This window comes from Lissotriton vulgaris, chromosome 5 (genome assembly GCF_964263255.1).
Source record: "Lissotriton vulgaris chromosome 5, aLisVul1.2, whole genome shotgun sequence".
NCBI lineage: Eukaryota > Metazoa > Chordata > Amphibia > Caudata > Salamandridae > Lissotriton > Lissotriton vulgaris.
Window position 1 is genome coordinate 1,101,890,378 of NC_141693.1, and position 1,153,433 is coordinate 1,103,043,810.

General features: G+C 46.4%; 1 protein-coding gene across 2 annotated transcripts; it reads left to right on the plus strand.

Annotated features, from left to right (window-relative positions):
- Window positions 1–446,048: 446,048 nt before the first annotated feature.
- Window positions 446,049–958,151, plus strand: RBM20 (RNA binding motif protein 20). Of its 2 annotated transcripts, none has more exons than XM_086922775.1 (14): window positions 446,049–446,335; window positions 819,756–820,947; window positions 847,582–847,643; window positions 847,743–847,834; window positions 848,409–848,497; window positions 881,749–881,892; window positions 883,893–884,024; window positions 895,070–895,149; window positions 899,470–900,160; window positions 907,508–907,606; window positions 912,636–913,269; window positions 929,085–929,204; window positions 936,258–936,379; window positions 956,002–958,151. In XM_086922775.1, the coding sequence occupies exons 1-14, from the start codon at window positions 446,157–446,159 to the stop codon at window positions 956,110–956,112; spliced, it is 3,747 nt and encodes a 1,248-aa protein (XP_086778901.1). In that variant the 5' UTR covers window positions 446,049–446,156; the 3' UTR covers window positions 956,113–958,151. The 2 variants fall into 2 exon arrangements, with proteins under 2 accessions (XP_086778901.1, XP_086778902.1); XM_086922776.1 differs by lacking the exon at window positions 446,049–446,335 and adding an exon at window positions 773,093–773,193.
- Window positions 958,152–1,153,433: the final 195,282 nt, after the last annotated feature.

The window sequence follows — 1,153,433 nt, forward strand, 5'->3', positions numbered from 1 at the left end:
CCACGTGACGCACTCAGTAGACAGCCAGCCAAGGTATCTAGCGCGTGGGGCAGAAACTAGCCCGCGCATGTGCATCAGTGTTCCCCATAGGGGGGTGCTTGTTTAAGCAGACCGCAGCCCCCGGCTTTACAAAGGCGACACAGGGAGTGCATTCATGAGCCCCCCTAGCCAATCCAGGATTGGCCGGTCACCGCAGGGCAATCCATTATTGGATGCCGCGCGTGGGTGATGCACACACACTGCATAATGGCCAATCCCTGTGTGTGACTTCATGTAGTCATGCAGTGATTGGCCATTTTGCGGTGCGCGGCGCTGCTGACGTGCCTCTCTTTACTCGCCAGTTACCACCAGTCGCCTCGTGTGTGGACCATTGAGCCAGCCTGTGTGTGCCCTTTCTTGGACTCGAGACTTACTGTTACTTTACTTGATCAGCAGGACAAGTATATTTTCATTTCATTTACTAAAATTACTACTGCACTTAAAATGAATGGAGAAAAAAGACGGTTTATATTGGAGTAAGACTGGTGTGCATGAGGCATCTCTACTCGTACCCTCGGGGTTCCTGTAAGGCGCCAGCTTTTTTTGTTAACTGTCGCCTGGCAGAATTGCTCAGAGGAACGAAGTCTCACGTACTCCCGTTTTCTGCAGCTCTTGCCAGGCAGGTGCAGTGACTAGTGAGTGGGGCCATTGATTTCGCCCATTTCCGCCTTCGTCCTGCCTCGCCTCCTCCCGAGGCGCCAGTTCAACCGCTGACATTACACATTAGGCCCTAAAATCATCCCAGAGCAGACTCCAGATCAGGTTGGCAGGTATAGGCGAGCAGCGCACGTCACCCTGAATGCGGATATATGGCACCACCTCCTTAGACCTGCGGCACCGCATATACACCATGCTAAAAGATGGGACCCATTCTCCACAGCCGCGTCTGAGAGGCTACTCCCAAACTCGGATTTATTAGTGCGTCAGCCGAGGACAGGTATCTCTCAAAAACGTTCGAGTCGACAATCACAGACATGTTTCGCCCTTTACAGAGATCATTGCTCGAGTCTAGCCTTTGACGCATGCTTTAAAAGTTTTGGTTTAAAAACGCGCATATTGTCCTATAAGTCCCTGGCACACTTAAGGAAACCCGACATAATTGCCAGGGCTGGTTTCCTTTCCCAGTCCGGCCCTGCTGCTAGGCATGGTGTGGTAGCTCACTGTCCTATGCAGATAACAAATTATCCGTTGAAATGGCCACACAATTCTCACAGACATGCATTTTTACTGATAAACTGTATGCCACACAAATGATAATGAGTAGAAATAAAGTTTCAGAAAATATAATTTGCACTTCACGATGGAAGGTGTCTTGATTTGATTCTATTAAAATCTTTGTTCCAATCACACTTCGGAATTACAAAATTATGTGCTTCATTTGTGCTTTCCTAACAGCAGATATATTTTGCAATATTTGTATAGTCAATGTATTTGTAATTAAATGTTGGTGCATCTCATTCCTGAACTTTCATGAACATGAATTCTTTCGTCTCACGCGAGATTGCACTCAAGGGTAAATATTAATTCATTGGATTCAAAATAAGGTTTGGCTGTGAAGCTTGATGGGATCTATGTTGGTTCCATTTCTTGCGAGTAATGATGAATGAATGGCATATTATGAGGTTGGAAGCCAAACCTATGCCAGTTGAAATGTGCAGCATCACACATATTTGCTGCTTTAAGTTTGGGTGGACTTTGCGTTTTTTTTTAAATGCACTGTGTGAGCTGTGGCACACCGGTGTGTGTATGTGTGAGTGCGTACGTGTGGTGGTGCTGCACTCGTGTTGAGCCATGCGGCGCGGGTTCTCTCCTCACGATGTGTCTGTATTCGCGGTTTTGAGTGTAGCAAGCCAGGTTGGTTCTGTTGGAGGCCGTCACACAGGACAAATTGCAGGCTTTCGGTTTAGTGAGACCCGCTCAGGGCCTGGGTGCTGCTGACAAGGGCTGGGGGGGGCTAGGAGCCCAGTGACTGTGAAAGACCGGGCAGGAGCACTGTCCTGCCCTGTCGGGGCCCTGGCATTAGGGGGTCAGAATAGCCTGGACGAACTGCAGCTTTGTGTACAGGAGAAATGTGCAATACGTAATGGGGAGCATTCCCCGGCCGTAGCATCTGTGCGCACACCTGGGCGGCGCAGTACGTAAAGTGCCTAGACGACAGTGCAGCCCCTAGATCACCAGCCGCTGCGTGTAGAGCAGAGAGGCAGTGCTCAGAGGGGTGCAGCACCTACAGAGTTGCAGTACATTGTAGGGTTCAGCGAAGAGTTCAGCGCCTGTTTGTTATTGTTTAGTTGCTTTCGTACATTTGTACACACCTGGAAGTGCAGAGTGTACTTTGTGCAGTTCACAGCATTAAACCTCAAGCCTCCACAATCAACAAAACCTTAGTCAATCAAGTGTGTGGTGGGAGGTAATCACCCTTTATTGAGCATCAGCCAAACAGCGGAATTAGCAGTGTGCATCAGTTAGGGGGAACTTGCATGTTATTATACATTTTTAGCTAATTCAAGCCCATCCCTTGTTTACTGGATCCTTCCAAGTCCTGCCTCTCTCTAAACAGGCCTTCAAATCTTATCTGGTCACGTTTGCTGTGCATTGAAGACAGAGCTCAAATGTCACTCTCTGTCTTCCAAGGGAGTTTGGTGTTTAATTTCTTTCTCTGACTTCAAAGTGATAGAAATATTTTTATGTGACAATCCTGCACAGTGCCCATATGAGACTAGAGGGTGCAGGATGTTATTTTTTTCTTGCACCCAACAAACATTATCTGTGCTGATGTTATATCGGAATTAGGAAAGTACAAATGAAGCACATTTTCATTGTAATTCTGAACTGGGATGAAAACAAATATTTGAATATGATCAAAACACATCATTACAGTAGTTGATGACATTTCCACACATTATCGTTTGTGCGCAGTAAAACTGTATGTTGGTGCGTGGTTCCCAATGCTTTGTGAAGGCTGTTTCCCAACTGCTGTGCAACTTCTTCTACTCTTAGAGCTGAGATTTTCATGAAAGTCTTATAGTCTGAATTCAGCACCTGAGCGTAGTAGGACGGAATGTGTGAAGCTCTGTGGTTATACTGAATAAGCAGCTACCTATGTTATGCCATCTAATAATGTAATAACTGATCTTTCACAATTGCTTTATTAACCTTACTGCTTTCTCAAATTTGCTTGAAAATGCACGATTTTTCTTAAAAATTTTCTTGGGGGGTAACCCCCGCAAACCCCACTTTTAGGGTTCGGGCTCCCTCGCTGCGCTCGCTCGCTACGGTGCAGTATGCAAATCACTTTGCGCCCCACCACTTTCAAATGTCACCCACCGTCCCTGCCACTGATCATTGATAATCTTATCATCTCGAGACATACCAAAACTGATTCATTTAACCTAGAATTGCTGTACCCAAATCATTACCCCTGTAGAGCTATGAAGATAATGGGTGGGGAAAAAAAGAAATTCTGACGGCGTGGTGTGAGCCCTGGGGGAGTGTTGCACGTCCTGTCCGAAGTGGTGAGTGGGAAAAAGAAACTCGCTCGCTGCTTTGCGGCCCCTTTTATGGCCAGGGCTTGCCACACACCGCCAGTGAATGATCCGGAAGCACTGCAAGTGTTACTGGTGCCTCTTCCAGCCTGTCCAATCATTCCCTGTTTTCTACAGAAGGCTGCTGCGCACCGCACCGCAACTCCCAGTTCCGGCCCACATCTACCACCATATGGGTGGCTCCCCGAGTTGGGATTGCCTTTGTCATATGGGCAGGTATTGTCGATGCCTCCAGGATAGTTTTGACCCTTACATCCCCCCAAAACACAAACAGCTGTCCCCTGACCAAAGTCACTGGTAAGACATAAAAATAAAACAAATATTTGCGGGTTAGAGGTCGTAAACCCCCAGCCGTATTTATTTCACACACAAAATTAAAAAACACATTTAAAATATTAATGTACAGTAATCCATCACATTTACAGTTCTATTTACAAGGAATAGGTGCCTAACTTTAACAGAGATGCTAATGCGTACATTTTCCTAACAACATCTAAAAAAAAGTGTTCCTGCTCATCCACAAGATTTGCTTTGAGTGAGATTATGACTGTTCCTAGTGTCCTTTGGTTTGAACCTCCCTTGACAAGCTCAAAAATTGCCCTTGCTGGGTCCCTCCCTATGGGAGGATCCAACCAACCTACATCACCTCCCCTACTGAGATATGCCTGTGCAAGGGGTTTGTCAGCACTCTAGGATACCTACCTCAGGCACCCCTACACCCTTCATCTTCTCTCCCAAGGGCCAGTGCCATCTTGCTGCCCATTGTGCCTGTTGGAGTGGTTGGCCGGTAAGGACCTGCCAGCAACTGCTCTCAACTCCGAGCACCCCTGTAACCTCAATCCAACTCACTGCCTGCACCCCTTGGAGGGTCCTGTGACACCGTTATCTTTGTCTATAAGAAAAAGGATGCACTAAATGGACCCACCAATCATGACCTCAACCTCCACAGGCAACTATAGTTCACTTACTACCTGCCCACCCCACCCATACGAACTTGGGCAATGCATCAACCAAGCCAGCAGGTTCTCAAGAAACATCTCCTTGCCAACTTTTGACAAGTGAAACCAATCTTGTAAGAAAAAACGCCCACCCTTTAAGCAGCCGTGAGGGTTGGCTAACAGCCTGGATGACGTGAACAACTTACCATTTTTATTATTTACTTGCTTCATTGTATCGTTGTGAGCCCTGTCTGAATTACCACCCTTCCACTGCAACCTGAGAATGATGTTGGACCATGCTAGCATGGCCTGCGTAGATTTCCTCACAAGCCTGCCAAACTCTGACATCGCCAGTTAAAACACCAAGTCTTTGCCTCTGAGATGTACTACGATGACCTCAGGGGGCGTATACCCCCATGGCAATAGTTTGAGGCTGACTCCAATCCGCATATCTTCCATCTGCATCCACAGGAGAATACAGAAAAGGATAAAAAGGAGTGCATTTGCAGCAGGCCCTACAACATGTGCAGTCTTACATAACGTTTGTAGCAATCCGAGGTCCTTCTGCCTGTAAGCCTCATCACCGCTGCGGCAGTGGCGGACCCTATCCTGAAAGACTGCAACCCATATTAAGTAGAAACAAATCCCGCTGCCCTCTGGGCCTCGTTAAGTATTCTACAGAATTGAAACCTGGTCAGAGGTCTCCCATCTACATGCACTAGGAGGGGACCCCCATTTCCGAGGCCCGAAGTGCTAGGAAACATTGAGGTTGCCTAGTGGACAGCATGCATTAACTGCCATCCTATGAAAAATTATGTGCTCGCCCCTACCAGCCTGATTCATCTTGGAGCGGGGAACAGTAATTGCCAGCAAGCCATTACACCACTGGATGTCATTATACTGCAAGCCCCCCTCAGTGCCCCTTTTGTTTTGGCCACCAATTTGCCTACCCTAAGGGCCCCATAGAAGGTGAGTGCAATAGCTGCCCTAAAGAGGCAGACCTCATCCGGTGACCTGCAAATCTTCCCAAGGATGGACATGATTGCTGCTAGCTTCTCCACATCAATCGGGTGCCAAGAGTCAGGCTTGGCCCTCTCCAGGCCCTGACAACCCCTCAACACCCTCTGCACCGGTAACGTTTTTGTTCCATCTGTTTACCCCTGCATCCTTGCAAAAAAGGACATCGCAGCAGTGGGGCATCTGGTGCACGCAACTGACCGCCCCTTGTCTATTAGAGACCCCAGGAAAGTAATCACTGTTGTAGGTGTGAACCAATCACCCAATACCTTTGTGCTCTAGAAATTTTAAATATATGCAAAATGCCCCCTCATAGGCATGCCTTGTCCTGGGGGCTAGACTGGCTGCCTTGAGGAGTAGTAAGCTTGAGCACTAAGCCACCACAGTTTGTCCGGGAAAGGGGTAGCGTACTCCTCTGCTCCTGGGCAATGGTACATGAAAGCCTGCAACTTGAAACAAGATAAAGCATCAGCTGCACTGTTCAGTACAGCCGGGACATGCTTGGCTTCAAACAGTACATTAAGTTTCAGGCGTAGCAAAAACAATCTGCTTCAAAAGCTTAAGGATAATTTTACATTTTCCTGCGTGCTGGTTGATGCAATCTACCACTGTTATGTTGTCAGACCAGAATACTACTGACTGCTCTGGCCAGATGGACAGGGTAACTAGAATGGGGAAAAGCTCAAGAGAACCAATGTTAGCTACTAGGCCAAACTGCACCCCATCCCTGGGACACCACTTAGCTCACCATGCTGGACCTAAAATAGCACCAAACCCTTTGCTGCCCACTGCATCAAGTGAACAAACCTATCTCCTCATTGGTCCTGGGTAGGCTGGGACACCACCTTTCCATTAAAATCTCACAAGAAGGCCTCCCAGATCCTCATATCCTGGCAGACCTCCCTTGACAACCTGATATGCATTTGTCAAAATAGAAGTCCTACGGATGTACCGGGAGCAAGCGGAAAGCCGACTCTGTCTGAATCGCTAAAAGAGTTCCTGGCCCCAACCACTGCAATATCTGAATCGCCTGGCCCAAAGAAGCATATTTGACCGAGCAATGGCTTCATTCATTGACTGACCCCTAGGTGCTGAAAAGCTGTGTATATATCTGTATTCCCCTTATTTGGGAACTACCCTCAGGGGGGAGCAGACAAAGTTGTCATACAAGACTGACCCAAAGGGGCCTGCCACCCTCCCCAGACTCATTTCCTTGAGAGTCTTAGACCTAGCCACACCTTGATTGGACCTGACCGACTGCTGATTTCTTCAATAGGATATGCAAACACACACCTATGTTGGGATTCTAAAGCCCTCTTTGAAACCTTCATACAATGCCTGAGCTGCCGTGGGATTATTGTACACATTAAGCGAGGGGACCATTGCCAACCAATTGACCGGGGAGGGGCTTTGACCAAGAGGAGGTGATCAGTCCTGTGTCTTGGAACCTCTGTCCTTGGACTTTCTGATACTTGAACTCTGGGTGCGATGGTAGGCCGCAGAATGAGCAACAATACTTGAACTTGCAAGTGCCTGGGGGCCAGGAACAGGATCTTTTGTTATGAACCTTTCTTCCCCCCCTTCCATCACTTGGGGTGCCAGTCAACCCCAAGCGCGCCCCAAAGTGCTGATTGGAAGTAGCATCAAGGCATTGCCGCTTCATGATATTCAGCCAAGTGTTTACATCAATCTGAACCCAAGCTAGCATGCCCCTAGTGGACTTAATCCTCCTGAACTCCTTATCATAGTCTTTCAAATCTGTGCCACCAAACTCATCATATGCCCACAATATTCAATTCTGATAGCAGGCGAGTAGGGCACCCAAATTAGTTAAGAGTTCATAAATAATGGAATGGAAAATTGAAAAGCCTTTCACCCAATTTACCAATGTTTCCTCTACCCTTTTTTGTAAGGCCAATGGCTGGAGGCCCTCAAGTGAGAGCACTCTTTGCGCCACTTTGCCTCTTCCCATTCATGCCTATCCACAATCAGATCAAACATGTCCATGTAACCCCCTTCCAAATGTTATCTTTTACTTCCATTGTGACATGCAGGCCCAACTGATCATGTTCAAACCGCACATCCCCCAAACCAATAGCAGGCAATGATGCCATTTCTGTTACCATGGATTCCTGAGTGGGAGGGGGACCTTCTACCACCACTGTGCCCGCAGGAAGCACACTGCTAGCCAGTGAAGTGACCGGAGCTGAAGTTCCCTAGACAGCTAGACAGCTCTCCACATTATCACTGTCTGACACACACGCAAGCACACTGCCCAAAAGAGGGGTAGACAGGATTCCCACCTTGAAAAGCCAAGCCAAAACACTGGCTAAGTTGGCTATCAAATCCGGCTGCCCAGGGCCTCCCACAAGTGAAACTCCAATCGCCATACAACTGTTATCTGAACAATAATATGATTTGCAGCTGGCACCACAGCAGCAGAGATGCTATCCTGTGATAATCCCTCACGAGAGCTACCTTCCAACAAGGTCTGTGGGCTGCCCACCTCAACCACTGCCAACCACATCCTGGTTCCCTGCCCCACTTCTGCACTGGGGGAAATGCCAACCTAGGCGCAGCCCCAGAACTTGTAGACTTCTCTGCTGGTGCCAAAGATTCACTAGGCTGCCTCACATTTGCCTGCCGCCGCAACACGGCCAAGGTCTCACCCACTGCGTAGGTCTAGACTGATGCTGCTTATTACATCCCACAGGTAAATGCCAACAAAACCATACAATCTACTAGCACATTTGATATTAAGGGGACCACCCCAAACAGTATAAACGAACTTTGGCCCAACAAAATACAGGAAAAACGCCCACAAAAAAAGGATTGCATCAAATACAATTGCCCCCACTGAGCCCCTCTGAGTCACAGACAGGACAGGAGAGAATTAATACCCAGAACAAGATTATGGCAACACAAAAAGAAAAGCGCTCACAATCAAAATTGTCCCAATATGAAACTCCCCCTTGAGCCCCTCTCACCTACAGCCAACAGCGTACTCTAACTGGAGCCTCCACCTGGATCAGACAAGAGAAACTCTCAAGCCCGTGCGGCTCCCAGTAGGCGACCGGCTATGCTGTTCCTGCAGAGCTCTGTGGCTAGTGGAGAGCATACCAATGATGTGCCAGCAGAGATTAAGGAAACGTAAGCAATCTGGCCGGGCGGCGGGGTCCTGGATGAGCAGTGCGCATCCTATCTGAAGCAGCGCACTGCCCCTTTTATGGGCAGAAATTGCCACTCGCCGCGACGGAACTACCCGGAAGCACTCCAGGTGCTTCCAATGTCACTCCTCCAAACTGTTCAATCATTCCCTGCAGGTCACTGCAGCGCAATCCCTCAGTTTTGGCCAGGGTGTATCGCCATGTGGATGGCTCGAACGTGTTAGGAGAGCCTTTGTCAACAGTATGGCTGATCTGAGGCAAATTCTAACTGCTTCTGGGGGAAGTTGTACCTCCTTACGCCTCCTTGGAAACCATCGTCTGCTATCAGATCATATACTTTTGCAGTAGATTTGCACAGTGTACATTTCTGGTGCGAATTCAAGTACAAGCTACACTCATGCAGGTGAAACTTTAAATACAAGTTGAGGCATAACACAATAAATCAAATACATTATAATACCGTGAAGGACATTTAGCCCAGTAATAATGACAGAGAGTGGTAGATTTGCAAACCCTCAAAGTTTATTAATAGGCTAGCAGATTAAAAACTTAACTCATTTAAATTAGTTTGCAAAAAAAAGGACAGAATGTGCATGACCACGGTTCAGCACATCAATTCCCTGGTAGAGATGAACAATTAGAAAGTCTGTGCAAAAACTTCCAGAGCTTGCCGCAGTTCCACTCCACTGGAAACCATATAAGCAAATGTGTGTAAGAGGGAAGGTGCACCAGAACAAAGTCAGTATATCCAAAGTATCTTTATTGTTGTTGAAGTTAAAAATTGGACATAAGTCAACACGTTTCGTTCCACAGCTGGAACTTCATCAGGGCTTCACTATTTTAATCCAGGCCCGATCTGCCTGTATAATTGAGCCAATGTACTCCAAGGTCATATAAATTAAAGACAATCCTCAAACAATAAATATAGTGTGCTTGTAGCGTCTGTAGTTTTGCTTTACCGTCCAAACTCATATATTCGTGGTAGTGGCCCAAGTCCTCCACATCAACTGTAACCCAGTAAGGAATTGTAATATATCTCTCAGCGTCCCATATTTCGGGTGGCCAGTGTAACGACCTATATCCTGGTCAAATTTGACGACAGCGACAGTAATCCCTCATCCGGACTTTCAAACAAATTTAAATTTGTTGTAAATCAGTAATCAGTACATCTATGCGGTAGTCAATATAATTCGAATCAATTCAAAATTGCAAGTATAATGACAAATAGTTTAATGTTGTCTTGAAATCAAAGCAGGTCCAATTTCTGATGAAGGAAAATTGTCTAATTTGCTAAACTAAGAAATTAGGAAGGCTGGAGAGAAGGCAGTTAGAAGTTGTTTGCAGGTAAGGCCTCTATAGGCAGAATCAAATAAAGATTAATTCAAGCAAGTGAGAAAGTGATTTTCCCAGTGTTGGACCCAGCCCATTAGGCAGGTTCACCCCTAGACTTTTTGCGTTTTCCTAGCCTATTTATGGAACCTGGTATTGGTGATTTTAGGCCTCTGCGCACTTTTTCACTGTGGTACAGTGTAAAGTGCTTGAGCTCTCTGTGAATGAATGGTGAGTGACCTGCCCTCCCATAGGAATGAATGGGGAATCTGTATGCCCATGGTAGTTCCTGATGCGTGGGGAGTGCAGGGGCGAGTTTGGTATGAGAGAACTCGTGAGAATGAATGCTGCAAAATGATGTATGCAGCATGGCTGTGTCTAGTCTAGAAGTCCTACTTTTGGAAGTTGGCATATTTGTGCAAGTTGGTGCTAGCGTGTGATTGGCTGGTGAGCCTGGCCCAGAGTGCATGGGCCTGCTTGTGGATTGACTGTCTGGTTTGAGGATGACAGGGGCTGGAGAGCCCAGGAGGTTGTCTGAGTCAGCCCATGGATGAAAGGCAGCATCTGCTGCCAGGGAAGTGGGAGGAGATGGCACCTGATAGTGAAGGGCTGTTCCTGTGTAACTACAAAGCTGGCTCCACCTCCTGCTGGGCGACTGACACCTCTGTCCCTGATACTGAAGGGGACTTCCCTCTAAACCAGTCCAGCTGGTTCTCACACTGCCTGCTTCAAAGGACTTCAAAGAACTTCAAAGGTTTTGCACTGTATAAAAAGGGGTTGTATCCCCTTCCAAATTGTTCTTGTTTTCAACTTGAATCTGCCAGGGGCTGCTGCTGCTTGAGCTCAGGGGAATCCCTGGCTCTGCCCAGCCCTGGGCACCTGATGGACTTTCCTGGACTCCTGGGGGACCCCTCTGCCTTGCTGGGCTGATGGGGGGACTTTGCTTTGCCCCCTGGGACTCTCTGGACCTTTGTGCAGCATGGTGGAGCTGCATTTCTGGAAGGACCCTTTGTACTTTTTGTTCTAGCGCTTTGGGAGCGCTTTATTGCCCATAGCGCTTTCGAGCGCTTTATTTTTGATTCTAGCGCTGAGGAGCGCTTTGCCAGCCTGGCGAGTGCCCACCTCGCTTATTCTTACTTTTTAGCCAACTTCGGCTGCCCACGCCGGTATTGCCGATATTTTAAAATGCCTCCCCGCCTGCCTGCCTAAAGGAGAAGGGCCGCTGCGCTGCCCGCAGCGACCCGGAAGTGGATGGCCGGCCGGCCAATCCCAGCGCGGCCGGCCGGAAGTCCCGCCCCCGCAGCCCGAGAGGAGAGAAGCTGCCCGGGGGAGAGAAGAAGGACGAGTGATGGCGGCTGGTCTGCAGGGCTCCCGTGAGCGGAGGGAGCCCTGCAGCGAGAGGAGCGGCCGAGGAGCGTCTGAGCGGCCTGAGGACGGAAGCGGAGGGGGCGCGAGGCACATTTGTCGGTGCCTGCCCCCACCGCGAGGCTCCCCGGCGAGAGAGAGAGACCGGCAGCAACGAGAGCCCCAGTGAGTCTGGGCTGGAGTGGGGCAGAGCAGGGGAGGGGCGCCGGGACACGTTGTCGGTGTCCGCCCCTCCCCCGCAGTAGCGCGAGCTCGCGCTCGAGAGAGGGAAGCCATGAGGGCTTCATGGGCGGCCCCAGTTGGCAGTGGGTCGCCCCAACGAGAGTGCCAGAAGGAAGCCATGAAGGCTTCATGGGCGGCCCCGGTTGGCAGTGGGTCGCCCCAACGTGCACGGAGCCCGGAGAGGCTCCCCGCCCCATTTGTGTTTGTATTTCGTGCCCTGAGAGGCGCTGGGGGCATTCTATGAAGTGAATGGAGAGTCAGGGCGGCCCCGGATGGCAGTGGGTCGCCCCAACGCTGAGAGAGCCTGTGTGGCTCAGAGGGGCCATATGTGTTTTTAAGAGCCTGTGTGGCTCCAACGTTTGACCAGTGCTGGCCAGAGCCTGTGTGGCTCCAACGTGCACAGTGTATGTGTTCTAGAGCCTGTGTGGCTCCAGCCTAGGCGCAGTTTGCTCCTAAGGGCCAGTGAGGGCCCTGGCGCAGTTCTTTTGTTCTCCAGGTGCCCAGCACTTAGTGGGCACCTGCCACGTTTAGGCTTTTTGAACTTTAAGACTGGCGCTGCATGGCAGCGCAACCCTGACACTGAGACTCAGGGCGTCTGAGCCCCAACAAGGCCCTTGGCCTAGGGACTGCCACAGGTGGTGGCTTATGGGAGTCTGCGCAATGGTATGGTTATTGCACCTCTGAATGTGATCTTTTGCATCATGTGTTATTCCTGCACCTCTGAAGGTTCTTAGGCCTCATGTAATTTTTGCGCTATTGCTTTACTCTTGACACCTCTGAATGTTTGATGCATTATGTGTCTTTCTTTTCATGCGCTGCACCTCTGAATGTTTAGTCATCATGTGTCTTCTTGCGCTGCACCCCTGAATGTATTTTATTGCATCATGTGCCCTATTCTTAACACCTCTGAATGTGTTACTGCATCATGTGTCTTCCTTTCAATGCGCTGCACCTCTGAATGGTTAGTCATCATGTGTCTTCTTGCGCTGCACCCCTGAATGTAGTTTATTGCATCATGTGCTCTATTCTTACTCCTCTGAATGTAGGTTATTGCATCATGGGTAATGTGTCCTTTTCCTAGACCCCTAAATGCTGAGTGATACTTAGGTGGTTGTCTTTTCTACTCCTCTGAATGTAGGTTTATTGCATCATGAGTAATGTATTCTTTCTTAGACCCCTAATGCTGTGTGATACTTAGGTGGTTCTTCTTTCTTAGTACAGGTGGTCCTAGTAAGGTCCTGGTTCCTGTTACCAGTGGTTACTGGTTGTTATCTTTGTGATTACCATTTTATGTTTTACTATTTCATTCTAGAAGTGATTTTATATTCTACATTTTATCTAGAAGTGCTATATCTGAATATGACAGTGGCCCTTGTGGCCCTGTCTTGTGTACATAATCCCTGTGAATATTGCCTGTGCCAGTTGGCACAATGTATATGTGTGATTTTATCTGATGTGTTTTTACAATACAAAAGTTATTTTTATAATAACCTTGTGTGGAGTCTCTTCTGTGGTGTGCCTAGTATGTTGTTGCTGTTGTGCGCTGGCGCAAATGCTTTACACATTGCCTCCGAGTTTAGCCTTACTGCTTGTGCCAAGCTACCAAGGGGGTGAGCAGAGGTTATCTTGGCGTGTGACTTCCTTGCCCTGACTAGAATGGTGGTTTCTGCCTGGCTTTGGCGTCAGCCTTAGCCTACCAGAAATAGCCAGTTCTAACACCCAGGAATCTAACTCTTTTGGCAGAGAGCAAGGAAAGCATTTCCTCAAAGGAGATTGGAGACGACAAATGAACCCACTAACTTAGCAATGCATAGTTTTAATAATTTTAATCTATGGTAAGAGACCATTCCTCATGATTCCCATCAAGGGAACCAATCAGGATCGAACAAGTTGCGATAATGAAAGTTCCAATCTTTTTCCACGACCACACACGATGGAGTCACTGCTGCATGGCCTTCAGTGGGATATCTGTTGCAGGATGATGCAGGTGCGTCCGCAATATTTCACTCACTAAGGAATATACACAGATCAACATTCACGTTGAAACTAAACAAGAAGAAATACATTTTGATTAATGTTGACTAGAACAGCTTAGCTCCGAAAGCGAGAACGAGGTAAAGTGCGCAACACGCAGAGAAAGATGGATGGCAACCAGATGTGAGACATTTTAAATTCTGTTCGACATTATCTATGGTCAACTTAAAGTGAATGTCCCACAGTGAATATGTATGCATGCTGCAGATTAATGTGAATATCTGTGCAAAAGCTTTTAATAGTAAAATAGTCATCAATCGCAGTTATCTGGTGCGTATGTCCAACTGGTTTAATGGAAGCAACACATGACTACAACTCCCAGAACACATTTTGCTGTCAAATGACAGACCCACACTGAGAGCGTGATCTGCTGACCATAGAAAGGTTGGTGGCAAACATTCTTTTCTTGGGGCAGGACTCAAAAGTAAGGTTATGAGAGGACAAAAGTTTGTGGGACTTGGTTGGGCTGCAATCTAAATTTTCTCATACAATCAGGAATAGCAATCTGTGGCTGCAGTGGCCGCTGGCAGGGAACGGGTGTGGCGGGGCACGGAGGGTTGGAAAATAAATTTTTTTTTAAAAGACAATTACGTTTTAAATGGCCATCGTCTCTCCATCGCTTTGTCGCTCATCTTGGCAGGTACTAACCAGGGAGCACCCAGGCTTTTCATAGCCAACCACAACACTCCATTATAACGCTGCAATGCAGGCCTGTGATTGGTCTGAGCACTGTGAATTGGCACACAGTCGGGGACAGGGAGCCTGTACATGTTCCTCAGCAGGCTGTGCATTACAGCCTGGTGGGTAAGATGCAAAGTGCACATGACTGTTTGGCCGGCTCGAGGCGGAGGGTCAAGCAGTCATGGACACAAGGAGTGTGCAAACCACTCCACCCCCTCTCACCCCCGTCCCAACCCAGCCCTTTAGCAAAGAAAAATAAAATGATAATACAAGGTTATTATCATTTAATTGTATAAAAAATTCTGCTCTGCAAGCAGTGGGGCTACACTCCTCCGCCTTAGCGGAAGAGCCGCCCCTGTGTGGCTGGCTAGGAGGGCTGGATTTCTTATAGCTTTTATAAATCTCATACCTTTCATAAATCTCACAGTGTGAGATTTAATAGCCTTGTCCTCTGACAAGGCTATTATGCCAGCCTACTATGACACAGAGGGACCCTGGAGCCACCTAAAGTGACTTCCCTGTAATCTTAGAGAAGGGCTGAACTCTAAGGTGGTCTGTAAAGGTTCATCTAGAATAGATCCAGTTCAGAATAAAGACATCGGACCCATGTATAACATTTTGTACTACATTAGTAAACAGTTTATGTACTGCGCAGCTTAACTTTAATAGGTTTTCAATGTCTAGGCTTAGAACGAGGGATAATGTTGCCTCGCTTTCATGGATTACATGCTCTGCATGCCAGCCAGCCAATAAAACCTTCATTTTGGAAATCTGTATCATTCACGCTGAGCTGAGTGCTTAAATGCAAACCACTCGGCTAACGTGCCTTTTTTTGTTGTTTTTTTCGTTGTTTTTTAACAAACAATAATGCAATTGCCAATAATTTAACGAGGGTTTTGGCACATATAAAACACACAGCGGTACCGGGAGTAATATCCAATCAATCTTTGACTGTGATCTCACTAAAGGATCACATCAGACTAACTTGGTCCGGACAACAGGCTAGTTTGGTCTATTTTGTTTAAAAACATCGAAATATTTCTGAACTTCTAAACAGCACCATGTTCCATGATAATGAACAGTGGTTAATAATAGGTGAAATTACTAAAGAATTATCCTGCATTCTTACCCATGTTGACCAGATCCACCCAAAAAGGCAGAAATGTGTCCCGATAATTGTACACTAAAGTCAGCGTGGACATATCCGAAAATTAGTTAATGTATGTTTCCAAAAGAGCTAATATAGCACTTTAGTGCATTTGGACTGCTTTAATTATAAGTTTTGTTTGGTTTGTTTTGTCTTATGGAGAAAACTATTCCCCTGCACCTCACCAAATTATTCAGGTGCTGCCTCTCCTCTCTGAAAACGGATTTACTCCAGTGCTTGACAGGCACACATCACCATCTATTTTCAGGTTGGGAACACCTGTGAGAGATTTGTTAATGCCCTTAAACGTGCAGGTGTTCCCCTGGCTTGCATTTGTGTTTGTATATTATGTAATTTGTACATATAAACGCTACTTACTCGAGAAAATGGGTTTATGAAAAGATCCATCAGTAAGAATGCAAATGCGCATGAAATACAGCGTTGTCAAGTATTGATATGTCCTTATCTCCAGGCTATGTAGAAGAATTAATTATATCAATGGTATAATAATATGAAATATTCCCAGGCAGCTAGGTTATTTACACAAATGAGAAATGGTCTAAGGTGTGTAAAACTGCATTCATAAATAAATACGATAAGTTTGACCATATATCTATATATTAGTTTTTAATCAATGTTCAGTTGTGCAGATATTGCCTAATGTCTGGCCAAATTACAGACTGGTTTCAAAATATTGGACATATTTCCAATCATTGTATTGCTCATTTTTTCAATTTCTTACTTAGATTGCTGGTGTATGTGGCTTCACATAGTTGCTTGAGGATAACTTCTTACTTTATTTCCAATAGTAATTCCTCCTTATAAATTGACTTTTCATTTTTAAGCGACATCTTTAGCTAGTTTCTTGCGTATTTATATATTACCATTTAGAAAATGCTCATGCGCCTTTCTGGTTTCCCTACCAAGCTCTTTTTATTTGGGAGTATAAAGATCTTTCCAAATAAGCAAACAACATCAGGCATCACTTCGAATGTGGTGAGCAAGAGTTCTGTCCTTTAGTAACAGATATTCCACCCTAACAAACTCAAGATTTCCAGAGGCAAGGGAGCTGCCGGGTTTACGCAGAGGAGACTCAGCTGGCTCTGTCATAGAGACTGATTAAGCCAAATTTGGCCCTTGCCTTACCTTCCAAATTTAGCTATGATGGCCTTTTCTTTGCCTTCTGAAAGTTGTTGAGGGGAAGAAACATGTCAAGATTATACTTACAATGTAATCCTGCTCTAAAGACCACAGACTCCAAATTCTAGTTTATGGGTTTTATCATATGGCCAAAAATAACTGAATGTATACACACCTTAGTATTAGCGAATATAGGTACAGGAAAATTAATACAGAGACAAATCTACGCATATAATTGATTCGGCATAGGAGACACAAATAATAAACTCAAAGATTAGTACACAACCCAAGATGGAGGCAGAATCCAAATCCTTTTTCATTAGGAAGGAAAGCATAAATTGTCTTTCCCTACACTACTCTCATTGATGGTGTCTCTGGCTAGTTTCCCTACCTTATTTCTCAAAGGTGTCAGCACGTGTAGACTTCCTTAGAAGTACTCATGTCAAATGGGTGAAATAGCGTAAAGCTATGGAGCTCGCTCTTAAGATGCTCCTTCTTTTCCAAAAATCTAGAAGTCTCCCTTTTTCCGTCCCTGCGCATAATACAAAAGGATAAAGTCAGCCCCCTCCTAAATGTATCACATGACAAATTTTTTCGCTTCTCCAGGACTGTGGTGATTTTCCATGACTTATTTAACTAAATCTTCCTTGCTTCTTGTGACCTTGGAGTGTAGATAGGCCAGGCACAGAAGATATCCTCCCTTCTCGCTTCTCAGACTGTTCAAAGACATTCCAGTTATCTCCTTAACAACTTGGCTGCTCACGATATTCTTATCTGTGCTGGAGGTCAATGAAGATGGGTGTGGTCATGACGAGCTCAGCTCGTCATGAGCACACAAGCACTGTGCCTCATGACGAGCTGAGCTCGTCATGAGCACAGAAGGGGTTAAACTAAAAATAATGATGGTAAATTCTTTATACTTGCAATGGGAGGAGAGCATCCTGTTCTGGCACATACAAAGATACATTTAACTATTTCTTCAGTAGCTGAGGGTTTCTAAACTGTAGACAACTTCTAACTCTGGGCCTACAGTGCAGGCAACTTTAACACACAATTACATTATTATGAATATAATATAATTCTGCATAAGAGCATACAAAAATGATGGTGTCTCGAATATATATAAATCCTACTTAAAGATATGCATTACGATTCTATGTTTACGATGGTGAATAAATGCATTCGGTAAACATGAAACACTGCACACATTATAATATAGATAAATGTTTTTAAACCATGAGTATAATGCACCCCTACATTTTAGAGTGCTGTGTGCACTCTATCAGTTACCCCCTTATGACTAGTGTCATAGCACCAACATTTTACTCTCTTATTACTTGCTTTGCAGAAGAGAGCGATCTAAACAGAAGTTGTAGCTTTCCGTCTCTGTCTAAATTTCTCTAACCCCTTGAGATGCAGATAATGACTGTCCTGCAGTCGTTCTAACTGCTGCTCTTGTTTCTTCAAGGACTTTTCATTATTACGTGCCTTTTGCCATTTGTAGGCCTTAATGGCTCCCAGTAGCACAATGATACAAATGAATGCTATTATGATGGGTTTCCAGATGTTCTCCATTAAACCTTGTCCGAGGCTTCCAAACCAGCTTCCAATCTTCCCAAATCCCTTGCCAATTTGTTCCCAAAGGCCGTCTGCAGCCAAGACACGCAAATCTTGATGGATTTCTGAAATATTACTGATATATTTGCGTATATCCCAACTATTGTCTGGAATATACGTGCAGCATTGTTGGACTTTCAATAATTTACAGACCCTTCCAGCTGTTGCTAGGAGAATGTCTAAAGCAAGTCAATTTTGAAGAACCACAGCCCTTATCGAAGCCATCTCTCCATCAATGAGTGAAAATATTTGAGCCATATTCACAGAGAGTTTATCAACTATAGTTGCCAACTTTCTTATTTTCACATCATTCGAAATTACACCCACACTGGGTATCATGACTTTAAATATATCTCCAATAATTTCTCCAACGTTTTCCTCTGTGAACGCTTTTTCCCTCTAAGGGCCCTAGGTCTTCTACATGGAAGATTTTGGGAAATATCACTGCTAAATAGCAGGTGCCATACCAGTTCTTAGGCAATTTCACATAAGCACTTTTTCCACAAACGAAAAATATGTTTGGTACTATGGTCAACTTATCCAGTAATGCCTTCCTTATTGCTTCCTCAATCAAGAAAATTTGTTCACAATCACTCTCACCCACAAATAGTTTGTCATAATAAGTTGATGGATGCCTAATGCATAACTTTCCTTTTTGCTGGAAATCCAAAGCTATGAGACCCAAACTTCCCTTTGCCTTATGATCAAGTTCTTCCTGTGTCCATGGGATAACCTTATGCTTTGGATCTGGTCTAAATAGGGTCTGTCTATGTCGATCTTCTATCTGATTTACACTTTTCCTTTGAATATCAGTTAGGATACATATTAAGTTGTGTCTGTGGTTATATGTAGTATCTAATGTAATAGTAGGCACAAAATACTTAGGCATTCTTTGTACTTCTTATAATTATCATGCTTGTTCATGTAGTTTAGAACTGGAACTTCTGAGAAAACCACATCATAATTGGAGAAATAGTACTCAAAATGGGCCTTACTGTAGAACAGGGGTCTTCAAACTGTGGGGCGCGACCCCCAGGGGGGCCGTGGAGCGATGCACAGGGGGTCGCGCCTTCACAGTGTCACTTCGGCCCTGGCCTCCAGGGCTTCAGCCCCCCTCCTCCCCCATCCTGTGTCTCAGCCCGGGCTGCTGCAGTGCAGCTCGCGCTCCTGGGGCCTCGGCTGGGCAGTGTCTGGAGTCTTATCTCCGGCCAGAGTTTTTTCACAGGTCTTTAAAGACCATTAGCTTATTTACATGCCTTTGTTAACAGATTACCTAAGCTTAGTTTTTTTATTGTTCCAGTACCCCCTGGGACCCCCCCCCCGCTCTGCCTATTCCTTACATTTGTACTTTTACACTTACTGCTGTAGTGTGAGAATGCATTTAATGAAAAGAAATCTAAAGTTAGGTTGCCAAAAGAAAAATGCCTGCTATGTGTTGTTTAAAGGTCATGCAGAGACCTGCTCTTGACACTAAATTGAGTTATAAATGAAAAAGTATGTATTAATTAGTTATGTGACTTTCCTTCTTTATTCTCTTTAATTATTAGTCATGGATCATTGAGGCATCCCTAGAATACAATTAAAAGTGCTTTCTATTTAAATTTGCTGTTCTAAGTATTCACAGATAAGTGCAAAAAGTACAGCTGTAGGTGACTGCTGATTTCTGGGCCAACAAAATAATGAGCTGTAACCCTAATCATTAGACTGGAAGTTTGTTGCAGGATCAGCACATTATTTATTTCCTCCACCCTCGAACCCTAATTAATGCCATTATAGCAATACTTTAACTTATATCTGAAACCCTGCGCTTCAAGTTTCTGGGATTGCACACTGCTTTCAGACTACTCACTTCTCATTCTCGCCTTCACTTTCACGTTCACCCTGCACTCCCAGAGATGGCAATGCACTCACACTGATCACCATGCATGCACACTGATCACCATGCATGCACACTGATCACCATGCACTCACACTGATCACCATGCACTCACACTGATCACCATGCACTCACACTGATCACCATGCACTCACACTGATCACCATGCACGCACACTGATCACCATGCACGCACACTGATCACCATGCACGATACAGATCACCATGCACTCACAGCAATCACAATGCACTCACAGCAATCACCATGCACTCACAGTGATCACCATGCACTCACACTGATCACCATGCACTCACACTGATCACCATGCACATCACAGAACTGAGTGTGAGTAAACTATGAGTAGCGCTATAAAAAAATGAAATGTTTGTCAGACAGGTGCTATAGAGAGATGAGGTGTATTGTTGGTGAGTGGTAGTGAGGGAATTCATGGAGAAGGTGGAAAGACTGTTGCACCGTGTGCGACCAGTGCTTGGACAAGCCCTGGCTGGGAGTGTTAACCCCGCCCCCCTCTTCCCCCCGAAGTTCGGGTCTAGTGGATCCCCTGCTACTACCGTTTATTTACATTTGTAGTGCGCTACTGTTACCAAAAGGTGTCCTGGGGCTAATAACCATCTGCCTGCAATGTGAGAGAGGGATCCGGGGTTGGGAGAGGAGAGAAGAGAGGGATGGAAGGAAGGGGGTGAGAGGAAAGGGGCATGGGTAAACTGCTTAACTCTGCACAAGACCGCAACGGTTTGAATGCACCCTTGCTGCTCTCGGCCATGGCCAGGTGAGCTTCTAATGTGGCAGCGCTTATTCCTGCAGATTGGGAGGCCCTTCACAGAGGTTGACTAGACATCTTTCTGATGTTAATTGCTGTATTTTGGTTATAGACTGGCACTGATGGGGTGAAATCTTTCCTCAGTATTACTGTGTTTAAAAAATTTCTAAATAATAAAGCAATGCTACCCCAAAATACGCAGCATCACAGAACATTATTTACATTTTCTACTCACACTATTTAGTCAAGCCTGTCGCATAATTTGGTCCTCACCTTCCTCATAACCTAGAGGTTTAGAAATTTTTGTCAGGAGGGGGTCCTTACGCTTGAAAATGTTGACAGGGGGGTCTCAGCATCCAAAAGTTTGAGGACCTCTGCTGTAGAACATGCTTAGCATCACACTACATGTGATGCCATAAGTTAAAGATAAGTGGTGGTATTGGATGCCCTCTTCTACTGATGCGGGTAATTGCATACACACATAACAATCTTTTGCGTCCATTGTATCCACATACTCATACGACAAATGAGCATATGCATTCAGAGTAAAATCTCCTTTCGATAGATCTACGTGTAACATCCTACTAGTTTCCCTAATCATATCTCTATCCTTAACTGATGCACCCTCTTCTATGTCTGCTGTTGATGAGGTTGGTGTAATTTCATTCTTTTCAGCATCGTGAGACCCCACCAGCAATGTAACAACCACCACAGCCTTATGCGATAGAAAAATCCACCATCACATTTCTAGATGTTCAAGTGTTGCTTCAAACCAATGTGCTTACCACTAAAGTTCACATCAAAAAGACAGATAGAAACTCAAGTCTCTTGTTTCAAAGTTTCCACCCAGAGACCTTAAAAAAACATTTGCCGACATCACAATATACCAGATTAAAACGGATCACCACTCATGATGCGGATCTAAATGAAGCATGGGAAACGCAAACTAATAAATATCTTCTAAGAGGTTACCCAGAAGAAATTTTGAATGTGGCCCTTGAAAAAGTTCGAGCAAAAGCAAGAGAAATGTTGCTCAAAGAAAAGCTTCCCCTCAAATCCAAAAAAACTGTTTGTGTGTTGAAATATTCTACAGAAGCATTAAGAATCAAAAGCATCATTAATAAGCATTGATCATTAATACAAATGGAACCTGATCTCAAGGATCTCTATAATGAAAAGATCACCTTTGCATTCCAAAAATCAAGGAATTTAAAAGAAATACTGAATGTACCTAAGAAAGACAAAATCAAATTTAAGGGCATGTCCAGATGTCAAAATTGTGGACATTGTAGTAATGTCATTGTAGGGAACAGTTTTGCTCACCCCACAAAAGGGCATCAAATTCAACAACATCACTCCAGCACATGTGATACTAAAAACATTATTTATGTTATCAAGTGCCCGTGTGGCAAAGTTTATGTTGGACAAACTGAGCGCAAATTGAAAGTGCGCATTACTGAACATAAAAGTAACATTAGACTTTTCAACAACAAATCTACGGTGGCCAACCACTGGAAAGAAGCGGGTCATCAAATTTCACAATTACGTTGTACGATCTTGGAGGCCATTCCACAACGCCGAGACATGGATCCTGTTAAACAGAGACTACAAGCAGAGTATTTTTGGATCAAAAAACTTTAATCTCTCCAACCCGTGGGGATGAATGACAGGATAGAATATGCTTGTTTTCTCTAAACCACATTGGCAATATGAACTGTTCTGAGTCCAATCATATGAATATGTTGTTTGTTCATTTATCTGTTTCATTGGTTGTCCTAACTTTAAATTGGTGGTTTCTCATAATGTCTTTTGTTATGTGTGTATTCAGCAAGTCTCTGTGACCAGCTTTTCACTTCGAAGCTCTCTATTTTAATTTGACTGGTTTAATTTATTTAATTTGATTCTTATCAGTTTGGCACCACGCGCTGGACTATTTTTTGTTTTTTTTACTTTCATTCTTCACTCAACTATCCCCGTAGTTTCTTTGTCCGTTTTTAGTTTTTCTAATCATCAGTCTCCGATCCCGTGATTGACCTTAGACGTCACACGCTAGAACCGCGGTGTCGATTGGTTTAACTTCACCAACGACCCTGATTCTGTGTATGCTGACACCGAGACGCTCCGCGTCCAGTTTTGATGTAAGTTTCTCGTTTGCTTTCGGCTGCTTTACACCTTGGTGGTGGGTTATATTCTGTAGTTGAGGCATGCAGTAAGTCTGTTCCCTTGTGAGGTTCTATCGATATTCGCTCTACTATCATGTATATTTCTGTTACTTCCTACCACACTCGGTTTCAGCATTTTTTGGTTTGTTGCACGAACACGTTTTCTAGCCCGTCACTTTTTTCAGTCTGTCACTTTTCATGCAATTCGTTTGCAGCACGTTGTTTTCTTAGTTTGTTGGACGAACACGTTTCATTTTCACGCAAGTCACAGGTTGATATTGTTGCTAATAGACTCTATTGAGTGAGTATTTATTGTGGTCCTGTATTATTCTTTTATTCTTTATTCTTTTTTTCACAGACCCCTGACGAAGGGTCCTTGTTATAGACCCGAAATGCATTGGGTATTGGGAAAAACGCAAATTGTTCAAGATCTGAATTGACCCTGATGCAATGTGAATTTAAACATTGGAATACATTTTGAAAGAACTTTCGGATGATTATTGAGTTACATCACAGTAACTTTTCTTTGAACTGTTAAGAAACCGCAGGGTTTTCAGTATACTTGAGTGCACATCCTTGTGAGAAGTATCCCTTCGCACTCCACGTCTACCATTGTTGAAGGCACGGCTTGACTACGTGCGTCGGATGTGGCGCCTATCCTAAACTTTGATCACAATTTGAATATTTGTTAAAGTAATTGAGTGCACCGGGATACCACAGTTTGATTGGGACATAGAATTATCACATCAACCAGTCCCTTACAATAATCCATAACCAAATCATATGTGATGTTTATCAATGCTGTAGCTGGCACCATAGTTAGTCGCATAGCTCTTCCCATCAATATCTCATGAGGAGGGAGCCCTGTTCTCCTGTCAGGTGTACTACTCAGGCTCATTAGTACTATGGGGAGCGCATCAGGTAATTTCAATGAAGTTAATGAACGCACCTTTGACACCCTCATTTTTATTGTGCCATTTATTTGATCCACTAGCCGAGAAGCCTCAGGCATGTGGTTGCAATGTAATATTTGATCGATTTTTAAAGTTGCACAAAATAATTTCATATGTTCGCTATGGAAGTGTGTTCCTCTATCTGTTTCCACTGAGGTTGGAATTCCAAACTGAGGTATCAGTTCCCTTAAGAGCAGTTTTGCCACTGTGAGACTGTCACATCGCCTGGTTGGATACGCCTCAACCCAACGTGAAAAGATACAGACCATCACCAAGACATATCTCAACCTATTTCACCTTGGCATCTCAATAAAATCCAACTGTATTCTATTGAAAGGACCTCCTGATCTTCCAATGTGACTCATTGCAACCACGGTTCTCTTTCCCACATTCATTTGCTGACATGTAACACACCTGTGACAAACTGCTTCAGCATGCACACGGAATCGGGGGTTGAACCATGTTTGCCTAAACACTCGCACCATGGCAACTCTTCCACAATGAAGTGCTCAGTGAATCTGCCTTGCCATTGGGCTCAATAAACAGTTTTGTAATACTGCCCTTTCATCTGTTGATACCCAAATGCCATTCTCTCTCTTTTTACAGCCTGCTCTAACCCATGACACTGCTTCCTCCTCTAAGACCTCATCCTGGTATCATTTAACCTCATCCCATGTATCAGCCACGGCCAAGATCATGCTGAGCTCGGTCTCTTCTGCACTTTCCCCTACATATCCTCCATTGACAATACAAACATGTAGTGCACAAAAACGAGCTACTTCATCAGCGTAGTTATTACCCTTGGTGATAAAATCTTCTCCTTTCCTATGAGCTGTACATTTAACAACTGCTATAGCCTTAGGTTTCTGTAAATATGTACATATTCTCTGTTATGTATAGGAGATCCTGATGACTTTAAGAATCGCCTATGAAACCATAACTGTCCAAAGTCGTGAACCACTCCAAATCCGCATTGGCTGTCCATATATATGGTCACTCGAACCCCATCTGCGATGGTACAGGCACGTGTCAGGGGAACAATTTCGGCCGCCTGAGCAGAATATACTCTGGTTAAACAGGCAGCTTTGACCACTCCCAAAATGGTACATACAGCAAAAGCTGCTCTCAAATACCCTTCATTGTCTCTTACACATGAACCATCAACAAAGAGGATCAAATCAGATTCAAGCAGTGGTTCTTCAACCATGTCAGGTCTGGGTTTGGTAGACAGTTCAGGAACATCCAGACAGCCATGCTTTTCACAATCTTCTCCTTCCTCTTGTGGAAGGGGTAACAGTGTAGCAGGGTTTAGAGTAGTACAGCGCTTTAAAATCACATTTTTGGCAGCCAATATGACTTGTTCATATTTTGTAAGCCTATTGTTTGTGAGGTGTTGCATTTTTGTCCTTGTGATTAGCAATTCTACCGAATGTGGCACATATACCACAAGTGGGTGACCCATTACTATACTTTCACATCTCTCAATGCTGACACCTGTTGCAGCAACAAATTTAAGACATCCGGGCAATGCAGAAGCTACAGGATCTAATGTAGCCAAAAAGTGCGTCAGTGGTCTATGGGCACCTCCATGTGTCTGTACGAGGACTGGTAATGCACAACCTTCTTTTTCACAACAAAAGAGCGAAAACCCTTTATTGTAATCTGGCATTCCCAGAGCTGGGGCGCGACATAGACTCTCTCTCAGCTCATGGAATCCACTCAAGCTGTCATCATCCCATGGTACCGGATCACTAATGTCTTTTTGAGTTAATCTCAAAAGAGGCTTTGCTTGTAAGGAAAAGTTTGGGATCCACTGTCAACAATAGCCGACCATTCCCAAAAAAACATGCAGAGTTCTTTTTGTGTTTTTTCGGAGTTCCCATTTGCAGAATTGTCTGGATACGAACTGCACCCTTCGTTTTCCCTTCTCAATTCGATGTCCCAGAAACTGCACTTCTGTTTGACAATATTGGAGTTTATTTGGAGGCACTTTGTGTCCATTCTCTGCCAAATGATTGAGTAAAGCCACTGTATTAATCCTGCAAGTATCCTCGGTCTCTGACGCGACCAATAGGTCATCGATATATTGGACTAGGACTGAGTTTTGGGGCATTACTAATCCTTCAAGATTCTTTTTCAAACATTGGCTAAAGATAGAGGGGCTTTCAGTGAACCCCTGTGGGATCCTACACCATGTTAACACGATCGTCTATCCTAGCCGCAAATATATACTGGCTATCTTCGTGCAATGGTATGGAGAAAAATGCTTGGCACAAATCGATGACTGTGAACCATTCAGCTTCATATGGTATCTCAAATAGTATGACAGCTGGATTCGGTACCACAGGACAACATGAGATCACAATTTCATTAACCCTGTGCAAATCCTGCACTATTCTGCACTTGCCGCTAGGCTTCTGCAGTCACCTTACAGGTGAATTACAGGGACTTCATCTTATCTCCTTCAGAATGCCCTGTGCAATCATGGACTCAATCACAGGTCGTATTCCAGCCGTAGTTTCTGGAGTCAATTTATACTACGGAATTCGTGGAAATTCAGCATTAGTTTTGACCTGTATCTTCACAGGTTCAACACCTCTAATCAATCCAATGTCCTCACCTGTAAAATCCCACACCTTCGGTGAAACAGAATCTCTCAGGTCATATGGTAAATCTTCTATTGTAAGAACTACAAATAGTTTTGTACACAAACTCATATTGGCCATTTTAAAATCAGCGTCTTCATCATATGTTTGCAACTCCTCACCTCTCGGAGTGCAGGATATGGTACAATTTAGTTTACACAAAAGGTCTCATCCCAATAGACAGACCGGGCTGGAATCACACACTACAAATTGATGTTTGTCCCGGAAAGAGTTAAAATGGTATTGTCTATTTTAATTATTGAGAGAGGATTAAAGTGATCACAGCTGACAGGGGGGGAGGGGTTATTAGGCTTCAAAATTGTCACCATTGGTGCTTCTTGTAGTGCAAGGGGGAGACAGACTGACCATTTCCCTGGATTCCTCAGAGACAGCTAGGAGTTGTGGAGCCAGAATTTCACAATCAAACCATTTGCCCTCGGGGCCTTGCCAGAGGGAAGGCTCCAATTCACCAGTACAATCTCCTCAATCGAAATGGACTTGTCAAGATAATGAAAGTGAACCCCCTCACCAATAGTGTCAAAACGGAAGGTGATGTGTGCCTGCCTGAGGACAGACTTAGATTGGTAAAGGTCAGTATATAGGGGAGAGACCAGTTGAAAATCTCCTCAGCAACATGTGCAGTAGTGTAGTCTTCCTGGGGCATTTCAATAACGTCAGACTTGGTCAATGAGTGGCATAGTAAGCGTGCCAAGGTTCTGCACTGTCTGTACCATCTCTCCATATCATCTGGCTCTAGCCCCCATGCCCAAATAACAGAGCTCTCCTTCCGTTATTTCTCTCTTTCCCCTAAGATTAGCATGGATCGCAGCCAGCACCACTGTGTCTTGCTCCACAAAAAAGGTTTATTCATGTGAAAGGATCTTTTTCTGAAGATAGCACAATGGCCTACACAGTGCTTCATTCTCCAATGAGTCCACCTTAGGAAGCAATATTCATGCCACAAAACCTACCTTGTTGTGTCACGAAGGGCGGAGGAAGCAAAACGGGTGTGAGCCCCGGGGGGTGCAATGATCTTCAAAGACAAACAGTAACAGATCAGTAAACCCTGTTAGCCGGAATCACAAAGGTCACTGCAAGGGCGGTCAGGGGGCCTCTCACCTCATACCAGAGCCCCTGGCCCCACCACAAAGGGGGCACTGACTCTCACTGCCCCGGAGCCTCCCACCACACTACAGATGGAAACTAGAAAATCTGGCTAAACTCGTGGCTTCCATGCTGAAATTGTGTGATCTTAGGCAAAAATTTAATTTCACTAAGATAGGTTCAGGAATACCATTTCCCATGGGATGCTACTAGCCCATCTTTTATGGGCTTCTCAGAACCTATAGTAAAACAAATGGAGGCTTGCATTTCCAAGGGATAACAGCCTTCACCTATGGGGTTCTTCCTCTGTTCCATATCCCAGGTTGCCTATTTCAAGAGGAATACGATGCTAAAACAGTTTCCATTGATTTAGTGCAGAGAATGAATGATTATGAGTAAAATAAAGTGCTGCAAAAATGCCGCTAGATTTCCATATTTGTGCCGCTAAATTTCCACATTTGTGCCGCTAAATTTGCTAATCCATGCACTATATTCTGGGGGGTCCTTACTGTGGAGGGTGCAGCTCCAGTGTCTAACAGAAAGGTAACAGGATGTCCATTCACTTTTGCATCTACAAATGTTCCACTTTGATCCACTTCCAGCGCAGCACACAAAGTGCACTGTCCCTGCTCCCCCCTCTGATACTCATAGGGGTCTTGTATTTGATCTGATCTGTCTTTTATCTCAAAATAGGGCATCTGCTTATATGTCTGATTATTCATGGGTATCCTGGGAGGTTGTGGTATTTGCATTTGGGACTCACAACTACCTCCATACATGGATCTAGGTCTTGTCACAGTATTCACGCCTTCTGATATGTGTCCCTCTCCTTTGTTTTGCAATTCATTTGCTGGATTCAGTCTATACTCGCGCTTCCAATGCCTGATTTTGTGACAATAATGACAAGCTGTCACACATGCTTTTGATTTGCCACCCAATCAGCTTCCATACCACCATCTGTATCACCTCTTCCTCTTCCCTGTCCGGGATGAGTTACTGCTTGTTGAATCATTCCCTACCACTTCCTCTACCTCGACCCATCGCTCCTCCAACTCCTTGCCCCCAATCTGGTCATTCAGCATTCCTCAACTGTATTAACATCAATTTTTCCTTTGTCTTCTTTTGTGTTGCTTCTACCTGTTTGCTGCAATATTTTGCATGTCTCAAAATTTCGTCAACTGACTTATTCTGCTGACATATCAAGTGCTGTTGTATCATTAAACTGATATCGGTTCTTAACCCTAACACAAATTGAGAAACAAATTGTCCCATATCTTTTGGCTCTACGGTGACTAATTCTCTATTTTTGATTAAAGGCCACTAAACGTCTCTCCAAATAGTCGTGCACAGATTATTTGGGATCTTGAACAGTATGATCAATTTTAAGCCAATCGACAGTCTGCGGAGCCACTTTAGACTGCAACCATGTAATTACTTGTTCATATTTCTTCATCACCTCAGCTGAAGGACCATTTGTTAAAGCATCTCTGGTTGGCTCCACAGTAGGTCAATCAACAGCAACTTTACATGCAGTCCATAAATCCCCTGGAACCACTATAGCAAACAAGGTATTCAAAATAAATCCACAACACCTTCCAGATCTTAACAAACTGATAAATTTGTTTATACCAAGCGGCAGGGTTTTCCCTCAGCCGAGGAAAATCGTTAGTAAACGCTGCCAAATCACCCCTACTCCATGGCACATGAACATACCCTCCGTTCTGTACTTCTCTTAGAGGGAACTTTCCTGCTGCTCCATCCCTCCACCTGGAGGCGGATTATCTCCCACCTGTTTCTTGGCACTTTTCTTTTTAGCCCATGTTTCTTCCCATTTATCCAATGCTCTCCATGGTTGCATTGCTATAATTAAATCTCTAATCTGGGGCTTTAATCCTGTGGTTCACTTTTCCTCTAAATCTTGATCAGTATAATTCAATCTGCAGCTCCCTTGCATCAATTTCATTTTGGTTAAATCTACCTCATACCATTTTACCAACTGTACCAATGCTTCATGAGCTCAGCTTGCTTTCTTAGTGACATCCTTGGCTACAAATAACAGCTCACTGAGATCATATGTTTCAATCATTTTCAATGGTAGATTCCCTTCTATCACTTCATCTATTTCCACTTTCAATCTGACCACATGTAACAATGGGGCTTTCATTGCCACTTGTATACTCCTCTGACCTTTATTACTTTCTGTTCCTTCTCTACCACAACTTTGGGCTCTCCTTGGAACTGTACCCTCCTCCATTTCCAATACTGGACGACTTTCTCTTTCACAACTTCAACTTCTCCAATGGTTTCCATCACACAAACCCGGTGATTCAAATTTCACCCTAGCTTTTTCTCGTTTCCTTTCATCCAATTCCTCCTTTGTCATCATTGAGTCTCTCACTGGTTGTGCCCACATTCTAAGATCTGACCTAGAATTTGCCAAAGCTCCTGTTCCTCTTTGTTCCGACCCACTATCCATCCTTGACAGATCAGCAGTAGCTGGTAATGGAGTGAAGCTTCCACTGGCCTCTAAACCATACCCAGCCCACACATGGTAGGACTTCCCCCTGTCATAGTTTCTTCCCTTTCTCTGGTCTGTTGTTGTCTTTCATCTGCCCTCTCGTTTGGATTATAATGCGAAACCACAGGTCCAATTTTAACTGGTACAGTAAGAGAGACTGGTAACTGCCTTGCACACGCACTCCCATTGTTTTCAGTATCTAAGTATCCTGGCCCTCCAGAATTTCCTGGAATTCTGATTCTTACTGCCACTCTCCCTCATATTCCTGCTGTTTGCTCTTCTGAACCTGTCTTTTCTACTCCTTATGCTTCAGTGTCATAAAAGGGACCCCCTGAGTCTAGTGAGTGTTCCTAGGACAGGATAACAATACTTTCAATAGTAATAATTCCTAGGCAACAAAATACCTGTCTAGAATCAGGTTTAAACAAAGCAAGTGTACTAACAACAAAGCAAGTTAAAAAACAATATATTTTTTTATTTAAATATTATACATAAACAATTATATTCCTTTTTATAAAAAAAACAATGAAATATCCTTATACATGGCACAAAAATCATACAAAATGACAAATATTTCGATAATTCATTAAAAACATATGCATCTAAAGGTAAAAAGTGACAAGGGTTTTCAGTAATTGTAGTTGAGAAGATGACAGTCTCTACGAGCGTTTTGGTGAGACACACGCCTTCTTCAGGAGAACCTCTTGAATTTCTAAACATGAACAAAATATGAACATGAGTATACATAATTTATTACTGTACAGTACAATGAGGCAGTTAAAATACACTTATGGTGCAAAAAAGAAGAAAAAGGTGATGGACTACATTGTTATAATTGTTTATGTATAACATTTAAATAAAAAATATATATTTTTGTCATTTGCTTTGTTGTTAGTATACTGAGGCTTTGTTCATCAACTTGCTTTGTTTAAACGTAATTCTAGACAGGTATTTTGTTGCCTAGAAATTATTACTATTGAAACTACTTCATACGCTTCGCCAGGCTGCTGCATTCTTTCTTGCTCCGATCTGGAGTCATAGGGTGAAGGACGTTCCGCTAACAATCTCTCTAAAAAGCTATCATCTGTATCACTGTCTTCTTCTGTCTTACTTTGCCCTCAGACCCTCCTTTTAGCAACCTAAATGAATATAGGCGTTCTCCCTCTATGGTGTCTACTCTCCATTTCTTCATTGTGCATCACACCTTGCATCCTGATAGGCCATCATTGCTTTCTTCATTCTTCCCTGTGTAGCTTCTCTTCTCTTTGCCATTGCTGCTCTCATCCAAGCATCTAATGCCTCAAATTGCGTTGGTCTAGGCGGAGGCTTCAGAGAAGACATCACTCCTCTCAACTGATACAACACCTCCATTCGGAATGACCCATAATGAGGCTCCTTCTCTGTAATTTTATGCCAATTTTGCAGCTACACTATAGTATGGAGTCCTACATTAGTTGCCATATAATGTGCTGGAGTATCCTCTGGTGGAGCTTCTTCTCCCACCTAAGTTACCACTCCTGTGTCACCTCTACACATATCAGGCAACACCTTAAAACATCTCATTGTAAAAGCGGTTAATTGCAAACCAGAATTCAATGTTAAAGCTGCGAACAAACTTCAACCAATCCCAGCGCAGCGTTACACCAACCGACCTATCCCAGCGCAGCTTGTTCTGACGTCACAACTCCCTCCTTGAAGCGGCTCACCCTCCTTTATAATCCTCTTTGCACGTTCTCGCTCACACATTCAAACACAAGTAACTGTATAACCAGTTATTAACCTAGCAGCTGCTTCCTACTACAGCCACAATAACTAACAGTTACATACACAACTAATTGTTTGTCCACTAAAAGATTGATAGAACACTCTTACAAGAAGATCAGCTATGACCCCAGACCTGCGTTGGTCACCCAATTGCTATAGTCCACCCCCGGTACCTGGGGCTTTCCACCGCGACGTTACTCTACATTCACACAAAGTTCCCTATAACAAGTGGATCACCGATAGCGCTTCACGACACCCACCATTGGATCGGACAATTACATATACAACTATCCCGGGATCTTGGACTTCTCTTGAGTACGCTCACTAAAACATCCTGATCTGCACGTGTCCAGACCAGTAAACCGATTAACCCACAATCAATCAACTTACATTCTCACTTTGCAAGACAAAACACAATATAAAACATCACCGTAGTTTAACACATCAGACAGTTTCACACTCACTCTAACACTGCTTCCGACGCACAGTAAGCATCCATCGAACTCCATCGATCGTCGTTCTTCCGCCGTCATCTACGTTAAGTCCAAAGCCAGAGTATTCTCCGCTTCTACTCTAAATCCCTCAATTTCCTCTCACTTTAGAGGCAAACCATCCTCTGCTACAATTTGATTAAGCCAAATTTGGGCCTTGCCTTACCTTCCAAATTTAGCTGTGATGGTCTTTTCTTTGCCTGCTGAAAGTTGTTGAGGGTAAGAAACACGTCAAGATTATACTTATAATGTAGTCATGCTCTAAAGACCACAGATTCCGAATTCTAGTTCATGGGTTTTATTATAAGGTCAAAAATAACTGAATGTATACACACCTTAGTATTAACGAATATAGGTATAGGAAAATTAATACAGAGCCAAATCTACGCATATAATTGATTTGGCATAGGAGACACAGAATAATAAACTACAAGATTAGTAGACAACCCAAGATGGAGGTGGAATCCAAATCCTTTTTCATTAGAAAGGAAAGCATGAATTGTCTTTCCCTACACTACTCTCATTGATGGTGTTTCTGGCTAGTTCCCCTATCTTATTTCTCAAAGGTGTCAGCACTTGTAGACTTCCTTAGAAGTACTCACGTCAAATGGGTCAAAATAGCTATGGAGCATGCTCTTAAGATGCTCCTTCTCCTCCGAAAATCTACAAGTCTCCCTTTTTTCCGTCCGTACGCATAATACAAAAGGATAAACTCAGCCCCCTCCTAAATGTATCACATGACGAATTACTTTGCTTCTCCAGGAATGTGGTGATTTTCCATGACTTCTTTAATGAAATCTTCCTTGCTTCTTGTGACCTTGGAGTGTAGATAGGCCAGGCACAGAAGATATCCTCCCCTCTCGCTTCTCAGACTGTTCAAAGACATACCAGTTATCTCCTTAAACTAAAAATAATGAAGGTAAATCCTTTTTATTTGCAATGGGATGAGAGCATACTGTTCTGGCACATACAAAGATACATTTAATTATTTTTTCAGCAGCTGAGGGTTTTGAAACTGTAAACAACTTCTAATTCTGGGCCTACAGAGCAGGCAACTTTAACACACTATAACATTAATATGAATATAATATCATTCTGCATATATGCATACAAAATGATGGTGCCTCTATTACATATAAATCCTACTTAAAAATATACATTATGATTCTATGTTTACGATGTTGAATAAATGCATTTGGTAAACTTGAAAACTGCACACATTATAATATATATAAATGTGTTTAAACCATGAGTATAATGCATCCCTACATTTTAGAGTGCTGTGTGCACTCTATCAAGACCTTTGACCCAGCCCCCGATCCAACACAGGGACCCCATGTCACAGTTGCAGTATCCCAGTCCTGTATAGAGGGAGGCTGTCTTCATACATGGCAGGCTGGACCCTAGCAGGGAAAACAAACAATGCACCCTCCACAAGCATAGAGAAAAGTCTATGCATGTCAGGGCCATTGTTATTTGGCTTTTAACAACAATCCCTTGATTTAGGGGGTTGTTTAAAACATAACGAATGCAGGGTGACTTGGAACAAAATAAGGGCTACTCTGCACTCAGCGTTGACGAAGTGCTTTTTGCCTCACTGGTGAAAGGACCAGCAGCAATGAAGATGAGTGAAAAACTCATCTTTATCTAGTAAGTGGACCACATTAGGAGTCCACAGAAAACAGCATGAAAACAAATGTAATGAAGGAGAGTAGGTTTAAAGGAACAGGCTGAACTCGAGATCAACAAGCAGCTTCCAGGAATGCAGCTGTTGTCTCCTGATACAATATGGTGATTTCCCAAGAAGCAATCTCTGTTCAGCTCGTGTAAATTGGTTTATATTTAGTCGGAATTCTGCAGCTGTGCCCACCTCTGAAATCTGTGAGGGCTGACGAAAACTTCAGCTGCAGGCAAGAGGACCCAATGGGGGAGGCATTTGGGAGTGAAATAAAAAGCGATCACTTTCAAATAAGGGGTAAAATACAAAGGGGCAGATTTACAAGAAACTGACGCATCTGTAGAGATGCGTCAGTTTCCCTGTGCCAACCTGAGAAACCCTTGCGCCACCATGGATGCGCCGTATTTTCAATATGGTGCACCATGGCGCAAAGATCAGAAATTCTGAAGCATCTGTTGGCACAAAAGTCACGCATTGCTAGAGTCATGTCGAAAGCATGACGCAACTCCAGCAATGCATGTTGAGACCTATTCTCACTACACTACGTCACTCCTTACGCCTGCTTCAAGCAAGCATAAGGTTTTGTCTCAGTGGTGTCCTAGAAGTGGCACTTCACTGCATCACTTTTATGAGGCTTTCCTGCGTGGGAAAGCCCACCCTGCATTCATTATACCTGACGCAGGTATGATGTGATGCAGGGCTTTACAACGTGACGCATCTCGCTTGATGTGTCACGTTGTAAATTGACTGCATTTTTTACACCGCTCAATCAATCAATCAATCAAGACATTTATAGAGCGCACTACTTACCCGGAGGGTCTCAAGGCGCTTAGGGGAGGGGGGGGGGGGTGTTGCTACTGCTCGAACAGCCAGGTCTTGAGCTTCTTCCTGAAGGAGAGGTGGTCTTGGGTCAGGCGCAGGTCGGTCGGGAGGGAGTTCCAGGTCTTGGCGGCCAGGTAGGAGAAGGACCTTCCTCCTGTAGTCGTTCTTCGGATGCGGGGGACGGCGGCGAGGGAGTGGCTGGCTGATCGGAGCTGGCGTTTAGGAGCGTAGAAGTTGATGCGGTTGTTGAGGTAGCTCGGGCCTCGATCGTGTAGGGCTTTGTGTGCGTGGGTGAGGAGACGGAAGGTGATTCTTTTGTTGACGGGGAGCCAATGCAGGTCTCTCAGATTTCCGGAGATGTGGCTGTGTCGTGGGATGTCGAGGATGAGTCTGGCTGAGGTGTTCTGGATCCGCTGGAGTCTCTTCTGGAGCTTGGCGGTGGTTCCGGCGTAGAGGGTTCTTCTTGGAGCTCTTGAGTTCGTCGGTGAACCATGGGGCTTTCTTACTGCCGGGTCTGCTGGGCGGGGTCCTCAGTGGGGCGAGTTCGTCCGCGCAGTTGCTGATCCACTTTGTGAGGTTGTCGGCGGCCTGGCTGGGGTTCGCTGAGCTGGCGGGAGGGTGCTGGCTCAGGGAAGCGGCGAGCTGGTCGGCTGTGATCTTGTTCCAGCTTCTTCGAGCAACCTTTTGCTGGTGGTGGTGGATCGTCGTTCTTCTGAAGGTGAAGTGGACGCAGCTGTGGTCCGTCCAGTGGAGTCCTGTGGCGTGGCTGAAGGCGATGTCTTTGCTGGATGAGAAGACGGCGTCGAGTGTGTGTCCGGCGAGGTGGGTGGGGGTGGACACCAGCTGCTTGAGTCCGAGGTTGGCGAGGTTGTCGAGCAGGGTGATGGTGTTGCCGTCGTTGTTGTTCTCCAGGTGGAAGTTGATGTCCCCCAGGAGGATGTAGTCAGCGGAGGGGAGGGCATGCGGGCTGACGAAGTCGGCGATGTCCTCGTTGAATTGTGTGCGTGGTCCCGGGGGTCGGAGGATCAGGGTGCCTCTGAGGGTGGTCTTCGGGTCGGTGTGGATCTGGAAGTGTAGCTGTTCGGCGGTGGTCAGGGTGTCGTCGGTGTTGGTCGTGATGTGGATGGTGTCCCTGTGGATGATGGCGATGCCTCCTCCCATCTGGTTGGCGGTGCGGTCCCTCCGGGTGATCTTGTAGCCCTCTGGGATGGCGATGGCGATGTCGGGCGCTGAGGAGTCGTTCATCCAGGTTTCCGTGAGGAAGGCAACGTCAGGTGCTGTGGTGTCGAGGAGGTTCCAGAGTTCGATGGCGTGTCTGTGGACGGAGCGGGCGTTGAGCAGGATGCACTTGAGGTGGTTGCTGCTGGTGTTCGGCTTGGCGGGTGCTGGTGCGAGGCAGGTCCGGATGCAGGTGAACTTGCAGGCGTGGCAGCTGAAGGGTCCGTGGGTGCTTCTCGGGGTGGCTCGGTAGCATCCAGTGGTTCGGCCGGTGTTGAGTGCGTTGAGGGTGGCGGCGTCGTACGTCCGGCGGGTGGGCAGGGGTCTGCGAGGGCCAGGGGTCCTGGCGCTGGGCGCGGTCCAGGCGCGGACGGGCGCAGACGGGCTTACCTTTGGTGCACCTTCGGCGCTCATTCGGTGCTCCCGCTGCGCTGCGTCACAAACGTAACGCAGCGGCGGCGCAAAAGTGTTTCAAGTGGCTTACAGATCTCCCCCAAAATGTCTGCATCTGTAAATCAGTCCCAAAATACTTTTATTGGCAGGGAACTGTGAAAAGTGCTGAACACTATTAAAAGTCAATTTGGTGTGACAATGATAAGTACCATTGTTGAAGGATACTTTGATCTGCTGATTCCTCATCTTGCCATATTCGATCCGGAAAGTGTTGCAATACATCCTGCGTGGCGGGACCATCGCTCTCTTTTGCAACACCATCTCATCTCCAGACATGACGACATGGGGTTGCACATAGGAGCCACCCCTTTGTGCTGACATCAGTTTCTTTTTTTCGGTCTTCTTCGACACAAATACAGAGCTTCCCAGCTAACCTTTTTAAATTCTTTTACCAGAGTTTTTTTCTTCCAAAATCTTCTTTGACTATATGCAGGGTTGTTTCCCCTCAAAATGACAAGGTTTAAACCACGCAATAGGGGGTGCAAACAGATGTCAGTACCTGTCACGCACAAGGTCCACCTGTGGTGCCTCAGCAAGGTGACGGCCGGCTGATGCATCTGAAAGACATCAGGAAATGAGAAGCTAAACTCTGCATCACTGAGTGGAAGAAATTAGATTGGTTTTGCTCCAGACCACTGGTCCATTCCCAGTCCTGTTCTTCCTCTTCAAGTAAGTCCAAAGAAATATTGCGAGAAATGTCAAAGACAAAACACATCTGTGATAGGGAGGGAGTTACCCTTTTTTATCAAGAAAAAGGATTGGGTCAGCAATCATAAAAAGCAAAAACTCCTTTTCCTGAACTTTACAACCAATTTCTATTACTTTGTCCCATAAAGAGACATTCCACAGGTAGGAGAAGGGATCTCGTCTATGCGCAGGTTACCAAATTTACAAACATTTTGAGTGTCAGACAGGGATTAACACGCATGTATTTACAAACACAAATCTTAAAAAGTTCTCTTTCATTTATTAAAAATATTTAAAAAAACAACAATACATTGTCTCATTTACATTATACATCTTGTTATCCAAAAATCAATTACAAATATTACTTGAATTAGTTTAAAAACTTGAATAACTAAACTTTGCTAATCAGCATAGTTCAAAAAATCTCACTCTAGTGTTTTTTTCTTTTTTTATATAAAAACAAAGAACAAACAAACTGTCGATGCGGCGTTTCGGTGCCAAAGTCAATCTTGCACCTTCTTCAGGACTTGTTCATTACAATGATATCTAAAAGAGACATGTTACAATAAATTCCATTAGATCCTGTTTCAGTCTGACATTTGCACATTGAGGGGGTCATTAGGATCGCGGACGGACTTGAGTCCGTCCGCGACCCCTGAGTAGGAGGGAACGTCCGCATGGGCTGCGGCGTTCCCTCTGTGCAGATTAGGATGTGACCGCCAGGGTGGCGGTCACATCCTCTATTTTTAACATTGCTGCGGGTGGAGCTTCAAGCTGCACCCGCAGCAATGTTAAAAATGCATGCACAGCATTTGCGTGCACAAAGCGGCAGGCACCGCGCGGTGCCTGCTGCATTGTGCACGCAAATGCAGGGGGGTACCATAGGTACCCCCATGTGCACCCCCCACCCCCCACTACACCTAGGGGGCCCGCAATGGGCCCCTGCAGTGCAGTTACACATGCTTTTCCACGGCGGAAAAGCCACCGCGGAAAAGCATGTTTCCATGCACATCCTAATCTGGCTGAAGGTGTCTAAGAGACACCTTCACCATTTTAGTGCTTTTCCGCCGCGGTTGTAAGCCAGCCACGGCGGAAAAGCTGCGGACCTAAACCATGACCCACCAGCCATCCTAATGTGGCGGTGGGTCCTGGTGGGTCCGCAGAGGATTTTCCGCATCCTCCGGGCCGGCGGTGGCTTCCGCCGGCCCGGAGGATGCGGAAAATCCTCCATCCTAATGACCCCCTGAATGTTTTGCATTTTTATTAACTTTTCCCTACCATTTGGTAACCCCGCTAGTACTTATTAGGAATACTATACATCAATTCCCACGTATACTAAAAGCCTACACTTTAGCATTATTCATAGAAGACATGTCTAGTGACTTTTTCACTTATCACCAGGATGATTAGTCCTCAACTTGCTTGATAGGACACAATTGTAGTGGTCTGCACTTAATTTACAAAGACCTTATTGGGAGTATTTTACATCAATTCCCACTTGTGTTAAAATTCTACACTTTGGCATTACTCATAGAAAACATGCCTAGTAACTTTTTCACTTATCACCAGGATGATTAGTCCTTAACTTTCTTAATAGAACACAATTTTAGTGGGCTGCATTTAATTTACAAAGAGAGGGGCAGTGCAAACTTCTATCCCTCTTTGGTCACAAAGTTCCACCCACAAGGACCACTGTGTTCTTACCCAGGGTTCTATTTCCTTCCTGGCACACCTTTCTCAGTCTTAGGAGCAAGTAGTCTCCAGTTGTATAGACAGAAGATGTTCGTTGTTTACTCTTCTGTATACTAGGAGGAAAAATGGGAGCCCCATTTTTAGATTCCTTGAATTTAAAGTATATTTGCTTAAGCTTTTTCTTCCCCGGTTTTTAATTTTTTTAATTAAATTTACCTTTGACATTTGATTCACTATGTTTCATTCAAAGTTGATTAATGGAAACTATTTTCAATCCTATATGGGAAAGAAATGTAGTACATTTTACAGATTTGAAGTAAGCTATCTCTACCAGTTTATCTTAAAGTTGGGCCTTACCGATCTTTCCTTATGTTGTCACAGGAAGTTTTGGGGGACGCCTCTGGGAGCTACCACTTGCTGCTCTTTAATCGTTCTTCTCTATAAATAAATTTTTACAATTTAGACTTCGAGATTTTTATTATTCTAAGCCTAATATATGCTATTCATGTTCATTTTTTCGGGACAATCTCACCGCATTTATTGAGTAATGGTCTGCTGATGAGTTGATATCCTCTTTTTCTTTTGTTAAATATGAAATCAGGGACCACTGTTTTGGAGTATTATCAATCTACTGCCAACTGTGGAGAGATGTTAAACAATATACGTATCACTAGTGGGGCAGTGTTCTATACCTGTTGCCTCTTTCTCAAAGCCCAAGTACCTACATTTTCCGTACTTGTTTGTGGTAGCTGATCTGCACGGCGTCCTCCCTCTTCATGGATTTTCTGTGAGTGACTCCCTCTTTGAGATCACTGGTTTATATACCCCCTTAATCGGATGATTATTAACACCTGGCCTCATTCTTGGCACCATGAGCCTGAACCTCACCGTTCTTTGCGAACGCGGCGGCCATTTTGTAGTTGTTTTTTAACAATGTTGTTTTTAACTTGTATCTTATTATGTGAATGTTCTTTTCTATTTATCATCCAACTTTTCTTCTATCATAATAAACCTTTTAGAGTATTATTGTACTGACATTTACAATTTATTCGAGGAATTCGATAATATTGGTCATTTATACTAGTCGAACTTGGACCTCGGTGTACGTTGTAAATACGTCGGCCATTTTGTAATGAATATATAACATTGGTTTTTACCATGGGTTGGTCTCAATTTCTACTTTATATGTTGAGATATACTATTTGTATCTTAATCCGATTATTCTATTTATTTGAGTTCTTCTCGGAATGATATTAACCCTGTTTCTATATTTTCTCGAAGGCTCACAAGTATTAGTGCTGAGTGGTAGTCGGACAAACTCCACTTTAGTCATATCTTTCCTACTATTTCCTCCCACTTATATTTGAGGGGTTTTTAACCTAACTTTCTATAGTTCACTTATTTTGATTCTTCCTCGTCACTTTACTACTTATACCGATTGTACCCCTTGGGCTACTCGAGTTTCTTGTGGCCGTCATTTTTAAAAGAAAAAAGAAAAAAAACATTGTCCATAGTTGCAATTAGAATGTATTTAAATGTGTGCAACTACGTGAGTCTCTTATATCAAGGATTCCTTGTTCATGCTCAAACATTTGAGCAAATTTCACCTTCCTGATGTTCGGCCATTATTACCAACATTATATTATCCCGAATCTTGTTGTTTCATACAGTGTGCCTCTCTACTTTTCAATGCTATAGTTCTGTCTCAACTACGTCCTTAAAGTGCTTAATAACCCTAAAACCTGGTTTAAAAGGTTTTCAAAGGTTAAATATTGCAATTGGTATAAAACAGTAACTAAGTGTTACTTCCCATTCAGTCGTGGGCTATAGTAACCTCTCCCACTCCTCTTTATTATTGAGTCTAGATTTGTATGTACTAAATTTAGACATATAGTGTTGTTCCCTTTTTTTGCGTTTGTTAGTAAGGTCGCCCCCTCTTTTGTTCAAACTAACCACTTCTAAGACACACCACCTGAGGTCGTCAACCTGATGACCTTTTTCCATCCAATGTGTGACTAGAGGGGCAGTCAATTTCTTTGTGCGAATGGCTGACTTATGTTCGTTTAACCTGACTCTTATTTCTCGTTGGGTCTCACCTATGTATGCCTTTCCGCAGGGACATTGATTATATAAATGACGTTTTCCGTCCTGCAATTAAAATATTCTTTGTGAGTATGGGTTATATTTTCATATTTTACACTGGGGCCTTTTATTATTAGACTACAATTTTTGCAGGTACCACAAGACAAAACACAAGAAGTCCAAGTGAAGCTCTTCTGCTTCCCAACGCTGCTCCTCCAGGGAGAAGTCTCATACTTGGCACTTTAGAGCGGCAACTTCAGCTTCGACATCCAACTCAGACTGTTTCCAGTTCAAGAGTGGATGTATCCCAAGTTCCCCAGGCCATTGTTCACTCCGTAATAAATTGCACCCTTCAAGGAGACCATGCTGCAAATTTATAAGATAGTTTTGGATACCTTTGATGTGCTGCCGGTCCCCATGGGTCCCTTGGGGCTCTCTGTCGCGTTTTCTAGAGGGAGCAACACTAAACTAACTGAGACCACTGCTCTCCAACGACAGGCAATGAAGTGACTCCTTTGCTACAGACTCTGCTGGCTGTTTCCATGTTGGCACCGTCCCTGGCTCCAAAGGCACTGGTACCAGATCCCTTTCCTACTCCACTTTTGGATCCAAACCAGCATTGGCTAGAGAACACTCCACGTCACGTTAAATTATAAACAAACTCAGTTTGAGGAAGACTCTTTTTCTGTTCTCTTGTCTTAGAGGTGCTCTTTCAAGAGGATAGAGGCACTCTTTGGCTCTGATCCTATGCTTTGCTAGGCCTCGAGCATTTCACCAAAACAACAATGATGACAAGCACGCAGATAACTTGCTCTTTCCTCATGTTATTGATGTTGGCCTGTATCGTGATCTCCAACATGCCTGTGGATTTAACACTTCACCAGAGACAGAATTCCCATTAGAGACCCCGACTGAGGAAAGTATTTCTTTCTACATTGGTGGTTGAAGAGGTGCTAGAAGTATGGCTCCTTCCAGTGGAGTCTAAGGCTAACCTCCTTAAATTTTGCAGCCTTTTGGAAGAGGATGCAGACCTACGCTGGTGATTCAACTTTTCTGACACAGTGTCCTTCTCCTGAGAACCTTCTAGTGCAAACTCTTTTCCTACTGCTCTATCAGGCTAAGAATCCAAACATTAAATTTGGGGGCAAGAGTTAGTTCCCATTTGCTACCTAGTGAGAGGAGAAGCAGGTTGATACTACAGCCTAGGTTATCTGATGTCCTTTTGTTTGTTTGATTTCTAGAAGAGCAATGTGTTGCTGTGGGCAGTGTTAAAAGGGTCAGGTTGGCTCTTTCAGCTTTTCTTCATTAAAAGTGTAATGTGTTTGTTTAAGAATCTTTCACCTCTGATTCACCTTGCCATCTTCATTATGCTGCAGTGGGGCCTGAGTTTGGGCCTCACTTTCCTGATATGGGCTCCTTTTGAGCATATTTGTACCTTGAGGTTTCTAACTCTAAAGACCGTAATTTTCATTGTAATCACTTCTGCATGACACGTCAGTGAGCTATGGGCAATGACAGTCCAACCTCTGTACACTACCTTCTTCCCTGGCAAGTTAGTGCTTAGGAGTCATGTATCCTTTGTTTAGAAGTGGTGTCATCAATGCATGTGGGGTAGCCCTTTATGCTCCCCTCATTCTCTTTGCCACATCCATCTAAGGAGGAAGAGAGTTTACGCTGGTTAGATCCATGGTTGGGCCTTTAGCGTCTTCTTTGAATGGTCTACGGAGTACCGAGTGGATGATCAGCCTGTCCTTGAATTCGCTGATGCAAATAAAGGGAAGGCGATTTCAAAATAAATCTTATAATGATGGATTGGCCTTTGCATCCAGCTATTTAAGCCTTGGCCGACATAAAGACTTTAAGGCAAAGGTCACAATTGCAGCTTTTTATTTATTTATTTATTTTTATTTATAAAGTTTTGTATAGCGCGAACTAGACCAAGATGGGTATTAGAGCGCTTCACAATTTGGAGTGTGGTAATAAGAAAGGGATTCAAACCAATGTCATTTTAGAATGCATGCAAGTAAACAGTGACAAGGGGGTATCAAAGGACATCAAATTTACATAATACACAGCGTACTGGGAGAAGAACACACATAACTTATGAGAGTATAACCAAACAACTATGGACTTCACAAGTGATAGTCCAATATAGTAGTAAGTCTGAGGGCGGTGAGTGAGACAAATAAGCCATGTTCAATTAAGGCAAGAACTGGTTCATAAGGATTATTTACACTTCCTTTTTAAAAGAAGCCGTTGACGAGATTCTGCAGATTTCCACGCCTGAGAAAAACTCTGTGCCTCATTCTTTTTTTGCAGAAAATTTGTGGTTTCAAGAGGAGAGAGTTTGCACTTCGAAATGATCTACCCCCTCCTGATTGTTCTAGCTTTTGCGCCAAGTAACGGGGGTGTTGAAATGGAAGGCTGTGTGAGTCATGCAGGCAATCTTTAGTTGTATTCTTGCTTCAAGTGGCAACCAATTTAGGGATTTTAGGGATGGGGAAATATGAGCATTTCTCTTTGTACCCGTAATCAATCTAGCTGCGGCATTCAGGGAAGTCCTCACGGGAGGCCTCAGTTGCTGGGGGCCCCTGGTTTTAGATTGACACAACGATTGAGGGCTCAATCAGATAGGAGGACTCACATAAGGAGCTTGTCCATTTCATTGGTACCTCAAAGCTGGTAGGAGAAACAGTGGCTGATTGAGGTCTATTAGAACGGTGTGTCCATCTTTGGTGATGTGGCGAAGTGTCTGGCCCTGAAGAATTTGCCTAAAATTCTTTTGGCAAAGAAACATGTTGGCATTCGGTAATGGCATGCATGAATAGCATCCTACCTAATTTTTAATTTGATGGGTTTCACTTAGTGAAGAATAAAGTGAATGCAATATGAGTGTTCCTGTCAATTTTAACCACTTCTGGTCACAACGTGGAGTGTGATTCTCTGTCACTTCACTGCACCTATATTTCCTTTGCTTTACTTTTGCTTTGGACACTTTTTCTTTTTGGATACATGACCGCCGATGATGAGAAAAATGAGTTACCATGTTGGTGGTGCGCCCGTGAGGGGTCATTTTGTCCTTGTACATCTATTCACAATGTGTGTGTTTGGAACTGAATGTATTTGAAATTAGTTGAACATAACTTCAGCCGTTGTTTGATTCTTCTAGACTGTCTTTTGGAAAAGGGATTTTTATGTAAGGCTAGAAAAACGTGTTGCATACTACCCCTTAAAAAATAAAAGATAGGAGTGTTCGTTATGTAGAAAACGACAGTACTTTGCACACATTTTGGAACTATAGAATTACAAAATTGCCTTAGAAACCGGGTCATGTTGCATAGATAAGCCCTTAATGGGGCCAAGATATATATTTGGGAGGCCACAGAGCGTAGCACTGCCATAGTACTGCTTGAAGTCATCTTGTGAGAGGAATGGTGTGAGATCCCTAAGTATCCTCATCTGGTGCTTAGCACCCTTGCAAGCCTTACTATTATGAATCTTCATGATCAGGTGCATGTCCAGGGTGATTTGAGAGATTTGGCTGAGTCAATAATGTGAGGAGAACAGTTGAAGGCTGGAGGAGGTTCATCCAGCGGTCTATCTTGGGAGTGTGATTAGGCGGAGATATGAGAAGGAATTCCATTTTGGAGGTGTTGAACGGGAGGTGATTCTCTATTAGCCAGTTTTGAGTATTCGTCAGGGTGGAATTGAGTGCAGTGAAGTCTTCAGAAGGGACCATTTTCAGGTAAAGTTGCGTGTCATCTGCATACATGTGAAAAAGAGTGTCTGTGGAATTTAGTCCATTTGCTAATGGTTCCATGAATATGTTAAAGAGTATGGGAGATAAGGCAGACCCTTGTGGGACCCCCATGAATACTGTAGAGGGCTGGGATAAGGAATGATTCACCTTGACTCTTTGGAATCTGTTGTGCAGGAAGGACGAGAACCATTGTAATACCATACCGGAAAGGCCCATCCTGTGCTCAAGAATGGATAAGAGGATGTCGTGATTAACAGTGTCAAATGCCAAAGAAAGGTCTAGGAGGATTAAGAGGCAGGATTTGTCTTGATCTAGCAGTTTTAAAATGTCATCCATAATGTGTGTGAGCGCCGATTCCGGCCTGTGGCCACTCCGAAAACCAGATTGATGTTGATGATCCAGGAGTTGGAAATTCTGTAAGTGAGTGCAGAGTTGAGATTGCATGCATTTTTCTAGAAGTTTAGCCAGAGTGGGGATGTTGGAGATAGGGTGGAAATTGTGAAGATCAGTTCTGTCTGCATTCGTTTTTTTAGAATGGGTGTAACCTGAGCTGCTTTTAGGCATTCGGGTATCATACCTTGTGATGATGAAACATTGATAATCCTTGTCCACAGGCGGATGAAGGCATCCTTAATTTCTTTGAATACCTTCGGTGGCAGCAGATCGCTGAAGTGATTAGAAGGGTTGATGATCCAAAGGGTTTTGTAGATGTCCCTTTCATTGAGGGAAGTAAAAGTATCCCATGAGCATTGTTCTTGGTGCTAAGATTGAGTGGTTCGATCCTCACAGAGAGAGCTACAGGAGACGTAATCTTGTCGGCTGACATAAGGGCCTTCTTCGTTTCAAGGTCAGAACTGAAGAGATATGTTTTCCCTTTAAAGAAAGCAGCCAGTTTGTCACATGAAGGCAAGGCCTCTCCAGGACATGGGAGGTGGGTGTTTTCACCGATTGTTGTTTAACAATTTCAAAATGCTTCTTTGGGTGATTTGAAGCTTGGTTAAGTTGGGATCTGAAGTAGTCAGCCTTTAGCACTCTTGATTTTTTTATTATAGGAACTCCTTACCGATCTGAGGACTTTTAAATGATCTGAAGCCGGTTTGGATCTCCAGGATCGTTCCGCTGCCCTTAAATTACAGCGGTCTGAGTTTAGATTGTTGTTGAATCAGGGTTTGGAGATTTGTGTTGGCCTGTCACAGAATTGGGTCATCTCATGATCCAATCAGAATGATTTTAGGCAGGTTACCGCATGGTCATTAGGGTTAGACCAGTGAAGGTTGAAATCTCTGAGGAACATTTGTGACACTGAGGAGTTGTCATTGCATGAGATGATTTCTAGGGGTGGGAGGACAACTCAGTTCCGCGCACGGAATGTGCAGAATTTTGCCTGTTCAGCATTCCGCGAAGTAGGCGGAACAGGCAAATCTTTGCACACTCGGGGCAGAGCAGAGTTGGTCTCCTGCCCGCACTCTTAAAACATTATAAATAAGAATTTAAAACACCTTACCTTATCGGCGACATCCCAAGGCTTCCCTCCTTTTCCATTGCAAATTCTCCTTGAAAACTGCGCAAGCACGGGTGCCCGTGATTTCTTGCAAGGAATTCGCATGCGCGGACGCCCGCGCATGCGCAGTTTTCCAGAATAAGGTGTGGTGGAGAAGAAGGGAAGCCCAGGGATGCCGCCCATAAGGTAAGGTATTTTAAATTCTTATTTTTAATGTTTTAGTAGTGAGGGCGGGAGGCGGGCGGGAAGCGGGTGGCGTGCAGCTGAGCTACGCAGAGTGTGTGGCGATTGGTTCTGTCTCCGTGGCACTCCGCATAGCCCCGCTGCGCCCATTACGCCCATCCCAAATGATTTCCATTATTTGTTCGATGAAGGAGAGATTGTCTCCCGTGGGGTGGTAGAACGTATGTAGTTTGCAAACCGGTAAGTGGTTACTTGAAATATTGAGGCAAAGGTATTCACTGGCGGGTGGTTTGGTAGATTCTGTGTGGGAAACCGAGAGTGTGTGCTGGTGTATACAAGCCAGACCACCGTCCTGCTTCTTAATTCGGTCAAGACGGATTATATCATGACTGGAGGAACTAGGATGTCTAGGATAGGGGTGGAAGTGGGATTCAGCCAGGTTTCTGTGAGGATGATAATATCTAGATCCTTGTTTTGGATGAGGTCAAAGATATTGAAGGCATGTTTACTGGCTGATCTGCAGTGGAGAAGTACATATTTCAGCCGTAACAGCATGTGTGAGGTAAGATACTGCGTGATGTTCACTCAGTTGAGGTTGTCACTATTTACAACTCTGAGGTTGTATGAGGGTTCCCTGTGCCGGTTGGTGTGAATGCTTGAATTTGATCCAGAGGAGTATTGATTGTGTCTTGAGAGAAAGCGTAGGAGAGGAGTAGATCCTCGCTACCACTGGTTGTAAGATCGGCCTTCATTCTTCTAGGGCGGGATGGGGCATTAGGGAGGGGTAAGGTTTTTAAGATACGGTGCAAGGAGTGGTGGAAACGGCAAGGGAATGCGCTAGTGCGTACTATGGGCAGCTTTCCTGAGAAAGTGAGAGAGTGGAGCAGTGGTAGGTGCTCACATGATCTTCTGATTGTTGGTTAACAGGTGTTGGTTGAGTGGTGTGAGCCTGCGGAGGAGGGGGTCTTGAGGAGGGCCTGAATGTTCTAGGGTGGATAAGCAGCGTGCCAGGTGAGAGAGAGAGTTGCTAATGGCTTACGGAGTCCCTGTTTGGTTTAATGAGGTGGCTGGTGAAGGTGAAAGAGTGGAGGGACAGTTGTATTGTGTGTAGGAGGTGATCAATGGGCGGTTGAGTGAATTGGGATGAATAGAGTCCAAAGAGGGCAGTCGCCTGAGAGGATGACGAGGGCCATGGGAACGAGGTAGGGGAATAGCAGTGTAGCTGACTTGATATCGGCAAGGTGGATGTACCAATACGCCCGTAGGCCATCTGAGTCGAAGGTCAATAGGAATGAGAGACTGAGACAGGGGACTGGTTGTCTCCAAAATCTGCTATAGAGTGAGAGGAGTTATGAGACATTGCAGTGTTGCCAGAAGCGTTGGGGGGTGGGCTGGTTAAATCCTGTGAGCTAGGAGGGTGTGAATAGGTAACAGTGGATTTAGCGGTCACCATTTTCTTGATTGAAGGGAAAATATAGTCCATCTTAACTGTATCGGCATTAGAGGCCAAAATTATAGCTTTGAAGAAAGGCACAGGCGAAGCTGTTAATTTGAGACCATGTGGTGTTTTCCTCTTGCCCGTTATTCGGAACATGGAGTAGATGACACTCCGCCACCATGCCCGTTTTCTGGAATAGAAGATAATACCCTTGGATATAATCATATAATACCCTTGTTTGGACAGAAGTAGACGTCTAAAATTAGTGTTTCAGGTCTTGATTTGAGTAGGCGATGTTTGCGCTTTTTGGACGCATTTTTGGAGAGGTTAGGAGGGTAATTGATAGTGAAGGCATTGGATCCCGTGGGGTTAAGGCTTAACTCCATTCTGAGGGAGTCCAAGGAGGGTGCTAAAGCGGAGCGGAGGAGTGCCCAAATACAATTTAAGGGAAAGGTGTAAGTGAAAGGACCAGCATCCGGGGGAGAGACACGTCAGGATGGCCCTTGTGGAGAATGTGCTGGGCGAAACAATCAAGAGGATGTGGCAGGCCTGACATGCCTGTATATGCCTTACTCGTGGATGCCCATCCGTGTTGGAATGCGCTTCGGGGTGGCAAAGGTTTCTACCACCAACACGGTGGCCATCTGCCCGAACCTCAAATGCAGCGACTTCCCGTGAGTAGAATAGCGTGAGTGTAACAGAGGAAAAAGTATGACGACTGCCCAGGAGCGTTCAGCGTCCAGATGACCTCAAATCCCAATCGGTGAAGGGAAGGATGATGGTGCTTTAACGAGACTGTGAAGCAGAAGAATGGTAAACCATAAGTCATAGCAGCAGCAATGTCTTGAGGGTCGTTGAAGTCCTGAAAGTCAAAATAAAAATTCCTTCGTTTGCAGTGGGTACTGGTTCCAGAGCAGCTAGGGGGGGAGAGAGGGACTCAATGGGCTGGACAAAACAGGGATTTAGGCAGATCGCGATCCCTTACCCACAGAGCCCTGTAGATCACTCCTTCTCCGTCAGCCATCTTCCTTCCTGGCTAAAGGAGTCTCTGGTTTGGACATCGACGAGACGGCAACTGAGGATCTGTCTCTACGTTCACCAGGCACTAGTGTATGGCTTCCCATGTACACAGGGAGGGTCCTTTTTGACCACTTGATCATGCAGGAGTTCCTAGTGTAAAATATTCTCTTCGGACCCATGCCCTTGGATGGGACATTGCTTTAGTATCAAATCACAAGGTAAAGAATCTGCAGTTAGAAGTATCCTTCAAAAGAATAAGTTACTTAACTTTGATACCACTCTTTCTGGTGAGTGAATACAGCTCTTTACTACGTGATGCATTACATCGCATGCTATTACAACGCGGTTGTTACAATGACCGCATTGTTAGTAAGCGATGCACTTACATCGCAAGTCTTTACAACAACTTCCAAAAGGGGGTTCGCTGGACTTAAAAATAGTATTACTTACTATTCCTACTCAAGTTTGTGCAACAGTAGGGAAGGTGTTGGCATTCATTTCCAATACCTCAGCGACCCCTAGTGGAATTCGTTGTAAAGACTTGCGATGTAAATGCATCGCGTACTAACAACGCGGTCGTTGTAACAGCCGCGTTATAAAGGTATCGTGGTTTTATGACAGCGCTGTAAAGGTTGTTTCCCCTGGTAGGTATCCTATAGAACATCACATTCCTCACCAACCCCCCTCCTCCCCATTCTATAGAGTGGACTTTCGGGAGTTAATAAGGTTCCGTTTCAGATTTGCACACTCTCAGACTTTCTCAATTATTAAATCACAGTCCATGAGGATGTGGAATAGAACAATTAATGAATGTATAGGGGGGGTGCCTATATGTGGTTTTGTATTGTCTTGTCCAGTTGTGAGAGAGCAAAGCAATGGATGCCGGTGGTGTTACATGTTGAACACAGAAACATCCAGATCAAATCTGATGCCACTAGGTGAGGAATTTCTGGTAGATAAAATATCCAACGGAATGAGCATTATAGCAGGCAAGTAACTTATTCTTGAGAGTGTTTCCGGATTGGGTCTTATATTGAGTCAGATACAGAAGAAGGACTTGAAATCTCCAATTTCCATGATTTTGTCCTCTACAGCAAGTGTAACAAAAGGAGAAAAGAGGAAAGGGGAAAAGAGAGACGCATTGTATGTCATGATTTCTAGAGTGTTCTCTTGAGGTTGTCACTGCTCTTGTGTTACTGTTTGCATGACTGCTATTTAGTAGCAGATTAATCAGGCATTGTTTGTGCGTATTAATATCAGTGTCAGTGTATCTTTTAGTTTTGTTTTTAGGATGGATGAGTGCATGGTAATGCATGTCGCTTTTTGGCTTAAGCTTGTGTTTGTGTAGTAATGCTGGATCTGGCGAAACAATTCTCTTGTTTCTACTGGGCTCTTGTTCTGTATTTATATAAAGTGGTTTGATGGTCCGCTAGTGTTAGAAATTTGGATATTTTCTGGCTTGCATCCGTTTCATATTGGTTTTGTATTGATGGAGCAAGGATTTGCACGTAAGCAACTTCCAGGATAAATCCAATCGTATAATATAGTAATATATTACGAATATTGTTTGTTTTACCAATTTTACACGTTATTCTTACATTTATTAGAAAAGAGGAAGCTTGCCTATGTGTTTACTAACAAGCAACCCGAGTGCGACTCAAAATGGCTGCTAACGCGGGAAACTTTACTGCGCATGCGTCAACTGCATGACGTCATAACGCTTGGAGGGAAAGCTTTGCTTCTGCGCAGTAACACTCAATATGGCCACTTAAGAACTCACATGCTAAGCATCTGCTTTGCTCGAAACTAAATCGAGTTATATTCTAAGTGCTAATGCATAAAACGTTTTTTTTTCAAATTAAATGGGATTAGAGTTGAGATAAGTGGTATGCAGTGAAAAAAATGTTTATGATTCTAACATCTCATCTTTTTGACTTCTCTGTTAGTTCGTATTTGGGCCACAAAGAAAGTTAAGGCTGATAATCACGTGGTCCCCATGCACAGGTGCAATAGAGGCAACTTCGAAGTCATGATCTCAAGTCTTGGAACCCGATCAAGGACACCCCTTTCCCATGTCCTGGGAAACAGCTGAACATCCTGAAGACTCAATGGACAAATGTATAAATGGTATACAATGTTAATAAAGACATTATGAAAACGGGTGGGAAGTAAAGCTTGGGTGAAACAAATTATTTGGCGGGAACATAAGACAATGCTCTTAAGAAAAGTATTAAACTTAGCAAGGTGTGATGATCATCCTTTTGGCTTGTCCAATCAGAATTAGGAGTTCTCACAAGTTTGAAACATTTGGGGGTGGAACATGCCATCAAAAGGTATAATTGGGGTAGTTAGTTAGATGAGGAAGCCCTATTCACCGCCAGAACGCTGAGAGATAGAGATGCTCTCCGAATGCTGATCGAAATACCTGAAAGCAGACTTAGAATTTTTATTAACAAATAGAACTAGGAAGTAGTTTTGCGGAAGAATCGAGGGGGCAATAGAACTAGGAAGGAGATTTGCAGAAGAATTGAGGAGAAAATTAGCAAAATAGAGGGGTTTGACGCTGGTGTTAAATCCAGAAGAGGTTACCTGCCCTGTCCTAACCCTGTCTTGAATCTGTCATCTGAAACTTTCTCCATTGGCCCAAACTCTTGGCCAGAGGAGTCTGATCTTGCACCATCCAAGGTAAACATAATCTGTGTATTTTGTCAATGTGTCTTTTCTTTCTATCCTCTCTTTCCTGAAGTACTCATCACTAACATTTATAGTCTAATTTAGGTAAATTAATCTTACCTCTTCAGAATTTATTTATTTATTTATATCATTTGTAGAGCGCGCTGTAACCCTGCGGGCATCCTGGCGCTGTGGAAAAGGTGCACCTACGAATGAATAGTATTGGGGCAAAAGGATGGGGGGTTTGTTGCTACTGCCCTGGGGTGATTATACTTTTGGAAAAGGCCAGGTCTTGATCTTTTTGCGAAAAGGCAATAATTTGCTGATTTTCCTGATCTCGATTGGAAGGCTATTCCAGAGGTGAGCTGCTGCTACGCTAAAGGCTCTGCCGCCCTGAGTCGCTTTCCTGATCCTGGGTACTCTGATAAGGTTAGTGGACGAGGAGCGGAGGGCCCGTGCAGGCTCGTACCATTGGAATTTGTCTTGGAGTGGTTTAGGACCCTGACCATGTACTGCTTTAAAGACAGTGCATAAGGACTTAAAGATGATCCTCTGATGCACTGGAAGCCAATGCAGGTCGGCCAGTGCAAGGGTTGTGGAGGATCGATGGGCTTGTGAGAGTGCCAGTTTAGCTGCTGCCGCCTGGATACTCTGGAGTCTGGAAATCAAATATCCAGGTGATTCCAGTAGCAGGGCGTTACAGTAATCCAGGCGGCTGAGAATGGTACTCCTAACTACAGTTGTTTTTGCCTGTGCTGGAAGAAGAGGTAGCAGCTTTCGGAGGCCCCGCATTAAGGTGAAGCAACTGCTCACCAGTTTATTGACGTTGGTCTCCAGGTTTAAATTTTCATTGAAGCTGACCCCCAAATTCTGCACCGTTTTTACTGGAGCCAGTGGTCCATCCGAGGCTAAAGGCCAGACGTCTGCAGGCAGGTTTCTGGCAATTCTCCCCACTTTGCATTGCTTGATCTCTGTTTTTCCGCTGTTAAACTGTACCGAGTTTCTTTTTAGCCATGTTGTCATTTCATGCATGCAGATATGGAAACTCTCTAGTGATTCCGCATGAGCACCGTTGAGGGAGATCATAAGCTGTGTGTCGTCAGCGTAATTGCTCACGTTGATGTCGTAAGCCTTAATGATGCATGGTCTTCAAAGCCCTCCACGATACAGGCCCCAGGCACCTGAAATCTCTTTTCTGCTGGCATAAACCAGCAAGAACTCTGAGGTCAGGACAACTGGCCCTGGTCACAGTCCCCAGAACTAAAAAAGCTCGCTGGGGTGGCAGGAGCTTCTCTCTTGGAGCGGCAGAGGCCTGGAATAAACTCCCACTTGCGCTCAGACAAACTCAGGACCTGATGGTCTTCAGAAGAGGACTCAAAACATGGCTCTTCACTCTGTAAGCACGCCCCTTCACACCAGCCTATCCTTCCAGCGCCAGGACACCTCCGGGTAACAGAGCGCTCTACAAATGTGTAAAATAAATAAATAAATCAGGGGTTGCATGTACGCATTAAAAAGGATGGGACTAATAGAGGATCCCTGTGGGACCCCATGTGGAACATTGGCAAATTCAGATTGGTATGGAAGGAGTGCCACCGCCTGCCATCTATCTGACAGGTACGAACGCAGCCAGTTGACCGCCGTTCCCTTTACTCCAAAGGTTTCTAGCCTTGTCAGCAGGATGTCATGCTCACCGTATCGAATGCGGCGGACAGGTCCAGCAGGATTAGAATTGCTGACTCGCCCCTGTCTGCCCTCATTCGCAGGTTGTCCAGAACCATCAACAGTGCTGACTCGGTCCCATGGGCTGGCCTGAACCCGAACTGCTCCTCTTCCAGGATGTTGTTCATCTCCAAGAAGAGGAACAGCGTCAGCGACCTACTGACCAGCCGTTCCGTGATCTTGATTGGATAGGGCAGGAACGAAATGGGTCTGTAGTTCTTGTGGCAGCTGGGGTCAAGATTTGGTTTCTTCAGCAGAGGTGTAATGACCGCATGCTTCCATTCCACTGGTACAATGCCTGAGCAGAGGGATTGACCACATAGCTGACGGAGTAAAGGGAAGAATTCAACCCCGAATTCCTTCACAACTTTGTGGGGTAGAGGATCCAGCGGGGATCCCGAGGAGATACTGAGGACTACTTGAGCAAACTCTTTCTCAGGGGGGATTTAAAAGTTGTCCAAGATGGCCCTTGGTGGTGAGTGCCTATCCATTCCTTCTTTATCATTCCAGCTCGCCCCTGTGCTCTGATGCGGTGTTATAAGTGTAGGAGAGTCCTCCATACTCTCCACAATTTTTTTGATTTTATCCTTGAAGGAGGATGCAAAACCATCACATAGCTCCTGGGAGGGTTTGATGTTGCTGCTGGTACAGTTAGGGTGTGATATTTCCCTCACTATGTTAAAAATGTCTCTTGAGTTATTTGTGCTTTTCAATATAATTGCTGCAAAGTGTTCTGCTTTGGCTGTCGCTATCTCCTTTTTAGGTCTCGGCGTCAACGCGCGGAAGCGCGTCTCCGCCGAGATCTTTTGTCAGCGACTCTCATTCCCAGGAGACAGTCCTGGCCACGCGCATCCTTCCAGGCGATTTGTAACTGGAACGCGCGCTGTGGCCAGGCTCTGTCTCCTGGGAAGCGCATACACACACACACGCATGCGCATACACACACACACGCGCCCATGCACGCACGCACATACATACATACAGAGACACCACCCCTGACTCATACACACACGCGCGCACACACACACAAGTGCACCGAGGCCCCCCCTCCCCCTCCCCCGCCGTCACCGTTGCACACATACATACACACACACACACGAGCATACACACACACACAAGTGCACCAATCGCGCTCCAGAACTTACCTTACCTCAGCACGCGGCGCCCAACCTCCTGCTGGCGCGGCCCCGGGGCTCTACACCGCTCACAGGAGCCCCGGGCCGCGAGACGCTACGACTCCGCCTGCCTCCTCTTCCGGTGTGAACGTGGCCCCGCCCCCGTCACAGGCGACCGTGCCTGACTTCCGGGGCGGCCGCGAAATGAGTAGGCTTGTTTTTTTTTAGCAGTCGCATAATATGTTTCACATTCTGTTCACATACTTTTTACAGAAAATGTTAACGACATTGCTATTTAACTAATGCATGTTACATTGCCAGTATTTACAAGGCAGCTTGCCTAATTTATTTTTTAATACAGCTGTCTATTAATTGTAATGCACCAAATTGTAATAGTAATTGTTTTTTCTACCTTATTTTATTTTGTGACACACCTATTGACATTGTACAATGTACATTAAAGCCTTTTGATTGTGTTTTACTGAAATGCAAGTTTAATAACTGAAACACTTTGCTCTGATCCGTGGGTGTTAGCTGTGTGGGAATGCTTGCTTCGACCACAATGCTGCCTGTTTCAAGCACATAGGTGAGGTGGCTGCTTCTTTACCTCTTCAAATGCTCCCCTTTATTACCAGTATTTATGAACCGCTACACGCACGCCGGAGTCGATGCAGCAGCACTCCTGCTCTCCTGGCCACATACGCTCGCTAAAGCCCTGCAAGGAAGGGACTGAGGGCTTCATGGCTGCTAGCAGCACCCACTGCTATCTACCAGCAAATGTTGTGTGTGGAGTCACAAGTGACAACTTTCACATCCTATCTTCAAGACTTTTGGCCCTTAAAGACTCGCTCAAGCCCTTCTATAGATAAAATCGAACCGCCTTTAGCCTCACGGCTACATGTTGTAATAGCGAACACTATAAAATAAATTAAATTTTTTGAGGAGCATAGTCAAGGACAATTGTGGCACTATTTGTCGGCTGTTTGACATTACCTCGTGTATGGAACCAGGCACGCTCTTACTTTTGTGAAAGAAAGTGTCAGTGAGCAGACAGAGGGCCATAAACAAAAGGAAACAAAGAAATAAACAAGCATTGACAAAACGGGAACAGTTTTTTGTGCAAGCGAAAACTTTTGCTATTATTGGGGTCTTACAGTGTTGCACAGAAGCGCAGAGTAGTGAGTGGAGAGTAGTGAGTAGTGAGTGGAGAGTAGTGAGTAGTGAGTGCAGAGTAGTGAGTGCAGAGTAGTGAGTGCAGAGTAGTGAGTGCAGAGTAGTGAGTGCAGAGCAGTGAGTAGTGAGTGCAGAGCAGTGAGTAGTGAGTGCAGAGCAGTGAGTAGTGAGTGCAGAGCAGTGAGTAGTGAGTGCAGAGTAGTGAGTGCAGAGTAGTGAGTAGTGAGTGCAGAGTAGTGAGTAGTGAGTGCAGAGTAGTGAGTGCAGAGTAGTGAGTGCAGAGTAGTGAGTAGTGAGTGCAGAGTAGTGAGTGCAGAGTAGTGAGTGCAGAGTAGTGAGTGCAGAGTGAGTGTGCAGAGTAGTGAGTGCAGAGTGAGTGTGCAGAGTGAGTGTGCAGAGTGAGTGTGCAGAGTGAGTGTGCAGAGTGAGTGTGCAGAGTGAGTGTGCAGAGTGAGTGTGCAGAGCATTGTGTGCTGTTGAGTGCAGAGTGCTGTGTATTGGCAATGTTAATGACAATGCCGATTATTTGTGATTTAAAGAAAAAAAAATGTAATGAGCAATGCCAATAGCTCTACCTTTAATGATGCCGAGACCATTGCATTGCAAATGCTTGTTGTATTTTGTTATTGACAGCCTCCAAAGTAGTCCATTCTGTTCTGTGTAGTCCCTCCTCCAGTATCTTTCTGCCCATTTACAGGCGATCTTCAGGTTTTTCAGGCTTTCCGTGTACCAGGGCGCGGAAGGGTTGCCTCTTTTCCTGATCGCTTTCAACTGGGCTATTTGGTCCCGTTTCGTGGTCACATGTTCACAGAGCGAACGATAGTTCACTGTGATGTCAATCTCAGGGTTAAAAAGGGCTTCTAGTTGAAACAGGGAGTCCCCTTCTTCCCCTTTTTGATAGTCCTTTCCAGTCACGGCTGATAAAGGTTCTGACCAGTTTGGCCCTGTGCCTTGCATTATCCAAGGTTTGGACATTGAACGTTACTAAGTAGTGATCTGACCATCCTACTGGTAGGGTATCTCCCATGACCACGACGTCCTATTCTGCGAAGACTAGGTCTAAAATGTTGCCTTCCCTGTGTGTGGGTGTGGTTACCCATTGTTTTAGTCCTAGATTGGCGCAGGACTGTGTGATGTTATGAAATGCTGTGTCTAGTTTGCCATTGGTCCATCAGTTAAAATCCCCCAGCACTAAGAGTCTATTGTATGTGAGTGTCATGTTATTAATAACACCAATCAGTTCCTGCTGTTGCGTGGCATTGATGGCTCCTGGTGGTCTGTAGCACACCATGCCAGTGAGGCAGTGACCTGAGTCATATTTTATTGAGAATCCACAAAATTCTGTACAGGACACTTCATCTATGTCCAGCATAGCGATGTTCAGTTCTTCACTGAAGATTATTCTAGTTCCCCCCCTCGTCCCCTGAGCCTGGGGTTGTGGAGGGCCTTGTATCCCACCGGGCATGCTGGACCCAGCTCCGACTCGAGCCCGGCCACCGTCCATGTTTCTGTCAGAAACAGGACATCCAGGTTGCTAGACTCGATCATTAGCTGTATCTCGTTGCATGTTTGGGAAGGGATCTGACATTGAGCAGGCCACCTCTCAGGATGCCCTTACTCCTTACCACTTGTGCTGGATTAAGTGTGTTGTCTGGCGAAGTATGGCTATAGGTAGCTTCCCTAAGTCGTGCCGCAATCTCATTTCCTGATGTTTTGGATCGGTCAACTCTTGGTAGTAAATTAATTGGGAGCGGGTTAATATGTGGCAGGCAGGTAAGGCAGTTAGGACAGAGTTTTCTGTCCGTGGATTTAATGTGTGGTGCAACTCGTGGGCAGGTTGCATTTCCTTTTGTCGGGTCGAGCTGCAGCATTGCCTCTCTGCTATAGAAAAAAAGCAGTTTGACCAGGGTGGATCGGGAAGGGGGGGTGGCCCTGAGCCCGATCCGAGCGCGGACAAGTGCAGACGGGCTTGCCTTTGGCGCGCCTACGGGCCACAGGAAGTGAGGGTACGGTGAGAGCACGTCCGCTAGAACTCCATCCACACAATCAGCACAAGCTGCGGTGGACCGGGAAGATGCGGCGCTCTACTTCAGGTAAGGGGGGGAGTGAGTAAATTTCTAGTAGAGTCAGTGCGTTTTTTTAAAAATAATTTGCTTTTTAAAATCAAGCTTTTACAGTGCCTGTGAGAACTTGTGACTTTTTAAAACTAAAGGTGCTTTTGGAATGATGGAGTTAACACTGTAATTTGTATTTTGCTTCATTTGAAAAACAAAATTTAGATAAAACCTAAAATCTAAACGGAGTCTGTGGTCATTTAATGAATACAACAGGTAAATACATTGTTGTTAAATTCTCAATTCTAATCAACTAAAATAGATCCATGTGTAAGAAAGGGCTTAGTAATTAAATAGGCTTAAATTCGTAGGAAAATCGGACATATAGAAAAGCCCTATAAATTGATCTCCAGCGATGTTTATTTCACCGGATATTGTAAGTGAGTGTTAAGCCAAGTCATTCTGTAGTAACTGTCCTTATCTCCTGTGGGAGTGTGACATAATGTTGTGGGTGGGTGTATGTTCTTGCCCTCTCGAGGGGTGATATTGTTATTCTTCTAGTTAGTTCTACCTGAGATGGCATGAAAGACTCTTTGTTCATGGTACTGAGGGTGATAGTTGACTGAAGGACCAGGGCTACTCTTCCAATAAAGTTAAGCTCCTTTTGGGTCTAATAATGTATTTTTCATTTGTGTACTGTCCAGTGAATTTACAACAAGATATATGTGGTTTATGACGTGACATAAAGCTGCTAATTTATATACACCTCCATTGTCCTCACTTTTCTGACACACTTTATCTTTATTCCTGTTTTTCTCCGCTGCCCTTTCACTACTTTCTCTTTAGGGTTTTAAAAAAAAGAGAAACAGTCAGCTGCCACATAAATCAAGGCAATTTATTTTGTCTATTTTTCTGATGCTTATTTAAAAATGTAGTAAAGTGGGCTCAAATTTTGTATTTGTGGATTTAAAGAATTGTTGGAAGTTTTAGTACTTGTTTTTCAACATCCTGAACAACCATTTTTATGGGGTCCAGGACGTTTTCAAGTTTTTCCAGAAATTTGAAAATTCTCCACATTGACTTTTGCCAAGAAAATCCCTTTGTCAACCTGGTTTGGCAGAGCTGTATGAATCCAAGTTTGTTTTTTATGGTAAGGACTTCAACTACTAATTATTTTGATTGATTCCTGAGGTTATGTAACTATTTCATCAACATATTACAAACATTTCTGAAGCCTGGTTTCTTTTACACCCCCTGCCTCCCTTTTTCTTCCAATATAATGGTATGACTGGCTCTGGAAATATGATGTTACCTTTTACTTCAAAAATATTTCTTTATGCTTTAGATGTAGGGAAATTGCGGCAAATAATTAAAAAGCAAAACAAAAGTAATCTGAAATTATAGAGCAAACGGCATTCTTAGTTTGATCTAATGTGATTAATGTATCTGCATCACCAAGACACAGAATGTTTTTCGACATAGATGGGGCATGAACTGTTTGTTAAGCTCTGTTTAATTACATCATAAATTGAATTTAGTGTTGAGAACAGCAAGAAAGCCTTTAAAGTAAACACATTTCATCTAAAGGCCATTCACAGCAGGGGGTTGGCCTCAGGGTATGGTCTGAGCCTAGTTTCTATGCCCAATCCCCTGCGGGCAGACAACCGACCACGGGCAGACAATCCCCCATAGAACCCTAGCTTTTTTAGAAAACTTTTTTGCTGGTTCTGTGGTACTCCAGTGGGACCACAGTGAAGCCCATTCTGGCTCCTTAGGAACCCTTTCGTATTGGATAGGGGCTCAAGGTATCCAAACCCTGTCTCCTATATTGTTCTTCAATTTTTTTTACTACTTGGGAACTGAGTCCCCGAGCCCTGTAATGGTGGGCACAATATTTCTCTTCATGTTGCGGCAAGCCAGTCACAGCTCTCGGTCCCTTGGGACTCGTCTTCGCCCCACGAGTTCAGCCAAGCAAAATGCTTTAATTTGAATGTCGGTCTTACAGGATTCGAGTAGCAACAGATATCTCTATTTTTTAACTTTTATTTCTCAAAACCGCCTGAACAGATTTACCTCAAATTGCAGAAGGTAACTTTCTGGCAAACAAGATGTAATTCAGTTCAGCTGTTTTTTCTGTATCATTGTCTTAAATTCGCAATGGAAATTGCATGTGAGGGATCACCCTGAATAAAGCTGAGTTGGATGAACATTTTTTTGACAGTTTTGTGAAGATTTGCCAAATGGCACCAAAGTTTTCAGCAAAACAAAAAACACTCTTCATATGGGTACCCTGGCCAGCATATAATTACACAGTGGCAACTCCAATATATATATATATATATATATATATATATATATATATATATATATATATATATATATATATATATATATATATATATATATATATATATATATATATATATATATATATATATATATATATATATATATATATTCACAGAAAAAACCATAGGTTATAGTGGATATATAGTTAGGAATTTGCATTTACAAAACCTTGAAAATTCAATGAAAAAACCATTGGTTTTAGGCCATATATAGTTAGGGATTTGCATTTACAAAACCTTATTTTACTCGCATAAAACCATTGAAATTCCATATATAGTTATAAGCGCTAACTATATATCGCGCACCCGCAATCCACTGCTGATGATGTCACATATTACATCATTCATGACATGGTTAGTGACATCACTGATGACATCACTGATGACATCTCAAATGACATCACTGATGACATCACTGATGACAACATCCAGTGACTGTATGTTTCTGTAAAGTTAAAATATCTCTTACATATTGAAGAATGAGTGGATATATAAGTGTCTGGATGAAGGATTTAGTAGGTGCATGACTGACTGTATGAGTGAGTGATTAAATGTGTCTCACTGAGTGCATGGGTTAGTGACTAAACTGTCTTAATTTGTGCATCATTATGTCTGTTGTTCTGTAAACTGTTGCATGTGTTGATAAGTAGCTATATGAGTAACTATATGGGTTATTGATTGGTTGCCCAAGTATTTGTATGGGATACTGAGTGTGTGTGTGGGTGGCTGGGAGGTGTGTGACTCTGTGCATAGATGTGTGAGCAGTTGATTCACTAGATGTATGGTTTCAAAAGTGCATGTGGAAACAGCTGTATGGGCGGTTGACTGTGTGCATGAGTGTGTTGGTGAGTGAATGGATATCTCAGTGCTACATGTGCAAGTAAGTACATATGTAAAACACAGTACATGTGAGAGTTGACATATATAAATAACTGTGCATAAGAGCCAGTGAATGTGTGAGTGGCTGTATGGATCATTGTGAACTTGTATCAGGGATTGTATAAGAGAGAAAATATGTGTTAGTATATGTTTGAATAAGTAAGGTGTGTATAACTGTATGGTTGAGGAAATGGAGGTGTGATTGATTCTTTGCATGACTGACTAGGTGTGTGAGTAACTCCATGGATGAGTGACAGTCTGTGAGTGTCTGTTTACACTGATTGTATCTAAGGTTATATTAGAGTCTGAAGAGGTTCATCGTATTATCACATGAATGATATCATCAGTGATGTTATCAGTCATGTCAAATGAGATGTTTTCAGTGATGTCATCAGTGATGTCATTTGAGATGTCATCAGTGATGTCATCAGTGATGTCACTAACCATGTCATGAATGATGTAATATGTGACATCATCAGCAGTGGATTGCGGGTGCGCGATATATAGTTAGCGCTTATAACTATATATGGAATTTCAATGGTTTTATGCGAGTAAAATAAGGTTTTGTAAATGCAAATCCCTAACTATATATGGCCTAAAACCAATGGTTTTTTCATTGAATTTTCAAGGTTTTGTAAATGCAAATTCCTAACTATATATCCACTATAACCTATGGTTTTTTCGGTGAATTTCATTGGTTTTTTAATAGCAAATATGAAAAGCTTTAAAATGTCAAGTACGTGATAGATAAAAACATTTTCGTATTTATGCACGCTGATGTGCTTTGAACGCTGCACCCCCCCCCCTCCCCTCTTTTGTCTTAGTAGTACTCTCTCTTTGCAGATACTGAAGGGTAGTTAACGCAGGCCTTTACCCCCGTTGTAATCCGTCGTGCCTGCTTGTCTCTCCATTTGATTGATTGTTGTCCAAGCATTTACTGTTTTAGAATTGGTTCTCTTTGGATCATTCTCTATTTACAAACAAGCACAAAGTCGCAATACTCTGTTTAGTCTTTGCAGATAGTGAAAAATCGTGTAAAAAAATAAAAGTAATCGAGCAAAATCAGTAGGCCACTAATTGGATCTCTTTTTGACCTCGCTAAAATAGAAATATTAGGAACAACCCTTCATGAGAAATACGAAAATAGTGAGATGAACTGAGCTCCACACCATGAGGGCTGCAAGACAGCTCGGCTCCATCACCCATCCCGCACAAAATAACGACAAACCCTATGCAAATATTAAAAATATGGACAACACACCAGCAAAGAAACAGGGTAAAACATTTTATTAAAAAACTATTTACATAACGTTGGTTTATAAGATGATGTCAGTAGTGGACCGATGTGTGAATAGGTCGAAAGCAGCACAAGGCTCCAAGATCCGGATGGCAACCTCCTGGATGTTGGGTGCCATAGTTCAGAGTTCTGAGTTTGAGCCTTTTTCAATGCCTGTGCTTTGTTGAATCAAAATGGCGGCTTGACACAAAGCTGACTCAAGCGTTGCTACTGATGCTATGCAGACCAAAACTGGTTTTCAGTTTGTACATTTTTCTAGATTTTTCAATCCAAGTTTGGTTGACTTTGTAGAACGATGGCTTCAAATTTTCAACATACGGTGTGGTGGCGCTGACTGGGAGGGGGCGCTTCGCTCCTGCCCCCTCCCCAAGTAAGATTTTCATACGTGAAAGTACGTTAATGGCTTTGGTCCCTGAGTTGCTTCGATGTCACTGCCATTCTCAAATGGCATAAGTTCTGGATGTTGGGTGCCATAGTTAAGAGTTCTGAGCAGTGCTTGTAACACTGTCTGAAGCTTATTTCCACCTACTGCAGCTTCACTATTCTCAAAGTAAGTGAGTGTCGTTTGTGGACCTGACTGCATTAGAAAACAATGTGATATGTTACCTTCCTAAACAGCTTGACGGAGGCCCCTTAGGGGCGGTGTGATGGCCATGGACTCGGAGAAGACGCTTGGCTCCGACACCCTCCCCAAGTCTTATAGCACTGGTGTAGCCTGAGATCGCCCCCGACATAGGCGGCCGGCTCCCGGGGTCCGGCAGAACTTTTTGCCTTTTGATGACTCTTCAATTCTGAACCTTGTCCCACAATCCGTTTGACCTGAAGACACGCTGTAGTGGGGCGCCCCTTTACCGTTTCAGTTGCCATTCCGCCCGCTTTTGCTACACTGTGCCTCTTCCGCCATTCAGCTGTTTACCGCCCGCTCTTGCGACTACAGCGTCTCGCTCATCATGTAGTTGAGTTGCTCCCGCTCTTGCGGTGCAGCGATAGGCGGCTGCCACAGGACTCTCAAAATGGCGGCCGGCTCTTCGGTTTTGGGCCTGGTCCACTAAAATGGCCCTGGGACACCTTTGAACTCGGACGCTTCCCTGATAGGGCTTGGGTCCCATTCTCGAAAAGCGTCCCCTCAGCCGTGAAGATTCTACAAAAGTCTTGGGGGCCTCCGACTCCCGCAGGCTTCTGGTGGGGAGCGGCTGCCATGATTGCTCGTGGAATGGCCACGACGGAGCTACGAGATGGTAGTGGTCTCATGCTGACGCCAGCTTTAGTCTGAAACATCCAGAAACACTGTAGACTACCAATTCGATCAGTTCCGGTAGCGCCCCAACATGACCCGGAAGAGAAGAACTTGCCCTCCCCTCTTTGACTGATGGTTCTTGTTGCCTGTCCCCTCTGTTGTCATTTAACAGAACTTTTTGGACTGCTGAAAGGGGTTGTGTTCCGAACGCTGGTTGGTGGAGACATTTTGACTATATTCTTGACCTACGTTGTCGCGTAATGCGTTATATGACACGCCGCGTTAGCGCACCCGGAAGTGATCCGAGGCGCGGCGCGCAGCGCGTAACGTAAGCATAACAGGTCATGTGACTTGTTAATAAAACTTTTCATTGGTTCATTTTACTTTTGTTCATTTAATGATGAAAAGCTTGATCATATGACCTAAAAATTACGCTTTTTATTGTTTTCGAACAATATTTTTTTTTCAAACATATGTTATAATATTCCAGGCTAATGTACTTTCCCGGAAAATTTACAACTGTCTTGCAAGTAAAATATATTTCTTTTTCGAGAAAAAGGGCGTTTCTTCCTTCCATGACGGAGCCGTTGAGTAAAAGAGATTCGGCCTGCTGTCTTAGTCGCCGATACGCCTGATTATCAGATTCTTATCGATCACTTTATGTTGCAGACATGAAAAACACAACTGCCCTTGACCATTTATCTTTACTGCGTTCCTACATATTATACCTTTTATCCGTCATGTAATTGGACTGTTTTATTTCACTTGCCTTTTACTGATTCGAAAACAGTGACTAAAAGTAAAAACTCTACCTATGTAAATACTACTACCGTGTTTTGTTTTAAAAACCTTTATTGTGAAAATGTCAGTATACAAATACGGGCCTATAACCACGTGGGCCGGCCACGGAGCAAACTGAAATCGTATATGATGAGGAGACATTTACACTGTAGAAGAACGTAACGAGCGGGCCATTAGGTTGCAAGAACAAAGGTGTCTAACAGTTGCGGAATCGGTGGACGTACATTTTGTAATTAAAATACGACAGGGCCACTTACAATAACATTTTCTAGATATACATTTGCGGGCAAGGAGTTACGAGTCCCATTTATACCGGCGCCATTTTGGGCGAGGCCGGGCAGGTCCAAGATATAGTCAAAATGTCTCCACCAACCATCGGCCAGACCAGAACCCCTTTCGGCCCTTTATGCTACAAGATGGTGTCTTCCATTCAGAAAATATTGTTGGCAGCATTTTGAAAGGAAACAGAAACAGCCGTTCTCCTAGTGAGTTTCACATTGTTACATTTAGGAAGAATGTTGAAGAGTAGTATGTGGAAAATCTGAAGCCATTTTTCTACAAACTCTCAATCAGACTTGGATGGAAAAAAAAAACATGAAGAATGTACAAACTGAAAACCAATTTTTGTCTGTATAGCATCAACAGTAACGCTTGAGTCAGCTTTGTGTCAAGCCGCCATTTTCATTCATTTAATAGTGTCCCCCTGCACACATTCAGGGACCTGGTCGTGTCTTCAGATGAAACGGATTGTAGGAAAAGAAGCAGAAAGGAAAAGGAAAAAAGTTCCGCCGGACCTCGGGAGCCGGCCGCCTATGTCATGTGCGACCTTTGGCCACACCAGGGCAATAGTGAAGCTGCAGCAGGTGCAAATAAGCTTCAGACAGTCTTACAAGCACTGCTCAGAACTCTCAACTGAGGCACTCAACATCCAGGACTTGCCATTCGGATCTTGGCGCCTTGTGCTGGTTCCGACCTATTCACACATCGGTCCACTACTGACATCACCTCATAAGCCAACGGGGCACCCTACACTGACTTTCGGCGCAGCATTGTAGGATGGCCACACCAGTGCGGCAACTTGCTGGACACGACCTCGGTGCCATCCGGATCTCGGCGCGTTCGAGTCACTGTACCGCAAGAGTGACCGGAACTCAGCTGAACACGCCGTCTTTCGGCGCAGCATTGTAGGATGGCCACACCAGTGCAGCAATTTGCTGAACACCACCTTGGGCAATAGTGAAGCTGCAAAAGGTGCAAATAAGCTTCAGACAGTCTTCAACTTACTCTGATTCTTATAATAAACTTCAGATAGTCTTACAAGCACTGCTCAGAACTCTCAACTATGGCACTCAACATCCAGAACTTGCCATTCGGATCTTGGCGCCTTGTGCTGGTTCCAACCTATTCACACATCGGTCCACTACTGACATCACCTCATAAGCCAACGGGGCACCCCACGCCGACTTTCGGCGCAGCATTGTAGGATGGCCACACCAGTGCGGCAACTTGCTGGACACAACATCGGGGCCATCCAGATCTCTGCGCGTTCGACTCACTGTACCGCAAGAGTGACCGCAACTCAGCTGGACACGCCATCTTTCGGCGCAGCATTGTAGGATGGCCACACCAGTGCGGCAATTTGCTGGACACCACCTCGGTGCCATCCAGATCTCGGCGCGTTCGAGTCACTGTACCGCAACAGTGACCGCAACTCAGCTGGACACGCCGTCTTTCGGCGCAGCATTGTAGGATGGCCACACCAGTGCGGCAATTTGCTGGACACCACCTCGGTGCCATCCGGATCTCGGCGCGTTCGAGTCACTGTACCGCAACAGTGACCGCAACTCAGCTGGACACGCCGTCTTTCGGCGCAGCATTGTAGGATGGCCACACCAGTGCGGCAATTTGCTGGACACCACCTCGGTGCCATCCGGATCTCGGCGCGTTGTGCTGCCTTCGGCCTATTCGCACATCGGTCCGCTACTGACGCCGCCTCACGTGCCAACGGATTTTCTACGCTTTTTGTAGCCCTATGCCGCATAACAGGTCATGTGACTTGTTTATAAAACTTTTCATTGGTTCATTTTACTTTTGGTTTCCTAAAGATGGCAGTCTTGGTCATATGACCTAAAAATAACACTTTTCATTGGTTTAGAACATTTTTTTTCCCAAACGATGAAAGCCCCACCTTGTTTCTGGATCATTCAGACTGAAGCTGGCGTCAGCATGAGAGCACCACCATCTCGTGGCTCCGTCGTGGTCATTCCGCGAGCAATCATGGCAGCCGCTCCCCACCGGAAGCCTGCGGGAGTCGGGGGCCCCCAAGACTTTTGTAGAATCTTCACGGCTGAGGGGACGCTTTTCGAGAATGGAGCCCAAGCCCTAACAGGCAAGCGTCCGAGTTCCAAGGTGTCCCAGGGCCATTTCAGTGGACCAGGCCCAAAACCGAGGAGCCGTCCGCCATTTTAAGAGCCATGTGGCAGCCGCCTATCGCTGCACTGCAAGAGTGGGAGCAACTCAACAACATGGTGAGCGAGACGCTGTAGCCGCAAGAGCGGGCGCAACTCAGCTAGATGGCCGCCACCTGGGGAGGCCCGTTCACGCCGCCTCCCCCACGCCCCCCCCGGGCCGCCGCACGCCTATTTTCGGAGCAGCATTGTAGGATACCAAAACCAGTGCGGCAGTTTACTGGACATCACCTGGGTGGCTGTCGTACATGTTGTGTCAGCCATGGGACACTGGACACAGTCCCATCAACATCTCAACGCGTTCTGCTGCCTTGGGACTATTCGCACAACAGACCGCTACTGACGAGGCCTCCCCCCGCACCACCCGGGACGCCCCACGCTGTTTTTCTGTGCTGCATTGTAGGATCCCAAAACCAGTGCGGCACCCAGGCGACATCACCTGGGTGCCGTCCAGAACTCTGCACGTTGTGCTGCCTTGGGACTATTCGCACAAAAGACAGCTTCTAACCATTGTTGCTTTTTGAGTTGAAAAATGTTTAAATGTTTTTAGTTTTTGTTCCGTTCATTATAGTTAAAAGTTAATAAAGTTTTATAATCTTACTTTGTTGGAGTGTTATCTATTTTTTTTAAAACGGGTGAATAGGGCCTTGAATCGGGTTATTGTCATGTGTGGGCTTTGGAAGTGTGCTGCTGCAGGATCGGACATTTCAAACTCAAATGCACGTTCTTTTTCTTACCTTTCCGAAGCATGGAGCGCAATAGCAGGCAGAGAAAGGGTTATGCACGTGTTGAACACTACCTGACCTGGCAAGTTGCTGGCAGTGCCCCCCCGCCCGCTCCTGAAAGAGGGCACACACACACCGCCGCCCCGAGTACTTCACAAATCTTTAAAAGACCATGCGCTTGTTCATGAGGCTTAAATGGTTTATCACCTCTTCTAGAACCCCTGCATCGACCCTCTGACGTTTCCTGGAAAAATTACCATGTAACACAATACCGAGCCCTGTCAGCTGAAACCCCCAAGGAATCGTGGGGCATATTATCAAGGGGGTTTATCTCCGCTTTTTTGGCTTTAAAAGCCATGAAAGCGGAGATAAAATTATCTCCCTATTACCAAGCTGTCGCTAACACCAGTTAGTGACAGCTAAAAGGAGATAGCGACCATCTTGGGCCCCGCTTTGCATGTCAGTGATACTTATCACTAATAACATGCAAAGTGGCGTGCCAACATGTTAGCAACTGGAAACAGTCCCTAACATCGCTTTCTCCTATTACCAACTTTTGGAGATATTCGCGCTAAGCGCGAATATCTCCAAAATCTAACACCTGCCCTGAGCAGTTCTTAGCCATGTTATCCAATGGGAGGTGGATAACATGGCTAAGAGCATTTGCTCGATAATACATGAATATCGCTGACTTTTCTGCGATAATAGCAAGGTTTATCTGCGATAAAAATCGCCGATGTGCGGCGATAATTTTTGTCTCTAAACAAGTTAGAGACAAAAATTATCGCTAGTTGTTCGTAATATGCCCCCGGGTTTTTGCTTGCAGAAATCGGGAGGCGGGAGACTAGCACTGAAATCAGTAGTCACACGCCTGAATCGGGAGGGTTGGCATGTCTGAATTCTCTACAGCTGGGGCCATAAACTACATCCGCAGGGGTAGGTGATAGCCTGGGACCAGCCTGGCATCTAAAATGGCTGCCGTGCACGACAAAATTGTGGCATTGGAAAAAAGGCAAGATGGCGCAGCCGCTGGAAGAGATGTATCAACATATATCAGCCTCCTCAGCCACCCTCAGGAAACATAGGGGATTAGGATACGTCTCCTGCACCCCCTTATACCTAGTAATTTAATTAACGAAGCACAAAATGGCGAATTCCCGTTTCGCTACCAGTTTGCGGCCCAGTTCGCGGCCCGTGAAGCGCTTCTACCGTGAAAAATCATTTTTTTTTTCTTTTCCCCACGGGACCCTTTAATAACCCCAACAACATTCCTAGGGGGTCAAGAGGGGGATACCTTGCCCCCTTTCATTAAATTCCCCCTTCGTTTTTCACCTCTTCTTCTCTCTCGATCCTACCGAGAGACAAGATGGCGGCCGCTCCGGACTGTCACGCAGCAAAAAAAAAAAAAGCTCACGCACAGCCGCTGGAAGAGATGTATCAACATATATCAGCCTCCTCAGCCACCCTCAGGAAACATAGGGGATTAGGATACGTCTCCTGCACCCCCTTATACCTAGTAATTTAATTAACGAAGCACAAAATGGCGAATTCCCGTTTCGCTACCAGTTTGCGGCCCAGTTCGCGGCCCGTGAAGCGCTTCTACCGTGAAAAATCATTTTTTTTTCTTTTCCCCACGGGACCCTTTAATAACCCCAACAACATTCCTAGGGGGTCAAGAGGGGGATACCTTGCCCCCTTTCATTAAATTCCCCCTTCGTTTTTCACCTCTTCTTCTCTCTCGATCCTACCGAGAGACAAGATGGCGGCCGCTCCGGACTGTTTAGAATGTTGACAGACACCGGAGAGCCAATCAGCTTTCTGCGCGCAAAGTTCCGAAACGCGAAAAGTAAGCGGACCGGATCGCTGCCCGGAGCGCTGTTACAGATATATATCTTGATTTAAACGTTAATTTCTCAAAATCCACTGAAGCACATATATTGAGACCTAGCAAAGGCACATCGGACTAACAGTCCCTACAATTTTGCCAAGTTTCGTGCAAATCCATTCAGCCGTTCGAGCTAAAAGTGAGTCCAACCGCCCTATGGAAAACTCAATGTAAAAAACGTGTTTTGGGACCCCCCTTTTTTCTCAGCCCCCCCTTGACAAAACCCCACCAAATTTTCAGGGGCTGCTCAGAAACAAATTGTGCCATTTTCCTGAAAATTTCAGCCGATTCCGTCCACAAACGCCAAAGTTATTAGACATAGAATTTTCAAAAATCCCATAGGGAATTAATCCTAACTATATATACCTACTGGCGATAGCCAGTAGGTAATATATATATATATATATATATATATTATATATATATATATATATATATATATACATTCACTGGAAAAAACCATAGGTTTCAGGCAGGTTATAGTTAGGAATTAGCATTTAAAAAACCTTAGAAATTCACTGATAAAACCATAGGTTTCAGGGGTGTTATAGTTAGCTGGACATTTCACTCATACAAAATCATTGAAGTTCCTCAGTTATAGGTAGTTGTACTAACTGTAACTCTCATGCCAGTAATCCACTGGTGATGATATCACATATTACATCATTCATGACATGGTCAGTGACATCACTGATAACATCACTGATGACATCTCTAATGACATCACTGTTGACATCACTGATGACATCATCCAGTGAATGTTGTTTGGTTTGTTATATAAATATATATATATATATATATATATATATATATATATATATATATATATATATATATATATATATATATATATATATATATATATATATATATAGCAATCTGCATTTAAGAATCAGTGAATATATACCTAGGAACAGAGCACAGATGAGGGCTCCCGGTCTTGGGCACCGAAGAAGGCTCCACGCCGAAATGCATCTGCCGCAACTGGGACTGCCTAATTGTTAATAAAGTCCGTCTTACCTGTTCTCCTGGGCTCCTGCTTCTTCGGCCAGCGGCACAATACAGGAGCCCTGCCACGCTTGGGATCTGGATAACTGCTGGTTTCCGCCTCACAGCATTTATTTCTTCCCGGTAGGGATAATCCAGTTCCCGCCTTACCAACAGAGGACCCGGCGCAGTGGTGTATCTCACCCCGATTTGGACTTTGTGCTCACAGCATATATGATCCCTGCATATTGGATCTTCTGGGTGCGAGGCTGTGGCGGCATTGGGGAACAGTTGGACGAACTTGTTGGCAGGACGGCAGGGAAAGGCTAAATCATCGTGTCCTGCTGTGTGACCGCGGTGCAGATTATCTACACGGCCTCCCCATTTCACGGACCCGAATTGCCGCTGTTACATGGCCTTTTGGGAGTTGCAGTCCCTGATGGTTAAAACGGACTGCAACAGGTGTGCCTCATGGGTAGGGGGCGGAGCGGACCACGCTTACTTATCAACAGAGGCAGCAGGAACAGAGCACAGATGAGGGCTCCCGGTCTTGGGCACCGAAGAAGGCTCCACCCCGAAATGCATCTGCCGCAACTGGGACTGCCTAATTGTCAATAAAGTCCGTCTTACCTGTTTTCCTGGGCTCCTGCTTCTTTTCTTGTGGAGGAAGGTTTCGTGGATATATATATATGTATATATATATACATTCACCGGAAAAAAACATAGGTTTCAGGCAGGTTATAGTTAGGAATTAGCATTTAGAAAACCTTAGAAATTCCCTGATAAAACCATAGGTTTCAGGGGTGTTATAGTTAGCTGGACATTTCACTCATACAAAATCATTGAAGTTCCTCAGTTATAGGTAGTTGTACAAACTGTAACTCTCATGCCAGTAATCCACTGGTGATGATATTACATATTACATCATTCATGACATGGTCAGTGACATCACTGATAACATCACTGATGACATCTCTAATCCAGTATGAAGGTGGTTACACTACTACATGCATAATGCATAACACTTTGAAACACTCCATGCCCTAAAGCCTGGCTCACTGCATGAGTACATGCTTACTGACTGAATGATTACAGTACTATAAGGTGAGACACTGGGTCAATTCCTAATTGGTTAACTTTTACTTCAGTGAATGGATTACAACATGGTACTGAAATAGTCAATATGGAATTGCAAAAGCAGTCACACTGTATTTCCTGCAGTGTATGGATAGTGCGTGGGGAATTGTAGGCGTGTAAGCACAAACGTGAAGGTGGTTACACCACTACATGCATAATGCATAGCACTTTGAAGCACTCTGTGCCCTAAAGCCTGCCTCACGGCATGAGTACATGCTTACTGACTGAATCATTAAAGTATTATAAGGAGAGACAGTGGGTGAATTATTAATTGGATGACTTTTACTTTACTGAATGGATTACTACATGATACGGAAAGAGTCACTATGGGATTGCAATAGCAGTCACACTATGCTTGCTAGAGTGTATGGATGGTGAGTGGGGAATTGTAGGCCTGAAACACAAGTGTAAAGGTGGTTACACCACTACATACATAATGCATAGCACTTTGAAGCACTCCATGCCCTAACGCCTGGCTCACTTCATGAGTACATGCTTATTGACTGAATAACTAAAGTACTATAAGGAGAGACAGTGGGTGAATTCTTAATTGGTTGACTTTTACTTTAGTGAATTGATTACTACATGGTACTGAAAGAGTCACTATGGGATTGCAACAGAAGTCACACTGTGTTTGCTGGAGTGTATAGATAGTAAGTGGGAAATTTTAGGCCTGAAACACAAGTGTGAAGGTGGTTACACCACTACATGCATAATGCATAACACTTTGAAGCACTCCATGCTCTAAAGCCTGGCTCACTGCATGGCTACATACTTACTGACTGAATGATGACAGTACTATAAGGAGAGACACTGGGTGAATTCTTAATTGGTTGAATTTTACTTTAGTGAATGGATTACTACTGGTACTGAAAGACTCACTATGGAATTTCAACAGCAGTTACACTGTGTTTGCTGGAGTGTATGGATAGTGAGTGGGTAATTGTTGGTCTGAAACACAAGTGTGAAGGTGGTTACACCACTATATGCATAATGCATAACACTTTGAAGCACTCCATGCCCTAAAGCCTGGCTCACTGCATGAGTACATGCTTACTCACTGAATGATTACAGTACTATAAGGAGAGACACTGGATACACTCTTACTTGGTTAACTTTTACTTCAGTGAATGGATTACTGCATGGTACTGAAATCGTCACTATGGAATTGCAAAAGCAGTCACACTGTCTTCCTCCAGTGTATAGATAGTGAGTGGGGAATTGTAGGCCTGAAAACCAAGTGTGAAGGTGGTTACACCACTACATGCAAAATGCATAGCACTTTGAAGCACTCCATGCCCTAAAGCCTGCCTCACGGCAAAAGTACATGCTTACTGACTGAATGATTACAGTACTATAAGGAGAGACACTGGGTAAATTATTAATTGGTTGACTTTTACTTTACTGAAACGATTACTACATGGTACTGAAAGAGTCACTATGGGATTGTAAGAGCACTCACAAAGTGTTTACTAGAGTGTATGGATACTAACTGGGGAATTGTAGGCCTGAAACACAAGTGTGAAGGTGGTTAAACTACTACATGTATAGTGCATAGGAGTTTCAAGACTGCATGCCCTTAAGCCTGGCTCACTGCAAGAGTACATTCTTACTGACTGAATGATTACAGTACTATAAGGAGAGACACTGGGTGAATTTTTTATTAGTTGACTTTTACTTTAGTGAATGGATTACTACATTGTACTGAAAGAGTCATTATGGGATTGCAACATCAGTCACACTGTGTTTGCTGGAGTGTATGGATAGTGAGTGGGGAATTGTAGGCCTGAAGCACAAGTGTGAAACTGGTTACACCACTACATGCATAGTGCATAGCAGTTTGAAGCACTCCATGCCCTAAAGCCTGCCTCACTGCATGAGTACATGCTTACTGACTGAATGGTTACAGTACTATAAGGAGAGACACTGGGTGAATTCTTAATTGGTTGAATTTTACTTTAGTGAATGGATTACTACATGGTACTGAAAGACTCACTATGGGATTGCAACAGAAGTCACACTGTGTTTGCTGGAGTGTATAGATAGTAAGTGGGAAATTTTAGGCCTGAAACACAAGTGTGAAGGTGGTTACACCACTACATGCATAATGCATAACACTTTGAAGCACTCCATGCTCTAAAGCCTGGCTCACTGCATGGCTACATACTTACTGACTGAATGATGACAGTACTATAAGGAGAGACACTGGGTGAATTCTTAATTGGTTGAATTTTACTTTAGTGAATGGATTACTACATGGTACTGAAAGACTCACTATGGAATTTCAACAGCAGATACACTGTGTTTGCTGGAGTGTATGGATAGTGAGTGGGGAATTGTAGGTCTGAAACACAAGTGTGAAGGTGGTTGCACCACTACATGCATAATGCATAGCACTTTGAAGCACTCCATGCCCTAAAGTTTGGCTCACTGCATGAGTACATGCTTACTCACTGAATGATTACAGTACTATAAGGAGAGACACTGGATACACTCTTAATTGGTTAACTTTTACTTCAGTGAATGGATTACTGCATGGTACTGAAATAGTCACTAGGGAATTGCAAAAGCAGTCACACTGTCTTCCTGCAGTGTATAGATAGTAAGTGGGGAATTGTAGGCCTGAAACACAAGTGTGAAGGTGGTTACACCACTACATGCATAATGCATAGCACTTTGAAGCACTCTATGTCCTAAAGCCTGCCTCATGACATAAGTACATGCTTACTGTCTGAATGATTACAGTACTATAAGGAGAGACACTGGGTGAATTCTTAATTGGTTGAATTTTACTTTAGTGAATGGATTACTACATGGTACTGAAAGACTCACTATGGGATTGCAACAACCGTCAAATACCAGAATGCTTCTCTCAGAATCATTCGTAAATACACACAGATTCACATTGTGATTCTGGACAACAAACACTATACCTTGGATAATACCAAAACACATTTACTAGTCTGTTAACTGTTCTCCATATTAGTATAGGAGCCTGAGTCAATTTGCAAATATATAAACAATGACTGGTTTCTAATCCTACCAAAATATGGGAACAGAATAGGTTTATAATCAGTTATATGTCTCCAAACACATGAAATACCAAAAATAATTCTCTTAGAATGATTCCTAAATGCACAAAGACTCACTGTGTGATTCTACACAAGCAACACTTTCCCTTACATTTTATCAAAACACATTTACATGACTACACATTCCACAAAATGTTCTACTACACATTAGTATAGAGTACTTCTCTCAGAATGATTCCTAAATGCACACATACTCACTGTGTGATTCTAGACAAACACACTATTCCTTGCATTTTACCAAAACACATTTCAAAGTCTAGAAGGAGTAATGCATTTTAGTGTAGAAACTTGACTCATTTTGCAAGTACATAAACATGAGAACAACACAGATTGTTAGAGAGTTATCTCTCCGCAAACACATGAAATACACAAATGCTTATCTCAGAATGATTTCTAAATTCACACACACTCGCAATAAGATTGAAGAAAAAAATGTACTTCCTACACTTTAGCAGGAGAAACCCATTAGTCTCATTAAAATCAAAATGCACCACATACATCCCCTCATAAATTAATAACTGACCTTTCGAATTGGTATATAGATGAAGAAGTATGTCAGTCACACACCAGATTTTCTTATACAGAATCTCTGTACAGTGCACCTGTCAGCAAAACCAAAGAATGGCAAAGTCTTCCTCTCATTTTGCACACATATACATGTATAATCATCAAATCACATTGCTTCCCACATTAATTCAAAAGCAAACACACATTTCTATTGGTTACACATTTCAACCCTTTTCAATTGACATACATTTCAACCCTGCCCCCAATCTGCTTTCTGCCTGTTACCATAGAAACAGTTCATGGAACACTTAACTGAGCACACAGGTCAAACGTTCACCACACAATGTTGCTAATCAAAACAGAAAGTGTGCTTGACTTTTCAACATATCAGCTTATCTTATGTAATGTTCCTTTCAATCAGATTTTGTTAACCAAGAACCATGCTTTTAAAAAACAGAACCATGGACCCTAGTTTTCACTGTAGAATGTTCTCAAACAACCAATCATTTATTTGCTTTTTTCAAAACTACATCTTATCCACCATGTTAGTAAAACCTTACCTTTCAAACTGCCATTTCGTTTACAGAGACTATCTGAGTGCATCAAGACCTCCCTTCAAGATGCTTAAAGTGTGAATTGTGGGACACAGCTATATTTTCTGGAGCCAAAGGTATGCAGAAAACGAATGCATTCACAAAGACCTAAGTTTACCCAATGTAGACATTAAATGGATTGGACAAAGAGGGTTAAAGTGGCACAAATTGATGCCATTGGTTAAATCCTTTTTGCATCTCCAACACTCTGACCTCATAATTGTGCAATGTGGTGGCAATGACCTAGGCACTTTCACTGGGGTAGGTATGGAAATGCTTATGAAGGACACCTTTGGAGAATTGAGACACTTTTCCCCCAAACTGCCTTTGTCTATTCTAACATGTGCCAAAGGCAGAAATGGAACTGGTCCAATCAATTTTGTCCACAGATTGAGAAAGCTAGGAAACATGTGAATAAATCTGTTTGTGCTTTTCTCCGAGACTGTAGAATGGGGTCCATTTACCACGACAACCTGCATTTCAATATGCATGGCATCTATAGGATAGATGGTGTACATTTTACAGATGAGGGTAACAGAGTCTTCCTCTTAAACTTTAGACTCTGCATAGGTACTTCTATTGTAGGTACCAAAATCTCTCAATAAACACAAGGGCTCTTTTTAGAACCACCCAAGAACTAAACACAAAAGCTTCATGTATATCTATAAAATAATTTGTAATTTTTTGCTTGGAGTCGTGCACCCAACGCTTTAGACTCGGGCACCAAGCGCTTAGACGTCGTTCACCAAACGTGTTGGAGTCGCGCACCCTACAGATTATGAGTCATGCATCCAACGCGCGAACACCAGGGGGCCGCACTGAGCGCCGCGCTGGGTGCGTAACTCCTAATTTTACCGTAAAAAAAGCCCCTAATAGTAATTTCTAATATCCCCGGGAACACCATTCCCCGGGGCTTATATAAAACATTGGGGACCGTCAGGGTAGCCCCAATGCCCCCACGGCCCCAGCCAGCACCCCGCGACCTTCGGGAGCAGGCATTGCTTTTCCACATAGGGAACTGCTAACATGCAGCTCCCCATGTGGAAAAGCAACATGGTTTGGTTCCCTTCTCTATCTTTCAAAATCCAAACCAAGTGTGCTATAGGATGGGGGAAGCCACGAGACTCCCGCCCTCTCATAGAAAACGTGTTGAGTGTCAACGGGGTGTATCCTGAAAAACTACCAACCTGGGTCTGAAGGTAAGTACGTTAGATACCATTATCTAACGTACTCTCATAGAAAACAGCAGTGTTCCGGGTGTATGCACCGTGGGACACTGCAGGAGCTGGACCTGGGGGGTGGAGGTCCCCAGGGCCCTCAAGGGCTCCAGGTGGGGGCCACGCAGCCCCCTCCCACAATACACAAAGCCCCAGGGAGTGGTAGTCCCTGGGGCTTTGGGGGCCTTGGAACCCCACCAACCATTTTTTTTGTAGCCCCGGGGGGTGACGATCCCTGGGGCCCCTCTGGGCCCCCCAAAAAACATAATGATTTTTTTCCCCCGGGGCTAATTATAAAAAAAACATCAGTTTTCTTTTTTTACTTTTTTCACGGCAGAGTCCGCGCATTCTACGCGCACTTCTCGTTTAAAAAAAAAATTGGGGGCCCTAGGGGTTCTTCTGGCACCCCCTATGCACAGAGGGTCAAAGTATTTTTTCCCTGCCCCCTTTCTACATTTTGCACACTTGTTCCACTGACTTCTTCAGCCTCGCTTCTACCGCGGCACAACATGGCTGCCAACAGTTCCAGGTTTCGAATGTTGACAACCACTTGACAGCCAATTAGCATTCAGTGCGTGATCGGAAGGCTGCGCTTATGCTGCGCTCAGAATCTGTTTTTGTGTGCAGAACGTAGAAAGGGGGCAGGGTAGAAATAATTTTACCCTGTAGACCTGCTTAGGGGGTTCCAGAAGGACCCCCACGGCCCACGCATTTAGTTTATTTTTTTTTAAACTCAGCAGGTGCATGTAGGGTGCGCGGACTCTGCCGTAAAATAAGTAAAATAAAACTGAGCTTTTTTTATAATTAGCTTCCAGGGGGATAGATAACGGGGGCAAAATTATTAAATTTTATGGGGGGCTACAAAAAAAATGGTTGGGGGGCTGCAAGGTCTCCAAAGCCCCGGGGACACCAAAATGTAAATGAGATTGCTTTTCCACATGGGGAGCTGCATGTTAGTAGCTCCCCATGTGGAAAAGCAATGCCGGCTCACAAATGTGTAGAAGTTGTGCACCAAAGGCGCTGGAGTCGGGCACCCTACAGATTATGAGTCATGCATCCAGCGCATGCACACCAGGGGGCTGCACTGAGCGATGTGCTGGGTGCGCGTCTTCTAATTTTATCATAAAAAAATAGCCCCTATCAGTAATTTCTAATATCCCCGGGGACCCCATTCCCCGGGTCTTATAAAAAATGTTGGGGAGCGTGGGGAGAGCCAAAATGCCCCCAGGGTCCCGCCGGCTTCCCGCGTCCTTCAGGAGCCGGCATTGCTTTTCCGCATGGGGAGATGCTAACTTGCATGTGGAAAAGCAACTGGTTTCGATTTTGAAAGTGAGAACAGATTTCACTGCTCTGTCTTTCAAAATGCAAACCAAGTTTGCTATGGGAGGGCGGGAGCCGCGAGACTCCCGCCCTCTGATACCAAACAGCAGTGTTCCGGGGGTAGGCGCCCCTGGACAATGCAGGCCCCTGGGGCGTGGCGGCCCCCAGGGCCCTCGAGGGATCAAGGCGGAGGGCCACGCAGCCTCCCTCCCACAATACACAAAGCCCCAGGGGGTGGTTGTTCCCGGGGCTTGAGGGGGGTCGTTGAGGCCCTTCCACTTCTAATTTTTCAGGGGGGGCCTTGGAGCCCACTCCAAACATTTCTTTTATAGCTCTGGGGGGTGGCTCTCACTGTTGCATAGCAAACAGCAATGTTGAGTAAATCTTTCAGTAAGATAACAAAGGATTTTGATGTCTATTTTCGGCATTTTTGTTGTAGGTTACAGTCGTTAAAGTGGCGACAATTTTAACTCCATCTTTGTAAATATGCCACTAAGTTTTGTAATGTCGACAATCTCGTCTCCCATTTAAATAGGTACGAAGTATTTATTGAAGTGCATTGTGAATCATGAAGCAACACTGTCTAATTTGTGATCAATAAAGAATTGAATAAGTTGTGTACTTCTTTTGCTCGTGATGTGCATAGGGGCAGATTTACAAGTTCATTGCGTTACTGTTGCATAATATTTAAGATGGGAAAAGTGATGCAAAAGTGGCTCAAGGGGCTTGTAAATCTGCTACACAGTGTTCTGTCTTACTTTGATTTCCTTTCTGTCATGTAGAGGATTCTGGATAAATATAACGGTTTCTGTACAGCCAGTACCTTTCAACCCTACCCCCAAACTGCTTACTGCCTGTTACCATAGTAACAGTTCATGGAACACTTAAGTGAGCACAGAGGGTAGAAGTTCACCACACTATGGGGCCCTTTAGGATGGCGGGCGGATTGCCTCCGCCAGGCTGGCGGTAGCCACCGCCAGCCTGGCGGGGGTAATCTGCCCGCCATCCGTACCTTAATTCCCCCCCACCATATGAGGATGGCGGGGGGACCGCAGCGGACAGAAAGACCGTCATCCTAATGGGGACCTATGTTGCTAATCGGAACAGTTACTGTGCTGGAGTTTTAAAAGTGTTCCAAAGGAACCATTAGTCATAGAAGAAGTCAGTGGAAAATATAATAAAAATAATAGCAGTGGTTCGCTGGGGTCCCCACAGTCCTGAGGCATCACTCATGTTGGGAGGGGGTGCAGTAGGCTGTGTAAATTATATCGGGAAAATAACAATGCGGCTTATTGCGGCTTTTCTTTAAAATAATGTGGAATAATGTTTATTTATTAGGCAGTGTTCACTTTTGTTACGGATAGAGTCACTTTGTTACAGGAAATTTATTAATATGTAGGACGGCATGTTCTGTATGAGGGCGTGGAACAAATTTAACGTTTAATTGGCTAATGTGATCCAACAACAAGCTTAATGTTCATTGGGTGCGAACTATTGAAAGTATAAGGGTTTTCTGCAATTGACTTCTGCTCCGGAGAGTAGCAAGGACATCTAATTGGCTTACATGTTGTAAGGAGGACTTTCCTGAGCTTTATGTTGGTTGGTTGGGAACTATTGAAAGTAGAAGTGTTGCCAGCCATTCACTTCCTTTCTGCGGAGTAGGAGGGACATCTGATTTGCTGACGTGCTATAAGGAGGACTTTCCCAAGCTTAATGTTGATTGGCTGTAAAATGTTGAAAGTAGAAGTGTTGTCAGCGATTCCTTCCCTCTTCGAGAGTATTAGGGACATTTCATTGGCTATGAAGCATTAAAAGTAGAAGTTTTGTCAGTCATTCCTTTCTCCTCTGCGGAACAACATGGACATTTTATTGGCTAAAGTGTTTCGAGCATAAGTTTGCTCCTTATTGGGTGGGAACGGTTCACTGTTGTTAGTGATTTTGTGACGCACTTGCAAAGGAGTATGGGAAGAAAGTAGTAGAGGGGAGGTTAGGGACACTATTAACTCTGTACAATGGTCACAAGGTGGTGGACAGGGATTCTGAAGGTAAAAATTGTTTTTATATGTTTTAAGGGCCATTTAAATAATTACGTGCGGTGTACAAATCACAGCGGAAAAATGATAGTGTCTTGCAGTGTTTTTTTATCAAGTTTGGGGGTGGGATACTTTCCAGGAGCACTATTTATTTATAATGTGGTGTTTACTTTTCTGATGGGGAGGTGTGGTTGCACAACAAAAATTTCAGTGTAGGTTTGAAACAGTTTTTATTTAGCAAATACAAATAAACTTTCTTCAGAAACTGACGCTGTATATATGAAAGGGATTACAATTAAAAATGCAATTTCATAAAATATCAGTTAAGCGTGACCATACCCTTCCTTTTTCTGCTATAGTTTGTAAAAGTGTTGCCCCATATTCTTGATAATGTAAGAGGGCCTCAGTTACTTTGAGATAAAGTAGAATAGAAGCGCTACAACAAACACTCCTGCACTACATTATCTGAGGTGAGGAGAACAAGTAAAAAACAGTTAAATACAAGTGACTTCATATTACATAGCAATGTATGCATTATTATTTTTCAAATTTGTATTCTGTAGAATTCAGGAACTTTCTGTCAGAGTGCTTAGAGGTTGCACACTGTTCCGCTAACGAATCACATACTCACTTAAGAATATATAGGATGGTACTATTATAATATAGAGAACTGGTCCTATATATTCTTTAGGGAGAAGGTGAATAGGAACGGCAAATGAGATGAATAGAAATTAGGAAATAACATTAAGAAATGTAGGGTTTATCAAATATTTTAAGTAACAAAGTATGTATGCCAGCTATATTTTTTATTCTGCAATTTCGTAAAATATGCTCCAAGAAAAAAATATCTGATCAAGTACGTTGTAATGTTTTCTAAGCTGTATTACAGATGGCGCCGAAAAACCTCCTATTCCTCTTCTATAACAATAGGACAATCTATTACAATATAACGATTGATACCATTGTTACAGTAAAAAGAAAAGGAAAATAAAGTTATCTATTTAACAGAACATCCATTTCGAAATACTTTCGAGCGGTAATTATTTTCTGAGCTTCTTTTCTCCGGGAGGTCAAAAAGTTTGATCTTCGTGGCGACGGGTTATAAACTCCTCTGAGATCATGAGTGTGAAAATTATAATATATATATTCACAGTATATGATCAAAAGGGGGAACAGACTAAAAACCAGAAGCTGGTGGCGTTGCTTATATATCTTACCTCTTTGTGACGACGGGTCATGAAGTCCACTGAGATTAGCTTAACTGTTAATATTATAATATACATATTAACAGCATATAATCCCTAGGGGAAAACACACTAACAACTGGAAGGTGGTGACGTTGATTGTAAACCCCGATGGGTCACCAACACTTCTGAAGCGAAGTACAGTGTCAATATTATAATATAGAAAATCACAATACATAAGCTGAAAGGAGGCAGAAAAGGAGCAATGTTCGCTGTAATCTATCTGTTTCTGAAACAAGCTGCTGACATTACAGAGAAAAAGGAAAAAACATGCAATACAACTTTTTTTCTAGATATAAATGTTTAAATATTGACAAATAGCCACAATCTACTATGCCATAATGAAACAACTTACAACTCCGGAATATGTTTGTTGACGCAAAGCAAGAATCCGACGCTAGAAAAGGGAACCTGCATCACAGATTGGCAACGCAGAAATAATTTGCGAAAATGAAACTAATCGCACAATAGGTGTGGTTTAAACAGTTTTTAGTTGTTTAGTAGTCTATGGAAGTAAGATTCGGCTCTGCCTATGTAGTTGTCACGTTTATACAGTTTACACGTGCTCACGTTTTAACTGTTTTACTTGTGCACATGTTGGGAAAAGATACAAACTGTGAAGCTGCAAAGGTTTTGATTTCCATAGTAACGTGTATAAGGTCCTTATTATCTACATACGTTGGAGAGTTTAAAAAGTATTACCCGGTAAACTGTGTCCTCTGCATTCTCATGATTAAAAACATCTAAATAGAAGATATAAAAAAATAATATTGTTTACAATAGAAGAAAAAAAGAACGTATTAACATTTGTTATCACTATGCTTTTTAATAAAAAAAATGCCAGCATTTGTAAAGCGTGAAGCTACTCCCGGAAAGGTGTGCCGGCGTTTGGGGCGTTGGGAAGATTAAGCAAGGTGTTACCTACAGTGAGATAGTGGTGGGCTAAGATGCTGATGGAGGTTAGAATCAAACTGTGAACCCTGTTCTTGAAAGTGAGGTATTATAGGTGCTGCGTCATACTTTTACCACACTTATATGTTAATTACTGCTAATTAAGTTGAAAATATTATTAAATTAAGAGTAGGGCTCCTTGATTTATGTTGTTATTGATTTTTACAGATAAATACAGACAGAAAAGTATTTTCCTCTCTGTATTTATTTTAAAGTGTGGATAAATTGGGTTATTTTTTGAGCATGTGTAAATGCTGTCAATGATGAATAGTAGGACAATAGGCCTGTCGTTCTGAAAGTAAAAGGGTAAAAACAATAAAAGACTTTTAGTAAAGAGCCTTAAAGAGCAATATCCTGTATAAGAAAACTTGCACATTTTAATATGAAGGTTGTGTATAGTTTATCATCTAAGAGTGTTTACATGAGTGAAAACGGTCAGTCTTTCAAGCCATGAGTGCATATTTATCAGCAAAATAAATGTTGAAATATACTAATTTCAGATTAAATTTTTTACAAAACTTGAAATATATATTGGCAAATACACATACAATTATTAAGTTATACTAAGGAATTATCTTTTAAAAACCTTTGAAATTCACTGAAAAAATCCATAAGTTTCAGGCAGGTTATAGTTAGGATTTATCATTTAAAAACCCTTAGAAATTCACTGAAAAAAACATAGTTTCAGGGGTGTTATAGTTAGCTGGAAATTTCACTCATACAAAACCACTGAAATTCCTCCGTTATAGTTAGTTGTACTAAGTATAACTCGCGCGCCCGCAATCCACTGCTGATGATGTCACATATTACATCATTCATGACATGGCCAGTGACATCACTGATGACATCACAAATTACATCACTGATTACATCAACGAGTTTGAACCCTGAAGGAGCTCAACCGTGAGCAAGACTCAACCAGATTTGAAACACCCTCAACCCCTAGGGCTCTTGGAGGGGGTCTCACCAGGACCCTTACAAATTCAGCAGGAGATTTGTTGGATCCACAAATCTTATCAAAAATCAAAAAGAAAAAAATGAAGCGCATGCTTCGTTATTAATTGGAATCGGCCCACTTGAAGATGCGCAACCGGCGATGCAACTTATTGTACAGATTCAGACTCATCGATGTCCACTACAGGTCTGTGACACAGGATGATGACATCCACTGCAGACTTGTGACGCAGAATAATGCGCCAATGTCCTCTGCAGGCTCATGACTCAGGGTCCGGTAGATGCCGTTATCATGAATTCCAACGCTTCCGAGTTGCTTTGAAGCTGCAGCCAAGACAGCACAGATTTCCACTTGCCTGGCAACCAAGTATGGGCTGCTAGTGCCTTTATTGCCCCAGCCCAATTAGGACGGTCACTGAGTGGGAGACTCATTTCCTGGTTGTGCATAATCACCAGGCTCATGCCATTACTGCTCTGGGTGACTCATTTCCTGATTGTATAATTATCAGGCCCAGTCTGAGTGACTCATTTCTTGACTGTATAATCATCAGGCCAAGACCATAACGTAATGGTGTCAACACATCAACTACACACAAACTATATGGGGTAGGAGTACACACAATCAGATGCACACGTGGAAAGCACACGGATGCTTATGGGTTAAAACTGTGGGTTTATGCAGAGCGCACCCTCCAAGATCACACAGTTCCTGCCCAGGGATGCACATCACAACAAGCATCACATATGGCAGTGTATGTCTCCATGACAGTTCCTCCCAATAATGACTGCAGTCCCAGCAGTTGCCTAACTACATGAGGACGAACCGGTTTCGTGTGGTGTAAGCATTGAAATTGTTGTATTAATTGAGGAGCATGTAGTCTGTGGACTGGCTCCCATGAACGCTCTTCGGATCCGAACCTCTTCCAGTCCACTAAATGAAAGTCCTCAATGGATCAGTTTGGAATCAAGTATTTTATTTATTTCGTAATCTAGCTCCCCCTCCGAGTCAATAGGTGCGGGGGCCTGGGGTCTACGCAAGTCTCGATGGCAGGGTTTGACAAGTGAGACCTGAAAGACCGGGTGAATTCGTAAGGCCTTTGGTAAGTCTAAAGAGATCGCTATGGACTTAAGAACCTTGTTGATGGTATAAGGTCCAATGCATTTTGGATACATTTTTTGATGACCCCATAAGACCAAGTGTTTTTTATTCATAACTGACACGGTCTCCGACAGCATACTCGGAGTTGGTAAATCTTTTTCTGTCAATTTGGCCCTACTTTTGGCCAGTTCAGTATGTTTCCTGGCATGGATGTGAATGGTTCTAAAGGTTTGGTGGTGTTCTAGTGCTGTTGGATTCATGGATTGAGCAGGCCATTTAAAGGGCAAAATATTTGGGTGATAGCCAAAGGAGACAAAAAAGGGAGAGTAGCTTAACACTGAAAATTCAGTGTTATTGTACATTAACTCTGCTGTCCACAGATGCGTACTCCAGTCTTCCTTTTGTTGTACTGCCAAACAACGCAAGTACAGTTCTAATGTTTGGTTCAGTCTCTCAGTTATGCCGTCCATCTGTGTGTGGTAACTTGTGGACAGTCTGATGTCAATGTTTAACAATGTGCAGAGTTGCTGCCAGAAATGTGCAGTGAACTGTGTCCCTCAATCAATGACCAGAACATTGGGTATACCATGCAGACGTACAATGTGTGGTGTGAATGTACGAGCTAAGGTTTCAGTCAAAGGCAGTTTGGGTAAAGCAATGAAGTGCCCAACTTTAGATAAGGGATCTACCATGACCAAAATTACTGTATTTCCCTGACGGGCAGGTATCTCACCAATGAAATCCATGAACAACCATGGGCTAGAGGGTGCCAGCAGCGGTCGTAACAACGTACTCTATTTTTTGTGTTCTACTTTTACTCTGACACATACCATACAAGTCATGATGTGCCTTCTGACATCTTCTTTTAAGGTGGGCCACCAGAAATGTCCCTGAAATGCTGCAATGTTTTTTTAAATTCCAGGTACCTAGCCAAAGCTGAATCGTGTAAGGACTTCATGTGACACATATATCGCCTCCTGATGAAATAGCAGGCCATGATCTCTCAACCTGTTGTTCTCTGCGGGAATCCAGTCATGCCTATTTATATATTGAGAGGCTTTTTTACAGTGGGTAAGAACTTCTGATCCCCTAACGTAACATTTATGTTCAGGACGTGTTCCTCCACTGGATGGCCTTCATTTAAAATTAATGGTGGTGTTTGAGATTTTTCCACTTGTATGGTAGGTGCTTGATCCTGCATCTGAGGCAAGGCGTATGCTTTCCTATTCTGTGCCCCAGTGAAATATTTGATTAAAAAATCTAAATCTCAAAGAACAGTGACCAATGCAGTTGCAGTGGTGTGAGGGCCCTAGCCCATTTCAGGAACTGTGAAATTCTGATGGTCAGTATGGTCAGTATAAATCTCGACCGTATGGCGAGCCCCCATGAAATAGTGTCTCCACTGTTTAAAGGCTTTTTTGATGGTCAAGATTTCTCTTGCATCTGGCCTATGGCTGGATGTCGCAATGACAGGACTCCTCCCATCTCACGAAAGGACACGTCAGCTTCCAAATGGAAGGTCAAACTCACGTTTGGAGGTTGTAGTATTGGGGCCTGCATGAATTATCTTTTCAATTGACCGAATGCTACCTTGGCGTCTTCTGTCCACTTAAAGGCTACCTTTTTTTGCAGGAGTTATGTCAAAGGCAGTACTATGGTGGAGAAATGCTGTATAAAACTACAGCAAATGTTCGCAAAGCCAAGGAAGCTTTGCATAGACTTTACGATTGTTGGAGTCTTCACTAGGTGATGGCCACTACTATGTTACTCTCCATCTCGATTCCTTTAGGGCTGGTAATGGAACCAGAAAACTCAATTTCAGATGCATGAAACTGACACTTCTCCAACTTTGCAAAGAGATTATTCTCCCTTTGGCGTGTAAGCACAGCGTTGACATGATCAATTTGCGCAGCCGCGGTGCGTCCATTGGGGCGTAGGAGCGTAGCCGCACCAGCCCATGGACCCCGCGGCTGCCAAGTAAAATAATTAAAATAATTGTTCCTGACTCACTGTGTATCTTAAATACATTTCCATGATATTTATCCGAGCGCAGCACCTGAATGAAACGGGAGTGCGCAGGGGGGCGGGCTGGTCTGATTGATAGTCGAGACGAGTCCTCTATATTCTATTCTGTTTGTTGTAGAACGCGCATGTGCTGCTTGGGGCAGAAACTTGCCCGAGCATGCGCATGGAAGTCCCCCCACATTAGCTAGTGACTAGGGGGGTGCAGGTTTATTCGTGCAGCAGCCCCTGTCGTTGAAAGGGCGACAGGGCAAGCAGTTAGTATGCCCTCCAAGCCATTCCTGGCGCTGCATGCAGTGCCAGGATTGGCCGGTAACCGTGCAGCACAGCAGGGCAGTCCACTATTGGATGCCATGCGTGGGTGGCACAGCCGCACTCCACAATGGCCAATCACTGTGTCTGACTTCATGTAGTCATGCAGTGATTGGCCATTGTGCGGCGTGCGGCGCTGCTGTCATTGGATCCAGTTTACTCACCTCGTGGACGGTGTGTGGACTGTGGAGTGGAGACAGTGTGTGCTCGTCACTGGCGGTGGCAGCCTGTGCTTGCCTTTCCAGTTTCTCGACCCGGCGTCGTCATCATCACCCACTACTTAGTACTTCTTCTTTAGTGAGTATCTCAGTTCAGTTGTTTTTTCAGAGGAAATCTGTTACTAGAGGGGGGGCCTGGGTGTAGGTTGTTCGACAGTGGTATCCTAACTTCGGACGGTCGGATAATATACTGCGGTGCCACCGCAGTATATTATCCGACCGTCCGAAGTTAGGATACCACTGTCGAACAACATACACCCAGGCCGCAGCGGTGCTGTAAAGTGTGAAAGTAGGCACCAGCAATCTGAAACCTCGGTTCAAAGTTTTAACCTGCATGCTGAGTAATTCCCAGTGAATGGCAGCATGGATGGTCATGGTTCAGTCTCTTTTCGCCTCAGTCTCAGGCCTTGACAACTTGACCCCCAGAAAGTAGCGGGGCAGCGTGCCGTGAGGTGACCCAATATCTGTCTCCACTCATCGGGATCACGGCGGCCAGGTGGCTGGGGAGCAGATGACAATTGGACAATCCCACCTTTCATTCCTCCCGTCTCTTCTCATTGCCCCTCCAGCTCTCACCAGCGATGCCACGAAAAGCAGAAATGCAAATGTCTGAAGGTCCCTGGAGGTGACATCCAGAGAAAACGTGCATTGTTCCTCTGCCCAGCCTTCGGGAGAGGCCCAGTGTTACAGGCAACCCCTCGCCCCCTGTCCGTAGCACTACCAATGCTTGCCATGCGAGTGGCCCCTTCTTTTCGATACTTGCACGACCGCCTGCTTTGCACAGGGGTCCGAATGACATGTTTCATGGGCATTACCTCATGTCCCAAAAATGTGCCACAGTGAAACCTGCTGAATTTTAGCCAAGGGAAATATCATATACATACCAGTACATTCAGATTTTGGTGCATGATGCACCACAATCATGTACTTGCGAGTTGCAGCAAAGGAGAACTGAATGAAGTAGCAGGGGTGACTAAATAACACCGTGAGAAAAGGGAAAGTATTTGGTATAATACATCAAATCACAGCTGAGTCACTTTTGTTTTTGTTGTTGTAATTTTTGTTCTGTCTGAACACTGAACTACTAAAACATTTTTGTGGTTAAAATCTGTAAAGCATGAATCATAAAGTTTATTGTGTGGAAAGTGAGTAAAACCTAGTGTTATACGAAAAATGTTGTGGCCACAAAATGATATAATTCCAGTAGCCCTGGATATAGTTCACAGCATTCTGTACATTTTCTGCAAGGAAGTCTTTCTGTCGGCCATAGCTCAGTTTGTGCCTTACAGTGACATGCAGTGTTGTGAAATCCTGTTCACTATTGTAATAAAACATATGACCGACTATTTAATGGAGAAAGTCAGCATGGATGAAAATACCATCCTCATCTTGATTCAGTTCGGTCTGTATACCATGCTATAAATCTTTATTTACTCACTCACTTACTCATTCATTTACTCAGCTTAAACTGATGGGGGTGGGGTTTTAGGGTGCATGTCAGAGAGAGCAATAACATATTTTGAGAGGGTTCCAGCACCACTACTATGCAGGCATGGCCCGTGCTGGTATGAGCGGTGAGGCGGGGGCTGGGATGGGGAGAATCGAAAGACAACAATGAGGGATACTTAAATTGAATACAAAGAAAACCACTTACATTGCACTTGCCGCATCGCTGGGCAATGCAGCGAGCGCAAGGTAAGTGATTTTAGTTTTTTATAATTTAAGTTTCATTCGTTGTCATCTGTCGACTCCCCCTCACCATACTCCTCGCCCACCACTCTTACCTGCACGAGCTGCGCCTGCTAGTATGCCATATCAAACTGAGGTCTGCTGACAGAAATAAGTACCCTTGACTTTCATATGCACCAGAAGTCAAGGGTGTAACGTGTACTTCATGCTGATTTCTGCTTCTGAAGCAGAGGCACTCCAATTCTGTAGTTGAGAGACCACAGACCTGACTTTGAGTGTCTGGTGTACCATTTCAGGGATGCCCCTAACCAACTTCCACAATGGAGGAGGTGGTCTGGTGGAGGGTCCTCCATATTGGCTAGTAGTAGTCCTTCAACTGTTAGAGTGGTGGCCAAGCAGTAATGTGGATCTGACATTACTGGGTTCTGCACTGATATTTACCCCCTTCTATATGTGACTGGAGGCAGACGTGAGTTCCAATGTAGCTGAGACCTATTGCAGGGTGTGCCACTAAGCCACCCTGTACCTGTGAGTCAAGGATCTCAGGACAGAGATCTGACTTTGTATTCTGGCAGAGAAGAGCCTCTGTTGGAAGACTGCCAACACTGCGAGCAAATATGGTGGTCCTGCCATGCTGCCAGACCCCTAAAACCACCAGTGGAGTGAAAGGCCAACACACTGCCATATACTTGAAAGCTGACAAGCACAGAAATGATTCCGTCAAATGCCAGCATAGGGGAACTAAAGCAATCTCTGTGGAAGTGGGTATAGACCACCTGCAGCATAGTGCTTGAAGGTGAGATGAGCAATGTGGTAGGGTGTTAGGAATTGTGGTGTCATATCCCTCTCCTGCATTGAGACAGGAGACACATGCAAAGGATGCCTTAGGGCTACCGTTCCTTTGGACTGAATGTAGTCCTGTGGTCTTGTGTTCAGCCATTGATGCATATAGTAGCGTATATAGAACTGCTCTTAGATTGAATTCAACCTTCTAACCTACAGAACTATTCAATTATGCATGCCAGCCTAACCCAGAGATTTTGGACCAGGGGCTATTAAGGATCATACTGAGGATAACACTAGGTTTTTAATGGAGGAATTCATGGAAAGTGCAATTTCAGCATCCATAAGATCCTGAAGTGCACAATAGTATATACTCTGTAGGGCTTGAGAGAGAAGTAGCTGACTAACTTGGGTACATTTGACCATGAGGATTGGGATGTAGTCAGATCCACCTAAGGGAGGTGGTGATACAATCTATTCGGAAGTTGGTGCAACTCAGAATATTGAATACAATTGATTAAAATAGATACGTGCTATGGGAATGGTGTGCATCTGTGGGGACCTTCGCCCAACTTTGCTATTTGGTTTGCTCACGACATCGTGGGGAAATTCTGAAAGATTCTCTGGGAATACATTTCACCTATTGCTTACCATTGTCTTTGTTTGTAACTCACAGTTGCCTGCTTTCTATTATCTGGTTTTAGTTACTTTGGGCTGTCCAGCTTGGGTACATCTCTCTCATGGGCATTCCTTGTTTACTGGATCCTTCTGAGTCCTGCCTCTCTGTAAACAGGCCTTTAAATCTTATCTTGTCACATTTGCTGTGCATTGAAAGACAGAGCTCAAATGTCACTCTCTGTCTTCCAAGGGAGCTTAGTGTTTACTTTTCTTTCTCTGACTTCAAAGTGATAGAAATGTTTTTATGTGACAATCCTGCACAGTGCCCATATGAGACTAGAGGGTGTAGTATGTTATTTTTTCTAGCACCCAACAAACATTAGGACGGACTGTATGAAGCTCTGTGGTTATACTGAATAAGCAGCTACCTATGTTAGGCCATCTATTAATGTAATAACTGCACTTTCACAATTGCTGTATTAACCTTCCTGCTTTCTCAAATTTGCTTGAAAATGCACAATTTTTCTTCTTTTTTTTCAAAATTTTCTTGAGGGGGTTACCCCCCAAACCCTCCTTTTGGGGTTCGGGCTCGCTCGCTGCGCTCGCTCGCTAAGGTGCTTTGCGTCTCACAACTTTCAAATGTCACCCACCGCCCCTGAATTTGCGTCTTCAAGGTGTCAGAGTAGATGAGGATGTTGTCAATGTACATCACACAGAAGACATCAAGGTAGTCTTGTGGGACATCATCCATGAAATACTGCAAGGCAGTAGGGAAGTTGCAAAGTCCGAAGGGCATGACCTGATATTTAAACAGGCAAAACTTGGTCCAGGACATGGTCTTCCTTTCGTCACCCACTCGGACTCACACAAGATGGTATGCTCCACTGAGGTCAAGTTTGGTGAAGACCTTGGCTCCTTTTAGTTGATCCATTAGTGCTGGAATAAGTGGCAATAGGTAAAGGTATTTAATGGTGGTCTTATTCACCGCCCTGTTGTCGATGCAGGAACATAAGTCACCCCCTTCTTTGGGATGAAGAAAAGAGGCACACGTGGAAAGCACACAGATATGCCACACAGATGCATATGGGTTATAAATGTGGTTTATGCAGAGCGCATTTTCCAAGATCACACAGTGTCTGTCCAGGGATGCATATCATGACAAGTGTCTAATATGGTGGTGTATGTCTCCATGCCACATATATTATTTGTTGCGGGAGAGAATGATCTGAACATACACCATGGCTTACCAGTGTCATCACCAAAATCCTTAGTTTTATTCCCCTTTGTTGTCCTCCTGTTTCTAGGTCAACTTAATTTTGCTGTTTGGTCATGTTGACCTGTTAAAAAAAATAACTGGCAGAAAAAAGTTACAAAAAAAGAAGAAATAAAAAGTTGTTCTCAGGACTAAACAAATATCTCAAACATTAAGGAGCTTGTGCTAATATTAACTGTTTTTTTCAGATATCAGAACTGAAACATTGGAATTAATGTAGAGATAAAAGGTAAGCTTATGTAAAGTTAAACATGTGCCTTATGGTGCTCCATACTGCATGTTAAATATATAATACAGCGCTGCAGTGATATCTGATTGTATTTCAAGCAGAGTGCACTGTCGTAGAGTAGAGTGGTATAAAGTGGAGTGGAATTGCGAAGAGTGGAGTGTCTTAAAGTGGAGTGTTGTACAGTGCAGTGCTGAGTGGAGTGTTGTCTAGTGGAGTGTTATTCTGTGTTGTGTCATACAGTAGCATATAGTGAGTAAGGACTTGTAGACTGGAGTTACATAGAGTAAAGTGGAGTGGCGTAGAGTGGAGTGGTTACAGTACAGTGAAGGAGAGTATTGTAGAATTGAGAGTTAAATAGTGGAGTCATGTATAGTGGATTACAATGTCGTACATTAGCATACAGTGGATTATCGTAGAATGAAATTTAGTATTGTATACTGTGTAGAGTGGAGAGCAGTAGAGTGCAGTAAAGTGGACAACAGTACAGTGGAAACTGTTTCACACCTGCAGTGCTTGAAGATAGTTAGTTCATAAGAGACTACTACAGTGATATCTGATTGTACACAATAACCACAACTCAAAGTTAATCCATTATTGTTTTCCTATTTTTGTGTTTCTCAGACATAAATAACATTTCCGTTACACTAGTATGTCATCATTTAGAACATTTACAGTTCAGGATGATCATATGGTAGTAGTCATGAAACACTGGGGCAAAATAAATCACTTGGGTTGCGCAAAAAAACATAGTTGCTGTGCATATCTAACTGTTCAAATATCTTGCTAAGTAATATGATATATGTGAAACTATAGAAGACAGCAATACTTACTTCCGATTTTTACAAAAGTCATCAACCATGCAAAGCACATAATGGCATATCTACTGAATTATAAAACTACAACTCACAAGTACCATTTTGCCTTTCTAATAATGGTAACATTGTAGCCTAGAGCTTTTGGTGTACAATAAGAAGATAGCTGCCTTGTAAATCTTTAGGCATGCTTTGCTTAAACGCAAGAGTAGAATCACCACATTCAGTCCAAACTCTGCTGCTCCTTAAGTAGCTTGTGATGTATCCCAGTGCTGTAGTGTTTCCACAATGAAAAACAATGGCACTAGTAGTATAAGTGTGTCTTGAAATTGATTTTTGTGAAGCAGTACAATTTAAAATACACATATTTGTTTTTCGGTTACTGAGAGTACATCTTTGAATGATGAAAATTACATATATCGTAACCATTGCTAAATTAAATGTGGAGACAAGTTCAGATTTATAGCTTGGAGATAAGTTGTTCTGCACAGCTTCAGATATTAATTTCTGAAATGCAATTGATTAGCAAACAGGAATTGGGAGATATATAAATATTTCAAAGATTGTAACAGTGGAGCTTGAATGTGGACAATTGAAGTGTTCATGTTCCCGAAAGTAGCTTTTACCCATCAGGTCACAACTTGGGTGAGTTTTGTTAGCTATGATTCCTAGAAGAGCCATACAGAATTCATGAGTATCTTGTTGTTGATTGAACGAAAATGAACTGGTGTATGGCATATGTGATTCTGTGGCAAAACCTGTTCATGAAGCGTTATCAAGGTTTTGCAGATGCATTGATCTGCATGCTGAGGGATTATTTATTTCACAGATGGTAGGTAGAAAAGAAGATTAACAATTGCATTGCTGTAGCAATGGAACTGATGTCCTGTCATTTTCGTGTGTTTGGTTCTCTGTTTTATTTTTAGGTACTTCCAATTCTTCTTTGTTTGTTTCACTTTTTCTTTTAATAGACATTTTAGGTTTTAACAAAATGGTATATTGACCAAGATGAGGAGTGTATATGTTTCGCAACTGATTGTATTCTGTGACACAGCTACTGTCTGCATTATTTCTTACCTCATTGAAATTGGTAATGGACAGTCCTCTACATTTTTCAGTGTGAGGAAGAGCAATGTATGCCATTTCCTCTCTGAATACTGTGGCGCTAATGTTAACCACATCGCTGCTGCACATTTTCCCCTCCGGTGCTGAAGACTTCAGATTTACATTGTTTCATGACGAGCTCAGCTCATCATCAGCACAGCTCCACTGTGCCTCACGACGAGCTGAGCTCATCATGAGCATGGAAAGGGTTAATCAGTTGATACTTAGTCCTTGTGGTTTATGTATTGATAAACCATAAACCAAATTAAGAGGAAACTGTTCTCTACAAATATTTAAATCTTTCAGAAGTAGGAATTTTGCTGCACACTGGGAGATCTTTTATTGCAGCTTAATGTGGTCCAATTTGACCACAATAAATTCAATGTCTTCTATTTTTTCCAGGCGTCACAAAATCCACTATAAATCCCATGGCTACATTTACTAATTCTTCTTCTATATGTAAATTTCTACTTAAAATTACATGACAATTTTTTTAAAGTTTTGCTTATTGGTCTGTTTATGCTGTGATTCTCCAATTCATCTTTACAAGGAAGGTGTACAATTGTTTCTTTTTCTAGATGAAGCTTTTCATAGTCTAACTGACTACATTTTTCAACAGCTGGCATTATAAAAACAACATATTGTGATTGTGAAAGGACATAATGCATAACGTCAGCAGGTGAATGAAGGTTAGGAAATAATTTAATTGCATTCATTTCAATAGCATGATCTTTGCTTCATTTGTTACAAAGCTAGACATTCTTCATTGTTAGCTTACCCCATATTTTGTCTATATTCTGTGTATCTAAAATGCAACCAAATGTTGAAATTGCCTATACTTCCTAAACAATCCCGAATTTGTTCCTGCAAACTTTTTTGAAAACCGATTTACTTTTTACTGGTGTTAACTGTAAAAAGTCTCCAAACACAATGCCATGTTTCCCTACTATAGCACATCATAAGACATTCTGAGTACTTCCTGCATTTTCAGATGAACAAACGCCAACATGAAGTTTCAAACCATACTCACGTCATCTATGATTAAAACTTTTAAATTTGTAAGGACTCTACCAAGTTCTTGGCATGTGTCAGTATTTAACTTTAAGTTTGCCAGTTTATCATGTCCCACAGGTAGTAACTGTAGACAATGTAAGGTAATTTCTTTGATGATATGTGCTGCTAAGCAAGTAAAAGCAGTGCCTACAAAAGATAGATTAGAGCTAGTATCTTTTCACAAATAAGCAGTAATTACTTTAATAAGAAAGCTTTTCGCAGTTCCTTCTTGACCGCTCACATATTGTAATGTAGGTTCATAAAACCTACATTCACATATTCCATTTTCATGTTGAAGTGCATGATTTGCTGAGTCACTTATGTATTTGTATATTTGTAGTTGTTCAGTATTTAACTGCGATACAAAGAAATCATTTTATCTAGTATTTTTTCTCTTGGTCCATTGTATGTTGAACCTAATCCATACCAAGCACAGCTTCAGTATCAATATTCGGTTGTCTAAGGGGGTCACCAGTACTGGAAGTGGTTGTATTATTAATAGATTCAGCATTGTATGGACATTTTGCATTAATATTACTTTCTTCTATTTCTTGATCCAACATTTGTAAGTACGACTGAAATTAAGGCAATACAACCTTATTTTTATCAACGTTAAATGAATCTTCATAACATTCAAAGGAACTTAAAAGGAACTTAGAAGTTCTTCTTCTTTATGCCAAGTTGAAGAAGTACTAAACAGTAGAATTCTTTCTTTTCTCCTTAGTCACACATTAGTTTAGGATGATTAACAAGAGTAGGTTTACTATAGCTAATTAAACAACCATCTCTACCTTCAACTCAAAATCTTCCATTGTTGATATCTTCTGCCACATTGTTTCTATATGTGTAGAACTGAGCAACTTCGTAGAAGGATAGATTTTCTAACAGTGTACTTCTCTTTGGGTAGTCTTTGTTCAACATTCTTGTTTTTAGAATATCTTTGTGGAATTAAAATGTGCATGGTGTTTGATTTCAGGTAGGCTTTTCAGAACACTTCGGGCGATTGTCAAATTCTCATCTGGGTCTTTTCGCAGGAGTGAAATGAACGACGACGACGTAAGTTCCCATCTTCCCTTAGTCCATGAGAGACCCAACACAGTCACAGTCAAAATTGGACCTCGGGGAAGAGAGGATGATGGAACCTGGTAGTATAAATGGGTTGTTACTCTGGTTATCTGGCTTCCTCGCACTTTTATTTTCCTCTTTCAAGGACTTGAAAATAACACATTGAAAATCCAGTCTTTAAGTTCATTAGAAGTCTGCAATCTATATTGCTAAGTACTGAATATACTATAAGGTAACCTATGTCCCCTCCTCGATGTCTGTAGAGTGTGTCAGAGATTCAGGTTTCACAATTGCTAGATCTCAAAGAAAGCACAAGTCATGCAACTCTAATTTTATTAACCTGATATGCAAATACTTGGTAGCAATTATTAAGTTAACCCACCGTAAACACTTCTGGTATAAGCGAGGAAGCTAAAATACTTTCTAAACGAAACTTGCAGATATCTTAAATAACTTCTTCTATGCGTCCATATCTTTAAAAAAGAAAAGAAAAATATATATATATATTTATATATATATATATATATATATAACCTACTTAGGACCTAGTTTCCATAGGAAAAGAGTTTTTTGATTTTCCAATATCTTTAGAGCCATTTGACGAATCTTCACGAAATTTTCAAAACTATTGGGGTGCTCCAGTCAGCCCCTGTCTCGGAAGTTTCGGGGTGATTCGTCTAGCGTGGCCAAGAAAAAAGGGGGAATCCCAAAACACGTTTACTCCATGTTCATTTCAATAGGAACTTTATACACGGCCACAGCCCGAATTGCTGAACGGAATTACATAAAATTTGGCAAAAATGTAAATCTTGGTCCAGAAAGCAACCTTATTTTAAATGGTGTAAATCTGTTCAGTAGTTCCTGAGAAATTAAAAAAAGAAAAATTTTGACATCTGACACGGAGGAGGAGTCACGACTGATCCCGTGTACGAGCTGACTTATGATTGGCTGCCAACACGCCATCTTGTAACCCGGTAACAGAGTCACAAGAAAAGAGTGGAAAAAGGTTGAAAAACAAGAAAAGAAGGCAGGGTAGAAACACCCTGACCACCTAGGCCCGCTCAGGGGGCCCTACAAGGACCTTGATGGCCCTGGGGAATGCCCGTTCTGCCACAGCAAACTCTGCTTTCGTTTTTGGAAGCAAGAGCAGTTTTCCTGCTTTTGCTTCCAAAAACCAAAGCAGAATTGCTTTTCCACAAGGGGAGCTGCATGTCAGCAACTCCCCTTGTGCAATGCAATGCTAGCTCCTGTAGGAGGCGGGGAGCCGGTGGGACCGTGAGGGCATAGGGGCTCCCCCCACGGTCCCCAACAGAGAGGTCAGGACCCTGGGGATGGGGTCCCCGGGCCAGAAGTGGCCCCTTCCCAAAAATGAATAAAAAAACGAATGTTGCCAGACCCCGGGGGATGGGGTCCCCGGGGCCAAAGGTGTCCCAGGGAAGGGGGGCCACGTAGCCCCCTCCCATATTATAAACATTTTTTTTTAAGTAACCAGCAACTAGCCGGAGGCCCCGCCCCTCCCTGCATGACTCTGCAAACGCACCCCCTGGCGCATTGTATGGGGGTCATTAGGATGGCAGACGGAAACGTGTTCCGTCCGCCATGGTCGTGGGAAAAATACTCCCGACCGCTCCGTGGATAATCCGCGGTAGCGATTAGGTTATAACTGACAGCAAACACCGACCGCGGCGAACGGATCACATCAAACACCGACCGCGGCGGACGGATCAGATGAAAGACCGTAATAGGCAGACGGTACTACATAAATTCCCTCCACCGCGGACGCAAACACCGCCGAAACTGGGCCAACCGCTGCATGACCTGCGGAGGGTCCGGCTGCATGATTAGGATAACCCCGCAATCCCAACGGAACTCACCAACTCCCACGACCGCCGCGGAATCATCGGAAAACGGAGCATGACTGCGGAAGGACCAAACGAACATCACCCCTGCCGTCAAACCGATTCTAAAATGGCGGACGGAAGTAAATACAAAACACACAAAACAGGACACCCACCCACCTGAAACACCCACAACGAACAACTACATGCCCCAAGCCCCCCCCAACACAAACAAGAGCACCCAAGTCACCACACCCACAGAACACCTGACTGCCAACAACCATTGAGACGCAAGAACCACACAGAGTATAAAAAGAATCCCTCCCATTACCACAATCCTTTACATCATAGCACACCTGGAAGAAAGAGGCAGAATACCACAAACAGCAGAGACACACACACACACATAGAACCTGCACACCAGCGCACCAAGTACACAAACCCCCACAACACCATCCCTACATACCACACACCTGCACACCCCACCCCACACCACCCACACCTTGCACATCACATACCATGGCACCTAAGAAAAACCCCAAGTTCACAGACACTGAGTTGAAGGTTATGGCGGAAGAAATCATCCGTGTCGAACCACATCTATTTGGCAACCTAGTCCAGCAGACCTCCTTGGCAACCAAAACCAACTTGTGGAACAGGATAGTGACCAGAGTGAATGCTTCAGGGACGGTGCCACGCACCAAACACGAGATCCAGAGGCAGTGGCACGACCTCAAGGCAAGGGTGAAAGGCATCAGGGCCAAGAACCACCTACGGGCACACCACACTGGCAGCGGCACTCCCCGGGAGCCCATACCATTTTCAGAATGGGAGGAGAAGGTACTGGGCATACTGCACCCTGAGAGCCTGGAAGGAATAGAAGAGGGACTTGAGGCTGGTAAGTTCAAACCAATGACCACTATCACACAGCACTACAACTTCCAACAGACCCCCATGTTCACAGGGAGGGTGGGGGAGTGTGGTTAGGTCCAGCACTACAACTCCCAACAGGACCCCATGTTCACAGGGAGTGTGGGGGGTTGGCAGGTCCAGCACTACAACTTCCAACAGGCCCCCATGTTCACAGGGAGGGTGGGGGAGGGTGGGGGATTAGCTTCAGCACTCCAGCTCCCAACAGGCCCCCATGTTCACAGGGAGGGTGGGGGGGTGGTAGGTCCAGCACAACAACTCCCAACAGACCCCCCATGTTCACAGGGAGGGCAGTGGTAGGTGCGGGTGTGGGTCCAGCACTACAACTCCGAACAGGCCCCCATGTTCACAGGGCGGGTGGCAGTGGGTGGGGGGGGTTGGTCCAGCACTACAACTCCCAACAGGCCCCCATGTTCACAGGGAGGGTGGCTGAGGGTGGGGGGGTTGGTCCAGCACTACAACTCCCAACAGGCCCCCATGTTCACAGGGAGTGTGGGGGAGGGTGCGGGTCCAGCACTACAACTCCCAACAGGCCCCCATGTTCACAGGGAGGGAAGGGGGGGGTGGTAGGTCCAGCACTACAGCTCCCAACAGGACCCCATGTTCACAGGGAGGGTGGGGGAGGGTGCGGGACCAGCACTACAGCTCCAAACAGGCCCCCATGTTCACAGGGAGTGTGGTGGTGGGTGGGGGGGTTGGTCCAGCACTACGACTCCCAACAGGCCCCCATGTTCACAGGGAGGGTGGGGGGTGGTAGGTCCAGCACTACAACTACCAACAGGCCCCCATGTACATAGGGAGGGTGGGGGAGGGTGTGGGTCCATCACTGCAACTCCCAACAGGCCCCCACATCTACAGGGAGGGTGGGGTTTGGGGGGGGGGTGGTCCAGCACTACAACTCCCAACAGGCCCCCATGTTCACAGGGAGTGTGGTGGTGGGTGGGGGGCTGGTCCAGCACTACAACTCCCAACAGGCCCCCATGTTCACAGGGAGGGTGGGGGGATGGTAGGTCCAGCACTACAACTACCAACAGGCCCCCATGTACACAGGGAGGGTGGGGTCCAGCACTACAACTCCAAACAGGCCCCCACATCTACAGGGAGGTTGGGGTTGGGGGGATTGGTCCAGCACTACAACCCCCAACAGGCCCCCATGTTCACAGGGAGTGTGGTGGAGGGTGGGGGGGGGTGGTCCAACACTACAACTCCCAACAGGCCCCCATGTTAACAGGGAGGGTGGTGGTGGGTAGGGGGTTGGGCCAGCACTACGACTCCCAACAGGCCCCCATGTTCACAGGGAGTGTGGTGGTGGGTGGGGGGTTGGTCCAGCACTACGACTCCCAACAGGCCCCCATGTTCACAGGGAGGGTGGGGGGATGGTAGGTCCAGCACTACAACTCTCAACAGGCCCCCATGTTCACAGGGAGGGTGGGGGAGGGTGTGGGTCCAGCATTATAACTCCCAACAGGCCCCATGTTCACAGGGTGGGTGGTGCTGGGTGGGGGACTGGGTCCAGCACTACAACTCCTAACAGGCCCCCATGTTCACAGGGTGGGTGGTGGTGGGTGGGGGGGTAGGTCCAGCACTAAGAGCCCAACAGACCCCCATGTTCACAGGGAGGGTGGGGGGTGGTAGGTCCAGCACTACAACTCCCAACAGGCCCCCATGTTCACAGGGAGGGTGGGGGAGGGTGCGGGTCCAGCACTACAACTCCCAACAGGCCCCCATGTTCACAGGGAGGGTGGCGGTGGGTGGGGGTGTGGGTCCAGCACTACAACTCCCAACAGGCCCCCATGTTCACAGGGAGGGTGGTGGGTGGGGGGGGGGTTGGGCCAGCACTATGACGCCCAACAGGCCCCCATGTTCACAGGGAGTGTGGTGGTGGGTGGGGGGGTTGGGCCAGCACTTCGACTCCCAACAGGCCCCCATGTTCACAGGGAGGGTGGCGGTGGGTGGCGGTGGGTGGGGGTGTGGGTCCAGCACTACGACTCCCAACAGGCCCCCATGTTCACATGGAGGGTGGCGGTGGGTGAGGGTGTGGGTCCAGCACTACGACTCCCAACAGGCCCCCATGTTCACAGGGAGGGTGGCGGTGGGTGGGGGTGTGGGTCCAGCACTACAACTCCCAACAGGCCCCCATGTCCCGTCCCAGAGCAAGATGGAGTCCGCCTACCATCTGCTGACCACTGCATCTCCCTCTTCAAACTCATATTTAGGTAACCATCTTCACAGGGGCACCATCCAATAGCAGGACAGGCCCACACATATCCAAGTATTGTCTCCCCACCACCATAATGCCCAGTACTGTCTAACACACCAATTTGATGACACCAACAACTATGTTCTCATTCCCCTCAAAATAGACATGTAACAACCACAAATCTGTCATGTCTACAGCATTGATTCCTATATTTTTGTCCCTCAGGTGACCAAGAATTGGCAGGAGAAACCAGCAGCCACCAGCACCAGTCGCCCCCCTCACAGCATGGACTCTCAGGTGATGATCCGGTGGACACCTCGGGTGTGGAGGACGATGCCGGCCCAACTACACTCCCAGGGCCATCAGCTCACAGGACATCAATGCCTCCACCGCCATCAACACTGGACCAACAGCAACTCCTGCCACTGTGACATGTGCAGCTTCCACCACCACCACCACCACCACTCCTGTCACTGCCATCCTGCCTGACCCATCGGACGATGATGGACCATCAACATCACAGGCTAGCAGGGAGAGTGGACGGGTAAGGACACAGGTGACGGCCCAGGTCACAAACAGGAGTGCAGCTGCAAGGCGAGGCCGTGAACAACCCCCAGCCCATCCTGGGACAGAGACACTGGATGCCATCGCCAGAGTGGAAGCCTCCTACAAGCGGTCACAGGCACAGGCCGATCGTGCCCACCAAGACTCCACAGACACCTGCCAGCTGTTGCGGTCCGTGGACACCCGTGGACAAATAGTTGATATCATGGGCAAGCAAACAGCTCTTTGGAGGGAGTGGTTATCCCGCACCACACCACCTCCCCCTCCCCCAAGTGGGCAGCGGGATAGGGCACCAACACCACCTCCCCCTCCCCCAAGTGGCCAGTGGGACAGGCCACCAACACCACCTCCCCCTGCCCCAAGTGGCCAGCGGGACAGGCCACCAACACCACCTCCCCCTACCCCAAGTGGCCAGCGGGACAGGCCACCAACACCACCTCACCCTTCCCCAAGTGGCCAGCGGGACAGGGCACTAACACCACCGCCACCATCACCTGAGGCCACTGACAGGGAGGTTGTCCCAGAACAACCTGCCCCCACAGCTGGCACCGCTCCGGCTCCAAGATGGAGGGCCCCTCCGAGGCTGGATCCAGCTCACAGCAGTGGCATTGCACCATCCACCCGCTCAAAGAGAGGCCGCAACTGACTTCACCCTTCCTTGAGCCTGGCATTCACTCTGCGAACTATCTTGCACCACAATGCCAAGCATTGGCACACGTCTGTTGGACTAGGTGTACATCACACAATGTGGTGTCCCCACGGTGGTTTCATCTGATATGACCTTCAACTCTCACTTCCCCAACACCTATTTGTAAATATGCACAAACAGTAATCCACACCCTGTAAATAAAAACCACGTAAACACTCAATGCTGTGTGACCTCCATGTTTCAATCAAAGGTTCGTCTTAGTACTTGTCATTACCAGGTGCAGGTATCAATGTACTTGACAATCATGTCTCTGTGGGAGTGACCTAGGGATAATGAGAGAACAACAAGCACAGGTCAGGAAACTGAATCACAACCATCACACCACACCATACAGCAACATCCCACAAACCACAGTCATCACAAATTAAGCGGATCACAGGACACACATCAGGGAGCATTGGACGTACACCATCTCCCACACCCATTTGCAAACAGAACATACCAGAACAGGCATCATCCACACACCACATCCACACATCACCAGCGAACATACATCACGCTTTGAACACCAGCACAAGAGGTAGTTACTCACATTTAAGTAAGGTAGCGAGCAATCAGCTGACACCTCTGGTCCACAACTTCTTACTCCCCACTATCCTCATCACTGGACATGGGTGGTATGGGAGACGGAGCAACCTGTTGGTCTGCAGGGTCCATGATCAGTGCAATGTTATTGCGTAAAGCCAGGTTGTGGAGCATGCAGCAGGCAACCACGATTTTGCATACTTTTCCGGGTGAGTATGGCAGGGCCCCTCCGGTTTTTTCAAGGTAGCAAAACCTTACGTTCCACCACCCTACGTGTCCTCCCATGGGCATCATTGTAGCGCATTTCTCCGGGGGTAGTTGGATTCCGTAGGGGGCTCAGCAGCCACGGTCCTTTTGGGTACGCAGAGTCGCCTAGGTGGGGGGATGACAGACACATACATCATTACCAGGATTGGTGGTAATAGCATGGCACACATACAACACAGTAGTCATCACAGCACACTCACCTACAAGCCACGCACGTTCTTGATGCAAAGTAGCCATCAGTTGGGGGATAATGCTGCTCCGCAGGATGTGGGAGTCATGTGCGGACCCTGAAAACCTTGCACACACATGGGAGATGATGTTGTCAGCCAGGCACACCACTTGCACATTTATAGAGTGGTAGTGCTTCCTATTACGATAGACGGCTTCACGTGCCTGGGGTGGAATAGACCAATATGTGTCCCATCAATGGCACCAACTACGTGTGGGATCAGGGCCAGGGCATAGAAGTCACCCTTCACTGCAGCCAGCTCTGACGGACGTGGGAACTGGATGTAATCATCCTTGTAAGACATCATGGCATCCAGCACATCCCGCAGTGCCATGCTGAACATGGATTGGTACATCCCCCCGGCATGTCCAACTGTGTACTGGAAAGTGCCAGTTGCAAAGAAGTGAAGTGCCGCCATCACCTTTGCTGTGGGTGTAATTGCTCCTGGATATGGCCTGCATGGCTGCAGATGAGGTGACAATTGGACTACAAGGTCCTGCAACCTCCGTCTGTCCAACCAGAATTTGCGGATTACCTCCTCTTCAACCATGTCCTCCAGCACAGTGTATGGTCGATGCACATTTGGCGCCCTCCTGTGTGGGAGTACATGGGAGTAGATGTCAATTGACCAACAACGCACATCTGGGCCACACCATCACACCTTGACCAACACAATACAAATTATACATGTAGCAGACACTGATTGTATGTGTGACGTGACCAAAATATAAGGCACTACAGCTGACTACACACACAATGTACATCCACAAACAACATCCGGTGTGCAAAAATGTCGAAGGTCACGTGCAGATATGTTGAAAGGACTGCCAACATAACATGACAGATTACCCAAGTGTGGAGAAGCGTCCCCACAGACACACCTTGACGTGCACACACAACACGAACATGGACCACACCCTCATTGTCATCATGCACCCATGACCCCACCTACAATGCTCTGCATCCTCACATGACAGGCATGGGCATACAACAAGCGACACACAGACGCATACCCAGTATGCATGTATACCAGCATCAATGCGACTTGCACACACAAACCACACACTAACGACAGCTTCTGGATGTGGGTACACAGCCGTGGTGTACTATGTAGATGTGTACCAATAGAAACGTGTGACCTCAAAACCAAGACGTAAAAACATAGCCATGCACATCTGACGCAACTTGGGCTCACATCACTGGCCTATGTTCAACACTGGCAAGGCCAATAGTATGGCCACACATGTCAACAATGGGCATAACTGATACACATGTACACGTGCCATTGACATGACATAATGATTACTGACGATTTCCAGACATGTCCTGACACACATGTACAACTATGAACATAACATGTATGCGGAGACATGCATTGTGTGTACATACGACATCCGGGTACGCCTTCCCCCAACACACAAAATGATCCTTGACACTGCAATAGTGCATTACATTTGCTGAGTTGACAAGGACCATCACAGTCACACCCCGCAAACCGCATGTGTGCACTACCAAGACGGTGCATCATTTGAAAATCATCACTCACTGGCATCGCAATGGCAGAGCACGCATTCCGTGTGGGCGGGGCAGGCTAACACATACATTTGAATGGACAAGTCGAAATGCCAGTTGGTATCCCCCCTTACAGTCACATAGCAGCACCCACCGCAGACTGCCGGGCCTGGCCGCTCACCCACCGCCGGGTGCCGGTGGTGGGTGACCGCCTGGTGAGGGCGGTGGGTGACCGTGGGTTGCGGGCGGTGGTTAACCGCCCTGTGTAGTGATTTCAGCCTGGCATGGTTGCCCCTGGCCGCTCACACACAGACGGGTTCAGGCGGTGGGTGACCGCAGGGTGCGGACGGTCGTTAACCGCCCTGTGTAGTGATATCAGCCTGGCATGGTTGCCCCTGGCCTCTCACACACCACTGGGTGCAGGCGGTGGGTGACTGCCTGGTGCAGGCGGTGGGTGACCGAGGGGTGCGGGTGGTGGTTAACCGCCCTGTGTAGTGATATCAGCCTGGCATGGTTGCCCCTGGCCGATCACACACCGCCGGGTGCAGGCGGCAGGTGACCGCCTGGTGTAGGCGGTGGGTGACCGCGGGGTGTGAGCGGTGGTTAACCGCCCTGTGTAGTGATATCAGCCTGGCATGGTTGCCCCTGGCCGCTCACACACCACCGGGTGCAGGCGGTGGGTGACCGCCGGGTGCGGGCGGTGGGTGACCGTGGGGTGCGGGCAGTGGGTGACCGCCGGGTGCAGACGGTGGGTGACCGCCAGGTGCAGGCGGTGTGTGAGTGGCCAGGGGCAACCATTCCAGGCTGATATCACTACACAGGGCGGTTAACCACCTCCACACCCCGCGGTCACCCACCACCCGCACCCCGCGGTCACCCACCGTCCGCACTCGGCGGTGGGAGAGCAGCCAGGCCCGGCGGTCTGCAGTGGGTGCTGCAATGTGACTGTAAGGGGGGTACCAACTGCTATTCCCACTTGCACATTCAAATGTATGTGTTAGCCTGCCCCGCCCCCGTGGAATACGTGCTCCGCCATTGCGACGCCAGTGAGTGTTGAATTTCAAATGATGCACCATCGCGGTAGCGCGCACATGCGGTTGCCGGTGTGTGACCGTGACGGTCCTTGAACATGTAGCCAATGGAAACAGGTAACGCGGGGAGCGTTAGCGATTTCAAAAAATAGCGAAAGCCGTGTACCGCCACAGCAGGGCCAGTCATTGGCTCTTTTTGAAAGAGGCAGCCTGGGAAAACCAATTGCTGCAGACATGTGCCACCTATATCAGCTCAGGGCCCTATATATGTGTGAATCTCCGCAGCACACATCCACTGCTTCCAGCCACTGCTGCCTGCACCCATCACCTCTACCTGCTGCTGCTGACCAATCCACCAACTGCTGCCTGCACCCATCACCTCTATCTGCTGCTGCTGACCAATCCACCAACTGCTGCCTGCACCCATCACCTCTACCTGTTGCTGCTAACCAATCAACCAACTGCTGCCTGCACCCATCACCTCTACCTGCTGCTGCTGACCAATCCTCCAACTGCTGCTGTTGTGCCACAGTCCGGGACCCTGCCATGTCGAGAGTGCAAGAGATACGGTCTCGTCCCTTCACCGCAGTGGAGCTGGATGTCCTTGTGGACGGTGTGCTCCACCACTATGACCGGCTCTACGGTGCTCCCGGACAGGTGGTAAGTGCAGTGGGGGACATGTTGGTGTGCATGAGGTGGTCACTGATTCCTAGCTTCTGCAATCTTGGCGGTGTGCTGTGGGACCTTCACATGTGCTGTACTGTGCATGGCTGCTGAAGGATACGTGTTGCTCCTATCTGTGTGAATGTCCAAATGTCCACTGACTTTCCCCTTTTGTCTCCGATCATGGTAGGTCAAGCTGCACCTTTGCAAGGCCGTGTGGAGGACCATAGCACGTGATTTAAGGGCAGAGGGGGTGTGCAATAGGCGACACACACACTGCCACAAGCGCTGGGACGACATCTCCAGGCTCAGCAAGAATGTGGCGGAGATGAAACTGGGGCAGATTCCACGTTCATCCCGGCTTGCACGATGCACCATGACCCCTCTGATGCTCTGTATTATTGCAGTGACGCATCCTGACTTGTCGGCCTGGTTGAGAGGGGATCAGCAGCAAACTAGTGGCAAGCACACAGAATGTGTTTGTGACTTGTGAGTGCATGCATGTATTGATGACAGACGCAGTAGTGACATCTGTGGTGTGTATGTTGTGCTGCAATACCATGTTGACGCCATTATCAGAGTGTGCGTTGGCATCCATGTCAGCCAGGTGGACATACCAGTTGCATTGTAGGGCAGAGTCCCAGGACATGCCCTTGAGGTCTGTGTTCTCATGCCAACACATGTGTGGTGGTCTGCATGCCCTTGCCCTGTTTGTTAGAAGTACATGTTTCACAGGCACCCCCGGTTCTTTGACATGAGGATGTCTGGTAGGGGTGGTTCTTGTGCAGGATGGGGGCTACATGTTGGTCAGCAGTCAAGGTGTTTTGTTTTTGCAATTTGCAGTATGTGAGTGTGGCACTTACGTATACCTCTTTTCTCTCTTTCAGCTTTGGCCGAGGGCACTGACCCACAAATGACAGAGGTCAGTGGTGGCAATTCATCAGACTCAGAAATCACACACACGCACACTGAGACTGAAGAGAGCAGCCCCGGAGAGGGGGACAGGACTGTCCCTGAGGACTCACATGTGGAGACACCATTGTCCTGATCTTCAGACGGTGTTGGTGAGTCAGCACTGTTGGTAGACACAGGGAGTGGGCAATCTACACTTTCAGTCGGTACACAGCACACAGGGCCAACACTGCCAACAACTGCAACAAGTACTGCTCGTGCTCACCAGAGTAAGGGGAGCAGAGTGGCCTTCGGTGCAGGCACCGCTCTCCCTGCCCCTGTGACACAAAGTGCCCTTTGTGCTGAGGCGGTTGATCTGCTGCGACAGCTGTGTGTAGGGCAGACCAACATGATCAATGCATTCCTAGACCACGATAGGAAGTTGGGGCAGGTGGTAGCATTCATGGAGGGGATGCATGGGGGTGTGGCTTGGACACCGATGTGAGCTCCTCTGCTGACCGGGGAGACAAGGAGTATGAAGCCCTGAGAGCAGGATATCGAACTTGTGAAGAGCAGCTTGACCGGAGGCTTCTAAGATGGCGGCTGAGGTCGCAGGAGCTGCCGCCTGACCAGTGCTTCCCTCTGCGAGCGGCGCGGATCCTGCTGCACTGTAGGGAGAGCGGACGGTGAGGGGGCCCAGGAGCAGTGCCCAGAGAGAGTGGGAAGTTTGTGCAGTGACCTTGACTGCCGGGTGAGGCGCCTATTGATACCCTGCCTGACTCTAAGATGGCGGCGCCCTCGTGGCGCCAGGACAGTGCAATTGGAGCGTCTGCCTGAAGACTGCAGAGCCTAACAGGGCAGCGGTGCTTGGATTGGGGCTCGGCCTGGGTGAACTAGTCAAGCGTTGGAGAGTGGCGAGTGCTGTGGCTAAGGTGGCTCCCCCTGTGGACGTGAGAGTGCGGATTGTGACTTCCTGACCCTCCATTTGGTCCCTTGCCTCTGCGCGGTGCCCCCGTACCGCCGCACCTGTGGTGCAAGACCCTGGGAAGTGCCCCTCCCCCGGCACGATTTGCGGACCCTGCTGGCTGGGGGACATGAGCTTACAATAGCTGGTCTCATGACTGTCATCGCCTTGCAGGGGCCTATGATTTGAGCGAGGGGCCCTCCCTGGAGTTCTCCCCCTGCTGCGGAAACCTTGTGCAGCAACCCACAAACAGCAGAGCACAACACTGATACCTCCCTTGGCGCTGAGGTGCTAGAGGAGGAGGCCAAGGTACGGTCCTGGGGAGCTGCCTGGAGGAGCAGCTATTCCCCATGCTGGCGCCGGCCTACTGCTGCTGAGGCGCTGTCTGCCTATTGACTGCACATTATTGGGCTCCAGGAGTTCGCATGGTGGTGCCTGGAGTAGGATTGCAGAGAACTGAGCCGCGTGGGGTCGCTGCCTTCTATCTACAGGCCTCGTGGACCCGTGATTAGTGGACATCGAGTGGCATACCTGTGGGTGCGCTCTGGGACGACGTCCTAGGCTGTGACTGCCGATGACTGCTACGCGGACCCATCACAGAGGGTCGCCACCTGTGGGTGCCCAGCGCCTGGTGGGAGATTCGGACTGCTCTGCGCTGTCTACCGCTGGGGCTCCTCTGGTCCCTGAGTTCAGTGACGGAACTGACCACTGGTACACGGACTCACGATGGTCAGGGGGAGCAGGAAGAAGGGCTTTGAGACGCTGCGCCTCGATGATCCGGGACACTCCGTGGAGGAAGACGATGCAGCGTCTGGTCCGGGAAGCTCCTGCAGCCACGGGATCCTTCCCTGAGTGACATTATGCAAGCCATTGTGGCCTCAAGGGAGGCACTGGAGAAAAGAATGGACTCCATAGGCTCTGACCTATCTCTCCTGAAAGATGATCACAGGAAGTTGAAGGACCGGGTGGCGACTTCGGAGACGACCATGAAAGGCATCTCTGATGAGGTTGATGCCCTGAAGAAATCATTGGCTGAAGTGGTGCAGAAAGTCCGTGTGTTGGAGCTCCGGGCCGAGGATAGTGAAGGGCGTTCTCGACGCAATAACCTCTGTATCGTTGGTATTCCGGAGCGAAAAGAGAGCCCAGATGCAGTGACTTTCATGGAAGAGTGGTTGAGGGCGGAGGTGGACCCATAGGGGCTTTCTGCATTCTATGCCCTGGAGCGGGCCCACAGGGTCCCTACGCGCCCACCTAAGCCTGGAGCTGTAAAAAGGGGTCGTAGACAACCAGTAACCAAAGACCCTTTTTGTGTTGCCCGGCGGTATCGCCTCTATGACCCACCAATATTTACTCAATGAAGAAGCAGGCGCTGGAGACTGAAAGGCAGGAAACGAGGGTTTATTCTCTCCGGAGGAGAACACATCAATTCAGACAGCAAGTATCGTCACGAGGTGCTCTACCCGCATCTCTGAGGCCTGGCCTCTTATACTCAGTTTTACGATCTTTATTGCACATAACACATTCTTGCAACACTTTGATATATGAAAGAACATCCTCGTAATCTCCCCCTCAGGCCCGTTCCCACATACATTTACAGTTGAATTCCCCACCCCGGTCACAACAGGTGATGATTATTGCGCAGCAGGACATTCCGCCGATTCATGGAATGTGTGAAGTTTGATCGGATCTCGTAGGGTGGGGGCTTTGATCGGCTCGAGGGTCTTTTGATGGGGAGGGGAGGCTTCCTACTGTACGGGGTAATAAACAGTATCCGCAGGGCCAGGTGGTGGCTTGGGAACAAGGAAGACAGACGGGCACACAGGAAAGGGAGGTTTGCGTCAAAGGGCCTGAAACTATGAAAGGAATGAAGGGAGGTGTCGCGCTGGGAACAGGATGGGATTCTGAGGCAGATCTGCGCTGAAGAGGGGTTTATGGCCCAAGGAGAGCGAGGGGGTTGTCAGCGTGCGGGGGATGCCTGCGAGGTTAGGAGAGAGGGAGAGAGAGAGAGAGAGAGAGAGAGAGAGAGAGAGAGAGAGAGAGAGAGAGAGAGAGAGAGAGACGCGCTGGCTATCAGCGAGGGGCAGAGGGGCCATGGTGCTCAAAATGACTGCCGCTTACGCGCAAGGCATGTGAAAGCGGGAGTGATCAGTGTGTGGGGGTGCTTGTGTAGGTGGAGAGCCGTGCTGGGGGTCAGGGGTGTGCAGAGGGTGGTTCTGGTCAAGGCAGCTAATGTGGTGGGCGTGTGCGGCGAAGAGTGTGGCATCGGGGCAAAAGGGAAGATGGCGCAGATAATGTTCACCAAGCCGTATTAAGTTTCCACAGTCCTCCCTTTAACATTTCTAAGACATCTTGCTGGCCTATTTCCTATCTATGTCTACTGTTGTGGTCATAAGTAAGGAAGTGATAACCCAGGTGAAGGAACTGTACATAAACATCACATTTTTTAAAATCTTTTCATCCAGTGGGCGGGCTCATCGTTAAGCTTTGTTGCAGGAAAGTCATAGTAATGCAGTATCAGACAAAAATTATGCAGTGAGAGCGTTGGGTACAGATCATAGAAGCTGGTAGTCATTCGGAGTAGGAGCCGATAGGTTACCAAGTAAGTAGGTTCTTTTTGTGCTCGGTTGGAGCATAGTCAATTCAATGGTGGTTGGGAGAGAAATGAGACATAGTAAAAACAATAATCAGTGTTCCCAGTGTCTTATGGTCGTGGACCATTGTTAGTCAGTTCTCGGCATTCTTGGTCGTCTTCTGTTGGCACTGTTGAACACCTGTATTACAATTCGTTCGTTAGCAGGAATGTTCATGTGGGTTGAGCCGTTGGAGGTCTGCGGGCAGGAGAGTGCCTTTGTACTGTTTCGCCAGGCCTCATGAGAGAAATGCGTTACGGTTTTGGAGCAGATGCATTTTCTTCCATAATCCAGAGAGTGGTCATTAGAAGGAGACAGAAAAGGATTGTGGTGAGGGATGCAATTGTCTTTGAGTTGTGGAGTCTGTCTGTTCTTGGGTTTCTGTGGTGGGTATTTCCTGTTGCTTCCATCATCTTCAAGGTGCTCGGTACCGGGCAGAACCACATACTTCGTTTAGCTCCTCTTTGGGGTGACCCTTTTTGGTGTTTTAGGTCACCGTTCTGAGATTCAACACAGTTCGTGGTCTACTTAGTCAGGGCTCCCTCCTCTTTGACGCATGAAATGCCCTTCTCCGGATGGCACAGCAGGATTTAGAGGATTTTGGAAGTTCAGGTGGAGGGAGGGTGTGTGGGTGAATAGTCTTTATGGCAAGTCGGAGGAGGAGGGGATGGAGCAGGGCCAGGTCGGGAACAGGCCAGAGAGACGGAAAATTTTAGACAGGCGGGTCCATAATCACGTTCAGAGAGCAGGGACCTTTCGGCACGCGTCGATCATAGAGCAGGGGCCTCAGGTCAGCCCTTTCCTTTAGGTTTGTCGGAAACAGTGCCTTGTCCTGCGACTCCTTACTGTTGTGGTCTCGCCTTGGCCTCCGTCGCTGAGGTTCCACGGTCTGCAGTCAGGCCGCGTGCTCCCACATCCGGTCTCTTTCTCCTCCGACAGTGGTACCCTTAAATGAGTTTGAAAAGACAGTCTTTAGAGATTTTGCAGAGGAAGGTAATTACGTAAATCTACTTCTCTCCCAACACCAAGCAACTGGGGTAAACATCCGCTACATTGAGGTTTGCAGCCAACGTATAAACAATTGATGATGGGTTTGCTGGATTCCCAACAACTTCCTTTTGTGGTTATTTCTTTGGCGTTTTGTCGGTTTATTACATTCATTTTGTCGTGGTACGAGGTCTGATACCCATTCATTGCATTCATTTATTACAGTCATGTCAGTTCTTCTGGTAGAGACCCATTTCCCTAGTACGAGTCTTGCAAGGCTAGGCCGGTCTTCAGGGCTTTGTATTTTACGGAAAAGTGCAACATGTTATTCACCATAGTCTGATAGGCATCCTTCTGAGGAATGAACATAGGCTAAACGATTCTCCATTACATCAATGCGTCCTATCTTTTAGCTAAACATCTTATTTTCAACAAGGTTTACTGCAACAAGTTCTTTCATTTTTCGATCTGATTTTAACTTTGTAAACATCATTCTAATTTCTACATCGTTTCTTACAACCTGGCTACTTCGTCAAAAACTCGGGGGGCTTGCGATAACCATTAAACTCATCTTGGGGGTAAGTGGGGTCTTATGGAAAACAACTAGGAACACAGTGAATTGGAGCAAGGGACATTTTTCAAATTCTCGTCTGGGGCAGCCGATACAAAACTGATGGTGTCCTGGGAAGGCAGGTAAGTCTCGATCGTTTTTTACTGATTTGGGCATTGAGACAATTTGGGACGGGGAAGGTCGCGTTACCAGAGATATTTTATCATAGAAGCCACTGGCAAGTAGCTCCCTTATTACGGGTCAGATTAGGGAACCGTAGTCGTCTTACCTATCCCTTTCTTTTCGGCCAATCTAGTTTTCATCAATATTTAGCAGAAAAGGAGAGGTATTAACATGGCAGCAAATGCAATTTTATTAAAAACGAATTTTGTGCAAATACTTGTGGTATTTGGAGCCAATTGGGTGGCACACCAGGTTCGCCAATTAGGTGCCAGTCGTTAGGGAGAGACAGAGAGAGAGTGAGAGAGAGAAAGATAGAGAGATAGAGAGAGATGTGCAACGATAGGCTAAATGATACACATGTGTCCTGGAGAGTGACTGTGTACCATTTAGGCTATTCAGTGCATTACCCAATATGAGACGTTTCGGGTCTGTGTTAGGATGTAGAAAGCATGCAGTTTTGGGACGGAAGATCATTTGGTCAGGTACAAGAAGGACGTGCATTGAGTTGGGCGCCTTTTGGTGTCATCTTGCAGCGTTAGTCCGTTTCATGTATCGGACGTGACGTGGCTCCAGATCTGTTACGATACCCTAATCGTGATTCCATTGTAACCTGCAGAGGGAGAAAAAGAGGGAAAGGGAGGGGGCACAACATTCGAGCATATCAAATGTACGGGCACGAAAGTCCTTTACTTACCACAGACTCGTCTTATCCCCTCAGGATATAATCCCTGGGGTCTCGGTTTCCGAAGTCAAAGGGGTGGGCAGTGTGGTAAGGGTGGCGAGCGATAGGTTGTTCATGGGGGGGGGGGGGGGGCGGTCCGAGCGTGGTATTTTAGATCGTGTGTAGGAAAACGCTAAGAAGAAACCAGGGGCGCCTGGCGCAAGGTATTTGGTTTTTGGAGGTGTATCTAGCTATCGGGACCCTTAAATCATCCTCAATGCTGTGATGTTTTAAGGCATATCAGTTCTTCGGCTAACCCTGTCCCTTAGTACCTTCGATCATCATACCCTTATGACATTCTAACATTCATACCGTTTTGCTTTTACCCATTCTCCGAAGTCGGGGTCCTTCTTCATGCGTTAGTTCCTGAGCTTAGTCGCATATTTTGGAGGCAGCGTATCATACCTTAGATTCGATCATAAATCCGGGGCCGAACAGCCATTTTTCTAATAACCTTAAAAAGAGAGCAAAATGGTTGTGCAAAAATAGCCCTCCCGCCGATTCCCACATTTACAAAAGTATGTGATACCCATTCATAGTTTGGAAAGCCTTTATTTGCATAATCGTTCAGTACGTAAAATGTGAGAGTGCAATCATATTTTGGCTGGACGTGGCGATGGTGGAAGCACACACAGTAGGGGGTTTGTTGCATAAGAACATGTTAAAAAGGCCTAATTAATTATTTGCAAGTAACTAAAAACGTCTCGTTAAGTGATGAGGGATCAGGGGTATTTTAGTTCATGAATGGGAACACAGTCAAGCTCATTGTAATCACATTTCCTAGATGTATACAGTGGGGGTGCATCATAAGCGACATTATGTACCAGTTACAATAAAAAATAAATCGTTCATTGAAATCAACATTTTGACAGGACCTCTTTCAAATGTTCGCCAAGCGAACCCTCCTCTCCTTTTCGTCAAGTGTGCAAAGGTTCACATATATCTTAGTACTTCAAGTCTCATTAGCTAAAGAACACCACGAGGTGTCCGTTAGTTCCTATTTGATACCGGCGCCATTTTGGACGAGGCCGGTTTAGTCCGGAAGTAGCATCAGGGGCAAAATGTCTCCGACGATTGGCGGTTGGACCAGAGTCCCTTTCGGCAGTTCAAAAACCTGTGCTAACAGAGGGGCTGGTGGTGTGGACCGTCAATCAAAAAGGGGGAGGGTAAAATCTTTCTTACCGGGTCACGTTGATGCTCAGCGGAAACTTACTCAAGTTCGTTAGCCCATAATGTTCCGGGGTGGTTCAGACTGAAACTGGTGCAGACACGAGAGCACCACCATCTTGTTGCTGTGTCGTGGTCGTTCCAGTTGTTCCCTACCGGAAGCCTGTAGGGGCCGAGGGCTTCTGGGACTCTGGTAGAATCTTCAAAGCTGTGGGGATGTTGTCGGAGGTGGAGGCTCGTGCTCAGGTGGGCAAGTGCCCGGGTTGCAATTCCGGACAAAGTTACTCCAGCGGCCTAGACCCGCCATCCAGAGGGCCCAGACGCCATTTTGAGATCCTGCAGCCGCCGCCCTTCGTCGTGTCTTTCAGGAGTGGAAGAAACTTCTCGTGGCGAAAAAGACAGAACACCATGCTGTTGGAGCAGGACATTTGGTTCGGGGCGCCAGGGTGCAGCTGTGGAGCCTTCACCTGGGGAGGTGAGGGAGGCTCGTCCGTGCCGCCTTCCTCTCTCGGCGCATCCCACGCTGTCCCTTTGAATCAGGGGTGCACATGATGACCACCCTACACCCCTGACTCCGACTCTTGGGGGACCACTGTATGTTCGGTGCTCCGCAAATATGCCCGTCGGACATTGTATGTCCTGTGCTACGCAGGTATATCCGTCCAACATTGTACGTTCTGTGCTGCACAAGTATATCCGTGGCCCGGCTGGAGGATTTCGGCGCCGGGCCGGGGCTGGGAAGCCTCCTATCTGTGGAGGTGGGGGAGGCTCGTCCGCGTCGCCTCTCCCTCCCAGTCCCCCTGCACCAGTCCGATGGAGGAATTCGTGATGGCCGGACCAGGAGATACGAGGGAGGGGGTCATCTGGATCCGCCCCCTCCCTACTCGTGGCCCAGGGGACGTCACCCCAGGAAGGAGAGTATGGGAAGACCATTTCATGTCGGCCCATGGAGCCTCCTGTACCCTCTCATCGGCGATTTCTTTTGGTCTATGGCTGATGACTGGCCCCGCCCCACACGTGCTATGTGTTTCACCTTCCGGATGGGCGGGACCGTTGACTCGTTACATTTTGAAGACTTCCGGAGTGAGCGTAATATGTTTTGTATTGTTCCTATTAGTACAGTTTACCTTAAAGAATGTTTTACTAGTTTTTCTGTTTATCGTTGGTTGCGTGTTATCTCTATCGTAATTAAACCCTAAATTATATAACAGACGCTTGGTTTCCTTGAGTCCTTTTTCTAACGGGGGATTGCCTACGCAGGCCTGTAATTGCTTTTGTTTTTCAGAGTGGGGGGGCAACAGGGGGGCGATCAGTCCCAGAACTCTAACATGTCGCTAAAATTGGTCTGACGAAATTTGTGCCATCGAGCATAATCGAACGTGGTGGTTCTATCCGTCCTGTCCGTGTTAGTCTGATTTGTTTTTGTCTCGCGCCTTTTCCCTTTCTGCCGGCCTGTTATTTCTGTCGACCCTCCGCTCTTACTTATGTTCTGTAGAGTCGGGCATTGGGCTTTCCAGTGCCCGAGACATTTACAGAAAGCACATTGGTTTTGCCTTAAATCTGTTCGTCCTGTGCATAGTGTCGGGGGATTACTTTTGGGTCGTTGTGTCTCGGGGTTGTCCCATCGGCACATCCCTTTGCACCGTTCTCTTTTTGTGTCTAATCCTCGGAACTGTGTCGTCCTTGGCCCTTCCTTTTGCCTACCAGACGTTTGGAGGATTGCCTGTCGCGTTTCTTTAACTATTTTGACTTCGTCTCTTTCTTTTCGTTGCGTAGCCTCTTTGCGCCACATACCGAGACTATCGAGCATAATAGGCGTTGTCTTGTTATTCCGAAGGGCTATTTCCACCGTTTCTATTTTGTCTAAATCGAAGGATCCTATCAGTGGCCACTGTTTCTCTTGGTTTGTTTTGGTATACTTGTGCCATAGCTTACTATAGGCTATGGTAATTAGTCCATATTTTGTGAACATTTCTTTATTAGGGGTGCCTTCCAGCGGAGCTAGATGGTCCACCTCTAATAAACGGTCCGGGCTGAACCAGCTATCCATCAGTGGGGAGAAGACAGGCATGACGGATCACAATGGGGATAATAGTCAGCACTACCTATCTTATCACTGCGTGCAAAGACTAGACAGAATATTTCTATTCTACGTTGTTTGCAGGCAGTGAATACCTCAAGAACCAATATCGGGCAATCAATGTTTGGTCAATAAAAAATAAAAAATGGTCAATGGGGAGAATAAGTAGGCCCGCAAAGGTTTGCGTCACCTACCCTTTCACTATCTGCAAAGAGGGGACCTATTCTTTCCTGTTTGCAGACAGAGAGTCTCCAGAAAACAATCCGTAACAGTTAATCAATGGGGAGGGGCAATTGATCAGTGGGGGAGAAAGATAGGCACGACGGGTGCGTTACCTATCCTTCACTGCTTGCAAAGAGAGAGCCGGTTGTTTCTCCGTTTGCCGACAGCGAAACTCCAAATAAATTAACAAAGAACAAATACTAGTATTTTCCATCAATCATCAATCATTCCGCAATTCGTCGTGTTTACACGACCTTACCCGGACCGTATGGACAGTTTCTTGTCTTCCGAATCCAGCGCCCGATCGTCCTCTTTCCTTCGTACTCCTCGTGGCACTCCTGATGGTTCCCAGTCAGGACCGTAGATCACTCGAGAGAGGTCTGTTCGGAACCAGTGAAGTTCGGATGATCGGCTGTCAGACGAGGGTCTATCGGACAGGGTACCTTCCGATCGTTGCAGTCGTTCACTCTGTCGCCAGGACCTCTCCCACTGGATCCACGAGTCGCTGATGGGCCCCACGCTTGGGACGCCAATTGTAAAAAGGGGTCGTAGACAACCAGTAACCAAAGACCCTTTTTGTGTTGCCCGGCGGTATCGCCTCTATGACCCACCAATATTTACTCAATGAAGAAGCAGGCGCTGGAGACTGAAAGGCAGGAAACGAGGGTTTATTCTCTCCGGAGGAGAACACATCAATTCAGACAGCAAGTATCGTCACGAGGTGCTCTACCCGCATCTCTCAATCAATCAATCAATCAGTGACACTTGTAGAGCGCGCTACCTACCCGTAGGGTCTCAAGGCGCTGGGGGGGGGGGGGGGGTGCCGCTACTGCTCGAACAGCCAGGTCTTCAGCTTCTTCCTGAAGGAGAGGTGGTCTTGGGTCAGGCGCAGGTCGGACGGGAGGGAGTTCCAGGTCTTGGCGGCCAGGTAGGAGAAGGACCTTCCTCCTGTAGTTGCTCTTCGGATGCGGGGGACGGCGGCGAGGGCGTGGTTGGCTGATCGGAGGTGGCGTTTGGGAGCGTAGAAGTTGACTCGGCTGTTGAGGTAGCTCGGGCCTTGGTCGTGTAGGGCTTTGTGTGCGTGGGTGAGGAGGCGGAAGGTGATTCTCTTGTTGATGGGGAGCCAGTGAAGGTCTCTCAGATGTCCGGAGATGTGGCTGGATCGTGGGATGTCGAGGATGAGTCTGGCTGAGGCGTTTTGGATCCGCTGGAGTCTCTTCTGGAGCTTGGCGGTGGTCCCGGCGTAGAGGGCGTTGCCGTAGTCCAGTCGGCTGGTGACGAGGGCCTGGGTGACGGTCTTCCTGGTCTCTGTGGGGATCCACCAGAAGATCTTCCGTAGCATGCGTAGGATGTTGAAGCACGCCGAGGAGACGCTGTTGACTTGCCTGGTCATGGAGAGGGAGGAGTCCAGGATGAAGCCCAGGTTACGTGCATGGTCTGTCGGTTTGGGTGCGGTGCCCAGGGCGGGAGGCCACCAGGAGTCGTCCCAGGCGGAGGGAGAGGAGCCCAGGATGAGGACCTCCGTCTTGTCCGAGTTCAGTTTCAGGCGGCTGGTCGTCATCCACTCGGCTACCTCTTTCATCCCTTCGTGTAGGTTGGCTCTGGCGGCGGCGGGGTTGTTGGTCAGGGAGAGGATCAGCTGGGTGTCGTCGGCGTAGGAGATGATGCTGAGGTGGTGTTTGCGTACGATGGCCGCGAGGGGGCTCATGTAGACGTTGAAGAGGGTGGGGCTCAGGGATGATCCTTGGGGGACGCCGCAGATGACTTCGGAGGCCTCTGACTTGTATGGTGGTAGGCGGACTCGCTGTGTTCTTCCGTCGAGGAAGGAGATGATCCATTCCAGCGCCTTGTCCTGGATTCCGATGTTGCTGAGGCGCCGTATTAGGGTGCGGTGGCAGACCGTGTCGAATGCCGCGGAGAGGTCTAGGAGGATGAGGGCCGCTGTTTCTCCATTGTCCATCAGGGCTCGGATGTCATCGGTGGCGGCGATGAGGGCGGTCTCGGTGCTGTGTTTGGCTCGGAAGCCGGACTGTGAGGGGTCGAGGGATCCGTTCGTCTCGAGGAAGGCGGCCATCTGCTTGTTGACGGTCTTCTCGATGACTTTGGCTGGAAACGGGAGAAGCGAGATGGGGCGGTAGTTCTTGAGGTCGGTGGGGTCCGCTGTTGGTTTCTTGAGTAGAGCGCTGAGTTCGGCGTGTTTCCAGCTCTCGGGGAAGATGGCGGTGTCGAAGGATGTGTTGATGATGTCTCGTAGGTGGGGTGCGATGACAGCGTCGGCCTTGTTGAAGATGTGGTGGGGGCAGGGGTCGGTTGGTGATCCGGAGTGGATTGAGTTCATCGTGCGGATGGTGTCTTCTGTGCTGATCGGGGTCCAGGCGTGGAGGGTGGTGGTGGGGGGGGCTGGCTGGTCGGTCGTGGTGTGCGTTGGTTGGTTGTTGAAACTGCTGTGTATGTCCGCGATCTTGTTGTGGAAGTATGAAGCCAGGGAGTTGCAGAGGTCTTGCGATGGGGTGATGTCGTTGTTTCCCGCGTTGGGGTTGGAAAGCTCTTTCACGATGTTGAAGAGTTCCTTGCTGTTGTGTGCGTTGTTGTCCAACCGGTCCTTGAATGCTGTTCTCTTGGCGGCGCGGATCAGCTGGTGGTGTTTCCGGGTGGCAAGTTTGTAGGAGGTCCTGTTGTCCGGTGTCGGATCCCTTTTCCAGACTTTCTCGAGGGCTCGGCAGTTCTTCTTGGAGCTCTTGAGTTCGTCGGTGAACCATGGGGCCTTCTTGCTGCCGGGTCTGCTAGGCGGGGTCCTCAGCGGGGCGAGTTCGTCCGCGCAGTTGCTGATCCACTTCGTGATGTTATCGGCGGCCTGGCTGGGGTTCGCTGAGCTGGCAGGAGGGTGTTGGCTCAGGGAGGTGGCGAGCTGGTCTGCTGTGATCTTGTTCCAGCTTCTGCGGGCGGTGTGTTGCTGGTGTTGGTGGGTCGTTGTTCTCTTGAAGGTGAAGTGGACGCAGCTGTGGTCCGTCCATTGAAGCTCTGTGGCGTGGCTGAAGTCGATGTCTGTGCTGGATGAGAAGACGGCGTCGAGTGTGTGTCCGGCGAGGTGGGTGGGGGTGGACACCAGTTGCTTGAGTCCCAGGTTGGCGAGGTTGTCGAGCAGGGTGCTGGTGTTGTGGTCGTTGTTGTTCTCCAGATGGAAGTTGAGGTCTCCCAGGAGGATGTAGTCAGCGGAGGTGAGGGCATGCGGGCTGACGAAGTCGGCGATGTCGTCGCTGAATTGCGTGCGTGGTCCAGGGGGTCGGTAGATCAGGGTGCCTCTGAGGGTGGTGTTCGGGTTGATGTGGATCTGGAAATGCAGGTGTTCGGCGCTGGTCAGGGTGTTGTCGGTGCTGGTCGTGAGGCGGATGGTGTTCCTGTGGATGATGGCGATGCCTCCTCCCATCTGGTTGGCGTTTCGGTCCCTCCGGACGATCTTGTAGCCCTCTGGGATAGCGATGGCGATGTCGGGAGCTGAAGAGGCGTTCATCCAGGTCTCCGTGAGGAAGGCAACGTCTGGGGCTGTGGTGTCGAGGAGGTTCCAGAGTTCGATGGCGTGTCTGTGGACGGAGCGGGTGTTGAGGAGGATGCACTTGAGGTGGGTGCTGCTGGAGTTCGACTTGGCGGGTGCTGGTGCGGGGCTGGTCCGGCTGCAGGAGAACTTGCAGGCGTGGCAGCTGAATGGTCCGTGGGTGCGTCTTGGAGTGGCTTGGTGGCATTCTGGGTGTCGGCCGGTGTTGAGAGCGGTGAGGGTGGCGGCTGAGTACGTCAGGCGGGTCGGTCGGGCTCTTCGGGGGCCAGGGGTCCTGGCACTGGGCGCGGTCCAGGCGCGGACGGGCGTAGACGGGCTTACCTTTGGCGCGCCTTCGGCGCACAATCGGCGCGCCCGCTGCGCATGACCGCTGCGTGTTCGCACGGTCGCCATTTAAGGCGAAGTGCGCGGGTGGGCGGGGCAGCTGGGAGGCGGGAGCGGGGAGGGTTACAGAAGAAAAAGGGGCGGGGACAAGCGGCTGTGGCGGGAAGGGAGGGCGGGGGGCGGAGCGGTAGGCGGACAACCAGGAAGGAGGGTACACACGTTACAATACTGAACAGGCACAAAATAGCGACAAAAACGGGAAAAAAGCAGAGAAAACAACAGATCAGTGAGACAAGCACAAATACCTGACAAAACAACCAAAACAAGGGGAAAAAGCGCTCGCAGCGGCGGCAGCCGGCGAACGAGGCAAAAACGAGGCAGCAGCGAGGCAAGGGGCACACGCAGCAGCTGGTGGCCGTGCGGCGCGGGGGTGTCCCACAAGTGGGCCTCTTATACTCAGTTTTACGATCTTTATTGCACATAACACATTCTTGCAACACTTTGATATATGAAAGAACATCCTCGTAATCTCCCCCTCAGGCCCGTTCCCACATACATTTACAGTTGAATTCCCCACCCCGGTCACAACAGGTGATGATTATTGCGCAGCAGGACATTCCGCCGATTCATGGAATGTGTGAAGTTTGATCGGATCTCGTAGGGTGGGGGCTTTGATCGGCTCGAGGGTCTTTTGATGGGGAGGGGAGGCTTCCTACTGTACGGGGTAATAAACAGTATCCGCAGGGCCAGGTGGTGGCTTGGGAACAAGGAAGACAGACGGGCACACAGGAAAGGGAGGTTTGCGTCAAAGGGCCTGAAACTATGAAAGGAATGAAGGGAGGTGTCGCGCTGGGAACAGGATGGGATTCTGAGGCAGATCTGCGCTGAAGAGGGGTTTATGGCCCAAGGAGAGCGAGGGGGTTGTCAGCGTGCGGGGGATGCCTGCGAGGTTAGGAGAGAGGGAGAGAGAGAGAGAGAGAGAGAGAGAGAGAGAGAGAGAGAGAGAGAGAGAGAGAGAGAGAGACGCGCTGGCTATCAGCGAGGGGCAGAGGGGCCATGGTGCTCAAAATGACTGCCGCTTACGCGCAAGGCATGTGAAAGCGGGAGTGATCAGTGTGTGGGGGTGCTTGTGTAGGTGGAGAGCCGTGCTGGGGGTCAGGGGTGTGCAGAGGGTGGTTCTGGTCAAGGCAGCTAATGTGGTGGGCGTGTGCGGCGAAGAGTGTGGCATCGGGGCAAAAGGGAAGATGGCGCAGATAATGTTCACCAAGCCGTATTAAGTTTCCACAGAGCCCAACCGCGCCCGATGGTGGGATTGTGATCATATTCTCCAAAAGGCCAGGGAGCGGCAGAACCTACGCGTCGGCAACAGTAAAGTCATGATCTTCCCGGATTTCACCAGGGACGTCCAATGGCAAAGGGCCTCCTTCTTGGCGGTCAAACGGAAATTAAGGTCACTGCAACTGCCCTATGCTATGTTGTTCCAGGCCAGATTGAGAGTTACGGCTGAGGGGGTCACAAATTTTTTCATCACGCCGCAAGCGGCTTGGGATTGGATTGATACCAGGGGGGACTCTGGTGGGGTCGCCTCCCCTGTGACCTCGCCTCCACAATGCTCCCCCGATTTGACACTGATGCAGCGGCCCGGCTCCCCTGCCGGCTGGCAACAAGAACGGGACAAGGCGGTGCTGGCGGTGGTGGCCATCAGTCAAGGAGATATCAGTCCATCCAGTAACATTTCGGAGCGCTCGAAGAATGGAGAACTGAGTTCAGGCTCCAGCAGTGCCCATGGTCTATCGGAGGCAGACTTGCCGATAGTCACTCCACAAACAGAGGATGGACTGTTTGGTTGATGGGTCTGCAAGGACGTTGAGAACACTCCTGTGAGGTACTGGGGATGTGTGCTAAATTTTGACCACTGGTCATACAGGTTGGGGGCAGTTGGTTGCAAATACTCTGCAATGCTACATTGGGGGGGACCTGCTGTGGGGAACTGAACCTTGGGAGAGGGGTGGGGGGACCTTCCGGACCTTTTGATTCAACGTTACAAATAGCCTGACCTGTTCTAGGCGCAATGCGATTTGTTTGCTTGGTTTGGATGGGGATACCATGTTGGATGTCTGTCCTGGGGAGTGGGAGTTGGGTAGGTTTAGACTGCTTTGTTTGTGGGATTAGGTTCAAAGGGGCCTGGGCGTGTCGGAGAGGACTATGGGGGGGATGGTCAAGTTCTATGTTGTCCACAATGGGACCCGCCTTAGGCTACAAATGTCTCACGTGCAATGTTAGGGGTATGCACACCATGCATAGGCGGCACAAGATCCACTCTTATTGAAGAGGTATTCATATCGCCTTCCTACAGGAAACGCACCTCTTGGCGCAGGAAGGGAAAGATCTGCAACGAAGATGGAGGGGGCAAGTTTACCACACTGTCTACTCGGCCTATGCTAGGGGGTACTAATATGGGTGCGGGCAGGGGTTCCCTTCCAATGTACAATGAAGTTAACTGACCATGAGGGTAGATATGTAGTAGTGCGTGGGAAATTAGATGGCAGAGATTTAACGTTGGGATGACTGTATGCCCCAAATGTAGAGCAGTCTACCTTCTTTTCCTCATTGTCCCATAAGCTGGCTTCGGTCCTGGTGAGTCCATTGCTCCTGGGAGGGGATTTTAATTGTGTCACAGATATTGCCTTAGACCGTTTACACCCCCCATTACCAAATGCACCGGCGGGGAAACTGGCGATTGCGCGTTCTGCTTGGCAACGACAGTGGGGTTTGATTGACTCCTGGACGTTTCATCATCCATTAGACAGGGACTATTCCTTCTTCTCCGCCCTCCACGAATTACATGTCCGCATAGATGCTTTCTTGAGTTCCCCCGTCGTGCATGGGGAGGTCTGCAATAGCGAGTATCTCACACGCACGGTCTCTGACCATAACCCCCTGCTAGGTCCAGCTGCTGTGGTCGCAGCTTCGCCCGAGAATCCCCACCTGGAGACTGCGCCCCGAGGCGCTTGAGGATCAGGTCTTTAGGACCGAGATAGCCTCGAGTATAGAAACCTATTTTCAACTTAATGAGGGGTCCGCGGGATCACCCACCATTGAGTGGGATGCCTTTAAGACGGTAATGCGAGGGAGATGCATTGCAACGATATTGGGTGTTCGGAAGACCTTACTACATGATATCCACCGGGAAGATGAGAGGTTACGCACCCTAGAAAAAGACTGACCGGAACGGCCGGATAAACAAGAGGCCTGATTGGAGGCTAGGGAAGCTAAGGCGACAATGGTGGAACGTCTCCGCAGTTTTGATTACAAGTCCTATCTTACACAGGCGCACTCGGATCGTGATAAAACGGGAGCCCTTCGGCCTGGTTGGCCAACCCGGCTCACCGAGGCTCGGTTATTCTAGAGCTCAGGGATCGCTTGGGTATAGCCCAGTTCGATCAACACGGGATTAATGAGCTATTTTTCAATTACTATACAGAACTATACCGCAGTAGGGTACTACCATCGGAGGCCGACTTGCTGAGATTCCTGGACGGAACACACTTGCCGGAGTTGGAAGAGGACGATACGAAATTGCTGAGTGGTAAAATAGAGGTGAGGGAGGTGAGGGTAGCCATTAAGACTATGGCACAGAATAAAACACCAGGCTCAGATGGTTTCCTGATGGAATTTTATCACACTTACATCGACCTCCTGGCACCCCGGCTGGTGTGGCTTTATAATGAGGCTGAAAGGTTGGGTAGCCTGCTGGAGTCGACCGGGGAGGCGATCATTGTTACACTGGTAAAACCGGGCAAGCAGCCCTGGGACAGGTCGGCATATCACCCGTTGTCCATGCTCAATCTGAACTATAAAATCTTGAGTAAAATACTGGCGACGACACTACTCCCTCACATGTCCTCACTGATTCATGTGGATCATTCCGGATTCATCCCGACCCGCAATACCGCGCTTAATATACGAAGGCTCCTGCATATTTTGGAAGCTGACACCTATGATGTGGATGTGGCGGCGGGGTTTGCCATCGACATTGAAAAGGCTTTCGATAGCTTAGAGTGGCCTTATCTTTTTCACGTTATGCGCGCGATGGGATTGGGCCCGGATTTTGTTAGTTGGACGGCTCTCCTGTACCAGAATGCTACGGCTAGGGTCCGAACGGGAGGAGTAATCTCTGAGGCATGCGTCGTGGGTAGGGGCACTAGCCAGGGTTGTCCCCTCTCCCCTTTATTGTTTGCCATAGCGGTGGAGCCTTTGGCGGCGCAGGCTCGTTTGGGCCAGGCCTACCAGGGATTGGATATTTACGGGCAAGTGCATCATATTGCACTGTACGCTGATGACCTTTTGATGTTCTTGGCGGATACTGGTGACTCTCTGCGAGGGGCGAAGTCCCTCCTGAAGTCGTTGAGTGTGGTGGCTGGGCATAAAGTTAATTGGGCGAAGTCGTACCTGCTCCCGACTTGTGAACGCGGGGAGTGTCTGCTTTCTACTGAAGGGGTGACCTGGGAGGGGAGATGTATTCCCTACCTGGGCACGGCAATCTACCATGACAGGGGGGACATTCTATAAGGTAATGTAGGAAAGGCGATACGGAGCACTAAAGCGAACTTTGATTTCTGGGAAAAGCTCCCGTTGTCTTTGGCGGGGAGAGTGGCACTCCTTAAAGTAGTGACCCTGCCGAGATTGCTCTACTTTATTCGGACTCTCCCGATCTGGATTCCGGCGAGTTATTTCTGTTGGCTACGGATGATGGTTAATGGCTTTTTATGGGGATCGGGCAGACACAGGGTGGTGCACAGTACGCTTCTGCGACCCCGAGCGGAGGGAGGGCTGGCAGTACCGTATTATTAGATGTATTACCTGGCGGCTCAGCTGCAGTGGCTTACGCAGTGGATAGCGTGAGCCACGAGAGAAGAGGGCGAGTCCGGTGAACTGGCAGGACCCATTCAGGTCTTGTCTCGGTTCGTCCTCTGCCTCCCGATGGGAGATTTGCATCTCTCTCAGGAATTTTCCATGGCCAGGAAATGTTGGCATAGATACCTGCGAAGGGGAGGAATTAAGGTCCCGTATGCCCCCGAGATACCACTCAAAATGTGTAGGACACATGGAGACACTTGGAAGCCTGGGAACAGCAGGGGTTGGCGACCATAGGTGACCTGTATGAAAACGGCGCGTTGATACCCTTTGACCTTTTGAGAGACCGTGTTGAGTTACCTAGAGGGGACTTCCTACTACGTGCGGCGTTATAGGCGGCGATACGTAAGCATTGGGGGCTGGGTATGATTGAGCCGCCCATGGCTATGAGCTGTCAGTATGTTGTACAAAAGGTCCAGGGAAGAAATGGCTTGGCAGTTTGGGCTGGACTGTTCCTATGAGGCACAGGGTCAGACTGATTTGCATATAGCCATGTCTGAACTGGGGTGGCAGAGTGGGCTAAAGAACGGTAATGGATTCAACCCAGATGTTTTGACTGGGTGTGAGTGTTTGATTGAGTCAGATGCTCCGTCCATCACCACTCCCTTTTGTACCGCTTTTGGCTGCCATAAGTGTGGCAGGGTATGCTCAGACGTGAGATTCTTGCTCACTTTGCCACTGGATTCAAGCAAGCCGGGCTGAAGACGGCTGGAATGCCAGAAACCGGTCCTCGGAAGCTTGTTTCCGGTCCAGGGAAGACATGGCTTGGCAGTTCGGGCTGGACTGTTCCCATGAGGCACAGGGTCAGACTGATCTGCATATAGCCATGTCTGAACTGGGGTGGCAGAGTGGGCTAAAGAACGGTGATGGATTCAACCCAGATCTTTTGACTGGGTGTGAGTGTTTGATTGAGTCAAATGCTCCGTCCATCACCACCCCCTTTTGTACTGCGTCAGTATGTTGTAGTAACCGCGGGGACCGTCAAGGCTATCACATGCCTTTATAAGCGTAAGACCGTGGAGGCCTTGTCCCCTCTACAAGCTCTGAAGGCGAAGTGGGAGGCGGACTTGGCGTCAGAGATCCCTGATGCAGCCTGGTCTGGTATAGTGGAAAGGGCCTGGAAAGGGACGCGCAACGCTAGGTTTCAGCTGTTGCATTTTCACATACTCCACAGGGCATATCTGACCCATGATAAATTGCATAAATATTTCCCGACCCACCCAGCGGCCTGTCTGCGCTGTCCGGCGGAGCTGGCTGATTTCCAACACAATTATTGGTCCTGTCCAGCACTTGGCTCCTTTTGGCAGTGGGTGATGGATCTTTTACGGGAGGTTACTGAACGAGATTAACAGCCCTCAATGGCACACTGCATCCTACATTGGTTTCCGCACATCTCGAAAAACAAAATCACTATCAAATTTCTTGACCTGGGGTTGATCCTAGCGAAACATTCCATAACTTCCCAGTGGAAGGCGAACAGGGGATCCACTATAGAGAAATGGAAGGCGGAGCTCAGTAAATGGGCTCGATGTGAAGGGGAGGTTTGGTTGCAAATGGCACTCAGATCAGGTAATGAGCCAGCTTTGGAGAAGGCTTGGGCCTGAGAAGGTTGGTCCTGGAACTCACACTTGCGGAGGCCGACAACGAAGAATCCCCCGTGCATAGCCCAGTGCCCCTCGGTAGCATAGTATAGGCTACCATTTACTTAGAGTCTACACCCTGGATTGCTACCCCTCTCACGTGACGAGTGATAACAATATCTGCCTATTTCTGATGGTCTGATTCTGGCTAGGACTACGGAGGATGGTTCCAGCTCACACTAGTAGTACTCCGACACGCCTGGGGAGGGTGGGGGATGGGGGGAGGGCTGTGGGACATGGGCTTTGGGTGGTTGGTTTTCTTGTTTCTATGTCTGTTGTTCGGTGTCATGCCTCATGTAGTAGCACTGTGTCAGTTGTACCCTCTCCTGTTTCAGGTACTACCAATGTGTGTGTGCGCCACTCTCATGTCGGGGGTTGAGGGGGGTGGGAAGATGGGGGGAGGGAACTGGGTTTGAGTTTGGGGGAGGAGGGGGGTGATTACAGACGATATAGGTTGCTGCCTCTCAGGAATTATGTAACAGTCAACGGGACATTTGACACCGTTTTGCGTACCTCTTCAGGCAACAGCCATCTCCACCGTATTTGTAATAGACGTGGGATAGTAGTGGTGAGGGGATGGCTTTACTGATATTTTGTGTTATACTGTCACCTTCTCTGTAAATAAAACAATAAAAATTATGTTTAAAAAAAAATGGAGGGGATGCATGGCGATGTTGCTGGTCTACACAGAACAGTTCAGTCGTTATCCAACGCAGTGTCTGCAGCCATTCAAAAGTCGCAGGGACAAGGTTCTACTTCAGTTCCCCCATCCACACCACTTGATTTCTCAGCGGAGAGTGACATTTCTGAGCAGGGCTCATTTCGGAATATTGCACTAGAAGCAGCCACAGGCAGCAAGGCAGGGCACGGAGGGCACAGACACCATCCCCTTGGACAGGGAAATCTTTCACAGACCACGACATCAGCTACCATGGAGTTGACACACATGATACTCAAGGGGTGTTGTGGGACAGGGATTCACATGTAACACATGCATCCCCCTCCAAAGGTACTCCCAAGGCAAGGGCACCTCCTAAGGCCAAGGACACTCCCAAGGACAAGGACAGTGCAAAGAAAAGGGCACCTCCCAAGGCCAGGGACACTGCAAAGGACAAGGACACTGAAAAGGAAAGGGCACCTCCCAAGGCCAGGGACACTGCAAAGGACAAGGACACTGCAAAGGAAAGGGCACCCCCAAGGCCAGGGACACTGCAAAGGACAATGACACAGCAAAGGAAAGGGCACCTCCCAATGCCAGGGACACTGCAAAGGACAAGAACACTGCAAAGGAAAGGGCACCTCCCAAGGCCAGGGACACTCCCAAGGACAAGGACACAGCAAAGGAAAGGGCACCTCCCAAGGCCAGGGACACTCCCAAGGACAAGGACACTGAAAAGGAAAGGGGCACTACAATGGACCGGGACACTACAAAGGACAAGCCAACTCCCAGGGACAGGACACCGCCCACGGATCAGGCACATTCCAGAGACAGGACACATCCTACAGGCAAGGCACCTCCCAGGGCCAAGGGTTCTTCCATGGACACGAGCTCCATCAAGGACAGGCATACATCACCCCTGGATGCCCTGAGGCTGATGTTGGAGAAGGAACGTAAAACACATGTGTCAGCGGTGGAGTCCCCCCATACCTCTTTTCCCATCCACACCCCGTAGAAGCAGAGGAAGGACTACACTGTTGTTGCATCACCCATTACACATGACGCAGAGGGCAGAAGGCAGGGCCACAGCAAACGTCAAGCAGGGTCCAGCACGACCCCAGAGAGCAGACCCACAACAGCACATGATCCACCTTTGATGGGTGATGTTCATGATGAGGCCACACCACTTACCAGTCCAGTCATGTCCAGGGTGCACTTCCATATCCCAAAGAAACGGAGGCACACACCTGTGACACCTGCCCACCCCAATGTCGCTCAAGTACAGCTGTCCCCAGCTCCCAGAGCCACACTGCCTCCTGGCCCATGCAGCCCTGTGGCTCATAATTTCAGTGGTCCTAGTGGGTCAGCTGCAGTTCACTCTCATGTGTCAGATAGTGGCACTGTGTCTGTTGTTCGGTGTCATGCCTCATGTAGTAGCACTGTGTCAGTTGTACCCTCTCCTGTTTCAGGTACTACCAATGTGTGTGTCCGCCACTCTCATGTCTCAGATGCTGGCATGGTATTTGTTGGTCACTGTTCACGGTCATGTCCTGGCAGTGTGTCTGGGTCTATGGCTCATGTGTCAGTCACTAGAACTGTGGCTGAGTCTCACTAGAGCTATGGCTGTGTCGCCCAATCCGGTATCAGAGTGTGCCACTGTGTCCGAGGCTACTAGGTCGAGCAGTCCACCAGTTTCAGTGCTGTGAGGTGTAGTTCACATCACTCACATGTCATTTTACTTGGTGTGTAGATAGTCCATTGTAAACACCCTTGCATTATTTATGTCCATGGGACGGGCCGCTTGACACACGTCCTTGTGCTGCCTCAGATGTACATGTTTGCCATGGAAGGTTGATGCACTTCACCCCTCTCATATGCTGCCTCTGATGTACCTGTGCCTTGCCATGGACTGTTGATGCTCTGTGCCCCTCTCATGTGCTGCCGCAGATGTACCTGCTCTGTTGTGAACACTGTCCTGTTGCTGTTAGGATGCTGCATTTTGGCCCCTCTTATGTGCTGCCTCTGATGTACCTGCTCTTTTACGAACACTGCCCTGTTGCTGTTAGGATGCTGCAATTTGGCCCCTCTCATGTGCTGCCTCTGATGTACCTGCTCTGATACGAACACTGCCCTGTTGCTGTTATGATGCTGCATTTTGGCCCCTCTCATGTGCTGCCTCTGATGTACCTACTCTGTTGCGAACACTGCCCTGTTGCTGTTAGGATGCTGCATTTTGGCCGCTCTCATGTGCTGCCTCAGATGTACCTGCTCTGTTGTGAACACTGGCCTGTTGCTGTTAGCATGCTGCATTGTGCCCTCTCATTTGCTGCCTCAGATGTCCCTGCTGTGTGCCATGGACTGTTGATGCACTTGGCCCCTCTCATGTGCTATCTCAGATGTCCCTGCTGTGTGCCATGGACTGTTGAGGCACTTGGCCCCTCTCATGTGCTGCCTCTGATGTACCTGTTCTTTGCCATGCACTGTTGATGCTCTGTGCCCCTCTCATGTGCTGCATCAGATGTACCTGTTCTTTGCCATGGACTGTTGATGCTCTGTGCCCCTCTCATGTGCTGCCTCAGATGTCCCTGCTGTGTGCCATGGACTGTTGAGGCACTTGGCCCCTCTCATGTGCTGCCTCTTATGTAACTGTTCTTTGCCATGGACTGTTGATGCTCTGTGCCCCTCTCATGTGCTGCCTCAGATGTCCCTGTTGCGTGCCATGTACTGTTGATGCTCTGTTCCCATCTCATGTGCTGCCTCTGATGTATCTGCTCTGTTATGAACACTGCCCTGGTGCTGTTATGATACTGCATTGTGCCCTCTCATGTGCTACCTCAGATGTACCTTTTCTGTTGTATCCAGTGCCCATGCTCCTGCCTACTCTAGGAGTTATTTACTAATATGTGCAATAAACTAATTTATTTGTGTGTAGTGGTTTCTGTGTGTCATTCCTGGTTGTCTACTTGCATTGTTGATATATTGGTGGTATCGTAAATGCTGTTTCCCCTACATGCACCTCCCCCCTCCCCACGTCACAGCCCTGGCAGGTACTCCCCTTCCGGCAGCGATTGTTGTGTTTGCGTACCTGCGTCGTCGTCAGCGACGGTCCATGACTTGCTGGTGGTGGAGCACGAAGAGGATTGGAAATGCGTTCAGAGCTGGGTCCATGACAGAGATCTACCTGTGGTGGGAATCTCTCTGCAATGTTTTGCCTCTCCGCTGTGGTGAATCCGCCGTGTTCAGGCTGGTGGTTTTTCCACTGCGATTTACTGTGTCTTATCCGCTATCGTAATTACGTGGGCGGTTGGAGACGTCATTCCGTACGGCGGTGTCTCTGGTTGGTTACGTCCGCCGTGGGGTCGGGTGTATTTCCGCGGCGGTGCTTGTTCTTCCGCGGCGTACGTAAATTTGACAGTGCTTCCCATCCTAATGTGGCGGACGGACTGACCGCGGCTGGTGGACTGGAAAAAGGCATTTTCCGCCTACTTCATGCCGGCGGACGTCCTTCCGTCCGCCATCCTAATGACCCCATATGTTGGGGAATCAAAACCCCTTGAATACTGAGGGTTCCTGGAGGCCAACTAGCCCACCAGGTACCTTCAGTAAGCACCACACAGCTGGATTACAGAGAGGTTGGCTGAGGCCACACCCCTTTTCACACCACTCTGCAAACGCGCCTCTTGGCGCACTGCTGGTGGGGCGATAAGGTCTTTTTGGGTCCTGATGACCTCAGGACACAAGTGGACTTCATCCTCCGATCATCAGTGCGCCAGGAGCTGCGTTTGCGGAGTGGTGTAAAAGGGGGTGTGGCCTCAGACCACCTCCCTGTAAACCAGCTATGTGGTACTTACTGGAGGTACCGTTTTATACCTTTTTATACAATCACTGATACAAGCACACACTCATCCATACAGCCCCTCTCACAATCACTCACTCTCAGATATAGTCATTTATATACTCCAACACTCACATATACTGCCCTTCACATATGTAGTTACTCACACATGTACCACTGAGACATCCAATCACTCACCAACACACCCATACACACACTCACCCACCGATACAGCCCTTCACAGATGCACTTTTGAACCCATACACCCAGTGAATTACCCACTCCCACATCTATGCACAGAGTCACACCCCCACCCACCCACCCACACAGACACTCAGGCACCAATACAAATACTCAGACAACCACTCAATACAAGGGAAACGGCATCTCAAGACAGCATGATCTCAATTCCAAACGCGTTTCAGGCTTCCTCAGCCCTTGGTCACTGGATAGTTGGGATGGAGACAACTGATTTTCGCGCCGTGTTTGCTGCGCTTTTTGATTACTTCTCGCTGTAATGGGCGTGGCCACAGTTGTACTCTGGATGTTGTGGTTTTAACTCTCGTAGCATGCCTCTGTGTACCCTCTCTTAGTAAAATACCTCTAGTAGGTTTGCTGGCAATGTCAATACCATGTTGCCAACAGAATCGGTCACGTTGCTCCTTCGCATGCCGCGGTTGTTTCTGAAGCGGCATTTATGGCCCTATCCAGTGACCAAGGGCTGAGGAAGCCTGAAACACGTTTGGAATTGCGAGCATGCTGCCTTGAGATGCTGTTTCCCTTGTCATCCAAAGAATAAAAGGTCTCAAAACGCTGCTGTGAGGTGCCTCAATTGCAGGGAAATTGGTTTTGGAATATTTAGCGGCCCACCCGGGTCGTGAGACACCCCACCGCGGAAGAGCGGGCCATGCATGACACTTCAGAAACAACCGCGGCATGAGAAGGAGCAACGTGACCGATTCTGTTGGCAAAATAAATTATGTATACTCTTGAAGCCATTCAACTTAAGGACATCATGCCCAGACATAAACAATAAATGCAGATATAACATTTTGCAAATAATCCATAAATTGTCATACATCTAATTAAGTTTTAAATCAAAGAAAAAGTGATTGCCTTGACTTTCATGGTCCAAACAAATATGAACCTTTAAACATAGAAAAAAGAAGAAGAAATCAGGTAAGTCATTAACAAAAATGTATTGCTGTAGTGCATTACCATACAGTACACTACTAAAACCTTGAATTTTCCTTTGTGTTTACTGCCGGGATAGGAGGAATAAATCTGAAGAATCCGATGTGACCTGATGCTACAGTGGAAGACCACGACAACAGAGACCCAGAAGTCGAGGATGCAGCAACAGGATTCCATAATCCGAGGACACCACTGCAGGACGTTTCTCTAAAGAAACAAGTAAGTTCAACAGGAAGGGAAAATACCAAGCAACTCCCTGTGAATCAGCGCATAGCTTTAAAGGCTTAGCGCTCCACCACCTTAAAGGGACTGCCACTAGCTACGCGAGTTCCGGCAGTCCCGACAGTGATGATGACAAGCCTAAACTAAGCCACATGATTGTCTGTGATTTACCATATAAGCTTGAGGGACTTAATTGGTCACATGTTTCATAGCTACTCTTCTCACGGTAAGATAGCATTTGCAGGCTAAATCTGTATATTCTTTTTCTTAAAGATTGCTCAGCAGATATTTCTTCCCATACTACCTATATATCTGTTTTGCCTGTCTTGGTAATGTAGGAAGTAACATAGGGGCATATTACCAACGTTTAGCGATATTTACCGCTAACGATGCTTAGCAACGAATTTTTTAACGCTAAGCATCGCCGGAAATTATCGCAAAGATAACTTGCTATTAGCAAGGTTTATCTCAGTGGTGATAAAAATCCTCGCGCTAACTGCCATATGAGAGATTATCGCTGGAAAACCAACGATAATCTCTCGAAGTTTGGTGTTAGCTTGATGATAGGGGCTCACAAGCTTAGCCATGATATCCACCTTCCATAGGATATCATGGCTAAGTCAGGAAAATACCAGGTGTAAAAAAAGCAGTGCTAACCGCGGTTAGCGCTGCTTTTTTTTTTATCACTAACAGGGTTAGCGAAATCCTTGATAATAGGAGAAATGTCGCTTAACAACATTTCTCCTATTATTTTTCTCTGGAACGCCCCCTTTGCTTCTCATTAGAGATGCAAGGGGAAGCGTAGAGAAAAAGGGTGCTAATATGCGAATTTGCGTGTTAGTACCCAGTTGCTGAGAGGGAGATAATTTTATCTCCGTTTTCTTGGCTTTTAAAGCCAAAAAAGCAGAGATAAATCCCTTGATAATATGCCCCATAATGTGCAAAGCGTGTTGATTTCTGCAAAAAACTGTACATCCATGTTAGCATCCCACATATGTAGAATTAAAGGATTGTAGCCATTGATCCTTTGTAATGCCACATGCCTTACTGATGACATTCAATTGTTGACTCTTTCTTTCCTAAGAACTGCTGTTGGGAATCTAAAGTGACATTTTGAGTAATATTTAGATCTGCTCCAATATTTTCTTAAGCAATATTTACTGCATATATGTGATTGGAAGTGTAAAACGTGCTCACATAGTTTGTTGTTGTGATCTTTTTTGGGATGCCCCAAGTCACATAACATTCAGTAAAATTTAGAACTGAATCATCAGACTTGTATTCAAACTTAGGTGCATCTTTGTTCCAGAGAAGCATATGAATGTGTAGTGCATCTTTTGCTCTATACTCTCCGCCAAAAATAATCAAGTTCTTCTCCAACTGGCATTTTGGTTTTGTTGGTTAAGTAGTGAAGCATAGTTTGAAATTTGTGCTTTAATATCTGCAAACATTGACAAAATCCAAAAAACATATTTCTGCAGGTGGTTTTCAAATAGTGTCTGGAATGTTATAATTAGCTTTGAGAAGAAATCGATACAAATCATCTAATGCATACTAAGCAGAGCTTAAAGTAATAAACCGAGTAAGTGGTTCTCAATTTCTGAGCATACATTTCAACTTTCCATCAATATTTATTTGTCTCTCATTGACATGTCGTAATGTTATAAAAGATATATTCTATAATGTCATTTTTCTCGTCCACCTTGTCAACAAAATCCGGTGCTGTTATATAAGCAAAGCAAGTTTCAATTCACATATAATGTCCGCCCAAGTTTTCTTACTGTTGACTGATATGTGGATAGCATTTTGATATGATAGAATGTGATGTCACACATGTGATCTCTCAAACAACCTAAAGAATATCCATGTACGTTACTAATGATCCAAAATGGGAATATGTTCAGGTTTTGGGGAACTGTGATTTTTTTACGTAGTAATGACCTTTTATACATCATTAGAAATGTCAATAGCTTCCAAATTAATGTGTCTCTGATATTTCAAAAATAAGTGCAATTTCATGTATATACTGGGTTCATTTTGTTTCTGCAAATATTTATTGGATATTACTTTTTCTTCTATATTTCCATGTAAGATTTTTCCTTCTCTGGGTAATGTTTTTTTGGCATTGTGATCAATTTGGTCAATCTGTTTTTAAAATACATTAAAAAGCAATGTTTAGAGTATCAACTGTCCAAATGGAGGTGTAACTTTTTTCTTATGTATTTGCCTGTTTTATTTTAGGAACAGTATTATTGCGGTAGGGCTATGCTAATTTGCTTATTGTTGGTCCCATTTTTGCAGCACAGACAACAAACATATGATGGATTTAAATCGTTCCCTTATAATATTTCTCTCACACTCATCTTTTTCCATAAATATAGACATTGGGAGTACCACCAGATCACACTTACTCTCATCCTACTCTTGCATCAGTTAGGTAATTCTCGTGTAAACTGCATAGATATTTATGACTTTCTACATATGTCATTCAGTTTTCTGGCATTGTATAGCAGGTGGTAGCTATGCTGTCGTAAGTAATGTGTTTTGCAATTGCATGTCACACTTAATGAGGAACAAGCGCTATGAATCTAGCCCAGTGGGTCTTTCATACATGCTTTCTGTATGGGATTCTCTTCTCTTTGCCGTGCCTGTAGATCATCAGGCTGGCCTGCAGAATGGTCGTTTGTCCTTTCTACACAGAGTGTCAAAAAAGTGCCCCCACTCCCCCACCCTGGACAACTATAATAGTGAGAAGCTGATACGCCGTTCCCATGGTGTGTCGTTTCACATCCCCACGCACAGGCATAGACACTTAGGAGTCACTCAAGCATTGAAGCAAGAGAGACAGCTGCAGGCCTCCCTGACCGACAACTGCCTGGAACAGTCTTTACTAATTAATGGCAGGTCATGGGTCAAGTGATCCCAAGATGACTTCTCGGATCCCCTATAAGGACCAGACTCCTTGTTAACCTACTGGCTAATAAATATCTTTTCATCACTGAGTGCAACTGTCTTGATCTCTGCTTGGTGCTGTTGGCCAGCTCTACATTTTGTCAGAGATCTAAGAGGCTGAGAGAACAAGCATTTACAATGCAATGGTCTAGGCATTATTAAAGGTAGAGCTATTGGTATTGCTCATGACATATTTTTTCATTTTTTTAAAAAAACATAAATAAATGGTATTGTCATTTACAATGGCAATAGGTGAGCATTATAGAGTAGTAGAGAGTATTCGCGGACACAGAGCCACACACACAGACAGAGCCGCGCACACACACACAGAGCCGCGCACACACACACACACAGACAAAGCCGCGCACACACACACACAGACAGAGCCGCGCACACACACCCAGACAGAGCCGCACACACACAAACCCAGACAGAGCCACACACACAGAGACAGAGCCGCACATACACAGACGAGTCGCACACACACAGACGAGCCGCACACACACACACACACAGAGTTCCGCAAAATCGGCGGCGCAGCCAACGGGTTAAACTGAAAGCGTGATATGAGGCGCTTTTACCCAAAAACATATTTGCTTGTCAAGTTGACAAACAAATGCTTTTTTTTGTAAAAGCGCCCCGTGAAAGCACTCATGGCGCGCTAGATGTTGCAGGAATGCATGTAGTGCATGTAGTAGGAGAAACCATTAAAGAAAATAGTGCTTACAGAGTAAATAACGGTACAAAAGGGGGTGGTGATGGACGGAGCATCTGAATCAATCAAACACTCACACCCAGTCAAACGATCTGGGTTTAATCCATCACCGTTCTTTAGCCCACTTTGCCACCCCAGTTCAGACATGGCTATATGCAAATCAGTCTGACCTGTGCCTCATGGGAACAGTCCAGCCCGAACTGCCAAGCCATGTCTTCCCAGGACCGGAAACAAGCTTCCGAGGAAAGTTTCTGGCATTTCAGCCGTCTTCAGCCCGGCTTGCTTGAATCCAGTGGCAAAGTGAGCAAGGGACTCACGTCTGAGCATACCCTGCCACACTTATGGCGGCCAAAAGCGGGTGGTGATGGACGGAGCATCTGAATCAATCAAACACTCACACCCAGTCAAAAGATCTGGATTTAATCCATCACCGTTCTTTAGCCCACTTTGCCACCCCAGTTCAGACATGGCTATATGCAAATCAGTCTGACCCTGTGCCTCATGGGAACAGTCGAGCCCGAACTGCCAAGCCATGTCTTCCCTGGACCGGAAACAAGCTTCCGAGGACCGGTTTCTGGCATTCCAGCCGTCTTCAGCCCGGCTTGCTTGAATCCAGTGGCAAAGTGAGCAAGGGACTCACGTCTGAGCATACCCTGCCTTACTTATGGCGGCCAAAAGCGGTACAAAAGGGGGTGGTGATGGACGGAGCATCTGAATCAATCAAACACTCACACCCAGTCAAAAGATCTGGGTTTAATCCATCACCGTTCTTTAGCCCACTTTGCCACCCCAGTTCAGATATGGCTATATGCAAATCAGTCTGACCCTGTGCCTCATGAGAACAGTCCAGCCCGAACTGCCAAGCCATGTCTTCCCTGGACCGGAAACAAGCTTCCGAGGACCGGTTTCTGGCATTCCAGCCGTCTTCAGCCCGGCTTGCTTGAATCCAGTGGCAAAGGACTCACGGCTGAGCATACCCTGCCACACTTATGGCGGCCAAAAGCGGTACAAATGGGGGTGGTGATGGACTGAGCATCTAAAGCAATCAAACACTCGCACCCAGTCAAAAGATCTGGGTTTAATCCATCACCGTTCTTTAGCCCACTTTGCCACCCCAGTTCAGACATGGCTATATGCAAATCAGTCTGACCCTGTGCCTCATGGGAACAGTCTAGCCCGAACTGCCAAGCCATGTCTTCCCAGGACCGGAAACAAGCTTCCGAGGAAAGTTTCTGGCATTCCAGCCGTCTTCAGCCCGGCTTGCTTGAATCCAGTGGCAAAGTGAGCAAAGGACTCACGTCTGAGCATACCCTGCCACACTTATGGCGGCCAAAAGCGGTACAAAAGGGGGTGGTGATGGACGGAGCATCTGAATCAATCAAACACTCACACCCAGTCAAAAGATCTGGGTTTAATCCATCACCGTTCTTTAGCCCACTTTGCCACCCCAGTTCAGACATGGCTATATGCAAATCAGTCTGACCCTGTGCCTCATGGGAACAGTCCAGCCCGAACTGCCAAGCCATGTCTTCCCTGGACCGGAAACAAGCTTCCGAGGACCGGTTTATGGCATTCCAGCCGTCTTCAGCCCGGCTTGCTTGAATCCAATGGCAAAGTGAGCAAGGGACTCACGTCTGAGCATACTCTGCCTTACTTATGGCGGCCAAAAGCGGTACAAAAGGGGGTGGTGATGGACGGAGCATCTGAATCAATCAAACACTCACACCCAGTCAAAAGATCTGGGTTTAGTCCATCACCGTTCTTTAGCCCACTTTGCCACCCCAGTTCAGACATGGCTATATGCAAATCAGTCTGACCCTGTGCCTCGTGAGAACAGTCCAGCCCGAACTGCCAAGCCATGTCTTCCCTGGACCGGAAACAAGCTTCCGAGGACCGGTTTCTGGCATTCCAGCCGTCTTCAGCCCGGCTTGCTTGAATCCAGTGGCAAAGGACTCACGTCTGAGCATACCCTGCCACACTTATGGCGGCCAAAAGCGGTACAAAAGGGGGTGGTGATGGACTGAGCATCTAAAGCAATCAAACACTCGCACCCAGTCAAAAGATCTGGGTTTAATCCATCACCGTTCTTTAGCCCACTTTGCCACCCCAGTTCAGACATGGCTATATGCAAATCAGTCTGACCCTGTGCCTTATGGGAACAGTCTAGCCCGAACTGCCAAGCCATGTCTTCCCTGGCCCGGAAACAAGATTCCGAGGACCGGTTTCTGGCATTCCAGCTGTCTTCAGCCCGGCTTGCTTGAATCCAGTGGCAAAGTGAGCAAGGGACTCACGTCTGAGCATACCCTACCTTACTTATGGCGGCCAAAAGCGGTACAAAAGGGGGTGGTGATGGTAGGAGCATCTGAATCAATCAAACACTCACACCCAGTCAAAAGATCTGGGTTTAATCCATCACCGTTCTTTAGCCCACTTTGCCACCCCAGTTCAGACATGGCTATATGCAAATCAGTCTGACCCTGTGCCTCATGGGAACAGTCCAGCCCGAACTGCCAAGCCATGTCTTCCCTGGACCGGAAACAAGCTTCCCAGGACCAGTTTCTGGCATTCCAGCCGTCTTCAGCCCGGCTTGCTTGAATCCAGTGGCAAAGTGAGCAAGGGACTCACGTCTGAGCATACCCTGCCACACTTATGGCGGCCAAAAGCGGTACAAAAGGGGGTGGTGAAGGACAGAGCATCTGAATCAATCAAACACTCACACCCAGTCAAAAGATCTGGGTTTAATCCATCACCGTTCTTTAGCCCACTTTGCCACCCCAGTTCAGACATGGCTATATGCAAATCAGTCTGACCCTGTGCCTCATGAGAACAGTCCAGCCCGAACTGCCAAGCCATGTCTTCCCTGGACCGGAAACAAGCTTCCGAGGACCGGTTTCTGGCATTCCAGCCGTCTTCAGCCCGGCTTGCTTGACTCCAGTGGCAAAGGACTCACGTCTGAGCATACCCTGCCACACTTATGGCGGCCAAAAGCGGTAAGGTGGTGATGGACAGAGCATCTGAATCAATCAAACACTCACACCCAGTCAAAAGATCTGGGTTTAATCCATCACCGTTCTTTAGCCCACTTTGCCACCCCAGTTCAGACATGGCTATATGCAAATCAGTCTGACCCTGTGCCTCATGGGAACAGTCCAGCCCGAACTGCCAAGCCATGTCTTCCCTGGCCCGGAAACAAGCTTCCGAGGACCGGTTTCTGGTATTCCAGCCGTCTTCAGCCCGGCTTGCTTGAATCCAGTGGCAAAGTGAGCAAGGGACTCACGTCTGAGCATACCCTGCCACACTTATAGCGGCCAAAAGCGGGTGGTGATGGACGGAGCATCTGAATCAATCAAACACTCACACCCAGTCAAAAGATCTGGATTTAATCCATCACCGTTCTTTAGCCCACTTTGCCACCCCAGTTCAGACATGGCTATATGCAAATCAGTCTGACCCTGTGCCTCATGGGAACAGTCGAGCCCGAACTGCCAAGCCATGTCTTCCCTGGACCGGAAACAAGCTTCCGAGGACCGGTTTCTGGCATTCCAGCCGTCTTCAGCCCGGCTTGCTTGAATCCAGTGGCAAAGTGAGCAAGGGACTCACGTCTGAGCATACCCTGCCTTACTTATGGCGGCCAAAAGCGGTACAAAAGGGGGTGGTGATGGACGGAGCATCTGAATCAATCAAACACTCACACCCAGTCAAAAGATCTGGGTTTAATCCATCACCGTTCTTTAGCCCACTTTGCCACCCCAGTTCAGACATGGCTATATGCAAATCAGTCTGACCCTGTGCCTCATGAGAACAGTCCAGCCAGAAACTGCCAAGCCATATCTTCCCTGGACCGGAAACAAGCTTCCGAGGACCGGTTTCTGGCATTCCAGCCGTCTTCAGCCCGGCTTGCTTGAATCCAGTGGCAAAGTGAGCAAGGGACTCACGTCTGAGCATACCCTGCCTTACTTATGGCGGCCAAAAGCGGTACAAAAGGGGGTGGTGATGGTAGGAGCATCTAAATCAATCAAACACTCACACCCAGTCAAAAGATCTGGGTTTAATCCATCACCGTTCTTTAGCTCACTTTGCCACCCCAGTTCAGACATGGCTATATGCAAATCAGTCTGACCCTGTGCCTCATGGGAACAGTCCAGCCCGAACTGCCAAGCCATGTCTTCCCTGGACCGGAAACAAGCTTCCCAGGACCAGTTTCTGGCATTCCAGCCGTCTTCAGCCCGGCTTGCTTGAATCCAGTGGCAAAGTGAGCAAGGGACTCACGTCTGAGCATACCCTGCCACACTTATGGCGGCCAAAAGCGGTACAAAAGGGGGTGGTGATGGACAGAGCATCTGAATCAATCAAACACTCACACCCAGTCACAAGATCTGGGTTTAATCCATCACCGTTCTTTAGCCCACTTTGCCACCCCAGTTTAGACATGGCTATATGCAAATCAGTCTGACCCTGTGCCTCATGGGAACAGTCCAGCCCGAACTGCCAAGCCATGTCTTCCCAGGACCGGAAACAAGCTTCCGAGGAAAGTTTCTGGCATTCCAGCCATCTTCAGCCCGGCTTGCTTGAATCCAGTGGCAAAGTGAGTAAAGGACTCACGTCTGAGCATACCCTGCCACACTTATGGCGGCCAAAAGCGGTACAAAAGGGGGTGGTGATGGATGGAGCATCTGAATCAATCAAACACTCACACCCTGTCAAAAGATCTGGGTTTAATCCATCACCGTTCTTTAGCCCAGTTTGCCACCCCAGTTCAGACATGGCTATATGCAAATCCGTCTGACCCTGTGCCTCATGGGACCCGAGGGTGACCTTTGCTGCATACACTGGGCCCCAACTCTAATGCAAGTGTCCACTGCATGCACCAGGCACCAACTCTGACACAAGACTTTGCTGCATGCACCAGTCACCAACTCTAACACAAGCCTCCACTGCATGCACCAGTCACCAACTCTAACACAAACCTTTGCTGCTTGCACCAGGCACCAACCCTAACACAAGCCTCTGTCGCATGCACCAGGCACCAACTCTAACACAAGCCTCTGTTGCATTCACAGGGCACAAACTCTACCACAAGCCTCTGCTGCATGCACCAGCGCCAACTCTACCACAAGCCTCCGCTGCATGCACTGGGCACCAAGTCTAACACAAGTCTCTGCTGCGTGAACTGTGAACCAACTCTAACACTAGCCTGCGTGCCTGCAATGGGCACCAACTCTACCACAAGACTCTGTTACATCAACTGGGCACCAACTCTAACACAAGCCTTGGTTGCATGCACTGGGCACCAACTCGAACACAAGCCTTTGCTGTATGCACCAAGCACCAACTCTACAGCAAGCCCCCATTGCATGTACTAAGCACAAACTCTAACACAAGCCTCCTCTGAATGCTCAAGGCACCAACTCTAACACAAGCCTCCATTGCATGCACTGGGCACCAACTCTACCACAAGCCTCCATTGCATGGACTAGGCATCAACTCTAACACAAGCCTCTGCTGCATGCAACAAGCCTCCACTGCAAAGACCAGGCACCAACTCTAACACAAGCCTTAGCTGCTTGCACCAGGCACCAACTCTAACACAAGCCTCTGTTGCATGTACCAGGCACCAACTCTAACACAAGCCTCCGTTGCATGCACAGGGCACCAACTCTACCACAAGCTTCTGCTGCATGCACCAGCACCAACTCTACCACAAGCCTCAGTTGCATACACCGGGCACCAACCCTAACACAAGCCTCCCCTGCATGCACTGGGCACCAACTCTACTACAAACCTCTGCTTCATGCACTGGGTACCAACTCTAACACAAGCCTGTGTTGAATGCACTGGGCACCAACTCTAACACAAGCCTCTGCCGCATGCACTGGGCACCAACTCTAACACAAGTCTCTGCTGCGTGAACTCTGCACCAACTCTAAAACTAGCCTACGCTGTCTGCACTGGGCACCAACTCTACCACAAGCCTCTGCTACATAAACTGGGCACCAACTCTAACACAAGCCTCCGTTGCATGCACTGGGCACCAACTGTAACACAAGCCTTTGCTGCATGCACCAAGCACCAACTCTACCGCAAGCCTCCATTGCGTGCACTAAGCAGCAACTCTAACACAAGCCTCCGTTGAATGCTCCAGGCACCAACTCTAACACAAGCCTCTGCTGCATGCACCAAGCACCAACTCTACCACAAGCCTTCACTGCATGAACTAGACACCAACTCTAATACAAGCCTCCGCTGCATGCACCAGGCACCAACTCTAACACAAGCCTCCGCAGCATGCACTGGGCACCAACTCTAACACAAACCTCCACTGCATGCACCAGACACCAACTCTAACACAAGCCTCCACTGCATGCACCATGCCCCAACTCTTACACAGGCCTCTGCTGCATGTACCTGGCATCAACTCTAACACAAGACTTTGCTGCATGCACTGAGCCCCAACTCTAATGCAAGTGTACACTGCATGCACCAGGCACCAACTCTAACACAAGCCTCCGCTGCATGCACCAGTCACCAACTCTACCACCAGCCTTGCTGCATGCACCAGCACCAACTCTACCACAAGCCTCAGTTGCATGCACCGGGCACCAACTCTAACACAAGCCTCCGCTGCATGCACTGGGCACCAACTCTACTACAAACCTCTGCTGCATGCACTGGGTACCAACTCTAACACAAGCCTCCACTGCATGCACTGGGCACAAACGCTAACACAAGCCTCTGTTGCATGCACCAGGCACCAACTCTAACACAAGCCTCCGCCGCACGCACTGGGCACCAACTCTAACACAAGTCTCTGCTGTGTGAACTGAGAACCAACTCTAACACTAGCCTATGCTGCCTGCACTGGGCACCAACTTTACCACAAGCCTCTGCTACATAAACTGGGAACCAACTCTAACACAAGCCTCCATTGCATGCACTTGGCACCAAGTCTACCACAAACCTCCATTGCATGCACTAGGCATCAACTCTAACACAAGCCTCTGCTGCATGCACCAGGCACCAACTCTAACACATGCCCCTGCTGCATGCACAAGGCATCAACTCTAACACAAGCCTCCGTTGCATGCACAGGGCAGTAACTCTACCACAAGCCTTTGCTGCATGTACCAGCACCAACTCTACCACAAGCCTCAGTTGCATGCACCGGGCACCAACTCTAACACAAGCCTCCGTTGCATGCACTGGGCACCAACTCAAACACAAGCCTCCACTGCATGCACTGTGCACAAACGCTAACACAAGCCTCTGCTGCATGCACTGGGCACCAAGTCTAACACAAGTCTCTGCTGCGTGAACTGTGCACCAACTCTAACACTGGCCTGCGCTGCCTGCACTGGGCACCAACTCTATCACAAGCCTCTGCTACATAAACTGGGCACCAACTCTAACACAAGCCTCCTTTGCATGCACTGGGCACCAACTCTAACACAAACCTTTGTTGTATGCACCAAGCACCAACTCTACCGCAAGCCCCCATTGCATGCACTAAGCAGCAACTCTAACACAAGCCTCCTCTGAATGCTCCAGGCACCAACTCTAACACAAGACTCTGATGCATGCACCAGTCACCAACTTTAACACAAGCCTCCACTGCATGCACCAGTCACAAACTCTAACACAAGCCTTCGCTGCATTCACCAAGCACCAACCTTAACACAAGCATCCATTGCATGCACTGGGCACCAACTCTACCACAAGACTCTGCTACATCGACTGGGCACCAACTATAACACAAGCCTCCGTTGCACGCACTGGGCACCAACTCTAACACTAGCCTTCATTGTATGCACCAAGCACCAACTCTACCGCAAGCCCCCATTGCATGCACTAAGCACCAACTCTAACACAAGCCTCCTTTGAATGCACCAGGCACCAACTCTAACACAAGCCTCTGCTGCATGCATCAGGCACCATCTCTAACACAGGCCTCCATTGCATGCACCGGGCACTAACTCGAAGACAAGCCTCCGCAGCATATACTAGACTCCAACTCTAACACAAGACTCTGCTGCATGCACCAGTCACCAACTCTAACACAGGCCTCCACTGCATGCACCAGTCACGAACTCTAACACAAGCCTTTGCTGCATGCACCAGTCACCAATTCTAACACAAGCCTCCACTGCATGCACTGGGCACTACCTCTACTTCAAGCCTCCATTGCATGCACTAGGCACCAACTTAAATACAAGCATCCATTGCATATGCCTGACTCCAGTGCTAGAAAAGGACTCTTTCACAGACTCTTCTTCAAATCCAGGCAAGACTCCATTACACATTCCAGGCCAGTCCCTAGCACGGCCTCCACTATGCACAGAAAGCCCTTGAGATAGACAGTTCTCCGTTAATCACAACATACCCCAACACGAAGAAGGGTGGTAGTGCACACACCATGTGCCAGTGCACTTATATGAAAGCATCATCCACATCAGGCCCTAACGTGATCCCTTATACTGTATATGCACACTATTTTGCTGCCCCGTGGACACACACGTCATGTGACAGGTTTAGATGGCCTCTAGCGCGAGGGGCCCTTCTTTAGCATTACTCCCAGTAATAGAATTAAGGGGGGTGCTAGGTTTGTAGTACTGGGGCAGGCTTCATCCCAGAATATAAGAGTGAAACATGAGGGTAACAGGTGAACAAGAAAAAACAAGATTCTCTCGTATTATTTGCAGGTGAGGGAACATCAATGTAATCCTTCTATCAACAATAAAGGTATTAGAACATAACACCTAGGCCCCCATTTATGAAAAGTGACGCATGGCTGCGAGAAAACAGCCATGCGTCAATTTTCATTGCGCCATCCTTGAGACACCAATGATGCATCATATTTACAGTATGACACGTCCTGCGGCAAGGAGTTACAGATACGTCAGTAGTTCTGTCGTATCTGTAGGCACAAAAATGATGCATTGTTGGAGTGTGTCACAAAAGTGACGCAACTCCAGTAATGGGTCATTACACATGGGCAAGTCCCATGTTAACTGTGCCTGCATCAGTCTTATGCCTGCCATGAGGCAGGCGTAAGATATTGACACATTTGCGTCACTTCCACGACCCTTTCTTGCTTCGGAATGCCCCCACTGCATACATTATACTTGGCTCACGTATAATGTGGCGCAGGGGTTTACAAACTGACGCATCTACCTACATGCGTCACTTTGTAAATATGACGCAACATGGCGAGGGGCCATAAATAAGCCCCCTAGAGTAACATTTTCTTTTTAGTTTTTTCTCCATAGACAAAAACATTTCCCGGATTCTGTAACTGTGTGTAATATATACTGCTTCCTAATGACTCCCTTGAACATGATGCCATCATCAATTGTGTCGTATACCTTGATGGAGCACAAGCAGCCAACATGTGTTTCTCCCAATTGGGCTGACAGCCTGTGGCTTTGCCAAGATTTGATGAACTGGAGCTCAGTCAGGTGTTGACTGCGTTGAGGTGGTCTTTAGACTGGAGTGCTTCTTGGGCCAGAGAGTATAAGTGTGAATTACAGTTTGCAGAATGTCCAGGTAAGAAGCATAGTGAGTGGTCGTTATGCGGCTCTTGGAGGAGGAGTAGGTTAGGATCTTGAATTTGGAATATGGTGGCCCAGGTTGCCATTCTTGCCTCTGGCACGGATATCGTGTGAATTTGGGCCAATCACTAAATCTCTGTGTGCCTAAAAATGTGTTTAAAATGTGTTTATATAAACCCTCTTGATGTACACTATCTTGTAGATCACCTTAGAATCCCTCATGTAATGCACAGCACTAAGCTCTCCAGTGCTAATTTCCCACTATATAAAATACCAATACATACATATGCATTGTTATCCCACACGCTCCGGTGTGTCCCTGGTTCCTGCCTGCTTCCACTGAAGATTACACACACACTGAACTACTCTATCTTTCAGGCGCTAATCCTCCATCCTCTGCTTGTACAAGCACCATTTTCCATACACGCGGATTATCTGCTCTCTGCACTCATGCGCACTTGTATGAGCTGGTGCTTGCTGCCTTCGCGCTTGGTATCGGCTTGTGTGTTGCATTCGTGACTTGTATTTGCCTGCGTTCTTTGTGGTCGCCCCTTACGTTTCTTTGTGCTTATTTACATCTGACGCTTGTTTCTGCTCGGGCTCGTCTATTTCAGGCCTTGCAGTTGCCTGTGTTTGTTTATTCTTAATCGTTGCCTTGGCTTGGTCCTTCCATTTGCGTGTACTCGTGTCATTTCAATTCTTGCATTTGCTAACGCGTGTTGTGTTTACTGTTGTCCTTGTTTGTGCCTGGTTACTTGTTTCAGCTCTTGCATTTGTTTGTGCTTGTTTACATATTGCACTACTTGCATTTACTCGTGCTTGCTTGTGTTGGCTCTTGTGTTTGCTCGTGCTTGTTTCTTTCGGGACTTGCGATTGCTTGTGTTTGTTCACACGTGAAACTTGCATTTACTTGTGTTTGTTCAGTTCAGTTTTTTGCCTTGCTCTTGCTCGTTTGTATTTACTGCTGCCTTTGTCGATCTCTTTGCATTCACTTGTGCTTGTTTTCTTACTGCACCTCATGTTTGTGCTCGTGCTTGTTCGGTGTCTATCTCTTGCGTTCACTCGTGCTTGTTTTCTTGTTGCACCTCTTGCACTCGCTCGTGTTTGTTTTGTGTCTGTCTCATGCATTCGCTTATGCTTGTTTTCTTACTTCACCTCTTGTCTTTGTCTGTGCTTTATTACTTGTTCAGCCTCTTGTATTGGCTTGTGCTTGTTTTCTGGTTTCCCTTTTACATTTACTTGTGCTTATTTATTGTGAACTCTTGTATTTGCTTGTGTTTGATAGCAAAACTGGAGGTTGCCTGACTTTAAAATGGCCGCTCAGTATCTTTAACATGGGGTGGGAGCAGAGTGCCTGACTCCAAAATGGCCGCTGCTGTGGAAATCTCGTTTTCAACGAGATTTGGCCATTCTTTCTCATTCTTTCACCGGAGACATTACATTCATCGGCGCTCTCGCTCCCACTCACCGTCGGTTGCAGCCAGTGGTCGTTTCCTGATCACCGATCCAGGTAGGGCAGCAATTTTCTTCGTTGTGCCTTTCCTTTCCCTTTCTTTTGGCGCCGGGGTGGGCTCCCGGTGGGCAACAGGCAATGCGCTCTAGCCCCCACACGTGGGGCGAGCCCTGATTGTTCCGCCGCCGGGGTGGGCTCCCGGTCGGCAAGCAGACAACGCGCTCCCAGCCCCACACGCGGGGCGAGCTCGGGTTCTTCCGCCGCCGGGGTGGGCTCCCGGTGGGCGGGCAACAACACGCTCCAACCCCACACGTGGGCGAACTCCGCTCCACGTGGCTTCCCGACCATGGAGCTTCTCTGCGCACGACAGCGCCCTCACAGATCCGCTCCGCGTGGTTCCCCACCACGGAGCTTCTCGGCGCACGACAGCGCCCTCACAGATCCGCTCCATGTGGCTTCCCCACCACGGAGCTTCTCGGCGTACGACAGCGCCCTCACACGCGTGCCTCATTGGACGGGTCACAGCTTCTGGGATGTGCTCAGTCAGGCAGTGTGATCGTCCCACCCTTGTCGCCAGCTGTAGCATCTTGCTACTAATGATGACGCTACACAAGAGTATATATTTAGGAGCTCTTTATTATGCTTCCTCTGGGTTCCCCGTCCCTACTCTAACTGCCTTAGTTCCTGTCCCCCGGCTCCTCCCGTTCCTGTTCCTCCCCTTAGCTCCACCCCAACCACTAGACTGCATCACGTTACTACACCTACCACAGAACCACCCTGGCGCGCTGGCAAAATACACGATTCAAACACGCAAGCACAAGCGAAAAGTAGGTATGGAGGCTTCAAATAAATGATAACAATTCGCAAGATCATTAACCCTCCCTGTCTCCCAGTAGCATGTGGTGGTGGGAGTGCTGCGGGGCGGTGGAGGAGCAGGGTGGGGGATAGTAAACTACGGCATACAGCCGAACAGAGGTAAGTAAACAAATAAAGAAATACAACTAATTTCCAAAACCGATACAGCGCACGCAACGAAATTTGTTATATTTATTTATTTGTTTACTTACCTCCGTTGGGCCATATTCCATAGTTTACTATGCCCACCCTGCTCCACTCCTGCCTGGCCCCACCGCCCGGAGCCCTCCCACCACAGGCCGCTACTGCTGTCTCCCTGAAACCCACATCTAAACCTGCGGTCCCAGAGCCAGATGGTAAGTGAACCTGCGGATCTACACACGGTGGAGGGATCATGACCAGCACGGGTAACCAGGCTATACTTAAACCCTTGATAACACGTTGGTTTTAGGATGGCTTAATGTACGAATCAATAAACCTTTTCAATGCCAAATGATGCATAGTGACGGATTGTTTCATTTCCAATTTATGTCTCCTGGAAAGCGGAAGGCATGGTGGCGTGTGAAGTTAAGCAATGCACGTAATTCATTTAAACAACTGGAGTCGCATTTCCAAGGTCATTGCACTGCCGGAGCGTCACTTTTTTGACGCACCGGCAGCGCAGGGCACCTGCCCATGTTTACAAGGCCACCTAAAGTTACATTGCGTGATTTTTCAAGGCCTTGCAAATATGGGCCCCTTTCACGCATGACTGCGTGAAAGGGGCGTTTCATGGGTGTTGCTGTGGGTGTTCCCACACAACTTCCATGGAACCTGACACATTCCCGGATCAAGGAGAAATACTTTGGTTTCTCCTAATTTTTTCCTCTTTCTATACATGCCATCAAAGATTGTTTTTGTGCAGGAAGATATCCTTTCCTGCAGTAAAACAATCATCCCTGCAATGCAGGCACACTTGCATGATGCAAGAGTGCCTGCACTGGTGCATTGCAGCCAATTGTACGCCAAGACAGGGTAAAGCACACGCATGCGTCGTATTGTTTTTAACAAGAGGTATCCCTGTGCTTTTGAAATGACACAGCTTGGCATGGCAAAATGGCTTGCTGTGCTGCTCTGTGTCATTTGTTTGTAAATTAGGCCCCTGGGTTATAAGTCAGGTGCCTTAAAGCTAGAAGTAATGTGTGTTGAGTGGAACTTCCCAGGGGGATAAAAACAATTAATGCGAATGTTAATTGGCGCGCCTGTAACTGTAGACATGACCCTGGCTCCCTCAGTGCTGCACACATGCTCAGAGCCAGCGGGCTGGGGAATGCCATTCATGCCTGTCTTACAGTGTCAGCAACGGAGGCCAGCAACACCAAGAAGCCTGCTCTTGTGTTAGTAGAGTGGCGTCGTGTACATCTGTACAGCGCTGTACAAGTTTCAAGAGGGGCCTGCAAAGACAGCTGCCACACTTCTCTCAAAAAGACAACCGAGCAGAATACCCTGAAGCTGATTGACAAAAGTAAACCTTCCCCCACTACTTGAGTCTCTGAAGATGAATAATTTACACAGATGTGAAACCTGTCCTTTACAAAACTAACTAGAAGCCCAATTGAAATGAGCTACTCAAGCACATCTAAAGCACACGTAAGCAAAGATAAGCATTGGAAAAGCCAATAGGTCTTGCCTATGTGAAATCTATTGGCTTTGCCAATTTGTTTTAGTTAAGGGGTTATGTATGGCATGGTGTGGTATGGTGTAGCCTTTTATTGTACTGTTTGGTATAGTTAGGTATGGTTTGGCCTGTCATTCTCTAAGTATGGTAGGGTATAGTGTGGTATGATATGATATAATATGATATGGCATGACCTGTAATAGTATGGGATGGTTTGGTATTGTATTGCCTGTCATTGTACAGTATAGTAAATCTTGGTATGGTATGACCTTTCATTATATAGTATGATACGGTATGACCTGGTATTGCATATTATATTATTATTGGAGGAAACACGGTTTTTGTTGCCTCTCCCTCCACTTTTTGCCAGGAATTTGATGCAACTTTGACTGAAGTGTACAGGGTTCCTGCTAACTAAGTCCCCAGTACCAGTGTTCTTTCTCTAAAAAAACAGTACAGCTGTTCCCCCAATTGGCAAAACCTTTAGTACCCTCTGTAAGTCCCTAGTAGATGGTACCCCTGGTACCTATGGCCTGAGGTACTAAAGAGGATACCTAAAGGCTGCAGCACAAATTGTGCCTCCCTAAGGAACCCCTCGCCAAGCACATGCAAGACTGCCACTGCAGGCTGCGTCTCTTAGTGCAGACAAAATTGAAAACACAGCATGTCAAATATCGCTGTGTGCCATTTCTCTAACACTGCATGTATTCATTGTAAGTCACCCCTAGAGCAGGCCTGACAGCCCTAAGGCATGTTGCTGAATATTACATATGAGGGAGTACCTGCTTGAGCAGATATGTCCCTGTCCTGTCAGTCCTATTACTGCTAGTACAATGGCCAGGGAAGCCATCATAGTATGTGCTGGACACTGGTAAAAACGTATTCCTCAGCTACATTATGGCTTCACTAAAAATATGGATGTTATCAAACATCTCATATTGGTAAACCCACACTGATGCTAGTGTTAGATTTATCAATACAAGCACCCAGAGAGCACCTTAGAGGTGCCCCCTAAAAACCAACCAGCCTCTTGTGTTGTTGCTGCCTGGTTTCTGCCAGCGAGCTACCCGAGATGCTGTTCTGGCCTCCTAGGGTGAAAGCCATTTGCTCTCAGAAGACCCAGAACAAACGCCTTCCCGGGAAGAGGGTGTAGCACCCTCTCCCGCAAGATGACCTGCTGCTTAGCCTTCTTGGGCAGGCAAGCTTCAAAGAGTTGCCACCTTTGAAATGTGAATATGGCTCCCCTCACAGGAGAGGAAGCCACCCCACCCCTTTGTCCAGGACCCCCTTGGCACCTGGGCAGTCGGGAACATTAGCTGGTCAGGTAGGCATGCCACCTCCAGGCTAGTACCACCACTAAGGTGGGCTACTGTGAGGAGGACATGGTGACATACGTAGGAAATCTGGGACAGGGTTATGCCCACTTCCCACAGGCAGTGGTCAAAATAGGAGGTGTAGTGACCTCAAGGGTCATTAGCCCATCGGCTACAACCCTACACTCCCCTAAGGGCCCTAAATTTAGTATTAGTATTAATCTTTATTGTTCAATTACTTAAAATCGTTACAATATACTATCATTATAAAAGGAAAAAAAGTTAAAATGCCTCACAAATTGCTACAATCTAGAAGGGAGTAAAACATTAAAAACTGATATCCAAACTAGCAGTAAAGTGCAGATGTATAAGACATAGAGAGGAGTTTTGTCCAAGCCTCTCTTGCTTGCTAACCAGCTAGTTTCTTTTTGTAACTCAATTTTCTGTGTCAGTGCGGCCCTTTTTGATTCTGTAAATTTCCCTAGGTGCTGACTGTTTGAGCTGTTTTAGCAGAGAAACACAAGTCTGAGGCTTCTCTGCGTCGTACAAGACCACAGGACCTGCAGATGGGAAGTACCAGTCAGTGCCACTCGCTAGCTAACTTTGGGCAACAGCACAGCAGATGGAGTCAGGATTCACAATGGTAACTTCAAAGTCAACATGTGGCTGAATTGTCCTGCCGGGCCCAGGCTTGATTAAAGTCCGTGATGGGAAATGCAAGCAGTCTCATGTAGGTGATTTTTTTTCCAGGCCGGGACTGTCAGTGCTTGCTCAAAGTAAGGCTGTGGTTTTCCAACTATGTAGGAGGTGTCCAGTGATGAGAGATTGGGTTGATGGTGTAAGCTTTCCAGGTCTCTTTCATAGGATATTTTCTTGACCTGTGTATTCACTGATCTTTTCCATGCAGCTACAGGAATGTTTAAATTGTGCAAGTTTTGAACGTCTATTTCTAACAATTTTGTGGCTGCTGCCAACTGAACCTGCCATGGAAATCTACCTTCTTCGAAGATTGTTTTAGTTTGCGTTTTCAGAGAAGTTGCTGAAGCACGCAGTGTGGTAATATAGTATTTTAAAAGTTCCCTGAACAGGTAATGTCCGGACGGGTGAGTCCCAGCTCCAACCTTACTATTGCTTTCCTGGCCTGTTGTGGAATGCCTAGGACCTTCTTGTATGCAGAAATTTGGTGGTTCGTAAGGAACTTGGTAAAGGTTCCAGGGAAGTCTATGTGGCCGTAGTTAAGAGAGGGAACTCGTTTTGCTTTTAAGACTTTCAAGATGGGTTCTGCAGTCGGACTGTGTAGTCTTCGATTGAGATTTCTCAAACTGTAGATGATGCCGGCCCCCTTGCTTCTTAGATGTTTCAGATGGGCTATGGGTTTGGCCCCTTCCGATAGCCTGAGACCCAAATAGTTATAACTTGTGCATTTTCTGATTTGCAGGTCACCTAGGCACCATTGTGCAGTCTTCTTTCAGTGATACTTCCCAAAGATAATTATCCTGGTCTTCTCCTGGCTCACCAAGAGATTGTTCTTTTGGTTAAACCTGTGCAGAGTTTCTAGGGCTTTCTGTAGGCCTGTCATAGTGGGATCCATTATAACTATGTTATCGGCGTATTGGAGAATTTAGAGCCGCACATTCCCCAGCCTTGGTGTTAGTAGATCTGCCCCATCAGGGCTTTTCCCAGGTTGGCTATATAGAGATTAAAAAGTAAAGGGCCAAGAATTCACCCGTAGAACCTTAGTTGTTAGAGTTGTTTGCCTGGTTTTGATACAAACGCAAGTCCCCTCATGAAGGGCAATTATTGCCTTTAACAGCTTTTGAGGGACGCCCCAGTAGTCCAGTACCCCAGTAGTCCAGTTTTTCCCACAGCTTCATACGGTCTTTACGGTTAAAGGCTGCACTGTAATCAACAAAGCAGCAGAACAGGGGTTGTTGTGATGGCTGGGTTGCACGGAGTGACAGGTTTCCCACTACTACAATGTTATCTATGGTGGGGCTTTGGGGCCTGAAACCGGATTGAAAGAAGGGAAGGATGTTATGATCTTGATCTTTTGCCCAGGTTTTTAGTTCTGTCAACAGTATGCTGGCATATGCTTTCGCTTCTATGTCCAATGGTGCAACGGGTCTGTAATTTTCATGTTTCGTGCGGTCCCCTTTTTTTTAATGAATGGGGACGAGTATTGAGCCTTTCCACGACGATGGAACGGGAGAAGTGGTGGTAACTGTTCTGACCAGAATCTGTGAGAGGCTTTAAACACTGCTGCAGGGACTCCGTTGGGACCTGGGGCGCCGTCTGTCCTCATTTTTTTTAATCAGGTTGGTTATCTTGACCTTTGTGATGACAGGTGTTTTGACGCCTTTATGTATTGCTGGGGGAGTTTGTTGTGTTTGGGTGTAAGTCATATTCCGATGTGTTATATACAGTTGCTTTGCGTATTTAACCCACTCAGACGCTGCCACCATGTTTTCCTTGCACTGACCGATGTGGCTGTGTTGCTTGATATATCTAAAAAGTTGGATATGTCCCTTTTCTGTGAAAAGGTTAAATATTCTCAGCCACTCTGCCTCAATTTTCTTTAGTTGTGTTCTGTACGAAGCGCTGTTATTGCCAGTGTTTGGGGATTTGTGCCTCCTATTTTTCCTGCTCTCAAGGCCTTTAAGAGACTATGCTTGGTTTGATCTAGGGCCCTTGGCTTTAATTGTGATGGTAGGCATTGGGTATAGGAGTCCTGTGCTTTAGGAATTCCTGTTCATCCCCCAAGAACGGTTTTTATTTCAACAAGGAGTGCTTTCCAGAGCTCCAAGGGGATACGGTATGTATGTCTGTGGAGCTCGCCTGTTTATGTATAATCCACTTCAGGAGTTTGACATAGATTCGTGGGCCATTTTATTCTGCTCATAACTTTGTGGTGCTCTTCTCCAGTTGAAACCCCAATGTTTCCAGTTGTTTTGCAGGTTTCCCGTTTAGCTGAAGAGATATCCGCAGTGGTCTGTGATTGCTCTCGTCCCTATTTCTGATGACGAGCAGCATTTATTATGTTAGAAGTGCCGTCATGGTGGCTGGCCTTCTGGACCAGTCTGAGTGCCATGCGTGAAGATATGCTTTGGCCCCTGATGTGGATGGTCCTGTGGTCAAGCGTACTTGTTATCCTGTAGGCGTTGTAAAGTCTTGGCTCTGCAGATGAGCTTTTCCCTGGTTGATTGCTCGCTGTCCCCCTTAGGACGAGTGAACCTCCTTCGTTGGCAGTGATGCTGCTAGTATGTGTGGGTATTTCTCGGGGATGGGGAAAGTGATGTCAATACCCCAATCAGCCATTTGAGCTATTACTTCTGGTGTTAGCCTCACCTGGGAGTGGCGACTCAGCCCTATCGAGGTTGATTGCCCTTGAGAGTCACTGGAGATACTCAGGAACTTAACCCAGGCTAGGTCGTCTGAGTGTATTTCTTTAAGGGTCGGGATATGCTTAAATAGTTGAAGTACGTTGCCCCTGTTTAGGATGTCATGTTGGCCTTTAATGAAGTATCTAGGGGTGAGGATTACCTCCTGAGTAGTTTTACTGACTTGGTTTGCGTTAGGCTGGATTCTTAGACCCGTCTATACAATACTTAAATTAAGGCTTGGGCCAGAGTCCCATTGGCGTGGTTCTGGACGGTAGATCGGGCTTTGGATTGGCTGAGATGATTGATCGCAGGCCCTCTGTGAGACCAAGGGTAAGAGTCTCTGAGATCTATTGTCCCCAATATCGGGTTCTATTTCCTTGGTTTAGCATAATAGACTTCTCTGCTCTAACTTTATGATGTTTGATGAATGAGGTAGTTGAGTTATTGTTGCTGGGCCTGATGGGCTGTGCGACTCCCCTGGTCGGTGAATTGGCTGTAAAGGTCTGTCAGTCTCTTGTTTGGCATCCAAAGGGATTGGGGCTGTGGATGTTGAGTTGCTTGGGACGTGGTTTTTAGTGAAAATTGAATAGAAAGGTGTTTTGTCTTTTTCAATTTGTGAATTTTGAGGATGGGTTGGTAATAGGAGGGCAATTTTTTTTGATGCCTTAGCCTTTTTCTCTTGTAGGATTGAGACTGGGTGGACTGATGGAGAGTTTAGTGGGTACGAGAAGTCCTTGAGTGTCGGGCTTTATTAAGGGGTTACCCGAATTGTTTATAGCTGAGTTACCATGAGGGTCGATGAGGTTTGAGATTGGTGCAGTACTACTATTTTCCGTCGGGCCCATGGTGCCTCCTGTTTGAGCTTTTAATGAGACTACCAGGCCTGTTAAGATTTTTGGAAGTGTTGCTCATTTATCCATGAGATCTGCACACGAACAGGTGCAAAGCCAGTTATTCTGATTGACACCTGATTTGATTTGATTTGATTGGAGATTTGTAATGCACGACTTTGCCCAGAGGCGTCAAGGCGCAGAGGATGGAAAATTGCCAGGTGCAACTAGTGAGCATAGGAGAACTAGGGATCGGCTTCAACAAAAAGCAGGGTTTTGAGGCCTTTACGGAAGAGGGCGAGGGACTCCTGGTTCTTGAGTTCCAAAGGGAGCTGGTTCCAGAGTTTGGGGGCAAGGGAAAAAAACACCTTACCTCCCCATCTCGCCTTAGCAATTCGGGGGACAGTTAGCAGATTCTTACTGGCCGAGTGCAGGGCCCTACCAGGGGCGTAGGTTGACACCAAGGAACTAATGTCCTTGGCACCAGCACCATGGAGGGCCCGGTGGGTGATGATCAGAGTTTTGAATTTTATCCTGGCATGCACAGGAAGCCAGTGAAGTCTTTTCCTGATCAATGTTCCTGAGGAACGTCTGGGGGCATCAACAGCAAACCTCGCTGCTGCGTTCTGGACAACTTGCAGACGGTGGACCAGTTTATTGCTCATGCCAAGGTATAGGGCATTGCAATAGTCCAGACGCGAGGATAGAAGGGCGAGAGAGACAAGTTTCCGGGCGTCCGGGGAGAGATAGTGGGTAAGTTTTCCCAGCACCCTTAGAACCCTGCAGCAAGTGGAAACCGTTCTATTTACTTGCATGTCGAAGGCAAGTGAGGTGTCAAAAATGACCCCCAGATTGCGGGCGACACGGGAAGGCTGAGGGCAAGCTCCCAGTGCCGGTGGCCACCAGTCGGCTGACCAGACCTCTTTGTTTCTTCCGAAGACAAGATCTCGGTCTTTTCTCCGTTTAGTTTGAGGAAGTTCGACGTCATCCAACCTGCCACTTCCTTCCATACAGTTTTTGAAATTTAGGGCCGTGGTCTCGACGGATTGTGACAGGGAGACCATGATCTGGGTGTCGTCGGCGTACGAGAGCACTTCCAATCCAAAAGACCTGACAAGTCTAGCAAGTGGGGCCACATAAATGTTGAAAAGCGTGGGGCTCAATGAGGAGCCCTGCGGGACCCCACACTGCAAAGGCTTGGCGGTGGAAAGGAAGTCACCCAATTTGATCCCTTGCTCCCGTTGATTAAGGAAAGATGTAAGGAGGCTCAGAGTCAGCCCCCCCACCCCCATCTCACTGAGACCAGGATGGTCGGGGACATGGTGTCAAACGTGTCTGTGAGGTCGAGCAGGATCAGAAGAGTAGTCTGACCTCTGTCGACCTTAGCACGGATGTTATTGACCACCACTGTGAGGGCTGACTCTGTGCTATGCGCCTTCCGAAAACCATGCTGAGAGAAGTCAAGCAGGCAGGTCTTGTCAAGGAAGGCGCCAAGATGGCAGTTCAGATGAGCCTCCAGCATCTTGGCTGGAGCAGGAAGAAGGAATATGGGACAAAAGTTCTTCAAGGTCCCAGGATCCAAGGTGGCCTTTTTCAGGAGGGGCTTGACAATGGCGGTCTTCCAGGGTGCAGGAAAAGTTCCACTGGAGATGGCCCTGTTCACAACTTCCAAAAAAGGGGGAAGTAAAGTTTCCTTACAGTTCTTCAGGGTTTTTAGCGGGCAGGGGTCAAGAGGAGATCCTGATTTGAGCGTGTCGAGGAGCTTGTCAAGGGCCTCAACCGTAAGCAGGGGGAAACTGGAGAGGGTTCCACTGGGAGCTGAGGTATACTCTGACCTAGGAGGGGGAGCATGAGTGAGATTATAAGTCTGAAGTGCTGTATAGATGTCCACTATTTTTGTGTGAAAAAAAGTGGAAATTTGATCACATATTTCTTGAGAGGGAACTATGGGATCAGGGTGTTGAACAAGGGATAGAGTGTCTACGACTTTGAACAGGTCTCTAGGAGAGGTGAGGGAGGAGGTTAGTCTGGAGAAGTATGCCTGCTTTTAGGCCAATACAGCAGCCTTATAGATCTTGATAAGATTTTTATGTTTGGTGCTCCCGTCAGTATCAAGCTGGGCTCTCCAGAGCCTTTCTTGCCTCCTACACTCCTGCCTCTGGAGTCTTAGGGAGTCCGAGTACCAGGGCGCTGACGGGCGTTTCCTGGCCCAATATTGAGACTTAAGCGGAGCAAGGGCATCCACAGCCCTAGAGATGGTATTCGCAAGCTCGCGGGCAGCAGCATCAATGTCCTGATTGAAGGGGGGGCTTAAAGTTAACAATAAGGGGACCAAGAGATTCATTTGACAGGCCCCTATAGCTCCTTCTCAAGACCCAACAGTTCTTATCCGTAGGGAAAGAGACAGGCCGGCCTGACGCGAGCTCAAAGGGAACTGCCTTATGATCCGACCAGTAGAGGGGAAGAGGGGGGGCAATCTCTAACCTGGGATCATTCGTAAACACCCCGTCCAAGGTGTTCCCGGCGGAGTGGGTGGAGGCCGACACTTTTTGAGAGAAACCAAAGGAGGCCAGTGAGTCCACAAGGGACAGGGTATCGGGCGAATTGAGATTTTCTAAGTGGAAGTTAAAATCCCCAAGAATGGTAATGAAAGGCCTATTGATAAAAGGTTCGAGTACTTCAAGTAATTTGGCGGCAAAAGAAGACCTAGGACCTGGAGGTCTATAGAGGAGGATACCTGAAAAGGATTCTTTAGGGGAGGTGCTGAGGGAGAAGAATAGGGCCTGGAAAGAGTTCTGGAGAGATGGAAGGGACTCAATGCGACAGGTAAAAAGAGTTTTTATAAATTATGCCTATTCCCCCCCCCCTTTACGACCCTCTCTGTCCTGCCTCAGAATGGCATAACCATCAGGGAGGGCATTAATCAAGTCCGGGCCAGCTGAATCTGAGCCCCACGTTTCGGTGACATAGACCCACGAGGGCTTTCTTTGTGATATGAAGTCTCTAAAGGCAAAGTTATTTTTGACCAGGGAACAAGCATTAATGAGAAAGCCCAGTTCTTTCGGGGATAGGAGAGGATCCTGTGCCCCAGAGATCCTGGGAGTACTTATAGTGGAAATGAGGTTAGGCGAGCTAGGTTCGCCCAAGCAACTGCATTTCAGGCCATGGCATAATTGCTCGGGGAATAGTTTGTGATGGCAGGCTTTCCGAGTAGATCGGAACGATTTGAGGGTACTGAGGGAGTAGCTATAGGTTTCAGGGGGAAGACTGAGAGACTGAGCACCTTGTTGCTCAGTTCCACTAGCCGCTGTGCATTGGTGGATAAGAGGTTGCTTTGCAACTCCATTTTGTTCGATTGCCAGAGTAATGCCCTGGCTATGGTGTGGACCTTTTCACCAGATGAGGTTGCACCTGTGTCGTTAATGAGACTGCTATAGTAGGAACTATGGCTTTTAGAACTTTGTGTATAGGAGGGGGAGCTGGGTTACATTGCCATTCTGAAGAGCTTTGGGGTGAGATCCAGTGTACTTTGTATCTTTGATTCCAGGTTTTCAAGAAATATCGGTGATAGTTACCCATGGTTTTGTAGACGCTTTGACTCTTCTGCCGTAGTTGGTCCAGGTCCTGTGTTTACCAGGTGAGGTGACTGAACAGGAGACTGCAGGGTGAGTTGTTGCTGAAGGCGTATTTGGGCTGTCATCACCTGCTCATGGTTTCCTCGAGTTAGAGCAGTGGTGTCAACGGTTGGGTCACTTGCGTATCTTTGTTTAATTCCTGGAGGGGCGACATGGCCCAGAGCAAGAATGAGACCAGCATCTTTCGATGTTTATGCTTCCAATGTTTTGTACTTTGTGCTTGTATTACAGGGAACTTGTTGTTGGAAGGGCTCCCTGGCAGGTGGTTCATTCTATCACAGGCCTTGGCCCTTCCTGATCGATCTGTCGGGTGGGGAGCTCTCATCATTAGGAGGACGTTTATATAACAAGCATTTGTAATGCAATAGGTCCCGCATTAGGAAAGTTTGATGTTTTGGTATTGCAAATGATATTTATTTTTATTTATGTTTTTTAATAGTGAAAATATAGGAATTAATAGTTTTGTATTTTACAATGCCAATAGTTTTTTTTTTTTTTAATGTGACACCTTTTGCAATTTTAATACAATATGTGTTGTTTGTATGTGACTTATATGTATTGATATTACAAATAACAATGTCTTCTAATGAAATGTATGAATTAATTTTTAAATAAAAGTTATTGTAATGTATAATGGTAATTGGTCAAACTTTTGCAAATAACTTGGTGGACTTGTATTTGGAGGGTGGAGTTTGATTGTGGTTTTGTTTTTTGAGTCTGTTGTTTGATGAGGGATTTGGAGGGTGGAAGGTGTAGCTGGTGTTGGAGGGTGGATTTGGAGGGTGGATTTGTAGGGTGGAGTTGGGGGTGGAGTGCTGAGTGTTGCTGTGGTGGTGCTCAGTAGTTTTGTGGTGGTTCTGAGTTGTGCTGTGGTGGTGCTGACTGATGCTGTGTGGTGCTTAGTAGTGCTATGGTGGTGCTGAGTGATACTGTGGTGGTTCTGAGTGATAATGTGGTGGTGGTGAGTGGTGCTGTAGTGGTGCTGGGTGGTGTTGATTGAATTTGTGGTGGTTGTGCGCGGTGCTATGGTGGTCCTGAGTGATGCTGTGGTGGTGCTGAGTGGTGCTGTGGTGGTTTTGAGTAAAGCTGAGGTGATTTCGAGTGGTGCTGTGGTGGTCCTGAGTGATGCTGTGCTGGTCCTGAGTGGTGCTGTGTTGGTTTAGAGTGAAGCTGTGGTGGTTATGAGTGATGCAGTGGTGGTGCTGTGGTGGTTCTGGGTGGTGTTGAGTGGTGCTGGACTTGTGCTGAGTGGTGCTGTGGTGTTGCAGAGTGATAATGTGGTGGTGCTGAGTGGCGCTGTGGTGGTGATGAAAGATGCTGTGGTGGTGCAGAGTGGTGCTGTGGTGGTACAGAGTGGTGCTGTGGTGGTGCGGAGTGGTGCTGTGGTGGTACAGAGTGGTGTTGTGGTGGTGCTGAGTGGTGCTGTGGTGGTGATGATTGATAATGTGATGGTGCTGATTGATAATGTGGTGGTGCTGAGTGATGCTTGGGTAGCGCTGAGTTATGATGTGGTGATGCTGAGTGGTGCAGAGTGGTGCTGTGGTGGTGATGAGTGGTGCTGTGGTGGTGATGATTGATAATGTGGTGGTGCTGATTGATAATGTGGTGGTGCTGAGTGATGCTTGGGTAGCGCTGAGTGATGTGGTGATGCTGAGTGGTGCTATGGTGGTGCTGAGTGATGCTGTGGTGGTGCTGAGTGATAATGTGGTGCTGTTGATTGATAATGTGTGGTGCTGATTGATGCTGGGGTTGCGCTGAGTGATGCTGGGGTTGCGCTGAGTGATGCTGGGGTTGCGCTGAGTGATGCTGGGGTTGGGCTGAGTGATGCTGGGGTTGCGCTGAGTGATGCAGGGGTTGCGCTGAGTGATGCTGGGGTTGCAAGGGGAAAACGAGTCTAACAGAGGGCAGAAGGGCACAAAAAGCGAGTCTAACAGAGGGCAGAAGGGCAGAAAAACAAGGAAAAAAACGAGTCTAATAGGGGCAGAACTTGATGAGTCGGTGCCGGTGGACTTTGGATTCCGGTTGTTCATGCAAGTGTGGCTCCATTGGAAGGAGCTGGAGGAGCGTAATTTCTTCGCCCTGCCATATTTTGCCGCACCACGATTTGGATAAAACTATTTCCCCATCCGTGTTGGACCTTTGGACACCACATACCTGTGACTGCCCTGTAGTATCTTGGGCATTAGCTTGAGAGGATTTCTACCTCTTTGCCCTCCCCTTGTGGGAGTGGCGTATCCTTCGAATGGTTGCCTACTAGTACCCATGTCCTGATGAAGCCATAAAGAGACCACTGGCGGAAACGCGACCGCGGCTGCGTCGACATTTCTGTGTTGAAGGAATCCCCTTATTTTGATGTTGTTTGTTTTATACTCGTGCGCTTTACATTAAGCCAGTTTTGTGAGAGAATTTTCTTCTCAGGCGCTAATAGGATCTCCTTGTTGATTTATATCACTCATACGTGGGAGTGTATATATTTTTGAGAAAGGTTTCCTTTGCCTTTCTTAAGGTACGCTGTTCTTCGTATATTGTATATGTTGTATATAGATGTTGTATATATGTATATTTGTGATGGGTTTCCCTTAGATTAATTTCTTGTGCCGCTTTTTCCTGTGATACGCTTGTATGTCCATATCAAAATATGTACAATTATATGTGTTTACATTAAGTTGTAAAGATGGTTCCAAACATTAAATGTAAAATTTATCCCTTAATACCATTTTTTCAACTTTCCTCATCTTTTTGATGACCCCTGCTCCGGTATGGGAGGGTAATGTGGGCAGAACCCCTCTAATATTTTCTAATAGGGGCAGAAAGGCACAAAAAACGAGTCTAACAGGGGCAGAAGGGCACAAAAAATGGGTCTAACAGAGGGCGGAAGGGCACGAAAAACGAGTCTAATAGGGGCAGAAGGGCAAAAATACAAGGGAAAAAACGAGTCAAATAGGGGCAGAAAGGCACAAAAAACTAGCCTAACAGGGGCAGAAGGGCACAAAAAGCGAGTCTAATAGGGGCAGAAGGGCAGAAAAACAAGGGAAAAACTAGTCTAACAGGGGTCAGAAGGGCACAAAAAAGCGAGCCTAACAGAGAGCAGAAGGGCAGAAAAACGGGGAAAAACGAGTCTGATAGGGGCAGAAAGGCACAAAAAATGAGCCTAACAGGGGCAGAAGGGCACAAAAAATCGAGTCTAACAGAGGGCAAAAGGGCAAAAAAACGGGAAAAACGAGTCTAATAGGGGAAGAAAGGCACAAAAAACGGGTCTAACAGGGGCAGAAATGCACAAAAAAGCGAGTCTAACAGAGGGCAGAAGGGCAGAAAAATGGGAGAGCCTAACGGGCAGAAAAAACGCAGCCGCGAAATGAAAGTAAATAAACGCGGCCGCGAAATATAAGCCTTTGATGCAGCAGGGGGCGGAGCGGATCCCTTTGAAGTGAAGCTGCTGGCGACACCACGCTGGGGAAGCAACAGATGGCTGGCTTTGATGTGGTGATGCGAGGCAGGCAGGCAGGCGGATAGAAGCGCTTGCACGGGACACATGCACTTCTGGAAAGCCGCATTTTTGAGAGCTTAGTTTAGCTCTTAGTTTAGCCCCAATAGTTTCGTCGTATTCATTCCTTGCGGAATGGAATAGAACGAGACCTAAAAATTGTGTTATGAGACCAGCTGCTGGGGACTTTAAAAAGGACTTTTTGTCAGGGACTGCTTTTTGTACACTCCTTAGGATTCTAGGTGATACTTTATTTGAGGGGGATGACTTTACCGGGGCATTTTCTTGGCACTGAGAGGCTTTTTCTTTTTTTTGTCATCCTTCAATAGGGGTGCACGGTTGTCAGTGGCTATATGGTGCCACAGTAGAATTAAACTTGCTCCTTGGGGTTTGGAGTATGAGTAAGGCAGTTGTCTATGCCCTGGGTCCTAGCGGGGTGGCTAAATGATCTTTGGGCAGTTGTCTTCGCCTGGTTACTACCCGCTTGAGACACACCACCGCTAGCCACATCACGGCCCAAGGACTTGGATGCCAACTGTTCACTCGGCTTCCCGCACCGGGGTCCAATCCTTGTCCCACGATTTCCTGCCACCTCTGGCCCCCTGCAGCTCACCCAAAATATTATCCCTCCTTGGGTGAGCCAAAACGGGATTTACCTCAAGGGGGGCTCTGAAAGGCATTGGGAGGGCACGACGATTTAGAGAGTCAGCCCTGCTTCCCACGACTTGCGGCGCTCGTTTACCTTGAGCATACCTCTCTACCGGTCACCATCGAAGTGCTGCACCTCTCTGCCATGGTGACAAGGACGGTGGATAATGGACCCAAAAGCCTCCACTCCTGGCTGTGGGTGCCACTGCAGCTCCCCCACCAGGGCAGCTCAAACTAAGATTGCCTCCAAAAGTCCGATGGCGGGGGCATGGGCCACGCCAGGCCTCACCAAGGTCAAAGTTGACCTGGCTTGTACTGCAGCGGTGGCTGCAACAAGACCAGGGATTGATTTCGGCCACTGTTTATAGAGATTGCAGGAAGAGCAACAGTTTATGGCAGCCTGGACATAATGGGGGGAGAGGATAGCGGAAGAACCAGGTGGCAGTGCTCGAGCCTTGTTGCAGCCTAGGTTGCGGCCACTAATCATTCACTGACCACTGGGGGGGCCCTTAAGAGAACCGCCGGATCCGCTGGAGCTGTGGGGCTGTGACGAGGGCTGGGCAGACTCCCACTTTAACTCCTCCACTCTTCAACTACCATCCGCCTCTCCGCCTCGCTGGTTCTGACACCCTCTCGCAGCTCACTCGGGTTAGTACCGTGCAATTCGGTACCCCCACCAACTGCCGCTGCTGCAACTCGCGTCCTGCTGCCGCCGCTGCCACTGCTGCTCCAATGAGTTCAATTTAGTATTCAGGAGAGCCCATGGCACCAGAGAAGCAGATCGTGATGGCCCAAATGAGAGACAGGATACTGAAGAGTCACAAAAGCCGAGATGAAGCACTCACCTGGTACCACCCTTCAGGCCTGTATGCATTCCAAGTCAAAAACTGTGCCAAACTTGACTCGTCCTGTAACTGTTGTCTCCAGAAACTTTTGAGAATTGCCTGCCTTCGATAAAGATGTAAGACATTCCATGAACAGCAGACTTGTTCTCCTGCACTCCACAGGAACTCTGAAGCAAGACTTTGAGGCCTCCGGAACCGCCAAAAGCTGACACTTGAAGCCACCAACTGTTGCCTCCGGCCCAAGATGAAGTGGGACATTGGTGTCAACAAGGTCCCCCAGCCCTCCAGAGCTCAAATCCATCATGGTTTCACCCATCATGGTCTCTTCAACATCGCATGAAGACTCTGCATGCAGATCCCCTCCACCACGACTGCTCCTTGTAAGGCACCTTTGCATCTATCGCCCCTGAGCCATGGAGAAGAGAGGACCCCATGTGCATCTATGTCCCTAAGCATCACAAGCCTTGAACCCCCTGTTGGTTTACCCCAACTTGCCTTCCAGCCTGAGCCTGCAGCCTCTTTCTTTCTTAAAAAGTTAACAAGTACTTTATAAACCATGCCTAAAGAAGCGACTTCCTAGGAACTCAACCTAGCACCCTCAAAGCACCTTAGGGTACCGCATCCTAAGGAGTTTTGCAAGGCATGGAATCTTGCCTGGGACCTAAACCCACAAAAGTTCATCTGCAGCAGTTGCTGGCAGAAAATGACAAGGCCTTGGCAAGTAAAAGCTCCCCCACTGGGGAAGATCATGAGACTCCAGTGGGAGATGATATTGACACTTACTCCATCACCCCTACAGAAGCAATACCACTTGGAGTACTACTGATAGCACCCCGGAAGAGATAGATACTGAAGATTCAGATCTTCATAAACTAGCCAAGAGGATAGCTTTAAAGGCTAAATTCCTGGCTAAAGAAAAGGAAATGAAAGAGCTAAGCTGGGCCTAGGACCAATGTTCCCTCTAATATTTCCCCTCTGTGTGCTGCAGTGTAAGGTGTCTGTGTGCTACACCAAGGCTATGTGCACCAGGAACCTGACTGCACGTGTGGGTGCAGCATCAAATATCAGTGCAAATAACACTCCAAACGTTTCCATGCTTTTCCACACAACCAGGGTCACATGAAGGGTCTTAAGGCAGGTTTGCAATTTAGATAAACATGTTATGACATGAATTGGTGGCACCTGCAAGTACACTTCCAGTTTAGAAAAGCACAAGACTCCAACTGTGGTACCATTATATGATTTTACTAAAGATTCTCAAATGGAGCACTCTTCATAAGGTGGGAAAATGTTGGGAGCCTATACCTATCACATATACCCATTAAGTTACACAATTGCATAACATATTTACAATTTGATGTACAAGCTACTGAGTAATGTATGGATATCCTGTCTGAGAGATAGTTTTTGAAATGTGCGACATCCAGGCAAACACGAACTATGGGAGACGGTTATTCACACAAGTCAAGTGCAATCAGTAGATGAGTGACATGGTTGCTTTTCACGCCGATAATTGCCATTTTTACAGTGCTGATGAGGTCAACTTTCCAATTCAGGAGGTAGGCCACAGTCCTCATCAGCATATTTAAATGCTTCTCCTCTAGTCTATTTCTCAATATACTCTTGATAGTGTTCATGAGGCTGAATTGTCGTTGACAATCTGGACTAGATACATGAAATGTTGTGCAGAAATCAACAAGCTGAGACACCACACTATACTGAGCAGCATTGCGTACAGTAAAATTCACAGTGTCTTGAAAGGTGTAAATAACCCACCCTTTATATGTTCTGTCACCACATATTTATATTCTCTGTATTGTCGAACAACATCTTCTGGTGTTTCACAATCACCCAGGACATAGACATTTTAAAACTTTTCAACAAGTCTTTGTACATTCTCAGTCCAAAAATCAAAATGTGATTGTGTTGCTATTGGCTGGAATTCAAAACTTGCCCATTCTTTCAGTTAATCTTCCGGGAGCCTTTTTTGCATGTGCTGACAAACAAGAGAAACAAAAGACAAAATAATCCCACTGTCAAACTCTTGTCCTTACCTTTACAACACCATCAGATCTCTTACCGTGCTGCTCCAAAAGACAGTATCCCAGAGGTACGGTTCCTTAATTTGGCCAATCTTTGCTCTTGAATACTGTACAGCTACAACAATAGTCAAGGAAAGTTTTGGGAATAATTTGCACAAAGATGCAAATTCACCCAGAGTGTCATTAAATACCTCAAGGGAAATATAGAAGTTTGAGTCCGATAGCTATTTGTAACTATATTTAGCAACTGGATCATTCTCCTCAACTTTCTCATGCTCAATGTTCTTATGACTAAGGCTGGGTGGCAAACTCCGTTCCACCCATGGAGCTCTTGGAGTTTTGCCTACTCCGCGCTCCGGCAGAGTTTAGCAAAAACACTCTGCTGGCCGCGTAGTGCCGGAGTTCGCCACCCAAAATTATTTAATGAGCCCCTGTACTGACTCCTTACTGGTTGGTCTACCTCATCACATCAAAGGGCGTGAAAGCAGGCTTCAATAAAATCTTTTGGGAGTTATAATATACGCAAATGGAATTTGGATGCAAGTAACAATGCTTACCATGAACTGACCAGGATTGAAAAAGATAATGCAGCTCTAGATAAGGGTATTCAGAACTGCAGGGCAGGGACTGTTGTATAAATCCTCTAAGAAGAACCAGAATGTGTTGTAGAGCTCAACTATTTAAGACAGGTAGCTTGTGCAGCTCATAAAAAATACACTTCACTGCTATGCCTTCTTCTAAACTCTTTCAGTTCTAGTAATTGTAAGGTGGCTGAATGGAGAAATGCAGGTTACAAATCTACCATGAAATAGAACAGATGGACAGACGACGCACATACAGCCTAAGGTTATACCTAATAGAACGAAGTAATTGTGATTTATATATAATGCATCATGCCCTAAAACAGAGACTTTTTAAGGCATGAACAAAGTGGGTTCTGCCCCAAGACCCCAACTTTTCACGACTCCCCCTGATAGAGCCATCTATTTTCTGCTGAGAGTCTTGCCCTGATGAGCTAGGATAATTTTTAAACAGACTGTTGTAAATAGCGTTTTTCTATCGTTTATTTTTAATGTGTGTGAGTATATTACAGACATTTTGCAGGCAAAATGTGTTTTTTCATGTAACATCCATATAAAAAGTTTCTTTCAGATCAATACCGGACCTCACATATGAGAAATGGGAGGGTGTCACAGAGATTATTTGCAGTAATATTAGTGAGCTGCTACTGTGTTACAATACTGAAAAAACGCATCACTATCACTGAATTAGACCAAAGAGGGCATGAAAGAGCTGAACTTGGATCTTAAAATCAAAGCTGTTCCAAACAGAGACACCCAAAATACATTTGGTCCAGGACCCCGTCATGCTTCTGGACTTGCTAAATTCATTTTGCTAATAGGAGTGCAGATGCGGGGAGGATTGTGTGTATTTTTTAATGTATTCAAGTTAATCGCAGAACCAGTATGCTTCTACACAGCGCTACAATTAACATGAATACTTTCAAAAAGGCACACAATCTACCTCACAGCTGCGCTTCTATTAACTAAAGGCATGCAGCAAGTCCAGAAGCACGACGTGTGCTTTCTGAATCACTAAGACGTACCCTACCAGCTGCACTGCAAAGTGCTGCTTAGTGTAGCGCAATTGCCTGCTTAAACCTGTAAGTGATCTGGGAAATTGCACATGTCTTGCTTTTACACTTGCTGCATTTTATTTTACTAGAGCTTGGCTGAGGGGCAGATTGGGTGCCTTTTTGAAAGTATTCATAATAATCGCAGCGACCAGTCATGCACTGTAATTAACATGAATACTGGATTCAAGCTAGCCTGGCTGATGAGGGATGAAACCCCAGAACTGGTCCCCGGATGCTGTTTCTGGTCCAGGGAGGACCGGGCCTGGCTGTTCAGGCTAGACTGTCCCATGAGGAACAGGGTCAGGACCGATTTGCATATGGCTGGGTCCAAACTGCGATGGCTTAGTGAGCGGAAGAACGATGATGGATTAAACCTAGATCAGTGATTGGGGGTGAGTGTCTGAAAAGTTTCAGCACTCCGGCTGTCAGTGGACCTTGCTGGGTGATAGCCTTCATGGCTGCACTGTTCTTGGCATCGTGGTCTAACCCCCATGTCAAATAGCAAGATCCAGTAGTAGGTGCAAGTTTCTTTATTTGTTGCAAACTGCCGCCATAACGTTTCGGCTCCTCCGAGCCTTGATCACATGACAATGTGGTTCTGGCTTTCTACAGTTTTTAAAGTGACCGTGCAAGTTTCAAAGTGCATCACATGACGGGTCCCGCCATAGACATAAACAAAATATAGACAGTAAATGTGCTTATTTGTTATTACAACAGCCCATTGCTTACTGAAATTGTCAGAAGCTTAATTTCAAAATTAATTAACTCTTTTTGGCCTAGTTTATAAGCATGTGCAACTTTCCGCAGATAAATAAATAGATTGGGTATGTACAATAATAGCAGTTAAATACTGTGTCACAATAAAACAATTATTAAACTATGTTTATAAAGCATATCTTAAAAGTATATTGCTGTTTGTGCAAAAAATGCAATTGTGCAAATCAGGCATATAAATTTATGACGGGTGACTATATCCTATAATCTGCCAATAGTAACCTGGTCCCCTGACCCTTTCTTTGGGCCCTCAGTTACCGGGGTACCCTATGTCCTCTATTAAGTGCGTGTTACTGCTTGCTCCTAAACTGATCTATTTGGCCTCTTGCTGAAAACAATGTTATCATATTTGACTAACAGTTCTACTGTGATCTAAAATGTTCTGTACATTCGTAATGGATCTGGCGGGACCGTACTTCGAAGTGACCTGTCCAGCCGGACAGGTCAAGCATGCTTCACATAAAATAGTTCTGCTGCATTCGACCATCCCTCATCGTCCAGTGAGGAATATGTGTAAAGCCCTGGGTTACAGAATCATGTAGTTATACCCATATATGATGGCATTGCTGGTTGCATACACAGTGTGCTTAATTATGGACTAAATCCCAAGTTTTGTTCATGTGATAAACATGAACAGTCAATATACAACAATAACTTCTGGTCAACAGATGGGGAAGAAAAATACAAACTAATAATCATCATGTCTCCCTGAGACTAATACAAACTAAACTACATCTCATGTAACATGTCTACTGTCTACTGGATCTGTCTTGTGAATGTGCAAAAAGTGCCTAAAAGTGCAAAGTGTCAACATTTTTAAAACTCTTCTAACATCCGTTAGATTGTAATCATGTTTAGATACCCTGTAGGTTTCTGTACCTAGGACTCTTTCCTGTATTAGTACAAAATGTAATTCATAGTGTTGATTCTATGGGTATCATTACCCCCCTGTTTTAAATCCTGATCAGCACCTGTGAACGGAAACACATGATGATTTACCCTACTTGTCGTGGGATTTTGTTAACAGTATACATTGGCAAAGCGTGTAACTGCCATACTGTAACTCTTACTTTTTGGAAAAGGTGGTCCTTTTAGGACACTACTTCCGGGCTTATAATTTCTCACCTAATTGGGGGAACAGACTGATGTAACACCATGTTGCTCACTGAAAACTAGTAGCTTCATAGATAAAACCACATGGCAAAATAAATATAATAAAGAGTAAAACCAGCTGCCTAAAATTCGTATTGCAGAAATAAAAGATATTATAATTATGACTGCTTATAGTTCATCCAACAGAATATAAAGGTGCTCTCTATTCCTTACTATATATATCATATAGGTCATTATGCTAGACATGTGTGTGAATATTCTGTGATGTTGAATCCTCCAGGGCTTCTGGAGTCCAGCTGTAAAATATATCTGGTTTCCAACGTGCGCAGCTTGGACCACTTGTCCCCACCCCTTCTACTGGCACTGACTGCATCTATCACACAGTATTTTAAACCTGAATTATCCCTGCAGTGTCTTTCTTTAAAATTCCTTGCCACAGGATAGGTGTTGTCATGGTTAGCTATGGCCCGGAGATGTTGCAAAATACGTTTATGTACTGCTAATTTAGTACAGCCCAGGTATTTTAATCCACATGGGGAAATAAGAACGTACACAGCGAATTTGGTTTTGCATGTGAGCACTTTGTTAATCTGGTGTTCCTTCTCACTGAATGCATCCTTATAAGTTTTAGCATTAATGCCATTAATGCAGGATTTGCATCTCTTGCATTTGTAAAACCCACTATTTATATGAAGCCAGGAAGTTTTTTCAATGACTTCGGGACTTGTGTTCACTAAGCGGTGTTTCATGGATGGTGCTCTGCTGTAGGTTAACGATGCTTTGCGGGGTAATGTAGGACCTATCACAGGGTAATTTAAGACTATCGATCAATTGTGATTAATGATTCTGTAGATGTCGGAGTGTTGTTTGTTATAGCCGGTGAGAAACCTAGCTATAGATATATATATATATACATATATATATCCTCGAAAAACTCCTTGCATCCAGACACGAAAAACCAGGAGACAGACCACAGGACCAGATATTAAGTTTCTTCTTTTATTTGCTCAAGTTGTGCGAGAGTGCATAACGCGTTTCGGGCTCCCAGAGCCCTTGTTCACATGCAATTTTTGTTTTGTACATTTTCTATTTTTATAGTGCACTTAACACCCAAACTTTACCACCTCCTCCATGTGTCACATGATCATGGAAATAAAAGACACATTCAAGATGTAACTAAAGTGTCTATATGTCCGTATAAATACATTTGCATAAAAAATAGAATCACTTGAATAAACAAGTTTTCATCTGCAGTCTCTGGATAAATCCATCAAATATTTGTATCTAGAGGGGAACAAGAAAAAAAGGGAGGGGAGTATGTTTCCATCTTTAAATAGTTAGAATTTATAGATTGTTTAATGAGATCAAACTGATGGATGGGTAAGATCTTAAAGTGCTATTTTTAAAGTGCAAACAGTGCATGTCCTAAAAGTGCAAAAGATTAATTATGACCTATGTTTTGTCTAGAGGAAGAGAAAGTGACCATGTGCATGAAATACCAACTTGTAAACAAATTTGCCTTATTTCAATATTGTCAACAATTGGGTTAAAACCACATTTTGCTTCAATTAAAATTCATGATAAAAGCATTTGATAATCCAAGCAAGTATAATCATAAATAGATAACTCTTATTAAAACACCCTGTGTATAAAAATTGTGTAGAAAATCAAAATAAGTACAAGTAATATGTTACATATATTTACAAAATAGCGAATGATTCAAGAGGATTCATTAGTTTCCGCCTAACAGGGAACCTGACTAGACGGAACGGAAATTTGAAGAAATGTTTAGGAATATCGTTGTTATATGTGCAAACAGATAAAGCATACTCCAGGCAACAGGGAACCTGACTGCCTGAGAGCGGAAAATCCAGATTTGTTTAATACCAAATAGACCACTTGTAGATAATTCCAGAATTGCAGAATAGAGTATTGAGGGATATTAGAGGAAGGTATGTAAATCTTCTGTATTATTAAGGCCATTAGGGCTTTTACTGTCGAATTCCATTATCATATTGGATTCCAACTGCCTTAATTTCAAATCCCTATTACCACCTCTTCTTAGTTTTGGTATTGCTCCCACTACATAATAAGATAAACAATTTACATCTCTATTGTGTGTAGACTCAAAGTGGCGTGCCACTGGGTAGTTTGAGTCATTGTGTAAAATTGCCCGTAGATGTTGTAGGATCCTGACATGCACTTGTTTGCTGGTGCTGCCGATGTAATTAAGGCCACAAGTGCACGTCAGGACATATACCGCAAATTCAGTTTTGCATGTATATTGACCTACAATTGGAATTGCGGTCTCACTGAATGGGGTATGGTAGTGGGTTTTATTTACACCAAATTTGCATGCCCTGCAGGTGGAACATTTGCGAAATCCTCCTGCGGTCTGCATCCAATTCCTCTTTTGTTTAAGTTCAGGACTTGGTTGGTCTAAAATAGATCCCATACTCCGTGCCCTACGAAAGGTAATCGTGGGTTTAGGTGGTAACAATGCTCCTAGGACCGAATCTGTCATTATAATGGGCCAATTTTTGGTGATAATTTTCCTGATTGTGTTCTCCTGGTCACTGAATGCTGTGATGAACCTGGGGCATGTATCAATTTCGATGTCAACATTTGAAGAGAAATTCTCTTCCATATTGTCATCGATCGCAAAAAGGCTGTCACGGGTTCTAAGACTAGCTTTTTTCAAAGCCTGGTCAAAGATCTTCTTGGAATAGCCTCGTTCCCTTAATCTAGTTTCCAAGTCCCTCACACAGTTAGTAAAATCCTCATTGGTGCTACAGATTCTTTTCAATCTAAGGATTTCTCCATACGGGATGCTATGGATGGTGTGTTTGGGATGCAGACTTGAGGCGTGTAGGGTGGTATTCCCGGCGGATGGTTTCCTAAAAAGTGTTGTTTGAATCCTGTTATCATTATCTATGTACACTTTAACATCTAGGAACTCAACCTCCTTTTTACTAATGTGGGATGTGAATTTCAGATTTAAGTGATTAATATTGATTTCCTTAACAAAGTTAATCGCTTCATCAATTTCACCTTGCCACACAATGAATACATCGTCAATGTATCTGAGGAATTTAACGATTTTTTCATCCACCCAGGTCTTGTGTGTCCTGTTGAGGACCTGCTCCTCCCACCAGCCAACGTGTAAACACGCGTAGCTGTGTGAGAAGCAGGCCCCCATTGCTACACCTCTCACTTGACGCCAAACATCCCTTTCAAAGGCAAAAAAGTTATTGCATAAACTCCATTCTATTAGGCTTAATATTGCCTTGTTATGTTCGTAGAAATGTGCAGGTCTGAGTCCCAAAAAGTGTTTAACTGCATTGAGACCATCATTATGGGCTATGCTAGTGTATAATGATTCGACATCTAGCGTCATTAGTACCATATCTTCCTGCCATTCTACTGTTTCAAGTTTTTTCAGAAAGTCAGTAGTGTCTCTTACATAACTTGGTAGTTGTTTCACAGGTTCTTGCAAGAAGAAGTCTATATATTGGCCCACTTTCTCACCCACACTATTTATTGCTGAGATAATTGGTCTCCCAGATAACGGCGAGATACCTTTGTGGACCTTTGGGATAAGGTAGAAGACTGGTTGTGTGGGGAATTCATTGTATAGAAATTTGAACTCCTCTCCTGATATTAAGCCTTCTCTCCTCAATTTATTTAACAACTTGTAAAGATTATCCTTCGCCTGACCATATTCTTTGTTGCTCGACTTTAAATAGCATTTGTCATCATGTAATTGTCTATGCGCTTCAGTGATATAGTCAGATTTTGGCCAAAGGACCAAGTTGCCACCTTTATCCGCTGTTTTTATCACAATATTAGGATTGGTACCTAGCTTCTTCATCAAAGTAAAATAGTTTGCCTGTTGTTGACTGAATTCTTGTGTCTTTTTGCTGTTGACTTTCTTATAGAGTGTTTTTACCTCTGAAATCACACAGTCATGAAAAGTATCTATTGCATCCTTTGCCATTAATGGTACAAAATCAGACTTGCCTTTATATGGAGTTAATCCAGCACCTTTCTGTACCATGTCAATTTTACTCAAGCGTCTTTGGGTTGATGCTTCTTCATCTTGAGCTGTTGACTGTGGGACCAGTGAGGTGTTTAAATCGTGCATATCCAGAAATAAGGGGACATCAGCTGCCATTATCTCAGGAGCCCCTGAGACCGTAGCAGCAGTTTTAGTAGGAACTCCGGGTTTCAATTTTTGCAGAGCAAAGAATTTTTTAAGTTTCAGTTTACGTATGTAGCAGAACACATCAACGCGAGTTGGTGCATACTTGAATGATTGTGCTGGGCAGTGATTTAATCCCAGTGCCAAAAGTTGTTCCTCAGCTTTTGTCAGAACAACATCCGAAAGGTTGATGACGGAGTTATTTACTGCTGTTTCTTTTTCCGCCAACCTTGTTGTTTCTTTTGTTGTGCTTTTTTGCTTTTGTCTTCGTCGTCTCTCGCGTCTCCTTGTGTTCCTGCGTTTCCGGCTAAGTTCTTTTGCCGTGGTCGGAGTGTTGAAAGTCTTTCCTGTACTAAAAAATCAAGCTCTTGCTCTATGTTGAAGATTGCCTCCGGTTGTGGAATTAGCAAATCCACACTAGAAACACTTGATGTACTTGAAAGGGTATTTGATTCCATTGACGTTACGCTCAATGTATCATCATTGATTCCACCACTTATACCTGCGCTTACGTTTGTTGTTGTAGCTGTTGTGGTTTGCTGTTTATTATCCTTTCCCATGTATTTCTGTCGGTTTCTACTATTGTACTTCCGTGCAAAAGTAAATATCTGCCCATTGGCATAGTCTGCTTGGTCTCTTGCGAATTTGCTTATTTTCCTTGTTTTGATTTTATCCCCATGTTTTTTTAATCTCTCCAGCATAGCATCCTTTAGTTTTCTTGAATTTTCAGTTTCCGTGATTTTATTAATATCCTCCTGAATTTTTTCAATGTTTAGCAAGATCTCTGCTCGGTCTATGGCTGCGTATTTTATTAAAATCCGAACCAAGTTCATGGATGCAGCTAAATTGTTTTCCCCCCATTCCTTAAGCATTAATGGGTTTGGTTTTTCAAAGCTAGGTGCAAGTAATATTCTTATATATATATATATTTATTCCAGCTCCGAGGTACCCAAAGTACAAAGGAGCACCCGGACCTCAGCTGCACACAAGGAGCCTTGAATGGTAAGCACGCCTCCAGCACAACGATATCCTTTGACTGTTCAAACTGCCCTGGATGCCGGATGCGTTTCGAAGTGTCCCCACTTCTCTTCAGAGGCTTTGGCAGTTATGAAGGAGCGTTTGAGACACCACACCCCTTCTTGCTTAGATGCACGCCCTAGATGGGACTTATGGGACTTGTAGTGCCTCACGTCGCGCTAATGTTCAGTTGGTAACTTTTCAAGCCCCCAGATGGGCCTCGCTGTGTGGAATGCGTGCAGAATCCATAAGCTGCTGTCCCATGTTCTCGGCCCATAATCAAGACCGCATGGCCCCCGGTTCTTTCAGGGTGGTGCTCCTTCCGCGGCATGGGCCGCCGCGTAAATATTCCAGCTCCGAGGTACCCAACGTACAAAGGAGCACCCGGACCTCAGCTGCACACAAGGAGCCTTGACAGGTAAGCACGCCTCCAGCATAACGATATCCTTTAACTGTTCAAACTGCCCTGGATGCCTGACGCGTTTCGAAGTGTCCCCACTTCTCTTCAGAGGCTTTGGCAGTTATGAAGGAGCGCTTGAGGCACAACACCCCTTCTTGCTTAGATGCACGCCCTAGATGGGACTTATGGGACTTGTAGTGCCTCACGTCGCGCTAATGTTCAGTTGGTAACTTTTCAAGCCCCCAGATGGGCCTCGCTGTGTGGAATGCGTGCAGAATCCATATGCTGCTGTCCCATGTTCTCGGCCCGTAATCAAGACCGCATGGCCCCCGGTTCTTTCAGGGTGGTGCTCCTTCCGCGGCATGGGCCGCAGCGTAAATATTCCAGCTCCGAGGTACCCAACGTACAAAGGAGCACCCGGACATCAGCCGCACACAAGGAGTCTTGAATGGTAAGCACGCCTCCAGCACAATGATATCCTTTAACTGTTCAAACTGCCCTGGATGCCTGACGTGTTTGAAGTGTCCCCACTTCTCTTCAGAGGCTTTGGCAGTTATGAAGGAGCGCTTGAGGCACTACACCCCTTCTTGCTTAGATGCACGCCCTAGATGGGACTTATGGGACTTGTAGTGCCTCACGTTGCGCTAATGTTCAGTTGGTAACTTTTCAAGCCCACAGATGGGCCTCGCTGTGTGGAATGCGTGCAGAATCCATATGCTGCTGTCCCATGTTCTCGGCCCGTAATCAAGACCGCATGGCTCCCGGTTCTTTCAGGGTGGTGCTCTTTCCGCGGCATGGGCCGCCTCGTAAATATTCCAGCTCCGAGGTACCCAACGTACAAAGGAGCACCCGGACCTCAGCTGCACACAAGGAGCCTTGAATGGTAAACACGCCTCCAGCACAACGATATCCTTTAACTGTTCAAACTGCAAACTGCAAGTGCAACTGTTCACTTTTCAAGCCCACAGATGGGCCTCGCTGTATGGAATGCATCTAAGCAAGAAGGGGTGTTGTGCCTCAAGCGCTCCTTCATAACTGCCAACGCCTCTGAAGAGAAGTGGGGACACTTCGAAACGCATCAGGCATCCAGGGCAGTTTGAACAGTGAAAGGATATCGTTGTGCTGGAGGCGTGCTTACCATTCAAGGCTCCTTGTGTGCAGCTGAGGTCCGGGTGCTCCTTTGTACGTTGGGTACCTTGGAGCTGGAATATTTACGCGGCGGCCCATGCCGCGGAAGGAGCACCACCCTGAAAGAACCGGGGGCCATGCGGTCTTGATTACGGGCCGAGAACATGGGACAGCAGCATATGGATTCTGCACGCATTCCACACAGCGAGGCCCATCTGTGGGCTTGAAAAGTTACCAACTGAACATTAGCGCGACGTAAGGCACTACAAGTCCCATAAGTCCCATCTAGGGCGTGCATCTAAGCAAGAAGGGGTGTAGTGCCTCAAGCGCTCCTTCATAACTGCCAAAGCCTCTGAAGAGAAATGGGGACACTTCGAAACGCGTCAGGCATCCAGGGCAGTTTGAACAGTTAAAGGATATCATTGTGCTGGAGGCGTGCTTACCATTCAAGACTCCTTGTGTGCGGCTGAGGTCCGGGTGCTCCTTTGTACGTTGGGTACCTCGGAGCTGGAATATTTACGCGGCGGCCCATGCCGCGGAAGGAGCACCACCCTGAAAGAACCGGGGGCCATGCGGTCTTGATTATGAGCCGAGAACATGGGACAGCAGCATATGGATTCTGCACGCATTCCACACAGCGAGGCCCATCTGGGGGCTTGAAAAGTTACCAACTGAACATTAGCGCGACGTGAGGCACTACAAGTCCCATAAGTCCCATCTAGGGCGTGCATCTAAGCAAGAAGGGGTGTTGTGCCTCAAACGCTCCTTCATAACTGCCAAAGCCTCTGAAGAGAAGTGGGGACACTTCGAAATGCGTCAGGCATCCAGGGCAGTTTGAACAGTTAAAGGATATCGTTATGCTGGAGGCGTGCTTACCTGTCAAGGCTCCTTGTGTGCAGCTGAGGTCCGGGTGCTCCTTTGTACGTTGGGTACCTCGGAGCTGGAATATTTACGCGGCGGCCCATGCAGCGGAAGGAGCACCACCCTGAAAGAACCGGGGGCCATGCGGTCTTGATTACGGGCCGAGAACATGGGACAGCAGCATATGGATTCTGCACGCATTCTACACAGCGAGGCCCATCTGTGGGCTAGAAAAGTTACCAACTGAACATTAGCGCGACGTGAGGCACTACAAGTCCCATAAGTCCCATCTAGGGCCTGCATCTAAGTAAGAAGAGTGTGGTGCCTCAAGCGCTCCTTCATAACTGCCAAAGCCTCTGAAGAGAAGTGGGGACACTTCAAAACGCGTCAGGCATCCAGGGCAGTTTGAACAGTGAAAGGATATCGTTGTGCTGGAGGCGTGCTTACCATTCAAGGCTCCTTGTGTGCAGCTGAGGTCCGGGTGCTCCTTTGTACGTTGGGTACCTCGGAGCTGCAATATTTACGCGGCGGCCCATGCCGCGGAAGGAGCACCACCCTGAAAGAACCGGGGGCCATGCGGTCTTGATTACGGGCCGAGAACATGGGACAACAGCATTTGGATTCTGCACGCGTTCCACACAGCGAGGCCCATCTGTGGGCTAGAAAAGTTACCAACTGAACATTAGCGCGACGTGAGGCACTACAAGTCCCATAAGTCCCATCTAGGGCGTGCATCTAAGCAAGAAGGGGTGTTGTGCCTCAAGCGCTCCTTCATAACTGCCAAAGCCTCTGAAGAGAAGTGGGGACACTTCGAAACGCGTCAGGCATCCAGGGCAGTTTGAACAGTTAAAGGATATCGTTATGCTGGAGGCGTGCTTACCTGTCAAGGCTCCTTGTGTGCAGCTGAGGTCCGGTGCTCCTTTGTATGTTGGGTACCTCGGAGCTGGAATATTTACGCGGCGGCCCATGCCGCGGTAGGAGCACCACCCTGAAAGAACCGGGGGCCATGCGGTCTTGATTACGGGCCGAGAACATGGGACAGCAGCATTTGGATTCTGCACGCGTTCCACACAGCGAGGCCCATCTGTGGGCTAGAAAAGTTACCAACTGAACATTAGCGCGACGTGAGGCACTACAAGTCCCATAAGTCCCATCTAGGGCATGCATCTAAGTAAGAAGGGGTGTGGTGCCTCAAGCGCTCCTTCATAACTGCCAAAGCCTCTGAAGAGAAGTGGGGACACTTCAAACCGCATCAGGCATCCAGGGCAGTTTGAACAGTGAAAGGATATCGTTGTGCTGGAGGCGTGCTTACCATTCAAGGCTCCTTGTGTGCAGCTGAGGTCCGGGTGCTCCTTTGTACTTTGGGTACCTCGGAGCTGGAATATTTACGCGGCGGCCCATGCCGCGGAAGGAGCACCACCCTGAAAGAACCGGGGGCCATGCGGTCTTGATTACGGGCCGAGAACATGGGACAGCAGCATATGGATTCTGCACGCATTCCACACAGCGAGGCCCATCTTTGGGCTTGAAAAGTTACCAACTGAACATTAGCGCAACGTGAGGCACTACAAGTCCCATAAGTCCCATCTAGGGCGTGCATCTAAGCAAGAAGGGGTGTAGTGCCTCAAGCGCTCCTTCATAACTGCCAAAGCCTCTGAAGAGAAGTGGGGACACTTCAAACACGTCAGGCATCCAGGGCAGTTTGAACAGTTAAAGGATATCATTGTGCTGGAGGCGTGCTTACCATTCAAGACTCCTTGTGTGCGGCTGATGTCCGGGTGCTCCTTTGTACGTTGGGTACCTCGGAGCTGGAATATTTACGCTGCGGCCCATGCCGCGGAAGGAGCACCACCCTGAAAGAACCGGGGGCCATGCGGTCTTGATTACGGGCCGAGAACATGGGACAGCAGCATATGGATTCTGCACGCATTCCACACAGCGAGGCCCATCTGGGGGCTTGAAAAGTTACCAACTGAACATTAGCGCGACGTGAGGCACTACAAGTCCCATAAGTCCCATCTAGGGCGTGCATCTAAGTAAGAAGGGGTGTTGTGCCTCAAGCGCTCCTTCATAACTGCCAAAGCCTCTGAAGAGAAGTGGGGACACTTCGAAATGCGTCAGGCATCCATGGCAGTTTGAACAGTTAAAGGATATTGTTATGCTGGAGGCGTGCTTACCTGTCAAGGCTCCTTGTGTGCAGCTGAGGTCCGGGTGCTCCTTTGTACGTTGGGTACCTCGGAGCCGGAATATTTACGCGGCGGCCCATGCCGCGGAAGGAGCACCACCCTGAAAGAACCGGGGGTCATGCGGTCTTGATTACGGGCCGAGAACATGGGACAGCAGCATATGGATTCTGCACGCATTCCACACAGCGAGGCCCATCTGTGGGCTAGAAAAGTTACCAACTGAACATTAGCGCAACGTGAGGCACTACAAGTCCCATAAGTCCCATCTAGGGCGTGCATCTAAGTAAGAAGAGTGTGGTGCCTCAAGCGCTCCTTCATAACTGCCAAAGCCTCTGAAGAGAAGTGGGGACACTTCAAAACGCGTCAGGCATCCAGGGCAGTTTGAACAGTGAAAGGATATCGTTGTGCTGGAGGCGTGCTTACCATTCAAGGCTCCTTGTGTGCAGCTGAGGTCCGGGTGCTCCTTTGTACGTTGGGTACCTCGGAGCTGGAATATTTACGCGGCGGCCCATGCCGCGGAAGGAGCACCACCCTGAAAGAACCGGGGGCCATGCGGTCTTGATTACGGGCCGAGAACATGGGACAGCAGCATATGGATTCTGCACGCATTCCACACAGCAAAGCCCATCTGTGGGCTAGAAAAGTGACCAACTGAACATTAGCGCGACGTGAGGCACTACAAGTCCCATAAGTCCCATCTAGAAGTAAGAAGGGGTGTGGTGCCTCAAGCGCTCCTTCATAACTGCCAAAGCCTCTGAAGAGAAGTGGGGACACTTCAAAATGCGTCAGGCATCCAGGGCAGTTTGAACAGTGAAAGGATATCGTTGTGCTGGAGTCGTGCTTATCATTCAAGGCTCCTTGTGTGCAGCTGAGGTCCGGGTGCTCCTTTGTACGTTGGGTACCTCGGAGCTGGAATATTTACGCGGCGGCCCATGCCGCGGAAGGAGCACCACCCTGAAAGAACCGGGGGCCATGCGGTCTTGATTACGGGCCGAGAACATGGGACAGCAGCATATGGATTCTGCACGCATTCCACACAGCGAGGCCCTTCTGTGGGCTTGAAAAGTTACCAACTGAACATTAGCGCGACGTGAGGCACTACAAGTCCCATAAGTCTCATCTAGGGCGTGCATCTAAGCAAGAAGGGGTGTAGTGCCTCAAGCGCTCCTTCATAACTGCCAAAGCCTCTGAAGAGAAGTGGGGACACTTCAAAACGCGTCAGGCATCCAGGGCAGTTTGAACAGTTAAAGGATATCATTGTGCTGGAGGCGTGCTTACCATTCAAGACTCCTTGTGTGCGGCTGAGGTCCGGGTGCTCCTTTGTACGTTGGGTACCTCCGAGCTGGAATATTTACGCGGCGGCCCATGCCGCGGAAGGAGCACCACCCTGAAAGAACCGGGGGCCATGCGGTCTTGATTACGGGCCGAGAACATGGGACAGCAGCATATGGATTCTGCACGCATTCCACACAGCGAGGCCCATCTGTGGGCTTGAAAAGTTACCAACTGAACATTAGCGCGACGTGAGGCACTACAAGTCCCATAAGTCCCATCTAGGGCGTGCATCTAAGCAAGAAGGGGTGTGTTGCCTCAAGCGCTCCTTCATAACTGCCAAAGAATCTGAAGAGAAGTGGGGACACTTCGAAACGCGTCAGGCATCCAGGGCAGTTTGAACAGTTAAAGGATATCGTTGTGCTGGAGGCGTGCTTACCATTCAAGGCTCCTTGTGTGCAGCTGAGATCCGGGTGCTCCTTTGTACGTTGGGTACCTCGGAGCTGGAATATTTACGCGGCGGCCCATGACGCGGAAGGAGCACCACCCTGAAAGAACCGGGGGCCATGCGGTCTTGATTACGGGCCGAGAACATGGGACAGCAGCATATGGATTCTGCACGCATTCCACACAGCGAGGTCCATCTGTGGGCTTGAAAAGTTACCAACTGAACATTAGCACGACGTGAGGCACTACAAGTCCCATAAGTCCCATCTAGGGCGTGCATCTAAGCAAGAAGGGGTGTGGTGCCTCAAGCGCTCCTTCATAACTGCCAAAGCCTCTGAAGAGAAGTGGGGACACTTCGAAACACGTCAGGCATCCAGGGCAGTTTGAACAGTTAAAGGATATCGTTGTGCTGGAGGCGTGTTTACCATTCAAGGCTCCTTGTGTGCAGCTGAGGTCCGGGTGCTCCTTTGTACGTTGGGTACCTCGGAGCTGGAATATTTACGAGGCGGCCCATGCCGCGGAAAGAGCACCACCCTGAAAGAACCGGGAGCCATGCGATCTTGATTACGGGCCGAGAACATGGGACAGCAGCATATGGATTCTGCACGCATTCCACACAGCGAGGCCCATCTGTGGGCTTGAAAAGTTACCAACTGAACATTAGCGCAACGTGAGGCACTACAAGTCCCATAAGTCCCATCTAGGGCGTGCATCTAAGCATGAAGGGGTGTAGTGCCTCAAGCGCTCCTTCATAACTGCCAAAGCCTCTGAAGAGAAGTGGGGACACTTCGAAATGCGTCAGGCATCCAGGGCAGTTTGAACAGTTAAAGGATATCGTTGTGCTGGAGGCGTGTTTACCATTCAAGGCTCCTTGTGTGCAGCTGAGGTCCGGGTGCTCCTTTGTACGTTGGGTACCTCGGAGCTGGAATACTTACGCGGCGGCCCATGCCGCGGAAGGAGCACCACCCTGAAAGAACCGGGGGCCATGCGGTCTTGATTACGGGCCGAGAACATGGGACAGCAGCATATGGATTCTGCACGCATTCCACACAGCGAGGCCCATCTGTGGGCTTCAAAAGTTACCAACTGAACATTAGCGCGACGTGAGGCACTACAAGTCCCAGAAGTCTCATTTAGGGCGTGCATCTAAGCAAGAAGGGGTGTAGTGCCTCAAGCGCTCCTTCATAACTACCAAAGCCTCTGAAGAGAAGTGGGGACACTTCAAAACGCGTCAGGCATCCAGGGCAGTTTGAACAGTTAAAGGATATCATTGTGCTGGAGGCGTGCTTACCATTCAAGACTCCTTGTGTGCGGCTGAGGTCCGGGTGCTCCTTTGTACGTTGGGTACCTCGGAGCTGGAATATTTACGCGGCGGCCCATGCCGTGGAAGGAGCACCACCCTGAAAGAACCGGGGGCCATGCGGTCTTGATTACGGGCCGAGAGCATGGGACAGCAGCATATGGATTCTGCACGCATTCCACACAGCGAGGCCCATCTGAGGGCTAGAAAAGTTACCAACTGAACATTAGTGCGCCATGAGGCACTACAAGTCCCATAAGTCCCATCTAGGGCGTGCATCTAAGTAAGAAGGGGTGTGGTGCCTCAAGCGCTCCTTCATAACTGCCAAAGCCTCTGAAGAGAAGTGGGGACACTTCGAAACGCGTCAGGCATCCAGGGCAGTTTGAACAGTTAAAGGATATCATTGTGCTGGAGGCGTGCTTACCATTCAAGACTCCTTGTGTGCGGCTGAGGTCCGGGTGCTCCTTTGTACGTTGGGTACCTCGGAGCTGGAATATTTACGCGGCGGCCCATGCCGCGGAAGGAGCACCACCCTGAAAGAACCGGGGGCCATGCGGTCTTGATTATGGGCCGAGAACATGGGACAGCAGCATATGGATTCTGCACGCATTCCACACAGCGAGGCCCATCTGGGGGCTTGAAAAGTTACCAACTGAACATTAGCGCGACGTGAGGCACTACAAGTCCCATAAGTCCCATCTAGGGCGTGCATCTAAGCAAGAAGGGGTGTTGTGTCTCAAACGCTCCTTCATAACTGCCAAAGCCTCTGAAGAGAAGTGGGGACACTTCGAAATGCGTCAGGCATCCATGGCAGTTTGAACAGTTAAAGGATATTGTTATGCTGGAGGCGTGCTTACCTGTCAAGGCTCCTTGTGTCCAGCTGAGGTCCGGGTGCTCCTTTGTACGTTGGGTACCTCGGAGCCGGAATATTTACGCGGCGGCCCATGCCGCGGAAGGAGCACCACCCTGAAAGACCCGGGGGCCATGCAGTCTTGATTACGGGCCGAGAACATGGGACAGCAGCATATGGATTCTGCACGCATTCCACACAGCGAGGCCCATCTGTGGGCTAGAAAAGTTACCAACTGAACATTAGCGCGACGTGAGGCACTACAAGTCCCATAAGTCCCATCTAGGGCGTGCATCTAAGTAAGAAGAGTGTGGTGCCTCAAGCGCTCCTTCATAACTGCCAAAGCCTCTGAAGAGAAGTGGGGACACTTCAAAACGCGTCAGGCATCCAGGGCAGTTTGAACAGTGAAAGGATATCGTTGTGCTGGAGGCGTGCTTACCATTCAAGGCTCCTTGTGTGCAGCTGAGGTCCGGGTGCTCCTTTGTACGTTGGGTACCTCGGAGCTGGAATATTTACGCGGCGGCCCATGCCGCGGAAGGAGCACCAACCTGAAAGAACCGGGGGCCATGCGGTCTTGATTACGGGCCGAGAACATGGGACAGCAGCATATGGATTCTGCACGCATTCCACACAGCGAGGCCCTTCTGTGGGCTTGAAAAGTTACCAACTGAACATTAGCGCGACATGAGGCACTACAAGTCCCATAAGTCTCATCTAGGGCGTGCATCTAAGCAAGAAGGGGTGTAGTGCCTCAAGTGCTCCTTCATAACTGCCAAAGCCTCTGAAGAGAAGTGGGGACACTTCAAAACGCGTCAGGCATCCAGGGCAGTTTGAACAGTTAAAGGATATCATTGTGCTGGAGGCGTGCTTACCATTCAAGACTCCTTGTGTGCGGCTGAGGTCCGGGTGCTCCTTTGTACGTTGGGTACCTCCGAGCTGGAATATTTACGCGGCGGCCCATGCCGCGGAAGGAGCACCACCCTGAAAGAACCGGGGGCCATGCGGTCTTGATTACGGGCCGAGAACATGGGACAGCAGCATATGGATTCTGCACGCATTCCACACAGCGAGGCCCATCTGTGGGCTTGAAAAGTTACCAACTGAACATTAGCGCAACGTGAGGCACTACAAGTCCCATAAGTCCCATCTAGGGCGTGCATCTAAGCAAGAAGGGGTGTGGTGCCTCAAGCGCTCCTTCATAACTGCCAAAGCCTCTGAAGAGAATTGGGGACACTTCGAAATGCGTCAGGCATCCAGGGCAGTTTGAACAGTTAAAGGATATCGTTGTGCTGGAGGCGTGCTTACCATTCAAGGCTCCTTGTGTGCAGCTGAGGTCCGGGTGCTCCTTTGTACGTTGGGTACCTCGGAGCTGGAATACTTACGTGGTGGCCCATGCCGCGGAAGGAGCACCACCCTGAAAGAACCGGGGGCCATGCGGTCTTGATTACGGGCCGAGAACATGGGACTGCAGCATATGGATTCTGCACGCATTCCACACAGCGAGGCCCATCTGTGGGCTTGAAAAGTTACCAACTGAACATTAGCGCAACGTGAGGCACTACAAGTCCCATAAGTCCCATCTAGGGCGTGCATCTAAGCAAGAAGGGGTGTAGTGCCTCAAGCGCTCCTTCATAACTGCCAAAGCCTCTGAAGAGAAGTGGGGACACTTCGAAATGCGTCAGGCATCCAGGGCAGTTTGAACAGTTAAAGGATATCGTTGTGCTGGAGGCGTGCTTACCATTCAAGGCTCCTTGTGTGCATCTGAGGTCCGGGTGCTCCTTTGTACGTTGGGTACCTCGGAGCTGGAATACTTACGCGGCGGCCCATGCCGCGGAAGGAGCACCACCCTGAAAGAACCGGGGGCCATGCGGTCTTGATTACGGGCCGAGAACATGGGACAGCAGCATATGGATTCTGCACGCATTCCACACAGCGAGGCCCATCTGTGGGCTTCAAAAGTTACCAACTGAACATTAGCGCGACGTGAGGCACTACAAGTCCCAGAAGTCTCATTTAGGGCGTGCATCTAAGCAAGAAGGGGTGTAGTGCCTCAAGCGCTCCTTCATAACTGCCAAAGCCTCTGAAGAGAAGTGGGGACACTTCAAAACGCGTCAGGCATCCAGGGCAGTTTGAACAGTTAAAGGATATCATTGTGCTGGAGGCGTGCTTACCATTCAAGACTCCTTGTGTGCGGCTGAGGTCCGGGTGCTCCTTTGTACGTTGGGTACCTCGGAGCTGGAATATTTACGCGGCGGCCCATGCCGTGGAAGGAGCACCACCCTGAAAGAACCGGGGGCCATGCGATCTTGATTACGGGCCGAGAGCATGGGACAGCAGCATATGGATTCTGCACGCATTCCACACAGCGAGGCCCATCTGAGGGCTAGAAAAGTTACCAACTGAACATTAGTGCGCCATGAGGCACTACAAGTCCCATAAGTCCCATCTAGGGCGTGCATCTAAGTAAGAAGGGGTGTGGTGCCTCAAGCGCTCCTTCATAACTGCCAAAGCCTCTGAAGAGAAGTGGGGACACTTCGAAACGCGTCAGGCATCCAGGGCAGTTTGAACAGTTAAAGGATATCATTGTGCTGGAGGCGTGCTTACCATTCAAGACTCCTTGTGTGCGGCTGAGGTCCGGGTGCTCCTTTGTACGTTGGGTACCTCGGAGCTGGAATATTTAGGCGGCTGCCCATGCCGCGGAAGGAGCACCACCCTGAAAGAACCGGGGGCCATGCGGTCTTGATTATGGGCAGAGAACATGGGACAGCAGCATATGGATTCTGCACGCATTCCACACAGCGAGGCCCATCTGGGGGCTTGAAAAGTTACCAACTGAACATTAGCGCGACGTGAGGCACTACAAGTCCCATAAGTCCCATCTAGGGCGTGCATCTAAGCAAGAAGGGGTGTGGTGCCTCAAGCGCTCCTTCATAACTGCCAAAGCCTCTGAAGAGAAGTGGGGACACTTCGAAACACGTCAGGCATCCAGGGCAGTTTGAACAGTTAAAGGATATCGTTGTGCTGGAGGCGTGTTTACCATTCAAGGCTCCTTGTGTGCAGCTGAGGTCCGGGTGCTCCTTTGTACGTTGGGTACCTCGGAGCTGGAATATTTACGAGGCGGCCCATGCCGCGGAAAGAGCACCACCCTGAAAGAACCGGGAGCCATGCGGTCTTGATTACGGGCCGAGAACATGGGACAGCAGCATATGGATTCTGCACGCATTCCACACAGCGAGGCCCATCTGTGGGCTTGAAAAGTTACCAACTGAACATTAGCGCAACGTGAGGCACTACAAGTCCCATAAGTCCCATCTAGGGCGTGCATCTAAGCAAGAAGGGGTGTAGTGCCTCAAGCGCTCCTTCATAACTGCCAAAGCCTCTGAAGAGAAGTGGGGACACTTCGAAATGCGTCAGGCATCCAGGGCAGTTTGAACAGTTAAAGGATATCGTTGTGCTGGAGGCGTGCTTACCATTCAAGGCTCCTTGTGTGCAGCTGAGGTCCGGGTGCTCCTTTGTACGTTGGGTACCTCGGAGCTGGAATACTTACGCGGCGGCCCATGCCGCGGAAGGAGCACCACCCTGAAAGAACCGGGGGCCATGCGGTCTTGATTACGGGCCGAGAACATGGGACAGCAGCATATGGATTCTGAACGCATTCCACACAGCAAGGCCCATCTGTGGGCTTCAAAAGTTACCAACTGAACATTAGCTCGACGTGAGGCACTACAAGTCCCAGAAGTCTCATTTAGGGCGTGCATCTAAGCAAGAAGGGGTGTAGTGCCTCAAGCGCTCCTTCATAACTGCCAAAGCCTCTGAAGAGAAGTGGGGACACTTCAAAACGCGTCAGGCATCCAGGGCAGTTTGAACAGTTAAAGGATATCATTGTGCTGGAGGCGTGCTTACCATTCAAGACTCCTTGTGTGCGGCTGAGGTCCGGGTGCTCCTTTGTACGTTGGGTACCTCGGAGCTGGAATATTTACGCGGCGGCCCATGCCGTGGAAGGAGCACCACCCTGAAAGAACCGGGGGCCATGCGATCTTGATTACGGGCCGAGAGCATGGGACAGCAGCATATGGATTCTGCACGCATTCCACACAGCGAGGCCCATCTGAGGGCTAGAAAAGTTACCAACTGAACATTAGTGCGCCATGAGGCACTACAAGTCCCATAAGTCCCATCTAGGGCGTGCATCTAAGTAAGAAGGGGTGTGGTGCCTCAAGCGCTCCTTCATAACTGCCAAAGCCTCTGAAGAGAAGTGGGGACACTTCGAAACGCGTCAGGCATCCAGGGCAGTTTGAACAGTTAAAGGATATCATTGTGCTGGAGGCGTGCTTACCATTCAAGACTCCTTGTGTGCGGCTGAGGTCCGGGTGCTCCTTTGTACGTTGGGTACCTCGGAGCTGGAATATTTACGCGGCGGCCCATGCCGCGGAAGGAGCACCACCCTGAAAGAACCGGGGGCCATGCGGTCTTGATTATGGGCCGAGAACATGGGACAGCAGCATATGGATTCTGCACGCATTCCACACAGCGAGGCCCATCTGGGGGCTTGAAAAGTTACCAACTGAACATTAGCGCGACGTGAGGCACTACAAGTCCCATAAGTCCCATCTAGGGCGTGCATCTAAGCAAGAAGGGGTGTTGTGTCTCAAACGCTCCTTCATAACTGCCAAAGCCTCTGAAGAGAAGTGGGGACACTTCGAAATGCGTCAGGCATCCATGGCAGTTTGAACAGTTAAAGGATATTGTTATGCTGGAGGCGTGCTTACCTGTCAAGGCTCCTTGTGTCCAGCTGAGGTCCGGGTGCTCCTTTGTACGTTGGGTACCTCGGAGCCGGAATATTTACGCGGCGGACCATGCCGCGGAAGGAGCACCACCCTGAAAGAACCGGGGGCCATGCAGTCTTGATTACGGGCTGAGAACATGGGACAGCAGCATATGGATTCTGCACGCATTCCACACAGCGAGGCCCATCTGTGGGCTAGAAAAGTTACCAACTGAACATTAGCGCGACGTGAGGCACTACAAGTCCCATAAGTCCCATCTAGGGCGTGCATCTAAGTAAGAAGAGTGTGGTGCCTCAAGCGCTCCTTCATAACTGCCAAAGCCTCTGAAGAGAAGTGGGGACACTTCAAAACGCGTCAGGCATCCAGGGCAGTTTGAACAGTGAAAGGATATCGTTGTGCTGGAGGCGTGCTTACCATTCAAGGCTCCTTGTGTGCAGCTGAGGTCCGGGTGCTCCTTTGTACGTTGGGTACCTCGGAGCTGGAATATTTACGCGGCGGCCCATGCCGCGGAAGGAGCACCACCCTGAAAGAACCGGGGGCCATGCGGTCTTGATTACGGGCCGAGAACATGGGACAGCAGCATATGGATTCTGCACGCATTCCACACAGCAAAGCCCATCTGTGGGCTAGAAAAGTGACCAACTGAACATTAGCGCGACGTGAGGCACTACAAGTCCCATAAGTCCCATCTAGAAGTAAGAAGGGGTGTGGTGCTTCAAGCGCTCCTTCATAACTGCTAAAGCCTCTGAAGAGAAGTGGGGACACTTCAAAATGCGTCAGGCATCCAGGGCAGTTTGAACAGTGAAAGGATATCGTTGTGCTGCAGTTGTGCTTATCATTCAAGGCTCCTTGTGTGCAGCTGAGGTCCGGGTGCTCCTTTGTACGTTGGGTACCTCGGAGCTGGAATATTTACGCGGCGGCCCATGCCGCGGAAGGAGCACCACCCTGAAATAACCGGGGGCCATGCGGTCTTGATTACGGGCCGAGAACATGGGACAGCAGCATATGGATTCTGCACGCATTCCACACAGCGAGGCCCTTCTGTGGGCTTGAAAAGTTACCAACTGAACATTAGCGCGACGTGAGGCACTACAAGTCCCATAAGTCTCATCTAGGGCGTGCATCTAAGCAAGAAGGGGTGTAGTGCCTCAAGCGCTCCTTCATAACTGCCAAAGCCTCTGAAGAGAAGTGGGGACACTTCAAAACGCGTCAGGCATCCAGGGCAGTTTGAACAGTTAAAGGATATCATTGGGCTGGAGGCGTGCTTACCATTCAAGACTCCTTGTGTGCGGCTGAGGTCCGGGTGCTCCTTTGTACGTTGGGTACCTCCGAGCTGGAATATTTACGCGGCGGCCCATGCCGCGGAAGGAGCACCACCCTGAAAGAACCGGGGGCCATGCGGTCTTGATTACGGCCGAGAACATGGGACAGCAGCATATGGATTCTGCACGCATTCCACACAGCGAGGCCCATCTGTGGGCTTGAAAAGTTACCAACTGAACATTAGCGCGACGTGAGGCACTACAAGTCCCATAAGTCCCATCTAGGGCGTGCATCTAAGCAAGAAGGGGTGTGTTGCCTCAAGCGCTCCTTCATAACTGCCAAAGAATCTGAAGAGAAGTGGGGACACTTCGAAACGCGTCAGGCATCCAGGGCAGTTTGAACAGTTAAAGGATATTGTTGTGCTGGAGGCGTGCTTACCATTCAAGGCTCCTTGTGTGCAGCTGAGGTCCGGGTGCTCCTTTGTACGTTGGGTACCTCGGAGCTGGAATATTTACGCGGCGGCCCATGACGCGGAAGGAGCACCACCCTGAAAGAACCGGGGGCCATGCGGACTTGATTACGGGCCGAGAACATGGGACAGCAGCATATGGATTCTGCACGCATTCCACACAGCGAGGCCCATCTGTGGGCTTCAAAAGTTACCAACTGAACATTAGCGTGACGTGAGGCACTACAAGTCCCAGAAGTCTCATTTAGGGCGTGCATCTAAGCAAGAAGGGGTGTAGTGCCTCAAGCGCTCCTTCATAACTACCAAAGCCTCTGAAGAGAAGTGGGGACACTTCAAAACGCGTCAGGCATCCAGGGCAGTTTGAACAGTTAAAGGATATCATTGTGCTGGAGGCGTGCTTACCATTCAAGACTCCTTGTGTGCGGCTGAGGTCCGGGTGCTCCTTTGTACGTTGGGTACCTCGGAGCTGGAATATTTACGCGGCGGCCCATGCCGTGGAAGGAGCACCACCCTGAAAGAACCGGGGGCCATGCGGTCTTGATTACGGGCCGAGAGCATGGGACAGCACCATATGGATTCTGCACGCATTCCACACAGCGAGGCCCATCTGAGGGCTAGAAAAGTTACCAACTGAACATTAGTGCGCCATGAGGCACTACAAGTCCCATAAGTCCCATCTAGGGCGTGCATCTAAGTAAGAAGGGGTGTGGTGCCTCAAGCGCTCCTTCATAACTGCCAAAGCCTCTGAAGAGAAGTGGGGACACTTCGAAACGCGTCAGGCATCCAGGGCAGTTTGAACAGTTAAAGGATATCATTGTGCTGGAGGCGTGCTTACCATTCAAGACTCCTTGTGTGCGGCTGAGGTCCGGGTGCTCCTTTGTACGTTGGGTACCTCGGAGCTGGAATATTTACGCGGCGGCCCATGCCGCGGAAGGAGCACCACCCTGAAAGAACCGGGGGCCATGCGGTCTTGATTATGGGCCGAGAACATGGGACAGCAGCATATGGATTCTGCACGCATTCCACACAGCGAGGCCCATCTGGGGGCTTGAAAAGTTACCAACTGAACATTAGCGCGACGTGAGGCACTACAAGTCCCATAAGTCCCATCTAGGGCGTGCATCTAAGCAAGAAGGGGTGTTGTGTCTCAAACGCTCCTTCATAACTGCCAAAGCCTCTGAAGAGAAGTGGGGACACTTCGAAATGCGTCAGGCATCCATGGCAGTTTGAACAGTTAAAGGATATTGTTATGCTGGAGGCGTGCTTACCTGTCAAGGCTCCTTGTGTCCAGCTGAGGTCCGGGTGCTCCTTTGTACGTTGGGTACCTCGGAGCCGGAATATTTACGCGGCGGCCCATGCCGCGGAAGGAGCACCACCCTGAAAGACCCGGGGGCCATGCAGTCTTGATTACGGGCCGAGAACATGGGACAGCAGCAAATGGATTCTGCACGCATTCCACACAGCGAGGCCCATCTGTGGGCTAGAAAAGTTACCAACTGAACATTAGCGCGACGTGAGGCACTACAAGTCCCATAAGTCCCATCTAGGGCGTGCATCTAAGCAAGAAGGGGTGTGGTGCCTCAAGTGCTCCTTCATAACTGCCAAAGCCTCTGAAGAGAATTGGGGACACTTCGAAATGCGTCAGGCATCCAGGGCAGTTTGAACAGTTAAAGGATATCGTTGTGCTGGAGGCGTGCTTACCATTCAAGGCTCCTTGTGTGCAGCTGAGGTCCGGGTGCTCCTTTGTACGTTGGGTACCTCGGAGCTGGAATACTTACGTGGTGGCCCATGCCGCGGAGGGAGCACCACCCTGAAAGAACCGGGGGCCATGCGGTCTTGATTACGGGCCGAGAACATGGGACTGCAGCATATGGATTCTGCACGCATTCCACACAGCGAGGCCCATCTGTGGGCTTGAAAAGTTACCAACTGAACATTAGCGCAACGTGAGGCACTACAAGTCCCATAAGTCCCATCTAGGGCGTGCATCTAAGCAAGAAGGGGTGTAGTGCCTCAAGCGCTCCTTCATAACTGCCAAAGCCTCTGAAGAGAAGTGGGGACACTTCGAAATGCGTCAGGCATCCAGGGCAGTTTGAACAGTTAAAGGATATCGTTGTGCTGGAGGCGTGCTTACCATTCAAGGCTCCTTGTGTGCAGCTGAGGTCCGGGTGCTCCTTTGTACGTTGGGTACCTCGGAGCTGGAATACTTACGCGGCGGCCCATGCCGCGGAAGGAGCACCACCCTGAAAGAACCGGGGGCCATGCGGTCTTGATTACGGGCCGAGAACATGGGACAGCAGCATATGGATTCTGCACGCATTCCACACAGCGAGGCCCATCTGTGGGCTTCAAAAGTTACCAACTGAACATTAGCGCGACGTGAGGCACTACAAGTCCCAGAAGTCTCATTTAGGGTGTGCATCTAAGCAAGAAGGGGTGTAGTGCCTCAAGCGCTCCTTCATAACTGCCAAAGCCTCTGAAGAGAAGTGGGGACACTTCAAAACGCGTCAGGCATCCAGGGCAGTTTGAACAGTTAAAGGATATCATTGTGCTGGAGGCGTGCTTACCATTCAAGACTCCTTGTGTGCGGCTGAGGTCCGGGTGCTCCTTTGTACGTTGGGTACCTCGGAGCTGGAATATTTACGCGGCGGCCCATGCCGTGGAAGGAGCACCACCCTGAAAGAACCGGGGGCCATGCGATCTTGATTACGGGCCGAGAGCATGGGACAGCAGCATATGGATTCTGCACGCATTCCACACAGCGAGGCCCATCTGAGGGCTAGAAAAGTTACCAACTGAACATTAGTGCGCCATGAGGCACTACAAGTCCCATAAGTCCCATCTAGGGCGTGCATCTAAGTAAGAAGGGGTGTGGTGCCTCAAGCGCTCCTTCATAACTGCCAAAGCCTCTGAAGAGAAGTGGGGACACTTCGAAACGCGTCAGGCATCCAGGGCAGTTTGAACAGTTAAAGGATATCATTGTGCTGGAGGCGTGCTTACCATTCAAGACTCCTTGTGTGCGGCTGAGGTCCGGGTGCTCCTTTGTACGATGGGTACCTCGGAGCTGGAATATTTACGCGGCTGCCCATGCCGCGGAAGGAGCACCACCCTGAAAGAACCGGGGGCCATGCGGTCTTGATTAGGGGCCGAGAACATGGGACAGCAGCATATGGATTCTGCACGCATTCCACACAGCGAGGCCCATCTGGGGGCTTGAAAAGTTACCAACTGAACATTAGCGCGACGTGAGGCACTACAAGTCCCATAAGTCCCATCTAGGGCGTGCATCTAAGCAAGAAGGGGTGTGGTGCCTCAAGCGCTCCTTCATAACTGCCAAAGCCTCTGAAGAGAAGTGGGGACACTTCGAAACACGTCAGGCATCCAGGGCAGTTTGAACAGTTAAAGGATATCGTTGTGCTGGAGGCGTGTTTACCATTCAAGGCTCCTTGTGTGCAGCTGAGGTCCGGGTGCTCCTTTGTACGTTGGGTACCTCGGAGCTGGAATATTTAAGAGGCGGCCCATGCCGCGGAAAGAGCACCACCCTGAAAGAACCGGGAGCCATGCGGTCTTGATTACGGGCCGAGAACATGGGACAGCAGCATATGGATTCTGCACGCATTCCACACAGCGAGGCCCATCTGTGGGCTTGAAAAGTTACCAACTGAACATTAGCGCAACGTGAGGCACTACAAGTCCCATAAGTCCCATCTAGGGCGTGCATCTAAGCAAGAAGGGGTGTAGTGCCTCAAGCGCTCCTTCATAACTGCCAAAGCCTCTGAAGAGAAGTGGGGACACTTCGAAATGCGTCAGGCATCCAGGGCAGTTTGAACAGTTAAAGGATATCGTTGTGCTGGAGGCGTGCTTACCATTCAAGGCTCCTTGTGTGCAGCTGAGGTCCGGGTGCTCCTTTGTACGTTGGGTACCTCGGAGCTGGAATACTTACGCGGCGGCCCATGCCGCGGAAGGAGCACCACCCTGAAAGAACCGGGGGCCATGCGGTCTTGATTACGGGCCGAGAACATGGGACAGCAGCATATGGATTCTGAACGCATTCCACAAAGCGAGGCCCATCTGTGGGCTTCAAAAGTTACCAACTGAACATTAGCGCGACGTGAGGCACTACAAGTCCCAGAAGTCTCATTTAGGGCGTGCATCTAAGCAAGAAGGGGTGTAGTGCCTCAAGCGCTCCTTCATAACTGCCAAAGCCTCTGAAGAGAAGTGGGGACACTTCAAAACGCGTCAGGCATCCAGGGCAGTTTGAACAGTTAAAGGATATCATTGTGCTGGAGGCGTGCTTACCATTCAAGACTCCTTGTGTGCGGCTGAGGTCCGGGTGCTCCTTTGTACGTTGGGTACCTCGGAGCTGGAATATTTACGCGGCGGCCCATGCCGTGGAAGGAGCACCACCCTGAAAGAACCGGGGGCCATGCGATCTTGATTACGGGCCGAGAGCATGGGACAGCAGCATATGGATTCTGCACGCATTCCACACAGCGAGGCCCATCTGAGGGCTAGAAAAGTTACCAACTGAACATTAGTGCGCCATGAGGCACTACAAGTCCCATAAGTCCCATCTAGGGCGTGCATCTAAGTAAGAAGGGGTGTGGTGCCTCAAGCGCTCCTTCATAACTGCCAAAGCCTCTGAAGAGAAGTGGGGACACTTCGAAACGCGTCAGGCATCCAGGGCAGTTTGAACAGTTAAAGGATATCATTGTGCTGGAGGCGTGCTTACCATTCAAGACTCCTTGTGTGCGGCTGAGGTCCGGGTGCTCCTTTGTACGTTGGGTACCTCGGAGCTGGAATATTTACGCGGCGGCCCATGCCGCGGAAGGAGCACCACCCTGAAAGAACCGGGGGCCATGCGGTCTTGATTATGGGCCGAGAACATGGGACAGCAGCATATGGATTCTGCACGCATTCCACACAGCGAGGCCCATCTGGGGGCTTGAAAAGTTACCAACTGAACATTAGCGCGACGTGAGGCACTACAAGTCCCATAAGTCCCATCTAGGGCGTGCATCTAAGCAAGAAGGGGTGTTGTGTCTCAAACGCTCCTTCATAACTGCCAAAGCCTCTGAAGAGAAGTGGGGACACTTCGAAATGCGTCAGGCATCCATGGCAGTTTGAACAGTTAAAGGATATTGTTATGCTGGAGGCGTGCTTACCTGTCAAGGCTCCTTGTGTCCAGCTGAGGTCCGGGTGCTCCTTTGTACGTTGGGTACCTCGGAGCCGGAATATTTACGCGGCGGACCATGCCGCGGAAGGAGCACCACCCTGAAAGAACCGGGGGCCATGCAGTCTTGATTACGGGCTGAGAACATGGGACAGCAGCATATGGATTCTGCACGCATTCCACACAGCGAGGCCCATCTGTGGGCTAGAAAAGTTACCAACTGAACATTAGTGCGACGTGAGGCACTACAAGTCCCATAAGTCCCATCTAGGGCGTGCATCTAAGTAAGAAGAGTGTGGTGCCTCAAGCGCTCCTTCATAACTGCCAAAGCCTCTGAAGAGAAGTGGGGACACTTCAAAACGCGTCAGGCATCCAGGGCAGTTTGAACAGTGAAAGGATATCGTTGTGCTGGAGGCGTGCTTACCATTCAAGGCTCCTTGTGTGCAGCTGAGGTCCGGGTGCTCCTTTGTACGTTGGGTACCTCGGAGCTGGAATATTTACGCGGCGGCCCATGCCGCGGAAGGAGCACCACCCTGAAAGAACCGGGGGCCATGCGGTCTTGATTACGGGCCGAGAACATGGGACAGCAGCATATGGATTCTGCACGCATTCCACACAGCAAAGCCCATCTGTGGGCTAGAAAAGTGACCAACTGAACATTAGCGCGACGTGAGGCACTACAAGTCCCATAAGTCCCATCTAGAAGTAAGAAGGGGTGTGGTGCTTCAAGCGCTCCTTCATAACTGCTAAAGCCTCTGAAGAGAAGTGGGGACACTTCAAAATGCGTCAGGCATCCAGGGCAGTTTGAACAGTGAAAGGATATCGTTGTGCTGCAGTCGTGCTTATCATTCAAGGCTCCTTGTGTGCAGCTGAGGTCCGGGTGCTCCTTTGTACGTTGGGTACCTCGGAGCTGGAATATTTACGCGGCGGCCCATGCCGCGGAAGGAGCACCACCCTGAAATAACCGGGGGCCATGCGGTCTTGATTACGGGCCGAGAACATGGGACAGCAGCATATGGATTCTGCACGCATTCCACACAGCGAGGCCCTTCTGTGGGCTTGAAAAGTTACCAACTGAACATTAGCGCGACGTGAGGCACTACAAGTCCCATAAGTCTCATCTAGGGCGTGCATCTAAGCAAGAAGGGGTGTAGTGCCTCAAGCGCTCCTTCATAACTGCCAAAGCCTCTGAAGAGAAGTGGGGACACTTCAAAACGCGTCAGGCATCCAGGGCAGTTTGAACAGTTAAAGGATATCATTGGGCTGGAGGCGTGCTTACCATTCAAGACTCCTTGTGTGCGGCTGAGGTCCGGGTGCTCCTTTGTACGTTGGGTACCTCCGAGCTGGAATATTTACGCGGCGGCCCATGCCGCGGAAGGAGCACCACCCTGAAAGAACCGGGGGCCATGCGGTCTTGATTACGGCCGAGAACATGGGACAGCAGCATATGGATTCTGCACGCATTCCACACAGCGAGGCCCATCTGTGGGCTTGAAAAGTTACCAACTGAACATTAGCGCGACGTGAGGCACTACAAGTCCCATAAGTCCCATCTAGGGCGTGCATCTAAGCAAGAAGGGGTGTGTTGCCTCAAGCGCTCCTTCATAACTGCCAAAGAATCTGAAGAGAAGTGGGGACACTTCGAAACGCGTCAGGCATCCAGGGCAGTTTGAACAGTTAAAGGATATTGTTGTGCTGGAGGCGTGCTTACCATTCAAGGCTCCTTGTGTGCAGCTGAGGTCCGGGTGCTCCTTTGTACGTTGGGTACCTCGGAGCTGGAATATTTACGCGGCGGCCCATGACGCGGAAGGAGCACCACCCTGAAAGAACCGGGGGCCATGCGGACTTGATTACGGGCCGAGAACATGGGACAGCAGCATATGGATTCTGCACGCATTCCACACAGCGAGGTCCATCTGTGGGCTTGAAAAGTTACCAACTGAACATTAGCGCGACGTGAGGCACTACAAGTCCCATAAGTCCCATCTAGGGCGTGCATCTAAGCAAGAAGGGGTGTGGTGCCTCAAGCGCTCCTTCATAACTGCCAAAGCCTCTGAAGAGAAGTGGGGACACTTCGAAACACGTCAGGCATCCAGGGCAGTTTGAACAGTTAAAGGATATCGTTGTGCTGGAGGCGTGTTTACCATTCAAGGCTCCTTGTGTGCAGCTGAGGTCCGGGTGCTCCTTTGTACGTTGGGTACCTCGGAGCTGGAATATTTACGAGGCGGCCCATGCCGCGGAAAGAGCACCACCCTGAAAGAACCGGGAGCCATGCGGTCTTGATTACGGGCCGAGAACATGGGACAGCAGCATATGGATTCTGCACGCATTCCACACAGCGAGGCCCATCTGTGGGCTTGAAAAGTTACCAACTGAACATTAGCGCAACGTGAGGCACTACAAGTCCCATAAGTCCCATCTAGGGCGTGCATCTAAGCAAGAAGGGGTGTAGTGCCTCAAGCGCTCCTTCATAACTGCCAAAGCCTCTGAAGAGAAGTGGGGACACTTCGAAATGCGTCAGGCATCCAGGGCAGTTTGAACAGTTAAAGGATATCGTTGTGCTGGAGGCGTGCTTACCATTCAAGGCTCCTTGTGTGCAGCTGAGGTCCGGGTGCTCCTTTGTACGTTGGGTACCTCGGAGCTGGAATACTTACGCGGCGGCCCATGCCGCGGAAGGTGCACCACCCTGAAAGAACCGGGGGCCATGCGGTCTTGATTACGGGCCGAGAACATGGGACAGCAGCATATGGATTCTGCACGCATTCCACACAGCGAGGCCCATCTGTGGGCTTCAAAAGTTACCAACTGAACATTAGCGCGACGTGAGGCACTACCAGTCCTAGAAGTCTCATTTAGGGCGTGCATCTAAGCAAGAAGGGGTGTAGTGCCTCAAGCGCTCCTTCATAACTGCCAAAGCCTCTGAAGAGAAGTGGGGACACTTCGAAATGCGTCAGGCATCCAGGGCAGTTTGAACAGTTAAAGGATATCATTGTGCTGGAGGCGTGCTTACCATTCAAGACTCCTTGTGTGCGGCTGAGGTCCGGGTGCTCCTTTGTACGTTGGGTACCTCGGAGCTGGAATATTTACGCGGCGGCCCATGCCGTGGAAGGAGCACCACCCTGAAAGAACCGGGGGCCATGCGGTCTTGATTACGGGCCGAGAGCATGGGACAGCAGCATATGGATTCTGCACGCATTGCACACAGCGAGGCCAATCTGAGGGCTAGAAAAGTTACCAACTGAACATTAGTGCGCCATGAGGCACTACAAGTCCCATAAGTCCCATCTAGGGCGTGCATCTAAGTAAGAAGGGGTGTGGTGCCTCAAGCGCTCCTTCATAACTGCCAAAGCCTCTGAAGAGAAGTGGGGACACTTCGAAACGCGTCAGGCATCCAGGGCAGTTTGAACAGTTAAAGGATATCATTGTGCTGGAGGCGTGCTTACCATTCAAGACTCCTTGTGTGCGGCTGAGGTCCGGGTGCTCCTTTGTACGTTGGGTACCTCGGAGCTGGAATATTTACGCGGCGGCCCATGCCGCGGAAGGAGCACCACCCTGAAAGAACCGGGGGCCATGCGGTCTTGATTATGGGCCGAGAACATGGGACAGCAGCATATGGATTCTGCACGCATTCCACACAGCGAGGCCCATCTGGGGGCTTGAAAAGTTACCAACTGAACATTAGCGCGACGTGAGGCACTACAAGTCCCATAAGTCCCATCTAGGGCGTGCATCTAAGCAAGAAGGGGTGTTGTGTCTCAAACGCTCCTTCATAACTGCCAAAGCCTCTGAAGAGAAGTGGGGACACTTCGAAATGCGTCAGGCATCCATGGCAGTTTGAACAGTTAAAGGATATTGTTAGGCTGGAGGCGTGCTTACCTGTCAAGGCTCCTTGTGTGCAGCTGAGGTCCGGGTGCTCCTTTGTACGCTGGGTACCTCGGAGCCGGAATATTTACGCGTGCGCCCATGCCGCGGAAGGAGCACCACCCTGAAAGAACCGGGGGCCATGCAGTCTTGATTACGGGCCGAGAACATGGGACAGCAGCATATGGATTCTGCACGCATTCCACACATCGAGGCCCATCTGTGGGCTAGAAAAGTTACCAACTGAACATTAGCGCGACGTGAGGCACTACAAGTCCCATAAGTCCCATCTAGGGCGTGCATCTAAGTAAGAAGAGTGTGGTGCCTCAAGCGCTCCTTCATAACTGCCAAAGCCTCTGAAGAGAAGTGGGGACACTTCAAAACGCGTCAGGCATCCAGGGCAGTTTGAACAGTGAAAGGATATCGTTGTGCTGGAGGCGTGCTTACCATTCAAGGCTCCTTGTGTGCAGCTGAGGTCCGGGTGCTCCTTTGTACGTTGGGTACCTCGGAGCTGGAATATTTACGCGGCGGCCCATGCCGCGGAAGGAGCACCACCCTGAAAGAACCGGGGGCCATGCGGTCTTGATTACGGGCCGAGAACATGGGACAGCAGCATATGGATTCTGCACGCATTCCACACAGCAAAGCCCATCTGTGGGCTAGAAAAGTGACCAACTGAACATTAGCGCGACGTGAGGCACTACAAGTCCCATAAGTCCCATCTAGAAGTAAGAAGGGGTGTGGTGCTTCAAGCGCTCCTTCATAACTGCTAAAGCCTCTGAAGAGAAGTGGGGACACTTCAAAATGCGTCAGGCATCCAGGGCAGTTTGAACAGTGAAAGGATATCGTTGTGCTGGAGTCGTGCTTATCATTCAAGGCTCCTTGTGTGCAGCTGAGGTCCGGGTGCTCCTTTGTACGTTGGGTACCTCGGAGCTGGAATATTTACGCGGCGGCCCATGCCGCGGAAGGAGCACCACCCTGAAAGAACCGGGGGCCATGCGGTCTTGATTACGGGCCGAGAACATGGGACAGCAGCATATGGATTCTGCACGCATTCCACACAGCGAGGCCCTTCTGTGGGCTTGAAAAGTTACCAACTGAACATTAGCGCGACGTGAGGCACTACAAGTCCCATAAGTCTCATCTAGGGCGTGCATCTAAGCAAGAAGGGGTGTAGTGCCTCAAGCGCTCCTTCATAACTGCCAAAGCCTCTGAAGAGAAGTGGGGACACTTCAAAACGCGCCAGGCATCCAGGGCAGTTTGAACAGTTAAAGGATATCATTGTGCTGGAGGCGTGCTTACCATTCAAGACTCCTTGTGTGCGGCTGAGGTTCGGGTGCTCCTTTGTACGTTGGGTACCTCCGAGCTGGAATATTTACGCGGCGGCCCATGCCGCGGAAGGAGCACCACCCTGAAAGAACCGGGGGCCATGCGGTCTTGATTACGGGCCGAGAACATGGGACAGCAGCATATGGATTCTGCACGCATTCCACACAGCGAGGCCCATCTGTGGGCTTGAAAAGTTACCAACTGAACATTAGCGCGACGTGAGGCACTACAAGTCCCATAAGTCCCATCTAGGGCGTGCATCTAAGCAAGAAGGGGTGTGTTGCCTCAAGCGCTCCTTCATAACTGCCAAAGAATCTGAAGAGAAGTGGGGACACTTCGAAACGCGTCAGGCATCCAGGGCAGTTTGAACAGTTAAAGGATATCGTTGTGCTGGAGGCGTGCTTACCATTCAAGGCTCCTTGTGTGCAGCTGAGGTCCGGGTGCTCCTTTGTACGTTGGGTACCTCGGAGCTGGAATATTTACGCGGCGGCCCATGACGCGGAAGGAGCACCACCCTGAAAGAACCGGGGGCCATGCGGTCTTGATTACGGGCCGAGAACATGGGACAGCAGCATATGGATTCTGCACGCATTCCACACAGCGAGGTCCATCTGTGGGCTTGAAAAGTTACCAACTGAACATTAGCGCGACGTGAGGCACTACAAGTCCCATAAGTCCCATCTAGGGCGTGCATCTAAGCAAGAAGGGGTGTGGTGCCTCAAGCGCTCCTTCATAACTGCCAAAGCCTCTGAAGAGAAGTGGGGACACTTCGAAACACGTCAGGCATCCAGGGCAGTTTGAACAGTTAAAGGATATCGTTGTGCTGGAGGCGTGTTTACCATTCAAGGCTCCTTGTGTGCAGCTGAGGTCCGGGTGCTCCTTTGTACGTTGGGTACCTCGGAGCTGGAATATTTACGAGGCGGCCCATGCCGCGGAAAGAGCACCACCCTGAAAGAACCGGGAGCCATGCGGTCTTGATTACGGGCCGAGAACATGGGACAGCAGCATATGGATTCTGCACGCATTCCACACAGCGAGGCCCATCTGTGGGCTTGAAAAGTTACCAACTGAACATTAGCGCAACGTGAGGCACTACAAGTCCCATAAGTCCCATCTAGGGCGTGCATCTAAGCAAGAAGGGGTGTAGTGCCTCAAGCGCTCCTTCATAACTGCCAAAGCCTCTGAAGAGAAGTGGGGACACTTCGAAATGCGTCAGGCATCCAGGGCAGTTTGAACAGTTAAAGGATATTGTTGTGCTGGAGGCGTGCTTACCATTCAAGGCTCCTTGTGTGCAGCTGAGGTCCAGGTGCTCCTTTGTACGTTGGGTACCTCGGAGCTGGAATACTTACGCGGCGGCCCATGCCGCGGAAGGAGCACCACCCTGAAAGAACCGGGGGCCATGCGGTCTTGATTACGGGCCGAGAACATGGGACAGCAGCATATGGATTCTGCACGCATTCCACACAGCGAGGCCCATCTGTGGGCTTCAAAAGTTACCAACTGAACATTAGCGCGACGTGAGGCACTACAAGTCCCAGAAGTCTCATTTAGGGCGTGCATCTAAGCAAGAAGGGGTGTAGTGCCTCAAGCGCTCCTTCATAACTGCCAAAGCCTCTGAAGAGAAGTGGGGACACTTCAAAACGCGTCAGGCATCCAGGGCAGTTTGAACAGTTAAAGGATATCATTGTGCTGGAGGCGTGCTTACCATTCAAGACTCCTTGTGTGCGGCTGAGGTCCGGGTGCTCCTTTGTACGTTGGGTACCTCGGAGCTGGAATATTTACGCGGCGGCCCATGCAGTGGAAGGAGCACCAAACTGAAAGAACCGGGGGCCATGCGGTCTTGATTACGGGCCGAGAGCATGGGACAGCAGCATATGGATTCTGCACGCATTCCACACAGCGAGGCCCATCTGAGGGCTAGAAAAGTTACCAACTGAACATTAGTGCGCCATGAGGCACTACAAGTCCCATAAGTCCCATCTAGGGCGTGCATCTAAGTAAGAAGGGGTGTGGTGCCTCAAGCGCTCCTTCATAACTGCCAAAGCCTCTGAAGAGAAGTGGGGACACTTCGAAACGCGTCAGACATCCAGGGCAGTTTGAACAGTGAAAGGATATCATTGTGCTGGAGGCGTGCTTACCATTCAAGACTCCTTGTGTGCGGCTGAGGTCCGGGTGCTCCTTTGTACGTTGGGTACCTCGGAGCTGGAATATTTACGCGGCGGCCCATGACGCGGAAGGAGCACCACCCTGAAAGAACCGGGGGCCATGCGGTCTTGATTATGGGCCGAGAACATGGGACAGCAGCATATGGATTCTGCACGCATTCCACACAGCGAGGCCCATCTGGGGGCTTGAAAAGTTACCAACTGAACATTAGCGCGACGTGAGGCACTACAAGTCCCATAAGTCCCATCTAGGGCGTGCATCTAAGCAAGAAGGGGTGTTGTGTCTCAAACGCTCCTTCATAACTGCCAAAGCCTCTGAAGAGAAGTGGGGACACTTCGAAATGCGTCAGGCATCCATGGCAGTTTGAACAGTTAAAGGATATTGTTATGCTGGAGGCGTGCTTACCTGTCAAGGCTCCTTGTGTGCAGCTGAGGTCCGGGTGCTCCTTTGTACGTTGGGTACCTCGGAGCCGGAATATTTACGCGGCGGCCCATGCCGCGGAAGGAGCACCACCCTGAAAGAACCGGGGGCCATGCAGTCTTGATTACGGGCCGAGAACATGGGACAGCAGCATATGGATTCTGCACGCATTCCACACAGCGAGGCCCATCTGTGGGCTAGAAAAGTTACCAACTGAACATTAGCGCGACGTGAGGCACTACAAGTCCCATAAGTCCCATCTAGGGCGTGCATCTAAGTAAGAAGAGTGTGGTGCCTCAAGCGCTCCTTCATAACTGCCAAAGCCTCTAAAGAGAAGTGGGGACACTTCAAAACGCGTCAGGCATCCAGGGCAGTTTGAATAGTGAAAGGATATCGTTGTGCTGGAGGCGTGCTTACCATTCAAGGCTCCTTGTGTGCAGCTGAGGTCCGGGTGCTCCTTGGTACGTTGGGTACCTCGGAGCTGGAATATTTACGCGGCCGCGCATGCCGCGGAAGGAGCACCACCCTGAAAGAACCGGGGGCCATGCGGTCTTGATTACGGGCCGAGAACATGGGACAGCAGCATATGGATTCTGCACGCATTCCTCACAGCGAGGCCCATCTGTGGGCTTGAAAAGTTACCAACTGAACATTAGCGCGACGTGAGGCACTACAAGTCCCATAAGTCCCATCTAGGGCGTGCATCTAAGCAAGAAGGGGTGTAGTGCCTCAAGCGCTCCTTCATAACTGCCAAAGCCTCTGAAGAGAAGTGGGGACACTTCGAAACGCGTCAGGCATCCAGGGCAGTTTGAGCAGTTAAAGGATATCATTGTGCTGGAGGCGTGCTTACCATTCAAGACTCCTTGTGTGCGGCTGATGTCCGGGTGCTCCTTTGTACGTTGGGTACCTCGGAGCTGGAATATTTACGCTGCGGCCCATGCCGCGGAAGGAGCACCACCCTGAAAGAACCGGGGGCCATGCGGTCTTGATTACGGGCCGAGAACATGGGACAGCAGCATATGGATTCTGCACGCATTCCACACAGCGAGGCCCATCTGGGGGCTTGAAAAGTTACCAACTGAACATTAGCGCGACGTGAGGCACTACAAGTCCCATAAGTCCCATCTAGAAGTAAGAAGGGGTGTGGTGCCTCAAGCGCTCCTTCATAACTGCCAAAGCCTCTGAAGAGAAGTGGGGACACTTCAAAACGCTTCAGGCATCCAGGGCAGTTTGAACAGTGAAAGGATATTGTTGTGCTGGAGGCGTGCTTACCATTCAAGGCTCCTTGTGTGCAGCTGAGGTCCGGGTGCTCCTTGGTACGTTGGGTACCTCGGAGCTGGAATATTTACGCGGCCGCCCATGCCGCGGAAGGAGCACCACCCTGAAAGAACCGGGGGCCATGCGGTCTTGATTACGGGCCGAGAACATGGGACAGCAGCATATGGATTCTGCACGCATTCCACACAGCGAGGCCCATCTGGGGGCTTGAAAAGTTACCAACTGAACATTAGCGCGACGTGAGGCACTACAAGTCCCATAAGTCCCATCTAGGGTGTGCATCTAAGCAAGAAGGGGTGTTGCGCCTCAAGCGCTCCTTCATAACTGCCAAAGCCTCTGAAGAGAAGTGGGGACACTTCGAAACGCGTCAGGCATCCAGGGCAGTTTGAACAGTTAAAGGATATCGTTATGCTGGAGGCGTGCTTACCTGTCAAGGCTCCTTGTGTGCAGCTGAGGTCCGGGTGCTCCTTTGTACGTTGGGTACCTCGGAGCTGGAATATTTACGCGGCGGCCCATGCCGCGGAAGGAGCACCACCCTGAAAGAACCGGGGGCCATGCGGTCTTGATTATGGGCCGAGAACATGGGACAGCAGCTTATGGATTCTGCACGCATTCCACACAGCGAGGCCCATCTGGGGGCTTGAAAAGTTACCAACTGAACATTAGCGCGACGTGAGGCACTACAAGTCCCATAAGTCCCATCTAGGGCGTGCATCTAAGCAAGAAGGGGTGTTGTGCCTCAAACGCTCCTTCATAACTGCCAAAGCCTCTGAAGAGAAGTGGGGACACTTCGAAATGCGTCAGGCATCCAGGGCAGTTTGAACAGTTAAAGGATATCGTTATGCTGGAGGCGTGCTTATCATTCAAGGCTCCTTGTGTGCAGCTGAGGTCCGGGTGCTCCTTTGTACGTTGGGTACCTCGGAGCTGGAATATTTACGCGGCCGCCCATGCCGCGGAAGGAGCACCACCCTGAAAGAACCGGGGGCCATGCGGTCTTGATTACGGGCCGAGAACATGGGACAGCAGCATATGGATTCTGCACGCATTCCTCACAGCGAGGCCCATCTGTGGGATTGAAAAGTTACCAACTGAACATTAGCGCGACGTGAGGCACTACAAGTCCCATAAGTCCCATCTAGGGCGTGCATCTAAGCAAGAAGGGGTGTAGTGCCTCAAGCGCTCCTTCATAACTGCCAAAGCCTCTGAAGAGAAGTGGGGACACTTCGAAACGCGTCAGGCATCCAGGGCAGTTTGAGCAGTTAAAGGATATCATTGTGCTGGAGGCGTGCTTACCATTCAAGACTCCTTGTGTGCGGCTGATGTCCGGGTGCTCCTTTGTACGTTGGGTACCTCGGAGCTGGAATATTTACGCTGCGGCCCATGCCGCGGAAGGAGCACCACCCTGAAAGAACCGGGGGCCATGCGGTCTTGATTACGGGCCGAGAACATGGGACAGCAGCATATGGATTCTGCACGCATTCCACACAGCGAGGCCCATCTGGGGGCTTGAAAAGTTACCAACTGAACATTAGCGCGACGTGAGGCACTACAAGTCCCATAAGTCCCATCTAGGGCGTGCATCTAAGCAAGAAGGGGTGTGGTGCCTCAAGCGCTCCTTCATAACTGCCAAAGCCTCTGAAGAGAAGTGGGGACACTTCGAAACACGTCAGGCATCCAGGGCAGTTTGAACAGTTAAAGGATATCGTTGTGCTGGAGGCGTGTTTACCATTCAAGGCTCCTTGTGTGCAGCTGAGGTCCGGGTGCTCCTTTGTACGTTGGGTACCTCGGAGCTGGAATATTTACGCGGCCGCCCATGCCGCGGAAGGAGCACCACCCTGAAAGAACCGGGGGCCATGCGGTCTTGATTACGGGCCGAGAACATGGGACAGCAGCATATGGATTCTGCACGCATTCCTCACAGCGAGGCCCATCTGTGGGCTTGAAAAGTTACCAACTGAACATTAGCGCGACGTGAGGCACTACAAGTCCCATAAGTCCCATCTAGGGCGTGCATCTAAGCAAGAAGGGGTGTAGTGCCTCAAGCGCTCCTTCATAACTGCCAAAGCCTCTGAAGAGAAGTGGGGACACTTCGAAACGCGTCAGGCATCCAGGGCAGTTTGAGCAGTTAAAGGATATCATTGTGCTGGAGGCGTGCTTACCATTCAAGACTCCTTGTGTGCGGCTGATGTCCGGGTGCTCCTTTGTACGTTGGGTACCTCGGAGCTGGAATATTTACGCTGCGGCCCATGCCGCGGAAGGAGCACCACCCTGAAAGAACCGGGGGCCATGCGGTCTTGATTACGGGCCGAGAACATGGGACAGCAGCATATGGATTCTGCACGCATTCCACACAGCGAGGCCCATCTGGGGGCTTGAAAAGTTACCAACTGAACATTAGCGCGACGTGAGGCACTACAAGTCCCATAAGTCCCATCTAGAAGTAAGAAGGGGTGTGGTGCCTCAAGCGCTCCTTCATAACTGCCAAAGCCTCTGAAGAGAAGTGGGGACACTTCAAAACGCTTCAGGCATCCAGGGCAGTTTGAACAGTGAAAGGATATTGTTGTGCTGGAGGCGTGCTTACCATTCAAGGCTCCTTGTGTGCAGCTGAGGTCCGGGTGCTCCTTGGTACGTTGGGTACCTCGGAGCTGGAATATTTACGCGGCCGCCCATGCCGCGGAAGGAGCACCACCCTGAAAGAACCGGGGGCCATGCGGTCTTGATTACGGGCCGAGAACATGGGACAGCAGCATATGGATTCTGCACGCATTCCACACAGCGAGGCCCATCTGGGGGCTTGAAAAGTTACCAACTGAACATTAGCGCGACGTGAGGCACTACAAGTCCCATAAGTCCCATCTAGGGTGTGCATCTAAGCAAGAAGGGGTGTTGCGCCTCAAGCGCTCCTTCATAACTGCCAAAGCCTCTGAAGAGAAGTGGGGACACTTCGAAACGCGTCAGGCATCCAGGGCAGTTTGAACAGTTAAAGGATATCGTTATGCTGGAGGCGTGCTTACCTGTCAAGGCTCCTTGTGTGCAGCTGAGGTCCGGGTGCTCCTTTGTACGTTGGGTACCTCGGAGCTGGAATATTTACGCGGCGGCCCATGCCGCGGAAGGAGCACCACCCTGAAAGAACCGGGGGCCATGCGGTCTTGATTATGGGCCGAGAACATGGGACAGCAGCTTATGGATTCTGCACGCATTCCACACAGCGAGGCCCATCTGGGGGCTTGAAAAGTTACCAACTGAACATTAGCGCGACGTGAGGCACTACAAGTCCCATAAGTCCCATCTAGGGCGTGCATCTAAGCAAGAAGGGGTGTTGTGCCTCAAACGCTCCTTCATAACTGCCAAAGCCTCTGAAGAGAAGTGGGGACACTTCGAAATGCGTCAGGCATCCAGGGCAGTTTGAACAGTTAAAGGATATCGTTATGCTGGAGGCGTGCTTATCATTCAAGGCTCCTTGTGTGCAGCTGAGGTCCGGGTGCTCCTTTGTACGTTGGGTACCTCGGAGCTGGAATATTTACGCGGCCGCCCATGCCGCGGAAGGAGCACCACCCTGAAAGAACCGGGGGCCATGCGGTCTTGATTACGGGCCGAGAACATGGGACAGCAGCATATGGATTCTGCACGCATTCCTCACAGCGAGGCCCATCTGTGGGATTGAAAAGTTACCAACTGAACATTAGCGCGACGTGAGGCACTACAAGTCCCATAAGTCCCATCTAGGGCGTGCATCTAAGCAAGAAGGGGTGTAGTGCCTCAAGCGCTCCTTCATAACTGCCAAAGCCTCTGAAGAGAAGTGGGGACACTTCGAAACGCGTCAGGCATCCAGGGCAGTTTGAGCAGTTAAAGGATATCATTGTGCTGGAGGCGTGCTTACCATTCAAGACTCCTTGTGTGCGGCTGATGTCCGGGTGCTCCTTTGTACGTTGGGTACCTCGGAGCTGGAATATTTACGCTGCGGCCCATGCCGCGGAAGGAGCACCACCCTGAAAGAACCGGGGGCCATGCGGTCTTGATTACGGGCCGAGAACATGGGACAGCAGCATATGGATTCTGCACGCATTCCACACAGCGAGGCCCATCTGGGGGCTTGAAAAGTTACCAACTGAACATTAGCGCGACGTGAGGCACTACAAGTCCCATAAGTCCCATCTAGGGCGTGCATCTAAGCAAGAAGGGGTGTGGTGCCTCAAGCGCTCCTTCATAACTGCCAAAGCCTCTGAAGAGAAGTGGGGACACTTCGAAACACGTCAGGCATCCAGGGCAGTTTGAACAGTTAAAGGATATCGTTGTGCTGGAGGCGTGTTTACCATTCAAGGCTCCTTGTGTGCAGCTGAGGTCCGGGTGCTCCTTTGTACGTTGGGTACCTCGGAGCTGGAATATTTACGAGGCGGCCCATGCCACGGAAAGAGCACCACCCTGAAAGAACCGGGAGCCATGCGGTCTTGATTACGGGCCGAGAACATGGGACAGCAGCATATGGATTCTGCACGCATTCCACACAGCGAGGCCCATCTGTGGGCTTGAAAAGTTACCAACTGAACATTAGCGCAACGTGAGGCACTACAAGTCCCATAAGTCCCATCTAGGGCGTGCATCTAAGCAAGAAGGGGTGTAGTGCCTCAAGCGCTCCTTCATAACTGCCAAAGCCTCTGAAGAGAAGTGGGGACACTTCGAAATGCGTCAGGCATCCAGGGCAGTTTGAACAGTTAAAGGATATCGTTGTGCTGGAGGCGTGCTTACCATTCAAGGCTCCTTGTGTGCAGCTGAGGTCCGGGTGCTCCTTTGTACGTTGGGTACCTCGGAGCTGGAATACTTACGCGGCGGCCCATGCCGCGGAAGGAGCACCACCCTGAAAGAACCGGGGGCCATGCGGTCTTGATTACGGGCCGAGAACATGGGACAGCAGCATATGGATTCTGAACGCATTCCACACAGCGAGGCCCATCTGTGGGCTTCAAAAGTTACCAACTGAACATTAGCGCGACGTGAGGCACTACAAGTCCCAGAAGTCTCATTTAGGGCGTGCATCTAAGCAAGAAGGGGTGTAGTGCCTCAAGCGCTCCTTCATAACTGCCAAAGCCTCTGAAGAGAAGTGGGGACACTTCAAAACGCGTCAGGCATCCAGGGCAGTTTGAACAGTTAAAGGATATCATTGTGCTGGAGGCGTGCTTACCATTCAAGACTCCTTGTGTGCGGCTGAGGTCCGGGTGCTCCTTTGTACGTTGGGTACCTCGGAGCTGGAATATTTACGCGGCGGCCCATGCTGTGGAAGGAGCACCACCCTGAAAGAACCGGGGGCCATGCGATCTTGATTACGGGCCGAGAGCATGGGACAGCAGCATATGGATTCTGCACGCATTCCACACAGCGAGGCCCATCTGAGGGCTAGAAAAGTTACCAACTGAACATTAGTGCGCCATGAGGCACTACAAGTCCCATAAGTCCCATCTAGGGCGTGCATCTAAGTAAGAAGGGGTGTGGTGCCTCAAGCGCTCCTTCATAACTGCCAAAGCCTCTGAAGAGAAGTGGGGACACTTCGAAACGCGTCAGGCATCCAGGGCAGTTTGAACAGTTAAAGGATATCATTGTGCTGGAGGCGTGCTTACCATTCAAGACTCCTTGTGTGCGGCTGAGGTCCGGGTGCTCCTTTGTACGTTGGGTACCTCGGAGCTGGAATATTTACGCGGCGGCCCATGCCGCGGAAGGAGCACCACCCTGAAAGAACCGGGGGCCATGCGGTCTTGATTATGGGCCGAGAACATGGGACAGCAGCATATGGATTCTGCACGCATTCCACACAGCGAGGCCCATCTGGGGGCTTGAAAAGTTACCAACTGAACATTAGCGCGACGTGAGGCACTACAAGTCCCATAAGTCCCATCTAGGGCGTGCATCTAAGCAAGAAGGGGTGTTGTGTCTCAAACGCTCCTTCATAACTGCCAAAGCCTCTGAAGAGAAGTGGGGACACTTCGAAATGCGTCAGGCATCCATGGCAGTTTGAACAGTTAAAGGATATTGTTATGCTGGAGGCGTGCTTACCTGTCAAGGCTCCTTGTGTCCAGCTGAGGTCCGGGTGCTCCTTTGTACGTTGGGTACCTCGGAGCCGGAATATTTACGCGGCGGACCATGCCGCGGAAGGAGCACCACCCTGAAAGAACCGGGGGCCATGCAGTCTTGATTACGGGCCGAGAACATGGGACAGCAGCATATGGATTCTGCACGCATTCCACACAGCGAGGCCCATCTGTGGGCTAGAAAAGTTACCAACTGAACATTAGCGCGACGTGAGGCACTACAAGTCCCATAAGTCCCATCTAGGGCGTGCATCTAAGTAAGAAGAGTGTGGTGCCTCAAGCGCTCCTTCATAACTGCCAAAGCCTCTGAAGAGAAGTGGGGACACTTCAAAACGCGTCAGGCATCCAGGGCAGTTTGAACAGTGAAAGGATATCGTTGTGCTGGAGGCGTGCTTACCATTCAAGGCTCCTTGTGTGCAGCTGAGGTCCGGGTGCTCCTTTGTACGTTGGGTACCTCGGAGCTGGAATATTTACGCGGCGGCCCATGCCGCGGAAGGAGCACCACCCTGAAAGAACCGGGGGCCATGCGGTCTTGATTACGGGCCGAGAACATGGGACAGCAGCATATGGATTCTGCACGCATTCCACACAGCAAAGCCCATCTGTGGGCTAGAAAAGTGACCAACTGAACATTAGCGCGACGTGAGGCACTACAAGTCCCATAAGTCCCATCTAGAAGTAAGAAGGGGTGTGGTGCTTCAAGCGCTCCTTCATAACTGCTAAAGCCTCTGAAGAGAAGTGGGGACACTTCAAAATGCGTCAGGCATCCAGGGCAGTTTGAACAGTGAAAGGATATCGTTGTGCTGCAGTCGTGCTTATCATTCAAGGCTCCTTGTGTGCAGCTGAGGTCCGGGTGCTCCTTTGTACGTTGGGTACCTCGGAGCTGGAATATTTACGCGGCGGCCCATGCCGCGGAAGGAGCACCACCCTGAAATAACCGGGGGCCATGCGGTCTTGATTACGGGCCGAGAACATGGGACAGCAGCATATGGATTCTGCACGCATTCCACACAGCGAGGCCCTTCTGTGGGCTTGAAAAGTTACCAACTGAACATTAGCGCGACGTGAGGCACTACAAGTCCCATAAGTCTCATCTAGGGCGTGCATCTAAGCAAGAAGGGGTGTAGTGCCTCAAGCGCTCCTTCATAACTGCCAAAGCCTCTGAAGAGAAGTGGGGACACTTCAAAACGCATCAGGCATCCAGGGCAGTTTGAACAGTTAAAGGATATCATTGGGCTGGAGGCGTGCTTACCATTCAAGACTCCTTGTGTGCGGCTGAGGTCCGGGTGCTCCTTTGTACGTTGGGTACCTCCGAGCTGGAATATTTACGCGGCGGCCCATGCCGCGGAAGGAGCACCACCCTGAAAGAACCGGGGGCCATGCGGTCTTGATTACGGCCGAGAACATGGGACAGCAGCATATGGATTCTGCACGCATTCCACACAGCGAGGCCCATCTGTGGGCTTGAAAAGTTACCAACTGAACATTAGCGCGACGTGAGGCACTACAAGTCCCATAAGTCCCATCTAGGGCGTGCATCTAAGCAAGAAGGGGTGTGTTGCCTCAAGCGCTCCTTCATAACTGCCAAAGAATCTGAAGAGAAGTGGGGACACTTCGAAACGCGTCAGGCATCCAGGGCAGTTTGAACAGTTAAAGGATATTGTTGTGCTGGAGGCGTGCTTACCATTCAAGGCTCCTTGTGTGCAGCTGAGGTCCGGGTGCTCCTTTGTACGTTGGGTACCTCGGAGCTGGAATATTTACGCGGCGGCCCATGACGCGGAAGGAGCACCACCCTGAAAGAACCGGGGGCCATGCGGACTTGATTACGGGCCGAGAACATGGGACAGCAGCATATGGATTCTGCACGCATTCCACACAGCGAGGTCCATCTGTGGGCTTGAAAAGTTACCAACTGAACATTAGCGCGACGTGAGGCACTACAAGTCCCATAAGTCCCATCTAGGGCGTGCATCTAAGCAAGAAGGGGTGTGGTGCCTCAAGCGCTCCTTCATAACTGCCAAAGCCTCTGAAGAGAAGTGGGGACACTTCGAAACACGTCAGGCATCCAGGGCAGTTTGAACAGTTAAAGGATATCGTTGTGCTGGAGGCGTGTTTACCATTCAAGGCTCCTTGTGTGCAGCTGAGGTCCGGGTGCTCCTTTGTACGTTGGGTACCTCGGAGCTGGAATATTTACGAGGCGGCCCATGCCGCGGAAAGAGCACCACCCTGAAAGAACCGGGAGCCATGCGGTCTTGATTACGGGCCGAGAACATGGGACAGCAGCATATGGATTCTGCACGCATTCCACACAGCGAGGCCCATCTGTGGGCTTGAAAAGTTACCAACTGAACATTAGCGCAACGTGAGGCACTACAAGTCCCATAAGTCCCATCTAGGGCGTGCATCTAAGCAAGAAGGGGTGTAGTGCCTCAAGCGCTCCTTCATAACTGCCAAAGCCTCTGAAGAGAAGTGGGGACACTTCGAAATGCGTCAGGCATCCAGGGCAGTTTGAACAGTTAAAGGATATCGTTGTGCTGGAGGCGTGCTTACCATTCAAGGCTCCTTGTGTGCAGCTGAGGTCCGGGTGCTCCTTTGTACGTTGGGTACCTCGGAGCTGGAATACTTACGCGGCGGCCCATGCCGCGGAAGGTGCACCACCCTGAAAGAACCGGGGGCCATGCGGTCTTGATTACGGGCCGAGAACATGGGACAGCAGCATATGGATTCTGCACGCATTCCACACAGCGAGGCCCATCTGTGGGCTTCAAAAGTTACCAACTGAACATTAGCGCGACGTGAGGCACTACCAGTCCTAGAAGTCTCATTTAGGGCGTGCATCTAAGCAAGAAGGGGTGTAGTGCCTCAAGCGCTCCTTCATAACTGCCAAAGCCTCTGAAGAGAAGTGGGGACACTTCAAAACGCGTCAGGCATCCAGGGCAGTTTGAACAGTTAAAGGATATCATTGTGCTGGAGGCGTGCTTACCATTCAAGACTCCTTGTGTGCGGCTGAGGTCCGGGTGCTCCTTTGTACGTTGGGTACCTCGGAGCTGGAATATTTACGCGGCGGCCCATGCCGTGGAAGGAGCACCACCCTGAAAGAACCGGGGGCCATGCGGTCTTGATTACGGGCCGAGAGCATGGGACAGCAGCATATGGATTCTGCACGCATTGCACACAGCGAGGCCCATCTGAGGGCTAGAAAAGTTACCAACTGAACATTAGTGCGCCATGAGGCACTACAAGTCCCATAAGTCCCATCTAGGGCGTGCATCTAAGTAAGAAGGGGTGTGGTGCCTCAAGCGCTCCTTCATAACTGCCAAAGCCTCTGAAGAGAAGTGGGGACACTTCGAAACGCGTCAGGCATCCAGGGCAGTTTGAACAGTTAAAGGATATCATTGTGCTGGAGGCGTGCTTACCATTCAAGACTCCTTGTGTGCGGCTGAGGTCCGGGTGCTCCTTTGTACGTTGGGTACCTCGGAGCTGGAATATTTACGCGGCGGCCCATGCCGCGGAAGGAGCACCACCCTGAAAGAACCGGGGGCCATGCGGTCTTGATTATGGGCCGAGAACATGGGACAGCAGCATATGGATTCTGCACGCATTCCACACAGCGAGGCCCATCTGGGGGCTTGAAAAGTTACCAACTGAACATTAGCGCGACGTGAGGCACTACAAGTCCCATAAGTCCCATCTAGGGCGTGCATCTAAGCAAGAAGGGGTGTTGTGTCTCAAACGCTCCTTCATAACTGCCAAAGCCTCTGAAGAGAAGTGGGGACACTTCGAAATGCATCAGGCATCCATGGCAGTTTGAACAGTTAAAGGATATTGTTAGGCTGGAGGCGTGCTTACCTGTCAAGGCTCCTTGTGTGCAGCTGAGGTCCGGGTGCTCCTTTGTACGTTGGGTACCTCGGAGCCGGAATATTTACGCGGCGGCCCATGCCGCGGAAGGAGCACCACCCTGAAAGAACCGGGGGCCATGCAGTCTTGATTACGGGCCGAGAACATGGGACAGCAGCATATGGATTCTGCACGCATTCCACACATCGAGGCCCATCTGTGGGCTAGAAAAGTTACCAACTGAACATTAGCGCGACGTGAGGCACTACAAGTCCCATAAGTCCCATCTAGGGCGTGCATCTAAGTAAGAAGAGTGTGGTGCCTCAAGCGCTCCTTCATAACTGCCAAAGCCTCTGAAGAGAAGTGGGGACACTTCAAAACGCGTCAGGCATCCAGGGCAGTTTGAACAGTGAAAGGATATCGTTGTGCTGGAGGCGTGCTTACCATTCAAGGCTCCTTGTGTGCAGCTGAGGTCCGGGTGCTCCTTTGTACGTTGGGTACCTCGGAGCTGGAATATTTACGCGGCGGCCCATGCCGCGGAAGGAGCACCACCCTGAAAGAACCGGGGGCCATGCGGTCTTGATTACGGGCCGAGAACATGGGACAGCAGCATATGGATTCTGCACGCATTCCACACAGCAAAGCCCATCTGTGGGCTAGAAAAGTGACCAACTGAACATTAGCGCGACGTGAGGCACTACAAGTCCCATAAGTCCCATCTAGAAGTAAGAAGGGGTGTGGTGCTTCAAGCGCTCCTTCATAACTGCTAAAGCCTCTGAAGAGAAGTGGGGACACTTCAAAATGCGTCAGGCATCCAGGGCAGTTTGAACAGTGAAAGGATATCGTTGTGCTGCAGTCGTGCTTATCATTCAAGGCTCCTTGTGTGCAGCTGAGGTCCGGGTGCTCCTTTGTACGTTGGGTACCTCGGAGCTGGAATATTTACGCGGCGGCCCATGCCGCGGAAGGAGCACCACCCTGAAATAACCGGGGGCCATGCGGTCTTGATTACGGGCCGAGAACATGGGACAGCAGCATATGGATTCTGCACGCATTCCACACAGCGAGGCCCTTCTGTGGGCTTGAAAAGTTACCAACTGAACATTAGCGCGACGTGAGGCACTACAAGTCCCATAAGTCTCATCTAGGGCGTGCATCTAAGCAAGAAGGGGTGTAGTGCCTCAAGCGCTCCTTCATAACTGCCAAAGCCTCTGAAGAGAAGTGGGGACACTTCAAAACGCATCAGGCATCCAGGGCAGTTTGAACAGTTAAAGGATATCATTGGGCTGGAGGCGTGCTTACCATTCAAGACTCCTTGTGTGCGGCTGAGGTCCGGGTGCTCCTTTGTACGTTGGGTACCTCCGAGCTGGAATATTTACGCGGCGGCCCATGCCGCGGAAGGAGCACCACCCTGAAAGAACCGGGGGCCATGCGGTCTTGATTACGGCCGAGAACATGGGACAGCAGCATATGGATTCTGCACGCATTCCACACAGCGAGGCCCATCTGTGGGCTTGAAAAGTTACCAACTGAACATTAGCGCGACGTGAGGCACTACAAGTCCCATAAGTCCCATCTAGGGCGTGCATCTAAGCAAGAAGGGGTGTGTTGCCTCAAGCGCTCCTTCATAACTGCCAAAGAATCTGAAGAGAAGTGGGGACACTTCGAAACGCGTCAGGCATCCAGGGCAGTTTGAACAGTTAAAGGATATTGTTGTGCTGGAGGCGTGCTTACCATTCAAGGCTCCTTGTGTGCAGCTGAGGTCCGGGTGCTCCTTTGTACGTTGGGTACCTCGGAGCTGGAATATTTACGCGGCGGCCCATGACGCGGAAGGAGCACCACCCTGAAAGAACCGGGGGCCATGCGGACTTGATTACGGGCCGAGAACATGGGACAGGAGCATATGGATTCTGCACGCATTCCACACAGCGAGGTCCATCTGTGGGCTTGAAAAGTTACCAACTGAACATTAGCGCGACGTGAGGCACTACAAGTCCCATAAGTCCCATCTAGGGCGTGCATCTAAGCAAGAAGGGGTGTGGTGCCTCAAGCGCTCCTTCATAACTGCCAAAGCCTCTGAAGAGAAGTGGGGACACTTCGAAACACGTCAGGCATCCAGGGCAGTTTGAACAGTTAAAGGATATCGTTGTGCTGGAGGCGTGTTTACCATTCAAGGCTCCTTGTGTGCAGCTGAGGTCCGGGTGCTCCTTTGTACGTTGGGTACCTCGGAGCTGGAATATTTACGAGGCGGCCCATGCCGCGGAAAGAGCACCACCCTGAAAGAACCGGGAGCCATGCGGTCTTGATTACGGGCCGAGAACATGGGACAGCAGCATATGGATTCTGCACGCATTCCACACAGCGAGGCCCATCTGTGGGCTTGAAAAGTTACCAACTGAACATTAGCGCAACGTGAGGCACTACAAGTCCCATAAGTCCCATCTAGGGCGTGCATCTAAGCAAGAAGGGGTGTAGTGCCTCAAGCGCTCCTTCATAACTGCCAAAGCCTCTGAAGAGAAGTGGGGACACTTCGAAATGCGTCAGGCATCCAGGGCAGTTTGAACAGTTAAAGGATATCGTTGTGCTGGAGGCGTGCTTACCATTCAAGGCTCCTTGTGTGCAGCTGAGGTCCGGGTGCTCCTTTGTACGTTGGGTACCTCGGAGCTGGAATACTTACGCGGCGGCCCATGCCGCGGAAGGTGCACCACCCTGAAAGAACCGGGGGCCATGCGGTCTTGATTACGGGCCGAGAACATGGGACAGCAGCATATGGATTCTGCACGCATTCCACACAGCGAGGCCCATCTGTGGGCTTCAAAAGTTACCAACTGAACATTAGCGCGACGTGAGGCACTACCAGTCCTAGAAGTCTCATTTAGGGCGTGCATCTAAGCAAGAAGGGGTGTAGTGCCTCAAGCGCTCCTTCATAACTGCCAAAGCCTCTGAAGAGAAGTGGGGACACTTCAAAACGCGTCAGGCATCCAGGGCAGTTTGAACAGTTAAAGGATATCATTGTGCTGGAGGCGTGCTTACCATTCAAGACTCCTTGTGTGCGGCTGAGGTCCGGGTGCTCCTTTGTACGTTGGGTACCTCGGAGCTGGAATATTTACGCGGCGGCCCATGCCGTGGAAGGAGCACCACCCTGAAAGAACCGGGGGCCATGCGGTCTTGATTACGGGCCGAGAGCATGGGACAGCAGCATATGGATTCTGCACGCATTGCACACAGCGAGGCCCATCTGAGGGCTAGAAAAGTTACCAACTGAACATTAGTGCGCCATGAGGCACTACAAGTCCCATAAGTCCCATCTAGGGCGTGCATCTAAGTAAGAAGGGGTGTGGTGCCTCAAGCGCTCCTTCATAACTGCCAAAGCCTCTGAAGAGAAGTGGGGACACTTCGAAACGCGTCAGGCATCCAGGGCAGTTTGAACAGTTAAAGGATATCATTGTGCTGGAGGCGTGCTTACCATTCAAGACTCCTTGTGTGCGGCTGAGGTCCGGGTGCTCCTTTGTACGTTGGGTACCTCGGAGCTGGAATATTTACGCGGCGGCCCATGCCGCGGAAGGAGCACCACCCTGAAAGAACCGGGGGCCATGCGGTCTTGATTATGGGCCGAGAACATGGGACAGCAGCATATGGATTCTGCACGCATTCCACACAGCGAGGCCCATCTGGGGGCTTGAAAAGTTACCAACTGAACATTAGCGCGACGTGAGGCACTACAAGTCCCATAAGTCCCATCTAGGGCGTGCATCTAAGCAAGAAGGGGTGTTGTGTCTCAAACGCTCCTTCATAACTGCCAAAGCCTCTGAAGAGAAGTGGGGACACTTCGAAATGCATCAGGCATCCATGGCAGTTTGAACAGTTAAAGGATATTGTTAGGCTGGAGGCGTGCTTACCTGTCAAGGCTCCTTGTGTGCAGCTGAGGTCCGGGTGCTCCTTTGTACGTTGGGTACCTCGGAGCCGGAATATTTACGCGGCGGCCCATGCCGCGGAAGGAGCACCACCCTGAAAGAACCGGGGGCCATGCAGTCTTGATTACGGGCCGAGAACATGGGACAGCAGCATATGGATTCTGCACGCATTCCACACATCGAGGCCCATCTGTGGGCTAGAAAAGTTACCAACTGAACATTAGCGCGACGTGAGGCACTACAAGTCCCATAAGTCCCATCTAGGGCGTGCATCTAAGTAAGAAGAGTGTGGTGCCTCAAGCGCTCCTTCATAACTGCCAAAGCCTCTGAAGAGAAGTGGGGACACTTCAAAACGCGTCAGGCATCCAGGGCAGTTTGAACAGTGAAAGGATATCGTTGTGCTGGAGGCGTGCTTACCATTCAAGGCTCCTTGTGTGCAGCTGAGGTCCGGGTGCTCCTTTGTACGTTGGGTACCTCGGAGCTGGAATATTTACGCGGCGGCCCATGCCGCGGAAGGAGCACCACCCTGAAAGAACCGGGGGCCATGCGGTCTTGATTACGGGCCGAGAACATGGGACAGCAGCATATGGATTCTGCACGCATTCCACACAGCAAAGCCCATCTGTGGGCTAGAAAAGTGACCAACTGAACATTAGCGCGACGTGAGGCACTACAAGTCCCATAAGTCCCATCTAGAAGTAAGAAGGGGTGTGGTGCTTCAAGCGCTCCTTCATAACTGCTAAAGCCTCTGAAGAGAAGTGGGGACACTTCAAAATGCGTCAGGCATCTAGGGCAGTTTGAACAGTGAAAGGATATCGTTGTGCTGGAGTCGTGCTTATCATTCAAGGCTCCTTGTGTGCAGCTGAGGTCCGGGTGCTCCTTTGTACGTTGGGTACCTCGGAGCTGGAATATTTACGCGGCGGCCCATGCCGCGGAAGGAGCACCACCCTGAAAGAACCGGGGGCCATGCGGTCTTGATTACGGGCCGAGAACATGGGACAGCAGCATATGGATTCTGCACGCATTCCACACAGCGAGGCCCTTCTGTGGGCTTGAAAAGTTACCAACTGAACATTAGCGCGACGTGAGGCACTACAAGTCCCATAAGTCTCATCTAGGGCGTGCATCTAAGCAAGAAGGGGTGTAGTGCCTCAAGCGCTCCTTCATAACTGCCAAAGCCTCTGAAGAGAAGTGGGGACACTTCAAAACGCGTCAGGCATCCAGGGCAGTTTGAACAGTTAAAGGATATCATTGTGCTGGAGGCGTGCTTACCATTCAAGACTCCTTGTGTGCGGCTGAGGTTCGGGTGCTCCTTTGTACGTTGGGTACCTCCGAGCTGGAATATTTACGCGGCGGCCCATGCCGCGGAAGGAGCACCACCCTGAAAGAACCGGGGGCCATGCGGTCTTGATTACGGGCCGAGAACATGGGACAGCAGCATATGGATTCTGCACGCATTCCACACAGCGAGGCCCATCTGTGGGCTTGAAAAGTTACCAACTGAACATTAGCGCGACGTGAGGCACTACAAGTCCCATAAGTCCCATCTAGGGCGTGCATCTAAGCAAGAAGGGGTGTGTTGCCTCAAGCGCTCCTTCATAACTGCCAAAGAATCTGAAGAGAAGTGGGGACACTTCGAAACGCGTCAGGCATCCAGGGCAGTTTGAACAGTTAAAGGATATCGTTGTGCTGGAGGCGTGCTTACCATTCAAGGCTCCTTGTGTGCAGCTGAGGTCCGGGTGCTCCTTTGTACGTTGGGTACCTCGGAGCTGGAATATTTACGCGGCGGCCCATGACGCGGAAGGAGCACCACCCTGAAAGAACCGGGGGCCATGCGGTCTTGATTACGGGCCGAGAACATGGGACAGCAGCATATGGATTCTGCACGCATTCCACACAGCGAGGTCCATCTGTGGGCTTGAAAAGTTACCAACTGAACATTAGCGCGACGTGAGGCACTACAAGTCCCATAAGTCCCATCTAGGGCGTGCATCTAAGCAAGAAGGGGTGTGGTGCCTCAAGCGCTCCTTCATAACTGCCAAAGCCTCTGAAGAGAAGTGGGGACACTTCGAAACACGTCAGGCATCCAGGGCAGTTTGAACAGTTAAAGGATATCGTTGTGCTGGAGGCGTGTTTACCATTCAAGGCTCCTTGTGTGCAGCTGAGGTCCGGGTGCTCCTTTGTACGTTGGGTACCTCGGAGCTGGAATATTTACGAGGCGGCCCATGCCGCGGAAAGAGCACCACCCTGAAAGAACCGGGAGCCATGCGGTCTTGATTACGGGCCGAGAACATGGGACAGCAGCATATGGATTCTGCACGCATTCCACACAGCGAGGCCCATCTGTGGGCTTGAAAAGTTACCAACTGAACATTAGCGCAACGTGAGGCACTACAAGTCCCATAAGTCCCATCTAGGGCGTGCATCTAAGCAAGAAGGGGTGTAGTGCCTCAAGCGCTCCTTCATAACTGCCAAAGCCTCTGAAGAGAAGTGGGGACACTTCGAAATGCGTCAGGCATCCAGGGCAGTTTGAACAGTTAAAGGATATCGTTGTGCTGGAGGCGTGCTTACCATTCAAGGCTCCTTGTGTGCAGCTGAGGTCCGGGTGCTCCTTTGTACGTTGGGTACCTCGGAGCTGGAATACTTACGCGGCGGCCCATGCCGCGGAAGGAGCACCACCCTGAAAGAACCGGGGGCCATGCGGTCTTGATTACGGGCCGAGAACATGGGACAGCAGCATATGGATTCTGCACGCATTCCACACAGCGAGGCCCATCTGTGGGCTTCAAAAGTTACCAACTGAACATTAGCGCGACGTGAGGCACTACAAGTCCCAGAAGTCTCATTTAGGGCGTGCATCTAAGCAAGAAGGGGTGTAGTGCCTCAAGCGCTCCTTCATAACTGCCAAAGCCTCTGAAGAGAAGTGGGGACACTTCAAAACGCGTCAGGCATCCAGGGCAGTTTGAACAGTTAAAGGATATCATTGTGCTGGAGGCGTGCTTACCATTCAAGACTCCTTGTGTGCGGCTGAGGTCCGGGTGCTCCTTTGTACGTTGGGTACCTCGGAGCTGGAATATTTACGCGGCGGCCCATGCAGTGGAAGGAGCACCACCCTGAAAGAACCGGGGGCCATGCGGTCTTGATTACGGGCCGAGAGCATGGGACAGCAGCATATGGATTCTGCACGCATTCCACACAGCGAGGCCCATCTGAGGGCTAGAAAAGTTACCAACTGAACATTAGTGCGCCATGAGGCACTACAAGTCCCATAAGTCCCATCTAGGGCGTGCATCTAAGTAAGAAGGGGTGTGGTGCCTCAAGCGCTCCTTCATAACTGCCAAAGCCTCTGAAGAGAAGTGGGGACACTTCGAAACGCGTCAGACATCCAGGGCAGTTTGAACAGTGAAAGGATATCATTGTGCTGGAGGCGTGCTTACCATTCAAGACTCCTTGTGTGCGGCTGAGGTCCGGGTGCTCCTTTGTACGTTGGGTACCTCGGAGCTGGAATATTTACGCGGCGGCCCATGCCGCGGAAGGAGCACCACCCTGAAAGAACCGGGGGCCATGCGGTCTTGATTATGGGCCGAGAACATGGGACAGCAGCATATGGATTCTGCACGCATTCCACACAGCGAGGCCCATCTGGGGGCTTGAAAAGTTACCAACTGAACATTAGCGCGACGTGAGGCACTACAAGTCCCATAAGTCCCATCTAGGGCGTGCATCTAAGCAAGAAGGGGTGTTGTGTCTCAAACGCTCCTTCATAACTGCCAAAGCCTCTGAAGAGAAGTGGGGACACTTCGAAATGCGTCAGGCATCCATGGCAGTTTGAACAGTTAAAGGATATTGTTATGCTGGAGGCGTGCTTACCTGTCAAGGCTCCTTGTGTGCAGCTGAGGTCCGGGTGCTCCTTTGTACGTTGGGTACCTCGGAGCCGGAATATTTACGCGGCGGCCCATGCCGCGGAAGGAGCACCACCCTGAAAGAACCGGGGGCCATGCAGTCTTGATTACGGGCCGAGAACATGGGACAGCAGCATATGGATTCTGCACGCATTCCACACAGCGAGGCCCATCTGTGGGCTAGAAAAGTTACCAACTGAACATTAGCGCGACGTGAGGCACTACAAGTCCCATAAGTCCCATCTAGGGCGTGCATCTAAGTAAGAAGAGTGTGGTGCCTCAAGCGCTCCTTCATAACTGCCAAAGCCTCTAAAGAGAAGTGGGGACACTTCAAAACGCGTCAGGCATCCAGGGCAGTTTGAACAGTGAAAGGATATCGTTGTGCTGGAGGCGTGCTTACCATTCAAGGCTCCTTGTGTGCAGCTGAGGTCCGGGTGCTCCTTGGTACGTTGGGTACCTCGGAGCTGGAATATTTACGCGGCCGCGCATGCCGCGGAAGGAGCACCACCCTGAAAGAACCGGGGGCCATGCGGTCTTGATTACGGGCCGAGAACATGGGACAGCAGCATATGGATTCTGCACGCATTCCTCACAGCGAGGCCCATCTGTGGGCTTGAAAAGTTACCAACTGAACATTAGCGCGACGTGAGGCACTACAAGTCCCATAAGTCCCATCTAGGGCGTGCATCTAAGCAAGAAGGGGTGTAGTGCCTCAAGCGCTCCTTCATAACTGCCAAAGCCTCTGAAGAGAAGTGGGGACACTTCGAAACGCGTCAGGCATCCAGGGCAGTTTGAGCAGTTAAAGGATATCATTGTGCTGGAGGCGTGCTTACCATTCAAGACTCCTTGTGTGCGGCTGATGTCCGGGTGCTCCTTTGTACGTTGGGTACCTCGGAGCTGGAATATTTACGCTGCGGCCCATGCCGCGGAAGGAGCACCACCCTGAAAGAACCGGGGGCCATGCGGTCTTGATTACGGGCCGAGAACATGGGACAGCAGCATATGGATTCTGCACGCATTCCACACAGCGAGGCCCATCTGGGGGCTTGAAAAGTTACCAACTGAACATTAGCGCGACGTGAGGCACTACAAGTCCCATAAGTCCCATCTAGAAGTAAGAAGGGGTGTGGTGCCTCAAGCGCTCCTTCATAACTGCCAAAGCCTCTGAAGAGAAGTGGGGACACTTCAAAACGCTTCAGGCATCCAGGGCAGTTTGAACAGTGAAAGGATATTGTTGTGCTGGAGGCGTGCTTACCATTCAAGGCTCCTTGTGTGCAGCTGAGGTCCGGGTGCTCCTTGGTACGTTGGGTACCTCGGAGCTGGAATATTTACGCGGCCGCCCATGCCGCGGAAGGAGCACCACCCTGAAAGAACCGGGGGCCATGCGGTCTTGATTACGGGCCGAGAACATGGGACAGCAGCATATGGATTCTGCACGCATTCCTCACAGCGAGGCCCATCTGTGGGCTTGAAAAGTTACCAACTGAACATTAGCGCGACTTGAGGCACTACAAGTCCCATAAGTCCCATCTAGGGCGTGCATCTAAGCAAGAAGGGGTGTAGTGCCTCAAGCGCTCCTTCATAACTGCCAAAGCCTCTGAAGAGAAGTGGGGACACTTCGAAACGCGTCAGGCATCCAGGGCAGTTTGAGCAGTTAAAGGATATCATTGTGCTGGAGGCGTGCTTACCATTCAAGACTCCTTGTGTGCGGCTGATGTCCGGGTGCTCCTTTGTACGTTGGGTACCTCGGAGCTGGAATATTTACGCTGCGGCCCATGCCGCGGAAGGAGCACCATCCTGAAAGAACCGGGGGCCATGCGGTCTTGATTACGGGCCGAGAACATGGGACAGCAGCATATGGATTCTGCACGCATTCCACACAGCGAGGCCCATCTGGGGGCTTGAAAAGTTACCAACTGAACATTAGCGCGACGTGAGGCACTACAAGTCCCATAAGTCCCATCTAGGGCGTGCATCTAAGCAAGAAGGGGTGTTGCGCCTCAAGCGCTCCTTCATAACTGCCAAAGCCTCTGAAGAGAAGTGGGGACACTTCGAAACGCGTCAGGCATCCAGGGCAGTTTGAACAGTTAAAGGATATCGTTATGCTGGAGGCGTGCTTACCTGTCAAGGCTCCTTGTGTGCAGCTGAGGTCCGGGTGCTCCTTTGTACGTTGGGTACCTCGGAGCTGGAATATTTACGCGGCGGCCCATGCCGCGGAAGGAGCACCACCCTGAAAGAACCGGGGGCCATGCGGTCTTGATTATGGGCCGAGAACATGGGACAGCAGCTTATGGATTCTGCACGCATTCCACACAGCGAGGCCCATCTGGGGGCTTGAAAAGTTACCAACTGAACATTAGCGCGACGTGAGGCACTACAAGTCCCATAAGTCCCATCTAGGGCGTGCATCTAAGCAAGAAGGGGTGTTGTGCCTCAAACGCTCCTTCATAACTGCCAAAGCCTCTGAAGAGAAGTGGGGACACTTCAAAATGCGTCAGGCATCCAGGGCAGTTTGAACAGTTAAAGGATATCGTTATGCTGGAGGCGTGCTTATCATTCAAGGCTCCTTGTGTGCAGCTGAGGTCCGGGTGCTCCTTTGTACGTTGGGTACCTCGGAGCTGGAATATTTACGCGGCCGCCCATGCCGCGGAAGGAGCACCACCCTGAAAGAACCGGGGGCCATGCGGTCTTGATTACGGGCCGAGAACATGGGACAGCAGCATATGGATTCTGCACGCATTCCTCACAGCGAGGCCCATCTGTGGGATTGAAAAGTTACCAACTGAACATTAGCGCGACGTGAGGCACTACAAGTCCCATAAGTCCCATCTAGGGCGTGCATCTAAGCAAGAAGGGGTGTAGTGCCTCAATCGCTCCTTCATAACTGCCAAAGCCTCTGAAGAGAAGTGGGGACACTTCGAAACGCGTCAGGCATCCAGGGCAGTTTGAGCAGTTAAAGGATATCATTGTGCTGGAGGCGTGCTTACCATTCAAGACTCCTTGTGTGCGGCTGAGGTCCGGGTGCTCCTTTGTACGTTGGGTACCTCGGAGCTGGAATATTTACGCTGCGGCCCATGCCGCGGAAGGAGCACCACCCTGAAAGAACCGGGGGCCATGCGGTCTTGATTACGGGCTGAGAACATGGGACAGCAGCAAATGGATTCTGCACGCATTCCACACAGCGAGGCCCATCTGGGGGCTTGAAAAGTTACCAACTGAACATTAGCGCGACGTGAGGCACTACAAGTCCCATAAGTCCCATCTAGGGCGTGCATCTAAGCAAGAAGGGGTGTTGTGCCTCAAGCGCTCCTTCATAACTGCCAAAGCCTCTGAAGAGAAGTGGGGACACTTCGAAACGCGTCAGGCATCCAGGGCAGTTTGAACAGTTAAAGGATATCGTTATGCTGGAGGCGTGCTTACCTGTCAAGGCTCCTTGTGTGCAGCTGAGGTCCGGGTGCTCCTTTGTACGTTGGGTACCTCGGAGCTGGAATATTTACGCGGCGGCCCATGCCGCGGAAGGAGCACCACCCTGAAAGAACCGGGGGCCATGCGGTCTCGATTATGGGCCGAGAACATGGGACAGCAGCTTATGGATTCTGCACGCATTCCACACAGCGAGGCCCATCTGGGGGCTTGAAAAGTTACCAACTGAACATTAGCGCGACGTGAGGCACTACAAGTCCCATAAGTCCCATCTAGGGCGTGCATCTAAGCAAGAAGGGGTGTTGTGCCTCAAACGCTCCTTCATAACTGCCAAAGCCTCTGAAGAGAAGTGGGGACACTTCGAAATGCGTCAGGCATCCAGGGCAGTTTGAACAGTTAAAGGATATCGTTATGCTGGAGGCGTGCTTACCTGTCAAGGCTCCTTGTGTGCAGCTGAGGTCCGGGTGCTCCTTTGTACGTTGGGTACCTCGGAGCTGGAATATTTACGCGGCCGCGCATGCCGCGGAAGGAGCACCACCCTGAAAGAACCGGGGGCCATGCGGTCTTGATTACGGGCCGAGAACATGGGACAGCAGCATATGGATTCTGCACGCATTCCTCACAGCGAGGCCCATCTGTGGGCTTGAAAAGTTACCAACTGAACATTAGCGCGACGTGAGGCACTACAAGTCCCATAAGTCCCATCTAGGGCGTGCATCTAAGCAAGAAGGGGTGTAGTGCCTCAAGCGCTCCTTCATAACTGCCAAAGCCTCTGAAGAGAAGTGGGGACACTTCGAAACGCGTCAGGCATCCAGGGCAGTTTGAGCAGTTAAAGGATATCATTGTGCTGGAGGCGTGCTTACCATTCAAGACTCCTTGTGTGCGGCTGATGTCCGGGTGCTCCTTTGTACGTTGGGTACCTCGGAGCGGGAATATTTACGCTGCGGCCCATGCCGCGGAAGGAGCACCACCCTGAAAGAACCGGGGGCCATGCGGTCTTGATTACGGGCCGAGAACATGGGACAGCAGCATATGGATTCTGCACGCATTCCACACAGCGAGGCCCATCTGGGGGCTTGAAAAGTTACCAACTGAACATTAGCGCGACGTGAGGCACTACAAGTCCCATAAGTCCCATCTAGAAGTAAGAAGGGGTGTGGTGCCTCAAGCGCTCCTTCATAACTGCCAAAGCCTCTGAAGAGAAGTGGGGACACTTCAAAACGCTTCAGGCATCCAGGGCAGTTTGAACAGTGAAAGGATATTGTTGTGCTGGAGGCGTGCTTACCATTCAAGGCTCCTTGTGTGCAGCTGAGGTCCGGGTGCTCCTTGGTACGTTGGGTACCTCGGAGCTGGAATATTTACGCGGCCGCCCATGCCGCGGAAGGAGCACCACCCTGAAAGAACCGGGGGCCATGCGGTCTTGATTACGGGCCGAGAACATGGAACAGCAGCATATGGATTCTGCACGCATTCCTCACAGCGAGGCCCATCTGTGGGCTTGAAAAGTTACCAACTGAACATTAGCGCGACGTGAGGCACTACAAGTCCCATAAGTCCCATCTAGGGCGTGCATCTAAGCAAGAAGGGGTGTAGTGCCTCAAGCGCTCCTTCATAACTGCCAAAGCCTCTGAAGAGAAGTGGGGACACTTCGAAACGCGTCAGGCATCCAGGGCAGTTTGAGCAGTTAAAGGATATCATTGTGCTGGAGGCGTGCTTACCATTCAAGACTCCTTGTGTGCGGCTGATGTCCGGGTGCTCCTTTGTACGTTGGGTACCTCGGAGCTGGAATATTTACGCTGCGGCCCATGCCGCGGAAGGAGCACCACCCTGAAAGAACCGGGGGCCATGCGGTCTTGATTACGGGCCGAGAACATGGGACAGCAGCATATGGATTCTGCACGCATTCCACACAGCGAGGCCCATCTGGGGGCTTGAAAAGTTACCAACTGAACATTAGCGCGACGTGAGGCACTACAAGTCCCATAAGTCCCATCTAGGGCGTGCATCTAAGCAAGAAGGGGTGTTGCGCCTCAAGCGCTCCTTCATAACTGCCAAAGCCTCTGAAGAGAAGTGGGGACACTTCGAAACGCGTCAGGCATCCAGGGCAGTTTGAACAGTTAAAGGATATCGTTATGCTGGAGGCGTGCTTACCTGTCAAGGCTCCTTGTGTGCAGCTGAGGTCCGGGTGCTCCTTTGTACGTTGGGTACCTCGGAGCTGGAATATTTACGCGGCGGCCCATGCCGCGGAAGGAGCACCACCCTGAAAGAACCGGGGGCCATGCGGTCTTGATTATGGGCCGAGAACATGGGACAGCAGCTTATGGATTCTGCACGCATTCCACACAGCGAGGCCCATCTGGGGGCTTGAAAAGTTACCAACTGAACATTAGCGCGACATGAGGCACTACAAGTCCGATAAGTCCCATCTAGGGCGTGCATCTAAGCAAGAAGGGGTGTTGTGCCTCAAACGCTCCTTCATAACTGCCAAAGCCTCTGAAGAGAAGTGGGGACACTTCGAAATGCGTCAGGCATCCAGGGCAGTTTGAACAGTTAAAGGATATCGTTATGCTGGAGGCGTGCTTATCATTCAAGGCTCCTTGTGTGCAGCTGAGGTCCGGGTGCTCCTTTGTACGTTGGGTACCTCGGAGCTGGAATATTTACGCGGCCGCCCATGCCGCGGAAGGAGCACCACCCTGAAAGAACCGGGGGCCATGCGGTCTTGATTACGGGCCGAGAACATGGGACAGCAGCATATGGATTCTGCACGCATTCCTCACAGCGAGGCCCATCTGTGGGATTGAAAAGTTACCAACTGAACATTAGCGCGACGTGAGGCACTACAAGTCCCATAAGTCCCATCTAGGGCGTGCATCTAAGCAAGAAGGGGTGTAGTGCCTCAAGCGCTCCTTCATAACTGCCAAAGCCTCTGAAGAGAAGTGGGGACACTTCGAAACGCGTCAGGCATCCAGGGCAGTTTGAGCAGTTAAAGGATATCATTGTGCTGGAGGCGTGCTTACCATTCAAGACTCCTTGTGTGCGGCTGATGTCCGGGTGCTCCTTTGTACGTTGGGTACCTCGGAGCTGGAATATTTACGCTGCGGCCCATGCCGCGGAAGGAGCACCACCCTGAAAGAACCGGGGGCCATGCGGTCTTGATTACGGGCCGAGAACATGGGACAGCAGCATATGGATTCTGCACGCATTCCACACAGCGAGGCCCATCTGGGGGCTTGAAAAGTTACCAACTGAACATTAGCGCGACGTGAGGCACTACAAGTCCCATAAGTCCCATCTAGGGCGTGCATCTAAGCAAGAAGGGGTGTGGTGCCTCAAGCGCTCCTTCATAACTGCCAAAGCCTCTGAAGAGAAGTGGGGACACTTCGAAACACGTCAGGCATCCAGGGCAGTTTGAACAGTTAAAGGATATCGTTGTGCTGGAGGCGTGTTTACCATTCAAGGCTCCTTGTGTGCAGCTGAGGTCCGGGTGCTCCTTTGTACGTTGGGTACCTCGGAGCTGGAATATTTACGAGGCGGCCCATGCCGCGGAAAGAGCACCATCCTGAAAGAACCGGGAGCCATGCGGTCTTGATTACGGGCCGAGAACATGGGACAGCAGCATATGGATTCTGCACGCATTCCACACAGCGAGGCCCATCTGTGGGCTTGAAAAGTTACCAACTGAACATTAGCGCAACGTGAGGCACTACAAGTCCCATAAGTCCCATCTAGGGCGTGCATCTAAGCAAGAAGGGGTGTAGTGCCTCAAGCGCTCCTTCATAACTGCCAAAGCCTCTGAAGAGAAGTGGGGACACTTCGAAATGCGTCAGGCATCCAGGGCAGTTTGAACAGTTAAAGGATATCGTTGTGCTGGAGGCGTGCTTACCATTCAAGGCTCCTTGTGTGCAGCTGAGGTCCGGGTGCTCCTTTGTACGTTGGGTACCTCGGAGCTGGAATACTTACGCGGCGGCCCATGCCGCGGAAGGAGCACCACCCTGAAAGAACCGGGGGCCATGCGGTCTTGATTACGGGCCGAGAACATGGGACAGCAGCATATGGATTCTGAACGCATTCCACACAGCGAGGCCCATCTGTGGGCTTCAAAAGTTACCAACTGAACATTAGCGCGACGTGAGGCACTACAAGTCCCAGAAGTCTCATTTAGGGCGTGCATCTAAGCAAGAAGGGGTGTAGTGCCTCAAGCGCTCCTTCATAACTGCCAAAGCCTCTGAAGAGAAGTGGGGACACTTCAAAACGCGTCAGGCATCCAGGGCAGTTTGAACAGTTAAAGGATATCATTGTGCTGGAGGCGTGCTTACCATTCAAGACTCCTTGTGTGCGGCTGAGGTCCGGGTGCTCCTTTGTACGTTGGGTACCTCGGAGCTGGAATATTTACGCGGCGGCCCATGCTGTGGAAGGAGCACCACCCTGAAAGAACCGGGGGCCATGCGATCTTGATTACGGGCCGAGAGCATGGGACAGCAGCATATGGATTCTGCACGCATTCCACACAGCGAGGCCCATCTGAGGGCTAGAAAAGTTACCAACTGAACATTAGTGCGCCATGAGGCACTACAAGTCCCATAAGTCCCATCTAGGGCGTGCATCTAAGTAAGAAGGGGTGTGGTGCCTCAAGCGCTCCTTCATAACTGCCAAAGCCTCTGAAGAGAAGTGGGGACACTTCGAAACGCGTCAGGCATCCAGGGCAGTTTGAACAGTTAAAGGATATCATTGTGCTGGAGGCGTGCTTACCATTCAAGACTCCTTGTGTGCGGCTGAGGTCCGGGTGCTCCTTTGTACGTTGGGTACCTCGGAGCTGGAATATTTACGCGGCGGCCCATGCCGCGGAAGGAGCACCACCCTGAAAGAACCGGGGGCCATGCGGTCTTGATTATGGGCCGAGAACATGGGACAGCAGCATATGGATTCTGCACGCATTCCACACAGCGAGGCCCATCTGGGGGCTTGAAAAGTTACCAACTGAACATTAGCGCGACGTGAGGCACTACAAGTCCCATAAGTCCCATCTAGGGCGTGCATCTAAGCAAGAAGGGGTGTTGTGTCTCAAACGCTCCTTCATAACTGCCAAAGCCTCTGAAGAGAAGTGGGGACACTTCGAAATGCGTCAGGCATCCATGGCAGTTTGAACAGTTAAAGGATATTGTTATGCTGGAGGCGTGCTTACCTGTCAAGGCTCCTTGTGTCCAGCTGAGGTCCGGGTGCTCCTTTGTACGTTGGGTACCTCGGAGCCGGAATATTTACGCGGCGGACCATGCCGCGGAAGGAGCACCACCCTGAAAGAACCGGGGGCCATGCAGTCTTGATTACGGGCCGAGAACATGGGACAGCAGCATATGGATTCTGCACGCATTCCACACAGCGAGGCCCATCTGTGGGCTAGAAAAGTTACCAACTGAACATTAGCGCGACGTGAGGCACTACAAGTCCCATAAGTCCCATCTAGGGCGTGCATCTAAGTAAGAAGAGTGTGGTGCCTCAAGCGCTCCTTCATAACTGCCAAAGCCTCTGAAGAGAAGTGGGGACACTTCAAAACGCGTCAGGCATCCAGGGCAGTTTGAACAGTGAAAGGATATCGTTGTGCTGGAGGCGTGCTTACCATTCAAGGCTCCTTGTGTGCAGCTGAGGTCCGGGTGCTCCTTTGTACGTTGGGTACCTCGGAGCTGGAATATTTACGCGGCGGCCCATGCCGCGGAAGGAGCACCACCCTGAAAGAACCGGGGGCCATGCGGTCTTGATTACGGGCCGAGAACATGGGACAGCAGCATATGGATTCTGCACGCATTCCACACAGCAAAGCCCATCTGTGGGCTAGAAAAGTGACCAACTGAACATTAGCGCGACGTGAGGCACTACAAGTCCCATAAGTCCCATCTAGAAGTAAGAAGGGGTGTGGTGCTTCAAGCGCTCCTTCATAACTGCTAAAGCCTCTGAAGAGAAGTGGGGACACTTCAAAATGCGTCAGGCATCCAGGGCAGTTTGAACAGTGAAAGGATATCGTTGTGCTGCAGTCGTGCTTATCATTCAAGGCTCCTTGTGTGCAGCTGAGGTCCGGGTGCTCCTTTGTACGTTGGGTACCTCGGAGCTGGAATATTTACGCGGCGGCCCATGCCGCGGAAGGAGCACCACCCTGAAATAACCGGGGGCCATGCGGTCTTGATTACGGGCCGAGAACATGGGACAGCAGCATATGGATTCTGCACGCATTCCACACAGCGAGGCCCTTCTGTGGGCTTGAAAAGTTACCAACTGAACATTAGCGCGACGTGAGGCACTACAAGTCCCATAAGTCTCATCTAGGGCGTGCATCTAAGCAAGAAGGGGTGTAGTGCCTCAAGCGCTCCTTCATAACTGCCAAAGCCTCTGAAGAGAAGTGGGGACACTTCAAAACGCGTCAGGCATCCAGGGCAGTTTGAACAGTTAAAGGATATCATTGGGCTGGAGGCGTGCTTACCATTCAAGACTCCTTGTGTGCGGCTGAGGTCCGGGTGCTCCTTTGTACGTTGGGTACCTCCGAGCTGGAATATTTACGCGGCGGCCCATGCCGCGGAAGGAGCACCACCCTGAAAGAACCGGGGGCCATGCGGTCTTGATTACGGCCGAGAACATGGGACAGCAGCATATGGATTCTGCACGCATTCCACACAGCGAGGCCCATCTGTGGGCTTGAAAAGTTACCAACTGAACATTAGCGCGACGTGAGGCACTACAAGTCCCATAAGTCCCATCTAGGGCGTGCATCTAAGCAAGAAGGGGTGTGTTGCCTCAAGCGCTCCTTCATAACTGCCAAAGAATCTGAAGAGAAGTGGGGACACTTCGAAACGCGTCAGGCATCCAGGGCAGTTTGAACAGTTAAAGGATATTGTTGTGCTGGAGGCGTGCTTACCATTCAAGGCTCCTTGTGTGCAGCTGAGGTCCGGGTGCTCCTTTGTACGTTGGGTACCTCGGAGCTGGAATATTTACGCGGCGGCCCATGACGCGGAAGGAGCACCACCCTGAAAGAACCGGGGGCCATGCGGACTTGATTACGGGCCGAGAACATGGGACAGCAGCATATGGATTCTGCACGCATTCCACACAGCGAGGTCCATCTGTGGGCTTGAAAAGTTACCAACTGAACATTAGCGCGACGTGAGGCACTACAAGTCCCATAAGTCCCATCTAGGGCGTGCATCTAAGCAAGAAGGGGTGTGGTGCCTCAAGCGCTCCTTCATAACTGCCAAAGCCTCTGAAGAGAAGTGGGGACACTTCGAAACACGTCAGGCATCCAGGGCAGTTTGAACAGTTAAAGGATATCGTTGTGCCGGAGGCGTGTTTACCATTCAAGGCTCCTTGTGTGCAGCTGAGGTCCGGGTGCTCCTTTGTACGTTGGGTACCTCGGAGCTGGAATATTTACGAGACGGCCCATGCCGCGGAAAGAGCACCACCCTGAAAGAACCGGGAGCCATGCGGTCTTGATTACGGGCCGAGAACATGGGACAGCAGCATATGGATTCTGCACGCATTCCACACAGCGAGGCCCATCTGTGGGCTTGAAAAGTTACCAACTGAACATTAGCGCAACGTGAGGCACTACAAGTCCCATAAGTCCCATCTAGGGCGTGCATCTAAGCAAGAAGGGGTGTAGTGCCTCAAGCGCTCCTTCATAACTGCCAAAGCCTCTGAAGAGAAGTGGGGACACTTCGAAATGCGTCAGGCATCCAGGGCAGTTTGAACAGTTAAAGGATATCGTTGTGCTGGAGGCGTGCTTACCATTCAAGGCTCCTTGTGTGCAGCTGAGGTCCGGGTGCTCCTTTGTACGTTGGGTACCTCGGAGCTGGAATACTTACGCGGCGGCCCATGCCGCGGAAGGTGCACCACCCTGAAAGAACCGGGGGCCATGCGGTCTTGATTACGGGCCGAGAACATGGGACAGCAGCATATGGATTCTGCACGCATTCCACACAGCGAGGCCCATCTGTGGGCTTCAAAAGTTACCAACTGAACATTAGCGCGACGTGAGGCACTACCAGTCCTAGAAGTCTCATTTAGGGCGTGCATCTAAGCAAGAAGGGGTGTAGTGCCTCAAGCGCTCCTTCATAACTGCCAAAGCCTCTGAAGAGAAGTGGGGACACTTCAAAACGCGTCAGGCATCCAGGGCAGTTTGAACAGTTAAAGGATATCATTGTGCTGGAGGCGTGCTTACCATTCAAGACTCCTTGTGTGCGGCTGAGGTCCGGGTGCTCCTTTGTACGTTGGGTACCTCGGAGCTGGAATATTTACGCGGCGGCCCATGCCGTGGAAGGAGCACCACCCTGAAAGAACCGGGGGCCATGCGGTCTTGATTACGGGCCGAGAGCATGGGACAGCAGCATATGGATTCTGCACGCATTGCACACAGCGAGGCCCATCTGAGGGCTAGAAAAGTTACCAACTGAACATTAGTGCGCCATGAGGCACTACAAGTCCCATAAGTCCCATCTAGGGCGTGCATCTAAGTAAGAAGGGGTGTGGTGCCTCAAGCGCTCCTTCATAACTGCCAAAGCCTCTGAAGAGAAGTGGGGACACTTCGAAACGCGTCAGGCATCCAGGGCAGTTTGAACAGTTAAAGGATATCATTGTGCTGGAGGCGTGCTTACCATTCAAGACTCCTTGTGTGCGGCTGAGGTCCGGGTGCTCCTTTGTACGTTGGGTACCTCGGAGCTGGAATATTTACGCGGCGGCCCATGCCGCGGAAGGAGCACCACCCTGAAAGAACCGGGGGCCATGCGGTCTTGATTATGGGCCGAGAACATGGGACAGCAGCATATGGATTCTGCACGCATTCCACACAGCGAGGCCCATCTGGGGGCTTGAAAAGTTACCAACTGAACATTAGCGCGGCGTGAGGCACTACAAGTCCCATAAGTCCCATCTAGGGCGTGCATCTAAGCAAGAAGGGGTGTTGTGTCTCAAACGCTCCTTCATAACTGCCAAAGCCTCTGAAGAGAAGTGGGGACACTTCGAAATGCATCAGGCATCCATGGCAGTTTGAACAGTTAAAGGATATTGTTAGGCTGGAGGCGTGCTTACCTGTCAAGGCTCCTTGTGTGCAGCTGAGGTCCGGGTGCTCCTTTGTACGTTGGGTACCTCGGAGCCGGAATATTTACGCGGCGGCCCATGCCGCGGAAGGAGCACCACCCTGAAAGAACCGGGGGCCATGCAGTCTTGATTACGGGCCGAGAACATGGGACAGCAGCATATGGATTCTGCACGCATTCCACACATCGAGGCCCATCTGTGGGCTAGAAAAGTTACCAACTGAACATTAGCGCGACGTGAGGCACTACAAGTCCCATAAGTCCCATCTAGGGCGTGCATCTAAGTAAGAAGAGTGTGGTGCCTCAAGCGCTCCTTCATAACTGCCAAAGCCTCTGAAGAGAAGTGGGGACACTTCAAAACGCGTCAGGCATCCAGGGCAGTTTGAACAGTGAAAGGATATCGTTGTGCTGGAGGCGTGCTTACCATTCAAGGCTCCTTGTGTGCAGCTGAGGTCCGGGTGCTCCTTTGTACGTTGGGTACCTCGGAGCTGGAATATTTACGCGGCGGCCCATGCCGCGGAAGGAGCACCACCCTGAAAGAACCGGGGGCCATGCGGTCTTGATTACGGGCCGAGAACATGGGACAGCAGCATATGGATTCTGCACGCATTCCACACAGCAAAGCCCATCTGTGGGCTAGAAAAGTGACCAACTGAACATTAGCGCGACGTGAGGCACTACAAGTCCCATAAGTCCCATCTAGAAGTAAGAAGGGGTGTGGTGCTTCAAGCGCTCCTTCATAACTGCTAAAGCCTCTGAAGAGAAGTGGGGACACTTCAAAATGCGTCAGGCATCCAGGGCAGTTTGAACAGTGAAAGGATATCGTTGTGCTGGAGTCGTGCTTATCATTCAAGGCTCCTTGTGTGCAGCTGAGGTCCGGGTGCTCCTTTGTACGTTGGGTACCTCGGAGCTGGAATATTTACGCGGCGGCCCATGCCGCGGAAGGAGCACCACCCTGAAAGAACCGGGGGCCATGCGGTCTTGATTACGGGCCGAGAACATGGGACAGCAGCATATGGATTCTGCACGCATTCCACACAGCGAGGCCCTTCTGTGGGCTTGAAAAGTTACCAACTGAACATTAGCGCGACGTGAGGCACTACAAGTCCCATAAGTCTCATCTAGGGCGTGCATCTAAGCAAGAAGGGGTGTAGTGCCTCAAGCGCTCCTTCATAACTGCCAAAGCCTCTGAAGAGAAGTGGGGACACTTCAAAACGCGTCAGGCATCCAGGGCAGTTTGAACAGTTAAAGGATATCATTGTGCTGGAGGCGTGCTTACCATTCAAGACTCCTTGTGTGCGGCTGAGGTTCGGGTGCTCCTTTGTACGTTGGGTACCTCCGAGCTGGAATATTTACGCGGCGGCCCATGCCGCGGAAGGAGCACCACCCTGAAAGAACCGGGGGCCATGCGGTCTTGATTACGGGCCGAGAACATGGGACAGCAGCATATGGATTCTGCACGCATTCCACACAGCGAGGCCCATCTGTGGGCTTGAAAAGTTACCAACTGAACATTAGCGCGACGTGAGGCACTACAAGTCCCATAAGTCCCATCTAGGGCGTGCATCTAAGCAAGAAGGGGTGTGTTGCCTCAAGCGCTCCTTCATAACTGCCAAAGAATCTGAAGAGAAGTGGGGACACTTCGAAACGCGTCAGGCATCCAGGGCAGTTTGAACAGTTAAAGGATATCGTTGTGCTGGAGGCGTGCTTACCATTCAAGGCTCCTTGTGTGCAGCTGAGGTCCGGGTGCTCCTTTGTACGTTGGGTACCTCGGAGCTGGAATATTTACGCGGCGGCCCATGACGCGGAAGGAGCACCACCCTGAAAGAACCGGGGGCCATGCGGTCTTGATTACGGGCCGAGAACATGGGACAGCAGCATATGGATTCTGCACGCATTCCACACAGCGAGGTCCATCTGTGGGCTTGAAAAGTTACCAACTGAACATTAGCGCGACGTGAGGCACTACAAGTCCCATAAGTCCCATCTAGGGCGTGCATCTAAGCAAGAAGGGGTGTGGTGCCTCAAGCGCTCCTTCATAACTGCCAAAGCCTCTGAAGAGAAGTGGGGACACTTCGAAACACGTCAGGCATCCAGGGCAGTTTGAACAGTTAAAGGATATCGTTGTGCTGGAGGCGTGTTTACCATTCAAGGCTCCTTGTGTGCAGCTGAGGTCCGGGTGCTCCTTTGTACGTTGGGTACCTCGGAGCTGGAATATTTACGAGGCGGCCCATGCCGCGGAAAGAGCACCACCCTGAAAGAACCGGGAGCCATGCGGTCTTGATTACGGGCCGAGAACATGGGACAGCAGCATATGGATTCTGCACGCATTCCACACAGCGAGGCCCATCTGTGGGCTTGAAAAGTTACCAACTGAACATTAGCGCAACGTGAGGCACTACAAGTCCCATAAGTCCCATCTAGGGCGTGCATCTAAGCAAGAAGGGGTGTAGTGCCTCAAGCGCTCCTTCATAACTGCCAAAGCCTCTGAAGAGAAGTGGGGACACTTCGAAATGCGTCAGGCATCCAGGGCAGTTTGAACAGTTAAAGGATATCGTTGTGCTGGAGGCGTGCTTACCATTCAAGGCTCCTTGTGTGCAGCTGAGGTCCGGGTGCTCCTTTGTACGTTGGGTACCTCGGAGCTGGAATACTTACGCGGCGGCCCATGCCGCGGAAGGAGCACCACCCTGAAAGAACCGGGGGCCATGCGGTCTTGATTACGGGCCGAGAACATGGGACAGCAGCATATGGATTCTGCACGCATTCCACACAGCGAGGCCCATCTGTGGGCTTCAAAAGTTACCAACTGAACATTAGCGCGACGTGAGGCACTACAAGTCCCAGAAGTCTCATTTAGGGCGTGCATCTAAGCAAGAAGGGGTGTAGTGCCTCAAGCGCTCCTTCATAACTGCCAAAGCCTCTGAAGAGAAGTGGGGACACTTCAAAACGCGTCAGGCATCCAGGGCAGTTTGAACAGTTAAAGGATATCATTGTGCTGGAGGCGTGCTTACCATTCAAGACTCCTTGTGTGCGGCTGAGGTCCGGGTGCTCCTTTGTACGTTGGGTACCTCGGAGCTGGAATATTTACGCGGCGGCCCATGCAGTGGAAGGAGCACCACCCTGAAAGAACCGGGGGCCATGCGGTCTTGATTACGGGCCGAGAGCATGGGACAGCAGCATATGGATTCTGCACGCATTCCACACAGCGAGGCCCATCTGAGGGCTAGAAAAGTTACCAACTGAACATTAGTGCGCCATGAGGCACTACAAGTCCCATAAGTCCCATCTAGGGCGTGCATCTAAGTAAGAAGGGGTGTGGTGCCTCAAGCGCTCCTTCATAACTGCCAAAGCCTCTGAAGAGAAGTGGGGACACTTCGAAACGCGTCAGACATCCAGGGCAGTTTGAACAGTGAAAGGATATCATTGTGCTGGAGGCGTGCTTACCATTCAAGACTCCTTGTGTGCGGCTGAGGTCCGGGTGCTCCTTTGTACGTTGGGTACCTCGGAGCTGGAATATTTACGCGGCGGCCCATGCCGCGGAAGGAGCACCACCCTGAAAGAACCGGGGGCCATGCGGTCTTGATTATGGGCCGAGAACATGGGACAGCAGCATATGGATTCTGCACGCATTCCACACAGCGAGGCCCATCTGGGGGCTTGAAAAGTTACCAACTGAACATTAGCGCGACGTGAGGCACTACAAGTCCCATAAGTCCCATCTAGGGCGTGCATCTAAGCAAGAAGGGGTGTTGTGTCTCAAACGCTCCTTCATAACTGCCAAAGCCTCTGAAGAGAAGTGGGGACACTTCGAAATGCGTCAGGCATCCATGGCAGTTTGAACAGTTAAAGGATATTGTTATGCTGGAGGCGTGCTTACCTGTCAAGGCTCCTTGTGTGCAGCTGAGGTCCGGGTGCTCCTTTGTACGTTGGGTACCTCGGAGCCGGAATATTTACGCGGCGGCCCATGCCGCGGAAGGAGCACCACCCTGAAAGAACCGGGGGCCATGCAGTCTTGATTACGGGCCGAGAACATGGGACAGCAGCATATGGATTCTGCACGCATTCCACACAGCGAGGCCCATCTGTGGGCTAGAAAAGTTACCAACTGAACATTAGCGCGACGTGAGGCACTACAAGTCCCATAAGTCCCATCTAGGGCGTGCATCTAAGTAAGAAGAGTGTGGTGCCTCAAGCGCTCCTTCATAACTGCCAAAGCCTCTAAAGAGAAGTGGGGACACTTCAAAACGCGTCAGGCATCCAGGGCAGTTTGAACAGTGAAAGGATATCGTTGTGCTGGAGGCGTGCTTACCATTCAAGGCTCCTTGTGTGCAGCTGAGGTCCGGGTGCTCCTTGGTACGTTGGGTACCTCGGAGCTGGAATATTTACGCGGCCGCGCATGCCGCGGAAGGAGCACCACCCTGAAAGAACCGGGGGCCATGCGGTCTTGATTACGGGCCGAGAACATGGGACAGCAGCATATGGATTCTGCACGCATTCCTCACTGCGAGGCCCATCTGTGGGCTTGAAAAGTTACCAACTGAACATTAGCGCGACGTGAGGCACTACAAGTCCCATAAGTCCCATCTAGGGCGTGCATCTAAGCAAGAAGGGGTGTAGTGCCTCAAGCGCTCCTTCATAACTGCCAAAGCCTCTGAAGAGAAGTGGGGACACTTCGAAACGCGTCAGGCATCCAGGGCAGTTTGAGCAGTTAAAGGATATCATTGTGCTGGAGGCGTGCTTACCATTCAAGACTCCTTGTGTGCGGCTGATGTCCGGGTGCTCCTTTGTACGTTGGGTACCTCGGAGCTGGAATATTTACGCTGCGGCCCATGCCGCGGAAGGAGCACCACCCTGAAAGAACCGGGGGCCATGCGGTCTTGATTACGGGCCGAGAACATGGGACAGCAGCATATGGATTCTGCACGCATTCCACACAGCGAGGCCCATCTGGGGGCTTGATAAGTTACCAACTGAACATTAGCGCGACGTGAGGCACTACAAGTCCCATAAGTCCCATCTAGAAGTAAGAAGGGGTGTGGTGCCTCAAGCGCTCCTTCATAACTGCCAAAGCCTCTGAAGAGAAGTGGGGACACTTCAAAACGCTTCAGGCATCCAGGGCAGTTTGAACAGTGAAAGGATATTGTTGTGCTGGAGGCGTGCTTACCATTCAAGGCTCCTTGTGTGCAGCTGAGGTCCGGGTGCTCCTTGGTACGTTGGGTACCTCGGAGCTGGAATATTTACGCGGCCGCCCATGCCGCGGAAGGAGCACCACCCTGAAAGAACCGGGGGCCATGCGGTCTTGATTACGGGCCGAGAACATGGGACAGCAGCATATGGATTCTGCACGCATTCCTCACAGCGAGGCCCATCTGTGGGCTTGAAAAGTTACCAACTGAACATTAGCGCGACGTGAGGCACTACAAGTCCCATAAGTCCCATCTAGGGCGTGCATCTAAGCAAGAAGGGGTGTAGTGCCTCAAGCGCTCCTTCATAACTGCCAAAGCCTCTGAAGAGAAGTGGGGACACTTCGAAACGCGTCAGGCATCCAGGGCAGTTTGAGCAGTTAAAGGATATCATTGTGCTGCAGGCGTGCTTACCATTCAAGACTCCTTGTGTGCGGCTGATGTCCGGGTGCTCCTTTGTACGTTGGGTACCTCGGAGCTGGAATATTTACGCTGCGGCCCATGCCGCGGAAGGAGCACCATCCTGAAAGAACCGGGGGCCATGCGGTCTTGATTACGGGCCGAGAACATGGGACAGCAGCATATGGATTCTGCACGCATTCCACACAGCGAGGCCCATCTGGGGGCTTGAAAAGTTACCAACTGAACATTAGCGCGACGTGAGGCACTACAAGTCCCATAAGTCCCATCTAGGGCGTGCATCTAAGCAAGAAGGGGTGTTGCGCCTCAAGCGCTCCTTCATAACTGCCAAAGCCTCTGAAGAGAAGTGGGGACACTTCGAAACGCGTCAGGCATCCAGGGCAGTTTGAACAGTTAAAGGATATCGTTATGCTGGAGGCGTGCTTACCTGTCAAGGCTCCTTGTGTGCAGCTGAGGTCCGGGTGCTCCTTTGTACGTTGGGTACCTCGGAGCTGGAATATTTACGCGGCGGCCCATGCCGCGGAAGGAGCACCACCCTGAAAGAACCGGGGGCCATGCGGTCTTGATTATGGGCCGAGAACATGGGACAGCAGCTTATGGATTCTGCACGCATTCCACACAGCGAGGCCCATCTGGGGGCTTGAAAAGTTACCAACTGAACATTAGCGCGACGTGAGGCACTACAAGTCCCATAAGTCCCATCTAGGGCGTGCATCTAAGCAAGAAGGGGTGTTGTGCCTCAAACGCTCCTTCATAACTGCCAAAGCCTCTGAAGAGAAGTGGGGACACTTCAAAATGCGTCAGGCATCCAGGGCAGTTTGAACAGTTAAAGGATATCGTTATGCTGGAGGCGTGCTTATCATTCAAGGCTCCTTGTGTGCAGCTGAGGTCCGGGTGCTCCTTTGTACGTTGGGTACCTCGGAGCTGGAATATTTACGCGGCCGCCCATGCCGCGGAAGGAGCACCACCCTGAAAGAACCGGGGGCCATGCGGTCTTGATTACGGGCCGAGAACATGGGACAGCAGCATATGGATTCTGCACGCATTCCTCACAGCGAGGCCCATCTGTGGGATTGAAAAGTTACCAACTGAACATTAGCGCGACGTGAGGCACTACAAGTCCCATAAGTCCCATCTAGGGCGTGCATCTAAGCAAGAAGGGGTGTAGTGCCTCAAGCGCTCCTTCATAACTGCCAAAGCCTCTGAAGAGAAGTGGGGACACTTCGAAACGCGTCAGGCATCCAGGGCAGTTTGAGCAGTTAAAGGATATCATTGTGCTGGAGGCGTGCTTACCATTCAAGACTCCTTGTGTGCGGCTGAGGTCCGGGTGCTCCTTTGTACGTTGGGTACCTCGGAGCTGGAATATTTACGCTGCGGCCCATGCCGCGGAAGGAGCACCACCCTGAAAGAACCGGGGGCCATGCGGTCTTGATTACGGGCTGAGAACATGGGACAGCAGCAAATGGATTCTGCACGCATTCCACACAGCGAGGCCCATCTGGGGGCTTGAAAAGTTACCAACTGAACATTAGCGCGACGTGAGGCACTACAAGTCCCATAAGTCCCATCTAGGGCGTGCATCTAAGCAAGAAGGGGTGTTGTGCCTCAAGCGCTCCTTCATAACTGCCAAAGCCTCTGATGAGAAGTGGGGACACTTCGAAACGCGTCAGGCATCCAGGGCAGTTTGAACAGTTAAAGGATATCGTTATGCTGGAGGCGTGCTTACCTGTCAAGGCTCCTTGTGTGCAGCTGAGGTCCGGGTGCTCCTTTGTACGTTGGGTACCTCGGAGCTGGAATATTTACGCGGCGGCCCATGCCGCGGAAGGAGCACCACCCTGAAAGAACCGGGGGCCATGCGGTCTCGATTATGGGCCGAGAACATGGGACAGCAGCTTATGGATTCTGCACGCATTCCACACAGCGAGGCCCATCTGGGGGCTTGAAAAGTTACCAACTGAACATTAGCGCGACGTGAGGCACTACAAGTCCCATAAGTCCCATCTAGGGCGTGCATCTAAGCAAGAAGGGGTGTTGTGCCTCAAACGCTCCTTCATAACTGCCAAAGCCTCTGAAGAGAAGTGGGGACACTTCGAAATGCGTCAGGCATCCAGGGCAGTTTGAACAGTTAAAGGATATCGTTATGCTGGAGGCGTGCTTACCTGTCAAGGCTCCTTGTGTGCAGCTGAGGTCCGGGTGCTCCTTTGTACGTTGGGTACCTCGGAGCTGGAATATTTACGCGGCCGCCCATGCCGCGGAAGGAGCACCACCCTGAAAGAACCGGGGGCCATGCGGTCTTGATTACGGGCCGAGAACATGGGACAGCAGCATATGGATTCTGCACGCATTCCTCACAGCGAGGCCCATCTGTGGGCTTGAAAAGTTACCAACTGAACATTAGCGCGACGTGAGGCACTACAAGTCCCATAAGTCCCATCTAGGGCGTGCATCTAAGCAAGAAGGGGTGTAGTGCCTCAAGCGCTCCTTCATAACTGCCAAAGCCTCTGAAGAGAAGTGGGGACACTTCGAAACGCGTCAGGCATCCAGGGCAGTTTGAGCAGTTAAAGGATATCATTGTGCTGGAGGCGTGCTTACCATTCAAGACTCCTTGTGTGCGGCTGATGTCCGGGTGCTCCTTTGTACGTTGGGTACCTCGGAGCTGGAATATTTACGCTGCGGCCCATGCCGCGGAAGGAGCACCACCCTGAAAGAACCGGGGGCCATGCGGTCTTGATTACGGGCCGAGAACATGGGACAGCAGCATATGGATTCTGCACGCATTCCACACAGCGAGGCCCATCTGGGGGCTTGAAAAGTTACCAACTGAACATTAGCGCGACGTGAGGCACTACAAGTCCCATAAGTCCCATCTAGGGCGTGCATCTAAGCAAGAAGGGGTGTTGTGCCTCAAACGCTCCTTCATAACTGCCAAAGCCTCTGAAGAGAAGTGGGGACACTTCGAAATGCATCAGGCATCCAGGGCAGTTTGAGCAGTTAAAGGATATCGTTATGCTGGAGGCGTGCTTATCATTCAAGGCTCCTTGTGTGCAGCTGAGGTCCGGGTGCTCCTTTGTACGTTGGGTACCTCGGAGCTGGAATATTTACGCGGCCGCCCATGCCGCGGAAGGAGCACCACCCTGAAAGAACCGGGGGCCATGCGGTCTTGATTACGGGCCGAGAACATGGGACAGCAGCATATGGATTCTGCACGCATTCCTCACAGCGAGGCCCATCTGTGGGCTTGAAAAGTTACCAACTGAACATTAGCGCGACGTGAGGCACTACAAGTCCCATAAGTCCCATCTAGGGCGTGCATCTAAGCAAGAAGGGGTGTAGTGCCTCAAGCGCTCCTTCATAACTGCCAAAGCCTCTGAAGAGAAGTGGGGACACTTCGAAACGCGTCAGGCATCCAGGGCAGTTTGAGCAGTTAAAGGATATCATTGTGCTGGAGGCGTGCTTACCATTCAAGACTCCTTGTGTGCGGCTGAGGTCCGGGTGCTCCTTTGTACGTTGGGTACCTCGGAGCTGGAATATTTACGCTGCGGCCCATGCCGCGGAAGGAGCACCACCCTGAAAGAACCGGGGGCCATGCGGTCTTGATTACGGGCTGAGAACATGGGACAGCAGCAAATGGATTCTGCACGCATTCCACACAGCGAGGCCCATCTGGGGGCTTGAAAAGTTACCAACTGAACATTAGCGCGTCGTGAGGCACTACAAGTCCCATAAGTCCCATCTAGGGCGTGCATCTAAGCAAGAAGGGGTGTTGTGCCTCAAGTGCTCCTTCATAACTGCCAAAGCCTCTGAAGAGAAGTGGGGACACTTCGAAACGCGTCAGGCATCCAGGGCAGTTTGAACAGTTAAAGGATATCGTTATGCTGGAGGCGTGCTTACCTGTCAAGGCTCCTTGTGTGCAGCTGAGGTCCGGGTGCTCCTTTGTACGTTGGGTACCTCGGAGCTGGAATATTTACGCGGCGGCCCATGCCGCGGAAGGAGCACCACCCTGAAAGAACCGGGGGCCATGCGGTCTTGATTATGGGCCGAGAACATGGGACAGCAGCTTATGGATTCTGCACGCATTCCACACAGCGAGGCCCATCTGGGGGCTTGAAAAGTTACCAACTGAACATTAGCGCGTTGTGAGGCACTACAAGTCCCATAAGTCCCATCTAGGGCGTGCATCTAAGCAAGAAGGGGTGTTGTGCCTCAAGCGCTCCTTCATAACTGCCAAAGCCTCTGAAGAGAAGTGGGGACACTTCGAAACGCGTCAGGCATCCAGGGCAGTTTGAACAGTTAAAGGATATCGTTATGCTGGAGGCGTGCTTACCTGTCAAGGCTCCTTGTGTGCAGCTGAGGTCCGGGTGCTCCTTTGTACGTTGGGTACCTCGGAGCTGGAATATTTACGCGGCGGCCCATGCCGCGGAAGGAGCACCACCCTGAAAGAACCGGGGGCCATGCGGTCTTGATTATGGGCCGAGAACATGGGACAGCAGCTTATGGATTCTGCACGCATTCCACACAGCGAGGCCCATCTGGGGGCTTGAAAAGTTACCAACTGAACATTAGCGCGACGTGAGGCACTACAAGTCCCATAAGTCCCATCTAGGGCGTGCATCTAAGCAAGAAGGGGTGTTGTGCCTCAAACGCTCCTTCATAACTGCCAAAGCCTCTGAAGAGAAGTGGGGACACTTCGAAATGCGTCAGGCATCCAGGGCAGTTTGAACAGTTAAAGGATATCGTTATGCTGGAGGCGTGCTTACCTGTCAAGGCTCCTTGTGTGCAGCTGAGGTCCGGGTGCTCCTTTGTACGTTGGGTACCTCGGAGCTGGAATATTTACGCGGCCGCCCATGCCGCGGAAGGAGCACCACCCTGAAAGAACCGGGGGCCATGCGGTCTTGATTACGGGCCGAGAACATGGGACAGCAGCATATGGATTCTGCACGCATTCCTCACAGCGAGGCCCATCTGTGGGATTGAAAAGTTACCAACTGAACATTAGCGCGACGTGAGGCACTACAAGTCCCATAAGTCCCATCTAGGGCGTGCATCTAAGCAAGAAGGGGTGTAGTGCCTCAAGCGCTCCTTCATAACTGCCAAAGCCTCTGAAGAGAAGTGGGGACACTTCAAAACGCGTCAGGCATCCAGGGCAGTTTGAACAGTGAAAGGATATCATTGTGCTGGAGGCGTGCTTACCATTCAAGACTCCTTGTGTGCGGCTGATGTCCGGGTGCTCCTTTGTACGTTGGGTACCTCGGAGCTGGAATATTTACGCTGCGGCCCATGACGCGGAAGGAGCACCACCCTGAAAGAACCGGGGGCCATGCGGTCTTGATTACGGGCCGAGAACATGGGACAGCAGCATATGGATTCTGCACGCATTCCACACAGCGAGGCCCATCTGGGGGCTTGAAAAGTTACCAACTGAACATTAGCGCGACGTGAGGCACTACAAGTCCCATAAGTCCCATCTAGGGCGTGCATCTAAGCAAGAAGGGGTGTTGTGCCTCAAGCGCTCCTTCATAACTGCCAAAGCCTCTGAAGAGAAGTGGGGACACTTCGAAACGCGTCAGGCATCCAGGGCAGTTTGAACAGTTAAAGGATATCGTTATGCTGGAGGCGTGCTTACCTGTCAAGGCTCCTTGTGTGCAGCTGAGGTCCGGGTGCTCCTTTGTACGTTGGGTACCTCGGAGCTGGAATATTTACGCGGCGGCCCATGCCGCGGAAGGAGCACCACCCTGAAAGAACCGGGGGCCATGCGGTCTTGATTATGGGCCGAGAACATGGGACAGCAGCTTATGGATTCTGCACGCATTCCACACAGCGAGGCCCATCTGGGGGCTTGAAAAGTTACCAACTGAACATTAGCGCGACGTGAGGCACTACAAGTCCCATAAGTCCCATCTAGGGCGTGCATCTAAGCAAGAAGGGGTGTTGTGCCTCAAACGCTCCTTCATAACTGCCAAAGCCTCTGAAGAGAAGTGGGGACACTTCGAAACGCGTCAGGAATCCAGGGCAGTTTGAGCAGTTAAAGGATATCATTGTGCTGGAGGCGTGCTTACCATTCAAGACTCCTTGTGTGCGGCTGAGGTCCGGGTGCTCCTTTGTACGTTGGGTACCTCGGAGCTGGAATATTTACGCTGCGGCCCATGCCGCGGAAGGAGCACCACCCTGAAAGAACCGGGGGCCATGCGGTCTTGATTACGGGCCGAGAACATGGGACAGCAGCAAATGGATTCTGCACGCATTCCACACAGCGAGGCCCATCTGGGGGCTTGAAAAGTTACCAACTGAACATTAGCGCGACGTGAGGCACTACAAGTCCCATAAGTCCCATCTAGGGCGTGCATCTAAGCAAGAAGGGGTGTTGTGCCTCAAGCGCTCCTTCATAACTGCCAAAGCCTCTGAAGAGAAGTGGGGACACTTCGAAACGCGTCAGGCATCCAGGGCAGTTTGAACAGTTAAAGGATATCGTTATGCTGGAGGCGTGCTTACCTGTCAAGGCTACTTGTGTGCAGCTGAGGTCCGGGTGCTCCTTTGTACGTTGGGTACCTTGGAGCTGGAATATTTACGCGGCGGCCCATGCCGCGGAAGGAGCACCACCCTGAAAGAACCGGGGGCCATGCGGTCTTGATTATGGGCCGAGAACATGGGACAGCAGCTTATGGATTCTGCACGCATTCCACACAGCGAGGCCCATCTGGGGGCTTGAAAAGTTACCAACTGAACATTAGCGCGACGTGAGGCACTACAAGTCCCATAAGTCCCATCTAGGGCGTGCATCTAAGCAAGAAGGGGTGTTGTGCCTCAAACGCTCCTTCATAACTGCCAAAGCCTCTGAAGAGAAGTGGGGACACTTCAAAATGCGTCAGGCATCCAGGGCAGTTTGAACAGTTAAAGGATATCGTTATGCTGGAGGCGTGCTTACCTGTCAAGGCTCCTTGTGTGCAGCTGAGGTCCGGGTGCTCCTTTGTACGTTGGGTACCTCGGAGCTGGAATATTTACGCGGCGGCCCATGCCGCGGAAGGAGCACCACCCTGAAAGAACCGGGGGCCATGCGGTCTTGATTACGGGCCGAGAACATGGGACAGCAGCATATGGATTCTGCACGCATTCCACACAGCGAGGCCCATCTGTGGGCTAGAAAAGTTATCAACTGAACATTAGCGCAACGTGAGGCACTACAAGTCCCATAAGTCCCATCTAGGGCGTGCATCTAAGTAAGAAGAGTGTGGTGCCTCAAGCGCTCCTTCATGACTGCCAAAGCCTCTGAAGAGAAGTGGGGACACTTCAAAACGCGTCAGGCATCCAGGGCAGTTTGAACAGTGAAAGGATATCGTTGTGCTGGAGGCGTGCTTACCATTCAAGGCTCCTTGTGTGCAGCTGAGGTCCGGGTGCTCCTTTGTACGTTGGGTACCTCGGAGCTGGAATATTTACACGGCCGCCCATGCCGCGGAAGGAGCACCACCCTGAAAGAACCGGGGGCCATGCGGTCTTGATTACGGGCCGAGAACATGGGACAGCAGCATATGGATTCTGCACGCATTCCTCACAGCGAGGCCCATCTGTGGGCTTGAAAAGTTACCAACTGAACATTAGCGCGACGTGAGGCACTACAAGTCCCATAAGTCCCATCTAGGGCGTGCATCTAAGCAAGAAGGGGTGTAGTGCCTCAAGCGCTCCTTCATAACTGCCAAAGCCTCTGAAGAGAAGTGGGGACACTTCGAAACGCGTCAGGCATCCAGGGCAGTTTGAGCAGTTAAAGGATATCATTGTGCTGGAGGCGTGCTTACCATTCAAGACTCCTTGTGTGCGGCTGATGTCCGGGTGCTCCTTTGTACGTTGGGTACCTCGGAGCTGGAATATTTACGCTGCGGCCCATGCCGCGGAAGGAGCACCACCCTGAAAGAACCGGGGGCCATGCGGTCTTGATTACGGGCCGAGAACATGGGACAGCAGCATATGGATTCTGCACGCATTCCACACAGCGAGGCCCATCTGGGGGCTTGAAAAGTTACCAACTGAAGATTAGCGCGACGTGAGGCACTACAAGTCCCATAAGTCCCATCTAGGGCGTGCATCTAAGCAAGAAGGGGTGTTGTGCCTCAAGCGCTCCTTCATAACTGACAAAGCCTCTGAAGAGAAGTGGGGACACTTCGAAACGCGTCAGGCATCCAGGGCAGTTTGAACAGTTAAAGGATATTGTTATGCTGGAGGCGTGCTTACCTGTCAAGGCTCCTTGTGTGCAGCTGAGGTCCGGGTGCTCCTTTGTACGTTGGGTACCTCGGAGCTGGAATATTTACGCGGCGGCCCATGCCGCGGAAGGAGCACCACCCTGAAAGAACCGGGGGCCAAGCGGTCTTGATTATGAGCCGAGAACATGGGACAGCAGCTTATGGATTCTGCACGCATTCCACACAGCGAGGCCCATCTGGGGGCTTGAAAAGTTACCAACTGAACATTAGCGTGACGTGAGGCACTACAAGTCCCATAAGTCCCATCTAGGGCGTGCATCTAAGCAAGAAGGGGTGTTGTGCCTCAAACGCTCCTTCATAACTGCCAAAGCCTCTGAAGAGAAGTGGGGACACTTCGAAATGCGTCAGGCATCCAGGGCAGTTTGAACAGTTAAAGGATATCGTTATGCTGGAGGCGTGCTTATCATTCGAGGCTCCTTGTGTGCAGCTGACGTCCGGGTGCTCCTTTGTACGTTGGGTACCTCGGAGCTGGAATATTTACGCGGCCGCCCATGCCGCGGAAGGAGCACCACCCTGAAAGAACCGGGGGCCATGCGGTCTTGATTACGGGCCGAGAACATGGGACAGCAGCATATGGATTCTGCACGCATTCCTCACAGCGAGGCCCATCTGTGGGCTTGAAAAGTTACCAACTGAACATTAGCGCGACGTGAGGCACTACAAGTCCCATAAGTCCCATCTAGGGCGTGCATCTAAGCAAGAAGGGGTGTAGTGCCTCAAGCGCTCCTTCATAACTGCCAAAGCCTCTGAAGAGAAGTGGGGACACTTCGAAACGCGTCAGGCATCCAGGGCAGTTTGAGCAGTTAAAGGATATCATTGTGCTGGAGGCGTGCTTACCATTCAAGACTCCTTGTGTGCGGCTGAGGTCCGGGTGCTCCTTTGTACGTTGGGTACCTCGGAGCTGGAATATTTACGCTGCGGCCCATGCCGCGGAAGGAGCACCACCCTGAAAGAACCGGGGGCCATGCGGTCTTGATTACGGGCCGAGAACATGGGACAGCAGCAAATGGATTCTGCACGCATTCCACACAGCGAGGCCCATCTGGGGGCTTGAAAAGTTACCAACTGAACATTAGCGCGACGTGAGGCACTACAAGTCCCATAAGTCCCATCTAGGGCGTGCATCTAAGCAAGAAGGGGTGTTGTGCCTCAAGCGCTCCTTCATAACTGCCAAAGCCTCTGAAGAGAAGTGGGGACACTTCGAAACGCGTCAGGCATCCAGGGCAGTTTGAACAGTTAAAGGATATCGTTATGCTGGAGGCGTGCTTACCTGCCAAGGCTCCTTGTGTGCAGCTGAGGTCCGGGTGCTCCTTTGTACGTTGGGTACCTCGGAGCTGGAATATTTACGCGGCGGCCCATGCCGCGGAAGGAGCACCACCCTGAAAGAACCGGGGGCCATGCGGTCTTGATTATGGGCCGAGAACATGGGACAGCAGCTTATGGATTCTGCACGCATTCCACACAGCGAGGCCCATCTGGGGGCTTGAAAAGTTACCAACTGAACATTAGCGCGACGTGAGGCACTACAAGTCCCATAAGTCCCATCTAGGGCGTGCATCTAAGCAAGAAGGGGTGTTGTGCCTCAAACGCTCCTTCATAACTGCCAAAGCCTCTGAAGAGAAGTGGGGACACTTCGAAATGCGTCAGGCATCCAGGGCAGTTTGAACAGTTAAAGGATATTGTTATGCTGGAGGCGTGCTTACCTGTCAAGGCTCCTTGTGTGCAGCTGAGGTCCGGGTGCTCCTTTGTACGTTGGGTACCTCGGAGCTGGAATATTTACGCGGCGGCCCATGCCGCGGAAGGAGCACCACCCTGAAAGAACCGGGGGCCATGCGGTCTTGATTACGGGCCGAGAACATGGGACAGCAGCATATGGATTCTGCACGCATTCCACACAGCGAGGCCCATCTGTGGGCTAGAAAAGTTATCAACTGAACATTAGCGCGACGTGAGGCACTACAAGTCCCATAAGTCCCATCTAGGGCGTGCATCTAAGTAAGAAGAGTGTGGTGCCTCAAGCGCTCCTTCATAACTGCCAAAGCCTCTGAAGAGAAGTGGGGACACTTCAAAACGCGTCAGGCATCCAGGGCAGTTTGAACAGTGAAAGGATATCGTTGTGCTGGAGGCGTGCTTACCATTCAAGGCTCCTTGTGTGCAGCTGAGGTCCGGGTGCTCCTTTGTACGTTGGGTACCTCGGAGCTGGAATATTTACGCGGCGGCCCATGCCGCGGAAGGAGCACCACCCTGAAAGAACCGGGGGTCATGCGGTCTTGATTACGGGCCGAGAACATGGGACAGCAGCATATGGATTCTGAACGCATTCCACACAGCGAGGCCCATCTGTGGGCTAGAAAAGTTACCAACTGAACATTAGCGCGACGTGAGGCACTACAAGTCCCATAAGTTCCATCTAGAAGTAAGAAGGGGTGTGGTGCCTCAAGCGCTCCTTCATAACTGCCAAAGCCTCTGAAGAGAAGTGGGGACACTTCAAAACGCGTCAGGCATCCAGGGCAGTTTGAACAGTGAAAGGATATCGTTGTGCTGGAGGCGTGCTTACCATTCAAGGCTCCTTGTGTGCAGCTGAGGTCCGGGTGCTCCTTGGTACGTTGCGTACCTCGGAGCTGGAATATTTACGCGGCGGCCCATGCCGCAGAAGGAGCACCACCCTGAAAGAACCGGGGGCCATGCGGTCTTGATTACGGGCCGAGAACATGGGACAGCAGCATATGGATTCTGCACGCATTCCTCACAGCGAGGCCCATCTGTGGGCTTGAAAAGTTACCAACTGAACATTAGCGCGACGTGAGGCACTACAAGTCCCATAAGTCCCATCTAGGGCATGCATCTAAGCAAGAAGGGGTGTAGAGCGCTCCTTCATAACTGCCAAAGCCTCTGAAGAGAAGGGGGGACACTTCGAAACGTGTCAGGCATCCAGGGCAGTTTGAACAGTTAAAGGATATCATTGTGCTGGAGGCGTGCTTACCATTCAAGACTCCTTGTGTGCGGCTGAGGTCTGGGTGCTCCTTTGTACGTTGGGTACCTCGGAGCTGGAATATTTACGCTGCGGCCCATGCCGCGGAAGGAGCACCACCCTGAAAGAACCGGGGGCCATGCGGTCTTGATTACGGGCCGAGAACATGGGACAGCAGCATATGGATTCTGCACGCATTCCACACAGCGAGGCCCATCTGGGGGCTTGAAAAGTTACCAACTGAACATTAGCGCGACGTGAAGCACTACAAGTCCCATAAGTCCCATCTAGGGCGTGCATCTAAGCAAGAAGGGGTGTTGTGCCTCAAGCGCTCCTTCATGACTGCCAAAGCCTCTGAAGAGAAGTGGGGACACTTCAAAACGCGTCAGGCATCCAGGGCAGTTTGAACAGTTAAAGGATATCGTTATGCTGGAGGCGTGCTTACCTGTCAAGGCTCCTTGTGTGCAGCTGAGGTCCGGGTGCTCCTTTGTACGTTGGGTACCTCGGAGCTGGAATATTTACGCGGCGGCCCATGCCGGGGAAGGAGCACCACCCTGAAAGAACCGGGGGCCATGCGGTCTTGATTACGGGCCGAGAACATGGGACAGCAGCATATGGATTCTGCACGCATTCCACACAGCGAGGCCCATCTGTGGGCTTGAAAAGTTACCAACTGAACATTAGCGCGACGTGAGGCACTACAAGTCCCATAAGTCCCATCTAGGGCGTGCATCTAAGCAAGAAGGGGTGTAGTGCCTCAAGCGCTCCTTCATAACTGCCAAAGCCTCTGAAGAGAAGTGGGGACACTTCGAAACGCGGCAGGCATCCAGGGCAGTTTGAACAGTTAAAGGATATCGTTATGCTGGAGGCGTGCTTACCTGTCAAGGCTCCTTGTGTGCAGCTGAGGTCCGGGTGCTCCTTTGTACGTTGGGTACCTCGGAGCTGGAATATTTACACGGCGGCCCATGCCGCGGAAGGAGCACTACCCCGAAAGAACCGGGGGCCATGCGGTCTTGATTACGGGCCGAGAACATGGGACAGCAGCATATGGATTCTGCACGCATTCCACACAGCGAGGCCCATCTGTGGGCTCGAAAAGTTGCCAACTGAACAGTAGCGCGACGTGAGGCACTACAAGTCCCATAAGTCCCATCTAGGGCGTGCATCTAAGTAAGAAGGGGTGTGGTGCCTCAAGCGCTCCTTCATAACTGCCAAAGCCTCTGAAGAGAAGTGGGGACACTTCAAAATGCGTCAGGCATCCAGGGCAGTTTGAACAGTGAAAGGATATCGTTGTGCTGGAGGCGTGCTTATCATTCAAGGCTCCTTGTGTGCAGCTGAGGTCCGGGTGCTCCTTTGTACGTTGGGTACCTCGGAGCAGGAATATTTACGCGGCGGCCCATGCCGCGGAAGGAGCACCACCCTGAAAGAACCGGGGGCCATGCGGTCTTGATTACGGGCCGAGAACATGGGACAGCAGCAAATGGATTCTGCATGCATTCCACACAGCGAGGCCCTTCTGTGGGCTTGAAAAGTTACCAACTGAACATTAGCGCGACGTGAGGCACTACAAGTCCCATAAGTCTCATCTAGGGCGTGCATCTAAGCAAGAAGGGGTGTAGTGCCTCAAGCGCTCCTTCATAACTGCCAAAGCCTCTGAAGAGAAGTGGGGACACTTCAAAACGCGTCAGGCATCCAGGGCAGTTTGAACAGTTAAAGGATATCATTGTGCTGGAGGCGTGCTTACCATTCAAGACTCCTTGTGTGCGGCTGAGGTCCGGGTGCTCCTTTGTACGTTGGGTACCTCGGAGCTGGAATATTTACGCGGCGGCCCATGCCGCGGAAGGAGCACCACCCTGAAAGAACCGGGGGCCATGCGGTCTTGATTACGGGCCGAGAACATGGGACAGCAGCATATGGATTCTGCACGCATTCCACACAGCGAGGCCCATCTGTGGGCTTGAAAAGTTACCAACTGAACATTAGCGCGACGTGAGGCACTACAAGTCCCATAAGTCCCATCTAGGGCGTGCATCTAAGCAAGAAGGGGTGTGTTGCCTCAAGCGCTCCTTCATAACTGCCAAAGAATCTGAAGAGAAGTGGGGACACTTCGAAACGCGTCAGGCATCCAGGGCAGTTTGAACAGTTAAAGGATATCGTTATGCTGGAGGCGTGCTTACCTGTCAAGGCTACTTGTGTGCAGCTGAGGTCCGGGTGCTCCTTTGTACGTTGGGTACCTTGGAGCTGGAATATTTACGCGGCGGCCCATGCCGCGGAAGGAGCACCACCCTGAAAGAACCGGGGGCCATGCGGTCTTGATTATGGGCCGAGAACATGGGACAGCAGCTTATGGATTCTGCACGCATTCCACACAGCGAGGCCCATCTGGGGGCTTGAAAAGTTACCAACTGAACATTAGCGCGACGTGAGGCACTACAAGTCCCATAAGTCCCATCTAGGGCGTGCATCTAAGCAAGAAGGGGTGTTCTGCCTCAAACGCTCCTTCATAACTGCCAAAGCCTCTGAAGAGAAGTGGGGACACTTCAAAATGCGTCAGGCATCCAGGGCAGTTTGAACAGTTAAAGGATATCGTTATGCTGGAGGCGTGCTTACCTGTCAAGGCTCCTTGTGTGCAGCTGAGGTCCGGGTGCTCCTTTGTACGTTGGGTACCTCGGAGCTGGAATATTTACGCGGCGGCCCATGCCGCGGAAGGAGCACCACCCTGAAAGAACCGGGGGCCATGCGGTCTTGATTACGGGCCGAGAACATGGGACAGCAGCATATGGATTCTGCACGCATTCCACACAGCGAGGCCCATCTGTGGGCTAGAAAAGTTATCAACTGAACATTAGCGCGACGTGAGGCACTACAAGTCCCATAAGTCCCATCTAGGGCGTGCATCTAAGTAAGAAGAGTGTGGTGCCTCAAGCGCTCCTTCATGACTGCCAAAGCCTCTGAAGAGAAGTGGGGACACTTCAAAACGCGTCAGGCATCAAGGGCAGTTTGAACAGTGAAAGGATATCGTTGTGCTGGAGGCGTGCTTACCATTCAAGGCTCCTTGTGTGCAGCTGAGGTCCGGGTGCTCCTTTGTACGTTGGGTACCTCGGAGCTAGAATATTTACACGGCCGCCCATGCCGCGGAAGGAGCACCACCCTGAAAGAACCGGGGGCCATGCGGTCTTGATTACGGGCCGAGAACATGGGACAGCAGCATATGGATTCTGCACGCATTCCTCACAGTGAGGCCCATCTGTGGGCTTGAAAAGTTACCAACTGAACATTAGCGCGACGTGAGGCACTACAAGTCCCATAAGTCCCATCTAGGGCGTGCATCTAAGCAAGAAGGGGTGTAGTGCCTCAAGCGCTCCTTCATAACTGCCAAAGCCTCTGAAGAGAAGTGGGGACACTTCGAAACGCGTCAGGCATCCAGGGCAGTTTGAGCAGTTAAAGGATATCATTGTGCTGGAGGCGTGCTTACCATTCAAGACTCCTTGTGTGCGGCTGATGTCCGGGTGCTCCTTTGTACGTTGGGTACCTCGGAGCTGGAATATTTACGCTGCGGCCCATGCCGCGGAAGGAGCACCACCCTGAAAGAACCGGGGGCCATGCGGTCTTGATTACGGGCCGAGAACATGGGACAGCAGCATATGGATTCTGCACGCATTCCACACAGCGAGGCCCATCTGGGGGCTTGAAAAGTTACCAACTGAAGATTAGCGCGACGTGAGGCACTACAAGTCCCATAAGTCCCATCTAGGGCGTGCATCTAAGCAAGAAGGGGTGTTGTGCCTCAAGCGCTCCTTCATAACTGCCAAAGCCTCTGAAGAGAAGTGGGGACACTTCGAAACGCGTCAGGCATCCAGGGCAGTTTGAACAGTTAAAGGATATTGTTATGCTGGAGGCGTGCTTACCTGTCAAGGCTCCTTGTGTGCAGCTGAGGTCCGGGTGCTCCTTTGTACGTTGGGTACCTCGGAGCTGGAATATTTACGCGGCGGCCCATGCCGCGGAAGGAGCACCACCCTGAAAGAACCGGGGGCCATGCGGTCTTGATTATGGGCCGAGAACATGGGACAGCAGCTTATGGATTCTGCACGCATTCCACACAGCGAGGCCCATCTGGGGGCTTGAAAAGTTACCAACTGAACATTAGCGTGACGTGAGGCACTACAAGTCCCATAAGTCCCATCTAGGGCGTGCATCTAAGCAAGAAGGGGTGTTGTGCCTCAAACGCTCCTTCATAACTGCCAAAGCCTCTGAAGAGAAGTGGGGACACTTCGAAATGCGTCAGGCATCCAGGGCAGTTTGAACAGTTAAAGGATATCGTTATGCTGGAGGCGTGCTTATCATTCGAGGCTCCTTGTGTGCAGCTGAGGTCCGGGTGCTCCTTTGTACGTTGGGTACCTCGGAGCTGGAATATTTACGCGGCCGCCCATGCCGCAGAAGGAGCACCACCCTGAAAGAACCGGGGGCCATGCGGTCTTGATTACGGGCCGAGAACATGGGACAGCAGCATATGGATTCTGCACGCATTCCTCACAGCGAGGCCCATCTGTGGGCTTGAAAAGTTACCAACTGAACATTAGCGCGACGTGAGGCACTACAAGTCCCATAAGTCCCATCTAGGGCGTGCATCTAAGCAAGAAGGGGTGTAGTGCCTCAAGCGCTCCTTCATAACTGCCAAAGCCTCTGAAGAGAAGTGGGGACACTTCGAAACGCGTCAGGCATCCAGGGCAGTTTGAGCAGTTAAAGGATATCATTGTGCTGGAGGCGTGCTTACCATTCAAGACTCCTTGTGTGCGGCTGAGGTCCGGGTGCTCCTTTGTACGTTGGGTACCTCGGAGCTGGAATATTTACGCTGCGGCCCATGCCGCGGAAGGAGCACCACCCTGAAAGAACCGGGGGCCATGCGGTCTTGATTACGGGCCGAGAACATGGGACAGCAGCAAATGGATTCTGCACGCATTCCACACAGCGAGGCCCATCTGGGGGCTTGAAAAGTTACCAACTGAACATTAGCGCGACGTGAGGCACTACAAGTCCCATAAGTCCCATCTAGGGCGTGCATCTAAGCAAGAAGGGGTGTTGTGCCTCAAGCGCTCCTTCATAACTGCCAAAGCCTCTGAAGAGAAGTGGGGACACTTCGAAACGCGTCAGGCATCCAGGGCAGTTTGAACAGTTAAAGGATATCGTTATGCTGGAGGCGTGCTTACCTGCCAAGGCTCCTTGTGTGCAGCTGAGGTCCGGGTGCTCCTTTGTACGTTGGGTACCTCGGAGCTGGAATATTTACGCTGCGGCCCATGCCGCGGAAGGAGCACCACCCTGAAAGAACCGGGGGCCATGCGGTCTTGATTACGGGCCGAGAACATGGGACAGCAGCATATGGATTCTGCACGCATTCCACACAGCGAGGCCCATCTGGGGGCTTGAAAAGTTACCAACTGAAGATTAGCGCGACGTGAGGCACTACAAGTCCCATAAGTCCCATCTAGGGCGTGCATCTAAGCAAGAAGGGGTGTTGTGCCTCAAGCGCTCCTTCATAACTGCCAAAGCCTCTGAAGAGAAGTGGGGACACTTCGAAACGCGTCAGGCATCCAGGGCAGTTTGAACAGTTAAAGGATATTGTTATGCTGGAGGCGTGCTTACCTGTCAAGGCTCCTTGTGTGCAGCTGAGGTCCGGGTGCTCCTTTGTACGTTGGGTACCTCGGAGCTGGAATATTTACGCGGCGGCCCATGCCGCGGAAGGAGCACCACCCTGAAAGAACCGGGGGCCATGCGGTCTTGATTATGGGCCGAGAACATGGGACAGCAGCTTATGGATTCTGCACGCATTCCACACAGCGAGGCCCATCTGGGGGCTTGAAAAGTTACCAACTGAACATTAGCGTGACGTGAGGCACTACAAGTCCCATAAGTCCCATCTAGGGCGTGCATCTAAGCAAGAAGGGGTGTTGTGCCTCAAACGCTCCTTCATAACTGCCAAAGCCTCTGAAGAGAAGTGGGGACACTTCGAAATGCGTCAGGCATCCAGGGCAGTTTGAACAGTTAAAGGATATCGTTATGCTGGAGGCGTGCTTATCATTCGAGGCTCCTTGTGTGCAGCTGAGGTCCGGGTGCTCCTTTGTACGTTGGGTACCTCGGAGCTGGAATATTTACGCGGCCGCCCATGCCGCAGAAGGAGCACCACCCTGAAAGAACCGGGGGCCATGCGGTCTTGATTACGGGCCGAGAACATGGGACAGCAGCATATGGATTCTGCACGCATTCCTCACAGCGAGGCCCATCTGTGGGCTTGAAAAGTTACCAACTGAACATTAGCGCGACGTGAGGCACTACAAGTCCCATAAGTCCCATCTAGGGCGTGCATCTAAGCAAGAAGGGGTGTAGTGCCTCAAGCGCTCCTTCATAACTGCCAAAGCCTCTGAAGAGAAGTGGGGACACTTCGAAACGCGTCAGGCATCCAGGGCAGTTTGAGCAGTTAAAGGATATCATTGTGCTGGAGGCGTGCTTACCATTCAAGACTCCTTGTGTGCGGCTGAGGTCCGGGTGCTCCTTTGTACGTTGGGTACCTCGGAGCTGGAATATTTACGCTGCGGCCCATGCCGCGGAAGGAGCACCACCCTGAAAGAACCGGGGGCCATGCGGTCTTGATTACGGGCCGAGAACATGGGACAGCAGCAAATGGATTCTGCACGCATTCCACACAGCGAGGCCCATCTGGGGGCTTGAAAAGTTACCAACTGAACATTAGCGCGACGTGAGGCACTACAAGTCCCATAAGTCCCATCTAGGGCGTGCATCTAAGCAAGAAGGGGTGTTGTGCCTCAAGCGCTCCTTCATAACTGCCAAAGCCTCTGAAGAGAAGTGGGGACACTTCGAAACGCGTCAGGCATCCAGGGCAGTTTGAACAGTTAAAGGATATCGTTATGCTGGAGGCGTGCTTACCTGCCAAGGCTCCTTGTGTGCAGCTGAGGTCCGGGTGCTCCTTTGTACGTTGGGTACCTCGGAGCTGGAATATTTACGCGGCGGCCCATGCCGCGGAAGGAGCACCACCCTGAAAGAACCGGGGGCCATGCGGTCTTGATTATGGGCCGAGAACATGGGACAGCAGCTTATGGATTCTGCACGCATTCCACACAGCGAGGCCCATCTGGGGGCTTGAAAAGTTACCAACTGAACATTAACGCGACGTGAGGCACTACAAGTCCCATAAGTCCCATCTAGGGCGTGCATCTAAGCAAGAAGGGGTGTTGTGCCTCAAACGCTCCTTCATAACTGCCAAAGCCTCTGAAGAGAAGTGGGGACACTTCGAAATGCGTCAGGCATCCAGGGCAGTTTGAACAGTTAAAGGATATTGTTATGCTGGAGGCGTGCTTACCTGTCAAGGCTCCTTGTGTGCAGCTGAGGTCCGGGTGCTCCTTGGTACGTTGGGTACCTCGGAGCTGGAATATTTACGCGGCCGCCCATGCCGCGGAAGGAGCACCACCCTGAAAGAACCGGGGGCCATGCGGTCTTGATTACGGGCCGAGAACATGGGACAGCAGCATATGGATTCTGCACGCATTCCTCACAGCGAGGCCCATCTGTGGGCTTGAAAAGTTACCAACTGAACATTAGCGCGACGTGAGGCACTACAAGTCCCATAAGTCCCATCTAGGGCGTGCATCTAAGCAAGAAGGGGTGTAGTGCCTCAAGCGCTCCTTCATAACTGCCAAAGCCTCTGAAGAGAAGTGGGGACACTTCGAAACGCGTCAGGCATCCAGGGCAGTTTGAGCAGTTAAAGGATATCATTGTGCTGGAGGCGTGCTTACCATTCAAGACTCCTTGTGTGCGGCTGATGTCCGGGTGCTCCTTTGTACGTTGGGTACCTCGGAGCTGGAATATTTACGCTGCGGCCCATGCCGCGGAAGGAGCACCACCCTGAAAGAACCGGGGGCCATGCGGTCTTGATTACGGGCCGAGAACATGGGACAGCAGCATATGGATTCTGCACGCATTCCACACAGCGAGGCCCATCTGGGGGCTTGAAAAGTTACCAACTGAAGATTAGCGCGACGTGAGGCACTACAAGTCCCATAAGTCCCATCTAGGGCGTGCATCTAAGCAAGAAGGGGTGTTGTGCCTCAAGCGCTCCTTCATAACTGCCAAAGCCTCTGAAGAGAAGTGGGGACACTTCGAAACGCGTCAGGCATCCAGGGCAGTTTGAACAGTTAAAGGATATTGTTATGCTGGAGGCGTGCTTACCTGTCAAGGCTCCTTGTGTGCAGCTGAGGTCCGGGTGCTCCTTTGTACGTTGGGTACCTCGGAGCTGGAATATTTACGCGGCGGCCCATGCCGCGGAAGGAGCACCACCCTGAAAGAACCGGGGGCCATGCGGTCTTGATTATGGGCCGAGAACATGGGACAGCAGCTTATGGATTCTGCACGCATTCCACACAGCGAGGCCCATCTGGGGGCTTGAAAAGTTACCAACTGAACATTAGCGTGACGTGAGGCACTACAAGTCCCATAAGTCCCATCTAGGGCGTGCATCTAAGCAAGAAGGGGTGTTGTGCCTCAAACGCTCCTTCATAACTGCCAAAGCCTCTGAAGAGAAGTGGGGACACTTCGAAATGCGTCAGGCATCCAGGGCAGTTTGAACAGTTAAAGGATATCGTTATGCTGGAGGCGTGCTTATCATTCGAGGCTCCTTGTGTGCAGCTGAGGTCCGGGTGCTCCTTTGTACGTTGGGTACCTCGGAGCTGGAATATTTACGCGGCCGCCCATGCCGCAGAAGGAGCACCACCCTGAAAGAACCGGGGGCCATGCGGTCTTGATTACGGGCCGAGAACATGGGACAGCAGCATATGGATTCTGCACGCATTCCTCACAGCGAGGCCCATCTGTGGGCTTGAAAAGTTACCAACTGAACATTAGCGCGACGTGAGGCACTACAAGTCCCATAAGTCCCATCTAGGGCGTGCATCTAAGCAAGAAGGGGTGTAGTGCCTCAAGCGCTCCTTCATAACTGCCAAAGCCTCTGAAGAGAAGTGGGGACACTTCGAAACGCGTCAGGCATCCAGGGCAGTTTGAGCAGTTAAAGGATATCATTGTGCTGGAGGCGTGCTTACCATTCAAGACTCCTTGTGTGCGGCTGAGGTCCGGGTGCTCCTTTGTACGTTGGGTACCTCGGAGCTGGAATATTTACGCTGCGGCCCATGCCGCGGAAGGAGCACCACCCTGAAAGAACCGGGGGCCATGCGGTCTTGATTACGGGCCGAGAACATGGGACAGCAGCAAATGGATTCTGCACGCATTCCACACAGCGAGGCCCATCTGGGGGCTTGAAAAGTTACCAACTGAACATTAGCGCGACGTGAGGCACTACAAGTCCCATAAGTCCCATCTAGGGCGTGCATCTAAGCAAGAAGGGGTGTTGTGCCTCAAGCGCTCCTTCATAACTGCCAAAGCCTCTGAAGAGAAGTGGGGACACTTCGAAACGCGTCAGGCATCCAGGGCAGTTTGAACAGTTAAAGGATATCGTTATGCTGGAGGCGTGCTTACCTGCCAAGGCTCCTTGTGTGCAGCTGAGGTCCGGGTGCTCCTTTGTACGTTGGGTACCTCGGAGCTGGAATATTTACGCGGCGGCCCATGCCGCGGAAGGAGCACCACCCTGAAAGAACCGGGGGCCATGCGGTCTTGATTATGGGCCGAGAACATGGGACAGCAGCTTATGGATTCTGCACGCATTCCACACAGCGAGGCCCATCTGGGGGCTTGAAAAGTTACCAACTGAACATTAACGCGACGTGAGGCACTACAAGTCCCATAAGTCCCATCTAGGGCGTGCATCTAAGCAAGAAGGGGTGTTGTGCCTCAAACGCTCCTTCATAACTGCCAAAGCCTCTGAAGAGAAGTGGGGACACTTCGAAATGCGTCAGGCATCCAGGGCAGTTTGAACAGTTAAAGGATATTGTTATGCTGGAGGCGTGCTTACCTGTCAAGGCTCCTTGTGTGCAGCTGAGGTCCGGGTGCTCCTTTGTACGTTGGGTACCTCGGAGCTGGAATATTTACGCGGCGGCCCATGCCGCGGAAGGAGCACCACCCTGAAAGAACCGGGGGCCATGCGGTCTTGATTACGGGCCGAGAACATGGGACAGCAGCATATGGATTCTGCACGCATTCCACACAGCGAGGCCCATCTGTGGGCTAGAAAAGTTATCAACTGAACATTAGCGCGACGTGAGGCACTACAAGTCCCATAAGTCCCATCTAGGGCGTGCATCTAAGTAAGAAGAGTGTGGTGCCTCAAGCGCTCCTTCATAACTGCCAAAGCCTCTGAAGAGAAGTGGGGACACTTCAAAACGCGTCAGGCATCCAGGGCAGTTTGAACAGTGAAAGGATATCGTTGTGCTGGAGGCGTGCTTACCATTCAAGGCTCCTTGTGTGCAGCTGAGGTCCGGGTGCTCCTTTGTACGTTGGGTACCTCGGAGCTGGAATATTTACGCGGCGGCCCATGCCGCGGAAGGAGCACCACCCTGAAAGAACCGGGGGTCATGCGGTCTTGATTACGGGCCGAGAACATGGGACAGCAGCATATGGATTCTGCACGCATTCCACACAGCGAGGCCCATCTGTGGGCTAGAAAAGTTACCAACTGAACATTAGCGCGACGTGAGGCACTACAAGTCCCATAAGTCCCATCTAGAAGTAAGAAGGGGTGTGGTGCCTCAAGCGCTCCTTCATAACTGCCAAAGCCTCTGAAGAGAAGTGGGGACACTTCAAAACGCGTCAGGCATCCAGGGCAGTTTGAACAGTGAAAGGATATCGTTGTGCTGGAGGCGTGCTTACCATTCAAGGCTCCTTGTGTGCAGCTGAGGTCCGGGTGCTCCTTGGTACGTTGCGTACCTCGGAGCTGGAATATTTACGCGGCGGCCCATGCCGCAGAAGGAGCACCACCCTGAAAGAACCGGGGGCCATGCGGTCTTGATTACGGGCCGAGAACATGGGACAGCAGCATATGGATTCTGCACGCATTCCTCACAGCGAGGCCCATCTGTGGGCTTGAAAAGTTACCAACTGAACATTAGCGCGACGTGAGGCACTACAAGTCCCATAAGTCCCATCTAGGGCATGCATCTAAGCAAGAAGGGGTGTTGTGCCTCAAGCGCTCCTTCATGACTGCCAAAGCCTCTGAAGAGAAGTGGGGACACTTCAAAACGCGTCAGGCATCCAGGGCAGTTTGAACAGTTAAAGGATATCGTTATGCTGGAGGCGTGCTTACCTGTCAAGGCTCCTTGTGTGCAGCTGAGGTCCGGGTGCTCCTTTGTACGTTGGGTACCTCGGAGCTGGAATATTTACGCGGCGGCCCATGCCGGGGAAGGAGCACCACCCTGAAAGAACCGGGGGCCATGCGGTCTTGATTACGGGCCGAGAACATGGGACAGCAGCATATGGATTCTGCACGCATTCCACACAGCGAGGCCCATCTGTGGGCTTGAAAAGTTACCAACTGAACATTAGCGCGACGTGAGGCACTACAAGTCCCATAAGTCCCATCTAGGGCGTGCATCTAAGCAAGAAGGGGTGTAGTGCCTCAAGCGCTCCTTCATAACTGCCAAAGCCTCTGAAGAGAAGTGGGGACACTTCGAAACGCGTCAGGCATCCAGGGCAGTTTGAACAGTTAAAGGATATCGTTATGCTGGAGGCGTGCTTACCTGTCAAGGCTCCTTGTGTGCAGCTGAGGTCCGGGTGCTCCTTTGTACGTTGGGTACCTCGGAGCTGGAATATTTACACGGCGGCCCATGCCGCGGAAGGAGCACTACCCCGAAAGAACCGGGGGCCATGCGGTCTTGATTACGGGCCGAGAACATGGGACAGCAGCATATGGATTCTGCACGCATTCCACACAGCGAGGCCCATCTGTGGGCTCGAAAAGTTGCCAACTGAACAGTAGCGCGACGTGAGGCACTACAAGTCCCATAAGTCCCATCTAGGGCGTGCATCTAAGTAAGAAGGGGTGTGGTGCCTCAAGCGCTCCTTCATAACTGCCAAAGCCTCTGAAGAGAAGTGGGGACACTTCAAAATGCGTCAGGCATCCAGGGCAGTTTGAACAGTGAAAGGATATCGTTGTGCTGGAGGCGTGCTTATCATTCAAGGCTCCTTGTGTGCAGCTGAGGTCCGGGTGCTCCTTTGTACGTTGGGTACCTCGGAGCAGGAATATTTACGCGGCGGCCCATGCCGCGGAAGGAGCACCACCCTGAAAGAACCGGGGGCCATGCGGTCTTGATTACGGGCCGAGAACATGGGACAGCAGCAAATGGATTCTGCATGCATTCCACACAGCGAGGCCCTTCTGTGGGCTTGAAAAGTTACCAACTGAACATTAGCGCGACGTGAGGCACTACAAGTCCCATAAGTCTCATCTAGGGCGTGCATCTAAGCAAGAAGGGGTGTAGTGCCTCAAGCGCTCCTTCATAACTGCCAAAGCCTCTGAAGAGAAGTGGGGACACTTCAAAACGCGTCAGGCATCCAGGGCAGTTTGAACAGTTAAAGGATATCATTGTGCTGGAGGCGTGCTTACCATTCAAGACTCCTTGTGTGCGGCTGAGGTCCGGGTGCTCCTTTGTACGTTGGGTACCTCGGAGCTGGAATATTTACGCGGCGGCCCATGCCGCGGAAGGAGCACCACCCTGAAAGAACCGGGGGCCATGCGGTCTTGATTACGGGCCGAGAACATGGGACAGCAGCATATGGATTCTGCACGCATTCCACACAGCGAGGCCCATCTGTGGGCTTGAAAAGTTACCAACTGAACATTAGCGCGACGTGAGGCACTACAAGTCCCATAAGTCCCATCTAGGGCGTGCATCTAAGCAAGAAGGGGTGTGTTGCCTCAAGCGCTCCTTCATAACTGCCAAAGAATCTGAAGAGAAGTGGGGACACTTCGAAACGCGTCAGGCATCCAGGGCAGTTTGAACAGTTAAAGGATATCGTTGTGCTGGAGGCGTGCTTACCATTCAAGGCTCCTTGTGTGCAGCTGAGGTCCGGGTGCTCCTTTGTACGTTGGGTACCTCGGAGCTGGAATATTTACGCGGCGGCCCATGACGCGGAAGGAGCACCACCCTGAAAGAACCGGGGGCCATGCGGTCTTGATTACGGGCCGAGAACATGGGACAGCAGCATATGGATTCTGCACGCATTCCACACAGCGAGGTCCATCTGTGGGCTTGAAAAGTTACCAACTGAACATTAGCGCGACGTGAGGCACTACAAGTCCCATAAGTCCCATCTAGGGCGTGCATCTAAGCAAGAAGGGGTGTGGTGCCTCAAGCGCTCCTTCATAACTGCCAAAGCCTCTGAAGAGAAGTGGGGACACTTCGAACCACGTCAGGCATCCAGGGCAGTTTGAACAGTTAAAGGATATCGTTGTGCTGGAGGCGTGCTTACCATTCAAGGCTCCTTGTGTGCAGCTGAGGTCCGGGTGCTCCTTTGTACGTTGGGTACCTCGGAGCTGGAATATTTACGAGGCGGCCCATGCCGCGGAAAGAGCACCACCCTGAAAGAACCGGGAGCCATGCGGTCTTGATTACGGGCCGAGAACATGGGACAGCAGCATATGGATTCTGCACGCATTCCACACAGCGAGGCCCATCTGTGGGCTTGAAAAGTTACCAACTGAACATTAGCGCAACGTGAGGCACTACAAGTCCCATAAGTCCCATCTAGGGCGTGCATCTAAGCAAGAAGGGGTGTGGTGCCTCAAGCGCTCCTTCATAACTGCCAAAGCCTCTGAAGAGAAGTGGGGACACTTCGAAATGCGTCAGGCATCCAGGGCAGTTTGAACAGTTAAAGGATATCGTTGTGCTGGAGGCGTGCTTACCATTCAAGGCTCCTTGTGTGCAGCTGAGGTCCGGGTGCTCCTTTGTACATTGGGTACCTCGGAGCTGGAATACTTACGCGGCGGCCCATGCCGCGGAAGGAGCACCACCCTGAAAGAACCGGGGGCCATGCGGTCTTGATTACGGGCCGAGAACATGGGACAGCAGCATTTGGATTCTGCACGCATTCCACACAGCGAGGCCCATCTGTGGGCTTCAAAAGTTACCAACTGAACATTAGCGCGACGTGAGGCACTACAAGTCCCAGAAGTCTCATTTAGGGCGTGCATCTAAGCAAGAAGGGGTGTAGTGCCTCAAGCGCTCCTTCATAACTGCCAAAGCCTCTGAAGAGAAGTGGGGACACTTCAAAACGCGTCAGGCATCCAGGGCAGTTTGAACAGTTAAAGGATATCATTGTGCTGGAGGCGTGCTTACCATTCAAGACTCCTTGTGTACGGCTGAGGTCCGGGTGCTCCTTTGTACGTTGGGTACCTCGGAGCTGGAATATTTACGCGGCGGCCCATGCCGTGGAAGGAGCACCACCCTGAAAGAACCGGGGGCCATGCGGTCTTGATTACGGGCCGAGAACATGGGACAGCAGCATATGGATTCTGCACGCATTCCACACAGCGAGGCCCATCTGAGGGCTAGAAAAGTTACCAACTGAACATTAGTGCGCCATGAGGCACTACAAGTCCCATAAGTCCCATCTAGGGCGTGCATCTAAGTAAGAAGGGGTGTGGTGCCTCAAGCGCTCCTTCATAACTGCCAAAGCCTCTGAAGAGAAGTGGGGACACTTCAAAACGCGTCAGGCATCTAGGGCAGTTTGAACAGTGAAAGGATATCGTTGTGCTGGAGGCGTGCTTACCATTCAAGGCTCCTTGTGTGCAGCTGAGGTCCGGGTGCTCCTTTGTACGTTGGGTACCTCGGAGCTGGAATATTTACGCGGCGGCCCATGCCGCGGAAGGAGCACCACCCTGAAAGAACCGGGGGCCATGCAGTCTTGATTACGGGCCGAGAACATGGGACAGCAGCATATGGATTCTGCACGCATTCCACACAGTGAGGCCCATCTGTGGGCTTGAAAAGTTACCAACTGAACATTAGCGCGACGTGAGGCACTACAAGTCCCATAAGTCCCATCTAGGGCGTGCATCGAAAAGAAGAAGGGGTGTGGTGCTTCAAGCGCTCCTTCATAACTGCCAAAGCCTCTGAAGAGAAGTGGGGATACTTCGAAACGCGTCAGGCATCCAGGGCAGTTTGAACAGTTAAAGGATATCGTTGTGCTGGAGGCGTGCTTATCATTCAAGGCTCCTTGTGTGCAGCTGAGGTCCGGGTGCTCCTTTGTACGTTGGGTACCTCGGAGCAGGAATATTTACGCGGCGGCCCATGCCGCGGAAGGAGCACCACCCTGAAAGAACCGGGGGCCATGCGGTCTTGATTACGGGCCGAGAACATGGGACAGCAGCAAATGGATTCTGCATGCATTCCACACAGCGAGGCCCTTCTGTGGGCTTGAAAAGTTACCAACTGAACATTAGCGCGACGTGAGGCACTACAAGTCCCATAAGTCTCATCTAGGGCGTGCATCTAAGCAAGAAGGGGTGTAGTGCCTCAAGCGCTCCTTCATAACTGCCAAAGCCTCTGAAGAGAAGTGGGGACACTTCAAAACGCGTCAGGCATCCAGGGCAGTTTGAACAGTTAAAGGATATCATTGTGCTGGAGGCGTGCTTACCATTCAAGACTCCTTGTGTGCGGCTGAGGTCCGGGTGCTCCTTTGTACGTTGGGTACCTCGGAGCTGGAATATTTACGCGGCGGCCCATGCCGCGGAAGGAGCACCACCCTGAAAGAACCGGGGGCCATGCGGTCTTGATTACGGGCCGAGAACATGGGACAGCAGCATATGGATTCTGCACGCATTCCACACAGCGAGGCCCATCTGTGGGCTTGAAAAGTTACCAACTGAACATTAGCGCGACGTGAGGCACTACAAGTCCCATAAGTCCCATCTAGGGCGTGCATCTAAGCAAGAAGGGGTGTGTTGCCTCAAGCGCTCCTTCATAACTGCCAAAGAATCTGAAGAGAAGTGGGGACACTTCGAAACGCGTCAGGCATCCAGGGCAGTTTGAACAGTTAAAGGATATCGTTGTGCTGGAGGCGTGCTTACCATTCAAGGCTCCTTGTGTGCAGCTGAGGTCCGGGTGCTCCTTTGTACGTTGGGTACCTCGGAGCTGGAATATTTACGCGGCGGCCCATGACGCGGAAGGAGCACCACCCTGAAAGAACCGGGGGCCATGCGGTCTTGATTACGGGCCGAGAACATGGGACAGCAGCATATGGATTCTGCACGCATTCCACACAGCGAGGTCCATCTGTGGGCTTGAAAAGTTACCAACTGAACATTAGCGCGACGTGAGGCACTACAAGTCCCATAAGTCCCATCTAGGGCGTGCATCTAAGCAAGAAGGGGTGTGGTGCCTCAAGCGCTCCTTCATAACTGCCAAAGCCTCTGAAGAGAAGTGGGGACACTTCGAACCACGTCAGGCATCCAGGGCAGTTTGAACAGTTAAAGGATATCGTTGTGCTGGAGGCGTGCTTACCATTCAAGGCTCCTTGTGTGCAGCTGAGGTCCGGGTGCTCCTTTGTACGTTGGGTACCTCGGAGCTGGAATATTTACGAGGCGGCCCATGCCGCGGAAAGAGCACCACCCTGAAAGAACCGGGAGCCATGCGGTCTTGATTACGGGCCGAGAACATGGGACAGCAGCATATGGATTCTGCACGCATTCCACACAGCGAGGCCCATCTGTGGGCTTGAAAAGTTACCAACTGAACATTAGCGCAACGTGAGGCACTACAAGTCCCATAAGTCCCATCTAGGGCGTGCATCTAAGCAAGAAGGGGTGTGGTGCCTCAAGCGCTCCTTCATAACTGCCAAAGCCTCTGAAGAGAAGTGGGGACACTTCGAAATGCGTCAGGCATCCAGGGCAGTTTGAACAGTTAAAGGATATCGTTGTGCTGGAGGCGTGCTTACCATTCAAGGCTCCTTGTGTGCAGCTGAGGTCCGGGTGCTCCTTTGTACATTGGGTACCTCGGAGCTGGAATACTTACGCGGCGGCCCATGCCGCGGAAGGAGCACCACCCTGAAAGAACCGGGGGCCATGCGGTCTTGATTACGGGCCGAGAACATGGGACAGCAGCATTTGGATTCTGCACGCATTCCACACAGCGAGGCCCATCTGTGGGCTTCAAAAGTTACCAACTGAACATTAGCGCGACGTGAGGCACTACAAGTCCCAGAAGTCTCATTTAGGGCGTGCATCTAAGCAAGAAGGGGTGTAGTGCCTCAAGCGCTCCTTCATAACTGCCAAAGCCTCTGAAGAGAAGTGGGGACACTTCAAAACGCGTCAGGCATCCAGGGCAGTTTGAACAGTTAAAGGATATCATTGTGCTGGAGGCGTGCTTACCATTCAAGACTCCTTGTGTACGGCTGAGGTCCGGGTGCTCCTTTGTACGTTGGGTACCTCGGAGCTGGAATATTTACGCGGCGGCCCATGCCGTGGAAGGAGCACCACCCTGAAAGAACCGGGGGCCATGCGGTCTTGATTACGGGCCGAGAACATGGGACAGCAGCATATGGATTCTGCACGCATTCCACACAGCGAGGCCCATCTGAGGGCTAGAAAAGTTACCAACTGAACATTAGTGCGCCATGAGGCACTACAAGTCCCATAAGTCCCATCTAGGGCGTGCATCTAAGTAAGAAGGGGTGTGGTGCCTCAAGCGCTCCTTCATAACTGCCAAAGCCTCTGAAGAGAAGTGGGGACACTTCAAAACGCGTCAGGCATCTAGGGCAGTTTGAACAGTGAAAGGATATCGTTGTGCTGGAGGCGTGCTTACCATTCAAGGCTCCTTGTGTGCAGCTGAGGTCCGGGTGCTCCTTTGTACGTTGGGTACCTCGGAGCTGGAATATTTACGCGGCGGCCCATGCCGCGGAAGGAGCACCACCCTGAAAGAACCGGGGGCCATGCAGTCTTGATTACGGGCCGAGAACATGGGACAGCAGCATATGGATTCTGCACGCATTCCACACAGTGAGGCCCATCTGTGGGCTTGAAAAGTTACCAACTGAACATTAGCGCGACGTGAGGCACTACAAGTCCCATAAGTCCCATCTAGGGCGTGCATCGAAAAGAAGAAGGGGTGTGGTGCTTCAAGCGCTCCTTCATAACTGCCAAAGCCTCTGAAGAGAAGTGGGGATACTTCGAAACGCGTCAGGCATCCAGGGCAGTTTGAACAGTTAAAGGATATCGTTTTGCTGGAGGCGTGCTTACCATTCAAGGCTCCTTGTGTGCAGCTGAGGTCCGGGTGCTCCTTTGTACTTTGGGTACCTCGGAGCTGGAATATTTACTCGGCGGCCCATGACGCGGAAGGAGCACCACCCTGAAAGAACCGGGGGCCATGCGGTCTTGATTACGGGCCGAGAACATGGGACAGCAGCATATGGATTCTGCACACATTCCACACAGCGAGGCCCATCTGTGGGCTTGAAAAGTTACCAACTGAACATTAGCGCGTCGTGAGGCACTACAAGTCCCATAAGTCCCATCTAGGGCGTGCATCTAAGCAAGAAGGGGTGTGGTGCCTCAAGCGCTCCTTCATAACTGCCAAAGCCTCTGAAGAGAAGTGGGGACACTTCGAAACGCTTCCGGCATCCAGGGCAGTTTGAACAGTTAAAGGATATCGTTGTGCTGGAGGCGTGCTTACCATTCAAGGCTCCTTGTGTGCAGCTGAGGTCCGGGTGCTCCTTTGTACGTTGGGTACCTCGGAGCTTGAATATTTACGTGGCGGGCCATGCCGCGGAAGGAGCACCACCCTGAAAGAACCGGGGGTAATGCGGTCTTGATTACTGGCCGAGAACATGGGACAGCAGCATATGGATTCTGCACGCATTCCACACAGCGAGGTCCATCTGTGGGCTTGAAAAGTTACCAACTGAACATTAGCGCGACGTGAGGCACTACAAGTCCCATAAGTCCCATCTAGGGCGTGCATCTAAGCACGAAGGGGTGTGGTGCCTCAAGCGCTGCTTCATAACTGCCAAAGCCTCTGAAGAGAAGTGGGGACACTTCAAAACGCGTCAGGCATCCAGGGCAGTTTGAACAGTTAAAGGATATCGTTGTGCTGGAGGCGTGCTTACCATTCAAGGCTCATTGTGTGCAGCTGAGGTGCGGGTGCTCCTTTGTACGTTGGGTACCTCGGAGCTGGAATATTTACGCGGCGGCCCATGCTGCGGAAGGAGCACCACCCTGAAAGAACCGGGGGCCATGCGGTCTTGATTAAGGGCCGAGAACATGGGACAGCAGCATATGGATTCTGCACGCATTCCACACAGCGAGGCCCATCTGTGGGCTTGAAAAGTTTCCAACTGAACATTAGCGCAACGTGAGGCACTACAAGTCCCATAAGTCCCATCTAGGGCGTGCATCTAAGCAAGAAGGGGTGTGGTGCCTCAAGCGCTCCTTCATAACTGCCAAAGCCTCTGAAGAGAAGTGGGGACACTTCGAAACGCGTCAGGCATCCAGGGCAGTTTGAACAGTTAAAGGATATCGTTGTGCTGGAGGCGTGCTTACCATTCAAGGCTCCTTATGTGCAGCTGAGGTCCGGGTGCTCCTTTGTACGTTGGGTACCTCGGAGCTGGAATATTTACGCAGCGGCCCATGCCGCGGAAGGAGCACCACCCTGAAAGAACCGGGGGCCATGCGGTCTTCATTACGGGCCGAGAACATGGGACAGCAGCATATGGATTCTGCACGCATTCCACACAGCGAGGCCCATCTGTGGGCTTGAAAAGTTACCAACTGAACATTAGCGCGACGTGAGGCACTACAAGTCCCATAAGTCCCATCTAGGGTGTGCATCTAAGCAAGAAGGGGTGTGGTGCCTCAAGGGCTCCTTCATAACTGCCATAGCCTCTGAAGAGAAGTGGGGACACTTCGAAACGCGTCAGGCATCCAGGGCAGTTTGAACAGTTAAAGGATATCGTTGTGCTGGAGGCGTGCTTACCATTCAAGGCTCCTTGTGTGCAGCTGAGGTCCGGGTGCTCCTTTGTACGTTGGGTACCTCAGAGCTGGAATATTTACGTGGCGGCCCATGCCGCGGAAGGAGCACCACCCTGAAAGAACCGGGGGCCATGCGGTCTTGATTACGGGCCGATAACATGGGACAGCAGCATATGGATTCTGCACGCATTCCACACAGCGAGGCCCATCTGTGGGCTTGAAAAGTTACCAACTGAACATTAGCGCGACGTGAGGCACTACAAGTCCCATAAGTCCCATCTAGGGTGTGCATCTAAGCAAGAAGGGGTGTGGTGCCTCAAGCGCTCCTTCATAACTGCCAAAGAATCTGAAGAGAAGTGGGGACACTTCGAAACGCGTCAGGCATCCAGGGCAGTTTGAACAGTTAAAGGATATCGTTGTGCTGGAGGCGTGCTTACCATTCAAGGCTCCTTGTGTGCAGCTGAGGTCCGGGTGCTCCTTTGTACGTTGGGTACCTCGGAGCTGGAATATTTACGCGGCGGCCCATGCCGCGGAAGGAGCACCACCCTGAAAGAACCAGGGGCCATGCGGTCTTGATTACGGGGCCGAGAACATGGGACAGCAGCATATGGATTTTGCACGCATTCCACACAGCGAGGTCCAACTGTGGGCTTGAAAAGTTACCAACTGAACATTAGCGCGACGTGAGGCACTACAAGTCCCATAAGTCCCATCTAGGACGTGCATCCAAGCAAGAAGGGGTGTGGTGCCTCAAGCGCTCCTTCATAACTGCCAAAGCCTCTGAAGAGAAGTGGGGACACTTTGAAACGCGTCAGGCATCCAGGGCAGTTTGAACAGTTAAAGGATATTGTTGTGCTGGAGGCGTGCTTACAATTCAAGGCTCCTTGTGTGCAGCTGAGGTCCGGGTGCTCCTTTGTACGTTGGGTACCTCGGAGCTGGAATATTTGCGCGGCGGCCCATGCCGCGGACGGAGCACCACCCTGAAAGAACCGGGGGCCATGCGGTCTTGATTACGGGCCGAGAACATGGGACAGCAGCATATGGATTCTGCACGCATTCCACACAGCGAGGCCCATCTGTGGGCTTGAAAAGTTACCAACTGAACATTAGCGCGACGTGAGGCACTACAAGTCTGATAAGTCCCATCTAGGGCGTGCATCTAAGAAAGAAGGGGTGTGGTGCCTCAAGCGCTGCTTCATAACTGCCAAAGCCTCTGAAGAGAAGTGGGGACACTTCAAAACGCGTCAGGCATCCAGGGCAGTTTGAACAGTTAAAGGATATCGTTGTGCTGGAGGCGTGCTTACCATTCAAGGCTCCTTGTGTGCAGCTGAGGTCCGGGTGCTCCTTTGTACGTTGGGTACCTCCGAGCTGGAATATTTACGCGGCGGCCCATGCCGCGGAAGGAGCACCATCCTGAAAGAACCGGGGGCCATGCGGTCTTGATTACGGGCCGAGAACATGGGACAGCAGCATATGGATTCTGCACGCATTCCACACAGCGAGGCCCATCTGTGGGCTTGAAAAGTTACCAACTGAACATTAGCGCGACGTGAGGCACTACAAGTCCCATAAGTCCCATCTAGGGCGTGCATCTAAGCAAGAAGGGGTGTGGTGCCTCAAGCGCTCCTTCATAACTGCCAAGGCCTCTGAAGAGAAGTGGGGACACTTCGAAACGCGTCAGGCATCCAGGGCAGTTTGAACAGTTAAAGGATATCGTTGTGCTGGAGGCGTGCTTACCATTCAAGGCTCCTTGTGTGCAGCTGAGGTCCGGGTGCTCCTTTGTACGTTGGGTACCTCGGAGCTGGAATATTTACGTGGCGGCCCATGCCGCGGAAGGAGCACCACCCTGAAAGAACCGGGGGCCATGCGGTCTTGATTACAGGCCGAGAACATGGGACAGCAGCATATGGATTCTGCACGCATTCCACACAGCGAGGCCCATCTGTGGGCTAGAAAAGTTACCAACTGAACATTAGCGCGACGTGAGGCACTACAAGTCCCATAAGTCCCATCTAGGACGTGCATCTAAGCAAGACGGGGTGTGTTGCCTCAAGCGCTCCTTCATAACTGCCAAAGAATCTGAAGAGAAGTGGGGACACTTCGAAACGCGTCAGGCATCCAGGGCAGTTTGAACAGTTAAAGGATATCGTTGTGCTGGAGGCGTGCTTACCATTCAAGGCTCCTTGTGTGCAGCTGAGGTCCGGGTGCTCCTTTGTACGTTGGGTACCTCGGAGCTGGAATATTTACGCGGCGGCCCATGACGCGGAAGGAGCACCACCCTGAAAGAACCGGGGGCCATGCGGTCTTGATTATGGGCCGAGAACATGGGACTGCAGCATATGGATTCTGCACGCATTCCACACAGCGAGGTCCATCTGTGGGCTTGAAAAGTTACCAACTGAACATTAGCGCGACGTGAGGCACTACAAGTCCCATAAGTCCCATCTAGGGCGTGCATCTAAGCAAGAAGGGGTGTGGGGCCTCAAGCGCTCCTTCATAACTGCCAAAGCCTCTGAAGAGAAGTGGGGACACTTCGAAACACGTCAGGCATCCAGGGCAGTTTGAACATTTAAAGGATATCGTTGTGCTGGAGGCGTGCTTACCATTCAAGGCTCCTTGTGTGCAGCTGAGGTCCGGGTGCTCCTTTGTACGTTGGGTACCTCGGAGCTGGAATATTTACGTGGCGGCCCATGCCGTGGAAGGAGCACCACCCTGAAAGAACCGGGGGCCATGCGGTCTTGATTACGGGCCGAGAACATGGGACAGCAGCATATGGATTCTGCACGCATTCCACACAGCGAGGCCCATCTGTGGGCTTGAAAAGTTACCAACTGAACATTAGCGCAACGTGAGGCACTACAAGTCCCATAAGTCCCATCTAGGACGTGCATCTAAGCAAGACGGGGTGTGTTGCCTCAAGCGCTCCTTCATAACTGCCAAAGAATCTGAAGAGAAGTGGGGACACTTCGAAACGCGTCAGGCATCCAGGGCAGTTTGAACAGTTAAAGGATATCGTTGTGCTGGAGGCGTGCTTACCATTCAAGGCTCCTTGTGTGCAGCTGAGGTCAGGGTGCTCCTTTGTACGTTGGGTACCTTGGAGCTGGAATATTTACGCGGCGGCCCATGACGCGGAAGGAGCACCACCCTGAAAGAACCGGGGGCCATGCGGTCTTGATTACGGGCCGAGAACATGGGACTGCAGCATATGGATTCTGCACGCATTCCCCACAGCGAGGTCCATCTGTGGGCTTGAAAAGTTACCAACTGAACATTAGCGCGACGTGAGGCACTACAAGTCCCATAAGTCCCATCTAGGGCGTGCATCTAAGCAAGAAGGGGTGTGGTGCCTCAAGCGCTCCTTCATAACTGCCAAAGCCTCTGAAGAGAAGTGGGGACACTTCGAAACACGTCAGGCTTCCAGGGCAGTTTGAACAGTTAAAGGATATCGTTGTGCTGGAGGCGTGCTTACCATTCAAGGCTCCTTGTGTGCAGCTGAGGTCCGGGTGCTCCTTTGTACGTTGGGTACCTCGGAGCTGGAATATTTACGAGGCGGCCCATGCCGCGGAAAGAGCACCACCCTGAAAGAACCGGGGGCCATGCGGTATTGATTACAGGCCGAGAACATGGGACAGCAGCATATGGATTCTGCACGCATTCCACACAGCGAGGCCCATCTGTGGGCTTGAAAAGTTACCAACTGAACATTAGCGCAACGTGAGGCACTACAAGTCCCATAAGTCCCATCTAGGGCGTGCATCTAAGCAAGAAGGGGTGTGGTGCCTCAAGCGCTCCTTCATAACTGCCAAAGCCTCTGAAGAGAATTGGGGACACTTCGAAATGCGTCAGGCATCCAGGGCAGTTTGAACAGTTAAAGTATATCGTTGTGCTGGAGGCGTGCTTACCATTCAAGGCTCCTTGTGTGCAGCTGAGGTCCGGGTGCTCCTTTGTACGTTGGGTACCTCGGAGCTGGAATACTTACGTGGTGGCCCATGCCGCGGAAGGAGCACCACCCTGAAAGAACCGGGGGCCATGCGGTCTTGATTACGGGCCGAGAACATGGGACAGCAGCATATGGATTCTGCACGCATTCCACACAGCGAGGCCCATCTGTGGGCTTGAAAAGTTACCAACTGAACATTAGCGCGACGTGAGGCACTACAAGTCCCATAAGTCCCATCTAGGGCGTGCATCTAAGCAAGAAGGGGTGTGTTGCCTCAAGCGCTCCTTCATAACTGACAAAGAATCTGAAGAGAAGTGGGGACACTTCAAAACGCGTCAGGCATCCAGGGCAGTTTGAACAGTTAAAGGATATTGTTGTGCTGGAGGCGTGCTTACCATTCAAGGCTCCTTGTGTGCAGCTGAGGTCCGGGTGCTCCTTTGTACGTTGGGTACCTCGGAGCTGGAATATTTACGCGGCGGCCCATGCCGCGGAAGGAGCACCACCCTGAAAGAACCAGGGGCCATGCGGTCTTGATTACGGGCCGAGAACATGGGACAGCAGCATATGGATTCTGCACACATTCCACACAGCAAGGTCCATCTGTGGGCTTGAAAAGTTACCAACTGAACATTAGCGCGACGTGAGGCACTACAAGTCCCAAAAGTCCCATCTAGGGCGTGCATCTAAGCAAGAAGGGGTGCGGTGCCTCAAGCGCTCCTTCATAACTGCCAAAGCCTCTGAAGAGAAGTGGGGACACTTCGAAACGCGTCAGGCATCCAGGGCAGTTTGAACAGTTAAAGGATATCGTTGTGTAGGAGGCGTGCTTACCATTCAAGGCTCCTTGTGTGCAGCTGAGGTCCGGGTGCTCCTTTGTACGTTGGGTACCTCGGAGCTGGAATATATATATATATATATATATATATATATATATATATATATATATATATATATATATATATATATATATATATATATATATATATATGCACAAACAGTCTTCACAACCTCCTTGCGGCGAAATGAAGAGATGGACCCAACAGCGTACTCAGGTTAGGCAGTTTTTATTTTGTTAAACCTCTCAGCGGTGGCGCTTTTCAAGCATCAAGTGCTCTTGTTCACACATATGTATATATATATGTATCTAGAAGTTTTTTAACATGTTTCTAACTTTGTATAATTTATTAAAATAAGTATTTATTAATATTATTAAGTAAGTATATATATTATATTTTAGATATATGTATGTTTCATTTATGTTTACATTATATTTATTACTTATAATTTTAAACATTTTCTAATCATTGTAACTATGTTTTTTTTTAATTATATGTATTACTTCATTTTACATTATTTCTTTAACATTTAAAAAAACGATATTTTTAACAACGATATTTTAAACGACAATATATTTTTTTTCCTCTATATTTTGTACTTACCATTATGAAGATAGGAGTTTGATATTGTTGACAACTATATTTTTGTCACAATATTTTTGTAGGTCGACATTTCTGTTGTCGATATTCTGTCAGTGATCCCAGGAAATGCGTGCATGGGCCAATATGCCCCTGTGTTGTCCGTCGTATTACTGGCAGTACAAGTGACCTGGGAAGCCATCTTAAGACAGGTCCTCAGTAAGCATGGGTGGAAAATCCGTTACGCTCACGGATTTTGCGGATTTTCGGTAAATTCGCAATCCGCGAACGCTCGCGAATTTACAGAAAATCCGCAAATTCGCACGCAGCGGATTTTTTTTTCTTGGTGATACAATTTTGCGGCGCGTGGCGTTTACTTACCGTCATTCAGCGTTTGCCGAGTTGTTTTTCTCGATATTTTGCGAGTGCTGCGCCATTTTGGATCTTGCTGCGGGATCCCGCGGGAATTTGGCGAGCGCGATTACGTAATCGCGGCTTGCCAACTTGCACAGCGAGAGTTTGTCAACACGAGTACGCCGTGATCACGTATCGCGGGATTTCGCAATTGCGAGCTTGTAGATGCGGCGAGCAGCAACAATCTCGCACTCGCGAAAATACAAAATTTGCAATTCTGCACAAGAAATCCACCAGCAAGCAGCATAAACCTTCTGGAAATGATGATTTTTATCTGAATAACTCCTCAGGTTGACATTTGCCTGCACTTTTTTTGCGAGGAGTCCATTTTGGGGAGGGGGGGGTCGAGGAAGGAAGTGCCCCACAGTCTTCAACTTCCTGTTCCTGTCCAGCAGGCTCCTCCCAGTGCTTTGTCCATCTCCTGGTCACTTTTCATTTGGATCTGGAGCTGGTAGGATTACTTTTTGTGGATGCTGCTGGATATTTGGATTTGAGGCCTTTTTGACTTTCTTTGGATCACGTTTGGATTAGAAATTTCACAAGTAAGTTTGTTTGGGGCATTACAGTTGCTGCAACTACAATTTTGGAATTTTCGATTTTTGGGCTGTTTTGGGAACCTTTTGTCCAGGGGTGGACAGAGTCTTTCTGTGGGGTGTTTTGAATTTAAACATTATGGAGGGGCTGGATGGCTTGGGATTGTGCTGATTTTTCTGTGATTTTCGGTTTTTTGGCCTGTTGTTGTGGCCTTTTCACCAGGGGTAGTGAGTGTTGCATGGGCCTAGTCTTTCTGTGGGGTGTCTTGAATTTAAACATCATGGAGGGCCTGGATGGTTTGGGATTGTGCTGATTTTTCTGTGTTTTTCGATTTTTTGGGGTGTTCATGGGGACAGGCCATGTGGATGGGGGCCATTTTGAGTGCTGGTACAGGCAGGCCATGTGCTGGGAGGCAAGTGGCCATTTTGAATGCAGGCAGTGTTGTTAGGCCTGCAACCATTTTGCCTAGTTTTCAACCTTTATGCCCAGGGGTAGTGAGTGTTGCATGGGCCTAGTCTTTCTGTGGGGTGTCTTGAATTTAAACATCATGGAGGGCACGGGATTGTGCTGATTTTTCTGTGTTTTTTCGATTTTTTTGGGGTGTATAACTGAACTGATGTTCCTCTGTCTTCCATTGCTTTTAGGTGCACAAGACTCAAGAGAACCACCAGTGCCAAGAAGAAGTCCTGCAGCGGTGTGTGTGTGCAGCATAACGTCACGCGACGTCACGTCTGGCCACAGACAACTCTGCAACTCGTGCAACTGCGGCCTGCTGTTATGACCTGCTCTGAAGAAGATGGCCCCAAAAAAAGTTCCCTGTACCTCCTCTAGCAAGAAAGTTGCCAGTAAGGAGCAGAAGAAGCAAGTTACCAAGGAGGCTGGTGTGCCGCCCGCCACGTTTTTTGGGAGTAAAAAAAAAAGTACGCCTGCAGCAGCAGCGGGATCTGCTGGGGACCAAGCTGGGAGCAGCACCCCCGCTCCATTGGGCTCAGTGCCGCCACCACCACCACCACGCCAACTTAAGTCCAAGCCCTTGAGTGCTGCAGAGGCAGTCATTGTACTTCTTCAATCACCATCGACCAGTGATGTTGGCTCATCGCAAGAAAGTAGCAGCAATGTCCCTGAATCAACACAGGCTGTTGTAACTCATCTGACGAGTGTGCAACAACCACAGCCGCAACAACAACCACATGTGCAAGTACAAGCCCAAGTACATGTGGAAGGAGAGGCAGCGCAAGGAGATGCGCAAGCAGAGGTGCATGGAGGGTCACAAGTGCCCACAATAGTTGTTCCTCCCGATGTAGGGGCACATCAGGAAATCGACAATCAAGCCGAGGAGGTATCATTTGAGGAAGCCACTCCTCCTGATGATCATTCATTGTCTTCCACATCCCTAGCAAGGAAAAGATCAAGGGTGGTGTCTACTACATCTTCTTCAAGCCCACCTCCTTCTGATGATACGGATCTAAATTGGGAACCATCACTGCCGTCTGAGAGTGAGGCACACCATGATCTGACAAAGGTAGTTAAGCGTAAAAGGAAGCGCGTCCCAAGTCTCATACTTATGGAGTGTGATGAGGCTCAACAAGAAGTGGCGGATACTCCTGCTGATGAAGACTCTCACGACGACGACGCAGTCATCATAAAGGTCACTGCAGCCCCAGCGGGCATAAAGCAAAAAGACATTTTGACCCTAGCCCGAGAAGCTGCTGAGCGTGATGATGTTGTCGACGAGGAGGCAATGGAAGAAACACCACAATCATTGGAGTTAACTAGTACACCAATTCCTACCGCTTCCATATTTCTTACTCGCCAGAAGGGACCTCCATCCACCTCAACCTCAATTAGTGGTGGTGAAAGTGCAAAACGTACTGAAGTTCGGCAATCCACATCCTCCACTTCATCTGGCATTAGCAGCAGGACCACCACCACCAGTATCGCCGCCTCCTCCGGCCCCCAAAGACATTTCAAGTCCGCAGTTTGGGACTTCTTTAGTGTTTGCCCAAAAAAGGAAAACCTCGCCATTTGTAGCATTTGTAAGTTGGCAGTTAGTCGTAGTAAGTTTGGTTCCAACTATGGTACCGGAGGCCAGAGAGGTCATCTTGAAAGAAAGCACGCTGTCCAATGGTTTGCGCACCTACAGGCGATCAAGGAAGGCCGAATTGCACGTAATGATGTTTCATCTGATGATGACGAGGAGGAAGAAGACGTGTCAAACACTTCACTTACACCCAGTGCCCCTGTCAGCAGCACACCCAATGTGAGCCACACTAAGAGTGTGGGAGAGAGTGAGACACCAATGCGCAAAAGTTCATCAGCGAGCGTAACTGGGTCGAAGATATCATCATCATCCCGTAAATGCTTGGTCCAGGGCAACATTAAAAAGATGTTGTTTACAGAAGCGCAATATGAACGCAACCACCCACTGACGCGTCTGTATAACACTAAACTGGCTAAAATGCTTGCTCTGGACCTTCTCCCTTTTTCTTTTGTAGAAGGGGTTGGTTTTCTAGAATTAGTGGCAGCCCTCTGCCCTAAATGGAAGGTTCCTAGCCGGTTCTATTTTGCCAGAGTTGCGGTTCCAGCACTACATGAAGATGTGCTGGAGGTGATTGGGGCAGCTTTGCAGGAGAGTGCTGTTCACACTATACATCTGACAACAGACATGTGGACCAGTGGTGAAGGCGCTGATTACATGTGCATCACTGCACACTGGGTCTCTTTTTCAGGGGTTAAAGCAAAGCTAAACGCAGGTGTTAACCCGGACCAAGTTTTTAAAGCTGCTCGGAAACATGCAACACTAGCCATGTTTGGTTTGGAGAAACGTCACACAGCACAAAACATTTTGGATGAGTTTAACACAAAGGTCCTTCACTGGCTGTCCCCAAAAAAATGCCAGATTGGTTATGTGTCCACGGATAATGGCGCCAATGTAGTTAAGGCCATGGAGCTGGGTCGCTATTTCAGAGTGCCGTGTTTGGCGCACTGTATAAACCTTGTTGTCAAAACATTCTTGAGTGATAAAGACAGTCCAGCGTACGAGGTAGTGGACACCTACCGAAAAATGTGCAACCATTTCAGCCATTCTTTTAAGGCCCGGAAGCATCTGAGGAGCCTGCTACATGAACGTCGAATGCCAGTGAAAGCTCTCATCCAGGAGGTGGTAACACGTTGGAACTCAACCTTCTACATGCTTGAGCGTCTGTATAAGCAGTATACGGTACTCGATCACTATTTCTTAAAACAGGGTACAGCTCACAAGGACCTGAGGATGGATGTGGCGCAATGGGAAATAGTTAAAAGCCTGACAGCCATGCTTCGTCCTTTTGAGTTCTTCACGCGTGCAGTCAGCAAGGAGGACTGCAATTTGGGAAAAGCTATCCCATTGTTGTACATGCTGGAGCACCAACTGAAGAAGGTGTCTTCTGTGTTTCAAAAAAATGAAAAAAAACCAAGACCCTTTTTTTTGGCGGAGAAAATATTAGACCGCCTACAAGGTGATGAACGTCTTAAAATGATCCACTCACAACAGCATTACATTTGTGCTACGGTCCTGGATCCACGCTACAAAAAGGCGCTGGCAGGCCAAGCATTCTTTCCTTTTGATGACGAACATGTTACACAGTACAAACGTTGGCTAGTCTTGTCAGCCAAGAGGTTTGAAAGAGAACGGCAGCTCATTGAAGGAAAAGGCAGTACATCAGCATCAGCAGGCCATCCCCAGTCAAAACAATCCACTTCTGCACCTGTGGCTGTGGCACAAGTGACCTCTCAGCCGTTAAAGACACCGGCAACCGGATCATCTGCACCAGACACAACAGTAACATTGGAGGCTGAAGAGGATTGGCTAGCTCCGCTTGGGTTTGGTTCTCAAAAGGTCACAGCAACAGCTAAGCAAAGTGGAGGAACCTTGGAGGAGGACCTTGAGTCGATGGTGCAGGACTATCTGAATGACTCAACAGAGGTCTATGTTAATGCTGACCCATTGGCGTATTGGCATGGGAAAAATAATTGTGGCCACAGCTCTCCAACCTGGCTTTCAACTACTTGTCTTGCCCACTCGCAAGCATGTCTTCTGAACGTGTTTTTAGTGCTGCTGGTGGCATTGTAACTCCCAAACGGAGCCGCCTCTTGCCCAAAAATATGGAGAGGTTAACAATGATCAAGATGAATCAGCACCTCATACCACCAGATTACAAAGTACGAGAAAGCACGCCGGATGAAGACGAGGTGGACAGCAACGTAGATGAGGGAATTTCTTCTCTGTTCGGTGACACTGAGCTTACCCTGCCTGAATTTGCAGAGTATGATGACGAAGCCTTATTCTTATTCCTGGACCCTGACACTGAGCCCTGAATATGAGACAATGAATCAATAAATTTCTTTTTCGTCCTTCTTCACTTTTATTCCTGTGTGTCTGTCTTTCTTTGTTGTGCACAGTTAATATAATTCAAACTTGAATCACATAATCACAAAAACAAGCCCATCAGCAGAACTGTCTTCACTTGTTTGCTTATTGATTTGAAGTTGCCGCAGTCGGCATTCCTCAGGTTCACAAGTTCAGAAGAACATGCTCCTCTATCCTCCTCCTCCAGACTCCTATTTCCATCAAAGCAGAGGGCTGGATTACGCCCAATTAAGGAAGACTCAGCACTTGTGGGGGTGTTCTACTTCTTTGCGGGTGAGTTGACGGCTCTGGGGCCATTGCTGGGAAGCTCTAATACCGGATAAAAGTGGTTTGGACCAAATCGGAGGCGGAATTTTTTTGTGTTTTTGCTGACTTGCTTGCCTTTCAGGTGCTCTTTGGGGGGGGTTCCGGGTGTTTGTGGCTGAGTTTTGGGGTCTGGGAGCACTGCTGGGACACTCTAATCTTGATTGCATTTGCTTTTCAGGAAATCCGTGGTGGAAAACTGGAGTTATGGCCTAGCTGCACAGCGCGTTTGGACCGAAGGCCGAGAAATATTGTAAGTATGAGATTTTCCTTTTGGGCTGTTTGGGGGTGTTGTGCCTTTTGGCGGGTGGGTTGGCGGGTCTTGGGGCATTCCTGGGAAGGTCTAATACCGGATAGAAGTGGTTGGGACAAAATCCACGCCGAATAATTTTTTGCTATTTCTGACATTTTGCTCAATGTAGCGTTTTCGGGGGCCTGTTTGGGGGGCTTCCTGGTGTTTGTGGGTGGGTTTCTGGGTCTGGGAGCACTGCTGGGACACTCTAATCTTGATTGCATTTGCTTTTCAGGAAATCCGTGGTGGAAAACTGGAGTTATGGCAAAGCTGCACAGCGCGTTTGGACCGAAAGCCGAGAAATATTGAAAGTATGAGATTTTCCTTTTGGGCTGTTTGGGGGTGTTGTGCCTTTTGGTGGGTGGGTTGGCGGGTCTTGGGGCATTCCTGGGAAGGTCTAATACCGGATAGAAGTGGTTGGGACAAAATCCACGCCGAATTCTTATTTGCTATTTCTGACATTTTGCTCAATGTAGCATTTTCGGGGGCCTGTTTGGGGGGCTTCCTGGTGTTTGTGGGTGGGTTTCGGGGTCTGGGAGCACTGCTGGCTTTGGATACTTTAGTTTGCAAGAGGTTTGAAGCAAATCCATGGTGGCAGAGGGGAATTAGGGCCTAGCTGCAGAGCGCGCGCGGAGTGATTTGGGAAATTGGCAAAAAAATGACTAAGTCCCCATTTTTGTACTTTTGCTTATTGGCTGTTTAGGGGTATTCTACTAGTTTTCTCCTGGGTTGACGGCTCTGGGGCCATTGCTGGGAAGCTCTAATACCGGATAAAAGTAGTTTGGACCAAATCGGAGGCGGAATTTTTTTTGTGTTTTTGCTGACTTGCTTGCCTTTCAGGTGCTCTTTGGGGGGTTTTGTGGCTGAGTTTTGGGGTCTGGGAGCACTGCTGGGACACTCTAATCTTGATTGCATTTGCTTTTCAGGAAATCCGTGGTGGAAAACTGGAGTTATGGCCTAGCTGCACAGCGCGTTTGGACCGAAAGCCGAGAAATAGAGATTTTTCTTTTGGGCTGTTTGGGTGTGTTGTGCCTTTTGGCGGGTGGGTTGGCGGGTCTTGGGGCATTCCTGGGAAGGTCTAATACCGGATAGAAGTGGTTGGGACAAAATCCACGGCGAATATTTTTTTGCTATTTCTGACATTTTGCTCAATGTAGCGTTTTCGGGGGCCTGTTTGGGGGGCTTCCTGGTGTTTGTCGGTGGGTTTCGGGGTCTGGGAGCACTGCTGGGACACTCTAATCTTGATTGCATTTGCTTTTCAGGAAATCCGTTGTGGTAAACTGGAGTTATGGCCTAGCTACACAGCGCGTTTGGACCGAAGGCCGAGAAATATTGTAAGTATGAGATTTTGCTTTTGGGCTATTTGGGGGTGTTGTGCTTTTTGGCGGGTGGGTTGGCGGGTCTTGGGGCATTCCTGGGAAGGTCTAATACCGGATAGAAGTGGTTGGGACAAAATCCATGCTGGTTTTTTTTGCTATTTCTGACATTTTGCTCAATGTAGCGTTTTCGGGGGCCTGTTTGAGGGGCTTCCTGGTGTTTGTGGGTGGGTTTCGGGGTCTGGGAGCACTGCTGGCTATGGATACTTTAGTTTGCAAGAGGTTTGAAGCAAATCCATTTTGGCAGAGGGAAGTTAGGGCCTAGCTGCAGAGCACGCGCGGAGTGATTTGGGAAATTGGCAAAAAAATGACTAAGTCCCCATTTTTGTACTTTTGCTCTTTGGCTGTTTGGGGGTCTTCTACTCGTTTTCTCCTGGGTTGACGGCTCTGGGGCCATTGCTGGGAAGCTCTAATACCGGATAAAAGTGGTTTGGACCAAATCGGAGGCGGAAATTCTTTTGTGTTTTGCTGACTTGCTTGCCTTTGAGGTGCTCTTTGGGGGGGCTTCCGGCTGTTTGTGGGTGAGTTTCGGGGTCTGAGAGCACTGCTGGGACACTCTAATCTTGATTGCATTTGCTTTTCAGGAAATCCGTGGTGGAAAACTGGAGTTATGGCCTAGCTGCACAGCGCGTTTGGACCGAAGGCCGAGATAAGTATGAGATTTTCCTTTTGGGCTGTTTGGGGGTGTTGTGCCTTTTGGCGGGTGGGTTGGCGGGTCTTGGGGCATTCCTGGGAAGGTCTAATACCGGATAGAAGTGGTTGGGGCAAAATCCACGCCGATTTTTTGTTGTTGCTATTTCTGACATTTTGCTCAATGTAGCGTTTTCGGGGGCCTGTTTGGGGGGCTTCCTGGTGTTTGTGGGTAGGTTTCGGGGTCTGGGAGCACTGCTGGGACACTCTAATCTTGATTGCATTTGCTTTTCAGGAAATCCGTGGTGGAAAACTGGAGTTATGGCCTAGCTGCACAGCGCGTTTGGACCGAAAGCCGAGAAATATTTTAAGTATGACATTTTCCTTTTGGGCTGTTTGGGGGTGTTGTGCCTTTTGGCGGGTGGGTTGGCGGGTCTTGGGGCATTCCTGGGAAGGTCTAATACCAGATAGAAGTGGTTGGGACAAAATCCACGGCAAATTGTTTTTGCTATTTCTGACATTTTGCTCAATGTAGCGTTTTCGGGGGCCTGTTTGGGGGGCTTCCTGGTGTTTGTGGGTGGGTTTCGGGGTCTGGGAGCACTGCTCTGACACTCTAATCTTGATTGCATTAGCTTTTCAGGAAATCCGTGGTGGAAAACTGGAGTTATGGCCTAGCTGCACAGCGCGTTTGGACCGAAAGCCGAGAAATATTGTAAGTATGAGATTTTCCTTTTGGGCTGTTTGGGGGTGTTGTGCCTTTTGGCGGGTGGGTTGGCGGGTCTTGGGCATTCCTGGGAAGGTCTAATACCGGATAGAAGTGGTTGGGACAAAATCCATGCTGAATTTTTTTTTGCTATTTCTGACATTTTGCTCAATGTAGTGTTTTCGGGGGCCTGTTTGGGGGGCTTCCTGGTGTTTGTGGGTGGGTTTCGGGGTCTGGTAACACTGCTGGCTTTGGATACTTTAGTTTGCAAGAGGTTTGAAGCAAATCCATGGTGGCAGAGGGGAGTTAGGGCCTAGCTGCAGAGCGCGCGCGGAGTGATTTGGGAAATTGGCAAAAAAATGACTAAGTCCCCATTTTTGTACTTTTGCTTTTTGGCTGTTTGGGGGTCTTCTACTAGTTTTCTCCTGGGTTGACGGCTCTGGGGCCATTGCTGGGAAGCTCTAATACCGGATAAAAGTGGTTTGGACCAAATCGGAGGCGGAATTTTTTTTGTGTTTTTGCTGACTTGCTTGCCTTTCAGGTGCTCTTTGGGGGGGGTTCCGGGTGTTTGTGGCTGGGTTTTGGGGACTGGGAGCACTGCTGGGACACTCGAATCTTGATTGCATTTGCTTTTCAGGAAATCCGTGGTGGAAAACTGGAGTTATGGCCTAGCTGCACAGCGCGTTTGGACCGAAGGCCGAGAAATATTGTAAGTATGAGATTTTCCTTTTGGGATGTTTGGGGGTGTTATGCCTTTTGGCGGGTGGGTTGGCGGGTCTTGGGGCATTCCTGGGAAGGTCTAATACCGGATAGAAGTGGTTGGGACAAAATCCGCGCTGAATAATGTTTTGCTATTTCTGATATTTTGCTCAATGTAGCGTTTTCGGGGGCCTGTTTGGGGGGCTTCCTGGTGTTTGTGGGTGGGTTTCTGGGTTTGAGAGCACTGCTGGGACACTCTAATCTTGATTGCATTTGCTTTTCAGGAAATCCGTGGTGGAAAACTGGAGTTATGGCCTAGCTGCACAGCGCGTTTGGACCGAAAGCCGAGAAATATTGTAAGTATGAGATTTTCCTTTTGGGCTGTTTGGGGGTGTTGTGCCTTTTGGTGGGTGGGTTGGCGGGTCTTGGGGCATTCCTGGGAAGGTCTAATACCGGATAGAAGTGGTTGGGACAAAATCCACGCTGAATTCTTATTTGCTATTTCTGACATTTTGCTCAATGTAGCATTTTCGGGGGCCTGTTTGGGGGGCTTCCTGGTGTTTGTGGGTGGGTTTCGGGGTCTGGGAGCACTGCTGGCTTTGGATACTTTAGTTTGCAAGAGGTTTGAAGCAAATCCATGGTGGCAGAGGGGAATTAGGGCCTAGCTGCAGAGCGCGCGCGGAGTGATTTGGGAAATTGGCAAAAAAATGACTAAGTCCCCATTTTTGTACTTTTGCTTATTGGCTGTTTAGGGGTATTCTACTAGTTTTCTCCTGGGTTGACGGCTCTGGGGCCATTGCTGGGAAGCTCTAATACCGGATAAAAGTAGTTTGGACCAAATCGGAGGCGGAAATTTTTTTGTGTTTTTGCTGACTTGCTTGCCTTTCAGGTGCTCTTTGGGGGGGTTTGTGGCTGAGTTTTGGGGTCTGGGAGCACTGCTGGGACACTCTAATCTTGATTGCATTTGCTTTTCAGGAAATCCGTGGTGGAAAACTGGAGTTATGGCCTAGCTGCACAGCGCGTTTGGACCGAAAGCCGAGAAATAGAGATTTTCCTTTTGGGCTGTTTGGGTGTGTTGTGCCTTTTGGCGGGTGGGTTGGCGGGTCTTGGGGCATTCCTGGGAAGGTCTAATACCGGATAGAAGTGGTTGGGACAAAATCCACGGCGAATATTTTTTTGCTATTTCTGACATTTTGCTCAATGTAGCGTTTTCGGGGGCCTGTTTGGGGGGCTTCCTGGTGTTTGTGGGTGGGTTTCGGGGTCTGGGAGCACTGCTGGGACACTCTAATCTTGATTGCATTTGCTTTTCAGGAAATCCGTGGTGGTAAACTGGAGTTATGGCCTAGCTACACAGCGCGTTTGGACCGAAGGCCGAGAAATATTGTAAGTATGAGATTTTGCTTTTGGGCTATTTGGGGGTGTTGTGCTTTTTGGCGGGTGGGTTGGCGGGTCTTGGGGCATTCCTGGGAAGGTCTAATACCGGATAGAAGTGGTTGGGACAAAATCCATGCTGTTTTTTTTTGCTATTTCTGACATTTTGCTCAATGTAGCGTTTTCGGGGGCCTGTTTGGGGGGCTTCCTGGTGTTTGTGGGTGGGTTTCGGGGTCTGGGAGCACTGCTGGCTATGGATACTTTAGTTTGCAAGAGGTTTGAAGCAAATCCATTTTGGCAGAGGGAAGTTAGGGCCTAGCTGCAGAGCACGCGCGGAGTGATTTGGGAAATTGGCAAAAAAATGACTAAGTCCCCATTTTTGTACTTTTGCTCTTTGGCTGTTTGGGGGTCTTCTACTCGTTTTCTCCTGGGTTGACGGCTCTGGGGCCATTGCTGGGAAGCTCTAATACCGGATAAAAGTGGTTTGGACCAAATCGGAGGCGGAAATTCTTTTGTGTTTTGCTGACTTGCTTGCCTTTGAGGTGCTCTTTGGGGGGGCTTCCGGCTGTTTGTGGGTGAGTTTCGGGGTCTGGGAGCACTGCTGGGACACTCTAATCTTGATTGCATTTGCTTTTCAGGAAATCCGTGGTGGAAAACTGGAGTTATGGCCTAGCTGCACAGCGCGTTTGGACCGAAAGCCGAGAAATATTGTAAGTATGACATTTTCCTTTTGGGCTGTTTGGGGTTGTTGTGCCTTTTGGCGGGTGGGTTGGCGGGTCTTGGGGCATTCCTGGGAAGGTCTAATACCGGATAGAAGTGGTTGGGACAAAATCCACGGCAATTTTTTTGGCTATTTCTGACATTTTGCTCAATGTAGCGTTTTCGGGGGGCCTGTTTGGGGGGCTTCCTGGTGTCTGTGGGTGGGTTTCGGGGTCTGGGAGCACTGCTGGGACACTCTAATCTTGATTGCATTTGCTTTTCAGGAAATCCGTGGTGGAAAACTGGAGTTATGGCCTAGCTGCACAGCGCGTTTGGACCGAAAGCCGAGAAATATTGTAAGTATGACATTTTCCTTTTGGGCTGTTTGGGGTTGTTGTGCCTTTTGGCGGGTGGGTTGGCGGGTCTTGGGGCATTCCTGGGAAGGTCTAATACCGGATAGAAGTGGTTGGGACAAAATCCACGCTGAATTTTGTTTTGCTATTTCTGACATTTTGCTCAATGTAGTGTTTTCGGGGGCCTGTTTGGGGGGCTTCCTGGTGTTTGTGGGTGGGTTTCGGGGTCTGGGAGCACTGCTGGCTTTGAATACTTTAGTTTGCAAGAGGTTTGAAGCAAATCCATGGTGGCAGAGGGGAGTTAGGGCCTAGCTGCAGAGCGCGCGCGGAGTGAATTGGGAAATTGGCAAAAAAATTACTAAGTCCCCATTTTTGTACTTTTGCTCTTTGGCTGTTTGGGGGTCTTCTACTCGTTTTCTCCTGGGTTGACGGCTCTGGGGCCATTGCTGGGAAGCTCTAATACCGGATAAAAGTGGTATGGACCAAACCGGAGGCGGAAATGTTTTTGTGTTTTTGCTGACTTGCTTGCTTTTCAGGTGCTCTTTGGGGGGGTTCCGGCTATTTGTGGGTGAGTTTCGGGGTCTGGGAGCACTGCTGGGACACTCTAATCTTGATTGCATTTGCTTTTCAGGAAATCCGTGGTGGAAAACGGGAGTTATAGCCTAGCTGCACAGCGCGTTTGGACCGAAGGCCGAGAAATATTGTAAGTATTAGATTTTGCTTTTGGGCTGTTTGGGGGTGTTGTGCTTTTTGGCGGGTGGGTTGGCGGGTCTTGGGGCATTCCTGGGAAGGTCTAATACCGGATAGAAGTGGTTGGGACAAAATCCATAAGGAAAAGCCTTTTGGCACTTTTTGTAACTTAGGGTTCGTTAGGGTTAGCCCTAACAGCAGGATTGCATGTGTTTTGGGGTGTTCTAGATTTTTGCAACTAAGTTCTGGGGTCTTAGAGCACTTGTGAGAATTTGTAATTTTGGTTGCAAGTCATTTGAAGAAAATCCATGGTGGGAAAGGGGGGATTTGGCATAGTTAAAGAAAGCCTCTGCCACTATTCTTAACTTAGGGCTCGTTAGGGTTAGCAGTATTTCTATTGCATGTGTTTGGGTGGGGGGGTTTTCGAGTCTTGGAGCGATGCTGGCTATGGATACTTTGCTTGCTTGCAAGTGGTTTGAATACAATCCACGGTGGGTAAGGGGGTATTTGGGCCTACTTTTACTTTCAAAGTACGTTTTGTCACCAGTTTTCTGCTAGGCCTTGTTTTTTGAGATCTGATTGGGGGTCTTCTACATTTTTGCAACTGGCTTTAGTAAGGGTCTGGGTGGAAGCACTGCTGGGAAGGTCTAATTTTGTTCTAAAACACAGTTTACAGTACACCTAGCTTGAGGGGAAAGATCCGCTAAATTAATTTGCCCATACTTATTTATCCTTGAAAAGGTGACTCAGACAGAGTACGCACTTTCAAAAATGTTGTACTGTCTATTAGGAAAATCAAAGTGTGACTTTTTGCACTACACAGCGTACATACCTTATATTTATTTATCAGTGCTGGTTTTTCGTTCGATAATTACAGGCCGGGTTTCAGTCTGCAATGGGGAAAAAAGGATGGAGTCAGGCTTCACATAAGCGAGCCGCAATTCAGCATCCGCCAGGCAGGCAGTGGACAGGGTGTCTTCTGGTCACCAACATTGATGGACGAAGCGTCAGCTGGAATGGAGGAGTGCCGCTAATAAGAGGAATTGTTTACTGCATGCAACTTACTTACCAAATTCAACAGGACAACTACAACAATACAGATACAGTATCCATTCTTTTATTCAATGAGTGTGCGTGACTGCATTTCTTGGATCTCTCTCTGCTTCTAAATTGATCCCTACAGCCATTCTATAGGTTTTACTTCGGCTATTTTTTAAACCTAATTTAATGTAGCCCTGTACTGTCGCATTCTGTCATTTACGGTTGTCGAAAGTACTACTTACTTTTCTGTAACAATGCATTCAGTAGTGCATGCACTTCCTTTATGTCACGTAAAAGATTTATGGTTAGCTTTGTACCCAAAAATTTCTTTATGTTCAATTATTGTTTGTCCATGCTGTGCTTTTTTTTTCTCTCAACAAAACCTACCCAAAAAGAAACCCCCATTCCTATCCATTTTACAAACCCTAACCCTCTTCCCCCGGGTTGTGTGGTTTTGCTTGATGTGTGACTAAATGACATCAATAATTCACACACTTGCTGGGGAGGATAAGGTCATAGCAACAGGCTGGTGAAGGAATCCGAGGATATATTCTAGACTTACTCAGCTTCAGTGCTATTTCTTGTAGTAGTAGCCAATGTCAAAGAAATCCTACACAAGTACAAGTTATACTATCAATACTTTACCATTTGTTAGGCTACATTGTGGCACTGTTGTAGTCTAGTGTACTGCCACCTGCTATATTCTCTATTGTACTGTTGTAATGCTACAGTAAGGACAAACCAGGTTTCATTTTCTTTTTTTCCATAGCCATGCAACTGCCACTGTGTCACACCACTAGTACCACCGCAATGAGGAGGAAATTTCAGCCACCCTGGATTGCAACCTTAATCGCCATTTCCCGTGGAGCCAGCCCTGGGCCTAGCCCTACTTTCAAACAGAAATTACAGGTAAGATAAGCGTTTGGTTGGAGGTAGTATAATGGAGTATTAGGAGAGACGAGAGATTGACGGTAGTACTACTAAAGTCCTAGGACTATTCAGGAAAACAAACTTACTGTAAAACCCCTACCCACCAGACTCAAAAGCAGTAAAAAACAGGTATGGTCAGATAAAGTTTCAAAAAGTATATTTTTATAGCCCTAACAAAATAATCTCCCGCAAGACCCTCCCTAACCCTAACGATTGTCCTTCAAAAGTCCCCAAAAAACCCAACTCCCAATTCCCACCCCCCAAAAGTCTCTAAAAAAGGGGCAAGGGACACTATGGCAGGGTGCTGTTGACTTTAGCAGCCAGGGCATCATGCTCCTTGCGGAGGGTGGCATGTTCGAAGCGGAGGCCCTCCACCAAGTTCTTATAGTTCAGGACCTCCTGCTCCAGGTAGGACAGTCTGAGGGATAAGCGGCGCCGGCGTGCCTTGCAAATCCTGTGGGGGGCAGCTACTGTCTTTGCTGCTCGGCGGTGGCGTTTGGCTTTGGTAGCCCGGCTCCGTACCGCTGGAGCACTGCGCTGGCTGGCAGCCCGCACGGAGGAGGATGCAGCTGTCCCAGTGACGTTGTTGTAGTACCAGACTGCGTCTCCTCCTCCACCAGGGCCACCAGCCGCCGATATTCAGCGACAGTGGCATCCAGCCTCCGTTGCCGGGCCATTCGAGCCAGCTCCTTCCTCCTTGATGGTCTCTTGGATTTGGAAGGAGTAACTATATGAAGAAAGAAAGACATAGTCTGTAACCAATGCTCCTTAAGATTAACACAAAATGATTGAGCAGAAAGTTGTCACAGTACAAGTAGCAAATTGAAAGCACAGTACAGAACTATTGAGGACAGTATCTATGTAACCTCCGACTTCTTCATCCTTGCTCTAACATTAGTGGGAGTTTAAGGAACAAATTCTACGAGCACTATGGACTTCCATTACAGTCGACTATGACAGTACACCAGTCTTATTCTTATTCTTCTCTCTTGTTTAGGAAAATTGGTACGTTATCTTATGCAAGCCGGCATAATGCCAGCGCAGTGAACTTGCACCCGAGAAAAACAGACGCACACCATGGTGAGTGAGACAGACTTGCGTTACTGTACCGGTCCAGTACATGCAGGTGGTGAAGCTCTTACTTTTCTATTACGGGTGGCACTGAGAATACTCTGTTAAAAGGGCTACTGCTTAATTAATTTAGCTTTCACCCTACAGTGCAAATGAGTATTAGAAAAGGAAAATGAAGAAGCTAAATAATCTGATTATCTATCACTTCACATGGGATGTATTTGATGACATATGGGATGACTTTAGGTGCTTTGCTTATTATTGAGTGAACAGTGATACACCCACACATGAATGACGTACTACTACTAAACTAAAGTTATTAAGAGAGGTAGGGAGTGTCCACCGTAATAACCGGATATATGCTGTGCTTGCAGTTGCAATACAAACTACTGCTACTATTCATGGTAGTATTTGGACAAAATTACAACTTCTTTTCCTTGCCTTTCCTACACTGGAACGGACGTACGGGTGCGGTGTTACATGCTCTTCAAAGTAACACTTAGTTCATCCAGTGACCGTCTACTCTCTCTAGATACACATATGCTATCTAAGAGTCAGATAGTACCATGAATGATCCAGGCATCCATCCATTCAAAGTATATGCACACATACAGTTTCTGTTTCACCCACCCAGGCTGTTCTCCTTCCACCCATCCTTGCTTCATCATTCACCCAGCCATGCACCATACCATATTCTTTCCTTCCCAGCCACCTCGGGGACCAAGCAAACACATATCATTCTTCTTTGCCAGTCATCATTACATTTCTCGTCCTTCCACACTTACTTACACCCTTCTTTCGCTTTTCGTTCATCCCATCCATCATGTTCATCTCAGATCTGATTGGAATTCTTCTCGCCAAAAACTTCACAGCTAAGTCGAAGTACATTTAGAGGAGGCTACTACCTGGTTTATTTATAATACACCCGTGCAGAAAGCACACTCTGCAGTCTTCAATCTCAATGAGTAAGGAATATATAGCTTACCTCTGCCCGCCACCACCGTGTTATCCCTCACAGGCATGTCCTTGTTCGGCACTTGCACCGCCTCCTCCACAGAGTTGTCCTCCTCGTCCAACGCCGCCACCACCTCCGCGCTGGCCCCGCCTCCAGATGTTCCACCTACAAAGTACATTTAATAATGTTAGAATACACCACTCACTACTATATAATATTTTGTCTAGGAGGAAGAAAGAAATGTGAAAAAAACAGTATACAATTTAATAATTTGTGACTGTCTACTCTAAAGTAAAAATGTCCCTTTTTCCAGGGAAGGCTGTTGTCTTGATGCACTTTTTGGCACAACTGATGAATGCTTGCTTTTTATTTTTAACACGCACCACTTTTTCTCCTAACAGACAGAAGCTTGACTTCTAAGAACACGAGCAGGATCAAGTTCAAACCAGGTGAGAGCTCGGCTCGACCACAAGAAATGTGTCCAATTAATCGTCAGCACTAAGCACTTTTCCATTTTCAGTTAAACGTTTACTTTTATGACAAACTTGATTTTAATAAATGTGTTTACTTTTAATAAAGCTTTTAAACTTAAATAGACTCTGTGAGGCGTGGCCAAGATGGCGGGGTGAGCGGACGCTTCTTCCCGCAGCTCCTCCGGCCCGACTAGGCCCGAGCCCTTTTTCGTCAGCTTCTCTCCCCCCGCTGATGCTCAGCGGCTGAGAGACGGGTGGCGGAGACCCTGGAGCACACATTGATGCTACTTTGGCCCCGATCGCTCCGGTAGAAGCACCCTAAAAGACCGATTGCAGGACGGCGGAGCGCCTTGGAGGCGGAGCAGATCGGGGCGCTGTCCGGATGCCTCGGCTGGGCCTGGTGCTGATGGCTAGCGACTTGGTGTGGAGCTCGCCCCGGTGCTCGACGGGGATCGACAGCGGGCTGTCGGCTGTGTGATTTCACTACACGAGTAGCCTGCCGAGTGAGCGTGGTGGTGCTTGGACATGCGGTGGTGGCCTCTCCTGTGGCGCGAGCCCCGGCCCCGTGGCCAGTTGACGACGGGCTTGGGATCGGAGCCAGATCTACTGTTTCTCCTTTCTAGCCGGCCGGCCCTGGTTGGAACTTTCCTCTGTTTGCCTGGCTTCTGGAGTGGCCCCGGTGGCATCGCCGGGCTTGGACGGTCTTCTCGGCCCCGCCCAACCGCCATCTTGTCTTCACGGAGACAGTGTCGCAGCCCTCCTTCAGTGTCGCTTGAAGTCATCTCCTGCACCTCTGCTTCTGCACAGCTCTCCCTTCCTGCGGGACGCGCCAGCCGGGGTTCCCCCAGTGGGGGTCCCTGTTGCTATCTTGGTTGGGCACCGCACGGCTCGCTGTGACTAGACTGGCCCGCCATTTTGTCATCTGTGGCGCAGGTCCCCTGTCTGGCCGGGAGTTCCATCTTGAGGGACTCTGCTGACTGTTGGAAACTCCTCGAGGAGGCCGAAGCCTGTGTCCCTGCTTCAGTTGAGTGCGACAGTGTGCGGGACACGGATGTCTGGAAAAGGAGGATCGAGGAAGGGGGACCGTACCCTGCCGGACATGCTTAGCAGGGCCCAGCAACAGCGGGACAGGGCGCAACCGTCACCGGGATCCTCCCGGGCCACTGCGGACGCGACCGGGGGTGAGCCCCCTGTCACGAGATCCTTCATGGAGGACCTGTTCAGCTCGCTTAAAGCAGACTTCCAGACGCTGAAGCAGGAGGTGGCCAGTGAGGTACGCGAGGTCCGCAGAGAGGTGGAGGGCCTTGGTGAGCGGATAGAGACGGTGGAGACAGCGGCCCAACGTCGGGACGACGAGATTGTCCACTTGCAACAGGACGTTCTCCGTCTCCGGGAGCAATGTGTTGAACTCCAGGCCCACACCGAAGACCTAGAGAACAGGTCGAGGCGGAATAATATACGGGTACGGGGTGTGCCGTCTGCAGACGAGGGGACGGACCTGGTGGGCTATCTGCGAGACTTGTTCCGGGAGATTCTGGGAGAGGTCGCGGACTTTCCTATCCGCATTGATAGGGCCCACAGAGTTGGCCGACAGCGACAGTCGGCGGCGCCTCCGCCAGACCTCTTAGCCTTCCTTCCTGACTTCCCGCTGAAGGAGCGCATCATGTCCGAGGCCCGCAGGAAACAACCACTGACGTTCCGAGAGCGGCTCGTAGCGCTGTATCAGGACCTGTCTGCCATCACATTGCAGAAACGCAGGTCCTTCAAGATTGCGACCGATTTCCTGCGTGAACACGAGACGCCGTACTCCTGGGGGCATCCCTTCTGTCTGATATTTCGTTGGAACGGGGTGCTTCACCAGCTGCGCTCCTTGCAGGATATTTGCGGTGTCTTGGGGCTCACGGCTACGGAGGAGGATGGAGCAACGCCGACTTGGAGGCGCTCGGATAGAGGAGGACGGCGGAGGTCGGCGAGAAGACGATCGGCGGCGAGCGCTGGGCGGCCTGATTCGCCCACCATCAGAGCGGACATGGCCAGTGCCCTGAGAGAAGCGGCCAGGGACTCGGCCGCCTCGAACGGTGTGGCCTTGATGGCCTAAACTCACTCCGGGGCGAGATGGGCACAGCTTCTTCGGAGCCAGGTTCGGGGGTTGGAGGGAGGGTCGGGGGGGAACGGGGGGAAGTGAGTGGCCGGACGTCCACTTTTGCTACTTTCTGCAGACTTGTCCGTTTTGGGACTTGACTGGGACAATGGGTTGTTTGAGTTGGTATTTGGCTAGTTGCCATTGGTTCGTTTGGGGTGGGGTTGGGAGTTGTTCAGGGGTTGGGAAAGAACCGTCCGCTGTAGACTGTGTTCACGCTTGGCCTACTTTTGCCTGTCCTGCGCTGCTGCCCTGCGCCCCTCCCCCTCCAGTTGCCTGCCCGCGACATAGCGTCTCCGGTCTCTGGGAGATATGTCGTCCCTGAAGGTGGTGACCCTTAATGTTAAGGGCCTGAATAACCCTGTTAAGCGTAGGGCGATCTTTTCTTTGCTGGAGGGGACGCAAGCTGATATATGCCTATTGCAAGAAACCCACTTGCTGTCCCGTGACTGCCATAGAATGCGCTCTGCTAGGTTTCCCACCCAGTTTTTCTCCTCTGCGGCGACCAAAACTGCGGGGGTGGCCATTCTGCTAGCGAGCTCCTTTAAGGGGGAGGTGTTGTATAAATTTGCTGAATAGAAGGGGAGGCTTTTGGCATACCGCCTCCGCCTGGGGGGCATATCGTTTACGATTGGCTCCTTATATAGCCCGAATGATCAATAAGAACGCTTTTTGGATCCAGTGCTGGTGGATGTCACTGCCTCCCCCGATCGTCATGTTATTCTAGGGGGTGACTTAAATATAGTCTTCGATTCGGCATTAGACAGGTCGGCGCAGCGGTTCCCGCAGACTGAGGAACTTTCCCAGGCCGGGAAGGCCCGAATCGCCAACATGGATTTGCATGACCTCTGGCGCACACTCCACCCTACAGATAGGGACTACTCCTATTATTCGCATGCGCACCGGACCTACGCACGGTTGGACTATCTTTTGGTTAGTGGACCGATGCGTGCCGCTGCCACGGCGGCGGACATTGGGGTCCTGACACTGTCTGATCATGCGCCGGTCGTGGGTGCGTTTGCGTGGCCGGCGACCTCCCCCTCTCGGGGGGTGTGGCGCCTTAGGGACACCCTTCTGCACAAGAAAACGGTTGTGAAACATATTGAGGAGGCCATACGGGACTACCAGGCACACAACAGTAACTCAGACACTTCATTGGCGACACAGTGGGCGGCGCTGAAGGCAGTTCTCAGGGGGGAGTTCATCTCCGTCTCCTCGGCAGAAAACAGGGAGCGGCAGCGGAAGAGGGAGGAGCTGACTTCCCAGGTCCGGGAGCTCGAACAGGTCCACCGCCGTACGGGTGCTCCAAGGGTTTGGAGGCAGTTGAAGGCTGCTAGGAAGCTCCTGTCGGCGCTGGACATGGATAGGGCGGAATACACAGCGTTACGTCTGAAGCATGCATTTTATACAGGGGGAGATAGGTGTGGCAAGCTCTTGGCGCATAGGCTCTGAGTCGCGCAACAGCGTAATGTAGTGAAGGAACTCTTGGGTGTGGATGGGGCAGCCGTCTCTGGTGATGCGGAGGTGGCGGAAACCTTCTGTAGTTTCTATGAGGCGCTGTACACCGGGGAGCCCTCCTCACCGCGGGAAGCCGTGGAATATCTGGAATCTGTGACCCTTCCGGCGCTAGACCCCGCTCAGGCGGAATATCTTGAGCGTGATATTCACTTTGAGGAGGTGATTTCCGCAATAGCCAGACTTAAGCACGGGAAAGCCCCGGGCCCGGACGGTTACACGTCCCTGTTTTACAAAACCTTTTGCCCGGTTGTGGCCCCTATCCTCGCCCGGCTGTTTAACTCCTTCTCCGAACCGGGAGCCATCCCACCGGATCTCCTAAGAGCGACGGTCTCGGTGATCCCGAAGCCTGGGAAGGACCGGGCCTTATGTGGCTCATATAGGCCCATCTCGCTCCTGAATGTCGACCTCAAGCTGTACACGGGGATTCTGGCGTCCAGGCTGGCCCTGCACCTCCCGGGTCTGGTTGAGGCTGATCAGGCTGGCTTTGTGCCCGGCAGACAAACTGTCGACAACACTAAGCGAGTGACGCACATTTTGGAGAAGGCTTCGCGGATCCCGGGCGAGCGGATGCTGCTGGCGGTGGATGCTGAGAAGGCCTTCGACAGGGTTCACTGGCCGTACCTCGAGCAGGTGCTCAAAAAACTGGGTATCGGTGATAAATTCTGCTCGATGGTTTTCAACTGTTATAGGTACCCTTCAGCGACGGTGAGGGTCAACGGGTGCAGCTCCCGTGCTTTTGCTATCGAGCGCGGCACGAGGCAGGGGTGCCCCCTCTCCCCACTCCTCTTTGCTCTTTACATGGAGCCGTTTGCCCAAAGGATCCGCCACAACCCAGAAGCAATTGGGATCAAGATGGGGCAGTATGTTCACACGGTCAGCCTCTATGCGGATGATGTCCTGCTGACCCTAGATGACCCCAGGAGGTCCCTTCCCGCCTGCATCCACGAGTTGGATGCTTTTTCACGTGTGGCCGGTTTCAAAATGAATATGGGCAAGTCGGTGGCTTTAGATGTGTCTTTGGCTGCGGACACTAGACGGGACCTTCAGCGGCTCTGCCCCATGCAGTGGTCATCGTCCCTGGTGCCATACTTGGGGATTCTGTTGACGCCGACGTTGCCAGCGATGGTGACGGCTAATTACGCCTCTCTCAGTAAGAAGATCAAGGAGGAGCTTGGCCGCTGGGGTAAGGGCCTGTTGTCCTGGCTTGGTAGGATTGCGGCGGTCAAGATGGCGTTTCTGCCCCAGATCCTGTATCTTTTCCGAGCCTTGCCGCTCCAGCCTCCGGTGGGTTGGATCAGGCAGACGCAAGCTGACATCGCACGCTTTGTCTGGCAAGGCCGCAAGCCTTGGATGAAGAGGGTTCTCTCCACGCTTGCCCCGGAAGCAGGGGGCCTTGGTATTCCGGACCTCCGTAAATACGTTCAGGCGGCGCAGCTGCGATACCTTGTGGAGTGGAGCAGGTGGGAATCCGATAAGCACTGGCTCTTTCAGGACCAGGCGGTTGCAGGACGTACCCTCCAGGAAGTTCCATTCTTGCGCCGCGCTCCCCGCCCCCCCAACCTTTATGCTTCCTTTGTTACGAGGGTTCCCTTGAGGGTGTGGGACACGGTCTGCGAGGTCCGGGACCTCACCACGTTCCCCTCGCCATTTACGCCCATTGTGGATAATCCTGACTTCTCCCCTGGGATGGAGCTGGGCGCTTTCTCCCATTGGAGGACGGCGGGCTGTCGAGCGCTCTTTCAGATTTATGGGTCGGAGGGAGTGGTCCCCTTTCAGCAGCTTCAGCAGGAGTTCCGCCTGACGGAGTTGGATAGACTGCGATATATGCAGGTCCGACACTGGGCGCTTCAACCCCAAGTGCGGGACACCGCTGATCGTCAGATAACACCATATGAGCGGTGGCTGGTGACCCGCGCCTCTGATGCTAAACTGATCACTGATCTTTACAAGTTCTTACAACCCCCTCCGTTTCACTATTATAACCCGGGTAGGGAACGATGGCACAGGGAACGGGGTAGGACACTTAGCCACAAGGCGAGACACTCAGCGTATCACACTGGCCTCACGGAAACATTCACTAAGGTGTCCACATACTGGTACTACACCCCAGAGAGACTGCACGAGATGAACAGGCATATTGAGAAGGAGTGCTGGAGAGGTTGTGGTCAGGTGGGGACCCTTTCACATATTCTTTGTGATTGCCCCTTGTTGGCTGCATATTGGAAGGAGGTTCTTGATGAGGTGGACACGCATTTTGAAATAGAGTTACCGCGCTTTCCGGCGTATATATTGCTGGGCCTTCCTAACAGCCTGATGTATCCGCTGAAGTCCCTGAGGGGCAGGCAAATCGCGATTGCGCTGGGCTCAGCGGTTCAGAACATCCTCATCCACTGGCGCACCACCACGGTCCCCTCCATCACTGGCTGGTTGCACAGGCTTTGGCATGTGCTGGGTATGGAGAAATTGTCACTCACGGTAGCGGGGGAGATAGACCAGTTTGATGAGCTGTGGCAACCCTTTCGTGCGCTGTTGACTACCGAATTTAGGGAACTCACCTGTCCGAGGTACCTCAGGCTTCTGAGGTTGACGCCACCGGTGATTCCAGCAGACTAGGAGGGGTAGAGGGGCTGGGTTCCTGAGGGGGGGGGGGGCGGTTGGGGGGCAGGTAGTGTTATTAGCGGAACATTGGACGGGGGTGGTGGGGGGAGTTGGGGTGTTTGGGGGGTTCTAGGGGATGGTGGGTTGGGTTTCTTTGTGTCATTGCTTATTATTTTCTATGCTCAGACTGGTGGTGTTGACTATGCTCAGAATGGAGGTATTGCATATATTTAGCCTTTTTCGTTTGCTTTTGCTTCCTTTTCCATAGCGGACTATTCCACAGCCGCACTCATAATGCCACGCTCATTTTCTTCGCTTTAATGTATGTGACCCTAACCTCCTGTTCCCCTTCCCTATGTTTTTTGTCTTAATAAAATGCTTTAAACCTAAATAGACTCTGTGGTTTTTGGTCCTCCAGACTAGAGTGGATGAGCTAAAGGTTTTGCAATTTTTGCAAGCATGAGTCCGTGCCTCTGACATCATTGGGGAATAATCATAATCATCGGTGACTTTGGGAGCTAAATGACTCTGCCACACTATCTAGTCAGTAAGTTGATTGGGGGTTCAACTACAAAGTCTGTTATCACTGAGGTATGTGGAAAGTCTAACAGCACCTATTATAATTGATAAGCTAAGCAATGCATTATATAGTGTCCATAGTTCTGTTTGTGCAGATTTGTCCCTGCAACAGTAGTAGAATGGATTGTCCTCCTATCCAAACCAAAAGTAAAGTAGTATCTTATTCTATCTTGGTGGTCATTCAACTTTTTATTGTTGGCAATTGTCAAAGCATAAACATTTAGAAGACTTGAAAAGACATTATGGAAAATCCCAGAGGACTGCACTCTGTGCATAGAGCTATTGCTGACTAGAATGGGAGTCCAATGGAATTGCCAAATGTGCAATCTTAGTTAGCTACACAGACAGACTAATAAGAATAATCTAGTAATACCACACGGAGTCATAGTCGAGGCAGGATAAGAATTTAGATCCAGTCTACAAGAATATCAAAGACGATTTAGAAAAAATCGAATGAGGAACGCTGGGAAAAAATAAGTACTCTATATTAAAATTAAAAATTACTGGGGCCAGCAAAGGAGCCCTCGCCTGCCCGATCCTGGCCTGCATCCTCAACAGCACCCTCCTCCTCCTCCTGTGTCCTCCTCTTGCCCCTGGGGGAAGCTGATGTACAACATGAAAGAAAGAAAAACAGAAAACATGGATGATATTTGTCAACCAAATCAAACATTTCAAAAGAACTAACAAAATATTTTGGCGAAATAGCAAATAGACAACTATTCCATGGGATATATTATTGACCAATCTCATGTGGTCTACTACGTTATTAGTATTGCTTGATTTGCGGACCGTCGAATTGGAAACTTCTTATGTAACTCACTACACAAAGTACTAAAAAGGTTTGCCTAGGATTGGCAGGCAGCAGTCCGCAGCACGCGAAGTGACAGCCAAAGTCCATTGTGACTGCAGATCAGCGACAACACTAAAGTTTCCTACTACATTAACCAGTCATTAAAATACTCAAACTATCAATCCACCACCACTATTTCTTCTTATCGCCATGTGTACAAAGGAAGGACTGGACTTGAGTCTGTAGGGGCTGATTTAGAAGCCCCTTGCGGCTCTTTTGCTCCATTGTTGCGTGACTTTTGTGACGCAGCGGCAGCACAAAAGAGGCGCCATGGTGCGGCGTATATTAACAACGTGACGCATATGGGAGATGCATCACGTTGTAAAGCCCTGCGCCATCAGGGGGCGTTCTGGCGCAAGGGAGGGCGTTCCTGCGCAGGAACGCATCCTAAAAGTGGCTGAGGGAAATCTACAAGATTTCAATCACTCACTTTAACGACAATGATGCGTGACTCAAACCCTGCGCCTGCTTGAAGCAGACGTACGGCTTGACGCAGCATTGGGGAGATAGGGCACCCCAGAGCATTGATGGAGCTGCGCCATCATTGCGACGCAACTCCAGCAATGCGCCGCCCTTACGGCACAGATGAGTAACGCTTTGGTGACGTTTTGGGCCCATGGTGCGCCGCATTGTAAATACGGCGCACCATGGGTGATAGTGGCGTGGCGCACAATTACTGGCGCATCCCTGCTACTTTGCAGGGATGCGCCAGTAATTAAACATCTGAACCTTAGTGTGTAGCATTACGCAGTTCTTTAAACTACACTCATACATAATTTCACAGGCCAATGAAATGAACACAAAATCGAAAACAAATAAGCATAGTAGCAACACTACTGAGAAGGAGAGCAGTGCACCTGAAATGCACAGAAGATTTTGAAATATAATTTACCTACAATGTAATGAGCAACATTATTGCTCTTGGTAAAAAAAAAAAATTGCAATATAATAACACAGCAGGAGAAAACAGAGTAGTAAAGAAATAGCTACTACTACTACACACCAAGCCCGGGGATCTCGAGGCCAAGCAGGTCGAGCAGATCTCGTTCACGGGTCAGGAAATCCGTCCAGCGGTGGGTGGCCTGGTTGTAGGTGCGCCGAACCCGAGAGTGGTCTATTTTAGACAACAAGGGGACCCCAATTAGTATCAGCGAGGGACCTCGGGGAACTTAGTCATATAAACACACAACAGTGGTCCCTGGCAGGGAGATGAATGAATGAAAATGAATATAGACTCAGTCAGTTCTATATTAATGAAGACATACCCAGCCGGGCAGAGGTCTTCAAAGTATATATTTCAATCAAAATATACAAAACAAAATAACACCTTCAGCAAATCACGTGCGTGGGGCACAAGCCTGTACCCAACCACGACCATACACAGACAAAAACATACACAAAGGGCTTACAAGGCAAAATTCAACAGTCTCTGTAAAGTTCCAATGTTTGGACAGAGAATTACTTATGGGTACCATTACATAGTTTTCTATTCAGAGTTCCACAAGTATATGGTACACAGTAGGTCGACGACGTTTCGGACCCACTTGCTAAATAATGGGGTTCATCATCAGGACAAAGCAATGGTTGCCTTTTTGGTTATTAGCCTCTTTAGCCTATGGGGAGGAAAGGAGGACAAAAGGGTACAATAAATTCACTCATACGCATAATGAGGGTGACATTGTGCCGTGGTGATAGACCTGGTGGAGACAACAAGTGACTTAATTCGGTGTTGACAGGCATGTGGCTGAGTGCGGTCGCACATGCTGTTGGTGACTTGGTAAGTGCTTAAGTGTGAGTAGTTCACAGAGCTAAAAGTGACATCAAGGCCAAGTAAGGAACGACGCAGTGATACTTGAGAATTACAGGTAAGAAGGGTGCCACAGTGGTTGTTGGTGCTGAGGCGCATTAAATTGCAGAGGATCAAGTGAATAAACGGCGCAGTGGATTGGATTCTGCGGGATTAGCAATAAGGTTAAAAAACCGGCGATATTTATACAGTATTGTAGGAGACAGGTGAAGAACCGGCGCAGTGACGTGAATCGCAGTCAAGGATACATCGATATTTATACAGTAAGGTGAAAAAACGGCGTAGTGATGTGAATTGTGGTCAGTAATGCAGCAATAATTATACCGAAAGTAGGGTTGCTCACCAGGACAGCAGTATGCTGGCTCATATAAGAGCGCGCAAGCGGTTGATTAAATCAGGAACAATTGAGTAAATTAGTCCAGGATATTTCTAAGGGGGAAGGATTGTGAGCGGTTAGGGCAAGGGACAGCCTTTTAATAAGTGTGGGCGGTCATTGAGAGAAGGTAAGCTTACCAGTTAGAATTTTTCGAGGGTCCAGGGGCGGGAGAGGATTAGTCTCTCGTGTCCGCTTGTACCTGTGTACAAAGTAACGTTTAAAAGCAGGAATCTAGGAAAAATAATCGGAGGTGTAGTTCAGTAAAACCCGAGTGGGGCTTACCTTGAAAGCCGGGTAATACCGGGAGCGCCTTGTCGCGCTCGGGTCCTGGAACCAGGGGGGCCTGCCGATAAAAGAAGGGATTATCAAAGGTGGGTGTTTGGGCAGGTTGGAGAACAGAGCTAGCAAGGCGAGCGTGGGGCTTACAGGATCAGTCGGCAAAGCTTGAGTTCCTGGTTCGGGGAATCATGTGAGCACAACAGTTTTATTGTGCTCAGCCATTGGTTGACAAGGGGACATGGGCATAATGGAAGGACAATGCTAGCGGCCATTTTAGGTGAGGGGAGTGATTGACAAGGGGACATGGGCATAAAGGAAGGACAATGCTAGCGGCCATTTTAGGTGAGGGGAGTGAAAATTACAGAAACACCATCGAGGGAAGAGGTGCGGCGCAGTGACATTTGTGAAAATAAAAATGAAAATAAACATTTTTGAATTTTACACAAACAATATTAACATTAGAGTACATTGCTTATACATAAGGGTATTTATGAAGGCCAGAGTGCTTTGAGTTCATTCACTTAGGTCTTTGAATTGGAGTTCATGGTCAGATTAGTGTGGTCCAGTCCTCTTGCTGGTTAAGACCGGAGTTCAAGCTATCTGTCCTTATTATCCATTTCAGTTCCTCTTTATTGAGAAGGAGACTCAAATCACCTCCTCTTGGTGGTAATGTCACTTGGTTAATAATGGTCCAGCGGATATCGTTTTCCGTGTGCTCCTTGGAAATGAAATGTTCAACCAACGGAGCGTTAGGGGTCTTGCAGCGTATTCTGCTCCTGTGCTGGGAAATCCGCAACTTAACCTTTTGTTTGGTTTGACCAACATATAGGAGGTCACATGGACATAAAATCGCATATACAACGTTACAACTATTGCAGTTTGTAAAAGTCTTCAAAAACATTTTTAGATTCCTTATAAACAAATTCTTTACTTTGTATTCACATACCACACATGTTCCACATTTCGCATGACCCCTAAGGGGTGTTGTGGTCCAATGGTCATTGATCGTTCTTTTGAGTGGGGTAGGGGAAGGTAATGCTGCCCTCACTAAATGATCTTTGATATATTTTTTTTTTTAAAGCAAACAATGGGCGTTCCCAGTTCAGTTGGCCTGAATTCAGAATGTGCCAGTTTTGTTTAATGGTTTTCGTGACTTTATTGGACACGCTGGAAAAAGTTGTGACACAAACCAATTTGTTTGTGGTGGGCTTAGGTCTATTTGTCAAAAGGGTCTCACGTGGACAATACCAAGCTCGCTTCATAGAGTTTTTTATGAGGCGACGAGGATAACCTCTTTGTCTCAATTTGGTGGCTAGGAGACCAGCTTCACGGAAGTAATCCTCTTTATGGAAATTGTTCCTTCGCAACCGAAGAAACTGTGAATAGGGTAAGCTATCTTTTAGGGCCCTAGGGTGGCAACTATCATAGCTTAAAAGCGTGTTTTTCTCAGTGGGTTTATGGTATAACGAAGTATAGAGTAGGCCATTCTCATGTTGGATAGTCAGGTCCAGAAAAGGGATAGAAGTTTTGCTGTGAGTCAATGTGAATGTTAGGCCACTGCAGTTGTTGTTGAGCCAATGTAGTAGGGCTGGGAAGGCATTGATGTCAGTACCCCATATCATGAAGACATCATCTATATAGCGTCTCCACGTGAGGATGCCCTGGTGGAATGGGTTACTATCAACAAGAATCGTGTTACACTCCAACCAGTCCATGTAAAGAATAGCCAACGTTGGAGCAAAAATGGCTCCCATGGAGGTTCCGCGAACCTGCTGGAAATATTGATTATCATACACAAAGAAATTTTGTGTGAGGCAGATTTCGAGGAGCTGAATTATGAAAAGCGTGGGGACCCTGTGAGGACGAGTTCTTTGGTCGAGAATGGTTTCCATTACAAACAATGATTCTCTCTGGGGAATGTTTGTAAATAATGATTCGACATCAAGGGTATATAGGGTCTCAGTATCAGGGTTAAATGGAAAATTTTCACCAAGGTTGATCATGTGAGTACTGTCTTTTATATAACATCGGGTTGTTGGGACAAAGTCCTTTAAAAAGAAATTCACATAATGGCCCAAGGGTTCCAGAACCGAGCCACAACCCGATACAATGGGGCGGCCTGGGGGTTGGTCAAGGCTCTTGTGCACTTTGGGCAAGGTGTAAATTACTGGTGTTCTGGGATTTGGAGTGTTCAGGAAGTCATATTCGTGTTTACTCAGGTATCCATTATCCAGAGCCTCAGTAGTGATAGTTCTGATTAGGGCTTGGATTTCTTTAGTGGGGTTCGTGGGAAGTCTACAGTAGTGGTCTGTATTGGATACTTGACGGAATAATTCACTTTTGTAATTGTCAATGTCTTGCAATACAATTCCTCCACCCTTATCAGCTGGCTTAATGATTAGTCTGGGATTATTCTTAAGGGTAGAAATGGCTGATTTCTCATCTGCAGAGATATTATATGGTATAAAAATGTGAGATTTTGCCAAATCGGTAGTTTCTTTCAGAATCACCTTCTCAAATGTTAAGATTTCCTTGGGAATCATGCCCGCCATAGGGGAGAATTTAGAGGGTGGTCTAAAAACCCGAGAGTGGTGGTACATGGCCCGGCACACCTTATCCCACCGCTTCCGGCGCTCCCGCATCCCGTACCCGCCTCCGATCTTGCCGCCTACCATGATGGTCCTGGGGAGGTGGCGCTGTACATAGAATACTAGTGCGCCCACCTCCTCCGCGCTAAAGATCTCCCGTGGCATCACTAGCTCCCCCCTCAAACGCCCACACAGGAGCCGGGCACGGGGTGTGGGACCCTTCCCCTTCTCGGGATGCTTCCCGGCTCCCTTCACCATGGTCTGGGCGGAAAGGAATAAAGAAAATAGAATAGGGAAGAGAAGAAAAGAAAAGAGTTTAAAAAAGTAGTTTAAAATTAACAAAAAGTAGCAGTAAACACAAAAATATAGGGCTACAAAAATAGAGGGATAGATAATAAGTAAAATAGATTAAAAAAAACTTCAAACTAGCAAAGGATGGCAGAGATTTAGAGAGGATACAAGAAGCATGCCCAGAACCATAGAAATGAATGAGAAACAAGATGGCCGTGCCCGTTCACGACCGCGCGGGTAAGTTCGCGCGAGATGTTCCTCACGAACACTCGTGAAATTGTACTGGCGAGCCGCACACTTTGCGAGATTACACTTCGCGCCCGGAAACGGAAATACGTCATGCAAACAAGATGGCCGCGCCCTTGAACGACCGCGAGGGCAACTTCGCGCCTTGCGCTACACGCGGCTCGCGAACTCGCACAAAACCTTGCGAACTAACACGCCGCAAAAAAAGAAATCGCATATTCGCACGAATTCGCGGCTTCCGAATCCGATCTCGCGCGTGTTCGCGCCCCGCGAATCCCGCGAAATTGCAGAAAAACGAGTTTTGCAAAACTGAAAGCACTCGGCAGGTGCAAGAGTTCAAACTCATCATTAGTAACCATTCCCTGTAGTGCTTCCTGACTGGGGCCCCTCCAGAGTTCAGTTGCTAGTTGCAACAATTGTATGACCCTGCTCTGACCCTCGCAGCAGGCTCATAGAATAGCTACAAGTAGGCCACAAAGGTCATGGAAAAAAAAAATTGCACTGCAACAGAAAGCAAATTACTGATAAGGAAGCAGGTGCCAGACCTTTAATTTTAAAACAGTGACACATTAATAAATTAACCCCAAATTAATTCATGTCAGTTGAAGTAGGGCAGGTGTGCTTGCTTTTCCCCCCCCCATAATCTACAGTGATGATGAACCAGAGGGTGGCATTGATGTAACAGAGGGTGGCATGGGTGAAACAGAGGGTGGCAGTGTTGAAACAGAGGGTGCTGGGAGGCTGTGATGATGAACCAGACGTAGAAACAACATAGTCGCGACCGTTGCGAGCCAACAAGTAAGTTCGCAATTGCGAACTAGTACCAAACCCTCGCGAACTGGCAGAAACCCTTGCGAACACAAAAAAAAATCTGCAAATTCGCGAGAATTCGCGGATTTTGCGGATTGCGAGTTCGCAAATTTGCAAAATTTGCGAACGCCAGATTCGCAAAATTCGCCCATGCTTAGTCCTCAGCTACATGATGGCTTTGCGGATAATGGGGATGTTTGGTATCAATCGCCTCATATTGGTGAACCCACACTGATGCCAGTGTTGGAATTACAATCATATGTACCCAGAGTGCACCTTCGAGGTGGCCCCTGAAAATTGACCAGCCTCTGGTATCCTTGCTGACTGGTTTCTGCCAGCCTGCCATTTGAGATGCTGTTCTGACCTACTAGGATGAGAGCCTTTTTCTCTCAGAAGATCTCGAAGAAAAGCCTGACCGGGAAGAGGGTGTAACGCCCCTCCTATAGGATAACCCCTTGGTACAGCAAGCTTCAAAGAGCTGCCGCCTTTGGAATGCCGATCTAGCTCCCCTAATAGGAGAGGAAGCCACCGCCCTTTGTCCAGTACTTCCTTGGCACATAGACGGGTGGGGAAATTAGCTAATCAGGTAGGTGTGCCACCTCCAGACTAATTCCACCCCAAAGGTTGACTACTGTGAGGTGAACACGGTTTTTAAGAAGTAGCCATCTTTGTGATGGCAAATTTAGGAATTCTGGGACAGGGTTATGCCTACCTCCCACCGGAAGTTTGGTATAGTATGACCTCCATTTTAGTTTGCTTCCCCACACTCTCTTTTCCTCCCACCCTCTGTTGGCAGCTGCTACCCCAGAGCCCTCCTGCTAACCCTTAGTTGTCAGCTTGCTGCCCCAGATCTGTTTTCAGATAACAGCCGGAGCCCCTCCGGTCCACCCTCAGTTGCTTTCTGCTGTAGCCCTCCCAGCTGCCCCAACTGACATCTTGCTGCCTCATTACCTCCTGCCCATTATCTATAGTCAGCTTGCCCCCCATTGCCTCCCACCCACCCTCTATTGTCCGTATGCCTCCCCAACCCGTCCCGCCCTCCCACCAATGCCTGTTAGTTTCCACATCCCCTCCCACCTACGACAATAGGCTAGTTTGAGCTGTTACAGCATGTGGTGGCCTTCTCCTGCCATGGTCTAGGGCAGGGCATTCTGTTAGGGTTACATGGACTAAATGTACAAAACAAATGGACAAAGTTAAAAAGAAGAGGTTATAGTTCTCACAATAATTTCAGAGCTGAAGCATTTTTGTTATTATATAGAACGAAGTTATAGTTACTGCTTTTTTAATTTATTTTATGCAACTAACATCCATTGACAAAGCCAATAGTTATGACTTGTTGTAGGTCTAATGTTACTGGATGCAATGATAGAAACAGCAAAATATGCAGGCACATTATTCTCAGCACATATTTTTAGCAGAGGTGTTTTAAGCCACACCCTTAATTACATCAGACACACCTCTTGGAGAGACCCCAAGTTTTTTCATCCCACTTAAAGCCCTGGAAACAACACCATGTCACAGTCACCCCACGTCCTGGCACTGTGTATCATGCATGACTCATGACTTTCAAAGTTTTCAGATTGCCTATGTGCAGGGGCATAGTGAATCCTTCCCCACCCCTTGCTTTAGGAACTACAGTGAGGGTGATGTTCTTGATGGGCCTCTTCTGTCTGTAACTGGGTGGTTGCATGGATGGGTGAAGGGCAGATGGAAGGATGGGTGGCTAAGTGAAAGGGGAATGGAGAGAGAAAGGGAAGATGGAGGGATGGATGGATGGATGAGTGAAAGCATAGATGAATGATTGACAGAATGGATGGACAAATGGGTGCATGGATGAGTGAAAAGAAGAATGTAAAGATGGATAAGTAAAAGAATGCATACATGAGTGAAACAGAGGATGGAGAGCTGGAATAAAGGTTGGATGGATGATTGAAAGGGTAAATGGGTAGACAAATGAGTGACTGGGTGGATGGATGAGTATGTGAAAGGATGGCTGGATGGGTGAAAGGGTAAATGGTTGGATGGATGAGTGAATGGATGGGTGGGTGGAAGAGTAGACGGATGAGTGAAAGGACGGATTGGGTGAAGAGTGGATGGATAAATAGATGAATGAAAGGATGGATGGAGGGATGGATGAGTGAAATGATGGATGAAAGGGTAGGTGATGGATAGGTTTGCAAATGGTTTAAAAAGTTTGGATATGGATGGGCACACAGATGGAAGGACAGAATGAATGATCAAAGGTTGAATGATGGATAAAAGAATTAATAGATGACAGAATGTAAATTTGAAATGGGTGATAGCAGGGGTTTTATGGAAGGATGAATGACTAGATCCTTGGACAAGAGCGCTCTTCTGTTGAGGGTTGTGATGACTTACTTTGCTTTCTTGGTGCCATGAGAGCTTTATTTCAAATTCAAATTTTCTGGCTACTCCCTTGACTATGTGTTACTATTCTGTATTTGATGTGTGCTTATGTGAGGGATCTATACATCATGCATATGACATTTTGAGTGACACTCAACTGCTACTTGAATGTTACACTAGTAATTGTAAATGTTTGCCTGTTTTGTTTTAGGTATAAGGTTTTAGGGAGAGACTCATAGTACCATGAGCTGTACTTGAGATTCATATTGTGTTTGTAGCAATAGGCAAGGCATAAAAAATAAACTATGTAATAGTGCAGAGCTTTTCAAACTCTGTGTCACGACACAGTACTGTGTCGCCTGCCATGTGTCGGTGTGTCACGCGACGACGCGTAGACGCGGTCTACTCATCATGCAGCATGGTTCTGCGCATTTCAGTGACGCAGTACCTGTTCTTGCAGAAGAGGAAAAGAAGGAGCATTGCGCTGCCGTTCTCCCGCAGGCCCGGCGGTGAGTAATATACTGCGGTGTGAATGTCGGGGAATGGGGGATGGAGCTGCTAGCTGCAGCCCTCTCGTGGCCAACATGGGGATTGATAGACTAACATAGGATTTTAAATTATTACTCCCTAGAGGGAGAACCCATGCTTCGGTAGTGTAACAGCACAACATAGTTATAGAGAATATGACCGACTTTACTTGGCTTTCTCTGAAGCACTTTTGCAGCCTTGTGTATTGGAGCCTGTTTTGTAGGTGTTACCACTTGATACATGTGAGCGTGAATTGTAGAAGACTGGTACTTCTAGAAAACCTCTTATTAACCCGGGAGCCCTCTCCCTTGTTGATGAAAAGCAGAGATTAATTTCACGTTGGAACAACAGCTGCAGATGTGTATATATATATATATATATATATATATATATATATATATATATATATATATATATATATATATATATATATATATATATATATACATATTTATTTATTATTATTTTTTAAGTTTTCAAAAACCTTTATTGATTTTGAGAGTTATTGACCACAGCATGGTGCCTACATCCCTGGGCGGGCCGTCAACGCAAAGTAGCATTCTGCAAACTAATATGGACGAGAAAAAAGGTACACAGCAAGCCGCCTACAACTACAACGGGCCGGCCGCGTCTGGTGGGACAGGTTTGGCTAGTAGAGTTAAAGGGTCATAAACATTTTGATCTAGAACCAAATGAGGAAACAACATTATCACTGTAAGCATATTTAATAGAAAAAAGACGCCCATTTATGCTGATTCATACTGAACAGATGATCTAATACGCGATACTATCATATACTCTGTCGCCACTTTGGTCGCTATACCATTGCCTAAGTGAAATCCCACGTGCGTCAGTTCACATCTCTATCATGTGTCCCATCGTCTCTAGTGCAAAGCTCAGCGGCTTTGTCTATGGAGGTGGTGTGCTCCAGGAGGTAGGTTTGAAGGGGAGCCCATATATCGCATGGATGGGAGGAAGGCGGTAGAAGTTCGGCATGAATGTGTAATTAAAGTGATGCCATCGCAAAATGTCGGCTGCAAAGTTTGCAGCTAAACCACCATTTTGGGAAGGTGTATGGCAGAGGATAACAATGTTTGGAAATTAGATTTCAGAGGTTGCCACTGTGTTGTTCGAACTTTGCTGTAAACAATCAATTGTGCCTTTTGTTAAGATGCCACTGTAGTTTAATAGGACAGATTCCGAATTGAGAGCGTTTCGCTGTCACTGGCGCTCGAACACATCAGGGGTCGTAAAATGGCTAGGTAGGGCAGTAATTTACAGCTATCACGCTTCTGTGCACGCTCCTGGAAAATAATGTAATGCTTTAAGACATGTATGAACAGTAGTTATTCCTCGTATGGTCACTAATGTATTTAGAAATGTATGGTTGATCCTTGGGCACCTGTGTGACATTGAGGAAAACGTCCTAGTAATTAACCATGACAAAGTCTCTGTGCTCTCTCGCCAGTGTGTAAAGCTTTTTGACACTCTCAGAATGTGCAGTGGAGCTGTGTACACACAGTAACGTCCACGGGGTATAATTGCCTGCCTGATTCAGTAATGCCAAGGCTTGGAGGTGCTTTAGTGAGCTGAATGTCTGCCTGAAAGGTGTTTTCTGCTGGAAGCTCCCATATGCTGTTTAGTTCTCCTGTCACTTTATTACAGAAATAGATGCTTGTGTAGTCGCTCTGTTGGTTTGCTTCTGTGGCCAAATAAAACCCTACTATCCCAATCATGTATTGTAGTACATGGACAATGAAGGCAAGGAAACAGGCCAAGTATAAGAAAAAGTAATGTTAGCCATTAATTTTGAAAAACAGATTATCTTAGCTAGTTTTTTAAAAATAAAGTTTACTCTACTATGCTTGATATCCGTGCCGTATGAGACAGAACTTTGTTGTTGTTGCAAAACACCAAGGTACCATACAGTTTTTTTAAACAATTTTAAGTAATGTTTTGTGATTCAATCACTATGGGCATTGAGACTACTGAACTAAGGGCCATATTACCAAGGTGAAGTATCGCCGCTTTTTCGGCGAATTGTGCAGAGAAAGCGGCGATACTTCTAGCGCCCTATTAACAAGGGCATGCTAACGCCTGCCTCAAGCCCACTTTGCATGTCAGCGAGAAACATCGCTAATGACATGCAAAGTGGGCGTTCCCACGTCCAATCACATGTAAAATGTGGTTGGAGGTGGTAACACCCTATTACCAAGGCAGGCATTGGGAGGAGACCTGCGATAAACTTGTTTATCGCAGGTCTCCCAACGCCTGCTCTGTTCAGGTGTTAGGCATTGATAACATGGGGGTGTGGATCATAAAGCTGAATCCACCACCCCATAATATCAAGGCACACATTAGCGCGTGACAACAACGTTTGTTGTCACACGCTAATGTTCCCTATCGCCGGCTATCGCCGGATTTAATATTGCCTACGTGTTGCACGTTGATAATGACGACCTAATACGGCGATAAAATCCGGCGATTGCCGGCGATAGGGAAATGTGCGATGTGCGTTTTTTAAACGCACATGTTGGTAATATGGCCCTAAGTATTTTAGGCTTCTTGACTTAGTGCAATAGCATTTTGACTAATGTCCTTGCCACACTTTCTTTCACTTCCAGCTGATGTCCCACTTTGCTTTGTTCACATACTTTCCTCCGGACATTATGCGAAGACCCCATGTGCTATCCCTTGCACACAGTCAGACTGCAGTACTCCAGAGATGTTTTTGATGTGAAACTGAATTACTTTGTCACGAAATGATGCATGTCTAAAAAGTGTGTCATCTACATTCTTAAGAAAGCTGCAGGGAAAAGCACCTTTGTGATTTCCGTCAGCTTTTGCAACTCTCTGCAAAGCCCCCATAAGCAAAGTCAGATTCCATATTTCAAATTTTAATTGCTGAAACACCCGTAATGCGTTCCCACATGGTAGGTCCATCAGAGCAATCCTCCTTTAAGTTCGCCTATGCGTGCCGCTTTACATTTCTCAATGGTACAAAAGGGGGTGGTAATGGACGGAGCATCTGAACCAATCAAACACTCACACCCAGTCAAAAAATCTGGGTTTAAACCATCACCGTTCTTTAGCCCACTCTGCCACTCCCGTTCGGACATGGCTATATGCAAATCAGTCTGACCCTGTGCCTCATGGGAACAGTCCAGACCAAAATGCCAAGCCATGCATTCCCTGGACCGGAAACAAGCTTCCGAGGACCGTTTTCCTGCATTCCAGCCGTCTTCAGCCCGGCTTGCTTGAATCCAGTGGCAAAGTGAGCAAGGGACTCACGTCTGAGCATACCCTGCCACACTTATGGCGGCCAAAAGCGGTACAAAAGGGGGTGGTAATGGACGGAGCATCTGAACCAATCAAACACTCACACCCAGTCAAAAGATCTGGGTTTAATCCATCACCGTTCTTTAGCCCACTCTGCCACCCCAGTTCAGACATGGCTATATGCAAATCAGTCTGACCCTGTGCCTCATGGGAACAGTCCAGCCCGAACTGCCAAGCCATGCCTTCCCTGGACCTGAAACTAGCTTCCGAGGACCGGTTTCTGGCATTCCAGCCGTCTTCAGCCCGGCTTGCTTGAATCCAGTGGCAAAGTGAGCAAGGGACTCACGTCTGAGCATACCCTGCCACACTTATGGCGGCCAAAAGCGGTACAAAAGGGGGTGGTAATGGACGGAGCATCTGAACCAATCAAACACTCACCCCCAGTCAAAAGATCTGGGTTTAATCCATCGGAAGCTTGTTTCCGGTCCAGGAGCATCTGAACCAATCAAACACTCACACCCAGGCAAAAGATCTGGGTTTAATCCATCACCCTTCTTTAGCCCACCCTGCCTCCCCAGTCCAGACATGGCTATATGCAAATCAGTCTGACCCTGTGCCTCATGGGAACAGTCCAGCCCGAACTGCCAAGCCATGCCTTCCCTGGACCGGAAACAAGCTTCCGAGGACCGGTTTCTGGCATTCCAGCCGTCTTCAGCCCGGCTTGCTTGAATCCAGTGGCAAAGTGAGCAAGGGACTCACGTCTGAGCATACGCTGCCACACTTAAACAGTACAAAAGGGGGTGGTAATGGACGAGCATCTGAACCAATCAAACACTCACACCCAGTCAAAAGATCTGGGTTTAATCCATCACCGTTCTTTAGCCCACTCTGCCACCCCAGTTCAGACATGGCTATATGCAAATCAGTCTGACCCTGTGCCTCATGGGAACAGTCCAGCCCAAACTGCCAAGCCATGCCTTCCCTGGAACGGAAACAAGCTTCCGAGGACCGGTTTCTGGCATTCCAGCCGTCTTCAGCCCGACTTGCTTGAATCCAGTGGCAAAGTGAGCAAGGGACTCAAGTCTGAGCATACCCTGCCACACTTATGGCGGCCAAAAGCGGTACAAAAGGGGGGGGGGGGGGGGTGGTAATGGACGGAGCATCTGAACCAATCAAACACTCACACCCAGTCAAAAGATCTGGGTTTAATTCATCACCGTTCTTTAGCCCACTCTGCCATATAACACATGGCATTACATTTTATATGCTTTTACCACGCATACATTTACAACGAAATTCGTTGTAAATGCATGAATGGTAAAAGCATGTTTTTTTTAATGTTTGGATAAGGTAAGTATGGGTATAGGGGTATATGTTTTGGGGTACTGAGGTATATTTTCTGGGGTGTTTGGGTATTTTAAGGGTTCAGATATAGTTTTGGGTTATGGGGTACAGGGGTAGTTTTAGGGTTTAGGGATAGGTATGGGTTTTGGGGTACAGGGGTATTTTTAGGGTTCAGGGCTAGGTTTGGATTTTGGGTTATAGGAGTATTTTTAGGGTTCAGCTGTAGGTTTGTGTTTTCGGGTACAGGGGTATTTTAAGGGTTCAGGGCTAGGTTTGGGTTTTGGGGTACAGGGGTATTTTTAGGGTTCAGGGCTAGGTTTTGGATCTGGGGTACAGGGTTATTTTAGGGTTCAGGGGTAGGGTTGGGTTTTGGGGAACAGGGTTATTTTTATGGTTCAGGGCTCGGTTTGGGTTTTGGGGTACAGGGGTATTTTTAGGGTTCAGAGGTAGGTTTGGGTTTTGGGGTACTGGGGTATTTTAAGGGTTCAGGGCTAGGTTTAGGTTTTGGGGTACGGGGGTATTTTTAGGGTTCAGAGGTAGGTTTGGGATTTGGGGTACAGGGGTATTTTAAGGGTTCAGGGCTAGGTTTGGGGGTGCAGGGGTATTTTAGGGTTTAGGGGTAGGTTTGGTTTTGGGGTACAGGGGTATTTTTAGGGTTCAGGCTAGGTTTGGATTTTGGGGTATAGGAGTATTTTTAGGGTTCAGCGGTAGGTTTGGGTTTTCGGGTACAGGGGTATTTTAAGGGTTCAGGGCTAGGTTTGGGTTTTGGGGTACAGGGGTATTTTTAGGGTTCAGGGCTAGGTTTGGGTTTTGGGGTACAGGGGTATTTTAGGGTTCAGGGGTAGGTTTGGGTTTTGGGGAACAGGGTTATTTTTGTGGTTCAGGGCTAGGTTTGGGTTTTGGGGTACAGGGGTATTTTTAGGGTTCAGGGCTAAGTTTGGGTTATGGGGTACAGTGGTAGTTTTAGGGTTTAGGGATAGGTATGGGTTTTGGGGTACAGGAGTATTTTTAGGGTGCAGGGCTAGGTTTGGATTTTGGGATATAGGAGTATTTTTAGGGTTCAGGCCTAGGTTTGGGTTTTGGGGTACAGGGGTATTTTTAGGGTTCAGGGCTAGGATTGGGTTTTGGGGTATTTTTAGGGTTCAGGGCTAGGTTTGGGCTTTGGGGTACAGGGGTATTTTAGGGTTCAGGGGTAGGTTTGGGTTTTGGGGAACAGAGTTATTTTTATGGTTCAGGGCTAGGTTTGGGTTTTGGGGTACATGCGTATTTTTAGGGCTCAGAGGTAGGTTTCGGTGTTGGGGTACAGGGTTATTTTAAGGGTTCAGGGCTAGGTTTGGGCTTTGGGGTACAGGGGTATTTTAGGGTTCAGGGGTAGGTTTGGGTTTTGGGGTACAGGGGTATTTTTAGGGTTCAGGGGTAGGTTTGGGTTTTGGGGTACAGGGGTATTTTTAGGGTTCAGAGGTAGGTTTGGGTTTTGGGGTACAGGGGTATTTTAAGGGTTCAGGGCTAGGTTTGGGTTTTGGGGTACAGGGGTATTTTAGGGTTCAGGGCTCGGTTTGGGTTTTGAGGTACAGGGGTATTTTTGGGGTTCAGGGCTAGGTTTGGGTTTTGGGATACAGGGGTATTTTAGGGTTCAGGGGTAGGTTTGGATTTGGGGGTACAGGGGTATTTTTAGGGTTCAGGGGTAGGTTTGGGTTGTGGGGTACAGGGGTATTTTTAGGGTTCATGGGTAGGTTTGGGTTTTGGGGTGCAGGGGTATTTTTAGGGTTCAGAGGTAGGTTTGGGTTTTGGGGTACGGGGTATTTTAAGGGTTCAGGGCAAGGTTTGGGTTTTGGGGTACAGGGGTATTTTTAGGGTTCAGGCGTAGGTTTGGGTTTTGAGGTACAGGTGTATTTATATGGTTCAGGGCTAGGTTTGGGTTTTGGGGTACAGGGGTATTTTTAGGGTTTAGGGATAGGTTTGGGTTTTGGGGTACAGGGTATATTTATAGGGTTAAGATGGGCTAGTGTTTAAGGGTGTTGGGGTATTTTAAGGAGTACGGGTGGGTTATGATTATGGGGTGCAGGAGTATTTAAAGGGAGCAGGATGGGATTAGCACACGATAAAAGACATGGCATGAAGGGCGGAACGTACCCCATGCCCCCAGGGTTTGTCACGCCCCCAGCACACGCCCACAGCACAACGCAGACACTCCCACAAGGGACTACTTTGCTGGCACGGTTCTCCTACCTTTTAAATGTATATGGTGGGCGTTTGCATAGCCTATGTCCTTCTGCTGCAACTGCCCTTTCCAACGCTGTATTGGGTGTTGTGATTGGTGCTGTACTTTTTGAGTTTTCCCGCCTCAAAGGTTTAGGCTGTCTCTTTATATTATTAGTATGGATGGAAGAGGTACAGCACACTCAATATTGGTGCTATCATTCCATCATTCCTTATACACAGGCCATGTTCAACACAGTAATTGGAAGCTCTCCTCTCACAAATCTAGCTCCCATCATAGGAATGGGCATCTACGTTAACAGACAGGGATACCTGTTAACTTTTCAAGACACAAATGAGATGATGTTTGTGCAGCGTTGACAACTCTCACAGCAGATCATGAGGATTTTGGTGTTTGAATACCCATGAAGCATTTTTAGGAACACTACTTCCCTGTGAGATACAATAGACCAGTAATGGTGGCAAGAAATAGATATAAAGAGCACTTTACAAGGTAGTTGAGAGAGGTCTTCCCCAAATTTCTGTAACTACTCTTTTTGCTTAGCTCCAAATACACCGTAGTACTAAAACAGGTGAGTGTGATACTTTAAGTTGATAGTTATACAATCATTTTTTCCAGCTGTTTCAGACGATTTATTTGATGCAGGAGGTCTACCTTTAAATAATGCACAGAAAGAGTTTTCTGTAATTGTCACTGTCCTGTCCCACTGTATATAATTACCTATCCATACTGCGGGAAAGTATAGGGATGTCCTCAGCCATATGCACACGATCTAGCTATTCTGTGAACGTTTGAGAGAAATAAGAATAAATAATGTAACTTCAATATCTTATCTATCAAATTCTTTTTTAGTATTAATTCATGCACAGGCCAGAAGTAAATGAGTCATCTCTTGCAAGGACATTGGTAAATACACTGTGCTCCTCAATATGCAAGTGATTCCACGTTCCACGGTATCTGGATGCTGTGTACATAGCTGTGTGATCTAGATTTCAGCAAAACATGAGTGATCTTGATACTGGAGTCATATTAAGTGAAACATGCTTGAAGTTTAATACAACATTACTCTAGTCACCCCTTCCCCCCCCCACTAATTAAGTTTTAGTCAGCCACCATTCTTACCTTCTGTTTACCGGAGCAGCTGACTTTTCTCTGGTTCTGCAGGCCACGATGTGGCATTGAACTTCAGAACACAGAGGCTCCATCCCGGAGCCAAGCGCAAGTGGGTACGAGGTTCTGGCATGCAAGAGCCCAGTCAACACTGCAGTTTTGGCCCAATCTGAGATTATTTCTCCCTTATAATGTTCTCATGTTGAGCCAATGGGCTCAGGGGTAGGTTTGGGTTTTGGGGAACAGGGTTATTTTTATGGTTCAGGGCTAGGTTTGAGTTTTGGGGTACAGGTGTATTTTTAGAGCTCAGCGTTAGGTTTGGGATTGGGGGTACAGGGGTATTTTAAGGGTTCAGGGCTAGGTTTGGGTTTTGGGGTACAGGGGTATTTTTAGGGTTCAGAGGTAGGTTTGGGTTTTGGGGTACAGGGGTATTTTAAGGGTTCAAAGCTAGGTTTGGGTTTTGGGGTACAGGGGTATTTTGGGGTTCAGGGGTAGGTTTGGGTTTTGGGGTACAGGGGTATTTTTAGGGTTCGGGGCTAGGTTTGGGTTTTGGGGTACAGGGGTATTTTTAGGGTTCAGGGGTAGGTTTGGGTTTTGAGGTACAGGGGTATTTATAGGGTTCAGGGCTAGGTTTGGGTTTTGGGGTACATGGGTATTTTTAGGGTTTAAGGACAGGTTTGGGTTTTGGGGTACAGGGTATATTTATAGGGTTAAGATGAGTTAGTGTTTAAGGGTGTTGGGCTATTTTAAGGAGTACGGGTGGGTTATAATTATGGGGTGCAGGAGTATTTAAAGGGAGCAGGGTGGGATTAGCACACAATAAAAGACATGGCATGAAGGGCGGAACGTACCACACGCCCCCAGCGTTTGTCACGCCCCCAGCACACGCCCACAGCACAACGCAGACCCGCCCACAAGGGACTACTTTGCTGGCACGGTTCTTTTACCTTTTAAATGTATATGGTGGGCGTCTGCATAGCCTATATCCTTCTGCTGCAACTGCCCTTTCCAACGCTGTATTGGGTGTTGTGATTGGTGCTGTACTTTTTGAGTTTACCAGCCTCAAAGGTTTAGGCTGTCTCTTTATATTATTAGTACTAGCAGCCCGTCCCGACGTTGTCCGGGTATGAATTGCTGCCGGCCAGTAGTATATTGTTTTGTAGGATTTAGTTTTGATAGCATTTCTTATCTGTGACAGGCCTGTGAAACGCTCCGATTCACAGTGCAAGTCTGATGCACTTAAGAGTGTGCGTTCAGTAGTGTGTGCGAACTCGACAACATTGCATGAGCACAATTTACATTACAGAAGAACACATTCATTTGTGGTAGACACGGGGAGACAAAGCGATTTGCCTGGAATCACAGGATGTTGAGCTGATGCCGAGATTCGAACGTAGCTCCCCAGCTCTAAAGTTCGCAATTCTAGAACTTGTGGCGGGAGGTTTGTCTAAAAGTGTATGTCGGTGCTGGCCATCAATGAGAGAGACCTGTGCATTTTTCAAATCGGTGGTGAAAAAATACGAGTATGTTGCTGGAGATGTGAGCCGCCGTGCCACCAATGTACTTACCGGGGGAGGGTAAACACCCATTATTCCGCAACTTTCTTTCCGCATACCATCACTCCGCATACTTTCATTACGAAAGTACCATGACTCCGCAATGCCATTATAACACAGTGCATTACATTTTATATGCTTTTACCAGGCATACATTTACAACGAAATTCGTGGTAAATGCATGAATGGTAAAAGCATGTTTTTTTTAATGCTTGGATAAGGTAAGTATGGGTATAGGGGTATATGTTTTGGGGTACTGAGGTATATGTTTTGGGATGTTTGGGTATTTTAAGGGTTCAGGGCAAGGTTTGGATTTTGGGGTATAGGAATATTTTTAGGGTTCAGCGGTAGGTTTGAGTTTTCGGGCACAGGAGTATTTTAAGGGTAAGGGGTAGGTTTGTGTTTTGGAGTACAGGGGTATTTTTAGGGTTCAGGGCTAGGTTTGGGTTTTGGGGTACAGGGGTATTTTAGGGTTCAGGGGTAGGTTTGGGTTTTGCGGAACAGGGTTATTTTTATGGTTCAGGGCTAGGTTTGGGTTTTGGGGTACAGGGGTATTTTTAGGGTTCAGGGCTAGGTTTGGGTTATGGGTACAGGGGTAGTTTTAGGGTTTAGGGATAGGCATGGGTTTGGGGTACAGTGGTATTTTTAGGGTTCAGAGGTAGGTTTTGGTGTTGGGGTACAGGGGTATTTTAAGGGTTCAGGGCTAGGTTTGGGTTTTGGGGTACAGGGGTATTTTCAGGGTTCAGGGCTAGGTTTGGGTTTCGGGGTACAGGGGTATTTTAGGATTCAGGGGTAGGTTTGGGTTTTGAGGAACAGGGTTATTTTGAGGGTTCAGGGCTAGGTTTGGGTTTTGGGGTACAGGTGTATTTTTAGGGTTCAGAGGTAGGTTTGGGTTTTGGGGTACAGGGGTATTTTAAGGGTTCAGGGCTAGGTTTGGGTTTTGGGGTACAGGGTTATTTTAGGATTCAGGGGTATGTTTTGGTTTTGGGGTACAGGGGTATTTTTAGGGTTCAGGGCTAGGTTTGGATTTTGGGGTATAGGAGTATTTTTACGGTTCAGCGGTAGGTTTGGGTTTTTGGGTACAGGGGCTTTTTAAGGGTTCAGGGATAGGTTTGGGTTTTGGGGTACAGGGGTATTTTTAGGGTTCAGGGCTAGGTTTTGGTTTTGGGGTACAGGGGTATTTTAGGGTTCAGGGGTAGGTTTGGGTTTTGGGGAACAGGGTTATTTTTATGGTTCAGGGCTAGGTTTGGGTTTTGGGGTACAGGGGTATTTTTAGGGTTCAGGGCTAGGTTTGGGTTATGGGGTAAAGGGGTAGTTTCAGGGTTTAGGGATAGGTATGGGTTTTGGGGTACAGGGGTATGTTTAGGGTTCAGGGCTAGGTTTGGATTTTGGGGTATAGGAGAGTTTTTAGGGTTCAGTGGTAGGTTTGGGGTTTCGGGTACAGGGGTATTTTAAGGGTTCAGGGCTAGGTTTGGGTTTTGGGGTACAGGGGTATTTTAAGGGTTCAGGGCTAGGTTTGGGTTTTGGGGTACAGGGGTATTTTAGGGTTCAGGGGTAGGTTTGGGTTTTGGGGAACAGGGTTATTTTTAGGGTTCAGGGCTAGGTTTGGGTTATGGGGTACAGGCGTATTTTTAGGGTTCAGAGGTAGGTTTGGGTTTTGGGGTACAGGGGTATTTTAAAGGTTCAGGGCTAGGTTTGGGTTTTGGGGTACAGGGGTATTTTTAGGGTTCAGAGGTAGATTTGGGTTTTGGGGTACAGGGGTATTTTAAGGGTTCAGTGCTAGGTTTGGGTTTTGGGGTACAGGGGTATTTTAGGGTTCTGGGGTAGGTTTGGGTTTTGGGGTACAGGGTTTTTTTTAGGGTTCAGGGCTAGGTTTGGGTTTTGGGGTACAGGGGTATTTTTAGGGTTCAGGGGTAGGTTTGGGTTGTGAGGTACAGGGGTATTTATAGGGTTCAGGGCTAGGTTTGGGTTTTGGGGTACAGGGGTATTTTTAGGGTTTAGGGATAGGTTTGGGTTTTGGGGTACAGGGTATATTTATAGGGTTAAGATGGGTTAGTGTTTAAGGGTGTTGGGTTATTTTAAGGAGTACGGGTGGGTTATGATTATGGGGTGCAGGAGTATTTAAAGGGAGCAGGGTGGGATTAGCACACGATAAAAGACATGGCATGAAGGGCGGAACGTACCACACGTCCCCAGCGTTTGTCACGCCCCCAGCACACGCCCACAGCACAACGCAGACACGCCCACAAGGGACTACTTTGCTGGCACGGTTCTATTACCTTTTAAATGTATATGGTGGGCGTTTGCATAGCCTATGTCCTTCTGCAACTGCACTTTCCAAAGCTGTATTGGGTGTTGTGATTGGTGCTTTACTTTTTGAGTTTACCCACCTCAAAGGTTTAGGCTGTCTCTTTATATTATTAGTATGGATTATTATCATATGAAATACCACAAAAAGACCTGCATAGTTGCTCATAGCTGCACCCATACCAAAAAAACGTGAAGTGCACGATTGTCTCAACCTATTATAAAACTTATTTTGACTTGTACTTAAGTGGTTGTCTATTTACTTACTTTTATACTATTGCATAGCTTCCTCTGATGTGTCTGTAAAACTTACCTTTTGTCTCAAAGTTTTGTCCTGAATTTTGACCTTTTGTTCTGAATTTTTGTCCTGAATTTTGACAATCTGTCCTGAATTTTTACACTTACCGTCCTGAATTTGCACCCATGCCAGTTGTTCACCCTATCTGGCCCAGTGGACTTGGCTTAGCTAACCTGCCGATTTTGCAGCAACATTATGACAATGATGACATGGGGGACCTGACACTAATTGCAGTTAGAAAACAGTGGATGTGCGGGGGCCACTGTCAGGGTCACTCCTACTGAACTGCCTACACCGTTGATCTTTGAGCATGCTCTGCTGTATCTACGGCTGTCATGTGACCTATGCACAGATCATGAACCTGGCCTGTGGGGACAGTCGGAGTCCGCAGGATGCCCTGTCACCTGGACAATCAGGATGCAGCTGTAGAAGTAGGGGGCTTATAAAGGGCCGTAGAGGTTGGGGTGTCGGTCACTGCTTAGGGCGGCAGTTACTGACTGTCAGATTCTTCTGTGTACCCTTAAAAATTGTGGGTAACTAGGAGGCGTCATTGCATGATGAAATGGGACAACGCCAACTGAAGAAGGTCTACATGTAAACTGATCTACGTAGATAGGGACTGGTGAGACTGCATGAGGGGATGTGCCCCCTGCCCACCTAAAAGTGTTTCTAGCTATGGAGCATCTTAGGATCCTAGGCATCACCACAGTGCCCGAGAAACAAATAAACTGGTTGCGAGCGGTAGCTCAGACGTAGAATACTGTTTACTGTTTAAAGCTCCTCTACTCCATCGCTCATAGGAAAATACAAGGGGTGAAACCTGCTCTAGCCAATAGAATTGACCAGTATATGGTCTCAAAACCCGAGACGCATCAGACACACTCACCTGGAGCACAATCCACGGACGTGCCAATACAGAGTCTCACTGTTGCAGAACTCCTGGCGGTGATTCAGGACTTCCGTATCGCACTGGAAGGAAAGATGGGCACAATGGCTATGGAGATAAATCATCTACTTCTGGTTCAGAGGGAGGTCACAGAATGAACGATGGCGGTAGAAGATGTAGATGGTCTTAAAAAGGAGGTGATGTTACTGAGAGGTGTGGTGGAGGGGCTGGTGGAGGGCTGGTTGCAGCAAAATAAGCTCCACATGGTGGGCTTTCCAGAATGAGTAGGGGGCCTCTTTCTAGAACAATGGAAAGCTGAATAATTTCTTCACAGTGGAGAGGGTGTTGGCGCCAGCACCAAGCCCCGGAGCACCACGCGAGCCCTGATTGCTCGTCTTTTCAACTACCATGTCTATGAAGCTATCCTGAGACATGTGCGCACATGCAGTCCCCCCAGTTATGAGGACAAGCAAATCTTCATTTCTCCCAACTACACTTGCAAAGTTCAGACAATGTGAAATAACTTTGTCAGTGAAAAGGAGACTGAGAGACCTTAACATCAAGTACAGCCTGCTGTTCCCTGCTAAACTATGCATCCAACACAATGGCCAAGTACACTTGTGAGTCCCCAAGAGAGGTGACAGACGGTTGTACACACTGAGGGAGGATAATCCTGCTGAAACCCAGCGAAGATGTGAAACACAAGTGGGCACAGCTCAGCAGTCAGCCTATACTAGACGGACATCATCGGAGCCCTTTGAAAAGAAGGGGGATGCTGTTATGGAAAGCAAGTTCTTGTTTGTCCAGACCCCATCTTGAGATCGGAGGCCAGAGATCACTGGATCGAGACGCTTTCTCATAGATTCTGCTGGTACCCGATACATTGAGCGAGGGCAGTGATGCTAGCTAGGCTGCCGGTCTTCCGGGGTATGCCTGGTGTGATACCATTGGGAAGATATATACTTTGACCCCTCGTGGGTGATGACATCAAGCCATTGGTTACTCCCCTGTATGGTTTGCTTTTACTTCTGTCCTAGTTACTGAGGTGCTGCACAGGCCAGACGCACCTAACTGCGGATGGAGCCACAAACACGGAACTGTAATGTTGACTTTTTATATTTGATAGTGATGGGTAACACCAGAAATTGGTCAATATAGACTGGGGGGTCGCTGGAGGGTAGTGTGCCTGCCTGATGCTAGTAGCGGGGATTGAATGAGATCTGTTGGGTTTGACAGGTCCATGGCAAGGGACAACAGGGGGGGCCGTCATTTTCTGCCTGCTGAAAGCCTGATTGGTGCTTGCAGTTCAGAGGTGCCACAGCCGCTTGGCCAGAATATATGACGTAATCCCGCATACCATCAGTCCGCATGCCATCAATCCGCAAAAATAATCCCGCATGTACTATTAGGCCGCAAAATAAAAGAACGAAAACTTTTAGAACGAATATGCCTTTAGCACGCATGCCTTTACAACGAAAAGGCATGCATGTTAAAGGTATATTCGTTGTAAAAGTTTTAAAGGTAAGTAAAAGTACACTACCCTACCCTACACTACCATATACTCTAATGTAATACCCAGCACGACCCCCAAACACTACCATAAGGCACTTTACTTCCCTACACAAACACTACAACAGTACCTTAATACACTAACTCCAGCATGACCCTACACAAACACTACAATACTACACTAAACCACTCCACCCCCTAAACCCTAAAGCACTACCCCCAGCATGACCCTACACTACAACACTACCCAAACCCTAAACCACTACACCCCAGCATGACCCTACACTACACAAACACTACAACACTACCCTAAACCCTAAACCACTACACCCCAGCATGACCCTACACTACACAAACACTACAACACTACCCTAAACCCTGAAACACTACCCCTGCATGACCCTACACTACAATACTACCCAAAACCCTAAAACATTACACCCCAGCATGACCCTACACTACGCAAAACACTACAACACTACCCTAAACCCTAAAACACTACCCCCAGCATGACCCTACACTACGCAAACACTACAACACTACCCTAAACCCTAAAACACTACTCCCAGCATTACCCTACACTACGCAAACACTACAACACTACCCTAAACCCTAAAACACTACCCCCAGCATGACCCTACACTACGCAAACACTACAACACTACCCTAAACCCTAAAACACTACCCCCAGCATGATCCTACACTACACAAACACTACAACACTACCCTAAACCCTAAAACACTACCCCTGCATGACCCTACACTACAACACTACCCAAAACCCTAAAACACTACACCCCAGCATGACCCTACACTACGCAAACACTACAACACTACCCTAAATCCTAAAACACTACCCCCAGCATGACCCTACACTACACAAACACTACAACACTACCCTAAACCCTAAAACACTACCCCCAGCATGACCCTACACTACGCAAACATTACAACACTACCCTAAACCCTAAAACACTACCCCCAGCATGACCCTACACTACACAAACACTACAACACTCCCCTAAACCCTAAAACACTACCACCAGCATAACCCTACACTACGCAAACACTACAACACTACCCTAAACCCTAAAACACTACCCCCAGCATGACCCTACACTACACAAACACTACAACACTACCCTAAACCCTAAAACACTACCCCCAGCATGACCCTACACTACGCAAACACTACAACACAACCCTAAACCCTATAACACTTCCCCCAGCACGACCCTACACTAAACAACCACCACAACTCTACACTACACTAACACAACACTACACTACACAACACTACACTACACTACACAATCACTAACCCACTAACCTCTCTCGTCATCGTGGTTTTCACAACGCAAATGCATTTACCATACATGCCTTTAAAACGTAATTAATTGTAAAGGCATGCGTGTTAAATGCACATGCGTTTTGAAAAAATGCGGGATAATGGTATGCGAGGTCAATGACCTTGCGGGATAATGGTATGCGGACTGAGAGTCCGCGGTATAAAAAATGCGGGATAATGGCTGCAAACCGCTTGGCCTATCTAACACTTACTATGCACTACTTGCCTTTGTGGATTAAAGGGTGGGTGGGCGGAGAGGTTGTGGGGCGGTGATCGGCACCCTTCTGGCTGTTAGTTGTTCTGGGGGTAGTACTGTATGGTCTGCCTGTGGTGGGGGTGGTGGAGGGGGACTACTGGGATGTCGTTGAATTCTGTTTTCAATGTTTTTGTTTGTTTGGGGAAGACTGCTCTTGAGGCTCATATACCATTGACACTATTGTTGGTACCTTTGAGGGCCAGTGGGAGGGCCATGGGGACCGGCTCGATATGTCATGCTGGGCATTGGAGGTGACTACAAGTACCTCAGATGCAACGTTAGGTGGAAGAACAGCCCTGCAAAATGGCATAAGATTCTAGCATACCTTAAGCACTATAGGATATCAATTGCCTTCCTGCAGGAGACCCTCCTGTGGAGAGACTGTATCTCTGCACTCTGCCGGAGATGGAAGGGTCAAATATATGCCACCTCATATTTTGGATTTGCCAGAGGGCCCCTTATATGGGTGGCTCCTGGTGTTTCTTTCCAAAAACTTGGTGTGTGTGTCTGTGTGTGTGTGTGTGGACCCCGATAGGCGATACGTCATCCTGCATGGTACCCTGGATGTAAACAACTTCTGCATAGTAAATGTATACACCTCCAATATTGATATTGGGAGCTTTTATGGGGAGGTCGCGACAGCGACACAGGGGTTTCTACTGGCAGAACTAGTGCTTTTAGAGGACTGTAATTGTGTGCTGGACAGGGACATGGATAGATCCCCACGTCAGGGCACTAAGTCTCATCATATCTATACCCTGAAACAAATGATGAGAGGAGTGGGCTTGGGGGACATTTGCAGGTCTCAACGCCCGCAGAAGTGTACATATTCCTGTTTCAAACCTGCAGCAGATACCCGCAGCAGACTAGAATATTTCCTTATACAAGCAGAGGCCATACAGAGGGTATCAAATACAACCTACCTGGTCAGAAATGTTTCAGACCTCTCATCCCTGCTTTTGACTTACTCCCTCGCCAGATTGGGCACCTGAGTCCTTGTGGACAATGTGGGCTGAGTACCTTACTGACCCGGGCAATAGTGGATTGAAAGTAGACGCCCTTACCCGGGAGAGTACGCAATAAAGAGTGACAGAGTGGGACTCTATGAAGGTGGTACTTAGGGGTGAGGGCATGGCAACTTCCATGGGTGTCAGAACCACACTGGAGCGGGACTTAGCACTGCAGGAAGGTAGGCTAGTGTCCTTGGACAGTGCGCTGCCACATGACCCTACGGTGTGCCTGGCATGGGGTGATGCTAAGAAACCGGTGCTTTCCCTATGGGGCACTCTTGATAAACATACACTTCTTAACCAAAGACGACGTTTCCATATAGAAGGAGATAAGGCAGGCATGTTATTAGCTCGATTGGTCCAACAAGAACGCCACACTGACCCCATACTGTGGATCCGGGACCCAGTGGGATGAGAGGTTTACACACAGCAAGCTATCAATGAGGCTCTGTTACATCACTTATAGGTGGTGATGGGTCACCGAGCGCCACCCCAGTCTCCAAGGTGAGGGCCTATCTCGATCTGCTGCTGATGCCACGTCGGGAGGGTCCTGAACGGGTGGTTCTGGAAAGTCCTCTCACCAAACAGGAATATTGCAGTCCATAGACTCCTGAAAACGGTTAATGCCCCGGGTGGGGATGGACTGCCATCAGAACCCTATCAGATACTACCAGAGACAATGGCCAACAGACTGCCCACTGTATATCAGGAGGCCCTGGAACTAGGGGCGCTCCCTGACTCTGCGAGAGCCGCTGATTATGCTTCTACCCACACCGGGGAAGGACCCTTTAGATGCGAGCTCCTACCACCCTCTGTCCCTATTGAACGTAGGTAAATGCAATAAGAAGGGCCCCCACAATCCAAAGGGAAAGACCCCATAAAAGACTTTCGAGTGGCAACTAATTGCCTTTAAAGACCACTGCTCTTACATCAACTCTACATACAGACACCAACACAACTAACACTCATAACCCCAATCTTGAATGAGTGAGATGCCACAAAAATAACCAGATCATTGTATCTCAAAACTTTAATAAAAAATCAATCAGTATATCATATATCATTACAGCGAAGATCTGATGTACAGGTCCTTTAAAGTTGCTTCTGACTGATATTGAATGATGTTGAAATGTTAATTAAAACATATATAAACATTGTCTTGCCTCCCGGTTATGTTGGTGCTGCTCTGAATACAATTTCTTACATGTGGGCCATGTGGGCGCCGTTATACAAAGGCCTTACAGAACTGCAATGTTAGGCAACTGCAGAAAGTGAACACAAGTACTGGAAATGCTTCCAGAAGTATGTTGGAGCAAGTCGTTTACAAGAATGAGATATGTCCCCTAAAGAATGCTGCCCTCTCTGATAACTGGTGTCAAAACCAGATTATATATAATTTTCTCATAAAATATCTGTCTGATAGAGACATTACCCATCTGCTACTGTAACATAATTGCGCAAAATTCCGTATGTACATTAAGATAAACCTGATTCGAAATAGGATTTTATGGGACAATGTAAATACCTAATTTAACATGCCAATATTTTTGAGTAAATAGTGACTTTTAAGTTGTAACAAAAACAACTAACGATTAACGGTTAACGAAGGCCAATGTATGTTGCTTTCTTATGCCTGTCCGTCTATAGCCTGTCTATCCACTGAATGTAGAGCGCGCTCAGATTCCATCAATGACTTTGTGCTTTCTTTCAACTTGGAATGGTGATTAGAAGTGCAGCCCTGGCCAGTGTGACTTTACCCGTGTTTACCCAGACAGCGGGACCACACAACCGCTGCTAAGCTGTCTGGCAGGCTCCAGAGAGTGTTGTCACCTGGGGAAAATGTTAGCAGGGGCTCAAACAGAATAATAAACCCACTGCAGGGCTGGATTGGCCTTTAAGGCACGCTGGCAGTGCCGGAAGGGCTGGTCTGCCGGGTCAGTGTGTGGGCCGGTTTCTTTAGCTGTGTGTGGGCCTGTTTTACGGTCTGGTCGGCCAGTTGTCACTGTTGGTTTTCCTGATATTACCACAAACATTTCCTCCCCGAAAGCACATCATCGTGTAGTCTCCACACCTTGCAGAACACATGTACATCATGTATTTACAAGTTCAAAACTGCCTGATCTGCAAACGTAGGCCGCAGATTTGCTAATGGGGTTACTTTTATTTTGATGGCTGGGCCTGTTGTCTATCCCTGTCCGAATCTGACCTTCTTCTATGGTCCCGGTCTATCCCTCCAAATAGATTACCCCAAAATAACGACAGATGTAAACATGGTCCTTGGCTGCGAAAGGAATGTCTGACACGAGGGTGTCTTTTCACAGAGTTGGCCTGTGGGCTCCTTTCCTTCACAGTCGCAAACACGCACCAAGAAAACAAAGTACTTCCGGTGCCACTAACTCGGCTATAAGAGGTGTGTCAAATCTCATGCAGGCCGAGATTCACAAAGGTTTAGCGTTGGTTAGCGTTACTTTTTTTAACGCACATCAAGCACTTCAATACCTTATCAAGGGTAGTAAGCGCCATATAAAGTCCAAACTTGTTCCCCTCCGCTACCCCACTGTTGTATGCTGCTTGTGTGCGTGTCAGCACACAAGCTTCTAGAATGTAGAATGTCCCAACTCCGTTCTGAGTCAGTTGGAGCTGGACTGTCCTTGTGGGCAGTTGGTGGTTGTCAAAGCTGTTCTCTACCTGTTGAATAAACCTACCTATGAAGACTACGCTTGGTGTGGACCTCCTATCTTTACAACATACTGGCGACAGTGGGAGCAACCCTTAAGGAAAAACGAGTCTTCAGGTTAGAAGGAGAACAGCGTTCACGTGTGATCCAACTGGAAGTAAGACTTTTAATTTGTCATTGTGTGAATGCGCACTGATAGCGCCAGCGGCGGGTTAAAGAAAGCTCAAAGTGCTTTGATAGCACCAGCGGCAGTGTTAGACTAACATAAAATTTAAATATAGAGCGAGCGCAAACAAGCCTCCGTGTCCGTGTTCAGCGGCGGTTTACTGTCAGTGCACTTGATGGCACCCGCGGCTGGAATACTATGTTAAACCACACGGAAAGGGAAAAATTAACGTGAACATTTAAAAATAAAAGGTTGTGGCTTTTCAAGGCTACTCACTTGAAAGGCTCGAGCGCTTCGTAATTCTAACTGCGCAGTAGAACGTTGCTGTTCACCATTCTCTCTCTCTGCTGCACTGACGTAGGATCAGGTCTCCAGATAATCGTCAGTCTCAAAGAGCATTCTGGGAGTGACGCTTCACATCTTCTTTGTTTTTTCGGCCATTTTGGTTTGGGAGAGTTCGAGGAGTTCCTGAGCAGCATATTTATATTGTCAAAACGTGGTTTTTTGACGTTTTCAACAATCTCGAATTACACAACGGTGTAGTCACTAATAAGATATATATTAATCCACTTTAAGGGAAAAGTGAAATTTTTATTTTCCTTGTTTTTTTTTTTAAAAAAAAGGAAACTTATTTAATATCTTTGGTTTCAAAACTCCAACAGCCATGGCAAATATTATGGTTCAACCACATTTCTTACCAGCGGCAGGAGAGCCAAAAATGGATTGGGATTTGTGGTATCCCATGTTTCTGGCCTATGTCAGTGTTTTGGAGGAGGAAGGTTGTTCTGCCAAAAGGAAGTTAGACCTTTTACGTTTGTCTTTAGGTGGCCAAGGGCTTAAGGAGTTATCGGATTTGCCTCCCTTGGAAGACTCTAGCTCTGATACAGATGTTTTTGAAATTGCAGTAAAGCAACTTACCATTAGATTTGGGAAAAAAGTGAACACAGTAATGGAACGTTTTAAATTTTACTCTAGAGCGCAAAAGGAAAACGAATCCATAGAGAACTACATATCTGCTTTACGCGCTCTGGCTGGTTCCTGTGCCTTCGACACAATTAACTATGAACAGGTGCTTAGGGACCAGATCATGATGAAGACTAAGAGCAAGAAGATACAGGAAAGATTGTGGTTGGGAACGGAAACTTCACTTAAAGCTGTGGTTAACATAGCCAAAGGGATTGAACAGTCAGAGAAGTTTGTGTCTGAAATAAGAAGTCAGAGTCAGGGCATTTCTGTCAAGATCCAAGAATCTGTACCTGAAGTTTCTGTTGTCAAAGGTCAAGCATTTCAAAAGAAATCTGTTGTCCCCATTTTCAAAAGAGAAGGTTTCACGAGAGAAAACAGGTTTAATGAAGGTTTCATGAAAGAAAACAGGTTTAATAATAGACGCACTTTCATTATCTGTTATAGATGTGGGAGTTTTGACCATGTGGGGAATTTTAAAAGTTGTCCCGCTTTAAATAAGATTTGCGTAAAATGTAAAAAGACTGGTCATTTTGGAAAAATGTGTCGTTCACCCCAAAAAGTTAATTGTATTTCTGTAGATGAAGAGGATTTTGAAGCAGAATTTAGTGAGTTCAACTGTATTTCTTGTATATCCTCTGACGAATGCAAAAGCTTTCCTTCTGCTTTATTTTACATTGATGGAAAAGAGGTTTCCATGTTAGTAGATTCCTGTGCCTGGTACTCCATAATTGGGAAAGAAGTTTTTGAAGAATTGTGGCCTAATAGAGAATTCACATGTCCCGATATCAAACCTGGCAGCTATACAGGCCACAAGATTGAATTAATTGGTTTTTTTTGGGCAAAGGTTGAATTTAAAGACAGGTTCACTCAAGCTAAAATATATATCGCTAACAAAGGGGAGTCGCTCTTAGGCTGGCCCCATCAGAAAGAGATGGGCATATTATTAGATCCCAATGCCTCACCCCCTGTATATATTGACACGAGTATTCAATGGCCAGTTTGCATGGTGGCCCCGAGTGACAATGAATTTGTAGATAGCATCAAGAAGTAATTCCCTAAAGTATTTAATGAAAAGTTAGGCGAGTATTCCCAATTTAAACATAAAATCATTCTTAAGGACAACGCAGTACCTGTAAGGCATAGGGTAAGGAATGTACCCTTGGCCTATCGTGGCAAAATGAAAGGGATTCTTGATGACTTAGTCAAATCTAATATCATTGAACCTATCGAGTCTTCTCCTTGGGTTTCCCCCATTGTTCTGTCCTTAAAGGCCAATGGCGAGCTCCGCCTGTGTGTGGACCTTCGAAGCCTTAATAAAGAGATATGGTCTGACATGCATCCCTTACCCAAAATCAATGAGCTTATTTCCACCCTCTCTGGTGCAAGCGTTTTCTCTACATTAGATCTTGCAAGTGCATACCACCAGGTTGTCTTGCATGAGGATTCTAGAAATCTTACGGCTTTTGTAACCCCTGAAGGTATGTTTCGCTATTTACGGATGCCGTTTGGCCTGGCTAGTGCCGCATCGGTGTTTCAGCGCTTGATGAAGGAAGTGTTGAATGGATGTGATGGGGCTATCGCATTCCAGGACGACATCTTGGTTTTTGGCAGTGATGTAATAGAACATGATAAGAACCTCAAAGCTGTTTTAGGAGGGATACAATCAAAAGGTTTGACCCTCAAGTTTGCTAAGTGCAAGTTCAGACAGGAAAAGGTAGATTATTTGGGACATGAGATTTCCAAGGAAGGGATAAAACCTAAATTCGATCATATTTCCAGTATCTCAAAGGCCCCCCCTCCTACCAATAAGGACCAATTGTTTTCATTTCTTGGTTTAACTGAATATTTTAGCAAATTTGTAAAGAATTATGCTTCCAAAGTTGCTTCACTTCGACTGTTACTTAAAAAAAGTGAAACATTTGTATGGGGAAACGAACAGCAACTGCAATTTGATGTGTTAAAAAAGGAAATTTGTTCTGCTCCTTTCTTGAAACCGTTTGTTGTGGGTCAAGAATGTATTGTTTCAGTTGATGCATGCAATACTGGGTTGGGGGCAGTTCTGATGCAGAAAGGTTTGGGTGAAGAAAGTATTATCTCGTATGCTTCAAGGACGTTGAAAGGTGCTGAGTGTAACTATTCTACAATTGAGAAAGAGTTATTAGCATGTACCTGGGCAGCACAACATTTCCGACAATTTTTGTGGGGCACTAAATTTGTGCTTAGAACCGACCACAAGCCATTAGTGAGTATGTTGGCTGCAGGAGGTGGAAGGATTCTGACAGCCCGTTTGGCCAGGTTGGCGGCCAAACTACAGGAGTATCGATGCACTGTGGAATATATCCCCGGAAGACTAAATGTGCATGCTGACTGCATGTCCAGGTTAGCTTTACCTCATCAAGAGGTTGAACACTCTGATGAGTGTGACGTAGCCTACACCATGAAAGACATTAATGTGGATGATACAGAAGTCATCAGTGAAAATCTTTGGGAGGAAGCAATGTCAGAGGATAATACTTTGGGCTTGGTTAATTTCTTATCTTAAATGTGGTTGGCCTGAAGAAAGGAAGTTGTCGGGCGAAATAAGTTCCTACTTTAAAATAAGGATGAGCTCATGTGTTATAATAACATTATCACCAGGGGTGACAAAATCATTCCTCCTGTGTCAGTCAGGGAGAAATTAATGAAAATTGCTCACGAGGGTCACATGGGCATGTCCACCACCAAGAGGAGGTTAAGGGAGTACTATTGGTGGCCTTCTTTAGATGCCTTTGTGGATAGATGGGTCAGGAATTGCGTATCTTGTTCCAATAGTGACAAGAGTGTTAAACCTTTGTCCGCCTCGATCACTCCCATTGAGTATGCTGAAGGGCCTTGGAGAAGGCTAGGGATTGATATTATCGGTCCCTTAAACTTGCCTGGTTGCAGGGAGGTCTACGGTTTAGTTTTAATTGACTATTTTTCGAAATGGCCAGAGGTCAAAATTGTTGAAAGAATTACCTCCAGGCAGGTCATTGATTTCCTTAACAATGTTTTTAGTCGGGAGGGTCTTCCTTCTGAGGTTATTTCAGATAATGGAACGCAGTTTACTAGCATTGAGATTGAAACATTTTTTAAAGATCATGGCATATCTCACAAGAGGGTTTCCAATTATAATCCTCAGGCCAATGGCCAGACCGAGCGCTTTAATAGAGTGGTCAAAGAATCCATTCAGTTAGCGGTAAGGAATGATTTGAATTGGAAAAAAGCATTATGTGCCACCTTGCTTACATATCGCACTTCACCTAATTCGGTGACAGGGTGTTCCCCTTTCGAATTATTAAGAGGTCGCAAACCTGGATCTAAGTTGTTACCTTGGTGGTTGAAATCCAATGGCCCCATTGTGTCAGCTTCCAATGCCAAGGAAATGGGAGAACGGGTCAAGATTTATCAAGAGAAGATGGGTAAATGTTCTGTGAAAAGCGTTTCACGCCACAAGGTCAAAGTTGGCGACCTTGTGCGTGTGAAATTTGGAAGTTCGTCTGCCAGGAATTGGGCTAGGTGGTCGGATCCTGTTAGAGTGATTGAAGTGTTTAGTAAGGCTGTACGTGTTGAAGGGGGAAAAATTTGGAATTTCAGACGTGTTTCCGTTGTTAGATCTGACAAGTTGTTGATGAATGCTAGGAAATGTTTTTCTCATTCTTATGCTGAGGATAATGATCAATTGTTTTTAGATGATTTCAATACTATGCAAAATCCACAGGTGTCTCTGCCTATTAATTCTGATGTACCTGTTGTCACCACTCTTGGCCCGCAGGAGATTTTCAATGACTCTGATGGTTTAGTTGATGTCGTTGAATTGGGTCCTGTGGCTCAAGATGAGTCAGTGCAAAGAGCTGTAGACGTGGTACCAAGAAGGAGTGTTCGTACCTCGCGTCCACCTGCAAAAATGAAAGATTATGTTTGTTCTTAGTTTTTTTTTTGTTGTTGTTTTTTTTGTGTGTTTGGGGGGGAGGTGTGTTGTATTCTGCTTGTGTGCGTGTCAGCACGCAAGCTTCTAGAATGTAGAATGTCCCAACTCCGTTCTGAGTCAGTTGGAGCTGGACTGTCCTTGTGGGCAGTTGGTGGTTGTCAAAGCTGTTCTCTACCTGTTGAATAAACCTACCTATGAAGACTACGCTTCGTGTGGACCTCCTATCTTTACAACACCCACCAAAATCCTTCTGAATCCAAAATAACTGACTAACATATCCACCACTCAAATTACTTTCGTATTTTCACTAAACTAACTCGCCACTAATCATTTATAGGTTCCAGAGTAGCGTGCTACTCATCAAAAAAGCGCGACAACGCCTAAGCGCTATATAAATGCAATTACAATACAATACAGTACATCGGTTACATAGGTGGTACATTGGTGTTCCCATGCAACCATCCACGCGTTTAGACAAAAAACCCTATCTACTAACATTACTGGAGAGGGCTTAGCGCCAAAAATGAATGCTGCCGAAAAGCAAGTGTTAAAAGGAGAAATGTCATTCCGCCTTGCTTTTCTGACTTTGTATGTAAGTAGGAAAAGGTTTTAAGCTTGTCTAACCATAGTATTTTCTACAGGAAGCGTACCCTTACTGTAGACTCAGGCATGCACCTTAGCATTATGGCGCTAAGGTGTGTGCCTGGTGCATGGCAGCACAAAGCAGTACCGGCGCTATGGAGAGAGGAGGAGAGAGCCATATCTCTGTGAATATGGTCCTCTCCTCCTGTCTGATGATAGTGCTGGCGCTTTTCGTGCGTCAGTGCTTTCGATATCAAAAAAGAGAATGCTCATCCTGTAATGCAGAAGTACCCGCTTTAGAGATGATCTGAGGTTTATAACCTCTTTTCGAAAACCTGGACTGCATGTCCTTTATGCAGGTTTCAAATTCAAATTGAAAATAAGCAGAGAGTCAACCTTAACACCCAAAAATCCTACAGTGAACAAAAATCAACAACTTGTGAGACTTATCACAGACTTCAATGAACTAAGTCCTGTGGTACGGAAGAGTTTTCATAAACATTGGGGGATCCTTAGTGCTGACAGAACTCTAACAACCGCAATAGGAAGTCATCCCCAAATAACCTTTCGCAGAGGAAGGAATCTAAAAAACAGACTAAGCCCAACTGTGCCTAAAGACACAAAAACTTGTGATTGGCTGACCCAGAAATCAAAAGGTTTTTTCAAATGCGGAATGTGCTCAATGTGCAGATGGGCAAATCATGGAACCAAGACATTTTTGGATCACAGATCTAAAGTATACACAATCAAAACAAACATCAACTGCGACACAAAATTTACAGTGTACATTATTGAATGTGCCTGCAAAAGTAGATATGTGGGAAGCACAATCAGGGCACTCAGAGAGCGCATAAGAGAGCACGCAAGAGCATATGCCACCAAGGATCCAAGATACCCCATGGCTAAACATATGGCCTCATGTCCCTCACAAGGAATTACTAAGTCCTTCACCTTCTATGGCATTGATGTTGTACAAGCTACAGTAAGAGGAGGTAACAGGGAACTATGACTCAGAAGACAAGAGGCACTATGGATCATGCGTTTAGATACAACTAGAACCGGCCAGAACACTGATGATGAACTGCATTTCTTCTTGGGGTCAGACACCTAGGTTGATCCCTCATCGGACATTCTATTGTAAGCTTATTGGGGTCCAACATCTGGGTTGATCCCTTATCAGACACTCTATTCAAAAGAGAATGTACAAATGAACCTTTTAAGAGGATTGAATTTTGTTACCAATGATTCTAATGCACTAGTTATTCTCTACCAATATGTATAATTGCCATGTTAGGTTAAACATGTGAACCAATGTTAAGGGTATGACTATACAGACAGTGACGATCTATCCTTCCACAAGGAATCAATTCCTCAATGGATATCTTAGATTTTGAGGTTTCAAAATCCTTTTCCTCCCAGTTTTTAAACGGAGTTTGTTTTCAATTTTTGCCGATTTCTGCCCATCCCGAATTAAATGTTTTCAAATGTATCTATTGGACCTATATAATGGTCCTTTTCTCATTAAATATTCTAACTCACCTAACCACCTCAATCACGGGCAGCTGTGAATCAATCAAAAATTTTAACATGGTCCTTTTTCAACAGATAAAATAATCTTTTGTCACTAGAATCTTCCGTTTTCACTGGAACTTTCCTTTTACCATCTAAACATAACTTTCCCACTTGGAAATCCTGATGATAATAATTATTTCTGAATTCTGATTGAGGATTTCCTATAATATCACTCCTTTAGAATTTTCACCCGTGACAAACCCTGAATATCCCAACTAGATACTATACCAGTAATCGCTATAACATTGTTTACTGATATGATTCAATTAATCTTATTCTCCACGTTATAAATTGGAAATACCCTAATTAAAAGGATGGTCTTTTTTCATTTATCTCTGCTCTAACCTTACTTCACATAAATAATGGTTATTGGAAAAACCAACCGTAGTTAGAGGCTCGCCGACCACGTTCTGGGCCGTAGTGATAGTAACTCTTCCTTTTTTTGCCATTGATCTCTACCTGAGCAGTCTAGCGTTTCACACGACTGGCGCATTTAAAAGGGGCGGGAACAACTACTTTCGTTGTTCCCGCACTTGGAGACTGAAGCTATACAAGCTGATTCATGGGCTGAACACGGGTAAGAGTTCTGATGATCTCCGCGGAAATAACTTTTCATTGTGTACATATTCACAATGTAAGACCTATTACACAACAAAACCACCCGATAAGGACCGGGTTGGAATTATCACCGGCTCCCCGGTGAGTTCATTTAATTAGAGTACCATGAACTTCTTTTGTGCCCATTTTGCGTGTCGAATCAAGACACCAACAATCCCTTTATTTTCCCTTTTACAGACCACGCGCCTCGATCAATAAGATCAGGTAATTACCCAAATTTCCTCAATTGTAGTCTGTCTTTCGCAGTTGCCTCCACACTTATGATTCATTAGGATGTGTCGAACTGAATGGAATGGTCCGGTTGGAATTTCAGTTACCATTGATAGAATTCACTTTTCGATGCTCTAATTACCCCATGATGACGTGTGAGTTAGCATCATATGACTAACTAATGCATTTACGTAAACGCACTTATGCTGAATTCATATACTCACCTATACTTATATTTGGATGTACGTGTGACCATATTAATTTCTTAGCTTAGCCTGTGTGCCACCATTTTGTGTAACTCTCTGTGCCTGCGGGCTCTGCTCGCTCATGCCCCTCCCGCAGGAATACAGAAATATACTAAGACAGCAGTTTTCGTTTCTCGGCTCACTGTGGCCGAAACTAACAACTCGTGTTATCTGCAATGTTCTCATGCCCAGAGACGCCGAAGGCTGGCTCCCTGGCCTTGAGCAGAGATAATAATGTATCCCTCGCAGGTGCAGATGCCTGCTGTATGAGAGCATTGTTCACTGGTCTGGGGCTCAGTAGTTTTCCATTAGGGGCGTACCCCATTTACTGTGTTGCATTATAATGTATTGCTGTGATGCAGAGAGTCAGTCCTCTCGTTCGCACTCCTAGGAGTGAGGTCGGACAGGGCCCTCTCATATGAGTGTTGTTTGGCCTAATAAAGACTTTTGTTTTTACTTCTCCACTGTCCGGCTGACTTCCTATAAGGTAATTATAGGTGAGTGCTGTAAGTCACTCCAGTGGATTTGAGCCACGCTTATCAGATGGCGCCCGAATAGGGACCCCGCGATAAGGATCTTTCTCACCCGTAAGTGGGTAGCAGAAGACCGGGGACCCGCTGGTCGGCACGGTGGGCCCGGGATCCCATTTGATGCCGAGCTTGGTTCTCGCAGCGCTGCCCCACCCTGCTGATCGGGAGAGGTCCCGGTTCGGATCTTACGCCGGGGTCCAGAAGGCGGAACTTGAAGCTGACCGTGTTGGTCCTGGCAGCCGGAGGTGGAGAACGGTAGAGGTCGGTGCCGCATACGGAAGGTGAGTGGTCCACCTGTGATTGCTGCAGGAACGGGAGTGTTCCGGGAGACTAGAATGTCTCCGATGGTTTGAGGAGCCGGTGTGCTCCTGGGGCTAGTGTGCTCCGGGGAACTCAGAGTACGAGTTGGTGCTCTGACAGACTTGACGGGGGTTGGGGACGTATTTCGAGGTAATTGTTTGTGGCGATCCGACCGCATGGTACTGTGGTGAAGGCGTGGCTCATCGTGGGTAGACTCTGGCGCGCTTACTCTGAACTCCTAGTGTGGTGATTCAGTGGAGGTGTGATCCGGGTTTCCCGCGGTAAAGCGCGCAGCGATCCATAGTGCCGCACGGGTAGCGGATCCGGTCCCCGTCCTCAGAACAGTTAGCGTACTGTTCGGTCTGCGGTAGAGTCCAGGTTCCCCAGGACTTGGTCGACGGGCCTTGTCCAAGTTGGTAACACGTGTTTTGGAGATCTTGTATATGTGTACGTGGTTCGTCTATATGTTTGTATGTGAATGAATTTGAGTTGTGATTCGAGATAAAGTAAAGATGCCGTGTATTAGCAAGTTGCGATGTTTTGGATGCTGTTGTCGACCCTCAGATACTAGATTGGCCGAGAGTCAACCCGCACCTCCTGAAGGGACACCGAGTTTTGATATGTATGTTAAACATGGACTGGTCCCGATTTTGTTTGGTACCTTGTGGCATCGATACACTGCTGATAATGTGGATTTACAATAGCCTTTGACGGGTTCTTTTGATGAAGCTAAATTGGATTATTTGCAAGACAAACTGTTTGCTAGGCGTAGCCGCCAGAGTATGTTCGACTCTTTGCGAATGTGGCAGAAAGAGGTCCGGAAACGTAAGATGCGAGAGGAGAAAGAGGAGTATAAAAAGTCCACCCAGACTATGGCACAGAAAGCGAAGGAACAGGTGGGGAATGAGAATGCATTACGCATGGAGCGCGCAGATAGACTTTGTAGGTTGAAAGAAAATAAAAGTTACGTAGTACGAGAAGACGACCCAGATGAGATGGAGGACATTTTGAATGCCCGACCCCCGCCCCCTTATGCCCCGCAGCCATTGTACCCCTCCTTGCCACTTTCGGGCCCTAGTAGCGCCATTCCAGGTCCTTCAGCGAGTGCCCCCCAACAATCCCTGCCCTCGACACCCCTCGTTTCTCTACTCCAGCCCGCTTCACCTGCCCCCTCGCCATTTTCTTTAGCACTCCCTACTGTTTCAGCTAGCACCACCCCCAGTCAGGAGATGCTAACACCGAGCCGCGGCGCAGGTAGCGGATTGTTCTCACAGGTACGGAAGCTGCTTACACGTTCTACTGTAGGTTTGGATGAAAAAAGTTTGGTGGCTAACCAGGCATGTCAATGGGCTAGGAATAATATTTATTCATTCGAAGATATCTGGTCCACCATGAAAGATTTTGAGCCGTTAATGCAGCAGCACGCTTTGTGGCACATGGCTGGTGTATTGATACCGCTATGGGAGCAGGGATATGGAGGTGTGGCTCCGGCGGTTTTGCGGGATATACAGGCTGGAGCGTACAGAACTAACACGGGGGTCAAAGAAGTGATGAGTAGTCTGCGCGCGCTTTTGCAATACAGGAATGAATTACCCTCTGCCGGTACGCCCCATTTCCCAGGTCTCCACCCAATGCGAGAGGTGCACCCTATTTTTCATCCTGAGGTCCCCGAGTTGTTAGACCCAGTCACGAGGGCCGTTACAAGGAACAGAATTGATGCGCACTTTCAGGAGCAATGGGTGTACACGCCATGGAAGAGAAGTGAGGTGTTGTCATTGAAGGCTCAGCTGCCGGATTCTAGAAAGAATCCGACCGCCTACTACAAAGAGCTTACGGAAGCGGCGTCTTCTACTGTGATGACGTTGGCTGATGTTGAATTGTTTTTCGGGCTTTTGGTCCCGGTTGATGTGTGGCGACAAGTGAAAGGTACGGATCATACGGAGGAGCTGGGTGGTACATGGCAGGAGTTGAAGGATTGGGACAAGGAGCGTAAGCCAGGAGAGAAGCCGAAGGCTGAAATATTAGCTTTACCGGGGCGCATAATAAAGTATATGCACTCCCTCATTCCCCCGAAAAAGGTAGATTGGGACAAGTTGACGGCTTGCAAGCAGAAGAAAGATGAGGCGGTCTCTGATTTCTTTACGAGGTTTGAGGAAACGTTTATGGATTTTAGTGGGCAGGATGTGTCACAGGATGGGGGGTTACGGCTCTTCGTCAACAGGTTTGTCACAAACTTATTGCCTGAAATATCAGCCAGACTGCAAGCGTCGGAGAGCACGTGGACAACGTCCTCTCCTTCGGGAATACTAAGTATGGCACAATATTACGAACACAGGGAAAATGAGAACAAGGATAAGCAGGAGAAGAAGGCTAAAGATTTGAAGACGAGGGTTTTGTTGCAGCAAGTGGCGAGAGGCAGAGGAAGGGGTGCGGGGTTGAGCCGCGGAGGGGGATTTGGCAGAGGTGAGAGCAGGGACAGGCTGGGACCGAATCAGTGCGCGAAATGCAAGCAGGAGGGGCACTGGTGGAGGGATTGCCCGCTGCTTCAGGCGAGCGCTGGTGTAGGGCGCGGACGAGGAAGAGGTGGTGGGGATAATGAAAGACAGGTGGTACGATCGGATGGAGGCAGGAGGCCGGGTGGAAATTATTTTGACAATAATACCAATAGGCAGCAGTTACAGAACGATGGTGCCCAGTACTATAACGATGATTACTCAGTTGATGATTTGACAGGGTTTTCCCACAACTAGGACAGCGTAGGACAGAGCATGGGACCAGTACTTATGGAAGTTGATCAGAGGGGACCTTATGTCGAAGCCGACTTACTAGGGTCTCAACAGAAATTTCTAGTGGATACGGGTGCAATGAAAAGTTCAGTGGCTCGTTCTCGGGTCCCAGGGGCGGCTCTGTCTGGCAAGAATAACATATCCGTGGGTTTCGCGGGAACTCCGGTGATTAGCCCCATTTCTAAACCTCTCACGTTAACGATTGGTCCTTTTACTGTTGATTCGCCGTTTCTATTGACATCAAATTGTGGTGAAAATTTGTTGGGTTTAGATTTATTGAAAAGATTGCATGCCACTATCTATTGTTCTCCGGATGGCGTGTACCTTACTCTAGGCCCCAATGTTGCCCGCCCACTACAGTGCTTTTCAAAAGACGACCCGCTGCCACCTGAGTTTCGAGGCATACCCGACAGCTTGTGGGCTGTCAGTGATAATGATGTGGGGAGAATGGACATTGCCCCGGTGTCAATAAGAGTGAAGGTGGGAGCCAAATTGCCCAGAATTCCACAATACAAAATACCTAGAGAGGGTGAGAAGGCCTTGTTACAAATAATTCAAGATTTAATACAGTCTGGAGTAGTGGAAGAGACTGATTCGAATATATGTAACAGTCCTATTTTGCCTATACTTAAAAGACGATCACCTGATGCCACAGATAATACTCCTGATGTCTATAGATTCGTGATTGATTTGCGCCAAGTAAATAGAGTAGTGGAGCCACAGTACCCGGTGGTCTCGGACATCACTACGATATTGACAATGATTCCACCTTCGGCCAAATATTTCTCTGTCCTAGATTTGAAAAACGCCTTCTTCAGTATCCCAGTACATGAAGACAGCAGGTATCTTTTCGGATTCTCATTGGCTGGCCGTAGCTTCCGCTTCAAGAGAATTCCTCAGGGGTACACTGAGAGTCCTAGTATATATAGTCAGGCCCTGAAGGCACAATTGGATGATTTGGAACTTCCACCGGGCAACGTAATGTTGCAGTACGTGGATGATATCCTAATAGCTTCGGACGACGAGCAGGGTTGTCGGGATGCTACTGTAAAATTGTTACACCACTTGGCTAAGAGGGGGCATAAGGTGTCCCTTCCGAAATTTCAATACTGTCGAACGGAGGTCACCTACCTCGGTCACCTCCTTTCGAAAGTGGGGAGGAGATTGACGCCGGAGCGCATAAAAGCGATCACTAACATGCAGGTACCTAACACGCAGCGAGAGGTGCGCGCGTTCCTAGGCATAACATCGTATTGTCGTCAGTGGATACCTAACTATGCATTACTAACAAAACCCCTATTGTATCTGACTACCAAAGAAGTGCGCGAACCCCTACCCTGGACCCCCGCATGTCAGGAATCTTTTGAGTTACTAAAGACGTCTTTGTGTTCGGCGCCAGTTCTTGGAACACCTGATTACCAGAAGCCTTTTGTTCTTTACGTGCACGAGGCGGAAGGTTGCGCGTTGTCTGTCCTAACTCAGTGTTTCGGGGGGAAGCAGAGACCGTGTGCGTACTTCTCTGCAATGCTTGACAATGTGGCAAGAGCGCTGCCGAGTTGTCTGAGAGCCACGGCGGCTGCTGCGGTCTCTATAAGACAATCGGCAGGGCTCGTGCTGGGATCAGATCTCACAGTAATGGTACCGCATGCTGTGGACATTTTATTGAACAGGACACAGACGCAGCATTTAACAAGCGCTCGTCTGACGGGTTATGAGATGACCCTTTTTGCACCCCATGTGACAATTAAAAGGTGTGCCACATTGAACCCCGCCACCTTGTTACCTATCCCCACAGATACTGACACAAATGATGACGACATACATGACTGCTTGTATAGGACTGAGGAGGAGACAAAGGGGAGGGTGGATCTGACAGACAGACCCATGGAAGAACCAGACGGGGAACTGTATGTTGATGGATCCTGTTTTAAATTACCAGACGGGACATCGACAGCAGCATATGCAATAACGACATTACAGACGGTGGTAGAGACTTCTAGAATACCTTACAATTCTGCCCAGGCTGCCGAGATCATCGCCTTAATGAGAGCATGTGAGTTGAGTGAGGGGTTGGATGTTAACATTTACACCGATAGCCAATACGCCTTTGGCGTGGTTCATAATTATGGGCGACTTTGGGCAGAACGGGGATTCTTGACCTCCCATGGACAACGCATCCAACATGGTCCACTGATATTACGACTACTAACGGCACTGACTTTACCCAAAAGATTGGCTGTGATAAAATGTAGCGCACACAAGACAATAGTGGACGATGTCGGGCGAGGCAACGCTTTTGCCGACGAGACAGCAAAAGAGACTGCTAGAGAAAAATTACCACGAATGTTTGTGGCAGGGCCAGCACGATGGGTCCCAGATATTCACATGTTCGCAGACACGGTACAGAGTGTCAAGAACATACAGGGCAAGGCGACGGATGAGGAATTGAGAGCATGGAAGGATGGGCAGGGACGACTGGATGCGGATGAATGCTGGACAGATGTGACAGATAAGAGACGATGGATGTTACCGAATGCGTATGTCCTTCCAGTAGTGACGATGGCACACGGTCCTGCCCATGTGAGTGCGAAGGGCATTTGCAAGCTATTAGACCCGGTATGGAGCAATAAGAATATCTCTAAGATGGCCACCAATTTGGTTCGTCAGTGTATGGTGTGTTTGAGACACAATCCTGGAAAGGGTACCCCCGTCCCAACTGGAAATTTTGCACCCCCCTCTTTCCCTTTCGAGGTGATTCAGATGGATTACATCGAAATGGAAAGAGTCAACAACTTGAAGTACGTCCTTGTAGTCGTATGCGCCTTTAGTAGGTGGGTGGAGGCGTTCCCAACGAAAGACTGCACGGCTATGTCTACTGCAAAAATGTTGATAAAGGAGTATTTCTCCCGCTTCGGATTACCTAGGGTGATCTGGAGTGATAATGGCACGTCCTTTAATGCTGAATTAGTGAAGAATATATGCAAGGGTCTACACATCACCCAGAAGTTCCACTCAGCCTTGCATCCTCAGGCAGCAGGACTGGTGGAACGGTTTAACGGCACACTCAAGTTAAAAATGGCCAAAATATGTGAAAGTACAGGTCTCCGTTGGCCAGATGCATTTCCCTTAGCTTTGCTTTCCACAAGAGTCACTGTAAATGCAAAAATGGGCGTCTCCCCGCACGAGGTGGTATTTGGCCGCCCGGCCAATATCTGGGGAGTGCCCCGACCCAAATGCTTTTCAGAAGTTCCTTACCCTCTGTTGACAGACTATCTGTATGCTTTGACTAAAGATCTTCGTTCTATTCATCAGCAGGTAGCAGACACTCTGAAGCCGTTGCCGGAGGGGCCTGGACACACCATCCACCCAGGGGATTGGGTCGTGGTGCGACGATACCAGCGGAAGTCCTGTTTGGAGCCGAGATGGTCAGAGCCTCGTCAAGTGCTTCTCACCACGCGCACAGCACTGCGGATTGACGGCAGAAAGGTGTGGACCCATGCCTCTCATGTGAAGAGGGTCCCGCTCCCGTTGCCCTATGATCAATGGGTACAAGATGGCATCGCTGACCAGGAGTGTGAAAGTATTCCAAGATATGTTCCTTTCTCGGATGCTTCACTGATTGGAGAAGAGCACAGCGGAATTGAAAATACAGTGAGCTCTACCACTCCTTTTGTTGCTAGCAAAGAGATATCGGAAAGTTCAGCATCTGCCACTGATACACCTGCTTTGTTTTCTGATCCCGAAGTGCCAGGGAGCACTCGCTACAATTTCCGGCCCCGGAGAAAATAAGTACAGTGCTGGAAAATGATGGACTAAATACTGGAAGAAGGGCTTAGTGGACATTCTGAAAAAGAAGATTTAGTGGTAGGGATGGACTTGTAAGAGCCCTGGTGTTTAGCCGAAGATTGTGTTCTTTGAGACTAAAGAGTGGTGCGGGGCCCGAATTAAGTGCTTCCCTTATTTCAAAGTGCTGACAAACGACGTGGGAATAGGTATGAACGGTAAAAGCCTGCCTGTGAGGCTTTGAAGGACACAGGGAAGAAGATCCCTTTTTAAGGGTTGAAGAACCCCTCCGGCCGGTTGAGGATTGTCTGGGACTATTTTTTATTAGTTATAGTTTGATTTTTTTGATTTTTGTGTTGAAAAAGTATACAGAATGTATCCCTTTGGGCGGCCAATTCCTGATGAGGAGCAGCCCTTTGCAGCTCCCCCGAGACGTGAGCCTGATTCCCCCTGGTTGGCCCTTTCCCGAAGGGGAAAAATTGTGGTGGTCGTCATATTTTTAATTGCCCTTTTGGTGACTCTTGGAATATTGTTCTTCCTAGATAAACATTATCCCGTTCATTCATTTGCACCCACACCTACTGCTGTTCCGGAACACAATATGTTAACAGTTGAATATGGCGAAAGAATGATACGCACCAATTATAAAGATAATGTTTTTATTAAGACTTTGCATCATGCACATGCCACTACCAACATGACAGATTGCTGGGTTTGCGGGCTTTTGCCTTCTGCTGCTTATAAGAAAGATAGATTCCTTGCTCTTCCTTTGACTCCGGTAAATAGTTGTGTGGGATGGTACACCCTTATAGGTCTAGTCAAATATTTCCAACAGCCAGATTCCCTAACACCCCGACTACAGAATAGGGGGTGGACAATGACGATGCGAGTACGCCCTTTGCCTTCAGCTTCCCTTGGACGAATATACACTGACGGACGTTTTGACCAGACTTTTATAGAGACATGTGAGAAAAAGTTGGGCCGATTCTTGACACCTAATGATACTGATAGACTTAGGGATAGTTTTATGAAATTGAATGCCACTTTGTCTTATAGGCACCCACCTAAGAATAACGGCAGCTCCAAGTCTTTGATACCCCTTGCTGTGGTGGGTCCTCCTCCGTTTTTCTGTATAGAGGGAAGGGGTCCCATCAAGGTAGGAAATAGCTCTTGTAATGTGACCGCATTAATACGCCTGCCAGTTAGCCCCTCCTTGATTGCCCCACCCAGTGTCTATTTTGTATGCGGTGAAAATGGATACTTATGGTTGCCAGAGGGTTGGGGTGGGGTGTGCTACCTGGCTTATCTGATTCCTCCTGTATATGTGGCCCCCTCTGATTATCATAGAACTCATCGACGATTTCCCAGTCCTCAAGAGCAGCCTCGAGAGCAGCGTAAAAGGAGGGAACTTCAAGTAGAGGACGTTGATCAGACAGATACCTCGTATCAGCAATGGACTGATTTTTCTAAGGGTCTGCTTCCTTTCTGGGGTCCTATATTCAACAGTAGAGCTATTAGACGACTTTCTAGGGTAATGGAAAAGGTGGTTCTGGTTGAGGCTGACATTACGACTAACATCTCTGTTGAGGTTCAGGCTATGAGATTATTTACGATCCAGAATAGGATGGTCCTTGATGTCATACTAGCAGATAGGGGCGGGGCCTGTCGCGTCATCGGGACATCTTGCTGCGTTTATATCCCCGACTCTGCCCCGACTGTTAACTTGGCAGTGCAAAAATTGCATAGATTAGCGACTGAACTGCACCAAGATAATGGAACATGGTCTCTCCAAGGGTGGCTCTGGGGGGCCTTTTCTTCCTGGGGCTGGAAAATACTGATGGGATTGGTTGGAGTAGTGAGTGTAATTCTGTCATGCTGCCTTTGCATATATTGCCTCCCCCCATGTTGTTCAATGTGTGCTGCAAATATACGTCCGAAAAAGAAGTTGCATGGTCAATATACCACTTCTATGATTACTGAAATTCCTGCTGATGCAAGTTGGTTAATGTTTATTGCAGAAGATGTTCTCGAATGAAGTAATGTAGGCCTGCCCCTAGAATGTATGTCGGCACTACCTTTGGCAATTAAATGAGGCTATAGTTAGCCAATGATGCTAAAAGGAGGGTCTGATAGAATTCACTTTTCGATGCTCTAATTACCCCATGATGACGTGTGAGTTAGCATCATATGACTAACTAATGCATTTACGTAAACGCACTTATGCTGAATTCATATACTCACCTATACTTATATTTGGATGTACGTGTGACCATATTAATTTCTTAGCTTAGCCTGTGTGCCACCATTTTGTGTAACTCTCTGTGCCTGCGGGCTCTGCTCGCTCATGCCCCTCCCGCAGGAATACAGAAATATACTAAGACAGCAGTTTTCGTTTCTCGGCTCACTGTGGCCGAAACTAACAACTCGTGTTATCTGCAATGTTCTCATGCCCAGAGACGCCGAAGGCTGGCTCCCTGGCCTTGAGCAGAGATAATAATGTATCCCTCGCAGGTGCAGATGCCTGCTGTATGAGAGCATTGTTCACTGGTCTGGGGCTCAGTAGTTTTCCATTAGGGGCGTACCCCATTTACTGTGTTGCATTATAATGTATTGCTGTGATGCAGAGAGTCAGTCCTCTCGTTCGCACTCCTAGGAGTGAGGTCGGACAGGGCCCTCTCATATGAGTGTTGTTTGGCCTAATAAAGACTTTTGTTTTTACTTCTCCACTGTCCGGCTGACTTCCTATAAGGTAATTATAGGTGAGTGCTGTAAGTCACTCCAGTGGATTTGAGCCACGCTTATCACCATTAATGATTGTAGTTAATGACACGGCGTTATGTTTCGTTTTCACCATATGGCTAAGCTGAGCGGTACCTCTTTGACGTACATGTGAAGGGAGATGTTGAAAAAGTATGCTTAGAAAAAGGCTTGGAACTGATAATTACTTGGTTAGATTTACACTGTGCACGTTATTATTCAAGGGCTACCTGGGTATTTACGGAAGACAAATTGTGTGTGAGACTAAAGATTTTTTTGACTAAGCTCATTTTAAACCCTCTATAAATCAATGATAGTTATATGTATTCTCAAAAAACAGTTTCCATAGTGATAGTCTCTGTGTTAATAAAAAGCATTGATAGTCCCAATGTAAGTAGAAGTGGCTCAAACAACCTTTGGATTACCTTTAGATTACGTGGAACCATGTTTTTGTAAACTTCTTAAAAAAATGTGCTTTGGCTATTGCTTTGGCTATTTTGAGCGTTATTAGAAACCATTATACAGTATTCTACTAATAATTTTAGTACTAAATTATTTATACTCTGAGTAGCATTCAAGAAGAAATTGTATTTTTTCTAGTAAAGACATTCTATAGTATGACAATCATTTTGGTAATTCACCTCACAGCACACGTTTTGTTTATTGAAGATAGGAGCATATGCGCCGTATGTCACGTCACATTACTCCATTGCACAGATTTAGACTGATTAACAAACATGCGAAAATGTTCTTTTCAATTACAGTGCAAAAGTCACCATTTTTATATATTTTTTTTTATTCCCGCCCCTCCTGTGTTGGTTTCCACTTCACTGGTGTCCTTCTGGTCACACGTAATTTTTGTGTGCTTGTAATATCCGTTTTATGTTTTTCATTATATCTCATTATATCCTTTATATAGCCCTGAAGAGTCACAGCCACATGCTGTGATGAAACACGTGTAGGCTTAAGTGACTGGTACAGTGATTCCCGAGAGGTGGACACTGTTGATGAATAAAATCTTTTGAAAAATTCCCATTTGGTGTGATCTATCCCGAATGAATGAACACTTGATGATGAGAATATCATTTGAATACGTATAGTATACTCTGGTTCCCGGCATTCGAGCCAGTGTTGCTCCCACTCTCTTGAAATGTTAGCAGACCAATGTGGCCCAGCCTGTACACCCTATGTTTTGGTTCTGGCTAATGTACCCCCATTGAAACGAGCTTGTTAGACGGGAAATCTGAGGGTCGGCCGAGCCAGTGGGAAGAGGCCTCCAGACGAGGGCCCTCTCCTAAGATCGTACAGCCGAGCAACCACCCCCTACAGATGGACACCACACAAAGATAGGTTCTTAACACTTTTATCAGTATTCTTTGGCAGGTTATCGTACGATACAGAAGGAACGGGATTCTGGGATCCCCTTAAACTTAGTCTCTGTGGGAAGGGGGTAGCGGGACAGTCTTGGTACCGGTCTGGTACAGGGATATCTGGCGCACAGCTCTCAATCCTCGAGCTGGAGGGTTCTCTGGTATGGGCCGCAGCAGCGCCAGCAGGACTCCAAGGATGGTTCACGAAGATGAGCCGCGGCAGCGCCAGCAGGACTCCAAGGATGGTTCACGAAGATGAGCCGCGGCAGCGCCAGCAGGACTCCAAGGATGGTTCACGAAGATGAGCCGCGGCAGCGCCAGCAGGACTCCAAGGATGGTTCACGAAGATGAGCCGTGGCAGCGCCAGCAGGGCTCCAAGGATGGTTCACGAAGATGAGCCGCGGCAGCGCCAGCAGGACTCCAAAGGTGGTTGCAAGAAGATGAGTTTGTCTCGGTGTCTCTCGACTCCAGGATACAACTGCTGACCTGCTCCGGAGCTGCCCCAGTTATAGGTCTGGTGCCCTTTGATGTCCGGACCCTCGCGCTTGGAGGTCGGAGGGTCCGGGATGTGCGAGTCCAGACACCCAGCAGGGGGATGGAGCCAGCGCCCAGGGAGGCTGGGGGCGATCGAAACCAGGCGGATGGGGGACCGTCGAAACTCCTTCCTCCATTGAATCGTCAAGTGGTCTCTTTACCTCCTGGATGGATCGTGGTGCCCCGATGTCGGGGATTTGTTGGGTCTGTGGCTGGGGTCGGCCCGAGGCCACGAGGCCTGGTCGTGGAGGGTCCAAGATGGCGGCTGGGCCGGAGATGGTGGTCCGGGAATGGGTCCGGCCAGCCGAGGGGGTTGAGGAGAGGAGGTCGAGTTCCCCCGAGGAAGAGCTGGGGGCTGCCCGGAGGGGCGGCACTCGTGGAGGGTGGATGGTGCTGCTCTTGGCCGGGGAACAGGGGTCGAGGTAGTCCGGGGGGAATGGGGCCACGCCACGAGGCCAGGTCCAACACGCGTCCCCCCCAGCTGAAGGCAGGGAGAGTCACCCATCTCCTTGGGTACTCTCCTCGCCGAGGCGTAAGAAGCGGGACAGGCCGTCTGCGTTGGCGTGGTCGTTTCCTGGGCGATGCTCCACAGTGAAGTCCATCCCTTGCAGGGAGATGGACCAACGCAACAGCTTCGGATTCTCCCCTCGCATCTGCATCAGCCATTGCAGAGGTCGGTGGTCACTTTGCACCCGGGAGTGGGTGCCGAAGAGATAGGGCCGGAGCTTCTTGAGGGCCCACACCACGGTGAAGGCCTCCCGCTCGATGGTGCTCCAGCGCTGTTCTCGGGCCAGCAGAAGTCGGCTAATGAAGGCTACTGGCTGATCAATTCCCTCGGTATTGATCTGGGAGAGGACTGCTCCGACGCCGTGATCGGAGGCATCGGTCTGTACTATGAATTCCCGGCTGTAGTCGAGGGCTTGGAGCACGGGGGCGGTGCACATTGCCGTCTTGAGGGTCTCAAAGGCGGCCTGACACTCGGGTGTCCAGTGTACCTTCGGTGGGTGTTTCTTTGACGTGAGTTCTGTGAGAGGGCCCACAATGCTGCCGTAATCTTTCACGAAGCGCCGGTAATATCCCGTGAGCCCCAGGAAGGCTCGGACCTCTGTTTGGGTGATCGGGGGTTCCCAGGCCAGGATGGCGGCGATCTTGGGTTGGAGGGGGGCCACCTGGCCACTTCCCACCTGGTGCCCCAGGTAGGTCACGGACCCTTGGCCGATTTGGCACTTGCTGGCTTTTATTGTTAGTCCTGCCCGGCGGAGGGCGGCCAAGACCTCATGGAGGAGTTGGAGGTGTTCGGCCCAGTGGAGACTGTACACCGCAATATCGTCCAGGTAGGCGGCGCTGAAATCCTCGAGCCCCGCCAGCACCTTATTCACTAGTCTCTGGAACGTGGCGGGGGCGTTTTTCATCCCGAAGGGCATCACCCTGAAGTGGTAGTGGCCATCAGGGGTGGAGAAGGCGGAACGCTCCTGGGCGCCCGGGGTGAGGCCGATCTGCCAGTAGCCCGCTGTTAGGTCGAAGGTGCTCAGGTAGCGGGCGGCCCCCAGGCGGTCGATCAGTTCATCAGCCCGAGGGATGGGGTGAGTGTCTGTTTGGGTGACGGCGTTCAGGCCCAGGTAGTCCACACAAAACCTGAGTTCGGGGGCGATGCCAGGGGCGGCGGCCTTGGGGACCAGCACGACCGGGCTGGCCCATGGGCTGTCGGAGGGCTCGATCACTCCTAGAGCCAGCATCTTCGACACTTCCGACTGGATGCAGGCGCGTACCCGATCGGGAACTCGGTAGGCCCGGTGCCGGATAGGTGGGCTATCCCCGGTGTCGACATCGTGGAGGCACCATGGGGTGACCCCGGGTGTGAGAGAGAATAGATCGGCAAATTGTCGTAATAAGTCTTGGCAGCTTTGGCGTTGTGCTGGGGTCAGGGTGGAAGAGAGGTTGACTCCTTCCACGGAGCCGTCTTTTTCGAGAGTCTTCAGGAGGTCGGGTAGGGGCTCGGAGTCCTCTTCAGCCTCACTGTCGGTAGCCATCAGGAGGCTAAGTTCTGAGCGGACAAAGTGCGGCTTAAGACGGTTGGCATGGAGGACCCGGAGGGGGTTCCTGGGGACTCCATGTCCACCAGGTATGTGACAGGGCCCTTGCGCTCCACCACCTTGAAGGACCCCGTCCATTTGTCCTGGAGGGCGCATGGTTCGACAGGGGACATGACCCAGACCTGCTGTCCCGGCTCGAACTCAATGGACGAGGCGTTTTGATCATATGACCGTTTCATGTCTTCTTTGCTGGCTTCGAGGTTGGCCTTGGCAAGTTCCCTGAACCGCCGAGTTTGGTTCCGGAGGGTGAGGAGGTACCGGTACACATCAGGAGGAGCATTCTGGGTGGTCACCTCCCATCCTTCTTTGACCAGACTTAGGGGACCCCGGACGGGGTGCCCATACAATAGCTCGAAGGGGCTGAATCCCAGGGACTTCTGTGGGACCTCCCGGTAGGCAAATAGGAGGCAGGGCAGCAACATGTCCCATTGGCGTCGTAAGGGCTCTGCTAGGCCCATGATCATACCCTTGAGGGTGCGATTGAAGCGTTCCACCAGTCCGTTTCCTTGCGGGTGGTAGTGGGTCATAAATTTGTATGTGACCCCGCACTGTTGCCATAGGGACTTCATGTAGCGGGAGATGAAGTTCGTGCCTCGATCACTGACGACTTCTCGGGGGAAGCCCACCCGTGAGAAGATTCCCATCAGGGCCCGGCCCACCACGGGCGCTGTCACGGTCCGGAGACGTATGGCTTCGGGATAGCGGGTGGCGTGGTCCACCAGGACAAGTATGAACCGGTGACCTTGCGATGTCCGGGGCTCCAGGGGCCCCACAATGTCAATCCATACCCGCTCAAAGGACGTGTTGACGACGGGAAAGGGTTGCAGGGGGACTTTTAGTTTTCTTCCGCTCTTCCCGCTGGCCTGGCAGGTGGGGCAGGCTCGGCAGTGGTTGATCACATCGTTCCTCATCTTGGGCCAGTAGAAGTGGGTCACCAGGCGGCTGTAAGTTTTGTCCTGCCCCATGTGCCCGGCGAGAGGTACATCATGAGCCAGGTTTAGGAGGAAGTCTCTGAATCGGAGGGGGACTACCAGCACCCGGCTGGCCCCTAGCACGTCAATCTTCTGTTCGCTGTAGAGGAGCTCATTGTCCCAATAGACCCAGTGAGCCCCCGAGGCATCCCCTGCGCTCTGGGCTGCGGCTTGCTGTCGGATCCCCTCGAGGGAGGGACACGTTTTTTGTTCTTGGCGGAACTGTTCTTGAGTGGGGCCACCTTCCTGGCGCCACTGGGCCAGCTCCGGGAGGTCGCGGAGGGGGTCCGGTTCTTTGTCGTTGGGCCCCGGTGGACCGGGTTCAGGGGTGGTGTCTTCAGTGCTGACGGGCGGTGGAGGTTCGGGCCACTCGGGTTCTTCAGTGGAGGGGATGGCGCGGGCGGCCATGGACTGGGTCGTCGCACAGACCCATTCAGGGAGGCCAAGCATCCCCAGGTGCTCCCTCCGTTCAATGGCAGTCCAGGGGGAGCTCTCTAGGTCGTTCCCCAGGAGGCAGTCTACGGGGCATCGTCTCGGACGGTCACTTTCAGCATGCCCGACCCTCCCCCCCATTCAAAGGGGACGCGGGCCATCTGGCACAGGCTTTCAGAGTTATCCGCGGACCGTACTGGGCATAGCACATTGGGCAGGATTTGATCCGGGGTCACCAGATGGCAACGGACGGCCGTTACGCTGGCTCCCGTGTCGCGGAGGGCTTCGACCCGGTGTCCATTAATGGTGACCCACTGGCTGTACTTCTGTGTGTTGGCCGGGATGGGGGCCCGTGGGACCATTTCTCTTTCGCCTAGACATACCAGGGACATGGCTGCGGGTTCCCACTCGGTCTGGTATTGTTCACAGTCTTCGGCTTCTTCTTCGTCTTGTTCATCCCCCAGGGAGACGGCGGTGATCTGGCGGTTTTGCGGACCCGCGGGGTTGGATGGTTAGTTTCTCGGACTGTTGGGGTCATTGGCGTAATGACCGGGTGGCTGGCATTTGTGGCAGATAACGTTGGAGCGGGATCCCGGCCGTGCCGGAGGGCTTCCTCTCCCGGCCAGGGACGGGGGAGTGCTGGGGAGGGGCACCATGGCGGTGTTCCGTCCCCGGCCCTGGCCTCCTCCTCCTCCTCGCGGACGGTGGGATCCCTGGGAGGCTCGGCCTTGGTCTCCCGCCCAGTTCCAGGGGACCCGGGTGCTCTCCCATCGATCCGCTTCAATGGCGAGTTTCCGGGGCTCGGTCAGTTTGCTGTCAAGGAAATGCTGCCTTAGTTCCACGAAACAGTTATTGGAGAGGTGTTCCCATACGATGAGATCGAACAATTGTTCGTAGGTGGTGACCTGGCTGCCCTTGATCCACCCCTCTAAGGCTCTGCTAAAAAAGTTTACATATTCTACCCAGGTGGTACCGCGGATCCTTTTACAGTCTCGGAATCGCCGGTACATCTCGGGGGTGAGCCCATAGCGAGTGAGGAGGGCGGCTTTCATATGCTCGTACGAGGTCATCTCAGCGTCGGGGAGCTGTAGCAGGGCGTCTCTACCTTCGTTGACGAATCTCCCCCACAACCCGGCCCCCCAGTCTTTTTGCGGAACACGGTGGGAGGTCATGGCTACCTCGTAGGCCTTAAACCATTGCTGGATGTCATCGTTCTTATAGTACTCTCGGACGACATCTTTGGGGATGTGGACCTTGGTGTCCGTAGAGGGAGTGGAGCTCTGGTTCCCGGAGACGCCGGTGTCCTTGTTTAGCTTCCTAATTTCTAGTTCTTTCAAACCGCGCTTGTGCTCGTACGCGAGCTTCTTCTCCTCCAGCTCCCTCTGGCTTCTTTTCTCTTCCAGGTCTCCCTGTAATCGTAGTTGCTAAAGGGCTATCTTCTTTTCCGCTAGTTGCAGTTCCCCATCTAAGCGGAGTCTAGCCAGTTCCAACTCGTGGAGCCGGCTCCTCTCTCGTTCTCGGGCATCCTCGTGAGAGAGGCCCGTGTTTCTCTCCTTCTCGGGGGTTGCAATGTTCTCAGTGATTGCGATGCTTCCGGTTTGGGGTGGCGACGCTCCCGTCTCCACCCAAGTCTGCTGGGCCTGCTTGAGGTCGTCTTTGGTGCTTAGTCCCGTGGTAGCGATACCCAAGTCTATGCAGAATTGCTTCAATTCCTTGTGACTGTACTCTTCCAGTCGTTCCATCTGGAATTTTGCGGTTGGTCCGGTTTCTTTAGTCGTCATGGTCGCTGTGTGTTTTTCGTTTGTAGTGGGGCGAGTTACTCTCTGTACGATTTGCGTCGGCTCAAATCGCGCCGCTGGCCACCAATGTTAGACGGGAAATCTGAGGGTCGGCCGAGCCAGGGGGAGAGGCCTCCAGGCGAGGGCCCTCTCCTAAGATCGTACAGCCGAGCAACCACCCCCCTACAGATGGACACCACACAAAGATAGGTTCTTAACACTTTTATCAGTATTCTTTGGCAGGTTATCGTACGATACAGAAGGAACGGGATTCTGGGATCCCCTTAAACTTAGTCTCTGTGGGAAGGGGGTAGCGGGACAGTCTTGGTACCGGTCTGGTACAGGGATATCTGGCGCACAGCTCTCAATCCTCGAGCTGGAGGGTTCTCTGGTATGGGCCGCGGCAGTGCCAGCAGGACTCCAAGGATGGTTCAAGAAGATGAGCCGCGGCAGCGCCAGCAGGACTCCAAGGACGGTTCACGAAGATGAGCCGCGGCAGCGCCAGCAGGACTCCAAGGATGGTTCACGAAGATGAGCCGCGGCAGCGCCAGCAGGACTCCAAGAGTGGTTCACGAAGATGAGCCGCGGCAGCGCCAGCAGGACTCCAAGGATGGTTCACGAAGATGAGCCGCGGCAGTGCCAGCAGGACTCCAAGGATGGTTCACGAAAATGAGCCGCGGCAGCACCAGCAGGACTCCAAAGGGGGTTGCAAGAAGATGAGTTTATCTCGGTGTCTCTCGACTCCAGGATACAACTGCTGACCTGCTCCGGAGCTGCCCCAGTTATAGGTCTGGTGCCCTTTGATGTCCGGACCCTCGCACTTGGAGGTTGGAGGGTCCGGGATGTGCAAGTCCAGACACCCAGCAGGGGGATGGAGCCAGCGCCCAGGGAGGCTGGGGCGATCGAAACCAGGTGGATGGGGGACCGTCGAACTCCTTCCCCCATTGAATTGTCAAGTGGTCTCTTTACCCCCTGGTTGGATCGTGGTGCCTCGATGTCGGGGCTTTGCTGGGTCAGTGGCTGGGGTCGGCCAGAGGCCACGAGGCCTGGTCGTGGAGGGTCCAAGATGGCGGCTGGGCCGGAGACGGTGGTCCGGGAATGGGTCCGGGCCAGCCGAGGGGGTTGAGGAGAGGAGGTCGAGTTCCCCCGGGGAAGAGCTGGGGGCTGCCCGGAGGGGCGGCACTCGTGGAGGGTGGATGGTGCTCCTCTTGGCCGGGGAACAGGGGTCGAGGTAGTCCGGGACCCGCCATGCGGGGGGAATGGGGCCACGCCACAAGGCCAGGTCCAACAGAGCTGAAACCGAATTGTATAGTCAAATTAAAAACAAGGTGACCCAGTTGCGAGCTGGGCAATTTCCTAATCTTCACTACCAGTGGCTATTTGATAAAATAATTATTAGGAGAATAGGTTGAATCGGGAATAGCCCAAAGCCACGGATGGTGACTGCATCATTATCAACCTTGCCAATCCCTTGAGAGTAGGCTCTATTTTGAGAGAACTTTCATCTCTCCCTTTCTCCCCTGGAGCAATCTCTGTGCTTCCCCTTGGCTTCTTCTACAAACCCCGTAGGGGCGAGGGAGGGGCCAGTCATATGGTAAAAAAAATCCAAGGAGAGTGGCAAGCTATAAAATGGTCTAGTTGCAGAGCTGTAGCACCCCCTTGTGCAATCAATTTGAATCACTGAGTGGGCTGAATAAGCAAGATTGACTGGGATCCTGCTGGGCTGAACCTATCCTGGCCGGTGTGAATGACAGCAAAACCTTTAGACCGTTGAAAGTCCTGAGCTGGAATATAGAAGGTATCCAGAGCAAATTGGGGGACCCCGAATTAAATCCCATAACATCACTAACTTACAGGAGACGTGGGACACCAAAGAGGACTTCACTCTAGAAGGCTATGTGTGCTTTAGCATGAAGGGCACCCCATCCCCAAGTGGCTGAGCCAGAGGGGGCCTAGTTACACTAGGGAATTTGGGTTTGGTTTGCAATCCCAAGATTATTTGTACCAATTCCCCTCACTTTTTGGAAATCCTATTGAATTCGGACAATCATTTAACTAGTCTGTGTATTAACATTTATAATCCTATACATGGAAAAGAGAACTCAGAGACTCTGAAGGAAATGAGCAGGTTTTTAGATGTTCTTGTCTTTCTCCTCCCACCGAACAAGTTGAACTGAATGTGTCTGGGGACTTTAATTTACATTTGTGCTGGGATTGCTTCCTACATGACCCCTAAGAACAGGTTCATGTTAAGCATTCCACCCAGGGGAATATTCTAAATTATCTGTCTGCTAATTTTAATTTACTTCACTTTCTTTCTATGTGAGCATTTAAGCAGCTGGGAAGTGTCCCTCGTTTAAGAGTCAAAGAGCGGGGACCATTATTGATTATATTTTTGTATCTAGTGGGCTTTTTTCTCTTTTGTCTAGTTTTTCCCTGAAATGGAATCTGAACAGTGACCAACATCCCCTGATTGCCAGTTTTGCGTGGGAGAAGATGTCCTGGGGCATAAGTGTCCTATACAAAACGTTAGGGAGTTCCAAAGAGAGAGGGCATAGGATTAAATGGGATGATGTTATCCCTGGGTAATATAATTCTTATATGTTGTTGTCTTGCCAGGATGAGTTTAGACTTTACCTTGATAATGGCGCCTAGATATTGACATCCTTAGAGCCTGTAAGCACATCAAACAGACACTTTCCAACTCAAGCAACTCAACTCTCGATCAGCAGGTCCATCCAAGTCCTGTAGGTGGTTTGATAAAACCTGCACCAGGACAAACAAGGAGCTCTTCATATCACTCAAATGTATTCATCAAGATAGGGACGGGTTAACCATTGTAGATCAGCCTATAAAGCAGCTATTGCTTATAGAAAGCTGCAGCTCAAGAATGAGCTGTGGGAAGGGCTGTTAGCAGCCAGCACATCAAATGATAGCATCAAGATTTGCGTGGTTCTGAATCACCACTTTTTTAAGGAAGATCGGATCTGGGGGTCTCTGTCCCAGCTCAGGCTTGGATAAATCATTTAAGCCCTCTACGACTGTGAGGGATCCTAGCCTCTGCCCTACCCTATTAACAACACTGACATACTTACTATCCACTGGTCAGAAGCCAAAGAAGCAGTTTCATGCTTACCCCAAGGCAATGCCCCAGTTGCCAACGGGGTCCCGGGCGACTTGTTAAAATGGCTAGTGTATCCCTGGGTTCCTGTTTTAACTCTTCACATAAATGCGGCTATTAAATGTCCACACCCAGAGGTCTGGAAGAGGTCAGTTATAGTCGCTGTTTTCAAAAAGAGACAGAGCGACCCCCACATGCTATAGGTCAATTTCCCTGATGAACGTCGAAGTGAAGATTATAGGGAAAGTGGTTTAGGAGAGACTCACTACCTGGGCTAATGAGAAGGGAATCCTCTCCAACCTGTAATATGGGTTTAGAATTGGGCAAGGCATAGTCAAACATACCTTACATTTTCACTACCTGATATCTAAATATACCAGTGCGAAAGGGGGCTCTGTCCACTTGGCCTTTATGGACCGCAGATCAACCTTCGACTCTATTAACAGAGGTAGGACTGAGCTGGGGTCCTTTGGGATTGGACCAGGCACTAGTTTCTTTTATGAGAGACCTACATTGTGTCCTAACAGGGCTGGTTAGATATGGACCTGACAAGGAATGCTCCTACGCCTTTGAACTAAAAAAAGGCGTCTGTCGGGCTGCATTCTGGTGCATTTTTTATTTAATATGCACATAAATCGGCTAGAAGAGGTGCTCATCGATATTGGTTTTGATGTCCCCAAAGGTGGTAGAAGAGCGATTCAAGTACTTTTATATTCCAACAATGCGGTTTTAATTGGTTGTATAGCTAGGAGCCTCCTGAGAATTTTAGACACATTTATCAATTTTAATAACTTGGACTTATCCACACATTCTAAGAAATCCCATTTTATGGTAGTAGGCCCCAAGAACAGAAACTCTTGTTATCTCTGAACACAGGGTCAGGTTTGAACCAGAGTGGAACATTTCTCTTATCTGGGTCTGTTACTCAATTTGTGTCTCAGTTGGAAACCTCTACTTATGAAAAATGGAGGCACTCTACAAAGAGCCATCTCAATTTTATACGATTTTGCCAGACACATTAGGCAAAAGCCACCGAAATTTCTATTAGATGTATACAAGGCGAAATGCATCCCGATGACCACCTTTGGATGTGAAATTTGAGGGTATGGTAATATTAACCATGTCCAGATGATAGAAAATAAGTTTTTGAGAAAGCTACTGCCCGTTAGTCAAGAATCTCCGACTAAAATTATTCACAAAGAACTGGGCAAAGAACTGAGCATACCATGCACAAGTATGTCCTGGTCAAATCTGTCAGTGGGATAGAGCCCTATCTCCTTCTAAACATACCTAATAGGCAAAGTCGCTTCCTGACATTTTTTAGGTTGGACATTTTTCACCAGCTCTTTTTTGCGAATGGGGTTTGGTATAAACTATCTAATTTGCCTGTTTGAGGCTATGACAACATCTTGATTTGTGACACCATGCACTTGCATGCCTGACATTACTTGACATAAGTATATCAGGCCTTTCCTGATTGCTAAACACTTCAGTCAAATTAGACCTGCGTATCTCTTCTCACAGCTGCTAGCGACACCCAAATTGTGTTTTTTTTAATCTTAATTTCTTTCTGGTGTCTTTTCTGTAAGGGATTAACAATTGGGAACTAGCTCTTCCAGGATAATGTTGGCACTTTCAGTATTTGTTCAATTTGTATTTATTTGTTTTTATGTACTGATGTGTTTTCCAATTTTTTTGGGGATGTATTTTTGACTGATACATGCTTATTTTGATCAATTACTGTTGCTCAATGAGATGTATGCTTTTATGAATTTATCAAAAATGTAATACGCTTAATGAACCTATCTGAACAATTTGGCAATGTGGCATTTTTACAGCACATACCCCAAAATGCATTGTGTAAAAGGTAATCTGTAGAGTTCATAAAATAAATTCAATACTTCAAAGTCTTAGGAGACACCTGACTCCATACACTTAGGGGAGGCATTCTGTAAATATTTGTGTGGACAGCATTAGAACTGTACCAAGCCAATGGCTGCCTCAATCAAAGCAACAAGCTCCTTCAGAAGAGTCTAACTAACACATTTATTTTAGTCTGTTTAGAGTTGTTTGCACATGATTTGTCAAGATGAACTTGGTTTGCAACCCAGATCCAGTAGGAACGATGTACTCTCCTTAAACCTCATCAATGAAAAACTGAAAAGCAACAGGGGCATTACAGAGTCCGATAGGCATGACTTGATATTAATAGAGGCCATACTTTGTTCAAAATGCAGTCTTCCACTCGTCACCCTCTCTGACTCTGACGGGGCGGTATGCCCCACGCAAATCCAGCTTTGTATATATGGTTGCATTCTTAACTTGATGAAAAAGCCTGGTAATCAAGGATAACAGGTATCAGTTTTTGACTGGTATGTCATTCACTTCACAGTAGTCTATGCATGGGCATAGGTCTCCCTCCATTTTTGCTTCAAGGAAGATGGGAGACGAAACAGGGGACTTGGAATGGCGTATTAAACTATTTTAGGGGTATTTATCCAAGTAGAAATGAAAATGAGCATTTTCCTTATCAGTGAGGAAATAGAACCTACTGCATGGCAGTTTGACTCCTGGACTCAGGTCTACATGACATTCGAAAATGCAATGGGACGGTAAGGTATTGGCTCCCTTCTTGTCAAACAACGCTATCAAATCTGTGTATTCTTCGGGTATAGGTTACTGAATAATTGTACCAGTAACTGCTAATGGAGATGAATGGGCCTGGATAAACCAACTATGAGGTCTGCTTTAGTTGTGATAAAAAGAAAACACACAGTACCTGGAATGTAATACTATTTCTTTGATCACCTACGTGGGTTATGTGTGATAAGTCATGAAGACCCAGGAAGAGCCTGAACTGTGGAGCTTTGATTACACCTGGGAAGTGAAACAGGAATCTGCAGAGAAGATATGGGCCAAACTTTTATATGATGTAAAAACCAACAATAGCGCCAGATTTTGGCACACGGTTAACAACCTAGAGAATCCAAGGGCTCGTAAAATCAACTTGTACATATCAGAGGAATCCTGGGTAAATTACCTGCTGCATCATTTCAACAAAGACACAGGTGGATTTTCTCAAGACACTGAAATTATCAATCATAGTCTACAAGCCCAAAACCATGAAGATATGGCGGCCATTCTTCCGTACACAACCAAACAAATAAAGAACCGAATCATGAAGGGCAGGAAAGAGGGAGCCCCGGGACCCAACGGAATACCTCCAATTTTATACAAACTGGACCCGAATTACTGGGCAGAGCAACTAAGCGCCCTCTTCAAAAACATCTTAAAAGTAGGAAAAATCACAGATGGAAGGGATCAATTATTTCCCCTATCTATAAAAAAAAGGCAGCAGAAATCATGCAAAGAATTACAGGCTTATAGCATTAATCGATATAGACGCCAAACATTTCGCAGGCCTCATGCTGGAGGAACTAAATGAATGGGCCTCAAAGAAAGGCATAATCCTGATAAAACAGTCTGGCTTCCCAAAAAGCTTAGGGACAGAGACTAATATTCTAGCTCTTTCACTGTTAATAGATGCCACAATAAAAATTAAAAAGCCACTATTCGTCTGTTTTATTGACTACTCGTTAGCCTTCGACAATATAGATAGGGGAAACTATGGGACAAACTATCCGGTTGGGACATAGACCCGAAACGTCAGAACTAATTGATTTCACTTCACTCTGAAACATGGGTGCAAATAAAACTAGGATCAGACAACTGTTTGTCGAGGAAAATAAGGACTACATAGGGGGTGAAGCAGGGATGCTTTCTTACCCCGAATCTGTTTAACCTTTTTCTTTCCGACCTTTCGTCTGAGCTGAACACCTGTATCCATCATGACCCAAACCTGGGAGGTTTACCACTGTCAAACCTATTGTATGCGAATTATCTAATACTGATAAGCAGAACCCCAGTGTGGTTGCAACATCTTTATAAGTACCACAAGCAGGTTCTCAGATAAGAACAGGTTATCAATAAACTTAGAAAAATCGAAAGTGATGATACTCAATGGGAAGGACAAAAAACACTATCCTAAATGGGAACCGCAATATCAACAGCTGGAAGTGGTCAAAGAATACAAATACTTGGGAATAACGTTCGACAGAAGGGGATCGTTCGGACAACAAAAAGCATTGATTAAAACAAGAGGGATTACATTGGCAGTGGCATTAAAAAACCTCGAGCAAAAAATAGCAGGACCAAGTCTAACTCCCTTACTAGAAGTGCTCCAAGCAAAACTCCTACCCTCCATCACTTACTGCAGCGAAAGTATGAGAGGGAGAGATGAGTCAATCTTGGACAAAGTGATGTCAAAAACAATACGAATAATATTTATTCTCCCACAGTATACATCGCCAGCACAACTATGGTTAGAGTTTGGCCTCCAAAAACAGCAATTCGCTCAAAAAGGAGCGTACACCAAATGCTGGCACATGATAAAGGGAGCAGAGCAAGGCTCTCTGAAATCATTTTTATGGAAGGAGATAGAAAGGAAAAAAGAAAGTACCACAATGATATAGCTCCAAACGGCAATAAGATCTTTTGTACTACAAGATCTTTGGGAACTCAACTGGCTTCATAAAATCTTTAAGAAACTAGTAAACAAAACTGTTCAGCTATTATCTCTGGAGGAGGATAAGGCCACACTGACTAAGAGGGCCCACGGTTGGTTTGTGATTCCGAGTTATACAAGGTCTTAGCCACAAGCATATTTGGGAATAGGGTTCTCAAGAAAAGTGAAGGAGTCCTATTTAAAACTGAAGATGTGAATTCTACCTGTAAATCAGCATCAGCCGCATTGGGAACGTATAGAAACAAAAATAAACAGCAGAACCTGTGGCAATTTTAAAGAGGACGTCCTGCATATACTGTGCAGTTATTCAGCTTTAAATAATGAGAGAAGAATTTTTATGAAAACCACTGTGGAACCAAAGAAGAATACAAACATGCAGGCAAGCACTAATAGCCAGCTTTCACGAAAACGACACTCAACTAGCATGACGGCTAGTCTGATTTATGAATATAGCAAAAATCAGGTTAAATCTAACAACTAATTGACGATCCAATCAAAGTAGGCTATTATCAAAAGACAGATTAAGCTACACAAGCCAGAATTCCGAAACTCTGCCTAAAGTTTCATACCCGTACTCTATTACCAATGGAGCAAACCAGGGTTACACTTTAAGATATTGAGAGCGGATTTCGACAACAGTTTTACTGGAATGTTCTGGTTCATTTATTGTACTTTTAACCTTGCACAGAAATGAAATGTCATATGTGCTTTATTTAATTTTTATCATGTCTAATTGTAATTTATGAGTATTTTTAACTTAGACTGCTTTGAATGTGTTTTTCCTATTGCAAGAATTTTAACTAATCACACAATCATTTTTTTTTGTGGTTGTATTGAAGCTTTGATTACATCAAATGACATGTATTCCTGGTGACTGTTCATACAGGACTGTTGGACTTGGCCCGTCTGGCAGGTCCGCCCCTGAAGTTTTACGCTTGTTATATGTGACCTGGGAATGGAGATCTCACTTCTGAGTGTGTCTGTGGTGAGAGAGACCTGCCTCCCATAGGAATGCATGGGGAATGTATGTGGCTCTGGTAGTTCCTGATGCGTGGGGCATGTCGGGTCGAGTCTGGTGTGTGTGCGCTCGTGAGGTTGAGTGCTACAAGATGATGTATGCGGCATGTGTGTGACTAGAAGGGAAGTGCCACTTCTAGACCTTGGTGCGTGTGTGCAGTAGGTGTGTTGGCGCATGATTGGCTGAAGCCGGCTGGGCCTCCCCCCACCAGGCTGGCCCCACCCCCTAGGGTGCGTCCAGTGTCCCTGGCCTGGCCAGTAACATGAAATTCCTTATAACCAGTTCTGGCTGGTTCTCTCCCTGCCTGCCCCTTTGGAGACAAAGGAAGCTCCTGTATAAAAGGAGGGTGGGCCCTCTTCTCTCTCTCTTCTTCTTCCTGCTTGGGACCCTGCCTGGGTCGTGCTGCTGCTTGGGCTCAGGGAAGGGCGTGCCTCCCTGGGCCCTGCTCTGCTCCTGAACTACGGACTCCCTGAACTTCCTATGGATTCTGCTTTCCATGCCACTAGCCCTTGAGAGCGCTTCCCTGCGGTCCTAGCGCCCTGGGGCGCTTCATCTATGCTCCTAGCGCTCGGGAGCGCTCTCCTGCTGGCCTAGCGCCTTGGGGGCGCTTCATTCATGCCCTCGCGCTGGGAGCGCTATATTCAACAAGACCGGTGCCCACCCGGCGTCTGCCCCGTGCTACAGAGGCTCTACAACCCCCGCGAGTGCCTACCTCGCTTTATTTCCCTCCTGGCTGCCTTATCGAGGGAGCCGGGCCCTCGTCAATTTCCCCTGTGTTCACCGCCGCAGCCCGGGACCCCGCGTGAAGCCCGCCCCCGGGCCGCGCTCGGATTGGCGGCTGGCCCGATGATGTTTCCCCGGGCCGCGCTCTGATTGGCCGGCGGCCCGGGGAGCTGGAGATACCGAGAGACGAGCATGCAGGGAGCGGTGGGAGTCTACTCTGCGCCCCTGCGTCCCCCAAGACGACTGCCGCTTCCCCCCCCGGGGCCCCCCAGGAGCGAGAGGGCGCCCCGGAGAGCGAGAGAGACCGGCGCGCTCGCCGACCGGTGAGTGATGCAGGAGGGGAGGCGGGGCATCGGGCCACATTGCCGGTGGCCGCCCCTCCCCTCCCGCGTGTGCAGACATGTACGTAGAGGCCCGCGGGCCCCCCAGTAATGCCGGGTCCCCCGAGGGGGACCCCGCCTGGCCATACCTTGCCCCCCTGAGCCCCGAGAGGCTCCCTCTACATTTTTGGTCCCTGAGCCCCGAGGAGGCTCCACCACGTGTCCCTGGCCCTCCGAGCCCGCGAGGCTCCGCCCAGATACTCCCTGAGCCCCGGGAGGCTCCAGCTGCATCTGACCCCCGAGCCTCGAGGAGGCTCCAACGTGTCCTTGCCCCTGAGCCCCGAGGAGGCTCCACCACGTGTCCCTGACCCTGTCTGGGCCCCGAGAGGCCCCACCACGTGTCCCTGACCCTGCCGAGCCTGCGAGAGGCTCCCCCATTGCCCCCTGTCCCCCGAGCCTGCAGGGCTATGTCCAAGCCCCTCAGCGGCCCAGCACTTCGTGGGCTGCTGCCACGTTTTTTGTTTGCCCCGGGCCCCTTGCAGCCCATTCTGGACATCGAGACTCTAAGGCGCCCTTGCCCCAGGAAGGCCATCTGGCCTAGGGGGTGCTACTGACTAACATCAAAGTGATGCTGAGAATTATTACGTGTTGCCCTGCTGATGGGGGCCTCTGTTGTGTTATGTACCTTGCCATCCCTTTTGTATAACCTTGCCTCATGTATGTCTATACTGGTTAGAGTGAGTTCTATTGCTAGTCCTATGAGACCCCGGGCGTGACGTATTCTAATGCTAAGCTCCTGGTGATTATGTGTTCTAGGCCTAGTCCTAGGAAGCTCCCAGTTGTTATATGTTCTAGATGCCAACTCCATCATGTGCACCTTCCTGGCAGTGGCCCCTTGGCCCTGCCCTGTACCTTTTCCCTTGTAACCCCTGCCGTGCCTCGAGCCCATTGTAAAGTGTATGTTCCTATGTGTCCTTCTTGATACAAAGACTATTTTCATATATACTTGGTGTGGAGTTCCTTTTGTGGGAGGCCCGGGATGTTGTTGTTGGTGGGTGCGTGCGCAAATGCTTCACACATGTCCTCCGAGATAGGCCTGGCTGCTCGCTCCGCGTTACCTAGATGGGTGAGCAGGGGGTCGACTTTACATAGGAGTGGCGGTCTCTGACTGGCTGGGGTGCAAGTCCTGGCCGGCTGGGGGTCCCATTTCCTACACTGGTGGCTAGCGGTGGGATCCGGACTTGTGCTTGCGCAGTACCACAACGATAACTGGCCTCCCTACAAAACTCTGCATTGTAAATGGTCGCAAAGAAAGGAGATTATTGTTTTTAAGAGGTTACTTAAATGTCCGTTCTGTGAAAAATGTATTCTGGTACGCTATGAGTTAGGTGGCCCTAGCTCTGGAGGGTAGATCAACTCCCTAGTGCAATGTGTTTGTCTGGATTCACCAGAAGGGTGGGATCCAGTGGTGGCAGCGTAATTGTGTTCAATGTGTATGGTCCCTGTCCCTTCCCTGGAGTAATGATACCTGCGCCACATGGGTCAGGTCAGGTCAGGTTGCTAAAAATGTCTGTTCTGTAGAAATGTTTAATGATTAATAGAAATATCTGTTCTGTGGAAAGTTTTAAAGGTTACTTAAATGTCTATTCTGTGGAAAAAGTGTGCGTGTACACTGTTAGTTAGGTGCCCCTAGCTTGGGAGGGTAAATCATCTCCCTAGTACAATATGGTTTTCTGGATTCACCAGAAGGGTGGGATCCAGTGGTGACTGCGTAGTTGTGTTCAAATGTGTATGGTCCTTGTCCCTTCCCTAGAGTAATGGTACCTGTGCCCCAAGGGTCAGGTTGAGGAATCAGGGGCGGTAGAAAACTGTCCTACCAGTCTAGGGGACAGAGTGTGGATGAATGTTGAGGTGTGCTGAGTAATGGAGTGTAAGTTCTCTGGGATGGGGAGCTTGCGGAATCAACGATAATCCTGTCCTTCCTTACTCCGCTGAATGTGTTTATGCGTCAGGTGTTCCCCCCTTTCCCCGCGAAAATGTGTTTGACGCATCTTGTGCGCAAAATGTGTTTTTGGCGTCAGGTGTCGCCCTGGCTGAATTTATGTTGAGTTGTATCCCGGACAAGGAAGACCTGCTGGCGCTGCCGCGGCTTGCCTTGGGGAGAGCTGAACACTGAGACCTGCTGGCGCTGCCGTGGCTCATCTTGTTGTGTTTTAGGCGTCAGGTGTCGCCCTGGCTGAATTTATGTTGAGTTGTATCCCGGACAAGGAAGACCTGCTGGTGCTGCCGCGGCTTGCCTTAGGGAGAGCTGAACACTGAGACCTGCTGGCGCTGCCGCGGCTCATCTTGTTATGTTTTAGGCGTCAGGTGTCGCCCTGGCTGAATTTATGTTAGGTTGTATCCCGGACAAGGAAGACCTGCTGGCGCTGCCGCGGCTTGCCTTGGGGAGAGCTGAACACTGAGACCTGCTGGCGCTGCCGCGGCTCATCTTGTTGTGTTTTAGGCGTCAGGTGTCGCCCTGGCTGAATTTATGTTAAGTTGTATCCCGGACAAGGAAGACCTGCTGGCGCTGCCGCGGCTTGCCTTGGGGAGAGCTGAACGCTTAGTTCCCAGGTGGAAGACCAGTGGAGGGAGGAAATTCCAAGACTGGTAGGAGAATGTGTTCTGAGGGTGTTTCTCCTGGGAGAGCGCGGAACCTCCGAAGTAGAGGTAGGGTGGGGCATTCTTGCACGTGACCTCTGGCAAACCTGAGGGTGCGGACCCTAGGTGGAAGGAACAGTGGTAGTCGTGGCTACCCTGAGAAAGGGAGTGGAGAATGGCTATCGTGGGCCAGTGGTACCGCCCCCCACTTCGGATTAGCAGGGACCAGTGGTATCTGGATGGCTTAGGGCCTGGTCCTAGTCATGGACAACTAAGGAGTACCAGGTGGGTAGCCTGGTTGGGCCTATGTCTTCATTTTTTTTCATTTTTTTTTCATTTTTATTATTTTTAGTCTGTGTATGTCTAACGGTCCATGGGGCGTAGAACTGGAGGGTGTCCGGCAGTGCGGGCTGCGTCCATGTTCTATCGCCCTGCAGCAGGGAAGTCCATCACGGTAGTGATTGGTCTACCCTGCGTTTGGGCTGGGAGGGGCATGTGTTGGACTTGGCCCGTCTGGCAGGTCCGCCCCTGAAGTTTTGCGCTTGTTATATGTGACCTGGGAATGGAGATCCCACTTCTGAGTGTGTCTGTGGTGAGAGAGACCTGCCTCCCATAGGAATGCATAGGGAATGTATGTGGCTCTGGTAGTTCCTGATGCGTGGGGCATGTCGGGTCGAGTCTGGTATGTGTGCGCTCGTGAGGTTGAGTGCTACAAGATGATGTATGCGGCATGTGTGTGACTAGAAGGGAAGTGCCACTTCTAGACCTTGGTGCGTGTGTGCAGTAGGTGTGTTGGCGCATGAATGGCTGAAGCCGGCTGGGCCTCCCCCCACCAGGCTGGCTCCACCCCCTAGGGTGCGTCCAGTGTCCCTGGCCTGGCCAGTAACATGAAATTCCTTATAACCAGTTCTGGCTGGTTCTCTCCCTGCCTGCCCCTTTGGAGACAAAGGAAGCTCCTGTATAAAAGGAGGGTGGGCCCTCTTCTCTCTCTCTTCTTCTTCCTGCTTGGGACCCTGCCTGGGTCGTGCTGCTGCTTGGGCTCAGGGAAGGGCGTGCCTCCCTGGGCCCTGCTCTGCTCCTGAACTACGGACTCCCTGAACTTCCTATGGATTCTGCTTTCCATGCCACTAGCCCGTGAGAGCGCTTCCCTGCGGTCCTAGCGCCCTGGGGCGCTTCATCTATGCTCCTAGCGCTCGGGAGCGCTCTCCTGCTGGCCTAGCGCCTTGGGGGCGCTTCATTCATGCCCTCGCGCTGGGAGCGCTATATTCAACAAGACCGGTGCCCACCCGGCGTCTGCCCCGTGCTACAGAGGCTCTACAACCCCCGCGAGTGCCTACCTCGCTTTATTTCCCTCCTGGCTGCCTTATCGAGGGAGCCGGGCCCTCATCAATTTCCCCTGTGTTCACCGCCGCAGCCCGGGACCCCGCGTGAAGCCCGCCCCCGGGTCTCGCTCGGATTGGCAGCTGGCCCGATGACGTTTCCCCGGGCCGCACTCTGATTGGCCGGCGGCCCGGGGAGCTGGAGATACCGAGAGACGAGCATGCAGGGAGCGGCGGGAGTCTACTCCGCGCCCCTGCATCCCCCAAGACGACTGCCGCTTCCCCCCCCCCGGGGGCCCCCAGGAGCGAGAGGGCGCCCCGGAGAGCGAGAGAGACCGGCACGCTCGCCGACCGGTGAGTGATGCAGGAGGGGAGGCGGGGCATCGGGCCACATTGCCGGTGGCCGCCCCTCCCCTCCCGCGTGTGCAGACATGTACGTAGAGGCCAGCGGGCCCCCCAGTAATGCCGGGTCCCCCGAGGGGGACCCCGCCTGGCCATACCTTGCCCCCCCTGAGCCCCGAGAGGCACCCTCTACATTTTTGGTCCCTGAGCCCCGAGGAGGCTCCACCACGTGTCCCTGGCCCTCCGAGCCCGCGAGGCTCCGCCCAGATACTCCCTGAGCCCCGGGAGGCTCCAGCTGCATCTGACCCCCGAGCCCCGAGGAGGCTCCAACGTGTCCTTGCCCCTGAGCCCCGAGGAGGCTCCACCACGTGTCCCTGACCCTGCCTGGGCCCCGAGAGGCCCCACCACGTGTCCCTGACCCTGCCGAGCCTGCGAGAGGCTCCCCCATTGCCCCCTGTCCCCCCGAGCCTGCAGGGCTATGTCCAAGCCACTCAGCGGCCCAGCACTTCGTGGGCCGCTGCTACGTTTAGGTTTGCCCCGGGCCCCTTGCAGCCCATTCTGGACATCGAGACTCTAAGGCGCCCTTGCCCCAGGAAGGCCATCTGGCCTAGGGGGTGCTACTGACTAACATCAAAGTGATGCTGAGAATTATTACGTGTTGCCCTGCTGATGGGGGCCTCTGTTGTGTTATGTACCTTGCCATCCCTTTTGTATAACCTTGCCTCATGTATGTCTATACTGGTTAGAGTGAGTTCTATTGCTAGTCCTATGAGACCCCGGGGCGTGACGTATTCTAATGCTAAGCTCATGGTGATTATGTGTTCTAGTCCTAGTCCTAGGAAGCTCCCAGTTGTTATTTGTTCTAGATGCCAACTCCATCATGTGCACCTACCTGGCAGTGGCCCCTTGGCCCTGCCCTGTACCTTTTCCCTCGTAACCCCTGCCGTGCCTCGAGCCCATTGTAAAGTGTATGTTCCTATGTGTCCTTCTTAATACAAAGACTATTTTCATATATACTTGGTGTGGAGTTCCTTTTGTGGGAGGCCCGGGATGTTGTTGTTGGTGGGTGCGTGCGCAAATGCTTCACACATGTCCTCCGAGATAGGCCTGGCTGCTCGCGCCGCGTTACCTAGATGGGTGAGCAGGGGGTTGACTTTACATAGGAGTGGCGGTCTCTGACTGGCTGGGGTGCAAGTCCTGGCCGGCCGGGGGTCCCATTTCCTACAAGGACATATCCACTGGTTCAGTCCTGTTGCGAATAAGCCCCGATGTTATATCCTTCCCATCTAATACGTTCATGGTTTTGGGTTTGCGTTTCTCTATGGTATTGATATCTAGTGATAGCAGGTAATGGGTGTCTATGAAGTTCCTTATTGCCCCTGAGTAAATAAGCGTGTTTACTTGCCATGTCTTACTGGTCATAAAAACCTAGGTCACTGCCATTCTGACATGGTTGTGGAATATGCAGGGCAGAACTTTTGATGTCTGCTTGGATGATAAACCCAATAGGATGACCTCATCTCCTACCGAGCTTGGTCGCTTCCTGCCTGTTCCACACTGACCACAGGAAATGTGTAAGGGCTGTTTGGGCTGGGTTTCGTAGGTTTAACCTGGCCTTTTTTTGCATAGTGTCCATTCCTACCACAATATAAGTACAGGTTCTTCTTCTGCCTTTTTCCTTTTCCTCTTTAGCAGAAGGACCACTACAACCCCCTCCTTTATCTGCATTGGTTCTGCGGCTTCTGGATTTTTACTGGTTTCACTCTTCTAACTATAAGATACCTTGGTTCTCCACCCCTTCCTCTCCCCAATTTCCATTCCATTAAATGGTAGTTCAATTTGACCACTAAGTGTATGAATGCCCCTGTGTCTCCCAGTGGAACTGCCATCTGTGTTATCAGATCCTTTAAGTCCTCGTGTAAGTTGCAATAAAAAACTGATATTTTCTTGGTCTCAGGCCATTCAGCTTCGATTTGTAAGTGATTGAAGGTGGTTACATAATGAAGTAGGTCAGAACTACCCTGCTTAAACTAAGGAGCTCGTTATCTGTAGGCGGTATGAAGTTGAGGTGGGCAAACCTCCTCTGCATAGTGTCTTTACAGTTTACAAAGTTGCATAGAATAGGATCATCATATTCCACCATAGAATGGACCATTGGGGAGCGGCCCCGCCTATATAGAAAAGGATAAAGGCTACCTTGACGGAATTGTCTGTAAAGGCTATGGTGCGAGCCATAAAGTGCAGATGGCATTGATAAAAAATAAAAAAATTAAAAAACGTATTGCTGTCACCATAGAAGTGCTTAGGTGCAGTTAAAGGAATGGGGTGCAGTGTGATAATCTGAGTCGGTGTACCTTGGACTTGGGGACCAGCTCCCAAAAAATAATGCGTCTTACCACCACGTAAAACACTGGTTCCCTCAGCACGTCCTTCTGTTTAGGCTTGGCTGCTGGGTCCAGACCCCATGCACTGGTAGGACCAGCCAGGATCTGGGTTTGTAATGCTGTTATATCTTGTCATAGGCTCTAATTCTCTGCTTGGATGCTCGCCAACATGGTGGCAATATCCTGTAATAATGTCCGGGTTGGTCATATTGTCCGGGTGAGATCATCACCTTGGACTTCGCCTTCTGTCACATCACCGCAAACATTACCTTGAGCTCATGATGTGGCCTCACAGAGACAATGTGAACCAACTCTACAGTCCATTTCCTCTTACTTCAGTCAACCAATCAAGGTTGGTAAAGCACAACTACTCACCCGTGAGGATCTCAAGGCGCTGGGGTCACCCAAAAAGCCAGGTCTTGAGGTCCTTCCTGAACTGAGGCTATATGGGAGACTGCAGGAGGTGGAGGGTGTTCCAGGCTTTGGCTGCGAGGTAGGAGAAGGACTTTCCTCTCATTCTAGTCTTGCTGATATATGGGGCGGTGGCCAGTGAGACCTGGGCTGATCGGAAATATCTTTTCGATGCGTGGAAGGTGAGGAGGCTGTTGAGGTATGCAGGTCCAGTGTTGTGGTGTAACGGGCAGTGTATGATTTGTTGAGGAGTTTGAAGGTTATTCTTTTTTGGACTTGAAGCCAGAGGAGATCACGGAGGTGTTGGGTGATGTGACTATTACCGAAGATGTCGAGGAACAGTCTGGCTGCAGCGCTGTGGACAGTCTGGAGTTTGCAAAGGAGTTTCTTTTAGATTCCGGCTAGAGAGCGTTGCCATAGTCCAGTCTGCAGCTCATGAGTGTGTGCATGACAGTTTTCTTGAAATCGGTTGGGATCCATCTAAAGATCTTTCAAAGCATGCAGAGGGTGTTGAAGCAGGTTGATGAGTCAGCGTTGATCTGGTGGTTCATTGTGAGCGATGAGTCTAGTATGATGCTGAAGTTTCGAGAGTGGTCCGTCAGGGTGTGGGGATTTCAGAGGGTGGTGGGCCACCACGAGTCGTTCCATGCAGAGGAGGTGGAGCCAAGGATGAGGAATTCTGTCTTTTATGAGTTGAGTTTCAGTCAGCTGTTCTTCATCCAGGTGTTGATGGCTTTCATCCCTTCTTGGAAGTTGCGTCTGGTGATGTTGGGTTCATTGGTGAGGGAGAGGATCAGCTGGGTGTCGTTGGCATATGAGACGATGTTGAGCCCATAGTTCCTGACAATAGTTGTGAAGCTGGCCATGTAGACGTTGAAGAGGGTGGGTATAAGAGAGGAGCCCTTGGGCACTCTGCAATTGGTCTCTGTTGGTTACGAGAGGTAGGAAGGGAGTCTAAACCGGTGAGGAAAGTGCGGATCCAGTCGAGGGCCTTGCTGTGGATGCTGGCGTCATGGAGTCCGGTGGCTAGGGTGCAGTGGGAGAGGGTGTTGAATGCAGCCAAGAGGTCCAGGAGGAGGAGGGCCGCAGTTTCACCCTGGTTAAGGTGGGAGCAGATCTCGTCAGTGGCGGCAAGTAGGGCGGTCTTGGGACTGTGATTGTTTCGGAATCCAGATTAGGAGATGTACAGGATGTTCTTAGCTTTGATGACGTTTGCTAGCTCGGTGTTTATGACCTTTTCGATGACCTTGGCTGTGAAGGAAAGCAGTGAGATGGGCCTGAAGTTGATGAGCTCCGTCAGGTCCGCAGAGGGTTTCTTCAGGACGGGATTCACTTCAGGGTGTTACCAGTCATCGGGGAAGGTGGGGGTCTCAAAGGAGCAGTTGATTGTCTGCCATAGATCGGGTGCGATGGCAGAGGCGCATCTATGGAAGATGTGGTGGGGGCAGGGGTCTGAGAGTGCTCCGGAGTGGATGTTTTTCATGGTCTTCAATGTGTTTTTGTCATGAGTGGGATCCATTTCAGCTGGGTCCATTGGGTGGCATTGCATTAGGGGGGAGCTGGAGCAGTGAGGTTGTCTTGGTTGTCGAAGTTGTCGTAGATCATCTTTATCTTGTGGTGGAAGAAGGTGCTGAGTCTGTTGCAAAGATTTTGGGAGGGTGGGACATCTGTTGTTTCACTGCCAATTTCTTGATGAAGAGTTCTTTAGTGTTGTGTGCGTTGGTGAGGATTCTGTCTTGGAAGGATTTCTTCCTTGTGGATTTGATGAGTTGGTGGTGTGCGGTGGTAGCTGCTTTGAAGGCGGCGCTTGTTTCCAGGGTTTTGCTGTTCCTCCATGTCTTTTCGAGTTGTCTGCAGGAACGTCTGGATTCTTGGAGTGCATGGGTGAACCAGCTTTCTTTCCTGATGTATCTTACAGTGGCTTTCTTGAGGGGAACAGTTTGGTACAGTTTGTGATCCAGTGGTGGAGGTTGCGTGCTGCAGTGTTTGGAAGGATAATGTTAGAGACAGGAGAAGGTGAAGAGAAACAAAGATAATAAGAATCTGGTGTTTAAGCGTTAAAGAATGTACTTGGTCCAGGCTTCAACGGCAGACACACTCTGAAGATCCAATGCTGAAGCCCTGAGAGAAAAGCAGGAAGGAGCAGGAGGTGCTGACTAATCAGAATCAAGGAAACAAAAGTGATTGGGGAGCCAATCAATGGTAAGTACTGGGTGGCCTCTAAGCACCTTTTAAAGGTTTTTGGTTTTGTTTACAAGAGATGTTGCAAGCACAGCACAAGCGCCGTGCAGGCGAAACCTAAAATGGAACGGGCAGAGATCAGGTTGAATTTGATATTATTAGATCATTCCTCTTCTTGTTAGATTACATTTAGGACGGACCACTGTCCATAGTAGAACCTGCTCCTCATTTTATAATTCTGGCAGTCCCGGCTTGAGTCTTTTATATACAAAGTACCTCTGCTACAAGACTTCTGGCAAGAGCTCTGGATAATTTTTTCAGGTTGCTCACCAATAGATTGCTAGACCCTTCTAGGGTGATAGGGTGCACCCAAACTGATACTCCTTTTAACATGGCTAGCTACTGCCCCAATGAGCAGGTTATAACACTAATAACAAGTGGAACCAGCTAATTCTCGGTGTGGGGTACAGGTCTTCTTAACTTCATCCCAATGGAGAAGCTACCTACTGCCTCTTCCCATTAAACCCATGTAGTATGTCATGAGTGGGTACCTGATTCCCCTTGATTATATGTGGTGTGTATGAAAGACCTTGAGAACAAAAGAGGTGGGGTACTCATGCTGATATCCCGTAGATGTATGCAGCTCTGGGACATTGGAGAAGTGGTCCAAAGGGTTTATTCCTATGCATTGCTGCTCTACACTTTTTTCCCTCCATTTCCATTCTCCATGTAAAGTTAATTGTAAAACCAAGTGTCCATGGGTTCAGATCTACACCCTTTGAATCCCAAAAAGATCTACTTATCAAATCAGCAATCTCAAACGGCAAAAACTGTTAGACTGCAGAACTCTAGTGTCACCTTAACAACCAGCAGATGGACCTGCTTTGTCCTTAACACACCCAATGACGTAAATGATCTGGTGCCTGATGTATGTTGTTACATCGCATACCTTTACAATGCATTTTTTACACCGCAACATCCATTACAATACATTCAATTACAACGCATGCTATTACATCAAATTCTTTGAAACTACCTTTATAACGCATTCCACTACAATGCATACTGCATTTACAACGCATACCATTACAACGCATACCATTACATTGCATGTGCGGTAAGTATTGGATAGTGTAGGGGTAAAAATTACTATTCTAACTCCAGGGGGTGCAACAGTAGGGTAAGTGTTGGATAGTATAGGGGTAAAAATTACTATTCTAACTCCAGGGGGTGCAACAGTTGGGTAAGTATTGGATAGTGTAGGGGTAAAAATTACTATTCTAACTTCAGGGGGTGCAACAGTAGGGTAAGTATTGGATAGTGTAGGTATGCATTGTAATGGTATGCGTTGTAATGACTGCGTTGTAATGACATGCGTTGTAGTGGTATGCGTTGTAGTGACATGTGTTGTAATGGTTGTGTTGTAATAATAAGCGTTGTAATGGATGTTGCATTGTAAAAGTTTAGTTGCAAAGGTAGTGCGTTGTAAAAGTTGCGTTGTAAGTGTTGCTTCCCTCTGGTGCCGTATTACACTGAAGATGCATTTTCATTGTTTGCACCTGGTGCGTCTTTTAAAAGGTGCACCCAGCGTAAACAATTAAAATGCACCGTATCACTCTAAATGCGCTGCCCCCAGGGCATCTGCGAACTTGCGTGGCCCTGGGGGCAGTGCATTCCTATGAAAAACAGCGGCTGCTTTGAAGCCGCTCTGTGTTTTCACAGTGGAGGGGGCAACTCGGCTGCACTTTGAAGGGGAATTAAGGATCTCATTGGACCCCCTTTACCCTTCCAGAGGGTTGCTCTTTGGGGGCTCACTGACAATGTACCATCTTTTGGGTGGCACACCATCTATGCGCCTCCTGAGAGGTTCTTTGCCTCTGTGCCCACATCTGTAGTACCTTGCATATGCATACCCAATGGGATTCCCTTATTGGCATGGGGCCACGCCACCATGACAAATGAGATATCGCCCACTCAAGATAGTGTTGCCACTTTAAGTACGCATGTGCTATCTGTATTAGAGAAGGGGCCACACAAGCGTCTGCAGTCTGTAATACCAAAGTGCCCCGGTCGCGAGCAAAGTGGGCGCAAACACCTGTTGCACCCCCAGGGCACTTTCATAATACAGCCCCAGGTGCGATTGATCAAATTGGATTCTTCTGTTAATATCTGATCTACCACCATAATAAAGTGTCTCAGACCATCACCATGTAATGAACTTATCCCAAACACCAGGATGTGACAAATGCCTGGAAACAAGGTGTTGTGCTTCCTTTATTAAAGGAGGAAACTCGGCATAGCAATGTATTGGATAACTAATGCTATTGCCCTTCCTGGTCAAGACAGCAGAAAGAATAGTGGCTACCCAACGTTCTACTTTCGTGCGGTACAGTAATCTCCTGGACAACTATCAAATGCAGGTTCACCCAAGTGACTGATCGCCTTCCTGTACCTAATGTACTGACACTTGTAATGGGATCAGGGTGAGTCTGTGATGCGGGTCCTCTTGGTCCTCTCCATAGCCTTTGTTACATGGATAACCGTAGCACGATGGCACATATTGATGAGCTAGGAATCCAAGAAAGGGTGGCCAAATGGCTATGCTCCATTCTAAAAAAAGTGTTATCAATCTCGGAACCTCTTTTCTTTTCTATCGGCTAGTAGTACTGTGGAATTCCTCTAGGGTATGCTAACTCCAATCCTTTTTAACATTGATGTTAAACCCTTGATGAAATTGGCCAGGTCTTTCAGCCTCTATGTGGTATTGTACATAGACAGATGATAGGAAACTATTTGTTCATTTAGATCAAAATGCCTCTCTTTTCATGACTGGCTGCAACCTCTGACAACGCAGTTCAAGCATGGATGAGCACCGATTTCATACAATTTGCCAGGGAAAAAACTGAGGGGTATATTTACAAGGGCATTGCTCCACCAGAGCTTCACTTTGACGCTGTGCCCTGCTCCATAATTACAAGGGAGTGCTAAGCCACTTTGCGTGGCTTAACGCCGCCTTGTAAATATGTGGTACAAAAGGGGGTGGTGATGGACGGAGCATCTGAATCAATCAAACACTCACACCCAGTCAAAAGATCTGGGTTTAATCCATCACCGTTCTTTAGCCCACTCTGCCACCCCAGTTCAGACATGGCCATATGCAAATCAGTCTGACCCTGTGCCTCATGGGAACAGTCCAGCCCGAACTGCTAAGCCATGTCTTTCCTGGACCGGAAACAAGCTTCCGAGACCGGTTTCTGGCATTCCAGCCGTCTTCAGCCTGGCTTGCTTGAATCCAGTGGCAAAGTGAGCAAGGGAGTCACGTCTGAGCATACCCTGCCACACTTATGGCGGCCAAAAGCGGTAAAAAAGGGGGTGGTGATGGACGGAGCATCTGAATCAATCAAACACTCACACCCAGTCAAAAGATCTGGGTTTAATCCATCACCGTTCTTTAGTCCATCACCACCCCCTTTTGTACCGCCTTGTAAATATGGTACTTCTCAATGCAGTTTTCTGCGGCAATGGGGCATGCAATGGGTATTGCTGTGGGCGTTCTTTCCCAACACCCATTCCTTTTTGACACTGCTCCAGATTTACAAGGATCTGTCAATCTGAGGCAGCGCCAAAAATACTTTTATTTCTCCTCGTCTTTTGCTCTACGTGCGCTGCATTTTGCAACACACATAGAAGGAGCAAAACACCATTGATGATTGTTTTTGTGCAGGAAGGTATCACTTCCTGCAAAACAACTTTTATCCTTCCAACGCAGACACACTTGTGCCAAGGTGAAAGGGTGACTGTGCGGGTGTGGGCTTCTTTTTTTGCGCTGGCGCAGTGCTGAGTACAGGAATAGGCCGTATTGTTGTAAATACAGAGCATTCCTTTACTTAGAAAATTGCGCCGCTAGGCACATCAAAATTGCTTGCAGCGCCATGCTCCGCCATTTTCTTGTAAAGAGGCCCCTGAGTTTCTACTCATTGGAGAAATTACTTAAAGGTGTAACACTGCTTGCTAGCCTTATAATATGGGCTCTTCACCAGACAAATCTACACAGGTTAAATATTCAGAAATCCTCATTGCCAAAAACTTATCAATGAGGTTCAAAATCAACACAACCACTTATTCTTGTTTTCATTTTCTGAAACGATTAAGCAAAGTCCTCCCATTCGTATGAACGGATGACTGGCCATGATAAAGATATTTTTGCCTGTTACAGCCAAAAGAGACTACTCTAATGGACTATATTTGGGCCTCCAATTACTCTTTAAAAAGGTTCAAAGGCATCATTACATTGCAGTAAGAAATATTATGTAGTAAAGAAACATGACTATTACTCAGATGTTAGAAACAGTTTGCTATGTCTTCCCATAAAACTGCAGGCCTGATGCACATGGTGGTCTATGAGGTTAACAACTCGTGTTTTGCCGCAAGATTCAACAGCCGCAACAGCCAAAATGTGTTGCGATCGGAAGGGTCTCTTCTAATAAAGGTTGGGAGAATCAAGCAAATGAAAGCTGGTGGAAGGCCCATCTACCACTTCAGTCTTACTATCTGGAATAAATACCTGCTGTATTTTGCCGCATGAAATATCCCATTCAGTGAGGCTTTCAAAGCCTGTTTGTTTGTTTTTAACATTTTTGATGGACTGCATTGGTGTTTCTTCAGTATTTGGATTTGCCACCCAAATTGTCTTTTTTATTGAATGTGGAATATGCACATCTGTCTCAATCTTGCTCCAGTGGGAACAGTCCAGTCCGAAATGCCAGGCTTGGTCCTTCCTGAACGGGAAACACTTATAACCTAAAGTGTTCCTCCCTTTTTAGGGTTCATCGGTTGGGTATATTTTAGTTCCAGTGACACAGGGTACATGGGTCCCAGGTCTGTGCATACTCATTCCACTTAGGGCGCCACACTAAATCATACAAAAAAGACATGGATGGAATGCATGAATTAATCTCAGCTACTGGTAATTACTTGGGACACATCCCAGTCCATAATTATATTGCACACCATGTCACCTCAGATTGGACCCAGGGATATGCAAATCAGTCTGGACGCTGTTCCAATGGGAACCGTCCAGCTCAAACTGCCAGGCCAGGTCCTCCCTGAATTGGGACACAAGCAACTCAAGAACCAGTTTCACTTGTGTGTGGGCTTATCAGTCGGGAATAGATTGGCTCCAATGCCACAGTGACACAGGACCCATAACTGGGCTTATCCGTCCTACTTATGGTGTCATAATGAAGCATATAAAAAAGTATACAAAAAGGTATAGATAAAAGTAATGGATTGAAGGCTTGAATTAATCTGTGCTATAGGTAAATATTCAGGCCTCATTGCAGTCCATTGTTATTATGCACATCACGCCACCTCAGTTTGGACCCGGTCATATGTAAATTAGTCTTGACTCTGCTCCAGTGACAACAGTCCAGCCCGAACTGCCAGGCAACTTCCTCCCTGAACGGGAATACAAGCAACCCAGGACCAGTTTTGCCCTTGTTAGGGTTCATCACTTGGGTATATTTTGGTTCCAGTGGCACACAGTGTGCAAGACGCACATCTGGGCAAACCTGGCACACTTTGGGCGTCACATTGAAGCATACAACAAAGTGATGGATGAAATGCTTGAATTAATCTCAGCCAATGGTAATTACACTGGCAGCATCCCAGTCCTTTGTTATCTTGCACACCATGCCATCTCAGTTTGGACCCAGCCACATGCAAAACAGTCTTGCCCCTGCTCCAATTGGAACAGTTCAGTCCAAACTGCTGTGGTTTCTAGCTCCCATGATCAGTAATGTAGCTGCCAGATGACATCTCTTCAACACTTCAATTCCAGTAGAAGCGAAAACCCCCGGAGAATATCATCCTGTGCTTATAAGAGGTCTCTGATTTTAAAGTGAATTGACCAATCACAGTTCTTAAAAGTGTCAGTGGATATCAGTTGATGACCATATAGCCAGGCATTTAGCTCCACGCCTAAGTATTTATATTCCCTTTAAAGTGACACCTATCCTGGCCCATGCCGGGGTTTATATCATTCTTTATCAAATGAACCAGCATTGAGTGTTGTGGCTGTGTGACAAGCCTTCAGGAGCTCCTGAATTTACATGGGTATTAGTAGCTTTGAGCTCTGTTAAGATGTTATAAGTATTGAAGAAAGAGAACAATCCACATGTATATGTGACATATATGCCAAAGACTGCTGGATGCTGACATGAAAAGTCATTGGGAGTCTTCTCATGCCCAGTAATACTGCAATCTCCTTTTTAATTAATTAATTGTGGGTTTGTAATGCTAGAATCGACTCCCGAAGGAGTATCTCTGCGCAATAGAGCGCTGGGGAACCCGTCCTGGCTTTCCCTGTGAGATGGTCCCTACTGGATATCTCCAAGGTGAAACCAGGCATAGGGGGGAAAGGTCAGAGTGCCCTGGGGTTACATACCTCTTTCCTAAGGATTATCGTTTCATCCATACAGTAAAGACATTGTAAAGGCCGGACAGGCCTTTTATTCCTTTGTGCATGTCCGCAGGGCGCTGGAGCTCGTGGGTTGCACTGGGCCGTTCTGCTGCCCCTGTTACTTCCCCGGCTTTTGAGGTTAACAGCAGCAGGTGCAGGGGGGTTCAAGAGAGAGGGAGAAAGATCAGGAGGGAGGGAGAGAGAAAGCGACCAGAGAGGGGAAAGAAGGAGAGCTAGAAGATGGATGTATTGAAAAAGAGCGATAGCTTGACGAGAGGAAGGGAGCGAGGCTGGGTTGAGCATTTGTGCCAGGCTGCTTTCGGTTCCACAGTCCGGCCCTGGACTTTGTTGTACCCAAACAGTCTAGCTACTTTTAATAAAGGGAGTGTGCCCTTACTAGGAGGCAGTTTAGAAGAGGAGAAACCTGAAACTAAGCTGCCTTTGAGAGTCTACTCTGAACAGCCCCTTCTAAAGGCGCATGGTCCCAACTATGCACCAGCGTGCGAAGCACACAGCTGTTGTTGCTGGTGTGACTCCACAGGAACCAGTGCAAAAGGACTGGGGAAACGCATAAAACGCCACCTGTGTATGTTGTCAAGTTCTCAGATTCGCATGTCTTAGGGACCCTGTTTTAGTAGGATTTATGCCCCTCTCTAAACCCCTACTCTCTGGTACAGAAGGTCACAGCTCCACCCATCTATAATTTCCTAGCTAACCTCCCAATGTTGACCTCCGGTGACTACATAACCCACTTCCTCTGTGTTCAAATGTGATCACTTGTGGGAATCCGCTGGGGATGCCTGTTTAATGTCAGTTGTAAGCTTAGCTGCAGTGATTAAGAAGGGTTAGGATTGTTCGGCCAACTTTACCGCATTTTGTGGTTTTGGAATTGTTGCAACAACTACACTTTATCCAGCGAATTCTAGACATAAACAGTAGAGCATGCACATTTCTTCAATGATATTGTGACTATGGTTATGATTCCAGGATTTCGGTTTTTATTCGGCACTGTTTTATTGGTTGTTCTGGGGTTAATTATAGAATAAGTATTTTAATTTCTAATTATATCTGCTGATGGTGATGTCGGCATCCTCTGTTCTCTCCAAGGATCGCTGCGGTGGCAAACTAGTAGAAATTCTATACACCCGAACATTTCTAATTCATTCTTACAATATGTGAATATTCCTATCATGTGAAAAGCACTTAGATCCAGACCATTCGGAAAGAAAGGGACTTTCGATTAAATGGTGTCATGTCCCCAAAATCACAGTGTTGGGAAAGTAACATCAGGCATCACTTCAGGCCAATGGTGACATCACACGGAGTGACATGGCACTGATTTTTATCTAGGGACCCGCCATTGTATTTTTTTGTTAATGAACCTTGTTGAAAACTCAAAGCTGCGACATGTTACTATGCAGTGATTAGGAGTAGGCACAAATGAACAACTACTAAAACGAGCAAATGTCCATTTGAATTGAATTGAATTGAAAATTCCATTTATATAGCGCATAACCACCCAAAGGCCTCGCAGCGTTAATAGCAGTAGCTAGCCTGAGACACTATAGCTCAAGGCGGTCGCATGCACCAAAATAGGAGTAGGCATTGACACCCTTAGCCATCTTTAAGCGGCACTCCCATGTCAACCCGTTATCTATAATCATCAATTACTTATTTGGATTTTTAATAGTGTGCCATGTGTCAGCTCATGGGCGCTGCAGGATGCTAGCTAGGGTGGTCTCCTACATGGCGAGAACAGCCGACAGAGTCAATGGTACAACTCGGAGTCCAGTTGGATGCAGAGTGCATTACCTCTAAGCAGTATTCCACATCTCAGTTTTCAGAGGTTTCCGGAAATGGATATGACTAGGGCATTTCAGAGTCTGAGAACGTGGTTGCCCTCTGATATTCCTCCAGGTTTTTGTCATCTGAAGTCTTCTTGGTGAATTAGTTGCTAGTTGGCTTCCGTGGGGTTTGTGCACTGACCACATAACTATCCAATTAGCCAAGACCTTTGTTCCATAGGCGGGCTTTAACATTTTGGAACCTTTACAAGTTCGATTTTTTAGGAGCCAATTATAGACTACATTACATTAGTTTCAATTTCCCGCTAATACAGATACGTGTGATGACTTGTATGCAGGACCAGGCACACAGGGAGCTCAATTTTGGGGCATGAATTAATTATCCATATTCAATATAGCACACATATTTCTTACTTTCTGTGATAGGTTCAGAGTTCCCATGCATCCGGTCAATTCAGAGAATATATTTTCTAATTTTATCCTTCCTTTTCCACAAATTCAGATATTTGCCATCGAGATAAGTTTCTTCCATCATAATTCTTTTCTGCAGAAGAGATGGTTCCACAGAAACATACAGGCACATGCATCAAGGTAGGATTTTGCGAGTCCTTAATTACAATAATTAAGGAATCACAATTAAGGACTCGTAAAAACCTATGCATGTGGGAATCGCTATAAAAATAGCGATTCCTACACATTCCTTATTTGCGACTTGCAAATTGTGAGTCGCAAATAAGGAATGGCTTCCCATTCATTCCTACGGGCCTACAGTCCCATAGGAATGAATGGTAAATTGCATGCGCAATTTGCGAGTACCAATAGGTCCTCGCAAATTGCGTGTCAAAAGGACATCCTGTTGCATCCCTGAAATAGATCTGTGCACATATGTTGCGCACAGATATGCCCTAAGGGCATGTGTGTGCCCAACATGAAAATTTGAAAAATGTACAATAGTGCATTTTTCAAAGTTTTTGCAAATTACCATGAAGTTTAACTTCATGTTAATTTGCGCCCCCTATTAGCTATATCACTAATGTTTTTACTTTAATGCATTGCATTTAAGGAATCTCAATTTGAGATTCCTTAAATGCAATTGCAATTTAAGTAATCGCAATTTAGAGATTACTTAAATTGCGATTTTTTAAATTACGATTTTTGCATTTGGGATGATGCATCCCAAATGCAAAAATACCGGTCTCATAGGGGCAGATTCTGAAAATCTGCCCGTTTGCGATCGTTTTTTCTTTTGATGCATGTGCCTGATAGACCGCAGAGATGTGAAGCTTAACCATGTGGTTTGCTTCTTTCATATACAGATAGCAGAAGGTGTTTAGTGATGTTAGCTTGGCAGTATCATGTGGGTCTGAATTGTCCTGCGACAAGGCAGAATTGGCTGTTATTTTGCCATTTCTTTGAGGGCTTTCCATTTGTTTATTCAAGAGGGCAGTATTGATGGAATGTTTCATTGAGCTATGCTTAGAATATAATTGACGAAGCAGGCTGCAGGGCATGGTTCTGCCACTGCATTGGATGTTTTAATATTTGGGCTCAGCACAATAAGTGTGTTGTTCCTATTGGTTAGACAGCCCAGATAGAGGCATGCAAAGATAGTGTGTGGCTTCGTTTTTTTATGGATGATAAATTTTAAATGAAAGCAGAATATGAAAGATTAATCAAGGATATGTGTACATTAATTCTTGTTGAATTGAGGAATTAGGTCGTTTCGCGATGGTTTGTGAATATGATACATATTACTGTGGCACACATGATAATTCCTACACAGATTATTTTGTCAGACGTAGAGGAAAAGGTGATTAGGGGACTTTTAGATTCTGGGGTTTCTGGGTTTTCCAAGAATATCGGCCAAGTCTAACCTTAGTGACTCAGATCTATGTTGTAACTGTGATTTTGAACACACTTTTTTGTTGTTGTAGACTAGTACGAACTTAATGGGAGAGACATCTTTCTAGCATCTTTGAGAAACATATCTCATTAGATTGACCCATTGTCATACTAGGCCCTTCAGCGTCCCTATCCCCTCCCAAACACTGCGATAATGAATATTAACTTCTCGATCTACTACTCAATATTGCAGTCAAACAGATCCTAATAGACTGGATCTCTGCCTACCACAATTCTATTTTTTTTAGAAAACAATTTTATTAACATTTCGTGTATCATAACAGTACTTTTTTAGTACAATAGCCGTTCAAGGTGCATATACAAAGCGGAAACATTTTACATAAATTTCGATGCTTTTTGTAAACAGCGGATGCTGTTCCAACCCGGTTATTGAGATTAATAGGCAAACCATAACATCCTACAATCATTGTATGCAAAAGTATGTTCATTCACTGACGTCTGACCCTGACTCCACATTTCATTTTTATCCATGGAAAGCCTGGGTCCCGTATATTTGTAGCTCACATAACTCACAACGCCCCATGCAATCTTTTAACACGTAAAACACCAATACATGGAGCCCGTTAGATAGATTCAATGCTGAAGCATCTTCCATATAGGATGCTCACCACTTTTTCTTTAAGGTGAGACCTTTAGGGTCGCTTTCTGTGTGCTTGGTTCTCATTGCAATGTCCCCACACTCATCTTTTTCTCCTCAGACTAGATACATTTGCTGGTTTTCCTCTCATCTCATTCATTACGGGGTTATGTATTAGTCTTCACAATCATTATGGGCTATATGGTTGTCCAGTGCTCTTATTGCCAACTAGTCATGTTACGTTTGTCAAACATCAAAGTTCTTACTATATCTTGAAGACAATGACAAGATCTTTATGTATGATAAGGTCTATTATTTTATTTTTGTCATACATTGTAAGCAAGTGCCCCTCTACCACATTCACACGCTGAAACCCCCTTCCTTTACAGCTTTTCTTCATTTCATGATTTACCACTTGCAAATCGTAATAAAAGGCTTTGAAATGAAAACAAAAGTTTGCTAAATCTGACAAGTTCCAATAATCAAGAAAAAGACCCCCTAGGAGACCCAACACCAGACAACATGACCACCCTCAAGCTCGCAACCCGAAAACACCACCAACTGATCCACACCATCAAGAAAACCGCATTCAAGGATCGACTGGGCAACAACACACACAGCAGCAAGGAACTCTTCAACATCGTCAAAGAGCTCTCCAATCCGAACGCCGGAAACAACGACATCACCCCATCACAAGACCTCTGCAACTCCCTTGCCTCCTACTTCCACAGCAAGATCGCTGACATACACAACAGCTTCAGCACACAACCGACGCACCCTATGACCACACCAACGACCCCCCCCACCACCCTCCGCGCCTGGACCCCGATCACCACCGAAGACACCATCCGCACGATGAACTCCATCAACTCCGGATCCCCAACCGACCCCTGCCCTCACCACGTCTATAACAAGGCGCCATCATCGCACCCCACCTGCGGGACATCATCAACACCTCCTTCAACACCGCTACCTTCCCAGAGAGCTGGAAGCACGCCGAACTCAGCGCTCTACTGAAGAAACCATCAGCGGATCCCACCGAACTCAAAAACTACCGCCCCATCTCGCTCCTCCCGTTTCCGGCCAAAGTCATTGAGAAGACCGTCAACAAGCAGCTTGCCACCTTCCTCGAGACAAACGGATCCCTCGACCTCTCGCAGTCCGGCTTCCGGGCCAACCACAGCACCGAGACCGCCCTCATCGCAGCCACCGATGACATCCGAGCCCTGCTCGACAACGGAGAAACTGCGGCCCTCATCCTCCTGGACCTCTCCGCGGCATTCGACACTGTCTGCCACCGCACCCTAGTGCAGCGCCTCAGCAACGTCAGAATCCAAGAGAAGGCACTAGAATGGATCATCTCCTTCCTCGCCGGAAGGACACAGAGAGTCCGCTCCCCCCGTTAAGATCAGAAGCCACCGAAGTCATCTGCGGCGTTCCCCAAGGCTCCTCGCTCAGCCCCACCCTCTTCAACGTCTACATTAGCCCCCTCTCGGCCATCGCACGCCAACACAACCTCAACATCATCTCCTACGCCGACGACACCCAGCTGATCCTCTCCCTCACCAACGACCCCGACACCGCCAGAGCCAACCTACACGAAGGGATGACAGACGTAGCCAAGTGGATGATGAACAGCCGCCTGAAACTGAACTCAGACAAGATGGAAGTCCTCATCCTGGGCTCTTCACCCTCCGCCTGGGACGACTCCTGGTGGCCCACCGCCTTGGGCAGCGCTCCCAAACCCACAGACCACGCACGCAACCTGGGCTTCATCCTGGACTCTTCCCTCTCCATGACCAGACAAGTCAACGCCGTCTCCTCGTCGTGCTTCAACATCCTGTGCATGCTACGTAAGATCTTCCGGTGGATCCCCACCGAAACCAGGAAGGCGGTCACCCAGGCCCTCGTCACCAGCCGACTGGACTACGGCAACTCCCTCTATGCCGGAACGACCGCCAAACTCCAGAGGAGACTCCAGCAGATCCAGAATGCTTCAGCAAGACTCATCCTCGATATCCCCCGACAGAGCCACATCTCCGGTCACCTGAGAGACCTGCACTGGCTCCCGGTCAACAAAAGAATCACCTTCCGTCTCCTCACCCACGCACACAAAGTTCTCCACAACCAAGGCCCAAGATACCTCAACAGCCGCCTCAACTTCTACACTCCGACACGCCAACTCCGATCGACCAGCCACGCCCTCGCGGCCGTCCCCCGCATCCGAAGAGCCACCACAGGAGGAAGGTCCTTCTCCTACCTGGCCGCCAAGACCTGGAACTCCCTCCCGACCCACCTCCGTCTGACCCAAGACCACCTCGCCTTCAGGAAGCAGCTCAAGACCTGGCTGTTCGAGCAGTAGCGGACCCCCCCTCCCCAAGCGCCTTGAGACCCTCCGGGTGAGTAGTGCGCTATACAAAATGCTTGATTGATTGATTGAGGACAGTGGATGTTACGAATTTAACCTCAGGGCTAGGAAAGATTTGTGTGCACGTGGTTTCTTTTGCTTGCTTTAGGAATCATCTCAAGAACATTTTGTTTTGATTTGATAGATGCTCCTCTGGCATCTGTTGACCTTCATAATCCTTCTATTAGGCCAACATGACAGTTCAATTGAATTTCAAATACTGTCAGAAGAATTGTATGTATTAATTTTTTTAACAAATTTTATTGAGTTTAAAACCTGCATCAAACATCAGGCCAGAAAGTGGCATCATACACTGCAGCTCTAGAGTTCGGAATCATCCAACTGCAAAACAAGGGATCCGGGTCCTTCAAACAGTCTACTAATGCCTCCCAGGACCTGACTACGTCTAGTGGGCCATGTGCCCATCTGGCCTCTTGGAGCAGCACTCCACTTTCATGCCCCACCCGCATCTCGAGGTCCCTATGCCAAACCGTGATACAAGGTACCCTGATAACCTTCCAATTTCTTGTAATTTCCCTCTTTGCCAAAATGAAGGCTAAGTCTTGGAACCTGCTAGTGACCTTGGTCTTGCTAGTGTGTGGGAACCAGCTCAATAAGCAATGCCACAGAGAGTGGGGTACCTCCCTCTGTAATCTCAGCAACCGTGTTGGTGACCTCTTCCCAATAGGCCACCTTCCATCAAGTCCGTACGGCATCTAATGGCTGCATCACGCCTTCGCTAATAGCCCTATACAAACAAGTAACAACTTTGAAAGTGCCCGAGGACGTGACTATGTATTGGCAGCTCCTTGAGGTGGTTTCGACATGCCCACACCCCAATGTCTTCTAAGGGCTGCTGTCACCACCCTGTGGAGCCAAAAGTCGAATTCCAAGTGAAAATCTTCAAATGGGAGAAGCTTCTCGGCTTGAAACAAGCCCCCCACCTGCATCACACCTACAACCACCCATTCCGCTAAGCCCTTTCATTCCTCCCCATGTGGCAGTGTTTTCAGAGTACTTAGGGGTATGTCAGGAGAATACTGGATTCATGTTTGTGTCTTTTGTAAGCATCTGGTCCAACAGCCCCGCAACATCCGGAATTCAGGGGTATCCTCAGAAACAGGAGGTCCTATTTTCAGGAGTATTCAGAACCGCTGCTGGAGCTCAGGTATAACCTGTCCCATTTCATGCCCTGGGCTTAGTCTACCCAACAACCACTGAGCGAGGCACTAGAGCTGCGCCGCAATGTGATATGTCCCAAACTCAGGGATTGCCTTGCCTCCCTTCCCTACAGGGCGCTGTAATATTGTCAGTTACTTTCATGCAGCATGTTCCACAGATAAAAGCAATAATGAGCGAGTCTAGCTCCCAGAATAGCACCAGAGGGATCCATACAGGTAGAACTACAAAACAGTACAAAAGATGGGGGGAGTGCCACCATCTTAAGAAGAGCGATGCTAACTGCTAGGGATAGGGGAAGCATCTTCCAGAAGTCAATTGACGCTCTAAGTGCGTGAACTGCCATCAATAATTGTATGTATTCATGTCCATTCAGAGAGAGTTGCCTTGATAAAGTGCTTGCAAGCGTGGGTATTTTGCCAGCTACTGTGTCAGCCATTTCTTTACCCCCTTGTTATGAAGAATTTAATGATGTTTTGATAAGCAAAAGCCAAATTGGTTGCTCCGACACAGAAGTTATGATTGCAAGATAGAATTAGAAACAGGAGCACAAAATTCCTTATAGTTGATTAAATGGATTTACAGAATCTGAGCCAGACCATCTAGTTGACAGCAGCAGACAGATTAGAGATGAACATTTGGCCTGTGTGTTTGTTATACCGCATATTCTCCTGCGTCTTCTTCATTTTTTTGTAAACATAAGGGGTGGTGAGTTGAGAACTTGTATAGATTTCAAAGCAATCAATAAAATTACAGTGATGAATCATTACTCTTTGCCATAATTAGTTGTTCTATCAGATTAGAAATGCTATGATATTTACGAAGTTGAATCCTAAGAGAGCTTATCATCCAATCAGTGTCCGAATAGAAAATGGCAGGCCATATTAAGTTTGTATTTTTTAAATACCAGGTCATGCCTTTTGAACTATATCATGCTCTTGTAGCATTTCATTATGTTATTATTGAGGAACTGAGCTGGTTTATGAATGTGATCTGTATTGTCTTTTTAGATTATATTTTGAATCTACTCTGACATCTTGGAAACTCTAATATCACATGATAAGGCAGGTTTGCCATGGTTAAATGAGCACCACCCATTTGCTAAAATGGATAATTGTTTTTCCTTCCACCTCTATGGTGTCTGTGCAGTACTTCATTACATCAGAGGACATTAAGATGGATGAAAAGGAAGTGGCAGCAGTAGTTCAATGGCCTACATCACCTTCAGTCAAGGCACTTCAGAGTTGTTTCAGCTTTGCCAATTTTAAGAGGAGTTCAAAAATTGTTAAGTTACTATGGAAGGAAGTAGTTTTTGTTCTGTCATAAGAAGCATTTCAAGCAAATTGTTTTTTGAAAGTATGCTTTTCTAGTGCCTCGGATTTGCAATATCCTAATGCAGAACTTTCTTTCAATGTTAAGACGGATGCTGTTTGTCATGCTATGTGAGTATTTTTTTTTATCTCAGATAAATGCAAACACTGGTCAGGTTCACCCATTAGTTTCCTTTACTAAGATATTCTTACCAAAAGAGTTAAATTATACAATCGCTGACAATGAATGTTTGGCCATAAGGAGCTCCTTGAAGAATGCAGACATAATTTTTTAGGAGCCAAACACTCCATAGAAGTGAATCGTGATCACAGAAAATTGCTGTTCCTAGCATTTGCAAGAGCACTTATCCATATGCAATTCAGATGCACTTTGTTTTCTTTTACTCTGATTTTGTAATACGCTACAGACCATGTCTTAAGAATGATATGGCTGATGCTTTATCATGCCAAGATCAATTGGAAGGTGAAAACCAGTTGACAGTAAACCCAAACTCCTGGGTATAGGCCTGCTAAATGTCTGCGCTTTATGTGTGCATGGTCTCTTTTGGACTTGGCCCTTTTGGCAGGTTCACCCCAAATCTTTTTGCATTCTCCTAGCCTTTTTCTGTAACCTGGTGTTGGTGATTTTAGGCCTCTGAGCACTTTATCACTGTGGTCGAGTGTAAAGTGCGTGCGCTCTCTGTGTTACATTGGTAAAGTTGGCCTGCCCTCGCATAGGAATGCATGGGGGATTCTCTGATAAAGTGTGTCCGTGGTAATTCCTGGTATGAGGGAGCGCAGGGTCGAGTTTAGTATGTATGAACTCGTGAGAATAAATGCTGCGCAATGGTGTGCGCAGATTTATTGTGACTATGGGAGAAATGCCACTTTTAGAAATTGGCATTTCTGTGTGCTATGTGTCTGCCTGCCTGATGTAAATTGCATGTCAGGCTTGTGAGTGACACGGGCTGGAGGTGTGGTTGGCTCCAGGAGGGGCAGGGTGAGTCAGCGCTGGGCTGTGTAGGACGCCTGGGCTGAAAGTGGTGGGAGGGATAATCCCCTGACTCTGAATAGGATGGTGCCTGCCCTGTATAATGCTGGCTCCGCCCCCTGTGGTGTGTCTGATGATGAGCCCCCACCTGACAAAGGGGAAGAGAAGCTTGCAAAACAAAGTGCTCCAATTCCCACTGAACCAGTTGCATCTGGTTCCCCCATGCCCTGCACTTTAGACAAAAAAAATGTTAATATAAATATAGGGGCTGTGACCCCATGAGGTTGGTCAGTCTGTACCTGTTCCTACACCTGCGGGGGCGTGCTGCTGCTGGTGCCCAGGAGGACCTGCCAGGAGGGCTGCCTCCCAGGGCACAGTATGGCCCCCTTGATTCCTAAGGACCTGAAGGACTGTCTGTTGCCCTAGTGCCTCATGAGTGCTATATTCCTAATTAGGAGGAGCATGTGGGCTTTTGCAGCACAGCGCGGCATGAGGAGGGAGAGGGAATCTCCGACGTAGGGATTCCCCTGAGTTGCGGAGGAGCGGGTGCTCACTCAGCATATCATATATATGCGGGTGCCCACCCTGCTTATGCATGCAGTAATAAAGCGGATGCCCACCCCGCTTTATAACTTAAATTGCGAGGGAGCCCAACCTCCATTGCTGCCACAAGGAAAGGGAGCCTCCGACGACCGTCGCAGCGGGACACGGGCGGAGCAACGGCCGGAAAAAGGAAGTGCGGGCGGAAGGGAGTACGGGAGCCTACCCCTCCTCCAAGAGCTCCAAAACGAAGTCCGGGTCCAAAGAGGGGGCCAAGTTTAAGTGGAGAGGTGGCGTCTGCTTGAGAAGTGCTCCCGTGTGCCGGTGGGAGCCCTGCATGCGTCCATGAAGCCCCGGGTCCCAGGAGGAGGCCTAGGTGAAGTGAGGAGAGGTGGCTGAGGCTGCCACTGGCAGCACGGGGCTCCCATGAGCGAGGGAAGCCCCGCGTGCAGGAGAAGCTGCGGCCGTGGCAAGAGAAGTCCCGGGTCCCAGGAGGGTCCCAGGAGGGGGCCCGGGTGAAAAGGAGAGCCTGCTCCGCAGCCCGGTGAGTGAGGTAGGCTGGGGGGGAGAGGAGATCGAGGCACAAGTGCTGGTGTCTACCTCCTGAGCGGCCCGCATGACTGATGGATGGACGCTCCATCGTGGGGCATGATTTGTTTTCAGAGCCCATGTGGCTCCAACAAGGGGGGCATCTAGTTGACGAGGGCCCAGAGGGGCCCGTGCCCCCCCAGTATAGCGAGGCACATTGTCGGTGCCTGAGTGGTCCCGTAAGAGAGCGGGCCACTCAACAAGGTGGCATCTTTGTTTTTAGAGCCCGTGTGGGTCCGAGGGCACAGAGGTGCCGGGCCCCCTCTTCACGAGTGATGTAACAGCTGCGCCACCGTAGCGGGCAGCTGCCACGTGGGAGCATTTTGCAGCACAGCGCGGCATGAGGAGGGAGAGGGAATCTCCGACGTAGGGATTCCCCTGAGTTGCGGAGGAGCGGGTGCTCACTCAGCATATCATATATATGCGGGTGCCCACCCTGCTTATGCATGCAGTAATAAAGCGGATGCCCACCCCGCTTTATAACTTAAATTGCGAGGGAGCCCAACCTCCATTGCCGCCACAAGGAAAGGGAGCCTCCGACGACCGTCGCAGCGGGACACGGGCGGAGCAACGGCCGGAAAAAGGAAGTGCGGGCGGAAGGGAGTACGGGAGCCTACCCCTCCTCCAAGAGCTCCAAAACGAAGTCCGGGTCCAAAGAGGGGGCCAAGTTTAAGTGGAGAGGTGGCGTCTGCTTGAGAAGTGCTCCTGTGTGCCGGTGGGAGCCCTGCATGCGTCCATGAAGCCCCGGGTCCCAGGAGGAGGCCTAGGTGAAGTGAGGAGAGGTGGCTGAGGCTGCCACTGGCAGCACGGGGCTCCCATGAGCGAGGGAAGCCCCGCGTGCAGGAGAAGCTGCGGCCGTGGCAAGAGAAGTCCCGGGTCCCAGGAGGGTCCCAGGAGGGGGCCCGGGTGAAAAGGAGAGCCTGCTCCGCAGCCCGGTGAGTGAGGTAGGCTGGGGGGGAGAGGAGATCGAGGCACAAGTGCTGGTGTCTACCTCCTGAGCGGCCCGCATGACAGATGGATGGACGCTCCATCGTCGGGCATGATTTGTTTTCAGAGCCCATGTGGCTCCAACAAGGGGGGCATCTAGTTGACGAGGGCCCAGAGGGGCCCGTGCCCCCCCAGTATAGCGAGGCACATTGTCGGTGCCTGAGTGGTCCCGTAAGAGAGCGGGCCACTCAACAAGGTGGCATCTTTGTTTTTAGAGCCCGTGTGGGTCCGAGGGCACAGAGGTGCCGGGCCCCCTCTTCACGAGTGATGTAACAGCTGCGCCACCGTAGCGGGCAGCTGCCACGTGGGAGCATTTGGTTGTAGGGCCCAGGGAGGGGTCCAGAGGGCCCTGAGGGGCCCATGCCCATTTGGCCACATAGGGGGGGCAGAAGACAATTCTTTACAGATGCGCAGCACTTAGTGCCAGCTGCTACGTTTAGGCCACAGTTCTGTGGTGGCAGGTTTTGAGAGATAGGAGTGAGATACACTCCTTTGCCCCAGTGCGACTGCGCACTTTGGATTCTGCTGCATTGTCAGCGCGCCCTGTCAGTGATTTATGTGATGTTAGGAAATGTGATTCTCTACTGTGATTCATGTCTCTTAATGCTTTCGGGGATGAGATTATGTGCATAATGTGATTATGCCAATGAGGTTATTTCCTACCGAGAGTTTTACCCCGAATGTGGGTTATGCTTAGGAAGTTAGGGTCTAATGCGTTTAGACTTATGAGATGATTGCCTAAGGTGTTTATGCTGGTGAGGTTGCCGCAGAATGTAATTCATGCCTAAATATGATACTGTGCATAATGTGTTTATGCTTGTGATGCCTAATGTCATGTTGTGATGTTTTGGGGTAGTACCTAATTGCGTAATGTGTTTATGCTTACGGGGTTACTGCATAGTGTGTTTATGCTGGTGAGGCCCATTGCGTAATGTGTTTATGCTGATGAGGTTTGGGCCTAGTGTGTTTATGTCTAATGTAATAAAGCTTAGGTCATTATGGTACCAGTAATTTTAATTTGCGATCTGAACATCATCTGCGCCAGCTTGTCACCTATGTACTACATGCACGGCGGCTATTCTAGGTCACCTATTTACTACGAGCACGGCAGCCATTTTAGGTATCATGGTCTCCCTGTCCACGATCGATCGCCAGCACGTCCCTCTGACCCAGCAAGCATCCTCCGCGCACCCTGACTCCCCCTCCCTCCTCCTCCTTATGAGCATGACCCTTCTGCATGACCCTGTCCTTGGGAGTCACGCCAACGCCTGACCAACACCTCCTCTCCTCCCATGAATGCCCCTCTGTTGATAAACCTCCCTCCTGCGCTGGATTGTCCACGCAGCATGAATACCACTCCATTGATGGCCCCTCACCCCGTGTCCGACTGTCCACACAGGTCCGAGGCCATTGCCTAAGCCGGGAGATATCATTTACTGCCCTTTATTGTATGAGGTCGCTCTCCTTCAAAGGACCCTCTATTGATCCAGGCCTCCCCACCCCCCTGTGATATGATCAGGCGCACACATCCTAAGACTCGACGGAACACTCAGCTGCGTGATGGCCCCCTCCTCTTATCAGCAGGTTGAGGACCTCTATTGTGAAGATATATGGGGGTGGGATTGACACTAGGATTACGGGGATGTCTTTTTCTTGCTTTACAAAGATCTGATTGTATTAAAGAAAGGTCACATGCCATAAACCGGTGTATAAGAGGCCAGGCCTCCGAGAGGCTGTTAGAGCACCTCGAGACGATACCTTGTTGTCTGATCTGATGTGTTCTGCTCCGTCGGAATAAACTTCTGTTTCCTGCCTTCTGGTCTCCGGCGCCTGCCTCATTGCTTGGTAAACTTGAATGGTACAAGGGCGGTTAGCGCCGGGCAAATCTTGAGAGAGGTCCTAGCCCTACCTTTTTCCACAATTGGCGCCCATTGTGGGGCCCATCAGCGACACGTGGATCCAGTGGGAGAGGTCCCGATGACAGAGTGAACGACTGCAACGATCGGGAAGAGCTCGTGTCCGATAGACCCTCGTCTGACAGCCGATCATCCGACCTTCACTAGTTCTGAACAGACCTCTCTCGAGTGATCTACGGTCCTGACTGGGAACCATCAGGAGTGCCGCGAACAACACGAAGGAGAGAGGACGATCGGGCGCTGGATCCAGAGGACAGGAAACCGTCCATGCGGTCCGGGTAAGGTCGTGTAAACACGACGAATTGAGGAAAATTGTTTTTGTTTGGATAATACTAGTATTACGCTTTGTTGAAACCCTCTGGAGATTCACTGTCTGCAAACGGGGAAAAACAAACAGGCTCTCTCTTTGCAAGCAGTGAAGGATAGGTAACGCAGACTTTTGTCCCCATTGTAATCCGTCGTGCCTATCTTCCTCCCCCACTGTTTCCCGAACTGTCGTTCGTGGATTATTGTCTGGAGATTCTTTGTCTGCAAACAGGGAAGAACAAGGCCTCTCTTTGCAGGTAGAGAAAGAGTGGGTAACGATAATTTTTCGTGCCCACTTATTCTCCCCACTGGATTGTTTGATTGGCCGATTATTCGGTATTGGTTCTTTTGAGGTATTCACGGCCTCCAAATAACGTAGAATAGAAATATTCTGTCTAGTCTTTGTCCGCCGTGATAAGATAGGTAGTGCAGACTTTTGTCCCCGTTGTAATCCGTCATGCCTGTCTTCTCCCCACTGGTTGGTAGCCTGTTTAGCCCGGACCGCTTATTAGAGATGAACCATCCAGCTCCACTGGAGGGCACCCCTAATAAGGACATGTTCACTAAGTATGGACTAGTCGCTATAGCTTACACTAAACTATGGCATAAATATACGAAAAAGAACCCTGAAAGTCAGTGGCCACTGATAGGTTCCTTTGACGAAAATAAAATAAAAACATTAGAAATAGCGCTCCAGAAGAATAAAACCACGCCCACTATGCTCGACAGTATCGGCATGTGGTGCAAAGAAACGGAACAACGAAAGAAAAGAGAAGAAGCAAAAATAGGGAAAGAATTACGAAAGGCAGCCCACCTAGCCGCGAAGCAACTAGAAGAAGAAATAAAAGAAAGAAAAGATACTATGCAAAACCAAGAATCAGGGTCGACAGGCCAATGTCCTGTTAGGACCCCCTCTGCGCTCTACCCTGAATTGCCCTCCAAACAACGGGCGAACGATGAGTTACTACTAGGTCCCCCAATCATCTACATGCCCCCTCCATATGCCCCCTGCCGACAAAGCTTTCACGCTCCGAGTGTGAGCGAAAGCGATTTCAGTGCTAGTGCACCAGCCCTCACGGCCTTTGCACCAGCCACATTAACAACCTCATCAGACGACCCCGAGCCTAGCAAACAATCACCAGCCAGACTAAATAGGTTGAGCAAAGATGAGCGGGGTGGGATCGACAAAATAGCAAAGACATTAGTAGAACGAAGGGAGAGCGAAGATTACACAATGAGCGTATATAATTCACATGCCGACAGCCACAGACGGCATTTCATCTTGCGATTTAGCTACTATACCCTGAACGCGTATGAAGATAGGTATCAGAGTAAGGGACCCGCTAAACTAACAACACTGTATAGGAAAATTGATGTTGGAGATGGGACTGAACGTGAGGCGACGGAGCTCTTCATGCAAATGCTTGAGGTCTTCCGCCACCTCGCGGAACAGAAACCAGAAGCCAAGGTTACGGTCCCCGAAACAACCTCGGCAGAAGTAGCCAATACTATGATGCCTATCAGAGAAGCGGCTCCTTACTGGATCCCGCCACGGGGCCAGGGAACGAGCGATGATATTAATAACGAAAATGCAAAGGGAAGGGTTGTGTACAATTGGGTTTACCAACCATGGGACCGACAAGATATCCTAACCTTTAAGCAAACCCTGCCCGACTTAAGAAAGAACCCGACAGCATTTTATACCGAATTAGGCACAGCCTTGGGTTCGACAATAATGACTTTAGCAGATATTGACTTGTTCTTTGGGCTATGTCTGCCGGCTGACGTGTGGAAGCAAATCCGGAAGGCTGACCACACGGATCTGTTTGGACATACCTGGGACCAACTCGGTAAACTAGATAGACAGCGAGAGCCGGGGAGTAAACCAGTGAAAGACATACTGGAACTCCCAGATAAAATAGTCCAGAAATTAAAAACACTGGTCCCGGAAAGAAAAGTAGACTGGTCGATAGTCACGGCCTGTCGACAGAAACCCCAGGAAGATGTGTCAGAATACTTCTCCCGATTTGAGACAGTGTTCTCCGACTACAGTGGCCAAGACATGACCACCGCAACCGGACAGCACCTGTTTGTGCAAAATTATGTAAAGGGACTAACACAAGAAGTCTCCCAAAAACTGCAGACGAGTGAGAGTAGTTGGGGGGCCTCCAAACCTGCAGCTATCCTTCAGATGGCTCAGTATTACGAGCACCAAAAGAATGAGAATGATAGGGCGTCCGAGAAAAAGAAGAAAGATTTAAAGGAAAGGGTAATGATAGCCCAGATACAGGGTATAGCGCTAGGACGGGAACATCAAAGGGGGAACTACCAATCAAACACCCCCAGAGATCTACCTCCTAAAGATCACACCCCAACATCCCACACTGGACGGAGAGACATTAGCAATGACCAATGCGCCTTCTGCAAAGGGTTCGGCCATTGGAAAACCCAGTGTCCGGTTCTGCTAGAGATGAATAGAAATAGGGATTCCAGGGATGTGGCAGGTGGTCCGAGGAATAGAGTACAGGGACGAGGGAACTCCAACGACACCAACAATGACAGATCAGGAAGACTGAACACATTTGACCGTCCCCGACAGAACCAATATCAGCTATCCGAAGGTGAAAATGCCCCCGATTTTGCATAGGACTGCCAGGGGCAAGGGAGGGATCCAGTCGAGCTCTGTGTTGACCAGCAAGGTCCTTATGTCACCGCTAAGGTCTTGGGTACAGAGTCTCCATTCTTGGTAGACACTGGGGCGACACGTAGTGTGTTATCAAAACGACTGATTCCAAGGGCACCCTTGTCTGGCTCACACATAACGTCGATAGGTTTCGATGGGACGCCCTCCACTAACCCCCTGTCCGTACCTATTACCTTTGACCTAGAAAACAACACTGCTGACGCAACATTCCTACTCTCCTCCAACTCCCCTGACGCCATTATGGGCATTGACTTACTGAAGCATTTTCGAGCTACCATTAGGTGTTCCCCAGATGGAATACGAGTCATCCTGTACGACAACCCAGACATGCCCAGGTCCCCTCCCCCGCGACACATGTGCTCCATAACTGACGCTGACCTGTCCTTGCTTGACACCCTGCCTCCGTACCTGTGGGCCAAAAATGACTCTGATGTGGGACGAATGATGATTGATCCTATTCACATAACTGTACGACAGGACGCTATGCTCCCGAAACTCCCGCAATATCGGATATCCCCAGAGGGTGAGAAGGCACTGGTAGCGATCATTCAGTCTCTGGTAGATGCAGGAGTGGTTGAAGAGGTGGTTAGTAACGTCTGCAACAGCCCAATCCTACCTATTGTTAAGAAGCAAGGTGAAGGAGATGAGAAAGCGTACCGCTTCATCATCGACTTGCGAGAGATTAACAAGGTAGTTGTACCCCAATATCCCGTAGTCTCTGATATCACCACCATTTTGACCCTCATCCCGTCCACCGCCACCACCTTCACTGTTATCGACCTTAAGAACGCGTTTTTCTCTATCCCCATCCATCCAGACAGCCGTTACCTCTTCGGCTTCACTTTAAAATCCCGCTCGTACCGATTTTGTAGAGCTCCCCAGGGGTACACTGAAAGTCCCAGCATTTACAGCCAGGCCCTCAAAAGACAGCTAGATGCCTTCCAGCTACCAGAGGGAGTGGTGTTGATCCAATATGTCGACGATATCCTTTTGGCGGCCGACACCACCCCGCTTGCAACAACAGCCACTGTCCAACTCCTACACTTCCTTGCAGAAAATGGCCATAAAGTCTCCAAAAAGAGGTTACAGTTCTGTCAGCCACAGGTGACTTACCTAGGCCATCTTCTGTCCAAAGAAGGGAGGAAACTTACCCCTGACCGAATCCAAACCATCCTAGACACCCCCATCCCAAAAACACAAAAACAGGTCCGCTCTTTGGTTGGCCTAACCTCTTTTTGCAGACAGTGGTTGCCTAATTATAGCCTCATTGTGAAACCATTACTTGCCCTGCTGACCAAAGATGTCCCCTCCCCGCTTCCTTGGACCACTGAGTGTCAAGCCTCCTTTAAGGAATTGCGGGATGCACTCTGCTCAGCACCCGTCCTCGGAACGCCGGATTACTCCAAACCCTTCTCCCTCTTCACCCACGAAAGGGAGGGATGCGCATTGTCTGTCCTGACTCAATCAATTGGCCCTAAGCAGCGCCCTTGTGCCTACTTCTCCGCCACTCTTGATCCTGTGGCCAGAGCCTTACCTGCCTGCCTTCGAGCAGTAGCTGCCGCTGCTGTCTCTATCCGTCAGAGCGAGGGAATTGTACTTTCCAACTCCCTCACTGTATTAGTGCCCCATGCAGTAGACACCCTTTTGAACCAGACAAAGACCCAACACCTGACTAGCGCACGACTGACAGGGTACGAGTTGACTCTGCTTGCACCCCACATCACACTAAAGAGATGCACGACTTTGAATCCTACCACATTGTTACCCCTGCCTGAAAACGACCCCGACGTTCCTCCCATACACGACTGTGTGACCCTCACAGACGAACAGACTAGGAGTAGGGTTGACCTCCGAGACACTGCTTTCACTGACCCCGATGGAGAGCTATGGGTGGACGGCTCATGCATCAAACTCCCAGATGGCACCACTTCAGCTGCCTATGCAGTCACGACAGCCCGAACAGTAGTTGAGACAGCCTGCATCACACAACGATCTGCCCAGGCAGCAGAGCTGATAGCCCTCACCCGAGCATGCATCATAGCCGCAGGGACCACCACGAACGTATATACGGACAGCCAGTATGCCTTCGGAGTGGTCCACCATTTTGGGCTCCTGTGGAGGGAGAGGGGATTCCTGACGTCCCACGGTACCCCAATCCTCCACGGAGATTTAGTCTCCGCTCTGATTGAGGCAGTTCCCCTCCCCAAACGATTAGCGGTGATCAAATGTCAGGCACACAAAAGAGTGACAGACTTAGTCGGACAAGGGAATGCATTAGCCGACATCACTGCACGAACCACAGCTGAGAATGGGACGGTGACACGCATATATGTGACCAGGTCACAAGCAGAAAAATGGAGTGACACAAGGGAAATGATCAGAGACATACAGTCGGCCAGCACCCCTCACGAACTAACTAAGTGGGCAAGGGTGGGTTTGAAGGACGAAGAGGGTTGCTGGCGAACGAAGGATGCAAACAAATGGTTGCTGCCCGACTCATACCTGATCCCCATACTGACAATGGCACATTCCCCCGCACACATAGGATCTGCACCCATGATCGAACTCATTTCCAAAGTCTGGCACAATGACAAAATCCCCGACTCAGCCAGACGCCTAGTTCAGCAGTGCCTTATCTGTCTGCAACACAACCCCGGGAAAGGAACTGTAGTACCCCGGGGAGGGTTTGGGACCCCCAATCACCCCTTTGAGGTCCTTCAGATGGACTACATCCAACTAGAGAGATGCCAAAACCTGAAGTATGTACTAGTCATCGTATGTGCCTTCAGCAAATGGGTGGAGGCCTATCCAACCCGTGACAACACTGCCATGACTACTGCCAAAGTACTACTGAAGGAATTCTTCCCTCGCTATGGCCTTTGCCGAATTTTATGGAGCGACAATGGCCCCCACTTCATAGCTGAGGTTATCCAGCTAATCCTAAAGGGGTTGGGGGTGAAGCAGCGGTTTCATGCGGTCTTCCACCCCCAATCCGCCGGTCTAGTGGAACGCCATAATGCCACACTGAAGCTGAAACTGGCAAAAATAGTGGCCACCACTGGACTTAACTGGCCGGATGCCCTCCCACTGGCCTTGTTATCGATGCGCTCCACTCCCACCAAGCACCATCTGACCCCCTACGAGGTCGTGTTTGGGCGACCGATGAATCTCTGGACTGCTCCCAAACCGACCTCCATTCATGACATCCCGGACGTCCTACTGTCTGATTATTTGTGCAAGTTAACTAAAACGTTGTCTGTCATTCATCAACAGGTGCAGCAAGCCATCCCCGATGCTTCCAGGGGCCCCGGCCATGACATCCAACCGGGAGATTTCGTGTTGATACGAAACTTCCAGCGAACCAAGAGTCTGGAACCTCGGTGGACGGGCCCCTGGCAAGTGCTGATCACCACCCGAACGGCACTCCGAGTGGAGGGGAAGAAGCACTGGCTGCACGCGCATCATTGCCGAAAGGTCTCTGCAAACCTGGCCACGACAGAAAACGTCAGCACCCAAGAAGAGCTCCTGAGCAAAGACCGACCGATATTGGACTGTTATCCCGATACTGAGGCACTCGAACTTGCAAAATTCTCTGATCCCACTGTGCCATCCAGAGAAGGGTATTTCCTGCGTCGAAAGGAGGGAGTTTCGGCTAAGTAGGCCACGGACTAAGTTAAATCTCAGAACGGTGACCTAAACACAATCAAGGGTTACCGGGAGAGAAGCTAAACGAAGTCTGTGGTTCTGCCCGCTACCGAGCCCCCTTGAAGGTGATGGAAGCGCCAGATAAGAAGATGATGGAAGCGCCAGATAAGAAGATGATGGAAGCAACAGGAAATACCCAGTATAGAAATCCAAAGACTGACAACTTGCACAAATCAAAGACAATCGCACTCCTCATTGTCTTCCTCTTCTGCCTCCTCCTCATGACCTCCTTCTGGATTCTGGAGGAAAGCACACCGGCTCATGAGGCATTGCTACCTACTGCACAGCCGACCCCCCTGAAAGAGCATCACCTAATCTCTCTGTCGCCTCAGCTCCGAGAAAGGCGCAGGGAATTCTGGAACAATTCCTTCGTGCAACTGTTGCACCAACACAACCTTGCTGCGAATGCTACGAACTGTTGGATCTGCGGGTTGCTCCCGCATGCCACTGGACACTCTATTCCCTTCATCCCTTCACCCTTCTCAGTTCACGGCTCTTGCCTCGCCTGGCTGATCCTCATGCAAGAGAGCCACAAGGACAACGCCACCTCCAGCCGGACAGTGTCACACTTCTACTCTGGGTTCTGGCTGAACAAAACAAGAAAGACTCCTACTGCCCTGTGTCCTGCGCTCGCCGGCGCCACCTTCCTCAAAGACATTCCAGCCAAGGAACGAGTCGAAGTACAGGTGCTCCACAATCCAGCCAGAACCACCTTCTCTCATCTGCAAAAACAAACTACCGCCACTCTGACTGTGGCCCTGTCTGTTATCAATGTCACCGGCCTTGTGTGCCTAGAAGGCCAGGGAACGAAACTGGTGGGTCACAGCGCCTGCCGAATCACCAGAACATTGGACTCAGCTGACCCCCCTTCCTTTGTTGCTTCTCCGAACATGTACTTTGTGTGTGGCACCAAAGCTTACACCTGGCTCCCGAGAGGTTGGAAGGGCGCATGTTACATTGCCTTCGTTCTTCCACCCACATATGTAGCCCCTGCCACCCATCACCGACAGAGGCGTGCAGATGACGTTGGACAAGCCGACTCCACCGGAGCACAGTTCCTAGATGCAGCAAAGGGACTTGTTCCTCTGTGGGGCCCAATGGCAAACAGCCGTGCTATCCGGCACCTGACCCAGGCAGTAGAAACAACGATCAACATCACTGCTGGTATCCTCGCCAACAACACTGCGGAACTTCAGGCGGTCCGCCTTGTGACCCTTCAAAATAGACTTGTCCTAGACGTGGTCCTAGCCGACCGAGGAGGAGCATGCCGCCTTATCGGATCCAGCTGCTGCACATACGTGCCTGACAACTCGCCTTCAGTCTACAAAGCCATTGAACACCTCCACAGACTTTCCTCAGAGGTTCACCAAGAACAAGAAGGATGGTCGCTTGGGAACTGGTTTTGGGACACTTTGAAGAATTGGGGTTGGAGGTTGTTTTCCTTCGTGCTGATACCTGTTGTGATCTTATGTGGGTGTTGTTTAGGTATCCAATGTCTGCCACCTTTGTGCGGCCTTGTTTCTAACTGTATGTGCCCAAAGACTTTGGACTTCCGAAATGAGCACATGAGTCCCCTCTATGAAGTAGAAATACGTGGCCTTATGGGGATAAATCCAAACTGACAAGTTGGCGAGATATGTTAAAAGGGAGGACTGTGGAATTTTAATTTGCGATCTGAACATCATCTGCGCCAGCTTGTCACCTATGTACTACATGCACGGCGGCTATTCTAGGTCACCTATTTACTACGAGCACGGCAGCCATTTTAGGTATCATGGTCTCCCTGTCCACGATCGATCGCCAGCACGTCCCTCTGACCCAGCAAGCATCCTCCGCGCACCCTGGCTCCCCCTCCCTCCTCCTCCTTATGAGCATGACCCTTCTGCATGACCCTGTCCTTGGGAGTCACGCCAACGCCTGACCAACACCTCCTCTCCTCCCATGAATGCCCCTCTGTTGATAAACCTCCCTCCTGCGCTGGATTGTCCACGCAGCATGAATACCACTCCATTGATGGCCCCTCACCCCGTGTCCGACTGTCCACACAGGTCCGAGGCCATTGCCTAAGCCGGGAGATATCATTTACTGCCCTTTATTGTATGAGGTCGCTCTCCTTCAAAGGACCCTCTATTGATCCAGGCCTCCCCACCCCCCTGTGATATGATCAGGCGCACACATCCTAAGACTCGACGGAACACTCAGCTGCGTGATGGCCCCCTCCTCTTATCAGCAGGTTGAGGACCTCTATTGTGAAGATATATGGGGGTGGGATTGACACTAGGATTACGGGGATGTCTTTTTCTTGCTTTACAAAGATCTGATTGTATTAAAGAAAGGTCACATGCCATAAACCGGTGTATAAGAGGCCAGGCCTCCGAGAGGCTGTTAGAGCACCTCGAGACGATACCTTGTTGTCTGATCTGATGTGTTCTGCTCCGTCGGAATAAACTTCTGTTTCCTGCCTTCTGGTCTCCGGCGCCTGCCTCATTGCTTGGTAAACTTGAATGGTACAAGGGCGGTTAGCGCCGGGCAAATCTTGAGAGAGGTCCTAGCCCTACCTTTTTCCACAATGGTTTACATTTTACTGACTTATGACCATGGCCCGATTGGCCTGGTCCTGTGTATAGTCCCCTGTGAATATTGCCTAGTGCCAGTTGGCACAGTGTAAAGGTGTGATTCTGATTCTAATATGTTATGAGAATACAAAGGCTATTTTTGATATAACCTTGTGTGGAGTTCCTTTTGTGGTGAGTCTTTTATGTTGTTGCTGTGTGCGTGCGCAAACGCTTTACACATTGCCTCTGGCGATACAAAAGGGGATGATGGACAGAGCGTTTGAGCAAATCAAACACTCACCCCATGTCAACTGATCTGGGTTTAATTCATCACCAATCTTTAGCTCACTCCACCACCCCAGTTCAGACATGGCCATATGCAAATCAGTCTGGCCCTGTGCCTCATGGGAATAGTCCAGCCGAACTACCAAACCATGTCTTCCCTGGACCGGAAGCAAGCATCCTGGGACCGGTTTCGGATTCATAATCCTCATCAGCCAGGCTATCTTGAATCCAGTGGTAGAGTGAGCAAGGGACCCACGTCTGGGCATACCCTGCCAACATAGTGCGACAAAGCGATACCAAAGGGGATGATGGATGGAGCTTTTGAGCAAATCAAACACTCAACCCCAGTCAACTGATCTGGGTTTAATCCATCACCATTCTTTAGCTCACTCCACCACCCCAGTTCAGACATGGCCATATGCAAATCAGTCTGACCCTGTGCCTCATGGGAACAGTCAAGCCCGAACTGCCAAGCCATGTCTTCCCTGGACCGGAAGCAAGCATCCTGGGACCGGTTTTCGATTCATAATCCTCATCTGCCAGCTATCTTGAATCCAGTGGTAGAGTGAGCAAGGAACCCTTGTCTGGGCACACCCTGTCAACTTAGGGAGAACAAAGAGATACCAAAGGGGATGATGGATGGAGCGTTTGAGCAAATCAAACACTCATCCCCAGTCAACTGATCTGGGTTTAATCCATCACCATTCTTTAGCTCACTCCACCACCCCAGTTCAGACATGGCCATATGAGATAAGCCTGACAGCTCGTGCCAAGCTACCAACGGGAGACCAGTGTTTATCTTCAGCTTGAAACTCCCTTGCCCTGACTAGAGTGGTGGTTTTTGCCTGGCTTTGGCATAAGCCTTATCCAAACATAAATCCCATTTCTAACAGTTTCACTCACAGTCTTGAGCACTGTGAACATAAGTATAACTGGAAAAAGTCTCACTGATAGTATTTGTTGGACTTGGCCCTTTTTCCCAAAGTTTTTCGCTTTTCACCCCCCTGTTTGAGGACGTCTCCCCCATGGTAGACAGTTGTATAGGCCATGTGTGGTGTGCGATGCCCTAAGAAATGTACTGCAATGGTGTGCGCATGTGTTAATCCCTCATTGTAGGAATGTACCCTGGTAACATGCTGCATTTAAAATGGATGCCATGGCTGTGTATGGTGCCACCTGACTGCAGTAGGTTAGCAGTCTAGATGTTCGGTTCCCAGCCATCCCAGCTTTTGGAGGGAAAGCCTGGCACCCAGGGTGCGCTACTCCTCCCCCTGAGCCAGTTAGAACCAGTTCCCCAGAGGCTTCTAGAAGCTTCTGACACTGTCTGGGAGGTGGGGTGAGGGGCGCATAAAAAAGGGGGCTGTGCCACCATGTGCTCAGACAGAGCAGGGACATGAATGTGAGGGGACCTGCTGCCAGGGGGGACCGCCACTTGGGTCTGTGTGCTGGACCCTGCACCCAACTAAAACCCCTCTGCTGTCCACAAGGCTAGTGGAAGCGCCACTGCAGGAGTACAGTCTGCTGTACAGGAGGAGTGCCACGCTACAGTGGAGGATGGAGCACCTGTAACTGCGCCGCGAAGGAGGTGAGGAGTGCTATAAGCCGAGAGATAGTGAAGAAAAGCGCTATCTCCTGTCCCAAGCTTGCCTGCTGACTAGTGCTTGGTGAATGCAGCGCTATATTCCCGGCACCAGAGGTGAGGAGCGGATTTCCGCAGCGCGCTACATTGATTCTGCCCAAGAAGAAGCCTGGACCCAACAGCACTGTGTGGCCCTGAAGTACTGTGTTAGTTAAAAGCGCTGTTGCCATCATCGCAGCTGCAAGAAGCTGCCTTTGTGTCCCAAAACCTGTGCTACAGAAGCACTGCCTGGCCTAGGAGAAACAGAAACAGAAGGCGGGAGGCCACACCGCACTTCTAGAATGCCTGAGTGTAAGCGCGTGTGAAGCACTGCTGAGGTACTCACCACCGCGGCCCCGGGGCCTCCTGAAGAGGCGTATGCCTGTTGGATCACCGCAGCGGGCCCAGTCCAGTCGCTGAGGGAGCGCTGCCCTGAGAGTGCCTGAGGTCCGTCATCACCGCCGCGGCCCAGCGCCAAGTGCATGGAGTTCCCGCTGCGGCCCCCGAAGCCTAGGGAGGGCCGCCGCGGTATTAGGAATGCCCGGTCTGGGCCTGCGAAGGCAGCGCAATCCACTGTCACGTGATGGGGGCGTCGGCCGCGTCACAGGCCACGCCCCCACCAGCCGCGCAGCCATTGGATCTGCGCTGTCATTGGCGGCTGCGGGCGGCCCCCGCGGAGATGCTTCCTGATTGGTCCCCGGCCGGAGAGGATGCCCGGAGGCAGGGGCTGGCTGGGAACACCGGCGAGAGCCCCCTGGCGGTGAATCCACCACGAGGGCCCCTCGAAGGGCCGAAGAATAAGGTAATCACCCATAGGGGGAGGGCGGTGGTCCCAGGAGCAAGCAGGGGCTGCTTTGGAACCTCGAGTGCACGGAGAGGCAGCCCCGCCCCTCCCCTCAGGGAACTGCCGTTGGGCCTGGTTGGCCCGGATCAACCTACCAAGACCCAGAAGAGTAAGTGGGGAACTGCGCTGGATAACGCTGGGCCGGCTCTACTTGTGAACATCCTGCAGTCTGAATTAGCCCTATGTACTGCTTTGGAGTGCACTAGGCATAGGAACTGCACCCGAGGTTACCCCAGATAGGGATTGCCCTACCTCAAGAGTGAACCTGCAGAGGATTGGTTATGGTGACATGTTGGTACTCTATGTATACTGTTGAAATGTTACCCTGAATAATGGCAGTATTGCCTTCTTTTGATCCAACCCATTTGATGGCTTTATTATTTGGATATGTTGTTGCCTAGCTTGCTCATACAGGACAGCAAGGTTTTTACAGTCCTATTGCCTGATGCTTGAGAAATGCTCCCTACTTGCAGTAATGCCTAGGGTGTATGTCCTGCTAAGAGGCTTTATGGCAGGTGTTCCTGCCTGATGCTAACGCTGACGCCTAATGAGTTTTCATGCCAAATGATAATGCTTTATGTTTTTCTATTACAGCCTTGCAACTGATGGACTTATCTTTGTCATTCATCCATTATCCTTTCCCAATGGTTCTGGCAACGGCCCGATTGGCCCTGCCCTGTAAATACTCCCCATTGTAAATATTGCCCTGGCGCCAGTTGGCGCAGTATAGTGATAATTGTGATTACCTGTGTAGGTTTAGTACAATACAAAAGTTATTATTTTTCACCAAAACTGGTGTTGTGTCTCTTTTTGTGGGGTGGCTTGTGTGTCGTCTGTGTGTACTTCGAGGATGCTTCACACATGTCTTCAGGAATTTGGCCTGCCCGCTCTGCACCATGCTACCCCATTTCTAACAGTATTCTTTATCATGAAGGATAACTTTGTGCTGTCTCATTTATGGTTTGGATCACTTTGTAAATAAATATCGCCAAGGAAAGCATCAGGCAAAGGACTTTAATACAACTTTGGCGGTCTTCCAATAGTGCCGCTACCACGCCGTCTAATGGAGGACCACCAAGGTTGTGGTGCTCCCGTCAACCAGATTACAAGTGTAATCCATGGCGGGTGGACAGTGCAGCAGCAGTCTGATGGCGGTGGGCCTTTAGTCTGATGGGAGTGTCTAACATGCAGACCCATGCTGTGAGAGCGCCGACTGCATGTCCCTGCATGATGTGGCATGCATGCCACACCGTGTATGAACTGGGGTGCAAATCCAGGGGGGCACAACAGGTGCCCCCCTGCAAGCAGCCTCAGGCCCAGGAGCACCAGGGGGCCTTAGTAGGGCCCTGTTAGTTGCCTCTATGCCACCCTTTTCATGGCGGGCTCACAGCCATGAAAAAGGGCAGTGGAAAGCCAACTCATAATATGCTCAGCATTGCCGCAGCGGCACCACCAGGATATTGCACCTTCCTGACCACTGCATGACCGCCGCTGGATCCTGGATCCCCAGCGGGCACAGCAGTTCTGTGGCGGCCTGACCTCCACACTTGTAATACTGCAGGAATACCTATAGTGTATGGTACAAAGTATAACCAGGGACTGGAAGTTAAATGCCAGTGATGGACTGCAGCACTTATTGTGCCACCCACTATTGTGTCCATGTAAATATGGCTTCAGGCCTACCACTGTAGCCTGACTGTAATAGTGCAAAACATGCACTGCAAAGTAGACCCCTTTCAATAGGTGAAAACCCTCCTTTTAATTATTAATAAGTCGCCCCTATGTAGATCATGTAGCTATCAAGGCAGGGTGCATTGTTTTAAAGTAGGACATGTAGAAATTTAAAGTTATCATGGCCTCACAGTGTCTAACCCACCATAATCTGTTTTTACTGTAAGAAGCTTGGCTGGCCCAAAGAGAAATTTGAGAAGCAATATTAAATATTAATTCGGTATTTCTGGAAAGGGACCAACTAGAAAAATAATTGAACAACTATTTTTCATTAGTTAATCAAAATCCACTTTGATTGTGAAGTTGGATTTTAATAAATATAAGACAAAGTAACTTTCAGAAAGTTACTCTTTACCTGCCTGAACTGTCAGAAGGCTAATTAACATAAACCTCTGCCAGCTCCCAGACAATAATTAGCCTTGAATAGGTGTGAATAGGTGTGACATGCCTCTTAGAGGCAAACGATAGGCTAACCTAACCTGCCAGGGGTGACTGCTGTGAACTTCCCAGATTATGCAGAATGGAAGCTGTGGACATAATCTTTGACGCTACACAGTCAAAGCCTGTGTGTGTGTCAAACGCTGTTCTACAGTTCTGCTAAGTTCACATATAACACTCATTGCAGCCTTGAAAGGGGAGATAACAGGATGCCAAGATAATTCTTGTGGATCCACTGTCTGATTGCTGAAGAACTCTTCTTTGTCCTACCAGACTTCTGACTCTAGGTTTGCTGTGGGAAACGGACCTGCTCTAACAGGATATAGTGTTAGATGTGGGATGACATGAATTATAGGCTGCTTCCTCTCGGGAGAGAAGAGAAAAGAAAATGGGACCACTCGAGACAGGAGGCAGCATCAATACAGTCTGCACTGCTAGAAGTCGTCAGAATTAAAAGCCAAAATCTGCAGCCACAAGAAAAAACAAAAGAAGGGAATAAACAAACTTTAGTCAAAGCTGACTATGGCATAAACTATCAAGTCAAGCTTTTCTGTTTCCATTTAACGTTCTTTGTGTAAAGTCTTGTACTCGCAAACAATCCATATATCCTCCACTGTAAGAAGTTGAAAGCACTCCTACAAACACGTGCAGATTTAAGCTACAAAGTAGCAAAGCAAAAAAAATATCTTCCTTATATAACGATAAACAATGTAAATATTTCTTCATCAGTGCACTGACCTCTGTTTTTCAGGTCGCGTAGTATAAAATATCTTTGACAAATTCTCTAGCCCTCCATCTGGAATCTGGTCTAAGAACAGGCTTCATTCACGGGCGTAAAGAATATTAGGGAAAAGAACCTGGGCAAAGTTTGTTGCAATTCTGAGTCACTCACCAGCTGGAAGACACACGTTTGTTATCGTGTTCAACGCAGGCACTAGCGTGTAAAAAACCTTCCCTTAACGCTCACGAAATGTAGAGATAATTTCCAAAGCGGCGAAAACAGACAGATTCCAGCACTGAGCAAGTTTTTCCTGTACTAGAAACAAAATTGGAGATACCAACAGAAGACACCGGAAGTGAAGGCGACATAGTCCAGAGGAGGGGGGAAACATCACTTACAACGCAACTTTTACAACGACATACCATTACAACGGAACTTTTACAACGCAAAGCCAGCCATAGATGTGGCACCTCCAGAAACGCACTTCAGAAAACTTTCTAGACCTGTGGAAGATCTAAAGAGCAAAAGACATAACATTGATGGACGGAATGCAGAACAAATCAAAACATTCACCCTCAGTCAAATGATCTGGGCTAAATCCATCATTCTTTTGCTCACCATGCCACCCCAGTTTAGACCTGGTGATATGCAAATCAGTCTTGTCCCTGTGTCTCATGGGAGCAGTTCAGCCCGAACTGCCAAACAATGGATTTAGGCCCGATCTCTGTACTGGGGTGAATGTATGACATTGCTCTGCGTTCTGTCCATCATTGTTCTTTTTGCGTTTGTCACCCCGAGTGGGACAGGTATGCCCAGACGTGGGCCCTGTGCTCTCCATGCCACTGGAGTCAAGTTATCCTGGCTGATGAGGGGTGAAACACTGTTAAAATCTAGTTTGCGACCTCAACATTATAGGCGCCATCTTGTCCCTTTTCAGGCTCATATGTGAGCGTAAGTAGCAGCCATTTTGGATGCCATGGCCTCTCTGCCCACTGCCGATAGCCAGCGCGTCTCTCTCTCTCTCTCCCTCTGACCTCGCAAGCATCCCCCGCATGCTGACAGCCTCCGCTCTCACATGCTTGGGCCATAAACCTCCCCTTCAGCGCGACCCTGCCTCGGAGCCACATCCCGTACCCAGCTAAACACCTCCCTCCCTCCCTTTCATGATCTCGTATCCTTTGATGAACCCCCTTTCCTCTGTGCCCGATTGTCCGGATCGATCCCAGGCCACCACCTGGGCCTGCGGATGCAGTTTATTGCCCCCTACAGTAGGAAGCTGCCCTCTTCAAAGGATCTACAACTGATCAAAGCCCCCACCCCATGAGATCCGATCAGCCGCACACATTCCGGGAACCGGCGGAATGTCCAGCTGCGCGACAGTCATCACCTACTGAGATCGGGGTGGGGACTTCTACTGTAAATGTGTGTGGGAACGGGATTGAAGCGGGGATTCCGAGGATGTCTTTCCGTACATCAAAGTATTTGCAAGAATGTGCCACATGTAATAAACTGCAATAAAGACCATAAACCTGTGTATAAGAGGCCAGGCCTCAGAGATGCGGTTAGAGCACCTCGAGAAGATACCCTGTTGTCTGATTTGACATGTTCTGCTCCGTCGGAATAAACTCCTGTTTCCTGCCTTCCAGTCTCCAGCGCCTGCCTCTTTGTTTGATAATTTCGAGTGGTATGAGAGGCGGCTAACGCCGGGCAATACTTAAAGGTTATCGGTCAAAATCGGCCCTACCTTTCACAACCCCAAAACCGTTCCTAGAATGCTTGTTTCCAGTCCAGGGAGGACCTGGCCTGGCAGTTCGGGCTGGAATGTTCCTATTGGGCACAGGGTCAAGACTGATTTACATATGGCTGGGTTCAAACTGGAATGGCATGGTGAGACAAAAAAAACAATGGATTTAGGCCCAGATCCCTGTACTAGGGTGAATGTATGACATTGTTCTGCATTCTGTCCATCAATTGTTATTTTTGCAAAGATCTAAAAAGGGCTGGACCTGCTATTTGTGACCTTAGAGGACCCCTGAAGGACTGGACCTGCTCTTTCTTTTATCTGGGACAAAAAAGTGGACTCCAAAGGTCAGTTGGCTGACCTCCTATGTGGCTGCAGGAAGAGAACAAGCTGGAAAGACCTTTCCTGGAAGTTCCCAGTTGACTAGTGGCAACTGGACATAGGCTGGATGCGTCTGTTAGCCGCCACCTGACACCCTTAGAATCGCAAAATGCCTCCCTTGAGGTCCTTACTGGATTTTATCATTTTGGTGCCATATTGTTAATAAAATGTTACTCTATTGTTCCAATTTGGCTTGAATTTTTTTTATTGTTCTTGCAATTTGACTTAATTATGTTTTGGTTCTGCATAAATACTTTACACATTGCGTAATGAAAGCCCATCTGCTCCATGCCATAGCTGGCATGGGGGACAATGTTAATTTAGGGACTTGTAGGGTTGACCTTGACTAGGGTTCTGATTGTTCCTTGAGCTAGGGCAGGAGCAGAAGCTAAATATTGTACCAGAAGCTTAGCACAAAAGAGTGTTTGTTGAGGAGAGAGATGAGTCTCTTTGCTGCTGAGGGGGAGATGGGGGTGGGAATGTGTGTGTTTATGTGTGTGTTCTATCTGTCTATTTACCCTTGTCACCTGGATCCAATCACTGCATCTGATGCTTCCTTAGCATAACAGGAGCTATTCTAGGCATAATTTGGAAATAATTGACCTGCTGTTTGTGTAATAATGGCATTGCCATAATGGCACCCTTCCAAGACAGCATTTATGGGCATCCTCAACATTAGTGAGACCATATCATGCTTAATAGTGACATTTTGTGCTTATTGTGGTCATCTGAGGCATGGTGATAGGGCCAACATAATGACGGTTTTCTTTGCATATCATTGACACCTTTGGCATGATGGTGCTACTCCTGGAATGATTTTGACCATCCTGAATATATTTGGCACAATATTATTCATTTTGGACATACTTTGGGTATCCTTGGCATGATGGTGCCCACCCCATTGTATAATCTTTGCTTTTTGTTGGGCATACTGGCACTTTAGTGCGCTTCCTCGGCTTATTACTGGCTGTCCTTGAAATTACAGATCTCACGACCAGTTTAATTATGGTCTTAGCAGAATAATGTTCAGTATTTGCATATTGTTTGCATCCTTAACTTTAGGAACACATTTGTGTAATGCAGTGGTGGCTGCCAGCTATCAGGACTGGTGCAGCAGGCAAACCGCTGTTGGGAACACAAAACATACACTACACACAAAATATACACAACAAAATAAGAAAGAAAAAAGGCACTTACCTCACCTCGCTTCTTACTACGGACCAGATCTTCATCTTTCCTGCAGCATGTGACCAGCAGACTTGCTTAACCAACCACAGCGCTGCTCTGCAGCACCAGGATTCGATTGAGCGTCCTGGCTGGATGCTCCTTCGGGAACTTTAATGCAAAAACAACAGTTGATGGACAGAATTCGGAACAATGTCATACATTCACCCCAGTACAGAGATATAGGCCTAAATCCATCGTTTTTTTGCTCACCACACCACCCCAGTTCAGCCATGGCCATATGCAAATCAGCCTTGACCCTGTGCCTCATGGGAACAGTCCAGCCCGAACTGCCAAGCCATGTCTTCCCTGGACAGGAATCAAGCATCCAAGGACCGGTTTCTGGCTATCAGCCGTCTTCACCCAGGATAGCTTGATTCCAGTGGCATGGAGAGCACGGGACTCACGTCTGAGCATACCCGTCTCACTCGGGGGGACAAATGCAAAAACAGCAATTGATGGACGGAATGTTGCACAATGGCAAAACATTATTTGTGGGCGCACTGCATCATTCAAGCAAAAGAGCGTAACAATATGTACTAGCCAAGCTTTTATAGTGCACTCCCTGTGAACCAACCCCCTTTTGTGCCTTGGTATTGTGGAACCTTTAACAGTACAAAGTCGCTTCCTTTAGGATATTGTACATGTACATTAATGTACTAACCTGCTCTTCTTACCTGTTATTTTGTGTTTGTTTAAACAAGCAGAGAGATAATAGTAGGGGGTGTCCAGGTGGATACAGCCTATGCACTTCAGGCAATTCAACACCTAATTTGGGTAGGTGGGGGTGTTATCTCGTACGTTGTTACTACTAGAACATACATGTACAAGATTCACTGTTATTGTTTTCTCCTCATAGTTTTCGTGTTGGGAAAATTTCAAAATGCCCTCTTCTCTCTCCTGCTATTACCACTTCTCTTTATTTTACAGGTAGAGTGTTATAGCTAGTCCTATTGTTTCAGTATATGTCCTAGTGTTTGATTTGGTTTTATGTATTAGGGGGGAACAGTGTATTTACCATGTTTTATGCTGTGTCTTCCTCAGATCTCCCTCCAAGCTGTCCCTAGCCTTTTCTTCCCTCGGCTGAGTACCCAATAGCCCGTGTGTACATATATTCCAGACTTGAAGCAGTCGAGAGGTGGACCTCATTGTAATTGTAATTGTGGTATACTTATAGAGCGCAGCCTGTCACCACCAAGGGCATCCTGGCGCTTTGAACCCTGATCTAACAGCAGCTTCAGCAACTAGCCTATCCTCGGGAATAGGTGGGTTCTCAACGCCTTTCTAAAGGCTGGGAGAGCCTCAAGGCTCCTGAGGGATAGTGGTAGAGAGTTCCAGAGTTTGGCCGCCGCTACTCTGAACGATCGGCCACCCATCCTCACTCTCTGGAAGCGCGGGACCACTAACAGCTTGGATGACGAGGAGCGTAGTGCTCGAGCTGGAAGATACCAAGCAAACATTCTCTGCAGCGGGATAGGTCCCAAGCCATGAATAGCTCTGAACACTATGCATGCGGCTTTGTAGCGAACACGAAGGTGAATCGGCAGCCAGTGGAGTTCCCGCAGTGCTGCTGTAGCCGAGCTGTAATAGGGGCGGGACAGAGCGAGTTTAGCCGCCAGATTCTGTACCCTTTGGAGCTTGCCCAGTAGTGTTACAGGGGCATCCAATAGTAGTGCGTTGCAGTAGTCGAGTCGACTTAGAATTGTGCTCTGCACTACTTCGGACCTGGCTTGCTCAGGAAGCAGAGGTAGAACCTTGCGCAACATCCGGATAAGCATCATGCACGTAGACGTGATCTTGTTTACGTGCAGGTCCAGCTGTAAATTGGGCCCAAAAGTGACCCCCAGATTACGCGCCGAATGTGTGGCAGACACCGTCTCAGAGAAGGACGGGGGCCAGAAGTCGTCTGGGAGGTTCCTGGGAATTCGATCACCGGAACAATGCAGAACCTCAGTTTTGGTACCGTTGAACTGTAACGAGTTCAAACGGAGCCAATCCGCTGTGGCCTGCATACATCGGTGAAAAGTCTCCAGTGGGACCGCATCCTGTCCCTCCAGCAAAAAGACCAGCTGGGTATCATCTGCATAATTAAATGCAGAGATCCCAAAGGATTTAATAAGCTGGACTAGTGGGCGGAGGTAAATGTTAAAGAGTATAGGGCTGATGGCTGAGCCCTGCGGTACTCCTTGTCCTACTCTCCGCTCCTCTGAGCTGAAGGGAGGGAGCGACACACGTTGTTGACGATTATCCAAGTAGGAAATTAGCCAGTCCCTAGCCTTGTCTTTAACTCCACACTCCTCCAGCCTCGCTATCAAGGTTGGATGGCTGACCGTGTCGAACGCGGCTGACATGTCGAGCAGCACAAGAAAGGCTGCCCGACCACTGTCGACTCGCGCCCGCAGATTGTCAAGCACGGTCACTAACGCGGATTCCGTCCCATGAGCTGGGCGGAAGCCGAATTGCGTCTCATCCAGCCAGGTGTTTTCTTCCAGGAAGCCGGATAGAGTGCGGGTAACCAACTTTTCCAAGATTTTCACTGGAAAAGGCAACAGAGAGATCGGCCGGTAATTGGAGAGACAGGCAGGGTCCAGCGTAGGTTTTTTTAAAAGCGGAGATACCACTGCCTTCTTCCAACAACCCGGTACAATCCCTGTTTCCAATGACTGGCAGCAGATGGAATGTAAAGGCTGGAAAAGTTCCTCCTGGAACAACCTCCAGAGTTTTGGCGGAAGAGGGTCAAGAGGCGAACCAGATGAGATCGTGAGGGCTAGGTTGCTAAACTCCTCCAAGGAAGGCAAAGGAAAGCTACTCAGTTGGGGTCGACTGGCTTCACTTGCCGGAGCTCCCAAACTGAGGGCCTGGTCCAAAAAGGGCAGGGGAGAACTGCTCATCCGGGGTCGACTGGCCTCAAGCGCCGGAGCTTCCAGACTGAGAGTTTGGTCCGCAGGAGGCAGAGAAGAGCTACTCAGCTGGGGTCGACTGGCCTTCGTCGCCGGGGCTCCCAGACTGAGGGCCCGGACCAAGGGGGGTGGGGGAGAGCTACTCAGCTGGGGTCGACTGGCCTCACTTGCCGGAGCTCCCAGACTGAGGACTTGGTCCGGGGAGGGCGAGGAGAAGCTACTCAGCTGGGGTCGACTGGCCTCCCTTGCCGGAGCTCCCAAACTAAGAGCCTGATCCACGGGGAAGAGGGGAGAGCCACTCAACTGGGGTCGACTGGCCTCGATTGCCGGAGCTCCCAAGTTGTATGCCTGGTCCTCTGGTCGGGGTCGACTGGTAGTTGAGGCTGGAGCTTCTAAACAGGGGTGAGAAATCCCCTGCAAGGGTCGACTAGCCATCAGCTCCGGAGCTCCCGAACCAGTAGGAGAATCGACTGGGTCCTGCAGACCCTCCAGGATTCTGCGGATTTTCTCCTCAAAGGCCTCGGCAATAGAATCACAGAGGTCCTGCGATGCAGGGACGGAACTGGCCACACATGTGGGATGGGCAAGGTCTCTGACAATTTTGAAAAGGGCCTGTGCCTTGTTAGGGGCATGAGTCAAGGTGGATTCAAGATAGGACGCTTTAGCCAACTTGATCTGAGCCTTGTAATTTTGTATGGCAGACCGGAACACAGTTTTCTCCGAGTCTAAGTATTGTTTCCTCCACGTCCTTTCGGCACGTTTGCAGTCGAGTTTGAGCTGACGAAGTTCGCTCGTATACCAAGGGCTAGCTCGATTCACCCTACCCCGTGACTTCCGAAGGGGTGCCAGCTTATCCAAGGAGCTCGAAATTGATTGACAGAAGCGAGCATAGCTCTCCTCGGCTGTAGTGCCAAGCTTAAAGTCCTTATCTAAGATGTTCGGCAGGGGGGAGGTTTTAAGAATACGGGACCAAGGTCTCTCTAATTTAGCTTGGGGTAGTCCAGCCTCTCGTGAGGTATGGTCCTCCAGCCAGAGAGAAAACAGGATCAAGAAGTGGTCTGTCCAATACTGGCACTTAATATCCTCTATCGAAACCCATGATGGGTCCGCGAATACCAAGTCCAGAATGTGACCCCTACGATGCGTGGTGGCATTCACCAACTGTTCCATCTTAATATCCATGCAGGCTTGGCTGAGGGAATAAAATACATTGTCCCTTGAGCCACCGGCCCACAGGTTAAAGTCACCAAGAATCAATAACTTGGAGTGAGAACTAGAGAGTTCGTAAATCAAGTCAATGAGGAGTGCCATAGTTGGTGCTGGTCCTGGGGGGCGATAACAAAGAACACCTGAGCACAGTTTCAGCTCCTGCTGTTTAACTGTAAAGCCCATCAGTTCAAAACCTGATACCTCACGAATCTTTAGCTGGGAGAGAGTAAGCGAATCTTTATAGATAAATCCGATTCCTCCTCCTCGGTTAAGCGGGCGAGGAGTATGACTGATTTTATAGCCCGAAGGGCAGGCTAGGCCCAACTCCACCTCACAGTCCTCCCGGGTCCACGTTTCTGTGAGAAAGAGGACGTCGAGATTTTCAGACTCAATAAGAAAGGCGATTTCCATGTGGTGCTTACAGAGAGATCTGACATTAAGCAATCCACAGGAGATTCGCTTGGTAGTTAGTGGTCTGGCCCCATTCTGACAGGGTCTGAGCCTCAGTAGGTCAGGCCGGGAATAGGTGATACGATGGGAGCTAGAGGGGCCAGAGGTAGCGGCCCTAAGCGCGTCCGTTGCGCGAACGGGCGCAAACGGGCTTACCTCTGGCGCACCTCCGGCGCGCCTACGACGCGCCCGCTGCGCGTCGATCCATCCATCCTAAAGTACTATTACGCTGAGCGGAGGACCGCCTACTAGCCTCTTGCCTTACGCAAGATGGCCGCGGAGTGCCTCGCCTCACAGCCCAACCCAAGATGTCGGACCCAGCTAAGCTGTCTGGCCTCGCCGAATGCGAGGAGATGAAGTTTTAAGTGCAGGTGAGCCTCCCAAACTTCCCCGGCCTGCGGACGCCGACAGGATTAAGTTACAGAGGGAATTCTAGCAAAAAGCGCTGATGAAAAGTATTAGGCGCTGACAGGTGAGCGTTAAAGCGCTGCGAAGTAAGCTACAAGCGCCACGAGATAAAACACGGCAAAAACACTTTTAAAAAGATAGGTAAAAGGCGCGGCAGCTAATGCGCTGAAAGCAAGGTTCTAACTGACCTTACCTCGGATTCCTTATGAAGCCCCTCAGAGTGCGGAGGACCGCCTACTAGCCTCTTGCCTTACGCAAGATGGCCGCGGAGTGCCTCGCCTCACAGCCCAACCCAAGATGTCGGACCCAGCTAAGCTGTCTGGCCTCGCCGAATGCGAGGAGATGAAGTTTTAAGTGCAGGTGAGCCTCCCAAACTTCCCCGGCCTGCGGACGCCGACAGGATTAAGTTACAGAGGGAATTCTAGCAAAAAGCGCTGATGAAAAGTATTAGGCGCTGACAGGTGAGCGTTAAAGCGCTGCGAAGTAAGCTACAAGCGCCACGAGATAAAACACGGCAAAAACACTTTTAAAAAGATAGGTAAAAGGCGCGGCAGCTAATGCGCTGAAAGCAAGGTTCTAACTGACCTTACCTCGGATTCCTTATGAAGCCCCTCAGAGTGCGGAGGACCGCCTACTAGCCTCTTGCCTTACGCAAGATGGCCGCGGAGTGCCTCGCCTCACAGCCCAACCCAAGATGTCGGACCCAGCTAAGCTGTCTGGCCTCGCCGAATGCGAGGAGATGAAGTTTTAAGTGCAGGTGAGCCTCCCAAACTTCCCCGGCCTGCGGACGCCGACAGGATTAAGTTACAGAGGGAATTCTAGCAAAAAGCGCTGATGAAAAGTATTAGGCGCTGACAGGTGAGCGTTAAAGCGCTGCGAAGTAAGCTACAAGCGCCACGAGATAAAACACGGCAAAAACACTTTTAAAAAGATAGGTAAAAGGCGCGGCAGCTAATGCGCTGAAAGCAAGGTTCTCATTGAGCATCAGCACAATCCTGAGCACGTCGGAAACATGACAGAAGCATTGGCCCACGAATTGTCAGTCTTCCCGATTGTGCTGATACAATGGATTGCCACTCCAGAGGGAATGATTGCGGCGTTAGCTCTAGTACCGACAGAGCTCACTGCCTTACGTACCAAAACTGCTGTCCTTCAAGCAAAGGTAGGCAGGATGGAAAGAAACCCCTTTGATGCTGGGGAACCATCTTACCTTGCACCACCTTCAGTGGTAGTCGAAGTGCCCTCACAGATACCGTTAGCCCCTGCTGAGCGGTTTTATGGGGACATACAGAAAGTGCAGGTTTTCATGACACAGGTTTTACTCCACTTCACATGTAAACCCAAGATGTTTGCAACCAATCAGGCCTGTGTGGTCTTTCTGATTTCACATTTGGTAGGAGAGGCAGCACAATGGTCAGTACCCATAGTGAAAAGAGACGATCCATTGCTGTACAAATGGGACGCGTTCAAAGAGGAATTTGAGAAAACCTTCGACCGTCAGGCCGACACTTTTTCGGTGGACAAGGAACTGCTAGAGCTCAAACAGAGAAGCTCTGACTTGATCGGATATATCAACAGCTTTCTAAGACTTGTGGCTGAAACAGACTGGCCTGAATCCAAACAAGCTGCTCTTTTTTATCAGGGGCTCAATTAGGAGTTGAAGGATGTGAATGTGAATGTGAATAGGCTTTTATAGAGCGCACTTACACTCCAGGGAGCATCTTGGCGCTAAACATCACTGTCCCGAGAAAGAAGAAGGGGGGATGCTGCTTAAGGTATATGTCATCGCCCAAGTAGACCCCCAACCTCTGACATGCACGGCTCTCATAGAGTTGACTATTCGACTGGAGCATAGGAAGAGGGAAAGAAAAGGAGAACACAAGCGTAAGGACAGATATTCTCCACATTACAACCGTGGAAGAACTTCTGAACCTGGAACATTGAAGCCCGAACCTGTGGAAATGCTTTGTGCAATGATCGATTCTGGAGCTACCGGTTGCTTCATGAATGAAACAGAAGCGCAGAGATTAGGAGTAGATCTCATTCGCAAAGGAACACCGGAACTGGTGTATGTGGTGGATGGCAAAGAGCTGAAAACTGGACCGATTTGTTATCCCACCCCAGAGTACGAGTTGATGCATGAAGAACAGCATCATGAGTGGTTATCGTTTAGCATCATCCAAGCACCTCAATATTGAGTGATTTTAGGCCTCCCATGGTTACAGAAACATGAACCTACCATGTAATAGTCCAACAAGGAATTAATGACGATAAGAAAATGGGGCGGTCACATTCCTCCTTTATTCAACTGTAAACTCGTTGAAATCCGAAATCAATACTGTATGGGTGCTATGGAGCTGTCATTCAAGAACGAACTTGTGAAAAACAGTTCGCGGAAGAATGGAACAAAACCCTTGAAGATATTAATGCTCAATTAGACAAATATACGAAAGAAATACACTAAAGGAAACAACGGAAATTCAAGCGGGATACCATAGATTATAAACTGGGAGAGGTCTACAGTTGGGCCAAGGCGTACGCCACTCGTAGACAGCAAAGACCTTTTGGTAATCGATCCACAGATGAAACATCGTCATCAGATGAATTTCAACTTAGAACACAGCAAAGAGGACCACCACCCAGGGAAAGTGACAATAGACCATCTACTTCAGGTACAGGAAATAGAGTGCATATTCCTTTTTTAGGGAGAAGCCAAGATACACCCGCATGACCAGGAGGGCGAAATTTAACAGGACAGATCTTCCAATAGCCAAATCCACTAGAGAATCTAGGGGCACATTACCAACAACTAGCAATAATTATCGCTATGTTGGTTTAGCGGCGATATTTTTATCGCCCAGCTGCGGCGATTTTTATCGCTTAGGATCCTTGCTATTATCAAGGTTTATCTCCTAAGCGATAAAAATCGTCCGAAATGCATGAATATCGCTGAAAAGTCTGCGATATTCATGCATTACCGAGCTAATGCTCTTAGCCATGTTATCCACCTACCATTGGATAACATGGCTAAGAACTGCTCAGGGGCAGGTGTTAGCTTTTGGAGATATTTGCGCTTAGCGCGAATATCTCTAAAAGTTGGTAATAGGAGATAGCGATGTTAGCGACGGTTTCCAGTCGCTAACATCTTGGCACGCCCACTTTGCATGTCATTAGTCATAAATATCACTGACATGCAAAGCGGGGCCCAAGATGGTCGCTATCTCCTACTAGCTGTCGCAAACTGGTGTTAGCGACAGCTAGCTCCGCTTTTAAAGCCAAAAAAGCGGAGATAAACCCCCTTGATAATATGCCCCCTAGTTATCAATATCTAAAAGACGGAATTGTCAACTTTCCAAACTAACACATTACAAAAGGGTTTATATGTTACCACGTATGAGTCCAACGAGCTAGAAACACAGATTTGTTTCTTTAAATTTATGAGAACTCCCCGTCTGAAACATTTTTTTACAGCCATGATAACACCTATACCAATTGAGGACAAAGGGACATTATTGGACCTTAAACCCAAGAGCACGTTTCAAGCACCTATGAGTCATAAGGGACTTGACTCATTTAAGACGGTAGTACAGAGGGAAATACCAGCCATATTCAAAACCAGTACAACCAGTAAACATAACCTAACATCTAAAGAGCGAAATGCCATCAATGATAACATTATGAGTTGTAAAGCAGACAAGGGTGGAGCATTAGTAATTCTGGACACGGAAATCTATTTAAACAGCGTTCAAAAACATGTCAATGAGACAACCATCTACATGAAGCTGAAATCAAATCCCACTCGAGAAATCACTAGAGTATTAACTATCATCATCAACAAGGCACTTAATATGGGAACCATCAGTGAACGAGACAAGAGATTTAAAAAAAAAAAATTCCAAGACCTTTATTGCGAAATCATGAATTGACACATCATAGAGCCTACAACCCCAAGGGCCGGCTGCGTTACGTACAGTTATCTAGTATCATTGTCAGAGTAACACAGCCCTTCAGCCGACATCCCGGAGGTCCGGCGGCGTGGTAAAGCTAGGTATGCACAGAGCAGTCAAATTCGTATTCCGGATAGTTTATAGGTCTATGGTTTTTCTTTTTTTTAAAACAAACGTTGTGGTTCAAAGCAGAGGAAATATTTATCTAAACAATCACAGTCAATAATCTCGCCATAGATCACATACAGCACAGCAGCAACCACAATCACAATCACTGAGGGGTGGTAGGCCTGGTCATTTCCATATCTGCTGATGGGGAAGTACACAATTCGCCCCTATAGGCATTCCAACGACCCCATTTCTTGTCCCAGACTCCGGGGCACCCCCTAGTCTTGTAAACCGATTTTTCAGACAGCATGCACATGTCCATTGCAGCTACCCATCTAATCAGGAGCGGTTTGTGTGGTGAGCCCCATTGCATGGCTATTTCACGCTTCAATAGGAGGAAGCTTAGGGCCGCCCATCGCTGTTCTATTGCAGTTAAATCTGTAGGGTCCCATATATTAAGAAGACCACATTTGGGGGTCAAAGGGACCGGTTTCCCTAGAGCATCAATCATTTTCTGGATGGCGCAGTTCCAAAGGTCTTGGACCCCAGGGCATTCCCACAGTATATGATAGAAGGTACCTGGTAGGCCACAATGTCAGAGGCAGAGGTCAGATGGGCGTCGGCCTATTCTGGCTAGAAGGGGATCAGACATGTATGTTCTGTGTAATATGTTTAGCTGTATTAATCTGAATCTATGGTTGATGGCTGACTCGCGTGGGGACATCAATGCTGACTGCCAGTCCACATCATCTAGGGTACCAACGTCAGTCTGCCATTTATCTCGCAGAAGGTGAAAAGTGTTTGGCATATTGTTGCACAATTTAGGGTATGTGTAGGATATCGCTTTGGCCTGAAGGGGTTCTGTCCTCGAGGGGTGAGGATTGTGGAAGAGAGGCGAGATCAGGGACGTTGGTGAGTATGGCGTGTTTAAATTGGAGGTATCTGAAAGTCTCGGATTGTGCCAGGTGGTATGTGTTTTGCAGCTCTTTGAATGTCAGTAGTTTGCCCTTGTGGAGCAAGTCGCCAATAGTGGATATGCCTAGTGTGTCCCATTTATCAAAGCCTCTGTAATGACAGAGGGTGCCTAGCTTGTATGAGGTCCAGAGCGGGGTGGACCGTGTGAGGGTGTTGGCCCACCCGAGTTGTTTGTTCGCACGGTGCCATATTGATAATGTGTGGGACATTGGGCCAATATATCGGGTACGGGAACGTTTGCCGTAAAGAGCCTCAAGGTAGCCGCCACGGCCTGTCTGATATTTTTCTAAGTGAAAGGCAGGGTTTGTGGGTGTGCCGTAGATCCACGAGTTAGTGGCGACCAATTGGGTTGCCCAATAGTAGAGACGGATATTGGGGAGGGCGATACCTCCATCATACCACCCTTGCGTGAGAGAGATGAGAGCAATGCGGGTAGAGCCGCCATCCCATAAAAGGAGGCGAAGGTCTCCTTCGATTAGGTTGAAATAAGAGTCAGCTATGGGGAATGGGCAATTTTGTAGGGCATAAAGGAATCGAAGGAGCGCAAGCATCTTAAATAGGGCAGCTCTACCTGGGAGAGAGAGGGGGAGCGTTCTCCAATGTGAGACGTCGGAATGGAGTCTCTGGAGCGGGCCTTTGAGGTTGCGTTCATGGAACAGTTGGGGGTCCGGAGTGACAAAGATTCCCAAATGTTTAAAACAGTCTTGGGCGATTTCGATGGAGTAGCCTCGCGGGAGAGGTGGGGGTGGACCATGGAGAACATAGAGCACTGATTTAGACCAATTAATAGAGAAGCCCGAGTATTTGCCAAAGTTGGTGACCACATGTAGCAGGCTGTTTAGGGAGGTCCTGGGGGAGGAGATATATACTAGGATGTCATCTGCGTATAATGAAATCTTATCGACCGTGTCAGCATTCCCTCGAAGACCTCGGATGGACTTGTCGGTTCTAATCCAGTGAGCTAGAGGTTCAAGAGTGAGGGTGAATAACAGGGGGGACAGAGGGCATCCTTGTCTTGTACCCCTGTGTAAAGGAAAGAGCCTGGACGTATGTCCGTTGACATATACCTGTCCCCAGAGATCAGTGTAAAGTAGTCAAACCCATTGTATAAATTGGGGGCCAAAGCCAAAGCGGATGAGTACCTTGAAGAGGTAAGACCATTCGATAGAATCGAAGGCAAGTGTTGCATCGAGGGAGAGGATAGCTGCGTCTTCTTGGAGGTATGGTATCCTACTCATGACATTGTGGACACGGCGGAGATTGAGCGCAGTGTTGCGGCCTGGCAAGAAGCCCGATTGATCTTCGTGTATTAGGGCGGGGAGAACTGCCATGAGTCTGGTGGCTAGGAGCTTGGCAAGGACTTTTACTTCAGTGTTAATGAGAGAGATAGGTTGGTAGGAGCTGCAGTCAGTAGCTGGTTTGTTGGGCTTACGAATAACCACGATCGAAGCCAATCGTTGATCCTGTGGCAAGCAGCCGACTTCGCGGCTTTCTTCGAACATTGCTTTAAGGTGCGGGAGGATCTCACCCACCATACCCTTCAGGATTTCAATTTGGACGCCGTTGGGGCCCATTGCCTTGCCTGATTGAATGGCGAACAAGGCGTTTCCAGCTTCCTCCGTCGTGAGGTCAGTCTCCAGCTCCTGCATCTCGGGCTCGGAGAGAGTAGGGAGCCTCATTTCAGAGAGGAGCAGTTTGGATTCTGCCGCGTTGTAGTGGGCTCTGACGACATAGACCCCTTCAAGGTGGGTGGCAAAGGCCTCCGCTATATCTCCCGGATCTGTGACAGTAGACTGATCTGGCAGGGTCAATTCTGGGATCCAACGGGAACCCTGCTCGCGTTTTTCAAGCCATGCGAGAATCTTGCCTGCTCTGTCTCCCACCTCGTAGACATGGTGACGGGTTTTCAAGAGCTTGGCTTGCGTCTTTTCAAGAGCCAGTGCTCTATATTCTATTTGTTTCGCCCGAAGGCGGGCCGTTATGTCGTCCATGGGGTTCGTGTTATGGAGGGATTCCAGGTTGATGAGGTCTGTTTCTACTTGTAACAAGTTTTCACTTTGTTTGTGGATATAACCGTTCTTGAGAGATAGCGCTTTGCCCTTGATTACTGCCTTGTATGCCTCCCATATTGTTATGGCCGAAGCCACGGATTCCACATTTTCGGCAAAGTAGTATCCGGTGTGTTCAAGTAAGCAATCTTGTATGTCAGGGATTTTTAAAAGCCAGGGTGTGAATATTATAGGGCCGCGTGTCTTTTGGCGGTGGTGTGTGAATTGCACAGTGAGTGGGGAGTGGTCGGAGATCCCTCTAGGAAGCCCCTCTGGATGGCGAAATAACTCTAAATCAGTTGTAGGTGAGAATAGGTAGTCTATGTGGGAGCTACTATTGTGAGCGTTGGAATAGTGTGTATAATAAGATGTGTGTGGGTGGGATAGGCGCCATAGGTCTTCGAGCCCCATTGTTTGTGTAAAGTCAGATAGGTCTGAGCTCGTCTTATGTGAAGGACGCGGGGGGTGTCGATCTATGGCATCATTCATCGTCATATTAAAATCGCCCCCAATAATCAGGGGTCCCTGCGGGAGATCAAGCATTAGGCGTTGTAGGGTCTGGAGTGCGGCAGTGCCTAGGGTTGGGGAGATGTAAACTGAAATGATATTTAGTGGCTTGCCTTCCCAGGTGGCCTCTACCACAGCAAAGCATCCGAGGGGATCGGCCCACGTTTTTGTGCATGTCAGGACCCCATTTCTTCGCACCAGAATACCGGTGCCCCTAGATCCAGAGGTGAAACCGGCGTGTACGAGTAATTTATAACCACCTCGGTGCAGCGCTTGCCACGCATTACCCATTAGGTGCGTTTCTTGGAGGAGAACCAGGTCTGGAGAATGGCGTTTAATATATTGCATGACCACCCCTCTTTTTATCCTATTGCCAAGACCGTTGACGTTCCACGTCATGATGACAAGTGACGTTGTTCAGGGGGGTGTCATGGCGGCCTAAAGAAGTGAGATTGTGCACGGATTTGTGGTTTGTGGTATATTGAGTGCTGTCTATAGAAAATGGCTCCAAGGGAGAGGGCTACCATGGGGCATTTGCGAAGCTGGGCATGGCCAAAGTCTAGGCAATAGATATACCGTGGTGACATATGGTGACACCTAGCTGGGCTAATAAGTGAGAAGTCGCTAGAGGTAGCGCGTGGGGTCCCGGCATGCTGCATGCCACGTTCCATGATCAAGAATTTTCTGCAAAGAATAAGAATGAACAAGAACAGACACAAAAGGTGTCTCTCCTGTAGCTTCCCAACTTTTCCTGTCCCTCCCAAACCCACCCCCCTTGATGTTTCCCCCTTAACAACCCCCCTCCCTGCGTCCCTGCCTGCGGACTTAAAACTATCCACTCCCCAACTAGGTAGAGTGCCTGTCGCCCCCCCGAACATTGATGATCAGTGTGGAGAGCCGAAGGTGCCCTCGTCAGCCAACAGCAGGATGGTGTCATCTAGTGCAAATAAAACCAACAATAGCATTCACATAGTAGAAGTCATTGATAATACCTAAACGTAGGCTAGTCCTGTACCCGGGGTCACATGGAAATCAGTACAATCGGGGGACATCGTCACAAAGCACCACTCAGCAAAATCATGCGATAATCAGCAATCAAATAGGAGTCAAGGCGTGATTGAGGTAAGAGGGGGACCGTGCTTCAGTCAAATAAGTCTCTGAAGAAGGGGTCCGATATGCACTTACCATCCAAGAGTAGAGTCTGAAGGTCAAAACGGAGAGCATACCAGTCTGAGGAGTAGTGGCTCAACTGTTCGATCCAGTTTTTTTTTTTTTGTAGGTCGTTACTCTTCCTGCACATTGTCCGTGAACAGGTCCTGACTTTCCGGCGGCACCACTTCGTCAGAGCGATCTGCGGATTTCTTGCGCCGATTTTGAGTGGAATTCGACTGACGCCACCCCTAGAGCCAGTCCCAAACATCAGCAGGAGATTCGAAAAACCAGGTCTTACCCTCCGCTTCAATGCGGAGTTTCGCAGGGAATAACATAGAGTATTTGAAGGACTGTGCACGGAGCGCCCTCTTCACTTCCAGGAAGCTGCGTCGATGGGCCTGAACTTTCACGGTGAAGTCCGGGAAGATCGTGATCTGCGCGTTGTCTATTCGTAAAGGTGGTCCCGCTCGTGCCGTTTGGAGGATGACATCACGGTCGCGGAAGTTGCGGAGGTCACGGGCCACGATGGGGCGGGGGGGAGCACCCAACTTCGGTCTGCCCCCCGGAACTCTATGGGCCCTTTCTATGGAAAAATAATTAGAGAGGTGTTTTGGTTGGAGGTGTTGCAAGACCAATTTCTCCACGAAGAGGTCGGTGGTCGGCTCCTCGAGGGGCTCGGGAACACCCAGGATGCGGAGGTTGTTGCGTCGGGTGTGTCCTTCGTAATCGTCAAGGAGCACCTCCATCTGGTGTTGCTGTTTCTGCAGTTAGGTCACCTGTTGCTGCAGCGTGGAGGTGTCATCGACGAGCGCCTGGGTTTTGATTTCAATGTCTTTCACCTTGGAATCCATTTTTCGGAGGTCGGCACATAGCAGTGTCACTTCAATGTTCGCCGAGTCAATGCGGGTTTTGAGTGAAGAGCGGACCCCCGCAATTACTTCCATGACATCGTCCAGTGTGGGAGAAGGCCTCACTTGTGGAGGGGGGGTTGTTGCTTTAAGGGTAGCATCCGGAGACGTATCCTTGGGTTCCCCCTTAGAACCCCATGATAGTTTATTGAGTTGCCTTTGATTTGAAGGCCGGTTGCCTTTATTGAAGGCCATCGCAAAATTGACCCTCGCAGGGGGTTGTAGAGGCGGATGATCGTGAGGCGCACTCGTTGGAGAAGGATTGGAGGGGGTTAGAAGGAGCCTCCCACCGGCGATACCAGGGGAGACAGAGAAGCGCACCTCGCGTTCTCACAATCCCAGTTCCAGAAGGGGTTCGTGATTTCCAAGGCCCAGGAGGAGGTGGCCCGTAGAGCTGGTTGTTGGTAAGGAGCCTGGGGTCAGGAGGAATCTCTCTCTGCAAAGTCGGTAGGTCGGATGTAGGCGATCAGCAAGTGTCTCATTGGGCACTTTGGAGGGCCTCCGAGAGGATCAAGCAACACATAGGCCAATCTCAGCCCCTGCCAGTCGTCCCCTGCAGTGCGCTCAGGCAGTAGTGTTAATGAATTGGGGGGGGCAGCGTCTGTTATGGAGCGTCTTGATAGGCCCCGGGAATTAAATTGCGGCGTCTATGTAGGCCCTTCAAATGCACTGACCTGTCTTGGTCGTGGCCTTCCAAGCCTGGGCAAGAGGCAGGCCGTCAGTTGTGGATCCAGTCCCAGGTGTCTCGATTTAGGGCAGAAAATGGTGAGTGAACCTGTGCTCAGTGAAGGTTTTCCGGTGGTAGGCCCGAGCCGGGGACTCGCCTAGATGTTGGCGCCGGGCGGGTGGGGGAGACCCGAATATGCCGTCTAGCTCCCCACCCGTGGGGGCCACTGGCGCGTTGATGGGCTTCAGCGATGGGGAATCGCCCCCTGCAGAATCGACCGTAGGGTGTGCAGGCGCCAAGGGTCTGATGAAGTCTGTGGCATCCCCGGAGTTTCACTCGGCTGTTCGGCGATGTGCGGCTGTCATCTTGGGCCGACGTGCTCCGGGCGCCGGGATTCAAGCGCGGCGGTTTCACTGCGTTAGCGGGCACCAGGGATCAGCCGGGGGCTCATGGATGGGCAGTGACCTATGCCCTGTCGACCCCGGGCCAGGCAGCAGCACAAGCGGAGATTGGAAGGTCGGTTTTGCTTTACGGGCTGAGGAGCCCCTTCACAGCACGTCCATACTCCTCGGCATCAAGCCACGCCCCCCGAGACAAGAGATTTTTAATCAAAGATAACCCAAGTACACCGTATCTGTATATGATCCCAAAAATACACAAATGTATGGACAAACCCCCCATTATGAGTACTAGAAACTCTATACATGAGCCAATCGTAAAGTACATAGATCGACACCTGCAACCTTGTGAACAAAAAATGTCAACCTATTTGCAAGACACAACTGATTTTCTAGTGAAACTTCAAAAGGTGACGGTGAGCAAGGAAGATGACAATAACATCTTGTGCACTATCGATGTCAAGTCGTTATACACTTCTATCCCAAATGATCTGGGCCTACAAGCCATGGAATTCTTTCTTCTTGAGAGTGAAAAAAATGAAGATTTAAAATTTGTTTTACTGGATTTAATGCATTTCACCTTATATCACAGTTACTTCATTTGACAAGACCAGTACTACACTCAACTGTCTGGTACATCGATGGGAAATTGTATAGCTCCTGTGTATGCCTATCTGTTTATGCAACATTTTGAACTTGACAACATGTTGTCTAAAACCATCTGGATGGAAAATCTTATTACCTATTACCGGTACATAGATGACATATTTCTAATTTGGAAAGCAATCTACTTCAGGCTATTAGTGAAATCAATAACATTGATGAACGCATCCAGTTCACACACACTCTGGACAGACAAAGGATTTTGTTTCTCGACGTAGACATTACTATACAAGACTACAAACTAGTGACATCCGTATTCACCAAGCCTACGGACCGTAATAATTTTTACACTTTCACAGTTTCCATCAGATGAGTTTGAAAAAACATCTACCATACTCTCAACTGCTTAGGGCAAGACAGATATCATCATCTGAAGATCTATATCACGAGAACAAAGATAAGATCTTTTTTTTTTTTGTCCTTATACATGGCATTATTCAAAGGCTGAGACTGGGTGCGTATTAACTGGGATGACCGGCTCTTCACCACTGCCCAGATAGCCAAGGCCTTATTAAACCATATATCTGGAAATATATGCGATCTGCCCCAAACTCCAGCAAAGTTTAATATGCCTTAATCATTGGACTTTACTATGTCACTTATCTTAAACCACGAAATCAGGAGAAAGTGCACTTACTCATCATCGTCTCCTAAAAGCATGTCCCAAATAGGTTTCCACATCTTAATACGTCTAGGTGAGCCTTTTATACAGTCTAGCGGTACAAAAGGGGGTGGTGATGGACGGAGCATCTGAACCAATCAAACACTCACACCCAGTCAACAGATCTGGGTTTAATCCATCACCGTTCTTTAGCCCACTCTGCCACCCCAGACGAACAAGTTACTTACCTTCGGTAACGATATATCTGTAAGAAACATTAGTTAGTATTAGATTCCTTACCTTAGAATATCCCCAGGCGTCAGTCTGGATCCGGAAACTTTTGCGTAGCAGTACCCCTGCGCGTCGGTAGGCGTCGTCTGCAGGCGTCCCCTGCGGCTCCGCGTCCGTCGTCGGCGTCGTGCGCCGTGATGACGTCGCTGGAGTATATAGACGCCGCCTCCGCGCGCTGACGTCAGTTCTTTGTACACAGCTTTTCCGCGCCAGAACACGCAGAGCCATGTGAGAACCAACACTGGTGCCATTTGAAACTAGGGCCCTGAAAGGGATGTCCTTAACCCTAGGTATCAGTTCGCAGAACGGGGAGGATGGGTGGGTTCGGTAAGGAATCTAATACTAACTAATGTTTCTTACAGATATATCGTTACCGAAGGTAAGTAACTTGTTCATCTGAAAGAAACACGTTAGTATTAGATTCCTTACCTTAGAATAGATACCCCAGCAATACCAACCCCGGTGGTGGGTCTGCGAACCAATACATTCCTACACCAGAAAGTCCTGGAGGACAGAACGGCCAAAGAAGCCATCCCTCCGGACTTGACTGTCCAGGCAGTAGTGCCTCGCAAAGGTGTGCAGCGAGGCCCACGTAGCCGCCTGGCAAATGTCCTGCAAGGGGACTCCCCGGCCCAGGGCAGTAGTAGCCGCCGTGGCCCGAGTGGAATGGGCCCTCAGCCCAACAGGAGGCTCCTTCCGAGCCAAAGAGTAGCACGCTTTGATGCACAGAACGACCCACCGAGAGATGGTCCGTTTATGTACCGCCCGTCCCTTTTTCGCACCCACGTAGCCAACAAACAGTTGGTCATCCACCCGGAACTGGCGTGTGCAATCCATATAAAATGAAAGCGCACGTTTTGGGTCCAGACGATGGAGCCGCTCTTCATCCTTTGAAGGATGCGGAGGCGGGAAGAAGGAGGGGAGGGTGATGGACTGCCCGATGTGAAAAGCAGAAACTACTTTGGGCAGGAAAGGTCTAGTCCTTAGAACCACCTTGTCAGGATGAATGGACAGGAAAGGAGGTTGGACAGAAAGAGCCTGGAGCTCACTCACTCTCCTGACAGAGGTGATGGCAACCAGGAAAGCCGTCTTTAAAGTCAGGAGACGGAGAGGACAAGAATGAAGGGGCTCAAAGGGAGCACACATCAAAAAGGTTAGAACCAGGTTCAAGTCCCACTGAGGCATCACAAACGGAACAGGTGGATACATGTGTGTGATGCCCTTCAAGAATCTCGTTACAATTGGGGACTTGAACAAAGAAGGCTGATCAGGAAGCCTTAGAAAGGCTGAAAGGGCTGAAAGGTAGCCCTTGATAGTGCCCAGAGCAGAGCCCTGCTGGGCAAGAGAGAGAAGAAACAGAAGAACCTCGGAAAGAGGGGCAGAAAGAGGATCCACAGCCTTTACTGTGCACCATGCCACAAATCTGTTCCACCGACAGGCGTATACCGACTTTGTGGAGGGACGCCTGGCTGCCAGAATTACATCACAGACTTCAGAAGGCAAGTCAAATGGCCTCAACTGCCGCTGCTCAATCTCCAAGCATGGAGGTGGAGACTGGACAGGTTCGGGTGGAGGACCGTCCCCTGCTGCTGCGACAGAAGGTCCTCCTGAAGGGGCAGGCGGATCGGGGGACCGAATGACATGCTGAGTAGCTCGGGATACCAGTACCTTCGAGCCCAGTCCGGAGCCACAAGGATAACTTGGGCCCGGTCGCGCCTGATCTTCTTCAGCACTCTGGGCAGAAGTGGTATAGGCGGAAAGGCGTATAACAGACCGCAACTCCACTCGCGCCGAAAGGCGTCGCCGTGCGAGTGCCGTCTTGGAAACTCCAACGCGCAGAACTGATGACATTGAGCATTCTCTTCTGTGGCGAATAGATCTAACCAAGGCTCTCCCCATTGCAGAAAGAGGCCTTGCGCCACGTCCGAGTTCAGACGCCATTCGTGATCCATCGAGCACCGACGGCTGAGTTCGTCCGCCCTGGCGTTCAGAGAACCTGCCAGTTGTTGAACCGTCAAAGTCACGCCCTGACGTTCCAGCCACTGCCAGAGGCACAGAGCATCCTGGCAAAGGGTCCACGACCTCACCCCGCCCTGTTTGTTGCAGTACCACATGGCGGTGGTGTTGTCTGTGAACACTTGCACCACACTCCCATTGACAAAGGGGAGGAATGCATTCAGTGCTAGACGAATCACCCGTAGCTCCAACAGGTTGATATGGAGCCGGGACTCCGCCGGAGACCAGATGCCTCTGATCTCCGCCTCTCCCAAGTGGCCTCCCCAGCCCTGGAGGGACGCGTCCGTCACGACAACGTGCTCTGGTTGGGGAAGGGAGAGGGATCTGCCTCTGACCCAATCGCGGTCCGTAAGCCACCACTGCAGTTGTCTCGCAGTGCCCTCCGAGATCAAGACGTGGTCGGACAAGTTGCCCTGATGCTGGGCCCACTGAAACTTCAGATCCCACTGCAGAGCCCGCATCCGCCACCGGGTGTGATGCACCAGAAGGATGCAGGAAGCCATCAGCCCCAGCAGCCGCAGCGTCACCCTGACCGAAACCCGGGATAGCGGCTGAAAGATGGGAATCAAAGCCTGTATATCCCGGACCCGCCGTTCCGGAGGATAAACCCGAAACTGCGCCGAGTCCAGAACCGCTCCGATGAAAAGGAGCTTTTGAGAGGGACACAGGTGTGATTTCGGCACATTGATGGAGAACCCCAGGTCGTGCAAGAGGTCTGCCGTCATCTAAAGATGGTGGACGACTGTCTGGGGCGAGTCCGCCTTCAACAACCAGGTAGGGGAAGACTGAAACCCCTAACCTGCGCAGATGGGCTGCGACCACCGCCAACACCTTTGTGAACACCCGTGGGGCGCTGGTAAGGCCGAAGGGGAGCACGATAAACTGAAAGTGCTCCTGGCCTACCGTGAACCGCAGGTAACGCCGGTGGGCCGGCAGGACGGGGATGTGAAAATACGCATCCTGCAAGTCCAACGCTACCATCCAGTCTTGCGGGTCTAGAGCAGCCAAGACCTGAGCTAATGTCAACATCTTGAACTTCTCCTTCCGGAGGAAGCCGTTGACGTTCCGTAGATCCAAGATAGGACGTAGGCCCCCTTTGTCCTTCTTGGGCACCAGAAAGTAGTGGGAATAGCAACCACGCCCTACTTCTGGCCCAGGAACGCGCTCGATGGCCCCCTTGGCCAAGAGGGCCGTAACTTCCTCCTGCAGAAGTGTCAAGTGGTCCCCCGACACACGGTGGTTCTGTTGTGGCATGGCTGGAGGAGTGGTCTCGAAGGGGAGGGAGTAGCCCCTTCGGACGAGTTGCAGCACCCACCTGTCCGATGTGATTGTGCGCCAGCGGGCGTGGTGATGGCAAACCCTGCCACCCACTGGCGTCACATGGGCCTGAAAGCACGGACTAGGAGGATTTGGAGGCAGATGCTGCGGGGGGAGGTGTGGCCTGACCTCGCCGTTGACCACGACCGCCTCCGCGGCGGTTTTCACGGCCGCCACCGCGTTGAAAAGTTTGTTGTGGCGCGTGGCTGGCAGCACGTGTGGGGACGCCCCTTCCTTGGCCACGAAAGGAGCGAAACGAATCCGTTTGCTGGCGCTGGGTCGAGAGACCCAAGGACTTGGCCGTGACCCTGGAGTCCTTGAAGCGTTCCAGCGCGTGGTCCGCCTTGTCACCAAACAGGCGACAGCCATCAAACGGCATATCCATCAAGGCATTCTGGACATCTGCCAAAAAGTTGGCGGATCTCAGCCAGGCGTGGCGACGAGTCGCCACCATCGTGGACATCGCTCTGCCCAGCGAGTCGGTCGTATCAAGACCACACCGTATGGAATATTTTGCTGCATCTCGGCCCTCAGCCACAGCCTTGCCGAGCTTCGCCCGCACCTCCATGGGGCATTCTGGCAGCAGTTCCGCAACCGTATCCCACACAGAGTGGGTGTAGCGGCCCAAGAGGCAAGCGGTGTTGCAAGACCGCAGTCCCAAACTCAGGGACGAGAAGACCTTCTTGCCATACTGGTCATACCTCTTAGATTCCCGGTTGGGCGGGGCCGACGGGAATGCGGTCTGGGAAGTCGAGGCCTGGATCACCAGACTCTCAGGGGTGGGATGGGTGGACAGGAACTTGGGGTCGTCCGGACAAGGACGGTGGCGTCTGGCCACGTTCCGATCAACAGGCGAACCTGAAGAGGGCCTGGACCACGTGCCCAACAGAACGTCTGACAAGGCTTCGTTAAACGGCAGCAGTGGCTCCTGTGGGCATGACTGCGGTTTGAAGACCTCAGTGAGGATGTTAGGCCTCACGGCAGTGACGGGGAGCTCAAGGTGTAAGGCCTTGGCAGCCCTCATCAACACCACTGAATAAGCAGCTCCCTCCTCCGATGCCACGGAAGGAGGAGAGACAAAGCCAGGGTTAGGAGAGTCGTCCAGACCACTGGCATCACCCAAATCACCTGTCCAGTCCACGTCGTACTGACACTCATGTGACAGAGGGTCCTCAGACCCCTCCCAACCTTCTCCGTACTCTACATCATCTCCATACTCGGAGGCAACAATGTAGACCGGCTCCTCGGGGTTCACAGGCCCCATCGGCGTCGAGCCCGGCGTCGAGCGACGCCGGTCCGACTCCGCGTCCGGATTCGGGGAGGGTATGGGGACGACGCCGCTCGGAGCCGGCACAGGGGAACCGGCGCTGCGCGGGGACGGCGTCGGGGGTAACCCCGATGGAATCGGCGCCGGAGAGGCCGGCAGACCAGCCGACGTCGATCCCGAAGGCCCCTGCGGCGCCGGGGTCGGAGCCGTCAGCGGCACCGGGGCCGGAGCACACGATGGCATCGAGTCAGGGACACCCGAACCGCTAGGGCCCCCAGACGGTAGCACTGGGCCCGAAGGCGCCGGAAGCCCCGTCGGAGAAGTGAGCGCCCTCATGGCCATGAGGAACGCCTCAATCTCCTCAGGCGTCGCACCTTGCCCAGGGACCGGAGGGTATGGAGCAGGCCGCGCCGGCGACTCTCGCGGAGCCGCGGGGTTGGGGTCACCCGAACCCCCGGCCGCATCGCGAGAGCGTCGGGGGGAGTCGGGGGTACGATGACGACGCCCCGACTTCTTGTGTTTCTTACCTGAAGAGCCCGACGAATGGTGACAACTTCCGGAGCGCCCGGCGCGGCTCCGCGACCACTCCCTCGAATGCTCCCTGGACCTCCGGCCGGACCGGGACCGCTCTCGACGCGGGGCCGACACCCGGAGCTCGAGTAGCTTGCGGGACCGCTCCCGTCTAGCCTTATTAGTCAGAGCCTGGCAATCGACGCAGGCGTCCACGTCGTGGTCGGGGCCCAGGCACCGGAGGCAGAGTCGGTGATGGTCCGTGACTGACATCGTGCGGTCACAACCGTCACAATTCTTGAAACCGGGCATCCTACCAGGCACCAAAAAGATATAGAAGTTAACAAACTTGGTCAAAAGACCGGAGTACTGCTCTTCGGATCTGCGCTTACTGGCAAGGAAAAAAGAAGAACTGACGTCAGCGCGCGGAGGCGCCGTCTATATACTCCAGCGACGTCATCACGGCGCACGACGCCAACGACGGACGCGGAGCCGCAGGGGACGCCTGCAGACGACGCCTACCGACGCGCACGGGTACTGCTACGCAAAAGTTTCCGGATCCAGACTGACGCCTGGGGATATTCTAAGGTAAGGAATCTAATACTAACGTGTTTCTTTCAGATTTGGCCATATGCAAATCAGTCTGACCCTGTGCCTCATGGGAACAGTCCAGCCTGAACTGCCAAGCCATGCCTTCCCTGGACCGGAAACAAGCTTCTGAGGACCGGTTTCTGGCATTTAAGCCGTCTTTTGCCCGGCTTGCTTGAATGCAGTGGCAAAGTGAGCAAGGTACTCAATCAAACCCATCTGAACCAATCAAACACTCACACCCAGTCAACCAATCTGAAATGCCAGAAACCAGTCCTCGGAAGCTTGTTTCCGGTCCAAGGAAGGCATGGCTTAGCAGTTCGGGCTGGACTGTTCCCATGAGGCACAGGGTCAGACTGATTTGCATATGACCATGTCTGAACTGGAGTGGCAGAGTGGGCTAAAGAACGGTGATGGATTAAACCCAGATCTGTTGACCTGGTGTGAGTGTTTGATTGGTTCAGATGCTCCATCCATCACCACCCCCTTTTGTACCGCTTTGTTCGCCATTAGTTGGCAGGGTATGCTCAGACGTGAGTCCCTTGCTCACTTTGCCACTAAATTCAAGCAAGTCGGGCTGAAGACGGCTGAAATGCCAGACACCGGTCCTCGGAAGCTTGTTTCCGGTCCAGGGAAGGCATGGCTTGGCAGTTCGGGCTGGACTGTTCCCATGAGGCACAGGGTCAGACTGATTTGCATATGGGACAGGAACAGACTAATTTACATATAGCCAGGTTCTGAGCTGGGATGGTGCAGTGAGCTAAAAAACGGTGATGGATCAAGCCCATCAGGATTCAAGCAAACCGGGCCGACGACGGCTGAAATGCCAGAAACCGGTCCCTGGAAGCTTGTCTCCTTTCTGGTGAAGAATTGGCTTGGTAGTTTGGTCTGCCCTGTTCCCATGATGCACTGGGCCAGGGACAGACTAATTTGCATATAGCCAGGTTCTGAGCTGGGATGGTGCAGTGAGCTAAATAACGGTGATGGATCAAGCCCTGATCTTTGGACTGGGTAAGAGTGGTCTGCTTAATTCAGACACTCTGTTCATCACCACCCCCTTTTCTGAATCATTTTTGGCCACTATAGGTGTGGCAGGGTACACTCAGACATGAGTCCCTTGCTCACTGCACCATCAGGATTCAAGCAAGCCGGGCCGGCGATGGCTGAAATGCCAGAAACCGGTCCCCGGAAGCTTGTCTCCTTTCTGGTGAAGAATTGGCTTGGTAGTTTGGTCTGCCCTGTTCCCATGATGCACTGGGCCAGGGACAGACTAATTTGCATATAGCCAGGTTCTGAGCTGGGATGGTGCAGTGAACTAAATAACGGTGATGGATCAAGCCCTGATCTTTGGACTGGGTAAGAGTGGTCTGCTTAATTCAGACACTCTGTTCATCACCACCCCCTTTTCTGAATCGATTTTGTGTTAGAGCACTGTTTGGGACTTTCCTAAGAATCTTTAGGCAAACATTCACCACGCATTTGTTTCTTAACACACAGCGACTTTTTGCTAGCTTGGACACATGGATATAGGTTCGCCCCTCTCGTGCACACGTACTAACTATTTTGAACGTTGAATTATTCTCTCGAGTTATTCTGAGCGCACGTGTTCCTCTCTAATGCTTCACTGATAAATTTTCACAAGCATAAAATATTTTTTATTTTATTTTTCCTCTGCTCAAATCTTGAATGAGCCACTTGGCATGAGCACTGATTTTTGATTCAGCATTATACTGCACACAAGTGTAAGTTTATTACCACCAGAGTGTCGCAGATGGACCCAGGGTCAATGGGCATTTTACTTTTTTTTGTCACAGGAAGGACCCCTTGAAGAAGGGCTGGACCCAAAATGCATCGGGGAATTACTTTTGTTACTTCTGTGAATTAAACAAAGTTTGTTCTTGAATGACAGAACATGTAAACGTATTCTGAGAAGAATTCATATGAAATTGATGGACATTTCACTATTGGAGTATGAAGATGAATAAACCAAAGTGAAACATACCGAATGGTATGGTTATTGTTATAAGCAGAATTCTCGCAAAGGGAGTGCTTTAAAGAGTACCTTCTTCCAGTGGTGAAGGATTTTACTTTCATACCAACAAGGAATTACACATGTGGTCCGAATATTGCCAAAGTCATTGCAACCTAACGCCTTTGGTTCCGTCCAAAGTGTAAGCCCTCTGTCATCACATTGCAACCGCTGCAGAGAAGGATATCGTCTTACCTACCTGTTACAGGGAATATGCTGATGTATTCAGGTCCGTTCGGGCAGAGGAACTCCCTCCCTACAGGGAATACAATTGTCGGATTGAGCTTCTACCAGGAGCGGTGGTTCCATGAGGAAGAGCCTATGCCCTCATGGAAACGGAAAACAAACACCTGAGACTATACTTGGATAAATATCTTGCCTTAGGATTCATCCGTCCTTTCAGGTCTCAACGGCATCTCCCCTGTTTTTCATACCAAAAGCTAATGGGGAGTTAAGGACTTGCATTGACTTCAGAGGCCTCAATGCGATCACCGTAAAAAATCAATATCCATTGCCCTTGATTTTTGTTCTTTGGAACAAGTAAAGACAGCGGTCATTTATACCAAACTTGACTTCAGGGGAGTGTACCATTTGGTTCGGATGCGTGGCGGCGACGAATGGAAAACAGCCTTCAAGATGCGGCATGGGCTGTTTGAGTCCCTCCTCATTCTGTTTGGGCTTTGCAACGCCCCCGCGGCCTTCAAGTTCTTCATGAACGACGTGCTCATAGACTATGTGGATCAATTTGTCGTTGTTTTCATCGATGATATCTTGGTATAGTCCTCCCGGGAAGAGGAACACATTAAGCATGTGGGTCAAGTCCTTCAAGTTCTACAGAAGCATTGCTTGTTCTGCAAGATAAACAAATGCGAGTTTCACGCAACCACCATAGAATTTCTAGGGGTAATGCTCACCCCTTCAGGGTAAGTAATGGCCAAGAGGAAAATCAAAGCAATCAAAGCCTTGTCCCTGGAACATAAAAGGCATCCAATGCTTTTTATAGGAGGTTAATCCATCAGTTCTCCAACATGGTAGCTCCAATCATGAAACTGTTAAGAAAGAACACGCCCTTCTTAAGGTCTTTAGAAGCACAGACCGCGTTTGAGGCACTCAAAAAAGCTTTCACGTCTGCCCTGATCCTCACGCACGCCAATCCGGAGATTCCATTTATCATGGAAGCAGATGCTTCTGAAGTGGCAGTGGGAGCAGTGTTATCCCAAAGACACAATACGACAGGCCAACTCCACCCGATAGCATTCATGTCCAGGAAATTGAAATCCGCAGAACAGAACTACACCATCGCCTAAAAGGAATTGTTGGCCATCAAGGACGCCTTTTCGGAATGGAGACACTGGCTGATGGGGGCTAAACACCAGGTGACTGTATATACAGATCACAACAATCTTCAGTTCATGAGAGCCGCTCCTCATCTCACTCCACGTCAGCTCCACTAGATGTTGTTCTTTGCTGAGTTCCATTTCATCGTCATCTTTTGCCCTGGCAAAGATAACAAGAAGGCAGACTCACTAACACGGCAAGAAACCCCGTCAATCAACAGACCTCGATCGAGGGAGCAATCATTGAACCCAAGAAAGTACTTTTCACAGTACAGACAGACGACTACCTGCGGAAGGTAAAACAATGTATTCAGACCTTTACTTGGAGGAATTGGCTAAAACATCATCCGAAATGGCAACTGAATCATGGACTGCCCATGAAGAGTCAGCAAGTGCTGGTCCCACCTCAGGAACTGAGAAAACTAGTGTTTCAGCGGTGCCATGATCTTTCCGGTGCAGGACATGCTGGTGGTAAAAAGACCATGGAGAGGGTGCTACGCCAGTTCTGGTGGCCCACCGTATGTCAGGATGTCCTGTTATGGGTGAAACGCTGTTCCACTTGTGCACAGATGAAAAATGATCATCGCAAGACCCAGGGTCTGCTACAACCGTTACCCACACCAAAGACCCTGTGGGAACGGATCTTAGTGGACTTCATAGTGGGTTTACCCCGGGATCAGGGGTGCACTGCAATCATAGTAGTCATTGATTACTTTACCAAAATGGGGCATTTTATAGCATGCACTCAGATGCCGTCTGCAGGGCAGTTAGCACGGTTCTTACTAACGAATGTGGTCCCGTTATACAGCCTTTCGAGAGTGATCATATCCGACAGTGGTACACAATTCACCACTCTCCTCTGGAAAATGTAGTGTTCCGAGTTGTGGATAGAGACCTCCCTTTCCATGAGCCTTCACCCTCAAACGGACGGCCAAACAGAGAGGCCTGAATCAAACACTGAAACTGTTTCTGCGATGTTACGTGGACCAGAACACAGAAGCATGGGTGGAATGGTTGTGGTTAGCGGAGATAGCTTACAATAGTAACACGCATAGTTCCACACAACACGCTTATTTTTTCAGCACCTATGGTTTCCATGCTCGCTTTATTCCTTTTATACTTCCCAGTCACAACACTAAGCTCCCAGAAGTGCACAAAAGAATGCATCAGATAAGGAAGACATTGCTTGCTACACAAAACAACCTGCGAGATGCTAAAGAACAGTACAAGAAACAGGCAGACAAACACCGTAGGCCTTGCCCGACTTATAAAAAGGGAGAGCTAGTCTGGTTATCGACAGGAACATCAGGTTCAAGAGGCATTGTGTATTCAACCCTAAAATACATAGGTCCTTATAAGGTGGTTAAACACATCAACCCGGTAGCTTTGAAACTGAGGTTGCCTACTCATTTCCGTATACACCATGTTTTTCATGTGTCTCTTTTAAAGCCATCTCACTGCCCAGTCAAAAAACTACCCGTTCCCATCTAGGTTCAACAAGATCCGGAATACGAGGTTAAGGGCATTCTGGATTCTAGAATAACCAGACATAAGTTGTGGTATCTAGTTTCTTGGAAGGGATATGGTCCGGAGGACGATTCGTGGGAGCCTGCAGAGGTGGTACATGCTGCATGTTTGGTGAGTGCTTTCCCGAATAAGCTGCGTGTCTGTCAGTGTTCTACGGGAGGGGGATGTATTGTCAGGACGCATCTACCTGGTGCACACTGACAGGCGTATATCGGCGATATCCGAGCAAAGAACTACAGTTCCCGGGTTTCCTTACGTGGGGGACGCCCCACGTGGACTGACGTCATGGCAGAATCCGGATATACTGGAGTGAGGGAGTCCGGTCACTGACGATTATTTTGCTCGATCCTGTTCTGACCACAGAGACATCTTCTCCGAAGACTGATGCGGTAAGGGTGTAGCACTGGTGTCTCCTTTTCCAAGGTTTAGTCTGCAGCATTCCTTTTGGTCCATGACCTGTGGTTACCCCGTTAGCGAGATTGATCGTACGGTCTCATGTGGAGTTGAGCTTGGAGACTCTGTGGGGTTACTTTCCTTGTGGGTAATATCCCCTGTTGGTGAGACCAACGGCTCCCGCGGTTTCATGCTGGGGATATTTCTTGTCACGAGGAACACTCTTTCGTGCCTGTTCTTCTGATCATAGCGCGCACTCTAAACTTCCAACAGAGAGGGAAGCGCATTGACCTATCGTTGATTTCTCCTAAGGAAAGCCTCCCTGATTACTGTATTTTACTGTGACTATTGGTATTCTGCTTCCTGAAAATCCCCGAACGCCTTATTACATTATTTGTGGGCGCACTGCATCATTCAAAGAAAAGAGCGTAAAAATATGTACTAACCAAGCTTTTTATAGTGCATGCCCGGTGATCCAACCCCTTTTGTGCCTTGGTATTGTGGAACCTTTAACAGTACAAAGTTGCTTCCTTTAGAATATAGTACATGTACGTTAATGTACTAACCTGCTCTTCTTACCTGTTATTTTGTGTTTGTTTAAACAAGGAGAGAGAGAATAGTAGGGAGTGTCCAGGTGGATACAGCCTATGCACTTCAAGCCATTCAACACCTAATTCGGGTAGTTGGGGGTGTTATCTCTTATGTTGTTACTACTAGAAGCTTGTTTCACATACATGTACAAGATTCACTGTTATTGTTTTCTCCTCATAGTTTTCGTGTTGGGAAAATTGCAAAACACCCTCTTCTCTCTCCTGGTACTATCACTTCTCTTTCTTTTACAGGTAGAGTGGTATAGCTTGTCCTACTGTTTCAGTATATGGCCGTGGTTCCCAAACTGTGCGCCGCGGCGCCCCTGTGCGCCGAATTGAGGAGCCAGGGGCGCCGTGGCACGATGTGGGAAAGTGAAGCAGCCAAGAAGCTAGAGTGAATGCCTTGGCTTGGCTTATATTTTATGTGTGATTTCTAACGTGCTCCGTTTTTACAGTAAACATAATGCTGGTGATACGAGTGTAAAACAAAGGTTGGGCAGAAGATCGGCATTCTGCCTAACCTTCGTTTTACACCTGTATCACCAGCATTATTTTTACTGTAAAAATGGAGCATGTTAGGAATTACACATAAAATATAAGCCAAGCCAAGGCCTTCTCTCAGAGAGAAGAACGCCTTGGTTTGGCTTATATTTTATGTCTGATTTCTAACGTGCTCCGTTGTTACAGTAAAAATAATACTGGTGAAATGCTAATCACAGTTTGGGAACCACGGCGGCTTAAAGGTGCCAAAAGGGGCATAAAGGTTAAAGTGGCGAGAGGAAAAGGCAAAAGCACAGAAAGGCAAAACTGCAAAAAGGTGAAAGGCAAATAGCAAGAGACAGAAATGAAAAAGAAGGCTAACATAGAGAAGCAGATGTGGGTCTCAGGTTTAGTGCAGCAGCAGCTGGGCTCAAAAGGGCGAGGCCGGGCTAGAGAGCCAAGGCACAGTTGAGGCAGGCAGACAGGGCCAGCAGGGCCAGGCAGCGCCTTTTCAATCAATGTTGAGCAAACAATCTTTGCTGTTTTCGTATATGCTAAACAAACTCACTTTTATAATCAACGTTAGATTGTTTCCAATCCTTGAAACAAAAGAAATGCTTTTTAACATTGCAGCAAGCATAGCTGTCACATCGACAGCCTGTAAAATGTAAGAATCAGTATTATTGTTGTATTTACGCCCCTTTGTGAAGTCAGCACCCGGTGCGGTGGCACCGGTTGCACCGCCCTTGAGCCGGCCCTGAGTGAAGGGTGTTAGAGCACTGTACATAACGCACACATTACACAGAGACTATCAATCATAGGTGTGCAAATCAGCATATAGGACATGTTACATAAGACAAAGGACAAACTCAATAACCCACGGACCTGTTTATGTTACATTCACTTTGTGATCTGCATGGTACATGTTCTGTGCAACAGGCATATCAACCATCTGCACTACCTAACCAAGAATAACAACTTCCTCGAATCAAAACTTCTATTAGACAAAACTCTGATCTTGCCTGCTAGATGCCAGGAACGGGGCAGCAGGTGCTTTTACGCATCATAAAAAAAATGTTTTCACCGGTAAAAAAATGGTGGGGAGCCATGGCAAACTGCCAATAAGGTCAAGGGAGCCACGGGTCAAAAAAGTTTGGGAACCACTGGTATATGGTATAGTGTTTGGTTTGGTTACATGTATTAGGGGGAACAGTGTATTTACCGTGTTTTTTGCTGTGCCTTCCTCAGATCTCCCTCCAAGCTGTCCCTACCCTTTCGTTCCCTCACTTGACTATCCCACTAGTCCGTGTGTACATAAATTCCGGACTTGGGGCAGTCGAGAGGTGGACCCTATTGAGAATCAGCACAATCCTGAGGACATCGGAAACTTTACAGCTTGGTCTCCAACCAGCTGTCTAAGACAGCTAGGTTGAGAGCTTCAAAGTGCACAAGTCACTTTGGGCGGGGCAAGACAGCCGTCCAAAGTGACATGCGCACTTTGGAGCATCCAGCCTGCCACTGCTTCTGTCCTCTGCTGGCAATCGGAAGTAGAGGACATGCCCTGTATGTCTCTGGGCTCGGGTTTTTGGCTTCTACAGCACACTCCACGGTAAAAAATAAAACGGCAATGAAATCTTTTAATTGCCATTTTATTTTTTTCTGTGCAGCTCACAGCGGTGACGAGGCAATGCCTCCCCGCCCAAGTGAAGAAACCGCCACTGCTGTCATATTTTTTACTATCGGCTGCATTTTGTGCACATTTTTATCATATTCAAAAAGGGGGGCAAAAGAGGGAAGAATAAGCCAGGGCGCCCTCCACGCAATATAATAAAAAATTTAAAAAAACTGGTTATGAAACACACAGCTGCATGAAAACTTCTAGAGGAATGTCACGTAACTTCTTCTTTATGTTTGCGACACAGAAATGTACATTTAATCATATTCCCCCCATTTGTGTCTGTTTTGTAAATGTAAAAACATTTAAGGAGGCAGGCCGGTGTACAAATAATGTTTGACAAGTGTTCAAATCAAAGAGGTGTTCAAAAGAGAACCAAAAAGTAAAGAGGGTCGAGGAAGTGCCTCACCTAAGCAACACCACGGGAGCAGTTGGCATGTATTCACCAATCAGCTCACTGTGTGTTCATTGGCACTTCCAAGGCTAAAAGGAAAAACAACTCGCAAAAATATATGTAAAAGAGAAGAAAGCAATGTGTCAAAAAGTGATATTTGCTATGTCCAAGTAATCAATCTCTTCAGGTTAAAACGGTCTAAACATGATACCTTTGTCTTAAATGAGTACAGATACGGCCAAAATTAAAATTATGAGCTGTGTATTTCCGTAACTTCATTTTAACTTTTTGCGAGTACCACACTGGCCCTACTCCTTTTACAGGGGGGTCTTTAGGGGTTGATTGTTTATGCATGCAGTGACCAAACTCAACCTGTTCTTTACTTATTAGTGGTGAGATGGAATTTGTCCCCCAAAAATCCATTCTGGCCAATTTGTGACATGTGGGAGATATGAACTGTCAAAAATCGATTCTGTTCATTGAATTTGAACTAGCACATTCACGTTATTACTCCATACAACTCGATGATAGGACAGAGCTCTGGTTTTCAGGCAAAGCATGTTTTCCAAGGAATGCGAGCTAACTAAAAGACCCGCTGCAACACTTTGCAAAGTTTGGAGGTGTGTTGGGGAGGAAGAGCCCATTTGTTAATGACAGGCACAGCCCTCTTTCACCCCCTCGCTTGCTTCCTACCCTTGGCCATAAACTCTTTGATGCAGGCCTGTGGTGGGCAGCTGCGGCCCTCCAGTGAGCGACGGCCCCTCCCCGGCACACGCAGAGCCGCCTGGCCCGGGACACAGTGGGAGGAGCAGCGCTGAGAGGACCGTGCTTTGCTGCTCGGCTGAAACCTGCGCGCGCGGGAGGGAGGGACTGTGCTGCCGGCTCGTGCGCCCATGGTCCTGGCCGCTGCCATGAAGCCGGCCCGGGAACCCAGCGAGAGCGAGCAGCCCGAGAGGGAGGCCAGGAACACTGGGGCCGTGCCCACCACCAGCTCCAGCGGCACCCTGGCCGCTCCGGCGGCGCCCGCAGGAGGGGCCCCCACCATGTCCCCTCACCACCAGCTCCTGCACAAGTAAGAGGCTGTGTACAGTGTGCGTGTGCGAGGCGAGGGGGCTGAGCCGAGGGAGGGGGGACGCAGCAATACATCTTATCGCAAAATGCCTCTCTGCGTGAAGGGCTATTTATTGTTCCCAAACATATCCCCTGAAGAACGGCATCCTTTCTGCCCAAATAAATATTCTCTCCGTCCAAATTTTGAATACCTCCGCGCTTGTGTGACGCGTATGTGTCGTCTCCCAAATATAATTCCGTAGCATCATGTTACTCTTTCGCCCCGGAATGCAGTAAGTCCTAGAATTTTTTTTTCTGTTTCCCTAGAAATGTCCTCCCCTGCAACGAAATACGTCTTCCTCAACAAAACACCCATTGAAGGGCCCATAATGACATTACTTCTTCTCAAACTTTTGTTCCATCTTTCTAAATTGCTATTCCATCCTCCTAAACATTGCTCTTTCTCATCAATACGTCAGTCATTCGCGAAATATTTTTCCTTCAAAAGTGTTACTTCTTTTTCTTCACAAAGTTCTGCCTTCTTCCCATCATGCCATCCCTCCCGCGTCTTTCACATATCAAACATTCATTGTGTAAATTGTGATCAAGTGCTAAATACTTTGTTAGTGGGAGTGTGGACCCTGTTGGGGGACTAGTGACACTCCACGTGCGCTGTAGAGGTGATGGCCTCGTTATGACACAGAAGGAAATGAAAGGCCTTACTGTCAAGGGTACAGGGAATTGTACTTGATATGAGCAAGGACATGCTTTCTGAAGTGTGTGCCTATGCGAGCATGTATGCGTACATGTGCGTGCATGCCCACGTGTTTCAAGACGAAAACATTCTGAATTACATTATTCCATTTCAAGTAGATGTATCTTGTTGGAAAGAAGGAAAGTCATTTTTGTTGTTTCGCTGTAAATTAGCCCTCCAAAGACACTGGTTTGTTAGATACTGCAAAACAATATAAGATATTATAATGAAAACATGAACACGTTTTAACATTCTGCTTTCGGGACCTTCTACGTAAACTGTGCAACCACTTTCTAGGGGAAGCAAGCACTGCGAAAAAAGAGAATTTGAATTTTATATACTTCTTGCTGCCAGTTCCCACACACTTATGCTCTTTGTGGGACAGTGTTGCTACTTGAAGCACGATCCGCTCCATTTCAGACAGAAAGAAACAGCACCAAAACTTTCAGCAGAAACAGAGCGTGCTCCACTGGTGTGGGTTTCCATACGCCCATACGCCCCCCCCCCCCCCCCCAAAATGTTTTTTTTTCCTCTAGCCAGGGCCTGGAAGAAGTTCCATATTTTAAAATGCAACATCCTCAGAAAACAGCCAATAAAAATTTAATATAGGTAAATAAATCAACATTTAAATGTGCATGTACCTTCTTTAAATCAAGGTGTGCATGTGCGTGTTAGGTGCAGCAATGTGCTGGTGATGTAAAGTGCAAAGTGACGCCGGGCAGCGATGTGATCAATCTGCGGATGCCTACCCGCGTCCATCGTGACGGATGTTTATTTAGCCTTATTTTTGAAGACGGGGGTGAGAGGGTGTTCCACATAGGCACCAACTTCAAAAGGCCACGATGGCAGAGTGGCTCACACCAGCAGGACAAATACTTCAGGGGCATAGAGCTGCTGACAGCAGTATGCAGTAACTATTCCATAGCCCAGCCTATTACTTTATTTTTCTATTTTTTTAAATAAAAATATGTAATGTTTGGGTTCTTGAAAAGCGTGAACGGAACCCATAAACTCAGTACGATTTTACGATTTGACCAGGATCACAGTTTGGTGAAGTAAAAAAATGCACGGTCGGTCGTCAGATCTTCGAGTTCCACTCTTTTTAAAATCAGCGACTAGACAACTTTTCAAATTTCAAAGTGGTTACAATCGTTATTTTTATTACCCATCTTCTCCCTTCTCATGAAACCAGACTATGTTTTCTCCCTATCGGGGCCCCGCAAAGTGGCATGCCCCCTGGTGTGAGTGAATGCAGCCTTTCTTTCCTTGCATTTGCTCCCTGACAACAGTGACATCTTAAAGCAGGTGCTTTTTATTGGGAGCAACAACAATCAAAGATGGAAGGAAGATAACTGTGTGGAGAAAGTGTTCTCAGCTCTTCACAAGTGACATTTAAAAGCCACGTGGCCCTCGGGCCCCGCTTCCCATGTGTACATCTACGGCCAGGCCGGTGCTTGGGGCCTGCAGAGTAGAGAAACCCCAAACTAAATGCACCGGGGACATAATGGCTATAGGGTAAACAACCCATCTGGACAATCCGACCACAATCACGGGTCCAGATTTAAAGAAAAATTAGCGATGGCCTAGAGTTGTAAGCTGATTCGTGATTGGTCAGTTACCTGTCGCTGTCAGGTTTCTCAGACGGTAAGGTAATCTAATGGCCTATTCAAAGTCTTCACGCCCAAATTAAAGAGCTGGTAAACTGCTTCAAACACAAGAAAGAATGTGTTTACAAAAGAGTTTACATATTTTTGGGTGGTTGTATATTTTTGCTTTCATTAGGAATGTAATTTTTATATTAACACAATCTTAAAAAACGTTCATGGGAGCTTAGATTTGAAGTTGCAATATACCCCTTTCAGAGGTGCCTCTTGCCGTCCAATAATGACCAGTGCGGCGCTAGGACACTTAGGGGCAGATTTATGAAGGGCTTGCGCCACGTTTACGCCGCCGTTGCGTGACGCAACGGCGCAGAAACGTGGCGCATCCCTGCGCCCTATTTACAACATGACGCATCTAGGAGATGCGTCACGTTGTACAGCACTGCGCCATGAGGAGGCGTTCCTGCGCAGGGGGGGCGTTCCTGCGCAGGAACGCCTCCTGAAAGTGGCTGAGTGAAATCTATGAGATTTCACTCAGTCACTTTCAGGGCAATGCTGCGTCAAAACCCTGCGCCTGCTTGAAGCAGGCGTAAGGCTTGAGGCAGCATTGAAAGAATAGGCCCCCCCAGAGCATTGCTGGAGCTGCGTCGCGCTTGCGACGCAACTCCAGCAATGCGTCACTTTTACGGCACAGATGCGTGACGCAACTGTGCCGTTTTTGCCCCATGGTGCGCCGCATCATAAATGCGGCGCACCATGGGTGGCGTAGCTGTGGCGCACTGTGGCGCATGTTAACTGGTGCATCCCTGGGGATGCGCCAGTTTACATAAATCTGCCCCTAAACTTTGAAACGAGCCTTTATTGAGAAGGAACGCCCTCTGATTAGTAACGCTCCCCTTCCAGGGTGATTTTATAAGGTGATTTTATTGCAATGCATAACACCGTTTTAACGCCGTGAAGCACCCAGACAGACAGACAGATAAGGAAATACGAGGGCGCTTTTCCATTGTGGAAAGGGCCAAGCAGCTCGAGTCTAACTTTTAATGCTAATTCCTCCCCGTAAGGTACTAAAGCGCCTCGAAAAAAGTGACGTTTCACGGTGTTTCCGATGGGGTTCCCTATTAAGCACACAAAACAGCGCACTCAGACAGTGTTGCTTGCACCTGTTGAGTTTTTCAATATACAAAATTAAAACTGTAAACCTGAGCAAAAATAGCAGACAAGACAAGTGCATTTCATAATAAATGTGTATCTTTAAAATGTTGAGGCTTGGTTTAAATTCGCACCTTAGGGGGAAAAATAAAACGAATTGATTGAGGCAGACTCTCGGTTTAATGAACTGTCAGTTGCTCGGCTGTGAAAAGTCCACCCTGGGTTAGTTTAATTTTCCACCAAGGGTGCGATTGCTCACTTTTTTGGAGTGTTATTGACTATTCGCCATTCCTCAGTGTGAGCTGCAACAGTCGGACATTACCACCCTTTCAACCCACCTTTGAGGATCCAGAATGAAGCCGCTGCGCCGCCTGTGCAGCGGGATGAGTGAATGCTTTGGGAAGAAGTTCACCCCCCATAGTACCCATCTCAGTAAACGAGGTAGGGAAACAAAACTGATATCGCAGAGTTAGAAGGGGCAAACGGGACAGGCGTATGGCTAAAGGTCACTGTGTCATCTAAGAGAGAATGTGAAGTGACGCACATTTTTCAAAGGATACCTAAAGTGATGGGAAATAATGATAGACCAAAGATTAAAAAACCCCAGACTATTTTTTTCTGTCTGTAATGATAAAAGTTGATTAAGTGATTCGGTTTTTGTTCTAAGCCTTTGCACAAGTGCAACATGTTTATGTAATACCACGATCAACATACACGGCATACCCAAACGAGATAGAATGCGCCCTGGTAATGCAAGAGACGGCACCCAGCTTCAAGAATGTCACACTTTGATTCTATGGATTACAAAAAAAAAATGTGACTCAAAATCATGACCCAAACTTAAAGCTGATTCAGTTCAGTTTGCTGTCTCTGCGTTGGACAAAAACACCACAGGTACGAAACCCGTGGCCTCTTATTAATGACAACGGCAGGTCTTTTCGTGTTCGGTTCTCTTGTGATTCCTAGTGTTAGTAATACACTTGAGACATGGGTCACCTGTTACTAGTAGCGTATAGAGTTGCCCTCAAGTTTCTGCTCGATCGATATAGCCCAGACTAGGCCTCCTGTGGAGTCTTCTGCACATCACACCTAATGCAACACAACTAGACACCCACGGGCAGACAGTAAGACGTAAACATACGGCAACACCCTAACAACGAGAACCAGAATGGACTTCACCCACAGAGACAGGTTTGTAGCACCATTCATTTTTATCCAGAGAATTGGAAATACGGACAGAAGGCAGCCAGGCCTCTCCCATTGAGTTGATTTATAGTACATGGCGACACCCCAGCCCTGCCGTCTAATATTATGGCGACGTGGCGTCGAGTGCTAAATGCCCTACATAACCTTCTAGGGTTCTGACTTCTGACCATATTATTTTAAAACTACTCAACATATCGATGTGCACATTCATCTTTTCTGGAACATTTGCATCTTTTGTTTCTTTTGAGTGACACGCATACATATTCCACATTTACAAAATCACGATGTGCTGCAAGTTTGAAAAAAGGTGTAAACACACACACACACACACATACACATATGTCTTATGTTCATGTAAATTAAAATAACTATTAATGAGATGACAATTTTATAGGTAATTGTATCATTTGCATGCTGAAGAAAAAAAAGAGCTGATTTCAGTCGTTAATTATAGTCCCATTTGAGATATATATATATATCTATATATATCTATATATATATATATATATCTATATATATCTATATATATCTATATATATATATATATATATATATATATATATATATATATATATAAAAGGGGAACATAATTAACGAATAAAATCAGCTCATTGGTGTTATATATATTGTAAATATATAAATATATATGTCGTGCTCAAGGCTGCTGTGAGCAGTTGAAACGCGTAGACAGTCAATCTTTACTCTTTTAAATAAAGCATTTGCTGAACAATTTGCTGAGGAGTTCGCCTGTATCCTTTGCTTAGGAATTGGGATACATTGTTGCAAATATATATATATATATATATATATATATATATATATATATATATATATATATATATATATATATATGTATATATATATATATATATATGTATATATGTATGTATGTATATATATATATATATATATCAAAGAGGAGCATAGCTAACTACTCAACACCAGCCACGGCCTTTGGAGGGAGTACCGGTTAGGTAGAAAGGCTGGGCGGGGGAGGGGCAGGGTGTGGGGTTGGGGTGCTAAAAACCGGAATATGGATATTTGGAGGTAAGCAAACAATTTAATAAATATAACGAATTTCGTCATGCGCCCTGCATCGCAAAATGTGATGCACGGCTCACTATGAAAATTGTTTTATTAATTAAATTGTTTACTTACCTCCAATTATCCATATTCCGGTTTTTAGCACCCCCCACCCTACCCCTCCCCTGCCCCGCCTTTCTGCCCCATCGGTACTCCCTCCACGGGCAGCAGCTGCTCAGCACTAATTCTCATTGCTTTTCTTCAGCGTGCAAATTATACAATTACCTATGAATCGTATCCTTATTAATAGCTGTTTTCAATCACATATATATATAGACATTATCTATCTATCTATCTATCTATCTATCTATCTATCTATCTATCTATCTATCTATCTATCTATCTATCTAAATCTTTTCTCACTAGTAGTGGATCTTTTGAGCAGTTATATCACATGATTTACAATCTTTAAGAGTACTCTACAGAAATAACAATCTGCTTCTTCTGGAAGTCATAATAAACATCAGATGTTTTAATAATATAATGTCCCCACCCCACTGTTTACATTCCATCCTCCTTGTCATAGAACTACCAGACTGTCTCTTGCATCACGCACACAAAGTACATAATATCATATAAAGTATCACAAAAATGTAATAAAACATGCAACAATGTAAAATATGTACCATAGTTAAATCTAATCTACTCCAGATCCCTTCAACAGTACCAGAGGTACAACCAGTGAATAACTGATGCACCCGACAAACCAGTCGATCAGATTCAGGTGTGTTAGCACCAATCATAGTATACCGTGCTGCACGACAAACATAAAGAAGTCATATATCTAATTTTCAAAACTCCTGTAGATGGGTGTATGTCAACTCCATCATTAACGTTGTAAGGAGCTTCTGAAAAAATACCAGACAAACTGTGCATAAGATTTACAAAAGTTTGCTTTGAGCATTCGAAATGTACCAATGTGGGTGTTTTCAGAATGTTTCTAACTTTTCAGGAATTTCCAAAAAACATTCAGAAGTATTCCTTGGAAGCTCAGCTGTCACAGATTCACGAGTTGTCCCTTGCATATCCATTTACTGTGATTGTATATTTCCACATGTAAAAATGTGATATTAAATTTAATTTAAACGTTATACCTTTTGTTTCTTTTGGTGCAAATATTTTTCCCTGTGAAGAAACTCCTTCCCCATGCCTCTTTCAATTTTGGAGAGAGTTCCCTTTCCAAACCTTGCAAATGTGTTTACTTTTACCCTGTAAAGGATAACAGTTCTTAAGGTAGGAAACTATCTGCAAAAATTTGAATAACTGCTACATTGCAGGTGTTCACCAAGTTTTACACATATACTCACCCAAGGACGCTCACAAACTTGCTCGTAAAAGCAGAATTAACACCTAAGGACATAAGTTGGAGATTACAGTGGTCCCACACATTCTACTCCTGTATGGCTGATTGAACCTCATATGAGCTGCTTTGCAACTACAGACATGTAGCCAATCAGGCTACTGAGATTTAAAAATATGCATTTAACATTTAACGTTATTTTTTTGTAAGAGTTGTTTGTACTTGCTGTCACTTACTATTCATTAACATACTGCAGCCTGGTGTTTTCAATAAACATTGGGGCATATTTACAAGCACTTGCCCCCTTCCATGCATTACTCTCCGTGAAAGGGACGTTCCATGGGTGTTGCTGTGGGTACAAGTGGTGCAATGAGCAGAAATACTTTTATTTCTCCTCGTTTTTTCCTCATTCTATATGTGCTGCATTCTACCGCGCACATAGAAGGAAGAAAACTGCATCGATAACTGTTTTTGTGCAAGAAGGTGCCCCTTCTGGCACAAAAACAATCTGGCATCGCAGGCACACTTGCACCATGGTGTTGGCGCTAGGCATCCTATTGTGCTCCAGTGCAGTGGAAAGCACGGGGATCTGTTGTATTGTTGTAAATACGACACATCCCTGCATTTTCCTAATGACACAGCTCAGCGCAGCAAGATGGCTTGCAACGCTGCTCTGCGTCATTATCTTGTAAATATGCCCCATTGTTTTCAAACAAGTACTCGCAATTTAAGTGAAGGGAGAGTTTGAGGTCACTTCCTGAAAACTATCTGTGCTATAATTTCTGCTTCCCTATGATTTTAGTGAAATGACTACAATGTTAAGGTAGCAACAGGTGAGAAAGGACACAAGTAAAATTCGTGATTGCCTGGCAGTGATTCCTTTGGGCTTCCTTTAAGTCAGAGGAGGTGTTGCTTTAGAGTTTTTTGAGGCAGCTCTGTCCTTGGCTCAAGTACTGTATACAAGGTTAGATCAATGTTAAATTCACTTTATCAGTTGCACTAGAATAGTGAAGGCAAAGAGGTAGAGAATATACTGGATATAATGGAAATCCATATACTTGTACCAAGTATTTGTTTTGTGTTTTTATTGGCCATGCAAAGATTCGTGTTCACACATTAATGTCAAAGAAAGTCATTAAGAATCAATATTGTCCACAATGTTTGTTGAGTTGCACTTACATTTGCCAAGCCGCTGCTGCTGTAGTCATTCAACTTGTCAGTTTCAGCCTGGTTATTTATTAGAATAATGTGTGGTTCTTGTCCTAGCCAGTCACATTTTATATTTCTATGAACAGAATCGGTTGGTTGTTTAGAAGCCCAAGTCAGTTTGAAATACTTTCCCAAGTTATCTGATTGCAGCAGTGTTCAAGCAAATACTATGAAAACTCTTGAGAGGTGAAGAAAACTAACCTGACAGTGATTGAGCGGGTGTGGAAATTAATGCACGCCATCTTGGCTTTCACATGTGTCATGGGTATCGTTGTACCATCGCAGTTAAAAGGCTTTTCTTGTTTCTGAGATTCGCATACCTCAGAGTGGTCGAGGGATTTGAAGGCACTTCTGATATCGCGGATAAAATATCCACAAAATGAGTACAATTTTTTAAAGAACACTTGTCACACTTCTTAATAGATAAGCCGCTTAGTAGGCTGGGAAATTGAAAGCTTCCTTTCCAGAAAGTGGAAAATGCTTGCTTCAAATTCTGTCGGTGTTGTCAAAATTAGGAAAATTATATTTTTGGTTTGAATTCATTGCATGACATATCCTGTACTGTTATGTGAAAAGGAAAACAGGTTGTGGGTAATTTGAAATGGAGTTTTTTTCATGGTTCAGGAATAAATATAATGGAGTTGGGGATTTGAGCCCGCAGATGTTGCTGAAACTGACACTCATGTTTGTTTGACTGGTGAAGGATTCTTTCTTTTCTCAAATGTGAACGTTTTATCCCAATTTCTATTTTGAATTCAGAGCGCTAAGCATTACAAATCATTTCACTGTACAGGTCTGCTTAGTAAGTTTGGACAGAAAACCTAAAGTGGATGAGAGTGAACTCATCCGATGTCATTTGAACAGAATTTTTGTTTGTACTGAATGTGAAAAAACATGGACGCATCTGTTCCTACAGACAACCCGCTCCTCCTAAATCTGAAATGTTGCTCTTTATTCATGGGGTAGTAAAGTGATCTATGACTTTGAGACCTGATTTTCAAAATGAGGCCAAATCGTGTGACCTTGTGCAAATCAGTTTATTTGGTCTCGTGTTAATAAAAAAACACAAAAAAACTATGCTTTTACAACACATTCTACAAAATAAATAGTTTGAAAGTACTTAAATCTGATGTTATCACCCAACGTTATGGTTACTATCTTATTTACCTCAGAAGTATAAAAAATCTAGGTCACACCATGGGATTCTAACTGGCTCCTTTGTAGTTACACACATATCTTTGCAGTTAATGCCTTAGTCTACAGAGCTGTGGTAAGCGCTTCAACACTGGCTAACTATCGGTATTAACCACAGTATTGAAATTGTACTTTGAATCTTAATTGATGTTTGGGATTTGGAATAAGCCTCCACCAAGAAAAATAAAGATCTGGCTGATTTCTCTACTAGTTGTACACATCTGTAAATATCACCATACCCCATAAACATTTATATTTTAAATCAAGAGTGAAATATATTTTTTAATTGTTTTTTTCCTCTATAGGGAAAGCTGTATAGTAAAATGGACAGGTTTTGTCATGAATATATTTAAACTTAAATAACTTTTTTAAACGGACGCTCTTTTGATACTTGTGCTAGTAATAAAGCAAGCTTGTCTGAGAAGATATGTTAATCAGAATCTTTTCCTTAGCATGTACATTTGTACAATTGTAATTGTATCTGTAATGATATCTAGGTTGCTAAAGATTTCTTTCTGCCAGACTTACAATATTTCATTTGTCAAAGTGTAACAGTGTCATGTGGCTTGTCTTTTAGAAGGCTTACATATACTATTTAGTGTATTTTTAGCAGCTTTTTAATTTTTTTCGTAGGACATTGGCTATTGATACATAATTGCACTGTTGTGTACCTATGGCACAGTTCACAAAGTCGGTTTTATGTGCAATATTACCCACAAAGGTGTACAATTGCACATGGACAAGTCTTACTCCCTGGGAGACAAGTAGGTGTTTTTAGCTTAAAGATGGTCTGAACAGTTTGAAAACACCCAGTAAGTATTCACAAGACTGGGAGAGTTCATAGATTTACTCCTGTTGAGAGCTAGGATAAATGTATTTCCTGGATGGGAAGGTAACACATACAAAATGATTGTGGGGTGTAGGGAGTGGGTTTCTCCACTGGAAAAATATTTTCCCAGTGTAAAAAAATGAAAGTTCTAGTGCACAAATATTCACAACAAATATTAATGACGCACAGTTGTGCACTTTGTAAAACTGCGCAGGAGGAAAGCATTTTGCATAGCGGTTTACTCTTGAACACCTCTATAAATTTCTTAAATTAAAAAATCTGCACCCAAGTGAGATTGTAAAGCAGTGGGCACATGTTTCCACATTGCGTGAATCAGTCCCTGAGAGTGTAACCAGAATAAAAGGAATTTTTTATTTTATTTCAATACTATAGTAGTAGGCGGCAGGATTGGTTGTCGTAAAAATGATGGTAAACGTAAGTTCCAAATTTCTCAGTCATGTAACTTCATCTCAGCGCTTGCCGCATTCTCAGACTCAGGCGATCCAGACATCAGTCTCAAGGTTGAACGTCATTCAGATGACAGTGTTAATTAAGCACTTTTTAAACCCCTCCTACCCATTTATGAATTTGGCAGGAGGAACATGTTCATAAATAGCAGCCAATTAAAAGTGTATCTGTTTTAAATGTTATTGTTGATATCTATGTGGTACTTCAAAACCATCTATAAAATAAAAGTGCTCTTGCCAAACTGTAGAACATATTTACAATCAATTGGTGGTATCCGAGGATGGGGTGAGTACTTTCATTAGTACACAGTACTGCTTTTCCGCGGACACTTTTTTGACTGTGCACACAATATTGTGGAGAAAATGATTAGGGTTCAGGTGTCCACAATTTAGTGGGTGAGCGTTTCCCAGTTTTTTCATGTCTTACACAGAACTGTGCAGGTCATGAGAGGATGTTTCTCATTAACAGAATTATGATTGTAATGTAGAGAGCAATATACGCTTAGCACCATCCAGTAAGGGCCAAAATCAAAGACGGATGGCTGAAATTTAGGAGGTCACTTCTCAATGGTGTTTTATCCTGATAATGTTGTTAATTTTCTCCCTGTATATAGTTTGTAGTCTATTCTACAAGAGCAGTGTAGCTGTGGTTAAGCCACTAGCTAACTAACCAGATGATCTTAGTTTTTATCTAATATTTTTTGTCATTTGATCAAGTTGGTGACTTAGACATATTGGTTGTAGTGACTAGAAAATGGTAGGACGAAATATCTAAATATTGCAGCCAAAATAACGATGTCAAAAATATTTATAGGTAAGTGCCCCTAGGAGGTTTAGATTTACTATTTTAACTCCACATCTACATACCTTGAAGATATATGTGTGTGTGTACAGTCACTCTGAATTTGCTCACCTCAAATGTCTGCTTTTCTATCAACATTTTTAAGCATTGGATTAGCACAGTGTATCCACACCAAGATAGAAAGGAGCAGTCTTTTGCCATTTCTACAGCAAAGTCTTTAAGTGTAGGATTATCACAGTGCTATCCATGCCGAGCAGTAAAATGACAAAAGCTGTTTCCCAAAATATAATGAATTAAATATATATAATCCTACGCTTATTTGGTGTAGAAATGGCAAAAGACTTTACCCCTTTCTATTTTGGCGTGGATGGCACTGTGCTAATGTATATGTAATTTTTTACAGGGTACATATATGTGGCATGAAGTATAGAGAATCTATACATACTTAACTGTCGACGTTTCTATATTTCTGTCCTCAATATTATGGCTATGATATTAAGGTAGCATGAAATTCCATACTCGATATCCGGAACCACACCCTAGAAAAAAAAATAGTAAAATAACACAAAATAAGGCATAAGAATATGTATTTTTGGCTACATTTCTCTTTATATGCAGTAAATGAAATGCACACTACCACTTAAAAAGTCAGCAAAAGGCAACCATCCCTTGATATTGGCAATAGAGGCAAATAGCTGAACATATACTGACTGTGCATAGTCATTATAAATATCTAATGCAATATACTCAACAGTACACCCCAAAACAGATAAGACATGACAATATTTTGAAAAGATACAATTTGGATAATTTGGTAGAATGCAACATACACAAAATAAATGCGATTATTGGAAATGTGTTTCTTTATGAAAAATAAAAGATAAAATACTACCCTAAAACAGCAGAAGAGAAATGATGATCAATAGAAAATATATTTGGATCAAAACATGTTGCAGATGATCTATTGCAGGCATAAGCCAAGTGTTGTGAAAATGTTAAGAGGCTTTTGTCTGAAAGTGAAGCATTATGTTAATCATATATATTGTTATCTGTTTTATTTAATTACATGTGTAAAAGGGGAGTGAACAATCAAAGTATGAACACTTCATTGCACTGTCCGTGATCTCGACAAATTTGGATACCAAACCGAATGTCCTGTCCTGCACATTATAACCTGGGGTGACCACACCACCTTGGGAGGATATTCACTTTCAATTTACAGACTAACAGAAGAAAATAAAGTGGAGCTTTTTGATAATATGATTTAATTATTAAACAAGAAAACAAGACCTAACCGTAGCAACTATTTGAATTCGGATTCGATTAGAGAACATATAAAAGCACAAAAAGCCTTGAAGAAGTCTCGAGGAGATGAAAAGCGCTGCGTCGGCTATGATGGCTATGATTTTGTTCTGTGTTTTTAAATAATCGAATGAGACAGCATCTATCAAGTATAAAATAAAAGAAGAAGACAATTTGTCATAACAGAAGTCTCTAAAAATTCTTTTTTTTGGGGAGTTTATCTTTTTTTGATTATGAATGACAATTATTTTAATTTTGAGAATTACTAACTGTACCACAGTAGTTATGACATTCTAATATATGGGTATGTGCTGAGCTCTTTTGAATCTTGTATTTTTGGTTATCAAAAATTTGAGGGTACTAGAGAGGTCAGGTTCCCAGCTCTTGCACTGCCACTGTCTGCCCATACTCCACATAACTATATATGTACCTGTGCAGGTCTAGGGTGCCTTGACCTTTTTTCTTGTGTGTTTCACTTCATTGCACTTTGTTTATTTGTGGACAATATTTCGAGCACGTTCTATTACTGTATTCATATATGCAGTAGGAAAAACACAAAAACCGGTGACTGGTCGTGGCAGGATGGATAAGCCTCCTCTGATGCAAAGGACATGTCTACAGTGCTTTAGGCGCCTAGAATTTGAATAGGGCCCTTAGGAGTAGGTGGTTTATTTAGTTAAATTATCAAAATGATTGTTACCTTGGGGCAGGACCATGCAGTCCCGCCCCTGCTGCCTTGTGGTGACCAGCAGAACTAGGGACAGCTCCTGTACCTAAAGACTCGGCCAGGAACCTTGGAATCAGATGGGATAAAGACTTATCCCTTTCTGCCCATGTCCAGCACGTATCTGCGGCCTGCTTTGGCAAGATGAAAAATGATTAGAAAATTCATCGACTTCTTGCCAGAACAATCCTGTAAAACTGTAATGCATGCGTTAGTCATCTCGCATCTCGACTACGCCAATGGTCTCTACCTTGGCCTGCCTTGTGGCTTTATCCGCAGGCTACAGATAGTGCAAAACGCGGCCGCTAGATTGGTATGTAAGGTTCCCCTCCGCCAGCATATCTCCCCCACCTCAGACATCTTCATTGGCTCCCAGTGGCTAAGAGAGTGAAATTTAAGGCCCTTACGTTCGCTTTCTGGTCCTACCAGGGCAGAGGCCCATACTATCTGATGAAAGAGACTTCGCCCTTACCAGCATGGTAGATCGCTGAGGTCCAACAGTAAACGCTACCTCGCCATCCTCCGCTTTGCTAAAGCGAGGATGGGGGGCAGAACCTTTGCGGTGGGAACCTCAAAATGCTGGAATGACTTGCCTCTTCAACTACGTGCGACACACTCTGAACAGGAGTTCAAAAAGGCCTTGAAGACCTGTTGGTTTAGGCGCAGGGACACCTCAGTCGAGGTAGCTGTGTGCTCTACAAATGTCTTTGTTATTATTATTTACCACCATGGTTAGTATAATTGGAGAAAGATATATGGATCCGAAATATTAATGAGTTCAAATACATCCCTTTTAGCATAATATCTCGTCTAAGATATTAAAAATAATGTTGAAAATGTTGTTACAGATAAATGATGTTTTGTGTCCTAAATATTCTGAGGAGATCAATCTCTACTCAGCAATAGTTAATATTTCTACAAACATGATGTATATCAATGCTCTTAATAAAACAAGTAAAGCAATTACTAATAAGAGGGGAGCATACCATATAGAATAAGGGTTTTCACTGCAAATAAATCCTTTTGTATGACACTTCTTAAAACTCTTTCTCTTCCAGCCTTTCTTGATAGCCGCACGTTCTTTCAGTTGTACCTCAATCATATTACTACCCATAAAATTCCAAAAGCAAGCAAATTCCCTATTTAAAAAAATCCTATTCCTTGTATATTACCAAAGTCATTATGCTGAGTTAGGCAGGCGGTTAAAGGGATCAGTAGCAAATTAAAATCAATAAATGAGTGAGAACCTGAAGGTTGATGCGGAGAAAGTAAGATTCGTTTACAAAAGAGAGCTACAGCTATTGGCTGAAACACTGAAGCAGTCATTATGAATGGCCCAGTGTTTTGGCCAATAGTTATCAGACCAGGTAAAGTCTGACTTAGCTGGGTCAGCGTTTCTTGGGTCCGATAAATAACTACCAATTAGAAGCATGATTTCCAAAAAGGGGAATAGCATGGAGGTCGTGGGGCTTAATGCTTGATAATTGTCTGGCATTTTTCAACCCATAAATTTTGGCAGGTTTGATCTGCCAAAATGTATCAGGGGAAAACTGAGGGAGTGTGGTGTTAGCCGCCAAATTCCTAATTGTGATATGTGCAGTGGTAAGAGTTATGGTACATATTGCAATTAACAGGGCCACACCAGTGGTCATACCAAATATTGCACCTTACGGTGGTTGAAAGTTGTTCCTTAAACATTGCCATTTGAATCTTTTTTTCTACCAGTTGTTAACCAATTAATAGAATTGATTCTTAATTCCCTTTCACTGTTGTGTACAATGTATACATTACTTAAGTGATAATCATCTTCCTAAATTAACATGGATCCCTCATTGAAACATTTAAAGCAATAGAGGTATTACAAATATATTACCCAAGAAATTATATTTTTATTCACATTTTTCGATACCGCTGATGTGTTAACTTTCAGCCACATCAAAGTGCTCCAGTATATAGCTGCTTCAACAGGCTTCTACAGGTCTTAAATATATATTATTGTTATCTTCGGAGACGAAAGAGATTGTCTCTTATTGTGAAGCCTGAGCGGAAAGGGTGGGTACCTAGCAGGCAAGATTCTGAGGTAATATGGGGAGACTGTGTGTGGAGACTAATTCCTTTATGGAGGGGAGTGTCTACTGTCCCGCCAGGATTATGGGTCTCCCTCCTTTATTGTTTGACTTTTTATCACTGCAGTCATATCATGGATGTAGCCTCCTCACTTCGCCTGTTAATATTGATATCATTTTCAATGAAAAATGCCTCACCTTCCATGCTTTTTCTAGAATGTGTAGTACTGAGATATTGTTCAGTGTTGCATTTCCTACTTTTACACGTTTGAACATTACATGATACTAATGTGTGTGTCTTGTCCACAAACCCAACTTTTCACCTATTTTGGTCTAGAACCCCTTCAGATTGTCTATACCACAATCATGTGTAGAGTGGTCACCAGGGAGTAGATATTGATGTACTGGGATTATATGTGTGAAGAACACAAGAAGCCTCTTTTCAGCTGGACAAACCAAAAACATAAGACAAGCTCAGCTTTTTAAAAACAAAAATCCTAGAAGTTTATGAATGGTGCCAATTAATAGCAAGTTCAGTTTCCCAGCCATTCCATGAAGTACTTTTACTCATCAAACTGAGTAATAGTAGCTCATAGAAATCAATAAAGACCTACCTGATCCTTAAAATGTGATATGCCAGTCTCAACAAGATATACTGATATTGCTATGAAAATAGCAATTCTATTCCTCATACTGTCTTCCGTCTTCCTTTCCACCTTAGGAGCTGCTACCTGCCTGTTGCCACATGTTTGGAGCACACATCTGAACCTTGCGTATGATACCTTACGTTCTTCTCATACGCTACACTATTAGACTCTCCCAACCATTTATAAAAGTCTTAGAAGCTATTTTGTTTATAATCAGGGAGAGGAAATGCTATACAGATGCTTGAATATAATAGAATGTCTATTACAATAAGCACTTAGAAAGGGCAGTAGTGCAGTATGAAGTGCAGGATAAAAACAAGCTATTATATCTGGTAAAAACGTTGGTTTGACTTGTAGCTATTCAGTGCTATGAAGTAAGTGAAACATTTGCTTCAAGATTTTATCGAGGTGAACGATCATAAAATCTCGCTAATTACCGCTATATGATATATCTTTTGAGCTGGAAAAAAATCTTAATATTTTTAAATAGTAAATTGGATTTGGTGAATGACGTGTACATTGAATGAAGTAATTACAGAATTGTAATCATTGAAACAGATAGAGGTTCATGGGTTAACCCTGGGAAGAGCTGTTGGAAAACAAAAATCCCCTCCAGTGAAGGACAAAGAAAGTGCAGGATGAAAGGAATACATATCCGTGCAATCCTTGTAGAAAAACCAAGAAAGAATATATTTTAAGATAAATCACATTTGCATCTTTATAAAACATGTAACAGGAAACTTTGAAAAAATGACATTGCACACATAAACTGGTTCCTGAAAATGGTAAATGCCATTCATCGTGCATTTTTCAATAAAGAGTTTTATGTGAAATGGTTTCTCAGAACTGGTGTTGTATGAAACCGTTTTTCTATTAAATCCCACCCAGCATTAAATGTCTGATTGTTAAATACAGTAGGCAAGTGTCGTGTCTTCCTCGTAATAATGACAGACTACTTCTTTATGTATCTAAGAGCTTTATTCAACATGTGCTCTCAGGACCCCGTCCCTACTCTAACTGACTAGCCCATCCCCTGGATCCTCCTCTTCCCCCAGCCCACTAACTCCGCCCACCCAGCTACTAGAACGTTTACAATACCACAGCAAGGTATTGCAGTTTTCTCCAATCCTGTTGCAGCGCCACTGGGACCTTAGGATAAAAGTATTGGCTGTGAGCAAAGAAGACTTGGCAGCCACTAAAGACAAGTGTTATGCAATTTATGAATCAGGCCCAGACTGCCAAGTACTTTGGCTGTTTGGCTGTATTTAATGGAATGGTCCATTTTACTGCTGGAAAATTAAAATTAATATAATTGTCTGTGTCTGCTCTATTTCTCTTCTATTTCACATTCACAGAGAACGACTGTAAAATATGAATATTGATTTGGCTCGAAAAGACAGAAGAACCACTAACTGGCATAAAACATGAGGAAGCAACCAACAGGAGCCTTTGCAGGAGTGACATCTATACGCTGAAATTATCAATATATAAAAAAAGGGGGACAGGAGAGCACAGCAGTTCGACTTCAAATGCCGTTATTTTGTGAAGGAAACAAGCGTGGGAATGATTTCCATAACAAACAAAGATGTCTTTCACCAATAAGGAGTCAATTCAAAACGAACGCAAAGTTGGCAATGAAAGAACATCTGTGACCAATATATTGGCCAGCCATCTTGGCCAGCATCCCAGTGAGGGGATGCTCCGTTCACTGAGCAATTTAGAACACACTGGCAGGTTGGGCCGTCTGAGTTTTAGAGTGCCCTCACCATATTGTGCGTGTGCACATTTGTAAATTTGGACGTACAATGACATCAAACTATATGCACATTGGGAATTGTGGAATTAATCCATTAACTTTCTAAGGTGCCCACTGAAATTGTGGTGTGAGAGAATATAGATTTTTTTTCTGCTGAGGAAAATCGAACTGACATGGAAAATTATTGTCTTACGCTTATCATAAAATACATTTTTGTGTGTGCCTTAGCTCTGCACAGAAATTAATCAACATTTATGGATAGCAAAAACATAGATAAACACTTAGCCTTTGTTACTCTGTGCGCAGTGGTTTGCTTTGTTTACAGTATTACTATTGATCAATGATATTGCTCACTGTTAGGCTTTTTCTCTGGGACCAGTGCTACAGCGGCCAATCAGACATAATGATCATGACCACTAGAAGATGATGCATTCCAGCATTTTCATGGCTCAGCAAATCGCACAATGCCACCGCCAGTGCGGCCCACCGGGGGATTGCCCGGTGCCCGCAATGGCCAGTCCGTCCCTGACAGTGTAGTTATGGGACGATTTATATGGTTACACAATGTTTGTAAAGAATGGTTGGTCACAATCACACCTTGACCTGTAAATGTCAAATTGAAAGATTTGCGAAATCTCTCATCAGAATACTTTTGTATGAATCATAATAAATAATAAGTACTGTTCACGACTCCAGTGTTCAGGGGCAACTATAATTAAACAAAAGCAGGGGAAAATGTACTACAAACAATTGAGAGCATGCTTAGTAATGTGTAAAGGAAGCGGACAGTCTCTCAAATTTTGAAGTTTACATATAGTGTGGTAAGGTTATTAGTGATAACCTTACCAGCATACATGGGTCTGGAGTTATAGATGTTGATTGTCCAAACTGCACACATTTCGAGACATAGGATCCCTAAAGGGTGCAGGTTAGGTCAGTTGGGGGTGGGGGTGGGGGGGGGGGGGGGAGGTCACAACACTGTCTGTTCCAGAGAATTGGAAGGGGGACCTAAAGGCTCAAAGACATCCTCTTAGGCTGTTTAGGACTCTCTTGATGTTGCTACCTTTCATGCGAATCTGCCAATTACAGTTGAATTAAGAAAGGAATTCTCAAAAGTGATTGGCTAATGAAGGGGATATATTTTGTTCACCTTCTTGGTGGAGAAGTGTGGCTCAATGATTAGAGCGGCAGACCCTGATGCAGAGGTCTAGCCCGGGACCAGGGTTCAATTCCGTGCCTCGGCGGGTCTTGGGCTCAAAATTCTACGGACCTGATAATTCTCGCCTCAGTGCCTATTCCAATCATGGAGTCCCACTCTGCAACTCTGAGCAATAGCTTGCTTAATCTCCACAACGGCCCCCACAACGCTAAGGATGCCTGGCCTCCACCTTGGGGGTGCCCAGGAGTGGACGCCTCACAGGGAAAGCCAGGATGGGTTCCACAGCGGTATTCGTACAAGCGCCTTGAGACCCTTGTGGGTGAGTAGTGCGCTATACAAGTATCAATTTACATTCTTGAAAATCGTGATATTTAACCAAATCACGAGTTTCACACTGAAAAAAATCCACAGCTATGAGATGTGCCCGATCTCAAGAAGTGCTGTGGGGCACTCAAAAACTTGAAAAATTGGCGTAAAAATTTAAAAAAAACAGCAAGCTTACGGAGATTAAATTGCAGTTTTTAAGAAAATTACAAGCACAGGCCATTGTTTTATGAGAAGCAAAACAGGCAACATTTTGTGCAGAAAATCTCTATTTTCATTAATTTTGTAATTTCTCACTAAAAAGAAAAAAAATATAAAAAAACAGTTAAAAATACCGCAAAAAAACACTACACCCAGCCAAAGGATGTGCATAGCAAGGGGCTGCAGCCCGCATTGGCATCTATCAGCAGTTTGTACCATGCCTCTGGTTGGTCGTAGGGCCTATGGTCAGCTCCTGTGATGCACGGCTGGTTGTGTGCCCATGGCAGTTTGGGTGCTGGGCATAGCCAAGTCCAGGCTCTGTGGCCAACCTATGCTGCACACAGCCAAGGATGTGCACAGCAGGAACTGTCAGTCTAACGTGGGCTGGTTGCACGGTCTATTGGCAGGCCATTCCATAAGGGAAACACCTGTTATGCAAGTTGAAAGAGGATTGACAGTGGGGGCAGAACTCCTTGTACATCCTGTGACTATGTGACGGCGAGAGCACAGCCCCACGCAGTCTCGGGTTCAGCAAAATTGTTATGAACTCGTGAATTGGTTCCCTCACAGAAATTTTGGAGAGGTCCAAGGGTATGAGACATTACCTACCTAAACAAAAATAATAAACACCCAATGCGGGTAAGGATTGAAAAGTGGGGACCAACACCCTGATGAATGCCAGCGCCACCCATGAGGGGGTCTAATATTGGCAGAAACATGTTGTTAATGGCAGTGGGGCAATAGGGACCGTTACCTTCCCTTTATACCCCAGACATATATTTGTAACCCTTCCAGAGGTCCACAGACAGAATAAAAGTATTTTTGTTGACTCCTAGGTTGTCTTAACATTCTAGTACTGCATAATTTTGGTCCCGGTCTAGAAGGGATTAGACCCCCTTCTCTTTTCCTTTCTTTTTGTTACATCACGTTTTTTACGTGTTAAATGTGTATTCTCACATTTTTTCCTTTCTCTCTCTACCCTCACCACTAATCTTCGTCTTTTAAAATGACTACTCTCCTTCCAGTGTGTTGATCTGCATCTGGATGTATGATGCGGCCCAATGATGAAGCATGACACTGCAAAGTGTGTGAGGGCAGTATTAAGACATGTGATGTCTTCCCATTCTTTGTCCTAGGTTCAAGTAGATATGTTATTTACTGTGCCTGTATAGATCATTATATGATGGTGGTTCCGTGTCTGTTGTCTGATATTTCTTACAGATGAAAGCGGACCTTGCAGCACTTCTCTGTTGTGTGACTTTAATCCTATAGTAAGGGAGCCAGAGAAGGCTCAGTCCCTTGTCTCTTTTGGTGTGTGTTCCTATGCAAGGTGAAAGGCCATGCACGGAAAGGGTAGGCTGTCCATGACTAGCTGCCATCCTCTTCGGTGGGGTGCAACAGTTGTTGGCAGCCGGGACCAGTGCCCACTGTGCGCAGCGGGGTTGGCTGTTCACTGGGGGCTGGGGGCTGGGCACTGGCCCTGGACAGGTTCTCTGGCCAAGCCTCACTGTGCATGGCCAAAGGTCATGCACAGCAGTAGTTGGCAGCCTAACATCAGTCCCCAGTCCTCACAACCAAAGGCACAGTTTGAAGCTGAAAATAAAGTGAATTATAAATAAATTTAGAAATTAAGTGAAACAACCACAGTTAAAATCAAAACCACAGAAATGTGCATGTTATGCTTCAAAGTACATGCAAAGCAAACTCACACTGCCTGGGTAACCATGTTAGGTGTCATGGATCTGTGAATCCAAAAAGGTAAAGTGAATCCAGGGCAAGTGTCATGACCAGTTACCGCAAACCCAAGACAAGCTTCCTACATTTATGTATCATCTGTTTTGGATTTAGGCATGCAGATCCGGAACTGCAAACCTCCAAAATGGAAGCATGGCTTGGAAAAGATTGCTGAGGGTTAACGGCACCCATGCATAATGCTTGCTCTTGATTTACGTCTCCAAACTAGGATCCTCAAATTCAAAATAAATAAATAAAGGCCAAATGGCAAGCAGCCATAGGCCAATCTAATCTGTGGGGTGTTGGCCCATAGAGCTGCAGACCAGACTTTAAGACCCAGGTGTTGGTCACTCACAATGGATTGGGTGCTGTCCTGACTAAAGGTCAGTGCTCCACATCCAGTACACTCTTTACATGTTCAAAGGCTGTCTGCAGCTGGGGTTGGCTGTACATGCTGGGCTGGGAGCAGAGCCTGGCCTTCTGGGGTTGGCTGCCTGTATGATTTGGCTGCCTGCAGTCAGCTGGCTTGGCGGTGCAAGTTATGGTATGTGTTGTGTATGTTGGGTATCCATAGAAATGTTATTGATGCATTCTAATTTTGGTGAGCTGCCTTTCTGAAGGGTGTTAGATAGCGTGTCTTGTTATAGTGTCCTGTGGCTTGGTGAGATGTCTATGGATGGGAGTTGGGGCAATGTTGATGCACCATCTGGCTTGGTGAGATGCCTTGTCAAAGCTGTGATTTGGGGCGATGGAGAGTCATTCTAAGGTTTGAAGAGATGACTTGACTGAAGATGGGAGGGGGGCCAATGTTTGTTGAGGCGTTTAACTGTTTGGTGAGATGTCCTGCCTAAGGGTGAAAGTTGGGAAATGTTATTGTGGTGTCCTATGGTTTGATGAGATGTCTCAGCAAATGTTGGGAGGTGAGACACTGTTGTTGAGTCATCCTATGCCTTGGTGAAATGTCCTGGTTTAAGGGTGGGAGGTTGTGAGATGTTCCTAAGGTGCCCTAAGCACACCAAAACATTAGTAAAACACACATGTGTAAGGCCTGTTTCCAAAGTTTGTTGTCCTGTTTTGTAGACTGTACCTGCAAGACTCAAACAGCTGGGATACGACTGTCAAACCCTGGATACTAAAATATCAAAATTAAAGTAAATCAATCTCTCTTGGAGATTGCCTACATTGCCGGCGAGTGGGGTAATGGGTCGTTTGCACAGCAGAACACATGGCTGCTTTATGTGACTAACTTGAAGAGATCAAGTTCTTTTTAATTTTTATTTGAAACCCTAGACGGTGGCTACGAAGGGCTAGGCGCTGGGAACAGGTTGCCGGCTTAATTAAGAAGTGCAGCCGCTGGCTGACCATGTAAGCATGCATTTATGAAACCTCTGAGGGATTGCAATGCGCAGATGTGAGCCCTGGGTGGGCAGCACGGGTGAAGCCAGCTTGGCAATTAATTATCAGTCTTTTAGCATTTTTAATGGGAGCTGCAAAAAACAATGTTTAATTGGTTGCATGGGCCATGACAAACCTTGGCATTTCAACTAAATAACTGCAGCTTAGTTCGTTATGAAAACACTACTGGGCAACCCCAGGGGGCTCTTAAAATGCTGCATGCTCATTGTACTTATGGAGATATTCTCCATGGACGCACATTTGTCCTTGTTGGCATTCTGCTCAGTTGGGGTCAATTCTCAGGTATCTTTTTGATGAGAAGAAGTGAAAACATTGCATTCGAAGTTTTTAGACTTTTTGGAAGTTTAAACATTTTCTCAAATTAATATTTTGGAAGTAAATTACCTCTGTGATAATAGATATTGAAGTCAATAGCTCTTAACATTTAAGAGGCCCGGTCTAAGCACTAGGAATGAGTCTGGAGACCTAGGGAGACATTCAAGAAATAAATTGCTGGGGGCCGTTTGAGAATACTTTTGAGGCTATAAAGTTAAAAGTAAAATTTTAACACACAAAGCACTATTCAGGGAATTAATTCAATACCCAAGATGAACTTACTTACGCACATTAATGTATTCGTATCAGAAAAATCCACTTTGCGATTTCCAAGATTTGCTCACATGGAAATCCCACAAGTATGGTCTGCGTTGACAAATATAGTTGCAGGAGTAACTCAAAAATTAACCTTGTGGGCGGCGGGCCCAAAACTTGATTAAAATTAATGTGCCCCCTGGTCCCGCCACTCCCGGGGCTCCCAAGGGGCACTCGTTTTTAGCATGTTTTTGTTCTGCCACCCATGAGGAGACGGCGGCATTATTGTTTACTTGAATCTAGGGCCCGCCGCCCATGGGGCACGCGGCGGACCCAAGAAGAATTTTTTTTAATGCAGTTCTGGGCTACGAGACCCTCTTTCTGTTGGCCCAGTGGCGAGGCGGCCACTGGACCAATACAAGGAAAGTTGCATTCTTCGAACTTCGTGGGCACTTTGGGAAAAAGCGTGACTTTTTACAAAACTGCCAATTTCATGATTTCATGAGGAAATCCAGAAGGGTCTGTAGACTGTGCCTGATGAATACTAAGGAGCAGGGCACAGCAACAGCTTGTTTTGGAAGGCACCCTTCCCTTTTGGCTTTTGTTTGTGTGTATTCACCAACAATTTACTAGCAGTTTGGGAAAGCCTACTCATTTACTCCTGGTACAGGTAGGAGTAAACGTATTTAGGGTGGAAGTGCATATGAAGCACTGACAAAAAAAATCGGTGGGTTTAGGTGGGAAGAGATAAAAAAAAGTTTGAATGTAAAAATGTGTTTTAGCGTCACACGTCCCGTTGGAGTCTCCGTTCCCCCAGCTGCTGCCATGAATCAGTGTTAATGACCCATCAGCGGGAGGCGCCGCTTCCCACAATGTGTACAAACGGAAAGCCTCCCTTTGTGTAGGCGAGTGCCAGGGAGGCAGCTTCACACATACCTGCCAGATGTCATGTCCAGAACCTGCTGGGGGTCGGGCGGTATCAGGTGTGTATGCCTTCACTCTGTTTGTTGTGCAGCTGTTAGCATCACAGGTGGGCCTTGATTGCATCCACGTGCATGGAAGTCCAGAGAGCCCTTGGACGCAGCAGTGAGGAGCGTGCTTCCGGATATTGACGTACCAACGACTATTTTGACTACGCTTAGCGTGTTATTAGACCAGTTATCTAGGCTAAATTACCTCCTACCCAGATGCTACTAATTGGTTTCGCCTCATGAGAATATTGCAGTACCGGTGCTCTGATCTGCCTAGCTTTTGCAACTTTTAGAGTACACAGCTTCGTGGTAGTAGAGTAATATTTGCGTATCTTTCTGAACCTAAAGATATGGGCATTTGTAATTGGCAAAATGCCAGGAGTACATTCTGCCGACATGCAGTGGCACAGATGTTCACCAGGTGCAAAAACAGTAGAGGGTCCCTGAATATAATAACCAGGAGAGGGAGGCAGGGAAAAACACTAGAACAAGAACTAACCTTTCCTCGGTACCAACTCAGTATTTAGGTAATATATCTATCATACAATATCTATATTAACATTGTCCCAACACAACAGTTATTTCGAAAAACATTTTCTTATTTATTCATTGTATGGTCACAAAATTCATAACAAAAGGACATCATCATTATATACAATACATTCAATTCTATACAACACTATCTCCAAAAGCCCCACAAGAACAATAAGAACCGACAAAATATATCATTCATTCAATACATCATACCAGACATCCTAAACATTCATTCAAACCTATCAGTCACAACTCAACTACCATACCATGGAAAAAGCATTACACAAAAAAAATACGTAAAGTTATACACATAACAGAGCAACAAAAGAAAAGAAGCGCCGACGCGCGTTTCGAAAAAGGACCCGTGTCCACAGTTCCTTCGTCAGGGCGCCATTGATACCATTCTTGGTAGAAATAAATTCTTGATAGGCGTATTGATGGTTCTTTTTTCAATTTTTATAAAGTCACATCCAATGTAATTAAACAAAGGGGCTTAATTTTGAAGTGACATCCAGTATCATAATGTCATCATATGGTCCTTGGGTTCCCAGATATCTAAACACGCATAAATCTTCAATCTCAAAGGGTATTGTTCTAGTATACTCCTGTTACATAAGGATAGCAAGCCAGCAGTCATCAAGAAGATCTCAAGAGAGCATACGGAGCTGGACAACAGATTACTGAATGAAGGTACAGCAGTGGATATCCCAAAGACTATTTGTGTAACAGAGCTGGTCGCCTGGATGAAATCTCTCAAGATATAAAAAACTGGGTCCCAGTATACTCCTTCGTGATTTCAAAAAGGGCAACACCCCCGTAGCATACACCAACGCGAAACTAGCTACTGCTATTCTCCAACCGGCACGACGTCCACAGTTTGGCAGAACGGTGACCGACGTGGGCAAGGGTTTTTCAGATTGTGAGATTTGACCAGTCCTTCAATCCATGTAAAGCACGAATCCATCCGAATTCACGGCCCATATTTAGAGAGCCAGAACTCTGCTCTTGGAAGTAAACATTCACTATACGGAACAAAAGCACTCTCCAAAAAATTGTAATGTCCAGTGTGTGTGGACTCTTATTCACCTGATGTAGTTCAGTTTAATTCTCAACATAATCATGGTAGAACATTGATACAGTCCAAAACACAATGGTCATAATCAACAAACGATGGTATGGATCACAATCTTATTTTATGTTGATTTATCCATAAGGAACACAGCCAACGCGTGTTTCGTCAACTTTTGACTTTTTCAAGGCTAAATAGGTGCTAGCGTGGTCGGTATAGTCCTGTATCTTCCAACAAACCGTCGTAATAGAACAGTCAAATAATTCCCTAGTGCCAAAGAAATCCTCTGTCATGAACCCGGGGAACTTCACATGTTATAGGTAACACAGGATCCGCATCCACTAAAAGTTGATGAAACACGTGTTGGCTATGTTCCTTCTGGATAAATCAACATGAAATAAGATTGTGAACCATATCATCGTTTGTGGATTACGACCATTGTGTTTTGGACTGTATCAATGTTCTACCATGATTATGTTGAGAATTAAACGGAACTATATCCAGCGAATACGAGTCCACACCTTCTGGACATTACAATTTTTTGGAGACTACTTTGGTTCCCTATAGTGACTATTCTACGTGTTAATTTTGAATAATGTATATGTCCAACCTTGGGTAGCAGGGTGCTTGAACCATTACAGAACCCCCACTTTCTATTTGTATCAGTTTCATGTTTGACTGTCTTTCCACATAAATATCTCAATCTATTACAGTATAATACGAGGTGTGATAATTCAGGCCACTACTATCCCCATCTTGGTAGCAAACATAGCAAAGTGGCAATGTTTGGATGAAAAGAATAGGCACTGAATTACCTGTGGGGCGCAAGACGGGGCAGTGTTCCAGCATTACCCAGAAAAAGGGCTCTCTTTGTACGTGCTAACTCTTAAAGATAGGTCCCCGGAGAGAGTTCAAAGCAGGGCAGCATGGAGAGGCCCTTCAAAACACGGTTATCTGTGCAGTAGGTCGCGGGTCATTGAGTGCCATTAGGCACCCATCAGGGGCGGCGCCTCCCTTAGGGTGGAGGAGTAGGGCGAGGGCGCAGGGCGAGAAGTAAAAAATAAAATGGTATTTTAAATACCATATTATTTTCTGCTTCTCACGCTGCAAGAAAGCAAGAGGCAGGGGTATGCCTGGTTGGGGGCGGGTGGGAGGATATGCATGGTTGGAGGCAGGCGGGTGGGCGGGTCTGGGTGGAGTGGCTTGCACCACTCTGAGCACGCTGACTGTTTGGTTGTCCCTCTGGGGTCGACCAAAGCAGTCATGCGCACTCTACATTTTCTCTATGTAGGCTGCATGTAGCCTACATAGAGAAAATGGCCTTCCTGCAGGTGCCCGGCTGAGCACTGTCCGGTGCTCCGCACAAATCACAAGGCTGCCATTGCAGCGTTGTGATTGACTTACAGGAGGGGAGGGAGCATGCCTGTTCCTGTTCAGGAGCAGGAAAATGAATACCCGGCCGGCCCAGGAGCAGAGGTGACGCGGGACCGGGATCAGGTAAGTTTTTTTTTTCTTTTTATTTTTCCCGAACCACCCACTCCGCGGTGACACCAGTGCAATAACCCCCACGTGACCCCCTCACCCGCGAGAATTGCGAACCGCGACCGGCACCCATGAGGTAGGTGCAGTTTATGTTATGTTATGTATGTATGCATGTGGTATTTGCATAGCTCAAATCAGGTCAAAAAGCAGCAGAGCGCTGCGCATGATCAAAGATAAGCATAAAGTCAAAAAGTAATAGGAGAGGAAGCTGAGTTTTGGGCAGTTAAAGTATTGTGATGGGCCCTTTTCAGACCCCTCACCCATGGTGCACATGTAGGGACAGCGAGGCTTCTGCCATACTGTCCATGTCTTGCCCGGTGCTTTGCTGGACTGGATACGGAATAAGGAAGATCTTCGACTACACTGCTGCATGAGGTTGCGTGCTGTCAGAGAGTGACCTCGTGGTAGGGGGCATTCAAACAGTGCACCACCTCTTGGATGGCACACAGTTCCTTCCTAAATCAAGAGTTTCTTTGCACGTGCACCTGTGTCTACAATATAGTGCAGCAGTACTCTACAGCCCCCCGAGAATGAGTTAGAAACCACTTTTCATTGTGTGGGCCTTAGCTTCGCACCCACGTAATGTGCATTGGAGAAAGAGAGGTGGGGTCCCACAAGCATCTGTGGCTCCTTCTGAAATATCAAAGAGACCCAGAGTGCAAAAAATGGTGTTTTGTCCCCTTTGATAATGCAGCTCCAGTGCACTCTTGTGAAGAGCTGCCCTCAGCGGCCTAAAAAAGTACAAGTAGATCTAATGCTGTAGAACTAAGAGAGCCCCATGGATCTTGTTCCAGAATCCTGCTATTGTGATTCTGACATGCTTATTATACCTTCAAGATTGTGTTTGAAGCATTGCCATTGGAGCTCCAGGGCACTTCACGGGCTATTCTTGTAGTTACGGGGTCTGATGGCTGGCAGACATACTTGTATCTAATCTGACTTGCCTTTTTCCACTCTTAAACCATAGCCTCTTGGTCTATATTAGCATATCTTACCTTAGATAAGTAATTTGACGTCATTAGTACTCTGCTTCTTGTACTCACCACACATCTTATAATACACCATGCAAAAATGTTTTAGGAGGAAAATTGTTCTGCAAAACATGTTTTTCCCGTGAAACCCCTGCTGAAGTTTGGTCAGTCCACACAGTAGGCTATGTCAGAAAGTGTAAAATTTGAACACTTACCCAGTTCTGATAGCCAGACGAAATCTTCGGCCACCCTGTTTACATTACACCCACAGACTTTCATCCTCGCAACACAGTAAATAAGAAGTATTAACTATTACTCCTCTTGGAAGCAAGTTTTATATTGAACTAAGCATCAGACATATTCTGCTGATTGGGCACAATAAGTTACAGTTTGTTGTCTCACCCAAATCCTTGTCAGACCTTTAACGATTCATCCATGTACAACCACTGGCTTCACTTCCCTGAAGTCAGAGAGGTTGTGAGTTGTGTACGAGTCACATAGTCAGCCCTAGCCGCGAAGGATTGGCGGGAGCTCTCCAGCCACAAGTGCTTTGAACAAGAGGGTCTAATGGAAAAAAACAATTTCCACATTTCTACGTTCAAAGACTATAGAAAAGGTGAGGCTAAAGTGAAAAGGTTTGTGCCCAGAAAAATACTGTAATAAGAAACGGAATGCCCACCACGGTTCCTGTGCCTGTTAGTATGCCATCGAAGTTCATGTGCCAGCAAATAAAATGCAATTAGAAAGGCTCCTATAGTATGGTACGGTGTTGTTACTGTATGTGCAGGGGGTCTCATTGTACATCTTGGTTCTGCACTGATATTCCGGGGGGATGCCAATACAATTGTGTTTCCGCTCAATGTGCCAGTGCTGTGTCTTTCATGTTAGGACACATCTTAAATATTTTAGGGGGCTTCCACATGTACAAGGATGCTGCCAGGTGCTTCAATATATCAAAGTGCTCCTTCGTATGTGAAGCTGCTGCTCAGCATGGCCTACCACTGCTTTATGATGTAATTAAAAAGATGCCGGTACTTCCATGTAGATTAAGTAAGTTACTTTATTTAAGTTAAGATGTTAGATAATAAGATAAAGCGATAACCCCATCAGGAGCAGCTGTCCTGCTGCTCAGCCCTCACCCAACTAACATTCACAAACCACTAACATTCCACCCATGCAACATTCCACAACACAGACATTCTAGCTGAGCAGCAGGAAGACTCAAGATACAACACTTTACATGCCCGCTGTATGAGAACACGGTCCAGCCTGACAGTGTGCCGACAACAACATCAGGGAGGCTAACAATAAGACGCCCATGAATATGCCAAAGCTCTATCAGACATGAAGGTAAAGCGGTTTAACTATGATGCTGCCCAGTTACATTAGGGCACTCTGTTACATTATTGTGTTCATCATAAAAAGATTTAGCTCGGTTTTGTCATAAACAGGACAATTGGTCACATGGTTAAGGGTGCCAGGTGATTCATGTAATCAGGGGAACCTTACACCAGTTTTTTTCCGTAACAAATCATTGTCATTTGGCAACTGAGTTCCGGTGTATGGTGAGCAGTGGGTCGGGAAATGGTGTCCGTGATGAGAAAAAGCCATGTAGTGACCTTACACAAGGGTTTTAGAAATGTTGCAAACCCTGGACAACGTTCAATTACTTTATTTACAGCCTATTTTACGTTTGCATTACATTCCATAGCCAAAAAACCTCCCGAAAAACAGCCTATCCCTACCCGAATTTGGATTGAGCCATTTCCGCTTGATGTCCTGGCTGTCTTGATGGGCATCACTCACAAAGTTCTGCTTTTAAATGAGTAATTTACAACTATTAAAAGGTACACTCGCGCATAGTCCTAATTTGTACATTTATATAAATCCATGTGATTTATCTGCGCATGAAACAAAAGATACATGCATGCATAACATTCACATAGCATAATGAATAGTTCCGTTTTACTAATGGCATAAGGGTAACAAAATTCATCAACTTCCAAAAGTAGGAGGCACTGCATTATGTAATCTCTTATATGCCGACGACCTGGCACTGTTCAGTCTCACCAGAGTGGGGCTACAAAGACTCCTTGATGCCTTAATGCAATACACGGCCAACAACCAGCTAGAAATTAACATTAAAAAAATCCATGGTTGTTCCGTTCGGCAAAAAACGCTACAGCGTCGGAGGCTGGACAATAGATAAAGAAAGCATCTCAATCGGCCAATCTTACAAATACTTAGGGGTCCATTTGGACTCCAGGGGCAGTTTCACCAAACAGAACACTGTGATTGCAGCCAAGGCTACAGCGTTAATGGTATCCTTGGCTAAGCTATCAAGGAGACTCTCAGGCCCCATCGTCTTGCCCTTACTGGAAGTGCTCAGAGCAAAGATCGGGCCCACACTTTCGTATGGCATAGAGATCTTTAAGGGTAAAATGAACAATACCTTAAATAAACTAACAACCAAACTTTACAAGAAATTGCTTCACCTGCCGAGTTCCTCCTCACCAGTACAGGTCAGACTAGAGCTGGGCTTAATTAACTATGAAACTTCCAACTTTGGCTCATATCTTAACCTGATCCACAAACTAAGACAGGCAGAAGCTGGTACCCTGGAATTCCTTGTCTGGAACGAAATCAGTGTGAGCAATCCGGGGGGATCATTCGGCCGCCTCCTAAATGACTACATCCAACAAATGTCTGCTGCGGATCTCTGGGCCCTTAATCCAAGCCAGACAGCTTTCAAAAACACAATTAAAAAAGGTATAAGACTGAAATCCCTGATCATGGACAAAGCTCTTCTTGCGAAATGTAGCCATGCCTGGGCAGTAGCCAACTCTTATAAACAATTATCCCCGGCCAATTACCTTTCGACAACATTTTCTTATCATCTAAAGTGATGCTTGATCGCCCTTAGACTGGGAGACTGGCGCTTCCTTCAAAATCTCCCAGTATGGCGTCAAAAAAGGGTTGATCCAACGTGCAGAGGGTGTGGGGCAGCAAATGAAACTTTTTTGCACGTGCTTTGTACATGCCCTTTCTTTATTCTCCAACGCAGGCGCCTACTTAGGCCAGAATGGAACAGGCTGGGAGTTCGGACTTGTAGGCACGCCATTATTGCTGCTCTGTCCCTAGAGAACATTGTTTTAAATATAAAATTGGCCAAATTTGTTCAGCAAGTTTATAGTCTTTTAGAAAAATTGGATAACTGTGTAGAATAATATGTACTTTAACCTCATCTGCATTGTCCGGGAGTGCTAATTTTTAAATTGACACGTTGCAGTAAGCACTGATAAGAAGGCCAAATTTTATTTTGTTTTTTCTTAATCCTTTTTAATCTGCAAAATTGTACTTAATGTGCTGGAAGAATCTTTTAAAGATATGTTTTTATATATCTAAAATAAAGAAATTATTATATACTTCATCAACTTCCATATTTCTCGGACGACCGGATTTTCCCTCTAAATATTTCTTTTCCACAAGTACTCCATCCAGTCCTCCCAATTGGCTTCCACCAGTTTCCATACAAATTACACTGGGTTAATTCGAGTGTAAATCGAGTTTGTGGATAATTGTGGCAAGGGAATAACTAAATGTTAATGAATGTTTAAAACATGCACCCCTTTCTGAGTGTTAACCTAATTTTCACGACTTTTTTTTCGCCACCCTATTGACACTTCCATTTCGGTACAGAGCTAAAATATCGATGTATAAATATCGACGTACATAAATATTGAGGTAAAAATATTGTGGGATAGAAATATCGATGGAAAAAATATTGTGGTCAAGAATATTGATTGTTAGGTAAATAATATCGATTGCAAAAATATTGAAGTGTTAAATATCATTAAAAATATAGTTATTAAAAATATCTAACTATTATTAATGTTATGTATTTTAGTATTTTGTATGAAAATTTTTTGTAATGTTAGTATATGTGTTAACATTTTAGTAGTTAATATTGTTTTTTTTAATACAATTTTGCGTTTTTAGTTCCGTAGCGGGTTGTGGGTTTAAAGGGGAATAGGGTGGGAAGTAATTTAATTTTATAGATTGTATTTATTATTTATAGTAGTTAATAATTTTTTTTTAATTGAATTTTGTGTTTTTATTTCTGAAGCGGGTTGTGTGTTTACAGGGGAATAGGGTGGAAAGTAATTTAATTATATGAAATGTATTCAGTAATTTATATTTATTTATAATTGTATACTTGTGATGTTATTGATTTAGATGTACATTAATTTATTAATAATTAGTTGTTAATTAATGTAAACTAATTAATTAATTATTAATTAATTATGGTAATTTAATTAATTGTAGGTGTGTTTTGTGGTGTTTATAGGTGTAAATGGTGGAAAGGAATGTATTTTTCATTGATGAATTATTAATTATTTGTTAATTAATTTGTATTCATTAATTAGTAATTATTAATTGTAATTGTGTAATTAATTGTAGGTGTGTGTTGTGGATAATATAGTGTTAAACAATGTGTAATTAATGAATGTTTAATATCTTGTTTAATAATATTATATTTTAATTTAAATATTATTTATGTTAATAATAGAAATGAAATTTTATAAAAATGTTGATTTTTTTTATTGGTGTTGTATCCACCCCTTTCCCCACTGTTGCACTCACTGGAGTGGGAATAGTAAATTTTACCCCTCCGCTATCCAACACTTTCCCTACTGTTGCACTCACTGGTGTGGGAATAGTAATTTTCACCTCTCCGCTATCCAATGTTTTCCCTACTGTTGCACTCACTGGAGTGGGAATAGTCATTTTTACCCCTCCGCTATCCAACACTTTCCCTACTGTTGCACTCACTGGTGTGGGAATAGTAATTTTTACCCCTCCGCCATCAAACGCTTTTCATACTGTTGCACTCACTGGAGTGGGAATAGTAGTTTTTGCCCCTCCGCTATCCAACAATTTCCCTACTGTTGCACTCACTGGAGTGGGAATGGAAATTTGTACCCCTCCGCTATCCAACACTTTCCTTACTGTTGCACTCACTGGAGTGGGAATAGTAATTTTTACCTCTCCGCTATCCAACACTTTCCCTACTGTTGCACTCACTGGAGTGGGAATAGAAATTTGTACCCCCTGCTATCCAGCACTTTCCCTACTGTTGCACTCACTGGAGTGGTAATAGTAATTTTTACCCCTCCGCTATCCAACACTTTCCCTACTGTTGCACTCACTGGAGTGGGAATAGTAATTTTTACACCTCCGCTATCCAACACTTTCCCTGCTGTTGCACTCACTGCAGTGGTAATAGTAATTTTTACCCCTCCGCTAACAGCACTTTCCCTGCTGTTGCACTCACTGGAGTGGGAATAGTAATTTTTACCCCTCCGCTATCCACATTTTTCCTGCTATTGTAATTATTGTGTTGTGAAATGTATGTTTTTTTTAAAATAGTTTAATGTGTTAATTAATTATAGGATGTTTTATTTTATTTAAAATTATTAATATATTTTATTTTTATATAATGTGAAAAGTTTATAAATTAAATAAAGATAATAGTTAATAAAAGTTATTTAGGTCAATATATGTATTTGTACACATTTTTATGTTTATATTTTTTTAACTTAAGTTTATTTGCTATATTTAGTTAAAATATATAACTAATGTAATTTATTTTGTTAAAAATATTAATATTATTTAATATATTTTGTTTAATTGATAAATATTTTTTAAGTCAATATTTTTTACATCTATATTTTTTACTTTGATATGTTTGATTCAATATTATAGTACTTACTTGTTTAAGTATGGGGAGACTATATTTTTGTATTCAATATTTTTCCATCAATATTTTTGTAAACTATATTTTTTCCATCGATATTTAAACATGGAACCTTCCATTTCTCCTTATAGTACGGCAAATGGGGATTTTAACAACTGTGTGCATCCCACACATCTGTACATTGTGCATATGCTGCATACATTTATGCATGCAAAGGATATGCATAGAATAATAATAACAATAAAAGAAGGGATAGTATTAATTAAAATAATGTCAATAATAATCATAATTGTTTTTATAGAGCGACTCAACAGGTGTTATTAATGCATATTTTAATGTTAGTTACCCTCACCTGAAAGATGGGGACTGCCTTATTATGTCTTTTCACCTTCGTTGTTTATCTGATGCCATTGTAGGATACCACTTTTTCCCGGTGTAAGTCTGTTTAACGGCCCAGCAGAATTGTGAATCAGGCTCATCCTCTCATTGAGTGAAGTTGGATAGGACCCCAGGGATCCTCTTCTTCTGGTTTCTAAGATACCAAGGCGGAGGGTTACTTTAACAGAGGCTTTCCCCTCCCAGGGAGAGCTGACGATATGGCGGGGACCAGGGCGTGACCGGCCCTTCCTACACTTCCGGGCAGGGTCAGCAGCAAATGGGCCGGGGCCGGCGCTGCCTCAGAAGTATTAGAGTGCTTCCAGGGCAGCATGGCTAAATCCCGCCTCTACTAAGGAGGGCTACATAGCTGCGAGCTGGTCTCTTGTTTCCTGCTCGCTGCTGGAGAGGACCTGGTCACATGCTCCTGGACGCCACAGGCCCCAGCAAGAACCATGCGCTGCCCGCAGCAAGTGGACCCCATCCTCACAGCTTTGCCCTGCCTGCAGTAATAAAGGCTTGGGAGCTTATGTATGTAATATCATGTTTATCTCCCTTTTTTCTATTCTCAGAAGTCATTGTTTTGCAGTCTATTGAATTGTCGCATTTATGCTGGGCGGGTGAGGTCAAGATTGGGGGCAAGGACACTTCGCCTCCTTTACGGCATCATTTTTTTATACCAAACTTAACATCTATGTCCCTGGACCCTCCAAGGGGTGCTGCCACTAAGTCGAAATGAGGTGGCAGGGGCGCAGGTCTTCTGGGCGGTCACTGACATGCAGTCCTTACCTATCAACCACCTGCGCAGGCGCATTTGGGCACAACCTAGCACTGGCCCTTGGGGGACATGAAACCTAGGTGCAGGGGGTGCCTGAGGTACGTTTCCTAAGGGCAGCAACCAGATATGGATGGGAGAGGGAAGGTGGAGCCCCCTCATAAGGAGGGCCCACATTCTATGTGACGGAGGAAGGGTCAAACGAAGGGACATATTGCCAGTCTTCATCTCACTCGAAATGGTTATGGAATATTTTGTTGGTTATACAGGAACAGACTAGTTACGGGTGGGTCACTTCCATGAACTAGAGTCTCTGTTAAGGCGAGGTATCACTTATAAACAAGATGTAAATTATGTGGTACCTTTTGATAAAATGTGATAAAAATGCTTTTTATTGTGTGAAAATAATAAATATGGCCCTAACCCAAATAAATAAGAACGGGCTCATTGGATTATTGTGATATCGGGGTGGTTAGGTAATGGTAAATACTCATGGGACATCTACAACCCCCTGGCCATACGGTGAGAGGGAGTGGGAAACACTAGTAGAGGGCTGATGGGGGTGAAATGAATCCAGTGGGAGAAGGCGAGGAATGAATTAAGCATTCCTCGCAGAGACTGGAGATTTCAAGGGAGGAATTGAAATATATTTATTTCGTTTGTGTTTTGTATAACCCCAGTCAGTTGAATACAGTTGACACTTCGTTGAATACCACTGACCTCTCCATTAATTAGATCACAAACAAACTGGCACAAAGAGGCAAATCTGTACAGAGAGACCCCCAGTCGGAGATTATCAGATACATTCATATAGAGAGAGAATAGAGACAAACAGGGGGGAAGAAGCAGAGGAAAAGGAGATGTAATTATAGAGAAGGAAATAAGTATGGATAGACAGCGAAAGAGTGATATATGTTTGTAGAGAGTAAGGATAGAGAGAGAGGGAGAAAGAGCATCTGCAGGTGAAAGTATGCTGGACACTGTCACCCTGCTGTCAACCAGGCTGACAGCTCAAAAGGACAGAAAGCAAAACAGTTGGCTGTGGCCAGATGTCCAGGGGACCTTCAGGCTTCAGTGAATATGACACAGCTGATGTGATGTGGGAGAAGGAGCGTCCTCCACTTCTGCTTCGGTAGATGCGGGGAGTATGGGCAAGTGAAAGAGAGATGGAGCGTGGTGTTCTCAATGAGTACCACGCCAAAACTCTTCACACTTGGACTCAGAACAATGTACAACACACACACTGTACAGCGAAGTGTGGTGCTGGGGCGGGTAAGCCCTTCGGAACCCAGGATAGCACTATATAAATCTACCAGTAGAATGCAAATGCTATTTTGCACAGGGCAGGTGGTAAATTGCCCGGGTGCCAGTGTAAAATTGCTTAGTCACTGGTCCAATGATGTAACCAGGCCACAACAGGTGAATTCTCAAATTACTCACAGGACCATGTACCATATTCTCTTACTTGCATATCTGGCTGCGTTTAACTGCACACGAAGCGTCAAGAATCCATTTATGCTATTATTATACATGCTGTGTTGTCAGTTTTGTCGCCTTCGCGTATACCGTCTATTTATTTATTTTATTTGTTTACATTTGTAATGCGCACAGCTACCCAACAAAGGGTTTCCCGGCGCGGCAGATCCCAATAGCAATGCGGTTACAGAAACTAGATGTTAAAGAGCCATGTTTTTAAGGCTTTTCTGAATTTGATGTAATTCGACTCAGACCGCAATGTATGTGGCATTGAATTCCAGAGCGAAGGTCCTAGGAATGAGAAGGACTTGCCACCCATGCGTGACAGCCTGGTCCTTGGAATTTCAAAATGATTTGCAGTGGAAGACCGAAGAGATCTGGAAGGACGGTAGGGGCGCACCAGGTTTTGCAGATATTTAGGAGCGGTGTTGGTGGAAATCCTGTGCATAAAACATAGAGATTTGAATTTAACTCGGTTTTCAATTTTTAGCCAGTGTAACTTCCTGATGTATTTAGTGGTTGGAGTAGAGATGGGAATTTTACAGAGAAGTCTGGCTGCTGCATTTTGCACTGATTGCAACCTGCGGACAGTAGCTTTGTTCGCCCCCAGGTACAAAACGTTGCCATAATCTAGCCTAGATGTTATTAGGGCATTGACAACTGTTTTCTTGGTGTTTTCAGGCAGCATCCAACAGATCTTTTTTAGCCATTTTAATATGGCAAAGCAGGTGGCTGAAGTCTTTACCGCTTGCTGATGTAAACTGAGTGAGTCGTCAATAATGACGCCCAGGTTGCGAGCATGAGTAACCGGGGTAGGGGGGGTGCCCATTTCAGTTGGCCAATGTTGGGGTCCCCAAAGTTCTTTATTTTTGCCCAACACGATTAACTCGGTTTTTTCGCCGTTAAGTTTTAGGAAGTTTTTTTGCATCCAGTCGGCGATTTTACAGAGTCCGAGTTGTAGGGTGGAGGAATTATCAGAATCTGCAGCTGATAAAGAAAAAAGCAGCTGGGAATCATCAGCGTAGGAAAACATTAAAAGCCCTGTTTCCTCCACTATTTTGGCCAGGGGGCTCATATACACGTTGAAAAGCAACGGGCTAAGAATAGAGCCCTGTGGAACTCCGTGTTTGAATGTCATGGTATCGGCGCAGGCAGTTTGTGAGAAGACCTGGAACGTGCGCTTTTCCAATAATGATCTAATCCAGTTGAGAGCTGCCCCACGGATGCCCAGGGAGTGGAGTGTTTGGGCGAGGACCGCATGCGACACGGTGTCGAATGCCGCGCTGAGGTCGAGCAGCACAAGTGCCACTGTTTCGCCCTTGTCCACCATGCGGCGGATATTTTCGGTTACCCCCAGCAAGGTAGTTTCTGTGGAAAAGCCTGCACGAAATCCCGACTGGTGGGATGGTAATAGGTCATGAGTGGTAATGAAATCAGTGAGGCAACGATGTACATGTTTCTCCAATATTTTTGCAAAGGTGGGCAGCAAGGATATTGGGCGGAAGTTAGCTGGCAAATTGGGGTCTGCTCCAGCTTTCTTCAAGAGCGGATGAATCATTGCATGCTTCCATTCACTGGGTACAAATTGTTCCAGTAACGAAGCATTGAGAAGATCAGTGATGGTAACCAAGACGTTGCTGTTAAGTTGCTTTAAGACTGAGCATGGCAATGGGTCTTTAGGTGAGCCAGATTTAATAGTTTTTAGCAGCCTTTGAACCATATCAGGGTTCAGCAAGGGCCAACTATCAAGTGTGACAGAAGATGCATTAACCGGAGTAGAGCAATCCGGAATGCCTGGAGCATTACCCGAGGTAGGTGATGCACAGTTTGGGGTAGCTTCAGTGGTTAACTTATATTTATTAGAAGCTTGATTAATGTCTTGGTGAATTTGGTCGACTTTATTTGTGAAGAAGGCAGCTAGTAGGTCACATTGAGTTTTATTAAGTTCAGGTGGGAGTTGAGACGTATTAGAGCCAGCCAGCTCTTTTACTAGTTTAAAAAGTGTTTTGGAGTGGTCTAAGGCATTTGTGATTTTTGTGCAGATGAATTCTGCTTTAGCCTTGCTACACTGCTTTTGATACGCTATTAACTGAATTTTGTATTTTTCCTTGATTACAGGTGAGTAACTCCTCCTCCATTGACGTTCAAGATTTTTACATCTAGTTTTTTCATTTTGTAAGATATCGTTGAACCAGGGTGCAGGAGAGCGGTGGGTGTTAGGTTTAAGCTTTGTTTTGGGCAGGGTGGAGTCAATGGCTGCAAGAAGCCAGTTTTGTACTGTGGAGGAAAGCTGTTGAACAGTGGTCTTAGTGCAAGGCCTATGTTCTTCCAGGAGGGTATTGAGACTGTCAATGTCAAGTTGTTTCCACTTTCTTATAAACTGGGTGGGTAGGGGAGTATTATCTTTATTTATTGGGTCGACCTGAAGGGCAAATTTAACCAAATAGTGGTCGGACCAGGGCAGAGGCTGGGCAGAATGCGTCACAATATTGTTAAGATTGGAAAAGCCCCATGTCTAGCCCCATGTCATCAGGACTACCTTTATCCAGTCTTGCCTTTTTATCCAAAAACAGGCTGAAACTTAATACTTTTAGTTTTGGTCTGCAATTTCAACTGTGCCCCTGCTTTCTCTAGCAGTTTATATGCAATGAGAGAGTGTAGGTGATGTCCCTTCGGCCATAGAGCATGTCAATTGTCCCCGAAATTCGGCATGCTTTGCATTTCTTTCTTAAGGTTATGAAAAACAACAGTTTACAACAGTGCATCATTGAAAATTCGCATGAAACTTTTGATAGAGAATCAATATTTTCCAATACTCAAAAATGTGGTAACACCAAAAGACATGTCAAAAACACCTTGTAACCAATGAATTAACAAAGAGCATGATTCATGTATTTGTGTATATGTGTATGCTAATATTAGATAATAAATACAATGTTTTCCAGACATTTTCGTATGTTCTAATGCCATGTTCTTCTCATATACAAGGGAGCTTGGATCTGAGAAGGATGCTTCGTAAAACTTTTGATTGATCTATATTTTTGCCACGGTCATTTCCCACCTGGTCTACGCCTTACCCACGATTTGTGCCCTTTTTCTGCAGCTTTTTTCCTGGTTGATTATTTATCCTTAAGATTATGCTAAACTCTTTCTCTGCTCTTTTGATGTCTTACTTCCCACCTCGTGTAAAACTCATGATTTCAAGAACTATCCATTGAGCCTTTCTTTCTGCCCTTTGTGGCTTTTTGCTCCTGCTGTAACTCGGTAAAAGCGACACATGACACCTTTCAAATGCACCTTCAGGCACGGCGGTAAAGTAGCTACGCAGAGGAGTCTCCTTTCCTTCGGGTTATCATGAAGGAAACCAAAAATCTTCACTGTGTCAATTCTTGACAGTCTCTCCTCATCTTTCTATAGTTTCTTACAAGTGTCTACCCGGGCCACTGTATTATGTTCTGTGTGTGAGTGAATAGCATCCCTGATCAATGCATGGATTTAAAAGACATTGACTGAGAAAGAATTAAAAAAAACACATGGAAGTGGCCTCACTGGTTCAGCAAAGGTACACTGGATAATGTTAAATAAATAAAACAAGCACTGAAAACCCATCGGACCGTTATCAATTGAATCTGGTTCACATATATTTCCTGTGAATATTGGTCACCATTTCCTTTATACTCTTTTTTTTATAACACCACACTACTTTATAATCCTAATGCTTTCAATTGTGAGACAGCCTTGGTAAAAGATTGCAAGCTTTCTAGGCAAATATCGAACCATGGCAGCTGATTAGAAGACGATACATGCTAAAGACGTGCACGACCAATCTAAAACCGTTAAAAAAACATGAGCTGATGAAATAGTGACGATAAGTACTTCAGAGTGCCTACCAAATGCCCCCAGATCTGACCTACTTCATAATATTTACTTGGAAATAGGGTCAGACCGAGGCTTCCATAGCAGAAGACCCTCAAACACTAAAGATGAGTGGAGACTCATTCAGTATACCAATGAATGACTCTGGATTGTTTTCAGTGATCCCTTTAATCTACATGAGGCCATCCATTGACTGCGAGTGGAACAAAATGGCATAGTAAGTTAAACCCCCACCGCTGAAATCTGATCTGATCAATATGTGACATATTTTAACCCTGACAAGGCTAACTTGGCCTTTCATCCTTCTGTGGACCATAAATTGAGTGCCATCAAATTGACTAAAAGTCATTCCTGTTATTTAATGTATTTTGTTACGCAACACTTGTGGTATTGTTTACGAGATGAAAACAAGTTATTGATAATGAATGCACGTGTTGACAAACGTTTGCTGCCACATCACTGCTCCCTCCTAATGAGGTTCCATGACATTGAACCGAGACATTAAAAATATGCTAGTAATCGTTTAACAAGGGAATTTTCCTGGAATTTTTGCCCTGTGCTGCACCTCTCAGATCATCAGACTGATATGTAGATTAGATTCCCTTAGCTATGATAAAAAGGCACAACGCTACTTCATAAGGTTCCATGTTAATCTGATTAACTCATTTGACAATTCTCTTTTTAGTTTGTATTCATAGCATAACTAACTTTCATGGGGTCCTCGAACACTGCTTGCTTCCATTAGTATGAGGAGTACGTGAAGACACTGATATTTCAGCATATCCTTACTCTGGGGGTACTTGTACATTTGTATGTATTTGCACTTGCATGGCGTGAACATATCTAGGGAGCCACAGATTGCTATACATTAGGGGGTGTTGCGCGATGATTCAGCATCATGTACTTCTGGTGGGGATTTAGATATCTGAATGAAACTATTACATTTCACATACTGACAATTACTTTTCACATATATATGTTTCGGCAAAGGGAGACTCCCAATTTTCATATTCCCATTGTAGACAAAGGAATACTTATTAATTTAAACCAATTGCTCGATTTTTGGGAAAATGCAAAGGCCGAGGCCACAATTCAAACCCATGTCTCCAGGTTCTGAAGTCGAAAGCTTTGTCCATTGAGAAAGACATGAAGGATCAGCGGGTTGGTTGTTATTTTTAAGCAGAAAACTTGCTCCTAGAAGTTTGCACCGATCTGCATCTCATGGATTTACTATACAGCTGACCAAATCTTAGTTTCCAGTGTGAAACATATAGATGATTGTGGTCCTATGTTTCGTGCATCAGCGTAGGTGATTGATCTCATTTTGGTTAAATTACATGTCTTCGTGGTGAAGTGGAAACAATACAAACAACATATTTGCTGGCACTCTGAGCTCTCTCCATGTGTTTTTCTTCCTATCAATATTCCATCCATATCACTTTACAGCACTACCGTTACTGCAGTCTTCCTGTCATGCCTGCCTCATCCATTCTCTCAGTGCACACATTTTTACTATTACGCACACTTGTCATCACCATCTGTATAGCATTTGGACATCCCTTCCCTTCATCGCTTTAGGTTCTGCTCAGCTTTTGGAGTGCTCTATCATATTTCCTCAAGTCGACCACTGCTGTTTTCGCCTGCGGGATGCCCAGCTTACCCATGTGCAACTTGGTGAAGCATACTGGGCCCAGCTGCCTTGTCTGTCTCTAATACGCCCAGCTCTTCTCACACTTCCACACTTCTAAGGCAACTATATTGGCTCAGAATTCTTCTCGTTTTGAATTTCGGCTTCTTGTCTGCAGAGCTATTTGTGGCCTTGCTCCTCATTAGCCCTTCTCTTGTCTCACTGCACTATTCTTCCTCTTTTCTTCACTAGCCAGTTATTGGTGTTTTTCTCCCTGCTTCTTTGTCTTTGCAGTGGTGCACGCTTTCTCCAGAACCAACTGCTGTTTCTCTGTGAGGAGAACTTGTTACAAGGACATTTCTGATACGCGCGGGGAGGAATCTGATCTAATCTACAGCACCATCATTTCTACTCCTCGACCTGAATCTGCATCCATCATGCAAAGCATCTTTAATGACATGGATTAAGGATTCCAGATTGTTCCATGCCATCAAGGGCAGAATTCATAAAGGCAGCTTTTTTTCTAAAACCCTGAGAAATGTAGTCTTTTTGCACAATTCTTTCAGTAATGATGAAGGACTATAACTTTCCGCATACAATACTTTAACAAATTAATCCCCGGGAAGGAACATGGTGTCTCTGTAATCTGGTTAACTAACGACCTGCCGCAGCTCTTCCTTCCATATGCTACTGGGCACGGTACGCCTTCTACTGCATGGTGCTGAAGTCCCACTCCCACTGACAACACCCATGTTTCTGCCTACATAGAGTCTTTAGGAGGACAAGGACATCAGCACATAGAGGGCCATGGCTGCTGGCTTATAGCAAGGTTCTCCACAGTACTTCCTTAGTGCACATTGCCTTCAATCAATCCATGAGGATTTGTAAAGCGCGGCATATCACTCAATAGGGTAGCCAGGTGCTTGCATGCCCAGGAGACTTATTCGAACAGCCAGGTCTTGAGGGCTATTTGGAGTTCCGGAAGTGAGGTGATGGTCCAGACGTGCGTGGGGAAGCTATTCCAGGTCTTTCCTGCGATGTGGGAGAAGGAGTGTCCTCCACTTCTGTTTCGGTAGATGCAGGGAGTATGGGCAAGTGAAAGGGAGGCAGAGCATAGTCTTCTTGGTGGTTTTGTGGAAGTTCAGGCGGTGGATAAAGTAGGCAGGACCTTGGTTGTGTAAAGCCTTGTGTGCGTGGGTCAGCAGCTTGAATTGGCATTTCTTCTGTATGGGGAGCCAGTGGAGTTGCCTGAGGTGGGGTGTGATGTGGGTTCTTCGGGGAAGGGCAAGGATGAGTCTGGCTGCAGTGTTCTGTATGGTCTAAAGTCTCTGTCAAAGGTCTGTGACGATTCCTATATAGAGGGTTTTGCCATAGTCCAGTCGGCTGGTGATGAAGGTTTGTGTCACAGTGTGTCTTGTGTAGGGGTGGCCACCTGAAGAGCTTATGTAGCATGCACAGAGTGAGTAAGCAGGTGTAGGGGATGATGTTGATCTGTGATTTCATGGTGAGCTTGTTAATGATGATTCTGAGATTTCTGGCATGGGTGAATGGAGTGGGTGCAGGACCTAGATCTGATGGCCACTAGGAGTCATTCCATGTGTTGCTGTGTAGCTGCCGTTGCCAAAGATCAGTATTTCCATCATGTCTGTGTTCAGCTGCAGGCAGTTGTTCAGTTGAGGCCTTAGGCCCCTTTGTAACCCCTTTTGTCATCACCTGTTTCTTAGCTGTAAATCAAGAAGTGTCCATGACGCAGGTGTTGGAAGCCGCAGATACGGAGGCATTTTTGGGGCGATGGATTGACCGTGTTATAGTAATTGTGCATTTGTTCAAAAAAGAGGACAGTCCATTAGGCGCTTTTTTTGCTGGTGTGTTCGATAGAGCAAACACATTTACCCCAGTCCCTACTGCTGCAAAGATTTTGCCAAAGGGCAAATATAAAAAAATGGATTTCAAAATATTTGGAGCATGTACCTAGCATATGTAGCACATAAACTTGCTAATAAATCAGTTCACTTGTGTATTAGAGATTCTGACATATACACGTTAATTTATGAACTGTAAAGAAAAAACAAAAATTGATATCCCACACATGCACACTAACACACACACACACACTCGACACTACATTGTTCGTCAACATTTCATCATACACCTGCCCATTACCACGCACACTGCCTATGAGGCAACATACTTCTCATTTTCCCCCATTATGGGCCCTTTCACCAGCCAAATATATTCACCTGTTTTTGCAGGCTGAGCTCTGTCTGGTTTTACTGTCAGTCCCTGGTGCAGTAAAGCTACACCACTTGGAACCCCGCCTACTGCTTTCAGCCGGTATGAGATTGCTATTCTACTCATAACCAGCTCCGAAAAGGTGATTCCTGGTATTCAGTGGCTCCTAATGGTAGCTAATGGAGTGGAGCATGAAAGTGATACACCGATTAGTCACGGTGAGCATGTAGCAGTGCCAAATATTCCCATCTGCCAGCTGCCGGGAGACCGATGCGTAGGATAAATTGAATCCATCATCATCTTATGTACGCCCTTTGAAGCGGCTTTACACTTCATTTTCAGCTCCACCAAGCCCAGTAGAACTCATCACTTCGAACAGCAGCCGACAAAACCAATTATTTCAGGCAGTAAAATAAGATAAATGAAGCAAAAAGGTCAGCGGGAATGCGGTTTTCTTCACGCTGTGTTCGAACTATAATCAGTACACAGAAGTACAAAACAAGCATTAGCAAAGCCAATAGGTCTCGCCAAAGCTAACACTATTGACATTGCCAATATATTTTAGCCATGGTGAACACCGGCGTGGCTTCTGCCATGCCTGTCTAAAAGGTAGTGTGGTAAAAGAGAGTGGCGTGTCATAAAGTACAGTGGAGTGTTAAGAAGTGGCTTGTCATAAAGTAGAGGGGAGTGTTAAGAAGTGGTATAGAGAGTTGCGAAGTGGTATAGAGTGGCGTAGAGAAGAGTTAAGTGGCGTGGAGTATCATGGAGTGGAGTGTTCTAGAGTGTTTTGGGGTGTTGTGGAGGGAGTAGAGTGAAGGGGTGCGGAGTGGAGTAGATTTGAGTAGTGTAGAGTGGAGTTGAGTGTCAGAGTGGAGTGATGTGTTGTAGAGTCGAGTGAGATAGCAATTCGTTGAGAGGTGTATAGTAGAGTGAAGTGGTATAAAGAGTGTTGCATAGAGTGGAGTAGAAGTTTGTGGAGTAGACTGACCTTGAGTGGAGAAGATTGTCATAGAATGGAGTGGCATTAAGTGTAGTAGTGTAGGAGAGTGGAATGGCATAGAGTGTAGTAGAGTAGAGTGGAGTGGCATAGAGTGTCAGAGTGAAGTGCCATTGAGTGGAGTAGAGTGGAGCACTGGAGTGAAGTAGAGTGGAGTAGTGTGTTGTGAAATGAAGTTGAGTAAAGTGGCAAGCAGTGGCATAGAGGGAGTTGCGTAGATTGTTGTAAAATTGAGTAGTGTCGTAGAGTGGAGTAGAGTGAGTGGAGTAGTGTTTAATGAAGTAGAGCGTCATAGAATGGAGTATTGTGGATTGGAGTGTCGTAGGGTGAAGTGGCCTAAAGTACGGTGGTGCAGAATAGATTGGCATAGAGTGCATTGGGTTTGAGAAAAGTAGTGTAGACTCCATTGGCAGTGCAGTGAACATGGTGCAGAGTAGATGGCAGTGGTTTTGAGTGCAATGGCATACAGAAGATTGTTTCAGAGTAGAGTTAAGTGGTGGGGAGTGGTGCAGGATAAAGTGGTGTGGTGAAGAGTAGAGTGCAGCGGTGTAGAGTAGAGTGGTGTAGGTTGACTGGTGTGGAGTGCAGTATTGCTGAATAGATTAGAATGGCATAGAGTAGAGTGATGAAGCAGAATAAAGTGGCGTAGAGTTCAGTGGCATAGAGTGCAGTGCATAGAGAGTAGTGGTGCAAAGTAGAGTGACATTGAGTCCATTGGCAGAGAGTGCAGTCTTGCAGAGTAGAGTGTCAGCATGCAGTGTCATAGAGTGCTCTGGCATAGAGTACAGTGGCATAGAGTGAAGTGGTACAGAGTACAGTGGTGCAGTGACGGAGAGTGCAGTGGTGCACAGTAGGGTGGGGTAGAGGGCACTGGTATACAGTAGAGTTGTGCAGAGTAGAATAGAGAGGCACATGGTGAAGAGAGGGAGAGTGCAGTGCCACAGAGTGCAGTGATGCACAGTAGATTAGAGTGGCGTAGGGTGCATTTGCGTGGTGTGCAGTAGCATGAGGTAGAGTTGTGCAGAGTAGAGTGTAGTGGCAAAAAGTGCAGTGACAGTAGAGTGGCGTAGAGTTCAGTGTTGCAAAGTAAGAGTGTTGTAGAGTGCAGTGTGTAGAGGAATGTAGAGTGCATTTGTGTAGAGGGCAATGGCGTAGAGGGGTGCAGATTAAAGTGACATAGGGTGCAATGCTGTAAAGTTGACTGGTGTAGAGTCCAGGGGCGTAGAGTGTATTGGGAGAAAAGTGGCGTATAGTGCAGCAGTAGTGTGGAGTGGCGTGACGTAGGGTAGGTTGCAGTGGAGTAGAGTGGAGTGGCACAGAGTGGAATGGTGCAGAGTGGAAGAGAGTGCCGTAGAGTGCAGAGACATAGAGTAGATTGTTTCAGAGTAAAGTAGTTTAGAGTGCAGTGGTATAGAGTAGAGTGTCATATAGTGCAGTGGTGCAGAGTTGATTAGAATGGAGTGGCGTAGAGAAGAGTGGTCAAGAGTGCAGTGGTGCATTGTAGAGTAGTGTGGGGTAGATTGCATTGGCATAAAATTGAGTAGTCTAAAGTAGAAAGGCATCGAGTGAAATGGCGTAGAGTGGAGTGGTGCAGAGTAGACACTGACGTAACGATACTTGAGGGGGCCTCCCTGCTAGTAGGTGGGGGGGCCCATCCGGGCAAAATCAGGAGCTCTGCAACCAGAGTGCTATGCTAAGGGGGCTCCCTGGAGATTGGGAGCCCCCCCGAACTGCCGGGGCTGCGGGACCTGTGTTACGCCCCTGAGGGTAGAGTGCAGCAGTGATGCACTGTGGAGTGGCGTAGTGTGGAATGGTGCAGAGTAGTGTGCAATGCTGTGGAGTTCTGCAGAGTAGAGTGGAGGGCGGTGAAGTGAAGTATGCATAGTGTGGTAGCGCATTACAACGATATACAACACTTCTTCAATTTAAATGATGATTACATTTGCACAGGCTTGCCGTTTTTCTGATTAAAGTATACAGCACACAAATGACAATGTGTGGAAATGTCATCACCTAGTGAATTGATTTGTTTCAAAAGTATTAAACTATTTGGTTCAACCCCACTTCAGAATTACATAAAAATGTGCTTCATTTGGGCTTTCCATATTCTGAAATATCTGCCCAGTTCATTTACATATATATATGTTTTGTGCTAGAATAAAAAGCACATGGTGCAGCACAGTCCCAACAGCCAGCATGATGAAGATGGAGCCTGACATCTGACCTCTGTCTTTGAATGCACAGCAAACGTGACAAGATAAGAACAAGATGTAAAGGCTTGTTTATGGAAACACACAAAATGTGATGAGAGGAATCCTTGCAATTTGTCTAACCATTGGCAATCACAGGGGTTAGCCATACCAGGTTTTAGGTCGCGCCTAGGCAGCCATGCTCTGTCTCTTTAGGCTTACAGCTCGCCCATCGCTTTAGATTTGTTACTTTGCGTGTTCCTCTAAAAGGCTTGCTTCCATGTGCTTAATCTGTGGCCTTTGTCCTTCGTTTTTAGGTCTCGCGACCTATCAATGCGCATTGAGCGGAGCGAGAATTCATGTCGGCAAAATCCTCTTCAAACCAAGGGCTTTCAGCCCCGCGGTTTTCTTGCAGTTCACGTGAATCACGTGAGCAAACATGCACGCGCATTCACGGCCAGGGCTTCTCCTCCCCTAATTATTCATGGCCGGCCGCAGGCCGGCCGTACTTTCAGTTTCCCGCTTCTCCTCCCCTAATCATTCATGGCCGGCCGCAGGCCGGCCGCTCACAGCACATCAAAGGGCTTCGCCCAGCAGGCGCTCTGCGGCTTCTCCTCCCCTATGCCCCCAGGCCGTGTTCCCTCCCCTGCTACCCCATCCTCACTCATCCCTCGCACCCCCTCCTCCTTCAGGCCCCCACCATTTGCTTTTGCTTTAAATTTCCCTTTCATAACCCTTTATGAATAATGAAAATTATAGTTCTTTTGCACCTGGTGACTTTCACTTTTGCAACGAAACCGAACGGCAGAATTCATATTGATTGGCAGCCGTGAACCTGCACAACTCACAGCATGCACGATTAATGTGGTAAAGCAATAATCGTGAAAAACAAAGCACACGGGATTCTGGACACAAATTCATATTGATTGGCAGCCGGGAACCTGCACAACTCACAGCATGCACGATTAATGTGGTAAAGTAATAATCGTGAAAAACAAAGCACACGGGATTCTGGACACAGCTTGTGTGACAAGGCTCCGACCTCGAGCACCAGCAGAGTTAGGAATAATAAATGATCACCCGCCAGCGGCCTCACTTCATGTGTAACGCTTATCACTGCTCCCTTCTCACTGCTCCCTCCCCCCTAATTGCTTTTTTTTTCACGGGCGCCAGGCCGTGAACTACTTCAAAGGGTTCGGCTTCTCCGCCCCCCTGGTGTTTCTGGCTTTTCTTCTCGCTCGCTAATCACCACCCCCTCCCTCTCCATATGGTCGCTCGATGCCTCGGCTCCTTTCATGCCTCAGACTTGTCTTTTTAAACTGCGCAACTGGTTTGTTGAAACTTTAGTGAGACCTTTCATTACCCGAACTAACCTGGATTTTCACAAACAGAATTAAAAGCATCCGGAAGGCATACACATTACCAGGTGAGTCCACATCATTAGAGACACCATGTTCTGATAAAAAGTTTGTTTTTATTAACAGTGCATACTGGTAGTGGAGGTTACGTGCACCTCAACTGGACTAATTTGATTGACGTTTCAGATCACAACTGTGTTGTAAAAGGAAAAGTGGGTTGCAGGGAGTGCTCGGGTAATCCCACATAATTCATGCTTACAGAACTTGTTGTGTCTTGCTCCCTCTCGCAGAGCATGGCCCTATTACTGGTAGCTTTCACTTTCATGTATTTCTGTTTGTTTCGGTGCACTATTTCTTTTCATTGGTTTCTGCCCATCATTACGGAAGGTTCCCTGTTCTTCCTTTGCAGTGATGTTGGTAAAGTTTTTCGTTTGTTTTTCTTTTTTGTTTATTTTATTTGAGTAGGGAATACGGCAGTGTCAAAACAACTTTTTGATTGTTTTGTGACTAAAAAGCGTTCACCCGAGAGGAACTTTGAAAATTGTTTTCTTTTTGCTGAGGCTCCATGCTCACTTCAGGTATGCGTTTTCGGTCTGAATTGCTTTCTGGCTAAAAGCACTCGCTCGCTGTGAGCTTGCCTTCCTAAATTGTTTATTTTTTTCTGACTGTTACAGCAAAATCTAAAGCTTGACGGTTTACATTGAATTTTTTCTGCAATACAGCATTTTCAAAACAACATTTTTATTGTTAAGTGACCAAAAAGCGCCCTTTGACTTGTGCTTTGAAATTTTTTTCTTTTTGCTAAGACTCCATGCTCAAGTTGGGTGTGCCTTTTTTAAATCAAATTTCTTTTTGTGTTAAAAGCACTCACTCGCTGTGAGCTTGTGTTCCTAAATTTTTTTTTCTGACTCCGTTACAGCAAGATTTAAACCTTGTTGAAAAAGCACGTTTACAATTGTAAATATTGAAAATATTATGTGCATGCTTCACCGTTGGTGGACAAACCAAGGAATATATGAAAGTTTGGTGTTGGTGAAGGTTTTTACATTTCGTTTGAAGGATCATACATCCACGTAGTTTAGTTGCATTTCGAACAAAAACAAATGTTTTAGATTGGAAACACATATTTACTGCAGTGATGACTATATTGGTTGCTTTCAACTTTTTCAACCTTTCAATGGACAAAAGCCTAAGCACTGGTTCCTTGAGAAAACCAACCTGCTAACCAAAGACTGCCTCTGAATACTCTGCCACGTCACAGCAGGGCTATCTCCATCCTGTAGCACCCCCAAAATATTTCCAAATAGGTGGGAACGCATTACAGTAAAGTGTGCTTAATCACTTGCCATGCGCTGCAAATTTTCGTGCTGTGGGGGCGATTTACATAGTGGGCAGGGTTTGGATTGTCCCCGGCCGTCGTCAGCACACGCCCACTGTGACGCATGATGGCCGGGGGCTGTTATGAGCATGCAAGGGGTTAACATAGACAAAAGGTTTGTTACCACACTTTAGTCACCTGCAACCTCCTGCTCCACCCCTCTCTATCAATTGCAATAACAAAAGGCCTGTCCCTTACGAAGTGTGACCTGCATCTTTTTCCCCTATGTGCGGTTACAGCACTGTTTTCATTTTTCATTGATTAATACATTTAAAGGAGCCATTTTTGTTTCTTAGGCTTTGTGAATTAACCTAGTATGTGAAGATGGCCACTACGTGTGTGTATGCATTGTGTCCACTTTTTGGGACCTGCGACCCAGGGTAAAGAAAAAGAAGTCGGAATAAAGACTTGTTATGATGTGACTTTGGAGGTGGAAGAGGTGCAGAGCCAACACAGGGATCTTTCTTTTGTTTTCATTATAAACATATATTATTCAAATGTAAGAAATTTCTCTCTTGAAAACACAAAAGTGTTCCTGTTTTAACTCCCCATTTGCTGTTACCTCTTTCACCACGAGGGTGCTGCTCCTTCCGTAGCGCTTTGATTTTCTTGTTTTCTAAAGAAACTAGTGCATTGTGTTGTTGTACTTTTAAAAAAATCATAACAAGATGTTCTGGGCAAATTACATAGAAATAATAAACACATAACATAACCAAAGGCATATGTTTTGAAACTATTGTCAAATATATGTGCACACAAGCATTTAATACACTATATCGCATATTGAAAGAAGACTTCATTTACCTTTCACGTCCCCTGTAGTTTGTCAAAATGGCCACTACTCAGGAGAACGCATTGTGTCCATTGTTGGGGACCTACGGTAAAGAAATTAAATAAAGCATTGGTTCAATGTCTTTGGAGGTGGAAGACGTGCAAAGCCAACTAAGGGATCTTTTGTTTCTTTTCATTATAAACATTTTTTATTTGAGCGTGAGAAGGTTCTCTCTTGTAAACACACGAGCGCTCGTGTTTTCATTCTCCTTTTCAGTTGCCTCTTCCCCCCCAAGGTTCCTGCTTCCGCCGTCACAGTAAAAATTAAGATCTTAGTAAAGCATACAATTACGTTATCCTATGGGATCATTTTGTATGAATAACAGGCTCTTTGTTTGTCGCCTCGTTATGGTAACAGTTTATCCTGTTTTGGGAATAAAGAAGCTGTGGACTAACAGACAGGCAGAAAGGCGACAATATTTCCACAAGCAGTCTCGTTTTAGATATACTTCCCCATTTGAAGATCTGTGGTTAGAGTTTTGCACCCCCACTGTGTTACCTTACCCTCATTGTGTCAGTAAAATAATCATTACTTTGAAGTCAAACAGTGTTCAAAAGACAGAATACTTTAACAGCATTCCGCTGTCAACCAAGGATTGCTCTGCTATGGGGATTTAATGCACCCACCATTCCATTTAGATGGATATGGTCACGTCTTCCTGGGAGGAGTGCACCTCCCTGAATCAGAGCCTACTAACTACAGAAAACCATCACATTCACAATAATAGACACATCCCACTCCATTCCAGACAACTGCACTCCTCACTACTCCACTAATACACCACTCTAAAATAATCAACCTCAACCCAATAACCCACTCACTTGTACAAACTACCATACACCACGCAAATCTGCAACACTCATAACAACTCACACAACATTCGCTTATCCACTTAATCTACACTACTCTTCTAAACTAAAAACTAAACCAAACCAGTCGGACTCACTCAAACCCACTTAACAAAATACAGAAAACACTATATCATAGTGCTTTTTAGATACATAGGTTATTATAAATACAACAGACATTCAAGTTCACATTTTATTTACAAACTTATAGCATCCATCATACATCACTTAATCATCAAGCCATTAAAGGTTATTTTATTGCCAAAAAAACACATACAATCTACACTTAGTATTCACCCACACTACTGTAAAATAAAGAAAAAAATCAAGCAAAGGCGAGACCTATTGGTTTTGCCAGTGGTTGTTTCTATCCTCTACCCCTTCATCCCCCTCCAAAAACATTAAATAAAAACCTAATTGAGACATTTTACTCCTAGGATTCATGTGCTCCGGCTGGGGAACTGAAGAGTAACAGCTCCTGTGTCCCACTGGAAATGAGGGACGAACACATGCCACCAGAAATTTATGAATTCTTATAAAGCATGCCCACAAATTCTGCTCTCCTCTCTGGTACTGATTAGTAAGTACTCACTCCCCCAACAACCACTGACTATTCCTCTATGCAATCTCAATCATGAGGGTCACAGAAAAGAGCTAGAGAAGTTAGTGAACTGATGGCAGAATGACGGCCGCGGCCTCCTCGCTCTTCTAATATTCTGATTTACTTGCATTCTTTAACTCCACCCTGGATGCTTCCATGCTACAATTAAGCACACCTCTTCGTAATCTTGTACAAGAATAGCCAGTTCTTGTATCTAAATTTGTAAAATAAAAAAGTCCTGTTGAAGGTAGATTATATATGTTTGCTGCTGTAATTTGTCTGGATTTTTTGTCAATCCCTTCTTAGGCACTGCCTTATTTCGACATCCATACTGTGAATTACATTAGCTAACGCAGTACAGTGTTTTTGATATTGTATTTTGTTTCTCATGTAAAGTAGTTCAGCTGAGCTCCTTGCCGCAGTCCCTGCTATAAGGCCTGTACTTCCTGCAGAATGTGTATTGAACAGTTGAGTGGTGTGTTAGCCTTCTTCTGACAAACTGAGTTCAGACAGTTGCTTTGTGGGCTTTAAAAAAACAAACACTACTCAAAAGTAGCAGATGTAATTAGGCACGCAGCATTTTGAAATATTGTATTATCATTAGCTTGACCCTATAACGAAGCTATGGTTTATTATTTTGGAAGCCTGAAGACAGCTGGATTAGGGAACCAGGACAAGAATGTTGCACCTTCTTTAAGCACAGCTACCATGTCACCCACGTTTATTTATTTAGCTGCATCGCTCATGCACGCAAGCCTGAGGCGACCTTCGTTAGAGCCCTCTGGGCAAAGGAGCACAGAAAATATACTCAGCGTCACTATCGATGGGAGACACAAAGAAGAGACGTGTGTAGGAGAGTAGAAACACGCGCCCTTTCTGTTCTTCCCATACTCTGGTCTAACCGATCTCTATGAGCAATACCAAAATGCGTGATTGAGAACATTCCAGAGAGCTTCTTGCCGCTGTTCGTTCTCACCAACCGACGCCGTTTGATTGGTTGTCGGTCGTCAGGGTCTCGTGCCAGCCTCTGGAGAGCGGTTCTCCCAGTCACCTTCCCACCGTCGCTTATAACATTGACGCATCCACGCAAGGTTGAAGTTTACGTTGCAGCCGGCGGTGGTGGCGTTGTTCCTCAGCCCTGGTGTAAGGACATGCCTCAGCATAGCAGTAGGTTTATTTTTACGTGCAAGTGGTGTCTTGCGGGGTGTAAATCACTAGCTCGCACGCGGTACACACTGCTCGGACTTATCTGGGGCCTGCAAGCCGTTGTATTAATAGAACTTGCTGCATTTTCTTTTTATAAAAACATGAAGAGCAGTTTGGTGTTAAAATGTCCAGTGCCTTTCTCTCTTGTCAGTCGGGCAGCCTCATCATGGGGCTAAAATTAGGGCTGAAGTCATTCACTTCTTACTCCTCTATTTTTAAACTTTTAGCACATGCATGTGCGCGTGAAGTATGCATCTGGGCTCCTGTTTACTTACCCATTTAAACATGCCTTTATTAAATAAATGGGGGGGTTCTTTTATATGTCCATACCAAGACGACACAACAAGCCTTCTCTTGCTTAGTCTCGAGACTACTGAACTAGAGCAGCCAGTGCTTAATTTGTAAAATAATAAGTACCAGGGCCCTCATCAGGAGGCCACAGCATCTTGCATCACTGATTGCCCCAGCCAGCACTTCACATAACAGTACACAACCATTAACCATCACACTGCTTACAAGTGTGACAATTCGGACTATTTAAGGGCTCCAAAGCTATACGAATGGTCTGGGCAGCAGGTTTGAGTTGTTTTAATGTATATTGAATTAATACACAACTGTTATTCTGCTCATCTCTAAATTACATAATGTGGCAGACTGTAATAAGTGCTGGTGCCGAGCACCCAAAACCACCGGCTCAAATTAAACACTGGAGAGCACCGAATACATAAGTACCAGCCCATCTTTCCTGGCATTCTGAAAAAATCTAGAAGCACAACTTTTCAGGTTCTTTCTGTTTCTAGGGTGTGTCCCTATCAGAAGCCAAGTATTAATTAGGCAAGTGGCACAGATATACAGTTTGGAAAGTTAATGTTAAGTGTTCTATATAACACACATGGTTCCCCAGTGGCTAGGGCTACATTCAATAAATAAAGAAAATTGTGTTGGACCTTAATCTAGAACTTAAATAATGCTCGTTTCTATAATCTGTGGTTATCGTGAAAAAAATGAGCACGCATCCTGACTGGAGTTGTGTTTGCAAAGTGCTGTGCACCAGGAGGAGCAGGCCCGACTTCAATGCTGGTGGCACCCAGTATAACAATCTTTTTGCCGCCCCACCCGACCCCATGACCTCCTTCTCAACTGATTCCCTCACTACCACCCTCCAACAGTGCCTCTCATCTCTTCTTAGCCCCCCTCTCCCATTCATTTATTTTTTAGCGCTACTCTTAATAGTATAGGTTGCCAGAGCACATTAAATCACACACATTATACAGAGACAATTAATCATACATGTTTAATTTAGTCTATGGGAAATATTACATAAAACAATTCATAACGTTCTAACCTATACCTTACAGTTTGAATTCAGCTCTTTGAAGACATTTCATAGGTCACTGTGCTTTATTAGGATTGTAATTTATGTACTGAAAGTAACAAAAAGATCTCTGTGACAAAAGCAGTAGCCCACTGAGCTATCCACATAAAATACAGCCTTGTGATCTGCATGGTACACGATCTTTGCAGCAGGTATATTAACCGTTTTCGCTACTTTATGATGTCAAACTGCCACTAGACAAAACTCAATCTCTCTCCAGGAATAAAGTTATTCACCAGAGGTATCTCGAAATTTGTACTGTTTCTTGAATATTGCTGGCACAGGAAGAACTCAGCAGCAGTTTATTTGAGCAACAATTAACTTGAGAGGACAAGAGATAAACAACTGTGAAAAAAGATATATATATATATATAAATATATCGAGTTCCAGTTCGAAAAATCTTTATTTCGATCACATGATCATAAAAGATATTCATAAAATCACAGAATAATTCAATTACAATTTAAAAACGCATTAAATAACAATAGTGATCAAAGTTAATTGAGGTGTGCCGAGAATCAAATCTATACTAAATCGCCAAGTCTCTTAATGTAGCGGTTTCGGGTATACCACATTGAAGTTAAAAATTTGGATAGTGCAAATACGGTAGTTGGGGCCAAATCTGACTTTAAAACTCTATAAGCGGGTAAAAAGGTTCTGAATCCCATGTTTTTGAGTAAAGGAACGAGCAAGTATTTCCTGCTCCTCTCATAGGCTCGGCAGAAAAAGATCACATGAACATCATTCTCCTTTGTGTGGGCACATGCGGGGCAATTTTCTGTGGTGGAGCAGGAAGACCATGTTGCTGTGAAAGATGCCAAGGAGAGGGTCCCATATCTTCATTGGAGGAATAGTTTCCTAGTTATTACCGGAGTCATAGCATCTAGGACACTTTCCAGTTGATAGGAGTCTTTGATTTTTATGAACTGGTTGGTCAGAGATCCATCACGGGTGCCATCAACAGTTTGTGAGAGCATTTGGTCGTAGTAGGCTCTCGATAGCACCTTTCTAGGGGTTCTATTACTTGTGTTGACTGGATCTAACCATAGTTCAGGGAGTCCAATTGCCTCAGAGGTTCTCTTAATGTAGTTTAGCCAAGGTGTTCTTATGGCATTCGGCAACATTAGGAATTCCTGTAGCTCAGCTCTGTAAGTGGAGAGATCTGGGCTGCTCCATAAGCGTCTCCAAAATGCTAGCGGTTTAAGCCCCAGCTCCTCCGTTATGGGCCGGAGGCTCATATCCAGCCTTAGAGGGAGAATTGGAGTGCTCAACGGAAGAGCTGTAATCTGCCTCAGGAACTTATTCTCAGTTGTCAATAGTTTTGGTGATGGAATGTGACCCCATAACTTGCCCCCATAGGTGACACCCCCCCCCCCGGGCCTGTGCCTTGTAAATTTGAATAACGGGAGTGAGTGACCGGTAGGGTGATTTGTTCGCTACTCTCATAATACCACCCGCCAACTGTGCCAGTTTGAAATTTGCTTTTAACTGGTGGGCCGACCACGTTAGGTTTTCGTTAAGGGTAATCCCTAGGTATTCAATTGTGTGTACCTGTTCCAGTTGGACTGTACCTAACATGGGGCTGGACGGTTGAGGGGTTTAGGGTTGAGAATCATGTATTTAGTTTTCTGAGGGTTGATTTCGAGTCCCCTTTCTGTGCAGAACTCCAGAAAGCCGTTCAAGGCACGTTGTATGCCCATCGGGGATTAAGACAGCAGCAGGGTGTCGTCTGCAAACATAATTGCAGGCACCCTGCTGCCAGTCAGTTTTGGGGCATCAGTGTTAGGAATCCTGTCCAGGTGAGCGATTACCCCGTTCACAAAGAGGCAGAACAGGGTCGGTGCAAGCACGCAACCCTGTCTTACTCCTCTGCGAACGGGGAACCTTCCGGTTAATTTACCACCTCGACCGCACCTAATGCGCGCGTAGTTGTTATGGTGTAGTCTCATCAGGATTGCCAAAATATCTCCCGGGACATTCATCTCCTCCATAACCTGCCATAATTTTGCTCTTGGCACCAAATCAAAGGTGACACGCAAGTCCACAAAAACTGTGTACAAGCTGCCGCCCTCGATTAATGCTGTCTTCCAGTACAATAGGTTCAGCCTAAAGATTTGGTCAATTGTGGACACCCCTTGCCTAAATCCCGCCTGGTAGGGAGTCAAGATATCCATCTCCTCCATCCAGTTCTGTAACCTATCCAAGATCAGTCTTCCAAAAAGCTTTTGGGATACGTCAATCAGACTGATCAGGCGATAATTGGCTAGGAGCAGAGGTGATCTCCTTTTAAAGATGGGAACCACCTCTGCTCCCAGCCAAGTATCTGGGACCTCCATCCCCCCAAGACAGCATTAAATATTAGCATGAGATATATATATATATATCCGCTCCAGAATGCATTCAAACCGGATCACTCGCAGACGGGTGCCTTTCGTGGTGATGCACCACTTAAATATCCAGCTCCGTTTCTTCCCAATTCTGAAAAGATTAACCCCTTCCCTGCTCATGACGAGCTCAGCTTGTCATGCAGTACACTGGTCGTGTGCTTATGACGAGCTGAGCTCGTCATGAACAATGGGAAAAAAGTAGACTCAACAGATAAGGAAAATCTCCCTAGCAGCGATGGTGTTAAGGCACTCGCGGGAAGAGTATAAAGCTGTTTATTTTCAACAGCAGACAAGCGCGTTTCGATATTCCTTCTTCAGTGTCTACTCCTAGCACTGACGGAGGCCATTTTAAACCTTGTCACATTGTCTGGCATGGACATAGAAAGCGGTTTAATCGCAACATAGTGAGTTAAATTCATTCTTTCAAATATTTACATATCGTTTAAGTTAATAAATTCATTATCTTGCCACTGTATGGACTGCGCTCATTTTGCAACTGATATCGCCATTACTGCATTTCATTGCGAACAATTCATTGTTGTCATTCACATCCTAAATTATATACCTTTAAATTCATGCATGTGACGATAATCTCTTTCTTTCTATTACCATTGATTTATTTCGTTTGTAAGCCCATTTTACGGTTGTTTTTCTGTGCAAGCGTAGTCTTGCGAGACCTCCCATATAGTTCATGATTTAGCTGTGGATCGGCAATTCTCACTATGTTACACTCATAATATTACATCCTTTAGCAAAAAGTTTTTGAGCAAAAGATTTTTCTTAATTTTCTAGCAAACCCTGATTTCTAACCTATAGTTACTTTTGTCTATTTGCCCAAGTGTACAGATACCTCCTCACTTCTATTAAGCCCTTTTGGGACTTTGGTATCGAGATCAATTATGTATCGAGACTCCAGTCTCCGCAGCTTTCGTGTCCTGTTCCCTCCACTGTGGCCTATCGGGACATGATCTATGGCAAAATATGGTAGTTGTTCCCTATTGCTATTGTGCTTTATTGCGAAGTGTTTGGCCACTGGGTAATTAAAATCTTTCTTTACTATAGCACGCTGGTGCTCTAGAATCCGCATTTTTACATTATTCACTGTACTGTCTATATATCTTAATCCACATGGACATGTAAGGCAATTCTAGGCGTAAGTTGTGTGACGTGAGAAATGTATTGATTTTCTTCTTCTCTTTTAGTCCAGGTATTATATAAGATGTTACCCTTTTGCTTTTACTACAAGCCTTGCATTTCCCGCAAGAATAAAAACCTAACATATCCTTAATCTTTCCAGTTTTTTCGGGGATATTCTGCAAAGGGCTATGTACAAGTTTGTCACGTTTTGATCTCGCTTTTCTAAAGGTGATTAGAGGGGCTTTAGGAACATCCTTTCCAATGATATTACCTGTTTTTAGAATGTGCCAACTTTTTTTCAATATGTTTCTTAAATGATTGGCATCATCTGAGAAGGTGGTATTTAAACTAAACTTCCCTCCTTCTTTCTCTTCCAATCTCCCGCTTTTCACCTTATCTAGCAAGAGCTTCTCTCTGGGGATTTTCTTTACTTTTGCAACAGTATTGTCTAGTATCTTTCTTCCATACCCTCTTTCTGAAAATCTACTTATGCAATCATTTGCTGCCTTTATAAAATCACATTCCCTGGAACAGTTTCTTTTTATTCTTAACAACTCTCCATATGGTATACTTTTTACCAGATTGGGGGGATGATTACTGTCAGCATGTAAAATAGAGTTACCAGCTGTAAGTTTTTTATACAGTTCGGTTTCTATATTTCCATGATTACCAAACACTCTTAAATCCAAATAGTTTACTGTTTGTGGACTGATGTCTGCAGTAAATTTCAAATTAGTGTGATTTAGTTGTTCGACAAATTCTTTAGCAGAAGTTGGCGACCCCCTCCAAACAAGGAAGAGGTCGTCAACATATCTGTACCAGACTATGATGTTGTCAGTCCATTTTGCATGCTCCCGGCTTCGGGATACCTGCTTCTCCCACCAGCCTACGAACAAGTTTGCATAGCTAGGGGCGAAGCAGGTACCCATAGCCGTCCCGGAGATTTGGCTGTACAGTTGCCACTCAAATAACAAGACGTTGTTAACTAGACAATATTCGATGAATTCTAATAGCATGTTGTTATGTTCAGCGAATTTCATCGGTCTTTTGTCCAGGAAGTGTTTGATAGCCTTAAATCCTTGCTGATGATTTATGCACGTGTAAAGGCTTGTAATGTCCAGTGCTATCAGTAGGTAAGTAGGTTCCCAAGTGACATCCTTGATCTTCTTGATGAAATCTTTTGTGTCCTTAATGTAAGATCTTAGTTGTAGGACTATTTGGAAAAGAAAATGGTCAATATAAATAGGAAGATTTTCCGCCAAACTCCCTATCGAGGAGACAATTGGTCTCCCCGGCGGGTTTTTGTCGTCCTTATGAATCTTGGGGAGTTGGTAGAATATTGGGATTGTCGTGTTGTTGTTGTTCAGGAAGAAGTATTCGTCAGTATCCAACATTGTTATAGTGTGCTATTTGTTGATCAGAGCTTGATATTCAAATATGCTCTCATCGTACTATCAAACATGGATGAACTTGATGATTGCCCACTAGGGCAGGGAACCTTAAAAAACATCTGAGTAGAAAATGACAGAAATTTGAATTCATTTCAAGGTTCGCTACCTACCCACGAACCGCCATCGCTAAGAGGCCAGAGCATAGTACGACACGGCAGCTGCTGAGTCAAAAAGAATTTTCATAATTGAATTTGCCCTGGCCCCTGGAAGGCAACGAGAGAGTAACATCGGTGTTCGCGAGGGAGCCAACTCCGGAGTTGAGCTGATAATGAAGCAGACGCGGAGTATGAAGAACCCTGAAGCAGCCCGATGTAAAGCAGTTTGTCTATAATAACTGGAGACGGAGTCGTATCGGAATACAAACTAAGAACAATATTTTGAGATGCAGCGATAAAAGGCGGCACAAGTTAGTGCCTTAATGTTTCGTAAATAGAAAATGGCAACAGTGAGAAGAGACAAGAGAGCACAAATGGCAAATTAAATTTTCGATCAATGCCAAGGAACCAATGTAACTACTACCAGCACAAATGAGGTGCAAACAACAGGGAAATCAGCAAAGAGACCTCTATGGGACAAGCTGTGGAAAGCTTTGAAGACAGAACAAAATGAATGGTGGGAAGCCTCCACCCTGCAAAAATATATTGATGTGTCCCGAGTCCCGAGAGGGCTGAGAACTTTTCCAAGCCAGCCTTTCATAACCCAGATCCGAAACTTGTAACAGGCTGGGCCGAGAATAACCACCAATGCTCCACCAACATGCTTAAGATGTTGGTGAAATTCGCGTCAAAGGATGTGGAAAGGCTGAACAAAGAAATTGACGATTATACTGAAGAACTGAAAGGTTTGATCAGCGATGACGAATTCAAGAAAGAGATGGAAAGAATGGAAACGAGCCTGAATAAAATAGAAAATGATATAAAAGTAAAAAAACAAAGAAAATTTCAAAGGGACTTGGTTGACTATCAAAGAGGCCAAATAATAACATTCGCAAGGAAATATGATAAAATCAGAGGTGCAATGCAAACGGTAGCAGTAGGAAATGCTGGCACAGCATGACAAACAGAAGAAATAGACAAACAAGGAATTAATGAAACATCAACTGAAGGCAGCGTAACAAGTGGGAGTGAGGTGTCCAGTATCCGATAATATTCTGGAGCAAAAACCAGTGTTTTAACAGAGTTCGACATAATCATGAAAGGAAAACAAACCAACAACAAAGAAACATTTCGAAATCAAGGAAGAGAAAACAGAGGAGGCAGAAACAAGAATGCATCAAGTTTGGGAGGATTAGGAAGCCCTGTGGGAACCAGAACAAGGGGCCAACTGAAGGCGAAATAATGGATACATTAACAGTCATCAACCTCTAACACAGAGAACTCAGCACCTCTGAGGTAGAACTTTTATCTATGGGTTTAAGTTTTTGTCCATCCAATGTTTTTAATTACACTTAAAGTCGAGTAGACTTGTTTTTCTTTACCAGAAAGTTGCGGATCAAAAAATGGTTCGCGACTAAAGTATCGGATAAAAGTGTGACATTGAAAGAAAAATCATGTGACATCAGTATAGCCGAGGCAGAGTTAGAATACTCCCTTAAAGTCTTAGCGGACGAAATAGATGAGACCAATTGTCCATTTGAAAATTCTGTGTCAGACAGAGTACCACTTGATATGAGTGCAAACAGCGGGTTTAAACCCAAGTCAACATTCCTCCCTCAAATTAAAAGCGATGTAATTGATGTTTTTGAGAAGGGCATGAATAAAGAACTCCAACACATCACGAAGAACAGAAAATATAAAGGTTGGGATAATACAACAGCTTCCCAGAGAAAGGTACTTCTAAATCTGAAAAAAGACAGCACGATAATAATAAAAAAATCCGACAAAGGAGGGAATGTAGTCGTGCAGTCGAAAACAAAATATATCAAGGAAGGCCTAAGACAGCTATCTGATACATCTAGATATAATAGAAGTAATCATATGGAATACGAACTTTCAGTCCAATCATTCCACACACAACTTTCGAAATGGAGGGAAAAGGGTCTCATTGAGAAAGAAGAATTTCAATTTTTAGAGTGTACATCGCCCAAAATCCCGGCTTTATATCTTTTACCGAAGATTCATAAAGACCACGAAAATCCACCAGGCAGACCAATTGTCTCCTCGATAGGCAGCTGCCTTGAAAACGCATCCAGGTATGCTGACTTTTTTCTGCAAACTCCAGTACAAAAGCTGCCGTCATATCTAAAAGACTCAGGAGACTTTTTGAAATTTCTAAAAACACTGGAATGGAAAGAAAATTATTCCCTCCTTTCCCTAGATGTAGTCGGACTTTACACCTGCATCCCTCACAAATTAGGTTTAGATGCATGTAAACATTTTTTATCCAAGATATCCATCTCATATTTTCACCACACACAGATGTTACTAGAAATAATGGAAATCTGCCTCACACAGAACTACTTCCTCTTTGATAGTAAGATCTATCGACAAGCCCTCGGTACTTCCATGTTCCATGACCTGTTTTGTCCAGTGCTTTGCGGGTCTCTTCTTGGGGTACTGGGAAGAGGAAATAGTATTTAGATCATCAATGTACAGGGAGAAAGTAGTGAAGTGAGTAAGGTACATTGATGATATTTTTGTAGTGTGGGATGGAACAGAACTCGAAGCACTGAATTTTGTAGAAACCTTAAATGCAAATGATTATTATCTGCAATTTACAAGTCACTGGGCAAATGACAGTTTGGAATTTCTTGACTTAAAATTGAGAATTGAAAATAACCATCTAGAAAGTACCCTGTTCAGGAAATCCACTGCAGGGAACGGTCTCTTGCATGCTCGTAGTTGCCATCAAAGCTCATTGATTGAAAGTATTCCGGTGAGAGAATTTCTCAGAGCCAAAAGAAACTGCAGTACTGCCCTATGTTCTGAAGCAGAAGAAAAGAGAATGACAGAAAGATTTCTAGCAAGGGGCTACTCACAGAAAATCTTAAATAGAGCAAAATTAACTGTCTCTAAAAGAACTAGGGAATCACTCTTAGCAGAGAGACCAAAGGACACTGGACTAAGAACTGAAAAAACTCGCTTCATCACCACCTATAGCAGTCAAGCTTTTATGGTAAAACAGAGCTTGAAAAAGTTATGGCCAGTATTAAAAACTGATCCCGAGATTGCAGATTACGTAGAAGCATTCCCACAAATAACTTTCAAAAGATCGAAATCACTGAAAGACCAGCTATGCAGTGCAGTAGAACCAGTAAAGGACAGAATAGCGGGAATACAAGGCTTTTATATCTGTAGAAATTGCAAAGCCTGCAAAAATAGTAGGAACTGCAAGGAAGTCAAGCTGTCGCCCAAAACACAACCTTTCAAAATACAAGAGCATACATCATGCAATACAGAATTTGCGGTGTATGCTCTTTTTTGCCCATGTGATAAAGCTTACATAGGTAGCACAATCCACAAAGCTAAAATCAGGATACTAGAACACCTAAGGGCAATAAAGAATGGAGATAAGGCATACCCCATTGCTAGACATTTCCAGAGCCATCACAATCAAAACACCAGTCTCCTTAGGTTCTGTGTGCTTGACATGGCCAGACATGATGAAAGAGGAGGGAACATAATTCAGAGATTGCGAAGATTAGAATCAAGATTTATTATAAGGTATCAAACAGTAGCTCCCATTGGTCACAACTGTGATGAGGAACTTGAAGTTTATCTGGGTTGAGATGCAGTAAAATATGAAAGTATGTATTGATGTAACCAACTGTATGTTTTTCGCTGTTTCATGAATTTTCATTGATTTGTCAAGGTCTTTTGAAATATATAATACTGTCGAAAGTTATATAAGCTAACGTGATTTGACCATTGAAAGTCTCTCCCAGAAATCGTTCAGAAATGAAGACACTTTGTCTCAAGTTTTTTAGTAAGATTTTAATCACTAGTGGTGTATGAAATACTTATGGGTTTTTGCATTTGTATATTTCTTTTAGAACACATCAGAAATTGCGGAAATGGAGTGATCATGATAATAATACAGTCCCCACCAGGATAGTTACTTGTCAATAATAACCCACAGTGATGACTAACTGCTGTTTGTTTATTGATTTAAGTTGAAGAAAAAGCTTAGAAAATGTATGTGAAGGCTATGAAACTGTGCGCCCACTAGGGCAGGATAACTCAAGGCAGTATAAATCAGTGCCTTTGAAAATGATCATTACTATCAAAAATGGATGAACTTGATGATTGCCAGACTAGGGCAGGAAACCTTAAAAAAACATCTGAGTAGATGTTTGTAATTACGATCACCAAGTAATGATGATGTACAAATAAGTGAAAAGTTGCAATGGTCATTAAAAATAGCTGTTCACGACAAAGATTTGTCAATAACATGCAAAGTGAAAATGCTCAATAAAGCTTTTGTATTGAAAGGTCATAGGCAAAAAAGATTACTGAGTGGTATACGGATGAATTACCAAATGAACTGTTTCAAATTATAATCCTGGGAAATATAAGAACTGTTAAGAGAAATGCCTCAGAAAACCGCAATTACAACCCTTTTTGTGTTTCTTTTGATTCACTTTTCACGTTATTATGGTTTTAGCAGCATAAGTCTGCTTTCTATTTTGTTTGTAACAACAAGTCACATGTTAATTTATAAACCTATCAGTGTCTAAACACTATTACTCGTGAACAAGGGAGTAGAATCCCCGAAACGTGTTGAGTTTCTAAAACGAATTAAAGGCCTTTTTTTGCAAAGAGGAGTTTGTGTGGTTTCTGCTGCTGAAAATGACAGAAATGTGAATTCATTTCAAGGTTCGCTACCTACCCACAAACCACCGTCGCTAAGAGGCTAGAGCATAGCGCGACCAGGCAGCTGCTGAGTCAAAAAGAATTTATATATATATATGACGATTCTTTGTGAAATTTTCAAAAATAGTGGGGCGCTCTTGTCTGCTCCTATCCTGAAAGTCTCGTGGTGATTTGTGAAGCGGGGCAGAGAAAAAAGGGGGGTCTCAAAACGTGTTTTCCCCATGCAATTTTCCATAGGAACCGTTCATTGCAGCTACAGCCCGAACTGCTGAACGGAATTAAACCAAATTTGGCAAAGAGGTAGTCCTTGGTTTAGACTCGTGCCTTTTGCTTAAATGGTGTAAATCAGTCAGTAGTTCCTGAAAAAATCACAATTAAAAGTACATATATATCTATGGCCGCTGTGGATCCGTTCATCCTGAGCGCACCCTAAGCGCACCGTCCCGATCATACGCTGAATGCTAATTGGCTGTCAAGTGGTTGTCAACATTCGAAACCAGGAAGTGTTTGCAGCCATTTTGTGCCTCGATAGAAGCGAGGGTCTAGAAATAAGTGGAACAAGTGTTCAAAACATATAAAGGGGGCAGGTTAGAAATATTTTGACCCTCTAGACCTGCTTCAGGGGTCCCACAAGGACCCCTAGGGCCCCCCCAATTTGTTTTTGTTTGTTGAAAAAACAGAGAAATATGCACAGGTTGCATGGATCCGCCGTAAAAAAAATTCAACGAAGCGCAGCCTTCTGTGCTTGTTTAAAAATTAGCTACCTGGGGGGGGGCCAAATCCCGGGGTCTAAAATATTAAATTTGATGGGGGTCCAGAGAGGCCCTGTAGCCTGTAGACCACCATTCCTCGGTGCTACAAAATAAACGGGTGGGGGGCTCAAAGGTACTCCCCCAGTAAAATTCTTCGGTAGGGAGGGCTAAAGGCCCTCTCCAGCCCCGGGGACCGCTACTCTTTGGGGCTTTCAAAAAAATGGGTGGGGGGCTCAAAGGTCCCTCTAAGCTCCGGGGATCATCACCCTCTGGGGCTTTTTAAATTGTGGGAGGGGGGTCATGTGGCCCCCATTCTGGAGTAGTGTAGGGCTTGGGGAACACCACTCCCCCGGATCGGTTCCTGCTGTATCTCGGGGTGCCTACCCCCGGGACACTGCTGTTTGGTATGGCAGGGCGGGAGTCGAGGTTCTGTAGAGGACTTTAGGTAAATATGACTATTTCTGTACAGCCAGCCCCTTTGAAACCTACCCCCAAACTGCTTACTGCCTGTTACCATAGTAACAGTTCGTGGAACACTGAATTGACCACACAGGTCACAAGTTCAGCACAAAATGTTGCTAATCCAAACAGCAAGTGTGCTTGACTTTTAAAATGTTTCCATAGGAACCGTTAATCCCAGCTACAGCCTCCAGTAAAGAGTTGGTAAAGATTTAGCCTCGATATTACACTTCTAGTTATAAACATCACTCTTTTCTTAGTAAAACTTTGAGCCCCGTCAGTTATTCTTTTACAAATTAAGGAGTATAATTTTATAGGCGTCTTTGTAAATATGCTCCCAAGTACTGTGTTAATGTCGCATGTGAATTAGGCGCGGAATTGTACAGATAAGTTTTGTAGTCTAGGAGACGGCCACCTTCCCGAGAATTATTCACTAATTGTTTGTGAAGTTCGAGGCAACTTAAGTACGGGAATTGTCATACTCAGGATCTTTATTTTAGTATGCAGGGTGTGCCTCGGCAGTCTCTGAAGCCTCGGTGGTGCTAGCCAGTGCCTTATTTGTTTTGTAATCAGATAGGCAGTACTTATGCTGTTATAAAGTGATACACTCATAGAACTCTTGTAGTTGTATAATTACTCAGAATTTATGTGCCTAAGAGTTACTTACATTATTTTTTGTAGGTGCACTTTAATGTTAAATAGTTTTGATTTTAAAATCTTCTCTAGGTAGATGATTATCACTGTAAATAATAGTCAAATGTTGTCAGAAAAATAAGACGTATACACTCAGTTAGTATTATTATTATTTTTTAATGATCCTTTATTAAAACAGAAATAAATAAATAGAGATGTAACTTTAATATAAAGGTATAATAAACTAAACGTGAGATGGACTCCAGTGTTAGCACCGTATGTAACCTGGAAAACCAAAATGAAACATAAGTCCTTAAAATTAGATCGATGTGATTGAATGAGGTGAGAGATTACATTATTATGGAATGCAAGATCGTTTATTCTCACATGCACACTCAGGGTAGTGCACCCCACCCCTCCTGCAGAATCACCCTCAACAGGAGTCTGTAGGGCAGCGCTGGTCATAGGCTTAGGCCTATCTTATGGTATAGATGGTATTTAAAATAAGACAGAGATGTGACTGAATGAGGTTAAAGATCATAAATTAACATAACACTTGGCAATATTGCTTATTCGCACGTGTGCAGCGTGCCTGATGCATCCCACCCCTCTCATAGGCTCGCGCTGAAGAGGTATCTGTAGGGAAGTGCCTGCTGGCTCAGATCTACAGTATGGCCCAGCAGGTCTTTAAAATGATTCAGACATGAGACAGAATGAGGTGAGAGATCACGTCATTATGCAGGAAAATATCATTTGTTTGCACCGCGTTCAATTGGAGGCCTTGTGCACCTAGGCCGCTCTACTTACCTTTTGCAAACACTGCATCTAGCAGAGGTTACATCTTGATTTCTGGTTTGGATCTACACTGCAGACAGTGTTAAATTCAGCCTTGAATTATTTATCTGCAGTGTGGACAGCAGGGTTCATAACTTGAAAAGAGAAAGAGAAACAGTGTGAGAGAGAGAAAGTAATACATGGAGCAGGAGAAGGAGTGTTGATACTGGAGAAAATCCACGCAGCTCACCTTTTTGCCACTGGTGTGTGTCCAACCGCCTGCCAGGTTATAGTGCACCCTCAAGTTTAGTGATCTGAAAGATAGTATACAATTAGTAATTGCAGAGTACATACAACTGCACATGTATATTTCTGCGTTACGCCTTTGCACACCCAGACTACTGCATTACATTAAATCACACTGCAAGGAGGTGTCTGTGCGCTCTTTTCCTCCCAGGGTGCTGTACCCTAGGCATTCCCACTGCATAGTGGTGAGTTCTCATTACTGCGCACCCAGACTGCTGCACCCCATTCACTCCCAGTGTCCGGAGGTGGTTGTACATTCCTACGCACTCAAGTTGCTGCACACTATCCAGTGACTTCTCGTTGCTTCTGAAACAAGCTTCTCTGCTCACCTGGTGCCATTGGCGTGTTTTAAAGAGGATCCACCACGTGTCGAAGCAACCTTCTTGCGCGTTGTTACAATGGCCAAGCATCATCACAGATTCCTTAAACGTTGAGCTTTGGAGGTTTTGGGGGGAGGAAGGCCAATTTGTGAAACAAAACCTGTTAGATAAAAAGGATGATAAGATTGTGCGTCATTTGCTCATCAAAGGAGACAGGAAGTGACTCTGAAAAGAATATTCGCAGCTCACCTTTCTGTCACCGGTGTGTCTTCCACCACGTACCGGGACATAGTGCACCCTGAAGCTTCACATCTAAAAGATAGTAAAAGAAAGATGTTATGATTGGTAATTGCCGCTATCTTAATGTGGAGTAGAATAACATCACCCTTTCACACACCTTCCCTCCCCCATTAAAAATACAACCATTTGTACGGTTCCAACTTGTTTAATGGACTTCGATTTAGGAACAATTAGTAGAGTAGTAATGTTTTCCATCTGGTTATAGAAAACAAGTGGTGCGCAGTCATACACGTGGTTTCAATCATCACGCCCGTGTCTGGGCACGATAATTGAAACCTCACGTGCTAATGGAGTCTATTACGCGCAGCAAGCACGTAATGGATACAAAATAGGCTATGGACAGGGCAATATGCCCCCCTCTGGCCAATTTAGAATAAGTCGCACTCAAGGAAGGAAACAGACACGCATAAGCATGTGCGATTCGTAGGTTAGGTTCATATCCCTGTTTTTTTAGATAGAAAATGCCTTGCGCTGCGTGAGCAGTGCTGTGCACTCCAACGAAGGCACAACCTATACTGCACACAGCAACTGAGGCACAAGTGTTAAGTGAATTGAAAAAGGAAAAGTTGTCAACATAAGATGGTAAAATTTAACTGTAGATAGTATAAAAATAAATACTCATCTACTTCTCTACGCATGTTGGAGCGACGGACATTTGACCGACTATAAAAACGTTCCTGCTATTGAAAAAAAAATACAAATGCAATAAGACAGGGTATATAGGACTGTGTACGCCTAAATTGCTGCGTCGCCTTTTTGTATCAAGTCTGCTGCATCCCATCTACTCCCTCCAGTACGCACCCAGGCCTCACTGCTCACCTTTTCGAGGACAGGGCACCTTCTACTTCATGCAGTCCCGTTCTGCCACCAAGAAGTCTCTCATTTGGTGCGGAGTCTTGATATCACTATGGCAAAGGACATACTCGTGTATCCATCATCATCGCAGGCTGCTAACCCGCTCAGTCCTTACGGTACCACTAACTCAGTAACCAAAGAGGCCACGCACGTAGTGGTGGGCACCCCTGTTCGGTGGTTCAGGCCTTCATAAGGCATCCGAACCACCAGGATGGGCAATCACAGCGCTTGCGATGGGAGCAACTCTAAAATGGCGTTGAGCATGTGCGCCTGGTCTTTTTTATTGGTAGGGCCACGTATTTTGTGACGCTGTGCTGGATGGGTGTGGTTTGGGTGTATACCAGCCATGAGGGAGTGTGTGTGCCGTTCTAACAACTAGACCTGTAACTAGCAGATCACTACAATGAAAATCGGGGCCATGTAGGGTTGTTGTGTTTTCCTGTAAGCGTAAATGGAGTGGGCTGGCCTGATGTATGCCAGTGCTGCGCAAGGCTGTAAACAATGACTCCGGAGCTATGGCGTGGCTCCGTTGTGAGCTATTTGAGAAATCAACTGATAAGGGTGTCCGTGTTGTATTGCTGCTGTCACCCGGGTCTTAACGCAAATGTGTCATTATGTCTGTGAAGTCCCACAACATGGCCAACATGGAAAGTACGGGGAATCACTGACCGTACATTCATCCATAGTTCCACAAATAAAAGATGGTGGACATGACGCATTTCTGCGAATATGAATGTTTGTTGTACATTCAGTGGAGTTTTGTAGATGTAGTAATACAGCACTATGAAAGCTTTAGGTTGCAGTTTTTCGCAAGTAAAGGGCAGCTAATATATATACGTATGTGGTCATTTGGATTTACTGTCGAACTTGGTGCTGGAAATCAGTGTTCGAGCCTCGGAGTCGCGTCCACATCCTGTTATTGTAGACAAATCACGTAATCTACGCGTGCCTGAAAATGTACTGTAAATACGGTGCCATGTAAATCGCTGACATACACACATGTATAAATTTACTATACACTTTGCTTGCAGTTTTGTAATGATGCAGTTTCTACGATCGTATTTGTAGAATGGCGAGAGAAAGTTATATAACCAAAGTTTTTGTTACTGCCAGAGGTAAGATGGTTGCATACGCTGTTTATAGTACAATATTATGTGGTAGGGCCCAGGGGTAGCATTTTACAAACATAATGAATACACAGACACAGATAGATAGTTCAAGTGGGTATGGGCACATGCGCTTGACTTTTTTATTACGTTGCTGTTGGTAACAAGTACAATAGTTATCATCATATGAAACACAGATATTCCATCATAAACGGTTTATGACTTCTGCTATACAAAGGTAGGAGCACTACATGTGAAATAATACACAGAAGATACTATCGTTAAGGGTTCATGAGTTGTGGTGCACTGAGGTGGAGCGGTTTGTGTGGAGCCTGCAATGATGCGTGGTCCAGGCAGACCGCACTGGTAAGAATGTCTTTTGACTACTGAATTTTGCCTTAATAAGGCCACATGGCGATTATTTATGGTGTACTAAGTTAGTGGCACGTCTGGTGCTCAGCGTGAGCTCACCCTGTGATGATGCATGGTCCGAACGGCTGCACTGGAAGCATTGTCTGTTGCCTACTGGACTGCATCATCTGTAATCCTGATTCAAATAAAAGACTAAACATATATGGAATACGTTGTAGAAATATGTAGGTTTCAGGGACATTATAGATCAAATTATGACCTGTGCTGTCTGCAGTGTAGACTGCCATTCAGTGTTCCTTTGGTCTTGCAGGGTGAATTTTGTTATTCAACTAAACCTATAACTGATATAGAAGAAGTTCTTGAAGGAAGGAAGGATACTAAAGGGATATTGTGTAGGTTTGAGGGACGTTATACTTAGTTTGGTACTGCACTCTGCAAATATTGAATCAAGAGTCTATTTAATTGTGAGCTCTGATGACCGCAGTGTAGGCAGGAGAAAGCGGTTAGCAAGAGCCCACGGCCAGGTGGCGTTGAGTAGAGCTGCACAGTATTGGTAAGTTAGCGTGTCTGCAACTAGCGATGATAAGTGGTGCACTGAGTTAGTGGCACCTGAAGCATCAATGTTCTGTGGAGCCTGCGATGATGCATGCTCCGGCCAAGTCGCACTGGTAGCAGTGCCTTTTGCCTACTGAATTCTGCCTTAATAAGGCTGCGTGGCGATGATTTATGGTGCACTGAGTTAGTAGTACCTTTGGCGCTCAGCGTGTACGTACCCTACGATGATTCGTGGTCGAGGCACAGTAATTGGACTAATGTCTTTTGTCTATTGAATCCTGCATAAATTCGATTTAAAAGTGATAGTATGCCTCATTGCTGACATAAAACTGTTCACTCATCTTAGCGATGATTTATGGTGCACTGACTTAGCAGTATCTTTGGCGCTGAGCTTGTACGTACCCTGCGATAATGCGTGGTCCAGGGGGGGCGCATTCGGACCAATGTCTTTTGTCTGTTGAACTCTGCCTGAATACGGCCATGTGGCGATGACTTATGGTGCACTGAGTTAGTAGTACCTTTGGCACTGAACGCGTGCATACCCTGCGATGATTCGTTGTTCGGGTGGGTCGCACTGGTACAATGTCTCTTGCCTACTGGAATGTGTCATGTGCAATCGCCATTCCACCTGAATCGTGAGCCCTCACAATGTAGATCAAAGGCAGTAGTCAGTACAGACATTGAGGAATGTTTTTTGTCACATCCTTTAACAAAATCTGAGGACATAGATTTCAATTGTCTCTGCCTTAAATAAAGCAAAGCAGTACAAAAGGGGGTGGTGATGGACGGAGCATCTGAACCAATCAAACACTCACACCCAGTCAACAGATCTGGGTTTAATCCATCACTGTTCTTTAGCCCACTCTGAATTTCTCTGAAGGCTGAATTTCATGCTGTCCGTAGTGTAGATCCAAAGCTGAATTCAAGTTGTGAACCCTGCAGACCACAGTGTAGATCGAAGGCAGTAGTCGACACAGAAATAGAGGAATGCTTTTTGTCACATCCTTTAACAAAATCTGAAGACATATAGTACAATTGTCTCTGCATTAAATAAAGCAAGGCTTGATTCAATGTTGTCCGTAGTGTAGATCCAAAGTTGAATTCAAGTTGTGAACCCTGCTGTCCGCAGTGTAGATCGAAGGCAGTAGTCAGCACAGACATCGAGGAATACTTTTTGTCACATCCTTTAACAAAATCTGAAGACATATAGCACAATTGTCTCTGCATTAAATAAAGCAAGGCTGAATCCCCTACTCTCCGTAGTGTATATGCAAAGATGAATTCAAGTTGTAAACCCTGCTGTCCGCAGTGTAGATGGAAGGCAGTAGTCGATACAGACATCGAGGAATGCTTTTTGTCACTTATTTTATCAAAATCTGAAGACATATAGTACAATTGTCTCTGCCTTAAAAAAAGAAAGGCTAAATTCAATGCTGTCCATAGTGTAGATCCAAAGCTGAATTCAAGTTGTGAACCCTGCTGTCCGCAGTGTCGATCGAAGGCAGAAGTCGATACAGACATAAGTCTGCGGTGCTGTGGTGCTGAGTTCACAATGGGACTGTATCGAGGAGGCACGTGATTATGGTGGCAGCCACGTGGCAGGGTGAGGACCTTCGCTGTGGCAGAGTCTTTTGTCTTTGCCAAGTGAACAACGCCCAAGGCGTAGCCTAATTATTTATACTCTTACGCTGGAGTTGTGTACGTTAGAACAGCCCACTCCGCTTCTGCTTCAAGGGGGGGGAACAACACAGCTACATCACCGAGATATTCCCCAGTGTCTGAGATAATATGGTTGCGTCCACTGTGCAGTACACTACAGGTATCAATACTATATCTACATACGGAAAAGTTTTTGGTTTGTATAGTGAGTTGTGTATAGCATATCACCGGTAGTCTTGGCACTGTGTAAATTATTGTTGATGTGCGAGTTCCCTCCCTAATACATAGTTGGTTGCCACATCTGTTACCACTCAGCTAGGGTGCTGTTGAGGGGATATATTATTTTGGTAAGGTCCGTTGTCCTGTTTTGCACTGCCTCTGAGGTAGTAGATGGGGAAAGGTCAGGAGGGGTGGCTGTAGTGGTGGTGGCGCTGGGTGTTGTGATTTTGTTGGGTGTCACAAGTGCATAATTAGTACCTCTATCACATATTCGTCTTTAAATATGGGTGTGAGTTGGATGTAATTCACACAGTACATAGTTGACGTCCTTACACTAGTTAAATATTGATTTTAATTTGTGGTAAGTGGAACTATCGCCTGTTTTTTTAGGTAGCATTGCAGATTTGGCTTGTTGTTGAAAATATTGGGAAGTGGTGTTTTTTTGTTTTTTTTTCTACGGGAATGCCTAGTTTGTATATTATTAACATTAGTTGTGGTTCTGGTTTGTGGCGATTTTGTTGGAGGAAGGAATCAATTGAAGAGTGGTAATATTTGCAGTTTTCACTAGGTTGAGAATGAGATGATAATTAAAAAAGATAGAAAAAGACAGATATTGTTAATGAACATTATAATTAGGAATAATCATTTAAAAAACCTTTGAAATTCACTGAAAAACATAGGTTTCAGGTGTGTTATAGTTAGGAATTATCATTTAAAAAAACCTTAGAAAGTCATTGAAAAAAACATAGGTTTCAGGGGTGTTATAGTTAGCTGGACATTTGACTCATACAAAACCATTGATATTCCTCCGTAATAGTTAGTTGCACTAGGTAGATAGTTATAGTTGTGACCTATTTTCCATAGAAAAAGCGTTTTTTTTTTCCAATAACTTTAGCGCCGGTTGACTAATGTCCGTGAAATTTTCAAAACTTGTGATCAGCTCAGGTCAGCTCCTGTCTTGAAAGTTTTGAGGTGATTCGCCAAGCGGGGGCTGAGAAAAAAGGGGGTCTCAAAACGTGTTGTCCCCATGTTACTTTCCATTGGAAACTTTAGACACAGCTACAGCCCAAACTGCTGAACGGAATTACACCAAATTTGGCAACAAGGTAGCCCTTGATTCAGAAAGAGTCCTTTTTAGGTCCCGGCTGCTGGACTGCGCACATGCGCAGTCTCGGTGGCGAGATTTTATGTTTTTGAGGAGCTTTGAGCATTGGGATTTAAGCCCGGCCCCTCTTTCCCATTGGCCGGAGTCACAGTTTATGCTAAACGGTGGCCAGCCATTGGGAAAGAGCTTTCGGTGACGTGGACTTTTCTCTTTCTCAGACGGCCCTCTTGGACGGGCTCGTCTGCCTTCCTTCTGCTGCAAAAGGTTTCTTATCTTTATGGGGCCATATGTTTCAAACACATGGCACCATAAAGACAAGAAATCGTTTTGTGACTCACGGAAGTGAAAGCGGACCGTGCTTGTTATTGTGTAGCATTTGTGTAGCGCACACTCTTCCATGAGTAGAGCTATGTCAGGGGTGTGCCGGCCCTTCCCCAAAGTTCTCATTCCAGATCAGAATCAGTAGGGGGAGCAGGAGCACGGCATGAAAGTCCGGATTTCATGCCATAAAGAGGCCGTGCCATGTCTGATGTTTAATCCACGGCCTCTGTAGGTAATCCTCCCCCATCTTCCACTCATTACCCGAATCCCGGCTTTTGGCCCCATCTCTTCACCCCCAACCCCCTCTCCCCCGTCGCCCCCACCTCTCCGCCCTGGGCTCCATGTGTGGTGGGCAGGTGAGGACTACTGCCTCCTTCACGGGGAGTGAGGACCTAACGGGTCAGAGTGGGGGCTGAGGCCGGGCATATAGCCGCTGCGAGAGGAGGGACCGTATGTGACGTGAATGAATGAGTCAATGGTGAATGATGGTAATGGTATGTATTGTTTAGCATTTGTGTAGTGCACACTCTGCCTTGAGTAGCACTAAATTGCTAAAAGCCCCATCGCCCACTGAAAAGATCAAACAATAAATGTAATGTTTTCCCCTATAGCGCAGCCTTCTCTCAACTTCTTTCCATATTTTTCTGCAATGTTTCTTCAATGGATGAAGTTTTTCAGCATAAAAGGTAGGTGTGAGCGTTAGTAACATATTAAAAATCAGTTGTCATTATCATCCGACTCTCAAAAGGCAATTTTTGCAAGAAAAAAAAGTTTCATCAGCACTAAGTAGATTTCAGTAGGTGGGGGGAGGTTCATCGAGAACGCTGCTAAACAGATCTTCACTTCAGGCGTCTAAATGAATTATAGAACACAGGAACACGAAGGGCACAACATTATGATGTACACATTTGTATAGTGTTAATGCAGGATGCCTGGTAGTTAGTCAATTAAATCCTGGCTTCACATGAACTTTGTGTGATCTTGGGCATTTTGATTGACAGCCGCTTCACTTAAACACGCTCAAAGCAGATCAGCACTTAGTGACTGCTGGTTGAGAGGCCAACACTCTCTCTGCTCCTAAAACGCGGAGAACTGGGCACAAGAGTGTTCTGGGGGCACTTGCTGCTGTGCCACGGCAGGCCTGGCACAGAGCTGCTGTGCCCGCTGCACCTCAAAGGAAGGCCAGGGGTTAACCCACAATTCTACCTCTTGCTACCATTCAGGGTATCAGGTGTGAGCCCCACTCCTCGCCCCAGCCAGCCTACAAGCAGGGATCACTGGGAGAGCTGAGGGAGCCTTGTGTACCTGGGAACATGAGCTGAGCAGACGTCCCTCTGAGGAGCCGGGGTGAGGAGGGAGGAACTCTGGTGCAGAAGGAACACCTTTTACCTTCAAAAGTGTGACTACGGAGGACTTTCAACAACCCCAGCAAAACGGCTCTGAACCAGCAGGGGTCCGAAGAAATCAGCCAGGCTGGGGTCCTCGCCTGCTCCCAGGAGCCCAAGCTGGGCCCCTCTTTGCCCACAGCAGTGCACACATTAGAAGCATCTGAAGGTATACCATTTCACCTCTTGCTAACCACAGTTAAAATTCAATGATAGATCAGCAGTACGGAAATGGGCTGAAGCTCTGGCAAACTTAGGGAGCCCTATCTATCGGTCGTTCCAGAACAGATTGAAATCTAGACCGCAACAAAGGAGAAAAGCACAAAAGGCTGGACAGACCATCCGATACTCTACGCAAGCCGAGAGGGCTGGCGCAGCAGATGAGACACCCCATGAATCTTTGGGCTTGATTGTCACCCCAAAGCACTCTTGCTGCTCATCCAAACTCATGCATTCAACCCCAAAGCACTCTTGCTGCTCACCCAGACTCATGCATTCAACCTCAAAGCACTCTTGCTGCTCATCCAAACTCATGCATTCAACTGAAAGCACTCTTGCTGCTCATCCAAACTCATGCATTCAACTCATAGCACTCTTGCTGCTCATCCAAACTCATGCATTAAACTCAAAGCATTCTTGCTACTCATCCAGTCATGCATTCAACTCATAGCACTCTTGCTGCTCATCCAAACTCATGCATTCAACTCAAAGCACTAATTGCTGCTCATCCAAACTCATGCATTCAACTCTGAAGCGCTCTTGCTGCTCACCCAAACTCATGGGTTCAACCCCAAAGCACTCTTGCTGCTCATCCAAACTCAAGCATTCAACTCAAAGCACTCTTGCTGCTCGCCCAAACTCATGCGTTCAACCCCAAAGCACTCTTGCTGCTCATCCAAACTCATGCATTCAACTGAAAGCACTCTTGTTGCTCATCCAAACTCATGCATTCAACTCATAGCACTCTTGCTGCTCATCCAAACTCATGCATTCAATTCAAAGCATTCTTGCTACTCACCCAGTCATGCATTCAACTCAAAGCACTCTTGCTGCTCATCCAAACTCATGCATTCAACTCATAGCACTCTTGCTGCTCATCCAAACTCATGCATTCAACTCAAAGCACTCTTGCTACTCATCCAAACTCATGCATTCAACTCCGAAGCACTCTTGCTGCTCACCCAAATTCATGGGTTCAACCCCAAAGCACTCTTGCTGCTCATCCAAACTCAAGCATTCAACTCAAAGCACTCTTGCTGCTCGTCCAAACTCATGCGTTCAACCCCAAAGCACTCTTGCTGCTCGCCCAAACTCTTTCGTTCAACCCCATTAAAAATGCAAAAGGTCTCGCCTTTGATTAAGTTAAAGCCATTTGCTTAGCTATACAATATCATTAGCAAAGCAAATGGATTTAACTTAATCAAAGGCGAGACCTAATGCATTTTCAATGCTTGTTGTTAAATTGTGTAAATTCGTTCAGTAGTTCCTGAGAAATTCAAAAAATAAAAGTTGGAAAATCAATTTCCCATAGGAAATTTTAGCCAAGGCTACAGCCCAAACTGCTGAACGGAATTACACCAAATTTGGCAAAAAGGTAGTACTTGGTTCAGAAAGCAACCTTTTTTTTAAATGATGTAAATCCGTTCAGTAGTTGCTGAGAAATTTAAAAAAAAAAGTTTTGATATCTAGGGACGCGTTAGGTTTGTAAACCCTCCCGACCACAAGCTTAACTGTGAATGGCTGCCAACACTCCAAACCAGGAAGTGTTGGCAGCCATCTTGTGACTCAATAGAACCGAGTCACAAGAAAACAGTAAAACAAAGTTAAAGTGAAGAAAAGGGGGCAGGGGTGGGCATAGTTCGAGAAGTAGCGCTACGCGAAGCTACGCGAAGTGCACTTTGCACTACGTGAACTTCACGTAGCACTACGCGAGCTGCGTAGTAGCATGTTCGCACTGTGCAAGATGCATTTTCAATGATTGCACAGTGCGAACAAGCATCCGGCACTGTGCAATCATTGAAAACGGCATCTTGCACAGTGCGAGCTGTAGTTTTCTGCTGCTCAAGGAAATTTTTACTCAAGCGGCAGCTTTCTCACCGCGAACTGGTAGTTTCTCATCGTGAGCGGTTGCGAGCATGCGCAACCACTCGCAATGAGAAACCTGACCTCCCCGCGTTGAGAATCTCGCCGGGATGTAATTTTGCTAGCTCGCGGTCGCGAACATGACGTTGAGGACTGCGAACAAGCAAAAAATGGCCGCTGCACTACGCGTGTTCGCACTGTGCTACGTGCAGCTCGCGTAGTGCGAAGTTGCACAAACTTCGCAAACTAGGTGAGCATAGCGTAGTGCTTCGCCCAGGGTTAGTAGAAACAACCTGACCACCTAGGCCTGCTCAGGGGGTCCCACATGGACCCCCAAAATTTTTTTTTAAATTTTAAAAAATGTCCCAAAGAGCTGTGGGTGCCCGAAACCAAACAAAATTTGTTTTTTAAAGTAAGTGGGGGCTCCCCCACTTCATTTAAATGAGCCCCCAGGTGGGCCAGGATCCGGGGGTAATCGTATAATTATAGCGCCTCCTCTGGGCTATGTAAATTAGGTGTGGGAGGGCACATGCCCGCCCGCTGCCCTGGTGACCACCACCACCTTGAGGTTTTGAAAATAGAGGAGCGCTTGATGGCCCTGGGGATCGCCACCCCCAGGACCGGCTTCTGCAATGTCCCAGGGTGTCTACCCCCGGGATATTTGCTATGTTTGCTATGACAGGGCAGGAGCATGGCTTCCACCCTGTGATAGTAAACCCTGGTTTGCTTTGTTGAAGCAGGAGAAAGAACCTCCTCTTGCTTCAATAAAGGAAAGGAGAATTGCTTTTGGGCAAGGGAAGCTGCATGTTAGCAGCTCCCGTTGCCGAAAAGCAATGCCGGCAGCTGCAGGAGGCGGGGAGCCGGCGGGATCGTGGGGGCATTGGGGCTCCTCCCACGGTCCCCAATGAAGAGGCAAGGCCCCGGGGGATGGGGACCCCGGGGCCAGAAGTGGTCTGGGAGGGGGGCCATGCAGCCCTCCCCCCTTTAAAAAAAATAAAAATATGTAGATGTGGGCATGCCTCGGGGGATGGTGTCCCCAGTGCAAATATAAATTAATGAAAGTGAATGTTTTTTTTCCAAAAATGTTTTGAATTGCGACCCTAGAGCAGCTTTCAGCGCGGCGCCCTAGTATGAACATGAAGGGTGCACGGCTCTCAGCGTGTCCCCCTAGTGTGAACTATCAGCTCTCAGCACGACATTCGACTACTTCTCATGTGTTTAAAACACTGAGGGGCATATTGTCAAGGACATATCGCCAAATTAACTGCACTTTATCACAGCCAAAATGGTGATAAATTTAACACACTATCCACAAGCTGGTGCAAACAGCTCATATGACCAGTTTACCAACCATAGCAGCCTCAAAAAACATTGTCAGTGACCCCGGCAATATATCGCTAATGAGATGCAGAGAAGGCGTTCCCGTGCGAAAAGCAGCGAACACACCACTTTGCAACATTCTCAACGACCAGCAAGATCGGCGAAGAGAACACTAAACAGGCGATAAGATGCGTTAGCGCCAGGAAGTTTACACCTGCTCTGACCTCGTGTACAGTCGGACTAAAACCTGCAACATGAAAGGGAGCCCAACCACCCCCCACCACCATCCCCTTGTCCAATATCCCCCCTAACCCGACAAATAAATGTGACAGCTTCTGAGATCTGGAACGTAACAAATCGGCTAATGTTGCACAATTATAAGAATGAAGATGCATGTGAGGTTGGACAAATGAGAATCACAGTCATCTATTGATTTTTGTATAAAACATTTTATTTACACAAAACAACAAAATAAAAGTCCTCGACAATCTATGAATCACAGCCTGCAAGACAGAAAGCAAGATAAGATTGTGCGTCATGCGCCCATCAAAGCAGAGAGAGAGAGAGAAAGAGTGTGAGAGAGAGGAAGAGTGAGAGAGAGAAAGGAAGAGATGGAGAGATAGAGTGAGTGCAGACACTGCGGACAAAACCCTCACAGCTCACCTTTCCGCCACTGGTGTGTCTCCAACCACGGTCCATGACATACTGCAGCCCTCAAGCTCACTCATCTGAAACATAGTATGGAATCAGTAATGGCAGAGTACATACAACTGCACACGCCTTCATCGCTGTGCCGCCCCTGCGCACCCAGGCTGCTGCACCCCATCCACTTCCGCCGCCCAAAAGTGTCTGCCCGCCCCTGCGCACCAAGGCTGCTGCACCCCATCCACTCCCGCCGCCCAGAGGTGACTGCCTGCCGCTGCCAAACAAGCCTCTCTGCTCACCTTCTGCCACCGGCGTGTGTCCAAGAGGACCCACAACGTGCTCAAGCAACCTCCAAGGCCAGGACTCACGTCCTTGGCAGCCAGAAGGTAGCACATATGGTTCTGCTAACCCGCTCAGCTCTGGTGGCCACGTGGCGGTAGGCTAGGCCCGTATCGGGCAAAGTGCTTCCGCTGCCACCAACTCTGTGCACTTCAAGTCATGGGAGAGAATGGAAATGGCGTTGATCAGTGAGTGCGTATGTAGTAACTGGTATTGATGTATCTATGGTTTCGAAAATCGTAGTCTGTATTTTACAGTGGGTGTATCAAAGGTTATATTAGGGTGTGAGGAGGTGCATCAGATTATCACATGGATTATGTCATCAGTGATGTCATTTGAGATGTCATCAGTGATGCCATCAGTGATGTCACTGACCATGTCATGAGTGATGTAATATGTGACATCATCAGCAGTGCTTTGCAGGAGCACGAGTTATAGTTAGCTCTACTAACTATAACAGTCGAATTTCTCTGGTTCTGTATGAATAACTTGTCCAACTAACTATAACGTCCCTGTGGGCTGTATAGTGGAGCCGCTTTATCTCAAGTAAGGGGTTGTGCGAGGGGTAACCCAGACTACCACCATGTGTGCTCAGTGTGGAAAGAAAAGGTGCCCACCCTCACAAAACTACCCGTTCCCTCCCCGTGTAAAAGAAAGTCCCCGACGTACCTGCTCCAGCCACACTCCTCCTGGAGCGTGAAGGGGCAATGTGTGGTGTCGTTGGCCTCCTCGCGTAGGACCCTTCTCCTACGTATTCTCCTGGACCTTAGGACCTCCGGTTGCTTCGGAACCCAGCAGCAGCTCCTCCAGTCTTCTTCCTCGATCGGCTTCTCCAGTTTGGTTTCCGGCTTGCGCGCTTCATGGTTCTCGTTCCACCTCTTTAGCCTTGCTGATGGCTCCTGATAGGTGCAGAGGGTCTGACCTCCCGTCTCCTGACACGCCCACCAGCTGGTCCCAAGCAGAATTAAAAGGGCCAGGCCATTCCTGTATACGGAGGAGGGTTAAAGCGTCAATGTCTGGCTTGGCTTGTGGGATTCACTCTCCAGGGACACCGTGACAAAGTGACAGAGCAATCCAAGGCCAGAGGTTTTGTGGGGGGTATGGCTAGTGCAGTGCAATACAGTTGTCAAAGGCGCAACAAAGCAAAAATGTCCAATCAAGGTTTGTGTGTATAGGATGCCGTTATTAAAAAAAACTCATATCTAAAATATATTTACAATATATACAGAATTGAATCAAATGTAAAGTATCCACGACACAGTACTACACAATACCAAACACAATAACAAATGAAACACAATATGGTACAATGAGCCAGTGGGCCACTTCTAGGGAAATGCTACTCTCAAGTGGGGGCAGCGGACACCATCTTAAGTACGACACAATGCAGTACTGAAACCAGTCCCAATGGCTAAATAATATATAATGCTTACAAACAGTTCTAATGATTGCATAGCTCTATTATTTGGGAAGTTCTGATATACCTAGAACAGAAAAAAACACCAAAGTCAATCCAGGAAGTATGGATAAAATGTCATAAAGTTTGTAAATAGCTAATGTTTTGGAAACTTGATGAGTATGATCACTGTTACTCAAAGTGGGGGATCATACATCTGCTTAAACAGGATACTTTATATCTCTTTGAATATATACTTATGTTCAAAACCCTACATGTTCACAAACACTCAAATAGAACAGTAAAATGTAGCCCTACAACTATCTGCAGCCTGAAAGGAAGCTGAAAAGTAAGGAGACAACAGGGGCGGCTCCTCCACTAGGGCGGAGGAGCGCCGCCCCAATGCTTTCTCGCAGTGTGCTAAAGCTAAACCATGTTAATAACTTTTGGTTATTACCATTTTATGGTTCTTTGTGCATTGTCGGGCGGGTGGGTGGGTAGGGCAGGAGTGGTTTGCCCACTTCTGAGTGTGCAAAGACTGTTTGGTCGGTCCTCTTAGTCATGCGTTCTCTGCCCTCTGCCATTCTCCATGCATGCTGCATGGCAGGCTGCATGGAGAACATGCCATCCCCTACAGCCCCTAGTTAGGCGGCGGCCCAAACAATCAAAACGCTCCACTGGAGCGTTGTGATTGGCTATGGGGAGGGAGCGTGGCTGCCTGCTTCCTGTTCCTGTCCCTGTCGGAGGCAGGAGAGCAGGAGCAGTGCAGACACGGGACCCCGGGCGGCGGAAAGGTAGGTTTAAATCTTTTTATTTTTTTATTATTGACCCCGCCCTTCCCGCGCGACTCCGTGCCCGCCACTCCCCCCCCCCCCACCCACGATCCATGCCGGCTGCTTCTGGGACACAATGGGTCCGAGTTTTTTTCTTCGCACAACATTGCATCTGTGGAGGTATGCTAATCTCAGGCAGGAAAGGGTCACTGTCATGGGGCACACATTTTTCAGGGTGGCCTGTAAATATCTTTAAGCCCAGCTACCTTGTTTAGCAAAGATGTGCTGGACCAATACACATGACAGTTCAAAGGGAGCAATCGTAAAATGTATAAAATATTATAATGGCGGCAATCGGAAAATGTATAAAATATTAAACAGTGGGGCAAAGAAAGGCGTGCTTTCCAAATACGAGGGGCTCAGCAGGTGATCGAGAACATTGAGACACAAAATTTGTCAGGCTGCCTTCATCTTGTGATGAGGAATACAATGGGTGAAAGAAATTGGGAATACTAGTTGAGAGGGGTGGAAACCCCTCTTAAATAATAAACACAGACCTTGTCAGAGTGAACCACAAATGTCACTAAATAAACCTGTGCTTAATCATCTGGCAGCTCTGCAAAAACACACTCAGGCTTAACTTAGAGGCAATGTGTAATGTATTTATGCAACTCTCAAAACAGAAATAAATTGAAAATAAAACACAAGAACAACCCCAAACCAATCTAGAAAAATAAAATGTTTCTAAATTGTAAATTATAATAAATGATATGACATCATAATGGCGAAAGTCCAACGGGTAGAGTCAGGGTTATGAATTTTTTAAGTGTAATTTAAAATTAACACCAAAAACCACAAAGTCACAGTCTAATTTACTCATGCCTTAATATATATCCGCAGTCATATTTTTGTACCAAACCCTGCCAGACTCGTTCAATGCCTCCCTGATCTATTTGCATCATAGAAGCTTTACTACTTTTTTTGTGTATACTTTAATGACTGATAGACATAGAGTGCCTACTTCCTTCAAAGTTTTCAGTGATGTTTTGAGCACCAGTGTCCCACGTGTTTACGGTAGCAGATCATCTGTCAAGAGAACTTGACACTTCAGCTGTCCAACTTGCAGTACATGCCGGCGAGCAGCAATGTGTGCTTGAGGTGCTCTAGTGCACAATTCAGCGAGTCACTATTCCATAAATATATACGTACAAGAGCCTCACTTGCAATGCATGCTAGTGCAGCAATGAGCGCTCCAGGTGGAATAGTGCACCTTTCATCGAGCCAGTATTTCATAAACATAAACGTAAAAGTGCCACAAGTGATAGTGATACTTCTCTTGCAAGCAGAAGACTAAAACAACACTTCTGCACTGTGTGAGACGAAATTTGTTTCTAAAGGTTCTCTGGGAAGGTGAGTATGAGCAAGGGAAGGAGATTAAGTCTTACAGAGGACAATTGGACTCGATAGTCTTCGTTGATTGGATCTTGACAATGAGTTAAAAAAGGGTTGTTCTACTCAGCTGTGATTACAGATCCACAGGCTGCGTCCCCTGCCAGACGGGGACCTCAAAGCAGCCATGACAAAGGTTTTCATATCAGCCCACATTGCATCGTGTCTGCATGGTAAATGCCTGTTGCTCTGCAGGTGGTTTGAGGTCATTTGTGGATGAAGCAGAGAATTTTTTTACTGGCTATTCACTTTCAAAGCATCCAGTGGCAACTGGTGACATTTGAAAGTCGTGAGGCGTAAAATAATTGGTGTATGGCACTGCAGCGAGCAAGCCCGGACAAATTACAAGGGGTTTGGGGGGTTTCCCCCGAGAAAAGCCCGATTTATGAATCGGGCTGATCAATTTTTAACCATCTGAAGTGCAGGACAAAATAATTCTGCATGTTGTTTACTGAGATCTGTCGTAGTCTGGCCTGCAGATATAGTGAGTGTCAACATACCATAACTTTAATATTTTTATACTTTTTAGGAACCCTGTATTGATAAATGATACTAATGATAGCTTGCAAAGTTGTTACATTTACAGGAATCAGTGGCGGTCCATGTCATGGCGTTGAGTGTTTGTGAAACAAATGTCATTTATTGTCAGGCTTCTTTCCCATTCTACTAAGGTAATCTTTGAAACTTTTAGAGTGAATTCTGGACAGCCCTTCAGGATGACTTATTGACCACATTTAATATAGCCCTGAACTTCACTTATAATGAGGGTAAGGGCCTTTAACCACCGATACAGCATGCAGCATATGGGCTATAAGGCTATTAGAACATTCCACCCAGTAAGGGTGGAATGTTGTAAATGAAAGAGGGAGAAACAGAAATGCAAACATTAGAAGGCCTTATACCAGCCTTTATAAGCTCGGAGCCATTCCGTTGTCTTCAATGGAGCTTTCAACATTCAAATGTTCTAATATGATTTGAATAATTTATCATAAATTTTCTACGAGGTGTATGTTTTACCAAAGGAAAATTATGTGATCCCAAATGGCCACTTTAAACCACAATGTACAGCTGCAAGGCAAAACAGGGCCACTCGGCAATGACTCAGCTTCGATTTCTTCTAGTGGCCTACTTTCACATCATTTTCCTGACCCAGACGTTAACAGGTCTTTAGGAACCCCAAGAGATGAGAGACAAAAGTCAGGACTCCATCCCCCGAAGAGCTATGTTGACGATCGAAACACAAGGTTACCACTTGAGACTGATGTACGCATTAGGAAGGCAGGTAAAATGAGGAATTGTGGGATTGTATGGAGCTCTTGGAACCCCATTGGGTCAATTAAAATGTCAGGATAAAGCATGTATCATGAGATTCACCATTCTAGAGCAAGGGTCAGAAGCATTGCATATATGGATCACAAGAAATACATTTTGAGCATTTATCTGAAAGATCCTGAACAGAAATCTAAGTGAACGCAACATAGAATCAATTTTTTTCCCTAGAAATAATATGCACATCTGGCACAATAAGCCACTTAATCCTCCTAAGCACACATTCTCCATTGTTTCTTTTTGGAAATGCACAGGCTTTACTCCTATTCCAAGGGTTGCCCCTTAACAGACTACAATTCCATCTCATCTTCCGCCATGACATTCTATAACAAGCATTTACAATGCAATGGTTTCGCCTTTGGAAAAGTTAGAGCTATTGGCATTGTAAATGACAAATTTTGTATTTATGTGTTGGTTTTGAAAACAGATAAATTAGTGGCATTGTCATTTACATTGCCATTAGCTTAATCTGTCGCAAATGTGAGACCTATTGTACCCTACTGACGAGCTCAGCAGACAGCAATTACTACCACACACACACACACCCAGAGCCAGCCACACACACACACACACACACACCCAGAGCCACACACACACACACCCAGAGCCACACACACACACACCCAGAGCCACACACACCCAGAGCCACACACACCCAGAGCCACACGCACACACCGAGCCACACCCAGAGCCACACACACACACACACACACACACCGAGCCACACCCAGAGCTACACATACCCAGGGCCACACACACACACACACACACACACACACCCAGAGCCACACACACACCCACCCAGAGCCACACACACACACCCAGAGCCACACACACACACCCAGAGCCACACACACACACACACCCAGAGCTACACACACACACACCCAGAGACACACACACACACACACCCAGAGCCACACACACACCCAGAGCCACACACACACCCAGAGCCACACACACACACACACACACAGAGCCACACACACACACCCAGAGCCACACACACACACCCAGAGCCACACACACACACCCAGAGCCACACACACACAGAGCCACACACACACAGAGCCACACACACAGAGCCACACACACAGAGCCACACACACAGAGCAACACACAGCAGGGCTTGTCCTACCTTATACTTACAATGCACCCTGCCCTTGGGCCTACCATATGGGTGACTGATATGAAGAAAAGGGAAGGTTTAGGGACTGGCAAGTGGGTGCACTTGCCCAGTCAGCATGACAGTACCAGCCTGCACGAAGGCTCTGCAATGGCAGACCTCAGACACATTTTACAAGGCTGCTTCCGTGGGTGGCACAACCAGTGCTGCAAGCCCACCAGCAGCATTTGGATTTACACACCCTGGGCACTCCGTGCACTAGACTGGGGTCTTACAAGTAAACCAAATAGCCAAACATGGAACCACCGATTAGTACATCAACTTACAATAGGGAGCACTTTCACTGTGGCACTGAATAGCAGTGGCACAGTGCCCAAAGCATCTAATACCAGCAAAAATACATGGGGCAACAACAAAAATGGAAGGAAGACCCAGGCCAATGGTGCCAGGTCTAACAGGGCCTACGTGAAGATTCATGTTTTCAGTTTCTTCCTGAATTCAAGGACTGAGCTAGCAGCCCTAATATGAAGGTGGGAGTTTGTTCCAGGCTTTAGGAGCCAGGTACCAGAAGGGCGGACCGCCGATTCTAGCTCGTCGGATGCGAGACAGCAACAAGTAGAAGGTTGTCTGAGCAGATGTGTCTAGAGGCGGTGTGGAAGCTGCTGTGGCTATTCAGGTAAGAGGAGTCTAGATTATGCAGTGCTTTATATGTGTGTGTAATTTGAACAGTGCACTAGTGTGCATGGAAAGCCAGCTGAGGTCATTGAGGCGAGTGGAGTGTGGTTGAGTGAGCCTGGCTGCTGCATTCTGAATGATCTGGAGCAGTTTGGTCAGCTGGGTGGAGAATCTGACATACAGCGTGTTTCTTTAGACTAGATTGCTGTTGAGCGCCTGGATGGTAATCTGGTTGGGTGCCTGGGTGTAGAAGGAAAGCATCTGAAGATTTGGATACGGGTGTTGAGGGAAGTCTTGTGGAAGTAGGAAGAGGTAATCAGGTGACTGGACATTGGTTTGTTGACTACAATGATTCCCAGGTTCCTGGCCTAGCAGCACGGGATGGGTCCAAGTTCAGATAAGCAGGCTGGGGACAGAGTGGAGAATCCTTTCCGAAGAGCACTACCACTGTCTTATTGAGGGTGTTCACAGACAAGCTTGCAGGAAAATGAGTTTAGTAAAAAGCATGTAAACATGGGGAATAAATATAATTGCTACGTCAAAACAAAAAAGTGGATGCCCAGACTGAACATGTAACTCCACAGGTACATACCCTGGCACCACAACAACTCATGGCGTCACTAACGTGTGCATACATGTACATGTACAAAAGCATGAACGCAAACACTTCCTCCACTCATACTACTACAAACCATGGTGTTCTAGTAATGATTTTTTTTATGCTCATAGCACCGAAGCTTGGTGCTCACCAAGCCACAAATATGCAGTAAAATCTATTACCATTCACACAAGATCTATAATGTTGTGGTACGATGACATTTACCAGTCTGCTGTGTAAAGAAGAAAAAAGTGACACAGAGCAGGGAGAAATCAACGACAAAACAGCAAATAAGGTATACCAAACAGCTTGCTATGCCAAAAGCGCAAATGCTAAAACATAAGAGTGGGTTCAAGCGGTTTACAAAGATGAAGTCTGTATGAAGAACTACAGTATGTACATCAGAACTCACTCAGAGAAGGTAAACCCTCGCAAACAGAACAGCATACTCCAGCAGTATACAGAACAGAAACACATGGTGGTTATACAGCAGCCCAAAACAAGAACTGCATAGAAATACACCCATTCAAGTAACCCCAATAAAGGCCCGGAGTCACCTGGTCATGTGTAAAGATAAATGTGTGCATGCCCTGAACATGGGCGCCAACTTCTGTGGGGCCCAATCAATATTTCAGCTGATTAGCTCCACTTTGCAGCAGTTGAAAGCACATTAAAGGCTTGGGAACTGCTAAGGAACGAAACTTCATACATGATTGCTGTATTCTGCTCGGAGTCGGTCAGTTGCTGCTTCTCTGCAGCGTAAGTACATGAGCGGAGAATTTGCAGGATGCGCTATATAACATTAGTCAGAACCCAAGAGGGTCTCAGTGTATTAGGAAGTAATGTTTTATCAAGACTTACACTAGAATTTTAATCTATGCCTGTTTCCCACTTCGATAATTGATTGCTTTCAAGAATAAAGGCCTAAAGTCACAAACTGAAACGTGTTTCTAATACTTTGTAACAAAGTTATCACATGGCCTATTGTGAGATTCCCTGCCTTCAGGCAGTGCTGGCTTTTCATGTAGCAGCATTTCGTATTGCGGAACTTGTGTTTTTAACATTGTAAATGTGGACTGAAAAGTACAGCAATCAATACCTTAAGTAGTCACCTGTGCCATACAATCACTGTGTTGCTCTGTTTTTAAATGTTACAAAATGGTCCACTCCATTACCAATTTGGTTACTGCTTGAGCCACATGTAATACTAAATTAAAACCTTGTCCATCAGTTTCACTGGAGTACATTATTTCATTCTCATCAGGCATTTGACTTTAGTATACTGAAAATGTTTCAACGAGCTTCAGTAACAGGCAAAGCATGAACAGCAAGGGCAGGAGCACAGCAATATTTATTGACACTATACAAAGAATAGGAAAAGTGGTTAAGGCCAGACATTTTTTCCGGATCACACCGTGCTGATATTTGTATGCCTGCCATAGGTACAAATTAAGGTCTGAGACTGCAAACAAGTGCCTATTCTGTGGGCAGTTTGTAAAAGATGTGCTGTTTGCGTGAGTCTCCATGATCCTGCTGCCAGGAAGACCCACAATAAAATACATGAGCTGCCCAAAACACCTGAATTCTGCCTGCTTCTCAAGGTTTACTTGCAGTCAATTTATGCATTTTTTATACCGTAATTTTGCTTTGCATGTCAGTGATTTGAAAAATGGTCAGCTTTCACCCATATGGCAAATTAGTGGATTATTTCTCCCACCACAAATTCCGTAAATCGCTCCATAAAATCCATCATAGATTTCTTTAAAGCTCAAACCTGCACAACTCACTCGTGCAGACTTTCCAGGAGGTGGAAAACAAGAGAATATCATGTGAAATTGTAAATGTAACAATTGTTCTTTTTCCATAGAAAGAATATGGTTCCCCAGGGAAAAGCGCTTCACCTACGCCTCTGTTAGAGACAAGCGTCTTCCATTCACCCAAGAAAGTCACCTGTATCTGTCACTAGAGTAACCCTGTGTTAATGCACTGTGTGCAAGCCCACATGCTGAAGAAATCTAAAAATATACAAGCCTACATGTTTGCAAGTATTCGTCTATTTGTGGGGGGTAGGTAGATCATGCTAAAATTATCCAAACCTAGGCTATAACTAATATTCACAACATTGGAAAATCTGTCACCCTAGCTGAATAGTGGTGTGATATATATGAATGGAAAATACTTTTCCCACATCTAAATGCCATGCTGGTTTTAATGTTTTTGAAATATAGCCTGGAGCTAAGGAAGCGAGGGGCAGGGCAGTGTGTGAACTAAAGGGTCAAGAAGCTGCGAGGGCAGTGATTGATCAGAGACAAAAAGGAGCACAGGAGAAGGGGTAGTGTGTGAGGAGAAGGGACAGGGAGCTGTGAGGGCAGTGTGTGAGTGGTTGCGAGTGGAGACAGCATTAAGTCTTCAGATGGGGCCCAGAAGAGAGGCAGTGTATGAACGGGGGCAGTTTGTGAACAGAAATGGCAGAGAGGGCAACGAGTGTTCAGCGATGGCATGCAGCAGAGAAGGCACATAGCGCGAGCTCGACCCGCAGGTATCGGAGAGCATAAGTTACATAACACAAGGTCACACCCCCCCCTCCCCCTCCCCCTCTAATTCGATCCTGGCTCCCGCGGCGATAGCTCGGGCCACAACGCCACGTCCTGTACCATACTTCCCGTTTCCTACTGTTAAGTGCCAGAGATGCTCTCTCATTCAAAGTTGCAAGGGCATCAGCGCGTGCCGCACAAGAGGCATAAGGACAACACAGACACGGCAAGTGTGCTGTTTGTCCGGCCAAACGTCCGTATACAGCAGCACAGAAAGTACACAACACAATTAACAATTCAGAGGAAAGAAATGTCAAATATCATGATAAAATCGATAAACGTGCGTGGGAGTTACACCGCTGGCATTATTCTAAACCAAATAACAAAAAAAGTGTCGCTAAGAAACCAGCAACACTTTAGCGCGGGGAGCGATGTGTGAAATAAACAGTTGTGCGCACAACACAAATCATACTTTACTAACTTCATTAAAGCAGCAAACACGCACCGCTGAGCGTAGTGCAAGTTGTGCGTTGTGTGTAGTGAATGATGAGAGGCTGAGTCGCTGCAGCATGTAAGCAGGTGTGTATGAATGATGAGAGGCTGAGTCGCTGCAGCTTGTAAGCAGGCGTGTAGTGAATGATGAGAGGCTGAGTCGCTGCAGCTTGTAAGCAGGCGTGTAGTGAATGATGAGAGGCGGAGTCAGTGAGACAGAATTATTAATATCAGGGACCAGGGAGGGTTTTAGCAGAGAGGAGGGTGGACGGGACACACACGCACACATACACTCATTCACACCCATACATTTACACACGTGCACACACACACATCATTCACAACACTCCTTCCCAAAAATTCAAATATACACGCATGCACCAAACATAAAAAGAATCGATTCGCACTTACCTGCATCTCTCTGCCTCGGAAGTCCCAGGAGGGGGAGTCACAGCACGAAGGCCCAGTGTGTTGCCGTCAATCAACCCAGAAACTCGTACAATTTGATAGTAAGACGCTAGTGAAGCTACTGCAGGCACGTCTTTCATGGATATAACAAGCACCACGAGCACAGGGAGGGAGGGTGGCGGGAACGGGCACAGGACAGGGGGAGGGGGGGGGAGGGGGGCGGGAATGGACCCGAGCCGAGCTCCAGAAACAAATCCCTTTCACACGGGGAGGGGGGCGGAACGGACACATCCTGATGACGCGGCGAGGCTCGCAGGTATCGGAGAGCATAAGTTACATAACACAAGGTCACCCCCCCCCCCTCCCCCTCTAATTTGATCCTGGCTCCCGCGGCGATAGCTCGGGCCACAACGCCACGTCCTGTACCATACTTCCCGTTTCCTACTGTTAAGTGCCAGAGATGCTGAGCGTAGTGCAAGTTGTGCGTTGTGTGTAGTGAATGATGAGAGGCTGAGTCGCTGCAGCATGTAAGCAGCAGGGACCAGGGAGGGTTTTAGCAGAGAGGAGGGTGGACGGGACACACACGCACACATACACTCATTCACACCCATACATTTACACACGTGCACACACACACATCATTCACAACACTCCTTCCCAAAAATTCAAATATACACGCATGCACCAAACATAAAAAGAATCGATTCGCACTTACCTGCATCTCTCTGCCTCGGAAGTCCCAGGAGGGGGAGTCACAGCACGAAGGCCCAGTGTGTTGCCGTCAATCAACCCAGAAACTCGTACAATTTGATAGTAAGACGCTAGTGAAGCTACTGCAGGCACGTCTTTCATGGATATAACAAGCACCACGAGCACAGGGAGGGAGGGTGGCGGGAACGGGCACAGGACAGGGGGGGGGGGGAGGGGGGCGGGAATGGACCCGAGCCGAGCTCCAGAAACAAATCCCTTTCACACGGGGAGGGGGGCGGAACGGACACATCCTGATGACGCGGCGAGGCTCGCAGGTATCGGAGAGCATAAGTTACATAACACAAGGTCACCCCCCCCCCCCTCTAATTTGATCCTGGCTCCCGCGGCGATAGCTCGGGCCACAACGCCACGTCCTGTACCATACTTCCCGTTTCCTACTGTTAAGTGCCAGAGATGCTGAGCGTAGTGCAAGTTGTGCGTTGTGTGTAGTGAATGATGAGAGGCTGAGTCGCTGCAGCATGTAAGCAGGTGTGTATGAATGATGAGAGGCTGAGTCGCTGCAGCTTGTAAGCAGGCGTGTAGTGAATGATGAGAGGCTGAGTCGCTGCAGCTTGTAAGCAGGCGTGTAGTGAATGATGAGAGGCGGAGTCAGTGAGACAGAATTATTCATGTAAATTCCTATCCCAATAGACAGGCGCCGTCCTGAATTCCGCTCGAAGGCGTGCAGCTATGGACTAGTGCCTTGAAGTGTCAAGCACACCGCTTGCTTTCAGGTCCAAATAGGATTCTACAACAGCCTAGGGCAACAGTCTTCCCTACTACACTCCCTAGCCAGTATTTAGATCAGGGACCAGGGAGGGTTTTAGCAGAGAGGAGGGTGGACGGGACACACACGCACACATACACTCATTCACACCCATACATTTACACACGTGCACACACACACATCATTCACAACACTCCTTCCCAAAAATTCAAATATACACGCATGCACCAAACATAAAAAGAATCGATTCGCACTTACCTGCATCTCTGCCTCGGAAGTCCCAGGAGGGGGAGTCACAGCACGAAGGCCCAGTGTGTTGCCGTCAATCAACCCAGAAACTCGTACAATTTGATAGTAAGACGCTAGTGAAGCTACTGCAGGCACGTCTTTCATGGATATAACAAGCACCACGAGCACAGGGAGGGAGGGTGGCGGGAACGGGCACAGGACAGGGGGGGGGGGGGGGAGGGGGGCGGGAATGGACCCGAGCCGAGCTACAGAAACAAATCCCTTTCACACGGGGAGGGGGGCGGAACGGACACATCCTGATGACGCGGCGAGGCTCCAACCAACGGCGGCGCAGCTCACGGGGACAGGCCCACTGCAGCGGCCAATCAGAGCGCGCCTCTGCCGAAGAGCCTCCGAAAAGCCACCAATGCGGTCGCAGCCCCTTCGTGCCTCGGCCAAGGTGCCGAGCAGCTGCGGGATACCACAATTTGTGAGGACAGGGGGGGGGGGCGGGCGGGAGAGGACGAGGGGGGCGGGAAAGGACACGGACGTCGGGAGGGAGGAGGGAAACGTGGGGACGGCGGGAGGAGGCAGGACAGCAGCAAGCACGGCCGGCCGGACCAGACACGGGGGCGTTCCCGGCGTCCCGTGACGTCGGCAAAAGCCAAAGAATGTCGGGAACGCCCCCGTGTCTGGTCCGGCATTGACGGACAGGCCCCTCGTCCAATGGCTAGGCTCCGTTTACACGGGGAGGGGGGCGGAACGGACACATCCTGATGACGCGGCGAGGCTCCAACCAACGGCGGCGCAGCTCACGGGGACAGGCCCACTGCAGCGGCCAATCAGAGCGCGCCTCTGCCGAAGAGCCTCCGAAAAGCCACCAATGCGGTCGCAGCCCCTTCGTGCCTCGGCCAAGGTGCCGAGCAGCTGCGGGATACCACAATTTGTGAGGACAGGGGGGGGGGGCGGGCGGGAGAGGACGAGGGGGGCGGGAAAGGACACGGACGTCGGGAGGGAGGAGGGAAACGTGGGGACGGCGGGAGGAGGCAGGACAGCAGCAAGCACGGCCGGCCGGACCAGACACGGGGGCGTTCCCGGCGTCCCGTGACGTCGGCAAAAGCCAAAGAATGTCGGGAACGCCCCCGTGTCTGGTCCGGCATTGACGGACAGGCCCCTCGTCCAATGGCTAGGCTCCGTTTATGGAGCTAGCCAATCGGACGGGGGGGCGTCTTCCATAGTGCTTACTATACTCATTAGATTTCTCTGGAGGCGGAGCCTAATCGGCTCCGCTCACCAGCGAAACCTAAAAAGCATCATGTCTTCTTCCTGTGTCTACTCACTTTCTGCCACCATTTCCTTCTCTTCTTTCCACCGATGCTTCACTGTAGGGATAATTCTGCCAGCAGGGCTGCACTGAGGCCTTTTACATATTCACTCATTCATGGTTACAGATGTTCTACTTTCACTCAAACAGCACAGACACCTTTGTTGATTTCTGGCACTAGCATGTTGGTTTCCTCTAACGTCCTTCTATCTCTTCACCCGAATGGAGACACTCTTACACCTCACACGCCTGAGTCTCTCCTTGTGTGAGATGCGTTGTTTGTGGCCCTGAAGCTGGTGGAAGTTAACCTTTGTAGCCAGGTGGTGGAGGGAAATGCGGACCGCGTGTCACAATGGACATAAGACAATTACAGCATAACATGGTGTACCCAGTGTGTCGTGAGAACATTACAAAAAACAGAGGCACAACATGGCGTCAGACATTGGCCTAATACATTGATTCCCCTAAACACTGCAAACGCACACCGAGAAGAAAGCCAGCCCGCCACAGCTGGGGGACGCGGTGTTGGTTTTCACGATGTGTGTTTTTCTACAGAACAATGTTAAGTGCTGTGACCAAACCTTGGAATGCTCTGTTGTTTCACAGACCCATGTAGGCCTCTGCTGACAGTGGCAAGAGTAAAAAAAAAAACGGAAATACATAACATTGTCCAAAACAGCTCGTGTGCAACGTAATAAAAATTAGTTTCCCTGAAAAGCTGTTCTCCTGAAGAATGCTGGTTTTGCTATGTAATTGGACTGGTACAACAGAAACTTTACTGTAAAAACCAACTACAGCAGAGTGTGTGATGGTCGTCTGTGTTACACAGAGCTAGATATGTGCACATGGTTGTAGGGGGTGGACATGCCTGGGACTTAATATTTGTTATCAGACTTTAACTCCTAGTTAGAGAGAGAAAGGGAGAAGACGGAGGAAGAGAAAGGGATACAATGAAAAAAGACAGAAAGCAGGGATGAAAAAGATCTCTGAAGAGTGACATAAACGGATGGACTGTAGGGCGACAACCTTGGAATTTGGCAGCCCCAAAAGCAGGCTCCTAAGAAAGGTTTGGGCCTGACACCTATCATTTTTTAGATTGAGCCTGAGCAGCACATGCGCTGCTCTGCGAGGCACCATTTTTTTGTCAATTTAAAAAAATGCTTTATTTTGGAAAAGCGCCCCATACCGCACATTCACTTCAATGGCACCACACACCTCTCTTTAGACGTTTGAAATGCAATAGGTTTTGCATTTGCGAGAGTTTAAGCTATTGGGATTGTAAATGACAATGCCTTTTATTTATGTTTTAAAAACCAAAACACCTAAACGCAATCACTCTCACATAAATGCGAGACCTATTACATTGCAAATGCTTGTTATGAATTAAGCACTGGTGTTGCAGTGTTTGTCGTTGAGGCAGCAATATAAGTCCAATGTTAGAGTACGTCAGGTCAGATACATATTGCCACAAGGTATGAGGCCATAAGTGCATTTTATACTTGTCAGGAGCGAGAGACATCTTGGGAAATCATGTATATAACCTATTGCTGTAGTCAGAATAGTAACCGAATTGTAGTCAGGGTCTTCACTAGCTCACTTCCCAAGCCTGCGATTTTGGATTAAATTGATAACATCTGATGACCCCAAAATTGCCTGTCTTAACAAAGATGAAATTATTACAAGTAAGCTTATTTGGGCTAAAGAGCTACAAAAAAACGAATTTCTTACGCAATCCTGTCAATGTCAGTAGGTTCAATATACTCCTCCCTATCGCAGAATCTAAAAGGGAGTAGCACTTCACCCTTTAAACGCAAATCCGTTGTACATCAAATCCTTAGGGAAATGAATAGGGTAAAAAAAAATTGTAAATTGATACTTGTATAGCGCACTACTCACCCGCAAGGGTCTCAAGACGCTTGTACGAATACCGCTGTGGAACCCATCCTGGCTTTCCCTGTGAGGCGCCCACTCCTGGGCACCCCCAAGGTGGAGGTCAGGCATCCTTAGCGTTGTGGGGGCCGTTGTGGAGATTAAGCAAGCTATTGCCCAGAGTTGCAGAGTGGGACCCCATGATTGGAATAGGCACCGAGGCGAGAATTATCAGGTCCATGGAATTTTTTGAGCCCAAGTCCCGCCGAGGTGGGGAATCGAACCCTGGCCCCGGGCCAGAACTCTGCATCAGGGTCTGTAGCTGGTTTGCAAGAGCAATACACTAATAAGCACATTGTTATATAGTGCTTTCATTTTTTATCTTTAGTATGCTTGCTTATAAAGCCAATCCTTTACAAAATGTACATAATATCAAGTATGTCGCTGTAAATGGTTATTTTCTATGAAATGTATGGATCTTACCTGTCCTTTGGCAAGATTTTTTAGGGTTTAAAATGATGCAAAATTTTGATGTGTATTCAGCTGAAAGTATTTTTAAATGTTGTATATATTATTTAAGAGACTTTTGTCATAAACAGAATAACCTATGCACTGAAACAAAAATGATTTGAAGTGCAGAGGACAATATTTCATAAAAATGTACTGTAGTTAACACTGATCAGAGTGGGGTAGCACTACATTTAGATGGTGCCCCAAACTATAGCCAATTTGTCCCATTTGAAAAAGAAGTCAAAAATCTTTTGCTACCTTCATTATCCTCGGTAAGCAAACATGATGCCAAATTTATTGTATCCTGTGTTTTTGACCGATGCTGACATTTCTGGCGTATGATCTTTACAGGTATCTGTGCTTTATTGTTTTCGGTAGAATCTCTTTGTATCAGCGCACAAGAGAACACGTAGGCCATTTTCCTAATGTCTCACATAGTATTGGTTAATGGAATAAAGTAATTTAGCTCCAGGAGTATTTTGAGTCATTTGGTATTTGGAACAAGCTGTAAGAGTAGGAGAAGTGATGGGTGGAGAAGCATCAAGAGATGAACTAAGGAAGTTGGGGCTTTTGTGTGAGCTGTGCTGTGAGAAGTTGGCCTGATATGCAGTGCTCACTATTCTAGTGATCACTATGTATCAGTCCAAATAACCCTTATTGATGATTGGTTGTAAGTCAACCGATAGACCAGCTATCCTAGTAGCATGGACAAGAGCAGTCTTCGGGCTAAACTCTAGAGGGCGTGTTAAGCCAGCTGTTATACCATCACATATACCCCTTGAACACCAAGTGAAAGGACACCACACAAGTGTTATGAAAATAAACAGTGTAATTATTTAGATCACAACAGCCCTGTCCTCTTTATGAGGACAGGGTACTAAGCACACACCAAAACTCTTACGAAAATACTTTAAGTTGCACAATTTACACAAATGCCCGAGGGGCACGGAAAACCATATACTATGGAAGTGGAATGCGAAATTACTAGCAGGTAAGTACTGTACTAATAGGCTTTGGAATCGCTAGGACTATGTTACTGAACCTTCAGATTACTAGTAGGAGGCCTAGGGGACTCGGGTGCAGAGTGTGCACTCTCACGCAGGATGCGGGACAAACTCTATGGGAGCTAGCAAAAGCAAAGTTAGGGTTCTCGGGCGAACCCGATAAGGTAGGTCGAAAACGACAGTGGATCTGGACCCTTGGATAGTGAGGCTATGCTGGGGCACCGAAATGCCGAAGTTACCTAGCCCAGGGGCTGCGGCTGCGTAGGTCTGCAAAGACGTCGGGAATCCTCGTTGACGAACCAGGAGCCTGAAGAAAGAGTTGCTGGCAGGCGACCAGTGAAGATTGTTCGAAGTGATCCAAGCCTGGATCGAAGATGGATAACACCTGAAAGCAGAGGGGACCAAGTTCTTGACCACTAGCCAGTGATCAGTTGGCACCAGGAGGGCACCGGATGGTAGTCACCTCGACCAGGTGAGTGGGCGACGCTGGGCTCTGCAGTCTCACGGACCAGGAGGCGTTGTCGGCGACCAGGATGGAGGTGCGAGCTGTCCCACGATGGTTGATGCTGTCGACGTCGCTGGACCCAGGATTGGGGCAACAAGTCTTGGCAAATTCAAGCCCACGCGGTGGACCTAAAATGGCATCTGGAGTGGACCAGGAGGGTCCGAGGTGCTCCTCTTTTGGAAGGGAGCAAGGGCCAGTCTGGAGCAACCAGACCAGCAGTGTTGTCATCGTTGATCGTCGTTGGGAAGGCCACAAGCCAGCGGGCTAGTAGCCAGACAACGCGGTGAGCAGCCAAAAAGCAGAAGGGCCCCACGCAGATCGTGGACCTGCTGGGGGGCTGGACTTCGGTGCTGGAGCTGCTCAGGGTCGGGGCTTCTCGGACCCAAAAGCACTCACCAGAGGATCCCTCGGCATCGTGCTGGATAGAAGTCGTGCAGTTCTGATGATGGCTGGTCCCTTGAGGTCTCGTCGCACCTACGGTTCTCAGCTTAGCTGGCAGAGGTAGGTAGAGGTCAGAGGTGCCGGGGAAGCCGGGTCTCGTCAAGCTGGTCAGTCGGATTCCGGAGGAAGGACGTGCAGCAAACCGCAGAGTTCTTTAGATGGTGCCTGCGGATGCAGGGTGACTACTCCTTAGCCACAAGGGAGAAATCTTGAGAAGAGTCGAGAGTTCCTTTCGTAGAAAGTAGTTTCTTGATTCAAAGATTATCTAATTTGGAAGGGTCCCCGCTCCTGCCTTTATCCTAAAGAAAGGGGTGGGTACGCGACTAGGTCCTGCCCTAGGGATGGGACCAGGAAGGGGGGTGGTTACACCCCTCTCCCATGCCGGACTTTCCCCAGGTCAGGGGCTGGTGTGCCCCTGGAACTGGTTCTAGCCGGCAGATGCGTAGTGAGCACCGGGGTGCCACTTGCAGTCACCTTCCTGTAAAGCCCTGCCTACCCAGGATACACAAAACCCTGTCTGGGATGGTGCTAGCACCGCCCCGACAGGAAACCCTTTGTCCAAGCTCCCCTCGCTGGAAGGACTCCCAGCTGCAGGGGGTCAGACTCGTGTCTGTGGTGGCAGCATCCATTTTGTGATGCTGAGGCTTGAGTTAACTTTAACCGGGGTTCACAGTTACATACATGTCGTGTCCCTCTAGAAGGGTGGAACGCTAACCCCGTCGCCAGAATTGGTGAGGGGTTAGTATTCCAATTCGTATGACACCTTACTCAACATGTTTTGATAAAGCGATACCAGAGATAGCATTTAACCGCGAGGATTATAATGCACTTAAGAGTATATGGTATGCGTTATCATAGAACAGCTATTAGGACTTGGTTCCGCAAGCTGCAAACGGGCTCAGCTCATGCCAGAGCACCATCTCACACGATTCCAAGCACTCTGCCTTCAGGATTGTCAAGGCCTGCCATAGGAGTGACTGATAGGAATCTGTGTGTCCATTTTTAGGGTTAGATATAGGTATACTATATCTAAAGCAAAGGGTAATTACACCACCTTGCCCCAGCTGTCGTGCAGCCAGTTGTGTCAGATTTAGATGGCCACCCAGGGGTGGCATAATACATGCTTCAGCCCCTGGTAGGCCCTGGGTACACCTATGCCCTGAGTTACAGGGTCTGATAAGGTGGCCCAGTACCAATTGGATAATGCACCTAAGGTACACATGTCAATTTAGTGAGAGAACAGCTAGGCTGTGGGTCTGATTAGCAGGCCCACAGCCAGAGAAAGTCGTAAACCAGTGAAACAAAAGCAAAACATCTGGGTGATCATAGGATTGCAGACCCTACTCTCCTACATGTGCCTCCAGTGCTTAATTTTGTGTGCGCTGTGCCCTCAGTGCTGAACTTTGTGTGAGCTGTGCCTCCAGTGCTTAACTTTGTGTGAGCTGTGCTTACAGTGTTTAACTTGTGAGCATAATAAGTGCCAGGGCTCAAGATAATTGTCCCTGTCAGTGCTGCCAAATACTTGTACCAGTGCAACCTATTGACCCTCATACTCCTATGTATGTGTCCGTTTGGACCATCTCATGTCACACAAAGCTGTAACAAGGGCCTGGTCGCACGCGAGGCACTGATTAAAGTAGATTTACATTGTTAACATTCTGTTGACGTGCTTTGTTGGAAGAATGTAAGGCCAGCACCACTATGTGGTAAACTGATAATTATGTGGCAGTGTTACAAAATGGCAACTGCACCTGCAAACACCAGTACAAATGAGGCACTGTGTACCTCCACAATGAAGCGCAAGGTGATCTCGTGAGCAGCAAGACATTTGGTGATGTTAGCAGAATGTTGATGGGATAACGACACACTGATGAGCTTAAGTGAGAGTTTGTATGGGAAAGGTGAATTGATAAGGGAAGAGTGGAGATGTTGAACAGGGTGAGAGTGAAGTAGTGTGGCTCACTGGTTAGAGGCGGCAGACCCTAGAGCAGAGGACGGCCCGGGACCAGGGTTCGATTCCCAGCGCGGCAGGTTTCTGGACCAGGGTCAGCGGACTCGATAATTCTCTCGCCTCGGTGCCCACTCTGATCAGCGATCACACTCGGCAACTCTGGGCATTAGCTTGCCTCATCTTCACTAACGGCCCCACCAGACCGCCGGGGATGCCTGGTCTCACCCTGGAGATACCCATTAAGGGACCATCTCTCAGGGAAGCCAGGAAGGGTTTCGCAGCGGTCGAAGCGCCTTGGGACCCTATGGGTAAGTAGTGCGCTATATAAATGCCAATACATACATACATACAGGGTAGAAGGTGACTATTTGCAGGTGGGGAATGTTAGTGATTGAGTTTGTGTAGGGTGGAGTGAATGGGGATGAAGCAACATGCTGAGAGCGCAGATGTGGAGCAGAAGCATTGATAAGTGCAATTAGCCAGCTTCTTTCAGTTCTGTTGATATGGTAGCCCAGTAACAGGTCCAGTACTATATACAACGAGTCCAGATAAAAACCCAGGTAGTCCCAAAGGGCAGTGACAGTCCTGGATCTGTCTGTATTATTCCATGTGGTCCATGGAATGTCCAAAAGAGAAGCTTAACTACCAAAGTAGGTCAGGACCTTACAGATTGGCAGCTTACAGGTGACATATAGTTAGCTTTCGGGAAGGTAGCTTACAGTCATTGATCAGGTTATAGGACACCGAAGTGCAACAGCATCATATTTGTTGTTTTTTATGAATCTATGGGTGTGGCCTTTAGACTGCAAAGTTCAAACATTTAAATCAATTTACACATGAAACAGTGGCAGAAATAAGCAGAGTCAGAGGGGGTAAGGCATCATTTCTTTAGAAGCTGAATATAGCAGAGATTTAATTCATCCTGAAAAGTGTGTGAGTGGTAAGTGGTGTGAAGTAATTAGAGTGGTTACATATTATGCAATTGATCATGTATTATGTTTCACTGGTGAGATTCTAATCCAAGTTGGATGCATGAGTCAGTTGGAGTGTGAAGCAGAAAGAGTAAAAGTGATTAACGGTCTAGTGTTGTAGCCGGAGGAAAGATTGTTAGGTGGCAACATTTTAAAATTTGGCCGCTTGTGTGATCTAGTGTTTTAGGGCCCAGGGTGAACAGAGAAGACAGATGGTAAATAGAGAGGTAGGGGCCCCATCTGAAAGGGACTTCAAAAGGTGACCCCTGGTTACAAGTTGGAATATCTCAGTATTTCCATATCTTTGATACAGAAATACAGCACAGTTGTTTCTGCACTCCTTGTAATGAGGGCCTAAGATAGTCAAATACTTTATTCAGCCTCCTAAAACCATAAAAGTTACAAGAATCATAACAACAGATAATTTTGCAAAAATAAAATTTCATCAATTGCTTTAAAATATTAAAAATAGTCTAAAATCCAGTAATTTCATAATAATATTGTTTTAAGGGGGTACAAAATCTCTTTTTTTGCGTGGTCACACCAGATTTTTCACCTCTTGCTGGACCCTATAATTTTGCTGGTTTTAAAACTCTGTGTATTTTACCTCTGCTAACCAGTAGTAAAGTTCCCATGTTCCCACTTTAAACATGTTTGAATTGGTATATTCCTACCTAGAAGTCCTTAGTATATGGTGCGAGGTGCACCCAGGAACTGGAAGTTAAATGCCACTTGTGGACTGCAGCACCTATTGCGCTATCCACTACAATGGCGCTGCAAACATGGCTTCAGGCCTCCCCTTGAAGCCTGACTGTAGCAGTGTGAAAACTGTAAATCAACCTATAAAAATAAACCCTTTTGACAGGTGAAAAACTTCAGTTAAAATAATAATATATCACTCCTATGTGGGCATTGCACAAGGTACAGTGTGTGGTATTTAAAGGTAGAACATGCAGAAATTACATGTTAATATGTCCTTACAGTGATTAGCACCTAAAAGCTATTTTCAATGTGGAAAGGCTGACTGGTCCGTAGCAAATTCCAGAGTGCAGATTAAAATCCTAATACTGTATCTTGCGATGGGACTAGCTAGAAAAACAATTAAACAACCATTTTTAGCAGTCATTAAAAATACAATTCAATGATGAAGTCAGATTTAAATAAATATTAAGGAAAAGTAACTTTTAGAAGACTAACTTTTCCTGGAGGATAATTTACATTTTCTCTCCCACCTCTGCAAGCCAGCAATTAATTAAATAGGTGTGAATAGTTGTGAAATGCCTTCCTGGAGCACATAATAGGCTAACCTGAATGGCCATAGATGACTCCCCTGAACTTTGATGTAGCGACAAGGAGACAAAAAGCTACAAGAGGTCTTTCCTGCAACTGCCCAGCTGACCAGTGGCAACTGGACCTGGACTGGACCCTGCTGTTGCCTTTGCCTGACACCTTGTGAGTCCTAAGTGCCTCAGCTGAGGTTCGAGTGGGGGGGGGGGGGAGTTGTTAGAAGTGTACTCCTGTGGTGGGTTTGACCAGCACGAACCTGATTGGTGTATCCAATCAATGCTTCATCACTGTCAGTCTCAAATTGTGCCTTGGACACGTCTACTGCGACCAGTGACTGTCGTTGGTGCTTTGTGCTTTTTGGTGATATTTCTACTTAAAACTTTAAAAAATCATATCTCCAGTTAGGTTCTTAGATGTTGGTGTTATTTAGTTTATTACATTTTACTGTATTTTTCTAATTTGGTTTGGGATTTTCATTGTATTTTATTTATCACTGTTGTGGTACTGCCTAAATACTTAATGCATTGCCCTAAGTTAAGCCAGTCTTCTCAGTGCCTTGGCTACCAGTGAGTTAAACTCAATGTCACACAAAGGGCCTAAGCCATTTTATCTGTAATGAAACATTTTTCTTGCATGGTACGTAAAGCTCCAGCAAGTGCATTATCCACCTAAGCCTTTGTGCTAGTAGTATACCCTTACAGTTGCTTGCTATGAATAGACAATTGCAGAGTATATTCACAGCCCTTAAAATATTTTAATATGCATTCGGTTTGGGACTAATTGAATGTTACGAAATTCTTCCCGATGTAATTTTCATTGGAATCATAATTTGATTAAAAAACAGAATGCTTATGTACCAGCAGATCTCGGCGGATTATAGATAGACCAGCGGCCGTCTCGTATTCTGCTTGACTGCAAATATGTTGTAAGCAGGGTTTTAAATCACCTTTAAGAGGGCTGCAAAAGACAAGTGTTATAAAATAAACCAGAACACTTTACAGAATCTGGGAATCCCAGGAATCTAAAGTGCTTTTCGTTTACACAAGCAGAGCGGCCTATCGTGGTTCTTGACTATGAATTTTAAAGTGGCTTCCAAGCTGTGCCAAGTCAAGTCGGCGCATTGTGTCTATTTTAACTCATGACCAGACAGAATATGCAGACGGTGCCTAAAAATACCAAATGGTCCCTGAGTCGGAATTAAAGCAAAATGATCTGTATGAGCACCTCTGGGATAATCTACATTTCTAAATTCTCCACAGCGCTAATGTAACACTTCCTGGCTTTATGGCATGACGCCATTTCAGTAGAGCCCTGCCTTACTGTGACCAGGCACAGTGTCATTGGTGGCTGACTACATGCACAGGTGTCCTGATTTGGAGAAATACTTTCTACCTAATGCAGTGTAATAAGGGAGTAGAACGTGCTTCTGTTTCTGAATTAGACTCACTGTCCCCTTTCCACTGTGAAATGTTTATAAGCTGGAGCGGCTCCTCCACTTGACTGGAGGAGCGCCACCACACTTAAATCCCCCCAAAGCCCCAAAGATGAAAAATAAAATGGTAATTTATTACCATTTTATTTTTTATCCCCTCACCCCGAGCCAATCATCAGGACGGGGGCAGGATCGCTGCTAAGTTACAGCACCATTTGGTATTGTATTGTTTAAAGCATGCATGTCTTTATGGCCGGCCGTCTTGAGACAACCAGCCACGCATTTGCACTTTAAATATCTCCCTGGGTTAGACAAAGCCACAGGCTCCAGAGCGCCGAGTGAAGCTGCTCCCACCAATCCTAGCACTGCTCTCTTGCTGGTGAGAGCAGTGCTTGGATTTATGAAGGGAGTTCCAGCATCCGGTTCCTGTGGGTGTTGGCGAAAGAAGAGTTCCAGAGCGAAGGACATTGCGTTTGGTAAGTTTTTTAATTTTTAATTTAAGTTTACACACGTGTGCCGCCCCCTTCATCCCCATAGATTCCAGCCACCACTGTGTATACGTATGTAATACAACCCTCAAGAGCTTTGCTGACTTCTTGTGGTGCAAAGAATACAGTTTAAAATTCTGTGCATTTTTGGAATAAACAGAATTGATCCATAAAATTATTTGCTCTTTGTAAAAAACTAAGTCACACACACACACACACCCACACAGTCAACAAACATACACAGATACAGTCACAATTAACACACAAACAAAGTCACATACAAGACACAGACAGTCATGTATGGGTGGACATTCAAATGGGGTGGATGTAATGGCAGTGAGATAACACACTTGTTAACACGCACATGTACCCACATGCAGACACACACACATTTAGGGTGCAGGTTTTTTTTTCTTCTTTTGAACAGATGATTTGCTCAGTTTCAAGGCCTACCTCCTTGTTGTGTAAACTGACGGCTGAGAAATAAAGTCACAGCTGTACTAACAATGGCTTATTCCAAAACTAAGTTCCTGGCCCACAGCACTGGGTGTGGGATAAGTATCCAGTTTGGGTCCATTTTAAGGTTTCGCCTAGGCAGCACTTGCGCTGTCTCTTCGAGACATGCTGTATTGAGGTATGGAACAGAAGCTCCCCCCATTTTTTCACTTGGCTCACGTTACGTCCTTTCTAAATGGTTGCTTTTGATTCGTGAATAGACTTAGTACTCCCTCCTTAGTACCGCCTTGTCTTCATTTGTAACCTCCCATGAGGACTGGACCTTTTACTGTGCTGTTACTTGGTGTGACTATTTACAATCTGTGAGCACTATTTCACTAATGAGTTAATCCTAGCTACTGTTGCAGGCAGCGAGGTACACCTTCATCTTAAACAATGGGGCTGTGCCTTTCTTTTCTCTGGCGCGGGTCGCCAAACTCTATTTTTCCAATTTTATATACTTTTAGTAGGCAGTGCAGCACAGGCGGCGTGCTGCACTGCTTACAAAAAATGTACAATATTTAAAAAAATAGAGGTCGAAGTTTGCGCCTTTCTTTGCATTGGCGAAGCTCACCAAACTTTTAACATTGTAAATTTTTTGTAAGCAGTGCAGCACGCCGCCTGTGCTGCACTGGTTACTAAAACATACAATATAGACAAAATAGAGCAATCTGTCTCGCCTTACTAAAAGGTTGAACTATTGGGGTTGCAATATTACCCCAACTTTCTCGTCGAAACCATACTCCACAAAAGCAGGGGTCCCTCAAGGTTCTATCATCTCGCCCATGCTTTTCAACATCTACATGAAGTCATTACCAGTACTGATCAATGAATTTCACCTCACGTGCTATAACTATGCAGATGACAGGCAAATACTTCTTCAACTGGAATGCCCCAAAGACATTGGAAAATCACCAATTTTCAGCTGTCTCAGAGCCGTGGATCAGTGGATGACTTGGAGCCATCTCAAATTGAATGCTTCAAAAACTGAAATGCTCACGTGTGGCGATTGGAAACATTACAACCCGCTTGCCGCATGGCCTAATGAACTAGGATCACTGCCTAAAGTATCAAAAGAAGAAAGAAACCTCAGAATGACCTTGGACTCCAAGCTGTCGATGAATGCCCACATGGATAAACTAGCAAGATCAAGCTTTGTCACTATAAAAACGCTGCAACAAATTTTCCCTCATTTGGGAATTCCACACAAGGTCCAATGTACCATCTCCCTTGTTCTGTCCAAACTCGATTACGCCAATAGCCTCTACCACAGATCACCTTTAACGACCATGAAAAGACTACAACGGATTCAGAACTCGGCTGCCAGACTACTCTTGCATATCAAACTGTGAGACCACATCTCCCCTGACTTGAAAGCCCTGCATTGGTTACCGGTCCTTCTTTGTTCAAGCAGCCAAACTATGGAACTCTTTACCCCCCAACACAAGGTCCACCGACAATCACCTTATCTTCAGAAAACTTCTCAAGATTTGGCTCTTCCCCACATAAGCACCATACGCAAACAGAAATTTACAGCACATCCCTCTGTATATAAGCATTTGTTTTCACTGTATATATGTACCTATCTTTGTGCATTACTTTGTATAAACATGTAAAATAATTATGTTGTTGAGAGAAAAAATAATAATAATAAATAAATAAATAAAAATCATCTTTGGTCTACATTTACATACACCCATTGTGCATCTATGTACCTTCCATGTACTTGGATCTGTGTCTGTTACTTTTCTTCTGAAAAAGCATATCCAATGTACTAACCTATTTCTCATGCCTCTATCAATATCTTTAATCTACATATACTTACCTCCTATATGTATTTATATACTTTCAATGTACTTATGGATCTATATATTCATCACTTTTTTCTAATTTAGCATTTCCAATACTTTACCCTATTTCTCAGCCAATACTTCGCTCAATATATTTTCTAGCCCAACCTTCTGACTCATCTCAAACTTCTTTCTACTACTCTTTCCAATGCACTACCCTATCTCTCATCCTATACATCTATCAATATATCCTCTATATCCACTCTCTCATTGATCCCTAACCCCCAGCCACTACTATGATTGCCAAAATAACCCTTTCTAGACTCTCTTCTACTCTACCCATCCTTGCATCATCTGAAACCTCTTTTTACTATACCGATCCCCTATACCGAACCTTTCTAAACTCTTCCCTCTGACTCTTCCCCTCCACAACTGCTTTTTACTCATCCAAAAGCCTCCTCCTACTGCTAAGTCCTAAAAAAAACCAACCAAAAAAACCTTCACTCTTTTATCCCTCCACTATCATTTACAATCAAAATTAACAGACTAACATGTTCACTTCTCAAATTCAACATTCAACTATACTAATTCACCACTAATCCTTTATTGGGTTCCAGAGTAGCGTGCTACTCGCCAACAAAGAGTCTCAACACCCCATCAGGGTTACAAATGCTATATAAATGCAAGCCATTTTCCTTTTCTACCCCTCCCCAACCGTTCTCAATCCAAATAAATGACTAACATATCCACCACTAAAATTACTCTCATGTTTCACCATAATAATTCAACACTAATCCTGATGGGATCCAGAGTAGCGTGCTACTTGCGCTTCAAACCCCCATCAGGGGTAGCACGCGCTATATAAATACAAACCTCTTTCCCTCTTCTATCCACCTACCTTTCTCTACCCAAATAACTGAATAACATATCCACTACTCAAATTACTTCATATTTTACTATACTAATTTTCAACACTAATCCTTTATGGGTTCCAAAGTGGCGTGCTACTCGCCAGGAAAGTGCTTCAACACCTATCAGGGGTAACAAGTGCTATATGAATGCAAACCATTCTTCCCCTTTTATCCCTCAGATATCCTTCTCACTCCAACTAACTGACTAATATCCATCACTGCAATTACTTCATATTTCACCATATTAATTCACCACTAATCCTTTATGGGCCTCCTGAATAGTGTGCGTCAACAAGCGCTATATAAATACAAACCTTTTCCTCCTCTATCCTTCTGCTATCATTCCAAATCAAAATAACTGACTAACCTATCCACCACTTAACATGTACTTGCATGTTTCACTATACTAATTCAACACTAATCCTCTATGGGTCCCGGAGTAGCGTGTTACTCGCCGAAAAAGTGCTTTGACGCATCGTCCGGGGTAGTAAGCGCTATATAAATGCAATTACAATACAATACAATACAATATGAATCCTATTACATTGCAAATGCTTGCTAGTTTTTTAGGTCTCGGCTAGCGTAGGCTGCGCATGCGCAGTCCCACTCGCGAGATCTTATGTCTCAGAGTAGCGAGTCTTGAACCCACCCCTCTTCTCCATTGCATGGCTGCCTAAACGGCGGCCAGCCATTGGAGAAGAGGGTTCTGTGACGTCATTTTTGGTAGCTAAGCCCAGTCTGTTTCGGATTGAGGGGCGTGTTTTTTTCGTTTCTTTCTCTCCTCGAAAAACACGCCCCCCAGTCTGCAAAGGACGGGGCTTAGCTTCCAAAAATGACGTTTAAAAATCACCATTGAAGTTGCGACTCCTGTGTGCAGTGTAGGCATGAGTGTGTGTGTACGGGACAATGGACCTTGCAGAACTAGGTACTGAACTGATTTGAGATTTTTTTCAACTTGTTTGCCATTGTTTTGATTCACCTTACCTGTTGTCCATCGTCTGTGTTAGTTGCTCACAATGTCTTATAAAGCATGATAACGAATAATAATGGCGGGATCACGCCTCATTTGCCCTAGTTCTTTTCCATATCTATAATTTTGTTACCCTTCTCCACTGCTTTTCCCAGAGAGCATATGCGGATGACTTTGTTTAACCACATGCGCGCTGCTCTGATTCCGCTAGAATGCTGACTTTTTAAAAAACGCACTTTACATGACGAGCTGGGCTCGTCATCAGTGTGCGAGGAGGCTACACCATGACGAGCCCAGCTCGTCATCAGCCTCGAAGGGGTTAACAGCTTGTCTTGCTGGGGGCTGGTGGGGGGGGGGGACAGGGGCTTGCTGGAAGAGTTTTGTTGACACTCTATTCACGTTTCTCATAGTTATTTATTTCAGAGTTGGGCTTTAACAACTGTCATGAATGGCTAAGAAGATGCGTTTTTTTAATGAGACCCAATCTGCTTTTTTGAGTTTATCCCGGAACTTCAGACTGTAGTACTGACGTTGTGTGAGCTCTTGCAAAGCTTTTCATTTCATGGCAGTCGATGCATTCGTTTGGTGATCTTTGTTTACGGCGAACAGGAGATAGGTCGGTTCTGTTAAGCAAGGAGCAGTTGTAAAGTCTTTTAACCTTTGCAGTGAAGCTTCCTCGTGTAAGGGAGCTTTGTGAAGCACTGATGGATGCCCGGGGAATATACGATTCCGTAAAATGCATCCTGGAGATGGAAGACAACCAGATACTCCCAGGAGATGGATTCCGGGGCATTAATATTCCAGCCCATTCAGACATTCACGCGGGGAGCCAATAACTCAGCTGGGCTCTAGCAGGCCTCGGATTTCACTATCCGCCGAGTAGCAGTTTCCAAGACGCGCCATTCCGCCTCTGCATCGATAGTTTGGGGGTCACCAATAAACGACAGGCCCGACCTAAGGGTGTGTTCCTTTGTTTCCAAAGTACCTTATTTAAAGGGTGGATATTTCAGGTCGGGGATGCTACGTTTCGACGGAGGCTCTTTATTGTAAATCTGGGGTCGGATAATCAGAATGTGTTTGATGTCACTCAGAGTGGTACCGAGTCATTTGCTAGAAACAGAACTTAAAGTAGTGGGTAGGAAGCCGTCTTTACTCCTATGAGGCCTATTGCGTGCGGACATGGTCATTACAAAGGTTTTAAAAGAGCGCCGACTCAGAAGATGTGATGCAGAAGGCATTATTTCGCTCCGGAGAGTTCTTGCAAATAATTTGAGGGTGGGAACTAACAATTTATACCCTTTCAGAGGGTCTCTCTGTGAAATGGCATCATTATTCAAATTGACCGCTTTGTGTGACCTTGGGCCGCTGTCTGAATGAGCTGGGGAGAAAGTTGCCTTCCAAGTTTTGTTTATTTTAGAAAATGGATGGTGCGCAATAGTGGTCAAATTTAAAGCTCGAAATGATCCTAATTTCGGGGTTCGCTAAAACAAACTGGAATATTGTGCCATTGAGCGGGCCCAATCCCCATGCTAGAGGGAGAGATTGCAAACTGCCCTTTTTCAGAACAAAAAAGACTTTGAAACCGTCCAGCACCGAGAGTTTGATAAATGACACCGCGGGGCAGCCATGCAAATGAGGGAGACATTGAGGACGCAACATTTTATGGATTACAATTCTACAGAGCTGTTGTAGTTTTATAATTTAGAAGATTACAAGTCACTTAGTCAGTTGTAGAAGAGCCATTCCAAAATTTGAAATAATTTGCAAAGTTGCAGGTACGGAAAGCAAGTGATAAAAGTGGCACTTTTTGCTAGCTCCTAGGAAAGAAATACACTTGCAAACTTGATTGCAAAACATTGCCAATATGTTCCTAAAAAGGCTTTCTTCCAGGAGCCGGGTTTCTCAGTAAGTGCATGAAATTAAAAAATAGAAGTGCAGGTAGCCTGTACCAGGGCCGCGCAGGAAAGCAGAGCTGGAAGGCAAGAGTGCCCGGGCCGCATTCAACAGCGTACTCCCGGAACACACACCCTCTGGAGCTCTGTGTGTGTGTGTGGGGCTCTGTCTGTGTGTGTGGGGCTCTGTGTGTGTGTGTGTGTGCAGTGCTTTAAATGGGTGGAAAAAGTGCAGGTACTCACTAAATTGAGCTATGACCAAAGGGGCGGGCAAGGAGGCGGGCTTAGGGGTGGAGCCAGGGGCGGGGCTACATGCCAAAATTTACGGAATCGGCGTGGTATGTAACTGTTGTTGCATAGTGTGGTAGTGCACTGTAATTCAGAGACTGCAAATTCTCCATTGTCATTACTACTAACTTTTCACAGACATAGTTTTACTTATACAAACTGTACAGTGCAGTGCACCAAGAATAATGTGTGGCATTAGGTACCAGCCAGTGACATATCCAATGTACCATGGGCCTGAGTGCAAGGAAGGAAATGGATCACTAACCCCTGTTTGATCTGTGAAATATAGCAATTTGTCCGATAGTATCGCCTGACATTCAACCTCCGTGGCAAGAGAAAACACAAAATTTAAAGGCATCTAATTGCTCTTTCATCTTAACTCGAGTGCGGGTATTTTAATAGATAGAAACAAATGTAAAATAAAAACAAATCTGCCTGACAGTAACAGATTGTAGCAATGGCATCGCTGAAAGTGGCGAGTCTTACTTACCTTTTTCTTTCCCCCTTTGTAGCAGGCAGAGTCAATAGGGATCAGAATGCCCCACGTCCTGAGAACTCTCAGTAGAAGAGCAAGTGAGCGATGCCGGGTCCCGAGCATATGCAGTCTCCACCAGGGCAGAGGCTTCCTCCAATCTAACCAGGGCTCCAGGGAGGGTTCTCAGGCCGTCTCCCCTCCTCCTCGCCCATTATGAGCTCATTGTCGTAGCTCAGCAAGGGGCAAATGAATCAGGTGAAAGACCCTAGTGGCAGGCAGGCTAAGGTGTTAAAATGCCCCACCTGGTGTCCTGCGTCCTCAGCGACGCTGTACGGAACGGGGTCCAAACTGCAGGAATCTGATTGCTGCTTCCTGGGTCCCGGATGGGGCTGGGTGCAGGAATACAGTCCTGGGCCCCCTGAGGATATCTGATACTCAGGCTCTGCACCTCACGTGCTCCTTGTCCGTGATCCCCACTGCTGTATGGCAAAGAAGGAAGGGAAAGCCATTGCAAACTGCATATATAAGGGCTTCCATTCCTTTCTGCCACACAGCTACGGGGTGGTGACTTCACACTGTTGCTAATAGAAAGATGATTGCCACTGCCAGTGTGAAATGCTAATCATGTGAGCATACACTGCAGGGTAGAAATGCTGTGCATGCTCTCATGATGACCATTTCTTTGGGATGATTGGAAAATCCCAGCATTCTGTAGTGAGTACCGGTACTCTCCCTGGGCATGTGGAAAGTTCCGGTACTCAGAGGGGGGAAAAAAAGAAGTGCCGGTACTCAGTACCGGCCGATTTAAAGCACTGTATGTGTGGGGCTCTGTGTGTGTGTGTGGGGCTCTGTGTGTGTGGGGGGGGGGATCTGTGTGTGTGTGTGGCTCTGTGTGTGTGGCTCTGTGTCTGTGTGGCTCTGTGTGTGTTTAATGTAAGGAGGTTTTTATATAGCACATCTATCACTTCAAGGAGCATCTTGGCGCTGAGAGAAAGCCAGGCAGAAGGAAACGGCGCTGGACTCAACTGCTCGTCAGGGAGGGCCTATCATTTCAGATTAGACCTTTGCATAGTGTGTCTGGCAGGCTATAGACCCAGGTTTTTAGCGACTTCCTAAAGACTGATTCGGAGGTAATTTGGCGAAGAGGCAGGGGTAGTCTGTTCCAGGCCTTTGAGCCAAAGACCGCCAGTGCCTTTCCACCCCTAGTTTTTAGCCTAAAGGTGGGGATGGTAAGCAGATTAGCGTTTGAGGATCTCAGATTACATGAGGGTAGATATCGCTCAAACATCCTCTGAAGGTATATGGGCCCTCTTGAGTGATAGGCCCTAAACGTGATCAGTAGGACTTTGAACAGCTCCCTCTTATGGATCGGTACCCAGTGGAGGGCATCCATGGCAGCTGTGGCCGATGTTCCCCTATGCCATCTCAACACCATTCTGGCTGCTGCATGCTGGACCATCTGCAGCTTGTTTAAAACCGCCATATTGGTCCCTGCATGTAGGCTGTTACAATAGTCTAGCCGAGATGTTATGAGTGCTACCGCCACCATTTTTTGAGCTGGGAGTGGTAATAGATCAAAAAAAATTCTCAGGCCCTTTATGATGCTAAAACAGGTTCCAGCCACGGCAAGGGCCTGTTGTTTAAAGGATAAGGTGGCATCGAACTTGAACCCTAAGTTTCTAGCTGCCTTAATAGTATTTGGGGGGACGGTGGCATCTTCGGGCCATCATTGTTTGGGACTGAAATGATTGTGTTGGCCATAGGGCAGAATTTCCGTTTTCTCTGATTTGCACCTCAGATGGTTATTGCTCATCCATTCAAAGGTTTGCTGTGAGGGAGCTTTTTAGGTTTTCTTCAGCCTCTGTTGTATCGTCATCCAGCACCAGGAAGCGCTGCGTATCATCCGCATACGAGATGGTGTTGATCTTGAAGGATGTTATCAGTGCAATCAGGGGGGCCATATATACATAAACAAGCATTGGAAATGCAATAGGTCTCGCAGTAGTAAAGTTTGAGCTATAGGTGTTATTTATTTTTTTGTTTTTTATTTATGTGTTGTTTTTTCTAAATAGCTAAATTAATAGCTTTCTTCTTTACAAAGCCAATAGTTATAATTTTTGTAAATGTGACACCTCTAGCATTTGTAAAGCAACATGTTTTGTATTAACGGGACTTATATGTGACTTATATGTATTGATATAAAAAAAAATCAATGGCTTTAAAAAAAAAAAAAAAAAATGCGTAAATAAAATGGATTTTATTTTATATTGCCAATAGCTTGAAGTTTATTAAATATATTTAGTGAAGATGCTGTGGTTGCGCTGAGTGAGGGTGAGTGAGGGTGAGTGAGGGTGAGGTGTTGAGGGTGAGTGAGGGTGAGGGTGAGTGAGGGTGAGGGTGAGTGAGGGTGAGGGTGAGTGAGGGTGAGGGTGAGTGAGGGGTTGAGCATGAGGGGTTGAGGGTGAGTGAGGGTGAGGGTGAGTGAGGGTGAGGGTGGGTGAGGGGTTGAGGGTGAGTGAGGGTGAGGGGTTGAGGGTGAGTGAGGATGAGTGAGAGTGAGGGGTTGAGGGTGAGGGGTTGAGGGTGAGTGAGGGTGAGGGTGAGGGTGAGGGGTTGAGGGTGAGTGAGGGTGAGGGTGAGTGAGGGTGAGGGTGAGTGAGGGTGGGGGTTGAGGGTGAGTGAGGGTGAGTGAGGGTGAGTGAGGGTGAGTGAGGGTGAGGGGTTGAGGGTGAGTGAGGGTGAGTGAGGGTGAGTGAGGGTGAGGGGTTGAGGGTGAGTGAGGGTGAGGGGTTGAGGGTGAGTGAGAGTGAGGGTGAGTGAGGGTGAGTGGTTGAGGGTGAGGGGTTGAGGGTGAGTGAGGGTGAGTGAGGGTGAGGGGTTGAGGGTGAGTGAGGGTGAGGGGTTGAGGGTGAGTGAGGGTGAAGACACACAAAGTAGTTCCTTCAGTGCCAGGGACTGCTATGGCAATGTGTGCTTTTTGTAACAAAAAAAATATGTATTGCTTTTACCCACTGTTTTCATGTATTCTTGAGGGTCCTGCAGCTCCCCAACAATAACGCTGTATAAAACCTGTGACAAAACAAAACAAGCATTGGCAAAGGCAGAAAGCTGGTGGCCAACGCCAGACCTGTTTTCTTTTCCAATGCTTGTTCGCGTTTCTTTCTGCAGTTTTCACTCCCTCCTCTCACGCTGGGCTCTTAGCACAAAATAGGAGAAGTTTGAGGGAGAAAGTGTTAGGTATTGGCTGGGAGGGTGGGATGGAATGTGAACCAATCAATCAATAAAAAAGGGCGACTTGGGAAGTGAACAGGAAGAGGAGGCACGAATGTGGACAAGAGATGGACAGTGACATGCAGAAGGGAGCTTCATTTGTGCCGGTGTTTGCCGGTGCTTTAGGACGGAAGAGAGAGAGATATAAAGTAAAGCACGTGGATGGCTCAAACATTGAGTGGTGGGATTAGACTGATAATGGGCAGGGGGGACACGGATAGGAGAGAAGGAGACATTTCAAGGCTTAGAAGGGCGAGAAACACAAATGTCGGTAACTGGGATGGACAGAAGGGAGAGCTGCGGTGAGTGAAAGCAGGGTCTGGCGCTCGCTCGTGGAACCGAAGAGTTCCCGGCCCCTGACACACCTCTTGGCGCGCCCTGGTTTGTAGCATTAAATCCAGGCATATTGTATTCTAGCCCCGCTTTCCTCGATCTTAACGGAGGCGTCGAAATCACAGCGCACGCAGCTCACTGAAGTGCCTCGGCTGGCTGTGGGCACTATGCGCGTGAGAGATGAAGCACCAGTCCAGCTCGGCCGTGCCGCGGGCCCCTATCTTAACTAAATCAACGGGGTCGGAGTTCGGATGACACAAACAGGAAGTAGCAGAGGAAGCCGTATTCTGTAACCTTTTATTTTAAACGACTGGGCCTATTTTTGGAAATCCAAGGAACAATCCCCAGAAGTACGGCAGCAGCGCGTCTTTAACAATACAAAGCGCTTTTTTACGGAGGGGGCACCTGGGGCGCTGAGGGGACTCGAGCTGAGTGGACCCTGGGGGGCGGGGGGCTGAGTGGAGGGCTTACAGGAGGAATGGAGGAAGGGGCCATGACAGGAAAGGACGGGCATGCGTCACAGTAAACAAAGGTTGTGATGCTTCTGTTGCTGTATTGTTTTGCAACTGCACGATGCGCGGAGCGAAATCTCCGGAAAACTCAATTTGGTGGGTGAATTGTACATGTTGGTGCTGAAAAATTCCTTTCTTAATCTTAGATGTAAGATATTTTTTCCGCGGGTGAAGTTTTGTGACTCAAACCAATGCAATAACAAGAGAAACACCGAGCACGGCGTCAGTGTTGGCATTGCTGGGGGGTAGTGGGTAAGTGGTGATTTAAAAAAAAATGCGACACGGCGGGCAGGGGAGGGGGCGGAGCGGGGAGAGGGAACAGACGGAGGGAAGGCCAGATAAGGGGAGGGGGGAGGAGAAATGTGACACGGCGGGCAGGGGAGGGGGCGGAGCGGGGAGAGGGAACAGACAGGGAAGGCAGATAAGGGGAGGGGGGAGGAGAAATGCGACACAGCGGGCAGGGGAGGGGGCGAGGGGGGAGGAGAAATGCGACGTGCGGATGAGGGAACTGATGTGCACGCGCTTTTAAGCTCAATGCGCATGCGCATTGAGCTTAAAAGTCACGGGCACTGCAAGGAATCACCACGATTCCTTGCAAGTTGGATAAAGAGTGGATAAGCCCCCATAGTCTCGCTTGCTCGATGCGCATGCGCATCGACAGGCGAGACCTAAAAAGCGTAGGGCTCAGGCAGGAGCCCTGCGGTACCCCTGAGGTAAGATGTTTTTCCTCTGAAATGAAATGGCCTAATGTGATCACTTTCCGCCTGTTTACCAGGAAGTTTTTAATCCAGCCCAGTACATTTCCTGCTATACCAGCAGTGGCTAGACGGTCTACAAGGATGGTATGCGAGACCGTATCGAAAGCCGCGGACAGGTCCAATAGCACCAGGATGGCTTTCTTTCCCTGGTCCATTGCGGCGCGCAGTGTTTCTGTGGTAAAAAGGAGAGCTGATTCTGTGGAATGTTGGGCCCTAAAACCTGCCTGATTTGGGTGCCAGGCGTTGTTTTCCTCCAGAAAGGTGGTTAACTGTTGGTTTACAAATTTCTCTGTTAATTTACAGAGAGTTGGAAGCAGCGATATAGGTCGTAAGTTCGAAAGAGTTGTAGGGTCCGCTAGCTGCTTTTTTGTAGGGGTTTTACCGCCGCTAATTTCCATTCTACCGGAATTGATGCCTGGTCAAGTGAGGAATTAATTATATTGTTTATGATGGGGTTGACAATATCCACCATGGACTGTAGGACCAGGGGCGGGCCTGATTTGATGGCCAGTATGGCTTCCAGTGTTTCCTCTAAATTAATCGGAGAGAACATATTCATGCTGGCAGAAACTGTCCCTGTCCCAGTGTCCCCTTTTTCATTCAGTAACATCGGGGGGGGGGTCTTTGATGAGGGTATGGATTTTTTCTTCGAAGAAGTCGGCTATGTTATTACAGAGCCTTTGGGAAAGGGGAATTTCTTTCTGCAGGGTTTTGGGGTTCATAAAAGTATTTACTAGCTTAAAAAATTCTTTTAGTTTGTTATTATTATTGTTTATGGCTTCCGTTTAATAATTCGTTTTTGCGGTTTTTATCAGGGTATGATACTGTCGCAGTGCGGTTTTATACATATTCAGGTCATTCCTCTCATAATTTCGGCGCCATCGTCGCTCTAGAGCCCTCACTTCCCCTTGCTTTTCTTTTAAGATCAAAGAGAACCAAGGTGTGGATGTCGTCTTATTCGGTGCTTCTATTCTTGGGGCTTTTCTGGGGGCAGTGGGACCTGTCTCCATGCAAGTTCGATTATCCAATCCCCAAACAACTGATTGTCTCTGATCGGGTCTCCTGTCAAGGAAGGCCTCTTTTCTAGGGCTTTATTCATAAAGTCAGGGTGTCCTATGATGTTCTTCCAGCAGGGTTCCCCTGTGGAGGCGCTATCGCCTTTACTGTACTCTTGCCCACTGGGCAGCCCTTAACTAGGAGTTCGAAAGGGATGAAATTATGGTCTGACCATGTTTGTATCAGGGGTAGTTTTACATTAAAAGTTTCTAGGTTAGAGCAGATGCAGTCAAGGATATGACCTGCCCTATGTGTAATATCTGTTGTGAGATGGGATAAGCCTAGGGCACTCATTATGTCCTTAAAACAAGTTGCTGCTGGGTCTGTGGGGGAGTCCAGGTGCAAGTTTATATCCCCCAAAAGCATAAAATTTGCCGACCTGAGAGCTAGGTAACTGAGTACTTCCCCAATACTCTCCAAAAACTCATTTTGCTGCCCTGGGGGTCGGTACATTAATGCTCCTGAAAAGGTGAACGAATCATGGACCTTTATCGAAAAGCCCATACTCTCTGCTGCTTTGAGGTCCGGAAGGTCGTATGTTAGACACTTCAGGGTGTCCCGATAAAGTATTGCAAGGCCTCCTCCACGTTGTTTTGGTCTGTTTTCCCTTAAGATAAGGTACCCAGGGGGGAGAGCGTTTGCAATATCCGGATTACACCAGGATTTCAACCATGTTTCCGTTATAAAGAGGCAGTCTAAATCCTCTCCCGTTAGAAGATCAAAGATGTGCAGAGCATGTTTGCTCATTGATATTGCATTAATGAGCCCGCCCCGTAAGACTTTCAAATGACTCTGTGTGTGTGTGTGTGGCTCTGTGTGTGTGTGTGGCTCTTTGTGTGTGGCTCTGTGTGTGGCTCTGTGTGTGTGTGTGTGTGTGTGTGTGTGTGTGGCTCTGTGTGTGGCTCTGTGTGTGTGTGTGTGTGGGGCTCTATTAATCAACTAGTCACTAAATAGAGAAAGGCTTCTGCAGGTACAAGTGAATTATCCAAAACGGCTGACAACTAGTATGACAGAGGAATTATCGAAAAGTTAAAGCTAACCCAGCAGGCTATTCCTGTAGAAGAGTTCGAATTTAGAGATGAAATTACCTGGTTTGAATCCACCATTGGAAAGCTGGTGGATACCTTAAAGAAAAAATGTAGGTCACGAATTTCAGGTTCTGGGAGCCATAGTACTAATAAAAATAGGAAAACCTGGTTTGACTATGAATGTCGGGTAGCTAAGGCCCAGATTAGACAGAAGGAAAGAAGACTACGGGTAAGGTTTAATGTGGAATTATATCAGTCGCTCCAGTATTTAAGGTTAAAATATAAAACCCTAATTCAGAATAAAAAAAGAACATTTAAAAATAAGTGTTGGGTAGAAATGTTGGAGGTAATTGAAACTAGAGATGCTAAAGGATTTTGGAAATTAGTGCAAGAAAGTGTGGGCAGGGAAGTAGGTTCCCTAGAATGTATGGTCCCGGAAGATCACTGGGCGGGCTACCTGGGAGAAATCTATGGGAAATGGCCAACGCAAGAAGAGCCCAGGATTCCAGTTTGGCCGCAGGTGAGGGATGACATAAAGGAATACTTCACCACAAGCTATATAAAGAAAATTATAACAAGTATGAATCTTACCTGTGCTGCAGGCCCAGATAACCTTCCGGCAGTGATAATAAAAACTAGGCCAGATTGGTGGGCTGAGTTCTTTGCAAAGATGTTTCAGGTAGTCTTGCGAACTGGAATTATACCAGAAAGTTGGAAGGGTGCAATCATAAGACCTATACATAAGAAGGGCGACTACAAAATACCGAAAAATTATAGGTTGATAAATCTCCTAGATGTAGGGGAAAAGGTCTTTGCCAAAGCCATATTGGGTTTATTAAAAGACTGGGCAGAGGAAAATCAGATTATACCCCCGGAACAGGGAGGGTTTAAAGCAGGGCACTCAACAATCGACCATTGTCTTGCTCTCTGGGCAATAGCGCGGAAGTCGACGGAAGTACGGGGAAGTTTGTTCTGCTGCTTCGTAGACTTCCAAGCAGCTTTCGATCTGGTGGATCGGGAACTGTTGTGGGAGGCCCTAACTAGTTTTGGTATTCCTAAAGATCTGCTATGTCTGATTCAATTGCTCAACTCTAAGAACTGGGCCCAGATAATTTTAGATATAGACGGTAGATTAACTGGGAGAATTGAGATTGGAAACGGGCTGCGGCAGGGGGGTGTATTGGAACCTCCGCTGTTTTACTTGTTCTTAGCAGATCTGCCAAAAAATTTGGGGAATATGATTGGAGCAAGCCCGAAACAAGATGGTAGGCACATTGCATGTTTGCTTTATGCCGACAATCTTGTGATCATGGATCAGACAGAAGTTGGCCTGCAAAGGAAACTGAATATATTTAATGATTACTGCTCCAGGAAAAAACTTTTAATCAAGATGGATAACTAAAACCCTGAGCTTTGGTAGAAGGAAAGCCGGGTTCACATGGGGGCTGGGGACAGAGAAAGTAGAATCAGTTACTGAATACAGGTACCTGGGGCTATGGTTTGAAAAAAGTATGAAATGGTCCACCCATCTAGAGGCATCAAAAGTAAGAACTTCTGCATCAATAAGTGGCTTGAAATTGTTTAGCAAAGCCTATGGTGAGATGTCAGACAGACCAGTTCTAAAAGCTTATTCGGCCATGGTACCTCGCAATTTCTGTACGGCGCCTTATTGCTATACCTGAGCGGCAAAGAGAGCTGGGATGTTGAGGAAGGTAAAAACCTAAAAAAATCTATTTATACTGCCTTTGTCAGCCATGGTCCAAGCAGTAAGACTAGAATTAGGACTTACTTCATGGGGCATTCTAGCTGGTATGGCCCTACTTTGATTCTGGCAACGTCTAGGAGTAGACGAAGACACCAAAATTTCACAATGGTGTAAAAACGAAATACGTAATAGCGAATTAAAATGGGCAAGAGAGACTAGGGCGATTATGATGAAGCTATGTCACACGATGGAGGTTAAATTGTGCCCTACGACCCTTATGATTAATATTGACCAGAAGATACTTAAGACTTTGGGGAAGGAATTATCCCATGCACAGGACCAAAATTACCTTGCAAATAAAATCTCAGTGCATTTTATGTTAGATGCATGGAAAAATGAGCAAAGCTTTCCCTAGATTGATAGGCTACCGGACTGCCGATTACGAAGTGAGGTTCTCAGGGTAAGAATTGGGGTGAATCCGTGTTATATGAATAATGTGGCAAAAAACGTAATGATCGATAAGACAGGAAGATGCACTTGTACCTTGGGCACCTCTTGTGACTTGTTACATATTTTACTAGATTGTCAGAAGTTTCTTGACTTACGAATTATGTTTTTAAAACCGATTGTTAGAAATATCAAAATAAATCTAGGGCCCAGTCTGTAACTTTAATGACTGAAATGATCCATCTAGATATTGCTGTTGCTATTGGGAAATTTATGCAAAGAGTGAAGGCATTCCTTCTTACCTTTTTTAAGGAGTTTTAGTAATAATTTAGCTCCAATCAGAGTTACTGGAGGGTTTTATATTGAATATGTTTTATGATATGTTTTAGTGTGTTAATGAAGTGTCATTTTTAAGAGAAAATGTTAATAGTATATGTTTTGTTTGTGGACCAACGGTCCAAATAAACGTGATTTTAAAACTGAAACTGAACTAGTCAATCTCTACTAACTATTAATCACTGCTAATACTCTCTACTACTCTCTAATGCTTACCTATTGCCATTGTAAATGACAATACCATATATTTATCGGTTTAAAAAAAAAATACATGAAAAAAATGACATTTGCAATGCCAATAGCTCTAACTTTAACAAAGACGAGACCATTGCATGGTAAATGCTTGTTCTCACTTGAAGCCAGCTGCCGCCGGCAAGCCTGCTTTCCCAGGGCTGCCATGCTTGTCTCCTTTGTGAGGCTAGTCTCGCCTTCCCTCCCTCCCACTCTCCAGTGGTGGGAGGGGACTGGACAGTTTTCGTGCTCTTTGTCAGCGATTTCAGCTGCAAAGCGCCGATTTGCCACTGGCGCAGCTTGCTGGTTAATAGCAGAAGATGGCCGTAGAGAACCTGGAGGGCAGTGAGGTGAGCCTAGACATCACGCTCCAATATGCACGTTATGCTCGGCAGTGCAGCTTTGAAAGAGGTGGTGCCCCGTGCCGTGTGTTGCTCTACTTGGGCACAACTTTCTCAATGTGTCTGCTATTTTATTGAATTTAAATTGTTACATTGTGTAACAACAACACCCCACTCAGCCTCGAGGAGCAGTGGCATGTGAACTGTCTGCTTTTGATTTGCTTCACGTCAGGGCCGGCCCTAGGCATGTGCAAAGTGTGCACCTGCACAGGGCCGCCAAACCCCAGGGGCCGCCACGATGACGAGGATCGGATCGGAAGGATCTGATAATCGTGGCAGTGGCGGCCCCTGGCAGGATTTGTGACGTGACTTCAAGCAGCCGGCAGCTGCAGCCAGGACTGGAGGAAAACAAAGAAAGCAACCTGCAGATTGTTTGTTTGACCCATGCCGCCAACGCCGTGGGTGTGTGCATTGCTGTGCAACTAAGTGCAATCTAACATTTCGGGACTCAGAAGGTGGTGCCTCCTGTACGCAGTGCGCACTGTCTCCTCCTCCGGCCAAGTCTGCGCCGCGCGCCTCTCTAGGCCCGGGTGCAGGAGCTGATTCATTCCCCCGCATGCGCATTTGGGCCTTCCAGTGCGCGTCACTGGCCTGCAGCAGCATTAAAAGTGACGACGACGAGCAGTGGCACGGTGTTGACCACCGGAGTTTGAGCCACAATCATTTAATTGTATTCCTAGGCAAGCCGCTGACGTAGCCCACCCTGTCTGCCGCCAACACAGCAGGTGAGTTTAATTGATTCCCCTAGTTGACTTTTATTTTTAATATTGTGTAAGTAGAGAGAGGTTAGTTACAGAATAGCAACTGGGACACGGACATTCACTTAATCCGATGCAATCCTTTCCCAGTCCTGCTGAAATGGTCTGAATGTTACCCCAGCAAATGGCGGGCCGGGCCGGGTGTAACTAACTGCCCTTAAAGAGCAAAGTTAAAGGGGTGGCGGATCACCTCCAAACTTGGAGTGGGTACGAGGGAGGGGGCGTACCACCATAAGAACATTTATTTTCCACTGTTCCAGCCTCATGAACTGAGGTGAGCCCGGAAAACATGTCACAGGCAGCACATTCCTAGTACAGCGCCTGGAAACCTCCACCTCGTGCATTTTGTTAAACATGCCACTAGGAACGTTTGCAGACTAGTTAAAGATTTGCATCTGTGTAGGTACTGGGGCGGTATTACTATTTTGTTAGCATTTGGACTAGTAATCGCAAGGTATTACTGCGTCTCACTTTCATACTTAAGAAGCCAGTTCATAGTTGGCAGGTGGTAATAAACTACAAGCTACAGAATGCAATGCGCTAGTGTCTGAAAGGTCAAGACTGACTGAAAATGATGCAGAGTAAAGTGGGTTCTTGGCAGCTACAAATTATTTCCTTCCTTCAGCATCAACAGTAGCACTAGTTTTAGGAAATGTTTTTTTTTTAAGGATGCTTTGCAGCGACCTCATTTTACTGCAGTAGAAATTATTTGGCCGTGTGGAAAACTATGTTGAGCACACAAGGAATGAAGAATATTCAGATTTGTATTTATTTATGTGTTCTACTCGGTGCAATGCTTTGCCTTGAATCATCTATTAATGCGGCGGCTGTAAAATAACTTTTACAGTCCTGGACTTTCATTCAGAAAACCACTGCATTGTCAGTGTTGTTATCTTCGTTTGATTCAAGTGAACAACTGGACTTACAAACTTCATAAGAATGATTTGTAAAAAAAAAGCTTTGGAGTGGAAACATGCTACCTTGTTAACAAGGAGGTATCTCATAACCCTACATAGCGCTTAGAGGCTGCATTGAGTTTGGCCATTGAAATGGGTCCATTCAGGGCCCTGTAGTCATGTCCTTAACTTTTCAGGAAAAAGTACTCACTGATTTCAGGAAAAAGTACTCACTGATTTCTGAACAGTGAGTGTAAAAGCGTTAAGGTAGCCATATTGTTCCTGCTTACATATTGCTCTTGCCTAGTGCGTAATTTAAATTGAGCTGCATCCAGGTGTTTATAGCTGGCAACAATTGGGTTGTAGTTAAAGTGGGGCAGTGTGGTGTTCAGTGTGGGAGAGGATGTGGCACTATGGCCAGAGCTGCTGAATTTGGAACTTGGGGACCAGGTTCAGCCTTAATAACCAGTCTGCCAAACCACTCTCCTAAGAGAGCACTATCTCATGCTAGACCATAGAAGGCTTCGCAAGGCATTAGAAGCCCCGGTGTCATAGCAACAGCAGGTGGACCCTACCATGGCATGTGTAGGTTAACTTTCAAGGCCTGTCCACCACAATCCATACTGAAGTTCACTTCCAGTCTTGTGGGTAGGCCTATGAAGCAGCAGACAATAGAACAACAGTAACCCTGTCACTGAGATCACAGGACCCTTGAGAACGGCCAGCTCTAGGGCGGGGTACGCGCTGGACGGGGGCTGGTCTGGCAAAATTTGCCAGGGCTGCTTTCAGTTCCCAGTCCGGCCCTGGGTGGGTCACGCTCCCGCGCCACTGCCAGGGAGAGTGCGTGAGAGGTGGTGCCACTGACTGTCGTCATCGTGTCTGGAGTGTGACTATGAGAATAAAGAACAATTACGCGGCCACCGACGATCATCAGAGAACACCTGTCCCGTGTCCGACTCCGAGTCTCCGGATTGCCAGGTAACTCAGTTTCATTGTTGAACATTAAAAGAAGGCGACTTCAGGCAGGATAGAATTGGTGCTCACTAGGCAGGTCTTACTTTCGTTCTTGGATCTGACTATGTTGGCAGGACAAACTTCATATCTACAGATGTTGGATTTGACTTTGTGGATCCTGGCTTGTTTGGCTCATTTATTGTTAAAATTATTTTCCCCTCATGAATTGTCCCTCAATGGACATAAAAGATTAACCATTGGTGTTGGCAGCAAGGTAAGCAGGGCCAGCCCTAGGCTGGGGACTGCGTGGTAATGGCATTTTGTTTGCTTTGATACTTGCACAAGTGCCACCAATGCACCATTGCCTTTGCCTACGCACGTAACGTTTGTTCTTGTGCTCGAGTGTCTACCATATATTGCTGTATTATACCTCCTCTAATTATACTTTGTTTTCTCTCGAGCAGGCTTCACTTTAAAATAGTTTATTGCAGGGGATTAGACTGTAGAAACCTAGATCTTGGTTTACCCAACAAATTCCAAAGCATTGTAGCTGTAAGATAACTTTGGGTGGTGAATACACTTGCTGGCGACTGGCGAGATCTGTGTGCAGTCTAGTTACAGGCCGGCCTCAGTCACTCATACAAAGTATAAAGAGACAGAGTTAAATGTGATGTCCCAGCTGCAAAGTGAAGCAAGCACCATGTTGGTCACAGATTTGTATTTTACGTAGGAAGCTCAGCGAGTTACTGCTTTCATCATTGCAGACATTCTTTAGTGAGATAGGCCTCAGGTTAAATACCACCTTGTAATATACCTGCTTAATGAATTATGAACCATCTTTAAGGAATGGCATGGATGGTAACTGCAAGGTATAAGTTTAGAAACAGTGCTTTTTGCTCAGTATTTCATTTTTCAAATTTTTCCCAAAAGTGTTCCTTTAGTAATAAAGAAGCATTAGTAGTAATTGCTTTTATACACTGTTATTAGTTTAATTGCTCGTGTAGATAATTCATCTAGCATTCAGACAGTGGATGTGAAGCTCTTACATTCAGGGATTGGAAAATTCAAAACCTGCCTTCAGTCATCTTTTAAGGACTTGTGTAACCTGCACACATGTCACTTTTTCCTCCTGTAATGCACCGTGTGCAACCTCATGTATTTTGTTTGCTCACAATTGTCACTTTTGCCAATTGTAACTTAACGTTTGCTTTTGTAATTTATTCACTTGTAATTTTCTCCTCATGTTTCATTACTTTCCTAGCAGCGCGCGTGCCATCATTTTCGCTTTTTTTTTCTAAACAGGAAGGTTTTTTTTTCAAGGGCCAACAACAATTAAAAGAATGATTTGAGCGGAAAGCTAGGGCTTATGGCAAGTGTAACAATGTGTGTGAATTATATGAGTGCACAAACCATAGATTGCTTAAAAACAACAAGAAAATGGCGCCTTGTTAGAACACCGCTGCTGGCATAGTTCCTTCGCCAAAACACATAACATTTCAGAGCCAACTGGATTAGGTCCTTTTTTGGGGGGGGAAGGCAGAGCAGATTTTTTGTAAGGACGAAAGGCTTCCTATCTTGGATCTCACTGGACGTGCTCCTTGTTGTTTTTGAAGCCCGCTGGGGTATTGGTACAGTGCCCTCTCACCAGTCTAAGGGAGACAGGCAGCTAGCTCTCCTCCTCCTAAATTGTATCATTCTGAGACGAATTCGGAAGGGTAGGAGCAGCCGCAGGTACTGGTCAATCATCTAACGACTTTTCTGGACATATTATTAAAACACCTTCCTGAGCTCCGCCCTGTCCGAACCCCCTCTTCCGGGGCCCCCACCTACGCTGCCTGCACAGGGCCACCATGAGCCTACGTGCCACTGAAAGGGAAGCACTTTAAGTGTCATACTGCCCTCTTAAGCAATATGTCCTGCATTCGCGCAATTTTCAATGAAACTGTCAGCGTTCTTTCTATAAACACTTACCGGTGTGAAAGTTACATTTGGATCTGCTTTTCAGTGTCTGGGCTACTACCCATTATAGGATACACTGCTGGTTATGTCACTCAGGAGTTTACCTAAGCAGTGTACAACTTAAGGGAGCATTTATAGAGGGGTACTTGCAATGTGTTTTGTCATTTTTGCTCCCCAAACGCAAAGACAGCAATTTTAAATTTGAATAAATCCAGCTTAGAGTAAAACAATTTGTGAAGACTGCTTGGACATAAGGCTGGGTGGATAGACAGGATCACACTATCGTAATGAAACCGTACTCATGCATGCACCCCGGGCAGTCAAGGGTGAAACGTCTGAGCCGTCCCACATAACAACCCTTCCTTATAGCTCTAAAGTGGTCATTGCGTGAGGTATTTTAATCTGGTATGCTGACTAGGCTTCGAATTCCCTAACATGGCTTCTGGTGTTAATTTTGTAGGTCAGCACAGACAGCATTGTAAAATGATTTTTATCTTACTTTGGCTAATTTAGCTGCCAATAGTGTTAAAAATCTCAAAAGTTTTTCATTTTTGACATATAATTACCCTATCCTGAGCGAATAGGGACTATTATACTGTTTTATTTTCAATTCATAAGAATAGAGCCTCTGTACACCCTTTGCAAGTGGCTTCTTCAGAGACAAGATGGACAACATTTGCACAGCGCAAGGATTTCTTGTTTGTGAATAAAATGGTGATTCAGTCATAGCTCAAAGAGAAGTTCACACTAATGACTCTTATGGGAACACATTCTAAAATTGTGATTGATTTGTCTTTTTATCCAGTGAATAAACAGACATGTCTAAAATGGGGTACCTTATACACATACCGCCATGTGTATAAAGAGCTCTGACATCAACAATGGTGTATTCCGCACTACATAAAACGTATAAAATAGATATAATTGTCCACCGCGCTTTTCACTTTCACTCCATATCAGTGGATGGTCCCAGTGGTAACTCCTCAGTCTTAGTTCTCTAGCCAGTGCTGCTAGCTGCTTCTCTGGTTCCAGTGGCAATTCCTCATTCTAAGTCCTCTAGACAGTGCTGCAGCTGTGTCTCTGGTCACAGTTGTAATTCTCCATTCCTAGTCCTCTAGCCAGTGCTGCTAGTTGCTTCTCTAGCCCCAGTGGTAATTCCTTAGTCTCAGTACTCTAGTCAGTGCTGTTAGCTGCTTCTCTGGTCCCAGTGATAATTCCTGATTTTTAGTCCTCCAAGCTAGTGCTGCTACCTGCTTCTCTGATCCCAGTGTTAATTCCTCTCCCCAGGTCCTCTTGACAGTGCTGCATTGGTGTCTCTTGTTACAGTGGTAATTCCCCATTCTTAGTCCTCTAGGTAGTGCTTCTTGCTGCTTCTCTGGTTCCAGTGGTATTTCCTCAGTCTAAGTCCTCTAGATAATGCTGCAGCTGTGTCTCTGGTCACAGTGGTAATTCCCCATTCTTAATACTCCAGCCAGTGCTGCTAGCTGCTTCTCTGGTCCCAGTGGTAAATCCTGAGTCTTAGTCCTCTAGCCAGTGCTGCTAGCTGCTTTTCTGGTCCCAGTGGTAATTCCTCATTCTTAGTCCTTTAGGCAGTGCTGCAGCTATGTCTCTGGTCACAGTGATAATTCCTCATTCTAACTCCTGTAGGCAGTGCTGCTAGCTACTTGTCTGGTCCTGTTGGTAATTCCTCATTCTAAGTCCTCTAGACAGGGCTGGTAGCTGCTTCTCTAAAATCAGTGGTAATTCCTCATTCTGAGTCCTCCAGACAGTGCTACAGCTATGTCTCTGGTCACAGTGGTAATTCCTAATTCTTACTCCTGTAGGCAGTGCTGCTAGCTACTTGTCTGGTCCTGTTGGTAATTCCTCATTTTAAGTCCTCTAGACAGTGCTGTTAGCTGCTTCTCTGGGCCCATCAGTAACTCCCCTATTCTAAATCCTCTAGGCAGTGCCGAGGCTGTCTCTCTGGTCCTAGTGGTAATTCCTCATTCTAAGTTCTCTAGACAGTTCTGCCACTGCTTCTCTGGTACCGCTGCTTCACTGGTAGCAGTGGTAATTTCTCATTCTAGGTCCTCTAGGCCAGGGGTCCCTAAACCGGTCCTGGAGGGCCGGATCCATGCAGTGCTTCAGCTCTGTCTCTGTTCATGCATTTACTACACCAAACCAAAAAAACATAGGTAAAACACATTGTCATTTACAATGCCAGTATCTCTGAACTCTAAAAAATGTGAGACCTATTGCATTGCAAATGCGTTTTAACTGTAAGTGCATTTTAGATAGATAAGTTGGTTTGTTGATCCCAAACCTCAAGAAACCAGTAAAATGGATATGTTACTTCATTTACAATGTGCCATAGAGAGTAGCTCTGAGGGCAGGCTGGACGAAGTAGCCTGCCCCATCGAGCTGTCTCAAAAGGCAGAGACGCTGCCCTTGCCAAGCAGACATCCTAACAGAACTCCACGTCAGGCAGACAGTGTGCAGAAAGGTCATGAAAGTGTTGGCAGCCTGTGAGACTCTGCTGGCTGCATGTGCTGCCTTAGGCTTGGGCGTCGTGAAATCCTAGTGTCCTGTAATAAGCACGCACAGCCATTTTTATTGGCTTTGGTATGCTATTCATTAGTTCACAGCCTCATGAGTCTCCTGCGCACTTAGACAGAATCATGAGGAGAGAATGCTGAGCATAGTGCAAAGCACTTGGATTTTGTAATCGATGCATGTTAGGAGAGGGACTGGCCAATCAGGAAAGCAAGAATTGTGTTTTAGTAGCTTCTAGTCTTAAATTATGCAAGCTCCCTCTTTGTTGAGCTTTTATAGGTAAAGCACACATTTCTTGGTTCTAGAATTTTTATAAAGTGATAAAAAAAGTCATTTAAAACGTTTTTATCAGGTGCAGGGTGCCATAATCGTCCACTGGTACAGAGGTCTTCCAACTATGGAAATACACTCTTATACATTATGAAATTTCATTTGGTGAATGTGATCATAGCAGATGTGGGGATCAGTGACTTGTGTATTTATAGTGCTACAAGGTCCCTGCCTGGAACAGAAAGCACCATGAACCTGCAAGTCATTATTTTGAAATTGTCTTATACACAAAGTAGATTGCTGCAAAATGATTTAGCATTTCCAGATAAAAACAAGTACGTTCAAGGTATATATTTTAGCAATAGGTAAACTGTACCTAGTGTGAACATTTTTATAACTGCCTACTAAAGGTGCACTTTCTAGAATTCAGCTTATAACACATTGACATTATCTACTTGTCACCATGAAGCTTCAAGTGACTCATTAACTGTTTCAGGATTATTGCTTTTCTAGCAAAAAATGATGGGAACTTCTTTTGTAAAATTAAAAAACCATGTGGGTTCCCATAGATCCCGTCCACTTCAACCGCTTTTTACAAGCAGCTATCCTTCAAGGTGAGTTGACAGGCTGAGAGGGTGGAGGCCAGTAGGGTCATGTTCAGACCTAGAGCTCCGATCTTTCGGGTACCTTAGGCCTCACAGTATTGGTCCAGGAGAAAGAGTAAAGTTGTGAGATCCCTGGATAGCATCAAAGAGATGGCCCAGAAAAAGGGATACTATATGGGGGGATAATAGTTTAGTTTACAAATGACAGATACAGTTTCCTTAGAGAGATGCCTTGAGGAAGGTAGGGAGTTGCTGGGGCTCTTGTGTTTCTTAAAGGGCCATTAGTGCAGCTGGTGCAGTGGCACTGGGGCCTGAGTAGTGAGCAAAAACGGGGTGGGAGACATCATCCTTGCTAGCATTAGGGGCATGGTCACCTTGGTGCACAGGGACATGGCCCAAGCAACACAGGGTGAGATACAGGACGTCCCCCCTTGTTTCTTTTAATTGAAAGGTTAGGCAGCTTGCTTTGGGCCTCAGGCCTTGGAGTGAATGCCCAGTGGATACGGCAGAGGACACAGCCTGCTTCAAAGGGCTGAAGGTCTCATTAGTCCTGCAGGAGTAGTGATACCAGGGCCCAGGCATTTGAAGGTCCAACTAAACCCCAGTTGTGGCTATTGTACTATGCTTCCTAGTTTGTATTAGAGCTCAGTCTTAATTTTGCTTTGGACCTTGGACCCATGGCCTAAAGGAGGTGAAAAGTGAAGCAGAGGAGATATCATAGCTGGGTTCCATAGAGATGATCGAAAGGAGGTGGGGCAATATGGGGACCCATGTTTTTAGCAAAGGACAAAGGAGGCTGCCTGCTTTGCAAGGTGGGAGTAGCTATCATTAGTGAAGCAGGAGCAGTGGCACTGGGACCCAGGACTGTCAGTGTCCACTGCATCATAATTATTACTGTCTGCCTTTAAAAAAGGGACACTTGGCGGCTTGTTTTCCTTACTATTGCAGGGCACCCTTGCTGGAAAGAGGTGACAACATATGGGAGCTAATTTTTATTGAAAGAGACAGAGGGGATATTTACAAGCCCTAACGCCATTAGAGCGTCACTTTTTCTGATGCTCTGGTGGCGCTGTGCCATTCCCCATATTTACAAGGTGGCGCTAAGCCACTTAACATGGTTTAATGCCACCTTGAAATTAAGCCTCTTTCCGCCACAGTCTGCTTCGGCAAAGTGGCAGGCAATGGGTGTTGCTGTGGGTGTCCCACCGAAACACCCATTGACAGCAACACCCATTGCGTTTTGATGCTACCCCAGATTTACAAGGCTGGGGCAGCACCAGAAACTAAGGCTAAGTAATACCTGGTCTTAAATTTGTGATACAAGGAGAAGAAGAAATTATTAATTTCTCCTAGTTTTTTGCTCTTCCTATGTGTGCTGCATTCTGCAAGAGCAAATTGCCATTATAAATTGTTTATGTGCAGGAAATGTCCATGCTTTTCTACTAATCCCCTCTAGAAAAAATAATTGGAGCAGGACTACAGAGTGTGAGGTGATGTCTAATAGCTGGTTACACCCTTTCCTGCATAACAAATCTTTTTGTATGCAACATTACAGGGGAACCAACAACAAACAGGTTCCTTTCTTAAAGGGTTTAATAAGTGCATGTGTTCCCTTTATCAATTTTCTGGCTGTGATCATCTAACTTGCTGTGATTGGGCTAATGGAGGCTGGAATAAATGTACTGCGGTGTTTGTTTTATATAGAACCTATTTCTACAGTAACTATTTTGGAGAGGATGTGGCTTACAGGCTAGAGCTGCCGTCTACGACGTTGGGGAACCAGGTTCCAGTCTGGCGGGAGGCTCAACCATCCTGTGGTTCTGGGCAAATCATTTAATCTCCCCATACCTAAAAAAAAAGAATGTGTCTGTCTGCAATGCAACTGGTGCTCATATATACCTTTGAGTTTGTGCTACATAAAACTGCAAATTTAAAAAAAAGTACATCTGTAGAAAAAAGATGTGCTTTCTATAGATTTCTTCCAGTTTTGGAGTACTTTCAGATATGTGCAGTTGGCAACCTGCAACAGACAAAGGTTTCCAAGAGAAATCCTACAAATCATTTGTGAATTTCTATATTTACTCACATGCAAAGCCACCTCTCCAAGGTTAAATATAACATAATGTACATTTATGTGCAGGTAAATGCTTTGGATGAGTACAAGTGTACTTTGCAGCTGTTTTCTCTAGTAGGAAAATATTATTTTCCTTGAAAAAAACTTCACCCTTGCTCTCTGACCAATTTTGGGATGTCACCTTCTCATTTCCAGCCTGAAAATCTATTTACTCCTGCCTTGAGAGGAGTACATTTTCGAATTGCTTCAGGTTGGCATTTAGGCTGTCAAATAGATTGTTTACACCAAGAATAATGAATGTTCCCGAATGTTCATCCCGCACTGAAACACGTACTCTCTGCCTCCAGGAGAACATTTACTCACTTGAAAAGACTTGTGTGAGGAGAAGTTGTTTGCAAGTTTAAAACCACGAGTCACAAACATAGGTTTACACTTGTAAAAAAAAAACTATAAGTTGGACCTACAGATGTAAATAGCTTGAAATTTGGGTCTATAATTCTTTCAAAGGGCACCACTTTTGCGAATCTTGAGCCTTAGCAAGTATACCCGTATGTTAAGCAGAAGATGCTCTTGGCTACCAATGATTTATCTGTCACTCGAGATATTCTTTTGTGTGCCCTTTCTGTTCTCTTTGTTGTTGATCGAAAGCCACCCTAGTAAATACATGTGCTAAAGATTTTGGGCCACTCTAAGATAAGGGCATCTTAAATAGCACGACCAAACTAAAATGAAGCGCATCATTGCTACTTTGCTTAGAGAAATAATTCTCAAACATGATTTAAAAGGAGGAATACCTTAGACTTCTTGGGAGCAGGAACAGTGTTCCAGTAAGAAAAATGCTCTAAAAATATTGTGCCGCATTCATTAGAAGACCCAAAATCCTATGGGACTGATTTAACATTTGGAGGATGGAGTGATGTCCATCAGGATGGAGGAGGACATTATCCCTGCCTTTGCTAGAGTACTCTATCTGACAAATCTAGAGAATGCCGCCGACCCTGCTGTCATGTCTGTACAATGAAAGGAACCTCTGTTATCACGGTTGCAGTGTGGTGTACAGCCGCCATCAGTTTTGTTTGACAGCTACACAGCAAACTACTGACTTTTTTTGTTTTTCAAAAACAACAAAAACCGAAAGTCTCCCACACCCTTGGACCTTTCTCCCAGTGTATGGTGGTCATTATTGCATTTTTCATGTGCTTTACCGCCAGATGTTGCCTAGCGGGCAGGGTACTCCGTTGTGTTTGTGACAGAGTATACTGTCCAACAAACTCTAAATCTGGCCCAATCGAATGAATAGACAAAAGCACACTGTTCCATGAATAACAATACCCAAATGCTTTCATAATGCAATGTCAGGAGGAGTAATGCCGCCGTAGTGGTATTATAGGATGAATACCCCTCGAACAATGAAGTGTCATAGTACTATGATAAAAAAAGTTACTCCTCTTAAATTTATCCTTATCTGACTGACTGTTTGACCCTGCAAATGGCATCCCTTGTTTGTTGTCTTCCCTCGGAATTGGGATGTTATGCTAGCTGCCAATTTGTGAGATGAAGAGTAGGCAATAGGGGCTAATAGGAAGTTTTAGGCTTAGAACCCAATAACCTGCAAACACTTGACTCTAATTTCTAAGAGTAGAGGCTTAGTATGGAGACTCCATATGAGGTCAGTAGAAGTTCAACTCTTCTTTTTGGTAGAATTTAAGAAGGCGATTCAGTGTTAAGGTCCTTCTTTCTAATGGACCGGGAGTCAACATGAAGCTCCCTATGGCTCTTAAAGGACATGGTTCAGGGTAGAAAATAAAATAAATGGCAGCTATTGAGCTTCTGATTGGTATCTGTTCACTAGATGACTTGGAGAGATCTAGGGTCGGGAGGAGGACATGGTTAAGATCTACGCATTTATAGACCCTAGAACATTGGGTGGAAAACCATGCTTTAAATTATTTTGTTTGTAATTTTAGGACCAGCAGGCCACTTCAGAGTATGCATTGACGTTGTAAGCATGCAGAAGCAGAAATACAATAGCAGAATTCAAGAAATACTGACAGCCAGCGATGACAGAGTGTACATGTTGAATCAATGGTGTATTTAGGGCTATGAGTTACTCCAAGACAACATGCTCCAAAACAGTCCTAATTACATACTGGAGCTTCACAGTAAGTCTTTTCCTGGCAGCTATTTTTGCAGTGGGTGGACATTTTAGGTGATTAAGTACAAAGTTTTTTAAATTTAATTTAAATATTTTTTGTTGGTATTTAAAAGTAAAACGTAAATATGCAATAACAATAGCTATACAACCTATATACAGAACATTATAAGATGTGTAATCCGATAGAAATCTATTTCTGAAAAATATAAACTTAGTTATACGAATTCTAATAATCAAGATTTTAAAACAGACAAATAAAGGGCAAGAGAAAAGATAGAAAGAAAAGGTATATAAAGAAAGGGAAACATGATATTGTGTTCATAGGCTCCAATTAACAATGTATATATGATAGTAATACAATCAATATACATGAGTAAAATTACAGCACATTTCTAGTTATTGAAATAATTACTGAATGGTAACCAGGAAACATCTTTCTTAATCTTCTCTTGAACAATATATGACCAGAATTATCAAATCTATGATTATCACATACTTTGTTACACTATGACATATGTGATGTCATAGATAAATACTTGTAACAAGACATAATCTGTTTACATTCTATCACAATAAATAAATTAACAATATGTTTGTTTTGATATCTAGTACAGTCATAAAAATGTAAAGAATCAAGCACAACGTTCTCTGGAGAAAACAGTACATTAGGCTAAAGGATTTCATTGCATTTAGACAATATTTTTTCCCAAACAGAACAGAAACATTTACATTTGAATAACATACAAAACAAAGTAGCTTTAACTTCTTTACACGACCAGCAGAATTCATGAACTTACATATAGAAGCAGTATATAAAGTTGTCTGCTTTAAATAAAAGACAAAGTCTGAGTACGGAGTGCAGATTTAGAGGTTTTAAAAATCTTTGTGCAAAGATGATTGCTCAGATGACTATCCCAAGAGACCTGCAAATCTTGGTCCTTAGGTTTCAGATTAGATTTTAATAATGTACTTTGTTTACATTTTTCATAAATGTTTGCTGCTTTGGGAATTTATTCACTCCAAATGTGATCAGACAATTGAGATTAGATTGTAAGGGTGTGACAAATATTTTTTAATAATACTACATTTAATCAAGAAAAAGCATTCCAAATAAGCCGATAGTCCTTATGAAATGTGGGGGAATAGAACATGTATATCGAATCATTTAAAAAGGTAAGCTTTCTTACTCCCTTCAGAAATTGTTTGAACCAAAGTAACCCTTAACTCACCACTTTGCCCAGCAAAATGGCTATTTTTCATTTTAAAATACTTATTATGCAAAATGAAGCAAATATCAATATTATTCTGTCAAGAGTAATCAGGGAATAATATTAGCTGCAATAATTTTGGGGATAATTTTAATGAGAGAATTTTTTTTTTATCAATTAGACATATGCAGTATTTCAGTAAATAAAACCCCATCCATAATTTTGTTTCTAATGTAACACAGGTTGGGGAAGGAACTTTCAAATATTTATGGTGTGAAGAATGCACTTGTCTAATAAAGAGCAGTGATACAATTTACAAGCTGTAACACGCACGCCACCATTAGTTTTATGGTTTTTAAGTTTAGATAGTGCCAGTCTTGGAGGTGTATTACTCAACAAAATTCTAGTACTTACAGAGTCAAGCTGCTTAAAATATAAAGTGGAATTTTAAAAGGGAGCATGGATAATGTGTAACAAATATTCAAAACGATAATCATTTTGATTGTATCTAATCAAGCTCACCATGATAAAAATAATGGGGACCAAGAAGTAAGATGAGAATTAATCTTCTCCTTCAAAGATGTAAAAGTATAATCATGTGTGTTTTTAACATTAGAAAGAAACCAAATACCCAGACATTTATTTTTTGTATGGACCTTCTAAAATGTGTATCTTCAAAAACATATTGAATTCAAGGTCTACTTAAAGTAAAAACTTTGGTTTTGATCAAATTAAGCTAATACCCTAAAAATTAAAATGAAAGCATCCTTTTTTAATTGAAATATCGAAGATATTTAAGTGAATTATCTGCATAGGTGGACACTTCAATTTCTAAAGAATCACATCTAAATATTTTAATAAAACGATTATGATGTAGCCTTTTTTAAAACGGTTTTAGATGTAGAAGCAATAACATGTTGAAAACTGAAGTAATATGGGGAAGAACCATTTGTTAAATAACATGCTTTATGGTGAATATATAGGATTTTGACAAAATGAATGCATTTTCTCCTAAAGCAAGCCATTTAAGGGTACTGAACATATCATTTCTGTTGATGTGTGAATAAAAGCCTCTAACACGCCTGGTAAAAAAGCAATGGAAGGAGAAGTGATTGTCAAGGCTAGAACAGTTATATTGGAGAATATTTTAGCATTATCTGTAGCTAGACTATCTTTAACAAAACCAGAATGATTTTACTATTCAAAATAAGGAAAAAATGATTCCAAACAAGTGATTTAGATTTTAGCATCCATTTTGCGTTCACTGTTAATCAAGGATATCTGGCTATAATTTTTGCAGTATCATTGATTTTTAACTGGTTCAGGTATAACTGAAATAGCAACCTCTAAGAAAGTCCCTTGCACTTGAAGTCAAATAAAAAAGAATGATATAATATCAAAAGATCTGAGGCAAAAAAGAGAAACAAATGATAAAATTACTAGAAAGACCACCAGGGACTACTAGTTTATATTTCTATAAAGAATGTATGACATGTAAAATACCTTCAGTTGAAATATAATTTTCAAACTCCAGGAACTTAACCTTGGATTTATCAACTGTAAGAATGGATGAAAAGAAATTATTAAAATCTTTCTGAGAAAGATCACAATCACTAGAATAAAAATGTGTATAATACTTTTTTAAGATGTAATGTCAATATTGGAAACAGCAACTGATTTATCATCCTCATTAATAATACAACTGTATAGTTTCCATTCTTTTTTAATTTTTTTGTAATTATCAACCAGTTTGCCTACTTTATTTTGATCACAATAAAACTTAGATTTAATATGCAATAAAGTATTACAAGCACTCTGAGTAACAATTTTACAGTGTGAATTTGGTTGCAATGAGATCATTAGGCAAATAATGTTTCCTAGTGGTGTAAAATATACGTTCTTACAATTTTATGTGCTGGATTAAGGTGAGATATTGATTATTAGATAGTGTTTTCATTTTAGTTACAAAGCAGTAGTAAAATATTGAAAAGCTACTTTAAAGGTATAACAATTTTTAACTATAGATGTGTCAGATGGGATATAAAATGTAAAACTTCATCACAAAAATACCAACATCATTAATGAATTTTGATTAGAAAGGAGATAGTTATTAATCACTTCCTGCCTATTTTGAACGAATTTCAGAAATTTCTAATTCATCAAAATCAGGAACATGGTGAGAAAGAAAAATAAAACCCATTTGAGCAGGGCTTTACTAACATAAAATAGTCAATGCAGGATAGGATTCAATGAACTGGGCCGTACTGCCATAATATATCCCGTGTGGGATAGGGTTCCATGAACACGAGAATAAAAAGAAAATTCAACCATATCTGAATTTTACAATCTCCAAATATCTGTCAAGGTTCTAGGATTCATATTAGATTTGTCAGGAATAAATCTGGATTTTCCATCTCTAAATGGATCAAAAAATATTATAACAAATTCCACCAAGTATTATCATTAGAAATAGTAACTAATTTCATTTTTATATTTGACTGAAACAAATAAGCAGAATCAGAAATGTTAAATAGCAAAAACCGAATGTTGGCAATATTAACATTAACTGAAACGTATCTTCACTCTGTATCATATTTCTAGGATACCATTTCTAGTGTAAGATCCGTATGTTTATAATTACAACACTAGCTTTGCACCATTTTGTAGAAGAATATAACACATCTCCCACCCGTTGGCGTTTGAGTTGCAAGGATTCCACATCTTTACAATGTGTTTCTTGCAAAAACACAATAACGGTATTCAACTTAATAGGCAATCATTTTTTGTCTTAAGAGGAATACCAGACCACAAAATTAACCATGGGCAATTAAACTAATCAGAATAGAGACACTGTATACAAAACCCTGTAGAAATAGCATAAAGATAAGGAATGATTAAGAGTATCAGTAGTAAAGAGAAGCAAGAGACAACATAACATTTGCAATATAAGAACCTGAGAAACAAATAGATAAGTAGATTTGAGAAGAATCAGTAAAGAGAAAAAAGATAGAGAATTGAATAAGAAGATAGAATAAGAATAGCAGTTCAAGTGAAAAGATTCCTAACTGGTAAAAAGAATGATAACAAATATAACTTCAGAACAAGCAAGGCCAATGGGGAAACAGAAAACAATATGCTAACAATATTTCACCCCCAAGATCGAATGTTAATAAGCAAATAGTACAAATTAAGAATGTTTTAAAGATTATATTCCCATTGTAGAAGAACAGTTCATACTGCTATATTCTCTGAGCTCTGAATCTTCAAATGACTGAGTAACCCCATTATCATGATCTTGAAAAAGCAAGGCTTACCAATGCCATCTTAGATTGCCCTAGCATAAGCCAGATACCATATAAAGAAACTCTTTCTCCCTGACATTAGCAGCATTAGAGAGAACCTGGGAAATGAAGAGCTGATGAACAGACCAATTAACTTTTTCTTCTCCTTAGCAGCTTTCACAACTTGAAGAAGATCTATTTTATAAGAAGTGCATAATCGTTTGTGCTCAGTCTATGGGCTCTTTGCATATTGAGTGAGGTGGAGGTTAGTAGCCCAATACATTCGGGGAGAAATATTTCCAAATAGTCATAAAGATTTGGACCCCCAACTGCTTTTGGCAATCCTTATAACAATAAGTTGTTATTTTGATTGTGATTTTCTAGATCTTCTGTCCCTATAAAATCATGTGGTTACTACTTTCCCTTATTTAATGATCCCAGATTGAGTAGAAATAACAAAAAGGGAAATGAAGTAGCACAAAAGTGCTTTTTTTAAGTGTAGGGCTAGCAAGAATGTGCTGCCTGACCCTCCCCAAAATATAAAATTATGACAAAAAATTGCGAGGCTGGTGGAGGGCGTGGCTTGGGCGCCGATGGCGATGGTCGCCTGAGAGCTCGGCTCCGGGGCTGAGCCCGTGATTATCCTGTAAATCGGAGGCTGCGGGGCACCCCAACCCCCGCATTTTGTTGATCGGCCCGACGGGGACCTGCCGGGGCCCTTGGCGCAGTCCGAACGTGTGGTGACCCGGCGGAAAATCGAAGTATGTGGAACTGCGGAGTGCGACCCAACATGGCGCCCGGACTTCATTGTCCCCTTGGCCGGGTCCATTAGACTGGAGAAGCATCACTAGCAGCGGCGCACCCTCTGCTCTTCCGTCTCCCAGTGATATGAGGGTCTGGATATCGGTCTGATTGGACTCTTTCAACGGGGATCGCTTAGATGGGCAGATGCCCTCGCTATAGTGGATCCCGGCACGCGGACGCCTGGAGGCCCCGACAGTAGCCCCACTCCCCACACCGCACTTGGCTGCTTTTTCCTGGCCGACCCACTTCCATGGGATGCGCAAACCTTTGGCGCCACAAATCATCCGGTGGAGTTGGTGACCCTCATTCCGGGACTTTATCAGCTACACGGGCCTGCCCGACCTGGCGCCGATTGTCTCCGCCTCCTCCTCGATGCCCTCAGACGACGTGGTGGTGGCGCGAGCCGAAGCTGAGAAGGTCCAACAGGCCCTGGAGACGGGGATCTCCGGCACTCGACCCGAGGACCAGCAACCGGGAGAGTCATAGCCGGCGCCCACACTCGGGGGCGCCTGCTCCTGGATCCGCACTGTGTGCTCCCGGCGACATGGGGAAACCTAGGGGAGCCAAGGGGACTACCCCAGCCGCCTCAGACTCGGAGTCCCAGGACAAAGAGGAACGTGTGGACCCGGAGAGTTCCGGTGGTGAACCAATGCAGCAGCAATTTGACCGCGTCTTGGAGGCGATTGCGACCACGCGCTCGGCCCTCCAGCAGGACATTGCCCAGGTGGCGACGAGCCTAGGCCTCCTTAGAGTGGATCACGGCAAACTTTCGGACAGGGTCAAGGAAGTGGAGAGCTCGGTGAAAACCTTGGAGCCGGCGCAGCGAACCTTGGCCGCAACTATGAAGGATGCCCTGTCCCGGATTACTGCCCTGGAGCAGCGAGCGGAGGATGCGGAAGGCCGTAACAGGCGAAACAACATTCGTATGGTGGGCCTGCCGGAGAAGATCGAGGATGGTGACATGGTGTCATACTTGGAAGCCTGGCTCCGAGACACGGTGGCCCCTGAGGGTCTATCCTCCTTTTACACCCTGGAGCGGGCTCATAGAGTCCCCGCGAGGCCACCACAACAGGGGCGTGCCCCGCGACCGGTGGTGGCACGGTTGTTGCACTTTCGAGACAGAGACCTCATCCTCAATGCCGCCAGACATAATGGTCCATTCAAAGTGGCGAACAGCCAGGTGAACATCTTCCCGGATTACACCTATGAAACCCAACGCAGACGGTTTTCCTTCTTGGCGGTCAAGCGCGAGCTCCGGAGTGAGGGCATCCAATACTCGCTCCTATTTCCTGCAAGGCTCCGCATAATTGTCGATGAAAAGACTCAATTCTTTGATACCCCGGAGGATGTCTGTAACTGGCTTGAACTCTATAGAGCAGGGAAAGATGGCTTCGGCTCCTCATCTCAGATGGCGGCGGAGCCGGAGCAGAGACGGCGGTCCAAAAGGATTCGGAGTCGCCGTGGCCGCTCAGGCGGACCCTCAACTGCGGAGACATCGACGGAGCGGAGGGGAGTGCTGGAGGTGTTATCTGCGCTGTCTGGCTCAAGGGACGGTGCCATTGAAGAGGAAGCGGACCCTGGTGACGAGGGGGTACCGAGGGACTCCGAGGAATCGGTGACTGATAGCGTCCACATGCTGGTGATCACACCGAAATCGGTGGAGGACCTTCTGGATGGACAGGGTTAACGGGGTGAGCTACTTCACTTTGGGTGGGGGCCCGACACGGGGGTGGCGGGTGCCGACGATTGATGCTGACTCCCGGGGAAGGGGGGGTGGGGTGCCTTGCTTTTGCCCCGAGGGTTTCTAGCACTGTTTTGGGCTTGCCTTAGTCCTGGTGGCCTGGGCATCGAGGGCCCACTGCCAACGCCCGGCCCGCACCTGGCCCTTAAGGCCTTCCTACGGTGGCGACCGCAGGATTAGTCGGGGACAGTGGGTTGTTGGAGGGTATGGTTTGGATGGGAACTAGATGGTGCTATTTGGGTCCTGTTCTGGGGAGGGTGGATGGGTGTTTGGTTCGAACTGGGGTTGTTAAGTTTTGGTTGGGGAAAATGGCCGCCATCAGTGCTGGGTTGATTGATGCTCTTTCTTTGTTGGGACCCAGATGGGGAGACTTTGCGCGAACGCTATGGGACAATGGCTGATGTTGCTAATCTGAAATGTATTACTTGGAACGTGCGGGGGCTTCACACCATGTCTAGGCGTCACAAAGTCCACGCTTATTTAGTGCGTAGGGGGGTACAAATGGCGCTGCTACAGGAGACCCATCTGAACAAGGTGGAAGGGGCGGCGCTACAGCGTAGGTGGAGGGGGCAGGTCTTTTGCACTTCGTACTAGAGCTGGGGTTCCCTTCCAGGTCACGAAAACAGTGATAGATCCAGAGGGGCGCTATGTGGCCATTTCGGGCACTTTGGGAGGAAGGGACCTAAACGTTTGCTGCGTGTACGCTCCCAATATAGACCAGACTGCCTTCCTTTCCAGGTTATCGGGCTCGTTGGCCCACTTCTTCTCCGGGCCCCTCCTGCTCGGAGGAGATTTCAACTCAGTAGTGGACGTGGACACTGACCGCTCGCATCCGCCCCTCCCTGATTCTCCCGTTCGCCGTGTGGCTAAGGGTCGTAGGGACTGGCAGACACACTGGGGTCTAACGGATATTTGGAGGGCGCAACACCCGACAACTAGGGACTATTCCTATTTCTCGGGCCTCCATGAGTTGCACGTTAGATTGGACTGATTTCTTGGCTCGCCTGAACTGGTTTCGGCAGCGGTCCGGTCTGAATATTTGGCCAGGACCATATCAGATCATAATCCCCTCCTGTTGGACCTTCGTTGGTTTCCCGGGGTGCCTGCAGTACCCACTTGGAAGTTACGGCCCGAGATCCTTGAGGACAGTGTTTTCAAAGCGGATTTAGGCGATAGGATCTCGGAGTACTTTGCGTCCAACTGAGGCACCGCGAGCTCGAGAGCGCTAGAGTGGGACGCTTTTAAGGTGGTGGTGAGGGGATACTGTATTTCTAAAAAGGTCGGCATGAGGCGAATTATCCTTGCTGACCTGGATACAGCGGACCGGAAACTCCGCGAGTTGGAACTCCGCCGCCCCGGGCGCCCTGAATTACAGGAACGCACAGCGGAGGCGAAGGAGGCGGTAGCGGCGGAGGTCGAACGGCTGCGATGTTTTGACTACAAGGCCTATACGGTTAGGTCCCTCGCAGAGGGGGATAGGTCGAGCGCGTTGCTGGCATGGCTAGCCAACCCTACGCGCCAGTCCTCATTGACGACGTCCATGCGCATGGCGGACGGGACTGCAGTACACACTCAACCTGAGATTCTGAGCTGCTACCTGCACTACTACGAACGTCTGTACCGCAGTCGCTCTGTCCGAGACCCTGACCTGCTTGCTAATTATCTACGGCCTCTGGAGCTCCAAACAGTGGAGCAGGACGTGGCGAAAGCCCTGGGGTCCGACATAGAACTGGGAGAGATCCGCAGCGCCATTAAAAAGATGGCGAGGAATAAGACCCCGGGCCTGGACGGCCTTCCTGTGGAGTTTTATGCAGCCTATGCTGATCTCCTAGCCCCAAGATTATTAATAGTATACAGAGAGGCGAAGAGGCTTGGGCGGCTCCCAGGCTCGATGTGCGAGGCCTTAGTGGTTCCCCTCCTCAAGCCCGGAAGGGACTCATCCGATCCGGGGTCTTACCGTCCCTTGTCAATGTTGACGGTTGACTATAAAATACTGAGCAGCATCTTGGCTTCGAGGCTGCTGGGGCACATGAGCTCTCTGGTACATGAGGACCAAGCTGGATTCATCCCCAGGCGTAACACGACCATGAACATTCGCAGGTTGTTCCGCTTGCTGGGAGAACCGCTCGTGGACGCCCCGTGCCCGGTAGTCTTATCGGTAGACTTAGAGAAGGCTTTTGACAGCCTGGAATGGGACTACCTATGCACTGTGTTACGGAGGTTCGGCCTCGGTGAGGGCTTCATCAGATGGACCACGGTCCTGTATGCCTCTGCATCGGCCAGGGTTCGGGCGGGCCCGCTAATTTCCTCACAATACCCGGTGGAGAGGGGCACGAGGCAGGGATGTTCGTTATCCCCGCTTCTCTTTGCGCTGGCGGTGGAGCCACTCGCGCTGCATCTCCGGTCGGGAACCCATTATACTGGCCTGTGGACTCCTTCGGGCCCACACTACATTTCGCTGTATGCAGACGACCTGCTGCTCTTCCTTGAAGACCCGTTTGCTGCCTTGCATGGAGCTGCGACGGCACTCACGGCGTTTGGGGAGGTCTCAGGCCTCCGGGTGAATTGGGCTAAGACCTGTCTTTTCCCGGTTCGCAAAGGCACCCCTAGCCCTACTCTCAGTAGGGAGATTAGATGGGAACCCGACTGCTTTAAGTACCTGGGGGTGTACGTCTATCATGAACCATCTGACCTCCTGGATGGGAACATTGCCCGCGGCACTCGAGCACTTCGGGGCAGTATGGACTTCTGGGCTACACTACCGCTCTCGGTGGCAGGGCGGATCGCTTTGCTCAAAATGGTGGCGCTTCCCCGGTTGCTGTATTATTTCCGGACGCTACCGATCTGGGTCCCACCGGCCACGTTTCGACTATTACGATCAATGATAGTCGGATTCCTCTGGGGCTCGGGCCGCCGAAGGGTGGCCCTCAAGACCCTGATGAGGCCGAAAGCCGAGGGTGGGCTTGCGGTGCCGGACTTTGAAAAGTATTATTTAGCGGCGCAGCTCCAGACCTTCACCCAGGAGATCGCCCGGGAATTCCGGAGCCCAGTAGACAGGATGGGTACGGGTATGGCCAGGCATGTTCTCTCTTTCATAGCGCTGCGACAACGTTTGGCCTTACAGGACTTGTCGCTTGAGGAGAGGACCGTCCGCCTGTGTTGGAACCGAGCTCACGCCCGGGGCCACCTGAGAATACCGTATGCGCCCGAAATACCTTTGGGGATGCTGACGGCTTTGCCCCATGGCGGTGATTGGTCACGGTTGGCGAACTGGGAGGACGCAGGCTTACAGTTGATAGGTGACCTCTACGAAGACGGGCGCTCTTGCCCTTTCAGGAGCTCATTGATCGCTTCGAGGTTCCTCGCGGCGACTTTCTGTTGCACTCGGCCCTAGTCCGAGCGATCCAGGCGCACTGGAAACGCGGGCAGGAGGAACCCCCTATATCTCCGGTGTGCCAATATGTCATGATGTCTGCGGGCACGGTGAAGGCGGTCACATGCCTCTACGGCAGACTGATCAATGAGGGGCTGGCTCCCCTCACTACTCTGAGAACCCGTTGGGAGGAGGACATTGGCAAGGAGATCCCGGAGACGACCTGGTCCCAACTGGTGCGGCGAGCCTGGAAGGGCACACGCCACGCCCGCTTTCAATTGGTCCACTACTACGTGCTCCATAGAGCATATCTGACCCCGGTAAAAATCAGGCGATATTTTGCTACGAGCTCGGCGGACTGCCCCAGATGCCCGGCGCAGGAGGCGGACCTTCTCCACATGTTGTGGTCCTGCCCGGGATTGTCCTCCTATTGGGTAGAAGTGGGGAAGACCCTGGAGGAGGTGACGGGGAGATCCTTATCGGTTGACGCGGCAGTGGGACTCCTGCACTGGTTCCCTCATACCCCCAAGAACAAAATTACTAGCAAGTTCATCGATCTGGGGCTTCTCCTTGCTAAACGAGAGGTGACCAGGAACTGGAAGGCACGGGCTGGTCCGTCAGGGAGCCGGTGGCACAGCGAACTTTTGAAGTGGGCGGCGGGAGAGAGCACACTGAGATACCAGCTAGCTAGGAGGCAGTGTAATGAGAAGGCACAGGAGGCAGCGCTAGAGTGGGAGACGTTAGTGCAGGCCCTCAGGGATTATTGCGCCCCCAGCGACTCTGAAAGTGAGGAAGCAGCTCGCCCCAAGTCCCGATAGACGATTGCACTTCTCAGTTCTGTTGCTTTCCCCATGGGTCCTATAGCAGATCCTGCTGCGGTTGTTACCGTGCACTGATGGCGGGGTTGGGTAGGGATTACTTTGGTTCATAGTGTTTTGAGGGTGGGGTTTTCTTTTTGGGTTTTATAGGCTTGTTTGGAAAAGCAGATGACGGACAGTAGATCATCCGGACGAGCTTCGCCTTCCTGCTGAGCCCCCATTGACTTTCGCCGCCCGACCGCAGGGTTGTGGGCTGAATGGCTGTGTACGAGAACTACTGCTGGGGGATGGAGGGTTGTGTTTCATTGATTTTGATTGTTCTATAATGCTGGTCGATTATGTAACGACTTACTGATTCCTGCAATAAAAACATATTTAAAAAAAAAATAATAATAATTGCGAGGCTGGGGAGCATGGGGGGGGGGGGACAAAAGAGGAGTGGATGGGGTTAAAGTAAAAAATAAAGATGGCCGGGAGGAGGAGGAAAAAAAGCAGCATTTGAGGAAGGGAGCAACATGGCGGGCGGAGTTAGAAATCCATGGGTGCGTGTAAAACATAGGTATGAGGAAAGAAGGACATGAAGGTGAGTTCAGCATGGAGCACAAGGTGTCAAAGAAAAAGCACACAAGGAAGACAGCTGGAAAACACATGCACTATGATAGAGTGCTTAAGGGAAAATAAAACAGTATTTCCCTAAAAGTGAGCAGTAGAAGGACACAAGCCTGCCATTAAGAGGATGACGAAGAGTTTATGCTCTGGGATGAGCAAACACGAGATGGAACAAGATGGAAACATAATCAATCAATCAGTAGACTTGCAGAGCACTATTTGTCACCCATGAGGGTATCCAGGTGCTGGCAGGATCTAGTGACTAGCCAAATAGCCAGGTTTTCAGGGACTTTCGGAACTCACGAAGAGATGGGGAGGTCCGTAGATAAGAAGGTAGCTTGTTCCATATCTTTGTTGCTAGGTAGGAGAAAGAGCAACCTCTACATGTGCTACATCGGATGTAGGGGTGGTGAAGGTTAGAGAAAGGGGTGCAGAGCGAGGTGTCTGGTGGGCTGATGGAAGTTCAGGCAGTGGTTCAAGTAGGCTGGTCTACAGCTGTCACTAGCTTTAATTGGCATCTTTCCTGTACAGGGAGCCAGTGGAATTTCCTTAGGTAGGGCATGATTTGTATTCATCTAGAGAGATACAGGGTGAATCTGGCTGCAGCATTCTGTATAGTCTGTAGACGGAGAGGTGAGCTGTGTTTCCTCCGTAGACAGCATTGTTTTAGTCCAGTCCGCTGAAGATGAGGGCCTGGGTGATGGTGTTACTTGAGCTGCTTTGGGGGCAGCCATTTGAATATCTTATGAAGTATGTAGAGGATGAAGAAGCAGGAGGAGACAGAGTTGACCTGAATCATCTTGGTTAGTACATTGTCCAGATGATGCCTAGTTCCTAGTGTGGTCTGTGGGATAGGAGTAGGGCCAAGTTCTGAAGGCACCAGGATGCGTTCCATGGGAACCTTTTGCTTCTGAAAATCAGTACCTCTGTTTTGTCCATGTTGAGCTTCAGGCAGTTGTCCTTCATCAAGTTGGTGACGTCTGTTATGCAGTTGTGGAAGTTGGTCTTGGTGGTGTCTTCAGAGAGGGAGAGGCTAAGTTGTACGTTGTCAGCATAGGATATGATGTTGAGTCCATGGATTTGGCATGCTGGCCAGAGATAGCATTGAAGTGTTGAAGCAGGAGGGGTGGAGCAAGGATCCTTCGGGTACTCCACAGATAACTTCCTTAGGTTCAGAGGTAAAGGCAGACTTTTTGTGTTCTTCCGGGGTGGAAAGATGTGATCCATTTGAGAGCGGGTTCTCAGATGCCTATGTTGTGCAGCCTTGTGACGAGTGTGTGGTGGGAGACCATATTGACGGCTGCTAAGAAGTCTATGAGGATCAGTGCGTGGTCTCTCCTCTGTTGAGTAGGGCTTGAATGCCGTTATTAACCGCAATGAGAGCTGTCTCTGTGCTGTTGTTACTGCAAAATCTGGATTGGGAGGAGTCGAGTAGGAGTTTTTATTCCAGGTGTAAGAGTTGTTGGTTGATGGCTTTTTCTAATACTTTGGCCAGGAACGGGAGCAGGGAGAATGTTCGGCAGTTATTGAGTTTGCTGGGCCAATAGTTTCTTTATTTGGGAGTTGACTTCTGTCTGTTTCCAGCCCTCGGGGAAAGTGGCAATGGAAATTGAGGTGTTGAACAAGGTATGCAGCTGATTCTGGCTTCGCCTAGGTTGACAATATGGTGAGGGCATGGATCGGTTGGAGCTCCTGAGTGGACTGAGTTCATGATGGAGGCGGTGTCCTGTGGGGCAAGCTGACTCCATTCAGTTGGTCAGACTGTGATGGTAGTGCAATGGCTATGTTGCTTGAAGAAGTCGTGGTGTTGGGCTGTGGTTTGAAGTTTTTGTAGATGTTGGTGATCTTGTCATGGAAAACTTTTGCAAGCTTGTCTTAGAGTTCCTGTGAGAGGCTAATGCTATTTGTTGCAGCTGAGGGGTTGGAGAATTTTTTGATGGTGTTGAAGAGTCCTTTGCTATTATTGAAGCTTGATTCGATGTGTGAGACTAATGCCTTTTTCTTCGATTCTCTCAACTGTCTGCAGTAGAGGTTGAGGGCAGTGTTGAAAGAGGTTTTGTCGGTCGTGTTCTTGCTGGTGAGCATCTCCTTTTCAGTTGCTTATAGACCCGTTTGGCGGTTCTGATGGCTTAATTTTACCAGCTAGCTTGCTTAGTGGGCCTTATGTAGGTGTTGTTGCCGATGGGAGAGACACTGTTGGCACAGTTGTTGATCCAATTGTTTGGAGGTGAAAATGGGGTCTATAGTGTGGGCTGCTGTGACATGAGGTTGTGGACGAGTTGGGTGAGTAAGATGTTGTTCATGCTGTAGAGGAGGGTGGTTGTGTTAATGTCATTGTGGTCATCGAAATGGAAGTTGAGGTTGCATAGGAACATTTTGTTGTTGGATTCCTTGGCGTGGGGGCAATAAAGTTGGCAATGAAGTTGCAGAAGGGTGGACACAGTCCTGGAAGACTGTAGGCGAGGGTGTCCTTGATGGTGGTTTTGCTGTTTTTTTGGAGTCGGAAGTTCAGGTGTTCCATGGTTGGGGTAATGTCATTTGTGGTGGTGCGTTAGATGGATTACCTGTGTATGATAGCGATCCCTCTGCCAGGCTTGTTAATGTGGGGGGGGGAGGTGATTTTGTATCCTGCGGGTATGTTATGTTATGTCAACAATTTCTGGAGTGCACAAATACCCATGGCTGTCTCGGCGCTATGGGCTTTAAAGGAAAGTGAAGAGAGGCCCCTTATTGCTCGAATAGCCAGGTTTTTACTTGTTTTCTGAAGGATAGTAGCATGGGGCTGGTCTTAATTTGTAGGGGTAGAGGGGTTCTATAGTTTATCCGTTGGCACTACAAATCTTCAGTCCCCCCCAGTTGACTTTGTTTGTTCAGGGAACGATCAGAAGGTTGGCATCTGCCGATCGCGCAGTGCTCTGCTGGGTGAGTATGCCCGAAAAGCTTTTTTCAGGTATTCAGGTCCTGTACTGTGAACTGCTTTGTAAGCAATGCATAGCACTTTAAATTTGGTTCTGCTTTTTATGGGCAGTGTAACTGGTGCACCACATTAGGAAATTGACTTGAACTTTGGAGTTCCTGTCAGTATCCTGGGGCTGCATTTTGTATCAGTTGCAGCCTGTTCAGAACATTTTCTTGAGCATTGATTAAAAGGCCATTGCAGTAATCGACTTTTGACATAACTAGGTAACTGGTGAGTGTTTTTCCAGTGCTAGTCAGGAGGAAAGGTAGCAATTTCTTTATCATCCTTAAGGTATAAAAGGACGAGGCGGCCACTGCTTTGACATGCTGTTTGAAGGATAGGCTCTCACCAAATATAACGCCCACGTTTCTGGCCTTCTTGACAGGGGTGGAGAGTGATTCCAGTTCAGCTGGTCACCAGATAGTAGACCATCCAGTGGCAAGGTTACCGAAGACCATTACATCGGTCTTGTCTGAATTTAATTTGAGGCAGTTGTTTGCCATCCCTGAGCTAATGGCCAGCATGCCATCATGAAAGCTAGCTGCCACTGCCTCCCCGTCTTTATGAACCACTAGCACCATTTGCGCGTCGTCGGCATAAGGGGTGAGGCACATTCGAAAGGTTTTAATTACTCGTGCTAAGTCCGTCACATATATGTTGAACAAAGTTGGACTTAGCGATGATCCCTGCGGTACTCCACAGGGGACAGAGAAGACGGATGAGTCATAATCACCCATACTGATTGACTGGGTCTGATTAAAGAGAAAGGAGGACAGAAGGGCCTTGGCCTTTCGTCCGACGCCTATAGCTGAGACACAGTTGATCAGGGTGGCTTGATCAACCGTGTCAAAAGCTACTGATAGATCTGGAAGCACAAGGACTGCAGCACCCCCTCTATCCAGCACCATTCTGATTTCATCTGATGCTTTGATGAGTGCAGTCTCCTTGCCATGTTCTTTCCTAAAGCCAAATTGGGTGCCATCTAACAGCTTGTTCTCTTCTATAAACTGCCCTAGCTGGATGTTCATGACTTTTTCAAAAATGTTCGCGTGCGATTGGCCTATCATTTTTGGTTGCTCCTGGGTTGAATGATGGCCTTTTTCCATATGAAAGGGTAGGTGCCTGAGCAAAGCATAGCATTACAAATGTTTGTTAAATTAGTACCCATCAGGTCCGGAATCATTTTTAAAACTGATGGGGGGAATGGGTAGGACGGGGATCCTGATTTGACTGTCTTAACCAGATCAATGACCTGTTCCACAGGCACTGGCCTGAATTCCTTGAAGCTAGGGGAATCTCTACTCCTATTGTTGTCATCTAGTTGGTTCAAGTCCCCCATATGCGTGTTAAAGTTTGAATAGATTTGGCCTACCTTGTCTTGAAAAAAGCTAGCTAAGAAGTCACAAAGTGATTGAGACGCCTCGTTAGTGGTATTTATCACTGGCCCTGCCAGGTTGGAAACTACCTGAAACAGTTGCTTAGTGGAATTTTGTGCTGTTTCTATTTTTATGGTATAATAATTACTTTTTTCTATGATTATAAGACGTTTATACTTTGTCAGTGCCGCTTTATAGTGTGTTTTTCCAAGTTTTCATGTTCTTGGCGCCAACGTCTTTCTTGATTTCTGTAGTGTTGTTTCTCCAATCTGGGCGCCTCGGTAAACCATGGTGCTGAAGGAGTCTTACTGCTTTTGGAGACTGCCTTGTAGGGTACTAATTTGATAAATGCATTTTGGAGCCATTCTGTGTAATTAGTGGAGGCTAGTTCAGGGTCTGGCACAGCCCCTGGTTGGGAATCTATTAGATATTGTCTAAGATGGGTTTGATTAATGCTACTCCAGGCCCTGAATTGTTTAGAGGAGGTGAAGCTGGTATGCATAGAGATGGGCTGTAGTATCCTGATGTCAAATAGTACTGAGCAATGGTCAGACCAGGTCAAGGGAAGAACCGTCCTTATGGAAATGTGATCACTGTTTGAGAACAGACCATCTAATGTATTGTATTGTATTGTAATTGCATTTATATAGAGCTTACTACCCCTGACGAGGCGTTGAAGCGCTTTTTCGGCAAGTAGCACGCTACTCCAGGACCCATAGAGGATTAGTGTTGAATTAGTATAGTGAAACATGCAAGTACATTTTAAGTGGGGGATAGGTTAGTCAGTTATTTGGATTTGGAATGATAGCAGAAGGATAGAGGAGGACAAAGGTTTGTATTTATTTAGCGCTTGACGCACGCTATTCAGGAAACCTACAAAGGATTAGTGGGGAATTAATATAGTGAAATATGAAGTAATTTCAGTGGTGGATATTAATCAGTTACTTGGAGTGAGAAGGATAGCAGAGGGATAAAAGGGGAAGAAAGATTTGCATTCATATAGCACTTGTTACCCCTGATGGGTGTTGAATCGCTTTTCTGGCGAGTAGCACGCAACTCCACAACCCATAAAGGATTACTGTTGAAAATTAGTATAGTAAAATTAAAAATTAAAAAATGAAGTATTTTGAGTAGTGGATATGTTATTCAGTTATTTGGGTAGTATATTAGTATAGTTTAATATGGAATTTGAGAAGTGAACATGTTAGTCTGTTAATTTCGATTGAAAAGGATAGTGGAGGGATAAAAGAGTGAATTTTTAAAAATATTTTAGGTCTTAGCAATAGGAGGAGGCTTTTGGATGAGTAAAAAAGAGTTTTGGAGGGGAGGACTCAGAGGAAAGAGTTTAGAAAGGTTTGTTTTAGGGGATTGGTATAGTAAAAGAGGTGTCAGATGATGCAAGGAGGGGTAGAGTAGGAGAGAGTCTAGAAAGGGTTATTTTGGCAATCATAGTAGTGGTATGGGATTTGGGATACATGAGTGAGTGGCTGTAGAGGATATATTGATAGATGTATAGGATGAGAGATAGAGTTGTGCATTGGAAGGAGTAGCAGAAGAAGATTGAGATGAGTCAGAAGGTTGGGCTAGAAGATATATTGAGCGAAGTATATAGGCTGAGAAATAGGGTAGTGCATTGGATATGCTTTTTCAGGAGAAAAGTAACAGACACACAGATCCAAGTACATGGAAGATACATAGATGCACAAAAGCCTAAAGCCTCTAATTCTGAGATGAGAGCTGTCGAATCTCTATCTATGAGGGCCTCCAGATGAAAGTTAAAATCCCCCAAAATTGTGAAATTGGATTCACCTGCCACAGATTCTAATAGGTTACCTATTACTGATGGAAAATCTCCCCTGGGGCTGGTGGACGATATAATAGGCTCCCCTTGAAAGACTGGTGTATAGAGGGCAATATATTAAAATTCAATGCCTCACAGACCGCAGTGGTAATCACCTCTGTCCTGACTGAAAACTCGTCTCGATAGATGAGTGCCAATCCTCCTCCTTTCTTCAGGATTCCATCAATATCTATATGCTGAGAAGCCATCAGGAGTGGCAATACAGAAATCTAGGCCAGCTAAGGTCAGCCCATGTTTCGGTAATAAATAGAAGATCCAAGTCATATTTATCAAATAAATCTGCTAGCTCATCTTTATGTTTAGGGAGAGAGCGTGCATTGATCAGGGCAGAGTAAATCTTGTCCTTCTTCTTGGGATTTTTGGAATTATCATATTGTTTCTCTGATCAATGGGATTTGTTGGTGTCCTGTCATAGGCCTCTAACCTGAACCCACAAGTAGGGCACCAATCTGTGTCTTTACTGAGAGAGATCTCCAGATTGAAATGAGGACAGACCATTTTACCGTAATTCCTATTACAGTGAATGGTCATTAATTGTTTGCTGGAGTATGATCTTACCCTCATCTGATTGAGCTGGACCAGGTCCAGGCAAGGACAGGCACAGATGGGCTTGCCTTTGGCGCGCCGACAGCACGCACCTGCTGCACGACTGCGCCATAGTGCTTATATGTGGTGTGAGAGGCGGGAAAGCCCATCCGATCAAGAAGGGCCTGACCACTAGGGCGCCCACCTCTCTAGACTACCGGAAGTGAGGATGTAGAAAGGTCGTCTCCGCTCCTCTCCCTCCACTCAGTCAGCCACTAAAAGCTGCGGTGGACCAGGGAGAGAGTGAGAGTGAAAGTGCAGGTACGTGGCAGTGATCAAATAAAATGTTTCAGAATGCCAGATAAAAAGTTAAAAAATCAATTATAAAGATGCAATTCCAAAGTACAAAGGCAGTAGCAGCAATTTACATTAAAACTTCATACAAGCGAAAGCATAAAAATGCTAAAGTAGCGCGAAGCCAACAGCACTAACCTTGCAGTGATGATGGCGTGCAAAGAAGTGGGGTTGAGCCAGGTCTCAGTGAAGAAGAGGGTGTCGAGTTGAGGCTGAAAATGAGTCTCAGATCTCGGTGGTGTGTAGTGAGCATATGTTGACAAGGGCACATGCAAGTTGGTGTTTTCTGTTCAGGTGGTGTCTTTGGTGTGTCAGGGTGGGGCTGATGGTGGGCTGGTTTTTGTGCAGTGGCTGGTGAAGGGGCAGTGGGTGCAGGTGAAAGGTCTTCGAGGGGCAGGAGGGCCAGGGGTCATGGTGCTGGACACGGTTGGACCAGTGGCGTAACGATAATTGAGGGGGGTCCCCTGCCAGGTACCTGGAATGGCCCCCTCCGGACTCTATTTGGAGATCTTAGGCCAAAGTGCAGTGCTGAGGGGGCCCCCTTGAGCTTGAGGGCCCCCCCGCACTGCGGGGGATGCGTGGTCCTGTGTTACGCCCCTGGGTTGGACGCAGACGGGCTTGGCAGCAACAAGAAATGACTGCTGTTTGGTAGGTGAGTCCTTAAAGCCATTGTCCCCAAAACAATCTTTTTAAAAAAAATGTTTTTGACTCCTCCTCTTCCTGTTGCCTTGAGACGGCCAAGGGCTTACTGGGCAGTCTCTTCAGCATCACACATGATCTCTTCCAGGACAGGCTGAAACTAGTCATTGGGGAGGAAGGAGAGGAGAAAATTCTAGGGCTGGGACAAGGAAGATTTGGACTCAGAGTAATTTAGATTTGCGTTAAGTCATGGGACATTATCACATTCTCTATCTTCGTCGCCAGGGGCGGCCTTAGGCATATGCAAGCTGTGCACCTTCACAGGGCTGCCAAACACCAGGGGCAACCAAGCCAATATATATCTTTAATATAATAATCCTCTGAGGATGGATACATATTTGCGTGGCAGCCACTGGCAGGGATTTGGCGGCCTTTGGCTCTGTTCCACTTCCAAACACCCTGCCCCCCCCCCTCTTCACTGGCCTCCGCACCTGCGTTTCCCCTGGGGCCCCCTACCTACGCTCCCTGCCCAGGGCCGCCATGAGCCTAGAGCTGCCCCTGTTCCTCCCTATAGTCTGTACTTAGTAGCAAATTTGACAGCACATCCCCTTTGACTCAAGATGGCCGCACATAACCCTTGTGGGCAGCTCGAGGCTGGAGGCAGCACGTCTATGAGCAGTCATGAGAAAAGGTGCAAACAGCCAGTTATGAAATTAGCAAAAGAAAGTTTGAATAATTTAAAAATCCGTAGTGAGACAGTAACATTGCAGTGGTTGGAGAGGAGCCTAGTTGCTTTGCAAACATCAGCATAAGGGTAGTCATTGCTGCCTCTAGACTCCCCATGACATGCCACAGTGTAATTTAGCTTTGGCCCCTGCCCATGAAACAGCATCTAAACTCTGCCTTTGTATTCCTCTTTGATAGCACTCTATCGTCATGTGCTCTTCCCCGATATCATGCTGTCACTCCGACTATAAACACTGCCCGGTCCGGTCGCCCGCAGCTGAGGACCACAGACAAAAATAGTAAAGAATGCGCGATGCCCCAGCCGGCTCCTCGGACGCCGGTTATCCAACCTCCCGTGTGACCTGTCAGGAGCGATACGGCCTGTCATCAACAACAACAAGAGGGGGAAAGAAAGCGGACTGACTGCATGCACTGTCGACCTGATAAAAGCCAGGCTGGAGGTCTGGCTGGGTGTCAGGACCTGCTGCATTTCTCGGAGAGCGTCGGCTGGGCATCAGTCCCACAGTTATCTCAGTCCAAGCGAGCGGCATCCCGAAGTCCATTAGCCCCTTGAATCAAAGGGAATCTGAAGAGGGACCCGGTTGAAATAGATGCTCCTTCCCTAAAGTGAGATACCGTAGTTTGTTTCATCATGTGGTCGGTTGCCTGCCTTTGCGCAAGAAAACACCACACTTGAAAGGCATGGTGATTTGAGCAGTGGCTGGGTGCTCCCACCCCTCACCACTGGAACTTGTGCTGCTTGTCGCCTTGGAAAAGCAGCTCCTAGCATTTGCCTGGACAGGGCTCCATCTTCAGTGCTTTTGAGGAGCAGAGTTCGAACTTTGTCTAGCCTAGTCAAGCTTCAGTGCCCGGTTGTTTTTACTGTTACAGTGTCTGATTCGTTATTTGCTGGTGCCCTGTCAGGCTATAGTTTCACAGCTGTTTTCAGGGTGCATGGCAAATGATTGGGTTTGGGTTCTTATCCGTGGTATCACTTAAGGCACGGAGAGCCCTTTTTGGGACTTGAAACTCTTTGTGGCATCATGTTTCTATTTAGAAGTCAACTGTGGAAGCTAAGGTCATCGCAATGCTTGGTACCTCTAATGAAAACATTATGCAATTACAGGGCTATTCAGACTTGCATGGCCCACACATTACATCTTTTCATCTCCTGCCTCTCACACACCGCAGGTATCCTGGTCTGAGCTGCTGCTTAGTCCTTGACGTTTGCCTGTGCACTGACACTATCATTCACATGTGAAGAAGCCTCGTGTGAGCCTCTGACTAACATGCAAATGATCCTTTCCCATCGTCAAAGACTTCTTGTTAACAGCCCTAATTCTCCTTTCCCCACGAGGGCTCCACAGGTCAGTAAGCCTCTGAGAGAGGAGACAGGAGAGAGCTAAGAGTTGAGAAGAGGAAAGGAAATGAGAGGAGGCAAACAGGGGTAGAGAGCAGCGATACTGTGAAAAAAGATGGAGGGTAGCGGGAGATCTAGATGGAAAAAAACTGAGGTCAGGAAGAGGAGAAAAGGAACCGAGAATAGGGAAAGAGTGTGCTGAGTATAACAAAGAAACAGGTGAGATGGGGTGATGGGTAGGTGGGGAAGAGAGAAAGACAAGAAGGAAAGAAAGGACAAAAGGAAAGAGCACGGCCAGTAGAGATAGACAAAAGGAGGCAAAACTAGGGCAAACAACAAGAATAAGAAGAAAGGGGTGAATGTGGGGATAGAGAGTAGAAGAAGGGAAATATGAGAGCAGTGAGGAGAGAAGACAGATAGAGAAGAGGCAGAGGAAAGAAGTACAGCGAAATAAGAAAAGAAGGGAAAAGAAGGAAAAACAAAGACCTGAAGGAAAGGGATGGTTAGGAGGCGAGGCAAAACGAGAGGGTGAAGAAAGAACTGATATTAGATTATCAAATGATGAAAAGGAGTAGAACGAGAAGGAAAATTCAAGTGGAGAGGCAGTGAGAGAAGTTCAAGTGATTTGCTAGGTGAGGGTAGATTCGTATCCCTAAAAACGTTCAGTGGGTCTGGGGAAGATTTAGTCACATGCCAGGTTCTGCCTGCCACACGTTTATTGACAGTAGGATGGCTCATTGAACAAAATGTCCCTTGATGACAAAATGGAGGGCTCTACAGGTTACGAGTTTGAATCCTCTGGTGAATCCTCCGGGCAGTCCATAAATTGGTTAATAGGGACATCTGTTAACAACCGTGTTTAGCCATGGCAGAAGTATGGTAGGCTGGGCTATATAAAAGAAGTTAGTATTACTCTTTGCTAGCTCACCCTCTTTTAGAAAATGGCCTTACAGGTGACTGACTTTTTTCTAGCTTTAAATGGCCTGCCAGAAAAAAGGACTGTTAGTTAAATTTCTATTTAGTGAGATTAAAGCAACGTATATCCACTGTCTTGATGTGTAGGCTATAGGTTTTTATTTTAAGGACCTTTTGATTTATTTATGTTGTTGGACATATGATGTTGAGGAATACAACTCCTTGTAAAGTTGCCTCAAGAGGATAAAAAAACCACATGATGTCACTTCCTTTAACGTCAGGTTGTATGAACCCCGGCTCTCGAACTTTCCTCTTTTTGCCCAGTATAGGATCTGATTCCTGCAGCCCAACATTGCTATGGGGACTGTGCCCAATGTAGACTGACTGTGTTTAAGTGCTAGGCAAAAATGTCCACTGCCTGATATCTACACATAATAGCTGCCATGTTACCTTTAAAGTGCACAGATGGCATTGCTATTGCCTCTTGGTTCTAAATACAGTCAAAAGATCTAGAAAGGGCTGCCCCAGCTAAAAGTGGGTCTAATGCTGGACATATCAGGTTATTGGGGCCTTCTGAAGAATCAGTACTCCTCTTAAACTTTAGGAATCAAAGATACTATGTTGGATTGGACCAAAAGGATACACCGCTTAAGTACCCCTTTCAATGGCAGAAGACAGAGAACAATAAGTTTTGGGTAAGTTGAAGCCTGCTAAATAGAGGTGTGCAAAATTATAATTTCACCAGCAGATTGAGAAGGCGATGAACCTCTCAAAATGTTTCCTGCTCCTGAAATGCACAACATAAAATATTTTGCGGTGATTTTTCCTGTAAAAAAGTTTTTGATGTTATGTTTTTTTAATCTGTTCTTACAAAGGAAGTAAGATGAACCAGGTGTTTTCCTCTGAGTATACGAGGGTGAATAAGAGACTACATATTTTTTTCTGGGATGACTAGGGTAGAACATTATTCTGCAAATAAGGTTAGGCAGAAGACACTGGATATTTTTAGAATGGGAATCTGTGAGACAGGTGGGGCTGGAGTTCCTTTCTATTATGTCGGGGGATATTTTGTAGGAGGCGAGTCACACCAGGTATTTTTGCTTTCCATATTGGAGGGAGCAGCCTAGGCTAAGTAGTTTTCTCTGGAATGGAGAAGACTAGGAGTGAATGGTATTTTTGCCTGGAAGTGGACCAGGCAAAAATGTTTATGGGCCTGATTCAGAAACTTTTTTTTACAAGCATTGGCAATGCTAATAGGTCTGGCTTTAAAGGAATATTGTATGGTAATGTGGAGCGTTACAAGTGGAAAGCATGGGGATAGATATGTACGTGCAGAAGCAAAGAACTGTAAAATAATATTGAGGTACATTAAAAAATCAAGTTGACAGTTGAACTGTCAAGCCAAACCTAAAAATCCATGTAGGTTAGTGACATCTGTGCTGCTTCCAAAGAAAAACACCAAAAATTATCTAGTCATCTAAGAGACTTTAATATCATTACAATAACACATTCGCACACACGCCCGCCTTGTATATGGAGCTCAACATAGGGAGAGTAGTGGAGGGTATTTAAGGATCTGTGTGGTTCTGGAGGGAATTGCCTCTGTCCCTTATGGGCAGCATCGCTATCACAAAAATGATCATCCTCTATGTGCTACAACATTCACTGTTTAAAATTCCCTGTCATTTAAAAAAAAATCCTGAATGGGTTTCTAATTGACCTTCTGGGAGGCACAAAGTGTAAACGTGTTCATCTCACTACATTGCAGAGAGTGTGGAATCGTGGGGGTCTGGATGCACCTTATCTGGAATTCTATTACATGGACACTCAGCTGTAGCATGCAATCTATTGGTTGAATGAGCATGATAATTGGTAAAAGCAGCTTCTTGCAGGTTCGCACAGGGAAAGGTCTCTACCGGAACTTCTGATGCTAGGCGCTAGGTTCCCCTCCACTTACCCATCTATAATACAACATGTGGCGGCAGTATGGGAGACCACAATTAGAAAGGTAATAAGGGGTGCGCCTTATACTCCATACATGCCGCTATGGGCAGTACAGCCCTTCTGTGAAATTGAGAACTCAATGTTGGTACGGAGATGGAAGAAAGGAGGCTTCCAAACAGTGGAGGACCTATATGTCAGTGGTCAATTTATTACTCAGGAAACCGCAGAAACTGCTTTTGAATTGACTAGAAGGCAATTTTTGCAGTATGAAAAGATTGCTTGAGTGGCTCGGGAGGTATGGCTATCTTTTCCAGAGGAACCCCCCTACCACAAAAGTATTGCAAGTAATGAAGTATATGGCCCAGGGAGGGCAATTTATTTCTGACTTATACCGCGCAATCTGGCCACCTTCCCAAGTGAGGTCCTTCCTGTGCAGGCAAGGTGGAAAGAAATGGTGGGAGATCCCCTGATGGAGTAGGAAATGGTAAGAATACACGAGGGGGGTAGGAAAGTGAGTTTGAATGAGCGGTTTAAATTGATTTAATATAACTATGTACATCAGACCTACTTCACCCCAAAAACACTTAGCAAAATATACACAGACCGCTCCAGTGAAAGCCCCCGCTGTAAAGAACTGGAAGCAGAATTTATACACATGGTGTGGATGTGCCCAGATGTAACTGCATATTGGGAGGAAATAATATGGAAAATAAAAGATGCCATAGGGTCAGAGGTGCCCAGGGAATTCCGCACAGTGTTGCTAGGGTTGTTACCTACTCCCAAAAACAAGAACCGTAGCCAAAAAGTTCATACTTTCGGGGCTAGTGTTAGCAAAATGACGAATTGCCATAGCATGGTTGATGCCCACATCCCCCAGAGCTGAGGTATGGACGAAAGATGTATGTGAGTGGGCAACCGTGGAGAAGGGCTGCATGAAGCAGATCCCAAGAGATAATAAATTTGAAGATGACCATAGAGCATGGACAGCTTAACCCTTGGCCGTGGCGGTAATTCCGCCTCAGCGCTGGGGGGCAGGGGGATCGAGCGGCGCCGCCATGCTTGTGACGGAGCCACTCCGTCACGAGCCACGGGCGTGCTGTATTTATGCCGGAGTGGTTCCGTCATGGCTCCGCCCACTCACTAATTCGCCCGCACAGGCGGGGAATCAGTGCCGCGTGGGCGGAGCGGCTGCGGCGTGACGGAACCACTCCTTCATGAGCACCGCGCATCCGTGGCTCTTGATGGAGTGGTCCCATCACAAGCATGGCGGCGCCGTTCGACCCCCTTGCCCCCCAGCGCTGAGGCGGAATTACCGCCACGGCCAAGGGTTAAGCTGTCTATGCTCTATGGTCATCTTCAAATTTATTATCTCTTCGTCACTAGCACGGAACGAGTTAATAACAGATCTGAGAGGCCCCCAGATGCTTGAAACAACTGGAAAGGTGTAATTTGAGGAGGATAGTGGTGCTCTATTGTTTATATAGAAAAATGAGATGGACAAATGAGAATCAAAATCAACAAAGGAATAATAGTCACCCCCTAGATATAATAGGACTTGACTAATTTCCACTCAAGTACATGGAGAGAGGGAAGGGCAAGGATCGGGGAGTTTTGAAGGTTACAATGGCATATAATGTCAAAGACAGTTATTGGTGGAACAATGTAGAAATTTAATAATTCGGATGTCAAGGAAGGTGGGACTTTATCACATTGTCTCTTGTTTTCTGGAAGATATCAAAAGTGCGCTATGACTTATAAATGCCAATAAAATTATTAAAAAGAAAAAATGTGTGTGCTCCTGAAAGTTCAAACTCAGGCAGCCGAATAAATACACAAAAATGATCCCAGTTGTGTGGTGGGCAAGCACTTTTTTGTGGAAGCACACCACTTCTGCACAATCAAAACATGTACTCCTGGCTCCCAACATGGACTGAGCCAAAGCCCCTCTGCTGGTGATTCTCACATAATTTTCTGGCAACAGCTGCACTATCAAGCCAGACTATTCTGAGAAAGCAATTCATAGAGTGAGGCAAGGGTGAGAAGGTATTGCAAAGTAAGGCACCCAGCAGAAGTTGGTGAATACCCACTAACCTGTAAGCATGTGGGAATTCATATACTTCTCACAGGTACTTCTCATCATGGAGCCTCCCACAAATAAGTTTGGAGTAAGGGTATTGTGGGCAATGACTTGCTATAATGAAAAATAGAGTGAATACCCCTACATTCTTTTTGGTTTAGAAGGAAGAAAAGGTTTCTTAACGTGAAAAAAGGCTCTTGTGCAATTACACATATTTTAATCATTTAAATATTCTAGTTAGTGGAAATTCTCAATGTTTATATTTTAGAGTATTTCTGGGAACCTCTGACTATCGTATATTTGTAAGACTACTAAGATTGTTTTTAAATTCCTTATAAATCAGAAATATACACAAATGAAATAGTAAAGCATTGACTTTCACTTCAGAGCTTAGTGAATTGGAACCTGTGTGTGGGTAAAATATTTTGTTGTAGCCCATATGAAAGAATGATTTTGCACAATGGCAAACATGTAGGAAAAGTTTTGTGAAACAACATATAACACATTATGCTTATAAATCATTTTGAGGTTGTCACAAATATCTTGTCTGCCATGAATCCCACTTTAAAAAAGATGCGAACCAATTCCACACTGGTTTAGCTACTTGCATAATAAAAATTGGGAACATTATTTTGCCTCAAACGTAATCCCATTTTCTTATCATCGCTAAAGTAAAAACAACAAAAATAATGTGAAATCACTTTGTTTAATTTATTAACTTTTTACCGACACTGTTTGCCCAATTCCTTAGTATACAAGCAGTAAAAAGAATGTAAATTGATTTTCTCAGTTGCTCTAGTGCAAAGTTTCTATACTATAGCATTAATTTCCCTCCTGCTCAGAGGCGGCAGATAATCAGAAGATATCTTCAAGTAGATAGTTAGGGGCTCAGTCAGCACTCGTGCACTCTTTTTTATGATGGTTTTTAATCATTTCCCTAAACTTTTATCAATGTCAATTTCTTTAACCCCTTCCATGCTGGCACGTTTCCGCCCCTGTGCGGTAAACAAACGAACAGGGGCGGGCCATGACGAACCCCAGCCGTCATCAGCACACGAGCACTTTAGTGCATGACGGCTGGGGTTCGTCACCAGCATGGAAGGGGTTAAACATTTGTATGGTATCAGGTTAGTAACATTAGATGTTTTCCTCGAGGACAATATTGAGTGTCTTGGGTAACCTTTAAATTATTAATTTTGGGGGCAATTCATGATGCTTTCAAATTTATTTTTGAAAAAAAAAATTCGATGTAGTTAATTAATTATATGGATTCATATACCATGGATTTTGAGCCACGATTCATCAAATGTCATAAAGCATGGTGCAGTAATGGAATCAAGCGTTAGTGTGAGAGGGAAGATGAGTGTACAAGTAAGGGCAATGTGAGGGTAAAGGTGAGTCTAGGGATCAAGATAGTTTTCAGGAACATTCAAGGAGTAACAGTAAGAATTAAGGGTTATGATTAGCTTTAGATTCAGAGTTAGTGGTTCTGGTAACAGAAAGGCATTGCTAATTCCCCTGATGGAATAAAGGCAATGATGATGCAATGGAGTCGAGGTAATTTACTCATTAACAATATTTTTTAAACTAAAAATTCATCATTATCTTTCATATTTTACTAATTATGAGTTTTTTTTAGATGTGGGGTTATGTGTGGTCTGTTCTGAAGTATGCTGCAGTAAAACATAGTAAGTTATCAAGACAACTGGTATCAAAAGGCGTTCATCTGCCCGCCTCAAAAATGATTTGCATTTTTTGATACAATATTAATATACAATATCCAATTGATTTTAGGTATGAAAACAAACTGAATAGTTATACAATATGAATTAATATACTTTGAATGATGGCAACGAAACGACAATAAAAAAAATCATATTCAAATTTAGAGGACGAATGTTAAAGGGAAGTTCAAGATAAAGTGGAGCATTAGGAAAATACTTTAAAGCACAATATCATACAACCAATCCCAGATATTTTGAAATTCAATAACACGCCTCCTACTACTATATGAAATTAAGCATACGTGGGTCATATGTGCATTTCAGATATCAGGGAGTAGATTACTGAAATTGTGTAGTGTGGCATAAACTGAATGTGAGAACTGTCCTCTTTTATGTATGGTGCACAACTGTATGCTGAAGTAGGACTCCTGTAAAGAATCACAAAGTAAGAGTTGTATGTGGTAAAGCAAAAATCTTTTAAAATTGTTTTTAACAATTGGTGCAGCTCGAATTAGCAGCGCAAAAAGAACATCTTTCAATACAAAGAAAATAAGAAACCATTTTGCGCCTACAAAGACGGGTTATGTAGTCCCATTCATAGACTCCACAAACAGTTCTAATAATTTGTTTTTCTGATTCTTAAGAATAATCATATTGAGAGTCAGGAGCCGACCTCCCTAGCAGTTAATAAAAAAAAAGATTTTGCTGCTTTAAAAAGCAATCTAAAATTCCAGCATAGAATGCCAACTTTATACGAATTTCTGGACGGACCTCTTTGACCATGGCCCAGTGGGACAAAAACAGTGTTAAGCCGTGGTCCCCCTGTTCAGGATCTGCTGCTGATGTGGGAGCGAGTTGGGTAGGGATAGTTGGTAACCTGCTGAGCCAGGGAACTGCCTGGTGGTGGCAAAGGGTTATTGAGGGGAAATTCCATCCTTGAACGTGACATTGACTTTCACACTACAGCTCTGTATTGCCCAAAGATGTGCATTCACATACAAAGTAGACATTTTACAAATCGGTTTTTCTACTTTTATGTGATTCACAGAGTCTTAACCGTCGCGTTTTGCAGCCTGCAGAGTAATCAGGCTTAACTTCTTTCCCCACCTGAAAAATATTTTTCGATTTGGAGAAACCCTTTTATCTGCCCCTCTAGAAAATATTTAGTAGATAGAGATTACTTCACTACCATTTTGCACATTTGCGCACGACATTAACGGTGTGATTGCTATTTGTGTAAATTAGACCTGAAAGACATTGAACATGGTGATGAAAGCCTTAAAGTTACACATTTTAGGGTTTAACCAACAGTCTTAAAAAGCTGCCTCCTCCTCTTTTTTGACGCTGTAAATTAATACTTGTATAGCGCACTACTCACCCGCAAGGGTATCATGGCGCTTGTACGAATACCGCTGTGGAACCCATCCTGGCTTTCCCTGTGAGGCGTCCAATCCTGGGCACACCCAAGGTGGAGGCCAGGCATCCTTAGCGTTGTGGGGGCCGTTGTGGAGATTAAGAAAGCTATTGCCCAGAGTTGCAGAGTGGGACTCCATGATTGGAATAGGCACCGAGGCGAGAATTATCAGGTCCGTGGAATTTTGAGCCCAAGACCCACCGAGGCAGGGAATTGAACCCTGGTCCCGGGCTAGACCTCTGCATCAGGGTCTGCCTCTCTAATCATTGAGCCACACTTCTCCACTAAACGCTACCTCTGATCCTAACATTCCTGCCATTTGCGCCCATAAATATCTAAGTTGTACTTATCTGTACTAAATGTGTTGTGAATTGGTCCCTAATTCTCAGTGAGTAGGGAATATTATCATATCATTGCTACTTTTCACCTATTTTAATTGCCTGTTTAGAAAGTAAATGATAGCATGTTATTGATATCCTGCTATTTCAGATGACTGCAAAAGAGGAGAGGATTAGCATCCACTTCTGAAGGCTTTAAAGGGGAACAACTCTCACTTGACATAAGCTTGAAAATTTGAAACTCAGAAAACACATGTGCTTGGAGCAATAATATCCCTAGCGGATAGCACGCATCCATCAAATAGAACATGAATTGGTTAACTGTACTACCAGTCGGTCTGAAATTGAATATTATTCCACTGGACTCCTGCCTGCTCTCAGAGGCGGGTGATATCTTGCCTGGGGAACCTTAATGGGTTTGCCATGTCACCCGCCTGACTGCCTCTTCCAAAACTGCTTCCCACTTCGACTGCTGGGGCGATCCACAGACTTTCCAACGGCTCAATGACAGATAAGTGCAGTTTGCTACTAAGTGTCCTTGGATCCTGGCAGAAGGAGCTATTGCGAAAAGTTGCGATGCATTCTCATTTAGGCTCCTGGTTTTATAGTAGTGATGTTTTTGGACATTTCCACCTGTGTTTATCCATCTTTTGTTTTTGATAATATATTTATACATATTTATTTAGATTTGTTGTGGGAAAAAAATAAGCTGAAACTAGTATTTTTCCACATTTATTTAACCAATAGATGTACCTGACAGGTTCCAATGACATGAAGACCCAGTAATGATAAATAAATACAATGGTATGAAAACATATACATTTTATGATCAACCTTTTAAACATCTACAACTGTTTAAGCCTCATTAGGAATCTTTCTGTCATTTTTTTCTCCTTAACCTGCCAATTTGAACAGCTATTGGCATGTCAGTTATGTCTGTCAGCATTTAGAATCACTCACAAAAGAGCAAATTACTGTTTTTTTTCCATATTTAAAAATAAATACAGACAGGAAATTTAATCGTTTTCTGTCTGTATTTATCCTTAAAGATTAGTAAAAACAATGAACTCAGAGCCTTAATTATCATCCACATTGTATGCTTCAGCAACAGATAGGTGGCAAGATGAGTTGGAAAGAACACATCATGCTATTTTTTCTGTTTTGTTTCACCTCCAAACTTGAAAAACTACTCTAGAAATACCCCAATTTGTTTTTGGTAATGTATTACCATATTTTCTTTTACTGTGCTTTACTTTTCCCTACTAGAATATCCATTTTTAAGACAAGTGTATACATGAAAATATTCCTTGTTCTGCTTCCAATGTATCCTCTCACGTGTTTTCAAATTGTGATATGTAGTTTACCCACCAAAAAAGATAACAATTGGGTTTCAATATTTCGGAATCAGTGGAGTTAACTAGTCCAATAAACGTGAAAGCACATAAAGTTTTTCAGTTCAGATTATTTAACAGCTATCCTAGCTATCTAATTGTTTATAAAAAGGATATAAAGTTTCCAATATATCATTAACAGCTGTACCACTGCTCGTACTCTATGTGACTCATTGTAGTGAACTCAAACAGTGAATAGCCGAATTTAATACACAAGGAATTGAACCTTTTGCAGGAGAATGAGCACCACTTTATACAATAGATGCATGAAACCACTCAATTGATTTGCTCTTTAGGTTGTGATGTGCACCATGTGGTATGGAGTACTATTTAGAAGAAAACATGTTTAACTGCAATTTAGATTCTTCTACTCTCCAGAAATGGTGTTATTAATGTATGCCTGTCATTACTCTAGAAGGGACTCAATAAAAATAAATAATTGTGACGTTATTTCTGTGGCAGTGATTAGTTTCCACCAGGATGCTTTTTTCCCTCACAGAAACTATTTCAAGCTGCTTACACTTAGTTTACAAAATTCACAGCATCTTGAAATGTAACTTCTTTTGTCAGAATTATACATTTACATCTCCTTAATGAAACTTGCTTTTTTAGGAAGACTTGCAATGTTCTCTCCTAATATAGCCTTATAGCCCGCTGTAGGAGGCTACACCGGCTGTTAAAGGCCTTCTCCGGTGTTCGGCGAGGGCCTTTAACAAGGGAGTGGGACTTTAATGGCCAGTATAGCCCAGCTACGAAGGGCTATAAGGCTATTAGAACATTCTGACACCAGAGGGTAGAATGTTCTAACAAATAAAAGAAAGCCTTAAGGGAGCGCGAGGGGATTGGAATCCTCTCAGGCTCCATGAAGCCTTTGTTCACAGCCAGAGCTGTGAACAAAGAAACATTGGAATGTTGGAGCTCCAGGCTTATATAAGCCCGGAGCACTCCATTGTTTTCAATGGAGCTCCCAACATTCCAATAGAGGGTTTGATTGGTTCAGATGCTCCGCCCATCACCACCCCCTTTTGTACCGCTTTGTTCGCCATAAGTTGGCAGGGTATGCTCAGACGTGAGTCCCTTGCTCACTTTAGCACTGGATTCAAGCAAGCCTGGCTGAAGACGGCTGGAATGCCAGAAACCGGTCATAGGAAGCTTGTTTCCGGTCCAGGGAAGGCATGGCTTGGCAGTTCGGGCTGGACTGTTCCCATGAGGTACAGGGTCAGACTGATTTGCACATGGCCATGTCTGAACTGGGGTGGCAGAGTGGGCTAAAGAACGGTGATGGATTAAACCCAGATCTGTTGACTGGGTGTGAGTGTTTGATTGGTTCAGATGCTCCGTCCATCACCACCCTCTTTTGTACTGTTTTGTTCACCATAAGTTGGCAGGGTATGCTCAGACGTGAGTCCCTTGCTCACTTTGTCACTGGATTCAAGCAAGCCTGGCTGAAGACGGCTGGAATGTCAGAAACCTGTCCTAGGAAGCTTGTTTCCGGTCCAGAGAAGGCATGGCTTGGCAGTTCGGGCTGGACAGTTCCCATGAGGTACAGGGTCAGACTGATTTGCATATGCCATGTCTGAACTGGGGTGGCAGAGTGGGCTAAAGAACGGTGATGGATTAAATCCAGATCTGTTGACTGGGTGTGAGTGTTTGATTGGTTCAAATGCTCTGTCCAAGACCACCCTCTTTTGTACCACAGAGATAGGGGAGCACACGGACTCACCGGGATGGGGCGTACGGACAGGACACATCCTAAACTGTCTTTTGACCCAAAGAGACCTAAACCTGGCAGCCCTACTGCAGAGGGGGTGCAGGAGGAGCCGGAGCCTCTAGAAGAGTCGACGCAGCAAGATATCCACAGTCTGTTACTGACCATGGAAAAGCGCCTGCAGGGTGGGATTGCCTCACTTGGAACCAAGATCGACGCTCTCACCTATAGGATGGACTGTATGGTGGAGAGACTTGACAAACAGGCGGAACGGATAGACATGTCCCAACGCCGCATAACAGAGGTGGAGGAGGCACAGACTTCCCTGGATTCAGAACATAAGCTGCTGGGCAGAATGATACAGATGTTGCAGGACAAGACGGAGGACTTGGAGGCACGTTCCCAAAGATGTAATCTTCGCATTACGTGTCTCCCGAAAAACACACAGACCGGGAATATGGAGGTGTTCATCGAAAACCTACTAAATAAACTACTTTGGTATACGGCCTTCTCCGGAATGTTTGTAGTCGAGAGAGCTCACCGATCCCTGGGCCCACGGCCAAAACTGGGGGCGCCACCAAGACTGGTGATCGCTAAGCTGCTTAATTACAGGGATCGCAACGTGGCGTTGAAGCTAGCAAGAGAGAATCAGCCGTTGTGATACGAGGGATCAGTGCTATCTTTATTCCCGGATTTTACAGCCAAAGTACAGGAAACTCGGAGGCAATTTGCGCTGATGAAAAGTCAACATTGGGAGATGGGCACTGATTATGCAATGCTGTACCCCGCAAAGCTGAGGGTAAACAGGCAAGGGAAGTCTATGATCTTCACGAACCCCCAGGCCCTTCAGAAGGCCCTCAGAGAATGGCGTAGAGAAGGGCAGCGCTCACCGGACAGAGAGCAGCAGGATGGAGCGACGGGGGGCCCTATGGACGAGCTGGATTGACTGTGATGCTTGCCTAGGGGATGCCCGTTATGCCCCCCCCCCCTTTTTGTTTTTTTTCGGAGGGGGGTCAAGAGCAGTGAATGGAAAGATATGCTCTGTGTTTGATTTTCTGGTTTAACAGGATTGCTTATAATAAGTTCTGTGTTGCGGGGTGGGTGAGGGTGGAAGGGTTGGGAGTAGCACGAGACGATGATTTGATCACTACTGGGTCTTGGTTCTGAAGCCCCTTCCGGTATTATTCAGATGTATAGAAACTGAGAAAAGTACATTGCATGTGGACTCCTGTGGACGGAGGGGCCCGGATGCTAAAGCTGCTGCTTACCCTGTCGACAAAGGGATCCTGTGGGGGTAGACTTGGCTGTACCATGGGGTATGGGTCCTTGGGTGTGAGTGGTGGTTACACGCTTGACATCTTCGATCTGGGCGGGGAGGGGTGGGCGGCCACGAGACATCGCTTTGCATAGTGATTTTACTGCTGGTTACCTATGCCCCGCGTGAATTCCACTTATCTCGAAGGGGGTTTGTTCTTTCTATTGGTTTGAGCGTTGGTGGGATGGGTAGGGTAGCGAGGGAGACTTTGCAGGGGTGAGGGGCCTAGTTGGGGTTGGGCAGGCGTGGTAGGGTGCTGGGCGGGGGGAGGGGCGGCCTTTCGGGGTGCTGCTTGGGCTGGGGGGACAGTTTGTTGTTTTCGGGTTGGTTTATTGGGTTGTTTAGCACAGAACCGACAAGGTGTGACGAGCAGACTACTGTACAGGCCACACTGCTGAGACCTATACACCAATTGTATCGACCCGGATGACACCACCAGGGGAACCATTAGATACACTAACGCTGATAACTTGGAATGTCCGGGGTCTTAATGACCATAGGAAGGTTAGACGGGTCCTACAATATCTTTTAAGACATTGAGTCGACGTTGCACTCTTACATGAGATGCACCTCCACCCAAATAGCCCAGTTTTGCGATATAGGGGTTTTATGGGTAATGTACACGCGGCAGGATTTACATCGCATGCTAGGGGAGTTCTCACTTGGGATAACCCCAAAGCACTGCTGAAGGTTACCCCAATTGAGACAGACAGGGAGGGGCGATACACAATCACAAAATGCTGTGGGAATGGTATGGAGCTCTGTATCGTGAATACCTATGGCCCTAACTACAATCATCCAGCCTTTTACTTGGATTTAGCGGACAGAGTACTGGAGCACTCTGGGGACAGTGTTCTTTGGGGGGGGTGATTTTAATATGACAAGGCAACCCAACATAGACAGATCGGACGGCCCTGACCGCCGCCCCTCGGCTTCTGCTAGGGCGCCGGAAGCGGCAATGACACGACTGGACTTATGGGACGTGTGGAGACACCAACACCCTACTTTGGGGGGATACACGCATTACTCAGCACCACATAACATACATACCAGGATTGATTATTGGTTAGCCACTACTCATTTAATACATAAAGTTCAGGCTTTCACGATACTACCGCGCACATACTCATACCATTCTCCCTTGCTGTTGGCGATGTCGGCACCGGCGAAACGCATTCCACCATTCGCTTGGCATTTTCCTCCTTATTCTCTCCTAGACGGCTCCTTTAAGGAGGAACTGGCTGCGGCCATTGATATGTATTTTGATACCAACGTGGGCACTGTAGACTCGTTCCAGACAGTCTGGGAAGCCTTTAGGGTGTATATTAGGGGGGTTACTATCTTTAAACATGCGGGGGTCCTCAAATCGATCCGGGGCCAACTAGAGTCCCTGGAGAAAAAAACTTAAGGAGCTGGAGACTCTACGCCTGCGTGACGGTAGCGAGGTCCTTGCTCAGGACTTTGCCCACACTCTGCGAGAATATCTCGAGGAGGCCGACGCTGAAGTTAAACACTTAGGAAAGTACGCCACTGCTAGATCCTATGTTGAAGGGGACCGCCCCGGGTCGGTCCTTGCGCAGTTGGCTAAACAGCGAAGAAGCAGGTTGACGATACCGGATATGAGGCCCTCCCCGACAGACGAACCTCTATCCGAAGAGTAGGTTGCGGAACGCTTTTGCGAGTATTACGCAGTCCTCTATTCCTCCAGAGGTCCTGGAGGAACGTATACTTGATTATCTCTCCCATATTGAGCTGCCCTGGCTGTCTAACTTGCATCACAAATTTCCGGTACGTCTGATTGAGCGAGAGGAAATTGCATGGGCTCTATCTGCCATGAAGGCCGGGAGTGCACCGGGAAGTTACTCACCCTATCCGAAGACATGGTGGACTCTGGCACAATGCCGCCCACCATGCGCTAGGCAATATTGGTAGCTATTTTAAAACCGGGGAAGCCACAGGGGAACTGCGCCTCGTATCATCCTCTGTCGTTATTGAACGTGGATGCGAAGATATTTGCTAAATTGATCGCAAACCGTCTCAGTCCCATGGTAACCTCAGAGCAGCCACTCGCAATCTCACCTATAATCTTAGGACGGTGTTCGCGGCGTTTCAGCACACGCGCCCGGAAGTCCCAGCGGTCGCGGTCTTTCTCGACATGGAAAAGGCCTTTGACTCTGTCGAATGGCCTTTCCTGAGACATGTCCTAAGTCGAATGGGCCGTTTCTCCAGCTTTTAGATACACTGTACACCTCCTCTATAGCCCGCATATGGATTGGGTCGCTGACTACTGACCCCATACATATCAGCCGGGGCAAGAGGCAGGGATGCCCTCTTTCCCCGATCCTTTACGCACTTGTTGCAGAGCTGCTGGCATGTGCCCTACGTGAATATTTCGGACACAGGGGTATACGTTTTCCCACACACAATTTGATAGTGTCCACGTTCGCGGATGATACCCTCTTATATGTTCGGGATCCAGAGGTGCATCTAGTGGCGGTGCTCCGGGAGGTGGTCTTGTTCGGCTCGCTTTCGGGCAGCCACGTGGACTGGAGCAAATCACTTATGTCCCCTCACACCGGCTACGAGACGGTTTGGCCCTGAATACCCAATTCAGTAGACTACTGAAGCAGTGAGCTATCTAGGGATCCACCTGCATACGGACTCGGAGGTGGTTCTTCGAGAAAATTATGGTGTTGCCATCTCCAAACTGGAGGACGATATTGAAAAGTGGATCACCTTGCCATTGATGGGACGTATCTCACTTATGAAAATGATTGTTTTGCTGCACTTTTTATTTTTGTTTAGCAATATTCCCGTTTAGCTTGGGCTGGAAAATAGCCAAGAGTGGCGTGGAAAATTCTCATACGGCCGTATGCGGCAGGCTGCCTGAATGCCCCAGATCTTGAACTTTATTATCGGGCTGCGAAAAGTGCACACGTCTACCATTGGATACAAGACCCAGCGGACACCCCGCACATACGCATAGAGTCCATAGTTGCAGATCCTGTCCCCTTACCAGCATTGTTGGCTCATTCGTGGGACCACTAGACGGGTATACTGGACTCACTAAATACGGTCATTCATGCCTGGCACCATATGATGGATGTGCAGGCTAGCAGCCTGCTGCATGCTGCGGGGGATCCACTGGCCTGGTGTTCCTGGCTGACCCCGTGCAGGGACAGGGGGGTGCTGGCAGCTTTGGGCACATTGAATATATTCAACATGGGAGACCTATTCTCGGATGGTACCGCACGCACCTGGGGAGACATAGAGACAGAGGATGTTTCTCATACGCTGCTATCGTGCTTTCAGTTTCACAGGGTGAGACATGCGCTTAAGGATCTTCTGGGGGAGGACATGGCGGAACCTCCGGTGGTTACGGCATTTGCTTACCTCATTAACGCCAAAACCCCTGCTAAATTGATAACTAATTTGTACCGTATTGCCCTCTCAGAAAGGACGGCAGACTATACTAAACCTCGCCTGGCACGGCAGAATGACCTGACCATTGACTTGCCGGACGAAACATGGCAATACTGCTGCACTACTAGCACGAGAAGAATTTCACTTAACGGCTGTCACAGGCTGATACATTTTAAATTTCTAAACAGGGTTTATTATACCTCGGAACGGCTCAACAGATATGGTCTCCGGGTGAGTCCTAATTGCAAGAGATGCAGGGCACAGGTGGCAGATTTTTTGCATTTGGCATGGTCTTGCCTGGGCATTTCTTCCTTTTGGCGCAAAGTTTATGAGGAGATGAACAGGATCGCGGAACTAACCCTTTCACCGGATCCTTTGTTAGCAATCCTGCGCTACTCTAGGCATCTACAGAAGGAGCATAGAAGGATAGTTGACATGGCCTTTCTCATGGGCAGGAGATGCGTAGCGCACTCTTGGATGAGGGGACCGGTGCTGACACTGTCTCAATGGAACAATGAGATGGTATATTGCAGCACGCAAACTGAACTATACAGTAATGTATTACCACCACGTAATAGACCAAAGAACTTCTGGTCAATATTTCTAGACAAGAAGCCCACACGGGAGGTTTCGGACGAAGAGGATGCTGATACACATACACAGGGGATATGACTGGGGATACTTAAGCTATTGAGTGGGGCAGACGCCCTACATGCAACACACGACAGAAGGACAGATCATAACTGCAGAAACTGTCTGTTTTCGACTTGGACTGAGACTAATATTTGGGCCATTCTGACCACAGCGTGGCTTTTGATATCGTGCAATGTGAGCCTGTATTATTAGTGTGTACATGTAATGTTTTTACTTCATAGTCTACTTGCTTTGACTCTTGACGGATGTTTGTATTTCCCAATGTCGTCATTTGATGCCAATGTCTTTTGTGGTTGTTTCTTTTTGAAATGCCAATAAAAAAAATTAAAAAAGAAATATCAAAAAGTGCAAGGAATTTATCATTATGCCAACTGCTCAGAAATACATTAATTTCACTGTCTAGTCGATTACCACCACAATCCATTGATCATGTGCCAAGTTAGAGAAAACAGTAGTTCTTTTTTTCTGTTCCATATACAAATTAATTTTAACCAATGAGCTCCTATTTCATGTATCAAACTACGTTGTCAACATACCAAAATAGATAGTTTTCAATATAGGGCAACTTTGTGGTTACAGGCAGGTAATATGATGCAGATCCCCACGCCCCCCCAAAAGTCACCAGATGGAGCAACTGTTAAGTGCTTGTGGTTGGTTTTAACCCCCCACGGTTGCTCTGTGCTCATGACGAGCTGAGCTTGTCATGACCGCCGTGGCGCTCACACGCAGGGATAATTCCCCTGCTGTGCTGAACGTTCCATGAAAACGGGTGTGGTCATGACGAGCTCACCTCGCATGAGCACAGCGCCACTGTGCTGCATGACAAGCGGAGCTCGTCATGAGCATGGGGCGCTGCGCGCACCCACCCTCCCCCCAGCACAGCGGGGGAATTACCCCCGCGGCGAAGGGGTTAAGATCTGAGGCATTGGGAGAGAGTAATTAGGGGAGGTAATGTACAGCGAGGAGAAGGCAAGGGCAAGAGGGGAATGGAAAGGGAAGGAGCTAGACATCTGTGGGTGTGCTGACAGCGAAAGAAATTAAGACAAGACAGAGTTAGCAGCCATGACATATTGCTTGGGAGATACTATGGAGATACCATGGCAGTCCAGAGAGAAACAATGTGTGGAAGGGCAGGGCTTCCACTTCCCCACAGTGAGACTAAACTGAGTTAGACCCAAAACCTGTAGGATATGATTATATACGGTGTACTAATGTAATGTTCCAAATAAGATTCAGTTGCACTATTTCATATTTTTCTTTTGAGAGTTTGGAAAACAATGTATTGAGATTTTAAAACATGGAAAACACGTTGTTCTCCATATTTTCTTTGTCAAGTGTATATAATTTAACAGGTGTAATTTTACTAGAAAACGCTCTTCTGATTTTGTCATGAGCATCAGTAGAGTTCCTTCTTGTACTATTGTGCCCATAGTGGCACTAACGTGAAGTTATCGACTAAGCAGTAGAGGTGGAAGTGGCAGGAAGAGTCTTGCGCATGCGCTACTCCCCTTTTCTACTTGTTAGAAATATTGCTATGATTCAAAGTAATCACACACAGTTTGCCGTCCCAGCTCCACGTCTGCAGCCCGAACTAATCCACTATATTAGGCACTCCAGCTAGCAAAAGAGACAATACATATGTTATTTTCATCATGGAAACATGTCTTAGTATCAGGTACGTTTTTTTCTTAATAACAGGGAAATCAGCAGTAAAAACTGGCCCAGAAGACGTAAAATAGGCCCACAAACCGTCAACAAAAGCAGCAAACACACTGACCTTTCAGACCAGCTTCCAGGCACTACCTGATTGACCGATAGGCCAGTCCGACACTGCCCTTCCTGGGCAAACGGGTAACAGTTATTTGATAATTGTTTAACAATTTCCCATCATAATTCACTAACAAGAAATGTATAATTGATGGAAGCGTGTTATACGTTTCAGTTCCATGAGTGTATACTAAATCTAAGCCAAGAAGTCTGAAGACATAAACTTACATATATATATATTTAAAGTATTTGATAACATTGTTAAATATTTTGTGTGTTCTTTTAACGTCTGGCCACTGTCAGCTTTAAATGCCAAAGCCCATGCATGGTGGGGGTACAGGGCATCACTTCTAAATACATCCTGTTGCCGCAGCTGACATCACGTTGTCAGAACCTGCTTAATTCACATGGCCGACCCCAGGCTCAGTGGGTTCAGACGGAATGGTCAGTGGGTGTAAGATGTTGATGAACCCCATGCGCCCTGCCCAGTGCATACCGCACACAGCCTTAAGCCTTCGATCTTTGGTTATGGTAAAAGGTATAGCATTTAAATTCACAACCAAAAAAATGTCAGTTAATATTGAGTTTTGGTTGTGTTGATGTCAGTAGGTTGGCATAATCAAACAAAAGCAAAGTTGCCTCGAGGTGCTGTTTGTGACCAGTGGTTGATGTGCATTTAAAAATGTATGAGAACTGGGTTGCTGTGTGCAAAAGGGGTGGGGTGAGTGAGCTTGGGAGTGAGGTCAAAGGCATGGCTAACAAAACATAATATTCTTGAACTTTTTTTGGCTTTCACCTTCAGGAAACTATATATAAAATAAGGCACAGCTTAAATGAAAAAGAAATGCAAATTAAGTTAATCAGTGTGAAATGCACCATCGTACATTATGAAACCTCTATTTGGTAATGCACTGCAAAAGTCTGTGCCTGTAGCCAGATAGAAGCAGAACTGAATCCTGGTTGGTGCACTGGAGGAAAGTGAGTTGTGTATGTTTAGTGTTACCAGGTCCCAGTCAGAGACAGAAAGCACTATGAATACATAAGTCATTATTTTAAACTTACATTACACACAGTATAATATAGGCCACTTCAAAATGTGCAAAAAGGTTTAAAATAAAAGTGTTTCCAAAATATAGATTTTAGTAATACCCAGACTGTACATAGTGTGATTTGTTTTAGAACTGTCCTTTAAAAGCACACACTTCACAACTCATATGGTAGCTCTCTTGATATCCCACTCAAAAATAAGAAATCTTTCATTATGAAGCTGCAAGTGATTCCACCAATTAAAGCCCATCAAAACACCCTCTTTACATTTGTACATTAACCAGTTGTACACATTTACATTTCTTTCAGGCAAGCAGGCATCCTGGCAAGAAGGCAGGGGTGGCTCCTTCGTTTTGGCGGATGAGCATCGCATCACTGCTGGAAGCAGCAGATCAGAACATAAAATAAAATCATAATACAGCAATTAATAAAACTGCTATATTAACATTTTATTTTACCTGTAGGAGCTGGAGCTGTCAGCTGAGTTTTGGGGGGGTGACCATCAGCAGTAGGAGTAGTGGGCAGCGGGCACTGCTGTCAGTGCACATGGCGGTTTGGCTGGCCATCTCAGGACGGCCAAACCGACATGCACACTGACATCTCCCCAACCTGAGCTGCACTGCCGGGTTCGAGAACAGCAGGCCCAGGCTTCCAGTCCCCATTTGAAGCGGAAAACAAGCCTACTAAAGCCAATCCCAGCACTTCTTGAGAAGTGCTGGGATTAGCCGTAGGGGTGTCTGGGAGCCTGTGCTCATGGGGACTGCAGTTTCTGGAGCAGAGGAACACCAAGGCGAGGCGCTGAAGCAAAGCATCACAGAGGCGGTGGCCGGTAGCAGGAAGGTAAATGTACTTTTATTAATTTTTTTGTTGATTTTCCCCCACGCTGCCCTCCCTTCGATTTCGTATAGGCAGCAGCCGCCACTGCATAAAGGCTTGTTTGACTGTCTACCCCTCCCTCGGTCTTAACTGTCCTAGAATGGTTGTCTTTTCACAAAAAACAGGGGAACATTTTTTCTTAATTTGAAAAAGTATCGGCATGTCGGCCCCTCAGATCCTGTCCACTTGAGCCACGGTTCTTGACACAAAATCTAAAAACCTTGACTTTCCTCAGTTTTGGTAGCAACTCCAACCCATCACTGTTGTGACTGTAGTGTTCTCCGATTTCCGACGCGAGGTAGCTGTGCAGTCTACCCACGTCGGCAATGTTACACTAGCGCTGGCACGTATCGTCACGCGCCAGCTATAAATAAAAGGGGCGTGTCCCAGAAGAGTCAGTGGGGACTACGCAGCAATTGAATCCAGGTGTCCTGAGGATTAATTGCAGCCGCAGCGCTTATAGCACGCGCACTAGTGGCACCTCCCCACCACACTGGCGACGAGGGGCAGAAACGACCGCATGTAGTGCAGTTCACTTAACACCATTAGTGGCTGATTGGGGCAATCAGTGGGCCTTTGATCACGGCCCTGGGCCCGTGGTGTACAGCCCGAGTGTTCCTGGCCTTCTGTGTGAAAGTCTGTGGCAGTCAAGGCAGGCCCTGCAGCTCCTGAATGTGCTTTGGTGAGACAGAGGCCCCTGCACACGCAGTGGAAACATCATTTGGGTGTACCCCAGCATCAGGGAACAGGAGGAAGAACCCACGGGGAGGCCTTGAACATATAGGCCACAGGAGAGGACCCCGACGGCATCAACTTCACCCTCGGCCGGGCGGCTGCTGGTGTTCCCAGGAGGTAAGCGGTGCACGTGCACTGGCCTATAGGTCAATCAGGCGGTAGCTGAAGAGCGAGACAGCGAGGACATGGATGATGACACGGGAGACTACCCGGTTCACTATGTGTTCGCAGTTGATCAGCCACGAAAGACGAGACGATGACTTCCAAGGTGCAGAATTTTGATCCACCACCAGGAAGTGAGAGCCACTATTGACACTGGAGCATTGATCAAACTAATGGCTGCCAATATATACAATCAGCTAAGTCCACGCCCTCTCATTACGTGAGGCCAGGATCAGAGTATTTGCAAAGGGCCAGAAGACACCCATCCCGCTCCTGGGATGTTTCAAAACTGAACTGTAACACAAGGACCTCAAGACCCCCACCACAGTATACGTGACCAAAGAAGGAAGCGGCATGCTGATAAGTGGTCAATCACGGTACAAAAGGGGCTGGTGATGGACGGAGCATCTGAATCAATCAAGCACTCTCACCCATTCAAAAGATCTGGGTTTAATCCATCACCGTTCTTTAGCCCACTCTGCCTCCCCAGTTCAGACATGGCTATATGCAAATCAGTCTGACCCTGTGCCTCATGGGAACAGTCCAGCCCGAACTGCCAAGCCATGTCTTCCCTGGACCGGAAACAAGCTTCCGAGGACCGGTTTCTGGCATTCCAGCCGTCTTCAGCCCGGCTTGCTTGAATCCAGTGGCAAAGTGAGCAAGGGACTTGTCACGGTTAGCAGCAGACAAGTAATCCCAATGAAGAATACACAAGCCACTAACCTGAGGTGTCCAGCTAGCGGGGACCACGGCGAGATGATAGTCTTCCCTATACCCGATAGCACTGACCCTCCCCGTGTGACATACACACCGGAGACAGGTAGTCCTCCAGGTAAGGGGAAGGATAGTTGATCGGGGAAGGTTGTTGTGAAGACACCCCTCAAGGTCTGGTCTAAGACTTCGGATGACTTCAAGGCACAACAATTTCTGGAGACACAAGAACACTTGTTTAGCACTACAATCGGGCAAATACCATAAGTGTTACATATAGACATATAACCAAGTATTCACTCTCGGATAACCACCGCTTGTAATATCCTGAAGTCTGGGAAAAGATGAAGACTCAAGTTCAAGCGGATGGGTGGCTGTTAACTCACAGCTAGATCCACAGGAAGAAATAAGTTTCCGTAAATATCACCGAGTAGTTTGATTCACTACTGGTGGGAAGATGTGTTTAGTATCTGAATAGTACAACTATCCTCAGGGATGAACCGAAGGAAAAGTAGAAAACTACACTCTGATAGCACGGCCGTGCTAATTGTATGTATCTGAATTCTACTTACGGGAAATAACCAAAGTATCTTGGCGTCCTCAGCGGGAAGGCAAGCGTCCGCGCACTCTCGGCTCTCGGCGTCCTCAGCGGGAAGGCAAGCGTCCGCGCACTCTCGGCTCTCGGCGTCCTCAGCGGGAAGGCAAGCGTCCGCGCACCCTCGGCTCTCGAAATAGCTAGTTCCAAACACGATCATAAAACCGGAAGGTTTGACAAGCATCCGGTGATGGGACAAGAGTATTTTTATACACTCCCAGAGGGCGTGGACAGTTTCGCCAGGCCCCAGGGCTTTCTGGGAGATGTAGTGCTGCAGCGGTATTTCCTTACACTAGCTCTCCAGCTATGGGTAATCGCTACAGAACCCCCTCTCGAGGATCGCCGACCCGGCGGTCGACCTGGCTTCCCTGGATTCTGCAGATGAAATTGTGTCACCAATTCGGGGCAGTGGAGATTCTGCTCTGGTTCCCAAGTTCTCTCCTCAACCCCAAATCCCTTCCAACCAACCAAATACTGCACTCTGCCCCGATGGATACGTGAATCCAACAACTCCTCTACCTCGTATTCCTCCAATCCCTCTACCAACACAGGGGCAGGATGAACGGGTAATCTAGTGTCCAAAGGACAAGGCAGGAGCAGGGAGACGTGAAAAACAGGATGGATCCTCCAGTTCTGGGGAATCGACAATTTCAATGCCTCAGGGTTGATGACTTCCTCAACACTATAGGGACCAATGTATCTAGGTTTGAGTTTGTTAATACTCCGGAGATGAATGTTTTTAGTAGAAAGCCATACCTTGTCCCCCACCTGGTAGACCGGTTCTGGAGTGCGTTTCTTGTCGGCGTAGCGTTTCTGCGAGGCCTGAGCTTCCGCCAGGTGGCGTTTCGCATCTATCCTTACAGCCTGTAAAAGCGCATGATGTTCTTGAATACTGGGCAGGTTGGTTGATACTGGCCAATCGAATGGAAGTATGTTTGGATGATATCCAAGCAGGCAAAAGAAAGGGGAACAACCAAGGGTGGAATGGTCAGAGTTATTGTACGTGAATTCCGCTAGCCATAAGAGGGTGACCCAATCCGTCGAGTTTTGCAAAGTGAAGCAACGCAGATATTGCTCAATAGTTTGGTTGAGCCTCTCCGTTTTGCCATCTGTCTGCGGGTGGTAACTGGTAGAGAGCCTGACATCTATAGCTAACGATTCACAAAGGGCTTTCCAAAAACGGGATGTGAATTGAGCCCCTCTGTCGGTAATGAAGACTCTTGGAATGCCATGTGCCCTGATGAGATGCTGCAATATTAACATGGCTAGTTCCGCAGATGTGGGTAGACACTCCAAAGGTACAAAATGACCCATTTTGGTCAAGTGATCCACAATCACCAGTACGGTCGTTTTTCCTTGACATACAGGCATTTCCACGATGAAGTCCATTGAGACCGTATGCCACGGTTTAGGGGGTACTGGAATTGGACGTAGCAGACCTGTAGGTCGAATGTCTGACATAATATCGACAGACAGAATATCTACATACAAAAATATCGAAATCAAAAATATCGGAGTCATATCTTCATAAAGGTAAGTACAAAAATATCGAAAAATTAATATCGTAGTACAAAAATATCGAAATTAAAAATATCGTTTTTTTAAATGTATTAATAATAATGTAAAAATAATTTTAAAATACGTATAATTTTACAAATATAAAATAAAAATATTAAAACATAATTAAAAAATTAAAACTAATACATATACATTTAAAATAAATTAAAAACTTAATAATTTAATGTAATTTTTTTTTTTATTTCATTTAATTGATTTAATTTAAATTTATTATATTTTTACCCTGTACGACTGTACCCCAAAAACCCAAAACTGACCCTGAACCCTAAAAATACCCCTTTACCCAAAAACCCAAAACTGACCCTGAACCCTAAAAATACCCCTTTACCCAAAAACTGAAAACTGACCCTGAACCCTAAAAATACCCCTTTACCCAAAAACCCAAAACTGACCCTGAACCCTAAAAATACTCCTTTACCCAAAAACTGAAAACTGACCCTGAACCCAAAAAATACCCCTTTACCCAAAAACTGAAAACTGACCCTGAACCCTAAAAATACCCCTTTACCCAAAAACTGAAAACTGACCCTGAACCCTAAAAATACCCCTTTACCCAAAAACTGAAAACTGACCCTGAACCCTAAAAATACTCCTTTACCCAAAATTAATTAATATTATTTAATTACCAATTAATTATTAATTAACAATAACAATAAAGTAAATATATTAGCACATTAGCTGTAATTAATTAAATGTTATAATTAATATTATTTTTTCCCAATTAATTAATTAACAATAACAAAAAATTATATATATAAAAAAATTACTCTAATTAATGTAATTAACTAATTAATATTAATTAATTACCAATTAATTATTAATTAAAATATGTACAAAATTATATTAATTATTTAACTAATTAATATTAATTAATTACCAATTAATTATTAATTAAAAATATTTACAAACATATATTAATTAATTAATTATTATTAAATTACTTCCCACCCTATTCCCCTATAAACCCACAACCCGCTCTGATACTAAAATGCAAAATGTAAACAAATGTACAAATTTTCAAACATACATTACAAAACATGTTTAACAAACATATAAACAACATAATAAAATACATAACACTAAATTTTTTTTCGATATTAGTAAAATTCGATATTAGTAACATACATACCTTAAAAAAACGATATTCTGTCTGTCGATATTTTGGACATCGATATTCTGTACTGTCGAAATTAAAACATCGATATTATTGTATATCGATATTTTAATTTCGATATTTTGTCTGCCTACCCCGTAGGTCGGGTGTGTTTTGCTTTACCTTGGGTACACACTGAACAGTTCCTTACGTATTTCTTGACATCATTTCGTAAGGAAGGCCACCAGAATGATCGCTCTATGGTAGCGATAGTCTTGTACACCCCCCAATGTCCACCTAACACAGAGTCATGTGCCCAATTGAGCACCTGCATTTGTAACCCAGGGTCCGGCACAAACAAGGCCTGACAGTAATATAGGAGTTTGTCTGTTTGTGACCGCCATTGGGGTTCTTCTTGCAGCCATGTTTGGACATCGACATCCGTTAAAGCCACTCTTATATCCTCGATAAAGTCTGTGGAGGTGAGCAAAGCAATGGTGTTTTCTGGAAAGGATTTTTCAGGCAGGATGGATGATGGTTCCACGGGGACTTCTGACTGGGTCTCTTGAGTGTCTTGATTCCTGGAGAGGGCATCGGCTTTCCCATTTTGAGGGCCGGGACGATATTTGATAACAAAATCGTAATCAGAGAAAAAGAGAGTCCATCTCAATTGCCTAGGAGTGAGAGCCTTTGCTGTTTTTAAGAACAGCAAGTTCCGATGGTCCGTATAGATTTCTATGGTATGTCGAGCTCCTAGCAGGTAATGTCTCCATTCCTCACAACCCCTCTTGATGGCAAGCAGCTCTTTGTCAGTAATAGAATAATTGACTTCACTGGGACTGAGTTTCTTTGAGTAGAATGCCACCGGGTGGATTTGTCCTGTTTCAGGGTGGCGTTGCGAGAGCACCCCTCTCAAGGCATACTGTGAGGCATCGGTTTCCAAAATGAATGGAAGTTGGGAATCGGGATGTCGCAATATGGGGGCCTGGATGAATCTGTCTTTAAGAATACGGAAAGACTGTTCAGCTTCCTCACCCCACTTGAAAAGAACGTTTTTCCTTAACAGATTGGAAATGGGGTGGATGATTTTAGAGAAGTCCTTAATGAAACGTCTATAATAGTTCGCAAAGCCGAGGAAACTCTGTACCGATTTCACGTCTTTTGGGGTCTTCCAATTCGTGATGGCCTCAACCTTCCCACTTTCCATCTGAAAGCCATTGGCGTTGATCACGTACCCCAGGAAGGAGACTTCTGTTGCATGGAAGAGGCACTTTTCCAGTTTGGCGATCAGCTGGTGTTGTTGCAGACGACTCAGAACTTCCTTGACATGCTGTTCGTGTTCCTGGAGAGTACTGGAGTACACAAGGATGTCGTCGATGTACACCATACAGATGATATCCAGAAGGCCCCTGAGCACTTCGTCCATAAAAAATTGGAATGCCGCAGGGGCGTTGCATAAGCCAAAGGGCATGACATTATACTCGAATAAGCCGAACTTTGTTCGGAACGCGGTCTTCCACTCGTCGCCCTTCTTTACTCGGACCAGATGATAAGCCCCCTGAGATCTAACTTGGTGAAGTAACGAGCGCCCTTTATCTGGTCCATCATGACTGGAATCAATGGAAGGGAGTATCTATTCTTCACCGTGATGTTATTCAAGGCCCTGTAGTCGATGCAGGGTCTTAACTCTGCACAGTCCTTCTTCGGGATGAAGAATAGGGGCGAAGAAGCAGGTGACGTGGAATGGCTGATGAATCCAGTAGCTAGGTTCTCCTCAATGTAGTTCTGTAGATATGTGTTTTCATGTTCTGTCAAGGCATACACTCGACTACACGGAATAGCCGCACCAGGGAGGAGTTCGATGCAGCAATCGTAGACCCTGTGTGGGGGCAAACCGGTAGACTTCTGTTTGTCGAACCGGGAACGGAATTCATTATAAATCTCTGGTAGACTGGAAGTACTGCATAGGTGTTTCTCTGCACATGCTACAGCCAGGTGGCGAATACTAGGACGCTCTTCTTCTCCAGTTGACAAAGAAAAAGGGTGGTAACAATGTTCCATACAATAGGAAGAGGTTAATGCGACTGAGCGAGCAGACCAACTCACCACAGGATCGTGTAGCGTGAGCCATGGCATGCCTAATATCAGGCGAAACTGAGGAGCAGCAATCAAATCAAACTGGATATACTCCGTGTGTTCTCCGTGCTGCATTCGCAAAGGGATTGTGTGTTTGATAACAGGCCCAGAAGACAAGGTGGACCCATCCACAGCCTTCACATGTTCTGGTTCCTCCTTCTGTTCCCCCGATATCCCAAGGGAATCTGCGTAGTCAATGTCCATGTAATTTCCCGTGGCTCCTGAATCTAACAGCTCATCCATCTGCGTAACGTTATCTCTCGTTGTCCACAGGGACACCGGCAAGTTCATATGAGCAACAGCGGGCATCATCGTATTGGCAAGTAAGGTGGAGTTCATTGTTTGTTGTCGGTCCATCCCAGCGATCTCAACCTGGTTTGGACATTCTAGTTTTCCGACGTCTCTCTTGTTCCAAGAGCAGCCGATTTTCGTGGGGCGGAATTCCTCTCCGATTGTGGGGCTCTTGCTCTGCACTCTCGTATGAAGTGTCCCCCTTTGCCACAATACAGGCATAGTTTCATTTTCCGCCGTCGCTCTCATTCCTCAGGAGTCAAGGGACCTCGAATACCCCCGATCTGCATGGGCTCAGTACCATCAGAACTTTTGGCACTGTCTTCCTGTGGGATTTTGAATTTAGGATACCATCCACGTCCATCACCCCTGCTCCGATCTCATCTTCTCTCCAACAGCCTATGATCCAATTATACCGTTAGGTCGATGAGTTCTTCACAAGTCGCAGGCAGTTGGACTACCTGGGACAAGACGTCCTTCAATTCACTCCTCAGGCCTTGATAGAACAACGAGGTCCTTTTTTCTTGTGGCCAATCAGTTTCGGCTAAGAGCCGATTAAAAGAGGTGATGTACGACAATAAATCCTGTGACCCCTGTCTCAGTGTCAAGAGCTCCTTATCCAAGGATAACATGTGGGTCTTTCGATCAAATAGTTTCCTTAAGGCAGAACAGAAATCGGGGAACTGATGCAAAACGGGATCGTTCCTTTCCATTAAAGGGATAGTCCAGCTTGCAGCGTTTCCACTCATATACGACATCATGAATGCGGTTTTGGCCGCATCATCCTGAAACACAGAAGGTTTACACAAAAGGTGGAGGCGGCACTGGTTCAGGAATGTCTCAAATTTCTTGGGATCTCCGTAGAACCTCTCAGGGGGAGCCAAAGGAATCCCAGTGTTCTGAATGACGTGCACCGTCGGAGAATGGTCCGTGGAGGACGAAGGTATGGCGGAAGGAGAAAAGAACCCACCCCCGGCTGCCATAGGGGTCGTAGGCTGTGATATGGTTTGTACTGGAGGGGGAAGCGTGGCTTCTCTAATATAAGACCCTGCCCCGGGATTCTTTCGTGACATGCCAGCGACTTCTCTACGCATGGTGTTCATATCCTTTCTGAGCTCTTGGTTCTCAACTCGGGAAGCATGCACTTCTTGCTGTAGTAAGCTAAAATCCTCAAGCAACAAGGCCAAAGTCGCACTCGTATCCATGGCCCAGGCTAGTCTTCTTCCTTTGGCTTGTCAATCTGTCATGGTTAGCAGCGGACAAGTAATCCCAATGAAGAATACACAAGCCACTAACCTGAGGTGTCCAGCTAGCGGGGACCACGGCGAGATGATAGTCTTCCCTATACCCGATAGCACTGTCCCTCCCCGTGTGACATACACACCGGAGACAGGTGGTCCTCCAGGTAAGGGGAAGGATAGTTGATCGGGGAAGGTTGTTGTGAAGACACCTCTCAAGGTCTGGTCTAAGACTTCGGATGACTTCAAGACACAACAATTTCTGGAGACACAAGAACACTTGTTTAGCACTACAATCGGGCAAATACCATAAGTGTTACATATAGACATATAACCAAGTATTCACTTACGGATAACCACCGCTTGTAATATCCTGAAGTCTGGGAAAAGATGAAGACTCAAGCGGATGGGTGGCTGTTAACTCACAGCTAGATCCACAGGAAGAAATAAGTTTCCGTAAATATCACCGAGTAGTTTGATTCACTACTGGTGGGAAGATGTGTTTAGTATCTGAATAGTACAACTACCTCAGGGATGATCCGAAGGAAAAGTAGAAAACTACACTCTGATAGCACGGCCGTGCTAATTGTATGTATCTGAATTCTACTTACGGGAAATAACCAAAGTATCTTGGCGTCCTCAGCGGGAAGGCAAGCGTCCGCGCACTCTCGGCTCTCGGCGTCCTCAGCGGGAAGGCAAGCGTCCGCGCACCCTCGGCTCTCGGCGTCCTCAGCGGGAAGGCAAGCGTCCGCGCACTCTCGGCTCTCGGCGTCCTCAGCGGGAAGGCAAGCGTCCGCGCACCCTCGGCTCTCGAAATAGCTAGTTCCAAACACGATCATAAAACCAGAAGGATTGACAAGCATCCGGTGATGGGACAAGAGTGTTTTTATACACTCCCAGTGGGCGTGGACAGTTTCGCCAGGCCCCAGGGCTTTCTGGGAGATGTAGTGCTGCAGCGGTATTTCCTTACACTAGCTCTCCAGCTATGGGTAATCGCTACAGGACTCACGTCTGAGCATACCCTGCCACACTTATGGCGGCCAAAAGCGGTACAAAAGGGGGTGGTGATGGACGGAGCATCTGAATCAATCAAACACTCACACCCAGTCAAAACATAAGTGGTCAATCAGCCGAAGAACTGAAGCTATTATCATTTGCCATGGCGGTGGAAGAGGAAGAACTAGAGGCCATCATGGAGGAGTTTTCAGACGTCTTCAAAGGTATTTGATGCTTGAAAGGAAAAGAGGTCTCCCTCCATATTGATCCTTCAGTCCAACCGATGGCGCTGAGGCACAGGTGCATTGCGTTCCACCTGAGACAGAAGGTGGAAGAAGAGCTGGAGGCAAGGTATTATCGAGAAGTTCAGTGGGCCCACACTGTGGGTGTCCCCGATCGTAGTGGCAAGGAAACCGAAACAGTCAGGGCAAGTCTGCATCTGTGTTGACATGTGACTCCCAAACGATGCGATAAAAAGGGAACGTCACCTAACCCCCACCATTGACGACATATTGGGAGAACTGAACAGCGCAAGGTGGTTCTCGAAGATGGACCTCCGGTCCGGCTATCACCAACTACGACTACATCTGGACTCCCGATACATCACCACCTTCTCTACGCACGTAGGTCTCAGGAGATACCGACACCTCAATTTCGGGATTTCGAGTGCTGCGGAGGTGTTTTAAAACACTATCCGCGAAATCCTCAGCGGGCTCCCAGGGGTCCTAAACGTAAGTGATGTCTTACTCATCTATGCTTCCTCAATAGAAGACCCCCATCAGAGACTTCGTGGGGTTCTCCAGAGGATCAAAGAATCCGGACTAACTCTACATAAAGAAAAGTGCCAATTCCTAAAGAACAAGATCAGTTTTTTTGGCTAAACATTCTCGGACCATGGAGTGGCCCCAGACCCAGACAAGGTACGAGACATACAAGAAGCCCCAGCACCAACTAACATCTCAGAGATAAGAAGTTTCCTGGGAATGGTGAACTTTTGCGGGCACACTAAGTCAGCACTGTCGGCAGATACGACGCTGTCCGATCCACCAACGTCACGGTGGACGCCAGCCCACATGGGCTTGGAGCGGTACTCACTCAATTGCAAGGGAACGGAGAGTGGGCCCCAATAGCATACGCAAGTCGGTCCCTGACGGACACAGAACAGAGATACTCGCAAATCGAACGAGAAGCGATCGCCATCCACTGGGCCTGTCGAGATTTCCACATCTACGTCTATGGCCATCCCTTCACAATGTCCACAGACCACAAGCTCCTTATCCCCCTGTTTCAAGGATCAGCGTCCAAACCTCCGCCGAGGATTGAAAAGTGGATACTTCAACTGCAGGGATACGATTACCGATTGGAATACAAACCGGGCTCGTCCAACCCAGCGGATTACCTCTCGAGACACCCCAGGGCGACCACCAAAGCAGAAAAGGAGGATGCCGAAGACACTGAAGAATATGTCCGTTTTGTATCGGAAAGATCCCGACCACTGCCTATAAGTCTCGAGACCATTGTAGAAGCTACCCGGAGTGATGAATGCCTGCAACTGGCCGTAAGCACGGTCCAATCGAATAACTGGCACCCCATTCAATCCACCATGACCCGATGGACGCCACAAGCAAAGAGCGTTCTGGAATCAATTGTGCGAGTCAAAGATAAACTTTCGGTCGATAGCAGCGGTTGTCTGCTCCGAGGCCCACGGCTAGTGATTCCATCAAGTCTGGCTCAACAGGCAGTAGACCTTGCACACAGGGGACATCAAGGCATGGTAAAAACCAAGAGCCGACTGAGAGCCAAGGTGTGGTTCCCAGGAATGGACCCATTGGTGGAACAAACAGTCAGGGCATGCGCATGGTGCCAGGCAGCGGGCCAACCAGATCGCTCTCACCCAGTTATCACGGAAGAGAACCCTCAACGACCATGGGAGCGTGTGAGTGTAGATTTTGGACACCTTCCATATGGACGCTATGCTTTGGTAATCATCGATGATTACATAAAATACCCTGAGGTTAAGATCGTGGGAAGTCAGACAGCCACAGAGGTCCTCACCAAGTTTGAGAAGACCATCGCTACCCACGGAATATTCGAAGTGGTGAAGACAGACTACGGTCCACCTTTCCAGGGGCAAGAGTTTGCGGACTATCTCAAGGCCTGGGGGATCAAACACAGGAAAGTGACCCCGCACTGGTCTCAGGCAAAAGGGGAAGTAGAGAGGTTCATGCGTACTCTCAACAAAGTAATAAACATTGCGCATGCAGATGGATCATCGCTCGAGAGGGCCATTTGCAGCTTCCTGACGGAATACCGGTTGATGCCCCATCTCACAACGGAGGCAGCTCTGGGACCAGCAAGCATGGGCCGAATAGTGAGATGCACCATCCCACATCACCCAAGCTGGACTCCATCTCAGATTGACGCAGAAAAGACCCTAGCCAACAGCGCCAGCTCCAATGACCAGGCCAGTGCCAACCAACGGGCCCGGATGTCTGTCATTCAAGTACGAGACAGAGTCTATGTCAAGGACAGGTATCCAGGAAGCAAGTTTCGTCTTCCATTCGAACATAGGCTTTGGAAAATTGTCCGCTGGACCGGCACCATGATAACCGCCAGAAGAGGAGCGGAGAAGGTCACCCGCAACATCTCTTTCTTCAAAAAGGTGAATGCCGGGACTCCTGACCTGCAAGCATCAGAAAACATGGACGCCCGCCCACGTCAACCGGCTGAGGAGGAGGACCCAGACGGTGGTCACGAGCCGACTACCCCTGGAGATGAGATCCGATCAGACCTGGGCACCCCTTCCCTGCCGGGAACACCAGTTGCGAGTCCACCAAGCTTTCCTGCAAGATCCCAGGTGATCCAGGTTTATTTGAATTATTTTTCCTGTTAAAAGGCTCTGTTTCTCTAAAGTTAAGCCAAATCATATTAAATCGAAAAGCCTCGTGTCACACGATTACTATACTCTATTTATTGGTGTATGTAGCATACAATGCACCACCAGACCTAGGGAAATTCACTAAACCCGCACGTGGAATGTGTATTCACCTTTGAATAAAATAATCTCAAAGGTATTGTTCCTCGTCGTCACTTTCTCTGTTACCTTCTCCCGTACCCAGGGCATGATATTACAGTTTCACATAAAATATAACTTTCGACGGATTACATTTAATTAAAGGCTTGTTTAATCAGTTTTCCCTTTTTACACGTTTTGCTTTGGCGTTCTCGTGTTTTAGCGGTGGGAAGAAAGACCGGTAATGAATGTGTTATGTCTTTCACTTGTTATGAAAATTGAATACGACTAAATGCATCCTCTTTGCTGTTTACTTACTCAGCTGGAGAGTGACATGTGCCAGGCTGCCTGCAGGCTGACTGCAGCCACATGCACGGTGTGTATGTCATCACAGTAACACCCGCGCTCTGCTGTCTTCTCCATGTACTACACTGGGCGCACTGTGTAAGTCACAGAGGAGGCCTCTAGTTTAGAAAGCGAAAGGGCTCATTGTTTTCCTTATTGGCGAGTTTAAATTTCCATTCTTTATGAAAGGAGATCTTTAAAATCAATTGGAGAAAAAAGTCTGAAGAGGGATAAGTGCGCCCTTTTTAGCAGCAAAAACAGCCAAGTCTTAATGGATTAATTCTGAAAATGTAAAGCCCCTCGGATCAAAGCTGAAGAAAATGTAAATAAAGTACAATTTTAACTAGAGCAAATGAACTTCAGTCCCAAAAACTGCTAGAATAATTTGTGATTTCTGAAATAAAAATGCCCGTAATAATATATTTTACGTTTATTATTAATAAACGGTGTATTAGGCACTTTGCACCTGCAAGTGTGTGCTAAATTCGAACCGTGAGAGAGAATCCTTATAACAAGGGCTGGTGAGTATGGTCCAGGCGCTTTCCTCTCTAACCAGACTCGATGAATCTGAGACAGAATAAGCTTTGCCTTTTGATGTCAGTTAAGTAACTCTTCATGTGTGAGGCTGTGTTTACTAGTGCACATGTTCCAAGTAGCGTGGTGTTAGGCCACATTTATTTTTCACAAGCATTTTAAATTGCAGCGGTTCAAAAACCCATATTTTACAGGGACGGGTGAAATATGGAAAATATTTCAAGGTGCCCTGTAAATCCTTGTGAAGGACAGCCCTCAAAACCCTCTGCTAATTTTCAGTTATATAACACATACATGTTTACACTCACGTGTATGAAATCCAACACTCTGAAATGTAGGGTGGTTTAGTGCAAATGGTATGCAAAAATAAAACAAGGCCAATAGGAAGTGCAAATAAACTACACTTTTTCCAGAGAGCCTTTCAGGGGAAGCACAAGAGTCTATCAGCAATTTTCTATTGTCTTACCTTCTGAAATACATTTTTTGTGGCGAAATCCCTAAACATAGGAACTTATATATTATGTGCCAATAATTACATTCAAGGGATGTGGTAACATAATATTAAACTGCTCAGTTGAACGGTAAATGAATCGTGGATGGTAGCAAAACTCATTATTGGACATAATATACATGCATTTTACTCGTTATGTATATTTCATCTTAAATGTAATGAAGATTTTTTGGAGGGTTGCTCTTCGGTTGCAATCCGCAAATAGGAGGAATAATAATTATATATCCTGAAGGCGTGACAGAGTTTGTTTAAGGAATTGACAGAGGTAAATTCACGGTTTCGTTTTGGAATATGTAGCACCTGGGTGAGAAAGCTATGCTTACTTGTGGAATATTCACAGGTTAAACATTTTGATCTCGTTTTGGTGGCTTTGTGTGTGATGTAATTTGTATTAGAACAAAGAATGCTGCGAGCCCCATTTAATAAACGGCTGTGGCTCAGTGAAAATAACGTCTGTTTCTCTGCGTTTTATTAATTTAGAACATTTTGCCCCCAATGGGCAGAGTGTTATAATAGCTTATGGACCTGCTTGTTAAAGGACCTCTCTCTCAGTGTAGGCTTTTTCATGATTCTTAGGGCTATAACTTAGGTTCCGAGCCTTTACAACTGGTAAAACTGTTGGCAATTTGCTATAGTGTTATATGAATGTAGGGAGAATACCTAATGTGCGTGGAAAACCATTCATCTGTACTTAGAAAGCGTATAAGCTGTAAATAAGCCAGTGCTAAATAAAAAATAAAACTATAAACAATGTAATTTTAAATATTTTGCAGACATTGAGGCATATAGAACCAAGTTGTAGATATGCACTCTGTCTGCTTTCATGGGTCCGACAGACATTTTCAAAGGTCACAGTCAATATGCGTATGAATTTTGTGACGGGCTGGTGGGAGAAGAATTGCGTTGGTGTACTGTTCCCTTGTTTGCATTTTGTGTTGCTGCAGAACTGAAGAATTTGTTTCCTTGTGCACTTACAAGACATTTTTTGTTCTCGGATTCTTATGTAGGGTGTGTGTGCCACAAAATCTGACAAAAAGGTTTTTCACATTCAGACTTAGCTTAGTGTTTCATTTCTGCATTCCTATTATTCATATAACCGTTCAGCGTTTAGCAAACTGCACAGTTTGATTAATTTTTTAAAAGATTTTACTATGTCTTCGTTGCATACATTACATCAAACTAAAGTTAAAATGTATTTTATCGTTTGCTTCTTTTCGGCTCTTTGCAGACCATGTGGTGAAGTCATGGCCCACATATGCTGACATTCTGGGAAACAAATGTAGAGAAACCTCCATAAGAAAACATCCCCCTTTAGCAATTTATTCATATGAAAATATCCCTTTATATAAATGTATTTTACCATTAACAAATGTTATGGTATTTTAATGGACTTTGTCTGTCTTTAAGCTTTAAGGCGACAACAACCTGAACGTTAGAGTGCTATTACCTCACCACATACACACATCACTAAATCCATGCTGCTGTCTAGCAAATGCATGTGCACCCTCGACTGCTAATTCAGACATAGAGACAGCAACATGCAAGTTTATGAAGAAATGTTACAAGACCACGGACAGAGGTGTATCTTAACCAGCTTGTAGAATTCATTGTGTATTCAGTTAAGATAGTCCTAAATTGATGAACTTTTCAAGTGGGGAACTGTCAATGACACATCCTCCTCCCACCTCTGAACCTGAGTTTGGGAAAGGCAGTAAGTTCTATAAGGAGAGAGTGTAGCACCCTGCAAGGGCATCTACACTACACCAAGTTCTGCAGATATTTTGGTCCTTTGCATCAGATTGCTAAGGGTCAAAGATAAGTGCCCCCCAGTAGTCCTATAAGTGCTGGCAAACAGAGCTTATCACAAGTGCTGTTTCTCCTGGAGATTTCTGCCACTAAAAGCAGGTGAAATGCCGGGTAAAACACTGAGGAAATACTGTGGGAATGAGTGCGACAACACCGATATCTGCATGTTGTTTCCTAAAATCATATAACTGAGAGTATCTCTTCCCCCAGTGATACAAATGTCATCGGTGATGGTATTTCCGTGGAAGGGCAGAGGCGAAATAATGGGCTAAATTCTGCTGGACTAGAAATCCCGTTTTAGTGTGCAATGGTGAGGAATTTAAATGTCTTTCTATTTGCTAAACATATTGTTGCAGAAAGGACTGAGCTAGATCTCAGAGTTTCAACTTGAACATTGTTCCAGCTTCTCAAGCTAGCATTACTTCTGGGATTCAGTTATGCATAGACCTCTCGATTCCAGCTCGGAACAGTAAGGGACCACTGCTAGGAAGTTAGGGCCTAATTCACAAAGGGCCTGCTCACTCATGGAGGAGGCCCGCTGTCATGGGGGAGTCTCCACTCTCGGGTTGAATCTTCAACATGAGAATACTCATTGCTAAGTTTCCGCTCCAAGTGCAGACACTCCCCATGACTGCGGGGCCTTCCCTACAAGTGCAGAGGCCCTTTGTGAATGAGGTCCAAAGTGTTTATTTCTACACTCCCAATCAATAAGTCTTAATGTTCTTCATTTGATAATCCGAGGTTTATCTCTTCCCAGCTGGTGGCTCGCACCTTAATCCACTCACTGGATTTGTGTCACATTTTGCAGTTTTTACTTTTATTTAAAAGTTGTTTTATAGCGTGATTCAGAGCTTGGGGCACGCCCTCTTACCAAATAAAGATTTTCAACATTGAATTGATCTGAATAAAATCACATATGAAGAAAAATCACACTGAGAAACTAGGGAAAGAGCACATATTGATTATGTTGTAGTGTGGCGTTTGATGTGATAACATACCAAAACAGTGCTACCAAACATGAATAGTGTTGATGCTAACAGGTTAATGGAGCAAAATATAATCAGAAAATTAATGCTAAGACACAATGATCTAAGGATATAGTCAATACATTGCTAAGTAGTGTATTGGACGTATAGTGATAACTGAGAAATAGTGAGTTAGGCATCATGAGCATCTCTGGAGAAAGGCTTTACAACATGCAATGAGTCATAATATTAGTAGTATGTTGAAGGAGGTGAATCTAGTAGCATCTAGAAGGATTAAAAAAAGTAATAAAGAACCGAGGAGGAAAAGGATATACGTTCAAACGGAATCTTTAATACTTATTGTACAGGTACTTCATGTTAGCATGGTCGTATATCTGGGAGACAGGAGGTCAAATTTAAGAAGGTAAAGTTCACATAGGAAACAGAGGTATTTGATATAGATAAAATCAAAAAGAAGTTAGGGGATGTGAAGGCATTTTTAAGGAATATGTTATTAGACGTTCTTAAACATGATGAAAGAGTGGGTGTTTCTGACAACGTCAAGAATATAATTCCAAACTCTAGGTGCAATTTTCTTGAGATTCATGGGGTGTGATCTTATTGCTTGAAAAGTAGATTGTGAAGTGTAGTTGTTACATCTAGTTGTTATTTCATACGCTTTTGCATGTACTCCCGATAAACGCACAATTGTGGACTCTGCAGACTATATTACCTGGAGAGTATTAGTAAATATCACTATAGTGAAAGCACTAAACATTGTTTTAGTGAAGCAGAGCAAGAATAATCAGGTGGCCTTTAAGGGAACGAAGAGGAAATCTGCGTGTGAGTCCAAAAATATATTTGGTAGGCAAGAACCATATTTCTGCTAATCCCACTAACATAAATAGATGATTCCAATAAATGTGTTATCTTGGTAGTGTGCCAATGAAGAACTCTTCCTTTTTCTGCTCACGAAGCTGCCTAGGTATTAAAAAGTTCTGATGTTATTATCCATTAGCTAAATGAACCTTCCAGATAGTAATATTTTCAAATTAACTTTCAACAACAGACAGTTAATGTTGTGTACTCCCTTCACCCTTTGCTGAAAAACCTACCACTCTTGTAATAAAACTATTATTCTTCAAGTCCATTTTCACATACAATTAATGTTTTGGGGCCTTATTTAAAGTTTGGTGGATGGGATACTGCATCACAAAAGTGGAGGATACCTGTCTGTCGCATTACAAGTGCATAATAGCGAGTGGTACTCGTAGTACGGCAGATGGGATAACCATCACATTTTCACTGAGTATCCCGTCAGGCAAACTCTAGATATGGCTCGAAGTGTCTGATTCACCTTTGACCCCTTACAGTATTTCCAGCACGTTTCTGGCTGTCTCTTAACAGGAACCATTCCGTTGTAAAAATGATGTCATTCATCAAAGCATCAGTACTTGAATTAAAACAAATACTGTAAGATTTTGGGAAAAAATATCTATTGAAAAAAAATTGGGCTTTCTGTTAATTAATTCTATATTTTGCTTTATGGTAAATTGTCATAGGTCAGATTTACCCAGGTGACTTCTTGACACAGGGAGTAAAGAGACATACAGGGTCCTATTCCAGTGAATCCTACAAATTCAAGTCTTCAGCTCATTTTTGAGCTCCTCCATCGAAGCGCGCAAGAAAGACATAGCTAGCCGACATTCCAATTTTTGCACTTCTTCGCAGTTTAGTATTCTCAAGACTGTCATCGCTCACTGGGACTTTTTAGCGAGAAAATGGTTAACTTGAAATGGAGGGAGTGTTTTGACTTCTGAATCATAGGAAGGATAGTAAATTGGCTTTGATCTGAAATTGCTGTGCACAGCACTGAGATCAGTCAGTTTACTTTTAAATCACCTAGTGCTGTACGTCATACTACTGCAATCCAGGAATATGATCAGCGGCATGAAAATATGATCCAGCGAAATCCATCTTTAGCACTTTCAGGTGTCAAACGTCTCCTTATTTACAGTCTGGTTATTAAATGTCATTAATGTTACCTTGCCTTTAGTCCACTAACTCTGGCAATGTGTCTATTACCATACACATAAAAGATCTTGTCCAGCTGACTAGCAAGGGCATAAACCATGCTTACTCTTCCTTGGCTTTTAGGATGGTTTTAAACTTACATTATGTGATCTCTTCAACGTTACCATAGTTTTAAAACTAGGTTATTGTTACAGATTCCGCCATTTTCAAGGCCAGTGCCCTAAATGTCCTATTACTTACGGTAATCTTTATTACTCCGGGTCCCGTAGTCCTCGACACCTTCCATACAATTTGAGATGTTTACTATCTCTGATAGAAAAAAGAAAAAGAAGGAATGCTGGACCTACCCTCCCCCTCCCGCCGGGAGTACATGTCCCAGCATTCCCCTGAAATACCAAGCCAAAGGATGAAGGCCGGCAAACAGGGCGGGAGGGAGGGAAGTCATGAAGGTGTCGAGGACTACGGGACCCGGAGTAATGAAGATTACCGTAAGTAATAGGACATTACCCCCAGGTCCCTACGTCCTCGACACCTTCCATACAATTTGAGACATACCAAAGCAAACCCCGGCATTCAGCCCACAAAACACAACAAACAACCTGTACAGCAAAAACCAGGCATTTATTGAGCACAGAACAGAAATCATGGGCGAACACAACCCAACACCCCCAAAGCAAAACCGCCCTCATCACTCAGCAAATTGAGGAGACGGTAATGCCTGATGAAAGTATTGGACGATGCCCAAGTGGCCGCCCTACAAATCTCGGAAAGAGGGACACCCCGGATCTCAGCCCAGGAAGCCGCCACCCCCCTCGTAGATCGACCTTGAACACCCACAGGAGGAGGGGACCCAGAAAGAGAATAGGCCAAGGAAATGACCTGCTTCAGCCAGCGACCAATGGACACAGACGAAGCCTTACGCCCACGGCAAGCAGCCCCAAAAGAGACAAACAGGGAGTCAGTCAACCTGATAGCCGCCGTGCGCTCAAGATAAACACGCAAAGCCCGGCACACATCCAACAAGGACCAACAGGGCCCACCCGGGGAATCCAGAACAGAACCCAACTCAGGCAAGACCAACTCCTGGGACATGTGAAATTGAGAAGCGACCTTAGGTACGAAGGAGGAATCAAGGCGGAGCACCACCCTGCCCTCCGAAAAGGACAGGAAAGGCTCCCGAGACATCAAGGCCCCCAACTCGCCAAGGCGCCTGGCAGACGTGATGGCCACCAAGAATACAACCTTCAAGGTCACAAACTTCAAATCCACCTCCGACAAAGGTTCAAACGGAGGACCAATCAAGGCCCGAAGGACCAAGGGTAAATCCCACAGGGGAAAGGAAGGCCGGGAAACCGGACGAGAAAGAGAAAAACCGCGGAGCAGCCTGGAGACCAAGTCCTCATCATCAGAAAGATTACCCCACGGGGAACGAAAAGCCCGGACAGCCGCCCACTGGGCACGCAAGGTAGACACAGCCCAACCCTTCTCAAAACCTTCCCACAAAAACTGAAGCACCGCCTGCAAAGAACAGTGCAAAGGGGAAGGTCCAAGGCCGAACACCAACGACTGAAGTTACCCCAGTGGCGATCAAAGGACAGGAGAGTGGAAGGCCTACGGGAACCCTGGATGGCAGCAGCTAAATGCTCCGGGAACCCGCGCCGCCGCCACCCCTGCCTCTCAACCTCCACACCGACAGCCGCAAGCGGAGAAGAGACAGTGGCGGGGAGGACCGCAGGGGAGACGGGGACAGAGGGAGGAACCAAGGGCCCCGCACTGCCAGAAGACGAACCGTCGGAAACCAAGACCTCCGAGGCCAAAAGGGCAGAACCACAACCACCTCCCGATCCTCCAGACACAGACGGGACAGAAACCTGGGGATCAGCGCCAGGGGGGGAAAGGCATAGAGCAGGCGGGATGGCCAGGGAACCGACAGGGCATCCACCCCCCAACAACCCTCCTGCCGAAACCTGGAGCAGAAGCGTGAAAGCTGCGCATTCAGCCGGGAGGCAAAGAGGTCCAGAAAGGGACGCCCAAACTTCCCGCACACAAGCCGAAACGCAACCCGGGTGAGAGACAACTCCAGAGGAGCCGGAAAGCAGCAACTCAGGACATCCGCTGCACAGTTGTCCACTCCCTTGATATGAATCGCAGTCAGAGACAGCAGATGACCCTCCGCCCAACAAAACAAAGGAACCACCACTGCGTTCAAGGAAGCCGAACGAATCCCCCCTTGATGGTTGAGATAGGCCACCGACACCATATTGTCCGACCTCACCAGGACGTTCCTGCCCAGCAAACACACCCGAAAACCCATCACGGCACGGGACACAGCAGTCAACTCCCGCCAGTTGGAAGACCTGCGACTCTCCAGCCAGGACCAGCGACCCTGAAGGGACTGAGAACCCAAGGTCGCCCCCCACCCCAAAGCGCTGGCATCCGTCGTTAAAACCAGCGACGGAGACGGCTGCAAGGGGAGCCCCTGAGACAGATGGACCGGATCCGACCACCAAAGCAGTGCAGGCAGAACTACAGGAGACACTGGCACCAGACACTCCCAATCGCGGGACAACGGATCCCAGAGAGACAGAAGGTAACACCACATGGGGCGGAGGTGAAACCGAGCCCAAGCCACCGTAAAGACAGTCGCCGCCATCAGACCCATAAGACGCAACCAGAGGCGCACTCGAAAGGAACCCCCCCGCCTGGAATCTTCGAGCAAGGGACAACAGGGTCACAACCCGAGGATCCGGCAGGAACACACGGTTGAGGTCCGTGCGAAACCGAGCCCCAATGAACACCAGATCCTGCGAAGGAGTCAGGCGGCACTTCGGCAGATTGATCAGAAACCCGTGCCGCCTCAACTCTGAGCACACCAACTCCCTCGCCTCCAACAACAGGTCCCGAGAGGGAGCATGGATTAACCAATCGTCTAAATAGGGATACACCATCACCCCCCGGAGATGAAGCCAGGCAACCAAGGGGGCGACAACCTTCGTAAAAACCCTCTGGGCAGAGCGAAGGCCGAAGGGCAGAACCTGGAACTGAAAGTGGCACCCCTGAACACAAAATCTCAGGAACCGACGGGACCTGGGATGCACCGGGACATGGTAATAGGCGTCCTGCAGATCCAGGGTACACATGAAGTGACCCAGCAGAACCAAAGGAATGATCCGCTGCAAGGTCTCCATGCGGAAGGGAATCCGCAACACCCACCGGTTCATGACCCTCAAATCCAGGACCAGTCGGAAACCCCCGGTATTCTTGGGCACCAGAAAAATCAGGGAATAAAACCCGACCCCACCTCCGAAGGAGGAACGGCCTGAATGGCGCCCTTCCGAAGAAGATCCTCCACCCCTTGAACCAGGTGGGCCCTTCTGGACCGGCAAGCAGGCCAGGGAGTCGGGCGGAGGCCGGAATCTGGAGGGGGAACAGAAAACTCCACCTCGTAACCCTCCCGCAGAACATCCAAAATCCAAGCGTCTGAACATGACTGAACCCAGGCATCTAGGAAGAAGCGCAGCCGCCCTCCTACCAACAACCCGGGAACCACAGCCAAAGAGTCAGGAGCGAGGTTTCGGGGGAGGAGGAGACCTAGCCTTACGGTCCCGACCCCCGCCAGAAGAAAACCTCCCACGGCCCTTCCCAAACTTCCCACGAAAGGAAGGCCGAAAGAAAGATTTAGACTTAGTGGGGGCAGAAGAAGCAGAACCCTTAAAAGAAGAAGAATGTTTCTTTTCCTTAAACAGTTTGTGCAGTTTGGTCTCCAACTCCCCCACAAACAGCATAGAACCCTGAAAAGGCAAACGCAAGGCACAAGCCTTCTGCGCAGAGTCTGTCTTCCAGTCCTTAAGAACAAGACTGCGACGAGCCGCCACACAGGCCCCACCAGAAAGCGCAGCAGCTCGTACCACATCAAAAGACACATCGGACAGAAGTTCAACCTGCCGCTCAATGTGTTCAAGAAGACCTGAACAGTCCGTGGCATCGTCCATTGACTGGTACAGAGACTTAATGTCTGATAGCAGAGACTGCGACAAATAAGTACCATAAACACCGGCCCTCACGGCCAGATGAGAGCCAGAATAAACCTTCCTCAGAGCCCCGTCAGCCTTCTTATCCACAGGGTCCTTCAGCACAGCGTCCTCAGAAAAGGAAGTGCGAACCACCAAACTCGCAACAAACGAGTCAATGGGGATCGAATCAGGAAGATCCGTAGCAATATCCCGGAGGGGGTAAAGACGGGCCATAAATCGTGGAACCATAATGCGATCCGGATCCGCCCACTCCCTCTTCAGGACATCCCTAATAAAGGGATGAACAGGAACATCCACCGCTGCAGAACTCTGGAATTGGCGGAGCAAAGAACCCCCCGAAGTACTGGGAACAGCGTCATCAGCAAAGCCCATATTCTGCTTCACGTGCATCAGGATACCCGGAAGAGCGTCCTTTTCAATATACTTCCCCTTCAGCTCAGAGTCTCCAGCCCCAGCCGACTCGTCACCAGAAGAAGCAGAAGCACCCGAAGCCGCAGCAGGCACCTTGCGTCCGGCACCACCAGAACCCATTTCTGAAAGGGTCTCCCTGATCAAGCGCTTCAAGCGCGCATCCCCACCCCCACCACGGCGTCTGGACCGGGCAGGAGAAGGAGAACGTGAGACACTGGAAGAAGAAGAAGAAGAGGACCTCTCCCTGTGACGCCTCTTCCTCGAACTCTTCCCCATCCTGTACAGCAAGGAACAACACAGGAGGCAGTAGCAACCAGCAAAAAGCACAGGAAAGATACACCGCTACGCGGTACTCACCAGCTGCCCTCGTTTTATAATCGGGAAAAAAACGATCGGGCAGAAGCGCCTGACCATGTCCCAAACCGGAAGTCAGGCAGCGTCATCACAGGAAGGCATCTCCCAACCAGCCAGCCCAAGACGCGAAGGCGGCCGCGCCCCCTAACAAGCCCGGCAGGTAGGAGGGGCGGCCATCGGGCAGACGCGAGGCCCACGCGGTCCAACATCTCAGCGCGGCCCCGAGGAGCGTCAGAAGAAGCCCGCGCCACTCCCCCCAAGCCCGGCAGGGAGGGAGAGGCCATCCACGCCGCCGAGGACAACGAAGCCCCAGCGGAGGTAAGTTCGGCGCAGGAGCCGATTCCAAGCTCCACGCGCCACAGCAATCCCTGTCAGAATGACAGAAAAAAGAAACAGAGGGAATGCTGGGACATGTACCCTTATGTACTCCCTGCGGGAGGGGGAGGGTAGGTCCAGAATTCCTTCTTTTTCTTTTTTCTGTCAGAGATAGTAAACATCTCAAATTGTATGGAAGGTGTCGAGGACTACGGGACCTGGGGGTAATGATGAATTACTAGCAACCTCCCATAAGTGGGCATTAAGAAAACTGAAATATAGGTTGTGTTATAAAGTATGCACATCCCGAATTTAGTGCAGGTTCAAATCTGCACAAATTGAGTTGGTCTTTTTTCTTGAAAAGTTAAAAAGACCCCAAAATTACAATATGCCTGTAATATGTTTATTTTGTAATAGTTGTGTAATGCGAGTGGGTTGTCTCGCCAAACTGAAACTACAGAGTAGAATTTTATCAGACTCATAAGGCTTAAAGAAAGACACATTTCAGCTACTTTTGAGTGCTATCAAGAGGAGTGAAACCCAAATGTAAATTTGGGAGCTGATTTGAGTGAATCTGTCATGAACACATCACAGATAACTTACTGAATTTGGACTTCTATGCACACTGACATGAGCGCACAATAACCTTATAAATAACCACACACTGATTATAGCATTAGCGACTTATCAGTGGTATGGGTGTGTGATCCTGTATTTTCTAACTGTTCAACTAACCTACACCAAGCATACCACGCCTTCCAAGCATAGATTTCAGGGTCGAATTAAAAAAATTTTGTAAAGCATCAAATACTTTAAATCGACTTCACACGGGGGCCTGCTTTTTGGGTTTGAATATTTTACTCACATTTTAGAGTTGAAATGTAACAATGTGCATTGCCAGCTTTATATCTACAGGCTGCGAAATCTCACACCCAGTTCTCCTTTATAGTGGAGGCTATACACTAGTATGCTGAAACAAGCACTGGCGTTGCCAATAGGTCTCGCAGTAGGAAAGTTGGAGCTATTACAATTGCAAATAACAATGCCTAACCAATAGCTCCAACTTTCCTACTGCGAGACCTATTGTGCACTGCACAGTGTGGGTGAAAGTGGCACTGCGTGTGTGTGAGTGGCTTTGAGTGAGTTGCGTTGCGTGGGTGAGTGGCGTTGCATGTGTGAGTGTGTTGCGTGGGTAAGTGGTATTGCGTGTGTGAGTTGCGTTGCGTGGGTGAGAGTGGCGTTGCGTGTGTGAGAGTGGGCTTGTGTGGGTGTGAGTGGCGTTGTGTGTCTGAAAGTGGCACTGCGTGGGTGTGAGTGGATTTGCGTGTGTGAGTGGCGTTGCGTGTGTGAGTGGCGTTGCGTGTGTGAGTGGCGTTGCGGGTGTGAGTGGCGTTGCGGGTGAGAGTGGCATTGCGGGTGAGAGTGGTGTTGCGGGTGAGAGTGGCGTTGCGGGTGAGAGTGGCGTTGCGTGTGTGAGAGTGGGCTTGCGTGGGTGTGAGTGTCGTTGTGTGTCTGAAAGTGGTGCTGTGTGGGTGAGTGGCGCTGCGTGGGTGAGTGGCGCTGCGTGGGTGAGTGGCGCTGCGTAGGTGAGTGGCGTTGCGTGGGTGAGTGGCGTTGCGTGGGTGAGTGGCATTGCGTGGGTGAGTGGCGTTGCGTGGGCGAGTGGCGTTGCGTGGGCGAGTGGCGTTGCGTGGGTGAGTGGCGTTGCGTGGGTGAGTGGCGTTGCGTGGGTCAGTGGCGTTGCGTGGGCGAGTGGCATTACGTGTGCGAGTGGCGTTGCGTGTGTGAGTGGCGTTGCGTGTGTGAGTGGCGTTGCGTGGGTGAGTGGCATTGCGTGGGTGAGTGGCCGCAAAAGAGCCGAGACTATAAGACTATTGTGTAAACCTAAATATCGTGCCTTTAATCATTGCCCGATTTTTCTGTAACACCTCAAATAACGTGCTATGATTATGGAACCTCTTGAGTGCCAGAGACTGGCAGCATCGCAGTAGTACTTCTGTCTCAAGGAAACAGAAGTCTGGCCTTTTGGAGCGCACTGAGCCTCGCACGTGAAGGAGCGTTACATCTTTACAATCAGGTGAGACTTTAAGAGCACCTGAAGTGAGCAGCCGAAAGTGCGCGTGCACTGATCACTTCGAATGCGCCCCTAATTTCGATTCAAATACCTTGCCACGATTACACTTGCAGACGGCTTTCTTATGACTATCGAATTCCAGATGCCGTTTAAAAAGAACAGCTGGCAAATGAAAATGCATGTGCATTTAGGAGTTTAAGAAATTCCGCTCCTGCTCAAAAGCCGCGGCAGTGGCAGCCTCCTGTCGACGGTGCAGGCGGCTGGATCTCCCTCGGAGCCTTCCCATCATTTTGGTTACGTTTGTCCGCTCCGATTCAGCGCCTTCGGGTCTTTTTACGAGTAACTGACCCTGCCTAATCCATCTTTCAGGTAGGCAGGCGGAAAAGATATGTAATTAGTGGTCTGCGGGGAGGGGGAGAGAAGGGAAAAACAGAGCGAGAGGGGAGAACATGGAAATTGGTGGAGAGCTTAGTACAGAAACCGAGAAAAGAGTACGGAGAAGACAGACAACGAAACAAAGATGTGAAGAGGAGAGAACAAGAGGCAATCTAGACTACGTTGGAAGGAAAAATAAGTAAAGTGATGGAACAGCAGATGCAGACAAAGTGAGTGGAATCACAGGGGAGGAAAACAAAAAGGAGTGGGAAATAAACAGTCACGAGGATAAAAGGAACTGGCAAGAAGTCAAAGGAGGGGAAATTAGAGGCAAATAGAAGGAAAAAGATGCATGGGAGTAGAGACAAAGAGAAGGAAAACGATGCATGGGAGTGAAGAAAAGAATGAAGTGGTGAGAAGAGATTGAAGTGGTGAGAAGAGAGGGAAGTGATGAGAAGAGAGAAATGAGATACACAGATAAAAGTCGAGATAGGGAGATGCAAGAGAAAGCAGAGACGCAGAGGTGAAGAGATTGGGGTCAAAGGCGAGACGTGGAGGGGGAAAGAACTGGAGAGGGGAAACAGGCGTGGAGCTGGAGAGAGGCAACGGCAACAAGCATTGAATAAAAAAAATTAATAAAAACAAGCGTTGGCAAAGCAGGCAAGTCTTCCGTGCTGAAAGTGAAACCAGCCCTCGGCATTGCTGTGGTGGGGGAGGGTGGGGGGCGGGGGAGAGGCAAGCAGGGAACAAGTTAAACGAGGTCTGGCAGGGAACAGATGGCCTGGGCGTGAAGCGGTGGGCGGGGCAGCACTGGGGAAGTCTGTGGGAGGGTGATTGATGACTTTGATGTGGGGAGGGAGGAGAGCCTTTTGCGAGCCTGCAGGAGAAATGCTGCCGATGCGCGTGCATGTTTAATCACGTGGTTCACGTGAACTGCATGAAAACCGCGGGGCTGAAAGCCCGTGGTTTGAAGAAGATTTTCGCCACTTAACTTCTCGCTCCGCTCGATGCGCTTGCGCACATCGATAGGTCGCGAGACCTAAAAACGACATTTATAACATCCACAAAAGTAAAGAATTATAAAACCTCAAATTGCGAACTTGGTTAATTGATCTAAAAAACATTTTACCTGGAAATGGCCAGAATGCAGAAACAAGTCGCCATCCAGTGCCCGAGTTCAGAAGTTCATTCTTTTTAAATGTACAAAAAAATCGATTAGAATTCAAAACTGACATTTATTTTATTTACTTGTTTTATACACAAACCACCCTGCTTGACAAATGATGTGCACCAAAATAACACCCATTCTTTTATTTACTGATACATTCTCACTTTTCAATCAAACATTCCCCACTTTTGAAATAGGAACCCCTTTACTTGTATAAAACTGTCCTCTGCGTTTACGTATGAGTTGTTAGAGGCGATATAACAGTGTAGAAAATTCTGGAGCAAGGGTTTGGTATGTAGTTTTACTGTTATATTTATATACTTGACCTCTGCAGCAGAGCAGTAGCTCCAACGTTGTTTTAGGTACATAAGAATGCACTGAAGGATACTGCTTGTCACCCTCAGGCCGTGGTACCAGACATTTGTTACTAATTCGTTAACTTTTATTTCATCTAGCACTGTTTGCCCACGGCCTAGTTGTCCATTCCTTTGGTTTATCTAAATGAAACAAGGAGAGTAATACTTTTATTTGATTTATAATAAAATCATAAAAGGGTGGAGCTTACCACCATTTGGTCAATATTTACATCTTTAAAACAACACAAAATCAGCTTCAGGTCAAGATAAAACAAAAAGGATAGGAAAAGCAAAGAGAATATAAAATTACACAAGCTTTTCAGGAAGGTGGTCTAAGGTGAAAATTAAAACTTAGAAAGGTGTTATGAGTTGGATCAGGGGACACTTTTGTGACATGAAATTACACAGACTTTTCAAAAAGTGGTGTAAGGGGGAAAGTAAAACTTGGGGAAGCAAAGTGGGTTGGATCAGGGTACACTTTTATGACATGAAATGAAGTGCTATGGGATGGAAACAAGAGAGTCCGTTGGGAAAATAAAAGTGAGTCTATGGCCGGCTGTGTCCAGGCCTGTTATCCTGAGTTCTCTTTGGTTGCTGCCTTGTTTCCCAGCTCTTGAGCAGCATGCTCCAGAAATGTTATAGTGTTGCAAGATAGTTTTATCCAAGTCCCACTGAGGCATATGATGACAGCCGCCCTGCAGGTTCTCACCTGGGCGACTCTTAAGAGTGGTAGCAGAAGCACTTTCCTTAGTTTCTGAAGTGCAGGGCATATACATATTAGATGCAGTAATGACTCTGCGCCGTTGTTACAAAGGCGGCAGTCGGAAGTTGACCACTTTCCAGAATACGGGACATTATGGATGGCAAAGCTATGAAATTATTCATACAAAATAGATATAATTATGATATAGCTAACACACCATCTCCTGTGCTCCAATTTACAATTAGAGTATTCAAGAGGTCTAGTGCTTTTATGGTGCGTTAATGGATTATATATGGCTGAGGTAAAGCAGATTATTTCTTTATCAGTCGTAATGCTTTTTCGATAGTACGCACGTTGATATGGTTGATTTTGCAGGTCATGGCCACAGATCGAAGGTTGTTACAGTCCAGTCTGTACTTGATGTGAGTAATCCTACACACGTTGTCTTGCTCACTGAAACAGTTGTTTTGATTGTGTACTGCTCCTTGACTGTAGTAATAGTTTGCCGGGGTTATTATGATATTGGCCTTCTCCTTGCCTTCTACTCACTCCTCAGAGTCTGACTGCTTTACTAACATTGTGGACAGTTGGAAAACACTTAGGGAGATTGCGGTCGGCAGGGATTGCTCATAAAGCGAGCAGACAACACCAAAAAAGAATCCTTGACTTCCCGCACTGTCACTGAAGAGTATTTGGTGAACGTAAAATACTGCTATACAAATATTGATACTTTCTGCCGGGACTTTCTTTTTGGCTACAGACATAGGCGCAACTGCCCGCTCCGAGTCAGTATGCTACTTATGAAAATATTTGAGCTAATGATGTATGTGGTGAAACCCTCCTATAAACTAACTCCATGTCGTTCAAGCAATATTCATGTTAAAAAATGTGTCTTCAACCCAAAGATTATTAGTATAAAAATATATAGCACCGTCACAACATCCAAAAATGGACTGTTGAGAAAGTCACTTGAATGAGAAGGTGTGTTTATTGTATAACAGTGCCGCCTCATCGCCACAGTGGTAGTACACTGCATGAGCAATGTTGTGTTGTTCATTTGTAAAATATGATTCTGCAAACATTTTTCAAAACATAAGAGGAAAAGAGACTGTAAAATATTCACCCAGGAAGCTTACTGTTGAACATTGTGCAGAGCTAATATGGCTTCAGCTAACGCCAAATGCGAACGGCATAGTAGTCAGGAGCTAATATATTAATTATTGTTTGTCGCAATAGTTTTGTAAAAAGTGCCATCAACAGTAAGTCACTTACTCAATATGCATGCTGATATTTTTAAGGTTGTATAAATTTAATAAGCACATTTGTCCTTGACTTAGATAACTGTAGCATTCACTTTATTAAAAAAGTTTCAGTAACTAAAGTGCACATTTAATGAGGTTTCAAAATACTGGTGTATCCTCTGCAGGTGAAAATGTAAAAATTCACATGCAGCTTTTGTGTTAAATTATTTGTTGAGAAATGGGTTATTACTGTCCAATGATTTGAATTTAATATAGGGCAAAGTTTAATTTGAGCTCCTATTGTACTCAAAAACAACGTTAACTGTTTCAGAAAACTGCATGAAAAATGATTGAAACTTTGAAGTTGTAAAAAGAGAGGCAAGCTCTGAAACACTTTCAGGACACAGGCAGCTGAACAAGAACAGTGGAGTTTAAAAAAGGTCTGAAGAGGTTGTAACTAAAAAAAGAGATTTAGTTACTACTAATAAAATAAACAAAAGTTAAACATACTAAGGACAAACTAGGTTTCTTTTTCTGGAACCAAAGTGAACATGGGAGTATTTCCTGTGTTTCCATGCAGTCTTTACCATGGTAATTAGGTCGCAGCCCCTTTCTTAGCAAATCGAAGAACAGTAGATGTGGCAAGACAAGTTAGTATTCTGGTGCAATATTTGGCAGCAATTTTTATTATTCTGTTGTTGCATCCCGAGAGCTGGTCATGGGGAAAGGCTTTTTTAGAAAATCTAAGATTTTTTTTTTGATAATCAAATTGATTGGTTTTCTTAAACAAAAACGCATCGGTAGCAAATCAAGCACATTATTAAGGTGAAATACATTCGGAAAAAAGCCGACAAAAGCCGACAAAAACACATGAGGCTTTTTTTGGGTTTTGCCATACTAATATTTGATGAACCATTCAGCAACACTGATGTATATTTTTGCACTGTCACTTTAGAATTAGATTTTTTTTTATATAGGATGTTTCTGTACTTGAATTAATAGGGCTATAGGAACTAGAGTAGAAATTCGAATGTCCTTTTCTTAGCCCTCTATGTAATCTGTCAATTGTGCGGGTTCGAGCACTAGCACTTTAATATTGCTATAGCACTTTTGAAATTACAAATTAGCAGCTCATTGCAGTTTTCTTCTGCTCTTAATACGGAATTTGACGTATTAAATTAATTGCTTTCCTTTTACCACTTTGCACTAGCACTTTAAGATTGAATTAATTTATTTGATAGAAGCAATGTATAGGTCTGGTTTGTCTCATGTTTATTGTATAAAAAATTGTATCAAAAATCGAAAAATCAAATGTACCTATAACACCCTACTGTCTTGTTTAATAAAAAAAAACAAAACAAAAAAAAAACACATGAGGCTTAAGTGGAGTGAGTATGACATTTGCCCTGGTCCATCGAGGCCATCAAACACCCCCAAAAGCAAGCGTATTGGGTCGTGGGGAACCTCCCACCCAAGGGCCCTCTCCAGAACGGTGCCGAAGCGGGGCACTGCCAAACCACATGGTAAAAATCTGCTGGAGCATGACTGCAGCGCACACAGGCCAGAGAGGGTCGCATGTGGGCGCTGAAGAGGCGCGCCAGAGTGAGATATGCCATATGGAGGTAGTAGAGTTGGACGAGGCATAACTTGGAGGAGGTTGTCAAGGTCTTGGGGGCCATTAGGGCGTCTCTCCAATCTGCCTCCTCCTGGGGACCCAGCCACCCTTCCCAGCGGGCCCGGAGCCCATCCAGGAGCGCAGGGCCATTGTTCACCAGGGATCGGTAAATTCGCAACACCCATCCCCCTGCCCAGGTTCCCCATCATCACCTGGGTTTCCAAGGGGCTGAATTCCGGGAAAGCGGTGGGAGACGGAATGTGTGTGTGGAGGGCATACCTGAGTTGTAGGTATTTATAAAATTGGGAGGGGAGGAGGGAGTGGCATTGTTGTAGGTCTGCAAAAGATCTGATATGGTCCCCCGCCCAAACGTCTCCAAGTAACGAGATCCCATCGAGATCCCAGCGATGGAAGTCTTGGAGGGAAGAGACCTCCCTCAGCCAGGCTCCACTCCACAGGGGCGTCTGTTTGGTGGGTTTCCGTTCCCACTTTACCAGGTGGAGGGCTGTACACCATGCCATAAGCACTGTCCTAGTGACAAGGGACAGAGCCTGCGGCACAGGCCTAATATACAGGTATGCTTGGATCTGCGCAAAGTCCATTACCCTGAGTTCCACCTGGTATCCCGGGTGGGACCAACCACACGCAAACCAATCGTGGATCACGATGAGCCTCGTGGCCAGGTAGTAGAGGTCGAGATTAGTCACCCCCATGCCCCCGTCAAAAGGGGGGAATGCAGCAATGTGCTAGGGACAGTCACAGCCTCCCGCTTCCCCCTAAAAACCGGGTGAAGATGCCATCCAATTTTCGGAACCAGCTGCCTAGGAGGTGAGTGGTGGTATTTTGTAAGATGTAAAGGAAGCCGGGAGGACCATCATTTTAAAGAGGGCACTTCTGCCCAGGGGGTTGAGAGGGAGGAGTTGCCATTTCTTGAGGTCCGTCTTGGCCCTAGCGACCAAGGGGGCAATATTCAGAGCCCACTCGAGTTCCGGTAAGAGAATGACCCACACACCCAAATACTTGAAGGATTGCCTGCGGAGGGGAATAGTCGTTTGCCAGTCAAATACGCCCGGAGTGAATGCAGAGGGACCAGGGTGGATTTTGCCGGGTTGACGCGGAGGCCAGAGACCCGTTCAAAGGCAGAAAGGGCGTCCAGGCATCTGGGACCGGAGCTCTCTGTGTCCGCCAGAAAAAGGAGGACATCGTCTGCGTATAGGGCTATCTTATCAAGCGAGTACGATCCCAGGCCCAACCACGAATGAGGGGGTCCTGGCGGATAAGGGCAGCCAGGGGTTCCATCGCCAACACAAATAGAAGCAGCGAGAGCGTGCAGCCCTGACAGGTGCACCTCCAGATGGGGAACATCTCAGATAGCCCGCTGTTAATGAGGACATGTGCCCTAGGGTTACAGTAAAGGACCCGGATAAGGCATCGGAAAGGGAGGCCGAAACCCATCCTCTCCAACAAGTCCTCGAGATAGCTCCAGTCCACCATATCAAATGCTTTTTCAAAATCTATGAAAAGCAGCACCAAGTATGGGGTCAGGTGATGATGGTGGGCAAGGGCCAGGTGGAGGCGGCGTATGCAATGTTGGGTACCCCTGGCAGGCATGAAGCCGCATTGGTCGGGATGGACCAAGTCTTGCAGGTGTGGACGGAGCCGTTGGGCCACTGCAGTGGCGAAAATCTTTACCTCTGTATTAGTAAGAGAGATCGGGCGGTAGTCCGCACAGTCAAGGGAGGGCGGCTGTGTCTTTGGGAGGACCACAATAGTGGCCACATCAGTTTCGGGTGCGAAGGACCCTTCGTCTACTTCGTACTTAAACAGCTCCGTCAAATGGGGAACCAATTTGTCACGGTAGGTCGCGTAATACTCCTGGGGGTATCGGTCGGGTCCAGGTGTTTTGCCGGAGTGCAACAGTGAAATTGCCCCATGTATCTCTTCTGGGGTAAAGGGGTGGTCCAGAGTTTCCGAGATCGTCTGGGGAAGGCAGGGCAACCGGGTTCTGGTCTTGGCCAACTAATCCGCCAGGGAAGTCCGAAGAGGGCGGGCAGCATAGTGGGCTGCGTAGTATCCAACGAAAGTTTGGGCAATGGCATGGGACGTCAAGTGGTGGATCCCGGTTTCCGTCCGAATCTCAGGAATAATGCGGTTAACTTTGGGATAGGGTACTAGGTTATGAAGTAACTTGCCATTATCGCCCCAACCATAGATGCGTGCCATCGAAAATCGCCAGAGCATTTTAGCGGACTCCAGTGAGATCCGGAGAATCTCTTTGCGAACCAGTGTAATCTGCTGAGAGGAGTCGTCGCTGTCATCGGTCGTTTGGGCTTCCTCCAGCTGCACGAGCTGGGCATACTGCTCCACGAATTTCACGAGGACCAGGCCTCTGGCCACACCCCTGACCATGGCCTTGCCGGCCTCCCACAGTGTCCCCGGCGAGGGACCCGAACCTGCATTGGTTGAGAAATAGAGCCGCAGCTCCTGCCATGGATTCAACAAATGTGGCATCCTGCAGGAACCAGGCGTTCAGCCGCCAAGCCGCACGGGAGCCAGTAGTGGAGGTCCCGAGGCGGAGGGAGATGGGGGAATGGTCAGAGATACCCCTGGGCAATATAGCGGCCCCGGACATCAATTGACAATCCGTCGTGGGCAGCAGGAACAGGTCGATACGGGAGTGGGTGTGGTGGGCCGCCAAGGTGTGGATGTACTGTTCTTTACGGGGGTTCCATACCCTCCATACATCATAGAGACCTAGTGCAGAGGACCAATCAGACAGGCGTTTCCCAGAGGCAAGTCGGGGGGCCGATGGAATGCCTGACGCATCGCACAAATGTTGCAGGATGGCGTTAAAGTCGCCCCAAACAACCGTCAGCCCTGTGGGAAGGAGAAAATCTCCGGTGTGAGGCGGCGTAGGGTAACAGTCATGGTGGCGGGGGGAATGTATGTACACAGGAGGCTAAGAGGGTGACCTTTGATCGTACCCGTCATGACCACATAAAGGCCTTGCGTGTCCGTCTCAGCTCTGGTCAGGGTAAAGGGAAGCCCTCTCCAAATTAGTATGGCTACCCCCCTGGGGCCCTCCCTGTCAAACCCATAGTGGTCGAGGAAGTTGCATTGGGAACCCAAGAGGTGTGTTGCCTGTAGAGACAGGTTGTCAGGCGCCTGTTGGTGGGCACTACGAAGGACGGCAGTGCGTTTGATACGGTCAAGAAGGCCGTTAACATTCCATGAGAGGATGTGGAGGGTCCTATTGAAGGTGGAGGCCATCAAGATGGGTGGTGTGTAGAGGAACGGATGCACAAGCGAAGGTGTCTGGGTCCCAAGGGAGACAACCTCCAGAGGCCCGAGATAGTGGGTGGAAGGTGTGTGAACTGGTGATCTTCATGTCATCGGCGAAGGCATACATGTGAGTGCGGCTACCGATAAGATCAGGAAGCAGCAGCCGTAAGTGGTTAAACAACAAACGGTTGACAGACAATGGTCATTCCCCCCCCTCCCTCACCCCCCAACTCCCCCCACCCTACACTTCTGAAGAGGAAGCATCTGTCACCCTGAAAGAGAAAACAGATCAAACCAACAACCCCACAGTGAGGCTAACTGCTAAGCTAAAACGGTTAGTGAAACAGGAACATGGCAGAGATGGACCCCCCCCTCCATGTAGCCAGATAAGGTATGTCAACAGCTGTATTCATGGTAAGATAACATTGCAACCAGTACTGTAGACAAGTCCTGGGATTGAATTAGAAATTAGTTCACCAAACTCAGTGGAACAATAAAGCTGGATCTCCCCCGACGCAGGGATTTCAATGGCGGTCGCACTGCAGGAACTCCCGGAAAGTGAAATTCAGAGTTCACGTTGTGTGGCGCAGTTCAGGTGTTCTCTTCCTCACCAGATTCAAGGATCGCAGGGCTCCTAGACAGGTCAGAATCCGACACAGCCCGTCGCAGGGTTTCAGAGGGGCCTGGACACTGCCCAGGTCGATCAGCGAAGTAGTCGAGCTGGGGGAGGCGGACCTCCGAGTCAGAGCCCGGGAGGGTGAGTGCTGAGCCAGTGCAGCCGGCGAGCTGGACTCCCCTCCCCGACGGTCGTTCCTCCTGCGGGACCTGATCCGGCGCCGCTGGGGCTTAGGCATGAATGGGTGTGGCTGCAGGGGGACCCTCCGGATGGGAGAGAGAGCCGGCCCAGGCAGGAGGGGTCGCTCCTCCATGAGCCAGGCCGCTTGGGGAGTGTCAAAGAAGAATGTCTTGTCCTGGAAGATGACCTTGAGCCGGGCCAGGAAGAGGAGACCATAGCGAAGGCCCATGGCTCAGAGCTTTTGTTTGACTTCATCGTAGGAGCGGTGCTGAGTCTGCACTTCCATGGAGTAGTCCAGAAAAACCATAATTCTTGACTTCTGGAACTGCAGTGGACCATGCGCCCTGGTCGCCCCCAAGATAGCGTCCCTGTCCCGGAAATTGAAGACTCTCAGGATAATGGGTCGAGCAGGAGCTCCAGGCGGAGGCTTGGGAGCCAGAGAGCGGTGAGCCTGTTCCACAGCAAACCATGCCGAAAGTTTCTACTTGAGCATCCAGGAGAGCACCCAGGTTTCTATAAACGTGTCAGCATGGCCCTGCTCCACTCACTCAGGAAAACCTAGAGGGCGCAGGTTGTTCCTCCGCGCCCTATTTTTGGCATCTTTGGCCCTTCGATGGAGCTCCGAGGTCTGGGTCTGGAGGCGGGCCACCTGGATTTTAAGTTGGCCAATGTCGTCTTCTGCTGTGGAGATATGGGATTCCTACACCTTGATGCGCACCGTAGCTTTGCGCAGGTCCTGGCGGATAAGAGCCACGTCCACCCTCACCTCACCAATTTTGGTTTCCACAGAAGCCTGCGACGTGCTTAATCGCCTGGTGGTGGCGAGATTGCCCCAAGTGGCTCCAGATGTGACAGGTGTCCCCCCACCAGGATCCTGGTCCGATGTGGTAAATTGGTCCATTTTTGTTTGGGTTGGAGGAACAGGATTTTGTGGGGTGCAAGTTCTGCCCATCGTCCCCAAGGCAGAAGTCAGTCTAGCCCAGGCGGACTCGGATGCCGGTCCCGCAGAGGAGTGAAGGGGAGGGGCCCCCGACACCCAGACCGTCAATGCTCAGATCCGGACACCTAGGTCCACCCCCCCCCAATCCCCATCTGAAGCAGGAGGATGAAAGTGTCCCGGGCTTGCCCCTGGGGCCAGATGGAGCGGAACCCCCAGGGGGTGATCAGGCCAACCCGGGCGCCCGGTGCTGCGACAGTCCCCCAACCCCAATCCCACCAAGGAAGAAGAAGAGAGAGGGAGTAGGGTGGAGGTGTTAGAGTTGTTCCACCGCTTTGCCACACGACACGGTGGCCAATCCGCCTTCCGAACCCCACTCACCAGAGCAGGTTCTGAGTAGGCGGGAAGGAGGTCACACCCGACCCAGGCTCCCGGTGACCTGGCAGGGGCAGATGGACTGCCACGCCCACACGAGACCACAGAAATGGTCAGAGTCCAGTCCAGGGCAGCACAGTCAATTGTGCCAGGGAAAGCACAGCAGGGGGCACTAATCAGCTCAGAGGACGGGCCTGCGGTCAGCCGCGATGTAAAGTAACCAGTCCAGGGTCCCCAGAGGAGGGAGAGTACAGAGAAGCAGTGGAAGAGAGGGAGGGGGAGGGCGGGCCCTAGGTCACTTCCTCACCTCCCGCCACCCGATACAGTGGCCTGTCCCCAGCCCCCAAATCCCGCTCACCAACACTAGATAGAGCAAAGGGCACGTCCACATTTTTAAAGGCTGCGCCCTTATTCATGTGGATAGCCTCCACACCAGGCAATAATTTGTGGAAATTGTGCACAAAGGAATAGGTACAGCATACTTCTTATGCAATATATAAAAGCCCTAGTCCTGATGAGGCCCGCAAGTTAATGGGCTGAAACGCGTCGACAATCTTGGATATTGACACCCTATGAATTTATATTCATTGACCAATAATAATCAGCAGTGGCTAAAGAATAAGGATCAAATAAGGATCTCTCAAATACTGCGGTGATAAGGTGTATCTGTGTAATTAGGAATGCTCTTTAGATAATAGGAGATAGAGCATCCATCTAAACAGTAGGGGCTATAAGAAATAATGAGTGAATGTTTAACCTATTATTTCCGATGCTTTATAGATATTTGTGTATGTTGACTATATTTGTTTGTAAATAGTGTAATATATATGTTTATAATATATAAAAGAAAGTGAAGTAAAAAATGAATATACAAAATATTTGAAAATAAAATAAAGTTTCAAAAAAGGAAGACATATCCGGTGAATACAATTGACTTATTGAGGTAATGGCTGGTAACTGACATACTAGAATTGTACAGATTTATTCTAGAATAAGAAACAGGGTCAGATAGGTAATTTATAAACCTGCTTGAGCATTTTTTTGAGTGAATTGGTCCCATAGCATCATATTTTTGCTTGTGCATGTTTTTCCCAGATGCGTTTTGGATTATATAGGGAAATCCCCCCTGTTTTTCTATGATATTTAGGGCGGAGGCCCAACTCGGGGCAGCAGACCACACCCATCCGGCAGGTCCAATCACTCACCGGGAGAGCGGAGAAGCTCAGGCCGCAGGAAACTCTCAGGCTCGGCTTGGGCCCAGGCTGACTGCAGGACCCCTCCGCCACCATACGCCGCTGCCCGATCTCGGCGGCCGAGCCAGCCAGGTATGAGCGCCACCGGCCCTCAGGCCCAAGGGACAAAGCAGGCCGCAGGCCCAGGGGCGGTGCAGACCAGGTTCCTCGCCAGGCCTGACCCTAAAGCAACGACGGCCGAGCCCGGCCGCACCCCCGCTGGCTCCCTTGCGTAGGCCAGCACCCGGGCTCAGCAATCAGGAGGAGCCTCCGTCTCCGGCGTCTAGGGCAGAGGGCGGGCCGCGCTCCGCAGCCCCAAGCCACCTCGAACCGTCACCCCTCTTCACAATCAGCAGTATTGGCCAGCTGGTGGGCACCACCTTTCCGGCGCCGCAACCGGGTTCCCTGCAGGTTTCCAGCAGCTCCCAGATTACACAGTCCAGGGGAGAGCTGTGGGCGGGTCCACCATTTTCCGCGTGTGACAGCAGGTGAGGGGGCAGAATCGGGCTGGCAAGGCTTCAGTCCACCCGACAAGGGGCCCAAAGCACAGCAACGGTGACAGCAGGTCACTGAAAATGCTAATCCCGGTCAGATGGCAGCTGTCGGCGGCGGATGCCAGGCGGATAACGGAGGGGGAATAACGGAGGGGGTCCGGAGCACTCTCAGAGTACGACCGCCATCTTGACGCCTCAGGACGTGCCTCAAAAAATCTAATAATTTACAGACTAACGTAAATATGTACGTTTTGATGACTCAATGATTAACTGCTGGCTAATATATCATATACTGCCCTAGTTACATATTCACTGTCAGATGGCATGAATGCACAAATCGAGAGTCAAAGCCCTTGAGCAGTGTTAAAATAGTTTTGGGCCTATTTTAGCAAAAACTTCTATTTGGAGATTATCTCAAATCATGGCCATTCTCGTTTTGCCCAGGGTATTACTAACATTTTAGCTGGTAGCAAGTGTCTGTGCAAACAATGTGCAAAACAGAATTAATACATGTAAAAAAGTGCAAATCTGTGCAATTTAACCCTCAAGTTTTACAGTCTTGCTGTGACAGCATATGTGCTGCATGCGCTATCACTTGTGAGAGATATGACATTCAAGGGGCTTGCAGCCCTCCCACTGCTTACAAATTGTTGGTTTCATTGTCACTAATTTTTGCTGCAATGTAATTTCCCAGCGTGTGCTGACTTCACTTCCTCTACTTTCAGCTGAAGAATGAACCAAGTAGTGATTGATTCAGCTTAATTGCTGTCCTTCCACTGATCGCGATGTGACTGAGAACTACTTTATTTTTTCTTCTTCCCTGTCTACCTTGTTGAACTTTGCCATTTACAGCTAAGTTTTACTATACCACGTGTACTTCAAAGAAGCCCCTTTCTCTTTTGAAATGGATGCGTATTATGACGACAGATGTTAGCTGCCTTTATTGTGGTACAGATGTTATCTGCTTCCAAATATATTTTCAAAGTTCGCATTTACTGTTTTTATGTCATAGGACTTTTTGCAAAATGTCACATTTTATTTATTTTTCATGCATGGAGAGATTGACTGATTTCCTCTGAATCGCAGGAATGTTGTGCTGATACCTGAAAAGCATTGGCATAAGGCTTCAGGTATCATTCTTGAGACTATTAGCTCTGCCGTTGGCTTTTTTTCCATGCTATACAACATGGGTATTGCTGACTTTGGTAATGATGTGTAGCCATGCTGTATACCAGTGTTGCTGTTGTGCAGAATGGCTAAAAATAATAATAGGAAAACTGCACTATTTAAATTAGTTTGAGACACACTGCAAAGCATCTCATTGTGTAAAGCATGGCTACAAAACATTATGTAAGCCAATAGCTCTTATAGGTGAGAGCTTTCGGCTTGCCAATGCGTGTTGGTTATTTTAATACCAAGTCACACCCAAGGAGTTATTTTTTATTTTTAGGTACAACACACATGACATTACATAGCAAAATTAAGAAGTACAGTGCTTCAAGGGTGCATTATACAGTAAATAATTGATCACCTCGTCGACAGAACAAATTGGCTGTAATCTTAATTTGCGTTGCTGATACTACTTGCATTTCCTGGCTTCAACGAGTAATATGTGTTGTTGCTATTGCTATCACATTGCCTCATTACAGATCAGTTTGCATTTCTAAGTAGAACTTAAGTGCACAGAAATCTAATTCAGGTCTGCAAGTGACAGATCCTGGTTCAAGAATCTGAGACTGCTGTCAGGCACGGACAGGTAGTACCAGGCAGTGGGCATCTTCCCAGTGGGATGGGGTGGGGGGTGTTTTTACTGATGGGCCAGTTTTGTTGCTGGTGGCTGGCTGGGCATGTTTCCTGCCAGCAGTGCTTCAGCGCTGTACAAAGCAAAAAATACAAAACAAATGGATTTAAGACATGCTGGTTAGACCATGCTCGCATCAAACCCAATTGGCTTTTAATTTGATTAATTTCCGTCTCCTGAGGGTCTCCAGGAGCAGCGCTGACGTTCAGGTGGAGGGATGTTAGGTATTTGCTGTTGCTTGCATCAGAGAGTCCAGAAACAGTCATGCCCTTCTGCCACTGCCCTGATGATGATGCATTTAGTGAGGCTAGAGAGGGATCACCGACAGAATATCGACCTACAAAATATCGACCTACAGGAATATCGAGTCTAAAATATTGAGGGCAAGAATATCGACATCCTATCTACAACATGGTAAGTACAAAAAAATCGAAAAAATAATATAGATGTTAAAAATATCGATGTTAAAAATATCGTTTTTTTTTCTTTTAAAATATAAATGTAAAATAAAGTAAATAACATTAATAAATACTATTTACATACTTAAAAGTATCTAATAATGTTTAAAATAATAAATATTATATATATAATAATAATACATTAATTAAATATATACAGTAAATATATAATATATATGTACTGAACAATAAGTAGTAATAATTATTTTACTAATTTTTAAATTATCAAAATATATTCTAATTTACTAATACATTTACAAACATAATACAATAATGTAAAATGTAAAAAATAGTATTCATTAAATATATTTATAATATTTTTAACATTAATTATTTAAAACATTGGATAGCGTAAGGGTAATAATTACTATTCCCACTCCAGAGAGTGCAACAGTAGGGAAAGCGTTGGATAGTGTAGGAGTAAAAATTACTATTCCCACTCCAGAGAGTGCAACAGTAGGGAAAGCGTTGGTTAGCGTAGGGGTAAAAATTACTATTCCCACTCCAGAGTGTGCAACAGTAGGGAAAGGGTTGGATAGCGTAGAGGTAAAAATGACTATTCCCACTCCAGAGAGTGCAACAATAGGGAAAGCGTTGGATAGCGTAAGGGTAAAAATTACTATTCCCACTCCAGAGAGTGCAACAGTAGGGAAAGCGTTGGATAGCTTAGGAGTAAAAATTACCATTCCCACTCCAGAGAGTGCAACAGTAGGGAAAACGTTGGATAGCGTAGGGGTAAAAATTACTATTCCCACTCCAGAGAGTGCAACAGTAGGGAAAGCGTTGGATAGCGTAGAGGTAAAAATTACTATTCCCACTCCAGAGAGTGCAACAGTAGGGAAAGTGCTGGATAGCGTAAGGGTAAACATTACTATTCCCACTCCAGAGAGTGCAACAGTAGGGAAAGCGTTGGATAGCGTAGGGGTTAAATTAACATACTTATAAATAAAAGCTTTTTTTTGTAATAAGAATAAAAACTATTCAATAAATATAAACCATACACAATACCTATACATAATTCTTAACCCCTCCCCTGCTAATGACGGAACGGCTCCGTCATCAGCTACAGTTGGGCTGTGCTGATGACGGAGCGGTTCCGTCATGGCCCGGCCGCCGCGCCTGCGCGGCGCTGATTTCGCGCCTGCGCAGCAGTTTTAATGAGCGGGGCGGGTCATGACGGAACCGCTCCGTCACCAGCACAGCTCAACCGCGGCTGGTGACGGAGCGGTTCTGTCACCAGCATGCGGCCGCCGCGCGGCCGCCCCGCCCCTTTAGCGCTGCGGTGGAATAGCCGCCGCAGCGAAGGGGTTAAAGACATGATTATCAAAATATATTTAACCAAAAATATTTATTTTAAAATACCTTTTTATAATATTTCATTACCAATTAATAATTAATTATCAAATATATTATTAAAAAAACAAATAAATTAAAACCATTATTACTTAATTACATTTAAATTACTTCCCACCATATTCCCCTACAAACCCACCACCCGCTACAGAACACATTTATCTATTTATGAATTAATTCAAATTAATTACCAATTAATTAAAATTAATTACAAATTAATTGAAATTAATTAGCAATTATTTACAAATAATTTATAAGTCCTACTAATTATTAATTAATTAAACATAATTAAATTACTTCCCACCCTATTCCCCTATAAACCCACAACCCGCTACAGAACATATATATCAATTAATCAATTAATTAAATTAAATTACCAATTAAAAACATTTTTACCAATTAATAAAAATTCTTTCATAATATGTACTAATTATTAATTAATTTTACATAATTAAATTACTTCCCACCCTATTCCCCTATGAACTCACAACCCGCTACAGAACATATTTATCAATTAATCAATTAATTAAAATTAATGTCCATTTAAATTAAATTAATTAGCAATTAATTAAAAATAATTTATAATTCCTACTAATTATTAATTAATTAAACATAATTAAATTACTTCCCACCCTATTCCCCTATAAACCCATAACCCGCTACAGAACATCTTTATCAATTAATCAATTAATTAAAATTAATTTCCATTTAATTTAAATTAATTAGAAATTAATTATAATTAATTTATAATTCCTACTAATAAATAAATAATTAAACATAATTAAATTACATCCCACCCTATTCCCCTATAAACCCACAACCCGCTCCGGTACTAAAACATATCATTTGCTTATAAATAAATGTTTTAATATATTAAATAATACACATATAATATTATTTATTTTAAATACTTAAGTAAAACATATAACACATGCATAATAAAAAACAAAAATATTATACAAATATCGATATTAGTGTCATCGAAATTAGTGACATCGATATATATGCTATCGATATTACTAACTTCGATATTACTTACATCGATATAAATAATTTCGATATTACCTACCTTAGGGTCGATATTCTGTCCATCGATATTCTTGACATCGATATTCTACACCTTCGAAATTTCAAACACGATATTATGGTAGGTCGATATTTCAAAATCGATATTTTGACTGTGTACCGCTAGAGAGAAGTCAGTTGGTGTTTGCTCCCTATATGTGGTCTAGGGTGTTATTATAGATGGAGTAGTATTTCATTCTTTGTTTTAGTTCAGTGCACACCCTAACTGTGTGTATTTAAGGGTGCTTTCATGTGATGATGAAGGAAAAAGAGGCACTGTGGAAAAAGTTATTGCCTAGGATCCTGAATGTGGGAAATTGGAAGCCGGATTGATGCAAGGTTTCCTGGCTTCACATTGTTTACTTTGCTCACTACATGGTTGTTTCTTTGGTTATCTCTTAAACTCTCCCATCTTAGATCAAAGTCTAATGCTTTATGCTTAAATCTCGAAGGCGCTAAATCAGTACACTGTGTTAAATATATCCGGGATATGCTTGTTTCACAAGTACTGCTTGTGATAGTGTTTGGGGTATAATGATCTTTTATTGCAGAAGCCAAAATGAAAACCAGAACACCACCATTAGTCAGTGCAATGAGACCATTTGACCCATGTAGTACGTAATTGTGATGAAATGTCATTCGTTCTTGAATTTATTAATAATGTTTAGTCATTTGCACTTCTTTTCCATATGATTTTGTGTGAGCCACTTTGAATACCACACACATTTATTTCCTTTATTCACTTGAGTAGATCTATTTCCATATACATTAATAGTTGTGCTTACTTCTTGTACCATGCATTGTCTGTCTAATACTGATTGTCTAACTACATGCGTTGATTTAAAGTGTGTGGAAGAATTTAGTGCAGTTTAACATTAAAAGTTCTTTAACAATTCCAGAAACCACTTCTGATATTTTGATTAATACTGATCGAAATTTGTATTTTAATACACTGTTCACATCTGGCAACTATCATGGTTGAGCATGGGGTGATTTAATTCGAATAGAAAGTAGTATAAATATATAAAACAAACATTGACATTTCTTGTAGTAGCAAAATTGCACTCACACTTGCATTCATTAAGCCACTAATGCATTTTTGCATTTATCCACACATCCACCAACAAAAAACACACACACAAACTCAGCAAGTATAAACATGAAACATTAAAATAATAAATGCAGAAATGTGGCAGGCATATGATTGCAATAAAAAATAAGTTGAGAATTAATCATGGTACGCTGATGATATTGGAATTGTATAGTACTTAGTCTGTTTACAGTGTAATAACAATCTACTATGAAAGACGAGAAAGACTGGCCTGTAGCCTTTATCACAGGCTTATCAATTTAAACAACTCAGGCCTACCATAGTGGGCAAAGCATTCCTACAAGGCAGCCATTGATCAGACAGTCATAAAACTAAAACATGTACTAGATTACATTTTGCAAAATAATATATAGCTACCCAAAAAGTTCCTAACAGGTAATTAGCACAGAGCAAATCTCCAAACTCCAAGGTTTGCCAGAGGGGAAATCAGCACCAAACCTCTAACCTACTACAGTAATCTGTGAGTTTTCACGTAATAGACTAACAACGTTTAATAATAATCTACAGTTAAGACATATTTTCTTTAACATCGTTTTCATAATAAATGAGTAGGGCCAACTGCCTTTGTCTTTATACTTGATAATAAACAGATAAGTTCGGCCCTCAGCATTGTCAAAAAATTACAAATATCTATATATATAATTACATTTGACAAAGCAATGTAGAACTTTAACAAGAATTATCACAAGGGAAACCCTCTACCTCCTAGAATTACTAAAGGGATTAAACAACACCCAGACACTTACCCAAAACAATCATCTGTGAGATTCCCTGTAATGAAATATCCGTCTACATGCTCTACAGCAGTGTGATAACAACACCTTTCACGTTAAAATGTCAGGGCATCTGCCTTTGTTGTGACGTTTCATAAAAAGAGAGCAGTCTTGATAACTGCCTTTGTACCATAACTAAGGCAAACACCTCAGCACATAAGTGCTCTTTTTCAAAGGAGGCGCGTGACGTCTGTCCAATCACACCTTATACAGAGGAAGATCTACATGAGGATGGAGAGTAACTACTCACTCAGTACTGCTTTGTAAAACTCCTTTTCTGAAGCTTGCATAAGGTCTGGCGATAGCTATGTTGTCAAGCCAGACTTAAAAGCGCCATTCATTCAACAATGTCTCGCTGCTGACACTACCACATTGTATTATTTCATCAATCCGATGCAGTTTGTTCCCCAGGATGTCAATCAAGTGGTTGACTTTTAAAAATATTGTTTAGCTTAAAAAATGACAATTCCAAACCACAGCACCGCAATGGCCTCTTGACATAAGTAGAGAAACAACTCGTGCAGTACTGCAGTTGCTTAACACAAAGGCAGTGTTATGCCTAACGCATTCACCCTCAGCAAGCCAGATTTATAGTAGCAAGTGTTGGACTCACAGATAGGGAAAGACAATAGAGAAACCGAGCAGCAAAACTAAATGGGTCACGAGGCTATTTCTGCACAGCTGTTACTCTTTTGGGGTCAAGTAGCTGACAGGTATGGCTTGCTACGTCTGTCATGATTGACAGTTTAAGCTTTACTCATCGGCATGCGCAGTTTCAACAGAGCAATCTCAGTGACTTCATCAACTTTAATGGAATCTGAGTGGGCAGGTGCAACAGATGTCCCCAGAGCCTGCCACGCGGGTCGGATTCGCAGTAGCATGGCCGCTGATAAGGTATCCTGGCCGTGTAATCCAGGGACGTGCCGTGGTATGATAGATGTGATATACGAGAGACCATGTAGCTGCTAAATTGATCCCAAGGGAGGATTTAATACAACCGATCAAGAAAGAAGGTCTAATGTTCTCTTTCATTTCCTAAACTTTCTAATAAGAGCAGTCCGTGGATGGGTTTGCAATATAATACTGGCGTGTTTCTCATCTTGTTTAAAAGGGAAATTATATAAAACACAACTTGCCTTTGAACTGATGGAATGTTCAAATTGTTGCTGCTATTTTAATGTAGATGGAATTATTTCACTTTGAAAGCAGAGCGTTTTTTAGCCTACTTGGTCTCATTTCTTGGGCAATGCTCCCGGGCTGCTCCACCGGGCTCTTTGACAACTATTTAAAATGGTTCCTTGAATGATTTTAGTGTCTGCAGCACAGCTCTTCTGACCACGAGAAGATGGGGCGAAGAGAGTATCGTAGCACCCTTACCAACTCCCCCGCCAGATGATGAGGCCCGGCCTGTCACTTGGTGGATCAAAAGCAGCCGGTCTAGTGGCATGAAGCTCCTACTGCTTTAACACAACACGGATGTGGCAGCATTTTGATGTAGTTGGAAACCACAAGAGCTAGATATGGAGGCTGGCCCCAATCAGACCTCCTGGCCCTTCCACCCTCCTATCTTTTTAGAATTTTGTACACATATTGTGCTGACATCTCAAAGGTCTGCCTGTGGCAAATAGTTTTAGGATACAAATGTGTCCTCTACATAGGCCAGTCATGGAGAGTAGAAGTGATCATGGTGACCTTTTCAACTTTCCTTCCTCTTCTTGCTGGGTTGGGGCAATCTTCTTGAAATCCTCCGACTCAATAGCTGCAATGCATCTGTGCCCCTTCCGCCACCACCTTGTCTCTGTGGGTGAATCTTCGTACTTCTTGGGGGGAGGGGTTGAATTCTTATGGAAAGGTTGGACTAACCTCGTGAGAATAAACAGTGGACAATAAAGCATGATTGAAGCAAAGAATTAAGAGCTAATAAGGAAAACCTCAACAACACCCCGACTTCTTCATCCAGGACACAGGTTAACTCCACATAGTGATATTTCTGCAAGCAACAGACATACAGCACTCAAATTATTGTTTTCATTGAATAAATATTTGTATAATGGTCTCTACCACTCGCAGATGCGTGGTCGACCCTCAATAAAGCTGGACATGTAAGTGAAGCAGGTGTTAATCTTCACTGAGGCCCTGTGCCCAAACCTCCCAGGCTGTCACATTCAGCTGCAGAAGTCTGTGTCGACCATGTCGTGTGCATGCAATTAAAGTGCAAAGAAGAGATCAGTGATCACCTCAAGAAAATATCAAATAGGACTGAGACAGGAACCACGTTCTCATTCTAGAGGGGTTCACATTCGGAAGAATGCATGAGTAAAGAAAATATCTTTAAAGGAGAAACCCTGTTCAGAACTGGCCTTTCTTAGGCAAGCTGCAAATGCTCTATTACTTACCGGTAATCTTCATTCGTCCGGGTCCAGTTGTCCTTGTCCCATTCATTACAAATTGGAGATAACCATCTCCCGACAGAAAAAAAGGCAAGAGGAATGCTGGGACCCAAATACTGCCCCTCGCACCGGGAGTACATAAGCAGTACTTACCCAGCATCCCACCTGTACAACCAAGCGCATACAGGAAGGCCGGCCACCCGGGTGGGAGGGAGGGGTGTATGAATGGGACGAGGACAACGGGACCCGGAGTAATGAAGATTACCGGTAAGTAATAGAGCATTACCCCCAGGTCCCTTATGTCCTCGTCCCATTCATTACAAAATCGAGAATACCAAAGCAGAAATCCAGCCTTCCGAATCCGCAAGCACACCCAGGAAACCACAACAAAGGCAGCCACCCAAGGGAGCACCGAGAAGGAGGAAAAGGGGGACCGCAGGAAGCAACGGGCCCGCAACCCAAAACAGGACAGCAGGGACCAAACCAGGACCGGAGACAACCAAGAAAAAAACAGAAGGCCAGGGCCCCAACAAGGATGCCGCCAACCAGAGAAACTGGAAACAGGGCAACCAGGGCCAAGACGCAAAGGACACAGTAAAGGAACCCACGGGACAAGGCCGCCAAGCCCAGAACCACCATGAAGGCTGACCGGACCCAGCAGCCACCCAGACACAGATCAACCCCGCCAAGGGGGCCCAGGAACCAGGAAAGAAAAAAACAGCACCCCCAGGGCCACCAAACGACAACCACCAAGCACCCAGCCCAGAGGGAAGAGCCGAAGGAAGAGCACAGGGGCCGAACAGGAGCGAGACCCCAACCAAACCAAAAGGACAGGAAAGGAGACAGAGACCCGAGACCCCAGGAGGCCAAAATCCCCACAGAGAAGGAGGCCGCAACCCAAACCAGGAAGGCCACAAACCCCAGAACAGAAAGGGCAGAGGAGGGCAACCCAAAAACCACAGGCCAGAGAAGCCCCCAGAAAGAACCAGCCGAAAGGCAACCAACAACGGGGAGGCCAACAAGGACCGGAAACCAAAAACAAGCAAACCAGCAAGGGAGGGGACAGGGCCACCAGCTACAGCACCCCAAAAACCCCCAACCCCAAAAAGGGAGGGAAAAGCTAGGCAAGGTTGGAGTCCAGGGCAACCGGGAATCCCCGGCAGCCCCCAAACCAGGAAACAACCAGGCACGAACCCACCGAACCACAGAGCCAGGAAGCCAGGACCAGAGCCAAGCAACCAGCCAAAGCAGGAGGACCCGCAGCCCAACCAACTCCCGGAATGAGCCCAAGCATCGCCCAGGCCGAAGCAAAAAAAGACCGGGAGGGACAGACACCCCCAGCACACCACCGCCAGACAACACAGAAGGCCGGAAAAAGAAACAGAGGAAACTGCCAAAGCGGAAACCGGAGGAAGCAGAGAAGGCAGAGGGCCAAGCAGCAGCAAAACCCCAGACAGCCCGCAGCCAGGAGGGAGGACCCCACAGAGGCAAGAGGAACACCACAGAACCGCTCCCCAACCAGAGAAGGGCAGGGGTGTGGAATTTAATAAAATATCTACTTGTCCATGGGATATTTAGCTTCATAAATCTACTTGTCATGTACAAAATCCACTTGTCCCTTTGGTGCCATGTAGTGCACCATCAAATAATGGCAGCATTCATTATAGAAGAGCTCTGATAATGGCCTCTCTGGTTATGTCATGCTCATAGTATAGAAGGATTTGAATACTAGTGATTTCCTTATTTTGCTTCTTTCCTGCAGATCTACCATTCATCCTTTCCTTCACCCACTGATATCTAGCATTTCACCTATACATTGGTTTCCATTCATTCTTTCATCAGCCTTTCACCATCCATCTGTCCATTCATATCCAAATCTACCCATCCATCCCCAAACATATCCAGCCATCCATCTCAGCCATCTGTCCATCCTTTCGCTCACCCATTCTTCTGCTCATCTATCAATTTTCCCTTTCACTCATCCATCCTTTCGCTTACTTATCCTTCCACCCTGCAACCCATCTATCTTTTCACCCTTTCCTTCATCAACACATCCATCCACCATCCCTGCCACTCATCCATCCTGTCACTCATTCAACCATCTATCAAGCAACTCATGCACTCACTCATCTATCCACCCTTTCACCCACACATCCATCCTTTCACTCACTCACTCTTACTCGTTAATTATGGGTCTTTGTCTGCTGAGCTGCAGGCAGAAGAGGCTCATCAAGAGCTCCACCCCCACTGTAGCTGCTAAAGCGAGTGGTTCACAATGCACTTGGGGCCAAACCTATCCTTCCAACTTTAAATCTATCATTCAAACTCATCCATCCCTCCTTCCTTCCTTTCACTCATCCCTCCATCCATCCTTTCGCTCATCCATCCATCCAATTTCACCCCCTCCATCCACCCTTTCACTCATTTCCGTCCACTCTTTCACTCATCGCTCCATCGAGCCATCCTTTTGCTCTTCCATCTTTCACCCCTCCATCCTCCTTTCTATTCATATCCACCCACCCTTTCACTCATTCCTCCATCCATCCTTTTGCTTGTCCGTCTTTCACCCCATCCATCTTCCTTTTCACTCATATCCATCCACCCTTTCACTCATCCCTCCATCCGCCATTTCACTTCAACTATCCACCCATCCATCTATCCATCCTTCCACCCATCAATCTATCCTTCCACCCATCAATCTATCCATCCTTCCACCGAGCCACCCACCATCAACCATTCATCCACTCTCTCTCATCTATCAATCCACCCTTTTATTCAACCATCCATCCTTTCACCCATCCATCCACTTTCATCCCAACCATTCATTCATCCTTTCACTCATCCATCCATTCTTTCACTCATCCATCCTTACATCCATCCTTTCACTCATCCTTCCTTACATCCATCCTGTCACTCATTCATCCATGAATATATCCATCCACCCTTTCATGTCAATTATGAACCTGTGTCTGGACCGGCAGAAAGAAGAGGCCCATTAAGAACTCCACAGCTGCTGTAGCTGCTACAGCAGCATGTTCAGATGACCCTGGTGCACGCACAAAGTGAAACGAGAGGCTCAGTGCAAGGAGAGAAATGAGGGTGCGCCTAAGAATTTCATGAATTCTCCATGGGGAAACTAATGAACTTTAATGTAAGCCCTGGATAAGGTAAAATATGAGAGGCCAAGGGGAGCGGGTCAGGGCAGTCAGAGGGGGCAGCAGAGGGGGGTGGGGCTGCATGACAAGGGAAAGCATGGGCTTTACTGTAGGCCCCGGAGGCAGGGCGAGGAGGGATCTTGGGCCGATTTGAGGCTCAAGGGTGAAGCACAGAATAAAAGGCAGGGGAGCACAAAGTTACAGTCAGAGCAGGAGCCGAGAGGCCCCTAAGGCAGCCTCTTACATTCCAGTGATGTGACTGTTCTGAAACTGTGTCTCGTGCTAGAGGAAAATGAAAGGAACAGAGGAGGGCCTGGAAGCCACACCGGAGCCTCGGGGAGAAAGCAAAAAGACTATTACTGGACAGTGACAGTGCTGTGGATGTTTTATATGGAGCTGCAACTTTGAGCTCAGCCCCATCATGTTGTTGTTCTGCTCTGGGGAAATTAAAGTGCAGGCCCCAGCTTTTGCAATGACCCTTTCACTGACAAACTGCTCAGAGCTCCTTATTATCGGTCTGTGACCAAAAGGGTTGAACAGCTGTGTGTTAGATTACCATAAAACTGTCTACTTGTCCTTCGGACAAGTTAGAAATTAGAACCTCTTGTCCTTGTAAGAAATCTAGATGTCTCAGGTGTAGGGAGATAGGAATTCCCCACCCCTGGAAGGGGGGTGGGGCACCCAAACAGACACACAACGGGAAGAGAGCCCGGGGAAGCGAGGGAATACAAGAGGGAGCCAGGACACCTGAACCAGGAAAAAACCCTGAACTTCCAGCAAAACACACCCCAAATCCGGCCGAAAAGCGACAGCACAGCCAGCCAGTCAAGGAGGCACAACCAGAGGCCACCCTGAACCGGCAGGAGGCCAGCAGAACCAGAGCAACAGGAGGCAACCCAGGACACGCCAACCCAGAAGCACCGAACACCAGGACCCCGCACAGGCCCAAACAGGGGAACCGCAACCCAGCAGGAAGCCAACGAAGAAGGAACATCAGGGCAAGAGGTAAACCCAAAGCCCACAGCATCCAACGGAAACCCCAGAACCAGGCAGAAAAACAGAAACCCAACGACAGGCGAACCAAGCCCGGGAAGAGAAGCACCTCCAGGAGCAGGCCCAGAAGGACCCACCAGGACACGGGCACAAACCGCAGAGCGCCCAGCCAGGACACACATAGAGAGCACAGGCAAGAACGTAGAGCCGAAAAAGGCGACCAACAGGCACCCAAAACCCGCAGGAGCGGGAAAGCCCCAGCAGACACCCAGCCTGGCACCCACGACAGGAACCACATGAGACCAGGACTCCTCTGGGAACAAACGCACCCAGAGCCTAAACGGACTCCCAACCGGGAGAACCGCAGAACAGAAGAGGGGAAACCGGAGCCACGCCAAGGACACAGCAGCAGCGAATGGCAGCCAGGCTCAAACAGCAGCAGCATGAAATCCAGGAACCAAAGGTGAACCGCCACCGGAATAATACCCCGGGGAGGGGGCAAAGGAAGGAAGAGCAGGCGCCCAACCACACCAGCCGTAGAAGCCCACACTAGGCACCCCCAGGCAGCCCCAACCAAGAACAAACCAGGCCCGACCAAACGGAACCCCAGAGACCAGAAGAGAGAAGGAACAGCTGCAGAACCAGGAGGGGCGGCCAGGAACACCGAAGCAAGCCCAATTCAAGCACAGTGAGAGCCAGGGCAGGAGCAACCAAAGACAGAAGCACCCAGTAAGGATGAGGCAAACAGCCGGAGACAGCACCAACCAGTCAGACCCCTGGAGCAACCATGCACACAGAAGGCCCCGGGACAAACACCTATAAACCCCAGGCCGGAGCAAAGGAGAACATAACTGCGCACAGGAGGCAGCACGAGCAACCCCGGAACACAGATACGCCAACCCACAGAATGGGGCGGAAGCTGGAAAAAACAAAAACACAAACCAGACCCACAGGCAGATCCATGCACCAACCCCGAACAACCCAGCAGAAGCCAGGAAGCTGAGGTGAACACCCAGCACACCCAAGCGGAGCAGAAGCCACAACCAAACAGGCCGCCCGCAGCGGAGGCAATGCCCCAGAGTAATGGCTGGCAGACAGAGGCAGCAAACAAAAAAGCGGGGGGGGGCAAAGAAGAGCAGGGCAGACCCCGGCAGGTCAACAGGAACACAGGGGAGCCAACAGAACAGCCAAATGAGCAGGAACAACGTCCCACCACCAGCCCGGGGGAAGGGAGCCAAGGAGGAGCCCGGAGCAGGGAGGGCCAGAAGCGTACCCCGACAGGCCCCATCAAAGGAAGCGAGAGGTGACCCCAGCCCGCAGAGCAAGCAGAGGCAGGAAGAATGCAAGCAAGCAGGCTTTAGGCCCTGGGACAAAACTAGCACCCCCACGAGCCAAAGCTGCCAAAGGGAGCAGCAGAGCCCACCACACCAGGACCCCTGCACAGCGCACAGCCCCCGGAGCACCTCAAAAGGAAGCACCCACAAAGCCAAAGAGCCCAGCGTGACAAGTCTGTGCCATGAGACGGTGACACTATCCCCCCCCTGCATACAAGGGAGGACAGGACAGCCGAGCAAGACCCCAACAGCAGAGAAAACGGGGCGCCCAGCCCCGCCACGGAGGGCCACAACCAGGGCAATCCCACGTCGCTGAAAAAAAAGCGATGGAAGGAACCAAAGCCTGCACACCAAAGGTCAAAACCTCACGGCAGGCAGGAATAGAGCCCGACCACTCGCACCATCAGGGGTCCGCCGAAGTGCATAGGAACCCCAAGCAACACCACCAGAGGGCACGCACGGGTAGTGCACCAACTCTGAGCCACGGCACTGAGGCATATGAGACACGACTCGGGCACACCAGCACCAAAGACAGACGCCCTTTCCTCCTGCAGCATAATCAAGCATCAAGCGGAAAGAGGCAGCAACGGCCACCACAGGCCGGGGAAGGAAGCACCCAAGAGGGTGCCACCAGACAACAAGGCCCCCACTGCCAGCGTGGAGGAAAGAAACAGGCATGATAAACTGCATTCCACTGTGGACAAAACACCAAGTGAGTTATGCAAGTGCGAGAACCACATGTGCAGTTTTTAGGATTCAGAAGCAGTGAAGGGAAGAAAAAACGACAAGTGGCACTCACCCGGAGCGGGGGGCGAACCTCAGGAACAAGGCCCCCACTCCAAACGCCAGCACACCAGGAGACCGGCAGGAGCCCATCAAACACGGCACGTCTCACTCGGCCAAGCTAGGGAAGACAAACCTGTGGCCCGGAAGAAACCGGGAAATCCAGCCCCAGCCGCGAAGGGCCGGGAGGCCATGCACAGCAAGCAGGACACCGGCTCCAACAGGGACTGACTCCCAGCAAGCCCGGCAGGCCAGGAGTCAGTCCAGGAAACCCCGCGCCCGCACAGCCAGGCGGGGGGAGAAGAGAAGCACTGCCACTCCAGCCCAGCAGGAGCAGCACCAGCACAGTCAAGTCCATTCTGTCGACAGACAGAAAAAAGAGAACAGGCAGGATGCTGGGTTAGTACTGCTTATGTACTCCCGGTGGAAGGGAAAGTAATAGGGTCCCAGCATTCCTTTTGTCTTTTTTTCTGTCAGGAGATGGTTATCTCCAGTTTGTAATGAATGGGACAAGGACATAAGGGACCTGGAGGCAATAGCCAATTCAAATTGTTCAGTTAAAGCAAGCTGTGGCGACCCAGAAAACAGAATTAAAGAAACCCAATGACTCTGAAAGATCGAGAAGAGGTGGAGTGGGCATCTGATAAGACGATGTGAATTGATTCTACAGTAGGGCAGTAATCGGGCTGCTGTAAAGCTGGAATAGGTGAAACATAGGCAGAACTGCTAGGCCACGTGAGATTTAGTTATTCTTTACTATGAGTTTAAGAAACTATCGGCCAGATTCATGAAACAAAAATTGTCTCGCAAAGGGCCAGATTCTGAGATTCTGGCCCTTTGCAAGCGCAATTTTTGTATTTGGGATTCATCATCCCAAATGCAAAAATCGCTATTATAGAATTCGCAAATTTGCGAGCAATTGCATTTAAGGAATCTCTATTTGAGATTCCATAAATGCAATTCATGATACATTTAAAAAATGCGAATTCGCAATTTTGGGCCGCTATTTAACGCGAAGTCAAACCTCGTGGTAAATAGCGGAAACTTAGAAAAATGCACTTAAGTGCATTTTTCTAAGTAGTATGTTACACATTTATGGGGTACAACAGGGTGTCCTTTGGACGAATGAATGGGGAGTTATTCCTTATTTGTGATTAGCAATTAGCTAATCGCAAATAAGGAAGCTGTAGGAATCGCAAAATAAATTGCGATTTGTACATGAATCCCGTTTTGCGAGTCTGTAATAGCGATTCCTTAATAATCGCTATTACTGACTCGCAAAACGGGACTTTGATGAATCTAGCTGTATATCTGTTTACTTTTAATAATACTAGAGACAGTACCTTTCTGGTTTTGCATATTGGAAAGATCTTTATACGATTTTCGTGGTCCCATTAAAACGTTTACTTTCCTCCTCGAATATGTATTGTACTAGAAAAATATCCTGTCGATATAAAATCTCTTCTACTGCATCCTTTGTCTTCTCTAAGTCTGAAAATAAACAATAAGATTACCTTACAGCAAGCACTGCGCAAAGACAATAGGTATGGGTTTCATGTGCTAACATATGCCGTTTTTTGCCGTTTGAGCAAGACACATGAGAGGTAGCCAGCAGGAGCAGGTACAGAGGACTACAATTGTAAAGCAGTACCTCATGCGCTTCAATGTAAGCCCTGTAATGGAGTTGGAATGAATCAATAGCATAAGGTGAGCGATAAATACTCCAACTGTCTGAGCAAAGAAATAATTGACAACGTTTCAGGCCAGTGGCTGAAAGAGGCTATTGGAAGAAAGCCAGTGGCTGAAAGGGTTGGACTCAAAAGTCTGAGCATTTTTCTTAGAAAAAGGTCTCTGGTTGTAGCGCTATCAAAACCCATACCTAAACAGCCATATGCCTTTCATTTCTTGATGTAAAGATTGTGCTGCATACCCTAGAAAAAATATATAATTTACAGTATACCATGTACAAATAGCCCGGTGTGATATTATTAGAGGAGGGTACAACATGATTAACCAAATTTTATGTGCCCTTTGCCTCACTACATCCAAACTCTTAAATCATCAAAGATCAGGTATAAGAAGTTCATCCTATCCTGGTATTTTCTTTGTTTTCAGGTACTTGTTTTAATTTCCCCTTACCGTAAAATGTGAGCAGAGCTAGCTCTTCAATAAGGTGTGGTATGGCAGCAGCCTTAGGGTTGCGCCTACTGGTGGTGCCAGATTATTGTGGAAGTCCAAGCAAATTGCCTTTTTAAGTGTGGGGGGGAGTTACTGAACAGCTAAATTTCAACTTCGCCTTTACTGCTGAAAATTCTCCCTTTGCAGCATGGCGGAAATAGTAGTTTTGCTCTTTCTTTGTCATTGTTTTGTTTTTCCTGTCACGCATTTGGTTTCAGGAAAAAAGTACGGGATGAACTCCTGACAATAGACATAAGGAGATATCTGCTGTGTCATGCAAGATAGGGTTAAAATAAACATAGAGGTTTAATATTTTTAGTGGAATGCATACAGTGTATTTTACCATCAATGGTAGTGGCGGCTTTATACTTATAGCTCTAGATGTGTAAATCAGCCTCCGTTATGGATTATTGCGATTCAAAAGGGCAATCATTACAGCTTGCAGAGTGGGAATCAACATGGCTGTTACATATATTACACGGTGACAGTTGTGTAAACTCTGTCTAAGGAGGGTAGTGTATCTTGCCAAAGACTACCCAGTCAGTTCCTGGAATCCTCACAGTGAACCTTTGACCGCTAGACCATACCTCTTTCCTTGAATTGTCCAATCTTGGATCCCGCGAGCGCTATTGGAGATCCTCCTTTGCCTTAGCTCCCCTATGCGCTGATGCTACAGGCATCTGTGGATCTTAGCCGCGAGCCAACATGGCAACACTCCTCTTCTGAATTAAACAATTATATCCACATGTCCATACACTTGGAAAAGGAGATCCTGAACCCGTGACAGCTGCTTTGATAAATGTCCCTACATAGAGCAGTGGAGTATGGCATTCCTCAAGCCCTGATAATCTGAAAATTATTCAAGCCAGATTGTCATGCCACAGGCCTCTGACACTGGAATGCCACATGGGGTCTGTACGCCGTTCCACTCAGCACACAAACGTCAGCAGTTTTGCAGCCACCTTGTGGGGGCCAACAATGTCAAACTAGACTTGGCGGTGTACTCTGCACGACACAGTAATGCTGTCTTTGCAGTAAAAAAACGTGCATGCCTTGGAGCAGAAAAGTGTTGCTAAATTCGCCCTCATGATATACTTACTCTCTGAGCAGATGCAGGAGCAGTTTACGTACTTTGACCTAAGACGAAAAGGAAATAGGCACAAAGAGTGTTCGCAAGTGTTTGATAAGTCCCAAGTCACTTTAAAGAGAGTCATTATCCCAAGAAGCTAATCACCTTAGAATCCAGTGCACGGCCAATCACCATTTAGACATGTTTAGTTGGCATGAATGCTTTAGTTCATTTTGTTGTAACTCGGTAATGGGAGACATTGAGCGTATTAACCCAGGATAGCAAAAGCTCTGAACTTCTCATCCCTGGCAAAGCTTCTTCTGAGCCAACAACACGGGGCAACCTAAACTAGCTCCCTGCTGTCTCAATGAGTGTCAGGTCTGACACCTATAGTAATCAGCATGTTGCTCTGGCCCGCCTCAAGATTATCAACAACCAACACTTCCTGGTTCAGTGTATGCAGGCAGCCCTCACTTTTACCAATTTACCACAGATGTGAAAGATCTGTATGAAGCCCTGAAAGAATTCTTATCCTCTACTGAATCGTGGCTGGCTCGACGCTCCATACACTGAATAGATTCAAAACGTCTCATCCTCAAGGGTAAACGGAAACGACCATCCTCCTCATCACTTATACTACTCCCGTCCTTGGGCAGTTTATCATTCTAAGTTTCAAAGTTAAAAAAACTCTCAATTCAGCCAAAGTCTCCCAAATCCGATCAGTGGTCAACGTGTCACACTACTATCTCGTCCTCTTCCAATGCTTGAGCCTTAAAATAGTCATGTGAAAAAAGCACTTGTAGTGTCAGCCAAAACTCCCAACTCTAAATGATCATCCAAATGGCACAGGCACATTGAAAAGCAGATGAGACAGACCAAGTCACTCACACTTTGAGGACACTCCGCTGTCCTCAGATGGAGTCCAACTGAGTTAAAAGCCCCTACACCTCCACACATTTGCATCCATGAACACTACCCTATGCAGTAACTTAAAGCTGATGACCCTGGACACTTGTGTATCTACAATAATCCGTGACATTTCACCATTCTGGGAACTGACGATGAAATGTCCTGCCAGTTAACATCTGTACCAGTGAAACTCAACTGGACTCGGGAAAGACAGCAATGAGATGCTTCCTTTCCAAAACCCCCTCACCACTACTCCACCCACTAGAACCTGCTTGTTTCTTCATTCAACCATATTCCCATCCCTTCATTCATGTCCCTAATCATCCATTCATACTTTAATCCATATATCAATTGTCTATTAAGGTATTCATTCACCCATCCCTTCAAGCAGTTATTTAGCCTGTGATCATTAAAGTGATCATATATCATATGTTGTATACTTTATTTCTCTGTTCGAGGAATATAATCTGAAGAGAGGGTTGAAGAGCTGATCACCCACCATCATGGAAAGTTTGGCAATGAAGAATCATAGGGTTGTTGAGGGACTCCTGGTCCCACAGATACTAAAACAGCAATTGTTAAGAGTGGTAGAAATAATAATATCATTTTTTCTAACATTCACACCGCTAAACGTAGGACTTCAACCTCTTCTTTTTTGATCAGCATGATTGAATTATTAATGAGCTTTAGAAATCATGGTTGCCATTAGCCAAGCTCTCTTGTTATTTTACGGAGCATGGAGTAATGGTTTGTCCGTAGTAAATAAAAGCAAACTAGTTAGTTCTAGCAGCTTTTTCACCCTTTTACAATTAAAGATTTTAAAAGGTATATTTTTAATATCCAGATTTTATTTCGTGATTAAAACTTGATGCAGCCTATAAATAGGCACTCCCAGTATCAGCAGATATGTGAACTGTGGTATAGAGAGATATCAAGCCCGGGATAACGTAAATTACTCAAACAGGTAGTACCACGAACCCTAAGGACTAGCTAATAAAACAGAGAATGCCAAGAGATAGTGAGGTGGATGGGACTTTTTCTATGCTCAAAATATAATGCCCACTCCTGGGGTCGGACTGGCACAAACCTTCTGTGACATCATCCAGGCATTTAAAGTTTGGGTTTTTAAGCACTTTCTAATGATATAATCTAGTTATTATAGAAGTGGACTCGTAATGGCATTAGTTATACTTAGAGATCTAAATGCATAGTAGCACGGGGATGCTGAAAGGGGAACTTATGACAGAATTAATTGTATTCCTCTGCCTTTTTGAATGTTGCACAAATGGTCTTTGTATGCAGTGAGTGGCCGACATCTATCGCTAAAAGTGAGAACTTGACCCAAGGTTACTTCAATTTTTTGCCATTATTAAAAGCGGATCAGTAATTTTTGGAACCTATCCTATTTTAGGCTCACCTGTTTGCAACAATAATTCAGTTCCTACTGAGGGCTGCAGACAATGTGTGTACCCCCCAATTAACTTGTGCATATATTTTTCAAGAAATTGGAAAAGCTCGTATTTCAACTATGTACACATGTCCCATTGTACCTTGGACCAAAGGGGGTCATGCAGTATCGTATAAGCAGATATCCCTACCTGCGTGCTCTCGGACCTTTATGCTTAAGGTGAAGAAGGGAGGACCACATCATTTCAGCCACCAGCCTCTAACCTTAATAAATACTCATAAATTGGGTATCACATGCATTATGCATTTGCAACAAAGGTAGAAATATAAGTGAGAATAATTGCTGGCGGTTCTTAAAAGGCCAGCACTATACATCGCAACAACACCACAGTGACATACATAAACTTTTCCAAAAACATCATAAGACATAAGAATAAGCTCAGATGAAGTTACAGCATCTCCAGATGAGGACAACAAACCACTTAAAGGATATGAAAAACTCCTTATCCCACACAGGGAAAATATTCATCAAGGTGCTCTGCGAGTTTGTTGCAGGTTGCATATGAAACATCTCATCAAGTCAGCAAGGAATTTTATTTTCTATTTTAAAAACTTTATTTCTCAGTTTATGTAACATATACAAAAACACCCAATTGGCATCGCTACAACACATGTATACAGTTCGACAACCTCATTATGGCACTTAAGGACGTAGGCATCATCCAGAGAGGTACGGACACATGAGGAACAACAGACTAGCAGGCAAATAAATAACATCGTGAGGAAGCAGCGAAGCACAGCACAACTCCTGGTGATAGATAACTCTAGTGTTCCCCCCTCCCTCACCCTCAGATCCCGACCCCACTGGCGAACACATCTCGCAACTTGCACCATCAGACTCGCTCTGGGAGGACCGCCCCCTCTCCGTCAGTCCCGAGGAAGTCAGCAAGGAATTTGATAGGGGTTTTGGAAAGCAGACATATGTGGGTGTGATCTTTTTTAATAATAGTTTGATCAGTGTAGTAAATGGTGACCGGTTAATTAAAGCATTACTTTAAATTATCCCAACAGTGTGAAGAGGGAGAGCCTCTCACCAACACATGTATCGCTGCCGAGTACTGCCATCAGCATGTTGAAAAAATGCATCAGAGTGGGCAGATGGTATTGATACTTTGAATTAGGGAGCAGTATTTGAGAAATAAGATTCAAAAGGTGGTATTTTACCTTTCAGGGGTTATAATAGTAGTATTTCTCATCTGGAAAGACACAAAAGTTGAAAAGCGAAATAGGTTTAATTAGTTCCTGAGTAAAAGAGAGTTGATGAACCACCTGGTGTTGTGTTATTGAATGTTCTCGGAAAACCATTAAGTGCATTGACGGTGTGGTATACAAAGAGCCAAATTTTTTACCTCTCAGAAACAGCTAACTAAAGTCTATTCCCTTCCAGTTCCCTGAGATGACTTCCTAAGCTGCCTAGGGTGTCTTTTCCTTGCAAAACTGGTGTTGATTTACAAGCGACAGCTGATTCTACGCACTTAGCGTGCAGAGTTATTGAATTTTTCTGACACATTTAATGTTGATGAATCTGATATGCCATGGAAGAACAATCCGTGTAAAGATGCAAATATCCTCTTCCTGTGCACTCAAATCGTGTAAAGCATGCTGATGTAAAATCAGGATGGACATGGTGCTCAAATGTGTGGGAAAATACTCAGTGACCACAGTTAGCATACGCAGGGTGTCTGCTTTCCTTGACCAATCAAATTGGTTGCTTCATGATGTGTTGTCATCAACACTTTCAAATCATCCACAGGAAGGTGAATAGTCCACTTACAAGATGGTTTCTGGTCATGCAGCGCCCCAAACTCCCTTGGACTTGTTAAGACATGAATCAGTAACATGGTTCAGAGGATTGTTGTACTTGCTGCGTGTGCTTTTCCCTTGGATCATTGCATTGTGTTTTTGTCTCCTCTGAGGAAGGGAGAAGTGTTGTACCTGCTGCTCAGCCAGTGTGAGTGTGGTGTGGATTTTTGGTGTGTGATGATGCTGTGGAATGTTGGATGAGTGAGGCTATCAATTGCAGTGTGGGCTGAGCTGCAGGAAGGCTGTTCCTGGTGGGACTCTTTGTACCTTTTACCTTGAACCTGCTACTTGAATAAATTCCTTCTTAAGTTACCCTGCAACTGGATCTTCGTTTCATTTACAACAAGGATCTTGGGACACAGCATAAAAGAAAACCTGAAATAACACCAAAGCTGTTCATCCTCACTTTATTCACACAGTCTGGCTGAACACAAACCACTGTGGAGCTCTTCTTTTCTTTCAAGTTGGTGAACCTTCTATTTTATGTTGCTGATTCTGTTGATTGCCCTGCTTCAAATACAAATGCTCCTTTATGCCAATATGAAGTTTCCAAGGAACCCACTGGTGACGCAGTGTGACAAGAACAGGAACACCTTGGGTGAGTTGTGTGATGCCAGCATTTGTGGTTTGAGGCAGGGGTGGCCCAGTGCAGTTGAGAGCCATGGGGTGGTGGGGATTTGACAGTCAACTACAAGGGAAAATTAAATAAATAATAATGTATCCCTCTTCATCTGTCAAAATCTCCCCCCAACCCGGCCCCACCTCCCCACCGCTCAACCTGCCCGGCCTGTGGCTGGATTGAGGTCTGGTCCTGGCGCAGCCGCTTTGTACTCTCGCTGGTTGTTGACAGATCCATCACTGGTCACTTATGCATCAGTGAAATCCTTTTTAAGAGTGCCAGAATGACACCTCAGTAAGATATTGGCTGTAACCTGCTGTGGCCACCAACTCTGGGTGAACCAAGCATGGTGAATGTCCTTCTTGCAGCCAGGTCAGTGTTCCTGCCCCTGAACAAAACTTCTGATCTTTTCTGGATCTGTGTAACAGACAAAGCACATCGCAATGTCATGCTTAACTCTTTGTTCACCAGGAAAGTGTTGTACACTCGTTGGTTGTTGACAGATCCAGCATTGATCACTTATGCATCAGTGAAATCCTTTTTAAGAGTGGCAGAATGACACCTTTGTAAGACATTGGCTGTAACCTGCTGTGGCCACCAACTCTGCGTGAATGTCCTTCTTTCAGCCAGGCCAGTGTTCCTGCCCCTGAACAAAACTTATGATCTTTTCTGTATCTGTGTAACAGACAAAGCACATCACAACGTCATGCTTAACTTTTTGTTCACCATGGAAGTGTGCGTGCTATATTCCAAGTGTGATTGAATTTTGACCACTATTCTCTGTCTTGTGGTCTTGCAGTTATTCTGCAACTCTTCCCGCTCGGTGAAGATCTGAGAGTCTTAGGGAGGTTTGATATTGACAGATTCAGTGTAGCCTCCCCTGGGATAATCCCTGGTTCACACAGAGGAGACCAATGAAGGTGACATAGTATCCCATGACACCAGGCTGTTCTGCACACCAATAATGACTGAAGAATGGCATCTGTGTATGTTTGTTCACTGGAAGCCCTCAATAACAGTCAACCAAAAATTATTTGGCACTGTTATGAATGTGTAAGGATTACTCTGTTACTATAAGTTGCAGAGATCATAATGAAGAGACATACATTGTACAGTGATGACTAGCTTGCCTTTGAAGGCAGGGAATCTGCTCACCCTCATCACAACATGCATATTCCAAGTGTTGGTTGATTTTAGTTGCGTTTCAATGCTATGGCCTAGTTTTTGACTTCCACAGTTCATTTCCACTTAACTGTTAGACATAGAATACTTATTTATGCAAACAGCAAAGCATATAACTGAAAATATTCTTCACCAATCCATACCTCTTTTCATTTCCATTACAGCTTTTCCCCAGGGAAGCTATGCTGGCATTTCGTGTAGTTTAATCAAGAATGAATATTCAAAGCAAATGTTTAAAAACACTGGGTCGGCTTAAGACTCTACAGTCCTACTGTAATCGTCTGTCCTCCCACATTGAGAATTTAATAAGCAATTATCAAATCTACGAAAATTATTCATAAATGTGGCTTGTATGAGCTGAAGAAGGCTTAGGAGAATCAAACGTGTGGTGCTCGAAACAAATATGAGGGGATGACAACTACTTTCAAATTCTGCCTGCAAATAAAAAATGCTGTCGTCCTTCTTTAAAAATGCAATCATTCACAGCAATGTTCTCTCAAGCCTAGTGAGAGAAAAAAATCATTTATAATAATCAGCCCAATTCACAAAGAAATATAGGAATCTTCTTATATAGAGTGACTCTTGCATTCAGGGCAAAATCCTGGCGTTCTTGGTATTAACAATCTATGCGACCAAGGTATCAAGTCTTAAATATTGTGTTACAAAAATACCCTACTAAGAATACTGACAACAAAATACTGTGATAGTAAATTTATGCAGGAAACTGTAGATTTACTATGCTTAGCTCCACATATGTGTACCTTTAATCTCTCTATCTATCTATCTATCTATCTATCTATCTATCTATCTATCTATCTATCTATCTATCTATCTATCTATCTATCTATCTATCTATCTATCTATATATCACTTAAAAAACCAGAGGTTTCAGGCCTTATATAGTTAGGAATTAGCATTTAAAAACCCATTGAAATTGCTCCTATATAGTTAGTTGTACTAACTATATTTCGCGCACCCGCAATCCACTTCTGATGATGTCACATATTACATCATTCATGACATCACTGATGACATCACTGATGACATCTCAAATGACATCACTGATGACATCACTGATGACATCTCATTTGACATCACTGATGACATCACTGATGACATCATCCAGTGACTGTGTGTTTCTGTAAAGTTTAAATATGTTTTACATATTGAAGAATGAGTGGATGTATAAGTGTCTGGATGAAGGATTTAGTAGGTGTGTGACTGACTGTATGAGTGAGTGATTAAATGTGTCTTACTAAATGCATGGGTTAGTGACTAAACTGTCTGAATGTGTGCATCAGTATGTCTGTTGTTGTGTAAGCTGCTGCATGTGTTGATCAGTAGCTATATGAGGGGCTATATGGGTTATTGATTGGTTGCCCAAGTATTTGAATGGGAGACTGAGTGTGTGTGCGGGTGGCTGGGAGGTGTGTGACTCTGTGCATAGATGTGTGAGCAGTTGATTCACTAGGTGTATGAGTTCAAGATTGCACGTGGAAACAGCTATATGGGCGGTTGACTGTGTGCATGGGTGTGTTGGTGAGTGAATGGATATCTCAGTGCTACATGTGCACGTAAGTACATATGTAAAACACAGTGCATGTGAGAGTTGGCATATATAAATGACTATACATGAGAGCCAGTGAATGTGCGAGTGGCTATATGGTCATTGTGTACTTGTATCAGTGATTGTATAAGAGAGTAAATATGTGTTAGTATATGTTTGAATAAGTAAGGTGTTGTGTGTATAACTGTATATTTGAGGAAATGGAATTGTGATTGATTCTTTGCATGACTGACTAGGTGTGTGAGTAACTCCATGGATGAGTGGCAGTGTGTGAGTGTCTGTATAGGTGTATGAGTGCATATGATAATGTTGTATTGATGAGTGACTCTATGTATGAGTGATTCTATGGGTGAATGAGTGAATGTGTGTGTAGACCTAGGAATCAGTGCGTATGTAGTAACTGGTATTGGTGTGTCAATGGTTTCAAGAATGGTAGTCTGTATTTAACACTGGGTGTATCAAAGGTTATATTAGAGTGTGAGGAGGTGCATCATATTATCACATGAATGATATCATCAGTGATGTGATCAGTGATGTCAAATGAGATGTCATCAGTGATGTCATCAGTGATGTCATTTGAGATGTCATCAGTGATGTCATCAGTGATGTCACTGACCATGTCATGAATGATGTACTATGTGACATCATCAGCAGTGGATTGCGGGTGCGCGAAATATAGTTAGAACAACTAACTATATAGGAGCAATTTCAATGGGTTTTTAAATGGTAATTCCTAACTATATAAGGCCTGAAACCTATGGTTTTTTAAGTGAATTTGCAAGGTTTTTTAAATGCTAATTGCTAACTATATAAGTCCTGAAACCTATGGTTTTTTAAGTGAATTCGCAAGGTTTTTTAAATGCTAATTCCTAACTATATAAAGCTGAAAACCTATGTTTTTTTCAGTGAATTTGCAAGGTTTTTTAAATGCTAATTCCTAACTATATCAGGCGTGAAACCTATATTTTTTTCCAATAAATTTCAAAGGTTTGGTAAATGCTAATTATATTAGCGGATAACGTTTATATATGTTATTATCCTTCTGGGACCACCTGAGCAGCCATCTTGTTTCTCAGGAGAAGTGAGGCACAGGAGAGCACAAAACAAGAGTGGAAAACGCGAAAAGGGGGCAGGAAGAGACCCCCTGACCCCCTAGCCCTTCTCAGGGGGTCCCAGAAGGACCAGCAAGTGCAAAAAAAAATGTTGTTTTTTTTTAAATCGCGGCGTGCGGTGCGCGTACCCCGCAATATTCTTTTTTTGTTTTTTGCCCTTGGGGGTCCTTTTGGGACCCCCTGGGAAGGGCTAGAGGGTTGTGGGGTCTCTACCCTGCCCCCTTTTTGTGTTTTCCACTCTTGTTTTGGGCTCTCTTGTGCCTCAGTTCTCCTGAAAAACAAGATGGTGGCCAACAGTTCCTGGTTTGGACAGTTTGGAATGCTTGCAGTCGACTGCCAGCCAATCAGAAACTCGCTCACGCACGTAAGGGTATGCGCACTTACGCGTACGGTACGCGTACACGTACGGTGCACGTATGATGAGCGCATATAGATATATAATTTGATCAAATTCAATTTTCTCAACAACTACTGGAGGGATTTTCACCAAACATAGAAAAGGCACTACTGCATACCTGTCCCTACCATTTTGCCAAGTTTGGTGTAATTCCGTTCAGCCGTTCGGGCTGTAGCCGTGTCTAAAGGTCCCATGGAAAATGCTATTTGAAAAATTTCAAATTCAATTTTCTCAAGAACTACTGGAGGGATTTTCACCAAACTTGGCAAAGGCACATCTGCATACCAGGCCCTACCATTTTGCCAAGTTTGGTGTAATTCCATTCAGCCGTTCGGGCTGTAGTCGTGTCTAAAGGTCCCTATGGAAATTAACATGGGGAAAACACGTTTTGGGACCCCCTTTCAGCCTCCGCTTGACGAATCCCCCCGGAACTTTCAGGGAAGGAGCGGAGCGGAGCTGGCCAAAATTCTGGAAAATTACACACAGATTCCTCAATCGGCGCCAAAGTTATTCCCAATAGAATGTTGAGCGCATATAGATATATAATTTGCTCAAATTCATTTTCTCAACAACTACTGGAGGGATTTTCACCAAATATAGAAAAGGCACTACTGCATACCTGTCCCTACCATTTTGCCAAGTTTGGTGTAATTCCGCTCAGCCGTTCGGGCTGTAGCCGTGTCTAAAGGGCCCATATTAAATGCCATTTGAAAAATTTCAAATTCAATTTTCTAAAGAACTACTGGAGGGATTTACACCAAACATACAAAAGGCACTGCTGCATACCAGTTCCTACCATTTTGCCAAATCTGGTATAAATCCGTTCAGCCGTTCGAGCCGTAGCCTTGTCAGAATGTCCCTATGGAAATTAACATGGGGAAAACACGTTTTGGGACCCCCCTTTTTTTCTCGGCCCCCGCTTGACGAATCCTCCCGAAACTTTCAGGGAGAGAGCGGAGCACAGCGAGGCAACTTTAAGGAAAATTACAGGCAGATCCCTCAATCGGCACCAAAGTTATTCCCAATAGAATGTTCGGAATATCCTATGGTAACTAGGTCCTAACTATATATACCTACTGGCGACTGCCAGTAGGTAATATATATATATATATATATATAACAACAAGCTTCCTGCACACCATCCAGGTTCAGAAAGGGTCGGGACACTCCGGGATGCTTCAAATTAATTTATTAATTTATTAAGCAACAAGGGTTACAAAAGCCTTCCTTTTGAACATTTTCTGCAGTCTCTGTGGCTTGTGTGTTCAACACATCAAGTGATTAAAGGTATCTACTAGCCCCTACAAGATGGCGGTAAAATCCAGGATGCACAGGACGCCAGTCCTATTTTGATTGTTACCACTGGGTGTATGTAAAGGGAAGTGTGCATTGCAAAAGTTACCGTGACCAAGCCTTACGGCGAAACGCGTCGGCTTTTGTAACCCTTGTTGCTTAATAAATTAATTTGAAGCATCCCGGAGTGTCCCGACCCTTTCTGAACCTGGATGGTGTGCAGGAAGCTTGTTGTTTTATTTCAAAAAACGCCGTGTTTTTTGGGAGTTAAAAACCATCATTGTTAAAAAACACTAGGACCGGCTGGTCCAGTATTAAAAAAACTCATAAGTCATTGAGTTGCTTATATTTTTCCTCCCAACTCTAGTTTCTCTCATTTGTTGTTTGTAATAACTGTTGTTTGTGATGAAACCATTATCATTTTTTTGTAATTTTGTTGTAAATGCTTGATGTCAAAATGTTTTCTAATGTGTAAATAATGTTTGTCTTTTAATGTTCGTAGAAAGTTTAATTAGCCTTGTAAATATTTGAATTCATTGTCTTTTTCTGCTATGAATTTTTTGAAAATTTGAAAAAGGTATAAAATAATCAACACAAAGTAATGTGGTCTAGGAAAGCAACAATAAATTGGTTTCTTACCCTTCAAAATACGTATTGAGTAATTGTGGTGCAGGCACTGTGTCCTGCTTGTTACAAGTCCTGTCTTTAGCATTGAGGGGAAGCAACCCATGACCCTACCAGGTAGGTCGTTCCCTCCCCCCAGGCTAGCACCGCCTGCATGTCCCTGCCCTAGTTGCCGCTGCTGAGGAAGTTCGAGGCCCTCCACCACCCGCAGGCTACCAACTGCGCCTCATCCCTGGTGGCCAGTGGTAGGCCGTAGGTAGGTTTGTTCATCCTCCGCTTTATTGCTTTCATTGTATTGCCTGTATTTTCATTGTTGTGTATGTGACTGATGTTGTCTGTCTTCCCTCGCTGCCCGTATGTGGTCTGTGCCCCTTTTTCTTCCCTCTGTTCCCCTTGCTGTCCCCGTGCTCTCTCTGCCCGGTCTTTCCTTCTGTACCCCTCCCTGCCCCCGTGTCCCTGCCCGGTTTTCCCTTCTGTTCCCCTCGCTGCCCCGTGCCTCTTTGCCCATTTTGCCTTCTGTTCTTAGCTGCCCCTGTATTTCTGTATTCTGTATTTTGCCCTTTTTGCCTTCTGTGCCACTCGTTTTTCCGTTTTGTGCCTCTTTTGCCTTCTGTGCCACTCGTTTTCCCCTCGGTTTTGTGCATCTTTTGCCTTCTGTTCCACGCGTTTTTGTGCCCTTCTGCCCTCTGTTCCACTCGTTTTTTTATGCCCGTCTGCCCTCTGTTCCACTCGTTTTTTTGTGCCCTTCTACCCTCTGTGCCACTTGTTTTTCCCTTGTTTTTTGTGCCCTTTCTGCCTTCTGGTCCACTAGTTTCTTGTGCAATTCTGCCCTCTGTTCCACTCGTTTTTTATGTCTTTCTGCCCTCTGTGCCACTTGTTTTTTCCCCCTTATTTTTGTGCCCCTTTTTCCTTCTGTTACCTTTGTTGTCCCTCACCGCCCTCCCTGCTGCGACTCCGCCCCCTGACTGCCCATTCGCTGCCCCCGCCTCCCAGCTGCTCCTCCCTCCCATCTCCCCATATATGCCGACCGCTGCGTGGCCGCGCAGCGGGTGTGCCACTGGTGCGCCGAAGGCGCGCCTAAGGCAAGTCTGTCTGCGTCCGTTCGCGCCTGGACCGAACCCAGCGCCAGAACCCCTCGCACCGGCACCCGCCACGACGCCAGCAATCTGCACGTTCTCAACTCCGGACGGAGCCACACCTGCTTCAAGGCCGCCCCGAAACGCACACACTGCCCCTTCACCTGCCGGAACTGCAGCTACACAAGCCTCAGAGCCAATGAACCACCCGCAAAGAAAGACCCCAACCACCTCCGATGCATACTACTGAACACCCACTCCACACGCAAGCATGCCGTCGAGCTCTGGGACCTGCTCAACACAACATCCCCGGACGTCGCCTTACTGACAGAGACCTGGTTTAACGACTCCTCCGCACCCGACATCGCCATAGCCATCCCAGACGGCTACAAGATCACCCGCAGAGACCACACCAACGGAGTCGGAGGAGGAATTGCCATTGTCCACAGTAACAGCATCAGGGTCTCTACTAGCACTGACGCTGCGCGCAGCACCGCTGAACACATGCATTTTCAGATCCACATAGACCCTAACTCCACCCTCAGAGGCAATCTCGTCTACCGACCCCGCCCCCAGTTCAGCGACTCTATCGCCGACTTGATCAGCACGCACGCCCTGACCTCCACCGACTACATCCTCCTCGGAGACCTTAACTTTCACCATGAGAACAACGACAACAACTCGACAACCCTGATCGATAACCACGCCAACCTCGGACTGAAGCAACTCGTCACAACACCCACCCACTCCGCTGGCCACACGCTCGACCCCGTCTTCTCCTCAAGCCTGCACGTCTCCGTCAGCCATACCACCAAACTCCTCTGGACCGACCACCGCTGCATCCACTTCGCCTTCCAGAAACACAGCACCGCACTCAACAGATCCCAGGCGGCTGCTGGAGCAAAATCGCCGAAGAGCAACTACACGCAAACCTCGCTCTCAGCCCACCCACCAAACCCTCCAACACTGACAACGCTGCCCACAGCCTCACACCCTCACCCCGTTGAAGAAACCCCCACAGAGACACCAGCAAGAGGGACAGCTGGTTCACCCCAGAACTCCTAGACTCCAAGCAAGCCTGCCGGAAACTAGAGAAGAAAGGGCACAGTAAACAAACTCCGGACAGCCCTGCAGCACACAAGGATGCCATCCCCAACCACCACCACCTCATCAGGGCGGCCAAGAGGACCTCCTTCAAAGACTGCCTCGACAACAACGGACACAATAGCAAGGAGCTCTTCAACATCGTCAAGGAACTCTCCAACCCCAGCTATAACACCGTCATCCCGCCGTCGCAAGTCCTGTGCGACTCCCTCGCCACCTTCTTCCACCGCAAGATAGCAGACATCAACGACAGCTTCAACACCCAGACAGTCCCAACAGACAGCAACACAACAGACCCTCCGCACACCATCAACCACAACCCACTGCTACCCTGGGCCAGCGTGAGCATCAATGACACCATCAAGACCATGCGCACAATCCACTCTGACTCTCCGTCAGACCCATTCCGGCACCACGTCTTCAACAGAGCAAGCAGCTCCATCGCACCCCATCTGTGCAACGTCATCAATCTCTCCCTCGAGACCGCGACCTTCCCAGAGATCTGGAAACACGCCGAGATCAACACCCTACTCAAAAAACCTAAGACAGACCCAAAGAGCTCGAGAACTTCCGGCCCATCTCTCTGCTTCCCTTCCCGGCCAAAAAAAACCGCCAACAGACAGCTAACCCGATACCTCGAAGAAAACAGAATCCTGGACCCTTCCTAGTCAGGGTTCCGCAGCAACCACATCACCGAGACTGCCCGCATTGCAGCCACCGACGACATCAGGACCCTGCTGGACCCTGCACACTACGCGCATGCCTCCACGCCGCAGGGATCCGAGACAAGGTTCTGGATTGGACCACCTCCTTCCTCTCCGGCAGAACCCAGAGCGACCGCCTTCCCCCATTCCGTTCCAAAGCCTCTGAGATCATCTGCGGCGTATCCCAGGGATCCTCCCTCAGCCCGACACTGTTCAACATTTACATGGCCCCGCTCGCACACGTAGCCCAACAGCACGAGCTCAACATAATCTCCTACGCCGACGACACTCAGCTGATCCTTTCCCTCACCAAGCCAACCTCTACGAGGGAATGAAGGGCGTCGCCGACTGGATGAGGACCAGCCGTCCGAAGCTGAACTCGGACAAGACGGAGGTCCTCATCCTCGGCTCCAACCCTTAAGCCTGGGACGACTCCTAATGGCCGACAGCATTGGAGGCCCGGCACTCACCGACCATGCACGCAGCCTGGGAATCATCCTCGACTCAACGCTCTCAATGACAAAGCAAGTCCACGCCGTCTCCTCCTCCTGCTACAACACCCTCCGCATGCTCCGCAAGATCTACAGATGGATCCTGACAGATACAAGAAAGACAGTCACCCAGGCCCTCGTCTGCAGCAGACTCGACTACAGAAACGCCCTCTACGCAGGAGCCCCGACCAAGCTCATCAAACGACTACAACGTATCCCGTACCACGCCACGGCCACATCACCCCCCACCTCAGAAACCTGCACTGGCTCCCCGTCGACAAGAGGATATGCTTCAAGCTCCTCACACAAGGCACTCCACAAGACCAGACCAGCCTACCTCAACAGACGGCTCTCCTTCTACATCCCCAACCGCCAGCTACCCTCCGCCGACCTCTCACTCGCCACCGTCCCGCGTATCTGAAGAACAACCACCAGTGGGAGATCCTTCTCCCACCTCGCCGCCAAGACATGGAACACCCTCCCACTGAGCCTACAACAGACCCAAGACCTGCTGACCTTCAGGAAGATACTCAAGACCAGGCTGTTCGATCAGTAGCACCCCCCCCTTTCCCACCCCCCTCCAGCGCCTTGAGACCCTCGCAGGTATGTAGTGCGCTTTACAAATGATTGATTGATTGATTTAATGACCCATGTCATGTGTCCTTTCTTAGTGTCGATGTATTTGGGGGTTAAATTCCAAACAAATGACCACTCCCTTAATTGCATATGATTAAGACTCATTGAGAGTTGAAACGCGATATGCTGATGTTGTATGCATTGCCATAATTAAAAAAGAACTGGCACTAAGGACTTGTTGGTGGGCCTGTTTTTCCCATTACCGAAGGGTAAAGTACATGTTTTCTTTTGGAAATATATATTTAAAAAAAACTCTGCCCTTCCCACTGCAAAAAAGGTTAAAGTGATATGAATTTACTTTACATTACAAATAAGCCCTAGAAATTCACAAAAAAAAGACAGGTTAATATAACGACCTAGTTGGATCGGGTAAAGATTTTAGCTTACTCTTAAAAAACCTAGAAATTCACTTAAAAACAAAGGTTAAAGTAATGTTAATGTTAGATGTTGTAATAATATAAAAAACTAACATTCAAAAACTGGAATAACACAAATGTACCAGTTATATTTACTGAGCTAACTATAACTTGTGCCTCTGTCACGCACTGCCTATGACCTCACAAATTGTATCACACATGAAATGTAAAAGACAGGACTAGGATCCATGCCTCCAAGTTCGATGGGCAGTAATTTGGCTGCTAGGCCATATGTCTCAAAAGTGACAATTTATGCAATATTGAATTTTTCAGAAGTCAATGCTTGTGTTTCAGAGTCATCAGCTGTCTTCCACGCAATTATTGTAAGGGCTCCTGTGGCGTATAAACTGGTGGCTTAGCTTTTGGTGATAGTGTTTCTGCTTCCTACATTAATGGGGGGAATCCAGTCTCGCATTCTCTACATAAGCTGAAAGCTTGGAACTGCCACAGTTGGTTGAGGGCGCTATGCCTTGCCATGCTGCCACAGAAACTGTTTTCAGCATAAGATTCTGCCCTTCAAACTCCTGCAGGCCGTCTGACCATAGCCTGACGTAGTATGGTGGAATATGTGAAAGTCAAAGCATCATTTTACGCTGAAGCTATTTCTCTCTTTGATTAGAATATGTAATTAAAATGATTTCAAGGTCCACTGCTATCAACATTCTCAAAGTGTTTCTATTTACATCAAATTATATGAATATTACAAACCACTGTTTGTTTCCATGACCAAGTTTCTGGGAGGGATAAGTTGGGGATGACACGATGGGTACAAGAATCCTGCGTAATGAAGTGGCATATCTAAGTAATTTTCTTTCTCTAGATATGTAGTGTATGTAACAGTATGATGACAAACAGAGTTAAATTAAATCTGCAAATGGTGGTGCAGATATTTTGGAAAAGTACTGTACTTGCACAACATGTAGGTGATTTCCATTCTTGGGTTTAAAAAGTTAACTGCAAAAAAAACATGGCCTACACATTTCATAAAATAAAAGTTTCACCTGTTAGCTGCTCAAAATTCCCTCTCATCCCTGCCTCTTTATGGTGCTTTCCCACGAGCGACCCTCTTTTCTGGACTGTGTACCTCAAAATAATTATCATCAACATTTGTAAATTTACGGGCACTTTACACATATTTTAGTTTCAGTGCTCCTTGTTTAACTTAATGTCCCCACTATTCATTAATTGCACACAATTTCGATATATATTGGCTTTTATTATTTGACCAAATAGTATGATTCCAGCTACTTCTTTTGACTAAGCAAAAATAGAGCAAATATAGTTTTATTTATTTATTCCCTATCGAAATCATCCTTACGGTACCGCAACCTCACTTGGGAAGGACAATCCCTGCGGGGTGACAGTACCTTCTCTCCCATGCCACTCTCTCATCCAGTTCCGCACATCCCAGGGTAGAACCCACCTTCCGCCTTTGGCTTTCCCTCCCAATCTAGGAGCAGACATGCAGAAGAGTAAGACTTTACTTAAGAGCCACATCCCGAGTCAGAAAGAGGAGTTTCCACAACTGCATCAGGAACGACATTTAACGCGTGATTACAGTAGCAGACTTACTTTATTTTTCCCTGATGAACTGACAACACATTCACAGTTCCCCTGAGTTTGTGCGTAACATATTTATCGGTTTACATATTATTTTGAAAATACAGAGGGAGGTAACACTTGAACTACCAGAGTCACTTCTATGTCTATGACCGGTATTTTCTTTACATGAAATTTACTCCAGATGTAAGGACGTAGGTAGTTTAAATATATCTCTTCTGTACTACAAAGAGTGATTATTTCAACTGTTTCTGTATTATGAGGAGAACACAAATATCGTGTATATTATTTCAGGGTCCGTTTATCTTTTCCTCACTGTGTTTTAATGTGTATGCACTGTCATGGTTCATATTAATTGAGGAGCTTCTATGTCTATGAAATGTTTTGGTTGCCAGGGTAACCAAGGGATAATGGTGGTCGTGTATTTAAACATTTCACTCACAGAACTTTTTATGCAGTGAACAAGGAGGTCCTGCACCCGAAATGCGTCTGACCTTGTTTGAATAAATTGCGTTCTGTGCCAGAGTTATTCACGGAGTTGGTGCCTGTTTGTGGAAAGACTGTCAGGATGGAAATATATATATATATATATATATATATATATATATATATATATATATATATATATATATATATATATATATATATATATATATATATATATATACACACACACACACACAGACACGCACACACATTCTCATTGTAATGTATGTACGACACCCTCACGGTGATTAAGTAGGACACCTTGGCATGAAGTAAAGAAAATAAAATATACTTTTTTCCCTTAATAATTGTATTACTTTTCATGCATTGCAAATAAAGGCTTATATTACCTTTAATTAATTACAAATAAAGATAAATAAGCATTTATGCTGCAGACCTATTAATATCACTATTCCAATCTCAGTATAACCTTTGGTACGTACCTATATACTTGTAAGTAAAACTTTTTCAGCCACAATGTAACTTTGAACTAAATGCAGATGGAGCTCGTAACCGATGTTATTGGTCATTTTATGGAATAAAGCCTTTTGTCCTGAGTCCTGCTGAAGCTCTCAAGCGAGGCTATTTGAGGCAGCTCCTTTTAGGACACGCAGGTAATCCTATTAGTGGTCTGCCCTTGTGAGGTGAAACCTTTTGAGGTCAATCTGTTGAAGAGTGTCCATAAAAGTCCGTTTAAGGCGCCTCCCTGTGCCATCATTCCCATCAGCCCCAGCGTTCTAGGAACATTCCCACGAGCCCCTCACGTCCTCACGAGCCGTTGGATGCGTCGTCGCGTAGAGCGTCGATGCCGTCGAAGACGTGGGCAGAAAAATGTTTCGAGTTTGGAGCCAACGTTCCACGCCTCCCTTGGCGGTTGGATGTTCCGCAGGGATTATGCCCCATGCATTAGTAACATGAGACCAGGGACTTTTTTTTAACGATTTTCCCACTAACGTATGGTCTGCAGGGAGAGGGCCGAGTGTACTTCTTTAACCTCTTTACCGGCTGCTTGTTGACATGTGCTCGGTGAAGCCCCGCGCTGCTTCTCCTAGCAGGGTCCTGTAAAGGAGGCGGAAGAGGAGAGGAGGCTCCAAGAGACAGCCTGGAACGTAGTTAAAGGCCGTCAGGGTTCTGGAGATGGAAAGGAGACCTGCGAAACGTGCCCCTCTAGATAACAACGGTACTTCTAAAACATACATCACGACCTGTAGGTGCTTCTACACTGAGTCAGCCCACCGGAATTTGAGCTTGTGACATGCAGGATGCTCACAGAAGGTTTATTAGTCAATTCAGCAGTTGGATAAATAATATACTTTAAATTTGTAGAGAAGCCTTGTAGTCGTGAAAATTATGGACAAGAGGGTACATCTGGTTTCCTGAAAAGATCAAAACAACGTTTTGCAAGGAGAAGATTCTACTGATTTTTATGTTGTCCATTTTAGCTTTGCAACAGTCAGGAACATTGTCAGTCTGTTAGCTCTGCAGCAGATTGAGTTTGACAGCGGAACAGCTATCATGTGAAGGAGCCGTCTGTGACAAGTGGTGTCTGACAGCAGTGCCAAGGAGACTACATATGCCATGGGCTGCTTGCCAGCAGCAGGTTTACTTGAGCTGTGCCCACATGGGTCCTGTTACTTAGAGGGCACCTAACCTCACCAGACTTCATTTTACTCCTCAGGTCAGCCACTGAGGGCTGGAGCTAGGGATAAGCATGCCAGGTGCCACAGGGGCAGCAAACCCATTAGAGACCAGATGCGGCTCACGCCACCAGATTATGCGTCAGTGCACATAAAGGTGGTATGAACCTCTAAAATAGCCTACTTTGAGACTCACAGAAAGACAGCTCTAGAGCTAAGAAGGCAGAGGCTGGACAAACAGAGATGCATGTGACAGCTAGAACGCTCTATCAAGACACTGTAAATAAGTCGAAATGACAGAGAGAAATAGAGACTAATACATAGGTCCTCATAAAAATGTATTTACCAACTATTGAACAGTGTAGGTTGTTGATATCGTTGCACCAAATTTCTATCATACGCAAATGTAATTATTGTTTCCATCCTCTTGGATATTTAAGAGTCCTGTGTCATCTTCCACAGTCACATCAGTGAATCACTTTTGTTTAGTTGCCCTCAGTCATGTAGACTATTGCAACAGAGACAGAGATCATGTAGGTTCCCGCCTAAATGGTAAGCAAGCTCCATGGTGTGTGAAACTTTGCGGCCTGCCTCAACTATTGCTTGAGATAGGCCAGTATCTCCCTCTACTGGCTACCAGTCAAGCACAGAGTGAACTTCAAAAGCATCTCCCTCGAGCACTGGCCTAGCGTCTTTCAAAACTATGCTTCCTAAAATCTGGCCAAACAACCAAGGTTGGCTTCTTAGAATGGCTCATTCTCCTTCCATTGAGGTACAAGCCGCTGCATTCATTAAGCTACACCTTTGGAATCCCCTCCACAAGTGGGCAAGGTACTTCCCAATTGAATGCCAGTGGCCAGAAGGAAGAGGGAGGACAGTCAGTTGGGCTTGAGAGAGAAACAGAGTAGTATAGTCCAACCTTTCTTTCTTATATTGTTAGATGTTTTTCCTCTTCCATCCAGTATAAGCATCTCAGAATGTACGAGAAGGAAGAGGAGGCAGCATTTCAGTGGGTTGTGAGGGAGAAAGATGTTTATTTCATACCAGCCCCCTCGGTTGAGATCACTGGTAGTCAGTCCCTGTCTCTTTTGCGTTGGCACAATTAGTTGTCTATGTCTTTATTTATTTAGTGTTTTAAAGAGCGCAAACATGACCCGTTAGTGTATCGGAACTCTTTACAGAGATAACAAGTTGTTTACAAAGTGCAGGATAGGTGATAAAGCAAGCAATTACTATCATGCAAGGTGGTGGGGCAAAGTAAGGCTCTCTTAGCCAATTAACCATCAAGTAAAAGAACTGTCCGCCTGGTGACATTGGCTGTTGAAGGATCGAAGTAAATGAGGGGCACTACCAAGTTGTCGAAGAGCTTGATGTGTTTGTCATACGTAATTCAGCTCTAGCCCTCTCTAATAGACCCTAGACTCTGTATTCTGTCATAATTGTATTGGCTATTGTGAGGGTATAGAAATTGGCTGCTCTTAGCTGATAATAGATCAGGTGGGAGAGGGCAGGGTGGTCCAGCCAAACCTCAACCTCTTCCAGCCGGATAAAATTCTTTAGACTTGCTTACCTCCGAATTTCCTTTTAATAGGCGAGGAGGAGCACTGTGCCATTAGTGACTAGATAGTGAAACCCATCCCAGCCATATTGCTTCTAGGAAGCAAACAAAGCATCCTTATAGTGAGGCTACCTTGCTTGCCTTTGGGTCCAAAATTGGGAGGCTATAAGTTAATGCAATTGCAAGTATGTATGCATTTCATAAGCATAGTTGTGTGTTATTATTCCAAGAATTATCTTTATAAATGATTTTTATGCAAAAATGGTACTGAACTTAAAAATTCCCACAACCTTACCACCAGATAATTGATGGGTTATGGAGTTATTGTTGTGACTCCATGATGATCATTACAATGCACTACTTGCATTTATTTTATATCCCCATAAATGTACCCTGATTTTACCAAAGAACAACATGATGTTTGACAGTCTTAAATGTATTCTTATTGGCTTGCAATGCACCAAAGTACATGGACATTACAGAAAGCAACAAGGTTATATGAGGTGGGCCTAAGGTAGCATTCCCAATGCAGCAGTTCAGAGATTTTGTTCAGTATAAACTCAAAAATGGGCAAATCAATTTCTATCAAATTTATCAAATCTATATTTTAAGTGTGAATGTGTGGGCTAACAGCCTAGACCGCACAGGACATTGTAATTATCTGCCGTGCATTTCTTATCAAGTGCGAGACATCGTTTTATCACTCTAGACTTCCCTTATGGGGCAATCCAGGTCTTCCAGAAATCATTAATGATAAAGTTGGTAAACATCTATCTAGCCTGGGATTAAAAATTCTTGGGGACCTATAGGACCATAACGGATTCATGACATTCAAGCATTGAAGGTTGTATATAATCTTACAGAAGGGGTGCGGTTTAAGTACTATCAGATACGTGATTACTTTATACGCAGGCTGAACCTTAGAGCTATTTCAGATTCTGACATTTGGAACTGCTTATACGAGGTAAAGGATAAATCATTAATTAGTACTGGATATAAAAGTTTAAATTGCTATAGGATTGATGACTGTGTGAAACTAGCGGAGAAATGGAGTAAAGAATTGGGCACTGTTGTCACAGCCAATACTATCTCCACAGCTTTTAATAGCATTAGCAGATCAGTACATTCTTCTAATTTAAGGCTGTAACAATATAAAACAATATGTCAGCTATACAACACCCCGGAAAGAATAACAAAATGGTCCTCAAATTATACTAACAGTGATCGCACAAAGTGCCCAAAATTTGACCTAAGGGCAGCCGACTTGAAACATATGTTTTTTCCCTGTCCTGAACTAACAGAATTTTGGGAAGGAGTTACTAAAGTTCTCTCTCAGAAATGTGGGCGACCCTTCTCACTTACAGCTCTAGAAGTATTTGTGGGTAGGCAGAATTGGAACAACTGTCAGAAAGACTTGATAATTATTTTAATTGCTTGTGCTAGACTGACAAAAGCCGTGGTCTGGATATCGCGGAGCCCACCGACAGTTCTGGAGTGGTGGAGTCTGGTCAAGGACACATATGATATGTAATATGCATTGGCAAAAACAAGGGGGATTCAATCACTACGGAAACTGGAGAAATTCTGAGGATCGCTAATTTAATTTTTTCATTATTAGTATTTGGTGTCATAATTACTATGAATTGCTAAACTTATTTTTCTATTTCTATGAATTCTTTCTGCTTTTTAGGTCTCGCCTGTCGATGCGCATGCGCATCGAGCAAGCAAGACTATGGGGGCTTATCCACTCTTTATCCAACTTGCAAGGAATCGTGGCGATTCCTTGCAGTGCCCGTGACTTTTAAGCTCAATGCGCATGCGCATTGAGCTTAAAAGCGCGTGCACATGCCCCCAGCCGCCTGCCTTGCCTACTCTCCCGCCCCCTCACTTCTTGATTGCACGGCCGCTAGGCCGTGCCTCCCCTTCTCTCCTCCTCCTACTCTCCTCCCCTCGCCGTCTGTTCCCGCACTCCTCCCACACCCCCGCTCCGCCCCCTCCCCTGCCTGCCATGTCGCGTCGCATTTCTCCTCCCCCCTCCCCCCAGCCGCCTGCCTTGCCTTGCTCTTCATTCAATGCTATTTGTAAGGAAGACTGATTCCTATTACCCACATGCTAAAATGTTCCCATTTAAGCAGATCGGGGTGGATAGGTGTGGCTATGGGTCAGAAATGTGTTTTTGTCGAGCTCAGGGTGATTCTTTGATGACTCCTCGTTATTAGGATCCGTTGACAGTTCAAGTTACCAAGCTGTCATCCTCCCACTGTTTTCCTAGGTAAACATAGTGCATCTTACAAAATTAACTTTACACGTTAAGGAGTTCTTATTATACTGTTTCATTGTTTTAGTACTTCTGATTTCTGTTCCGATTTGCTTTTGCCGATTACAGCCACATAGTATCTTATCTGTAAGTGAAGTCGACGCCGCAATCTTCCAGCTGTCGTGTAGAACCCAAATTCATGCACAGCCCCCCTGTAGAGCTGAAAATGAATCGGCATAATGTAGTAACAGCTTGCACATTAGAGACTGGAGGAGATTTGTAGAACCTCGACAGTTTCACTGCAATATACTATTGGTCAGCTGCAATTGTCAAGTGTCCAATGCAGGAGTTCCGAGTAAGCGCAATTGCCGCCAGTCTCTAGTCCTATTAGGTAGACACATAGAACAGAGTTCTGTTTACAACTGAGTGTTTCTCTGTTTTCGAACATACATACACACCATTGAAACAGCTACACACTTAGACATGTATTTCTTGTTCGGCAATTCCTATTAAAGTAAGGGAGGGCCAAACCACTCCAAATCTGCGCGTTAATATTACACCCGTTTTTCTCGATATGAGTTTCAATGAAGTGAAACCGAGGTACGTCGAAAGGGGCACTGTGCTGCGCGACATTTATTTGAGAGTCCAGTTATTTGTATTGTCGGTGCCAGTCATACCTCTGTTTAGCCCATGTTCACGCTCTGCTAATTTTAGATGGATAGGGCAATAGAGACATAATTGAAAAGTCGTATTTTGCCCCAGATCACGCACTAGAATCAATTGGGCTCAACTGTCTGGTTCGCATCATGACGCACAGAAGGGTTTTTAGGCAAACTTTAGAGCCCACCGTTATCAAACTGGGGCCTTTACCAAATAATAGCAGGTAAATGCCATGAGGTTTGTCAGTGTGCCATATTTAATAATGAACGCGTAAGTATATTTACATTAAAAAAAAATTAAAAAAAGAATGTTTAAGCTCTTTGCTCCACAGCTGCCAATCTGCTTGTCTAGCCATCTTCCTATCGCTATGGCTGCCGCCTTCTGCCGTATATCCTATCTGCAGTGTACAATACGGGGACATCTTGCTGCTCACAACAATATATTGCATGGGTTCGTGTGCTAACAGTAACTAGTTAAAAATATATTGATCAGTGTTTTCTGCTTTCATTGATTTGTTAACTGAGTCCGCGAGTTCATCGCCCCACGCCCATGTTATTAGCAAAGTGCTGGAAAAGTTTGAATCCACTAGACCAACCGTTTTTCCGAGATGGGTCACTTTGGGTCACATAATACCCACTTTCTAGAGCGCTTAGAAACTATAGAAGTGCGTGTGCAGCAATTAGAAAAGGCAAGTAACATCTAAAACCAACTTATTTTGCATTGGCTTACTGGGGCATCAAAACGATTTGAGCCACACGTTTCAGCTGAAGATGAAATTCGAAATTCGAGCATTTTTCATATTTCATAGTTGAAAGCGAGGTATTGTGGCGCTGTTTGCTACTACAGGCAACTCAGGTCTCCTTTCAGGAAAAGTTCCATTATTACTTGGCACAAATTTTAGATGATTGATGCCTCTGACGTTGACCAATCATGTGCGACGAGAAAAGAGATTGGTTATGGACAGCATGACGCGATTGATAAGGCTGGGTCGATTGCTGACCAATGGTAGCATGGCATGCAAATATTTGGGCGGGGTTGGCCTGGGAAAATTGTTAGTATTCATCGCTGCCACTTGGTGGCCATTGTGGAGTACTGCACGCAGTATAGTATTTTTATTGTCTTCCTCGTTCGTGCAGATGTTTAACCCAAATGTGTATGTCGATGTATTTTTTTACTATGTGTGAATGGGAGAGCTAAGATGTGAACTGTGTGAAACCTAAAAATCATTTTTTTTAAGTAAACCACCCTCACCCTCACTCACCCTCAACCCCTCACCCTCACTCACCCTCAACCCCTCACCCTCAACCCCTCACCCTCACCCTCACTCACCCTCAACCCCTCACCCTCACTCACCCTCAACCCCTCACCCTCACTCACCCTCACTCACCCTCAACCCCTCACTCACCCTCACCCTCACTCACCCTCACTCACACTCACTCACCCTCACTCACCCTCCCTCACTCACCCTCAACCCCTCACCCTCACTCACCCTCACTCACCCTCACCCACCCTCACCCTCACTCACCCTCAACCCCTCACCCTCACTCACCCTCAACCCCTCACCCTCACTCACCCTCAACCCCTCACTCTCACTCATCCTCACTCACCCTCAACCCCTCACCCTCACTCACCCTCACCCACCCTCAACCCCTCACCCTCACTCACCCTCAACCCCTCACCCTCACTCACCCTCAACCCCTCACCCTCACTCACCCTCACTCACCCTCACTCACCCTCACTCACCCTCACTTACCCTCACTCACCCTCAACCCCTCACCCTCACTCACCCTCAACCCCTCACTCACCCTCACCCTCACTCACCCTCAACCCCTCACCCTCACTCACCCTCACTCACCCTCAACCCCTCACCCTCACTCACCCTCAACCCCTCACCCCTCACTCACCCTCAACCCCTCACCCTCACTCACCCTCAACCCCTCACCCTCACTCACCCTCACTCACCCTCAACCCCTCACCCTCACTCACCCTCACTCACTCTCACCCTCACTCACCCTCACTCACCCTCACCCTCACTCACCCTCAACCCCTCACCCTCACTCACCCTCAACCCCTCACCCACCCTCAACACCTCACCCTCAACCCCTCACTCTCACTCATCCTCACTCACCCTCAACCCCTCACCCTCACTCACCCTCACCCACCCTCAACCCCTCACCCTCACCCTCACTCACCCCCTCATCCTCACTCACCCTCACTCACCCTCAACCCCTCACCCTCACTCACTCACCCTCACTCACACTCACCCTCACTCACCCTCACTCACCCTCACCCTCACTCACCCTCACTCACCCTCACCTACCCTCAACACCTCATCCCCACTCACCCTCACTCACCCTCAACCCCTCACCCTCACTCACCCTGACCTTCACTCACCCTCACTCACCCTCAACCCCTCACCCTCAATCCCTCACTCACCCTCACCCTCACTCACCCTCAACCCCTCACCCTCACTCACCCTCAACCCCTCACCCACCCTCACCCACCCTCACCCTCACCCACCCTCACCCTCACTCACCCTCAACCCCTCACCCTCACTCACCCTCACTCACCCTCACTCACCCTCACTCACCCTCACCCACCCTCACTCACCCTCACTCACCCTCAACCCCTCACTCACCCTCAACCCCTCACCCTCACTCACCCTCAACCCCTCACTCACCCTCACCCTCACTCACCCTCACTCACCCTCACTCAGCGCAACCACAGCATCTTCACTAAATATATTTAATAAACTTTAAGCTATTGGCAATATAAAATAAAATCCATTTTATTTACGTATTAATTGTTTTTTAAAGCCATTGATTTTTTTTATATCAATACATATAAGTCACATATAAGTCCCGTTAATACAAAACATGTTGCTTTACAAATGCTAGAGGTGTCACATTTACAAAAATTATAACTATTGGCTTTGTAAAGAAGAAAGCTATTAATTTAGCTATTTAGAAAAAACAACACATAAATAAAAAACAAAAAAATAAATAACACCTATAGCTCAAACTTTACTACTGCGAGACCTATTGCATTTCCAATGCTTGTTCTTTCTCCTTCGATGCTTATGTGTATGTAACTTGTTATCTCTCATGTTGTCAATAAAAAAAGTAAAAAATAAAAAAATAACAGCCTAGAGCCTGTTAAAAGTGCAAACTAGTATTGGCTAATGCCTCAAACTACTGAATAAAAGAAACATGTATTAATAATAGCCAGTAAAAGGGCTGGGCTTTCTTCAGACTTTCTCCAGTTGGGGGTGCACAATGCAGCTACAGGTTTGTAAAGCTTTGCCAGCATTCTTAGAATTTCCCATTTAATTTAGTCCACAACATTGAAGAAGATGAAGGGTCCTAAATCAACTTTGAGTAGTGGGCCCCCAGTCTTGTAAGCAGCCTGGTAGGTTTGTGCGAGTACGTGGGAGGGTGTAAAGGCAGGATGGGTTTAATTAAAATAATAAAAAACTTACCTTCCCGGGTCCCGCTCCGCCTCAGCTCCTGGCCGGGTCTCGTGTTTGTCTGATCCTCTCCTGAACAGAAAGCGGCCACAGGCAGCCTTCCTCCCCTCCCCTAAGCTGATCACAACGCAGCAATGGCAGCGTTGTGATTGTTAGGGACGGCGCCCAGCCGGGGGCCTATGGGGAGGCCAATTCTCTATGTAGGCTGCATGCAGCCTACATAGAGAAAAGGCAGAGTGCGCATGACTTGTTTGGTCAGCCCCAGAGGGCCGACAGCAATGGGCAAGTCACTCCTCCCCGACCCAACCACCAGCCCGCCCCCAACCTTGCAGTGCAGTGCGAGAAGAAGAAACATAAAATGGTATTTAAAATACCATTTTATGTTTTGGCTTCTCGCACTGCATGAAAGCAGTAGGGCAAAGCTCCTCCGCCCTAATGGAGGAGCCACCCCTGGCTGCACATGCTTGTTACACAACACTAGGATTTCACAAAGCTCATGAGTCTAAGGGAGCACATGCAGACAGCCAAGTCTCACATGCTGCCAACACGCTTGTGACCTTTCTGCACACTATCTGCCTGACGTAAAATACCATTTTATGTGTCTGCTTCTTGCACTGCGAGAAAGCAGTGGGGCGACACGCCTCTGCCCTCATGGAGGAGTTTTATGTTGGGTTGTTCCTAGCTCTTTTCAATGAGTCTCTGACTTGTCTCTCAGGGTAGCTTCTAGCCTTGAGGTTAGACACCAAGGTGTCTAACCTCAGCAATTGATGTGCAATTGTGCCTAATTCGTAAAAACTGGCCGACTGGTAGATTGTCCCTTAGTGCTGTCACTGATCAGACATATAACATAACAGTTAGTGTTTATCAGGAACAATATCTCCACTACAGACTAATCCCTGTGGAGACACTATGCACTTACGGTTCCTAAAACTATCTACGATCCGTATTAACACACCCCTCTACAAGATGATCGCCAACGCGGCGTTACTCCCACCATGCCTAGTGGTACTACCACTCTTCTATGTTTCGTTTCACCACACACGTGACCAGTCACACGACTGGTTCTCAACACTACATCAAGACCCGCCGCCGACGTAGCTTCCTCATCCCGGTGTCGGCGGCAGGGTAGGTCGAACGCCTGAGAGCGTTACACATGCTGGTGAGTGATTGATTTTTTCTTCTCTCGAGTTAAGTGACCGAAGCTCTGGGCTCCCTCTGTGTGGGGTTTATCTACGGGGGATACCACTCTTGGTGTGCTGGGTTGGTGGTAGCGGCGTTCTGCCCTGCTCTGGGGTACTGACGGGACGTGTTCTGGCTTGCCGCGGCTGTGCACTCGGGGCGGGGGGGGGGGTTCGACGTCACCCGTGGCCCAGGTCACTTGGTTGGATCCTCGGTGGGGTGAGGCCACTTATTGGTTGACCTCACCTATGTGCATTTACCACCATCGTGGTTACACTTTGGCTATCACCTACTACTCACTCTGGCTCATTATGGTGGCTTGTTAACTGGAGCTCGACCCCTACTCCCTTTTCCTTTTTCTCCCATTAGGACCCAATCGGAGTCCTTTAAACCGCCGGCTACTGTAGCAAAAAATGTTTGCGGGCAGTATAGGTGAGTCCTACCATGTCCGGATTACCATTTCCACTGTTTTTAACTATTTTAGTGTTTCAACCTTGCGAATTGGTGACATGAACAGAGTATGTTTTGAATATTGAGTATACTCCACTTTTGATTCACACTTATTTCTCACTACGATTCTATGTGTGACATAGCATTTAAGTTAAGATCCTTTCACGAGCACTAACTTTGCTGGATAGTAAGGTTTGAATTGAAGACAATATGCTTATTAATGTATGATTTTAACATGTTCCCCCTACCTATTTTTGTCCCACCTTCAGGTCTACTATGAAAGTACGGGGTATGTAGATTTTACTTACCTTGTAGTGTAGAAAGTGTGAGGTTGATCCTGAAGAAGTGTCCCGATCAGTTTGACATTTGAGACACAAAACATGTCGATCACTTGAGAGCTGGGCACATACCACTAGACACTTTACGACTAGTTTTTGGCCCCTCTCCACCTTTTAATTAGGCAGTTTACCTTCAGAATAAAGTTTGGTTAGGACTAACTGACCTATTTTAACTCACATTTCCTTACATCTACACACACTAGGCCCTTTATCCCCACTGCACCCACCGGCAGGAACAGAAGATCCCTCGATAAAAGAGCCCCGGTTCCGGGTGCCCATCAGGTATTGTAGCGCCGACCTGACGAGGGGCAGGCTCAAATGATGGAGCATGACACCTAGCTTGCTGGGTGTGTGAGAGCCCTAGTTTCAACAAGGAGAATTCCCTCTCCTTCCCTCACACATTAGTGGTCCTCCAGTGACCCTACTACCTTTTCATGCTCCAACCTCTCTAACATACTATCACAGAGGAACTTCGTACCCATCTTCTAAACAGCCTCCTGGGGCATGTACGCTGGACCTCGGTAAACTAGCCCCCAGTCCCTCCTTTTGTTTAACACAACTGTTTAATTGGTTGCAATGTCTATATTTTAAAATATCTTATGGGGTTAAGGCACCTTCTTCAGGTATCTTTGTGTGCCAGCTAAATCTCAGGGGATAATAGTAATGTTAAGATAACTCTGGAGGATAGTGCATATGCTGGAGAGATCTGGGTTTTGCCTAGTCCTAGTTATGAATGATAGTAGAATTGAGGGTTAATCTGTCTCCTGCAAAGCACATTGTGTAGCACGCAGATGACAGATTTGTATTTTGGGTAAATGGGTTACTATTGAAGACCGAGATCAATTTGTTACTTGCTTTTCATTAACTGTAATCCTTCTAATATAGCACAGTGAGTTATGAAGGACATGTGGCTCCTACACCTTGTAACCCTTACTGTCTTATGCCATACATCCGTTCTATTGATGTACACACATGATTTATTGTCGATGTATAATCTGTATGTATGATGTAAAGCGCTCTGACATCCCACATTGGGATGAGTAGTGTTAAAGCGCTATAAAAGGTAAAAAAAATAATGGTATTTAACCCCTTCCATGCGGCCGCGATTTTCCCCGTGTGCGGCCGCCGGCAAAACACGGGCGGGCCATGACGAACCCCAGCCGTCATCAGCACACGAGCACCGTAGTGCATGACGGCTGGGGTCCGTCACCAGCATGGAAGGGGTTAAGTTATTTGTGGAAATACTGGGGTGACCAAAACAGCTGACATTCTTACAGTGTATGTATATCTCTTATATACAGGGACTGAACAAAGTCAAAATCATTTATTTCTTAAGTGCCTGTGAAGTGATAAGTTGTGTTTCCACGTTTCCCCTTCATTGCATCTAGGTATGAGACTCCTGATAGCTCCCAGCCAGGATACTCCAACAAAAAGAGGCCTTATGGCCGCTTAACTTGTTATTGGTGAAGCTGGAATCTGATATGCCTCCTCCCCACCTGCACATTGCTGCTCGGAACACAGCAGAAAACGTGCAGGCGCACCTGAAAGTGTCCTGTGTCAGAAAATACACCACAACGAGTTCAGCATATTTATGTGAACTCCGGGAGAAGTCAGGAAAGAATGTGGCACTACGCTAAAAGTGGCCAGCTTTGCAGCAGGGGTACAGGACATATACCCTCTGAAGATAGTGGGTAGGCGGAGTCTACCGGTGTCTACCCTCGACTCAAGCCCTGCAGACTGGCGACCTGAACGGAAGAAACAACGAGCAAATCAAAGTATTTTTTGTGCCAGGCTGTACTGGCAGGCCAGAACATGGCGTTGAAAAGTACGTGACATGGCTTATGTGGGGAAACTGCTTCACATCCACTCCTGAGCGCATCTCTGCCTTGCCACGACACCACAGTTTACTTCCAAGCGAGGCTTATGAACTTTATGGGTTGTGAGACGAACAGATTAAGCCAGTCAGTCAGTTGTAACGAATACATTCTTAATATCCATAGAACTATAAATCTGCTAATTTAAGGAAACGCTGTGTCTCACGGACATCAATCGTGTTAGTGGCAAGGCCATGTGGTGGATGTTCCACTCCACCGGGCCAAATAACCAAACGCTACAATACAAATGCTCAGAGCAAGTCTTGGCTCTAGATTAGCAATAATAAATATAATTTGTACGGGAATGCGAATGTAGTGTGAAAATGAAGAATGTCTGCTCGTTTCAGTTCCAGTTCATGCCATAGTTCATGATATCAGGGGCATAGCTTCGTCAGTAAGATTTTAGGGGTGTGTGTTTCAGATTTTCCCACAATGTCGCTGCCATATAATGCCGAAATACATTCTACGACAAGCAGAGCACATGAGAGGGAATAAAGGGGCAGTGGAAAGGGAGACAAATGTGAATTGGTAGGGGTACTAGCTGAGAGAAAACACAATATTTTGTAAAATAACCAACATTTTTGAAGACTTTCAAAGTTGAGAGGGAGAGAGTATGTGTGAGTTTTTGTCTGTGTTTATGTAAAAATGCTTGTGAAATACGACAGACACCTCACCATACCCGACTGAAAGCACCTGTACCCAACTATTTTCTAGAAAATATATGTATTAGGGGGTTTGTAACACCCCAAACACCCCCTCCACCAAAGCTAAGCCCCTGCAAGAGATAGCTATGAAAATAACGCAAACTTTACTGTTTCCAGTAAATTGAACACGTGCAAGCCAATGGGATCTGGAGAAGAACTCAACGCATAACTTCCCCAAAGCTGTGCTTCAAAAAAATGCTATTTTCACTGAACCCGATAGGTGTTAGTGGCACCTCCATGAAAGCTGCGGGAAAGCAGGAAAATAAAATTTACATGAAACGCACAGTAAACAATGAAGTGCAGGCCATAAGCAGAGGGGTGGGCATAAAAAAATCTTGAGAAGATGATAAGAAATGTATTTTTTATCATTATTGTGTTGTGTCTTCGCATTTTTTATGTAATGCCACTTTCTTGAAGAGCCTCACTAACTCCAACATAGCAGCTTTCTCTAATTCGCTCTGTGTTACTTTGCGCTATATGAGCAGAACAAGAGCCCGTTTTTAATCAATCCACCAGTATCCCACTCCAGGGCATTGAATTTCATAGCTATGCAGCTTTGTGGGTGCTTTTTAATCTGTGTCACGTGCCAACCCATGTGCCACACCAGCGAGGTTTGCACATACAACTCACAATGGCTTGGATCATATGTATCTGCATTAACATACCCTTCAAAGTGCATTTTAAAAGATATGCTCTCATCAAGTTTTCCTTACAGAATAGTGTAATTTCCAAAGGTAGAGGTGACTACCACTATGTTGCTGGCAGTAAGAGAGCCCCAAGCACGGCTGCTTGGGAAACCCTAACAACAGTCAACCAGAAGAATGTATCCTATAAGTTGGCTTGAGCGGTCGGCCTCGAAGCTAGGGAAATGGGTTTGAGTCTCGGCAGGGACGCTCAAAATCCTGTGATTCTGGGCAAACTACTTAATCTCCCCGTACCTAAGAAAATGTCCGTCTGTAACGCAACTGGTGCTCATGTAAAGTGCTCCGATACCTTCGGTAGAGTTTTCGCTATATAAAACAAAAACAAACAAACTAGATCTACTCAATGCTGCAGGCACAGGAAAGTCACCCATAGCATCAGCCCTCTTAGTGAGGTTGTAGATCACAAATTTCATTTTAGCTATTATATTAACTAGCATGGCCATCAGAGAGGCCTCTTGCTTCTTGAACCAATGAGCAAGTCTGAGAACTATACTGATGCTCAAATCTAACACTGTATGAAGCAGTAGAGGAAAAGCACTGGATTGCCCATAACATTTCTGGTAGCCAAAGTGTATGTATGTATGAGGTATTTGCATTGTGCTAACCTAGCCAGAAGACAATGGAGCACACTATACAGGGTCAAAGGGAAGCATAGAGTCAACAAGTGATAGGAGGGGTAGCTGGGTTCCGGGTGCAGAAGTGTTATTACTCTATGTATGTATTGGTAGAAATGTGTTACACGGTTCTGCTACTAACACTGAAAAGGCCCATTCTCCTTGAGGAATTCGTCATGAAGCTAACAGAGAAGTTCATGTTTCGCTGGGGGCAGATTTCGAAGTATGTGCTAGCAAGTACCAATTACATCTGTACTTCAGAAAGGTGGTGGGGCTCCTACATGGACTTCTCTATGCAAAATACCAAGGCGCTAGAATATGAGCATCCGAGTGATCAAAAGGGCTACAGTACTGTACATCTAAATGCCTAGCAAGAAAGGAAGTGTGTGGCCAAGGTTCAGTACTCAATGCAAGATAACAGCTCTGAGTACTGTTACCCTGCTGGGAAAGGCCAGGAAAGCTACATTTTTTTCTCCAGATTTCTCGAGAGAAAGAAGTAAAAATTCAGGACTGGTTCGGTGTGTGGCCTGAAAATAAATTACAAACAACAAACAAATTCTGGTTGGAGGCATGCAGCACTAGAAATACAAGCATTTGGAATGCAATAGGTCTCGCATTAGGAAAGTTTGAGCTATTGGTATTGTAAATGACAAATTTTGTATTTATTTTGTATTATTGTGTTGGTTTTGAAAATAGCTAAATTAATAGCTTTGTCATTTACAATGCCAATAGTTTTAACTTTCGCAAATGTGACACTTGTAATGCAATATGTGTTGTATTTACGTGACTTAGATGTATTGATATTACAAATAACAATGTCTTATTTTTTTAAATAATTAATACTTAACCCCTTAAGCGCTGCCGTCGGCCAACGGTCGTCACGAGCGCTACCTCTCCTGTGCTGCGTAGGACCGTTGGCCGACGGGCCAGCGCTCGTTATTCGAACGTTCAGCGCTGGGTGCTGAACATTCGAAGCAGCTAAGGTGTTAAATAAAAGTTATTGTAATTTAAAATGGCAATAGCTTACACTTTTGTAAATACATTTTGTGAAGATTATGTTCAGTGTATTTTATTGTGACGAAAATCCAAGAACAGAAGGGGTGTAGAGAGAGGGGTGTGTAGAGAGAGAGGGGTGTAGAGAGAGAGGGTTGTGTAGAGAGAGAGAGAGAGGGGTGTGTAGAGAGAGAGAGGGGTGTGTAGAGAGAGAGAGGGGTGTAGAGAGAGAGGGGTGTAGAGAGAGAGAGGGGTGTAGAGAGAGAGAGGGGTGTGTAAAGAGAGAGGGGTGTGTAGAGAGAGAGGTGTAGAGAGAGAGGTGTAGAGAGAGAGGGGTGTAAAGAGAGAGGGGTGTGTAGAGAGAGGGTGCGTAGAGAGAGAGAGAGAGAGGGATGTAGAGAGAGAGGTTTTTTTAAAATTCAAATCAAGTTTTCTTATTGCTATGATTTATGCTCGTGTTCTTATTTCCTGCTGGTTCCCTGGTGTTTGTTTGATTCTTACAGATACAGTATGGATTCCTTATCCATATGTAGGTGCGCTGCTCTAGGCAGGTAACATTGTGAGCTCTGCAGCACCCAACTAGAAGTCAAGCAAGTGCGGATGGGTCCGATAACTTAAGGATGTAGTTAGTCAAAATGAATCAACACACACAACCAACCACTTTAGGTGCAGTGTAGCCTACAATGCTTGTTGCACTTGACGTAAGGCGTTGTTAACAAGGAAGAAGTTAAGCACCCTCTTTTAACAGTATCTACAGAGTATGTACATATTTCCCGATTCCAAGGAAAAAAAACAGCTATAGGGATGAAAATCATTAAGGCAAAGGTGGGAGTGAGTTTTTAAGGACAGTAGTGTTGCACCAAAATGTACAGCAGTGGCAGGAGCCAGCGTGAAAATGATTTGTTTTTGTTGGAGGGTGGGTGGGGGGTGATCAGAAGGTGAACCCCACTGCCAGGCACTGCTCAGCACCTTTACAGGGCAGTAGTTTAACGCCACCAACCCACTGTTGCGACTTGCAGGACAAACGTGTCCACCTAGAACAATTTAGCACCTGAGTGGTTTTAAATCTGCAACTGACAGATATGTCCCAGCTGTGGGCGCAAGTTTGGGGGACCCACAAAAGGTTAAGTGGTCAAACAACCCTCGTGGGTGAGTTTCAGTAGGCTTGTGGTACCCCCTCCACACACTGCAGTGTATGCACATTCCAATGCCCCACTCCATCCACCACGTGCACTGAAAGCTGGTACAGTCTACATGGTATGGGAGCGAAACTAGTGTTTCACTAGTGCCTCCAGCCAAAGATCATATGAAAAATATGCCCCCAGAAGTCCGCTCTCAAATTAACGCAGTGTATTAAAAAAAAAGGCATGGTCATTTACAATGCCAATAGCTTAATGTCGCGTAAATGTGAGACCTTTTGGATTGCAAATGCTTGGTTTTTTTTGCAGAGGGCTAATTAATATGGACATGGCCTGCAAATTATACGTCATTCGAAAATATCATTTTGCAGAATTTGATCTGGATATTTCAGAACAACCAGATGGATCAAAAGCGCCTCGGTTCAGGGATGTGGGATCAGTGAGCTTTGCGACACAACCAACTGCACGAGCACGAAGACAACAGCAAAGCAAATCTGGCAGACTGGCCTTGGAGGTCTTTCCCAGGAGGTCACTGACTCTGCCCCAACCCTCCTGGCTCCTCCCCTTCCGGTTTTAAGTGTGAGCTCCACTTTCCTCCGGCAGCGCCCTGTCGGTCCCAGGGAGCTTGCTTGTGTTTGCTATGTGTGAGCCGCCGGAACAAACACTACTTTTTTCATCCCCGTCTTCATCTGTTCCTGCTCGATCAGTAATAAATCAGCAACATCACACTTTTATTAGTGCTTCTCACTTTCAAAGTCCAGCTCGCGCAGGAGGCTCATCATCATTCTGGGAATTCTGATTGGCAGGTATCCAGTTGTGATCTGCTGCTGGTGGCTGGAGCAGGGATCGGCCCGCTGGCGCTGCCTGCTGCTCTCTGCCCCGCTGTACCACTCATTAACTCCAGCACATCACAGATGCCTATATGGCACTGATTTCACCCACACGTACTAGCAGCCCTGCAGATATATCTGCATATATGGTATAGAACGAGAGCTGCAACATGTTCCCATATTGACAGGAAACAAGTAAATAGCCTTTCTACTCTTCAGTTTAACATATTGGGGCATTCTGGGAGTTGTAGTCTTCGATGAAGAATTAGTCCAATATCATGGCTGAAAGTAGTCACTTGTATAAGGGAAGCAGAGGCTGGGAGCATGCTGTCCACCCTTCAAGGCTACAAACCCAGGTATGGTTATCCCCGAATTTTGTAACTTTAGTACTTAAGTGCCATGATCCACCCCGCATTTCAATCCACAGCACGCTTAGTGGTCTATCCGTACTCCCTCCAAATAAAAAAAAATCTGCCGATCATAGGTCCCTTTTAATAACCTAGCAGACTCTTTAACATTGTGACTTTTGTTTGAACTATGGCATGTTGTCTTAACTTAGTACTATGGGTGTGGTTTTATACAGGTATTTGTAGACTATCACTACCGTCGCAAAAGGGAATAGTTGGGCAGCAAACATGCCAAGGGCGGGCATTTGTGACAATATCGCTCTATCCCGACAAGTTGTTGGCCATTAGCTACTTGCATGTTGTGACTTATAAATCCACATTTGGAAAATGTTTTAAAAAATCCACATTTGAATAAGAAAACTACAAAATGGGTACAAGGATACAAAACTGGGGTTCAGCTTGAAGTGTGTTGGAAGATAAACACTCTTGATATAAAGACTGTGCTTTCAAAGTAATCACAATGTAGATTCTTCAAATTTGTTTTAATTTATTGTTAAAACAAGTGATAATATTAACTACGTCTCATTTAAGGCTGGGGTGCAAGGATTTGAATCCAATGTTATCCCCTTGTTCAGCACTCTGCACGCACATTTTGTGTTGATACATTAATGGATGCACCTAGCATGGTTCTCCCGGTGCCAAAGTACACCCACAGTGCAGAGACAGATGGCAAACGACAGCAGTAAGACCTGCTGGTCGTTACCGTGAGGGAACCGGACGTTATTCCCAGGGAAACCGAAAGTGCCTGTATGTGTTTATTTTGTTATTTCAGAAACCCTTACAATGGAAGGTGATATCCAGGAGGTGACCTGTGTGTGCCGGAGTCTGTGTGAACGAGCCTCCCGTGCTGACTGAGACTTTTAGCTTCAATATTTGTGCCAGACAGGTGTATTAGCCACAATTTGGAGTTTAAAACCTGGCAGTCGTAGTACCAGCAACAGGCGCGCTCCGTTGTCCAAAGAATGGAGAAAGCCAGTGGTGTATATGACATACTGAGATAAATCCAGCGCTTGTATATTTCATTAAAATGCCTTTAAATTTGCCGGATTGTAAATAACGCGCTAGGCTTCCAGCTTCTGCCAGCCTCATGACATATCCGGAGCTTCGTTCGAAAGAGCAGTTTAATTAACTTACTTGTAGACATAATGTAAATGAGTGTCTGGTGATTTAAGGGGGCGGGGTGGCAAACAAACCAGAGGTTGCTGCTTCATGAAACAAGAAACAGAGAAGAATGAACAATAGAACAAGCCGTGAGCGTGCACATCCCGAAACCGAAAGTTCGGGAGCGTCACGCCTGTCGTGGGGCGGGACTTCCGTCTTCTGCGGGAAGCCCGCGCCCACGGAGTGGTTGGCCCAGAGGAGCAGTGGTGATGCGGGGCTCCCATGCCTGAGGGAGAGCCCGCGGTGGCTGCAGAAGTCAGGAGTGGCGGCTGAGGCCGCCGATGCGGTGAGTGGGGCTTGGTGGGGATGTGTGTGTGTGCACGCGTGTGTGTGTGTGTGCGTCTGTGCATGTGCAGGGGGGGCTGGCTGTGTGTGTGCGAGCCAAGCGAAAGCAGGGGCTGTGTGTGCGTGTGCATGTAAGCGCGTCTGCGCAGGCGCATCTCAGAAGCGCGTCCACAGACCCCAATCGGCGCGTGCCCCGGTCTGTACCACTTGGCTGGCAAGTCCATAACAATAGATCTAGCTGGTGACAGCGCTTTCGCGCTGCATCACCAGCGAGACCTAAAAAAACACTCTACAACATCAGGCAGTAAACCATTCGGCTGTCCTTGAGTCGCCTTCCGTGAAGCAGGGACAACACAAAGGCTTCATAAATATGGAATACGGAATGCAAAATTGAAGGAGGACGTGGGACGCCTGTATCATGGATGCCTAAAAACACCATAATTTATGGAAATGTGATAGGTGTGGTTTCAGGTACCGTGAAAGATTTGGAGGGCTGTTTAGTCCCCATTCCCACGTTCCGAAGTTTGGAGCTTGAATCATTGATATAGTATAGTGCAAGAGTGAAGGCCAATTTGCCCGGGCAATATTAACGTAAATATCACATGAATTCTAGCAGTATTGGCTTATAGAATTACAGACCCCCGATATTTATGGGAGCAACTGAATATAAAAAAATTGATCTTTTTTGCTGCTACATTCATAAATATGGGCCTAGTTTTCACCTGTCTCGGTGGACTCAAAGACTCAAGTGGAAGACAAAGACATTCTGGGGATCTAGAAGCAATGTGTCTAATAATTGTTTTTGTTTCCCTGTTGCCCTCCTCTTGTGTTATTCATGAAGAGTGAAGGGGAGGAATGTAGAATCTCATCTCTGCCCACATGACCTGGCCCTCTGCGGTCATGCGCATCTCAGCTTAATGTTAATGCAGTTTTAGGGAGATTATGAAGGAGGATTATTTGATTTGGTAAGCATGAAGGCGGTATACTTTTCCAATGGGAGTGCCATTTGTGCTTTCAACACCTGTCAATCTGAAATGTTTTACATACTAAGCTATTTATATATATTGGAACCTGCATCCCTAAAATGATCTCATTTACTAACCGGGGCTTTGGTGAGTAGCTGCTGACGTTGTTTTATTTTGGTAATACCCACGCAGTACAGACACAAAATATACACGTACCCGCACACTACCCTCACACAAACGCATGGACACTCACATGCACACGTGACTCCACAATGGCGCAAGACAAGGTAGCCTGCTTCGGCGAAGTACAGAGCCACTGTTTACTTTTTTTACCCAGATATTGTTATTGCCAACAACCGATATTTTTATGTGTGCAGTAAAAAACAGAATCCCAGATGATATCGCTGGCAGGCTCAGAACATTCATTCCTCTTGTGCCACAGGGAAAGGCAGCACATTTCACTATAGTGCATGTTTTTCTGTTTAACCACCCGAAAGTAGTCGAAGCGAATTCCGAATTATTAATCCTTTTCCCTTGTAAAGGCAGACATTTTATGGCTGCTGGCTGCGCGGCGTGCGCACAGTAGGCCAAACGGATTGGTAACACTGCGAGTGACAGCCTAGCCTGATGGCTGCGACAGGTGGGGTTCTGCTGTGTCTGCACCGTGCATGCAAGCATACGCACGAGGCTGCGGTGCTGCTGCTGTTAGGGGTAGGGCCCCCTGTTTGAAGCCAAGGCAGATTAGCAGAGGAAACAGGTCATCCAAAGCTGTCTGAGGTCCTAGGATGCGGCACTGACCACTCTACCCACGCTGACATCACCATGCAGACTACAGGAGGGGGCTCTCTAGGCGGTAATTATGTACACAGGAAAGTGAGTGCCAACAAGACGCCTCTACATGCGCGCGAATTTCTGCTTTTACTGTGATATATTGTACTTTAAGCACTCTAGTACAAGGTAGGAAACAAAGACTACTTCCTTTGTAAACTTAAACCCAACAGTTTTGTTTTAACGTCACCTTATAATCATAACTTAACCGTTAAGCAACAATCACATGATAAGGCAATTCACTCCTACATTAATTAAATTTATGTCACAACATTTTTCGGTCTGTCTACGGGTAGTGTAAGTCTAACAGAGCTGAAGTCAACACAATGAACAGTAGAACAAGCAACAATGTACACAGGGGCTCTTTGTGAAAGTCCCCTTCAGCAATTGGCTTGCACGGTGAAAACCTTTTACCAATTGATTGTCTGATATGTCCTTCTTAATTTGAATCCATTCACGGCCTTTTGCGGATGTTTCAATTTTCTGCCATGACATTTTGCCTTGGAAACTGAAGCTAAAGTAGTGACTCTCAAGACATTTCAGCATCTAGGGTCAGATGTACAACCAGTTCTTGTGTACGCAAACGGGTTTGTGACCCGTCTGCGCACTCAAAAACCTACATGGCCATGTACTAACACTATTTTGCAAGTCGTAAATGCGACTTGCAAAATAGTGTTTTGTGACTCGCTATTAGGAAGGGGCGTTCCCTTCTTAATAGCGACTCTCTAGCCATTTATGAATGTTTTGCAACCATAATTTCGGCCGCAAAACACCCGCAATTTACCGCCCTCTTCAAGAGGGTGGTAACGGAGTTGCAAATGGGAAGGTGTCCCCATGGGACCCCTTTCCCTATGTGACTGGTTCTAAAAATATTTTTTAAGGGCAGGCAGTGGTCCCAGGGACCACAACTTGCCCTTAAAAAATGAAACGAAAAAGTTTCATTTAAAAAAAAAAAATGCATCCCATTTTCCTTTAAGGAAAACGGGCTGCATTTAAAAAAAAAACCAACTGCTTTATTGACAAGCATGGGGTCGCAAATTGCGAGTGACTCAATATTCATGAGCCTCATATTTTGCGAAGCCATTGGGAATCGCAATCAGTGTATCTGACACTGTTGTACATTTTAAATAGCAACTCGATTTGCGACTCCCAATTGAGCGCAAATTCAAATTGGAATGGTCGTACATCTGGCCCTAACTGTCTGCAGTCACCAGGGACTCCAAAGGGGCCTGTGCAGAGTCACGTAGAGGCTAGCTGCTGCCTCTTAAAGAAGAAGTCCTTAAGTTGGCCTTGCATTTCTCTTTTTATGTGGTTTAGGCGGAAAACATCAACATCATGACACAGACGACATAGTTGAGGAGCTTCCCCTTTTTACCTTTATACTTCACCTACACATCACCATTCCTGTAAATACATGTTCCAGTCCACCAAAACATGTTTTGAAGTGCTTGTAAGGATGCTACACATGGTTTCACAATGCGGTGCTAAGTGGGCAACAAACTGCATCGGATTCCTCTTATTCCCTTTCTGCTTCATATACTATGCCACAAAGTCTTGGTTTGTTGTACAGTATTGCACTGCCTGCAAATTAGATTTGATTTTAAGAGAAATCCTCTAATCCATTTGCCATTTCGACATCATGATGGAGATGATGTCAACATAGATGCGGGAGCTCCTCTTTGCCCTATATAGCATCGCTACAGTGGCACTGCACCGTCCCTTTGTGCTTTCAGGGACTCATAGTCATCCAGTGGTGTTAGTCAACAATTCTTTTGGCGGTAAAACCATCATGACCCTACATCTAGAGCCCCTGGTTCTCAAAGATCGGTCACAGACCAGGTAAGCGATCCTAAGAGGTTTGGAAGCTGGTGCTCAAAGTGTCACCTCATCCTTGTGTCAGTGACCGCTGGCAGATTGAAGTACGTTGTCCAGGCAAAGCACTGGTTATATAATTGTTTTAGATAGCCTTGAAGTTATTGAACATAATGCCCTCTCATTGGGCAGTGCAAGACAACTAAGTCACTGTATACGAGTACCCCGCATCGCCATCCATCGTGGGTCACCATGCACCCATAAGCTGACTGTTGGCCTCCACGTGTAGTCCTTCAAAGTGGAAAGATGTTGCCCACTTAAAGGCACAAATACTGCAATTGTATGCTTTGTTTAAAAATGATGAGTAAGCAATCTAATAGTGATATCCTCATCAGAAAATACTTTTTTGCCCACAAAAGGTATTTCTTCATTTTATGTGACTTCTTCACTGTTCCATCAATCTTTATTGAGTGACATGCCCAATGCAAGTTTAGTTGAAAAGTAATTCAACTTTATATTATTCTCGAAACAAGCAGCCAGACCGATAAAATTCGGATCAAAAAGTAAATGCACAATATACTTCAGAGCAACTACTTCTTATGTTTCAGTGTTATGTTATCCAAGTTTAAAAAATGAAAGAGTAGTGTGTCTAAAATAGAAATGAGAAAGAAACACTTGGATAACTCCTGAAAGTTTTCACAACACAGACACATCATGGGCTGGAGCAGTGCAAGCTTCCTTGACACACAGCCTGCAGCAGTGAGGCAGTGCCGTAGGAATGGGGGTGCGGTCGGTGCAGGCCGACCCGGGTGTCATCACTGAGGGGGGTGACAAAATGGTGGAGAGCGTATGGATAAGGAAGGGGAGGGGGTGTTTCATTCCACCGGAGTCTGTCTCTGCAGTTTGTACTCGGAGGGTGGGGCGCAAACACTAAAAGTTTTCTGCGCCGGCCGGGTACCCCCTGACCTTGCTGCGCCGCTGCAGTGAGGGTGATGTGGAGAGAGGAAAGTGATCTGGAGACAGGAGAGTGAGGGAAAGAGAAACTGGAGGGTGAGAAGGAGGGATGAGGGTAAAGAGGGTGAGGCAGAAAAAGAAGGTGAAGTGGAGAGAGAGGAGGGTGAGTCAGAGAGAGAAGAGTGAGGCAGAGTGAAAAGAGGACGAGGTAGAGTGACAGAGGAAGGTGAGGCGCAGAGAAAAGGAGTGTGAGGCAGGGAGAATGGAGCTGGCACAACTCCCACAGTTGGTAGAGTAGGAAGCGGATTCCCCTGTGAGACCATGCAGCCTGCTCAGGGCTAGGTCTCAGACATCTGGGTGACACTGTACATCACTGCGGAAAAAGGTAGGTGAGTAGTCTCCATCAGTTCTAATTATATGGACATCTAGATAACCATCCCCACACACCCAAATAAAAACCAAAAAGCAAATGTCTTGCTCCTGTCCCACAGGCCCCAAGACTGCCTACTCTTTCACCGAACGCTAGGAGCCAGATCATCCTATATTCCTGGATCCCGCCCTTTAGTGAATTTAGGATATGCTTATAGGAAGCCTTTGTGGCTTCAGATACTTAATTCAGGTCATGCCGAAACTTTCATCCATCTGCTGTGCTTGCGCGACAATTTGCAGAGATGCTCGCCTTTGAAGCAACAGGATAGGATGCATCAAGCCGTGCTCTCCAGGCCTATACCAATATGTTATCTTAATGAACAGTCTTCCTTTATCTCTTGACTATTTCCTTGTACTGGTCCAGGTCCTTCTTACTAATAAGAATCCTTGTATCTATCTAATGAATAAATTGATACTTGTATAGCGCACTACTCACCCGTAAGGGTCTCAAGGCGCTTGAATGAGGTATCGACGACCATGGTCCTTTAGTGACATAAACACAGAACCAGAGAGCTGGTAAGTCTGATCATGGATTTGATGGGCTTCCTTCAGACTGCCTTCTTATTGCATAGATCTTGAGATGAGTCTTATCTGCTTCCAAGTAGGTTTCTTCTTTTGCACCTGACGTTCTAGATAAAAGGCCATATAGAAATCAGGCAATAGGGCTGGTTACTAGTCTAGATGATTCCAGCAAAAACGAGACACCCATGATTCAATGTGGAATGACTTTTAGCCTACCAACTAAACTTTATGTATGTCACAGGCAAATCAAGTAAGGCCTCCAGCGGAGAAAATGCCCTACTGAAATCAACATAAATTTAAGGGGTACGCCAAAACTAAGTTGTTTAACCTGACCTTTCATAAAATATCTTGACTCACCACTTTCCAAAATCTGGTCACACCTATTTTGAAACGTGATACCTATGGGGTTCAGCGTTTTAGTGGATATTTAAAACCAAGGGGTAGTAAAGGTATATTGACCTATGTGTAAATCCTTTCATAAAACAGTTTGGGAAATATGTATATTTTGTTGACACAAACAATTTCAAGAGAAATGTTGGGGCTGATTTATAAGCCTCTTGCGCTGCTGGTGAGTCACTTTTTGTGGTGCTCTGTTGGCGCAGGAGCCTGCTCCATGTTTACCAAGCAGCACTATTCCACTTATTTCGGCTTAATGCTGCCTTGCATATATTGTTCTCTGTTATGCAGTTTTCTGTGTTAAAGGGTCGTGCAAAGGCTGTTTCTAGGGGCGTTCCTAGCAACATCCTTGGCTTTTTGACACTGCCTCAGATTTACATGAAATCGTAACTCTGTGCAGCTCCAAAAATGAATGCCTTACTTAGGGAGGAGTAAGGGACACACAATCGGAAGAAATTTCTTCTAGTTTTTCCTTGTTCTATGTGTGCTGCATTCTGCAGCATACGTACAAAGAGGAAAACGCCTCTTGTGATTGTTTTTGTGTAGGAAGGTTTCCCTTCCTGCACAAAAATGATCATACCCGAAATGCATGCATCCTTGCACCATAGTGCAAATTTGCCTGCATTGGTGCACTGCAGCCTATTGGGTGCCAGTGCAGGGGGAAAGGACATGAATGCGCCATATCTGATGGATACAGCACATTCATGCCCTTTTCTTTTGCCGTAGGGCAGCGCAGTAGGAAGGCCTGCGGCCCTGCCCCAGGGCAAAAACTCATAAATGAGGCCTGTCATTTTCAGATAATTTGTAAGTGTATGGCCATAAAGGTGAAAATCATTGTTTCACGAGCAAGGGTCGGTTTTCAACTACCATGGGCGCATGAGCTTCGTCCCAGCCAAAAACCCCACTACTGCAATTTGAAATGTGATGGCGGCGTGGCGCTCCTTCTGTCGGTGGAGAGGGTATCTTATAACTACTTATACTGAATCTACTAAATCCTATTTGTCACAGCGCTGGTTTTCAAAATATGAAGGAGCTTAGAATTTCGATTCTATTTTTTATACTTTTAAAATGCAACACTGGCACTTTTAAGTGGGGTTGGTATTCTTTTAACGGACGGTACAGGAACATTTGGGTAACTCTCCTATTTTTGCCATAGTGCAATAACTATTTTTGTTGACAGAATGAACAAAGAAGGCAAGGACTGATTAGGCATGTATCCTGAACATCTCTTACCACCAGGAGCACTCATTTTGCCTCCTGATATTGCTCGCATAGATTTACATGCAATCTTAATCCATATAAACATACAGAGTGGCCTGTGGTTCTGTGCTCTTACCACCGCAGTGTGCTACTCACCAGCACCCTTTTAGAGGTGTGCACATCTTAAATCCCAGTTTCATCTGGTAAAATAGTGTGTAATCCTGTGTAGATAGTTTACAAAAGCAGTGGCAATTGCACTTGTAAACACAGGCACCATGTTGTAATGGTCTTTCTCCTTAGCTCTTGCAACAGAGGGCTAAGGTTTTTCTCAGACAGATTGAGAAAGGTAAGAAAGGCACCTGTACCTATTAGAGGATAGGAACCATTAATTATGTGCAGTATAAGTGCACTATCTTCTAAGTTAAATGCCACATATGTGTTTTGGTGTGTGTGCTTCAGTAGAGCTGCCAATGTCTTTAATTATGAAAAGGGGGTGGTGATGGACAGAGTATCTGAATTAAACAAGACACTCCTACCCAGTCTACAGATCAGGGCTTGATCCATCACCGTTTTTTAGCTCACTGCACCATCCCAGCTCAGAACCTGGCTACATGCAAATTAGCCTGTCCCTGGCCCAGTGTATCATGGGAACAGGGCAGACCAAACTACCAAGCCAATAATTTTACTGGAAAGGAAACAAGCTTCCAGGGACCGGTTTCTGGCATTACAGCCGTCTTCGGCCCGGCTTGCTTGAATCCTGATGGTACAGTGAGCAAGGGACTCATGTCTGAGCATACCCTTCCACGCTTATGGTGGACAAAATAATTATGAAAAGGGGGTGGTGATGGACAGAGTATCTGAATTAAACAAGACACTCCTACCCAGTCAACAGATCAGGGCTTGATCCATCACCGTTTTTTAGCTAACTGCACCATCCCAGCTCAGAACCTGGCTACATGCAAATTAGTCTGTCCCTGGCCCAGTGTATCATGGGAACAGGGCAGACCAAACTACCAAGCCAATTCTTTTACTGGAAAGGAAACAAGCTTCCGGGGTAAGAAAGGCACCTGTGCCTATTAGAGGATAGGAACCAATAATGATGTGCAGTATAAGTGCACTATCTTCTAAGTTAAATGGCACATATGTGTTTTGGTGTGTGTGCTTCAGTAGAGCTGCCAATGTCTTTAATTATGAAAAGGGGGTGGTGATGGACAGAGTATCTGAATTAAACAAGACACTCCTACCCAGTCAACAGATCAGGGCTTGATCCATCACCGTTTTTTAGCTCACTGCACCATCCCAGCTCAGACCTGGCTACATGCAAATTAGTCTGTCCCTGGCCCAGTGTATCATGGGAACAGGGCAGACCAAACTACCAAGCCAATTCATTTACTGGAAAGGAAACAAGCTTCCAGGGACCGGTTTCTGGCATTACAGCCGTCTTCGGCCCGGCTTGCTTGAATCCTGATGGTACAGTGAGCAAGGGACTCATGTCTGAGCATACCCTTCCACGCTTATGGTGGACAAAATAATTATGAAAAGGGGGTGGTGATGGACAGAGTATCTGAATTAAACAAGACACTCCTACCCAGTCAACAGATCAGGGCTTGATCCATCACCGTTTTTTAGCTAACTGCACCATCCCAGCTCAGAACCTGGCTACATGCAAATTAGTCTGTCCCTGGCCCAGTGTATCATGGGAACAGGGCAGACCAAACTACCAAGCCAATTCTTTTACTGGAAAGGAAACAAGCTTCCGGGGTAAGAAAGGCACCTGTGCCTATTAGAGGATAGGAACCAATAATGATGTGCAGTATAAGTGCACTATCTTTTAAGTTAAATGCCACATATGTGTTTTGGTGCGTGTGCTTCAGTAGAGCTGCCAATGTCTTTAGTCACACCTGAAACATCCAGGATAAGTGCAGTAATGGAGGTATAAACAGGGCCTGTGTCTTCATAGTCTTTGACAGTAGAGAAGGGTAAGCCACCAATGAAAATGCATCTTACATTCGCTGACAGCGTATGAGCTGTTTTCTGATTGGTCGGAGCAGCTGGTGACAAATGAGCAGTTAAACTGCAGCTCAAAATGTTAGCTAGTTTATGTTATGCTTTGATTTACAACACGTATGGCATGCAGGTGAGCTGTGGGTTTTCCTTAGGAAACAGTTCATAATTGATCAAAAAAGCAAAAATTACTTTTGGTTGATTTTGGAAAGCGACAAAATGTGCTTCTTGTGGTGATATGAACATTGACAATAACAGCCTAACCTGCCAGTATGAAAACTGTTTATATCTGTTTACACAGGCTTTGCTGAAACTGTTAATGTCTGCTTGCAGGATCGTTAAGAAAAGAGACAATATCTGGTTTCATGGGCTGAACTGCGAAGTCCGTCAATATTTACATTAATGTCTACATTCGCTACGTTCAAAAAGGCAATATCTGCTTTTCTGATCACTGGAAACCTAGCAATTTTTGTTTACCGGCATTGCAGATGTTGGCAATATTGATGTGGAAAATGATTACACATTTTCTGGACTATAAAAAAACTGTCTGCGCCTGCCTAGAGGGATGTTGTAGAAACTATCAACATCGGCCTTTATTGGCAAAGAGAAAATATATGGCAATGTGGTACGTGTAGTACCAGAGTCTGGCCAATGTGGGACTCGTCAATATCCACCTTTCTGTGAAATGAGGAAATTTCCTATATCTGGTTACAACGTTATCGTGTTACTTGGCACAGTCTGCTTACTGGAGCATTGAGAAATATCAATCTAAAGAGGTAATGTGAACACCAATATGTTATAACATGTTGTCACTTAACGTAATGGTTTGCCTTTTAACAACATGCAAATGATTGGAACTTGTGGCATGCGGATTAAATAGCGGTATGTGAAGCAGATGGTTGAAGCAGACTACTTACCTCACTGATATTACCCCCAGCTGCCTGTAGCTGCTCATAGTTCTCCTCAGCAAACACAATAATATTCAGAGGTGTCCCAGTGGTATTGCTACCTGTATATTGGTGAGAGTGTGTAGTCTTACGGCTAAAGCGGTCAACCACGAAGCTAGGGAACCGGGTTCAAGTCTCGGCAACGACGTTCAACACCCTGTGATTCTGGGCAAATCACTTCATCTCCCCCTGCCTAACCAAAATGAATGCATCCATGTGTAACGAAATTGGTGCTCATGTACCTGATATCTCCGGGTATAGTTCGTGCTATATAAAACTCTAAAACAAATATATATCCCTCGACTCTTTGATTGCCGAATAAACACTATTTTGGAAGAACTACGGGCTCGTCTGACTTCTCTGACCTGAATTCTGCTTTCGAATATATATATATATACATATATATATATATATATATATATATATATATATATATATATATATATATATTATTTTTTTTAAGTAAGAAGAAAAACACAAAGAGAGGGTTTGAAAGCCCATTCAGGGCACAATTGTGGGGATGCAGTACTGCCTAGATGTACTAACAACAGAGTTTCAAATGGAAAAGAATTGAACTAAACACTAGGCAGTAATCGACAGTTTTGCCATTTAACATATACCTGCATGCACTTTTGACAATGTAATTCATTGAACACCTTATGGTTTTTTAACATTTAGCACTGAGCACTTTACTGAATATTTACGCCATGAAATGTCATACTGTTACGCATTTGCACACTATAAGATGGCCGCCACACAATGTAAGAAATAACAACATACCGTCATTTGTGTTTATGAAATGTGGGCTTTAAATGGCGTTTGGTAACGAAACACGGGTGAACACTGACGAAGCCTCCGGGCGAAACGCGTCTGTTGTGGGGGTAGGGGCTTGAATAAACCTTTTTTTGATATTGAAGGCATGGTGTGCTGGTCGTTTGTCTAGCCGCAATTGGAGTGGACTGTTCGGAATATATATATATATATATATATATATATATATATATATATTGGATCACAGGCCTTTTTAGAACAATACACAAAACAGTTCTTTATGAACACATAACATGTGCCAATATTTGCTGACCTGTCATTGAGGTACTGTTCTCTTACTCACTCTGACATATTCTGTGCCTAGCACCCAAGAGCGAGATGTCACCTGTGGTCTGCTCTAGGTACCTCTCAGGGCATATTTATCAGAATAGTGGCGCACGACGGCACAACAGGTTACCTTGCTGTGCTGCCCTATGTCACAGCGAAAGGGTAGCAATGCACTTTATGTATCCACTACTGTGCATTTCTGTCCTCTCCCCCTGTGCTGGTGCAGTTTCAGCAGTCTAGCGCCAATGCAGGCACTCTTGTACCATGGTGCAAGGGTCCTGTGTTGTAGGCAGGATTTTTGTTTGTGCAGGAAGGGATACCTTCCTGCACAAAAACAAGTCCTCTAGGTGTCTGCTGCAGAATGTCCCTCACCTAGGGAAACATTCTCAGGTTTACTAGCTTTGGTAACTCTGGGAATGCATACAAAACCATAGGAACACCCACAGCAACACCCATGGAATGCCTCTCTTGTGCAGAGTTAGGCAACACAGCGATTTGCCCTGGATTTCCTTACTCCATATTTATGAAGCCATTCAATGTGGCTTCATAAATCTAACTTAGAGGTGTGTGTCACACAAGTACCACTGTGTGTGGTGCAAACATGGCGCAAGCCTCTCATAAATATGCCCCCTCATTTTTATCAAGCAGGGCAGCCACATGCAAATGGTGTACAGGGTAATTGCACACCCGCTACTTGTAACTTACCTGTTTCAGTAAAAAAGTCTTTCTTACATGAATTCTCAATAAACACACCCTCCCTCCAGGAAGCAGTTTTAGACAGTTCAGTTTACAGAGCTGTGCTACACAAATATATTCATTCATGCACTCATTTGTAGCACCTGATCTCAAGCTATACCACCTAAGGACACTGCAAGGTATGACAGTAAGAGGCAGGGTTGAAGGAAAGGTTTTTGTTGCAACCCTTTGAATGCTTATGTCATCTCACAACATTCATGTTGACATGTAAGCTCCAGGCTCATGGGGTGAAGACGGAGTTATTGCTTGCAACTATAAATAGACCAACCCTGCCCAGCAGCTCACACCCTGGCATAGTTTGTTAATATAAAGGTCAGATAGTATGGGGATAACAACATTCCCAGACCTGACTTCTGCCAGCAAGTACTCAACATCACTCCTTTAGAACTAAAAACCAATGCGTTGCCCAGGTCCACACGGAAGATGGTACCTTGGGAATCCAGTAGGCCCAATTGACGACTCTTCGACACCAGCAGGGATCACCTTCCTTCTGCTGTATCCATCTGGTTACAACCATTCTGGTGCTCTTCATGGAAACTGAGAATCACAAACAAGTTAGGAGACAATTTTGACCGCCTCAGAGAAAGTAACTGAGTGTGCGTATAAGCATTCATTTTTTAGGAGTCTGAAGAACAAAATGTCAACAAGAATGGACTGTTCCTCAAAATCTGAAGTAGCTAAACACATTCTATATCTAACACCTGATAGAAATGCAGCATTGTCCTTGGAATTTGGGAGAAGCAGGCATTAGGATGTAAAGTATATGTATTAGAGGTAAATAGAAGAGATTTCACTCTTTCAGTTGCCAATGGCCTACAGGCATTCACATGTCTAGGTTTGTGCACATCAGCACCATCCACATCCTTATGAGGACCGTATGCTGATGGCAACGGCAATGACATTGTAGACAGCGTTCTGTTAACATTCTTGCTGGCGTCCCTTCCATGCAGGACCTCAATTGAAAGCAACGACAGTCCAGGGCAAAACAGCTTTAAAAATGTCTCACACAAGTTGTGTCAGCACTCTCAGAGCACTGGAAACATTTCTTATGGAAATCCAATCCTTTATGCCAACCTTGACTTTTGGGGTCGTTATTCAAGACTTACAGATATGATAGCAGTTCCTCCATTTCACTATGTTATGTTATTTGGATTTTTTTAAGCGCACATAACATAACATGGCAGACCCGCTTCCACTGTCGATTTGATTCAATAAACATTATTCGGTTTGTACCATGTTAAAACCATAAAAGTCATGACAGATGTACGATATTAAGGTGTTAACACATATAAAATGTCATATAAGATAGGCTAGTTACTAAATTATAACTATATACAATGAATATTCATATTAAAAGCAACAACAGTCCTGTTTAAATGGAGCCTCCCATATTCAGGACGATGACACAAAGCTATTAGAATATGAACAAATAAAAAGCAAAATAGGGTAAAATCATATTACACATTGCACAATCAGAAATCATCCTCCATGGGGGACCATAGTCTAATAAGCCAAGACATTTTGCTTTCTATACTAGATAGTGTGTCCCTATTACGCAGCACCTTAGTGAGAAACATGGCTACCCGATGACAAACTAAACCATCCTTGAGCCCATACAAAAATGTAAAGGCTTCCTGATAGTAAAACATTGTTTCATTAATAAAAAACTGTTTTAGATATTGTTTTCTATATGACTGATAACATTTACAAACAAGCATTTGCAATGCAATGGTCTCGGCATCATTAAAGGTAGAGCTATTGGCATTGCTCATGACATTTTTTTTCTTTAAATCAAAAATAAAACTCTGCCCTCACCACTCTGCACTCACCACTCTGCACTCACCACCACTCTGCACTCACCACTCACCACTCACCACCACTCTGCACTCACCACCACTCTGCACTCACCACCACTCTGCACTCACCACTCTGCACTCACCACTCTGCACTCACCACTCTGCCCTCACCACTCTGCCCTCACCACTCTGCCCTCACCACTCTGCCCTCACCGCTCTGCACTCACCACCACTCTGCACTCACCACCACTCTGCACTCACCACCACTCTGCACTCACCACCACTCTGCACTCACCACTCTGCACTCACCACTCTGCATTCACCACTCTGCACTCACCACCACTCTGCCCTCACCACCACTCTGCATTCACCACCACTCTGCACTCACCACCACTCTGCACTCACCACCACTCTGCACTCACCACCACTCTGCACTCACCACCACTCTGCACCTCTGCACTCACCACCACTCTGCACTCACCACCACTCTGCACTCACCACCACTCTGCACTCACCACCACTCTGCACTCACCACCACTCTGCCCTCACCACTCTGCACTCACCACTCTGCACTCACCACTCTGCACTCACCACTCTGCACTCACCACTCTGCTGCACTCACCACTCTGCACCACTCACCACTCTGCACCACTCACCACTCTGCACCACTCACCACTCTGCACCACTCACCACTCTGCACTCACCACTCTGCTTGGTCTCTGTGGAAGTTTGTACTCCCTCTCAGACAGCACACAGCGTAAACTTATAGACACTGTTGGCTGATAAATCGGCATGGTGTGTATCACTTTCACCTACCGAATTAAGTGATTTCTATGGTCTTTTCTCTTTCTGTTGCACGAACCGGTGATACTAAGTGTCATCTTTCAACCTTCCGTGAAGTGAGGGGCGCTAGGTGATGGCCGCACTGTAGTGAGGCTCCCGCTGTACTCCGAGAAACACGCATCATAAACCCCATCCCGGCAGCAAAACTTGGACCCCCGACATCACCGATCGAAGCAGGATACTGGGCTGCATCTGTCCCCCGACATTGACGCCGATCAAAGATAGCGGAGGGAAGCGACGAGCAGCGGAGTCTGGTGGCGAGGTGAGGGGAGGATTGACTGGAGCGCCCGCCTGGGAACATCACGCGAGCCCGAGGAGGTGTAGGCCGTGCCACGAGGCAACCTGCGGCCTGGTGTGCCCATCGGGTGAAGTCGGAGCTGCTCGCTGAGGTTGGTGTTTCTCCCCCCCACCCCCCGTGGGGCACAGAGACCTACCCGCAAGCCCTGAAAGAACTGCCCAGGGTGCCGATTGCAAATTCGGCCCGAACTGGTAGATGGAGCACGAAGCTAGCTGAGGCCTACTCTGCAAAGGAAATGAGAAGTGGCGGCCGCTAGGCGTGTGGAGAGAGCCATAAAGCGAGGCAAGCTACCGCGAGTGGGTTGGGCATGGCGAGTGGTGGCACGAAATAAGGACCTGCTACAGGCCCCTGGGACCGGACATCAGCAGCGCAGCTTTGAACTCGCGGCCGCCCCGGAAGTCAGGCACGGTCGCCTGTGATGGGGGCGGGGCCACGTTCACACCGGAAGAGGAGGCAGGCGGAGTCGTAGCGTCTCGCGGCCCCGGGGCTCTACACTGCTCACAGGAGCCCCGGGGCCGCGCCAGCAGGAGGTTGGGCTCCGCGTGCTGAGGTAAGGTAAGTTCTGGAGCGCGATTGGTGCACTTGTGTGTGTGTATGCTCGTGTGTGTGTGTGTATGTATGTGTGCGACGGTGACGGCGGGGGAGGGGGAGGGGGGCCTCGGTGCACTTGTGTGTGTGCGCGCGTGTGTGTATGAGTCAGGGGTGGTGTCTCTGTATGTATGTATGTGCGTGCGTGCATGGGCGCGTGTGTGTGTGTATGCGCATGCGTGTGTGGTGCTTGCGCTTCCCAGGAGACAGCGCCTGGCCACAGCGCGCGTTCCAGTTACAAATCGCCTGGAAGGATGCGCGTGGCCAGGACTGTCTCCTGGGAATGATAGTCGCTGACAAAAGATCTCGGCGGAGACACGCTTCCGCGCGTTGACGCCGAGACCTAAAAAGTGCGATGTGCTAGGTCGATTGTTTCAATCTATTGTCACTGTGGCATTTTTGGTTTAAAGAGCCCCACCCTTCATTCTTTAGAAAAGAGACCCTTAGGTGAAAGATAAGGAGTCGAAATCGAGTTAAAAGAAATCTGTGCTGAGTATTATAGAATAGTGTAATATACTTTTTGCTCCCGGACTGAACATTCATTGCCAAGTATCTTATCACAGAGGCATTTGAATAATCCAACAGAACCCTTTCCTCGTGGCAAATTGTAAGGATGTGTCCCTTAAAGCATTCTTTATGGTAGCCAGAAATATCCTCTGTGTCGGCCCTAATGTCCCCATCTGTCTGACCAAGCCCTCCCAGAATGTGCCTTATATGCTTCAGCCAGGGGATTTTACTTGCCTTATCGAGACCCATACAGACTTTAATAATAGATCTAGTGAAGTGCGTCTCTGCTTTAAATAAAACCGAATGCCATAATAGTAGCAGTTTGGTTTTTAATAAGTCTAAAACAAACCCAACACCCAATGCGCAATGAAGGATAGCTTCTGATGTGGATTAGGGTACTGATTGGAATCTTCTTAGGAACTTTTTTTTCATGTATTTGTATCATTCCATTGTCCCCCACCCCTCAGACTCCTGCTCCATATGCTTCAGCTGAAATTGATTTGACATTATATACAATAAGCAGGTCTCTAATACTTATGCAACCTAGTTTAGAGACAAACCTTAAAAGGCCTTCATTGTCTCTTGCCATATTGGATATGCAGCTTTCCATATGAGGTTTCCATTCCCTTTAGAGGAGAACTGGATTCCTAGGTAATTAAACGTTTTTGTATTTAGCTCCCCTTAATAAAAAAAGGTGTTACCCTTTTCCCTTGTTTGCCACGACTAATGGAGAAGGTTTATTATATGTTTATTCCCCACCGGCTCTAGGCTTTTAAACTCAGGCAAGCACTGAATGTCCTGGTGATGATCCATTATTTATAACTGGATCGAAACGCCGTCGACATAATATGTGGTCTAAGCACTAGTTCACTATTATGTGCCTAAAAATCATGTGTTTCCCACATATGTGAAGCAATCAGATTGTAAAATCACCCCTTTTTGCTCCCGTTCCTTCCAAATGCCTGAAAATCCCTAGTTTAAATGTACTTTGTATTGTTTGTCTAGTACTGTGGATACAGGACTGTGTCCCACTGCTCTATTGTTGTTCTGTTTTATTTGTCCTATTTAATTATTGAATACATTTTGAAGTCCGGCTGGACTTCCTGTTCATTATAGTGCATATTGTGGCCTATAATTATTGCAAATTGTTATTTTCTTGTCAAGGACCGCTGTTTTTTGCTATGTTGATACCCTAGGTCCTTGCTTACCTAGAGGGTTCCCTTGTTCCTTAATAAGTGCAGTACTAGTGCTTGGCCATGTGCACTGCTGGATTTACTACAGAAGTGTAAAGGTGTAAGTTGCCAAAAAAGTGCAACTTGTGAATATCAAAAAGTAGTAAACGTACTCAAAAGTATAAATTTACTCAAAAGTTATCCACTTTTTAACTGTGAAAATGGAGGACTTGGGTAAAACCAGTGTGTCAGTGTGCTTAATTTCTTATTATGTTAGAAACAAATTCAACTGGCTTAGTTTGTGTAATAAGCCTTAATTATTCACGGTCCAGGTTTTCTCTGGTGAAATTCTATTACACATAAAATTAACCAGGTAACATCATACCGCACTATTGTTGCACCGAACAAGTGGTAATCACATGACATTTGGACAGACCAACAGATGCAAACACAACATAGTTTATGCATTGTTGGTCGATGCAAATGCCTTTGAATCGGTCATTCAAGTAAGTCATTACTGCACTAGTCTCTTAAAATTGCCCTGCAGTGGTTCAAGATTATGCAATCTGGCAATGCAGCAAATGTGTTTCCTTCATTTTTATCCTGGCTAAAAAAATCCTCAAGGAAGATAAACCAAAGGAAAAAAAGAATTCGCCCATTCCTTATTATCCAAGCAAAAACATTTCAAAAGTATTTATTTCCTAATATTTTCACAATATACAATGTATAAAAATAGATCTATTTTACACTTAATGGGTCTTGTGTACGTTTTGTTCTGGAACTCTGATTTAATAGTACATTTACGGCTGTGGAGGTATGTCATTTCTTTGTATATGTTCCCTTTCCCGACTGTGGGGGTCTCTGTAGTCATAAATGTAAGTTTGTGAATTCCAAAACAAACGTAAACTTACACAAAAGTGTAAGTTTATCTTTGTGAATCAGGCCCAATGCTACTATTATTGCAATAAAGACCTAGCTGTGTTTACACGAGAGGGCCATAAACACAGGTTAGTGCTCATATCTCAAGGCGCTCGCCAAGTCACATACAAGTGCAACTTGCCTCCACATCTTGTCACACCCCTTGACAGCCACTGTCACCATTGGGTCACATTTTTCGTGTCTCACTGTGTCAACACTTTTACAGCTGCGATGAAGAATCCTCACATTTGAATCTCATGCATTACTGTATTGCATTACAGTCAGAAAGGCTGTCTGCGCGCTTAAAGCAAATGTGTGGGGTAGGTCGCGCCTGCAGTGGTTAAAAACAGGCTAGCGTGGGGCAGCTGGTGTTCAAATAAGGGTAGGAGTAAATTAGTGGTAGCAGGCCCCCGTATCCACAGAGTCAAGGGAAAAGAGAGACCGGGGCTGCAGAAAGAGACAACAGCGGGTTTGCGCAAGGCGGTAAGTGGAAATAGGGTGTAGGTTAGTAGTAAATATGTACCCAGGCAGTGAGCATTAGGAAGCAGCAGAAAGGCGCTCCGTTCACTAAAAAAGCCATGAAGGAGCAGATATCAAGGGCCAGGAGTCCACATGAAGGACATTAGACTTACCCTGGCCGGAAGTGCTAAAGGTACAAGATTTCTGTATTGTGGGGTCCAGTGAAGCCGATGGGGCACCGGGGTGGCAAGAGTGAGTTTGTGCTCAGATGTGAAAACTTTAAACCCAATGATTGATGCCTATTAAGTCAGCAAACATGCCAAAGAGCGTAAGAGGCAAGTTGTTGCCAAATGCAGCATTAAGTAGTATTGTGGAAGTATACTGAGGTCTCTGGCAAAAAGCCATCAAAGACAACAGCTAAATTAAGGCTTCCAGGCAAGCAAAGGCGTCGGTGGAAGGATGAAAATAAAAGGCAGACGGGGGGAGGAGGCCACAAGGATGTGGCGCAGTGCTTCAGTGAGAAGCAATAGAGATGAGGGAAATAGACAAGCAACACAGAAGATGGAATAAAAGAGAGGAAGACGTACAGCGTAAGCAGGGCAACTGAGAGACAGCATAATGACAGAAACAAGGAAACTGATGTCAGAAACTTCAAATGCAACAGAAATGACCAAAACATCACCTAAGCAAGCAATGGGCAGTCTAAGAATTAAAGAGAAACATAACGGAACAAATCGCATCACCTGGCCGTCGGGAGGTAGGAAACAAGCCAACATACAGAATGGAACATGCAGGATGCAATAGACACAGACGGAACGACTTCCGCCCTGTCTGGTGTCAGCCGACGCTAGCCACATAACCAAAGAAAGTATTGACGTTACACTGCCGATGTGGGGCTCGGAGCAGAAAATGTCACTTGCTAATGTTAACTTCTAGGATGCCGTTTAGAAACACATACCGTAAAGCAGGTGGGTTTGCTCCTTCTGAGCTACGACATATTGCTTGCTCACATGTGTGCACACGAACATACTAAATTAAAACTTGCATCGTGCTGCACGTTGCAAATGTCATGTCAAATGTTTCTTCCCTTTTCTGATTTGCCTTTTCTCCATACCCTAGTATCCCTCCCACCCTCCCTTGGTGCTGTGACTGCGTCCCCCCTCCGGCCCCACTTAATGGAACTCTGCTCTTTTTTCTCCTTCTTTTTTGTTTCTTCACCAAGAGAAAATCTACTATGTGTATATATGTATATAGAGATAACTCTAATCACTAGTATATGCAGTAAACAATTGTACTCTCTACTATTCCTATGTGATTCTTAGAGTATATCCATTTGTATCTCTTCCTTGAGTGACTTCACTATTTGTAAATTTGCTAATTTTCTTTCTGTTTGTATCTCTTCCTTGTGTGACTTTACATGTTGTACATTTGCAATTTGTTCTGTTTGTATCTTTTATGTAACGCATGTAATCCTAAATCCTTATGTTTTGCAACTGGTTCTTATGCAAAGCGCTCTGACACCTTCGGGTAAAGTTCGCGCGATATAAAATCGCATTAAATAAATAAATAAAAGTGTGCTTGCTTCGTTAGGTCTTGTGCTCAGCATCCTAAGAGTACTGCAAACCAGGTCATTCATGTCCGTTTGTGATGGCTTACTGCCACTCAGTGACGAGTTGTGATATTAGCAGGCGATGGCTTTGACCATTTATTCATCAGATGAAAACGGGATGTCACCAAATCCAGAGCGTCCGCCTCGGTTCTCAAGGGAAGTTGGACCAGCCCGTCCTTTCGACCTGCCTGGCGAGGCCATCTCCTGAAGGGAGTATAAGCAACCTCAGACCAGTTTCGGCCATATTGTGTCTCCTCAGTTTGGGAGGGACAGTTCCCATGAAGGACAGGGTCAGAACTCATTTCTATAAGGCGGGCCTCTGTATAGAGAGGGACTTCTGGTTGCCAGGGGTTAGACTATTTGCAAGCATTTCTCATATCCCCGTTGTGTGTTGCATTCTTTCAGTGCTATTTCATTGTCTATATTGAAAGCTTTGTACATCATTATCATGACTACTGCTGGCGAGACCTTGCCCTCTCTTAAGTGTAACCTAAAAGCATCTCTGCTATCTAAGCCTACAGCGTCTCTATAAACTCAATGTCTGCCTGAGCCTGCAAGAAAGGGATAGCCAAGCCATGCTGTTATGAATGCATATGCTTGGATTTATAAACAAATGGTAGAGCCTGATTAATAAATGTAGTCGAATGTTGCCCTCTTATGGTCATATGTTATAACTGCAACAAAGTTTATGCTTGAGTTTTGTTTTCAATCACTCATGCGGAATAGGAATGTATTTAATTCTGTTGAATAATCCAGTTATTGGAGAGTTTGTGTCAATCACAGCCAAGCCTCATTTAAATGAAATACTTGCATGATCGCAGATGATGAATGAGTGATGCATTTCTGTGGTTGAAAGAAGCTTGTTTAAACGAGCCTTCAAAATGTCCAGATTGAAGTTTTGGTCTTGGACCCAGAAAAGTGCAAAACTTTGTCTTTGAAAAAGATGCACAGCATGCTCTCGGAAACGTAACACTTTTCATTTACGTTCCGTGCTCTCCAAATATCCTAGATCTCAGTGCTACACCCAGGGCTTAATTTGTAAAAAATAAAAAAAAATAAGCGCTAGGGCTCTGGTTAGGAGGTTACTGCAGCTTACTGATAGTAACACCACAACTACTAACCATTACACTTCTAGAGTGGGCCAATTCAGACTATTTCAGGCCCCTAAAGCTATAATAATGGCTAGAGTTATAAGTAATAGTAATTCTTAATATATATTGAATTCATAATTAACTGTTGTTGTGGTCATCTGAAATTAGCCTGACAGCGCAACCTTGTGGCAGGCTCACAGTCGCCGGTGTTAACAATTAACTGCCAGTGCCGGTCACCGGAAACTACCAGCTCAAATTTAGCACTGGCTGCAACAAATAATAAATTAAGTGAAGACAAATATATAATCTTTACACAATGTCAAGAGGTGCTAACTAGAGATTTACCTCTGCTTAGTTCCAGTAAGGCTATCCCTTATGAGACAGAGTAGAACAGAGATCTCATCCACGGACACTGATGTGAGGAGCAGTATAGTTCCATCGATTGGTGACTGATATATCATAGTTTAGCCTTGCTTCTACTAATGCTTTATAACTATAGGAGCTTGTTTTCTGAGGAGCATGTTCCTTTTAGGGCAAATTACGTATAGGGAGGCCCGCCACAGATGTCCATCAAGTGGTATATCCTGTTTTACATATGCTGTTTTTGAAACTTCTTTTTGTATTGCACAGAGACACAATGCAGAGCTTGCAATGCCATCACAGTGTGTGCGGATGAGGGCTTTTTAGGTCTCACCTGGACAGCCCATGCTTTGTCTCTTCAAGACATTTTGTTTACTATCAGTGGGCTTGGAGACTGTACATTAACCCCTCCCCTGCTGGAGACGGAACCGCTCCGTCATCAGCCGCGGTCGTGCAGTTCTGATGACAGAGCGGTTCCGTCACGGCACACTCGGCACACCTGCGCGGCGCAGATTCCGCGTCTGCGCGGCGCGGATTCCGCGCCTGCGCTGAGCGTTCTATTAAGCGGGCGGGGCCGTGACGGAACCACTCCATCATGAGCACAGCGCGACCGCGGCTGGTGACAGAGCGGTCCCGTCACCAGCATGGGCGCGCCGCGCGGCCCCCTTAGCGCTGCGGCAGAATAGCCGCCGCAGCAAAGGGGTTAATTACCATGGGTTGGCTTCATTGTCACTCTTATTTGCTTGCTGCTTATAGATCAGTTGCCATAGGCTCCCTTCCTCTTCATGTCAGTGGCGTAACGAAACTTGAGGGGGCCCACCTGCAAGGTCCATGGAGGGGCACCCCTCCGGATTCAACGTGCTCACAGGCCAGGGTACTGTGCTGTGTCGATCTCCTGGCGCTCGGGCCCCTATCCACTATGGTGGTTGAGGGAGTCTATGTTACACCACTGCTTCGTGTGTTTGTCTCTCCCCTGGAGCCTGGGCGCATTACTTGTGTCCTTCCACTGCTCATTCTTTTCGGTGCTACCTTTTCCTTTAAGTTTAAGCTCCTTGGTAGGGTGTGTTTTTTTAGTTTGCCCCCTCATGTACTTCTTCTCTCTTTGTGTTCCAGCCTCCTCTGTGTTGCTTGCCCCTTCTCTTTCACCTTTGATGTCTGTGATGTTGTTTTCCTCACCTGCCCACCCTCTTTTAATTGATATCCATGTTGTTGCTTGCTCCTAGCCAGTCCCTCCCTTCCTATGTTGCCCGCAGCCCCACCCTACCATCTTCCATTGTTTTGTTGCGTGCTACCTCTTGAGGATCATACCAAACCATGCAGTGTTTTTTTTGCCAGCACATTGCTTACAATTACTCTCATTTGCTTGCTTATTATTCAGTGGCTTCCCTTTCTCTTTTTTTGTTTGACCCTCCCATGGAGCATAACTTTTTTACCATCCTTTTGACTGGAGGATTTATATCCTTCAACTTCACAATCCACTACTGTTTTCTTTTTTCATTTAGCATTCTGTGGGAGTGCATGTTTTCTTACTCCTTCCCCCATCACATTCCCACCCCTCCTGCTGTCCGTGGTGCTCTCCAGACCCTTAGCCAATCTGTAAAATCACACCAACAGGTATATCTTTGAGTAAAGAACAGAACTTATTGAGTCCGTTTTATCGCCTGCAAAAAATCCAGGGCCTTGGAACATAAAGCCAGCACTTATGGTGCTGGGTGAGGGACAGCCTAATGCTCTCACTTAGCAGACTTTTGAGGCAGAAGGTGTACTTAACATGACTGAAAAGGAGTGTCTCTTTTTCTGGAGGCCAATACATCCGGTCCGGGGGCTGCTGCTTATCATCAGCTGACTCTATTTGTTTGATTTGTGAGTATTTTAAAGTCAAATTAGGCTTTCATGTGCATTTTCCTTTACATTCTGAAACTTCTCTATTCTTTCTAAATTCTGATCTGAGATTTATGCGTAAAAGTATTGGGGAAAAAAATTATGCTGTTTATAATATTATATATTTTTAGATATTTTGAGATACCTTAAAATTAGTGTTTGCTTTCCACCAGTCCTTTGGAATGTTTTTTCTTTTATTTTTTGCTGTAAAAACAAGCATTGTCAAAGCCAATAGCTTGCCATTCACAATATAAAGGTAGGACCAAATTACTTTACCAATGATTGTTCTTTGTTGGGAGAAGATCTATCACATTTGGAGCTAGGCTGGCTGGTGCTGTTTGTATGGGTGAGCGTGGCTATGAAAATCAAAGTATCCTTATTCTTCTACGTCTCAAGGTAGCTTTCTGTCTTAGTCCTAAATCTATGCCTTTGATTAAGGACTTTTGTGAAAGAATGTATCTAAATATTCAGCATTCACTTGTTGAGCCTAGGTTCAGTATATGATTATATTTGTATATCTTTGTGTTTCCTTGTAATTTATTTCACTTCTTTGAGCAAGCTTCTGATTTAATGCTCATCATGTGCCTGTTTTGTTGTTTCTCTGTCTTTGTACCCGCATATCACTGAAAACATCTGAAATGTATTGACTTAGGGTACATTTACAAATTCATAAACTTAGAACACAAGTGTCGGGTTCAGGTCATCCCAACACATGTAATGATATTAGTATGTTTTTGTTTGCTATTAGTAATTTGGAATGGTGCGCCCTCCTGGGGCTGTTGATGGTCGGCCCTGGTTTTGTACTCTATTGGTTAATTCTACTCCCTAAAGCACTTTTTTTAAATTTTACTTCCTTTATCAGCATTCCCAAGCATTACACTGTGCTGTCATTTCCCCATCTACAGCAGTGATCATGGTAGGTTCCTGCTTCTGATACCTACTAAGATGTGTTTTGAGCTGGGATCAGTGGATTTTTTAGGTCACGCCAGTTTGAGCATATGCATGCACTCTCCCTTACAAGAATTTTAAGTTGAGCAATGGGCATGGAGCCTGCCATTGCTTACCATATGTCGGCATCATTGTCACTCTTCTTTGTTTTCTTCTTATTGGGCAGCGCCTAGCTGGCGTCACTTCTTTTTTTCTGTGGTACATGGATCAAGCACAGATTGATTTTGTTTCATTAGTGTCCTTCCGCTGTCCATCCACTGCTTGTCCTGTCATTCAGGTACTATTTGTTTTAAACCTCCAACTCTCAATCTGTTTGATTGTATGCCTCCCTCCCCCATCTGTCTGTGTCCTACGTTCTATATTTTTGCTTTTAGCCCTTACACGAAACCTCTGTCTGTTTTGCTGTTAAAACAGTACGTTTTGCTTTTATTCCTGCCTCCCATTTTCCGTCTGTTTTGCTTTTAGGTCCTCCCTCTCACCCTCCATCCATTTAGCTTTATGCCCTTCACAAACGTCTCTAAAAATAGTTGAAGGTGCTCTGCAAGTTGGTTCAGGCGTGCCTCCAGCCTCATTTGTGTGGCAGTGGCTTCACAGCTTTCAAGGCGCTCTTAAAGGCGCTCTTAAAGGCACATTCACCTGCAATTCCAGAAGCCTAATGGAGGCAACTAACCCTGGAGACTGCTTTTAGTCCTCTGATCGTGGAGCCACTGGCAACTGATTATGAGTTTTTTAAAGGTGGACGCAAGCTGGTTCTTTGCCAAATGTTTACAGCCATTTCCTCCCCTTTGCTTTTTGGAAGCAGCAGGAAATAAATTATTTCTTTGTACTGTTTAGTTTATTTCCCTAATCACTTGCTGCTCTCCACTAACCACCCGCACTCCCTTCAACACCCTCACCTGACTGCCGAAGCCAATAGCTTGCTCATAGGCAGCACCGATTGGCTTTGCCAATGCTTTTTTAAATTTACAAACACAAATAAACAGGCAGACGATGCTCTGTCTAAGAAGTTTTTATAAAAATAAATGGCCAAGTGGTACATTTTATGAAACAGCTTCCATAGAAGTGGGTAAAGCCACATATTTTACAAGCAGTTCTGAAGGTGTGTTTCTGAAATAACACAATACTTCATGCTCTGTCACCAGAACCACTCTCACTTTGTTTAATAAATCGGTCTAAATTATCAACTTTACAGCAGTATTTTTCAAAGGAAATGGTAATATGCCACAGTTTTTTAAGACAATTCTAGTAATCATGGTATGTAATTTGTGATGGAATCCTATCATTTTTAGGTCGCAAGCCTACCAGACTGCACAGCTGTCTGGTTTGCAAATGCATCTTGGGGACATTCAGAAAATTGACCTAGGAATGCATTCTGCCTGCTGCTTACCATCATTGGCTTTGTGGTTTGTAATTCACATTTTCTGGCCTTCTGTTTGCTAGCTTTATTTGCTTTAGGTTGTCTAGCTCGGGTTCATACCTCCTGTTGCCCAAACCTTGTTGTATTCTTCCGCATACTCACTTTCTGTAAATAGTCCTTTAAATCTTGATATTATCTTGTCGCATTTGCTGTGCATTCAAAGACAAACGTCAAATATCATGCTGTGCTTTCCAGGGAGTTTGGTGTTAATTGTTCTTTCTTTGACTTCAAAGTGAGAGGATTTATGTGACAATCATGCTGGCTAGTGGAGGCTGCCTGAGTGAGGCTGTACATATGTTATTATTTTTAGCACAAAACAAAATGTCAATGTCTGTAAATGAACTGTGCTGAAGATCAGGTCAATACATTGGGTGATGACATTTCCACTCATTATTGTTTGTGCGCTGTATACTTTTATCAGTAAAACTGTATTTGACTGGAAATGTAATTGTAATTTCAATTGAAGATGTGTGGTCTATAATGGTATTACGCTAACATACCATGTGTCCTCCAGGTTACACCACTCCACTCTACTTTGCACTCCTCCACCCCACTGCACTCTACTCTGCACCACTCCACCCTACACCACTCCACTCCACACAGCGTCACTGCAATCTTCTCTGCACTACTCCACTCTATGCCTCTCTACACCACTTCACTCTAATGTATGCCAATGTAATTTACCACTTCACTTTACTCTGAAATAATCTACTCTGCCACCGCAGTTTACACCACTCTATTTCACTCTGCAACACTCCACACCACTGCTCTCTACGCCAATGTACTCTACACCGCTTTACTCAAAAACAAGATACTCTAATCCACTGCATACTAAGGTCAATCTACTCTATGCCACTTCATTTTGTGCCACTCTACTCCACTCTGCGCCACTCCACTCTACACCACTGCAATCAATGCTGCACAAGTCGACTCGCTGTCACTGTAGGCCACTGTGTTTTACGCCACTACGCTATGCCACTGCACTCTACCCTGCCCCACTGTACTCTACCCTGCACCACTCCTCTTCACTCTACTCTGAAACAATCTACTCTATGCCACTGCACTCTACTCCACTCTGTGCCACCCCACACTACTGCCACTTCACTCTATGCTATGCCACTCTACTCCAAAACCACTGCCCTCTATGCCAATTCACTACTCAAAACCAATGCACCGTTCACCACTGTACCCATGCCAACTACTTTGCACATGGCACTTTACTGCACTATACTCTATAACATTCTACTCAATGCCACTGCCCGCTACGTCAATCTACACGATTGCGCTCTATGTTACTGCACTCTACGCCACTCTATTCTACTCTGCGCCACTCTACTCTATGTCACTGCTCTCTCCACCACTCTACGACCCTACTCTGCATGACTGCACTCTACACCACTGCACACTATGCCACTCTACGCCACTGCACCATCCTACTCTATGCCAATGCACTCTACACCACTCTACTCTGCATCACTGTACTCTACCCTGCACCACTCCACTCTATTCTTCACCACTCCACTGTATGCCACATCATTCAATGACACTCTACTCTGCAACACAGCTCTCTGCGGCACTGAACTCTATGCCACTCCATTCCACATGGCTCCAGTCTGCGCAACTGTACTCTACACCAGTGCACTCAAAGCCACTCTAATCTACTCTGCACCACTGCACTCAATAACTCTCTACTCTATACCACAGCATTCTATGCTACTTCACTCTACTCTGGAACAATCAATTGTATGCTACTGCAGTCTATGCCACTCTATTCCACTATGCGCCAAACCACTCTACTTCACTCCACACTACGCCCCTCAGTTTTATGCATTTGCACTCTATGCCACTGCGCTCCACACCAATGCTATCTACACCACTTTACTCAAAACCAGTACACTCTGTGCTACTGCACTCTATGCTCTGCACCAAAGCACTGTTCGCCACTATACTCTGCTCTACAACACTGCACTCAATACCACTCTACATTACTGCAGTCTGTCCCTTTACTCTGCACCACTCTATGCCACTGCACTCTACAAGCATGCACTCTATGACACTATACTCTGCACTCTCTACCACTGAACTCTGTCACACTACTCTATGCCACTGTACTCTGCACCACTCTATGCCACTGTACTGCACTCTAACCCAATGCACTCCACGCCACTCTAATCTACTGTGCACAAAGGCACTCTATGATACTGCACTCTACACCAATCCAGTCTAGGCCACTCCACTCTGCAACACTGCACTGTGCACAACTACTCTATTTCACTCCTCTGTACCTTGCACAACTCCACACTACCCTCCACCACTCCACTGTACATTACATTACTCTTCTCTGAAACAATCTACTCTGGGCTATTGCACTCTACTCAACTCTGCTCCACTCCACAGTATACCACTACAATCAATGTTGTGCCCCTCTACTCAACACCACTCTACTCTATGCCACTGCGCATGACTCTGCACCACTATACTCTATCCTGTATAATTCCACTCTACTCTGAAACAATCTACTCTACGCCACTGCACTCTATGCCACTGCACTCAACTCCACCTTATTAAGCTCTACCCACTGCAGTCTATGCTATGCTACTGTACTCTAAACAACTGCACTCTACACCACTTTACTCAAAACCGACTCCGCTGCACCCACACCAACTACTTTGCACCACAGCACTTTACGCCACTATAATCTACAACATTTCACTCTATGCTGCTGCATGCTACATCACTCTACACCACTGCACTCTACGCCACTCTAATCTACTCTGCACCACTGTATTCTGTGTCACTGCTCCCTGCACCACTCTACTCTGCAATACTCTGCTATGCACCAGTCTATTCTGCAACACTCTACGTCCCTGCACTCTGAAATGCTACTCTGTATGACTGCATTCTGTGCACTGCACTCAATGTCACTGCACTTTACTATGCACCACTCAGCTCTATACCACTCTACTGCTCTCTACGCCACTGCACTTTACTCTGCACCACTCCACTCTATGCCACTTCACTCTACACCACTCCACTCTGCCCCACTCTACTCTGCCCCACTCTACTTCACTCTGCACCAATCCACTCTATGTCATTGTGCTCTTTACCACTGCAATCTACTCAGCTCCGCTCTACGCTACTGCACTCTACACTAGACTACGTCACTGCACTCTATGCTAATCTACTCTACACCACTATACTTTACATCACTTCACTCTAGGCCACTCTATTGCACTCCACTCTATGACACTCCACTCCACGATACTCTTCTCTATGGTGCTCTACCCCATTGAATTCTACTCCACTCCACTCTACAGCACTCCACAGCACTCCACTCCACACTATGCTATTCTATGACACTGCCCCTCTCTACAAATCTCTATGCAACTCTCTCTATACCACTTCATGCCACGTTACTCCACTATATTCTATGACACACTACTCCACTTTACATACTTCTGCTCTATGAAAGTCTACTCTGTTGTATGTCACTCTACTCTACAATAATCTATGCAACACCCTCTACACCACTTCACTCTTTTGTACACCACTCCACTACACTCTATGCCATGCCACTCTATAACACTCTACTCAACTCTGAATCTGTGCTCCACCCTACACCACTCAACTCTACGCTCTTCCACTCTACAACACTCTATTCCAATCACAAAACTCTACAACACTGTATGCTACTCCATGACACTCCACTTCACTCCTCTCCTCGCAACGCCACTAAACTCTACTGTACACCACTCGACACCACTCAATAACACTCTACTCTACTCCACTTTATGACACTCCACTCCACGACACTCTCCTTTACCCTACTAACTTTAAGCCATGCTGACCAGTAGCCACTCTCGTCTACAACATTGCTAAAACATATTGACAAAACCAATGGTTCTTGAATAGGCAAGACCTATTGGCTTTGTCAATGCTTGTTTCAAATGAATACACCTTCTCCCCTTACTTCAACCTTTCATTTTACTACCCCATCCTGCCCCTTCCATAAGGGCTCTCATCAGGCTGAGGTGACAGAGATGCTACTTGTAAGGGACTTGAAATGGCTAGACAGATCTTACATCCTCCCGTCTTTAACAGCACCCCCCCCTACACCCCAAGCCACCACCACCACCCAGATAGACCGGTCTTTCAGTAGGTTTGACCAATATAGGTTAAGGACAGTCTTATCTACATCATATTTTCAGGATATCCACTTAAGATAATTTTACATAACTTAAATGCAAATGGTATTCATTTACATATTCAGTCATTATGATTTTCAGGTATTGATTCTACTCCGCTGGACCTACATCTAACATCCCTGTTTTACTGATTGGGACATCCGGGCTACCGCTTACATTGAGGAGACCTTACAGTTTAATGTAATAGGTATATCCGTCAGGTCACACTGGCACTACAGGGTCAGGCTGCAAATAGTGAAAACATAAAATGCTGCCTGGTGTTTAAAAAATACCAACATAGAAGTCAGAACACACATTCTAAATCCTCGGAATGGCCTCTTAGCATTAAAAATAAGTGTCTCAAAATCAGCCTAATGTATCATTCGAATAACAACGTAAATATTTTGGAAATTCACTTATTTTTATCTCAAACTAAATTCAGTAAATACTCAAATACAACTATTTTGTATCCAAACTCTCCTTATTTATTTTTTTATTTATTTTTGGTAAATAAATGCATTCCTGTCATACCTTTCTACTTCCCAGGTATCAGGTATCACTCTATATGGCAGACAATGTTATTACATTCCTAAGTACCCATGTTATACGGCAGTCGTTGTTACCGTATGATCAGGTTATTCTTCATATGGTAGACAACGGCATTTTGTGCTGTGCTCTCCAATTATTTGGGAATCTTACTCCTCACGTGCCTGACCATCATATCCTGGTCACAATCAGCATGAGTCTGTCCAGGTACCTACCTCATCACAGTATTTTCCATCAGTCTCCTCACGTACACCTTCAAGTAAACGCCATTGATACCGATATGTTGTGGTGCAATGACATATACAAATCTTAGCCGTGATGTGCCCAGGTACCCTAAATATGGGGCATTCGGTGCTATCATATGATCAGGTTTTTCCCATCAGGCTCAAAAGCATGCTCCTGTGCACAGAGACACAGATGCACATATACAGAATCACACAAACACACACTCGCAGAGGTACACACTTTCATGTACTTACACAGGCAACTACGCAGGCATAGGATCACACGTCACACGTTTACATCCCTTTTGCCCCTCTCATTTACCTCACTGGTGGTACCCTTTTCACTCCAGGTGCTCAATGACCTTGCGTCATTTAGCTGGAGGTCAAGGGAGAGGGCCCAGCACCAAAGCTAATATTAGTTGCTGTGGCAAGCCAGAGGTTGTAGGGGGCAATGACGGACAGACAGCAGTGACAACCATTGTGTAAATAACAGCTTCCATTTTGTCCTACTAAAATGTCCACCTTCTCTGTCCTTGGTTGAGCCTGAGCCAAGGAGGACGTAGGCAGGCCTGGGGCTAGCTCTTTCATTTTGTATTATGAGAACTTTCACCATCCTCATTCGAGAGGAAGTGCCTGTCCTCATTTTTCCCATTCCAGTGCATGCACACTAGGGGTGCGGACGAAGGGCGACAGCTAAAAGTGCTATTGTTACACACACACGGTGTTCGTGCAGGTTCCACTAACTATGCTAATGCTTTCTACAGTTCATGGCTTGAGTTTCCTTAGTAAAGTGGCAGCTGGTCAGAATGTGTGGGTCTCTTCCTAAAAGGCCCTAATTTTTGTCCAGCTGCTATTGGCTAGAGCCTGGAGATGTCCGGGCCTCAAATTGTAAAGGTGAGCGGAGTGCTTCTATTCCATTTTTTTAAAGGAACAGAAGACTGTGGAGCAGTGGTCTCTTTTCTGTCATAAGAGCTCCTTATGTTAAATGTAAGTCATCAGGAGCTGCTAATATTATTAGTGTTGCTATAGTGACCACATTTGATATAATTACATTAGTGTCCACCATAGTCGAGATTACTACCAGCGATCCCCTCAGTTCATCTGGTATGCTTGCCAGCAGTAATGTATAAGACGTTTTGTAAATATGTAATGCCTCTATATAGGTAATACATAACAGCAATAACTCAATGCCTCTGGCACTAATTTAATAACACTTGTAAAACGTTTTCCCTATGCTACCTGATTTACTTCTCAAATATCAGCCTTAAGTATATGTTGTAAACTCACCCGTTTTTCTCCAAATATCAGCTTATGAGTTCTGAAAATAAGAACATTTTTGTCTCAAGTAAAACTACTCTTTTGGTATACATATATTAATTCAGCTAATTAAAAGCTCCTAATTGAGTAGTCTGGGCTGCACACAGGTGAGCTACTTGCAGATACCTGGAGAGCGGCCAGTAGGTTGCAAGGTACTCAATGGAATGGAGAAGGCCGCTCTAGAGCCATTTCATTAGATTTGGGGTTTATGCCTTCACCTCTTGGCAAATACCCAGCCAAACTGTTGCCAAAATGCATGACACATCACACACCAGTTTTGAGCATGTTGTGCCTTTAAGGTATTTTGACTAATCTGATTGGCTAAAGTAGTCCGTGAGGCACACACGAATTCTGCTAATCAGGTTGACTTGGACGCTGACCCATGAACCATAATGACAGCTTTGGCCTGTCCATTATACAAGCTTGTAATGCACCTGGTGCAATTAACCAACGGAAAGGGATACATTCCCTTTACAGAGAGCTGAGCATCACCATTTGGGTGCACCACTAATTCCACCTATAGAGGTTATGTTTCGCTCGCCCCTTCTCACATGAGTAGTGGTGACCTGAGCTTCGCTGGTGGCTGTTGACCGATGCTGCTACTGCGAAAAAGGAGGACTCTTCCCTTGGGTCATATTAAGAAGAAAACACACCTCATTTTCTGTCTGTATTTCTTTGTCATGGGGGCTTGTAGAGCACATTCCTAGCTTCAAAGCAAAGGAGCGCTGTTCCATGAAGATATTGATCAAGGCTTTCACTGAAAGCCTTGATCAAACCTCCAGGACCGGTCTCCAAACCGGTCCTGGAGGGCCGGATCCATGCCAGATTTTTTGGATATCCCCCTTGAGATACATGTAGTTATTTTAAAAATCTGGCATGGATCCGGCCCTCCAGGACCGGTTTGGAGACCCCTGCAAGTGGTCTAGGTCCCTCTGGGTCGCAGAACCCCCAGTAATTAAAAAATGACAGGATCTTATTGGACAATGTATTCATGTCCTTAACTAAACAGGTAAAAACACGAATCGATTTCTGAACAATGACTGTAAACAAACCACAAGGAAGTGGCACAGTCCTTATTTACGTTTCACATGGTAAACTTAATCTTGCATTTTTCAGGAGTGTGCAGGTTTTTCCTGTAGGTTTTTATTTTCACAGCATATTACTCTTGTATTGTACAGACTTTGAAATGAGTCGCTTTATGTGTCTGTGTGAGTGCAGGTTGTAGGTGGTGATTAAAAGCTCTGGGGTAAAGACTGAAGGAAGTGCCAGTTTCTCACAGTGCCTATCAGTGGGTCATCAAGGTGTTTAGAATACACCCTCATCCAATCCTTGACCTGATTGCGTAGAGCAATGGTCACGCGCCAGTATTAATGGTGATTCTATGTAAAAGTATTTGAGAGAGGTACTCAGATGTCAAAATATTGACGGTGAGACAGTGAAAGAAATTATAATTTTAGTCTACATCTTTCAAACAACACTCTTAATTACAAAGACCACTCCTCTCTGAAAGGGTTCCTAGTTACACTTCTAAGGCCTTGCTCTTTTTAGGGACCACACACTTTTTTTCATCCAACTTAAAGCCCTGGGAGCAATACATCCTATGGCGAACCACAGATGCTAGTGAGCAGAAGTGATGCAAAACAATAACAATGTTGTTTTTACTCACCTGAAGTGAGGAAGGGATGTATGACGTTACCACGCATACCATTACCACGCATACCATTACAACGCGGTATTTACAACGCATACCGTTACAACGCATAGCGCTTTGAGGTGCTGGATAGTGGTAAGTATAATTTTATATTCCAACTCCAGTCCCCGTGGATACTAGGGAAGGTGTTGGATATAAAATTAAACTTATTCCCTATCCTAGAGCGCCCCCCAGCGCAATGCGTTGTAATGGTATGCGTGGTAATGCCTGCGTTGTAAGTGTAGTGCGTGGTAAAAAATGCGTGGTAAACGTTGTATACCGTGAGGAAGTCATTAGGTCACTAAGATTGTCTATTCTTTTCCACAATTACAGGCTGTGATAATTACGGTGCTCCTGCATTGAATACTTAATTGAGGATTTTGTGTAGTACTCTTAAGGGGCGCACTGTCTCCACTCTGTCACCTAATGTGGGTCTCCCATGAATGCACCAAGACTGCACAACTTTGTGCCACTGAGGGAGACTCCTCACTTTTCGTACCTCTCCACTTCTTTATTCCGGTCTTATGTTTCACACAGACATAGTTTTTTTAATCCTTTTTTAATGACCCTTGCACAGGGATGATGAATGTAATGAGAAACTCGAATCTGATATTATGGGGCCTTTCACGACTAAGAAGCCACTACACTAGGATATTCAAGGAAGAAACCCTGCCTAATATTACTTCCATGTAGCGAGAGCAACAAAAGCGATTTTCGTGGCAATTTTCTTGTCACATTTTGCACTATTCTTCTTCACACATAGAAAAGAATGCGGCAGACAGTTTTATACTAAACCATGTCACATCCTTGGGATGAATGTGAATCGGGCCGGACTGGCCGTAGCGGGCCCTGGGCACCGGGCAATTCCCCGGTGCGCTGCACGGGTGGGGGGCTGGTTTGGGGCCCCTGGGGCCGTTTTTGTTACAGGGACGTTTTTGCAGCATAGCTGCAAAATCGGCCCTGTAACAAATCGGCCGAAAAGCGGCCCTGGCAAAGAGCTCGGCGGCACCCGCAAACCCCCTGGGGAGGGGCAGCCGAGCACTTTGCCAGGGCCGGTTTTGGTTCCCAGTCCGGCCCTGATGTGAATTCAGCAGCTAGATTAATTCTACTTTTGCAATTTTCATAAGGAATGGCACTAAACCTTTCCCCAATTATTAAACATGAAAGCTCCCCATGAGATTAAGGCCAAATTAGTCTGCCCTGTGCTTTACTAGTCCATCATCTACAATTATGTTAAATTGCTTTCTTTCATTCCTGCCCAATGCAGAACTTGATGCCATAGGATGGCCTACTGGCATCTGGCTGAACTGTTGAAGATGGCTTTTAGAACGTAGGCAATGGGAACGCGGGATTTTCTTGTGTTGACAGATATTTCAAACTGGCCACGAGGGGGAGGTGTTGCATATGTCTTGGGACTGACAGTTTCTGAAGGATTTCTCTCGCAACATGTCTGCTCTAACCAGAGCATACTTGTGAAAGAGTGAGTGCTGATGCCCAAAGCTCTGCTCAGAAACCAGCAGTCGGTAGGTGCGCTGAATACCAAGGTTGGTTGTCTTTATTCCACTATCAAACACTCCCTACCCCATTATCTCTCTCATGCTTCCTGGTTTCTTCCTTTCTGATTGTTGTGCCATCCTTCTCTTTAATTCGTCTTTCCGAATTGTGTGGCATAGTCACAACAGTATGGCCGAGCGCTGTGTTACGGTACAATTGGTAACACCGTGCTTCAACATTCTGAAAACGCAGGGATGCACCGTATTTACAATAATACGGCACACTCCTGGATTTTCCCTGTTACTGGTGTTATATTTAACTGCCTAGCGCCAATGCAGACATCCTTGCACCATAGTGTGAGGGTGCCTGCGTTGCAAGGAATGATTGTTTATGTGCAGGAAGGTGTACCTTCCTACTCATAAACAATCACTAACAGCAATTTATAACTTGCATCTCTTCATTATCTAATGATTGTTTATGTGCAGGAAGGGACAACTTCCTGCACATAAACAATCATTAATGGCGATTTGCTCTTTCTATGTGTGCTGCATCAAACGCCAAAAACAAGGAGAAATTAATCATTTCTCCTCATTGAGCAAGTTTAAGACCAGGTTTTCCCTGGTCTTAATTTTGGCTCTGCCCCTTATTTACGCCAGCCTTGTAAATAGGTGGCAGCGTCAAAAAGCAATGGGTGTTGCGGTGGAACACCCACTGCAACACCCAGTGCCTGCCCCTTTCTCGCTAAGTGTTGCATGAATGTGGCATTATTTACAAGGCAGCGTTAAGCCATGTTAAGCCGCTTAATGCCGCCTTAAAGGGGTTATTGCCACCAGAACATTAAAAAAAAGGCGTTCTTGTGGCGATAACCCCTTGTAAATATGCCCCTGTGTGTTTTCCTTCGCCCTCAGCAAATATCTGGTGTGGGAAAATTAATGCTGGTCACCAAAAAATAAGTGCTGTTGGCCCCACCAGCTCAGACTAAGCACTAGCGTAACCTTCATTGCTATTGGGCACTATTCCCAAACATTGTGCCAATTGTATAATTATGTGTGAAAAAATTAATTTCCAAAGGTGATGCTTGATATTTCAGGCGTACATAAGCGAAGCGCTTGGTGTAAAAAGTGTTATCTTGCCCCTATAAGGCAGGTTTCCTGGCTGACAGAAAAACTACACATTTGCAAGTGGTTGTTTTTCCACCCAAGCCATAAGTAGTGTTGGTGGGTGTTGGGGAGGGGTGGGGGGGGGGCATAATGGTGTTATAATTTGAGTGTCATGGAGGTGACATTGGCAATGTGATGAACGCCTACAATGTAGGTAGACCGAACTTTGAGGAATTCTGACAAACACCAGGAATGGAGGCTTCTTGTGTATAGTGTGTAGCCAGGCCCTTTTCCTGCCCCCCTTTCTATTGTTACCACAGAGCCTCAGTGTTGACTCTTTCACAGGATTGAGTCGTCTGTGTGCCATGCTGCGGAGGGCAGCATCTTTAGAATGTGTAATTGTGTCTGTCCTCTCTGTACTTTGTTGTGAGTAGTGGGGAGGGTGAGAGCTTCCCCTGCTCAGGCCTAGGCTACTCATGTTTAGTGGTTGTGAAACAATCGTGCACTCCTGCTCTTCAAGCTGCATCTGTTCTGTGTGTGTTGGCGTGGGAAAGGAAGGGAGTGCCCTGCCTGTGCTGGGGTAGGGAAGGTTGCAGAGCTGTTTGACATGCTGTGCCGCGCCTGTGTTAGTGAGGCTTAGTAAAGCCAAATGCCTTGCATCATCCACTTCACAACAATGACTGAGTAGTTCATTTATTTTCTGACTATTCTAAATGAAGTAGTGCCTGAAGAGCCCATACCAGTTATGGAAATTATACTGGCATCTCTGTGGGGCAGAAGGGGCTCCATTTGTCTCCCCCCATTCCAGCCCCCCTCCCCCCCCCGCAATCTCCGGGCCCCACCACCACAGTTGTTGAGTGCTGCCCCTTGCTCATTCGCAATAGCACAAACCTTAATATATCCGAGAACCTCTCGGTCCAAAAATGTAAACAGCAGTTGTTTGAGGCAATGCATGAGCCTGCGCTGGGAAACAAATAGCCTGTCTCTGAAGGGCAGCATGGGGTACTGGGCTGTTTGGGGATAATAGAAGTGTGGAGAAGGGTTAATGTAGCCTTGAACAGAACTTTGCTCTTGTTGGTTTAAGTTGTCGTTCTTAGACAAACGTCTGATTTGGATTTGGTGGTGTATGGACAGTTTTCAGAGTGGTGAACTATTCGAAAGACTGGAATTTTCACCATCATTTGTCCAGTTTGTGAATTTCTCTGTTGTTTGTGTGCAGCTTCTGTGTTCACCATGAGGCTTGGGGTGTGTGAATGATGTTTTCAGGGATGTGGGCGCATGAAGATGTGCTGAATGGCCATTTAAAGGATTGACAGATTCTAATAGCGAATTAGTGCCTTGTCCCGAAGGAATTGAGATGATTGCTGTAGATGGTTGATTGGTGTATTGCTATCCTTATTGGTATCGGCTATGGCTGGACCTTGTTAGATGATGTATGGTTTGAGATGGAGAAGGGGGATGCATGATGATTGGGTCAGTTCATGGGTCCATGTTCTAGTAGAGGATGATGGGTAGGGATGGGTGAGATGAGTATATCTATTGTGTTTACCCTTGGATGATGAATATGGTGGGATCTTGGGAGGAAATAAAGTCAACAAGGGCTTACAGTGCCCTTTGAAGGGCAACATCACCGAAGGAGCTAGAACCTTTGGGTAGATTTTGTTTAAATATCCCTGTTTAGCGAAATCATTTCTGAAATCTTTTTTTTTCTAACCATGGAGCCTGTAGAAGAGGTAGCAGGCGACTGAATTTCATGGAAAGAGTGTGGAAAGCCTTTTCAGGTTTTTGAAATAGGTGGTGCCTGGTTCGGTCAGGTGGTATCACGGGGTGGGGAAGCAACAGGATGGCAGGGGGAAGAAACATAGCAGGAGGGTGGAAGCAACACCGGGTGCACCTGGGAAGCAACATGGAGAGCGAGGGCGTGGGAGGTAACACGGAGGATGGAGGACACAGGGGAAGAAAATACAGGCAGAGCAACAGGTAGGGTGATTGAAGCAAATAAACAGGAGAGAGTGTAACATGGGGTTCAACTGCAGGGGAGATCGGCTCCAAGGCTGAAACTGCATAAAAGTAAAAGCATAAGTAAGAGCAGCTCGAAGAACATAATATTATGAAAATAAATGTGCTGGGGAAAAACAGCGAATATGAGGAACATGTACTCTCATTGAGCCGTTGTAGAAAAGCAAAAAAGTACCCAAACAGCAGGTGCTTGTGGAAGGATAAAAGGAGCCAATCAGAGGAAGATGGTAGAGAGGCTGCGCACCATGGGAGGGGCAAAAACTTGATGGATGAGCTAAAACAAATAAACCATTGAATAGAAAGGAAGAATGACAAAACAAAAAGTCAATTGAAAGACAATTGGCGAGTTGGTCTCGAGGTCAGTTAGCGACATGTGTCTTGCAACCAGAGAGGCAAGCTCCGACCTAAAAAAAAAATACAAGTCCCACAATGCAGCACGCTGGTGCCTGAAAAATCAGTAGTAGCTGAAAGTGTTATAAATGACAATGGGGCACTGTGTTGATGTTGGAATCTCCGTGCTAATAGGCAAACATACACACTCCTCTGAAACGAGTCTGGCTGAGAACTTTACTTCCCCCTCAGTGTGATAGTGCCTTTAAGGCTGGTGCCAAGATTTGCGAACGCGCTATGGTTTCGTTATTTGGGAAATGGTGCTGTGTTCAATTTCTGTAGCATAAAACCTATTAGGGCATCTGTTGTAGATTTATTATTGTACACGCCAGTACCACCCACAAACTGGCTTAACAGGGTCACAAGATTTACATGCACAGGGCGCACGAGCAGGCAGAGGCACAAGTGTTGATAATCACTCAAACTGAGAGGGCGAAGGACACCTTCGCCTGGACACAAATAGATGGGCACGTGATTCACGTACGCACGCAGGAAACAGACGCATGGGTTGAGACCCTGTGCCTGACCCCTGTGTGAAGTGTTATGTCTTCCTAAAGAAGAGAGAGGGGAAAGGCAGTCAAGAGAGCAGACATGGGCACTTACATTAGGTAGGGGATGTGCTCCCACTTCTGTGAACTGGGACTCCAAGTGTGCTGACGTTTATGCATTCTTCTGCTGCACAGAAGGCTCCTCACCTCTTCTAAGTGGCCCCCATGTCAAGGGGAAATGAATGAATAGACCATGGTCGCAACATCATCAGCAGACCCCCTGGTATGTCTGAAGGCAGTGGTATGATGGCAGGAACCCGCCCACTAACACCAAACATGTTTATGTGCGTGTTTTCCTCCTGCAGAAACAGTAGGTAAATGTGTATGTGAATGGTGCTGGTATTGTGGACCACATGCCGAATTGAACCAGGTTATTCCAAGTCCCCCATGAGTTCCCTCATTGCTGGTCCAGTAAGTGACGAAGCCTGCTAATTGTGCCATGGGAGAGATACCTCCTGGAATCTGGATCCAAGCCTGGTACCTCCTCATCTAGTTGACTGGCATCCGGTAATACACGCTCAATAAATGGTAACCTAGCAGGGTTGGATTGGGGTCACATTTCAGCACGGGGCTGCCAAAAGAAAAGTGGCCCACATTTGCAGATAGCAACCTTAAGTTAGGATAATGGAGCTAAATTATGACAAACATTTGTGGTAATAAAAGTAATTTGAAGCTTATAGGGCCAGTAATTAAATAGGAAATTAATATTCTAATGAGAAAAAATATACTTTAGAAACACAGAATTATCAAAAATACTAGGAACTCAACTGTAATTGAGTTTTTTTGTCCATACGTTTGCTGGGGATGTTTTGATTAATGTTTACTGGGGAACATGATATTGCACAGACCTAAATTGTCTGTTACATTCACAATGGGTTTTTATGATATTCATTTTTTTTCCAGTACTTAAGAGAGGCCCTCCAATGTTCAGAGACTGGTGACAGCTGCATCTGTCTTTTTTCTTTTACTTGTTGCTAGTATCATGAGAGCTTTGTGAGAAAGGGAATAATGCTAGTGTGTAATGCAAAAAGAAACAAAAAATAGTGCTTTCCTTCCATGCAGTTTTATATAGCATGAATCAGGCCCAGATTCATTGGAGCGCTTTAGATAGCATTACAGAGGGTCATATGTTTTTTGTTGGTTCATGTAGATTAAGTGATTTGCCCAGAATCACAGGATGTCGAACTGATGCTGTGACTTGAGTCTGGCTTTCCAGTTTCAATGTCAACTAAGGCCACAACCTGTCCCTGTTGACTGTAGCAATTGTTATCTGGCAGACAAAGGAGATTTATCTCCGCTGCTTGCATGGAGTGGAGGACAAAAATAAACTAAGGCCCTCCCTCACTTGCCCTCACCAACTCCCACCACCCGATGCTTCAGTCCACTCCCCTGTTGCAGGCCCCTGAAAAGTAGGTGCTAAAGGCTTCCTATCAACAGCTCCTTGCAGACTCTGTCACATCTGGAGGGAGGCATGCACTCTTCATGCTGGGACAGTCGAAGAGCAGCCCATTGTTATTCTACCTCTGACTAGGCCGCTGGCCTGACGTCACATGCATGGGGTCATGTTTGTTAAGGCTGTAACAACAACCTTTCACACCACCAGGGGTGGAGTCCTTAATGAAAAAAAAACGGCCCAACAACTGGCCTGAGCAAGAGGACCATAGGCTGTAACCTAGTTTGCATTGCATTTCTTTGTCCACTTCTCTGGCACTACTGGAATTATGCATTTTTTAAAAACCGCGGGGGAGATTTACTAAGATTTTGCGCCATGTCTGCGTCACAAAAATTATGCAAAACGGCGCAAAATCTTTTTTTTCTAATTTTCTTTCCAACGTTAAACTTGTTTAGCGCTGGAAATAACTTAAAAGTAATGCGAAGCAGTGCTGTGCGCTGCTTCGCATTGCTTTGTGCCATGGGGGCCTACCAAGGGTGATGCATGGGCACTGGGTAGAGCAGGCAGACCCTGAAGCAGAGGTCAGACCCGGGACCAGGGTTCGATTCCCGACGCGGCAGGGTCTTGAGCTCAAATGTCCACGGACTCGATAATTCTCGCTTCGGTGCCTGCTCTAGTCATGGGTTCACACTCTGCAACTCTGGGCATTAAGCTTGCTTAATCTCCACAACGGCCCCCCCCCCCCCGCGGCGGGATGCCTGGCTTTCACCTTGGGGATGCCCTGTAGGGGCTATCTCACAGGGAAAAGCCAGGACGTGTTCCCAAGGCAAGCGCGGAGATACCCCTTCGGGGGTCGATTCTGGCGCTATATAAGAAATGTAATAATAATAATAATAATAACCACCCAAGGTTTCTCACCCTAAACCCAATTTACCAAATACAGTAGATTGAGTTTAGCATGAGAAAACTGCGCCCTTTTAAACTAGGCGCAAAGAAGGAGAAATGCTTTCATTTCTCCTTCCTTTTCCGACTTTGCATGTGAGCTTCACTGTGCAGCATGTATGCAAAGTGGGAAAAGCATTGCATCGTGCCTAGCATAGTATTTTGTACAGGAAGGGTAGCCTTCCTGTACAAAACCTATGCTACACTCATGGAGACACTCTAGCGCTACCGCGCTAAGGTGTGCGCATGGTGCATGTCAGCTAAAATCAGCACCCGGGAAAGGGGAGGTGTGAGCTACATCTTTGAAAATGTGGCGCTCTCCTGCTCCCTCCCTGTCACGCAACGCAGCGCAGCCTCACCGGGGAATGCACCGTCTGGGTATTTTGTAAATCTCTCCCAATGTTGTTTGCAATGTATCTGTCAATGTATTATGCACATGACTGATACACATAAACTGTGTCTACTTCTGGATCTGTGAATTGCTCTCAATATATCTATGTGTACATTATCACTGTTCCCAGGAGCAAGCTTGGCATAAGGCAGGGAATTTTGCTTGCCACAAAGAAAGGCCGTCTTTCAATAATAGCCAGGGTTTAATAAGTATCTAATAAACTTCCTTTCAGTTGCTTTTTAAAATTGACGTTAAACTATTTTCAAGTTCAGTTCATGAAGCATTCACCTTTCGTTATGCAAATCGCACTTTTTGTGCCAAAGTACTACCCTTTTTACAAGTCCCATTTTAGCTTGAGAATTACAATTTACATGTATGAGAAGCTTTTTTATTTTAAATCTCCTATGAATATGTATTTTTTTCACCCGGGCATGGTGCTTTACCTCGTAAAGATGGGGCTAGCAACAAAAAAAGAGGGAATCATAATTTCTTTAATAAAATCCCGATCTTCCTAATATTTACAAAAATCCTACAACATTTAGATTTTGTGGGAAAATCAGAGGCTTACTTTATGCATTTTAACAGCCCTCGCAACATTCTATTCTGTGCTTGCTCCACAGGTTTAAAACGGAAATTTACAAATGTAGAGATCAGACCAATACACGGATATCAAAATATCCTCCAACCTAACTCCCACATTTAAAACTCTGGAAGTCAGTGCACCTCTGGGAAAGTGCACTCAATTAATCGAGACATCAATGTTGGCATTTCCATACCTCATTTGACTCCTCTAGAAAAAGCGTGTGATGGAACAGGTTGAAATGAATACACTAAACAAATCATTTATTGGTCTGCACCATGTGGGTGAACATCTCTTGCACTGTTTACGACACCTTACAACAAGTTCTCACTTAGTTAAATTAGATACTGTTTTAGTCATCTTGCAACATAAAAATTAGATTGTTTTTAAAATATAAGAATAAGACATCACTTTTTATAAAGTTTTGTCACAATAAAGGAAACTCCTCCAACCTCAATTTCTTATTGGAACAGTCCAAAATCCTGATGACTGCAACTCTTTAAAAAAAAATAGCAAACACTAAACAAGCATTGCAAAGCCAATAGGTCTGGCACGTGCAGGAGCTATTGGCTATGCCGATATGTTTTAGCCAAGTTGTACACCAGCTTGGCTGCTGTTCAGCATGGCTAAAATTTTGTGGGCTAAAGGACAGTGGAGTGGAGTGTCATAAAGTGGAGTGTTATGGAGTGATGTAGAGTTGAGTTGAGTGCTGTGGAGTTCCATAATGTACAGTGGTGTAGAGTGTTGTGGAGTGTCATGGAGGGAGTAGAGTATCATAGAGTGGAAGCGCATGGAGTGGAGTAGAGTTGAGTGGCGTGGAATAGAGTGGAGTGGTGTAGAGCAGACTGGAGTGGCGTGGAGGATATTGCGTAGAGTGGAGCAGAGGGTTTTAGAGTAGAGCGGAGTAGATAGTTGTAGAGTAGTGTCAGAAAGTGAAATTGAATAGAGTGGAGTAGAGTGTTGTAGAGTGGAGTGGCATAGAGTAAAGCAGTAGAGTGAAGTAGTGTGTCGTAGAATTGATGGGAGTATAGTGGCATCGAGTGGTGTAGACGGAGTTTGGTATGGTGTTGTAGAGTGGAGTAGAGTTTAATGGAGTAGAACGTCAAAGTGTAATATCATGGAGTGTCACAGAGTGTAATGTCATAGAGTGGACTAGAGTGAAGTGGTGTAAAATACAGTGGTGTTGATTAGATTGGAATACAGGGTTTTGGTTTTGAATAAAGTGGTGTAGAGTCCAGTGGCATAGAGTGCAGTAACATAGAGTGGTGCAGAGTAGATTGCAGTGGCGAAGACTGCAATGGTGTGGAGTGGAGTGGCATAGACTGGAGTAGACTGACGTAGAGTGCAGTGGCCTAGAGTAGATTGTTTCAGAGTAGAGTGAAGTAGCATGGAGTGGAGTGGTGTAGGGTAGAGTGGAGGGGTGGAGGTAGACTGCAGAAGTGTGGAGTGCAGTGGCATAGAGTAGAGTGCAGTTAAGTACAGTGGCGGAGAGTGCAGTCATGCAGAATAGACTGTTGTAGGGTGCAGTGTCATAGAGTGCAGTGTCTTATAGCAGATCAGTGCAGTGGCGAAGAGTACAGTTGTGCCTAGTAGAGTGACCTAGAGTGCACTGGATTTGAGTAGAGTGGTGTAGAGTAGAGAGGCGTAGAGTGAAGTGGCGTAGAGTGCAGTGTCATATAGTGCAGTGGTGCAGAGCACATTGGAGTGGCGTTGAGTGGACTGGAGTAGAGAGTAGTTGCGTTGAGTGCACTGGCATAGGGTGCAACAGAGTGGTGCAGAGTAGAGTGCAATGGCATAGAGTGCAGTGGCACAGAGTAGAGTGGCGTAGAGTTCAGTGGCAGAGAGTGTAGTGTTGCAGAGTAGAGTGTTGTAGACTGCGGTGGTGTAGAGTGGCATAGAGTGTATTAGTGTAGAGCAGTGGCGTAGTATGGTGCAAAGTAGACTATAGTGGCGTACGTGCAGTGTTGTAGAGTGTATTGGTTTTGAGTGAAATGGTGTAGAGTGCTTTGGCGTAAAGTGCAGTGGTGTAGAATAGAGTGCATAAACAATAATATGTGAAAATGTCATCACCTAGTGTATGAGTTTGTTTTGATCGTATAAAAATATGTTTCCAGCACACTTCAGAATTACCGAAAAATGTTCTTAATTTGTGTTTTCCATATTCTGGAATATATGCACAGTTCATTTACAGATATTTTGTTTAGGGTTAGGAAAGAAATACGATTGTACAGCTTTCAGTCTCGCATACCTCAAGTAGTCAGCATAATTGTCACAATCCTCTCACTTTGGAGTCAGAGAAAGAAAAGTAAACACTAAGGTCCCGCTAAAGATGGAGCCTGACATTTTACCTTTGTCTTTGAATGCACAGCAAATGTGACATGATAAGAACAAGATTTAAAGGCCTGTTTACATAAAACCTGTACTGGTGGAAGAATACAGTAAATAGGGTTTGTGCAAGGGAAGGGACGAACTCAAACTGGACAGCTTAAAACAAGTGGAGCCAGCAAAGACAAAGCAAGCAATTTGAGTTACAAACCACAAAGCCAATGGTAAGCAATAGCCGGAATGCATTCTCAGGGAAGCTTTCCGAATGGCCCCAAGATGTTGTTATCTGTGCTGTCCGGTAGGGTTTGACTTAAGCATAGCCCTCTTCAAAGAAATTTGTTTTTTCCATTAAGAAATTTAGTCTAGCCAATCTTTAAAAAAACATTAAACCTTATCAACAAACCTAAAAAACGACAAATTACTTTTGGGTGGTTTTTTCAGCCTAATATTCCCCATTCTTCCTCCACATAGTAGCGGATTGGAACATTATTTACTAACACGCTAGAGCTGACTGATAAACATTAATTGTTTTATAACATAAACCTTTCTCATATAAATGAGCTAAGAACTTAATTGAAAAAGCCTCCAAAGATCCATCTTTCAGTCCATGCACCCACCAATCCATGTTTTCTATATAATTCTTGGACCCAGAGCACTAGTTTCTGAGCAGCCCTGAAGTGCCCTCCAAAAGCCTGCAGGACTGCCAAGATCCCGAAACCTTACATTACCATGAGCTGAAGTTGACCTGAAAGAACCATCTTGTGTAGCTTTCCATGTACATCCATTAGCAATCCTGGAAACGAAGGAAAACAAAAATGGAATTTCCACCACATCTCTCCTGATCTGCATCAAAACTCTTACTATTTTTGCAAAAGGCTGGAGCATATAATATGTGTAACTGACAATACCACAAAATTGAGTCCACCCCAAATCCTCTGGATTTGATCTCTAATTGAAAAAAATCTCTCTCCTGAGCTATCAAATGTGAAGCGAAATCCACAGCTATTTGTCCCTGTCTGCTTTTCTCCCCTGTCAATTGCCCAACTTCCACTTACTTGAAACCCTAAGAAACTTGGAATTTAAATCCACCACTGTGTTGTATAAATTTGACAGAAGCTTTTACCTCTTGGAAACCTGATGCACAATGCAAACATTCAAAAACTCTTGTCCATTCTTCTGAATTCCTCAATGTCATCCCACCTAGCCAATTGATATACGGTACTGCATGTTGCCCATTCTCAGCGACAATGACCAGTTACTTTTCGGTATTACTACACTATTGACAGCTAAACTTCCAGCTATAATTTCTAAACAATTGATGTCTGTCTTTTTCTGATTGGTCCAAGAAAAAAGCCTGAATGTAAGCGGATAGCAAAGTTATCGCCCTTCTCAAAAAGTCAAACTGCCCTTCTTCAGCACCATTCTCAATTGTTCTTTAACTTACCTCACCTTCTCAACTGATAAGTGAAGAAGCCACACCACCATATGTATCATAAAAATAAAATCTAGAAAGTTTACCAGTTTTGTTGGCTACAATACCCATTTCTCCCGTTCACCCAAAAACCTAAAGCCTCTAACAACTGGATTGCCAAAACCAAATGTTACTCCAAATCCACTTTGTCCTGAGTTGTCAGAAGGCTGTTGCCTAAATAAATCCTTCTACTCCTAAAACCTACAGCAGAACTTGTGAGCTTGTTACGTACCTAGCAGCAGGTGTCAACCCAACCTGTAGGCAAATTCTCACATCATGTTTTCCAACTGAAATTACAGAAATCTTGCTGTGAAGAGTCATTCAAATCTAGACCAGCCATTTATTTATTTATTTATAGAGCGCAACATTCATCCATTAGGATATCCCGGCACTAGATAGCAGAACTCATGGTATGGGTGATATAAGGGTGTTGCTGGGTTGTCCAGTATTAAGTCTTAGGGAACAGATGAGTTTTGAGTTTCTTTCTGAATGCTGGGTAGTCAGCCATGAGGCGAATGAAGATCTTGTGGTAATTCATTCCAATGCTTAGCTGCCAGGTATGAGAAGGTATTGCCTCCTGCCTTTACTTTCTTTATGGGTCTTATCCTGGCTTGCGTTTGATAGCGTGGCCTTAAGCACCTCGTCTGTGCGTAAAATTCTATTTTGTTCTGTAGGATTAAAAGCCCGCGTTGGTGCAGGGCCTTGTGTGTGTGACTGAGCAGCTTAAATCTTGCTCTTTGGCGCATAGGTAACCAATGGTGCTGTTTCATACACTCAGACACTGAGCTGAATCTGCTTTTGTTGCACACCAGCTTGGCAGCAGCATTTTGTACCACCTGCAGGCGGGTGAAGAGGTAATCTGCCATGCCTACAAACGGAGCATAGCCATAATCCAATAATACGCAGAGCTTGTATGATTGTTCTTCTGCATTCCAGTGGGATCCAGGAAAATAGCCTTTTTAGGAGCTTCAAAATTGTCAAGCTTCTTCCACATAGGTCCCGCGCATGGTCCTGCATGGAAGAGTGTTATCAGTAAGGACGCCCAGATTCTTTGCACATTGCTTGGTTACTAGGGCATCTCCCAGTGTCTGGGGCCACCAAGTAGCATCCCAGATTAGGTTGGCTCCTCCAAAAAGCAGAATTTTTTGATTTTTCTGCATTTAATTTAAGGCAGTGTTCTGCCATCCAGATTGCCATCTCCGGGAGGCAGTTGTTCAATGTTAACCTAGTGTCCTCATACCTTTCTTCAATGGCTATCAACAACTGTGTGTCATCCGCATAGGAGCAGATGCTGAAACCCCATTTCTTACTGAGCTTTGCCAAAGATGACACATAGGCATTAAAGAGTGTGGGGCTCAGGGATTTTCCCTGTGGGACACCATAGCTGATGGATCTTGGTTTAGATGAGAACGTGCCCATTTGTACACTTTGTATTCTGTTACTTAAAAAAGATCTGAGCCACTGAAGGGCTTTGGCATGAATTCCTTTCTTACGAAGAATCTCCAGCAGAAGGTTATATGAGACCGTGTCAAACGCTGCCAACAGGTCCAGCAAGATCAGGGCGGCATCCTTCCCTTGATCAATTAGAGATCTTATGTTATCTAGTACGGCTAGGAGAGTTGCCTCTGTACTGTTGGTGGCTCTAAAGCCATTTTGAGAGGAGTCTAATAGTTTGTTAGACTCAAGATAGTTGGATAATTGTCTGTTGACCAACTTCTCCCTGACCTTAGAGAAATACGGGAGTTGAGAGATAGGCCGATAAGTTGCTGGATTTTGAACATCTGTTTCTGCTTTCTTTAACAAGGGAATCAGTATGGCCTGTTTCCATGTTTCTGGGAATAATTCAGTATCTAGTGATTTATAGCGTAGCTGAGTGACGTCTGGACATATTATGGACGTGATCCGAGCAAAAATAAAATTAGGGCAAGGGTCAAGGAGGGACCCAGACTTTAACTGCCCCCATTGCTTTTGTGACCTCTTCCTCTGTGAAGGAGGAGAAACTGCACATACAGGCTGATGCATCTAGATGGGAGGTTGGAAATTCCCAGTTGGTTTAGACTAACAGGGAGTTAGTACTAAATGAGGAATACGTTTTCCTAATTTTAGCAGAGAAGAACTTGCTGATCTTTTCGCAGCATTCGTCTGAGGGGGCAAGGTTTGGGACATGCTAGCTGGTTTGCAGAGCTCCCTTACTATTTTATACAGCTCTTTTGCTGAGTTACAACTCTCATTGATTCTCATTGCAAAATAGGTCTTCTTAGCCTTCTTAATAGCATTTTGTAAGTCCTCATTTCTGTCTTATATCTCAGTCTATCTATTTCTTTTATTTTTATCGGTTAGTGTATTAGGTTAGGTGCACACGGATCCAGTGTGTTAATGATCTCATTTTCGAGGCTAACTGCTCCCATATTAGCCAGAACGGCTCTTAGAGTCTCTAGATTCCTGAGGAGAATCTCCTCAAATCAACATCTCTTAGGGCAAGCATATATCTGCCTGTTTGAAATCATGCCAGACAACCCACTGGTTCACAAATCGCTCATATTCATAATTCTTGTTCTTCCTCCGTTGGTTTGGCTCCCTGGTTTTCTTTGGACTTGGCATTCGTAACTTTTGGACTGGAAACACGTGTGCGCCCCGCCATTTTGGGACCATCTCCTGTTGTCGCTCTTGTTCTTGGTCCACCATCTTGCAAAACTGCAGACATTCTACTGCCCTTCCTTGGTGCTGTGACTGCGTCCCCCCTTCGACCCCACTTAATGGAACTCTGCTCTCCTGGTTTTTTGGGTCTTGACATGAGAAAATCTACTATTTGTATATATATGTATATAGAGATAACTCTAACCACTAGTATATGTAGTAGACCTTTGTACTCTCTACCATTCCAATGTGACTCTTAGAGTTTATCCATTTGTATATCTTCCTTGAGTGACTTTACAACTTTTACATTTGCAAATTTTTTTTCTGTTTGTATCTCTTCCTTGTGTGACTCTACAACTTGTACATTTGCAATTCTTTTTCTGTTTCTATCTCTTCCTTGTGTGACTCTACAACTTGTACATTTGCAATTCTTTTTCTGTTTCTATCTCTTCCTTGTGTGACTTTACAACTTGTACATTTGCAATTTTTTCTGTTTGCATCTTTTATGTAACTCATATAATCCTAAATCCTAATGTATCGCAACTGGTTCTTATGTAAAGCGCTCTGACATCTTCAGGTAATGTTCACGCTATATAAAATCGCATTACATAAAATAAAAATAAAATAAAATAAAAAAAAGGGGAAGGGCTCCAAATCGCTCTTTCATTCAGTACTGCTGCAAGACACACTGGTTTTCCTTTCATGGTCACTTGTCTATTCCTTTTTAAACAGGGACATTCAGGTTATTGCATTGTTTAATAGTTGCCTTTATAGTGCTCCTTGCGGGTGAGGAGCTAGAGTGCTTGGCAGAGCATGTAGCTTGCAACTCTGTGGGAGTGCTGTGGATGGAACAGTGTGTGTTTTGTATTAACTTTATCGGTATTGTAGGTGCACTGTTCGAGGAATAGAGTTGTGGTCCCATCCTGTTGTTGTTGATGTATGAGTTAGAAGCGAAAAGGAGTGTAGGACATGACGCTTAAGCATAACAGACTCTGTCGCTGAAGCGGTCATGCAAGCATACACCCACTAATGATATCACAAACCCGAAATAGTGGTTCAGATCTGTACAGCATAGTCAAGTAGTACAGTAAGTTAAAGGTTTTTGCACAATTGTAAGAGAAGTCCAGTAATTTCACACATTTTCTGGACGGCTAGTTAATGCAAAAAGTATATTTAGGTTTCATTTTTAGTGAGCCTTAGCAGCTTAGGCATAGCAGTACCATAATTATAACAGACTGTCTGGGCAGGTCAGAGAAGACATGGATGTTTAATTGCATTTAAAGAAGTATAGGCTTACTAGAGTAAAACATAAAGTGTAGTACAGTGAGTTACAACTTTCCCAGTGGCCAGCGGTTCGTGAAAGCACAGTTACATTTCAAGTTTAGCAAGTCATAGCAGAGAAGAGTGGTAAGAGTAATGCAGTGTTTTAGAACTTTCCTCTGGTGCTTTCAGATAAATAATCCTGCCCACCCACCTGACATTTTGAGACCCATCTGTAAATGTCTGTTTTCAGGTGAGGGGACAAAATTAATTTAATTACTACAGTCAACTGTCCAGCATCTCAACCTACTCCAGGAAGTACTTACTGGAGGAGGTAACATTGAACCTGGTGGGCAGAGCTAAACACCCCCAGAAGCTGTGGGGCCGCCCTCATGGAAGAATCTTAAAGGGCCCGATTCACAAAGGTAAATTTAGACAAAAGAAGTAAATGCCCTTTGTGAAAACCGAAAGTCATAAGTCAGACTTTCGTCTAACTTTACCTTTGTGAATCGGGCCCAAAGTCTGTTTCTTCTCTTTCGGTCCTCAGGCTTTTAAACAACAACCCACAGAGATGTTGGGCGAGTGAGGCTAGTTTTTGTCATTGTGCGGATCAGATACCTTTAACATGTTATTGTAAATTCTGCTGATGTGCCCTTACCTAACGAAATGTGTTTATGTGAAATATAAATATTCATTAAGAAACTCGTAGAGTCTCCCCCATGGTCTTATGCTTGCTGTACAGTGCAGATACCTGGGAATGGTTGTAAGCTGAGTGTTCTTTAGATATCCAATAAGGGGCACTGAAATAAAATGCCTTGTCGCGGGTGATATTTCAACACCGATAAATCATTAGAGGAACCAGAAAACACAGGGCTTAACGGAAGATCCACAGGTCATTAGGGATAAAACACCCTTTGATTTTGAACTTCCACCTAAGGTAATCAAATCCCAGCAGCTTTAAAATGCAAAGCATGTTGTGAAAGTTTTATGGGCTGACAAGAGCTGTTACTAAATAAGGAAGGAACAAGACCTGCTGGGTCTCGAGGGAGCCAGCCAGTTGGACAGCCGTAAATTAGTTATCAAGGCAATCTGATGGGCTTCAGCATACACTTTTCAACACTTCTGAAAGAAAACAGGTCCCATGGTCTCACTCTGATCTTCTCACCGAGCGGAAACTGCTCCAATATTTCAGTATCAAAGCGGAGAAGGCATTCCTCCATGATAATGGTTCCCCATTTCTATCAACACACACGTATGCGCGTCAGTCGTGGTGATATCCGCGTATTAATAGAAATACTTTTTGGGTTCCTCTCCGTCAGTGCACCTACTCTGTCCTACACTGGTCAGGGCTCTCGATTTGCCTTCTGTAATGCAACATTACCCATTTTACGAGCTATGTGGCAGGTTGTAAACCAGATCCTGGAAGAGACGGTTGGTCATAATATTTGGTAAAAGACAGTGTGTGTTGCTTGGCATGACCTTCACATGAACTAGTCCTACGGATGTTCCCATCTATAAATTCCATTGCTTTTCATTGTGCTGCTGCTGTACCACAAACATGAGAACACAAAATGTTCACACACTCACCACAGTTTCTGTTGCTCGAGATACCTGTAAATTGGCTATTTTGCACCAGAATTTACTCCAATTGAACATTCTCTGATCTTTCTAGCACAGTCTAATTTGGATTGTTATTTCATAACTATTTTAATAATGTTAGGTTTGGGAACAGAGCAGGGTGGCACCTTGAAAGATGTGTGACGGCTATACCCACCAACATTCCATTTCCCTACCTTATTTCATTTGCAAAAGAGAAAAACTTTGGAAGCGCTGTTATCTCGATGTACGATTGGCCATAAATGTGCGCACTATAATTTTGTAAAACTTGCATCAAATGACATTATGTGGGCTCCATACAGGTCATCCTGCATCCTGCACTTTCAGTGGTAAAAGGAAATATGTCGATGTCCTGTGAACCGGGGTCATGAAGTTGTCTAGGTTCCATGGGCCTCATTTATGAAAAGTGACGCATCGCTGCGTGAAAACAACGATGCGTCACTTTTCACTGCGCACTCCTTGCGACACCAATGATGCGTCATATTTAATGTATGACTCATCATGTCGCAAGGACTTACAGATACGTCAGTATTTCTGACGTATCTGTAAGCGCAAAAGTGACGCATTGCTGGAGTGTGTCACAAAAGTGACGCAATTCCAGCAATGCGTCCTTTCACATGGGGAAAGCCCCATGTGAAAGGGCTTGCGTCAGTCTTATGCCTGCTGTGAGGCAGGCGCAAGATTTTGACGCAACAGCATCCTAAAAGTGACGCAGTGAAATCTCATAGATTGCACTGCGTCACTATTACGAGGCTTTTTGCGGGGGAACGCCCCCTCTGCATACATTATACCTGACGCAGGTATAATGTGGCGCAGGGGTTTAAAAAGTGACGCATCTACCTAGATGCGTCACTTTTTAAATATGGCGCAACAAGGCGCATTTTTTACGCCGCTGGTGCGTCACAAAAAGTGACGCACCAGCGGCGCAAAACTGACGCAAGGCCTCATAAATAAGGGCCCATGTACTTAATTTGTAAATCTGACGCAACTCAACAAATGCTACACAAGAATCCAACAGAGTAACATGAGCATATTAACTGCACATCATATCATAGTATACACACATAGTATCACATTAACCACACATCATAATAAGAGTACATCATAGTTAGCCATAACAATAATTTAACACAATATATAATAGTAATACTATAGTACCACATAGTAACACAACATTATGGTATCATAACATAAAACGTGAAGTTCGGTAATGATAAGTTAGTGTCGCATTTTTTTTGTTATGCACAAATGTTCCCTGCATATGCTTTCTTGGTGCTGCAAAGTACAGAAGACCCAAACTGATTTAGTTTAATTTCAAGTCTTTTGGGCAAAATATGTCTTGTGAAGATGTATAAAGCTTAGATCGTTATAGTTAGAAGTTGGGTGGAATGGAATAGGAGTTGAGTTCTGAACCACTTGCAGTCATTGAAGATATTTTGAAAAACCCAGATAAAGGAAATTGCAGTAGTCCAACCTTCTCCATAGCAGATCAGTAATGAGAATGAACCTCTTTTAAGGTATTAGATAGGAAGCGTATGAGCGCTTAAAACAGGAAGGGTGACTACTGAACCCTGTGTAATAATAGACCAATCAGATTCCAAATTGATTTACCTTTTCCTCCAGTCAGCACCAACGAGTGACAATTCCCACACTCAAGAAACTAAAAAGTAGGACCCTACCGGTCCCCATACCAATAACACGGTATACCATTACATCAAACAAAAAAGAGCAAAATACCAAAATATAACGTAATAAAAAGACCCAGTAATGTAGCATTGTGTCGTACTGCATTGTAATTGGATTTGTATAGCGCTTGCTATCCCTGTTCATGCAAAAGATTAGTTGAGGGGAAGAAAAGATAAGCTGGAGGTGATTAGAAATTGTTAGATGGCGAGGATATGGCTTCAAAGAAGGAAAGGCTGTGATCTAGGTGTAATTCAAAGAGATGTAATAATAGAGAATAAGGCAGACAGACATGCAACCGTATGTAGGCTGCATTCAGAGAGAGTAAGGCTTGCAGAGGATGGAAGCTAAGGAGGGTGTCTTTTTTGCAAAACACAGAAGAGAGGACATCAATAGCTTTAAGTCAAGGTAAATTTTTCATTCAGGGTTTGGGAGCATAGGGGCATATGTATGAAAGTCCCTGCTTGCGATTCTCAAATAGCGTTTTTTTGAGAATCACTATTTGAGAATGGCAAAAAGGGATGTATGTAAAAAAAAGCGTTTTTTTTCTGATTTCTTAGTATTCCATAATTGCGATTAGCAAATTGCGGAATCGCAATTCAGGAATACTTTCCCATTCATTTCTATGGGCCAGGAGGCTCATAGGAATGAATGGGAAGTAATTCTCTACAAGTCCCAGAATTCAAAGAGGTTAAAAAGCAGGACTGGCTAAGGGTGACCATCAGGGCATGTAGAAGCTACAAAGGAACCATGTAACTCGACGGGATGGTGACAGGGACTGTAAGTGTGGTTATAGACACTCTGAGTCAGCGAAAGGCAACACATTTTTGCCTGCTTTTTTTCCCAAAAAATATAAATAATTTAGATTTGGAATTTGCAAATTTGGAATGGGAATACACATTTTTGTCATTAGTCTACTAGCAGCTACAACAACTGTCCTAAGGCAGAACATGCCATACTGTCTTTTAGAGTTAAGCATATATGTGGTTCAATAGTTCGTTGTCAACACGTCTGTACTTAACTGGCGAACCTAACAGATGATGTTTAAGACGGTCAAGCCCATGCTTCTGGTGGTGTGGAGTGACTCAACACGTTCCTAACATATAGGATTGCAAGCTCCCCACTGGTGCCCACAGTCAAGCAGCTGTATGAAGAGGGTTAGGTTTGTGAGAATAAAGCAAATTCCAACTGTCCGGGTAAATTAAGAAAGCCTAGAAAATCTAGTGATATTCCAAATGTATGGCAGATATATCGTTTTATTGTCGTAAATAAAATTAATCAGAGCTATCAAGGCTACTCGAGCACATGTATATGGTTGTTGGACTGAATAGATGAGCTACAGGAAATGTGGTACTTGTAGGCTGCAGGGATTTGGGTTCATAGGAGGTGAGGTTGTGATCCATGAAATGAGGTGTGGGCAATATGCAAAGTTACAATAATACGGAGAAAGGCGGGTGTGCGCCGTAGAGCGAGCTTCACTCGGACAGAGCAAGGCATGCAGAGAATGGAAGGTAACTGTTTTTGTTGTAATAAACCCTAAACGCAACTTTCTTCTATCATGAACAATGCATCAAACACAAAATAGAAACCGTTCGGGGCAAGTCAACAATCAGAGCCCAGTCGGTGTAGCTGGCAGGCCCTGACACTACTATGTTCCAGAAAGACGTAAAAGAAAGCATAGCTGGTTGTATGGAAAAGGCACTGAGCCTACATATTTGCCCCTGACCTCCAGCGCCTCTTTAAGGCCTCCCTGATTGACACCCACATGCCTTCGACGCATTCCTCGTAGCTTGCACTGCCCCTCCATGGTGGCAGCCACAGACAGGGCGAAGCATATGGCGTAAACATCAACTGAGATTGTCTTCCACTTTCTCTCGGCGTGTGCAACGCGTCCAGAACTGGTCCCTGGGGGACCTCCGTGACATTTGGGTGTCTGAACAGGGCGAGCTCGCCAGTAGTGGGGCGGCGTGCTGTGCTGTGCGAGGGGCCGCTTGATAATAGCCCATTTGCGGATAGCCTGGTACCCGGCTGTGGACATTTGCGTGCATCTATCCTACGTGTCTGGCCCGGATCCCGTTGGTCGCGTTGCCGTAGGGTCAGGGTGGTCATAATGCATACGGTGGCCTGGGAGTTTCGAAAAATAGGTAAGGCCACGTCTAATTTCTGAAAATGTGCAACGACTGCAGGCTGGATGGGATTTTTGAAACACGAGCAACTGAAAAGGAGGTAAGAATTGAAGTTCACGTGTTGAATCTTGAAGTGCTCCATGCACGCCGCGCGGTTTGTGGTGATGGTTAGGCGCAGGGGCAGGCGCTTCCTGTGCGCAGTGTGATCTCGGCACTTTCACCATTCTCAACTGAAGCAGCCCTCGGCAGCCGTGCAGGCTCCCGTACCCCGGCCCTTCTTACATTAGCGTAGTGAAGTCTGTTGGTTTATCCTGAATTTATTTGTAGTTTATTCTCCCGCATCATTTAGTTTGGTTCCATCTTTCCCTACTTCTGAAGTGTGCGTCACTCGCTCTCTTCTTTTATGCAATTGTCGTTCTCTTTATCTTGCGTGTTCCTATTAATGCGTTGTTGCCTTCGCTTTTCTTATTTCCAAGGTATTTATCGTTTCGGAATTATGCAGATAACGCTAGTCCTTTACATTCCCACGCATAGAGGCGCCACCAGCACTTAGTGTCGCACTGGCCGCATTCTTAGCTATCTGATTAAATAATGGAGGCGACGTTTATTTTGCTGCCCGGGTGTATTTCCTGTCCCAGTGTGACCTTGGGAGCAGATACAGAGGCCGGCAGGGATTTGCACGCGATTAACACTGATGACGTAACATCCCAAATGATACACCATTTTGGCAGCAACCTGGAAATGATGTTGCAATAGACACCGTTTGTGTTCTAAAAGGAAGCACAGCAGTGCAAGCAGATGGAGGGGAATATGCCTATTCCGGGGTTGTTTCTTAATTGACGGCAATCATTTGTTTTTTATAAAGATAGCAGGACCACTGGAATTATTCAATAAGCGGAACTGGCGTTTTGTACATGATTATGAAATTCACGTATAATTCATCATCTGCTGCATGCGTTGCAGTTGTCAACAATAACAAAAGTTTCATGCTCAAAATGATGCAAAAGTCGCTAAAAGCAAGGCAGCACAGGTAGTGCAGTGTTCTGCATGACGCCGTGCAGAAGTTGACTGGCCACCTTTCAGTTGATTGCTGTAGTGAGGTGTAAAACTGGTGGGAACAATGTAAAACTGCTGAACAAACAGCAATGGACTCAGAGGCATTGTGTCTGCTTAAAAGCTTAATTAAACACATCCTTACATGTTTAAATGTAATTTAAGCAGTTTGTAAATAACTATTTTTTCTTTCTCATAATTGTTTTTTTTATTATGCTATTCATGCATATCTCTGTTCCACTCTTGACGTTGTTCTCTGAGCACCAGTTATTTCGAGAGGCCACCGAGAGTATGGTAAAAATCACATGCGTTTTACTACTGACTTTTAGACTGACGCCTTCAATATCTTAGAATTCCACCTAAAAAGAGTTACATTGTTCAAATGTAATGGACAGTACTGAATTTCATTGGTTTTCTTTAATGGAAAGACATTCTTCTAAATGTACGATTATGGAGTAAAACCCAAAACTCAAGACCAGTTCTATAACGTAACTGGAATATGCAGAATAAAAAAAGGGCACCTTTTATCATGAAAAGTGTGAACACGCAGCCTTGTTTTCTGCTAAATTCATTAACAATGCTCAACATAAAAGCTGCCAACGTTGGTCGGATTCAGAAAGTTTCTAAAGACATGGCTATTCTCAAACTAAGCTACACCATCTCCATCCGAATCCCTTGGACAGTCCCCCGCACAGCGCATAGACGCCCTTGGGCATTTGTGCACTATATAAATCCCATAATCAAATCAAATCATAAAACAAGGCTACAGGTGCACACTTCGTGTGACACGCTGGGGCATATTCACAAGGAGCGAACGTCGCCACAGCATCATTTTTTTAATGCTTCTGCAGCTTTTTTTTTGTCGCCATGTTTGCAAAGTGACTCTAGAGCCATTTAGCGTCACTTTTTCACTGCTAGCGCCTAATTTTTTTTTTGCACAGATCCGCTAGCCGCAGTTTTAGTGTTTGACATTCAAGGTAGCCCATCTGGGGCTCTTCATGAATGTCCTTACAAAGTACCCTGGCAGTGCTCATGACGCCTTCATCTTCTGGCATTCCACCATCAATGAGCGCTTCCAGAATGGGAACTATAGGAATGGCTTACTGGTTGGTAAGTATTTCTCAAGCACATGACAGATCACATGGCTGTCAATTGGGGAGAGAAGTTGGCCTAACGGCTAGGGCGGTCGTCCTCGAATCTGGGGAACTGGGTTCGAGTTTCGGGAACGACGCAGAACATCCTGTGATTCTGGCCAAATCACTTAATCTCCCCTCGCCTAACAAAAAAACAAAAAGAATGTGTCCTCATGTAACGTAACTGGTGCTATGTAAAACGCCCTGATACCCGATTCGGGTCAAGTTTGCGCTATATAAAACTCCGTAAAATACAAAAAATACAAATAAATGATGTAGGAATACATTGACATATTAGTCTTGGGTTGATTGAGACAACGAATATGTAGTTGGTGTGGGCCTACATACTTGTGCCATACTACATGGCATATGCAAAACACAATCCTACAAGTCACACATGGCCAGACTACCTACACCACTATGGGCCACATGTACAAGGGAACTGTGCTGATGGAGCATCACTTTTCATGATGCTCTGGTGAAGCCGCTCCTCAAATCATATCAATGTTGTAATGTAAAATCTGTGTCTATGACATTGCATTACCTCATAGGTATGCAGCAAGGCAAGCTACAGCAAAGAGCTGCATGCATTCACCCGATGTTCGGGATGTGTACCATGGGCCTTGCGTTGGCCTTTCCCATACAACACCAATGAAGAATTCACTCACTTCCACACATCCCATGTTCAGGGACCCTGGGACAATGTGCAACTAGTGTGCCTCCCAAGGGGAGGTGACATGAGGATACATAATTACATGTCTCTTTGTCAGGTCCAATTTCTTTGTGTCCTGAATTCCGCAGGACACATAGAAGGAGGGAATTGCATACATTGTGTGTTTTTGGTGCTAGAATGTGTCCCTTAAAGCATGACGTCATGTGAGGACACTAAGCTGACACATGTGCACCATGGTGGTAAGGGATAGGGTGATGGCACTAGTCACTACCATGTGATTGTGTGTATGCTTTCAAACCGTGGATGTGCTGTATGTTAGGAAAAAGGCACATTCCACCCCTTCACTTTGGATGCATGCCAGTGCAGCCATATTGAATCCTTTGCTGCCCAGTGGCATCAGCTGCTAAATTAGGCCCTGTGTGTGCATTCAATACTGTCAAAGACCCTCACAAATGCATCACCTTGTAAAATGGTACCTCCAAACACCCTGTTGAAGCAAGGCAATCCCTGTCTCTAGTCTGTGTGTCCACATGTAAATCCATTGGTCATGGGGCTTAAATATATCCCAGACATGTGAAACCGAGAACTATGATCATATATGAACCTCACAAGATCATGTCTACCATGCTCGTAGATACAGCGCATTCCTGACCTTTCCCTTTGACATATGGTAGCACAGCTAGAAGGCTTGCGGCCTGCCCTTCCCCAACATATTATGAAAATTGCCCATGAGCATTCCCTTGATGTCATGTTTAACCATAGATGAGCCAGCATCCTACCCTTTGGCCTGCAGATAGTGCAGCAGAGCGCTGGGACATAGCTGCCTGAACTGCATGACATTACTTCAGTAAAATGTGGCAAAACGGAGGAGCACCAGTTCTTGTAAAGATACCCCACACTATTGTGTTCTTGGAGTTAGAAGTGACAGTATTAATAAAACAGTTTTATTCAGCATCTATGCAAGATAAAAGCATTTGTTGGTCAATACCATTTTTACCAGCATCGGGTGAATGTGTATACTGTTCTTTCTTCAGAAATGTTGGTATTATGCACAGCATTTGGAATCCGTTTTATAGTAATATGTGTTCAAATGACTAAATAGCTAGATAACACTGTTACAGAACATGATGCATAATGCCACATTATTTGTTTTCTCTTTCTGCATAAATTTACTCAGCAATGCCACATAATTTGTTCTCCAATTCCAGATGCCCATTATATAGTGTTTGCTACTTTGTAGTGTAATCAAGAACCATTGGCACTACCATTGACACCAGTAGTAATAATTTTGTCGACCATTAGGAAGGATTTGTGGCTGTGCAGCATACAAGTTGCAAAGAGACTTCTAGAGCACTTGCTCTAAGGCACAACTATCTCACATATTTTATATCTGGAAAACTGGTGAAGACAGTTCATAAATGTTCTTGGCTTGAAACGTCGTAAGCAGAAGACGCTCCTATGACATCTTGTGATGAAACGTTATTGCAATACTTCCTGTAGCACTACTTCCTGAGATAGAAATTCTTGCAGAACTATGCCATGTAGTGCTAATGCTATGCTTCATACTGCAATTGTTTTAGTGCTGAAACATGTCTGCAATGCCTGTGCAAAATGGTCTTCGATATTGTAGCTTGATCTTTAAACACGCTAGCTGCTAACCAAATTAGTTAATTTATTTTGAAGTTTGATGAAGCACTGCTTGTTTCATTTCAATTACACCAAAGTGCTTAGGAAATAACATACATTTTTTTTTTAAAAAAATGCACAGTGCCTGTATTGTAAAATACTGCCATTAAGATTTAAATGTGGTACGTAATTATAGCATGTTAAGTGCAAAGTCCATGCAATAACTACTGAGATTTAAACCGCAGGTATCATTGTTATAATTATTAACTGTTATAACATTTTTTGTGAATACTTGTAGAATGACTTAAAAAATGTAAATTTCAGAAAGTATATTGAAATCTAGCACTTCGGCTTTGTTTTCACATACTTTACCCTGAAACTACAGAGCTTCCCCTTTGTAAGACTCTGCTTTAGAAGGATGCAGGTTAAGCTGGCACTGCCCTAGGAAGGAAGTCATGAAAGAAAACCCTCCCCATGCGTTCGGGGAATAAAAGTGTAGCCTAAACATACCCTTCTGGAGGGCACCTGTTCTGTGGAATGGGCTGCACACAATGATCCCTTCATGGGCATGATGTGGTGTCAGGTGCCCGTGTCTTATCAAACAGCACACATGTTAAATAGACAAATGGTGGCCTCGAGGAGACATACACAGTAACAAATTAATGTTTTCAGTTTGATCGTCTAGGTCATTTGTGAACTGCTAAAACTGGCATGTAGACGGTGCAATAACCAATCCGAATTTAAAGAAGAGGGAAACACTAATATTAGTTTTAATCCTTTAAGAAGAAGTTATCAATTACACTAGAGGTTAATTACAGAGCTTAGAAAATGAAATCCTGGGTTCTAAGTGCTCCGTAAACAAACAGTATGTGTATTTTTTTGGACTTTTTCAGCAAACACAGCGAAGCTGTGGAACGCCCTACCGCCTGCCATTCAGTCGGCAACATCAGAGATTGGGTTCAGGAAGCAATTAAAAACTTGGCTCTCTACTCAAAAGATCTGATCGCCCGGCATTACTTACTGTTCGCTCTGAGCGGCTCACATAGCGCCGGGACACCTCCTGGCGAGGTAGCTGTTCGCGCTCTAGAAATTTCGGTATTATTATTATTATTATTATTATTATTATTATTATTATTATTATTATTATTATTAACATTCAGTATAATAATGTGTAGTATTGATTGAGGACTGATCAACATCTAAAACAACACAGTGTGCGAAGATAGCAAAGAAGAAGCCTTTATTATTGCAAAATTATTTCAACAGTAATAAGAAACAGTTCGAAATATTAATTAGTGTTTAAATGTAGAGTTACTAGCAATATTTGTATTGCTAATGTTAGACAGCTTTTGAATGCAGTTCACATTTAAGTTGCAATGTCATGCAATTTTTTGCTTTTTACTTTGGGGTTTGTTGAACCAGCCTGACTGAGATAGTGCGCCACATGCCACATTGAAGAAACCCTACACTTGATTGGCGATCATTTTTCAGTCTCTTTTTGTGATCCAAGGCATGCTGTGGGTTAAGTAAAGAGCACCTACTGCTGTGAGGTTCCAAATACAATACATCCAGTGAATATGTGCCAACACCCTTACTTGTCATGGCCATGTCTGCTGTAAGACCTAGCGCGCTTAACAATATGAGGCAAAATGTTAGGTTGTTATATTTTTTTGTTGTTCAAAAGGTTTTTATTGTATGTTTGAAAACAAAGCAAAGGAAAAAAAGCAATTGCGATAAGGGATTATAACAAGATACATAATGTTCCATACAACATGTGCATAGTTCGATGACCATCTGTAGATTCTTACATGAGAAAGAAACAAAATACATAGTACTGCAATAGTAATACAAAATATAAACGTATAAAAGAAACAGGAAGGAAGTTATAGAGTGGTTCACTGACGGCCTACCCCCTTTCTCATGCTCTTGGCGGGTCTCGTCTCCTGGTCTTGGACATTAGGTTAATATATATTACGATGTGTTTTTGTTTGAGGTTTTAGTCGTCTCTTTTTCTTACTTGCAACCAGAAAGGAGAACCACTCATAGAACGAAGCCGCAGAAACAATTCAATAGTATTTGTGAAATAATTGAATCTGCATACGCATGTATTATTTTAATGCCCATAAACAGAAATTGTAAAAACAAAAAAAAATACAAGACAACATTAGTAAAGAGGTTACATTTCCAGTCATATTGATAGTAGAATGTATTTGGCCTAAGATATTTAAGTATGGTACTAAACTGCCGTAAATAGTGCATTTCTAATTCTGGAAGTTATTCCCTTAAGGCTGTATGGTCGTTAGACAACTCACAACATACCCTCCTTTGTTCTTTCGTTCTTGTAAGGGGAAAATCAGTGTTCATATTTTATTTTGTTGGTTGCTTCAGTTATTCCCTATCCCAACTGCTTCTCCTACTGCAAAGTCAGAGCCTTTTGGAGAACCGACTAGGCATTAATATTAGACAAGCACTGGCGTTGCCAATAGGTCTCGCAGTAGGAAAGTTTGAGCTATTGGTTTTCTAAATGACATTTTATTTTTTTGTTTTGTGATTTACAATGCCCATACTTTTAACTTTTCGCATTAGGAAAGTTTGAGCGATTGATATTGTAAATGACACTTTTTTAATTTATGTGTTAATTTTGAAAATAGCAAAATTAATAGCTTTGTTAGTTACAATGTCAGTAGTTTTAACTTTCGCAAATGTGACACCTATAGCATTTGTAATGCAATGTGTGTTGTATTTACGTGACTTAGATGTATTGATATTACAAATAACAATGGCTTTTAATTTTGTAAATAATTAATACTTAAATAAAAGTTATTGTAATTTAAAATGGCAATAGCTTAAACGTTTGTAAATAAATTTTGTGAAGATTATGTTCAGTGTATTTTATTGTGACGGAAATCCAAGAACATTGCATTTGGAGAGTGGAGGTCCTGGGCAATTGCCCACTTCGCCCATGCCTTAAAACGTCTCAGTTATTATGATAAATCACTTCACTTCACTTCACTGCCCTGGTAATTCGCCTCCCAATCTAGAACCACAGATTTCTGAACGCAGTCTTCCTTCATGCAACTTAATCGTTCGACGGGAGGACCATTTTTGTTAGCAATTTTTGCGCCGTTGTATACTAAATAACCCCCACCGTCATTAGAAAGCCGACATGTAAATTAATAAGGGGGTTCTCACCACTCGCCAACACCATGGAAATACACTTTCTTCTCCTGCCTTTGCATGAGTAGGTTTATGTGCCTCGTCCAGGAAGGAAGGAAACAACCTGCAAAACGTGTGTGAATACCCACACACTGCACTTCATATGCCCACCCATGCCAACCGTAACCCTGAAATGAGCATGCAGATGACCCACAGTGATACCGCCTGGCTGCTGTACTGAGATATAGATGCGGGTACAAATGTTCGCAGTACCAGAGTCTGCCAATCAGAAGCCTGGCATCTGTGTGTTGAAAATATGTTTTTGTGCACACAAGCTGTTGGTTGTGCGTAAGCCTTGCCAGTCAACCAATATACAACCAAGTGGACAGCAATTGGGGCGGGGGAACAAACTTAACTCAAACAAGTCGAAGCAACTATGCGAGACCTATTGCATTTCCAATGCTTGTTTTATTGTTATTGCTCTGCCTTCCTCTTTCTTTCCCAGGCTCTTCATCTTTACCCGTTTCTTTTCATGGCCTTCTTCCCAGTCTCTCTCGTCCCATCTTTCCCTGTATTTCACAGACTGTCTCTTTCTCCTGCATTCCTCTAAATCTCAACCTCTGGCTTAGATTTTGCCGTTCTGTAGGTTTAAAATCACGTCAGTGTTGCTCAATTAACGATGTGTGTGGCACAGAAGACTCCGTTCGTGTTAGATATTAGCTACAGTGACGTCGAATGCACCAAGCCATTTCTCAAGTTTACAGCAACACTCTCTACAAGGTTCAACTGGAACTTAAAAGCGGCGTAGGGGGTGGCGTTTCAGCGCTGTGATGCTGTGACGAGGGGGGCGGGGGGCGGTGGGGGGTGTGAACATGTACAGCCTCGGGGGAAACAGAGGGGTACGATCTGAGGACAAAACTTCGTTGAATTTACCCTTTGAGGGAGAGAACAAGTGATATATATATACCAACGTGCCTAAAAATGCATTTATTTTTAGTTTTCCCTAGCGCCGACCGGGCCATTTCAAGCGTCTGAGCGCTTTACAAGTTTAAAACACGTTCTTGAGCATATCATCATAAGCATAGTGCTTCATTGTATTAAAAAAAACACTCTGGCGAATGTACATTCCAGCAATCCTATACCGATCAAGTGTGTGTTTTACGTTATAAACAATTTATTCGTAGGTTACATCGAATAACTGAATCCGAACGTTCTTAGTGTTTTATATAGAAATGATGGTCAGTGTTTCAGCTCATAGCTGTACCTGAATGAGTGGTCCATGTCCGTGTTATTGTTGAAAAGCTTTTACATGTTACATTTCTTTTTAAAAGCGGCGTAGGGGGTGGCGTTTCAGCGCTCCGACAGGCTGTACTTCCACGTTTGGATGCAGCGCTTAAGAAAGATTGTTATTTTTAAAATTTTAGTCAAATACAATAACAGATTAAGGCATACAAGCACATGAGTTATAATGGGCTGAACTCAGTGTGAGGAGGCATGAATTCAATAGAAAATAAGGAGATGCGACAATCGGAATAGGCAATTTGTAGAAATACAATAACAGATTAAGGCATACAAGCACATGAGTTATAATGGGCTGAACTCAGTGTGAGGAGGCATGAATTCAAAAGAAAATAAGGAGACGCGACAATCGGAAATCAAGTTCAATATTTTCATGCAGGATTTTAGGAACACCAAGTAGACTTTTGAGGTAGTATGCACTCTCAGGATGCACAACTGTTTGAAACAAGAGCGGCCGGGAAACTGAAAGTACGGCCGGCCAGCCATGATTAATTAGGGCAGGAGAAGCCGCAGAGCGCACGCTGGGCGAAGCCCTTTGATGTGCTGTGCGGCCGTGAAAAAATGCAATTAGGAGGGAGGGAGGGAGGCTGATGCGTGTGCTTGTTTGGTCACGTGATTCACGTGAACTCAAAGAAAACCGCACCAAAAAGCCCTTGGTTTGACGAGCATTTTGAGCACTTGAATTCTCGCTCCGCTCAATGCGCAGGCGCGCATTGATAGGTCGTGAGACCTAAATGTGTGTTTGCCGCCCCCTTGCGGCAAACGCATCGAGGAGCGGGGGGGTGCTACCTCCCTCCACCCCCCTTAGCTACACCACTGAGGGTTACAGAGTAGTTTAAAGGGGTTACGAGAAACCAGTGGCAGAAAATTAGGGCCCGTCGACAGATGCTGCAGTTTGATTCTATTGCTACACATATCAGAGGGAGTCATGGAGAATGTTTTTGTAAATGATTCACTCTCAGTTAGGTAACAACTAAAAAGACATTTTTGATCTGAAGATATATTTTCAAGGTCCTACCACTAGAATGGAATAACACTTCAATTGGATCACCCCAAATCCATTTCTCCTTCAAAAACTCTACGGCTCTCATCTACCACTGCACAGGATCACTCATGTTACAAAGCTGCCTCACTCTGTGGTGGTGTGCGTGCCTTACAAAGTAACATCTGCAGAGTTAAGCATTAAGTTGAACACACTGCTCACACATTTTCTTATGATATTGGGTGTCACGGTTGAGTAGAATACAGAATTCTGTAAAGGTAAACAGGAAGCAGGAAGTGGCGGGATTGTGTAGGTCTTTCCAAATTCAAAATAATCCCTTTATGATATTAAACACTGTCATATTTTCCCAGACAATAGGAAAATGCTCCACAAAACTCAGAATTAGGGATGGCTTGCTCCATTTGTATGGTGGCTTCAGATGGCAATTATGTGTTTGGGATGTGCATTACTTGCTCTGTCACCTATTTAAACACAACATATGTTCCCGTCAGGTCTGCCAATCCCATCTGTGCCATTTTAGAAGCAAACTCAGCAGTGAGATGAAGAACACCCTCTCATGTCTCCGGTTTTCAAAAATTTGTGTTTCTATTTTTTTTGTTGCCTTGAAATGTGTACATGTACTTGTTCAGGAGCATTACTTGAGCTGGCAGCCAATCTAAAACGCAGCATGGCATTTAAATAAAACAAGCATTTACAATGCAACAGTCTCGCCTTTGCAACAGTTAGAGCTATTGGCATTGTAAATGACAACATTTTTATTTATGTGCTGGTTTTGAAAACAGATAAATCAATGGCTTTGTCATTTACAATGCCAATAGCTTAATCTCTCGCAAATGCCACGCACAAACACGCAGACCCACCCACACACACACACAGAGCCCCACACACACACACAGAGCCCCCTCACACACACAGAGCCCCCTCACACACACAGAGCCCCCCACACACAGTCACACACACACAGAGCCCCATACACACAGAGCCCCCCCACACACATACAGAGCCCCACACACACACACAGATCCCCACACACACAGAGCCCCACGCACATACTGAGACCCACACACACACTGAGCCCCACACACACTCACAGAGAGCCCCCCCTCCACACACACAGAGCCCCCCACACACAAAGCCCCACACACAGAGCCCCTACACACACAGAGCCCCACACATACAGAGCCCCACACACCCAGAGCCACACACAGAGCCACACACACACACACGCACAGAGCCACACACACACAAATCGGTTGAAGCATGCGAAGGAGTAACAGATACTGAAGGGCAAATGAAAAACCTGCGTTAACCTAGCTGGTATTTAACAGCGATGCTTTAAATCTAGAGTTGTCAACTGGCGGACCATAGACCTTTCGTTAGATGGGTTACTACACTAGAAGCCGTGGGGAAAGGGGGGGGGCTGCTGTAGTGCCGTTTTTTAGGCGCAAATTAAAGTCCCCATGTGGCAAAATTTGAGCGGTCTGGAAAGTGCCAATGCGAGCCTGAGGGTTTGGCATGAGTAGGCTGGGCAAGCCCAGGTGCACAGTTAACAAGGAGAAAGTAATAAAACACGGTGCTCTCTAATCCTTAACTTTTACCCGCCCCAAAACAACACACTTCTATCTTAGAGTTCCCACGATCACTCACGTGTTACTTCTGAAAAATCGCCGCACCTCACGGCAAGGAGAGGGCGCACCCTCTGCGGCTTGTAGGGTTGACTCCTCTATCAAAGACGTTACCATTGCCTGGTAAAAAATCAGCGCTGTGCATTCCTCGGGGCAGCGTGCTTCGGCCTATCACCGAAAGGGTCCTACCTCAACCCCGGGCTGTTTAATACACGCGAAAACGGCTGCTGCACTGAGAACGAAAGAGAAAGCGAGCGTCTCTCTAAAATGACCATAGAGGAAGCAGATTCAGGTTTCATTTCCGGAGCCGTACATTTACTTCGATAACTTTGCCAAAGAGGTAAAGTAGAGCAATTCGGGCAACGATTGTTGCCCTCCGCTTGGATTACCTGTCAAGAGCATCAGAAGCCAATGTGCAATGTTGACGCCTCTGATGTCCGACGTTAATAAGATAAAACAGACCGATAATGGAGCTGGTCAAGGTTTCATTAGGAGTCTATTTACATGTATGCTTTCCATTCAAATACACTGGAAAGGCGCAGATCAGTGATTTCTCGACAATGAGCCCCATGGGTATGTCTGGTGCTTCAGGCAGCTAGCTAACCCGGGTAAATACCCAGTTTCAGGCACTGAACAAAAAAAAATGTTCACACACGACACACCCTGAAGTCCTGAGTGCAAAATGTGGTGCAAACCAGCTTCGAACGTGCAGTGCGTTCTCTGAAGCCAAACTGTGCTCGTGATCCGGTTTCTTGGGACTGCAGAACACAAACCCCTCTCTGCAGAAGGAACACTGACCACAGGTCAGCCCCGCCGTTTACAAGCAGGTGAGCATACAAAGCTCAATGTCTGAATTAACACCCATAAAAAGTCAACAAAACACCAGTTCATCTGAAAGTGCTTTTCAAGGAACTCGTACGGCCGGGTTTTGTCCTGTTCATTGTGGAGAAATTGAGAGGTTTCAGACACATTTAAGTTAAGCAGTGTCAGTCACGATGCGTCTGCAGAGGCTCAGTGTTTTGCACCAGGGTCACCATTTCTAGGTTTCATTCTTATTTATTCAAGGAGTTTCATATAGCACTAAAACATGGGACTTTGCAGCCTATTTGGAGCGCTATGAGGTGGACTCCGTGTAAGACTCAGTTAATTCCAAGCTCTGGTGACAGGGGCAGCGCCGACATTTTTTCCGACCTGGGGAATCTTGGAGATGTCTTGGGGGGGGCGCTATGCACCAGGAAGGAGGGTCTTCTTGATCCGTCACTGGTGGGCAAAAGGCATTGGTGGTTTTTTGGGTGCTTTATATAGCTCAAACTCGACCAAAGTTATCAGGGCACTTTACATGAGCACCAGTTGCGTTGGAGACTGACACATTCATTTTTGTTGGGCATGGGCAGAGCATCAGAAGCCAATGTGCAATGTTGACGCCTCTGATGTCCGACGTTAACAAGATGAAACAGACCGATAATAGAGCTGGTCAAGGTTTCATTAGGAGTCTATTTACATGTATGCTTTCCATTCAAATACACTGCATTGTGGGTGTTTTTGAAACACCAGCTGTCTGTTGAAGCAGGAAAGTTTTTTTTTAGAATATATGATATAACGAGGGCAGAGGCTTCACATTAAAACCGCAAATCTGGTGACAAGGCAAGCGGAGTAAAGGAATAATAAATTACTTTAATGACTTCCTAGCCAGCAAAGAAGTACGGGATTTTCCAACAAGCATTCGCCATGGCACAGCACACAGCCCTTTGTCTTTGAGCCCCGTCCCTTTCAGACTGGGTGCCGAGACTTCCTGCTGGGGTAAAAGGTTCCTTATCTTCTTTATGGGGCCATCTGGACCCATAAAGAAGATAAGAAACCTTTTACTTCAGCAGTAAGTCAAGGAACCCAATCTGAAAAGGACAGGGCTTAAAGAGAAAGAAGAACGTCACTAGGACTTCTTCTCCAATGGCTGGCCACCATTTAGGAGGCCAGCCAATGGAGAAGAGGGGCGGGGCTTAACCTCACTAGTGATGTTCTCTCTCATTAAATCTCACCAGCGAGACTGCGCAAGCGCAGCCATCGCAGGCTGAGACCTAAACAAAGTCAGTGTACGTCTGTAGCCCTTAAACGAAGTACAACCCTTGTTGCTCGACATGCAGAATGTGGTACCAAGGCACACATAAGGGTACATTCTTAGGTAGTTCAATTTCATTATTTTTCCTCCCCCTCCCCCTCCTTCCCCATATGTGTTAGTAGTCCACAGACTAATTTTCTAGGCTCAGGCCTCAGCACAGCCAAAATGGCACAAGCAGTCTGCTGCCTTGTAAACAATACTGCAGAATTTGATTCACTTATCATGGCTCTAATAATCAAGGCCATGGACTGTTGACACCATCTTATCTGCATTAAGTCCATGGCCTAGTTGTCAAGGACACTGACTGCTGGTGCAAATTTTTAGGTGTACCGAGTTCACTCCTAAGAAAACTAGCCCACATGCTAATGGCACAGTTTTTAAAGTGTTTTAATCCTAATTGTGGGGACGCTTGAACAATATCCCTTCACTAAGGTCTGTGAGTCAGGGTGTATTCATCTTGCCTGCTTTAGGGCCTTTAATATACCAAATCCATGAACAATTATTTCTGAGTAAAGTTCTACTTTCTTGCCAAGTTTGGCATAAATCCATTCAGCTGTTTTAGCAGTAGACACAAGCAACATTTCCTATAGGAGCTAATCTGAAAAAAAACCATCTTGTTTTGCCCCCCCCCACTCCACCCCCCATCCCCTCCCCCCCCCACCAGTTTTTTCCTGCTGCACAGAGCTGCACGAAAATTGGCATGCTGGACCTTAGCTGGCTATGTCAAGTGATTCCGAAATGTGGTGCATCCATGGGGTCAAACGTCATAGGCAAATTAAAAAAAAGTACATTTTCAATGGAAAGTGCAACTATACCACTACTACACAGCAGTGTTAAGTATGTGGCATAACATATAGAGCACAGAACTAGAGTAGACATATGAAGGAGAAAATATTGTGTATGCTACCAACAGCCTTATTTTTCAGCACCAAGGGCCTGATTACAAGTTTGGCAGTGCTGGACCGCCCTGCACCGCCAAACCCATGGTGAACCGCCCGCCATATTAAGTTTTGTCCTGGTCTGGCAGGCAGTTCTTTGGCATTTCCATGGCGGTGCCTATGAAATAGCACCTGAATGGGAACGTCAAAATTAGTACCTACACGGCATGGACTGCAGCAGTCCATGCCGTGCAGGTACTGCGGTGCATGCACACAGGGGTACCCAACATGTGCCCCCTGAGACAACAGGGGTCCCTGTAGGACCCCCTTTGTTTCCTCTCCATCATGGTTTTGATCTAGGTGGAACCTGATATGGAAACCGCGGCAGAGAGAAAACTCGTAATATGCTTGGCAGGACCGCTGCATATTACAACCTGAAGACCACTGCGCCACTACAATACATTTCTGATCCCTGGGGGTTGCGACGGTCCCAAAGCGTAATAGAGCGGTCAGAAGGCGACCTCACCCCAGAAAGTCTTGCGGTCCATAGACCGCCAGATTAGTAATTAGCCTCTAAGAAGTCTCTATCACTTTGACTTCTTAAAGAAAAAGTATTAGAATGAGAGTGATTTATTAATAATGTTTTTTATGCAATTTCATCTGTAAACATGTCAATGGTAGCCATTAAATGTATAAATACCCTGCAACATACACACTTCGATTTCCCCATAAAGATTTTGCAACAATACCGCAACATACTAGAAACTCAAAAAAAAATCAGAAGGAAATGTGTTTTTCTGTACCTAGTCATTACTTGCCTCCCTTTCATATCTCATTAGACAGGTCACTCGATGGGAGTCATGCATTCTGCAATGGCGTGCTCGGAATTCTTTCCCATAGATCTTCACTGGAGTAAGCCTACTAATAACTTGACCCTTGTTAGGGGGATTACATTAATGTCTGGGTTCACCATGTGTCCATATATATAGTAAATATCATGTGGTGTATGTTGACCATCTCTGGGCAAGCAGATGGCACCTGCTGTGTGATTCCCTTATTTTAGTCATGTGGTGCGTCTGGTATAGTCTTGAATTTTCATTTATGCCCATGTATTTGAACAAATGGAGATTATATTAAATTCATTAAATAACGAGCATTTGCAAAGTCAATTGGTCTGGGTTAATGTGCTATTGCATGCAGCATTAGCGAATGTGAGCGAGACACATGGGATAAAGCCAGAAGGAATGGACAGGGCCGGCAATTGTTGTTAAGTAGTTTCTCATGCAGTTCAATATAAGCACTCAAGAGGAGGTGGAAAGATACACACAAACAGCCAGTAGCATTAGGTGACTGATGAATACTTCACTGGGCTGAGCCAAGACTTGATTGACAGTGTTTCAAGCCAATGGCTGAAAGAGGCTGATGGAAAAAAGCCAATGTTTGAAAGGGAAGCACCCAAAGCAATATGCCTAGCTGCACTGTCAAGATCCAGACCTAAAAAATGAACTTCACTGTGAACGTTCAGATCAGACCATTGTGTCGGAGAGAGGCTACTGAGTAGGACAGTCAGTTACTTATGGAGCATTTCATAGCCAGGAACCTATTACCTTTCCACCCTTTTGAGGTTTGAATACAGTTAGATTAATCTACAACAAGGAGTAAATGGTAGTTTATTATTGTGGAGAAGTGTGGCTCACTGGTTAGAAGCGGCAGACCGTGAAGCAGAGGTCGGCCCGGGACCAGGGTTCAATTCCCGACGCGGCAGGGTCTTGGGTCAATGTCCGCGGACTCGATAATTCTCGCCTAGATGCCTACGCTAACCATGGGTCCCACTCTGCAACTCTGGGCAATAGCTTGCTTAATCTCCACAACGGCCCTAGCAGCGCCGGGGATGCCTGGCTTCACTTTGTGGGTGCCCTCTCACAGGGAAAAGCCAGGATGGGTTCCCCAGTGGTATACAACGCCAGGATGCCCCGAGTGATGGGGTAACAGTGCGCTTTACAAGTATACATACATTTACATTCAGTTAGTTAATACACAGTAGTCCACGTATCAGCTAGTCCTATATTAATTGGGACCGTCAATTTGGGGTAGGAGGTCTCAGGGATCAAAATAAGTGGTTAGGTGGCCAGAGATCCACATTACCAGTAGTCATAGACGAGGCTACTCTAAATGTGAGGTGGGTCTTTACTATAAAGTAGCACTTAAAATGCCTTTTTTTGTATTCCTAAAACGATGTGAGGCTGAAGCCGAGCCCTCTCGATTCTTCACTGTGCCCCAGGGCATGAGTGGATGTCAAGGTGTGTGGCTTTTGATCCTGCCTTGTTGTGGGTGATTAGTGGTATGAGGTCTAGCCAGCTTTATTACTTTGGTATGGCTTGTGCATAGTGCATAAAAAAGGGAGGTTTTGTATGATAATTTGTTTAGGCCTGACCTTATAACAGGTTTAGCTGTTTCACCAGCCTCTTGTAATCATAATAAAAATAAATAAATGGTGTCAGCCCTCTTCAAGCATTTTTCTTTTCAGCTGTTTTGCTTTTACCCACTGTAGCACACAGCAAGAGGCAATAGGTCAGCCCATTTCAACCACTGGGTCTCTTACTCTGTGACTGTCAGCATTTTGCCTAGTCACAGGGACTCATCTGTCTAAAAAGATTTCTTCAAAGCCTGATCTGGTGGGTGAATGCTATTCAATGTGATTATTCTTTTTTTATTATTTATCCTTTTGTAGGCCTCTCTGTGTGTTTAAATTATGTCGTCATGCAGCAATAATTCAAAAACAATAGTTCAAATAATGTGTTTTTTGCACTGGCGGGAATCATATTTTCTTGTGACGTGCGTTAAAACAAAAATGCATTTCTATACCTACTTCAAGTCACCTGCCTGCTAGAAAGCACCTAAACTCTTTTATTAAAAGCACACATAATTCTTCTTCCTTTTTACAACTGTACATTTGTATTGCTAGCATGTGAATGCAACACTTAGATGGTGACATGCTTATATTTTTTCATTTTTGTGGCATATGCTTGCAGTTGGCCTGATCTATTTATTGGCGTTCCAAAGCTTGATTTTCAGCATTTGGCTGGCTGACCCTCAGTCTGCCTGACTTTGTAGTTATTTCTGGCACTGGGTAATGCTCCCATTAGTTTCACTTAGTAGAAAAATATTTCTGAGCCTGGTTATTTGATAATTAGTTTTCCCAACTACTTTGTTTATTTGGGCCATTAAAGTGATGAAAAATTCTGGCTCACTTTTTATCTTTCTCTGTTGTACTTGGGTCGTGAAAGGGATGGCTGAGACATGAATGATAGTTCACTTTTCATCTTTGTGTGCTGTATACGAGGCCGCGAGGGCAATGGGCGAGTTAAAAACAATGAGAGCTCACTTTGTATCTTTTTGTGTTGTACGTTGGCCTGACCTCTATACCGATGGCCATTGAAAAGTGTTGGGACCACTGTCTACTCTTCCCACTTCCATGACCTCCATTGACACATTGCAAGAACTTCAGATTAGGTATTACATCCAGCAGAATGATCGTGAGGCCCTCTGTGGAGTTAGTGATGATGTGCTATCCCTGTTTTAAAGAAGTGGCGTTTGAGTTCTATTTTGGAAATGTTAGATTGTGGGAGTCTGATCTAGATAAGGGGTGCCAGGAAAAAAGCACCCCTTGTAAGGAGGAGTGGGGGATTTAAAGCAGGTCAGGTGGTGTGATGTTTGTGATGGAAATGGAGGACCAGGGTGGTAACATGATATGGCTGTCACAAGACAAAGTCAGGGTGGAGTTCCTGGACAGAGAAGGCTGTGTAAAGAAAGCTATGTGGTGATTTTAGAAGATATTGAGGGTGGGATGGCAAAGTTGAGTATTTTTCCAGAGGTTGAGAGGAGTACAGTGGACCCCTAGGAGGAGACTGTTGCCAAAAGACCAGCTGTTGAAGACTGTGCCAGTGCACCAACCCTGGTCTGCTAGAGTTGAAGTGAGACAGATTAAGCACATTTTGCTGATTGGTAGTGGGCAAAGGCAGTGGTCTGTATGATGGGATTGGAAATCTGCATTTCTCCATAAAAAAACAAGCATTTGCAATGCAATAGGTCTCGCATTTAAGCAAGTTTGAGCTATTGGCATTGTAAATGACAATGCCTTTTTTTATGTTTTGGTTTAAAAAAAATAAAATAAAAGGCTTTGCCATTTACAATGCCAATAGCTTAAACTCGCGTACATGTGAGACCTATTGCATTGCAAATGCTTGTTTTTAAAGTGATCAGGGACTTGGCTAAGTCAGCCAGTGACGTCAGGAAACGTGCAAGAGCTCCCGTTCCACAGGTACCTGCAATTGGTTTCCTAGGTGACCTTCACTTTTTTTACACAGGTCCTCAATTATTTTTGTTGTGTTAAACCGCCCACAAAATGTAACAATCACTGGAGATGTGACGTAGCGCTTAACTCTAGCGTCTGTTCTGCTTCTAAGCATTGCAATTTTGTCAGCTCGGGGAACGAAAGCAGATTGTGACAACTTGATAGGCTCTGGATCATAAAATGTGACCAAGGATGAAGCCTGAACTGGGGCCTCCTACATCCACGGCGTGCATTTTAAACACACTGGGTTCAATTTACACAGTCAATCTGGAGTGAGTAAACATGCTCCTGTTCTATCCTTTTACGTACTCTTACGTGCATTTCTTAATTAGCCCAAAGGTACGACTCCTTATCAGTAAAAGTGCACAGGGCACTGTTAAAATAATGAAAGATCTGTAGTCCATAGATGTATCCAGGAACATAGCGTTATTGTTCACTTAAGATCCTTAGAATAAGATGTTCTGTAGTTACAGGAAACAGACCCCACCAGGAGCAGTTCCACTGCTCAGCCCCTCATACCAACTGACATCTCCTTACTGTTCAACCCTCCCAACATTCCAATGACATCATCAAGGGCCAAGCAGTAGAGCAGGGGTAAGCATAGGGAGGATGCACAAGACAAGCTACATTACAACACATCCCCCTTTCATCAAAATCAACAAATGAATCATAAGCACACAAGCAATATAATTCACAAAAAGTAAATGTGCAAAGATGAAATAGCACAAGAGGAATGTCAAGAAGATTCAGAATAAAAGGTCAAATGACACAGCAATTCAACCTCCAAACCCTAAACCCTCTAACACTCGAAATACATTTATAAATAATTCCATAACCTAAGACCCACACAAAAGTCCTAAGGCAACTCGGGTATACCATACACAGAAACATATTGTATAGGGCAAATCACCTCCCTATTGGGGAAAACACCTCATAAAACACAGAAACATATTGTATAGGGGAAAACACCTCCCTATTGGGGAAAACACCTCCCAAAACACTGAAAACCTTGTATAGGGCAAATCACCTCCCTATTGGGGAAAAACACCACCCAAAAACCTTGAAAGAAACAATAGAGGCAGCATAGCTTATGTGGCAGGACTAGGGATACAACATACTCCCCCTACTACACACTAACCAAAAACTTATGTGGCCGGACTAGGGATACAACATACCCCCCTACTACACACCAACCAAAACCAATAACGATAAAGGCAGACATTGCCTATGGGGTGACAGACCTATGTCACCCACAACCAAAAGAAGCGGCAGGACTAGGGATTCACATATTCCCCCTACTGCGCACCAACCAAAACCAAAAGTGCAACATGTACAGCACATAATGCAGGACACACTTCCCCTTTTCCATATATAAACAACACTGTCCAATAAGCGTAAAAGCACAACAACTCCCAATACACTTCCAATATGAACTCAAATACACACAATAATGCCAAAACATGCGCACTCTCAAACAGGACAAGACAAGAGCATACAGTGAATGCTAAGCACAAACACACACTTAAAACATGCACTGATATGCTAAGTAAATCCTCGTCGCCAGTGTTAAAATAATGAAAGATCTGTAGTCCATAGATGTATCCAGGAACATAGCTTTATTGTTCACTTAAGATCCTTAGAATAAGATGTTCTGTAGTTACAGGAAACAGACCCCACCAGGAGCAGTTCCACTGCTCAGCCCCTCATACCAACTGACATCTCCTTACTGTTCAACCCTCCCAACATTCCAATGACATCATCAAGGGCCAAGCAGTAGAGCAGGGGTAAGCATAGGGAGGATGCACAAGACAAGCTACATTACAACACATCCCCCTTTCATCAAAATCAACAAATGAATCATAAGCACACAAGCAATATAATTCACAAAAAGTAAATGTGCAAAGATGAAATAGCACAAGAGGAATGTCAAGAAGATTCAGAATAAAAGGTCAAATGACACAGCAATTCAACCTCCAAACCCTAAACCCTCTAACACTCGAAATACATTTATAAATAATTCCATAACCTAAGACCCACACAAAAGTCCTAAGGCAACTCGGGTATACCATACACAGAAACATATTGTATAGGGCAAATCACCTCCCTATTGGGGAAAACACCTCATAAAACACGGAAACATATTGTATAGGGGAAAACACCTCCCTATTGGGGAAAACACCTCCCAAAACACTGAAAACCTTGTATAGGGCAAATCACCTCCCTATTGGGGAAAAACACCACCCAAAAACATTGAAAGAAACAATAGAGGCAGCATAGCTTATGTGGCAGGACTAGGGATACAACATACTCCCCCTACTACACACTAACCAAAAACTTATGTGGCAGGACTAGGGATACAACATACCCCCCTACTACACACCAACCAAAACCAATAACGATAAAGGCAGACATTGCCTATGGGGTGACAGACCTATGTCACCCACAACCAAAAGAAGCGGCAGGACTAGGGATTCACATATTCCCCCTACTGCGCACCAACCAAAACCAAAAGTGCAACATGTACAGCACATAATGCAGGACACACTTCCCCTTTTCCATATATAAACAACACTGTCCAATAAGAGTAAAAGCACAACAACTCCCAATACACTTCCAATATGACCCCAAATACACACAATAATGCCCAAACATGCGCACTCTCAAACAGGACAAGACAAGAGCATACAGTGAATGCTAAGCACAAACACACACTTAAAACATGCACTGATATGTTAAGCAGTGGCGTCACTAGGGGGGTGCGGGGGGTGCGGACCGCACCGGGTGACACCATCGACATGGGGTGACACCTGGCTAAAATGTAAAAGGTGGCTAATATATCTGGATATTTAATCGGTGGTTTTGTAGCAAAAGAAAGTATAGGAAATAATTCACAAAGTGGTTAAACGGCAAACGCATTTGCAACAGAGGACGCATGCAAGGGAAAGTGAGAGTGACACAGAAGGAGGAGAGTAAGCTAGAGAGCGCGCGCGAGAGAGATTGAGAGTGAGAGAGAGACAACAAGGGAAAGTCAGAGAGTGTCATAGAATAGCCAACAAAAAATAGGGGAAAGGCGAGAAAGGGGGCTTGAGGGAAGCAAAGCGAGTCATGGTTTAAAACCATGCGAGGTTCCTGTTATGTAACTGCTAGGGCGCACCACACCTCTTCCTATATCACCCCTAGCTCATGACCTTGGACTCTCTGGCTTGATTCAGACCTGTTTGGAAACCACCACGCTGCAGACCTTCAGTCATAGATCGAGGGGTGGGCGTGCAATGAAGTTCACCCCAAAAAGGGCTTCCTCTTCACTGCGCATTGTTAATTCACACGATTTGAATCCCAGCAAATCATGTTGAGGCTCAAGTTTACTGAAATGTTTTGCAACGCTGGGCAGCTGAGGTGCTTTTAGGAAAAGTAACTTGCCATCCTGTGGGAATCCAGATTCAGACACCATCAGAAGTGTGTTCACAAAAACGGATTTCCGGTTTGCGCTAAAAACTCAAACAGCTAATTGGTGCCGTGAGGGGGAGACACAATGAGTTACCGCACTGAATGGCGCTTCTTCCACATCTGTGCAAAAAATCGTTTTACCCATGTCCATCTGTTAGCTGCTCCCGCTTCTGTGGATACCAAATAAGGAGGCAGCCCCCTCGCCACCACCCCCCCCCCCTTCAAGATTGTTTTGTTGTGTTAAGGAGTTGAAGGGTGAACGTGTTCATTTGCCCTTAAAGAAGACATTTGCTTCTTGTGGGTGTACTGTCCTCTCGCAGACTGCATTGCAATTTACCGTCAGTTGTAATGCTAACCCAGTTTCCATTTGTGTTAATTTTTGTCTGGCTACTGGGAATGTGGGCTAGAGTAAAGGTACAGTAGTTACTTGCATATGGCACGTTGACTGAAGTGCGCATCACCTGGCAACACTTGTATTTGTTTCCCAAAATTACATTACATTTCATTTTATCAGTCTCGAATGTGCCAAAATTATATTTAAAATGCGACACCAAAAACAGCACCAATCAACATTATATGGACGTCCTATTAGGTTATGTTTTATTCAAATGTTAAAAATACCTTTGGTAAAATACAAAAAACACGTGCCTGAAGCAATGTCCCTGTATTTCCAGAGTTACATAAGGAGAGTATTGAAAAATCAGGCTAGTATTTTCACAATGCTTACCCTGGACGGACCTGTAAGATGCTGGGGTAGGATTCAGAAGATGTCATCTTGTAACTGTGAAGGAAAGGGGATGGTGTGGAGAGCTGAACAAGCCATGAAAGCTACAGTGATTAGCAAATTTTAAGGCTGAGGGTGGGTGGGAGTGGGAGGTGGGGGGGATTAGTCAGGAGATATGACAAGGCCTGTGTTGTAACTCAAAATGATGGCAGAAGAAGATGAAGGACCCCCTCCGTGGGTACTGCACAGATTAATTCATCTCCTCGAGGAGGTTGATCATGGATTCATGGGGTAAGTCGTGAGGGGGTGACACCATGAGTTACCCGCACTGGGTGACACCAATCCTAGTGACGCCTACATCCTCGTCGCCAGTGTTAAAATAATGAAAGATCTGTAGTCCATAGATGTAACCAGGAACATAGCTTTATTGTTCACTTAAGATCCTTAGAATAAGATGTTATGTAGTTACAGGAAACAGACCCCACCAGGAGCAGTTCCACTGCTCAGCCCCTCATACCAACTGACATCTCCTTACTGTTCAACCCTCCCAACATTCCAATGACATCATCAAGGGCCAAGCAGTGGAGCAGGGGTAAGCATAGGGAGGATGCACAACACAAGCTACATTACAACAGGCACATTGCCCTTTCCATTTGGACTAATTGTGCATTAATATCTCCTGACTATTGCTTGTGTAGAAGTTTTGGCGTCAATTCAGAAATACATATAAGAGTTAGTAAAAGAGTACTACAGAAGTGTGTTTTACCTACTCCTGCATGCCTTTGAGAATGGGTCCAGTATTATATCCCTCCAACAATATTTCAGGAGAGTGGAAGTAATGCTTTGCTATTATCCATCTGGTACGGATGGCTGGGATCCGCCAGGGGGCGAGGTGGAACAGTGTACCCCTATGGACATCTCACTTGTGTAGGGGCAAGTAGTTCTACATGGTCCAAATTGAGGCATGAGGGCTTCAGGTATCGGACTATACGTATGGTTTTTATCTAAACCCACGTGAGGCATATAGGTTCCAACTTTAAAGTAACCAAGGGAGATGTAAATGGCAAGTACAAAATATAAACAGATCCAACACACAAGATTTGACAAAAATAACTGACACCAAAATATAATAACAATATGTAACTAGACTTTTTTCGTATAATTTCTTGATATTTCCAGTAGTCCATTTAAAAGCAACTGGATGCTGCAGAAACCGTTTGTAGGTGATCAGCTGAAAGTTCCACAAAGGAATTGCCAGACCCAATCAATGCAGGTCACTGAGCCAAAGGGCCAGCTACCACTTCATCTGACACAGGTCTTCACTCGCGCCTGACAGGGTGGACCAGGGACTGGGGCCCACAGAAGTGGGGGCCTCTACAAATGCGGGAGTGCTTTGAACAAGTCTGCAGGCGAGCAGCCGTCAAAGCCCCTCCCCACGCCGAGCGTGTTGCGTCATGCGGAAAATGAATGGCACTGCACGTGCGGGCACGCCTCGCAACGTGTGCCCCAGTAAAAACTTAATATCAACAGAAAGATGGGGAACCGCTGCGCGTGACACATGTGAGCAAGCACTTTCATCAGCTCTAAAGGAATCCTCAGTCGCAGGGCCGGACCCTTATGTAACACCTTTTTACTGCACCTATAGTTCAATACAATTTTATGATCTCCTGAAACCAATGAACGCTTGATAATTTGAAATGTTGAAGACGAGTTACTTAGAGCTCCACACTAATCTGACATACGCACAAAACACACCGCACAAACACTTGACTCGCAAATAGGTTGCACAAACACGTACAACGGCATACAAACACAACAGGCATTCAAATAAACACATGCATGTGCACGCACGCAAATACACACACATAAAAATCCATGCAAGCACACATATGCTCATGAACAAACAAATTAGCATAACAATGCGCAAATAAACACAAACAGCCATATGTAAAAACAGCAGGCACCGCAATGGGCACCCATGCCTGCAAATACACACAGAGAAAGTAGCACAAAACTACACACGCGCACCTACATATAAAGTAGCATTACACTTAATACGCAAGCACAGAGGCACAAAATACAAACAACCACACAAAAATATGTACCTACTCACGCAAGTATCCAAAAATGCAGAAATATACACAAAAGCACATAAACATACAATCCATTATAAAAATGTGCAGACACAGAGCCATAAAACACAAACAACTACATATAAACAATGAAGTTACAGATAAACCACACATAGATTGTCCGCAAATACATCAATAAAACAAGCATTTGCAATGCAATAGGTCTCGCAGCATTAAATTTTGAGTTACTGGCATTGTCTCTGACAATGCTTTGCATAACTTTTTTGTTAATTTACAATTGGTATATAAACATTGTTTATGAGTGGTTAGCTGTTGCTAACAGACACCCTCACAGACCTAGAGCACTGCACGGCTCATATACTCGAATTTGCACTGAAATCGGAAGGCTGCAATGCTGATTGAATGCATAGGGCCCAGGGCCCATGCACTCCTGATGTGCAGTTGAGGCCTACATTACAGAGGGCCCCACAGTTCAGCACACGACTGCTTACTACGCCGTACTTAAATAGTCCCATCAAAGTATTCAATGCAGCGTTCATCTCTGCTGAGATCGTGTTTGGGTTACATTTCTGACCTCTTATTAAAGTCTATACACCCCCAAGGCCGCCTCGGTCAGGAGAACTCTAAGTAGAAACCTGATGTCCTTCTGTTGAAAGATTTTGCTCCCTGATATTTTGTTCTTCGTTTGTACACGATATATCTGCATCTGTGCAGAGCGCCCTGTCGTGAAAATGTGGCCTGCACTACAAATAAAAATACAAAATAAACTCAAAAGTAAATTGTCCTCATGTGAGCCTACCAGCCAACCCACCAAAGGAGGTCTGAAGGAAACAGGAGCAGAGAAATCTGGTTGGTGTGTAGGTTTACTGAGGATAGCAGACATCATAAAATCGTGCAACTAATACGTCAAAGACCATTTTTTAATATAAATGTATACACTTTTCCCACATGCTAAATTCTCACCTATCCTGCTTGCGTTGCCCTATTTCACCGGTAAAAAAGAGAAGAAAATTCCTAAATCACAAACCATTCCTTTTGCTCGGGGACCATGGTTGAAACAAGTTTGACCCTTTCGCCCTGAGTCGCCACCTTACACAACTCACCAAATTAAAACAAAGTGCCTGTTGCGTTCTACCTCACCACATACACAGGTTCCACACAAATATGTCTCCTCATACCTCCAGTCACAAATGAGTCTATGTGTCGATGTATATCACGTATTAATGAGTAGTATTGCCTGTACAACATGCTTGGTATTTAGAAAACACCGATAAGGTGATAAAGCCATCCGCGGATCACGGCAGGAATGAACCGGTTTATCAGCTTTTTATTAGAGAGCACCCCAAACATAATAAAAAAACACACACACAAAGGGTTTAACTCAACGTCAGTTCATGCAAGTCAATTCAATTTAACTTGACACCCCTCTTTATCTTGTCTGGACCCTACCTCCAAAGCGCTCCGAGGCAGCGCTTTACATACACCGTAAATAATTTAGAATTATATAAGACAATTCTGTACAGCAATGTGCATTCCTGCTTCGATCTGCATACCGAGTGTGTTGACTATAAACAACTTAGGACAGCAAGCCTCTTTCTTGTTTTTGGAAAATGTAGATGTTATTTAAAGTGTGAACAGATAACATGGAAAGCTACCTACGAGGCAGACAAGTGGGGGTGGAATAATGGTACTACGGCTCACGCATTCCCACAACACAGGCTTTTGTTTTTTACTAAATGAAACCAAGTTTGTATAAAATAAATTGGCGTTCCAGGGCAGTGGAAGAGGGTCTGTGCTGTCCGTTTCTTAATACTAGGCCCGATTCACTTATGTATATACGCATAAGTATGACTAAGTCTTGTAACGCTCCTAGCTTCAGAAGTTAAGTAGACACCGACTTTAGAAAATTAGCGAGTCGGTCTTCTTGTGCTTATGTTTTTGGCAGGGCTCCTGTTTCTACATGAATGTGTTGCAGAGAGGGGCCTGGATCTGGGAGCACTGGGTGAAATGCTCCTCCGAACCAGTAACCTGGTAACTGAAAGTGACACGGACGGGCAGGCACCTCTAATCCAGTAACCAGATTCAACTAGGCCTCAGCCAAGAGGAGGCCTAGTGCTTCTTGCGGGCCTGTCATCAACACACGCGCGAGCCCGGCAACCACCCACTTCCCCACGAATGACGGTTCCAACAAAGATTTAACCCACAGAAGTGCAACTAGTCACTTCGATGAATTATTTCATACAAACTGTGGGCTAAAAATATATATATATAAATATATATATATTTCCAATATTTGCACACAGGAAACAATTCTGAAGCAGTGTGTAGTCAGTATACTAAAGATGCATGCTATACACATGACTCCAAATTGAAAAAAAAAAACACAAAGGGATTCAATTACTCTTGCTGGAGGAGGAAATGCCATCACAACCCGTTCTTTGAGACACACAAAATGATCTTGTGACGTTTTGAGTGCCTGGCAATATATGGGGGGTAAAACATAATTAAATTACAAAGATATTGCAAATGTACTCAGGCTGGTACTTAACATCCAGCACTAATCTTATTTCCTCACATACGTTCACAGCGGAAAACAAAATTAAATGAATGTATTTAATAACAGGGCAGAACTACGACGTTATTGGATAGAAACTAAATAATGTTACCAGCTGCAGCGCGGGCTGCACAACTCTTACTGCGTTCACTCGTGGTGCCTTGGCGGGGCTTGCTGGGCTTGCTTGTGTGCTTCCCAGAGAGACAGGAGATTGGGAAACATGCGCGCGCGGCCGGCGCCGATCGCTGTCCAGAGCGTGCGCGTGACATCTCCTGTCTCCTGGGAAGCAGACCCGGCAACAATAGTATCGCGCTTGCGCGATGGCATATGGCTTCGCCATATGCATCCCAGGCGCGAGACCTAAACACAGCCACACAAATGCACATAAACATGCGAACTATCAGAACACGTGGTGTGCAAAAAGAGGCACAAACACAACACAAATAAACACAGCAGGCTAAGAAATAAGTATACGCATGCATGCAAGCATCCACACATATACCCTAGAACTCATGTGCAAGCACATGTACGCCCAGATACGCCCACTCATGCACACAGTCACAGGCAGTAGCACTCCTTGTGTAATCGCCTCTCCAGATGAACCGGGCAGTGAGAGGGGGCACCTGTTGTTGAAGTTTCAGACAGAGTCGGTGAACAGAGGGAAACCCGTGAGAAAGGGGAGCGAGGCTCCTGCTAAGACACGGAGCTTTAAGCGAAGGAGGAGGGACAGGGAAGTGTCCGCAGCTAGCACGTGGTGTGGGCGCAAGGCACACGGTACCTCCCTCCGTAGACTACATGCTGACAAGGCGCGAGTAGAGGGTGGGGACAGGAGATGTGCACGTGTACGGAGTGCACATCTCCTGTCCGTACGCATGCACATCTCCTGTCCCCCTTCTGCAGAGAAATCGACGACAATAGATCTTGCCAAGGTGATCAGCGCATGCGCTGCATTGCTAGGCGAGACCTAACAATTTGAAAGTTTTGGTCTTCGGGGGATTTTATATGTGTTTTTATGGTTCCATTTTCTTAAACCAGAAGAAAAGGGCATTTCTTTTGAAAAACCTTAGTTTCAACTGGCACATAATAGTATCTCTGAAAGGTCAAGTATTTCAATAAAGGATCACAAACAGAAGGAAAAGCCCACAAAGGGAAAACACCTATATGGACGTCTTATGAATCTTGTTTGAAGATTAGCACTGAAAAAAATTGCAAAGCACCAAACGACCCTTCAAAAATACAAAGGAGTAAAGAGTCAGGCTAAATTCAAGAAGTAGAATCCAACTGAAAGTTTCAGTTGCAAAAAACGTGGGACAAATTTGCAAGCAAGGGAACGGAAAACAAGATGATAAATAAGTGAAGAAAGGGGTTGGTGATACATCCTTCACATTTAGGTGGTTCTAACCGGTACTGAAAACACAGAAAAAATACCTTATTTCACCTTGGACTGGGACACTCAGACAGCATCCTATGGATAGACCTCCATCTTGAGAAGAGCATATTGTAATGTTTGACCATGCCCACATTTTGGAAATGATTGAGTTTCCTTGACATGCGAAGAAAATACCTAGGTTTGACATCTTTCGCTCAGCACTGTTTTTTCTCGATCCTGTCGCCACCATTCTTGCCATGTACTCTAGATAGCTCACGGAACGTCCCCCTGGACAGCCAGTGGAGACAATGGGGTGATTTCGGCTGCACAGGCACTAAGCCATGCGCTGAGTGAGGCATCTCAGAATGTGCTACACGAAATACGAACAATGCTTCTCCATCTTCACCTCGCAAGGGCTTCCAGTAACCTTTCTTCTCCATTCTTGGCAAAAATGCAACTGATTTTATGATGGGCTTGATTAAGGCATCTTGCTTCTGTTTCTTTTTCACCTTGTGGTTCTTTACTTTCTTCCCCTTTCTATTGTTCAGTGCTCATCCTAGTATTTGGCTTACTTGTTAGCACTGACAAACTTGAAAGAATAGAGTACTGCTGTGTAGGGAAAAAGCTTCATTTTCCCAGTGTCAGAGAACAAGTACAAGCATTGGCAAAGTCCAATACGTCTCTCTTACCGTTACATACAAACTAGAACATTTGGCATTTCCAATGCTTATTTATCGTAGTATGTAAGGTTTTTTTTGTGACAACTAGGTGGCACTGAAAGGCAGGAAACTGGTGTTTTAAACATGGACCAGTTTACAAAGCTGCGTTTGTAGACGGAAGAATGATAAATAGACTCATGGCATAACCAAACTCTCCTGTGGATGGATCAAACACAGAAATGGAGGAATGCAACTAATGGAAGCATGGCAACTGAGACTGAGACAAACACCATCCAATCTTGAGAAAGGATTGGCTCTGTGGAGTATGGTATACCATGTTATCTCCCGACGACAGCTGGATCTGGCTGTAGTGCGACCACAATAAAAAGTAAGATTAGGTTTAGAATCTATTTCTTTTTGCTTAACAGTAAATAACTTCATGAATAGATTACATTTTACTGAACTATTTTTAGTACATACATTACTTTTATTATCTGACATAATGGTGTTCTACCTGAATACTGTGTTTTACATTTTTCCTTCAAATATTTTGTAGCCAGAAAATTAACTACCACAACATTGTGAAGGAAAGTACATATAGTTAATATACTATGCTTCACTTCACTTTAATGTACCTTGAAGATATATATATCGTCGTGATATGTTGATGTGCATTAACAATAGTAAATCTACACTTTACATTTGTATTGCTAGCTTGTGAATGCCATTTTTAGGTGGTGACATGCTTTTTATGTTTTATAACACCTTATACATACACTTAACTTGGTACAGTGGAAGTCGACATTGTGGATTCACTATTTTAGTAGGACAATATTTTTGTACTCGATATTCTGACATACAACTATTGTAACTCTTATAAAGTTGTACAAGAGTTTGCATACGTAATTACTTAAATCAAAAGAAAATAGATACACAAAATATTTGATTTCACCACAAATGCTGTTAGGTTACAAAAACATCATATCTTAGGCGATCAGGCTGTGGTTTTCAACAGCAGGCTTAATTTGGAAGCACGTAGCACTTCCTGTTTATGTGTCTGCTGTTGTCTGTATGGCTAATGGATCCAATTTAGACTTCTCATCGCTCTCATAGCAGACATCTTTCTGCTAATCCACCGCACAGATCCTTCACCACGACAGACATCTGAACAACTACAAAGCTCACGTGGAAGGCATTCACAAAGCTCACAGCCGTGGACCTGGGCCAGAAGAGTTCAATACAACCGTCTACACTTAAAAAAGCACAACAGAGGTCTGTTGCATTCGATGTGCACAGAAATGCAACTCTGGAACCAGACGCTGTCATAACATTAATATTAGCAGTGGGAGGAGTCTCAGGTCCGAGGGAGTCATTCTGCTGTTCAGGGAGTCTGGAGTGAAAGCTGGACGGTCACAGGAGCAAAATATTTTAACCATGTGGGAGTCAGCACACAATTAGGTCGGTGCAGATTTAAGCTATTCTTTACAGTTTCCAAAAATGTGAACAGTTTAAAAATAACGTGCGGAGTTTAAAGTGTTTTAGGAACCACAAATAATCACCCTCCAAGCATGGTGAATACATTGGACATTTCTAATTTGCCAAAAAATATCTGTGGAAGTGTTTTAAGCAAAAATGTTTGTGCTAAGATTTACAAACATTGTTTGCGTTCAGAAATATGTAGTTTGCTAAGTGCAGAAGTAGTACATTTAGGAGACTGATCTGCTCCCCTCTGTCACAACGCTGAGATGGGCAATTTGCACATTAGCTGGTTTGTGAGTGGGTATGCCGTTTGTGGGGCGACCTATGTGTTAATAGTCGTATTGCAAATTATACGTTTGCAGGTGACAGGAAAAACAATCGGCCATAATGAATATTAAGTAGGCAGGTTGCAATTTGTAATCACCTAGAGATTGGCCGCAAATGTGGGCATAGTGGCTTGCAGGGGACAACAGACCTCCATCCCTGCATTTGTATTCCAAAATGCGAAGTTTCTTGATGCAGCCTGTGTACTTTAAAGGAACAGGCGCTGGTTATTAAAAAATGATTTACATTTGTTGCCCCCCTCGTGTCGTCTCCGTTGCCCACAAAGCCACCTGACACTGTTCCTGAAGCGTATCGTATTAGATACTTATCCTCTGAAGTGTTAGTATATGGTTGATGGTTTGTGACCGCAGTCATGGTTGCAAACCAATCACGTAGCTAGGCCTTATGCCTAATGGCGGCATCTGCGTTTGCGAGCAGAGCAAATGGAAGACCAGGGGGGCGCGGGGGGGGGGGGGGGGGGGGGGGGGGTTCGTGGGGGGGTGTTGATGATTCCTCCAGCCGCCGCCCCCAAAACTTGTGCTGCCCCACCTTGATTCGCCACTGTTGCAATACATACCATTGTGAATTATAAATAGGAGAGGATGGACCTGCCATGCCAATGAAGGGGCGGAGCGTGTCGTTAGCCTCCTGGGCTTAACAACACGCTCCGCCATTTTGCAAATGCAAGGCTGCACCATATTTACAAGAATGTGGTGCAGCCTTGCGTTTCCCCCTGCGATGCGCTAAGTACTCAGGCACCCTTGCACCAGAGTGCAAGGGTGTCTGTGTGCAGGGGAGGATTGGTTATGTATAGGAAGGTGTCCCTTCCTGCACATAAACAATCCTAAAATGTCATTTTGTAACTTTCATGTGTGCTGCTTCATACAGGATCCATGAAAGTTACAAAAAGTTACAAAATGGCATTTTTAAAAAAGGTTTGTGTATGTACAGGAACGGGTACCTCCCTGTACATAAACAAAACATGGCATTTTGCTTTTTCCATGTGTACTGCACAAGGCAGCACACATGGAAAAAGCCAAAATTAGGAGAATTAATGCATTTCTCCTCGTTTCGACAAATTAAGACCAGGATTTCCCTGGTCTTAATTTTGGCGCTGCCTCCTATGTACGCCACCCTTGTACATAGGGGGCAGCGTCGAATACAACAGGTGTTGCAGTGGAACGCCCACCACAACACCCACTGCACCCCCCTTTCACGCTAAACACAGCGTGAAAGGGTACCTTATGTACAAGGCAGCGTTAAGCCATGTTAAGTGGCGTAATGCTGCCTTGTACATAAGGCAAGGCCCCTTAATCTCCTCATGCCCATGGACAGTGCCTGGATACCCTCATGGATGATAAGCAGCGCAATTTAAATCTGCAAACTAAACTTAACTTCACTTCTAATTGCCAGTTGTTATAAACCACGAAACCCCATTTGCGAGGCTATTACGATTTGCAGAAGGGGTTATGTACATTTCAAAACACTCTTTTGCAGGTTGTGAATTAGAAAGATTGGAACTGCAAAATTGTTTGTATACTGGGTAGTTAGTTACTTATATTTTAACTTTGCTCTGGCATGCTATTTCTGATAATCTTTATGTTCAGAAGCAAGTACAGACTAGATGGGGGAAGAGCACATTCTTTGCCATGGACCACGTGAACGTTTCTGTAGACCTAAAACCTTAATTCTTTGAATTCCCAATAAATGTTGCCCTTAACATGCTAGTGTGGTATCGACATTTTTGGCAGCTTTTTCTGTGTCACTAAACCAATTAAACAATTATATTCAAGCCCCACCAAAAGTCCTGTGTGTTGAGTAGTGCTTATGGAAATGCTGGGGTGAAGTGTGAGGAACAGTAAAAACTTATGTTTTAAAAACTATATGGAGCCAAATGGTGAATTTGGTATTGCCTCATAGTACCTAAAGTATGCATGATTTAGACATGCACCTAATTTAGACATGGGTGCATATCTCCACATGTTGGTGCTTTTCAATTGAACATCAGTTTATTCACTGTGGGGACGAGTTGTGCCACTGAGCTCCAAGGTTTCCAGGGAGGTGTTGGCTGTGAGGTGGTGTGGACCAGGCCAAATGAACACTGGGAAGCCTGGTCTGGAATGGGGAGGGGGGGGGGGGTGCTGTGGCTTCCTGGAAGGGCCACTGTTCTGTCATCCCTTGTGCCTGTGGGGTTTGTCCCTGAGGTGAGTGGGCAGGGATGGAATTGGGCAGTAGTGTCAGTGGTAAGAGTGGGCAGCTGTATCATTGGTTTGGATGTTGCTGAGATTTCCTGTGGACACAGCAGCTCACTTCTGCCTGCTGCCCTGCTCCAGGTCCCCTTTATATCCTTTTCGGTGTCCATGTCTTTGATCTAAGCCCTGCACTCCCTGGTGCTGCTCAGGCCACACAAAGGTTGCCAGGCTGTAGGAAGACCTTAGAGGTCACCCCCACAAACCTTGAGTTATTGTGAGTGAGTGGGAAGGGACTGTAAACGCAGATAAAGTGTGGGCAGAGAGTTGGTATCAGTGGAGTAAGTGAGGAGGACCCGTTGAGAGGAACAGAGAGAAGGTGTAGAGCTTAGGAGTGGTAGATAGATCAGTGGCAGAAGTGCCAATAGAAGGTGTGAATGTATTGGTTATTCGAGAGCATGAGTGGGTTCCTGATGGCACTGTTAGATCAGGTATAGTTCTTTCTCCTAAATGTACTCATTTTTGGGGATGATTCGTGTGTGCCTTTCCCTGTATGATCAATTCACTCGCTTTAAACACTGACTGCGCTGTGATTATAAAGCTTTAAGATAGTACTTTAAGATGATTGATGCTTTCTATAGCAGGATAACGCATCATGTTTACATTCATCATGCTCCATTATCCTATTAAAACGCATCACAGACATTTTCTCTATTGATAAATTGATGGAGCATTATCAGTTTTTTTTAAACAATTACAATATTTTGATTCATTTGTTTTAAGTAAGGACTAACTCAAGTTATCCCCTTTCCTTGTCAAATGTTCTTGACGTAATGTTATAATCTGTAAACGTGTTTGGGAGGAGTGTCCTTCCATTCGATCACTCAGAGCTGATGTCTCTTATCCTCCTGTGCGTCAGAACACCTAAGAGTCATATCCTATAAATATAAATATTCCTCCTAGTACCTGTTCTATGTCAGTGCTACAGTAAGATTTAATCTCTTAAAATAACCAACGAGCATGTATTCTATTTTTAGGAAGAATTGTTGAATAAAACTGGGGGAACCCTTTCTCTCTAAGATGTAAACAGTTAGATTTGGTTGTTGGAATCCTTGGGTTCTGGTCGTGTTTCCAGACCTTTTCACGTGGTCCCTGCTCGGTCACTATCTCTCTCAATGCAGGCGTTAAATAAGATGTGACGTGTCTGTACTTAGCACCCGGCTCTGCAGTCATATGGTTTACTTCAAGAACGAAAGGTCAGCATCCATATAGAATCCACCCCTCGTCTCCTCCCCCGCTCATGTGGCAATAATTGTCAGAGCTCAGAGCCCCGCGCACAACCCACAGACTTCTATAGGTTAACATATTCTAGGATAGTTTAAATAGTTTTACAGAAACATTAACAACATTGACACATTGGTCCTCCATATAGAAACGTCTATCATGTACATGTTACTGCTGCCTTTTTGAAACAATGTCACCCATAATCTTTTCTTTTTCATTTTGCTTTTACACATAGAGATGAGGCCTGGTTTTTCAAAGAGTAAGTCTGCGTTTTTATAAAAAAAAACCTCAAAGAAAATATTTATCAGTGAAGGAACTACAACTTGAAATATATGAGGCTACCTAGCTAGCCATGACTAACAAATATGAGCAGAATGCATGGGCGAAGCACGGGACCCTGCAGCCCATGCAGCGCGGGGGCAACCCTTCAGGGGCTCCCAAACCCTTCAAAGGGACCTCATTCCGCCTAGGGTCAATGAATATCTGTAAGATATGGGAGACCCAGGAACCCCCTGTACATTGTACAAGGTCGCCCCATCATTTTACTCTATGCCACTGGCAGAGTGCTTGCCGAATGCCGGTAGGGTGAGTAAAGCGCTATGAGTCAAGGAGACTAGTATGAACCAGGGTCACTGCAGGAGGTGAGGTCACCAATAAGGCAGAATTACCAGAATGGCAAAACTACCTGCTTGAAGCAGTGTGGCAAGAATATGGTACGGCGACCAACACAAACTAGAATGAACAGTAGGAGTCGCTAGACCAGTATCACGCGGAGTAACCAGTAAGAAGCAGGATGACCATTCAGAGGATAACCTACCCACTAGGGATGCCAGTATGAAACAAGGTGGTCTTTATGGGCACAGCCGTGACAAAGCGGACGTGAAAAATTCTCTGGCATTGCCTGACATATATAACCTCAGGGTCATAACGTCACTGACCTCTGTGGAAACATGATCCCCAAGTCTATTTCAAAACATTCGCCTTCCATGTAAGCGTGTCCTTGAGCTACTTACAAGTGTCAATCACTTGAAATAATTCTTCTCAAGTGGCAACTTCTCTTCGCCACTTCACGTATTGACAACAACACACAGACCCACAGTTTGATGGAATAAAGAGCTTGGAAGACCCCTGAAGAGTGGTTTAAACTCTTTACTGTGCCAAAAAGGTCCTTCAAGTTACAGGCAATTTTAAAAATTACAGCATTAGTGCAGTGACATATGGTGTTAACAACTATGCAAATCATGAGAATGTTGATCAATTTCATATCTGCTCATGAAATTTAAAAAAATACCTTGCTCTCTGAGGAAAAGTTGCCATGGAAGTAAGAAAGCAAACGTGTATTGTTTCCTTTGTGGTCTTGCTTGACCATAGCTCATTTTCTAAGTTTACGTCCGCCCTGGGAACCTATCCCTAGCTCTGCACGTATTCCTCACTCCCCTGTGCACAACTAGATTGTCCAGACAAACTTCCTTACTTCTTCAGCTCAAAGGTTCAAATCATCAGGTTCTCCATCTCTTCCCTGTATGCCCAAACTACCCCTCTCTTACTATTCACCCTTCCCTGCCACACCTTTCCTGACGCCTCTCAGAAAGAAATCATGTCCTTTTCCTCCCCATCAACCGAAGCAGCTTAACTACTTCACACCTTACATTATCATAACTTTATTTAAAAGCTTATTATTAAAGGATCCTTTTCATATGTGTCAATAGCATTTGGGTACGTTCAAAACCTAAATGTAACTCAGTAACTTGTTACGGAATCGCGAAACAGGTTTGCTGACACATACAGAATTGCAAATTAGAGATCACAAATCATTGATAGGTTGCCAGTACCTTAAGGAGGTGGTAACCCACTTGCAGTTGTGAAGAGATCCCCTTCCTCTTTGCCAATGTTGTAAAAAACATTTTTTAGGAGTAACAGTGGACCTTGGGACCACTGCTTATTCGTAAATAAGGTTTTAGAAACTTTTCTTTGTCATTTTTTAAACGCAGCCCAGTTTCTTTTAAGGCGCCTAGGCTGCGTTAAAAAAAGATTGCCTTATTTAAAATAAATTTACAAAAGGGGGTGGTGATGAACAGAGTGTCTGAATTGAGCAGACCACTCTTACCCAGTCCAAGGATCAGGGCTTGATCCATCACCGTTATTTATCTCACTGCCCCATCCCAGCTCAGAACCTGGCTATATGCAAATCAGTCTGTCCCTGGCCCAGTGCATCATGGGAACAGGGCAGACTAAACTACCAAGCCAATTCTTTACCAGAAAGGAGACAAGCTACCGGGGACCGGTTTCTGGCATTTCAGCCTCTTCGGCCCGGCTTGCTTGAATCCTGATGGAGCAGTGAGAAAGGGACTCATGTCTGAGTATACCCTGCCACACCTATAGTGGCCAAAATCGATTTACAAAAGGGGGTGGTGATGAACAGAGTGTCTGAATTGAGCAGACCACTCTTACCCAGTCCAAGGATCAGGGCTTGATCCATCACCGTTATTTATCTCACTGCCCCATCCCAGCTCAGAACCTGGCTATATGCAAATCAGTCTGTCCCTGGCCCAGTGCATCATGGGAACAGGGCAGACTAAACTACCAAGCCAATTCTTTACCAGAAAGGAGACAAGCTACCGGGGACCGGTTTCTGGCATTTCAGCCTCTTCGGCCCGGCTTGCTTGAATCCTGATGGAGCAGTGAGAAAGGGACTCATGTCTGAGTATACCCTGCCACACCTATAGTGGCCAAAATCGATTTACAAAAGGGGGTGGTGATGAACAGAGTGTCTGAATTGAGCAGACCACTCTTACCCAGTCCAAGGATCAGGGCTTGATCCATCACCGTTATTTATCTCACTGCCCCATCCCAGCTCAGAACCTGGCTATATGCAAATCAGTCTGTCCCTGGCCCAGTGCATCATGGGAACAGGGCAGACTAAACTACCAAGCCAATTCTTTACCAGAAAGGAGACAAGCTACCGGGGACCGGTTTCTGGCATTTCAGCCTCTTCGGCCCGGCTTGCTTGAATCCTGATGGAGCAGTGAGAAAGGGACTCATGTCTGAGTATACCCTGCCACACCTATAGTGGCCAAAATCGATTTACAAAAGGGGGTGGTGATGAACAGAGTGTCTGAATTGAGCAGACCACTCTTACCCAGTCCAAGGATCAGGGCTTGATCCATCACCGTTATTTATCTCACTGCCCCATCCCAGCTCAGAACCTGGCTATATGCAAATCAGTCTGTCCCTGGCCCAGTGCATCATGGGAACAGGGCAGACTAAACTACCAAGCCAATTCTTTACCAGAAAGGAGACAAGCTACCGGGGACCGGTTTCTGGCATTTCAGCCTCTTCGGCCCGGCTTGCTTGAATCCTGATGGAGCAGTGAGAAAGGGACTCATGTCTGAGTATACCCTGCCACACCTATAGTGGCCAAAATCGATTTACAAAAGGGGGTGGTGATGAACAGAGTGTCTGAATTGAGCAGACCACTCTTACCCAGTCCAAGGATCAGGGCTTGATCCATCACCGTTATTTATCTCACTGCCCCATCCCAGCTCAGAACCTGGCTATATGCAAATCAGTCTGTCCCTGGCCCAGTGCATCATGGGAACAGGGCAGACTAAACTACCAAGCCAATTCTTTACCAGAAAGGAGACAAGCTACCGGGGACCGGTTTCTGGCATTTCAGCCTCTTCGGCCCGGAGCTTGTTTCCTTCCCAGTGTAAGAATTGGCTTTTGTAGTTTGGTTTGCCCTGTTCCCATCATGCACTGGGACAGGAACAGACTAATTTGCATACAGTCAGGTTCTGAAACTGGAATGGTGCAGTGAGCTAAAAAACGGTGTTGGATCTAGCCCTGATCTATTGACAGGGTGAGAGCTTTCTGTTTTATTCAGAGACTCTGTCCCTCACCACCCCTTGTTGTAATTATTTTTGTCCACCCTAAGCGTGGAAGGGTATTCTCAGATGTGAGACCCTTGCTCATTGCACCATCAGGATTCAAGCAAACCGGGCCGAAGACGGCTGTAATGCCAGAAACCGGTCCCCGGGAGCTTGTTTCCTTCCCAGTGTAAGAATTGGCTTTTGTAGTTTGGTTTGCCCTGTTCCCATCATGCACTGGGACAGGAACAGACTAATTTGCATACAGTCAGGTTCTGAAACTGGGATGGTGCAGTGAGCTAAAAAACGGTGTTGGATCTAGCCCTGATCTATTGACAGGGTGAGAGCTTTCTGTTTTATTCAGAGACTCTGTCCCTCACCACCCCTTGTTGTAATTATTTTTGTCCACCCTAAGCGTGGAAGGGTATTCTCAGATGTGAGACCCTTGCTCATTGCACCATCAGGATTCAAGCAAACCGGGCCGAAGACGGCTGTAATGCCAGAAACCGGTCCCCGGGAGCTTGTTTCCTTCCCAGTGTAAGAATTGGCTTTTGTAGTTTGGTTTGCCCTGTTCCCATCATGCACTGGGACAGGAACAGACTAATTTGCATACAGTCAGGTTCTGAAACTGGGATGGTGCAGTGAGCTAAAAAACGGTGTTGGATCTAGCCCTGATCTATTGACAGGGTGAGAGCTTTCTGTTTTATTCAGAGACTCTGTCCCTCACCACCCCTTGTTGCAATTATTTTTGTCCACCCTAAGCGTGGAAGGGTATTCTCAGATGTGAGACCCTTGCTCATTGCACCATCAGGATTCAAGCAAACCGGGCCGAAGACGGCTGTAATGCCAGAAACCGGTCCCCGGGAGCTTGTTTCCTTCCCAGTGTAAGAATTGGCTTTTGTAGTTTGGTTTGCCCTGTTCCCATCATGCACTGGGACAGGAACAGACTAATTTGCATACAGTCAGGTTCTGAAACTGGGATGGTGCAGTGAGCTAAAAAACGGTGTTGGATCTAGCCCTGATCTATTGACAGGGTGAGAGCTTTCTGTTTTATTCAGAGACTCTGTCCCTCACCACCCCTTGTTGTAATTATTTTTGTCCACCCTAAGCGTGGAAGGGTATTCTCAGATGTGAGACCCTTGCTCATTGCACCATCAGGATTCAAGCAAACCGGGCCGAAGACGGCTGTAATGCCAGAAACCGGTCCCCGGGAGCTTGTTTCCTTCCCAGTGTAAGAATTGGCTTTTGTAGTTTGGTTTGCCCTGTTCCCATCATGCACTGGGACAGGAACAGACTAATTTGCATACAGTCAGGTTCTGAAACTGGGATGGTGCAGTGAGCTAAAAAACGGTGTTGGATCTAGCCCTGATCTATTGACAGGGTGAGAGCTTTCTGTTTTATTCAGAGACTCTGTCCCTCACCACCCCTTGTTGTAATTATTTTTGTCCACCCTAAGCGTGGAAGGGTATTCTCAGATGTGAGACCCTTGCTCATTGCACCATCAGGATTCAAGCAAACCGGGCCGAAGACGGCTGTAATGCCAGAAACCGGTCCCCGGGAGCTTGTTTCCTTCCCAGTGTAAGAATTGGCTTTTGTAGTTTGGTTTGCCCTGTTCCCATCATGCACTGGGACAGGAACAGACTAATTTGCATACAGTCAGGTTCTGAAACTGGGATGGTGCAGTGAGCTAAAAAACGGTGTTGGATCTAGCCCTGATCTATTGACAGGGTGAGAGCTTTCTGTTTTATTCAGAGACTCTGTCCCTCACCACCCCTTGTTGTAATTATTTTTGTCCACCCTAAGCGTGGAAGGGTATTCTCAGATGTGAGACCCTTGCTCATTGCACCATCAGGATTCAAGCAAACCGGGCCGAAGACGGCTGTAATGCCAGAAACCGGTCCCCGGGAGCTTGTTTCCTTCCCAGTGTAAGAATTGGCTTTTGTAGTTTGGTTTGCCCTGTTCCCATCATGCACTGGGACAGGAACAGACTAATTTGCATACAGTCAGGTTCTGAAACTGGGATGGTGCAGTGAGCTAAAAAACGGTGTTGGATCTAGCCCTGATCTATTGACAGGGTGAGAGCTTTCTGTTTTATTCAGAGACTCTGTCCCTCACCACCCCTTGTTGTAATTATTTTTGTCCACCCTAAGCGTGGAAGGGTATTCTCAGATGTGAGACCCTTGCTCATTGCACCATCAGGATTCAAGCAAACCGGGCCGAAGACGGCTGTAATGCCAGAAACCGGTCCCCGGGAGCTTGTTTCCTTCCCAGTGTAAGAATTGGCTTTTGTAGTTTGGTTTGCCCTGTTCCCATCATGCACTGGGACAGGAACAGACTAATTTGCATACAGTCAGGTTCTGAAACTGGGATGGTGCAGTGAGCTAAAAAACGGTGTTGGATCTAGCCCTGATCTATTGACAGGGTGAGAGCTTTCTGTTTTATTCAGAGACTCTGTCCCTCACCACCCCTTGTTGTAATTATTTTTGTCCACCCTAAGCGTGGAAGGGTATTCTCAGATGTGAGACCCTTGCTCATTGCACCATCAGGATTCAAGCAAACCGGGCCGAAGACGGCTGTAATGCCAGAAACCGGTCCCCGGGAGCTTGTTTCCTTCCCAGTGTAAGAATTGGCTTTTGTAGTTTGGTTTGCCCTGTTCCCATCATGCACTGGGACAGGAACAGACTAATTTGCATACAGTCAGGTTCTGAAACTGGGATGGTGCAGTGAGCTAAAAAACGGTGTTGGATCTAGCCCTGATCTATTGACAGGGTGAGAGCTTTCTGTTTTATTCAGAGACTCTGTCCCTCACCACCCCTTGTTGTAATTATTTTTGTCCACCCTAAGCGTGGAAGGGTATTCTCAGATGTGAGACCCTTGCTCATTGCACCATCAGGATTCAAGCAAACCGGGCCGAAGACGGCTGTAATGCCAGAAACCGGTCCCCGGGAGCTTGTTTCCTTCCCAGTGTAAGAATTGGCTTTTGTAGTTTGGTTTGCCCTGTTCCCATCATGCACTGGGACAGGAACAGACTAATTTGCATACAGTCAGGTTCTGAAACTGGGATGGTGCAGTGAGCTAAAAAACGGTGTTGGATCTAGCCCTGATCTATTGACAGGGTGAGAGCTTTCTGTTTTATTCAGAGACTCTGTCCCTCACCACCCCTTGTTGTAATTATTTTTGTCCACCCTAAGCGTGGAAGGGTATTCTCAGATGTGAGACCCTTGCTCATTGCACCATCAGGATTCAAGCAAACCGGGCCGAAGACGGCTGTAATGCCAGAAACCGGTCCCCGGGAGCTTGTTTCCTTCCCAGTGTAAGAATTGGCTTTTGTAGTTTGGTTTGCCCTGTTCCCATCATGCACTGGGACAGGAACAGACTAATTTGCATACAGTCAGGTTCTGAAACTGGGATGGTGCAGTGAGCTAAAAAACGGTGTTGGATCTAGCCCTGATCTATTGACAGGGTGAGAGCTTTCTGTTTTATTCAGAGACTCTGTCCCTCACCACCCCTTGTTGTAATTATTTTTGTCCACCCTAAGCGTGGAAGGGTATTCTCAGATGTGAGACCCTTGCTCATTGCACCATCAGGATTCAAGCAAACCGGGCCGAAGACGGCTGTAATGCCAGAAACCGGTCCCCGGGAGCTTGTTTCCTTCCCAGTGTAAGAATTGGCTTTTGTAGTTTGGTTTGCCCTGTTCCCATCATGCACTGGGACAGGAACAGACTAATTTGCATACAGTCAGGTTCTGAAACTGGGATGGTGCAGTGAGCTAAAAAACGGTGTTGGATCTAGCCCTGATCTATTGACAGGGTGAGAGCTTTCTGTTTTATTCAGAGACTCTGTCCCTCACCACCCCTTGTTGTAATTATTTTTGTCCACCCTAAGCGTGGAAGGGTATTCTCAGATGTGAGACCCTTGCTCATTGCACCATCAGGATTCAAGCAAACCGGGCCGAAGACGGCTGTAATGCCAGAAACCGGTCCCCGGGAGCTTGTTTCCTTCCCAGTGTAAGAATTGGCTTTTGTAGTTTGGTTTGCCCTGTTCCCATCATGCACTGGGACAGGAACAGACTAATTTGCATACAGTCAGGTTCTGAAACTGGGATGGTGCAGTGAGCTAAAAAACGGTGTTGGATCTAGCCCTGATCTATTGACAGGGTGAGAGCTTTCTGTTTTATTCAGAGACTCTGTCCCTCACCACCCCTTGTTGTAATTATTTAAAATAAGGCACAGGCATGGTGGTCTGCTGCCCCAGCAGGCCACCACCCCTGTGATGGCAGTGATTCATAATGGGTTGCAATTTACGACCTTCTTCATAGCAATGAGGTAGGTCAAATTTCGACCCCTAACAAACCAGAATTTTGCTAACCAACATGTTTGAACATATGTTGGTGTGCAAAAAACAATTAGGGCCAGATGTACGAATCTTTTTAGCATGCGCAAATGTGTCTTAGACCCGTTTGCGCACGCTAAAAAGTATGGGCCCATGTACAAACAGTATTTTGCGACTCGCAAATAAATTGCAACTCGCAAAATACTGTTTTGCGACTAGTTATTAGGAAGGGGCATTCCCTTCCTAATAGTGACCGCAAAGCTATGTACCAATGTTCTACGACCGCAATTGTGGTTGCAAAACACTCGCAAATTACCTCCTACTTCAAGTAGGTGGTAATGCATTTGCAAATGGGAAGGGGTCCCTAGGGGGCCCCTTCCCCTTTGCAAATGCATGCAATACGATTTTTTAAGGGCAGGCAGTGGTCTCAGGGACCACTGCCTGCCCTTAAAAAATGAAACTAAAACGTTTCATTTTTTGTTTTTTAAATGCATTCTGTTTTCCTTTAAGGAAAACGGGCTGCATTTTTTTAAAAAAGCTGCTTTATTTAAAAGCAGTCCCAGACATGGTGGTCTGCTGAGCCCAGCAGGCCAACATCCTTGGGAGAGCCTGTCATTCCAAATGGGCTCGCAAATTGCGAGAGGCTCATTAATATTCATGAGCCTCACAATTTGCAACCCCTATTGGGAATTGCAAACAGTGTTAAACACACTGTTGTACATGCCAAATAGCGCCTCCCAAATGCGATGCAATTTGCGAGGCGCTATTTGCCAGTTTGTACATTTGGCCCTTAATTTGCGAAAAGTCGGTGCGCAAATTGCGACCACTTTTATGAATGCTTTGTACAAACATAAGGCCCTTGGTCCCAGTGCAATGACTTTTCCAAATGCAACATCTTCGAACTCTCGGACATCTACAGAACTAAACAGTAGGTGCTATATACTTGCTCATCTCGAGATAGTTTTCTCATAATATGTAACTCTAAACATCAGGGGTCTCATTTATGAGGCCTTGCGTCAGTTTTGCGCTGCTGATGCGTCACTTTTTGTGACGCATCGGTGGCATAAAACATGCGCCTTGTTGCGCCATATTTAAAAAGTGACGCATCTAGGTAGATGCGTCACTTTTTAAACCCCTGCGCCACATTATACCTGCGTCAGGTATAATGTATGCAGAGGGGGCGTTCCCCCGCAAAAAGCCTCGTAATAGTGACGCAGTGAAATCTATGAGATTTCACTGCGTCACTTTTAGGACGCTGTTGCGTCAAAATCTTGCGCCTGCCTCACAGCAGGCGTAAGACTGACGCAAGCCCTTTCACATGGGGCTTTCCCCATGTGAAAGGACGCATTGCTGGAGTTGCGTCACTTTTGTGACACACTCCAGCAATGCGTCACTTTTGCGCTTACAGATACGTCAGAAATACGTCAATACTGACGTATCTGTAACTCCTTGCGACATGATGCGTCATACATTAAATATGACGCATCATTGGTGTCGCAAGGAGTGCGCAGTGAAAAGTGACGCATCGCTGTTTTCATGCAGCGAAGCGTCACTTTTCATAAATGAGGCCCCAGGAGCTCACCCTCACTCACTCATTCCCGTACATCATGCTAAGCCAGCAGCCCTTCCACCTCCCTGCAAGTGAGCTCACCAACAAGACCATACGTCATTGTGCCTTTACCACATGAACCTTGGAAGCAGAACCGTATCCTTCAGCTTCTTCTATGACCACTTTGGAGAAAATGCTCAGAATACAACACATTACAAAAAACATTATTGACAAGCACAGCTTAATGGTGAATAAATGTCTGCCTGGGATACCTGCATTTGTGCATAGGCTACAGTTTCGTATGTTGCCTTTCCAGGCATTTACTGTGAAATGCTGTTTTTCTAATCGCACTGTCTCTCCCAAAGATACCCTCGACTACCCTCTCCCAGCCTAGCTCCCCAACCTGCAATCCATATACACAGACAGCATTAGAGTCTCAAACTGAGGCATCGCCTCACCTCTGCTCACTCTGTCCTTTTTTTGAATGCTGAGAATCCTTCTGATACTTTCTTCAGAGCCTTGTGGCTTAGTCTGAGGGTCTGTCAAAAACAGAAACAAGTTCCCAGTGATTCGCCAAAATCTCAGACAGTGGTAGGTTGCTGGTTTTCCAGGGGCATTGACACAATATGATGCGCTTTGTGGAGTTGGAGAAGATGTAGCTGCAGGCCTAGTGATTTCATAATGAAAATCCATGTTTGGATTCCAGTATTCCTGCTTAAGTGCCATGGCGAATAGAGCCATTTCCGTACATGAGGAGTGTTTGAGATTCTAGGATGGCCGGCGCAGAAACACACATGTAGACCCATTATGGAATGGAGAGTTATCAGGGCTTGATGTTCTTCTGGGGTTTTATTGCATAAAGTGGTCCAAAGCAGAAGCAGGTATTCATGCCTGTTTTTTAGGCCCTAGAGCATTTTGATATTACAGAAAGGGCCAGCGGATGTTTGCATGACCCCTTTGCAGTATAGATGATGCAGGTACACCGTCAGCTCCAGTGCAGTGTCAAGGGAGCATACCCCCAAATGCCTGAGTCCACAGACCTATCTACACGAGAGGATGCCTTGTACCTGTGATGCTGTATTACAGATGTGGGCACAAGGACAAACAAGCCATTGGGATGCCCGCTGAGTGTGCCCACCCAGGAAGTGGCTCATAGTCGGTGTATCCTGTAGGAACTTGAGATGTGGTCCTTGGGGCGGCCCAGACATCTTTCCACAACTTAGTGCAGTTACACGCTGGAGTCACTGCTTGAGCATACGTAGCCCTGTGATGTGCTAAAGGGTAAAAATGCAAAACTCGTGGCTACAACTAGTCACAACGTTATTGTGCAAAAAAACAGTTTTTGTGTGACACTGTGTTGCTGCCCGGCAAACAGCATCTTTCATTAAATTTGAACTTGGGGCCTTCCTCCTGTACACATTCCTTCACCGAGACCATTGCACCATTTTTGCATCAGTGCAAAATTCATGTAATAGGACCTCAAAAGGGGGGCAGCTGGCTGCACATTTCAAGGCATCTCCATCTGTTCCCAAGAGCAGCCGGGCGAGGGAATGCGTGGGAGGAAGGAGACTGCCATAAGGTTTCCCCTAAACAATCACATATTGCTGAAAAACATGGTGCAGATTAAAGTGCGACATTGAAGACGTTGTAAAATGGCGGGTAGGTACTCTCGGGCGAGGTTTGTCTTGCTTTGTGAATCTAAAAATCTATCTGAAACAGCTGTCTTAATGCAAAATATCCTGAAGTGAGTGATGCAAGTGGGGTCGTGTATGTGAGGGCTTAAATTGCAGTAGATGAAGTTGAGGCTTTTGCTTGAAGTGTTTAGCATCCAGGTGTTCAGCATTGTGTTAATTAAGCACGCTTCTGTTTCATTGCAGCGCTGCCAAGTTTCTGGAGGCCAACCCGTTCGCTGTCAGCACCCATTTAGGCGGAGGGACGTCGAACCCGCTGCTGCCTTCCCCGGCCAGCGTGCAGCTCGCTCAGTTACAAGCACAGCTTACGCTGCACAGGCTAAAATTGGCTCAGAACGCAGTCAATAGCAACACAGCAGCTGCCACCGTCCTGAATCAAGTTCTCTCCAAAGTGGCCATGTCTCAGCCTCTCTTTAATCCCTTGCGGAACGCGGCCATGATCAGCCCGCCACATGGGCACAGCGGAGCGCACCAGCTTGGACCCGGGCTGCCCAACCCTCGGTTCGCGTCAGGCGGAATACCCTTCCCTCCTCCGAGTGCGGGGATGGCTCCAATAGCCGCAGCGAGCATGGGGCAGGTTGGAAGCATGGCGAACAGCCAGACCTCTGTCGGAGTACACTCTTTTGGGAATGCCATGCCTCCTGCTCCCAACCAGCAGGCGGTAGTGATGGGTTTGCATAAGCCTGGACCCATGCCTCCTGTGGGGGGTTTCTATGACTACAAGCCCAACCTACCTGGCGCACCAGTGTATATAGTGGACACAGACCACCAGTGCGACTTCATGAATAACATTTCCCACTCAGGCTCTGTCGCAGGAGCGACTGCTGAAGGCCACTATGTGATGTCTGGACAACCTAAAGCTGACGGTCATCCTGGGTTTCAAAAGGACTTCTATCTGTCCAATTCCCATGGGCAGAATGCAGCCGTGGTGCATTCTTCAGGCTTCACCAGTGAATCGGGCATGAATGCGCATCAGCACGGGAGCCAGAAGCAACACCCAGCTTCAACGCTACATGGTACCGCAGCAACCAACCAGTGGGACAATGCACTCAACTTCTCGGGCCAAAACAAGCCGGATCACAGCTCTGTCATGTGGCCACCAACAAGCCAGCCATATGAAGTGAGGAATGATTTGTACAACCCGGAAGAGCCAACATCAGACACCAAATACAGCCCATCACCTTTCAATCAGTTCAACAACAACAAGCAGGGCTTCAGCAATTCCCAAGGGATGCAAAAGCAGGATCCAAACCAGCCAGGATCCATGGCGCAGCGCAGGCATCTACAGCCTCATGAGTTAAACGACTTCCACGGGATACCACCCCTGCACCTCCCTCATGTCTGCACCATCTGCGATAAGAAGGTCTTCAATCTAAAGGTAAGTGATGGATTCATTTAAAGTCATAAGGCATGTATATCTTAGTCTAAATATACCAAAGAAAGCAGATTGGTGCACTTTGCATAGATAGCCGCTGAATGTTAGTGCTACTGTGGAGTTTATGTTGCATTTAGCGAAAATAAATGGTGGTGTACGACTTCGATTTTATCTGAGGAAAGAAGTTCAAATAACAACAACAACTTTGTGTGCAATATTTAGACTATCTACCCAAAAATACTCAACTAGCAGCTATTTTTTTTTTAATTCTCGAGCTAATCATCTTTTCAGTCTGTTACAAACCCACCATAATGATTCACTCTCAACGAAAATGTTAAAATGAATGTATTAATTGTTGTTTAGTAAGTCGTGGCACACCACAGCAAATATTTACCTACTCCACACAGAACAGTAGTTATTTGTTTTTTGATAACATCTGTAAAGCATGAATCTACCCCAAAATGGCCAAAGAGAACTTTATTGCAAGAGGATTTGTAGCCACCATGTGAAGATTCATTGCCATGCAGGTATGTTGCGACCTGAGGAGGAACCGTGTGCGCCATTACATATGAGAGCGACAAACCTACGAAAGAAATGTCTCTTATTAGGGATGGGTCTCTGAAAAAGATTGTATTTAAGATGACGTCAGCCCAGTGAGTGTCTAGGAGGCTGACCTCTTATTAAGGAGCAGGTTTTTCACAGGAACGGTGTCATAATGGAATGCATTTGGTGAATGTATCTGTTATGATTGTAAAGCGGTCCCTCTCGTCATAATGTATGCCGATCACTTTGCAACAAAAAAAGCAACTGAGCATTTCAAAGAGAACATTTTTATTGTTGCAGAAACATCTCGACCATGGGGTGTTGTCCATAGGTCAGCGTGGCGAGTGGAATCTAGTTGAGAACAGATGACAAGCCCTGTTGTGACTGGGGGCGGGGAGGGGGAGGGGTGCAACATGCAAACAGGACAGTAGGAGGCAATACTGCTGCTTTTTCGCGCTCTGTTTCCACTTTGTTTATTTACATTACACAATGCACACATTTGCAGTTTCGAGCACAGGGAGATGTGCCCCGCGTCAGGGCATTTCAGACCTTATAAATGAAAGGGACTCGGCGTCCTGACCCCGATGATGTGCTCGGTACGCGGCTCTGGGCGCAGCTGTCCGCAGCCTGAGGATGGACGCAGCCCCGGGGCCTGCTGAGGCAGGGTTGGAGGGCGGCCATAGACATGAAGAGATCTAGGCTCAGGAAGTACTTGTTCTTGCCCTATTATGGCCTTGCACTGTGCCTGGCGTTACATTTTCTTTTTTCGTGTTTGTTGTGTGCCTCTTTTTTTGCTTCAGGGGGAGTGTAACTGTACTTAGCCACTGTTGTGGGTGGTGTTTAAGCACAAAAAACAGAGTAAGGGGGTGTCAAGATTCCATGGTGGATTGTTAGACTAGCCCCTCTGTGGGCAGCTTACCCTTCTGGGTACTGGACATCCCTAGAAAATGTGGCCCCAGGAATACTGCAGCAGGTGCTGTGAGGGCCTGCTGCAGAACGATAATGTTTGTATTTTACCACCAAAACGAGAGCTACCGTGGCCCCTTTCCCTGCTTGCACTGGAGCCCATGGCACCTCGCCTAGGCCACCGGTTAGCCCATTAGCAGTGGAAAACGAACATCTCACCAGACTTAACTCATCAGTCTGGGATTGTTTCCTAAGAAAAGGCAGCACTAGGAAACATATAGATTGAAATTGTTTTTGCCTTTTATATCTTTGAAGTCATCTAGTCCATTTTGAACCAAAGGCTTACTTCTGTGACTGACACAGTCTCTATTCATGTATTTTGTAGGAGTGAACACTTTAATTGACATCCTGCATAGATACCGGTGTTGTGGACAAATCTCAAACAGTGTCTTAACATCGGCAAGATGTGAGTTTGTGTTTCAGCGCATCACCTCTCAAAGTGCATGAAGATCTCACTTTGTGCTCTGTCAGCTATGAGATTGTGACTTCACTTTTTACTGCTCGTAGTTGTGCACTTGTGATAAAAAGGCAAACCTACAAGTACACATATGAGGAAGAAAAAGGATGGCAGGACCTATTCTTTAGGACCATGTAGCGGAGTGTTCCTCAACTGCAGAACGAATACCGGAACCACAACAAACCTTTTGGATTCTTGCCTCATGGTTGCATTTTTGGTTGAGATATTTGTAACAACAAAAGTGTTACATTTGGTGATAATAGTTCATCAAGGGATTTCAGCTTTGCTAGACCCCACTTCCCCAGGAGTTCCATCACATGCGATTTGTACTATGGAACAGAAGAGAAAGACTTTTCTCTTCAGCTAGGATGTTTGCGCGTTACCTGGGACACAAAATGCCTCGAAGAACAGAAGTATTGGGAATCAAGCAAGAAGAGATGTTAGAAAAGATAGTGATAGGGATATAGTGAGAAGCTCACGTGGATTGAGTGAGTATGTTAATGTGAGGGATCTAATTAGAGTTTGGCATAGCCACTTCCTCCATCCAGACCAAAACCTCTCTAGGCTTCTGTCTCCTCAGTCGGAGTGGATCCTGAGCCAAAGCTGGATAAGATGGGTTAGTCGGGATCATCAGTAATGGAATGCAGGTGGTGCCGTGCTGATGTTCCTAATATGCCAGGGGGCCCTTGAGCGCCACCTAGAAAGCATCCATTGCTTGTGGACACCACATCTGCTCCACCACTTCACCAGGGCTTTAGGGAATTTCTATGATTCTTCTGCACTTCTGATAAGACTGCATTTCTAATGCAAATAGCTAATCTTTAAGTATGTACAACAGAGAATTTGGGAAGCCCATAAGGATCACAGTAATCATTAGGATTACATTCCTTTGCATGTGCAAGCTCCACCTACAAGCGTGCAAGCTCCACCTACAAGCGTGCAAGCACCACCTATAAGTGTGCACATGGTTGAAAAGGCTTCCAACCTACAATGTCATCGAGTCAAAGAGTGAGTGATGTCACTTCTGCTACCAATGAGTTTTGGTGATTTAAAGTGTGGGTGATAGGGCAACAAAGTAGGAAGAGGCAATGAATCCAGAAGAGTAGCAGAATGATAGTTATGGCCAGATGCACAAAACCTAAAATATACATTATATCTGGGGGTTTCAAACTGGGGGGCGGGCCCCCCAGGGGGGCCTCAAGTGATCCCAGGGGGGATCTCAGTGTAAAAGTATAGCTGCTGTAAAATACAGAACAGCCTTTCAAACAGCCCGACTGCAAAAAAGCAAACAAAAACACTAGTGACTCCTTTGGTTGTGTACTTGAGAGGGCTAAGTAGGAACACGCTTTGGCATAGCCAATAGGTCTCGCCTTTTGGACCTTATAAGTGTGTAGCTTTGCAACACGGTATCCTGGGTGCTGTGCCACCAAGAACTGTAGAGCTGTACAAATAGTACACTGTTTATTATAGCGTGTGTGTGTTAGGGTGCGCAATTCCAGGGTGTGTGGCCAATTCCTGAAATCACCAAGAGCAACCCAATGAATAATGCATTGTTTACAGTCTGTGTATGGGTGCACCGAGCTCACAATACACTATTTACAGAATGTGTTTTGTGTATTCGGTGAGCACATGATGCTAATTGTGCAGGATTAGGCCAATAAACTTCCCGCAGGCTTAGAGTCTGCTAAATCTAATGGTAGCAGCAATATGACTTATCATCTAAGATACCAACAATCCTACTGAAAATACAAGTCACATAAGGCCATATGTGTGAAGGCAATTTTGTGATCGCAATCGCCGAAATTCGCTGAATTTTGGCATTTGCAATCACAAAATAGCTAAGTGATATGTATGTAAGCAAAACAGCCTAGCAAAATAAAAAATCGCAAATTTGCGTTTCCTTATTTTGCGATTGCATTAAGGAATCGCACATTGCATGTGTGCCACATGGCACTTTGAAAAAGCAAGGGGGAATTGGCCAGTAATGCAAGATTTCTTAGATAGTTCTGTGGACCACATGAGTTGATCTCATCGCAGAGTCTTAAAAGCTGGTCTAAAAGGTTCTAAAGTAGACGTTTCAACCCTGGAAAATCACTCTTAAAGTGTCAAAGCGGGTCTTCATCAGGACTGGGTAAAGGGGGGGGGGTGGTTTTGGTTTCGCCTGCACAGTGCTTGAGCTGTGCTTGCGATACCTGTCTCTATCTATCTATCTATCTATCTATCTATCTATCTATCTATCTATCTATCTATCTATCTATCTATCTATCTATCTATCTATCTATCTATCTATCTATCTATCTATCTATCTATCTATCTATTTATCTAAATCTTAAAAAGGGCTTACCTCCCGCCCTTGCTTTCCATTGGTTCCTGTGCTAGCCACTTACTTTTCCTCCATTTCTATTGGCTGTAGCATACTGTTTCCTGTTCTTCCTCATGTGTTTGTCTTTTTAGTCTCCCGTCACCTATTTACTGTTTTCATCCGCTTTTGAAGCAGAACTTTTTTGATGTTTTGCATGCACAGCGCTTGTGTGCATAGCTGAGAGCTCTCAACGCAGCCCCCCTCTCATGCGACTCAATGTCGTGCATTTATTCCGACGCATCATTTTCATGCCGGCTCTTCTTTTTGTCATGCTCACAGGTCCGGGGCAGCAATATCAGTCATCAAAGCTCCATTACACAATGCACGTACCACGTTACGTAGATTCAGAGTCTGCATATTAACAAACTAAAGTTATACATCTAGCTACTGTTATAGTTGCATGGTTAAGCAAAGTCACAAAATCCACTTTTTTCTGAAAGCCACGAGAACGGATGCAAATAACATCAAAATAAATACCTGAAAACATAAAGGGACTCAGCAAACCAAAAAGTAACCAGCCAGGACACTGAATGAAGTGTACCGAATAGTGGGAAGAACCTGTCCACACACTAAAGACACACATTGATGGTCAAATGAGAAACATCAAATGGCAGGCATTCAGTGCACCTTCAATCACAATATTTATACAGTCAGTGCTTGTGACAATAATATCCTCCATTCAGGAAAAATACCAGTTTTCAAGTCTGCGTTTGAAACATAAACTTTAAGATTACAACATTTGGAACCAAGTCCGAGATTACTGCAGTAATCAAGTGGAAAGCGCCACCTGAGAAACGTGTCATATCACTGCAACGGTCAGCACAGGGTTGCCATCATTTCCACCTATCTTGCAAGGCCTGCTCACAGTTGATGGTACTAAATTGTGACACATTAACACTCGAAGACATTGTGGAATGGAATGCAGTCAGTGAATCACAGCGAGTAACTGAACAACATTCGCTACACTCCTGTAAAAACAGGGTTAAGAAAGCATGCTGCTAGATTATAATCCGGATCAATGCACCAGCAAATGCATAAATAACATAGCATTCATTTATGTCCCTTTACTGTTCCCGAAAACTTGAAACCACCTGGTTTCTCCTAAAAATCAGTACCTATGCCCGATCGCTAAGCAAGAATGTTCCCCCTTGGAACAAGCTCTGATTGACTTCTCTAATTGTATGTCTTACATTCTTTACTCTTTTTTACAATTCTCTTCTAGAGGCAGGGTGAGAGCATTTCACAGCGCTTTGCAAGTTTAGTTCATGAGCTTGCTTGAGTATGGCATGCATATCAAAGGTGCTTGCCTGCTGCATGTTTTTTTTCTCTGTCTTCCGCCATTTACCTTATCTCCCGCATTATATTACCACCAGTTACTGCACAGTATATTGACTTTCTCAATGAACAAGTCAAAACACTTTTATTGAGTTACAGTAATATATATAGTACAACTGTTCACCAAGCTAAATCTTACAACAAAAAATTAATATAAATCCCAATGTTTGTTTGTTATTATTTTTAGTAGGCTTTTAACATGTCTTACATGTCTTAATTCTAGACATATACATTTCAAATATTAAGTCAACTTGAACGGACATTTATATTCTTCATCCTATCTTACATAGTAAACACAGCTGCTATATCATAATTATGTATTCCTGATCCACATCTCAACCTACAGTGCTCCTCAATTCTCAATTTGTCATATGTTCTACTTTCATTCTAAGTCTTCCAAGATTTAATACATGGTGGTCTAGTACTAGGGGTATCTGTTAACAACCTCAGAATTTCTGTCCATTCCACAATATCTTCTGCCACTTTCTCATTTCTCTGAGTGGCTGTAATTCACAGTTTCTCCTCCAATGCCCACTCTAACATATCCTCTTTTCATAGTTTCTGTTCTGGTGCTTTTTTGTTTTTTCAAAATATTGCAATCTGGTGTTTTGCCAGCATAGTTCCACGAGACACAAGTTTACATTTCAGCTTGTCATGTTTGTTCATAGGACACACACATAACACACAACTCTTAATTAATTGTTTTTTCTGGCAGTGACCCAGTTGATCTAAACAAACATTCCATCACATTCCTCTATCCTAGGGCATTACCATGCCTTATGCAAAAATCTAGCTACTAGTACTCACATGATGTTTATCTATCTTGATATATTCCAACATATTTTTGGGGTCAGGTATGTGCTTTGTCAATAATAGAAATTAGTTAATATAAACCTGCCATTTACCATTACCCGGCTACAGCCTTTTTTATCGATTCTACACCAGCTAATCTGTCCAGGCATGCCGACGAAAATAGTGTAGCGCAAGATTATACTCCCTGTCTGTCTTGTTTTAAGGCTTCATATATGTTTGTATTCGACCCCCAAAAGGTTTTAGTATTATTACCATTGTGTGAGTTATAGGTGGGGCTTCTGGAAAGGGATTCCATATTTCGCTTCCAATTCATGCTATATTGACATGTTGTAAAAACTGTCCCGTCCTTGCTCTGTACATGTCCTGTGCCTCTGTGAAAGTCATTAATCTGTTATTAATATATTTCATCCACAGTTTCACATCCTCTCTGCTTCCATTCAGTAACCAACATAACCTTTGCCATGTTATTGATTTGACTGGTAGCCAATAAAAAAATTTCTGGTGCAAATAGCGCTTGTCTTAAAACTATCCCCCCACTTTTTCTCTGTTAATTGTTTTTTGCTGAACTATATATGGGTATTCTTTTGTGGCATTATTTACCATCATAATATCTTCTTGCAGTGTGCCCTGAGGAGATGTCTCCCCCAGAAAGGATGTCTCCCAGTTTACCTGGTTATCAAACCAATTAGTTGCAGCTAGGGTGGCAGCATAATATAAGGATACGTCCCAGGGAACCTTTAGTGCATCGTGATTCACCCTGTTGCACCCTCCTCCCCAGACAGGTAATCCCATTAGGGAGCCTAGGGCCAGATGTACAAAGCTTTTTTGCATTTGCAAGTGGGGCAGATTCACAGAATGGGCCTGTTTGCAAACGCAAAAAGGCTTTTTAAAATGTACAAAGCCCTATTTGTGATTCAGTAACCTATTACTGAATTGCAAATTGGGTTTGCGATTCGGTATTAGTAAGGGGTGTGTTTAGGGAGTCCCTTCCTAATTCCAAATCGGAGTGGTATGTGTGAATGTTTTAGGACCAAAATGTTGTCGCAAAATATTCACATTTTACCACCTAACCCATAACCTATTCGCAAATTGGGAAGTTTCGGGACCACTTCCCCTTTGAGAATGTTTGTTAAAACATGTTTTTAGGTGCATCCCGTTTACCTTTAAGGAAAACAAGCTGCATTAAAAAAAAAAAGATTGCTTTATTGAAAAAGCAATCACAGACATGGTCATCTGCTGACCCCAGCAGCCCACCATCCCTGTGATTTTTGCGATTCCCAATGGGTCGGAAACCAAGGCCCACCTCATTAACATAAGGTCTATTTGCGACCCACTGAGAATCGCAAAATGTGTAAAACACACTTTTGTACATTGGTGTTTGCAATTACCAGATAGCGAATCACAAAAATTTGCCATTTGGTAATTACGATTACCTATGTACATGTGGCCCTTGGTTCATAAATGTTTTCATTGGTGTAGGCCGAGCATGGAACATTTAAAGACAGCAGTGTGGGAACACGATCTATGCTAGGAAAATTCTTCTCATAGCTGACAGTGGTAGGGTATTCTAAAAACTGACCAAACTACATAAATTGGTATAATACTCATACTTTCTTTATGTTGCTTATGTACATCATGAGTGATCCGAACACCTAAATATTAACACTATCAAATTCTTGTAGTATGCCCAGAGCCTGGAGTCTTTCAATGCCTTTTCCTCTAAGAGTCCCCAGTGCAAAACCAGAATTGCTTGCTAAGGATTGTTTATGTATAACGTTTGTCGTCTGTATACATGGACACAATGTTTCCCTTCCTGATACAAAAAGAATCATCCCAGCAACGCAGGCACCCTTGCACCATGGTGCAAATGTACCTGCATTGGTGCATGGCAGCCCATTGTGCCCCAGCTCAGGGGGAAGGACAGGAATGAGCCATATCTCATAGATACAGAGCAAACAAAAGGAGATGATGGACGGAGCACTGAATCTTTTTAGACACTCACCCCAGTCACAGATCTGGGTTGAATCCATCATCGTTCTTTAGCTCTATTTGCCACCCAAGTTTAGACACAGCTATATGCAAATCAGTCTTGACCCTGTGCCTCATGGGAACAGTCCAGTCCGAACTGCCAAGCCAGGTATTTCCTGATCCGGAAACAAGCATCCTGGGACCGGTTTCAGGGTAACACCCCTCATCAGCCAGGCTAGCTTGAATCCAGTGGCAAAGTGAGCAAGGGACCCACGTCTGGACATACCCTGCCAACTTAGGGCGAACAAAGCAAACACAAAGAGATGAGGGATGGCGCACTGAAACTTTTCAGACACTCACCCCCAGTTACAGATCTGGGTGGAATCCATCATCCTTCTTTAGCTCACTTCGCCACCCTAGTTCAGACCCAGATATAGGCAAATCAGTCTTGACCCTGAGCCTCATGGGAACTGTCCAGCCTGAACTGCCAAGCCAGGTCTTCCCTAAACCGAAAACAAGCATCCTGGGACCGGTTTGGGGTAACACCCCTCATCGGCCAGGCTAGCTTGAATTCAGTGGCAAAGTGAGCAAGGGACCATGTGTTGGGCATACCCTGCCAACTTAGGGCGAACAAAGCAAACACGAGATGATGGACGGGGCAAAACCTCCTAACTTAGTCCCTCTGTTTTTTGTCTAGCTTACCCATTGTTCAAAAACTATACAGTTACTGTTCCCTCATCTGTCTCCCCATGTGTTGTTGGTCTAAATTCTGTTTTTATTTATTTGTTTTCAGATGTGGTCACCACTTTCTTGCTTTCTTTTCTTCCTTTTTCTCTTCCATGTACACTTCGCTCACTCTCCCACATGTTTCTAGAACCAGTCCACTACATTCAATACAATTTCTAAAGCTTTGCATCTCATTCCCCACTCATAACATAGCTTTATCGCGCAGAAGTCAAATCTGTCAAATGAAACATTTGTCCATTGGCTGAACCAACTCAAGCACACATTTTTATATTTTACCACAACATACTTACTAATACCGTTTTACTTATTAGTGTTTGCTGCTTTTGGGTCGAGGGCTAACAAAGTAAAATACATAAGAAAAGAGGGGGCATATTATCAAGAAAGGTCATTACATTATCGCCGCTTTTATCGGCAGGAAACTGCTGATAAAGCAGCGATAATGGGCTTGATAATATGCTCTATGGAATTCCAATCGAAGCCCATGTTAGATGTGAAGACATCTAACATGGGCATCGATTGGAATTCCATAGAGCATATTATCAAGCCCATTATCGCTGCTTTATCAGCAGTTTCCTGCCGATAAAAGCGGCGATAATGTAACAACCTTTCTTGATAATATGCCCCTATATCCTTTGACTTTTCTGTAATAAAACATACATGCTCAATTCAATTAGAAATTTCGATGCGGTAGGTGGGTGTACTTCAAGTTACAGCTTTGAATGCTGAGTTTCCACCCTTTCGAGGCTTATACAATGAGTAACATTGTGTTTGATCATTGTAATAACTGCAATGCGCTGCATTTAAGTCATCTTAAAAACATTTATAGCTAGCCATATAAGAACATGTTTCTATTGACTAATTTTGTATTTTCTTTGTGCTTTATGAGAAGACAGCATTCCTTGATTTGAGCCGACCTTGTCCACGAACAGCTTCAGTTAGGATGGATGGATTCAGTGTCCATCTGCTGTGAATATGGTTCGGCCATGGTTTTCTGCTTTCCGTCTCCATGCTTGTTATTCGAGTCAAGGTCCATGACATGAAATGAAACCCTCCCTGCCTGCCACGTGCGGCTGGCAAGTCAGATGCCCCCGCACCTGTGCTTCGGCATCACAGCGGGGGTGTTGATTCATCCTGACTTATATTTGCAATTAACAGAGCCGCAAAGCTGGCATCCCCATTACTGAGTGACCTTGTAATGAATTAGTAGTGACATTATCACATTTTAGAGCGGAAGACTCGCCAAACACAATTGATGAATACACGAATGTATTGAAATGTGGGCTGGGCACGAGGAGGGTTCCATTTTGAAGTGCAATGCCGACCTGCTCTGCAGCAGAAATTAAACAAACAGTCAAGGCAGTGCTGACGGTGACCACAATTTAAAAGGCTGTTCACACAGCTTTATTTAATTGAGATTTGAGAATGTAGTATTCAGAAGTATCTTTCAAATTATGCATCCCACCAAAATATTACCAGGAGAATATCGTGAGATTCACTGTGCAGTAAACTACAATAGAAGTGTGCAAATTAACTTGGAGCTCCAGCAAAATCTTTTAAGAAATAAGAAATGCTTGCCTAAACAAGGGCCTCCATAACGTATGTAATCAAATAAATTGACGTCACTGTTAATGAACTTCAGTGCTTTCTGTGCATCAATATTTACCCAAAATGCACTCAATTATATTATCGACAAAAGGCACGCACACAACTATCTATGAACTGGTGTAATTTTCAGCTCAGATGTGTTACGAACAGTCCTTTAAGAAACAGAGTTAGCTTTTCCAAGTAGCAAAGCCTTTAAAAATCAACTTTGGGCAAAACAATGCCTTCATAGCCCATTTTTGACAAATATATTCCAAAAGGTTATGTACATATAAAGTTTGACGCTTAGGGGGTCATTAGGATGACAGGCGGACTTTGTCTGCCCGCCATCCTGTCGGTATGCGGGACTGCACGCCATAGGGGCGGGGGTCCCGTGAGGGGTACTAGGATGTGCCCGCCACAGTGGCGGGCACCTCCTGTATTTTTAGCATTGTGGCGGGCGGTGCTCTCTGCACCGCCCGCCACAATGCTAAAAATGCATTTCAGCATTTGCATTTACAAAGCGGCAGGCACCACGCAGTGCCTGACGATTTGTAAATGCAAATGAAGGGGGGTACCACAGGTACCCCCGTGTGCATCCCCCACCTCTCCTTTACTCTGGGGGCCCGCAGGGGGCCCCCAGAGTGAAGACCGCATGCCTTTCGGTGGCAGCATCGCCGCCGCGGAAAGGCACCTGTAAACAACCATCATAATATGGCTGGCGGTGTCTAATAGACACCGCCATCATATTATTCCTTTTCCGCCCTGGCCGCAAGGCAACCGGAGCGGAAAAGCGGCGGACGGTCTTTCCGTCCGCCGAGGTCCCCCCTGCCATACTAACATGGCGGGGGGGGAAACGAGTATGGATGTCGGGCGGATTGCCCCGGCCAGGCTGGCGGTGGCTACCGTCAGCCTGGCGGGGGCAATCCGCCCGACATCCTAATGGGCCCCCTGGTCTGGTACTTAGGGTCATATTTACTAACATTTCACGCAACTCAGCACATTAAGGGAAGTTGCTGTGCTGAGTTGACTGAAAGAGATACAACAGAACTGCACCATATTTACTAAAATATGGTCACTTCTGCTCTCTCTTTCATCATGTTGAAAGGATGCCTGCATTTGGGTCAGGATTGTTTTTGTTCTCGGTGTTTTACCTGCCTGGGGGGTAGGTGCACCATTTTGGAGCAAATCTATGTTTACAGATCTTTGTAAATATGAGTTTGTGTCAGAAAACATGGATGGATGAAAGGGAATGCCACACCAACCATGTTATGCCTACCTGATGCAAGTGATGCAAGGCACTGCAAGGCCGCGCAGTGGGCTGCCTTACACTACAGTTTCGTTTTTACAAAGTCAGGCAAATCATTCTTTGAATGACTTTATAAATCCCGAAGTGGATTTTTCATGGGGCTTGCCCAAAACATGGGATGTAACCCTAAAGCATAATTTTAGTAAAGCTGGGCCTTAGTCTGGAAGGTAATTGAGGCTGTAATGAAGAATCTATGGTCATCTGGACTGCATTTGCATTTGGCAACATCCTCTTAACAACTAACTAAGGCCACTGTGTTTCTTGTTATTAAATCCGATGTGAAATGTAAATCTTTTTGGCTGATACACAGATATTTGTCGCTGTAAAATGTTAATAGAATCATGAGACATACGACAAAGTCAACTGTTAGGGGGGCTCCATAAATGAAAACTCACGGCTGTATAATATCAAGATAAGTGATATTTCCCACTTCCTCCCTACTCCATCAGCTAATAAATACTGATGGCTGCTTTCCAATTTTTCCCTGCCTTTTTTGACATCCACATTGTTTCCAGTTCAACTTTGTGAAGTCAATCGGTAAGTTTTTAATGTCCCTCAATATAGTACATCTGTGTCATAGCTCAAGCATATATGTACAAATCTTCAAACATTTTGAGATTCTGTACCATATCTTTCATGAAAACAAAGGAGTAGTCAGATATCAATTGTAGGTTAAACTACATCAAAATACTGTACATACATAGAAAGTCAAACAGAGGTACACAGGTTGTCTGTATCAAGTTCAATAACAAATGAATTCAAGTGTGAAGAGGACTACTCATTTGAAATCCCACTTTATAATTTAAGTTATTTTCAATTACAATGAAGTAAACAAAACAAGGGATCAGTGGGGTGCTTGAATTAATCTCAGCCCCTGCTGATTACTCGGGCCGCATTCCAGTCCATTGGTTGTTTTGTCCAGAATGCCACTTCAGATTGAGGGTGCTAAGGCCAATCCTGAAGCTACTGTCATGCATGAGAGCAGCTTCAGGATTGGCTTCAGGGGAGGGGAGCCTCTGCCTCCAGTGGAGCCACGAGAAGAGAAGACCGTTGATGCGGTGGACTGCAGGCAGCAGATGAGTTCTTTTTTTTTTTTTCTTCTTCTTTCTCGTCCCACCTACCCCCGCCCCTTTGTCCCCACCGCCAACCTGCCCTAACACCGGCCGCTACTGAACCTAAGTCCAGTATCGCCCAAGGTAGGGCTTTATGGTTGGATTCACTTTTGTTCCAGAGGGAACTGAGCACCGGGCCCACATCTTGGCATACCCAGCACACCTTAGGCGTTGCACTGAAGTAAACAAAAAGTGATGGGTGGGAAGATGGCATTATTTTAAGCCACTGGTATTTACTCTGGCTTGCATCTCAGTCCATACATTTGTTTGCCCACAATGCAAACTCAAATTAGACCCAGCCATATGGAAATCAGCCTGACTCCTGCTCCAATAGGAGCAGTGTGGCTCACTGGTTAGAGCAGGCAGACCCTGAAGCAGAGGTCAGACCCGGGACCAGGGTTCAATTCCCGACGCGGCAGGGTCTTGAGCTCAAATGTCCATGGACTCGATAATTCTCGCTTCGGTGCCTGACCTAATCATGGGTTCACACTCTGCAACTCTGGGCATTAAGCTTGCTTAATCTCCACAACGGCCCCCCCCGCGGCGGGATGCCTGGCTTTCACCTTGGGGATGCCCTGTAGGGGCTATCTCACAGGGAAAAGCCAGGATGGGTTCCCAAGGCAAGCACGGAGATACCCCTTCGGGGGTCGAATCTGGCGCTACATAAGAATATAATAATAATAATAATAATAAATCCAAACTGCCAAGCCAAAACCAGGTCCTCTCTAAACCAGAACACAAGCAACCCATGTTTGGTTTCACCCAAGTTGAAGCTCTTCAGCTGTGTGCGTCTGTTGCACCTAGTTTGTGACACTGAAGTAAACAAAAAAGTGATGGATGGGATATTTGTATTAATCTCAGCAACTGGTAATTACTTGGGGCCGCATTGAAGCTGATTGTTTTTTTGTCCATAGGGCCATTTTAGATTAGACGAAGTGTGATAGGTATGTGTAGACATGGCTCCAGTGCTCACTGTGCCATAGAACTCAAGCTACTCCCTGCTGATGAGCTCCGAATTAGATGAACCAAGTCTTGGGTTGCTTGCTTCAGTTCAGGATCAACTGTTGCCATGAGGAGCAGGGTCTATACTGATTTGCATAAGGTAGGCCTTTGTCTAGAATGGCATAGTTGGTGAAAAATGAGGGGCACGAATGTGGCCCAAGCAATTGCGAATGGCTCAGATTAATTCGAGCAATCCTTCTGTCACCTTGTTGTTGCTGATTTTGATAGCATGACAAGCTTAAATTGTTTTTTACAAGTAACCCACATCCTTAATAGTATCATTGATTACATTATTTGTAAATTATATAAATGAATGCTATAGTACTCAGAAATCAACATTTACTTGGCTTCAAGCTGTTTCTCAATAGACAATAGCTGTAAACAATCTGTTAAAGTGAAATCCTGTACGCAGGCATGGGCCAACATTGCAACATGTAATCTCATGGCTATCAAGACATCATTCTGGCATTATAGAAGATAACAGAATGGACCAAATAATTAAATATATATCTCATGAAGTCATGAATGAAACATGTGCAGTATTTTGAGGTGCAATTATTTCAACAATTTAGAATAAAAATGTCCCGGAGCAAAAGGTGACCAATAAAGGGAAAATAACATGTCTCTGCAAAGTAACAACATGACAAATGTAACTGGAATAGAAGAAGTAGTATTAAAATTAGTTTATTGTCATTTTGTAGTGTACAAAAATGCAATGTGAAATCATTTTAGAGTAGATACAATACAATCAGTATGTTAAACCATACGTCACACCTATGGCAAAAATTATGTATGTCCATGACAAACAAACTAACATTTCGAACTTCAGATCTTTTGGTTTCTGTGGTTTTTAGCACAAAGAGGCCACAGCAGTGGTGAATCCAGTACTTTATATATGGCATAAAGTATCCTCTGCACTACATTGTAAGAATATTGCAAAACTCCGAACTGTCACCAGAGAAACATGCAATGCCAAAGGCTGAGTTTGTTTATAGAACATAGAACTTTGATATAATTTGAAATTCACTTTTAAAGTAAGTCAAGGGTTTTTATTTCTTTGATGGCAACTCTATCCGTTTCCACAAATAACTTATGGCCTGATTACAATAGCGGTGAACCCGCCACTGGGAGCCTGCTGGTGGTGGGTTCACCGCCATTGTGCAGCCATTCGCTGCCCGCTAGATATAAATGGCGGGCGGAGGGCTGGCAGACGGGAAGCCCGTCGGTCACAGGTCCAACACAGGCAATCATTACGATTGCCTGGCGGACCTGTCCAGCATACCTAGAATGGTGGCGGGGCCTAGCAGGCACCGTCCACCACATTAAGATGCTGCATTCCGCCAGCCTTTGAATGGCGGTTGCTCCGCCATTCAAAGGTTGGCGGAGATTGACTTTGGGGGCCATTGCGGGCCCCCCTTGTGCAGGGGCAATGCAATTGTGCACTTGCAGCTCCTTGCACCAGGTGGCGGGCACCGCCTGGTACCTTCCAGGTAGTGCAGGGAAATGCACAACATGCATTTTTGTCATTGCGGCGGGTAAACATACACAATGCGACAGCCACAGTGGCGGTCGCATTATAATTGCATGTGTGGGACTGCCGCCATATGGCTGGGCGGTCCCAATTCCTGTGAAACTGGCGGACAGAGTCAAGTCCGTCCACCATCGTGATCACCCCCTTAGTTCTTGGCGCTTAATTCACAAAAACATAGGGCATAATTACGATGTCAGTAGAAAGTCTCCGTCTCCGTCCAGCATTCAGAAGCTTTCCGCCCTACATAGTAGGTTTCAGTCTGACTGCCGTATTAGGATGCCAGAAGTCGGAGTGAATTCTGCGGGAGGGATTTTGATGCACTTCTGACAGGCTCAAGGAGCCCATTGGTGCATTGGGAGGCACCATAATCCCCTAATGACGGCGGAGCCTGGCTCGGCTCCGCCGTTGGAGTTGTAATGCCACTTTCTGCCTAACCTTTCATGGCGGTCCACTCGCCATGAAAAGGCAGGCAGAAAGTGACGTTGGGGGCCCTCTAGCAGGGCATCATTCCCCATTGGCCTTCCCCTATGGGGCCTGGGAGGCACCTATGGGGCCTGGGACACATCTATGGCGCCCCTCAAAATCCCAAAAGACATACAATTGATGGACGGAACGCAGAACAAATCAAAACATTCACCCCCGGTCAAGAGATCTGAGTTAAATCCATCATTCATTTGCTCACCATGCCACCCCAGTTTAGACCTGGCCATATGCAAATCAATCTTGACCCTGTGCCTCATGGGAAGAGTCCTGCCTGAACTGCTAAACCAGGCCCTCCCTGGACCAGAAACAAGCATCCTAGGCCCCCCTAAATCCCTGCACCGTTGTTTCCAAGCATCCGTTTTGCTATGGCAGCTTGTGCTACATGCATTTTCCACCCGCCACGCACAAGCTGCCATTGAAAACTGGACGTTTCTGACCGCCCTATGAACAGTCACCTCCAAATTGTGAGATCAGAACCACCGACCTATGGTCAGGCAGATCCATACCGCTAAAGTCAAGCGTAACTAGGCCCATAGGTGCCTGTAAATGTATGTTTATGGCCGAAAAAAATCCATTTATGCAAGTCAATAATTCACAAGCGGGAAGAAATCTGCAGCAGTACATCCTGCAATAAGGGGTGGGAAGTGAGCGTTGCAAAGGTGTAGGTAATCTTGCAAGTATGCAGTCTCCCACAAAAATGTTCGTTTGTGGGCATTCACACTCCAATCCGACTCTTTCTCCTCTTGAAGCAGTCGGGACTGCCATTGACTGCAGAAACTTCTCTTCGTGGATGGGAAGGGAATGGATTCCCAGGCCTAGAGGACTCTGCCATGACAAATTATTTCTGACAATAGTACAGGTAGGTTTGATAAATATTACAGACATATACTCTAAAATATTAATTTGCAGTAATCAATAGTAACTAGCATTCATTGTGTGCCTTCTAAAAGCTTGATGTCTTTATTTAAAGAGCTATTTGTTGTTTATGCACTGCACTGTGCATTTACTTCCGAACCTACTTGGGGAAATATCGTCCTGAGTGAAGATTTGTATATAAATAGGTGTCGTGAAAACATATACAATAATGTGTCCAAAATATCTTTAAAGTTGGCTTGACAAGTAGAGTCCACACCTTTAGGGCAGTGATTCTTAACCTGTGGTCCAGGGACCCCTGGAGGTCTACAAAGTCAACTCAGGGGGTGTGTGATAATAGGGTATACAAATAAAGAAGCAAAATATAATTTAGAAAATTTAAAAACGTTCTGTAAATGCTAAGGTATTTGAAATAAAAGGCTAAAAAGTAAGTTAGTATCCTCAGATTGAATCTTGGGAGCAGTGTAAGTGCATCAAATATATTATAATATGGATGATGAGTGGCTTAAATTTAATTTAGAGAAGCTCCATTCTTCCCATTAAAATACAATTTGTGATTCTTCTTGCATATTTGTTAGTAAAGTTAATAAAATATTCCATCATTTGTACACTCTGTATTTTTTGTGTATTGTTTTGCACTTCAAATCATTTATAATGCTTAGGCCGAGGTCCCTGGCTACCAACAATAACTTAGTAGGGGGTCCCCGGATTCCAAAAATGATTCATTGCGGGTGCCCAGGTTCCGTTAAATGACTAAGTGGGGGTCCACATAAGTCTAAAGGTTAAGAACCACTGCTCTAGAGACTTCAAGATTACCCTTGGCTTCAAGTGCAGGATGGTCAGAATCAAATTTAAAACCTCATGAATGATTCCCAGGTTCTTCCAGGGCTGGCCCCATAACTTATTAAAGCCAAAATTAAGAAATATTAGCCAGCCAAAATCCCGTAGGTGCTCAGGGTATATCAGTGGCAGCCAGCGGCAAACAAACCTGGTGGGACGAATATTTAACCCACTTACACGCATTGGTAAAAAAACAGCAGTGCCCTTAGGCTCAGCGCCAAAGTTCTCAACTGTGGTCCGTTTTAAAGAGTTTTTATAACGGGGCCACGATTGTGAGCTCTGGAGTTGAGGTTGAAGGCACTGAGCATTTTTCCCATTGCCTGTTATTGAGTTTATTTAAGTTAAAATAAAGAAATAAAGATTTACTTACCCATCTCTGCACTGGGTGGCTCCTCCAGGACAGGCCGCAAGCTCCTAGAGCCTCGTCCAAATTCCCTCTATCAATCCTGGCGCTGCTTCTATTCTGCTCAGGCAGCATGAGAGCAGCACAAGGATTGACTGGAGTACCCCGTTCCAACTCACCTTCAGGCTCTGGAGGCCTGTGCTTGCTCTAAGACTGCTGGGGTTGGAGTGTTTAAAGTACGCATGTCAGGTTGGTCGTCGCACGACAGGCGGCCAAAGTGACATACGCGCTTTAAACTGATATGCACTGTGCCCCTGTTCCTCTCTCTGCTGCTGCTCCTGCCCTCTCAGACTCCGCTGCTTGCCACCATGAAAAATAAAATGGTGATACATTTGTTTTATTACCATTTTATTTTTCATATTTCCCTTCACTTTCAGCGGCAGTGCAATGCTCCTGTGCCCTCATGGAGGCACAGCCCCTGGGGATTAGTATTCCCGTGGAATGCAGTGTTTAAGGCTTTCCAATAAAGATGCCTTCTATTAAAAGCCTTTGTCTGTAAAAGGCTTCCCAGAAGAAATCTTTCTGGGTGGTATTACTTCAAATTTAAGGCAGCTTTGAAAACCTTACTATTTATTTTACCACCACTTAGTTCCTCTCCTCACTAGAAGAATTGTGCTGTGGATCAATAGGGATGAAATCAAACAAAAGAGAGGGGGGACCAGGAGCTAATTAAGGTCCTGTGCCCGTGCTCCGAATTCTAATGTCTAAAGTCATGCTTACACTCAGATAAGGTAAAGGATAAAGTGAGAGATCCCAAAGAAGGAAGAAAAAGCTAGGTCTGTTCTTGGACCCTTCCAAAGTCAAACAAAAGGGGGGGAGACACTTATTGTCTCTTGTTGCACTCACACACCCCGGAGGATGTCATGCTTCATCATCGGGTGGTGCTCCTCGTCGGGCCGGCGCTGCAATGCCCTACGGGTCCCCGAAGGATCGCTTCATCAGGGATCTTTTCAAAGAACAGCCGTATGATGAGTGCGGGTATGTAGAGAGGGTTCTTCTCTCAGTGATGGTGCTGGTTGGGTAGTGGCTAAAAATGGCTAGGGGATACCTAAGGGCAGTAATTTTATTAGTGATAGATGGTTTCCCCTGTCATATTAAAAAACTAAAAGGTTATGTGTTACCATACCGGTAATAATGTACCCTGGGTAACATAGAGTGTGGTCAGGTCGACATGTTTCGCTCTAGTGTGGTCAGGTAGATCCAGAGCGCTTCATCAGGACCAGTGTAGAGATAAATAATAATGATTGTGTAATGTAGAGAGTTCAAATGTGTGTCTAGGGGGTGACTGGCCCCCAATGCTATGCTGGAGGTGCACGCGGTTCATTACTCCTACTCAAGCTACCACAGTAACTAGACTATTAGTCTACTCTCCCAGTGAGACCTAAAGGCTGATGGAGCATTACTCCATGGGTGGCGGCGTAGGTATCACCATAGATTGACGGTGGTTTTGTGGAAGAAGAGGCGCTGCTCAGCACCTAGCCCCCATTCGCCGACCCGGATCTTAACAAGAACAGACCTAGCATTTGCTTCCTTCTTTAGGATCACTCACTTTACCCTTTACCTTAATTGAGTGTAAGCATGACTTCATAGCGCGCACTCCGATGGTTCAAGAGGGATGTGCATAGAGATGATTGAATCTATGTACAGGGCTGTATGCAATAACATTTGGTGGTATCCAAGTGCCATTGAAACAGATATATCAAACGTATCCCATCTACTAATTGCAAACCCTAAGAGGGTTACTATGGTGGAGTGGTCATTGTAGAATGGGCTTGGGTTTAAACAGGTCTCTCCTAAACCAGCTGGGGATCAGGGTGAGGAACAAATCAAACACAGGATTGACAGTGGGTAGTGATACTGGATGCAGGGAGAATGGTATTTGCAAAGATGGGTTCACTGTGTTCATGACCTGTTCTACCAGCAATGAACCATATGACTAATTCTTGTCCCCAGTTATTCTTGGACAGCATGTAGAAAAGATATTTAAGTTGTACTCAGGATAGTATTGAACAAGGAACTTGGAAGTTATCATTAGGTGGCTTGGCACACATCGCGTAACTAGTAGATGGGTAGCCATTACAGTTCTGTAAATAACACCGATCTCTTTATGAGTCATCCATACATTCATCCATCCATCCGGGATACATCGAATACAGCAGTCTTTGTAAGTACAAGACAAAATGCCACCAGAAAGCCAACTCCAAACCTATCAAACGTATCGACTGAAAAATATTTTCATATGTGTAGTTTAGTGTACCTTAGAATTAGGGGATGGCCATATATTTGTGATGGCTTTTTGTTGATTCTTAGGATTTAAGTTTCTTTTTTTTGTTTGATATGTTCATTAAGTTTTGTATATAATTAATAGTAGAACACTGTAAAACACATTATAAGCATAATCCATTGAGATTGTAATTGACCATGGTGGTATTACAGTGTGATCAGTACATGGGGTATGTCTCTCAGGAATCACTGACAGAATATTGACGTCAAAAATATTGGAGGCGAAATATTGATGTCAAGAATATTGAAGTCCTATCTACATTATGGTAAGTACAAAAATATCGAGAAAAAATATCGCAAAAAAAATGTTAAAAATATTGTTTTTTTAAAATGTTTACAAATAATGTAAAATAAAGTAAATAATACATATATTTAAATAAACATAGTTAAAAACCTGTTTAAAATGATAAGTTATACATAAGATATAAAAAATTTAACATATTTACAAATATTTATTGTAATAACTTGTAAATTGTTAAAAAAAATGTTTATAAATTATAAATCCATACACTTACAACAATAAAATATATAAAAATAGAAAAAATATATATATCATAAATATAAAAATGTTTTTAAATAAATTATACACGGCTTTAACTAAAACTGTAAATATTGGATAGCGTAGGGGTACAAATTAGTATTCCCACTCCAGAGAGTGCAAAAGTAGGGAAAGCATAGGATAGCATAGGGGTAAAAATTACGGTTGCAACTCCAGAGAGTGCAACAGCAGGAAAAGTGTTGGATAGCGTAGGAGTAAAAATTACTATTGCCACTCCAGAGAGTGCAACAGCAGGAAAAGTGTTGGATAGCGTAGGAGTAAAAATTACTATTGCCACTCCAGAGACTGCAACAGTAAGGAAAGTGTTGAATAGCGTAGTGGTAAAAATTACTATTCCCACTCCAGAAAGTGCAGCAGTAGGGAAAGTGTTGCTAGCGTGGGGGTAAAAAAAATTACTATTCCCACTCCAGAGTGCAACAGTAGGGAATATGTTGGATAGCGTAGGGGTTAAAATAACATATAAATAATTACAGTCATTTTTAAAAATAAATAATTATTTATTTATTAAATAACAATACATTAATTAACAATACCAATAAATAATAATAAAAAATAATTACCAATTAATAACTAATTAACAATTACACTATTGATAAATACAAACAAATAATAAGTATAAAAAATGAATGCCCGTATAATAATTTCATAACACATAATTAATTTCCAAAACTAAAAAATAATTATTCAAAACATATTTAGCAATTAATAATGTATTAATAATACATCATTGATAAATATCAATAAATAATAAGTAGTAAACATTAATTGCCAATTATTAATTAATGAAGAATACATCAGTTTTCAAAACAAAAAATATTAATTATAAAAAATGTATTACAAATTAATAATGAATTAATAATACATTAATTATCAATACTCAACAATAAAATAAATAATTACTTATTTAAAATTAAATTACTTCCCACCCTATTCCCCTATAAACTCACAACACACTTCAATAATTAATTAATACACTTAGGGGTCGATTCCGATTCGGGAAACAAATCCGTCCGACGATTCGTATTCGTAGCCGTTTCTGAACGAATCGTACAAATCCGTCCGAATCGCGTAGTATGATCCGTAGGTTAGAAATACGTCCAAATCCTTGCGAACCGTATGAAAAACAATGCTAAATCCGTACGACTTAGACTCGCACAGTGAACTGTGCGATTCGTAAACATGCCATCCATTACGATCCGAATCGGGTAATGAATACGTGATTCGTACGGAACACGTTGTGTATAGGCAAATCGTACAGAGAGCGGCACTATCACATACGCACTGTACCCCTAAACTCAAGGGGTATACGCACGGGGTGTATGCACCATACACCTACGACCTTGAGGTGTACGAACCTTACCCCTACGGTCCCTACACCGACGATCATGGGGTGTATGCACCGTACCCCTGAAATCCAGGGGTGAATGCACTGTACCCCTGCTATCATGGGGTGTACGCACCATACCCGGGGGGGGTCCGTATCGTACGCATTTCGAGGTGAAATCAGCTTTCACGGACGTTTTAAGCTCCTGTAGAAAAAGAGCCGTACGGAGTGTCGTCGATACGAATCGTACTTGCTGGGTTGTACAAAGCTGCTTCGATCCTTACGGATATTGCGTACTACGTGTTCTGAGTGCGAACCGTACGGATTATTGAGTCGTACCGTCCTTGATATGATTTGTACGGAGAACTGCATTGGGTGCACATCGTACTACATCGTACGTACGGGGACGATTTGGGATATGATTCGTATGGGAAAAATGATCCGTACGGTGATTCCGACTGGATTTTCCCAAATCGGAATCAACCCCTTAATATAATTACCAATTAATCAATTAATACAAATTAATTTCCAATTATTAAAAAAATAATTACCAATTAATAATCATTTAAAATACAATTAATTATCAAAACCAATAAATAAAAAATACTTAATTACAATTAAAATACTTCCCAACCTATTCCCCCATAAACCCACAACCCACTGGTGCTCTGCAAACTTTTGATCTTTTTTGATAGGCGCCTTGACACCTTCGGGTTTAGTTTGCGCGATACAAATTGCATAATAGTTGGGAGCGGACTAGGGAGGTTTGGAGTCGGGGCACATTCCTTTTTTAATGCATTTTACTATTTGCTGGTTATTATAAGTTGATAATCGATAAACAAGTTGGATGCCTTTGATATTTTGCATGCGCAAACACGTCACAATCCCGATTGCGCATGCAAAATAGGGTTGTACATCTGGCCCCAAGTTTTTAGTGAGCATCTGAACAAGCTGAAACTATTCATAGTCACAGTTCATTTGGTAGCGTTTCAGTATTTTCAAAGCAAATTGTAAAGTTTCTGCCACCTTGTTCTTGGTGGATTCTTTTTTAAATTTGTTTTGTGCTTAAAGCCGGGGAGATGCCATGAATTTCACAGAGAGCCATACACACTGGGCCATATGTAGGTAAATTCAATTTAGCGAGTCCTTAATAGCGATTTTTACCAAATCGGTATTAAGGACTTGCTAAATTGAATGTAGTTTGGAATCGCTGAAATATTAGCGATTCCTTAATATTCCTTAATAACGAATCGGTAATTGGGGTTCGTTATTAAGGCATACCTAGGCATTCATTCCTATAGGCTAGGAGGCCCATAGGAATGAATGGGAAGATATTCACTATTTGCGATTCGATATTACAGAATCGCAAATAGCGGGAGCTATTTCAAGGGTGCCAGGGTGTCCAAAGGACACCCTGTTGCATCCCTGAAATGTGCATGTGTGCACATGTGGCGCACATCCATGCCCTAAGGGCATGGATGTGTGCCACATGGCACTTTTAAAAAAGCAAAAAAGTGCTTTTTTAAAGGAAATCGCTACTTACCACCAACTTGAAGTTGGTGGTAATTAGCGATTCCTTAAGGCCGAAGTGCACTTTTTTTAGTGCTACTTACATTGCATTTAAGGAATCGGTATTTCTGATTCCTTAAATGCAAGAGCAAAATAAGGAATCCCAATTTTGCGATTCCTTATTTTGCAAGTAGGTTTAAACTCACCTACATTACTCTCAGCCAAATACCGGTCGGTAACGCAGAAATTCTGTGAATTTCTGCGTTACCGCTCAGTATTTGGCCACCTACATCTAGCCCACTATCTTTAATTGGAACCTTCATGGGAATCTAGTGTAATTGAAAAAGAAGAGGTACGGGTTTCGAAAATTTATGGGATATAAGTTTTAACTAAGCAGCATTATTTTTGGATAACCTGTAGCTTTTGTAGAACCGGATTGGGACGCCTACATAGAGTAAGTTACCATAGTTTAACCCTGATCTGATTAAAGTTGTAATTGCCCACATCTTCCTATTACGCGGCGGTGGCGATCCGCCAGACATTCTCCTTCACCCACATGCCATTTCCCCTCGCCATATTAGTATGGCGGGGGGACCCCGGCGGACGGAAAGACCGTCCTCCGGTTTGCCGCCAGTCACACAGGTGACCGGGCTGAAAAAGGGGTGCTAGACAACATCCATATTATGATGGTAGCTGGAAGCAGCCTTCCGACATGGAAATGCATGTGGTTTCCTCAGTTGGGGGCCCATTGCGGCCCACCAGGATGTTAAGGGGGTGGGGGGGCACATGGGGGTACCTATTGTACGCCCCCTGCACTGCATTTACATGGATGACGTTGCAGGCACAGCGTGGTGCCTGCCACATTGTGCATGCAAATGCGCACATGCCTTTTTTGTATTGCGGCAGGTGCTGGTAACCAGTGTGGCTGGGGCATCCTAATTGCCCATGCGGGACTGCCGCACCCTTATCGGGTGGTCCCATTTCCCGGGGCGATGGTAGGCGGAAAAAGTCCGCCCGCCATCATAATAGACCCCTTAGTTTTCACCAATTACTGTCAATCCAGTTCTAAATAAACTTTATTGAGTGATGAAGAGATTCACTGTGAGTTAAGGCACTGTGTACGTGGAAAAATATTGCTTCTCATCAGCATGCATATATAGGTTGAGACCCATTGGAAGAAACGATTTTTCATCGGGGCGGACATAGATATCATAAACAGATGGGGTGATAGCAGCAATACATTAGATATTCCATATTTTAATTGGAGTTTGCCATCAGTGTATTAACTTAACTTTACTGAGTGTAACTTCTCTGTCAAAAATTAGCCAAACCATTTTACGGCAGTACTTCATAATCCAGCTGTTCTGAGCCAATCGTGTATGATACTGTGGTATACTGTATTGAACACTGCTGACTTGTCCAGCAGTATCAGGGCATTCATTTTTCTCATTTCAGATTCTAATCTAAGATCGTCTTGTACAATCTTCCATATCGATTCAGTACTATGAGCTGATCTAAAAGCTATTTGATTATTTCCTAGTGTTGTCCTAGACTCTAAGGGGCCCATTAGGATGGCGGGCAGACTTTGTCCACCCGCCATCCTATTTTGAAATGGGACCGCCCGCCATAAGGGCGGGGGTCCTATGTCTGCCATTAAGATGCACCTGCCACAGTGGCGGGCGCATTCAGCATTCCTGTCATTGTGCACCGCCCGCCACAATGCCAGGAAGGCATGTTGTGCACTTCCATGCACAACATGGCAGGCACCGCTCAGTGCCTGTGCTGCTGTGCATGGAACTGCAGGGGGGTACCATAGGTACCCCCCATGTGAACCCCCCACCCCACAGAGTCCCTGGGGGCCCGCAACGGTCAACCACAAGCAATCCCCGACTGCCTTTCCATGGCGGCAATGCCGCCACAGAAAGGCATGTTTCCGCCCCATCCTAATATGGCTGGCGGTGTCTAACAGACACCGCCACCATATTAAACTCATTTCCGCCCGGTCAACTTGTTGACAGGGCAGAAAAGCTGCGGTTGGTCTTTCCGTCTGCCACGGTCCCTCCGCCATAGTAACATGGCGGGGGAAATGGGTGGCGGGTGGATCGCCAGAGATCCTAATGGGCCCCTAAGTTTGAAAAATCTAAATTTAGATACAATAACATCTATGGAGGTCTTTGACTTCATAGCTACCAGGCCTGATTTAGAGTTTGACGAATGTGTTAGTCTGTCAGAAAGGTGACGGATATCTGCCCGCCTTATTACAAGCTCATTCTATGCAGTGACACTTGCAGTAAGGCGGATGGGATATCTGTCATATTTGTGATGGAGTCCCCGTCTGCCAAACTCTAAATGCAGTCTTAAATTAGGTGTATTTTTGGCTTAAACCTACCCAAAAAAGGATTAACTCAAACACTGTTTAGCAGGCTGAATTTAAGCCAGACGTGCAGGGCACTGGGTTTACTATGATAGTGTAGAAATTCAGTCTCATCCACACAACACTGTGATCCATTTGGTCTAGAACAAAGTAGTTTTTCGTCACTGTGTTGATCATAGTAGAGCTACATTAATCTGCTCGGGCATTTTTCTGTGCATTTGCAAGGAAACTGATATATATGTCTTCTGCTTACTCCTACACAGGACTGGGAGCTTCACATTAAAGGCAAAATGCACATCCAAAATTGTATGCTTTACTCAGAAAAGTAAGTATTGACCTACATAGTTTCTACTACAATGTGCTAATGATTTGTCAAGTTGTGTTTTCCTGTGTTTTGATAATTGTTTCTTTCCTCTATTTTCAGCACAGGAATTAGGTGTATCGGAAACTCGTCTGAGGGAACATTGTGCTCCTCTCCAAATAACACTGCACCATATATTCCCCCAAATAATCAAGGTAAATTTGGTTCCTGGATTTATCTGAGCCTATCGTTTTTCAATGATCATTTGCTTTTTCCTGGGGTTCCTGGTACAATACACATATCCCAGGAGCCTTTCAAGTATTGAGCTGCATAAAGATCCCTTTGCCACATTCAACATGTTCTTCTTGATTTTATCGCCCGACATCTCTTGGTAGCCCAAAAAAAATCCAGAAGGTAATGGACTGGTCAATGATTCTGGAAAACTAGTGGGCAACGGTTTCTCTGCTATGGAACTTTTGAGTCTCCAGCCAGTCCCTGAATCCCGACATTCTCCTCTTGTCCACTAGTTCTCTTATGATCAGGAGACTATAGGCCTCATTTAGACATGGGCCGTAGTGCAGCTCTAATAAGTCACAACTCAATTGCACACAAACCTCAAGTGACCTCTGGATATCATGTTTATTGTCTTTTCTACACAGCAGAACTCTAAATGAAATGCAAAGCAAAATATATTGATTGATAAATTTGGTTTGGGAGTACTTGTATCACAAGCAGTCCATACAAAATATATGTGCTCACATATTCTTTTCTGTACAATTATTCCTTTAGATTATACATCAGCAATTGGTCCAGTCTACGTATCATCTGCCCCGCTCAATTCAGGTCCTGCTTTTTCATCTCCACTCCCAGGAGCAAAGGTAATCATGAAAAGACTTCACTCTAAAAGGCAGAGAAATTACATCTGAAATGGCTGAAAAAGGAGACATTGCCATTGTTTGTTTCCAAAGAAGTAATTTTGCCATCTTCTGCAGGGAATGTGATATGCCTGCTTGGACTTGGAGATGTACACAAACAAGCTATGGTAAAACCAATAGTTCTCAGCTACCAGAGCAATTGACTTTGTCAGTACTGCCGCATCATAACTTATTGTTGTGTTAAGTATATTTGTAAAGTACATTATCACCTGGAAGGTTATCTTGGTGCTGAGCAGGAATGGGTCTAGCCTCGCTTAGGGCAAAAGGGGCTAATCAAAGAGCCAGGTCTTCAGCTTCTTGAGGAACTCAAGAAGTGAGGAGGAGGATGCGATGTGTAGTGGTAGGTCGTTTCACGCTTTAGGAGCAATATAGGAGAAGGCCCGGACACCGGATCTGGCTCTCCGTTGCGAGAGATGTGTGCAAGTAGAAGTCAGCCAAGCTGAGATTTCTGGCTGGTTTGTGGAAGGAGATATGGCAATTGAAGTAGGCTGGGCCGGAGTTGTGTAGCACTCTGAAAGTGTGAGTGAGAAGTTTGAACTGTGCACGCTTGGATATGAGAGCCAGTGGAATTCGTTGAGGTGCGATTTAATGTGTATGCTGTCTAGAAGGTTGAGAGTGATTATGGTCTCCAAGTTCTGGATGGTTTGCAATTATCTAGTGAGTTGTTTGCTGGTTCCTGTGTAGAAAGTGTTCCCGTAGTCCAGCTTGCAATTGGCAAGTGAATCGGTGACAGTTTTGTTGGAGCTATTTGAAGATTCTCCTCAGCATATGGTAGCAGCAAGCTGTAACAGTGTTGACTTGGGCGATTATGTCTAAATTGCTGTCCATGACGATATGAGGTTCTTGGCGTGAGTGCGGGGGGTAGGTGTGGGTCCTAGTTCAGCCGTCACCAGAGGGCATCCCATGGTGATGTGTTCTTCCCAAAGATCATGACTTCTGTCTCGTCCGTGTTGAGTTTGAGACAGTTCGTCTTCATCCTGTCTGTGACTTTGGTCATGCAGGCGATAAATTTGCTCCAGGTATTAGGAGTCTTGTCTTAGTGGGAGAGTATGAGTTAAGTCCCGTCAGCGTAGAAAAGGACGTCAATGTTGTAGGTGCAGATGATAGTAGTAAGGGAAATCATGTATGCATTTAAGAGGTTTGGACTGAGTGAGAATTCTTGCGGTAAGTCACAGATATGTTTGTTGGTCTCCAAGGAACAGGGGTCAGGATGGCTGACTGTGTCCTATCAGTTAGGAAGAAGGAAATTCATCAAGTGCCAGGTCTTGGATTCAAAGCTTGTGTAGACGGTTGATGAGGATAGCGTAGGAGCACTGGTGTAACAAAACTTGAGGGGGCCTCCCTGCAAGGTCCATGAGGGGCCCGCTCCGGGCTCAATCAGGAGCTCTTTGGCCGGAGTGCTGTGCTGAGGGGGGCCCCTGGAGGTTGAGACCCCCCACACTGCGGGGGCTGCGGAGGCCTATGTTATGCCCCAGCGTGGGAGACTGTTCAAAGGCTGTCAAGAGGTCCAGGAGGATAAGGGCTGCTATTTCTCCTCTCTCCAGGATCATCTGGATGTTTTTTGAGGTGACGATGAGGGGTATCCAGTGCTGTGGCTCAGTCTGAAGCTGGGCTGTGTGTTGTTGAGGAGTTGGTCTTCACTGAGATGGTGGCTGAGATCTCTATTGATGAGATTCTCTATGACTTTGGCCGGGTATGGTAAAAAGGACATTGGTCTGTTTTTGATGAGCAAGAAGGGTCAGTGGAGGGATTCTTGAGCAGGAGAGGACTATGGCATGTTTTCAGGTGCCCAGGAAGTCATTGTTGAACCCCTCGTTGAGATGGCGAGTCAAGTAGGCAGGTCTGCTAGCTTTGGTTGAGGGACACATTTGCTGTTTATTTAGTGGGTCTTGCTGCAAAAGAATAGTGAGAGCTTGTTGCATAAGTCCTGTGAGGGGATGATGCTGTTGGACGAGGTCACTGGTAAGGTGAATTCTTTCACAATGATATAGTCTTCTATTCTGCTGTTGTTGCCCCATTAATATGGCCTGCTAGTGTGGCAAGTTTGGTGTTTCAGATTTCTTAGTGGTAACATCCCATGGTGGACTTGAAGTTGTGCGTGTCCGTGATGTCTTGGTTCATTCTGCTTCTGGGCTCCAGTTGTTTCAATGGTGCTTTGTCATTCTGAGTGTCTGCATGTTACACCTGTGTTGAGGTCTGGATCTAGGGCTTTGTTTTGCCTGAAAGTGGCAACGGTGTCCACGCAAGCGGGGATCCAGTTGTTGAATTTATTGATGGAGTAATGTCGGCTGATGTTGTTTTGTTGTTGGGCCAGTGGGTGGTGAGAGCTGTAGTCCAGTCATCCCTTGGGATATTCTTCCAGTTTCATCAGGCAGGACTGGCGGTGTTCAGTCTGTGTTGGTGTGAGACGGGAATGCTTAACTTGACATGGGCATGATCATTCCAGGTGATGGGTGTGGGCTTGTTGACTGAAATGTTGTAGAAAGAGGTGAAAATTGGGTCCAAGAGGTGACCGGTGGAATGTGTGGGTCATTTACGCATTTGGTGAGTCTAAGGTTTCAGAGATCATCTATTAGTTCTGTAGAGTTTGGGTCATTGTGGTCTTCCAGGTGGAAGTTGAAGTCTCCAAGAAGGATGAAGGCTCTGGAGTTGAGGAATATTGTAGAGATGTAGTCCGCAACAATGTTGGTGAAGTTGGTGCTTAATCCTGGTGGTCTGTAGATGAGGGTACCATGAAGGGTGAAGGTGAGTGGGATGTGAAGTGCGAATGTCAAGTGTGGATGGTGGAGCTTGGTGTCTGAGAAAGATGGTGGCGTTTTAAAAGATCTCCCAATGAGGCCATGACATCGGGTCGTCTCCCTGCCTGCAGAAGGGGTGCTATGAGTTCTGAAGGTGCGAGAGCTAGCCTGGAACTCTCCTGCTTTCCGGGGTATCACCTTGACCCAGATGTCAGTGGTAATCAACAACAAAACAGACTGCGTAACATATGGGTGGCAGCCGCACGGGAAGATCCCCACTATGCTACATTGAAGGCAGTGCCCCACACACCATCCCTGGCTAACAGCACAGGCAGAGACTGTGGGGCGCATGCTTAAGAATAATGCTGTGCCCTGAGTGGATACACAATATATAGTACCATAGCTTCTGCTTTTTGAGTCGGGGACACGGACACGGATGACACCACTGTGACACACCCAGCAGAGATTACCTCTCAGCAGAAGGACCCTGCAGGCCAGAGCTCTTGGGAGCAAGGCCTCACACGGAGAGCACCTGTGTGAGAAGGGACATGCTTTCCCCTCCTGCCCTAAGAAAAACTGCCTATTATCCCAAAAGATTACCTGGAGGCGGACTCGTTGGCGCCGGCACTAGACATTTGCCCTTTCCCCTCATATTGGCAGACAATAAAATTCCATGGGGCTCTATAAGACTTTGGATTTTGCACATCAAGGTGCATCAAGCAATGCTGTCTGCAACACCCCTACATGTACGGCAGTGAATACATATAGGGAAGCTCCAGCTTCTGCCCAGGGCACAGAAGGCTGCATAAGCCTTCATACTCAGGACTGACTTGCGACTAGGCAAATTAGTCAGATGATGATGGATGGTAGGGAACACATTAGAAGGACACTGGCCTACAGTCTGACAAAGTAAATATGAACAGATAAAACTTTCTTCAAGGACACACTCACTTTTCACCAATCTGTGACTTACCTATCTGCACCTGAAGGCTTTGGCACTAGAATGAACCTAAATACTGTCATACTCAGGGCCCTTACGAGCCCTCCAAACAGATAGCCTGGAGGTGAAAGCCACTGGACAAACAGCCTTCTCTAGTGATCATTGTATGGTGCACCACTGTTGACGCTGCCACAACTCCCGATTTCCATTGTACACCACCCATCACCAACCTTTATGGGAACACACTCTCCCAATGGTCTCTCACAATCTATAAGCCACCCAGACAACTCTTTTTTACAGAGACGGTGGCCAGAAAATAAGGCAAGGATGTTAGGGTCACAGAGACCCAACAAGACACAGCCTTTGAGGTCATTCTGAAAGATCTGGTGGTGCTTAGAACAACGCTCTCAGAGGTGGCAGATGACATCTCCAAAACCTCTGCAGATATCCAATCTGCCCATCAAGATATCACCTCCTTTCATAGCAAGCTGTCAGGAGTAGAGACCAGACTTTAACATATTGACCAGAGACTGGCCTCTACTATAGACTGGGAGAAAGACCACAGGTACCTCCAAAAGAAGATTGTGGAACTGGAGGAACACAACTGCGGAGACAATCTTCCATAAGAAACTGGAAGGGGACAATATGATGTGATTTCTTGCCTGCTTCATTCTCACCAAGATCCCCTTTGATCCTCCTCTGGAGTTTCAACGGGCCCCCAGAATTAAACCTTTATGCCAAACAAGTAAAGATGACCTCAGGCAAATTATAGCCTCCTTCCTACATCACTAACAAGCTTGGGCGGTGATTATGGAGTCCAGAAAGAGAGGCCTGTTTCTCTTTGAAGGCCACAAGATCTTCATTTTGCCATATTTCTCCCGTGAAACTATGGCCACCCGGAAAGAATTTCTACAATTGCGTCTCCTTCTCAAACACTTGGGCATTAGATATGACCTCCTAGATCCAGCGATAATACTTATAACTCATGATAATAAGACAGCAGAATTTTATGACCCTGGACATCTGAAGGGACAATTGGAGGTGCTGTCGGTTACAAGGATGAGCATTAGGAAAGAAACTGACACTCAAGACTCGAGACCTAAACTCTGCTAAAAGGACCCACCTCACATCTCTGCTGAGGAATGCCTTCCACTTGAAGAAGATCATCAAACAATGGATATATGACGGTACAACGCGTACCGTCACAACGCATACCTTTACAACGCGGCCGTGACAACGCAAGTCGTTACCACGACTTGCGTTGGGGGGGCGCGGATTTCGAATAGTTTAATTTACTATTCTAACACCAGTCCCCGTGGACCCTAGGGAAGGTGTTAGGATAGTAAATTAACTATTTTTAGACCTTGAGCGCCCTCCAGCGCAAGTCGTGGTAACGACTTGCGTTGTCACAGCCGCGGTGTAAAGGTACCGCGTTGTGAAAACATCGTTGTAAACGATGTTTACCTCAAACAATGGTCAGGGGGCCGCAATCTAGACATAATCTCAAAGATCCACATGTGTGGGAAAAAGCCCAATCCCGCTTGAAGCCTAGCTACTCTACATGCACCACTTACATTACTGAGGGCATCAGCACAGTCCTTTAATGGTAGGAGCACCTCTACACAAGCTCTTCATTTTGGTCCTCCCTGCTTTCACCTCTCCTCCTTTTCTCACTTTTACCATAGCTTATCCTGATTCCTGCATAGACCTCCAGCCAATGGAGATCCTCGGTGGACATGCCTTCACACCTTGCTGCACATCCCACCCTGACCTTAGTAGTCCTCACTAGTCCTCACTGTCCTTCACTTCTTGACCGATGGCTGTGAACACGACCTCCTCTTCAACCTTCACCGCCAGGACATCATAAATAGGGCTCCCGGTTTTCCGTTTAAACTGATTTTTACATATAAATACAGACGGAATTTTTTTTTTTTCCTTTGTCTGTATTTATATGTAAAAACTGGAAAATACTAACACAATTTGCACGCTGCTGTGCTCCAGCAGAGTTGCCTCGCACGCCCTCTTGCTGATTCTAGGGCTGTGGGGTCTTTTTAGGTTTCGACTGGGGAACGGAGCGTAAACTCCGCCCCCAGAGAAATCTCTAGTCTTCAGTAGGGACTCTTGGAATACGCCCTCTGTCCCATTGGCTAGCTCCATAAATGGAGGCTAGCCATTGGAACAGAGAGGCGTCCGTCATGGCCGGACCAGATTCGGGGGCGTTCCCGAGAATTTTTGGCTTTTGGCTACGTCAGCCAAAAGCCGGGAACGCCCCCGAATCTGCACGGCCTCCGCTCTCCCCCTTCCCTCCCACAGCAGATCCCCGCCTCCCGAGCCGCAGCTGATCCCGATGCAACACGGCCTCCGCTCTCCCCGCCTCCCTCTCCCCTCCCACTGCAGATCCCCGCCTCCCTCTCCCCTCCCACAGCAGATCCCCGCCTCCCGAGCCGCAGCCGGTCCCGATGCCGTTGTAACACGGCCTCCGCTCTCCCCCTTCCCTCCCACAGCAGATCCCCGCCTCCCCCTCCCCTCCCACAGCAGATCCCCGCCTCCCGAGCCGCAGCTGATCCCGATGCAACACGGCCTCCGCTCTCCCTGCCTCCCTCTCCCCTCCCACTGCAGATCCCCGCCTCCCTCTCCCCTCCCACAGCAGATCCCCGCCTCCCTCGTCTCCGGCCGGCCAGGCTCCCGGCTGTTGCTCTGGAGGCCTCCCTGGACATGGCAGCCCACATGGCCGCTCAGGAGGAGGCGATCCGCCTGCTGACCGGGGAGATCGGCCGTCTGACACAGCAAGAAGAAGCGGCCAGCAGCCCGGGACGGGAGCTGCAACACACAGGCAGCCACTGAGTACAGTCAGCCACTGCGAGGTAACACACAGGCAGCCACACACTTCTGGGGGGAAATGCTGTGCAAAGATTTGTGTATTTCACAACTCTACTGCTACCTTAGCACAACTGCAGGTCACTACAAATTGCATAGACAATTCTGCTGAGAGGGTCGAAGGGTGCTATTTCGTTCCCTTCTTGTAGAAGGGCCATTTATTGATGAGGGTAGGGGCTATAACAGGGCTCAAATTTGCTTTAAGCAAATGAAAGGCAGACAACCCTGGTCTTAAGAGGTCATTAAACGTGTCTTTAAGGCTGCCTTCATAATTAAGAAATATATTAATCCAATGCATCCCTTAAAAGTTGACAGGGCAAGCTCGTGCAGAAAGTCTGCTGGTGGCAGCAGATTGTAGGTTCGAATCCCGGAATCAGCTCTCCATGCTCCTTAGCTTGAGGTCTACACATTATTTACCGTTAATTGGGGTTATTTACGGCGTTTAGAATGAAGAACGGCGGTAGTAAGCGCTAAACACATTGTTATTATTATGCGTATCTCCAAGTTGCAGTTACAAAGTAACGTGTCATGTTTTTCGCCTGAATTAGTGTGAAGCTATGTAGCAGAATTGCCAATGGCGGCAATGTACTTTGATTTCTCCAGGCATTTTCTAAACGAATCCCTTGTTGCTGGTAAAATACCGTTCTAACGGTTCCACGGTTATGAGTTTGTCAAACGCGGTGTGCGAGCGCAGTTTGACAGAACTTGGATTACGTTTACGTACGATGCGTCATTTTGAGGCCTGGAGTCGAGGTTGAAGGGGCAGACACGGGTCTCCGCAGAGCTGCTGACAGAGCTCAGCGTGACTCGCCAGCCCCATAGCGCAGACTGCGTGTGTCGTCTGTGCAACCACACACGTACACCGGGACCTGCGTTTTATTTAGAGGTAAACAGGGAGTGTCCGCCCAAGAGGGCCGGGGAGCCCTGTTTAGGGCTTTGGGGTGAGGGGAGGCCCTGCTGTAGGCGGTCCCTAGCCCCAGTTGCACGCTTGCCTTATTCACACACTCCTGGAATGCTTTGTTCTCAGAGGAGGCCGCGGCGCAGGGCCCTGTGTTCATGTGTCCCCCCACCTCGCCATGATAACACATTGTAGTTGAGCCACTTGTCTTGCAGCGTGCCTGTTGTCACTGGCTATTGTTTGCGTGTGTGCCTGGCCTGGAATGCCAAAAATGCTCCTTTGTCCTCCGTGTCCTGTCATTACCTGGCAAGTCCCAACAGAGCAGGCTCGACCTGGGCTCGTCGTGTCTTCCAGGTTGGCACACTGCAAATTTGTGGCACCTGTAAAGTGGATAGACGCTGTAAAGCCACACCAGAGATGCCCAAAGACTTCAGGTCGGGCCCAGTTTCCGGTAAAATCGCGCCATTTTTGTCCAGTGGATGCACGTTACTGAAACGCAATTTCATTTAGTGCAAGCTGTGACACGAACTGCCGATAGGGATAGGCACGCTCAGTTTAGGCAATGTAGGATTTGAGTCATAGGTGAATAGAGTGACTTACCTTGGATTACCTAGTTTTATCACTTGGGAAAAGAGATGGGCGAGTCAGTGAAAGCTAGAGAGAGCCTGGAACCTAGAGCCCATAATGTGCCTTCTGCCTGCCTGCCTTCCTCTCTTTACCTAGGATGCGGCGTTGCAGCGAGAGCTGCCGACGTTAGAACTGGGGAGTCCGGTTCGAGTATTGGGTCCACTCACATTCCTGTGTTCTGAGCAAATCAGTAACATCCCCGTGCCTATAAACAAGGAATATGACCTTTCTAATGTAACTGGTGTTCATGTTCAACACTCAAAAGTGAGAAGAAACTCAAGACAAAACATAGCCTTAACTGTCATAAGGAAGGACAACAGCTGCTACTCATTTACTAGTTGATTTGTATAAAGTAAAACTAGAAAACATGCTTAAATTGCGGTTTCCCCGCTGTTAAATTGCAGGACTCTGGTACCAAAACTCCTTTTTTAGGTTTCGCCTGGCCAAAGGCTGCGCCCTTGTGCGGAGCTTTTCGGCGCAGGTGAAATCTTTTGTTTACCATATGTGCTTTAGGAACGTCCCCCGGCTCCCATTGGCTAGCTCCATAAATGGAGGCTAGCCATTGGGAGCCGGATCTGTCCGTCAAGGCCGGACCAGATTCGGGGGTGTTCCCGAGAATTTTTCGCTTTTGGCCCACGTCATGCGGCTGTGGGCGGTGCTTTTTTTTTGGTGGGGGGAGGTTTGTTTTGTTCATTTCTCCTGGAAGGCACGCAACGAGGGACGTCTGCCTGACATCGGCTATCAGGTAAGCGGCATATTTTACTCGTATTTCCCGTCCCCCCTCCCGCTGTCCGTGAGCCCGCCCCCCCTCCCGCTGTCCTTCCTTTCCCACCCTTCCCTCCCGCTGTCCGTTCCTTTCCCGCCCGCCCTCCCGCTGTCCGTGTTTTCCTTTTCTCTGCTCCTTTGTTCCTCTTTGTTTCGAAAACGAATGGCCTCTAGTGACCGTTCGAACTAACGAAAGCTACTAACCTTTATCTCTGTTGTCACGAGTGTTTTTCACTGCCTGTCTCCCCTTTCCCCCCACCCACCCCCGTTCTCTTCCTCTTGCTGTTCATTACACTTTTCCTCCCACGTCTTTTTCTACGCCCTTTCCCTCCATCTGTCTCTCTTTGCTCTCCCTTTCTCTTCGGGAATCCCCTCGCTTCGCTCCGGACAGGAGGATTGGGAGCATTCCTCGTATTAGCTTTCTGTTATATTACTTAGTGTGTGCTGTGTGATGTTAGGCTCTCTCACTGTGCCGTCTGCACGCCTCCACGCTAGCAGCGCACTTCCTAATAAGCCTTGTGCCACACACACACAGGCCCCTGTCCGGCCACCACTAGAGGCGGGAATGGGGTCTCATCCACTCTTCCATCTGCCCTGGGTCTGCCCCGAAAGGCTAGCAGCAGCCCTACACTACAAACCCTCTCTCTTGTCCTAGAGACTCGGGGCAGGGTTTTATTTTGGTCAGATTCCTTTTATTCTGTCAAAATGACAAAAGGGTATGAAAATGGAAAGGAAGCTCTGATATTTAGGATGGAAAGTAACTAATCATTTGAAAAATTACATTTTCAGCCCAAAAGAGATGGTGTCACATTTTTCTGTAGAAGTATTTTGGAGGATAGGAACACTTGTAGATAACTACTTTTATATGTACTTTTTTTTAGATTGGTACTAGTGTGTAAGATACTCGAATGAAGCAAAATTACCCCAAATGGGAGCCCCCAGGCCTCTGAGTTGGTCAATACTTCCTACCGGAGGCACCTCAGAGCAGGGACTGGCCCTGCCTGGCCTGGGCTCACCGAGGGTGCTGTTATTTTGCCTGTTGCTAGGGTGTGGACTGCACTTTTAAGAGCACATTCCTGGATCCTAATTGAGAATAAGTTGAAGAGAGGAGGTGGGGACAGGGGCGAGGAACTGTACAGTCAAACCTGGGTGCAAGAAGGGATCTTCGTGCTGTGACGGGAGGGGCTGGGGCAGTCCGGTGTATGAAGCAAATATTTTTTGGCCAGAGCATGGACCACCGGCTGGCTACAGTGCTGGGTAAGTGCAAGTGAGGAGAGGGGATTCTTATGTGTAAGGGAGGCACGTTGTCTGCGAGCTGATTCTTTCGCAATATGTGTGGTTGTAATAATGCAGGGTGGGTGGGAAAGAGCGGTGCCCCGAGAATCACACTGCTTGCCTGCCGCAGGCATTCTGAGCTCGAGGTGTCATTGTGGGTAAAATAAGGGTGTTATGGGAATTACTGGGCTTAGCTACCTATCGGGTATTGACAGGCAGGATGCAAACAATGTCTGAAAGTGCAGTGCAGCAAAGTGAGCTCTGGTGATTGTAGCACTGGCAGAGTGCATCCTGGGTCTGAGACGGTATTTGGGTTAACAAAGGACGTGTTGGGCATCTCGTGACGTTTTTGGGTTAGGAAGAGTGCATTTTGGGCCTGAAATGGAATACTGGGGTATGCCGATGAACATTGGGTGTGTGTAGTACATTTTAGGCATGAGGTCTAATTCTTAGTTACGAAAATCTCTCTATAATATGACATTCCTGGGACTTGTTGGGGTCCTTCCTTGTGGCAGTTGTGGTTTGTATGTGTAACAGAGCAGGGTTTGGACCGTATTCCTGCTGTGACAAATCACGTTTTGGGTATAATAGTGTGCATTTTCAAGTTGGCATCGGACATTCTAAGGCTAAACGGGAAGCATTTTAGTGGCAATGGAGCAGATTGTTGGCCTCTAACAAGGAGACACTGTGTTTGCACCAGGCATTGTGTGGAAGTGGATATTTTTTGTGTGAAAACAGCATTGAGGTTGTGACGTACACTCATTACTGGTGGCATTATGTGTCTAAAACAAAGAGATGGCGCTCCTGAAAGAGTGCCATGGATCGAAAGTAGAACATTGTTTCTGAGGGAGAGTCGCTGTGGGCCGAATGCGGAGCACATTGGCTCTAAAAGGGATGCCTTTTGTGTGTAAAGGAGAGACATTTTAGGTTAAAAAGATAGGGATGCCGGCACTTCTCAAGAGAAATGCAATACCTTTAATTGGAAAGTACCAGCACTTCTCAGAATTCAATCAATCAATCAATCAATCATAGCATTTGTAAAGCGCACTACATAACCGTGAGGGTCTCAAGGCGCTAAGGGGGGGTATGCTGCTACTGTTCGAAGGGCCAGGTCTTGAGAAGTGTTCTGAAGGTCAGAAGGTCTTGGGTCTGCCGTAGGCAGATGGGAGGGTGTTCCATGTCTTGGCGGTGAGGTGGGAGAATGATCTGCCGGTGGTCACTCTTCAGATGTGGGGGACAGTGGCGAGGGCGTGGTTTGCGGAGCTGGCGGGTGGGGGTGTAGAAGCTGAGTGACTAGGGAGTGCAGAGTGCAAGGGAGCGACTAGGGAGTGCAGAGTGACTAGGGAGTGCAGAGTGACTGCAGAGATTAAGCTAATGGCAATGTAAATAACAATGCCATTTATTTATCTGTTTTCAAAACCAACACATAAATACAAATTTTGTCATTTACAATGCCAATAGCTCTAACTTTTCCAAAGGCGAAACCATTGCATTGTAAATGCTTGTTTGCGCTTCTGTCCGCCTTTTGTAGCTGCCCCAGCTATGTCTGGGGCTCTGCTTCCCCCCAGGAGTGCGTCTGGCCAGCCATTTAAAAAAAAAGGCAAGTACGTGCTAATCCTGTTAATTGTTTTAGCGCTCAGTAAGTACCTGCACAATGGGGGTCGTAGCAGGAGGCACTGTGCCATGACCTCCCAGATGATCCAAGGCTGCCAGTGCCAGGAGGCCCTCATTGTTCTCAGTGCCCCACCTCGAGGTGAATCACTGTCTCACTGTCACACACACTGAATTCAGCCCCCCTCCCTTCCCTTGTCTCGGGCTGCGATCTCACTCTTTTACAGACATGCCTGGGGTGGACAGGGGGGAGTGGGCAACAAAGAGAAGAAACACAATCCTTGTATTTTCAGCCCGGGCTGCGCTGGAAGGCAGGGCTCAGTTGACTGACACACAGGGAAGCAGTGCTTAATTTGTAAAGTGATAAGTACCTGTGCCCAAAGTCTTCTTTAGCAGCCTGCCGCCCTCGATCTCGTATTGATTCAGTGATCTTGTATTGATTCAGTTCCTTGCCTCGCTAATTCATTAGCATCCTCTCCTTACTGTTTTAATTCACTTTGGCACGTTCATTTTCATCCTTGCTTTCCTCCTTTTGCACCGTTTCTCCCTCTCTTCCTCCTTCTTTCCTATATTGATGCTTTTCTCTATATTTCTTTATTCTTTTCTCTCTCGTTTGTGTAAATGTCTTATTATAATTAAAGTCCCTGTAAATGAGTGCTGGTGGGCCCACCTACAGCCGCCCGGCTCAAACTAAGCATTGAATCCAGCAGGTTCTAATGGTAAAGTGCCTTGCTGTCAAAACGCTCCTCCTGAGTTGTAAATCTGCATGCCCGTTATGTCCAGATTGTGTGATCCTGGGCAACCAGTCTTAACTTAAAGTGCCTCAGCTCTGTTCTCTTCCCACGCCAGCTCTTATAAGCAGATTAAGCCCCAGTATGAACACCTGACACTTGTCTTACAAAAGTCTCTTTCTGACATCTTTCTATTCCAAAACACGGCTTCAGGGGAGAGAAAAAAGGTTTAAAACGACAAATAATAAATACATAACTAAATAAAACAAGACAGAGTAGTTGCAAAGTTGCTAGATTGGTTTTATTCAAACCCAAACACATTAGCGCCACCTTACAGAGTTAGCCAGTCAAGCGCTACTTTTCTTTTCATGTCCTTAGCTTTCTGAATAATGAGTGTAAAAGCTTTAAGTTGTATTCCCTATGAGTGTTTAATTTTGCCAGAATATTGTTACTTTTTTCAGGCAGCAAATTACTCTTGTCTAGTGCATAGTTTGAATTGAGTTGCTTTAGGTGTTTATAGCGGGGCACAATTGGGTTGTACCTGAAGGGAGTATGAGTTTCTCTCAGTGGGGCAGGATGGTGTTCAGTGGGGGAGAGGATGTAGCACTCTGTACTGATGACAGAAACTGCAAGGCTCTGAGACAAATGGCTTGTGATAGCACTTTTAGGCGTATTTGGGACATTCTGCGAATGGCAAAGTTTTCCGATGAATGTATTGTGTTGGCCAATAACAACCGAATGCATGTGTGCATTGTTAATTTAAATAAATGTGGAAAAATACTAGCTGCAGCATTGCCTTCTGCTTGTGGCAAAAATAAATGTGGATAAATACAGATAAAATGCCCAAAAAATAAATATGGATAAATACAGACGGAAATGGCAATAAAATAAATACCATAAAACCGGGAGCCCTAATCATAAACATCTTACCAGTGTCCTTGGGACAACCACTTCCCATGGTCGGACCGCATCTCACATCCTTGGAGATGGTAGATCTTTTTCTTAAAAACGTTGTCGCCATTCCCTCAACTATCCTATATTGAGGATAACCCACTTGTTGCTCAGAACGGACCACACACGTAGAGCACACACACTCAAGGGCAAACTTGGTATGTGACCTACCATGTGTTGCAAAAATGTGTGCTCTGAACATCAGAACACATCACCAAGCTAGCATTCGATTGACTGTTTTCAAAATTGTTCCAAAAAGTTATTCAAAGATTGTATATTTTTCCGATATCCTGATCCACGTCGGTGGAACCTCATTGCTGGTGGTCTACTGAGGCGGGGACTGCCTTCAGCTTCCAAATCGGTGGTTCCTGTGCAGAGATACGTCGAGCTGAACTCCGCGCCGAGACTGCGCCATTGTCCCTCCTGATTTCGCCACTTCGCATGACTGGGATGCGTAGGGGCTGCCTGCTGTCCCTACTAGCGGAGTGATAGTGTCTCCAGCCTGAGCCTTCTGCACCCTGGGTTCTGCCCCCTCGGCCCTGCCTGTCCGTCGCTGCGGACCCGGGCTTGAGTGGCGCCTTGCCTTTGTTCCTCGGACCCATCATGGCGGGCAGAGGCGACTTGGACAGGACAGCGACCAAAGGTGGTCGAGGCAAGTCGCAAACACAACTGAATCGCATTGAGCGTTATGTGAACCTCAAATCGCCGCCTACATCGGGAGCCGTGTCTAAGGGCCCCCCTCCGACTAGCTCGCCGGATGGGTCAGACCCTACCCTTGGGGACATCATGGGTGCCATCACGAGTCACCGGGCTGATATGCAACAACGACTCGATACTCTGGATCACAAGGTCGATTCAATGGCCGTTGATATTACTCTTATAAGGGCCGACTTGGGCAAGACCAACGAGCGTGTGAAGGCGCTGGATATTAAGACCTCCAGCCTCACCTCTGATGTGACCGAGCTACAGACCGAGGTCCGCAACCTGCGGATGACTGCAGACCTATTCTCGAGGCGGCTGGAGGACTTTGAAGGGCGAGCCAGGCGGCAGAACGTCCGCATAGTCGGCGTACCGGAGGGGTCCGAGGAGGCTGCTACGGATCTGTTTGTCGAGGAATTGATCAAAACCCACCTAGCGCCCACTGGACTGAGTAACTTTTTCTCGGTGGAACGGGCCCATCGAGTGCCTGGTGGCCCGCCAAAGTCAGGATTGGCACCGCGACCGATTGTGGCGCGCCTCCTTAACTTCAGAGACCGGGACATGATCCTGCAAGCTTCTAGATCGCAGGGGCCACTCCACTACCAGAATGCGGAGGTGCACTTCTACCCCGATTTCACTAGGATGGTACAGCGCCAACGTCAGAGCTATGCGGGAGTGAAGAGGCGACTCAGGGAAATGGGTTACAAGTACTCTATGATGTTCCCCGCTAAACTTCGTGTTGAGCATAAGGGCCGTGCCCTCTTCTTTGACTTTCCCGATAACGTCAGTGAATGGTTGGACACAGTTTCTCTTCGGCGAGATGAACAGTATGATCAAGATGGAGGTGCCTCTGGTGGTGCGGAGCGGCAAGACTGAGCGTTGGGCTTAGGACATCCACGCCTTACATGACTGCCTAAGTTGGTATCTGCCACTTAACTTGACTCTCCTGTTGCTTACAATGGTGGGTGGCGGGACGTGTTCATGGTGCCTCCTTACTCCTCTGGGGTCTTTTCGTAGATAGTTAATGGGGCGACAGGCACACTGCTGGTTGGGAGGGCTTTTTAGTCTGATGCAGGGGTGCAGGGTGGGGGGTATGTTGGGACGAGTTACCTTGTTTGTTGGTTTTTTCTATCTTTCTATCTGGCAATGGGTCGATTATGCTCCTGAACTTTGTATGTTATCGGTGTCTTCTGGGACTGGGTGGGGCGGGCTGCGGGGTGATGGGGGGTAAAAAGCTAAGAATTCTCAGTTGGAATGTTAACGGGTTGGGTGACCGCGTTAAAAGAGGGGTGGTAATACAATTGATTAAACGTCACATGCCTGATGTCGTCCTCCTTCAAGAAACACACTTGGTGGGACATTCATGTAAAGCTTTGAATCGTAAAGGTTACAAAATGGTGGCCCATTCGGGGTTCTCTTCCGGCTCCCGGGGGGCGGGTATCCTTGTGCGCGCGTCTCTTCCCCTAGAGATAGATGTCACCTTGATTGATGACAGGGGACGTTACGCCGCCGTGGCGGGCAGATGGGAAGGGCGTTCCCTTTCGTTGCTTTCTGTATATGTCCCCCCGGGGTTGCAATCCAGTACTTTTCAGGACCTTGGTGGTGCCATTTTGTCTATGCCGGTTGGCCTGCTAATAGTGGGGGGTGACCTCAATTCGGTTTGCTCTGGTTCCCTCGACCGCCAGCCACCCCGTGACCTCCGCAGCTCGCAGATGTGGCTGCCCTCCTTTCTCGAGTCCATGGGCCTTGTTGATGGCTGGCGTCTTCTCCACCCGACGGACCGCCATTTTTCCTTTCTTTCGGGCGTGCATGGGAGCCTCTCCCGCATTAACTATGTTCTTACACTGGCATCGCACGCGTCGGCCGTCTCTGAGGCCCGCTATCTAGCGCGAGGCATCTCTGACCACTCACCCCTGTGGGTCTCCTTCGACTTTGGCGTAGCCTTGTCGGAGCGGCCGGCGGCGATTAACCCGTGGTACTTCCGCAACAAGAAGACGCGCTCCCTGTTGGCCAAGGCCATTGATCTCTATTTTGCCGAGAACGTGGGCTCGGTCGGGTCGGCCGTTACCCTGTGGGAGGCCTTTAAAACGGTGCTCAGAGGCGAGGCCCAAGCGCTCATTGCGGAGGCCCGACTGGCTAGGGATGCCGACTTGCTGAGTGTTGAGGAAGAGGTCTTGCGACTTGAGTCCCAACTGGGTCCCGAGCCGGACCCCTCGGTCTTGCATTCCCTCTCATTGAAGCAAGCGGAGTACCACGACCTGGCCACTAATGCCGCACTCACTCTGGCTAAAGAACAGCAGGGCCGTATTTATGATGTGGGAGACAAGGCCGGGAAATTACTGGCTTGGTTGGACAGAAAGGAGATGGCCAGGCAAGTGGTGCCCGAATTGCTAGGGGACGATGGTGTAGTCCTCACGGACCCGAGCGCCATTGTCGAGTCCTTTGCTGGCTACTTTCGTGAGGTCTATGACTCTAAGTCGGACTTCTCTGAGGCGGACTCGTCGGCCTTCCTTTCTGGCATAGAACTTCCCCGCCTTTCCGATGAAGAAAGCGCGGATTTAGATAGGGAGATTACCGCTGACGAGATTGCCTTGACGATCCGGTCACTGCGCGCTGGTAAGGCCTCGGGACCTAACGGCATCCCGGTCGAACTGTACAAAATTCGGCCGGAGGCGGTGTCCCCGCATCTGCGGAAAATGTTTTTGGAGTCCTTTGAAAAGGGCTGTCTCCCCCTGGATCAAAGGCTGGCCACCATCGTGGTCATCCACAAGGAGGGTAAGCCACGGGACGCTTGCCGATCGTACCGTCCCATCTCTCTCCTTAACGTGGAACCCAAGGTCCTTGCCAAACTACTCACCAATCGACTGATAGGTGTCATTGGCGACCTCATGCATCCCGACCAGTCGGGCTTCATCCCCCATCGTAATACCGCCCTCAACCTGCGTCGCCTTCACGGCGTTATGGCTAGAGCCCACACCCTTACGGAGCCAGCTATCCTTGCGTCTCTTGACGCCACAATGGCCTTCGACTCCCTCGAATGGCCGTATCTCTGGGCAGTGTTGTCCAAACTCGGGTTTGGGCCGGTCTTTGTAAGCTGGGTGAAGCTGCTATACGCTGAGCCGCTGGCTAACGTCACGGTCAATGGCCGCCTATCGGCGTCATTCCCCCTACATCGGGGTACCAGGCAGGGCTGCCCCCTGTATCCCCTACTTTTCGCCCTGGCCCTTGAGCCGCTCGCGGCCCTGCTGCGTTCGCATCCGGACTTACACGGTATTACTTGGGCCCCTGGCTTTGAGGACAGGGTTTCCTTGTACGCTGATGACATCCTGCTTTATTAAACCTCCCCTTGTAAGTCCCTCATTGTGGCCTGTGACGTACTTAGGCTTTTCGGACGCTACTCTGGCCTGATTATAAATTGGGCCAAGTCGTCCCTGTACGTCCTTCAGGGGGATACCCCACGTCTTCCCAGGGGCTGTAATATCCAGATTGCCGGCCACGGCTTCAAATACCTGGGCATTTACATTTCGGGCAACCCAAGGAAGCGGTACGACCATAATTTGCTCCCTCCTCTCCAGCGTCTACGGCGTGATGTGGACAGCTGGCGTAAGCTCCCGCTCTCTCTTCTTGGCCGTGCGGCGTTGTTTAAGATGGTGGCCCTGCCCAGGTTCTTATATGCCTTACAGAATGCCCAGGATCCGGTTCCGGCGCGCTATTTCCGCGAGCTTGAAGGTCTCCTGCGGACCCTTCTATGGGACGGGCGACCTCGTGTTGCTATTCACAAACTCACACTCCCATGGTATGACGGCGGCATCGCTCTTCCGGATGTACGCCGCTACTATTGGTCCTCGCAACTTGCCGCCCTTAACCATGGGTTCTACGGTCCTGCAGATAGCCCCGGCTATGCCATGGATAGATGGCTTTTGGGCGATGGCAACTATTATCGGGCCCTGTACTCGAGGTCCTTTGATCGACGGATGTCGGGTCCTACGCGGACGGCGGTTCACATTTGGCGGACGGTTACCAAGGCACAGGGCTGGCAGGGCAAGCTGACCAGATTCACCCCTCTGTTTGATTCGGATATTCTGGGTAGACTGTGGCACACCAAGGGTTTTGACAAGTGGGACCTCATTGGCATCAGCAGAGTCGAGGACATGCTTTCCAGAGGCACTATTAAGACCTTCCCCCAGCTGCAAACCGAATATCAGCTGGGCACGGTGGAGTTTTTCCGCTACGCCCAGCTGAGGCACGCGCTACTCTCGGCCACACCGCCGGACGGCGTCATTCCTGAGAGCTCCCCCCTGGAGGATAGAATATTGGATGGGCACATGCCTGACAGTGCGATCTCCCTTTCATACAAGAAACTGATAAATGTGCGCACCGATCTTCTCCTTGGTTTGCAGGATCAGTGGGTGGCGGATGGTCTAGAACTTGATGACGAGGACTGGCAGTGCGCAGTTTCCTCCCCTAAGGAGGTTGCAATCTCCTCTCGCCTCCGCCTGGTGCAGTTCAAGATCTTGCACCGGGTGTATGTGACAGGTCCCCGATTGGTGCGCATGGGATATTCGCCTGACGGACTCTGCCGCAGAGGCTGCGGAGCCCCCGCCACATTCCTCCACATCCTCTGGGAATGCCCAGCAATAGCCTCCTACTGGAGGAGGGTGCACCGTATTATGGGGGAAGTCACTGGTGTGATCGCCCATGCGGAAGCTCGGAGGTGTCTCCTTAACGTGTGGGAGCCTTCCGACCACAATGTGGCACAGACTAGGTGGGTGACCCTGGGGAACATGGTGGCCAAACGTGACATTGCGCAGAAATGGGGTGCGTCCACGGCCCCCCTGGTGGTACAATGGAAAGCCAATATGGATTGGTGTATGTTCAGGGAGAAAACGGTCTACGTGGCAAGAGGGAGACCTCGCACCTGGAATAAAGTATGGGGGGCCTGGAACGCATATAGAGGAGACGTGTGTTTGCCACCTGAACCTGTCTCACTGGATGAACACTTGTCGCCTTGACCTGTAACTCCAACTGAGCTTTAATATACGGTACACTCCTGTTGTCTCCCCTCCTCCTCCCCATTCTACATCCTCTCCTTGATGGTTGTTCCCCTACCTTCCTCCCATGCCCGTCCCTGACACCCTGACTCTCTCTGGACTCTATTGCCGTCTTTTCGCGCCCTCGGGCGCTCTTTATGTTCAGTTCTCAGTTAAATATAAAATTGACCTTCAATGATTATGCGCTGATCTTCTTGCACTAAATGCTCTCCTGTTACTCATGCTGCCTTGCCTCCGGGATGTCAGGCTAAATAGCTGTGTGCTCTGTTTTAATAAAGGTTTTCAAAAATAAAAATAAAAAAAAAAGATTGTATATTTTTTCATCATCACTTGTTTATTATAAGTTCATTGACTATTTATGTCATAGTCTTTTCATTATTTTTCTTCATTCATTTGTAGTTCAAATTTGAGCCCAATGCATTTCGGGCACACTGCCCTTCATCGGGGGACTTTATTGCATCTCCAAAGTACATGGTACATATGATCACTAATACATTAATTAAACAGATTGATGCCACTATACCACATGTGTATATGTGTGCCGTGTATAAACATTTAAAAATACAGTGACTTGTGACCAAAACGGTTGTGTTTATATCCGAGTGAAGACATGCGCCGCCTATGTGATCTAGTGTGCTTGTATTTATAATACTCTGTGCCATCGTTGTGATAAAACAGGAGAGTACTAATCAAAATGCTGAGCTGCGTTGGACGCTGAGTGTGCTTGTTCTAAAAGTAAATGAACGCAAAAAATAAACTTAGTACAAGCACAGATCTACTACGTGCGCAGATCGACTAAATGTAACGGGTGCCAGAGCTCGCTGCAGAGTCTTACCGATAATGTGAACTGGTCGCGGCTGTATTCGTGCGTGTCTTCCGGTATTCGCCACCGAAAGGCATGCGGTCTTCACTCTTTGGGCCCCCTGCGGACCCCCAGAGTGAAGGAGGGGTGGCGGGTGCACACATTTGCATACATGAAGCAGCAGGCACCGCGCGGTGCCTGCCACTTTGTGTATGCAAATACATGCATGCATTTCTGACATTGATATTGGTGTTTTCAGATTTGAGTAGTCTACCTTTCTTTTCTGGGTGTTCTTCTAGTTTGTGATTGCCTCTTTCTTTGGTTCCTATCCCACACCACTACTCTGCCTTGATACAATTAGGTATGTTGTGGCCTTACAATTGCTGATACATGTACCATTTATTGTATTCATGATTACTTCTACAGCCTTGAGGAAGTCACGGTGGTGACGAAATGTGTGTTGGCTGTTTTCGATGTTCTACATGACAAGGACTGAATTTCTAAGCACATCATAAAATAATTTTTCGTGAATGCTTTGATACTTGATGTAGTGCCAATGATTACGTTTTTTGATATTTATCAGCAAATAAATCATTTCAATGAATGATCAATTTTTGCTCTCTTAGATGATTCCTGTAGCAGGCGATATCTCCCCCCGTCATGGTGTTTCCTTGTTTTAGAGACTCGTATACAAAATTGTACATATAAATGATTAGAATGCCGGGGTTCCCATTTTTGTATACATTGTACAAGTCACTTGGTGCGTTGTGTTACTGATGCTCTGGGTAGTAGGGTATCTTACTCTGAGGGGCACCTACTATACGTTTGCTGATTAGTATGACTATGTTAAACCGATCACAGGGATTGTGTTCAGCTTCAGGGGTATTGGAAGCAGGTCCTGGACGAGGTTGATGCACATTTTGACACTGAGATCCCACGGTTCCCTTCTTATGTATTACTAGGTTTGCCGAATCCTATCACATATACGGTGCGCTCCCGCAGGGGCCGACTAATAGCTATTGCCCTGGGTTCAGCTATTCAGAATATTCTCTTAAATTAGTGCACTGCACATGTTCCCACATTTCAAGGCTGGCTCCATCGTATGTGGCATGTGTTGGGCATGGAGAAGCTTTCTTCAACGTTGGCGGGGAGGACGCTAAATACTCTGAGCTGTGGCAGCCCTTCCTGTCCTTGCTAGCCTCGGAGTTCCGGGAGGTTACCTGTCCTCGCTATCTGCGCTTACTGCGTTTGTCTGATGTGGAACAGCCAGGGAAGGGTTAATGGGTCAGGGCCCTTGATAGAGGGGGGTAGTGGACTTGGAACTTGGGTGGTGGGTGGGAGTTGGGGGGAGTGGGTGGGCGTTGGGGGGTTTTGGTTGCTTTTGGTTTTCCTTATACTTGATATAGATTGTTCGCATCTACAGTGCGCTCATTCCTGGAATTTGCTCTATAGCGTGATATGGATCTGCTTGCTTATTACCTGAGCTTTCTACCTTACAATGTAATGAGGGTTTGGGGCCATATGGTCATGTGTTGTTTATGCATGCGTCATAATCTGCCAATAAAGAGATGTAACACCTTCAGTGCGGCGCAAATTTTTGCGCTGTGCTGAAGGTTCTATTGAGCGGGCGGGGCCATGATGGAACGGTTCCGTCATAAGCACTGCGGAACCGGCGCTCATGACGGAACCGCTCCGTCATGAGCACCGAAGGGGTTAATACTAAACCGATCACAATATACCAGTGTCTGATAATGTTTTTTTGAAGTGCAACAGTATATCCACCGCTACCTTGTGCGGCCCTCCCTCTACAACAAGCATTTACAATGCAATTGGTCTTGGCTTTGGGACTTTATATGTATTTAGTTATGTTGCACATTAGCCTGGGTGCTGAAACATTTACTGTTCTTTAAAATGGAGGGAAAGTAAGCCCCAAACTGCGTGACACACTAGGAATGGGAACACATGGAGAGAAATATTGCATTTCAGCGGGAAATGGTATACTCAAAAACTCTGTTTTTAATTCAAAATCAGGGCCTTCGGTGGTCATATCACTGAAAATACAAGATTTGAAAAAATTATTTTTGTCTATGGGTGCTCGTTTAAGACTATTTCTATGGACTGGAATCTAGAGATTGCTAAAGTGATTCTGGTATTTTACTGACCTCTACTGGTCGTTTTCTATCAAGAAAGTTAAATTGGGCAGTAGAACAGAAAGAAAAGTCCCTAAGCGGAAGCAGACAAGTCCTAGAGCTGATTACGGAGCCCACAAAATACATACACATATAAGTATATACTAAAGTATATATAAGAGGTCTCAAATGCTCGACCTAAAAATTGAGAGAGTGAAAGTGGATGAACTAGAAAACGGCACATATGAGCAGAAAACGATTGATAGTGAGGATACACAAACAGCACAAATGAGCAACTCCACCTTAACGGAGGAGGCGCAGCTGCAGAATGTAAAATATGGTATTAACATTTCTGGCTGGCATTTGCACCCCTATACCGTGACATTATATAGGGAATAAAATGTGCATCCTTGAATTACAGGCTCACTACGATTCTGGGACTGTTTCTACACAAATATTGCAGGTGGAATTTTGAGTGAAAGCACATGCGTAGTTACTGGATGGAAATCCACCCCAGGTCAGCTTGTGATCGTGCAGTTTGGTATGGCCAATCTGCATGGCTCGTAATCGGGCCCTGAGAGTTCTGTTTGCACACTTAGAACCCGGAGTGACCTCTGCAGGCTTAGTGGCCGCAGCAACTGAACCAACACACTGATCCAGTGAGCTGTTGTGCTGCTTCGCAAGTATATAATTCAAACGGTAGTTACTCTTTCCACAGCAGTGCTCTGGGACTGGTTAAATTACTATTCTGAACCCTAGTTAGACACAAACCCAGCTTCAATCCTGAAATATTAAATCTAGAGTGTTTATCACAAATCTTTGATATACTGTAATGCACAATAACATATTATGTTTAATCATTTGTTACGTGATTGGTTTCACAAAAAAGTGCTTTCGCTAAACAAAAACTTTTAAACTGAATGATTTTGACCGCATGTTTTAATCCGTTATATTTTCGCCAATACTATTCTACCAAGGCAGGTTTTATGCATTTATTTACCTCTGTCACGAGGAGCGTCGTAATATTTTCTGTGAACAGTAGCACTCTGCGTTCTAGTCCGCCCAGCTTTCCTCACTTACTAAAGCTGTCCACAGTGAGAGAAACGCCTGAGAATGATCTGCCCTGCCATATCCACAATAATCCATGGATTAGAATTCCGTCGCTCCTGGTCGCCATAACAGTGGAGGGCCGGCGGAGGGGGCGGGGCAGTATTCAGCATTCGAGAAGAGGGATTTGTCTTCTCTAGTTTAATTTTCGCCAACCCCTCCTGGCAGTGGCACCCTTAAATTGCCATATCTTTTAACGGTAGTGTTCACTTTCCAGTAAGCCGCGGTCATTTCTCTGAGCAGCGGGGAGCGGCGCTTGGCACCTCGTGGGACCATAAACACAGTAATCAGGTTTCTGGAACAGTCTGGGCACGCTGTGTCAGTGCTGTAAATAGGCCCGAGCGTCTGGGACAAGGCACATAGAAATGTAACGTACTACCCGGCCATGCTCGATTCCATTCAACTCTAGTGTATCCTGCTCACAGATAGAAGATAGTGCTTCACCCGTGCGTGTCACTGATATGCTCACTTCCTATCCTCAGGGGACCTGCTGCGTCCAGCTTGGAAAACCAAGAAAGGGAATGGAACAAAAACACTGACAAAGTAGGGAAAGCTGTGTGTATTTATGCTCTCTGGCACATCAGAGACTGTCCTTCGAATATATTTGGGGATCCAAATGCCACTGGGCTGAGAGGTTCAGCCAATAGACCAAAGGGAGGCATTCTGTAACTTAGGCCTAACAATTTCTCACCCAGGGCATCACGAATCATGGTGAGGGATGGAATGCTTCAATTAATCTCAGCTACTGTCAGTCCCTCCAGCTGCATCCTAATCCATTGTTTTTTCACCCACTGTGCTACATCAGTTTGGACCCAGCCATATGGAAATCAGTCTTGACCCTGCTCCCGTGGGAACAGACCAGCCGGAGCTGCCAGGCCAGGTCCACCCTGGATCGGAACACAAGCACCAAGGACCCGTTTCTCCCTTATTAGGGCTCGTCTGCCAGATATAGTTTGTTTCCACAGTTGGCACAGTGAGCACGGGACCCATGACCAACCATAACCACCACACTTAAGACAACAAAATGAAAGTGATGGATTGGGAGTTTGAATTGATTTCAGCCACTTTGCCTATGCAGATGAACTGCACTTGCTCTCTCACACACTCCTGCATATGCAAGAAAAGATGTTTCACTTCAGCATGTCACTCATGGCTGCTATCATTGTCCTCTGAAATTATGACGACTTGTTTTAAAGTTCTTCATGAACATTTAATTAAATTGATATTATAATTTAAATATTTTCTGTTGAAAGCATTTGCTTAAATATTTTAGACTCTTCCCTTTATAGTCGAAAGTTGGTCCCTAATGCCACAGGAGAATTTAATACAATGCTAACACAAAGGGGCTTATATGATGTGGTTTGACTGACATTGGCGGCACCTTGGTGGCGGTCCCACCTACATCTGACTGCCGCATTACAATAGGGTCGGTCCAACCGCATGTGTGAGGGCCCAACCTCTGAGGCTCAGACGGGATCAAGGATCCCATCGACCCTGCGGTCAGAATCTAATCACTACAATGAGCTTGGTGCCTGCTGAGGCACCGCCATAGGGATTAGAATGGCCCTTTCTGAAAGCCTTCCAATGGCGGACGGACTTTGGGGGCCCCTAGCAGGGTCCTCGTCCCTCCACGGCCTCCACTGTGAGGTCAGGGGGCATCGCAGGTGCCCCCACAAAGATCCATGACCCATGTAGCAGGAACCATCAGGTGTCTGCCACAGGGTGCAGGGATGTTTAAAAACATGCCTTTTGGCATTGGGGCTTGTGCTGCAACCCTTTTCTGGGCTGCAGCACATGCCTCAATGCCAAAAGGCATGTTTCCGAGCTCCTCCAAGGCAGTCGTATCCTTATTAGTCAGTAGAGACTACCGACTACCTGCCGGCAAGTCCGTTTACCACAACTATGGCGGTTGGACGCTCATCCGAGCGGCATCCTAATTAGGGCCATAGTTCTCACTACTGATCTGTGCCCATCATAATTGATCTTTCCAGTACGAGGAATGCAGCACCCTGCTCAAAGACAGCAGAGTGAATGCCCTTATTCAGTATGGGCAACTTCAACATTCAGGCGTTTGTGTCCTCACAGCAGTGCTTTCTTTTAATCGGGCAAAATTTACTTGGAATTTGTTTCAGTACCAAAACACAGGTTTATTTTATTTTTAAGGACAGGTTTTTCTAGATTTTCCCAGGATGGACTCAATCAACCATTCTTTTCAGCCTCATTAACCCTTTCGATGCTGATGACGAGCTCAGCTCGTCATGATGCACAGTTGAGCTGTGCTGATGACGAGCTGAGCTCGTCATGAATACATACTAAGAGCAATTTCCAGCACAGGGGGGGAAAACACCTAGCAGCCAAGGTGTTAAGATTCCCTTGCTCTTTTTATGCTTATTGGCACTTGCACCTAATAATATTATGAATACCTATAGCCGTTCTCCTTATGCAAAAGAAACAATTGATGGACGGAATCCTGGACAATGCAAACATTCACTCCCAGTCACAAGCATCTGGGTTTAATCCATCATTCTTTTGCTCACTACACCACACCAGTTTGAATCTAGCCATATACAAATCAGCCTTGACCCTGTTCCTTATGGGAACAGTCCAGCCAAACTGCCAAGCCAGGTCCTCCCTGGACCGGAAATAAGCATCCTGGGACCGGTTTCAGTGCATCACCCTTCATCAGCCAGGCTAGCTTGAATCAAGTGGTGTAGTGAGCAGGGGACCCACGTCTGGGCATACCCTTCCCACTTAGGGCGACTATGCAAAAGCATAGCCTTCCTACTTATGCTCATATGGAGGTTCGAAGGGGAAGCTAAGGGTAGCAACTGCTACTCATTGATAGACTGCTTGAAATGTAAAAACAGAAGTGCAGGTACTTTGTACCAGAGTACCTGCTTGTTTTTGAGAAGTGCTGGTACTGTCCAATTAAAAGTATTGCAGTTCTCTTGAGAAGTGCCGTACTCTCCCTCTCAAAATAAAAAAGTGCAGGTACTGCGTAGTGCTAGGCATAAAAATGATGGACGGAACCCTTCATCAACCAGGCTAGCTTGAATCCAGTGGCACAGAGAGCAAGGGACCCAAGTCTGGGCATACCGATCCCAATTAGGGTGAAAAGTGCTACGCAAGCAAATGATGGACGGAATGCTGAATGAATCAAACATTCACCCCCACTCAAGCGATCTGGGTTACATCCATCTTTCTTTTATTCACCATGCCACCCCAGTTTAGACCCAGACATATGCAAATCAGTTTTAACCCTGTCCCTCATGGGAACAGTCCAGACCGAACTGCCTAGCCAGGTCCTCCCTGGACCGGAAACAAGCATCCTGGGACCGGTTTCTGGGTATTACCCTTCATCAGCCAGACTAGCTTGAATCCAGTGGCACAGTGAGCAAGGGACATTGCAGCACACACAATGTAATTTGTTTTATTTATTTAGTTATGTACTTACCTCTGTTTGTCCGTATGCCGGAGTTTACTACCTACCACCCTGCCCCCTTCCCCCTCCCCCTAACACCACAGCACTCAATCCAGGAGCCGCTACTGCTAGGAACTGAAATAGTTGCCATACTTGGTTGTTTGTCAGTTATATCACTGACATGTGTGCAGCTTCAGCTGCAACTGGTTGGTGCTAAAATCTGCTTTCATATATTTTGTGCACCCGTATTTGGGCATTGAATGTTGGATTTTCCAGTTTTGGTGTTCTATTGTCCTTCATCTATTTTTAGACATGTTTTCTTGCATGCACATAATTTCCTTTCTTATATTTCTTTTCAGCCCTTGGCATTGCATTATAACACACAGGCTAGGTTTTTTTCACGTTTCTTCCTAGGCTTCTTCACAGCCAGTGAGCAATGATTATCTGTGCCTAATGTAGTCTTTTATCATATAGTCTTCTCTTTCTACACAACAATAACATTAGATACCAGTATTTCTCTTGTTGTCATTTCTTTGGGTTCATGTGAATCTCAGTTTCTAATCACAGACTTATTTTCTGTCATCATTCAGATATCAAACGTTGTGTTTTTGATTTTAATATTGAGTTTCATTTCCTCTATTTTACATGCCTAGTCATTTAGTACCTGGTTATATACAATGACTTCCAAATAATTACTGATGAATTAGGGACAAAGTCTTTCTTCATGTGTCACCTATGATTTTGGTAATTCCAAATTTCCAGAAATGGTTTGATATTTTGATGAAAGGTGCTAGTAGTTACATTCTTATTGAAGTGCCATATTTATCATACTGTAATGTCATACTTAGAAGAATGAATCATGGACATAGCAATCCAACTCCTGACACACATGATGTGGTATTGTGTGTATTCTATGCATTTGTTAAAGAAACTAATGATTACATTCTTTTGGTTGAAAGAAATTAATTTTGTATGTCCTTCAAATGGATAATTTCCAATTTACGATTTAATCCTTTTGGTTGAGGGGTACCTAGACATTTGATCCAAAGTGTTCACATTGTAATAAGACTTTGGATCAGTTGCTGCCTTCCTTCATCAGCAGTACCATTTCCAGATCTGAGGTGTACATCCTGCTCTTACTTTCATACTGTGTAATCCCTAGTTTAATTTGTCTTTCTGTTTTAATCACACAGCCTAATCTGCACAGGCTCTTTAGATAGTAAAAACAAAACCTTGGATTATACATTGTTCTGTCTTTCAGTATTATTTAATCAGCAGTTTGTGGATGTAAAACGTTAATACCTTTTAGGATATTTTTTAAATGTCCATAGTTAAGACAAAGAAATCAAACACTACATCTTTTGTCTGTATCTTTTTTTTATTGTTACAGGTATTTATTATCATGCTTTTTAGGTCGAACACTCAAGACCTTTTGTATATACTTTAGTATATACTTATATATTAGTATATACTTATAAGTGTATGTACTTTGTGGGCTCTGGAGATCAGCCCTTGGATTTGTCTGCTTCTGCTTAGGTTTTTTTTTTCTGTTCAACTGCCTCTATTTAACAGTCCTAATAAAAAAAGCCCAGTAGAGGACAGTAAAATACCAGAATTGCTTTCTGCTGAAGACTTTCTTTTTTTAATTTTTCTGGCAGCCGCCCCTATTTAACTTTCCTGATAGAAAATGACCAGCAGAGGTGAGTAAAATACCCGAATCACATTAGCATTCTGTAGATTCCAGTCCATAGAAATTGTCTTCAGCGAGCACCCGTAGACTATAGTATTCTTTTCAAATCTTGTATTTTCAGTGATATGACCACTGAAGGCCCTGATTTCCTGCTGAAAGGCAATATTTCTCTCCATGTGTTCCCATACCTGGTGTGTCATGCAGTTCAGTGCTTACTTTCCACCATGTTAAAGAACAGTAGATGTTTCAGCACCCAGGGTAATGTGCTGCATAGCTAAATACCTATAAGGTCCTAAAGGAGACACCAATTGCATTGCAAATGTGTGTTATATTTCGGCTATGACAATAAGCAAATAATGGATTTAGTTGAAACAGTTCTGTGAGTCTATCATTGGCCTCTACTATTTTTCAATTTTAGTTAATATCCTGTTAGATTCTTTGACTTTATCTCAAATATTTTGTAAGAATCATTGCTGTTTTATTTGTGACTTTTGTTTTTTTTTCCTCAACAGAGTGTTTTTATCTAGTTAGTTAGTCAATCCATGCTTCTACTGTTTTAATTCCTTCCATACTATACCCCTTTCTAGAAATTTGTCTTTGTGTTTGACGTTTTCTTCTGCAAACTCATTGTCACTTGTCGTTATTCTTTTTAGTCTAATCAGTTGCCATTAAGGTAAATTTGTTCTCAAAGACTAGTTGTGTAATAAAGTTCAGAATTATTTCGTACATTGGGCATGGAAGGGAGTATGCTTAGCAATATAATTGTGTTTGTTTTACAATAAGGAGCAAGTTAAAAGAAATGTGAAAGATAATGGATGGCAAATGCATAATCCTGGTAATTGTTAAATGGTTATTTTAAAACTCATGAGATTACATTGTGATAAATGTCCTGACAACTAAGAAGCCTCCTACAAGGTAAGCATGGCAAGTTTAATAAGTATGGGACAGTATAATATTTATATCGAGAGTGGGTGACCACCAATAATAGGCTTTTAAAAAGATGCACAATGTGTTGTATTTTGCATTGACAAAAATAACATTAATATTCATAATTACAGAAAATATTGTGCCTTGTTTGTTTGTGTTACAAGTTAATTGTTCGGCCCCCTCAGTAAAAGCCATATAATATGGAAATTCACTGGGGCTTATAGCAAAAATTCAATGGCCAACTTTAGGCTCTAAGACAAAATATAAAGCACAGGGTCAAGACTGATTTGCATATGGCCGGGTCCTAACTGGGGTGGAATGGTGAGCAAAAGAATAATGGATTTAACCCAGATCTCTTGAATATATGATTTATTCAGCATTTCGTCTATCATTTGTTTGTGTAGCACTTTTCACCCTAAGTGGGATGGCTATGGCCAGACGTGGGTCCCTTGCTCACTGTGCCACTGGATTCAAGCTAGCCTGGTAATACCTAGAAACTGGTCCTAGGATGCTTGTTTCCGGTCCAGGGAGGACCTAGCTTGGCAGTTCGATCTGGCCTGTTCCCATGAGGCACAGGATCAAGACTGATGCGTATTTGTAATATTTCACCTTGCCGGTTATTAGGCCAGTAAGCCCTTGTAGGTTCTTGCAGTATTAATGAGCAATTCTCTATGATCCAAAGCAGTTCTAATGCAAGGCTATGCAGTTCGTAATGTAAGAATCAGGCACTTCGTAATGTCAAAATAATGCAGTTTGTTATTCAACTATCAGGCAGTTTGTAATGCAAGAATAATGCAATGCATAATGCAACAATCAGGCAGTTCGTAATGGAACAATAATGCAATACGTAATGCAACAATCAGGCAGTTCGTATTGCAAAAATAATGCAATGCGTAATGCAACAATAATGTACTCCGGCACCAACCCCGGTGCTCTCGACGGTCGATACGCTACTCTTACTGAATCGCGATCACCTTCTGCCAAAATGTGCCCCCAACACGGGTATGGTGGAAAACAAAGTGCAGCTCCACACTCCAGCCTTGGTGCTGCCACTCCTCGGCAAGTACGGGCCACGATACGAGCTTAAGCGGGGGCTCGCGCTGCGAGAATGGGAAAGGCCAAAGGCGTTTCTCCACGAGCCTGCCCCCCGCCCCAGGCAGCAACACATGCACGCTCGCTGAGTGTTGCCTGGGGGGGGTGCGACTTGCTCTCCTGTCCTCTCCTCGCGACTTGGGCCTCCAATGCGACTACATAGATTTTGGCAGTGGAACTCGGTCCCCCGACGGGGATGATTCAAGGACCCTCCATGGCAAAGGCAAGCTCGGGCCTGGCGGCACAGCTCCTCTGGGGATGCCGGTCCGGGCGAGGGCAATGGCGAAGATCCCAGGGCTGCAACAGGGCACACGCACACAGCGTCGCTGGGACTCACTTGAGCTCCGGGTGTGCCCGGTCACATGGCAATCCTTACAAAGGTCTCAGGCTTCATGAAGCACACACACCCAGCATGGCTGAGACTCCCTTGAGTTCCAGGTGCACACGATCACGGGCAATCCTCACCAAGGTCTCTGTCTGCACAAAGCACATGCACACAGCGTCGCTGAGACTCACTTGGACTCCTGGCGCCCACAATCACAGGGCAATTCATACATGGGGTCTCAGGCTGCAAAAAGCACACACACCCAGCGTCGCTGAGACTCACTTGAGTTCCGGGTGCACACGATCACAGGGCAATCCTTACGAGGGTCTAAGGCTGAAAAAAGCACACAACACAGCATCGCTGAGACACAACTGGAAACTTTTGTGTTCCTGAGTTTCCACAACAGGGAGCCAGCTCTCCTCGGGCCCTTGGGGATAAGTTACTTCAGGACACAGCACACAGTAAAGTCCTTTCAAGCAGGAGGACACAGCACACAGCAAAGTCGCTTAAGCCTCTCCTTGGTTAAATCAGCAAACTGCAGGTCAGCCCCAGAACACACAGCAAGGGTCAGTCCTTTCCTTCAGTCTCTTTAGCTGTTTCGTTCTTGGCAGAGTTTCCTCTTGACCATGAAGTAGTTTCAATCCTTAACAGTCTTGATTAGTTCCATTCCAAAGTCCAGGGGTTTCAGCTCTCCTAGTTATACCCCTAAACGTCTTTAAAGTCTTTGTGTTCAGGGGGGCACTGACCCCTGTCCAAACCAGTTCTGGGTGTCTCCCTGGCAGTGACACCTTTTCCTTTGATAGTGGGGTCTGGATCCTTAATCACTCCGCGGGAGATGAAGCCATTGTTTTATGGCAGCAGCCCAGGCCTCTTCACCACCAGGGTCTACTCCTCTCCCCTACACTTCAGATGCAGGTCAGCCTGTTGATGTCTCACCTCCTCCCCTGGCTCAAGACATTCCCCAGAGCCTATCACATTCAAATCCAGGCAGTCAATTCACAATCAGGCAGAGACACACAGAAATGTTAAAACACAAAAACCCAGCCACTTCTAAAAGAGTGGTTTCTAAATACACAATGCAAAAACCACCTTCACAAAAAGATGTGCTATTAAACTGTGAGTTCAGGCACACTAAACTTCACATCTCCATCTTAAGCCTATGGGAAGATAGGCTGGAAACATATTACATAGGCAATATGGCCTTGCAACAGTGAAGAAACGAAATGGAGAGTATTTCTCTGTCAGGACATGTTACACACCTTAGTACGTGTCTTACCTTTCACATACACTGCACCCTGCCAAGTGGGGTACCTTGGTCCTACCATAGGGGTGTCTGATGTGCATAAAAAGGAAAGGGTAAGGCCTGGCAAGTGGGTTGTCAGGACAACATGGCAGTTTAACAAACTGCACGCAGGCACTGCACTTGTGTGGGTAGCACAATTAGTGCTGAAGGACCCTAGTAGCATTTGCATTACCAGCCCTGGCACACACAGTGCACTTTACAAGGGGTTTTACTAGTAAGGCAAACATACCAATCATGGACAACCAATTACCATAACACTTTATACAGGGAGCACTTGCACTTTGACACTGATCAGCAGTGGCAAAGTGCCCAAAGCATCTACGTTGGCAACACCATGTCAGAAAAAAGGTCGAGGGGGAAGGCAAACAGTTTAGGGAACTTTAGCCAAAAAGGATCTAGTCACACAAATAGAATATATGTTTACCTACTGTTTACACTTATATTTACCCAAATGTTTACACTTTTTACACCCACCTTGTCATTGTTCTTTGAAGAAGATCATACAAACAACAAAATGAAAAATATAGAAAATCTCTATTCTCATGAATAAAATATAGATTTACCCATCAACCCGGCTCTGCTTTTTGCAGCACTTAATCAACCAATTTTTGTAGCCTCATAGTTCAGGTGATGTGCAATAGTGGAAGGCACCTACAGGCACAGTGTGGGCAACTACCAGGTCATTTTGCCCTTGGCCCAGGGGTCAGCCATTGAATTCGGGTTTTTGTGGGGAGTTTTATTTAGCGCAAACTCGACCCAAAGGTATCAGAGAGCTTTTCATGAGTACCAGTTGCATCACAGTTGGATACATTTAGGTGATTTGCCCAGAATAACAGGATGTTGAGTGTCCTTGCCGATCCTCAAGCCCGGTTCCCCAGCTTTGAGGCCGATCGCTCTAGTGCGGTTCTGAAATCAGTTGGCAAACATACAGAAATAACATAATGAATAATCATTGACGGATCATGTAAGGGGTATGTCACTTTGACATGACCTCAACATGGATCAATTATTGGTGTGTACACTTGCTGTACTAGTTGGCGTGGACTTTAATTACACAAGATAAATGTATTATGGTAAAAAGAAGTAGTGCAGAAATATAGTAGGTGGTTTGTTTGCGTAGCTTTCTTCATGACTGAGTGTGGCTACTTCAAAGGGCTGTTACAACGAGCGGATCCTTCAAAAAGCTCCTTTATTGGCGCTAATAAAATGCTGATTGATTTTCATTCCCTTTTTAGTTTCCACAAAGAAAGCCTGTTCCAAGTCGAGTTGTTCACATCTGCAATCTTCCAGAGGGAAGCTGTACAGAAACTGATGTCATCAACCTAGGAATTCCTTTTGGAAAAGTCACCAACTACATCCTCATGAAGTCTACAAATCAGGTACTTTATTTTTTCCTTTTGAGACTGTTTGAGTAACCTTATGTACACATTTTGAGAGAATATATTCTAAGGGCCTCATTATGAGTTTGGCGGTCCTTCAGCGCCACACCTGTGCAGTCCGAAGGAGGACTGCCAAATCCGTGGTGCGCCCGACGGATTAGGATTATAATCCATGGCAGGCGGGCAGTACCGCAGTGGTCTCAACAGTGGGCTGTTAATCTCATAGGAGAGCCTAACATGCAGCCCACCACTGTGACAGCACCTGCAGCACATTCCTGAAAGGTATGACAAGCATGCCAAAGTGTGCAGGAGCAGGATTGCAATTCCAGGGGGGCACAACATGTACACCCCTGCATGCACCCCCAGGCCCAGCAAGTACCTTTAACCCACACAACTATATTAGCATTATTCTCATTACCCTTACACTCGGTGCAGACGGAGCTTAACCCGCTGTGCTAACTTCTCAGGATCTGAACCTGGTAGACGCAACTTACTCAAAGAACTCTACAGGAGCCCCATTAATCCAATGACATTTCTGACCAGGATTTCAGAATATACCCTCGTATTACACCAATGTATCTACTGCAAACACTCAACACAAGACAAGAGGCTCAAGGGCTGGCTCGCCAGTTGTCTTCAGGTCTGCATCGGAAGCACTGTGTAAGCATACCCAGTTCTGTCACGCATGATGGCCCCCCATGGCTCTGGGCAAGAGGCATTAACTCCCTCCTCTGCTCCCTGCACACGACACCCTGATGTCCCCTGCGACACCACATGACTCGGGCTGGTAGCCTGCTGCAGGCCACAGTCCAGGCATAGGGACATCAAGAATAGGCACAGGCAGACAGCAGCTAGAACACTTGCTTGGCACTTCAGACAACAAACTCTTGATGCCTGAGGGTCTTGGTCTGCCACTGAAAACTTCACCTCTCATGTCCTCCTTTAGTAAGGGGGTCCTTACCTATATGCAAAACCCCTCCTCGCTGACCATTTTAAGCCCCAGGCAGACCTTTGAATCCTTTCATCTTTGGCAAATTATTAAGTCTGGCTAGAGACAGCTTTTTTGTGAGTCAATTTATGTAAATGGTGCATTTTTAAAAAGCAAACTAACAAAAAGCTCACTTCCCCAAAAAAAGCAAATCGAAACGTATGCTCAGCTGCATATTTTCTATATATAATTGCATTAAGGGTTCAGTACCTTATGTGCCTAATAGAGGTCCCTGTACAACTCTACAGGGGCACTTAATAGCCCGCGGTACTGCGCCCTTTCCTTGCCTAGTGGAATTATTTTTAATTACTTATGCTACTGCTGGGATATTTTTTAACAAAATAGCATTTGCAATGCCAATAGGTCAAAGTTTAATTAATGTGAGGCCTATTGCATTGCAAATGCTTGTTTTCTTTTCTTTCTCTATCCTCTTTTTATTTTATTTAGCCTACCTTGTGTGTTAAAACTGCGGGCCTGATTTAAAGCTGGGTGGATAGGTACTCTGTCACAAACAAGCCAGATAGCCCGTCTGCCACCTTATTACCAGGGCTATAGGATTTAATGCACTTGTAATAAGACTGATGAGATAGCTGTCATATTTATGATGGAGTAATCTGTCTGTCAAATCCTAAATCAGGCTCTCTGCCATCAGGTTACAGTAATTCATATCCAATAGTACATTTGTTTTGTGGCAATACAAATCACATGGTCATATCAGGTGCATTAACTATAAAAAAAAGGTTGTCTATATCTAATGTAAATACACCCATGAGTTAGGAAACACCTGAATTGATCTATTACATTTATATGTAACAACTATTTTTTTAATTTTAAAATGTTATTTTTGGTGTTTGCCTTGTAAAATGGAACCACTGCACCAGTTTGCCAAGGCCAGAAAAGTTGTATGTTTCAATGATTGTTCTGTATGAAGCCCAGTCTTTTACCCTCCCTTCACGCCACCCTGCCCAATCCTCTTTCAATTGCGGTCTGAAATTCTGTTTTCTTGTTACAGGCTTTTCTTGAGATGGCGTATTCTGAGGCAGCGCAGGCCATGGTGCAGTTCTACAAGGAGACACCTGCTATGATAAATGATGAAAAACTACTTATTCGCATTTCGAAAAGATACAGGGAGCTTCAGCTAAAGGTAACTTCTTGGTTAATAAGTTCGTGCCATTTTCATTTGTTCTACATTATCCTGTGCTACTACAGGAGTTTGCTGCTTTGTTACGCATCCTTCTAAATCAGTATTAAGTGGCAAAGACACATATAGCTATTCCTGTCTGTCTTCAAAGAGGGTAAAGGACGTTCAGAAACCCTTTGGCATTTTATATTTCTGCGTTGGTTTGGTTGTATTTTTTACGCTCACCTTGGGTGTGTCTTTTGGCTTTATTTTTTATGCTAACTATCTTGAGTTTTGTGGCACCAAAACAAAGGCCCTTATTTTGGCTTTTGAAGGAGGCCTGCCATCTTGTCAAGTCATGGCCTTCGCCGGCCTGGTGGGTGACTGCCTGCCTGCTGGGGATATCTCTCTGCAGAGTAATGACGTTGTAGAGTGGGTGTATGGTTAAATTAGCAAACGTTTCTGAGAAAACAAACTCTCAAAGCAAGAGTTTGTTTTCTGTGGACACGTTGCACAGGGAGCCTTTCCCCTGCATGTAGGCGCCATTTCACATTGCCCCTTCCCTTTTCCACTATGTTTTGAATTGCATCCACCGGCAGGAATTAATAATGCCGCCCATCCCTACCTCACTAATATGCAGTGACCATCACTGTTGCCCAGCATCCTGTAGCAAATGGACCACTGAGTCGGCGATTACTGCTGATAGAGCCAGCATAGGCTCCACTAGTGGTATCCCAGCAGTCCCCCACTCTAAGTAGAGTTGGTGAATTCTAGGTTTGGTAAGGTGGGAGAACTGATGGCCCCTTACCTCACCAATCTGTAAATAAGGTCACCATTCTGGTTTGTGGGGAATACCTCACTTTTTGAACCTTAAGTGTTAGCCAGATGTGTTAGGTTCTTACCCCATGATAATGGTCAGGTCAATGTGCAGCTGGATGAAGACTAACACTGCTCCATCAAACATGTTCAGGTTTTAAATCCTTCATTCAAAAACCCAGGGCCTTCCTAAAATACAGCTGTGCTCCTGGCCAGCATCATTATAATCTCAAGGGTGTCCCTGTGCTTAGAATAAAGTAATGGTTTGTTTTTGGATTTCTCCAGTATTTGATTAATTTCCCGCAGCTGCTCCTATGTGTCACAGGTCAGTCAGTGATGGTGGATTGTGGCTAATCACCAGCAAAACATGTTTTGCAGCTGCATGGCATCCAGTCAGCCAAAACATTCACGATAAAGCTTTGTGCATAGTTCACAACCACCTTTGCTTGTGAACTATTTTGTCTTGTGTATTTCAGTGCTGTAATTGCCAAAGCCTTTCGTACATACGGTTTTGCAGCATAAATCTTTACTAAATTCACATGCTGTGCATTATTCTGCCATCTAGCGGTTGAGCCTGGAATTCTTCTCTATTTGGTAGTCCTTCATCTATTTTTGTTGTTGCTCCGGGTCGACGGACCCCCCCATTTGCTGTATCATGGGATAAGAATTTCCTCTACCATTTCGAGAATGCCCATACAGGGGGATCCCAGTGCGGCTTATTGGAGAAACTCCATTCCAGTTCTGCTGGAATTGCCACCACAAATACTCGGAGAAGGATAACCACATGTTCTGCACAAAGACCATTGAAGCAACAGCTGTAACATCTGCTCTGTGTCACGTCGAAGACGCTGAGGGTGAGAGAGAGGCTGAACCAAGCACGTCATACCATGTAGGGACAGCAGATGACTCCATCCCTAAGAGACATGGATCTGTCGAGCGATAAAGAGGAAAAGGCGGCAGAAAGTGCCATGGGTGAAACACGCCAACTTGAGGAATGTCATTGTCGAAGCCATGGTGTAAAACTTTATTGTTTAGTTAATTAAAACCATAACATTGTCGAAGCCCAGGCAACTAAGAAGATCAAGAGACTGGAGGTAAGAGAGTCATCGACCCTGAAGAAATTGCCTTAGTCCTCAAAATCAGACACAACGGCGTCACAGGGAGCCTCAGCGTCAAAACACTCCCCAACAGCAGGCATGCCCCAGAACAGAGAACCCCTCAGATTCCTCAAAAGGGACACCACAGGAGGAAGATCTCCTGAAAAAAACCAGTCATCAAAAGATCGATTGGGGAAAGATGCTTTGACGTCGAAAAAGGAGAGGTCGGGAGAAGAACACAAAAGCTCAACTGAGACTTCTTTAAAGGAATCTTTGACATCGAAGAGAAAGATGACAATGGTCCTCGATACCGAACAAAGCGCAGCAGAAATCAAGAAAGAAGAAGAGGCGTCTCAAGGCCAAAATGGTTACCCTTCTCAAAAAGAAAAAGGAATTTGAAGAGTCTCTAAAAGGATTTTGAATTCCGCCGAAGATTTTAATACCAAAGGGTTAGGGCAAAAAAGAGTTAGAACAGATCGAGCCTCCTTTAACTCCAGAGCCACAGGAGGAGGAAGAGGAGCTCTTCTACTAAGAGGAAGATGAAAAAATGGGAGGAATGTTCCAAGGTGCTGAGGAATCAGAGTATACAGAATCTCAGTGGCAAGACCTTGAGATAGACTCCTCAGAACAGGGGGTAGATATTATCCGTCGAGGCCTTCATCTCCGGATGACATTGGCATGTAAAATTAGGTGATTAAGAAGGCTGTGGACAAGCTTTGAGTGGAGCTGGAACAGGAAAGGCCATAGTCTTGTTTCCTGCTGGAAACACTTTTACCAACACAAGCCAGGAACCAATTCCTACCAATGCTCCCTCACGTCCAGGACCAGGGAAGAGAATCTTTCAAAGAACCTGCCCCTTTTAGAGGTGTGACTCCAAAGGCAGAGAAAAAATGCAAGTATTCATCCACAGACTCAGCATACATCAAGTGTACTGTGCCGGCGGATTTGATCATCACCTCTGCAGCATGGATGTGGGCCAACATCCCATCTAGATCAGTCCCACCTCCAGACAAGGAGAGCCAGAGGATGAACCTCATTGTTCGAAAATTTGAGTGCAGTACTGCAAACCAGTGAGGCATCACAAATTCCAATACCCTCCTACATCACCATGCCTACCAGCACTGGAAGTAGATGGCAGAACTAATGAAGCACCTGCCTGAACAGTACGGAAAGAGAGCTGCACGCCTACCAGAAGAAGGCAAAAACATCACCAACACATGCCTCAGACACATCCAGCCTCCAGATGATGATGGGCATCACCCTACGCCATCACTAATGGCTGCGAATTTGGAGGTTCAATCTTGCGGTACAGGTGAACATACTAAATACCTCATTCAATGGTGAACAGTTGTTTGGGAGCATGGTCGATGACACCTTGAATCAGCTCAAGAAAGACAATTAAACTATTCGGTGGGTATATGTCATGGAGGGGGGGTTATGGGAGGCGGGTGGGAATGGGGGAGGGTGTTTGGGCGCGGGAGTAACCATCTGTACCACATTGGTTGTTTGGTTGAAATGCAAATAAAACATTTTTTTTAAAAAGAAAGACAATAAAACTACGACATCAATGGGAACATTGCAGTTTCGAGGAGGTATGCAAAGGGGATGAGTACCATTGCGTAGGCCTACGGGGAGAGACAGGTTCCAGTCAGGAACATCCCACCTGACTTTCCAGGAAAACAATCATACATCTACACCCCAGCAGAGTTGACAATACCAGCAACAATAAAGGCAGTCCTTTTGTGGAAGAACACGGGGAAGGGGACAATCGCATAGGGGAAGCACAACCCCCACCAGCAAGTGACTTCACAAGAGTCTGCAACCGCTCACAAACAACACCAGTGAGAAGCATATATAGAGAGCTCGACCTCTTAAACACAACACCAGTGGGAGGCAGAATAAAAGCTTCCTTCAAGAGTGGAGGAAGATAATGAATCCTGAATGTAATACAGAATGGATATTGCTTTGAATTAGAAAAAATGCTTTAAAACAAAGGAACCCAAAAAGAAGGTGCATTTGAAAAAAAAATATTGCCTTCTCAAGGATACAGAAAAATTGCTGCAGAAAAGAGCAATACAAAGAGTGCTAAAAGCAGAAATAAAAAAAGGGAAATTACTCAACTTATTCCCAATTCCAAAGGTAGATGGATCTCTACAACCAATTCTAGAACTCAGGTTCATAAACAAGTTTATAAAGACTCAAAGATTCAAGATGACAACTTTGCAGGAGGTCATACCACAATTTCAAAAAGGGGATTACATGGCAACTATAGACTTAAAAGATACCTGCTTGCACATCCCAATGAATTTGAAACACAAAAAATATCTCAGGTTTGTGGTGAACAAAACACACTCCCAGCTCACAGTACTGGCATGTGCACAAAGAGTATTTACAAAGTGTTGTGCTGCAGTAGCAGCACACTTAAGAAGACAAGGCATACATGTCTATCCTTACCTAGACGGCTGGCTAGTAAGAGCAAACTCCCACAATAAGTACTAGGAACATATTGAGCAAGTAATGAGAATTGTATTCACTGTGGGATTCTTAATAAACAAAGAAAAGTCATCACCAGTACTAGAGCAGGAAAAATTGTTTCTTGGATGAAGAATCCACTCAATCCAAGGGAAGGTGTACCCCAATGAAAGGAGAATATAATCATTACTGCTGAAAACTCCCCTGTACCAGAAGGGTCAACCTCTGACAATGGCTTTAAAGCCACACAACAGGGAGTTGGGAATACCTAGTGGTTGTCACTCAAAAAGTACAAGAGGAGATGGTGTGGTGGATCAGATCACATATAACACAGGGAAAGAACTTTGCACAACCAACTTTAGCAGTGACAATTACAGCAAATGCCTATCAAATGGGTTGCGGAGCTCATATGGGCTTGCTCAAAGTGTGAGGAGTCTTGAGGGGAAAAGATGCAGTAAAACACATCAATATCTTGGAACTAAAATCAGTGTTCTTAGCCTTAAAAGCTTATTAGAATGAGCTTTTAGGAAAATCAATATTGAGCCAAACAGATAACAAAAACCACAAAGTTTTACATCAACAAGCAAGTAGGAACACAATCCCTTGTATTATCAAGACTAGCCCAAGACCTGTGGAAGTGGGCCATACAGAGGAAGATGGAAATAATTGCTGTTCATCTCCCAGGAAAGGACAATATAGAAGCAGTCAGGCTGAGCAGACAAGTGTCAAGCTCACACGAATGGCAACTGAATCAGAAAGTACTCAAAATGATCTTTTGGAGGTGGAGAACTCCAACAATAGATCTACTTACCAATGAATGCAAAAAATGCCAAAATGTTGCTTTCAGATAGCCACATCACCAATCCCTGGTTGAATGGACTGTTGATAAACTGGTCAGGGACCTTTGCTTACTCTTTTCATCTGATGCCACTTTTTCACAAAGTGATCAGCAAATGCAGGGAAAGCAAAATGGCACTCATACTAATTGTCCTACAGTGAGCGAGGCAAACAGGGTTCTCAGAACTGATAAAAATATCACAAGGAAACATTCATGGATTACCAATAAAACAAGACCTACTGTCAATATAAGAAGAAAAGGTACTTCACCCAGAACCAGAGTCTATGAGCCTGGCTCCTGAAGACTTAGAATTCGATCATTTAAAGCTGTCAGAAAACAAAATGGCTGTTTTAAGAGAAGTAGGAAAGCCAACAACAAGAAACTTTTGTAGAGCAAAATTGAAAAAATACTTTATGGTGTGTTAAAAATGTATTATTAAGAAAAAACACAAATGACGCAACAGTCTTGAGATACCTAACACACCTCATAGACTGAAAGTTTACATATGCATCGTTGAAGGTACGCTTAGCAGCAATAGTGGCCCTCAAAAAGGGTCACATGGGAAGAAGCTTTTTACAGCCCCAATAATAAAAAAGATTCTCAGAAGGGGCAAAGAAGATTGCACCACCAAGAAAGGTACCAGCTACCACTTGGAATTTAAATATAGTACTCACACAATTAATGAAGGCACCCTTTGAACCGTTGCACAAGGCCACATTACAAGTGCTCACCTTCAAGGCAGCATTTCTGGTGGCCATAACGTCTTTGCGCAGGGTAGTGAAATACAAACATTCAAACTTCAAGAACCATACTTTTAGGTTCACAAGGACAGGATCATCATGAGGACAGACCCACAGATCTTACCAAAGATATTTCACATTTCTGCATTAATCAAGCAATACAAATTCCATGTTTCTTTCCAAAAAAACAAAGACGCACGCATAGGGAACACTACACACGTTGGACGCAAGACGTATCAAAATGTACTACATTGAAAAGTCGAAAATAAACAGCAAGCCAATGCAACTATTTGTCTAATTTGTGAAGAAGTATCTTGGAAACCCAGTAACTAAGGGCATAATTGTAAAATGGAACACGTACACACTTCAGCTGTGCCACAGAAATGCGGGGGAGAAAATCAACTGATCCCCAAAAGCACATTCAACAAAGAAGAAAGGAGCAATCATTGTGTTTGTAGAAAATGCCCCCTTACAGAAAATATGTATGGCAGCAATGTGGTGATTGCTTAATGTTCACAAAACACTACTGTATAGACATTCAACTGAACAAGAAAGCTCAAGAGGTCTTACACCTTCTGTTTACAAATCAAAAATCATCATCAGCCCAACCACCACAACACCACTACAAAATCCATGCACAGCATTTGAATCCAGAAAAGAATCACGCTACAAAACATGTAGTGGGAGAGTTACTAATATTTTGCACCGTGTTTGCATCACATAAGTGATACAAATTTGTGCAAAATAATTTTTTCCCAATTTACTGTCCACCAAGAAACTAGCGCTGGAAAAAATGGTAAAAATAAGGCAAAGCAATGCATAGCACTGCTTTACACCACTTTGCGCCATGGTGGCGTACCAAGGGCGGTGCATGTGTGTCCCATGCAATCACCCAAGGCTTCTCACGCTAAACCCAATTTACTAAATTACATGGATTGGGTTTAGCTTAAGAAAACTGTGCCCTTTTCAAGAAGGCACAAGAAAGGAGAAATGCCTTCATTTCTCCTTCCTTTTCCCACTTTGTATGTGGTCTGTAAAGTGCAGCACACATGCAAAGTAGGAACATGATTACAGTTAAGTCTGTGCATAGTATTTTATGTTGGAAGGGTTCCTTCCAGTACAAAAGCTATACTAGAGTCACAGAGACACCCTTGCACCACGGCGCAAATGTGTCTCTGTGGCGTACAGCAGCTGATTTCAGTGGCGCTAGTGAGGGGGAAGGCTTGTGCCTTATTTTAGTAAATAGGGCACTCTACTCCTCTCTCCTTTTCATGTAGTGCACCACAGCATTTCCGGCTGCTGCAGTGCCTAATGTGAAAAAATAGTAAATGTGCCCCGTAGTTTCTTACCTGTAGGTGTAGTTCTGCAGCTTGGATTCACAAGCAACCCATCCACCTGCACCAAGAAGATGGTAGTAGAGAACAACCAGGGGGGGGATGAAGATAGTGTCCAAAGGTGGGAGCTTCCGGAAGAAGGCGTATGATGTCACAGGATACATCATTGACGCTCAGCAACAACAAAATCAAAAAATGGAAGAAGGACTACAAAATATTGGAAAATTCCGGGCAAAACCACTAGATGATGTAACAATGCACAGCATGTGAATCCAGAAAATTCTTCAAGGTGTAAAACTACACACACAGGTCAGCAACTATAGATTTTTTAGGTCTTCTAAGAACCTTGAGGTTCTCACATATCAATAGAAGTGGCCTTGACTTATGGTTACAAATCTGTCATGGCTGATTTTACTTTTGTCAGAATCCCATCACAAATTTTGAGAAAGAGAAGCATAGCTGATCATAAAGGGAAATAACCTTTTCAACACAATCTTTATCACCCATGATTTTTACCATGTGCTCTTTACCACACAGGTAAGTACCACACAGGTAAGCACATGGTATAGGTTTTTCCTTTACCATGCAGGTAACATATTTTTTAATAACATCCTTTTGTACTTTATTTTAAAAGCAAAATTGGTCAAAGGTTGCAGGTAAAGGTAAAGTGAGGTAAGGATGATTTTGGGGTAAAGGGGCGAGTAGAGGTAAAGGGAGATAAGGGTGCTTTTAAGGTTTAGGGATGGGTAGAGGTAATGATCGGTGAAGGTAATTTTTGGGGTTTAGTGGTGGGTGGAGGTAAATGGAGGTAAATGTAATTATAGTGTTTGGATGATCAGAGGTAAAGGGAAGTATGCTAGTTTTAGGATTAAGGGGTGAGTAGAGGTAAAGAGTGGAAAAAGGAATTTTAGGGTTTGGGGATGGGTAGAGATAAGGCTAATGTTAAGGTTTGGGGTCAGTGCAGGTAAAGAGAGGTAAAGATAATTTTAGGGCTAAGGGAAGGGTAAAGTTGAAGGGAGGAAACGTTTTTTAAACTATTTTTTATTTGAAACAACAAAAAAAACTGAAATTCATGAAATTCACCAATGATAGTTTTCTGTGCTAACTAAAATTGCACCCCCACCATACACTGTTGTGACCTCACATATTACATCTTTCATGACGTGTTAAATGACATCATTGATGAAATCACTGATGACATCTCAAATGACATAGTCACTAATATTGACAAATCGCTAAAGTTTGGGATCCACTTATCCTTGTTAAACAGGATAAAGGCTGAGCACACTTAATATGGGTTGCAGAGGTATGTTTGGAAGTGAGTAGAGGCTTAAAGCCAAAGCCTGTTCCAAAAATCTGAAAGAAAGGCCAAACCTCCTGTTCAGAATAGATAATCCACCAGTGGGTATGTGGGCATGTATCCATATTAAAAAGTTGTAATGCAGTGCTATAGACAAATTCTATATCTTGCTGCCCATATAGGCTAGCGCTTCAGTGCCCCATATTAGGCTAGTAAGCCGTATACAAATACTTCTAAACAATACAATACAATACAACACAATTCTGTGGTACTCAGTTTCTAAGGCTATCTTTTGGAGTCATGATTCATTATAATTCTTACAGTCTTTCCTGTTACCATCGTCATCGGTGTCTTTGGCAAAAAGCTATCATTCTCAGTTAAGCAGCATCACTTAGGGGGGCACTAGTTAGATATTTACACCAAGAATGCCATGAGTTTAACGTGAAAGTGGAACCTGCTTGCGATATGATGAATTAGCTTCTTTTTCCTAGTTCTAATCAACTGCCTCTTGCATCTGTTTTTCTAGGGAAACCAGCTCAACCTTTCATATTGACATTACAGACTCGCAGCTGCCATTGCTGACTAGACCTAGAATGTGCCCACCCGAAAATATTCATAGTATTAATACATTTTTTTTCAGCAGATCCAGATTGACATGATTACATTAGGGACACATGAATCAGATACCTAACCTGAAAAAAATGCAAAAACCATAGCAAAAATATATCCCTTTGTACTTTTCAGACTCACTTTTGTAAAGTGAGTTCCAAAAATGAATATCTGAAATATTCATGCACCTCCTCGTTCATACCAGTATAATTTCTTCCCATTGTTATGTTATGTGTATTTGTAAGGCACACTATCACCCACAAGGGTATCCTGGCATTGAGTATGTGTGTGTGTGCCTAGCCCAAAGCCAGGTCTTCAGCTTCTTGGAGAATTCAAGAAGAGAGGAGGAGGTTCTGATGTGGACAGGGCTGGCTTTAGGGTGGTGTGATCTTTGCCCCCGAACCAGGGCTGACTTCTGGGGGCGCTGTGTTGTCGAATATATAGTGGATTTAAAAGCACCTGCTTCAGCATTCCTTTCCAACAGCAATTTTTAAGCAACAATCAAAATGTCGAGATAACTCTAGTGATTAATGAACCTGCTGAGGAGCAATCGAGTTTTGTCTAGTGACAGTTTTGACTCATCATAAAGTAGCCAGAGGGTCAATATGCCCGCTGCAAAGCACGTGTACTGTGCAAACCACAGACGTGCATATAATAAAAACATTTCAGTGGGTTACTGCTATTGTTGGAGAGATCATTTTGTTATTAGCAGTTTATAAATTAAAATCCTAATATAGACCAGTGAGGTATTAACTGTCATCTAAGAGCTTTGTGGAAACTGTACGGTATAGGTTAGAGCGTTATGATTTTTTCCCCAGTGTTTCATTATCCTAATGTAGCAAAAAGGGTTCATTTGATTAAAAATCAATTCATATTAGTAAAGACAACCCCCTAGTGGTACGGTTTAAATTCTGAGTTTGTGCTTCTCCAGATCAAGCACTCTTAAAATAAACTGCCTACAAGTGTGGATGGCATGTGATTACTAGACGTTGTAGTCCTCTTTCTTATGTAACATTTTCTATAGACTGATTTGCAAATGTGTGATTTCTTGTCTCTGGGTAACATGTCTGTGATGAAAACTGCTCTGACGCCCTACACTGGCATGAGTAGCTCTATGAAACAGAAGAAAAGCATGATTGAGAAAGTGGTTATGGAGAGTTAAGGGTCACTGTTAAAGGGTGGTATTAGGGAATCCCGGGAAAAGGAGGTCATTGGGCACACCAACAAATATATTTGCACTGGGCACCACTAACGCTAAAGCTGGCCCTGGATGTGCAGAGGAGGTCGTTCGAAGCTTTAGGAGCGATGTAAGAGAACACTCGTTTCCTGATCTGGTTCTATGTATGTGTGGGATGTTGGCAAGTAGGAGTCCTGCAGATGTCTGATTCATTGATAAGCATAAACACGTCCACTAGCTGACACTCGTTTTATTGATCTAATTTTCTGCGGCATGTAAATTGCTGAAATGAAAGTGTGATGTATCAACATGGTGGCACTCAAGCCTATTTCAGGGATCTGAGAACATGTATCTTCTTGCTTTTGCATTGTTGAATTCTCAGACTAAGAATGTATTCCTGCATGTGAAATTCTAGGTGACAACTTGCAGTACAAGTGAGTACCGTATTTCATATCAAGCTTAATTTAGTATCATTAAGCTTTTTATATTTCCTTCTGACACTTTCTGAGAATGCGAGCTACACGTTTTTCGTTCTGGTTCAATACAGTGGAAGGATGATCGTGAAAATGTATAGTAGTTACAAATGATAATGGAAATAACTTGACGTAAATGCCAATCCTTTCACTGTAGTTTGCATGCAAAAAGACAGATTACAACAATAAAGCAGAATTTTCTCTTCCATTTAGAAACCAGGGAAGGCTGTTGATGCGATTATCTATGGCATGCACTCGCAGAGGGAGAGAGATATTTTCAAGGACTCAGACAAGTGAGTAATTTGTAAAATGTAATACCATTGCCTCAAAAAAACACCACAATAAATTAAAGAGCAATGTAAGCACATTGGACAAACGTAAAATTACTTAAAAACGAGTCAGAATTTGCTTTCCAGGTAGTTTCTGCTACGTTGAGGTCTTAAAGATGAATTTCACATCAGTGGCAGCGTGCACATTTTATGAATGGTACTAATGATGGAATAATATGGTGTCCCAGAGTGTAATAAACAAATCTGTGACAATTTGTAGAAAGGGACTTTGCAAAATCTACATCTGAACACCTGAAACAAGAGAGTGGGTACATGTGTCTATTGGATGCATTGAGGTGTGAGTAATATTTTAATTCCCCCATGCAACTAAGCTGAATTTAACACAATATTAAAACGTAATGATAGGTTCTTGTAAACTTGAAAAAAAAGATTAATCTTCAGCGCATTTAAAGAGTCTACTCAGGGAACATCCTTTATGACACAACTATTACCCCGCACTACCATTACAACGCGGGGATTACAACGAAAGTCGTTACGACGAATTTCGCTGGAGGGCGCTGTTGGATATGGAATAGTTTAATTTGCTTTCCAACACCTTCCTTACTATCCAAGGGGACTGGAGTTGGAATAGAAAATTAAACTATTCCACTATCCAGTGCCCCCCAACGCAAGTTGTTGTAACGACTTGCATTGTAATCCCAGCGTTGTAATGGCATGCGGGGTAAAAGCATGCATTGTACTGACATACAACGTCTACTCATTACATCACACAGCATATGCCAAGTAAAATCACACATTACTACATTACTAGACATTTGTTTTATCGCGAGCATTTACATGAGTGGTTTTTAAAGAAATAAATATGCTTTTAATTTAATTCCTGCACAGATTGATGTGTTTAAGTGTAAATATCTAAGAAAGACAGGCATTAGATTAAAACCAAACACGCATACTTTGATCTTTGATAATGTTACACTATTTCCGAGTTCTATCTCTGGATAACGAGAATGAGTTGTAAATTGCCAGATTTGATAATTTCTAATAAATTCCTCTAATCGCGCCCCAGTTATTTCTCGCCCTTGGCAGCCCTCCTCCGTCTGGTTGTCTTGAACAAGCAGACTACCCCTGCTGCCACATCTACTACAGATTGATGGAGCCCCGATTTGCACTTCAATGCCTCTCACCCCTCTCCCGAGATCTCCTGGCTGCCACAGCTGACATCATTGGCGCATAACGGCGTAAATGTTTTATTATTTTCCCGTTTTGATGAGTGAAACTGATATACGATCAGACTGAGCAGAGTCTGACACTGGAAACAACAAATTTCTGGCAGAAACATCATCTATTTGTTATTTCACCTCTATTGCACAGACATGTCGCACTAAAATAATACATCTCTGTACCTTTATATCCTTTAAATTTAGATTGAAATCGGGACCGGGATACTCGGAAATGTGCACAGAATCAAAACAAGCCCGCGAAATCTCTTCGAGGAGCGGGCGCCGCCAGAAACCAGGGTCCCGCGAGTGGTGCGAGCGGGCAAGGCTGGGAGGAGCATGCGCTATTGCAAAGCGTGCAATGGGAGCGTGTAAGGAGACGCCATGTGCGCGCACATCTCCTGTCCGTGCGTGCCACCTCCTGTCTCCCTTCGGGACAGAAAGCGGCAGCAATAGAAGCTCGCTAGGCGAAGCAGCGCAAGCGCTGCGTTTGCTAGCGAGACCTAAAAATGGCACTCTAATGTAGGGGAATTATGGACCTGAAGTACAAAGGCATTTTGTAGTTACACTTCATGTGATTCGTAAAATCACAGGGTTTGCAACAGAAAAATACCTTTTGACTTTTTACAAGAGCCCTTTTCCAAGTTGGAAAAGTCGAATTGCAAATATGAGGGGGCGTGAAAGGTAAGTACCATACCTATCCGCAACTCACGAAGGAATGCATTTGTGGTTTGTGATCACACCTCAAAGGCAGTAGTATCTCATTTGAAAAGGGAAAGCTGTCCCATGGAATTACTTCTCCTTTTGTAGTCGTGAGTGTGACCTTGGGGGGGGGGCAGGCAGTGACCCAGAAGACAGCTGCCTGTTCTCCCCATTGTCTTCCCAAACAGGGAAATCTTTTTTTTAAAACAGCTGCAGTCCCATTAATGGACAAAGGGTGCTTACAAAAATGTTTCTGGTTGGGAATGCAAGTGGAGGAATGGAGGTCTGCTGTAACTTCTAGACCTCCATCACTGCAGTTGGAGGCAATAACAGGGTGTCTCAACCTTCAATTAGCCCAATTGTTACTCATCCGGCAGGTGTGAACATACAAATTGCTATGTGACCGGTTAGTGCATACGTTGCATATTTTTCATCACAAATTGCATTCCGATTCGCAAACTAGTTGGTGTGCAGAGTGGAAATCGCACTCTGGTGTTTTTCTATGTATGTTATTTTCTTTTAGGTAGGTGGTGCCATATAGGTTAACCCTCCAGGGCAGAGGGTGTAAAGATAATGAAATGTGTTGTTTCCCACTCTATTAATAGATTCCACTTTGTTTTCAAAATAAAAGTTCATTGAATCTTCATGTAAGAGTTGATTTCTTTATTTTTCATATACGTTTATCTTTATATTATTGTATTCATAATATGGCAATCTTATTTATATGGTCAGCCCAATGCATTTCGGGCGGGTGCCCGAAATGGCTTAAGGGGACTTAATTTCTGAAAGCAATCAAGTAAAGCATAATTTAGCAATGGATTCGCTTGACTTCCATTAGCATGAATAGAACATGCATTCTTGTTAACACAAAAGTGAATGGGTGGCAGTGACTGGTGCTCACAGGTACAAGTGATTCTTAACTGTGCATTTAAAAACATGAGACTAGAAACTTAATGTGATCATGCAAAACCGGACAGTGAATTTGAGAATATGAAGATAAATTTATATGAAAAATAAAGAAATCAACTCTTACATGAATATTCAATGACTTTAGTATTGAAAACAAAGTGGAATCTATTAATAGAGTGCCTATTGGAGACGTTATTCCTACGGGAAACAACGCATTTCGAAGGGAATAGTAAATCAGGCCCCTAATACCTGGGCGCATGTGGGTGAGCATTGGTTGAACTGTTCCGATTTTATGAAAGTCATGATTTCCTGAGAAAGAGCAAGGGAGTAGATTGCATGAGGACTTCATCCGGAAGAACACGCCAGGTCTTGTTATGCTTTTCGCTTGAGTCTTCAATCATTTATCCACAGTTCTGTGATAGCCTTTTAGGACTGCTGAAAGGGCTTTTAGGTTACACACATGCCCTTTCTCATTAGTGATATCAGGTAGTCATCTCAGGGAGTCCAACAGAACAAGATACTCTGAGGTGCAATGCAAGAAGTACTGAACTATAACCATAATCTTAATCAAGATAATTGAGCATTCTGGATACTGAAGTCTTAAAATACTGGGACCTTGGTGTGTAGGCCAGTGGTAAATCCAGATTGTTTCCTTTTAGCTCTGTCTATATTTCATCCTGAGCTATGAGTTTAATAACACAATCAGCATTAGCATTCACCTTCCCACGGTATTGTTTATTGCATGTTCATTTAACAATTACATTTAATCTATTGTATGTGCTATGCATTATAATGTATGAAAGATGGATGGAGTTACGTACATAAACTGACCATGGAGTTTCAACATTATGGGCCTGATTATGACGCGGTTAGGTAAGCATTCCCACCTAGGGCCTGATTACGATGTAGTTAGGAAGGCCTCCTAAAGGCATTTGCTCCTTCCGAATCAGATCGAGAACGTGTCTTCCAGACCGAGGGCTCAATTACGATGCGGTTAGGAACATATGCTCCTATTGAAGTCAATGGGAGTCCAACCAAATCATATCTGAAAGAATCCGGATGCATCGTACTCGGTCGGCCGAACTCTCCCGATCCGAGTGGGTTGGAAACCATTTCCAAACCATTTCAGTCGGGAAGCTTTCCAAACTGCATCAGAATAGGGCCCTAAATATCATTATGTCAGAGCCTGTACTGACCTCTTTTTCTTATCAGCTATTAAATATCAATGCTTAAGACAGTCATTACCTGTTTAAAGTTGGGATATAGGAGGGGTGGAGACATTAATTGTGCATCAGGTTCAAAGGTACAGATGCTCAAATGCATCAGGGTGCCCATGAACCCTGAAAATTCCTGTGTTTTGCTACCCAACCACAGTCGGTAGATCAATTTCCTTCTTGCACTAGGGCTAATGTCGCCCCACTTACTTAGCCTTTCTTTGTGTATGTTCAATAGTGCTTTTACACGAGCACAGTGTTTACATTTGTGTTTTTTGTAGCATATACAGGACTGAAAGGACAAGGTCTCGGAGCCCGGTCAGCCGTTCCCTGTCTCCACCATCCCACAACACAAGCTTCACTTCCTGCAGTTCATCACACAGTCCTCTAGTCACGTCGAGAGCAGAATGGGGAAATGGACGAGAGCCAAGGGATCAGCCAATGTACTCTAGGCGAGAGGAGGAGAGAGAAGCTGGTCCTCGAAGGGACAACGGGGATGTGAGACGGGATAGGACAGACTTATGGGTCCATGAGAGGAAACATTACCCACGTCAGCTGGACAAGCAGGAGGTGGATGACCGAATGGAAGGATCCAGAGGGTATCGGGAAAAACACTCAAAGCACTGCTCTCCAGGAGGTCTACACTCGTCTTCTGGACATAAAAACAGGGACGATGAATATCACAGGAAGGAACCCAGGCCGAAATCTGACAAGTATTCAAAGCAACATCCCCATGATGCCTTGATAAAGGCAAAAAGGAAAGAAGAGGGGCGGTTGAGAGAAGGGAAGGGTTCTCATAGTGAGGATCCAGGCAAGGATAGCTCCTCTGATCACAGGTCTAGTAAAATATCTGAAAGTTCACGACAAAAACACAGCAGTGAGAAAACCAAGAGCAAGAAAGAAGATAAAGACCAAGATGGGAAAGAGGATTCAAATGAAGAAGGAGCAGCGGAAGAAAAAGAGATCAGTGAGGTAATTTTTGAACATAAACTTTTGACCATAAAAAAGCACCATATTCATAAAGCTAAAATAAAACTTCTATGAGTTTTTATTGAATGTTAGAAAAGTAAGAGTCAGAAAAACTGTATGTGCACGGCAGGAATCAGTAATATTCATGTGATGACCAGCTCTGTTACTAGACATGAACTTGGCAGGCTTGCTGAATCACTATTGAAGTGGTGTGATATAGGATTTCATATAAAAGACATGATGACATAAGGTAAACCAATCGAGAATATTGAGAAAAGCAGCGTTCATAGATGAGCAGCATGAAGCATACATGAGGAACAGTGATATGCAAAGCTGATGAATATGCCTTTTTCTTCTAGGCGTTTTACTGTTCAACACAAAGTGGTCTAAGGCTCCATCCATGACCTCTCGGACCTGAAAACTGTATTTTTGAAAATGAGGCAAACACTTTTAAAAAGTTAATCTCTTTCAAATGGTGTTTGCGTTGTCAAGGACACATTTTAGACCCTTTTTTCCAGGTATATTGCCAGCCCTGAGTGACCCAGGAGACATGAATATATAGAATCTCCGGAATGCATTTGCATCTTCCACACTTGAGATGTCGGTATCTGATCAAATGCGATCACAAACCACTGATACTTTACTCTGAATTGCAGAGTAACTCCCTTTCACTGCCCCTCCTATTTGCAAATCGCTGAACAGACTAAACTAATTTTGGAGCATTCGTAAATACATCAGTGTGCCATGGACACAAACTTGCATTGATGGCCCCCATAGCACACGAAAAGATGCACCTCTTCTCCCCCACTACACTAAGGGCCTAATTAAGAATCTGGAGGTCCACTGACCGCCAGACTTGTGGTGAGGTGCTGGTGACTTCCTACTGCCACAGTACGATACTGGCGGTTGTGTCACCCTGGGACCGCCAACGCTGCCAGGGAACTGCCATTCCCAGGCGGTGGCGCAGTGGTCTTGAGGCAGTAATATGCTTGGCAGTACCGCCACAGTTCCGCCAAGCATATTACGACTTTCCTCACTGCCACTGATTTCCTGGAGGTCTTTTCTCCATGAAAAGAGTGGCATTGAGGAAAGAAAGGGGGCCCTACAGAGCCCCCTTGTGCTTTATTCCATGTGGATGTAAACAGGAGGGCACAACTTGTGCCTGCCTGTGTGCATGCACCCACAATTCCAGCATGGATAGAACTTCACAGTCCACCCCGTACTGGAACTTCCTTTGATGTTTCCATTGCAGTGCCTATTTTATAGGCATCACTATGGGAATGCCAAAAAATCTGCCGCCAATGATTAAAAAAAGTCATATTACGGTGGGTGGTTCTCACATAGGTAAGGCAGTGCAGCTGCAGGGTGGTCCCACTGCTGCAGCACCAAACTCGTACTCAGTCCCTAAGGCCCTGATTACATGACTGCAGAGCATGTGGAATTCCACCTTGCACAATTTTATGTTGGCCATGGTGCCCGCACCTGAATTTCTTTGGATACAGGAAGACTAGACCCGAATTTACAAACCAGCAATTTCAGTTGATAAAATTGCTTTGGGAAAGGGCTGCACCTCCATCCTCTCAGGCATGGCTCCCCGCTGCCAAGCAGCATCTTTCCATTCCTCCACACACCCATTTGTGCCCCACCCCAGACTGGAGCGTTTGCAGGCATTTACCCCCTGCTCAGAGGAAAATGTCTGTGTCGTACCTCATGGAAATGCACATTCTACACAAATACTGACCAAGAAAGACAGTTCTGCACTACTATTACCCATTCATTGGGGTCTGACTGGGGTCTGACTACAAACTGCAGAAATTCCTTTCAGATTTTACCAGCAGCCATCGAAATTCCTGCTGCACATAATCTCCATGGAATTCCATGTGACTTGTAATTGTGCCCTAGGTATTTTTATTACATTACTCAGGTAGGCTTTGCCTATGATTTTCATGGCATGGCCAAGGCAGAAGAGCTCACTGCCGATTGATCATGATTTGGACAGACACTTGTGATATGTTCCTATGACATGCACATCAACAACTTGATTAAGAGTCTGGCGGTCCTCCGACTGTCAGAATCATGGTGGGGTGGCAGTGGAAGTCTTCTGTCCGCCAAAGTGTGACCCTGGCGGTCATGCCGCCCTGGGACTGCTGACACCGCCAGGGAACCATTGTTCCCTGGCAAGGGCGCAGCAGTAAATAAGCATCAATATGCTTTGCTAAACATATTACGACTTTCCTCACCGCACTGATTTCATGGAGGTCTTTCCTCCTTCAAAACAGTGGCGCTGAGGAAAGAAATGGGTCCCTGCAGGGCCCTCTTGTGTCTTACTCCTGGTGGATGCACACAGGAGGGCACAACACATGCTCCCCTGTGTGCATGCACCCCCAGTTCACAGTCCACTTCACAGTCCATGCCAATCAATCAATCGGGGTACTTGTAAAGCGAGCTACATACCCGTGAGGGTCTCAAGGGGCTGAGGGGAGGGTGGGGGGGTGGGGTGCTGCTACTGTTCGAAGAGCCAGGTCTTAAGGAGTCTTCTGAAGGCGAGTAGGTCTTGGGTCTGGCGTAGGTGGGTTGGGAGGGTGTTCCAGGTTTTGGCAGCGAGGTAAGAGAAGGATCTGCCGCCGGCGGTCGTACGTTGGATGCGGGGGACATCTGCGAGGGCGAGGCTGGCGGAGCGGAGCTGGCGGGTGGGGGTGTAGAAGCTGAGTCTGCTGTTCAGGTAGGCTGGTCCGGCGTTGTGGAGTGCTTTGTGTGCGTGAGTGAGGAGCTTGAAGGTGATCCTCTTGTTGATGGGGAGCCAGTGCAGGTCTCTCAGGAGGGGGGTGATGTGGCTGCGGCGGGGGGCGTTGACGATCAGTCGGGCGGAGGCGTTTTGGATGCGTTGTAGCCACAATTGGTGTTTGGCTGGGATTCCTGCGTAGAGTGCGTTGCCGTAGTCCAGTCTGCTGCTGACGAGGGCCTGTGTCACTATTCTTCTTGTTTCGGTCTGGATCCATTTGTAGATCCGGCGGAGCAAGCGTAGGGTGTTGTAGCAGGAGGAGGAGACGGCGTTGACTTGTTTAGACATGGAGAGGGAGGAGTCGAGGATGAATCCTAGGTTGCGTGCGTGGTCGGTTGGTGTCTGTGCCGTCCCTAGAGCGGTCGGCCACCAGGAGTCATCCAAGGCTGAGGGGGTGGGTCCGAGGACCTCCGTCTTGTCCGAGTTCAGTTTCAGACGGCTGCTCGTCATCCAGTCGGCGATGGCCTTCATGCCCTCGTGAATGTTGGTTTTGGCGGTGTGGGGGTCCTTGGTGAGGGAGAGGATGAGCTGGGTGTCGTCGGCGTAGGAGATGATGTTGAGGTTGTGGTGGCGGGCCACTTGTGCGAGGGGGGCCAGGTAGATGTTGAACAGTGTCGGGCTGAGGGATGAGCCCTGTGGGACGCCGCAGATGATGTCGGTGGCTTCTGACCGGAAACGTGGGAGGCGGACACTCTTGGTTCTGCCGGAGAGGAAGGACGTGGTCCAGTCAAGGGCCTTCTCTTGGATTCCGGCTTCTTGGAGGCATGTCTTTAGGGTGTGGTGGCAGACCATGTCAAATGCGGCTGACAAGTCCAGGAGGATGAGGGCTGATGTTTCGCCGTTGTCCAGTTGGCGTATGATGTCATCTGTGCCGTAACTTTCTTTGTCGTTCCCATTGCGGTGCCTATTTTTTAGGCACTGCCTTGGGAATACCAAAGAATTGCCCTCCAAAGACTAAAACATTCATTGTACGGCAGGAGGTCCTCACGCGGGTTTAGCGGTCCCGCCGCTGAACTGTCAAACTTGTAATCGTGCTCTAAGTGTTCAAGTTGAATAACATTAGTGCTCAATTATAAATGTTTATTATCATAATGCCAATGAGGCTCTCTATTTGATATTGCATGCGGTTGTCTAACACACCCACCAGAACTTGTGTAAATATTTTAGCAAATCCTAAATTATTTTCCACTTTTGCATACATTTTGAATTACTCTCTGTATATGGATATCATTCTCTTGCATATATATGTTGCCATTGCGAAAATTCAGTTTACAACTGCACATTCGTTATTTATGTATGGAAGCAGAAAGGAGAAGAGAGAATGGAAGAAATGTTGAGGACACTCATGTCAGATAAATATATAGGAGGTTTGATCTGCTAGAATTCAATAGGTAGAAGTAGATGAGACTTGGAAGACATGATGGGTATGCTGAGAATTGCACTCATAACTTCAAATGGATGGTCCTGGAGACTGCTCATACCTTTTCACCCCACACATGTTACAGTGAATCTCACAGAGAGTTAATTGGCAGCAAGGTGACCGCTACTTCTACAAATATACATTTCTTGCAGTGGCTGAACACTCTTTTTATCAGAACATTCTGTGAAGAATTCTTCCCCCTGTTGATGGATGTGAAGTAGTGCTTTATTTTGGAAAAGTAAAAAATGCAATGAAAGACATTGAAGAAGAGCTTGATCTCATGACAATAAACATCGTAAGTGTTTCATGCCTCGATATGAAATGGGCAGAGCAAATAGACTATGCGCTATTCAGTAACCACTACCACCAATAAAATAATGTTTGTTACAGAAGTGGAAAATACCTGGCAGCCAGTTTAACCTCTGTTAAAGATGCTGCTGGCCGTAAATGCTTTGCCTACAAAGTTAATCAGTATTATTGCCGCATTCCACATGTTTTAGAAAAACTATTGCATGAACTTAATAAACACCCAAAATAAGAACAGTCCTGAGTTGTTATTAAAAAGTGAAAACACTGAAACATTTTTACTGTATTGTAGAAAACGTAACAAGATTTTGCAACAGGTCTCATTCTATCACAGTTTACTGACATAATATCGAAACCATAAATACCGCAATGCAAAAATATGTGTCGAAAATATTGATCATAAAAAGATCATTTTTCTATACGTATAAAGGTTTTTACACTAATAAAGGAAAAATATATACAAAATATTATTTTTAAAAATAAATATATATATATATATATATATATATATATATATATATATATATATATATATAGTTAAAAAAGCTAAATATTTTAACATGACACATTATTATAATGTAAATTTAATGTGTTTAAATAATATTTAATAACATATATAAACATATAATTATTTAAACACATACACATATATATGTATGTGTGCATGTTTATGTACACATATATATAATGTAAAACTATTCCTAAAAGTGTTCATTTTCATTTATATTATGATTTTCAATTTTTTATATATAATATATTGTTAATGTTTTCTCCAGTTTATTTGTGATAGTATATATATATATATATATATATATATATATATATATATATATATATATATATATATATATATTAAAAACTATAACAAATAAACTGGAGAAAACTAAAAACTATGAAAATGTAATTATACATAAAAAAGTAAACATAGAAAAAAATAAGTTTTACTAAAAATATCGTAAAAATAACATACATTTCTATATATAAGTTTTTTGTATTAAATGCACAAACAGATATTAATATATATTTAAACAATATTAACAAAACTATTAAATGTTAGTAATAATTAAACTATTCCCATTCCAATTTGTGCAACAGTAGGAAAAACATTAGGCTCAGAAGGGATAAAATCTACTATGCCCTCTCTAGTCAGTGAAGTAGTAGGGGAAGTACTTAACTTCAAACAACTACCATCTTTTAATACATGTATTAATTAAACAAAAATATAAACTATTAATATAAATATTATATATATATTCATATATACATATATACTTATATATATACATTTAAAACAATTACATAATTATAATTGGTTTGATCAGTAATATCAAATAAAAGTGGCATTAATTGAATATTTTATTAAATTCCCACACTATAATCGCACATACATAACAGCTCAAATTTCAAATATAAGTAAAATAAAAAATGAAAACACAATTAACAATTAATAAAATAATAAATAAATAGTGGTTAATTATTATTTGAATATCTTCCCACCCTATCCCCTAAAACCACTATATTTATTAAATAATTTACATAATAATATATAAATTACATATCTTAATTAAACCTAATAATTAATTGAAATGTAATATTTATCTTATTAACTTCCCACCCTATACTCCTACAAATCTGCACCTTAAATATTACTTAAAAAATATAATAATTACGAAATGTACATAAATAGCAATTCAATAATGAATAATGAATTAATAATTAATCAATTATTACATAATGAACTTCCCAATCTATACTTCTACAAACCCAACAACTCACACCTAAAATATAACTTCAAAAATATAATAATTACTTTACATAATATTTATCTTTTAAATAATTATTAAAACATAATTAATTACCATAGTTTACTTTTCCCACTATACCCCTAAAAACCAACAACCCGCACCTAAAATATAACTTTAGAAAACAATAATTACACAATTTACATATTTAAATATCGATTAAATAATGAATAATAAACGAATAAATAATTACTAATACATTATTACTTAATTAACTTCCCACCCTACACCTCAAAAAACAACCTATACCTAAAATATAACTTGCTAAAATAATATTTACCTAATGAATTAATAAATCAATAATTAATATTGATTAAAAAGGTATTATTTATTAATTATACCTAAATAGCTTCCCAATCTGTACCTCTACACACCTCACAACCCGCTGCAACACTATAAATTGCTATAAATTGCTATTAACAGTTAAATGAAAATGATAAATAACTCAAAATTACAAACTATATTTAAAAACGTTAACAACAATTATACAAACAGTATGTAACATATACAAAAATATATATTATTTATTACACATGAAGATAATTAAAAAACGCTATCTATATATTTTTGTAAACAATATTAACAAGAATCATATTCTTGAAAACAATATTACTTATCTTAAAAAATCTATTTTTCTGCATCACCATATTTCTGTGCTACGATATTAAAAACTCGATTTTTGTATCGCTCTACATTTATGACTCAATACTTAGTCTATCACTGCCCCTCCAATAGACAAAGAGTTTCTGACCAAACGATTTTTTTAATTTTTATTGACTGACATAAGTCTTTATTCTTATCACCATTCATGTAGCTGCTGGAAGCAACGCCAGTCACATGAAATGAGTACCTTGCATTCAAGTTTGTGTACTGCCCTGTAGACAATAGTAAATAGAAACAATTTTTCCCAAAAGTCCATAAGGTGTATGTTTTGGGTAAATATCATAAATGTAGGTCCGCCGTTTTGAAAACGTTGTAAGAAATGCAATGTTGCTGGAATCTTGAGATAAATGTACTACATTTCTTGACATTCATTTCAGGTTGAAAAACAAGAGCAAAGCATTCAGAAGCGTGCTACGTCAAACCGGAAGCGGAAAGAATCGGAAGGGCCTGAAATGAAAACCTCAAGTAAAATTCAGGTCAGTCACTGGAGACATAGCACCCTTCTTAGGGCCTTATTATGACTATGGTGGTGTGGCAGAGGGTCGCCATGCCAGCGCCTCGCTGCCACAACACCAAAGCCATAATGAGACCGCACGCCGGATTCTAACTGGAATCCAGGTCGGGATGTCGTGCAGCAGCTGGCCCACGGAGGTGCAGTGCTAAGGCTCATACATGAGCCTAAGCAAGGCATCGCAATGTGAACGCCATTGCACGTTCCTGCAGGGCATAGACTGTCAAGTCCATGCCCTGCAGGAAGTGAGGGTGCATGCATACAAGGGGCCAAACAGTGTGCCCCCCTACATGCATCCCCTGGCGCAGAGGCAACATGGAGCCCTGTACGACCCCCTTTGTTTCCTCATTGCCACACTTTTCCTGGTAGACTCACCGGCATGAAAACTGTGGTGAAACCCCTAGTAAGAAGATGGTTTGACCAAAGAATATAATAGTGATTGGCCCCCTCTTGTATCAGCATTGTGGCTGCAAGTGGCCTGGACTGAACACCTTACATTTGGACAAGTCTGTGATATTCCACAGTTATGTATCCTTTCCCAGTAGAATAAACATCATCAAGAATCAAAAATATCTACCTGAGGAGCCAGCAGCACAGTGGTGAAGTCTGTAAATGTTTGGAATACGAATGCATCAAGCAATTATGAAATCAACAGCCCATTATTCTAACGCCATCTCTTGATTGCTTGCCATTCACAACTCATGTTAGATGTCCTTTGCTCGTGACTCTTGCTGGCATGGAATGTTGTGATGTAGTTATATCCATTAGGGAATTTTAAAGAAAGAACGCACAGCTGTGGACGAGTGTTTCAATGTGGCTAATGGTACTACATTGCTCAAGGGTGAGTGATTTTATGGAGGAGTTGGAGACCCAGATTAATTTTTAAGGAATAAACTAAAGAACCTCATACTCTTCACTAATGTGAGAGCAGTGTTTAGTCTTTGACAACTTGACACAGAGACTTAAAGTACAGTCACCTTTTATTTACAGGCCCTGGGTAAAGCCAATACGTTTTTACTAGGAGCTTACAAGTAAATTAAATTTGCCTAGTGGGTGGTTGTAAGCCAGTGTTACCATGTTTTAGGGCGAAAGCACTATAACATTTGTAAGCAGTGTGCATAGTCCCACGGCCAGCAAAAACAAAGTCAGCAAAAACAGTACGATTGAAGGCAAAAAGTTAGGGAAACCTCGCCAAAGATGTCAGGTCCAACAAACTGAAAGTAAGAACATTTTCTCAGTGTCAGAGGTGGTGGCCCACTTTAATTATTTAGATAGAGGACAAATCTGTGATCCGTATCTGTATGTATACATTATTTTCATTTTGCTATCTTAAAAAAACTTCCTTTCCTTCCTTCCCATCCTTCCTCCCTCTTGCTCATTCCAAAGCCTTCTGACAACTATGAACTCCCAAACCCTCCATCTCAAACTTTCACCCCTCCTTTTTTTAGCCATGCCACCCAACTAATAGATCGATAAACCAAAACTGGGTATGGGTTCCCAGACAGTAAGGCCAAACCCTGCCTTAACTATGGATCCAACACAAAATGCCAATACTGTCAGATATTTTAAATACACTTGCTTTTTGCCTGCATATGGACAAGACTATATGCAAGAAGGAATTTATCACATCAGAATAAATCAATTCAAATCTGCATTTTATTTGCACAAATTATTAGTTTTCTTGTTTTTTTCAGAATCTTTTTCTTTTTAAGAAGGCTTTATGAAGCACATTACAAATACACAATACAAAACATCATCATGTCAAAGAGTCACCTGTATATATCATTCACACCAGAAAAAACCTTACAGTCATACTATGAACTCATTCACACACCTAACACTCTAAAAGGTAAAGGAACACAATTTATGTACAATTATCAGCAGTATATGGAAAAGAAACCATAGATGTACAATTTCATATGAATCACTTTGATGTACAAATTAGTTTAATCCTCTTATGGTTTCCACGAGATAAACGTGTTATCAAGAACAAAGGGGGGGGGGTCTACGCGTTTCGAACTCCAAGTTTGAGGAGTTCTCGTCAGGACCAATAGCTCTCTAAATGTTGCAACATGTGCCTCATATATTCCCCAGTATTCGCGGAGCGGGACCACTCGGTAAGGAATGTTGTTTGTCCTTAGTTCGGGTGAATCAATGTAGACACCGGAAAAAGTTGGCTTTGTTTTAATCAAATGGCCACGGGGCGTCGGTTTTGTCCAATGCGGGGAGCCGACCTCTATGTTAGTTCGAGCGCCGAATTAGTTGCGTCTTATAGATCGCTGGGTTCTCCGGTCGAGTCCCGTCCTCCGGTCTGTCAACTAATAAGCACACACGACCACTATTTACAAAACTTCACTACTTTCTCTTTTAAATCCATGCCTATCATTCTATCTCCACTCCAAACTCCTCTTTTCAAATCCATCCCTATACTTCTATTCCTACTCCAAACTCTCCTAAACACACAAGAAACCAAGAGCAAAAACCTAGTACAACTAATGCTCAAGAAAAATAAATGAATCATACTAACCTACTAAGTAGTGATCTTGGGTTTCCAGAGAAGCATGCGCCTCACTGAAAAAGTGGTTCAATGCCTTGTCAGGGGTTGGAAGTGCCATATAAATACATTTACAATTAATGTGGTTGCCATCTTGAAACCACATATGTCCTGTATTTTTGAGTAATGGCTGTTCTATTATGCATACAAAATGAATAATGATCTAAATGCCTCCTCAATTTCAAACAGAGGTCATATGTTGGTTTCAAGTAAGCCTTTGGAAGAAGATTTCAACATTACAATACAGTCCCTGCTCAATAGTATTATTCAATACTTTTCAAAGATGGCTCCTAGAATTGAACAAATAAAGCACTGCCGCTGTATTACAGTCAGTGTGGCATAGGCATGTCTCTGCTGGTAGAATTGATTTCTCATTTTGATTGGAACATCCACAGGCCTCGAGTTAGGCATTGACAGTTATGTGTTATATTTGGCGATGTATCTCACAGATTGAGTGGTTATTTTTTTTGAGGCACGTGGGCATCTTGAGATGTTCAAACAGATTGTTGAAGCACTGAATTCAAATCCAAATAAAAAAAATATCTTTAATTATTAGCGCTATTAAATTAAATCCCTCCCCGGTTCTTTGTTGGTATGGAACAGGGTCTGGGTTTTTCAGATACTTAGCTGTTTAGCAAATGTGATTACTTTGATACACGCACCTCTGAAAAATGTGAAAGTTGAAAGAAGGCGTAATGGGATAAACTTCTAATTTTTGAAGGAGCCATACATTGCTATGTTTACATATATTTGTTGTCTATATCCATATGTGGCTAGTTGACTATGGTGCTCATTTACACTACTGCCACTAGAAAAGGACCAGGTCTCAAAAGAGGCAGATCATTGATTGGGTGATGATATCCCTCCACTCAAAAGCAATGATAATAAATAGCATATTACTCAAATCTGATCTTCTTGTATGATTTATTACATGCTATTTGTTCTTGGGTTGAGGTTATTAACAACAGCATCTAACCAAAAGCAAAACACAAGGGATCCTTGCAGTATGATATGATATAGTCAAATATGACTGCTCAGGACCATGACATTTAAACACAATGTCCCAGAATGGACATTCCAGTGCAGTAATCTGCTAAGTGGTCTATGAACATGGGAACTACCATAAAGGGACCTGCAGAGCTGTTCAAAGCTGCCATCCAAATGAAAACCATAAACTGTGTGCCACTCTTTCTCACACTTCTTGATATATTACTCTTAAAAGCACTGTAACCCATAACAAGATAACTGCAACTGAGTGAGTGGTCTTCACATCTGACATGGAATATCCCATACAGGATGAAAACAAACACACACTTGCAACCACACTCCCTAACAGTGAAGTATGCTACCCATAGAGGCAAGCACTTCAGAACCCCACATAGGTTTAGTAATCACAATATAAATGTTGGAATATAATGTAAAACAATCAATTCCCATTAAATGATCCACATGTTGCCCTTTGTAAAGTGACTATAATATAGGATCTGTGAGGCAGTAAGCATGACTTACTCACTTATCCATATAAAAACATGCAGCTTGTCATTAAACTTTGATAAATATGTGACTCCATTGCTTTTAGTCTAGTTAATTCCAAAAATATGTTTTATTGTGCCAAAATGAGCTCTATTCCTTGTTGATTTCAATGCTATTACACTAATCCTAACTAAAGCAGTGTGCCTGGAGTGATAAAATGCCTCTGTCACTTTTCAACTCTGTAGCTCTTTATTTAGCACCTTGCTTCTCTAATTGAATTATTAGCGTGCATTACATTTGAATTCTAAGTAAGTCTAATCAATTGAAAACAGGCTTTATAACTTCCAAACTGGGTCAAATTATCAGACAATTCATTCTACAGAATGAATTTCATCATCCCTCTACATAAACAACTTAACAATTGAGCCAAAATGTAAATTCATTTTGTGATATTCCTTGCCCTTTTTAGAAGTATCCCTTGAACCCCTCGAGCTTCACACCTTTCAGGACAAGAGCTAGTGATATGATGAGGAAGCTATCAATATCTGTTGAGGTCGAAAGCTGATCTCATAAGCTAGTACTGTAATGCCTCATAACCTTGATGTTCTGCATAACGTTTGAAGGGATGACATAACTCATACAAATTTGAGAATATTAAAATGTGTAGGAGTTGCATATTAAACAAAAAAAAATTGGCCTTATAGTACTATCTCTCTAACTCCTGGTAACATCATTCAACCCAGATATTGTCAAACCCTTTCAATATATTACTTTAAGGCTTTGCAGACAAGTGAATATTTTAGGAGTTACCTGATAGTGTGTACATGGCAGAGGGCGACTGGACATTCTGAAGAGCTGAAATCATCATTTCAATTCAGTGTAGTTGGCATATGTAAAGACTTCCACTGGCCTTTGAGCAAATGCTTATTCATATGTTCTTTTGCTATCCCTTTTCTACTTTCAACAGGAAGAAAGCTGTGAAAGTGAGGCTGAGGGTGAAACGTGGTATCCATCTAACATGGAAGAACTCGTAACAGTAGATGAAGTTGGTGAAGAAGATTTTATAATAGAGCCTGATATCACTGAGTTTGAAGAAATAGTGTCGGTAGAATCAAAGGACAACAATGGATGTTTAGCAAGTTCTCCCCTTAGAACATGTAAGGAAGAAACTGAGAATACATGCATTCAGTTCAAAAATACAGACTGCAACTCTGCCTGTGATGAAACCACAATGGAAACGAGTTTGAGAGCAACTAAAGAAACTGAGAGACTTTCGAGCAGCTGTTTTGATAAAGTCAGAGACGAAATGAATGTAAAGGAAAACGATAAGCAGAAGCCAACTGAAGGCCTAGAAGAGGCAAGTCAAGGTGAAGCCGGTCCCTGTGATGAACAGTCCAAGTTAGAAGAAAGTTGCCCAGAAGAACAATTCCACCCAGAGGATCAGTGCACTTCATCCGATGATCCTGCTGAAGATGTAATTGATGTTCCTGACAAGAGCACAAGTGAGATAAATCAGATGGAATCACAGGAAGACTGTAGTATGAACACCAGTGAAGATGAGAGTCCCGAAAACAAAGATGGTCAGGAAAATCAAGTGCCAGGTAAATATTTACAAATTTGCTCTCTGGAATAGTAAAACTGTGGGATCAATTGTGGGTAAATTTGAATAAGATTTGAATTCATGACATTTGAGAGTACGTTACAAAAATAGATATATTCCTGCTAGTCGGTACCTTGGTATTTGTAACTCTTCCAAAATACTTGAACTAGTTTTGCAGAAAAAGGATGGCTAGGGACGAAAATGTTAAAGAAATAGGTTAAACAGATGCTGAGGTATCTCAGCACGCTTTAATGTGTGTGTCACTGTTCTACAGGTATGTAATAGAATGAGAGGGCGTACCAAGGAAACTGAGACATGCTAAGAACATTAAAAAGTCACTTTGATGATTCTACAACACATTTAGTCATATCAATGAATACATTCAGTTACAATAGATGGCAGCCCTTTGCCCACCAGGGCTCTAAGCTATAGAACGACCTTCCGCTAACCCTGAGAACCTGTATTTCGCGGACTTTTTTTTTTTTTTTTTTAAATTAAATTTGTACTTTATTACACCTTCAAATTGTGCACACAGCCTTCATCGCCTACAACCCGGAGGCCGGCGGCAACAGTAGTTCACACCCAGGTCATTAAGTAGAGGTCACACACATAGCCACGACGCCAACCACCCGGAGGCCTGTTGGCGCAACAGTAGGAGAGGAAGAAATGTGAGACAATATCGAGTTATTAAAGCAATTGATGACTGACCACAATATAACAGAACAAAATCAGACCAGCAGCGTTGGTGATGTCACTCCATATCGCAGTTCTGTGTGCACAGGAAATACAGTCTGTATATACATAATAAGCCAACCACCTGATGACCGGAGGATAAAGTCCCCCTGGTAGGGGGAGATGAGAAGGTGTAGTAAACCACTAAAAACCCACCCAAGAACAAGACCCCCACCCTGCAAACTAGCCAGACTACCTATACCGTGACCACTCGCCCACCCCCACCCATTACCACGTCTACGGTCGAACTCAGGACCCATAGCTACTGACTCAAGGACCCAATGGAGCGGAGCAAAGTACTAGAGGGACTATGCGAACCACCACCCAGAACAGCCGTCATAAGTATCCACCCAGCACACTGCACAGACAAGACGTAGGTGGGATCCCCCACCCACCTTCGGGAAGTGAACATTCAACCATCATTCTCATCAGAGTCAACCATCGACACCCCACCTTCCTGCAGCTCATCCAACACCTCCCCCTCAGAATCCTACTCACTGCCCCCTTGCGCGCTCTGGAATTCCTTAAATAACCCCCAGAAGTTCTTGGGGCGACTTTTCGGGGGAAGCAGTTCACTGTACACCTCTGACTGCGTACAACAGTAAAGCAAATCGGCCTCCCAGCACTTCTTAGTAGGAACTGGCCCCCTCATCCAGCACAACGCAACCAAGCGCTTGGCCGTCAGCAACGCTGCATCAGCAAGCCGCCTCAATGCCACGGGCAGCGGTTTAGAGAAACCCAGCAATGCCAGCGCCGGGCAGGGTAACACCTCTGCGCCCAGGAAAGAGCTAAGTTCCGCGAAGACCTCTCCCCAAAACTTATGGATGCTAGGACAAGTCCAGGCCATATGTAGAAAATCAGCCACAGGGAAATGGCAGCGCTCACATTCCGCTGAATCCCGCAGCCCATACCGATGTAGCCTATCCGGCGTGTAATATACCCGCTGCAGGTACTTAAAGTGAATCAGGCGGTGCCTACTGTTGAGTGAAATTTTCCGAGTGTTAGCGCAGCAATAACGCCACATCTCGTCTGTGATCGGGGATTGAAGGTCAGCCTGCCAGGCCAATCGGGCCCTGGAGGGGGGGCACCGCCGATGCCCATCACCAAGTTTCTTAAGAGCAGTGATCAACTTACGGGAAGAGGGGGTCTTAATCACATACGTGAGCTCAGGCACTTCCTGCGGTTCCGCCAGCTCCGGGCCCAATGAAACCAGTGCCGCTCTACGAACCCTGTGGTACTGGAAGCTATGTAATAGCGTCGCCCCAGGGCAGGACTGGAGGGCCTGCTGCGACGTCTTCATAGTGCCATTTAGGAAGAGATCTCCCATCTTGTCCATGCCCAACTCCCGCAACGCTTTCAGGACGCCTTTCTCCGTCAGCGGGGCTAACCATGCTGCCCACTCCACTTGCAGTAAGGGTGAGTACAACAGTGCACTCTCGCGAGAGCGAACCATTGCATGCCAAGCGTGATTTGTGGCAGCAATCGAATCCAAGTTACCGACCCTCCGATCGGCTGGATAGCAGATCGTGGCCGGGAGAGGGATGGGGTCCGCAAAGAGGTGTTCCAATTTCACATGCGGGATGCCAGGATCCCCGTGAATCCATGTATGAAGATGTGCCCCCTGTGCTATCCTGTAGTACCGTTCCAGGTCCGGAGCCCCCAGACCACCTTGCTCATAAGGAAGAAGGAGCGTCTACCATTGAACCCTTGGCTGTTTACCCCCCCATGCGAGTCGGATTAGCGTTTGGGTAAGCTGTCGAAAAAAGGCCTTAGAGAGGACCACAGGTATATTTGTGAAGAGAAAGAGGAATCTGGGGAGCACCACCATTTTCATGAGCGCTATCCTACCCATAAGGGACAACGGGAGCCTGCACCACACCTCCACATCATCCACCAGTTTGGAATAGGCAACCCCGTAATTTTCCCGTATCAGGACCTCAGGGTCAGTGTGAACGCGGATCCCTAAATAACGTATGGAGTCCGTGGTCCATTGCAATGGGTACTCCGAGTCGAATGGGAGCGTTACCGGAGTCAAAGGCAGCGCCACCGATTTATTCCAATTGACTCGAAGGCCCGACAGGGCCCCGAACCTCACTACTTCCCGCAATACCGCCGAGAGATTCACTTCCGGGTCACGGACATACAGCAGACTGTCATCCACGTAAGTCGAGATACCAATCTGGTACGATGGAAAGTTGATTCCCTCGAACCTGTGATATTCTCTTATAGCACAGGCCAGGGGCTCCGCCACCATGGCGTACAGCAGCGGGGAGAGGGGACAGCCCTGCCGAGTGCCCCTACTGATCTCGATCGGGGCAGTGACCAAATTCCCTATCTTTAGACGCGCAGTGGGTTTGTAGTACAGTGCCCCCAGCATCTGCAGAAATGTTTCTCCGAGCCCATACTTACGGAGGACTCTGAGCATGAACGACCACTCGACAGAGTCAAAGGCCTTCTCCATGTCCAGGAAAATGGCCACAGCCTTATTCTCCTGTCGGACATGCTGAATAGTGCCCAACACCGTGCGGATGTTATAAGTCAGGTTACGCGTCGGGACAAACCCGGATTGTCGCCAGCACCTTCGCATATAGTTTCGCGTCCACGTTGATCAACGATAGCGGCCTGTAAGAGCCACATTCGTTGGGGGGTTTGCCTGGCTTCGGGATGGTTATGAGCAGCGCCTCCCTCATAGATTTCATCATGCTGCCTTGCTGACAGATATCGTCAAAAAGGAGCATCAGGTACGGGACCAGTTTATCCTGAAAGGCCTTGTAAAAAGCCACCGTGAGGCCATCCGACCCAGGAGCGCTACCTGACCTCATGCCCTCAAGCACCTCCGTTATTTCCTCTTTCTGGAACGGAGCCATTAGGAACTCTCTTTGCCAGTCGGCCAAGAAGGGCATTCGTATGTAACTCAAGTAGTCATCGATTTCCGCCTCAAGGTTGCCAGGTTTCGACGAGTACAGTACCGTATAATAAGTATGGAATTCCGCCAGGACATCCTTCTCCTCCGTCACCACGCCACCAGTAGCCGTCACCAACTCCTCGATCACTAAAGGCGGTCTGCTGTTGCGCATCAGTTTGGCAAGTAGAGAGCCGGGGCGGTCTCGTTCCCCATACGCACGCGCTGTGGCGTATTTACCCATATGTTTTATTTCCCTGTCTGCTTTCTCATGGAATTCTTCTAACAGGGGTTTAAGTTTGTCCGTGACTTCAGCAGAACCCGTATCTCCGGCCTGCCGTTCCAGATCAGCCAGCTGTGTTTCAAGCAGTTTCAGCCGTTGCCTAATAGCCTTGAGCACCCCCGAGTGTTTAGCCATCGTCATCCCTCTGATATATACTTTAAATGCATCCCAGAGCACCTGGACACTATCTACCGACCCCACATTTGTCGAGAAAAACACCTCTATGTCCTCAGCTAGTTCCCCTCTGAAGGCGTCATCTAGGAGGGAATATGGGGGGAATCTCCAGGTAAACGGGGGAATCCTCCTAGCCGGGGCAACCAGGAGCAAAAGCAGAGGCGAATGATCAGACAGTGTGCGAGGGAACACAGTGCACCCCTTCACCGAGTCAAGCAAGGACCGGGAAACAAACCAATAATCAATCCTCGTATGGAGGTTATGGTAGGCTGAGTAATGGGTGAACCCGCCCTGCCCTGAGTGCCTATGGCGCCATACATCCAGCAGGTCAAGCTTCACTAATTCCGTCAACAGGAGCAGTGCCGAGGCAGCCGGGGACCTGGGGGGACCCGCCGACCTGTCTAATTCTGGGTTCAAAACTAAATTGAAGCCCCCCCCCCCCACATCATCCTAGAGCCCACATACAGCCTACAGCTATCTGCCAGCGAGGCAAAGAAAACAGGAGAATCATAGTTGGGGCCATACACATTCACTAGCAGCAGATCATGTCCTTTCCCCACACAACGAGCAATAGCATACCGACCCTCCGGATCTACCGCTACCTGCTGAAGCGACAACTGAGACTTAGGGTTAGCCCAGGTGATCACACCCCTCGCATGCGTGGTGAACCCTGCAGCAACACATGTAGTCCCAAGACCCCTCATCTGCAACATAGGACTGGACAAAGGCAGGTGGGTTTCCTGCAGTAAGGTGATATCAATCTGGTGTCTCTGCAAGTAGGCCAGAACCTTCCTGAATTTGTGAAAGTCATTGAGCCCTCTCACATTCCATGATAGTAATCGCAGAGTGCCTGGGCCGCATTCCGACCCTAGTGATTCAACATTCGCCAGTGTAAGACAGAGAACTGATCAGAGTAGAGCAGATGGTACAGTGGACACACCTCAGTAGTTGGCTTAAACAGACCCCCCCCCCCCAACAGTCCCCGAACTTCCCACAATACATACGCAGCAATAAAAAAACAGTACAAACGTCTAACCACCCACAGCCGACCAACCCCAACCCGGTCAGACAGAGCACGACTCTACCCGCCCTGCACCCCCCCCAACACAACACACTACAAACCCAAAGACCCTCAAGAGAGTCAGGAGCCGAAAGCGTAGAGGCAGAGGTTCCCAGCCAGACAGCGATGCAATTAAGCAAGAACCAGATACTTCAGTAGCCCCCCCACCCAACCCCCTAGTGTCCTTCGGCACCTCCCCCCAGCCCCAGCAAATGCAGAGTGACAAATGACAAGCCCCCAGACATGGGGCAGCACCCCCCAAAAACGAGAGTCAAGCAGTCAACCATAGCAACATCATATCTCCGCCGCAGAACCTAAGCAGCAAGAACCACACCCCACAAAGTCAAATAAGTAGGTTCATAGGACCTGCCGTTGTAGCGCGACATGCACTGGAGACCTAGGCAAGCCGAGTATAGGGACGTAGGGCGGATCACCCCTGGCCGTCCATAGAGGCGGCTTCCTCCTCATCTTCACGTTGACCCCTCGGGCTGTTGCGTTGTTCCTTGGCCCATTCCTTGAGAGACTTTTTCAGGTCCGCCGGGTCCGTGAAAAAATGCGAATGCCCCTGCTTATTGATCCTAAGTCTCGCCGGGTACAACATGGCGTAGTCCAACCTCAAGTCTCTCATCTGTTTTTTGTAAGGGGCAAAGCGCTTTCTTTCCTCCTGCACTCTCGCCGTGAAGTCAGGGTAAAGGGAGATGTTCATGCCCTCAAACTGTAGCTCCCCTTTCTCCCTTGCCAGCCGAAGTGCCAAGTCGCGGTCCCTGTAGTTTAAGAGTTTTGCGATGATCGGCCGCGGTGGAAGGCCAGTTGCGGCTTCGGTCCCAGAGTGTGATGGGCCCTTTCGACGATAAACATAGGGGAGAAGACGTCCTCCCCTAGCAGCGTGCGGAGTAACTTCTCGACAAACAACTCCATCTTGCCAGTATTGGTGGACTCCGCCACTCCCGTGATGCAGACGTTGGAGCGCCGCGAACGCGCTTCCAGGTCCTCCGTCTTGTCTTGTATGACTTGGAGCGGGCGGCTGAACTGCTTTCGATCTTTATCCCATTCCGTCTGGGCCTCCTCCGCCTCCGTCAGCCGTCGCTCCGCCATATCCAGCCGCTCAGCATGTTTGTCCACCCTCTCAGACATGCGGTCCATCCGGAAGGAGAGAGCGTCTATTTTCGTGCCGATCGCCGCCATACTATCTTGTAAGCCCTTCTCCATGGTGCAGAGCATTTCGCGGATGTCCGCACACAGTGAGCTATCAGCAGTTGCAGGCTGCGTTGAGGTCTCCGGAGGCGCCCCTTCAGCTCCCTTCGGTTTCCGCTGGTCGAACGATAGTTTCGGCTGGTTCCTATCTCCTTTTCCCATAGTGTCGCTTCTGGGTCGAAGGCAAGGCAGCCCAGTCAGTGCCGGCGTGGCGTAATGGGGGTGCCTGGGGAGCGTACTCCGTCGGGCAGGTTGTTGCGTAGTAGAAAATGAAGCCAAAATGGCGGCTCCAGGCAGCTAGTTCCGGGCGGGCCCAGTGGTTAACGAAGCCCGCCACCAGGCGCGCACAGCTGTGCGGATCACACTGACGCCAAGGGAATAGTACCAACACACTCCAGCACACTTCCCGGCCACTGTGCCCCGTCTGCCCCCGAGGCGTCCCAGCCGGAGATGTCCTCCGCCAAATGTCTTCGGGAGGATATAGTTTCCCGCCGCAGAGGTCCCGGGCCTCGCCGGCGCGCTTCCAAGCCACAGCTGTCGGGCCACAGTTTTCGCACCTCCGTTAGCAGTGCGACCACGTCCACTCTCCAAAGCACAGGCGAAAGTCACTCAGCAGAAACCACAGGATAGTCGCCGATCCGGTAGACCGAGTCCACACCAGCACCTCACGCCGCACGTAGCGTGACGCAGGCGGGGCAGCCCCTCAGGATAGTCCGTGGATTGCGGCCTGGTCCGCCACTCCGACCTCCGCCAGCCAGCGGAGCGAAACCACGACCGATTTCGACCGGGGAAGGTGCTCCCACTAGCACCGGGGGCAGTTGAAGCGATACCCACAAATTCCAGGGCCAGTCAGGTGCCAAAAGGATGGTTTTGTCGAATATTAAAGGGGCTCAGGTGAGGAGCTCAGCGCTCACACGTCTTTCATGGACGCCGGCAAGCTCCGCCCCCCTTCGCTGACTGTTTTATTGAAATAACTGAAGACTTGGTTGTTCTGAGTTAGTGGCATGTGACTGCACCCTTTCCATCTCCAAGTGCCAGGAAACCCAGCGTGGGTAGCTGTTTGTGCTATACAAGCCTAATTAATAATAATAATAATAAGAAGAAGAATGATAATAATAATAAGAATACAATTCTAGATATAAGCCCAACATATTTTACTTGTTAAGAAAAACAAATGACTGGTTTGTATATCTTCAGTATCTTCACGGTCCCCTTCCACTTTCCTGTGAGCCACTGCTAGTGCGGTGTCTGCTCCAGGTCATGTATTCGATAGGCACTTTTGTAAATGCCAACTAAGTAGTTGCAGTCGCTCCCCCAGCTGCCTGCACACGACAGCCCTAGTTACAGGTTGAATAATAAAAGAGACATCATGAGGGAAGAAAGTTTGAGTAAATTCAATTAGAGGTTAGGGTGTGTGTGTGTGTGTGTGTGTATGTATATATATATATATATATATATATATATATATAGAGAGAGAGAGAGAGAGAGAGAGACATAGACAGACAGATAGATAGATAGATAGATAGATAGATAGATAGATAGATAGATAGATAGATAGATAGATAGATAGATAGATAGATAGATAGATAGATAGATAGATCGACAGATAGCTAAATAGACAGACAGATAGATTGTTTTAATGTAGAAAGCCATGGACTGCTAGCAATTCAGTCTGTGTATTTCGGTCTCCAAGTCGTCATCTTGTTGAGTCAGGATAACTCGGTAACATGAGTCCAGCACATGTTCTGGCTTCCAGACAGCGTTGGCAGACGAGGCAAAGTCTGGGACACACACACAGCCAGTTTAATAGTGAGACTGAGTGTGTAAGCAAGTCTGCTCGGCTCTCTAAAACATTCCTACCCAGTACCCAGAGCGCGCACATCTAAGCTACGTTTTCTTTTTGTTTTAGTACCGCGTTATGAAGTGAATAAAAGTTCACATGAACTTATGGCTTTGGAATACGTTTATGTCTATTAACGTCCGTGCACATTTTTAGAAGCTTATTTCAACTGCAATTCAACGTGAATGAATTTAGCTGGCTGTCTATAATGGAATAAAAGTGCCATTATTATGAGCGTAAGAGCAAAATAATAGTACGCACATAGCTTATACATTACTGCTAAAGCTGGTTACCTCTGGTTCTGACCTCAGCTAGCTAAAATTCAAAGTTGCCAATGAAGGTTCTAAAATGATTGGTCACGATTAATCCAGCTAGTGGTTAGGCAGGCATTCCCTAGACTTAAAAGCTTGACTCGAATTAAAATATATTTTTAAATTGTGGTTGGAATCGGTCGGCCAATGGGCAGTTATCTTTGATAACTGCAAGAACTACTTTTTTCACCACTAACAAGTTGTGATATTCTCTCCCAGCAGCCTCTGTTGATGTTTTTTTAAACAAAATTGTCTTCTTGAATCTTGGTGGAATTCCATATTACCCGCACAGTAATTTACTCCTGGTGAATTGCATTCCCTAAATCATAGATTATTTCAACACTTTGTTTTATTTCCTCTATTTTCTTACCATCTTTTAGACTTGAATCGGCCCTAACAGAGTGACACCAGCTGCTACCCATATTGAACTTTCTACTTTCACCCACTTGCTGAGACAGAGGCATTGGTATTTATTTAAAGGATTCATCACCTTCGCACCCTCTCTGCTGTAAACTCTTGTCCGCCCACCATTCAACATATCACCGTCACTATACTTGTTCCACATAGTTTTAATCTATGGCTAACCTGTCTCACCGGAGCAGTGGAAACCTGCTTCTAGGGCCCTGCTTCAAAATTCTACTCTACACTTCCTTCTTCATTCCTACGATTCCCAGCGGCATTATTCTCGATCTAAATCATAAATTAATCAAATACCACTTACTCTTTACACTCTTTAGAGCTCATCCTTATTTCATATTTACTGTTACACCCCCATACAATTAACTCATCTCTCTCGCACCATTCTCTGACCCACATTGACATTCGCCAATGCTTTACCCATTGTCAAAAGCAATACCCCCATGCCCAAAGGCTAAATTTCTCAAACATCTACAAAATAGGTAATAAACTTTTACCTCTCTTTCATTTCACCACTTTGACAACAAGCATCCTCCAGCTTGCTATGAACTTTCTCTACTCCATTCAAACCTTACTAACACTGGGATTTTATTGATTTCACTGTAATGTTAAAATGTCTTCCATGTTCATTTTTGTTATGGTTTTAATTAACTAAACAATAAAGTTTTACACTGGGATACACCCCAACCCAATTTACACATTTCAACGACACCTTCAAAACAAAGATGCACACGTTTCTCTGCACGTGAAGGAAGTAGTGCACCTCTGAAAACCTACATGTCTTTCAAAGGACCCTTTTTACCTTAGTAATGGCACTCAATTTAATCCAATCGGTATACTAAATGAATCTCATTTCCTCACTCCACACCATACAGCACCTGTCCCACACAATCGGCTTTCACATCTCCCTTTTGCCTCACTACTACCTACTCCAGTGACTTTAGATCTTATGTTTCCTCAAGCATCCCCACCATAATGCTCACCTACACTCACTCACCCATCCTAAACCCTCAACTAAATATATTCAAATTTATTTTCTCTACCTTGCCCGCAGAAATGGCCATCAGATCTGTATCATTTTTTTTAACTGCGACAATCTTATTGGTAATCATTTGTAATATTGAGTAGTGTACAAACAAAGAGAAAATAAAAGTTATGTAGACACTGAGTAGTTGTACCCGATTTTCTTACATATGGTGGGACCAGATTCCACGTCCTAGATTTACTTAGGACCCCCTGGCCGATGGTATTTATTGTCTGCTAAAGAAGTGTAGCAGGGAGCACGATAAAGCCAATTATACATTTTCCCTCCCCATCTGACTAAAGGACCATAGACTCTGGATTCAGGATTTGCTAAAATATTACAAGTCTAAAAATAACAGAATATAGAAACACCTCAGTATCAGGATATAAAGGTACATGAATACTAATACAGCGCCAAGCCTACCAAATATAGTTCATTCGGCACAATAAGTACAAAATAATGAACTCCAAAATCAGAACACAACTAAGTATATACACTGTGTCCAAATCCCTTTTCATTTGTATTTCAGGTATTAAAGAATAATCTGTCCCTACCCTACTTCTAGAGAGACATCCCTACCTAGCTTCCCAGTTGAATTCCCCTCAAAGGTGTCAGCACGTGTTGACTTCCTAAAAAGTACACTTATGTTATATGGGTCAAGTAGCGTAAAGCCACTGAGCTTGTTCTAAGATGCTCCCTTATCTCAGTCCAAAGCAGAAGTCTGTTGTAACCTGTACTATATTTATCTGGTTGCTTTCTTACTTTCTACACCACAACTTTACTCAACTGTGTGAAATGCAGGAATGAAAGTACGCTGAGATGAAGTTGTATCCTAAAGGTAGATTTATTCTTGGATACAATCACGACAGGAAAATTAGATATTAAGATGGTTGTAGTAGTATCAGCAGTATCTGCCCCACCAGGAGCAGCATCCCTGCTACCTACTCAGCCCACATACAGCAACTGACTATTCCACTCAAGCATACACACAGGGAACATTCTGTGACATCACTTAGACTGGCAGAGCAGCAGAGTACAGAAAACAGAGAGGACTAGACAAATGAGAGCAGGATATCATACACCTCCCTCCCTAATGAAGACATTAACAAATAAAAAGGCAAGAGTTATGGAAGTGAGAACAAATAAGTAAAGAGGAAGGAAAAACAGGTCGAAAGACACAGCACACACACACACCCTTTCAACAGTAGAGATATGTGTGCAATAAAGAAAGAAACACATTAAACATAAAAGGAAATGGGTTTGAGCCCTCAGAAGTGTCCCAACACCCAGAACAACAAAATGCATTGCGCACAACTGTAAATGCAAACATGGAGCCAAAAAACACACATAATGTGGATTGAGTATCAGTATAAGAAGAACCCGTCACCACTCAGAATAGTGCTTCAAACAGCACAAAGTAAATGCTAGCATGGAGAGAAAATGCACACTAAATGTGGTTTGAGTAACATAAATGTAGTACAGGTTACAACAAAGTCCTACAACTCTGTCCCTGTGCCTAAGACAAAAAGACAAAGTTACACCCCTAAGAGATCACATGGTAAGCTATTCCGGGAACACCTTCTTTGAGTAAATTTCCACAGACTCCAATTAATTTGAGTTCTCTCCGACAACCTTGGTTCCTAGGTTTCACCAGGCACAAAAGGTGTCCTCCCTTCTCTCAATTCTCTCAGTTCAAGTTCTTCAAAGACATTCCTCTCCTCCCATGTTTCTTCCTAAATCTAAAATAACGAGGTTGGATTCCTGCACCTGCAGTAGGGGCGAAAGGAAACTTTCTACACATACATGAATTCTAATTAACTTATAACTTGAGAGCAAACAAGGAGAAACAAAACTTAAGAAAAACAAAAGTTAGGCCAACAATTGGTTAACCTAAGAACATTCCTTAATGTGCACCTGTTACACAAGCCTATATGAATCATTTATAAACAGTGAATACATTTGTATTGCCCAATATTCATAATGCACATGCATGATTACATGATTTCTCTAAACACATGCGAAACCCTAATCATTCCTGTAAATACCATTACAATTTAATTCTACTGTCTTAATATGAAGATTTAAGCTTCATTTTAATAACACAAATTACAGCAAAACAACAGAATATATGCAAGTACAGTTCGCACATGAATATAATGCACACTTGCAATTTTAAGAGCGTCAAACGCTCTATCACATCTGGCTACCAAAACCACCTTGCTTCTAATATAATCACTGTACAGCTTGTGACACAGCTGATCATCAAACTAGACTTGCAACCCATGCCTCCTTACGCATCTGGAGCAAAGGACTGAGTCTGAATCTTGTACAGCCCTCTCTCTACGCCAGTTCTCTACTACATCTATGCCAGTCAGTGTCCCTTAGAGCTTTGTTCTGGGAACTGCTCTAGTTATCCTTTACATCCATTTTGCTCAGCTAATCAATAACATGTATAATTTACTTTCCTGCACAATCAATCAATCAAACAGAGTACTTGTAAAGCGCGCTACTTACCCGTGAGGGTATCAGGGCGCTATGGGGAGAGGGGGGTGCTGCTACTGCTCGAAGAGCCAGGTCTTGAGGAGTCTTCTGAAGGCGAGTAGGTCTTGGGTCTGCCGTATGTGGGTAGGGAGGGTGTTCCAGGTCTTGGCAGCGAGGTAGGAGAAGGATCTGCTGCCGGAGGTCGTTCGTTGGATGCGGGGGACAGCGGCGAGGGCGAGGCTGGCGGAGCGGAGCTGGCTGGTGGGGGTGTGGAAGCTGAGTCTGCTGTTCAGATAGGCTGCTCCGACGTTGTGAAGTGCTTTGTGTGCGTGGGTGAGGAGCTTGAAGGTGATCCTCCTGTCGATGAGGAGCCAGTGTATGTCTCTCAGGTGGTGGGTGATGTGGCTACGGCGGGGGACGTTGGCGATCAGTCGGACAGAGGCGTTTTGGATGCGTTGTAGTCGTCGTAGGTGTTTGGCTGGGATTCCTGCATAGAGTGTGTTGCCATAGTCCAGTCTGCCGCTGACGAGGGCCTGTGTCACCGTTCTTCTTGTTTCGGTCGGGATCCACTTCTAGATCCTGCGGAGCATGCGGAGGGTGTTGTAGCAGGAGTAGACGGCGTTGACCTGCTTAGACATGGAGAGGGAGGAGTCGAGGATGAATCCTAGATTGCGTACATGGTCGGTGGGTGTTGGTGCTGTTTCCAGTGTGGTCGGACACCAGGAGTCGTCCCAGGCTGGGGGGGTGGGTCTGAGGATGAGGACCTCCGTCTTGTCCGAGTTCAGCTTCAGATGGCTGCTCCTCATCCACTCGGCGACGGCCTTCATTCCCTCTTGGAGGTTGGTTTTGGTGGTGTGTGGGTCCTTGGTGAGGGAGAGGAGGACCTGGGTGTCATCAGCGTAGGAGATGATGTTGAGGTTGTGATGGCGGGCCACTTGTGCGAGGGGGGCCATGTAGAAATTGAACAGCGTTAGACTGAGGGATGAACCCCTGTTACTTTCACACAAATCCACTGACAACCTTCCCCTCATTAAGGAATCTTGGTGTACAGTGGAATTGTATAATATTATTTATACTGCGCATTAATAACTAAAGTGTTGTCCCAAAGCACTGTCTAATAGTTGTACGTTTGGGGGACTGTATAATTGTAATTTAGCCAATTAATCAAATGATAAGTGTCTAATTTAAGGCCAATGGGGTGCTCAAGCCGTGACTCTGTGGATCTGGTGCTGCACATTGGCAAGTCATGATGACATGTTTATGATTGATCAGTAACAGTTAAGGGGTACCATGCCTTGTATGCCCCTTTGTTAGAGTGTCTCTTTACATTCAGACCTATGGTGGAATTATTGGGTGTCGGTGATGCATGCATACACGTGCTCTAGTCATGCCACTGCAGACCTGTTGTGTTTTCCCGTTCTTCACATCTTCTAGGTCGGTGCATTGGATTTTGGCCTATTGGTAGAGCCTTTGTTGTAACGTTTTTTTGTATCAATGGTTGGGAGCAAGAGGGCATGTAAGCTAGGAACAGCCAAAACTTCAAATGTCTTAATAATTCTAGGTGATTAGCAAGGTTTCCATTACAAGCTGGGAAAATTGCAGAGCATGGCCATCTGTTTTGCAAAGGTGGTCTCACTGATCCAGGACTTTCTGAACCTGGGACTGTTAAGAAGTGGAGCCAGCCTTGATCTGAAGGCTATTCTTGGTTGGTAGGGCATTGTTTGTGTTACATTCAAATGAGGCCAGAACCTGTGTTTTCTTGAAGTGCTGTGCACAAGACCTTAAATGGTATGTGCTTGGCTACTGGGATCCAGAGAAGAGCTTCAAGGGTGAGGGCATGTGACGGTGGCTACAGACGTGAAGTCTTGATGGTAGCATTTTGAAAAAAACACTGTGGTCTGCATAGGATAATGCCTTACGTCTTATTTTATAGTGCATTAACATAGTTATTGCATGCGAGAACTAAAGCAATACTAGCTCATACTCTGTGGAAAAACCAAAGGAAAGGAAAGGCCTTCACAGAGAAAAGAAGGTTTAAGTAGCCTGGTGTACCTGAGATACAAGAGAGAGGTCCCTTTCCATGATAGCTAAAGTAGGATACTAAACATGTTTGTCTCTTCCACTGACTCAGGTACCAGTCACCAGTTAGTTTACATTAGAAGGCTACATCCATTTCTTACACTCTAGGCTGCCAAACAAAAATCAATACTCTAGCAGTGACTGAAGTTGGACTTTCCATTCTGTCACTTTCTCTACAAAATAATCTGACTGGATTATGAAAGCTGTTTACTTTACTATCAGGATTCATATGTGAAAGATCAAGAGGCTCTCTCAGGGGTGTGAAGAAAAGTGCACCCACACCCTAGAGGTGTCATTCTTCCCCTGACTGGACATGGGTACAGATGAGATGCTGTCAATGTGATAGAGATGCAAAACAAAATAGAGGGGAGTATTTCTATTGACTGCGGGGAAGAACCAAAAGGAACAAGAAAACACAAAGTACAAAGGGAATTAAAAGCAACAGGTACCCTGGGAAATAGGCAAATTGTTACAACCTCCAGTAACAATGTGGACCCCAACATTCCCATCCCTTGAGGTCTCATTGCCCTCCGTATAACATGTCCAAAAGAGTAGGATCACTTCGGGCAGTGTCAAGAAACTATGGCATTAACAAAAATGCATACCATTCAGAAATTGGGTGCATGAAATAATGTCAAGTTACTTCTCTGGATTAAAGGACTGGTCAACCAAGTTAAATTTTATAACTGAAGTAACTATCTAGTTCAGACCAGTCAGACTCTGGTTATTGTCGAAGGGCGCACAGAAATAAAAGTTTAGGGATAATTAGGTTGAATTGGGAATCCAGGCTATTAAGCTGTGGTATCGAACAGCCGCTTGAAAGACCTCGGACTCTAGTGTGAATGAGTTTTTATAAGCTTCCCTTAGTGTGCATAGGTAAGAAAATATCGCATAGTAAGCACAGATATCATGGACATGGGGCAGCTTGCATAGAACCTAAAAAAATAACAAAGTGACAGAAGAAATGCTTGAATTAGTATCAACCAATGATGATTACTTGAACTATATTGCAGTGGGTCACTTTTACCCGCTGTGCCATTCCGGACAGAGATCAGCTATATGCATATCAGTCTAGTACCTACAAAAAGGTGTCACGGTAGACGTACAACTCTGCTGTTATAGTGTATCCATTGCAATAACTACAGTTGTACATTTCAGGGTAACATTATCAACACCAATAAATTAATGTAGCCAGCGTCCCAAGTTATACACATGATGAGATCTCAGCTGCTATTCAATATCAACATCAGTTTCAACAGATTCTGTAAATCTCTTTGAGTGTTTAATTTCTGTTGTGCTGTTTTTTGTCTTTCACAAAGCAAATTCAGGATACCAGGAAATACAATCGCCCAAATATCGAGAAGTGGAATCCAAACAAGAGCATTCTCTACCTTCATGGGAGCAAGAAGATGTGTTCAGTGAACTTAGTATCCCCTTAGGTATGTATGGTTCAATTTCCTCCATAGTTCCAACATCTGCTCTGTACCTCTCCCTTCTTCCTTTTATCTTGTTCTGATTTCAAATACCTATGTTTTAAAAGTAAGTTCTGCAGGACTGAGCAGATCCCAGATTCTTAAAGCGATTTTCCCTTCTTTGCTTCAGTATGAATCAACTTTTCCCATCTCATCAAGACAGTAGTAAAAATCGGTAGCATTAAGGACACATGCTAATCCAGCAGGTCATCAGTCTAACCTGGGCATCTGCATCACAGAACAACAGTCTCTCACAGAGCCAACTAGGGTGTGTGGTATTTGTTGATGCACATTCTTTCCTTACACAATTTCCCTGAGTCTCTCCCTCTCTTCCTTGTGCTCAGATTAAGACGTGAAATCCCATTGGCGGCTCTGCCTTTCATTTTATTCTCCGTTATGACAAATGGTAATTCCGCCTAATCAAATGTGGGATTATTTTTTGAGAACTGGACACTTTTGATAGCTGTGGTTTTTGTATCTCAGTCCCTATTTGTTCTGGGGTTTTCCTTGTTGTATGGGACTGGGTAATGTTTTGTCCCTTAAATCCTACCCCAACCTCCCTGGTATCCATATTTAAGCTACCAGGAGTGAATTTATTGATATGTCTGTGGAATCTAGTGTATGTGGTTGAAGGGAGCACTGAGGTGGGGTATGCAGGTGTCTCCATTTTAGTACTTTACCTGTATGCTTGAGTATGAAGCAGGCCTGCATGGGGCCTTCTGCTTTCAGTGGGTGTGCTCGGAAATGAAAGATTACCTCATGTTTCAGAAACCCAGTGGTTCAATCCGTGATGAACCTAGTCATATTATGCACCATTTTGTTTTTTCTGTTTCCTGGTAGTCAGGTTTTGTGGGGTGCTGCCAGCCATGCCTTTAAGAAGTAGGTGCTTGAGGACAGCGGGGAACTGTGAATGGTTGCAGTATCAGGAAGAGGTCCTGTATTGTGTTTGGATGGGTGTGTATAATCACCAAGTACAATACCATCTTTCTACATTTGTGGCACAACACTACGGGCATCCAAGATTCTGGATCATGCCAAGAAATCGAGATGCATGTGGAACATAGGTTGAAGCATTGTTGTGGATCGCATAGAATCTGCATGACGAGTCTAGAATATCTTTTGTAATTGCAGTAGATGAAAACACATCTGTGTGGTTTTTGACAGCTGTGTGGTGATAAGAAATTGTCCCTATGGCAAGGGGGACAGCAAATGCTGTAGAAGTCCCTCTACAAATGTCATATGGTCTGCCTGGGCTGAATGTTTGATTCATTCAGCAGCCTGTCCATCATTTGTTGGGTAGCACTTTGTGCCCCAAGTGTGCCACTGGATTCAGGCTAGCCTGGCGGATGAGGGGGGATACCCCAAAACCGGTCCTAGGATGCTTGTTTCTGATCCGGGGGGGGGGCTGGCGCGGCTGGACTGTTCCCATGAGAAGCAGGGTCAAGACTGATTTGCATATGTCTGGGTCTGGGATTTGACCCACGTCTCTTAACTGGGGGTGAATGTTTGATTTGAATATGCCTCCTTTTCACGCATGCCATCACCTCGCAGGCAATGTATAATTTACTATTCCAACTCCAGTCTGTCCGGACAGTAGGGAAGGTGTTGGTTTTTAAATCCAACATCTTCTCCCCCCTCATTGGTACAACTTGCGGGGTAACGGTATGCGTTTTTACAACGCAGTCATTGTAACGACCTCATCGTAATTGCATGCGGGGTGATGGCTTTGTTGTGAGGGCTGTTTACCATTTGATTCATTCAGCATTCCGTTCATCATTTGTTTGCATAGTCCCTGGGGTGTCACATGTTGCTTTGCCCATGGGCAGTTTTGTTACACCGCTGGATTGTCTGCTGAGTCTCTGGATGAACCGAGTGGTCTGGTATCGTAGGCTGTTGATATTGCCATTTATGAGTTTAAATCTCAGTAGACATTCTTGGTAGATTCAGTCATGGTTTCTTAGCCTTTATATTAATCTTTTTTTCCTGATAGACTCTCCTCCTTCTCACGGGGTTTCAATTTAGTGTGTGCACCAGTCATAGTTACATGGCAATGAGATAAGGCACTTCTTGGCTACAGGTATTTTCACCGCAGCTATCCTGCCCAGCCACGAAAGAGCATCTCTCTTCCTTATTTGTAAGTCATGATGTGCTGTTGCTAGTAGGTCAGCATAGTTGGATGCAGCTATCTTTTGCTAAGTGGGGCACATTTAAGTTAATATAGAGCATCCAATGCTTTGCACAAAGAAAGGGGAACTGAAACTCTAAGTGGGGCCTGTCCTGGTGCGGTACCATGAGGTTTAGGATATGGGATATCTGGCTATTAATCTTAAAGCATAGAGCATTATTTTATGTTCCTGATGGCTGATAAGTATCTGGCCATTTCTCCATATTCGTTTTGCAAAGGGCTCCATATATAGGGTGAACAGGAAGGGAGAGAGGGGGAAGCTTTATTGGGTGCTGCTGGGTGCCTGTGAGGTTAGCCCAATAACTTGCACCCGAGCGATGGGCTTGGAGTACCTACATCACACCCATTTCCAAAAGCATTCCCCAAAACCCCCTGCATCCTGGACATGCCATAGGGCCAATGCACTCTATCAAACGCCTTTTGTGCATCGATAGATAGAAGGACTGAGGATATGCGGGAATGAGATGCCTTATTCAGGAGGCATAGGAGTTTAGTGTTGTCCCTGCATCCTCGCTCCGGTATAAAGCACGCTTTGTCCAGATTTATAAGGCTTTGCATATACCGGCCAAGGCGTACAACCAGGGTGCCTTTGAATGGTTTGGCATCTACATTGAGGTGAGAGATCAGGCGGTATGAGGAACATTTCACAGTGTCTTTCCCCCGAGTGAGTATCACAGTGATTACCTCCTCTTTCATAGGATCAGTAAGGGTGTCCGGGTCACCAAGGTAGTTGTAGAGGCAGGTAAGAATGGGAGCCAGGTGGGTCCCAAAGATCTTGTAGCTGCTAAGTGTAAAGCCATCTGGAGCAGAAGCCTTACCAGTGTTGGGACGGTGTATGGCCATGAGGACTTCGCCTGAAGGGATGTCCGCTTCCAGCAAAAGTGACTCTAGTGGTAGCAGGGGTTGAATGGGTGCATCAGAAAGGTACCCTGCAATGTCAGGTGCAGAAGGCGATTCAGCCAAAAAGAGAATTACTTAAAAGCGCTCAAAGGCACTTGCAGTGTCTCTATCTGTGGAAGCTATACCCCCTCCTCTGGGTAAATCTCTGCTATTCGGGTCTTATGTGTCTGGCCCGCAGCTTGTGGGAAAGAAGTCTGCCAGCCTTATTACCCCAGTGTACAATTTTTGTTTTGTGTGGAGAAAGGCATATTCAGCTTGTCCATGTATAGCGCTTTGAGCTGTTTCTTGGCCAGGGTCAGCTGTCGTCGCACTCTATGGGCACCAGATTACCTTTGGGACCTCTCGATGTCCCGTAAGCTATCCTTTAGGGAGGTGCGCTTCTCTCCCCTTAATTGATTGAGGCGCAATTAAAAAGCTAAAAACGTGCCATGCAGGTACACTTTTAATGTCTCCCACAATAGGGAAATAGAAATCTCCGTGGAGTCGTTATCACTGAGGAAGTTTTGCTGTACCTTTCCAACTTCAGTCACTGTAGCATAGCATAGCATAGCATAGTATGTTAGGTGTCGGTTATTAAGGTACCACAGGCGGTGTGGGGTGTTCAATCCCGGAACCTGGAAGGAGAACGTAATGGGAGAGTGATCGGAAAGCCTGAGACACCAATCCGCACCTGCACATCGGCTGCAATAGCTATGTGGGAGACCAGGAAGTAATCAATAGGGGAATATGTTTGATTGGGGCAGTGTAGAAGGTAAAGTCCCTGTCAGTTGGCTGCTGCAAAAGCCAGGCGTCGATTAACTTTGATTCAGATTCAGTTAGCCAATGCAGCCCCTCTTGTGTAAAGGCCCCAGTTTGTCCCACTCTTTTGGGGATCTGTCTACATCAGTAAGGGTCACAAGATGATAGTCTTCCCTTACTACCAACTCAAAGTCTGGGTATGAGGCCACAAGGCCCAGGCCCTTGAGTATAAATTGCTCCTGCCGTTCGTTTGGTACATAGAGAGTGACCAGTATGAAAATGTAGAAGGGTAGGGAGATGTGTACTGAGAGAAGTCTCCCTGATATCTCTGCTTGTGTGCTGTCTTACTTGGACTAAAGATAAGTACTGATGGACAAACCAAAGGGATTTGCACTTTCTCCAGTCGTCTTCAGAAGGTGTGACCCCGGGCGGAGCCAAATGTATCGAGAGCATGAGCAGCAACAAGTCTTGGTACAACCAGATCTTGTTCCTTAAAATAGTTTTGGGGAGTGGTAGCGAGCCGCCACCATGATCACCTCCTTCTGCCTGTAGTGGTGGATACAGTTGAGAATATCCTGCGTGGAGTCAAATGCAGCGGGCCACCTCCCCACTTTGTCAGTGCAGTCTAGAACTACCTCTCCAGGTCCGGGAGGATATGGCGAAAGAGTTGAGTAATGTATCCTTCCAGGTCCCTTGAGTCTAAATCAGGATGGGGACACCTCTGATCCTGATACTGGAATGGCATGAGCATTTCTCCAAACCTTCAAGATGTACATGTAGTTTGTTTTTTTAATCCTAATATTCCAGAAGCTTGCATCAATAGGTGTCCAGTTCCTCTTCCCTGGTGCTGCTGCTGGTTTCCAGGGTGGCCACCCTGTGCCCTATCTCTGGCATATCCCATTTGACGTCCTTAATTTCTGACGCAACATGTAGGGCCCCTATATCGTCCCTTATTGAGACAAACAAGGATTCCATGAATGCGCGGGTGGTAGGGGCATCAACATCCTCTAGTTCTGGGGGTGCGTGTCTCCCATGGATGGCGTTTCTCGGGGAGCGGGTCCGGTGTTTAGGAAGCATCATTAGAAAGTATGCCTTTCAGGGTTGAGTCTTTCCGGGACCGCTGGGGTGCGATTGTGGCCAGAGAGTCGTGGCCTAAGGTGGTGTCCAGGTGGTGGTTTTAACAGCACTTGTCATTTAAAAGAGCACTCTTTGTGGAGGCCGGTCGCTCCTATTTCAGGATTATGTTGCTGTCAGTCTTGGGGTTGAGCTCAGAGAAGTCTGTGGTGCAACAGGTGGACAGCACCAGTCTCCGTGTCACAGCCGTGACTGAATGAGATGCGAGCAGTCAATCCAGTGCAGTTTACATAGGCCCAGAACAGTGATTGCTGTCCCCCAACTCTCAAGGGGGGTGCGGTGTGCTTTGGTCCGCAAGCTGCTCTCTTCCCAGAGGTTGCATGGGAAGAACCCAGTTGTTTCCCAGTGGGTGCCCCGCACCGGCAGGCAATGTGTGTTGTGGGTAGCTGTTGTGTTTCCGTGCAGCCAGCAGCCATCTGGCCATCTTCCACTAAAGGGGTGGGTTGCACCCCACAATCTTCTTTCAGCGCCCCCATTTCGCTGGTGTCATACCCTCCACAGTGGGCTTGATGGAGGCAACCTGTGCTGTGTCTCTGGACCGGGAAGCTAAACACAGGGGCCATGCCTCAATGGTATCATGTGGAAGTGCAGCTCCCCTATCCACGGGGACTCATAAATGTCAGTCTCTACCCAGGTCGGCAACCAGGTGGTGGTGAGAGCAGGTGCTTTGCACTGACCTAAATGTCTCCGCAGCAGGCGCCATCTTGAGGTTCACCGCGGGCCTGCAATTCCCGGCTCTCCTAATCAGTGTATGCAGTCCAGGAAATGGATGTGCCTCCTTGTTCTTTGCACACCTTCCTCCACGAGCAGCCAGACGCTGGGCATTCGCTGGTCGTGCTGGAGCACAGACGACCGAGCTTGGCACAGATTCTCCTATTCAGCTTCCATCTTGACAACACCTCTTTCTGTGTTTTAAACTTCACTCTGTAGCCGTATCATCGCTAAGCCCGCCCCCCTTCCCCTCCTGTCATCATGAGTCTGGTGGAGAGGCCCAGAGGGCTGACCTGCGCACTGGAGTGTTCATGTAAACACGAAAAACGTGTTTACATGATCACTGCTAAATTAAATTATTACAACTTTAAAAATGTAATTTAGCAATGGGACCATGACAGTTGACAGGTGTCAGTGATACACCATCAAGCCACTAAGGAGGAATTGCCGCTGTCTATGAGAGTACTTGTGTTTTCCAGCTGTCTCCTTCTTCCCCCAGCACTTTTCTTCCAAGCGCCCATCTCCCTGCATTCCAAGTTTTTACCTTGTGTACTTCTCCTCTCCCTCTCACTACAGTTTGTTCTCACCCTTGTGTGCTTCTCTCTGCTCCACATGTTGCTGTCATTTTCGTGTGCTACTTACTCTATTGTGTGATTGTTGCCCACACCCTCCAACAGGTGTTCTTCTATCCCCCACATGTCTGCGCTCTGTGTTTTTTTCCTCCATGTGTGCTTTTTTCTGTACCACCTCTGTTGCTCTCTCCCTCGTCCAATCTTTCCTCTCCTCACCTCCACCTGCCCCCATTCGTTCCTCCATTACCAACAACACTCTTGCAGTTCTTTTCTAAAAAAAAGTGTGCTTTCACCCTACATAAATGCTAATTTTTTTATTTACAGATCTAATTGGTGTCTACCATCTTGGAATGGTAAATAATAAGTGGAAGCAAATGGCGCCCACTTCATTCCGCTGGCACACACACATATATGCTGATGCATGCAAGTGCATATGCCATTGCACAGGTAGACAGCTCAAGGAATGATGCGACTGGCAGTTGCGTCGCTGCCCCTTTTTTGTTTTCTAATGATGCTCCACACAATCAGGAAAAAGCAGGCACTGTAGAGCATTACCAAAAGACATTGACAAAGACAATAGATCTCAAAGGCAAGACTTATTGGTTTTTCCAGTGCTTGTTTTAAAGTTGACTCTAATGTCATGATCGTGTCGAAAATGAACATCTGCAAGTGGCCTCATGGAGCTTGGATGAATTTATGTCAAAATCTCTGAACAGCCAATGTTTTACAGCATGCACTCAATAACTAATGTTTTATTAATAAGTGTAATTATTTTAACAGGTGTGGAATTTGTAGTGCCCAGGACCGGATTTTACTGCAAGCTATGCGGTCTCTTCTACACAAGCGAAGAGACAGCCAAGACAACTCACTGCCGAAGTACGGTTCATTACAAGAATCTTCAGGTAAGACGCCTGCTCTCTTTCATGGACATTATGTGGTATGAATCCATCACTAATTTGGCAGCATGTGTTGATACATAGATGTTTGTGTTAATGTTGTGTTTAGAAGGCAGAGCACTCATGACTTTGGAAACACTAACTCATCTTTTTCCATTATGCTTTCTTTGCGCGTCTCAAAGCGACAATTATGCACAAAAGTTAACTCTTCCGGAATATCTACCAACTATCTGCTTGCAGCCGAAGGCTCAACTTCTAAGTTATATTTTTCATTAAGAAATGGAAGGTCAGTGGTATGTTTTAGGTGGCAGTCTACCAGACAGCACAAATGTCTGGTTTCCTAGAAACGTCTTGGAGACTTTCAGAAAGTTGACCTAGGAATGCATTCCGCCTGTTGATTACTATTCACTTTGTGTTTTATAACTTACATTTTCTTGCTTTCTATTTGCTTGCTTTATTTGCTTTAGGCTCTCCAGGTTCAGTTTGTCCCTCCTGTTGCCGAAACTGTGTTACGGTATTCTTCCATAAACTCCCTTTCTGTAAACAGACCTTTAAATCTTCTTCTTATCTTGTCTCTTGTGCTGTGCAATCAAAGACCGAGGTCAAATGTCAGGAGTTGTCTTTAGGGGATGCTTGTTTACTTTTCTTTCTCTGACTTCAAAGTGAGAGAATTTATGTGACAATCTTGCTGGATACTTTCGTTAGGAAAGAGGTTTTTTCTAGTACACAACAACATTTAAATGAACTGTGTAAGTATTTCAGAATTAGGAACACAAATGATGCACATCCTTCGTTATTTCTGAAGTGTGTTTAAAACAAATACTTTAAGGTGATAAAAAAAATGTTTACACTAGATGATGCAATTTCCACTTACTTTTGATTGTGCACTGTATAATTTTATTAGTAAAAGTGTATGTTTGAGCAAATTTTATGTGTTGTCTGTAATTGCAGTGCGCTACCATACCTTGCATACTCCACTCTACGTTACTCATAGGTATTCTCTTAGAAGCGGACAGGGACTTCCTCTAGCAATTCCAAGGTGCTCCTCTAGGGGCTAGTGTTGTCAAGCAGCCTTAGGCTTATCAGAGAGGAGTGTTGGACAACTGCAAAATACACACTCTGTCAATGAGGCACACAACTTAATAAGGAGCCACACCAATTTAGAAAAATAACACATATCTTTATATATATTTAGGCCACAGAATCAATACGATCAGGTAAGTATGTTTCGAGAGAGAATTGGAACTTTGCAAGAGAAATACTTAGCGCATTTTTCATAAATGGCAATGTTAACATATATAGGGTAAGCAAGTACTGCATTCAGGTATAGTATGGCTACTTACGAGACCAATCACCTGGTCTTAAGGTGAGTATAGGGCAAGGTCCAGGGCATCACCGGCAGGTCACCTCCTGCCGCACTAGGGTGGCCGGGTGCAGTGGTGCAATACAGCGTTGGATGCCCAATGTTAGTTGATGGAGATTGGTCTATGTGAAAAGAGGATGCAGGTCTGGACTGGAAGGCCAGTCGGGCTGACCCAACCAGAGGGTTCAAGTCTTGCGATGCTAGGGGATGTGGGGACACCTGTGGTCTTCTTCTCCTCCGGCTGGTTGCAGAGGATATTTGAGGTGTCGGGTTTCTTCATCCGGGAGCACTTGCAGTTGAGGGGTCTTGTAGGAAAGTGCCCTTTCTGCATGGTTGCCCCCTAACGTCTTATCAGATATCTGATGCAATTTGACTGAGTGCCCTGGGTCCCTGCCAAACAGGATCACAGGGCCTGTGTTCTTTCCCTAACCTGTACCTGTTTCCACAATTGGCACAACTCTGGTCTATCTGTAGGTCCCTTGTAAGGGGTACCTATGGTTCTAAGGGCATGGTAGCCAGGGAAAGGCCTCTGAAGTCTACAGGATGTATTATGTCAACCTCAGAGACCACTCACCACAAACATGCACCACTGCTATTGTAGCCTGCGTGTGGTGGTGCAGCTAAAAGTGAAAAGTCGACATGGCACACATCCCTTGGTGCCATGCCTGCCCAGCACTCCATGAGGCATAGGTAAGTCACACTTAAGGCAAGGATGCCCTATACCTCATGTGAGGATCTATGTGCCTGGGCAGACAGGTCCCTATAATATCTAAGGCCATTATTAGATATTATATATCCCCAGTAAATCCATCCTGAGTATATGATCTAGAAACTGGTCATTATGAGTTTCCTCACACCATAATGGCTTTACTGAATCCTTGGTATCAAACATTTCAGAATAATAAACCTACACCGATTCCAGTGTCAGATGTATTATTCTATGCACTCAGGGGTCCCTTCTCGAGGGGAACCCTGAACCAAACCAACCACTGGTGGGTTCCTGACTGGTCAACACCAGCCTCCCACCACGAGACAGGTTTCTGAACCCCTGGGGTGGGAGCCTTTGCTCCCTGGACACAGGAACAAAACCTTCCCTGAGCCGAGGTGTTCACACCTCCCCGAGGTCAGGAACAGCCATCTGTGGCAGGGAAGCGTCAAAAGCCTTGCCACCTTTGCAACACGACCCCCAGCCTTTCCTGCTATCAGGAGCAGGCCCCCCTCCTGTCTCACCCCCCTTTTCACCGGGAAGACAGGTGGGAAAAGTCAGGACAGCCCAGAATGTGTGTCCACCTCTGCCAACCCCACCCCTCAGGTGAGGGAGGTGAGGTGAAGCCACTCTTCAGTGCCCGCCATCTTGCAGATAGGAAGCACCCTCAATTCAGGTCTAGGGATTGTATCCACTCACCCACGTGGGGTGAGCACACTAAGGCCGTATTCACCCTAAGGACAGTAGCCCATTGGTTACTACCTCGAGATCTCTAACAAAACCAGCCATGTACCCATAATTCAGAATCGATGACCTAAGAAGACTGGAACTCGAAGACATTGCAGCACTGAAGACTCCAGGCCCAAATGGCTTGGCCGGCCTGCCTACTGCTCCGGATTCCCCTGCAAAGAAAAAGATGGCTCCAAAAAGAATCAGCAACCTCCAGACTAGGTGAGGACTGATCCCCTGCCTCAACAAAGGCTCGAGACTCCCGAGGACAGCGGCCATGGCCATAAAAGAAGATCAAGCCCCTGCGGAACAAAGAAATCCTGCTCTGGGACTTACCTATGCACCCACCTTTCATGACCCATTTCCAGAGGGTCCACTGGTCCTGAAGTTGTCCCCCATCAGTCCTGACCTCCAATCCATTGAGGGGTGTAACACCCAAGGTCCAGTGTCGACGCCTGCACCCTTTTTACGATGAACCCCTCGACTGTGACCTTCTCGGTCAGGAGAAACCCGACGTCCAAAGACACCCTTGCAACCTCCGGCCCGGCATCTTGGTAACCTGAACCAACAGTTCCCTGATGTTGCCTGGCATCTCAACTTCCTCCCCTGGCTGTTGGCTCCATAGAAGTGACCACCTGGTTTGAGTCTGCAGCCTGAAACCGGGTAACCTGGGTAACATTAGCCGCACGACGCTGTGAGCACCCTGAACCTGGCTGCCTCTGTGCTGCTGGTGGTGTGGTTTTGGTGCTGCCTTGGGCCCCCTTTGTACTTACCTTGGTTCTACACCCTCCCCCGCAAACTCAGGTAACAAAACTGTTTACTCACCTGCAAACTCAACACTGATTTTTCCTGCATAGGATTGCATGGTTGGTTTTCTCTGAAAAAATGTTTTAAGTGCTGACCCTGTCTTGAACTGCAACAAAGTAGCTTAGTGTAATCAAATTAGTTAACCTGCTTACTGATGTACGACTATGCCCAAACTGTGTGATTGGTTTGTTTAACACAAAGTTTGAAAAACAACTAAAAAGTAATCTAAAATAATTGCAACTATGTTAAAGAGTGTCCAACCCATTTTCTCTACGACAAAGAAACTTGTATGCTTCTACAAAACCAGTACACACTGCATCTTGAAAAATATAATTGTATTGAAAGTATCACTTACTTGCTACAAAGTAAATCTTAGTTCTATCAATGAAAATACAAAGTAACAACTTTATATTCAAGCAGTTGGTCTGAATTCAGTCTTTGAGTGTGTGACATCATTTCTTGCCTGAGTGTGAACAACACATTCTTAACACTACCCTCTGATTAGCCTGACTGCTCAACCACACTACCACAAAAGAAAGTAAGGTATTATCTACTTTAGCCTCTGCTATACCTCTGGGGATCAACTGGACTCTGTGCATACTGTGCACGCTATACCTTACTTTGGTATAGTATATTCAGAGCCAGCTTCCTCCAGGGCTTGCACACAGAGGCTGCAGGCAATTTTGGGGAGTTCACAAGGGGTAAAACCGAAGTGGACTGTATCTCCTGAGGGCTTGGGTACCACGCTCACACCATTGGCCCACTTCGACTCGGGCTGAGGGGCTCTGGTGTACTGGTGCTTGCCGGTGTCAGGTTTTGGTGAGTCTGGAGTCCTTGCAGGTTCTTCTAGGGGTGCCTACAGGTTGCAGCACCAGAGTCCCTGGTTCTTTGTTGAAAGCAAGCAGTCCTCCCAGGCTTTGGAAGGCACAATTGCTTGCAGGACGAGATGGCTCTGGCACAATTCAATGGGAACAGCAGACAGGCCAGCAGGACTGGGGCCAAATCAGTTGCTCCTTATTCTGTCTTTTCTTTCCTAGCTCTACAGTGTCCTTTTTTGTAGGTCTGCAAGATCTCCTTTTCTGGTTCCAGGGGCTACCCTAAATACTGGATTTAGGGGAGTTAGGGGAGACCACTGGGGTCACTGAGCAGCCTATTTGACCACTTCCTATGGGTCGCTGGACACTTTGAAGCTCCCCTGTGTTGGAACACTTTGAAGCTTCCCTGACTGCATGTCATCCTGTGGGAGCAGGTGTAAACACCCTCTGTCAAAGCAGGCTTTGTTTCTCACGTCCTGAGAGCTAAGACCTTCACCCTTTGGGGTCAGAAATACATCTCTGGTGGCATACTGGCAAATACCAGTCAGTCGGCACACCAGCAGCTGGTCGGTTTTCAGGAGGTATCTCTAAGTTGCCCTCTGGGTGTATATATTAATGAATCCAACATTGGAATCAGTGTGCGCTGTTTATTAATGCAAGATGTTTGATACCAAACATCTCTGTTTTCAGTGAAGCCATCATGTGGCTAGGAAACTAATGTTAACCGGTGTCCAGTACATGCACTTAGAATGGCTTCCCTGGTCACTTGTACTGGCAGCAATTGAACTGACCAGTACAGGGACATATCTGCTCATGCTGGTATGCTCACACACACATGTTGTATAGTGCACCCCGCCTTAGGGCTGTAAGATCTGCAGTAGGTGTGACTTACCTGCACTGCATGCAGTTTCTGCAGGCATGGCACACAGGGATGTGTGTCATGTCATACTTTCACTTTTGTCTGCACCAAGACACACAGCCTGCAGTGGCAGTTTGCAGGAGCTTAGTGAGGGGTCCACTAGAGTCACACAATGTGTGATACAGCCCTTAGGGACCCTCTTTAGTACTTCAGGCCCTAGATTCCGGAGTACCATTTACTAGGGACTTACAGAGGGTACTAAAAGCATTACTAATTGGGGTACAATTGCACAGTTTTGGGAAAGAGATCTGTTGACCTGGTAAACAGGAACCCAGAGCTCTTCCAGTCAAAATCATATCAAATTCCAGGCAAAACATGGGGGTGACCATTTCAAAAAGACACTTTCCTACAATTACACTCTATGCCACCCTTGCGCAAATGCACTCTACCCTGCACTACTCCACTCTATGCCACTTCACTCTACTCGGAAACAATCTACTCTATGCCACTGCACTCTACGCCACTCTATTCCACTCTGCACCACTCCACTCTATGCCACTGAACTCTATACCACTCTACTCCTAACCACTGTACTCTACACCAATGCACACTTCACAACTGCATTCTACTATCACTGCACTCAATGCTACTGCACTCTGCTCTGCATCACTGTACTCTACGCCACTGCTCTCTAAGCCACTCTATTCCACTGCACTCTGACACTAATCTGCAACACTGCACTCTACGCCACTAAACGCTATGCCACTATACTCTGCACTAATCCACGTTATGCTACTCCACCATACGCCATTGCACTCTATGCCACTGCACTGAACGGCACTATACTCTTTTTACACCACTCAGTGATATCCTACTCTGCACCACTCTACTCTACTGAACTCTATGCCACTCAACTCTACTCTGCGCCACTGCCCTCTACATCTCTGTGCTACTTCACCATCCACCACTCTACGCCACTGTACTCTACTTTGCACCACTGTACTCTGCACTCCACTGTGCCATTCCCTTCTGCACCACTGCACTCTATGATGCACCACTCTAATCTACACCACTTCATTCTACAACACTGTATTATATGCCATGGAATTCAATGCCACTGCACGCTTCGCCACTATACTCTACGCCATTCTACGCCAATGCACTCTACACCAGTCCACTCCACCATGTGCTATTCCCAGAGCACAAGTCCTATAAAAAGAAGTGGGGGGACTAACTAAGTTAGGCAGTCACCAAGTGTGCCATCATAGTGCACGACGTCTCTCTGCGTGACTTTGTACGTGACCTCACCGGAAGTGACATCACAAGAAGTGACATCAGATAGCAAGACCTCACACATATGTTCATGAGATCTATCATGAGTGCTTTTTAAGTGCGTTATGAGATTTAACAAATGAGATTTGGCGTTCAGGTTGTGTTGCAATCCTGACGCAAAATCTGGACCTCAACTTATATATTTTTTTTTAACAAGCCCTGCCACAAAGAAACTGGCAACAGGGAGAATCCTGGTAGTAGATCTGTTCTGCTTAATTGGTTGCAAAGTCTACATTTTAAAATATTTTATGGGGTTAAGGCATCTGCTGCAGAGGTGACCAGTAAATCTCAAGGAATAATAATGGTGAGATTTAACCTATTTGTTGGAGAGATCTGTGTTCTGTGTAGTCCCAGATACGAATAAAAGTAGTTTAGAAGATTAATGTGTGTCCTGTAAAGCACATCATGTAACATGTAGATGAAATGTTTTCATTTTATGTAGATAGGTAAGTGGGTTACTGCTTTGAACACAAATATCCTTTTGTTACTGCAGTTCATAAATTGTAATCCTTCTAATATAGCACAGCGAGCTATGAAGGACATGAGACTCCTACACCATGTAATGCATCTTATACATTGATATGCACACTTACATGAGTTATTGTTAATGGATAATATTTATGTTATGTAAAGTGCTTTAACACCCTACACAGTGATGAACAGTGCTATAAAAGAAATAAAATATTGCTCTTTAAATTATTAAGTGTGTGAATACTGGGACAGACCAACACATGTGACATTCTTACAGTGCATGGACTTGTGTACAGGGACTGAACAAAGTAAAAAGCGACACCACATGCCTCTTTTAAGTACTTGTGAAGAGATAGTAAGCTATGTGCTCTTGTTCCCCCTCTATTGTATTTGAGGTTCCACAGCGCCTCCAATCGGGATACTCAATCAAAAGGAGGCCTGATGGCCTCTTAACCTTGGCCCAGCTGGAGGTGACAAAAAGGCCGAACGTCGCCTGCATGTTGCTGCTGAGAATGGAAAGCAGACTGTGTGTGCAGGCACTGCTGAACATGTCCCGGTGTCTGAAAATTAAACCGGGACAAGTTCAGTATATTTGTGAGTGGCCAATCTTCTTGGCAGGGTGGACCTTTGAAAATAGTGGGTGGGCGCTGTGTATCCGCGTGTACCCCCGACTTGTGCCCTGGCTATTCCAGTGTATGGCACTCTATGCAACTCCACACTATGCTACTCCAATACATGACACTCCACTCTTCAACACTCTACTCCACTTTTTGCCATTCGACTCTATTACACTCCACACAACTCTCCTTTATGCCACTAACTTTTAGCCATGCAAAACAGGAGCCATGCTGGTGTACAACACTGCTAAAACATATTGGCAAAGCTAAAAGCTCTTGCATAGGCAAGACCTATTGACTTTGTCAATGCTAGCTTGGCTCTGGGAACATATCCTCTTACACACACATTGCGGCCCTGTTTGATGACTGATATTGACATGGTCAACTCATTTACCAATGCTTTTTTAATTTTGTAAAGCAAATGCAAACCTCGAGCATAAGAAACATAAGAAGGGCGAGTGGCCAGTCTAGCAGATGGACCTCAGGCAAAGCACAAGGTTGGTGAACCTTGACATGCATGGCTTGAGGAAGAGGAACTCAGCCAGGGTAGGGGATTCAGTGGTACTCCCTTAAGGCCGTGACCATCGTGATGGTCACGCGTGGCCCTTTCTGACCCTGCAACCCTTCTCGCTACTATAGCAGGACAAGTATGCAGTTACTCATTACGGCTGTAGGGAGACAGCTAATGTTACTGAGCCCAGTGGACAGATGGATCCATTTAAAGGTTTGAAGTAGCTGACGTTTACTTGGCCAGGGGCCATGGCCGAAGCAAGATGGCCGGTGCATAAGTCACCCGGGAAACCTGCACGATCGCTCCATTCTTTAATTGACACTTGTACAGCTGTCTAGAACCGAATGCCGCCTCCACAGCCCGTAAGTCAACTCCCAGTGTGCAGCGGGCTTCCTTAGGGATAAAAAGAATAAAATGCTGCAGAGACTGAGTGCAGAAGTATCAAAGTCTACCTAAACAGCGCCAATCTAATGACACTGCTTAGTTAGATTCATGTAAAAGGTGTGATTATGCATGTGTGTGAGACTTGGGAGTACCTAGCGAGCACAGATGTCTTTCTGAAGGATTCACTCTGTATTTGACTGGATGCCGTCTTATGGGATTCTGTGTTCATGTGCCCTGAAGTGATCCCGTGACTGTCCTGTGTTATCAGAGGGCCCTATAAACAAGAACGTCTAATCTGTTGACAAACTGTGCTGTCTTACATCGCCCAAAATAATGGTGATCGAGAAGCAGGACCTTGGCATTACTGGGAATTCAGGCTCACGTGGGTTGCAGAGGTCAGACGCGTGTGCACTACGACAAGATAGCAGGTAGTCACTTGAGGAGTGAGTCACTCTGGCACTGAGCCAATTTGTCTCAGAAGAGGAAACTATTCCTGTTAACGTTAGTAATGTAAGTGGAAGGTCATATAACCAGAGTGTATATAGAGGTGAAGGGGATAGGATCATATGGCCATGGGGATATCATGACACCATCCAGCAACTTCCTCAATGGGTCTTTAAACCCAAGCAGCCATCACCAACAAAGGGAAATTCTGGAGTGACTGTTGTTGGTTATTGTTGGCTGTGCAGACAGGCTAAAGAACTGTTATGTTCTCTTTGCTGGATGCCTTTTAACAGATATCCTTTTCCGGACAATAGCCGTCACTGCCAGGTAGGCAGATGTTTTTTGAGTGACGTCACCCTGGCTGTGCCTGCCTCTAACGCTAGCCGGGATGAACTCACAGAGAGGAAACACTGCTCTGGATTTAATAGGGGCGGCTGCCTAGAAGCATAACCACTGGAGGGCCAGGCTAACTGAAGGTCCAGTTCTCAAAAAAGTGAATACATTTCAGATTTGTTTTTTAATTCAGAGCGGATTCAATTAGAACTTACGGGATGCAGTGACAATCACAAGTTCCTATGAGTCCTCTCAGACTTATTTAGTAAGTTCCTAATTATGCCCATGCGGATACTTTTTTGCCGGTGTAACTGGGCATAGTATAGAAGTAGGCATGCATAAAATGTAATGCATTAGATAAACTGTCCTCAAGACTTTTTATTACCACTGAAAATATATTTTTGTCTATGGAGAAATGTAGTTTCAAGTACTTCCAATAATGTTGTAAGTATCCACACCATTACCTACTAGACCTTTCAAAGTTTGTAAATGCCCTTTAACACCCAACTTTGTTGGTAAATGGTCTTAATATCGATTCCAAAATATCAAGTAACCTAAATATCGAGTCCAAAATATAGAATGGACAAAATATCGACTGGACAGAATATAGACATCCAAAATATCGTTTTGAAGGTAAGTACTGTAATATCGAAATTAAAAATATAGACAGTCAAACTATCATAGTACATAATATAGGTGATTAAAAATTTCAACTTTTAAATAATATCTAATTTTTTTAAGTGTTTTATATGTTAGTTTATGTGTGAAAAGTGTATATTTATTTGTAATTTATTGTAAGTAATTAATTTTATGTTATTTAATTTTTGCGTATTTTAATTCTGTAGCGGGTTGTGGGTTTATATGGGAATAGGGTGGGAAGTAATTTAATTATAATTAATTAAATATGTTAATTAATTAATTGGTATTTATTTTGAAGAAATTGTTAATTAATTTTTAATTGTTAATTAATTAATTGTAAATTGATAATTAATTTTTATTAATTGATTATTGATAATTATGTGAATAATATTATTTTATTTTCTGTAGCGGGTTGTGGGTTTATAGGGGAATAGGGTGGGAAGTAATTTAATTAAATATGTTAATTAATTAACTAATTGGTATTTATTTTGAATATATTGTCAATTAATTTTTAATTGGTAATTATTTAATTGTTAATTGATTATTATTTTTTATTAATTGATTAATTGGTAATTATGTGAATAATATTTTATTTTTAGTAGTGGGTTGTGGGTTTATAGGGGAATAGGGTGGGAAGTAATTTAATTATAATTAATTAAACATGTTCATTAATTAATTGGTATTTTTTTTAATTAATTGTCAATTAATTTTTATTTGGTAATTAATTAATTGTTAATTGATAATTAATTTTCATTAATTAATTGATAATTATGTGAATAATACTGTATTCTTAGTAGCGGGTTGTGGGTTTATAGGGGAATAGGGTGGGAAGTAATTTAATATAATTAATTAAACATGTTCATTAATTAATTGGTATTTATTTGGAATAAATTGTTAATTAATTTTTAATTGGTAATTAAATAATTCTTAATTGGTCATTAAAATGTATTAATTGATTAATTTATAATTATGTGATTTATATTGATTTATTTTCACTAGAGTGGGGATATCAAAATTTACCCCTATGCTATCTAACACTTTCCCTACTGTTGCACTCTCTGGAGTGGGAATAGTAATTTTTACCCCTACGCTATCCAATACTTTCCCTACTGTTTCACTCACTGGAGTGGGAATAGTAATTTTTACCCCTACGCTATCCAACGCCTTCCCTACTGTTGCACTCTCTGGAGTGGGAATAGTAATTTTTACCCCTATGCTATCCAATGCGTTCCCTACTGTTGCACTCGCTGGAGTGGGAATAGTCATTTTTACCCCTACGCTATCCAACACTTTCCATACTGTTGCACTCACTGGATTTGGAATAGTAATTTTTACCCCTACGCTATCCAACGCTTTCCCTCTTGTTGCACTCTCTGGAGTGGGAATAGTAATTTTTACCCCTACGCTATCCAAAGCTTTCCCTACTGTTGCACTCGATGGACAGGGAATAGTAATTTTTACCCCTACGCTATCCAACGCTTTCCCTAATGTTGCACTCACTGGAGTGGTTATAGTAATTTTTACCCCTACGCTATCCAACGCTTTATCTACTGTTGCACTCTCTGGAGTGGGAATAGTAATTTTTACCCTTATGCTATCCAACGCTTTCCCTACTGTTGCAGTCTCTGGAGTGGGAATAGTAATTTTTACCCCTACGCTATCCTACAGTAATAATATTGTGTATTTTTAATGAATGTTATGTTTATTTATTTATATATGTTTTAACAGATATGATTGTATTTTTTTTTATAAGTTACATTAATTTTTTAATAATTTAAGGTAATTTAAGTATTTTTAAGTATATTTTAGCTATTGATTTTTAATATTTTTTTAATTTTACATTATTTTTAACAAATTCGATATTTTTACAATGTAAATATATATAAACGATATTTTGGACTCGATATTTTGGTACTTACCTGTTTGTAGATAGGACTTCGATATTTTGTCCGTCGATATTTTGGCGTCGATATTTTGGGTAGTCTATATTGTGTCCGTCGATATTTAGTCAGTGATCTAACTTTGTTTGTGTGCACAAACGTCCTGTTGAGTTGCTATCCTGAAATATAGAAGGATGGAATACAATGCCATTGTAGAGTCTTTTTGTTGATAATACACAGAATATGATAGGTTACAAGTAGACCCAACTAGAAGCATATAATATTGCATGCTCAGTCCAGGCGTTTCTCATAACTAACACCAAAAGAACACTGTATCATCAGTATTATGCATCCAAGTAGGACCCCACATACCACCCGTCTTTTCCATATATCTCCTACTCCACAAAAACACACATAACAAAATTGTGGAACCAATGCCCACCCAACATAGAAGCAAAAAAACTAAAAGACATTCTACTGACCTATAATAAAAATAGACAACACAGATGACCATAAGACTCTACACCTCTACTTCTCTCAAACGGTTAAACAGTGAACAGAGATGATCACACTCACACACCCAAAACTGCAAACATCCTACTGCCACCCCCACAATCAAATAACACTTGTACGCCAGATGAGTATGAATGGATAGTAGAGAAAATTATACTAATAATTCATTACCATAGCACACCACCAAACTATAATGTTACCAGTCACACACCAAACAATCAACAGGAATAGGAATCTTTCATTATTCATATGCAAGATGTTTCTTTCATTTCTCTTACTCATCCTTTTCGAGGTCTTCATGTGCTTTTGCTGCAGATGTTTTTAACTCCCAAACTCATCTGCATCAGATTTCTTTCCATTCTAACATACTCAATATAGGGTCTATTGTGAGTAAGGCAATGGTTTCCTTCATCCCTTGTATCGGAGTTCTCTTTCTATCACCCCCACCATAAAATTCACAAACTTCTAACACACTTGCGTGAGCGACACGCCTTGAAATCTACAAACCTCTATACTTCTGGTGAGATTCTGTGCCTGTTACACCATGCGTTCTGTGCAGACTCCATTTTAGCATTTCAAAAACTCCCACAGCAGTAGTGGGATCCAGTGCCCGGTGTACTACGCATTCTGAGCACATAAAGTCTTGCCTAGAACATGGAATACTTGCAAATATTGGATCCCTACTGCACACCTTTCTGTGTGTTTGATCAAATGATCAAAATATCAACGATTGCTTGCGTGCGGATGAGCCCTATGTCCTTTGGACTTCCCAATAAATAGTGTGAATGTCTTATGTGTTCTCAATCCAATCCATGTAGCCCCCTGTACACACTGTTGTATGCTGTAGTTTTTCTACATTCAGATTATGAAATTGTGTGATGAATAAACTCAGGTTCTAGAACGACCAGGAATTCTAGTCTACAAGTATGTATTTGAGATTGAATGAATTTGCAAGCTGTTGCAACATATACAGTGCACACTGGGGACTATACTGTTAGAGGACATGTAGCTCATACACACTAGTATATGGAAACACGCATCTACATAAAGACCTTCTTTATGTTAGCAAAAAGTAATACACTTTCTATAAATGACAGCCAGCATCCTAAGTTATACTGTATGGCTATTATGTCTGCAACTCCATCGAAATGAAAAATGACTCTGAAAGTATGAGCAAATATAAATATTATTTCATAGCTTTCTTATATTCTCCACATTGTTAAAAATAAAGAGCCAGCTAGATGATGCATGTTAGTAGACTAGTAAAGCCCAGGGCACTATGTGTACTTGAGAAGTAGGTTTTTTATGCAGAATGCAAGTTTTTCTTCCAGTAGTCTCTTTCAATACATTAAACGCATGAAGTTAGAAGAGAAAGAGAACAATGTAGCAATGATCCTAGCTGTTGGTTGCTAAAACAATCTGTGATCTGGTCCTTCCACTGAAGCAGCAATCCACATTTGTATCACGTAGACTGCTCTTCCAAGGTCTTCTTACTGAGTCAATCCAACATCCAGATAGGCACTCTCAAGTCACCTGTGGCCATAGACGCAGAGCAGGCTATTCAGCATGAACCACAGAGAGACACTCATCTGAACAGGTAAGCCCACTGTCCATCCAGGGACCCACAAAGAGAGACTCCGCACCACGTCAATGTGAAACAGTGGCGGTTGTACCAGATGGGGATGGGCGCAAGAATGCACTTGCTGTGCTTACGCTGTGACACACGGAGCACCAGTGAGCCATCACAGCCCATGCCAAGTATAGAACTCCCTTATATGAGTGCCCGAGAAGGACCCACAATACAGCACAAGCATTCTTTTCAGCCAGCACCTCCTCGCAGAGCATGAGCGACCAGCACTTCAAATTTAAACATGGTGACTGGTACTATAGTTGGGTTTGCAAGTTGACCAATAACTTGTCAATCCCACAACAAGTGTCACAAGCATTAAAAAAATAGTCGGATAGCCCCAAAACAGTAACTTAAGGCATAAGTGCAGAGAAAACCGTCAGAAAGCCACAACATTCTTCGTCTCCTCTTATAAGAAATATTTTTTTTATTATGGGGTCAATCAGAGCTGATGTCAGCTTTTCAAACCTATGAGAAGTAGATAGTCTCCAGTACCGCTTCCTGACCTATTGTACTCCAGTCATTTCATCAGTAGGAGGCGTTCTGCAAACCTCAGCTGCAAAAGCTCTCACACTTCACGTTTTTTGGTTGAATGCAGGCTAATGATCATCCCTCTCGTGCACTTCTAGGACGAGACCAGGAATTCTTTTTTCAGCACTATTTTGCCGGCAGGTCACACATGTTCACCGTCAGCCACCTTTCTTGCATTAATGTTTCTTTCTACTCTTCCTTTTTTTTCTTTGTTTTGTCATCTTGGCCTTTTCTTCTTATTGTTACATATCTTCTCTCAATGTTCTCTTCTTTTACACATCAATTCTTTAAATGTGTTACCCTTGTTGAGTTGGTAACCTGTAACATATTCAGACTGGCTACAATGTTATAACTTGGTGTATTCATAGAGAATGCACAGAAAAAGATAAGTTTCAAGTATATGATGAAAGACCCCAGCAGGAGCACATGATGTTGCATGCTAAACCCTGGTCTATCAGCTGACACTCAAAGAACAGCAGGCTATGCTCCTCGGCATCTTCAGTATGATGCACACCAGAAGGACACCACATTTGCCACAGTATTCCCACCATGAAATCTCCACTCCCTGACACCGGCAGAAGATTTATTCAAACATACATGTACGTGTATGTCATTTACAAGCATATGTGCTGGAGGCAAGGGTGCTGCAGCACCGCCAAAATACCAAGCTGGAGTTTAGAAGATTAATGAACAATACAGGTGCCTTTAATTTTGTTTCATTTTAACACATTCGCTGTATGTTTAAAGACAGTTAAATGTCAGGCTATGTCTACTGACATATTGCTGCTTATTCTTTTAACATGGAGCTTGGTGTTTACTTTACTTATTCTTACTGCAAAGTTAGAGGATTTTGGAAAAGTAACAACCTCACAATCTCTTGTGAGGTTACAAGGAGTGGGAAAGAAAAAAATGTAGGATATCCAGTTTTTTTCTAACACACAAGAACATTTACATTTCTGTAGATGAACTATTCAAATATTTCAAAATATATCAGCAGGTCAGAAAGTATAAAATAAGCAAGTTTTTCTTTTAATTCGAAATTGTGATGAAAACAAAGATTTTAATAGGATCTAAACAAGAAACTTGGTGATGTGCTAATGATAAATATTTGCTGACATCCTATTTCTACACATTATCGTTTGTGTGTTATATAGTTTTATCTTTAAACCTGCATGTAAGTTTGAATGTTGTCATAATTTCAGTGGAAAATGGTATTTCTGTAAATGACAGTGTGCTACTAGGCCTTTTTTGTAATGTATTTGTGACAATCTGCTTTAAAATGCACCACCGGCCACTTACCACACCCTTACCACTCTCCTGCTGCATGGACATGGTTCATTTGCATTTGTTCTTTTTTTTCACAACCACTATAACTTCAGTGATGTTACATTGATGGCAGCGCCCCCACTCTGAAAATTGTTACAGCACCATTGTTTACAAATGCAAACGCACAATTTGAAGTACAGACTCACAAAAATTATTCAATGCATTTTACTTCCCTATGATTCTGTGTAATTCAAAAGGTCCTGAGGTAGAAAAAAATATGGGGAGACATTGACTGCTCTTTACAGGGTTTATTGGCCTCCTGCTTTACCTATCTGATGAGGAGAAGAGGCCAGGTGGTAAAAAAAAGTGAACTCATATATAATTATTGTACCTCAATCATACAGAATAAATCAGTTATTTACATGGAGTCAAAATAATGATGTGCAGCCTATGTTTTTCCTGTATTTTGCTGGAAAAGCGCAACAATGCTTTGCAACTTTTGATCATCGCTGAGTAGTTGAGCATGTCTTAAAAAAATATAGCTCATACTATTTCTTATTCCGGGGTTAGAGTGTCAGGTGCTTTCGGTTGACTAATGTGACTTACAAAAGGAAAACAGACCTATTACCAATGCTTTTTGTCTACCAGATCCTTGCCCGCCTGCAGCTCAACTCAAGAAAACACACTATATGGGGGAGGAGAAAGTAAAAAATGGCAGAAAAGAGAAGCAGGGATGATGGGGGCACCCTGATAAAAAAATGCAAAGAAGGGCACAGAGTGGACCCCCCTCACCCTTGTTCGCTCCCGAATAGCACACAAAACAGAAAGTGTCCCCATTGCAATAGAAGAGAAAATGGGGAAAGAGGTAACAATGGGAGGAAACAAAAAAAAAGCACATTTGAGTGAGGAGAACAATATGTAAAGCCCCTTGTCGTTTTATAAAATAACTGCTTATGATATTGTCTTGGGGAACTTACACATCAGGAGAAATCTTATAAATCATGCTATCCTAATATTTAAGGTTTCAGAAATGTTATTGTTCCACAGATGTAGAAGATGCTGCAACTTACCAATTATCCACCCAGAGAGAGGAAGACTGATAAATAGTATATTAATTATAAGTATTCTTCTTAAGCTCATTGCTTGCCTATAGGATATTTTTGCCAGTGCATTTCATTTGGGAGTTTTCTTTTGCAGACCTTGCTTAGATTGGTAGTTCATTCCATTAAAACAAGCATTTGCAATGCAATTTGGGACCGTATATGTATTTAGCTATGCAGCACATTAGCCTGGGTGCTGAAACATCTACTGTTCTTTAACATGGAGGGAAAGTAAGCACCAAACTGCGTGACACGCCAGATATGGGAACGCATGGAGAGAAATATTGCCTTTCAGCGGGAAATGGTATAGTCCAAAGCTCTGTTTTTAATATAAAATCAGGGCCTTTGGTTGTCATATCTCTGAAAATACAAGATTTAAAAAAAAATATTGTCCACGGGTGCTCGTGGAAGACAATTTCTATGGACTGGAATCTTGAGAATGCTAAATTGATTATGGTATTTTACTAACATCTGCTGGTCTTTTTCTATCAAGAAGTTAAATAGAGGCAGATGAACAGAACAAAAAAAGTCCCTAAGCGGAAGCAGACAAGTCTAGGGCTGTTATCCAGAGCCCACATAGTATATACACATATTAGTATATAATATGTATATACTCGAATGCTCAACCTAAAAACTATGGGTCTGTTTAGAGCCAATAAAAAACATAAAGACTGTCTCAAAGTTGCATAAATATCAGTCGAGTAATATATTCGATATTATATGGCAATGTGTCTTTTCCCTTTCCTCAGCTCCATATCACTTCGATGCTGATGACGAGCTCAGCTCGTCATCAGCCACGGGGGCGTGTGCGGATGACTAGCTGAGCTCGTCATGTAACGCAGCTTTTGTAAAAAAAGCCGGCCAGCGCAAAAATGACCGCCGCAACGATGCGGTTAAAGGACGGGCAGAACCGCCCTATTCCATTTCCCAGAGCCATGCATCGGGAAGAGGAGACATTTTGTGAACTCTAAAAAATCATCCAGATGGAATTACCCTCCTACCATTCCCCAAAACCTACACAAGGCTAATTCACTGAAACATACCACACATATTTTGTGATTTAGTGTAAAGGCAAATCAAATTGGCCAAAATGTTGAAGCATCAAACATCCATGGAACATTCTGTCCTGGGTCAGGGGTGGAAAGCTTACCTCTTTTCCGCTCACTGTAGGAGTGGAGTCCCTTGTGGGTTCCATCTGATCTGCTAATGGGACGAATATTTGCCCTAACCAAGATCAGTATCGAAGGATGAGGGAGCTAGCATCTAGCACGCCAGATTAAAGATTCCATTGCAGATAATGATAAAAGCTCAGATGAGTGCCCAACATTTGTGTCACAACACCAAGGCTAGGAAAATCTCAATTATAATGACACAATCTTAATCTACATTAAATAGTATTAGCAGAAAGGTGGAATTTGTTCTTTTGTACGTTAAGATGGTGAAGCTGGTACTCTGTTTTTGGCACGTTGGGGGCAGTGGCATGAAAGCAGAATCAGCGACGTAACGCAAAATGATGAGCCCCGCAGAATGGGCTCAAGGGGGGCACCCTACACTGCAGAGGCATGCTTGGTAAGGCAGAGTGGATTTTCCGAGCGTTTAATTATTTCATAATCTATGCCATTGCACACATACTACAACGCATGCAGTAGTGTGGCTTAGAGGGTGAGTGAGCCCCCTTCAAAACAAGAGAACCTGGGGGTCACCTGCACTTACGCCCCTGAGGGGAACTGGGTCTTTGGCCTCTTGCGAGCTTGAAGGTTGAACTGCGTCTTTGGCATGCATGGGGGTGAAGAGAAGTTGCAGTTTTGGACAGTTGGTCATAACAGGAATTGAAGCATTTATCTCTAAATGCTCCCATGTGCCTTTCGATTGTATTTGAATATTGCGCTGTAACCTAGTTTTAAATGCAATCCGTAGGTATCGACGCAATGTGGTTGACTTTTTTTTGGCTTCTGCTTATCATTGCCAATTACTTCAAATGAAATTCTTTCTCTGATAATGCTTTCACAGGTCCTTCTCTTTTCTACCAGGAAATTCCATGTGTATATTTCTTTTGCATGCTCTTCAGTTGGATGTCTTTCAACTCATTTTAAAAGAATTCCCTCTGTTGTTCCCTCTCATTGTAATTTATGGTTTCTGAACTGAAAAGTCTATAGGTGCTTCGAGCTTGTTTTTAGCAAGTAATGAACTGAAATAGAATCAAATTAAGTGACTTCCCTATAACCACACAATGTGTAGCATAAAGGTTGCAAATATGGAGGTTGCCTCTTGGTTCCAAAAACTGCATGCAGGAGGACCCTAGGTTTCATGAGATACATATTTTATGTCACATTGTTGTTATCTTTCTTGTTATAATATGTCAACTGTGAATCCTTCTATCAATGCTATGTATTGTAAAGTGCTTTGATACTCTTGGGTCTAGCCAGCGCTACATAAAGCTCTCAAATAAATAAATTAAACTGAATACCAGTTCATTTGATGCATGTTTTTTAAAATATATGGGCTGCTGGTATTAGTTCACCATTATCTGACATCAGGTTAGTATATGCAAGAACCTAGTACTGTGTTTTGAGGAGAATCAAAAGCCCCCTCCTACCCGGAATAGAAACCACCAGACACAGAAAAATCAAGAGAGAGTTGTCTACTGGAGCATTCTTCCATCTTGGACGGTACCTTAACATGTATTTCTTGTTTGTTGCAGAAATATCTATCCCAGCTGGCAGAGGAAACACTTAAACTTAGTGAAAACGACAGCAGTGTGACACAGGAAGATGCTGGGATTGTTCCGCAGTTTGAGAAGAAAAAGCTTTGACAACAATGAACATTGGTAGGGAGGAAGAACCCGCGAATGGCCAGGAACAGAGCGGAGACGTGCTGGCTCCCCCATACGATGCAACTGATGTCAGCCTTCACCACCCCATCAGGATGGAAATAATTCAAGCGCTAGTATAGCGCAATGAAGTAGCCACTATTCCTTCACCTCTCGAACTGCTTCAAAGACCACATTATAAACTGAATATGAGCTTCACAAATTTGAAGGACTGCAGGAAGCACAGGATTCCTCTCTTTTTTGTCATCACGCAAAATCGCTCTTAAATTATATGTTTTTTAAATCTCAGGGACTTTCAAATTTATTATTTATATACAATGTATGTTGTAAACCTCTTTGATATATCACATAAAGCCATTGTGTATTGAGAAAAAGCAGCCAGATTGGGCCTTCCCTTTGGCCAAAATCAGCCACTGAGCATCTATCAAAGCCAAGGAAGATATCCTACCATTTCAAAAGATGGACTTGGGTCCTCCGTTATCAGTGCCTTACTCTGAAGTACCTCAACACATCCAACAGAACACAATACATCAACAACCTTCACAGTGTTTTCAAAAGAAAGGTTCAGAAAAGTGAATATCTAAAGTTTTAAGGCTGAACATCTTGCATCTTCAGTTGGGTGGATCATTGATGCCAGCAGACCAAGAGTCAATGGGCCAACACTATCTTTAGCGGCTCTTCAAGTCAGTTCTCAGCTCCCACCAAATAAGAAGCAGAAGTAGCCTGACTTAGCTCTTAAAACCATCTTCAATCTTCTGTGGCCTGTGTTTTAATTTATAAAAGTGTGAAGAAATTGACTTTCAAATCTTGGAAACCACGTTGTATGTTTATAAATGGAATTTAGGCATGGTTGGAAACTACAACTTTTCTTTACACATATTACCTCTGATACCAAACACGAAGTTTTCCTTCAGTGTGATGCTCCAGGCTAGGAACATCAACAGACCTCAACCGGTCCACTGTGTTTTCTGTAACCAAATTTGAGTTGTCTTTAGTTGAAAAAGAAGAGAGATCCTCACAAAATATTTTATATTATTTATTTTCTGGAAACGATTACTGACATTCAATATGATATTAATGGAAATAGATTTCCTCTCTTAGACTACAATTAGTCCTGCCGAGTGATGGACATAGCCATCTATAGGGTGTTTGTTGTACACTTATCTCTTTATCATTTTTGGTACAAATGTTAGGTCAAGGAAAATGCAAACCGAAATGTGCCATTTGAATTCTGTACAAATGCCGCAAAACTGTAAATTCTGGTTTTTACATATCTTGCTCTTCAGCAGCAGGTGAGGTGCTTGGTGGGAAGATCCGTTGGAAAATGGTAGAATGAGGACTGCGATTATGTCAGAAGCGTTGCCAATGTCCACATTAGACTGTAGGGTAAGATTACCTGTAGCAGCAAGCACAAAGGCACTCTTTGCTTTCACAGCATGTATTTAGATCTTTACAGAATCTGAAATTGTTGTGGTATGTGTGGAAGACATCCAAGAAATGGTATTACATCTACAATGATCAAAGCACCCAAATCTGCATTATCATTATACAAAAATAATAATAAAATCCATAGTTGTATAACAGAATTTTTCATATGCTGCTTTTTGACAGGACAATTTATGTAGTGCTGTACAATGTATCCTAATATAAATGTATTCAGAATTATGACACTTAAAAATATATAAATCTTATCAAAACTTCACTCACATGACTTTCTAGGTTTGCGGTAGGCTTGAACACTCGCTATCTGTCAAGCCAGCGATATTCAGGGATTTTGTATTCTCTTTATACAATTATTGAGGCTGTGATTTGTGGAATTATACTTGAACTGGACCAGATATTCTATTTATTAATCTTATTAAACCAAGCTAATTTAAGTTTTAGCTTTTAAAGAAGACATGAATTGTTAGAACATGTTAAATTATGTCACCACTGTGATACAAGGTTCTGTAACTCATCGCAAAGTATTTAACATTTTTGTTTCATAAAATATTGATTTTAATAAAGAGGATTTGAAAGTGCACTGTTCCTTTCTCTGTGATTGCTGAGGCTGTTGCCTGTGGCTCCCAGTCATACCTCTTTGTCATGGAGTGTAGGTTTTCGCTTGAGCTCTCTAGTTCTCTTCTTTGTTTGGCCTAATGTTACTTGTCCTTTATTTTTGTTTCTTCTCATTTATACTTTGATGCGCCTGGAAACTTGATCATAATCAGTGCATAAATTGCCTCCAACGACAAAACAATTGAAGCCAAAAGTCAGTTATTCTTTATTTTCATGGAGGTGCATAGAAATAGGCGGAGAACACACCATTCACTGTATTGGCAACCTGTCTTCTATTTCAATAAACAACAGTGAAAAAATACAAGAATTGAATATATATTTATTCATGCCTCTAAATATAATGCAGAAAGTGCTAAGACAGCAGCAGTGACTACAGTTGGTGTTGCAGATGGTAGGATATTGGATTCAAAAGGTCGGCTTTGAAATGAAATGTATATGTTCTTAGCATGTGAAGCAGGATATTCGCATGCTCTGCATAGTCTTACCATGTAGTGTTGGGTGCGGCTGAATGCAACTTGTTTTTCTTCAAAGAAGTTGACGTCACAAGAACTCGTGTGACTCCGTCCTTGGTCCACAATGCACCAGTACACTTGCTCCACCTCAGATTGTTTTTTCTTCCCAACATCAGGCTTGACCGGTGGGGAATTCTACTCCAAGGTCGATGTATTAACAATCCAGTTCTTATTCTGGCAACAGCTCTTCCCTTCAACTGTGACAAAAAGAATGCTACTCTGGCATAGAATCTATCTGCCTGCAATACCTGGATTTCTGATCTGACAGTCGCTGAAGGGTACATTTTGACACATCTTGGCCTCCAGTTACCATTCTCAATAAGTCTTGTTAGCTCATCGACGCTTCTTGGAGAACGCACCTAGAGCAAGTGTATGGAAAATACACCCTCCTTCCAGTTGAAGTGCTGTGCTGGTTAGAACATGAAATACCCCTAGATTAACCATCATAAACTCTGGGCCATATTATCAAGAAAGGGTGATACATTATCGCCGCTTTTATCGGCAGGAAACTGCCGCTAAAGTGGCGAAAATGGGCTTGATAATATGCCCTTGTGAATTCCCATAGAAGCCCTGGTTAACACCAGAACCTGGGCTTCTATGGAAATTCAAGGAAGGGGCACTGCAGAACCGGTGGGTTCAAGTCAGAAGCCACCATACCAACAGCACCCACAGTCCTTTCAGGTCCACCAGCAACTTAAGACCTTAAACCCTCCCATGCTCATGACGAGCTCAGCTCGTCATGAGCCACGGTTCTCGTGTGCTCATGACGAGCTGAGCTCGCCATGACCTTTAGAACGCTTGCACGCTGGACAAATTCCCCTGCTGTGCGAGCGTCCTAAAGAAACAGGTGTGGTCATGACGAGCTCAGCTCATCATGAGCACACGAGCACTGTGCTGCATGACGAGCTGAGCTCGTCATGAGCACGGGGGCGCTGTGCGCGTCCTCCCTCCCCCCAGCACAGCGGGGGAATGTGCCCAGCATAGAAGGGGTTAAAGAGAGGCCTCTACAGGGGGAATGGATGTAGAAAGGGCAGTGGTGGTTACAAGAGAGACTTCTCTGGTACAAAACAGAGACACCTCTTTGCTTCACCCTGACCTTATCACATGTGCTGGGGTGTCACATGTCCTAGCTTAGCGGGAAAGACTAAGACTAATGGGTACTCTCCCTTGTGTGGGAAAGACTACTGACTCAAATTCCACACAACCCCTTCCAACATCCTGCCATGCCATGACATACTGAGTTCACACCACCTTCATTTTCTGAAGAAACACATTCATGCACTCTAAACAAAGGGTGCAATAGAATGATTACTTGCATTTCAACATGGCAGAGGGGTGTACTCACTTTACTTTTGGATACCCAAAAAGGGCAATTCTCTATGGCTAATCCTCAAACTCCAGCTATTGAACAGTTTCATCTTCTCTAAACACTTTCACATGGTCACTTTATAAGACATCATTCCACTGCCACCACAAGGTGATTTCATACTAGATCTGAAAGAATTCAGATACCTCAGTCTTCCAGAAGAATGCATGGTTATTCTAGGGGAAGCACGAAAGCCCACTACTTGCACCTGTTATGCTTCTAAGTATAACATCTTAATGTATTACTGCATCTCTAAACAGTTAGATCTCTTTAAGGTTTCTGTGCTTGAGACTGTTTCTTTAATCCTACAATCACACAAGGCAGGTCTTGCCTGCACTTATTTATGATTACACTTAACCGCAGTTGCACATACCTTCAAAACAGACAACACTCCTCTTTGTTTAAAATCCCAGTCAATAAGGCCTTTATGGGCGGTCTAGCAGAGCGTAATGATTCAAAAGACACCTCCTAAACCTTGGTGGAACTTCAAGGTGGTCCACAAATGACTCTCTAGACTTTACACTCATGTGAACTACACTTTGTGTCTTGAAGGTTGGCTTGTCAAATTGCTATCTAATCCTAATTGCAATCACCTCCCTCAGATGCTTTAGTGCTCTCCAAGTTCATACCATCCCGGTTCACAAAGATATGGTAGTTTCAACCACAAACTTCTTCTCTAAATTGTTATACCCTTCCCCGTAAACAAGACCTTTGAGCTGCATGTCTACTTCCCACAACCAAACAGGGTAGCAAAAAGGGCAGCAAAAAGGGCTTTTCACACTACGGATGTTAAAAGATCTCTTATGTACAACATTGATAGACCCAAGGCTTAAATAAAGTCTACCAAACTTTTTGTAGCCTTCACTAAATTTTCATATTGCGAAGTAGATAGTTGAGTGTATCCAGGCTTGATGTGCCAAGGCCATGTGTGCACTCCCAGTGCACACTTGGTAACCTTTAGGGTACTGCCTCAGTGACTGGATGATGTCGGCAGTGATGTCATTTGCTATGTCAATTATGTCATCAATTATGTCATTTAGCATGTCATGAGGGATATAATATGTCAGGTTAAAAGCAGCATAGAATGGAGACACACTCTATACTTAGTTCACTAAACTTAACTGGTGAATTTCAGTGGTTTTTCAATTATAAAATGTTAGTGTTTTTTTCATTTGAAACACCTAAATATGTCTTCTTATTGAATTTTCTCCAGTGGTTGCAAAGCTTGTGTTTCACAAAAAGAGGTCTGTGAATTGTTTCCCATAATTCACAATGATGAATTTGCAGGATATTTATCTTCCTGAAACAAAAAAGTTAAACACAGCAATTCGTTTTTTTCTTCTAGTGCTGGTAAAAAAAAACACTTTCACAATGACAGTTCTGCTCTTAGACAAACAATCAGCACACCAAACAAGCTCAGCCTTGCAGGGCAGGCTCATCCTTAATTGCAAAGAAAGATGACCAGAGTAATACATTTACAGAAAAACTATGACAGAGAACATTTTCCACAAGTATTTTAGGTGCGGCCAATAAAAGAACTCATAACATGTTATTTCAAGATTAGAGGGTTCAAAATAAAGAGATTAAAACACCAAGAGCGGATTGGGAGGACGTACTACAAGGAAAAGTTGAAGGTTATGTTTCAGAGTACGAGTCAGGTTTATAGTAGGGGTTAAGTTCAAGGTACAGTATAGGGCTAGGCTGAGGGAAATGGATAGGGCAGGATTTAGACTAACGGGTCAATTACTATCCCGTTCGGACGGTCTCTGATTCGGATTCGGGTTTTCCAAATCCGATTTGGAACCCTTGTTGCCGACCAAATTGTACAGAGTTCCCAACAGCTGACTACGATGCACGTAAACCCAGTAGGGCTCTCCGAATCGGTACCGAAAGGCATTCGGATAGGTTAAATCTTTCATATGCGAATCATACAGCTCTATGGACTCATTTTTCAAGCGAGCGATTACGATGGCCTCTTCATCCGGGGCCCTCTGAATCGGGCCCGAGGGGGTACCCAATGGACCTTCCTTTACAACCAAGCACAGTGTGGCAGGAACCATGGGGTGCCTGCCACAGGGTGCAAGGTTATCCCCAGCCACCCCATACTTCAATTGGAGCCTATGTTCTCCTCCAGAATATAGGCTCCCATTGAAGTCAATGGGAGTCCGACTTAATCTTATCCATATGCTCGCTCGTTCGGACTCACCCGATCCGAGTTGTCCGGAAAGCATTCTGGGACCGATTCAGTAGAAATGCTTTCTGGACAAGATTGTAATCGGCCCCTCAGGTGGTAAAGGGAAATCCTATGATTTGTAGAGGAAACTGGCAATATCTTGTGACGGGCAAGGAAGAGTATGTAACAGGAAGATTTGGAATTCCACATTTTTCCCTGACCCCAAAACTGAGGGGCATATTATCAAGGGGGTTTATCTCCGCTTTTTTGGCTTTAAAAGCCAAGAAAGCGGAGATAAAATGATCTCCCTATTACCTAGCTGTCGCTAACACCAGTTAGCGACAGCTAGTAGGAGATAGGGACCATCTTGGGCCCCACTTTGCATGTCAGTGATATTTATCACTAATGACATGCAAAGTGGGCGTGCCAAGATGTTAGCGACTGAAAACAGTCACTAACATCGCTATCTCCTATTACCAACTTTTGGAGATATTCGCGCTAAGCGCAAATATCTCCAAAAGCTAACACCTGCCCTGAGCAGTTCTTAGCCATGTTATCCAATGGGAGGTGGATAACATGGCTGTCCTTCACATCTAACAGGGGCTTCAATTGGAATTCCATAGAGCATATTATCAAGCCCATTATCGACGTTTTAGCTGCAGGTTTCTGCCGCTAAAGCGGCAAATATTTTATCGCCTGCCTTGATAATGTGCCCCTAAGTTTCTACTCGCTTTCCTCTGAATTCATAAACGCACATTAATTTACAGTACATGGAATCTTGGGAATACTCCGAGGGATAGGTCAGGATGTCTCCGGGAAATAAACGCTCACCGCTGACACATGCGGTCATCTGGAGGAGACATTTTTACATCTTGGCAAAGCAGCCCCAGCCTTCTGAGCCCAGTAAACTGAGCAGTGTTAAATCGGATAATAGTTAACACCTTTCATTTCCAAAAATCTGGTTATATTAAAAGATGAGATACAAAAACATCAGCTCTATCTCAAAGAGAAAAAGTTACAAAAAATACGAAGAGATGAGAGGGACTATCAGAACGGCAGGGTCTATACCTTTGCTCGAAAATTTGATAATGTTAAGACGACAGGACATATGAATAAAGATGCAAGGTCAATGACCACCAAGACCCCGAGTATATCAGAGGCATCAAGTATCAATAGCATTACAAGTGCAGAGTCTTTGGGTCTATCAGAACCAACTCCAAGTACTAGTATGGATCCATTTTTTTTAGAGCTACAGAGGTTCCACAAAGGAACAAGCAAGCTCTACAAAAAGAGCGATTCATAAAAAAACAAGGAGGGGCAAATGCAGAAAGGGACCCAAATACAAAGGTGGGAATGACAACAAGATCAGCAGCACGCAACCAGCAACCATAGATTGTACTGATGTTGACAATGACCAAGATAATATCAATGTGATCAATTTGTCTGACTATGATTTGTCTAGAACTGAAATAAATCTTCTAAGCAGAGGTCTTGGGTTTTGTCCATATGCTTATCCCGATTTTACATCATTTCATGTGAGTTGTTTTAAATTTACAAAAAAATTAAAATTGCATACATTTTTTTCGGGAAAATAAACATATATGTCTGAACATCACAGAATTAGACACATTAGGACAAACCCACTCAATCAAAGACATTAAAGCTGTACACTTACTGATGACAATGGGGGATCAGGACACATCTCTGTCATTGGAAAGTCTGGCATCTGAACTCAATCTTGATACATTTGATGGCTCAGATAGTGGGCTAAAGTCCAAGTCCAGATTTACACCACAATTACCCAGTAACAACTCTATAGATCTTTTTCAGGAATTAGTACATGAAGACTTATATCATTTGAAGACAAATTTAAAATCACATACCATAGAGACAAGTACAACCTTTCCCATGATGAGTGCGGTGCCTTGAAAAAATTAGTCAGTAATACCTCCCTTGTCATACGTGAGGCTGACAAGGGAGGTAATATAGTTCTCATAAATAAGGTGGACTATATCCAAGAGATAGATAGGCAACTAGCTGATCAAACCAGATACACACCATTACCCGGGAATCCAATGAGACCAACAATCACATTAATTGAGACACGACTAAAACATTGGAAAGGTAAAGGACTCATCTCGGAAACAGAATTTAGATACCTATTCAATGACACTCCCACCAATCCATGTATATATGTGCTTCCCAAAGTACACAAACAGGGTAGGTTCCCTCCCGGAAGGCCAATAATTTCTGGGATAAATTCACCAACAGAACAAATATCGGAATACATAGATATGTATTTGCAGCCATATGAAGTGAATCTACCCTCATATATAAAGGACACTCGTGATGTCTTAAGTAAGATATCTGATGTGGAATGGACAGAAGGCAATCTATTGGTTACAATGGATGTGTGTTCTTTATATACTTGCATACCAGGGGAAATGGGTCTCAATGCAATTGAACACTTTCTGGACAGTCGTCCAATTGAATGTTATGAGCACACAGTCATGCTACTCGACTTGATAAATCTGGTCCTAGATAATAACATCTTTCTACATAATGGTCAGTGGTATCGCCAAAAAAGGGGCGTGGCGATGGGGGCTACATTTTCCCCATCCTACGCCAATCTGTACATGGGGTTATTTGAACTGATACACATTTGGCGTAACTGCCCGGAACATCTACTGGAACACATCCTTTATTTTGGGAGATATATTGACGACATTCTTCTCTTTTGGGCAGGATCTAAACAGGAACTAGACCTATTCCATATATTTGTCAATACTAATAGTTATAACCTAGCCTTTACCATGGAGTCAAGCACCAAAATGGTCAACTTTTTAGATCTCACAATCATGGTGGATAAGAACAGGTTGATGACTTTACCATATAGGAAACAAACAGCATGCAATGCCGCATTGCACGCAAAGAGTGCACATCCACCATCACAAATAAATGCCATACCATTCGGCGAGATGCTACGCATCAAGCGAAACTGTAGTGTGGAGTCAGCTCTGGAGAGAGAACTTGATAATGTGGAACACAGATTTATGAAGAGAGGCTACCCTCCTGCCAGTATTAAATTAGCCAGACAAAAAGTGAATCAGATCAAAAGATCTACTCTACTGACCAGCCAAAACGGTAGAACAAAAAGAAAAAAAATCAGGAAATTGAATTTCCTTGCACCGTATTCCTGTGCCAGTACGGATGTATTCAAAATATTGAAGAAGCATTGGCATCTTCTGACCCATGACTCAGATCTCAATACTGTAGTTGGCAAAAAAACAATGATTACACATGCGTGGGGTAAAACACTCAGACAACATCTGTGCCCGAGTTTTGTGCCACCTTTAAGAAAAGAGAATTGGCTACGGAGAACACAAAATAGTTTTTACCGCTGTGGAAATTGCAACATATGTTGCTTTTGGCTACACAAAAAAACTGAGTTCAAGTACAACACAGAAAAGACATACTATATCAATAGTTTTATAAATTGCAACACGAAGTTTGTGATTTACTGTATTGTGTGTATGTGCGGAAAGATATATATAGGGAGCACCATCAGACCCCTTAAAGATAGAATTCAGGAACACATACGCGCTATCAGAAATAACAATGCACGATACCCACTGGCAGCACATTTCAACAACATGCAAAATCCTAATGATTTACACAAGCTTGGAATGCATGGCATAGAAAGTATTAATATGGGGCCAAGAGGTGGGGATCTAGTATCATGTCTACGTAAGACAGAAATCCTTTGGATTATCAGGTTACGTGCAGTAGAACATGGCATTAACATCACAAAGGACCTTCATGAATTCTTATAACTGGCACAGACCTGTAATGATAAGTTAGCAAATGAGAGTCGTCATTGGTTAAATGTGGATGTAAAGTTGTAAAAGATAAGACCTCCTTGCACTTAGTGGCATGGGCAAGAATTTATAACTCACTGTAATATCATGTGATCTCAATTGTATAAATGAAGCGTTGATAAGAATCTAAATTATGTACAAAAGTGAATTTGACACTGCCTGTAAAGATTTGTTCTCTCAATCTTTGTAATTTGGAGAATAATCCTCTCCTATTTAGACTGTATCAGTGGACAAGGGATCCTATGGATCCGCGAACTATGCTGGTGGAATAGATGCAAAATCGAATGCATTTAGACTTAGTCGGTCCTATTATGAACATACTGTATAAAGAAATATTTTTCTTTTCCTTTTTCTTCATATATGAATATAGATAACATAGTGTAGGGACGTTTCGTTTTTATCTTGATAAGGGACATGACTCCTGGCATTTTTATGGCAACTTAGATAGTACTATGTAGTGAAATGAATTTTTATTGCTAATTACGTTTCCGACTGGTTTTAAAATGACTCACTCGAACTGTGTCTAATCCCTCGCATAAAGTAGGGAATTTGTGAATACTAAGCAGTATATGACATCCATACCTTAGGCGTAATGATCAACAACATATTTACAAATGGCCACTGTGTTTTATGGCACACAGACAAGTAGTGAATAAACATACACTGCAAGTCCGCTCTTTATTTTTAAAAACAAACAAGGGTGTCGCGATTTTAAAATAAACCGCCGGGAAACGCGAGGCTCGATTGAAATACGCGAACGAACTCACCGAGGACAGACCATGGGCAACAACTCATAAATATAAGGTGAGATTGTTACGAAGCAATGAAATCACGAGTTTACCGAAGGGTGACTCAACACTGCGTTTCCACAATATGCGAGACAGCACGTATACGCTGTAACCCCATCCAACTTACACGGATGGATTTTGGGGCAAATAAGCATTAATTGGGCTAACGCGTTTATCTACACTTTTTTTGTCTCCCTTTTCCATGACCAAAAAATGATGGTTGCCTTCTGAACACCGGTCGGCAGACTCTGGGATCTATCACAATCCTATTGAATTTGTTGCCATCATGATGAGGTTCGGCCAACAAGCCTGAATGGACTTCACTATTTGACACCATTACTAATGTTTTTCCGGTAAGGCCCTTCTTAAACTAAATAGGGCAATATTGCCAACACGTTGGCAAGCATAAAGAGCAGTTTTTTTATGGTAATTTTATTAATGTTTTGAAATTAACTATCTAATCTAAAAACATGTCTCATTATATACATTAAAAGTCATCACTCGGCAACTCCATTGTGGATATTCCATAGACTACTAATATATGAACAGTGGTTCATGGCTTAAAATACGAAATATCCTCAGTGACCTGTGGGCTAGCACTCAATGAATACAGAGACAGCTTAATGGATAAACGAGATTGAACATATCCATGATTATTATTGATTCAAAAGGACAAACATTATGGTATTACCATTTCTTACAGAATATTATTTGAAGCCTGAACAGTTAATACTGACCTACGAATGTGCCCCATCATTTGCGCAAAATTGGATTATTCTATATTACTAAGGGACACAATAACCAAGGGAACTATTTCCACTACTTCCAGGTCATAAGAGACAAGACTAAGGTGAGAAATATCACTAGATTGTGCGCATGTGAACTGCACTAGGTGATGGATATGGTGTATATATTTATACGCAGGTCACAAAACATAAACAACGAGACTTAGAACACTTTTTTTGAAAATGTATTAGGCTCTTCTTCTTTCACCTTTATTCTTTCCACCAACATAAACAGCCGGTCTCTGGGAGACACTATCCACAAGGGTGTCTTGCATATATATAAACAAAAAATATTTTGTCTTATGAGTAACAACTTAGCTGATTTGTTACTATCACAAGAGATTTTGCATGCCAATAAGTGGTTAAATGTTTCAATATGATTGAAACTTATACAGTGTCTGATGGACATGTATGAACATCTTCCTTGCAGCCTTGAGAAAGCCCTGTGGGCGAAACGCGCGTCGGCTGTTACTTGGATTATCGTGAAATTGTGGAAATTAAAAAACAGACTTCAAGACAGAAGCTTTGACTGGACTATTTAATTGGTTCTATTGAGATTCTTATGGACTTTTTGGATACAGGGCGTTGAAAAATCATTGATCTGTGTGTAACAATATCTATGCGCCCTCCCATGTGAAAATATTGATGTTGGTGTAGCTTGGGTATTCTGTATTCTCTTATATGACCTGGATTCGGCTGAATCCAAGGACTAATTGACACTTTGGTGGGTAGGTGTCACATACCCTTTAAACACCCTGGCCTTGGTTGCCGTGGATACTATTAGACTATCTTATCATAACTGGCATCACTCTGAAGAAGTGCGGTTTAATTCAAGCAAACCCATAATCTTTGTGTATACCTTTCATTCCCAGCGCTTAGAAACAGCAGAGGTGCAGTGGAAAGCACTACATGAAAACAAGCTGTTATTCATATTGAGTTCAGAGGAAAGGCATAGGCGTCGAAGCACAGCACCTTGTATGTAAAACCGATATAATGCTGGATTCAGTGGAAAACAAACTTTAAAGGACAAACCTTACAAGAAAAAGTGTCTCTCTTTTATTCGGTGAATTGCAGCTGTGCCCGGCGAAGGTCAGGTGAAGAACAGTGAAAGGGTCTATTCTGGGCGGATGCTGTGGGGCGCATCACATTACTGATAATAAGAACATGGGGCGAGGTACAGAAGATGTGCACGCGGGGACTGCCTTTACTGGCAGCGAAAAAAGAAGTCCACAGAGTATCACGCCGCCAGTAAAGGGGTTAAATACGCGCATGCACATCTTCTGTCTCGTTTGTCTCCCCAAGTGCACGCTGGAATCGTATCGATTCCAAAAGACCTCTCATGGCAGAGCAGCGCATGCGCTACTTTTCGCTAGGCCGAGACCTAAAAAAGGTGAAGGGAATTGGTCATGAAAGGGATTTATTTATTTCACATATTTATATAGGATAATAAAAAGGTCATGCACTCGTCTTGAGGAAACATCAACATTGTTTTCCTGGCGATACAATCACTGGCCATTAACCCGTAAGCACCATCTTATTGACTGAATATGTAGAATATACTTGATTTTTCGTTTTAGGGTTCACAAGCAAGACATTTTTAATTTACGATTTTACTGCTCACTGGCTGTATTTATTTATAGCGGTTCACTGTCACACTGTTGTTTGATTAAATACGCATGATATTGCGTAGGCTTGAATCATTGGAGACACGCTTGAGAGATAGACTTTCACTGTTGCTAAGACTAGTTGTTTTAGTTTTTTGTTATATATGATGTCTGAGTGTGGGTCCTCATCATATACATTGATTTACAGATTCCCCTGATGAAGTGCCTGATGGCACGAAATGCATTGGGACCTTGTGAAATATTAAATAATGGATATGAATTGAATGTGATGTACAACATAACAATTTGAAATCTAAGAAGATGGAATAAATATACCATTTGCAATACAGACCGGATGGTGTTATTTGATTGAATACAAAGATTGGATTAGATTTATCACATTGTAAATATCGAAGCTGCGATCTCAACCCTTAGTTGCGCCCAGAGGGTCGCCCCTTAATTTGAAGGGACGCAGTGGTGACTACATATTTATATAGCACATGGTCACCAAAGGCATAGTTGTGCTTTACATGGCAACAATAAATAGGACTCAAGATCTTGCATAAAACTAGAATCAGAAAGCAGGGAGTAGGAAGGCAAATACGAGGGGTAAAGAGATGCAATATAAGAGAGTGAGTGAACAATGAGATGTAATCTGGGCCAGGGCTGATCGTAGGAATAGGAGGTGTTATAGTGGGGAGAGGATGGATACAGGAAGGAGGAAGGGGGAGAATTGAGCCAGGGAACGATAGAAGAGGAAGGAAGAAATAAACAGAAAAAAGTGAAGAAGAGAGGATATGGGTGGAAAGAATGGATGAATATGGACAAATAGCGCATGTCAGAAAGGTCAGGTCCAACAGTGGAAACCGGAACAAGACTGTTCATTGCAGAATTATTGATTCAGGTACTGTCTAAACAGAAAGGATAGAAGGGTTGGGGCAATCTTGATTTCATTAGGCAGGACGTTTCAGAAGGCTGAGGCTGCTCCTGAGAAAGACTGCTGTGAAGTTCAGAATAAGGGCATTTCTAGAGGTAGGACTAAGGGGCATATTTGCCAGGGAAGTAGCTGAGTGAGGAATTCGCCTTCCTGGCTTAATGCCTCACTCCACCACTTTAGAAACGCAGGGCTGTGCCATATTTACAAGAATATGGTGCAGTCCTGCATTTCCCCCTGCGCTGGCACTACACTTAGCAGCCTAACGCCAATGCAGGCACACTTGTACCATAGTGGAAGGGTGTCTGCGTTTAGAGGACGACTGTTTATGTGCAAGGTGTCCCTTCCTGCACATAAACAATCTTTAAATGCTGTTTTGTAACTTCTATGTGTGCTGCTTAATGCATAGAGGTTGTTAACAGCATTTAAAAAAAATAATTGTTTATGTACAGGAAGGGGGACCTTCCTGTACAAAAACAATCATTGGACTTTTGCTGTATCCATGTGTGCTGCCCAATGCAGCACAAATTAAAACAGCAAAAACGAGGAGAAATCGAACATTTCTCCTCGTTGCACCTGGGTTAGTACAAGTTTTCCCTGGTCGTAATTTATGTAAATAGAAGGAAGCGTAAAAATCAATTGGTGTTGCGGTGGAACGCCCACAGCAACACCCATTAACCTCAACTTTCAAGCAAAACAGAGTGTGAAAGGGAGCGTTATTTACAAGGCAGCGTTAAGCCGCATTAAGTGGCTTAACTCTGCCTTGTAAATAAAGCTAAGCCCTATCACCACAAGAACGTCGTAAAAAAAGACGTTAATTTGGCCACAGGAGCTTGTAAATATTCCTGTAAATTTCCTAGTTCCACCTAAGGTTTTGAGTAGGTTGGTCAGGGTGCATTTCGAATCATTTGCTTTGAAGGCCAAGAAACCTAGCTTGCAACAACAGGAAGACAGTGCTCTCTTATGAGTACTGAGGAGATGTGGTTGAATTTCTTGGCAGAGGTTTTAGCTGCAGCGTAACAGACAGCTTTCCTACTATAAGCATCTGCAACAGTTTTAACATCTAAAGATGGAAATTTGAGCTTTCTATTTATGCATGGAGGCCATGATTGGAGATGTGTCTAATGTTTTCCCAGGAGAGGATACCTATATTGCAAAAGTAGGGATGAAATCCAGAAATTTGGGTTGAATGTTTTTATTTTATTTATTTTAGGGAGATTAGAATGACGTCAGTCTTTTTTGGCGTAAAAGTGTGAACATTCTTTTTCATCCAGGTTTGGATTCGAGTTGGACAGCAGTGTTTGGACAAAATTTGAGTTGTAAATATCGGGAGTCAGAAATATCGGAAATAAAATATTGTGATACAAAAATATTGTAACGCAAAGATATTGTTTTTTAGGCAAATGATATAATTGTGGGTTTTTTTTTTGGTTTTTTTTTAGGGGCATTGCAAGCGGCCAAGATGGCAGCCACATAGATTTGAGCTCTGGCACTGGCCCCGGTATAATCCAACACCACCTGATGCTGTGAACCCGCCCATAATGGTAGTGACAGAGGTGCATTTACCTGTTACTCCTTGGGCTGTGCAAATCTATACGCGTCCCCGCGGAGCCCTTTCCTGGAGAACTTGCTAGTCTAGCATCCAGGCCTCGTTGACTCAGTCATGAGGGCTGAGCCAGAGAGGGACAGGAGAACATGGGCAAGTGCCAGACAGCGGCCAACTCAGCAATTCAGAGGCTGTGAGAGGAGGTGTCGCACTGTTGACGAAGTGCCATCATGGAGGAGAGGGTCAAGAGACGGCAACAGCCAAGCACTATAGCAGCAGGGAGCAGTTGTCTGCGTGAGCGCCCCATGCATGGTCTGGCCTGGCCAGACATGAGGGAGATCCTCCCAGATTGAGACAACTGAGCTGTTGAGGTCAGGGCGGCGGAGTCAGCGGCATTGACAAGGCTGTGTGAAACACAGCAGCCACAGTCATGCTGGGGGCAGGCATCGGTTCGTCACTGAGCCCAAAGCCCAAGTGCAGAGGATCTACGTAGCAGCACAATGGGGCTGTCCCCGTGAGTGGGGCTTAGAGGCGAAGCAGGAGCAGGTCGGCAGAGTCAGCGGCATTGACAAGGCTGTGTGAAGCGCAGCAGCCACAGTCATGCTGGGGGCAGGCATTGGTTCGTCCCTGAGCCCAAGGCCCAAGTGCAGAGGATCTACGTAGCAGCACAATTGTGCTGTCTCCCGAGAGTGGGGCTGAGAAGTGGAGCAGGTGTGAGGGCCATAATTCAGGGGCCCAGAGTGGCTAAGAGGGGCACCTAGGTACAATGGTGAAGAGTGGTACTCCTTGAGGGTGTCAGCCCTGGAGATGAGGACCAAGCGGTGATCCCCCGGAGGTGGCGAAATTGGCTCAGAAGCCTGGTGCAGGTGAAACAGTGGAGACTTTAGAGGCAGAGGGGAGGCTATCTAATGTGGAGGACACTATCAAGACTTCCCAGGCCTCAATAACAGCCCTTCAGCACAGAGTAGGCCTCATGGAGACCAGAGCTGGGGACGATGAAGACAGGTCTTGGCGTAACAATGTCCGTGTGGTGGGAATCCCAGTGGGGGCTGAGGGCCCTCAACCCATCACCTTTATCGCAGACTGGCTCTGCTCTTGGATCTTAACAGATATGTTACCAAACTGTTTTGTGGTGGAGCATGCACATAGGTCCCTGGCTGCCAGGCTGCCCCCGGGGGTCCCCCAGAAAAATGTAATTGCTCGGATACTAAACTTTGTGAACAAGGATGTTGTGCTCCAGGAAGCCTGGAGGCTGGGCGAGTTGCACTATGGAAGGGCCAAGGTCATGCCTGACCATACTCTTAAGGTCCAGCAGCAGTGCTGCACTTTCCTGACTGTGAAGGATAAACTTCGGGCTATGCAGATCACGTATATGCTGCGATTCGGACGAGCCTCAAGGTGATCCACAACAACTGCACACTGTTCTATTGCACCCTAGAGAGTGCCTGGGCCTGGGTTGAGGCGTGCCCGGTCCTCCTGCCAACAGAGCATGGGTCGCCCTCTAACCCCCAGTAGGGACTCGGTTGACAGCCCCGGGAGGCAATTGCCTATGCGCAGAAGGAAGAACAGATGGTGGAATAGGTCGGTGGAGGTGACTCCCTACTATCCAAAGCACATGAGATTGGCATCCGTGGAGTGCTCCAAAGGACCTGACAGAGACAGAGAACAGTACGACTACTCGAAGCACACTTATGGCAGATATGGCGAACACAGTGTGCTGAAAACTCGTAAGCAACTGGGGACTATAGGAGACTCACCCCCTATGTGTGTTTGGTTTGTTTGGGGAGCTTTAGTTATGCGTTTACAAAGGCGAAAGATGCTTCCCAGAAAGGAAGTGTAAGGTGGGTGTTTAGCTCTTGCTGGTTGCTGGGACCAAAAAGAGTTGTTGTTTGATTCACAAATGTGTAATCTTGTTTCACATGTCAAAAAGGTCAAAAAGTTTTATTGCATAATTAATTAAAATTATTACAATTTCACATGTTCGAGATGCTGGGCCTCACCTAGGGCTCGGTGTCAACCACGATTGTTGTAGAGACAGTGGCAGGTCCATTAGTCGACTTTACGATCATCAACTGGAATGTAAATGGCTTTAACAACAAAAATAAGAGGGGGCAGTGATGGCATATGTCATGGGGATACCGCCCTGCGGTTCTCATGCTTCAACAAATACACCTTCTGGGGGCAAACTACTCCTTTCTGGTGCAGTTCGCTATACAAGGATCTATCATTCAGATTACACAAGGGGGTCTAGGGTAGTGTCCATTTTGCTGAAAAAATAAATTTCTACTAATAGTGCAAGAGGTGCATATTGATCGACTGGGGACTCTGGAGGGGCTTGCTTGGATGTTGGATAATGGACCCGGAGCTGTACATGACCTCTGCCCTGGGTATAGTTCGTTCTATGCATCTTCCATCTTGGGTTGAGGCGCTGGGGTTGGCGGATGCTTGGCAGCTGCAGCACAGGGCCGAGCGACAATTCACATAATAATTCCATCCCCATGGCTCCTCCTCCCACCTAGATTGTTTTCTTCTCCCATCCTCAGACTTTGGGTGGTCCTGTATCCTCACATGGAGTTTCTTGGATCACTCCCCGATGTTGCTGGCAGTTGCGGTAGATGTCAGGATGAGTGGAGTTTTGTTGTGAATAAAAGCCTGGTAATTCCAGGATGGAGGTTTCACAGATGAAATCCGGGAAACCATCACTAACTATTTTGACCTTAATAAAGAAACTTCCTACTTCCCCACTTTTCCCTGGGAAGTGTTCAATGCGGGTCTTTAATTCATAGGTGGGCGCACTGAGTGCAGGAAGGGGGAGGAGGGGCTGCTCCTCCCAGAGCCAAGGTCGAGGGCCTCGAGCGGATAATGCAGGTCTCCCTCGTCCCCTTCTATGCAGCACCGTATGGACCAGGCTTGCCTGTCATTTTGTCACAAGCGCTTGGATTCTGTGAAGTTGAACTGGCTCTGCTATCATTTAGTGTTTCACATCCTACTAAGGAAAATGAAAAGTGGTAATATTATTAATGGACATCGCACCTACCAAAGGAAATAATATTTACTCAAGTCAGCAAACTACACATCCCATAATGCATCCTAAAGAAACTGCACTGAGTCAAGCTTCTGGGAGGGATGAGTAGAAATAAAAGATGCCAAAAATTAAAGCAAAGTGAGTTTGTGATGCCATTTGTTCAAGCAAGCCCCATGAGGAAGAGGCGTGTCAACCTCGAAACGCATCGGGGAAATCTACAATTAATGGCTGAAACGCGAGGAGAGCAGCAATAGAAGGCCGGCTGGTGCGAGCGACGTCGAGTGATCCTTCAAATGCTTGGGGCACTTTGGTGATTCATGTACATGTATATATATATATATATATATATATATATATATATATATATATATATATATATATATATATATATATATATATATATATATATATCCAAAAAAGGTTGCCCTTAATAAGGAAAGCCAACACAGTTGAAGGTAACTTCCTTACTTTATTGCAGGTCGAGACACAGCGCATTTACTCCTCCACATTGCGCCAAACGTTTCGGGCCAACACGCCCTTGTTCACTGGCATTGAACACAGCCACTGCAGGTGAGCCAAACTTTATCCTCCTGCCCCGCCCTGGTGGGATTTCGAATTGTCTTATGGGAGAGGTTGGCGCAATGTGGAGGAGTAAATGCGCTGTGTCTCGACCTGCAATAAAGTAAGGAAGTTACCTTCAACTGTGTTGGCTTTCCTTATTAAGGGCAACCTTTTTTGGAAATTGAGTGCGGCGATGCCTTCGCCGTTGGAAAGCCCCGCCGTGTAATGTACGGACTGTGGCTCTCGAACCCCGGGAGTCATGTGGAGTTGAAGGACTGGTGTTGCAGGGGTGCAATTGGAGGGACATCGCTGCTTTCCTCCATGTTACCCACTTGGGGAAAGGATTTTATTGCACACAACACGACTGCAGGAACTATTCCAGGACGTGCACAAACTACCTCTCCCATAAGACAATTCGAAATCCCACCAGGGCGGGGCAGGAGGATAAAGTTTGGCTCACCTGCAGTGGCTGTGTTCAATGCCAGTGAACAAGGGCGTGTTGGCCCGAAACGTTTGGCGCAATGTGGAGGAGTAAATGCGCTGTGTCTCGACCTGCAATAAAGTAAGGAAGTTACCTTCAACTGTGTTGGCTTTCCTTATTAAGGGCAACCTTTTTTGGAAATTGAGTGCGGCGATGCCTTCGCCGTTGGAAAGCCCCGCCGTGTAATGTACGGACTGTGGCTCTCGAACCCCGGGAGTCATGTGGAGTTGAAGGACTGGTGTTGCAGGGGTGCAATTGGAGGGACATCGCTGCTTTCCTCCATGTTACCCACTTGGGGAAAGGATTTTATTGCACACAACACGACTGCAGGAACTATTCCAGGACGTGCACAAACTACCTCTCCCATAAGACAATTCGAAATCCCACCAGGGCGGGGCAGGAGGATAAAGTTTGGCTCACCTGCAGTGGCTGTGTTCAATGCCAGTGAACAAGGGCGTGTTGGCCCGAAACGTTTGGCGCAATGTGGAGGAGTAAATGCGCTGTGTCTCGACCTGCAATAAAGTAAGGAAGTTACCTTCAACTGTGTTGGCTTTCCTTATTAAGGGCAACCTTTTTTGGAAATTGAGTGCGGCGATGCCTTCGCCGTTGGAAAGCCCCGCCGTGTAATGTACGGACTGTGGCTCTCGAACCCCGGGAGTCATGTGGAGTTGAAGGACTGGTGTTGCAGGGGTGCAATTGGAGGGACATCGCTACTTTCCTCCATGTTACCCACTTGGGGAAAGGATTTTATTGCACACAACACGACTGCAGGAACTATTCCAGGACGTGCACAAACTACCTCTCCCATAAGACAATTCGAAATCCCACCAGGGCGGGGCAGGAGGATAAAGTTTGGCTCACCTGCAGTGGCTGTGTTCAATGCCAGTGAACAAGGGCGTGTTGGCCCGAAACGTTTGGCGCAATGTGGAGGAGTAAATGCGCTGTGTCTCGACCTGCAATAAAGTAAGGAAGTTACCTTCAACTGTGTTGGCTTTCCTTATTAAGGGCAACCTTTTTTGGAAATTGAGTGCGGCGATGCCTTCGCCGTTGGAAAGCCCCGCCGTGTAATGTACGGACTGTGGCTCTCGAACCCCGGGAGTCATGTGGAGTTGAAGGACTGGTGTTGCAGGGGTGCAATTGGAGGGACATCGCTGCTTTCCTCCATGTTACCCACTTGGGGAAAGGATTTTATTGCACACAACACGACTGCAGGAACTATTCCAGGACGTGCACAAACTACCTCTCCCATAAGACAATTCGAAATCCCACCAGGGCGGGGCAGGAGGATAAAGTTTGGCTCACCTGCAGTGGCTGTGTTCAATGCCAGTGAACAAGGGCGTGTTGGCCCGAAACGTTTGGCGCAATGTGGAGGAGTAAATGCGCTGTGTCTCGACCTGCAATAAAGTAAGGAAGTTACCTTCAACTGTGTTGGCTTTCCTTATTAAGGGCAACCTTTTTTGGATATATATATATATATATACATATACATATATGTAGATAGGTATGTATGTATATCTTTATATAGGATAAATATTACCTACTGGCGGTCACCAGTAGGTAGTTATAATTACGCTGTAGTTCCCAAAGGGACAGGGTTTCTTCATTTGCCAATAACTTTAGCATTGTTTGATGAATCCTCACGAAATATTCAAAACTAATGTGCCAGTTGCTTCAACTGATTTCTTGAAAATTTCTTGGTGATCCGTCAAGCGGGGGCCAAGAAAAAAGACAGGTCCCAAAATGCTTTTTCTTTATGTTAATTTCCTTAAGAAACTTTAGACCCAGCTACAGCCCGAACTGCTGAACCGAATTACACCAAATTTGGCAGAAAGGTAGCTGTTGGTCCAGAACGCACCTTTTTTGCTAAATGGTGTAAATCCGTTAGGTAGTTGTGGAGTTATTTAAAGATTTTTCAGATATACAACAGCGGAGTCGATCCGTGACCCCTCCCGATTCCGTGCCTGAGATTTGATTGGCTGCCAACACTTCAAATCAGGTGTTGGTTGAACCAAGTCACAAGAAAACACTTTTTAAAAAAAGAAAAGGGGACAGGGTAGAAACACCTGGACTCCCTAGGCCTCTGGTGGGGGGGTCCCACTGCCAAAAAAGCATTTGAAAAATATAATTTAGCTGGAGTCACGCTGGATCCACGACCCCCCTGTGAGAAGTTGGCCTGATATGTGATGTCCACTATTCTAGTGGGCACCCTCTATCAGTCCAAGCAACCCTTATGGTGATGGTTGTAAAGTCAACCTTATAGACCAGCTATCCTAGTGGTATCATGGACAAAGCAGTCTTAGGCTAATACTTCAGATAGCATGTGAAGCCAATTGTTTTACCAATAATAACCCCTTGAATACCAAATGAAAGGGCACCACACAGGGTATATATCAAATATATATGTATTTATTACTAACACAACCCCTCTGCACTCTTTATGAGGTCAGAGTTCGAGATACAGCACAAGTGACTCAATAAGCATACTGTTAGACGGAGACCCGGAGGGTCGGCCGAGTACAGGGGGAGAGGCCTCCGGTGAAGGCCGTCTCCGGCGATCGTACAGACAAGTAACTTCCCCCCCACAGATGGACACCACACAAGGATGAGTTCTGCACACTTTATATAAGAATCTTGAGGCAAGGTGATAAACGATACAGCGGAATCAGGACACGAGGATCCTGCCAATTCTAGTCTCTGTAGGGAAAAGGGGTAGCGGGACAGTCTTAGTACCGGTCCGGTACGGGAGCAGCAAGAGGTGAAGCTCCCAATCCTCGAGCTTGGGGGGTCCGCAAATATGGGCCGCGGCAGCGCCAGCAGGCTACGAAGATGGTTCGAGGTGATGAGGGTCGCCACAGCGCCAGCAGGCTACGAAGATGGTTTGAGGTGATGAGGGCCGCGGCAGCGCCAGCAGGCTAGGAAGATGGTTCACAACGAGGAGGGCCGCGGCAGCGCCAGCAGGCTACGAAGATGGTTCACGACGAGGAAGGCCGCGGCAGCGCCAGCAGGCCACGACGATGGTTCACGTTGAAGAGGGCCGCGGCAGCGCCAGCAGGCTTCGAGGATGGTTCACAAGAAAGGGCCGCGGCAGCGCCAGCAGGCCTCCAAGGATGAGTTTGTCTCAGTGTCTCTCGACTCCAGGATACAACTGCCTTCCTGCTCTGGAGCTGCCCCAGTTATAGGTCTGGTCTCCTTTGATGTCCGGACCCTCGCACTTGGAGGTCGGGAGGTCCGGGATGAGGGAGTCCAGACACCCAGCAGGGGGGTGGAGCCAGCGCCCGGGGAGGCCTGGGGCGATCGACACCTGGCGGAGGGGAGCCATTGACACTCCTTCTCCCATTGACCTGCCAAGTGGCCTCTCCACCTCCTGGGTGGAGGGTGGTGCCTCGATGTCGGGACCTGGCCAGGCCCAGGGTTGGGGTTGAGCCGAGGCCACGCGGCCTTGTCGTGTAGTGTCCAATGATGGCGGCCGGGCCGGGGCAGTGGTGCTGACGGGGGCCCAGGCCAGCCGATACTGGGGTGTTCGGGAGCTGGAGTTCCGTTGTGGACGGGTCGTGGGTTGCCCCAGTGGGTTGCTGGGATGGTTCTTGTCTTGGATACAGGGAGAGCAGGGGTCCGGGCCCCGTCATGCGGGGAGGGAGCGGGCCTTCCACGAGGCCTGTCCAACATGCGTCCCCCCCAGCTGAAGGCAGGGAGAGTCACCCATCCTCTTGGGTACTCTCCTCGCCGAGGCGGAAGAAGCGTGACAGGCCGTCTGCGTTGGTGTGGTCCTGGCCTGGACGATGCTCCACAGTGAAGTCCATCCCCTGCAGGGAGATGGACCAGCGCAACAGTTTTGGGTTCTCTCCCCGCATCTGCATCAGCCATTGCAGGGGTCGGTGATCTGTTTGTACCCTGAAGTGGGTACCGAAGAGATAGGGCCGGAGCTTCTTGAGGGCCCATACTACGGCGAAGGCCTCCCGCTCGATGGTGCTCCAGCGCTGTTCTCGGGCCAGCAGGCGTCGGCTGATGAAGGCCACTGGCTGATCGACTCCCTCGGTGTTGAGTTGAGAGAGGACAGCCCCAATGCCATGATCTGAGGCGTCCGTCTGCACTATGAATTCCCGGCTGTAGTCGGGGGCCTGGAGCACGGGGGCGGTGCACATGGCGGCCTTCAATTTCTCAAAGGCCGCTTGACAGTCCGGAGTCCAGTTGACTGTTTTGGGGTTTTTCTTGGATGTGAGTTCTGTGAGGGGCCCCACAATGCTGCCATAGTCTTTTACAAACCGCCGGTAGTACCCGGTGAGCCCCAAGAAGGCTCGGACCTCGGTTTGGGTGACAGGGGGTTGCCAGGCCTGGATGGCAGCGATCTTCAGCTGGAGGGGGGCCACCAGACCGCTCCCCACTTGGTGTCCCAGGTAGGTCACGGACCCTTGGCCAATCTGGCATTTGCTGGCTTTGATGGTGAGCCCGGCCTGCCGGAGGGCATGCAGGACCTCCTGGAGGTGGTGGAGGTGGTCTGCCCAGTGGCGACTGTACACAGCAATGTCGTCCAGATAGGCGGCGCTGAATTCTTCGAGGCCCGCCAGTACCTGGTTCACGAGTCTCTGGAAGGTAGCTGGGGCGTTTTTCATGCCGAATGGCATCACCTTGAAGTGGTAGTGGCCATCCGGGGTAGAGAAGGCGGATCGCTCTTGGGCCCCTGGGGTGAGGCCGATCTGCCAGTAGCCCGCTGTTAGATCAAAGATGCTCAGGTAGCGGGCGGCCCCCATGCGATCAATCAGCTCATCCGCCCGGGGGATGGGGTGAGCGTCGGTTCTGGTAACGGCGTTCAGGCCCCGATAGTCCACACAGAACCGGAGCTCGGGGGCAACGCCCGGGGCGGCAGCCTTGGGGACCAGCACGACTGGGCTGGCCCAGGGGCTGTCAGAGGGCTCAATCACTCCCAGAGCCAGCATTTTGGAGACTTCTGTCTGGATGCAGGCGCGCACTCGATCCGGCACTTGGTACGCCCTGTGTCGAATAGGGGGGCTATCCCCGGTGTGTACGTCGTGAAGGCACCATGGGGTGACCCCGGGGATGAGGGAGAACAGGTCGGCGAATTGGAGCAGGAGGTCTCGACAGTCTTGACGTTGCTCTGGGGATAAGGCATCGGAGAGTCTGACCCCTTCCACGGAGCTGTCCGTCTCGAGCGTTATCAGCAGGTCAGGAAGGGGCTCGGAGTCTTCTTCAGTCCCACTATCGGTAGCCATCAGGAGGCTGAGTTCCGAGCGTACGAAGTGGGGTTTGAGTCTGTTGCCGTGGAGGACCCGTAGGGGGTTCCGGGGAGACTCCATGTTGATCAGGTAGATGGCTGGACCCTTGCGCTCTACCACCTTGAAGGGCCCCGTCCATTTGTCCTGTAGGGCGCAGGGTTCAACCGGGGACATCACCCAGACCTGTTGTCCCGGCTCGAACTCGATGGAGGAGGCATGCTGATCATACCATCTCTTCATGTCCTCCTGACTGGCTTCAAGGTTAGCCTTGGCGAGTTCCCTGAATCGTCGGGTCTGGTTGCGGAGGGTCAGGAGATACTTGTATACATCCGGAGGAGTCTTCTGGGGGGCCACCTCCCACCCTTCTTTCATCAGGCTGAGGGGACCCCGGACGGGGTGTCCATACAGGAGTTCGAATGGGCTGAAACCCAGGGATTTCTGGGGGACTTCTCGGTATGCGAACAGGAGGCACGGGAGCAGCACATCCCATTGGCGACGTAGGTGTTCTTCCAGGCCCATGATCATCCCCTTGAGGGTGCGGTTAAACCGCTCGACCAGCCCATTTCCTTGCGGGTGATAGGGGGTCGTGAATATGTAGGTGACCCCGCACTGTTGCCAGAGGGACTTCATGTATTTAGAGATGAAGTTCGTGCCCCTGTCGCTGACGACTTCCCGGGGGAAGCCCACCCGAGAGAAGATCCCCATCAGGGCTCGGCCTACCACGGGCGCTGTCACGGTCCGAAGAGGAATGGCCTCGGGATAGCGGGTGGCGTGGTCCACCAGGACCAGGATGAACCGGTGTCCTTGTGCTGTTCGGGGCTCCAGGGGCCCCACAATGTCTATTCCCACCCGTTCAAACGGGGTGGTGACAATGGGGAAAGGCTGCAAGGGTGCTTTGATCTTTCGGCCGCTCTTCCCGCTGGCCTGGCAGGTTGGGCAGGCCCGGCAGTGGTTTGTTACATCATTCCGCATTTTGGGCCAGTAGAAGTGGGTCACCAGGCGGCTGTACGTTTTGTCTTGCCCCAGGTGTCCGGCAAGAGGCACATCGTGTGCTAGGTTCAAGAGGAAGTCTCTGAAGCGGAGGGGGACCACCAGCACCCGGCTGGCCCCCAGCTCAGCAATCTTTTGCTCACTGTAGAGCAGGTCATTGTCCCAATAAATCCAGTGGGCCCCCGAGGTGTCTTCTGTGCTCTGGGCGAGGGCTTGCTGCTGGAGTCCCTCGAGAGAGGGACAGGTTCTCTGCCCCTGTCGGAATTGTTCCTGAGTGGGGCCACCCTCTTGACGCCACTGGGCCAGCTCGGGAAGGTCCCGGAGCCGATCAAGTCCTTCTTCGCTGTGCTCCGGAGAACTGGCTTCCAGGGTTGCTCCCTCTTGGACGATCGGGGGAGGGGGCTCTGGCCATTCTGGTTCTTCAGGACTGGGGATGGTGCGGGCAGCCATGGACCGGGTCGTTACGCAGACCCATTCAGGGAGGCCCAGCATCCCCAGGTGCTCTCTTCGCTCGACGGCCGACCAGGGAGTACTTTCGAGGTCGTTCCCCAGGAGGCAGTCCATGGGGGCATTGTCGCGGACAGTCACTTTTAGCATTCCGGATACCCCTCCCCACTCGAAGGGGACGCAGGCCATCCGACACAGGCTTTCGGAGTTATCGGCCGACCGTACTGGGCAAAGGATATTTGGTAAGATCTGGTCCGGGGTCACCAGATGGCAGCGGACTGCGGTCACACTGGCCCCGGTGTCACGGAGGGCTTCAGCCCGGTGCCCATTAATGTTGACCCACTGGCTGTACTTCTGCGTGTTGGCGGGAAGGGGTGCTCGCGGGATCAGGTCTCTTTCCCCTAGGCAGACCAGGGACATGGCGGCTGGCTCCCACTCGGGCTGGTCTGGCTCGTACTCTTCGGTGTCTTCTTGTGTTTGCTCTTCTCCCAGGGCGGCGGCAGCGACCTGGCGGGGCATGGGGCTCTGGTTTTTCGGGCAGTTGGGATCATTGGCGTAGTGGCCGGGTCGCTGGCATCGATGGCAGGTAACTTTGGCGCGGAACCCTGGTCGCGTCGGAGGGCTTCCTCTTCCGGCCGGGGGCGGGGTGTTGCTGGTGGGAGCCACCGGGACGGTGTCTCTGCCCCGACCCTGGCCTCCTCCTCCCCCTCGGGGGCGATGGGGCCCTTGGGAGGCTCGGTTCTGTTCGCTGGGCCAGTTTCGGGGAACTCGGGTGCTCTCCCATCGGTCTGCCTCGATGGCGAGTTGCCGGGGTTCAGTCAGTTTACTGTCAAGGAGGTGCTGCCTGAGCTCGATGAAGCAGTTATTAGAGAGGTGTTCCCACACAATAAGGTCAAAGAGCTTCTCGTAAGTGGTCACCTTGCTGCCCTTGATCCACCCCTCGAAGGCTCGGCTAAAGAAGTTCACGTACTCCACCCAAGTCGTACCCGGGATCCGTTTGCAGTCGCGGAACCTCTGGCGGTACATCTCGGGCGTGAGTCTGTATCGAGTGAGGAGGGCGGCTTTCATGTGGTCGTAGGACGTCATCTGATGGTCCGGGAGTTGCAGCAGGGCATCTCGCCCTTCGTTGACAAACCTCCCCCATAACCCGGCTCCCCAGTCGCTCTGGGGGATCCGGTGGGAGGTCATGGCTACTTCGTAGGCTTTGAACCATTGCTGGATATCATCGTTCCGGTAATATTCTCTGACGACATCCTTGGGGATGTGGACCTTGGGGTCCGTAGTGACAGGGGGGCTCGGGTGCCCGGGGACCCCGAGATCTTTGTTCTACCTCCGAATCTCTAGTTCCTTCAAGTTGCGCTCATGCTCGTTGGCTAGTTTTTTCTCTTCCAGCTCTCTCTGCCTCTGTTTCTCTTCTCGCTCCTCTCGGAGCCGTAAGTGTTCTAAAGTTATTTTTTGTTCCGCCAACTTGAGTTCTCCATCTAAGCGAAGTCGAGCCAGTGCCAATTCGTAGAGCCGGCTCTTCTCCCGTTCTCGGGCCTCCTCTGGTGAGAGACCCGGTCTTCTTTCTTCTGTCAGAGCGGTGCTTGTTTCGGTGGTCTCGAGGCTTTGGTCTTGGGGTACGGCCGTACCCATCTCCGCCCAAGAATCCAAGGCGTGTTTGAAGTCATCTTTCGTGCTCAGTCCTGTGGTAGCAATGCCCAGTTCTATGCAGAATTGTTTTAGTTCTCTGTGGCTGTATTCTTCTAGTTTTTCCATCAGGAATTTTTCCGTTGTTCCACTCTCTTTTGTCGTCATGGTGGCTGTGTGTCGTGGGGTGAGTTACTTTCTGTACGATTATGCATAGGCTCGGATCGCGCCGCTGGCCACCAATGTTAGACGGAGACCCGGAGGGTCGGCCGAGTACAGGGGGAGAGGCCTCCGGTGATGCCGTCTCCGGCGATCATACAGACAAGTAACTTCCCCCCCACAGATGGACACCACACAAGGATGAGTTCTGCACACTTTATATAAGAATCTTGAGGCAAGGTGATAGACGATACAGCGGAATCAGGACACGAGGATCCTGCCAATTCTAGTCTCTGTAGGGAAAAGGGGTAGCGGGACAGTCTTAGTACCGGTCCGGTACGGGAGCAGCAAGAGGTGAAGCTCCCAATCCTCGAGCTTGGGGGGTCCGCAAAGATGGGCCGCGGCAGCGCCAGCAGGCTACGAAGATGGTTCGAGGTGATGAGGGCCACGGCAGCGCCAGCAGGCTACGAAGATGGTTCGAGGTGATGAGGGCCGCGGCAGCGCCAGCAGGCTAGGAAGATGGTTCACAACGAGGAGGGCCGCGGCAGCGCCAGCAGGCTACGAAGATGGTTCACGACGAGGAAGGCCGCGGCAGCGCCAGCAGGCCACGACGATGGTTCACGTTGAAGAGGGCCGCGGCAGCGCCAGCAGGCTTCGAGGATGGTTCACAAGAAAGGGCCGCGGCAGCGCCAGCAGGCCTCCAAGGATGAGTTCGTCTCGGTGTCTCTCGACTCCAGGATACAACTGCCTTCCTGCTCTGGAGCTGCCCCAGTTATAGGTCTGGTCTCCTTTGATGTCCGGACCCTCGCACTTGGAGGTCGGGAGGTCCAGGATGAGGGAGTCCAGACACCCAGCAGGGGGGTGGAGCCAGCGCCCGGGGAGGCCGGGGGCGATCGACACCTGGCGGAGGGGAGCCATTGACACTCCTTCTCCCATTGACCTGCCAAGTGGCCTCTTCACCTCCTGGGTGGAGGGTGGTGCCTCGATGTCGGGACCTGGCCAGGCCCAGGGTTGGGGTCGAGCCGAGGCCACGCGGCCTTGTCGTGTAGTGTCCAAAGATGGCGGCCGGGCCGGGGCAGTGGTGCTGACTGGGGCCCGGGCCAGCCGATACTGGGGTGTTCGGCAGCTGGAGTTCCGTTGTGGACGGGTCGTGGGTTGCCCCGGTGGGTTGCCGGGATGGTTCTTGTCTTGGATACAGGGAGAGCAGGGGTCCGGGCCCCGCATTGCGGGGAGGGAGCGGGCCTTCCACGAGGCCTGTCCAACACATACTATAAGTTGCACAAATACAATTCTGCCCTTGGGGCCTCACGAACCATATACTAAGTAAGTGGTATATGAACTACTTCAGAACAGGTGAATAGGCCTAGGGCCTAGGGATTCCCTGGACTACACTGAACAACCACAGATTAGGAAGTAGGAGTCTCACAGGATGCGTGTGCAGGATCACTGAAATATTATCGACGGGCACATTATCGACTTACCAAAATATCGTTGACAAATTATCGACGACAAAAATATCGACTTACTATACTTATTACACAAACTACAAAAATATCGAGTAAAAAATATCGAGTACTAACTATATCGAATACATAAATATCGCTTTAAAAAATATCGACTACAATTATATCGTTGGACATGAAATTAGCCCTAACACTACAAAAATATCGACTACAAAAATATAGACTACCACAATATCGTTAAAAAAAAAATATCGAGTTCATGTTTGCACACTTTTCTTTCTAAAATACCATCTTTATCATCAATAAAAGTCATTTCTCACTAAAAAAAACTTTTCACATATAATACCTGTTTCTTACATAAAATTACTATTAATCCACATTTGCTATACATTCTATTACATGCATTTTATCATTTTCTATTATTCTTTGCATTTAACTAACATTTTCATTACTTATTTTCACATATAAATATATTTCATTTAAACACGAACCTGCTTTAATGCGGGAATAACCACATACCACCATTCTCACATCAACAAACACTCCAATTAACTTAAAAAAATTCAAACTAGCCTATACTATGCTTCCTTACATCCTACAACCAATCAAATCAAAGCACACATAACACATATACTATAAAAGGGATACATGCATTCTACCATTTGTTGCTGCTACCTCTCTGGAAAGTAGATGCCAACACTTTGAAGATTTTGTTGCAGAATAAACATCTTTAAAGATCCAGCTCACTAGCTAATTAATCAAGTAAGTAACACAGCATTTTTGTAGAAAACTAAATTAGAAGTGCACTATTTTCCTTACATCTCCTAAGTCTTACACTTATTTTATTTTCATGTCTTCCTACTTTTCTGATAGAAACTACTCCAACACAATTCCTATTACATGGTCATATTTCTTCACGTGCAAAATCAGATAGTAAGTATATAATAATTCTCTGTTACACACCAACTGCTGTTTTTAAACACTAATTTACAAGAGTATTTATTTTTCATTAACATTATATTTACAGATATACTGAAATTGTGCTATTTCTACAGCAAAAACGATAAAACTACCCTAATTACACATGTAAGTATAGATGTGTTTGTTATAAAACGGCCAATTTCATTAATGCACATTTTTAAACAACATATCTTGCTTTTTACATCTTCCCTATAGATCATTTGAAAGATCCAAGATCAACTATAGCAAAACACAAGAATACCCTTCAGAAAAATGTAAGTATAATTGTTATTTGCTAAAATGTGGGCACAAAAAACGCTAACTATATTCTTAACACCATTTTATTTATTTTGAATTGCCTCTACAGATATTCAGAAAACATCATACATCTATTCTACATATCATATGAAAACATCCTACACAAAATATACCAATATAGAAGAATAGCCTTGTAAAAAATGTAAGTATATTTGTCATTTCTCTAAAACTGCCGAAAATAATACAGACTATGTTCTTAACAACATCTTATCTATTTTATATTTCCTCTACAGATATTCTGAATACATCATACAGCTATTCTACCTACAACAAAGAAAACGACATATTTAGAAGTTAGTATACGTTTAAATCTGTTACATTTCCAAACGGTTCAGTATTAAAATTATAATATTTTGCTTTTATTTCTTCTATCTACTCTACAGATCATACCTGTACTAAATTGATGAACTCCAGCAATTACTACTATTCTACTATTTAAACAAGTAAGTTTATGTAATGTGTACATCAAATGCACTAGTAGACAAAAATGACAACTGCTTTTGAGTAGGAAATACGTTTGTTATATATAAACATTAACGTTGCTTTTCTATATTTTCATACCAACAGCAAATAAAGACATACATACAAGAACATCATTCGAAAGACATTTCTGCTTCTGTGACTACTACTTTGATTAACTGTAAGTATAAATGCATCACTAATGATGTTAGCACCACATAAGTAAAAAAATGTGTACTGATTTTGTTTCTTTCTACTCTTTCCTAGAACAAGTAAATCAAAATGACTGAAGGTGCAGAATTTGTCATGTCTCAGAAAAATAAATTACTATTATGCTACATGGGTTATGTGTATAATCAGGAGAGACAAAGTGGTAGAAAGGTTTTTTGGAAGTGTACAAAATATTACTCCAACAAATGTTATGGGAGGGCCACTACCGAGGAAAGTAATGTGCTATTTACTAGAGAACATAATCATCCCCCAAATGTCACAGAAATTGAAATTAGAGATGCTTTAGAAAGTATTAAAAGTGCTAGCACACAAAGTGACAAACCCACCACACAAATACTTAAAGAAGAACTGGTAAAAATCCCTGCCCATGCTTCAGGGCAACTACCCTCTATTGACTCCCTGAAACGCACAATTGCACGCACCAAACGACTCACTAGCACAACCCAACCCAACCCAACTTGTTTTGAAGAAATTATTATTTCACCCGAAATGGCCATCACACACAATAAAGATAAATTTATTCTTTTTGATAATGAAAGCAGTACAAACAGAATAATTATGTTTGCAACTGCAAGTAATTTACGCAAAATCCAACAGTGTCCCCAATGGATGATGGATGGAACATTTAAACCCTGCCCAAAACCTTTTTACCAACTGTATTCCATCCACGGTTTATACCATCATTCTAACATACCTTTCATTTACGGTTTGCTACCCAACAAACAGCAAACAACTTACACCGAAATTTTAAATGTTCTCAAAACGGAAATCAATAATTATTTTCCCGAAAAAATAATTATTGATTTCGAATTAGCTATGATAAATAGCATTTTGAGAACATTTCCCCACACAGCAATCCAGGGTTGCTATTATCATTTTAATCAGAGTATATGGAGGCATCTCCAAAAGTCTACTTTAAGTGTACTATACTCTACAGATAGCACCTTTGCCTATCAAGTTAAAAAGTTAATAGCCCTGGCCTACGTCCCTGTTACAGATGTTGCTGAACATTACAATTTATTAATTGACAGCGCATATTATAAGAGGAATGAGGATAAACTAACACCATTGCTAGACTATTTTGAAGACACTTGGGTGGGAAGGTTGCACAGATCAGGACATCGACGCCAGCCCAAATTCCAAATCCCTTGGTGGAATGTCTATCTCAGTACTTTAAACCAAGAGGCTAAAACCAACAACAGTGTTGAAGGGTGGCATAATGCTTTCCAAGCAACTACAAACAGAGGCAAACCCACATTCCACAACCTTCTAGAAGCTTTGAAAAAAGAACAAAGCTATCAGGAACTAAGAATGGAACAATCAGTGTCACAAATAGGGCCCAAACTCACTAAACAAACACAACAAATGTTCCGACTACTTCAAAGTCAAGTCACATTATACCCTACAACTAGAGGTTTAGAATACCTGGCAATAATAGCAAAAAGTCTACTATAAAAATGTCAAGTAAATATACGAATGTCTTCTTACAATACTAATAAAATTCACATGTCATAAACATATATAATGAATTATAAATAAAACATATTTGTTTGACAAACTTTTAAAATTTATGTAAAAAAATTCGTAACAAATATGCAATGTTTATAATTTTTTATAACATACACATAACATTAGAAATCGACATTTCCCACCCGATCAAAATTTTAAAATAAATACTTACAATTTGTGGCCTTGAGAGACGCAATCAAGGAAAAATCAATCCATACAATCCAATCCAATATCTTACTATTCCAATATGGGAAACCCTCAAAAACCCGAAAATAAATTGTAAAACGTAAAAAAACGCTCCAGGAAATCCCGAAAACAGTAGTGTGTACACGTTAGGATTTAAAGTTATATACACACTATTTTAAAAAAACGGTCACGCATATCAATGTATCAATCCGATTCGAAACCCTCCAAAAAACCCGAAAAAGGTTTAAAAAGTGAAAAAAACGCTCCTGGCAAACACGAAAAATAGGAGATAAAAGTCAAAATATAAGCATAATAACTTAAACATTTGTTTCTCCGTTAAAAAACACGCTTCCTTCCATGTAGTTTTCATGCGAGGAACCGAAACCTGTAAAATAACATACATAACGAAAGCCACCCACAAATACCCCCTTCACATTTGTAAATATACTAACAATTAACATTAACCATGTAAGAAGACATTTCCGAACACTTAAAATTAGACTTGAAGGAAAAAAAGCACGACACATCTATAACGGAGACTTTTCACCCAAACGCTACTTAAACTATTAATACATACACCAAAAACACACTACAGAGTTCGATTATACCCTCAAACATGACCACTTACTTATAATTTGTAGTTAAAAATAACCTTACCTCTCTCCACGCGAAGCAACTCCCAACCGCGAGCTTCTCCAGTCCTGAATGGAGCGCAATAACCTTACGCGGTAAAAAAGTAGTCCCCTTAACCCATTTGTGTAAAAGGATAATAGAATAAACAATGTCAAATGTAAAATATATAATACATACACATGTATAATGTAACAAATTAATACACTATACTCATGACATTTTTCCTTTATTAACAAAAAATAATATATTTAATATAAATTAATATATAATATGTATTATATATTAATAATATTAAATAATTATGTAAAACTTTGAATAAAAGATGTAAATATTTAGTTATTCAGTATATTTATATGAATAATTTTGTGTATAATTTTAATAAAACATTATAAATGTTTATGGGAATAATTAATAATGATAAATAATATAACTTATTTATTGTTATTAATATAACAAGTAGAACCATTTAGTATATAAAGAATGGCCTGAAAAAAGTATCTATTTTATCTGTGAATGTATATATTTTTGTTAATAATAAATGAATGTTTATGTTTATTAATTAATAATAATAATAATAATTAATAAAATAATTATTATTTTTATTAATTATTAAAAAAAGTTATATAATTATTTCTAACTATAACAAAATTATATAATTGCTTTACTAATATTTGATAAATACCAGATATTATAATTAAACATATTGTTTCCCTATACAATTATAAACTTTACAACCAAATCGATTTATATGTTTTATGTAAAAACAACATTGTGTAAAATATACACCAAGAAAATTTTTTTTTGTATTTCAATTTATCCTAACAAATGTAATAATAGTTATGTTACTTGTTAAAAAGAAATATGTATTATATATTTTATTATATAAATATTTAATATTAACATTATTAAATATTAATGTAAGAAATATATAACAAATCATTGTTTAATGTATTTCTATATAAATACTTTAAATTGTAAGTGACTGATGGGAATATGTTAAATTTACTGAAAGAATCTAGTAATCCAAATTATTTTTTACATTTACCACATGTATATAAATGTAAAGATGTTATTGTGTGAATAATAAAAGTCAAAAAAATGTGATGTTATATTTGTTTGTGATTTTATTGTAGTACACAATAAAAAAATTAAAAATTGTTTAATAAACTTATTTGAAAACATCTATGTTGCATTAATTTTTATTATTAAAATACAGTAATGAACAAATGTATACAAATGTGCTGCACACTGACCAATTTTATATGTATTGTTACTACTCCAGTCAATCTAAAATCATAGAAGCTGCAGGACACTAGCAAAAATTATTTTACTATTCCTACTACACTCAAGGTAATACCATAAAATGTGGTGGAGACTAACCAATGTATTTTTATTAATCCTACTCCAGTGTAGGTAATATTACTGATGGTGCTGGACACCAACCAATTAATAATTAGAATTCCAACTCCACTCTAGCTACTGTCTGGAAACATGCTAATACATAAATTGTTTTGATCTAAATAAAGGGCACTAATGAAAAGTTATAATAATAGCTATTTTCGTGTAATAAATTTAATTTATCACTGTTAAGTTAAACTATACATCAGCACTCTAAAATACCCAAAACTGTCCCAAAACACTAAAAAGACCCCTTCACCCTAAAGGCCAAAACTGACCCAGAACACTACAAATACCCCTTTATCAACAAACTGAAAACTGACCCTGAACCCTACAAATACCCCTTACCCACAAACTGAAAACTGACCCTGAACCCTACAAATACCCCTTTACCCACAAACTGAAAACTGACCCTGAACCCTACAAATACCCCTTTACCCACAAACTGAAAACTGACCCTGAACCCTATAAATACCCCTTTACCCACAAACTAAAAACTGACCCAGAACCCTACAAATACTCCTTTATCCACAAACTGAAAACTGACCCTGAACCCTACAAATACCCCTTTACCCACAAACTGAAAACTGACCCTGAACCCTACAAATACCCCTACACCCACAAACTGAAAACTGACCCTGAACCCTACAAATATTCCTTTCCCAACAAACTGAAAACTGACCCTGAACCCTACAAATACCCCTTTACCCACAAACTGAAAACTGACCCTGAACCCTACAAATACCCCTACACCCACAAACTGAAAACTGACCCTGAACCCTACAAATACTCCTTTCCCAACAAACTGAAAACTGACCCTGAACCCTACAAATACCCCTTTACCCACAAACTGAAAACTGACCCTGAACCCTACAAATACCCCTTTACCCACAAACTGAAAACTGACCCTGAACCCTACAAATAGCCCTTCACCCACAAACTGAAAACTGACCCTGAACCCTACAAATACTCCTTTTCCCACAAACTGAAAACTGACCCTGAACCCTACAAATACCCCTTTACCCACAAACTGAAAACTGACCCTGAACCCTACAAATACCCCTACACCCACAAACTGTAAACTGACCCTGAACCTCCAAAAAACTCCTTTACCCACAAACTGAAAACTGACCCTGAACCCTACAAATACCCCTTTACCCACAAACTGAAAACTGACCCTGAACTCTACAAATAGCCCTTTACACAAGAACTGAAAACTGACCCTCAACCTCAAAAATACCCATTTACCCACAAACGTAAAAATTTCCCAAATCCCACTAAATACACCTTTACTCACGACTAGAAAAATGACCCAGAACCCTAAAAAATTAACCTATGACAAAAACTATGAAACTGAGCCAGAACACTATAAATAATAATGAACACAACATTAAACATAAATATATAAAAAAAAACAAATTATTTTAAAAAAACTATTATAAAATATATTATCACATTAGCTATAATAATAATTTAGATTAATTAATATTGTTTAATTCCAATTAATTAATTAACATCAACATAAATTAACACTTTACATTAAAATGTATCCAATTAATGTAATTAAGTCATTATTATAAATTAATTACCAATTAATTTATTTAAATGATATGCAATATATTAATTACATCATTAACTAATTATAATTAATGTGTTAGCAATTAATAAATGTAAATAATATACTAATTCTTAATACAATAAATCACTAATTATTATTAATTAATAACCAATGTATCAATTAAAATCATATACAAATTAATTATTAAAAATAATAATTATTAATAATCAATTACTCAATTAATCAATTAAATTATATGCTAATTAATCAATTAAACAATTAACTAATTAATATTAATTAATTACCAATTAAAATCTAATTAAAACAATTACCAAACATATATTGACTAATTAATTATTATTAAATTACTTCCCACCCTATTCCCCTATAAACCCACAACCCGCTCCTAAACATTAGGTACTATTTATTTATATATTATATATATATTATTTTATAAAATCAATATTTTCTAACATTTTCTCGATATTTTTTACTTTCACTATATTTCGATATTTTGTCTAGTCGATATTTTTGAGTCGATATTTTTGTATTCGATATTTTTGGGTCATTTTTGCAGTCGATATTTTTTTCAACGATATTCCTATAGTCGATATTTTGTTAATGTCGATATTTTTCCGTCGATATTTTGTCAATTCGATATTATGTAGTCGATATTATGTCCAGTTACCGCGTGTGCAGTGTCTAAACACACACGCAGGTTCTCATAGACTTTCAATGGGAACGTAACGTTAACAAAGTAGTTGATTTCGGACACTTCTGGGTGGACTACGGGAAAACCCAGTTAAAGTAGGACACTTGGATTGTTATTACCCACAGGAGCACTGGAGTACTTGAGTTACCTCACCCAGGGAAGCCGGGTGCATAGAAGCCGGGTGCATAGGTGTTCTTTCGTGTCGGGTTTCGTCGTCAAATCCTATGGAGAACTGCACAAAGATGCTGCAGGCAACCAAGAGGAAGATGTCCGGTTGGATCCAAGGGTGGATCGAAGCAGTGAAGAACCTGAAAGCAGAGGGGACAGAGTCTGGGTCACTAGCCAGTGACCAGGAAGGAACCAGGCGATGTCGAGCTGCGAACAGGTGAAGAAGTGAAGCTTGTCTCTGCAGCCACGTGGACCAAGAAGCGTCGACGACAACCAGGAGCTGGATACGGACTGTGCCACAAAGGATCTCGCTGTTGGCGGTGTCGGCTTCCGGATTGGAGTCAACAAGCCTTGGCAAAGGCAACCCACGCAGGAAGGGAAGATCAGCTTCTGTTCAGACCAGCAAGGTTTGGGGAGCTTCCCCTTTACAATAAAGCAGGAGCAAGCCCGGAGCAACCAGGCAAGCAGTGTGGTTTTGTAAAGATTTCTTCAGGAGGGCCACTAGCCAGCGGGCTAGCAACCACGAAGACGCGTCGAGGAGAAATGCAAGAGCAGGCCCCACGCGGTACTCGTGGAGTGTGGAGGGCTGAGCTTCGGTGCACTTACGGCTTGGGGTTGGGGTTTCTCAAGTCCCAATGCACAACTTCGAGGATGCCTCAGAAGCTGCACCGTTAGCAAAAAGCAGGTACTGCAGGTAGTCCGGTCCCACGTCTCTCCTGTCCGCCACGGGTCTCAGCTCTGCTGTGGATGTGAGTCGGGTCAGAGAAGTCTGGAAGTCCAGAGGCTGCGTCACTAAGTCTTCGGGCTCCGGCGGGAGCGTCGACAAAGCAAACTGGCAAGTCACTGATGGTGCCTGTTTACACAGAGTGGTCACTCCTTGACCACAAGGGAGATTCTTCAGTTTTCTAGTTGCAGTAGAATGTTGAAGGTCCAGAGTTTTGTTTCAGAGTTTCAGTTCAGGATAATCTAAAGTCTCTAGACTCAGCTCCTAGCTTTATACCAATCTAAGGTCCCTCCTATGGGTGGAACCTGGGAAGGGGGTGGTTACACCCCTTTCCCATTTATCCAGTTTCACGCCTGAGCTGGGGCTGGAGTGCCCCAGCAACTGGTTTGACCCGGGCTATGCATGGAGCACCTTGTGTGCCACAGGCAGTGTCTCATTTAATTCAACCAACCCTGCCCCAATACACTATAGCCTGTCTGGGGAGGTGCTAGCACCTCCCAAGGCAGGAAATCTATTGTCCAGGCCTCCCTCGCTGGAAGGGCTCCCAGCTGCAGGAGGTCAGACTTGTGTCTGTGGCAGCAGCATCCATTTTGTGATTCTGAGGCTCTGTTTAACTTTAACCGGGTAAAGCTACAACTACATTTCTTTCTCCCTCTAGAAGGGTGGAATGCTACCCCAGTCACGAGAACTGGCGAGGGGGTAGTATTCCAAAGTGTATGACACCTTACACAACTTGTTTCGATAAAGCCAAACCAAAGTTAGCATTAACCGCGAGGATTATAATGCACTTAAGAGTGCATGGTATGGCTATATCATAGAACAGCTATAAGGACATGGTTCCAAAAGCTGCAGACAGGCTCAGCTCATGCTAGAGCACCATCTCACATAAAACTAAGCACTCTGCCTTCAGGATTATCAAGGCCTGCCATAGGAATGACCTATAGGCATATGTGTCTATATGTAATGGTAGGTATAGGGATACTATACCTAAGCAAGGGGTGTTTACACGACCTTGCCCCAGCTGAGTGATCAGCTAGTTGTGTCAATTTGGATGGCCAGCCAGGGGTGGCATAATTCATCCTGCAGACCCTGGTAGGCCTTGGATGCACCTATGCCCTGGGTACCTATGGTCTCACAAGGTGACCCAATATCCAATTGGAGATGTACCTATAGTTCATGGAGTCCATTTTACAGTGAGAGCAGATTGCCTGGGGCCCTGATTAGCAGGATCCCAGGCCAACTAAGTCAAAAACCAGCTAAACACTAGGCAAAAAGTTGGGCTAACCATTTAGTCAGATATCCACCTTCCTGCACCCACAACTCCTGCTGACATTTAAAAAAAATGAAGTGCAGTCTCCCACACTTAAATATAAGCTCCCGGGTGGGCCCGGTCCCGGGTACAAGTTTATATAGTAATGCGGTGGTTGCCGGGGACCACCACCTCCCTGAAACTAATTATTAAAGAAGGGCGGGAAGGCCCTATGGCCTCCCCCGCAGTCCTGGGGGCAGCCACCTTCCCAGAGCTAATTGAGAAAAATGCAGGGGCCATGCACCCCTGCAGCTTCGGGTACTGCCATTTCCCATGGGCTAAATTAAATAATAATGCATGGGGGCTCCAGTCCCCCCACGCAGCCTTGGCCGCCGCCACCTCCCCAGGGCACATTTTTCAAATTAAATATGGGTGCCACATGTCCCCCGCAGCCCCGGGGACCAACACCTGCATGGGGAGCCCTAGATGTCCCTGGGGGCCACTAACCCTCAGAGCTGGCTCCAGCAATGTCCTTGGGTGCACACCCCGGGACATTGCAGTTTGCTATGGTTTGGAAGGAGGCCCGCTCTCACCAAGCCATAGGAAACACTCTGCTTTCAGCAAGTGACAGAAGAAAATGCTCTAGCTTGCTGAAAGCAGAGACCGTATGTTTCCCTGCCCCCAGTCAAGTGAGTAGGGAAACAGACAAATTGCTTTGGTATCCAGGGAGCTGCATGTCAGCAGCTCACTTGGCCTCAAAGCAATGCTGTCTCCTACAGGAGGCGGGGAGCGGGCAGCGACCGTGGGAGCCTTCAGGCTCCCCCCATGGTCCCCAACATTGAAAATGCAGAGTGGTGGAGAAAGGGGGCGTGGCCACCAAATACTTCTTAGCAAACCTACTTTGTGGGACTTGCTGGGGGTAACAGGAGGGGTAGTTGGCCCCAAGCACCCTCGATAGCCAAGGGACTTCATCCCCCTACTAGTAGTGCACCAGGGGGTGTTTTTGTAGAGTAGCAGAGAAAGGGGGTGTGGCCTCCTACCAGGTCTCAACAATCCTGCTGTGTGGGACTTACCGGAGGTAACAGGAGGGGTAGTTGGCCCCCAATTACATCCTTGGGGGGCAACTACCCCTCCTGTTACCTCAAGTAGGTCCCACACAGCAGGATTGCTAAGAGGTCTTTGTAGGCCAAGTCCCCTTTCACCACCACTCTGCAAACACGGCTCTTAGTGCACTACTGGTTGGGACATTGGGGGCCAAGAAGCAGGCACGGCCCATGCCGGGCGTCATACTGGGCGTCAGGCAGGGGAGGGTCAGGGTGGGGGGTTGTAAAATGCAGGATATGGACCATTAGAGGTAAATACCGAAAAGAAAAAAAACAAATTTCGTTGCCCACGATTCATCGCCAAATGTGATGCAGCATGGGCAACGAAATTCATTTTTTTTTTCCGATACTTACCTCTAATGGTCCATATCCCGCATTTTACAACCCCCCACCCTGACCCTCCCCTGCCTGACGTCACCGCCCCAGTTTAACGCCCGGCACGGGCCGTGCCTGCCAAGAAGCCCTCTTGGTACCTCCTGTAAGCCATACACAGCGAGATTCCTGAGAGCTGGTCAGAGGCTACTAAGTAAAAACAACATAAAAATTCACTTGAAAAAACCAAAGGGTACAAGGACGTTATAGTTAGGAATTAGCATTTAAAAAAACTCACAAATTCACTGAAAAAAACAGAGGTTACAGGGATGTTATAGGTAGAAAATGGAATTACAAAAATCTCAGAAATTCACAGAAAAAACTAAAGTTACAAGGATGCATGGGCACACACGCATTACTATATAAACTAGCCCTGTGACCTGGCCCACCCAGGGCCTATAGTTAACACAGCGCAGGAGACCGTGCTTCGTTTTTTTTTATTTCGCCGAGAGTTGTGAAACCAGCGCAACTCCCGACAGACTTCTTTTTTTATGTGTTTTCGGCCCTGAGGATCCCTGTGGGATACTCACCCTAAGAGTCCTAGGGGGTCAGGGTGTGTCTACCCTGCCCCCTTTTCTTTTTTTTAAAAACTTTTTTCTTGTGACTCTGTTTAACCAAGTTGCAAGACGTCTGCCAACACTTCCTGGTGTAAAGTGTTGGCAACCAATCAGATCTCAGGCACAAGATCCGGAGGGGTCGGGGATCCACTGGGCCCCCAGTTGTATATCTGAAAAGCATTTACATATCTCCACAACTACTGAATGGATTTACACCTTCTAACAAAAAGGGCGCTTTCTGGACAAACATCTACCTTTCTGCCAATTTTGGTGTAATTCCGGGCAGTAGCTGTGTCTAAATTTTCCTATGAAATCAACGTGGAGAAAAAGCATTTTGGGACCCCAGCTTTTTCTCGGCCAGGCTTGATGGATCACTACGAAATTTTCAAGACAGCAGCTGACATGACTGGCAAATTCGTTTTGAAAATTTTGAGAGGATTCGTCAAACGACGCCAAAGTTATTGGCAAATGAAAAAACGCTCTTCCTATGGAAACTGCATTCTAACTTGTGACCACCAGTAGGTATATATATATATATATATATATATATATATATATATATATATATATATATATATATTGGCAAATGAAAAAACGCTCTTCCTATGGAAACTGCATTCTAACTTGTGACCACCAGTAGGTTTTATATATATATATATATATATATATATATATATATATATCTTCACCAGACTCCCACCAACGCAGGAAATGGAGTCGCACACACACGGCTTGACAAACAGGTACTTTATTTTCTTTTGGGTGCAATACCTGACGCGTTTCGTCCACCATTGGACTTTTTCAAAGGTCACCCCTTACACCATCGCTGCTATCAGTTCCACAAGCATTTGCCAAAATTTCTTTGATTGACCCCCAGTGGTCAAGACCTCCAATGGTCATTCCGTAGTTCAAGGCATGCTGGATTTTGTAGTCCTTTTAACAGCTGTAGTTTCTGCCCTCCATTAGGCGGTGTTTTCAATGTTTGTTCCGTTTAAAAGTGTCTGTCTGTTTCGTGTGCTGTGGCAAACCACTTTAAAGTTCACCTTCAGAGTCATACCGGTGCCGGTCACCGGTGGCAACCGCTTTCCCTATGCGTGCGTCACGACCAGAAAAAAAGGGTTCAAGTCGGGAAAGCCTCTGGCGCGCTTGCTGACTGTGCGTCCTCCCGCGGCAGAACCACGCCGCCGAATATCTTCACCAGACTCCCACCAACGCAGGAAATGGAGTCGCACACACACGGCTTGACAAACAGGTACTTTATTTTCTTTTGGGTGCAATACCTGACGCGTTTCGTCCACCATTGGACTTTTTCAAAGGTCACCCCTTACACCATCGCTGCTATCAGTTCCACAAGCATTTGCCAAAATTTCTTTGATTGACCCCCAGTGGTCAAGACCTCCAATGGTCATTCCGTAGTTCAAGGCATGCTGGATTTTGTAGTCCTTTTAACAGCTGTAGTTTCTGCCCTCCATTAGGCGGTGTTTTCAATGTTTGTTCCTTTTAAAAGTGTCTGTCTGTTTCGTGTGCTGTGGCAAACCACTTTAAAGTTCACCTTCAGAGTCATACCGGTGCCGGTCACCGGTGGCAACCGCTTTCCCTATGCGTGCGTCACGACCAGAAAAAAAGGGTTCAAGTCGGGAAAGCCTCTGGCGCGCTTGCTGACTGTGCGTCCTCCCGCGGCAGAACCACGCCGCCGAATATCTTCACCAGACTCCCACCAACGCAGGAAATGGAGTCGCACACACATGGCTTGACAAACAGGTACTTTATTTTCTTTTGGGTGCAATACCTGACGCGTTTCGTCCACCATTGGACTTTTTCAAAGGTCACCCCTTACATCATCGCTGCTATCAGTTCCACAAGCATTTGCCAAAATTTCTTTGATTGACCCCCAGTGGTCAAGACCTCCAATGGTCATTCCGTAGTTCAAGGCATGCTGGATTTTGTAGTCCTTTTAACAGCTGTAGTTTCTGCCCTCCATTAGGCGGTGTTTTCAATGTTTGTTCCGTTTAAAAGTGTCTGTCTGTTTCGTGTGCTGTGGCAAACCACTTTAAAGTTCACCTTCAGAGTCATACCGGTGCCGGTCACCGGTGGCAACCGCTTTCCCTATGCGTGCGTCACGACCAGAAAAAAAGGGTTCAAGTCGGGAAAGCCTCTGGCGCGCTTGCTGACTGTGCGTCCTCCCGCGGCAGAACCACGCCGCCGAATATCTTCACCAGACTCCCACCAACGCAGGAAATGGAGTCGCACACACACGGCTTGACAAACAGGTACTTTATTTTCTTTTGGGTGCAATACCTGACGATATACATATATGCACAACTGTCCTTGCGCTGGCGTGCAAGAAGACCCCTGCACTCCAAAAGATTTTTCAATGAAGTTTATTAGGCTAACGGGTGTAGACCTGCACCATCTTTGTCTAAGCCATAGTACCAGTAGTTAAAGTGCCCTATTTTCTGTAAAAGACAAGTCAGTGACATGGGTAAACATGGAAAACAGACTTGTGGGAACTCAAACAATAAAAGGGCTTTACACAAAGGAAAAAAGACTGATTTTAGGTATGTTCATTATAACGGTTTGATTTGCAATACACAAATTATATTTAAAGACATTGTGTCATTTCGACATTTTATCATTTCCTTTATGTACCAAACATATTAGTACATTTAAAAAATAACACAAGTATGTATTATTTACATCAGGTCAAATACCCCCTGCTCAGTGCCGTGGGGGAATCGTATCCACACATTTCTGCGGAAATAACGCAGTTACTGTCAAGGCCAATTCGCATTCATTTACTTCTAGTCCCAATGCCAACTGAAGTAAGCCTCCAAACACGACCAATCTGTTTATTTCTTAAATGTCTAAATGTCAAATTAGATACGCTCAATTGGTAATCAAAACTCTCACTGCATGTACATGTATATGTATATTACAACACCCCTAAGACGATGTCATGTGGCATGACCCAAATGGTAACACCACCACGCCTGTAACTGATACAATCCAGTGCATTCTAAAAGGGTATTTTTGTATCCCACGATATTGTCCCAAGAATACACATTAAGAAAACACCCTTGAATAATAGTGAAATGCTGAAATAGTAATGAATAAGAAAAAAAGAAGAAACAAAACACTACTTTAAATGTGCCATTCTTCAAGATACAGTTTGCCTTAATATATACAACTCCGAATTCCGTTATTAGTATAACGGAAGAATTGAGTCACACTGACAAATAGAAGTGGTAACAGCAACTGGTGCTCATGTAAAGTGCTCTGATACCTTCGGTTGAAGTTCGCACTATATGAAACTCCAGACAAAACGCACCCAATGTGTTTCAGTCCCCTGGACCTTGATCAGGGGTCACTGCCGGCAAGTCCTACAAAACTTTTTACAAGGCATCATTAGCACCAGCACTAGGGGAAACACAGGGGTGCACCGTGTTTTAGTAAATACCGCGCATAACTGCATTTTAAAGATGTCAGAGCGCTGCGCTACCAATTTTGTCGTAACACCGCACTTTGACATTTTGTTGTTAATATCTCTAATGACTTTTATAGCACTGGCCATGATCTTCAGCATTCAAAGCCTAGATCCTATTGCAACGAAACAGAAAAACACTTTATGAATGAACCATTGAATATAGACCTTCGCACGCAGCTTGGGAAAAAACAGACATACTCCTGCAAACATTTGAAGGAATCCATTTCCACTACTTGCGTAATAGTCAACAATTTTACATCAGGGCAAAAACTGTCCCAACTGATATTACCCTGTTTATCTTGCGTTTGGATAAAAAAAGGAGCAAATGCTTCCTGCACCACTCTTGATATTTGAAAAAAGTGACACAGACTAAGAAAAAAATGGTTTGTTTAATTAAAACAACAAAAAGTGCAAAGCAAGTTTGCTCTATTTTACGCAAGAAATGTTTTTCATTGGCCAGGGTTTCATTATTAAAACCGCGAAATTACACATGACAATGTTTTAGATGCTATTAACGATCAAATACTTTTGAATTAGTCCAAAACATTTTGCAAACTGGAATGGGGAGATATATGGTTGCTACAATTATCCTATTGTAAAAGGAGCATAAATGTTGCAAAATGAGTTCCTCTGTTTCTTGCATCAGTGCAAAGCTTACAGCTTAATATATTCCTGATAGGTTCATTGGGAAAGTTATATTCGATGTCATTGGGAAAAGTATATGTAAAGGCAATAGACCTAAAAGGGTGAGTTTTATGACTGTATGCCAGATGGTTGCCTTGTGGGAGTTGTTAATGGTGATAACAGTATGATGGCAGATCAGATCTGTTTGTTATGAAAGGTTATGCTAGAGGCAGTAGGGCTGACATATTTATTGTGAAATAAATATGTTCAACCCAATAGGCTTTATAGGGTAGGTTGTTATTACACTGTGTATACACTATCCACAATACCACTCCAAGATAGCCGGCAGCTGCTATGTTTAATTCTTCACTTTTTTTTTAACAGAGTTTTATATAGCGCGAACTTGAGCCGAATCGGGTATCAGAGCGCATTACATAGCACCAGTTGCATTACATGAGAATTGTAACTTCTTTCTATAAATTACAAGCACCTGCTTGCCATCATCAGACAGCTGCATTTTTGTGTGTTTTATTCAGCTTTTAGGCGAAGTGGGCAAAAGGTTTATGACGCTTTATCAGGGCCTTAATCAATAATACAGACCTATTACGGAATTACAGTAATCCAACTGAAACCTCACTCAATATGTTACGATTGGTGTAGTTCACGTATATATACAGTAGAGGGTGCCCATTACATGTTTAAATATTACTTTCAGCACGCAGCGCAAACAGGCAGAGTCACAGTGCTGCCATGAAACGGTGTCATTGAGTGAGTGAATTAGTAGTACAACGCTGTCTGGTGCTTTTTACACACCAAAAATGTGAAACGTATGGATGTTTTCTGCAGGCTACTTAAAGTTTATGCCGTAGATTGTTCGTGATATCAATATCTTATTCTCTGGTAGCTTCCAGCTCAGTGGTACTGTACAATCCGGTACTGTACAATCCGATACATCTACAGCTGGGAAAGACGTTCAACAAAAACAGCGGCGCCCGTCAGAAAGTCTCTTACTAGCAGAGAAGAAGTTTCATTTAAAAAAAAAACAATCCGACTTCGAGAAAATGCTAATTTACACCGCAAGCCCCAGCATAAAAGTTTAATTTTTTGTAAATGTAATAAGTTTCTGAATTTCTTTTTGACCGGAGTGGCTCAATGCAGAGCTCTCTTCTTTCAATGGTAGTGTTACATTTCCATTGCTTAATTTGTGGCAGTGGCAGTGGCTACTGGCAGCATCGGAGTGGGACAAAAAATTGGCCCAGGCACCACAATAAAAGAGGCCACCATTAGCAGGTCATATAAAGAAAAATGCGGGCAACATTTGGAAATCAAGCTCCTTTTGGTCTTGTAAACATAGGTTACATGGCTATTTTACAAGATATGTGTGAAAACATGCATATGCTTTTGCTGCTGCCAATGTTTGTGGTAATATCTGGGAAATCAACAGAAAAAGCGTCCCACCTGACCATAGAATAGGCCCACAAACTAGTAAAAAAAAACAGCCCTCACGCTTATACATCAGACCAGGCACCGCCTGATCGCCATATAGGCCAGTACAACAATGGTTACAGGGGATGAGTACTAACACTCCATTTTGGAAAGGAAACTAGGGGCATATTATCAAGGGGGTTTATCTCCGCTTTTTTGGCTTTAAAAGCCAAGAAAGCGGAGATAAAATTATCTCCCTATTACCTAGCTGTCGCTAACACCAGTTAGCGACAGCTAGTAGGAGATAGCGACCATCTTGGGCCCCGCTTTGCATGTCAGTGAAATTTATCACTAATGACATGCAAAGTGGGTGTGCCAAGATGTTAGCGACTGGAAACAGTCGCTAACATCGCTATCTCCTATTACCAACTTTTGGAGATATTTGCGCTAAGTGCAAATATCTCCAAAAGCTAACACCTGCCCTGAGCAGTTCTTAGCCATGTTATCCAATGGGAGGTGGATAACATGGCTAAGAGCATTAGCTCGGTAATGCATGAATATTGCTGACTTTTCAGCGATATTCATGCATTTCGGACGATTTTTATCGCTTAGGAGATAAACCTTGATAATAGCAAGGTTCCTAAGCGATAAAAATCGCCGCAGCACGGTGATAAAAATATTGCCGCTAAGCCAACATAGCGATAATTATCGCTAGTTGTTGGTAATATGCCCCTAAGTTTTTGAATGATCAATCAGTCTGAAGGGTAGCTCCTTTGTAAGGCTTGCCTCTTTTAAAATAAATAGATCTTTACAGGTCTTTTTGGACAATTCCCAGTCAGAGATTCATACCCTCCATTCAGGAGTTCCGCACTAAACCCCTTATTATTCAACCTTTATGTGCGTCCATTGTCAGACGGACCGGGAGGGTCGGCCGAGGACAAGGGGAGAGGTCTCCGGGGAGAGCCGTCTCCAGCGATCGTACAGACGAGTAACTTCCCCCCCACAGATGGGCACCACACAAAGATAAGGTTTAACGTTCTTTATATGCAATCTTTAAGTACGGTAGAATGGTACAAGGAGGTCTGGACTCAGGGGTCCCCTCGAGTTTAGTCTCTTGGATGGGAAGGGGGTAGCGGGACAGTCTTGTTACCAATCTGGTAGATGTGATGGTACGATGGATAGCTCACAATCCTCGAGCTCAGCGTTCTAGATGGTCGGGCCGCGGCAGAGCCAGCAGGTCCCGAGATGATCGAAGGAGACGACGGTCCGCGGCGGTGCCAGCAGGTCCCGGTGAAGATGGTAGTTACAACGGTCCGCGGCAGTGCCAGCAGGTCCCGGCGAGGTTGAAGGATTCAGAAGGTTGCGGCAGCGCCAGCAGGCAGGACAATAGTTCGCAAGGCAGGACTACGGCAGCACCAGTAGTCCGTCAAGGATGAGTTCGTCGCGGTGTCTCTCGACTCCAGGATACAACTGCCTTCCTGCTCTGGAGCTGCCCCAGTTATAGGTCTGGCGCCCTTTGATGTCCGGACCCTCGCACTTGGAGGTCGGGAGGTCCGGGATGAGGGAGTCCAGACACCCAGCAGGGGGGTGGAGCCAGCGCCCGGGGGAGCTGGGTGCGATCGGCACCTGGCGGGGGAGAGCTATCGACACTTCTTTCTCCCATTGACCTGCCAAGTGGGCCGTTCACCTCCTGGGTGGATGGTGGTGCCGGGATGTCGGGGCCTGGCCAGGCCCAGGGTTAGGGTCGATCTGAGGCCACGCGGCCTCTTGGTGCAGTGTCCAAGATGGCGGCCGGGCCGGCCGAGGGAGCTGGAGGGGATTCGGCCCCATGATATAGAGATGTCCGGGGGCAGGAGTCCCGCATGAGACGGGGTGCGGGTTGCTTCTGTGGGTAACATCTGGAGGACCGGGGCTCGGGCCCTGTCATGTGGGGAGGAGGCAAGCCCTTCACGTGGCCAGTCCAACATGCGTCCCCCCCAGCTGAAGGCGGGGAGAGTCACCCATCCTCTTGGGGACTCTCCTCGTCGAGGCGGAAAAAGCGTGACAGGCCATCTGCGTTGGCGTGGTCTTGGCCAGGTCGATGTTCCACAGTGAAGTCCATCCCCTGCAGGGAGATGGACCAACGCAATAGTTTTGGGTTTTCCCCCCGCATCTGCATTAGCCACTGCAGGGGCCGATGATCTGTCTGCACCCGGAAGTGGGTACTGAAGAGATAAGGCCGGAGCTTTTTGAGGGCCCACACCACTGCGAAGGCCTCCCTCTCGATGGTGCTCCAGCGTTGTTCTCGGGCCAGGAGACGTCTGCTGATGAAGGCCACTGGTTGGTCAAGTCCTTCGGGGTTCAACTGGGAGAGGACTGCCCCAATGCCATGGTCGGAGGCATCCGTTTGGACGATGAATTCCCGACTGTAGTCGGGGGCCTAGAGCACAGGGGCAGTGCACATGGCGGCCTTCAGTTTCTCGAAGGCCACTTGACAGTCTGGGGTCCAGTTGACCTTCTTTGGGTGGTTTTTGGAGGTGAGTTCCGTGAGGGGCCCCACAATGCTGCCATAGTCCCTCACGAACCGCCGGTAGTAGCCTGTGAGCCCCAAGAAGGCGCGGACCTCGGTCTGCGTGATGGGGGGCTGCCAGGACTGGATGGCAGCGATCTTGAGTTGAAGAGGGGCTACCAGGCCGCTTCCCACCTGGTGTCCGAGATAAGTCACGGACCCCTGACCAATTTGGCATTTGCTGGCCTTGATCCTGAGGCCAGCCCGTTGGAGAGCCTGCAGGACCTCTCGGAGGTGGTGGAGGTGGTCGGACCAGTGGCGGCTGTACACAGCGATATCGTCCAGGTAGGCGGCGCTGAATTCCTCGAGTCCCGCCAAGACCTGGTTCACCAGTCGCTGAAACGTAGCTGGGGCATTCTTCATGCCGAATGGCATGACCTTGAAGTGGTAGTGGCCATCAGGGGTGGAAAAGGCGGATCGTTCTTGAGCCCGGGGTGTGAGGCCGATCTGCCAGTAGCCCGCTGTCAGGTCGAAGATGCTGAGGTAGCGGGCAGCTCCCATGCGGTCGATCAGTTCATCCGCTCGGGGGATGGGATGAGCGTCGGTTCTGGTGACAGCGTTCAGGCCCCGGTAGTCGACGCAGAACCGGAGCTCAGGAGTGGTGCCGGGGGCGGCAGCTTTGGGGACCAGTACCACTGGGCTGGCCCAGGGGCTGTCTGAGGGCTCGATGACCCCGAGCGTGAGCATCTTGGACACCTCCTCTTGGATGCAGGCCCATACCCGATCTGGTACGCGGTATGCCCGATGTCGGATAGGGGGACTGTCCCCAGTGTCCACGTCGTGCAAGCACCAGGGGGTGACCCCTGGGGTGAGGGAAAACAGGGCCGCAAACTGCAGCAGGAGGTCCCGGCAGCCTTGGCGCTGTTCCGGGGTGAGGGCTTCTGAGAGTCGGACCCCGTCTACGGAACCATCTTTCTCTCGGGTCTTTAGGAGATCAGGGAGGGGCTCGGAGTCTTCTTCTGTTCCGCTGTCTGTAGCCATCAGGAGGCTGAGCTCCGAGCGCACAAAGTGGGGTTTGAGTCTATTGGCGTGGAGGACCCGGAGGGGGTTCCGTGCAGATTCCATATCGATGAGATAGGTGACGGGGCTCTTGCGCTCGACCACTTTGAAGGGCCCCGTCCACTTGTCCTGTAAGGCACATGGTTCAGTGGGGGACATCACCCACACTTGTTGGCCAGGTTCGAATTCGATGGAGGAGGCATTTTGATCGTACCACTTCTTCATGTCCTCCTGACTGGCCTCAAGGTTCGCTTTCGCCATTTCTCTGAGTCGCCTGGTCTGATTGCGTAGGGTCAGGAGGTACTTGAAGACATCTGGAGGGGTCTTTAGGGGGGGCATCTCCCAACCTTCTTTGACTAGGCTGAGGGGCCCCCGCACAGGGTGTCCGTGTAAGAGCTCGAACGGGCTGAAGCCGAGGGACTTCTGGGGGACTTCTCGATATGCGAAGAGGAGGCACGGCAGGAGCACGTCCCACTGGCGACGGAGGGGCTCTTCCAACCCCCCAATCATCCCTTTGAGCGTGCGGTTGAACCGCTCGACTAGTCCGTTTCCTTGAGGGTGATAGGGGGTCGTGAATCGGTAGGTGACCCCGCACTGTTGCCAGAGGGATTTCATATATTTTGAAATAAAGTTTGTGCCTCGGTCGCTGACGACTTCTCGGGGGAAGCCCACCCGGGAGAAAATCCCCATCAAGGCCCGGCCGACCACCGGGGCTGTCACAGTTCGCAGGGGAACAGCCTCGGGGTAGCGGGTGGTGTGGTCCACCAGTACCAAGATGAACCGATGTCCTTGGGCTGTACGGGGGTCCAGGGGCCCCACAATGTCTATTCCCACCCTCTCGAATGGGGTGGTGACAACTGGGAAGGGTTGCAGAGGTGCTTTAAGTTTGCGGCCGCTCTTCCCGCTGGCCTGGCACGTGGGGCAGGAACGGCAGTGGTTAAGGACGTCGTTTCTCATCTTGGGCCAGAAAAAGTGGGTCACCAGGCGACTGTAGGTTTTGTCTTGACCCAGGTGTCCAGCCAGGGGGACATCGTGGGCCAAGTTTAGCAAGAAGTCTCTAAAGCGGATGGGCACCACTAGCACTCGCCTGGCCCCTAACTCCACGATTCTCTGTTCACTGTACAACAGGTCGTTGTCCCAATAGATCCAATGGGCCCCAGAGGTGTCCCCTGCGCTCTGGGCGAGGGCTTGCTGGCGGAGTCCCTCGAGGGAGGGACAGGTCTTCTGCTCTTGACGGAACTGTTCCTGGGTGGGCCCCCCTTCCTGCCGCCACTGAGCCAGGCCGGGAAGGTCCTGGGGCTGAGCGAGCCCTTCGGGAGTTTGCCCTGGGGGGTCGGTCTGGTCGGTGTCTTCTACTGGAGCGACCGGGGGAGGAGGTGCTGGCCATTCGGGTTCTTCGGGTCGGGGGATGGTACGGGCAGCCATGGCCCGGGTGGTTACGCACGCCCAGTCCGGGAGGCCCAACATCCCCAGGTGCTCTCTTCTCTCTACGGCGGCCCACGGGGAACTCTCAAGATCATTCCCCAGGAGACAGTCCACGGGGGCATCATCTCGGACCATCACCTTCAACATGCCGGAGACTCCTCCCCATTCAAAGGGGACGCAGGCCATCCGACAGAGACTCTCCGAATTGTCGGCTGAACGGACGGGGCAGAGAATGTTCGGCAGGATCTGTTCTGGGGTCACCAGGTGACAGCGGACTGCCGTCACACTGGCCCCTGTGTCACGTAGGGCTTCGGCCCTGCGCCCATTAATGTTCACCCATTGACTATATTTTCTGGTGTTGGCGGGTAGGGGAGCCCGCGGAGCCATGTCTCTTCCCCCTAGGCACGCTAGAACCATGGCGGCCGGTTCCCATTCTTGTTGTTCTTGCTCGCATTCCTCCTGTTCTTCGGAGATTTGTTCTCCCCCCAGGGCGGCGGCAGCTACCTGGCAGGGTCTCGGAGTCTGGTTCTGTGGACAGTTCGGGTCATTTGCGTAGTGGCCGACTCGCTGGCATCGGTGACACGTGACATTGGCTCGGTACCCCAGGCGCACTGGGGGGTTGCCCCGGTTGGCCGGGGGCGGTGTGTTGGCAGCGGGGGCGGCCGGGGCGGTGTCTCTTCCTCGTCCCTGGCCTCCTCCTCCTCCTCGGGGACGGTGCTGACCGTGGTTGTTCCAGTGCTGTTCGTGCGGCCCGCTCCGGCCTACTCGGGTGATCTCCCACCGGTCAGCCTCGGAGGCGAGCTGCCGTGGGTCCGTCAATTTACTGTCGAGGAGGTGCTGCCTGAGCTCTACGAAGCAGTTGTTAGAGAGGTGTTCCCACACCATGAGATTAAAAAGTTGCTCGTAGGTCGTTACCTGGCTTCCCTTGATCCAACCCTCGAAGGCTCGGCTGAAATAGTTTACATATTCCACCCAAGTTGTACCCGGGATCCGGGTGCAGTCTCGGAACCGCTGGCGGTACATTTCGGGTGTGAGCCCATATCGGGTGAGGAGGGCAGCCTTCATGTGGTCATAGGAGGTCATCAGATGGTCTGGGAGCTGTAACAGGGCATCGCGGCCTTCATTGACGAACCTCCCCCATAGACCGGCTCCCCAGTCACTTCGATCGATCCGGTGGGAGGTCATGGCGATCTCGTAGGCCTTGAACCACTGTTGTATGTCGTCATCTCGGAAATACTCTCGAACGACATCCTTGGGGATGTGTACTTTCTTTTCTGTCGCTCCTGGGGTGCGCGGTTGCTCGGGCACCCCCAATGCTTTGTTCTGCTTCTATTTCTGCTAGTTTGCGCTTGTGGTCATACGCTAGTCTCTTTTCTTCGAGTTCTCTTTGTCTCTGTTTTTCTTCCCGTTCTTCTCGGAGCCGCAGATGTTCTAGGTTCAGTTTTTGTTCGGCTAATTTGAGTTCACCTTCCATTTTGAGCCGGGCCATTTCTAACTCATGTAGTCTGTTTTTTTCTCTGTCTTGGATCTCTTCCTGCGAGAGACCCGTTCTTCGCTCCTCGGGAGCCGTGGTGTTCCTCTCTGATGCTGCAACATTTTGGTCCGGGGGTCTGACGGCCCCGGTTTCTGCCCACGACTCAATGGCGTGTTTAAAATCGTCATTAGTACTCAGACTGGTGGTAGCAATGCCTAGTTCAATGCAGAATTGTTTCAGCTCACGATGGCTGTATTCTTCCAATTTCTCCATCTGGAATTTCTCGGTGGATCCGCTTTCTTTGGTTGTCATTGTGGTTTCGTCGTGGGGTGAGCTACTCTCTGTACGATTACGCCTTGATTCGGATCGCGCCGCTGGCCACCAATGTTAGACGGACCGGGAGGGTCGGCCGAGGACAAGGGGAGAGGTCTCCGGGGAGAGCCGTCTCCAGCGATCGTACAGACGAGTAACTTCCCCCCCACAGATGGGCACCACACAAAGATAAGGTTTAACGTTCTTTATATGCAATCTTTAAGTACGGTAGAATGGTACAAGGAGGTCTGGACTCAGGGGTCCCCTCGAGTTTAGTCTCTTGGATGGGAAGGGGGTAGCGGGACAGTCTTGTTACCAATTTGGTAGATGTGATGGTACGATGGATAGCTCACAATCCTCGAGCTCGGCGTTCTAGATGGTCGGGCCGCGGCAGAGCCAGCAGGTCCCGAGATGATCGAAGGAGACGACGGTCCGCGGCGGTGCCAGCAGGTCCCGGTGAAGATGGTAGTTACAACGGTCCGCGGCAGTGCCAGCAGGTCCCGGCGAGGTTGAAGGATTCAGAAGGTTGCGGCAGCGCCAGCAGGCAGGACAATAGTTCGCAAGGCAGGACTACGGCAGCGCCAGTAGTCCGTCAAGGATGAGTTCGTCGCGGTGTCTCTCGACTCCAGGATACAACTGCCTTCCTGCTCTGGAGCTGCCCCAGTTATAGGTCTGGCGCCCTTTGATGTCCGGACGTCCGGACCCTCGCACTTGGAGGTCGGGAGGTCCGGGATGAGGGAGTCCAGACACCCAGCAGGGGGGTGGAGCCAGCGCCCGGGGGAGCTGGGTGCGATCGGCACCTGGCGGGGGAGAGCCATCGACACTTCTTTCTCCCATTGACCTGCCAAGTGGGCCGTTCACCTCCTGGGTGGATGGTGGGGCCGGGATGTCGGGGCCTGGCCAGGCCCAGGGTTAGGGTCGATCTGAGGCCACGCGGCCTCGTGGTGCAGTGTCCAAGATGGCGGCCGGGCCGGCCGAGGGAGCTGGAAGGGATTCGGCCCCATGATATAGAGATGTCCGGGGGCAGGAGTCCCGCATGAGACGGGGTGCGGGTTGCTTCTGTGGGTAACATCTGGAGGACCGGGGCTCGGGCCCTGTCATGTGGGGAGGAGGCAAGCCCTTCACGTGGCCTGTCCAACACAGACGTTGTGAAGACTTGTGGTCTTACACTCTACTCGGATGCTGATGACACTCAAATTACTTTCTAACTGACCTCCCATCCGTTGACACCGCTAAATCAATCAAATATGGTCTCTAGCGGATCCCCACTTGGATGGATGGTGTAGTGGCCCAGAGGCAGTTAGCATTCCAGTGCGGCAAGCTGCTTAAACTGAACATAGACAAAACGGAGGTCCTGATCATGGGGAAAAATCCACATCTTTGGGGGCATGGAGCACTCGCCGCCCTCCTTAAGCTCTGTCCCCTCATCCTTCTACAAAAGTAAAAAGGCTAGGCTTCTGGCTAGATGAATACTTGTCTATGCGTGCCCAAGCAGCTGCAGTTGCTTCATCCTGCTTTGCATTTATGAAGTGGATGAAAACAATCAGCTGGATCATTCCTCTTTAACAATGAGGGCGCTTATTCAGACGCTCATTCTTTCCAGACTGGACTATGGTAACGTCTTGTACCTGGCTGCGGATAAGGAAGCTATCCTCCGCCTTCAAGTTTTTACAAAACAGGAGGAGGAGCTACGCCGCGAACCAAGATGGCCGCATAAGCTCCCGGCTCCGCCGACCTCCGCCGGCGGCTCGTCTATCCTGATGTTCATCCTCTACCCACGCCCTATGCCTGGATGTATGAAGGTTACCTGATGCCAACGGTGCTGTCCCGGACTTCCTACCTTATTCAGCGACGGAGTTATGTCGTGTCCCATTTTCGGCCTACTCCTGGGCTGCCGCCGGGACCTCGATTTCTGAACTGTCCGAGCGGGAACTGATCAACATCGGCTGTGGGACCGAGATTGTGGCCGGTCTACCGGATTTGAATAATTCTTTCCACTTTCGACTTGTGACCTCGTTGATGGATGGTGCCGGAGAAGAGACATCGTGACGTGCCGCGATCCTCCTGCGCTGTGGCTGGGGGCTGTGTGCCTGACCCTCGTTTCCCGGTCCGGGGGCTGACGGGCTGCACCCACGGCCGGTGACTTTGTTGAGCGTGTCAGTTCGGGGCGCCCCTTTTGTTGAGATCGCTAAATGTGTGCCTGGAGCCCGGCGAGGTGGGCTGGAGATTGTGTCCCCCTCCGTCCTTTGGGCCCCGGGATGGAGGGGATGGATAGCGCACATTCCTTGAGTTCTGTAATGGCAGCGATTGGGGCGCTCCGCTCACAATTCACCGCCACACACTGACGCTGCAACACCTGAACAGCAGTTTGTGGTCCAGTCGAGCGATTTGACCCGCCATCTTAAGGTGCCCGAGCGGCAGCCCGACTTCGCTCCTTTGGGAGTCGGCCTCACTTCTCCTCTACCCGCTACAGTGCCTGGTCTTTCCTTCACGTTTCCTATCCGATGGAGTATTGTCGCTGGAGGTTCTGATCGTCCATGCCGAGTCTCAGGGTCCTGTCGAAGGGGACTGCCATTTTTCTTCGTCCCGGCCCGTCTGCATAACGGAGGCCGCCATTTTGTGTCCGGACTTTGTTCCATCTTCAGTGCCTCGGACTGCCATGTACGCTTTGTCTGCCTCTGGTTGGCTGTGGCTTGGTTGGCGCGTGCTCCGGAACGGATTCGCACTGGTCAGGGCTGATTCCGACTTTGAGTTGTTCTTGCTCCTTGCCATTGCTTTGGACCACCTGAGACGCTCCTTCTGATCGCATTTGTTGTGACTTTGGCGATAGATCTCCCTGTGATACTTGCAGGGTTGACTTCTACTTTCCTGGGATTGCTCAGTTCACTTTTGCCGGGATTGCACCGAGTATCTCACCGGACCTGGGGTGGGGTTTTTTTTTATTGGTGACTGTCCTCCCCGTGATAATGCCGAATGTTTGCTTTGATTGATGATGATTGCGCCTCGGGGAGGTCACTGCCGGCGGGGGGTACCGGGTGTCCGGGAGTGTGTCTGTTTCTCTCCTCCTCCACTTCTTGTACTTTTTCCCTTCTGTGGGGCAGTTTCGGGGCGACAGTTAGTGGGTTAGGCCGTAGCCATTACAGGGGTGCAGGGTGGCGGGTGCGGGGGGGGTTTGTTACTTTAGTTTGTTTTGTTCTATGGTCCCTATCGCTCTTTTCCAGCTTTGGGAGGGTACTTTCCTCTTTAGTAGGGTTGGCTGTCTCTTGGTCTTGCACCTTTTTTCTTTTTCTGGCATCTTCACAAGTCTCTGTTTCTCTGTTCTTGGGGGGTGGGCTCTCTGGGGTGATACTTAGAAATGTTGCTTTCTGTAATATTGCTTACTGTCCAGTCTTACCGCCGCGGCTGCCTAGATTGCATAGTTGCTGTAGTCATCGCCTATCTCCGAATGTAAATGGGGTACGTCCCCCTCGTCTCTTTTGTGTATTTCTCATGTAAGGTGTGATGTCCTTGTTGTCGCAGCCCCTACTCTTCTTCTAAAATTTAAAAATGAAAACCTCATATCCTGTGTTGCGAGCCCCACAGCCACGTCTGGTGTACCTTGCGATGTCCTGATTGCTGATTGGCCTAAGTTTCTCCTGCTCCTATTGATTGTCTTTGCGGCCGGCCATGGTGGTTGTGGGCCTGCGCATGTATCTCCTTATTTTTTGAATAAAGGTTTTCAAAAAAAAAGAAATTTTACAAAACACTGCGGCTAGGTTCCTTACTTGCTCCTCAAGAAGGACCACGGCCTCCTCCATTCTGTGGCAGCTACAAACCCATAGAAAAAAGAATACAATTCAAAGCCCTGTGCTTCATGTTTAAAACCAAGGCAGGGTTTGCCCCTAAATATATACACTATCGGGTTTCCATGTAGATATTTCCCGAAACTTGAGTTCCGCTAGCCAGGGATAATTCTGGACACCTAGAATACACAGGGCACGGGCGGGGCCACTCATTCGCATATCTAGGTCCTAAACTGTAGAATGCCTTGCCTCAGCACATGAGAGGGTGCACATCACTGATGTAGTTCCGCAAATTCCTAAAAACCTGGCTTTTTTAATGCAGGGTCGTTTAGCTTGCCTCTGTTGTGCTTAGTGCCAGGAAACCCGATGGGCAACTGTGCGCTTTACAAATGGCAAATAATAATAATAATAATGATCAGACTGTGACACAGAGCAAGAGGGAGAATGGAAGAAGAAGAGAAACAAAGGTAAAAAATTGGCAAAGGTAAGAAAGCAGGAGTGAAGATGACCTGCAAGAGTGAGATAAGCAGGTTGTGTGACAAGTTCGAAGACAGCCAAAAGGTGGAATCAGTACTGAGCAGCCTTGGTATTCTGCAGGATCTACGTTCCTCAGCGGCGGTGCGGGTACCTAATTAAAACTGCGGGCCCCGTGCACTATTTTTAGATCGCAGCCTACCAAACAACTGTCTGGTTTGCTAAAGACTTCTTGTGGACTTTCAGGAAGTTGACCTAGGAAGGTATTCCACCCGTTGATTCCCATTGGCTTTGTGATTTGTAACTCCCATGTTCTTCCTTTCTATTTGATGGCTTTATTTGCTTTAGGCTCTCCAGGTTCAGTTTGTCCCTCTCATTGCCTAAACTGTGTTTACTGTATTCTTTCACAAACTCCCTTTCTGTAAACAGGCCTTTGAGCCCTGTTCTTATCTTCTCACATGTGCTGTGAATTCAGACTGAGGTCAAATGTCAGGTGCTGTCTTCGGAGGGCACTTGTTTACTTTTTTTTCTCTGACTTCAAAGAGATATGATTTATGTGACAGTCTTGCTGTATACTGGGAGTAGGAAAGGGGGTTTTCCTAGCACACAACATTTAAATGAGCTGTGTAAGTATTTCAGATTATATAAGAATTAAGAACGCAAATGAAACACATTTTTGTTATTCCTGAAGTGTATCGGAAACAAATACTTTATTATCATCAAAACAAATCATTGCACTATGTGATGCAATTCCCACATACTTTGGTTTGTGCACTGTACAGTTTTATTAGTAAAACTGTATGTCTGTGCAATTTAAATGGTCATTTCAATTGAAAATGTGTTGTCCGTAATGGCAGTGCACTACCATTCGATGTTTACTCTGCTCTACTCCACTCCACTCTAGTTAGCATCACTCCACTTTACACCACTCCACACCACTGCACTCTCCACCACTCCACTCTATGCCACTTCACTCTATGCCACTCCATGCTACACCTCTCTTCTCTACCTTGTACCATTCTACTCAACACCATTGCACTCTTTGTCGCTGCACTCGACACCACTGCAGTGTAGGCTGCACCAATCTAATCTGCACAACTCCACTCAATGGCACTGTACTCTGTGCCACTCTGCAACACTGCACTCTACACCACTGAACTCTATGCAAATACACTCTAAGCCAATGCACTTTACTCTGCACTACACAATTCTATGCCCCTGCACTCTACGCCAATCCACTATTGACGACTCAAATCTACCCGGCACCACTCCTCTCTACGCATTATTCCAGATAAGATGTGCATGTCCCAGGTTAGTCCAACTTTCTTTAAATCTCTACTTTCAGCTTATTTATAGCCTTCAGCTTACTCTAAATCTTTAAATGGGTCCCATAGAGTGGCTCCATCTTAACAGGAGCCAGACATATTTTAAAAAATCCTCATACCACAGTATCAAGCAGAGTATAACTCACATAGCGAACTAGAGTGTATTCTTCAAGAATGTGAGACGCGTGAGATTTAAATTTTTTTCGCCAGTCACATCAATCACTTAGAGGAGTTTGACAAGAAGGACAGGACTGGAAAAGGCAGAAATGAGGAAAAAAAGCAGAGCACTCCCCACTAGCGTCCTGAAGAGTCTTTACAGCTCAGGACATCCCATGTGTGAGAAGGGAGGGCTGCAATTAAGAAGTCATTAAACCTCAAAGGATAGAATGCTCAACAATCTTGTGTGGCTATCCATTCTGCGAAGCAATCCGAGAATGCTGAGGGGGTTACAGATGGAATAGTTCTGCTTTAAATGGGCAGTGAAGATGTACTTTTAATTCCCCTCTCACCTACGTTCTCACGCCAATCCACATATGAGGACTTGGTGAATCCCCCAAAAAGTGATAGCAGCACTTCAGTATGATTTCGGAGAAAAATGAAGAAACCAGTTCTCCCTTTAGCAAGTAGGAGAGGATAAGTCATCCATACTTCAAAGATATTAATCCGGTCACACACACCAAGAACTGTAAAGCTAATACCACAAGCTGAAGATACTTCACCTGTGACTCTGACCACAAGCCCCCAATAGGCCAGTCATACAACCTGGGTCCATCATTTCAAAATCCTCTGTGGCAACAACTGCAACAATCACAAACAATTCTCAAACTATGATAACAGCATTTCTACCAGAACATCAGCCAATGTTGAAAAGTTGAAAAAAATGTGCAGGCGAAAAACACTCTGAAGCACTCATCAAGATGTAGTCTTTCCCTCAGAACAATAAATCCAGCTGAATTTCTGCATCTCAAAATTCTGGGTGTCTCTAGACTCAAAAACGCCAAACCCGGAGACTCCTACCCTGTCTGCACTGCTGCAGGCGAACGGGCTATGGGCAGCATCATAGCATAGCCTCTGTCTAACCCCTGCAGCAGTATAGGCAGAGCTAATAATGCTGTCCCAAGACATGCACATGCCTGCTGCCCGGTTCCAGTGCCCCGCTGCTGCAACCCCCACTGGCCCTCCCACCGACACTTTAGCAGAAAATGTTTGAATTTTCCCTCAAAATCGGGGAAAACTGCAGATAAAAGGATCTGATATTACAGAGTCGTAGCAATTATTCCCCTTTTCTTGGAGAGAAACTCATACCTGCCAGAATGTGGTGTGGGGACACCTGCTGGAATTACAAATGCGGCCTCTCCTGTATCCAAACACCAAATTCTACAATACTCATAATAATTCCCTGGGTGTGGTGTCTCCAGTGTAAGAAATTGGATTATTATTTGAGGTGGGTGGGTGGCTGTCCACCTGAAGGAACAATCACACCCCTTGTCAGAGTGAACACGTCACTAAATTAACCTGAGCTCAACCCCCTAGAAGCTATAGCACAGAGCATACAGGCTTAACTTAGGGCAATGTGTAGATATCTTATGCAGTATCAAAATAGTAATAATGTCAAAATGTGACACAATAAAAATCTCAACCGGAAATTGAAAAATAGAATAAAATGCAATAAAGTAAACTACACCGAAATAACCAAAAAATAATAAATGGAACTGGAAATATGCATGTTTAAAGTTTTAAGTAAGAATAGCGCCAAGAAGCATGAAGTGGCAATGATAGTCAATATTCACGGTAGACCAGGACCTACGCACAATTGGACGCTAATCAATATGGAGAGCGGGTCAGATATACCAACCAGGACCTATGGGAAGGCACCTACAGTCTCACATGGTGTCAGGCAGAGACCAAAGAGCCGAGTCCAATTCAGATCCATTTCCCACTGATCAGCTGACTGGGTAGTTGCAGGAAAAAGCTCTTGTAGCTTTTTTTGCATCCCTGTAGCTTAAACAGGAAGTCAGCCTTATGACACTTGGAGCCCACTTTTTGTCCTAGGCATAAAAGAGAGCAGTTCCAGACCTTCAGGACCCTTCTTAGGACACAGACAGCAGGGCGAGTCCTCATCAGTTCTTCCTCAGGTCCAGAAAGTGTTCTGAATTAGAAGCTAGCAATGGTTTATGATTCCTAGGCATGCCCTCACTAATAGGTAACATTTCTTGGGGCCCACCCTTCCCACTTTGGGCATTTTCCAGCCAGCAAAAGTCTTCTGTCAAACTAAACGTGGGCTCTGATGGATGTGTGTGTTTGTGTGTGGGGGGGTTTACTAGGGTAATTCTAGTCTCCTCCCACATATAACACTGAAATCAAGTTTGGGACAGTCACTATACCCACAAAAAAACAACAGACAGTCTGGTAAAACAAAAGTTGGGGTTTCCGGCAACCAGACAGTAGATACACAAGAATTGATTTGGCATTCTGTTTCTCTATCTTTCAAGTGCTCCCCCAGTGTTATATGTAAAACCCAGCAGAACTGTCAAGTATGATTTGATACTGTAATGTCAAAACATATGGTCCCTACCTCCCCCCTGTATATTCTGGGAGGCTCAAAGCATTCATCTCTGCCCATTTAGATCAACCCATTGTTTGCACCTGGGAGGCACTTTGCACCTTTTTCACACCTATTCAAATGTTACTTATTGACAGATAGAAGTGGAAGAGTACATGCAAATTTATCTTCGAGGAACTTCAGGCAGCGAAACGGTAATGTTCTAAATATTACGTTTCTTTAATATATATTAAAGATCTGATGTCACCATTGAAAGTTGTTTGATTCGTTTTCTAGCTAGTCCCATTTCTGAAATACAATGTTAGAATGTATCTATACTGTAGGTTTCTACATAGGAGAGGCAGGCCTGCCATAGGGAAAAATTGCTTTTGGGTGCCAGTCATTGTAAGGACATGTTAACAATACATTTCTGCATGCCCTACTTTTAAATACCATGCACCCTGCCTTGTGGTGACAAGGCCTACATAGAGGTAAATTATTCATATTTAAAATGGAGGGTTTGTTCATGTAGGAATCTAATATGAAAAGCTATGTAAATATAAGTTGGGGTGACAAGAAGTATAAGCCAGGATAATTGTGAGAGTATGTTGCATTGTATTATGAATAAGCATTTATGTAATTTGACTAATTGGATGAGTTTAATATTTCTTGCAATGTAAACATGTTTATTATTGTAATGGATTTAATTAACCGAACAATAATCTTCCTTTGAACCTATCAAAAGGCTTTATTTTGACAAGTCAAATTGCAGTTATTATACTGCTACAGTGATAGGCCTGAAGCCATGTTTTACACTGCAACTGTAGTGGATGGCATATTAGGTGCTGCAGTCCACTAGTGACATTTAAGTTACAGGGCCTGGCTACATTTTGTATCATATACTAGGGACTTATATGTCAGTTAATTATGCCAATTAGAAATATGCCTATTCCACCATGTTTAAAGGTGGAACACATGCCTTTTACTACTAGCTAGCAGGGGTAAAGGGCACAGATTTCGAAATCAGCAATAATATTGAGTTGAGCAAAAGATGAAAAATCTGGAGTTGGCCACGTGGAACAGGTGAATTTCCTAAATACAGTCTTTCATTCACATCTATGGAAAGATGGGGAAATTTGGTTGAAATAAAAAGAAATGACAAAAATTTCAGACCCAAAATTAGAGGCCAAAATTGGAAGTGAAGATCAATGGAAAGCACTACGAAACAAGGTTTAAAAATTGTTTAAGGACATTGTTGGGCCGGGAGATGGTGTGGTCTCAGGATTTAAGAAGATTACCACCCACTCCTAGTTTATCTGGCATTTGCTCTATTATTGGCTTTTAGTTGAGTAATCTATATGAATGTTTGTGGTGTAGAAGAGCTAGGGAATGAAGTACGTCTAGGATGAAACTAATCACCAGCCCAGCTTGAACTTAGGAAGTTCGGTCATATGTCCCGTACAACATCGCCACCTAAATCTCCATCTGCCAATGAGGTGCCAGCCAACAATCCAGGTGACCAGGGGCGTAACGTATATCATTGCTGCCCCTGCTATGCAGGGGGGCCCTTGGCCCTTCAAAGGGGCCCCATTTTGCCCAAGACCAATGGAAATATGTCACTTATGAGAGACTAAAGGGCCCCTCTTAACATTCTGCAGGAGGGCCCCATCATTTTGTGTTACACCACTGCAGGCGACCCTTTCAATGTGACCGCATGTGTGTTCCGGCGAATATTCACAGCACCGTCAGTTGACTTCTAAACAAAACTTTAAGCCCTGGTACTTATTATATTACAAATTCAGGACTGGTTTGTTCCTTAAGTAGGGTGGGGTCTGATGAGACCCTAGGACACGCCCATAATCTTCTTATTTCGCTTACATCAACAATATCTTACCCAACCTACTAATGCCATATCATCTCTTCCTCACTTACCTGTTGCTCTCTCCTGCCTGTCAGCTCTTATTTTCATCAAAGGTTTCAGGAATCTGAAAAGCCCTTGCTCTACTCCTCTGTATTTCACCTTCTCTCTGCGACACTCCAGCTGCACCACTTACCCTCCCTGTCAAACATTTTTCTAACCCCTCTAATAAAACTGCTCTGCTAACCCTGTATGTTATCCAGTCCAGAGTGCCAATTGTGTTTGTCTTGCTTGGCTTTGCTCTTAGAGCACTCTCTTTCCAGCTGTATCTATCCACAGTGCTTTATATCAGCGATGGTCTTGCCTTCAATTAAGAATTTACTGTTGAACCTTCACTTCCTGTCAGTTATCACCTAGTCTCCCATTTCTCCATTGTTCTTACTGGTCTTGAACTGCCTGGCTTCTTTCTCGCCACTCAAAATGTGCTTCTTCCCCTTCATTAAGTCTTCCAGCGTTTGTACTCTTTTTATTCTAGCCTTTTTCACATGGTCTATTTCATCGCATCTACCCAACATAAGCCTCCAACATACATCATTATATTTCCAGGAGTGTTTGATACTGCAGGATTTGATACCATTGGCCACTTCCTACCACTGTTGACACTTTTAGTTCTTGGCAAAATAAGAGCTGTATGCGAATGGTTCCCTTATTATCTCTCTTGTCGTTTTCCTTACTCTCCATCTCAGCATCCCTTAATGGTCAGTGTCCCACAATAAGCAGCCTTTGCCAGTTCTTGTATTATCTTTATACTAATGGTACTTAGGGCCAGATGCACAAAGCTTTTTTCAGCTCGCAAATGACCCGATTCGGGCCACTTGCGACCCGAAAAAAAAGGATTTTTAAATGTACAAAACCCTATTTGCGACTTGGTAAACTAGTACCGAATTGCAAAAATGCACATTTGTGAATGTGAGCACCAACAATTTTTAAGAGCAGGCAGTGGTCGCATTTACCACTGCCTACTCTCAAAAAATTAAAAGGAACCTTTTCATTTTTCTTTGTAAATGCACGGGCTGCATTTCAAAATAAAAAACTGCTTTATTTAAAAAGCAGTCACATACATGGTGGTCTGCTGATCCCAGCAGGCCACCATCCCTGTGAGTGCTGGCAGGGCCAGACTAGGAATCCAAAGCAGCCCTGGCAATTTGGTAGGACCAGCTCCCCCCAGTGGGGTGAGGCAGTGTGGGTGCAAGTGTGAAGCACTGCTACTTTTGCTGCTATGGACCGATATTGCAGCAGTAACAAGAAACATCCCCCACTGCTGCAGAGCCAGACCCCACCCTTGCAGGCTCCCGGAAAATGGCCTAATGCCCACAACGGCCAGTCCGGAACTGAGTACCGACCAGTTCCAATGGGTCGCAAATTGTGACCTGCCTCATAAATTTAAATGAGGTAGGCCCCTTGCGACTCATTAGAAATTCCAAACGGTGTAAAACACACTTTTGTACATGCCGTTTATGATTTCCTAATGGCAAATCGGAATAAGTCACTATTAGGAAATCGCAAACAGAAGTCTATTTACTTCTGGCCCTTAATTCTGACCACTGGATATCTCTCCACTCACACTTGAACTCGTGCAACACAGGAATCATTTATTCTGTGCCATCTTTGCACCTGTCTCTCTTCTCTGTCCCATCTATCCTCCACCAGCCAGAAGTATCAGTGTATACTTTTACTTCTCTAAGCACAAGGACTCCTTCATGACATCTGCAACTACAGCTGCCAGGTACCAATTACTAAAAATATGTAAAATGTTTTCATGCACACACAACCAATTCACTCATGGTTGTATTAGTCCTACACAAAGTTGATTTATTCTCCATCTTTCAAGAGGAACGTCCCCTAAAATACTATATCCCAGTTGATTTAACAACAAGGACCTCTCCAGGCTTGTCTACTACCTCACAATATGGCATTTGGTGATCTGGCTCCCATCATAAATATGGAGCAATACAGAATTTTGATCATATTCTTCAAAGAATCAATGGTTCCTCTTTAAACTACCTCTATGAAGCCCTCAGTCATTATGCTCCTACTAGAAACCTAGCTTGGCCAGTCAAGACCTCCTAGCACCCACAGCTGCATCCAAAGCACAGAATTAATATCCCACCTTTCTTCCCGCACATGTGCACTGGAACCTTGTACCTTCTGCCTTGCAGTCAATCTCCCTATTCGAGAATCCTCCTATGAGTTGTTTATGTGAATATATATAAATATAAACACTGTCTTGTTATTGGAATCACACAGCAGCCTTCATACCTGTCAACGCCCGTGTATGTTCTCACTAGAACCAGTACCGATACTGACCGGTGCACCGCCATCTTGTCGCTATGAAGTGTCTCTTGTCGAAATGCTCAGTAAATAAATAAATACATAAATAGCTGCCACAGAAGGAAATTAGAAATGTTCAAGTGAATGTCTGAAGCGAAAGAAAGTCTTCATCTCTCACCCACTAAATGTAAATGACAGTCTGTCCGGACTCTGGGGCATATTACCAAGACACTCGAAATGAAATTATCGCCGCTTTTGCGGCCTTTTTCGCCCGCAAAACGGAGATAATTTCATCGCCCTATTAGCAAGCTGTCGATAACATCAGGTAGCGACAGCTTTTAAGTGATAGCGAGTGGTTTAGGGCCGGCTTTGCATGTCAGCGATATTTATCGCTAATGACAAGCAAAGTGGGCGTACCCAACCTGTTAGCGACTGAAAGCAGTCGCTAACATCGCTATCGCCTATTATCAACGCAGGCGTAGCGATTAAAATATTTGCGTTAAGCACGAATATCGCCAAATCCTAACACCTGCTGAGACCACTTCTTAGCCTGTATATCCAATGGGAGGTGGATATTCGGTTTAAGTCCCTATTAGCGATAATGCTTGAATATCGCTGAATTTCCAGCGATATTCACGCATTTCACCGCTATCTCCGGATAATTTATCGCTTTGGAGATAAACGTTGCTAATAGCACGTTATCTCTGAGATAAAATCCGGCGATGCGCGCCGATAAAAAAAATGTCGCTAAGCTTATTTAGCGATAAATATTTCTAGTTGTTGATAATATGCCCCCCTCTTTCTATGTCTGCCTCGCCTGTCCCCTTGTTGACCCCTCCTTCTTGCTGAGCTCTTTCAGGTGTGTGTGTGTTTGAAGGTTGAACTGCTTCTGTAATGCTCTATCTACCCATCCTGTTTGAAGGGAGTCGGTAGTGGTGTACAAGTCGAGCGTGAAGGGTGCTGGCACTGTTGCGGGCCTTGCTCTACTTTTTCTGTGTGCTTGTCGATTTGTTTAGGCGTCTAACGAAAAGCTTACATATCACTTTGCTATTGCTTCAGAGCACTCACTTTAAGAATACAGAAACACCAATATTATGTGTTGCAAGTATGCACTTGGATGGTGTACTGTGTCACTAAAGTGAGGATGAGGGGGCTTATTTATGAAACCTGTTGCATCATTGCGACAAAACAGTGATGCACCAGTTTTCACTGCGCCCTCCTTGCGACACGATGAAGGCACCATATTTTTTGTACGGTGCTCCATGTCGCAAGATAAGATACGTCAGGAATCCTGACGTATCTGTCAGCGTAAAAATCACGCATTGCTGGAGTTGTCGCAAGCATGACGCAACTTCATCAACGCGTGGGGGAGACCTATCTTTAATGCACTGCGTCACCCTTACGCCTGCCATGAGGCAGACGTAAGGTTTTGACGCAATGGAGTCCTAGAAGTGGGGCACTGAAATCTTATAGATTTCAATCCGCCACTTCTACTAGGCTTTGATGCGGGGGAACGCCCACCCTGCATACATTATACCTGACACAGGTATAATGCGGCACAGGGGTTTACAAAGTGACGCATCTGCCTCGGTGCGTCACCTTCTAAATAAGGCGCAACGTGGTGCATTGTTTACGCCGTGGCTGCCTCACAAAAAGTGAACCAACGGTGGCCCAAAAGTGTCGCCAGGGCACATAAATAAGGCCCAAGCTTTTTTGCACTGGGGTTAGGGGAGGTGCGTGTGTATATAGCCTGCAATGCTGATTTCTGGCCTTCTCGGCCTGTCTGTGAAGGAAGCTTGACCTCCTGCCACCCAGGCAGTGCTTGCTCTGGGAAGGCTGAAACATGATTAACTAATGCACAGGTTGTATCAATTTTCTGCTTGGAATAGATACCTCTGGGGCTCGATCCTGGCCTGTGTTGTGTAACACACACCTTTTACTACAACAGCCTGAGCTGGAATCCCATGAGGATCCTGGCACTGCTGTTAACTGTGCTGCCTCTGCTTTGTGTGACTGAGGGCACCTGCTGCTGGCGGTATTTCCGCAGCCTGTCTGTGAATGACAAAGTGCACAGCTACCTCCAACAGAGGTGTCCCAGTGCTGGGGGCCGTCGGTCAGAAAGATTAAGCAAGCTATTGCCCAGAGTCACATGGTGCTGAACTAACCTGCCGCCGGAGCCGGTGATCGAACAGTGAACCCTGTGGTCCAGAATCAGGTACCCTGGCCGCTGCGCCACACCTCTTCCACTTACTCTTCTTTTGTACAAAGCTAGCATGCATCTCTCTGTCTCCAAGGGCTGCTTGTACTTTTGCTGCCCAGTGTGCACCGCTTCTGTTTGTTAATGCAAACATGCACTACCACTGGCTAGAATTGACATTTTTTTTGTTTTTTGGCATTTTTTGTAATGGATGAGGAGGGGATGAGACATTGGTGAAATATCTGATGCCAGGTGTTGATGGTGTGATTTGAAATCCACAAACTGAGCCAGACTTATGCCCATATGGCACTGCCTTGTGAAGGATTACTTTAAAATGTTTAGCAGTAGTTTTCTTCTGTGGCCTAAGAAGCAAGAGGAGTGTCTCAGGTCTTAACCTCCTGATTTGCTATATATTTTATTTCGACTTCACTGGTATTTATGGATGGCTTTCAATTATTTATTGAGGAGGCTAAAAATAACTTTCTTATATTTCTAGTTATTTGTAGACACATCAACAGAAACCTACAAGCCTCACGCACAATTACAACCTATGCCATAGCATGAAAAAATACATTATAATATGATGGAATTCCTGAAACTACCTTACCTAACTAAAGTAAATTTAGCAACAAAGCTAAACTTCATTTCCCAGCTTTCTGTAGTGTCTGCTCAAAAAAATGCTTATTTTCAGTGGGTCTGGCATCGTACATAATTTAGGAATAGCGGGCAAAATGTATCCCTACATGAAAGACATTTTCAAATTGTAAACAAAATGGGTGCTTTGTCAAGATAAAAACAAATACAGTGCTCTGTAGAGACTGCCCATATCTTGAACACTGATGAACCATTTGGCTTAATACTGATAAAATACTAAATTTACATAAATATTTTCGTTACAAAAGAAATACAAACCCATGTTTTAACAACATCTCCTTACTCGCATTATTTACCATAACCAAATTTGTAACTGAGGCTAAACCACTGTGAAACACCCTGACTTACCAAAGGTTCTCACACATATTACCATAAATTTATGTATGAAGAGGGTTGAGCAGCAGGCTTCCTACAGATCTTGAATCTGCCTTCTCTTTCATTGGAAAGTTTAGAGCTGGGCCTATCAGAAGCATGCAACACACTAGACACATGCCAATACCAAGAGTAACAAACGTGCCAACATAACACAAAACGACACAGGTCTTTAACACCACCTCACTCTCTACACAAGAGCGCCCCAATTAGGCCTTTTCCTGTCATAGATCCTTGTACCTATCAAATTTACATTTCATTTGTAGCCAATCTCAAACACAGTAATATATAGAAATTGTCCACATGTGAACTCCGGATTCTGGGTATAATTCTGTTCACAGCAGGTGTAAATGGGAGCTGGGATCTATGTGAGGCATAAGTGGGGGCAGGCAATGAGCAGAGTGACTGGGGTCAGCGTAGGCTGTCCCCACCATGCTCCCATGCCCCCCCTGTGCCCCAGGAGAAGGGCAGAAAGCGCTTATCCTCCTAGTTTCTGCCTGGTCCACATGGGATTGTACCTGAGGGATTTTATGGTCAGTAAAATCATGTCAGACATTCCCACAACCAGTAACCCCACCTGTAGCCTTGGCTTATATAGACACACTAAGAACAGCCTGAAGAATATTTCCCTACCATGCAATTATCTCTGTTCTTTCCTCATCTAATATATGCCTTAATCAATTCAGGGCCAAACCCTGAGGCCTCAACCTCTGCGGGCACTCATGCGGCTACTGGCATGAAACTGCCACGAGTCGGTGGTTTGACCGCAGCAACTGGACATTAGACTGCAGCAAACCAAGGTACAGTCATCGGTCATAGGAGAGAAACATAGCGAGATTACACATAGGAATTTAGCGTATAATTTTGTTAAATATATGGATATTTTTAATTGTTAACATTTTCATTTCCTCTGAATTATATTTCAAATAGTTAAAGAGATAGGCAGCCTACCACTTAAATCTCACAGGAAGTTCACAAGGAGTGGTATGTCTGATTTCAACATATAGGAATTCTATTATTATTGTAGTTGATGTTACGTTTAAATTGCAGAAATACACTTTTGTAATATTTTGTGGCACCAAAAACGTTAACCGCTCTGCTGACATTGCAGTTTCACTTCCTCCCTTTACAAGAGAGAAGCTCTGAAAAGAATAAAAACAATGTTGGTGTGAATAAACATTTGGGAATATCACGCCTCACAGCTAAGATTTGGGCTCCCATGTTATTTACAAATCTCAGTTGAGAGTGAAAATATCAATCTTTGCTAAATTAAGAGCCAACTTCAAAAACCATAAATAAAGTGAAAGTACATAGCAGAGCGGGGATTATTATCCTATCTGCGTTTGGCAATGCCTGTGAAATTGTGATTTTTACAATAGGAGTCAGGGTACCATTCAGATAGCAGTAACCAAATCTCTCTCCTGGGTATCTATGAAATCCCAGTATGGTTATCGCGGTCCCCCTAGGACACATTTTTGTAATTTTGGGTTAAATAAACGCAATTTCACCCTCAAGATAACTAATGTAGGAAAGTGCGCCTTTTTGCATGGTTACCCCCTAACATACCTGATGCTAGCTTGACTGAGTGTGTGCTGGGTCCCTGCCAATCAGGTTCCCAGGGCCTGTGTTCTTTCCCAAAATGGTACCTTTGTTTCCACAATTAGCATACCTTTGGGTCACATGTAAGTCCCTTGAAAAAGGTAACCCTGGTGCCAAAAGGCCTTGCGACCAGAGAAGGCGTCTAAGGGCTGCAGCAATTATTATGCATCCTGAGAGACACATCACCTTAGTACACACACATACTGCCATTGCTGACTGCGTGTTTTGGTGCAGACCAAAGTGAAGAGTCGACATGGCACACATCCCGGTGAGCCATGTCCACAAACGCTCCCTGTGGCATGGGAAAGTCATCCCTCTAGCAGGCCTCATACCCATAAGGCAGGGTGAACCATATCACAGGTGAGGGCATAGCTGCATGAGCAATATGCCCCTACAGTGTCTGTGCCATTCACAGACATTGTAAGTGCATTGAAGCCATTTTGAGTACACCAGCAGCCTCCCCACCTAGGAGTGCCAAAGCAACAGTGTCCCAGCATCCCCCCACTATTCAATTTACCTCTCCAGTCATGGGATTGATTCAGCCAAACTTCAGAATCAAGCCTGCAGTCCTTTTGCCCAACCGAGGAACTCCATTGGTTTCAAGGGGGCTCCTGACACCTCCTTTGCACTCTGCACCGGCCGCCTCTGTGCTGCTGGTGGTGTAGTTCCTGTGCTGTTTGGTGGCTTCACCAGTGCTGATCTTAACCCCCAGAGCCTGAGTCCCTGAACCGCAGGTACTTACCTGTAACCGGTGCCTCTTCAAGGTGCCCCCAACCTCAATAGGTTAACTTTGGGACTAATGACTGATGCACTCAGCCGCTTTAGTGTCGCTGGTGGTGCAGACCCTGGCCCACGTGTTGACCAAAACCCCCGTAGACTGAACTCCAGAGCCGCTGAGTGTGTGTTCCTGCCTTGTATGAGTATGTATTTAATACCAAAAAAGGGAGTGGCTCTAATCAGTAAGGCTGAGCCCAATATAACCTCATAACAAAAGAAAATGCCAATACTGATAATTATTCAAATTTGACTTATCTCAAAAATGTATACCTCATACACATTTGAAAGCTCATTAGTAGCTTTTATTCAAAAGTGTTTTCAATTATCTTGTAACCAAAATATTTTTTACACAATTAAGTTCCAGGAAAAACACCACAAAAACTTGCATATAAATAATTTGGGGGACAAAGGAATTAATAAATACTCACACAATCACTCTCACATACAATCCTCATTTCACATACTTCACACACTCCACCCACAAATTCCATACATACATCACAAAACTAGGAGTGAACCTATGGGGTAGCACACGGTCTGCCAATCAAAGAATCAAAAAATAAGATTTTCTGTTCGATAGATAATGAATATCTTCCAATATACAATTTCAAACATATAATTCTCTTTTACATATATACATATATATTCAATGTAGCAAAAACCAATTATTTAGCAATATAAAACATTTTGGCAGCACCGACAGTCTACGCGTTTCGAATCCCTGTAGTCGTTGGGACTCTCATCAGGACCATAGATATCTGAAAAAATAAAAAGAACACAAATGGTATCCTATTCTCTAAAAAGGATCATATTCTCTAAAAAGAACCAAGTGCAAACCACTATTCTACAACTCCAGTTTACCAGTCTCATGTATATCATAAGATGTAGTTTTTTGTGTCTTCAATCCCCTGAAAGTTCTGTAAATGAAAGGAGGGAGAAATAGAAAGAAAATATATAGTACCAGAACTATCAATAATCCGTTCATTAATCTCATCACAAATGACATCCACAACAACATGTAGAAATCTTACCTACAATGACCTTGTCAACTGTATGCCCCACGAGAGGGTTTTGGATTATATGAACCGCTTAATCACCACCTGATAAGTCAAAACAAAATGTGGTTTATGAACCCCTGTTAACGATTATACAATCTCAAAAGGCAGCACAACCAACACTGGTGAAATGGGCGGTCCGCCCCTTACCTCCTTTCGCCCGTCGGCAAGGAGTCTTTGGAACAAGACCCTTCAGTTGAAATTTTTTTTTGATGGTCACCGTTCTGGAAAAAAGAATATACGCCATGTATCAACGCCTAATCCCATTTCTAGTCATAATGTCTAGGATATAGAAATCCATGTTACCGAGTGTAATCATAATCCAAATGAGTCCTTACCAGATATGAATCAAATCACGAAGTGGAGATCCATCGTATTTCTGCGTTCTTCGGTGTACCGAGTGCGCTCAGGAAGTGATGTTGTACGAGCCATCTGCCGCTGGGATTTGTAGTTTAGTCAGTAGTTTTGCCCCTGCGCATAGAAGTCCATCGTGAGGGGCTTCCTTTTGTTTATATTTCTAATCCACAAATAACTTTAGGGTGTTCTGATTTGCAAGAGACCCATTTGTTATAAATAAAAAGGTGATCATAAGAATTTCTTCGTCCAGAGGCCGGCACTTCTTATCGGTGTCCTCATTACGTGCCTTATGGACGTTGAAGTTTGGCACGCTTATTGGTCCGCGCGTATGAAAATCTGCGATATTGGGAGAGTTTATGTTGTACTTAAATACGTTTGGTTGGTTATTCTTACAACATGGGCATACTTTTAATGGGGCACTTTGCGGAAGGCTTGTTTTTTCATTTCTAATCGGAGCCTCCGTTTTCAGTGGTAATATACGGATGGATCCAGATCCTACCTGTCATGAGTGCAGTCTTAAATTCTTATTCATGAAAAAACTGGTAATCGTTAGCGGTGTCCTTGTCAAAAGGCCTCATGGGGGTTGGAATTTACCCCACATGTTGGACCGCCGATATGAAGTATAAAGATGCTTTTAATGGAAGTGGTGGGAACATAAGCAGCAGTTTATCATGGAGTGGTATGGAGAGCAATACCCCATAAGTCTGTCTCTGGTTGATTTCTCCTCTTATAATGTCGGGATATATTCCCCTTTTCCGATGCAGGTTGATAATTTATAAATCTCAGAAATCTCATTTAGACCTGACACGGGCGTGTCAAATTTTACAATTAGAAATGCCTCCCTTTTTGCCAGTTTTTGATCCAAGTCGCTACCCCTTGGCTCCCTTTCAACTTTCAAGATGACTGTCCATTTCAAATCATTTATTTTATGTGGCTTATTTTTCCAATGATTTACAAGAGGGGCAGTTTCGACATTTGTTTTTATTCGCGATTTATGCTGGGAAATTCTCTGTCTAATTTCTTGATTGGTTTTCCCAATACACAGTAGCCCGCAGGGGCATGTAACCCCATAGACTACGTATTTGGATTTACAGTTACTGAATGAATCGTGTTTCCAGGAGATTCCATGGTGTTGAAATAAAGAACCTTCAACTGTCAGGTCGCAGAAGACACATGTCCAACATTTATGGTGACCTACTATGGGCGACAATCCCATCAATTGCCTATAAGTCGGTTTTGGAGTAGGTTGAATTGCTAATCTCACAACATGGTTTGCGACGCTGCTATCCTTTTTAAACGCAAAAAGTGGTTGCGATGGAAACCGTACATCCAGATTTTTTATTAGATGCCAATTTTGGGTGACAACCTTTTTTAACTTATTCGAATTAGGGCAGAAAGTTGTTCTTCACACTTGACGTTCATTCGTAGTTTTTTTTCGACGTTCCAAGAGAGATTCTCTTGGTGTCCAGCGTGCCCGCTTCATTGCATTCTTGACCAGTTTCCTTGGGTATCCACGATCTAGTAATTTTCAGAAAGTTTATTAGCTTGGAACCGAAAATCATCATTGTGGAAACAGTTTCTTCGAATTCTTAGAAACTGCCCATATGGGAGATTATCGCGCAAACTTCTGAGATGGTTGCTGGCATGTAGTAAAGCTTTATTTCTGTCCGTAGATTTGACATATAAGGTTGTTCTTAAACCACTTTCCATTGGATATACTTCCAAATCTAGAAAAGAAATCTTATTAGCAGAATGTTGAATGCTGAATTTTATGTCCGCAGTTCTCGTGTTTAACCATTCGTGGAAGAGCAGCAGTTGTTCTTCTCCACCCGTCCACACCATAAAAACATTGTCAATAAACCGCAGCCATGTAGTGATGTACTGCGAAAATGGATTGTTGTTGTAAACAAATGACTCCTCGTACATTGACATTAAAAGTACTGCCAATTCTGGGGCGAAAGGACACCCCATGGCGACTCCCTTTATTTGATAAAAGAAGTCGCTGCCAAATGTAAAGGAATTCTTTTTAAGGACGAAGGCTGCCAAATCGATAATGAATTGGGTTGGCACTTGGACTGGCCTTGATCTTGTATCCATGAAATATGTAAGCACTGCCACTGCTTCATCCTGCGGAATTTGGGTGTATAAAGATGTTACATCTAATGTGACCAACAGGTCTTTCCTTTGATCAAATCCCACTGTTTCCAATTTGTTTATAAAATCTGTAGTATCTTGTAGATATGAAGCAACATCCTTCATAAACTCCTTCAAAAAATGGTCCACGTACTTAGAAATTGGCTCCAGTAAGGATTCACCACCGGAGACTATTGGTCTCCCCAATGGATTTTTCTCACATTTGTGTACCTTCGGCAATATATAAAATATTGGTGTTCTCGGGTGCTTATTTTGCAGAAAATTAAACTCCTTGGGCCCAAGGAAACCTAATTCAAATCTGTCTTGTATCATCAAGAACAATTGGTTTTGTAATTCAAGTGTAGGATCTTTAGTAATCTTTCTATGACAGATTGGGTCATTGAGATGTTTCATTATTTCTGCTGTATAGTCGCTGGTTCCCCACACGACTATCGAGCCCCCTTTATCTGCTTGTTTGATTACCACTGTAGGGTCATTTTTCAGTGTGGTCAGAGCTTCTCTCTGTTCTTTCGTAATATTACGTTTAACAGAATAATTCTTTTTTTCCATCTCAGCAATGACAGATACAACTGTTTTCTCAAATGTGATTACCTCCTTTGGTATTTTATTTCCTGGTGGGCAGAAAGATGATTTATTCCGTAGACCTGTAATCTCAAGTGGTGGATCACTTTGACTAGTCATAAAGAACGTTGCAAGTCTGATTTTGTGGCAGAATTCAATAAATTCAGTCTTTAATTTGACAAAATCTGTTCTTTTCGATGGAACGAATGATAATCCTTTTGCCAGGATGCTTTCTGCTGCCGCGGTTAACGTTCTATTGGATAAATAAAAAATGGGAGACACCTCTAGTTTTTGTAATGATGTTTCCTCGTGGTCATTTCCCATGGTTGATTGTATCTCACTCTGCTCCTTGTTCTGGGTTGGCCTCTTCCTAAAAAAGAATTGGAAGAGGAACCCCGTTGTTGCTGTTGATACCACTTTCGATTTCGGTTCCCACGATTGTCGCTATTATCTGTTTCTCCTCCATATGATGAAGAGGTATCCGAGAAGGAAATAAATTGATTGCGTGACCTCCCTTGGTTGTCTTGTAGGAATCTACGTGAATCAGTCCTTGTGTAAAAATCCTCCTGGAAGAATGGATATACACTATGCAAGGAAAAGTTTTTTTTATCCTTATCAAATTGATTTGTTTTTTGCCTGATCGTATAATCTTTGAATTCCTGGATTTCTTTTTCCACTTTATCCAATAAGGATTTTAAGTCTGTGATTGTTTTATTATTCTTAATGTCAAGTTCCAATGCCTCAATTTCATCTAATTCCTTTTGTGAGATTCTCAAAGTTGTCTCAACAGTAAGGACCATGCGGTCCCTACTGCATTTTGTTTCTAATAAACTGAAGCCTTTTTTGAAAATAGGGTCATCTGTGAATCTTACCGGGATGTTACGTATCTGAAGGCCCCCTGGAATAGTGCCTTCTCTCAGTTGTTGCAAAAGAAAGTGGCCGTGTAGGTCTGTCCTTATTTGTTTTTTCTTTAGACGTATGAGTTTATCGTATTCATTCTGAGTTGTTGCTGACGTGCTCAGTGAAGCTGAAGCGAAAATCGGTGGTGCACTCAGTAATTTTTTTATATGCTCTTCACTATAGGCAAATGTATCCTTCTCTGACATTCTATGCCTTGTCCTCAAAAAGCGTTACACACCAAATCACTTAACAAACTATGTTCCAAGCAAGCAAAAAGAAAAGAAAAAAAGAAAAAAGAGTGATAGAGAAGGAGTGAAAAATCAAGTCCCTCACACCAATAAAACCTTGAGTTAGTCCAAGGTTCCCCACTAATCCGGGTCCAAACCCAACCTCGCGGGAACAGCGCCCGCTACAATAACTAATACCAAACAAGCATTTACAATGCAATGGTTTTGCCTTTGTTAAAGTTAGAGCTATTGGCATTGCTCTTGACATTATTTTTATTTATGTTTTTTTTAACATAAATAAATGGCATTGTCATTTACAATGCCACTAGATTTATCTCTCGCAAATGACACACACAAACACACACAGAGCCCCCCCACACAGAGCCCCCCACACACACAGCAACACAGAGCCCCCCACACACACAGCCACACAAAGCCCCACACACACACAGCCACACAAAGCCCCCCACACACACAGCCACTGTAGCATTCTTAGTAACACAATCACTGTCTCTGTAACTATCTACTGTAGACACAGTCACTGACACAGTATCAATCGAACATAGTAACACTGCCACAGACAGTAAAACAATCTTAGTAACACAGTCACTGATTAACATTTAACCCAGACACACTGACTCAGTAACAACCGTAGTTATGTACAATGTCTAGCAATGTTACACTGTGACAGTCACTGAAGCAATATCAATTGTTTATGGTAAAACGTCCTCAGATACTAAAACAATCTTAGTAACACAGTCACTGACTCTAACATTTAACCCAGACACACTTACTCAGTAACAACCGTAGAACCGTAGTTATATAAAATTATCTAACAATGCTTCACAGTGACAGTTACTGACACAATACCAATTGTGCACAGTAACACTGCCACAGGCACTGTAACAATCTTGAAACTGTAAATGTACAGGCACCATACGAAGGGGACAACGTCACGGACATTAAAAGATAGCAGAGGTGGTCTTGTGCACAGACCCCGTGAGACACCTCACTGAGACACAGGCTCACCACAGGGACGCACACTCACTACAGGATAGACACACACTCACTGCAGGATAGATGCACACTCACTGCAGGATAGATGCACACTCACTGCAGGATAGACGCACACTCACTGCAGGACAGATACACACTCACTGCAGGACAGGCACACACTCACTGCAGGATAGGCACACACTCACTGCAGGATATACACACCCTCACTGCAGAATAGACACACATTCACTGCAGGATAGGCACGCACTCACCCGCTCACCAGGACACACACACACTCTGGGTGCAGTGACACACACCCGCTCACCAGAACACACACACACACACTGTCGGTGCAGTGACACACACCCGCTCACCAGGACACACTCTCGGTGCAGTGACACACACCCGCTCACCAGGACACACACACCACACACACACTCTGGGTGCAGTGACATACACCCCCTCTCAGCAGGACACGCATGCCCTCGGTGCAGGGACACACACCCACTCACCAGGGCGCACACTCTCAGTGCAGTGACAAACACCCGCTCACCAGGACACACTCTCGGTGCAGTGACAGACACCCGCTCACCAGGACACACACTCTCGGTGCAGTGACAGACACCCGCTCACCAGGACACACACGCTCATAAAAGTGCAAAGGGTTCTTACGAAGTTGGCCGTCAGTCGGGGGGCGTCGGTGATGTACTCCAAGGCGTGGGCTCCTCCGAGGCTGAGGCAGAGCAAGGTCAGGAGGGCGCCGAGGGCTCGCCCCATGGGCAGGGTCAGAGGTCAGCCCCCCTGGAGCATGGCTGGAGCCGGGCATCCGCTCCAGGGGCTGCGCACAGCCTCACCTGTCAGGGGCAAGAGGGGGCATCGGGCAGCCCAGGGCGTCCAGGTCTAACAATGCTTCACAGTGACAGTTACTGACACAATACCAATTGTGCACAGTAACACTGCCTCAGGCACTGTAACAATCTTGAAACTGTAAATGTACAGGCACCATACGAAGGGGACAACGTCACGGACATTAAAAGATAGCAGAGGTGGTCTTGTGCACAGACCCCGTGAGACACCTCACTGAGACACAGGCTCACCACAGGGACGCACACTCACTACAGGATAGACACACACTCACTGCAGGATAGATGCACACTCACTGCAGGATAGACACACACTCACTGCAGGGCAGACACACACTCACTGCAGGACAGGCACACACTCACTGCAGGATAGGCACACACTCACTGCAGGATATACACACCCTCACTGCAGAATAGACACACATTCACTGCAGGATAGGCACGCACTCACCCGCTCACCAGGACACACACACACTCTGGGTGCAGTGACACACACCCGCTCACCAGAACACACACACACTGTCGGTGCAGTGACACACACCCGCTCACCAGGACACACTCTCGGTGCAGTGACACACACCCGCTCACCAGGACACACACACACTCTGGGTGCAGTGACATACACCCCCTCTCAGCAGGACACGCATGCCCTCGGTGCAGTGACACACACCCACTCACCAGGGCACACACTCTCAGTGCAGTGACACACACCCGCTCACCAGGACACACACTCTCGGTGCAGTGACAGACACCCGCTCACCAGGACACACACTCTCGGTGCAGTGACAGACACCCGCTCACCAGGACACACACGCTCGTAAAAGTGCAAAGGGTTCTTACGAAGTTGGCCTTCAGTCGGGGGCGTCGGTGATGTACTCCAAGGCGTGGGCTCCACCGAGGCTGAGGCAGAGCAGGGTCAGGAGGGCGCCGAGGGCTCGCCCCATGGGCAGGGTCAGAGGTCAGCCCCCCTGACGCATGGCTGGAGCCGGGCATCCGCTCCAGGGGCTGCGCACAGCCTCACCTGTCAGGGGCAAGAGGGGGCATCGGGCAGCCCAGGGCGTCCAGGTAGGGCAGAGAGGGCTGCCGCTCCCGGGGCTGGCACCGGTGGGCACAGCGCGGCTGTTGCTCCTGGGTGCTGCTGGCACCGGTGGGCACAGGGCGGGTGCTTCTGGCACAGGTGGGCGGGTGTTTGTTCCTCCGGTTAGCTCATGTGGTTTCTGTGGCTCCTGCTTGGGACGACGCTGGCTGCGGCTCGGTGCCCCTCCCTCGGCTCTCACCTGCTGGCAGAGCACCCTCCGTGGGTCCCTCCCTCCCGGACAGACTCCTCCCTCGCCAGCCTACATTCAGACTCGGACTGCGGCGTCCCAAACACCCCGGGCCGCCTCGGAGCGGAGCTCACTTCTGGCTGACATGCACAAGAGGCTCCCCCCAGAGGACGCCGGTGTACATTTGTAATATAGAAAGTAATGCTTAGCCGCACATGTGGCACAAACCTGCCCCTTATAAAGTCCACTCGGCCAAATGGGACTCTTCCCACAAGCATAAAAAAAACAAATTCCAAAATAAAACCAACAAGCAATTGAAACACATAGTTCACCCTTGGAAAGGAGACGTCAGCATTCTCCCTGGGACAATACCTTATTTTCTGAGAACAGAGTTGTTTTGCTTTGTGCAAATACGCAGGGGAAAAAAAACGAAATTAATGAGGCCGGATGGTAAATAGCAGAGAGCAGGGGTGAGTGGTAAATGGTGACAGCTCTTAAAACATTGCTGAAATTCCCACAAACAGCTGTTAGATACAGAAACCACTTATTCTCCTCCCGGCTCATACATCACATGGCTTTCCTTGTGCTGTCATAAAAATGCAGGAGGATGTAAATGCCTGAGCGGGTCATTCATCTTGCACGTAGTAAACACGCAAACGTTACTAACCCCGCCGCTCGGCCTGCCGCCATGCTTCACTCTGAATGAAAGGTTTGTCACGAACAGGAAGACGCGGCCCGTCTAGTGCCGAGCGAAATAAATAAGGGCAAATTAATACCGCAGCGATGAAAGATGTGGCGGGCTATTGATTGCAGGAAGCGGCCAAACAGCGTTCTAGTCTCCTTGCATTGCACAAAGTCATATTTATAAAGGAAACGTCGACAGTTTTAAAACGTATGTCCCTTAGAGTGAAAAAAAAAACAGTCGACAAGGCATTTATTCAGTTTATTTATGTACGTGGTTTGTCACGCCACGCTACAGAGTTGATTGTCTTGTCTAGAGATGCGAAGTTATCCTTCGTCGGAGCGGGCTGAGGAGAAACGATGGCGTGCGTCACGTGTGCGCATTCACAGTTCTGTCTGGTGGAAGAGTAGCCTACACATTTGTTATTACGCATTTGTGGAAGAAATGATTAGTGCTCCTCTGTGGTTTGGAATGAGAACAGGGGCGCCAGAGTATGGGTATGTATAGAGCGGAATCGAAAAAATGCTACAAGCTGCTTTTTGTTGTCTCATCTTTTCGATGGTGGGTACCTTTCACTCTAGTTGGCTGGTTTGATTGAGTGTGGGGCAAAAGTTAATGACAACTGCACACTGACAGCGGAGAGGGGGGGGAGCGGGAACAGACACACACGGACACACTGACAGCGGAGGGGAAGGGAGCGGGAACAGACACACACGGACACACTGACAGCGGAGGGGGGGGGAGCGGGAACAGACACACACGGACACACTGACAGCGGAGGGGGGGGGAGCGGGAACAGACACACACGGACACACTGACAGCGGAGGGGGGGAGCGGGAACAGACACACACGGACATAAGGCAAAAAAAAACAAAGCACTCACGCAAGCAGGAAGGCGGGTGCCGGCTGATGCCGGACCAGATTTGGGGGCGTTCCCGAGAAGAGGCTTTCGGCTGACGTAGCCAAAAGCCAAAAATTCTCAGGAAAGCCCCCGAATCTGGTCCGAGATTGACGGACGGAGCCCTCTCCCAATGGCTAGCCTCCATTTATGGAGCTAGCCAATGGGAGGAGAGGGCGTATACCCGACCCACACACACAACTCAAAAGGTTTTTTGGCGCATGCGTACTTCGTACGCATCGCCAGTCAAAACCTAAAAAGGGAGTTGCTCTAATCAGTAAGGCTGAGCCCAATATAATCTCATAACAAAAGAAAATGACAATACTGATAATTATTCAAACTTGACTTATCTCAAAAATGTATACCTCATACACATTTGAAAGCTCATTAGTAGCTTTTATTCAAACGTTTTTTCAATTATCTCGTAACCAAAAGATTTTTTACACAATTAAGTGCCAGGAAAAAACACCACAAAAACTTGCATAGAAATAATTTGGGGGACAAGGGAATTGATAAATACTCACACAATCACTCTCACATACAATCCTCATTTCACATACTTCACACACTCCACCCACAAATTCCATACATACACCACAAAAATATGAGTGAACCTATGGGGTAGCACACGGTCTGCCAATCAAAGAATCAAAAAATGTCAAGTCAAGTCAAGTCATGGAATTTGTATAGCGCACTACATACCCATAGGGTTTCAAGGCGCTTAGGAAGGGGAGGAGGATTACTTGTCAAATATCCATGTTTTAAGATTTTCTGTTCGATAGATAATGAATATCTTCCAATATACAATTTCAAACATATAATTCTCTTTTACATATATATTCAATGAGGCAAAGACCAATTCTTTAGCAACATAAAATATTTTGGCAGCACCGACAGTCTATGCGTTTCGAATCCCTGTAGTCGTTGCGACTCTCATCAGGGCCATAGATATCTGAAAAAATGAAAAGAACACAAATGGTATCCTATTCTCTAAAAAGGATCCTATTCTCTAAAAAGAACCAAGTGCAAACCACTATTCTACAACTCCAGCTTACCAGTCTCATGTATATCATAAGATGTAGTTATTTGTGTCTTCAATCCCCTGAAAGAACTATCAATAATCCGTTCATTAATCTTAACTACAATGACCTTGTCAACTGTTTGCCCCACGAGAGGGTTTTGGATTATATGAACGGCTTAATCACCACCTGATAAGTCAAAACAAAATGTTGTTTATGAACCCTTGTTAACGGTTATACAATCTCAAAAGGCAGCACGACCAACACTGGTGAAATGGTGACATGGGTGGGCACTACTAATGAGCTTTCAAATGTGGAGGAGGTATTTATTTCCTTCTCGGATACCTCTTCATCATCTGGTGGAGAAACAGATAATAGCGACAATTGTGCGAACCGAAATCGAAAGTGGAATCAACCGCAACAACGGGGTTCCGCTTCCAATTCTTTTTTAGGAAGAGGCCAACCCAGAACAAGGAGCAGAGTGAGATACAATCAACCGTGGGAAATAACCAAGAGGAAACATCATTACAAAAACTAGAGGTGTCTCCCATTTTTAATTTATCCAATAGAACGTTAACCGCGGCAGAAGAAAGAAAACAGTCAGTTTGTCAATAGAAAAGGTAATGGTTCAGTAAGTATAAACTGTGCATATGTTCAGTTGATCACTGCTCAGCCCTCACTTTGTAGAATGCATTACCTTGTTAATCGTGACAAGGGCCCCACTAAAATCAGGTCAAAAGGTGTGACCAGTTGTTATAACTGATTTTCACTTGGTATCCTTTTCTTGAAACTTTGAATCAACAAGACTAATAAACTTGATAAATCTGGTGGTTTAAATATTGGGTGTTCACAGTTCAAGCAATGAATAAGGGCTTGCCGACATGTGCACATTTTTAGTTGTTTAAGGGTTCCAGAATCATCTGTTTGCATTCATCAATAAGCACAGGGCAAATGCATAATATGTGTGAGGTGGATTCTCATCGATAGTCACAAGGCCTACATTCAGTGGTATCCTGTAGTCCAATCCAAGATGGTGCTAGATCTGTAGCTGGAAACATACTAAACCAAAGTCACTTCATTTGAATTTTATGTGCATACAGTAATGTTTTCAAAGTTAAATTTGTTTGAAACCAATATCATATGCATTGATGACCATCCAGGTATGAGACTACATGCTAACTAGTTACGCGACACCCAGCGTTTAGGAAATCGGTTAATCCTGGTTCTTCCCTTCCAACTAAGTTGCAGGATTTAACGGAGCAGCCCCCGCTCACACTTTATAAACGTATTTTATCTTATCTTATCTTTACACAAGGCAGATTCGTCATCTATATGTAAAATTATTTATCATAATTTGTTGGTGATTTTGTTTTAACAAAACGATACTTGTTGTCAAATCCCACTATTCCTTTGTAAACAATGTTTTCAGAGCATATATAAAATACTCTCACAATGGGTTTGTATTGGCAGGTCTCATTTTTTCAAATTCCGTTCAGAAGTGGTGATTTAATGACAGAGCTGGTGTGTTCTTCAATCTGAGACACAGCGTAAGAAACCATGCTTGATATTTCAGGAATTGCCTCAACAGACCATATTCGAAATGTAACTCTTGGTATGTTATAATCATGTCTGATAGTGGTGGCAATAGTTTCCAGGGCTAAAACAAAAAGTAAAGATAATAGGGAACAGCCTTGCTGAGTACTTCTTTCAATGTGGATTGGTGCTGATGTGACTCAGTTAGCATCAATTAGTGAGGTTGTCTCCTGATATAAGACACTAAGGGGTATATTCACAAGAACTCGTGATAACTACCGCAAGAGTAGCGTAACGCAACTTTCAACATCGTAGCCTATCACAGGAAAACAACTCAGTGACAACGTGAAATTCACAACATGGCGGTAGCATGCGATAGTCTTCCGAAACCGCGGCCAATGTCCGCCATACAACCACCTCGATGGAGACAAAAACACAAACCACAACACCTAAAAACCTGTGATGGGCCAAAGCACGATGAGGAAATCAGCGATAAGGAGCACCAGGCCCGCAACACACTCCTGGCAGGTGGGAAAATCACCATAATAGTAGAAAAAACACCCAAACACAAACTGACCAACACCCTAGCACCATGGAGGGAGCAGGGGCAGTGGATGAGCGCAACCCCACAAGCACCCCGGACGACCAGCCCGGGACCTCGGAGACAGGGAAGGGCAAGAACAAGAGGAAGAGGAAGATGAAGTTCAGTCCGCAGGCAAACAGGATCATAGTCACGTAGGTGATGGAACACTGAGGGATAGAAAATAGATTTCCCATGCATTAGGAGTATCTGACCTATATTATGTTAGTATGATGCATCTATACGTACCCTCTTTCGCTTACAAATATATATATATATATATGTATCTATATGCGCTTGCAAGGGGCAAAACGTTTATTCGCTCCTTGCGTATATATTGCTTACAGAGTAGACCGAGAACCATACATATGCCATTTTCCGAGCCTATGCTCGAACACGGGCTGTGATCATGTGTTAGTCTCCGGCAGTTGTCAGGCCCCAGTTCATCTGAATTACTGGGAGCAGCTGAACATAGGCTGTCTACTCGACTGTCCTGAGACTCAAGGTCGCATCTGGCTTTGGGTGTGATAAGCGCATTCCTGGAGGCTCCGTGCCTTCACTCCCGGGCAACAAAACAAAAGGGAGTCTCCCCTCCTGACCTTCACAGTAATAAATAGTTACGTTTTGAACTAATCATGTGTGCTATATATGGTCCTTTCCTGGCGCTTGAGGGCCAACTGGTGTTTTTCCTTTTACAGTGATTATATGTGTTGAACTGAAAAGTATATAACCTCATGTTTGAATGCAAGCCAACAGTCTTCTCCGCGCACCTGATGGGTGAGGGTTGGAGAGGCTCCTCTATAGAGTTTTTGTTGCTTAATAAATGATTGAACTTTCTTCACTGCCAACTGACTGATTATTTGGTAATGGGATTGAGGCTATTGGTAGGTATAGCCCTTTATGTTATTTTTATGGTACTTCAACACCATCAACAACTGTTTGTCACCTCCAACGTGTCATTGGGTACCAAAACTGGGATATGGCAGGACATTGTGACAAGGTGAATGCTGTCGGTGAGCACAAGAGGATAATGTACGAGGTCAAGAGTCGATGGAATGACATGAAGCGGCGGACCAAGGAGAAACTCTCCGCCAACCAGAAGGCAGCAACGCAGACTGGAGGTGGGGGCCCAGCGCCACAACTCGTGCTGGATAGCATGGAGGAGCTGGTGTCGACAATCATCAGTGTGGAGACTGTGGCCGGAGTCGGGGGAGCGGAAATTTGGAGATGGGCACAATGGCACACATGCACAATCAAGCAGACCCACAATGACTCTGGGTCCTCGCCCAGATCAACAGACTGTCACAATGTACAACGCCATGCTGTTTGAATGTCAACATGTACCATGCGGCTACATACATGTGGACACATTGTAATACACCATCTCCCCTTCCCATCGCAGGGGCACCATCAACACCTCATGCAGAGCAGTCCCAGTCACTCTTCACTGATGAAGAGGAGGATAATACCAGCATCAACACCCAAACCATCCAAGACACCATTGACCTCATCCGCCATTCAGCTCCAGGATCAGGGCAGCCCAGCTACATCGAGGAGACCCCACCTACTACCCAAAGCACCCAGCAGGAGGCACCCACAGCCCCAGCACTCTCCCAAGACCCTCATGAACAACACATGGCCTTCCAACACTGTGTGCTGGAGTGCAAGAGGGACACTGCAGAGCAGGTGCGGTTGGGCTTCAGCATTATGGCAACCGAACTTGATGCCATCCTTGGGTGTTTAGGCCCGATCCATGGTCTCCAACAAGCCCTGACTGCCATCGCTGGAGTCATGACGCAAAGAGAAGAACACATGTCTGCTCAGAGTGGCTATAGTGATACCAGCCGTGAGCTGGCACACATGCGGAGGCTCATGGAGGACATGGTGCGGATGGAGGTGGGAAGGATGGCAGCCACCGCTGCACATCAGCGGAATGTAGCTGGGATCTACCATGCCTTGCAGATCCTCATCATGGCATTGCTGCCACAAGGCATGTCAATGATGAATGCTGCTGCTCCCACACCATCCACATCTCCGCCCCCTGGTGTGTCTCTGCCTCCCAGTGTGGCAGGCCTAACCACTCCAGCACCTGATGTGTCAGTGGCACACAGTGCGGCCGAAAATCCACCTCCAACCTTGATGTGTCAGTGGCACACAGTGCCGCAGCCGGTACAGCAACACCCACAGGTGGGCCAGAGAACACATCCGGGGACGAGGATGTGGATGTGCCTGTGATCAGAAGGACTCAGTAGCATTCATTTCCGCCACCTGGCCTGTTTCTGCTTGGTCCCGCACATGGCCTCATGACCTTCCACTGACCACAGATTCACTCAGATGCACTCACATTGGACAGCGACATGGACTGCCACATCCTGTTTGATGACCAATGACACGGTGACCAGACTGCGGTCTGTACCCTTCCTCTTCCGCATGACTTGTCATCCCAGGATGGACTCTGGCTGGTCCTCCACGGGCCCATGTTGTGTAGTGTGCTCGGCATTGCCCTGTACCGCTCCAGCTGCAGAACTGCGCTGGATGTGCAATAAACATCCAGTGACGCACTGCTGTGTCATGTCTTTCATCATTCAAGTATGTATGTGTGGATGAATGTAGGGACAGTGATTTCCCTAGCGTCAATGATGCTCAGCCTGTGGGATGTCAGTCAGAGAGTGCTGTATAGCATTTGTGTAACGGTTCCTGTGGACACCACAACAGGGACACACACATTAGCCACTTCCTTGTCCGGGCATGGGCTGAACAATGCCCAGTGCCCGCACATCATTTCTGTAAGCCCTGTGCTGTTCCAGCGCATGGCAGGAGAGACCATTCCGCTCACGCTCCGAGGGGGGGCTTCATTGCTACCCGTCGCAGGTGTACTCGCTGGTTGTGTGCAGGTCACTGGTCTAGTAGTCAGCATATCACAGCCACTCCCTAAGGGTAGGTTTGCAAGCACACCACACTCATCCAGCACAGGTGTCACAGGCCATGTGACCCCGCAAATATAAGGGCCGATGACATCACATACCCCTCTGCCAGTGGGGACTGGATGATGGACCTGAGGCCTTGAGGCTGGCACAGGCACCCCATCACGGGACGGTGACTTTGGGTGCACTGAGTCATTGGCACCTTAAGCTGCTGAGCGGATGTGCAGTCTGCGATGATGCCCCGTCCCGGCGGTCCGGACTGCTCAGGATTTGTGTGCCTTGCTGGACCGCAGTGTAGGCCAAGCTAGCGGACTGCATTGGCCTACCGCCACGTGGCCTCGATTCCGGGTTCACAGAGTTAGAGGTACCCATTGGGCTGAGCGGGTTTGCAGCCTGCGATGGTGCCTGGTGCCCTGGTATGTCCTATGCCATGGAGTAATCAAGACCCAGCACCAGATGTGAGACCTAGTGGCCTGCGCAGGGTGGCTGCATAGTGGAGGGTGCCATGTCCGCGGGCACCAGGCTTGGGGCTTGCAGCAGCACGTGGTGGGACATCCTGTCTACATGCCGGTGGCTGAAGGTGAGCAGTGAGGCCTGGGTGTGCATGGGTGGGCATGCTCCGATGTGCGGCGGGAGTGGCTAGGGTGCCTCTGCCTGGGTGTGCATGTGCAGGCGGGTGATGTTGTCTTGTACATGTGTGTGTACTGTGCCAGTCATGTATCTGGACTCTGATTCAGATGATGGCTCTAGTGTACTGCTATGCATACCGGCAAATAGTTAAAGACACAGCGGTGGCAGCAGGTGAGCAGTGTGGCCTGGGTGCGCTGGGTGCACTCTCTCTCTCTCTCTCATCCTCTCTCTTCTTCTCTCTCTCTCTCTCTCTCTCTCTCCCCCTCTCTTCTTCTCTCTCTCTCGCTCCTCCTCTCTTCTCTCTCTCTCCTTTGCTCTCTCTATCTCCTTTGATGTACGTAGGACACACCTTCTCATCTTTTTTTTTGTCTTGCAGGCTGTGACCTACAGATTGTGTCGAGGGGAGCCGCCATGTGTCTTCATTTCATTTCTGTGTTAATTTCAATAAAGTTTCATTGTTTGCTTCAAACGTGAATGTATGATACTCATTTCTGTGACGACACATGCATGTCACCAGTTGTGATTGTGCGACATCAGGTGGATTATTTCGTACATGGTTAGGTGTAGCTGATGTGGAATGTCTTTGGTCGGGGGTGCCAGGGAGGAGTTGTTCGGGGGTGGTGTCGGTTGGTGTTGTGGCCCTCTTGGGTGTCTGTGCTGCATGTTCAGTTGCTCCATGGCATCTGTTTGTCTTCAGGTGTGGCTGTGGGCTGGGCTCTCTTTTGTGGTGCAGGCTGTGGTCCGACTTTTCACCAGGTCAGAGCAGGTGCTGATTTCCTGCTGCTAGCGCGCCTTATCATGTGTTTTGTGTTTTTATCGCAGATCTGGCTGGTCATTGTGATTGTTGAGGTGTGGTGTTTTTGCGGCTTTTTGCACGGGAATGCCTTTTATGCATCTCATTAGCGATAGTTGCGGTGGTCCTCTGTGGTGATTTGTTTTGCGGCTGCTATCGCGGGTTAACTGGTAATGTGTGCTATTAACACCAGCTTGTGAATGAGGAGGTACATTTATTTGGCTGCAATAAAGTGCTGTTAATTCTCCTTGTGAATATACCCCTAAGTGTGTCAAAAAAGTGTCACCAAGATTATACATTTTCAAAAGCATGAAAAGGTAGTTCTAAATAATACTATAAAATATGTTTTCGGTGCCTAAACTAAGGAGTACGTTCAATAATTGACTTGTTGCATTGCTGAATATAGGCTGCTGTCAAAGAATGGTGCTTTAGCCATGTCTGCATTTGAAGAAACAAAGTTTACTTTATCAATTAGCTTTATAACTAGATATTGCAATCTTTTCCCCTAAATTGTAGTTAACATTTTATAGCCAGGATTTATTAGTGAGATATGCTGGTAGTCTGATACAGCATTCAGATCTTTGTCATCTTTGTCATCTTTGTGGACGACGATTATTTATGACTGATCCATAGTGGAAAAGGCTTATTTGTGATGCTGTCATTCTGCAATTGCATACAAGGGGAGTGATTTCAGAATGAAAAAAATGAATTCATTAAGTGTACCATTCATATCAGCTTTTGTTTACTAGCTGTTATCTCTTAATGACATTTTCATCAAAAACGCTCTTTTCGCTCGATGGAGCTGATTATTTCCAGAACCAGTTAAACTTAGCAGTGGTATGAGTTTTAAAAATGATGATCCATTCTCTTTTCTAGTGTGCTATAAGAAATTGTGGAACAGAATTTGTGAAATGATATGGTTACAGATCCATTCTCTTGAAGAGTTCATCAATGAACGGATTTGGAGCCCTGACATGACCATCATTAAAAAAAAAAAAGGATTGAGAAATTGTTTAGAAAACATAAACACAAATGCTACTTGAAATATAAATGAAACAATACTGTTGAAGAAAATAGGGGGGAAAGGGGTGTCCTGCTATCCTTGAACTACATGAAGGGGTACTAGAGAATATGGTAATATATTATTGACTTAAAAAATAATATATTTGCCACATACTGGTCTTCTGTTGAACTCTGGTAGTTGGCTTTTTACCTGTTGAAATTGCCGGCTGCCTGCTAATTCCACCTCTGGAAAACGTCAGACCTCAGAGGCAAAAATGCCAACAAGCAAATAAAAACATTTAAGATTTTTCACTGAGAGTAAAACAAACAACTAGAACTTACCAGATGGTGGCAGGAGAAAATAATAACAGAAGAAAACAAGGGTCACATGAAACCTGCAGGAGCAAGCATCTCCTTTAATACACTTCAAAGATAGCTCATCTAGAGCAGGAAGTAGTTAGTAACCAGAAGTAGTATTTATCCATGATGGATAGGGAATTACTAAACAACTTAAATTTCTCAGAAAAAAAACGTTTTCCCAAAGAAATACCCAGCAAAGATTACTAAAATATAAATAGCAAGGATCAGGATTATATATTCATTCATATCTCTAACAAAACCAAGAGAAACTGGAGTGAGGCCAAAATCTGTGACATATTCAGTCCAGTTCCTATGCAGGAAGCTGTCTCAAGGCATTAGAGAAATGTGGCCAGTCAAAGTCAAGCACAACCCACATGATACCAAATCTGCCCCGTAGAAGGAATCGGTACTTCCTTGTGAAAACATCACTCCAGAGCTGGCAAAACCAAGGAACAAAACACCTGACTGAGCAGTATTGAAGAATGTCGAGAACACAGCTTGTGAGCAAAGTAATGACGAATGGGGCCAATTACGATGTCGATGGGACAGACACCAACGTTCTGTGTCAGTTTCACCGACATCTACAATGGTGGTCAGACCGCCTCATTACGATGCAGTCAGTCAGACTGTGTTACCCCAGGGACCGACTGACAGCTTCTGAAGTCGGTCAGAACGCATTCCCCACAATGGAGGCAGTGATTTCCCAGGCACCGCTGTGGGGATTATGATCCACCTTTCTGCCAGCCATTTCACATCAGTTCTTCCGGCGTGAAAAGGCAGGCAGAAAGGGTTTTTGGGGCTCCTAGTGGGACCCCTGTCCCCCCCTGTGGTGGCCCCCTAAACATCCCTGCATGATGTGGAAGGCACCGCATGGTGCCTGTCATAGAGTGCAGGAATGTTTACAAACATGGCTTTTGGCAGTGGGGCGTATACTGTGGCCCAACCGGCTCCACAGCGGTCAGATCAAAATTTGGCGGGCAGGACTGCCAAATATCTGTCGCCGGTCCCATTCCCAGAATGTTGGTAGTCGGACGCTAGCCCGACCTCCATCATAATCAGCCCCCATGTTTCTCCCAACCACATTTCTTCTAGGAACAGTGGCAGTAATAGATTGTCATTCTGAACAGGTAATTTCAGGCTTGATATAGCAGCTCAACTTCAAAACATGTGTCTGATGTGGAAGTTTAAACAACCAAATAATGCTAAATGTGCTGAAGTAAGTCAAAAGGAATGTTTACTACATTAAAATGGATGTCTCAAAGAAGGATTGAAAATACTTTTTCTGTCTGTAAAATAATTTTGATGGCCTTTTAGTGTGTCTACAGAGTGTAGTGTGTTTTTGTAATACTATATTGCAACAGCAATGGATATCTGATGTAGAAAGTAACATCCAGAAGTATCAGCCAGTCTATTACTCACTATCCATTATTGTAAAAATAAAATATCTTTATGCAGACAAAAAATAACATGCAGTGGATGGATTCAACTTTCCAGAGTCTCCTAAATTAAGAGGACATTTTCTTAAAACATATGGTAATACCATTCGATAATTCGCACTCAAAAATATGACTATAAAAATCACAATTTTGACTAATAATTTTAAAACACATTTACTTTCTTAAATGCAGTTATGACAGGCAGGAGACCTTACAGAATAAAAAAAAACACAAGCATTTTGAAATCTGCAACCATGAATTTGACACTGTCTGGAACAACCCAGATAGCAAAATTTGGATGAAGGAAATTCTCTGGAAAAACTGATTTAGTCAAGGAGTCATGTATGTAACCAGATTACGTAATCATTCCCCTAAAAAAGCTAACCAAACACATAACCAATGATGTCGAAAAATTCCTGAATCTCAAAACCGCTTGTAGCAAGATTGCCAGCCTTGACTGTCGTTGCTTCAGAACCTTCTGCTCTTTTCAAGGCTGTGATTTCCTCCGCTAATTAATGTCTAGACCTGCAATTATAAAATATTCGAGGCATGGGAAAAGGAGTCCGATGTAAACTTACAGTCTGAAATGTGCACAATTTTTCTAAGAATTCGTGAAGAGTTAGCCCTAGTCTTCAAATTCCTCTTCTATTCCCAACAATGGTCATAAGGTATTACCTGACTCCACTCAAATTTCATGATCTCTATCTTAAATACAATTGGATTGTTGGAGATATTGTCGATACAATACTGGCTATATTCTTTTGTCTAATGCCCCTTGCCCAGATTGTTGGGTAGAAATAAATCTAGACTAGATTTGATCACAAATTCCCTCTTAATTTGCAAATGGTGGCCATCATCCTCAATAATTTTCCCCACCTCACCATATCCCCCCAACAATTTACCAGCCGTCAAGCTCTCAAACATTCTCACCATTGCAAACATTAGCAATCAGAAAATCTGAAAATACAGGGGCATATTATCAAGGGGGTTTATCTCTGCTTTTTTGGCTTTAAAAGCCAAGAAAGCGGAGATAAAATTATCTCCCTATTACCTAGCTGTCGCTTACACCAGTTAGCGACAGCTAGTAGGAGATAGCGACCATCTTGGGCACCGCTTTGCATGTCAGTGAAATTTATCACTAATGACATGCAAAGTGGGCGTGCCAAGATGTTAGCGACTGGAAACAGTCGCTAACATCGCTGTTTCCTATTACCAACTTTTGGAGATATTCGCGCTCAGCGCGAATATCTCCAAAAGCTAACACCTGCCCCATAGCAGTTCTTAGCCATGTAATCCAATGGTAGGTGGATAACATGGCTAAGAGCATTAGCTCGGTAATGCATGAATATCGCTGACTTTTCAGCGATATTCATGCATTTCGGCCAATTTGTATCCCTTAGGAGATAAACCTTGATAATAGCAAGGTTTCTAAGCGATAAAAATCGCCGCAGCACGGCGATAAAAATATTGCCGCTAAGCCAACATAGCGATAATTATCACTAGTTGTTGGTAATATGCCCCACAGAGACCAGCTGTCCATAGAAAGCTTGCTTTCAGACATCATAATCCATGCCTTCTTAAAAAGATTGACTTACAACCTACAATGTAAGACCAATAATTCCACAAAGTTTAAAACAACCTTTTGGATGTAAATGAATTATTTCACCATTTTATACTTTGCTATTGATATCTTCCACTTTTCATTTTTCTCACTGTCTACTACCCCTTCATTAGATTACTCTTACTGCAGATACTCAAAATGTTCCTACTCATTGTATTAATGTTGAGCTGTAGATCAGGCTGAAGGTAACTTAATGTAACATTTGCATATGCCTTGTTGTTCTTTATATTTATACCTAAAAAAGAACAAAAAAAGAAAACGGACAGGGTTGTTCATGGCCCCTACTGTAAGAGTGGTGAACACTGCAAATGCCCACTACTATCCCTCAGCTGGCCAATATGACAACTGCATGTTTAACCATTTCCTCGGGCAGGCGTGGCAACAGCACTTCTTTTTCTTTATCAGACTTTGACCCACAAAAGGGGGAAGAGAATATTGGGAAAACAGTGACAAAGAAAGAAACCAGACATGAAGAAAAAAAACTGAAAGTGTGATATAAGGGACAGGGAGTGCCAGGTGGTAGGTGGAAGAGGAATGAGTTGGAATCCAGGCTACACAGTCTTGGTATTTGCCACCCCTCCACATTCAATAGCCCCGGCTTCGTAGCAAACCTTTGGGTGCTGGCACTTACTCTTTTACAAATTAAACACTGGGGGGAAGCATGAAAGCCAGCTAATCTAGCTCTGGTGTCCTACCAGAGTCTTTGTGTGAACGTTGGTTGTGAGAAAGTCACCAAAGACCATTTATTATGATATTTTACTGATTACTAGAATGACGCAACTACTAATACTTTGTATTTTTGCTCAGTGGCATGAAAACTATGGTCTGTGGTAAAAGTGGTTCCCACTGGATGTTGCTCCAAGGGTAGCCCATGGCATTCTCCTGACTCCTGTTATTGTGGAGGATGTAGTCTGAAGGGCTCAGGTTCCCCACACATTGATGCTCCATAGGGATTGCACCCTTCCAGGGCAAATGTACATTGTTGAGTGCCACTGCTGGGTTATTGGAATAGAAATCTGGGTTGTGCACTCTCAACCTGACACAGGACATCTATACATTCATGCCTTATAGCTAGACAGTCACATGGGCTCTTTAGGAGTGCTGCTCTGGCAGGCACTCCTGCTCTTCTACTGTCATTGTTGAGTGAGAGGCATTCTGGTCACGTGGTTAGAATTTCTTATCCAGGGTCTGGATGTTAGGACCAGCCACGAGAATTCCTACGAGATCTTAGTGCTTGGTTTGGTGTGTCCGGTTTGCAGTGTTGTAGTCTATGGTGTGAGTCTTAGTCACTCTGAGCGCACCCATCCTGCACTCATAGAGGACCCCCCTATGTCCTTTGTACCCAGTTACAGGGCATCCTTTCCCAGTTCTCTCGATTCCTGCAATGTGTGCCACCCACTAGATATCAGGTTTCAGGTATCTAGTTCATCAGTTACTTATCACTTAGGCCACCTAGCTCACAGCAGGGTTGATTAGCCCTCTTATTTCTTGCTTGGGACTCCTTTCTGAACACATAGGGAGGCAATGTTGGACATACTTTGAGATACTTAGGTAAGGAGTGGTGGCAATTATTGCCACTGTTAATCACTGACTTCCTGGGAGGTTACGACAGGGGATGGCAAGAGCAAGCTAGGTAATAATAAGGTGTCCTGGTACATCCGAGCCATAGACTGGGCTATGATGGCCTTGGCCATTTTGTATGGGTGGGCAGGCCAGCATTAAATATAGCCATCCGTCCCTGCTCCCTAAGAGGAGTAGGGTTACGTTACATCCTCCACATCTCTCGACCCACTGACAGCAAGTCTACTCCTTACAAGCTGGATGGGTCCCACACTTCCATTACCATGTGGAGATAGTATAGTCACTGGATGAGCCAAAACCAGCTCAAATTGAACCCTGGAAAGACGGAGCTCCTTCTTCCAGGCAAGAGCTCCATCCATTGGGGTCCACATTTCTGGCCCACAGGGCTTGGCCCTCCCCCCGCCCCTGTGGCATCCGTAAAGAGTCTGGGAGTCATCATCGACTCCCAACTCTCACTCAAGGCCCAGGTGGGGGCGGTGGTCTCCTCCTGTATGCACCAGCTCCGCAGGATCAGGAAGGTCGCTTATCTCCTGTCCCCCGAAGTTTTGCTCCAAGTCATCCTGGCCTTGGTCCTCTCCCGCTTGGACTTCTCAAATTCCTTATATTATGGTCTGCCCAAAACCTTGCTCTATAGGCTGCAGATCGCTCAGAACCAAGCGGCGCGACTGGTCTTCAGGATTCCAAAATGGCAGTCGGCCAAGCCTCTCCTTGCCAAACTGCACTGGCTCCCAGTCAATCTTAGGGCAGCCTTTAAGATCGGCTGCTTAGTATTCAAGTCCCTGACTGGTCCCTCCCCTAGGTTTCTGAAATCTCTTATCACTCCGTACTGCCCCCGCGTAATCTCAGATCCTCCCATCTTCATCTCCTGGCCACCCCCTCCTTCAAACTCGCGAGGGTTGGAGGTCGGAGCTTCTCACATCTTGCTCCTACTCTTTGGAACTCTTTTCCCCTTTCTCTCAAATCTGTCAACTCACTCATCCTTTTCCGCAAATCTCTCAAAACTTGGCTTTTCTCCCAATCTGGTTAATCTTTAATCTGCTACCTCACTGAATGCCAATCAGCGCCAGGAAACTCACGGTGACAGTGCGCTTTAGAAGAACCTCCTAACATAACATAACATATAGTGCATACCTTATACTGCAGTACTAAAATGTTGCATCCACCACTTCAACCTAACCACTACGTCACAGGGTAAGACTAGATAATCAGATGAAGCGTTATGAATAATAAATATATGTTTACCATCTTAAATTAGTGGTAGGCGATGTAGGTTATGCTCATTTTTATAGGTCGATATTATCAGCCTCAATAAAGTGTCATGCAACAACTGAGCTGAATGGCTGCCATTTAGCAGAAAGATAATTCAGTGCCATGCATAGATTGACTAAGATGGGCCTAGCTGCAGGCAAATGAGGCTGCATAGGCTATATCTAGGTTGGGAATATATGTTGTTGGGCATTGTAAATTGCATTACATGATTAGGCAAGTGTTAACTCTCAGTGCCAATTAATGGACACATCAAAGATGCAATATCCATAAATTTTATTTAATAAATTCGCCTACAATGATTCAAGCATCATTACAAGTAATAGCTCAATAACCTTTAATGCTATCATGTTTCATATCCTTTTAGACCTTCCTATGCACACAATCAAATCAAAAGCGTTTGTGTGTCATTATCACGCCTTTTATATAAAATATATTTAATTATTATGTTATAAAATGACTTACAAAAATGTATATGTTTACTAGATAATCATGCCAAATTGTCAAATACTATTCAAAGTATTTTTTTAATTAACTCATAGATATTAATATTCTCTTTAAAAGTTAAATGTTTTATTTACTCATGTGTTCTATGAAGTAGAATTTGAGGTGTGTCCAAAATTCATAAAAGATGCCTAAAACCTATGTCATGAGTTGTGAAAATGTCCAAGGCTTAACAAATGTTGGTAGGTGGTACAGATAATGGTCCTGAGTCACAAAAATGATGTAAAAGTACTTTTACATTACATTTTGAACTCACCCACATTCCCATCAGTACACATGGAAAGCCGTGCCAGATGCAGGTTTACAGGTGTACTTCATGGAATGTCCTGTACCAACACATCTCATAAATTCCTAATCCCCATATCTGGAAATTTACAAAGTGTAGGTTTAAGCAAGGAGAATTGAGTCTGTAAATCCAATTCTATTATATTTAATCTGTACACGGAAAACATTTCCTCTTAGAGAAATAAGGGGGCGATCTCTTCTCCTTTCCATTGTGAAGGGAAGTTACTCCAGCCCTTGGTTGCACTACATTTACGATCATTTCCAGGCAGATCAGAACAGATAAGCGAATGACTATAAATATAAATGTCTGCGTATTGCTGAACTTGCAAGACTAACTAAGTCTTGTGAAGCCCCCTAGCCACCCCTTAAAGGTGACTTACTACTGCAGATTCTCTTCTCTTACATGGTGGAAAAGGCTGGAGTACTGAATCAATGTATGCCTGACAGGAATCCTTTTGTGAATTTCCGGCAGGCGGGAATAGAGATATTTTTAGCCATAATCATAAACTTTCCAGTGAAAATAGTTTTTTGAATCAGGCACATTATGTAATATACATTTATAGCGAAAAGATCTACATATGATTCCATTTTCTTTACATGATTAGACAAGAATAGACATGACCAAAAAAGTGTTGCCTCAAGCATTGATAACCACATTAAAGCAGGTACTAAAAACGGATTGACACAGCAGTGTTGATATTCTCCTAAATCGTCTTTACATGTGGACTACTAACAACCAATCATTTGGTTGGAGTTGGGCAGTTAACATCTGAGGGGGTGGCGGTTGCACACGACTGTGACCGCAGTTGGAAAGTAGGCAGGTTTGGGTCCAACCAGTCCTCAATACTGTTTTACTCAACACCTTGCTGCTGCCTCCCAACAGTGGCCAAATGGGCCAACTCTGGTCAGCACTGGTCTCCTGTCATAAGAGCGACTGTTCCATCAGCTGCAATTTCCAACGCCTGGAGGATGCTGACTCGGGTGCTAACAGTGGGGTTTCAGTGAAGCATAGGGTTTAGCATGGTGGGGCATCTTTGCATCACTGCCACACAATGCTTACTTGCCCTATTGTCAGGGGACACCAATTAGTGTAATGATGTACTCGCGTTGATCAGAAGTATTCGTCTAATTTTTCCCTGCCAGGGCCGGTGGCCTCAACATTACACTCCTTTAAGGAGGAACAGAAGACAAGACAACGGACTCAAGAAGCTGTCAGAGGGAGGGACTCTGAATCAATCCCAGGAAAGTAGGGTAGTTAAAGAAAGATGATGGTCCATGAATATTATCCCCCAGGATTTAATGTGTAGAGTGAGAATTGCAAAAATCACCATTTAAAACAGCACTAAAAATAACAGAGCAATGAGATCCAATCAGAGTAGGCAGGGGATAGAAAGTGGCAGGTCCCAGCAGACAATATACACAGCTCAGAACGATTGTAGGGAGTTGGGAAAAAGAAATTAGATAGGGTAGACTCATCGGCAATTGTCTTTTGCAGCAACACAAGAGCAGTTGTGAAAAGCAAGAGAGAGGTTGTACACTGCCTACTGTGCATGTGCTGCATCTAAAATGGCCATATTATAGCCCTGGAAAGTGGAAGAAAAAGTGATGAAAAAAGGCCTTCAAGAAGAAAGGGAAAAAGACCAACTTTGACCAGGTGGGCCCAAAAAAGATCCCTTTAAGAACATCTTAGTTATAAAGGAAAAGAACCACTGACAGTCGAAGAAGATTGCTCATTCCCACCTTGGCATTTGGTCCAATAAAGAGTTGCAGAGAATTTGTTCCATTCTTTTGAGACCTAGATCACACCTACAATACATCTCCTCCATGTTAAAACACTTTGAAAGATGGAAACTCGCGCATCGGCCCATCACACCTTTTGCAGGGTACTGCTGTCATGTTGTGTTACACTGTTGCTTCTTCATTTAATACATTAGTTCATTGAGCTGCAATATCTTAGCAGCAGCCAATGCTCACGCTGAGATCCTGCTGTCAAAATTGGATGTAAACTTTGACTGTGAAACAAGAAACGGAAAAGCACAGCTTATTGTTTACTTGTATATAAAGTAATTAATCCTTTGCTACTGACAATCCAAAAAAGGATTACGTGTTACTGTAGAAAAGTAACGCTTGTGGCTCAATGTGTTCAAACATGGCGGGTTTCCCCAGACAGGCAATCTGTCGGACTTCTACTGTGTCAGATCTCATTCTTTGAGAACCGGCAGAACAGGATATGCGGGTGATAATTATGCACTGCAAGATTAATTAATGCCTGGGCTTGACTGCACCTTAAAAACAGAGCTGACATGTAGGGAGCTCTTGGTAACAAGACCAGCTAACTACTTATGACAACATATGAAAAGAGAGCAACCTGCTTCATGGGTGCAAGGCCATATTTTTCTCTCTGACACAAACTTTGATGTTTGCACAACAGGAAATTGATAAACAACTCACATCTGTTTCTCACTACATTCAAAAGAATGGATTGGTGCAGTTCCAAAATCAAAATCACTATATAGTTTGATCCCTAGGGACAATTGAAGATCACCAATGCGTTGGTGTAAGTGTACAACTATACACTGTGCGATGACTGCACAATATGCACAAATCATCTGTACATAATGTTTTTTCTCATTTTTTACAGGCACATTTGCTAACTAGCTTCTTGCCAGAAAAACGTACATGCAAGCCCCATAGAGGTCCCATGGCACCACATCAGCTCCCCGTCCTTGACTAAGCCTTTGGAAAAACAAAGACGATGGGAGTGACACAGGAGTAATGAGTCCTAGGTTTCAAGGTAAGGATGGACAGAGTATAGGACAAAGAAAGAGAAAAGGCTATAAAAGCAGAGAAACCGTTCCAAACAATGGTGGACACGGTGACCCCACTACCCTGTGGAGTTCCCTTGTTGTGTGTTACTATAGTCAATCTGGTTGAGTGTGCACAGGCTACTCCAGCACTTGCCGTTGTTGGGTGCCAACTTCTGAACAGATAAATCAAGAAGCCAAATTTGTGATGTGATGCACCACCCGATATTGGGATGAATGATATTCAATCAATCAATGAGTCATATGGTGTTAAGGTCTTGAATAATCCTTTATTTTCACAAAATTGCCAGCCAACGCATTTCGTTCATGAGAATGAACTTCTTCAGGGAATGAGTCCAAATTCCCAAGTGAGGAAATGGCGGTGGAAATTGTATTCCGAGCTGCACAGGCAATTTTGTGAAAATAAAGGATTATTCAAGATCTTAACACCATATAACTCATCGATTGATTGAATACCATTCATCCCAATATCGAGTGGTGCACCACTCCACAAATGTGGCTTAAGGCTATAAAAGCACTACTGCGATTACGCTCCAGCAGACACTGAATCAAGGCCCAGAGAGCCACCCATTAGAGGGACTTGCAGACAAACGGCAAGTACCACCCACCACAGCGGACCTGAGGCTAGAAGAGCACCTGAAGTGTCCACTTGCCACGAGAAGGGCACGAGGGAAGAAGCATTTGTACAGGAGGGCTGTGGCCTACCATGTGTGTACCCAGGTAGACCCCGGCCGGACAGCATAGGGGAAGAATTAAATGGGGTGAGGGGAACAGCTACATCCTATAAGTAACATTTTGCATGGCATGTAGCTGTTATATCCTTATTTAACATCTGCTAGGGAGGATAACAGGGAGCATCTAATCCCAGGTATAAGGTAAACAAGCATTGGCACACCCAATAGGTCTCGCCTTTGGAACCTTATAAGTGTTTAGCAATGCAGTACATTATCCCCCACTGGCATGCCACACACTCTTAACATCTTATCACTACTCTATTTGCATCACATGTTAGAAGAAGTCACTTGTGTGAGCACACAAACACACACACAAGCCTGTGTACAAAGAAATGACAATTTCTGAAAGACTTGGTGGACTCAGCCAAAGTAAAGGGCTGCGAATTCAGCACTATTGGAACCGTGTTGTCAGTGCAGGCACAAAAAAAAGCTGTGAAAATAGCACTATTTGCATCATGTGTTTAGGGCACTCACACATGCAGGCTGTAAACATTACATTTTCAAAAATAGAGAGAGGTAGAGAGAGAGAGAGAGGTGGAGAGAGAGGTAGAGAGTGAGAGGTAGAGAGAGCTAGAGAGAGAGGTAGAGAGAGAGAGAGGTAGAGAGATGTAGAGAGAGGTAGAGCGAGTTAGAGAAAGGTAGAGAGAGGTAGAGAGGTGTAGAGAGAGAGAGGTAGAGAGAGGTAGAGAGGTAGAGAGGTAGCGAGGTAGGGAGGTAGAGAGAGTGGTAGAGAGAGAGGAAGAGAGAGAGGTAGAGACCAAGAGAGAGGTATAGAGAGACAGGTATAGAGAGAGAGAGAGAGAGAGAGAGAGAGAGAGAGAGAATGGTAGAGAGAGGTAGTGAGGTGTAGAGAGGTAGCGAGGTAGAGAGAGAGGTAGAGAGAAAGGTAGAGAGAGGGAGGTGGAGAGAGAGGTAATATATATATATATATATATATATATATATATATATATATATATATATATATATATATATATATATATATATGTGTGTATATATATATAAGCACCGGAGTCCATGGCAATTGCCCAAACTCCAAGTCATCTCTGAGTAACGAGCACACCCGGGTACTATACCTGCACTAGAAGTAACAATTTCAAGTCACGTTAGCACTCCCGCACTTAGCACTCCCGCACTGAAACTTTTACCCAGAGAACCTGTGTTGCACCTTAGACTTGTGTTAAACTTTTACAATGCATTGTTCGACATGTCTTAACCTTGTAACCCATGTAACCCATGCTGCCCGACCGTGATTGTATACCCCGGTATTGTATACGGTGGATCCCCACCGAGACCAGGAAGACGGTCACCCAGGCCCTCGTCACCAGCCGACTGGACTACGGCAACGCCCTCTACGCCGGAACCACCGCCAAGCTCCAGAAGAGACTTCAGCGGATCCAGAACACCTCAGCCAGACTCATCCTCGACATCCCACGACACAGCCACATCTCTGGACATCTGAGAGACCTGCATTGGCTCCCCGTCAACAAAAGAATCACCTTCCGTCTCCTCACCCACGCACACAAAGCCCTACACGATCAAGGCCCGAGCTACCTCAACAACCGCATCAACTTCTATGCTCCCAAACGCCATCTCCGATCAGCCAGTCACGCTCTCGCCGCCGTCCCCCGCATCCGAAGAACGACAACAGGAGGAAGGTCCTTCTCCTACCTGGCCGCCAAGACCTGGAACTCCCTCCCTCCCGACCTGCGCCTGACCCAAGACCACCTCTCTTCAGGAAGAAGCTCAAGACCTGGCTGTTCAAGCAGTAGCAGCATCCCCCCCCCCCCCACCAAGCGCCTTGAGACCCTCCGGGTAAGTAGTGCGCTCTACAAATGTCTTTGATTGATTGATTGAATGTACTCTAAACATTATCCTTCCCAATCTTGGAAGTAGTCATTGCAGGAGGGGATTGCAAAACAGCTACTCCTCTGTTCAATTGCCGTAGTTTTTACAAAACGAGTCAAATTAACAAAGGTGGTCTACTATACAGGTACTAACCTTTATGTGTTAATTTGATTGCGGAAATAAGGGGGGGTCCCCGTCCCGTCCTCGTCCGTACTCGAACGGGCTCAAACGGGCCTGCCCTTGGCCCGGGCTTCGTCTGGCGCGTGCCGACGCGTGTCCCGAGAAGCGGGGGCCGCGAGCATTGATGTAGGCGCAGGCAGGCACAGGTGCGGGTAATTACGGGGCTCCTGGTCCTTGGAGTCCCGTGTCCCATGTAGGCAGACAGTCAGTGCGAGCAAAATCCAACCTCGAGCGGCTCCCGCGAGCAGTGATGTAGGAGCAGGCAGGCACAGGTGCGGGTAATTACGGGGCTCCTGGTCCTTGGAGTCCCGTGTCCCCTGTAGGCAGACAGTCAGTGCGAGCAAAATCCAACCTCGAGCGGCTCCCGCGAGCAGTGATGTAGGCGCAGGCAGGCACAAGTGCAGGTAATTACGGGGCTCCTGGTCCTTGGAGTCCCGTGTCCCGTGTAGGCAGACAGTCAGTAAATGTAAATGTATTGCGACTTATATAGCGCACATATCACCTGAAGGCATCAAGGCGCTTGCCTTGGGAACCCGTCTTGGCTTTTTCCCTGTGAGATAACCCCTACTGGGCATCCCCAAGGTGAAAGCCAGGCATCCCGCAGCGGGTGGTCCGCCGTAGTGGAGATTAAGCAAGCTATTGCCCAGAGTTGCAGCGTGGGACCCCATGATTAGAGTAGGCACTGAGGTGAGAATTATCGAGTCCGTGGACATTTTTGGGCTCAGGACCCTGCCGCGTCGGGAATTGAACCCTGGTCCCGGGCCAGACCTCTGCATCAGGGTCTGCCGCTCTAATCAGTGAGCCACACTCCTCCACCTCAGTGCAAGCAAAATCCAACCTCGAAGACACAGGACCCGGCTTCGAGGTAAGACTTCCTTTTTTTAAATATTTACAACACCCGCTCACACACACATCCCCGCATCCACGCCACATTCAATTCTCTTTCCAATATATACCACCTCACAGCTGTCCAGCCACCCCCCAGCACTTCTTAATGGCAGATGCTGTGCGCCCATGCACAGCTGGCGTACCACTCGTGTGCCAAAGCCACATATGTGGTTGCGATGCATGCCATAACATTGCATTCCATTCCAATGAAAACTAATACTAGGCACATTGCAACAGTAGAGTAGCTGTTGCATAGGGGAGTCATTAATATTACTATTCCCGCTTCAGTGAGTGCAACCCAAAACTAACCTTTGCACCCCAAACCCAACATGAACACTGGAATTCCCTTTTGAGCCTCCATAACACACCCAAAAATCAAATTTGATCTAAATGCACACCCCAATTTTCCTATTTTACCCCAAAACACACCCAAATTTTCATATTTTACATCCAAAACCCACCCCCACTCGAAAAACTTTCAATTACCCCATTACTAATCACACAATGCTTTGTAATCAAATGCGATGTAAAGGCACCTGCGCTGTCGAAGTTACGTTGTTAATGATGTACTGCCTGCGTTGTAATGGCCATCTCCAGTGCCAAAGGCAACCCATAGGCTACTCAGTTTGCATCCGTCTGCCCCTGGGCCACGCTCCGCACCAAGGAGCCTTCCTCTTTGACACTCCACCACTACGATGCCTGCACCCTCCTCGCCATCAATCCTGGACGCCACCTCGCCCGCCAGGACCAACCTCTGCTCCAGACCGGATATCGCCATTGCCATCACTGATGGTTGCAGTATCACCCGCAAATCCCCCGACCATCAAGGAGGATGCATTGCCATCACCTACAGAAGCACACTACGACTGACCACGCACTCTAATGACCCAAGTGTGCCCATGGACCACCTCCACTCCCAGATCCGGACCGGGCCCAAGCACATCCTCTGTGGCAGCCTTATGTGCAGGCCCCCAGGGCCATGGCCCCGTTCTCCAATACCATTGTAGACCTCATTGCACCCCAAGGTCTCTCATCCACCGACGACATCCTACTCGTTGAACTCAAGTTCCACCTGGACAACCCCAGTGACCAGGACACCAGCCGCTCCTGGGGAAGGTCCCCTACATCAGACGCACGCAGCACGTCACCTCAACAAGCCACATTGGACACACTGTTCGAGCACGTCACCTCCGCCAGCGGGAGCTTCAACTACAGCCACAAAACCAGACTCTCCTGGACAGACCATCATTGGTAAGATCACCTCTTCACCTTGCGCACTGGACATCACCGCCATCATCGCACCCCCTCGCAGCTAGATCAAGGCCACCGAAGAACGTCTCGTCAACTGCCTCCGCACCAACACTCCACCAATGCTTCCAAACGATGACACCGTAGCGCGCATACACCTCCGATGGGTCTCCAACAGCGCTGACATTCGGGCACCCCTCATGAACGGCACTGCGTCAGTACCTTCCGCCTGCCTGATGGCAGGTGTGACGGTGACGCAGTGCCACAGGGATAGGCTGGCCCCATGCATTGATGGAGTTGCGTCATGGTTGTGACACAACTATAGCATCTAAAATGTAACGTTTTGATTGGTCTGAACACCATGGTTCAGCCCTCAGATAGGGAATAGGACTTTGGACATGTTCTCCACCCAGGCTTTTATGCAGCCTGGGTGGAGAGCACGCAAAGTGCTCATTACATTTTGGCCGGCTCGAGACGGCTGGCCAAAATCTCATGTACACTAAGAAGTGCCTACCACTCCTCCCTAGCATCTAAAAAGCTCAAAACACCTCACCCCCAAACAACTGAGCCAGTATGTTTAAATAAAATGAATATGATGTTGAGTTGTTATCATTTTATTTTTCCCTTTTTAATTGCTCACTCATTGAGTAGAGGGGCAACACTCCTCTGCCTTAGCGGTGGAGACGACACTGGTCTGTTGCCTGGTTTGGGATTTTTTTAAGTTTTCTCTTACTAGTACTTTTGGCTTCCCAAGTCTGCATCGTAGCTATGATACGTACTCTATTAATGTAATATTTTCATCTTGCTGTTCGTCCCAGGTTACTTTAATCATTTATGGCAAAGCTCCAGGTTTCCGACCAAAGAGTAATTTGAAGGAAGAAAACCCCAAGCTAGTTTGCATTTGGCAGTTAATTGCAAATAGTGTCAAGGATGCCTTTTTCTTCCCCTAATTTCACATACTTTTTAGTGTCCTCTTCAGAGTGGAGTCATATTGGTCCACAAAGCCGTCCGTCCTCAAATGATAAGCGAAGGGACATTACAGTTTAATCCCTAGTTCTTGACAAACCTTTTACATCAACCTAGAAGCAAAGGGGGTGCCTTGAGTGGTAAGTATTTCATTAGGAAATCCTATTCTGGAAAAGACCTCAATATCGGCAGTAGCTATTTACTTGGTTCCTGTTTGATTAAGCGGGACAGCCTCAAGAAACTGTGGGGCACAACCAACGATAACTAAAATATATGTATAGCTTTTACTGATAGGCACTAAAGGTCCACGATGTCCATTGCAACTCTCATATATGGAATGTCAATGTAAGACATTTGTTGTCAGGGAACTTTCAGAGGCGGATAAGGATCTACCATTTGAGAGGTGGGACATTTCAGGCACCTAATAGGTTTGTATTTTAAGAGGAAGAGAACTTGTTCCTGAAAGGTCATGGGAACAAATAATTGTCGATATGCCTTAGAACCAATTTTAAGATATAACAGCCCAACCATTATTAATAAAATATGGTCCTACTTCTGCACCTATTTCGTCTACTTTAGTTTGTTCAAAGGCAGCTCACAACCAAGGCCCTGCTTACTTCAACAGAAGCATCCAGCTCTAGTCACTGGCCAAACACCTCCTCTCTGCCATTCTGCTGAGCCTTTTCCTACCTTGCTCCCAGAACCCAAAATGAACTCCCCCATCACACCAGAGCCTCCAGCCCCATCTTTGAATTCAGGAAGAAACTAAATACCAGGCTCTTCCACTAGGCCCCAGAAAGGCCAGTACCCCCGCTCACAGGCACTAAAATAACCTTTTGGGTGATATGTGCACCCGACAAATAGCAAAACGTAAAGTAACAAAACATATCATAAAAGCCGATTTGTAGATTCAAATCATTCCTTGGAGCCAGCTTAAACTCCTTACATTTTCACTACATATCTTAAGTTAGACAATTAAGAAACTCTTGTAGTCATTCCTACTTTCGGGGCATATTATCGAGGAAGAGCGATAAACATTGCTAAGCGCATTTATCGAGTTTCTGTCTATCGCCGTCTATCGCTGAATGACATTGCCGTGTTAATGGCGTATTATCAATGTTTTGTGAACAGGCGATATAATTCCAGCGATAGACAACGAAAAACAGAAACATCACCTGAAATCCAGCGATGATTATGGAGATGCTTGCTGATAGGGGAGTGTGGTCGAAACATTGCACTCCACCTCCCATTATCAGCATAGCTAAGTAAAAGAAAAAGCAGGCGTTAACTTCATGAAATAACCGCCGTTAGCACGTTTTTCTACATCGCTGGGGCCACATTGTTAATAATGCGAAGGTCTGTCTGCCACGTAAATCATGCAAAACCAACAGTTGATGGACAGAATGCAGAACAATGTCATACATTCACCCCAGTACAGAGATCTGGGCCTAAATCCATCGTTTTTTTGCTCACCCCATGCCATTCCAGTTTGAACCCAGCCATATGCAAATCAGTTTTGACCCTGTGCCCCATGGGAACAGTCCAGCCCAAACTGCCAAGCCAGGTCCTCTCTGGACTGAAAACAAGCATCCTAGGACCGGTTTATGGCTTTCAGCCCTCATCAGCCAGTCAAGCTTGATTCCAGTGGCATGGAGAGCCGTCCATCACTTGTAAATGTAAATGTAGTATACTTGTAAAGCGCACAGCTGCCCCAGCAATGGGGCGTCCCGGCGCTGTATAACGCTGTGGAACCCTTCCTGGCTCTCCCTGTGAGATACCCCTCCTGGGCACCCCCAAGGTGAAGCCAGGCATCCCGGTGTTGTTGGGGCTGTTGTGGAGATTAAGCAAGCTATTGCCCAGAGTTGCAGCGTGGGACCCATGATTAGAGTAGGCGCCGAGGCGAGAATTATCGAGTCCGCGGACATTGAGCCCAAGACCCTGCCGCATCGGGACTTGAACCCTGGTCCCGGGCCTGATCTCTGCTTCAGAGTCTGCCGCTCTAACCAGAGTGTGGCTCACTCTAACTAGTGAGCCACACTTCACACTTGTGCATCTTTTGCTTTCTCGCCCTAAATGCGCCAGGTATGCCCAGTTGTGGGTCCTGGGCTCACTGTGCCACTAGAATCAAGCTATCCTGGCTGAAGGGGGGTGAAACCCCAAAACCGGTCCTAGGATGCCTGTGTCCTGTCCAGGAAGGACCTGGCTTGGCAGTTCGGACTGGACTGTTCCCATGAGGTACAGGGTCAACACTGATTTGCATATGGCCAGGTCTAAACCGGGGTGGCATGGTGAGCAAAAGAATGATGGATTTAACCCAGATCTCTTGACTGGGGGTGAATGTTTTAATTTGTTCTGCATTCCGTCCATCACTTGTGTGTCTTTTGCTTTCTCGCCCTAAGCGTGCCAGGTATGCCCTGACATGGGTCCTGAGCTCACTGTGCCACTGGAATCAAGCTATCCTGGCTGAAGAGGGGTGAAACCCCGAAACCGGTCCTAGGATGCTTGTTTCCTGTCCAGGGAGGACCTGACTTGGCAATTCCGGCTGGACTGTTTCCATGAGGCACAGGGTGAAGACTGATTTGCATATGGCCAGGTCTACACTGGGGTGGCATGGTGCGCAAAAGAATGATGTATTTAACCCAGATCTCTTGACTGGAGGTGAATGTTTTGATTTGTTCTGCATTCAGTCCATCACTTGTGTGTCTTTTGCTTTCTCGACATAAATCATGCAGACATTGGGAGGAATGCCCATTTTGCCTGTTATTAGCGATAATAATCGTTATCATGCAAAATGGAGAGAAAACGGCTACTGAATCAAGGAAACACGCGTGTCCTTGAAAACAGTGACATGTTTATTTCGTGCGCTTTTCGGCCGAAATCGGCTGCTAAAGCAGCGAAAATGGGCCTTAGTTCTTTCCCACTCAACTCATCTTGAGCATATGGGCCACTTTCATACAATCACAGATCATCATCGGTTAACTGTCTAGTAAGAAAAGAACTGAATTGATGAGTATCAGTACCAATAATAATTTCTTCTCACAAGTCAGAAACAGCTGCCAATTCTGATAGCACCTGTATGTTAACTTATCTGTTTGTTTTTAAGCCTATGCTGGGCTAATAGGTATTCTTTTGACCAGGAAGCAGAGGGAAAGACAGCCACAGGACATCCAGAGATCCACCCACCGGAGGAATGCAGAAAAACGCCAAGCACCACTCACGAGAGCAGAAACTAGGACAGAAGAGTGTCTGGAAGCCCCCACTTTCCAACGAGACAGGCACGAGGGATAAAGAATGATCCCGCCTCAAAGCATACCGATCCAGCCATGGTCTCTGAGCCTGACAGTAGAGGGGTAGACCAAAAAGGGGTGGGTAGGGCAATCACATCCCACAAGTAATATTTTCTTTGGCATAGAACTGTTGTCATCCTATGTAACCTCAGATGGGGAGGATAACAGGGAGCCTCAAACACCGGGTATAAAAAAAACTATCCTCTGAGAGGAAAGGGGCGAGGTAGGTGGGAGAACTATGAAGGTAACCATGAAAGAAGAAAGAAAATAAATGTGACAGAAAGAAACAGGGGAATATTTAAGGAATGGGTTGAGTAAATAAAGAAAACCACAAAGAGACAAGAAAGCCTAGAGAGGGAGTATTTTATTTCCACGGAAACCAAGAGTTACACAGAAAAGACATTTAGGGCACATTATAGAGAAAAGGGAAAACCAAGAAGATTGGCAGGAATAAAAAACAAAAATACATTTCTTTTTTATTATTTTTATTGACACCTACTTTTTCTGAGAGTCTTGGTAGACGAGGTTTAATCTATTGTGCCACAACAACAAAAAAAGGTTCAATAAATGTTCTCTACCTTTGGTCTACTGGGCCAGTTTAATGTGAGCTAACCCAATCCTGCCCTCCTGTGAATATTTAGGTGAGACTTCTACTTTGTAGGTGTAAAGTTTCCTCCTTCAGATTATTGGTTCAAGAAGTACTAGCCGCTAATTTGAACCACTGTGGGGGTGGTGACTCAGTGAAAATGATAGGCTGCTCCTCATATTCGATGATCATAATTTGTATACCCTGCACCATGTGGCGGGACTCTAAAATGGAATGCTTATAACTAGAGTACAAAAATAAGTTAATTGAAAGGAATACAACTAGAACTACTATGACTCTAGTTGATTCAGGTTGAACAGTAAGAGATATGCCTTCATCTTTGATAAATTACATTATGAAATTAACGAGCTGTCCCCTACTCCACAAAGCCCATATTGATCAATTTCAGAGTACTACAAATGCAAGATGTCACAATTTTTCCACTATCTACCATGAGTTGAGCTGAAGGGTGAACCTCAAAAGATTCAACAGAGTGTGATCAGTGGCAAATCTTGATGTAGGTATTTAAATTATGGGGACAAGTACTAGTGAATATATATTTTAGGTACTCATTCTTTGTGCGTATATAGTTTTCAGAATGTACAAGTTCAATATAAAAGTATAGAGAGACTGTTATACAGAAATGTTGCTAAGGAATATCCGTTCCCAAACACTGTTAAGGACAGAAAATACTATGGCAAGTTACTTAAGGTATCTTGTTGCCTTGTAGATCTCAACTGAATCCTGAAAACAACCTTGATCAACAGGAGTGACGAGTCAGAGGAATGATCGCGGAAGTCTGTGTTTTCTCTCTACATTCCGTTACTATTTGTCTGTTTGTGCGATTGGTCCTTTTATACCTGTGTGTGTGTGTGTGTGTGTGGTCACTGGTGGAGAGGGTGAGAGATGGAAGAGATGGATTCTGTGCATAAGGTAAGGACAATTGCCTTTAAGGTTAACCTGGAAGATGGAGAAAGGAGGTAATGATGCATATACAAATGAGAAAACAAAGTTTCAAAGCCTATGAAAGACAAGTCGGGAAACATTATGTATTCATGTGTATAAAGGTACCTTGTTGAGGACACATGTCCTGGTCAAGTTCTCTTTCCAACTCATAACCACTAGTTATTCCAAGTAGGATGGGCCTTCTGATGGTCTCAAGTCAGTTGTCCTGTGGTAGGCTACCAACCAGAAGAGGCTTTCTCATGGTAGAGCTGGCTGAAACTCTACCATAGAAATTTGGGTGATTTCCCCAACTTTAAATAAGCTGGGGAAACAGCAAGTTTGGTATGGCATGAAAACCACTGATTTACAGAAGTTCTCAAAACCTAACAGATTCTAAGCAAAGCCCAGTACCAGTTATTAGTGTTATTTGGCATGCAGTTGGGGGAGCTTTTATGCATTAACCAAGAATGTGAATTATTAACAATGGGTAGAATAATATTTTGCACCTGAATTCACATTCATATATTAAAATGATATTATTTTTGTTGAAACAATTTGCTATGACTTGTTAAAGTATGTTTTACTAATTAGGACTCAATGCTATCTTGTTCAGAATGGATGTCTCATCATGTTGATGGGTTATTTATGTTTCTGCTGTATGTAGCCAAAGAAGAAGACTCTCTAGCACCGGTTCACTATTGTAACATGTTTTCAAGGATCTTCAGCTTGTATGCAATATTACATCATTTACAATGGTTCACTGTTGTTTATGTAACTAGATTGTTCTAACACCTCCATATAGTATTAGGTCATTAGAGCGGAATCAATATTCAAAGTAGTGGGTTAGTGTATTGGAAGTGACACCATGTATAGAAATAGTTACAACTGTACCCCAATAACCATGACACCCCAAAATTTCAGATCACCATGATTTACCTCAGATGGTTCCAGTCTGAGTTGGGGGTGTGGCTAATGAGCCAATGGCGACGGACACGTGAGCTCGGAGTTCTGCGCCGGCCCAGCTCAGTATCCTGTTTCGAACGCTGCTGCCTCGGATACGGGGGCATGTACTTGGCCCCACCGAGACTGGGGGAGCCTGGACCTGATTTGACACTGGACAGCGCACCTGGGGAGAGACGCTGTCCGTGTGAAGCGGCTGGGGAAGCGCCGGTGTAGAATCCGCAAGATGGCTCCGATCATTGCCCAGGAGTGATTGTTGTGTCGACTGCAGAGAGAGCCCACACTGTCTCGGCACCTGTTGGCCTGGCCTCTCGAGCGCTGGGAGGGGCTCTGCTGGCTGGAAGCTGCCTGCAGGGGGCAATTGAGAGGAGCGCTACCTGCTGAGATTTCCCGGTGTGTGGATTTGAGTGATGCGACGGGACCTGCCAGTGCATCGTAGCGTCTCTGGGAGCTGAATTGGGGCAGCTCCCTGTGCCGGCACCAGAGCCGTGCTCCTTTGCAAGGCATCGGGGGGGCCCTCGCCTTGACCCACGGCCAGCAAGATATCAGTTGCCTGTTGGACCGGCTGGCATTGAGGCCGCCCCCATTTTCCAGCTGTTGCAACGGGTGGCGGTCTACCGGTGGGGCGCTACTGGAGCGTCTGGCCTCATCCCTGTGGAGTTGTGGGGTAGGCTCCCGCTGGCTGGCACAGACTGGAGACGCGGCGAAGCTCAGTGCCCTGATTCGAGTGAGTACAGCTGTGCCTGCTGGGGGTGAGAGACCTATGCCTGGGATTGCTTGCCCCAGGGCCTGCACCCTGTCCTGTTGTTGGAGGACCCGTCAGCGGGGCTCCCACGTCCTGTGACCCCGTGGTCTGAAGCGGAGTGTGACTGGACTCTGTTTGCTGCTGCCGAGACCCTGGACCGATTGGGAGAGCACTGCGTGGGACACAGGGAGGCCCGGGCTCTGGTCTTCCCGGTGTTGGTACGCTTCGATCCTCATCGAGTGAGCACTGGGACACGCGCCCTCGTAGTGAATTGTGACTCTGCTCTTGGCCTTGCATGTGTCAGCGGGACACCGGGATCGGGACCCGCAGACCTCATAGTCATTCGGCAGAGGCGAACGATGAGTGCTGTTTTCCCCCTGATGTATGACACGACCACTTGCATTCGTTTCATGGACTACATAGGTGGTCACTACTGTCCCTCAGTGACTGGCTGGTGGCTCAGTACCCCTGGGGACATGGGGAAACTGAGAGGCAAGCAGACGGGAGTTTCCCAGGACCCTGATGACTCGGCATCAGATCGCAGATGACAAGATTCCCTTGAACCCCCGGCGGACACTCTAGTCCAGCAACAGTTGGCCCAGATTTTGCAGGCAATAGTGGACACTAAAGATACCCTACACCAGGACATTGCTAATGTTGTGGTGGGGCTCGTACTCTTCAGGGCGGAGCATACTAAGCTGGCTGACCGGGTTAAACAAACGGATGCCTCCTTGGAGGCATGGCGCCGGTGCAGCAATCCCTCACGGCTCAGCTAGGGGATATCACCCACAGGGTTCACTCCTGGAGAAGAGAGCTGAGGATGCTGAAGGGCGCAATTGAAGAAATAATATACGGGTGCTGGGCCTGCCGGCAGGAGTGGAGGGTACTAGCATGATTGACTACCTGGAGGACTGGCTTTGTGACGCAGTGGCACCTGCTGGATTTACTCAGTTTTACACCCTGGTGAGGGCCCACAGGGTACCTGCCCGTCCTCTGGCACCGAGGTGCCTCCTCGGCCGGTGGTCGCCCGTCTGCTCCATTAGAAGGACAAGGATTTCCTACTGCAGAAAGCACGCTCTTCAGGGCCCCATCCAGTAGACAATTGTAAAGTGTACATTTTCCCATATTATATGCTGAAAGTCCAGTGCCGCTGTACGTCTTTCTTGGCGATCAGGAGGGCTTTGCAGTACTCCTTGATGTTTCCGGCACGACTATGGATAGTCTTAGATGGCAAGACTCACTTTTGTGATGATCCCAAGGAGGCGTAGGACTGGATTGAATCCTACATAACTGGCTGTGGATCAGCGGAGCAACAGAGCAACAAAACGAACCTGATATGGGGGATCTGCGTCCGCGAAGGTCGCGGCGAACAATGCGTCGACGCACTGTCCTGCAGGGGCCTAGCGGACCCCAGACAGAAAAAGAGAGGTCGGACACACTGTGGGCTGTGTTGGAGCTCTTACAGGATTGCCAACTGTCGTCTGGAGCGGACACTGGATCGGAGAAGGTGTCGGATGGCTCTGCATCTGATGAGTCCAATGCTGACAGTGTCAAATTACCACATGTAACCCCAGGAACAGCTGATGGAATTATTTGAATGATCTATTGCTTTGTTTTAATTTTGCCTCGCTCTTTCTCTTCCTCTTTTTCTGTGGCTTGACCGCTTCTTTGACCTGCTGATACTGCAATGACATTTCTTGAGCTGATGTGCTGTTGAGGGGGTGGGGGGATTTGTGTCAGTTGTGGTTCGCCCTCAGATGCGGGGCATTCTGTATTGTTTGGGGCATGGTGCTGCCCTGTTAGTGGTACCATAGCATGATAACGCCGGTTCACAGCTGCCACCCACCTTGATCCACTGTAGTCACTAGAAGGTATTGTGTGTTTAGATAGTTTGGATGGGGACTAGTGTTTTAGTGCCTGTTCTAGTGTGAGGGAGTTGAGGGTTTTCTTTTTCTTTGTCTTGGGATGTTCGAGGGCCCCTACGTGCCACATTTGGCTCTCCACCTGGGTTCTGTACAATGTTAAATCATGGGGTAACTACTTGAACTGAAATGTTTATCATGGAAAATTCAGGGGCATGCATACAATGGTGCAGCAGTACAAGATAAATGCTTGCTTAGTGCGTACAAGGGTTCAAATTGCTTTCCTCCAGGAGACGCATATTACACACCATGAGGGCCTCGCCCCGCAGCGTAAATGGAGGGGTCATATTTTCTACACAAAGTATTTTGCTTTTGCATAGGGAGTGTTGATCTGGGTTAGGGCGGGGGTGCCTTTCCAGCCGGTGCAACAGCTAGCAGACATGGAGGGGAGATATGTGGTCGTTGCGGGTCGCCTCAATGGCAGGGATATGGTGCTGAGTAGTATTTATGCACCCAACATGGAATAACCGGCCTTTTTTACTCAACTGTACGGGAAATTGGCGTCTTATGTGACTGGCTCAGTGATTATGGGTGGGGATTTCAACTCTATCCATGATATTTCCTTGGATAGATTGCATCCGCCTCTCCCAGACGCACCTATCCATAAGGTCTTTAAGGCCAGAAAGGATTGGCAACTTCGGTGGGGATTGGTTGGCAGCTGGCGGGCACTCCACCTGGGGGAGCACGATTATTCTTACTTCTCAGCGCTACACGAGCTCCATGTTAGGCTAGATGCGATACTGTGTTCCCCAGACATACATGCTGTAGTTCAACATAGTGAATACCTCACCAGAACATTGTCAGATCATAATCCGCTACTTCTACGGTTCCAGTGGTCCCAGGCGCGCCTCACAATCCCAACTTGGTGCTTAAACCCAGAGCTCCTAGAAGATCAGACCTTTCGGGAAGTGGCGGGTGCTGGTATTACCCAATATTTCCACGAGAATGTGGGCATGGCATCTTCGACTGCCGTGGAGTGGGGTACCTTTAAGGCTGTGTTAAGGGGTCACTTTATTGCTAACATGACGGGGGTGCGTAAGACACTACTGCAAGATATAGAGATTGCGGATCAGCGCTTGCGCTAAGCGGAACATGCCTGGCCCGAGCAACCTAGCGGGCAGCAGGACTTACTGGAGGCGAGGGAGGAGGTCGCTGTGCAGGTTGAACGGCTGCACTGTTTTGCTTATAAAACATATATAGCGCACGCACGCACAGAACATGATAAATCCGGTGTGTTGTTGGTTTGGTTAGTCAACCCCGCCCAACGGGGGACGGTTATTTTGGAACTGTGTAGCCCGACATGGGAACTTTGCTACACCCAGCAGGGGATTAATGATCAGTTCCTTGCTTATTATACAGATCGGTATCGGAGTAGGGTGACGCTGACTTATGAAGCCCTTGGGGAGTTTTTATCTATGGCTGACCTTTCACGCCTTGATAGGGCGTCTGATTTCGGATGCTTTTACTATGAGCCGCAGGACGCGGCAGGGATGTCCACTCTCCCCTCTACTGTTTGCCCTGGCCATAAAACCGCTTTGGCCCAGGCCCGGACGGGCAGTGCTACCCGAGGCTCAGTGTGTGTGGCTGTATTCATTACATTTTGCTATATGCCGATGACCTGCTCATGTTTTTAGCAAATGCGACTGACGCCCTCATTGGAGCTAAGCGTTTCTCCAGGATCTTGAGGCTGTTGCGGGACTTAAGGTGAATTGGACGAAGTCTTGCCTGTTCTCCACTGCCCCATCGGATGGGGACTCTTTATTTACTGACGTGTGCAATGGGAGTATTATTGTTTGACATAACTTGGGACCCGCATTTATCATACGCAGGCCGACTTACTGGAAGGCAATGTGGGTCGGTCCCTCCGGAGCCTTAAATGTACCCTGGGATTTTGGGGGGCCTTACCCCTCTTGGTAGCAGGCCATGTGGCCTGTCATAAAATGGTGGCTCTCCCCCGGTTGCTGTATTATTTTCAAACCCTGCCACTCTGGTTACCCGCATCGCTTTTTAAAGAACTTCAATCAATGACCAAAGGTTTTCTCTGGGCGACTGTCAGGCGACGGATGGTGCTGAAAACTCTAATGATGCCAAAGGCTGATGATGGCCTGGAGGTGCTTGACTTTGAGACATACTATCTGGCAGCCCTGTTATAGTGGCTTACTCAGGCAGTGGCGCTGGAATTTCGGGGACCGGCCGAGTGGGATGGAGGACAGGTGCCAGGTCAGGTGCTGTCTTGTATTCTTTTATGGCTGCCACTACAGCTCCAGATGCTAACTGATGAGTTGTGAACCTTTCGGCATTGCTGGAATAGAAGGGTGCAGATTGTGCGTACCTATGCTCCAGAGATCGTGTTAGCCATGTGTACTGCACTCCTGCATGGGGGCAATTGCGCCGCGTTGACTGACTGGGGGAGAAGGGTCTCCATACGTTAGGGGAATTATATGAGGATGGTGCCCTCCTTTTTTTCGATACATTGCAGAACAGATATGACCTCCCTCAGGGGGATTTTCTGCTTCACTCAGCTCTGGTCTCGGCCATCCAACGGCACTGGAGGGAGGGGCTGTCTGAACCATGGCCTAGCAGTACTTTGGAACGGCGGCAGGGACCTTTAAAGCCGTTTCCTGCCTATATAGGCGTATGACCAGCGAGGCGCTGACATCGTTGCGGGAACTGCAGCAGAAATGGGAGGAGGATGTAGGCAAAGAAATCCCTGAGAAGGTGTGGGCAGAATTGGTTGAGAGGACGTGGAAAAGTACTAGAAATGTTTGTTTCCAACTAGTGCACTTTTTTATACTGCATAGGGCGTACCTCACCCCGGCCAAAATTAACATATACTTCAACACGGACACAGCGCTATGGCCACGATGTAACACAGAGGGTGCGGATTTCCGCCATATGATGTGGGACTTCCCCCAGCTTGGGACGTATTGGGGGGAAGTGGTTTCGCTATTGTGTGACATAACTGAGAGGGAGATAGAACCTGCTATAGGCCCTTGCTTGCTACACTGGTTTCCCCACACATACAAGACCAAGGTCACTATCAGACTTTTGAATTTGCGTCTTCTTCTGGCCAAAAGAGATATTACGGCACACTGGAAGTCTAGGTGGGGCCCCAGCGTTGGAAAGCTGACCTCCTTAAATGGGCAGGATGTGAGGGCCCAGTGGGATTGCAGCTAGCTAGCTGAGCGAAAGGCGACAAAGCTTTGGAAGCTGCGAGGGCCAGGGAAGCAATAGTGATCTTACTGAAAGCCCCGGGCGCTGATCTTGATGCGGACTCTGCGGCTGGCGACCCGGCAGTTTCACCCAGACCAATGTTTCATACCTGGCTGTCTGTACCTATCATATCCCTAATTGTACCTGCCTGTGTTGTTGCAGGGTTCCTTGGTATACATCCCATGTTACCTTTTTTATGAACATTTGTGCCCTATCTTGATGCTCTTACAACGATTGCTTTGTGAACACACCCGGGGAGGGGGGAGGGGTAAGAGGGTGGGGGGGTTTAGGATTGTTTACTTTTTGCCTGTTCTGCGGCTACAGTATTGCTCTTATGTCTCACGTCTAGGTATGCCCAGACGTGGGTCCCTTGCTCACTTTGCCACTGGATTCAAGCTAGCCTAGCTGATGACTGCTGATTAGCCAGAAACCGGTCCCAGGATGCTTGTTTCCGGTCCAGGGAAGACATGGCTTGGCAGTTCGGGCTGGACTGTTCCCATGAGGCACAGGATCAGACTGATTTGCATATGGCCATGTGGGGTGGGGGAGTGAGCTAAAGAATGATGATGGATTAAACCCAGATCAGTTGACTGGGGGTGGGTGCTTGCAATGTTTAACACTCCATCTGTCATCCCCTTTGGTTTTGCTTATCTGGGTGAATGACACACAAATCTGTTATCTGCGAATATGTAACTTGCATTTGGTTGCGAACAGAGACTGTCATTGACTAGGGGGCTCCTGTTAGCCTTTGTAACCTGAGTATGTTTAGATGCGTCTGTTTGGAAATAATAAAAATATATTTAAAATAAGTAAATGGTTCCAGTCTGAGTTTATCTTTTGCTAAAGGCACCCTCCTCAACGTCAATTTAGCAATGTAGCATAATAAATTATAAATACCATATAATACCTGAGTTTGAGACCCAGGGAAAAGTTAAAGGGTTTTATTACAGAAAATTCCCAAAAATCAATCGGTACAGAATAAACGCCATGAAGGCTGGAATATAGAGCTAGACAGGGTAGTCAATATCAGAAAATTCTAAGTGCTAAATAACTAGAAAATCATAAGAAAATTGAGCAACATCCCCAGAAGGTAATTGTAAAATTCTGGCTCCCCTCCAAAATAAAGGGGTTCTTATACGCAATTCTTGCTTAACAAAGCAGAATTGTGCATTTATCATGGCAGGATCAGAAGTACCCACTTCCCTGACAAATCAAAAGGTTCTACCTCACCTTCTAAGTTTTTTAAGCACTATCTCTCTCTGAGATAATTTCCAGGTCATCCATGTTTATTTCCACCCGTATATGTTCAAACTCATATGTAACATTTGAACAATGACTATTCATAATATACCCAGCAACGAAACTACAGCAGAAAGGCCTTGATAACTTAGAACAATAGGAACACTAGAAAGATAATTCAGAGCATGGTCGTAAAACTCAATGATATCAGCTTGTCTTCATTCTGCAGAGCTTGCAAAGAGAGAAGATAGGCAGGGAGACCAGACGGGAGGGGGTGCATAGAGGTGTGAGTAAATGACAGAGCAGGATCCATTTTATCCGAAAGGGAGTTTTCATAAAAATGTGGCTTTACTAAATTATTTTAATAAACACACTTCTATTTGTCACAATAAACTTGGTTTAACTGCAAACATATTATATCAGCATTTGCATATTTTATCCAACATAAAAATCTTCATTAATCAATATACATTTTCTATTAAAACTATAACACCATAAAAATGCTACCACAGTGCTTAGGTGGTAGGGATGTATGACAATTTTAAAGTCTGTATTCACATTTTTTGAAAATGTATTTCTGTGCTTACCCCATAGTAACTTTACAGTTTAATACTTCTCTATGGACAAATATGCAATATAAACCCTTTGGGGTGAGTCGGATCTTTTGGGTGTCTCCTCGGTATGCTGTCCAATTTCTTACCGATTTTGCTGCACATTTTGGATTTAGCATTGCTCTGATATTGTCCATCTTCTGTATATCTCTGAATTGATGGCCTTTATGGTGGCTAAATTATATTTTGCATTCTATTATTTTTATTGTACCTTATCAGGGCCGGTCCTAGGCATGGGCGGTATGGGCAGAGGATGTATGTCGTTACAACGCATACTTTTACTCCGCATACCATTACAACGCGGTATTTACAACGCATACCGCTACAACGCATAGCGCTTTGGGGTGCTGGATAGTGGTAAGTATAATTTACTATTCTAACTCCAGAGTCCGTGGACCCTAGGGAAGGTGTTGGATAGTAAATTAAACTTACCTCTTATCCTAGAGCGCCCCCCCAGCGCCATGCGTTGTAACGGTATGCGTTGTAATGCCTGCGTTGTAGTGGTAGTGCGGAGTAAAAAATGCGTTGTAACAGGTGCATACCATGGGCAGATGCCCAGGGCCTCGCGCTCAGGGGGCCCCGCCGCCGGCCCCGCAGAGTAGACCACAGAGCAGGGGGCCCGATATGAAATGCGGGAAAAGCGCTGCGCGCACTCGCGCAGGCTGTAAGGCACTTAGAGGGGCCTCACATCTTCTCTTTCGCCCGGGGCCTCAGATGGCCTAGGACCGGCTCTGTACCTTATGGATTTTTGTAACACACTTTAATGGTTTTCTAAACGCCACCCTAGAACTCATTGAGTCAGTTTTTTTCTTGATTGACTGTATTTTGATATTATGATTTGTACCTTGTCTCTGGGACACATTGGGTCATGAAACTGAGGTTAACATCATCGCCGATCCACCCAGCTGTTAGCTGTACTTTTGAGGTATAGGATTTTAGGGATACAGTGCACCTACACAGATGATACAACAATACCCCTTCCCCTATTCACTATGGAGGTTTTTTGGAAGATCTGGCAGCTACGGAGATGGATACTGCATTGCCAAAGACTCCTCATAAAGAATCACCCACATAGAAGCATGGCCAGTGGAGAGGGCTCATCCCTCATTAGGCTGAGCACACAGGTGCTTTCACTTGCCTCATAAAATGCTTCTGAACCTGGAGTCAGTGCTTAAGAGAAATTTTCAAAGTTTGTTTACTCTGTATATTAAGGCAGGTGCTGTTCTCTTGCTGGAGTTGTGTTTTCAAAACTATTTTCAAGTAGTTGCCTTTCCTCTTTGTTAGTGGCTTCAGAATAACTGCTTCTGCCAAAGCAAAATCTAAGAAAGAGGGTGCTTAATTCTTGTATATGATGACACTGAACGGCTTTCACGCAGTGTTCACTTCTTTGACCTCTACTGTCTGGTCACTACAACAGAATCAGAAGTGAAGTAATCAACTTCAAATACATCAATGTGGGCCTCCTATTAAATAAACAGCAGAAGCAATATTCATTGGCGGTATGCCTGCTTGATTCCGGTAGGATTATTTTCTCTACTATATAGTATCATGTTCCTTGATGGATGCTACTTGTTCCATCTTCTGCTCTGTATTTCACCTCACACAGTTCCTTTCAATCATTGCACACATACAGTGTCAAAACACAGGGGCACATTATAAAAATACATTTTGTAGTATGTTTCCTAGTGCAAAAACACTACAAACACTACAAACTTATATTCAGAATCCTTCAAGCTGAGGTCTTTGTCTCTTCTGTCTTTTATGTGCGAGGATCTCCACCTTGACTACAGAGATATTCGCACATGTACACTTGTGCTTTAGTTGAAAATGTAGGAGAGACAGGGGGAGTAGTAGAAAAATGGGGAATACATACTAATACCTGGGAGAGGCTTAGAGAGCGGTAAGGAGGGGCTACAGCGTGATATGCACCCACCCACAAAATAAAAACATTTCTTTTCACAAACTGTACATCTAAAGTTACTACAGCCAAAAATACCAAAAACAGTAGTAAACGTGCTCCAGCCCTTACCTGGAGTAAGTCCATTACCACATATGCCAACCTCTGGTACTCCAATACCCTACAATGGAAAATAATGGCGGCATGGACTTAAACTAGCAAACAATGCTAAAACAAAATGCCATATATAAATATATATAATTGTATTATGACATATTTTAATAAACTCTTTCATTAAAAATTATTAATTTCAATCTAAAAACGGATTCAATTAGCAATCTATACATATTTTATAATTATTATTGTTTTTTAGTGTTTTATAGAGCGCAAACTTGACCCGTTAGGGTATCAGAGCGCTTTACAGAGTCAAAGAGTCATACAACAGGCATGATAAAACAAGAGTATACTGTACATTGGGCAGGAGGGGTGCTGCTTACAAGAGGCATGGGAGTATACAAGGATAGTCAATATTACAGTTGCTGAGGACAGGCCCCCGGTTTCTTGGTGGGGCGAGGTCGAAGGAGGATGGCAATAGTCTCTGAGGTGGTTGTGGGACGGGGTTAGCCAAGTAATTTACCCATGAGGAAGGACTTAGCCTCCTTTTTGAAGCGTTCCAGAGAGGGGATTCTTCTGATGGCAGGTGGGAAAGAGTTCCATATCCTTGGTGTAGCCCCAGTGAAAGCCCGATTATAGGTTTTTTTCCCCCGAAAGCGTGCAGGCTGGAGAAGGAGGGCATTGGCCGATCGTGAGTTTCTGCTACCTCCGGATATCACAGGTTTCTGTGTAAGATACGCAGGGGAGTTTGAGTGTAGGGCCTTGTGCGTGATGCATGCCAGCTTGAGTTGAATTCTGGCCTCGAGAGGAAGCCAGTTCAACGCTTTCAGATGAGGAGTGATGTGATCAAATTTCCAAGTGCTGGTGAGTAGCCTGGCGGCTGCATTGCGGCAGGCTTTTAAGGGTGTTAGGGAGATCTTGGGTGCACCAGAGAGGGTGGAGGAGCCATATTCCAGCCTAGAGATGACTAGTGCTTGGACTGCAAGTTTTAGGTCGGGAGCATCAAGAAAGAGTTTCAGTTTCCATAGGTAGCTCAGGTGGAATCTGGCAGATTTGGCCATTGAGTTGATGTGGTCTCGCATGTTTAGGTTGTAATCCAAGGTTATTCCCAGAGATTTGGAAGAGTCCACAATGGCCGGGGAACAATTTAGGGCTGAGTTTTCTTTGCATTGAGTTTAAGTTGGTTGGAGGAGAGCCATTGGACGGTCAGCTTCAGGGCCTCATTCAGGGAGAGAATCTCCTTGAGAGATGATATTTTTATGTAGATCTGAGTGTCGTCGGCGTACATATGGTAGGAGATAGTTGTGGTGCGAAGGACTTTGCTAAGGGGTTCTAAATAAAGGTTGAAAAGGGTGGGGGATAACGTTGATCCTTGAGGGACTCTGACTGTGACCAAGGAGGGAGCGAACAGGTTACCATTGATTAGGAATCTCTGAGACCGGTTTTGGAGGAAGGATCTAAACCAGTCAAGGACAGGGCCATCTAATTCCATCCTAAATTTGAGGCGTTCAAGTAACTTCACGTGGTGGACCGTGTCGAAGGCCGAGGATAGATCTAGGAGGATTAAGAGACATGTTTTGTCTTGGTAAATGGCTTGTAGGGCATCATCGACGATGTGGAGCATGGTGGTTTCAGTGCTGTGCCCAGGACGGGAACCAGGTTGGCAGTCATCGAGTAGGTGGAAGTTGTTGATGTGGTGACTTAGCTGCAGCTGCACACACTTCTCCAGCACTTTAGCTAAGAGAGGAATGTTGGAAATCGGTCTGAAATTGTCTGGGGAGGCTGCATCCAGCGACGGCCTTTTCAGAATGGGAAAGACCTGGCCCGCTTTCAGAGAGTCAGGGATTGATCCCTGCCGGAGAGAGGCGTTAATTATCGCAGTCCAGCTAGGAATAATGGATTGGGTGGCAGTAGTCAGACAGTTTGAGGGCAGCAGGTTGTTGAAATGGAAATTAAATGGTATGCCACCACGGAAAGGCATGCAGAGTCTGCTTGAGGGGCCCGTTGCGGGCCCCCATGGACTCCGGGGGGGTGGGGTGCCCATGGAGTTACCTATGGTACACCCCTGCCTTTCAACGCACAACGTTGCAGGCACTCTGCGGTGTCTGTCACTTTGTGCTTTGAAAAGCACAACATGTGTTTTTAGCATTGCGGCGGACGGTGCTTTCAGCACCGCCCGATGCAATGTTAAAAATACGGGATGCGCCTGCCACTGTGGCGGGCGCATCCTATTGCCCCCACGGGACTCCCACTCTTATGGCGGGCGGTCCATTTTAGCGTGAGAATGGCGGGCGGACAAAGTCCGTCTGCCATCCTAAGGATGCCCTAAGTATTTTCTATTACATAATAAATCAATACAAACATTTTACTTTAGCTGGGTTTTTAAAAAAACCTTAAAAATACTTTTTGATTAAATTAATATATTTAAATTAATAAAATATTTAATTCAAGACTAAGTTTTTGTTCTACATTTCAGGTAAATAGATACAATTACTTTGCATTCATTTTTAACATAAAATTATTCTTAGTTACTTTAATAAGCTTCTTGCAATTTCCCTATACTTTTGCATAAGGAAATCTGTGCCCCAATGGTGGAGCTCTCCACCTACGTGTGAAAAGTTTAAAGTACTAATTTATATTCATACTTTTGACTCCACCTCCTGGGACTAGGGATGTAGAAAGATATACCTACACGTTCTAGTAAATGTACACTCATAAATGGTGAATAGCCCAAAGCAGTAAATTTACTACAAAGTGTAAGAGAAAATGTATATGTATATATTTACCCACATGTGAATTTCCTTTTGTTAGCAGCCCCCATTGCTGTCTTAGCATTTACACCCCCATAAGTAAATATGAACATATATTTACGTAAGAATTTGGTACATTAAAAGATAGTAAGCACTTGTTTCATTTGTATAGGTTTCTTACAGCTTTCAATGAAATAAGATCAATAGATTTGTCTAACGTGGGACATACATAATTGGCTATATGACAGCAAGATGTGGATACTATTTATTTTCCATGCTGTACAAGTGTTTATGAGTTTTTGTCCAAAAACCAGTGATTGAATTCACCATTCCTTAGGAAAGATGTGCGATAGCCATGGAGTGTTTAAAAGCAGTGTAAATCTGGAAACCATCAGCTAGACACCGGCTGTGTGCCGTTTGTGCGGAGGGTCGAATCCAGTGAGCGCCATTGCCCGCCTTCTTCCTTGATCCACTTCCGCCCTGACGCATTCAGCGCAGGTCAGCGGTCTAGCGGTTTTGGACCTCGAGTATTTAATGGGGCCAAACGCGGGACACAGTTGACAGACGCGGCGTTTTCAGGCTGCCAATGTGTTGCTAATTACTCCTAGCTGACTACTAGCTTTTAACGCGGCTCCTCCGCAATTATTATTGTGTCTTGTGTTTTTTAACGTTGTGTGATTTTATCATTGCTAATTGCACTTTCTTGGCTCCTTTGAGCAACCTACCTGTAAATTCCGCTCCAGACCCCGTTCCGCCCCGGCTGTGTGCCGTTTGTGCGGAGGGTCGAATCCAGTGAGCGCCATTGCCCGCCTTCTTCCTTGATCCACTTCCGCCCTGACGCATTCAGCGCAGGTCAGCGGTCTAGCGGTTTTACGTCCCTTATTCATATTATGACTGTGTGGCGGAAGCGCAGCGGACGAGCGCAGCGGGAGCGCCGACGTCGCGCCGAAGTCAAGCCAAAGTCCTGCCCGTCTGCGCCCGTCCGCGCACGATTGCGCCCTGCGGCCTTCCGCCCTGCCGAAAAAGTCTCATACTCTTCACAGGACCTCCATACCCTCAATCACAATGTCCCCTTGCCGCCTGACGCCATCAGAAGGGCCCAGGCGTGTGGCATTGCCCGGGCTTCAGCTCTTCCCCAGCCCCGTTGTACCTCCCCTTCTGTACCTCTTATAACTCCTCCTTTAACACCTGTGTCTCACACTTTATCCATTCATTATTTAAATACGCGCTCCCTGGCGAGACACCAACTGGAGATCTATCGTCTACTAGACGACACTGAGACAGATATTCTGTTCCTATCTGAGACTTGGCTGACCGAGGACTCAGCACCCGATATTTTAGCTGCTATCCCTAACGGGTACTATATACTACATGTTGACCGCCCCAGGGGGCAAACTGGTGGCGGAGTCGCCGCTATCATTCGCAAGGAATTTGTTTTTTCTACCCTGGACTGTACTCCTATTCCTGATACCCAGACTCTGGTGATACAGCTTCGCTCTGTCACCACTTCCCTCACCTGTGTGCTCATGTACAGACCTCCCTCCTACATGCCTTCTTTCTCCCAGTCAGTTGGGGACATGGTCTCCCAGCTTCTTATTAATCACTCTAGGGTTCTTATCCTGGGCGATTTTAATTACTGGCCTAATGATCCCCAAGAAAGCAGACTGTCTGAACGTTTCACTGAAACCCTCAGCAGTCTGAATTGCCAGCAACTGATCTCCAGTCCTACCCACTGTAAGGGACACATACTCGATCAAGTCTGGTCGGCCAATCTTGATATCGACCCTCCTTTGATTGTTCCATGTACCTGGTCAGATCATTATATTATTTCTTTCTCAGTTGATCTGCCCAGTTTTCACCGTCCTCCTCGTCCTACGAACATTAGGGCTCGCAACTGGAAAAATGCCAACCTGCCAAAACTTCTTTCCCTCTTGGCAGCCTCAGCCCCTGTAGACCCTGATTCAGTAACCCACCAAGCCTCCTCCCTCGAACACTGGCTGAAGGAAGCAGCCGATTCAATAGCCCCCCTAAAGACCATAAAAGTCCAACGCCCCCACGATGCCCAGCGCTGGTTTAATGACCAGCTTAAATCTGATAAACTTGCCCTTCGCCAAGCTGAACGTCGATGGCGCCACAAGTATGACCCTTTACTCAAGACAGAGTTTATCTCCTTATTGAGTAAATATAAATCATCGATACTTGAGGCAAAGACTCACTATTTCTCTACAAAAATCCTGGAGTCGGCCTCCAAAACAAAAGACATTTTCTCAATCGTCAATGAGCTCTCCCTCCCTGACCGCATCACTCTTCCACTGGCACCTACTCAGGCTTTGTGTGATGAGCTCAATGCCTTCTTCCTAGAAAAAATTTCCATCATTAAAACTAACATCTCTCCTCCCTCCCCCTCCAAATCGTTCCCTCTCCCTCCTGCTAACCCTCAGGTATTCTCTTCTTTTCCTCCTATCTCTACTTCTGACCTTCATAACCTTCTTCATAAGGTCTGTTCCGGATCTCCCAGGGACTGTTGCCCCCCTCATATCCTGAAGGAAATTTTCGTGGCCTGTCCCGGTCCTGCTTTGGCCCTCCTCAACACCTCTTTATCATCTGGAGTTGTTCCAGAGGCCTTTAAGCAGGCCGTGGTATTACCCATTTTAAAGAAACCCGGCGCTGATCCACTAGTGCTCAGTAATTACAGGCCCATATCTCTCCTCCCTTTTTTGGGCAAGATATTAGAGACCTATGTTACCGGGTGCCTGAGTTCGTTCGTGGAGACTTCTCTATTCCTGGATCCCCAGCAGGCTGGCTTTCGCCCTCTCCACTCCACCGAGATGGTGATTGCGGCTGTCTTGGACACCCTCAGAGCGGGCGCTGATGACAACCTCTCCCAAGCCCTGATTTTGTTAGACCTTTCGGCGGCGTTTGACACGGTCGATCATGCTATCCTGGTCGACCGTGTCAGAAACGCCGGCATCCAGGGTATTGCGTTGGACTGGGTGCGGTCTTTCTTGCAAGGCCGCTCGCAGGCAGTCCATCTGTCTACTTTCACTGCTCCCTTTCTCTCTCTCACATGTGGTGTCCCCCAAGGTTCTGCTCTCTCTCCCCTTCTTTTTAATTTATACATGCAACCACTTATGGTCTCCCTTCGTCACTCCCCAGCAACTATTTTCAATTATGCTGATGACCTTCAGTTGGTCTTTCCCTTGGACACTTTACCCTCTTCCCGATATAAGTTTCAAACCACCATGTTGTTGATCTCAGATTGGATGGCTCACAGCCAGCTCAAGCTGAATCCATCAAAAACGGAACTCGTCCTGCTGGGTGGCCCTTCTAATCCTTGGAACGACACTTATTGGCCTCCTTCCCTTGGCATCCCTCCCAGCCCGGTCAAGACCGTGAAAAGCCTTGGAGTGGTTATCTCTGAGGATTTATCCATGAAACCCCAGATCTCGGCTGTGACATCATCCTGTTTTTTTCAACTGCGCAGGATCCGTAAGATCTGTCGTTTTCTCACCAGAGAGGCACTCATTCTAGTCTTACTGGCTCTGGTTATCTCCAGGATTGATTTTGCTAATCTCCTGTACGTGGGGATTCCTGCTTATCAGCTCCACAAACTTCAGCTGATCCAGAATCAGGCGGCCCGCTTGGTGTATCACCAACCTAAACACCAGCATGTTTCTCCTCTTCTGAGGAATCTTCACTGGCTCCCAGTGGCCCAACGGTGCTCCTTTAAACTTGGTTGCACCGTCTTTAAATCTCTCCACGATCGCGCCCCTGAATTTGTGTCTTCTAAACTGAAAAGATATCTTCCCACCCGTAATCTAAGATCATCTGCTGATAATCTTCTCTGCATTCCATCTTCCCGCCGGAAGCGGCATGGCGGCCCGCGCCTTTCTTCTCTCGGCCCCATCTTTTGGAATTCCCTTCCTTCTTCCTTTCGTCATTGCCCTACCTACGAGTCATTTAGGAGAACCTTAAAAACTTTTCTTTTCAAAGCTGGAACAGTGTGATCTCCTGGCCCTGGTTTGTTATGTCTGTCATGAGCGCCAAGAAACCGTTTCGGTGTACGTGCGCGTTATAAGTTATTTAACATAACATAACATAACATAGATTCATCATAGTCCCGTTTTGCGAGTCTTTAATAGAGATTATTATGGAATCGCTATTAAGGACTTGCAAAACGGGATTCATGTAGGAAAGGCTAAATAAATTGCGATTCCTACACATTCATTATTTGCGAATAGCAAATTGCTAATCGCAAATAAGGAATAACCCCCCATTCATTCCTATGGGCCTAAAGGCCCATAGGAATGAATGGGGAGTTATTCCTTATTTGCTATTAGCTATTTGCTAATCGCAAATAAGGATGCGATTTCAAGGGTGCCAGGGGTGTCCAAAGGACACCCTGTAGCACCCCTGAAATGTAATCTACATTGGTGTTGCCCACACACATGTCCAAAGTTTTCGCTATTTACCACGAGGTTTGACCTCATGGTAAATAGCGGCCAGAAATAGCGAATTCGCAAATTAAAATTTTTTAATGAATTGCCTTTAAGGAATCTCAAATAGAGATTCCTTAAATGTAATTCCTCGCAAATATGCGATTTCGCAATTACCGATTTTTGCATTTGGGATGATGAATCCCAAATGCAAAAATTGCGCTCGCAAAGGGCCAGATTCGCAGAATCTGGCCCTTTGCGAGCCGATTTTTCTTTCATGAAACTACCTGCAGGTTGTTTCTCTGGGTCAACAAGAGTAGTTTCCATGGATGTGCCAGTCTCTTGTTGGGATGAATTCAATGAAACATTCAGTGTGTCCATGAATCTGCTGTTCTCTGTGAGGTCACTAGCTCCTGAACCCGACGCCCCTTATTCAATGTTTAAATAAAGCTATGTATGTTACATAGATTAATCATGCGCCTGACTTCCATTCTTTTTATGTTATTTATGGATGGAATGCTGGCTACGTTTTAAAAAGTCTTCTTTGCCAGGCCAAGTGCCCAATTAGCCCGCAGAGATGAGATTTCTGGAGATTGAACACACTTTGAACTCTGAAACTGGAGAACACATTTCTTTCACCAGTTGCACCAGTTAATGACAGCTATCAAATAACTGATGACTGAAGCTGCACGTGTCTGAATGCAGTGCCAAATATCCAATTAGAGTGTTCTGCATAACTTGAACCTGAGTAATTGCTGCGCGTGGTCAGCTGATGCTGCTCTCTGTGTGGTGTGTCAGTCATAGGGGAGCAGAGCTGTGTGCGCTGGCAGATTGAGTACGCATGCGCAGTCATACCTGCGATTAGGACAGCAGAGTCAGACCTCAGTTATATTCGAAGAGCTTCTGTCAGGAATATAATAGCCATACAGAGAAGAACTGTCTGCCATATTGCGCTATCCTACTTGTGTGTGGGCACTGCAGCCAGCAGCAATGTGTGGTTTATGGACTGTAGTTTCTATTTTCCTATTTTAAGTATGTGCTCCTAAGTCCAAACATGGCTGGTGGCACCGTTGACCAAAAGGTCATGATTAGGCCCAGGTAAACTTTTAATTATACCTAAGTTTTTCTCGTAATTTTGGGAATTTCACATTACACTTGTTACATGAAGTTTTCGAAATCAAACCATTACTCCAAGTCATTAAATAATTATGAACAGGAGCACGGGAACAACCCCAACGACCAGAACACAAGCTGCTGTAGTTTGGAGCACTTGTGTTTTTAGCACTATTTTGTAGCACAAAATAGTTCCTTGCTTCGCTAAAATATAGCGCAAAATGCCAAATTTGTATTTCTCGCAATTTCATGCCAATTTTCTGAAATGTAACAAATTTACGCAAGAGAAAATGACGAGAATTTCGCATACCCCTAGTCAGAATTTGTTGAGGGTGTTACAGCTCAAATTGGGCTACATGACAGCTGTGAAGACGTACCACAGAGTACTTCATAAGTGCATTATTTGCAAATTCGAAGTACGAGTCCAAACTCTGTTTAACTGAATGATTGATCCCAAAGTGACCACTTCAGCGTTAGAACGTCAAGTGCTATGAAATAATTTTGGAAATGTGTAACAGTCAATCACAGGGAAAGAGGTGTGGCAAAAGCTGCATTGAAGGGAAAAAACAGTGCACAAAGGAGTGTCGTAGAAGCAAGTGGTAGGGCGGTGATCCCCTACACCCACACAATTTTATACAGTGCATAACAGCACATGATGATTGCATCTGGTACAGTATCAAAAACAATTGCGTTGGATTTTAAGAAGACTCACCCATAAATACTTTTTTGCCCCGTTTACAATAAGTAAGCTCTATACACAATAACTACCACAAAAGCTGGCTTCATGACACTGTGTACTCGTTCATCATATGATTGTTCTATATATTTGCATAGCTCACAAGACGGCTCCTGTAGGATGGCATATGCAATAGAGCACTATGCCACCCACTCAAGGAGCACAGAGAAGTTCTAGGATGGCATAGCAGCCTTCTGTGCTTTTCACTGTTGCGGGGGTTCCAGGACTCAAAGACCCACCTTGCAAAGCGGCTCGCACACACGCCGCCATCGTCAGCTTCATGCGCCAGGAGGCACTTAGAAGTCAATCAGGGTTCCTGCAGCGTGGGAACCCATTTCTGCAGCCTTCTGTGATTTTCACCACTGCAGAGGTCCAGGACTCAAAGACCAACCTTGCAAAGCGGCTCGCATGCGCACCGCCATCGTCAGCCAATCAGGGCTTTCGCGGCCGGACTTGGTTGGGCTTGGCCACCCCCTTTGGCTCCCACTTGCAATCTGGAGCTCTTTAATGCTGCCAGTACAACACACTTACTTGGGGCCACAGGCATTGTGGTTGGATTCGTCCACGATCTTGGCCCGCGCACAGTGGAGCTCAAATGCGGTTCAGGCCTCGGAGTAGGCTGGGCTGGGTCACCCCCTTAACATCTTTGACCTATGGATGCTAGCTGTTGAACCATAAGGGGCAAGAAAATGTCTTCAGCAAATGAAGAGGTAACTGGGTCTACTTTAGATACCTTTTTGGCCAGAGAAACCTCAGTTTTAGAGAAAGAAATTGCCCTTACAGAAAAGAGCCTCTCGTTTGGTTTAGGTGTTGCGCAATCAAACTAACCAGGGGGATGCAACCACCACAGTTGGGGGTGCCCCTATAGAACCTTCTGCGGCTGCAAGATTTCCCCACGGAACACACAGAGCTTGCTACTACACATACGGGGAAACTAATAGTCCCGAACTCTGTTAATGGGAAACGAAAAAGAGGCAACGCAACATTACCTCCTAAATGTCCTGCTAAAAAGATCAGATAGGTCGCCACACCTTTGAATTCATCCTGCTTGAACAGTCAGCAACCCACAGTCTATGCTCTTCCCCCAAACTGGAATGCACTTCTGAAAAACTTTAAACAACTCTTTCAACATATTTATGCGCGTTTAGATTCCATAGATTGTATTTTACAAGGTTTATCTCAAACTAAGCTGGTACAACAACTGGAGGTAGACCATGGGGTTATTTCAGCCACCTCTAGCGCTTTGCCCCAACCCATTGTTACTTCTGAAGTTTGTACAACTCCTAATATTAATAACCGTGAAATCAATAGTCTGAGTTCTAATTGTTATAATACTATTCAAGGTTGTGCGTAAGAAAATTTTATGCCTATCCCAATCTCGACGGGTCACCTTGGTGTAGTCAATGAGATGTCATCTAGCAGGGCTACACATGTAAGTCTTGATCCCAGGTGTAGTTTACCCCAGGCGACCTTACAAGACTCAAGGAATAAAGGGCAATTGCAACACTTGGGTGCACATGGATCAAAATTCAGGAAAGCAAGTCCTTATTAGCCGGGACCAGGGGCCACTACCCCTGCTCGTCCCAACTCTCAGCCCATCAAATACAGCTCCAGTTCACTTTTCGAACTTAGAGGAAAGGTTCTCACACCTTGCCTCTCCAGTTGGAACCCGGCTGGGAAACGTTTCTCCTGCACTCACTGCGCATATCAGTCCCACCCGGACACCCCCCCTCCTGAAACTCAACGCCACATATTCCTGATAAATTGTAGGTAACTCCCTAAACACTCCGTAGAGATCGCGCTACTTTTAGAGGATCTCAAACCTGACGCGCTGTTTCTCACTGAAACTTGGCTCCATCCCGAGTCTGACCCCGATGTCATTCAAGCATTACCCGGAGAATACCTTATCCTCCGCGAAGATCGCTCAACCGGAAGAGGCGGAGGATTCGCAGTCATATATAAAGAATGCTACAACTGCCGCAGCTTCCCCAACCCTATAGCCAACTGTGAAAGCCTCTCCTTCTCCCTAGACCTCTCACACACCTTCACTTTTTCTGGTACTCTTATATACCGCCCTCCGGGGAACATGGGATAATTCCTTGACAGTCTGCCACCCTTCATAGCCAATAGAGCCTGTAGCCTCCCTCACTACACCATCTTAGGGGATCTCAATATTCATCTTGACAACCCCTTGGATCATGCAGCTACAGAACTAACTGCTAGTCTTGAGGCACTTCAACTCGTATTAAAACCAACCCACTCCAGGGGCCATCTCCTTGATCCCATCTTTAGCAACTGTAAGAACCTCACAGCTGGCACACCTTCACCCCTTCCAAGGACAGATCACTTCTTGATACCCATCTCCCTGACCATCCCTAATCTGTCTCCCCCTCCACCTACAGCACCTCGGAGAGACCGTACCTGGTCGAAATTTAGCCACACACAATGGACAACTACCCTAGAAACCACCGTTCCTCCGTGCAACCCCGACCCCATCTCTAGTAATGAGAATTATAATAGATGGATCACACAGTCTTTGGATTCAATACTACTGTTAAATCACATTGAACCCAAACACAGGTCCAGGACTGCACCCTGGTACTCTGTGGAACTACGACAAATGAAACGCCAATGCAAAAAACTTGAAAAGAAATGGCGCTTAGACTACTCACCGTCAGGGAAAACTGCTTATCGAACGGCCTTATTATCATACAAAAATGAAATAAGAAGCACGCAATCCACTTTCTTCGAAAACAAAATAAATGCATCAGCCTCAAAACCCAAAGAAATATACCAAATCGCTAAAACCCTGCTTAAAATCCCAGAAAAACCCTTAGATCCCCACAATGCCCAATTGCACTGTAATAACTTAGCCGAGTACTTTAACACAAAAATTCATACCATCTATTCCTCCTTCCCCCTCGCCACCAACCCTCAATCCTTTTGGAAACCCTTCCTCCTATGGACCCCACCACTCTCCTATCCTTCATGTCGCAGATCAAATCAGGCTCTCCTAATGACCCAGCACCCGCTCACGTCCTGCAGATTCCTTCTCCTCAAATTCTCCCCATTATTCTGGATGTGATCAATGCCTCCCTCACCACAGGCATTGTCCCCCCCAGCTGGAAACAAGCTATGGTCAAAGCCCTCCTAAAAAAAGCAAACCTCAATCAGGAAAACCAAGGAAACTTTCGTCCCATCTCCCTACCACCCAGGATAAGCAAAATCGCAGAAAAACACGTTAATAACACTCTGACAGAGTTCCTCGAAACGAATAACTTATTAGACCTCTCACAGACTGGGTTCCGTCCCATGCACGGACTGAGACCGCTCTCCTCTCCGTGACAGAGGAAGCAAGGATGATTACGGATCAAGGGGGCACTGCGGCCATCATACTCCTGGACCTCAGTGCCGCCTTTGATACTGTGAACCACAACACCCTTCTACGGAGGCTCTCTGACCTGGGGCTAGCGACTAAAGCTAGGACATGCAAAACAGATATGTGGTGGTAGTGTTTCTCAAGAATGAGAAAACGTCCGCACATATGTATGATACAATACTCTAAACACGTATACGTGTATTGTCACTTGTAAACAGTTTCTAATGTGAGGTGCACTATTGTCCTGTCAAACACCCACCACCAGGAGTGTTAAATTAGCAAAAAAATGAATTTTTCACTAATATTGAATATCAAAAAGAAAACAGGCATTGATCATGCACCCTCACAGAATATATAATGATCCGAGTACTAATCACAAATTTATAAAGTACAGTTCATTGATAGGAGAAAGGTTTCCAAAATACGGATCCAGAGTCAAGCGTTAGACTTCAAATCTTTTATTTTATATTCATTAAAATTATTTCCAGCTTGTCCTGCCGACACGTGTTTCGTCTCTTTGGAGACTTTTTCAAGGCCAAGAAGACGGAAATAGTGCACTGGTATTAAGCATCACGAGTCTTGTTATAAGGAAATGTGGATGAATCCAAGTTCTACGGTCACATCAGAAAGAACAATCCTAGAGTCAATGTATAATGAGCACACAATCTTCATGATCCGGTTCACCGGTGTATAATCTTAAAGGGTATGTACTGACATCCAGAACAGTGGTCAAAAGTTAGGAAGAATAAACTTAGTTAATAACACGTCATACTTCGTGAAGGTGGATTCAATATTCTTAACTTTATATGTTGACCATGATAAGTCACTCATATGTCGTGGCGTCACCCTGGCACCTTCACCGCTGCCAGCTAGGACATGGCTTGAGTCCTTTCTATCAGACCGTTCTTTTCAAGTATTCGAGGGCAATGTCACCTCCCCCAGCAAACCACTTAACTGCGGTGTCCCACAGAGCTCCTCCCTGAGCCCTACGCTTTTTAACGTGTACATGAGCCCCCTAGCTGAGGTCATTCGCCCCTTCGAAGTAAAAATCATCTCTTACGCAGACGATACTCAGTTAGTGGTGGCTCTGAATCACCCCCAGTCCCAGGCTAGTGACCTGAGGGGCTGCTTAGAGGCCGTCTTCTCTTGGATGATCTCGTCCTGTCTCAAGTTAAATAGAGACAAGACGGAGTTGATGGTGTTAGGCAATTCCCCTGAAAACCCCGTTGACTCCATATGGCCAATCTCTCTCGGACCGGCACCCATAGCAAAGGATACTATCAAGAGCCTTGGAATCTGGCTGGACAAGGGGCATACCCTCCACCCCCAGGCAGTCAAACTCTCAGCTGCCTGCTTTGGCTTACTCAGACTCATCCGAAAAATCCTTCCCCTCCTCGCATTCAAGGCAAGTCAGATTATGATTCAGGGCCTAATCCTTTCCCGGCTGGACTTCGGAAATGCTCTCTACTTGGGAGCCCCCCAATCCACTCTAAACAAGCTACAGGTGATCCAGAATTGTGCTGCACGCACCCTTCTCCGGATCCCCCGCCGCCTCCCCGTAAGATCTGAACTAAGAGACCTCCACTGGCTACCCATAAGGAAGAGAATCGAATTTAAGAGCATGTGCATTGTCCACCGTGCATTCTGGCGAAGGGGGGCCACCATCAATCACTCGCTTGTCACCCCCTACATCCCAAACAGGCAGCTTAGGTCCGCCCATGCCTTCCAAGTCTTAACACCTAGGATTCGGAGGGCGAGGTACGGGGGTCGAGCGTTCTCTTTTAACTCGGCAGGACTCTGGAACTCCCTACCCCTTCCTCTTCGGTCAGAGCCTAATCATCTATCCTTTCGTAAAAAGTTAAAAACCCTACTATTCAGCAAATAAGTCAGCTCACGTCCCTCATTCACACACGTTAGTCCACAGTGCTAGGATGCCTCAGGGTAGCTATCGCGCTCTATAAAAACTAATTCCATTCCATAAATAAGGAATCGCAAATAAGGAATTGTTTTTCGGGATGCATGTACAGATTCGATAATTTTTAGCAATTCAGTAAAAATCGCTAAAAAAGTCAGAATAAACGATAGCGAATCCTTAAAATAAAAATTAGCTATTACCGAAATCAGTATTAGCGATTTCAGTAATAGCTAATTCGGAAATAGCGAATTCGGAAAAAAACGTGTCGCTCCCGAAGCAGGCTGATGACATCACAACCAGGAAGTCATCCAGCCCATGCTTCATTCAGTGTCCTGAGGAGCGCAGAGGAGGAGGCAGAGGACAGAAGCTGGCCTGAGAGACTTCACCCTTTCAACCCAGCTACACAAGACCTAGCCAGGATGGACAACAATGCTGCAAAGACAACTGCCACACCCAGGAAGAGGAAGAGAAAGTTCTCTGATAGGGAACTGGAACATCTGATAGAGGGGGTGAGCAGCAACCATGACAAACTTTTTGGAAAGTTGTCCCTGAAGGTGCCAGAAGCTGAGAGGCGCAAAATATGGCTGCGCATCAAGGAGAAGGCAAATGCTGTGGGAGTCACGCACCACAGCATTGACGACCTGAAGAAAAGGTGGAACAATCTCAGGAAACGTGCCAAAGAGCACATAGCGGAAAGGGTGAAGGAAGCAGCAGGCACAGGAGGGGAGCCATCCAAAGTACACGCCAACACAGCCCTGAAGGACCTCGTTGAGGGGACTATTGAGCCTGAGGCAGTCATGGGAGTCATCCAAATGGACACTACCGGCGCAGCAACCACACAACAAGGTAAGATGCATGCCTGCGCTAATACACTGCGTATTGTATACCCATGCACATCCCCCCAGGCTAATCCCAGTGTGCAGGAAGAAGTTCATTACACATATACCCTCACGTACAAATAGCATCATGAGAGTTGTAGTCATGTTAGCCAAGTGTACATGGATAATCACCAATGCGCAAGAAATTACACCAGCAGTAGGGGTCCGACAGTGTGTCTAAATATGTAATTTATTATGTGAAAAGTAGGCTAATTGATAAACAGATAGAGTAAAAAAATAAAATAACAATGCACTGTTTCACACACAGATGCATCTCCGGTGGACTCAGATGACAGTGAGCGCCTCATCCTTTCGGAGACACCGGCAGAGACAGATGGAGAGACTATGCAGGACCGTCAATCCACACCACCACCACCACCAACAACACCACCACTACCACCAAAACGTAGGGCACATGTCCCCGCACTGCAGGTAATGGAAACAGAGTCTAGCCCAGCACCCACAAGAGTTCCCAGCCAGACATGTGTTACTCCGCCAGCTCCAACACCAGCACGTGGCCAAGTCAGACAGCGGCGCAGGTCCATGGGCAGTATTGTGGTGAAATCCGAACAGGCTCCAAATGTCTATGATGGGGTAGAGTCCCAAATGCTACTTGTTCAGCGCCTTCAGGGGAGACATATGGTACAATAAACCTGCGGATCTCCAAACTGGGCAAACACATGAGCACGATGACAGAATGTGTGCGTGACTTAACCACAGTTGTAGCAGAGGGGAATCAAGAAATTAACAAGACACTACAGGAGCTCACCCGTGCCGTCCTAGCATGACAACGCAGTGAGCGCAGGAGGCATCGGCAGAGCTTGCTTCGTTCTTCTGCATAAACTAGGGCCATCACCAAGCTCTGCAACATTACTGGTGTCTTGTCACGCCGCTCCGTGTCACTGCAGATAGATCTAGGACATTACTGTGGAGATGTTGCGAAGGCCTTAGGCCAAGTGACCACTGCTGTGGAACATCTGCAGTCTGGTACATTGAGTGCCAGCAACTTGGAAGGGGAGGAGGGTAGTGAGGCGGCATGGAGAATGAATAGCGTGTCACCCCGAGTGGGATGGGTATGCTCAGACGTGAGTCCCATGCACTCCACACCACTGGATTCAAGCAAGCCGGGCTGAAGTCGGCTGGAATGCCAGAAACCGGTCCTCGGAAGATTGTTTCCGGTCCAGGGAAGGAATGGCTTGGCAGTTCGGGCTGGACTGTTCTCATGAGGCACAGGGTCAGACTGATTTGCATATGGCCATGTCTGAACTGGGGTGGTGTGGAGTGCAAAAAAACGATGGATTTAGGCCCAGATCTCTGTACTGGGGTGAATGTATGACATTGTTCTGCATTCTGTCCATCACCTGTGGTTTTTGCGTTTGTCACCCCGAGTGGGATGGGTATGCTCAGACGTGAGTCCCATGCACTCCACACCACTGGATTCAAGCAAGCCGGGCTGAAGATGGCTGGAATGCCAGAAACTGGTCCTTGGAAGCTTGTTTCCGGTATAGGGAAGGCATGGCTTGGCAGTTCGGGCTGGACTGTTCCCATGAGGCACAGGGTCAGACTGATTTGCATATGGTGATGTCTGAACTGGGGTGGTGTGGAGTGCAAAACAACTATGGATTTAGGCCCAGATCTCTGTACTGGGGTGAATGTATGACATTGTTCTGCATTCTGTCCATCACCTGTGGTTTTTGCACAAGTCAGACAGCGGTGCATGTCCTTGGGCAGTATTGTGGTGAAATCCGAACAGGCTTCAAATGTCTATGATGGGGTAGAGTCCCAAATGCCACATGTTCAGCGCCTTCAGGGGAGACATATGGTACAATAAACCTGCGGATCTCCAAACTGGGCAAACACATGAGCACGATGACAGACTGTGTGCGTGACTTAACCACAGTTGTAGCAGAGGGGAATCAAGAAATTAACAAGACACTACAGGAGCTCACCCGTGCCGTCCTAGCATGACAACGCAGTGAGCGCAGGAGGCATCGGCAGAGCTTGCTTCGTTCGTCTGCATATACTAGGGCAATCACTAAGCTCTGCAACAGCACTGGTGTCTTGTCACGCCGCTCCGTGTCACTGCAGATAGATCTAGGACATTACTGCGGAGATTTTGCGAAGGCCTTATGCCAAGTGACCACTGCTGTGGAACATCTACAGTCTGGTACATTGAGTGCCAGCAACTTGGAAGGGGAGGAGGGTAGTGAGGCGGCATGGAGCATGAGTAGCGTGTCCGTGCGGGAGACCAGTAGCAGGAGGCGCAGTTCGCGCAGCTCAACAGCCATAGGCACACATCCTGGTGATGTAGAGGAGCCATGCGACAGGAGGCTGGGGGTACGTAACAAGAGGCGCTAGATATGCAGTTCCACCTATTTGTCCATGGTGGTGTAACCATGGGCCACTTAAATATTGTGATTGCACTTACGTGCTGTTAACGGTTTTATTTCATTTGACAAAGTATTCAATCACCGTCATGTTTCCTAAATCTGAATTTATTTTTCACATGTGCTCATGTGAATAAAACATTTGCACTCAACAATATTTTGTGATGGCTCATTCTTACTTGGCTCTGAAGTGATGTTGTGTAATGTATGTCCGCCTCCTCTGACCTTCAGCTGTGTTTGGCACTTGTGACTGTCGGTGTTGTGCGGGTGGTTGGTCATCCCGATCGTTGTCATTTCCGTCCATCACAATTGGTATCCTCTTTCTGCTTGCAATGTTGTGCAGCATGGCACATACTGTTACACTCCTGCAGCAGGTCTCAGGGTGATATTGCAATGCACCACCAGTCTTATGTAAGATCCTGAAGCGACTTTTCAGGATCCCGAATGTTCTCTCAACCACATTTCCGGTGCTAATATGTGCCGCTTGGAACCGTTGCTCCTGTGGTGTTGCTGAGTTGAGGTAGGGGGTGAGGATATATTCCTGCAAGTCGTAAGCACTGTCACCTACAGGGGGGAAGCAAAGGCTTGGCGGCAGTAATGCAATTACATATGTGATAATGATGTAATGAATAGGTATATGTATGTACCAAGTAGGTGTCCCTCTCCAAATTCACAGTTGAGCAGATGTCTGTGGATGCCACCGTGTCGGAATATATATGAGTCGTGTGTGCTCCCTGGAAATTGTGCCACTATGTCCATAATTATGTGCTTGGCATTGCACACGACCTGCACGTTAATCGAGTGAATGGACTTCCTGTTACGGAAGATGTACTTGTTGGCTGAGGGGGGACAGATAGGGACATGCGTGCAGTCAATGCATCCTATGACATGGGGGAATTGGGCCACCTGGTAGAAGTCCTGTTTGGTCTGGTTCAACTGCTGCGGGGTTCTGAGGAAGGTGATGTGGGTATGTATCAATGTCAGCATGGCATCAATAAATGTACGGAAGAAGCGTGAAAGTGTGCTTTGTTAGACACCTCACGCTACTGCTATGACCCCCTGGAAACTTCCAGATGCCAGTAGGTGCAGGCTGCATAGGACCTGGTCGTGCACAGGAATGGCATTGGTCCTACGGGTTTGGTGCTGCAGTAGTGGTTCCAGGTCAGCAATTAGGCGCATTATCATGGCACGATTCAGACGGTACTTGTCATATACTTCATCCTCATTTTGGCCCAGCAATGTAATGCGCACTCTGAATACCCTCTCCTGGATCCTCCTCCTGTGCTGTGCTGCTGCATTTATTCTCATCCTCCTTGCAAGCACGTAGAGGGCTGCCATTTTGAAAATGTACAGGGTCTCCTGTATCATTTTTGAAGGGTTTCAGATTCATTACACCTGTGACAGAAGATCTTTTTTTTTGTGTGTTTCATCAACTTTACCTCCTGGTTGAGATTCCCCTTATTCTGCTCATGCTAAATAGCGATTTTGATGATTTTCGGTATTAGCAAATTGTGATGCATTCATTTGCGATTCTTTATTTGCTAATCGCTATTGGCAAGCACAATTGTTATTTTTGCTAAATTCGATTATTTAATTTGCGATTCGGTAATTTACCAGGGGTTTTTTTGCGATTATTTTTTTTTTAGCTATTGGGGTTGATGCATTGAAACATGTTTTTGGGCGCTCGCTAACGGCCTATTTTACTGATTCGCAAATTTTGCGAGGACAATTTTGCTTGATGCAAAGGGCAGATACTTAGTTCACAGGTCAAGACAAATGAACCATCTGCGCAGGTACATAACAGGCCAAACCAACAACAAATGAATCTTCCTCCTTCTGCTTGCCCTTTTGTTGTAATTTTAGTGAATGTGCCTTTATTGCGCCCACATTTAAATGAATCTCCCATCCAACTGATGGACAAGGCCCAACATTGGCTGAACCAAAACTCAGAAATGGGGTATTTGATACAAAATCATTTGCTAATGGCCAGAAGAACACAATGGTTAGGCACTGATATAAAATCAATAAACTACGACTGTGTAATTAAAAATGTTGATAACGAACGCCTGGTGAGAGTTTTACTTGGAAGCCTACCGGTCGTCCCCTCTCTCCATTCTCAGATCTATGCAGTTTCTCTTGGTTTCTTTTACAGACCTGCCCTAGCATGTGCAAATAACAGTTTTCAATCTGCAAGACCCAGTCTTAGGCACTCAAATGTGGCTCCCGCTCTGCTTGCCTTATCTAACAGGTACTCAACGTTGGAAGATATGGAGGCCTGTATTTAACTGCCCCCTAAACAAATGGTCTCTGGACAGGTTTCTGTAGAACGGGCTTACTTTGCTGGTCCTGATATAGTAAATAGCACCGCCCCAAACCAACCTAATGATATTCTATCTATCTCTCCAGTAATGACGGCCCACCTTTCACATGACTCCAGCAGTTTCTATTGTGGAATATAGCGGGATACAAATCCAAAAAAGATCATCCAAACTGGCATAAAGTGTTCCTAACTTCAGATATAATTTGTTTTTAGGAAACTTGGGCAGAACAGCCTGTGTTTGTAGATGGTTATCGTTCGTATGTTACCCCAGCAGTCCTGTCAATTGCTGGCAGATCTAAGGGGGGGTTTACTTACCCTTATTGCAAACACGCTCAAATTAGGTAAAGTGAAGGTCATTAACAAATCACCTCACTTTCACGTAATCTTGGCTAAAGCCCCTGGGAAAGTTGATCTGTAAATGATTAATTTTTGTAATAACAATTTTAAGAATTCTGCATTTGATAGATGGGTTAGGTGAAATATTGGAAGCGCTATTAACACATCACCCACAAACCCCTTTTTAGGTCTCGCACGTGCGAACGGGATCGCGAAAGCGATCCGTCGCTGCAAGACTTATTGTGATCATTTCAGTTTTCAAGGACTCAAGGGGAACAGACAAGAGACAAGAGATGTGAACGCGCAGATCTTCGACTTGGATTAGGTCGCGCGCGTCAACTGTGAAGAGCATGTCAGTTTCAGTTTTACACGAGCAGTTCTACATTTTGTTAATTTGTTGCAGTTTTAAAGGCTGGTTTGTGAAGAACATGTCAGTTTCAGTTTCCCCTTGCCAACTGCGTGCAAACAGCTTCTGCATACAATTTTTTTTAATGGTTTTTTAAAATATAATGTGCGTGTTTTAATACAAGTGTGTTGAAAAGTGGGTGTTTTCGATAATTAGTCCGTAAAAAAGTGTTTGTGTTTAACTACAATAATAATGTGTGTGTTTTCAATACAATGAGCATGTTAGGAAGTGTTTGTGCTGTACAGTGGAGTGCTGCGTTGTAGAGTGCAGCGCTGTATAGTGGGGTGGTGTGTTGTAGAGTGGACTAGTGTGCTTTGTGGAGTAGTGCATTGTAGAGTGGAGCACTGCGCTGTAGAGTAGAGCGCTGCACTGTAGAGTGGAGCGCTGCGCTGTAGAGTGGAGCGCTGTAGAGTGGAGCGCTGCGCTGTAGAGTGAATCCGGCACTGTAGAGTGGATGCTGCGCTGTAGAGTGAATGCTGCGCTGTAGAGTGGAGCGCTGCGCTGTAGAGCAGAATGCTGCGTTGTGTAGTGTTGCGCTGTAGAGTGGAGCGCTGCGCTGTAGAGTGGAGTGTTGCGCTGTAGAGGGGAGTGTTGCGCTGGAGAGTGGCGCGCTGCGCTGGAGAGTGGCGCGCTGCGCTGCAGACTGGACCGCTGTGCTGTAGAGTGAGTGCTGCTTTGTAGAGTGGAATGCTGCGCTGTACAGTGGTGTGCTAAATTGGGAAGGTCTGCTCTGTAAAGTGGAGTGTTGTGTTGTGCTGCGCTGTAGAGTGGAGTGTTGCGCTGTAGAGTGGAGTGTTGCGCTGTAGAGTGGAGTGTTGCGCTGTAGAGTGGACTGTTGCGCTGTAGAGTGGCGTGTTGCGCTGTAGAGTGGTGTGTTGCGCTGTAGAGTGGCGTGTTGCGCTGTGGAGTGGCGTGCTGCACTGAAGAGTGGCGTGCTGCGCTGTAGAGTGGTGTGCTGCGCTGTAGAGTGGAGCACTGCGCTGTGGAGTGGAGCGCTGTAGAGTGGAGCACTGCACTGTAGAGTGGAGCGCTGCACTGTAGAGTGGAGCGCTCAGCTGTAGAGTGGAGCGCTGCGCTGTAGAGTGGAGCGCTGCACTGTAGAGTGGAGCGCTGCGCTGCGCTGCAGAGTGGAGCGCTGCGCTGCAGAGTGGAGCGCTGCGCTGCAGAGTGGAGCGCTGCGCTGTAGAGTGGAGCGCTGCGCTGTAGAGTGGAGCTCTGTAGAGTGGAGCACTGCGCTGTAGAGTGGAGCGCTGCGCTGTAGAGTGGAGCGCTGTAGAGTGGAGCACTGCGCTGTAGAGTGAATGCTGTACTGTAGAGTGAATGCTGCACTGTAGAGTGTAGCTCTGCGCTGTACAGCAGTATTCTGCGTTGTCTAGTGTTGCGCTATAGAGTGGAGCGCTGCGCTGTAGAGTGGAGCGCTGCGCTGTAGAGTGGAGCGCTGCGCTGTAGAGTGGAGTGCTATTCTGGGGAGTTCTGTGCTGTAGAGTGGAGTGCTGCGTTGTATAGTGCTGCACTGTAGAGTGGAGCGCTGCGCTGTAGAGTGGAGCGCTGCGCTGTAGAGTGCTGCGCTGTTGAGTGGAGCGCTGCGCTGTAGAGTGGAGCGCTGCGCTGTAGAGTGGAGTGCTATACTGGGAAGTTCTGTGCTGTAGAGTGGACTGCTGCGTTGTAGAGTGGACTGCTGCGTTGTAGAGTGGACTGCTGCATTGTAGAGTGGAGTGTTGTGTTGTAGAGTGGAGTGTTGCGCTGTAGAGTGGAGTGTTGCGCTGTAGAGTGGAGTGTTGTGCTGTAGAGTGGAGTGTTGCGCTGTAGAGTGGAGTGTTGCGCTGTAGAGTGGAGCGCTGCGCTGTAGAGTAGAGCGCTGTAGAGTGGAGCGCTGCGCTGTAGAGTGGAGCGCTGCGCTGTAGAGTGGAGCGCTGCGCTGTAGAGTGGAGCGCTGCGCTGTAGAGTGGAGCGCTGCGCTGTAGAGTGGAGCGCTGCGCTGTAGAGTGGAGCGCTGCACTGTAGAGTGAATGCTGCGCTGTAGAGTGAATGCTGCGCTGTAGAGTGGAGCGCTGCGCTGTAGAGCAGAATGCTGCTTTGTGTAGTGTTGTGCTGTAGAGTGGAGTGCTGAGCTGTAGAGTGGAGCGCTGCACTGTAGAGTGAAGCGCTGCGCTGTAGAGTGGAGCGTTGCGCTGTAGAGTGGAGCGTTGCGCTGTAGAGTGGAGTGTTGCGCTGTAGAGTGGCGCGCTGCGCTGTAGAGTGAGTGCTGCTCTGTAGAGTGGAATGCTGCGCTGTACAGTGGTGTGCTAAATTGGGAAGGTCTGCGCTGTAAAGTGTAGTGTTGTGTTGTGTAGTGCTGCGCTGTAGAGTGGAGCACTGCGCTGTGGCGCGCTGCGCTGTAGAGTGACGCGCTGTGCTGCAGACTGGAACGCTGCGCTGTAGAGTGGAGTGTTGCGCTGTAGAGTGGAGTGTTGCGCTGTAGAGTGGAGTGTTCGCTGTAGAGTGGAGTGTTGCGCTGTAGAGTGGAGTGTTGCGCTGTAGAGTGGCGTGCTGCGCTGTAGAGGAGCGCTGCGCTGTGGAGTGGAGCGCTATAGAGTGGAGCACTGCACTGTAGAGTGGAGCGCTGCGCTGTAGAGTGGAGCGCTGCGCTGTAAAGTGAATGCTGCACTGTAGAGTGAATGCTGCGCTGTAGAGTGGAGCGCTGCGCTGTAAAGCAGAATGCTGCGTTGTGTAGTGTTGCGCTGTAGAGTGGAGCGCTGCGCTGTAGAGTGGAGCACTGCGCAGTAGAGTGGAGCGCTGCGCTGTAGAGTGGAGCGCTGCGCTGTAGAGTGGAGCGCTGCGCAGTAGAGTGGAGCGTTGCGCTGTAGAGTGGAGCGTTGCGCTGTAGAGTGGAGCGTTGCGCTGTAGAGTGGAGCGTTGCGCTGTAGAGTGGAGTGCTGCTCTGTAGAGTGGAATGCTGCGCTGTACAGTGGTGTGCTAAATTGGGAAGGTCTGCGCTGTAAAGTGGAGTGTTGTGTTGTGTAGTGCTGTGCTGTCGAGTGGAGCACTGCGCTGTGGCGCGATGCGCTGTAGAGTGGCGCGCTGTGCTGCAGACTGGAACGCTGCGCTGTAGAGTGGAGTGTTGCGCTGTAGAGTGGAGTGTTGCGCAGTAGAGTGGAGTGGTGCGCTGTAAAGTGGAGTGTTGCGCTGTAGAGCAGCGTGCTGCGCTGTAGAGTGGAGCGCTGCGCTGTGGAGTGGAGCGCTATAGAGTGGAGCGCTGCGCTATAGAGTGGAGCGCTGCGCTGTAGAGTGGAGCGCTGCGCTGTGGAGCGCTGCGCTGTAGAGTGGAGCGCTGCGCTGTAGAGTGGAGCGCTGTAGAGTGGAGCGCTGCGCTGTAGAGTGAATGCTGCACTGTAGAGTGAATGCTGCGCTGCAGAGTGGAGCGCTGCGCTGTAGAGCAGAATGCTGCGTTGTGTAGTGTTGCGCTGTAGAGTGGAGCGCTGCGCTGTAGAGTGGAGCGCTGCGCTGTAGAGTGGAGCGCTGCTCTGTAGAGTGGAGCGCTGCGCTGTAGAGTGGAGTGTTGCACTGGAGAGTGGCGCGCTGCGCTGTAGAGTGGCGCGCTGCGCTGCAGACTGGACCACTGCGCTGTAGAGTGGAGGGCTGCGCTATATAGTGAGTGCTGCTCTGTAGAGTGGAATGCTGCGCTGTACAGTGGTGTGCTAAATTGGGAAGGTCTGCGCTGTAAAGTGGAGTGTTGTGTTGTGTAGTGCTGCGCTGTAGAATGGCAAACAAAACAGGTGATGGACCGAATGTGGATCAATGTCACACATTCACCCCAGTCCAAAGATCTGGGCCCAAATCCATCGTTTTTTTGCACTCCACACCACCCTGGGTTAGACAATGGCGATATGCAAATCAGCTCTGCCCCTGTGCCCCATGGGTACAGTCCAGTCCGAACTACAAAAGCCATGTCCTTCCCAGAACGGAATCAAGCATCCGAGGACCGGACCGGTTTCGAGGTAACACCTCTCATCAGCCCGGCTAGCTTGACTCCAGTGGTGTGGAGTGCCTGGGACCCACGTCTGAGCATCCCCAGCGCACTTATGGCGGCAATTGCAAACAAAACAGGTGATGGACCGAATGTGGATCAATGTCACACATTCACCCCAGTCCAAAGATCTGGGCCCAAATCCATGGTTTTTTTGCACTCCACACCACCCTGGGTTAGACAATGGCGATATGCAAATCAGCTCTGACCCTGTGCCCCATGGGTACAGTCCAGTCCGAACTACAAAAGCCATGTCCTTCCCAGAACGGAATCAAGCATCCGAGGACCGGACCGGTTTCGAGGTAACACCTCTCATCATCCCGGCTAGCTTGACTCCAGTGGTGTGGAGTGCCTGGGACCCACGTCTGAGCATCCCCAGCGCACTTATGGCGGCAATTGCAAACAAAACCGGTGATGGACCGAATGTGGATCAATGTCACACATTCACCCCATTCCAAAGATCTGGGCCCAAATCCATTGTTTTTTTGCACTCCACACCACCCTGGGTTAGACAATGGCGATATGCAAATCAGCTCTGACCCTGTGCCCCATGGGTACAGTCCAGTCCGAACTACAAAAGCCATGTCCTTCCCAGAACGGAATCAAGCATCCGAGGACCGGACCGGTTTTGAGGTAACACCTCTCCTCAGCCCGGCTAGCTTGACTCCAGTGGTGTGGAGTGCCTGGGACCCACGTCTGAGCATCCCCAGCGCACTTATGGCGGCAATTGCAAACAAAACAGGTGATGGACCGAATGTGGATCAATGTCACACATTCACCCCAGTCCAAAGATCTGGGCCCAAATCCATCGTTTTTTTGCACTCCACACCACCCTGGGTTAGACAATGGCGATATGCAAATCAGCTCTGACCCTGTGCCCCATGGGTACAGTCCAGTCCGAACTACAAAAGCCATGTCCTTCCCAGAATGGAATCAAGCATCCGAGGACCGGACCGGTTTCGAGGTAACACCTCTCATCAGCCCGGCTAGCTTGACTCCAGTGGTGTGGAGTGCCTGGGACCCACGTCTGAGCATCCCCAGCGCACTTATGGCGGCAATTGCAAACAAAACAGGTGATGGACCGAATGTGGATCAATGTCACACATTCACCCCAGTCCAAAGATCTGGGCCCAAATCCATCGTTTTTTTGCACTCCACACCACCCTGGGTTAGACAATGGCGATATGCAAATCAGCTCTGACCCTGTGCCCCATGGGTACAGTCCAGTCCGAACTACAAAAGCCATGTCCTTCCCAGAAGGGAATCAAGCATCCGAGGACCGGACTGGTTTCGAGGTAACACCTCTCATCAGCCCGGCTAGCTTAACTCCAGTGGTGTGGAGTGCCTGGGACCCACGTCTGAGCATCCCCAGCGCACTTATGGCGGCAATTGCAAACAAAACAGGTGATGGACCGAATGTGGATCAATGTCACACATTCACCCCAGTCCAAAGATCTGGGCCCAAATCCATCGTTTTTTTGCACTCCACACCACCCTGGGTTAGACAATGGCGATATGCAAATCAGCTCTGACCCTGTGCCCCATGGGTACAGTCCAGTCCGAACTACAAAAGCCATGTCCTTCCCAGAACGGAATCAAGCATCCGAGGACCGGACCGGTTTTGAGGTAACACCTCTCCTCAGCCCGGCTAGCTTGACTCCAGTGGTGTGGAGTGCCTGGGACCCACGTCTGAGCATCCCCAGCGCACTTATGGCGGCAATTGCAAACAAAACAGGTGATGGACCGAATGTGGATCAATGTCACACATTCACCCCAGTCCAAAGATCTGGGCCCAAATCCATCGTTTTTTTGCACTCCACACCACCCTGGGTTAGACAATGGCGATATGCAAATCAGCTCTGACCCTGTGCCCCATGGGTACAGTCCAGTCCGAACTACAAAAGCCATGTCCTTCCCAGAATGGAATCAAGCATCCGAGGACCGGACCGGTTTCGAGGTAACACCTCTCATCAGCCCGGCTAGCTTGACTCCAGTGGTGTGGAGTGCCTGGGACCCACGTCTGAGCATCCCCAGCGCACTTATGGTGGCAATTGCAAACAAAACAGGTGATGGACCGAATGTGGATCAATGTCACACATTCACCCCAGTCCAAAGATCTGGGCCCAAATCCATCGTTTTTTTGCACTCCACACCACCCTGGGTTAGACAATGGCGATATGCAAATCAGCTCTGACCCTGTGCCCCATGGGTACAGTCCAGTCCGAACTACAAAAGCCATGTCCTTCCCAGAAGGGAATCAAGCATCCGAGGACCGGACTGGTTTCGAGGTAACACCTCTCATCAGCCCGGCAAGCTTAACTCCAGTGGTGTGGAGTGCCTGGGACCCACGTCTGAGCATCCCCAGCGCACTTATGGCGGCAATTGCAAACAAAACAGGTGATGGACCGAATGTGGATCAATGTCACACATTCACCCCAGTCCAAAGATCTGGGCCCAAATCCATCGTTTTTTTGCACTCCACACCACCCTGGGTTAGACAATGGCGATATGCAAATCAGCTCTGACCCTGTGCCCCATGGGTACAGTCCAGTCCGAACTACAAAAGCCATGTCCTTCCCAGAACGGAATCAAGCATCCGAGGACCGGACCGGTTTCGAGGTAACACCTCTCATCAGCCCGGCTAGCTTGACTCTAGTGGTGTGGAGTGCCTGGGACCCACGTCTGAGCATCCCCAGCGCACTTATGGCGGCAATTGCAAACAAAACAGGTGATGGACCGAATGTGGATCAATGTCGCACATTCACCCCAGTCCAAAGATCTGGGCCCAAATCCATCGTTTTTTTGCACTCCACACCACCCTGGGTTAGACAATGGCGATATGCAAATCAGCTCTGACCCTGTGCCCCATGGGTACAGTCCAGTCCGAACTACAAAAGTCATGTCCTTCCCAGAACGGAATCAAGCATCCGAGGACCGGACCGGTTTCGAGGTAACACCTCTCATCAGCCCGGCTAGCTTGACTCCAGTGGTGTGGAGTGCCTGGGACCCACGTCTGAGCATCCCCAGCGCACTTATGGCGGCAATTGCAAACAAAACAGGTGATGGACCGAATGTGGATCAATGTCACACATTCACCCCAGTCCAAAGATCTGGGCCCAAATCCATCGTTTTTTTGCACTCCACACCACCCTGGGTTAGACAATGGCGATATGCAAATCAGCTCTGACCCTGTGCCCCAGGGGTACAGTCCAGTCCGAACTACAAAAGCCATGTCCTTCCCAGAACGGAATCAAGCATCCGAGGACCGGACAGGTTTCGAGGTAACACCTCTCATCAGCCCGGCTAGCTTGACTCCAGTGGTGTGGAGTGCCTGGGACCCACGTCTGAGCATCCCCAGCGCACTTATGGCGGCAATTGCAAACAAAACAGGTGATGGACCGAATGTGGATCAATGTCACACATTCACCCCAGTCCAAAGATCTGGGCCCAAATCCATCATTTTTTTGTCCTCCACACCACCCTGGGTTAGACAATGGCGATATGCAAATCAGCTCTGACCCTGTGCCCACTGTAGAGTGGAGCGCTGCGCTGTAGAGTGGAGCGCTGCGCTGTAGAGTGGAGCGCTGCGCTGTAGAGTGGAGTGTTGCGCTGTAGAGTGGAGCGTTGTGCTGTAGAGTGGAGTGTTGCGCTGTAGAGTGGAGCGTTGCGCTGTAGAGTGGAGCGCTGCGCTGTAGAGTGGAGCGCTGTAGAGTGGAGCGCTGCGCTGTAGAGTGGAGCGCTGCAGAGTGAATGCTGCACTGTAGAGTGAATGCTGCACTGTAGAGTGGAGCGCTGCACTGTACAGCAGAATGCTGCGTTGTCTAGTGTTGCGCTGTAGAGTGGAGCACTGCGCTGTAAAGTGGAGCGCTGCGCTGTAGAGTGGAGCGCTGCGCTGTAGAGTGGAGCGCTGCGCTGTAGAGTGGAGTGCTGCGCTGTAGAGTGGAGTGCTATACTGGGGAGTTCTGTGCTGTAGAGTGGAGTGATGCGTTGTGTATTGCTGCGCTGTAGAGTGGAGCGCTGCACTGTAGAGTGGAGCGCTGTGCTATAGAGTGGTGCGCTGCGCTGCGCTGTAGAGTGGAGCGCTGCGCTGTAGAGTGGAGTGCTATACTGGGAAGTTCTGTGCTGTAGAGTGGACTGCTGCGTTGTAGAGTGGAGTGTTGCGCTGTAGAGTGGAGTGTTGCACTGTAGAGTGGAGTGTTGCATTGTAGAGTGGAGCGCTGCGCTGTGGCGCGCTGCGCCGTAGAGTGGCGCGCTGTGCTGCGGACTGGAACGCTGCGCTGTACAGTGGTGTGCTAAATTGGGAAGGTCTGCGCTGTAAAGTGGAGTGTTGTGTTGTGTAGTGCTGCGCTGTAGAGTGGAGCACTGCGCTGTGGCGCGCTGCGCCGTAGAGTGGCGCGCTGTGCTGCGGACTGGAACGCTGCGCTGTACAGTGGTGTGCTAAATTTGGAATGTCTGCGCTGTAAAGTGGAGTGTTGTGTAGTGCTGCGCTGTAGAGTGGAGCACTGTGCTGTAGAATGGAGCACTGCGCTGTACAGTGGAGCACTGCAATGTAGAGTGGAGCAGTTCGCTGTAGAGTGGAGCACTGTACTGTAGAGTGGAGTGCTGCATTGTATAGTGCTGCGCTGTAGAGTGGAGTGCTGGGCTATGAAGTGCTACACTGTAGACTGGGGTGCTGCGTTTTGTAATGCTGCGCTGCAGAGTGGAGCGTTGCGCTGTAGAGTGAATGCTGCGCTGTAGAGTGAATGCTGCACTGTAGAGTGAATGCTGCGCTGTAGAGTGGAGCACTGCGCTGTACAGCAGAATGCTGCGTTGTGTCGTGTTGCGTTGTAGAGTGCGATGGGTAAAATTGCCTCCAAAGGAGTTTGTTATCTTTGGTTGAGTTGACTTAATTATGGAACTGAGTTGAATGCAGGTAACTTAATTATCCTGAACAAAATTAATTCCAGTTAAAAAAACACATTCATACACTTATAACTGATTAAACATGACAATCTTTGGGCGCATTCAGAGTAGCTATCAAGGCTTTCTTCTTTAGGCTCGCTCCTCGCAAAAGTGTCAGAGGGGGCCACAGTCAATGATGCGTTCGACAAGGACAAATCTGTTCAAAGCATCCGCGTATAAGGAATGTATCCGCCGTAACTCTGCAAGCAACTTTTTCTGCTTGCAGAGTTACGGCGGATACATTCCTTATACGCGGATGCTTTGAACAGATTTGTCCTTGTCGAACGCATCATTGACTGTGGCCCCCTCTGACACTTTTGAGAGGAGCGAGCCTAAAGAAGAAAGCCTTGATAGCTACTCTGAATGCGCCCAAAGATTGTTCCATTGATTCATTTATACGTTCCGAAATTTTCCCTGCGTCCCCCGTGCAAGCGAGTACAAGATTCGACCTAAGAAGTTTTAAAGCAAACCTTTATGTCTTGAAATAGATACAATGCTTCTGCTCTACATAGCGCTTCTCTCCTAATACACGGAACTAAACTATCGTTTGAAGGGAGTTACAATATTTACTATCTACTGTCCTGATGATGGTCTTGAAGAGTTGCCCATAAAGACCGAAACGTCGACTCTCAGCTTTATCCAAAAGGAATTTCTTTTAATCTGCATTTTGGATAGGCGGCTAACAGGCCTTACAGAGATCTTGATTTATTTTCAGACATATATCCTGTATTCCTGTTTTGCATATTTTCTTTTGCATTGTATATTTCCCTTTGTGACCTAATTTTGATAAAATTCACTTTTTTGCCTATACACATGTCTATTTGTCTTTGTCTCACTGTAAAGCATTGTCATGTTTAATCAGTTATAAGTGTATGAATGTGTTTTTTTAAATCAACTGGAATTAATTTTGTCCAGGATAATTAAGTTACCTGCATTCAACTCAGTTCCATAATTAAGTCAACTCAACCAAAGATAACAAACTCCTTTGGAGGCAATTTTACCCATCCCATTATATTTTTACCCAAGCCCCCAAAGGTTTACTGGGTTGCTCACTCTATTTACCATAGCGTTGTAGAGTGGAGCGCTGCGCTGTAGAGTGGTGCGCTGCTCTGTAGAGTGGAGCGTTGCGCTGTAGAGTGGAGTGCTATACTGGGAAGTTCTGCGCTGTAGAGTGGACTGCTGCGTTGTAGAGTGGAGCGCTGCGCTGTGAAGTGGAGCGCTGTAGAGTGGAGCACTGTGCTGTAGAGTGGAGCGCTGTGCTGTAAAGTGGAGCGCTGCGCTGTAGAGTGGAGCGCTGCGCTGTAGAGTGAATGCTGCACTGTAGAGTGAATGCTGCGCTGTAGAGTGGAGCGCTGCGCTGTAGAGCAGAATGCTGCGTTGTGTAGTGTTGCGCTGTAGAGTGGAGCGCTGCGCTGTAGAGTGGAGCGCTGCGCTGTAGAGTGGAGCGTTGCGCTGTAGCACTCTGCACTCAGCAACAATCTGCACTTTGTGTTCAGTGGCAATTTGCACCTTGCATTCAGTAACAATCTGCTGTCTGCGCTTAACAACAATATGCACTGTGCATTTAACATTGTACACTTAATAGCGATCTGCACCCTGCACTCATTAACAATTTGCACTTTGCACTCAGAAACAATCTGTGCCCTGCACTTAGCAGCAAACTGCTCTCTGCACTTAACAATAGGCACTCTGCACTTAACAACAATGTGCATTTTGCATTCAATACCAGTCTGCAGTTTACACTACTATGTACTTTGCCCTTAACAATACATATCGCTCTATTACATACAACTCAACAGCAGACATCCACTACAACACATACCATTCTATTACAGCATACACCATACTACAAGCTAATTCTTGAGACAATAAAAAAGCTTTCTAAAACAACAATACGTTTGTTAAGTAAGGCACATATAGCTTCAATGAAGGGCAAATGCTTAAACAATTGTAAGGCATACAGCTATTTACATCGAGATGGCACTTCCCTGTTGTTGCAAAATATGTTTTTGCTTAGACATTTAGTTTCGTTCTTAGCCGTGCTTACACATTCAGTTTCATTTTCAGTCATGCATGGACAGCTGGCTTCAATTTGGACACACGAAACTGTTTCAAACGACAACATTTGCCCATTTAGATGCTATATATTCGTAGAAACTTTCTTATAACATAAAAGCCATTTTAGCACAAACAAAGCGTTTTTAAACTGCGTACATGTAACTCAGACATTATTAATTTTTCTTTAAAAGGACTTAGAACATTAGGTCTGTTTTAAATAGCCTTTAAAAATAACTACAATTCTTCTGAACAAAAAATGTTAAGTTATCATTCTCTTTATGTGTTGCAGTTTACGCTTTCACGGCTGCAAAATACATAAAGAAACACAAAATAAAAGCTCAAACAACTGAAAGGTATATTAGCAATTCCATCCTATTCATTAAGTGCTTTTGCAATCTCACTTAAACAAAATAACTTCACATTCTCATTATTATTCTGTATTGCAGTCTATGACCACACAGTTTTTAAATCACAAACAGTCTTACAAACCAACTAATGCTCAAATTAATATGCCATATTGTTAGAAAAGTACAATTCATTTACACGTTATTAATACTTATTACGTATACACTGTTCTATAACTAATCTACATTGCACATTCCTTTACAGTGTGCGCGCATCTTACTACAGCATGCGCCCTCACAGCGTGCACCTCTAGACAGTGTGCACCACTTTATAGTGCAAATTTCCTACAATGCCCACCCCTCTACAATGCGCACCTTACTACAAGACTTATTCCTCTACAGCGTACATCCTGTCACAGTGCACAGCCTTGTACAGTGCGCAACATTATAGCACGTACCCCTTTGCAGTGTGCACCTCTCTACAGCTTAGGCGCTTCTACAGCATGCACTACTCTACAGCGCATGCCCTTCTACACTGCATGCCTTTTGAAGCGTATGGTGTTTTACAGCGTGTACTACTGTACAGTGCACAACGCCTGCAACACCTACTCCTCTACAGCAGGCACCTTACTACATTGCGCATCTCTCTACACCATACATCCCATTACAGCGCACATCCCGGTACAATGCACATTCCTGTACAGCGTGTAACACTATAGCGTGCATCACTGTACAGCGCACAGCCCTTTACAGCACAGACGCCTCTACTACCACTGTAAAATGCACACTCCTGTACAGCATGACACACTTCAGCATGTACCCCTCTATAGCACAGACGTCTCTACAGGGCGCATTTCTTTGCAGCATGCACCCTTCTACAGGGTGCACTTGGGTACTGCATGCATCTTTATACTGCATGCGCCTCTATACTGCGCGCGCCCCTTTACAGTGTACATTGCTCTAAAGCACACGCCATTGTACAGTGCACACCACTCTACAACGCATAGTATTGTACATCGCACATTTTCTACAGTGCACAGCATTCTACAATGGACACCACTCTAGAACGCGCACCACTCTACAAAATGCGCACCTGTAGAATGCATAGCACTCTACAACGCACAGCACTCTACAATGCACACTTTAAAGCGCACATTGTTCTACGACGCACCTAATTGTACAATGAGCACTACTCTACAACATACACTACTCTACAACACACACCTATTTACAGCGCACACCACTCTAGCATGCACACTAATCTACAGCACATATCACTTTACAATGCATACCAATCTAAAGCACATATTATTTTACAGCGCATATCGCTCTGCAACATGCAGTCCTCTACAACACATAGCCCTTTACAGCGCACAATGCTGTACAGTGCACATCCCTGTATAGTGCATAAACTTCTACAGCATATAGCCTTTTACAGCGCATACCATTGTACAATGCATGTTGTACTACAGTACACGTCGTTTTACAGCGCACGCTCCTCTACAACGCATGCTCCTTTACAGCGCATGCCCCTTGACAGCGCATGCCTAATTACAGCACATGCCCGTTTACAAAACATGCCCTTCTACAGCACACATTGTTTTGCAGTGCATACTACTATACAGTACATACAATTCAATAGCACATACTGCTCTACAGTATGCAACACTACAGTGCAAAACATTCTACAGTGTGCAACATTTTACGCACATATCAATCTACAAAGCACTACTCTACAACGTACACCGCTCTACAGCACATTCTACTGTACAGCATACATCACTCTATAATACACATCACTCTATAACATACAGTACTTTACAGTACATATTACTGTACAATGCACCACAGCTCATGGTACAAAGAGCCAAAGGTTTGGGTGCCGGTCAGGTATTGCAGCGCCGACCTGACAAGGGGCAGGCTCATATGATGAAGCATGACACCTAGCTTTGGGTGTGTAAGAGCCCTAGTTACGATAAGGGAATCCCCCCTCCCTTGTCCCTGCAAACACGAAGTGGTCCAGTTGGACTCACTATGCTTTGGCCCCTCTTGGTCCTCTACCAACCACACACAGAGGAACTTCTTACTCTCTTTGCTTACTAGTCATTTTGGGGCTTGTACATGGACGTCGTTAAACACGCCCCCCAGTCCCTCCTTTTGTTGAATAAATTATTAAAGAGATATCCCTCAACAACATAGGTAGCTGCTTATTCAGTATACCCAAAGACATGCCGCGCACTGCTCCAAGCATACGTGCCCGTGTTTCTAAAACTAAAATGCTGTAAAATATGTGTGTGACGTGCAGCCTCACATACAGACAGTTGCACACTGTACTATCTATGTAATGTGCTTAGTGCAGCAATACAGATATAAATACATAAGGAAGTCAGCCACACAAACTGAAAATCGTTCCCTTATTAGTTATATGTATCATGTGTTAGATTCAGAGCTAACAGTGCACTATTAATGCATTTTTTTTAACATAACTGTCCCTTCCATACCTGGTCAGGGGTAGTAACGGCTATGTGTGTGTGTGTGTATATATATATATATATATATATATATATATATATATATATATATATATATATATATACTTACAATTAAAAGCACACACTTACTTTACAGCTCAGTTGTTAACTCTTTGCACTGATGCTCAAAAACAATAAATATTTGCCACAAACCTTGGAGTGATTTGATCAATAAATGCCAATTTCCCAATACCCAGCTCCCACCCACCCTTTACACTTGCAGATTAGCCTTAACAATTGCAGATTAACTTGTTGTAGTGTACATTTGAATTTCTTTCAGTGTTCCCATACAACAGCACTCAACCTCTACACAGCACATTCAAAGCACGGCAGCGAGAACATTACTTAAGTTGCAAAAGTGTATAAGTGTTAGGAGTTGCAGCTCGCCTCAGTTCTGCAGTAAAACCGGTTAGCTGAGCTTGAATCTGGAATTATTCTCAGGGTCTGAAGATATCATGGAGGTGATTTATCTCAGCCTTTCATCATTTTGTGTTCCACACATTCCGCTCAGTATAGTGTCAGAAAAATGGGTTCATTTCAGATCCCTGTGTGCAAGCAGCTGTTAGGAGCGCACTTGTGCGTGCTCGGAGTTCACTAGTCTATTCTGAACAATCTGCATCTGTTCACGCCAGAAGTGCGTGAGTGTTTTCGGCATTACCCCCTGGCTGATAACTGAATCCATGTGAGTCTGTCATGACTAGGAAAAGTGGACGGCAGTCAGACATGTTTGAACTGGAAACAAACCACCAGTCTCTGTGCCCTTTCATCATTCAGAACTCTTGTTCCGCACACCCTTTGTTCCATTGTCCTTACCCTTCTGCCCTCTTTCGTACTGTTTCCTCCCTGTGTTTTTCTCTGCGCTATTCGCTTCTCTTAGCCCTTTATGCTTCAGTTCTCTGTGCCCCTCTACACCCTTGGATTCTCCTGACCTCTGTAACCTTCTATTCTGAGCGTCCTTGTACCTCTTCCTGCACCATGCGATGCTCTGGGTCTCTGGGCCCTTCAGTTCTCCTAGCCCCTGCAGCTTCCGTCTTGGGACCCTTTGGGCCTCTCTCCCTGGGGCCTCCAGTTCTGTCTCCCCCCTGTACTCTCTGTTTCTCTGTGCCCACGACCCATTCGTCTCACTCTCTCTCTTTCCTTGCATCCTCTGGTACGCTAGGCCCCTCCTCCACCCTTGGCCTTGGGTTCTCTCACCCCCTCCCTCTGGTTCCTCTGCATCTTGCAGTTCTCTTACTTGAGCCTTCGGATCTTCAGTCCCTCTCTTTCTCTGTGGCCCCACTCCCTTCAGTACAGTGGGCCTATGCAGCTTTCGCCCCCCCCCCCCCTACCCCTACAACTTTTGGTTCCATTTGCTCTCTTTCAAGTTTTCTAAACACCTCCACCCTTCGGTTCTCTGCTTCTTGCACCCTTCGGTTCTCTGGCCCCTCCACCCTTCGGTTCTCTGCTCCTTGCACCCTTCGGTTCTCTGGCCCCTCCACCCTTCGGTTCTCTGCTCCTTGCACCCTTCGGTTCTCTGGCCCCTCCACCCTTCGGTTTTCCTCACCACTGGGCCCTTCAGTTCTCTTGGACCCTGCACTCTTTAGATCTCGGGGCCCTTGCGGCTTTCGGTTCTCTCTCTCTCCCAGCACCATGCGCTTCTTTGGGCCTCTGAACCTTTCAGCTCTCTTCTCCTGCACCCATCGGTCCTGGGACCTGTTATGGCTGTCTGTCTATCTCTGCTCCCGCCGGCCCTGGGGTCCCTTCTTGCACCCTATGGTTCTGTGGCCCTCCTGTACCCTACGGTTCACTCTCTCTTCGCCTCTCTCAGCGCATCCACTCTTCCGTTCTATCGCTCTCCTTGCAACCTTTGGTTCTCACCCCCTGCATCTTTTGCTTATCTTGCTACATATTTCGGTTCTCACGTCCATTTGGGTCTATAATAATAAGAAATAAATGGGGTCTCTCTTTTTCTCTCTTTACATCCTTCGGTTCTCTGGGACTCGGAGTCCCTCCGTTCCAGGAGTCCCGTCGCAGCCGGCAAGAGGGGGTAAAGGGGGGGAGGGAGCTTGGCGTGAGTGTTAAGGGAGCAACAGTAATGTAAATAAAATTTCAACTAAACTTACCTTAACACCTTCCTCCCACTGCGTCCTTCAGATCACGTGCCACCGCTCCTGCTGCTCCTGGCTGGGTCTGCCTTAACCTAGGCAGCCTCCCTCCCGCCCCCCTAAGTCACACTCACTGCATGTGGGGGGCGTGGGGCCCCTCAAGAGATTCATTCCCGGTCTGATCTGGGCGGCCCGAGGAGGGGCCCAGTCCTGAGTTAGAAATGGCATCTGTTACGCCAGGGCCCGGGCGTGCGCATGCGCACCAACCATTTCATTAATGAAGAGGCCATGGCATGAGCGCACTGAAGAGGCTTGGTTGCTACCTTTGCTGAGTGAGGGGCACCCTGAAGCGCGAGGCCCCTGGGGGCCCCCCGCACTGCGGGGGCCTGTGTTACGCCCCTGTGGAGAAGGGGCAAAGTCAGCCACTGTCCGATGGCAGAACACCGAGGGACATATTCAGAAAGGCATATTGGAATATATGAAGCAGGTACTTACTTTTACATGCCATTGTAAACTGAAAAGATTAAAAAAAATAATAATGATACACACTTGGTGCACATAAAAAGCTCTGCACTCTGTGTGTGCACTTTCACTAATATGGAATTGGACGTTTGGGGCCGTTTCACAAAAGTGCAATAGCATGTGAAAGAGCATTCGTGCATTACTACTTCCTGGCCTCATAAATGCCTTTGTAAACAGACTTCTCTATCCTGTAGTATGGGCCTCCCAACAGCCTACACCGAAAATCAATTGGTGCTGGGGTGCGTGCAGGGCGGCTGGGGCCTCTCAAAGTATAAAGTCCACTCTGTCGAGCAACTGTTGGATGAAAAGTCCCATGCACAACCAGAAAGAAGCATCTCTTATTAGGGCTCCAAAAGTTAACGTTAAAAATCTTTATTCATGCCATTTTCACTTCATTCTTTTTCTTGAAATTATCAATATCAGGATTTCCGTCCTTTTACCGCATTCTTTCCATTTAACAATAATTTCAGCTCTAGCTCCTCCCCAGACTCTTGACAGGCATCCCTTCCACAGAAGTTTAAGTGAGTCATGCATTAAACTGAGGCAACGCCCTCCACAGACTTTTACATCACTCATATTAAAGAAGCATTTGCAATGCAATAGATCTCGCGTTTACGCAAGTTTAAGCCATTGGCATTGTAAATGACAATGCCTTTTATGTTTTAAAACCAAAACATAAATAAAAAGCATTGTCATTTATAATGCCAATAGCATAAACTAGTGTAAATACGAGACCTATCCTATCCATCCATCCATCCCCTCCACTCCACTCCATCCATCCATCCATCCATCCCCCCACTCCATCCATCCATCCATCCCCTCCACTCCATCCATCCATCAATCCACCCATCCATCCATCCCCACTCCATCGCTATCATCTTGCAAATCCTCTTTATACACCAATACAGACTTTGTTAAAAATGTAATGCAACACATTGTCATATACAATGCCAATAACTCAAACTTTAATGCTGCGAGACCTATTGCATTGCAAATGCTTGTTAGGTCTCGGAACTGCGAACAGATTGCGAAGCAATCTGTCGTTCCGATACTCTATTGCAATCATTCTGGCTTTCAAGGAGTCAAGGGAGACAGACAAGTGAGGTGCACGCGCAACCTTGGAACTGGGATCAGGTCGCGCGCGCTTCCTGTCTCCCATGGCTCCTTGGAAGCAGACTCACACGCACGCACACACATACAGCCCCCCCCCCTCGCCGCACATACACATACACACACTCACACACACACATACAGAACATCCCCCCCTCGCCGCAGCGCATGCGCACGCACACACAGAGACACCCCCCCCCTTCCTACCTCGTCTCGGCGTGTCTTTGCGCTCCATGGTGACGTTCGCCAAATGAGGGTGAGCACTGGACAGACTGTCTTGCACAAGGACGGGCAGGTGCACAGTCGTCAACAGGCCCCCAACAAGTCACCGAGCGCCTAAGGAGGGGCACCCTCTTTCAACAGGACACACCTGCTTGCCCCAGTCGCGTGCCGTCCCTGCCTCTCAGATTGCGTGCCAGTGCTCGCGCGCAGCCGCCGTTCACGGCTGCGCGCGCCCCCCGCAGCTGAAGCAGCAGGCCTAAGGTCGCCGGTACGTAGGGAGAAGCGGGTTGCTTTGCTAAATAGTATGGGGACCCGGGCAGTGGTTATGTGTGTCGTGGCTGTGACCTCGCATCCTCCTCTGGAAGGAAGTGAGGTCGGATATTCAAAAAGTTGCTGGACCCGACTCAAGTGAGTGGTGTGCTCTTCACGTCCTAGCATCGGGCAGCATTACCGGCAGCAGTAACAAGGCATTCTGGTGACAACCAACACGTCTGATTGCAAGTAGGTTCCATGCACACGTACACCACCACTGCCATGCACACACAGACACCACCACTGCCATGCACACACGCACACCACCACTGCCATGCACACACAGACACCACCACTGCCATGCACACACGCACACCACCACTGCCATGCACACACGGACACCACCACTGCCATGCACACACGGACACCACCACTGCCATGCACACGTACACCACCACTGCCATGCACACGCAGACACCACCACTGCCATGCACACAGACACCACCACTGCCATGCACACAGACACCACCACTGCCATGCACACACGCACACCACCACTGCCATGCACACACGCACACCACCACTGCCATGCACACACAGACACCACCACTGCCATGCACACACGGACACCACCACTGCCATGCACACACGCACACCACCACTGCCATGCACACACGGACACCACCACTGCCATGCACACACGGACACCACCACTGCCATGCACACACAGACACCACCACTGCCATGCACACACGCACACCACCACTGCCATGCACACACGCACACCACCACTGCCATGCACACACAGACACCACCAGCTGAGTGCAGAGTGCTGAGTAGTGAGTAGTGAGTTTCCAGAGTGCAGAGTAGTGAGTGCAGAGTAGTGAGTGCAGAGTAGTGAGTGCAGAGTAGTGAGTGCAGAGTAGTGAGTAGTGAGTGCAGAGTAGTGAGTGCAGAGTAGTGAGTGCAGAGTAGTGAGTGCAGAGTAGTGAGTAGTGAGTGCAGAGTAGTGAGTAGTGAGTGCACAGTAGTGAGTAGTGAGTGCAGAGTAGTGAGTAGTGAGTGCAGAGTAGTGAGTAGTGAGTGCAGAGTAGTGAGTGCAAAGTAGTGAGTGCAGAGTAGTGAGTGGTGAGTGCACAGTAGTGAGTGCAGAGTAGTGAGTGCACAGCAGTGAGTGCAGAGTAGTGAGTGGTGAGTGCAGAGTAGTGAGTGGTGAGTAGTGAGTGCACAGTAGTGAGTAGTGAGTGCACAGTAGTGAGTAGTGAGTGCAGAGTAGTGAGTAGTGAGTGCAGAGTAGTGAGTGCAGAGTAGTGAGTGCAGAGTAGTGAGTAGTGAGTGCAGAGTAGTGAGTAGTGAGTGCACAGTAGTGAGTGCACCGTAGTGAGTAGTGAGTGCACAGTAGTGAGTGCAGAGTAGTGAGTAGTGAGTGCAGAGTAGTGAGTAGTGAGTGCAGAGTAGTGAGTGCAGAGTAGTGAGTGCAGAGTAGTGAGTGCAGAGTAGTGAGTAGTGAGTCCAGAGTATTGAGTGCAGAGTAGTGAGTGCAGAGTAGTGAGTGCAGAGTAGTGAGTAGTGAGTGCACAGTAGTGAGTGCAGAGTAGTGAGTAGTGAGTGCACAGTAGTGAGTAGTGAGTGCAGAGTAGTGAGTGCAGAGTAGTGAGTAGTGAGTGCAGAGTAGTGAGTAGTGAGTGCAGAGTAGTGAGTAGTGAGTGCAGAGTAGTGAGTGCAGAGTAGTGAGTGCAGCGTAGTGAGTGCAGCGTAGTGAGTGCAGAGTAGTGAGTAGTGAGTGCACAGTAGTGAGTGCAGAGTAGTGAGTAGTGAGTGCACAGTAGTGAGTGCAGAGTAGTGAGTAGTGAGTGCATAGTAGTGAGTAGTGAGTGCAGAGTAGTGAGTGCACAGTAGTGAGTATTGAGTGCACAGTAGTGAGTAGTGAGTACAGAGTAGTGAGTAGTGAGTGCAGAGTAGTGAGTGCAGAGTAGTGAGTGCACAGTAGTGAGTGCAGACTAGTGAGTAGTGAGTGCAGAGTAGTGAGTAGTGAGTGCAGAGTAGTGAGTGCAGAGTAGTGAGTAGTGAGTGCAGAGTAGTGAGTAGTGAGTGCAGAGTAGTGAGTGCAGAGTAGTGAGTGCAGAGTAGTGAGTGAGTGCAGAGTAGTGAGTGAGTGCAGAGTAGTGAGTAGTGAGTGCAGTGAGTAGTGACTGCAGAGTAGTGAGTAGTGAGTGCACAGTAGTGAGTGAGTGCACAGTAGTGAGTAGTGAGTGTACAGTAGTGAGTAGTGAGTGCACAGTAGTGAGTAATGAGTGCAGAGTAGTGAGTAGTGAGTGCACAGTAGTGAGTGAGTGCAGAGGAGTGAGTGCACAGTAGTGAGTGAGTGCAGAGTAGTGAGTGAGTGCAGAGTAGTGAGTAGTGAGTGCACAGTAGGGAGTGAGTGTACAGTAGTGAGTGAGTGCACAGTAGTGAGTGAGTGCACAGTAGTGAGTGCACAGTAGTGAGTGAGTGCGCAGTAGTGAGTAGTGAGTGCACAGTAGTGAGTGAGTGCACAGTAGTGAGTGAGTGCACAGTAGTGAGTGAGTGCACAGTAGTGAGTAGTGAGTGCACAGTAGTGAGTAGTGAGTGCACAGTAGTGAGTGAGTGCACAGTAGTGAGTAGTGAGTGCACAGTAGTGAGTGAGTGCACAGTAGTGAGTAGTGAGTGCACCGTAGTGAGTAGTGAGTGCACAGTAGTGAGTGCACAGTAGTGAGTAGTGAGTGCACAGTAGTCGGTGCACAGTAGTGAGTGCACAGTAGTGAGTATTGAGTGCACAGTAGTGAGTAGTGAGTGCAGAGTAGTGAGTAGTGAGTGCAGAGTAGTGAGTAGTGAGTGCAGAGTAGTGAGTAGTGAGTGCAAAGTAGTGAGTGCACAGTAGTGAGTAGTGAGTGCAGAGCAGTGAGTGCAGAGTAGTGAGTAGTGAGTGCAGAGCAGTGAGTGCAGAGCAGTGAGTGCAGAGCAGTGAGTGCAGAGCAGTGAGTGCAGAGTAGTGAGTGTGCAGGGTGAACAATTCCAATCCATACCACATAATTCCATTACACACCACATGCATACACTCCATAACACATGGCTAAAAGACATTGCCATTTACAATGCCATTAGCTCTAACTCAAATAAATCCGAGACCTATTGCATTTCCAATGCTTGTTTTAAAACTGGGCTGGGGATTGTAATACGCACTGTTGTCTCAAATTGGATCAGCGTATTTGCGGTGTTACTGTCTAAAATGATTTGCTGCTTACCCACTTTTTTGTATCATAATTATGGTAATATTTTAAACAATTTTTTACAGAGCTGGGACTGAAAAATAACAAATCCATGTCAGCAAACAACAGGCCAACTCCTCCCTACTTTCTAACGCAATGGGGCTGCTTCGACAATTGACTTTATATTCACTCAGTCCAACAATATGAGTAGTATTAAGTCTGCTACGGTAGAGACAACAGAGTTTAGTGACCATGCTTTCCTTACCTTTAATTTGTATGGTTTTCTCATGCTAAAATAAGACCTCTATGTACCCCAAAACCGAGATTGAGCAAGAAAATGGATTTGCACTTAAATGGAACAAAATTGATACAACCCACTTCCTCCCGAAGGTCGTAAAGAAGGTTTTAGTTGAGATTGAAGCATGTTTAGACCCTAACACTGATAATGAACAGGTAGTAATATCATTTAGCAAAATGTTAACAACTACAAAATCTAATCTTACATGTTCACCGAAGAGCACTACTCCATCTACGAAAAGGTTGTTGTTTGAAATCCTCTAGAGCCCTTCGTACAGCCCTAATATCAAATCCTAGAAATAAAGATTTAATAAGGTAACTCCAAGCTGACTATAAGATAGCTAGATCGGTGAGGAAAAGGGAGTTATGGGATCAAGCTTGGGAAAAACTGGGAGAGGCATTGAGAAGTAAAGATAGTAAGGCATTCTGGCGGGTAGTAAATACCCACTTCCTACAGGAAGAGGGGGGCCCTCTGTTGACACCCATATAGATGAATCCTCCTAGCTCTCTCACTTTCGGTGTATCTTTAATGTAGATAAGGACACAGCTACAATCCTTTCGGAAGAAAGTCCTCTGAGGGATGGAATTCTCCATAGAGGAAATTGATCTTGCACTCCCCCAATCGCCAGCCCTAAAGGCTGCAGGGCCGAATGGGGTCGCTCTGGATATTTTTTTTACACATAAAGATTTATGGATCCCGCTTTTGACACAAGTTTCTAATGCAGTTTCTAAAATGGGACCTCCAGTATCCTGGAAACAATCGGTGATCATTCCTATATATAAAAAAAGGAGACCTCATAAATCCAGCATATTATTGCCCAATTTCTCTGCTGGTTAGCATTGCCCAAATTAATGGGCAAATTGCTCCTAAATAGGTTGGAGGAATAGGCATTCTCCAACAATATCTTAGCAGAGACACAATACGGTTTTAGAAAGGTGAGGGGGACGATTGACCAAGGGCTCAATTTGGCCTTACTCGCAGCAAAGTATGTCCGTACAAAGAAGGGCCAGTTCTATATGGCTTTTGTGGATTTGTCTGCGCCCTTTGACTGCATGGGCTCTTTTGGAGTCGATGGGCATGGATAAATCCATAATACTTTTTTTCAGGGACTATACAGAGAGGCCGGGGAGTAGTTAGATTTGGGAAACAGGGGGGAATGTACAGAGACTTTCAAAATTGAAAAGGGGCTGCGACAGGTCTGCAGCACCCTTTCTGTTCTCCCTAAAAATGCAAATCCAGTACTTGTATAGCGCACAAATCACCCCCAAAGGGGTATCTCTGCGCTGGGGGCCATTGGAAAGATTAAGCAAGCTATTGCCCAGAGTCGCATGGTGCTGGGCAGACACCCTGCCGCCGGAGCCGGGGATCGAACCGTGATCCCCAGCGTCAGTCGCCCTGGCCGCGGCGCCACAACTCTTCCCTTCCCTATATACCAACAAATGCAACAAATTCTTGACTGCAGGGTGCTTGGAGGCGGTACTTTGCTGCCAGCTTTATTCTAAGCAGAGATGCGGTCTTGATGGCCAGGACACCTATGGCACTACAGCACCTGATTAATTCCTTTTCATCTTTTATGGCCGAATTGGGTCTGTTGGTCAAAAGATCAAAAACTTTTATATTATCAGCAGGAATGGAAAGGAAAACGTCTATTTTATTCAACTTAGATGGAGATTCTCAGGAATGCGTAGAGTCCTTTATGTATTTAGGGATCTTCTTTGACTCTAAACTTGACTTGTCCACCATGGTTGCTAATAGAATAAATATGCTGCAAAAAACCATAGTAGCACAGTGAAAATTTGCCTCCAAATAAGGTAAAAAATCGATTAGGGAAATGACAGAAATATCCAGGTAAATTCTGTCGCCATAGCTACTTATGGCGCAGAAATCTGGGGCACAGCTGACGAGGGCACTTTGCCGTAAGTGGAGGATAAGTTTGTTAAAAAGCTTCTTTCAGTTAACCCAGGCTGCTCAAATAAGATTGCTCACAATAAACTAGGTCTCCCTTTTTTCACTGATGTAGTTAAACTGGCCCGCTGCTTTTATGGTTGGGCATATGGAAAAGGTACTCAATTGGGTTGAATCAAGCTATAATTAGAGATATTACCAACCTTGACCGAGACAATAGTATTCCCTGGCTTGTATATGTTAGGAAGTCCTTTAAAGATCTGGGTTTGGCTCACCTAGTGAGTGTATGTTCTCTGCTAAGAATAAGTTAAAAGAGGCTTTTTTGACCAAATGTGAGTCCGAAAGATGGTTATGAAACCAAAGAAAAATTACAGTTCTACATTACCATACGATGCCCAGAGTAGGCACGGCCCACGATTCATATCTCTCTTTTGTGACCAACAATATGCATCGATATAGGATGAGGCTAAACTTTTTCTCCCTCATGGTAGGATACCCAGCAATGGAACATTCACTAAGAAACCTAACACTTTGTCCCTGTGAAGGCCTGTCCACCCAATCAATGCCACACATTCTATTCTTTTGTGGCTTTTATAAGATGGAAAGGAAACAGTGCATCCTCCCTCTGTTAAAAAACTGACCCTACACTCTTATTTCTTAGCTCTTACAGTTATGTATTCCTTTGAAACACCCTATATGTGTTTCAAGATAGCAAATCTCTTATATTTAGTCCTTTGGACTATGAGAAGATCTACAGATAGGGGTGTTGTTTTATGTGATTATTTTTATCAATCGTCCTAAATTTTTAATACTTCTTTTAATTAAACTGCTGAAATATGTCATATATGCTAAAAAGAAACTGTTCAAGAGAATGAAATGCATATACCAGGGCGAATTACTTATACATTGATTGTTGTAAATATTCCTTTTATAACATATAGCTGCTAGCTCCCGAAATGCGGATGCACTTAAAATAAGTTATTTTTAAAAGGAAAATGTATAATATTAATTAGTACCTGTCTCGAATTATCCTTTGATACATTTGTATTGTGCTATTTATTTGTACTTTTATGCATTTACTAAATGTAAAATAAAGCTATTTGATTGATTGATTGCATAGCCATGATAATCTATGAGTTTAACAATGATTTAGTTTGGCAACCTATCTGTTATGTGCACATAATTGGCTTGTCCTTCACATTACTGACATGTTGTTTTTGCCTCCCTAATGCAATTTGCCACAAAACTAGTAGCATTCAGCTATGGTATATTGAATTTGCAGCAGGAGTACTTTACAATCCGTACACACCACATATGAGTTTGCAATGGCAACCAAAGACGGTTAGCTCTGCTGATCAATAAAGTTATTAATTTGTTAATTTTATATGAGCCTTGTCTCTAAACATAAAACTGTATTATAATGTAGGTACACATAAAGATGCATCCTGTGTGAGAGTCTATTTTAATGATATTTCAATGGCCAATCCATACAGGACTATTACCGACAGGAGTAGCCCCTTGAACCTGGTAACAGCTTGACTCCCCCTTATTTTTCTGTCACTATCCCACATTCAATACACCTACAAGGAAGACATAAAGTAAGTGAGAATTGGGTCCCCTGGGTCCTGAGGAATGCCCCCTGACTGTCTGACACCTACTTGTGAGGCAGAAACATGTTGAGCACAACATTAGGATGAGAGAGGTTTCCTAAATTACTGCAGCCACATCCCTCTTTAGTTGTTAATCTTGTACTAGTGGAGTGAAGATAAGCCCTCGCACACCAATTGGTGTCATGCTTTATCATAGGGCTGTTCCTCACGCCAATTACATCAGTCACCGGAGTAGACTATAATCCTGTATGACAGTGGAGTTCCTAAAGATATTCGGAAAATTGAGGGCCTATAATGAATCAGTGTGGTGGGTATTACCAAACAAGTTGATGGAGGAGAAAGTCTCTATACTACCTCAAATATAGAGAAAGGAAGAAGTTAAAAATACTTTATTCTGAACAAAAAAACGTGTTATACACATCCTCATATGGTATAATTCAAAATAAAGGAGGGTGATTCAACCCTTTGAAGCAGCTAACACACTTAAACCCCTACCTTACCTTACTAAGAGGTTCTGTGGGCTTTCTGTGGTTCCATGTTATAAGTTAATATGTACTCAGTTACATATTGATAAAGTCAGAACAGAACAGTGGTAGAATCTTGACACAACTTCAGAATGCCACACATGTTTCTGATGTTGTCAGAGAGAACAAAACGCCACTGCACAGTTCTCGGTTTACTGTGAACTTGCAGACATCATTTTATAGGTTTCAATTTATATCCTTAGATTTCACGCAGCAGCTGCCACACATCATCCTGTGAGATCTTCTGCCTCCACCTTCATAATTTGCTCTAACCACACCTCCCGTGAACATATCACTTGTCTCTTCATACAACTGTTCACCATTTCAAAAACCATTATATGTATATATATAAAATTTGATATTTTGTACAACTATATTTTTACATCGATATGTTTTACTTCTATATTTTTAACTTCAATATTTTGTCAGTGAACCAGCACGTTTTGCCCTAAGTGGGATGGGTATGCCCAGACATGAGTCCCTTGCTCGCTGAGCCACTGGATTCAAGCTAGCCTGACTGATGAGGCATAATATCCTGAATCCAGTCCCAGGATGCTTGTTTCCAGTCCAGGAAGGACTTTGCCTCGCTGTTAGGCTGGACTGTTCCCATGAGGAGTAGGGTCAAGACGGATTTGTATATGGCTGGGTCCAAAGTGGGGTGGTGTAGTGAGCAAAAGAACAATAGACTTAACCCAGATCTCTTGACTGGGGGCTGAATGTTTGATTGATTCAGAATTCTGTCATTTATGGTGAAATGTCCAACTGGGAGTTATGCTGACAAGCACACAGGACTACTCATCATGGAAAACTATGTTAGAGGCAGCTCAAGTAAGGAGTCACATTCCACTGTTAGACATTGTGAGAAATGTGGAAGGCAACACGGTTCCCCAAGTATTTTACCACAGGAAGTGCAGGTGCCTCTTTACTATGAAGAGAGATTTACAGACTATTATGCGAAAATCTGAAACAAGTGTCAGTGATGATGCTGGAACAAGAAAGTGCACGAATAAACACTGAAACAAAAGAAGATCATTAAAGTCAAACGTGTTTGCTGAAGAATGTATATTTTGTAGCAAGATAAAATGCTACAAGGGAACATAAACATGTGAGAAATTAATCATGGGCATGGACCTTAGAGTTGACAAAAGGCTTTGAGAGTGTGAAACCATTAATTGTGATTCAAAGATCTTTTCAGTTTGTAGTAGGGACACATTGGCTGGAGAAGCCTATTATCATGCATCTTGTTATAGAAACTATACAAGGGTTGAAGCAAAGGAGGAAGATCATGCAGCTAGCATTCAAACCGATAATCACAGCAACAATATGAGAGGTTAAGCATACAATGAATTATTTCAATACATTAGAACTTCAAGCAAAGACGGAATATGTGTGGTGACTCTCATTGAAAGGATTGAAACCCTTTTCACATTCAGAGGAATACAGGGAATAGACGAATCAACCAAGAAGCATAATAGAAGAAAACGTGACTTCGAGTTTGGTGACAGCCTCCACTTATTCCCAGAAAACCAAGGAAAATTATTGGCCCAGCCTGATAGTGTCATGCTACGGGACGTTGTAAGAGAAAAACAGTTTGAAAAGAGAATGATCAGTTTAATAGATTAAAGTAGCAGACATGAACAAGATCACTGATCAAACATCATCATGCATAAGAGCAATTATTAAAGCAAACTTGACACCAATACCATGGCCATATCATCCATTAGATGTTGATGAAGATTCATTTACAGTGCCTAATTACCATAAACGGTTCCTATTAAGACTTCTGACTGGAGAACCAGAAAACACAAAGCTGTCCAAAAGTGTCACCTTACTTATGCAATCATTCAGTCAGGACAATATATATGCAGTAACAAATGGCCAGCATAATTCCCACAATCAATTGTTTCTCCCATACACTTTAAAAACACTGACAGGCAATGTTGAAATCAATCACACTATAAACAGACATGGTCATGGGGCTTCATACTCACAACTGTAAGAAATGATACCGCCTCATGTCTTCAGAAACTTGCTGCTACCTTAAATTAGCAGATTGTAGCCAATATTCAGCCTCATGTCTTCACTAACTTAGCAAGGGATAACATTGATAGGCTGGTAGAGACTTTTACTGGTAAGAGGCCAGCTCATCAAATCAACGGTATAGCTGTGTAGCCCAAATTGTTTGGACTACAATCTTTTAGAGTTCCTCTCCCAAGCATTGAGAAAACAAAAGCAAAGAACATTGACCACCACAAACACTGAAGAATTGTTCAAGAATGTTTCTGGTCAATGAGTTGGTTCTCGGCCATTGATGACAAGTACCAAAGTCATGCTGGAATGTGTTGCCCAGTTGGAGCTTGCCAATTATGAAGCAGCTAAAGTAAGATATGTCTTCTGAATGATCCACAGACATCTAGTACAATTGGGAGAGAGTGGAAGTTGGAAAACACGAAGGAGCAGAGCAAATGTTATTGGAATGGATGGAGAGACAGCCAAAACCTCAAAGTGTGTTAGATCTTCTAGCTTGCAACTGCATAAGGAACTGCAAACTGCCAACATGTGTCTGCTGTCTGAATGACTTCAAGTGAACTGACGTGCAGACTTCACACCTGCGAAAATCAAACGGACGCAGAGAATGATTACACCTATTCAGAAGAACATGATGATGACAGCAAATGTGAATGCTAAAATTATGTTTACCTTCACCCATAACATAGATTGCCTATGTAAGATGTAACAACTATTATTTGAAATTAAAATTGGAAAATTATGCATATAATCTATATTAATAAATGAGGGATGCAATGAAGTTTTATTGTTATTCGTTTTGACCTACTTTATTATTATTAAAATTAATAATCACAACCATTTTTAAATAATATTGACTTCAACCAATCTGGTGAAATTAGATTTATTTTCCACATATTATGTTGAATCTGTATGCTATTTATCAAAAATATGAAAACTATTTTTTTTTTTCGACTATGGTTGCTTATCAGACAAAAGGCAGAGAGTGATTATTTGCTATCACATATTTTTCATCTCTAAGCATCCATACCTTGAAAAAAAACATGTTAGAACCAGTGCTTAGTTTGTAAAAAAAAAGTGCCCTGCCCTCGTCAGAAGGTGCAGGTTCCGGCAATTAAGTGCCAGTGCCGAGCACCGGAAACCACGGCTCAAACTAAGCACTGGTTAGAACCCATCCCCCAAGTGGTACCAGTGGCCTACATTTGGGGTCCTGGCTCATGGACTAGTGAACTTGGAGAGACTGCTCCCTTGGTACACTTTTGTAAGTCTCAGTAGACAAGCTGATTGCAGGTGAAGCATCCTCTCATCTCTTTTCATATATTTTAGAAGTCTCTGCAACCATATATTTGCTAAACCTTTTACTATTTTTGGCAGGAAGCAACATCACTTCCTCTGGTTGTGCAGTCAATAGAATAACAACTTAGTCCTGAACACTGACGAGCCCTTTGGTACCACTTTTTTCAGAAGTACTAACCTGAAGAACGCTTGTAACATCTGTGAAAAGGACAAAACATTGATTTTTGGGCAGTGTAATGACACAGGCACAAGGTAAGAATGCAGGGATCTGTGTGTGGCTAGATTATTTGAGGAAGCACGCTTCTTTAGGTCTAGGAGACTGTATAGTCAATAGATAATAATAGATAATAATTACTTTTAAATAACACAGTTAGCACAAGCTACTCCATTATTTGATTGTATTGCAACATTTTTATATTTCTTACTTTCAATCAAGCCTCTTTTAATATGTTTACCATAAAAAGTATATGCTATCAGTTTAAGAACAAGTCCAGATTTTGGAAAGCATTCTGCATTAAAAACTGCCGTACCAGAGTTTTTGCAATGACAAGATGGTCTAGACCTTTTAGGCACTAGAAAGAGGCAGATTTACAAGAAAGTGACACATCTGTGTAGGTGCATCACTTTCCCTGCGCCATCCTGAGAAACCCTTGCGCCACCATGGATTTGCCGTATTTACAATACAGCGCACAATGGTTCCAAGGATTGACAGATGCTTCAGAAATTTTGACGTAAAAGTGTCGCAAGCACGACGTAACTCCAGCAATGCATATTGGGGCCTATCCTGATTGTGCTGCGTCACTCCTTATGCCTGCTTCAAGCAGGCAAAAGGTTTTGACGCAGTGGCATCCTAGAAGTGGCGCAGTGGAATCTTGTATTGTATTTTTCACGGCGTCACTTTTACAAGGTTTTGCTACTTGGGAACGCCCACCCTGCACACATTATACCTCGCGCAGGTATAATGAGATGCAGGGCTTTACAACATGACGCATCTCCCTAGATACATCACGTTGTAAATGGGCCGCATATTTACGGCACCCCTGCGTCACAAAAAGTGCAAAAATGACGCAAGGTGCTTGTAAATCTGCCCCAAAATGTTTATCTATATTAGATCACAAATCGCCAATAGGTAACTTAAATATTGTGAGGATCGTCCATGTCAGCGTTATTAGCATAAACATGCCACTCACATGGATATATAAAGTTCTTGATACCTATTCCTTCAGAATAATTAGTTTCCATTCTGAACTGTGTATTTCCTCTGTTCCAGCCATGGGAATTCTGTTTTCTTTTGCTGACTTAAAATATTTGTGACCTGGAAATATATTTGAGGGACTTCATTCAACTTAGTGCTTGTGCTATATCAATACTGGCTACTGGTAGCCTGGCTTCGTTTCATTTCGATGACCTTGCAGTGGGTTTTGCGAGTTTTCATGAAGGCAGTGATCTCATCAACAGGCACTGTTCACCGTTTCTCAGTCTGCTTTCATTTGTGTCTCTTTGCACTGTTATTCATTATTGATGAATATTCACAGCAGGCATGTTTTGTGCTGAATCAATAAAACCGCATCCTCCGTTGTACATCAGTTGATATTTTTGCAACTCAAAACATTGGCTTGTCAATAGATAAAGTCCTAGGATGGCTTCCCTTTTCATATATGCTACTATTAAATACAACAGAAGTTTCAAAAGAGGGTCCAAGGGATATGGAGTTTAAAGATCCACACCTGGTTTTATCCCCAGCTCCAACTACATGTATAACATAAGAAACACAGGGGGTCTGTTAGCTTACTATCAAAGCTACACTATCAATACTGAGTCGACTAGATCTCAACATATGTAAATCACGAAGATAGTGAAAAAATGAACAAATGAATATAGAGGAGTGGACTCAAACTGCAAAGAAGATCGGTACATTATAGAATATTCATAAGTGGCTGACCAGTCCAAAACCGATGATATAGGGTTTCCATCAAAAGAGACTTAATATCAGTCATATCATCTGGCCAAACCCTGGTATGTGAAAGGCTAGTCCCCTGATCATAGGGACTGAACCGCACAGTGTCGATATCTTAGGATTAGGTCCACCAACATTACTGAAACATCCGTAATGACTGATCTTTGATGGTTAAAAAAAAGGTGCAATAAAACAAAAAATGTGACTTAAAATAGGATGGAATGCCCTCCCTTGTACAACTTTATTCTATGGACGTGACATGCCTCCTAATTAAAAACAGAACAGTGCAAAAAAGCACTGGATTCACTATAGCGCAAGTGAGTCGGAAGGTGACAATATATGGTTCTTACAGGTTGTACCGTATTGAACCATTCCATTTAAGTTTATTACAAAAAAAAGATTTTGCGTTGGTTTTATGGTGAAGGTGGTGAACCCTACCCTTTTTTCACTAGTAAGAGTGCAACCAGCATAAGAACAGAGGCCCTGATGAATGCCGTGGGATTAGACAACCATTAGGCAGAAACATGTTGGCCCATTTACAGGCAGATATTTGTTACTGTTTTTTTGCACTGTTCTGTTTTTAATTAGGAGGCATGTCACGTCCATAGAATAAAGTTGTACAAGGGAGGGTATTCCATCCTATTTTAAGTCACATTTTTTGTTTTGTTGCACCTTTTTTCTAACCATCAAAGATCAGTCATTACGGATGTTTCAGTAATGTTGGTGGACCTAATCCTAAGATATCGACACTGTGCGGTTCAGTCCCTATGATCAGGGGACTAGCCTTTCACATACCAGGGTTTGGCCAGATGATATGACTGATCATTAAGTCTCTTTTGATGGAAACCTTATATCATCGGTTTTGGACTGCTCAGCCACTTATGAATATTCTATAATGTACCGATCTTCTTTGCAGTTTGAGTCCACTCCTCTATATTCATTTGTTCATTTTTTCACTATCTTCGTGATTTACATATGTTGAGATCTAGTCGACTCAGTATTGATAGTGTAGCTTTGATAGTAAGCTAACAGACCCCCTGTGTTTCTTATGTTATACATATATGCTACTATGACAGATTTATACAAAGTCATCCACAAATTAAAACAGGTTTTTTAAAGACTTTGCCGCCACACTCAACAATATGTTACATCTAATCACACAATCCTCTGTAGAAACAGAAATTTATGCAGGTAAATGATGTAAATTTCTATAAATATGTGCACAGCTTAGCTATGTATCATTAAACTACCCTGTAATCAAAAATATTTACAGCCCTGTACCCTCCTTCATTCTTGCAACTGTACCATTTCTCATCAGCGGATGTTAACTCGCAGTTGGAGTGCAAAGTCGTAGCTCTACTGCTATCTCTGCTTAGGTTACTACCTTCTTCATGTGAATGGCCCATCCAGGTGCCCATTCAGACCTCAAGACAATGGAAGAATTTATAGATAAGCAATTTCAGGTTGTTAGTCAAGCATAAAGCGCCACTCACGGTTATTTGGTTGCTCTGGACTGGGGTAAAATCACAATTTCAAGCTGACTGTGATGCAGTGCAGTAGGGGTGGGCGGACAACTCCGTTCCGCCCACGGAATGTGCAGAGTTTTGCCCGTTCGCGAAGTAGGTGGAACAGGCAAATTTCCACACCCTCGGAGCGGAGCGGAGTTGGCCTCCAGCCTGCACTATTAAAACATTATAAGTAAGAATTTAAAACACATTTTCAGCTGTGTCCCCGGGCTTCCCTCCTACTCCATTGCAACTTCTTCTTGAAAACTGCGCATTTGAGGGTGCCCGTGCATGCACAGTTTTCCAGGAGAAGGCGCGATGGAGAAGGAGGGAAGCCCGGGGACACCACTGATAAGGTAAGGTGTTTTAAATTCTTATTTATAATGTTTTAATAATGCGAGCGGGAGGCGGGTGGCGCATAGCAGAGCTATGTGGAGTGTGGGGAGATTGGTTCTGTCTCCATGGCATTCCGCGTATCCCCGCTGCGCCCACTACGCCCACCCCTAAAGTGAAGCCTGGATACAGGGACCAGGTTAGTCCAGCTGAAAAGTTCCCTTCTCAGGTCCTAGTGCAAACATTTCTTTATGCATAAGAGAAGGCATCGGGCAGGAGGCTTTAAGCGCAAAGAGGAGGTCCAGTATCATAGACAGTTGCTGCTGTGAAATGAAGAGCCGGTCATCGCAGGAGCTTTTCATTGGTGGTCTCTGCAGGCTGTTGTTGCTGCAGTGCAAAGTGCAGGTCTTGCGTTCTCAGTCCGAGCAGGCAGTCACTATTGCCCCACAGAGCAGCCCTCACTGAAGCTTTGCGTTGGCGGTCATCACGAGTGGCAGAGTCTTGGTGCAATCTGGCCTGTTTGTAGTCCTGAGGAGCCCATACTTCAGGATTTTCAATTGCTTCTTCAAGAGAAGCTCTCACGCCAGGTAACGGTTAAAGACCTTGGGGGGCACGTCTTGGGAATCTGGACTCACTCCAGCAGAGGCCAGCAGCAGTGCTCAGGCAGGTCTAGGCAGGTCCAGTTGGTGCTGGCGAGCTGACCATTTGAGTCACTCTGGATAGCCTGGGATGAAGGCAAGCAGGACCAATCAATCTTCTTCAAATAACAGGGCTGTCCCTCATGCAGCAGGGCAGTAGTTCAGGGAGCAGGACATGCATTCTTCTGAATCATCCAGGGGTCCCGGAGTGTTCCGAAGAGTGGTTCTGAAGAACCTAGATTTATATCTGGCACCAGCTTTTGTGTGCTTAGTGCCTGGCTGGCCCCCAAAACAGGCTATGGTCAGTTCTTTACCTTCCCAATATGTAAACCTGTAATTCACATATTCATTATTTATTATTTATATGTCCACATGCTATCTTAAATTTAGTGAAATGAGTGATCCAAGTGTTTTCTATTAACTAGAATGTGTTAATATTCAAAATGTGTATTTTAAACTTTTGACGCGAGTCGATATGGGCCTACATGCTGGATTGTATGTCAGTCCACGGAAGATTCAGATTATGCCTCTCTTTATTTACTGAAGCGAAAGCAGTAGCCAATTAAACTTTAAACAGCATAACCCCGGAAGAACTGCCCCTCCATGTATGCACCAATCACATTACCCCCATAGGTATAAATGTTTCTTTGCTGCAGCAGCAGCGAGTTAAGTACATGCAACATTGCTTTCATTAAATTGCTTATGGATATTGTTATTGAGTTATTGTTAATGCTTTATGACAATTATTTGCATGCTTATTGAAAGTCTTTGACACCGGGCTTGGTAGTATATTAATTACTTACTAGCATCGGTGGCTATCTGTGGAGTGGGACAGATGTGATCTGTGCACTCGAGGAGGCAGTCCTCTTTCTATTGCTACAGTCTACGCTCATGCACAAGTAGCCGGATCAGCATTTTCTCTACCGATCGGCTCCTCCCTGAATACCCATTTTCAGGGATCAGTTAACAGGGCCTTGATAAAAGCCTTGCAACCCTTTACTAAACCCTGAAAGTTTTATGGGAAACATGCTTTTAATGCCTCATTGGGTGAATCCATATTCCATTTTCTGCTGAAATCTTACTGCGCCCTCCTCGGCCTGGTTGCCCCCACGCTCCCCGCCTGCTGCCTGCCTCCTACCTGCTGCCTGCCTGCTGACGCCTCTCCGATCCGGCGCCCCAGCCGCTGCAGGGCCGCTCGAACTCGGCTCCCCAGCGCCCCAGCCGCTGCAGGGCCGCCCGCCTAGATTTTCGCGCCGGTTCTTGCCGCGCCCCCGCCCCCGCCTGCCGATTGGCCCACGCGCTCCCCGCCTCCCAGCGGACCCTCCCTCCCGGCTCCCTTCTTAAGGGGACCCTGACCTCGGATCAGGAGCGACCACTGCGCCCTCCTCGGCCTGGTTGCCCCCACGCTCCCCGCCTGCTGCCTGCCTCCTACCTGCTGCCTGCCTGCTGACGCCGCTCCGATCCGGCGCCCCAGCCGCCGCAGGGCCGCTCGAACTCGGCTCCCCAGCACCCCAGCCGCCGCAGGGCCGCCCGCCTAGATTTTTGCGCCGGTTCTTGCCGCGACCCCGCCCGCCCACCTGCCGATTGGCCCACGCGCTCCCCGCCTCCCAGCGGACCCTCCCTCCCGGCTCCCTTCTTAAGGGGACCCTGACCTCGGATCAGGAGCGACCACTGCGCCCTCCTCGGCCTGGTTGCCCCCACGCTCCCCGCCTGCTGCCTGCCTCCTACCTGCTGCCTGCCTGCTGACGCCGCTCCGATCCGGCGCCCCAGCCGCCGCAGGGCCGCTCAAACTCGGCTCCCCAGCGCCCCAGCCGCCGCAGAGCCGCCCGCCTAGATTTTCGCGCCGGTTCTTGCAGCGACCCCGCCCCCCCGCCTGCCGATTGGCCCACGTGCTCCCCGCCTCCCAGTGGACCCTCCCTCCCGGCTCCCTTCTTATGACGCCCCCGGAGCGACCGCGCAGCGGACGCGCGCAGCGGGAGCACCGACTGAGCGCCAAAGGTGCGCCAACGGTAAGCCCGTCTGTGCCCGTCCGGGCCTGGACGGCGCCCAGTGCCAGGACCCCTGGCCCCCACCGACGGAAGACGACCCGACTGTCCTACAACGCCACCGAACTCATCGCACTCAACACCGGCGGGATCCCTGGATGCTACCGAGCCACTCCGAGGCGCACCCACGGACCCTTCAGCTGCCACGCCTGCAAGTTCACCTGCATCCGGACCTGCCCCGCACCAGCACCCGCCAAGCAGAACTCTAGCAGCAACCACCTCAAGTGCATCCTGCTCAACACCCGCTCCGTCCACAGGCACGCCATCGAACTCTGGAACCTCCTCGACACCACAGCTCCTGACGTCGCCTTCCTCACGGAAACCTGGATGAACGACTCCTCAGCACCCGACATCGCCATCGCCATCCCAGAGGGATACAAGATCACCCGAAGAGACCGCGTCAAACAGACGGGAGGAGGCATCGCCATCATCCACAGGGACACCATCCACATCTCGACCAACACCGACGACACCCTGAAAACCGCCGAACACCTACACTTCCAGATCCGCACCGACCCGAAGACCACCCTCAGAGGCACCCTGATCTACCGACCCCCGGGACCACGCACACAATTCAGCGAGGACATCGCCGACTTCATCAGCCCGCATGCCCTCCCCTCCGCTGACTACATCCTCCTGGGGGACCTCAACTTCCACCTGGAGAACAACAACGACCGCAACACCATCACCCTGCTCGACAACCTCGCCAACCTCGGACTCAAGCAGCTGGTGTCCACCCCCACCCACCTCGCCGGACACACACTTGACGCCGTCTTCTCATCCAGCAAAGACATCGCCTTCAGCCACGCCACTGGACTCCACTAGACGGACCATAGCTGCGTCCACTTCACCTTCAGAAAAACGACGATCCACCACCACCAGCAACCGGTTGCTCGAAGAAGCTGGAACAAGATCACTGCCGACCAGCTCGCCGCTTCCCTGAGCCAGCACCCCCCACGCCAGCTCAGCGAACTCCAGCCAGGCCGCGACAACCTTACGAAGTGGATCAACAACTGCACGCACGAACTCGCCCCACTGAGGACCCCGCCCAGCAGACCCGGCAGCAAGAAGGCCCCATGGTTCACCGACGAACTCAAGAGCTCCAAGAAGAACTGCCGAGCCCTCGAGAAAGCCTGGAGAAGGGAACCAACACCGGACAACATGACCGCCCTCAAGCTTGCCACCCGGAAGCACCACCAACTGATCCGCACCACCAAGAAAACTGCATTCAAGGACCGGCTGGACAACAACGCACACAATTGCAAGGAACTCTTCAACATCGTCAAAGAGCTCTCCAACCCCAACGCCGGAAACAACGACATCACCCCATCGCAAGACCTCTGCAATTCCCTCGCCTCCTACTTCCACAACAAGATCGCGGACATACACAACAGCTTCAGCACTCAACCGACGCACGCCACAACCGAACCACCGCCCCCCACCACCACCCTCAGCGCCTGGACTCCGATTAGCACCGAAGACACCATCCGCATGATGAACTCCATCCACTCCGGATCTCCGACCGACCCCTGCCCTCACCACGTCTTCAACAAGGCCGACGCTGTCATTGCACCCCACCTGCGGGACATCATTAACACCTCCTTCGACACCGCCACCTTCCCGGAGAGCTGGAAGCACGCCAAACTCAGCGCCCTACTAAAGAAACCTACAGCGGACCCCACCGAACTCAAGAATTACCGCCCCATCTCGCTCCTCCCGTTCCCAGCCAAAGTCATCGAGAAGACCGTCAACAAACAGCTGGCCGCCTTCCTCGAGACGAATGGATCCCTCGACCCCTCACAGTCTGGCTTCCGAGCCAACCACAGCACCGAGACCGCCCTCATCGCTGCCACCGATGACATCCGAGCCCTGATGAACAACGGAGAAACAGTGGCCCTCATCCTCCTAGACCTCTCCGCGGCATTCAACACTGTCTGCCACCGCACCCTAGTGCAGCGCCTCAGCAACGTCGGAATCCAGGAGAAGGCACTGGAATGGATCATGTCCTTCCTCGACGGAAGAACACAGAGAGTCCGTCTACCACCGTACAAGTCAGAGGCCACCGAAGTCATCTGCGGCGTCCCTCAAGGATCCTCGCTGAGCCCCACCCTCTTCAACGTCTACATGAGCCCCCTCGCGGCCATCGCACGCCAACACAACCTCAACATCATCTCCTACGCTGACGACACCCAGCTGATCCTCTCCCTGACCAACGACCCCGCCGCCGCCAGAGCCTAACTTCACGAAGGGATGAAAGACGTAGCCGAGTGGATGACGACCAGCCGCCTGAAACTGAACTCAGACAAGACGGAAGTCCTCATCCTGGGTTCCTCGCCCTCCGCCTGGGACGACTCCTGGTGGCCCCCCGCCCTGGGCAGCGCACCCAAACCGGCAGACCACGCACGCAACCTGGGCTTCATCTTGGACTCCTCCCTCACCATGACCAGACAAGTCAACGCCGTCTCCTCGTCATGCTTCAACATCCTGCGCATGCTACGGAAGATCTTCCGGTGGATCCCCACCGAGACCAGGAAGACGGTCACCCAGGCCCTCGTCACCAGCCGACTGGACTACGGCAACGCCCTCTACGCCGGAACCACCGCCAAGCTCCAGAAGAGACTCCAGCGGATCCAGAACGCCTCAGCCAGACTCATCCTCGACATCCCACGACACAGCCACATCTCCGGACATCTGAGAGACATGCATTGGCTCCCCGTCAGCAAAAGAATCACCTTCCGCCTCCTCACCCACGCACACAAAGCCCTACACGATCAAGGCCCGAGCTACCTCAACAACCGCATCAACTTCTACGCTCCCAAACGACATCTCCGATCAGCCAGCCACGCCCTCGCCGCCGTCCCCCGCATCCGAAGAACGACAACAGGAGAAAGGTCCTTCTCCTACCTGGCCGCCAAGACCTGGAACTCCCTCCCGACCGACCTGCGCCTGACCCAAGACCACCTCTCCTTCAGGAAGAAGCTCAAGACCTGGCTATTCGAGCAGTAGCAGCACTCCGCCCCCCCAAGCGCCTTGAGACCCTCCGGGTAAGTAGTGCACTCTATAAATGTCTGTGATTGATTGATTGATTGATTGATTGATCCCAAGTGGCATCTACTGTCCTCAAGGACCAGGTCTATGGCGGCTCCCTCCCTTCTGGGCCTTCTGGTAATTCTTCCCTCTCAAACCCAGGGGAGGTGGAGGAGTCTTCTCCTGCTGCATCGGACACATCTGAGTCTGATCAAGACACCGAGGTGCCTAATAGAGCAACAAAGTGCAAATTCAAAACTGACAATGTGAGCACTAAAACCCTTAATAAAAACCTACTATTTGATCCTAAAAACATCATTCATTCAGGCGATTTGTCCGGGTCCCCTCCACTACAGAGCGCTTCAGAGGCTGAAGATCATGCACTTGAGCAAAGGGTTGAGCTACGTCGAGCAGATTCCGCTATCCACTGAGGCCAGGGCAGAAATATCCTTGTGGTTGGATCACATGGACTCATTTAATAGCAGGGCCATCTTCACATCAGTCCCGGAGGTGGTGATAGAATCACGCCAGTTGATAGGGTTGGGGAGCCCGGTGTGGCTCGATGGAGACGGGGGAAAATGGTCCCCGGAGGAACTGACATATAAATTGCCTAGAACTACTAGCAGGTTCTTTTGCGCTATGCACACTCTCGCCACACAAAGCTAGTTGTTGTTATCTACTGTGGATGGACAATGTTTCGGCAGTGAGATACAGCAACCGTCTGTGTGGACAAGGTCTCGCATGTTAGTGGGAATAGCCAAGGATTTCTGGCACTATTGTCAATTACACCACATCTCAGTGACCGCAGAGTACATTTCGTTAAGCTCCAATGTGGTGGCAGACTGGAACTCACGATTTCTACGCAATTCCAGCGATTAGAGATTACATCTCAGAATATGAGAATAGAACAAAAGAGAGTCCTGTCTCCCGTTGCGGTTGGTCGACCGTTCGAGTCGACGGAATCCCATTGAAGGACGATTTACTATTACTTAAAGGAACTCCCACCAACAGTCACTCGCTCGCCGCTTACGGAGCCGTAACTACTGCACATCGCCCCACCAACAGCCTCGCTCGCTGCTTATGGAGCTGTAACTACTGCACATCACCTTGGCGGAACTATCTTAACTGCTCTCCGGAACCCGTACCGAAAGCCTCATACCTGTCCCTTGGATTCTAGCAAGCATACACTCCCATCAGAGAGCAGACTGAAAACCCTTCAGGACTACATCAACCAATATGAATGGAATTAGAGAGCGTTATCCACCTTGTCCATAGGACTTCCGGCCACGAGTATCTGTTCCCTAAATACTAGGATTCCTATATAGCCCATTCTTGTTAAGTTTGAAAATCTCTACTCTCCAAACGAATTATGCCAGTAACCCCCATGCTTCGACACACATCATATTTTATACCTGTTCCCCTCCCAGTAAACAACCCCTAGCCCTGACGAAGGTGTGGCCCCATTGGCCAGTCACCGAAACGCGCGTCGGCTTGCGTTTTCCAGGAATACGGCATACTGACCTATATTCATCAGGACTCCTCTATATGTCACCTGCCTCCTGGAATAACATTCTGACTTATGCAACAAATTGACCATCTTTGTGTTGCAAACACCAGGACTATATGAATGAATGAAAGTTGAATGAAAGAATACTAGGTTGAGTGAATTGGAATAAGTAAGCTTGAGAGTATGAATGCAGTGTGGTATGTTACTGGGTAGGCTATGCCATAGGATGAACTTTCCTCTTTTTTATCCTTCCCTTTATCATGTGTGTTTTGATGTTCTAAATATAATGTGGATTTAAATAATGTAATCAATGTTTGTACCTTTTGCTACATTAAATCAAAGAAGACAAAAAATAAAAAAAATATATATATTCCAAAAAACCTTCTTTGAGTATATCTGGATTGACCTGTTTCTTGTTATGTGCAATGCTGGCTCCTAGATAAATCACCCCTTTTTTATATTGATTGGAGCCCATTTCTGGGACCACTATATCATAGGGCAGGGTTGCTCTCTTTTGTTCTATTCTCAGTTTCTTTCCCCCCACAGCCTGCCCACATCCTTAAAACCCATCGGGGAACCCCCTTCTTTCACTATACATCTCAGAATATTCCAACACTTGGACAAAAAGTGGGGTCCATGCTCGATAGACCTGTTTGCATCCAGACTAAACACCCAACTTCCACAATTTTACAGTTGGTGTCCGAATCCTCAAGCGATCAACTCGGACGCATTCCTTCAATCATGGACATATTTCACGCCTTTCCCCCGTTCATCATGATCCAGATAGTATTTGCACAGGTCCACAGACAGAAAGCGGAATTGATTTTGATCTCCCCGTGTTGGAGGACACAAGCATGGTTTCCAGTGGTGTTAACCTTGGCATGTGCTCCTCCAATACGTCTGATCACGTTCCCAGGGATACTTTTGGACCCTCTGAGTCTGCCTCATCCGGTAGTGATACAGGAACAGTGATCCCACATGGCGTGGAGACTTTCAGGAGACGTTGGCAAATGCCAGGAGTTTCGCAAGAGGCAATGTTTTTCCTATCACAGTCTTAGGCACCCTCTATGCACAAACGAAATGAATCAGCTTGGTGTAGGTGGGTTGGTTGGTGTTCTGAACGACAGGGGGATCCCGTGGGATCCAGAATCCATATGAATATTAACTTCCTTTTGGAATGGACAATCAAGGTAATGCCTATCGGACTATCAATAATTTCCGACCTGCGATATCTTCTGGACACCCCCATGTGGATGGTAAACCAGTGGAGTAATACCCTCTAGTATGTAAGATAGTCAGGGGCATTAGGTTGGTGAATCCTCTGAAATCTAGATACTGCACGTTGTGGGATGTAGATGTGGTACTTCGTTTTATCAGGAACTGGCCAGCGAATGAAGGCCTATCTCGCAAACAATTGTAGGCGAAACTTACATTGCTGCTATGTTTAATCTCCAGCAGACGTGTTTCTGAAATACGGACACTGGATATTGCAGGCAGAGTGTTTACTCCCTCAGGAGTTTCCTTTACAATTTCTAAAAGAACCAAAACAAATTCAAAATGTGTTTCATATCCTTCTTTCCCACACCACAGCAAAGCATGTGTGGTGCAATGCTTAAAGTCGTATGAAGACTGTACTAGAGAATTCAGAAATTATGTAGCAGGACAAGTAATAATCTCGTTGCACCTTTTCACCCAGTCACTTCAGCAACTTTGACCAGGTGGGTTACTTGGATGTTAAGTCAGGCAGGTATCAATACTGCTGCCTTTGTAGCTCATTCTGTAAGGGGAGCTATAGCTTCTGAAGCATTTTCTACTGGTTCTCCTTTAAAGAACATTATGACTGCGGTGGATTGGTCTTCTGATTCAACTTTTAAGACGTTTTATCACAAGCCGATTACTGATGTGGCATATACAGTGGTGGCTCAACTTTAAACTCGCATAATCTGAAGCCTCCGTGGACTGACATAGAATTTAAAGAAATTCTAGCTGACGCATCAAACATTTTCAATTCTATTGAGTACACGAAGGCGAGGAGTATTCCACCCTAGATATGAATTGCAAAACATGTGTTAATGGTTATTCATAACTACAAATGATATATGGTTTAAGATATGTCTAGAATAATCTTGGGTTTTCCCGCCCGTTTGAATTCATTGAAGTGTATTCAGATATGTTACGTCTTATGTTCTCTTTTAAGGGCATCAGAACAAGGTGACTTGAAGAGTCGGGAAGAAAATTTGTCATAGTCAAGTGAAAGAAGATCTTCGTTGAAGTTATGGTTCGGGTCGATGGAGTTAGTCGACGGAGTTTGAGTTCAATGGTTCAAGTCGATGGACTGAGTTAATGGTTCGTGAAGAAAGAGGATGGACGATGGTTTCCTGGACAATTATACCTATGGGGGGTAATGTGATTGGTGCATACACGAAGGGGCAGCCCTTTCGGGGTTTATGTTGTTTAAAGTTTAATTTGCTGCTGTTTTTGCTTCAGTAAAGAAAGAGAAGCATAATCCTCGCCTCCATCTCCTTAATAGAATTAAAAATTCTCGATGCGTCAGCCCAAATTAATTTTATTCCATCTTGAAAATCAAAAACGTTGTATTGCTGTTTTTTTAGCATAGCTCTCTTTTTTATTTCAGGCAAACCAAGTGCCTCAATCCGTGTTTCAATCAAATGTACTATTTTTTGGTAGCTTACTGTGTGAAGTTCATGTTTCTTGCAATGAATTGATTGGAAGATGATTCTCAGTGCCTGCAAAGGATGGGAGATAGAGGAATTGAAAAGTCTTTTATGTGGTGAACACTATGATGGAAGAAACTTGCATTGTATTATGAGTGAGAAGGAGGCCAACACTAAGTACAGCAAGAACATTGATTTTTTATTGGTTCTCAGTTAGTGGGAACGTATGCAATTTTTCACTTTGACATAATTTCATGTTTTAATTGTGTGAAGGTGAGTTAGTTAGATAGAAGGCTTGGCCTGTCCACCTCTGTAGGCAGACGTCTCTTTCTTCTATTTTGAGACCCAATGATCAGTATATTTCTGCTCACAGACGTACTTTCTACAGCAAGTTCATTTATTTTTTTCTTGATTGGAAACTTAAATTGGTTCTAGTGCGATGTTCTATTTGCTGGCACCTGCTGCTTCCAAATTTCCCTAAATACTCACAACCTTAGCTTAGCATTACAGAGTTTCCCTTCATGGGAACGGAATTATCTTATTTTGCATATGCTGTCTTTAATAACATTTATGTGCATTTGCTGATTTGAATAACCTGGATTATATTAATACATGTTGTATTCAGGTGACTACTGATTTATGTTAAATTGATTCAATTTGCAACTTTACCAATATGTCAATAAACCTTCATGGTTTGCAAAAGTTCACTTCTCTGGCGTTCCTGCGGGGCAAATTCTTCATGACTGTCATTGATGTATTGCTGGATGTATGATTTTAGCCTCAGTTCAAGATAAAGGTCAGTGGCTTCGATTTTGCGTCAAGCTTGTTTGTTGCAGACACCAGCCTTTACTCTCATTCTATCATAATCACGTCAGGGTATAGGTCCTCCCACTCTATCCCACCAAGAAGACCCTCTCCCAGCTGCACCCAGGACCCATCGTTCACTGTCTGGGCTTAATACACATTCCTGATGTGTGAAGCATTAACATGCACAGGCAGATAGAAACTCTCCGTAATGCCTCAGATACTTTAGGCAGGAACATACCAACTTTTTAAAAGTGCCATTTTCAACTTATTAATCTAAAATCCGACTTTACCATTAAAGAGGATTTTAAATAACAGTTAATTTACGTATAAACATAATTTCTCTATCTGCTCCTATTCTGAAGTTAGCACGTATTAATTTGAATAATGTAACCAGTGTTAGCCTATGGGAGTGATAGGCCTTACAATAGTAAATATGACTTTAGAAGTTTTTCATTGTCAGGACGTGGAAAACTTAAACACATATGCCCTTCTTTTTAAATGCCTTGCACCCTATGAGTCTTTAGGGCATAACCTATTAGTATTAAAAAGAAAGGTTTAGGCCTGGCAACAGGTTTATTTTGTCAAGTCAAAAGGGCAGGTTAAAATTGCACTACAGGCTGCAGTGGCAGGCCTGAGACAAGTTTTAAAAAGGCTACATTAGTTGGTTGGCACAATGAACGCTGCTACCCACTATTAACATTTAATTTCTAATCCCTTGATACATTTAGTACCATATACCAGGGATTAACATGTTAATTAAGTGTATCAATGAGGTGTAGGCCAATTCTACCCGGTCTTCAAAGGAGAGTACACTCCCTTTAAACCTGGTTAGCAGGGAAAAAATACACAGATTCCTAAAAGTCAACAAAACCAAGTTCAGAAAAATAAGACAAAAATCTGGGGTGACCCTGCAGAAAGGGCCAGGTCCAACATAGTGCTCCTGGACAAAACAGTTGTGCAGTCAGTATTTGGTTCATTCCTTCATGTGGCATTGGTTAGAAGAACAAAAGTGTGCAACATTGTCCGTTCCTTAGTTTGGATGGTCATAAGTAGATGTTATCACTGAAGTTGTTTCTGGGATCAAGTAGTTATCATGACCACTTGGTGCATCATAGAGTGAGGTGTGGCAGTTTGGGGGCATCCTGTGTGTTTTGAATTTCCCAGTAATCACATGGCATGTCTCTGGACAGCGAGGCAGATGGAGATAAAATGTTTTAACTATTTCTGGTATCCTAGTAGTCCTAGTTGCTCTCATTCATCCATGCATCTCACCAATGCACAATCTGTTACAAAGACCAGGTCTCCTAGTAACCTGGGGTATCACCTGAATGCCATATGTCAGACTGAGGCACTCTATTACCCGAAGGTGGCAACTGCAGCACATGAAGGAGGGAGAGGTGAAGGGGTGCCCAATATAAATAATTCCAGTACCAGCCCAACCTTGGCTAACATGAACCCACTTCCAACACTAACTAGCTGCTCCCTGAGGTTCCTTGCTGCACTTGTGTTGCTGACTCGACTCCAGGTCAGGGCATTTGCACTTGGAGAACCCTTTGATTAAAGCACAAGCTCATCCAAATGTGTTGTCAGTCTCATGCTCCTCACCTACATATGCAAGAAGTCACTCACAGGTCACTAGGTGGAATTTGGAGTCCATCAGGGAGAGATAGTCATCTCCCAGCCTGTACTGTCTGGGGAGAGAGATGTTCTCTATAGTCTGATTATATGGATTCATGCTGTGTATTCACATGTCCTACTCCGCCTATGTGCTGAGTGAAAGTCTAACAGACTGAAAGAGAGGAACCCTGAAAGAGAGTGACTGGTGCACAGGAATTTGCTTAATTTTTATACGGTAGCATACATGCTTTGCCATTCTTCTCTCCAAATCCAGATTCGGTTCTTGACATTTAAGAGTAGTGGCCGTAAAAGTTCTGGATGAGTGCCTGGTGGTGAGCGAGTGTAACAAGCGAGCCCGACTGCCATAAGGGAGGTTCAGGGGAGGTTTTCTCCCCAAGACAAGTTTGAAAAAAGAGTGGGTAAACGGTGCCTTTTTAAGCAAATTTGAGAAAGTGTAGTTATGACATTAATAAAGAGAGTTCATATGATAATGACAGAGATAGCTTTTCATTCAGTATAACTTCAGAACTTCATAACAGACGTTGAGATAACAATTCTGAGTACCTCAAGGATTTCTTTATTTATTGATATATCTTTATAAATTAACTCTACTGAAGAAATACACATCATTGTGATTTTTCAGTCTGGATACAATAAGACAGCAAGGAAACAACATTTTATTTTATTTTATTGCTTGCATTCCTGAAAGCGCCTAGAGCAAACCAGTTTATGTAGGCTGCAAGCCATTTGTCAGGCCATAACGACAGCACAGAGCACACAGGGCTGAGGGCTTAAGTCAAGAGTCAAACTGGCTGTAAACTGTTGGGGAAGAAAATTATCAGCAGCCTGGGTCCATTGTGAAAATATGATTTACATGGAAACGGAACGTGAGCCTGCAAGCATTACCAATCCTCCTACAGAGAGAGACACAGGTTGCGGCTGATCTTCCTCTACAGTCCACAGACTGCTCTTTCTGTGGTTGGCTGCACAAATTATATACAAAGTTGTTCTCTTTTTAGGTCGACCCTAGGTAGCACATACGTTGTCTCTCGAGACATGCTATATTCTGTGTGTACAAAAGGGGGGGACTTACAGCCGCCTCCACCTTTTGATTGGCTTATGTCAGTGTCCTTTCAAAAACTTTGCTTCTTAGTGGATAATGGTTCATGCTTGTCCCACCTTTTTCTCAATTGTTGGCTCCCATTGAATATTGCCACAGGACTTCACCTCTTCGACTTGTGTCATAGTATTTCGTGTCTTTGGAACTTTTTTGACATTCAGACCAAGTAGTTCCCACTTAGCGCGGCACCCGATTCACGACTGCCACATTTAAATGAAATCCAGTACTTCCCTCAAGTGTTTGTTGTGGCTCACACTTCACAGATGCAGTGAGAGGGAAGTGAGCTTTTCATATCTGATGGTACGCTCTGCTCTCTTGGTTTATTTCACAATGTTAGCACCTTGTGATAAGGCGGAAGAGAAGAGCTGACAGCATAACCGGTGTCTATGCATCACCCGCTGCTGGGATTAGCACTAATCTATCCTGTGATCATTGGGCAGGCTTCTGAACCCTGTTCGATGTCAGAATCAGCTCACTAATGATTGACAATTAAAATGTTGCTGGCTAGCTCTTAGCAGCACACAGTTTTCAAAAGCCCTGTCGTCGTGTCGCCCGGCTTCATCTTGCTCCCTCACCCGCCCCATCCTTGCTTCATCTGACTCTCCCGCCTTCCTGTTGTTTCTTCCCCGCCCCCTTGACTAAAGCGGTGTCTTTATTGTTCATGAACTAGCGCACATTTGAGGTTTTTGTCCTCTCCACCTAAAACTATTTTTGACGAAACTTTCTCCAAAATATCCACAGAATATTAGACTGCCATCGACCAATCCGAAGGTGTGAATGGCTGACTAATTACAGAGAGGACCATCCCCTTCCCATCCATACCCAATCACAGAGTAGCTTTCCTGGCATCCATCCAATCATGGCTACAACGCCCTAACCTTCTATGTGTCAGGTAGGAGACTGCCATTTACTGTTGCTGTGGTAGTTGAGTAGCGTGACGAGCATATGGAACATTTGTGGTGGATGTTTGTACATTTATCCACATTTACTTCTTTTTCGAATTATTTCAGCTACACTGAGAAAGTTGGCTGCCTTCTGTGTCAACAGGGCTTCCTGCAGCAATGGACTATCGAGCAATAAACAGACCATGCTGATGACTTAAGCGTAAAAGGCAGTTTATTAGGACCAGGCTGCACAACATGATCAATAATCAAATAACAACAAATAACCAACAACAAACCCCAACGTCAACTCTGAATCCATTCACTCCCTTCACCCACTCCAAACTCACCTCTCATTCCACTCCATGGCCCGTCGTTCCGTTCTTCATCCATTTCTTCAGATCACTCATAGCATCCTCCCCGGTATCACCTGGCATTACACTCATGCCTCCAGCCCCCCCATCATTCACTCTTCCCCACCCGAGGGATGGGTGTGCCCGCTAGTGACTCCCCCACCGCTCCCAAGTACCGCCAACCATGCAGCCCGTCCTAAACTGGTACGCTCTGCCAACCCTACTCCCGAACCCTAGTAACTGTAGGGTGGGTGGGTGGCCTTTCCTAACTTGTCCCTCCTGATGATGCCAGAATGCAGGAAGAGGAAGTCACCTTCTTCCCCTGAATTCTTATACCTACCCCCAAACCCCACCCCCTGACCCCAGCCTGGCCCTCCCTGCGCGAAAGACCCCGGGGGAAGACTAGTCTGCGACCTTGCTTCCCCGGGGGCCTACCATCGCGCAATAAACAGACCACACTGATGTCTTAAGCTTAAAAGGCAATTTATTAGGACCAGGCTGCACAACATGATCAATAACCAAATAACAACAAATAACCAATAACAAACCCCAACATCAACTCTTCATCCATTCACTCCCTTCACCCACTCCAAACTCCCCTCTCATTCCACTCCATGACTCGTTCAGTTCATCATCTATTTTTTCAGATCTTTCCTAGCATCCTCCCCGGTAACACCTGGCATTATACTCATGCCTCCGGCCTCCCCATCATTCACTCTTCCCCCCCCCCCCTGAGGGATGGGTGCACCCGCTAGTGACTCCCCCACTCCTCCCAAGTACCACCAAACAGGGAACCCCCTTTAGGGCAGTTACCTGCCCACCCTCCCTGGGTTCAAACTGTGCATCTTTCGCCCAACCTACTCCTGTGACACCAAGTAGCCTTGTTCCACAACTTACCGACCACGTCTCTCAACTCCATCATGTAGTATGCATTCCCCAGTCTCGAAAGATGCACACCGTCATCCCTAAAAAGTAGTGGTTCCTCCAGTCACAGTCCAGTATGAGCAATCACTTTCATGCCCTTTTCCCTGCAAAAAATCCTCATTGCTCTGTTTAGCTTTCTTCGTGCCTTTTCAACAGCCCCATGATTAATTGCCCCCTTCCAGATTCTCTGAGGAACAAATTACACCCATGCAATGCAGGTCCCAGCCAGTCTTTGTTTCAATACCTCCAATTGTCTTTGCATCAGCTGTAAGAGCGCCAAACCCCACAGCCGAATTAAATCGTTCTCACCCAAATGAATTATTAACAGATCAGGGCATCCTTTCTGGGGGACCATCTTCGCGAGCCAGGGCAATAGTGCCCCCCATTGCATCCCCCCTTTTCCCCACCAATGCACCTCATGATGTTGTCCTTTGGTCCCAGGTTACGGCCGTACTCCTGTTGCTCTGCATACTTGGAGGCCCAATGCACAAACTGTTGGACCCGGCCCTTTGGGCAGGTTCACCCCAAGACTTTTTGCTTTTTCCTAGCCTGTTTCTGTGACCTGGTGGTGGTAATTTTAGGCCTCTGCGCACTTTTTCACTGTGGTACAGTGTAAAGTGCTTGAGCTCTCTGTGTATGTGTGGTGAGTGACCTGCCCTCCCATAGGAATGAATTGGGAATATGTATGCCCATGGTAGTTCTTGATGTGTGGGGAGTGCAGGGGCGAGTTTGGTATGAGAGAACTCGTGAGACTGAATGCTGCGAAATGGTATATGCGGCATTATTGTGTCTAGTCTAGAAGTGCCACTTTTAGAAGTTGGCATATTTGTGTAATTTGTGTCTGGCGTGTGATTGGCTGGTGAGCCTGGTCTAGGAGTGCCTGGGCCTGCTTGTGGATTGACTGTCTGGTTTGAGGATGACAGGGGCTGGAGAGCCCAGGAGGTTGTCTGAGTCAGCCCATGGATGAAAGGCAGCATCTGCTGCCAGGGAGGTGGGAGGAGATGGCACCTGATAGTGAAGGGCTGTGCCTGCCTGACCACAATGCTGGCTCCACCCCCCGCTGGGCGACTGTCACCTCTGTCCCTGATACTGAAGGGACTTCCCTATAACCAGTTCTAGCTGGTTCTCACACTGCCTACACAAAGACTTAAAAGACTTTTCTGAGTATAAGAAGGGGCTGTGTCCCCTTCCAAAAGGTTCTTGTTTCTGACTTGAATCTACCAGGGGCGGGCGCTGCCCAGCCCCTGGATGCCTGGAGGACTTCTGGGGGACCCCTCTGCCTTGCCTGGGCTGATGGGGGGGACTTTGATTTGCTTGGGATCCTTTGGACCTTCTTCCTATCCCCCCAGGACTTTGCTGGAACCTTATCTGTCCTTAGCGCCTGGGAGCGCTTTAATTTTGCTGCTTCTACATTCTAAATCACCGTCGCTGCACGGGACGAAGCACCGAAGGGGCCGCGCTAGGATTGGCCCGCTGTTGGGGGCTCGTCCCGGTGGGCCGCGCTGCCATTGGCTGGCCGGTCTGGGATTGTTTGGTGATGCTTCCCCGGGCCGCGCTGTGATTGGCTGCCGGCCCGGGGAAGGAGGAAGAATTATGGCGGCGGCTGCTGCGGGGCTCCTGGGACCGAGAGGGAGCCCCGAGAGAAGAGGAGCATGGTGGCTGGTTGTCGGGCCCCCGTGTGCTGGAGGGAGCCCCGGGAAGAGAAGAGGCTGAGAGGAAGTTGTTCCCGCTTCCCCCTGCCTGGGGGAAGCCTTTTCTTGCTTTACCGGTCTCCCGTGTGGAGAGGGAGACCGGTGACGCTGCGGCCACGAGGGAGATGGCACAGGGAGAGCCCCGCAGCTGTAGTGAGCCGAGGCAAAGGGGGCGCGAGGCTGCCCCCACCGCGAGCAGCAGATGTCTTCCGCCTGCCCAGAGGAGAGCCGCCCCAGCATCTGTGAAGCCGGTGAGTGGGGCCCGAAGTGTTGAATCGGGGAAGTGGGCGTCGGGGCACATTGCCGATGCCCACCCCCCCAGGTGGCTCAAGCTTCCTTTTGGAGGGGGGCTGAGAGGCCCCAGCGGGGCCTCAGAGTTTAGAGCCCCAGAGGCTCTGGGGGCTTATTTGGTTTTAGAGCCGGAGAGAAGCTCATGGGCATTTTTACTTGCTGAGAGCCTGAGAGAGGCTCTGGGGGCATGCTTTGTTCTTTGGAGCCCCGAGAGGCTCCCGCTCCTATTTTTTGATTCGCGAGCCCAGCGAGGCTCGAGGTGCCATGGCTTGCAGAGCCTGAGGGCTCCATGGTGCATTTATAGTTTCAGAGCCTGTGTGGCTCCAACGTTTGGGACCTGTGCGATGCCCAGAGCCTGTGTGGCTCCAGCGTGGCGCAGTTTGCGCCTAAGGGTCAGTGAGGACCCTGTCGCAGTTTGGACTCCCAGCTGCCCAGCAATTAGTGGGCAGCTGCATCGTTTAGGTCTTGTGGGATTCCAGGTGCCCAGCAAGTAGTGGGCACCTGCTACGTTTAGGCTTGTGCTTGGACTGGCGCTGCATGGCAGCGCACCCTGACATTGAGACTCAGGGCGTCCTAGCCTCAACAAGGCCAGTTGGCCTAGGGACTGCCACAGGTGGTGGCTTATGCGATTTTTGCGCTATTGTATTGTTCTGGCACCTCTGAATGTGTAGGTTTATGCATCATGTGTCTTCCTTTTCCCTGCGCTGCACCTCTGAATGTTTTAGGCATCATGTGTCTTCTTGCGCTGCACCCCTGAATGTATTTTTTTGCATCATGTGCTCTGTCCTGAACACCGCTGAATGTGTAGGTTTATGCATCATGTGTTTCCCTTGTCTTACACCTCTGAATGTATTTTTATGCATCATGTGTCTTTCTTTCCTGCGCTGCACCTCTGAATGTTTTAGGCATCATGTGTCTTCTTGCGCTGCACCTCTGAATGTATTTTATTGCATCATGTGCTTTGTTCTTAACACCGCTGAATGTGTAGGTTTATGCATCATGTGTTTACTACTCCTCTGAAGGTATAATTATGCATCATGGGTAATGTGTTCTTTCCTAGACCCCTAAACGCTGTGTGATACTTAGGTGGTTGTCCTTACACCTCTGAATGTTTTAGGCATCATGTGTTTTTCCTTTATTACTCCTCTGAATGTGTTTCATGCATCATGGGTAATGTGTTCTTGTTTATACCCCTAAATGTATTTTATTCTTAGGTGGTTGTTCTTTTAGTACAGGTGGTCCTAGTGGGGTCCTGGTACCTGTTCCCAGTAGTTACTGGATGTGATTTATAACTGTTATGTTGTGCTACAGTGATTTTATATCCTTTTATTCTAATTTCTGACAAGTATTTCTATTTCTAAAAGTGCTATTTCTGATTCTGACAGTGACCCATGTGGCCCTGTCCTGTACATAATCCCTTGTGAATATTGCCCGTGCCAGTTGGCATAATGTACATGTGTGACTTCTATCTGATGTGCTTTTACAATACAAAAGTTATTTTATAATAACCTTGTGTGGAGTTCCTTTTGTGGTGTGCCTAGTATGTTGTTGCTGTTGTGTGCTGGCGCAAATGCTTTGCACATTGCCTCCGAGTTTAGCCTTACTGCTCGTGCCAAGCTACCAAGGGGGTGAGCAGGGGTTATCTTGGCGTGTGACTTCCTTGCCCTGACTAGAATGGTGGTTTCTGCCTAGCTTTGGCGTCAGCCTTAGCCAACATGAAATAGCCAGTTCTAACACAAACCAATGCCCATAATCCATGTGACCGTCTTGGCCCCCGGGCCACCCACGCAACCTACGGTGAGAAAAAGGCATTAGTAACACATCCAGAAATACCTCACACCCATTCCCCCGCTGCCCCCCTGCAGGCAACGCGCAAAGCACCTTTATCTATGGACATATCGCTCACAATACCTAGATTTTCACCTCCCAATCTGCTGAATCCTGTCCCAAGACAATCCCAGACATGCTGGCGCCGTCGCCGCCCCAATACGGAAGGAATGTCCCAAAACCTGCTGGGTTCAAACCCAAATGCTTCAATGCCATGAGCAAAACCACCAATAACTGCGCCGCCGTCACCTTCGCCCCAGACGCATTACAAAAAATTTCCCCACTCGTGATCCTTGTGGTCAGTAGAAAGTTCTGCCATTCAGCCACCGGGCACACACACCCTCAACCATTCTCACAAAACTAAACCCACTTTCCTCTCCCCAACTGATCTGTCTTTGACTGCCCCAACCAAATCCCCAGGCGACCCGCATCCAACCTGATCTCCTCGTACCTCCTTCCATTCACTTTCTTCGTTCCCAACAAGTCAGAGACCCGAAAGGCCCCAAAAGAAATCCATACCATGCATAAACAGAAAACCACAACCTCAAAACCGTCGTACTAGCACAGCGGCAAAGTCTCAACCAGTCTGACCAGTAAGTAAACGTAATTGCTTCCCTTAACGCCCCTCTCCCCCCTCCGGGCCCCAACCTCAAGTACCCTACCTATAATCACATCTTTTGTAGGGTCAAATCCAAAAAACAAACAACAGTAAAAGCACACTCACGCCAATTTCCCCGCAATCGTCGCGGACTACAGCCCTTTGTCAATGCAATGTAATGGGGAACATCTATTACGACGCGGTGTTTACACCGCACTACCATTACAATGCTGGTTTTACAACGCAAGTCGTTACCACGACTTGCGCTGGAGGGCGCTCTAGGGTAAGGAATAGTAGATTTGCTATTCCAACACCTTCCCTACTGTACGTAGGCTGGTGTTGGAATAGTAAATCTTACTATTCCTAAGTCCAGCACCCTACAGCGCAAGTTGTGGTAACAACTTGCGTTGTAAAACCAGCATTGTAATGGTAGTGCGGTGTAAACACTGCGTTGTATTGACATACAACCGAATGTAATACAAACTGCAACACTCCTCGTTCCACAATTGAGCGGTCTCCAAACGACGACTCCCCGCGCCATCCCATTAAGGATCCAAACTCCGCCCATGTCAGTCTGTAGGTCCGTCTCATGGTATCAGCTCTCCACCAGGCCTATGACACTCACTCCCCCAAGGGACAAATGCCGTCCGGCAGCTCTGTCTTGAACTGATCTGCTCTTGGTGCCAATCGCTGGAACCGTTGCCACTGCGAACGAGACAAAGCATCCGCAATGTCATTATTTGCCCCAGGTACATGCTTGGCTCGAAAAACCACAAACAATCTCAGACATTTCAGCATGAAGCTCCGCAACAAACACAGCACTCTCGAACCCCTTGCACTCTGTCGGTTGACCAACTCGACCACGGACATGTTGTCCACATGGAACAGCACTGACCTATTCTGAAACTTGGATCCCCACACCTCCAGTGCCACCAGCAATGGAAAAAATTCCATAAACGCAATGCTCCTCCCCTGCTTCACCCAGTGAGCCGGCCAGACCTCAGCGCACCACCTGCCATCCCAAAAGATCCCAAAACGCGCTGCCCCGGTTGCATCAGAGTAAATTTGGACTTGCCAAACCATTCTGTCGTCTTCAAAATCCATTGACACCCCATTGAAATCAGTCAAGAAAGTCAGCCATGTCCTCAAATCGCCAGGACTCCCATGGAGATCCGGACCCTGTGGTGTGGTAAAACTGCACCCGACATGACCATGCCGAGCCATCTGCAGAAGGTCCGTCCAGCCCTCACCACCCTGCATGCAAAGTTCAGGAAACCCAGCAGCTGTTGCACAACCCTCAATGCAATCCTCTTTTCCCCAATCGCCCACAAAAAGCATGTCTGTATTTCCGTCACTTTCGCGTCAGGGAGTCTAGCTATCCATTGAATGGAATCCAGCTCAATTTCATGGAACGTCAGCCTACAGCTGGGCCTATGCGTTTACTCAGGTGGCAAGGGGACTCCGAACCGTTTACTCAGGTGCCAAGGGGACTCCGAACCACTGCGACATCTCCTAAAATTGCGACAAAACCCTGCCACAATCCCCAGACCGTGCCTTCCCCAAAAAGAGAAAGTCATCCAGGTAGTGAGTAACATCCCGATGCCCGCTGATCTGTGTAAAGGCCCACTGCAAGAATGTGCTAAACATCTCGAACAGCGTGCAGGAAATCGCACACCCCCTGGGCAAAACCTTATCCACATAGATGGTCCCCGCAAACTGCATCCCCAGTAGAGAGAAATCCGCAGGGTGTATAGGCAGAAGGCGGAAGGCAGATTTCACATCACACTTCGCCATTTAGCCCCTGGTCCACACACCCTCACTAGGCGGATCGCATTTCCACCAAGGCATAAAGCACCCTCGAGTCTGCTTCAGCGATGAAATCATTCACAGACTGCCCTTCCGGCCATGAGAGGTGATGGATCATGCAAAACTCACCCTGTTCCTTCTTGGGCACAACTCCCAGTGGGGAGATGATCAAGTCGTCAACTGGCCAGTCGACAAATGGGCCTGCTATCCTGCCTCATCCACCTCCTTCTGCAGCATGACCGCCTCCACCCCTGGCAATTCCTTGGCTGATTTTAGATTGTCCACCCATCTCCGCACCCTAGGACCCTGATAGCCTACCCGAAACCCTTCTGTGAAACCCCACTGAATCTTCAAAGCCGCCTCCCTGTCCGGTAACAAGAGAGCTACGGGGCCATCGCATCTATCTTAACTGGTGTAG

Bases quoted from the DNA above. Each gene is read 5' to 3' on its own strand.
- RBM20 (XM_086922775.1), top strand. From the start codon at position 446,157: ATGGTCCTGGCCGCTGCCATGAAGCCGGCCCGGGAACCCAGCGAGAGC. The intron at 820,948-847,581 runs GTAAGTGATGGA...ACTCCTACACAG, and splicing joins AGAAGGTCTTCAATCTAAAG to GACTGGGAGCTTCACATTAA. The intron at 881,893-883,892 runs GTACTTTATTTT...TTCTTGTTACAG, and splicing joins TCATGAAGTCTACAAATCAG to GCTTTTCTTGAGATGGCGTA.